Below are 973,088 nucleotides of genomic sequence, written 5' to 3' on the forward strand. Positions count from 1 at the left end.
CATACATTTATTATCAAAATTTTAAGTGTTTTCTTAATAAGTGTGAAAATTCTAAAACATAGATTATTTAGGAACAGAGGGAGTATTTATTAGTTTATTTTTTATTAATTCAAAAATCATCATAATAACTTATTTTTTATGTTTTCAAAAAAATTAAATCAAACATATATATATATATATGACAAAAATCTAATTAGATATATATGTTTAATTAAAAATTATTAAAGATAACATTGACTTTAACCACTAAATTTATTATAATTGTTTTATAGTTTATTTTTAAATTTTATAATTGAAAAATATGTTTTAAGATAACAACACAATATATAAGACTTATCTTATTTTTTAAAAAGTTAATATTATTAATAAAAATTCGTTTTTGGTTATATAATTAATTATATATAAAATTCATTAAGGGTATTATAGATATTAACCGCTCTAACTTTTAACGTGAGAGCTCGATTCCAAAAATTTACTTCGCAAATAATAGTATAGATATCTTTTACAAAACTTTCCAACATTATCCAAATTCGAAACACCCTTCCCGATGGTCTTTATAGCCTCGTGCTCCGGTCCATACAATCAACCTTACCTGCATCGCAAAAGGAAGCATAAGTATACAAAATTACTCAGTGAAAACGCTCAAAACGGCCGACATGCAACTCAATAATCAAGCAATCAAATTCCATGCTCAATTCTAACAAATTAGCAATCTCATTCTATCAACCTAGCGATCTGTTTCCATCATTCTTTACTTAGCCGTTTTCGTATTACTTATCTATTTTCATTCATTCAAACTAACTACCTAGCATCCAGTTACATCATTCCCTTACTTTAGCATTTCCTAACATTCCGACCAGAAGGTCTATATCAACCTACGGCCGTAGCCAATCCTGCGACCGTAGCCAAACCTATGGTCGTAGCCAAACCTGTGGCCGTAGCCAAACTTGCGGCTGTAGCCAACATGCGGCCGTAGTCAACATGCGGTCGTAGCCAACCTACGACCGTAGCCAAACCTACGACCTGTTGGTCCATTATGGCCCGTAGCCAACCTACGGCCGAAGACAACCTGCTACCCGAAGGTCCATAATGGCCCGTAGCCAACATGCGGCCAAAGCCAACCTGCAATCCGAAGGTCCATAACGGCCTGTTGTCAACCTGCGGCCGAAGCCAACCTGGACCTGAAGGTCCAGAACGGTCAAAGCCAACATACACGGCCCGAAGCAAAAACATGATCATAATATCTTTACAGTCTGAAACCAAAACATACTTTCCTTATTTAATTTCATTGCTCAATCATGCACTTTCCTTATCTAAGTTCATTCGTTTATTCTTTTCTTTCCTTAATAAATCTCATCATTAATCCATTTTATAACGTTTTCTACTAAACATACTAATTCTTTTCAAGATCAATTCTATGTTCATTTTCATAAACATAACATCATCACACACAATCATGGGCGGAAAGCTGAATGGGTCTAAACAAAAGAGACTAGCGCGGCTAGGGTTTTGGCGACTCTAGGGCGATTCCTAGATCTGGCAAGCTCCTCCTCATAGACGACGGTTTTGAGGCTCTCCTTGCCAGGGAAGAAGGAGAAAGGAGGTTTCCGACGATCCATACAGAAGTTCTGTTTGTCTCTGCAGTGATTGTCTTTCGTTTCAAACACTTTCAACCCTAGATCTTTTGGCGTGAGGAACAAGACACATCAAGAAAAGGAGTACGAAGGTTTTTTTCCCCTGGGTAGGGTGGTGAACTGAAGTTTATAAAGTGCCCTGTTTGGTCTGGATCTCACCGACGAACCAAGATGCGCCGTTCGTATGGGAACCGGGAGAGAGGAGAAAGTCCGAGACCAGTGAGAAGACGTGTGGAAAAGGTTAAGGAGGATGAGATCATTCCGATCCCAGAATTTGACTTCTCGGATCTCATTGAGAAGTATAAGCTGACGCTGGTGGGAAGGATGTTCCATATTGATGGAAGGAGTGTTGATGCTTTAATTAAACATATGCCAAAGCGACATATCTGGGATGTAGAAGGTAAGGTCAGAGGAACCAACTTGGGGAACAATAAGTTTCAGTTTGACTTTGACTCTGAACAAGACCTTCAAAAAGTCCTACAAAGGAGACCTTGTCATTTTAACAAATGGAGTTTTTCCTTGGAAAAATGGATACCAACGATTCAAGAAGATTTCCCAAATTCTATGCTGTTCTGGGTGGTTATCTCTGGTGTTCCTAATCACTATAAAAAAGACGAAACGTTCCGTAATATTGGGAAGGCTCTAGGCCTAGTGGACACTGTGGATGTGGACGAAGGACGTGTCAGAGTTTTTGTCAATGCTGACGAACCCTTACAATTTGAACGTCGAGCGGGGTTTGCAAATGGCGACGTTATTAAAGTGACCCTTAAATATGAGGATCTTCACAGACACTGCTTCACCTGTAAGCGTATCTCGCACGAAGAAGGTACATGCCCGGAGCTCACAGAGATACAGCGAGAGAAAAACAGAGTGGCAAGGATTGAACAAAAGGAACTGGAGGAAATAGCAACGAGAGAAGCTTTCTCTATTCCGTCTAGATACGAGTCTAGTCGAGTACCTGAACCTGATCGATACTCTTTAGAGGATGGAAGATATGGAAGGGGGCAAAACAGAGACTTTAGGCGTCCCATTATGACCGGCAGAGACAGGATAAGCCATGATCTCAGAGAGAGAATCACAGAGCAACGGGAGTCTCTCAGTAAGAATGTTTGGAAAAGACTTGAGAAACCTGATACGACACTTTATCCCCGAGATCGGGAGAGACATCATCCTTATCAAAGACCAAAGAGCTATGATTCCAGGACCAGAGATGGAGATAAATCGAGATATGAAACTTACTCGAGGCAGTCAACTTGGTATTCCAATGACCGAAGGAACCAGAACGGTCTAAATCACGACTCACAAAGCGTGAGCAGATCAAGCCCTAAACGAAGAGTTTCCCTGGACTCCCAACGTACAATCTCTGCAGCTTATGTGACAAACCGGTCCGGATATGGATGCCGCGGCCAGAACCACCGATCACCTCAAAAGCTGGCTCAAGAATGGAGACCGGTAAGACAGGGCATAAATGAAGGAAAAAAGAATGACGAGAACCAAACGATGCTTGGTGAAACGGAAGAGGACAGGAGAAGAAGTTTAAAAGGGAAGATGATAGCACATGACCCTCCAGCCGCCTCACCAAGACCTATCCCTGATAGAGGAACGCTTACAATAAGAGAACCATCATCTAACATGCAGAAACAGATGCAAGGAGGGGGTGAGAAGGAGAAGCAGACGCCCACAAAAAATCGTGAAGAGGAAAATAAACAGAGCAGCGAGAGGTTGGGAAGTGGAAATACCCAGACCAATATTGAGGGAGGTATCGATGATCCTGACTCACTTGAAAACGTTCCAGAGGATGATGGAGTTCTAGATGATGAGGCTTTTGAAAAGATGATGGAACTGTATACGGAGCCTGAGGCTTTTGCTGACGACGAAGAAATGCAAAACGTTGATGAAGTAGATGACCTCATGGAGGAGGAACGGGAGATGGAGAGAGCACGAGTAGAAAAGGAGAAGAGGGCAGAGACGGAGAAGGAAAAAAGCAAGGGTCTCATGGTTAAGAAGATAAAAGACTTTGGGATGGCAGGTAATAGTCATCAAAAAAACGACCCAGTTGCGGTGAGAAACAAGTTAGACGGAGATGGGAAGAAGATAGGCGTAGATGTCGATCAGAATGAGAATGGGAAGAAGAAGAAGGTCCCTAGAAGCCCAGAAATAAAAGGTACTGCAGCCTCTAAGAAGCTGGCCACACGTGGAAGGTCTTCCCCAAGGAGTAAAGCCACGAGACAGAGTCGACTTCAAGTTTCTCGAGTATCGTCGAAAGTCCCTCGTACTGAGGTGTATCCTTCTGCTGTAAAAGGCAGGAATCCCAGTGTATCCGGTTCGGTGGTGTCCCAGAAACCACCCAGTACTCGTATATGAATGCAATTGCATGGAATTGTCAAGGGGCCGGAGCCTACTTGACCAAGCAACACTTAAAAGAGTTGCTTCGCTGCTTCAATCCTAGTTTTCTTTTTCTTTCAGAAACAAAAAAATAATTTTTCCTTTATGCAAGACTTTCAGTTTGATTTTGGTTATGATAATTTATTTACCGTTGAACCTTCGGGTGCAAGCGGTGGTTTGGCTTTGTTTTATATGAATGACGCTGCGGTGAAAATTGTTTATTCTAATGATCGTATGATCGATGTAGAAGCGCAGATTGAAGGCCATAAAGTATATATTACTTTCGTGTATGGCGATCCGGTGGTGACATACCGAGAAAACGTGTGGGAAAGGCTTACAAGAATGAGTATTGTAAGATCAGGAGCTTGGATGATGGTAGGGGACTTCAATGAAATAACAAGCAATACCGAAAAGAAAGGTGGAAGAAAAAGACCAGAGACGTCTTTCATCCCTTTCAAGACTATGCTGGCAAATTGTGGCATGATTGACTTCCCTTTCAAAGGGAATGCAATGTCATGGGCGGGGAGGAGAAGAAATGGACGAGTTCAGTGCCGGCTGGATAGGGCTGTAGGAAATGAAGACTGGCACAATTTGTTTTCCCACACTGATGTGGAGTATTTACTGAGATGGGGCTCTGATCATCGGCCGGTTTTGGCTAGAATAAAATCCCAGGCGAGTAGACCGCGACGCAACTTTAGATTTGATAAAAGGTGGTTTGGGAAAGAGGGGTTCTCGACGGCGGTTAAGAATGGTTGGGGGCGCAGTGACCAACATCATCCAGGCAATCTAGTGGAAAGGCTATACAGGTGTAGAAAGGCAATATCAGTATGGAAGAGGAGCAACCTGTCTAACAACGAGAAACTGATAGAACTGCTGAAGGAGAAGATCGATAAAGCACAATGTGATGATACTATGACAGCAGAAGAAGAACTTGAACTCAAATGGCAGCTGTGTGCAGCATACAGGGAAGAAGAGATCTATTGGAGACAAAAGAGCCGAGCTATATGGCTTCGAGAAGGTGATCGGAACACGAAATATTTTCACGCCAAGACTAAGCAACGCCGTGCCCGAAACCGTATCACAAGGATTAAGAATTCAATGGGTGCATGGGTGGAGACAGAGGACGGTATTGAACAAGTGGCAGTGCAATATTTTGGAAATCTCTTTGAAACGTCGAGCCCTGTAGACATTGGGGAAAGCATCCGGTATATTACCGAGACAGTAACGGAGGAGATGAACGAGGCCCTAACAGCGCCTGTGACTGATACTGAAATCAGAGATGCTGTCTTTGCGATCAACCCCGATAAGGCCCCTGGACCGGACGGGATGACAAGTCTGTTTTATCAAAGGTTCTGGAGCGTAATCGGTAAGGATGTTATCAGCATGGTGCGAGAATTCTTCGAAACCGGAGAGCTAGACGAGAGAATTAACCAGACAAACATCTGTTTGATCCCAAAAACGGCGAGACCGGTGTCTATGACAGAGTTTCGTCCTATCAGTCTGTGCAACGTTAGCTATAAAATTATCTCAAAGGTTCTTTCCAACAGACTAAAGAGGATCTTGCCAAGTCTCATCTCAGAGACACAATCAGCCTTTGTGGCTCGACGATTGATTACCGATAATATCCTAGTAGCTCAGGAAATGTTTCATGCTCTTAGGACTAACCAAAGCTGCCAATCCAAGTACATGGCCATCAAGACAGACATGAGCAAAGCATATGATCGGCTGGAGTGGGGATTCCTTGAAGCATCGATGGAAAAAATGGGGTTCGATCAGAAGTGGATTCACTTGATCATGAGCTGTGTTTCCTCAGTCTCATATCGTGTGTTGATCAATGGAGATGCAAAAGGTAGCATCACTCCTTCCCGGGGACTCCGGCAGGGCGATCCTCTATCGCCATTTTTATTTATACTCTGCACAGAAGTATTAATATCTCAGATTCAAGAAGCAGAACGCACGGAAAGGATCACAGGTCTAAGGATCGCTCGAGCAAGCCCGGCGGTCTCTCATTTACTCTTCGCTGACGACAGCCTCTTTTTTTGTAAAGCAGAGGAAAGTCAGTGCCAAGAGCTAATGAGAATAATTGACGTTTATGGTTACGCCTCAGGACAACAACTGAATAAAGAAAAATCTTCAGTTCTGTTCGGTTCTAAGGTCATAACGTCCACAAAACAAAACCTGAAAGGGTTAACTGGTATTAACAAAGAAGGAGGAATGGGAATGTATCTAGGCCTGCCGGAGAACATCTGTGGTTCCAAAAAGAAAGTCTTTGCTTATGTACAAGATCGGCTAAACTCAAGAGTCAATACATGGGAAGCAAAGCACTTATCTAAAGGGGGAAAGGAGGTTCAAATAAAATCTGTAGCACAAGCTGTGCCTACTTTTACGATGTCATGCTATCTCTTACCGCAGGAGATCCACAAAAAATTGACGGGAGCTGTGTCTAGATTCTGGTGGAGTGCCAAAGCTAATAATCGAGGTTTACATTGGGTGGCATGGGATAAAATCTGCGTGCCACAGGAGAAAGGTGGGCTGGGATTTAGAGATTCACATGACTTTAATCTGGCATTGCTTGCCAAGCAGGTGTGGAGACTCCTGATATACCCAGACTCGCTTCTAGCTCGAGTTCTGAAGGGTCGGTATTATAGAAACTCAAACCCGTTACGGGTAGGAAAAGCAAATAACCCTTCATACGGGTGGCGAAGCATCTGGACAGCTCGATCAGTCTTGAGTGAGAGCTTGCATCGATCTATTGGAACAGGAGCTGATACGAACGTATGGGAAGACGGCTGGATACCTGATGGAGTAGCGAGACCTGCAATGCCGAAGGGACCAGTGATCGATCATGACCTAAGAGTCCACCACTTGCTGGATCATGAGACTAAAGACTGGAATGAACCCCTTATTAGAGAACTGGTGGCGGAGGAAGATGTTAATAAAATCCTCTGTATTAAACCAAGTCGTCTAGGAAGGAAAGATGGATATATTTGGAAACATACGAAATCAGGCTCGTATACTGTTCGTACAGGGTATGAAGTGATCAGCGAAAAGAGGAAAGCATCGATAGAGCGGGAGGTAGCAGAACCAAGCGTAACAACGCTTAAGAAGGAGGTCTGGAAGTTAAAAACATCACGTAAGATTAAACACTTTCTTTGGCAAGCTATCTCTGGTTTTGTCACTGCGGCTAGTCGTCTCTGTGATCGACATTGTGCGAATGATAGGAGCTGTATACGGTGTGGAGCTGCAGATGAGACGATTAATCATATCCTCTTTGAATGTCCTCCTGCATTACAATGCTGGGCTTTATCGGATATTCCAACACATCCGGGCTTATTCCCGTGTAATGCCCTGTTTACAAACGTTGACCATCTGCTGTGGAGAGCTGAGAATCTAGGAGTCAGTAAGGAAACACTCAGCGTCTTTCCATGGCTACTGTGGTACATATGGAAGGGAAGAAATGAGAAACTCTTCAATGGCGTTGAAATTTCGCCACTAGACACTCTTCAATTGGCACTATCAGAGGCAAAATCTTGGCAAGTAGCTCAGATTATCCCCTCTATAGAAGAAGAAGCCGTTCCAGAGGCACAGGGAAGCACAGGGAGTGCAGAACCATTGCAGATACGAACTGGAATCAGGTGTCAAGTCGATGCGTCGTGGGTCCATGAAGGTGCACGATCGGGAGTGGGGTTTGCACTGTGGGAGGGAGCTAACCGAAATCTTATAGGTCTAAAAAACTGCAGGCAAAGCGCTTCTCCCCTGCATGCCGAGGCTGATGGACTTATCTGGGCCATGAAGACGCTGTGGGACCAAGGCTACCGTGCAATGCACTTTGAAACTGATTGTGCTCAACTCTTAAAGCTGATACAAAACGTGGAGGAATGGCCATCAATGGTACAGGAGTTGGAAGATATCAGAATTCATTCTAGAAAATTTGATCAGTTTGATATCTCTTATATACCCCGTGGTATGAACTCTCGTGCCGACTGTCTTGCAAAGGCAGCTCGTGTACGTTTAGACTTCTTTGAATTTGTTGGTGTTGAGACTCCTGTTTGGCTTGCTCATGTAGCTAGCCTCTTGGAGTGATTTTAATAATAAAACCTTGTCGGCAAAAAAAAAAAAAAAACATCATCTCACACAATCTAACATGCAAATATCTTAAGAACACAAGAATGTTCTTTAACATGCCAATCATTCACTCATATTATAAATATGATTTAAAAAAAAATTAATAACAAAACTAAGTTTTCTATTTAATTTATTAAGAGCTATGTTTCTGGACAACTATGTTTTATTTTATCACATTAACTTTTAAAGTTAAATTTAATAATCTTTAATATAGTAAAAACGGAGTCTGGCATGTATTTGTTATAATATTTGCAGATTATTTAACGTATCCCATAATTCATAAATAAATAACCTTCAGATATTTTGATTATAGCAATTAAAAATATTGTTAAAAATGGAAATCGCTCTTTACTCTAAATCATTTTTATTAAACCTCTAAATCATATAAAATCATATTTATACAAAATTTTCTTGAAGAATTTATTAGGACAAATTTATTAGGACAAATTTATTAGGACAAATTAAACTTCATGATGTCTCATATCGGAAACAACATTTTCAAAAACACATGTTATAAATAAAACTATTACACAACATATTTTAAATTCCATGCCACTTGTATCTACTTAACGGAAATTTTGAGCTTATAAAAGAAATTAATTAATTTCGGATTAAATTTAAATTTCTGCAAATATCTTCTCTATTAAAAGAGAATTACCATTTTTATCTACTACAAAATAGTCATACTAGAAGTCTAGGTCCATATATTCAAATAATATTTTTATTGTTTACTTTAGTTTATTTAATGTATAACATTTCTAAATAATTATAAGGATATTAATAACAAATTCATTTTAACTATAAATTTAAATTTTAGTTTTAAGAATAACAAAATCTGTTGAGAAAAAATCTAACAAAATCTTTTTAAAATTTTAAATATTCTTTTAATTAATGCACTGATCAATTTCGCAATTAGTAGTATAATGTTATTATAAATTAATTTTAATTACATTTTTAGTATAAATAAAATAATGAAATTATTTTCTAATTTAATAAATTTTATAATGAAATTATTTGCTAATTTTATAATATAAGTATATTCTACATTATATTAAAATAGAAGTAATTAATGAATTGCATATTAAAATTATGTTTTTTGTGCAAACATATTAAAATTATGTTGAATTGGTAAACTAAAATATTTTGAAAAAACTTCTTTCATTAAGATAAATAAATAAAATATCATTCACCGTTTAAAGTGACTAAAATATCATTCACCTTTTAAAATGATTAATTTTCATAAATTATGTAATAAAGTTTACAAAAAATAAAATTGTTAGCATATGTTAAATTTTAATATTTAGAACTACATATCATCTATTTAGTTATTTTTAAAATGACAGCAATATATTATCATAAATTATTATATACAAAATAATATAAAATTTTATATTTATAAATAAAATGTTATCTGCACGGATGTGCGGGTTAAAATCTAGTCTTAGTTGTTGGGCGAGTATTCGAAAACCACATATGTAACTGTGGCGTGGATCCATTGGATCATAGTCCAAATTTCTGATATTTGGATCCGTTACTCTTGCACGAAAATGATTAAAATTTTGAAATTTCAAATAAAATTTTGTGTAGCCAATTCTGTTCATCTACACTTTGTATAACCTTTATATTTTAATCTAGTCTGACCTGTTCTTGTACTTTTCGCTTTGGATTCTATAATAGAAAAAATCGTACAATTTAGCATTTAAATTGTATAAGCTGTTACAAAAAATTTAAAGTATGCGGAGAAATAATTATCGAACAACGACTTAAAATATGATGTTATAAGATTTTACAAATTTTGAAATGTTATCCCTACCAAACAAAACCGGTTGGAACATTTCATTTCACACACCGAAAGTACCATAACAAAAAAAGTACCATAATTTGATAAAAGTACTATATGTCTTCTTCTTTTTTGCGCCACAAACCAATTTATGGTGGTACAATGATTTCAAAGTTAATAAAACAAATATATATGATGAATTAGGAATGAAACCACGAAAATTAACTAGACACAACGAGAAAACCAGATAATGTAAAAATCGTTGAGAATAAATAATAGTAATCTTCTTCGAGCTCTGATCAAGAGGCTCTTATATAAACTTCAAATCCTCAGCCGATTCCAACTCAACTATCTACCCGTGCAAATGGACCGAGTTTCCTCTATCTCTGTTTATCTAATACATACTCGCATGAACCACACTACGTACGTAATACAGACCAACATAATCTCATTTTCTTTGAGATTTACAGATATATTTGTGACAGCACATACGTTTAAAAAGCGCATATGGTTATGTAGTGGTTACTACTCGCTATCGAAATTCACGTTTATCAATTATATAAACCAGTCCTTCGAAGATAATTAATTTTTTTGGTGTCATATATATAAAATATATTACATACATAGCTCACAAAACGTGCAAAATTAATTTTCAACATTGCAGTAAAATAAAACAACAAAGAAGTAAGAAAGGCGCTGAGTGAATATCTATGATTAATCACTAAAGTTCTTCTTAGTGAGCAGCAGCAATTGAAGATCTCTTCACGAACCTTCCTTTCATTCGAGGCCTTTTCTCAGCATTCAATTTACGTACCTCATACCTTATCTTCTTGGAGAACAACCTTGTCCTTCTTTTCTCTCGGTATCTTGAAACTCTTGCTTCTCTACCAGCCTCTCCCATGTGTAACCCTAGGCCGCGAACGTAGTTGTGATGATGAGCCTCTCCTCCACTTTCAACCTAATTATTCACGACACAATTAAGTTTTGTTGATTAGAGACAAAATGACTTTTCTTTTATGACACTATTATTAGCAGCCGGGGTGTGGTCACCCGATAAAAGATTTAATCTACTAACTTGCAATGAAATATATTTTTTTTACATCTTTTGTTGTAATTGTATAAAAGAATGTAGTGATTAATAGATAGAATAACGCAAAGGTGGCATACATACCATGGAATCGGTTGGGCAACAGAGCATGTTGAGGTCTATTTGAGGTGTCTCCCGGGCGGTCCATGGTGTTCCTTGACCTCCCCAAGTGGAAATCACCGACTCGTAATCCAACCTAAGCATATGAACCTTCTCATTCTTCTCTTCCTTAATCGAACAACTCATCTCATTCACTCCCACGTCTATCATATTATTCTCCACATCTTGTTTCTCATCTTCTTCTTCGAGATTCGTTTTTTGTGAGTACTCGTACTCAAAACTTATTACAAATGGTGTAATCTCATCAGCGGCATCTAGATCACACACTTCTATTGTGGCTACTTCTTCCTCTTCCTCCACCTCCTCTTTTTCGACCTTGAGCATCTCACCTAACCCTAGCTCTTCCATATTGTATTCCCTATCCGTCCCTCCACCGAGGAGAATCTCCACATCAGCTGAGAACTGAGCCAGTTCCGTGTCGGTCGGGAACAAACCATTCAGACAGCTTTCAGCGTTGTCATCTTCTTCGTCGCTGCCCTTGAAACACATGGACATCAACGGTAGCTCGATCTTTGTCTCCATAGATTCGTTAAGGCATTTTTCATGACACATTGGGTTCAACACCGGCACCTCAAAGATGAGCTGCTCTTCCACCTCAAAGCTCTGATCCTCTGAGCTCATCTCCGGCACAAGATCATGGAAAATCATCGTGTGGCTCTTCTTCCCCCCGCGTCGCGTCCGAGCTTTACGTGTAAAGCCCTGATGCCATGTGGGTGGATGAGGTGGTGAGGAGGAGTCGTGGCGTTGCTTTCCGGGGCTAGCCGATTTTAAGAGAACCCTCTCGTGCCTGCGGGCAAGTGGGTTGGCTGAGTGGATCGAACCGTCACAAGAATGGCAAAGGAAAGCATCATCAGCTGCGCAATACCAACGCGCTCGCCTCTTCAGGCAGCTGTCGCATGCCCTCGCCGTCTTTCCTCCGACCACATTAGCCGAATTTTTCATCATGTTGTAACTCGGCTTATCTTTTCACCAGCAACGAGAACTAGAAACCCTTACTTTGAGTAAAAACTAGTTGTCAAGTCTCACTTGCAAAAAGAATGTTTATCGAACTATGAGTTATCTCTTCAAAGGTTACAGTTATTGAGAAGTGGCTATAAAAAGGGAGACTACCTTTTGTTTTTATGAGGCAACGAAAGGTTAATTTTAGAGGTGTTGTAGTCTTGTATATGTCCCACACGATGTGAACCTTTTTGGGAGTATGATTACAATTAAATTTTGATGCACTTTTTGTTGTTTATGAGACCCATGAGGGCCATGGAGAGGTCTTATCTCGATTCTTATTGGTCGAGCTCATCAAGATGATCCTCTTGTTAGTGTTTTGATTGGTCAGCCTCTTAATCAAATGGATTTTTGTATGGTCCACTTGTCATTTTCGCTGCCTAATCATCCCTTATTTTTTGGAATTTGCTACTTTTTAAATTTTATTATAATCCATTATTTTCCATGGAAAAGTTGGATAGTATGGATTTAGTCTCGTGAATTTGTGGAAAGCGAAAGTTTTGATTGGTTGTGTTGGATTGAGTCCATAGTAATCAGTTGGCCATCTAATTATGGTGTTGATATATATATACATCTTCATTTTCTACATGGTTATCTTCAAATTTAAGAGACGTTGCATCAACTGTTAATATTTTGTTGTGTATGTTTTTTTTTTTGACGTCAAAAATGTCATTTTATTAATTAAACTTGAAGTGACATGGGTAACCAGACCGGAATAGAACAACCAATAAAATGTAACTCCTTTATTCTAGTTCGATAATGCTATTTTTTTTTTCATAATTCGTATTTGTGTAGACGTTTAGTACTGGAAATATATATTTGGCTTGTTGTGTATGCTTAAAATTTCAAATTTTCCCACTTTCTATACTGTGTGTTTATATATATATAGTTTCGGATGAATTTTTCTTAGGTTCACCACCTACATTGTTAACCAACCAATATGATTTTGTTATTTCAGATTTAGTATCTTTTTAAAAAGAAATAAAATAATAAGAATTTATCAAATTATATTATGTTTTTTAAATAAATAAAAATAAATAATAATTACCAATTTTTTTTTATATTGTTAACACTGTCAAGGCTAAATCCTTGGATAAATCGTAAACCCATGGATAAATCCTAAACTCTAAATCATAAACATTAAAAACTAAATCTTAAAAACTCTAAATCCTAAAACATTTAACCTAAACTCTTGGAGTTAAGGATTTAGCCAAGAGTTCAGGGTTAAGATTTAAAGTTTAGTATTTCTAAATTTTAGTTTTAATGTTTAGAATTTATCCAATAGTTTAGGATTTACCCAAGGGTTCAGGATTAAGGATTTAGGGTTTAATATTTCTAAAATTTAGTTTTAATGTTTATGATTTACCCAAGGGTTTAGGATTTACCCAAGAGTTTAGGATTTATCCAATGTTTTAGGTTTTATCTGAAGATTTAGGGTTTAGGGTTTAGTGTTCATTATTTTGCTGACGGCGTTAGCACTATTAAAAAAAATTCTTTTTTTTGGTAATACCAATATTTTTTATTTATTTTAAAAACATAATACAACTTGACAAATTATTATTATCTTGTTTTTTTTTTAAAAAAAATATTGAATCTTAAATAACTAAATTCTATTGGTTGGTAAATCAACATGTTCGGATTATGTAGGTTGAAGGAGAAAATAATAATAAGTAGATATTGTAAGAGAAAACTGGAAAAGGTAACAGAAACTAAAGAATGAAAAAAGAAGTGCAAAATTAGATAACAGTGGATTAAAAGAAAAATAAAGATAACTATCAACTATGGTTTGTTCTGGACCACATCAATATGCAAAAAGAATTCAAAAACAGAGGCATCAATCTTTTGTTGAGAAGATAAGAGGACCTATGGATAACATGTACAGTTCCTGGCTTTATTCGTTTACTTGGAAAATGATGTTTCTGGTTTGTGGCATTTGTACGAACTGAAAAGACGGAGTGATTAGTTATTGAATAAATTAGATAAGAGATCACTAAACCTTAAAAAAATTGCCTGTACATATATATCTAGGAAATCATTTATATACATATATGTGTATATATTTATATGGGTAAAAGCTTTGAGCTCAGAGATTGACACAATCTTATTTTTTATAATTAAGAGGTATCTGGCGGACCGAAACCTAATCGACGGATTTTTAGAGAATTTGTCCATCGAAGTATATTAAATTTAGTTATTTGCAATGGAAATTAGATATCTATGTTATCTTACTACACAAATGGGTAAATCTGAAATTGAAGAAACATGTTGCAACCCCGTTTAAAATTTATCACAAACAAAACGCGAAACTCAATTACTCAAGCCCTGACACCATACAACATGCGACCTCTCTGATTATGTTATTAACGATGTTTATAATAACAGAGTGAGCTGTGAGAAATTGATTGAACTTTATCAACTAAGTTTTTTCATCGCACCTTGGACATTTGGATAGTGGACAACAAAAACTTGTAGAGCCATATGATGTGTTTGTTCCAAGGTCGTTATTGAAGTTTTCGAACGATTTAAGCTAATATGCGCTGGAGTTTCAAGCTCATGTAACTGATATATGCCCAATATTCCGTAACAGTATTAGAAAACAAATTATTTTTCCGTTTTCATAAGATGTTAAAATTTATTTCAATTTTATGTTTTTGACATAATTTAAATAGGAATACTCATAGCAGACTAATCAAACAAAGAAATAAAAAAATACATAACAAAAAACTAAATTGCGAAAATAGAAAGAACTCGGACGAGTCTAAAAGCACATCCAATGAGTAATTTTCACTAGAAGTTTTCACCATTAAACAAAAAAAATTGTTAAGAGAGAAAAAGAAATAGGAGTTTCAAATGAAATTTTTTGAGAACCTCTTTAGAACCCCCATCAAACACTTATCAATTCTCAATTGATTCAATTTTTACTTTCAAATTAAACTTTAAAAATTTATTTACAATATATTAAAATGTATATTTTTTTGTTTAAGAATCCCAATGAGCATCTCATAGATAAGGTTGTTCCAAGGAGCACAAACCCAATAATACAAATTTATTCTTTTTCAAAACAAATTTTTTTTTGGCCTTATCTTATTGATTCATATTTTACTGTTCTTAAAATATATTACTCACTCGTATTTAGAAACTTGTAATGTAAGTTTCAAAAAACTTGTAATGTATTACCCTTTCTCAAAAAGAAAAAAAAAAAAAGAGAACTAGTCATATGTCCGTACTATTCATGAGCAAGAGTAACAGAATGATTATTTTGAAAAAAAAAGTTACGGTGGAAAAAATGTATTGTCTAGTAAATGGCAAAATGTGCAAGCTATATTTTGGTAAAGACAATTTCTAAATCTTTATATCTATCTTCACTATTTATGATACTATTTTACAGTTTATACTACCTCAACAATCTACTCTACATTTTAATTGCACGATTAGCATAGCTTTAAATTTCATTGAATAACGTATATTAAAATCAGTATATGTTAAAACTTAGTTATGCTTTGAATCTTATATTATTCTTCCGAAACATTGTTAGAACTTATATACCAGCGCCCTGGTATTCCTTGTGGGAGTTTAAACAAAATATTTTTTAAAGGGCTTTCATACTGTTTCACAAAAAAAAAGGGCTTTCATACTAATTAAAATATTGATTCTCCAAATCATGTTTCAAATTAAAACATTTACGTGATTATTCATATATATGACTCACATTGCAACTTCTTAATATTCACGTAGTGAAAAGATTTGTTCGTCTTTATAACGGTCTATTGGTCGTGCTTGTACTAGTATACAAGTATGTTATATGTGTAAAGAAAAAAAAAATATCGTGACCTCTTTGATAAACAAAGATCAGTTGGCATGAAGGACAAAAATCATTGCCTCAAATGGTCAAAACATGACTCTAAAACCACTGTCAAAAAGAATTCGAGTTATGTATTCTTATTCCAAATCTCTAGCTCTAGCCACAATACTCCATATTAAAACCAAATTAATTATGGACGGCACCGATGATAACAAGAAAACTAATTTTGTGCATCAGCACCACGGTGGGTCCGGACAAGGTGGCTAAGCTTGTACTTGGCTCGCCACTGGTCAGACCGACCGTTTGACATAAGAATTGCCGCGGAGCCCATGCGAAAGAGACAATTAGGCAGCAACATTGCTCTCTCGTTCCCTTTGTAGTGATTAGGCATTATGATCTCGGTGCTGATGATAATTGCATTCGAATTGGGATGAACCTGAAGCAGATCGCGGGCCAGTTCGACTGAGATTAGGCCCGCGTTGCAGCCCATCCCCGACAGATTAAAGCTTTTAATGTTGCTCCTAAGCTTATATTTGTTGATGACCACAGCAGAGAGCGATGGGGCGGGAGAGAAAAGAGAGCAATTCACAATGAGTATATTGATGTCTTTGGGCATTATACCGGTTTTCTTGAAAAGATCATCCATAGCCGAAAAGATAACCATTTGAGCCTCACTTGTAGCCTCGTTCATGGTTGGTGTTGGAGGAATGTAATGAATAGCTGGGGGGAGACAAGTCTCTTCACCGAGACCAGAACGTTCAAGGATTCTCATTTGAAACTCAACGCGCTTAGGCTTGTCGTTGAGGATCAAACTATACATACCTGGATCCGCCCACACGACATCTCTCTTTTCTTTTTTTAGGAAGAATGTAAATATCATTTCAAGAAATGAAAATAAGGTGTTACAATAAATTGTTGACAAATTATAAAACCTAAGGTAATTGGTTCCGCAAAAAAGGTAAAAAACGTGGAAGCACGACAATCGGTAAAATCTAAAACTTCAACTTGTAAGCAACTTGTAAGCACACGGCATCTCCTATTCTTGTACCATATGATCACAACATTCAAGAGTCATTGGTTGATCCTACCATTAAAGGTACAACTAATTAACGTGATGAACTTTTATGTTTAAATCCAAAAAACTGTAAGAAGGATTTTTCTTACGTGTTCTTGCTCTTCGATCCGGTACAGGTTAGATGCCACAAAAGCCTCTCCTTTCAACGAGTCGTATTGGAGCGACCCTGACTACTGCAAACACTTCAATGTGAGAACCATTTCTCTCTCACACACTTTAATCTACTTGAGATTTTGATTAAGAAGACTCCATTGATGGATCATGTGTGGTTAACTTGATGCATTAGTTGTGGTACGGATATGCAAAGACTCTAGGCGAGAGAGAGGCTTGGAGCTGATGAGAAAAGGTTATACATGGAACCCTTCTTTTGTGGTTGGTCCAAGTCATCCTTGCCATTGTCAAAGGTCTTGCTGGAGATCGAGTACCCTGATTTCATTGTAGGGTTTGTGCACATAGACGATGTAGTTTCGTATCCAACAAAAAGGAAGAAAAAATACAATGTAGTTGCTACACATGAGTTGGCCATGGAAGAGCCTAAAGCAACAGGGAGAATCGTATGTTCAAGTTTGGTTGCTCATTGAGATCATTGAGTAGTTAAGGAACAAGTCTCCTAATTACCCGCTTGAGAACAAGTCACAAATCTCCTTGTCGTTAGGTTCAATCAAGCTTTCATTGTTCGTCTCGTTTTATAGATTGATTGGTTGTTGGTTTTATTTTCAGGTGCAATAACAAAGAAGGAGACAATAGTCCACATAGTATGGATACAAGGAAGATACATGAGCTAGGATTTGCATCCTTCAAGTCATGACTGTTTCCGTAGTTTTCAAGAGAAGCGGTCTGCTTTGAAGATATATATCTCCATCTATCTTTATTAAAACTCTAGAAAGTTGCAACCAATAGCGGAACTAGGAAATGAATTCACTAGGATCAAAAACTTATGTATATAAATTGGCCACCAATTAAAGGGGTCAAACTAGTGAAAATCAACCGGTTGTATATTACTATTTTATGCATAAATTAGATTAAATTATAAAACAGATTTGGGTCAACTGACCCACATGCTTCTTCACTGGTTCCGCAGTTTAAAGCATTTGCAAATGATCCGAGTGGTGGTTTTCAATTGGACATGAAGGTGGTGGAAGTGGTGTTGTAGTCAAGTTAAAAGCAAGACAAATCTTAGTTTAATACAGCCGTTCTATAATCAAGCAAAGTGGCTTGAAAATCATAAAACACTTGTGTGTATGAATGAGAATGTGAACACTTACTAAAGTTATATAGTGTATTTCTTTATTGTGCACAATATAGATACTTTCAAGAGTTAAAAATAAAGCTTATCACAAGATCCTTCCACTTCCTCACCTCACCTCATGGCATCAGGCATGTGCGTTTCAGGCTCATCTTCTAATATAAGTATATCACGTGACTGATACATAAACGCGCACGGACAGAAATGATGTATACAACCCGCATGTGCAGCCACAGAGTAGTGGAAGAAAGTGGGAGCTGACATAGAGTATGTTAAGAGTATTAAATCAACCTTTGACTTTTCCTCGTTTTCTAATCACCTTTAAAATTGTACATATAGTCTTTTTTTTTGTCAGCAATTTGTACATACAGTCAAATCTCCAAAATGCTATAAAACTAATTAATTAAAGAGAAAACTGTTTTTTTAGAGCAAAAAAATAGTAACTATGTCCCTTTAGACTAATCTATATTTTGTGTCATATTTTCCTATAATACCCTTTAATATTTATAAAAATAATTTTAATAAATAGTTTTACAAACAAAAAAAATTTGGAAAATAGTAACATTTGTTAAAATACCTATATGAACTTAATGATATATTTTCCAGTTATAAAAAAGTTAAAATTATAAATTTCAGATTATGTTCTAAAAAAAGTAGAAATGACATTCTACGAAGTAGAAAACGAAATCTACTTTTTTCATTGAATCTACAATGTTTAGAATACGTAATCTACGTAAATAGGAGTATTCTACAAATATGTAGAATACACATTCCGCGCTTAACCTACCATTCTAAAATTCTTAGAAATCAAAATCTACACATTAATCTAATTCTAAAACATGTAGAAACCGACTTTTACAGATTTACTATAAATCTAAAACATGTAGAAATCAAATTCTAAAAATTACTATAATTCTAAAAAACTGTAGAAATTGATTTCTACATATTAGTTGTATTCTACGGATAAGAAATCAGTTCCTAAAAATATGGAAACAAAATATTTGAGAATATTCACTTTTATATTTTTTTTTTAAAATCGATTTTTTTTTAAAAAAAAAAAAACGAAAAAGAACAAAAAAAAAACGACAAAAAAAACCTTGGCAACCTTCTTCGCCGTCTTCTATATTCCATTGATTGTTTACAAAATTTTCACAAAATTTTCACATTATTTCTACCATGATTCATGTATATGCTTCATGTGGTGTTTGGGAATTGGTTGTATCTTCAGGTTGGAGTTTTAATGTTGATAAAAAGAAAGGGGGAAGATTACTTGCTTTGGAATTGAAGTCTTCTCTGGAAGAGTTACAGAAAATTGTTATAGAGGATTTTGGTTTTGAAGAAACAGATGCTGATTTGGAGTTGAGTTACCTTCCTATTGGATTGATCAATTCATCAAATTGTCCACCAGTGATCATTGGAAACTCAAGGAAAGTTCAAAATTTTCTAGGGTTTTGTAAGAAGCATCAGTCAACTCAATTGTGTGTCAGCTATAAAGCAAAGCAAGGAAATCCAAATAAGATCGATATTGATCTTAATAAGATGCCAACTGATGCAAGTACTAGTGAAGAGAACAAGCGAAATCCTTGTGACATTGGGACCGCTTCAAATATTGTTAAGGGGGCTAAGCATAACGAGAAGAAGAAAGGGAAGATGAAGCAAAGTGAAGTTGATGGAGATGATTATGATGCTGACAAGCATAACGAGAAGAAGAAAGGAAAAATGAAGCAATACGAGGTTGAAGGAGATGATGATGATGCTGAGAAGATCAATTCTGAAAAAGAAAACAGAGAAAAATTGGCAAAGAGTCAGGTGGTCGAATTGGTTAAGACGGGAGATCTTTTCCTCAACAAAACAGTTTTGAAAGCGAGGTTTGAGTTATGTGCAATGAAGCATAACTTTCACTACACAGTTACCAACTCCAATAAATCAGTTTGGTGTATTAGATGCGCTGATAAAGTGTGCTTTTGGGGTGCTCGAGCTGAGTGTTTGAAGGGCTCCACATATTTTATTATTAAGAAGTATGTCGGTGTACATTCCTGCGCACCTTCAAACAAAACCAGTGCCGGAAGGACAGCTTCAGCGAAAATGATGGGCAATCTGATAATGCATAAATATGAAGGTATCAAGGAAGGGCCTAAAGCGAAAGATATTGTTCAGATTATGCGTAATGATTATGGATGTGAGATTTCTGATTCTTTAGCATGGGATTCCCGTGAATATGCAGTCAACGCTGTTAGAGGTATTCCAGAGGAAAGTTATGGGAAAATACCAAAATATTTGCACATGCTGCGAGAGGCCAATCCGGGTACACATTCCTCTTACAAGACTGACGTCGATGGTAGATTTCGATATCTGTTTATAGCGTTTTGTCAATCGATCAGAGGCTTTAACACAGTCATGAGGCGTGTCATTGTTGTCGATGGAACATTCTTGAAGAGTAAATTCAAAGGGGTGCTACTGGTTGCAACTGCTATAGATGGAAATTCAAATTTATATCCTATTGCATTTGGGATAGTAGACTCTGAGAATGAGCAGTCTTGGGAATGGTTTATGAGAGAATTAAAAGTTGTTGTTGCTGATGATAATGGTTTGGCTTTTATTTCGGATAGACAAGTGTCAATAGGGAAGGCACTGGAGAAAGTGTATCAGCTAGCGAGACATGGTATTTGTATTCATCATTTGTTGAATAATGTGATATCATATTTCAGGGGGAAGGGATTAGCTGGGTTGATTTCTAAGGCTTCAAAGGCTTATAGAGTGGTTGATTTCAAGAAGACGTTTGCTCATGTTTGCAATATCAGTCCAGCAATTGGAACGTATCTTATGGAAGCAGATGTCAAAAAGTGGGCTAGATGTCAATTTCATGGATACAGGTATGACATTAGGACAAACAATCCTGCAGAGTCGATAAATTCTGCGTTGCGTTCGCCGAGAGAGTTTCCCGTAATTCCTTTGTTGGACAGTATTAGAGAAATGCTGACACGTTGGTTTTTTAAGCGTAAGAAGTTGATTTTAAAGCACACCCACCGTTTGACCATTGATGTGGAGGAAAAGATTGATAGGAGAATTGGAAAGGGGAAAACTTTCGAAGTTTACCCTGTAACCGATAGCCAGCTGCTTGTTAAAGGTGACACAATTGACTGTTTTGTTGATTTGGACAAACGGACTTGTTCTTGTGGGAAGTACGACCTTTCGAAAATCCCTTGTAGACACGCAATAAAAGCTGGTTTCTTTGTTGGTAGAGAACCATATACATTGACTGATTTTTTGTATACCACGAGAGCTTGGAGAGAAGCTTATCACGAAAGCATAAATCCCATTTCAGTTCCTGAAGATGGTTGGTCTGTCCCACAAGTTGTGGAAAATTCTGAAGTGCTACCGCCTGAGACAAGAAGATCTCTTGGAAGAAATAGAAAACGCAGATATGAAACTGTTGAAGACAAAATCCGATCATCACAAGGATCACAGGCGGGTCAGTCTCGTAAGTGCAGTAGATGTGGTCTTGGTGGTCATAATAGAGCAACTTGCAAGATGCCAATATAGTGGATTTGTTTGCTGTGTTCTTCACAATTTAGTGAAACTTTTCCAAACTTCTTTTGCTTGATTTCTAGTAACTTTGTTTCTGTTTGTGACAACTTTGTTTCAGTTTTTCAGATTTTATTTGCTTGAATATTAGTAACTTTGTTTCAGTTTGGGAGAACTTTGTTTAATTTTCATGCCGTGTTAACTTGGTTAGAAGATCTGATTCAATCAATCCCTTAAAGAAACTGTGATGTCCACTAAGTGTGGATCGATCGATCTGTATATTGAATGGTCGATCCACCGGTCGATCCTGATCAACCGAATGATATATACAAAGGAATAACATATGTTCGTGTATCTTGCCAGTCCTGCATCTTCTTAAAATCTGTAGGATGCACAAACACCAAGCAGCGATCAGGGAAATTTTCGCCGTCTAGCTCTATATCTCGGTCATCTAATCGGACCGCTGACTTCTTCAATGATTTTTGAAGTTCCAATGAATCTGTTGGCTTCTTCAATGATTTTGGAAGTTCCAACCAATCCAATGAATCTTCGACTTTAGCTTGAGAAGGATTCAAACCTTTCACAAATGTGTCTAATGGAAGGTTCTTCATGCAACTTTCCAAAAACTCTTGTGTACCCATACTAAGATCACTAGCTGATGATTGAGTAACTTTTGCACGAGGTAAATTGACACACGAATCAGCAGTCTTTAACTCTTGGTTTTTTACAGCCTGTTGACAAACACGTACAATTACAAATTACACATACAAATTTCATGTTCAAAACAGAGAATAGACATAAACGCCAAGTTCGAAATCCATAATAAACATACAAACTTCCAAATACATATTACATTAAATATAGTGATTACATAAACGACAAGTTTCAAATACATATTACCGCCTCATTCCAAGTTCTAACAACCTAGCTTCAAAGACCTACATTCCATCGCCTAGTTCCAAGCTTTCAACAACTTTTAACTCTTTCTCTTAGTAGTTACCTTTTTCTTTGATGGAGCAGTGCCTTTTTTGCTGGTGCTAGGACCACTGTTGATTTTGGTCAAGCTAGGACCGCTTGCTTGATCACTCTTTCCCACCAATTCAGTCACCACTAAACTTGTTCTGAGCTGTGTAACCTCAGCCTCAATTTTCCCCAATCTGTCGGTTACAACGGTCTCAAATTGCTCAGTTCTCTCTGAAGCTGTCCTGAGTTGTGTAACCTCAGTCTCAATCTTACCCAACCTGTCCGAGAACTGCTGACAGAATTTCTCCCCAAAAGTAGTAAAAGAAGCTTGTACCAGATCCTCCAAGAAATTTTTCATATCTGTGTCAATATTTCTTTTTGATGAAGCACCTAGGTGGCACAAAACATTCTTCTTCCTTGACTCTGCTCCTCGGTCTGCATGCTTTCTCTTGTTTCTTCCCGAAACATCAGCTGTGCCATCAACATTCCCTGCAACATGACTATTTTCACCTCTCTCAGTATCAGCTCTTTGATCATCTCCTTTCTCTTAGCCAGATTCCTCAAATTCAGAGTTTGTAGCTTCTTTTACTCCCCAAACATGATTGTTCCAATCATGTTTACTATTGATCATATCTAAAATACGATCTACTCTTTCATCTTTCTTCTCATCCTTCTGTACAAAATCAGTTGCCAAAAGGACCACTCCATCTATGTGGGATTCTATGAATGAATGCAAAATCCCCTACAAACAATCAAATCATTAGTAAAGTGAACAAGACAATAAATATTTTAATTTGAAAAAAAAATTTGCATACGTTTTCTGGGAATAAGTTCTCAACGCAAAGGATATCTTCATAAGAACATTTTGCACATCCTCTCCAATTACCACACAGTGGACCTGTAAAATTTTTACTGACTTTTGTGCCACAAATCTCTCCTAAAGCAGGAACAGCTTCCATTATCCAAATTTGGAAACCAAACAAGAATCCTTCCATCAGATACCCCTTTTTCTGCTCTAATTTATGCCTTGTTTTATCAATTTGCTTCAGAAGGAAATCAAACGAATACAGACCCCATGGGTAATTCCGAAGCTTCTCCAAATCCATCGCCAACTTCATGTACAGATGCGGGATATTCACCTTCTCATCCTTTCCCATCACCACACCCATAATAACGCAAAGATATATCAGTCTCACCCTATCAACCCAAGTCCAGGTATTGCTCTCTTCCAAATGCTTCTTTTTTATGATCTGCAAATTTATTTTTCCATTTGTCTTTATGTGCTTGCTCCAAAAACCATTATCGTCTTTCCATGTCACTAGCCCACTGTTATTCTCTCGCTTCACTTTCAGACCAGTGACATCATGATACTCTTGCAATCCAAAACGCATAGGTCTCCTAGCGAAAGTGAACCACTTCTCATGTCTCTTGCTTGTCATCAACTCCTTACACAAGAAAGAGTGTACCAACCTCGCCGAAAACTTCAGATCATTCTTCTGGATAACCATAATCTGTGAAAAAATGGGATCTTTCATAACTTCATCGAATTCTGGTTCCATTTTTTCTTTTAGCAACTCGAGAAGTTTTAGTCGGCAGCTGTTATTAATCTTCTTAACCTTAGGTTCCAATCCCTCACCGTATAAACGATTAGGCAACTCCAACTCCATATCTGAAATTTGAAAACAATACAGCATATATCTATTAATAACAAAAACCTAAAATTCCTAAATCTATCCCAAAAATATGATTTAAACCATGATTGTGTACAAAATCTTCTCTAATCATCACCTTAACACATGATTGAAGCCTAAATATCTTAACTAACTCAAAAAATTTACCTTTTACCTTTCTATTTTCAAACTCTAAAAAGAAGTGGAGATAGAGTTTCATACCTTTGCAGAACAAACTAAAGAGTGATAGATTCGTAAAAAGCTCACGAAATCGTATGAGTTAGGCCAAATAATCGTCCAAATCAGAGAATTGAGTGAGTTAGGGTTAATGAACTTTGGGTGAGAATTTGATTTTCTCCCCCTTTGTTCGTGAATGGGAAATTAAGGGTTTCGTCCCAGAGAAATCGAGCTTAAAGAGTTGAAATCATGCTTGGTCGGTTCAAATCAAGTGGGAATCAACCCGGATATAATCATACAAAACCAAAAAAATCGATTTGGGATTCTTTCCTGGGCACGGGATCGATCGATCTATCCTTAGTGGATCGGTCGATCTGTAAAGAATCGACCTTCGCCGATCGAGTGAAATGGACCAGGTCGATCAGTATATATTTCGCGTTATTTTGTTCTGAATAATTATCGGGATCGATCGATCCACTGTAACTTGTAAAGCTGGATCGATCGATCCCGCTTGTCGAACTCATTATTTATCTTTTTAAAAAAATTACAATTTTAAGGGCATTACTGCTATTTTCGAAAAAATTAGTCTAATAGGACATAAAGTAGTACAGATTAGTCTAAAGGGACATAATTACCTTTTTTTTGCTCTAAAAAAACAGATTTCCCTTAATTAAATAACCCTGACAAAACCAATCCCTGACTTGTTGCCATTTCCGTGTAACTCTCTTTTTTTTTTTTTTCCCGGAAAAATACTTCATTTTATTCCATAAAACATACAAAAGCCCACATGGAGGCGGCTGCTAGAACCCATACCAGGGCGACTTAAAACATAAACTAGGAGATAAATAGACAAACTCCATACACGAGAGCCCACATGAAGGCGGCAGCTAAAACCCACACAAGGGGAACTTAAAGTACCAAAACAAAAGGCCATACTCGACACTAATACTGGATAAAAGCTAAAACACACGATAGTGATCGGAAATTTAATTTAGCAGATTTAAAACCTTTATAAAGGCTACTGATCGGGAATTGCCGCTGCTGCCCATAGCCCGCCACACGATAACTCCACTTCCTGCACCACGACTTATCGCTGCTGCACATGCACGCCAGACGATACCGTCCAAGAACCAAAACACTGCGACTTCATAACCCAACAGGGAGAATCGTTACTCGATCCATACAACCTTTGGATACGGATGTGACGCGCTTCGCGTCCACTTCCTCCGAGATAGAAGTCCAGCCACCTTCCCAACTAAAACGAGGCCTTACCAGTCCGTGTAACTCTCTCTCCTCTTCACAATTCAACCTTGCTTCAGATATACCGTGCGTATATATTTTTATAATAAATATATAAGTTTGATATTATCCTAAATATCATAAAATATATATGATTTAGATTTTAGTGTTATATATTTTGTAACTCTATAATCTTATTGTTTAAATATCTTATTTGATACTATTAATATATAGTGATCTATTATATATATCTTATTTTGTTATTAATTATTTCATACAATACATATTTAAATTAATTTAGTTATACTTTTATATTTTTATAGTATAACTAACCATTTTAGAAATGATGATATAATATGTTAGCCCACATCAGAGTAAAATATGTTTTAATTAAAATCACATATTATAGCAATTATAAATTTATATAGCACTATAGCTATGAAAAATATTAAAGTTTAATTATATTATAAAAATCATATAGTTGTATAACCATAATTTACCAATCATAAATTCATATTAATAGTCAAAATCAAAGCAATGTTGTTGTATATATCTGTCGCACCACAACTAAATACATCAATTCTATTAGGCTTTGGAAAGTTTTAAATGCTAGAATAAATAAGAAACGATTAGATTCAATGAAATGTTGATAGTTTTAAATAAAAATGAATGGCGGAATTTTTACGAATATATAGTAAATTAGGATGAAACTAATTTTGGGCTATGTCATGCTTTAACAATAAATAATTTTTCTATCGATTAAATTTGATTTAATAACGAAAACTGTTGGAGTTAAAAGAAAAACAAAAACTGTTGACAAAAAAAAATGAAAACAGAAAATTTAGTGTTGGTGTTTGTGATAGACAGTGTTATAAAATACGTTACACGTTAGTAGGATAGTTAATTACTGTATAGCACCTATATACATATGTATATACGTAATATATACGTCAGTATATTCTAAATAAATACTATAGTAATAAATAAAATAACTATATAAATTATATTTAAATAATAAAATATATAGCAAACATGATTAAATAGATTATACATTATAATTATTTATCGAATACTGAAAAGAAAACAAAACTGATACGAATGAAGTAAAATGAAATTTAAAAAAAAACGAGTACATTATAATTGTTTACTAAAATTTCTTCAAAAATATAGTTTATAAACTATGAGTATATAAACACCCGTATAAACACCATATAACACTGTATAAACTATGTATTTGCGCTCTTCCAAACCATCACCATATTATTCTATCGTATAGTAAAAAACAGTACAGTGCACTGCTGAACAGCGTAGAGTATATACACTGTATATACAGTCATACCAACTATATTTTAGAACTATGAATGTCAAAATGAGCTAGTTCGCGCAGCTCAGCTCATAGTGAGCTCGAATCTTTCATGAGCTAGCTCAGCTCATTTCATTTATTATATGAGCTTCTATGTAAACTCGAATTCTGATCATCTAGATCATGAGTTAAATGAACTAATTCGCGATCTAATATAAAAAATAATTATAAAATGAAAGTTAAAATAACTTTTATAGTATTATTCAACATTAAATATTAAAAAATCTAAAACAGTTATATTAAATACTAAATAAAACCAACACCTAAAATGAATTAAATTAAAGCTAAACCAATGATCCAAAATCTTGATTCTTCTTCAGAGTCTTGAGGCAATTCTGAATTGCGATAACTCCAAAGTGGGAGAAACGAATGTCAAATTTGGGATCAACAAAGTTTGTGAGAGAGATGATAGGGTAAGTGGGGTTTATATAGAAGATTTAGATAATTTCTAAACATGATAGTTTTTATTTTTTTTCTTCGAAAAATTTGTAGATAATTTTTAAAAGCTTAATTTCTATATTATTTATGTATGTTATACATTTTAATTTTAGAAGATAAATATGACTAGTATAAAAATTAATAATCAAGAAGATTTTGTTTTACATTTTAATTTTAAAAGATAAATATGATAAATATAAAAAAATTACACAAGTAAAAAAATTATCCAATATATATATATATATATATATATATATATATATATAATTGTAAGTATAAAAATGAACAAACTCATGAGCCAGCTCATATTTATCATAGAATATTTATATAACTTGTGATCTAATTTAAACTCAATCATTAAATTCATTTATTAAATAAATCTAAAAATAGTGATTGTGCTCGTAAAAAACGAGCTGAAATGAACTAGCTCATGAACTATTGCTCATTCTGACACCCCTATTTAGGCTTCGAATGGTGACCATCGTCCCGTCCCGCCCCGCAGTTAACATTAACAAAAATCTCTACATATACTATATATTTATACATTTTTATAACTGTTAGAATCGCAACGCAGTTGAACCGCTTGTCCCGCACCGCTTAAACCGCAGTCACCATTCGAAGCCTTAGAACACTGGTGATGGGAGTCCACCACAGTTTTCTATCAGCTAAATTTGATTTAATATTACAAAAAGATGAAAATAAAAATTAGAGTTTGGAGTTTGTGATGGCGCGGCGAATCAGCAGTGAAGAAAATTGGCTAAAAGTTCTCGTGAGTTGTCACTTTCTATCACATTCTTTCGATCGCAACACGTGAACAGAAGGAAAGGCCATCAAGAACAACGAATGAAACAACAAATTAACGCTAAAGAGTAGATCCTTCCATCAATAAAAGTGAGAGGTTGGAAAATATGTAGTAGTGATGGCATTCAAACTCTCAAAAACTTTGGACGGTTCTAAAAAGCAAAATTTCAAAACCCAAAACTATAAGAGACAAATAAACACACAAGAGAAGCAAAAACAGTTATGAATCATTAGAGCATCAAACTTTCATTACTTCATCTTTTACATCTCAAAACAATAATTTAAATAAATAAAAAACACTCCTAATTGCAAAACCCGGCTACTTATCGTCCTACGATCTTACTTCTCTCTGGAACATACACTTCTTTGTATGTCTTATTCAAATACCCAAAAGAAAAACATAAAAACTCTCCTCACTTGAAAGAAAACTCGTATATTCTTAAGCAGCAAAACTTTTCATGGAGCAAGTCATGTTGAGAGGCGAGGTTTGATCCAGGAAACTCGAGCCAGCTAGCTCAAGCTCAACATCTGCAAAGTCGAAATCCGGTAAGGCACTCGGACCGCTTTCTTCAAATCCGCTAATATCATCCAGCAAACCAAAATCATCAAGCTGATCATCAGTGAAGAAACAATCAAAGTCTAGACCAAGATCGTTTCCTCCACCTCCACCTCCCATTGATCCACCGTCACCAATGAACTCAGGGATTTGTAGATCAGCAAAGTTGAAATCAAACAACACTTCCTCGCTCAAATCAACACCATCATCATCATTTGTAGTGATCTTCATCATCACTTCTTCTTTAGCTGAAGAAGAAGAAGCGTCTTGCTCGAGAGAAGTAGTGGTTGAAGAGCCTGAGCACTGACTGTTCTCAGACGAAGAAACCTCAGGTTTAGCATCCTCGGACACAGGGAGAGGATCATCAACGATGCCGAGAAGTTCATCATACTCTCTCCTCTTCTTTTTATAAGCTTGATGAGCGTCTTCCAGAGTAAGAAAAGTACCCAACCACCTCCTCGTCTTGAGGATGGGATGCCTAATCTCAGCAGCCCACTTCCCCCACTTCCTCTGCCTGACACCAACAGGCTTGTTAAGTAACTTGGCACGAGAAGCCGCGAACCTAGCCGCCCCTGCTCTCTTGCTCATGGTCACAGTACTATCCGGTGAAGCACTATCAGAATGCAGTGGAAAGTTGATCTCACGGACAATGCGTTTCACTGGACGAGGCCTAGGGATCATCTCTTCCTCATCACTAGAGGAATCATCAGTTGCGTAAGGATCGGCCACGATGATCCTCACTTTTCTCAAAACTTGGGTTTCTTGAGGATCGGATGATAAAGAGTTATCACTCTTTGGTTTCTTCGTAACACGTTGTTTCCTAATCGCTACCATTGTTGTCGTTATCACACAACCAAAATCCTCAAAAACCCCCCAGAAGAACCAAAAAAAAAACAGAACAGAATCACTCAGATTAAAAAAGGGGTTCTGTAATAAAAAAAAAATCTCAGCGAACTATGAAAAAAGAAAACTTTTGCTGCTTTATGTGAAAACCACCGAACACTTCAACGCCAGAACAAGTCCTGAGACATTAAAACAAAACATGGGGTTTAAGTCTCTGTCTCCTTCAGATCTCATAGAAGGGAAGAAGAAATGATGAGAAAGAAAGATGATACCTTTTGGGCCTTAAGCGCATGGAAAGAGAGGGAATCTCGAGAACAAGCCTCTGCTTAGAGCAGAAGTGAAGTGCGTTTGCCAGACCAGGGTTCGAACAAGCAGATGATGAAATCGGACAAGAGATGTTAATCAGCGATGAAATCAGAGCTTTTGATTCAAACCCAGCCGACATAAATCCGCGTTCACAAACGCTTGAACGAGGTTCTTCTCACGAAACCCTGACTTTCACTGTTCCTGTTCTTCGTTTAAGACACAGAGACAAAACAACAAGTGAGAAACCCAAACAGCTAAAACCCTGGAGAAAGATTAGAAATCTGGGGATGAGATTTTTCTTTGATCTATATAAAAAATGTTAAAATAAAAACTCGATTTTTATAATACGTTATACGCAAATCTCCAGAAGAAGAGGAAGAAACAAAACGATTCTTTTAATAAACTTATTGAGAAACGCAGAAGTAAATATTATTTTTTTAACCTTTTGTTTCTGCTGTGATTCTCTTGTTTCAGCGTTTTTTTTTTGCTCTGAAGAAGCTATGTCACGCTCTTTGTGTTGTGCTTAACATATATATACACTTTTTTTTAGTGATGGTCAAAACGAAAGAGCGACAAAAATGGGAATGAAATATTCAGTTTTTTTTTGTAACAACCAATTAGGAACTTAATATTATTCTGCAAGTTAATCTTTACTAATTTATAGCCTATTCACATTCATTGACCAACTAAAATAGTTAATGCGCCTTCCGTTTTTTACAGAACTAACCATAACAGTTTTTGACTCTTTTTTTTTTTTTTGCGTTACACTGTGTTAATTTTATAAAGAAAATGAATATTAGCAACGTATTGTTATGGGGAGACATGGTAGAAGTATCGACAATTTTAGCATTAATGGCGCATGAGTCATGCATCTATCATGGCCCGCAAAGAATCTCAGGACGTGGTTCTCACGCTCTCTTGCCATCGAAAAGGAAAATTCAGATTTTGCAAAAAAATAATTAATTTAGATAAAAATCTATTTTATCGGTAAAAATCTTCAAGTTTTGGTAAAAAATCTATATTTAAGAAATAGCCGAAAAAATCTATATTTAACAATATATACACTAGTTTTTTTAAAGAAATCTTCTATATCTAAATTTAAGTAAATTTCTTTCTTTAATTTACTAAAAACAATTAAGAAACAAATACTATAGATTTGGGCAAAGTTCATGCTTTTGATTTTCTAATAGGTTTAGTTAAATTTTTGGGATGTTGAATAGATAAATTATAAGAAACCAAAATTATATGATCTGAAATCGAATTAAATAACATGTATACTTATTTTTAAAAATATTTGGATATACTGATCAAATTAATTTTGCAACGATAATCAAATGATTAATTTAGAAACTACAAGTATACATTTATATTTATATTTCAAATAATCAATATATTTAAATTATTTTTAGATATATAATAATAGTTATTTGAAATTAAAATATCTAAGAACTGGAAATATTTGAATTTACTAGTTTTATTTAGAATAAACAACTTTTTTAAGTTAACCAGATTTTTATTTTGGTTTTTGTTTTATTTATATATTTTTGAATATATATTGAGTGATTTGGTTAGACTTCTTGAATAATATATCGGTTTATGATTAAACATAATTAAATTTTAAATTTTATTAATATTTATCAGTTTCTTACATAAATACCCATATTAAATAAATTTGACAAATAATTAAACCAAAACTGAATATTTTTTATATACATGAATATATTATTTTGGAGAGATATATATCGTATCTTTATAATATTATTATTTGGAAAATCAGTTTTCTACGTGTCGCGCTCACGTTAACTCTCACGGTGGTTGATTACGATGATATACTTAATGAATAAATATATCTAATTATCATTATTAAATATATTTTTTTCTATTTTTTCCTTTTTTATTTAGGTTTCTTTTTTATTTATTTTTCAAAAATCGAATATAATAAAGAAAATTTATAAATTTTAAAAACGAAAATATCTTATATATATTATATATATACAGTGTAATTCATAATAAAGAAATTTCACAAAATAATCTTGATTTTAAAGTAAAGAAATAATCTTCCCTTCTAAAAGATAATCTTAAAAACATAATATATATTTTAAAAGTATTATGCATTTTATTTAAATCAATATATTTCTCAAATTGTTACAAAATAATTTAATAACATAAATTAAGATATAAATAAAATTTAATTTCATCTTTCTTTTTTATTTAAGTTCCTTTTTATATTTTAAAAATTAACATATATGATAAATAAGATATTAATAAATTTTAAGAAAAATATATTTTTATTTATATAATGTGATTCCATAACAATTAAAGTTTAGAAAAATATCAAAGTAAAGAAATAATATTCCCTTTTAAAATTTATCGGTTATGTTTTTATGTAACTTTGTATATATCATCATTTTATTTTATAATTTTAGTTTTCCAAATTAGCATATACTAAATTACTAAAAAAATCAAAATATATATACACATATAAGATGAACAACCAAACTAATACAATGAATATAAATATTTATACTTTAATTTGACAGAATATATGTAACACAATATATCCACAAAATGAGTAACTAAACCAATTCAAATTTTTTATACAAAGTCAAACATTAAATTATAATAATATGTTTTATTTATAGTAATATTTTTATACATATAAATTATAGAACAGCTCAACATATTACAAATAAATATTAAGTTTTCAAATAATATTATAAATATATATATATATATCAACCAACTATTACAATTAAGTATTTTGTATAACTCTTATATATATGCATAAGGTTTCAATGGACTATCATTGTTATATTTATTTATGTAACTTTGAATCGTCAACACTTTAGTTTACTTTTACTATCTGATTCTTAAAACAATATATATTGAATTATACACAATCTTACTAAAATATGTTTAAAAATCTAAGACAAGAATCAAACTACATCAAAATAACAAAATTAATCAAAATTTTAAGCTGTACAACAAAAATATTATAATTGAACCAGAAAAGTAAATATTATCTAATATATCCAAATATTAACCAAATAGTCGAGATATTATATATCCAAAATTATATGTCTAATTAAAATAATATAATGTTATTTAAAATCATTCATACAATATAAATTAAAGAATAATTAAAATTAAAATATTAAAAAATATTATAATATATTTATTTTATAATATTTATATCCGTGCATGAGTACGAGAAAATCACCTAGTATATTTGGAATAAAAACGAATTATATACAAAAATTAAGAAAAGAACTTAACACAAATTTGGTCCGCGGACTGAATGACCAAGCATCAATACTACATGAAAAACAAATATAGTTGTGTGACTAATGCTTCAATTGGTAATACATGCAGAGGTAACAATAAGAGAAAATGTGACATTTTTCAAAATTTACATCATTTATAAGAATTGAAGTATAATATCAAACACATTTTTCCTTCGTTATTCTTCAATTGTAAAGAGAAAAATTGTTTTTTTTTACTAAATAAATTTTAAATTATCATTATAGTATACAGATATTAAAAATCATTTCAACTTTTCTTTTGTTGATTGGGGATATTCGGTGGACCGAAATCCATCAGATTGATCTCCGGGAACATGTCTCCGACACCAAAGAGATCCAGTTGTTCGTAGGGGAAATCAGATACCTCTGTCATCTGGTCACATGGATGGATAATCTAAGTGTGAGATTTTGAACTTGGGTTCGTTATAGACTTTCTGAATTGCATTTGCCATTCGACCATACCCGCGTGATTTATTTATTTAATTTGTATTATTTTAAAAATCTCATTTAACTTTATACTCACAAATCACTATAAAATTTTGTTCATAAAATTTTTATATTTATTTCTCAAATTTATTAATGTATTTTATCTTTATTAGTTTTGTTTATTTTTACTCGTTTTAGACCTAGTGCTCTATTAAAAAAACTAGGCAAAGAGCCCGTGCGATATCGCACGGGAACTCATTTTATAAAAAATATATTATAATCTATAATTTTATATGCCTGATAAAAAATTAAATCATATAAATAATTAAATTTAATTTTGATGATTTAAATATGATTTACAAAGTATTCAAATATATATATATATATATTTTATAAACCTTAATGTTCCCTTTAATTTTTTATCAAAACACATATTGCATACAATTGTGTCTTCATCATTTTTTAAGTTTTTTCATACATTTTTCACATGATAGTTATCTTCAACCACTTTTTGAACAAAATGCAATTTTTTTTTGCATGATATATAATTTTTTTTCCTATTTAAGACGTAATATTAAAAATATTAGTTTATAATTTTTAACAATTATAATTTATATGTTTGTAATTGTTATTTTGTATATTTATCTACCTGCTTTATTTATTGAAAATGAATATTCAGAAAATTGAATATTGTAATAAATATATGTTGATTTACGTTAATATGACCCGTCTCATTTATAATATTTTTTTAAATTTTTGGGAGAGTTCTTATAAAATACCAACACTTATTATATAAACTAACACATTACTTAAATAAAACCAATATTTTTTAAAGCAATCTCACTTTGAGATGAAAAGACACCTTGTTTAGATGAAAAGTTGCAACTTTGACATTATTTTTTTCACCATTTTATTATTAGTAGATTAATGAAAATTTGATTTGAAAAATGTATGGGAGAGACTATTTATAGATTTTTTAAAGCTTATTTGAATAGTCAAAACCCTTCAATATGAATAGTCACATTTTTCTAATACTCACAATTTCTCACTTTTTAAAAGATACTAGTGAATAGTCACAACTTTTAGACTATTTTTAGAAGGATACAACCTTACAACATATAACTTTTAGAAAAGACACAACTCTCTACACATATTTTTCAAAAGACAACCTTTCAACATAATTGAAGTTCACAACCTTAGGAATTAATTGGAAAAGACACAAACTTACAACATAAAACTTTTAAAAAAGACACAATCATTTATACTACTTTTTCAAAAGACACAACATTTCAACATAAGTGGATTCACAACCTTAAAAATTAATTGGAAAAGACACAACCTTCCAACATAGAACTTTTAGAAAAGACACAACTTTTTACACTTCTTTTTCAAAAGACACAACCTTTCAACATAAGTGGACTCACAACCTTTAGAATTAATTGGGATTGCTATTATTAGTAGATTAATGTGAAGTAAGAAAAAGATAGTGACGCTTGTTTCAAACTGTCCGACTAAGATTTAGGTTTCTTTAGGAACTAGTATGAATAATTTATCTTGTACAGAAAGAAACACACAACACATATATTTTTGCTTTTATAAATACAGAATTTGACCCTATAATTAACAAAAAGATTGTTCCTCCTCTTAATATGTTTCCTCGCGAAAAAAGTAGAGTAAGGCGATACTCCGGCGATCTCTCCAATCACTGACACTCTCTCCAATGTTCTCTCTGTCAAATATCACAAAACCATTTGATTTGATGAAAAAGAATTATGGAAAAAAAAGAAGAAAGGAGGAAGATAGTCGAATAATAAAAGTTGAATCAACGTGATTCATTGTAACTCAAAGTCAAGAATAAAATAAATTTGAATACAATTAGTTACGAAAGTTTTTTAAATTTTCTCAGATTTAAAAGAATATAATATACGAAAATATAAATACATAGAACATAGACAAGGTTAGAATACGTATTATAAAAAAATAGAACATAGAGAAAAGAATATAATTTCATTGAGAAAAATATTATAATTTAAATTCTACCATGTTTAGAACATATCACACATGTTAGTACTCGATGTTTTATCTAAGTATATAATAGAACAAAAAAATAATACAAGTTAATGTATCTAGATTCTTTACAATAAATTAAAAACCTACATTATATATTGTTTTTTGTAAATTAGAAAGACCTTGGTTATAACTGAGGCACACATATTATATATTTGGATAGATCATAGAAGGTAATTTTTAACATTAGAAAGACCTTGGTTATAACTGAGGCACACATATTACAATACGAATTAAAACATTAATAAATTGTATAAAGTTAAAACATATATATATATATATATATATAATGTGTGCAATTTTTAATAATTATTTTTTATCATGAAGGTAATTATGTCCAAAACTGATCAATTAATGCAAAGGTATCAATGGACAAAAATATTTTCATTATAGTCTACTTTGCCAATTTCCCCAAAATTATATGTTGAAGATAAATATTAGATTCTCAATTACTATGTTCATTGATTAGGAACTTTGCAGGGATAAATCTTAAACTTTTGGACAAAAAAATAAAGTCTTGGCTCGCTCACTTTTTTTATTTACATTGATTTATTATTATTATTATCTAATCTATTAAAATAGAGTCCTACTTTTTATCTACTTAAAAATGTTGTCATTTAAATTTGGACCTATTCAATTCTCACTATAAAATATATGACATTCATTAGTATTAGATTAACATTACAAAATATCTTTCCCCTAACTAAAAAGATTCTATCGACTAGCCATAATACACTAACATCAAAATACACTAACGTAGTTATATTTGAACCTTCACCTTTATAAGTTCAAGCATGAATAAATTATATTTGAATCTTTCAAAGTTCATTAATACAACTGTGTCTAATCCTTTACGGTATATTATAATTAATACAAACATTTACACAATATGTATACACACATTTCATTTGTTTTTTCCTCTCCTCATTGTCTCATGTTTGAATCTATGAAAGTTGGGTAGGTCCTCATTAGAAATAATCTGATATATAGACATTTGATTCTTCTTCTCCATGACTTCTCTTCGTCATGAATAAAAAAGAAATATTTTGGTTCCATGCAAAGAGACATGAAAACAGATGCATAAACATTTATCATTCATGCATATTAGAAAAACCCAGTGTTCTAAAATACGGTTGGTACACCCGTATATACGCTGTTCAGTAGTACACTGTAATGTTTTTTGGTAACAGCAGAATAATATGGTTATGGTTTTTTTTTTTTTTTTTTTTTTTGACAGCAAAAGAAACATCTACAGACTCATATTGACTCTGTAAACCAATTTGGTAACTCCGCATCCATGTGAACGACAAAAGACGGTTGTTTCCTAGCACTGCGTGCTAAGCTATCCGCCCTTGAGTTCTCCGTCCGTGGTACATGAACGATGTCTGAGTTAAGGAAACTTCCTCTCAAAAGCTTAAAGTCCTCCAGATAGCTTCCAAATGCAGGCCATTCTTCTGGTTCCGAAACCATCTTCACCAATTGAGAACAATCCGTTGCAAACGTCACCTGAATCTGTCTTAAATTCTTCATACATTCCATTGCCCAAATCAAAGCCTCCATCTCCGAATGAAGAGGTGAGAGAGATGCTCTTACATTTCTTGCCCCTAATAAACCATTGAAACCCGGTAAAGTACTATACCAGCCTTGCCCTGAAAATAAATCCTTATCTTTCCATGATCCATCTATAAAGCACCAACGTCCTGACGTCACTAACGTAGAAGTAGTTTGTACCGGTTGTCTCCTTGTTGAGTCATTTGCTACTTGTGCCTCAGCCCAGAGTGATGACTCCAATTCTGCTAATTTAAGTGTTTCCCTCGGATCAATATCCAGATTGCTAAAAACTTTATTATTCCGGCCTTTCCATATATACCATAATATCCATGCAAATTGGTGGTCATCCATATGAGGTTTGACTCTCCAAAAAAGATGATCCATATTAGCAAACAAAGAACAAACAGGAAAAATATTGGGATGCGATGGGATTTTAGATAACGCCCATACTTGACGTGCTGGAGGACATTCAAAAAACACATGGTTTATTGATTCCTCTGGATCTCCACATCGGGCACAACATATATCTCCTTGTATCCCTCTTGATTTTAGATTTTTCAGTACCGCTATACATCCTGAAAGAAGTTGCCATAAGAAGTGTTTCATTTTCGGAGGGCACCGCACTTTCCAGCAGAAAGCTTTTAATGCATCCACTGTAGGACCATAAAAATCTGGTGGTTTTTCTTTATCAGGATATACCCTTTCCACTTGATAACCTGATTGGACCGAATATTTTCCATTGTTAGTAAAATGCCATCCATTTCTATCCTCCATCTGATTCCGACTTAATGGAATACTTTCAATAATTTTCACATCATGAGGATCCACCAAAGTCCTGATTGCCTGTAAATTCCATGTTCGGGATTCCTGATTGATGAGGGAATCCACTGTGATATCCGGGTAACTGTTTTGAAGGTTTTTGTTTGCTGGTCTCGGGCGAGTGGCTGGGATCCAAGGGTCATTCCATACTGATATAGATGAACCTGTCCCCACCCTTTTAATTAGTCCTTTACAAACCAAAGATCTAGCAGAAATAATACTCCTCCAGCCATATGACGGGGAGTATGAACGAATCGGTTCCAGGGGTGAAGCATTCCTGTAGTACCGTCCTTTGAAGACTCTTGAAAAAAGAGTATTTGGCTTCTCAATTAGCCTCCACAATTGCTTGCCAAGCATTGCTGTGTTAAAATCCATAAGATCCTTAAAGCCTAGTCCACCATCATCTTTAGGTAGACATAGTTTATCCCATGATTTCCAATGCATACCTTTTGTACTCCCTCCTGGACTCCACCAAAACCGGGCTACTGCACTTGTTAACTTTTTAACTGTAGCCTTTGGTAACCGATAAACAGACATGACATGGTTTGGCAGGGCCGTAACCACCGACTTAATAATTACCTCTTTTCCTCCTTTGGTAAAAAATCTAAAAGTCCAACCATTAACCCTATTGTTCAAACGTTCTTGTACAAAACCAAATACCTGTACCTTAGATCCTCCAAGACTTTCTGGTAAACCTAAATAAGATCCCATGCCTCCTAAATTCTGGATTCCCAAAATATCTCTCAATTCTTGGCGACTAGCTTCTTCAATTTTATGTCCAAATTGAATTGAAGATTTCTGAAAATTAATTTGTTGTCCTGAAACTTCCTCATATTCCTTCAAGATTCTGAGAATGGTATGACATTCCTCCTTATTTGCCTTACAAAAGAAAAGACTATCATCTGCAAATAGCAAATGAGATATTGCTGGACAAGCTCTAGCAACCTTTAAACCAGTTAATTGTTTCACTCTCTCCGCCTTCTTAATATTCGCAATTAAAGACTCAGTACACATAATAAATAAATACGGAGACAAGGGATCCCCTTGTCGTAGGCCCCGCTGTGGGATGATCAGGCCTCGTGGATGACCATTTAGTAGGACCCTATATTGAACCGAGGAAATACACTCTAGCATCAAATTGATCCAACGAGGATCAAATCCCATTTTATGAAGAAGAGCCTCAATAAACCTCCACTCGATCCTATCATAAGCCTTACTCATATCCGTTTTGATCGCCATAAACTTGTTTTGACAAGACTTATTGGTCCTCAATCCATGAAACATTTCCTGCGCTATAAGAATATTATCCGATATTAACCTGCCCGCCACAAAAGCCGATTGCGTCTCCGAAATTAGTCGCGGGAGACAATTTTTCAATCTTTGACACAAAACTTTCGAGATAATCTTGTAGCCCACATTACATAGACTAATCGGTCTTAGATCCGTCATCCTTGTGGGTCTCTCTGTTTTCGGGATCATACATATATTAGTAGTATTCAACCTTGGATCCATATTTCCTGTGAGGAGAAAATTATTCACCATCTCAACCACATCCTTCTTAATAACATGCCAGGAATGTTGATAAAAAAGAGCTGTCATCCCATCCGGCCCTGGTGCTTTTTCCGGGTGCATCATAAATAAAGCTAGTCGGACCTCTTCCTTTGTTGCCATTCGCAATAAATTTTGATTCATTTGGGGGGAAATAGATGGAACTATCTCATCCAAAAAACTATCAAATTCCGTTGGATCCGTGGAACTAAACAAATTTTCAAAATAATCAACTGCCACCTTCTCAACACCATTCTCATCAGTTATCCAATTACCCAATACATCATGTAACCCCACTATTTTATTCCGAACCCTACGCTGCTTTGTCAAGGCATGATAAAACTTAGTATTAAGATCTCCCGACGAGTACCACATATTCCGGCTTTTCTGATGCCAATATTCCTCCTCATCCTTATAGGCCTCTTGTAACTTCCTGGAAACCTCAAGAATATCTTCTTGTGATCTGTTATTGTCCATTTGAACTTCTTCTAGGGCCTGTTGAAGCTCTTTAATTTTTTCCTTCCCATATGGCTGATTATCTTTTCGCCATGAAGATATTTCATGACGACAATTATTAATTTTTGTAACAAAATCAACTGTTTGTCCTCCCTGTGTTTCCGTCCAGCCAGCCACAATTGAATCCATAAGACCCTCTTGTCCAATCCATCTCTTATCAAACCTAAATTGTCCCCTTCTTTTCCTTGATGGATTATCCTCCAAAAAAGCAACCACTGGACGATGATCAGAACCCACCATCTTCAAATATTCTGTGTAAGAACATGGAAAAAGTGTATGCCATTCCTCATTTGCCAAAGCCCGATCCAATCGACATCTGACCATCACTGCTCCTTTCCCTTTACCTCTTCTTCCTTGCCAAGACAATGTATTACCTCGAGCCGGAAATTCCAAAAGTCCACTATTCTTTATCATGTTGTTAAAAGGAATGAAGGAAGTTGTACATCGTAGGGAACCCCCATCCTTTTCATGATTTCCAGTAATTTCATTCAAATCGCCAATAATAAACCAAGGTTCCGACCGTGATAATCCAAATCTAGTTAATCTTTCCCAAACCTGCTCTCTTAACTCTTGTACCGGATCCCCATAGACAAAGGTAAGGAAAACTTGTTTTCCTTTGGCCACCGCCTCGACATCTATCATTCTGTTGCTAGAATATAGAATTTTAACTTGGTATTCCTTGTTGTAAAAAAGAGCCAAACCACCGCTCCTCCCATTTGGGTCAACAGTAACCAAATTATCATATCCAAAATGAGATTGGAACCTTTGTACGAAATCGAAATCCTGTTTTGTTTCAGATAAAAATAAAAATTCTGGCTTATGTTTGTGCCATATTTCCCTGAGATAACTTATGGTCCAATGACTTCTCAATCCTCTACAATTCCAGCTTAATATTTTCATATATAAAAATATTTGTATTGCTCCATCGAGCCAGAGGATACAGGCTTAATGATACCCGAAAGGATTTTAACATCCAGTTCCCACTGCCACCATATCCTAACTGCAACCAAGTCTATATCAGTTATCGGATAATAATTATAGGGCCACTTATCAATTATGTACCAGTCTCCAATCCAAACCGACATAATCGTCCATTTAAGAAGCAAAGTCAAATTGAAATGCCCAAGGATAGCCCGTGTTACCACTAAAATATCATCATAACAATCATAATTTAATACCAAACATAAGTATCTTGTTATAAACGCCATGTTGAACTTTGCTAATACCGATATCAAGCTGTGCCCCCAGTCTTCCGTTTGGTTCAAATAAATTACTAAAAAAAGATAACATAAGCCAATAAATAATTTCTGAGTCCCAATGTACCCGCCCGTACCTAACCGCATTTGGTATGATAGAATCCGCCTCAGTACCATCTCCAGAACCGATACCAGAACCATATACCCTCTTGCCAAATTTTTGAAATAAAGCCAAATTACACCCCCATGCACAAGTCGATCATGCATTGTCGCACCATTCCTTTTCTGTGTTTGGTATGATGAGACCAAACACAGTATTTGTATCTTTGAGAAGTATAGAGCCAAATCTTCCCATTGATTGCCGTATACATAACTCAACCTCTCAAGACAACAATACATAATATCATTCCTTTGCGATACATCGATCCTCAAGTAATACCTAACCAGTCTATTATATAATCGCTGTATTAGTGCCTTATCCCCATTTCCTGCACCAATAACCAATAAACCAGAGTAACACCACCAATCTAAAACTAACGTTTTATTCCATCGAAAGATCAAATAAATAAACCACTTCAAATACCAGAGAAACAAAGACCATACACAGGCCAACATCAAACCATGATCACTCCAAACAAGAATACTCAAAGAGCTTATTAAAAGTTTAAAAAAATAAAAAGGAAAAGCCATAAACCACCCACAAGACATCATAGAGATTGCTTGATTCATAAAAAGCTTCATTGTTTTGGAGGATCAGGTTTCGGGTTTGATGTACCCTTCTCCTCAACCTGCTTGGAATGATCCCCCTGGCGCGATCCAGTCTTTGCCGCCATACGCTTGTTGAACATCATCTGCGCCATCTTCAGCTTAGTTGAAGTTCCTGTGGCCAGTACCGGTTTAAGAAGACGTCGACGACCCCCCTGTCTCTTTTCTACCTCTCCATTAGCCTTTTCTTTACCATCCTCCTCCTCCACATCCCTCTCCCCATTGAGCTCCTCAGTCGCAGCCTCCTGCATATTGGCATCGCCCTCTGTTTCTCCATCACCAAGAGTTTGTATCTCCTCTATCTTCTCATTTTCAAGCCTAATACTGTCCTCTGATTCCAAACCAGAATCATTTACCAGAGTTTTCCCAGCCTCGAGACCCATTTGTATCGCCAATGTTCCTTGTTCCCCACTCAACGTCCCTGAAGTTTGAGAGCTTGGCTCTTGAGTCTCCTTTAACTCCGCCAGGAAGGCCTGAGAAGGATGAGTCTGATCTTGTTCCGTCCCTTCCCCCTGGCTTGCCTTCTCCATGTCATTGATTTCTCCTTCCTCTCTTACATCTCTGAGTGCCTCGCTGCGTGCCACTCTATCACTCCTCAAGCCGCTGTGTGCTCTGGATCGTTCCTCCTGATGGTGTGTCCGAGTGGGTTCCCTCCTGGAGTTCCTATGACGTGAGCCTTCTTCCTCTCTACGATTACCACCACGGTTGTGGTGTTTCTTAGGCTCCTTCTCCCCAACCCTGACCCATTTCGAGTCATGTTCCTCATACATTTTACCTTTGCCTTTTCCATGGTCCTCTCGATGCTCTCTTCCTCTATCTTGTTGACCCCCATTTCCATTAATAACCACGCCCTTGTAACTTCGAGCTCTGTCCTCAACCCTTTCTTCCATTTCAACCCCTATCTCCTTCGCCTTCTCAGGATTTTTGACCGTCAGTGGGCAGACATCATCCTTGTGGCAGAGGCTGAGACACGTCTCACAGTACCCAAACAGTTTTTCATAACGCAGAGAAACAGGAACCTCTTCTCCTTCATAATATTCACCTCCCGTGAAGTCAACTGTCGTCTCAAACGTCAAAGCCTTAAAACCATCGACTACCACTTGAACCCTGCCGTAATCGAGATCAACATCTTTTGTTTCCCCTAATGCATCACCAATGCTGCGGAAAGTAGGAACTTCCCAAAACTCCAATGGCACTCCCAAGACCTTGATCCAAAAAGTGATCTCCGACGGATAGTTATTAGTCTTCTTTGGTTGCCAGCGCACCAGTGAAATCATCCAATAATCGAAGTGGAAGGGCTGCATCTTCAACACCGTCTCAATGTCCTCCTCGACATCAAAGTCAAACTGAAACCTTCCTAGGCCCAGGTCAGTGCCCACGACCCTATCCTCCATGGACCAAATCTTGGGAAGCGTCACCACTAAATACTTGATGTTTTGCTTCGCCGGGTTCATGCATCTTCCAATCAAAGTTTTGGAGTAGCCCTTGATGAGGTCCGAATTGTTGAAATGTGGAACCGAGATCTTCAGCCTCTTGCGCGCTCCTTCACCATTCTTCATCTCCCCCGAACTTCCAATGAGCTGACTCTGTGACATTGTCGAAGTCGCAAGTGAAAGAATGAACCCACAAGTATTGAAAAGTAATAGAGAAAAGAGAATGATATGGAGAGAGTTGAAGTGGAAGCTCTCTTTATAACATTTCCAAGAGCACGTATTTCCCCCGGAAAATATACTCCCTTTAATACCAAATATTCCGTCAATCACAATAAGAGGATCCCAAATAATCCCAAATAATATCAAATAGGAAAGTTTCACGAACTGTATCAGGACCAAAATCAAAACTTCCAATGTCAAACGCGATTCTGTGTTGAAACCAGTGATAATACCTTCACTTTTATGATGTAGAGCTTTAATGATTATTGAACCTCTCGATCGATATCCAGATCGTAATAATACTCCCAATCTTCCTATCTCCATCTGATTCGGTGAATTGCGGACCCATCGCAAACTCGATCGAGATTTTTTTGCCCAACTTCCCCCGCATATCCCCAATATTCCGTGATCCCTCACTTGTAGATCCGCTATCCCTTTCTGAAAATCTCCATCAATTCCAGGATTCCATCGTCGAGGAACCATAGAAACCCTAGTTTGTCGCCATCGCCATCGCCGCTCTCGTTTTGAGTTAGCAATTTTATAAAAGGTCTAAATCAGTTATGAAGCTTTTGCATATTATATTATCACTACACGTTTTTGTTTATTTATGTTTGATTTAATATGGTTATGGTTTATAAGGTATTTATACAGCGTTGAAATGATGAATCATTTATTTTTTTTCAAACTTAGATTCTAACAATCTTAACTAGAACAAAAAATAAATTTTCTAACATTACGCTAACAAAATTAAAAAAAAAAGTGATTTTTATTTCATCTTCTTATAGTTTTTAAAGCTCTAACATTATTATCTAAAATAACCAAACCGTTTCCTAAAATATGCTAACAAAAAAAAAACAGAAACAATTACTTTAGAACCACGATGAACTTTAGATAACTAACTTAATATTGTTAGAATTACTATCAAGTATCAACCAAAGAATCTTTTGTTAATCTAACCTAGACAAACGATAATAACAAGAGGTCAAGATTTATTAAACATCTACCATATCTCATAATAGGTTATATAACAAATTTTAACTTTGTTACGTTTAATATTTATAATTTTGAACTTATTTTCTAACAATAAGATGAAGATTTAATTATTTTCATTTGCAAATCAGTTACTTTTTATGTCAACAAAATGATACAAGCGTGAAGATTTTATCATTTTGTTGACAAAAGAGTAACTGATTTGCAAACCACCCAATGTAAATATATAAATTTATGTTTTTGAAAATATAGTAAGTTCATAGGTATCCAACTAAACATTTTCAGACTAAACTGTAATAATAACTTTTTGCAAAGTAATTTTTTTAATATTGTTTAATAAATATGATGTCCAACTACATACATAATGATAATTTTACATGATAAACTATGGTTCAAAATCCATTTAAATAATATAATTTATTTATTTAAGGTCCTACTTATATTTATTGATAAAATGTTGTCATTTAAATTTTGGATCTATGCACTTTTTCGTTGATGATAGATTAGATTGGATATTAAATAAATAAATCTGAAAATTCTGTTACACTAATTCATTTTGCTTACCAATTATTTGGAAATCAACAAACATGACCGATATTTTTACCAAGTGACATTTAGTTTCGACATACAAAAATATCTATCTCTAAATATGACATACACAATACAATATAGTATACCTGAAATCATTTCATTATGTCTCTTTATATTTCTCACTGCTACGTAGACTAATTCGAACATTTTATTTATCAAGATTTTAATGTATGCGATGGTAATTAATAACTGGTGCTATAGGGAATTGGTTTAACTAAGCCATTGTCTATTTTTATACGTATAAATCAATCTATTGGTAGCATATAAGGTTAGATGCAGGTAACCAATATTAAATATTTCAAGCACGGAATGTTTAAATTATGTTTTTGACATAGATTTAGTGGAACAAATTCATCCTAATATTCTAATAAAAACAAAATAATTACATTAAAAAAGATTTATTAACAAAACAAATAAGTAAATGAACTACAAACTACATATTCTAGATTAAAATTTAATGAAACTGTAAAAAATTTCTAACACCATTTTATAAAAAATAATTCCGCGTTTTAACGCGGGTTAGAATCTAGTTATATATTATTATAGAGTATTAAATCTATTATATCTATGCTTTAATAACCGATATTTTTATTTTATAACAAAGATTTATATTTAGCAATCTTATTACACTACATTGAGCTACTTTATCAAGAGTTACGTCTAATGATTCTATTTATACTAGTGATTTTTTCTGACATTTATGCACATTTGAAAATAAATTGTATTTTGGAATTTAAAATAATAATGTTCAAAAAGTCACCAGACTGTGGTTATACATCTTTTAGAGAATTAGGTGATGATTGTTTTTTTATTTTTTAGATTTTGGATTTTGGTTTTTGGTTTTTGGTTTTTAGTTTTTGGTTTTTAGATTTTAGATTTTGGTTTTTGATTTTGCAGTAGATTTTAGTTTTTTGAAAAACATGAATGATGATTTTAGATTTTGGTTTTTAGTTTTTGGCTTTTACTTTTAAAATAACAAAATAAATATAAATATCTGGACATGTAAAGTGTATTTAATTATAGACAATGAATAATTGATTTTATATTAACAGAATTAAAATATTTATATTTTTTTTAAAATATGGTAAAATGCATAAAATTTATGTAGTTCAAAAATTAAAACATACAAAGTAATAGCTAGATTATTAAATAAAAATTGTAATATGTATAATACATTGGCAATATTTTCTTTTTTGGATAATAGTATTTTGATGGCAATATTGATTTTTATTTTTAGATATTAATTATTTGATTATTCTCTAAATATTTTGTTCTTCTAAATTTGATTTATTATTTATGTAATTATTATTAAAAATATGATTTATAAGTAAATTGGTTTTAATGAATGTGACAATAAGAAATCAATAAATAAATAAAAATTAAGTATCTGTATATTATCAATAAGGAATATGTAGATTGGTTTATTTTTGAAACTATAAATAAATAATTATGTTAATTTTATTCCTTAGTATAAAATATACAAATACTTTAGTGATTTGGAATTACTTATTAATTTTATTATATTAATACATAAATATACAAATACATTAATAATAAATAAAAAATAAAAACCCATGAATGAAAAAAAAAAGCAAAACCACGTATACTGTTAAAAACCAAGAAATAGTGGCTTTTGGTTTTTACTTGAAAATAGGTAGTTAACTATAAAATCTGGTTTCCTATATTTTAGGGAATCTATTTCCCCAAAATCTTGATTGGTAAAAAAAGGGTTTTTACAAAAACAAAAACCAAAAACTGTTTAAGAAACTACAAACAATCAACCTTTTAATGTTGCAACTTAATATTTATGCGACGTTTAAACCGATTCTGTAAAAAAGTTGTTTACAAAATTGTTTTGTTCATACCAGATTTGCTGACTAAGCGAACGTCTTAATACACCTAAATCAATTTTTAGAACACAAAAATATAATGATGATGATGTTGTGCCTTTTACAATCCAATCAATATATTGATGATTATTAGGCCAATGAAAATTGATGTCTAATGGAAATATATTTAGGTTAGATCCTTCCATATTGGACATAATTAAGTGTTTATATGACTAAACTAAATTGAATCTCATTGCTGTCAAAAAAAAAAAAAAAAAAATTGAATCTCATCATGAATCAAAGTCTTTGCCCATAGATTCATGCTTTACCCTTGATTGAAAACTTGTGTTTGTTCTTAATTTACTTGAGCTCTGAACTATTGTGTTTGAAACTTATTTATTTATACTTAATTACTTATTACTCAAACTATATTTGCTTAGATTAAGTATTGAACTTGCATTTTTTTTGCTAGAATTATCATTAGATTATATTAATACTCATTACATGACAATTACATTGTGCTTGCAATAGTGCAATTGTCCTAGAGTAAACTTAATCCATATTAAGTTTTGGCGTTGTTGCCAATTATAAGATTGATTTTGAATTAAAATAAATAAAATAATTAGTTAGGGTATTAAACTAGATATCTAAAAAAAATTGAGTATTAAAAAGCTCAATAAAATTTAGTTGAGATATTTTTATAAAAGTTTCTTATTTATTTAAATATTAGAAAAAATAAAATAGCAAAGAAACATGGAGAAAATAGTTTGGAAGCGGCAGGTATCGGTTGGTCCTTACATAGCATGCAAAGCAATCAATTACTTCAAGGCTCCACTTCCATACGAACACGGAGAGCATCTCCATGATACAAGACATTGTAGAAGCTGCAAGGGATAATGGATTTACTTTCTCTTATATGCCTAGGAGCAGCTTAAGTCTAGTAGATAAACTGGCAAAAAGAGCCAGATGTAATAATCAAAACTATGTAATAACTTGGTTTTGAGAATAAAGTTAAGGAGGTTGACAAAAAAAAAAAAAAAAAAGCAAAGAAACAAGGAGAAGGAGGAAGGTAAGTGGGCCACGCAAACGGTAGCGCGTGACTCCAAGCACTGTCCCCCACACACGCTGCTCTCTTTTCCCGCCATATAGCCGCCTGCAACTCTCTTTGGGTCCCACTTTCCCGCCCATAAAACTGTCAATCACCTAACCTGTCTCATCTCCTTCCACGTATCACTATTGTCACGTGCCTTTTGTCTTGTGCCATGGACTCGCGAACTCTCTGTGTTTTGCTCGGTTCTCAAGGTCATCTTATTAAATTATTTATCGTATCTCTTTTCCCTGATGTGAAACATATAACGTATTGTCAAAAACCTTAACGAGAAATAAACATATTGTTAAAAGTTTAAATTGTTACAATATAAAAAATGGATCTTGTATCTGTCAATGGTATCTGAAATCCAAATAGTGTGTGGAAATAATAACGAAGTGAAGTAAAGCCGACAAGTTGAAAACAGATTTACAAAAGCCGTTGGGAGTGTAAAGTAATACTAACAAATAAGTTATTGATGTGTTCTTTTCTTTCCCACCGCTCACCACGACTCGGCACACTCACTCGTTACAAACTTAAAAGGGAATAGTATAAGAATATGTTGTTGTTGATTAAGGTTTAGCAATTAATTACCACAACGACATGTCAAAGGGAATAGTATAAGTTTTTGGATGTGTGAGTAGCATCATAAGATCGTAAGGTTTAGAATAAAGGATCTTGTGGGCTATACTTTTCTTCTACTAGGCTTTTTGGATTAGAGTCCTTAGTCATAGATCATTGCCTAACTTCGTTAGATTCTGTTGTATTCACTTATTAGATTTTAGCATGTGTATTAAGACAAGGAAAAAGACCATCAAGATGGGGACAAGTTTATAAACCTGTTGAGCATTTCACATAGGCGTGATATTATTTATTTATTTATATCAAAATATGGTCAATGGTTGGTATAAAAAATCTTCATCGAGTGGAAAATAAATAAAAACCTTTTTCAAAAGTGACGAATCATTGATCGTTACATGTCATAGATGCTGATGAATAGTCTTGGGGTTTGTATTCTGCAGACGATTGCATCATCGTTTATGTACAAGACTAAAATGTGGACACATTTTAACCAAAAACATGTAGACACATAAAATCAACATACATGTACATTTAATGGTGACACCATATACAATAACGGATAGTTATATGGCATACAAATGCGGGCACACCAAAATATTGTTGTAGCTAAGGTTATCCGGCAATCAGCAGATGCAGACCTAACTTTCTATGAACAGTATTAAGCCGTATTGATCGTTTAACAGATAAATTTTTGGTGAGCATCTTTCAAGCCTCTTTTCAAGCCTCTTTTCAAGAGTACTAGGGATTAACCCGGGCTACGCCCGGGATTTTTATTTTTTTCTAATTTAAGTTGTTAAATTATTTATATTAAGGCTATGATTTATATTTATATAAATGTTAAAATGCATGTCATAATTAAAATTTATTTTTAAATTTTAACACGTTAAATTAACATATTTTTTACTATTTAAATATTTTTTTGTAATTTTATTGGCTATCTAGTTATCATATTTAGCAAAACTATCTTTTGAGTGTTGGAATAAATGTTTTAGAGATTTTATTAAACTGCAGAGTATTTTTGGATCGACCACATGCTCAACATTCGAATGATCCGTAAAAAGATGGTCGATCTCCTTGACCAGGTAAGTATAATTTTAGCAAAAATATCTTTTATTTTCAAATATTAAGTATATAACTATTCTTTTTAATATTTTTTTAATTGTATTTTTGATTAAATTATTGTATTATAATGGTTATGTAAATATTTTTTGTGATGTTTGAATTTTTGTTGTTCGTATACTTAACCTAGATGATATTGATGTTTAACAATTTATTGTTTTCTGGAAATAAAAAATAATGATATATCAAAACGTATCTAAAACTTGTTAAATGATAGTATAATGTAAATTACATCCATTATTTGAAAATAAACATTTGTTGTTTTTATTTTTATTTTAAATCAGAAATTATTTTTATTTAAAAACATTATTCATATATAATATAATAGTTTAAGTTTTGAAGATTAATCTATATATATAAATTATGTATATTTTTTAAAACATAATTTAAGATATTATATATTGAGTATCTGAATAAAAGCTGAATTTCTTATCTTGAAAATCAGATATTTATATTTTTGTCTTCAGGTTATACTCACCAATCCATCATTGATATGTATAACTCAGTATGTTTTTTTAAAAAACTTAGTTTTAAGTAATAAACGAATTTAATAAATTAAATTCATCACCTATAATGTTCTGTAAACTATATTTGAAAACTCTCTAAAATTATATTTTAAGCATAATATTATTATTATTTAACTTAAGTTATTTTAAACATAATATATGCTAAACCAACTTAAATTATATTTACAATAGGACCATCCTAAACCGGTTAGTAAACCAAAAACAATACTAAACCAACATGAACCAATACCTGATTCGGCGAGGAAGGAAGTGTTTCGGGATAAACGCTTGAATGGTTATTAACTGAAATGGTTTGATCATGAAAGAGTTAGTATGAATATTAACAATAAAATTATAGATTAGATTAATTTAAATTTGTAAGAATACCTTTGAGTTTATGAAAAGCAATTCAATTCCCATGAATAAGTTTGATTTTTGGAAGTTGCGGGTTTCCCAACAATGAATCACCTAACAAAAAGTTTGCTGTTATAAAAAAATCTCATTCAAGGTCATTAAAGGTTTCTGAGACGGCAAGAGTTGATAGTGAAACCATTTTTTTGCTCGAGTGCTTTGAAATTTTCCTTAATAGTGTGAGGTTGATGTGGATGGAATAATGAGTTTTATAGAGACTTTCTTGATGTAAAACTATACATTTTTTTTTGTTTAATGTGGTATTTCCACTTTTATATAATTTACTACCATTTTAAGATAGAAGTATATTTAAAGATAGATGCTTAAATCTTAATGTACTTTTTCCATTTTTTTAATGTTTATTTCCATTTCTTATATTTTTATTTACGTAATATCTATATTTTATATTTTTAAATAGATATTTAAATATTAATGTACTTTTTCCATTTTTTAAATTGTGTATTTACTTATATTATATATTTTACATTTTAAGATAGATGTTTAATGCTTGATTAACTTTTTCCATTTTTAAAAAATTGTGTATTTACTTATTATTACATATATAATTCATATATTATATATTTACATTATTTAATTATTATTTATTTTCATGTATATGTATTTCCATTTCTTGTACTTTTAATATACTTAATATTTCTATTTTACATTTTAAGATAGATATTTAAATCTTAATGTATGTTTTCCATTTTTTAAATTGTATATTTCCATTTGTTTTACTTTCTATTTACGTAATATCTATATTTTAAATTTTAATATATATTTTTAAATCTTAATGTAATTTCCCATTTTTTAAATTTGGTATTCACTTATATTATATATTTACTTATTATTTATTTTTCTTTATATTGTGTATTTCTATTTCTTATACTTTCTATTTACTAATAATTTTATATTTTAAGATTGATTTACATTTTAAGATAGATGTTTAAATACTAATGTATTTTTTCCATTTTTTTAAATTGTGTATTTCCTTTTCTTATACTTTCTATTTTCTTAATATCTATATTTTACATTTTAAGATAGATGTTTAATATTTAATGTACTCTTTCCATTTTTTAAAAATTGTGCATTTACTTATTATTGTATATATAATTCGTATATTTATATATTTATAATATTTACTTATTATTTATTTTTCTATATATTGAGTATTTCTCTTTCTTATACTTTATATTTAGTTAATGTCTATATTTTATATTTTAAGATAGATGTTTAAATCTTTACGTATTTTTCCATTTTTAATGTAAAACGGCAATGTTTAATAGAAGAACTTGGACAAATAGTCAAATAGTTATATTTATGTTTTTTTTTCTTTTTTTAATAAAATGGTAATGTTACATTATGAAGATAACCCTTTTTTTTTAGTGAACAATGATAATCTTACATATGTTTAATGTAGTTTTTCCATTTTTTATGTTGTATGTTTACATATTATTGTTATTTTTAAATGTAAAATGGTAATTTTACATATGTTTAATGTAGTATTTCCATTTTTTATGTTGTATGTTTACATATTATTTATTATTTTTGAAATTATATATAATTTTTTTTTTACAAAATAGTAATGTTACATTATGGAGATAAGCCGTCTTTTTTTTAAATGAAAATGGTAATCTTACATATGTTTAATGTAGTTTTTTCATTTTTTATGTTGTATGTTTATATATTATTTTCTTAAAATAAAAATGTAAAATGGTAATCTTACATATGTTTAATGTAGTATTTCCATTTTTATGTTGTAAGTTTTACATATATTTATTATTTTCAAAATTATATATAATGTATTTTGTTTTTTTTATAAAACGGTAATGTTACATTATGGAGATAAGCCTTCTTTTTTTTAAGTGAAAAATAGTAATCTTACATATGTTTAATGTAGTTTTTACATTTTTTTTATGCTGTATGTTTACATATTTTTTATAATTTTCGAAAATAAGTAATATTAAAATGTAAAACTATATTTTAATGTCATGTGTCATCTTTCGAGATTATATTATATATTTACTTATTATTTATTTTTCTTTATATTGTGTATTTTAATTTCTTATACTTTCTATTTACTAATAATTTTATATTTTAAGATTGATTTACATTTTAAGATAGATGTTTAAATACTAATGTACTTTTTCCATTTTTTAAAATTGTGTATTTCCTTTTCTTATACTTTCTATTTGCGTACTATCTATAGTTTACATTTTAAGATATATGTTTAAATCTTAATATACTTTTTCCATTGTTTTTAAGTTGTGTATTTCTTTTTCTTATATTTTCTATTTACTTAATATCTATATTTTACATTTTAAGATAGATGTTTAATATTTAATATACTCTTTCCATTTTTAAAAAATTGTGCATTTACTTATTATTGTATATATAATTCGTATATTTATATATTTATAATATTTACTTATTATTTATTTTTTTAAATATTGAGTATTTCTCTTTTTTATACTTTATATTTAGTTAATGTCTATATTTTATATTTTAAGATAGATGTTTAAATCTTTACGTATTTTTCTATTTTTAATGTAAAACGGCAATGTTTAATAGAAGAACTTGGACAAATAGTCAAACATATTTATGTTTAATGTAGTATTTCCATTTTTATGTTGTATGTTTTACATATATTTATTATTTTCGAAATTATATATAATTTTTTTTTTTATAAAACGGTAATGTTATATTATGGAGATAAACCGTCTTTTTTTTAAAGTGAAAAATAGTAATCTTACATATGTTTAATGTAGTTTTCCATTTTTTAATGCTGTATGTTTACATATTTTTTACAATTTTCGAAAATAATTAATATTAAAATGTAAAACTATATTTTATGCCACGTGTCATCTTTCGGGAGAAATTTTTTCCGCTGATGTGGACGCCCTATGGAGCCTCAAAAGCTCCCTTTTATTAGTAGAGATGTCATGTGTCATCTTTCGAGATTATATTATATATTTACTTATTATTTATTTTTCTTTATATTGTGTATTTTAATTTCTTATACTTTCTATTTACTAATAATTTTATATTTTAAGATTGATTTACATTTTAAGATAGATGTTTAAATACTAATGTACTTTTTCCATTTTTTAAAATTGTGTATTTCCTTTTCTTATACTTTCTATTTGCGTACTATCTATAGTTTACATTTTAAGATATATGTTTAAATCTTAATATACTTTTTCCATTGTTTTTAAGTTGTGTATTTCTTTTTCTTATATTTTCTATTTACTTAATATCTATATTTTACATTTTAAGATAGATGTTTAATATTTAATATACTCTTTCCATTTTTAAAAAATTGTGCATTTACTTATTATTGTATATATAATTCGTATATTTATATATTTATAATATTTACTTATTATTTATTTTTTTAAATATTGAGTATTTCTCTTTTTTATACTTTATATTTAGTTAATGTCTATATTTTATATTTTAAGATAGATGTTTAAATCTTTACGTATTTTTCTATTTTTAATGTAAAACGGCAATGTTTAATAGAAGAACTTGGACAAATAGTCAAACATATTTATGTTTAATGTAGTATTTCCATTTTTATGTTGTATGTTTTACATATATTTATTATTTTCGAAATTATATATAATTTTTTTTTTATAAAACGGTAATGTTATATTATGGAGATAAACCGTCTTTTTTTTAAAGTGAAAAATAGTAATCTTACATATGTTTAATGTAGTTTTCCATTTTTTAATGCTGTATGTTTACATATTTTTTACAATTTTCGAAAATAATTAATATTAAAATGTAAAACTATATTTTATGCCACGTGTCATCTTTCGGGAGAAATTTTTTCCGCTGATGTGGACGCCCTATGGAGCCTCAAAAGCTCCCTTTTATTAGTAGACACTAGGGATTAACCCGGGCTACGCCCGGGATTTTTATTTTTTTCTAATTTAAGTTGTTAAATTATTTATATTTAGGCTATGATTTATATTTATATAAATGTTAAAATGCATGTCATAATTAAAATTTATTTTTAAATTTTAACACGTTAAATTAACATATTTTTTACTATTTAAATATTTTTTTATAATTTTATTGGCTATTTAGTTATCATATTTAGCAAAACTATCTTTTGAGTGTTGGAATAAATGTTTTAGAGATTTTATTAAACTGCAGAGTATTTTTGGATCGACCACATGCTCAACATTCGATTGATCCGTAAAAAGATGGTCGATCTCCTTGGCCAGGTAAGTACAATTTTAGCAAAAATATCTTTTATTTTCAAATATTAAGTATATAACTATTCTTTTTAATATTTTTTAATTGTATTTTTGATTAAATTATTGTATTATAATGGTTATGTAAATATTTTTGTGATGTTTGAATTTTTGTTGTTCATATACTTAACCTAGATGATATTGATGTTTAACAATTTATTGTTTTCTGTGAATAGAAAAAAATGATTTATCAAAACGTATCTAATACTTGTTAAATGATAGTATAATGTAAATTACATCCATTATTTGAAAATAAACATTTGTTGTTTTTATTTTTATTTTAAATCAGAAATTATTTTTATTTAAAAACATTATTCATATATAATATAATAGTTTAAGTTTGGAAGATTAATCTATATATATAAATTATGTATATTTTTTAAAACATCATTTAAGATATTATATATTGAGTATCTGAATAAAAGCTGAATTTCTTATCTTGAAAATCAGATATTTATATTTTTGTCTTCATGTTATACTCACCAATCCATCATTGATATTTATAACTCAGTATGTTTTTTAAAAAACTTAGTTTTAAGTAATAAACGAATTTAATAAATTAAATTCATCACCTATAATGTTCTATAAACTATATTTGAAAACTCTCTAAAATTATATTTAAAGCATAATATTATTATTATTTAATTTAAGTTATTTTAAACATAATATATGCTAAACCAACTTAAATTATATTTACAATAAGACCATCCTAAACCGGTTAGTAAACCAAAAACAATACTAAACCAACATGAACCAATATCTGATTCGGCGAGGAAGGAAGTGTTTCGAGATAAACGCTTGAATGGTTATCAACTGAAATGGTTTGATCATGAAAGAGTTAGTATGAATATTAACAATAAAATTATAGATTAGATTAATTTAAATTTGTAAGAATACCTTTGAGTCTATGAAAAGCAATTCAATTCCATGAATAAGTTTGGCTTTTGGAAGTTGCGGGTTTCCCAACAATGAATCCACCTAACAAAAAGTTTGTTGTTATAAAAAAATCTCATTCAATGTCATTAAAGGTTTCTGGGACGGCAAGAGTTGATAGTGAAACTATTTTTTTGCTCGAGTGCTTTGAAATTTTGCTTAATAGTGTGAGGTTGATGTGGATGGAATAATGAGTTTTATAGGGACTTTCTTGATGTAAAACTATACATTTTTTTTTTGTTTAATGTGGTATATCCATTTTTATATAATTTACTACCATTTAAAGATAGAAGTACATTTTAAGATAGATGCTTAAATCTTAATGTACTTTTTCCATTTTTTAAAATGTTTATTTCCATTTCTTATATTTTTATTTACGTAATATCTAAATTTTATATTTTTAAATAGATATTTAAATATTAATGCACTTTTTCCATTTTTTAAATTGTGTATTTACTTATATTATATATTTTACATTTTAAGATAGATGTTTAATGCTTGATGAACTTTTTCCATTTTTAAAAAAATAGTGTATTTACTTATTATTACATATATAATTCATATATTATATATTTACATTATTTACTTATTATTTATTTTCATGTATATGTATTTCCATTTCTTGTACTTTTAATTTACTTAATATCTATATTTTACATTTTTAGATAGATGTTTAAATCTTAATGTATGTTTTCCATTTTTTAAATTGTATATTTCTATTTGTTATACATTCTATTTACGTAATATCTATATTTTAAATTTTAATATATATTTTTAAATCTTAATGTAATTTCCCATTTTTTAAATTTGGTATTCACTTATATTATATATTACTTATTATTTATTTTTCTTTATATTGTGTATTTCTATTTCTTATACTTTCTATTTACTAATAATTTTATATTTTAAGATTGATTTACATTTTAAGATAGATGTTTAAATACTAATGTATTTTTTCCATTTTTTTAAATTGTGTATTTCCTTTTCTAATACTTTCTATTTACTTAATATCTATATTTTACATTTTAAGATAGATGTTTAATATTTAATATACTCTTTTCATTTTTTAATAATTGTGCATTTACTTATTATTGTACATATAATTCGTATATTTATATATTTATAATATTTACTTATTATTTATTTTTCTATATATTGAGTATTTCTCTTTCTTATACTTTATATTTAGTTAATGTATATATTTTATATTTTAAGATAGATGTTTAAATCTTTACGTATTTTTCTATTTTTAATGTAAAACGGCAATGTTTAATAAAAGAACTTGGACATCATCCATGTACCTGGAAGCTACCTGGAAGATATCAAGCTTTTACGAAGAAGTTTCCTCAACTCAGACATCATCCATGTACCCCGAACGGAGAACCAAAGGGCGGATAGCTTGGCACGTAGTGCTAGGAAACAACCGTCTTTCGTCGTTCATATGGATGCGGAGTTACCGATTTGGTTTACAGAGTCAACATGAGTCTGTGAATGTCTTGCTGTCAAAAAAAAAAAAAAAAACTTGGACAAATAGTCAAATAGTTATATTTATGTTTTTTTTTCTTTTTTTAATAAAATTCTAATGTTACATTATGAAGATAACCCGTTTTTTTAGTGAACAATGGTAATCTTACACATGTTTAATGTAGTTTTTCCATTTTTTTATGTTGTATGTTTACATATTATTGTTATTTTTAAATGTAAAATGGTAATTTTACATATGTTTAATGTAGTATTTCCATTTTTTATGTTGTATGTTTACATATTATTTATTATTTTCGAAATTATATATAATTTTATTTTTACAAAATAGTAATGTTACATTATGGAGATAAGCCGTCTTTTTTTTAGTGAAAAATGGTAATCTTACATATGTTTAATGTAGTTTTTTCATTTTTTATGTTATATGTTTACATATTATTTTCTTAAAATAAAAATGTAAAATGGTAATCTTACATATGTTTAATGTAGTATTTTCATTTTTATGTTGTATGTTTTACATATATTTATTATTTTCAAAATTATATATAATGTTTTTTCTTTTTTTTATAAAACGGTAATGTTACATTATGGAGATAAGCCGTCTTTTTTAAGTGAAAAATAGTAATCTTACATATGTTTAATGTAGTTTTTACATTTTTTTTATGCTGTATGTTTACATATTTTTTATAATTTTCGAAAATAAGTAATATTAAAATGTAAAACTATATTTTAATGCCATGTGTCATCTTTCGAGATTATATTATATATTTACTTATTATTTATTTTTCTTTATATTGTGTATTTTTATTTCTTATACTTTCTATTTACTAATAATTTTATATTTTAAGATTGATTTACATTTTAAGATAGATGTTTAAATACTAATGTACTTTTTCTATTTTTTTTAAATTGTGTATTTCCTTTTCTTATACTTTCTATTTGCGTAATATCTATATTTTACATTTTAAGATAGATGTTTAAATCTTAATATACTTTTTCCATTGTTTTTAAGTTGTGTATTTCTTTTTCTTATATTTTCTATTTACTTAATATCTATATTTTACATTTTAAGATAGATGTTTAATATTTAATATACTCTTTCCATTTTTAAAAAATTGTGCATTTACTTATTATTGTATATATAATTCATATATTTATATATTTATAATATTTACTTATTATTTATTTTTTTATATATTGAGTATTTCTCTTTTTTATACTTTATATTTAGTTAATGTCTATATTTTATATTTTAAGATAGATGTTTAAATCTTTACGTATTTTTCTATTTTTAATGTAAAACGGAAATGTTTAATAGAAGAACTTGGACAAATAGTCAAACATATTTATGTTTAATGTAGTATTTCCATTTTTATGTTGTATGTTTTACTTATATTTATTATTTTCGAAATTATATATAATGTTTTTTGTTTTTTTTATAAAACGGTAATGTTACATTATGGAGATAAGCCGTCTTTTTTTTTAAAGTGAAAAATAGTAATCTTACATATGTTTAATGTAGTTTTTCCATTTTTTAATGCTGTATGTTTACATATTTTTTACAATTTTCGAAAATAATTAATATTAAAATGTAAAACTATATTTTATGCCACGTGTCATCTTTCGGGATAATTTTTTTCCGCTGATGTGGACGTCCTATGGAGCCTCAAAAGCTCCATTTTATTAGTAGAGACTAGGGATTAACCCGGGCTACGCCCGGGATTTTTATTTTTTTCTAATTTAAGTTGTTAAATTATTTATATTTAGGTTATGATATATATTTATATAAATGTTAAGATGCATGTCATAATTAAAATTTATTTTTAAATTTTAACATGTTAAATTAACATATTTTTTTACTATTTAAATATTTTTTGTAATTTTGTTGGCTATCTAATTATCATATTTAGCAAAACTATCTCTTGAGTGTTAACATAAATGTTTTAGATATTAAATTAAACTGTAGAGTATTTTCGGATCGACCACATGCTCAACAATCAATCGATCCGTAAAAAGATGGTCGATCTCCTTGGCCAGGTAAGTACAATTTTAGCAAAAATATCTTTGATTTTCAGATATTAAGTATATAACTATTATTTTAAATATTGTTTTAATTGTATTTTTTGATCAAATTATTGTATTATAATGTTTATGTAAATATTTTTGTGATATTTGAATTTGTGTTGTTCGTATACTTAATCTAGATGATATTGATGTTTAACAATTTATTGTTTTATGGAAATAGAAAATAATGATATATCAAAACGTATCTAATACTTGTTAAATGATAGTATAATGTAAATTATATCCATTATTTGAAAATAACCATTTGTTGTTTTTTATTTTCTTTTTTAAATCAGAAATTATTTTTATTTAAAAACATTATTCATATATAATATAATAGTTTAAGTTTGGAAGATTAATCTATATATATAAATTATGTATATTTTTTTAAAAAATAATTTAAGATATTATATATTGAGTAACTGAGTAAAAGCTGAATTTCTTATCTTGAAAATCAAATATTTATATTTTTGTCTTCATGTTATACTCACCAATCCATCATTGATATTTATAACTCAGTATGTTTTTAAAATAACTTAGTTTTAAGTAATAAACGAATTTAATAATTAAATTCATCACCTATAATGTTATATAAACTATATTTGAAAACTCTCTAAAACTATATTTTAAGCATAATATTACTATTATTTAATTTAAGTTATTTTAAGCATAATATATGCTAAACTAACTTAAATTATATTTACAATAGGACCATCGTAAACCTGTTAATAAACCAAAAACAATACTAAACCAACATGAACCAATACCTGATTCGGCGTGGAATGAAGTGTTTCGGGATAAATGCTTGAATGGTTATTAACTGTAATAGTTTGATCATGAAATAGTTAGTATGAATATTAACAATAAAATGATGGATTAGATTAATTTAAATTTGTAAGAATACCTTTGAGTCTATGAAAAGCAATTCAATTCCCATGAATAAGTTTGGCTTTTGGAAGTTGTGGGTTTCCAAACAATGAATCCACCTAACAAAAAGTTCGTTGTTATAAAAAATCTCCTTCAAAGTCATTAAGGGTTTTTGGGACGGCAATAGTTGATGGTAGAACCATTTTTTTGCTCGAGGGCTTTAAAGTTTTTCTTGATAGTGTGAGGTTGATATTGATGGAATAATGAGTTTTATATGGACTTTCTTGACTTCCTCTGTTTCAAAATACATGAAGTTTTAGGTTGGGATACAAATATTAAAAAACTTGTTTTTTATCTAAAAAGTATCACTAAAATATAAATTAAAAATTATTTAACCAATCACAAAACATACTACAAAATATAATTGGTTACACAGTTTTTGATAAAGATAAAAGATACCTTGAAATATGAAAACATCATCTATTTTGAAACATCAAAAACTCTCTAAAACATCATCTATTTTGAAACGGAGGGAGTACATTTTAATTTTTGTTTTGTTTAATGTGGTATTTTCATTTTTATATAATTTACTACCATTTTAAGATATATGTACATTTAAGATAGATGTTTAAATCTTAATGTATTTTTTCTATTTTTTAAAAATGTTTATTTCCATTTCTTATATTTTTTATTTACGTAATATCTATATTTTATATTTTAAAATAGATATTTAAATCTTAATGTACTTTTTCCTTTTTTTTTAAATTGTGTATTTACTTATATTATATATTTTACATTTTAAGATTCATGTTTAATGCTTAATGAACTTTTTCCATTTTTTAAAAAAAAATTGTGTATTTACTTATTATTATATATATAATTCATATATTATAGATTTAAATATTTACTTATTATTTATTTTCCTGTATATGTATTTCCATTTCTTGTACTTTTTATTTACTTAATATCTTTATTTTACTTTTAAAGATAGATGTTAAAATCTTAATGTACGTTTTCCATTTTTAAAAAAAGTATATTTCTATTTGTTATACTTTCTATTTACGTAATATCTATATTTTAAATTTTAAGATATATTTTTAAATCTTAATGTAATTTTCCATTTTTTAAATTGGGTATTTACTTATATTATATATTTACTTATTATTTATTTTTATTTATATTGTGTATTTCTATTTCTTATTCTTTCTATTTACTAATAATTTTATATTTTAAGATAGATTTACATTTTAAGATAGATGTTTAAATACTAATGTACTTTTTCTATTTTTTTAAATTGTGTATTTCCTTTTGTTATATTTTCTATTTGCGTAATATCTATATTTTATATTTTAAGATAGATGTTTAAATCTTAATATAATTTTTTCCATTGTTTTAAGTTGTGTATTTCTTTTTCTTATACTTTCTATTTACTTAATATCTATATTTTACATTTTAAGATAGATGTTTAATATTTAATGTACTCTTTCCATTTTTTTTAAAATTGTGCATTTACTTATTATTGTATATATAATTCGTATATTTATATATTTATAATATTTACTTATTATTTATTTTTCTATATATTATGTATTTCTCTTTCTTATATTTTATATTTTATTAATATCTATATTTTATATTTTAAGATAGATGTTTAAATCTTAATGTATTTTTTCATTTTTAATGTAAAACGGCAATGTTTTATAGAAAAACTTGGACAAATAGTCAAATAGTTATATTTATGTTTTTTTTTTATAAAATGGTAATGTTACATTATGGAGATAAACTGTTTTTTTTAGTGAAAAATAGTAATTTTACATATGTTTAATGTAGTTTTTCCATTTTTTTCATGTTGTATGTTTACATATTATTTTTATTTTTAAATGTAAAATGGTAATCATACATATGTTTAATGTAGTATTTCCATTTTTTATGATGTATGTTTACATATTATTTATTATTTTCGAAATTATATATAATGTTTTTTTTTACAAAATAGTAATGTTACATTATGCAGATAAGCCGTCTTTTTTTAGTGAAAGATGGTAATCTTACATATGTTTAATGTTTACATATTATTTTTTAAAAATAAAAATGTAAAATGGTAATCTTACATATGTTTAATGTAGTATTTCCATTTTTTATGTTGTATGTTTACATATATTTATTATTTTTGAAATTATATATAATGTTTTTATTTTATAAAACGGTAATGTTACATTATGAAGATAATCCGTCTTTTTTTAAGTGAAAAATGATAATCTTATAGTTTAATGTAGTTTTTCTATTTTTTATGCTGTATGTTTACATGTTATTTATAATTTTTGAAAATTAGTAATATTAAAATATAAAACTATATTTTATGCCACGTGTCATTTTTTGGGAGAAGTTTTTACCGCTGATGTGGACTCTCTATGGAGCCTCAAAAGGTCCTTTTTATTAGTATAGATTAGGTTTTTCTTTTTGGTCACAAAGATTATTAGGTTAATATCGATATCTTTTCAAACTTTGCTAACATGTATGAAACCTTCAAATAAAAATACAAACATTTTGTGTTTTTAAACTTATAGAACATTTTACATAGCTTCATGTCATCCATTACCATCATTATCATCATCAGAACTCATATGCAGTCGGCTGTACTCGAACTCTTGCCTCGTGACAACACTCGCACCAGTAAACTTTTTTGAAAAACTCAATTTTGTGCTTTGATAAAACAAATACAAAAACATACTATATGGTCCTATGAGATATTTGGCATATTATATGGTCCTATGAGATATTTGGGAATTCACGAAAACTAAAGTAAATGCGAGGAAATACACCAAAGAGAACTAATACTTTCACTTGCAATTTTATTCAGAATAAAACATGTTCTGGTAAAAGACAAGACACAATCTGAAAACCAAACCTCTAATCTCTTCTTTTTTTTAAGAATCTCACTGATTCAAATTAATTTGCACCACTAATACCCATTTTCCAGGACATGTTAAAGTCCTTACCCACTAGAATCTCAAGTCCCTTAACTTCAACCATCACACTCTTGTTCTCTCCTTCCTCTTCCAACCCAACCACATACGTATGCTCCTTCGAGCTCACCTCAATCTTCTTCCCCTCGTTCGCGACCGGACTTCCATTGATCTCAACCTCAGAAGCTTGTCCTCCTCCTCTAAGTCCCAAAACACTAACTTTCTCAATCACCCATCCTTTGCTCAACGCAAACTTCCCTTCCTTCACTTGTGACCACATCTTCACAGTTCCGTTTCCGACCGAAGCGTAGAAGTCAACGTACGTGGATTGTCCGTTTCCCAGCTTCATCTCCGGAAGCTCGTCCTCGTCTAGGTAGAGCTTACCCGTCGCGTATCCCTCAGAAGCTCCAGCAGGGAACGTAATGACGAGATTAAACGGCGTCGTTCTAGCTTCTTTCGAGATCAACCCTCCTTGCTGCATCGGCAATATGGTGTTCTGGTAAAGATGAACGTTCACGAAGTTCAACGGAGCAGGGAGAGTCACGCGTTTCCCGCTCTTGGACACAACGGCTTGAGTCATGTCGAACATGTGGTACCAAGAACCTGGCGGGAACAGAGCTTCCACTTCGGTTTTGCCTTGTTCGAGAACCGGAGATATCATCAAGCTGCTTCCAAGCAAGAACTGTCTGCTCGAGGCGTAGCACTCGGTGTACTCAGGGAACGAGAAGAAGAGCGGTCTTGCGATTGGTGCACCCGTCATGTGAGCTTCGTAGTTGAGCGTGTAGAGGTAAGGGAGGATCTTGTATCTCATACCGAGAGCGTTACGAGCTGAGTTAGCTACTGTGTCCCACTGGTAAAGCTCTTGCCGTGGAGAGTAGTAGTTAGCGTGATCTCTCGAAAACGGGTAGAACGCTCCCACTTCGATCCAACGGTTACAGAGCTCCTCCGTTGGTTGAGGGTAGAACCCACAGATGTCTGCACCAACCATAGGAACTCCGAAGATTCCGAAGTTCAACATCGTTGAGATAGACACTTGCAAGCTCTGCCACGTTCCTTGGTTATCTCCGGTCCAATGAGCAGCGTATTTACCCGAACCGACAAAAGTAGACCGGGACAAAATGAAAGGACGTTTCCCTTCGATAGAGAGTAAACCCTTGTGTGTGGCAACGGTCTCGGAGAATCCGTAGATACTATGAGCGTCATACTCTCTTACACCGTTGTAATGTAAAGCACTCGTTGCAATCGTCTTGAAACCGATGGGAGCTTGAACTCCAGTAGCGTTGATCTTGTAAGGGGGTTCATCCCATCTCGTCTTGGTTATATTCTTGCAGTCCAAGCAACAGATCCAACCAGGTCCTTCCCCAGTTGGACACTTCTTCCCTTTAGGGATCGTGCACAGTCCAGTGCAAAAGTTCGAAACCTCGTTCATGTCGATCCATAGACCATCTATAGGGACTAGCTCATGGAAGCGGCGGATTTCTTCACCCCACCAAGCAACAGTCTTGGGGTTGAGGAAATCAGGGAAGTGGACCGCGCCGGGCCATACTTGGGCCAAGAAAGGCTTTCCTTCATACTTGATGAACACGTCATTGGCCATTCCTCGTTGGTACACGCCGTAGCTAGAGTTGACACCAATGCCAGGGTCGTTGATGACGACATACTTCATGCCCATCTTGTGGATTTTGTCTAAGAAGTTCAGCAGCTTGGCACGAGGGTAGCTGATGGGACTCAGAGTGAAGTCTTTTTTGGCATCCATGTGGTCATCATCGTTCCAAATCACATCGAGAGGGATCTTAGCCTTTTGGTAACTGTCGACCACGTCTTCGATAACTGATAAGTTACGGTATCCCCATCTACATTGGTGAAATCCTACAACGTTCATTCAAACAAAGATTAGTATAGACAACTACCCATCTAATCAAAAAGTATGGTTTATGAATCTGTCACATGGCCAAAACAAAGATTTGATTCTCTTTTTTTTTTTGTCAACTCAATAGTAGAACCGTGGACCAGTATCAAGATCGTACTGGGACCACGAGTCACCATAAGGGAAGAAAAAAATCAACAAAAGAGGAAAGTAATGAAACACGTCTTCACGTTCTTTTTAAATTGGAAACCATAATTAGAAAGCGACCTTCACCTATACACCCACATGTTGGTCAACTTTCTACAAGTTGTATCGGAGAAAGATCAGATCCTCTTTACGATGAATATTGTTACAACATGTGTCACTTACAAAACACATAGTTTAGTTAAAAAGCCAGATCTTCTTTTAATAGAGAACATTAATGAATAGTTTCTCAGTAGCAAATGATACGCAAATCTACTTTCGCGTGACCATTCTTTCGACTAAATAGTCAAACCTTAGAAAAACCTTCAAATGTCTCCTACTCATTACTCGTCATTAAGCATGACCACAAACATAATTATTAATAACTACCCTATAGAGCAAAATCATCTTCCAATTTTATTAAATTACCACAAAGATACTCTACAGTTTTCTAAAGATAAATATTTTAAAAAAAACTAAGGATATGAAGTTTTATATAAATTTTTACTAATTAATAATGATAAATTGCATTTTTAAAAATAATTATGTTTATTAAATTGTTACTAATTTAAAATTATTAAAATAACACATCTATAGTTAAAATTTAATTTGATTTTTAATATATGTGAAACTTATAAAATATCTATTAATTTGAAATATTAAAGAGTGACTTTACCTAGGGACCAGGCAATATTAAACTGAATCACTAACAAGGCAATAAATGTGACTTTACCTAGAGACCAGTACGGCATAGGAGCAGGCCGTCCGATTAAGGAAGTGTACTGATCAACGACATCAAGAGGCGAAGGTCCAGCTACGAAGTAGAAATCAAAAACTCCTCCAATAACTTTGTAAGTCAAAGACGTTCCTCTATAGAACACATCCATACCGTTACTGTTCAGAAGCAGAACCGCATGAGCATACGGTTTACCTCCAACGTTCCTCAAATCCATATAAACCGGATGCGAACCGTACAAATCCGTATTTAAATTAATCGCCGAGACATCCTCCGTGTAGAGCGTGTACGGCTCGTTAGGAACAAGCTTGATCCCGTTGGCTTGCGAGTTTTCGCCTAGACCGTACAGTGATGCATCTTTGGGTAACGAAGTCGAGATCTCGAGGTACTGGTCCTTGAACACCATCTCGCCAAAGCCTGAGTTTGGGCTTGAGCTTGTGTTGAAGAGTGTTTGGCCGTTGGATCTGCGTTTCACGGCGAAGCTGAATGGGTCTGTGGTGTAGCTGAAGGTCAGCTCGGAGCCGGAGATCTCTTGGACGGTTATCGGAGTCTTTCTAGATTTTCCGATGGCTTTTCCGACCGGAGGTGGCTGGTCCCGAGGGAGGAGGTTGTACGGAACCTCCCATCGTTGTTTCTTGGCGTCTGTGATGTGAACACGGAGGCGATTATCAGTCTCGTGCCTGTGGAAATCCGACGGTCAGAAAACGAAGCGGTAGTGTAGGGTGCGAAGTAGAGGATGGTGTAACTTACTTAACGTAGAGACGGAGGGTGGTGATGTCTGAGCCGTAGATTTTGTTCTTCTGTTTAACTTGGAGATAGCCGATGAAACCACCGTCTGGAGACTCTTCGATTGAGATCAAACGGTAGCCTTTGCCGATGGTGTTGGAGGAGTGGGTGGGTGAGAAGCAGAGGATTAGAGCCACGAGAAGGGACAGACATGAAAAAACTGTTTTTGGAGAATCCATTGTAGTGTGTGACTCTACAGTGCAAACTGTAGAGTAAAAGCAATGAAGGGAGGGATAAAAGAGCTCTTGATAAGTTTGTGAAACACTAAAAGTAGATATATAAATAGTGGAAAAAGTTTTGTGATTTGTTTATATTTTATAAATTCAGAAACTGTTATTATTATGATATTATCCAGTGTGTAGACTCTGTATATATGCCTAAATCGATTAGAGATTTTTAAAGAACCATTCATTGATCAGTTTGGGCAACCAGTTAAGTAGTTAACTTTGAGGCTGTTCTGTAGTTAACCTATGTGGGTTTTGCTTTAGTTTTTAGTTTTTGTATAAACTATTTCCCACAAGTTTTTACCAAGAAAATTTTAATAAATACAATTATGTTTTTTAAAGTTTACAATTTACATTTAATTTATTCATTGAAAATATGAATAATGTATCTTTTTGAAACAATTTTTTTCTCTAAAATATGGATCTTTTAAAAACAGAGGGAATATTTGATTTACCAATCAAGATTTTAAACAACTGGATTCTCTAAGTTTTAAGGAAACTTGTTTTTCAAAATTTTAACAAATTTATGAAGAAAGTACTGCATTTATAGAAAGTACTGCATTTATGTAATTAATAATTAATTGAATAATATTTCATAAAGAGATTTATAAACAAATTTTTATAGATAAGATATCATTTAAACAATAATGTAATATAGTGTAATAGTAAAATAATTTTCTGTTTTTTGTTTAGTCATAAATGATAATTTTAATAAACTTTTTGCATTTGATTGAATATAAAGTTTACTTTCTATATTTATAATAAATTTTGGAGTCATTTTTAGTAGATCCTCAAAAAAATTGAATTACTATTAATTGAACATTGTTTAAAATCAATATTCATTAAAAATACATTTATGATAATAAATTAATAAAGTTTAAATATATGTGAAAAATCTGTCTTTAATAATGGAGATAGTAAGATTAGTGAGAGATTTAGATGTTTGGATACTACAACAATTTGTTAGATTTTGTTATCTTCTGTTACACTTAAAATACTATTAGAATTTATAAATGATTCAATATACTAAAGTGTTTACTATTTTAATTGAGAACATACTTTGATATTCTGATATCATATCTAATAATGAGAAACAATTGTTTTTAAAGATGGCATTCATAAATCACGGTAAAACCACGAAAAATAGTTGTTGACTAGTAGATGAATGAAAATGTAAGTTTCTGTTCAAAAAAGATTATCTGTAAAATTTTATCTAGTTTTGTTGAGGTTCTTAATGCAATTTGAATTGAGTTAGACAACATTTTTATCATTTATTTTCTTTCATCGATTACATGTAATCAAATGGGTAAATGTAGGATAAAACTTTAAATTTCATTGACGTTTTGTACATACAAAAAGCATTATGTAATATAATAGAAGCTCTATAAATTAATATTCAGTAAATTAATAAACATGATAAATTAACTAAAAAATTTGATGTTAAAATTAATCAATTGAAAATATGATATAATTCAATAATTCAATAGATAATAAAATTATAAAATTATAAAAAAACCAGGTAAATGCACAGTCTCGTTGAAATCATAAATTAATAGTTGTTACATATAAAATTTGTATAAGGCTTATATAAACATTATAAAAAACTGTACTGTTTGTTTCATTTTTTAAAAATCATCTATAATTTTTATTTCGATTTCTATATTTTGATGCTATTTTACCGGAATACATTTAAAAATACATTTATATTTTAAGATATGTAATTTAAATACTTACAATTTTATTATAAGAGACAAAATTCAAATCTATTAAATTTAATTAGTATATAATATCTTGAAATCAAATTATATTCTTTTAAAAGTAAAAAATATTTTTTAGACATCAATCTAAAAATGAAATTTTTTGTAAAATTAATGATTCTATAAATTAATAAATTTTCGTAGTTTTAAAACTCTGAATTTATTTATAAAATAATATTGTATCAATTTCTTTTGGTATATTATTTTATACTAAACTATTAAGTCACACTAAAATTGTATAATAATATATAAGATTACATATGTGTTTTTTCTGTGAAATGTATACTAGGCCTGGGTAGGGGTGGGCGTTCGGGTACCCGTTCGGGTTCAGGTCGGGTATTTCGGATTTTCGGGTATTTCGGTATAGAGGTGTAGAACCCGTTCGGGTATTTCTGTACTTCGGGTCGGGTTCGGGTATTTTAAGTTCGGTTTCGGTTATTTCGGATCGGGTTCGGATATTTAGATTTTGAAGAAAAAAAAATGAAAATTTTCATTTCTCAAATTTCTTGTATTTAAATATATAACTTTTCACTTAACTATTTTTTATTTTTAATAGATTGCATGGTTAATATATTTGGACATAACATTTTCAAACTAAAAAGACATTAATTTGGTTATTGTTTTTAAATTTTGGATGTAACTTTTTGTTAATTGCTGAAATAAGAAGTTTGACATGCATTTTAAGCGAATAGCAAATCATCTTCTACGTAATTGTATGTATATCATATGAATTTAAAGTATGTGTAGTATCAATATAAATATTTTATATAAAATGAAAGATGTAAACTATAAATATAAGATTAATTATCATATGTTCGGTTATTTTCGGATATCCATTCGGGTTCGGATATTACCCGTTCGGGTTCGGATATCAAATCTCTCCTAATTCAATACCCGTTCGGATATTTTGCTACTTCGGTTCGGATTTCGGTTCGGGTTTTTCGGATCGGGTTCGGGTGCCACTTCGGATTTCGGGTAAAATGCCCACCCCTAGGCCTGGGCATTTTATCCGGACCCGAAGACCCGACCCGAAACCGATCCGAAAAAACCCGGTTCGGGTAGGAACCGACCCGATCAAATTACCCTATCGGGTCTTGTTGTAGAGGATCCGAAACCCGATGGGTACCCAAATTAATAATGTAAATTAAATAAAATGCATCAAGGGAGAATCGAAGACGGGTTATTTGTCTAGAGAATATGGGGGTCAACCACTAGGAGACAACGAATTGTTGTTGTATTTCGCATAGTTTAGTATATATATACATTTTAATATAATAAAAACACAAATTTTGAATAAAATTTTGAATATTTTCGGATATATAAATATTTTCAGATTTTTTTTTGTATTTTTAGGTTTTTTTTAGATCGAACCCGACCCGAAACCGAACCGAATCCGAACCGATAAATTCTAATTACCCGAATGGGTCTAACTATCTAAGACCCGACCCGATCCTGATCCGGCACGACCCGAAAGACCCGGATCCGAAAGGATCCGGACCCAAAAGGACCCGGACCCGAAAGGACCCGACCCGAATCCGACTCGACGACCCGAATACCCAGGCCTAATGTATACTTTAGTTTGTTTTTTGTGTTCATAATTTATGCTATAATTTTTTATGACCTTAAATTTATCATCTTATAATTCCATTTCAAAAGGATCTATGTTTCAGAAAATAAATTGTTAAAAAGATACATTTTTTTACTTTTTCAATATATTTTTATTAGGTGATAATAGTAAATTTTAAATTTCAAAGAAATTTTTTTTTTTCCTAATTTCGATTGAGTAAAATTTATGAGATATAGTTAATCCCAAAATATATTTATAATCAATATTTAAAATTTTCTAATATGGCTGAAAACTGCAAAACATATACTCAAATAATTTTTTAAAAAACAAACAGAAAATATATTAAAAAAAAACGGATAATTTTTTTTCAAAAATAATCATTTGAAAAGCCAATAATTTTTTAATATACTTTTGACTGTAAATTCATTTTTAAGTAGAGGTCATAATTAAACTTTACACAAATAATATTAGCTATATATAACTTCTTGAGCTATTTCCAATCAACCTCGTAGTTTTAATTTTAACTTTTAAGCTTTATATAATATCTTCAAATTCATGTTCCCGTGGTATCTTGTTATTGCGTTATTTGAGAATTATTATGATGTCCAGTAAAGCAGTAAACTTGAAGAGTTTGAATTGATATATCAAAGAAAATCAAGAGGTGATTTGTTTCAACGTGGCTCCATACATCTCGCATCTCGGTCTCTAAATTGAAAGCGTGATTCTCGCTTACCAAACTAATTACGTCTGTCAGCTCAATTTCCACGTTAACTAAGCTCTCTCGATTTATTTTTCTTTTCTCGATTCAAGTCTCATTTTATATCATAAAGTACTGGTAGAAAGAAAATGACATCAGTTATATTTCGTAACTAACTCGTGAATGTTTTAAGAAAAAAAAAACGCCGACTGGCTAAATGTAGATTTACATAAAGAACAGATGAATGCGTAATAGCATATAGTTTACGAACTAGTGTAGTTTTACAAATTTAAATGAAATCACAGATGTATCGCCAACCTATAAAAAGGATCTTATACTAACCTAGTTTACAGTACTGCTGTCACGAGAAAACAAATGTTTATTACATAAAATACAACGAGATGCAAAGTTTGTCTGGAGATGGAGTTTGGACTTTGGACTTCAGACAACAGTATTAAGGAGGTACGCGAAATTATTAAAATACAAAAATGGATTAGAGAGATTCCAAGATCGATGTACAGCGTCTCGATTCAAGAGTTTTACACTGTCGACTAGTGCCATCACATTAGTTTGTTTCATTATACAAATTAATTAATTCATACTGTATTGATGTGAACTATTCACGAGATTCAAATTTGTATTTCAGATGCATTCAGGAGTTAGATTTTTTCTTTTTTGTGCTTAAAACATTCACGAGTTAGTTACGAAATATAATAACACTTGGCTTCTTTTTGATCAAAAAAAAAACACCTGGCTTCTTTTTCAAATATACTATGAATGATGAGCTTAATTATAAGATTTTAAAAATAAATGAAAAACATTTATAGACCGAATAATAATAAGAGAACTAAAATATCAAGTTCAACAAAAATAAACCCAGCTAATTATTTGATTTCTACTATAGTATAGTCCGAATCTGGGAAATTTACCTTGATAACTAAACTTTTAAAAGCAGCTACTTATTATACATAATCATATGATCCATAAATTATCAAGTTTTTTTATTAAAATTAATTTACAAGTACCTGTGACTCCATAATCTTAAATTCGGGATCTTGGTAGTATCTAATAATATAAACACCAGAAAACTCAGTGTTACAAAAAAAAAAAAAAAAAAAAAACATCAGAAAACTCTTTAAAAGTTTAGAAATATTCGGTGGTATTTCAATAATTTAATACTAGTATATTGTAATGTTATATTTTAATTTTCTGCCTAACTGAATTCACCTTTACACAAATTAATAACCTACAACTGAAATAAACAAAACAAACAGAATAGACAAGAAACGGATTTATGGGAAAGCTCAATGTAGTTCTCGAGGTAAGACGGTCTGATCCGTTCCTCAAATAATTTTTCCATTAAAAACTAGACGAAACTGAAAAAAAAAGACGTTCTCAACTCGATTTGTTTCATAAAATTTATAGAGAATTATTTAGGTAACTAGGATTTATATTTATTTTAACACCATTATATATTTCAATTACTCTAATTAATCTTCATATTTTGTAACTGATTTAAGATAATGGGATGTGGAAAATCGTAGAAAGAAAAATTGTGGAAGAAAATATACTATGGTAGATTTAGTGTAGATTTAAGAAAGATATTAACCAAAATATAAAAGTTTCAATATTTTCGTGATTTGTCTATAATATATATCCTACATTGTGTATAACACTTTTCGTAACATAAAGTAAAAGGTATAACATATTATGACACATAAACAAGAAAAAATAATTTATAAAGTCTTGGTTATAAATTGTAATAAAGCTTCATTTAGATTAAAGACATCTTACTGGAATATAAACTAACGAATTGTAGCTAAGATATAATATACAAGAAAGTTTTGTTTGCGTTATATACCCATAATAGAACTATGTATAATACTTAGTATCCGATTTGTAGACTAAGCAGATAGTCAGAATAATATTTTATCTCTAGATAGAAAATAAAATAAAATATGATTCTACTATTTTTTTAAAGAATTTCAACCATATAAATAGTCATATTTATGTTTCTAATGGATTTCATATTTTATATATTTGAACATTTTTGGTTTACTATTTTTTTCATCACAAAAAGGAAAAACGTGTCCAAAATAATCAAAAATTTCAAAGTACTATTGGAACAAATAAAAATTGAAAATGTCACATTTTCCAATTTTCCCTAAGATCTAAGACAAATCTTTTTTTTTTCCAATAAAAACTAAGACAAATCTAAATTCAAGATCTCGATTTCGGTTGCTTCCATTTCAATTTCTTTTATAAACTAATAAAACGACTACCATATTATTAAAAATAATAATTAATATTATAAACCAAAAAATCTCGAATTTATTTCCTACCTAAACGTGATTCAAACACCAAATATTTCTACATATTAACTGAATATATATAAATTAATAAATATTCCATATGTTTCATATTAAATTCCGTTGTAAATTTTTTTTTTGTCATAAAATAAATTCTATTTTAAAATTTTAATGTAAAATTTATTAATATTATATGCCATTTATATTATGCAGTTTATTTATTTAATAATTATGTATCATTAAATCCAACCCATAAAAATGAGATCTTTAAAGTTATAAAAATCAAGTGTATGGTAAAAGCGATGTAGATCTAAGTACAAAGATTAAGCAATCAAAACAACATGAATGATATATTGAAGGAGAGGGGTTAAGCAAAGAAAAGAAAGCTACCGAAACGTAAGCTTCATACTCCGACGACACACAGGCGGAGAGAGCCTATCCGATGTCTCCACTGCTTCACATAGACCGGAGTGTACGATTCCGGTCTGCAGTTCCGACAATGGTTAACCATCTCAGCGATATCCACCGTCGAAGGAGCCTTGTGGGCCGGCCAACTTCCTAATTAAAACGACTCAAACCCTAGACTCCATCAACAAGCTCCGTCATCGGACCTTCACAAGACCTAAATCTATATGCACTAAGCCACTAACTCCCGATTCCGCCGGTCAAGAGAGTCATCTGCATTGAAGGAGAGCAAGCTAATAGAACCTATATCTCCGTAGCAAGATCCATCGCGGATAAAGACCCTCTACAACTGTGGTGCGAACCACCGGAGCACCAAAGACTGACTTGTGGAGTCCAGCTACCTCTCCACCGTCCTCTAATAGAGAAAGCGAGCCGTCGTCTAAAGAACCACCAAAACTCTGAAGCTGATTTGAGATTCACAAAGATCTAACAGCTTCAGCGACAACCAGACTTAAAACCTTATGTCAATGAAGCGCGAGTGCCGAAGAGGGGGGGAGGGAGTCTTAATCGGACGACGAAGGCGACGGAGCCGGGAAGCTCCTTTCAATCGAGGAAAATGAAAGAGAAAGGAGAAAGGTGAAAGACGCGCGTGAAGGACATGCCACTCAAAGACAAAAATTCGCAGTTTATTTTCTATTGGTTGAAATATAATTGGTTGTATAAATAAAAATATTCTTATAAAAACAAAATTAAATATTTACTTAATATTTATATATAAAGTGACATTTAAATTGAAACAAAAGAAATATACTCAAGGTAACAAAATTGCAACGTAACATATATATGCCATTCAAATTTCGTATAAACTACATGTACATAGCATAATATGTATAAATCTTTTTTTTTTATCGAGAAAACATCCATAAAAATCTTGAACTTTCAAATTAAAGGCAAAAAAGCCTTGAACACATGTTTGAACTAAAAATACTCTCACTTTCAAATATTGGTTATTTTAACTCTCATTTTTTGTTGATTGACCTATTTTAGAAACTTGGAAAGTCAACCCGTAAACATTTGTTAACTTGCTAAACGACATCGTTTTAAAAACTGATTAAACATTAATGAAATAATGTCGTTTTATCTCCGAAAACATTTAAATCATCTCCTATTTCATGAAACCTAATTTTTTTAATTCTCTAATATCTCAATCTTCTAATCTCCAAAACTCAGAGCTATTGATAATGCAAAGGATGGCTAAGACGATAGGGTTACTTCGGATTCGTCGTTGTGAGATCTTAAGTGGAAAGTGTTAGGGAATCTACGATTGAACAACAAAATCAAGTACGTGAAGAAGGTGATAATGAAGATAATAGTAAATCTAATGAGAATGATAATGAGATTGAGAATAATGGTATTGGTGTCAGAGAAGAATTTTTAAGTAGTATTTAAAACGACGTTGTTTAATGAGTTAAGAGACGTTTACGGTTTAATAGTTGAGTTTTTGAGTTCTTAAAATGGTCTGGTCAAGAAAAAAAAATGAGAGTTAAAATAACCAACATTTAAAAATCGAGATTTTTTTGCTCAATCATAAGTTTAAGGTTCGTTGGTTTTAATTTGAAAGTTCGGAGTTTTATTGACAGTCTTCTTTATATCCTTTGGATGTTTGATCTTTTTATAGTGTGTTATAACTACTATTTTCATGGTATTTGTTCTCATATATATGTATATTTCATGTTAAAAAGATTTATTATTCGGACGTATGTGGTGATCACCCTCTCTCTTTCTCATTTATACGGCCGTTAAAATCAGAGATTATTGTGTCTGACAGATTCGGAAAAGGGATTTGTAATTAAGGAAGAAAGAAGAATGGGTGGGCCCCGTCGGCGTGAAGAAAGTGGGCCTTAATGCGTGGTACATTAGGGCCTTCATCACGTGTAAATTCATGCGTTGCCAATCTCTTCCTCCACCCTCGTGACTTTCCTCTCTGCCGCTACGGCCGTTTTTTTGAACAACACGGCCGTTTTTTTCAAAAAAGGAGATAAAACAGTATTGTCTCAGTTCTTTAATTTGATCACTTCATCAAGAAGACGCAGAGCCGGCTCGCTAAGAGGGCCAAGCGGTGCGACTGCTCAGGCTTAAATCTGTATCCCTCATATGATAATAACTAAAAAATCCAACTTTTTGTAAATTTATATTTTTATATATAAAAAGATAAATATAATAAATAAAATTAAAAAAGATCTAAAATTATTTGATATATATATAGTTTTATTTTCATTATAAAATATACAAAATATTACTGATTAAATTTTAAAAATATTTTAAACATTATCTGCATATAAATTTTAGAGAATAATTTTTTTTTTGCCCTAGAATCCGTAACAGTGTTGAATCGACCCTAAAAAAAAAATTTATCGTGGTTGGACCTTTTTTTTTCCTATCACAAACTATTTTTATATGCTTTTGTTCTATAATATGTAATACATAAATAATTCTCCTAGTCAACGATAAACTAGAAAGCCGTTATATATTTTGCTTCTGTTAATGAGCTATATTTGTTGTGTTTATTTTTGTATATATGCTTAGTTTTTTAATACATTATTATTAAATTAACCCAAAATCAGGAATTAGGATTCGACAACAAACCGAATTGTACAAAATAATCCAAAATTCCAAAGTAATTGATTCATAAACTAGTTTCGTAGGACACATCACCCCGACATGTTCCAATAGATCAGATCCAAGTGCATCAAGAATCGAAAGCTGTTATCAATTGAACGTTGAAATTCACCTTGTTACTTCAGATGCCAAGATTTTCCATATTAACTTTGGAATAGCTGGCTCTCAATAAAATTGTCTAAGGTTGTAGTCTTCCCCATCTATTAAATGATACTTTCTACTCATATGTTTTTTGATCGTTTGCATATTTTATAACAAAAGTTAAAATTTCTGATAAGAAAATTTTTATTGTGGGATTAACAGTCTTAGTAATTTATACTTTAAAAAAAATCTAAGTTGTCCATGTTTGTTCAAATCTTTTATCAAAAGTAATTGTTCAAAGTAAATTTTGAAATTAAAATATTTATGTATTTTATATGGTATATAGTTTAATTTAAAACGATATATATATATATGTATATCTTTTAATCTTAATAATTAATTAAATTAGACTTTTTACTTATATGACTTTGTAGTCGTTTGTATCTTGTCATACCAAAAAATTTAAACCATGAATCATAAAATTTTAATGTGAGATTTTTCACAGTTTTAGTAATTTCTAGTCGTTTTCTAAAAATTTAAAATATAACATATACAGAAAAATCTAAATTTTTATTATATGGTTAATGTGGTTGTTTAATTTATTTTTTATAGTTTAAAACTAAACGAAAATGATACAAGATATACTAATTTTATCAAATCTTTGTTATTCAAAATTATTAATTTCATATATGCTTTAGCCATATTAGACAATTCCGTAACTTCTATTTAAGAAAATAATAAAAAATATTAATAATGAAATTATGGTTGGTTTAATAAAAAAGTTTATTATATAATTAGATGGATCAACATATTTCTCTAAGAATTATAAAAATCATTCTAATGATAACACGTGACTACAAAAAAAGTTGTAATGTTTCTCAATTAATATATAAGAGATATTTTGCTACAAAAATACACATATATATATAGCTTGTAAGCTATTCGTAAAGAAAACGAGGACTACAGCAAGATTGTTCACTGTCGATTTATCTCATCATCGTCCATATATATGAATGTTTTATTAAAACTGGTAGATAAAGCGGTTCGATCTAAAAAAGAAGAAGATAAAGCGGTGATAGAACGGAAAATTGTTTTCAACCGGTTAAGTAAAAACATTCACTTGAAACAGCTATGTTTTGCACATGATCTCATCTGTGTGTTAATGGACATAGAAACTCTGTAGAAAGTATAGTAAAAATGTTCGACGATTATGCCAAGGAATCAAAACTCAAAATAAGTGTTAAGAAGTACATGATCTATCTAGCAGATCTCAATGATCATAGTAGCCTGTACATCACATATCGATTCCCATTTAGTACAAGACAGTTGCTGGTTAAATATATGGGTCTACCATTGTATTACGAACCACTTCTAGAGAAGATAGGCGGATAATAAGATTATGGATAGTTCTTTATCTCTTTTTTGCCGGAAGGCTACAATTCACCAATTAAAAAACACTATTAATTCTTTGGGCGCTGCTTTTTTTGGGGCGAAATATGTTAAGTTTGAGCGCTGCTTTCCGACTACTGTAATGATGTATTGAAAAAATTGAGAAGCTTTGCTCAAAAAAAAAAAAAAAAAATTGAGAAGCAATGCTCGGCCTACAGCTGAATCCCATAAAAACAAAAGTGGTTTAGAGTGAGGTTTGTCAGCCAAGAAGCAACGGGAGATTGGGAGAGATCACCGAGAATTTAGATTTTATAGTATTAACGGCGTTTCAAAATGTTATTTATGTATTTTTCAAAAAATAAAATGTTTCAAAAAATAAAATAAAAAGTATTTCTCAAAAAAAAGAGAGTTAATTATGTACACATGATTCTTTGCCGTGCGATTTAAATTTTTTATTGGTAGACCATTAGCATAAACATTTTGTTTTTTATTATCCAATCAACAAATATTTTAAAAAACATTTAAATTAGTATTTATAAGATACAAATACTCTCTAAATATTCTTTATCCAATGATTTCATATGAAGCTTTCAGCAAAGCATTTGCATTTATAATATATAAAATATTTGAAAAAATAATTATTTTTATTTAATAATATCATAAAATTAAATTGGTATCCAAAAATTAAATATATATTTTTAAAATTGAAAAAAGAATTTAATATATTTAATTTTTATACAAATAATATTTTACATTTAAAATATAATTAAATATGACTTATTTATTGTAAATAAAAGTATAAACTTAATATATATATTATATAACTATATCTACATTATTTAAAAACAAATAAATTATATATCATATACTAAATTTATACAATAATTTTATGTATGAATCATTTACTACTTTACCGATCACTTTATTAAATATATTTATGAGAACATATTGTTTCTGTAACAAACAGTTTATACAACATATTGCTATTGTTTTATCATCAGTTGTACAAAACAAGGCTTTAGGGCATGATTATTGGAGGTCCTTACTCTTGAATCCTTAATATACATAAATTTGTATGTATATATTATATATGCGTATATAATTGCGGGCTAAGGACTTTACGGAAACCTAAACCCAAACCAAACCGAAAGTTATATAATTAAGAAATTTTCAGTTTGGGTTTCCGTAAAGTCCTTAGCCCGCAATTATATATGCATATATAATATATACATACAAATATATGTGTATTAAAGACTCAAGAGCAAGGACCTCCAATAATCATGCCCTTAGAAAAAATGTCCTCAATATCTCCAATGTTCGAATCGAAACATAGTTGTTCCAGAGAGTATTCAGGGTTTAAATTGCAGCTCTTGAGCTGGACTTATTACTATGGGTTTGTTTGCAATTTCTTTATGTAGGGCGTCATCCCAATATGCCGGCTAATAGCTGGGCCAACTCTTTGTTTTCAATGCATTCAATAGTAAGCCCTTTTTCAAAGAAAAAAAAATTAGACTAAAAACTATTTTATCGAATTGAAATGTGTATTTGATCACAAACTAAACATTATGTTATTTCAATTCTTTTGTTTTTACGTGAATTCATGAAATACAGAGTGAAAAATGGTAGGACATGAGTTCGTGAAATGCATATTCCCACGAGTATAAGAAATCTCTCCATAGAATCAAAGAATTGGCTCTTTGCATTTCTGTAGGATATATTCCATTAAATTCTTATCAAATAACATTACTACAAAATCTATCAAATATTAAATAACAACAGAATTTAAAGTAAATAAAATAATGATTACAAATACTTAATCCAATAACACAAGAATTTAAAAGAATTGATGAAATCAATAATTAAATAATAGTGGAATTTAATGGAAACTATAATTCCATCTAATTCTATCAAATTTCTAAATCCAATACCCCACCTGGTTACTTTGGAATTCGGTTAGTTCGGATCGGTTGAAATCTCACCAAAAAAGTACGATTCGGTTAGGTTTTTGGTTAGTTTGGTTTCAAAAAAGTTTACCGAAATTTTTGGTTATGCGGTTAGTTCGGTTAAATTAAAAAAATTAAAAACATTTTGTTATTTGAGTTATTTTGGTTTGGATTTTGTTTAGTTCAGTTATTTTGATTTAGATTTTGGTTAGTTTGGTTAGGAATTTCTGTTAAACTGGTACTGTTTGAATTTTTTTAAAAAAATTATACTAACCGATTGCCGAACCAAATTGAAGACCAATTTTTTTTCTTACCGAACTATTTAAAAATCCCAGCCCTACGAATATGGATCAAATTTGGCCTGCTCTGGATCGAAAATATATTGCAGTGTACTTCTAGTTTGACCTCCTTAATTAAACAATCCTTTTTTTTTGCCGATTTTGACATATATTACCTATTAATAAACAGACAATGTATATGTTACAAAAAAAAAAAAAAAAAAAAAAAAACAGACAATGTATTTTTTTTTTTTATAACCATAGAGATCCGGTGACCGAGATCAACTGACTAGTCCCACGAGGCCCACGGCACTCCACGTATTCTTGCAATTTAACGCTAGTCCAGGTGGCCATACGTAGTGTTGAAACCAGGTCTGTATTGAGGTCGTAACTCCCTCAAGACCACTAGCCCACCACCTCGTGGTTAAATAGCATTAAAGAGGCATGAAATGGTGGCCCATTAAGGTTATTATAACAACTGTCCACCAAACGGACAATGTATTTTACAAAATATGAAATGCCGTGTTTTTAGTATTATATAACATAATGTTGATTGGGAATATTATGTAAAAAAATTATTTATTGATAGATTTTTTAAATCAAATTGCAAATTAACTAAAACTAGTATATCATCCCGGATCAGTATTTGTTTGCATCTAATCTATCATTTTTCTTAAAAACTTACAATTTGTATTTTTGTTTTATCAAAATAGAAATCGTTTTAGTCACATTTTCTATAGCTAAGTCACATCACATCAAAATTAGAAGTGGCCCCAATAAAAAAAACAGTTGAAAATGTTAAAATACTTATTATGATTTTCTTCCAAAAGAACAGATGCATGTATATAAGCAGTTTTCAAACATATGTTAATATATATATATATATATATATATATATATATATATATAAGAACACATAAATTATAGTTACGTATATTTTTGATACGTCACAGTTTTTTTGTATTTTTTTAATTGAATCTTTTTTAAAGATAAAATGTTCTTAGATTCGATAGACTGAAAATTAAAAACAATGAAAATAACACATATTTACAATTTTTCTTTCATATATACAATTTTGTATATGCCAGTCTTACTTTTTTAGACGAATATGCTCTGTTATAGACAAAAAGATTTGTAAATATCCAATTTGCCTCATCAAAGTTGTTGACACACTCTTTTTCCCAAGTAGAATGTTAGACTTTTTGGGTGTCTTTCCACAAATTTTGAAAGCTGCATCACATCATCATAGGAGTCATTTATTAAAATAATTATGTAATATTACTAAAATTATTTTAAGATGGGTCAAAGTAAAGGTTTGAACTAGTGTCATGGGGGTCAAGCTAAAGGATCGTAACCAAATGTTCCAGCCAAAATTATTTATTTGTAGAAGTCATGTGGGTCAACTGACCCCCCTCCCCACCACATGCACCACTGCCTCTGGTTCTGTTTCTGTTGGATGCAGTCATGCAGATGTGTATATTTACATAGTACCTTGATATTCTATGGCCTCCTCTGTCTCGTATAAAAATGAGATACAACCATAAGTTTCCCAAAGAGAAACCTGACATGTGAGAGAGCGAGGTTTGATGTAGCGGAAGTAGTTAAAAAAGAGTGAGATACAGAGAAATTGAGCAAGAAAAAATAAGTGGGTATGATATTACTACCAATGCCAAATAGAAACCTTGCATGGAGACGTTGGAATATTTGTGGATTTGAGTAAGAGAGAAAATGTTCTTTTCCTGCGTTGGACATAAATTATTACACGAACGTAGAATAACACAAATATAAATGGTGGAATAAAGGTAGTTTTATAGAGATTGCTGGTAACTGGTGATCGTGGAGTCGAGATGTGGGAAAGAACTGTTGGAGTATTATGATTTAGTAATTACTTATATTGTAAATTGACACGTAATTTGGTTGTTAAGCCTTAAGAAGGTGTTTACTTTTTGCTCTATTGTCTTTGTTTTATTATTTTAAACTAGATAGTAATCCACACTTTGCGCGGAATAAAATGTCTATATTAATGTTGAAATTATATATTATAATTATGTATAACATAAGATATATTTTAAATTTTTAAGTGATAGTTAGATAGAACTAAAGGTATGATAGTTATCATAGTCGAAGCTAGAAACTTTTTATAATGGGTTCACTAATATTAAAATTCAATATATGGTGTTTGCAAGTTTGAGAAGAAGCTTTGGAATTTTTTTTTATATTTCGCCTATCACGTTGGAGTAGTTATGGACTTAGGGGTTTAACAAATAAAATCGAAAAAGTGGATCAATAACATATTATAAGCAAAATAATAACTGTGTGAAAAAGTATAGTTCCTTTAAATTCAGAAAACATAGTTGTATAATAAAGAAATTGAAGATTATTTGACCCTCTAAATTGTAAAGGTTGTTCCAGATGCGACCACCACGTGAAACTTGTGGTTCGTTCCTGGAAGTTTTTTCTCATCTTTAAGGTCGTCAAATGCAGAGCTCTCATGGCGGCGAAGGTGGTGACACTCGCATTCTTATATTGCTTGCTCGAGAAGACTAATACACTAAGCCGAGACGATTTACAGTGATTCAGTCTCCTCGAAACAGAGATCACCTCATCGAGCAGTAACAAAACCGAGTAAAACACATTTATCTAGAAATATATTATCAACGTCCTCTTTCAGTAATGAGAGGCGGTTCTCAAGAACGTGAGTGATCTGCTAACTGCATGAAAGCAGGTATGGAGAAAAGGGTTCTTTCATTAATACTTGGCATCCTACTAAAGTTTCATTGTTCGGTGGTCTTTACGGATCTGTCGACTTAATGGAGATAGATTATATGGGTTACCGTACATAAACATATAGAGGAATAATAAATCTTTATTGATGCTATGATTATATTGAGAAGATTGATAAATCAACCAATTGAACTTGAAGTTAAAGGTTTATCACGTAAAAGTGTTCGCCGAGAAAAGTATGGATGGTATGAAGTTCTTTTAAAGGAATGTTTTGTGTGAATGCATTAAATTCACAGTTTTGGTGAGAAAAGTTTTATGCGTGACACCTAAGCGTTTTATTAAATAAAAACGTCCATGTCACCACGTCTCATTCCTTGCTAATAAACTTTTAAGCTAAGTTTTAAAAGTGATTTTCCTTTAATATATAGGAAATATAATGTTATAATAGTACGTGTTATTATTTGATTCGTCAAACGACTTGCGCTTTATTATATAAATGATTCAATGTTTCTTTTAACAAAGGATGATGTGTAAAGTTGCAATTTAGTGTCACTCGAAACTACAATGATTGCATCATTAAATAATCAAATTCTGTACATATATCTTGCATACTATACATACAAACTTATGTCAGCATGAAATTTTTTAGAATTTCTTACACTCCAAGACACATTATGTCTTTGGAATAACACATTAAAACACTTGTGGCTGGAGGCACACATTGTCCATGTGCAATGTCTTACCTACCACTCAACTACACCCTCTTCTAATTACTCTATTTTGTCATAAAATAATAAAAATTTCTAAATTTCTAAGTCCATCTATTTTTTTCTCTCCCACTATGATTCTCAGATCTACTTTCTCTTTTCCATCAATTATCATTTTCCTAACCTTAATCTCACGACGCTTCCATACCTTCAATTATCGGAGAAGATCGGAGAAGGAAGAGGGCATGCCGCTTGTTTGATTCTCCAATCCCCATCTCTGCAATTTCTCCAATTTTCTTTGGTTTTCTCTCCCAACTCAAATTCACTTTCCCAGTTCAACACTAATTTCACCGAAAGCACAAAACGATACCCAATTCCATGTTTATTTGGGAACTCCCGAGAAGCCTCCACCGAGATCTGTCAGATTGTCTGGTTTTAGGGTTCTCCCGTCAACGAGTCTCTCTATTACCTTGCGTCTTGATTGGATTCAGTTTAGCTTTGAAGGAATAAATGACCTTTTACCCTATACAGATTTTGTCCTTGAATTTTTGTCCACAGATTTAGTCCATGTCCACATTTTAAGAAATATGTCTTCTTAGCCATGTCCACATTTTTCATACATATTTATTATGTCAATGTCTAAACATTTTGTGTAAATGTTAATATATGTAAAATTGAAAATGGATGTTAAAAGATATAATTTTTTTGTCAATGTTCGTAGTTTTCCGTCCATATCCACGACATTAGTATTTATCATGAGCTCATTTTTTTGCTTATTATAGGTGCTAACTCGGCTGTCTGTGATAAATTTACGAAGCACTAAACATTTAACGTTGTGAATCTACATCTCTTTCATATTTTATTCTTTCACACTTTTTCATCCATGTCCACATATTTATTTTGTATAAATGTTAAATATATAAAATATATATATGATAGTGGATCTTAAAATATAGAGGAAAAAAATCTAAAATTTATTGTAACAATTAAATTTTTTTAATATATCAAAACTTTTAAAAAAACTAATATAAAACAAGAAGATGAAAAGTAATGACATAAAATAATAATATCTAACTAAGTTCTTTTTTATGTTTTCTGACCAGAAACAAACGTTCTCACTAACAAGACAATATAAGTGGTCCTCACTAACACCAACTTGTTTCTTGTCTCACTTCGACCAGGGGCAATTTAGTCTGAAATCAGCATAAGTAAGAGAAAAAGTATCCCTCCAGCAACAAGTGTCTTAAACTGTCAAAAAAATGAATAAAGTGTCCTAAATGGTAACTCACTCAATTTTTTAACATACGTGTAAAATTTTCGATGTGTATAAATTTTTTTAAATGGACTCATTGGTGCGAATATCGGGAAGTAGCTAATGGTCAGCAGAAACATAAATCAATCATTCATCAGATCGCATAAATATTTTGTATTTGAATGTTATTTTCATGTATAGGTAAAACCAATGAATATATTTACATCTTCAGTGGAGATGAAGTTATAATTTTATCATATTGCGTGAAGTTAACCTGTAAACGTGCAAATTTGTCTCGATTTCTTAATCTGTCTTTAACGATTAGAGTTCATAGGATCTCACTCGAATCCACAACATCCTATCCTTTATCGATTTGATATGGATAATAACAATACATATTACATATAGAAATTCAAATTTGTTTCATTTTTTTGTAAAGAACCGAATACGTCCCATTTTAGCGAGTAAACCAAAACCTTTTTTTTTTTGCGAGTAAACCAAAAACAAACAAACAAAAAAGGGAGAAAGAAGAGAAACGTAGGCTCAAGGAGATGGGAACAAAAGCTGATCATACGTGTGTGTATGCAAAGAGCACCAGCTATTACGTATTAACACAAATACAAAAGCACACTGAAGAGTGAAAACCAAAGTCTCGTTCTACTACCTCTATCTCCACGATATCTTATCTGATCTTTGCCACTTATTACTTTTAACTCTTCTATCAATTTTTTTTTTTTGATTATCCAAAGGTGTCCGACGGATCGAGACTCAACCGACTAATCTCTTGGATATGGGATACCTATTCCCCGGTGACATAAAATCCCAATGGCTGTACGTGGGAATTAGAAATCCATGCCACCTAACCAGATGATGAGTTAGTAATTTTACACTGGAGATGAATGGTTCCCGTCCTGACCAACATGACGACTCTTCATCCAGTGGAAACAACTAAATTATGATGATGTAGTTTTGACTTTTTGTATCGATCATTAACCCTCTTTAGCTTGCAGTATACTACATCATTTTATTGAAATGTGATAAAGAATGAGAAACTGCCTTTTCCGACCCTTATTATTTATGCTGTAAATTTTGAGACTCAACCAAAAGATAAGTGCTAAATCACTAGTAGAAAATTGTGATATACACACGGAACATTTCGTGGCTACAGCTATTATTTCGTGACTATAAGACGAAATACACACGAAAAGTCACGAAAAATTTTCGTGTCTATACGATCGTGACCAAAATTTACGGTGACAGTTCGTGACTAAAATAGTCACTGTTTAGACACGGTATGGTTTCGTGACAAACACAGTCACGATATAACACGAATGCATTCGTGTCTATTTTGTCACGATGGCTTCGTGTCGTTTCCGTGACACTATGTCACGATTATAAGTGTGACATTAACGTGGATAGGGTTGGTCACGACTATGTCTTTGTTTATTGTGTGACTACTTAGACACGATTTGATCATTTTATAAACGTGACTAAATTCATTTTTTTGTTAAAAAAAAACTTAATATGATAATTTTAAACCTAATTAAAATATATTACAATGGAAAATGTTTAACAAAACACTACAACCGATTTTTGATAATTAAAGTTGTTACAAAAGGATCTTACATTACCAAAACACTAGGTGGCATCCTTGTTACATAGTTGTTACAAAAGGATCGTTACGTTACAAAAAAAACTCGTAGCATCCTTGTTACATAGTTGTTATGAAAGCTAAAAGAGATCAGCTTAAGCAAGAAGCCTAAGGAGTTGAGGCATTGTCAGGTTGGTTCACTTGAGGAGAAACAGCACCAAGAGCACCAAGAGCCTGTAGAATGACATTAAGGGAGCTTCTTGTTGCAGCCATCTCCTGCTGGAACTCAGTCTTGAAGGCTAAAAAATCTCCTTTGAGAGTTGTCACATCAGTCTTGAGAAGTTCCACAGCGGTCTGCACATGTTCAGCATTTGTCTCTATTCCAGAGACGCGCAAGTCCATGTCTAAGCTGCGTTTAAGAGATGCTGGGACTGACTGAGGTGGTTCATAGTCTCTGAACTGGACACTACCAATCCCATATACACTCCCTTTGCTTGTCTTAGCAAGCTGAAAAAATGGAAAAAATGATTAACGAAAGAAACGCCTGGTGAACAAAGAATGGAAACAATGATTATAAATGACATGGACAGAGACATAGTAGACAAATAAAAGTCCAGCAACAAAACATAAACAAGCAGAAGACATGATGAACCAAACAAAGAACTTTCTAAATTCTGTGTATAACAAGTTGTAAACCATTCAAGTAATGAAATAAGAAATAACAATTTAAGGGGTACCTTGAGAAATTCTTGATCAAGGAGGAACCGCCTTGAAGGAGCAGTTGTAGCAGTTGAAGCAGTTGGGCTGGCACCATTAGGAGAGTCCTCATCGAGTATCATAGAGTCCACAGCTTCCTCCACCGCTAAGACAAGAGCCTCAGCACGTTCATCAATGAATGAACCATCCTTGCGAGTGTGTGTCTTGCACACAAGGTCAATGAAAGATGGTGGCTCGTCCAATCCACCCTCAACCATCTAGAAAAAATAAAACAAAGTGTGTATGAATTTAGAACAGATAAATGAAAATATGAAGGGAAGAGTTGAATCTTTACCATATCGTACTCAAGCTTAGCAAAGTTATTTGGTCCAGCAGAGTGCTTAGACATCTTCTTGCCAGGAGGAGCTGAAGTGCGTGACTTAGCAGCCTTTGTGCTCTTATCCTTAGCTTTTTGAGTTGCCCAATTGGCTGGGAGGATAGACCAGTCCTCCTCACTGATGTACTTTGGCTTCTCGTTATCTCTCTTCTTCCTGCTGATTTTCTGACATACAGTATGCTGTGTGTGAATCTTCCAGCGGTTGTACACTTCATCATGGTGCTTCTCTTCCCAGTAATAGTTTTGCTGCATAAAAAAAAAGAAGGCATTAAATGTAGAACCGTTAAAATGGAAGTGGAGAGTAAAGTAGCAATACATACAATGAAAGTGTGCCACCAACTTGTTCTCCTCTCCTCTGGAACAAACTTCCAGCTAGGCCATGGCCCCCAGTAGTAAGCTTGCCAAGTTGTTCGGATGAATTTATGAACACTAGGGTCCACTCCAAACCTGAATGCAAAAGCAACAACAGAGGAAATGATCAGGAACAATATATGCATATGTAAAGTAATACAAAAAAAATAACAAGCAAAGAAATTAGAGACTTACCACAAAGCACCGTTGACTTTCTTTGGATGTAGGTGAGGCTGATGCTCTCTAGCTGCAGAGCGTAAGAGTGCTTGTTCTGTTAGATGGTTGTCGTTGTTAACAGGTGGACGGTCTCGAGTTGAAGACCCAACAGCTCCTGGTGGCATGGAATGACCAGAAGACCCACTCGTAGGAGGCATGACAAACCCTGCAGATGCAACTGAGGTTGGTATTCTTCTTTGTTGCATATCTGGAAACATAAAACATAAAGATAAATCGGAGACCATAACACATCAACCATCAGATAAGGGACCATTAACAATCTAAATAGACCCAAATCGAAACTCTAATAAATAAATCATCAAATCGAAACCCTAATACAAAAAAATCCCCAAATCGAAACACAGTTAATGAAACCTAATAAAAAAACTAATAAGAGATTCTAAACCCTAATCGAACAAATAACAGAAGAAGATTCGGAACCCTAATCGAAACACAGTAAGGAGAACGTACCGGGAAGGTTTAACTCTGGTGGGCGTTGGCGACGCCGATTATCCGATGGTCCGCTTTGAGCCATGCTGGTTCTGATCAGAGAGAGCTCGAGACAGTGACTTCGAGTGTCGTCCGATAGTCGGAGTAGAGTCAAGAGAGTAAAGTTTTTTTTTTTTTGTCTAAGTGTTGTGTTTTGGAAGGGTGGAGAGCGTCCTTTATTTACTAAGTGTTTTGGGCCAAAAGATTAAGAGCCAAAACACAAATAAATGGAGCCAAAAATTGGAGCCAAAAATTGGAATGGAGGCAAAATATACGGAGGCAAAAGTTCGAGTAAAAAATTTGGCAAACATTCTCTATGTCCTAAATAAATTTTAACATTATCAATAAGACAATAACCAACTTTAACATTTTACATTAACGAAATCTAAATTCGTAATCTAAAACTACAAATCAATTGTTCTCAACAAACTATAAAACAACAGAGCCTAAAAAATACAACCCCCTTGCCTTATAAACTATAACCCCTAAACCCTAACCCTCAAACTACAACCACTAAACAACAACCTTTCAACTATAACCTTTAAAAATATAATCCCTAAATTGTAACTCCTAAACAAGATACATATTTGTAATAATCAAATAAGTACGATAATCAAACTTTATTTTATTAATAATATTCCAAATCTCAAATACATATCACAACTACATATTACCTTAATCAGAATCAGAGTTCGAATCAGAGTCGCCACAAGAATCTTCTAACTCGTCTTCTGATACATATTCATCGTTAGGAGGAGCCACGGGTAAGACATCATAACCAGAATCATCTTTCACGACATATGATTCAATTCGTATCATCTCACTCGGTGCAACAACATCGTTACGTGTATCATCTTGCAATGCTGTTAAAGCAACTTCAGATGTTTCATTTACCCCTCGAGGCAAAACTTTTGTGCATGCCCACCAGTCTGCCACATTTGTACGACGCACACGCGGATAAGGAATGAAACATACTTGATCACAATTACCAGACAGTATGAAAGGATCATATTTCTCATATTGGCCACGGGGAGACACATCAATGATCCCTGACTTATGCTTACGCATTCCACGACCCACTACTGTATCAAACCACTTGTATTTGAAAATCATGGCTTTCAAGCCAACAGCACCACCATACTCGATCATCATGATTTCTTCTATCAGCCCATAATACTCGGTCTCTGTGGTTCCACGGACATACACGCCATAATGTTGGGTATTTTTATCTTGGCCATGGCTATGTGTGTGGAAGCAATATCCTCGCGAGAAATATATCGGCCACGATGTGTAATTACGATGCGGTCCTTGAATGAAATCCAACATCCATAAAGGGAACTCGTATGTTTCACTGGCATTTGTAATCTGTAATGTTGGTATAATGAATTATAAAATTTTGTTATTTTTTTATTTTACAAAATTTAATAATTACGAAAGTCTCAAGTTAATTAAGCAAAACTTACAAAGTCTTTCACCCATTTTGCAAAATGTTGATCTTTCGCTTTCTGTAGATCATTACTAGTAATATTTGGGTTTGCTTCCATCACAAACTCGTCAAACATCCTGTGCAAAAAACATGACTCAGACCCTCATTATATAATAGGATGATATAAATCTAAATTCAAAATATTACCTTTCATAAGGTTCAAACACATCGCAATTGAGCAACATAAATGTTTGCAAGACGGTGAAGTCAACATCTGTTAACCATCTCGTGGTGGCTTTTCCACTGACCCGACCTTCATGATAAAACAAATTTGGCACATCTTCATAAGTATAAGTAAATCGAATTTTCCCTCGAATGGAAGCTTCTTCTATTACTTCTGGATGACCAAAGTAAGTTGCAGATGCAGTTGACATCTCCTCATTCAAGGATTGTGCAACAATGGACCCTGCAATATTTGCCTTGTTTTTTACCATCTTTTTCAAATGATACATGTATCTTTCGAAGACATACATCCATTTATATTGGACAGGACCACCTAATGCAGCTTCATCTGGTAGATGCACAGGAAGATGTTCCATAACATCAAAGAATGATGGAGGAAATATCTTCTCTAAGTTACAAAGCTTCACCCCTATATTTTCTTTCAAAAGAACAACATCTTCGGTGCGCAATATCTTTGCTGAGATATCACGAAAGAAAAGTGCAATCTCTGCAAATTTAAATACAGTTATTAGTAAGTAAGAAACATTAAATAATAAATAAATAGCTCAACAAATCTTATAATTAAGTAATAACCTGAAATTGCGGTATGAACATGTTTCGGAAGGAGTTCACGAAATGCAAATGGGTAAAGTCGTTGCATAATAACGTGACAATCGTGACTTTTCAACCCTGATAGCTTCATATTTGTTTCATCAATGCACCGACTAAATTTTGAAGCGTATCCATCTGGAAATTTTATATCATTCTTCAGCCATGAGAGAAATTGCCTTTTTTCTTCATTTGACAACCTAAATATCGGCACAGGCATAGTTCCATCTTCGTTTAAATGTAGAGATTGTCTTCTACATATATTAGGGAGATCCATCCTCGATTTAATGTTATCTTTCGTCTTTCCAGGAACATTCAACACAGTGTTGGTGAGATTATCAAAAAAGTTTTTCTCCACATGCATGAAGTCAATGTTGTGTCGAAGAAGAAGGTTCTCCCAATATGGCAAATCCCAAAAAATACTCTTCTTCACCCAATTATGATCCTTTCCATAGCCAGATATCGTCTGTGCAGCCTTCTCGTGGCCTTTTCCTCCACAATCAACTGTTTTGGACAACCCCTCAATGTTGTTTATTCTTTCACGAAGAATTTCTTCTCCAGTTAACCACAGGGGTGGATCATCTGTTACTGTTTGTCCCCGCCGAAACGCATTAACATTTCGCCGGTAAGGATGATTCTGAGGCAAAAACATTCTGTGACAATCAAACCAACTATGCTTTCTTCCATTTTGTAACCAAAACGCCTTTGTATCATCTAAACAATATGGACACGCTAATCTACCGTGCGTCATCCAACCAGAAAGCATTGCATATGCTGGAAAGTCGCTTATTGTCCACATCAGTGCCGCTCGCATTGTGAATCTTTCTTTCTTTGAGATATCATAAGCTTCCACCCCCTCACTCCACAAACTTTGTAATTCTTCAATCAGCGGCTGAAGATAAATATCTAGACTTTTTTTCGGATGTTTTGGCCCGGGAACTAGTATCGACAGATATAAATATTCCCTTTTCATACACATACCAGGTGGTAAGTTATATGGAGTTACGATAACGGGCCAGATCGAATGTGCTTCACCATTCATACCGATTGGATTAAATCCATCTGTCGATAAGCCTAAATAAATGTTACGACTTTCAGCAGCGAATTGAGGATATACCCCATTAAAATGCTTCCATGCCGCTCCATCTGACGGGTGATGCATTTCTCCTTCAGGAGAATTATGCTCTGCGTGCCATCGCATATGTGATGCAGTTGTCTCTACTTGGTATAGACGTTTCAGACGTTCCGTAATCGGCATATAAAACATCCTCTGTTTAGGACGATTTTTTCCTCTTCCTCTGTTTGGGTGGTATCTGTCTTTACCACAAAACCGACATGCCAAAAGCTCTTTATCTTCTTTCCAAAACAACATGCAGTTATCCTCACAAATATCAATCTTCACAACAGGGAGGCCAAGTGATCGGGCCAGCTTCTTTGTTTCGTAATAAGATGATGGCGCTTTATTCGGCTTCGGTAGAACATCTTTGAAAGTTTTTGATATCTCGTCGATACAAGCTTCCGGCAAATTGTAATCGGTTTTTGCTTTCATCAATCGTGAAGCCAAGTATAGTTGAGAAATTCCTTCAGAACATCCATCATAAAGTGGTTGGCTTGCATCTTCATAGGCTCTAAAAACGTTATCGTGATATGTTTCTTCATTACCCGCTTCCACCACATACTCCAAAGTAGGGGTTACTTCAACCTCTTCTTCCAAATTTATATTTATATTGGAAAATGGATTATTAACGTACATTTCGTTTGGAATTTGATAGTTTGTACCTTCTGCTTCTTCTTGTGTTTCTTCTCCATAGAAATGACTTGTCCCCGAAGATTGTCCAACGTTGTAACAGCTTTCTCCATGACTTGACCAAACATAGTAATTCCCCGTAAATCCTACTCGGAAAAGATGTTTAGAAACCGTCTTTGCATCGCGTTGTTTCCGGTTCTTGCATCGTGCACATGGACACAACATAGTGTTTGTTCCTTGGTAAGACTCTTGATTACAAGCAAAAGCTAGAAACACTTCAATTCCCTCCATAAATTCTTCAGAAACACAATTTCGGATTGGATCTAAATGTCGATCCATCCACTCTCTTGATTGAAAGAAATGAGACATTGAAATTATGAAATACAAAAGAAAGAGTTGAGAAAACACGTTCACTAATTTGTCAAGAACACATAAAAATATAGAGAGGAGAGGTTTTCTTTGTTTGATATTGTGCTCTTCATTTCCACGAAAGTGTTTGTTTTGTGTTGTTTTAGTCATGGAAATTGTCACAATAATGAAACCGTGACTAGATATGACATGTTTTTGTCACGATGCCTACTGTGACCAACCAAATTCGAATATATTCCCAGCCAAAACAGTCCCGTTTTCTGACTTTGATGTAAAGTTTATGATATTTTTTTGTTGGAAAAGTCTCACTTTAGTCACGAAATGGAGTGGGACTAAAGTTTTCGATTATTTGATTAGACATCGTCTTGGTCACGGTTTAGCTAGTGTCATTTCGTGACTCTAAAAGCCACGGTTTATACACGGTTTTGAAAACGTGACAGTTTAGTCACGAATAGTTTGTGACAAATCGTGACTACGTTTAGTCACGAAAACATATGTGACCAATTCGTGTCTATTTTGCCATGAAAAAGACAGAGTGTCACGTTTTCCTATTTCGTGACTAAATGTGACTTTGTCGTGACTAACACAAAATAAGTCACGATACTACTGTGTCCAAAACGTGTGTATTTCGAAGTTTTCTACTAGTGAATACGATCTAAACTAAAAACTAATTTGAATTATAGACATAAACTCTGAATCGTGTTATATAAAATCTATCTTGACTAATATCGCGTTAGTCAACCATTATATTAGACAAAACTTGTAACTGATGATTTTTTTTAAAATCGGGCTCCCTAGGAATCAAACCTTGGTCGCAAAATATAATTTAGCTTTTCTTACCATTGTGCTATAACGCTTCTATTGTTTCATTTATTAGATTTAAAAGATAAGTGGATTTGAATCCATATATTCTAAGGGAAAATTTATTTTTGTTTACAAATTTTATTTAATAGAAAATTATAATTACATCAATAATTTATGTATTTTAAGTTTTTACATTTTACACATGTAATAAACTAAAAGTGACATTTCATAAATTATTCACTCTAGATTTAAAATGATATTTCTCAAATATTTATCTAAGTTTAATATTTAAATTTTAAAATTCTATATATAATAGAGTAAAAATGAGTTTACTCTATATATAGAGTAAGTTATTTTTTTTCTGCATCACTCTATTTTCAATTCTAAAGTAGAGTATCATTGGAGTATAACTCAATTTTATTATAGAGTTATCATATTATAAAGTGAACCATTGGAGATGGTCTAAAGAATACCAAAAACAAACTACCGAAATATAGTTCAACTAACTCTTCCTTTTGGTAACATGGCGAAACGATGCTAGACGGCAACAATAAGATTACTGAATACTAAATAGTAATATGTAATTCATGACAATATTTGAAACATTAGAAAATTGTGAAATAACCTGGATTTTTTTTTTGTAACAACAAAAAATGATCAAGAAAACATATTTTCCCGGAATATGTATAAATTTCATAAAATCTCAACAAAGAAAATTGACACTTCATAGTTTTCATGAAATGATTTTTAACGTACATGTTTTCTGATAAAAAAATAATATAAAAAGGACTTTGAAGTCTACGAACAATTATTTTAGAGCACCTTACCAACCAATGTCGGGAGAAGAATAATCTTATAGAACATACATGTATTATTTAGTTCAAAGCGGTAATCAGACTTGATGGAGAGTAGAATCAAGTGAGGCAGAGGCGACGACAAGTGAGCCGAAGATGATTATGTATCTAAGTTCTCCAGCCACAGAATAAAAAGAGTAGTAGACAAAGAGGTTTAATACACTTTGAGCTGGTAATCAAACTCAGATTGTCGGAGGGCAGCAATAAGTGAGGCTGAGATGATGGCGGAGACAAAAATAAATGAGGAGTTGATTCATTCGAGAAGAAAGATAAATTTTTGACTTTGACCATGAATGAATAACTCTCCAATTGATATTTTGAGCATCGGATTGTGGCTAGTTGATTGAGATCTGAGACTACGCATCTAGCTCCACCATCTCCGTCGTTAAATCGATTAAGTCTCTCGGCTTGATTTTTTCAACTTTTCTCAGCAAAATTTTTACCTAGGTAAACGTGTAAGAGATTAGAAAAAAGAAATAAAAAGATGTGGCTCTGAACGTCGCTTACTACTTTTTTTCTTCCGATTTTATTTAAAACATTAAACTAAAGAAAAAAAACTATTAAACCCACTACACGTTTAGCTTAGTTAGGGGCAGCAAAATAAATAACCATAATAAAACTACTTTGGTAGTTGTAACTGCTCTACTGTGTAATAAAATCTCAAAAAATGACTCTTACCGAAAATCACTTCTTTTTTATTCCCTCCCTATTACTCCTCCAAAGTTTACCAATCATAACATGTATGTCACAAGTGGCGTTATATTTTCAGCAAAAAATACATTTGCTCTCACTCCAGCTATTATCGTACCAATCAGGTTGAAAACTTTCCACCTATCTTTTCGCTAGTTACTGTTTAATTAGAGTAAAACTGTTTATTTTGTTCCTCTTTCTACGTGAAGAAAAATTGGTGTTACGCTGAAAGTGACATCTTTCTTTTCTTTTTTAATGTTATTTTACTCTGTTACTCTCAATTTCTCTATATTAATTACTCTCAGTTACTTTTGTAGTTACCGATCGCACACGTTGGCACTAGAGAATGGGGGTTGGCTGTGCAAAAAGGGAGAGTGAAGTCCACACTAGGCCAAACAATGCCATATTGCCATGTGATATGCATTCTGATGATATATGAGTCCCCAACTCATGTATCACTCTACCTACTCTCTTGTGATCCATTTCTCACGCATGCGAATATACGACAACAGAGACTAGCACTCAAACTAATTATATAGAAACTATTAAAATTTATCTATTATCAATGATTAAGGACGTGAAAACATAAAAACGCAAAAAGAGAAACAAATACATATTAATTTATGTGGTTCACTAGCGACGTCTTGGTTAAGTTATGGACAAAAGAGAACGATATTATTAATAGAGACATCAAACAAGTATTCAGATACAAGATGGTGTCAAAAGAAGAAAACCAAAGCTAAAAATGTAACCTATAAATGAATTATCCATGTACTACCACAAACAAGGTGTGATCAAATAAATTATAAGAAAATATGATATTTGCAAGTTAAGATTTCGAAAAGAACAAACCAACGCAAATATGTGAAGGTTTGCTATGAAAGTCCCTTGTGTAGAAAACTCCTTCCATATCTACGAAAAAGATTATTGAAAGATCATCTCAATATTGCAATGGATTTACAAAAATTGCAAATCCCTAGCAAATATAAGCGATGGTTTGCGATGAATGGTGGTAAATTGTTTTGCAAATTCATCGTAAGTTTATGGACGAATATATTTACAACATATCCATCATATATTCCTTAGCAAATATTACGAGGGAACTTGTTAGAGAAAAAATCTCATATTAAAAATATGTAAAGGACTTACTAATATATAAGGGACTTGGACCACTGCATTTATCGCCAATTGGTTTTAAGTTAGAAATCTATAAACTTAAAATCTCGAGATAATAGTTTTTATTGCCGAGAAATCTTGGAAATTTAAGATAGTTATACTCAGTCGAGGGAGTTAATTACGATATTTATATCCGGTTAGGAAAGGTTATTTTAATTAGGAATTTAACATATTTGGGATCTGAATCTGATACAATGTCAACTTAGATGAACTTTCAACATAAACCAATTGATGATTACTAGATTGGTCATAATCTTTATATTAGTTAATGTCCCATTGAATTCCCTATATGAAATTATTTTATCTCTAATAGAACTGCAAAAAAAAAGAAAAAAATTTGGTTTTGTAATGGTATCATATTTATCATAAATTGGTCATAATATTATATTTTTTTTATCTTGTAAATCTTATTTTATTAAAAACAACATTTGGTTTTGTAATGGTATCATATTTATCATGTGTATCTTTAATTTAATATCAAAATTTGCTTTAATATTTCATTTAAATTTATTTTACATATAATACTAAATATATATATTGAATTATATTGTATTAAATTTGAAAATTTGTTAATAGGTACAATGTATTATTATTTGACATTATTTTTTAAAGATGTGTTATTTTTTTAGAAAAACTTTAAAATATTTTTGAATTCATGCATTAGTTGATATTAAAGTCCAAAACTATTGTATTATTTTACCAAGAATCATAATTATTTTTTAGATCATCCAAAAAACATATATATATATATAGATGTAATTTTAAAGCTCAAAATAATTATATATATGCTTAAATTGATTTAATATAATATTTTAAATAGAAATTTATAGTTATTTAATTAGATAATTATTTTAAAATCATTCAAAATCAGATACATATTTTTTAACCAAATACATTATATATGTTTAAATAATTTTTGATTATAATTGAATAAAATTTTAAATTTTTCATTCATAAAGTATTTTAAAAATAACTCTTTGTAATTATGAAAATAAATAATTTTTATAGATTAATTTAAATTAATACAATACTTTGGAATTTTTTTTATCCACTTTTATCATTTAAACATATGTTTTGAACCGTTAGATCCGTTTGATTCACACTTGTACCACTAGATTCACTTGATCTACTTTTATTCCGCTCGATCCATTTTATACACTAGATCCGCAATGTTTGATTTGTTTTCTCCATTCGGAGCCTAAATGGGTAAATAAGTTATCACAAAAGTTCAAATAACTGTTTTATGTCGCAACAAAGTTTGTCCAACTGGTTGAAATGGAGCGCAAATAGTTTATTGTTGATGTGATGTAAGCACCTCAAAATATGGGATTTTGTGTTAACGATGATGATTCGCACAAACCTGACTTGAAAGGCATTATTATATAGAGTTATTTTCATATAAAGGCACTTTATTATATAAATCTTTCTATTATATACAAACTATAAATTTGAGAAAATGTGGTTAAACGAGATATACATCAATAACAAGAATTTCTTTTTCTTTTCAATAACAAGAGCTTGCATGATTAAAAAAAAAAGGAGCTTGCATGATGCATCATAGTTCAAAAGAAAATCATGGAAGTTATTTTTTTCATCATGTTCCACCTTTGAAAATTACGTGTATAGATGACACTAGCTACTCAGTCAAGTCCATGTTGTCCACTGAAAACTAAACATTTGTGCCAAAAAAGATAAGAAGGTGCTAAAAGCCTAAAACTACACTAGTTCATAAGGTCATGAAAATCAAACATTAGTTCATAAGAATTGTTTTTCAGGTTTTAGTCAAATAATTTAACTAGGGACTAAAATGTAGTAGAATAATGTTCAATGAAATTGACAAGAATCCCGACGATAATAAGACCATCAAGAATCGGTAGACTCAACAACATACTTCATTAGAAAATGATTTATTTAATTGAATCTCTCAACAATATGTTTAATTTTTTTAAATAAAAGACGTTTCTCAATTTTTTTGTTGCTTTTTACCCTTTTTGTTTAACTTTATTTATGAGAAATCCTTTTAGATATTTTTTTTTTGAGAAATGAATCGTCTTAGATATTTACTCAATGCTGATATCCTAGTAGAGAATGCTGATATTCCGGTCCAAGTAAACCAAATCTGGTTTAATTTGTGGCTGTGAATCTATAGACGTCACTGTCGTATTCATTTATAGATCTCGTACGCATAAGCCACTAAAGCACCTAGTAATTTGTAAACCAAAAAGCCTATAAATATAGCCCCCCTGGTTAATACTAATTTCAACACTTACAAGTTACAACAAACAAAATACATAAACATAGTTAACTATTCATTACAAGCAACATTCAAGAACATGGAGGAGAAGAGCAAGAACAAGATCAGTGAAGAAGAAAAACAGTTTCATGGGAGTTCAAGTCGACCAAAGGGAGGATTAATTACTATGCCCTTCATCTTCGGTATGATTTGAGCTTTTTGTGTGAAAATATGAATCTGATCATCTCTAATTAATAATTTGATGGTTATTATCAGCTAACGAGATATGTGAGAAACTGGCGGTGGTTGGGTTTCACGCAAACATGATAAGTTATCTAACAACACAGCTTCACCTTCCCTTAACCAAAGCAGCCAACACTCTCACTAACTTCGCCGGAACTTCGAGTCTCACTCCTCTTCTCGGTGCCTTTGTCGCCGACTCCTTCGCGGGCCGGTTTTGGACCATCACTTTCGCTTCCATCATCTACCAAATCGTACGTTTATATATAACGTTAATTCAGAAAAAAATTCTTGAATTTTTGTAGGAATGGGTTTTGCCGTATTAAATTATAACACAAAAAAAAGTTATAACAAAAAAATATGACATTGTTTTTTATTACAATGACCTCAGGTCAAAACAATAAACATTACATCAATTTAATTGTTCTAACGATATATGGTAAAATGAAAAAAAAAATTACAGGGCATGACACTACTGACGATATCAGCAATAATACCAACGCTAAGACCACCACCGTGTAAAGGAGAAGAGGTTTGTGTAGTAGCAGACACAGCACAGTTGAGTATACTGTACATAGTCAGATCTCTTAGAAACACAAAGAGTTATAAGAACAACTTTTCTTATTAGCTTTAGAAACTACTCAAAACTAAAGCTCTCAATATGTTTCACTTAGATCATATAGAACACCTCTCCATTAGACCTATATTTATATGAAAGACAATTCCCTTTAACATGTGGGATATGGAAAACACAAACCTAACCTAAATAGAAACTTCCTTTTCCTATTTCTAGGTTTCCTTATTGTGTTTATCTTAACATATTAAACATCTAATAATATGTTAAGTTTCCACAAGCTTGGAATTATCCAACATTCACCCCCTTAATTCCAACTTGAATTAGGGAGATCAATTTCTTGAACTCCGATTAAGCTCCTCATTTGCTTGAACTTAATCATCAAGTAATCATCCTCCACCACACCATGGTGTGCGAATCCACCCATTGAATTCACATCTTTCTCAAGGTTAGACCGGATGCTCTCCTTGCTTCCGTACCGCTTCTTCTTAGAATCGGCCCAGTTCTTGTATAACCTTCTCATGACCTCTTCACTTAAGTTGCGATGAGTCTTGTGGCTGAAGCTCACTGCGATGATAACTCTGGTCACATCCGCCATCTTGCGTACATGAGCTCTGGGAAGGATGTCGGCCTTCTGCTCAACACCCAACTGATTTATCTCTGGTTCATCTTCATCCTTTGAGAACCTTGACTCCATTGGTACATGCGTTGTGTCACACGCTTCCACCTTTGTGTCACACACTCCTCCGTGAGTCGTGTTGCACACTCCTACGTGAGTCGTGTTACACACTTCCATCTTTGTGTCACACAGGATTCCTTGAGCATACCTCTCTTGCTTTATTCTGATTCCGTCTGCTCCTTGAATCACCTCTATGCCAAGGTAGTACGTTAGCTTACCTAGATCTGACATCTCGAACTTCTTAGACATCTCCTCCTTGAATTGCCTAATCACCTTAAGCGAAGTTCCTGTCACAAATAGATCATCAACGTAGATGGCTATGATCAAGACGTCTCCTCCTTGAGTCTTGCAGTACACTGATGGTTCCTTCGTGCACTTCTCAAATCTCATCTCCTTGAGAACCTGATCGAGTTTTACACTCCATGCTCTGGGTGCCTGGCGTAACACATGCAACGTCTTGTGTAACACACAAACTCGATCATCTTCTCCTTTCTTCTCAGAACCAGTCGGTCTATCTTCAAGCTCCCATATCTTGTTTCTTGTGATAGACTCCAACTCGTCTTCCATAGCTTCAACCCAATCTTCTTCACAAGATAGGTTGAACTCATCTGAGGCAATCTCTCCTCCTCTATCGGTGCATCCTAGATTGAGCACATCTGAGGCAACCTCTCCTCCTCTATCGGTGCAACCTAGATTGAACATAGCTGAGGCAACCTCTCCTCCTCTATCGGTGTGAGATCTTTTGAACCGATAGAATGCCTCACGATTATCTGCTGGTGTTGGTGGTGTGATACATCCACACAAATTTCCAAGCAATAATCTCACTGGCTTTGATGTACAAATCATGGCCTTAGTCAGGAATGTGTCTCTGGCTTGCTTCCCTGCGAGACATGTGTCACACACGCCTTCTTTGTGTGTTACACTCGGGAATGAGTGTCTCGTTTGCTTCTCTGCGAGACATGTGTCACACACGCCTTCTTCGTGTGTTACACTCTGCATTCCTACGACCATCTCCTTCCTTACCATGTTGTTCATCACTCCATAGCATATATGTCCTTGTCGAGCATGCCACCTCCATGTAGCATCTTCGTCCCTGACATGTAAACATTCCGGGTAGCTTATCTCCATAGGGGTCTTGTAGAGACGGTTTGGAGATCTTGTCACACGAACTAGCAACCTTCCATGCGAATCTGTGAGCGTTAAGTAGACATCTTTCATGTTAACCTCACATCCGTTCTCTGTTGCTTGCCCAAGACTTAATATATTGTGCTTCAGATCAGGTATGTAGTATATGTCCTTGAGTGCCTTCTTCTCTCCAGTCTTGCACACAAATGTAACCACACCCTTTCCTACAATGTCAACACACGATCCATCACCAAACTTCACCTTCCCTTTGGTGTTGAGATTCAAACTCGAAAAGAACTCCTTGTTCCCTGTCATGTGATTGCTCGCTCCATTATCCAAATACCAGACACTTGCATCGCCTTTGTTGATATCAAGATTCTTCGGAATCACCTTATCTTCATTCAAAAACACCACCTCGTGTACATAGAGTGCATCAGCCTCTTCTGTCTCGTTTAAGTTAGTTTCTTGATTCTTCTCTGTCTTTTCGGGACAGACAGTTGCGTAGTGACCAGGCTTGTCACATCTCCAACATATCAGCTTTGAACGATTCTTCTTCGAGTTGTTATCTTCGGTGTGTGACGCACGGTTTTGGTTGTGTGACCTACCTCGACCTCTGCCTCTACCGTTCCGTCCTCTTCCTCTACCACGGGAATTCTCATAGCCCCTCTGACTATGCTCTTCATTGTTCGAAAACATCAGCTTCCCTTGGTCTTCTTTCTGAGTTTCTTCTCCTACACGCTCCTCGTACGCCTTAAGCCTTCCTACTATGTCTTCAAACCCCGTCGAGTTGAGATCTAGGACTTGCTCAAGTGATGCTACGATCTGGATATACTTGTGTCTTGGAAGACCCTTCAAGAACTTCTTGACCATCTTGGATTCTTCTATGTTTTCTCCCAATGAGGTTGCTTTGGATGATAGGCCCGATATCTTCCCCGCGAAGTCATCGACCGTATCTGCATCATCCATCTTCAACCTATCAAACTCTGTCATCAACGTCTGAAGTCTCGCCTCCCTTACACGATCAGCTCCTAGGTGTCGTGACTTGATGGCGTTCCAGATCTCTTTTGATGCGGTTTGTTCTCCCACCTGGAGAATCAATGTTTCGGGAACAGATTGAAACAAAAGAGCTATTGCAACATCGTTCTTCTTTTGATCATCTGAACCGGGTTCGATTGTGTCCCACACTTCATGAACACGTAGTAGAACCTTCATCCTCATCGACCAAACTGTGTAGTTTGTCGATGACAACATCGGACATTGGATGGATGTAGATCCAAAGTCCTTCGTGCGTGGAGCCCTAGTCACGTCAGCCATCTTGCCGTCGCGATATCTTGTTCACAAGCACCAGGATCTTAAGCTACAACTTAAGCTTAGATCGAGTCTCCAACCTGAGGCTCTGATACCAATTCAGATCTCTTAGAAACACAAAGAGTTATAAGAACAACTTTTCTTATTAGCTTTAGAAACTACTCAAAACTAAAGCTCTCAATATGTTTCACTTAGATCATGTAGAACACCTCTCCATTAGACCTATATTTATATGAAAGACAATTCCCTTTAACATGTGGGATATGGAAAACACAAACCTAACCTAAATAGAAACTTCCTTTTCCTATTTCTAGGTTTCCTTATTGTGTTTATCTTAACATATTAAACATCTAATAATATGTTAAGTTTCCACAAGCTTGGAATTATCCAACACATAGCTCTTCTTCTTGGAGCTCTCGGGTCGGGTGGGATCCGACCATGTGTTGTTGCTTTCGGTGCGGATCAGTTCGACGAGTCGGATCCTAAGCAAACCACCAAAACCTGGAACTACTTCAACGGGTACTTATTAAATACTTTTCTTGATATATTATACATAAAAATAAAATTATTAGATTCCTTTCGTAGATTCCTAGCTAAGATGACTTTGTAATACTACTATGATGTAAAAAAAGGATGAGCATGGATCCTAAGCAAACCACTAAAACAAATCTCTTAATTATAGGTCTCTAAGTAAAAAATAAGTAATCATATAGATGTCCAAAAGTCGTATTTTTGAGTTATGAGCATGTGTTTAATGGATATAGTAGTTTCTTTCTAGTTAACTATGTAGATATTATAAGTTATAAACCGAAATAATTATAATTTTCTCGATGTTTTTGAATGATTAGGTACTATTTTTGCATGGGAGCAGCAAATTTAGTGGCCGTGACGGTTCTTGTGTACATCCAAGATAACGTTGGGTGGGGTCTAGGTTTAGGCATCCCGACAGTTGCTATGTTCTTATCCGTTATTGCTTTTGTCGGCGGTTTCCGGCTTTACCGTCATTTGATTCCATCCGGTAGTCCGTTTACCCGTTTAATACAAGTCGCAGTCTCAGCATTTCGCAAAAGGAAACTGAGGATGGTTTCTGATCCTACACTTCTCTATACCAACAATGAAATTGATGCTCCTATCTCCTTAGGTGGTAATCTCACACACACCAAACACATGAGGTAATATTTTTATTGATGACTTTTCTTTCTCCAGTTTCTATATTTCTATATATCACCAATATGATATATAATTTAGAAATTCACATATAGAAAACTAGAGCTACTTCTTTAAAGGAGAGTAGCCATAAAATATACTTCTAAAATATACTACTGATTGTTTCGATCCTAAATTTTATACTATATTAGTATCAACTAACACTTTATTAGTATCGAATTATTTATTTCAGATTAGGTCCGTATGACTATATATCCAGATAGTCACGAGGACTCGTAGGAAAATCTAAATTTATAACTAGAAAATGATACGACCTAAAGAGTAAATCAATATAGTAACGTAAACCATTGAGTAATCGTACAACAACTTGTCCACTGGGTGAAACAAGACAAATCAAAAATTAAAAATAAAAAGACACAAAATAAATCTTAATTTGTAATCGGTGATGATTCATTGAAGATAAAAGTTCCAAAAGCAAGAAGACGTGAGTATAGTTCAAGCCACGACAAACACATCAAAGTTGTCATTTTTATTGTTTTTGGCATGTATTATATAGTATGCTGCAAAAAAATGGATTTTTATTGGACCCAATTCAAAAATAGTGTAATGGTTATATACTTAGTAATAATCTGCCCGGTTATCAAAATCTAAGCATCTCAAAATAGTAATATTTAGATAATAATATAATTGCTCAGTTTTCGAAATAGAAACATTTCGAAATAGTTATAGTTAGCTAACTAGTAATTAATTGCTCATTTGTCACTTCCTTTGCCTTGCTCAGTTTTCAAGATCTAAAACATTAGTTTGAGTATAAATGATTTGTTGTGTATTTTGATGAATTTAAAAAATCAAACTAATCGATATTATACGTTCTATGATTTTAAATACAGGTTAAATCCGTGTGTTATTAATTTTTTTTACTTACAAAGCATAGTTAAACCATATGTTATTCAATTTTACGATCTCTTCGTTTTAAGATTTTAAAACACATATTAAAATCATGTGTTATCGATTTTATGATTTACAAATCATAAGTTAAACCATGTGTTGTTTAATCATACATAGCTAATGGATTTGATTTCACAATGTATTTAGATAATTTATTTATTAAAAATACAAATAGTCAACTCCGAAGAAAAATTATAAATTCGTATATACTAAAATGCTATATGTTAGATTTGAAACTAAGAAATTTTATTTGGTTTTGTAAATCCTATATAAATACCAAAATCAATTAAAATACATAAACGAATAACATCTTTAAAATCATTTCATTTCACATAGTTTATTAATACATTATGAACAATTAAAACTTGTATTTTAGTCGTTTATGCTTGCATTTGTTTACTGATGGCTATCTCTTATGTTGATTGTTTTTAGTTTCTTGGATAAAGCAGCAATAGTGACTGACGAAGACAATTTGAAATCGGGTCAAATCCCAAACCTATGGAAGCTAAACACAGTCCACCGAGTCGAAGAGCTAAAATCTGTGATCCGAATGGGTCCAATTGGAGCTTCTGGGATCCTACTAATCACAGCCTATGCTCAACAAGGAACATTCTCTCTTCAACAAGCCAAAACCACGAATCGACACTTAACCAAATCATTCCAAATCCCGGCCGGTTCAATGTCCGTCTTCACAACCGTTGCAATGCTCTCCACTATCATCTTCTACGACCGCTTCTTGGTAAAAATAGCCAGAAAATTCACCGGTCTCGAGCGAGGAATCACATTCCTCCATCGTATGGGAGTTGGATTCGTAATCTCGATCATCGCAACTCTTGTCGCTGGATTTGTTGAGATCAAGCGCAAGCATGTTGCTATCGAGCATGGCCTTTTGGATAAACCACACACAATGGTTCCTATCTCGTTTCTTTGGCTGATTCCTCAGTACAGTCTCCATGGAGTTGCCGAGGCTTTCATGTCGATCGGACATTTGGAGTTTTTTTATGACCAAGCGCCGGAGAGTATGAGGAGTACTGCCATGGCGCTTTTTTGGATGGCCATTTCGATCGGGAACTATGTGAGCACTTTGCTTGTGACTTTGGTTCATAAATTCAGTGCCAAATCGGATGGAAGCAATTGGTTACCGGATAACAATCTAAACCGAGGAAAGCTTGAATACTTTTACTGGTTAATCACCTTGTTACAAGTAGTTAATCTCGTGTATTATCTCTGGTGTGCCAAGATTTACACGTATAAACCGGTTCAAGTGCATCATAGTAAGGAAGTCAATAGTTCGTTTAGAGATGAATTTGAGCTATCCAATAGGAGTTTAGTTGATGCATGATTCTCTTGTGTATGTGTAAATTCAATAATATTGTTTATAAATTCAATAAAACAGAAAGAGTGACTTTTTTCATATTAGTGTTTGAGACGGATAAAGAAACCAATCCAAACTGAATTAACATAACATTGAAAAACCAAAAAATCCAAAATATTCTAACCCAAACACCTGAACCGATTTGAACTGGGTTGAAGATGTATCATCTCAAGATCTCGGACGTGGTAGTCGGGTAGACAAGGTTTAGATCTATTCTGAGCCATCTTCGAACAATACTTAATGATGAACAGTTGCAGAGTTACATAATTGAATTTCTAGTAGCTGTCTGCACGATCCTAGCTTTGAGTAACAATCTTGTCGATAAAATGTAAATTAAAATCCTTGGATTGTGAGAATGTCAAGTTCGTGGGAACTTCTGTATTTGGCTCTTCGGTTGGGTAGCCTTTAACTGCCTATTGTAATGTTTTCCTCTTTTGAAGTACATATTATATATCTAATGGGCATCTGCTCAGTGCGATTTTGGATTTTAGATTATTGTGATGCAAAATCTTTTTTTTTTTGAATGTAGATTTAGCTCGTCATGACATCGAAATTTGTTTCGGTACATACAGGTAACAGTGGACATAGAGCTTTCAATACGTGTAGCAAGTTTTAGAATCTTGAATTTTTGTAAACAAATGTATGCATTTATATATATAACTGGTGATAATTTCCGATACGAGAAGATAGTTAGAAATCTTATTAAAATACTTTCATTTTTGAGAAAACAATATTATCAAAAAACAAAAAGTTATTTAAAACTTTTTTTCAATGACTATCATTGAAATATTTGGCATATACGAAAGTTTTGAATGGTTTCGTATAAAAAAATATAAGAAAGCTATATATCTAGTGTTTTAAATGTACTATTTTCATAAACAGTTGATTGTATTCTATTGTTTATAAAAAGTGAGCTTTTTAAAGAAATTAAATAGCATTTCATTCATTCTTCATATTTATTTATAAATAAACTATGTAAGAGCACTACTTTTAAGTTGGCTTAAAACAAATTCTGAAATTTCTTCTAGATCTAGGGTCCAAGATGTTCTAAATATTTTTAATTCAAAAAATACACAGGTGTGAATATACAATTAAAAATCTATAAATTAATAATGTTGGTACTATTATTTTATTATTTTATAGAGTTATTAATTTACAACAAATTTCTTTTTATATTTTTCTATTTTTCTATTTTTAAATATATTTTTTATAAAATAAGAAAAATGTTCTGTTTTAGCGTATATACATTAATTAAAATTTTGAAATGTGATTTTCATATAGATTTTATTATATTATTTGGTGTATATAAAATATATTTCATAGAATTTGAATATAGTTATAGATATAATTTTACTAAATATCATCAGAATATATAGACTTATTAAGAAAATGTAAAGATAATTTTATTATGAATATAAAAAAATAATAATGTTATTTGTTTGTACTATATACAATGTATATACATACATATTGTTAATTTATTATTTTAATGAAACCATATGTTTGTATAGAATTTTCTAAAAACAGATATTATCTTATTATCTTATCGATGTATCTCATATTTTGAACTAGTCTAATTTGAATGTAGAGCTGGCTTAACACTGTTAGGAGCTCTAGCGCAAAAAGAAATACCGTCTAAAATTTATATTCAGATAATGTTTAAAGTATTTTTAAAATTTGATCAGTAATATTTTGTAACCAAAATAAAACTATATACATATCAAATAATTTTGAGCATTTTTCAATTTTATTTATAAATTTTTATATATAAAAATATAGATTTATAAAAAAAATTGAAACCCTTAACTATTGTTATATGGGGGGACACATGCTTGGACCCGGAACGGTTGTACCGCTTGCTCCCCTAGTAAACCGGCTCTGCTTTAAAGCAGGAAAATTTATTAGTTTAGAATGTTTATTAATTTACTGAATATTAATTTATAGAATTCTACTGTATGCAGAGAAATGTAGCATTGCTAAGGAAGGAGCAACCAGGACATGTACATTTAACGTTAATTTGTAAAACAAAAATTGATATTTTTCAAACTACGAATCTTAACATGTCACTATTTTCTTAACCTATTTTGGTTTTATCATTATCTTAAACAAAACTTTTTACAAACCCGTTTAATATAAAGCACAGGGTCTTGTGAAACATTGAACCGGGCCTGAGAGTATGTAACAGCAGCATAACTATAAGCTCTCTAAGATTTTAGTCTTTTAGTCATTAACATTGAGTTGGGATCTTTCTTTCTTTTCTTTTTTGTAAGAGAGGGATCTTTCTTTTCATGCAACCTATGTATCATCTTCTTCGTTTCTCTTTAGCTTAGGGATTTTTTAAGATCCATCATCTTCGTTTCTTTTTAGCCTAGCTAGGGATGTGATTTGTATTCTTTTTTGGTGTGGTGGGATCATCTTTTTCATGCAACCTATGTGTCATCAAATAAAGCTTATCTTTTTCACCTTAAAATTCAACATCACTGTCTACATAATATATACTATTTTCTTACTTGTGTTAGATTGCTGCCAAGGTCCCTCTTCAGATCCAAATACAAGTAGAATTGTAACAAGAACATAAAAGCTGACGAGATTTGTTTGGTAGTTTGGACTACCTATTTCTATGTTTTTCATTGACTTAAATAAGAAACAACAAGTAACTGGAGTCATGGACTCATTACAAAAGGGAATATGGAAAGTGGAGTTTAACAACTCTTGACAAAAGGGTAAGACCATGATTAACCCGGGTTCTTAGAGTAGAGTTCTTAGCGGAAGTACTCCATCCTAAAAACCCCGGGTTAATCATGCTCTAACCCACTAGAAATGCAGAACTAATTCCCAAAGACTAGGTTTGTTATTGAACAAGTAAATAACTAAACAAAACACGTCACATCTTTTTTTTGAAACACTACTTCATTCATTCAGTTAAAAGTGTTAGGTGGAGGACATCAATGCCTCATTAACAACAAGAATCTGCTTAGCAAGCAGATCTGCGTTTCTATTGTTTTCTCTAGGGATCCAAGCAAAGGAACAAGAGGAAAAATCAGACGCCATAATCAAAATATCCGCTACGATTCTGTACATTTCCGGGATGGAGTTTCCATGCTTTATGCTGTTGATTAGCAAGGTAGAGTTAGATTCACAGTGGATATGTGGAACCTGTTTCTCTCTGCAGTCCTTAAGAGCCCTTCTCAGAGCAAGTGCGTCTCCCATCATTGTTTGTGTTCTTGTTTTTCACCTTGTCCATTTTGCCATTCTCTTGCAGCAGATATTGCTCTTGATAGCGCATCCAGTGGTTGAATTGCAAAGTTGTTGAAGATCAGTTTATTTCGCGCTGTCCAGATCTCCCAAAGTATCAAGGGTGCAACGTGAGCTGACGTGATGCCAGCAGGGGGTAAGCATCCCATGGTTTTAATCATGTTCCAGAGATTCTCCAATTCTGTCGGTCCACTAAAATCACAGTCAGCCGACTCAGCCCCCAACGGTGCTGCTCTCCAAACAGACGTCACATCTTCTATTCCAAGTATCTTGATGACTTTCTTATTGCCACGTCAGCTCTAGTTCCATTGTCATCAGCATTGATTTATTTATCACTTTAGTATCTTTAATATATAATACTAATATAATTTATCATTATGATTAAAATTTTAAACAAAAAAAACAAACTAGTGGTATAAAGACATTTTGCTTGAGAGTTTCTCATATCTTGTTTAAAGGTTCTCAAAGCAGAATCCTCCCTCATCTTCTCTTTTACTTTTTTATTTAATTTATTACTTTATTGTTGAGATACTCTTCAACCGACGATGATGATGTTCTTAGCTGATGTGAGGCTCATATATTAATGGCGACTGGATAATTGGCTACTCCAGGCGTTTCTTTGGAGTTTGAACTTAAAGCATTGGTCTATGAACTTGATTTGATTTCTCGGACCTTGCAGGACACATGATTATATTAATGGTACGTAAGTTAATTCTGTTCTTGTCCATGTCCCCATAAGGGTTTTGTTTTGCGCAGCATCCAATTGGGACCAGTATATGAAATAAATACTCTTTGGTTGCAAGTAAGCGTTTAGCTGGTAAAAATTGATGTCTTGTGAAAATTGGGACCATTACATGAGAGGCGAAAGCCATCGTTTATTTCGTTTTGCTATAATTCTTTGAGAGTTTACTATCTGTGCAAGTAGGCACGCGGGTTCGGTTTGTTTGGGTATTTCAGTTTTAGTGGCTGGGTTACTTTGGTTAGTCCAATCTTATCGGAATTTATCGAATAAAAATTGCTTGGTTGGTTTGAGATTCAGTTAGTTTGGTTTTAGAAAATTTTGCTGAGTTTAATCTAATTTTTTTGTTTCAGTTAGATTTTGATTTAATTTGGTTGAAGTCTTAAATAATTTCAGTCAAATTTGATAATGTTGGTTAGTTCGGGTAATTATGTCAAAAAATTTGTTTGTTCGATTAATTTGGTTTTTTTTTTTTTTGAAAACGAAGCAGCTACTACCACTGAAGCAATGACCCACTTTTTTTTATAAAAATCTTGATGAACTTAACCGAAGTCATAACTGTATCCGAAGCGAAAATAATAATTTTTGGTTTAATTCGGTTTTACTGGTTCGGTTTGGGTAATGAATCCTAGTCCTATGTGCAAGACTGTAAGAGTGCTTGTAATAAACCACTAGCTTTGATGAAAAGGTGAGTGAGTTTTTCTTAAACTCCTTTTTAACTTTGTACCTAATATCCCTTTTGTACTATTTATGATTGGCTATACATAGAGAGCTAAATAAGCTTATTGAGACTTGGTCAGAACTCAAAATCAATCCCCTAGTATGAATGATTTTGGTGGGGTTGCATTTTTGTGAGTGAAGCATCTTTTTCAAACTATGCTGAGGAAACCAAAGACTTTCTCTCACTTAGTAATATGTAGATTAAGTCAAGGATTCAAAGCATACTTGTATATGTCTGTCTTGTCTTGTGTGTTGACATGTCTCTTGCGTCTTTAAACTTGATTTTCTCCATAGAGTGAAGCAAAAGAAAAAGATGGGCTTCTTCTGTCATTCACTTACCAAGATTTGCTGATTCATCCTTTTCAGATAGCGACAATCTTCGTTTCCCACTCTTGGATTCTTGTTTCTTGTGTTATTTATCTTTCTTGTACAACGAAACACTGCTATGGCTTCTGTGTCTAAAATCGTCGAGCAAGAGGTTGTAGCATCACCAAGAAGCAAGCTTTCAATAACAAGGGAAAGCAGTCTAGCTTCTGTCGCCTCATTGTCCATGCCCCTTGTTCGTAGTTACTCTTTAAAAACTTAGAATGATTCAACTCGTGTTTTTTATTTTTCGAGTAATGAATTTGTCCTCTATCAGATTCAGGAGATTGTTTTATCAGCAGACATCAAATGCAGTGACTGCCAAGAGAAGATCGCTGACATAATGTCGAGGATGATAGGTAAGACATAGTTTACTTCTCCAGATGAAACATGTTTTGCTCCTTTCACTTAACAGAGTGTTCCTCTGTTTTCTCTGTTTCTTTCAAAAAGCAGAAACATATTCAATATTGGTGAGCGTGTTGGAGAAGAAAGTGACACTGACATGTACATATTCCGGTGACCGGAGAGTCTCCAAATCATACGGCGAAGCTCTTCTCTGTAAAATGTCCACCTTCAAGCGTAGGATGCTTCATTCTTCTAGGAAACAACTCAATGCTGAGTAGTTTTATTGTCATCCTCTTTGCAATAAACCGTCGGAAAGTTTTTAATCTTTAATGTATGAATGTGATGGATAATGTTTAGATATGCTTGTAACAAATAACTCTCAGTAACAAAATATCATAGAAATGAGAAAATTAAAAGAGATTATTGGGAAGTTAGATTGCCGCCACTTTGTTGCCAGAGATTGATGATGTCAGTTGACTTAAGCTCTTCCCATGCATCTTTTCTTGGCCAGAAGAAGTAGGGACTTAGTGGGACTGTTCCATGTCCAGGAACATGCTGGTCCAATCCTAATCCTATGTTCTTCTCCATCCACACAAAATTGAGAACTACTCTTGCCTTCTCTTCTTGTTGTTTCACCACCTAAAGACAACAACTAAGTTTTGTGAATTTGTTTGAAACACAACAAAGAAGTAAAGTGTTGTTGTTATTTACTTGTTTTGGTTGTAGAGTGTCGGAAACATCAGTGACTTTTTCAGCAGTGAGTGTCTCTGGAGATACAAGAGTCACGATTTTCCTTTTTAGAGAGATGGGTATGGTGGATTGGTTATTGAACGATGCAGAAGAAACAGTCATGGAGGGTTTTGGCTGTTGAGAGATGAAAGAAGAGCAGAGAGAAGCAGATGAGAGTGAAGAGTGGAGTGCCATTGATGACATCATTTTTATTGTTCCTCCAAGAGCAGTGGAGAGATCCTTATGCAAATGGATAAAGGACACGATATGGTTGCAGTAGAGCTCCAAAGTGGTTGACCATTGATATGAAACTATATGGGTTTTATTGATTTGGCCCATTATTTTATTATTTTATTTTTTTTTCAGATATTTTGTTTCAGAGTTAATAGAAATATGTTACAAGCCCATGAACATACATCAAACGATGAAATAAAAATGGGATGAACTGGCTTTTTATTAGTAAAAGCAATCCGTCTTTATTGCAAAATGATGGATTCGAGAAAGGCGCTGCACCTATTACCAGAGAGCCCACAGACTTGCATAAAAGATTTGGGAACCAACACACCATGACCAAACACGAGTTGGGTATGGTGCTGGGATTGTTAGTCCGCCAACGGGAGCTACTGAATAGAAGATCAAACTCGAATTCCAGTTGAGAAGACCCCCGACTCCACCCATTGCCTCCTCCAAGAACCAAAGAGAGAATCCAAAAGCTGCACCAGTACAGTTCTGGTAGCAAACACAAGCGAGCACTTACAATGGGAAACAAATGGGAAAACAAGAGAACCTCCGGAGAATACGAGACCAGAACTGTTTCAACAGAGCTCTGGACACAATACCAAGAAGAGGAGAAGACAGAAGGGAGGGAGATTGACTGAGATGCACTGGAAAGGCCATAGAAGACAAAACCAAGTCGCATCACATCTTCTCTCCGCGCGTGAACGAGACTAGCACCAACACACTCAGAAGCCGGGGACTATGAATTAACACGAGGACGAGGTTAAGGAACCCCTCCGAAGCACCCCTGTCTCCAAAGCAGAAAACGAGAAGTCGAAAAACCAAAGAACAGAAGACGTGAACTGATGAGACCGAAAGAGAGACAGAACATGAAGCCTGCATACTGGATGTAGTGGTTGAGCCCTCCTTCCTCCTCCACGCGCTTCCGTAACACGAAAGGGGTCCCTAGATTGGAAAACTCAGACCCGCTTTCAAACCTTTATAAATCCAGACACCTACACGAAAAGAGTCCCCAAAACACTTTCTTTCTCTTATTTATCATTTTGTATTAATTTTTATTGAGAAACCACGATGAAAAATCACTGATTCAGATCTAATGAATGGTTAAAATGCTTACTCTGAGAAGTTCTTGGATTACACATAGATTCTTGGTCATAAAAAGCTTAATCAATAAACTAATACATTTTTGAACTTGTTGAAAAATCGTCTTCCATAATTCTATAAATGCATGTAAGATATTAACTAGAAAAACATATGTTATTTTATTTTCCAGTTCCTACATTGAATAATTCTTACACATTATATTCAATAAATATTATAGCAGACAATTGTATAGAAGCTGGGGAGACATGAATCTGGAACCTCTAGCCCTTGTTGATTGTCGTCCCGGAGACATCAATGAGTACCCAGCAAAGTCTCGCCTGTTTCTGATCTGCTCTCCAGGAGCCATCTGTGTAGCAATTGATAGTTGCTTCCGGTACCTGATAGGGGAGGTTCTCTATGGTTTTTGGGAGGTGATGAGGCACCAGAGATTGGGCCTGCTCCCATTCTCTGGCTGAGAGAATAGTGAATCCAACTATTTTAGTGGGTGTCGAATCTCTGTTCTCAAAGATGAGTTAATTTTGGGAAACCCATATATATTCCAAAAAAATCCAGGAGATGAGGTTCGATGAAACGCCATACGGAGGGAGATTTGTCCATCTCTGGAATGACTGGAAGTTGTCTTTTATAGTAGAGTCTTTTGACAATGAGACTGGAGTCGACTATAGATCAAGCTTCCATATGTCTTGAGTGAATCAACAATGGAGCACTAGATGATCAGAGGACTCAGGTAGTGCTTTTAGCTCTCCCCCCCCCCCCCCCCCAAGGGGAGTTATTACTTACGGATAACTCCGAACCTAGGGGAGTTATTTGAGCCCCATACACTTTCTAATTAAGAAAAAACAAAATTTAAAGTAATGCTGAATGTAATTATGATTTTTTGAAAGGCACTGATTAAACTAAGAAAATGTTTGAAAAAAATTAGGTATTATTGACTATTCAAAATTGGTTCTGGTAAATCTTAGGGGTTGTTATTCAATCAATGACTTAAAATCAATTGTCAAGTTTTATAATTAAAATTTAAAATTTAAACATAGAGGGTGTTATTGGTTTGTCTATTTTAATTGATTTATAAATCCAATCCAAATCAAGTGGGGGTTATTGGTTGGTGTATTTTAATGGATTTGAAAATCAAAACTAAATCTAGTGTTATTGATTCTATGATTTTAAAATTTGTATTGAAATAATGTGTTATTGGTTTAATGATTCATAAATACTAATTCAAATCAAATGTTATTAAATCATACGGATTTACTAATAGATTTGATTTCATAATAGATTTGAAAGGATTTGTATAGATTTCTTTGTTAAAAATACAAAGACTCAAATCCGAGGAAAAACCTCCAGATTTGTAAATACTAATCCGAGAGAATTTGAAAATATGCATATTTGACTTGGATTTATAAATACTACATGAATTTCTAAATCAATCAAAATATATAAACCAACATGTGTTACTGGTTTTATGATTTTAAAATCTATATTTAAATATAGTATTATTGGTTATATGATTTTAGAATAGATTTTGAAATCAAGTGTTATTCAATAACAAATATTTGTTTAAGGATTTGATTTAAAACTATATTTCAATGGATTTGTAAGTGCTTTTAAAATCAAAATACAAAGAAACAAATACAAAGATGAACCTTGTTATTTTGCTTGGACTTGTATATTCTCAAATTATATAAACAATACATTATATTCTTGTTCCCGAGAACAGACATATGAACCAAACCACCTACAACTACAACCTCATCAAAACACATTAGCTAGGTTATTTCCTATTTTACTTCCCCATGACTTCCTCGTCACTTTGTCAAATATCCTTGAAGCTGTAATTTGCATCCTGCTCAGTGAACTCTCAATGGGAGTGGAGTCATATGTCTGAGCACATATCAACAGGTACCTTGTCATACAAGTTGTACATAAAATTACATTACAAGTAAATCTGGACACATTTTTTTAAGTTTAGTTTTTCCTGTTGCCTTTGTTAACCTCTGTAGTGCTTGATTTTCTTTCAAAATACCAATGCTTTCATCTTTATTGAAATTTAAAGTGAGCCAATCAACAACTCTCTGCATTGCAAAATTCAAACCTCTCAAATAAAGTAAAGTACAGAAAGGAGAATAAACATGTTCAAAGAGCAATCAGTAAGGACTTCACGGTTTATATGTGCATTTGACTATCCTTGTCAAAGTCATCTCCGTCCGAATGTGTGTTTTGCTAGAAGTGGAAAGTACTTCTAGCACACAAGCGTCTGTTGCAAGGACTGCATAATAAGAAACAAACATAAGCCCCATAAGAAAAAATCACACTCAACAAAATGGGAATACAAGAGTATTCAACAAACAATCGATCAGCCACTAACACAACTACAAACATTATTAACTCAATATTGACGTTCCCGTTCTCTTCCTTGACAATTATGTATGAAACTTGCTTAAACTCTTACCAATAAATATTTTTCCATAGAAAAAGTGTTCTTTGGTTAATAACTGCATGCATCTTCACAAGCTGGTCACAGCTCTTGTAAATCCATTTGGTTGATTTTCAATAATCTACTTACTTGATTCTTAAACCTATATGGAGTCCATTTATTTGATTTCAAAATCAGTGCATTTATCAAAGATTTCCAAATCTAATTTTTTTTCTAAATCCAGTAAAATACCAGAACCAATAACCTCCACATAGTTTTTCTTTAATGAATTCTAAAATCTCTGCAATATATCTTAGATTTTGATTTCAATTATTTGTTCACGAGAATCCACCACAAATGATTTAAAATCAATTTTAAATACAAACACCTTTTAAATCTTTTAAAGTTGAATAACACTAGATTTTAAAATTTTGATTTAAATCATTCATTGAATAACATCAGATTTTAAATTAGATTTATAAATAACATATCCAATAACACTAGATTTTAAAATAGAATTTGGAATCACCATTCGACTAATGGTTGATTGTACTTATATTTAAACTCTATTAAAATACATTATTGAATAACTACTTTAGTTTTATTTTGTTCTTTTTCTTTTCTTTTTGTGAGAATGTTGGAACTAATATTTTTAAGTCATCGACAAATCTACAAATTTTATCATGCATAGTCATTTTTACCGAACAATATCCAGAGACCAGAGCCCAATAAAATCACAAGGAGAGGTTGTGATTTGTTGCGTCCATTTTTGCTGCGAGCCGTGATTTTGTCAAGAGTATAGGCAACTTCAACACAAACGCTCCTTTTCCATTGGGTGGGCATGGAAACATGGAACTACAGGCACGAGTGGCTGCATCTGCCTCTGTGGTTCCTCCATCGTTACAAGCTCCACTGGCTAGGTTGAATTAATTGTATTGTTTTTATAGTACGACAATTAGATTGATTTATCTGTATTAACGATTAGTCACATACATATTTATAAAATATGTTATTTAATTTATGTAGTTGTGTCGATGTGTGAATTAATATGTACTCTTTCATAATTGACACTCATATCATGTGTTGAATAAAATACCCTAGCGGATTAATTTACATTCTCTGCGTGTGCGTGTCATCAAAGTAGTGTAGCGTCCTCATTTTCGTTTCTAAGGAATCTCTCTTTTGATTGTCTAAGGAATCTTTTTAAAAGACAAAAGGAGCCAATATAATTTTTCTTTTCTATTTTTTAAATTGCATATTGTAGGACATCTATTACGTGTAAGGTGACCAAAGACTCAAAAGGCATCACTAATATTATAATAACAAGGTTACGGCCGTTAGAGATTCTGATGAAAAGTAAAACGTGGGAAGTTATTTACTTATATAATTGCTGAAGCAATGCAATTGTTTGTGCAAGGGACACAACTATGCATGACATTGTTAGAAGGATCTATTTTTTAAAGTTTTTTAAAATGGTGTCTTTCTATTATATTTTGAAGAGAAACACCATTATAAAAAACAGTCTAATTATATAAAGACACTAATAACACGTACTAGTAAATTTTTAAAAAAACTAATATGTCTTTACGGTGGCTTTTAAGTTTTTACATTAATTAAGATTTCAAAAAATATTTTTAGATGACAAAACATATAAACATTTTTCCTAAACTATTTTCAGTAGTTACATGCTTGAAAAAACACAACCTTTCATTATTAATTGTTTTCAATAGTTACATGATTGAAAATATACAACATTTAATCAAAAGACACCTTTACTCAAAAGACACCTTAATGAACAAACACAACTTTTAACAAAAATTGAGATTCTTATAAAAGCACATAACCTTTGGAATTAATTGGGATTGCTATTATTAGTAGATGTAATATAGTTGAATTGTATAATTAAACTAAAACTAAAAATGTATGATCCAAATGATACTGTTTAGTGTTTACGTACGTATTTCAATAATTTCTCAAATTCTTTTTCAAGTTTTCATTTAAAAACTCATTTTATTTTCTCCTTTTTACTCATTATTTTAATAATAATAAAATCATTCTAATATTGTCCTCAAAACTAACTTCAACTCAAATTAGTAGTGGTTAGATTAGATAGTCATTTTCAATCAAATGAACGTCAAGAACTTGGAATCTCAATTACTGTTTTTGGAAAATAGCATTACTGAAAATTAAATATCCCTATTTACTTATATAAGAATATTTTGAAATTGGTATTCTTTTTATTTCATATTAGATGACGTTGGAAAGTAAAATTTTTGTTACAAAAATAAATTTCGTTTTAGAATTGTAATGCAAAATTTATTAATTTATCTATTATATGATTCTCTATATTTTCTAATTTATTTTTATATTAGTTTAAATATGATTAGGTGTATAGTTAATGATAGTTTTGGAAATATATATAAATTTAAAATTTTTTAATCTTGGTGAACAAATTTAAAACACATTTAAAATAAACTGATGATTGACAGCGGATTGAGCGGTGCGGGACAAGCGGTTTGACTGCGGTGCGGTTCTGACAGTTATAAAAATGTATAGATATATGGTATATGCAGAGATGTTTGTTACTGTTAACTGCGGTGCGGTGCGGGATGGATGTTACCATTCGGAGCCATTAATATGGAAGTCTGATAAGGAAATAAATTAATAACACCGGTAGTCTCGGTGAAACTCTTCAAAAGAAACGTCATTAAAAGAATTCGATTGCTACTATATAGAATGATAATTTAAGTTTCATTATCAACTAAGCATTCCAGTATGTTAAAAAAATGGTTTACATCTTCGGTGAGATAAATTGTGTAGTGTGGGTGTAAGTAAACAGAGAGAGCATCAGCAGACCAGAAATAAAGTCTATAATGTGTTGTGAGACCTTTATACGTGCCACGAAACCAAACATGAAAATGGGTTTGACCCACTTTTATCAACACTTTCAACCTCTTATTATATATATCCCACTTAAGCTCCCTCCTACTTGCCCACCCTTTGATTGGCTAACACATTTTAAACATCACCAATCAACTTTCGCCACCCATACTTCAATAAACCTTTTTCGTAATAATTTTAACAAATTAGTGATAGACCCAACATCTTAATTAAAGATGTTCCCTTACGACTTACATACGTCTGTACATAATAAAATTAATAAAAAGATAGGTGCATGAACAATGAAGACAAAAGTGGGCGGTATCTTTTTGGTAAGTGCATTTTGACAAAACTATTCAACCAATCCCATACTTCGTCCGACTCTATGCCGTTGAAAAATGTAAGACTATCTATCGCCCACCACCACAATGTTTGATGTCCACGTGCCACACTTTCATCTTTCAAATTCTTATCATATAAAGATCATATCAGAAATGTTTGAATGGAAAACATTAAGAGAATAATATTTTATCACTATAGTCCATCGACTAGCTTACAAAGAAATAGTCACGTTGAATATTTCCCTCCCACATCCATTGGATAAGAACAGCCATTTTAAGTCTATTCACACGTTTCACTTATCTCAGCAGTGACGATTTTTTTTTTTATCAAAACTCAGCAGTGACCATAAATATAAATAATATTTACAGAACAAAAAGCTTTCGGTCTCTCTCCTCTCTGTCTCTCTTTTCTCATCTTTCACAGAGATGAGATCGAGACGAAGCTATCACCGGTGTTGACCGGATTCTGACTCCCGCGTTGTCGGGCTCTTGTCTCTGGGAAGCCGTGTTTCCTTTTGCAGGCTTCGCCGGCTTTTGTCTCCGGGAGACGGTGGCTTCTCCAGCATCGATCTCACCGGCTATCTTCCGGGTTAATCCCGATTCCGTATAGATCTGCGTCTCCAGTCTTCCTCTGCTCACTGCCTCTCGATCTTTTCTCTGATGTTTCTTTCCCCAAGCGTTTTAGGGTTGTTGCATCTTCAAGCTTATTAGTATCTTTAAAGATGTCCGTTTGAGTTTCAAGATAGTCAGAGGGGTTCGATCGATTGTAGGCGGTTTTGTATCTTCTTCGTTTCGCAGATCCACCAGGCTGTCTCCTCGGTTCGAGCTTCGTGTTTAGCCGCTCTGGTTGAACGGTTTCCGTTGCTTCGACTTCGCCGTCGGCGGAGTTCCGACGCGATCTTCTCTGGTTCCGGTGGAAGCAGGTGGTGCGCGTTCTGACGCGTGTTCATTGATCGCTGGGCGATCGGATACGTGGTGAGCGGCGTGTCTCTTCTTCCTCGACGGTTTCCTTGCTGGGCTTTGGCCCATAGTGTTGTGTTGTTCTGTGGCCTATGTTTTGGCCTTTTGTTTGTAAATATGTTGGGTTGGACTCTGTTGGGCTTTAACTCTTTTTAATAAAATTCCAGTGAAAAAAAAAAATAATATTTACAGAACTACTTCATGCATCAATTCTACTAAAATAAGAATTAACATAAATTTTATTTTTGCATAGGTCATTGGTGCGACTAATTCTAAAGGAAGATTAAACTATACCTCTAATCCTCAGATTATCAATTTTTGTTGTTGACCGTCAAATTATTATATCAAGAAAATCACGTGGTACCACCGGTCCTAGACATTAACTTCGGTATATGTACAAAGGGAATCACATTTTTTAGCTACCATATTTAATAACAAAGAGAGTAGTAGAAGTAGTAGCCCACAAAATTTAATTTAGTTTCAATTATTGATAGTATTCTGATGAATAAAGTAAAGTTGGGACTAATTTCAACCTTACCCGTCTCAATCACCCTCCATTATACATATTACATCCTGCTTCTATATAAGAAAACTCCAAACATATCAAATCTCCAAACTCTATTAAAAGCTCTCTCTTTCTTTTTCTATAAACAATCTATTAAAAGCTTTTGTCGAAAAAAAAAATCTATTAAAAGCTTTATTTTTGTCACGAAACTGCACAAATTCATACTTGCGATCTGAAACAATGGGAGCAACCACAGTAACCCATGTGACGACCATTAACCCTACTAACACCAACATTCATGGACCGGCCATAGACGAAGTGGATGGCCTAATAAGAGTTTACAAAGACGGTCACGTGGAACGATTTCAACTCGTGCCATGTGTGGGTCCGTCACTACCCCTTGACCTCGCTGTGGCTTGCTCTGATGTTCACATCGACGAGTTAACTAACGTATGGGCACGTCTATATGTCCCGACGGTAACCAAGTCTTTGTCGGTGTCTAGCTCTAAGCTTCCTTTGCTTGTCTATTTCCACGATGGAGGTTTCTGCGTCGGCTCGGCTTCTTGGTCGTGTTACCACGAGTTCTTGGCCAGATTGTCCGCTAGCTCACGGTGCATAATAATGTCTGTGAATTACCGTTTAGCCCCTGAGAATCCTCTTCCCGCAGCTTACGAAGATGGAGTCAATGCCATTCTCTGGCTCAAGAAAACAAGAAACGATAACTTGTGGTCCAAGCTGTGTGACTTTGGCAAGATATTCTTGACCGGAGACAGCGCCGGAGGCAACATCGCCAACCATGTCGCTGCGAGATTACAAGCAGTCGACGCTCTTATACAGCCATTGAAGATAGAAGGAACGATCTTGATCCAGCCTTTCTTCGGCGGGGAGGCGCGTACGGAGAGCGAGAGGCGCGTGGAGAATAATATGAAGAGCTCAGTGCTGACACTTGCGGCCTCGGACGCGTGGTGGAGGCTGGCTTTGCCACGTGGTGCAAACAGAGAGCACCCGTATTGTAAACCGGCGAAGAGCAAGACGAGGACTCTGGTATGCGTTGCGGAGATGGATGTGCTGATGGACAGAGAGATGGAGATGTGTGATGAGATTGATAATGAGGAAATGATCAAGCGCGTGGTGTACAAAGGCGTTGGTCATGCGTTTCAGATTCTTGGAAAGTCTCAGCTTGCCCAGACGATGACTCTTGAGATGTTGTGCCACATCGACGGTTTCATCCACCAATGTGATCCTTCTATATAGTTTTTGTTATAATTATATTATATATTGTTTATTTTATGATACGTATGTTTTTCTTATCTATTGCATGAAGATCATAATTATAGTATATAGAAAACTAAAAGAAGAGAGTAGAATACCAAAACGAAAAAAGATGAAGTTATTATTATTATTCGAAAGGGGCAATCTGATCACAATGCATTACATGCTTTATATAGAAGAAAAATCAGACAAATAATACTGTAAAAATTTATGATGATGGGTTCCACATTAACTTGTATACGCAAGTTCTTGACTTTGTAACATTCCCCCTTGGAGACCAGCATCATGTTGCCTCATTAAAAACCTTAATAGGAAAACCCAGTAGGAAAACCCATAGTAAGGCAAAAAGAGTACAACTCAGAAGCTCCCCCTCGAATAGACGATCGTTACAGGTCTTGTTGATGACGCATTCCAATGTTGTAAACATGTTTTCTGAATGTCGTAGTGGATAGTGACTTCGTAAAGAGGTCTGCAGCATTATCACAGGATCGAACATATCTAACTTCAATTTCTTTATTCTTCTCGAGTTCTTGGGTATATGAGAAGAACTTTGGTGGAATATGTTTGGTTCAGTCACTTTTGATGTATCCTTCCTTTGTTTGAGCGACACATGATGCATTGTCTTCATATATGATGGTCGGTTTTGAGTCGATATTGATCCCACTACTTGATAGGATGTGTTTACTTATTGATCTGAGCCAAACACATTCTCTGCTCGCTTCATGGAGAGCAATTATTTCAGCATGGTTCGAAGAAGTGGCTACAAGTGTTTGTTTCTGGGATCGCCATGATATAGCGGTTCCTCCAACCGTGAAGACGTACCCTGTTTGTGATCGAGCTTTATGGGGGTCAAATAAATATCCTGCATCTGCAAAGTCAACCATTTCTCCGTTAGTATTATTAGGATAAAATAATCCTAAATCAATCGTTCCTTGGAGATAGCGAAAGACATGTTTGATCCCATTCCAATGTCTTTGCGTAGGGGATGAACTAAATCTTGCCAAAAGATTAACAACAAATGATATATCAGGCCGAGTACAATTAGCAAGATACATAAGTGCTCCTATTGCACTTAAATATGGCACTTCAGGACCAAGTATATCTTCATTTTCTTCGTGTGGTCGAAAGGGATCATTTTCGACATTAAGTGATCTGACGACCATAGGAGTACTAAGTGGAGTCGATTTGTCCATGTTGAATCGTTTCAACACTCTTTTCGTATATGTAGACTGGTGTACAAATATACCCTTTTGAGAATGCTCAATTTGTAGGCCAAGACAATATTTTGTTTGTCCGAGATCTTTCATCTCAAATTCTCCTTTTAAATAATCAGATGCCTTTTGTATTTCGACTTTAGTCCCAATAATATTTAGGTCATCAACATATACGGCAATGATAACAAATCCAGATGATGTTTTCTTGATGAAAACACATGGGCATATAGGATTGTTTACATATCCTTCTTTAGTTAGATGTTCACTGAGACGATTATACCACATGCGTCCAGACTGTTTTAAACCGTATAATGATCTTTGCAATTTTATTGCACATAACTCTTTAGGTTTAGAACTTAATGGTTCTGGCATTTTAAATCCTTCAGGGATTCTCATATAAAAATCAGTGTCCAAAGATCCATATAAGTATGCAGTAACAACGTCCATTAGACGCATCTCTAGATTTTGATTAGCCGCAAGACTCATCAAAAATCTAAATGTGATTGCATCCATAACAGGAGAATATGTTTCTTCATAATCGATTCCAGGTCTTTGAGAAAAGCCTTGAGCTACAAGACGAGCCTTATATCTCATAATCTCGCTTTTCTCATTTCGTTTCCGAACAAAAACCCATTTGTAACCAACTGGCCTCACAGCTTCAGGTGTGATTATAATAGGACCAAATACCTCTCGTTTGTTAAGTGAATCGAGTTCAACTTGTATTGCATCTTTCCATTTTATCCAATCATGTCTCTTTTGACATTCCAAGATAGATTTTGGTTCAGGGTCATCATTCTCTTCATCTATTTCCTTCGAAACAAAGTATGAGAAAAGATCATCAACACCATTCACTTTGTTTCGATTCCATATTTTTCTATTATGAATGTAGTTAATAGAAATCTCATGATTTTCTTCAGAATCATGATGTTCAACATTCTCATTGACCTCGCTGTTAATCTCTTCCAACTTTTCTGCTATATTGGAAGAATTTTGTTTTTCTGACTCCTTTCTTTTTCTAGGATTCTTATCCTTAGAACCAATAGGTCTACCACGCTTCAAGCGTATTTTAGACTCTCGTGTATTATCTTCTACTCCACGTTCATGTGGCATTTCTAAGCGAGCAGGAGTATTTGCAGCCGGTATATGGGATTTTGTAACCAATTTGGTGTCTGCAAAAGCATCGGGTAGTTGATTTGCGATGCTTTGTAAATGCATAATCTGACGGACCTCTAATTCTGATTGTTTTGTAGGAGGATCAAGGTGTAGTAAAGATGGTACACACCATTTGATATCCTTTCCTACTTGTTTATTTTCTCCCCCTAGAACTGAGAATACTTTTTCATCAAAGTGGCAATCAGCAAAATGTGCCGTAAATACGTCACCAGTTTGTGGTTCTAGGTATCGTATAATTGATGGAGAGTCACAACCAACATATATCCCTAACCTCCTTTGAGGTCCCATCTTTGTACGTTGGGGAGGTGCAATCGGCTCATATACAGCGCAACCAAAAATTCTTAGATGAGAAATGTTTGGTTCTCGTCCAAAGGCTAACTGTATTGGAGAGTATTTGTGATATGCACTTGGTCTTATTCGAATCAATGCTTCTGCATGCAAAATAGCATGTCCCCACACAGAAGTTGGGAGTTTAGATTTCATAATCAATGGTCTTGCAATCAGTTGCAGACGTTTAATTAATGATTCGGCCAAACCATTTTGTGTATGAACATGAGCAACAGGATGTTCAACATCAATTCCAGTTACCATACAATAATCATTGAATGCTTGGGAGGTAAATTCACCAGCGTTGTCCAGTCTAACTCTCTTTATCGGATAATCAGGAAACTGAGCTCTTAGTTTGATTATCTGAGATAAAAATCTCGCAAATGCCATATTTCGAGAGGACAATAGACAAACGTGTGACCATCTACTCGACGCGTCGATCATTACCATAAAATAATAGAATGGTCCACAAGGTGGATGTATAGGTCCACAAATATCGCCTTGAATTCGTTCAAGGAACTTTGGTAACTCTTTATCTATTTTGGTTGGCGATGGTCTTATAATCAACTTTCCAAGAGAACACGCAGTACATGTCATTTTATTCCCTTGATAAACTTCTTGGGGTTTCAGTGAATGACCATGTGAGTTCTCGATGATTTTTCGCATCATTGTAGTGCCTGGATGACCAAGACGATCATGCCATAGTGTAAAATCACTAGAATTTTCCTTAATCACCAAATGTGATTCAATGGCACTTATATATGTATGATGTAGACCAGAAGAGAGTTTTGGTAATTTTTCCAATACCTTTTGTTTTCCCGATTTCTCAAGAGTAATATACATATACTTCTTTCCATCCTCAGTTGCAGACTGAGTATCAAATCCTTGAAGATATATGTCTTTAAAACTCAACAAATTCCTTTTAGAATTTGGAGAAAATAGTGCATTATTTATCGAGAATTTTGTCCCGTTGGGTAACGTGAAATGGGCTTTACCAATCCCTTCGATCAAGTCTGCAGGACTTGATATTGTATTAACAGTGATATTTGTCGGTTTTAGTTCAGAAAAATATTTTATGTGCTTCAGAATAGTGTGCGTTGTTCCACTATCTGGTATACAAATATCTCTAGCATTGATCTTGGTTGATGTTTCATTTGTAATGTCCATTTCTGAGACAAACAAAAAGAATTAACATAAGATAATATTATTCATAAAATATTATACATCATTAGCAAACATTAAACACATAATAATTATACATAAGAAGGTGAAAAGCACACAATAATTATACATTAATCTTCCACAAACAACAATTATTTATGGTATAATTGTGGAATTTCAAGAGTCACATGATGGGCACTTAGGCTTCCGTGATAGCGGTCCCCTCGAAATCATTCACAAAGTCAGACGCATCGAGGTGCGTTGTACCCTCAGAATGTTCCGCAAAGTTTACTTCCTTTTCTTTTCCTTTGACGGACTCTTTGTATAGAGCGCAAAGGTGTGCAGGGGTACGACATAAACGAGACCAATGTCCCTTAGTACCGCATCTGAAACAAGCTTCTTCTCGCTTCTGGGAGGTATTTCCTTGGTGTTCTTTTCCCTTAGGGGTTTGCTCAGAGCGGACCCACTGGAATGACTTCCTATCTTGTGGATTGTACTTTCGTCCACGTCCACGGTAGTTTTGACGACCACGACCGCGACCCCAATAGGCTTTATTTTCCTTGACTGGTTTCTTCGCATCTAACGCGTTTGCTTCAGGAAACGGTTTTGAACCAGTTGGACGAGTCATGTGATTCTTGATCAGAAGCTCGTTGTTCTTTTCTGCTATGAGAAGCGCCACAATTAATTCTGAAAATTTGGTATATCCCCGCAACCTGTACTGTTGTTGTAGGGTGATGTGGCTCTTATGGAATGTGGTGTATGTCTTCTCAAGCATTTGAGATTCGGTGATCGTTTCACCACAATATCTCAATTTGGCTACAATTCCTAACACAGCCGAGTTGTAATTCATCACTTTGTCGAAATCTTGAAATCTCAGACTCTGCCATTCATCCCGAGCAAGTGGAAGTGTTATGTCTTTCTGATGATCAAAACGATCTTTCAGAGACTTCCATAGCTCTTTAGGATCTCTCATGTTGGCATAGTCATAAATAATACTTTCATCAAGGTGTCTTCTAAGGAAGATCACCGATTTAGCCTTTTCTTGAGGCGTTGAAGTATTAATCTCTTTAACGGTCTCGGATAGACCAAGAGATTCAAGATGAAGTTCGACATTTGTAACCCATGAAATGTAGTTGGTGCCGGTGATGTCTAGAGCGGGGAATTGGAGCTTCTACATGTTTGCCATTGGATTTCTAAAATCAAATAATATATTAGAATTTCATAATTTTAAAATGAACCATTTATATTAATAATACACGCAATTACAAGGAGAAACAGCGCATAGAAAAGTGAACCGACATTGAGCGTAAATTCTCCAGGAGCAAATTCTCCAATAAAAAGACCGTACATAGAAGCAAAAATTAGAATTGCACATACAACCAAAAATATGCGAATCATCCTTTTTGTAATGATAAACCTTAATGGAGCGATTTGAAAATATTTGAGAGAAGATGAAATGTTTTGGATGAAGTAAATGAGTGAGAAATGAGTATATTTATAGATAAAAACACTGTTCATAGCCGTTAACTAGCCGTTTAGAAAGTAATTTTTTTTTTTTTTAATTTATATATGACCGTTGGAGGTAAAAGAAAAACATAAGATAAAAAAAATTAATCATAAACAATCAGTGAGCAATTATAAAATTTATCAATTTAAACATATATATAAATATATGTGCCTACTTAAATATATTTAGTTATCTACGGTGATAAAAGTATCCGTCAAATTTAAAGGCAAAAATATTAAGGTGATCAAATCTGTAAAATAATAAATTATGATAATGGACTCAAATATAAAATAACAAATTAAATGTTTAGGCGGTATACCGGCCATTATGGTGCCTTAAGCAACCATTGTAAAATTAACAATAAAAGGCGGGGCGGCAGGGCCGCACTCCGGTAATCATAAACAAATAAAATGGAGGCCCCACTCCAAACATAATAATCAAAAGAAAGAATTATAATAATAGAGTGATAGTGCTGATAACGTGTTATAATTATATTATATATTGTTTATTTTATGATACGTACGTCTTTCTTATCTATTGCATGAAGATCATAATTATAGTATATAGAAAACTAAAAGAAGAGAGTAGAATACCAAAACGAGAAAGGATGAAGTTATTATTATTATTCGAAAGGGGCAATCTGATCACAATGCATTACATGCTTTATATAGAAGAAAAATCAGACAAATAATACTGTAAGAATTTATGATGATGGGCTCCACATTAACTTGTATACGCAAGTTCTTGATTTTGTAACAGTTTTATGTATTTCCAATTTTCCATAATATAATTTTGTAATAGCTCTTATATGTGTATATTTTTGTGTGATCACTCAATAGTAAATACTAAATTGTTTTCGTGTTCCATAAGATGTAGGTTATAGGAATTAATATGAATTTCGATTTGGATCTTTTTGTCTTTTAAGAAAATGAATTTTATTAAAGTCCAATACATATTTACTAGGGGTGGGCAAAAAAACCGAACCGAAACCGATTTAAACCGAACCAAAGTCTATTTCAAACCGTTCAGTTGAAGATTTCTCCAATCTGAATGGTTCGGTTCGAACCGAACTGAGAAACCGATATATTTTTGTAATTATTTAAATTAAAAATATTAGTAATACCAATATACTAATTTTTTTATACTAAACCACATATTTTTCATTTTTCATTCATTAATATATATTCTTCTAACCTACTATGTCATCAAAATATTTGATTAAAAAAAAAAAATCTGTATTTTTATATTGTTATATATGTAAACGTGGATGTTAAATCTAAATCTAAAACTTAAAATCTAAAGAAATTTTTATTAAAAACAAAAGTTCTTCTCTACAGTGTCATGCAAAATCTGATGCCAAAATTGTAAGTATTTAACTATCCATAACTGAACAAAGGTTTCAAAGGATAGACATGAAAGAAGATCTTAATCGCAAAGATTCCCATTAGGTACACATAAGAAAAGCTGCAAACTTTCACCTTGAGAATGCAAGTTTTAGTTTTTGATGATTTGGGTTTGGTTTTGTTTGGGTCGGAGCAGGTGATTCTTTTCTTGTAGCAGGGACTAAGCTTAAGTTGGCCTTTGAGACTGGAATCCATCACACCATTGGAATCGACTTGGTAACACAATCACTAACCCGCCTTGTGTGTGTGTGACCTTTTGTTGGAGACACTCAATTGTTTTTGTTCATCTTTTGTAGGTTGCTATGAGTGTGAACGATATGTTACTGATAACGATAAACTCAGTTTACCGTTATGATTCGATTCGCCGTTCACAAGAAACACCAAATCGATACTCACTTGCAAAAGATCCCGATCGAGAACGATCTTTCCCAAAGATGAGCAAAAGACTTATAGAATTGTATCCAAGGTTTAGAGAGATTACAATCACAACTTTTCTGAATGAATCTAAACGAAAACGATGACTACTCTGTTTATACTCGCAACAGAACAAATGACGACGACCAATAGAATTAAAACACGTGTCACTCTTCTGTTGGCTCGTCCATACTGTTGACGATCCTAACCGCTCTTCTCTTCCTCCTCTCATTATTCGACACCTGTCCTTCTTATCTTCTCTCTTTTATTCCTGTAACAAACCTTCCCTCCTCCGAAAACCTTGACCACAAGGTTAGAACTCAAAGCTTGGAAACTTCCTCTTCATATCAAAAAGATACTCCCACGTAGCCTCCTCTTCAGATTGATTCTTCCATTGTACCAATACCATCGTTGCTGCCTGACCTTGTCGCTGAACCATCTTCCGAGCCAAGCAAAACTCTGGTTCTTTCAATGTGACATCGTATAACACTGACGGTAGTTGATTAGCTGTCTTAGCCAAGCCCACCAATCGCTTCAACTGTGAAACATGGAAGACCGGATGCACCTGAGAAGTAGACGGTAGTTGCAAACAATAAGCAACAACGCCTATCTTATCAAGGATCTTGTAAGGACCATAGTACTTCGGCGAAATTTTATGTGAAGAACGTTGAACTACTGACTGCTGCCTATAAGGCTGAAGCTTCACGAACACCCAATCACCCAGCTCAAACGACCTCTCACTTCGATGTCTGTCAGCTACTTGTTTCATACGGTGCTGAGCACGAAGTAAATGAAACTTCAAAATGAGTAACATGTCCTCACGTTCCTGTAAACTCTTCGCTACTACCGCAACCTTCGCTTCTCCTGGTAAGTAAGGAAGATGGACTGGAGGTGGTTGTCCAAACACAATCTCATAGGGAGTGATCTGAGTTGCAGAGTGGAAGCTGGTGTTATACCAGTACTCTGCTAGCGGCAACCAGCGGCTCCATAACTGAGGTTTATCACTCGTCATGCATCTGAGATATGTTTCTAGACAGCGGTTAACAACCTCAGTTTGACCATCACTTTGAGGGTGGTAAGCGGTAGAAAGGTTCAAGGCACAACCCTGTAGCTTAAACAACTCCTGCCAAAATGTGCTGACAAAGACCGCATCCCTATCACTGACAATGGATCGAGGCATACCATGTAATTTGAAAACGTTATCCAAGAATGCCTGAGCCACTGAAGCTGCGGAATACGGGTGTTTCAAGGCAATGAAATGAGCAGCCTTACTCAGACGATCCACCACCACCAAGATCACAGAAAATCCTCCTGAACGAGGTAACCCATCTATAAAATCCATTGAAATATCCATCCAAACTCCCTCTGGTATGGGTAATGGCTGCAACAATCCTGGTGAAGCTGCAGTATCATACTTACATTGCTGGCAAATAATACAAGCACGAATGTAAGCTTGAATGTCTTTAGCCATCCCTTTCCAGTAAAACAAGCTCTTCACCCGTTGAACTGTAACATCCCTTCCTGAATGACCAGCTTGACTAGATCCGTGTAACCATTTTAAGATCGATTCACGAAGTGTAGGCTGGCTAGGAACGACAATCTTGTTCTTCCTTCGCAATATATTCTGATACCAAGAAAAATGCTTCTTACTTCCCGGTTTCTTCTTTAACTCTGTAATAATCTCCTGTAAAGCCACATCATTTTCATACTCCTCTTGTATCTGTTTCAACAAATCACACTCCAACACTGTCATGGCCATGTGTAAAATGTCAGCTCCATCAACACGTGATAAGGCATCAGCCACGACGTTATCTTTCCCTTGTCTGTATTGTATCTCATAGTCGAACTCTAAAAGTTTTGGTAACCATTGTTGCTGTATCGGAGTATTCAAACGCTGCTCCAACAGATATTTTAAACTGCGTTGATCAGTCTTGATGATGAAATGGTTAGGTAAGAGGTAGTGTCTCCATTTCTGAACAGCAAAGACCACAGCCAGTAACTCCTTTTCATAGATAGACAGAGATAATTGCTTCCCTTTCAAGTGACGACTTATGAATGCCACTGGGTGTCCTTCCTGCATTAAAACAGCGCCAATACCGTGACTGCATGCATCTGTCTCGACGATAAATGGTTTGTCAAAGCGCGGAAGAGCTAAGACTGGGGCATCACACAACGCTTTTTTCAATGTTTCCAATGCTCCTGTAGCCTCTACCGTCCACATAAACGCATCTTTCTTTGTCAGAGCTGTCAACGGTCTAGCAATGATACCAAAGTCTCGCACAAAGCGCCTGTAATAACCAACCAATCCCAAAAACGCTCTCAACTTCTTCAAGCTAGTCGGTATTGGCCATTACGCTACAGCCTTGACCTTATTTGGATCCGTAGAAATTCCTGATGCTTGAATGAAATGGCCCAAATATTCCACTCGAGATGTCGCAAACGCACACTTGCTACGCTTAGCAAACATCTTATTAGCTCTCATCAGTTGGAAAACTGTGCGAAGATGTTTTATGTGATCATCGATACAAGGACTGTAAACCAGTATATCATCAAAGAAGATGAGAACAAACGTCCTCAAGCAGTCTCTGAAAACATCATTCATCCAACCTTGGAAAGTTGCAGGTGCGTTAGTCAAGCCGAATGGCATAACGAGGTATTCATAGTGGCCACTGTGAGTCTTGAAAGCAGTTTTGTGCACGTCATTTTCCTCCATTCGTAACTGGTGGTACCCTGCTCTCAGATCTATCTTTGAGTACACTGCGGATCCACCCAACTCATCCATTAGATCCTCAATGAGTGGAATAGGAAAACTGTCCTTGATAGTCATGTTATTCAACTGTCTGTAATCTACACATAACCTCCAAGTATTATCTTTCTTCTTGACTAATACCACTGGTGATGCATACGGACTAGAACTCAATTGAACTGTGCCTGCGTGCAGCAATTCTTTTACCATCTTATCAATCTCATTCTTCTGATGGACCGCATATCGATAAGGACGTTGATTTACCGGCTCTGCACCCTCTTTCAATACAATCTTATGGTTATGATTCCTCCGGAAAGGAGGTAACTGCTGAGGTTCTTGAAAAATATCCTCAAATTCTTCCAACAATTCCTCGATTCTCTCATCCTTCTCGCCCTCCTCTGTTGCTTCTCCAAACAAATTTAAGCTCAAAGGTTCCAACTCAGATTCATCATAAGCATAGATCATGTGTAACTGCATATCAGAATCCTGAGTTAGTTGTTTCTGCTTAAACTTCACTTCTCTGACTGAACCAGGTTGAATTCCTGTCAACATAACTTTCTGATTCTTCCATTTAAATCGCATCTCCAGTTTCTCAAAGTCCCAAGTAATAGGACCCAACTTTGCCAACCATTGTACTCCAAGAACTACGTCATGACCACCCAAGGCTATGACCATGAAGTCAGAAACAAATAGTTGACCTTGAAACTCCCAGTGAAAATTCTCAATCTTTCCTGTAACTTCAATACGATTACCATCAGCCACCGCAACTCTTGTCTTACCCGCTTCTTTAATGTGACAACCCAATTTTTTAGCCGTCTTAATATCCATGAAGTTGTGAGTAGACCCCGAATCAATCAACACATAGATTGGTTTCTTTCCATGAGTACCACGAACCTTCATTGTAGTATAATCCAAGATTCCAGATATGGCATTGATAGAAATACGAGCCTGCTCCTCCGTATAGCACTTCTCTTCCTCACTCTCATAACCCAATGCCTCATGAAAGATTTCTTCCTCCTCACACTCCATTGCATACAGTTGTGTTTTCTTATGCTTCAGGTAATGATCAGGTGTAAACTTTTCATCACAGTAGTAACACAATCCCTTGGCTCTTCTTTCACTCATTTCGGCTTGAGTCAGAAATGGTTTCAGCTTACCATTCATCTCTTTCGGTTTACCCACTTCTTCTTTTTGGTTACCACTCTCCTCTTTCCGAACTGAAAGCAACCCTTTTTGTTGGTTATACCCTGGCTTAGCTTGATTCCAAGTTCCCTTCCCTTCTCTTCGAGGATGTGCCTTCTCATAAAGCCTCCCCAGTACCAAGCATTCCCGCGTTGATGTTGGATGAAACATCCTCACATGCATCTGTGTATCCAACCTCAAACCAGCTAAATACGCACTCAGCAAGTATTCTTCTGACATCCGTAATCTAGCTCGAATGAGTTCAAACTTCGCATGATACTCAGCGATACCTTCAGTCTCCTTTAATTCCTTAAGCTCAGCTATTGGATCATCAAGCACTTCCTCAAAACGTTCTTTGAGCCTATTTCGATAACCCCTCCAATTTCTTAATATCAACGCTTCTTCATCCTCCTGCACCAATGCTTGATGCCAAGCTGATGCTTCACCATCAAAATGCATTGAAGCTAAGCTCACTTTCGATTCCTCTGGTGTATCATCAATCAAGAAAAATTGTTCCACCTTCGGAAGCCACTCCTTTAGCTTATTTCCATCGAATCGGGGAAAATCGATTTTTCCCATCCTCGTCATACCATTGTGGTTACGACGGTGACCGTGATAGTAAGGTCGATGAATCTCGTTCTCCGCCGCTACATGAATCTCATCGCGATCAAGAGCCGTACCACTTGCAGACGCATGATGTGGATTTTGGCTTGTTAACATCTTAATCGCCTCAGTCATCTGACGAACACTCTCGCCAATCTGCGATGTTTTTTCGTTCTGAATCTCCAACGCCCGTTCGATCGCACCGAAGCGTGTTTCCGTAGCACCGTCACTCTCACGCGCCGTCGTGCTCTTCGCTAAAGCTTGCGATCTTGTTTCCGTCATCTTCGTACTCGTATCTGTACCAAATCCAAGGAAGGATTAGCTCTGATACCACTGATAACGATAAACTCAGTTTACCGTTATGATTCGATTCGCCGTTCACAAGAAACACCAAATCGATACTCACTTGCAAAAGATCCCGATCGAGAACGATCTTTCCCAAAGATGAGCAAAAGACTTATAGAATTGTATCCAAGGTTTAGAGAGATTACAATCACAACTTTTCTGAATGAATCTAAACGAAAACGATGACTACTCTGTTTATACTCGCAACAGAACAAATGACGACGACCAATAGAATTAAAACACGTGTCACTCTTCTGTTGGCTCGTCCATACTGTTGACGATCCTAACCGCTCTTCTCTTCCTCCTCTCATTATTCGACACCTGTCCTTCTTATCTTCTCTCTTTTATTCCTGTAACAGTTACTTCCGGTGCTAAGCCTCTCTTCTTCCTAGATTACTTTGCTACTAGTCGTCTCCATGTAGACCTTGCAGAGAAGGTATGGTTGCTTCATCTCTGACTTTTAGGACTTGATATTCATGAAGAGTGTCTATGCTACTGTTTCCAGGTTATTAAAGGGGGGCAATCAGACTGTGCTCTCTTAGGAGGAGAGGTATGTTTTTGCTTTTGGCAATGTAGCTTATGCATGCTTGGTCTTGGTTTGATTGGTTTTTGTTTGGCTTTTTAAGACTGCGGAGATGCCAGACTTTTACGCAGGGGGAGAGTATGATCTCAGTGGGTTTGCAGTTGGGATAGTGAAGAAAGATTCTGTTATGAACGGGAAGAACATAGTTGATATATTGGTTGGCATTTTGGTGGAGAAAAGTAGCAGTCAAGTGGTTTCTATAACCGGTATGGGGCGGTCTTGGTAAAACCACACTTGCAAGACAAGTTTATAATCATGAGATAATAAAAAGTCAATTTTCAAGACTCACGGTGGTATGTGTTTCACAACAGTTTACAAGGAAGAATGTCTGGCAGACGATCTCGCGACAACTCAAGCCAGAGTACAAGGTGTTAGAGATGACAGAAGAGGAACTTCAAGAAAAGCTCGTTGGAGTGTTGGAAACACAAAAATCTTTGGTCGGTCATTGATGATATATGGAGAGAAGGAGATTGGACCGAATCAAGCATGTTTTCTTCTACCTTGCTATCAAAATGATGTTGGGTAAACTGTACTCCTATTACTGGGCTGCAGAAAGAATACCAAGGCCGATTTATTACCGATAGAGCGAGCATCCGAGATGTTGCAGATGGATAAATTATACCACAATGTGATGGATATTCACAGTATGACAAGGCTAGAGACACTCTCAACGGCATTCAATGTACTACTGAAACTACATCTTCATCTCTAGGCAAATTGATACACTTGGAAAGACTTAATATAACAAGTAGTTCTATGAAGAAAGATTTGTTTTGGACTGCGTTCATCTCAAGCAAGTGAAGTTGGCTATGTTCTATATATATATGCTAAGGTTACTTGTTGAACAACATTTCTCTTCTCACCTTACAACAATATAACATAACCTGATAAATCACTTCATCAAGAAAAAATCGATTATATACTTATTTGGAAAATCATAACCGATGGTAGAATAGTAACCTGCTACACTAAATTAACAATTTAAGTTTGTTTTGTTTGAACTTGTTGAGTGTCTTTATTTCTACACTGTCGAGCAAGTTACAAAATGATTGTATCAAACTGATAGCCATTTCCCTTTTGCTTGGCCAGAGCACAAACATTGTGCACCGCAGCTGCTGATATTTATAAAGCATCTATAAAGGAAAGGTTCCTTGCATATAGTAAACAGTCTTGTACCAAATTTCTGATATTTATATACATTAAAAGGACATTTTTGTTTTAAACTAAATAGAGAGTCCTGGGAGGTGGAAAAATCTATACGAATTTTAACTAGAGTATTCAGCAGCCTCCACCGTCAGGTTCAACGGAACTGAGAAGGCCGTTACCGCGCAGCTGCATACAGTGTTGCTCTGCGTCGGCCTGAGCACAGACGATCACAACAGCCAAACCATTGATGTGGGCTTCTTGCATAATGTTGACTGCGTTGTCTACAGTCATGCCTGGTATGACCTTCATCAACACCTGGACCACGTATTCCCTTTTGTTGAAGTTGTCGTTGTGTAGTATCACCCTGTACGGTGGAGCCATCTTCTTTGATTTCCTGAACCAGACTCAATGTAATGAAACATTAATAAGCATGCGTCTTTGGGAACTGTTCAGGGTTATAGACTTAAACTCTATCTTGTGAGCATATACCTCAGATCAAACTCGGATTCGCGACCAGGAGTGGTTTTCTCTATAATTGGTTTGTCCAACACACCGCCTCCTTTGCCCATTGCAGACATAATCATGAGAACTCCACGATTGTTCACCCATGGTCCTTTTGAGACAGAATGTTTGTCCCCTGTACACATCAAGTAAGAGAGATCTCAGCTGTTATCACAAGACAAATACATCCATGGAAATTAAATGACATGAACAAAGAACAAAGAAACCATGATTGAAACACAATTTGACTAAGATCGAAGTCCGATAGTGCAATAAGGAACCACATTTATCTAAAATAAACTCATACCTTAAGGCTTTATAACATATAGTATAGAGACGATAACATTCATACTAGTCAATCAAACAAATAGCTGAAAAAACAAAAACCACAAGTACAAAAGCCACCAAAACATTTTAAAAAGGGTCTGAATCTTTTAGAAATTGCATATCCGAAAACACAACAACATGTGTTTTGTCAACCTAATTTATCAGACTGAACCCTTTGTCCATCCACAGGCAAAAGAAAATTTTGTCTCACACTGTCTGAAAAAAAACGATTACTTTTTCCCGCAAATTCGACCAAGAAAACCTGTAATTTCAACTTGGCGCGAGCAATTATACACAGAAAGATACGGACTTTATTACTAATTAAAGTTTTAAGCTTTTATTCAGCAGATAATGATAAGAGGAAAGTGACGTTGGTAAGGAACTAGAGGTAGAGAAGAAGAAGAAGAAAACCTGATTTGGAATTGAAGAGAGAGCTTGGTGCGAGAGCTAATCTCCCACATATCGCACTCTCCATGTCTTCTCCTCCTTCGTCTATGCTGCTTCTCACTTCTCAACACACAGAGATAATCAGGACCGAACAATTTTCATCACAAAAAAAAAAGAAAAACATTTGAGAAATTCGTGGTTATGGAGTTTCTGAATCAAAACGCTGCGTTTTGAGAGTTATTAATCCTTATATATTAATTGAGAAACATTACAACATTGTGTTTGTAGTCACGTGATCACCGTAAAAATAAAATTCATAATTTTTAGAGAAATATGTTATTAAATATTAATTTATATTATATTTTTTTATTAAACTAACTATTAAATTGATAAATAGTGTACAAAATAATATTCTCGCACTTTCCTTAAATAAAAGTTACGAAATTGTCTAATACGTTTAACGTATATATGACAATTACTAATAATGAATAATAAATTTTTGATAATAATTTTTGTATCTTAGCTTCTTTTTTGTTTAATTTTATATTATTAAAATATATTAAACAACCAGATTAACCATATAATAAAAAAATCTTATATGTTATATTTTGAATTTTTAAAACGACTATAAATTACTAAAAACGTTAAATGTCTCACGCTAAAATTTTCTGATCAATAGTTTAACTTTTTTTTGTAATAACAAGATACAAATGATCATAAATCGTATGAATATAAAGTCTCATTTACTAAACATTCATATTATATATTAATATAGTTTAAAATTAAACTATATAATATTAGAAAAATACTTAAATATGATAATTTCGAAGTTTGTATTGAAAAGGTATTGAAACCTTAATATTTTAATTTTGAAATTTTCATTAAAAAATCGTACATTAGAAATTTTGTGTTTTATCACATGAATATGAATTCTCAATAATAAATATTTATATTAAAATATACTATATACATGTCCATGTCATTGAAATTTAGTTATATACTATATAAAATAAACAAAATGATTGTTTTGATTTATTTACTAAAAAATATCATGAATAAACAAGATGTATTGTTTTGATTTATGCGTTTACTCTAATTTAATTATATACATAATACGTAAATAATTACAAATAAATAATAATAGATAAAAATTATTTTTATATATAACATTTATCCCCGTAAGTATTTTTATATATAACAATTGCGTAGATCTTAAGCTAGTACGCTATGATTAGTAATCACTAATCGCCGAGGTCTGAGTGATTAGGGATTAACTGCTTTGGCGTTTTGCTGTTTTCATCCTTAAACTGTTTTTGCCTGACCGTCCGGTTCACTGAACAAATTATTATTTCCTGTGGTATTTTTTCCGGTTTAGTAGCTTTAGGAACGGCTACCGGAATCATTTGTTGGTTCCTCGTTTCAATTATGCAATTGACTTAATTTTCTCTAACCTTCTTCATATGATCACTACTATATCTTCATTGATTCGTTGTTTGATTCTTGAGATTAAATGCTATCGCCTTACTTCTTCACGAATCTTTTTTTTTTTGCTGCAGTTCTTCTTGGCTAGCTGAAACTATAAAATCGTCAAACAGTTGATGCAATATATATTTCAAAAATAAATATAAATCAGTCTATTAGATTTTATGCATCCACACAACAAAGATTTGTGTCAAATGTACAAGCGTCTAAATCCAATGCACGAACCTTAATCATGTAAGGTAGTAATTTCTCCTTTTTTGAAGATTGTAATTTTGAATATTGGAGATCTGATCACATATTGGATGGGTTAAAACTGACATCAATATAAAACACTATAATCGCTTTTGGTAACTTATAGCATTTGATTATAGACCAAAAAGTAGCCAATTTCTGATTTGTATGTACATTCTTGCACATCTCTTCCTTGAATTTACTGATTCTTCTATATCCACAAAACAATTATCATAAACGAAGATTTGCTTCATGACCATGGTGATAACGTCAGTTTGGTTTCCTTGTTTGATTGTGATGACTGGTTATGAAGGAGATCTTGTGAAGAGAACGCCAGAATGTGCTAGTGCTAAAGATCTTGTAATCAACTAATCATCTTCAAACAAGTGCTGCTCTAAGTGTAAATTTACATGTTATTTAATAAAACAGATTCATTTGTTGGATAAAAGAACACACGTTGAAACGACCAAAAAAATAACATGTTGAGAAATGAATCTGATTTTTGCCTAATCAGCCTGATTAAATTATGTTCTAAATTTCATATCTGGCTACTGCTGGTTTCATAATTGTCACTAGGAGTAGACCCACATTTACAGATGGAAATCAATGACTACTAGCCTTTTTCAATGAGTATTGGTCCATATTCTTGACTCGACTCATCTAGCAAGTACTACAAAATAGTTTCTGTAGAATATTTTCACTTATATTATAACTGTATGAGTTTATACAACAGTTTCACTTTCACCACAAAACTATTTAACCTTTTCTAAATGAAACATATTAAGGAACCGAATCGTCTATATGAACGAAGCATAAATGGAAAAAAAAAAAATCTAAAACGATAACAACAAAACCAAACGCACAACAACAAAATAAGCTAGTAATGACAAAAGCAAATCTGGTTGCAATCAAAATTGAATAAGAATTTGTCACGTGGGCACGCACGATAGAAGCGCGTGAACATTGGTAACTGAAAAATGGCTCTTGGGAAGAATCAAAGGTCGGAAATAAATAAAAAGAGACTTTCAATCAAAATCCTACGCGGCGTGGGGGCAAGACTGTGAGTCTCACGCTTCTTTACTCTTAAGATTCTTTCTTTTTAAAAATTTCTTTGTTTTCTCGTGATTCTTGTTTTCCTCCATAACTTCTCAAAGAATATTCCTTTCACCAAATTAACTCATTCTCTATTTCAACTTTTGCTTACTAAAATATCTAAACAAATAACGTAAATAGCTGGTTAGATTATCATGAGGAATCTGGACTATTTACACTGCAGTTAACAATTATTATTGATTAGGTAGATAATTTTTCCTTGAGGATTATTTGTTACTTGTTAGAATGACAAATACAAATTCACAAACAAATAAATTTTGGTTTCATACATGTGGTTGAACATTTTCTCAAAAAAAACTTGTAGATTTTTATTAAAGAAACCGTTTCTTTATCTTTTAACTATTTTTAAGTTATTTTACTAGATTAAATATCCAGCAAGAATCTATGTGTTATATCAATTTCTAAATCTAATCTATTAAAAGAGGAGTACAAAATTAGATTATCCCTTAGTTTTCCACTATATTTATAATGGCATGCCACTGAAATTATTAATTAACCTATTCTTTAGGATTTTTGTCTTTTCTCTTCAATTAATGTATTTCCAAAATCATATTCTAACTAAAAGATCATGGCAACAATAGTTAATAAACTTAACTTTTAATATTCTTTGTCCTTTCCTTTTTTATTATACATATGTGTGTTTGAAAATATTTAATTCTATATATACATTTCGTAATTACATACATTATATGGTAATTATTTTACTAATTCCACATATACATAATAAATAGTATACAACAATTTTATTATACATAATCATAAAATTTTGATCCATAAAAACAGTTTATACAACAATATAATCATAAAATTTTGATCCATAAAAAATAAAAATACATTTGTGTGACTTTACAGGTCATATTCTAAATAAATGGATGATATAGTTAAGGGTTTATGTGATAAAATAAAACTACTCAATATAAACTATAAAATTATTGTGTTTAGAAATGTCATATTAAAAAAAATTGAATGGGTAAATTTTAAAATATATATTATCACTTATAGAAATAAATATTCATTTATAAAAAAACTAACACCTGCGCGGATGCGCGGATCAAGCTCTAGTATGAGTCTTAATTTAGCAAATGCTGTAAATGATGAGTTAAGTTTGGAGAGACAAAGATATATGTAATGTCGAGTCTTCGTTCTTATCTTAAAACGAAAACAGCTTTAAAGATTGAGAATAGTGACGTCAGCTTTTCCAGCTCAATCCAGATGCGACCAAACCCGAATCTGATCCCTCGAATATTCACACAACACCGAACCCCACACCTCCTCAATTTTACATTTCTACCCTTTTAGAAAAGGTTCCAAATACAATTAAAACTCTCAGAGATTCGTTTTAGGTACGCGACGCCCCGACCTCGAACCATTTTCCTACATTCATGTCCTAAAAACTCTCTCTCTCTCTCTCTCCATCTCTCGAGAATTTTCTCTCGACGTTTATTCCTCTCCGATTCCATTTAGATCCAATATTCTTTCTACACCAAACTGCACCCACTCCTCTATAGATCTAAAACCATTTACTTCCTTACCATTATAGTAAGTTCAGAAAATGGAGAATGATTACGCCCAGAAAATGCAGAGATGTCATGAATACGTTGAAGCTCTTAAAGAAGAACAAAAGAAGATTCAAGTCTTTCAACGAGAGCTTCCTTTATGTTTAGAGCTCGTCACGCAAGGTAGTTAACACAAACAAAACAAAAACACATATTTTTTTTTATCTCAACTCTGCCTCCATATTAATTCAAATGGTTTGGATTTTTTTTTGTAGCGATAGAGGCGTGTCGGAAGGAGCTGTCGAGTACATCGACAACCTCAGAGCAGTGTTCAGAGCAGACCACTAGTGTTTCTGGTGGTCCGGTCTTAGAGGAGTTTATTCCGACCAAGAAGATAGAGGAAAACGGCGAACACGAATCTCCAACACCTGAAGAGATCGGGAACAACGTTGATAAGAAGAAATCAGATTGGCTCAGATCTGTTCAGTTATGGAACCCGTCGCCGGATACAAACGAAGTGTCTAATCCGGAGCGTGTAGTAGGTAAGAAGGCGAAAGTGGTTGAGGTGAAACCAAACAACTACAACAACTGCGGTGGGTTTCAGCCGTTTCAAAGGGAGAAAAAACGCGAGACTGATCTTCAGCCGGCGGCGGTGAGAGCGGTGGCTTTAGCTCCGGCGGTGAAAGTGGTTGCTTCCGCGCCGGCGACGACCACTAGCTCCACCACGGAAACCTGCGGTGTGGGTAGAGAGGGAGAGGAACATGTACTTCAGCAACAATCGCAGTCGCAAACGCGTAGAAAGCAGAGGCGGTGTTGGTCGCCGGAGTTACACCGGCGGTTCCTTCACGCGCTTCAGCAGCTGGGAGGATCACATGGTAAAATATTTAATTTCATGACTGATGATTATCTCTTTTCTGATTGGGTAGTTGATGATTATTGATTAGATTAATAAAGTAATATTTTGTTTTATTTGGGGTAATTTTGCAGTTGCTACACCAAAACAGATCAGGGATCATATGAAAGTCGATGGATTAACCAACGACGAAGTTAAAAGCCATTTACAGGTTTACTATTAATCTTCTCTCTAGATTTAATTTGAATATTTTTGAAATCTTTTTTTTTTTGGTAATTAACCTTTCAAATACTATTTTGTGGAATATTCAGAAATATAGACTTCACACAAGAAGGCCAGCGACTACGGTGACGGCGCAGGGTAACGGAAACTCCCAACAACCGCAGTTTGTGGTGGTCGGAGGGATATGGGTGCCTTCACCACAAGACGTTCCTCCACCGTCAGATGTAGCCAATAATGGTGGTGGTGCATATGCTCCAGTGACGCTCCAACCACCACCACAATCACTACCACCGCAATCTCCTAAACGTTCGGTGGAGAGAAGTAGCGGCCAGTGCAACTCTCAGGCGGCATCTTCCTCTACGAACACGACAACTTCTTCTCCTGTTTCATAGTGTGGGTTTGATTTTGTAGGTTTGAAGCAAGTGAATGTAAGATGTGTAACCAAAGAGTGTTCTTTCATTAGTATGTACACGAGGTAAGTAAATTGTCTTTGTTTTCTATCTTTTGGATATTCCCTTGTTGCTTTGTTTTTTTTTGTGTTCAAGTTTTGACAGATTTTGGTGATTGCATATACTATATAAGAATTTAGAATAATACATGAAATAATTTTCAAGTTTCACTGTTAATTAGCGTTCAGGCTTTTATCCATTCACTTGTATTTTTGAATTTGTATGAAGGCGATTATAGACAAACAAACATATATCATCAAAGAACACAATTAGAAACTTTCCCTTGAGAAGGATCAGAATATAATCGGAAGGTTAATTATTATTACCACGGGGCACCTGCACGTCCCAAAAACAGTTCTGGTCTTCTGGAAAAGGTTAATCAAAGATCTAAGATGAATGAGAATCACGTGTGTGATGAGGATGTATTTGGTGTGACAATTAGATGCGCTTTATTAATATGGTAACGCTTGATAAAAGAAGGCACGTAAAACGTGGCAGGCCATGAATCATTTATTCATTGACCGAACCAACCATTTACAGTTCACAGAATAATCAAATCTATCATTTGCATGGCAGTTTGTAAAAGTCTTTGTTTAAATAATCCTAACATGGTCCTGCTCTGGATCTTAGTTAATACTTAATAGTTAATACTAGTAAATCTTAAATCAAATCAATATTATAATATACGTTTTTTCTTACAAATCCAATGTTTAAAAAGTCCACAAGTTCTTGGGTTGACTTTTTGAAAAGAGAATTTTCCCACCGTTTTTGTTTTCTCTTTTGTTTTTGTTTCTCTTGGGCCTATTTTCCGTTCTTATGTTCTCATATACGCCCCTGCTCTTCCTCTTATTCGGCTGTCTTTGAGGCATCAGCCAGTTCTCAGGGACGTCTCTTCGGTCTTGTCCTCGCCGGTGCTTTTGCTCACGGCTTCTATCTTGTGTATCCTCTTTTGTGACTTTGAATCATAGTATGAAACTCTCAACTTCTATGTTAGTGAATCTGTAGTTCTGTCGCTCATGTTTGGTGAGAAGTGAGAACAATTTCTTTTAGGGTGTTAGGATTAAGCTAAGAAGTCGAACTCTCTATTGAGATTTTACACAAGAATGAGATTTGCAAGCAAGCATAGGGGACCAATGGGATCTATATGGGTTTATAAATGCGGTTATCAAACATATCATTCGAATTCAACCATGTCTTTCTTCGTGATTTTCTTTTTTCACAATCTAAGTGTGTGTGTTTATACCATATCCTTTCTAGAATTTGCAACCAAAATTTGGAATTGAAAAAAAAAGACATGGTATGTTTCTCTCCCGTCCATGATGGGATATTTGAGTGCGTAAATAACCCTCACGTTCTTTCCTGATAGTAGTGAGAGTATCCAATAACCAAAAACCTGAGTTCTAAGGTTTGGCGAGTACCCGCGATTCAAACTTAGACCCGCACTAACCTCGTTTAAAACCGACTCAACTGCACCCGCACTGCATGTTAAATTTTTTATATTGGCCGATCCGCACACGTCTTGCTGCGGATCAGGCGAGACCCGCGGGTAAAGAGTTAAATTCCCAGCTCTAATCACAGTTTTTTTCCCCATTCTCGAAAATTCTCAGGTTAAACATCACTTAGTTAACTAAAACTAGTTTTGATATCACAGTACCAAATAGCTGAAAGCAATGATAATTCATTGTCGTTGATCATTGGCATTTCACAAGATGTCCTATTGGGTTAACAACTTAACATGACTGAACCAAAGCGTATGTAATTTCCATATACACTCTTATTTCTCTAAGAATGACAGTATAACTTTGAGGACTATTGACAATCTTGAAAGAGCAACAAAGATAAAAGACTTTGATGCAACAACTGGCTATCTCTGTACTGGAACTCTGATCTATAATCTTCGGCTGTTCCACTACGCAATTCTCTGACATAATCTGATGTTCGATACGTCCCCTTTTCTTAATCAGGCAATGCTGACCATAATATGTTTTGGTCTATCAAAAATTTGACCATAAAAAACTAACACCCAACATTGGTAATATTGATCGATTTTTAACTAAACACTAAAGTTTTAGTCTATTAGACTATTACTTACTCAACAAAATTATTACATTATATATATATAATCTTACAAACAAGTCCTTCATGGACAAGTTCATAGATGTTGATGTCCATGTTCATAGATGTTGATGTACAAGTTAAAGACCCTAACACATTATTAACAATTCTTGATATACAAATACCAAGAAGTGTTAGTTTCTAGTAATTTGTATAAATGTTAGATTTTGCAAAGGGTTGAATAACAAAAACAAAATATATTTACAAATTACACCAGAAGTTCGATTTTTGACTTAACCGGTTCCATATCTTTTTCCGGCCCAATATATTAAAAAGGCCTAATAAAAAAGCCCAATGTATACTCAATTTCGACTCGGTCAGATTCAGAATTTACCAACTGAGTTGTACAGAGCTGGTTTTTTTTTTTAATAATGACTCGCTAATTGTCGTCTTCCTCTGCAGATCAAATCCACCACTTTCCCATGTAAAATCTCATCATCGAGATCACAACAATGGTCTCCTCCTCTGCTTAACGAGCTACCTCATCATCTTCTTCTTCTTCTTATTCTCTTCCGCCAATAATGTTCAACACATACACAAACTCAGTTCTGTGGCCGAGGAATCACCATGGTTACTCCTCTTTGCTCCCCGAGAGATCTGAATCTCACCGATTCGCCAAACCGTCTCCGAAATGCTGCTGCGCTGCTTCTCTCTCGCGCTGTTGCTGCTGCTCGTACTCAGCACCCTCCTTTGTGAAGCCTAAGGTGTCGATAAACCCTGGATTCGTGCTCTATGGCCTCAGACAATCCACGCTTATTCAGTGGCCGAGGAGGTTGATGATTGGTGTGAATAGGACTCGTCTTGATGTGCATTGTTGTGATTCTGAGGTTTATCCTTCTTGTGGCGTCACAAGAAGAAATCGAAGGTTTAGGGTTAGGGTTTCGGATGAATCGAATGAGTGTTGTGAAGATGATGTAGAGGCTATGATTTCGTTTTTGAGTGAGGAACTGGTAGGTGAGGGTAGAAACTGTAGTAGAGTTGAAGAGAAGAGGGAAGTGATAAAGGTTGAAGCTTTTGGTAGAGTTAAGAGGGAGGGAGTGGAGAGACCTCAGGGATTTGGTAGGCAGGAGTATAGGCGAAATGGGGTTAGAGAGAATGTGAAGTTAGAGGAGAAGTATGAGTGTGAGCATTGTGGTGGGAGGAAGAAAAAGTCTCAGCTGGAGAGTGAGACTCGGCGTGGTTCTAAGTTGGTTACTGGTGGTGGGGAAAATTTTAGGAGGAAGGAAGAAAGAGAAGTTCGACCAACAAGGACAAAGAGTTCGAGTTGTTCATCGTATTATTCTCTTGCTTCTTCTGGGGATTTCGAGAGTGAAGCTGAGGATGAAGAAGAGGAGGATGTGGAGTTTCGTCGCGAGAACTTGAGAAATTCAGAGAAGAGGTTTGTTGAACAGTCAGCCAAAGGAATGAAATCTAGAAAGGAAGTCTCTCAGGTGCATTCGAGGAGGAAGAGGGACGAGAGTTCGAGCTATGGCAAGCAGGTATTTGAGGAAGGGGAAAATTCAAACCAGGCAGTGACTACGAACCAGAGAAGAAGAAGAAAGCAGATTAGTCAAACTGGTAACAGAGTGTCTGAGTCGACGGGAAATTATGAAGAAGATTTGGAAATTCATGAGATCCATGTTAACGATGTGGAGACGAATTCCCAAAATCAAAAGATCTTTGGTGAAAGGGAGGACGAGAGAGTCCACTCTATTGTTAATGATTCGGAAAGAGAAAATATTGGGAATTCTCAGCAGCAAGTGAAGGAAAGATTTGGTGCTCGTTATAGCAGTGAGGAAAGAGTGTCTGAAATGCGCAGGAGAACCAAATATAGCAGTAGCCAGGAGGAAGGTATACATATGCGCCAAAATGTTCCAAAACCGATAAATAATCGGCAACCTCCGGTGGAGGAAAGGATATCTATGCAAGCGGGTATGAGGACGAGTACTGAGCGCTTCTCTGGAAGTTCAGAAATCTATAACACAAACATCAAAAATACTTATGTCTCGCAAAGAGAAGACCAGATTAGAAACCAAGAAGTAAATGCTGGCGTGGTTTCTGGATTGCAATCAGAAGAGAGACATCAAGATTATCATATTGAACAGAATCCCTCGCAAACGATGCAATCTGATAGAACTTCAGTGTCTGTATTTCATACTAGTGATGTAGTAAGGTATACAGAAATTGAGAGAAAATCTGAGAAGAGGCTAATTGGTCAAGAAAGTACTACAACTGTGCAAATGGACAGCAAAGCAGGAAAAAGCGGTGCTAACTCGACTAAAGAAGGTCAAAAGGCCTTGGAGTTGCAAAGTTCTCAAGGAAAGCTGTCTGAAGAGCCCTCCAGTTCACAGTCATCTTTGACTTTGGTATCTGGAAACAGAATGCAGCTGGTAGATTTGGTTTCAGAGGAGATGCGAGGATCTGAAACAACACTGATTCCTCCTACTTCTCAGCTAGTAAGCAGAGGCTCAGGAAAAAGTTATGGAAGTGGTGGAGCTTTCATTCAAGAAAGTTCTCAGGGAACATCAGAAACTGGTTATCCAACAGCCTTTGAACATCCAGGAGGAGCAGGAGCTATTGTTAATAGTCAGTCTGCTGGAGAACTGATGGGATTTAGAACACAGGAAGATGCTCTAGGTTCTGCCCAACGGTTGGAACAGTCATCAGAGAAATTTATTGGGGAGTTTCTGAAGAAGGCCAAGCATGAAGTATCAACTTCAGAGACTGAGGAGCGAAGAGCTGAAAGTAATCAGTTGAAGAGGCGGGACTCGAGGCGTTCATCTGGTGGTTCAGGAGCAAAGGGACCTTCAGATGAAATGTGGGTTACAGATTCTGCTCAGGCTACTCCCCAACCAGTACCCACAGAAGGCAATGCAGCAGAGGGAAACGCTATCGTCAAAAGAAATGGTAGGTCCTTGTGGAGCGTCATCGCCGATATTGCTCGGCTAAGGTGGGGCTCACGAGCTGGAAGCCCGACCTCGAGTGCAAAGCCCACTGGAAAGAGTTCACCCAACGAGTCAGTTAGCAGTGCAACATGGTTTTCTGGACGTGAGCATGACGGAAGCAGTGAGGATAACACAAAAGCGGAAAGAGTTTCGCCACAAGAAGCTGCTCTCCCAGGTCAGTCAGAAGTTAGTCAAACTTCGTCAAGGAGCCAATTTGAATCTTCTGATGCTACGGAGCGGAAGCAGCAATCTGGGAGGCATGAAGGTGTAGTCTCATCACCACCATCCACAATATTGGAAGGTGGCTCTGCATCTTATCGCATGCCTTCCACATCTGATAATCAAATTGTTGGCGTGGATGAGGTTGATGAAGGTAGAGAATTTGAGTTTCGGCTTTCTGAAACAGCTTCGACAGAGGTGCCAATGAGACTGCCAAGTCGAAATCTGATAAGATCTCCTGCTATCAAGGATCCATCAGAATCTAGTCCCCCCGAGGTACCTCCCGATCAAAACGTGCCGGTGGGAGAAGGAAGACGCTACCGGGCTCGTGTTCCTGAAATGGATGCAGAAGAAAAGCCGTTGATATTTCCAGCTCGCAGCCTAAGGTCTCCTGTTGTAAAGGGACCTTCAAAATCCCTTCCCAGCATGGTATCTGGCAGTAGTAGCTTAAGAGGGCAGGTGGAACAACAACAGCCTCTAAGCGCAAAATCCCAGGAAGAAACAGGTTCCACATCGACAGGCTCCCCATTGACACAAAGGAAACTTCAGAGGAAGAAACAGGTTGTGAGGGACAGTTTTGAAGAATGGGAAGAAGCATACAGAGTAGAAGCTGATAGGCGAACAGTTGATGAAATATTCATGAAGGAAGCGTTAGTAGAAGCTAAGAAAGCTGCTGATATGTGGGAAGTACCTGTTGGGGCTGTGCTTGTGCATGACGGGAAGATTATAGCTCGGGGTTATAACCTGTACGTTTAGTTTTCTCTGAACCCTATTTTCATTCTATACTCTTTTTCTGGATCCATCAAACTATAGTATTGGGTTTCAGGGTGGAGGATCTTCGGGATTCAACCGCCCATGCAGAAATGATTTGCATTCGAGAGGGTTCCAAAGCACTTCGTTCATGGAGGCTTGCGGTAAACTTTTCTTTCTCGCTCTCTTAAACACCTCCCTCATGGGTGTGGTGAAATATACACATTTGTTACATTGCAATAGCAGGAATAGTATATGAGCATAAGAGTTCAAGTTTTAGCAAGTTAAAATAAAAGCGATCTCAACGATTACTAGCAGGGTTTTGATACGTGTATCTTTGACTTGCCTAATCTTCCAACAGGATACAACACTTTATGTAACACTAGAACCATGTCCAATGTGTGCGGGAGCCATACTTCAAGCAAGGGTCAACACTCTTGTGTGGGGTGCTCCCAATAAGCTTCTCGGAGCAGATGGCAGCTGGATCAGGTAACTTCTGGAACTGAGAAATGTTGTTACGGAACATTGCAGAGTCAAAATCGTTGAACATGATTACGTTTCAGGCTGTTCCCTGGAGGCGAAGGAAATGGATCAGAAGTTTCGGAAAAGCCACCGCCTCCAGTTCACCCGTTCCATCCAAAGATGACAATCCGGCGAGGAGTTCTGGAATCAGAATGTGCTCAGACAATGCAACAGTTTTTCCAGCTGAGGAGAAAGAAGAAAGACAAGGACTCAGATCCACCGGCTCCTACCGATCATCACCATCATCATCATCCGTCGAAACTCCTTAACAAGATGCATCAAATCTTACCCTTCTTCTGTCTGTAGAAGCTTGCCTCCAAGTGTTCATGTATCTTTGACGCAGCCAAACCACGGTACAACTTTTGCATCTGATCTGTTCAGAATTGTATATTTATTATGTCCACTGTTTCTTTGTTAAAATCTGAAGACCAGGTTGGTTCATTGTAATCCCAGTGATTGTAATGTTAATGCACACTTTCTATTGAAACACATGTTTTAGTTTTGGGTTATATAATCATTTTTTTAGAAGTGGGTTATGTTATGCCTTGATACCAGTTTATTAAAAAGCTGTTAATTATTGGGACAATGCCCTAAAAGCATTTTTTTTATACACAATGCTGTTACCAATTTTTTCCTGCACCTTCCATCTGAACAAAATGGCTTCACATTCAATCATTTGGAATGAAAGTAGGGAATGTGGTTGGGAACTATCTTTCTGCTGGCCATGACAGCCTAAAATTTGTAGCTCTCTTTTCTATCACGGATGTGTGGACATACTTGCAAAGCTACATTTTCCCCATGTATACACCAACACATTATCAAACTTGATCTGATAGAAAAAGAACAAAATTAGGGATGTTACGGTGGGTTTGTACCCATGGTTTTACTCAAACCCATAAGTATTGGGCTGGGTTTTTACCCTGAAATAGATAGATGGGTTTAGTATGGGTTATTAATTTTAGAGAATATATTAATTTGGGTAAATCCAATAGGGTAATTGGGTACCCACAGACTTAAAAAAAAATATACGTCGTCGTTTGTTATGTCTTCTCTCTCAAATCTGGAAAACGAAGTCTGTCTCTCTCAAATCTCAATTAAGCTGCGTCCTCTTCATCTCTCTCAGGTTATCTCTCTCTCTCTCACGTTCTCTCTATCTCTCTCACGTTTTCTCTCTCTCTCTCACGTTCTCTCTATCTCTCTTGTTTTGATTTTGATTTTGATTGTTCTCTTGTCTCAGGGAAGAAACATCATCAGGTTTTGATTCTGATTGTTCGCTTGTCTCTGCAGCAAACCCATTATCAGGTTTCCTCTCTAACTCTCTTCTCTAGCTTCTTTTGATAGTGAAAGAAAATTAGTGTTGTTGATGAAAAATTTGGATATTATTGAATGTGTTCGTCGAAATGTCCCAAAGAGAATCTCTCTTGTTTTATATAAAATTGTGAAAAATTTACATTTTTTAAGAGTTGAAAGAAGACCCTTTTAGTGCATAGATATTTAAATTATCTTTTTATTAGTATATAAAATGTATAATTTGATTATGTAGGCAAAAAGATATAAATATTTTACATAAACTCTTTACAACAAATAAAATAGTTTGGGTACCCATGGGTTAACCTATACCCTACTGGATTATTTTATGGGTTTTAATTTAACCATAACTAGATTTTGACCCGCGCTTTAAAAGCGCGGAATTTTTAAAAAAATATTATTTTAAAAAATATTATTTTAAAATGACAAAATATTTATAATTATAAAAGTATGTGGTTTAATATTTGATTATCTAATACAATTATAGTTTTGCTGATTTTTTAAGTTAAAAATATTAATAGATATTTAAAATGATATAAAAGTTGGAAATTTATTTTCATATATTTTTGAGAAATAAACACTTTATTCCCAACAGAAAGCAGTTATCACAACCCATGCAGTCGCTGTTCACACAAAGTTAGAGAAAAACAAAGGTATAGATATATCCATATCTTTATTCAGATATCTAAATGCAAGAATCCTTGCAAAGTCTCAGACGATGAATGCATGAAGTTATGGTGACATAGTAGGAGCCATAGGGTTTTGATTCTGGAGTGTAATGGTTTGTGCTAGAAAGCGTTCGACTGCGTTTGACGCAGTCATATTTATAATAACAATAGGAAAACGATTTAGGTGTTTAGGTTAATAGTATTTAAGGAATCACGTGCAGCATATTCTAAAATATAAACTTGATAGATATTCTGAATCAAAATATAGATAGTGTCGTTATTGATTCAAATATTTGCGGATCCTATTTTAATGATGAGCAAATTCGGTGAGATTATTTTGGAAACATGTATTATATATTTTTCTACTTTTCGATGCTGTTTTAAGAGAAATTGATAGAGATTATTTTCGAAGTTAATATCTATATTATACAATATATTGTGTCTCCCTATATTGTATCATACAAATTGTGTATCTTTTATTTTTTTCTCAAGTTTGAAACTCATGAATTGACCACTCTCAAAAATATCTAAAAAATATGAATTTAGATGAGAAACTTTACGTAAAAATATAGATGAAGATGGGCGTTCACTATTTCTAAAAAAATGAGATTCTTTTGTTATGAATTTGTAAACCGAAGTGTAATTCTGTTGCTTTTTGAAAAAATTATTCAAATATATAGAATGTTGGATAACACGTATAGTACACATCTGTAAGAATGATATTCGGAAATGACTATATGCATTACAATATGCAGTTTTGATGTATGATATGAAAACGTAGACACATTCTTAATGCCTTAATACGAAAGAGAAGTGTGTATGAACCTAACATTGATGTTGAGAAGTGTGTATGAAACTTTGAATTACTTATGTAGTATGAGGATCAAACTCAATAACACATTAACACACTGGTTGGTTTTGAAAAATATGTTAAGTGGAGAATACGTTTGATTTTGGTCCCACGAGCTGTATGGATGGTTCTGAAAAATATGTTAAGTGGAGAATACGTTAGATTTTTCCTTTGGAATATAGTCCTTTATTTATTTGTTTTATTAATTCATTATTGAAAAAAATGCAGTGGCATATCATTGTAATTAACTTTAAAAGGCAGGGGCAGAATCCTATTAGGGATTCTGCTTTAATAGTATAGATGTTTATGGGTTTTCGCGGGCTGGGCATAAACTAGGTCGGGTTTTTTGTGGGTTGGGCTGGGCTGGGCTGGGTTATTTCACCCATTTTAACATCCCTAAACAAAATTGAATCAAGCTTTATCAAACTTGATCTAATCCCAAATCCTTGGAGGTTTTTTGACGGAAGTCGTACTCAACAATGAGACCAAGATTGTCAACCAGTTGATGATGCTGAAGACATCCACCACACTGCCAAAGGAAGACAATCAAACCAAATGACTCTCTTTTGTTTTGTCTCTCCTCAACTCTTGGACATTCTAACCAAACATTCAAGAAAACAGGAGCAAAGTCTTACCTGGACAAAGACAAGGCCACGTTCATAAGCCAGCTGATTGATAAGCCGCTTTGTTCTTTCTCCGCATGAGTTGCAACTGAACTCCACAAGCAAACTTCTTCTTGGTAGTTTAATATCTACAGAAGCAACCTGTCCCTACCATAACAAACAACAATACCAAAGTCTCAGACAAGAGACACAAACACCATTGAGACCCAACTTCATTGAACTACCTCTGAGGAACCCTTTGGTTCTTCTTCATCAGTGAGAGACCAACAAACAGAACACGACCGGTTCCTTTGCTTGCGTGTAAATTCAATCACACGAGCAGTTCTCGAGCTGGAGAAACAATAAAAGGATGACTCTTTAGGAGATTTTCGTGAAGGAAAGAGAAGTTGAGATGAGACCCACGAAAGGAAACGTGATGGAGAAGAGAGAGAGAGAGAGTTAAGCTTAGGACCTGTGTAGAGACGATATAGGGCTTTGTTTGTACGAGAGAAGATGCGGCTTGTAGAAGCTGATTGGCTTCCGGTTAGTTATCGGAGAATAAATTGGAGCGATAACCGGAGATAAACCGGCCACCGTAGTCGCCATGTTTTCGTGTTGTCTCTATCGAAGGTAAGATAGTGGTTAGGTCTAGGACGGAGGAACGGTCGCCGTTGATTTTCTCCGTTTCAACTTTCAACGTCTCAGATCTCCCCACCTCAGCTACACATCTATATTATTAAAACTGAAGTACACTTTAGTAATGTTTGGAAACATGAATAGTACTATAACTGAAAATTGTTTGGAAACGAAGATAGCAGTACTACATTAATTGTATTTCCATATTTCACTCATATTAATTATATTGTCTTAACAATATTTCACATCATTAATTATATTACCATAATAATAATAGTGTAGATTTTATTTAGTAGTTAATCAATATTAGTTTTGTGTCAATTATAAAATCAAAAAAAGTAAAATAACTGAGTTTTGCATAAGGTTAAGCGTTTGTTTTAATTTGTTTTACTATAACATTTTTTTTTCAATCAGTGAAAAATTACGTAGCCAAAAACATAATTCAAAAACATGTTTAGTGAATAAAATCATAACTTAAATCAAAATAATAAAAATGAATTACATTCATTGTCACTTAATTTTTCACTCAATATAATTGCTTACTAAATAAAAAAACTCTTTCAGTTTCACTTAATTTAGCAAAACACATAAAAAATATCATTTATATTAGTTTATAAAATCAGTTAGGCATGAACACTAAATATCCACTTAGGTACGAGTCGTTCCTTTCGGGTATCGTTTTATTTTGTTTTAAAATTACTCACTCCTTGAATATTATAAATTTATGTGTAGGTTTTGAGTTGAATCCTTTTGAGTCTGGATGAGTTTGGTTCTGATGTATATGACCCTAAAATATCTAAATAACCAATGTATTTGAAACGGATTTGGATATTTGTACCAAAAATAACCATATTATCTGATTCGATCTGGATCTTTTGAATACAATTAGTTATATTACGACATATCTAAAATATAAAACACTAATTATGAAAAACAAATATTAATGTATAAAAATATAAGTATAGTTTTATTTTAGTAATTTCATTAATTATATTACTTTAACAATATATCACATCATTAATTATATTTACCGTAAAAGTAATAATGTAGATTTTTATTTATTAGTTAATCAATATTAACTTTGTGCAATTATAAAAAAAATAAAAATGTAAGATAACCGAGTTTTGCATATGGTTAATAGTTTGGTTTAATATGTTTTACTAAAATTTTTTTTTGTCTTAGTTCCAATTGGTGAAAAATTACATAGCAAAACACATAATTCAAAGGCATAGTTTATATGAACAAGATAATAATTTAAATCAAAATAATTATAAAGTATTACATTTATTATCACTTAATATTTCACTTCATATAACTATTTTATTAAATAAAAAATTCTTTCTATTTTTCTTATTTTTGCCAAATATATAGAAAGAGTTTTCTTTTTAATCTATTTGCAAAATCAGTTAAGTATGGACATTCGGATACTCATTGAGGTACAAGTTGTTTCTTTCGGGATTAATTTTTTTGGATTTTTAAATTAGGCGCCACTTGGATATTATAAATTTATGTATGATGCTTGAGTTGGATCCTCTCGGGTCTGAATGATTTTGATTTTGATGTGTAGAAATATAAAAATATTTAATTAACCAATGTATCTGAAAAGAGTGTATATTTGTACCAAAAATAATCTTATTACCCGATTCAATCCAAATATTTTGAATACAATTAGTTATACGACGACACATCTTAAATATATAACACTAATGATAAAATAACAAATAATTTATAAAACCGTAAAAATTAACACCCGCACGGGCGTGCGGGTCAATCTCTAGTAAGTTTTAATCTTTCTGCCCGACCAAATCAATATAACACACTGTTTTGTAATTGTTGATTGGCAAAATCATAGTTTTTATTTATTTTTTAAAACCTTAGTGTTTTTTTTTGTCAACAAAATCTTAGTTTACTTTTGTATAACCTAATTAACAAAATATTTTAATATTATAATAACATAGATATCACATATACTTTTAGGGACAATTTGCTGAATACTCATAAGGAGCACTAAAATGAAGAATATAGCCATTCTACAGTAAAAACCCATCGATGTGACAAGTTCACCTAAAATTGTCCGTAATAACCTCCGAAGCGCGTGTGCGTGCAAATGATTCCAATGCACATGCTATACTATACTATATAAAATGTAATATAGTCTTAAAAGATAACCCTTAAACCTTAAACCCAAACCCTAAACCCAACTTCTTAACTCAAACCATAAACCATAATGGAACTACCTAAACCCTAAACCAAAACTGTAAACCATAAACCCAAACCATAAACACAAATTCTTAACCCAAACCATAGACTCAAACGGAGCTACTTAAACCCTAAACCCCCTAAATCCAAATTCTAAACCCAAATTGTAAAACCAAACCATCGTCCATAACGAAGCTACCTAAACCCTAACCTTGAAGGTCTAAACCCAAACCGTAGACCCTAAACCCAAACCTTAAATCCAAAACCCCCTAAACCGAAACTCTAAACACTAAACCCAAATCGTAAACCCTTAACCTAAACCCTAAATCCAAATTGTAAAACCAAACCATCGCCCATAACGGAGCTACCTAAACCCTAACCTTGAAGGTCTAAAATATACTATATTTCATTTAGAATAGTATGGCAATTGATGATAGTTACTATATTGATGATTGGGAAAAGGAGGAAAATGGATAGGTGAGGAACAGAAGGGGAGGAGCAGGAAGGAGGAAAGATAGAAGTATGGAGGAAAGGAAGGAGGAATGGAGAGAAAGACAAAGAGAGATCGGGGGAGGGAGGGGAGGAGAGAAAGAGTAGGAGGGAGTGTAAGAGTGAAAGCGACATAAGAGGAAACTATACTATTTTGATGAATAGATTAGTATACTATAATGTAATGTTTATTCAAAGATTGTATGAAAGCTATATAAACTGTCAATACAAACATGTATGTGAATCTCCATTAACTTAGAACATTCATTCAACACAATAGCAAAATAATACCATTTATAAAGCATGAAATTTCAAAACGCAAATACACATTACCACTCAATATATAAATAAGGTGAAAGCTATATATTAGCGACAATACTGAAGGATAAGACAACAAAGCTGATGGAGTAGTGAAGGAGAAGAATCATAAGGCAAAGGAGATACACTTTACCGAAGAGGAGGAGAAGAATTGTAACATACTATACTGTAATTATAAAATAGAATAGAGTACATTGCACAACGTTACTGTTCATCTTCCCCAATTCAATCCATCGTCTGTTTTCACTATCTCCAACCCAACAAACCAGACACCTGATATATATAATCACCCACAGATACAAGACGAGATCAGCTTGAAACTTAGACTATATACCCAAATGCTATGAAATCAAATCAAACTTACCTTGATTTGTTGGGTTTGGAAACTCAATTGTGCCGCCGTAAAATTGAAAAAAACCACTGAAACCCTAACTCTCAATATCCTACTTATACCGCACGACCGAAAGCACGCACACTCTTCAAATCTCCCTTCTTCGCTGTATGCAAGAGTTTGTAAAGTAGAAACAATTTTTCAATTTGCAAGATAATAATACTCGTTGATGTTTACACGCGCAGAAAAGGTTATTTTTGGCACTTTACACAACAATATATAACATATAGTAGCCAAAGTGATGTTATGGGTATGGAGTTAATTTTTCCTTTTCTTATGTATAAAGACTCCAATTTCCCATACTTTTATGTCCTTACAGTTAGAAACATGAAATTAAAGTAATATTAGTTTTTAAAAGGTATGTTCTAATTTTCAGCACATATTTGTCTCGCCAATTTAGATTTGCATTGGCTATCTTAAATATTAACACTACAACCTTGAAGTTACAAAATAATTTAACTGGCAATTCTCAAGAAAATAAGACAAACTCTTTCGTATTTCTCCTTTTTTTTTTATGAAGAACCATGAGGAAAGAAGGGAGAAATAAGATTCTTCATAGTTACATCAATTTTCGGACAAGAATAATAATAACAGTAATTCAAAAGATTCCTGATCAGATCACAAATACATGGTTGATCAAGAAAATAACAGATCCTTCTGTTCCTTTTTCTTCTCGTGTTCTTCCAAATCTCTGACAAAGCTAATAATATTAATGATAACCTATTCCATCAGGTCAGTCTTCTTCATCAACTTCTCTGAAAGGAAGTGGTACTGTCTTCACAGCTCGGAACTTCCCTGCGTTATTTAGGTGCTCATTCTCCAATCTGCAACAATGGTTTTGTTATTTCTCCCACATAAGCATCACAGTACATTTAATCTTTAATCTGATACCAAAAAGAAAAACTTGAAAATAGAGATTAATTTTACCTGTAAAAGTTCCAATGTCCTCTCCTAATAACTTCAAGAGCAGCCAAGAATAATCCTGTAACTCTGTAATCCACATGCTCAAAACTTGAGTGCAAAACTGTTTGTAGCCATGCCAACCTCAGAACAAGATTTAGAACCTAAAAACAGAAAAATCAGAGAGGATAATTAAAAACATTTTCACTAGATTCATATGTTATTTGGGTGATAAAAGATTTTGGATTTGTACCATGGAGAAGTAGTAAATATATTTTTGGCGAAGCATGAGTTGGTTCCTAAGCCAACGGTTGTTGGAATTGCGTTGAAGTAAACCCCAATCTTTTACAAAGTCCCAATACAATTGGTAAATTGTGGCTATGCTTGACATAGCCACCACAAGGCAGAGCCAACCAATGCTCCTCTCTTTCTCATAAGCCACTTTGGTTCCAGCAGCTAACATCGCTGACACGTACTTCCCTAGGTTCACTAGGTGGCTCGTTTCGCCTTCATCAAACCACCTCCTTGCACACTGTGGCAGAGACTTTTTCAGTATTTTATAAAGGGGATACCCTAACTTGGGAGAGAAGAAAGATAAACTTGGGGAAGAAGCAATAGTTCAATTTTTACCTGCATTGCTCTCCAGTAGTATGGGAGGAAGGAAACTGCATAGGCGAGATCTCTGTAGTACTTGACTCTCATACAATATCCATAGTCCTGTGTTGCGTAGCTACCTGTCATATAGTAGCAGGCTATGTATTCAAGGTTCCTTAGCATCGGTACCTGTGAGTTAACCCATTTTCAAAGATCAGATTTTGATTCAGGGTTTATGTAAGAGATCAGGTTCTTAGCTCATGTTATTACCTGGCTGCAAAGTTGATCAGCCATGAAGAAATCGAGCATCAAGACTTTGTAAAGAGGTGAGAAGACAATGTTTCTGATGACTGATATAAGCCGGTAACGACTTGATTTGTAGAAAATGTTTATGGGACAAATAAGTATTAAGAAGAAGACCTGCAAAACCTCGAAAATATATAACCAAACATATTTAGATTACAACTTTACAAAAAAATGCAAAACACATGATGAGGAGTGATTAGTGTTTGTTAATTACCAGTAATAAAAGTCCAGGGATCACTTGAACTTGTCCAAAGGAGTAACCTTTTGCGAGAAGCGAGAGATGAGCAAACATGACACCGGTTATCACAGACATTGAAGCGGTACATATCAAGAACACATCTCTGAACTTGAGCTCATTTTCGGACTCAAGTTCGAATATGAAACTATAGTTTATCCTTGCTTTTCGCCACATAAATATGTTGCAACCATATAAGAATAAATGTAGAAACAAGAGCCCAAACATGCTGCAAACACACAAAAATATTAAATTTGCATTAACGTCTATTTGTTAATTTCTCATATATATGAAGATTACCATAATCATCAAGATTTTAATTAGATCACTCGCCTTAGTACAGGATATGCAGTTTCCATGTAGAAAGTGTTCTCAGGGTATTTTCTATACATTCCAGTCAAATGAGCCACAATGATGTAGCCAGCAAGAAGAGCAACAAAGCAACCAGTGAATAGACCTGAATAGAGATTATGATTTAAGTACAAGATTAAACCAGACCCATATAATCTCAAACAAGAAAGTTTGATTACAAAGATTCTTCAGCAGACAAGATAATGTTATGCAACAGAAAAAATTTAACAGAATGTGACGCTCTTAGTTGTCCACCCACAAAACTATAACTTACATTTGTGGAATCCTAATGTGTTTTGTGATAGGGTCCAAATACTTTTTATTTTTGGTTGGTCTGACAAATAAAAATGTCACAAAATCTACAGGTAAAATGTTAAAGATAAAAAGGTCTCACCAATGAAGAAGGTGACAGAGTGAGACTCTTTACGGTGGTGCGGTTTCAGATATTTCATTGCCTTTCTGCGATTTTCTCCTGCGAAGTGCTTGATGAACCACTCTTCAACTTCGTCTGATAGATTTATTACCTGTCATGTCCCAAGATTACAATCACTTTTAGATAAAAGTGATAAGACAAGAGTATAGGTGTCGATTTTCCGCTTGCACAGACATGAAAAACAAGAATCTAAAGTAGAGTTTCCATTTACCTTGTCTGAACTGTTGAAGTAAGAACTTTCAACCACTTTGAGATATATTGGAAGGATTTGTTTTCCAGTAACCTGAAACATCATAGTATGGTCTTGTAATTAAAAATGGAAACAAAATATGGTTGAAAAAAATGCTCTATTTTAAAGCTTACCTTATCGAATTTTTTGAGAATGTTCATGAAGGCTAACATGTTCAAGTTTCTGTAAGTTTTGAGATAATTCAACCCTTTGTAGAGTTCTGTTAAAGCACCTTTGATCATCTTCTCGGCGTGACTTAGTTTTTTCTTGCTGATTCTTAGCTTGTTTACTCCATCTGGACCACTTTTCTTCGACGATGATTGGTTTATCAAATCTTCTTTGATCATGTAACTTATAGCTGAGAATGTACGAGAAGGGTTTGTCAGTGGAATCTTTATCGTGAGATTCTTCCCCTGGCAGCTGAAAACTCGACCAGAAACCGTCCTCAACTTCGAGTTCTCGTTGTTGATTTTGATTTGTTCTTCTGATCTAGAAGACTCCAATGCTTCTGTCCCATTGTTTTCCAAATCCTCTAAGCAAGATTCTTGAAGCTCTGTTTGCTCTGATCTGCTCCTGATAGAGTCTTCCTCTGCATCAAGAAATAGAGCAAACTAAGTAAACCAATTCTTGAAATCCATGCAAACATATAACATTCAATATTTTATATGTTTGTGTGATATCTTATTATTACCACATAGGATGGTGCATGATATGGAGTCATCTTCTTTTGATTCTTGACTAGACTCTCCATTGGCTTGCTTTTGTTTAAAAGCATCTTTTAGCTCAATGAGTATCTCCATTTGCTTCTTCAAGCACTCTCCTCTCTCCAAGAACTCTTTCTCCTTGGTCTTGTAGAACTGATTCACTTTGTTAAGCTGTGTGTCCAGACACGTGAAGAACTCTTTCGCAGCATGGGTATCATCAGCAACCTTCTCCAGAAGTTCCGTCTCATACACGTCACTGTTACTTCCTGAAGAAGCAAGCTTTCTATGAACCTATTAAAAAAATCAAAATCATTAATACAAAACAATGAATAGTTGTTAGGTAAATCACAAAGGATAGAGATATTAGTTTTAGTACTTTGATGGCTCTAGAGTGTTCCCGTTCCTTGTTACCGAAAAGGGAAATGTTTCCTAAAGAAGACTTGATCGTTTTGATGAGAGAAGTTTCTGTGTGTTTGTTCTCAACTCCATTGGTTAGCAAATGGATTTTCTTGAGGTCTTTCTTGAGCTGAGAGTAATCGACAAAGGCGTCTTTCCATTCAGGCACAAGCTGCCCCTCAAACTGCTTAGTGAACTTCACCATATCTTTTCTCTCTTAAGTCTTAAATTTGAGAAGAAGAGAGTGTGTTTGTTTTGTTGAGTGTAGGGCAAGAGAGGACGATGAGGTTTGTTTTATAGTGGACAAAAGAAAAGGCAGAGAAAGAGAGGAATATATTTGACTAGGCTTGCTTGCTCCTACTGATGATGCCTCACAAAGCACATTCTCAAATATCCTTCCTAAAACCAAATCACATGTTCTAATTTTTTTATCCTATGCTTCTTCAACTTGTGCTTTTAGGGAGGTAAATCTAGTGTCACGTGGGGACCTATGTTCTCGCCGGAATATATTCACCAATACTTTTCTGGTCGCCGGAGCTTCTTGTATCACTGTCCACAACTACAAATGTTTCATCTATGACTATGAGTGAAGCTTGTAACGAACTAGATGAACGGTTAAGGGTAATTTGGGTATTGTTCATTGGATAACCTGAAATAGTAAGTAGTTTGTAATGGACCAAAAATAAGTTAGGAGCCGAGAGACACAAAAGGTGAACTCAGATAGGACCAGCTCGATTTCCACCATGTTTTTTTCGAATGGTAATGAGATTTTGAAAACATATCAATCTTAAAGAATCGTAAAAAGAAGAACACCAACAACCAATCAAATTTTGATTTTCATTGTTACATATTACAATTGCGGATGTCAAAACCATGCTATAGCAGTAAAGTAATGTAAGTTTTTGCCAATCAGAACATGGATTGATGTTCTTTATAATCCACTTCCAGAAATACAAAATTACAATGCATATGCATGTAGAAATAATGTTTACAGTGTTCTTTTTGCATATTGCAAATTCTTAAGTGGCGGCAATGTCCTAGCATTAATTTGAAATGTAATTCAAGAAACCGAAGTGTGCAAAAAAAAAAAAATGCAATCTATAGCAGGTTCATCAAATTTTATAATAAACTTCAATTTGTAATATTTTAAAAGCGTTCAACGTTCTATTGCAAACAAAAACAAAATATATATATATGCTTTAACACATAGTTTTTTTTTTTGGTAAAATGTTAAGCTTTAACACATAGTTAACTGACTATATTTTGCATAACCACAGAAACTTTCCATATTTTGTTTGATATCAAAGAATATAGTTTCGCATAGGCCTAGTTTCGCATTCTAGTAATAAACAAATATTATGCGAATTCAAATATGTTCACTGAGGAACAAAAATTTGAGTTTTAGATGCCATTTTCGTAGTATGATTTTAATATTTGTCTTGTATTTTCTTGTTGTTCATTATTTTATATATTTTAGGCAAGACATTACTACAACGCACAGGATGCCATAAAGCTTTATGCACGCGGTTTCTAAGTACGTTTTTGAGCAACCATTCGAATGGATGGCATTGAAAGTGGTCATAATGTGCACAATACATATTCTATTCTCTGTACTAGTAATTAATAAAAATGGTAAATATTTTGCGGATAAGAAATATATATTTCAAACTATTGTCTGCTAAAAAGATTTTCGGATAATGAATTATATTTCACTACTGATGCCTTGTACCTTCTGCCTGATATATTTAGAATGATCGACGTTTACTACACATATGGAGGAACTTTTGCAATGTAAAGAATTGTTTTAGACTTTTACTATCCAACATATCTCAAAAGCACAAAACAAACTGGCTGATAAACTGACATGCAGTTCTCGGAATCTGCCTAATTTCGTATAGCCTTTTGTTGTAAATATATATATATATATATATATATATATATATATATATATATATATACCCTATGTTTTCGGAATCTTGCCTTCATTGTATTTTCCTTCAATGTTTTCTAAATATATATATATAGGCGTCCTTCCAATCACAGAAAGTCCATATATCATTGAAAGATAAATCTAAATTTAACGTACAAACTAAAACTCAAAGTCACACTACAGACACCCACAAAACTTATTTACCCTAGTTATATCAAATTCCCTAAAACCTATTATACTATTACAAATCTATTATTTTATCGGTTCCTAAAAGATAAATGTCTCAAACTTTTTTAAGATTGTATATTTAAGTTTTCAATACAATTTTTATTAATTAATAATCGTGAACTGTAAACTTAAAAAAAAACTTTTAAAATATTATTGGTTTAGAAATATGAGAAATTGGTAAATACAAAAAATAATAGATTTATTATCAAAATTTATTCTGTTTTAGTAATATGTGTAAACACACATCATACATCTTTTAGGAATATGGAGTATTATTTAACAATTTTTAATTTAAATTATAGAATTCCTGAACCATAATAAAAAATTTGATTTTTCGGAAACTATTTTTCTTAATTTTTTTAAAAATCAGAATCGGCTGGTCAAACAAATAAAACCGCAATCAACATGAGAATTTGGACTTGTTATAGCATCTCTAACTCACTTCTATTTTATCTTTATAATAGCATTTAAAGACAAAATGATTCTAATTCATCTCTATTTTTTTCTAAAGTAGAGATTGTTTTTTTCTCCCTCTATTTATAAATAAAGAAATAGTATTTATATATTTTTTATTATATATATGAAAATTGATATTTTAGAAAAATATATTGGAGCAAAACTCATTTCTGTTTTTTTAGAGTTTTTTTTAATATTTTTTAATAAATTAACAAAATACATTGGAAGTGTTATTATATATTTAAAACGAGATGTTTTATTTTTTAGATCCGAAAACCTTGCATAAATTCACGATATCACCCCTATGCGGCGAATCAAATCTTCAGTTATTTACTTTTGTTTGAATGTCTGAAATTCAACAACAATAACGTGTTTTCCTCTTTCCCTTTATTTGATACCATGATTAATTTATCTGTTTGATAAATTTTGAAATTTAGTTGTACGCTATAGTTTCATTAAATTAAGTTTTATTCGAAGGTATATAGTTAAATTTGTTTCGTAGTTGACTAGTTTTAGCAATTTATTAGCTAAAATTAATATTCAATCTGAATATAATTTTATGGATTTACTGTGCTTTTTAGTTTTACAATTTAGAGTGGTTGAAACTGTTAAATTATAATGTTAGTATTAGATTTTAAAATACCTTTGTTTTAGAATAGTCCATGATTATATTAAGATATGAGTTTTTGGGTTGGACTAAATACTTGACAGTTGACACTCGTCTCTTACCCGTTATTTGCTAAAGCCAACAATATACAGTCGAGACAAGTAGCAAGTCTTTTAAATTGAAACTTGCAAGTAAGTCAAATACGAACTCTTACAAAAAAATTAACTACACGATTTATTTGGACGTGTTCTTGTGTTTGTTAAACTAAAAAAGTTCATTTATATCTTATCGTTTGAAATTTATATCTTATTGTTTGAAACATTGTCATATACGAGGCAAGTCAAGTGGCGAAAAAAGGAGAAAATTCAAATATCCAGCTTGTGTCCATATCTAATGAATTTGTTTAACATGATACAAGTTGTGTTTTCGAAATAGTATTTTTATATATCTTTTAATTCTACATATTTTTCTTTTTTTTTTCTTTTTTCCCAACTTTCATTTTTTCTTAGAGTGTTTCAGTGCATCGTCTTTGTTTCTTCCGGCAGCCACTGTCCTCTCGTTATCATCAGAGGATGTGGTCTCTCTTCATCTCAGATCTCTGTCTCTTCGTCTCGTGGTATATGGGTTTTCTACAAATTATTTACGGTATTCTCCTCGTCAGATTTGACAGCCTTATCGGTGGATTGGCGGTACTAGAGGACAACATCTCTCTCTTTAGATTCGCCTTCTACTTTAATCGGTATCTCAGTTGTCTTCCGAGCATGTGGTGGTCCTCTCTGAGTGTGATGGCACGAAAGGCAACAAAGAGTCTCTTCTAGGACTGTCTCTGCTTCCGGTGTGGTTTGGCTGGGGGTAAGGTGAGTTTTTCGTTGGGCATGTGATCAGTAGTTTCTTGTTGGATCTCTGATTTCACTTCTCTGCACTGGGTCCCTTTGGTGGTGGCGCATGGAGGCTGTGGAGGTTTAGTCGCTGACGCTGCTTGTTGTTGTCTACGGTGACACAATTTTCGATAAGGTTTGCTTCTGCTGTGTTTGTGTGTTCGGCCATGGTGTTTGTCGTTTGTGTCTTTTTCCTCCAGGTTCAATGACTGTGCTGGCGGTCTGGATCTCCTCCCAATAAAAGCTCCATCAATCTTAGTGTATCAGTGAAGTTATGGTTTATGTTGTGTAGTTTGTGTGCGTTAGTTAGACATCAGCCTTATATGTAGCTTGGTATTTGGTTTCTCTAGAGGATTTTTTTTTGCTTCTGGTCTTCTCTACATGGATCTTTCGGTTAAATGGGTGTATAGGGTCACATTTGATAGAGTTTGAGGTTGTAACCTTGAGCTTCTTCTCCCAAATGACGGCATCCTTGATTATAGATTTTTCCTCACACTGCTGGTTTCTTCTATTCCCGGTTACTTTGTGGGTCTGTGCTTGGATTCTTAACCAGTATGAAGCAGTTAGAATTCTTGAAAGCTGTGGGCACCATGCTTATGGAGTTTGAGGGTGCCTTATCTTTCGGCTTATTTGTTGCAAAAGGCTCGACTATTATGTTGTATCATGTGTTTTAGGTCCTTCATCGTTTCGTTAGCAACCTAATTTTTGATCGGGGTAATATCTTCCAGTTATATTTTCTTGTTCTTGTGCATTGCAAGTTTGATGTTTATATTTCTTCACCATCTCTGCTAGTTATTGTAATTATTAGGGTGGACAAGAATCAAATATCCAAGTTTATGGAGGTATTTGTGATCCAATCCATTTCATTTGAATAATCAATTGTTTGATCTGATTCGCTGCGTAGCTACCTGAATATTCGGTGTTCCGATATCCGGTTTTTAACTAGATATTTGATTCGATCTGTATAAATAAAATAAAAAATCAAAAGATAATATAAAATAATAATATTTTATTACAGAAAAAAAGTTATTTACTTTTTAAACTCTAGTAACTAAATAATTAATTTAATAAGTAAAAATACTGTAAAACTAACATAAAATATAATGATTATAGCATATATAATTATGTAAATATATGCATCTATGCATCTAACGAATCATACTGGATATTTGTTCATAAAATATTAGTATTTATGATTTGATCATTTTTATTAATATTGCATAGTAGTATTTTCTTTGCTTTGTAGAGTTACGAAAATCTGAATTTTCGGTTCAAATGAAAATGGATAATGAATCAAACAAAAATTTATAGATATTTAGCCACCTTTAGTAATATTTTCAAAATAAAAATTGGATACAAAACTTAACATTTTACTTCCACAAAACATACAAGTTTTTTATATAGTTTGGGGTGGTCTGGATTTTTTAACACATCACTGACCTTAAAAGGGTAAATATTTTTTTTTTGTCAACTTAAAAGGGTAAATATAGCTGTCGATTATCCCACACTTACTGGATTTTCTGTTAGATTAAAAAGACAATACCATTTTAACTTGTTTATATTTAACGTTTGAGAAATTTTGATTTCTCGACTTTGGATTTACAAGCAAATTCTCCTCTAAAGGAAATCACTAAACTACTATTTATCAATTATTTTATTTATAATTTTAATAAATTAGATTAATGGGCTAATCCAGTGATCCCATAGCCTTCTGGTGACCAGCTAGTCCAATTTTATAAACACTGTCTACAAAAGTCGGTCCTTTTTTCCCGAACATGACGGGCTGGGAAATGAATCGATAGCTAAAAGTAAGATAAAAATAAACATTTCCTTGAGAAAATAAGGAACAAAATAATTTAACACCAAAAGAAATAATCTGTAGGCTAATAAAGCAAATGATAAATGATTTAATATGATAATTAAATTTTAAGACCAAAGAGACAGGAGGATAATGATGGTCTGAATCAGAAGGCATTTATTTGTGTCTCACATATTTTATTTAACACCCACTTTCTATTATGTTTTCACAAAATATACTAGAACTGCTAGATTCAATAGTTTGATGTAAATTCTCCTCTTTGCAATATTTTTTTACGGACTATTGTAAATTGTTTCTTTCAATCCTCTACATTAAGTTTATATATAATTAACCACGTCTATACTATTAAAATAGAAGTACAAAAACAAATTACCCCTTAGTTTTTTCAAATTATTTACAAACATATGCCAATAAAGTAATAAATTTATTTACATTTTAGTATTCTTTTCTTTTATAGTTTAATTAATACATTTTTCTAAAATATAATACAACAAATTATATATTACTTATTTAAAAAGGCTTCTTATAATTTAGTTAAACAATAAATTATATTTAATCAATGCACAAACACACATGTTATATTTTGAAAATATAGGTATAGCGGTTGACGGATCAAAAAATAAAATTATTTATTATAAATAATAAAATGATTTTGTTTAAAAATATATTAAACAGTTATTTAATACATATAAATTTTAAAAGTATATATTACTATTTATATAAGATAAATGTTTTTAAATAGGAAACTGAAAAGATAAAAACGACTATCTCCGCGGATGCACAAATCAACTTTAGTTTTTCATTAAAACTATCCTTATCAATAAAAATTATATTTGAATAATTACTCACTTTTATATGTTATCTTCAATAAATCATTTGTAATAGTAATAGATTATTTATTTTCAATTGCTTCATGCTACAAAGTTATTTTCTCCAAAATATTGGAGTAAATGATCCGTTTTGTCTTAACATTGAACAATCTAGTGCCGTAGACCCCATCTTTTTTCCGAGGAAGACAGAAACATATATGTAACTATATAAATTAAAAGAGTAGTTAGATATGCACATTAGGCCTAATGTACATATTAAGTGATCCGTGCATCTAGTAATTAAAATAATAAAAAATATTAAAAGAGAATTAGAGAACAAGAGATAGCAACAAGGTCCAGATTCTAATATTGAAAAAGGGGTTGGGTTGGAGAGAAAAGAGAGAGAGAAAAGCAGATCTGGTTTTGGGTCCGGCGTACGGCCGGCGCGTGAGCGTCCGTGCCGTCGCCGGAGCCCATTTTCTTTTGGTTAGAAACGTTCCCCGACTTCTTCTTTACCTCCTCTCTCTGTTTGTTTTGTCGGAGCTCTGTCTAGTTCCCATCCGGAGTTGTCAACTCGGGGAGTGAACAGACACACGCGGTGGCGCGGTGGCTTGAGTAACGACGCGACAGGGTGAGGTGGGGTGATGTCGGTTTGTCAGATTAGGGTTTCCCGGGAGGTGGAGGCTTTCATAGATCCATCGCCGCCGGTCTAGTTTCCGGGAGGCGGAGGCTTCGTTAGCTCCACTTTCGCCGGCTTCAGTTTCCGGGGGGTGAAGGCGGTCTTTGCCTTGCACCGCCGACGTTTAGTCCCCTAGGTTTGTTAGGGTTTGTTTTTATCTTTGGTTTTTGCGGTTTCGGTTTGGTCTAGTCGGAGGAGTTCTCGTCGGAAGACGATCGAAGCTATCCGATGTTGAAGGGTTGGTTGTGTCGGCGAAGCTTTCTTCCCAGTTCCAGTGACGAAAGGAGGCGGATGAGATCTCGGGTTACCGATTGACTCTCTCTACTATTGAGAACTCTCGGTTGGAAGCGTTTGCGGCGAAGAGGTTGGGAAGCCAGTGAGTGACGGTGTTTTCCGGTGGATCGTTGGGTTGATCACCGGTGATGGCTGGAAGCGGGGGGACGCTGTGAGCGAACGGAGGCGCCGTTTTTAGTTTTTCTCTAGGATTTCGTTTGGTGGGCCTTAGACCTTTTTTGTAATACTGGGTTTGGCCCATAAAGTAATAAAATTAACTATTGACGGAAAAAAAAACAAGAGATAGCAAAACATACATTTCTCTCTTTCTCTTATTTCCTCCCCATTCTCTTTTTATTCAGCAAACTTCATTGATTCCAATTGATAAACATTGCTTAACCACAGAGTCATAGAATAATTTAGGTACATGACAAAAATAATGAAATTGGAGAAAATTTAATATTTTGGAATTGTGGAATAATAGACTGTTTAAATAATTTATATATATATGATATTTACTTTATTATAATAAAAATAATTATTAATAATTAAACTAATTATTACAAAATATCAAATAACTAAAATTTATTAATAATAATGTACTTCTTATTTTAAATATTTAGTTTATTTTTCAATATGTTTTAAATAATAGATTGTCAACTTAGATTATTATAAAGCAAATTATAGTATAATTTTATTTACAATATAAATATTTATCACTATAAATTATTGCTGTTTATTTAAAATTTTAGAATGATATTATCATATAATTTAATAATATTAAAATGTTAATTTTGTAGATAATCTACTAAAACTCACTTTTATATATAAGAAAATCTTTTTGTATTTTTTTCAGCAAAAATATAAATTTACGTTTTACTTTTTTTTCATTTCACAATTTTTATTGATTGGCAAAATATTTGTGGAATAACGTTTACAATGTCACTAAACCATTCACCAAAATTACCAATCAAGGCCATTGTCTTCTTCGCTTGCTGGTTCTGGTAGCTGCTTAGTACCAGAGTGAGTCTGATTTCTCTCCTTATTTACTGTTTATTTTCTTTATACATCGGTGATTTCTACTATTCGTTAAAAGATGAAATCGTTTGACTTCTTAGATCTAATGTATTCTGGCATCTAAAAACATCATCATTACTCTGTTAGAGCAGTATTATTAATAATTTCACAAGTAGTTTTTCTTCTTTTTTTTTTTTGGAAACTCACAAGTAGTTTTTCAACACTAGAAAAAGTAGAAAAAATAGAGAAAAAGGATAATTTCTCCTTTGAAACTAGAAGAAAACAATGTTCTGGTCTTAGTTTACTTGTAAATGCGCTTCTCTCGATCTTCGAATAATTTCTATCTGCCTCTGACGCATTTTACAAGTAAATTTCAGATCAGAACATTGTATTTTTGGATGAGATGTTAACCACTCGTGCAATAGGAAAACATGAGCGATATTATATAATTTATTATAACCATCAAAATAAAAAACATGTATATAGAAAAAACATGTATATAGAGATATATAAATGTAACTATTTTTATAAAAATTTAAATATATTTTAATATATATCATATATGTTAAAACTATTTGGAATTGCTGACGAATGATTACATCAAAAGTCAATGCTATAATAATTTAAATTAGCGAGCTCATAAGCACATTTAGGCTTCGAATGTTACGAATCCACACCGCAGTTAACAATAACAAAAATCTCTACATATACTATAGAATATATACTTACTTAGCTAGCCACCTCTCAGGAAAGTACGTGTATGTCCAAGACTTTTTTGTTTTCTATAACTTTTGCCAACGTGCAATTCTACGTTATATATTAAATAGTAATACACACTACAAGAATTTACTTACACAGCTCAAAAAGAGCAACAACGATGGATAAATTAATTAGTATATGTCTTAGCATATGCTTTCAATTTAGGCAGCGATAGACTATAATGAAGTCTTCCGTTGCCTGTATCTGGATTCGGATTCTTACAAACCGTTTGTTACGAATCAACTATCTTTGAATCATTTTTGAGAAGAGAATATCCTCTGCCAACCCGCTAGAGAAAAAGGTTGGTTTGGAGGTATTTTGTGATTGGGATGTCTTTCTACTTGAACCAATTCCATGGGTTTTGTTTTCAAAAAAAAATTCCATGTGTTTGGACAATTTCCAAGATACTATTCATTATTAATGCATGTATTGTATATAAAGTCTTTATATGTTCCCCTGTCAATTTTGTTTAGTAAATACATAGTATATGTATATATGCATACATTATTAGTATTTCAAATACAACTATGTATCAGTAAATACAGAATTGTAGTTGCATGGTAAAGAAATCTTACAATATTAGTCAATATATTAGTATTGACAATATATCATTATAAAATGAGAAGGTTGTATATTTCTTTAGTAAATATACATGATAGTTGCATGTTTATTATAGTCTTAGCTTGAAAAGGTTATCAAACTAATATTGCAAAATTGTGGATAAAAAAAAAGCCGTGGATCAATAACAATGAAGCTTGATATTATTTTCTTGATGGAAGTATGGAACATCCCTCCAAAATTTTGCAAAAAATAAGTATGAAACATCCCTCCTAATAACTTAGAATTTGCCTCTCTCAAAAAAAAAAGAACTTATAATTTTCTATTGATGATTGTATAATATTTTAACGTGGAATCTTAATTAGTTTTACGTCTGTTTCAAATGACTCAGAAAAGGAGGTATATCCACATGAATGATTTCATTTAGGCTTTTAACAAAGCAACACTTGGCTCGACTAAAATTGATCCAAAAATCGCTGTGGTACTTTTTATTTTTAATGTTATTTTTTTTTAAATATGCACAGCATGTACACATATCTTATCGAATTATTCAAAATAGATATAAAGAACAGAGAGTATTTATAATGTAATCAGAAAATATGTTAAGATTTTGAATAAGTGCCTAGTAAAAATTATGTATTAATACTTTTGAACTATGAGTTTTCTGCGCCATGCCCAAAAACAATAATTTTATGTAATTTTTTTTATTTTTAAAAAAAATTTAAATTTGAACATAATTATTTTTATATTTTAACTTTAATAATTTAAATTTTGTGTAGTCTTATTTCTTTTGATTTGGTTTAACTACTTCAATTTGATTTTATTTAAATTTTAATAAAGTTAAAATTTTATTTTATAAAATAATTTTTTTGTTATATTATATTATATTTAATTATTATTTATTCTAAATATATCTCTTACCACTTAGTTTAAAAATATATATATAATCTAATAAATTTTTGTTATTTTTAATTAAAATATGTTAAACTGAAAAAATTCAATTTGTTAATTACTTTAATGAACCGAATTTTGCTTTAATTTTGTATTTGTTGATGCACATTTACAATTAATTTTGATAAAATGTATATTTATAAAATATGATATATAAGTTCATGTAAAAAATTATATCCTTAACTATATTTACGATTATTTTTTATTAATGTAATATATATTAATTTAATAGTGATATATGAGTAATTTGCTTAATATATACTAGTCTTGTCAAAATAAATAATTATATAGAAAATTAGAATTAATGATGATACAGAAGTTAATAGTTAATTATTACCATATTAAAAAATCTTACCAAATATATATAAAAGTTTATAAAGAAAATTTTATATGTCATAATTAGATTAATGCCATGTCACATTTTTCAAAACCATGTCACTTTTTTCTAAAAGTGATTGTAATGATGAGAAATGTACAAATTATTTGGTAAATAATGTTTAGGGGATTTTTATTGACAATCACTTTGGACCAAAATACTATTTATAATAAAAAATTCCATAAATATTATAATTATTGCAATTTTATCCTAACCTCGACATGCTTTTCGAACGTGTATTACTTTGTTTTTTTATTGGTCAATAGAATCTTATTAGTTAACAAATTAGTACTATGAAAAAACCTGTTTCGTTTTTTCAAAAAGGAAAAAAAAAACTGTTTCGTCAATTTAGGAGGAAAGTAAATAGGATCATGTGTCTTTTGTTGAATGTTCTTGATTAGAACGACATGTGAATCAATCACTGTAACAGGACAAAAGAATCAGTTAATCATCATTAAAAATATATATACATCCTTTGTATATTATAACGAACGAAAGTATCACGAATATGAATATATACTTTTTTGAGTTTTGGCATTGTATCTTGTTTAATTTATTTAATTTAGAAATACTAGGAGAAGGTTTTATCAAAAAAAAAAAAAACTAGGAGAAGGTTATGCCTTATCTTTTTAGTATAATGCCGAGGATAATTCTGCTGTAAATCTTTTTGCATATTAATTTCATTCTTATATTTGTGACATCAAAAATTATGTTATCCACATACTGTGAATGCATTCGCCCCCAATCACATACATCAATATTTTTAAAAAAAATCTAATCCGTTCTTTAAAAACGTTGATCTTTTTAACAAAATCTAATTTAATAAGACATCAAAATGTTTTGGTGTATACTTTATTTTGCTTAATGTTTTGGTGTATATGATAATACTATATAATTCTATTATTTGTAATTATAGTAAATATAAAGTTACACACCGTTTAATTTTATTTGCAATCCATATTACAAATTCTCATCACAAATTATTAATAAATCTATTTATTTTATTTGAATAATTATGTGATATATGAATATGATTGAATAATGTGTATATGATAATATTATGTAGTTTTACTATTCTGTATTTATAGTAATATAAATTGCATACTATTTTATTTTATTTTAAATTTTATATTACACATTCTCTTCACAAATTATTAATAAATCTATGAATTTATTTGAATAATTATGTCACAAATTTGTTCAAAATGAAGGATGATAAAATTATTCGGTAAATATGTGAAAAATGTAATACTCCTTCGGTTTCAAAATGTCATTTTAGCTATATATTTTGTTTCAAAATAAGTGGTATTCTATATTTCCAATGCAAGTTTTCACATTAAATCATTTTTACTTTTTTAAATAACCAATAGATATTTAGTTAAACTATTTGTTTTTTAAATAGTTGTATAATAAATAAGAATAGATTAGTATATTTTGTTAGTTTTTTTAATATGCATGAAATGTGTCTAAATGGCACTTATTATAAAACAGAGAAAGGATATGTTTTCATGGCCAGTGACGCCAGCCATTATTTGATGCTAAATCATTTAATAAATTTTGGTCTCGTGAAATCATAGTTTTTAACCTGCAGTGAATAACCATAATTTTATTTTTGTTTGGTTATAACCTGCAGTAAACAACCATAATTTATGTAATTTTGACGTGTAAGTGGAAGCTAATTGTAAAAGTGCTTCTCGTATATTTTCAAGTTTTAAATCATTTTAACAAATGACTTATTTTAAAGGCAAAACATATGACAATACATAATCGTGTAAAAGCTAAAAAAGTTTGGCATTCATTACAGATTTTTCACCAATAAATATAATTTAGATGTAGATTAAAGATGTAAAATATAGGGTTGTGATTGCACAACAAACAAAAACTGCAATTTGACAAAAAGAGAGAAAAGGCACAGTGAATTCAATCATTTGGAGCAGTAAGTATCATCTTCACAATATCTGTTCGTGCGTCAGTGTTAGCTCACTATTTCTCCATTTTGATACTGCTAACTGAATTCTGTTAAAATATAAAGAATACAAAGAAATCAAATGTGTATCGTTAAACGGGGAAACGGATAACATACCTTAAACCTTTAGTATCCTAATTACATAAATATTACCATTTATCAAGTGATATGATATCTTGAAAGCTGGATCAAACTAACATGAAAAACTTAAAACTTGTATGTTATAAAAAAATCATATGAGGTACCAAAACATATATTTTTATTTACACCTGAACTTGCAAGATTATTTTTAACATGTCAGCATTGGCTGTGGCTTTTAAGAGTTTTCAATTTAATTTGTTACGTAATGTTGTCCTTTGTGCTTTGGGAACCCTTTCTTGATGTACAACAACATTAGGCTGTAACTTCGGGTAAGTAAGATCAGATTTTGTCTTTTGGTTTTCTAGATTCTACCAAAATGAAATGAAAATTGGTTTTCGGAATTCTACCCTAATGAAATGGAATATGATTAGATTGATCTGGTTACTAATTAATTTAGGTTTTATGTTATAAAACCAAAAATTTGTGGTTTAAAATTCTACTTAATTTATGATTAGATTAAGTTAACTTTTTGTTATTTGAGTTAAGGGCTTTTTCCAAAAATGACTTAAATTTTGTGGTAGAATACAAAACTAGGATTTTTGTAATTTTTGTTTCGCTCTATTCACCGTAAAAATCCAACTTATTCACAAAAATATTATTACTTATCTATTTTCGAAATATGTTAGTTTTACTCATATCCTCATCTTCATCAATTATTTACGAAAATGCAATTGTATTCACTATCATCTACCACCGTTAACAACAAAAATCAAGCTTTAAATGCACTAGAAATCGTTTATACATCTTAATCTCATTTCTCACAGACACAAATCATTTATCTTGAATATACTCTCTTATTTCATCTTTAAGTTTCAAAATTATGGATTTCAAGATTACATTTACAGTAAAGTTACTCAAGTTTGATGATTCTTGATCAGAAATGAGACAATACCTTTCATTAAGAAGTTTTGGGTGATTGGAAAAGCTAAATACGAACTGTCATAGGATATATGTTCAAAATTTTCAGATCTCACATAAGAAAAATTCTTCATACGTCTTTTGATCAACAGATATGTTAGTTTTTCAGCTATTTTTTAAAAAAGTTTCATAGAAGACTTCTAGAAAAGTCTACGAATTTTTATTTTTAATAAAAAAAAATTGAGTTGACTTCTTGAGAAGTCTTTGTAAAAGCGAGGTTAGTTTGGTAACTGACCGAAATCTTGCAGAAATTTGACTTTTCATAAAAGACTTCTAGAAAAGTCTACTATGAGAAAACTTTCAGAAAAATCTACCATGAGGAGACTTCTTGATAAGATCCTAGTCAGCTCCAGAATCATATCACTTCTCGAGAAGTTTTCTCTATTTTTTTGTTTGAGATTTTGGTTGATCCCTTTGTTTTGTAAGCAGAAGTCTTAGGAAGTCTTCTCATAGTATACTTCTCCAAAAGACTGTTTTTAAAAGGTTAAACATGGTCAATCGAAAAATTAACCTATGCAAACTTCTTACGATAATAAAAAGATTTTTTTAGAAATCTACTCATATCAGAATTCTCTAGAAGTGTTCTATGTAAAAGTCAAATTTATGCATGTATAAAGAAAGTTAATAAAATAATAAAATAAAGAAATATTAGCTAATTTAGATCCATTAGATCTCTATCAATGGTGCAAAATGTTGATCCTTGTTATCCTAGTGACTAATGAGAGACAATTTTACTACTTAACATTTAAAATTCAATGTTTTTAATTATTTATGTATTTTAGTCTTATAAATGAAGTGTAAATTTAAAGAAATTAATGTTATGGTTACAAAAGTTGGAAATTTAAAATTTAGAGTTTATGGTTTATAATTATTTTTAATGATTAATTGTAATGTTTAGTTTTGTGATTTAATATGAGGTCGGAATATGAGATTTAGGGTTTAGATTTAAGATTTTGGGTTAAAGTTAAAATATTAGTTTTGAAAACTAAGTTTAAGATTTGTGGTTAAATTTTTAAAAATTTATATTTAAATTTTATTTAGAGTTTGGATGCATGGTTTATGTTTTAAGTTTAAGGTTTAAGGTATAAGTCTTGATTGAAGATTTCAATTTTGTGTTTAAGCGTTACAGTAAGATTAATAAAAGATTAAATTTTGAGTTTCATTTTCAGATTTAAAGTTAAAGTATGAAAATATTAAATTATTAAGGTTTTTCTTTAGAGTTTGGGGTTTAAAAGTTCGTTTAAGATTTAGGGTTCCAAATAGTTACCAAAAATTCAAGGCAAAACCGTGAATGTTTTATAAATAGCTACCAAACAAATTTGTGACTAAGGAGTTGACTGGTTTCCCCGTTATCACCCGTAAAAACAGTTTTTGCGGTTGGTAGCAGTTTATGGCGTTTCAAAACAATCACATAAAACCGCTAGCTTTGTACCGCTTCGAACCACTTTGTACCGTTCAAAATCAAAAGCTCCTTCCCGCAAGTGTTTGCGGTTGCGGGCGGTTGCGGTTGGATAAAAAAAATTAGATTTGGATTTCATATATCACTAATCACAATCACGTACAACTACTTTATTTTATTTTTTAGGCAACGTTATATACATATATTTAACAATCACGTTAACCCTAATTTGTTGCAATCCATTGAAATCATGCAACCCTAAACAGTTTTGTTGTTTTATGATTTATGTTTTATTGTTTAAATTCTCTAAATCACCAGTATATGATTATATATATGTTTTTAATTATTAATTATTATTTCGCCGTTGGATTTTAAATTTATCAGTTTAATAATATTTTTTTCTTTTAAATATATTTTATTAATTAATTGGTGTATCTGTGGGTGGATAAACCAGTCAAAATGATCTGTAAACGCAATAATTTTTAAACATTATACCAGTCATACAAAACGCTTAATAATGCCATAAACCGCAACCACTCGCATCCGCAAACTTCCGTACCCACAACCACAACCGCTGCGTTTTAAACCAGTCAGGCTCTAAATCATGGTTTTTTTGTAGTATTTTCTTAGCTTTGTAAATTTGCTACATTTTTAATTTTGTGGTATTTTGTATTATTTTTTGGCTTCTCCACGAATTTTCGTAGTTATTTCGTGGCTATAGCTGAGATTTCCACTGGTGAAATAAAATTATAGAAAATTAATGATTTTGCAGTGAATATTAACTACAAAATAAATAAAACTATATTGAATTTCTACAGTGATATTTTATATAGAAAATATGTCAAAAATGATATTTATTATGAATCAATTGCAGTTATCTTTTATAAAATGAAAACAAAAACAATAAAAATATCTTTTGTCGGCGAACTTCCATCAAGGAAAAGCCCAATGGACCATTACAGATATAAACATCAGGTTTATAAAGCAAGACCCAATATGTGTTCTTCATGCACGAACAAAGCTTCTGATCACTGTGAAAACTTCATCTCCTTTGACTCCTCCGCCATATGCCTCATGTATTTATGTTGTCTGTCAAAATGAAGCTTGGTTCCTCGCCATATTCTAATGCAAACTGAGCAGCTCACTACGGTCACCTTCCTCACTCATCTTCAAATCTCATCAACGATCTTACAAAGTTCATCCATGTTTCCTGTAAATCATATCTCGAAAATATCCAGGCTCCACTAAAAATTTACATTTGAACATGCGCGCTATTAGTCGATTAAGATAACTATTTTCAACTCGAGAGAGATGATATTGGAGTAAAAGCATAGAGAGTTACTTTGAGGAGGATCTGATCAATAATTAGAAGTTTTCCTAATCCAAACTCAATCAAGAAAAAGACTAACAATACACTCAGCTTTTATTGAGGATGAGACTACAACAAAAGATTCGCCTAAAACAAAAAAGGGAAAACTGTTTTTTTTAAAGCAAAAAAATGGTAACTATGTCCCTTTAGACTAATCTATATTTTGTGTCATATTTTCCTATAACACCCTTTATTATTTTTGAAAATAAATTTAATAAATAGTTTTACAAACAAAATTTTTTTGGAAAAATAGTAACTTTTGATAAAATACCTATATGAACTTAGTGATACTTTTCCAGTAATAAAAAACTTAAAATTATAAATTTTATATTATGTTCTAAATAAAATAGAAATGACATTCTACGAAGTAGAAAACGAAATCCACATTTTTCATTGAATCTACAATGTTTAGAATACGTGATCTACGTAAATAGGAGTATTCTAAAAATATTTAGAATACACATTCCGCGCTTAACCTATCGTTCTAAAATCTTTAGAAATCAAAATCTACACATTAATATAAATCTAAAACACGTAGAAACCGACTTCTACAGATTTACTATAAATCTAAAACATGTAGAACTCAAAATCTAAACATTACTATAATTCTAAAAAACTGTAAAAACCGATTTCTACATATTAGTTGTATTCTACGGATAAGAAATCAGTTCCTAAAAATATAGAAACAAAATATTTGGGAATATTCACTTTTATATTTTGAAAAAAATCGATTTTTTTTAAAAAAAATAAAAAAACGAAAAAGGAACAAAAAAATAAAAAAAAACAAAAAAAGAATAAAAAATTACAATTTTAAGGGCATTACTGCCAATTTGAAAAAAAATAGTCTAATGGGACATAAAATAGTATAGATTAGTATAAAGGGACATAGTTACCATTTTTTTGCTCTAAAAAAACAAGGAAAAACTATTTTTTTAGAGCAAAAAAATAGTAACTATGTCCCTTTAACTAATCTATATTTTGTGTCATATTTTCCTATAATACCCTTTAATATTTATGAAAATAATTTTAATAAATAGTTTTACAAACAAAAAAAATTTGGAAAAATAGTAACATTTGTTAAAATACCTATATGAACTTAATGGTATATTTTCCAGTTATAAAAAAGTTAAAATTATAAATTTCAGATTATGTTCTAAAAAAAGTAGAAATGACATTCTACGAAGTAGAAAACGAAATCTACTTTTTTCATTGAATCTACAATGTTTAGAATACGTGATCTACGTAAATAGGAGTATTCTACAAATATGTAGAATACACATTCCGCGCTTAACCTACCATTCTAAAATTCTTAGAAATCAAAATCTACACATTAATCTAATTCTAAAACATGTAGAAACCGACTTCTACAGATTTACTATAAATCTAAAACATGTAGAAATCAAATTCTAAACATTACTATAATTCTAAAAAACTGTAGAAATTGATTTCTACATATTAGTTGTATTCTACGGATAAGAAATCAGTTCCTAAAAATATGGAAACAAAATATTTGAGAATATTCACTTTTATATTTTTTTTAAAAATCGATTTAAAAAAAAAAAAAACGAAAAAGAACAAAAAAAAACGACAAAAAAAACCTTGGCAACCTTCTTCGCCGTCTTCTATATTCCATTGATTGTTCACAAAATTTTCACAAAATTTTCACATTATTTCTACCATGATTCATGTCTATGCTTCATGTGGTGTTTGGGAATTGGTTGTATCTTCAGGTTGGAGTTTTAATGTTGATAAAAAGAAAGGGGGAAGGTTACTTGCTTTGGAATTGAAGTCTCCTCTGGAAGAGTTACAAAAAATTGTTATAGAGGATTTTGGTTTTGAAGAAACAGATGCTGATTTGGAGTTGAGTTACCTTCCTATTGGATTGATCAATTCATCAAAGTGTCCACCAGTGATCATTGGAAACTCAAGGCAAGTTCAAAATTTTCTAGGGTTTTGTAAGAAGCATCAGTCAACTCAATTGTGTGTCAGCTATAAAGCAAAGCAAGGAAATCCAAATAAGATCGACATTGATCTTAATAAGATGCCAACTGATGCAAGTACTAGTGAAGAGAACAAGCGAAATCCTTGTGACATTGGGACCGCTTCAAATATTTTTAAGGGGGCTAAGCATAACGAGAAGAGGAAAGGGAAGATGAAGCAAAGTGAAGTTGATGGAGATGATTATGATGCTGACAAGCATAACGAGAAGAAGAAAGGAAAAATGAAGCAAGACGAGGTTGAAGGAGATGATGATGATGCTGAGAAGATCAATTCTGAAAAAGAAAACAGAGAAAATTGGCAAAGAGTCAGGTGGTCGAATTGGTTAAGACGGGAGACCTTTTCCTCAACAAAACAGTTTTGAAAGCGAAGTTTGAGTTATGTGCAATGAAGCATAACTTTAACTACACAGTTACCAACTCCAATAAATCAGTTTGGTGTATTAGATGCGCTGATAAGGTGTGACTTTTGGGGTGCTCGAGCTGAGTGTTTGAAGGGCTCCACATATTTTATTATTAAGAAGTATGTCGGTGTACATTCCTGCGCACCTTCAAACAAAACCAGTGCCGGAAGGACAGCTTCAGCGAAAACGATAGGCAATCTGATAATGCATAAATATGAAGGTATCAAGGAAAGGCCTAAAGCGAAAGATATTGTTCAGATTAAGCGTAATGATTATGGATGTGAGATCTCTGATTCTTTAGCATGGGATTCCCGTGAATATGCAGTCAACGCTGTTAGAGGTATTCCAGAGGAAAGTTATGGGAAAATACCAAAATATTTGCACATGCTGCGAGAGGCCAATCCGGGTACACATTCCTCTTACAAGACTGACGTCGATGGTAGATTTCGATATCTGTTTATAGCGTTTGGTCAATCGATCAGAGGCTTTAACACAGTCATGAGGCGTGTCATTGTTGTCGATGGAACATTCTTGAAGAGTAAATTCAAAGGGGTGCTACTGGTTGCAACTGCTATAGATGGAAATTCAAATTTATATCCTATTACATTTGGGATAGTAGACTCTGAGAATGAGCAGTCTTGGGAATGGTTTATGAGAGAATTAAAAGTTGTTGTTGCTGATGATAATGGTTTGGCTTTTATTTCGGATAGACAAGTGTCAATAGCGAAGGCAGTGGAGAAAGTGTATCCGCTAGCGAGACATGGTATTTGTATTCATCATTTGTTGAATAATGTGATATCATATTTCAAGAGGAAGGGATTAGCTGGGTTGATTTCTAAGGCTTCAAAGGCTTATAGAGTGGTTGATTTCAAGAAGACGTTTGCTCATGTTTGCAATATCAGTCCAGCAATTGGAACGTATCTTATGGAAGCAGATGTCAAAAAGTGGGCTAGATGTCAATTTCATGGATACAGGTATGACATTAGGACAAACAATCCTGCAGAGTCGATAAATTCTGCGTTGCGTTCGCCGAGAGAGTTTCCCGTAATTCCTTTGTTGGACAGTATTAGAGAAATGCTGACACGTTGGTTTTTTAAGCGTAAGAAGTTGATTTCAAAGCACACCCACCGTTTGACCATAGATGTGGAGGAAAAGATTGATAGGAGAATTGGAAAGGGGAAAACTTTCGGAGTTTACCCTGTAACCGATAGCCAGCTGCTTGTTAAAGGCGATACAATTGACTGCTTTGTTGATTTGGACAAACGGACTTGTTCTTGTGGGAAGTACGACCTTTCGAAAATCCCTTGTAGACACGCAATAAAAGCTGGTTTCTTTGTTGGTAGAGAACCATATACATTGACTGATTTTTTGTATACCACGGGAGCTTGGAGAGAAGCTTATCAAGAAAGCATAAATCCCATTTCAGTTCCTGAAGATGGTTGGTCTGTCCCACAAGTTGTGGAAAATTCTGAAGTGCTACCGCCTGAGACAAGAAGATCTCTTGGAAGAAATAGAAAACGCAGATATGAAACTGTTGAAGACAAAATCCGATCATCACAAGGATCACAGGGGGGTCAGTCTCGTAAGTGCAGTAGATGTGGTCTTGGTGGTCATAATAGAGCAACTTGCAAGATGCCAATATAGTGGATTTGTTTGCTGTGTTCTTCACAATTTAGTGAAAGTTTTCCAAACTTCTTTTGCTTGATTTCTAGTAACTTTGTTTCTGTTTCTGACAACTTTGTTTCAGTTTTTCAGATTATATTTGCTTGAATATTAGTAACTTTGTTTCAGTTTGGGAGAACTTTGTTTAATTTTCATGCCGTATTAACTTGGTTAGAAGATCTGATTCAATCAATCCCTTAAACAAACTGTGATGTCCACTAAGTGTGGATCGATCGATCTGTATATTGAACGGTCGATCCTGATCAATATGCAAAACAACCAAAAACACGGACAATCTTTTGATTGACCTGGTATAGTTCTCTCGATCGGCAAAGCTCGATCTCGTCCCGACCGATCGATCGAAAATACGGATCGATCGATCGGCAATTTGGATCGATCGGTTGCCCGTTTGGAACGATCGATCCCATACTCTGATACATCTTATTTGAACCGAATTTAACTCAGCAAAATAGAGATAATATGATAAAAACCTCCATTTATCTTCTCCAACATGGCTATACTTAATAGAATGATAACTTACTATATGTTATATAATTAATAAAAGTTATAATCCAAACTGGACTAATAAAACATGCAAACAATCCAGATCCGAATTCGAAATGCGCAGAAAATTTAAAAAACCGGTGGAATACAATGGAAAGATATAACTGATACTGATCATTGGTGGTCGTCAGGACTGCAGCTCCTACTCTGTCCTGGTGCTCGTCTGCTCCTATGGAGGCGTGAACCTCGCTCTTCATCGGTTGCTTCATCAGATGGTTCATTTCCTGCGTCGTCTCTAGTCATATCAGCTGCCTCTGAAGTCTTTGGAGCGCGGCAGCAAGAAGGAGTAGGTGGACATCTAATCTTTGCGAGTGCACCCCACACAGTCTGCATCATCGTCGAGAGCTTGACTAATGTATCGGCAGTCCATGCGAACTGCTGCTGCTGTGTACCATCTAATGGTGGTGCTCCAGAATCAAACTGACCAGTATATGGTGGTAACAAATACTCCATAGAAGGGTTTGGAGTATGATCGACTGAGATATCCGGGATGGTGTCATCCTCACATTGTGTCTGCGCAGGACCAGAAGAAGAAGAACCACGACGACGTTTTGAAGCTGGTGGAGGAGGCGTGTAAAGAACTTCAGCAGGAGGCATGAACTCCATGTTCTCCACAGACGTCAGAGATGTGATAGCGGGTTGTGGAAGCTTGCAGTGAAGGATTGTCCCATCAGGCATGGTAAAACGGTAAATTTTACCAGAATGAAGGATCTTGGTGTTTAGGAAGAACTGGGCATCAAATCTGTCAACCGTATCCACACAAGGAGTATCCGAAAGATCAATATCATGGTGCATGAAGATCCGAGTAAGTAGACTGCCAATAGACTCATCCAAAGGCTTCCTGTCAAGAGGACGAAGACCCCTAAACTTCCTTTCAAACAACATCTGAGCAAACAATGCTCCCATGTTTACCGAAAGCTCTGCTGGAGGTTCATCTGCAACACCATACGTCGGCCTGAGAGCTAATGGCAGCCCGTAGTGAATAAGCTGCGCTTCATCTTCAGTAACTGATCCTGCTTCTGATTTTCCTAGTAGAAGATGACCCAGATATTTTGCTACCACTCGCAAGACCGGGTTTCTGAGCATTGCAAGTTTAGCTTCCCGAGATACATAAGAACTGTCTGCAATCTGGCTCCACAACAAGTAAGCACAAGGGAACTTGGGCAAAGAGCATGCCTCATGTCGGGTCTCAAATCCGAATAGTATACACAGCTCGTGTATAGACATCTCATAAAGCAGTCCTCTACATAGGAATGTAAGTTTACCTTCGCTAGCAACTTTGTTTACCTCGGACTTGTAGTGCAACTCAACTGAAGAGAGAAACTGTATAACCAAGTCTGGATATAAGGGTTGTGGATTGTAGCCAAGAGTCCCAAGTCCCATGTTTTTCCACATCTTTTTGACATCCCGCACAATTCCCAACTCCTTTGTAGTGTAATCGCAGATGAACTTTGTTGGTTTAAATCTCATCCGCTGCAAACCATTGTAGAGAATGCAGTGGTAATCACTCCAACCAGCATAGTAATCGCGGTGTGCGTAGGATGCAAGTTCTCTCAGCTCCTTCTTACTTGAGATTTGTCGGTTATGAATTGTAGGGAGTTTAGAGAATGGAGTCAATGGGTCACGAGGCCAAGGGGCTGCTTCCCGAGGCTCATCACTTTCGGGCTGCGCTGAGGTCGAAGCAGCTGTTTCCTTGGTCTTTTTCGGTATTCCTTTTTTCACCATTTTCTGCACACAAACCTTAACAAATGAGTTCTCAAAGGTAAAACTGAGTAAATTGACATGGACAATGATTCAACACCTATGCAACTCAACAACTAACATTACAGCATCAGTAATCTCACTCTATTAATTCCAAATTTTCGGATTTTTTTTTAAAATAAGTAACCCTAATTTCTTAAATCAAACTTAAAACTACGAATTAAGGCAAGAGCTATATGGAAAATCGTCACTAATCATCACCCTAACACACGATTTAAGCCAAAACGACTTAATAACACTAAAATTTCACTTTTTGCTATTTAAATTTCGAACTATAAAAGTGGAGATAGAGTTTCATACCTTCACAGATCGACCGAAAGAGTGGTAGATTCGGAATTAGCTCACGAAATCGTGTGGGTTAGGCTCAAGAATCGTCCAAATCGGAGTTAAATCGAGAGAGATAGGATTTATGAAGGGGGTTTTGATTCCATTCTCTCAAGAAAAATTGAGGAAGAAGATAAAAGTGAGGTTTTGATCTCACTATCACGATTTTATGAGTAAAATCGTGTTATTCTGGTTCAATTTAAGTGGGTATTAAACCGGATTTAACCGATAAAAACCATAAAATAGACTTATCAGGGTGCGGGATCGATCGATCCGAAAGACATATCGATCGATCTGAAAGCGATCGAGCTTTGCCGAACGAGCGTACTGGAACAGGTCGATCAAAAGATGCTGCGCGTTTTTTGTTTGTTCTGCATAATGCTCAGGCTCGACTGTCGGGATCGATCTAGTCCTATGCAGAACGATCGATCTATATAGATCGAGCTTTCTGGATCGACCAGCATCTGTAGATCGATCGATCTACTTAGGTTTACCGGATTCGCAATTGTTTTTTGACTTTAGTGAACTTTATGGTTGTTCAATTGATAATGTTGTCTTTCATTTTGTAAACTCAAGTACTGTATATAGAAAAAAACCATTATAACACAAACTCCTAAAATCATTACAAAATAAGTTTAAAAAAGCATAACCAACAATAAATCATAAATCATCAATCTCAACATACTCGGCAGGCTTATTACACTTAATAGGTTCATACTTTGACATTCTCTCAATCAGTTCTAGATCATTAGCTGCTTCCCATAGATCCCACATAATCTTTATCCGAGCTCCCCAGATGTTCTCATCACTCACCATAGATATGTCCAACCCAAGCACGTGGCATTCGATGTGTTTTATAGTGTACACACCACAATGACATTGAAGTCGGTTAAGACCACTCATAGGTACATAGGAAACATTGTACGGAGTGATGTGGAGATGCTTCTGTATTGTCAATGACTGCACGGCCTTGACAATCCGAGGAATAAGCTGCGCGAAAGCTTCCACTTCCTTGATTTTTTTTTTACCCCCGCAGTAAAACACCTGGATATTCCGAGTCACAAAACTGATGCATAAAGCAATCCAATGGTTGCAATTGACCCAGACAGGAACGTACATCCAATCCACATCGACATTCCACAACATCCGTGTTCTTCCATGGGAAGGCAGTTCACCTTTACCGTATTGCAGTAGTAATGGATCCATAGTGTATTTCTTAATACCCTTACAGAAATTCTGGTAATCCTTAGCAATGAGGTCGCTGAAGACGCATGTCATGAAAGCAACACGGTCTACGTTCCATCGTTTCAATGTTGTTCTTTCCCGAAAAACATACATTATAGCATCAATTTCCTACAAAAACAAAGACAAATCTGTAATGTATACATTAATATAATAGGTAACATTTTATAGAAATAACCGGTCGAATGCTTACGTAGTTTTTAAGCCAACTGCTGGCAGACATAATACGTCCGGCTAGATCACCGTCTAACATAGAAGGACCAATCTGTATAGCTCTGTAAACAAAATACAATGGTAGAGATGTCAATTATTAAGAAAATCAACCGAATGATATATACAAAGGAATAACATACGTTCGTGTATCTTGCCAGTCCTGCATCTTCTTAAAATCTGTAGGATGCACAAACACCAAGCAGCGATCAGGGAAATTTTCGCCGTCTATCTCTATATCTCGGTCATCTAATCGGACTGCTGGCTTCTTCAATGATTTTTGAAGTTCCAATGAATCTGTTGGCTTCTTCAATGATTTTGGAAGTTCCAACCAATCCAATGAATCTTCGACTTTAGCTTGAGAAGAATTCAAACCTTTCACAAATGTGTCTAATGGAAGGTTCTTCATGCAACTTTCCAAAAACTCTTGTGTACCCATACGAAGATCACTAGCTGATGATTGAGTAACTTTTGCACGAGGTAAATTGACACACGAATCAGCAATCTTTAACTCTTGGTTTTTTACAGCCTGTTGACAAACACGTACAATTACAAATTACACATACAAATTTCATGTTCAAAATAGAGAATAGACATAAACGCCAAGTTCGAAATCCATAATAAACATACAAACTTCCAAATACATATTACATTAAATATAGTCATTACATAAACGACAAGTTTCAAATACATATTACCGCCTCATTCCAAGTTCTAAAAACCTAGCTTCAAAGACCTACATTCCATCGCCTAGTTCCAAGCTTTCAACAACTTTTAACTCTTTCTCTTAGTAGTTACCTTTTTCTTTGATGGAGCAGTGCCTTTTTTGCTGGTGTTAGGACCACTGTTGATTTTGGTCAAGCTAGGACCGCTTGCTTGATCACTCTTTCCCACCAATTCAGTCACCACTAAACTTGTCCTGAGCTGTGTAACCTCAGCCTCAATTTTCCCCAATCTGTCGGTTACAACGGTCTCAAATTGCTCAGTTCTCTCTGAAGCTGTCCTGAGTTGTGTAACCTCAGTCTCAATCTTACCCAACCTGTCCGAGAACTGCTGACAGAATTTCTCCCCAAAAGCAGTAAAAGAAGCTTGTACCAGATCCTCCAAGAAATTTTTCATATCTGTGTCAATATTTCCTTTTGATGAAGCAGCTAGGTGGCACAAAACATTCTTCTTCCTTGACTCTGCTCCTCGGTCTGCATGCTTTCTCTTGTTTCTTCCCGAAACATCAGCTGTGCCATCAACATTCCCTGCAACATGACTATTTTCACCTCTCTCAGTATCAACTGTTTGATCCTCTCCTTTCTCTTCGCCAGATTCCTCAAATTCAGAATTCGTAGCTTCTTTTACTCCCCAAACATGATTATTCCAATCATGTTTACTATTGATCATATCTAAAATGCGATCTACTCTTTCATCTTTCTTCTCATCCTTCTGTACAAAATCAGTTGCCAAAAGGACCACTCCATCTATGTGGGATTCCATGAATGAATGCACAATCCCCTACAAACAATCAAATCATTAGTAAAGTGAACAAGACAATAAATATTTTAATTTGAAAAAAAGTATGCATACGTTTTCTGGGAATAAGTTCTCAACGCCAATGATATCTTCATAAGAACATTTTGCACATCCTCTCCAATTACCACACAGTGGACCTGTAAAATTTTTACTGACTTTTATGCCACAAATCTCTCCTAAAGCAGGAACAACTTCCATTATCCAAATTTGGAAACCAAACAAGAATCCTTCCATCAGATACCCATATTTCTGCTCTAATTTATGCCTTGTTTTATCAATTTGCTTCAGAAGGAAATCAAACGAATACAGACCCCATGGGTAATTCCGAAGCTTCTCCAAATCCATCGCCAACTTCATGTACAGATGCGGGATATTCACCTTCTCATCCTTCCCCATCACTACACCCATAATAACGCAAAGATATATCAGTCTCACCCTATCAACCCAAGTCCAGGTATTGCTCTCTTCCAAATGCTTCTTTTTTATGATCTGCAAATTTATTTTTCCATTTGTCTTTATCTGCTTGCTCCAAAAATCATCATCGTCTTTCCATGTCACTAACCCACTGTTATTCTCTCGCTTCACTTTCAGACCAGTGACAGCATGATACTCTTGCAATCCAAAACGCAGAGGTCTCCTAGCGAAAGTGAACCACTTCTCATGTCTCTTGCTTGTCATCAACTCCTTACACAAGAAAGAGTGTACCAACCTCGCCGAAAACTTCAGATCATTCTTCTGGATAACCATAATCTGTGAAAAAATGGGATCTTTCATAACTTCCTCGAATTCTGGTTCCATTTTTTCTTTTAGCAACTCGAGAAGTTTTAGTCGACAGCTGTTATTAATCTTCTTAACCTGAGGTTCCAATCCCTCACCGTATAAACGATTAGGCAACTCCAACTCCATACCTGAAAATTGAAAACAATACAACATATATCTATTAATAACAAAAACCTAAAATTCCTAAATCTATCCCAAAAATATGATTTAAGCCATGATTGTGTACAAAATCTTCTCTAATCATCACCTTAACACATGATTGAAACCTAAATATCTTAACTAACTCAAAAAATTTACCTTTTACCTTTCTATTTTCCAACTCTAAAAAGAAGTAGAGATAGAGTTTCATACCTTTGCAGAACGAACTAAAGAGTGATAGATTCGTAAAAAGCTCACGAAATCGTATGAGTTAGGCCAAATAATCGTCCAAATCAGAGAATTGAGTGAGTTAGGGTTAATGATCTTTGGGTGAGAATTTGATTTTCTCCCCCTTTGTTCGTGAATGGGAAATTAAGGGTTTCGTCCCAGAGAAATCGAGCTTAAAGAGTTGAAATCATGCTTGGTCGGTTCAAATCAAGTGGGAATCAACCCGGATATAATCATACAAAACCAAAAAAATCGATTTGGGATTCTTTCCTGGGCACGGGATCGATCGATCTATCCTTACAGATCGGTCGATCTGTAAGGAATCGACCTTCGCCGATCGAGTGAAATGGACCAGGTCGATCAGTATATATTTCGCGTTTTTTTGTTCTGAATAATGATCTGGATCGATCGATCCACTGTAACTTGTAAAGCTGGATCGTTCGATCCCGCTTGTCGAACTCATTATTTATCTTTTAAAAAAAATTACAATTTTAAGGGCATTACTGTCATTTTCGAAAAAATTAGTCTAATAGAACATAAAGTAGTACATATTAGTCTAAAGGGACATAGTTGCCTTTTTTTTGCTCTAAAAAAACAGATTTCCCAAAAAACAATTTTCCCAACAAAAATATAATCCGACAAACGGAAACCAAAATCGATCAAAAGATCGAAACATATATTACATTAAAAGATAATTTTTTTTTTTTGAATGATTGTGAGTTTGTTAAGAGGAAAAAAAGAGAGAATAATACAGAATTTTTTTTTTTTTTTTTTGAAAAAGGGGCGGCTTACAAGAGCAGTAGAGTTTCAGAAAAAAGTAAGAAAATATTTGTTGGGCTCTATTTCGGCGTCACATGCAAAAGAGAAAGCAGTGATACTTGTGTAAGCCAATCATAACTACACATTTGGGCCCATAAACTGATTGAAAACCTCATACGACCTCGTTTCACCTGAATGTTTTCACTCAATAAAATCAAAACGCCATTATTAAAACGCAAATCGCGACAAGGAGCGTTTCCACTAAGACCGAAAAAAATGGAGACAGTAGGAGAAGCGACGCCGAGAGTCGCCGTGGTGGTTTTCGTCGTCAAAGGAAACTCGGTGTTGTTAGGGAAGCGCCGCTCATCAATCGGCAACTCCACCTTCGCTCTCCCCGGCGGTCACCTCGAATTCGGTCCATCTTTCTCTCTCTCTCTCTCGTCGCGTTTCTGCAAGATCGCAGCTAATCTTTGTTTCGTTGTAGAGCAGGAGAGAGCTTCGAAGGATGCGCAGCGAGAGAAGTGATGGAAGAAACGGGGCTTGAGATAGAGAAGATGAAGCTCTTGACTGTCACAAACAACGTCTTCAAGGAAGCTCCGAAGCCATCTCACTACGTCACTGTGTTCATGCGTGCGACGCTTGTGGATCCGAATCAGGACCCGGAGAATATGGAGCCTGAGAAGTGTGAAGGGTGGGACTGGTACGACTGGTTCAATCTCCCGACGCCTTTGTTTTGGCCGCTTGAGAAAATGGTCAACAGCGGTTTCAATCCTTTTTCTGATTAAGTTCTGCAAGATGGGCATTTGGTCCAAAAGAATTAAAGACTATTGCATAACATGTTTTTTTTTCTTCTGTGTAATGGATTTTATTTAAGGGAAATAGGGATGTATAGCCACAAAAAAAACAATAATTAAGTAACTAACTAAAAAATAAAGTACCTCCATTATTTTTATAATATATATTATATTGCCCCTAGAAATATTTTCCTTCTTCTTCAATTATCAACTCCACTTATCTTTTATCACCACTAGAGATTATTTCCGCGCTTCGCGCGGATTGTGTCTTATAAATTTATTTTATTTATGATATTATTTGTCGGTTTTTTCTTTTACATTAACTTCTTATTTTTCCAATGTTAGTTTTTTTTAATTTAAATTTATATGTTTATAATTTTTATTTTTCTTGTTGTAGATGGAGAATTATATTTTTTATTGATGATTTTTTGTATGTGGCATAAATTTTTTGAAATTTTAAAATAATGTTATATATAGTACGATTAATACATTAAAGAAGAGAAAGATATTCAGACACATTTTACACAGGTTTTATATGCATAATTTTAAACATTATATATGTATATATTATAAGTTTGAAACATGTAAATGCTTTCTAAAGCTAAATACTTGTTCTGAGTTTACATAACTTATCGAAAGTTTTATCTTTTTTTTTAAATTTAAATCACAGAAAAAAATATCAAAAAGTCAGTATAGATGGTTTTTTGGGCTTTTAAATCAACACTGAAAAATTACATGAATCAGATAACAACACTTTTATAAAAAATTGGATAAAATTTGACCGAGTCAAAGATTTTCACACAATATGTTCTTTCTTCTTCAAATTGCGAGGAGCCTGTAGACACAAGAAAAAAAATCATAATTTTTGTTTTCACTTATATAACATTTTTCTCCTTTACCCACAGAGTATATTACACTGCTATAAGCAATGGAAAACTCTATTCATATAAGATTCACATCTATGCATTTTGACAAAGAAGAATTTTAGCCATATTTAGTTTTGGAATGGACCAACTTCAGTCATATACACTATATTTTCTCTATGATTCAAATGTTACAATTTTAATATATGTGCAAATTTCCATGTGAAAAAGCATGCACGCCATCTATCATTCAACCTTTTATTTTTTCCAAAGTAAACACTATAATCCTCGTTTGGTTAGCTCCACAAACTAATCTCTTTGGATCAGTTTACTAAAAAATATGGATACTAATGTCAGAAAAGAATATAAACACTATCAACTATAAATATTGGCACAAGACTGTTTGGTTCAAGGAACATATTCAACGTAATGCGTTTATATCATGGTTGGCTTTGCGGAGAAGACTGCCAACCAAGAATCGCTTGAGGCGTTGAGGATTAAATGTCCCAGGAACGTGCGTCCTTTGTAATCTGGAAATAGAGACTCACTATCATCTCTTATTTGAGTGCTCTTTCTCTCGCTTGATATAGGAGCCTTTTGCTGCTGAAGTTTGGATTTCTCCTCCGGCTGATCTACACTCTGTTGCAGCCTGGATCAATCAACCTCGCGTCAACGCAGATGCACATGCTACTCCACTCATCAAGCTCTACTTTCAGTCTGCCATCTACCTGCTGTGGAAAGAGCGTAATGCTCGTGTGGTCATAGCTGTCTCCTCACCTTCATCAGTCATCCTTGCCTCTCTCGACCGTATGATGTGTGATCGTCTCCTCTCTTACCTGGCAAGTTCTTCTTTCTCCTCTTCTCTACTTCTTTTTATCTTTCTTGTATAAGACCTTCTTAAGGCATTTTTTACCTTAAGTTGTTGTTGGTTGTTTTTGTTTCCTTACTGTAATAAGTTGTTTAACATCTTACCAAAAAAAAACAACAAATATTGACTTATTTATGTGAACATATATTTTATTTTAAATCATTATAGTGGACGAAGAAAGCACCATAATTTGTACAACAAATTTTCTTAGATTCACCTCATCATACTCACTATTTTACCATTTTATTTACATAATTTTACATGAACTTCTTCACCTTCCCCGGATATTTTTTCTTTATTTATAACTACAATATAAAATTATAAACTATATATATTATAAATTAATAATTTATTACCCTTGAAGTCTAACGATTAAAAATAGAACATAATTCAATATAGATATATGATTCTATTAATAAATTAGCAGTTACAAATTTAAAATTTTTAAAAATATCAAAAGTCGCATGTTAGTTAATTATCTTCTAAATGATATTTATTTATAATTCTTTTTGGTTGAGAATATTTTGGCTGAGGTGGATACTCCCAAAAGCCTTGAATTTAGTCCCTTTTATATAGTAGGATTATAATATGATCATTTCCAATTATATAGCTATCACAACCATCTCCAAATCCAAAATCTATGCTAGATATGTCGTCTCCGCTTTTGAAATCTACAGCCAACTGTTTTCTCCATAACCCCCCACTTCACCACACATCCAACATGATCACCGCCACGAAATCCATCATACTATTCTATTTGCTATTCCATACCATTCAGTTTGTTCCATACCATTGATATTTGGGTTAGGGTTTATATTTTCTTTTAGGGTTTAATGATTAGTGTTTTAGGTTTAGTTTATGAGAGGTTTGGGTTGACGTTGGGATAAGCATTACTTTTTTCCATGTAATCATAGACATTTTGAAATTTGAACAATATGAACTATGTTATTTTGTTTGTTACTATTCTATTTTGATACTACTTAATATTATGTACTATGTGCATATTTTGATATTTGAGTTAGGGTTTATATTTCCTTTTAGGTTTTAGTGATTAGTGTTTTGGGTTTAGTTTATAGAAGGTTTGAGTTAACGTTGAGGTAAACATTGCTTCTTTCATTGCAATCATATACATTTCAAAATTTAAACAATATGTACTAGACTATTTGATATGTTCCATTCTATTTATAATGTCTCTTTCTTCAACCACATAAATTATGTCGGTGATTACCACGAGCACCACCACAACCACAGTAATCCTTATCATAAAAGATCATCTTTTTCATGTATCCACGACCGCTTCATTCTCCACAACCAGTACCACCATAGTTTTCACACCGTCGTTGTAACCATCACCACCACATCTTCCGTCCACTGCCATTGCGGTAACCACCACCATCCATCCTCCATTGTTGAGCATTGTTGATTTTCTTACCAATTATAGTCTTGATTTTTTAGGTCCACATATTTTTCACCATCAATGTTATCACTTATTTCTTCTTTCACCTGCAACTTGTTATGAAAAAGGATAAAACCGGATGAAACTTGGAAAAAATTGTTAGTGACTTAATAATGTCAAAATCATAGCTATATTTTTTATTTTGCCTCCAAAATTGGCTATTTAACAAATTAACCCTTTATTTAATTATGTTTTGATTCCGCTACTAAAGATTGTATTGCAAAACATGTGTGTTTATTTAACTATGCTTGATTCAACTACTAAAGATTGTATTGCACAACATGTTTGTTCTATTTGTTGTGGATTTTATTTATCTGTCTGATTCGACTACTAAAGATTAATTGTATTGCATAACATGTTTGTTCTATGTGTTGTAGATTTTATATATCTATGTTTGATTTCACTACTACAACTTTTATTGGACAACATGTTTGTTCTCTGTCTTGTGTATTTGATTTATCTATGTTTGATTCCAGAACTATTTTTTTTTATTGCACCACTTGTTTGTTCTATGTGTTGTGGTTTTTATTTATCTATGTTTGATTCCACTACTTTGACAAATTTTTGACAATGCTTGGTGAGTTTGGTATGGTAATAATTGGTGTGCATTTATTAAGCATGTCTTCTTAATAGAAAGACACATGGTACAAGACAAAGTGTATTTGGTATGTAATTATTATGTATATCTTGAAAACTTTAGTAGATTGACTTCTCTTCTCAAAGACTAAAGTCACTAAACCATCATTTGTTTTTCAATCTGTAGATATTTTTCAATTTGTTCGGTCAATAATTGAAGACTGAAAGTTGAAGACTGAAAGTTGAAAACTTCAATAATCAACTTATTAGACATAATTAAAGAACATGGCAAATATTGATACTAACATGTTTTGATTAAGCGGCTGATGGGTGATGCATATAAATTAGAACAAAGGCTTACACAAGTTAATTGAATTTCTTGATCTTTATATGGCCATCATGAGTTTAATACATAGACTAGTCCAGTAAACATCTGAAAAAAAAAATCAATAGTATGAAAGTATATACAAAGAGTTTAATCCTGTATGTCTCTAATCTACAAAATTAACATACAAAAAATACATAGAAGCATACAAAATGAAATCAATGAGGAAGGGAGTCAACAAGAGAGTTATGTCTATTAGAAGGAGCAGAAGGAGGAATGGAAACTCCTTTGGGCAAGTAACCAAAAATATAGCTGTGTTTAAACCCTAAGCTCTTCTTATTCTTCATCTCCATGGTGGTGACTCCAATTCTTGTAGAGGTAGTACTCGCCGCCAGAAACAGAACAAGACAGAGCAAAACCATCGTACGACACGGAGCCATTTGGTAATGAATGTTTTCCTCTCTTTTTGTTTTCTTGAATTTCACTAGCTTTTCTAAGTAATGAATGAAATGTATAATGTGGAAGTGTATGTCTATATATAAACATGTGTGTGTGTATTTGATGGGAAATAAGTGTGATGAAAATATGGGGAAAAGAGTGGAATGGTAAGAGAGGAGTGAACCATACGCTAATGAGACTTTGAATTTTCCTTTATTAATTTATTATCGAAATTTTCAAAGGTTGAGTTTTTCTTCTTTTGTGTGTGTTTCTGAAGCTTTTTAGTCGCTGCCGTCGACTTTTATTTATTTTATATATTATTGGAATAAAAATAAGTCCATTTTATACTTGAGAAAATGGGAATCTGGTTTGAAAGGACCGTCGTTTTTTCAAGATTTTATACTTTATTACGTACAACTTCGTTGACAAGAATAATTAATGGTTTAATGAACATCGTTACTGTTGTTTTGTTTGTTTGTTTGTTGTTGTAATATTCAACTTACAACAGTAATCATTATAAGTTGTGTAGGAAATAGGAATCTGGAATAGTAGAATAAGATCTTTTGATTTCGGTTTTGTAAACTCATGATATCCAGGGCTAATGATATTAATACTTGACTTGAGCTCTCTTGAAAACAAAATACTTTCGTGTACAATTGAAAAAAGGTTATGTTATATCCGTAGAAAATAAGATATAGGACAGTCAGCAAGTTGGAAATAGAACTAAACTCTTAGGAAAAGAAATATTTCTTTATATGCCTTATTTTGGAAAATGCTTAGTGCTATATAATAGATTGGTCATCACACTGACTAATGCCAAAAAGTAAATGGTTATCACACTTTGTTTTATGGGAGGCTCGAATCTTGAGCAGAGTATATTGTAGGACATTCTGATCTCACCTACCACTTGATCATAATCATGCAGACACAAAAGAAAACGTATTGAGCAGCTTAAATCTTAAGTTACCAAAAGGTAAGCATGAAAAACATGAGGTTGAAAAGAGTTATGGATTGAAAGATCATTATACACATTTTAAAATTAGTTGTTTCATCGTGTTATGTTATTATGCTAATTGCTAAGAGCCGCCTGTCAACGTAATTAAGTATAAGATTTCAACTTAGACACGAACTGGATGGATGAAAGCGGGTACGTATACCTATCTTATCTTAGAAGGATTGGAACTAATAATAAACATTTAGTAGGATAACCATGATACGAAAAAGATTGTGTTCTATTAAACGAATGTACCAAATTAATCAATTATACGCGCTTTTGAACACAGAGATATATTCATGATATATATGGAATATATATCTAGTGTGAAAGATACTGAAAATTCATGCAGAAACACGTAAAAACAATGTATACCTACCAACTAGATCTTTTGCGTGTGAAGGTATTTTGAGAAATTAAGAGAACTTAAATAGTTTTGAGGGTTGACTCTATAAATCACATTTTACAACTTGACAAGTGGCTTCATGAGTCACATATTTGATTCATTTACTCTATTTTTGATTTGTATATCCACCTAATTTCCTCATCTTGATATTTTCTCTGTATTTTACAAAATGCCAAAATAAAATCAAGTTCAAAACATACCTCCCACTTTTAAACATGTCGCAAAATGAAATAGTTTAGTATTGAATAGAATAAATGAACTTGTCTATTATCACAACCCAAGCTCTGTATTTATACATAGACGTTTCCTATTACGATAAGGACTAGGAAACTAAGCATCATTATCTATCTAGAAGTAGGAGTTATCTTATCTCCATATAACTTGTAGTTATCCCAATACAAAAAGTCATACAACGTTTATGAAATATCATCTTTTTAATTTTTTATACAGAATCCGCTAAAAACTAAATGATATCAAAAGAATTTTTATTTAAAATACATAAGTCTGGACAACTTTTATTTCACTAGTCGTCTTCTCGTTTGTGGTGGCTGCATAAAAAAACGATATTCTCCAAATATAAAGTTTCTTCCTTTTATTTATAGGTACGTTACGTACCCATTAATCCAGTATGCGTAACACTTGAAAGCATTACTGTAACTGCTGGTAAAAGAAATAGAAAAAAAAAACGAATTAAAGCAAGAGATATTGGCTGTAAAGTTGGATAAAATACACTTAAAAGAAAACACAGCTTAGTAACGTTCCAAGTAATAACTGTTCGCCACACCAACCCTTAGATTGAAAACGGGGGTTTGATATCTGTCTTAAGCCAAAGTCACCACCTTTATTCTCTTCCACTGGTTCACTTCAAAAGGAACATGTACTGACGAGGGTTCTTGATTTCATCTCCAAGGAAACACAGATCATGGTTTCCCCAAACACCAAGCCTTCTTCCCACACATCATAGAACTTCTTAGAGAACCCTCTTCTCTCTCACTGATGATATTATTTCCATTGACATAGAGCATTTCGGTTTTCATTTGAGGAAATAATTTGCCTCTGAGATTGTTGTTGCTCAAACCCAAAAACCTCAGTTTCTTGACCTCCAAGATTGACCAAGGAATCTCTGTGTTGGAAAGATTAAAACCCACCAAAACCAGTTCAGCCAAGGAACTCATTTCTTGAATATCTGTGGTGGTCAACCCATCAGAGAATCTGTTTTTCCTAGGATCCAAAAGAGTCAGATTCTTTAATGACTCTCTGTAGGCTCTGTAGCACTTCAGCTAACTTTCATTCCAAGTAATTTTTACTAACATCGAGTTTTAGCAGTGACTTCAATCCTCCAACGCTTTATGTCAATGCTTAGATCCGATATCAATGGGACAACGTTTCAGCAGTGATACTTTTTTTCTTACCATTGAATCTCGTCTGGTTTTCTTGAACACCAGCATTACCTTTGGGATAGGGCGTATGGAGAAAGCATATTAGAATCAAATGCTTGCATTTCCAACAAAGCCCTTAGTTTCAAAGAGTACACACTTCCCTTTTGTTTCACTTGCTTGAAAAAGAAAGTAAAGTTTAAAAATCAACAACACATAACAAGATGTTTTTTCCTCTCTGAAAAATTCCTAACTTGTGGGATCGTTTTGTCTTTGAGAGTGAGAAAATGAGATTAGGTTGTGAAAAATACCCAAATCTTCTTTCCTATGGAAGCCTCCCCTGGGTGTTCTGTTTCTGCATCTTCTTCTTCGTTCTCCTCTTGGATGATGCTGAAAGTCCCATCATCCTCTTCACCACCATGATCTTTTCCTTCACCGCTGCCTCCTGCTTCTAACTGTGGATCCTCTTGGACTGGTCTCTTTCCAGTACTTTTATCTTTGAACTCAGCCTCTGCTTCAACCTGTATAAAAACCATTTCTCAGAATCAAGTAAAATTAACATACCCACATGTTCCCCTTCAGACAGAAAGAAAGAACATCTGCACATGCTGGAAAAAAAAACTAAAGTAATGGAGATGATCTAGTCTGATGTTTCAGAAGATCATACCTTAACAATCTCCTTCTGTGTTACAGCCTCCACTAATGTTTCAGCTTTTCCGTTTTCCCTATTCTCACCTTGCGGTGGAGTAAGATTATCCTTGGGACTTGGCACTGTTCTGATATCACCATTGACATTCTCTTGTTTCTCCACGACACCTGCTGATTCTTGTGCTTTATCCTCTTCTGTTCCTACACTGAAAACGATATTCCACACGTATATAAGTTTCATAAGTACCAAGTTTCCAATTAGAAAAGAAGCGGGAGCTTACTTTCTATGTCTCCTGAGATGATATCGGCTTTGCGCAGGTGCCAGCGAGACGGGAACAGCCGTCTGTCTTTTCTTCTTACGTCCACCAGTTGTGACGCTGTCTACACCTTCATCGCTATCACCATCCGCTTGTTCACTTTCTGTGATTCTCGAACCCTGTTCTCGTTGTCGCTTCCTTGGAACTTTCACATCAGATGGTTTTGAATCACTAGTTGCTTGCGATCTTCCTCTGACAGACTTACCCCTACCTCTACCACGTCTAGGTTTATCACTCTTTATCTCTGATTGCAGCGAAACTTCAGCACCTTTACTTTCTGAGAAACTAGCAGATGGTTCATGATCATTGCCTGCCGCTGTATCCACAGAATCATCAGGTAGCGAAGATTCTGGAGCCATAGCCGAAGCGAGTTTCCCAATAAAAGATGTACTCTTTCTATCATTGCCATCTTCAGCATCAGGTACTCGTTCAGAGTTTATAAACTTGTGGAATGGTATTCTACAGGTACTGCAGAGGTCAACTTTCTTCAGCAATACTGCGAAGCGATCCTTTGAACGATACAGATCATCTCGTTGCTCCTTCAAAGAGTTTCTAAGTGCATCTACATCAGCCACGTCCTTATATAACTCATCATGAAGTTTCTTCAACTGCTTCTTTTCCACAGATATTTCGTCTCTTTCCTTCTTTAGAGCAAGCTTCTCGTATTCCAGTTCTTCCATCTCTTTCAGAGCCAGCTTCTTTGCGCAACTGATGTTTTCATTGATCGTCACTTTGCCTTCAAGTGATTCTTTCTTCATTTTGACATCATCCAACACCCTTGATATTTGCAAACTTCTTAACTTCTCCTTTTCTTCAGCAACTTCCTTTTGCTCTCTAGCTATATCAGCCTTCTTCTCATCCAAGGCTTCCCACTCTTTCTCGAATCTTCCCTTGTCTTGTTTCAGTTCTTCGCGTTCCTTCAAGAGCAGCTCACCCTCTTGCTTAACCCTATCTATCTGCTGCTTTAGTTCAGACTGCTGCCTTATAAACTCGAGTCTCTCTTCTTTTGTAATCCTGAGGCTTTCGCATTCTTCACGAATCCTTGACTCCTGCTTCGTTGTCTCGGCTCCGATCTCTTCAATCTCATCTTTGAGTTTACGCAGACTTTCCTTATCTTCGAGCAATCGCTCGTTTTCCACATGCAGCTTTTTCTCTTCGGTTTTTAGAGCTTCTTCTTTTTCCTTCACAGCTTCCAGCCTTGCTTCAAGATCCTTCTCTTTCTCCTTCATTCTCTCTTCCATTTTTTCTAAAGCTGCCTCTCTCTTCCCTAACTGCTCTTCCTTGAGGCCGATCTCAACTTGCAGCTTCTCGATTTCACCTCTCTTTTTCTCAAGTTCTTCATCAAGGGATATCCTCCTCTGTTCGAGCTCCGTTTCAAACTCCTGCATTCTGGAATCTAGAACACCCTTCTGATCTTCAAGGAGCTTCCCTATCTCCATCTGTTCAAAAATTTAATCAACGTGTCACTTCTCTATGGATCATACTATACATTTTGGCACGTAGCAACAATGTAACCTGTAACTCCGTATACAAACTCTAATTTTACTTAAAACATGTAAGTTGTTCCAGTCAGTTATTAATTTCAGTAGCATCAATAAGCTTCTCCTCAAGCTACTACTCTAAGAAAGCTTCAGGAAAGTTAAGAAATAGAAGAAAGTTTCAGGCAAGTTGAGAGGCTGACCTGCTCCCTCACAACAAGCTTCTCCTCAATCTCATGGAGCTCCTTCTCCTTCATATCAACCTTAGTCTTCATGGCCTCAAAGTCCTGAAACAACAACCAGTTGATATATATAGACAAAATGGAGGAAGAGAAAAATAATTGCAACGAGAAAACTCACTTTTTCCTTCATAGAAAGGTCATTTAACATCTTGTTTACAGATTCTTCTCTCTCTTTTAATTCTGACTTAGCAGTATCAATCTTTCGCTGCATCTCTTCGAGGCTCTTCTCTTTCTTCTTGATAGCTCTTTCACTTTCAATACTTCTTTCCTCTGTATGGTTAATGCTTCTTTTAACTTCGGACAGCCTATCTTCTTCTACCGTTAGCTTCTTCTCCCATTCCTGAAGGTCTTCTCTCTGCTTGTAGAACACTGCCTCATGCGCTTCTCGTCTAAGACACATGAGCAAAAGAGATAGCATGAGGCCAAAACTACCAACACCAACTAACAAGTAAATACAATATTTCATACTCCGTAGCAAGAGAAAGACGCTCCCTTTGGAGCACCTTTTCGCGAGTCTCCACATCTTTAAGCTTCCTCTCCAACTCAGAACTCTTTCTACTAATCACAGAGAGCTTCTCTTCAGCAACTGCCCTCTCCTTATCCACCTCTAAAGCTTTCTCCTTAATACCCATAACCAAAGCGTTTGCTTCAGCTAACTTCGCCTCAGAAGTAGACTTCACCTCAGTATGTTCTTGTTGCAAGTACTTCAAATCCCTTTCAAGCTGAAAAAAAAAACAAGAAACATCTTATAAAACATCAAAACACAAAGAAAAAGCCATAAACACACACAAAGATACCTCAGCTACAAACTGCTTCTCGGAGATCAAAGCTCTCCTAAGATTCTCTTCTCTCTTCTCAGACTCACTCAAAGCAATCAAACTAGAGGTCCTTTCACGTTTAAGAATCTCATTAACTTCATCAAACGCTTGCTGAAGCTCTTCATTTCTCGAAGTCCACTTCTTCTTCTCAATAAGCAGTAGCCCCATGTTATGTTGGTAATCAAACAGCTTACAACAAAAAAAAGATTCATCATTAATCAGCAATAATAACCATAAGTTCGTTCCTTAATTAGTAGTTTCTAAATAAAAAGGTACCTCCTTTTCGAGCTTGAGGTTCTTCTCGATAAGGGCATCAATGTCTTTCCTTTCTAAGGAGGCCTCGTCGAGCAAGCCCACCTCTTTGAACCTCCTCCAATCATCCACCGCGGAGAGGGATCCGAATCGGCTCATTGGCGGAGAAGGGGTGGTGATTTCGTCGGCGAAAGCTACGGCCTTTCCCTTCCGGTCGGTCGCCGGGAACTGATTCCTCTGGGGGGTGAACATTTCTGTGAAATCAAGAATTTGAAAATTCGCACTTCGACGGAGTGGTGAACATTTACACGCGAATCGAAGCGAAGCGTACAGCCCAACAAGTGATAGATGAGAGTTGGTTCACGCGCCGTCGTGGAAGCAGTTAAGTGAAGAGTAGTACTTCTCTTCTCTTCTCTTCGGATCCAACTCGAACTCTTTCGGTGCCTTCCTTCCTTCCACTTGCACCTTAGCAAAACGACGATTTCTCGTTGATATTTTTTCATGGGCCTATATGGGCTTTTGTTTCCTTTTTCTATCTCAACTGCCCCAACTTTGCTTTTACGGCTCGGTATCTAACATACATTGGCTGGCTCTGCAAAATCACGAAAAAATAGTTTTAAGCTACAGAAAAATTAATTAATCCACAAAAAAAATTAAAATTTACGGAATAATATTAAACTAATCAAGCAATTTTATATTGTATTCAATTTGTTATAATAAAAAACAAATATCAATAATTAAATTAATTATTATATAATGTAAAAATTAATAACTAAATTTTATTTAAAAATATTTTAGTTCTTACTATAAATATCTAGTTTATCTTTCAATACATTTTAATAATAGATTGACATTTAATAATATACAAATTACATTATAACTTTATTTACAACATAATATTTATCATTTAAAAAATTATTGTTATGTATTTTAAATTTTAAGATAGTATTAGCATATAATTTAATAATATGAAAGTGTTGATTTTGTAATTTATTTTCTCCATAATCTACTAAAAATCACTTTTTCATTCCGCAATATTTTGTTGATTGGTAAAATACTTACAGAATCGCATTTCATAAATCATTCCGCCATTCAGAAAAGTTACCAATCAAAGCCCATGTATTACTACTTTCCCCCATATTAATTTTACCGACTAATATATATATGAAAGTTCATTTGAAATAGGCATGTTCAGTCCGGTTGGTTCGGTTTTTTGGTTTTTTGTATATTAGTTTATAAAATAACTACTATATTAGAATATTAATTTGGTTTGGTTTGGTATATCACAGTATTATTATATAACTATACTAGGTTAAGACCCGCGCTTTGCGCGGGATGAACATTATATATATAAATTATTTTATATATTATATGTTTATAACATATTATAAAATAATAAATATATATTGAATAATTAAAAAGTCATTATCTACCACTTATATAATTAAATTGGTGCAAACATATAAATAAATTTTATAAATCAAAAAAAAATTCTATTTGATAAGATATATAATTAAATTTAAATGATAGTAACATATATGTGGTATATTTTAATATTAACATTTATTAGATGATGTTTTTTGCTCATTTTTTTGTCATTTGTATCTGTTATAGTAAAAAGTCTAAATTAGTGATAACAAAATTTTCACTGTGGGATTAATGATTTAAGTAATTTATAATATTTAAAAAAATTAAGTTGTCAATATTTTTTCAAAATTTTTATCAAAAAAATGTTCAAAGTAAATTTCAAAATTAAGATATTTATGTATTTTTATATGGCATATAGTTTAATTTAAAATGATACATATATTTATATATCTTTTATTTTTGATACTTATTAAATGAGACTTTCAACTTATATTATTTTTTAATTATTTGTATCATGTCATAACAAAAGTTTTAAATCATAGATCACAAAATTTGAATATGAAACTTTTAACAGATTTAGTAATTTATACTCGTTTTTAAAAATTCAAAATATAATATATATATATATATAATTTTTTTAATTTTTATTATATGGTTACTATGATTGTTTAATTTATTTTAATAGCTTAAAATTAAACAAATATAATTATAATACACACTTATTTTTATCAAATCTTTATTATTCAAAATCATTAATTGTCATATATACTTTAGCCACATTAGGCAATTTCGTAATCTTATTTAAGGAAATAATGAAGCACATTAATAATGTATTTATTATGGTTTAATAAAAAGTTTATTATATATTTAGATGGACCAACCTATTTCTCTAAGGATACTAAGAATCATTCTAGTGATGACACATGGCTACAAAAAAAAGTTGCAATGCTTCTCAAATAATATATAGGGGATGTTAGCACAAATAGTTATCAATAAAAATAAAAATTATGTTTGATTTAATTTGATGAAAATGAAAACAATAAATAACCTTTTTAACTAAAAACAAAATAGTAAATTATTAAGTTAGATGATTTAATTATGAATATCATATTAATAAATAAATTATGCATATTTTTTTGATCATATTAATAATATATACATAATTAAAAAAAATTATATATTATTTATTTTATTAAATAATTTTTATATATGTATACAGATATTTTTAATTAATCGGTATCTTCAGTTTAGTCGGTTTGATCGGTTTATATACCGAAGCATATCCATACATTGCGGTTACTTAAAAATAACATCCATTCAGTTTATTTAGTACTACCAAATCTAAACAATTTTATCTATTTTGGTACGTTTTACCGAATTGAACACTTAAATTTTAAAACTGTGTAGATATATTTTAATATTTTTATTATGTTAATCATGTCAGATACACAAGTAGATTATCTATCTGCTTAAAGATATGGTAACTCGGCATGTACCTAGCTCTGGAAAGATAAACTCTTAACTATCTCATCAAAGTCAACTAAGGAGACTAGATAAAGGAGCGTGTATAAATGACTCTTCAAATATGAAACTTATAGAAAAAGGAGTAAATGACTTGATAAACTATTTTCATCAGGTTCGAATAGACAGTTTCTTATGCAAGCTTTGGAGGATATACGGTACCACAACCACAAGTGACTTTAACTATTATCTCTCGTCTCTCGTAATCTATAGTATGTATTTATTTTTAAATAGATGAACCTTGACCATTTTTAAAAAAAAATAGACGTAATATAAATATACCATTGATCAGCGCGAACATTAAATTTTAGTTTAAGGCTTGATCCAGTTAATTAAATTCCTTTTCAGTTAAGATTTACTTAGATAGAAGATGCTAACGGCCAATGAGAGAGGCACTGGAGAGATGCAAGGACCTGGGACTCAAACGGCTGCGATGCGAATCTGACTCTTCCCAACTGATCAAAGCCCTCACCTCAAAGGAGATCCCACCGGAGCTGTATGGGATTTTTTCGGATGTCTGCAATTTATCTATTTATTTTGATGAAATTTCCTTCGTTTGGATATCAAGAGAAAAGAACAATATTGCTGATAAGTTAGCTAAACAATGTCTGGTTGAGGAAGAAGCCTTTATGGCTAGCACCCTAACTCTTGCTATGCATTAATATAAGTTTGTGTTTCAAAAAAAAAAAAAAAAAAGCTAACGGCCTCTCTTCTTGGTCCACATTACACAGACAGATGGTCTCTTGTTCTGGACAAATGTCACGATAAACTTGTCTGATTTCTTCTAAGATATATATATATCTATCTATTATTATAAAATAGAGTTTAATCTCTCCTGGTGCCTCCACATAGGATTCCACATCAGAAATTCGTGCTCTGTAGTGACGACACCTGTCCATTCAACCGAAACACACCGTTTCATTTAAGTAATGATATAATTGATGTGGGCTTTAACGTGTTTTGCTTTTTCTTTTCTTATTTTTGATGGGTTTACTGGGCTATTTTTGATTAACAGAATGTCAAGTGTCCAGCCCAATAACAAAACAGTTCTATTGACAAGGGCATTATCTAAGATTAGGGTATTATCTTCTTCGTCGATCTGTCGGCTAAACCAACATTGGTGATACAAACATATCCAGTTAGACGAATCATTGTGAAGATTTTTTGTGGTGCTTCCATAACGTCGCTTCGTCTTTAATTCATATCCGCTGAAACGTTACGAGAGTCTTGATTGATCGTCTTTAATAAACACCTTAACTCAATCAACGCAAATCAAGGGATACTTATCCATGTTCTAGGCGTTGTTTATCCACCTATAAAAAGGTAATCATGCATCCCTAGAACACCATCTTCCATTTTGTGATTATCTAAAAAAAACTTATGTTTAGAATAATAACAGCTAACACTTCTCTGTAATATAGATAGTCATCGTCTAACACTCTTTGATATCTCTGTCTTCTCAAAATTGATTTTGTCAACACATTTGTTTCCACTTCATAATTGTTAGCGTCATCTTCAACGTATTCACTAAAATCAGCTCTCCACTCCTCTCTCGATCTCCATTACTTCCTTTGACCTTTTGTGGGAATCTTCGAATATATATAAATAAGTCCCTATCCCTTAAATTCATCATTACAATAAGAGATGTGTCTTCTATTATCCATGTTTTATGAACAAACCTGTTTAAAAAGTTTACCAGTTTTCTGGCTGATTCTTATACAAATCATTCAGGCAGCCATATTACCTACACTCTTAAAAAACGTTGTTTTCACGACTTATACATGTTCAATAATTCATACATTATACTTGAGCCTTTTGGTATCTTCATTGCTCAGGTTTTTACTCCAACAGAAAATGCTGCACGAGTATGTCTACAAACACGATAGCAACTGCGATCAACAAGAGCTTTCAGATATTTTCAGGAGGTAAATCACTGAAAACGTCTTCACATAGAGCTTTACTGAGATTCATACAAACTGTATTCCAGTTAGTGATTCAGCTAAGAAATTGGATTCAAACTCACTCTTAGTGCTGCTAATTTTTGAACAATCCTGAGAAAGCTATTAGTCTTAAAGTGGATGGACTTGTGGCTTTGACACTTAATCAAGATCAAAAAGAAGCCTATCCTATAGTCTTTCCTATTATTTAATGGTCTTTCCAATGTTCGTTTAATATGAGAATGAGATGATATCATATGTCTAATCAATGGTTTAGTGAGTTTGCTTATCTTTGTTGATGTTTTCCACTCTTCATGTTTGATGTTTTCAGGCAGTGAAGAAAGGAGAAGCTATGTTTGTTGGGCAATACCTATTCACTGGTACTGAAACAACTTCAGTTTGGCTTGAGGTAAAATTAAATAGAAGCTTTTGAATGGTCTCTATGTTGAAGTCTTAGACATATAAATTTATATTGTTAAATAAATAAAAAAAGAGTCGATATAATAAATCAATTCTTCCATGACCACATCGAATTCAGTCATGATCACAGTCATGGAGATGGAGGATGAAGAAATTTCTTAGATCACAAATCGCCATGCTGTACTTCTGGAGATGGGAAAGGTATGGTCTTAATGAATCAATAGAAAAGTTATATCAGTTGTGTTTTATAAGGCATAGATTTGAATCACAGAAAAAATCACAAATATGCTTCAGTGTAGTATCCAACAAAAACTATATTAAGCTGCAACTTCTTCATCCTTTGAAAAAGGACCAGGGGTTGATGCCCTCTTCATATTTTTTTCAATGTTCAGATCATGATTCGGGAGGGTGATGAAGCTGCGGCTCAGGAGGATGAGAGGGTTGGGAAGGAGCCTGAGGTAGAGAGGAAAAGAGAAGCAAAACCAGAGTTTGGAAAGCAGAAGGAGAAGAAGAAGGAGAAGCATAAAGCTTTGAAGGAGAAAGAGGTGATTAATAGTGCTGCGTACAAGGAGAGAGATACAGAAACAGGAAGAGTGGGAGGCTGGTGAGGCAGAGAGGAAGCGTGTAGAAGAATAAGAAGAAGAAGCCCGAGAGAGCGCAGAGTGTCAGGCTGCAGAGAGAGAAGCGGCTCGACTGAGAATGAGCCAAGAGGACGTGCTACACATTCTACAAGAGCAGCAGAAGTTATTTGATGCTTTGTCGATGCTAGATGTAGTCTTTGATAAGTTCTTTGAATCAGCATAAACATATATGCATTACATTTCTATATAGATGAATTAGAAAACATGTTTTATTAATGTGTCTCGAAGGTGAAAACAAAATGAACAGGTTTTGAAACTGTTAAATACGTACCAAATGTTTTCACTACAAGTAGATCGAGAAATTCATCCATTTCTTTTTCTCATCCGGCCATGTCCATGCAACCTGCTTCTTCTTCATGAAACTTGATTTACCAAGCTCTCATTCAAGTTTTTACGTTACTATAATAACTTTGTTCTACCACAAATTGCATGCTTTGCTTTTAAAATTTTAACTTACGAGTCTCTTCACAAATACCTTATTAAATAGTACACCTATTATAAGGATATTCAATACGGTAAAACCGAACCAATTAAAATGGGATCAAACCGAAATACATAAAGTGGTTATATTTGGTAATATCAAATAAAACGAATGAATGTTATTTTTAAGCAACAACTGTATATGAATATGATTTAGGATATAAACCGATCAAACCGACTCTAACTGCATAAACCAATTTATTAAATATAGTAGTATAACAACATGTAAATTATATAATATAATTAATAATATTTTTTTTTGATATGATCTTCAATTCTTCATATTTAGAATGTTGATTTACGCAATTTTATATTTTATTTTAAGTTTGAAATTTTTTTTTTCACTTTTATCAAATTAAGTAAATTTTTTTTTTCTTGACAAAAATTTGTGCTAATATTTATCTATTTAATAATATTATGAAATTATTAATTTTAATTCATGAGCTTTATTTTTGATATTAGTTTTATATGTTTACTAATTATTTTAATAGTAGAAGAAAACAGAAAACATGTTCTACTTAAAAGTTAGAATATAAGAATATCTTTATGTTTTAGTAAAACTGATATCTAATACATAAAATATTACAAAAGAAAATATGCTTATCGTTTTTCTTATATTAAACTGATAGACCGAATATCGGCAATATGTAAACCTAATCAAAACAAAGTAGATATGGTTTTATTATGGTTACTACTTTTTATAATCAAAATACCTAAAACCCGAAATCCAGAATAAACATCCCTACAAATTAACCACAACTACAAACATATGTAAGATTGTTAGTAAAAATCTCACAAATATGGTATCAGAAGTTAAAAACTCGAAGATTTCTTAACTATCAAGTAAATACTCACACCACCCGAACCAAAACAATTTACAGATACATACAACAACCTTATTTTCCAGTACAAGAAGCCTCCAACACGATTCACGAACCAAGTTAATAACACCTTACAAAAAAGGTGGAACCCAACGGTTTTAACATATCTAGGGTAATACATCAAATCACTATAAGAACTTTACATTCCAATTTTCATAAGGTCCAACCAGATGTACTCGCTTCAAAACCCACCGATTTTTTTTTAAAATACAATACACATCTCTTGCAAATGCAAACCCAAAATACAAACCACAAAATTATACAAAAAATAATTATTTAGATCACAAGTAAAATATATCCCGCCCGTAGAAATATTTTGATCAACTGACAAAGATATGTTTACTCCATCTGGCAAGGAGAAATATGGGGGACGTCACGGACAGACTCCTCGATCACCAACTATGCTGCAAGGCCATATTAATAAACTCGCAAGGAATCAAATTTCCACACTCCAAATGATGGGAATACAGCGTTATAAGAATGGGTTGGGAAGACAGCTTGCTTCTACAACCAAAGTTGCAGTCGTTGTAAAACATTTTTGATATAACATTTATTTTAAAAATGTTATGCTTCTCATATTGTATTACTATATTTTTAATGTATTTTTAGTTAACGTGTATGTTCTGATATATTTGGAAGATCACTAAGGTTTTATATTAATAGAAGCTCCGCTAGTTGAAGGGGAATGCGATAATATTCTGAACAAATTTTTTTTTTTTTTGGGCATATATTCACAACAAATTAAGTTTATATTTTAGCAAGAAAATAAAGTAAGAGGATATATTCGATCAAGTGTTTTGAATGATAAAAAAAAAAATGTTTGTGTTACTGACTCATATTTTATTTTGTCTTTTTATAAATTCATATTAAACAGATAACTAATCAACAACGCCACACAAACCTAATCTTTGAAAATAGGTCCCAGAAAGAAAAAAATGACGGGCACACAACGCTAGACTAAAATAAAGGGCAACAAGTTAATGGAGAAGCAGAATAAATCGATGGTTTTAATTTTCTAGAAGACGATATTGTTTACTCAAGATTATAAAGTCAGTCGTTTACCATTTGCACTGGAATCTTGGTCCATCTTCAACTACACTTAATGCAAAATATATATTTAAATTGAACAAAATAGTTGATGTTGAGAGAAACCAAATAGGAAAAAGTTGGCACATCCTGAGATTTTCTTTTAGGTACAACCGAAAGTGAGGCTTTATGTAAAATGAAATGTTCCTTATTTCTATCGAAAATACATCAAAACATTTATACGCGGCAAAGTCATGTCCAGTCCACCAAATGAAATGTCTTATTATCTTTATTCTAAAGTTTAAACCTACTCTTTCACGAGATAGCTTAACAAATACATATTTTTTTCTTCAGACGTCCGGGTAAGTTTCTTCAGATAGCTTATTAACAAACTCATTTTACTCTTATATGCATATTTTATCATTTAATGAAACCGTTTACTACATGTATATTGTTTTTAAGAAATAAGAAACTGTTGATTCTCATAATAAACCGGCATGTATTATAAAAGGATCGACAATCTATTTCCTCATAAAAATATCGTATAGCATCAGATGCAATCCAAATTAAAATCCCATGCTAAATTTATCTTTAAAAAGTTGAGTCAATCGACTTAAAAACCAAAAGAAATGATAAAATTAACAATCTGCCTTAAAAGCACTGTTGTGGATCACGTGTTGGATCAGAGCTGAATTAGAGCAAGGCAAATTTGGAGCATGTGAAGTGTATAATAGTGATTTTTGGTACATAGCTAATTTTGCATAAATGCGTACACAGAGAGTGCAATTATGCAAAATGCCCTAAAAAGTTAGAAATTTATTTTGCTCCAAATTAAAATTTCACAACTTCGAAACACACATACTCATGCTTCTAAATTTCAAAACACATAAATCAGAATAGATTTGGTTTATTATATATCTGTTAACCATTAACTATTTAAATATAATATTAAACTAAAATTAAACTTCATTACAATTAAATCAAACCAGTCTAAATTGTTTTAACCATACCCTACAATAATGACCCCACACTTCTTCTTTTTTCCCCATGTAAATCTTTTCTGGTTTCACTTTTTCGTTAAAATTTTCGTTCCATAAAATTTTAAACTAATGTATTCCTTAATCTCTCTTTGTGTTGTATCATAATCTTTCAAAAGGGAGAAGAATCTAAGTTTGTTTAGTTTTATCTTGTGATGCTTTTGTAAACGATCATGAAAAGAAAATTGTCGGTAAAAATCTGGAAAATAAAGGGTTTGAAGAAGAAGACAGGTGGTTGGGTTAGTTTTTGATATGGGTTTAGTTGTATTATGGTTTTGTTCGTTTTTGATTAGGTTTACTCGGTTTATCTTTATTTTGCAAATAATTTGTGAAGTTTTATTTCGAGAAAAAATAAGTTTTGAATTTTTTTTCAGATAAATTTAGCATACAATCGTAGTTTGATCCGCATTTGATAATATACGATATTTCTTTTAGCCAAATAGATTATCAACCTTATTATAAACAAGTTTTGCCAGATAAAACAACGAAAATTATAACAGAAAAAAACTTGTTGTCGACAGTTTTCGATCGTGTGAAACAAACATTAGTACTTGCTTAACATATGTTTTAATTATACCATTAAGTTTTAGTTAATATTATACCACTAGATGATAGCATGATAGCATGCACGCATGCGCGGGGTGAATTTTTTATATTAATGTTTGTTCATTAAATGGTTTTAATATTTTGCAATACTATAATCCTTATCGATTGTAAAATGGCGAATACAAATGTTTGTCTCTTAAATGTATTATATATCGTTGTTGAACAGTTAACATATTACAACTCATTTCTTTTAAAGACTTCATATACACAAAAAGAAATTAAGTTTTGTGGCTGACACTAATTACCAAAACCAGATAGGCAACATCGATTGTAAAATGATGAAAGGGGATTAGGTTTTCTGCTCTCGTTTTGTTTACTTGTCTCTCCACAAGTGATTTCATTTTTTACCTTTATAGAATTGTGTTTTTTCTCTCGATGGAAATCTGTAAAAATTTGTTCCGCTCCAGATAAGCATCAAATTTTTAAAGAAAATCACCAGCGTTCAAATCTAATATATCAAGCTGTTATAGAATATAAGTGCATACTCGAAATATAAATGTCTGTCTAGTATAAATTCACTAATTCGGTCTAAAAATCATAACAAAACAAATTACTTATTTTATAATTATCCTACGCTTTTGAAGTTTAGTTACTTAAGAGTATATCGATAAAAATATAGATAATACTTTACCATTCTAGTATATGTAAACTATATATTTATTAAATGATAAACCAGAAAACTTATAATAAATAGTTCAAATCTCTCTTTTTACAATTATAATAGCTATATAGGGTATTAGGGAGAAACAAATATTAGACGAATGAACAAATCTCTCATTCTTCGAACAAACTCAAAAGGAGGTGATTGGAATCTTGTCATGGTATTTCATCAAATACTTTATAATAATAAAAATAATGACTAAATTATTTAATCTGAATGAAATAATATATATATATATATATATATATATATATATATATATATATATATATATATATATATATTGCTTCCAATATTTAAAAATCACATCGATTTGAAGAATTGTATTTCTGGGAATGTCAAAATCAAATAAAATTTTAAAAACTACCTACTTAAAAAATAATATATATACATAAAATTATATACATAAGAGTAAGAACATAAATCAAAACCAATATCTTTTGTTAATTTACAATCATGTTTTGGTAAATAAATTAAAACAATCATTTTATTTACTTTATTTGGTATGTAATTAAACTTTAGTGATATTTACATAGATATATAAAATATATTTTAATATACATATTTATTATTGACACTTTCTATTCATATGATTTTATTAACATTTGTATATTTGCTGCAACAAAATTTTAAACCGTTAATCACAAAACTTTCAATGTAAGATTTTTTAATACAAATTTCAAAATTAAATATTAAGATCTCAATATTTTTACTGAAAATTTTGAAATTAAAATATTTATATATAGTATTTAATTTGATTTATATCCATACTATTTATCATTATTTGTATCGTGCTTGAGCAAAAACAAATTAAACCATTAATCACAAAATTTTCAATATGAGACTTTTACCATTTTTAGTAATTTATAGTCATTTTAAAAAATTCAAAAATATAACATAGAAGAAAAAAACTATTTTTTATTATATGCTTAATGTGATTGTTTAATTTTTTTAATAATATAAAAATAAACAAAAAAGAGAGAGGATACAAAATTGAATATGTATTATTCATAATCATTAATTTTCATATATATGTTAATCATATTAGATAATTTCGTATCTTTTATTTAATGAAATAAACGAAAAATTTGGTACACTATTAATCAATTTGATAATTAGTTTAATAAAAAATATAATATATATTTATGTGGACTAGCTCATTTTTCAAGAATTCTAAAAATCATCTTAGTGATAACACGTGGCTATAAAAACATCTTAAGAATTAATACATATGAGATTAATTATTTTATATGCGGTATAATAACGCATCTAGAATTTCTTTTGAGTTGTGAATTTTTGACGTGCCGTCGCAGCTACTGGTTGGCTACCCCAAAGTTAAATTATTTGAAAATCCATCATTAGTGATACGACCATTTTGTTTATTTTAATTTTAAGTAGTAATCATTATACATGACAGTTAACATAATAAAGAGCTAGCATCTTCAGTTTATAACATATTTTCAATAATAATTCTATAATGGGATGCATTTTATTTCAACCCTTCTTAAACCTTCTTCACTTTAAAGTGAAAATAGAATAATGAATTAAAAATAAATTCATTACTTAATTAAATAATTCCATTTTTTTCTTCATTATAAAACAAAAAAATAAAGTAAAATTAAAACCTTTTTTATTCAAAATTTCATTTTAAAGCAAAAATGAAGTGAACTTGGAGATATTCTAAAGTAACAAAACAAATCACAATAATCAAGATGACAATTTCTTGAGTAACTAAATATATTTACATATATAATCATCAAAACAAAAACTAAAAACCAATTGGTTGTAGTATAATAGCAATTTTTTGGGGTTTGATGTATATCCACATCATTCATATGTTCGATTCCTTCTGAAAACTAAATTATCATCATTTGGTCAGTCGGAGCTTGAATTTCGGCCCAAATTGTTTACATGGTAGATCAAACTCGGGTCTGACAGTCCACTCTGTAGCACTAAGTGCGTTCCTCCCGAGGCGTACCAAATCAGTCGCCATAGGATTTATCAAAAAACAAAAAACAAAAAAAGAAGCTAAACTAAAATACCCTTTGTTTACTATGATTTAAAGAAGAAAAACGTATCAAACCCAACTCGTAAAACGTATTCGTATCTAAGAAAATGAAATACTCTAATCTTTAAGTTTCCCCTTTCGGACAAAAAAAGGTAGGTAAAGGTGTATCTTTGGCTTATATGTTACCACTCAAACCAAGCACGTGTCATCGTCATTCATCAATTAATGGTGCAACGGATTAGGTCCGGAGGGAACACGGCGTTTCTCCACTCCGTAACGAGGATCGATCTCATCGCCGCCGTGTGCCTCCCCGGAACGAGGATGATGGTGGTTGTTTTTCCGGTGCTGGAAAGGTGTGAAGTCAAATGTGTGGGAGAGAGCTTTTCTGCTGACTAATCTACTAATGGTGTAGAGACGATGATCGTGGTGCTTCGAAACCGACGGCTCCACCACATTTAGAGAGTAGAGACGGTGGAGGTTGAAGAAGTACAAGTGGTGGAGGAGGAGGAGGAAGAAGAGAGAGAGCCAAATAACAATAAAGATTATCTGAGAGAATTTCAACGCCATGGAAGATGAGAGGAAGTAGAAGATGATGGAGGAAATTTTGGCATAAGAAGGCTTTTTTCTTTTCGTTTTTATAACCTGCCAAAAGAAATATTAATCAATAAGAAAATGCCAAAGATAAGTTTTAATGTTTGTGTATGTATCTGAAAACAAAACAAAAGAAAGTTTTGCTGGACGGTTTGGAAGACAATATGGTAAGAGCTCATCTATATATATATTCATGTATATTATATAGTTGACAAAGTGTAAAGTTTAAGAGATGTCTAACGGAGTGGGATTTTGTCTTTTCAACGCAGAATACTTTGTCATGTGTGTGCTCTATTTTCATAAAAGTGGGGCATAATCAAGTGATCGATCCTTTTCGCTTTGGAGGTAGTCCGTGTTTAATTCTCTTCTTGTAGAAGAAAGTTTGATAATCCTATGTACGGATTTTTGTTTGCTGTCTTTTACTTCAATCCAATAAAACCGAACCGATAGAGAAATAGATTAGTTTTGGTAATAGCTTATAAACTCTGAATGTTATTTTCCTAGAAGCCGCAATGTATAGTTATTGTTTAGAAACTATTTAAAAACTAAAGTACTAAAAATATATTTTTATATTTTAATAAATTGGCTTCTAGTAATATAAACTAAAATTTATGAATTATTAGAAAATATCACTATAATTATGGTTTTTGGTGATTTTATGCTTTTTGTATAAAATCGAATAATATTTTATTTTTAACAATGTCAATAGTTTTAAAGGTAATGTGTGCTTGTGTTTATATGTTCAAGTTTTATAAGTACATGAATTAATTATAGAATCTTGTGATTTGTTGTTTTTGTGTCACCAGTCTAATTTAAACACGACAATGTGAATGATTTGTGCAAACAATTTTGGAAAAAAGTATTTGAAAATAAACAACAAAACATATAAAGTCAATTATAAACTTAAAATTATTATCATGAGAATGAATATTCACGAAACTAGTACGTAGATAAACATAATCTACATCGATCAATTATTGATATACAAAAGGAAAACCATGACTGGAGAATTAAACCGCGTAAAGAAAATAAAACTAATGCATCGAGGTTTCTTAGAATTCAAGGAATGAAAAAGAGGCATGATTACAACTTAGCAATTATGAAAAATCTTTGGAACAATGAAATCTTTGATTACAAAGTTGTGTAATCGATGGTATTGTATTTCCAGGAGAGGATTGCAATCATTCATATTGTATTTATAGGTTTAATTATAGTCGACGTGGAAACAGACTAATTACCCCCTGACTATACATGTGCTCTTGAAAATTAAGATATTGCGTCGTGGACTTTTTATGAAACCACGTTCCATATATGACTTTTTTAATATTTTTCCGATAATAAATTTGTTTCTGTATTAAACGGTTGACTTTAAATATTTCATATATTCAATCCGTTAGCAAAATTTTCTTGTCGCGCATATATCATTAATTAGTATTAAAATCTACTACACTAAATCCCTGGTTTTAAAAACGATCTATACAATACATTATGGTGGCTGTCTGGTTAGACATTTGTCATGGTGGCTATATATGAGATTAAAGATTCATAATAGAGTTTAGGGTGTGATCGATTCCAAAGGTTTCCGTTGTAATTTCGATTATGAACGTCTTAAAGGTAAATTCATTTCAGACATTTACTTAAATTTTCTGATTTGACTTGGATTGTGAATCTGTCATGGTGAAGAAGAAAAAACATGACGAAATTGTAAATTTGATTAAAGGTCTTCCAATGCACGAAAGAGGCTCTTGAGTGGATTGGGGGAACTGGTGGTAATGTGCATTTCCAAACCAGCCTTTTAACTGTTTATATTTTTCTTGCACTTTAGTGCTCGAACTATGATTGCACTAGTAAAAAAAGGATCATCAAAATCTTTTCTTATATTGGGGAAAAGTGTGTGGTATCTATCTAATCTATTAAAATATAAATACAAATAAAAAATCACTTTTAGATTTACAACTTATTTACGACCTTATGCTACTGACATAATTAAAAAACTTATCATTAATGTTATTTGTCTTTTCATGCATATAATGCATTTTTCTAAATAGATAATTACCTAAAAACACAGCAACAACAATAATTCAAGAAAATCTAGGCAAGTATATAGTTTTTTAAAAAGTTATATTTTAAGTGATAATGTCCCAACTTACTGCGAACTAATATAAGTTTAACCTGCATTAACATAAATAAATAGCTTGGAGATTATGCCATAGCCCATAGGACCCGTCTATATGTTCTAATTGTACTTTTATAGAAGTGTAATTCATTATTAAATTTACTTTTATTAAAAAAAAACTACATAAACTATACAAACTAAAGCAAATTTTAACATAACAATAAAATCATATTAGAACACAAAAATCGTATAGAATATTACCTATTAACTACAAATCTCAAACACTTGTGGCTAAAAACCAGCGATTTTCTCTTAATTAGGGTAGAAAATACTTCTAATAAATTAGCTAACTACCCTCTGTTTCTTAATGTTACATATTCTAGTTTTTTCACACATTTTAATAAAACACATTAAATTTGCATAATTTTTTGTGTTTATCTTTGTTCCATAATTTTATGCCAATAAAAATTTAGTAAGTGCAATTAATTTTTTTGAAATTTGCAATGAGTTAATAAAACATGTCTTGAAAATGTAAAAAATAGATATTTTTAAAACAAATATTTTTTCCTAAAATATGTAATATTAAAGAACAGAGTGAGTAATAAATTATTTTCTATAAATGAAATCATCTTCCATTAATATATGAGATTAAATTATTTCCTTATCGATTGACATCCTTGGTATTTCTATATAACCGGAATAAAATATATATCTTCTCTATTCGAAATATATGACAATAAATCTATATGAAATATTTTATTTGAATTTAATAATCGTGATCTGCCTTGCAAAGGTTGTTATATGGCTTCTCTATTCCGAAAATGTGATCATAAATCTATAGAAAGTATACTTTTTGAATTCATTATATGTGATCTACCTTACAAAGTTAGTTTAAATATTTACTATAGCCTAAGGTTTCATATCACGTGTATATATATAGGAACCTAAGCATTGGTAAATGAAAAGTAAAAACAACCCAATTTTTTATATAATATAGTAAATAAAATATAATATAGCCTATATATATATCACTAGTAAAATATTATTATATAAATGTAACTCCAGTCATTTTACTATTTAGGGATTTGCGTATATGACATCAATGTAAGTGATTCATTTGATAGTTAAAAATAAAAAATACAATGAGTCAATGTAAAAAAAAAATCTTTATGAACAATCATGATAACATAGAAATATATATTAAAATTTTTAAAAATATATCATACCATTTAGAAACAACAAAAAATATATATAATAAAGTGGAAAGAAATGCATGCGCGATGTGCGAGTCAAAGCTCTAGTAAAATTTTAAAATATCAAGTGCAAACAATAAATAAGAAATATAAATGGTCAAATGCCACGAAATTATAGTCACACATTACAAATGGTTAAATAAAAAAAAACTGGAAATTCAAAAAAGAAGATTAGGAAAAACATATAACAATACATTGCAAATGAATACATTTTGAAACTTAAACTCGCAAGAATATTTGCTTTTATTATAACAATGACTTAAAATTTGAATACCTTATTGAATTTTATATGTATAGAGTAAGATATAGTTGCCCTGTTAAAAAAAGATATAGAATGCCACTGAAATGATTTTAATTATAGAGTTTAAAAGAAAAATAATGTATCATTAGCAATGCATGCTCCGTATGGTTTTTTTTTTTTTTTTTGATAAAGGGCTTTTATATATATAACTCCGTATGGTTCACTTTACCAATTTGTTATTTGTCCTTAATGTTATGTAATACCCGCACCGGAGACACATCTTAGACAATCAGATCACATTACAAAAATGTGACAAAAAACTCATTCTTGAATCTTGAGAACAATAAACATTTACGCGACGGTTCTACTTTAAATTCATTATTAGTCATGCGTCATGTCACCAAACTCACCTAACTATACCATTTTGTTCTCTTCTCAAAAGGTTCACTTGTTCTTATACCTGAGCCTATATGGTCGACATTTAAACCCCCAAGATCAAGGAGGGCTAACCTCTAATTCCACTACAAGGCCGAAGTGACATATGCCACTTGGTGAAAACATTTTTATTTTCTTTTCTGGGCTCATATTCAACTTAACGAGCATCCCAAACGTTATAATGGTATAGTTTTTTTTTTTTTTTTTTTTTTTTTTTGAATTATACAGAGATATCCTGGCGCCACAGAAGTGATCCAGACTAGTCACGTGTTATAATGGCATAGTTTATTAACCTCTAGTACATATTTCACCTAATCTAGGGCAATATATATATATGATTTAGAAATAATGAGTCTTTAGTGATTCTATTGACCACTTTGTTTCTCTCTCGATTATGTAAACTTTTTCGGCATTCAGAATGTTGATATATGAATATATCTGATTCAAACACAAAATAGCTAGCACAACATCTCAACTGATTAATTAAAAAGACAATCTTGAGGTTGAAACAATTAGCTGATAAACGAAAAGCTTAAAGCAGAAAATAAATGTATATCATAATATAATTACGAAAAATCCAACTGATGGAAAACCAAAAGAAAGTTCGTGTTAAAATTGAGATTTAGTAAAATAGGTTTACTAATACCGGTATATTAAGCCTAAAACTTTGATGGATAAATATCTGAGCGAAATACTAGAGCTAATAGCTATAATTAAGAAAATTGACAAGTATAAATGTGAAACTTAATGTAAAAGCGTAATAAGAGACTAAAATACATATTGATATTTATACAAATATGTTTTTATACATTTTATATAAATATGTTTGTGAGGTGAGAGTTTTGGGGCACTAAACTGGTAAAGCTCCGTACGAGCTGCAGTGAAAGTCTATGTCTCTATGAAGATCTAGAAGCAAGCTACACCTTGCCAAAAGATATACTTCTCGACATCCATATCCCATTTTCTATTCTTAATATCAGTAGAACGAAATAAATAAATAAACAACAGTTACTGCTTTATTGCCTATTATTATGAAAGAGAAATTGGAGACAAAACCAAAATGTGTTCTCCCAAAAACTTTAACAATGCCCACCAATTGAAACTAAACCTTATTGTTAACTTTATCAAGCATTCAATATGCCAATAATCTAATTTTTTTTGATCTTTTAGGAAAAAAAAACAAATATCAGACTAATCGTAATGAAATCAAGTCTATTATTATTTTTCTTCTTTTAAATGAATCCATCATTCTCACGTATAAAGGTGCGTTCCAATCTCCCATGACAACAAAAGCAGATGAAACCACCTCACTACAATTTTGGTCCCAAAAATAGTAATGAATCTATTTGTGGAAATGTTCTAAAACCTGACAATAAAACTTCTTTGGACCGAGTAGTCTGGCTCGAACTAAATCATATAGATATTTTGTGAAAATGGCAATAGTACTACTCTATTCTTCCACGTATCGCATGCCTTGTTCTAAAACTCGCCCGAGTTACCGATTATGCGGCATATAAACGCTCAATGGTGATGCACCGTGGCGTTTTGACCTTATTCAGCTATAAAATCGGAGAAAATTTTTTTTGGTAAAATTTACTTCAAAATCGACATTTGAATCTTAAATATGTCATGTTTTGTTGCTAATATCATGAAAACTAAGTAAAAGCGAGACAAATCATCCAATTAAACAAATAATTAGGTTGAAAAAATCGTGGCGGCTAAAGTTGCAGGCGAAATGAACTGAGGGAAAAATGGAAGAGTTAATTACTCTTTTACCCCTCATTAAATAAATACAAAAATACATAAAAATGCTTGTTTGGAGCGTTGAACACAAGTTGCTGGATAATTCTCCTGTTAAACAAACCGCTGCACTATCAGGGATTCACATGTAATAAGGTAAGTTATGTATCATGATCCATATATTATATTTAAGAAAAATAACAATGAGTCAATGAGTGATCCAAAATCTGATTGGACCTAGCTTTGGGGCTGCAAAACCGATCTACTCTCTTTTATTTATTACAAAATCAGAAATGATCAAATCATAGTTTCATCCTTGATAAACACTCATACACCGGATGAAACGGTCGGTGTCTACAAGTTTTATGTCTGTCTTTATTTCCTCTCATCTGCTCCATATATTTTGAAGGCCTTTAGATCAGAGAATGAGGCTCTGGCCTTTAACGAACCTTTGTGTTTCTTTATTTTGCTCTGTAGTTTTGAAGGCTCCATTCTTATCAGATCTTAGTAACTTTCCTACTCTGCTTTATATGAAACACTCTACATAATATACGGGCTGTATAGTTATAGATATACCAATGATCAAAGCTTTGGTGGTCCTGAGAGAAAGCCAAAGCAAGAAGGAAATAACAATATTTACAGGTTAGTTTTCTCTATCTTTTTCTCGTAGCTAGATCTGAGAAAAGTGCCACTTCTGTGTTGTCTTCGTGAATATTTAAATTTCTATAGTGTAAGATAAATAAATAAATTACCTGAATAGAAAGGATGGAATATGTATGCAAAATTGTATGTGTACGAAGTCATCATGTCATGCTTTTTATTCAGTTGTTAGATGTTACAATAAATTTTAACAAATAGGAATGAAATACGCAAAATGCTGTTAGAACAAGATGTTTTTAGAAGTTAGAACTGCACTAATAAAGCGTAAAGGCTTTGGCAGAACCACATTTATCATTTGTTATAAAAACCGAAATCCTATTTAGTCATTTCTCGTTCGGGTTGGCTTCCACTGGTTTAAAATAATTTATTTTGATTTGACATATTTTACTTAATAATAAGTTAATAACTAATCAATATAAAATGCGTAAATTATATAAATAATAATATATTATATGTTTTTGTTTGTTTAATCTCGGATATTTCGGACATATGAAAAGATCCTGATTAATCCCAAATGAGAGGTACAATCTACAGATAAACCCTCTATCTGAGTATGCAAATGAGTTCGAAAGCATGGTCTCATATCCGTGTGGTGTCCAGAAACATCATGAAATAATTCTATCCAGTAGAGTTCGAACTCGCGATCTAGGTCGAGGAAAGAGCCAATCCTTACCATTGAACCACGCTGTTCCAGAGTAATACAGTATATGTTAATATGACCAAAGTAGGTGTTTTACCCGTATATATAAACATAATTATTTTACAGATATTTAGTATTACATATAATATAAACATTAATGTAATAAACTATAAGATTATGATAACATAAACACATATCAAACATTCTATGCTTTGAAATAAAGTAAAAAAGTGCATCTTCGTCTCTATTTTTCAAAAAAAAATTTAACCATCAATATGCATAAAACTTTAAAGAAAACAAAAAAGCGAACATGTACATTTTATCCAAAGATCATAAAACAAAATATTAAGAAAACTGTTTTTATTTTACTTTTAAATAACAATATAGTATATGTTAATACTGGATGTTTCGTCTGTGGACATAATTGTTTTACAAATAATTATTACTGCATACATTATAAATTTAAAGTATCATTATATATTATTGTTTATCTTCCCAAAAATTTTAAACTGAACATCTAAATATTTGTATATGACAAATTTTACATCAATATATATATACACAAAAACATATATGATTGATTACTAATTAATTATATATCATTTATTTTTAATTTTTAACTTTTATGATTGAAAATGTGATTTTTAGATAACAACAAACTATGCTATAATTTGGCCGTTTTGGATTTGATATAATAACTCGTAATGAGTACTAGACGTGATAATTAATCTCATACTAGATTTTGACCCGCGCTTTCAAAGCGAGGGTTTTTTTTTGTTTTTTTTTTTCAATTGACAAATATTTAGTAAATGTCACATTTTCATATATTTGTGCTTTATTTTATAGAAGACTTAAAATTTTTATCTTTATTTATCGTATTTCATTTAAACGACTATTTATGTTAAAAAAATTAAACTTTATTTTTTTAATGAATTAAGTTGGTATAACTCTGATAAATTAATTTTATTATGGAGTTAATATTTTAATTAAAAAATTATATACTTTTAATAAAGATTTATACTTTTCAATAAAAAAATTCAATTATTTTTATGAATGCTTAAATTATATTAAGAAAAGAAAAAAATAATAATTAAGAATAATTGAAAAAAAATTATTTGAACTTGGACTTAATGGCCCAAAGGAAAAAAAGTGAGAATTGAATCTGATTTTTTAATAGGCCCAAATGGCCCAAGAGAGATTTGATTTGGGCTGGATCCAAAAATAATGACCCAATATAGATTTGTTATTAATATTACTTAATTGCCCTTAATGAAACATGCAATGTTAGTGAAGAAAACATGTCCCTAAAGTAATTATGACAATAGGATCCTGCTTTAATAGTATAGATATATACTGCTTTCAAATGTATTGGTATCATTTTAACATCTATTCTATTAAAACTGAAATATTTTTTAAAAATAATTTTTCATTCATCCTAGTAACTATAACTTGTTTAAGTGAATTAATAGCTATAAATTAATTAACTACAAACTATTTTTTTGTTAGATTATTATCTAATCGAATTATTCTCTAGCCGAATCATTATCTAACCGGATTATTCTCTAGCTGAGTTATTTTCTAACCAATTTTTATAATAAAATTAAAAATATTTATTTATGATGTGACATACAAACTTTAAATGTTATATATTTATATATATTATTATTTAATTTCACATAAAATATAAGCTATAATATTTTATTAAAATATATAAAGTTATTTTCAAATACATGTGAAACAATTTGCTGATTAATATATTGAATTATAAGAATACAATAAATAAATTTCTATTAAATATTTTCCCAAAAATTAACATAAAAATGAAATTTATTTGGCATATAAAATTTTTAGAGATATATCTTTACTGAAACAAAAATAAATTTATTTGACATAAGATATTTTATTTTGAGAAGATATAGTTATTAATATATAAACATACTAATTTGTAATTTAGCTTATAAATCAATACATCAAACATAATTAATGTAATTAAAAAGTATTAACTCACGAATATGTTATATAACATATTATTTTGATTGGTTTAATATCCAACCATATATGAACAACCAAACAATTAACAGACAATTAAAACAAGATATCTATCATAAATGTTATACATTACAAATCGAACATATTTATTGAAAATTACCACAAATAGCACATTCGTAGTACCACTTTTCATGTTTACACTAACCATTTTTACCCTTACTTTTAATGAAGGGTAAAAAACAATTATACCCTTAGGGTTAACTAATATATACTTAAAGTTTATAGTTAAAGGGTGGGGTAGGGTTTTTAGAATGTGAAATTTATGATTATAATAAATATATAAATAAATACTTAAAAATATATATAAAATTTTTCAAAAAATAGTTTCAAACATAATTTTCGTTTTCAAAAAGAAATTTGAAAAAAAAAACAAATTCGAAAATAAATAATTTCAAACAAATTTTTTTATAAAAAAGTTTGAATTTGAAAAAGTATAATTCGAAAACATAAAAATGTTTTTTTTTTAAATTATTTATTTTCGATTTTTTTAAACTTTTTTTTAAATTACTTTTTTTAAATTTTTTTTATTTTTTTACTTATTTATTTATTTATTTATTTTTATTTAAATAATAATTTATTATATATATAAATAACAAGGGCATAAAAGTCTTTTACCACTTAATGAAAAATGTGTTTTTGAAAATGTCTCCTTAGTGGTGGTAAAAATGAAAAATGGTACCATGAAAGTGGTAAACATGTAATTTCCCCCATATCCATACGGACTCATGTTTGTGAAACAATTATATTTCGGGAAATTTTCATGTTTATCATTTTGTTGGTACCATTATTCATGTTTACTACCACTAAAAAACATTTTCTAAAATACATTTTTCATTAAGAAGCAAAAAAATCATATACGCTTGTTCTATATATATATAATAAATAGTTATTTAAATAAATAAAAAAAAAATTTAAACTTTTTTACTTGTTTTCGAATTATACTTTTTCAAATTTGAACTTTTTATTACTTTTTTTTCAAATTTTCTTTTTCGATTTTTTTTCAAATTTTCTTTTTGAAACGATTTTTAATTTTTTTTGCAAGTATCTATTTATATATTTATTAGAATTCTAAAAATCTTACCTTACCATTCAACTCTCAACCCTAAGTCAGTCAAGATTAGTTAACCTTAGAGTTATAAATGTCTTTTTTCTGTTTTTAAAGGTGATGGTAAAAATGATTAGTGTAAAATATGAAAAGTAATATTACAAATGTGATATTTTTGGCAATTTCCTTTATATTTTTGTCCTGTGAAAAAAAATCATATATTTATTTTATTAAAACAAATAACCATGTTTGTACACGGATCAAGCTTTAATCATCGTCACAGACTGTAGGCATCATTTTTTATACATATCACATGTTTAACTTATGATGCCTCAATTTATACGGATATACAAATCTAATCTATTAATTTAGGGTTCTATTTTTATCTACCATTAGTAAGTCATAGTAGGACCACCTAAAGAAATAGTTAATATGACATATTTGATTATTTACATTAATAATAAACCAACTATAAATTTGAATTTTATTTTTTAATTATAACAAAATCTGTTGAGTAAAATCTAACAAAATCTTCTTTAAAATTTAAATATTTTTATAAAATAACATATTAATTAATTTCGTAATTAATAATATAATATTGTTATAAATCAATGTTAACTAAATTTTTTTTATAAAAAAGAAATAAAAATTATATACTATTTTTAATAAATTATATAATTAGATTCTGTATTATATAAAAATAGAAGTTTTATAAGATTTAAAAATTATAAAATTATATTAAATAGGCAAATTAACAATTTTTTATTGTTTCATTTAAATAAATTATCAATCATCATTAAAATTAGTTAAAATTCGTAAACTATACAATATTTTTATACAAAAAATAAATTTATTAAGATATGTTAAACTTTTATATCTACAACTATATATTATCTTTTATTTACTTTGAAACTCTCGACAATATTTTTTTGAAAAGTTTATATACAAAGATATAATATTATATAATAACTTTTAATTCATATATTATTTTAAAATATGTTATTAGAATGTTATTAGAAAACTATGAAATTTTAGTAGTTCAAATCAAATTTTAATTGTAACTTTTTCTTAATTATAACAAAATCTATTGAGAAAATTTAGAAAATATCACCAAAAATTTAAATATTTTTTATTATAAATTAGTGTATTAATGTAGTAACAAAAACAAATTCAAAATGTAATCTTCCAAACTCAAATATAGTACTGTAATTTTTCAAAGTTTACTTGACAAAATATAAATTTTGAAAATAAATATTCAAACTCGAAATGATAATATTTCAAATTTTACAAAATATTAAATCACAGATAATAAAGAATAACTTTTTGAAATGCACCACGGAAAAAAACAAACTATATATGTTGTAAAAATTAAAGCAATCGAATATTTTGAAAATATAATTAAAAAAAAACTTAATATCATAGCATCCAAAAAATATCTTATATAAATAAAATTTAGTAAAATAATATGATAGATGCTACTATGTATAAAATTTACTAAAATAATAGGGCTATGTGTTCCAAAAAAAACAATAGGGCTATAATATTTAAACAATTTGTTTTTACTTAAATTCTGTAAAATACTAAAATAATATATATTAAACTCAAAAATAATATTGAAGGAGGTTTTCTATTTGATTATTTCATATTGTTATTTTATTGTATCTAACTCAAAAATATATAAGTAAGAAATAAACATTAATAGCAAAGTAAAATATATTAAAAATCACTACATATGAATAATGCTGAATAAAAAAATATAAACAATAATATTATAGAGTTACATAATATATAATACTAAAATAAAAATTTATATTTAAAATATTTGTAATAATATCTAATGCATTATAAAATGAAAAAAATATCCGCACGAACGTGCGGGTTAAAATCTAGTATGTTTATTAATATCTGTTTTGAAGATCTTTTCTGTCAGCAATAAAAAACGGTTGTCTTTTTGCACTGCGTGTTAGACTGTTCGCTTTTTAATTCTGCGTCTGTGGTATATGAATGAGTTCTGAGCTATTAAAACTTCTCTTCAGGACATTGATGTCTTCCAAATAATTTGCAAAATCTAGTCATTCTTCTGGTTCCGAAACCATCTTCATCAACTCAGAATAATCCGTTACAAATGTAAAAGAAAACGGTTGTAGATTCCTCATGCATTCCATTGCCCAAATGAGAGATTCCATCTCCGAATGAAGTGGAGATTGGCTCGCACGTGTATTCTTTGCTCCCACTAAACCATCAAATCCTTCTATTGTGTTATACCACCCTTGTCCTGAAAATTTATCCTGATCTTTCCATGATCCATCCGTAAAACACCATATACCTGAGATAGTCGGAACTATCGCTGTTACTTGTGGGCGAGTTTGATCTATTCCCTGTGTAAGAGAACTTTGTGCCTCAATCTAAAGTACAAACTTCGTTTCTACCAATTTGAGAGTATCCCTCGGATCAATATCCAAATTGCTGAAAACTTTATTATTTCGTCCTTTCCATATATACCATAAGATCTACGCAAATTGATGATCTTCCATCACTGGAAAACCTTCCAAAATAGATGATCCATGTTTGCAAACAGTGATTGTGTGGGGAAAATATTTGGATTCGACGGAATTCTTGACAGTGCGCAAACCTGAACCGCCGGTGAACACTAAAAAAACACATGATTGATGGACTCCTCAGATGCTCCACAGCGTGCACAAATTGTGTCTCTTTGCATTCCTCTTGCTTTTAAATTTTTCTTTACCGCTATACATCATAATACCAGTTGCCATAGAAAATGTTTCATCTTCGGTGGACAACATACCTTCCTGTAGAAAGTCTTTAACAGAGAGACGGAAAGACTTTACTTTAAGTTTTTAAGATAGATAGTGTTTACAATAATTTTAAGTTTATGTATTTACTTTTATTAAAAGATGCAATTAGTTTTTAATATAACTTTATTTTTATAAGTATGGAAAAATATTTTTATAGATTATAATATTTCAATTATTTAATATCTTTATGAATAATTTTCTTTTAAAAGATCAATTATTAGTTCATGGAAGTTTTACTGTATTTATAAAGTTTCTGCATACTTAATCTACATTTTACTTACAACCGATGCTAATACAATGTTTTCAGAAAATAAAACATTTAAATATGCATTTAACATGTGTATCAGCAATTTTAAGTATACAGGAAATATTATATAATATCTACATAATGGAACAACTTCATTTTATAGTAGTATAAATATAATAGAAGTAATTAATATTGTAAATAGTACAAGTTATATTCCAGAACTACACAAATCAAATCAAAATTTATAAAAAGGAAATAATCACAAACAAAATTACTTAATTAAGGTGTATTCTTTTATAAGAAAGAACCTACTGTAGATCCGTTGATACCACTGCACCCAACTCAAGAAGGTCAAAACACAATGTTTGAGAGTTTGGAGAAAATGACATGATGGAAGTTGGAGTGGCTAAAAGTTTATTTTGGAGTGGCTAAAAGTTTATTTTCCTTTTTAAGTTCTTTGAGTTTATAAGAAAAATATTTTCTTAATAGGCCAACAAAAATTGAAAAACAATTGTCTAACGGCTAAACCGTCTAAAAACATTACTCATTTATATCGCCCAATCCAATTCAAATAATTAATGGGTGACTGGCTAGTTTATATAACTGCTTCCAGTGCCTTGACATAATGTTTATGAAAATAAATCACGACAATTGTTGAGGAACAGTCGACAGGATTGATGGCGATGGCAATTTACAATAAGAATTGTTTGAGTTTATAGGAAAGCACCTTCTCAATTCAGTCATAGAACAATAACAAATTAGAAAAAATATATAGAGAAACAGGTAATATTTCTCGATGAATATACATGCAAGATTCACCAAAGATGCATGGTATACAGAGGCGGACCCACGTTGTCGAAAGGGGTGTCAACTGACACAGGTTAAATATAAAACTTTGATTTTTACGCTGTGTTCAATAGTAGACAGCAACTCAAATGGTAACGTTGTTTATCCTCTGACACCCCTTATCCGAGTTCGAGGTGCGTCCTACATCCTATTTTTTCTCTTTAATTTTAAGTAAAATTTTTCTTGTCCTAGGCCCATATAAATTATGACCCAGGTTAAATATTTTCCTGGGTCCGCCACTGATGGTATATATCTAAATACCACCTAACATCTAATTGTTGCTTTACACATCCAGAAATGTGGTTAATAAAAGTTTCTTTATCTAAAGACTAACGATTGTGCATACCAATCAAACACTGAATCAGTATGTAAGCCACCATATATCATCATAATTTATATGTTACATATGCTGTGTGTTTAACGGTGCGTTTGTGACATAACTTTTTAAATTTCCTATACTGACATTTAGAAAGGTAACCAACTACAGAAGGCAAAACAACAATAAATTGATATCAAGGCCGGAGTAGAAACTTGCTAAATAGTTAATTATTTAAAACCACAAATATTGAATATAAGTTTCTCCATCAATCAAGCAGTCCAAAGCCTCAGCCAAATTAGCAGTCAAAACCCACACACACACACATACACACACGTCTACATTTATAATTATATATATGCGAAAGATTTGGCTCATGAGGCTCTTATGTGGATGCATATAGAAACTCCAAATACCTTATAAGAACGGAGCATCATGATCATCAGTAGCAGAGATAATCGTATAGAGAAAAAGTTGAAATAGGGTTTCTCTCCTCATCTACTGATGCTGTTGAAGTTGTGTTATGTTCCCTTGGTATCACCATTCCTAGATTACCAACACTAGATATTTTATCTTTATGAAGTTGTTGACCAAAAGCAAAACATTATGACTACAATAGTTAGGGCTTTTATTTAACAAAATATTCTTACCTGTTGTTGAAACTGTTTCTCTAATTGAGCCAAGACTTGTGTAAGATTCCTCGGAGTCTCCAAAGATGGTAGAGGAGCTAGATTCACTGGTTAGTCCAAGAAACTTCTCTATAATACTCCTTTCTTGTTCTAGGTTTTCTCTTTCTTGTGCACCACCGATTATCTTAGTCTTTCTTGACTCTTGATTAGGATCTGCAAATGTTTTCGAGGTGTCAATCAGTCCTGATAATCTCATCTTCATCTTCGTCATTGTTCTCTCTCTTGCTCGTTCTCTAGCTTTCTCTCTCGACTGTTTCTTCTTACAAGAGTCGTCCACCCTCTTTGTTCTTCCCTTTGAGACTTTCTGTGTCTCGTCATTTACATTGTCACTAACCTGAAGATGTTCATGGTTTCCTGATGCCGCTGCACTTTCTTTCACTTGTTTGATGGAGGCCTTTGATTTGGAGATAAGCCATTCAATGGTCTTGCTCGCCTTATCGAAACCCAACATGTCTTGAAGATCAAAGAATTTGCGAGCAATCTGGAGAGACAGTCTCATCCTCCTGTCTCTAGGACCTTGAGCGGTGCAGATCTTACTATGCCTGTCCCTTTTCTTTCCAGTTCTTCTTGGTGAAACCTTTTCTGAGGTGGTTCCATCAACCCACTCCTCATTCTTTTTTTCTTGCTCAAGCTCCCTACGTAATTTTCTCGGAGAATCAACATCAGCTTGCTGTTGTAACAAGAATTGGCTTATCAAGACAGATTCATCAAGAAAATCTGAAGAGGAAGGAAAAGAAGGAAAAGGGTAATGATGGTGAGAACTAGGGCTTAGGATATGAGTAGTGAAAGAAGGAAGCATGGTTGCTTCATGGAGATTGAAGGGATCAAAGAGGTCATAGCCATTGGTGTCTATTGAAGGAAACATTAGATTGAAGAGAGAGAGAGAGAGAGAGAGAGAGAGGTAACCTATACACAGTTTTTCCCCCTGCTTCAATCAAGCCAGTTGGTTCATTAGTGGGTGTGTGCTTGTGCTATAAAGGTCGATTGGTTGAGGAAGAAGGACAAAAACCGATTGTAAAAATGAATACTTTTGGTAAATGTTTAAGAAAAAATGAATCTCACCCTAATAAATTATTTCTCTGCAACTAATAATCATATCGTTTTAAATAACCCCTTAGACTATATCTCAAATTATTTATTACCTAATTGTTAGTTCACGTTAAAAGCTTCAAAAGAAATAGGCTTAATAGCTTAGTTCGGGCACTTAGACAATCAATTTTATTTTTTTCTCTCTTACAAAGTCAAGACTTGATTCGGTTGGTCAATCTTTGCATAAGAGTTGAAATAAGTTGCAACGTTAATTGAATGCTCACTACGAATTTAATTTCCTGACTTTTACAATTTGAAGTCGAAATTGCGTGCTTCTCTTGTTAGTCTTACATATCTTATTTGGGTAGCTACTCATACTACAAACACTTTTATTAAAGCAAAAAGTAAAGAAGTTCTTCTATTGAAATTTTGAACATTAAAGGCTTAATAAGTGTGGTGTGGATGGAATAAGGTTAAGGAGAAGGTTGTGGGAGTGATAGTGATTAACGGTGATGAAAAAGTTGTGATAGCTACGTGAAGAAAAGTGGGAGGAGAAAACGAAAGGGACCAAGTCTAAGGCCTATTTGGTTATCCCTTCACGTGGGTGTTGCTTTGTTGTTTGAAAGCAACCCCATCTCTTTCTTATTCTCGATTATGTGCTTTAATGGAAGATAATATTGGCATCTAGCTATATCTTATAAAACGATGGACAGTGTATATATTTTTGTTTTTCTTGCTTAGATATTTGGAGACATGCATTGATTAATAAGATTTTCGAAATTCGCCTTATTGGAGTTCAAAGGAGAACATTTTTGTGATGTTGAGAATTGCTGTTTGTTCAATATCATATTTCTTTTAAATTTAAAAAAACATACCATCAATATATTTAAACCACGTACGATTCTTTGGTGAAAATATAAGAAGATAATCACACTAGCCTAGAAAGAAGTATTTTTACAAAAAAATTAAAACTTATATAAAAAATAAGTAAATATAAAAAAACTTGGTGGCATCCTTCGCTTAGTTCGCTTCCCCTGTCTTAGGCTGTATATTTACATATATTATTTGATCCATTTTCCAATTTAATATGCTAAACTGATGTGTACAATATAATCTGCACTAAGTAAATCAGTCCGAACATTGAAAATAAGATGGTAGAGGAAAAGGTATAAACAAGAACATGCACAAAATGCGAAACATGCCTGGTTAACTTATTTTTGTTATTATTTTTTAATTTTAGTGTCTTGCTAAGAAACTTTTTTTTTTGTTATAACAAGTAGTTGTGACTATTAAAAATGGATGATTCATGATTGGGTAAATTCTCGACGACATCTTTGTCATTGTATGTCTTTAAGTTCTTATGGTTTTTTTTTTTTAAACTTCTCTCAAAGAAAATGTTTTTTTTTTGTAAATAAAAAAATTAAATCCGGATGTATTAAAAATACATACATAACCTCTGGTTGGAAGGTGCAGTCCACAGATGAACTCTCTCATAGATATTCAATTGGGCCATAAGCAATTGATTCATATCCGCGTAGCCATATGTAGAACTAATAATTTTGCCCTAGAGAGAAGTCTATCCTTGGCCTAAACCAACAAGGCAACTCCTCCTCTAGTGGAAACCACTAGACCACCATGATGTAGTTAAAAGAAATGTTTAAGACTTCGAGATTTGGTAGTCATTTTAACATTGACATTTTACGATTTGTTTGATTCTTTCATGTATGGAAGAAAAGGAGGAAGATGTAATTGGTAGAGAGAGATATAAGTAGGGAGTTAGGGTTTAAGACTTAGAAGAGACAGACACAAACTGAGCCTACAAAACCCATAGGCTTCTATTTTTTTAATGCCTACTTTCTCATTGCTTTTCCTTTGACTCGCTTGACCACTACTGCTCGCCCCATATGTACATTTCGTGACACAAAACTATATATGATGTACAGAAACAATTTTCCCCTTTTTTCTTGTAACTGAATATATTAAAGGCTTAAGTGATCACAACTGGAGCTATACTTGACAGTAAGACAATAATAACTGGGGTATATTCGACGGCAAATTGAACAAGAAAAGCAGTGCACTAAAACATAAGATAGAAATGTTAAAGATAGAGGCGCACTCAAAGTAAAGAAATCCATAGATAAGCTTTATTTATGTCTTTTAAGGAGCTGAACATAGCCGAAATCGACGTTGATATATACCCAACTGAAAGGTTTTGCAGGAGGGCTGAAAAGCCAATTAAGGCTACGTACGTACCCCATTAAACAAATGAGATGTGTTTTAACACTGACGATGTTGACCCAGGAGACTAGGTGAATCTCAAGTGTTCTGGATATCAAATTGTTCGGTGAGCAAGATGGTGATGAGGCGGTTGAAGCTATTATCCTCGCCGATTAAATAGGTGAATTTGACTCTGAATAGTACAATATGGATGAAAATGTCAGAGGAGGTCTTTGGAGGGAGCCGTGGTGTAACGGATCCGAGACAGGCTTGTAGGGTAAGAGACCCCGTGGTACAAGACCACAAAAAACTCATGCAGAAAATAAAAGTCCAAGCCCAAATACGAGATGCTAGGTTACAAAAAGCTTTGTCGGAGAGGAATGGATCATGTTCGCCAGTGTACTCGAGTTTCTTCGTTGGATACAAGAGAGAGCGTGGCGGTGGGACTAACTCTCGTCTGAACGCTTCTTGTTCTGGAGGAGGCAGAGGCGGTGGTGATGGATGAGTTATCAGAAACTTATATATGTATTAGCAACGTTAGATAGCTAATGGAAGCATATTGTTTGTTAATCACGTTTTTGGGTAAACCTAGGAAAGACCATAGATTAATATTGGAAACTTTCATATCATTTTCGAAACTTTACCAAATACTTTTTAGTCATAGCAAGAACTGTCTCCAATAATATAAATATGTCGCGAAAAAGATGTCGTAGAGTTGTTGTTCGAAAAAACTGTCATCATGTAGGTCGTTGAATTCGATTGATCATTACTATAATTAGTTTATAAAGTCAAGATGATAAAAATATAAATATATCTGTTGAAAAAAATATAAATATGTTTTCAGTATTACAAGTTTATAATCAAACTATAAATCTTTGGAAATATTAAACTTTAATTTTTGAAAATTTCATAAATTTTTTTTTTTGTTTTAACGCTGATTTATTATGATCTTACAATTATGATATAGGAAATATTACATAGACGATTCGACAACCGACAATACTACCTTCCTTATGAAGACCTACGCCTAACTGCATCACCTGAACCGTCCTATAAAGATCCACGTCTGGCCAGATTTACTTGCACCATGTTGAAGATCCCTTGCAAGCATTTCCTGTGTAGTCTGCATAATTGTTTAATAAACCGCTCTCTCCGGGACTTGAAACCTGGATTTCCTGTAATCTGCAATAAATTGCATAATCTGGGATTTGAACCCCAGACCTGGGTGTAGAAACCTTTAAACCTTAACCAATAGGCTACGGTGCTTCTACTCATAAATTTTAAATGCTTGCACATGTTTTTTGTTTACATTAGTGTTTACCTTCATCATTGATAATGAATAGTTTTGATTTTTATAGCTTTAAATCGTAAAATATGAACCCTATTCTCAAAGTTCTTAAAGCTGTTACCATCATTTTAAGCATTTTATAATCTTGTACCCTAGGAGGTCATTCATATATTGTCTCACATGAAATTTTTTTAACATTTTATTGCTTCGTATAATTAAGTTTTCAATTGAGGACAAACTTGATGTTACACATCTCACATAAAATAATTCCGGTTTATGCTTTTTAAAATGTTAATAATGGAAAAGATAAAAAAAATAAAAAGTAATATAGAAACAAATTATGATTATAACTGTAAAAAAAGCTTAATGATAATTTGCTAAAAAGAAATCTGAACAACTTATTTAGACAAGTTAAAAATTTTGTACAAAAAGTTATCTATCCACTCCATCTATACATCTATATCATATTATGAGTTATCTCTAACTCTTTTTGATTTAAATAAAATGTGTTTATCTTTAGTTTTATTTTTCTCCATTTTAATTATTCATTCTTCAGAAAACATTCTCAGTTATAATTTGGAATCAAAATATATCATACCAACTTTTCCAAATAATTCATCCATTCTTTGCCATATCATTTATACTCAAATTTGATATCTACAAAAATATTAATCTAAAAACAAAATCAACTATGTTTTTCGTTGTAGATGATCACAGAGAGAAAAAACTATAACAAAAAACATAGTTGATTTTTACCTTTTATAGGTTTTTTCTACCATCACTCTAGTAGAAACTATTTCAATTATATTTTGATTTTAAGTCAACTATTGCAAACAAGCTTCCATGATTTTAGACTAACCCATCAATAATAATACATATGCTAAATTCTAAGACTTTTAAGTATAAGTGCATAAATGTTAACTGGGACAACACATCCAAAAAGAGAAAAATTTCATCAAACCCGTTGGACGATGAAAATATAATTCGGTTGTACAAATTAAAGAAAAAATATTTTGATGGGGGAAATATTTCGTCTCACCTATATGTACCACCAATCATACATCTTTTTAAAAAATAATAATAACTATGTTATGGTTTGATAATGCTAAATGATAAGTACAACACACATATTCTGATTATTATTGTTTCATTACTGGCAAAAACTGATCAAAATGACTACTAAGGTTCTTTCCTTTGTAACTGTTTTTTTTCTTCTTGATAAATAAAATTACATTTCAACAAAAAAAATATATTCTGTATTTCTTTCTTTCTCTTGTGATGGGCAAACGTTGCAAAGTAGCTTTTATCATTTAGTAAAGATTCCCTAAGGGCTGAGAAACAAAAATACATTATATATCATTTTTAAAAATAAATACTTATACACACCCCTATATATATAATTGATATGTTTCTGGAGTAATAACATCTCCAAACAATTTGCTAATCCTCGTATTTTGAGATTTTAAATAGTGAATTCTAGTTGTCCAAAAAAAATAGTGAATTATAAAATAGGATTTAATTCAAATATTTCAAAACATAATTTGTTTATTTTACAGATTTTAATATCTTACAAATAGCTTCACTATTTTCTATTTTATGCTACTCTAGTATTATATATATCTTGTTAGATCTACTAAAAGAAGATTAAATTTAGATAAAAAGAGAAACTAAGTGAAGAGAAATACTCTTTAGTGTTATTTTATGAATTTCTGAACTAAATAATTATGATCTCTAAGCGTTTTGTATTTATAAGCCTATACCTAATTACTTATTTATATGAAACCATATCAAATGTTTTAATATGAATTTTATAGAAAATAATTAGGAGTATAAATAGAGTAGATTCATGTACTTATTATTATTGTGCCATCAAAAGCATATATTATTAATATTTTGAATATATCCTTACAAATATAACTATCACATATTAAATCAATTAAATACACTATAATTTTATTTGTCAGTCAATCATTAATTAGTAGTTTAAAAAAAATTAGGATCCCAGATACAGAATCGAATATATAAAATAACATAATAAGAAAAAAATACTTAGATTACATAATCCTATTATACAATTATGGTTTTGAAAAAAAATCTATATATATATTATACTTTTCATTGAAACATGTTAGCTAAAATAATATATAGATTAATGCTATTAGGATGCAAATTTTATTTTATTATAAGTTTACTGTTATTATATTAGTATTTTGAAAGATAATTATAAACTTATTATCATTTAAAATATTTTAAATAGTGAATATTAATAAATTTGCATGATTTATATATGGTTGGATGTAAATAATGAGCTCAAAGTTTTTTCAAGAGCTAATTATATTTACCTTTTTCCTTTGAGAATCTTGTAACATGCATATTTGCAGTTTCATACATATAGTCCTCCACCACCATGTTAATAATAATTGGTTAGGTAGAGAATTCTGATGTTTATTAGCCAAGTAAAATTTTGTTTTCCAACAACTTGCATGATCATGCAGGTTTAAATATGGGTGATGACTGATGAGTTTAAATATGGACCGTGGCACGTAGATGACACTAAATCAATAACAACTATTATATGTATTTGGTATATCAGTCAGATGCAATATAAGAATTATTTCAGATGTATTATATTGTTTTGGAATTGTCAGAACACTGGCTTTACCAGAAGATAATAATGTCTCAATTTGACATATCACATGTGTGTAGATGCAGAGTACATGCAATTTTGGTTTTATATGTAGGGGGAATATGTTTTTTTTTTTTTTTGCGGACTTTTAATAATCGACATACAGTGTGGCAGTTATATATTTCATATATATTTATTTCGGGTCAGAGCGGTTCGGGTAAAATGTCCACCCCTAAAGTAGACTAGTACATACATAATATATATAGGGTAATTCTTTTAAATAGTCTTTTTAAGTTTTTGTCATAAAAATAGTTCTCAAAAAATAAAATGAGCAAAATAGTTTATTTTTATTTTGAAGTTTTTAATATTTATTTTTTATGTTTTTTTTAATTTGAAACCTCACTCTCAAAACCTCACCCCTTAACTTTAAATCCTAAGTATAAATTAGGTAACTCTAGGGTATGAATGCATTTACCCTTTAATAAAACTTATTTTGGTTATTTTCCTTTTCGATGACTATTTTTCTGAAAATAAACTTAAAAAATCAATCCTAGAAAATTTCTCTAGTATATATATTTATCTGCTTTTTTTACTGAAAGATTATATCCCTTATATATTAATTGAGAAACATTTGAAAAGATGTAACCTCAATTTTGTATTAATTAAAAGAGACCCCAATGCATAGGTGGCACTCAATTAGGTAGTCAATTACATTCAATTGAAAAATAAGTAGGTCCACATTCGATTTTTATATGTTGTTAGATATATAAGTTGGTCAAACTATATGATATAATGATATGATATGATATTTTCTTTCCTTAAATAAAACCTACGGAATTACCATAAATGACTAATATATATATGACAATTAATGAGTTTAATAATAAAGATTTGACAACAATGTATATCTCCTCCATCATTTTTTGTTTAATTTTATATTATTAAAATAAATTAAACAATCAAATTAGCTATAAAAATAAAATTTAGATTTTTTCGTATATGTTATATTTTGAATTTTTAAAAACGACAATAAATGACTAAAACTATTAAAATTATTATGTTAAAAATTAATGATCAATGGTTTAACATTTTTATTATAAGAAGATACACATGATTTCAAAACCATATGAGTAAAAAATATCATTTAATAATAAAATAAATATATATATATATATATATTAAACACTATATACCATAAGATTACATAAATATTTTAATATTAAAACTTTTTAAAACTTTCAATGAATTTTCAAGAACATTTATAAATTATAAACTTATTAAAGATTTCAGATTGAAAATTTTGTTATCGATGATTTAAATATTTTGTTATAAAACGATATGAACGATCATAGAACCGTATGATTATAAATTCTTATTTAATAATTAACTATACAAAATATACTATTCCTAGAAAAATAGGTTGGTCCATCTTAACTTATATTACACTTTTTATTAAACTAACTATCGAATTGATAAATAACGTACCAAAAAATGTTTTGCACTTTTCTTAAATAAAAGCTACAAAATTACCTAATATGATTAACGTATATGTGAAAATTAATTATAATGAATAATAAATATTTGATAGCAATTTTTGTATCTTAGTTCTTTTTTAATTTTATATTATTAAAATATATTTAAAAATCACATTAAATATATAATAAAAACATTTATAATTTTTCTTATATGTTATATTTTGAATTTTTCAAAACGTCTATAAATTATTAGAAATTTGAAGATCCCCACTCTGAAAATTTTGTGATCAATAGATTATTTTTTTGTCATAATAAGTTACAAATGATCATAAAATTGTATTAATATGAACTTTTATTTAATATTATAAGAAGCTACACATTATTTTAAAACCATATGAGTAAAAAATATCATTTAATAATAAAACATATATATTTATATATATATATAGATTATACTATATACCATAAGATTACATAAATATTTTAATATTAAAACTTTCAATGAATTTTCAAAAACATTTATAAATTATAAACTTATTAAAGATTTCACATTGAAAATTTTGTTATCGATGATTTAAATATTCAGTTATAAAATGATATGAATGATCATAGAACTGTATGATTATAAATTCTCATTTAATAAATGACTATATAAAATATACTATTCTTGGAAAAATAGGTTGGTCCATCTTGACTTACATTATATTTTTTATTAAACTAACTATCGAACTGATAAATAATCTACCAAAATTTTTTTTGCACTTTCTTTAATTAGAAGCTACGAAATTACCTAATATGATTAACGTATATATGAAAATTAATTATTATGAATAATAAATATTTGATAACAATTTTGGTATCTTAGTTCTTTTTTTTAATTTTATATTATTGAAAGATATTAAAAAATCACATTAAATATATAATAAAAACATTTATATTTTTTCTTATATGTTATATTTGAATTTTTGAAAACGTCTATATATTATTAGAAATTTGAATATTCCCACTCTGAAAATTTTGTGATCAATAGATTATTTTTTTGTTATAATAAGTTACAAATGATCATAAAATATAACGCATATGAATTTTTATTTAATAAATATTCAAACTAAATAATATATATATATAAACACTAATGATTTAAAGCAATAAGATTGGCTGATCAATTTAGTCGTCCAGTTGAAATCTTTCAAAAGTATGTGAAAGACTAAAGTCAAAGTAAATATGGATTTAGAATAGTAGTTATATTTTACTAACCAAATACCGAAAAAAACCGAACCGAACTGAAATCAACCCGATATTCGGATTGAACACCCGTAATCCAAATGAAGCCAAACTATTGTTTCATTCTCCAAAATATAATAAAAATAATAACTTAATCCCGCGCAAGGCGCGGGTCTTATCCTAGTTCACATTAAATCGAAATACACAAGAGCATACATTGTAATCAAACAGAAGATCAACACACAAGATCAAACCCACAACCGACAAGTTAAAAATAACCCTAGGAGTCCAAAATCAGCGAATGATAAACAATCCCCCGAACCAAAACATAACGATTTTAAAACAAAAAAAACAAAGGAAAATAAAGCACATAGAATGAAGACGAGGAAGAAAGCTCCTAAGAAACATTATTCCTAAACTCCAAACTACTATTAAAAAAGATAACTCGAATCAGAAACTTCCCATAGTGAATAGTGCAGGCTGAGTAGAACCAAGCTTCAAATCCCAGAGCAACATAACATGTAGTTCCATAAGCGTTAATTGGAACCGGCCAAATTGAATCTAGTGACATAAATTGACACGAATGAAGCTGGGTAAAAGACATGGAGCAAATCACTTCCCACCTACCAAAATCAATCTTAAGAACCAAAACGAAATAAGAATTGAGATAGTGTAAATTGCCAAGGAGTCAGCATGGAAGAAACTGAACATGCAGACTTAGAGAAGCAAACACCTCGAAACAAGATAAAATCCAACCGATCAGAACATGAATATATCACGATCTACAGTTTCCGGCTGAAAAATCGACATGCAACAATATTGATTGAAACAGTGAGATAAAATAGAAGTTACACCCGACTCAGGCTCTATGTGAGCAGTCGGAGCTGGGTAAAAGACATGGAGCAAATCACTTCCCACCTACCAAAATCAATCTTGAGAACCAAAACGAAATAAGAATTGAGATAGTGTAAATTGCCAAGGAGTCAGCATGGAAGAAACTGAACATGCAGACTTAGAGAAGCAAACACCTCGAGACAAGATAAAATCCAACCGATCAGAACATGAATATATCACGATCTACAGTTTCCGGCTGAAAAATCGACATGCAACAATATTGATTGAAACACTGAGATAAAATAGAAGTTACACCCGACTCAGGCTCTATGTGAGCAGTCGGAGTCAGACATTGGAAGAGATGATTGAAGTTTTTTTTTGTTAAGAAAAAGGAAATGATTTGTTTTTATAGAGAAAGAGAGCTCCTTTTCGGTCAGTATACATATTTATCTGTTAAGTTTGTTTAAAACTTTGATTTCCATTAAACCATTAGTATTTGTCAACTGCCAACAATTTTACTAGAACAAATAATCTCTAACCAAGAATTATTTGCTTCATGTATATTTAATTAATGCACGAGGGGTGGACAAAGAGAGAGTCCAAAATCTGAATTGAACTGACGCCAAAAAGTGAATCTAAATCGAATTGAATCCATTATAAATATCCTCTTAGATCTTGTTTTACAGTATTTTGGATTTTGAGTTTTATCCAAACCGAATCTCATACAAGTATACAAAATATTCAAATCCCAATAAAATACACAAATAAACATCTGTAACACCAGCTAGAGATTGATCCGCGCATCCACGAAGATTTTGGTTTATACATTTTTATACATTTGATATTTGTTTTTCTTATAATTAGTGTTATATATTTTAGATGAGTCGTAATATAACTGATTGTATTAAAAAAATGTATACCGAATCGATGATATGATTATTTTTATTACAAATATCCAAATCCGTTTCAAATACATTTGTTATTTATATATTTTATAAATCATGATATTAATATATTATATTACATATATTTAGTATATTATCTATCTACTCCTTTCGTTTCACAAAAAAATGTTTTGTGAAGAAAAAAATATTTCACAAAGATACATTTTTTGTGTGTTTTATGAAAAATTGTAAACTTCAAAAAACTAATTGATTTTATTAAATTATAATTGGTTAAAAGTTATTGAAAATTGAAGAAAATGATATATTTATTATAGTGATTTAATGTGTTTTGTGTAAAAACATTAAAAAAATTATCATTGTGAAGCGGAGAGAGTATATATATATGTATATATAATTATTAGTATTTACTCCCTCTGTTCTAAAATATAAGATGTTTAGAAGAAATTTTATGTTACAATATGTAAGATGTTTTCATATTTGTAGATAGCTTTAACTTTATAAAAATCTGTGTAATCAATTAAATTTAATAGTTCTATTTTGTAATTGGTTGAATAGTTTTAATTTATAGTTTTAATAATTTTTTTTAGATAAAAAATAATTTTTTTAATAAACGTGTTTTACCTAGAACATCTAGGAAAGGAGGGAGTATCTATCTATCTTCTATATATACATACATATGAGAAAGAAAACTGTTTTATTTTACACTAACACTTATGTGATGTAATCAAAACTCGAAACAAAATTGCATTTTCACGAACTTGAAATGTTTCAAAGATCGATTGGGGGCGGAATGGGGATAAGAGTTGAGAATGAAGTAAACTGATATAGTTCTGCAAGTTTTTTTCTGTAATGTTTTCTCTTTTATGCTCCGACTGGTGACATGTAGTATTAAAACCGAGTTGCAGTATGATTTGTAATTCGATGTAACTTGCAGTAAAAATGATGTGGTATAAACTGTAAGTTTATGTGGTAAGTTCGCAGTAAAAATAAGAGTAATCATTTTTTAAAAACTATTGACTGGTAACTTTTTTGATGTATAAGTTGCAGTATGAATTTCTTAATAAAATAAATGAATATATAAACATATTAATAGTGATATATTTATTAAAAACAAATAAACCATTAAATATTTAAAAATGTTTTAAATAAGTATTAAATTTGAAAAATAATTTTCAACATATATTATTTCTAAATATTATAATCGAATAATAATATTTATTCTAATATAAATAAAAAATAAAAATAAAATAACAATAATAATAACATGACCTTTAAATTAAAAAATCCAATAAAATTTGTTTTTTTTTATAAATGTTCATTCCAAATCATGTTTGCAATCTCATCTCGTATGTTGTTCATGTATTGACCATCAGTTGTTATTTCTTCTTCTTCAAGTCTACTAAGCTCTTCTTCTTCAATCCGTCGTCTTTGTTGTGCTTGACCACTGCTATTTCTATCTTCAAAATCAGCATCTGGAATTTTGTGAAGCCTGATAAAATTGTGAAGAACCATTGTTGCATGCACAATTCTATTTTGGGTCTTGACGTCATAGCGAGGCAAGTTATCAAGAATTCTCCATTTCTTTTTCCAAACTCCGAAAGTTCTTTCGATGATTGAGCGAAGTGATGCATGCCATTTATTGAACAATTCCTTCTTGTTTCTAGGAGGACCATCATCAAATTCCGAGAGATGATATCTGATATTTTCTTTACTGCTTCCTCTGTATGGGGCTAGAAATCCTCGCTTATTAGCATATCCAGAATCAACAAGATAGTATTTACCTATAGGAGGTTTAGGGAATATAGGGTCTCCATCTATTGCATATTGCAACACCAATGAATCATGTGTAGACCCAGATGCACCTAGCCATGCATACGTGAAGATCATGTTTATATCACATATGCCCATTATGTTTAAACTTGTTTGTCCATGCCTATCCCAGTACCCAACTGCATCACTACCTCCAACCTTAACTCTGACATGTGTTCCATCTAGTGCCCCAATAAATCCACTAAAAAATGGCCAATAGTTTGAGTTTTCTCGTAACTTACGCGGATAAATCTGGAGCGATGCCATTGTTGGAGTATTTAAGTACTCACATGCAAGACTTTCCACTGCATCCAATACTTCATGAAACTTTCGATAGACAGTCTCTTGGGAACGACCAAAAGACAATCCAACATACCGTTGCGTATCATTTTGGGCGCATGTAACGAGAAATATTGCCACCATCTCAACAACACTGATATGATCGGTACTATTTAGACTGTAACGTTGCTCCAGTGTTGTGCATAGGTTTTGAAAGGCTTCTGGATGCATCATTAACATGTTCATGCAGTGGTTTGGATTATTACGAATCTGATTCTCGAGATTTCGCCAACCCAGTCCCCGTTCAAATACCATTGGTTGCTTGGAAAAATGACGCTTGTAGTACTCCACATAGGTTGTAAAATCATATCTATATACTCGTCATCTTCCATATCATATAGTTCGAGCAGCTCCTCGTCTGTAAGATTTTCTAAACCTCGAGAATATAATTCTTTTAATCGTATGACCTGCAACAATATAAAAGATTTGAAAAATACTTAGAATAATGTTAACTATCATAAAAATACTAAAAATGATAATTTATTAACTCTAAAAAATAAAATAAGAAACACTACTTTATTCTAATTAAAAGGAACTATAAATAAAAATTTAATCATCAAGATTAATTCTTGTCTCACTCGATTCCCGCCTATCACCCATTTTCCCATATCGACGTTTGTATCCTACTTCTTCAAACAATGACATTAGTTCTGAACGAGATGGGGCAGCAAAATCCTTGTAACTCTCCATGGTTGGTCTTATGATGTTTTGCTCTGGGTTGGCACTTGAAGGATCACCATGACAATGTTGCAAAGCCTTGAAACGTTCTCCGGAGAAATTTCAATGAAGATCATATCCTGTATAACCCTCCAAAAAGGTAATCCTATCATGATCACTCTCATTGTAGAAAATCATTTCTCTGGCAAATGGATCTTCTTTTAGTACTTTGATGCAAGCCCACCAAAAATCTGTCCACCTTGTTAGACCTTGAATTGATTTCAAGATTTCATATGCCTCTTTAAATGGTTGAGCGTCATTTTTTTCTCTGCGCTCTTTTGCTTCTGCAACTTGAGAACGACGTAATTCCATCATTTCTTTGAACTGCTCATTTATCTCCTTTTCAAATGACTTTCTTCTTCGTGGGATGTTCTTCTCGCGGCTGAGTGCAACGTCTTTCCCTCGACCGCTTTCGTATGGAGCAACACGTGCCTGTTTTCTGTTTGACCACTTTGATGGACCAATAGGTGACCTTGGAGGAGAGTCTAGTGAAATGGTTTGTGAGTGGTGATGCACATCATTTGTATGGTCTCCATCGTTGTCTTGGGTTTCTGGAACTGATTTATCCAGTTGCTCATTTTGTTCAGCATCTTGCACATGAGTTGAGTACATAGCTTCTGGTTTACTGCCTTGACGTCCAAATATCCGTCTCATAAGTTCCATGTGTGGAATCCCATTTTCACGGATCTTTTTTGCATATTGAATCTCCTGCACAACACAAAAGATAACGAATACAACGTAAATATCAGTAACAAGGTTTGTTAATTGATTTTTAAATATCAACTATGTACACTAATGTACCTTTTCGCGATCGTCCCACCATTCAGAATCCATCTCAATCAAACCGGTATTGTCATCTGCTGAAACTCCAGTAAAATTCTTGAGCCTTTTATACGATCCATACATATTTTTCAATATATCGTATTTGCTTTTGAAAGGCTCCCAAGAAAGGCTTATACCAGTTTTCTCCAAAAACTCTTTACAAATACGCTCTCTCCCTACCTCTTTCGGTAACTTTTGTCTGTATCTAATTTTAGCCAACTCAATATCGAGAAGCTCCAAGAATACCCCAACATGCTCATCTTCCCATATAATTTGTTTTTGTTTCTATAGTTATGTTAAAATTATTAAAATACTATAACTTCATATAAGTTAAAATTTTGACATATCAATTATAAAGTTTACCTTACGACGTGTAGTTCCACCGCCGTCATCAGCACCAACACCAGCATCATCAACATTTTCATTATTAGACATCTTCATCCAAAAAAAAAAATTAATAAACATAAAAAGGTACTCTATTATTTAAAACGATCTATAAAGCTAATGCAAGTAAAAAAAATGAAAATATGATTTTCACATAAAGAAGAAGACAGAAAAACTGAACATAAGCTTATTGGTTTCTTCAAGAAAAAAAAATATCTTTTAGAAGTAAAGACGAAGAAGAAGATAGAACACAGACGTCAAGCTTATTAGTTTTTGCAAGTAAAAAATGAAAATAACTTTTGCAAGCAAAAGAAGAAAACAGAAGAAAACATACCTTAAGCTTTTTAGGTTTTGAAAGTGTGTGATCCACACTAACTTAGGGTCATATATATATAATTTTATAATTAGTATTTTTTGAATTATTATATCATATTAACGCTTAAGATTTTGTTTAATAATTAGTTAAAATTTTGAATAATTCAAAAAAATAGGAACAAGAAAGATTATAAAAATCTTTGACGAGTTCAAAATTAGGTGGACTCAACTTGGCAACGTAAGTTTTCAAAAATCATTATTTTCTTTTTTATTTTTTAAACAGGAAAAGTAATTAAATTTGTAAATCAACTTCTAACACATGCAAATTTGGTTGATGTTGGTTTAAGTTTTGATTTAGCAATTTTACAAAGGATCTAAGTCAAAATGATACCTCAAGTACAATACATGTTAAATCAAACTTAAAATCAAAAAAATAATTTTAATGCATGATTGGTAACATTTTTGAGTTACAATCACAAATCAAACTTAATCAAGTTTACCACATGTCACCAATCAATAATCTTGAATTTTTTCCAAATAACCTTTATAGAGGTGTGTATTTAGTATGAACTATTTTCGACTAAAAATGAAAGCATGAAAATCCTTTTACAAATTTTTTTTTTCCTTCAAATATTTGTTTATCTTTGAATACCACCGGATATGATGAAGTTTTTATATATTGATTGACGGTTGAATAACGTTAAGAGTTAAAATATTATTGGGAAAGAAGGTTTTTCTTGGAAAGAAGCTTTTCCTGGGAAAGAAGTTTCTGACTAAGAAGACTTAAATATTATTAACATAAAAGTAAAATGGTACTATTGGGAAAATTTCCACTAAAAAATCTCAACTTTCCCACAACCAGATCTTGAATTCGAACTCTGTAAACAAACAAGTGTCTCTCTGACTGATTCACAGTTTCGTGATGTTGGTGCAGAGGAGAGTAATGAGATGGAAAATAATTTGGAAGTCGTTTCAAGCGGTCTCCGCCAATGGTTTCATCTTCTCCTTCACGCTTCTTATTGCTCTCAAGCTTGATCATCTCCTTTCTCACTCATGGTGGTCAGTTCTATCTTTTGATGACTTGACTTCTGTTGACTAAGTCTTTAGTGAATCTTCTTTAGTCATCCTTAAGGATCAAGACTTTTTGGACTCTCCTTTGATTCTGTTTTTTTGCAGGTTTGTATTTACACCCTTGTGGTGGCTGTGTCTTGCTGTGATTTCGCGTGGTAGATGCTCGTTGCCTTCTCCACCAATGCCTCATGATGAGAATGTATGATTATTACCCTTTTTAACTCTTTGTTTGGCATAGCTGCTTGTAACCTGTTAAACTTCTGGTCTTGTTGCAGTGGACTCCTTTTCAATATGTCATGGCAACACCACTGCTTGTTGCTTTTGAGATCCTTCTCTTTCTATATCTTGAAGATAAATATGGTTTTTTTCCCCACCATTTTACTAATACTCTTTAATCAAAGGGTATATATGAATGGTTTGTTTCCCTCTCTTGCAGATGTTGACTTAACGTTTGTCTTCTTACCCTTGCTTGCTTTCGAGGTAGCCATTTTGGTTGTTAATCTCAGGTATTTCATCAATGTTTTAAGGTTTTGGTTTTGTAATTTAGACTTTTGCCCTTAGTGATGACTGACATGCAACTTCTCCTGCAGAAAGTGTTTGACACGCATGCCTAGAAATGAGGAAACTATGAGTGATGAACCACTTCTCGTAAGTTGGTTATTCTCTTTGAGTGTCTCAAAATTTGGTTTCATTTGTTCCTTAACCTTTGTTAATTTGCTTCTTGTAGTACACATGGGTTTCCATATGGATGATTTCCTTCATTGCTGCCATAACCTTCACTCTTGTTAAATCACGTGGTATGTTGCACATTTACTAATAGATGAAAGATTGTTTTGTTACCATCTTTCTATGTTAATATCACTGCCAAGTCTCAGTCTGTTTCTTTTTTTTTTTTTTCTGAATCCGTTATATCTCGCGCTGTGTACAGGTGATCTAGCTGCGTTGGAATTGTGGGACTTATCTATAAACTTTGGGTAAACTAATTTTTTCTTCTTAAAGTCTCTCTGAACTATCCTCTTCTAGTAGTCTGAACAATCTTCTCAATCTACAGCATAGCAGAGTTATTTGGGTTTCTCTGCGCAAAGTGGAGGAAACAGTCAATCCATAGTGATTCACACATACCTAACTCATCTTCAATGGGAGTAAGATATGGGGATGAGGACAGCAACATAGAATGCGGTCTCCTAGATATCGGTGGATATGTAATGAAAATCCCATTTATTACCTTTCAAGTCATCATTTTCTTGAGCTTAGAGGTACCCACTTTACAGAAACAAGTCCATCATATCTTTTTGCACGTGTTTGAGCTAATTCTCCTTTATCTAATTAATTGCCAGGGAACACCTGCTTCTCCGAAAAAAATTCCGGTTGTACTTCTGTTTGTACCTCTTTTTCTGCTACAAGGAGCTACGGTGCTTTTTGTTACATATACTTCGTTGGTGAAGTCTGTCTTGTGGATTTATAATGTTGGTGGTCCTTATGGAAGATATTTGGCGAGATCATCGGCTCGTGTATTCCTGAGTTTCTTTCAACATTGTAAAAGGTACGACAAACTGAGCAATGGCAATCACTGGTGACAACGAGAAGAACTAATCATTCGCATTTGGTAAAATAACAGCTATTGGTCTATCAATGAAGGAAGTAAGGAGGAACAAGTTAGGCTCAACCGTGGAGAAGCTACCGGGTAAAGCTGAAATCGTTTGGTAACAAAACAAAATAGCATTTTTTCACTTATACACAATGTTTTGCTCCATATGTTTTCAGGTACAACACATTCTCACCAAAAGCTGCATTGAGTGAGCAAACAGATAGCAGCCAGCAGGAGAAGAATCTTTGCAAAGTTTGCTTTGAGAATCCGGTCAACGTGGTTCTACTCCCATGTAAACATTACGTCCTCTGCAGGTATTCCTTTTGTTTGCTTCCTTCTTCTTTTTCTCTGCCTCCCTTAAACCGCATTGTTTGCTATTGTCATTCCAAAAAGTTGTTTATCAAAACTAGCAATTCAAACATGACTTTGTGTCAATACATTTTGTCTTTACAGCCAAAAAACATGCATTGTGACACAAACTAGCACATACCACCGATACTTTTAATGTGTCCAGTAGTCTTAAATTGTATTTTGCTAATTATAAGTGTAGACCATTTTGTGTTTTCTTGTAATACAATCTTGTAAAATGTTCATGTCGTTTTTGTGTGTTTCAGCACGTGCTGCAAGAAATGCAAGACATGCCCGATATGTCGTGAATTGATTAAGCTCCGTATGCCTGTATACGATGCGTAGAGATTTCAGACGACCATGATGAAAATGTATTATACTTTCTTATGTCGTGTTTTGATTAAGCATCTTGTAATAATGATACTGATGCAGCGCATCTTTACACGATCTCGTCTCTATGATGCTCACCGTGGTTGACGTCTCTAATGCATTCCGTGTTAAGCCTGGGCGTTCGGATCTTCGGGTCGGGTTCGGGCCGGTTCCTTTCGGGTCAGGGTCTTTCGGGTCCTAAATATTTAGATCCAATAGGTACTTAGAAATTTTCGGTTCGGGTTCGGGTCGGTTCTTCTCGGGTCCGGGTCGGTTCGGGTCTATAATTAAAATACCCATAAAATATCCATAATTTTTCGGGTCCATATCGGGTCCGGGTCGGATTCGGGTACTTAGGATCTAAAAAAGACATGACATACCCAATTCTAACAAATTTAGTTAATATTTGTCATATATATCTAAAATTTTACAAAATAACCTAAATGAAACTATTAATAATTAACATAAAACATTTTTAAACTCTAAATCAATACTATTAAAAGGGAAGGATTTTGAAAAAATCTACCTATGAAAGTTGTTTGGACTTATTACTTTTAAATTTTTTTGGACTTACCCTGTATATTATAACAATAATTGACAATCTTTTTTACTCTATAGACCCCCCATTATTACTCTAACCATGCGAATTGTATACATTATTATTTATACATAACCACTAAAACCGATTCCTAAACCACCCTACCCAAACAAAATACATTACATGAACCAAAATCAAAGCACAACCTATTATAACTGTTACCTTAACGAAATATTCATTTCCCTCACATACTACCATCGACTACAAAACACGTTACATGTAAGACACTTATAGAAGCTTTATACAAGATTTGGGTGTAAGATTATATGATTCAAACACTAAATTTCATTAGTGAAATAATCTTCAAGATTATATGATTCAAACACTAAATTTCATAATTATGAAAAGCAAATCAAAACCAAATCCGCGCTTTCAAGCGCGGGTTAAAATCTAGTTTTACATTTTAAAGCTTCATATTACTTAAACAATATTACAAAATAATAACAAATGTTGTTAACAAAATATATTTCAACTAAATCATAAAATAATATATATAAAATAGAACACAAAAACATTATAGTTTTAGATATACATGTTTTTAAGTCGGGTACAAATCGGTTCTAATCGGGTCGGGTCTATTCGGGTCGGTTCTTTTCGGGTCCGGGTCTATTCGGGTCGGTTCCTTTCGGTTCCAGGTCCATTCGGGTACAAAAAAATTAAACCCAAAAGGTACTTATAAATTTTCGGTCCGGGTCTGGATCGGGTATTTTTGGGTCGGTTCCGGTTCGGGTTTTCGGATCCAGGTTAAAATGTCCAGGCCTATATTCCGTGTAGTTGTATTTACTTGTTGGGCTTATGATTAGTTTTGGGCTTTATGATCTTTGTTAATAACTTTCAAACCGTTAGATTACGGTTTGTTGTTAGTATTTCTTATTTAAGTTGTAACTAGTCTGTCAATTGTAACTATTGATGTATTGAATAAGAAAAATCTTAGAACTTTTAGTTCTTCTTTGTCTCCGGTATTCTTCAGAATCAACGACTACCAAGAACTCTCAGCGGTCGTTGAGTCTTCGTTGAATGGCCATTCCTTTTCGTTGAATGGCTATTCCTTTTGGAATCAACAATTTTCAGAGTCTATCTAGCTTGACGTTGTGCCAGTTAGGTATACTATTAAAAAAAATAAGACAATTCTAACTAATTAAGATAAACTAGAGATTGATCCGGTTGGTTCATACATTTTTATACATTGATATTTACTTTTCATAATTATTGTTATATTATAGATAGATCATAAATATAACTAATTGTATTCAAAAAACGTGGACCAAATCAGATAATACGGTTATTTTTTGTACAAATATCTGAACCCGTTTCAGATACATTTGTTATTTAGATATTTTTAGGTTTCTATATATCAGAACTGGACTCATCCACACCCAGAACAACCCAATAAAAAATCATACATAAATTTATAATATTCAAGAGGAGTCTAATTTAAAAAAAACGATACCCGAAAAAAATAATCCGTACCTAAATAGATAGCAAATATTCATGCCTAACTGATTTTATAAACTAATAAAAAAAGATTATTTCTATGTTTTTGGCTAAATTAAGTGAAATAGAAAGATTTTTCTCATTTAGTAAAATAACTATATGAAGTGAAAATTTAAGTGACAACAAATGTAATACATTTTTATTATTTTGATTTAAATTATTATTTTATTTATAAAAACATGTAATTGCATTATGTTTTTAGCTATGTAATTTTTCACTGATTGAAACTAAAAAAAAATAAAAAATTTAGTGAAACAAGCTAAACCAAATGTTTGATTTTATAATTGACACAAAGTTAATGTTGATTAACTAATAAATAAAAGCATGCACTATTATTATATAATAATATAATTAATGATATGATGTATTGTTAAGTTAATATAATTAATAAAATTATTAAATTGGGTGAAAAATGAAAAAGGCAATTAATGTAATTATATTAATAAAATTACCTAAAACTACGATTTCCTTTTCACAAAATGTTATCTTTGATTTATTTATCCAAAAATTAATATTGTTACGACCCTTTTTATTAGACAACTTAAAGTTTGATGATATGTTTTAAATGAGATTATATAATTTCATGTATTTATACTATTATTTGATAAGTGAATTTGCTTACTTGTTATATTTTCCATGATTTTAGAAAAAGTCATTAATTTAGTATTATTTTAAAAATAGTTTTGATATATTTAAGATAATTAATAAAAAATATTAATTAATTCTGTCAATATACATATACTGTTATTTTTTTAGAAGTATTATAATATATTAATTAAAAATAGTTATTAAACAAATTCTACCGATAATATCATTAATTACGATTTCTCATGGTGGTCAGTTCTTATCTTCTGTTCACTAAGTCTTAGTGAATTTTTTTTGACCCATCATTAAAAATCAAGACTTTGATTCTGTTTTTGCAGGTTTGTATTTACACCCTTGTGGTGGCTGTGTCATGCTGTGATTTCGCGTGGTAGATGCTCGTTGCCTTCTCCACCAATGCCTCATGATTAGAATGTATGATTATTACCCTTTTTACTCTTTGTTTGGCATAGCTGCTTGTAACCTGTTTAAGTTCTGGTCTTGTTGCAGTGGACTCCTTTTCAATATGTCATGGCAACGCCACTGCTTGTTGCTTTCGAGATCCTTCTCTTTCTATATCTTGAAGATAATTATGGTATTCTTTTCTTCCACCATTTTACTAAATACTCTTTAATCAAAGGGTATATATGAATGGGTTGTTTCCCTCTGTTGCAGATGTTGACTTAAAGTTTGTCTTCTTACCCTTGCTTGCGTTCGAGGTAGCTATCTTGGTATATAACGTCAGGTATTACATCGAATTTTTAAGGTTTTGGTTTTGTTCACCCATCTTACTTCTAGATTGTTTTCATTTTTACCATTGTTGGCTTTGTTTACTTTTTTCCCTTTTAGTGATGACTGACATGCAACTTTTCCTGCAGAAAGTGCTTGACTTGCATGCCTAGAGATAGGAGTGGGAACTTTACCCGATATCCGAAGTGGCATCCGAATCCGATCCAAAAAACCCGAACCGAAATCCGAATCGAAGTAGCAAAATACCCGAACGGGTATTGAATAAGAAGAGATTGGATACCCGAACCCGAACGGATAATACCCGAACCCGAATGGATATCCGAAGATAACCGAACATATGTATAATTAACCTTATATTTCTAGTTTACATCTCTCATTTTATATAAAATATTTATATTGATACTACACATACTTTAAGTTCATATGATATACATACAATTACGGAAAAAATGATTTGCTACTTACTTAAAATGCATGTCAAGTTTTTTATTACAAAAATTAACAAAAAGTTACATCTAAAATTTAAAAAAAAATAACTAAATTAATACATTTTTAGTTTTAAAATGTTATGTCTAAATCTATTAACCATTCAATCTATTAAAAATAAAAAAGTAGTTAACTGAAAATTATATTTTTAAATACAAGAAACTTGAGAAATGAAAATTTTAATTTTTTTTTTCAAAATCTAAATATCCGAACCCGATCCGAAATAACCGAATCCGAACAAAAAATACCCGAACCCGATCCGAATTACAGAAATACCCGAACGGGTTCTACACCTCTATACCGAAATACCCGAAAATCCGAAATACCCGACCCGAACCCGAACGGGTACCCGAACGCCCACCCCTACCTAGAGATGAGGAATTTATGATTGATGAACCACTTCTCGTAAGTTGGTTATTCTCTAGAGATGAGGAAACTATGGGTGATGAACCACTTCTCTTAAGTTGATTATTCTCTATGAGCATTTTAGACTTCAGCGCTCAAAAAGATTCAAATATAATCACTTAATCGTATTCTGTCTACAAAATTTGGTTTCATTAGTTTTTAACCTTTGTTAATTTGCTTCTTACATTGTTTATTTATTTTGTAGCACACATGGGTTTCCATATGGATGGTTTCCTTCATTGCTGCTAGGCCTGGACATTTTATCCGGACCCGAAGACCTGACCCGAAACCGATCCGAAAAACCCGGTTCGGGTAGGAACCGATCCGATCAAATTACCCTATCGGGTCTTGTTGTAGAGGACCCGCGGGTCTTGGACCCGACCCGACCCGAACCCGAAACCCGATGGGTACCCGAATTAATAATGTAAATTAAATAAAATGCATCCAAGGGAAATCGAAGACGGGTTATTTGTCTAGAGAATATGGAGGTCAACCACTAGGAGACAACGAATTGTTGTTGTATTTCGCATAGTTTAGTATATATACACATTTTAATATAATAAAAACACAAATTTTGAATAAAATTTTGAATATTTTCGGATATATAAATATTTTGAGATATTTTTTTGTATTTTTAGGTCTTTTTTAGATCGAACCCGAACCGAACCCGACACGAAACCGAACCGAATCGGAACCGATAAATTCTAATTACCCGAATGAATCTAACTATCTAAGACCCGATCCGACCCGGACCCGGCACGACCCGAACCGACCCGGAACCGAAAATTTGAAATTACCCTATCGGGTCCTAAACTCTTAGACCCGAAAGACCCAGACCCGAAAGAACCCGACCCGAATCCGACCCGACGACCCGAATGCCCAGGCCTAATTGCTGCCATAACCTTCACTCTTGTTAAATCACGTGGTATATTGCACATTTTACTTCACTATTTAATTAGTTTATGATCTTCTCTCCTCCAAACGATACCCTGGAGGTGTTGTTGACGTTGCAATCTCTATAACTTTGTATAACATTTTCTCTATTTCGCAAAAACAGATTGTTTTGTTTGTCATCTTTCTATCTTGATATTACTGCCTAGTCTCAGTCTGTTTTTCTTTTTGTGTCTGAATCTGTTATGTCTCGAGCTTTGTATAGGTGATGTAGTTGAATTGTGGGACTTATGACTTATCTATAAGCTTTGGGTAAGCTAAATTTTTCTTCTTAAAAGTCTTTCTGAACTATCCTCTTCGAGTAGTATGAACAATCTTCTTTCTTCTCAATATACAGCATAGCAGAGTTATTTGGGTTTCTCTGCGCAAACTGGAGGAAACAGTCAATCCATAGTGATTCACACATACCTAGCTCATCTTCAATGAGAGTAAGATATGGGGATGAGGACAGCAACAGAGAATGCGACATCCTTGATATTGGTAGATATGTAATGAAAATCCCATTCATTACCTTTCAAATCATCCTTTTCATGAGCTTAAAGGTACGTATTTACAGAAACAAGTCCATATCTGTTTGCACCTGTTTGAGCTAATTATCTTTTATCTAATTGCCAGGGAACATCTGCTTCCCCCAAGAACATTCCGATTTTAGTTCTGTTTGTACCTCTTTTTCTGCTACAAGGAGCTACGGTGCTTTTTGTTACATATACTTCGGTGGTGAAGTCTGTCTTGTGGATTTATAATGTTGGTGGTCCTTATGGAAGATATTTAGCGAGATCATTGGCTCATGTATTCCTGAGATTCTTTCAACATTGTAAAAGGTAAAACAAACTGAGCAATGGGAATCTCTGGTGACAACAAGAAGAAAAAAAACTAATCATTCTCATTTGATAAATAACAGATTACTTGGCTGGTGGTCTATCAACAATAAAGAAAGTAAGGAGGAACAAGTTAGTCTCCACAGTGGAGAAGCTATAGGGTAAAGCTCTCATCATTTGGTATCATAACAGATGGTTCCTTTCACGTGTACACTACGTTTTGCTATATATGTTTTCAGATGCAACACATTATCACCAGAGGTTGTGAAGAAAATGCCAAAGTCTGATCTTGTTGAAGAGGTAAACTGCACATTCTAAGTTAGCACCGTCTAATAGCATGTGCTAGTGGTTGAGCGGTGGTCCAAATCTAAATATTAAGAATTTTTCAAAAATAAATACAAAATTTGGTGTAAATTTTTAGATACTCTTAAATTTATAGTTTATAATTTCAAAAGAAACCTCAAATATATATAGATAAACCAATTACCTTTTAGAACTATTTTATTAGATGATTAAATTTATCGTTAGTATTTTTCAAACAAGGCCTAAAGATAATTTAAGACGGCTCTGTTCTAAGTCATGTCATTTTAAACATTCTGAAACCAAGCAAGATCTGGAATAAACTCCTCTCACCAGGTATGTAGATTAAAAGCTGCATTGAGTGAGCAAACCGATAGCACCCAGCAGGAGAAGAATCTTTGCAAAGTTTGCTTTGAGTATCCAGTCAACGTGGTTCTATTCCCATGTAGACATCATGTCCTCTGCAGGTAAACCAACATTCCTTATGTTTGCTTTCTTATTCTTTTTCTCTGCCTCGCTTAAACAAACCGCATTGTTTGCTCTTAGAAAATATCATGTTTGTCATGTTTCAGTTATTGTCATTCCAAAAAGTTGTTTATCAAAACTATCACTTGTTCAAACATGATTTTGTGTCGATATATTTTGTTATTTTTTATGCAAGATAACATGCATTATGCGGTTTGAACCGGGTTTGTGACATAAACTAGCACATACCACCAATACTTTTAATGTATGCATTAGTCTTAAATAGTACTTTACTAATAATAAAAGTGTAGAGATAAAACAGGCGTGATTGTAATTGTGATCTGCTAGATTTGCTTATTTTACTTATCTCTTAACCATTTGTATGTTCTTGAAATACCATCTTGTAAAATGTTCATGCCGTTTTTGTGTGTTTCAGCACGTGCTGCATGAAATGCACGACATGTCCGATATGTCGTGTATTGATTACGCATCGTGTGCCTGTATACGATGTGTAGAGATTTCAGCCGACCGTATAATTCTTTCTTATGTCGTGTTTTGATTAAGCATCTTGTAATAATGATACGCCAACACTGATTAGATCAGTTATATGATTGCCTTATATCAACTAAATATGGTTATGTAAGTAACATCATAGCCACATATTTTTGTCACATAAACTACATATTGATGTATCAAACCAATGTACTGAACCGTGAATTGCGCAAATTGCTCGACACACCTATCTAATTAATCGTGAACCTAATCTACAATCAAGCAAAAAAAAAACAAAGATCTTCAAGACACATCGTTAAGCTAGAAGCATAGGAGGGAGACAGGGGAAGAAGCTAACATCGAAGTCTAAACACATATGACGTGCCCTTTTCATTCTGAAAGACGAGACATTCTGTGGCAGTAAAATTCTGCTGTGTATTGACAGAATCTCGTGAAGCCCTTTTCATTGTGAACATGAACATGTAATCGTCGAGATCAATTAAAAAATGAGAAATGAAAAATTACATCGGAGATATATCTAAGAGTAAGATGTGTATCTTGCGGACTAAACGTTGAAAATCAATTGTAAAGTGAAGCCCGTGAAATCGATGAAGCCCAAAGAGAAGAATATTATACAAATTCCGTTGTAACAAGGATTATATCTATATACTATTATTTGAAAAGTGAATTTGCTTATTTGTCATGTTTTCCATGATTTTAGAGTTAGTCATTAAACAATTTTAATTTTAATTTAACTAATTAAAGTTTCAATATCTAATATGTAACAAGAAGATAATTCTTATTTATTTATTTTATGTTTATCTACATCTTTATTTCTTATTTATTTATTTTTATAATTAGTATTATATATACACATATCATAATTAGATTTATCATTATAGTAAAATATTATAAATAGTTTTATACAAAAAAAAAATTGATTTATATTTGTTTGTAAACATAATATGTCATAGCATATTTTTAAAAATTATTAAATTTATTTTAGTATTAAAATACTAAAAAGAAACATATAAACAATAACAATAAATTTGATTTATATTTGTTTGTTAACGTGATTTTCGTGATATTTTCATTTTTATTCTTATTATTCAGTTGCAAGAATAACTTGTATTTGTTATTTAAGTTGAAAATTTAATATATTTTTTTTGTTTTTGTTTTTACTAAATATTTATTGTTATCATCCAGTTGTAAGAATAACTTTAAAAAAAAAGAATATTTTCAAAATATGTTTTTTAACAACAAGTACCTTATATTTATGAAAATTTAAAATTTACTTTATTTACTTTTAATTTTCAAGAGTTTTAAAGAATAAAAAATTTGTTTAAATTAAATTTTTCTCAAATATACATTACATATTAATGTTTTGTTTGTCAACATAGTTGGTCTGCTTGAGTGTTTATTCAATTATTATAGGAAATATTTCACAATATAATTATACATATATCAATATTTTTATTTACTTTGACTAATATAATATGTAAAACTGAGTTTGGTTTAACATTCTTGTGCTTTTGATTTATTTTGAGGTTTTGTAAGTTATGCTAATTTTCAGAATTTGGTTTAATAACATCATTTTATATTAGCAATTATATATTTGTTTATTTAATTATATCATTGTTTATAAATTAATATAATAAAAATTTGTTCAAGATAACAACATATTTACAAGATATTAGTGTTGTTATCCAAAAATAATGTTTTTAAATCAATAAAAATTAAGAAATTACGAAATAGAAAGATTCATAAAATAGTATAAATTTAATGTTTTATTTAATTTTTTGATCTTTAAATTAATAATATATTTATTAAATAATTATGCCCGCATGTGGGGGTAAAACTCCTAGTGATTTAGATATATATCATAAGATTTAGAAAAGTTTTATTGCTAGTTGAGATAAGTCTAAGTCTTGTGTTACAACTTTTTTTGTAAGTCATTAAAACACAACATACTAATAATATTCCTATTCTCTAATTTTACAGATCACCGTCGCTGAATTAAAAAGCTCAGTTACTCATTTGATCAAAACAAAGGATAAGATTGAAGAAGATGAAGTTATACTTCTGTCCCCATGTGTACTCTCTACATGTTATAATTGTTTAACATGTCGCATCAACACGGCTACACAACAACTAGCAGATATAAGAAGCTTATCAATTGTATTCCATGACCTAAGCTTAATAGAGTAAAGACTTACATCTACTCGTTTATGCTATGATAGACTCAGTGTAAGTTAAACCGTGGAATTTCCATCACGGGCGCGGTGCTCACTTTGCAAATAATGTTTTATATTTGTAGATGTTATGAGAGAATAAATCTGAAAAAGCCTCTTTTGTAGTTTAACAGTCAAATAATTGTGTTTCTGTCTTCTGATGTATATGTATAAACCACACGCAAATTAATATCTCGTTCTTTCACTTTCTATCCAACTAATTCTGTGGGAGGCCCAAAATTTATCTATTAAATACAATTAAGTTGGTTCTGATCATGGCCTAAATATTTAATTAAGTGAGTTCTTATGGCCTAAGCTAGGACACGATGTTCATTATTCCACCAGATTTGAATTGAATTAATTAGTCAAATCTGAATGTCCCCGAAGATATAAATGGAAAATGCTGATAAATACATCTCCCACCAAAACTGTAGATCTCAACGTTGGAAGATAAGAATCCAAAATCAACGGTTGAGATGAAAGTAGAATCAGTAAACTTAGGATGAGATGAGGTTTGGGTCCATGCTTAGCCAGTGACACTGATGGAGAGCTGGCCTTTCTTCGTTTCTTTAATCGCGAGTCTTCTTCCAATTTGCATTTCATCTTCAAATTGTTGCAAAACGCTACCGTTCTAAGATGCCATACCCCGGACGATGTTTTCCTACGTGCATAGACTTTTTCTTATTCTGCAAATAATTAAATTTATTTGTTCAATTTTTTTTTTCTTTTTGAAAAGGCTTTATTTGTTCAATTATTGTTGTTCCCTAATTTCTAACGACTTTTGTAAGAATCTTTTTCAATGTTTAATGTTTTTTTTTTGTATATTCTTTTAGCTTGTACAAAACACTAAGGGGGTGTTATTCAATCACTGATTTCAAATCAGTTATTAATGTTTTATAATCTATCAAATTTTAAAGTTTTAAGTTGATGGATTCTAAAATCTCTGCAGTAGACTTCAGATTTTGAATTCATTTATTTGTTCATAAGAATTCATAAGAGATGATTTGAAATCAATTTAAAATACAAAGAATTTTAAAATCCTTGAGAATAACACTAGATTTTAAAAGCTGGATTTAAATCATTCACTGAATAACACTAGATTTTAAAATAGAATTTAGAATCATCATTTGAATAACAGTGGATTGTATTTAGATTTAAACTCTATTAAAATACATGATTGAATAACACCACCTAATATATTTTGCAGTGTGAAAACTAATTTAAACCAAATATAATGCTTATCTTAAGGAAATATACACTGAAGTAATTAATTTATCAAATTCATAGGGGGAGCATGTGACCCCTAATCCAATATTGCTTTTGCCCATGTATAGATATAATAGATTGTGACGGGTATATAACCGAATAGTTTTTTAAAAGAAAACCGAAATATATAATATTGAAGCTTAGAGATATGGATTCAAATTCATTAATTAACAGATATAAATCAAACCCACATGAGTTGGACTAAGTACTACAATAAGTTTGGATAGTATCGTAAACGTAAACTTTTATTAGTGAGAACAGTTTCTCGGTTCATAGATATGACTAAAACGGATCACTTAAATTTTCAACAAAAAACATTGTTCATTCTGTAACTAATAGGACGTTATGAGTGATTATGACTGGTGAACTAATAAAAATACAAAAAATCTACAATGTTAACAGGGTTTCAGAGATATTTGGTTGGATAAGCTCAAACTATCAGCTAACAAAAGTCTCTCCAACCAAGAGGGAACATCACGCCATATCTAACAATTAGTCTCTTTCTTTCTCTGTATCATATTCGAGATATTAAGATGTGTAAAGGTAATTATCTACTTCAATGCCTTAAAAAATAGATTTTCTAAAGTTTTCACACATTTAAAAAACGTTAAAATATTATTATAACTACATCATTTTGCAGGTATTAATTTTCAATAATTTTTAACCATTGTAATTCAATAAACTCAATAAACTTTTTTGTAGTTTACAATTTCTGCATAGGAAATATTAAAATCTAATTTTGTGAGATTTTTTCTTTAACAAATATTTACTTTTGTGAAAAAGAGAAAGAATTGTAAATTAAACAGTGTAATTAACTCATATATTTTTCAATGTTGCGGAGAAAATGAGCGGTAAGTTAAACAGTGAAAACAAAAGTAACTAAATGAAAGCATATTAGTTATGTGCGGATTATTGTGTGAGACAGCATCATCAAATAATATCATACTCCTTGCAACTATGCATGCTTTAGGTTATATCGGTTCGAGTAATTTATTTTTAGTTCAAGAATTGGTTCAAAGGGGAATGAACTAAAAGAATAAAGAGAGGAGAAAGGTCCAGATGTCATGTGAACCCCATCCCACTTGATCTCCTTGGTAGGTCCGAGTCGTCTGACTTACCGTGGTATGTAACCCCGTTGGTTTTTCATTCGTGTCCAGGGGCGGACCTAGAAAATAATTTAACATGTGGCACAATTTATATATCTATATGTATATTTATTAAAATATTAAATATAATTTCTTTCATTATATTATATATATTTTTTAAAGTTACATTAGTCACTAAAAGTATACATTTTATAAATTTCAGAAAATAGATCAATTGAAAGATAAAATTTTTTTGTAAATTTTTTAAATTTCCATTTTAAGTAATATTATAAAATTATATATAGAACATTATATTTTTATTACAAAAAGGTAATTCATTTTAGTTTTTCTTATTTTAATCTAAGTACTGAAAAAAGGTAATTCATCTAAGGTAATTCATTTTAGTTTTTCTTATTTTAATCTAAGTACTGAAAAAAAATTAATTACATTATATATTTTTTATTTTGGAGAAAGTAATATAAGAGAAAGGAAAGAAAAGAAAACAATTGTAAACAAACATAATTTTAGGTAGCAAAATAAATGGTAAATGGAAATGTGATTAAAAGTGTAGAAAGAAATTAAAAAATGGACGTTTGGTGGACTCGAACACACAGAGAGTGGGGCACAAACAGATGATACTAGATCTCAGGAGGATATTATGGAGGTGTCTAGGAAGTTGCAAGAGGCATACAAGGACGAAGAGGAGTACTGGCATCAGAAAAGTAGAAATATGTGGTATTCATCTGGAGACCTCAATACAAAATTCTATCACGCTTTAACTAAGCAACGAAGGGTCCGTAATAGGATCGTAGGGCTATATGATGTTGAGGGAAATTGGATTACAGCGAATACTGGAGTAGAGAAAGTTGCGGTTGATTATTTTGAAGAATTATTTACTACAACTTCTCCATCGGAGTTTGATGATTTTCTCTCAGAGGTAACACCGGGCATAACTCCACAGATGAATCAACGATTATTGAGGATAGCGACAGAGGATGAGGTCAGAGAGGCTCTGTTTATGATGCATCCAGAGAAGGCTCCAGGACCGGATGGTATGACAGCTCTGTTCTTTCAACATTCATGGCATATTATTAAAGTAGATTTGGTGGAGATGGTGAATGATTTTTTGGTGTCTGGAGAAATGGATACAAAGTTAAATATTACTAATATTTGCATGATTCCAAAGACAGAGAGACCTACAAGGATGACGGAGTTGCGACCTATCAGTTTATGTAATGTAGGGTACAAGATTATTTCGAAAGTTTTGTGTCAACGGTTGAAGGTATTGCTACCTTCCCTAGTTTCAGAAACGCAATCGGCATTTGTGGCAGGGAGACTGATCTCTGATAATATCCTTATAGCACAGGAAATGTTTCATGGATTACGGACTAATGAGGCGTGTAAAGGAAAGTATATGGCAGTCAAAACGGATATGAGTAAGGCTTATGATCGGGTTGAATGGGACTTTATTAAGGCATTATTACAAAAAATGGGGTTCCATGCTCATTGGATTAAACTAATGTTGGAATGTATATCATCAGTTCAATATCGGGTTCTTTTAAATGGCCAACCTAGAGGACTTATTATACCACAGAGGGGCTTACGTCAAGGAGATCCGTTATCTCCCTATTTATTTATTCTGTGTACCGAGGCATTGATATCAAATATTAAGAAGGCGGAGAGGGAGAAACAATTAACAGGAATAAAGGTGGCCAGGGCATGCCCTTCAATATCTCATCTGCTTTTTGCGGATGATAGTCTCTTCTTTTGTAAAGCTAAAAAGGAAGAGTGTCATACTATTCTAAAGATCTTAAAGGAATATGAGAAAGCTTCGGGTCAACTAATAAACTTTGATAAGTCTTCAATTCAATTTGGACACAAAATTGAAGAATCTGTCAGACAGGAGCTAAGAGATATTTTGGGCATACAAAATCTGGGAGGAATGGGAACATATTTAGGATTACCGGAGAGTCTTGGGGGTTCTAAGATACAAGTTTTTGTCTTTGTTCAAGAACGGTTAAATAATAGGGTCAATGGTTGGACTTTTAAGTTCTTTACGAAAGGAGGAAAAGAGGTGATTATCAAATCCGTGATTACGGCTTTGCCAATTCATGTGATGTCGTGTTATCGTTTACCCAAGGCTACTGCAAAAAAATTGACGAGTGCGGTAGCACAGTTTTGGTGGAGCCCATGCGGTAGTACAAGAGGGATGCATTGGAAATCATGGGACAAAGTATGTGTAAGTAAGGAAGATGGAGGTTTAGGTTTTAAAGATATCACTGACTTTAACACTGCGATGCTTGGTAAACAATTATGGCGGCTGATAGAAAAGCCAAATACTTTATTTTCTCGAGTTTTTAAAGGTCGGTACTACAGGAATGCTTCACCCCTGGAACCGATTCGTTCATACTCTCCGTCATATGGTTGGCGGAGTATTGTTTCTGCTAGATCTCTGGTAAGCAAAGGACTAATCAAAAGGGTGGGAACAGGATCTTCTATATCAGTATGGAATGATCCTTGGCTCCCAACCACTCGCCCGAGACCAGCCAATAAAAATCAACACAATCTTTACCCAGACCTTACAGTGGAGTCGCTTATTGATCCTCATTTGCGACGATGGAATTCGCAGGCGATTCAGGCTTTGGTGGATCCACAGGATGTGAAATTAATAGAGAGTATACCATTGAGTAGAACTCTGATAGCAGACAAGGATGGATGGCATTTCACAAATAATGGAAAATACACGGTTAAATCTGGATATCAGATTGAAAGGATATATCCAGATAAGGCAAAACCACCAGTAGTGTTTGGACCCACAGTGAATATTTTGAAAGCATATTGCTGGAAAATACGGTGTCCACCAAAGATTAAACATTTTCTATGGCAATTGGTGACAGGTTGTATAGCAGTCAAGAAAAATCTGCATAAGCGAGGGATACCCGGCGACATTGTTTGTGCAAGATGTGGTGCGGAGGAGGAATCGATCAACCATGTGTTTTTTGAATGCCCTCCTGCACTTCAGACATGGGCTCTTTCAAAGATTCCAACATGTCCAACATTGTTTCCAACAAGTTCTCTCTTTGTGAACATGGATCATCTTTTTTGGAGAGTTGTTCCACAGATGGAGGATCATCAGTTTGCATGGATACTATGGTATATATGGAAGGGAAGAAATAATAAAGTTTTTAGTAATATGGATGTGGATCCGTTGGATACCCTTAAACTGGCTGAAGCGGAATCAAAACTTTGGGCTGAGGCTCAAATTTTGAATGATAACAAGAGGATCCAACCGGTAGGGGCAATGATTCTTCCGTCAATCCCAGGAAGATGGTGTTTTACGGATGGTTCCTGGAAAGAAAATGATATTTTTTCTGGCCAAGGATGGTATAGTACTCTAGAGGGATTTGCGGGTTTGATGGGTGCAAGGAATGTTCGGGCGTCACTTTCTCCCCTTCATGCAGAAATGGAAGCCTTGTTATGGGCAATGGAATGTATGAAAAACTTACGACAATTTCAGGTTACGTTTGCAACGGATTGTTCTCAATTGGTGAAGATGGTTTCAACACCAGAGGAATGGCCAGCATTTGCAAGTTATTTGGAGGATATAAACAGCTTGAAAGAGAGTTTTTCCCACGCAGAGATTATCTATGTACCAAGAACGCATAACAAGAAGGCGGATAGCTTAGCCCGTAGCGTTAGGAAGGAAACGTCTTTTGTAGTTCACATGGATCAAGATCTCCCAGTTTGGTTCACAGAGTCTATATGAGTCTGTAAAGTTGATGACAAAAAAAAAAAAAAAAAAAAAAGTGGGGCACAACAAAATCTTTGAGCCATAGGAGCTACACAATAATATAAGTTTTTCAATGTCACAAGAGATATATATTATTTAGTATGTGGCATGTGCCACACACTCAACACACCTGGGTCCACCCCTGTTCGTGTCTCTCTTTTTTTTTTCTTCTCGCCAAAACTCTTGACTTAAATCTTTAATTTAAATATTAAAAAAAAAAAATTTATTCCATATTCTGACTTTTTGTTATTTTTTGTCAGTCACTGACTCTTCTATGTCAATGTAACAAAAATACATAATTCAACATATTTGGGTTGTTGAATAAGATATCGTTGTTGAGTCTGACTTTTTCTAAGCATCTAGAATCTTATAAGGGAAATTTACTCCAATAACCCAACAAAAAACACAAATTCACTAACTACCCAAAACAACAACCTCTCTCTTACTTTCTCTTCCTATCTCTCTCTACGCTCTCTCTACAAATCTAATTGTTCTTTTTTATTTGTTTATATGGCAAATAAGCCCATTTTATAATCACTAGTTTTATCTTTTTTTTGTCAGAGATATTATGTATTTAAAAGTTTCCAACGAATTTTTACCAAAAAAAAAGTTTCCAACAAATACTTTATCAGTATGTTCTCGTTTTCAGTTCAATAACGAGTCGAATATAGAAAATGCAGAATTTCTTAATCCGCTAAAAATATGTAGCTGTGCGATTTCTAAATAACTACATATTCTTTTCTAACATAATTTAGTGATACCTAGAACTGCTCTCTTTATTTTAACAAAATATTTTGATGTGATTTGGAGTTGTAAGCATTAAATATGTCAATTATGTGAATGTATTCAGCCATATATAGTCATGATGTGATCCTTTTCCATGAAATGTCATGCAAGAATATAAATGATTTCAATCAAGCCTGGTTATATATATTACAAATCCAGCTAAATAACATGACGTAAAATCTTACTTAATGAAGATACGTGGTAATGTTGTAAAAGTGTACTTAGGTCATTGAATTGTGGTTCTTAAAAATGTACATAACAAATGTACGAAACATAGAAAAGCCGTAGTAGTACTACATATTTGTCGTCTGCCCTTCATGGAAACTTCCTTCATAGTTGGTTTGCCATTCTTTTAAGCGTTGACCCCACCTTTCGCAATTTTCTACTTTATGTTTATTTAATATCTCAACCTTTTGTTTAAACCAATCAAATTTAACATAAATAAATAGTATAATACTATATCAGATACAAATGATAACATGTACATGCATTATGCCTCTAAATAAAAAGCAACAACGTCACCTACAAAATCCATCTCACCAAATTTGTTTCTCCTTTTGGTCAGAATCTTCAAGAAACTGAAACAAAGAAAATGGTATTCAGTTGCATAGACGAGAGCTCTTCCACTTCAGAATCTTTTTCACCCGCAACCGCAACCGCAACCGCAACCGCCACAAAGTTCTCTGCTCCTCCGCTTCCACCGTTACGCCTCAACCGGATGAGAAGCGGTGGAAGCAACGTCGTGTTGGATTCAAAGAATGGCGTAGATATTGATTCACGGAAGCTATCGTCGTCAAAGTACAAAGGCGTGGTTCCTCAGCCCAACGGAAGATGGGGAGCTCAGATTTACGTGAAGCACCAGCGAGTTTGGCTGGGCACTTTCTGCGATGAAGAGGAAGCTGCTCACTCCTACGACATAGCCGCCCGTAAATTCCGTGGCCGTGACGCCGTTGTCAACTTCAAAACCTTCCTCGCCTCAGAGGACGACAACGGCGAGTTATGTTTCCTTGAAGCTCACTCCAAGGCCGAGATCGTCGACATGTTGAGGAAACACACTTACGCTGACGAGCTTGCGCAGAGCAATAAACGCAGCGGAGCGAATACGAATACGAATACGACTCAAAGCCACACCGTTTCGAGAACACGTGAAGTGCTTTTCGAGAAGGTTGTCACGCCTAGCGACGTTGGTAAGCTAAACCGCCTCGTGATACCTAAACAGCACGCGGAGAAATATTTTCCGTTACCGTCACTGTCGGTGACTAAAGGCGTTCTGATCAACTTCGAAGACGTGACGGGTAAGGTGTGGCGGTTCCGTTACTCATACTGGAACAGTAGTCAAAGTTACGTGTTGACCAAGGGATGGAGTCGGTTCGTTAAGGAGAAGAATCTCCGAGCCGGTGATGTCGTTACTTTCGAGAGATCGACCGGTTCAGACCGGCAGCTTTATATTGATTGGAAAATCCGGTCTGGTCCGAGCAAAAACCCTGTTCAGGTTGTGGTTAGGCTTTTCGGAGTTGACATCTTCAACGTGACAAGCGCGAAGCCGAGCAACGTTGTAGACGCGTGCGGTGGAAAGAGATCTCGGGATGTTGATATGTTTGCGCTACGGTGTTCCAAAAAACACGCTATAATCAATGCTTTGTGACATTTCCTTTTTCATTTTTAATTTAATATTTGTCAAGTTGTAGTAGGATGTGAATCTTGTGTTTTTTTTTGTTTGTCAATGAATCTTGTGGTTATTCTTGCCAAATTAGCAAAAGAGGAGAAGAGTGTTTTTTTTTTCTTCAACCATGTTACTGTTATATATGTATTTCAACCTCTTCTTGTCTTATACTAGTTATTCTTAACCTACGATTTTATTGTACTTTTCTTCTGAATTTCAACGTTTGATTAATCAACAACAAAGGCAGTCTCCACAAATGTTTATAGATCAATCCGGTCCCAAAGTGTTAGCATAGAGATATACATAATTGAAGTAAATAAACTCTGACCTTCTTTAGGGTGATCCTTTAATTGAATGTCTACAAGAAGGTCCATGATGTCTTGGCGTAAGGGTTGGAGCATATGCGAAACCTCTTTTTTTCCGCGTAAGTATTTCTTCGAAATAGATTTTCTTGGAAAGTGGATTTTTCCGAAACTTTTGTAGAGAATGAGATTGTATATGTGCATTTTCAATTGCATTGTTATATATGTTAGTCTTAGATTGCATTTCATGAATTAGGATAAATTTTAGTCATTTTAGGTATTCTTGGAGTTATGAAAGATTAGGGACTTGGAATGGAGGACAAACAAGAGATACACAAGCAAAAGAAGATATAAAATAGGCTGAGGGAGTTTATATGCAGAATATAGAAGCTACGTTTAAGAAATTTACTCATTGAAGGCCTTCACAATCACGTATGAATCTCATATTTTGGCACAACATAGGAAATTGAATTAACTTACCAATGAAAGTGGTTTAAAATCAGTTGAACCAGTGGTTTCGAGTCATCTAAATACAGATACTAACTATCGACATGAAGTTCATATAGCTATTAGTATATATATGTATAAGACCAAAATTATTATTCTAATCTTGTTCAGAAACACGCAAACAAGAGCATGGGAAACATAGATATATTGAAATTTCAGATTATTGTGGCTTTTAATTACTAAGAAAATGATTTAGATTTTCGTCCTTGAAAAAAGCTGAAGAGGTTTAAGTCAATCGCTAGAAAGGCTAAAACTAACGATTGTTTTAGAGAAAAATATACAATTTTTTTTATCTTGACGAGATTCAAATATTCTATATTTTGTATATTTGATGAAATAAAAATATTTACTATTTTATCAAACGCTTAAATAAAAATATTCTGATATCATGTTTTGGTACATGTTGAAATGACTTTTAAAAAAATATTATGATCTTGCATTTTGGCACAGTTTAAAAAATTATCTAATAACATAATCTATTAAATATATAAAATCAGTTCTAATTTATCTCTTTCAATAATGAATTTTCATGAAATAAATTCTCGCATTTTGGCACAAAATTTTGTTTTAAATTATGATCCCGTTTATTAACACAGGTTAATTAGAACTTTTTTTTTTTTTTTTGTAAACTGCTTGCTTAATTTAAATTAAAAATAAAAAGTTTTACAAAAGCTCTTAAGCTCTAGTTTCTGCTTAATCTTAAAACACATAACAAACAAGTTGGCCCAATTTCCTTAGTGTGATAAACCCATAGAAGCCCATGAGGTAGTGACGGGGAAGAGTTGGTATGTGTGGGGAGAGAAGGAAGGAGACGGTGATCACGAGAAACGTAACCAGCTCTGCATCATGAACGACGATCGAGCTGGGTTTTCTTCTCTAAAGCTTTGGAGCTTATTCCTAAGCTGCCTGTCTATCAATTTGAAGAGCTGGTCCACTGACCTGAAGGTGTTTGAATGAAGACGTGCATTACGCTCCGCCCATAGCCAGTAAAGAGTCGATTGCCAAGCTTGAAGAGTGAGGTTTCTCTGATAAACTGGTGATGGAAGCGACAGCATCTGATCCAGTGTGTCTTGCCACGTCGTGACAAACCTTATCTGCAGTCTCGTAGCTATAATATTCCACAAGTCAGTACTGTAATTGCAAGAAAGGAAAAGATGATCCCTAGATTCTGGATTCAAATTGCAGAGAAGACAACGATCCACAGTTTGGAGCCCCCAGCTGATCAGTCTGTCTCTTGTCGGTAGTCTGTTCTGAATTACAAGCCAGGCATGGAAGCTGTGACGAGGAATAGCTCTAGAGATCCATATCGCCTTATGCCAAGCCACATCTGGTTTCGGTTCAGTGAGGTAATCGTACAGAACTCCTGTTTTATAGCGTTTTAGTACCTGAGCATTGACTTCCCATTCATAGTAGTCTTGATTCTCTGTCAACTGCACTGTCGTTAGATACGCATACAGTTGAAGTTGAGCCTCTGATCTTGCAGGCGGGAGTTGCCATGATCCCTCAGAGTATAATGATGAGACTGTGGCTTGCTGGTGAATCCCCAGTCTCGAATTATACCCCGATAAGAAAGTGTGGAGATCTCCAAAAGGAGTCCAATTATCAGTCCAGAATCTTGCTGTTTCTCCATTCTCTAGCCGTAGCTTGATCAAGGGAAAGACCACTGTCTTAAGCTTCAACAACTTATTTACCAGCCACGAGTAAGATTGCTTCGGTGACGTTGACCAGTAGTTATGCACAGAGCCTTTGAGTATCACCTCTTTGAACCACTGCACCCATACGGACTCTGGTCGAAAGAAGAGGAGCCATAAGAGACGCAAGGTGCACGCTCTATTCCAAGTAAGTAAGTCCTTGACTCCAAGACCTCCTTGTCTTTTTGTCAAGACCACAGTTTCCCAAGAGACGCGAGCTGAATGGTGACCTTCTATGTTTCCTTTCCACAGGAATATACTACACAAAGAATTGATGCGGTTGATACATGCCTTCGGAAGGACAAATGCCGAGCACCAGAAAGTTGTTATTCCTGCAATGACAGTTTTTATAAGAAGTAACCTCCCAGAGAAAGAGAGTGACTTTACCGACCAAGAGGAGAACCGAGTTTTGATTTGATGGATCAATGGCTCACAGTTGACAAGAGACAGCTTCTTGGAATTCAATGGGACACCCAGATAACGAACAGGAAGAGAGCCAAGACTCATCCCAGTGGAGGCTTGAATGAGGTCTGTTTCCTCCACAGTCATTCCTGAAGCATAGAAGCTAGTCTTTTGCATACTCACCGCCAAAACAGACCTTTTTTCAAACTCTTTTAACACTTGCAGGACTTGCTGCACAGAGTTGATGGAGCCGTCTATGAAGATGAGAAGATCGTCAGCAAACGATAGATGAGTGAGTTTTGTGGGAGAGCAGTTGGTGTGGTATCTGAATCTATTCTGGCGCGCAGCATCGTTCAGCATATGAGAGAGACAGTTCATCGCGATAACGAATAGGTAAGGGGAGAGTGAATCACCCTGCCGGAGGCCTCTTTTTCCTTTAAAAAATCCATGCACCGATCCATTGTAACCAACCATGAAGCTTGATGTACATACACAAGCCTTGAGCTGTCTGATGAACTTTGCTGGGAATTGAAGTCCTTCAAGGCATGAGAACAAGAAGTCCCAAGAGAGTGTATCGAAAGCCTTAGCTATGTCTACTTTTATGGTGATCTTTTTAGCTCCCTTGTTTTTATGATATCCATTTACAAGTTCACCAGCTAGAGTTGTGTTCTCAACCAACAGTCGACCATTCACAAAAGCCGTTTGGCTTGGCAAGATAAGCGTGGGCAGTAGAGGCTTGAGTCTCTTGACAAGTAGTCTAGACACGACTTTATACACTGTATTGAGGCAGGAGATGAGTCTAAAATCACTTATCTTTGATGCTCCAGGGAATTTTGGCACCAAGGAGAGTATCGTTGCGTTTGCTGTAGCTGGGAGAAAGTTGGTGGCGAAGAAGTTTTTTACAGCAGCTATAACCTCCACTCCTATGATCTCCCACGATGACTTGAAGAACGCTGAGGTTAGTCCATCCGGGCCGGGGGCTTTATTAGGATTCAGCTTAAAGAACATCGACCTGATCTCCTCACTAGACGGAATTGTTATCATGATTTGGCTCAGGTGTGAGGGGAACGAGTATGAAGAAAGGTCATGGAACCAATGTGGAGGTGTGAAGAGAGTAGGCGATTGATGACCAAGGACTGCTTGAAAGTGGCTTATAGCATGAGTACTCATTTCTTGGGGGTCTGTTATCCATCTGCCCGCATCAGTGAGAAATGCTCTTATAGCATTATAGGAAGCCCTTGTCTGACAAATCCTGTAGAAGTAAGTGGTGTTTAAATCTCCCTCTCTTAACCAGTTTATTCTCGACTTCTGCCTGAAGAACATCTCCTCAATTTCTCGCAAAAAGTTCCACTTTTGGTGCAGGTCTCTTTCTTCTTGGAATGTTGTAGGGCTCGGGTTCTGCAAAGCTTGTACCTGCGCAAGTTGCAACAAACCGTTAGTCTCACTCACTCTCTGCTGAATTTGAGAATAGTTTTCTTTATTTAAAATTTTCAGATCACTCTTGATTAGTTTTAGCTTCCAACACAGCTGAGCTAGAGTTTGACATGTGTTTCCAGTTTGAATCCAAGAGTCATGCAGCAGTTGAGCAAAACCAGGGTGCTTTGTGAGGTAGTTTTGGAATTTGTAAGGCTTGGTTCCAGCTGAGGGTAGGTTAAAGGCTAGGTCTAGGACACAGGGGGTGTGGTCGGAGAATAGGGGCGGTAGGTAGGAAGCTAGGGCATGAGGAAAATAGGCTACACAAGTATTGTTAACCATCAGTCTATCAAGTTTCTTTGAGATAGGGCCAGAGGGTTGAGAGTTCGTCCAAGTATGGGAGGGACCAATGTATCGAAGATCAAAGAGCCCCATCTGAGTGAAACAGTCACGGAGTTGGTACATGAGATAGTCAGGAACAACCACATCAGGATCAGAGTGCTCCATTGGGTGAAGAATTTGGTTTAGATCTCCCCCTACGATCCAGCAGTTGTTCTCCAAGTTAAGAGTTGAGTTGAGGTGAATGAGTTCTGTCCATAAGTCAACCCTCTCCGAGCTAAGGTTTGATGCATATACCGCTGAGTAGTAGACTGGTCTTTGGTTAGGAAAGGAGATGTGGCATGTAATACATTGCCTGCTCTGAGAGATTAGTTGGACAGTGAGAGTGCTTCTCCAGATTAGGATGATACGACCATCAGGGTCTGAAGCATGATTAGAGGTGAAGTTCCAGTTGGGGCAAAGGGTAGAAATAATAGGGCTCAAAGAAGGTTGTTTGATATGTGTTTCAAGAATAGCACCAAAAAGTGGCTTGTTAGTATTAAGCCAAGAGACAAAAGGTCTATGCTTATCCGGGAGATTTAGTCCACGGACATTCCAAAAAAAGAGTTTAACACTCATTAAAAAAGGTGGGGAGGATCCTCCACAAGATTGGAGAAACCACTAGCAACAAAAGAGTTAGAGAGCGTCAGGGTGGGAGAGGAAGGTGAAGGAGATATGGGAGTACATGGGTTTTTATTTGTTTGGACGATAGTGAGAGAAGATGGGGGAGGGTTTTGATCAGAAGGGTTTTGTTGGGAAGTGTTTAAAAGAGCTGTGAATTGGACAAAAGGGTTTGGATTGGAGGATAGGGGTGGAGAGAGGGTAGGTGATGATCGAGATCTTTTTAGGGAAGGCCTTGGGTTCTGTTGTGGTGTAAGGAAAGGGTTGAGAGAGGTGGCATTTAGTGGGTTAGGAAATGGGTTTAAGAGTGGTTGTTGGGTGGCTTTAATTGGAGTGAGGGAGGTATTAATGGTAGGGTGGTAGATAGTTGGGGGGTTGGTTAAGGGATGAGGGGGCAGTGGTGGAGGAACTTCATCATTTGTTTCTTTTTCTGAGCTGGTAGAAAAGGAAGGCTCAGGCACACTAGTTAACTTAGCCTTAGGCTGTTGAGGTACAACCTTAGACTGAGTAACTGGTCTGAACTTCTTGTTTTGCTTTACGCTTTCCTGATTTGCCATTTTCTTTTTCTTTGCAGCATCAGAGTCCTCTTGAGGAGGGAGGTAGAGAAGACAGTTTTTGACTATATGGCCAAGCTCATGGCAGTGCGAACAAGTTGGAGGAACCCATGGGTAATGAACTGATACTTCAACTACTTCTCCATCTTCTCTTTCAAATTCAACAACTGAAGGTAACGGTTGGGTTAAGTCGACTTCAACCTTTACATGGGACAGTGTAAGGCTTACTAGGTTCTTAGTAAAGTCATCCGTTTCCTTAGGCTCACCGACCAAACCTGCCACTAAGCTCAGACCTTCATCATGTCGTAGATCAAGTGGAACTCCCGTAAGGTGAGCCCATATCTTTATCGCCTTTAGCTGTGGAGTGGTTTTTGAGTGAACTGAAGACCACTGAGCAGTGTGAAACATTGAGTCTCCCACATACCAAATGTTTTTCTCCAAAATCTTCTGTCGCAGGTACTCACTCTGTATTCTAACAATTGCTGAATGGTTGAGCGGATTGTTATGAATTTCCAAACGCTTTCCTTTACCCCACATATGGTTGAAAACGCTTTGAATCTGATTGAATGGAGGAGCTCTACCATTAAAGTAGCAAATGATAAAATCCTTATGTAACTCAGCTCCTTTTTTGAAAACTGAATCAGGGATGAGGACTCTAGGCCTCCCCGAAGGAGCAAAGGTGACTGGAGCAAGCCGTTTCAGAGTTTTGTCCTCAGATAGTCTGATACGCTCGACCAAGGTTGGTGGAGGAGGTTGGGTTTGAAAAGATGCAGATTGACCAGTTAGAGGTTTAGGGGCTCCTACAGGTAGGGTTTTTGTGGGGTCTTTCCGGGTTTGATTCTGAATAGAGGGGATAGGGTTTAGTTTTGGGGGAAAGGAAAGGGATTTGTTTGTTTGGAGTGGAGAAGAATCTTTTGGGGGGGTTATTTTTAGAGCTTGGCCATGGTTTTGTTCATCAGAGGATACAGTCAAATCAGTTGGTGGGGCTGAAACTACAGTGACCGGGGGGGCTTTGGTTGTTGCCTCAGTAGAAGGAGGAACAATAGTGCGAGCTTTTGAAGCTCCAGTTGAAGAGGGTTGAGCTCCTTTGAACTCTGAAGATGGGGCAATTACAGATCTAGAAGTAGAGCCAAATCTGTATTTTGTTGAGGATTTGGGGGTAGTTTTTGCTTCAGATAAGGTTGGAAAGTGTTGAGGGGAGAGTGGGGATGAAGGGTTAGGAGGGTCTGGAGGAACAAGGGGAGGATCTGGTGGTTCGTCAGCTGCTGCCGCCGTCGTATTCTTGCCGGAAACACATCCAGGAACTCGCCACACAGAATGCATTGGAAATCGCGTCAGAAAGGTTTTGACTGTGATTCACTTTTAATTAGAACCTTAGAGAACTATAAATAAAATATTTTTATTATTTCTATAGAAATTTACTCTTTACAAGCCTAAAACTAAAAGCTAAATATTTATCACCGTTAAACAAAATTTCAGCTTTTACTCACAAATTTATGATCAAAGATTTTAACTTTGCGGTTATAATACAATTGGAGTATAACATTTATATAAAAAAAAAACAGTTTCTAGACTTTAAATTTAAACTTAAATAAATATATGTTGTGGGCAACAAAAAAATTCAAGATCTAAAATTTTAATACAATTCTAAATAAATAAAAAATTTAGGCTTTGAAAATGCGGATCAAAATTCAGTATGTAATTAAAAAATACATACAACTAACAAAGTTATTGTCTTTTCTTGGTTGAATTATAGATTATGATATACTTGAAAGGGCAGCACGCACCTGCTTTCTTCTAAGTTACCTTCCAACTCGTACCGGTCTTGACCAACGGATTTAAGGTCCATGTCAAGAATTTGATTGTTTAAAAGAAATAAACACATTTTTAGTAAAATTCAACCAAGAACAGAATAATTTTCACAGATTTTTTTAGAGTTTATAAACCATAGCTTCAACATCTGAAAGGAAAGGCAAATCTTCATCATTCTCAATTTTTTTAATGTTCTCCTCTTTTATTTAGAGCGCTTATATCCATCCATGTACTCAATGTCTGTTCACAGATCTCTTTCTCTGGAGAGTATTGTTTTTATTCTTTTTTCTTTTGAACATTATCTGGAGAGTATTGTTGTGATGTTGCAGTTGTTGCAGTAAAACTATATGTGGCGCTCTCCCTAAAGCTGTCCACTACAAGAAAACATATTTTTTACGAGGGCAATATACGTTGTAACTTCGTCGTAAACGGGGTGTTACGACGAATGAACCGCGAAACACGTTTCGTCGTAAAACGCCCGTCGTAACCGACATTTCGTCGTAAATGACTTGTTAAGTTTACGACGAAATATATTCCTCGTAAAGCGCAGGGCAGAGATTCGTCGTAAACGACACGTAAAATTTCGTGGTAAACTCCACGTAATGGATTCGATGTAAAGCACACGTAAACATTTTCGTTGTAACACCCTCGTAAATATTTCGATGTAAACTCCACGTAACATTTCGATGTAAAGACCACGTAAAATCTTCGATGTAAAAGACTCGTAATTATTTTCGACGGTAATCAGTTGTAAATGTTTACGTCGAGCCTACATCGACGTTTCGTTTTATAATATATTTTGAATATTATTTTTAACCTCAAATATATATATATATAAATTTGAATTTATTTAAAATTCTGAATTTTAAATAATTTTAATTTTAAAACGAAATATGAAAATAAAAAACATTTATAAAAAAGCATTTAAAAGTCATAATATTTAAATTCATAATACAAACCGAAAATATTAAAAAAACTACATATCATCGAAGTAGTCGGTGGGGTTGCTCGGCTGTTGACGGGTTGGATCGGACTCTTGGGGATCTCGTACTGGCAACCCAAGAGCGGCTCGTCTCTGACTCAACATTCTCTGCATAACCGGGTTTCCCACGGCCATCACGTCTAGCAAATCCTCAAGAGAGTCTAAACGAACCTGCTGGCTATCCATTCGAGCTTTCATCTGAGAAGTCTCTTCATCCCGTCTCGAAGTGTATGACGAAGTTGCCCTTGCAACTTGGTTAACGGAGCCTATACCGACTATTCGGCCCTTCTTTCTAGGAGCCAGCTATAAAATTAAAACATATATTAATATAGTTATTAAAAATAATGAAAAAAAAAATTTTAGTTGTACTACCTCTTCGAAGATTCGGTCGGCTTCTTCGGTGGACAATGTGACGGGTAATCCATCGGGAGACTCCTGAGTTAGTTGCGTCTCCCGTTCTTCAATCCGAGTAGCCACTGCTTGAGCGAGTTTCTCTGATGCAGGATCCACAAAAACTCCGTCGGATGTGGCGTGAGTCATCTTGAATAGGTCAGACAGAGATGGTAAGACTCCCGTCTTCTCCAACTACAAAAAAAAAATATTAAAAGTTATATTAATTGAATATTTTAAAATAAATATTTAAAAACAAAACTTACAACGTCTAGACGGATGCCTGCATGTGGTTTTTGGCCGGTTCTATGAAGCATGGGCAAATTACCATCTTTATCCTTCGTTCTTCGAGAAGCCGAGCACGAATTGGCCTTTTTGATCGAAGACGGGTGCTTCCAATAGGCGATGAGGCCATCCCACACATCCGTCGTGAGCTCAGTGGGCTTTCCCTCATACCCGTCGAGCTCCCACTTGTCCTTCCAATCGGAGACTGTGTTGCAGAGGCGGATCTTTGCTTTTGCAACGAATTCCGCCTTCACCATCTCGGTGATTCCCAAAGACCAATGCCACTTTTGCTGAAACACAAAAAATTTGAAAAAATTACAATTAATAATAATATTTAAAAAATATATACATATTTAAAAGTTAAAATTTAATTAAATTTAAAAATCTTACCGCAAACATTTTAAACCACGTGATCTTAACGTGATTTGGAGTCTTGCTCCAGTTCGGATATGCCCCGTCGTAGTAACCCTTAATCGTTTTCGAAACGCTCCGGCCAACACGGTTATTAGCCCCAAACCTGAAAGGAAAACAATTTAACCGTTAGAAAATAAAAATATTTTAAATTTTTATGTAATAAAAATTAATAACTTACCAATAAGTTCCTCGGGGTCTATCGGGGTCTAGAACATCCAAACCCTCTCGTCCGGGCTGGGCAAGCAAATCCTCTACCGTATATCTCGCGAATGGGGCATATGAAGGCACACGCAAATCCGGATGAACTGCACCTTCTGGGACAGGCTCAGGTGCAGCCGCTGGAGGAGGAGGTGGAGGCATATGCGGTGGAGGCATTTGCGGTGGAGGCATCTGCGGTGGAGGAGGACTCCAAGCAACTCTCTGAGAAGGCTGAGAGTCTGGAACTGCGGTGGAGGATGATGGACCAGAAGACGATGGACCGGAAGAAGATGTACCGGAACCATCGTCGCCAAACAAATCTCTATAACTAGGTGCTCTGGATTTTCTTCTAGGAGCCATCTAAAAAAAATTAAAATAAATTTTATCAGTTACGACATAATAAAAATATTATTCCGTTACCTAACTAATCACCTAAACTAATTACCTAACTAATCACCTAAACTAATTCCGTTACCTAACTAATCACCTAAACTAATTTAAAAAAAAAAAAAAGAGAGAGAGAAGAGAGAGTTTACCTTAGAGAGAGCAAAGGAATTTGGGAGGAATGAGCGAGGCAGCCTCGCTCTCGGCGTCCCCTTATATAGATTAGGATTCGTCGTAAAATCGACGTAAATTTACGACGAAATTACCAGGCCCGCGTTTTTCCATTTACGACGAATTTACCAGGCCCGTGTTTTTTAATTTACGACGAAATTACCAGGCCCGTGTTTTTCGAGTTACGACGAAATTACCAGGCCCGCGTTTTTTCATTTACGACGAAATTACGACGCTTAACCCTAAACACCGAGAATGAAATCCCTAAACCCCAAAGTGACATATCATCTAACATCATATCTTATATCATACTACTTCTTACTCTTTCTTTTAGAAAATATTACAATAGAGAAATCCAACATTTGATACATATATTACATCACTCTAAATCGTTTTCGTTCTCATCACTATCATTACAATCATCATCGTCGCTTCTCTCGAACTCGTCTTCACGTGCTTCATCTGTCGCATCTTCGGGAATATCTTCATATTGAAAGTTTTGCGGGTCGATCAAAAGGATTTCATCAGTTGGTTGTTCTGGTACCTCAACTTCAGTGATAGCGTCTTCTTCTTGCAAGGGCGGTTCTTCTCCAACGACAATGCGTCCACGAGGTGTAACTTTGATAGCAGTTACCCAGTTTATCCCGGAAGTTCGAAGCCGAGGATAAGGAAGGAAGCTAACTTGCTCGGCTTGTGAAGCTAAAATGAAAGGCTCAAATTTGTTGTATCTTCTCCCAAAATTGACATCCACAACACCAAATTTGTTATACCGAATCCCTCGGTTCACAACAGGATCGAACCATTCACATTTGAAGAGGACGCATTTTAGCTTCAATAACCCCGGAAATTCCACTTCAATAATCTCCTGCAATATCCCGTAAAAGTCTGTTTCACCTTTCACACATATTCCGTAGTTACTCGTTGCCCGATGTCTCCCATACTCGTATGTGTGAAAGGTAAATCCTCGTGTGAAATACATAGGTGATGTGGTGACCTTTGCAACTGGACCTTGAACCAATTCATGAAACCATACGGGATAATAAGGATCGTCATAATCAACCTGCAAAAAACATATATATATTCTTAAACACTTACTTAATTAATATAATAGTATGAGATATATTACCTGTGAACCAGTTCTTCTCGATATGCATGACATCCAGATTGTGGCGTAAGAGAAGATCCTTCCAATACGGTAGCTCCCAAAATATACTCTTCTTATGCCAATTGTGAGATACACCATACCCATCAGGCATATTTCCAGGAACATGCCAATTTCCTCCAACCTTAACTGTTTCCTGAGCTCCGTAATAATCAATGTCCGCTTCGATCTGCTGGCCGGTGAGATATGGAGGAGGACTGTCTCTGACAATTTTTTTGTGTCGAAACAATGTCTTGTTTCTTCTGTACGGATGGGCAAGTGGAAGAAACCGACGATGACAATCAAACCAACAACTCTTCCTACCATTCTTCAGTTGAAAAGCATCCGTGGATCCAAGACAATACGGACAAGATAATCTTCCATGTGTTGTCCAGCCAGACAACATCCCATAAGCAGGGAAATCACTTATCGTCCACATCAGAACTGCTCGCATCGTAAAATTGGTTTTCAAGGAACAATCGTACGTCCTCACCCCTTCTGACCACAATTGCTTTAGCTCTTCTATCAACGGTTGAAGAAAAACATCAAGAGACCGTTTTGGATGCTTCGGCCCTGGGATTAATATGGTCAAAAATAGAAATTCTTGTTCCATGCACATATCCGGCGGTAAATTATACGGCGTAAGAATGACTGACCACAAAGAATATTGTCTACCAGACATTCCAAATGGACTAAATCCATCGGTGCATAACCCAAGATAGACATTCCGAATATTTGTAGCAAAATCTCCGTGTACCTTGTTGAAATGTTTCCACGCTCTTGCGTCTGATGGATGTGCAACCTCACCATCTCTCTGGACATGTTCGGCATGCCACCTCATCGACGCAGCAGTCCTCTCAGATTGATATAATCTTTTCAATCTGTCTGTAATTGGTAGGTACCACATCCTTTGGTACGGTACCCTATTCCTCCCACGGCCTTGCGGTTTGAATCGTGGTTTTTTGCAGAATCGACACTCTTCTAACTTGTCATCTTCCTTCCAGTAGATCATGCAGTTGTCGATGCAAACATCAATCATCTCCGAGGGTAACCCAAGACTATAAACCAATTTCTGAATCTCATAATAAGATTCAGCAGACACGTTGTCTTCTGGCAAATACTCTTTAAACAACTCCGCCCATGCATCCATGCAATTCTCAGGTAAATTATGATCCGTTTTAATATTCATCATCCTAGCTGCTAGAGACAATTTAGAGAGACCTTCTCTACAACCAGTGTAGATTGGTTGATTTGCAGCATCTAGCATTTCATAAAATCTTTTTGCATCCAAATTAGGTTCTTCTACATTTCCAGTTCCATCTGCTATTGTTGTAGTTGTTTCTAAAAATGCATCACTAATCATATCTTGAACCCTATCATGATCTACCATCTGCTCCTCTTGATGATAATTATATTCATTATGCACATGATTCGGTTCTTCATTATGATGAGCATCCTCAAAATTAGCATTACTACTACTAGCTTCATTTCCCCCATAACCCTCTCCATGTTGATACCAAATGTAATACTGTGGTGTAAATCCTCTGTTTACTAAATGATTCCATACAGTTTCACTACGTGCAAATTTCGAATTTTTGCATTTTGAACAGGGGCAGAACATCTTACCGCTTTCCTGCGTGATCGGTGTACAGCCCGCCTGGTGCATGAATGTCTCTAGCCCGTTCAGAAATGCATTCGTCACTCTCCCGTCGGAATCTTTGTGCAAATACATCCAACTTCGTAACTCGTAAATACTACCGCCACCGACCATTTTTTCTACTATTTTTTTTAAATTTTTTTTTTTTTCCGTTTGTGTCTTGTGAGGAAGAGAGTTGTGTGTTGTGAGGAAGAGAGTTGTGGGAAATGACATATATATAGAGAAATTTTCGAGTTGGGTAGTTGAAATATAACAACGATTTTACAAGGGAAAGTTTACATGGATTTTACATAGTTTTTTTACAACGACTTTACAACGAAACTCGATAAGTTTTTCACCTAAATATAACGGTAACATGATTCGTTGTAATATCGATGTAAAATTTCATTTTCGACGTACTTACGTCGTAATATTACATGGCGTTTACGACGAAATTTGGTTTCGTCGTAATTGCGTTGTTACCCCACCAATTACTATTTCTAAAACAACGATAAGGAACCTGTGTCGTTCGTCTGTCTGCCAATTCAGTGGAACGACAAGGAGAAAGTGGACGGAAGTGCAGCTGGTTTGTACTTGAGAGGAACCTTTGACGATGGTCGGAGGTTTCACTCAAGTATAAACCAACTTCACTTCCCTCCATTTTCTCCTTATCGCTCTACTGAATTGGCAGACAGACGAATGACTCATGTTCGTTATCGTTATCTTCGAAATAGTAATTGGTGGTTCGAGAAGAAGAGAGTTGTGTGTTGTGAGGAAGAGAGTTGTGTGTTGTGAGGAAGAGAGTTGTGGGAAATGACATATATATAGAGAAATATGGTAAGTTTTACATGGATTTTACATGGAAAATTTACAACGCGTTTACAACGAACTTAGGTAAGTTAAAGCACTTTCAATACACGTTTTCACCTTTATGTAACGGTAACATGATTCGTTGTAATGTCGATGTAACGTTTACAACTATTTTGCATTCCACGTACTTTCGTCGTAAACTTACATTAACTTTACGACGAATACATTTCGTCGTAAATTACCATCGAGTTTACGACGAAGTCATGTCGCGTCGTAATTGCGTTGTAAAGCTTATGTAAATTTACGAGGAAATAATTTCCTCGTAAAATACCGTTGTTACTGCTACGTTTTCTTGTTCAAACCGTACCAATTAGTTTTCTTGTTCAAACCGTATTCTTGTTCAAACCGTACCAATTACTGTTTAACACGGCCTTGCGGTTTTTTAACACAGAGAAAATAGTTTTGTTAAATGGATGTTTTCATGTATTAACGAATCTGCAGTTTCTTCGAACTTCTCCATCGACCAAGCTCTTGGAGTTCAAAATGTTCCCCATCTTTACCATCGACTTGGAGAATTGCTCGAAGAAAGCCACCGGATTTTCCGCGTACTTGCTCACTATCCGCCGTGTCTGTATACCGAACATGCTCGTGTACATCGCCTGGTCAGAACTCAGCAACCCTTCTCCTCTCAAGAGCGTGTGGTAGATGGAGTTGTCAAAGAGATTCGGCGTCACATTGTCCATGGCCGTCACGTTTCTATCACCTTCTCCGCTGCTCTCGGGACAAATCTCTTGGAGTCTCGCCAGATACGTCGCTGATACGGGGTTTAGTGCTGTCGTTACCCTAAAATCTCCATAGATCCGCGACCGGAAGTTCCGACATTGTGCCATCCCTATCGTGTGAGCTCCTACTTACATAGAGTTTTTCAAATTATAAAATAAAAATAAAATAAAAGAGTTGGCCAAATTTTATGAGTTTATATCGGTTGATAATATATTTTTTCTTTTTTTGGTTCAATAATATCATATTCCGGTCTATCACAATACTGAAATCACTTCCCGGTTTAGTTTAGTTTAGAGAAGTGATCTTACCGATAAGAGCGACCATGTCTTCAACAGAGAGACCCTGATAGTAGAATTTAGCGATGATGCTGATTAAACCCTCGTCAGGAGTTGGAAGATTCGTTGTGGCAAGCGCGTAGCTTGCTGTCTTTGAATCTTTTCTCCCCACAGGAACGTCCCAGTAAGGCCCACCAACCTTTAATCAAGCCAAAAGTAAACATGTTGTTTCAATTTCTTAACTCATATATAAAATATACATGTTGGTTGTTATAACCACCCATGACTAGTGACTAATATGTACCAGGATTGTAGCATCTCTAGCAGAAATTGTGAGAAGATCGGCGCACGAAACAACTCCAGGACATTCGGATTCGATTATGTTCTTGATCCTGTCTATGATTTTGTATCCTTTCAGTGAGTTTATGTTGGGAGAAGCTTTCTTCTCTCCCTTCAATGACTCTGTTTCGTCTAGTAACACAGATCCATCGCATCCCTGCAATACAAGATGAACCCTTAAGTAACTACTATCCCTAAAATAAATCAACCGCTTTTAGTTAAACTTTCAGCTAGACTCTTGTCTTTGTTTCATCAATAGTCTAACAAAACTCTTGTGTCCCAATTAGATTGAATGAATGAGGATAGCAAGAGGCTGGAAGCTTTCTTATGTCTCAATTAAGGTGTGTTATGTACTTACTTGGACAAAGCAGTCGTGGAAGTGTAAACGAATAATTATGGCTGCATTTCTTGGATCTTCCTTCACTATGCATTCCATTTCTTTTCTGATGACATCAAATACCGTCGGGCAAGTAGACTTGTAATAATCTAGGGTTAAAGGAAGATCCATTCCTGATACATCAAAAGAGAAGCAGGGAATAAAGATGGCATGGACGATACATATCACAAGGAGGAGTTTCATACTTCTCCTGTTCTCTAGAGACCCTTTTGCTAAACTTTTTTTTTTCAGAAAATGTTAAAATGTTAGTGAGAGGTAAGGAGTGGGAGAAATTGGGTGGGACTTGAAAGAGATATATAAATTTGAGAAAAGATAGCATTGTAGGGTTTTAGTTTTCTTGTGCCACAAGGGTTTTGAGAAGTTGGTCAAGTGAGATACAACTAATTTTATGAGATGGTTGTTGGGTTTTCCTATAACCCAAAGATAATGAGATGAAAGTTTATTTGAACAACTAGATACGAGTCTGTGCGTTGCAACGAGTTTTTTTTATGTTTTAACTTATTAAAGAAAATAAAAATAACAAATAATTTTATTGTACTTTTCGGATTGTTTTTGCATATGTTTTGTGAGACTTATTTTATAATTAAAAACTCGTATTTACACAAAAATTACAAATGAATATTTTTATTATATAATCATTGTGCATATGTGAATTGTTATTAATTTTATACTTAGGGGTAGAAAAAATACTCGTACCTATAAATTAAAACCGAACCCAACCCAAAGTAAGAATTGGAACGAAAAAGAAAAATTGAAAGTTAAATAAGACCAGTCGAGTCAATGACAACATTATAAACCTTTTAATGTACTAATTTAATATTTCACTAAACTTATCGATGTTTCATAATTTTCTTAATTCATTATTTCTTAATGATTTATTTCCATAATAACATTTTAATTAAAAATTGAAGCAGAAAATATTACATAAAAAAAAACAAAAAGGTAATAAGATGACGATGAAGCTTGATTTGTTTTTGAAAAACGCGTATAAAGATCACTTACCGTGACAATAATAATAATCTATTTCTTATCCCCAACAATGAAAATATATATCAAACATGTGTTTGATTTTTGTATGACCAAGACATATAAATACCAATCATGACAACATCTTAATTTCTGATTTTTGTTAATTAAATAGTTTTAACATCATACTTGTCATCAATTTTGTTTTTTAAATTACTATTAAATAATTTTTTTTTTTAAAGTGCTAAGATTTTTTTTAAAAAATCAAATACTCTTTTACATTTTGTGTTTAGGTTTTTAGAAAATGAAAATTACTATCATATAACCTTTTACCATTATCTTTTATTTAGAATTTCAGAAAAAAAATTATTATCAAATAATTGTTTCAAGTTACTATTAAGTAATTTTAAATTATTATTTTTACAATTTTTATCAATAGTATTTTTACACTTATTTTGTTAATTAATTAATTTTTAGTATTATATTCATCATCAAATTCTCTCTTAAAATACATTACCAAATAACTTTTTACAATTTTATTTTGGTTAAGACTTAAAAAATATGATTCAAATATCTTTTGTTTATGATTATTTAAAATAAAAAAAAACTATCAAATATTCTTTTACAGGTTTTTTGAATTTTAGAAAAGGATATTAATATTACATAATCTTTTAAAATTTTATTTTGTCTAGGATTTAGAAAATAAAATTACTATCAAATAATTAGTTCGAGTTAATATTAACTAATTTTAAAAGTTGCTATTTTCATAATTCAGTTTTTTCAATATTACTAATATTTTAACAATTTTTATTTGTCAATTAAATCATTTTTAGTATCATGTTTTTCATTAAATTTCAAAAGTGAAAATTACTATTAAGTAAAATTTTACATTTCTCTTTTGTCAGGATTTTTAAAAAATATTTGGTTAAGATTAAAAAAAAAAACTATTTTACAATTCTCTATTATTTAGGATTTTGGAAAAACAAAATTCCAGTGGCAGGTTTTTATTGACACATTAAAAATGTAATTTTTTTATTGGCACATATCACAATCATATCGGGTGAAATATTTGAAGTTATTTTTAGTTTATATCTTTTTAAACAAAACATTATCTATTAAAAAGGAAAGTTAGTTATTTATAATTAAAATAATATTACTTTTACAATTTTATTTTATTTAGACTTTCAAAAAATGAAACTTACTTATTTAATTTTTCTTTAATATTTTTATTAAATAATTTCTTATATTTGTACGATACTATAATTCGTTTTTAAAGATATTTATACAACTGATTTATTTTAATAAAAATTTCTGTTTAATTTATTATATATTTTGTCTTATATACATAAACACATATTCATGATATTCACACATAATCATGTACGACAACAACATCATAATTAAAAAAAATATGTTAGCATCACAAGATGTAATAAGGATAATAAAAAGATAAGTTGTATCAAGAAATTAAAAGAAAATACACAAGTGATATTTTTCTTGCAAATATTTTGTTTTGTGAAAATAATATTAGGAAGTTTAAACCTAATTAATATAAAAGTGAAATATTTGTAGCTATTTTTGGTTTATAATTTCTCAAGATACAATCATCTATTAAAAAAGAAAGTTAATTATTTACAATAAAATAATAGGAGTACTTTTACCATTTTCTTTCGTTTAGGCATTAAAAAGGGAAATTTTATGTTTACCATTTTCATGGTATCAATTTTCATATTTTATATTCTTCATTAAGTGGCAAAAGACTCTTATACCCTTGCTATTTATATATATAATAAATCATTATTTAAATAAAAAAATAAAAAAAAGAAATAAAAAAGAATTCTTTTTTATGTTTTCGAATTATATTTTTTCAAATTTGAGCTTTTCTATAAATTTTTTTTTATTTTTTTCGAATTTGTTTTTAATTTTTTTTTAAAATTTTTTTTTGAAAATTGAAAATTATGTTTGAAACTATTTTTTAAATATTTTTTTATATTTTTAAGTCTTTATTTATATATTTATTAGAATCCTAAATTTCACATTCTAAAGACCTACCCCACCCCTCACCTCTAAACCCTAAGTCTATATTATTTAACCGTAGGGGTATAAGTGTTTTTTCTTCATTAAAAGTGAGAGTAAAAATGATTAGTATAAATATTAAAGGTGGTACTATGAATGTGGTATTTGTGGCAATTTCCCGAAAAAAAGAATAATACTTATTTTATAGTTAGTTTTATGATTTCTATTAAATAATTTCTTATTTATTATAATACCTTTTTAAAGAAAAGTTACTTTCAAATCACTTTTTACAATTATTTTTTTGTTTAAGATTTTTTTAAAAAACTACTATTCAATAATTTTAACAATATATAACTGTAAAGACTATGTAATAGTAATACTTTTTTTGAAATCTTCAAAAGAACCATAAAAAAATATTTTGTAATAATAATTTTCTTTTTCTAAATATCTTTTAAATCCTAAATAAAAGCGAACTCTATCTTATTTTTAACACATGTCACAATCTTACAAAATTTATGACATATATTGTGATTATGTTAATTAGCAATTTTAAAGAACTAAACTGTATATAATAAGATAATACTTTTTTTTTTGAGAAAACAATAGTAGATTACTATAAAATGTAATATATCCACGTATATATCCACGTATATATGATGTTTACGTTTTAAACGATAGATCTCTCTTTTTTGTATCTTTGCAAGAGTTGCAACAATGTTCATTAAAACTGATTCTTGAAAAGAAAATTCAAGAAGCCTCGTTGTTTTGTCTTTTGTTCATTTTTTCTTTGCCATCAAAATGACCATTTTGTTCAACTGAGAAATTATATAATTTCATAAATGAATTTCTGTTCTTTTATCGCCGGTTATAACACGACAGCAACACTGATACACAAGTAACAAATCCTGGTCAAAATGGTTCAATAGTAAATCCAACTTTCTGTATACAGATAGTTATGAATTTGTAACTATAGCCGCCCACAATAATACCGTATGAATTGGTTAGATATGTAGGTCACCAATAGGCAATAGGTTACATGAATTCATTTTCTGGTCGATATTTGAAATACTCTTAACCTCGGCAATAATTTATATCTTTTGTTTATGAATAACGTTTGCTAATTGTTCTTCTCTTCATCTTGTTTTCTTTCCCCAAATGAAGAAAGATCAAGAAGTAGGAGGGAAATATTTATTCACTCGTTGGCGTCATCTTGAATTATACCGATTTAATGAAAAAGAAACTCCAAAACCTTAAAATAATAACGACATCGTTTAATACTGAAAATATTTTATTGATAAAAATACTGAATATTTTAAATATAAACAAGTTGACAACAATTTAATAAATTTATGTTTTAGCAAAGTTGAACTTACGTACGTCGTTTTCTTTTTGAGGCCAACCATATTTGCTAAAAACTTAAATTTATTAAATTGTCGTCAACTTGTTTATATTTAAAATATTGTCAGTATTAAAACGGTTTAAAGCAAGTTTATATATGGCAGGGATGCATGCACTAGTTGGAAGATGAAACTTGAGTTAGGTGGTTTTGGTGAAGTGGTAGGAGATTTTGATGACGTCTTCGTCTTGAACACGTCTTAAATACAGTTTAAACCGACGGTAAAATATTAACATCCGAACGATTAGGCATAATTATGTGTCAGTTTGTTTGGTGTGTGGTGAATTTCTATAGACTATAAACTCAAAATCATACCAACAAAACTTACAAAACTCTCCTCTTCATTTATTCTTTCTTCCTTCCTTCCGTTCTCTCCCTCAAAGTTGTATTTTATAATTTCCTCTTGTAGTACTATACTGTAGTGTAATTTTCATTCATTTAATGTCAACATGTAATATTACTATACATATTGGTAGGAGTGAGCGTTCGGGTACCCGTTCAGATTCGGATCGGGTATTTCCGATTTTCGGGTATTTCGGTATAGAGGTGTAGAATCCGTTCGGGTATTTTTGAACTTCGGGTCGGGTTCGGGTATTTTTAGTTCGGATTCGGTTATTTCGGATCGGGTTCGGATATTTAGATTTTGAAAAAAAAAATATTAAGTCTTTCATTTCTCATATTTCTTGTATTTAAAAATATAACTTTCACTTAACTAATTTTTTATTTTTAATAGATTGAATGGTTAATAGATTTGGACATAACATTTTGAAACTAAAAAGACATTAATTTGATTATTGTTTTTAAATTTTAGATGTAACTTTTAGTTAATTCTTTAAATAAAATGTTTGACATGCATTTTAAGTAAGTAGCGAATCATTTTCTCCGTCATTGTATGTATATTATATGAACTTAGAATATGTGTAGTATCAATATAAATATTTTATATAAAATGAGAGATGTAAACTAGAAATATAAGGTTAATTATACATATGTTCGGTTATCTTCGGATATCCATTTGGGCTCGGATATTACCCATTCGGGTTCGGATATCCAATCTCTCATAATTCAATACCCGTTCAAATATTTTGCTACTTCGGTTCGGATTTCGGTTCGAGTTTTTCGGATCGGGTTCGGATGCGGCTTTGGATATCGGGTAAAGTGCCACCCCTACATATTGGACCGCAAATTTTATTTTCATTGGGGTAAAATAATTCTTTGTGAATGAATAAACAAAAGGCCCATTAGCTCATTTGGTCAGAGATAAAGTTATTGCTCTTGGAACTGTTGGTTTAGAAAAAATAAACAGTCAAGGTTATATATCATGAACTATTAGTATCTAAAACTAAATTATCATAATATTTCTTCATCAAGGGAGGAGTACGGGGAAGACAAGTTGTGTCAACAAAGAACACTCTCTCGCCATCTTCATCTCATATACAAAAGTTCTCTTTTGATTTATCGTAATGTCTACCATCGAAGACAAATAGTTTGCCAGAGTAAAGGGTCATGTGGACTAGACAAAAGTTACTCATCTTCTTGCAATAAACTTTTCCTCCTCGAGTTTGATAATGAATGCAGGATTGGGAAGTATTCATGTGACATCCCCAACCTAACATACCTGACTATTTCAGCGATATCACGATATTTTTCTCTAGCCACAAGAGAGGACACAACATGTCTTCTAAGATGCTTTTGACAAAAACCCATTAATATGAACCGCAACTGTAAGAAAAAAGGGAATAAAGAGGTGAACATTTCAACAAAAGCTCAGTGAGAGAAGTTCTAAGAGCTCCAAAATCATCTACCATCAATCACTACACAACATAACACTAACTCTACCTAGAACATCTAGTAAGCTAAAAGCAAACAAGAAATTAGCTTTTTGTTATTAATTTGTTCATTTTACTACTTTATAATAAATCACATCTAATATTTAAATTCTTTCTTATGTTTATAACTATAGTAAAGCCATTTTAAATCGATGCAGTTTCATGGAATAATAAAGTATTGCATTATTTTAAGCGTATGCATTGTACTTTGGTTTGAAGCTAAACTAACCTGCGGGTTGGCCCGCAAAAACTGCTAAATCATATGGTGTGGGTTTGGACATATGTACGTAAACCGCAATCCACGGCGGGTCGGCCCGCACGACCTATAGGAAAAAATTAAGACCTCAACGGGATGGACGGACTGACCCGTCTGACATCTCTAAGCTTATATATGTTAATTCTCAACTACTAGAGCTATGGTTAGTTTCTGTTAGAAGGTTAGGAACACACTTTACAAAATCCTCTGAACTAAAAGATATAGTAATAGCAGAGAATTCTGAACCAATAAAATCTATATTCAATGATTGCACTTTCTGGATACCGTGATACAGATGAAAAACAAAATTGGCCGAGAAATCTAAACGAAAGGTACGATGTTACAGCAGAGATTTTTTTTGTCATCTTATCTAAGATAGCAACCGAATCATGAAAAAGGCTTTAAGAAGTATAGTGGAGTGTCCAATTTGAATGAGGGAAGTTTCCAAAGTATATGCACAAAATACAATAATATAAAAAATAATTTCACATGGGAAGCTTACGAGTAAGAGACAAATGAATCCATGGGGAAGTATACCGAACAAAAGAAGGCATTCTAGGTAAAGCAAAAGTTTGGTGCTAAGGGACATACCCATTTTTTCCTTCAATTAATATGACATTTACTACTCCATCCGTTTTTTTATTATAAGTCGTTTTAGAGAAACTTTTTTGTTCTAAATTATATGTCGTTTTCGGTTTTCTATGTAAAATTTATTAATAATTAATGTTGTATAACCAATGGTAATATATCTTATATTTTTCTATTGGTTGAATTGTGGTTAGGTAAATAATTAATGATGTTTTTGTTTAGAAAATATAAGAAATTAATGGTTTTCTTAATCTACGTGCATAGCTGTAAAACGACTTATATTAAAAAACGGAGGGAGTAATTTATACTATAAAATCCATTTATCATACTTAATTGTGTTATAATGAATGTGATTAGAAAACACAAAAAAAGAGACGATAAATGTGGATCCTAAAATCCATACTAAGTATTTGATAATGATTGATTGTAAAGACTAAGAAAGAAAATAATATGGACAATGATATTCTCAGAATACAACTATGTAATAAGATTCTGGTTGACAAAAATAGAATTTATTAATAAGATGTGATTCAAGTACAATGAAGGTATACAATGAATGAGACGAAAACAATGACTAGAATCTATAGAGAGAAATGAGATCGAGGTCAAAGTCGAGTGTATGATGTGTCTAGGATTGAATGCACGTGTCCTCTTTCTCCCTTCTCCTCTCCTTTTATAGTTGTTCTTTTATTTGGCTGTTGCCGGGATATCTTCTTTAGTTTGTTGTCCACTCTGAGATCTCTGGTTTTGTTCCTTTTAATGAGTTAGAAAAATATTCCTCTAACTCTGATCTTTTAATTTCCATGTGGGCTTTCGACCTCGTTTTTCTACTACGAATTCGGCGTTGTATCCCCATCAACTGATCATGAGATCGAATTTGATATTAGTAGTGGAAAATGGGCTTACTCTGTTTTGGGTTTTATTTGGGCTGTTTTTTGTCTTTTCGAGATTTGGACCCAACAATATATATAAGAAAATAAATGATACAAAAATTTATTGTGATTTTCAAAATTCTATTACATAAATGAGAAAAAGAATTTTTTTATTATTATAACACTAAAATATATTTTTGAAAGCAGTATATATCATTAAAGAATACAAAATATAAATAAGAATTTCTCAACTCGAATAACAATAACGAATTTGCAAATATAGACTCAATTAAAATGATTTTAAAAAGAGACCTTTTTATTTTTTGATCAACCAAAGTTTTTATAAATTAGAAGACTAGGGCAGATTTTAATTGAGTTCAAATTTGCAAATTTGTTAGCGTTTTGCAACCAGATTTGCTGGCCCATTTTGCTTCTTTGGAGTGAAAGAGAAAAAGCAGAATGTGAAAAACGATGATAGAGTTATAGAATTCCGTGGAGATCATTTGGTTTTTTGATCGAAACGATGACTCTGATGAGCACAAGTGAGTCTGAACGAAGCGAGATTTTGGTGTAGCCAAGATGAATGGCGTGAGAGAGGGCTGCCCGGATCGCTAATCCTTCGGCTTGAAGGGCGGATGCGACATGCAATTGCGATGGGAAGCCTTGAAAAGGAGGCGATTAATCGTTTGTGAAGATCCATCCAAGTCCGGTTTGTTTTGTGATCAAGTTCCAAACAGCATTTGTGTTGCAAACGGTTGTGTTCGGTGGGAGTGTCGGAGTCAACGAGAATGGTGTGTCAATCGGAGTCTTTGTTGGATCTTTCAGATCCGATTGAGCCAAAGTTCATTCATGAGGGCTTGAGATTGCTTTCGTGATACCATCTGCGGAGTGGTATGTCGTGATTCAAACAGGAATAGGTTACACGTGGTCGAAAGAGCCCATATGATCCAGAAGAAGATACTTCCAGAGACTCCGGTCGGTGGGAGGTTGATCCAGTGAGTTGAAGCTTCTAGAGCAGAGGCGAAAGTCGATCATGAGATAGAGCAGAAGGGCGTTTTTAGCAGAACCAAATCCCACACATGAGACGTGAAACTGCAGTGCATGAAGAGGTGATCGATAGTTTTCGTTCCTCCAGTGAGAACAAATGGAGTTAATTGAAACACCCCTCTTGATTAGATTGTCACCCTTTGATATTGCGTCATGTAGGATTTTTCAAATGAGGAGCTTGTGTTTTGGTGAGCAAGTAGCAGTCCACACAGCTTTGTTCCAATTTGTAGATGTCACAACAAGCGGTTGTAGAGGTTTATAGAGTGATATCTCAGCTGTATAGCCCGACTTTTCTGAGTAGGAGCTTGATTTGGTTGGATACCAAACATATATGTGTCACGTGCCCCAGTAATGCTCGATCTGATCCGTAGGATATCATCTAGCACTTCCAGTAAGAGTTCTCTGTTCTTTGGGATATTTCATTTTTCCGATCCTTTCAAGATCAAGTCAGCTATAACCATATCTTGTTTAATTTGTTTCTTGTACATGACCGAAAGAAAGAAGAGGGGAGCCAGTAGAGATCCAAGATTAACTCCAGACTTTGGTTATTGAGCCATTGCCAATGATCTTCCCCAGATGTTTTACGAGGAGATTTCTTACTGCCAAGATTCCACGCCAGTTATGTGATATTGATTTAGACGGTTCAATCCGAAGAAAGCTGGCATTTTGGCAATACTTCCCTATGAGAACTCTTGAAAGCAAGCAATTAGGATTAGTTTTACATTTTCTACGGTAGTTTTGCCAATAAAGCCGTATTAAATAATTGTATATACATGAGTCCTAAACCCCCTGATCCTTTTGGTTGTGTTATTTTCTCTCAAGAAACCCAACACATTTTCTTCTTTCCATCATTTGAGTCCTACCAAAAACGAATCATAGCTGATTGGATCCTTTTACATAAACTTATGGGTATCTGGAAGCATGACATCGGAAAGTGGGAATGGCTGAGAAGACAGACTGGAGTAGGGTGAGTTTGCATGCAGTAGATATGTATCTACATTTGTATGACCAGGAGACTGCACATTGGTAAATCCTATCTACGAAAGCAAATAAATCCTTCTTCCATTTCCCGAAATGTTCTGGAAGACCTATATACTTTCCAACTCCTCTTCTTTTTCAATATCGAGTCAAAATAAAAGAGACCTATCTAAAATAAATACTGCTACCGAATTATATAAGATTCAAGGCATATCGACAAATTCGTATACTCACTACAAGAAAACACAAGTTTTACGAGGGCAGTTTTCCTCGTTACTTCGTCGTAAAAGCAGTGTTACGACGAATTAGCGAGGAAACCCGTTTCGTCGTTATACGTTTGTCGTAACGCATATATCCTCGCTAATTCGTCGTAAAGTAGCGAGGAAATAATTTCGTCGTAAAAGCGAAGGAGGATATTTTATCGTAAAGACCACGTAAAGATTCCACGTAAGGACGTCGCTAAGTTTCCTCGTAAATACCACGAAAAACTTTCCTCGTAAAACCCACGTAAATAAATACTCGTAAAATAAACGTAAATACCTTGACAGCTTTCCACGTAAAGAAAACGTAAAAACCTTGATAGATTTCCACGTTATTTCCTTGTAAATGTTTCCTCGTAAAAACCACGTTAAGCTTCCACGTAAAGAAGCCGCAAAATTAGCTACGAATTTACTTCGTTTCATTATTTTATAGAAATATAAAAAATTATAATTGTAAATATAATTTAAATTATTTAAATTATTAATAAAATTAAAATTCTAAAAAAATCAAAACCAAAATATTTTATATATAAATAAGTTTTGAATTCATAATACAAGAACCGAAATTAAAAAGAACTAAGGGTGGTCGTTAATCGCCTCGTAGAATTCATCACTCCTCGCCTGAACATCCGCCTCGGCATGTGAGTCGTCGGTCGGTGACTGGCCTGGGATAGGATTTTGTTGTCGCATGTTCCTCAACAAAGTCGTCCATTCCGGATTTGTGGCCGCTACAACGTCCAAGAAGCCCTCGAGTCCACCCATACGAGATCGCAGCTGAGTAGACTCTCTACGCAGCTGAGTAGACTCTCTACGCAGCTGAGTAGACTCTCTACGCAGCTCTTCGGACTCCCTACGCAGCTGAGAGACTTCATCATCCCGTCGCTGAACATAAGACGATGTCGCTCTCGGAACATCGTTGACGGAACCAATCCCCAACGTCCGTCCCTTTTTTTTAGGGACAACCTTAAAAACAAAAAATAAATTTTCTTAATAAAAATTTAAAGTTAAATTAAATGAATATTTAAGAAAATTAAAATTTTAGAAAATTTACCTCCTCGTAAAGCTTATCCACTTCAGGTGTGGATAAGGTGACGGGTAATCCATCGGTGGACTGTTGGGTCAGCTGGATCTGGCGTTCTTCAACCCGAGCAGCCAAATCGTTGTAGATTTGCTCGGACTTGCCATCTATAAATCGGCCCGCCTTGTTCTTGTGGGTCCTCTCGTAAAGTTGCATAAGAGACGGGAATTCTCCCGTCTCTTTGGCCTAAAAAACATTTAAGAAAGTTGTTAATTAGAATATATATAAAAATATACTAAAAATTTAATATAATTAAATTTTTAATTACCATTTCCAAACGGACACCGGCGTGGGATTTTTGGCCCGTAGTGTGAAGCATCGGCCCGTTCCCGTGCTCATCGACTGTGTTACGGGAGTTAGAGCAAGACTGGACGATTCTAATGGAATCAGGAAGACGCCAATATCGGATGAGGCCATCCCAGACATCCGTGGTGAGCTCAGCGGGTTTGCCACGCTCATACCGCTTCACGATCCAGTCACCCTTCCAGTTGGAGACCGTGTCCAACAAGCGAACTTTCGCCTTCACGACAAACTTCTTCCTCACCCTCTCAGTGATCCCCAAGGCCCAATTATATTTTTGCTGTTGGAAAAAATAATTTATAATTAGTTTTTCAGAAAAAAATATATATATAAATAATAAAAAAATTTAAAGACATCCGTCAATCCCCCACCTGATGTAGTGGGGCGTCGTTTTCCAGTTCGGATGTGGCATGGAGAAGTAACCTTTTATCGTGTCGGTTACGTCCGATGCAAGACATCCGTCAATCCCCCACCTGAAAAATACAAATTTAAAATACAAATTATTTTTTAAAGTTATAAAAGAATTTAAAAAGAATAAAAAAATAATGAAACATACCATAAAGTTCCGTCCGGTCGGTCGGGGTCGATGACTGGTAAACCTTCTATGCCTGGCAGACGGAGAATGTCCTCTACGGTGTACTGCGAGTAAGAAGCACTCGGAGGCACCATCAAATCGGGATGAATCTCGGCCGCGGGCATCGTAGGAGGCACAGGAGGAGGAGCCATCTGGGGAGGCACGTGAGGAACCGATGGTGCACTAGAAGAAGGAGATCCAATGACTCTCTGAGTGTACTGAGTCTCGGGGACAGTCTCCTGACCCGAAGAACCGGGAGCTGAAGAAGACGACGGGTCTAAACGACTACCCGGCTCACCGAACATCTCTCTGTAATGGGCAGTAAGTCTACCTTTTCGAACCTGAGAAAAAAATTTAATTTTTTAAATTTTCGTGAACAATATACTTCCCAACATTATCCACCTAATCAACATTAAATAACATAAGATCCGTAAACCTATCTAAATTCCCTATACTAACCACCTAATCTATCCTAAACTAATCAAACTAGAGAGGAATTAGAGAGACTTACCATTGCTACGAATTAGGGAGGAAGTGGAGAGGAAGTGGAGAGGAAAGACGGAGCGAGCTCGCTCGGGATATATATAAGATTACTTGTCCTCGTAATTTCCTCGTAAACTTACGAGGAATTACAGAGACCCGCGTTTTCATTTACGACGAAATAGCGACGAAATACAAAGGTCCGCGTTTTCGTTAACGACGTTTTTACGACAAAATGGGTTACGTGGAATTAACGAGTTAACCAGTTACGAGGAATTAGCGAGCCTTTATTTTCTATAAATACCCACAACTTTCCTTCTCAAACCACACACACAAACTCACAAAACACACCCTATTCTTCCAAACATTAAATGCTTCCAAACATTTTCACGGTTTGCCAATTTCGAATTGTTGCATTTCCGACAAGGACAGAACATCTTACCACTTTCTTGGGCGAGCGGTGTTGAATCTGCTTGGTGCATAAATGTCTCCAGCCCCGCAAGGTATTCTTTCGTCACTCTCCCGTTAGCATCTCTATGCATATACATCCAATTCCGCAACTCGTAAATAGTCCCAGAGCCAGCCATTTTTTTTCTTTCACGTTTTTTGTTGTTGGTGTGTTTAAAATGATGTTCCAACATCCATATTTATAGAAAATTTTGAATCTGGTAGTTGTAATTTTACTATGAAATTACGACGAAAATTAATTGTATGGCCAAAAAAAATGTGAGCCACCTACCAAGTTGGTGGATTCAAAATTTCCTCGTTAAGTACACGTAAAATATTTCGTCGTAAAGCACTCGCGAAATTTACGTGGCTTTTACGAGGAAAAACTATTTCCTCGTAAAAACCACGTCAATTTACATCATCTTTACGACGAATATGTTTTGTCGTTACCTTACGACGAAATAACGATGCTTTTCTTTCTCCACGTACTTTCCTCGCAAAATCAACGTTTTTTTACGAGGATTATTTTTCTTCGTTAAACTTCCTCGTTAAAGTTACGTTTTCTTGTAGTGACTCATTATTTAGTAGAAACAATGGGTAATAATATTCTAGAACTCATCGATATAGAAGCCACTCCAAATTCTCCTTTTTCTTTTTCTCAACTACTCACCACATAAATGTAAGTATCAAATTTGTTAAGTTTTCTTTATATATTTCTAAATTATATAAGATTGGCCAAAAGGTACCGTAAGCTTAATCCCATTACTAATGAAATAATGATTTCATTCTCATATAAAGAAACAATACTCACACCTCTAGGATGAAAGATAGTACAAAGACCCACATGAGAAAATACAAATGAGTCTCCCAGAAAAAACAAGCTTGGATGTATTAACGATGTGTACAATTCTAATGAATCCTAATAAATCTCCACTTGTGAGACCCACAATGCGTATTATTATATGTACTATGAGGATTCAAATTTTCATAAAGTCTAAAATTTAATTACTTCAATGCTTAAAAAGAAAGGTCAAATTCTTACTACAACACCCTACATACCCGTTTTTAATGTTATTTATGCTTTCTCCCACTTGATTTTGCTTAGTTGTACTTGTAACTAATATGAATCCCAAATGGTGTAAAAAGTGAACGCCAACCCATCACATAAACAAGAAATTGAAAATAATTTACTATCTATGGTTTTTCTTTTACTTTAAGAATAAAAAGTTTTAAATGACAATCAATAAATCCAGTTACCTTACCTTGAATGCAAAAGAAAACAACTCTCTCTATTTTGGGAGAGAGAGGAGACTGGAGAGCCAAAAGGCTGCAACACTTTTTATGACCAAGACAGGACTGAGAAGTGAGAAGGAAGACGAGTATTAAAGGAATGAGGAAGAGGAACAGCTCCTAACCTAATTAAGAAAATAAGTTTCACATTCCTTCTTGTAATTGTTGAGTGGCTCTCATCTTATTTCCACCTCAAAAAGATGATTTTTTTTATTGTGGGATAGATTGCAGCTCAGTGAATTAACCAAAGAGAGAGAGAGAGAGAGAGGAGTAAAAACTAGTAAATGTATGTCTATCCTATCATGTGGTTATCAGCAATAAAAAGAACATAAGAGACAAAAAAGGCGAGTGTTAACCAATGAGCATTCTCAGACAATACTTAATGAGAGAGCTCGGAAAAAATTACTCTGGTTTGGTGGGAATTGATGTTTTCTATCTCATCTACGGTCGGTGTGGGTTCGAACCTTGGGAACTATACGATTCGATTCCCGATAGATATCTCTATAAATAAAAGTTGTAAAGCGAATTAAATTTTTAGAAAGTGTACCATTTTTTATTTCAAGAACTCGCTTACTAACCTTTCTCCTTCATATATATATATATATATATAATGGCTTGTCTTGTAGTTCTTCAATTGAGAGAAAACAATGGTGTTAGAATTGCCATGTGGTGATACTCGCTCCTTGTATTCAATTATATGAGTGATTCAATAGGCTCCAGCTTTTCTTGATTCTGAAACACAAGAAAGGGAAAAAAATCATACGCAAAACATTATTTATTGATGATTAAGTGCAAAGCTAAAGACAGCAAGAGACATAAGGGTTATACCAGAGGGTAAAGAGATTGAAATAGGCTGAGGTACGTAAGTTTTATTAAAAAAAAGAAGAAGCTAAGTTTTACTGTTTATGTTGGCTATGGAGTCTCCAAGAATCCATGAAGGAGATGCTGAGGAAAAGAGTAGTTGTGAATCAGGATGGACTATGTACATAGAAGACACCTTCCATGGAAACCATCACTCTGAATTTGTCTATGAAGAATATGATGATGATGGTAATCATTTTCGTGTAAAAGATGTCGATGATGATAGTAGTGAAAATGGGAGCGATGACTCGATGACTTCTGATGCATCTTCATGGCCTAGCACTCAGCTTCCAAGGAAGACAAAGAATCATGCAGCTGCAAAGAAGAGTAATAATGCCAAACAAGTCAGTCATCACACAAAGAGTAGAGCTCGTGAAAAATCCACCGACCAAGAAGAAGAATCTGAGTTCAAGGGTAAAACAAGAACCATTGCAGCTAGTCGTGTTCAAAGTAAAGGCAGGGTGAGAAAAAACAAATAAGACTCTAAATACTGGTTTTAAACTTCTATTGCTATATCCAATATTCTCTTTGGCTCAAGGGATATCACAATCTAGACCATGTAATTGTTACCTTCATTTGAAATTTATGTGTAATAGCCTTGTTTTCTATAACAGGATTATGTTTTTGCCTTAAAGCAAATCCCGTTCCTGTAACTTTATTTGCCTTGGAGCTATGCTAATAATATCTATTTTTATGCACATACTCCGTTTTAACACTAACGAGAACAATTCAAGAATCAGTAGCCATTGAAAATAAAATTATGTATACACATTACTCATCATCCAAACAGATTCAGATCCAAAAGATTGAGTTTCAGATAAAACAAAGAGTTTGATGACAAAACAGGAGTTTCTAAGGTTTTTACCATTTTGTTCAATAGTTGTGGCCCCAAAGTTAGCTAATACACCATAGCTTTGCCTGTTAACAGAGAGTTGCTGCTTTCAATGCCTTCACATGATTCTTTTTTTAAGAACAAATTTCAATCATTCAAGATATGTCATTATCTACTTTTATAAAACTTTTCATAACCAAAAATTCATATAATACTATTTCACATCAGGAAAAAAGTTAGACAAAATAAAAACTGTTTGTGATATTCTTCTCCAGCTTTTCAGCACAGTAAGAACCATGTAGCTTCTGCCTGTTCACAACAATGAATAGAAATTGCATCTATCAGGGAAGAATCTCCAAGAAAAAAGATGATGAAAAATTATTACTACATCATAGATTTAACTGAGAGCCAAAAGATCAATAACTTGAGATAACGTAGTACATCACGGAAAGTCAAAGTTGGTAACATGTATCAGTATACAGTTAGTCTAAGAAAATGACTGAAAATATTTTTAACTTATTGAGGCAGATTGAACTGGGAGCGGAAAACAACAAAGATTTTAGCTGGCAGCTTGCTAGGAGAGGACCGCCTTCACGTAGATGTGATTCTCAGGTCACTTTCGACGTTGTAATCTCAAATCCACCATGCACGTGCAGAAGCAATAAACAGGTAGATGATAATGAAATAAGGGTCGTCCAATCTAATTCTATGACCCACAAAATTGTGAGAGAATGTGACTCAGTAAATGCACAACACGTTGGACCTGGTCTACCAATTTCAATTTGAGGAAGACGGTATAACCAAACGAGCAAAGGCCAAGAACCAAGCATTTCTGCTAAACACATGGCCTATGCACACGTTCCATTCGTAATCGAAAATGACATTCAAGGATCATTAAGAAGAGCTTCAGTAACATACCGCATTGGGTGGAAAAATAACATGAAAAAACTAAAATTAACTGTTGATATGCTTTGGTCTGATATTATTCCCTTGCAGTAGCCGGAGTTTCACTGACGGCATGTTCGTTTGTCCAGATGATGGATAGAGATGAGAACTGTGTTTATTTGGTGTTAAAATGGATATGAATTTAGATGAATTTTAAAATTTTAGTCTAAAATAAGACTCATTCAAATTGTTCATTTAGATGAATTTAATTGGTACATTTGGACGGAGATAAACATGTACACAATAAATGACTAATATACCATTTTGTATCCAAGTTCAAAATTTTATAGTTTTCTATGAAAATCGTTAAATACACATTTTCGTCAAAACACACAAAAATACATTTTTCGCCAAAACCACAAAAATATATTTTCTGCCAACATCTGGTAAAATCGCAGAAACACATTTTTCTATTAAAACATATTTTTCCGTCAAATCATATTTTTCGTCAAAATCGCAAAAATATATTTTACGCTAAAATCGCAAAAACGCATTTTCCCGCCAAAACCACAAAAATACATTTTTTCGCCAAAACCACAAAACGTATTTTCTGCCAAAATCGAAAAACACATTTTCTGCCAAAATCGAAAAACACATTTTTCGCTAAAATCTCAAAACTCATTTTCCGTCAAAACCGCAAAAATGCAATTTTCTGTTAAAACCGCAAAAATGTATTATCCCGCCAAAACCATTAAAACGCATTTTTCGCCATTCGCAAAACCGCACTTTTTTACCAAAATCGCAAAAAAAATATATATATATTTTTTCCACCAAAATCGTAAAAACACATTTTCTTGAAAAACCGTAAAAAACATGTTTTCATGCAAAAACCACAATCCCGTATTTTCCCGCCAAAACTACAACAAAATCACAAAATTGTTTTTTTCCGTTAAAATCGCAAAATCAAATTTCTCGAGTTAAATCATGAATATGTATTTTTCGCTAAAACCACAAAATTATATTTTCCGCCAAAAGCATATTTTAAAATAATTATGTTTTGGACAATTAATAAAAATTGAAACGAACAGCCCCTAACTAGGCCGTGATTTTCAGTTTAACCAGTTTAATCATTTTTCCTATAGATCTGCGAATATTAGCTTTAAGTTTGTTGAATCGAGATATTCGTATGTATCTTGTGTTTATATAATCATAATGCATCCGAATATTCAGCTCTCAATTAATAAAATCTGAACATAGCCAATCGATGAACTACTTTGAATATGAATGGCTATACTCTTGTTTATTTAATTGCTCCCGCCCTATTTTTTATTTTCCAGCATCAGTAATAAGACTAACCTTTTTTTTTATAAATAAAAAATATTGTATGTTCGAGAATTCTATAATCATAAGAGAAGAGTTATGAAGCCCATTTTACATAGATCTACACTGGATACATGAACAAACTTCTCCTCACTATTCAGCATATGTGTTTTCTCGTGAACAAGACCAAAGGAATTAGTTGAGTCTCAAACACTATTAACTATAAATTTTATGTATATAAGATACAAAAATTTGAAGACAATTCAGTATGCCAAACTAACAGTTTCGTTCCAAAAAAAGCTCTAATTCCGTTGCCCAGATTTTCGGCTCCTTTCACTGCCTAATGACAAAAGCATGACACACCATATTGACAAGTCTATATTAAAGCCACTGATCCTTTTCAGCCTACAAACTATCAACACAGAAAGCCAAAATGGCAGAACTCAAATGGATGTGTCTTTCCTTCTCAGTATCTCTTTTGCTGAGCTTAGCAGTTGGATCCCATGACATAGACTCTCGGAAATGGTCTGTTGGAAATCACTTTGGTTACGATGGGGGCTTTTGTCTTCCTGGTCTCTGCATTAGAGGAGCCGGTGGCAGCAGAGTCAATTTTGGCCGTGGTGGTCGCGGCAGAATTCGATACAATGGTAATAGGGACAGGACTGGTTTCAGAGACACCATGTACTGCAAACCGCTGACTTGCTTGTCTGGATCATGCGATGCACTCCATTTGCATTTAGACAAAGGGCTGTATGAATCTCTCGTAAACAAGAACGCAGCAAAACAACTATCAACTGTTGATTACAACATCCCCGAGACGTTCAAACACAATAACGTCAACAATAATTATGATGTGCAAGAAGCTGCAATGACACCACAATCTAACTAGCTAATGAAGTTTTTAGTCTTTTGTCGTTTGGTTTTGTAATAATTAACATAATTAATCTCAATAAATCTCATCAGACTGAGATGTTGTTATCACAGTGGAATAGTTTACTCGTGTAAACAGAAAGAAATAATAAACTAGTAGAAAACAAATTTTACTCATCAAGTTTTAGTTATTTAATTACGTGAATCACACGTTACATTTCGCGAGATGTTCTACCTTAGTAGTGGTCGAAAAAAAAACTTATTTGTAATTTTTTTTTTATAATTTGGATTACAATTTTTGTTCTGCGTTTCTCGTACAAGCAGAACTAAAGAAGAAGCTTCTGTGCGAATTTCTTCTTTTCTCCCCTTTCAACTCCGGTTTTATGAAAATGCAGAGAATAATAATCAAACGTTGCTATTAATTTTTTTTAATTAAGTATGTGAATATTCATTATACGATAAACTATTGATTTGCGAATCTTTTAATTCTTGTAGGAGAATGAAAAATAATTACTCACAAAAGAACAATTTGCAAAGAATGCAGCCGTTGTTTGAGAGAGCTATTACAATACTTAAATTAAATAAGTAGATCTCTAACGAGTCTGAAACTTGTAATTACTTGTGTTTTATTGTATTAACAACTGGAAAAGCATGGAAGGAAGGGTGTATAAAAGGAATATCTCTTACGTATGTTTATCCCCGGCGAGAACTTAAAAGGGAGGGGTTAGAAGGAGCCTCTCTGACATGGTGGATGAAAACGACAGAGCAGAGGACAGAGGCGATGATAGCAAAGATACCAAATCCGATCATCAGAGAGAAACCAGCGACGATCAGATCCATCGCTGTCTGAATGCTTATTATCCCCATAAACTTTAGACTTCCAGCTGCAAATAGTTTTCTTACAAGTTTGAAATGGTATGGATCTTGAAAAAGAAACCAGAAGAGAGGGTTGAAACTTCAAACAGAATGTATTGCATTGCCTTGGGAACGGCGAAACTCGCATTTGCCACGTTACTTGATAACCTCGAGCTCACGACACCTCAACAATTTATTCAATTAAAATAAGAGCAAAACAAGTGCCTTCATTCATCCAATAAGATCTAAAATGTAATAAACACGAAAAATACAAGAAAATAATTATATTAAATAGATTAATTAAAATTTGGATAGAGATCACGACACAAAAAATTGGAATAGCAAAAAGAGAAACTCTAATAAGATTGTCATTAATAGTTTTCCAAATTTAAATGGAGTATTAATTTTTAAGTATGAGTACAAAATTTTATTGGTATTTTGTAAAAATTGGAAAACTTACTAAAGTCTCTTCTTTGAGAAAATTTGATATTAATTTTAATAATTAATTTATTAAATTATTAATAAAATTTTATAATATATATATATTTGGGTCAAATATATATATTTTTTAAATACAGTTTTGTGTTGAGAAGTTCGGATTAAAAAGATTGGGGATGGCACAAGACACAAGTAAATAACATAGTTTGGGGGCAATACGATTGTTTATATCTTTATTTTTAAGACAGATTACTTATTCATGTCACTATAATAGTGAAATCAATAATAAGTACAATAAAACAACAAAGAGAATCACAGAAGACATTTCTCCTTCAGACTGAGAACAGTGTCTCTAAGGCTTGTTTCTGTAGGAGTGAATTCAATTCCCAAACTCCTCACTTTCTCAACAGACACCTTGTATGTCACTAAATCAAGATCAATGTCCTCATTGTTCCTAAAAAATAAAAAAAAAATAAAAAAATATAGTAATTGTTGATTTGTAGAATTTTAAAACATAATTGTACTTATTGAGTAAGAGTTAAAAGCAAAGCCAACTCACTTATCATCACCAATGCACAAATCAGGAACGAACTCGCGCAAAACTTTCTCAATGTCTTTTAATGTCGCAATGACCGGACCATCAATGATATATCTACCATTGGCTGATGGAGTCTCAAGTGCCTTGATATGAGCTAAAGAAACATCTCTCACGTCCACAAACCTATAACTTTTGCTCATAAAAGGATCCTTCCCCTTTGTAAGTTCAACAACCACGCCTACGGAGAAATTAAGAGTTGGCTGCAAGATTGGTCCAATTACAAGTCCTGGATTCATTACGATTAAGTCCATTTCATTAGCCTTGGCAAACTTACATGCTTCATCTTCGGCCAAAGTCTTCGAGAGTGCATACCATTGCTGAAAATAAATAAATAATTATTATTATAATGCGAGTTCTTATGAACTTATTGATGTGTTATAAAACTATTTAAAGACCTTTCTCTGTTCACAAAAACTTGGATCAGAGAACATGGTTTCATCTACTACGCCGTTTGGTCCAGTGGGGGACGCATGAGCAATGACGGCAGCCATGGACGATGTTAAGATGACCCTTTTGACAGAAGACATTTTGACACAAGTCTTTAGGACGTTTAAAGTACCTTTGACTGCTGGTTCGATCAGCTCAGCCTGTAAAATCAAGAGTAGTGGTTGACTCATGTAAATCAATTGGCTATATATGACTGGATTAAATCATATCATATATTTCATGCCCTGTCTAATTTCATGTGGGGTCACTAAACTGATCAAGTAAACTAGTAAGGATTATGTTGGTACGAACAAAGTGACATCATTGACGAACCTGAGGATCCTCGGCAGTGAGCAAAACCGGTGAAGCGGTATGGAAGACAGCTTCACATCCATCGATTGCATGCTGGAAAGAGCCTTCCTCTAAAAGATTTGCTCCGAATAAGCTGAGTCTTTCTTTTGCACCATCAAGTTGGAGAAGATGATCCGTTTTCTTTTGATTATCTGCAGAAAACACACACATTAGTCATAGTGCACTTCAAGATATATATAGCTTCTCTAGTTCTACTCTTCGTTCACTTGGGTTATGATATATATATATATATATATATATATATATATATCGTACCACCTATATGATATCTCTATCGGTATATTGTAAAAAATATTTAATTTAGATAAAGGAAGAGAAACAAACTTGGGTCACGAACGGTGGCCCTAACGGTGTAGCCACGTTGAAGCAATAGCTTAACAATCCAAGACGCTATATACCCGGAAGCTCCCGTGACGCAGACCACCTTTCCTTCGCCGTTCATTTTCTTCTTTTCTAATGCAACTGTAAGGATGAGAGTTTTGGAATAGTTTTGGAATGTGAATTTATATTAGTTCTGGTCAAATACATATGAAGAAACATTTAACAGATTAGATAGTATTTACCTATATTCAAAGTCAATATCTTACATTAATTGATTCTCTAAATATACCACAAGATTACATCTTTCTGGTATCTCATATTCTGACGTGTGTCACTTTTTGATATAATCTTCTGTATATAGCTCTTAATTATTCTTGAAATCTTGACTATTGAATTTAAAAAATATCTGTGGGAATTAATATAAGGATGGGAGTGTCAGAATGTGATTTTATATTTTTAGTATTTATCTATATTCAAAGTCAATATCTATACTATTAAAAGGGAAACATTCTTAAAACATCTACTTATACAAGATTGTTGGACCATTTCATTAGACTAACTTTTTTTGGTCTTCCTTTATATATATTTAATGTATCTATACTATTAAAAGGGAAGGAGTTTTAAAAAATCTACCTATAAAAAGTTGTTGGACACTTTCATTAGATTTAACTATTTTTTTGGTCTCACCTTATTTTTCTCTAACTATACAATATTTTTAATGAAATCATTTATTACTTCTCATTGTTTAAGAAACTGAATATAAAATGATATTTTATGAATATAAAAATAGACTCTATGAATTCGGTAATATTTTATCAAATTAACTTTCCATAAAATTTTTTTATCGTATTCTTTGAATATGAAAATTTCACAAACCAATATTGCATTCTAATATAGTACTACATAATAATAGAAATGTTATTATTGAATTCTATGTTGTTGTATAAAACATAGGTTTCTAAGACAACATTTATCATAACATATATATTTGTATAAGTTTGTAGACAAGTGTTTGAGCACGATTTATAACATCTGAAATATTCTTTTTATACAAACTTACATGAATATATAGTCATTCTTTTTTACATATAGATTCAGTAATATTCTGAAAGAATGCATTATTGATAAGTGCTAACCTATTTTACCAGCTACAAATCCATATCATGTAAACCCAATTATTATTAATGAAAACTGTTGATGAAATTTAAATAATGTATATACAATGTATATATAATATTAACTGACTTTTATACAATTTATATATAATCTTACTAGAATTGCAAAATATTCTATATTTATATCAAACCAAATATTTCATATAAAACAACTAATTAAATATAAATTTTAAACACTTCAGTAAATAAAAAATCATAAATTTAAAAATATATTAGAAGTTTCATTCATCTCTTAAAATATTATTGAAGATTATTTATTTTTCTATCAGGTCAACGAAATGTCGGGTCACACTTGATTGCGGATTTTTTGAAGTTTACATGCTTTAAATTAACGAGTTTTCATTAATCTAAACCAGTTTATGTACAAATTATCATGTTTATTGGTTCGACCATAGATCCAAACTTGATAAAAAAGTATTGTTCTCATCTAATTTAAAATAATTTATTTTAAAATAATAGACATTGAGTCTGATCAAACCATATAATGTTTAAAAAAAATCAAACGATTAAAAATATAATTACATTAACTAACTAAATAAAAATAATAATTTTATTTTTTGATATAATACAATTTTGTCACATAATAATGAATAACAAGACTAAAATACAAATTCATATCATATATTTTTATCAGAAAAATAATCCGCGCTTTTAAGCGTGGGTCAAAATCTAGTACTTACTATTAAAATAAAATCATTCTAAAAATTTCTTTTTGTAATACCTACTCATTAATATTTTTTAATCCTACCTTTATTTTCTCTAACCATCTAACATTTTTATTAATAGCCATATTAATACATGACACAATAACGGCAATTAAAGCAATATTATCCTCCACATAATCATATTAATATATCTTACTAAATTTAATACCTTGATAAATTCATTTTAAAAAAGATTGCGAACCATATATTAATTTCGATATAAACATTTTAATCCATGATATAACTTATCTTTCAATATTCACGATGACCTTTAACTTGACTATTAATATACGGCAAGTACTTATCAACAAAATCTAAACTTTTGAACACTGAAAAAATTAACATTTTTAATGTAATTCAAAATTGTCAAACATATATCCAACTATTTACAAAATCAAATTTGATAAAAAAAATAAGCAAATCATCTGTTAAAAAATTATATCTATTACAAAAAAACTTAATTTTATGAAAATATTTATAATAAAAATTTATTATTTAAGATAAATTTTTAAAAAATATTAAAACCCTAAAAATTTATACTATTTAGTTAGCTAAAAATATGCCAAACAAATCTTAAATCTTATCAAGTGAACAAATGCAACTCTTATAAAATATACACACAAATATATTGAAAGAGAGTAGCCTTGAGTATTTGGGTCATTGGGTTAGGTACGGGCGGTTCTTTTTGATTTTGGGTCCTTTGAGTCTTAAAGATTTGGAGCCAACTATATATTTGATTTTTTTTGGCTTGGGTTTGGGTTAGTTTTCTCGGATCCAGGTTGGTTCGAACCCATAATTTAAATATCTCTAAAATACCTATAATTTTCAGGAATGTATCGGGTCCGGATCGGTCCGAAAAAACCGAAGTACCCAAAAACCCAAAAACCCAAAAACACCCAAACCCGAACAAACACCCAAAAATCCAAACAAATACCCGAAAATATTCATATAGTCGAAAACCTAATTTTACCTAAATTCAGATCCGATGAAACCAAAAAGTTATCCAAATACCTGAAATATATATTTAAACTTTTTTAAAATTTATCCAAAACTATAACCGAAAACTCAAACTTGAAGGTTAAAAGAATAGCTGTAACATAAGCAATATATCTGAAATACCCAAAAATACCTAATCTAAACAAAATATTTCGCAAACTTTGGGTACCCGATCGGGTCTCCGGTAAGATCTAGACCCAAACCGAGATCGCATGTCTAATAACATACCTAATAGGCAATTTGCCCTGTACCCGGAACCGAACCAGACCTATATCTTTTACTCGGTTTCAGTTGAGTTTTTTTGGATCCGGATAAAATTTTCAGACCTAAGAGAGAGTTACAAAAGAATATATACATACAAAATCTCAAATAAAGTAATAACGTATAATCACAAAATACTAATTCATATCAAATTTTTTTTATAATTAAAAAAACCCGCGCTTTCGAAGCGCGGGTCAAAATCTAGTATTACATTAATGAATTCTCTAAAAATACCACAATATTTTGTGGCCAATGAATTCTGTATATGACATAAAAAATTAGAAAGCAACTATATTAATGGCCACAAAAGATTTATTTTTAATTCAAAAGTCAAAAAGAATAATTAAGAGTTATTATATACAGAGGATTACAAAAGTAAAAAGCGTCAAAAATATGAGATACCAAAAGATACAAACAATAATCAAATACTATAGAAAATGTGTATTTAAAAAAAAATCTTAGTAATAAAGTATACTCGCTGAAAAGATCTCCCATCAACAAGAATAGGAGTCAGCTTGGAGATCGCAGATGCGGAAAGCCAAGGTGTGTTCCATGCTTGTTCAGTTCATCGAAAACAGAACAAATGTCTGGCCAGTTGATCGACAAAAGAACAAATGTCTGGTTGATAAGATAAGCCACTGAGCTGAGGGTTGCGAGTAAGTAGTAAGTTGTAAAAGAGAACAAGAAACTTCGAAAGGAAAACTCCAAGACGAGAAAGATTATTGGTGATATTTGGGCTTATAAATAGTTATTTTTTTTCTAATGCAGAGAGGCAGGGCCGGCCTGAGATTTAGCGGACCATAGCGATTTATTAAAGATAGCAACTAAAATATTTTTTTCTACAAATTTCAGGACTTAAAAGATTTTTTTTTAGCTTATATCTACGTATTTTTTCAAAAATTTTGAGAACCTAAAATCAATGTTTCATTCGGAATTGCCCAAGATCGGCCCTATAGAAGGATTATCCTGCAACTCGTAAACTTCTTCTTAAGGTCTGTTTTTTAAGACCAGCATATACAATATTTAACCGAACCTACGAAATAATCAAATATATGTTACCAATAATATATTTATTGGATTCTAAATAAAGTGACGAATCAATAGGTCCATACACGTTGTTATTTATAGATATATAATAATAAAGGTTGTGAAGAATTCACTAAAAACGTATGAAGAATTATGTTCTGAAAAAAATTGTGAACTTTTGGATAGGTTCTGCTTTTAACCTTTGTTATGTATTTCTATGAACTTAAATTTTATTTTGAATGTTTATAACTTGAACAACTCCTTAAAGTGTTGGAGTTGTTTTGGATGTTTGTAACTTGAAACTCTTGTCTTTTTTTTATGATTTCCTAATCGTTTTAGTTGTTTAATTTATATATCCAATATAATTTAGATCAGATTCAAATTGAAAACCAAATTGTGAAATCGATATACATAACCGACGCTATAAAATCGCAAAACAGTCGTTAATTCGTCACTAAGCTGTCATTCATCAGTCATAAAATATGTCGTATATCAGTTGAAAAAACGAATTATTTATGTCCACACTACGAAAGCGGAGAAAATACACACCCAAAATATATTAACGTGCCAAAACATTCCTAAACTAAATAAGAATTTAAATTATATACCTAAACTCATAATAAATAGATAAAGCATGCCTATAGCCGGTTATATGATGATTTAAACTACTTTTTTATTTAATTTTTTTTGTAGTTTAGTCCATATTATTCTGTTTTTTGTTAATATGCTTTAAATACTTAAATAATCAAATTTATTGTATTTATATTTTTAATTTCAAAAGTACAATTTTATTTTCTTGACAAGATTTTAATTAAATTTAAATACTTAGTTTAATTATTTAGCAGAAATTTAGATAGTTATCATAAACAAAATATTAATTAATCTAGTTATTTAAGTATATTATCTACCTTATTAAAATATGAGCATTAATTATAAATAATCTTACTCATATGTAATATTTACTAGAAATACCACTCAATTTATATTTATATAAGATTTTCTTTAAAAATATAGTCATTCAAATTTTAATCAACATAACTAAAACAGTCATTAGAAATTTTACTTTACAGTAGAGATCTTTAATAATATTACCCTTACTTAATAAAAAAAGAAATGGATACTTAACCAAATAATTGATTCGGCGCTAGGTTAGGGTCAAGCGCACGTCTTACGGCTGTCATAATTAACATTGGTTTTGATAACTACAAACAAAAATTAAAAAATAATAATTTTATTTGTATTATATATATTACGCAATCACATAATAACATTTACAATTAAAATAACCTAAGAAAATATAGAAAATTATTTTATAAACGTTAAGAACTTTACTGAGATTAAATTAGCCTTTAAATTATGATATTGGTTTATGTTGTTTTGACTAAAAAAATTTTGTATCAAATATTTTAATATGAAATAATAATAATATATTTATATTATCAAATATATTTTATTTGATAAGAAAAATATTTTTATTTCATATTTCACCATATATTAAAATTAATTTCCAATGTCAAAAATCTAAAAAGAAGACCAACTTGATGATTTTAATTATTTGATGCACTTTACCAACAAATAAAACGATAAGAACTAAAATATAATAACTTAAAAAATAAATCAATGCATTTTAGAATGGACTGACACATGTCAGTTACGAAACATGTTTTACCTATTTTTTATGAGTTTAGGTATGCAATTCAAATTTTTATTTAGTTTATAAATGTTTTGGAATGTTAATATAGTTTGGGCATGTATTTTTCCCGCATAGCAAAAAAATTAGTAGCAAAAAAATTGCGACTGAATAACTACTACCTGAGTCAGTCGATCACCTGCTATTGTAGTAGAATCTCAAATCAGTTGTTAAATTTGCGACTGATTACCTGCTATTGTAGTAGAATTTGTAGAAGCATCATGAACTCTTTTTTTGTTCTAAACTTACTTTTTGATGTTAAACTAGTGTTGTTTACTATTTTCTATATTATAAAACACTCATTACATTTAATCCAATGTAATGGAAAAGATAGCTTAGCTCATTCGACCACAACTATCGCAATTAAACTTACTATCTTTCTCGATTAGTATTATAAAACATTCATTAAATTAATCAATTATAATGGAAAAGATAGCTTAGCTCATTCGATCACAACTATCACAATTATGCACCACGAATTAAAGTTGTAAATCTCTCATTGTTAGTGCAAAGATGACACAACAATAGGTAATGCAGAAGGTAAATCAAATAGACAAATCACACAAGCACACCAAAGCTTTTATTAGAATCTCCTTTAAACAATCTTTACAAGACTTACTTATTCAACTTTTACACGTCTTAACACCCTAACACACGCTACTGAAAGATCCTAATCTACCCGCTTATGTCTCTTCTCCGTCAAGTACTTCAGCCACTGCTTCAGCACGACCCAAAAACACCTCCAAGAGCTTCTCTCTCTCTATAAGATCAGCCTCCGTGTCTCTGTCTCTATACAGACGACCCCATAGCTATCTTATAGTTATTCTCCATGTTCCCGAAACCCTAGTCTCCAAGGCAACATGTATGGACATCTTCCATAACAATAAGTGCAACTTTCTTTTTTTTGGAATGCACTTATTCATCTTTTTTTAAGTCATAAACTTGCTCCTCAAGTTTATTTCTCTTTCCATATCTCCAAGATACTCCCTTGCTCTCCAAGTCTACACGACTCCAGCTCAGCATCTTGACTCCACATGGTCTTCACCACTCACTACGACGTCTGTTTCAGCAACTACGTCAGCGACTACTTCAGAACAGACATCTTACATCTTCACTCATTTGTCAACTATTAAACACTAAAAAGTCTGGAAGAAAGTCACTTTATGCCACATTATTACCCACAAATTTCAGTAACCATTGGGTGCGTCTACGAGTTGCTGCCTCTTACGTTTCTTTCTTAGAGTAATGCTAATTAACAATGTTTTTACTTGTCATGGGTAATGGTCCCCTTCATTCATCCTCTTTAGTGCTTAATGACTCATCAAGCTCACGGCTAATACTTAGTTTGTTTTCTTCGTATTATGTTTTCCTTCTCATTTGAAAGCAAGATCGATGCACATCGGTACTATTTTCTGGTGACTTACTTGGCTGATATTTTAAATTTATAGCAAAATTGGAAAAATGTGATAAATATAAATGATCCATTTCTTCGCTGTGATATGAAAAGATAGTGTTCTATCAGGTAAAATCATATGGTTTTTTTTTTACAAAGTTTATGTTATTTAAAACAAACAGCACACAATATGTGATTCTATTTATTTATAAATTTTTCCATCCGTAGATTTTGCAAATAAGAAGGTATGATTTATTTATATAGTTTATATGTTCTTAAATCTATTCAGATTACAACAGTCAAGTTTATTTTTAAATTTCGACCTATATATAAAATGGCTAGGAATACAATTTGATTTGACTTGATCGCGTGGTTGATGAGGCTTTATCACAAGTTCATAACAAATGAGAAGGATTATATTAAGATTTACGGTGTACACCAGTTAAGCCTCGTGAATTAGCTGTTACCCTCATTTCATTCATCTATGAATTAGAATGCATCTCGTCAATACCAAGCCACAAAGAACAAATAATAAATTTTATCCTTATAGTTGGTTTTATCTATAACTTTCCGTGTGCAAACCCAAATTCATTTACCTTCGGAACCTTGGATAATCGAGTTACACTTGCAAACTTGCCTGCCCTGTCAGATGAGCGGAAGCAGAGCAGGATGGTATTGAACCGCGAGTCGTCTGGGACAACCGGCAACACCTAAGCAAGTTGTGTTGTTGTGATGGTCTTTGTCAAGATAATTAAAAGAAGTGACATAACTATGTATATCATCTAAGTGAATTAAATCTTTTTTTTTTTTTTGCCATCTGATATTTTATTAACAACCAAAAACAATTACAACAAAGTCCAAAGGAAAAAAGAGAAAATACAAGGAGAGGCCCAACAAAGCCCAATGTTCCAAAAAACCCAAAGGAAAGAGGTCGGCCATTGAAACCACGCGTTAGACGGAAAGCGTGAGAGAGACACGTGCGGAACACTCAGCTAACGAGTTACACGCGTCGAAAGGAGCGGCCACCTGCTTCACGGAAAGAAAGTCGTCGCCGGAACGACCATTCGAGGACCACCGGAACACACCGGAACAGGACAACAAGAAGGAAGAAACCGTCGAGACGACTTTAGTCAATAAACGTACCAAACCACTGACCATGCTAATACCACGCTAAAAGCTCTCTGCTTAGATTAAGGTTTCAATTGAAAGCCACAACATCTTAATCCGATAACCAATCGAATTTCATATTGAGGCTCAATTAAATAAAGAGGCACATAAGCCGAGAGAGAAGACCACCGGAGAGACTCCGGAGGAGAAGCCGCCATCAACATCAACGGACGATGCGAAGCGGAGCCAAGAGCCGGCAGACCAACACCGAAGAAGATGGCATGGTCTCCGGAGCCAAAAACCGACGACTGTATCAAGGAGATAACGCGCCGCCATAACCGAGTGCCGGCCGACCACCAAGAGAAAAGGTGCGACGCCGGAAGGAGGGCCTAACCTTAGGCATAGTGTTGCCGGAAAATCTCTGGCCTGAAGTTTCATCTCATCATCTTTCCTCTGTAAAAGATACTAGAGAGAGAACAAAGGAAAAGAGAGAGAAAACTTTTTTTCGTTTTTCTAAGTGAATTAAATCTTTTTTTGTCATACATCTAAAAATATTTTAAAATTTACTTTGCTTGAGTTTAGAAAAATCTAGAATCAGTGATATCAAAAGTTTTCGGTATTCTGTGTGAGTAAGGACAAAGCAGAAGGTAGTGATTACAGAATCAATAACAAGTTTTTCAAATCTCCCAAATAATACACTAGCCATCTGACAAAGGTGGAACCCACAAACCGAAAAACTGGCGTAATGATCTATTGACCATAGGCGGTTGGAATGTTACACTGTGGTCCATGGTTGCTCATCGATGATAATAAATATATTGTAAAATCTCTCGTCTACGAAGGTGTGATTGGTAAACAAATAGCATAACTAGGTGGAAAAAAAAAAGAAAAAAAATGGAGAAAACATGTTACTCTTGTTTTCAGTTCATTTTAAGTAGAGAAATTTATAACTAAGCTTCAAGTCTTTACTTGGATGATAAAAGTGACACAGAAAATATATCATCTTATATGACAATTGATAACAGGTCATGTGGCAGTAACGAGAAATTTGATACAGTGTAATATGAAATGTGATAAGTATTCCTGCGATGTGGAGAACCAGAAGAATCGGTTACTCGTACTATCTTTGAATGTCTGCCAGCTCTACAAGCTTGATCTCTATCAGCAACACCAACAAGTCCATATATCTTTCTTATGCCAAGTGTTTATGCTAATATAGACTATCTATTCTGGAGAAAGAACATCATTGTCGAGTCATAATTAAACAGAGATCCTTATCTCATGATAATCTAATATAGGGGGTAAACAGGGATCCACTAGAGCTAGTTCGTTATGCAGAGAGTGAGTGTCAAGCCTAGTTCAACGCAAACAAGATGGTGCCACCTATTCCACAAGATCACATTATTGAGGAACCTCAAGTTTTAAGCTTGGGTAATATATGCATGATAGACGGGTCTTGGACATCTACATCACAATTCAGTGAATGTGGATGGGTTTGGATGGATAGTTTGAGGAATGTTCAACTTATGGGGACACAAAATTACCCACAAAGAGAATCTGCTTTGCATTCAGAAGTGGAAGCACTACGATAGACGATGGAAAGATACTCCAGCATTCAATATGTCAGAGCTTTGGGACGAATTGCAAGGATTTGATTGCCATGATTAAGGAGCTTCATGCTTGGCCAAGCTTTGCAACAGAATTGGAGAGGATAGAGACTCTGTAAATATGCTTTTCAGACTTCAAGATCATTCATATTTCACGAGCACAAAATCATATTTTATACTCTTTAGCTAAGACTATGAAATCTTTCTATAGAGATCTATGTTTTATTAGTTGTTTTATTCCGGTTTGGTTACTCAAACCATCTCAAGTTTGGGTAATAGAATAGCGTTTCGTTGTAAAAAAGAAAAGAGATGGTTCGTCAAAACCAAGACATTTTTCTCTTAGTTTGCATTTTCACGTAATTGCGAAGAAGTTGGAATTAGAGTAAAAGTCAAACCTAGAGTAAGTTTTACTGCATACAGTCACACCTTTGGTTGTCAACTATCTAACACTAGAAATGGTATAGAGAATAAAGTCACTTTATACTACATTATTAGTTTTTTTTTTCCGTCAAAATTTTTATTTAGATTAATGATAATACCGGGCCAAGCCCAAATTACAAAATCGGAAGCCCAAACACATAAACAAAAGGCACGAAGCCCATAAGCCAAACCGGCTACAGTCTAACCGCTATAAACGGCCCGCGGCCCAAACCAATCAAGCCCAACCGACGTCGGCTGGATCAAACGCGTCGAGGAGACTGGCTGCTGAAAACGTGGAAGCATCTGCGCCATCGAATCGACACGCGTCGCACACCGTCTCAACCTGACCGTCTCCGCCTCGAGACGCCGTCGGAGCCATCTAACCGTGCTTCGTTTCGCCGGATCTCATACCCCGCAACAAAACACCTTCCTTCCCGGTGGTCCTCCACCGAAAGCGTCATCGGACAAACCGCGCTCTCATCCGGACCACCCACTCTTCTCACACCACAATCTCAGCTAACTTCTCGTGTCGGCGGTCTCATAGACGGAGAGCTTCATCTTCTTCTAAGATCTCATCCGCACTATCTCGTTTCCACCCGAGCCGACAAGAACAAAACCCTAACCGAACTTTCACCGCTAACACCCAAATTTCCAACGGGTTCCAAACCGGCAGCGTGGAGCTACTGTAACCTCCACCCTCCGGAGACAAGACGGCGACGACGGAGCTAGGTAAGCCTCCCCCTCCTGAAGACAGAACCGACGGCGGCGGAGTAAAAAGAGCCTCCACCTCCCGGAATCGAACCTTGATCTAAACGAACCGCCTCTCCTCCATCGAAAACCTTCCCACTACCGCGTCCTCACTCCACACAAACGACCACCATACACCATGGATTAGGCCGGAGCCAGAGGTCGGACAAGGCGAAGATGGGGGGATACGAAAGAGAGGCCTTAAGAAAGCTTTTATACGACAGAACCGCGGTTCCGGCGACGGCACGCGCGCAGACGCGCCGGCCGCTCACCGGAACCACAAGGAGATCTACTTTACTTCTCTCTCTTTTCTCTCTTCTACTTACGGTGATTTGATTATTACTACATTATTAGTTTATTGCCCACAAATTTCAAAAAAACCATTGGATTTTTAATTAAAACATGCTCTTAAAAAGTAGATATGGTAGGAAGGTTCCTCGATAAGAAACATGGTGCGTTTACGAGTTGCTGCCTCTCACACTTTCTTCCTTATAATAATTAATAAAATTGAACTTTGATTGTCCCGTAATAGTTCCTTTTATTACCCTCTACCTTCAGTGCTTTGTTACTCATCAAGCTCATGATTAGAACTTGTCTAAAACTTCGTTCTATCCTTTACTATTCAAGTGCTATTCTCTTTAAACTATTCAAATGGCAACAATCAAATCAGTTTCTAAACTCAGTAGACATATAAATGACTAAGATCTACAATTGGATGTACAATAACATTATTGCGTGAGTGATGAAACTTTATCACCACCAATGAGATATATATTATATACAAAAATAGGCTTTGTGGATTAGTAGTTATCAATGTGAGGTCACTAACCACAATTTATTCATCTATAAGAGCCCAACTAGAGTCTAGAGTACATCACATTAGCACCATCATACTTAAGTCACGAGCGAACACAAAATACTTTTCTCTAATATGGATGGTTTTGTCTATAACCTTCCGGGCGCAAACCCTAATCAACATTTCTTTAATAACCAAGTTCCACTTGTAAACTTGTCTGCCACGTCAGATGAGTCTAACCGGAGTGCAGAGGATGATGAGAAGAAACGGAGGAGGAAGGTTTCGAACCGGGAATCAGCTCGGAGATCGCGTATGCGGAAAAGGCGACACCTGAACGAGTTGTGGTCCATGCTTGTTCATCTCATCAACGAGAACAAATGCCTGGTCGATGAGCTAAGCCGAGCCAATGAGGGCTACGAGGATGTTGTTGAAGAGAACAAGAAACTTCGGGAAGAAAATTCCAAGTTGAGAAAGATGATTGGTGAGATAGGTTTCTAATGTAGAGAGCGATCAGATTCTGGACCATTTGATCGACTCGCAGTCGTGTTGTTTTCATCTTTTTAATGAAGATCAGCGAATGCAAAATATTTGGTATTCAAATGTTTTTCTTTAATAAAGGGCGAATAACAAATATACGGGCATATCTCCTAAAACATCCTAAAACAAGTTTTTATGATTAAAATAAATGATCAAAATAAATTTCATTAAAAGCCAAAAACTAATATACATTTAATGAAGATAAATTCCTTAATATAGTTTTTTTCACAAAAATAGACCTCAAGAAAAAAATAACCAAAATAAGTTTTATTAAAAGGTAAATATGCATTTATACCCAATGTTGACTAATCTAGACTTAGAGTTTAGAGCTAAGAGTGTGGTTTTAGAAATACGTTTCAAATTTTAAAAAATAAAAAATAAATATTAAAATGTTCAAAATAAAAAGTGCTATTTTGGTCATTTTATTTTTTGAGTGCTATTTTTGTGATAAAAACTTAAAAATAACTATTAAAGAGAATTACTCTTTAATGAATAATACATTTAATTCAATAAATATTTTTAAAATATTTATTATTTAAAAAAAATTACCCTAAGCCTTAAAATTAGACACTAAAGTCTAATCCCGAGAATCCCAATCTCCAAAACTAAACTATAATTTTAGACAAAATAACCTAATAGATATATGTGTCTTTAAACCATATATTGAATGCTATTTGTCTTCTTGGAAGAAGGTGAGCACGGCTCTGTTTACACATGCTATTCGTGCATGTGTTAATTGTTTTGATGTTTGACTATTTTTTTTGTCGGCTATGTGTGAATCTGTTAAAGTGGGTGTTATTTTCACGAATCAAAGATAAAATCATCAGTGTTATAGTTTCCTTTTCTAATCCTAAAATTTGGATCTTAATATATGTTTGATTGGAGTATTTCCAATTTATTATTGGGCGAATCTCCCAAAAGATTATAAAAAAGTTTTTTTGACTAAAAAAACACACAAGAAAAAAAAATGATCAAAAAAGTTTCATTCAATAAGCAAATGAAACTATACTATATAAATATAAACAAATATTTAAATAAAATAAAAATAAAAATTTTTGAAATTTTTTATTCAGTTCGAAATTTTTTTTATCAGTTTTTTCAATTTCACTGAAATTTTATTTGAAATCCAAAGATTCTTTTTTGAAAATATTTTTAAAATTAATATTTTAAATTTTAAAGCTTAAATCCCATCCTGCTAAAACTACCACAAATCTAAACTCTAAATTTAAATTAGTTAATCTCACAGATATAAATATCTTTAATTTCTTTAGTGAAACATATTTTAATCATTTTGACTCTTTTGTGCTATATTTATAATAAAAACATATTTACAGCTATCTTGAAATATTTTTCTTTGTTATTATTTTATTTCAAAATAGAGTAACTTAATACTAAATTGAAGCTGGTTATTCTTCGACCAAAAAAGTTGTTTCGTGGTGGATCGGAAAAGAAGAAAGTAACAAAAAAACTATGCGTTTGGAAGTGGCCACTGATTTTATCTTCCTTTCAGTGCAGACTGTCCATTGAATTTTTGAATGCCATGCATGCTCATCTAAGACCTATCCTGCATAAAGCTTATTCATGCGGCGAATAAACATCATGTAACACCTTCCCGTACTTGAACCTAACTCGTAAAATGTCGTGAATTACTTATCGACAAATCATCTATTTTACACTGTTTTAGATTAATTACATTTAACTATATAGTTCATATTAGACAAAAAATCAAAAATATAAATGCAATTTGATTGCATAAATAACCAAATCAATTATTTTAAATTTTTCAGCATACATTCTCATGTACTACCACAAATCTAGATATTATTTCTTTAGTGAAACATATTTTAATCATTTTGACTCTTTTGTGCTATATTTATAGTAAAAACATTATAAAACTATTTTAAAATATTTTTCTTTGCTATATATCTTATTTCGCTGTAAAAAAAAATCTTATTTCAAAATAGAGTAACTTAATATTAAATTGAAGTAGGTTATTCTGCAATCAAATAGATATTTCATGATGGATTGAAGAAAAAGAAAGTAACAAAAAAAAACGATGCGTTCGAAATTGCTACTGATTTTATCTTCTTTTTAGTGCAAACTGTCCATTGAATATTTGAATGCCACACAGGCTCATCGGAGACTATCCCGCATAAAGCTTTTCATGCGGCGAATAAACATCACGTAACTATTTTCCGTATTTGAATCTAACTCGTACAATGTCGATAAATTATCTATTTTACATTGTTTTAAATTAATTACATTTAACTATAGAATTCATATTAAAGAAATAATAAAAAATATAAATGCAATTTGATAGCATAAATAACCAAATCCATTATTAAAAAAAAAATTAAACATACTTTATCATATACTACCACAAATCAAGATATTATTTTTAGTTTCACAATTCAATTCCTCCCCCGGGGTCCACAATGTTGTTGTGGGGGCTTCGGTTTACTCCCCGGGTTTACGACGGTCTACTGGATAAATTCGTAAATCAACATGATTCTTTAAAACCAAATCAATTAGTATAAAGTTTGTGCGCCTTATCCACTGCGAGATTCACACCCATCCTCCAACGAAGAAAAATGGCATCTCCTCCATGCTACTCCTTTCTCCTCCTCTCGAATCCTCCGTTTCTACCTTCTCTGATTCCTCGCTACGCTTCTAGATACTCCTTCACACGGCGAACACAACGCTTCTCCTCCTTCGCCAGCTCTCTTCATGGAATCAGAAGAAACATCGAGGTTCGTTTCGTTACGAGAAACGACATCCGAGATCTTGTGTAATTCGAATTGATTTGGAGGTTTTGTGTTTGTTGTTATAGGTCGCTCAAGGAGCTCAATTCGATGAGCTGGTTCTGAGTAGAGACGATGTGAGTGAGGATGATGAGTTAACGGTACAAGTGTGTGTGACTCGTACGTTGCCTCCAGCTTTGACTCTTGAGGTTGGACTTGAGAGAGTCATGGAAGCTGTGGACGAACTCAAGTCTAATCCTCCTAAGTCCTCTAGTGGCGTCTTGCGATTTCAAGTACTACACATGTGCCTTTCTGGCTTTCTTGCAAAATATTGTTTTCCACATTATCGGTTATAACAAGCTTTATGTGTATTGTGTAGGTGGCTGTGCCTCCAAGGGCCAAAGCTTTGTTCTGGTTCTGCTCTCAACCTGTGTCTTCCGGTGTATTCCCTGTGTTTTTCCTCTCCAAGGATACTGTGGAGCCGTCTTATAAGTCGCTCTATGTAAAGGAACCTCATGGGGTTTTTGGAATTGGGGACGCACTCTCTTTCCTTCATCACTCCAAGGGTCATAGCAGCATAAAAACGTAGGCTTTTCTTGCTTTTGGTACTTTGTTTAGTCTCAGTTGGGTTTTCAGCAAGATGAATATAGGATTCTTGCTCTTCTTCTAAAGTGTTATATATCAGTTTAGGTAGTTAAGCTAACTAGCTTCTGCAGATTCCTCTCAGATGAATCAGCTATGGTGACGGCCTATGGTTTTCCAGATATTGATTTCAACGGAAACTCTAGTGTATATAGCAAGGATGGCTCTTCTTACTTCTTCGTTCCTCAGGTGAAGTGGCGTCGGCTTTATCATCAAGCTCTTGAATTGCATCTCTTTAGTTGTTTTTTTCTTTTCGTATTTACGGTTGATTGATGAAATGCTTGTAGCAAGTGTTCTTGCATTGTACATCGGTCTGATTATCGAAATTTCGACAGGTCGAGTTAGATGAGCACGAGGAGGTCTCCATATTAGCAGTTACCCTGGCATGGAATGATTCTCTATCCTATAGTTTTGAGCAAGCAATTAGTTCATATGAGAAATCAATTTTTCAGGTATGCTGATGTTCTGAAATTTTCTTTTTAGTATCTGCAACTTGGTTATTCATGTTCAAAGCACCATGCTGTATCCCTGAGGACACTAAACTAGTATGCAAAACTGAAAAAACAAAAGTATGCAAAACTGTCAATCAAATGTAGTGCAGGTTTGTTTTACTTGTGTCAATCAAATGGAAAGTTAATAGTTTTAGTTAGTGCTATTTGGTTGTTATTAAGATATCTTGAAATGTCTGTTTCTTCTGTGTCCTGTTTTTCACGTTAATCTTGGTTCATTTTCATGCAGGTTTCTTGTCATGTCTGCCCCAATTTAGAGGAGCATTGGTTTAAAAATCTAAAAAGTTCTCTTGCAAAGTTGGATGTAAAAGAGATTCATCCAATTAAGATGGTACATGCTTTTACTTAGAGAGCCGCTTAAAGGTCAACTTATATTAAAATTTTAGCTATCTGTTGCCTATCTGGATCTTATTTAGGTGACTCTCAGGAAAAATTGACTAAGTTTCTTGTAATATTGTTTTACGCGCTTGACCCACATGGATAATACTTACAACTTTTTATGTCTGAACTAAGCATGTAAACTTAGTTTCCTTCTCATGCCACTCATTCCTATGTTTATTTTGCAGGAGCATATGGAGTATTTAACATTTTCTGGGAGAGATCAGGGTGACGCCAAGGAACTGGTATCTTCTTTACCCTGGTAATTTTCGTCCCTGTAATTCAGAATTTTATTACTGTCCTTGAAGCTTGTCCGTTGGAATTCTTCTCTTCTGTCCATATGTATCTATACGGTTTGATTTGCTTGGTTTTGTTGCAGAAAAATATACAACCATTATGTCAGTTCCACTGCAAGCTTTCACCTGACGTTGTTTTCTCAAACAACATGGTACGTAGATGTATAAATATGGCATTTTTGTCTTAGATTGTTAGGCTGCTTTTGTACTACTTGTGATAATATAAAGACTGTTAATCTTACCTTCATGGTAATGTTAAGCTCCAAATTTTAACGCATTCTGTATTGCATAACTAATGTTACAGAGATGTTGAGACTCTTTACTGGCTGTTAACTTTTGAACCTTGTCGATTTTTGGGTTGTCATCTTGGATGGTGTGACTTTAAGTTTCTTTTCCTTTGTTTTTGTTTGTTTTGCAATCAGCTGAATCAGGAGGCTGAAGTGAGCAACTCCTTGAAAGATCAGGCTAATATCAATGCTGTATGGGCATCAGCTATAATTGAAGAATGCACTCGTCTTGGTTTGACGGTGAGCTGAATTTTTCAACCATCTGATAGAATCTCAAATTCAGATGTATTTTGTCATAACATACTGCCACAGTACTTTTGTGTAGCTCCTGGATCAAGATCCTCCCATCTTGCAATTGCTGCTGCCAACCACCCCCTTACAACGTGTCTTGCATGCTATGACGAACGATCTCTTGCATTTCACGCTATTGGGTATGCTAAAGGATCCCTTAAACCGGCTGTCATTATAACATCATCAGGAACCGCCGTTTCAAATCTTCTTCCAGCGGTCAGAGTTATCTTATTTATGCTTCACTAAATTTCTTGGTGCATGCCACATTAATTCGCCAAATACATTTGCGTTCTCTTACAGGGTATTTGTTTTGTGATTTTTTACAAATACAGGTGGTTGAAGCCAGTGAGGATTTCTTGCCTCTGCTACTACTTACTGCAGATCGTCCTCCTGAACTTCAGGGAGTGGGCGCAAATCAAGCTATAAATCAAGTAAGGTCAAGATATGACATTTCTTCGAAACCATACACACTTGTTGTTTCGTTTCTATATTCTACAATTTATTATGTTCCTTTTTCCTGTGTAACAGATAAACCACTTTGGTTCGTTTGTCAGATTCTTCTTCAATCTTCCTCCTCCAACTGATCTTATACCAGTCCGGATGGTCCTTACTACTATAGACTCTGCTCTACATTGGGCAACAGGTTCTGCTTGTGGACCAGTACATATGAATTGTCCTTTTAGAGACCCACTTGACGGTAGTCCAACAAATTGGTCATTCAACTGCTTAAATGGATTAGACATGTGGATGTCCAATTCTGAACCATTCACAAAATATTTTCAAGTTCAAAGCCTCAAGAGCAATGGTGAAACAACTGGCCAAATTACTGAGGTCTTACAAGTAATCAAAGAGGCTAAGAAGGGTCTTCTTCTTATCGGTGCAATCCATACGGAGGATGAAATTTGGGCTTCTCTTCTGTTGGCTAAAGAACTGATGTGGCCGGTTGTTGCAGATGTCTTGTCTGGTGTACGGCTGCGCAAGCTGTCTAAGCCTTTTCTTGAGAAGTGGACCCCTATTTTTGTTGATCATCTTGATCATGCCCTGCTTTCAGATTCTGTTAAGAATTTGATTGAGTTTGATGTTGTTATCCAGGTAAATTTTATCATTTTTTATTGTTACTTCATGCATCTAGACTAAGTATTGAAGATGATAGATGGATGGACAAAGGTACTTTTACAGCTTTTGTGGAAACTTATTATTCAAAATAGTAGTCGGGGTTTTGAACGCCTTGAAGGAAGTTTCAACTAATGATCAGAAAGTGGGAACTATTTGAATCATGACTAAGTCAACGATCTGCATCTCATATTAGGGTTCTCTTTTAACATATGGTGACTTCCAACCGAGACTTCAGTGAGTATAATTATATTGATTTGTACTGATTAAGTTTGTAATATGAAATCATGAATAGGTTGGAAGTCGGATAACAAGTAAAAGAGTTTCTCAGGTGCTAGAGAAATGCTTTCCATTTGCATACATTTTGGTTGATAAGCATCCATGCCGACATGATCCATCACACTTGGTCACTCACAGGGTCCAAAGCAATATCGTTCAGTTTGCTGATTGCGTGCTTAAATCTCGATTTCCATGGAGGAGAAGCAAATTGCATGGTCATTTACATGCATTGGATGGCGCAGTATGTCTTCCAGACAAACCTTTTAATTAAACATGGCCGCTTTCAATAAACAAATGCTTCCCTGTAGATTCTGCTTTTAATAATTCATTTATTTATGCAGATTGCCCGCGAAATGTCATTTCAATTATCTGCTGAGTGCTCCCTGACCGAACCTTATGTGGCACATATGCTTTCCAAAGCATTGACTTCCAAATCTGCTCTTTTCATCGGAAATAGTATGCCAATAAGGGATGTGGATATGTATGGATGTAGTTCGGGAAATTATTCGCACGTGGTAGATATGATGTTAAGTGCAGAACTGCCATCTCAATGGATACAAGTAACTGGAAATAGAGGAGCTAGTGGCATTGATGGCTTGCTCAGCTCCGCCACTGGCTTTGCTGTAGGGTGCAAGAAGAGAGTAAGATTATTTCCTTATGCCTTTTTTTTTATTGTTGAGTCGCATTTCTTGTGGGTACACTATTATAACTGTCAGATCAATATCAGCAAAAAATATTGTGGGGAAAGTTTTCTTGGTTCTTCTGTTCATTAACCATGAACCGATCATACTACTTCATTCTTAGTGTGCTGACCGGATACTCCCTAATGGAACATGTAGTTTTTATGTGTGAAGTGAAAGGAATAAAAGAACCATTTTACTCATGTGTTTGTTTACCGTTTCGGAAATTAAATCTTCTCATCAGCCAAACAAACGTATATCAGGTTGTCTGTGTGGTGGGAGACGTCTCTTTCCTTCATGATACAAATGGATTGGCGATTTTGAAGCAGAGGTATCCAATTTACTCTGTTTTATTCTTTTAATTTCACTGTTTTGTGATTTGTACACTGAAGATATGCCGTGGTTATAAGTCAATTTGACGATTCAATATCTGAACTTTAATCTGATTTATTAGGACTGCGAGGAAAGCAATGACAGTTCTCGTGATAAATAACCGTGGAGGTGGAATCTTCCGACTTCTTCCTATAGCAAAGAGAACAGAGCCTAGCGTGTTGAATCAATATTTCTATACATCACATGACATTTCCATAGAAAACTTGTGTTTGGCACATGGGTAAGAAATATACCAACAGTTTTTACTCTGTTTTCCCTTCCCGCTTTGCTACTACTTCAATGTGCTCTGGTTTTCACAATGTAGGTTTTTGAACAAAGAATAGTGGATAAATTTTTTAGATTGGTAGCTTAGATTAGATGGTCGTTAAATTTGTTCACCGTAGTCTATAGTCGAGTTGGTTCTGCATGATTTATGATACCCTTAGGCGAGTAGAGTTTTCCTTCATTGTCTATTATAATAAATAACTAAGCCAACTTGTTAAATATGCAGTGTGAAGTATGTACACGTTGGGACAAAAAGGGAACTTGAGGAAACTCTATTGGAACCCAGCGTTGAAGAGATGGATTGCATTGTGGAGGTTGAAAGCTCTATTGATGCTAACGCGATCGTTCATAGGTTGTTTGGGCTTCTTTTTTAATATTTTATAATGTCCCCACTTTCTTGTGCTCTTTGTTGACATTGACTACTCGTTCACAGTACTTTGGAGAGTTTTGCACGCCAAGCTGCAAATAATTCCTTGGGCATTATCTCGGCCAGTTCTGTTCTTCATCCAATGATCGACAGTGTACTTCTTTTCCAAGTCTCTGGAATACAATATTCGCGGTACAGGTAAGAATTGTCCGAAACTGTATCTGAATATTACCCCTCTCTTTTTCTTTTTCTAAGAATAACTTTCTTTTCAGAGTCGGACTGTGCGACAGACCTACCATATATTCTGGTGAATCCTCTCAATTCCATAGAGAAGGGTTCATACTCTCCCTTACTTTGGAGGATGGAAGCATTGGCTGCGGAGAGGTTTGCTATTTTATTCCGTTATTTTTTAATCACTAATTTTACATTTTTGTACATTTCTGCTTCTTCTCCCTCCCATGTCCCACTGCTAGAGTAATAATATATTGTATGCATATGCCTGAGAATCATGTTACGTGTTTCATGAGCAGGTTGCACCTTTGGACAGTAGTAGGGAGAACTTAATGGATGTTGAGGGGCAGCTACAGTTGATTCTTCACCTTATGAAAGGAGCTAAAGTCAGTCACATGCTTCCTTTGTTAAATGGCTCGTTTTCTTCCTGGATTTGGAGTGAACTTGGAATCACTGTAAGTTTCCGTAGCCTTAATTTTTCCAGTAGAAAATTATTACATTAGTACAGCTACTTTCTATCAGGAGAAAATTGCAAAGTAAATGAACCGATTCTGCTGAGCATGATTCTTTTCTAAATCGTGCTAGGTGAAAAATATTCTTGATCTTCGTAGTCTTCTTATACAGAGTATAGTTCCTGGGAATGGTAATTGAAGGCTTGTCAATTTACTTATTTTTTCAGGCATCATCAGTTTTCCCAAGTGTCAGATGTGGTCTGGAAATGGCTCTTCTGAATGCAATGGCAGTAAAACATGATTCTGGTTTAATGGGGATACTTCATTGTCAGAAAGAAGAAAATGGTTCTGCTCAGCCACACTCTGTTCCAATATGTGCCCTTCTTGATTCTGAAGGTACTCCATCAGAGGTCGCATACGTTGCTAGAAAACTTGTTGAAGAAGGGTTCAGTGCTATTAAACTTAAAGTAAGCCAACGTTGTTTAAGCATATAAACAAGATTACACTCAGTCATAAGAGTAAGATAGCTGGATTTGTTTTCTTAATGCTTCTTCTTAGTAGTATTTTCATGCATAAATTGAAGTAGTTGACTTTCTCACTCTTCGGGTTTTCAAGCTATTGATTACTGACTGAAGGATAAACCTGCCTAAAATTACAGGTTGCTCGTCGAGTGAACTCCGTTCAAGATGCTTTAGTTCTGCAAGAAGTAAGGAGACTAGTTGGCGATCAAATTGAACTCCGTGTAGATGCTAATTGTCGCTGGACTTTTGAAGAGGCTATAACGTTTGGTTTATTGGTGAAAAAATGCAATCTACAGTATATTGAGGTCCGGTACAGTATAAATTATTGCAATCTGATTGAGTTCTGAAGTATTTCTTGAAAATTAACTTATTTTTCTTTCCTAATATAAATTCAGTGAAAAACTTTTGAATATTTCAGGAACCTGTCCAGAATAAAGACGATCTTATAAGGTTTTGTGAAGAAAGTGGATTACCAGTAGCACTTGATGAGACTCTTGATGATTTTAAGGAATGTCCCTTGCGCATGCTTGCCAAATATACCCATCCTGGAGTAGTTGCTGTTGTAAGCCACTGGTCATTCTTCTACAACCTTTACATGAGCCTGAGATTGCTAAAAAATATATTCTTTCTTGCATACCAAGTTCTTTCATCAACTCATCTTGGCTCTCTTCTTTGTTTGATTTGGAGATGGGTTTCAGTTTTGTAGCTAGGATCAATAGTATATCAGCTCTATCATCTTATACTATGGGCTTTTACCTTATTTAATTTTTCTCTTGGAAATCAGTTAGTGTTCACTTTGTTTTATCATTACTTGATATTCGTAGGTTATTAAACCAAGTGTTGTCGGAGGGTTTGAGATTGCAGCACTGATTGCTCGCTGGGCACAGCAGCATGGAAAGATGGCTGTTATAAGTGCCGCATATGAAAGTGGCCTAGGTTTGTCAGCATATATTTTGTTTGCATCATATTTGGAGACGGAGAACGTCAAAACATTTAGAGAGAGAAAGCAAGGAATGGCCCCTCTTGTGGCTCATGGTCTTGGAACCTACAAATGGCTTAATGAAGACGTAATGATGAATAGTTTAGGGATATCTCGTAGTCCGTACAGTGGATTTATCGAAGGATCTGTTGCTGATGCTAGCAAAAATCTAAAGGATGTTAACATAAACAACGATGTTATTGTAAGAACCAGCATAGGAGTTCTCGTCCGGAGGTGTGAACTGAGGGTGGACGTAGGTGGTTTCTCTCATTTTGTAAGAATCCACGAGGTTGGGCAGAATGTAGAAGTAAGTTTCTTCCGTGTTTTTGATTTTGTATGTCTGAAGCTAAAAAGACATAAGCATGATGTTCTTGGTTAATTTCTTCCTAGCTTCACTCTCCGGTAATGTATTTTCAGGGAAGTGTAGTTATGTTTCTTCATGGGTTTCTTGGAACTGGTGAAGAATGGATCCCCATCATGAAGGGTATCTCGGGATCTGCAAGATGCATTTCAGTTGATATCCCTGGTCATGGAAGCTCAAGGGTACAGAGTAATGCTAGTGAGACCCCAACTTTCTCAATGGAGATGATAGCGGAAGCACTGTATAAATTGATTGAGCAAATTACTCCTGGCAAAGTTACCATAGTTGGATATTCCATGGGAGCAAGAATAGCACTGTACATGGCTTTGAGATTTAGCAACAAGGTGGGTTCCCTTTATCTGAAAACTCAACATTGTTAATTGTTTTAGTAATGCGTATAATGGAATTTGGTGCTGTTCTAATAGATCGAAGGCGCTGTTGTGGTATCGGGGAGCCCCGGGATCAAGGATCCAGTGGCAAGGAAAGTTCGAAGTGCAACAGATGATTCTAAAGCACGAATGATGGTTGACCATGGACTAGAAATCTTTGTGGAGAACTGGTACAATGGAGGCTTGTGGAAAAGGTGTCTTTCTTAATACACTGTTACCTTTTGTAATTTGGTGAATTCATTATTTGGACTTGAGTTCATTACTCATATGAGTTGCGCTTTTCATTGAGCAGTTTCAGAAGTCACCCCCATTTCAGAAAAATAGTTGCAAGCCGCTTGGTACATGATGATGTCCTTAGTGTTGCAAAGTGCCTCTCAGATCTGAGCACTGGGAGACAGCCGTAAGTTCATCTTTTGTAACCTTTTTTTTTTAATTCCAAGGCGATGATGATCTTTAGTGCTGATGTCCTTTGAAAAATAGGTCATTGTGGGAAGAGTTGGCTGATTGTGATACAAATGTCTCACTTGTCTTCGGAGAGAAAGATGTAAAATTCAAGAAAATTGCTAGTAGGATGTACCTTGAGATGAGTAAAAGCAAGAAGAGCGAAATCCATATCATTGAGACGGTTGAAATCCCAGAAGCTGGCCACGCTGTTCATCTGGAGAGCCCTCTCCACTTGATCCTCGCTCTTAGAAAGTTCTTAACAAGAGTGCGCAAAAACTCTGCAGAGACAGAGCTTTCGCAGAAGCTCTTGTTAGCACTTAAAGAAACATAAGCAAACTCTACCGAAATCTGAGAAATGTATCAGATTTTGGATAATGAAGACATTATTTTGATTATTGAATGGACCTTTCTCAGGCATGAACTAAATTGATTTAAGTAATCATATATATTTTGTTTTGAATTTGTGTATTGCTCCGCTGTCTAATAAAGTAGAAGTTATGATGGTTCTCTGGTTGTTCTCATGCTCTCTCTCATGTTCAAAGAAAGCAAATATCACATGAGCTTAGAAGACATGCTAGTATTAACCAAACTTCAGGTGATGATGATTTAATGATCAGCAAAACATTCTACTGTAAGATCTTACTATATAGTTTACCTCCCCAAAGGAGGCTTCAAAACAGTATTTGAGGAACACTAAATCACTTCAACACCAATAAACATCAATCTCTTCTTCTTAGCTGTCTTAAAATTAGATAATATACTAATATACTATGGTGGTTTCCAGTCTCTTAACGCTCACAGAAACAGGTTCCAAAGCTGCAGTTTACAATCTTGAAGCCTTTAGGACAGTACTTGATGCATTCGTTGTCTCTACGGCAAGACACATCAGTCTCGTAACTGTCCATTATAGGTGCTTCACAGCTCTTCTTTCCATCACGACATTTTCCACAGAGGCAATTCACTTCTTCCTTGGCCATCTCTCTTGCATCAACCAAAGAAGAACCTTTATCACAAGCACACCACAAACTTTAAAACAAGATCAAATCAAGAACTCTGTAGCATAGAGAAACTTATCATAGAAGAAGCATACAAAATGCTATGACTGAGATGGTGAAGAGGAAGACCAACTTGAGAGACGTTTTCTCCATTGCTTATTGTAACCTCAAAACTTTTTTGTTTGTTTGTTTCTTTTGATTTTGTAAGTGTTAAATTGCGTTGTCTTCTTTTATAGAAGAACATTAAAAGGAAATAAATATTTTATCTGAAAGTTTTAAGACAAAGCCAAACCCAAAATATATAAGCCAAAAAAGAAGCATACAAAAAGTGCTATCTGGGGGAGAACAAGAAGACAAACTTGAGGGACGTTTTCTCCATTACTAATTGTAATCTCAGAATCTTTTTCTTGTTTATTTTTATTTTACAAGTGGTGATGAAGAGAAAAATCTGGTTGCCTTCTTTAGTAGAAGGAAGTTTAAAAGGGATCAAATCTTTTGTCTGATGAAAGTCATACCAAGTTCAGTCAGATACTATTTGACTACACATTGTTTTGTTCCTACTTGAGATTTGATCATTTTAGGAAATCACTTTATAAATGTTGATTTTATTTTTGTAGAGGAAATAAAACTAGAGTTGAGATTCATTGTATGAAGTAAATACAAGAGACAATGAGTATTCACAACACAATATGTGTTTACAAACTAATCACTTTGACTATGAGGCACACTATCATAAGATTTTTGCTCTCATAAGATTCTTAATAAGAGTGCGCAAACATTATGCAGAGGCAGAGGTTTCTCAGAAGCTCTTGTTAGAGCTTAAACAATATTTGGAACATGAGAACTTGTTGGCCTTTAGTACTCAATTATTTCAAATTCCAGTTGTATTGAATACTATTTGCAGATATATGTTTTCAAGAAGAACAATTAAATTGACTGCAAAATTGTTTTATATATACTTTTTTTTATCTCTTGTTCCTCTCTATCTTTAAAATAGAAATTATTGTGGTTTTCAATCTCTTAGCACTCACAGAAACAGGTTCCAAAATTACAGTTAACAATCTTGCAGCCTTTAGGACAGTGCTTAATGCATTCATTGTCTCGACGGCAAGATGCATTAGTCTCGTAAGTGTCCATTATAGGTGCTACCGGCGGCAAGCAGTTCACCTCTTCCTTCGCCATCTCTCTTGAATCACCTAAATACGAACCTACACACCATAAAACATTAGTAATCGATACAAAACCAAAGCAACAATTATATAACAAAGAAGAACTGATCATAGTCATATAGAAGAAGAAGCATACAAAAGACTATGATAGTGAGGGAGAACAGGAAGAGAAGCTTGAGAGACATTTTTTCCATTGCTAATTGCAATCTCAGAATCTTTTCTCAGTAAATTGTTTATAGTGCAAGACTGCAAGTGATGAGGAAAGAAGTCATATTGTCTTCATATATAGAAGAAAGTTAAACGGTAAAAAATATTTTTTATAAAGTTTTACCAAATTGAGTCGGATACTATTTGATTGCACATATTGTACATTGAGCATTTACAACCAAATATACAATTGGCTAATGATATTTCCAAGAGACAAATTTTTCAAACTGATTTTTTTTTCTAGTAACAAACGCCAAAGCAAAGAATGAAAGAAAGCACAAAAGCTAAGGCCAAAACTAGTATGCGTCTCAATTTGGGTGCTCTTCTGATCTCAGTGTTCATGCTACTCTTTTCAGACGCATAGTGATCCTCCGGTTCAACGTCAGTTTCTGGTTCTTCCCTTGTTCTCTCATCCTCCTGTTTAAAGAGAGCAAAACACACACATAAGATTAGTACAAGAGAGACAATGATATACTAAGAACATCGCGTTTTTGTAATGAATACCTGCCTGCAGACTTTCAGCATTAAAAGGCAGCTCTTTGTCCCCAGCGTAAGTTCCATTTCTTTGGTATTTACTTCCCATTGAGCATTGATTCACTCTCAGCTTTTCATTTTCCTTAGCCAAAGAATATAGCTGCAAAAGGAGATTAATGGTTGGCTCTTGTGTCACCTTTGCTTGTATACAAAGAAAAATATTAGGCAGATAGCACAAAGTACCTGTTCTTGTATACGTTCCCTTTCACTGGATAACTGCATCACCATATCCATCAAAAGCTTGTTCCTCACAGTTATTTCTTGTGCATTTTTCTCTTTCTCAACGTTAGCTAGTTCCAGCGATGCCTCCAAGGATTTGGCTCTTTGCCTCAAAAGGGTCACTTCTTTGTTAAGTACAGAGTTAGCTGTAGAAACCACAACGCATTTCTCCTCAACTGTCTCCGTTCTACTCTCAGCTTTTGAGGCTTTAGATTTCAAATCTTCGATCAAAGTCTCCATATCCCATATCGCCGTATACAACATGTTCTGCTGTTCTTGACTTGCTTCTGATGATACCTTGGAGTTTTGTAATTGGAATTCTAATTCCCTGACTTGCTTCTCGAGTGAGCTCACCTTCTTTGTCTTTTTCTCATCAGCATCTTTGAGAAAATTCAGTTCCTCAGTAAGTTCAAGATTTGCAGCATCTACCTCTTTAATCTTAGCTTCTCCACTCTCAGCTCTGCTTTCAGCCTCGAAAAGGCTTTCTTTGATGGACTCATTCGCATCCTCCGTTTCAGCAAGATGTAACAGAACTTCTTGTTTAGAGGCATTGACACTCTTCAGCTCAGTCTCGGTCTTTTCGTGTTTTTCTTCAGCTGACTTCACTTGTTCCCTTAAAGTGAGTACTTCTGAAACCATCTCTCGATTTTCCGCAATTGTTCCCTCAAGCTTTTGCACCAAAAGATCTTTCCCTTCGAGCTGTACAGTGAGATCTTCAAGCTTAGCCTTGAGTTCTGACTCTCGTTGTGCTGAACCATTCTGACTCAACTGGATAATCTGAAGACGGCCAACAAGCTCCTTTGAGATACCCATGAGCACCTCTGAAGAGTTTTCTGCTTCTAGAAACTGTCCCCATATAAACTCTGATGCTTCTTCCATCCTAGAAGATACCTCCTCTGTGTAGTGTAGCTTGAGTTTCAGCTCTTCTTCGTTTTGCTGGAACTCCATTAGCTTCTTATCAAGCTCTAACTCTCTTGCTAATGACTTCTCCAGCATCCTCAGAGCATTTTTATGCCGTAGATCCGCTGGTCTCAGTGCATACTTCTGCCTTAAATCTTGACCACTTCCTGAATACCCCACTGACTCCTCGTTTTCACCTGCCAACACGTTTGTATGCAATGCATAAAACACTTTAACACTACCACCATATACTCTCTCCGTTTCATAATAAGTGTTGTTTAAGATTTTTGCACACAGAATAAAAAATTGCCAATTTTTCAGTTTTTACTCCTATTTAAATACACTGTTTTTTTTTTTTTGCTAAGATACACTGTTCTATTTGAGTTTTGTTAATTGATATATTAAATAAAAGGATAAAAGATGGAAAATTTATTTAATAGCATATGCATTGAAAATGTAAAACAACACTTATAGTGAAAATAAATTTTAAAAATTAAAAAAGACACTTGATATGAAAAGGAGGGAGTATGATCAATGCTTACTTGAGCCATTTCTTATGTAATGAAGTGTCCTTCGAAGCTGAGCTAGTTGCAAGTTGATCTCTGAGACTTGTCCCCTAGACTGCTTCAAGGAATCTGCAGATTCACCCAACTTGCCTTCCATGAAGATAGAGTTTGAGTGTTTGCAAGTAGATAACTTATAAGAAGCGTCAACTATTTGGGCTTCCAGCTCATCCAAAACCTCATCCACCTCCTTCACCTCAGACTCCAATATACCGCACAGCAGATCAAACTTCAAAGCTTTCTCAAAGGAAGCTGCGGAAGAATCAAGTGTCCCCACCCTTTCAAGATCATTATCCCAAGCCAAAAGGTGCATAAGAAGCACATGCAGGTTCAGCAGTTTTTCACTAGTATAGGCCGAGTCCATCTCTAGCTTTGCCAGCATCCCTTCTATCGCTTGCTCCTCCACACTCCTACTAGACGAGGCTTCGCCGTGATTACACACATCTTCCTGAACGATGTCCTCCATCTTTGGCCTGAAAAAATCAAAAAATTCAAATCTTAGCTACGGAAAAGGAAACATTCTAATCCAATATATGGAAACCAAAATGAGTTTGTGACTAATGAATGAATTTGTAAAGGTAAAAGGCACAATCTTTCAAATGGAGTTATCTTCTCCTATGCAAGTACAAGAACCTCTCTCTCACTACAATGGTACTCAATATTAATGTCACAATGGACACAATAATAGTTATGTTTCCTCAGATAAAAAAATGCCTACTTTGGACAAAAACCATATGCAAAGAGAACTCAACTTGTCAGACAGTGTAATGTAGCTACAATTCTGGTAAGACTTAACATTTAAGGAGATCCATCAACAAATGGTACTAACTTACTACCACAAAAGATTCAAACTTTACCATTGAAAGATCAAAATTCAACAAGCGAGAAACAAAAAAAAAATCAAGAAACAGAAATGGTCGGTTCCATTCACTTGGAACAGACAAAGACAGAAGGTTCCGACAAGTCAAATAGGATCTGGAAAGAAAGTAACCTTACCGATGAAACTCTGCACGAGCTTTGTCGAATAAACAGAGAGGTTTCTCCGTCGACGGACTCGAGTTTGGGGTTTGGTTTCCAAGAGTACGAGAATGATAATGCTAAAATGCGCGGGGGTTGTTTACAAGTCAGCTAACGATGCAGAAAGCGCGCGCATGATAGTTTTGTAGACTCGGATCGGAGTCGTGCGCACGTTAGCCGTGGGCTTTTTGTGGTGGACGTTGTACTTGTATTATGTTATTGGAGAGGAGAGGAGAGGAGCGGAAGAAACCACTTTTGGTTACAGCCAAAAAGGACTAAAATTGACAAAAATATATTTTCTAGTGATATATATATATATATATATAGTTTGACAGTTTAATGTAAATGTTTCAAGACTTTTTAAAAATTCAAAAAAATTAGTTGAGCATATATTTTGTTCTTTAATGTGTAGATAAAAATGATGCATTCACATTTAAGATTATGATTTCATTCATAAATTGTGATTTTTGTGTTTATAATGCAAAATTTTAGTATAATTTATATAAGTTCTGTTAAGTACAATTTTATTACTGAGGTTATTGCAGTTTATGGTTGAAATGGCAATTGTGTGTATTAATTTACTAAAACTATAACCCCCACCACATCTAGGATGTATCGCTTCCCAGTTGAGATGTGTATGTTGGATATGCCGCTGCAGCTAGAGGTGCATAAGTAGGTATGCCTGATGATGATGGACATAAGCAGTGTTCCACTGATGTGGTTGTGCAGGAGCGGCTTCTGAAGCAGGTCCATGTGGAAGAATGGGAACCTGATTATAAGGTATATATACCCAAAGTGGGTCTTTGGTGGGTATGCCTTAATTATGATGGATATAGGCAGTGTTCCACTGATGTGATCGTGAAGGAGCGGCTTGGAAAGTTTGAGGCGGTGCAGGTGTTAATGCTTGTGTTGGGCGGGGGTACCACTGATGTTGTTGCGCAGGAGCTTGTGACCAAGTATGAAGCTGTGCGTCATTGTTAGTTTTCGCCCATTTCATCCTATCTGAAAAACGAGAGTCTCATCTGCCGCCCCACGCTTTTTAGGCTCCTCTGAACTACTCCGGCAAGGCAAAAAGAGTTTATAATGCAGATCTTCAGCTTTTTCAATGGAAGCATCATCTCCAAAACGGCTCAGGTACGCTATGTATCTTATCGATATATTTTTTCTCTCAGCTTAACTTGCAGAGTGCTGTATATCTGTAGCATTTGGATTTATAAAATTTTCAGTAAGTGCTTAAATTTATCAAGGTTGCTTGGAAGTGGCAGAATAAATTAAATCCAAAAATAACAGTTCTTGGATCAACTGTTTTGACTTCATTAGTTAACACGAGCCGGATTAATCATTGTTTTTGTCTCTACTGGGAAATTAGTTGGGCATCGGTGCAGATATTAAAAAAAAAACATATATTTTTTTTAATGTGATATCATTTATTGTATGATTTTTTATGATTATATAGTATATTTAAAATTTTAAAAAGTAGAGTAATTATTATTTTCCAGCTTAGTTACTCCATTTTCCACCGGTCAAAAATAGTAAATGTATAGTAAAATTATACTTTACCTTAAACAAAAGAAAAAATTTACTCTCAGTTTCATTTTTTATTTCCTTCATTTCCTATTTTTATTTTCCACATTTTTACTCTAATAAATACTAATCAGAGCCATATATAGTATCAGGTTTAGTAAAGTTTAGACTATGTGTTTATAGTTAAAATGAAAAATATGTCAAATGTACAAGATTTTGATCAAAATGGTTGGGTTAAGATCGTATAATTGATATCGAACATGACTGATAGAAGAGATCCACTATAATTCAGATTCCACCAACCATCAACTGATAGAAAGTCATTTTCGCATATGGCAATACTTGAACAAAAGAGAAGGAATAGAGAACATTCCTTAAGAAATGTTTCGTACACCGTGAAATGTTTCAAAAAAAAAAAACATCCTAAAGACGTCAGTCATGATCTGTTAGACACAGCCGGAAGAAGTAATATTGTCTCTATAGGGATCTCAAGTGACTCTCTCAACTCCTGAAATGATTTCACTGTATTAGCAGTTTTTGGAGCCGAAAACACCGGAAGAGAAGTGACCAAACGGCTTTGATTCCCGGAACTTCTTACGGGCAGAGGCGGACCTACTCAGACCAATAGGGTGTCACATGACACACCTTAAATATGATAAATATTAAATTGTAGGTAGAAACATGAAAAATTCTCTAGCATTTTTGGTTTGAGTTGCACTTTGACACCCCTAAAACTTGGGTTCAACTCACTCTGACACCAAATATTTTTCACAATTTTTTTTTGGTTACATGTTTGACCCAGGTTAAAGTGAATCCTGGGTCCGCCACTGCTTACGGGAATCAAAGAACCACTGACACGCCTGATAGGCACCGGAGCAGGGGGTGGAACCTTGGCTCTGGAACTCCTAGAGGTTTGGGGACCACCTGAAAAAGGAAGAAATACAATGGAGAGATAAATAGGTCATCTTCAGACAAACTAACGGACCATCAGAAGACGAAGTCAAGGTAGGAGTGGGCACAAATACATGATATCCGGCTTGTACTCGGTACTTGACTCGACTTGGTTTAAAAAAGGAAAAATGATTGCTACATACATGAAGTATTGGTCATCACATGGCTAACCATGCAAACTAAATTAATATATACCTAGCCGCACGAAGTATATGTTATGCATGACAACATCCCTCAACTTTATAATGTTATATAGTTAACATCACGAGTTTAATTTCATTTATCCAAAAACTGATGTGGATGTTAGAGATCGTTTAAATATCTTGTTTCAACAATTAAAATATGACCGATTCGACTATAATTTAACTGAAATTAGATTTTGACCCACATTTTAAAAGCGTAAGAATATTTTTAACAAAATCTAATTTACAAAATCAATATGTTTTGACATTTTTTGATAAATAGTGTTTTAACATTTTTATTTTAGTGTACTTTAAAACTATATAATTGTATTATTTTTATTTATATTAATCTGTTTTGTTATGAACTTTTAATAAGTAATGTTTTGACATTTTTATTTTTGTGTCTTTTAAAACTATATAATTATATTATTTTTATTTTTATTACTCTGTTTGTTTTATTAATTATTTTAATCTGTTTTGTTATGAACTTTTACTAAAGAATTTGTAATTCGTTTGATTAATTGTGTGATATATAATTCTTTGATAATTTTTTTAATTATAAAACTTATTTTCTGTCAATTTACTAACTCAAAAATTTTATTTGTTTAAAACTTATTTGATGTCAAATTAAACCAAACATAATCTTGCGTATATAATTATTAATTATATACTTTTAAGAATAAAAGTAATCAAAGAATAAGAATCTAATATGAAAGGTTTACTTAGTTTAAATGAATGGAATTTTTGTTTATGAAAAAAATATATAAAATAATTCATTAACTTAATAATTTCATATTAAACAAATAAATTGTTAGAGTCAATAAATTGACATCAAAGAAGTTTTATTGTATTTTTTTATCAAATAAGTATATATCACACAATTAATCAAATGAATTACATAAATTTTATTAAAAATTCATACCAAAACAGATTAAAAGAATTTAAAAATAATAATTAAATAATATCTTATATAACTTTATATTTAACATAAATAAAAATAATATAATTATATTGTTTTCAAATACACTAAAATAAAAATGTTAAAACACTACTTATAAAAATTTATAAAACATATTGATTTTGTAAAGTAGATTTTGTTAAAAAAAAATTATAATTTTAAAACACATGTCAAAATCTAATTAGGTAAATTACCGTCAGGTACGCCACATTTTAGTTGATGTAACGAGAGATTTAAACGGTCTCTAATATATACATCATTTTTTGGATATGAAATTAAACTCGTGATGCTAATTACATAACATCATAAAGTTGAGGGATGTTGTCATGCATAATATATACTTCGTGTAGCTAAGTATACATTTGTTTAGTTTGCATGGTTAGCCATGTGATGGCCAATACTTCATGTAGTCATCAAACAAGTACTTGATACAATCAAGTCGAGTAACAAGTAAGCGGATTTTATTACTCACAAGTACAAGTCAAGTATCAAGTTCATTTTTATTTTTAATTACTTGGCTTGTTACTTGACTCGTTACTTGTTATTCTTTATTTGTCCCATTACTTGTTATATATTACTTGTTTTATTAAATATTTGGTATCAATTTCACTAGTTAATTAAAATTTATGTATTGTATTTTATGAGTGGCCACAATTACTCGTTACTTGCTTCCTAATCGCTATTTAACCAGTACATGATCCTTAAAGTTGAGTACTTCTTCTGACCAATTCGATATCAGCTGTGTTCGTTTCTTCGCCGCAAGACGCAGCGGCAGCGGCCAAAAATTAAACAGGAATCACGGCAAGACACAACACCGATGACCGCAGCGGCAATTAACAAGCGACGCAGCGTCAGAAAAAGCGAAGCTTTCCAGTGTTGCCGCTGACGTCAAAAAAAGTAGCGACCATTGTTCTCCATTTCTCTCTCCTCTCTGCTACTGAAAACAGAGATGCGCGTCATCAGTTCTTCTCTCTTTTTTTTTGGATACTCTTTTTCCCTTGTAAATTTTGATCTGTAGTCGCTGCGGCAGCGTTCGATTAACGAACAGGACTATCAAGTAATCTATTTGATTAGCAAGTATAAAATAAATATCAAATATTAAAATAAATTAATTACTTAGTGTTGTTTGGTTCAATGCTAAGAAATATACAGTTTCTTAGATCATAGTAAAATAATTTGTTTATGTTTCCATTTTCATAACTGAATCAAACATAAGTGATATATTTATATAAGCACTTTGAAATGTTCTCTTTCTTATATATTCTAATTCTTGAATTGACTAAAATAAACGAAAACAATGACATGTTATTTAAATATAATAAAATTATTTACCTTTAAATTCTAGCGAATTAGCAAATAATTTACCAATAATTATCAAGTAGTTACAAGTAACGATTAATAAAATAAATCAAGTAACTCGCAAGTTCATCAATTTTTTACAAGTACTTGAAACTGCAAGTACTCGTTTTTAGCAAACCAAATACAAGTCCAAAATTTTACTACTCGAACAAGCCAAGCCAAGTACTAAGTACAACGAAAATACCAAGTACCCGGTTTGTACCCACCCCTAAGTCAAGGTCATCCTTGAATTTCTTCTAATAAGAAGTGTCATCGATAAAAGAAGAAGAAAAATGAATGAGTAAGAAAAATATTGAAAAAGAAGATGATGAATTTAGGAGGTAAAGAAGATGAGAATTGTAAATATTGAAAAAAAAATGTATAAGAAAAAAACTTGTGACAGTTAACGATAGGAATTTTTTTCCAAAAGAACACGATGGTGGCCAAAAAGTAAAAGAAAAAAAATAAAGTATTTAATCTCTCAAAAACCAAAGAAGTAAATGATTACCTATCCCAAAAATATTCATTTTCCAATGAAGGAAAATCGAATCTCTTGATTTACATCGACCAAAACTGGAATCAAATCAACAATTAATTCAAGAAACAAGAATATTGAACTGGGTTCTAAAATCACAAACCTTTGGTCACAAATCTACCATCTAGGTCAGAATCAGCATCTGACATGGCTACCGACCTAGGGCACGCTAGACTCCGGAGGGTTATTGTTGGAGATGGGTTTCACCCAAATACAAATCCGGTCCAAGAATCTGACCCAAGAGTCCCAAAATTCGATAAGAAGACCTAAAAGAAAGAAGGTCCACCCCGAGCTCGGAGCAAAGTCAATGCCGACCTGACCAAATAAATACAAAACATAGAAAAGATCAAAACATTAAATACAAAATTGATGATATGAGATACACAGTAGAGATCACAGCGCCGTTATGATCTACATTCAAACAGCTATAAAAGGACGGCAAAGCAAAAGGAGAGGGGATCAAAGGCTGATACATAAAAACTGTACCCAGTTTATTCTTTGTTTTACTTGATCACAATTGAATGATCTTGAAATATCAGCGATAAACATTTTCTCACACCAAAATCATAACGATCTTTATACTTGTTACTTTGTAAATACATTAGTAAAAACTAAAAACCATCCTAATTTTTGAATAAATCTCAATGTCCATCATATATCTAGATTTATAGGCTTTGAATATATACACATGCTAAATGCATAATAACTCCAGCCTTTTTATGATGTAAATTGAACTGCATTTATTTGCCATTCAAATTTCTAAATGCAGAACAAAGAAAAATCATAAAGTAATATGTATGCAAAATAAATATAGTCATGGATTTAATGATTTACAGGAGAAAAAAGAAAGACACCAAATATATCCTGACGGCCAATGAGATTATTTTTTTTTTCTTCTATTTATTTATTATATATAAATATGTTCATTTAACTTGTTGTTTTTATTTTTAAACCAAATACAAAAATCTCAAAAGTAAATTTAATTATTTTTTAGTTTTTCATTTTATTAATAATTTATTTTAATCGAATTTTATAAAATAAATGTTCTCTTAGACATTATCTTCTATAAATATGGTAATGGAAATTTAATATATTTAGATTACATATTCATACTTTTATATAAATTTTTACATTAAATAAGCATGCATGTTATTTTTGTATCATCTAAAAATATATAACAACACTAAAGAACCATATAATATTTTGATAAATAAATACATATATTATAGTTTCTTTTGTTTTAATTATTGATAATGATTAAGATAAATAAAATGACATTAATTTATGATTAAGTAGAATGATATGAAAAGAAAATATAAGCCAAAGAGATCGATCTTATGACTAAAATAAATAAATTATTGTAATACATAAAAAACTATTTTATATCAGTTTTATTTTATTTTTAGCATTCAGTCCAATATGGTGATTTAGTAAATTAATTTGATCAATTAGATGTGTATTTCTTTTACAAAATTATGATTTAAAGAATCGAACCAAATCTGATCTGAAAAAGTAACATTGAACCGAACTGAAACCCATTAAATACTTAAATAGATTTAGAATTTTAGTTTCTGAAAAATTCGAAACCGAAGCTAAAGAATATCCGAATAGATACCCGAATGTTCATCTTTATACATAATTATTGGTTTCTATTTGTTCTGCGTAATTTCTTTAATTTGTATTATTACTTGATCTGTATTATAAATTTGATATGTATTTTTATTCCTCATCATCATTCAAACACTTTATGGCCTTCTCATACTTATTTAAACGCTTTCTTTTACTCTTTTCATGTATTGAACAATATTAGTCAAGCCGGTACTTTTGTGGCCACGAAGCCATAATAAAGCGATCATGTGTTTTTTGAAAGATGAAGGAGAAGAAAAAAAACGTAAAATGATTGCGGTCTTGAGATGGTCAAGACTATCTTACTTTGCCTTTAGACATGGAGACACATGTCAATTAGTATACTATCCTTAAAAGTAATGCTTTCATGTTCTTGTCACATTTGTCTCTTACTATGCCGTATTCACTTCGAAATTATTGAAATTAATGAATAATTATCCAAATAACAGTTCGACAATGACTTTGATAATTCTATGTCAAAGTAGTATAAAAATATCAATCTAATCTTAAGTGATCATAAAACGAAAAGAATGCAAGTGAATGTTTAATCTAAATGGAATCAAAGTAGTTAAACGATTTCAATTTAAGAACCAAACAAACAAGAACAATAGTTAAAGTTTTCAATCAAATGATAAGGTAGAACTCATAGGCTTAAGACAATTGATTCAAGTCAATTAATTTCAAAGTCAAAGTATTAACTTTAAGCATTCATACGTTCTTATATGTCTAGAACACTAATAAAAATCAATTATTTTCCAAGATAGAAATCTATATGCAATCATAAACTAAACATCAATTTTTGTTGGTTTAAATCATTCAAGCATGCATTATATTCGAGTCTACTAACCATCTAGCAATCATAACATCAAATCTCTTTGGTTATTCAAGCAAGAACAATATCAAAATGAGAGTGATCAAGTCAAATTAAGAATTAAAGACACTTAATATGGTAGAAACATGTAGATCTAACAATAAACACATTTACTCTTCACTAATCACCCTATATCTACTTAATCCACGGATTTAAAAGTAGTCTACTCACTAATTTTCATGTTTAACCTTAAACACATGATAGATTCAAAACTAATCATGTCAAAAAATAAGATAGATTCAGATTAACACAAGAAAGAAAGATTAGATTAATAGATGCTCAAGGTTTCACCAAAGTAATAGAATATTTTTGGAAGAAAACAAAATAAGTCCACATTTTAGGTCTAAGATGTACTTATAGGATTTCTAAAAATCTACTGGGGTCCAGTCAACAAGTCTAAAAAATCCCAACAAAACATAAAATTTCGATCAAGTGAAAAATGCCACGCGGATTGGTGAAGTCGCTACGGTCGGTCGCTCTGCTTCACAGCTGGATGGTCGCTCCAGCATTTGCTCGATACTCCAAATATTTGTGCGCGTCTGATGCACCTCGCTCCACTTCGTCTCTATGGCTCTCGAAAGTTGTCGAGGATGGTGACTCGTCCAGAGCGGGTGCTCAGCCCGCAACAGCACCTCGCTTCGCCTTCATCTCGTCTGGAGCGGCTTCCTTAGGTCGGTGTGAGGACCCACTTTGATGCCCAACTTACCCAATCATCATTTTCTACTCATTTTTGAATCCAAATGCAAATATGCAAGATATTACATTTTTAACATAATCCAAATAATATAGTTAGATCACTGTTTTGCATCTACAAGTTTTTATTTTAAACTATTTTGAATTACAGAAGAATTCCCTTCAGTTTTTCGATCACCATACCATACTAGAATCAAACAGTAAACATGATTTAAATCTACTTGATAGTGTTTTAGAATTAAATTACTTCTATAATTATTGAAAACTTTTCTAATAAATTTGGTATAAAATTCAATAGTGACTGAATTTAAACTTCGCCGAATAAAAATATATATTATTGGATTTATAAGTAACAATTGGTTTTAGAGAAATTAAATTTAGTATGTTTTTGATTAAATATTTAGTATATTTTCAACTTAATTGGTAATATCTCATCCGTATATAAATGATTGATGTTTTAGATAGTGTTTTGGTACTTAAAATTGATGTTTAAAAATACTTTTAATTCATTTATTTAAAATATAACGGTGTAGCTGTACAGCTATCAAAAATAATAAATAGAAAATTTATTTAACATTTTAACATGTGTAAAAAGTGTAAAACATCAATATATATGGAAAATATGTTTAAAAGTTCAAAATAATATGTGTTTAGTTAAGTTGAAAATATCAACCAAATTTTAAAATAGAAAGAGTATTATCACATGTGGTGATGATGGGTGGAGTTTTAGTTGGTAAAATTAAATATATCAAATAATTTCAAGTCTTACATGGCCTCTTACATTATTGTAATTAGAAAAAGAGTAGGTACATAGTAGCAATAAACAAACGAAAGAGATTTACTATTAATATTAATACTGCCGCATAGGGTTAAACTATCGGACAAACAAAAAGAAAAAGAGTTATAAAGTGAAGGTGTGGGCTGGAGGTTTCATTATAATAAGGTTTTCTTAGGTCTTTGGAAATTGCAAGTCCCAAGGCCAACTAATAATGACCTCGATCTCTGCGCTAACCGGACCGTCCATCTACTCTTTCTTTATTTATTTTATTTAAAAATCTTCTATTGTGTAGTACTCCTGTTAATACGTTTACACTTGTTCATGATCACGAAAGGAAGTTGATCAAGAAAAAAAAAGATCACCAAAGGATTTGTGTTAGGAATAAACAAAATGTTTGCGCAAATAATCATTTACCTAGCTAATAAATACACCAACAAATAGTTTTTTTTTTTAAAGGAACAACTAAATTTTAAGGTTTCAATTGGTGACCATGTTTTTTTTTTTTTTTTTTGGCGACAATTGGTGACCATGTTAAAAAGAAAAAAAGTATGTTGACACCGACAAAAACATTTAATGGAATAAACATTTAATGAAAAAATTATGTTGACACGAACTAAAGTTTTGCATACCGATCTTAAGAATAAAAAAACAGTTAAAATCTAATTTGACACCAACAAAAACATTATTCAAAATTTCATTTATACTAAAAAAATTATCAAAAAAACATAAACGATTATAGTGCAATTTTAAATTGATTTAAACGATCTTAGCTACACATTTTTTGTGAGCTGCACCCTAATATTTGTAGTTATGATAGAAATATTAAGTTGATAGAGAAACTTTGAAAGTTGTTGTCTTATAATGTAAAAATCGAAACAAAGTAAAGTTTAGTTGATCCATCAAATATATATAAATCCTCTTTATTCAACTATAATCGTTTTTACTGTTGCAGTTTTCAAATCTGATATTGCCATTGTTTCTGGTTGACGTTAACATAATAGAAAAAGTATAATTTAACTTAAATCATCTTAACTTACCACTGTTAGCAGTTATAACATAATTAATATTCCAATATGCTCATGACTCATGTTATCAATTTGCACACTGTTGCGTGTGCTTTGATCTTTGACTTCATCGCAAGCTATGGAATAGTAGTAGTATAAATGCACCGAAGGAAATCGTTATCACTTCATTGGTATCATACGAAGGAGCTTTGGAATATGCAAAAAATAATTGGTAGGCTCAAATTATTATAGGTCCATTATTATATTTGTATGACAGTAGAATGATCTTTTTTTCTTACAAACTAAAGCGTATAGTGGTCTTCAAAAAGAGTGCTTGCAAGTCCTTCACAAAATGCTAAGATTTTTTTTACATTGTATTTTGATTGTGAAATACCGATTCTGGAGATTGAATATCTTGTTACTATAAATGAACACTTCATACACCTCAACATCTAAATTATCAATCCGTTTAGCGATACCTAAAACTTACATATGTTTTATCAGCAAAACCATAGAATAAAACATAAGTCATTCACAATCATAAATATATGGGCTTACATATACTAAAAAAATCCGATGGAAATCGAAATAAGTTAATATATTAACTGGTAAACATGTTTTAGATTTTCTCCAGTCTTCGTTGGATACGACTTCATATGAGCCACGCAAAGCTATAGAAGCTCCCCCTCAGACCGATGCATCGTCTGGCCAATGCAGTTTCTCCAAATCCATATTGGAGAACTTAAAAAAAAAAACAGCCTAAAAACAAACATAATTGTACAAAATAATTGTTAACTTAAAAAGGCCTCTATCTACCACGAAGATCTCATAGATTATTTGACTAACAAAGATTGTAAGAATCATTTTCATTTGAATAAAGGGTCTCAAGTTGCCTAAAAAAAGTTGCCTAAGCTGACATAATGTAACAATTTGATTATCTAATTAATTAATCTATTCCAAGCAGTAGTAAATAAGATCTAATTAACAATATGTCTATTATTGAAATATTTTTTCTTATCGACATATAGTAGTAAATAATTGCTATGAATATTTTAGCAGTACGGTTTACAACTAGACTTGAGCTGCAAAATTATTCTTTAGCGAAAGCAAGCGGTCAAAAGACACGAAATTAACTTTATTTAATTTTTAATAATCTGCAACAAACCGTGCATGAAAATAAAACTCATTTGTTTAGAATTACGTATGATTCGGTACAAAATCCAAAACACTGAACATGAAACCAATAATGGTTATGATTTATTCACAAGCATTATACCACAACACTGGACAAAAGAGAGATTTAACATTTTTTTTTATAATGGTTATTCTATTTCCCAAACTTGAAGTGCGTCTGGTTAACCAAGCAGAACATAGCAACAAATAAAATAAAAAAAAATTAACAGTCTTAACTAGAAAGTTTAAAATCTGATTTTGCGCTCGTAGAACACATGTGATCTTGAAGTCCAAAAAACATGGAATCTCAATCCTTTCTAATTATGTTATAAAGCTCGACCATGTATGAAGCTCCTTGATCATATTCATATCAATCAGCTCCTTACAATCTGTCCTAAAGCTCTGACATGCTACATGTTAAAGCATATTCTCTATTGCCCATCGTCCATTACAATGTTTCTACTTCTGAATACAAAGATAATTCACGTCGAACGTGGTTTCGTGCTCCCAGTTCATTCATATCCATCTACATCTAGTAAACTAAGATGTGGGTGTCTATAACCCATCTAACATTAAGGCTTTGAATGTTACGAACCGCTTCGTCCCGCACCGCAGTTAACAGTAACAAAAATCTTTATATATACCATATATCTATACGTTTTTATAACTATTAAAACCGTACTACAATTAAACCGCTTGTCCCGCATTGCTTAAACCGCAGTTACCATTCGGAGTCTAAGACTTGAGATTTTACGCTATATAATATAATATATTGTTATATACGCTGAAAAACATTTTAATATGAAAACTTGAACTTATTCAACATTGAAACTGCACATGTCTGACACAAAAATAAGTATGTCAAACATTAAGCTCATAATAATAGTAAGACTATAGGGCCATCCGGCCATATATGTTTATTAGTAAGAGATCTCTTATAAACTCTATAGATTATAATACAGTTTATAATTTTTGAAACTAATAAATAAAATAATATAATATTTTTAACTTTCTTTTTCTTCTGATTTCTATTTTGTTTTAAACATTTTTTTTTAAATACAATAAAATTTACTATAGAAGAAAATGAAATAATAATAATTTATCTCAGTAAATGTCAATATAATGTGATATACGAAAGATAGAAAAGATAATTTTATAAAGTAGGCTTAGGCTAGATGAGTTTAGGAAATGTTTTTACCAGTCAAACCTAAGTTTATTAATTATGAAAACAAGAAAAGAAATCATGAAAGCCTGTTTTCGAGGATTTTAAAGATAAAAGAAAAATCCCCAAAATGAAAGTTGTCACTGTCAGCCGATTGCTCTAATTGGAATAATTACGTGTTAAACCATATTTACTCCGTTTCAAAATAGATGATGTTATTCTTTATTGCACAAAGATTAAAAATTTTAATTTTCTCTAAAAAGTAGTTTTAAAAATATAATTTAAAAATCATCTAACCAATTACAGAAATGACTATAGCATCTAATTGGTTACACAATTTTCAATAAAGTTAAAAATAACATAAAAATATCAAAACATCATCTATTTTGAAACAACAAAAATCTTCTAAAACATCATCTATTATAAAACGAAGGGAGTATTTATTTTTAATTGTAATCAATCAATTTTAAAATTATAGTAACCAAGGCAGCCTTTCACAAAAAGGAAAATAAATAAAACTCTGCAAAGTTATAATGCTTGGATACTTATTACTTTGGCGATGGCGGTGTTCATGTTAAATGATCAAAAAGCTCTTATTTTTATGCAAGCGTGGGTCTAAGCTAAATCTCTTTCCCTTTCTTCTTCACTTCCCTTCTTCTAAAAAGCCACTCCTTTGCTATCTTTCCCTCTCTCTCCTCTCTGTGCAGCTGAAGAACAGAGAAAAGGGTTTTTGTTATCTGACTCAAGGACCCATTTCTGTAAAGCTTCTGGTGAGAAATTGAGCAAAAAGTTTGAAGCTTTATACTGATTCTGTAAATGGGTATCTTTCTCCTGACTCTTTTAACTTCATTACCTCCTTTAAATCTGGTCTAGGGTTTGTCAAAGCTCTGTTTTCTTTTGGGGGTTCGTACGGAAAAAAGCATGATCCTTTCTGTTCCGTTGACTGGTCTCTCCTGAGATTCCTTAAGTTCGGTCGTGTCTTTTAGTTTCTCAGTACTTGGTTTGTTTTGTACTATCAAGTCCGAGACTTTTGCTTCTATTGATTGAGCTTTGCTCTTGTTCTTACAAGGTGGAGTGTGCCTTCTCTGCATCTCTAGAGACCAAAGTGGTTGTGTTTGTGTGGGAAGTGTTATTGGTCTGTAGTGTTATCAGAAGAGATGGATGTAAATGAGAAAGAAGAGTTTTCAGGAGAGAAGAGGAACACTGGTTACGATTCAGCTGATAATCATCCATCAGATTGGCGAATCTCTGGTTCTAATCCCGTTTCTGCGCCGCCCTTTGGCTCATACTCTACAGAGAATCTGATCACAGCGTCTTGTTCTCCATCTCAGATGATGGACTCGTTTGGGCAAACTCTTTGGTATGATCCCACTAATGTTCAAGCTGTGGGTTATGGCGGTTTCAGTGGTGGTCACCCCTCATCTTCTTCGTCTTCTTGCCTTAGGGGTAATATGGATAGATCTCTTGAAATGGGTTGGAGTATGCCTAATCTGTTGCCTTCTAAAGGCAATGGTCTTTTCTTGCCGAATGCGAGTAGCTTCCTTCCTCCTAGCATGGCTCAGTTCCCGGCTGATTCAGGGTTTATAGAGCGTGCAGCGAGGTTTTCGCTCTTTAGTGATATGGTGAACCAACCACTTGGGAATCCGGAGTCTGTTGGTTTGTTTCTTCAAGGGCAGTGTCCAAGTAGTGAAGTAAATGTTGGTGTAGCTACTACAGCAGTGAGAGACCCTAATGTTAGATCTAGTGAACTAGTTAGTAAACCAAATGTATCTGAAGATACTCGGTCTAGTGGCCAGAAAGGTGGGGAAACCTCTTCCAAAGACTCAAAGAAGAGGAAAAGAAATAGACAGGTGAAGATTTGAAGTTGTATTATACTTTTGGTTCTCTTAGTTTTCTTTTAACATTTTGGTAATGCTTCTGTTTTGTAGAATTCTGAAGCAGATCAATCACATAAAACTGAGGAAGAAGCAGAGAACAATGGTGATAAGAAGGGGAGTGATGAGCAAAGTCCAAACTCGCCTGGCAACAAAACTAACAGTGGGAAACAACAGGGCAAACAAACGTCTGATCCCAAAGATGGGTACATTCATGTGCGAGCGCGTAGAGGCCAAGCTACAAATAGCCATAGTCTTGCGGAAAGAGTACAGTTTCTTAAACCATCTTGGGAGTTGAAAATGAAAGCAGTTTCTTACTGGTGTTGTGATCTAATTACTTGTTTGGATTGTAGGTGAGGAGAGAAAAAATCAGTGAAAGGATGAAGTTTCTTCAAGATCTTGTACCTGGTTGCAACAAGGTATGGAGTCTTTTCATATATGCTGATGAACATTGATGTGTAAGAAGAAGAGAAACAAAAGCTAATGCAGAGAGATGTGTGTTTACAGGTGACTGGAAAGGCAGTTATGCTTGACGAAATTATAAACTATGTGCAGTCTCTACAACGCCAAGTTGAGGTACTAAGTTTTTCCTTATTTTCAACTATTTATGTTCTCTTATGTGTGTTGCTTGTTGTAATCCATTTTGCTTCTCTTTTTGTGTTTAAACAGTTTTTATCGATGAAGCTTGCAACTGTGAACCCACAAATGGACTTTAACCTTGAAAGTCTTCTTGCAAAAGATGTAAGAGAGCTTCAGCTACGAGGTGGTTCTTCATCTGCAACACCGTTTCCGCAAAACATGCCGATGGTTTATCCTCCTCTACCACATGGATTCATGCAACAGACCCTTTCAAGCATTGGAAGGAACATTACCTCTCCGTTGTCTCCCATGAATGGTGGATACAAGCGACAGGTATTGTAATAACTGGTCTGTAATGTGGAGAATGAACTAATCCGAGATCATAATCTGATTGTGTTTTGCTGATTCATATTTCTAAATAGGAAACAAATGGATGGGAAGGTGATTTGCAAAATGTGATACACATTAACTATGGAGCTGGTGATGTCCCATCTGACCCTGAAGCAGCAGCAACAGCTACTGGTGAAAAACTGAAACCTCTTTTTAACTTTTTCACCACAGAATATAATATTTGTTTTACTAAAACTGTATTTTTTTTATTGCAGCATCTCTTCCATCTTCAAACATGAAGGTTGAGCCATGAGATTTTCTTCTTGTTAGATAGAGTATTAAATTCTTGTAATCTTTTTTTTTCTTAATTACTTTGTTTTCTGTATTATAATGATGTTACTATTAACGAATACGAACCTACTAGTACTACTACGCAGTTAAGAGTAAAAACACCAACGATTCAAGACAGTTCTATATAAGTTATCTAACCTTTTTTTTTTTTGAGTATTTGTATTGTAGTCCTTGGAGAAATGCCTGAAAATGTACACATTTCTCAAACTTTCGAAATAAATTTGTTGAGGATGTGAGAAAAAAATAGATTAACGTTATCATTTGTATTTCAGATGAATAGTGTAATGATGCGGTAGCTACATAAGTTATATTTCAAAAATATTTGAAATACACAAGATTTCTGTGAACCATCACAAAACATTGCGATCATTCACCACTTCTACGAGTTCTGGAATGGCAAAAGATTGTAAGTACCTAGAAAGTTGAAACATCAGACTTTCCATACAGTTATGGAAATACTCTGGCATGACTTGAAAGCTGAGTGACAAACATATGGAAAAGCAAAACTTTTGGGACTCCCCCACTGTGTAAAAAGAGGTCTCAGTCGTTTGAAAAAAATGAATCAGCTAATCGGAATATGTTGATAAACGGTTCAGAAAAACGGATCATGATAATACTTCAAATCAAGCAGCTTATCATCGATCATGTACTTGTGCCTAAACTTTTCGCAAATTGAATTAGCTGTCCCAAGAATACCATTGACGGATGCAAGGGGTGCACCTGAAATAGAATCTAAAGATTTGAATCTCAAGATATGTCTGCACATCAAAAGAAAACCAGAAACTATATGATTAGTAAAAAAATTCAAATTAAGCGTTTTAAAGATAAGTTTCAAATCAAGCAAAAAAAGAAGAAGATAAGTTTCAAATCATGAACTTTTTTCACCAAAAAAAAAAATCAGATGGCATTCCTAATTAAGCATACTCATGATCGGCATAATACACTAAGAGGTACATCAAGAAAGCACATCAAAAGTAAGGTGTATCCAGTTCTATGAAGAGTTTGGCTCGTGCAGATTCAACTTGTGAAGATTCTGTGCAGAATCATATGTGGAAAATCGTTTGAAGATTCGAGAACAAATCTTTCTTGGACGGCGAGACCTGATGCAGTAAGATATTTGGATAGTATCCAAATATCTTTATTATAAATAGGCATTGTATTCATTTTTTATTTGATTAATAAAGATTTTTGGCTTTTGAGAAAATAATATTATATATTCATTATATTAATTTGATTAGATTCATCAATCAAAAAACTTTTCCCAAGCGAGGATTCTCTAGAATCTCTTGGTTGAGCTGGCAGGTCATAAGCATGGTTCCATAACCCCTTGGTCGAGCTGTTTATCGTAGCTTCAACTCCATCACAAACATATGGAGCAGCACAAATTTTGGGACTCAATCAAAGATTTTGAGGTTCACCACTGTGTAAGAAGAGGTCCCAGTCGTTTGAAAAAATGAATCAGTAAATCGGAACATGTTGATAAGCGGTTCAGAAAATGTATCACAACAATACTTCAAATCAAGCAGTTGATCATCGGTAATGTACTTGTGCCCAAAAATTTTGCAAATCGAATTAGCTGTCCAAAGAATACCATTGACGGATGCATAATCGTGTGCTGAAGCGGCTACCTAAAGTTGGGAGATAAAGACTAGGAAGAAAGGTAGGCCAAGATTTTAGGTAATCTTTCTGACCAATGAAAATCATGGCTTCACTCAACTGGCTCTAGATGGGATAGAGAAGAAGACTCCATAAGGGAGACTATGCAAGTCTTGATTTGCTCTTTCTCCGAATCTGTGACTGGTGAGATACCGTCAGGGAGACACTGTGAACGGAGATGGTTCTTGAAGGCAACAGAAGCAACGTGACGGGTCTGATCATCTGAGGAGTCAACCACCAGCCGGAGAACGGTTAGGCCGTAGTCAGGTAAACCGGCAGCATCCAATAGCAATGCCTCAGCTGCTCGACAAAGCTCTGAGTCTGGAGAGAGCGTGTCGAGAAGACATTGCAAGAGGCACTGGAGATTCGTCTCCATCTTTCTTGATTTTTTTATGAATCAGAAAAAGAGGGAAACAACTGAATTTTGTTTTGCAAATCAAATTTATGTTTGGTGTTTAAATGTATTCATAATCGACTAATAAATGAACCTAATATGTTTTAAGAATTCAATGTTATTAAATGATTGATATATTATATATTTAAAATTTTGGTGTTATTCAATTTTAATTATAAAATATTTCACTAAAATGCATCAATATATAAGCCTAAATGATTTTGAAAATATTTATATGTGGAGTTATTAGAAATCAAGTCCAACATATATAATTATAATTCTAATTCCAAAAAAAAAATCTAATTGAATAACACACTAAATTAAGATCAAGGTAGCCTTCTGAAATAGATTTCCACTGTTTGAAGAACCTGGTGGATGACTTCTTATAGATGCTAGTTGCTACCTACCTGTACACGTACACAACAAGAAACTTGTAATCAGCAACAAGTCACATAATCTTTTTTTCTGCCCAAAACCAATACTGATTACAAGAAGCCCTTAGTCACAATCCCTCTTAAATTACACATGCAAACAAGGTTATTCCCTCTGATCAGATCTTTAGAGTAATTGATCATAAATTTGGAATCAGGCTTTCACCTTTCGTGCATATAAGCCTACCATACTAGAGGATCGACTATGATTTACACTTTGGTTCCAAGACCATTCTGCATCTGGACCTTTTTATGATCAACCAAACTAGTTATTGTCCTCTTCCATTCTTTTAATTCCCGCAGAGAGCTCTTTGGGGCATTTTTCAGATTGGTTATTCGGTTTTTGTAAGGTTTAAGTTTTTTCGCAAACGTAAAATAATTTTGAAAACCGTTGAACAAAAAAATAAAACCAAAGTTCACTGATAAACTTATAGTTAATCCTCATGGATTTGGATACACTCATCTTGAAGATATAGAATGTTTGTATACGAGTACAAAGCAACTAACAGGACAAACTTTACAACATTCATCATTAAATCAGTTAAAATAAAGAGTGAAGCATAGTTTCTTGAAAAGCAAGAAAAGTATGTATCTTAGGCTTGGTAGGACAAAATATCCAATAGTTTGGAGATGTTCAAAATACCAAACCAATGACATGACATAAATATCATAATAAGTAGGAAAGAGGTCAATCGATGAAGAACATACTTTAAGTGATCAGTGATCCAAGTACTTACAGGAACAAGTAGAAGCTCATTTTTTTCTTTCTCACGGTGAGCCTTGGAGCTTCTTCCATGTTGAAATCTTCGACCACCATGCCTTCTGATAACTCTCAATCAAAATTATACAAGATATTTGCAAGAACACACTCCACCATTGTTGTTCCCACATGTATATTGCAGGACAGATTATCTAGCCACGTCCAACGGTAGCAACTCAAAGTCCTGTCCTTTTGTATCAATGTTACAACAAGTTACTTTCTCTTACAATGAAGTGCTTGATTGGCTTGTAATGGTGGAAGAAGTGCACGAGTTCAAGCGTGTTCCATTGGACCAAAGTGTAACGGTGATTACGATGTGGTTTTGGATGCATGTACCTGCTGCTTGTTGCGCTTTAATCTATGTGGACCGACTTCTTCTGTAAACTTATTCCAGATCATTGGCACGATCAGTTCAAGGCTGCTCAATTGTGACATGTCAACTACTGACCACTCAGTATTTAGATCATCTTTTATCCTCTACCGGGAAACAACTAGAGTTTAGGAAACGTGAACTAAACTTTGAACTCTTGGATCCGCGTAAAATCTAAAGTTCAATGTTATTCCTGATTTTAGACTCGTAAAGTTCAAAATCCAATTTAAATTCGTGAGAATCAAAGTTCAAAAAAAAAAAAGAAATTGTGAGAATCATACCTAAAACCCCATAGACGTTATGTGGCGATACGTGAAAGACAAAATATATATTCTTAACAATATATATGAACACATTCGCATTATAAATCTGCTCTTAAAAGCTAAAACCTGGAGATGGTTTTGTACAAAAAGAATTCATGTATAAATTCTTGTATCTTAAAGAACCTGGAGAGCGTGGGAGCGTGGTTGACCAAACAAAAACAAGGTTAACGCATAGAGAAAGTTGATGATTCCATCGTGTCGGGGCTCAATTAAACTTGTGCATTATTGCATAACGTAGCGTAAATCATGTAAATAAATATCATGCATGAAATAACCAAAAAGTACACAAAAAGCTATAACTAAGGCCAGCGTTCACAACGAGTTGCCCCAGATTCTGCAATATAATCTGAGTTTCCTGGATCAGTCTTCATGGTCAGCTCTGCAGAACAATGGGTGCACCTGAAGTAGAATCTGATGATTTGAATCCCAAGATATGTCTGCACGTTGAAAAAAAAAACCAGAAACTATTTGATTAGTAAAAAGAATTCAAAGTGTTTTCAAGATAAGTTTCAAATCATGAACTTCTTCCACCAACTAGAAAATCAGATGACATTCCTAAGCATACGCATGATCGGCACTATACACTGAGGTACAGCAAGAAAGCAATCAAATCAAAAGTAAAGTGTAATTCAGTTACCTCGCCGATGACGTCTTCTATACGCGAATTGAATCTGGTTCCCTTGTAGATATTGTTTCCGCAGGTATTGCATTGGACACTCATGGGAAGCATCAGGCTAACGTTTCGGTCTCCCATGTCGTCTCTTTCTCTTAGTTTCTTCTTTTAAACAAAATCGCAGAGGAAAAAAAGAGAGGAAAATTCTTGTTCTGATTTTATTCTTTCGTTTCTTCGAAGGCTTATATCTTTCTCCGTACTTATAGAACTCTCTTAAGTTGAACCATATAAATTTTCCAAAAAAGGCATCGTATCTGTCACAAAAAAAGGAAACTACATCTATACTATAATAAAAGGGGAATATAAGCCATGGAGAGGATGTCCACATAGGATAGAAAAATCAACCAATCAGAGAACCCGAAATTGCCATGTCATCTCATTTACTTTTCGTAAAAAATAAAAAAAACAATGCGAAGGTGAGAATCGAACCCGGGTTAGTATGATATATATAGGACAGTTACCACTAAGCCATTGAAACATTCTTGGACACATATACAAGAACCACTAAGTATATAATCACAAACTCTTATGTACATTTACAATAATATAAATTCAACTTTCAAGACTCCGATACTTTGTTTTGTAAAAAAAAATAAGTAAGTGACTAAGCTAATATATTCTTAGAAAGTGTGAGAACGTTGACAAATATGAAAAAGCATAGATTTTTTTTTTCGTGACAAAGTTAAGAATTTTGTAAAAGTAAGTTTAACATATAAATTTTCGTGACAAATATGAAAAAGCATAGATTTTTGTAAAATTTTGACAAAACAACTCAAAACATACTTCTCTAATGTCTTAATAAAATATTATTTAAGGGTGTAATAATTAAATATATTAATTCAATAAATTTTGTAATTTATAGACAAAACAATAACACAACAAATTTTGAAACATTTGTTTAACCTATCGATTTTTTTCATGAGAATCCAACTAAACAAGATAAAAAAAATAATTAGATTTACAAATATTTAATTACCATTTTATTCAATTTTGATTAATTTCAAATTGTCATAATGTATCTTTTGAAGTTACAAATATGAAAAAGCATAGATTTTTGTACAATTTGACAAAACAACTCAAAACATATTTTTCTAATGTCTTAATAAAATATTATTTAAGGATGCAATAATTAAATATATTAATTCAATAAATTTTATAATTTATAGACAAAAAAATACCACAAATTTTTTTGAAACATTTGTTTAACCAATCGATTTTTTTTTCATGAGAATCCAACTAAACAATTAGATTTACAAATATTTAATTACCATTTTATTCAATTTTGATTCATTTCAAATTGTAATAATGTATGTTTTTGAAGTTACAAAAAAAATAATGTTCTTTCTTTATTAAACTAACATTATATATAGATTCTATATACATAAAATAAATATAATATAACAACATAAGCTTGCTTTCCCCGATTCATATGAAAACTTTTTAAGTTATCCACCAAAACAAATTAATTAAATCAATGAAATTGTTAAAATACAGCAAATTAATATATAATTTTATTTTAAATTAAATTATTTAAAAAGTGTATTTTCGTTAAAACAAAATAATAAATAAGTAAAACTGATTTGATGGTAATTTTTATGATATATATATATATATATATCAATTATGTGAAAGAAATAGAAGCTTAATATGAAAAAAGATCTTAAATACAAAAACCTCTAAAAAGTAACAAAAAAACTAATAAATTAAACTATGATATCACTTAAAAGCTTCTTAGACCATATTAATAAAATATTTAAGTGATAATAAGACAAATTTGATTTTTTTTCCAGCAAAAGTTTATTATTAATTAGCATCAGTTATTTCAAGATGTTTAAGAAATGGTGGACAAAAAAATAGGATGGACATTAATGATATATGAACTATGAATAGTACTTTGTGAAGCAGACTTAGATAACATATCTGCATATCCATTTCCAGTCCTTTTTGATGTCTAAATTCAATTTCTTCAGAGTAGTTATTCCACAAATAGATCATATGAGATATTGTTTTGATATGTAGATTTGTTTTTTCAATGTTAAGAAGATTGATAACTGTAAAAATGTCTCCTTCGAATATGATATGTCTATAACCGAGTCCCCAACATGAGACAAGTTTGTTTAAAAAGTAAATAATTTTATTTTTCTTATATTATATAATCAATATATATTATTTACTGATAATAAAAATATAGTTATTCTTCTATCACAAATATCTATGCAAATATGTGAATCAAGTACAACAATCAAACAACATAATGATTTTCATAAAGAAAATTTAAAAAGTATATTTATGTTATGTAGTCATATTTTATATTCTTTAAATAATGTAATACAATATTATACATTATTTTTTTAGAATTGAGAAATACATATATCAGTTAGACAAATTAAGCGATAATTAAACAAAATTTGATTTTTATTTTGTGAGAAAAAAGTTTATTATTAATTAGCATTACTTATTTCAAGATGTTTAAGAAATGATGGACAAAAAAATAGGATGAACATAAATGATATATGAACTATAAATAGTTTTTTTTAAAGCTGACTTAGATAACACATATGCACATCCATTTCCAGTCTTTTTTGATGCATAAATTCAATTTCTTCAGAGCAGTTATTCCACAAAGAGATCGTATGAGATATTGTTTTGATATTCAGATTTGTTTCTTAATTGTTAAGAAGATTGATAAGTGTAAAAATGTTTCATTCGAATATGATATGTCTATAACCGAGTCCCCAACATGAGACAAGTTTGTTAAAAAGTAAATAATTTCATTTTTCTTATATTATATAATAAATATATATTATTTATTGATAATAAAAATATAGTTATTCATCTATCACAAATATCTATGCAAATATGTGAATTAAGTACAACAATCAAACAACATAATGATTTTCACAAAGAAAAAATAAAAAATATATTTATGTTATGTAGTCTTATTTTATATTCTTTAAATAATATAATACAATATTATACATTATTTTTTAGAATTGTGAAATACATATAATATCTTATCCGCGCGTAGCGCGGTTAAAAAATCTAGTTAATGTAAAAGAGTTTAGGAAAAGGATATCATGCCTTCTTAACAAAGGAAAAGGAAAAACAACTTGAAAATATAACAGGAAATTGTCTTAGTTCTAAGCTATTGCTTTGAATTATATAAAAACAAATATTTTAAACGGATTTAAATTAGTATGTTCAATTTTCTTATTGATGACTTTTATTTTTGCTTGATAATATTTTTCAAATTAAAAATTGGAAACATATATATATGTAATACAATAATATGTATTTGATATATTTTATTTGTTTCATAATAAGTGTCATTCTAATTTTTTTCTTGTTACACAAAAATGTCACTTTACAATTTCAATGCAAATTATACTTACTTTCGGCTAAAAATTAATTACAAACTGCATTGGTTTTATAAATAATTTTATTTATTTCAAATACTATTGATCCGAAAAATGTAATTAATAACAACTTACATATATTTCTACTACTTTTTTAGTCTATGTGAAAAATGTCAAAGTAACACTTATTCAGAAACGAATGGAGTATATAATAGTATTTCCTGCTAGAAAATATAATAATTCATATTTTAATAACTATATATAAAATTATAGTTAATTAAATTAAATTAGATATATATAATAATAATAACAAAAGAAACCAATGTAGATCATTTTACTTATTTACTAATCACTTTTGCTTATCTGTTGTTTATCAATATTTAAAAAATATAATATTATATATTTTGTCTTTTGCTTATCTGTTGTTTATCAATATTTAAAAATATAATATTATATAGTATTTTGTAACACAAAGCTATGTATCTGATTATAATAAAAAAAAGAACACACATTTATCATTTTATAACATTTAGACCCTAAACCGAGCTAGCTCCAAAAACCCTCCTTTGAGTCCACTGGGAGACAAAGAGACGAAGACGAGACCTTGATCTCTGAATGTTGAGAAAAACTCTAACTTTACTCCCACCACGAAGAAGACCCTTCTCTTCTTCTTCTTCTTCTTCTTCTTCGCCTAAACCCCTAACCCAACTCCAAAGATCCTCCTTTCAATCCTCTCTCCGCAATTCCCTAACCTCCCACGACTCCGATCAAGCATGGAAGCTCTTCCGCTCCTTCGCCGCCGCTTCTTCCCTCCCGGACAAGCCTCTCCTCAACTCCCTCATCACCCACTTATCCTCCTCCCTCCACGCCGGCGGCGACACGCTTCTCAGGCACAGGCTCAAGCGCGCCTTCGTCTCCGCCGCTTACGTCATCGAGAAAGATCCCACCTTTCTCGAGTTCGACACTCTCCTCACGCTTCTCCAGTCCATGAAACTCGCCAAAGCTGCATCCCCCGCGTTGGCTTTGGTGGAGTGTATGTTCAAAAACAGGTTCTTTGTTCCGTTTGATCTCTGGGGAGGTTTGGTTATCGATATCTGCCGCGAAAATGGAAGTTTGACTTCGTTTCTTAAAGTGTTTAAGGAGAGCTGTAGAGTTGCGATCGATGAGAAGCTTGGTTACATGAAACCTGGTTTGGAAGCGTGTAACGCGGCTCTTGAAGCGTGTTGTTTGCAGATGGAGTCTCTAACCGATGCTGAGAGTGTGATTGAGTTGATGGCTGTGATGGGTGTGAAGCCTGACGAGTCCACCTTTGGGTTTCTTGCTTACTTGTATGCAAGAAAAGGGCTTAAGGAGAAGATAAAGGAGCTTGAGAGTTTGATGGATGGTGGTAGTAAGAGAGTTCTTTACTCAAATTTGATCAGTGGATATGTGAAAATTGCTGATTTAGATAGTGTTTCTGATGTTGTACTACAAAGTCTTAAACGAGATTGTAGTTTCGGTGAGGAAACGTATTGTGAAATTGTGAAAGGGTTTATAGAGAGTAAAAGGGTAAAGAATTTAGCAAAACTGATAATTGAAGCTCACAAGTTGGAGTCTCTGTCTACTGAATCTGAAAAGTCAGTTGGTTTTGGTATTGTAAACGCTTGTATTGATCTTGGGTTCTCTGGTAAAAGTATACTCGATGAGATGGATGCTCAGGGAGGATCTGGCGGGATTGGTGTGTATGTACCAATCTTAAAAGCCTATTGCAAAGAGAACAGAACAGCTGAAGCTACTCGGCTGGTTAAAGAGATCAGCAGCTCTGGAGTTCAGCTAGATGTTGAGACTTATAAAGCTTTGATCGAAGCTTCCATGACCAAACAGGATTTTGTATCTGCGCTGACATTGTTTAGGGACATGAGAGAGACAAGAGTGGTGGATTTGAAAGGGAGCTACTTAACAATCATGACAGGTCTCCTTGAGAATCAGAGACCAGAGTTAATGGCAGCGTTCGTGGAGGAAGTTTTGGATGATCCTCGAGTAGAAGTGAAGTCACATGATTGGAACTCGATTATTCACGCCTTCTGTAAATCCAAACGCCTAGAAGACGCAAAGAGGACTTTCAGAAGGATGGTGTTCCTTCAGTATGAGCCGAACCACCAGACTTACTTGTCGTTGATCAATGGATATGTGAGCTGCGAGAGGTACTTTGAGGTTGTGGTGTTGTGGAAAGAGGGGAAAGCAAAACTGGACCATGCTCTTGCGGATGCGTTCTTGAATGCGTTGGTCAAGGGAGGGTTCTTTGGCACGGCGATGCAAGTGGTGGAGAAGTGTAAGGAGATGAAGATATTCGTGGATAAGTGGAGGTACAAGGCTGCGTTCATGGAGGCTCTGAAGAAGCTTAGATTGCCAAAGTTGAGGAAGAGGAAGATGAAGAAGGTTGAGTTTCTTGATGCCTTTAGGAACTGGGTTGGTATTACCACATGAATAATTCTCTCAAAGACCTTAAACTTGTCTGTTGATGTCTCTTGGACATACATAAATCTCAAAGTAAACTGTAGTATCTTTGGTTCAAAGAAGTCTGAAATTCAAAACATTAAATTGAATCTTTGTCAAATTGTTTAACTTTGCACCTTCTCTATACTTTTATACCAAATAACACTTAAGATTTCAATCACTCTTCTTCATTGTTATTGTGCTTCATGATTATTAGGCTTGGGAAAAGACACCTGAAAACAACTATCAATACACAAGATCAAACCATCCATCAAGTTTAGTAGGGAATGACCATAGCCTGATTAAATAAAGGAAAATAGTCGATAGATTCATGTGAATGAGCATCAACAGAATCACAAGCCTCACTACGTATAATTTTCTAATGTGAAAAAGACATTTCTTGTAACTTGCTTTGAAGCAGGTCGGATCTCAGGTGGACTATAATCACACTGTTCGGATACGTTACTATTAAATATATTTCAGTAGATATACCATCAACAAATCAGAGTGGCGCAGCGGAAGCGTGGTGGGCCCATAACCCACAGGTCCCAGGATCGAAACCTGGCTCTGATATATCTTCTAATCTTTTTTTTCTGGATTTTCTGCTTGGAAAGCCCATTATCATCAAGCCAATATTAGTTTTGTAGATATCCTGTCCAGCTCTAAGGTCATTTCTTCTTCAACGATTAAATAAAGACCAGTTGCCTTTTTACCTTTTATTTTTCAACTCACTAATATCTCGTTTTTTCAATTTATCCATCCAAAATGTCTCGTTATAATCCATAAAAAAAATCCATAAAATAGATGTTTCATGGTTGAAGATAGACATAAATACAATTTTCAACTATAAAGCGAATATAATGTTTTCAGAATCAAGTTTAAAGTTTTTTAATAAAAAAAAGTTCAATTTATTAACTAATGTTACCGTAATATACAAACATGGGCGGCACAGCATATGTTACCGTTCCATTAAAAACAAAACATTGTCATCACAAGCGATCACGTGCATCACATGATGGCCTTTTATCCTGAATCTGATTGGTTGTAATCTCGTCTTATCACGTGAAACCCACGTGTCGTCACACCTTACCGGTTAGCTAACCGAGCTTAAACCGGATATCAACATCGCTTCTTACACGTGTCGAAATGTACGGCCAAAAAAACTTCGAGGTGAGCTCACGAGTCTCCAGTCTACTACCGCAGATAATAAAAAGCTCAGCCAAATCAGGCGTCGTCACAGTCGAGTTCTCCGGCGAAGATGAGAACCGGAAAGGGGAATCAAGAGGAGGAAGATTACGGAGGAGAAGACGACTTGGGCTTGAAACGGGAAGGTTCTTCTTCCGCGAGCAGAGGTAATTCTGTGGGATTTGAATTTCGATTTGTGCTGAATTGGAGCTATTTCGATTTGAATCGAGATGGGTTTGTCTTGGAAGAGATTGGGTTGAATCTGATTCGGTGTTTGATTTTTGAAGCAGATGCAAAGGACAATGATAAGGCTAGTGCGGTACGTTCTAAGCATTCGGTGACAGAGCAGAGGAGAAGAAGCAAGATCAATGAAAGGTATGTTGAATTTAAACAGTTAAAGTTTCAAGCTTTAGAGGTGGTTGGGACATGTGTTTGGGAACTGTGCTCTATGTTGTGGTATATTGATAAAGATCAGTATATCATTCCATGTTTCTATGTTGGGCTTAGTTGAATTATCATTATCTTATGAGTTGCTGAATGTATAAATGTCTTGTCAGATTTCAAGTATTGAGAGAGCTGATTCCCAACAGTGAACAGAAAAGAGATACAGCTTCATTCCTTTTAGAGGTAATGTTTGATGTGATTGCTATGTTAATGTCTTAAGCCTTAGATCATGTTACCCTAATACAGATGTTCCGTTCTAGGTGATAGGTTATGTCCAGTATTTACAAGAGAAGGTGCAAAAGTATGAAGGATCATATCCTGGATGGAGTCAGGAACCAACAAAGTTGACACCTTGGGTACCCCTTTCTCATGCTTTATACTTTTCTGTGCATTGACACACAGCTGAATCTTTTCGTTATCCTGATTGGAACAGAGGAATAATCACTGGCGAGTTCAGAGTTTAGCGAGCCATCCAGTAGCTTTAAATAATGGATCTGCTCCAGTGTTACCGTTTCCTGGGAAGTTTGAAGAAATCACAGTGGCCTCTGCACATGCAACTGTTGCAGAACTGCAAAGCCCTGTTGAATGTGACAAAGGAAGATCTATAGCCTCCAAATCAGTAGACAGACAAGCTGAGTTAGATGTCAAGGGATTACCGCCATTACAACCAATCCATCCATTGGCACACAGTGAACAAGTTAATAATACTGAATGTCCTGCAACAAGTGATGGGCAAGGCCTAAGTGACGGCCTGGTTATTGAAAGTGGAACCATTAGTATCTCTACTGTCTACTCCCATGAGTGAGTCAAACCTGATTTTTCTAACATAGCTGTGTTGTGTTGGCTTCTTATTAATGGCTTGTGATATGAACAGGTTATTGAGCTCATTAACACAAGCACTCCAGAAAGCAGGCATCGATCTGTCACATGCTAAACTTTCTGTGCAGATTGATCTTGGAAAGCGAGCCAATCCATCCAATAAGGTTCTCATTTTCGAAATGCTTCATGTTCAGTGTGATAGTAACTATGTATAATTGTATATCATGATCTTGATACATTTTGTTTAAGTGCAGAATCTGTTAACTTCTGATACTGAAGGCGCTACAAGATCAAGGAATCTAAGCGTTGAGGGAGACTCTGAACATTCTCATAAGCGGATGAGAACACTGTGACATCTCTCTCAGGCTCTGGAATATATATAAATGTATTGACAGATATCTTCTTTTGTGTAAATTTGTTCGGCTTCTAGGGAATCCTATGATAGTTGAGATATAAACTATGGTTAGTAGTTTCTAGTGGTTTTGAGTTTGTATCATCTTCTGCATTATTCATGTAACCTATCAAACACAATGTTACTGCTATAAAGACAACATAGTTTCGGGAAAAAGATTCGATATTCGTCTATTTATAAGTTGAAAGCTTTTCTTACAACGACAAACAAACAAACAAAAAGTCTGGTTTTTATAATAAGCGAATCAAATGAATAAAATGCGTCTTCTTTTGCATATTCGCTAAAAGCAAAAGCTATACACTGATGAAGAGACAAAGATCATATACCATAAGGTAACTTCCCTCACATGGGTTGTACAAAACTATAATATATATTTCTAGTTTGCTGCATTTGTCTCTTTCTTTTTCTCTTCTTCAACATCCTGCAAACACATGAACGCAGATTTTAATCCAACATGTTTTCTAGTTGTGTCTATTGTAAGAAATGTAAAACAAATGCTTACGGAGTTGCCAATCTTGTCAAAGTCATCATCATCTAGGCTTCCATCACCATCACCATCACCATCATCTGCAAAGTTATACGATACACAAAGAAATCAATCTCTGAAGACAAATTTAAAACATGGGGAAGCAACAAGTTCAATGTCTCACCAGGAGCTTCGTCACTGTCTTCTAGATCTCCCAAGAGGAATGTATCCAGATCCTGCTCAGACGATGCAGTAGATGCTCTACTCTTTGTCACATTGTTTTCAGCTGTTTCTGTCCCTCCAACTGCTGGAGTCTTCTTAGCTTCTTCAACTTTACTCTCTGCTTTGTTCCTAAGCTCCTCCATGTACTTCCTCTCATATCTGAACCAAAACAAAATCCTTTTAGGCTTAATACGCAGCTATGAAGTTTCAGTTCACTTATCACATGTCTTGAGCTGCTCAGTCTAGTGAATATACAGGCCATAGGCCATCTTTACCACGATTCTCAATCTCAGCCTTAACTCTTTATTATTTTACTAAAGCTGCCTACTCTTTTTGAAAACGAATCTCAATCTGAATCTTTACTCTACACTAAAGTTGCCTACTCTTTTGAAAACGTAGACTTTGACAAGAGATGGATAGAGCCTTACGGTGCAACATGAGTGCACACATGTCTTAAGCTGCTCAGTCTTATGAATATTCAGGTCAAAAGCTATATCTACCACCTCCTATGCGCTTAACACGATTCTCAATCTCAGCCTTTACTCATGTATCATTCTAATAAATTTCCTACTCTTTTAAAAACATATCTTTACAAAAGTGCCTGAGCCTTACGGTGCAACGTGAGTGCTAACTAAAGTAAAGTAAATCCTCCAGAATCTCCTTTCCTTCATGACTCTTGGGCATAACTCATATCTCAACTTGGAAATTTGCTGCAAACATCACACAAAGTCCAAACATTAAACAAAAAGTCTACATCTTGAACATGTAAACGAGAGTGATGAGCATATACCTTAACAGAGCCAAGAACAAGAGTGGCATGTCTCTCCTGCCACTCCGAGAGATCCTTCCTTACATTTGACTCCGTTGTTCCCAATTCAGAAACTTCCGACGATTCATCTATCCACATTCATCATAACATATCACCATAACACATTCATCGTAATACATTCACCATAACACATTCATCATAGCACATTCATCATACACATTCATCAATTCAACAAAACAAACATACCTTGTTCAGGGAAAGCCTTGAACGTATCAGAAGTCAATCCCTTAACAAACTCTCTCAGATCATCGGTGATCCCAAAACTCAACAGCTCCGACTCCGAGATCACAGATCCAGATCCCGATCCGGACCCGAACGAAGCAAGCTGAGGAGGAATAATGTCGGCAATGGACTTCATATTCTGGATCTGATCCGCCTGCTTCATCGCGACGACCTTGAGCTGATCCGCCTTCGTTGACACCTCAGCTGCAAACTCCTTGGACTTCTTCGCCGTCTCGGCCACGAACTCGGAGACGTTGAGCTGATCGGCTTTCTTCGAGGCTTCGATTGCGAACTCTTTCGATTTCTTGGCGGTTTCGGAGACCAGGTTGACGAAGGAGGTGGAAGATGATTGTAAGGTTATGGTTTGAGACTTCTTCGCTGCTTCCTCCGCGAATGATTTCGCCCTCTTCCATAGATCCTCCATTGCTCTCTCACGCTGCAGATTGTTTTTTTTTTTCTCCCCGATCTGTTGTTTTAGCGTCAGTGACGATATTAAAGAGAACGTTCCGCTAAACAGGGCGAGAAACCCTCTGGATCGTCCAGAGACTTTCGCTTTGAGAAAACTTATAAAGGGTTTATTTGACTTTGTTTGACTGAATACTCTTCCTTTGGAATTAGATGTCATGTTCTTCACAGATATTTTTAAAAGTTAATTATTTTTCTTTAATTTACAGTTAGACTATTTTATTATTTATATAAATTTAATTCAAATATATATTAGAATTATAAAATGGCAATTATTTATAACAATTTTTTTTACTATAAACCCAAAAATGTTATAAACGATAGATGTTAGACAATGTATTTAACTTAAATTTTGATCAAGAGAACCTAACTGAGGAAATCTTCTTTTGCATTTTAAGATAGTGCTATTACTCTTTAAGATTTGAGGGTGCCAAATGAAAATAAAAAAGCAAGCAATGGTGCCTAACGAGCCAACAAATCACGAATCAAACTAAAGTTCGTTAGCCCCAGCCCGCAAGTGGAGAAGCATGGTCGATCCTAATGATGGTTGATCATCTGAACGAGGTCGCTACAATGGAATCCCAGGCATAATTGGTATTGCCTGATTATGAGAGAGGCATTGATCACTCAAGTGAGTGTTGCAAGTTTAGAGTGGAGGACTCATAAGTTCGGATAATATAATTTTTCTTATGATGCCGGCGAGTTTTTCTTGTCTATCCCTTTCAAAAAAAAAGTTAAGGATTTGTCTTCACTCTTCGCGCCTCCAAATAAACTCTCCCAATCCTATTACTAGAGGCTCCTCCTCCTTTGTGCGCCACTTGCCTCTCTGGTGCCTTACGGCGCTGCGAGAGGGCTTCCTCTGATTCCGTCATATCCAAATCTCTCTCTGGCGTGGGTGGTATTTGGTGAAGCGATTCCAAGTCTGGCCATCGTCATCTCGTCGAGTTATGATGGCTTATCGTGGTTCCCCCTAGCGACTGTACTGCTGTGTGTAGCTAAACGTCGCCGATTTGGTGGTATCCTCTCTCAACTTCAGACATTTTGACGGCTTGTGCCCTAAACATCGCTATCAACCATTTCCTTCAAGGGCTTTCCGGGTATGTGCCACTTGAGCTAGAGGTTTCGGGATCTTGGACTCTGATGTTGGTGACATCTTTGTCTTTGCACTGAGTCAAGATTAGGCGATTATTAACTATTGAGTGATGCATTAATTTAGTTCTGCGTCCCTCCTTTGTTGTTGGTTTAACGTTACTTGTTAGTCTGGATTTGAGTTATAGGTTGCATCTAGCTTGGATAGTGGAGGTTCTTTGTATTCTACGAGCTTTGGATCAGACCTTGCAGATGGAGGATGTAGTAAAACATAGGAGCCCCTTTCTCCTTACCCTCTTAGAGGACAATAGTGGTGGAATTTAGTTGAGCGCTAGGTGTGTGTTGTCTCGTCGTTTTCTGGAACTTAGGTTCAGTTCATTATCCCAGCTCGGACTATGACGGCAGTCCTTGCAGTGAGCTTGATTCTGCGGCTAAGAGGGAAAGCAATTTTTTGGGCGGACATTCGAGCCAGCTTCATGCATGCATTTTGTACCTCGTGGTCATGTTCTTTGAGTTCTTCCACTGTAATTTGTCTCGGTTCAACCTTTCATCTGACTTGTCAAGAATTTTGTTGTTACTTGTTGTCATATTTGCTCCATGTTTTTATTTTTCTGCCGTGAAATTAAGTTTAGGTATCTGCAAGTATCAACAATTTATTTTTGAAATGATGTTTACATTTTAACTGAAAAAAAAACTATGACTAGCTGACCACATATTATGGAGAAAAAAATTGCAATAAATCTTGAAGATGGTGAATGGCGTACCATCGAACATGAATTTCATAGGACGGCTAGAAATGGTGCAGTCATACATATATTCTCATAAAACAGTAGAATTGTCGTCTTTTAAAATCGTTTATATAATATTTTTCATCCAGACGTTTAAAAAAAAGACCAGCTGGCTGCAAACAATCTTTGACTTGCATTGCATGACTTTCAAAATCCGTTTAAGAAGTAAATTTCTCTTGATTCACATCAATATTATATTAGTCGTTTCGTTCTCTGCATTGCGTTGAGATTAAAAAAAAAAGTTAACACACCTCTTGAATTTAGCATTTGCGTCACAGCGATGCTACCACTTAGTATTTGGCACATAATGTGGCGCATTTTGGACGAGAAGTGGACTTTCGATGCTTTCGGATTCGTGGTTCTGTGAGCGGTATATTCATAATCGTCTCTGCCACCCAATTCACATACTAGTGAGTTGCCATGCATCAACTTTAAATTTTGATTTGATGGCCAGATTTCTAATTAAGGGGATGTCATGTGGAAAAATGATCTGAAATTTGTAACATATATAAATATCCCAACTATTTATTCATTCTCATACAAACAAATATTTGTTAAGCCTTTTTTCAAAAAAAAAAAAAACAAATATTTGTTACAAGTCTGTACAATAGAAAACATAGGTTCGAAAGAACCCATTAAACAGAAAGATCACAATTCTAAAAAGAGAAAAGGAAAATAAAAGAACTAAATGCCAGTAGGCACCAGGGGATAAGGAGCAGGTCTAGGGTCAGCCAACCCTGAAAAATGTAGTTAATTTTTCAACATTGTAAATTTTAATGAAGTATGTATTCAAATACTGCAAGGCTATTGGATGTTAAGATATGGTACTTATATACGAGAACATTAAAACTTATCTCCTTTTTATTATTTGAAGAACATTTTTATTAAATAATTTTACCCTCATGTATGATTAACAAAAAGCTTATGTGTCATCATGAAAGTCTTTTTCATACTTTTTAAAAAAAGATTATATATTGCCTTGAATAATTACATATAATGCCTTTGTTCATTAAAACTACATGTATTTTACTTTATACTATGAAAGCCCTTTCGTATATGAATATACAAACATAATGATACATACATAAATATAATAGAAGTTTGGTTTATAACTTTATATATGAATAACTGTAAAATACATATTATATATGTATATTCTATGTATTATATTAGAAGATCTTATATGGTTTTATAATAGAATATTTTATGTATTATATATTTATATCATTAAGTCATATATGACTTTTATCTTAACTTCTAATATATGTTTCGTTAATTACCAACATATAATATATGTGTTATATATATGCTCTGCTATGTATATCTAAATTAACGAGTCATAAATGTATGTATTATATATGAAAGTGAAGTCTGAGTCATTTACAAATTCAAATGTAAATAATAGAAGGGTAAATAATATATAACTTATTGTCAAACCGGTCGAGTTAATATAATTATTTCTCGGTTAGGATGAACCGAACTGTTTATTACATAGTAAACCAAATATTTTTTTAATAAAAGAAAGGTTAAAAATATATGTCTTATTAATTTGCCCAGTTAAACTAGTCGGGTTAGTATGATGATTCTCGGTTAGGGTGAACCGGATTGTTTATTGGAAATTAATTTGATTTGTTTCAAAAAGAAATTCAATGATTTTGATGAATCAGTATTGAAACAAATATATTTTCTTTGAATTCTTTTGTTATTTCAAAAAGTAAATTTTGAAGTTGGTTTTTTTATATAGTAAATCAAACAATTTTTTTTAAAAGATGATCCGTAGTTTTTGATGAATGCAACATAATTTTTTGTTAACAAAAACTTTTGTTACTATCCACTACTGCATATGTTAAGTTAATTGTTAGAACGTTAGTTTATGTTTCTTATAATTCAAAGTCAAGTCTAATTAGCTAATATGAACGATCTCTTGACTGATTGTATGATATTTAATTATATTGCATGCAAACCCTTAACTTAAGGACCAAGACTTTGTGTTTAAACAATCAACATAAATGGTGACAGGGAGTCGCTATTCGATTTTCATAGTTAATATTATTTTCTATTTGTTGATTCCTTAGTTGTAATACTTTCCAATTTTCTAAAATTATAAACTAAAAGTAAGCGATTATTAGGACTAACTTTCTGTAATGGAATATTCGTTTTGTCTAGAATTTGGATGTATTCGGAAAACAATTAAAATTTAATAAAATTATAACAAATCAATTGTATTAATAAGATTGTTATTGTTTGTTGTCCATAACTAGATTGTTGGTCCCTCGCTATTCTACTAAATTTCCAAACCTAGATTGTGTATTTTCACTACTCCTTTTTATCAAACGTTACATCTTCTATTCTATAACATGTATAATATGTGACTATAGCTTTTACATTTTAATATTTATTGATTAAAAGTTATAATATTTTCTAGTCCATTCAATTCGCGCAAAGCGCAGATCACCACCTAGTTATAATATTAATTCAAGCGCACTACAAATTATGATGCATCAGGATGAATAAAGCATACAACATTATCATTCAGCTAATTTACCATAAGTGGATGTAGAGCAGGCTAATGTGCTGACTCGGGACATCATAGGTATTTAAGTCGAAGCCAACCCTAAAAATACAAATTAAAATTTTAGTCTTACAATGTTAATGTCATTGCTTATACTTGAAATGTTTAGTTTTACACCCATACTGACCTATGAAAAAATTAGGTTGTTGGAACGACTAGTCCAGAATTATTTTTACGTTTGGTTTAGGCTTATCAAGGTTGTGCCATAAGCGTCCATTTAACTTTAACATATAGTATTGCGAATTTTCTACCATTTTTATGAAAAAGTTCTACCAATATATATGTTTACCACCACAATATCTTATGATGATCATATTCTCTAGTTGGTTTTTGTACTATACGAACAAACCTCAAGTAATCTAAATAAGCAGAATAATAATATATCCTACAACAAGATCTCAGCTGTGTTTCTCCTCTGCGTTGCTATTTACATTTACAACATAATAAATATCTCCTTGTTTATATAATAGCATGAGAATAACAACACAAAGAAAAATACGCAAATGTGTTAGATAAGTGGTAATCCCTAACCAGAAACAAAAAAAAAATTAACGTTTTTTTAATTGAATGTTAAATTTAATTCAAAGAAAAAATGACATTTTTACAACAAGTGTAGCCTATTTTGAAATTTGCATAAAAATATCTATCAAAACCTAACAGTTCCAACTTTCTTATAATAAAATTCTATCAAGTATCAAACCAAATTGCTTTCCATTTGCATACTCCTTGTCTCCCTTCCTCTGAATCACAATAAACGTGTTCCTCATGTTCTTATCCAGCCTCTTCATCAAAAGAATAGCAGGAACCACGATCTCTCCATGTCTTCTTCGATTCCGTTCTCTCCAAATCATGTGAACAGTTGACTGAAGCATATATTTTGTAATGAGGATCTTAATTTTACTCCAGCTTGAGTCACCCGTAATGAGCCTAATAATACTTTCCTAGTCCACTGTATAGTGATCCCTCAACAGTATCATTGTACCAATATGTCTTGTCGGTTTTAGGTATTTTGTTATCGTTTACTACTTTCTATTCCCTTAACAAAACTCGACCAAGTACTGTTACCAAGCAAACCAAACAATAGTTATGATTTTTTGAGTGAAAAGATCATAAAACGAAATAAGTGTTGGAAGAAAAGATAGATGGTGAGAGAGTGAAAGGTACGAAAAAATATATGGTTAGGGTGTGGTCTAATCTTTGTATGCTGCCAGAAACCACTCTCTACCCCCACGGGACCACTTCTCCGCCAAACTGTATTTGACTCTTTCGTATATTGATAACATCGTGTTAATTCGTGTGTGTAAACATATATTATAGTTTCTAAGATTAGCCTACATGTATAATAGTATTAAGTACATTTGAAATCGAGTTTAGAGATGTATACAGTGGGTGATAGGTGGACCATTTTTGATAGGTTTTGGTGGATGTCAGATTGTGAAGTGAGCCAAGTTGCCCATCCCTTTGGAGATTTATCCAAATCTTTTCTGATTGCTACATTTTTGGTATGTATACTTCATTCTTTAGCAGTCCTTAGCTTGTCGTTCCAATCTTATACATTTTCGTGCCATTTTTTGTCTGACTTTTTTATCTATATGTTGCCAAATTTGACAAATAATATTTTATTTTTGAAAAAAAGTTACATCTTGGGTGTAAAAATGTATTCAAGTCTTTGTTTAATTTTGATCCAAAAAAAAAAAAAAAGTCTTTGTTTAATTTTGAAAATATATATGTGATGTTTTATTTGTTTGTTGTGGCGGATTATCTTTATGTACGTACCCTTGTGAAAAATATAATTACATTTTCATCTAAAAGATTCAATCAAAACTGGCTCTGGACATTTAAGACTATTATATGTATATGTTTGGCTCCTATGTTATTAATATTTGAAAAAAAAATCTTAAATCAGATTTTAACCTGAGACATTTCTAAATGAGATATACACATACTAGTTGAGTTGCTAACGTTTTTTTATGAAAATACTTCTCTAAAATCAAAATTTGTAGGTCCTATAAGAATATATCTGACGAGCTTCTAAGCAAGACCCTCTCTGGCAACCAACAGGTTATGCCGTGGAAAAGGTCCCCATAAGGCCAGCTCCAATGGGACTGCAAAACACTATTTTAGTGTGACTTTTGCACCAAATCATCTCCAATGGGACTGTAAAAATCACACCATTTTAGTGCAACACTAAAATTTGACACCAAATTTGGTGTGACACTATTCACCACACTAAAACACTATTCATTTCACTAAAATACTATTCACTTATTTTATTACTAAAACATACAATTAAATAAATGATAAATAAAAAACTTAATATATAAAATATTATAAAATAGTTTTAGTGTGAAGTTTAGTGTTATGGTTGGAGAAGACATTGGTTTTAGTGTTGAAATTACACTAAAATAGTGTGGTTTTAACACTAAAATAGTGTTTGTGGTTGGAGATGCCCTAAAGACGTGTTGTTTCATGAACTGTTTGGTATTAGACTGGTTGCTTACATTTTGAGAAAAATCAAGTACGTCATGATTATGAGGTGACTCTTAAGTAAATAAAGGTCAACATTTAGCATAGATAATGATCTCACGTAGTGATCACGTTTATGCATTAAAGCTACGTACATGTCAAAGGTGATGAGAAAGGAACATTTCAGAGTTGAATAATACATAAGCCTTATTACAACACTTTGTTTACAGGAAACTTTTTAATGCAGACAAATATTATTTTACTAACGAGACAAAAAGTTTAACGGGGAAGAAAGTGTGCACGTTAGCAAAAATCAGAACCTCAAACTTTTACAGCTCCGTCTGACGTGGACCTCTGGCTCGGATCGACGTCCCTTCCTTTTCTCCAAGAGACTACTTCTCTCTCTCTCTCTCTCCCTCCCTTATTTTAGGATTATTTATTATTAGTTTAACGAATATTTACTTTCTCGATAAATCATTTTCTTTCCTTTTTTCTCTCTTTTCTTTTTCAGCAGTCGTATTATCCTGCAATTACGATTTTTTAAAATAAAAATATACGTACAAACAAAGGAGATTTAAAATAGTAACTTATGGAAGAAAAACAGTTAAAAAATCGTTTCAAAAAAGAAAGAAAGAAAAACAGTTAAAAAGTGTCTGAAGTGTTTAAATTAAATGAAAGACACGTGACACGTGCGTGACTGCCACTCTGTCTCCACATGACAATCTGACTCACGGGTCTGCCTTACGTCGCGTGCAACTTCCCTTTAATTATTCCGCTGATTCCGACTTTTTACAAAGAAAACATAAACTAATTTTCTTTTTGAGAATAACATTAACTAATTTTTAAAACTAATAACCCAGAAATAACTCGACTCAATAGATATCAAGTATATGCTATAAATCATGGAAGCTTATAAATAAAATCACGAATGTTAGTGTAAAATGTATGTATAACTTTATTAAATCGAACACACAAAACAACTTTGTGTTTAAAACAATTGAGTATTTAACAAATCATTAGTTTTTAACTACTGCAAATGGAGAAAGCTTAATCTAGTAAGTACCTATGTTAGTTAGTAAAGAAGCTATTTGACGTAGCTTCTTAGGCAAAGGAAAGAGTGCGATAGTGTGTCTCTATGTAGTTGACCGTTGACTCAGATTATTTAATAGATTAGGCAGATTATCGAGTAATAACGGAAGACAGTTATTTAATTAGTAGTTAATCACAGGTTAAAATTTAACTATAAATTAGTGTATTTTAGGTAAAACTAACTGATACTGAACCAAGAATCCGGTGGATTCCGTAGGCTTAAAAGGCTATGATCTGATATGACCTAACCTTAGGGTTGGGGACCATACTAGATAACTCATATATGCCGGTTTTGGTTTTGATTAATTAATGTATGTTATAACGAATATGATAACACTTCAATGAAAACTGTTGTCGGACACTTTTGAATGGTATCACATTCCCTACTAAAATATAAATAAAGTTCTAAACGTTTTTTCGGAACTTTGGACCATTTCTCATTTGTGGAAGTGGTAAACGTTGAAACATACATTTCATATATGAAACTATAACATGTGCAATACAAAACAGATCGCTAAGACAAAATTTTAAATAATAATGTAAATCTTGGTCTAAAAGTTCAACTCCAATAAACATAAATCAAATACCTAAAACGTTGTAAATTGTAAATATGAAAAAAAAAATTTATCCTCACCTTTTCTAAATTCTTGCTATTGTTTTATACTAGTTTTTTTATAGAACATAATTAATTCTAATAATTTGTATTTACAAATATTGTTTGTATAATTTTGATATGTCGCAAAAATATATGAATGGGTGAATATAGAGGATTACACAGCTGGAGGTTATACCATAAACTTTACATTTCAGTAAATATTAATATTACCAACAAAATAAAACGACTCTCTTATTACAGTATAAACTATTACTCCCGTTATTTATAGTATTTGCATTATTTGAAAACTGCCGTTCCTAAGGGGCGCACTTCCATGAATTCGCTTGAGATTATGCTGCATAGGTCGGCCACAATATTTTTGCTCCTTAATTCCATGCTTTAAATCCCATTTTGCTGCCCTTATAGTAAACAAACCCCTTCTTGCTATGCGACGAACTGATAATAATAAGTTTAAAAAAAAAGACAAACTGATAATAATAGTTATCATTATAGTTTGACAGTTTCGCGACATATTCATACATATATGTGTCAAGTTAACAATGGTTTGAAAAATATTAATACAGAATAGCAATGACAAACAAGAGATTTGAAACACAAACCATATAATATACGAAAATTTTCAATAAGTAGCAGGAATTTGTGGCTGGTTTAATTTGTGAAAACTTAGCTACGAAATTTAAAAGCTAAATTTTCACAAATAATACCAAAACTACGAAATTCAAAACCAAAAATTTTCACATCTGTTTTCACATGATATAGATGTTTAGAATTGGTGAAGTAATTGACTGAATTCTTTCGTATATACATACCATTTTTGCGATGCATTTTTTTTAATTCGGAGGACATTTGAACCGAGGCTCAAACTAATCCTCGGAAAATAATGGCACCAATGATTTTTCTTCATCTATAAGAGCATCTCCAATGTATAACCCTATTTTTTATTCCAAAATGGTGCAATACCAAAATGGAGTAAGGTTTTACTCCAATGTATTACTCCATTTTTTACTCCAAAAATATTTTTTCTTAAATGATTTCATTTTTATTTTATTAATAATTGCAAATAAAATCTTATACTTATAAAAATTTACCAATTAACTCCAACTATTTTATGTTTACAATAAATAATTAAAATATAAATTATTTGAATTAAATATTTATTATTAAAAAGTACAAGAAATCATTAAAAAAGATAACATACATGGGTTCAACAATGAACATTAGAATATTTTTCCCACAAATAATCAACTAATGCATTTTGTAATAAAAAATGAACTTCTTTATTTTTGATATTTCTAAATAGAGCAAGAAAATTTTGAAATCAGACATTTTCATCTTCTGCAATTTCGATATCCTGAGGTGGAGCTTCTCTTCCAAGTTCAATTGGTGCATCAAGTTCACGCTCAACAAGCTCTTTCTCAGATTTCTCCGTTTGAGTAATATTTCACCGACCTTAGCGAATCCGGAACGGATTTTCCAGATTATTAAATTACTTATTTTATGTTATTTTTATTTTTATTTTTATTTTAATTATTTATGTTTATGTTATTTTATGTATTTATTTAAAATTATTAAATAATCTGTTGTAGAATATACTATTTTCATGTTATTGTATCATTTTAAATATTATTTAAGTAAAAAATAGAAACATTAAAGATTTAAAGGACCATTTTATAAATAAAAAAAGTTCAACTCCAAAATGGAGTAATTGGTAGAATTACTCCATAAATGGAGTAACCCTAACTATTACTTCATTTTAGAGTTGAAAATGGAGTGGGGTTGGAGAAGATTTTACTCCATAATGATGTTTGGAGTTGAAAACAGAGTAGGATTGGAAATGCTTTAACTGCGATTTTGTTGTGTCTTTACGTGCAGGAAATAGTCATGAAATTTTTGTTTTGTAAACAATTTAAAGTTAATATAATTGAACGATTGACAAAACTCAGAATAGATAACAAACAACCTTCTCATATTCAAATACAATTTTTACTACTATTTCAACCGTTATAATATCAGCACCAGATATTTTTCATCAAAAAAATTGTTTGTTTTGCCATGCCGTTTCTTTACCGTATCAAACCATGTTGCGTTTCGTTTCTTTAAAGTATTTAAAAAAAAAAAGTATTATCGGGACACTGCATGCCTTCACGATAAAATTAAAAACTAGTAATAATCTAAATGGCGAGTCGCGAGTGGGTCAATGCACGGAAAAAAAAATCCAAGTTGGTGACTAAGTAATGACCAGTCCATCTACGTGTGTAGCTATATGGAGCCCCGCGCTTGAATCTCGACAAGACAAAACCATGAATTTATAAGGAACATGGTCACCTTCACATCACTTCGATTCGGACAAACGTAGTTTATGTACATTATAAAAGTATATTGAGATATTAATATAAATCTCCTCCTTGTTATAGCTAAACCCTTGTCTGCTATCTTCGAAAGCAACCTTTTGGACCAACCACCTCGAACACACACACAAACAGAGTTTACAAATAGTATTTTTATATAGTACTATAATAGTTGCTACAGTTTATCACTATTTCATCTCTCCGTTAATCCATTCTCCCTAGCAATAAAAGCCAATCATAGTATAATTATCGCATCAACCATGTGTTGTACTGAATTGCGACAATGCCGGCACATATATCTGTCTGTCATTTACACAGTAAAGGTAATAAAGGATTCAATCAAATTCTGAATATATACACCAATAATTTAGTGTCTTGATTGACTCGATGTATATGAGAGAATTGTACTGTTCATAACAATAGTAGTAGAAATAGTTTACAAATTTTTTTTGTAGCGACAAAAGAGATTATGGATCCGTAAACCTGTTCATCCTTTAAATGTCGATCTTACACCATGTAATTTAACTCTTTTTGAAATATAGTTTGTAACAAAATTTGAATTTGTAATTTCCAAATTCTTATAAATGAAAACAGATGGTGTAGATAAGTGTTATCATTCGAGTAAAAAAAGATATCTCAGAGAAAAGAAGATATCTCAGAGATTCAATTATCTCTAACTAAGAATAGATCAATTTTGAGATAAATGACGATTAATATATCAAAGTGAGGCATTACTAACTTGGAGATGATCAAGAGCGTGGTATAAATAAAGGAATCTAAGACGGTAATTAGAAGGAACACGGTAAGAGAAAGGTAGGTGTAGCCACAGCAGATCCCTAGACCCGGCTGATGCAGCACGACGCTTTTGCCTAACCATGTGACTTGCATCTAAAGCCCTCCATTTAATTCAGCTGGCCGCTGCTTGTTTCCTTTTGGCTTTATTGTATAAGCCCACTCCTCTGGTCACTTTCTAACTCTGGTTACTACTAAGTACTAACTACTTGCTTCTTTTTCAAATTTTCTCAAACGCCCATTTAAATTCTTCTTACTAAGTGTTTAACTCTATCGGTAAGTTTTGTTTTCAAGTATTTATAAGAGAAAATCAGTTTGAATCTCACGTATTTTATATTGTTGTAATGAAGCAATCTTTATAGTTTGTTATACATACATAACAAGATTCTTAACTAATATGATAAGAAAACATCAAAATAGTTTCTTTTCCATCACGAGAATTTGTAGTTCAGCTTATATTTTCAAGCAATCACTATATATGTTACGAAAACACATAGTCCAAAGTCTACGAAATAATAGTATTTTATTACTAGTCTTTTTAAAGGACAAAAAATGGAACACAAATGGTGTGTGTAAAATTCACACATAACTAAATTCGATAGTTTCGGTTGTTGAAGAACACGGAAAATGCTGGGGGATTTCAAATCTCATGTATTCATAATATGGTATCTGTACCAGTAATAGAGTAAGAATATAGGATAATAATATCATTTTATAAAGAATTTTTTTTTGATGAGAATATATATTGGGAAAGAGATATGGTGGTACGGTCAATAGTACGTAACGAATGTACCTTTTTTTTTTGTAAAAACAAAGAGTACGTTTCCTCCCTGTTTACTCACTGTAAGCGTTATTGTTTCACGTTATGAACTTATGATATGCCTTTTATATCACATCTACCTCTCTTCCACATTTACGTGTGGCAATAACATTGCTTAATTCTTGAATCTTGATTGTATTTAATTCCATTACAATTACAGACTCTTTAGATGAAACTGTTGAACGTACGTTGTATGTAACACCAGTACGTTTTTGCTTAACTACACTCGGTTTAATTGCATTATTAAATAAATTCTTACTGTTTAACATAAACAAAGTACTATCTATCAATATAAACTAGATTAAGACCCGCGCCTTGTGCGGAATAAACATTATATATATAAATTATTTTATATATTATATGTTTACAACATATTATGAAATAATAAATATATATTGAATAATTAAAAAGTCATTATCTACTATTTATATAATTAAATTGGTGCGAACATATAAATAAATTTTATAAATCGAAAAAATATTTTTTCTATTTGATATGATATATAATTAAATCTAAATGATAGTAACATATATATGGTATATTTTAATATTAATATTTATTAGATGATGCTTTTTACTTCATATTTTTTTATCATTTGTATCTGTTATAGCAAAAAGTCTAAATTAGTGATAACAAAATTTTCACTGTGGGATTAATGGTTTAAGTAATTTATAATATTTTAAAAAATTAAGTTGTCAATATTTTTTCAATTTTTTTATCAAAAAATGTTCAAAGTAAATTTCAAAATTAAGATATTTATGTATTTTTATATGACATATAGTTTAATTTAAAATGATACATATATTTATATATCTTTTATTTTTGATACTTATTAAATGAGACTTTCAACTTATTTTATTTTTTAATTATTTGTATCATGTCATAACAAAAGTTTTAAATTATAGATCACAAAATTTGAATGTGAAACTTTTAACAGTTTTAGTAACTTATACTCATTTAAAAAAAATTAAAATATAATATATAAATAACTTTTTTAATTTTTATTATATGGTTACTATGATTGTTTAATTTATTTTAATAAATTAAAATTAAAAAATATAATTATAATACACACTTATTTTTATCAAATCTTTATTATTCAAAATCATTAATTGTCATATATACTTTAGCCACATTAGGCAATTATGTAATCTTATTTAAGGAAATAATGAAGAAAATTAATAATAATTTATTGTGGTTTAATAAAAAACTTATTATATATTTAGATGGACCAACATATTTCTCTAAGGATTCTAAAAATCATTCTAATGATGACACGTGACTACAAAAAAATGTTGCAATGCTTCTCAAATAATATATAGGGGATTATGTATTTAAGGGTCTGTTTTAACAAGTTTATAAATTTGAGGGGTTTTACTATAAATTCCATATTTTTGGCTTTTTTCTCAATCTCATGTATTTTTTTTAACACTAAATAACACAATTACATTGTCATATAATCTTTAGTTCTATTACATACAATGAATAACTCTACAGATGAACCTTTCTATGAAACACTTGGATGGTTCTGCATCTCGTGTAGTTTTTCTTATATAAGGAAAACAATGTTCGACAATAATTTGATACGAATCATACGATACACTATTCCCATATGGTCGTTCTTAAAAATCCCATTTGCAGTTTTTTATTTCCTGATTTTAAATGGAAATTAACTATATATATTTCTTTTGTTGCACAAGCAGTGAAAAGGTAAATATTCTTGACTGATTTTATGGCACATTCTATATTTTAAATATTCGTTAAAGATGGAATATATAGATTTTGTTACATAATTAAAGATGGAATCATATCATTTCTTTGCATAAGAATCACAAGTATAAGATGCAACAATATCTTTAATGAATCTTTAGAATCAGAGAATCGGCTTAAAACTCGAAACGGTAAATTTATTAAATTTTCACTTCCGCTCCGAGAACTTTGGGTGACAGATCAGAGGAGACCTTGTCAGTATTTATTAACCATTCACATGGTAAAAAAAAATGATATTTAACATGATAACTCATACGCGCATATTAGCATACACAGAACGCACGTGGCTAAAATAAGCCGAGAGTTACAGTTCACCCATCTTTTCTTTCCCTTCTCTCCTTCACCGTATAATAAGAAACAGTAAGCTCTTTCCTTTTTTTTTTTGATTAACTTTCTCTGTGTGAGTTGCTGGTTTATGGGAGAATCGTGTCTCTTTGATTAATATAATAATAATATTAAAAAAAGAGTTTGCAGAGAGTGAAAAGATCTTGTGGGTTGGCCATTATATATGCAGGTCTTTCTCCATCTTCTCCTCTTCGAAACTTACTGAAACTACTTTAGCTTTTCCTCGAGAATCATAACCCTAAAAAGGAACCATAATGGGTAAAGTCTCCTTCTTTATGCTTCTTCTTCTTCTTCTTCTTCTTCTCTGGTTGTTGACTCGTTTCAGTTTCTTGGTTTGGGCAAAAACAACCTTTAATGGTTCTCTTCTGGGTTTTTTTCTGTTATTTTTGACCTGTAACTCTGTTAGGGTAGCTTCTCTCTCTCTCTCTCTCTCTCTCTTTCTCTTTGTTCAGAAGAAAAAACAGAGAAAATAGTTTTTTTTTTTTTTTTTTTTGCAAATGGGTATTATCAAAAAAGAGACTTTATTGGTCTGATGTGGGTTTTTGAAAGTTTTGGTTTTTATGGAATCTTTTGATATGCAGATGTTAGCATGAGTTTTTCACAGGATATGGATGATGAGTATGAGAAGCTCATCAGAAGAATGAACCCACCCAGGTATTACTTTTAACTTGTTTCTCCTAATTTTTTTAAAAAGTTTTATTAATATATCTCTGATATGATTTTGGATTAAACCTCTGTTTTGTTTGTTTATGTAGGGTTGTGATTGATAATGACTCTTGCAAGAACGCCACTGTGATAAGGGTACTTTTCTTTTATCTTGTGGTTATACTTATTTAATAGTCTATAAGTTTTTGGTTTTCTCACACATATTCTTTTGTTTCTTAGGTGGATAGTGCAAATGAATATGGGATTCTTCTTGAAGTTGTGCAAATCCTCACTGATCTCAACCTCACTATCACCAAAGCTTACATCTCCTCTGATGGTGGTTGGTTCATGGATGGTATGCTTCACTTTCTCAATGCCTCTCTTTACTTATTATATGTACAAAGAATTGAGTCTCATCTTTTCTCTGGCACTTGGCAGTGTTTAATGTCACCGACCAAGATGGCAACAAAGTCACTGACGAAGTTGTTCTAGACTACATCCAAAAAGTGAGTTTTTTTTTATAAAAGAAACAAGATTTGGTTATCTTCATCTTATATGATACTAATGATAATTATGTGGTTAAATTTCTCAGTCTCTTGGCCCTGAAGCTTGTTTCTCCACTCCCATGAGAACCATTGGTGTCACACCATCAACAGACAGCACGGTCATCGAGCTAACCGGCTGTGACAGACCAGGTCTACTCTCTGAACTGACAGCTGTTCTGACCCATCTAAGATGCAGCGTCCTAAACGCCGAGGTCTGGACACACAACACCAGAGCAGCTGCTGTGATGCAGGTGACGGATGACTCAACCGGGTGCGCTATCTCTGACCCTGAGAGGCTCTCCCGGATCAAGAACCTTCTCAGGAACGTCCTCAAGGGAAGCAACACGCCGAGGGAAGCCAAAACGGTTCTGTCTCACGGTGAGGTTCACACTGACAGGAGGCTTCATCAGATGATGTTTGAAGACAGAGACTATGAGCACCGTGCGGTGGTGGACGATGATTCATCCTCAATCCAAGATGAGAGGCAGAGACCGGATGTTTGCGTTGATAACTGGCTTGATAAGGATTACTCAGTGGTCACGGTTAGGTGCAAAGACAGACCAAAGCTTCTGTTCGACACTGTCTGCACGTTGACTGATATGCAGTATGTGGTGTTCCATGGAAGCGTTGACACTGAAGGCACGGAGGCGTATCAGGAGTATTATGTGAGACATATAGATGGTTCCCCTGTGAAGTCAGAGGCTGAGAAGCAAAGAGTCGTACAGTGTCTCGAAGCAGCTATCAACAGAAGAGTGTCTGAGGGACTGAAGCTGGAGCTGTGCACGACGGATAGAGTAGGCTTGTTGTCAAACGTGACTCGCATATTCCGTGAGAACAGTCTAACGGTCACTAGAGCTGAAGTGAAAACGAAAGGAGGCAAAGCACTGAACACATTCTATGTCAGCGATGCGTCTGGTTACTCAATTGATGCCAAGACTATAGATTCTATAAGACAGACCATAGGCCAGACCATCCTCAAAGTCAAGAACAACCCTGAAGAACAACAACAGAGACAAAAACCGCCTTCACAAGAATCTCCAACTAGGTTCCTCTTTGGGGGTCTCTTCAAATCGAAATCTTTTGTCAACTTTGGCTTGGTTCGGTCTTACTCTTGAAGGAACATGTTAGCTTAGGCTGTGAGATTAAGTCTCGTCTAGTTTTTTTTTAATTGCTTCTTTAAACTTGAGAAGAATCTGTAAATATTTCACCAGATATAAAAGCTTAGTTCTTGGTCTAGGATCCAACGTTGTGTAAGGCATATTATGACTAAAGATTTAAGTGTTAACCTCCACTCTTCTGTATCTATTATCAACTTCTCATAAAAAATCATCTCCATTGATTCTTCTTTAGATGTTGCAGCCTACAATGTTTATGTCAAATGAAAGTTTTCATGACCTTAATGAAAATAATGACAGAATTATGGTGGGTGACAAATTTCATAATATTTTTTTTTGACAAATTTCTTAATTGTATGACATGTATGTTTTTTATATGGTAGTTTTGTATCTTTTCTTCAGTTTGAGCATATAATATATAGTGAAATGTTAATAGAAATTACAAAATGTAAAAATAAGATTAGAGGGACAAGACAACGTGCAGATAAACTGTAGAACATCACAACTAATGCTCATCACTTGGGTTATATAAAGATCAATGATTCTAAGAGACTTTTATTTAATTTATATGCGGCAGCCGCATACTCATATATGGAGACCACAAAAGAGGTATGGGATAGCTTATCAAACCATACAAACTACTTATTGGAAAACTGGTTTTGAATTGGAAGTTTACAAAATACACTAAAGATTACCATGGGAGACGAAACATATATAAAAAATATATAACAAAAGGGGCATGTGAGGGTGTGGACTGTGGAGATATTGTATTGTCACTGAAAACTTTATGGGGGCGTGTTTACTGAAACTCTGTCGATGGTGTGTGTATAATAAGATTCGTGAGTCACATGGAGAGGAGAGACCAAACAAAAGTGAAACCTCCCCACCACAAACAAGACTCAATATTTTTCCATATGTCAACACCACACTCTTTTACACATCCATCGTTAAATTTACATGTTACATATCTTTTTTTTTCTTTTAATTTGCACTATAACATAAATACTAAACTAACATATTAGTATCATGTGACTCGTCTCTCTTCCCTTGTTCTCAATCTCGATACATAGCTTTCTGTTCTGTGTTGGTGGAGGATACTTCATCGCAGAGGAAATCTTTTTAAGTTTCAGTGATTGTCTTCAGATTTTTAATTTTATAGGCATTACACATTAATCATTTTATCATCTGTACTTGTACGATCTTCACAACCACAAAATAAGCATTATGATTTTGTATTATACGCTTAATATGAATGATTTATATATTTAAAGTATGATTTGATATTAAAACATCTAAGTTACTTTAATTAAAACACGAAGAGTTTTTCTTTATAAGAAACTAGATAAGAGCATTATTAACGGAAAATGGTTCTTAGAGTAGAGTTCTTAGTGGAATATAAGAAACCGTCTCTAAATTTTTAACTTAAAAAACTAAGAACCTGCTCTTAATCATGTTCTAAAGCGCCTACGTGGCCACATGTTTACAACAACAACGATAACGCCTTCTTCATGCTAATTTTAACCCTCATCTATAAGACTAAACTTAACATATACAAACAAAGAAAACACACTAAACATTACGTAACAGATGATACATAATTAGATATTATACCTATCCGAACTATTGACCGTTGACCAGTTCTAATTGATTCTTAGCTTTTTGCCATATTGAGCCAATACACACAGCACACTTTCACCCAATTTCTATTTTTTTTTACCTTTTTTGTTTATTTCGGAAAATGATTTTATTAGTTGTTATTGTTATCCATTCAACTTATTACTCTATTAAAATCCTTAAGCTAAGCAACCAATCTTCTTCCTCTTTAAAAAGAGATTTTGAACCCTTTGAAAACCAAAAAAACAAGCACCAGTATCAATATCGATATCGCAAACCCAAACACGAAAAAATAAACTTGGTTATTATCAAGAAACAAGAAACAAGAAACAAGAAACAAGATGGAGGAAGCAGGGCGTAAAGGAGATCCGTTTCCGGGTTTTGAGATGAGTGTTCACAACGACGACTGCGTTTTCCGGCGATCTCTAAGCTGCCGGCTGCAGCGACGAGCTCCCTGTCCTCTCTTATTACCACCAAGACCTCCTCCTTCTAAGGAAGCTCCTCCTTCTACGACTGGCGCCTCCACGTCTGCGTTATGTCAAAACAGCACAGATCCGATCCCTCTATTGTCCCCACTCGTCCCTCCTTCAATGCTTCAACCTAACCCAACCGCCAGCTCTCGCTGACTCTTTCTCTTTCCAATCTCTTAGGCTTTGTTTTCTTCTTGCAATGACAGTGTTCTCCATGTCAACTCATTAACCATCTAGATTCAAATACTGTCATCATTGTCTCTATTCAGATTCACATTTTCACAAAGGTGCCGAGGATCTCGTCATTTCCTCTCTCGACCTTTTGGTTTTGTTAACATCATTTATTAATATATATAATGTACACGTACTAATATGTTATAATATTTTCTTATTGAGCATCAAGTATCCTTGTCCATTGACACACAATGTTTCCCAAAGTTTATTTTTATCCGTGGATTTTACAAAGCATGTGAATACCAAGAAGAAGAACAAGACGACCCCCTCCCCTTATAGTTAGGTTGATTTTGGGGGGGGGGGGGGGGGGGGGGGGGGGAGATAGAAGGCTATATTGGCTTGTACATCAAGTATCTGTTTTTATTGTTTTTCTTTGTTGGGCGGACCACATATCATCGTGTCCACAAGTTGAGGGCTAAAGGAGACCTCGACTAGTGAGTCTGTGACACCAACGTTTGGATCACATGAATGTAAGAAATCAAACCAACATCGTCATTCGTCAACAAAGACAGAGTATAAAAATAAGAAAAACGTATAAGGAGTTCTTAAACTCAATGTTCTCTATATATTCCTGAACCAGCATAGCAAATCACACCTAAGTCAAGTAGGGTACCACAAAGATAATACACAACAGAAAACAACAACATAAATGAAAATGTGTAATAACATAATTTCTTGTATAAAGGCCCTAAGTTTATTTAGAGACATAATACATATTTAAATGAGTTTTATAACATATATATATGCGTTTAGCTTTTTCGTTAAAGAGGCCAACACTCATAAATTCGCAAACAAGAAATTTGAACCGAAAATATTTGTATTTCGTATTAACAAATCTTCAAAGAACCAGTATAATCCAATGTACTTCCGGGTTCGGTTCTCAATCGGTTCTTTGGTTTAAAAATATCTGATTTATACATACTTTATAACCAAAACATAAGTAAAATCGGTTATTCGAGTTTAAAATACCTAATTTGTACCTTTTTGTAATAAAAACAAAGTAAAAAAAGATTCAAAAATAAGAAAAGAATATCAAACGTGATCATTCAAAATCAAACAAAAGAAATATTTATTGATAAAAAAAAGCCAAATAAAGAAAAGCATAAAATGAAAACTAAATTCTCATGAAATAAGAAACATTTTTTAATGAAAACAAAATCTAAATCTAAATATTTCAAGATTCAACAGCCGCATTCAACCATCAACCTTTATGTAATAAAACCACCAACATTCATATAATAGATAAGTATTTTAGATGTTCAATATATCTTAATATATTTTGAATACATATTAGGAATTGAGATCATATGTTTGGTACAAAAAAATTTTGGGGTTTGAATATTTCGGGTTCTATCGGATATCCATTTAGGTTCGGGTTCGGATAATATCCATAACCCGAAATACCATAAAACATGATCCATTCGATATTTATGTCGGTTTTGGATCGGTTCAGATTCATTTATATCGGATCGGATACGGTTTGGGTTTTCGGATTCGGTTTATTTACCCAGTCCTACTCGAGACTTTAACTCACAAAGATAATAGAAAATACACAACAAAAAACAACAACATAAATTAAAATAAGTAATGAACTAATTTCTTGTATAAAGACCGTAAGTTTACTGGAGATATACTACATATCTGCATGAGTTTATAACCTATATGTTTAGCTTTTTCAATAAAGAGGCCAAACACAGTGTTGGCAACACTCATATAAATTCGCAAGTTAAACAAGAAAATTTGAACCAAAATATTTGGATTTCGTATTTGTTGTAATTGTGTAAGCCCATGTCCAACTCTGTATTGTTTGATTAGTACGATAATGTGCACTTTGGACCTAATAGGCTGGTCCGCATGGATTTACTTTTGGGCTTCTTCCCAAAAGGCCTCGTACTATTAGAGTTGGATATCTCTTTATATATTAGATTATCCTTGTCTAATAGTCTAATTCTCCAATGTGGGACTTAGTTTGTTATATCACATTCTCCTCCTCAAACTAAGGATCACATTCATCTCGTGTCCTACAACTGACTTCCATAATCTTTTGACTTGATCTCTGCCACATACCTCCCAATCCTAATTAGATGGCTCTCGTTCCTACTTGAAGGGTATTTTGGTCTTCTTGCGGATTTTTCGTCAACCGCGCTCTGATACCAATTATTGTAATTGTGTGAGCCTATGTCCAACTCTGTATTGTTTGATTAGTACGATATTGTCAACTTTGGTTCTAATAGGCTGGTCCGCATGGATTTATTTTTGGGCTCCTTTCCAAAAGGCCTCGTACTATTAGAGTTGGACATCTCTTTATATATTAGACTATCCTTCTCTAATTCTCCAATGTGGAACTTAGTTTGTTATATCACAGTATTAACGAGCCTTATGTTTTATGTAACTTATTTACCCATTTCCATTAATCTTTAATAGTTTGTGTGATAGATATCATTTGTAATTTGAAACAACTGAATTCTTTGTAACATTTTTTCTTTGTTTTTAGTAAAATGTTAAATTATTATCCCAAATTTTCAATTCTACATAAACAAAACACAGTAAACTAGTAGTAGAAGAATGTTATTAAACTAAACAGAAATAATCTAAGCAACGAAATAACTAAATGAAGCAAGGAAGAAGCTGACTTTGGACAATACTTTAACTTTAGCGCGGAGGACTAGAAAACGAGTCGACAACAGAGAGAGCTACCAGTCGCCACGAGCTACTGGAGAGAAAGATGTTCTTAAACCTTGAAACACACAGCTCCTGTAGCTTCTAGAGAACTTAAACGTCACAAACTGTCCAAAGAATCATAATCCGAACTCGCTAGCTAACCCAAAAAACTCCTAGCCGGCAGCACGACGAGGATCTCACAACCGACAATACCGTCGTTCGGAGAAGGCACTTTTCTTGTCAAATGTATTCCCTTAACAATTATTTTTTGAAGCATTTCATATTTTGTTTCCTTAATTCTATGATTCTCCTTTTTGGGATCCCCTGTTGATTCTTACCTCTATTGTAGAGTTGAAGCTAAACTGATATGTTAATTGTAAGGTGTGAAGTTAAACCGCTAGAGAGCAAACTAAGCAAGAAAATAACACATGCATGTTTATATGAGTTTCACGTGAACATTTAGTATTACCAATATTATCGATATGCTGCATTTATTAATCAGAGTTGAAATTTATAGTCATATTTCAAATTTAAATATTATCTTTTGGGATTTGAGCACATGAAAAGTTCAATAATTGCGTCATATTCTGTTGATGGCTCCAACAGCTATAGCAATGAAATCCTCCATGACCAATGTCATCTCCATAAGCCTCTTTGAGGCCTTGTCTGTGTTCTTTCCGACTTGATCCTTCACGATTTTTGTTTGGTCAAAACTAACCATGATATCATAGCTTGCAGTCTGCGCATCGTTATCCTCAATTTCTAATTGAGCACTTCTAAAATTATCCACTATTGAGATATATGATTCATAGCACATCGTTTTATTAAATGTAGGCTCTTTTTCCAATCCGGCAACGAAACCTGCCCTTTTTTTAGCTTGTGTCCTTACAAGATCGACTGTGACTTTTACAAGATTGACCTATATATTAAAAAAAAAAACAAAATTTTACTGAGAATTGTAATTTTTCAGGAATAATAAATATGCTACAAACTTTTTTGCATAATAGTGATTACGTATTTACAAAATAAAGCTCTTACGTTTTCCCAAACACTTTTTCACCAATACGTTGGTTTTTTTTTGTAACACTCCAATGCGCTTGTTAAAAAATAATTAATTTAATAAATAAGCAAATATGTCAGATTTCATACCAGTAAAATCAATGAATTTATCAAATACTAATTTTTTTAACTCTTATAGATTAACATGAATCTTAAAACCTAACATCTTTTTTATCTCCTCCCAACACAAAGAAAACTGGAATCTAAAACACAAGACTGCAAAATAGTTAATTGCCTATTTTATAATTTATTTGTAGGATTTTCTCTTAATTTTTTTATCTCCGTTTAAAACAATTAGATCATAAATTAGACAAAGAAATTTAAATCTTTTGAATGTAAATTTTTGGTGTAATATCAAATCAAAAACAAATAACAGAATTGTTGGACCAAGATAGAAAATAAATGAGGGGTTAGATAGTAATATACCATGTTAGTTGCAGAGACGGCGGGAGGATACGCTGTGAGCGTTTGCAGGCATAATGTTTTGTTATGGTTATGGACAAAAGAATCATTGCATATGGAATCAATGTCTTTTGTTGAGGCCATGGTCAAAGTAGATCCTAAGAAAAATAGTAACAAGACTACCAGTGAAACAAGAAAAAAACAATTAGAGGAAGAAGTCATGATTTACCAGAGAATTTATTTCCCTCAACCTCTATTGTTAGTATTCATATTGCTGTTCTACTTGAGTATCTTTATATATACATTAAAATTATGGATAGAAGGTAAAAAATCTATATTAACAAGGAATTTTGGTCATTTCACTGGATTAGTATCTTTTTCTTGGTCAATCTTGGTGAAAACTGTTATTAGTATCGTATGATTTCTAAATATTTAATTCTATTTTAAGATAATCAACTTTCAACATTCAAAGGAGAATCATTACACAAAAGTCATTGTGTTAAACATCATAACTGACTTGCGAAGGGCTCTGTTATAATTTCCCCCAAAAATATAATCTCACAGATATTAATTTTTTTTTCTTTTTCTTAGTCAGTTACACTTTTAGATTACAATGTTTAATGTGTTCAGATTCCATGGGGTAGGTAACTAAATTTATTAGTTATAAATATAATACATTTATTACGCCTTTGTGAAAGCATTAATAAATTTTATGAAGATATCTATACTATAATTTGAGAAGTGAATTTGTTTATTTGTCACATTTTTCATAATTTTAGGACTAAGTCATTAGTTTTAATAAATAATTTTAATTAAACTATAATTAAAATATAATTCATTATTTTTCTGATTACAAATTAATATTATAAAATTATCTCAAAACAATAAATGGAAAATGTTTTTGAAAAAAAGAAAAGATAATTTCATTTATTTATTTTGTGTTTATCTACATCTTTCTTTCTTATTCACTTTTTATAATTAGTATTATATATATACATATAATAATTAGATTTATCATTATACTAAAATATTAAAATAGTTATTAATATTATAAATATGTTTTCTAAATTATTAAATTTATTTTAGTTTTAAAATACTAAAAAGATGTATCTGAGTAATAACAATAAATTTTATTTATATTTTTTTGCTATTCGTGATTTGTTAAATATTTTTTATTGGGAACATAATTATCTTCTTAAAATATTTCAAAATATATGTTTCCAAAAGAGAATATTTTCACAATATTAATTTAAAATTAACTCTACTTACTTCTATTTTTTTCAAGAATTTCAGAGAATGATAACTTTTTTTTTAAATTACAATTTTATTCAAAAGACTATTATGTAAAGAAAAATGTGATTATATTTTTATAGAAAAAATGTATTTTTCCAAATTACTTGTTTTAGTTATATTTATTAAAGTTTGAAAGTTAAAAGACTATTTTAAAAATAAAAATTATTTTTTTATACTGAAAAATATTGTATATTTAGAAGAAAATAACATGTTTCTATTTTAAATGAAAAATAGAGATTGATTATAACATATTTTCCCCTCTATTATAGCATTTAGAATTGTATATAAGAATAGATAACAAAGGTTCTTAACTTATACATTATATATTAATGTTTTATTTATTAACATGTTTGAGTATGTATTCACAATATAATTATAAAATTCAAAGTTGCTCAAAGTTTTTTTTTTATAAAATTCAATCATTTTATTTACTTTGATTAATATAATATGTAAAGTTGGGTTAGGTTGAACATTTTTTTGCTTTTCATTTATTTGAAGATTTTGTAGGTTTTGGTAATTTCAATGATTTGGTTTAATAACATCACTTTGTATTAGCAGTTATACATATTTTTCTTTAATTATATCATTGGTTATAAATTAATATAATAAAAATTGTTTAAAGATAATAAGATATTTTAAAAATAATAAGATATTGACATTGCTATCAAAAAATAATGTTTTAAAATTAATAAAAGATAAATATTAAGAAATTAAAAGATTCATAAAAAGATTATAAATTTAATGTTTGACTTCAAAATTTTGATCTTTAAATTTAATAGTATATATGTTAATAAATATCTATAAAAACAATTATGCTCACATGTGCGGACAAAGAACCTAGTTATACATATTTATCAAGATCTTTCTAACTTTTAAAAAGATACTATACTTCTGGAAGATTTTTCTAAACTCATATTTAAAAATATATTTTACACTGTAAGAAAGTCTTCCTAAAATAAAATTCGAAAATATCATACTTACTCAGGAATGCTTTCTATTCAAGAAAATTTATTTATTAAAATTATTGAAAAAAAAAACTAAAAAGGAAAATTTCAAAAGAAAAAAATTTGCGAAAAAAATTCAGAAAGAAGTTTTTAATATTTTCTAGAAAATAAAAAAATGATTTTTCAAAAGTTATATAAAAATTTGTATATTTTAATATATCTTTAAAGTATGGATATAATTGTCAATTACTTTTTAATGATTGTTATTGGTTTATATATTTTGATTGATTTAGAAATCCATATAAAATCTAAGTAAAATAATCAAATCCAGAGGTTTCTCTTCGGATTTGAGTCTTTGTATTTTTAACTAAAAAATCCAAAAAAAATCATTCAAATCTATTATAAAATCAAATATATTAGTAAATCCGTACGATTGAATAATACTTGATTTGATATAAAATTTATGAATCAGTAAACCAATAACACATGATTTTAATACTAATTTTAAAATTATAGAACCAATAATACTAGATTTAGTTCGGATTTTTAAACCCTTTAAAATACAACAACCAATAACCCTACTTAGTCATTTTGATCCTTGTTTTTGCTATTTTATGATAAAAAAAAACATTTTAAGATTATCTTAGAGTTTTTCTCTTAAATTTTATAACACTTATCATCTTAGCACTAGGGAAAATTCAGAACTCGTCCAATTCACTTAAATCCAATTAATAAATTATTTAATGTGAGTAATTTTGAACTAACTTATAAGATAACCTGAAAAATAAATTTTTATATACTGATTAAACTCATTCCAAACCAAAACTAAAAATACAGTGCTAAGCTGAGTTAACTACAAATTATTTTAAGCTTATATTATTAACTAAAAATCTATTATTAAAATCATGAAATTATTATTTATAGTATTTTTATTAAACTAAAATAAATATAATTAAACTTGAATATAATTTATGTTTAGCGGGAAAATTCAGATTTTTCGGTTTGGTGGAAATTTTAAATTTTTTTGGAGAGAAAATTCAATTTTGTGATTTTGTAGGAAAAATCTGATTTATGGATTTGGCAGAAACTCCTGATTGTATAGTTCTCATCGAAAAATTCGATTTTGTTGTTTTGAAAAATTGATTTAGTGAGTAAAAACCTTGATTTTATAGTTTTGGTGGGAAACCTGGATTTTATGGTTTTAGTAGAAGATAAAAAAATCTGTTTTTGTGAGTTTGGCAGGAAATTTGAAATTGTGATTTTGGCAAAAATATGATTTTATGGTTTTGAAGTATTGTTTAATAATTATAGTAGTTAATCAAATTTATTTTTATATTTGTATTTAAGGTATTTAAATCTTTTGGATTTTACGGTCCAAAATCTTGCATCCCACAAAATATCTAGACTTTTTGTACATACAACCACATACATTATTTAGATGTTGATGCAATAATGTTCAAACAAAACATTTAAACATCAAGATGCTGCAACCAAATACAAAACGAAAGAACATGGCTTAAATCATGGCATGAAGGAAGCATGATGATGAAGGAGAAAGTCCGTACAGAAATAACAAAATCGCTTAAATTTGTAGTACTCAAATGCATTAACATGGCAACCAAATTCCAGTTGGTCGCGGAATATCTCCCCGCTTTTGCGCATAAGTCATATCGAAACCAATTTCATATAAGGACAAGTTTTAATCCTAACACTTTTACCAAAAACAATGTTATTAGTAAGCATAAAGCATTTTCTTGGAATTCTTAGGAATATAACTCAATTTTTCTCAATTATCCAATAAAAAGAAAAATCCAATAAAAACAGCACCAAAAAGTAGTTGATAATGGTTATCTAACGCTTTCTCTTCTTGTTGCCTTTGCCTTTACCAAGTTGTCCAGACTTGAAGGCATGTTCTTGTTCTTGAAGGAAAGCCAGATTCTTGCCATGTTTCTCTGCCCTCTCTTGCTCATGCACAGCCTTTTCTTTTGCTTTCACATCGCTCATGAAGTAGCTGTCTTTGCGCAGCTCTCGCACTACTCCTTTCCTTTCCTCATTTAGCTTCTTCTTCAACTTTTTCATGTCTGAACGGTACTTGTCTGGATCGTAATCCCTGCCTTTGGCAAAGCTGCACAACAAACATATATACTCACCGTTATAACAATCATCCTAATGTAAGTACAACTGATTGAGGAGAAAGAGACTTACTTCTCTTCAAATTTGGGATTGACCATTCTGATGGCCACTGGCTTTTGCTTACGCATAGCGAGTGGTTTGCGTTGCTTCTGATGCTCCTCAGTTTTCTTTTCGATTAGCTCTGCGGCATCCTCTAACTTCTCCCTAAGAGTCTGTGGGATCTTTTCTTGATTCCCAACTTGGTGTAGTAAAGTTGAGATGGGCATGAACATCTCTGGAAAGGAACTCAAACCTCCATTTATCTCCACAAACCCTCTGAGAGTCTCCACCACACTTGAAAGGATGCTTGCTCTGTTTCATCACCAAACGCCAAAAGTATTACACACACTTCCACTCTTGTGTTATCTTAAACTAAAAATTGATTACAGAAGAGACAACAGACCTGAATTCATCAGAGCTGAAATATGGAGAGTCTGCAGGCTGATCCATTATCTTTAAGAAGTTTAATGGCACAACCTCCTTTACGTCGTCTTGTATGCACAGGAATGGAGTCAGCGTTTTTAACTCCATGAAATGATAAAACTGTAACAAGATACACAACAGTTCATCAGCTTGGTAACATCACTTGCCTATGCGCATCTTGAGTTCTCGAGTCATAAGCACAAATATAAAAACGAATGTACCTCAGATTCTTCAGATGGTGGTAAATTTTTGTCTGAAGCAGCCATCAGAAGAGTCCGGATAAATAGTATGGCTTCAGGGCAAAACTTTTTGGATTGTTTAGCAACCTACAGTTAATTTTGTTTACATGAGAAAAATTGAAAAAAATGTAAATAGCAGAGGAAAAGAGGTTGGGATCAACGTCTCCTTACCAAGAGAACAATGGAGCACAAGAAGGAACCTATGGCAATATCACGACCAGAGGAGATGGGGCAGCGCATGAGATATTCACACATCAACAATATCGAAGGGGTCATCACAGCATGACGATAGTCAGAGCACGGAAAAATCATGGACCAAAGCCTCAAGAGAAACAAGGTTTTTAAGGAAGGCCAGCATCCATCCTCTGCAAGAATGTTTCTGAACTTGTTAAGGAAAAATAATGCATCTTACAAGACACTAAAACTACAGGCTATTGAAGCAACACAAACCTGGATTCTTGATAGCCTCGCAAAATTGTGCACGGGTCTTCAGAAGCCGTTGTCGAGCACAGATTGCAGCAAAGTAGGGAATCTCCCCGCTCATCTCGATCAAAGGTTTGACAAGCATGTTTAGTAGCTCAATGTTCAATGGCTTCTTGTTTGCAAGAACGGCAAAATACTGCAGGAGAATACCATAAAAGACCTACGTGGCAGACAACAACAACAAACAAAATCAAGGGTCTGAAAACTTAAACCAGCAAACAGGTAAACGGTAATGTTATCTCCGAGTGCAAAATAAAAGATTACCTGCATTTTTTTCCTGTTTTCAGCTGCAAGCTTAATTGAATCTGTTGTCCGGATACGGTTTACAATTGTAACAACATCTGCATTAGATCGATCTTCCACTAGAGCAATTAATTCCTCGAAACTCTTTGGAGCATGAATCACGTAAGGAATATCATGTTGCGTTGAACTCAATTTCTTCATGTTGGTTGATTGTTTCACTGTTCCAGATGACCCTTTTCCTTTAGTTGGAGCAGAAGAGTCTTTCTTTGACTTTTTGTGCACTATTGGCTCCGCTTCTTCTTCTTCATCATCATCATCTTCTTCTTCATCATCATCTTCATCATCATCATCATCACCTTCCAGCTCTGCCTCTAGCTCATCATCACTTTGTTCCCAGTCCTTTAAAGGATGACCCTTTCTCTGTTTCTCATCACCCCCATCTGACTCCTCATCATCATCATCATCATCTTCTTCCTCTCCTTCACTTTCTGAATCCTCATCATCACCCTCTCGTTCAAGAACTTCATCAATCCATCCCTTTTTAGGCTGCTCCGCATCAACTGAGAAGGAATCACCAAGATCATCGCCAGAGATGACTCTTAGCCTCTTCGATGATTCCTCACCACCAGTTTCCTCATCTTCGTCGCTCAAATCATCAGTTTCTTGCATCCTCTTCTTACGTTTTTCCTAAGAGTGTTAAAAAATTGCATCTAGATCAAATAACGTCGACCATAAGACCTTGACAACACAATCAGAACAGAACCCTTCTTTACCTCAAGTTCCTCCAACTTTTCACGCTCTTCCTGGGCAATTTCTTCAGGTGTCTTTGTTCTATCAGTAGGACGACCACGACGATCCGACGCCAAATCATCCATATACATTGCATATTTATCATGTGGCTCCTGCAGACAAAAGGGATTACATCAAACATAAGAAAACTCGCCTAAATAACACAAAACACTTGCAAAATGTAGTAATCGTTTACGTCTTTGACGGTAAAATCTTGAGTTAAACTCTTCATCGCGTCAGAGTTTTCCAAGGACATGAGTTCTTTATTCAGATCATCCAACAACTTCTCCTTTTCCTCCTTGTGCTTAGCTTTCTCCATCTAAACCCCCACAAAAATACAAAACAAGTTAACAACTATAAATTGACAACTCCCATGAGAAAGATAACAAGGAAAACAGTAGAATACCCACCTTGCCAAGTTTGCTCTTCATGATGATCTCATCCATGACTTCCTTCTTGCTCTTACGCCTCTGCAGAGAGAATCCAAAAAAAAAAAACATCAGCAAAGCCTAACGTGAGGTATAATCACACTCAAAAGATCTGTTCTCACCTCTTCCTCTTCAGGCGAGTCTTTGTGCCGATGCCTCACTCCTATTACAAGAAATGGTTTGAGAAAACATTAGCTTTTCTCAATGCTCATCACATACACAATTAAAAGGTAAACAAACTCAATGAACATACTCATTGATCCAGCGTCTTCAACACCATCATCCCGAAGATCTTCATCAGACAAATGTACAGAATCAAAATCATCCCTTGCAGAAGAAGATTCACCAAGAGCACCATCTCCATAAACATCTTCCTCCCCATCAGACAAGTTATACATACTCTTCTTCGCTTTCAACTACCAATAACAAAAACAAAACAAAAAGATCAAAACTTTGCCTACTCAATCAAAGCACATGGGCTCTCTCTCTCTCTTATACCTGACGAGCTCTCTGAGATCGGATTACACCTTTATCGAACTCCCCAAGCTCGTTATCATGCTCTCCGATACGCTTATCCATAAAAACCGAAGACTTCAAGCTCTGCTCGTACTCTTTAAGCAGCGTGTTCTTCCTCTTGTCGACGGCGCGGGACCTGGAGAGACCCACGCGGCGTTCCTCGCCTTTGCGCTTCTTCCCGAGGACGTCGAACTTGCGGCGAGCCCAGATCGATTCGAATGGGTTGTCCGCCTTCTTGGCCTTGGCTTTCATGGCCACTGCGTCTGGTCCCATCTTTTTACCGCCTTGTTTGTCTGGTTTCTTATTAGATTGGTTCTTCTTCTTCCCCATGGCTTTCAATCAAGCTTCCTCGGCGGCGGTGGTGGTGGTGGCGGCGGCGGCGTCTAGGGTTTTACGAGATATCGACCAGGGTTTTGGTTGGGACTTTAATTTTTTCTTCTTTTAAAGAGTATCGAATAAAGAAGCTCAGTGACGTTTGAAATAGGAAGAAGACAAACCGGTTTGGTTCGAATTTAATTGGGCCTATAAGCCTATATTCTCTTGTGGGCTGTGGCCCAGTTTTGTTGAACAAGAATCAACCACAACAGTGGGATAGATAGATGTCCATATTTTCTATCTAATAGCTCAGTCTTTTTCTATTTTTATGATAACTTTTTGAGCAATCATGTATGAACTCATTGATCATCAAGTCGTAGGTCCCAACCCAACACTACTTATTATTGCTACTGGCCTTGTGATATTTAACATAACTTAAAATAGTAAAACGTGAAGATGACAAATATGTAAATCCCTCGAACTGGAAGATGATATCAACATAATTTGTGTGCTCCAAGATATACTCGTATGAAGTGAGGTCAAACATAACTCATTTAATTAAAGAAATATGTTAGTTATCCTCGTATGACTCGAGGTTGGATTTTTTTCAAGTTTGTATTTGGATTTGAAGATTCTAAATTTAGTATTGTAGTTACTATTTTATACTCCCTTGCTTTAAAATCATGCATGTTTTATAATTAAATTCTAGTTATAAATGTATAAATTTTTGTGATTATCTATTTCCCATTTTGAAGCAACAACAAGTTTGACTGAGTGTGCATGCATACCTCACCCAATAGCGACCAGATTATTTTAATTTCTAGTGTTTTTGTCAAGTGTCACCAATGGTCTGGATAGGTTCCTCATGACACTTTATTATGCAATTCAAATCTATTTTAATTCATTTCATTTTTTTTCTCCACATTGGGCTTTATTCCAATTTATGAACCCCTTAAAATGAAACTTTGGAGGACGATGTTAGTGATTTCATAAATGATCCAATCACCGGAGGAAACAAAATTGTGATATGGTAGTATGATCAACTACTTATACCACTACTTCAATTTAATTTTGCCTGAGTTTGCAGTTTTAAATACCTTTTTGTGATTATTTGCGGATAATCACAAAAACAATATTAGAAAAAAATCAAAAACTGATGTTATTGGAAAAATATCAATAACCATTGGAACTAAGCAAGAGCGTAAATTTGCAAGTGCTGGTATACATTCAATACATGGTTGATTATTTCTTCTTTTGCTCCAGACCTTACGAACTTTGTATCACATTTACTCTTCTTCTCATTAAATTTGATATAACTGTAATAGTCCAACATAATTTTTTAAATAAACAATGTCATTGTTTTGGTGGCACTTGAATTTACAAGAGTGGGCCTGCAAACATATGTTTGTTTTAGCTAATCAAAATCTTTATTTAACTGAACAGCTATATCGAGAAGCAAATTAATGATAATAAGTTTGAAAAGGGGTCATCTGAACCAGTTTCGTCATTCGTTCTCTCCGAACTTAAAAATATATTGCACGTTTTGCCACATAATGAACACAGAAATTTAATTGTATCATCATTGTTGATTATAGAAATCTATATATATGGAATTGTTTCATGAGGCAAAGCAGCCAAGGTTACAGTTGTAAACGGGTTCAAGAGACAGATCAAGGTCGTTCCTCCTCATTGCCATTGAATCTTCTTCTTGATACAGGCCACTGCATTCACGTTCATATACACATGCATGATATAACTTATTAACTACTTAAGTGCACCGAAAATTATATGTTCCGTCCTCAAATTGGTAAAAGTCCAAATTGAAATACCAAAGAGTGTTCAGTAATCTGCCTAACTTATTTTCAAAAACAACAAGAAAATGGAACTGATGATCCCAACAGTTTCGTAGGCTTTCCACAGCCATTCCAAAATCTAAATATGTTAGTTCATCGACCATTGCATTAACCTACGTTAATGTATGAATAATCTTAGTGGAGTGTAGTCATAGTTCACAATTTAGACATCTAACCATCACCTATACACCTAGTTTCACTGGAACTATAACACCTTACTAGCTTGTATACAAGATATATATGTCTACTATATAAATACTTGGAAGTAAGAGCAAATTAGTAAAATTTAATTACCCCATATTGAGAAAAGGAGATGGCTGATGAGAGAGCATGTATGGATGCTGGATTTGATGCTGCTGCGGGGGAGGAGGAGGAGGCACATTGTGGCCATGGTTTTGCTGGTCCCATTGCTCTTGTTGTGCCCGAAGAATCTTTTCCCTTTCCTTGATCTGACAAGTTCCAATTTCACACACCAATTTGTTATCAACTTATTCCATACCATATTATAATCTACATCGTTTCTCAAAGCGTCGACTTCATAAATACTTAGATATGTGGCATCCAATGTAATTGCATTTAGATCTACGGTTACTACTAATTCCTTTCATAAACTATTGTACATGTGTTAAATAAATATCTTCACACACTGTTTTTACTTGCTTCCAAATTTTAGCCCAATATTTTTAATTAGGAGTAGTGTCTATATTCACATACTTAATATACAGATGAACAGATCTAGTAGAGGTAGTTGAGACGACGTTTTGAAGTTCAAATATTTTCAATCCGAGAGACAACTCTAAAACTACACGGACAAAGACAATCTACGTACCGGCTGATGATGATTATATAAAAAATGCAAATATCTTCAATCTACGTTTTAATTATGATGACCAGAACCTAAGCGGGGATGTGAAGATCTAATCTCGTAGATAGTTATAGACTTATAGCTTGGCTTGAAATGCGGAGTAGAACAGTGAAAGCAAGCAGTAGTGCGATGGAAAACATCTTCACATAATATAATTATAAAAAACAAGTGTCACCTCTTTGGAAAGCATGCTGTTTTGCTCATGTATGGCCTTCTCCTGTCATTTACAAACGGCAAGATTGTTAGCTCTCATATATCTCCACTTCTTACACGATGTTACTTCATGTAGACATACGTTTAATAGGGTTCTTACATACCTTTCTTTGGAGCTCATTGATGGAGTCGTACATAAGTTGGTTCTGCAAAGACACACATCACATGATCTTAATTATACACAAATTCTTTTAAACTTCATACATTTGAATCGACTATATATTTTTAATATCCAACCATGCAGTACGACATGCATACAAATTTACATACATATGTATTCGAATAAGTAAATAATAAGATCGTATATATATGTTAAATATATGTTAAAGAAATAGGAGGATTCATACCTTTCTAGAGCGGATGTGCTTAAGAGCTGTGTCAAGCTGCTGCTCCAGATTCTGGAGCTCCTTAGAGCTCATCGCTTGCAAGTCTTCCCCAAGATAGTGTCTGCATTTCAATAGCGTCCAGGCATCATGTTCTCGTTAAGTAAATGTATCCATGTGCATTTTAACATTAATGCTACCCGGTTTCCTATTTCATTTGTCCATATATATATATGCATGATCAATGTAAGTGTATACCTCTGGTTTCTCTCCAAAAGGTCAATCTTAGCCTTAAGCCTGTTATACTCCATCGACCAGTTCGTCTGTATGTCAAAAGTTTAACAATAGAGATATACTTCAGCAAATATTGAAATACGTAGTTACATAATGTATGTAAGGTAATGGAGTTATATTGATTTACATTGACGTCGGACTCAGGTGCAATAAGCTGTCTCTCTGCGTAAGAGTATCTCTCATAGCGTTCAAGTATCTTCTCCATACTGTTCAACTCGCAGAATTAGGGCTAGCTTCATGTCTTAAACCATTTATTGTCGTATATTTTATATGTATATATGCATATTTGTCTATGTAAATAAGCAAATCATCATGTAATAGCCAAACTTAGGATATTCTCAGGTTTTCATGACATTTTAGGTAATTCTAGTTAGGTCTTAATGATGGTTTCTATGCCTTAAACCCAATATTTGCTAAATCACGTAGTTCTGTACAGATCTCTATAATTCTTCTTTTAACAAAACAGCGAATCAATAACTCTATACATCTAGCTTAGGGTTCTGAGTGCGGTTTATTTAAAATGGTTACAAATATGTACAGGAAATCTTGTTATAAATGACAGATACACATTATAATAAAATATTGTAATCTGGTCAAATCACTAATCTACCGATGTTATTTGGAATATAATAGGGATAACATTTTTAAATGGAAGAAGAACAGCTGGAGCTAAGTCTGACCATTGGTAAGAAGCCGAACATAGGATTAAGTTTATTGATTTCGTGGATCCCCAGAGGTCCAAGACCCCCTACTCAGATTTAACATCCTTATTTCCAGCGTTTCAATTGGTAAAAAATCTAATAAACCAGAAGCAGCTGTACGTTTGAAATTGAAATTAATCCTTTTATATTACCAGCTTCCCATCACATATTTTAGCTAATCCACTTTAATAATAGTCCATTTGCGAGATCATTGAAAGAAAATCAACATTACATTTAATAATTGAGCTCATGTTCCTAGCTACGAGCCGATTTAAATTAAACATTTTCTTTCTTACTTTGGCATTAATTCAAAATTAGATATTGCGTAATTTTGAAAGACACAGCCAGGAGAACAAAACAATGCATACAGATTTTAGGGCTTAAACCCCTAGCCAAGAAATTAAGCATTTATATTCTATATGAAATAGTGCATACACAATGACACACACACACACATATGTGTGTGTATATATATCCAGATCAATAGTATAGTTAGTGCTCTAGGGTTAGATTCACTCCAGGCCCTATAGTTTTGGTTTTTAATTCATAAAAATCAAAGTATCAAACATTTTTCTGGTAGTAATTAACAGATTCAGTAAAGACATCTAACTAGTAATAATACAAAGCAAATGAAAGCCCTAAAAGATGCCTAAATCAGAACAGTATTACTAACTAGGGTAAATCAAGTTGTCAACTTAAGAGAAAAACAAGAGTCAAAACGATAAATTAAAGATATTTTTGGATCTTAAATGAGAAAGTTACCAAGAATCAGTGGAGTATTCAAAGAGTTTCCCCTTATGGGAGAAGACAACAAGGGCAACTTCAGCATCACATAGAACAGAGATCTCGTGAGCTTTCTTCAGAAGACCAGCTCTTCTTTTCGAGAATGTCACTTGTCTATTGATCTTATTCTCTATCCTCTTCAATTGAACCCTACCCCTTCCCATCTTGATCCTTTTTAAGAAACTATATCCTCTAAAAGAACCAAACAAAACAAGAAACTACAAGAAGAGAGATAAAGAAGATCCTAGTGTTTGGTATGATCCAATAAGGAAAGTTTTTCTTTTTTTGCTTTATAATAAGACTTGTGTGTGAGTCTCGGGATCTTTCTTTCACTCTATATTTATGGAGAGATTTGGGTAAGAGCGGTTTTAGGGAAAAGCAAAAACTGGTTTTCCTTGTATACAAAAACCAGAGTGGTTTTGTGAAGATATGTTGTCAACTTCTCATTGGCTTAACTGTAATAATAATGGGTCCACGTTTTCTCATATTTTTTCAAAAAGAAAGAAAAGTTGATTATCGACGTCTCGTGAAGAGAGAAGTATCATAGTACGGGACCATTGGACCATCCCCAAGTGTCACCTTCGCTTTGCATTGACGGCGGGGATTTCCTGTAGATCTGCGAAACGAAATCCGGACCAACAAAAATATCTAATCAATTTCCTTTATAAAATTTATCGATTTAACTTGACAACCTGTATACTTTTCTTTTATATAAAGTGTAAGCCCTTTGCTTATTAAAATATTTATAATCAATATTCAGCGGTAACAATGTAGACAAATAGACACTTTCTTTTGGCAATAGATGTTTTTGGTAGAGTTGAGAGAACCAATAGTGAAATGTATTGCGTTCACGGATTTATACGCAGGATTTAAGGAAAGAGGGGACGAAGAAGAATAATTATTAAGATTCAAACTAAGATATGTATTTTTGAAGCTTTGAATCAATGTCTACGCGCGGTGTAGTTTCTAATTAAACAGTTGATGATCTGGACAAAGATTATTCTGAAAATGTACATTATATATAGAGAAAAAGACTAGGATAGCACCAAACCAAGTTTTTGTTCCCAAAGTAGCATTCAAGGCTCAAAGTCACAAAAATAGGTTTCATTAAAAAGTAAATATACACTTATACCCCTTGGGTTAATTAATCCAAACCTTAGGGTTTAGAGTTAAGGGGGTGGGGTTTTGGAATTAGGGTTTAAAATTTTATAAAAAATAAATACTAAAATAAAAAATAAAAAATTATAAAACAGTTTCAAAAATTATTTTTAAACTATAAAAAGAAAATTTGAAAAAAAAATAAAAAAAAAATTCAAAATTTTTTTTAAAAAAAAATTATAAAAATTTCGAATCTGAAAACATATAATCTGAAACTATAAATTTTTTTTATTTTTTATTTTTTTATTTTTTTATTTTTTTATTTTTTTATTTTTTATTTTTTATTTATTTTTATTTGTTTATTTAATTTAAACCAAGGATATTAGGGACATTTTACCCTTTAATGAATGTCATTTTTGTGACTTTCTCCTTCTAGTGCTCTTTTTGAGACATAAACTTCAAAATGTGCTATTATTGACAATTGCCCTTATATATATTATGAAATAGTTAGAGATGAGATGCACACTCTTATAAAATCCTCAAATAAAAACTGATACAGATCAATTATCCAAGGAAAGTCACTAGATAAAAAATTACTTAGTCGACTCCAAATAAAAATAAAAGTAAACATCAATCTAAAATCTAAAACAAAATCTACAAGATCGACAAGAAAATCCATTCATAGTCTACATATAAAATCGGAAAAATTGTTTTTTAGAGCAAAAAAATGATAATTATGTCCTTTTAGACTAATATCTATTTTGTGCAAGTTTTGTCTATAATACCCTTTAATATTTTTGAAAATAAATTTAATAAATAGTTTTATAAACAAATTTTTTTTGAAAAAATGAAAATTATTGATAAAATACCTATATGAACTTAGTGGTATTTTTTCAGTTCTAAAAAAAATTTAAATCATAAATTTCAAATTATGTTATAAATAAAGTAGAAATGACATTCTACGAAGTAGAAAATAAAATACACTTTTTTCATTGAATCTACAATGTTTAGAATATATGATCTACGTAAATAAGAGTATTCTAAAAATATTTAGAATACACATTCCGCGCTTAACCTACCGATCTAAAATCTTTAGAAATCAAAATCTACACATTAGTATAAATCTAAAACACGTAGAAACCGACTTCTACAGATTTACTGTAAATCTAAAACATGTAAAAATCAAAATCTACACATTACTATAATTCTAAAAACCTGTAGAAACCGATTTCTACAGATTAGTTGTATTCTACGGATAAGAAATCAGTTCCTAAAAATATGGAAACAAAATATTTGGGAATATTCACTTTCATATTTAAAAAAAAAAATCAATTTTAAAAAGAAACACAAAAAAAAACGAATTCATTATTTATTATATTTAAAAATTACAATTTTAAGAGCATTATTGTCATTTTGAAAATAATTAGCTTAATGAGACATAAAGTATATGAGATTAGTCTAAAGAGATATAGTTATCATTTTTTTGCTCTAAAAAACAATTTTTCCAAAAAAAAAAGAGATTAGAAAGATGACGGAACACGGCCTCGCGATGAAGAAACATTCCCTAATTAAGTTCAACATGAAGACCATTCCCGGGACAAGACACCTCCGCCAAGAAGTTGAGAATGAAGCCACATTTTAACTTAGGATTTCGGAGCAGATATGTAAAATCTGGTATGCTATATATGACCATATATACCGAAGTGTTCGTAGTTATATAACCAAATTTAAACATTTACGTCTTGAGATCTGAAATGAAACACGAGCGTGAGTAGATGAAAAAAAATAGATACACTAGTTCTAAAACAGAGAGTGGTGTCAAAAAAAATACGGAGAGTATATATATCCCATTTTTATTATAATATGCTAAATATATGTATGATACGAATATGGAGGTTATTAACAAAAGTAGTAAGCAACAAAAAGAAAAGTAGAAATATAACAAACTGAGCTAAACTAAAAGAATCAAAGCTCGTGGCGTTAAAGACAAGATCCCAATAATGTCCACTGTCTTCGCCTTTGTTACTTCCACCCTTTTTTCTCCCGCTATATATATCCACACAATATCTCCACTAAACTGTATCCTTAATTATATTCCATATGGAAATGAGAAACATGTGGAAACGAACAAAATGTAATGTGCGTCGAATCTTGAAAATTGTAATGGATCATGTGGTGGATGAAAGTTCAGGGACTACCAAATATAAGAACTAAAACACAAGATACCAAGAACACTTTCTTGTATATTAGAAATCTGTTAAACAATCTTCCTAGATCTGTTTAATCCGAATTACTCTCAGTCACACACGACTAGAGACGGACCAATTCCTAATCTGTCAAAACAGAAAGCACAAGATACACCCACGAGTACTTGTCTTTCTTAAGCTCTCAAGAACAAACCTCTTGCTCTGGCTTTTCAATCAAAAACGGCTAACCTTAATCTACACAAAGTAATCAGGTTAAATAGCCTTAACACAATACCCTAGTCGCCTAAATATTGTGATAAGCCCAAATCTTCCAAATCTTCTTTGCTTCACGCCAAAGTAAGATCTTGGAACCAATGAGACGTTGACACGTCATCATCTCATAACCGACTTGTAACAGCAAGTCACACTTCCTATATTGTGCATAACACATCCTCTGTTTCTCATTCCGACAAGCTCCTTTTTCTTGAGCTTACATTCTCCCCCTTTTTATCTGAATGTGACAACCTATGCAACCTGCAATGTAAACATCCAAGCAGCACACATATCCAAGACAAAGAAACTACTCAACCAGTGATCATCAACTGAAAACACAATCCTTTAAATAAATTGCACATTGAAATGATAAAAGCACAGTCGAAGCACACAGTCTGAGTCTTAATTAGTACAAGCTGAATTAAAGCATAAAATGTCATTAAGCACTAAGACATGACCATCCTACGCGTCTTCCTCATCTTCATCCTGCTCATCGTTTTCTTCAAACCCTGGATGAGGAACATGCTGCTCATAGTCTCCCCCTGCATAGGTGCACATTTAGAAAAAAAACATTCGTTAGACATAGAGTAGAAAAATCTACAAAACACGGTGCATCTCCCTTACTCCTCAGGCGAACTCTAATGGCTTTGAGTCCCGTAATAGCGCGATTGATGTCATCCTCAAGGCTAGCAGCACTAGAGTCTGCTCCAGACCCACGACCAGCCTTAACATCCTTGACAACAAGCTTCGGTGTTCCAGTGAACTCATCATGAAGCAAGTCAGGAGTTATAGTTCTCTGAAAATGGATGACCTGCTGAATCAGGTTAGGGAACATGATACACCGAGTCTTCTCTGTCTGAGTGTTCGCTGCCATTGCTACTATCTGATCATAGACAAGTTTCCCGAAGTCAAATCCATCATGATGATGAAGCATGTAGACGAACCTGAGTCGCCTTTGGTTCATTGAAGTGTAGTTCCTGGTGGGAATCCAATTCGAGCAGACGAGCTTATACAGAACCTGATTCGTAGCTGTGAGATACTTTGAACTCATGTTCTCACCTCGTCTGATTCGCCCATCTGTGAGAAAACCACAAACTTCATCAAGGCGTTCATCCATCCAATTAGGATCTTCTTCAAACCCCGGAATGCAATACATCGAGTTAATCAGACTCGGAGAGAAATCAACAAGCGATCCTCGAACATACACCGCTACACCATCGTCTCGTTCCTCGGCTTCCGGAAGATTTGCAAGGAACTCCCGGATTACATTGGGCTGATAAGGATCGAGATCAGTGAGGGTATGAATCAGGCCTGCCCCGATCACAATTTTTCTGACATCCGAGAGATTCTCGTCCGTGAGAGAGATAGATTGCTGAGGAATGAAATTCCTCCCTCGGAGCTCTCTGAAACGCTCAGTCGCCTCTATTGAGAAGAACCGTTCGGTCATTGGCCTCCTTGAAGGTCGCATGAGCTCTGGATAGAACTGAGCCTTAGTTTGATACACACTCCGACTCTCCTCAAATCTCTGTTCTTTGGAGCGATTCGGAGGAGTGTCTTCTGCCATCGGAGCTTCGGCGGAGTGATCGTCTGGTGATTCCCCATCCGAGAGAGACTCGACTTCAGAAGCGATGTTTGGGGGTAGAGGGGCAGTGTCACCAGCTGAGACGCGACGGCGGCTCCGCTTGCCTGAGGACGACCCAGAGGAGAGGTCGAGCGGGTTCATCGGAGTAGACTCGACATTCTTCAGTTTCATGAGCCGCGAGCTTCTCCTTGTGGGTTGCATGTTGCTGGTGAGAGAGATCGAGTGCGCCGGCGAGAGAGAGAGAGGATGTAACACTTGAATACAGCTGCATCATACCATCCTCTAAAATAACCCTAATCACACTCACAAGGCCCGTTAGAGACAAAAACACTAGGCCCAAGACATGAGACCCAAGATTTGAAAGACTAGCAGTAGACACAGCCATAATTTTAAAAGAAACTAACACCACAGTATGTGAGACAGAGAAATGGTGAGATTGAAATTCATGTCCTTGCCAGCAATGCAGCTCACAAAAGGAACAGCAACTAAAGCACCTCGCCAGAAGACATACTCCAGAATGTCTTTTAGCGTCCAGAGGAGAGAGACAGAGGTTGCTTCCCACTTGTACTCAGCCACCAAAAAGTTTTTTGATAAAGAATCAGTGAGACCAACCCACATCTGTAGCTGTTTCTCAGCCGAGTAGCTGTCACAGACATGATTCTATCATGCAGCTTACTCACACCTGAACTCCTGCAGCATAGTCATTTGTATGGTCTGGAAACACAGTGCAGACATCTTGTATGTCTGTCTCTCCAACTCGACAGTTATGATAACCTTGATCTGTAGCTATTTCTCAGCCGAGTAGCTGTCACAGATACCCACTTGTTATTATTTTTTTTGTTTACCAATCAGAGTTGACATCAACCCTGCCCCATCCAGACAGTGATCGAGAATAGAGTCTGAAGGTTGTGTCCTCCAGCTCCATTACGAGTATCCATCATTCAGGGCCTTTTGTTTTTTTTTTTTTTTTTCTGTTTAATGACCCAGGGCACTCTTCTTACCCAAATTTTACTCAGTCTCTGCTGTGTTTCCTCATTCAATCCAGACAGTGATCAATGCTCAGATCGAAAATGTTGCAGCATCTTGATCCAAGATGAGTGTCTTTCACCAGTGAATCAAATGACTTAACTGTTAAGGAGACAGGTGAAACAAGCTGTACAATCGAACTTGTTGACTCAGGGTTTTGTGGTTGTGGTGGCACATTGACAAGCAGTAACACAAATATACAACTGCCATGCTCTCCTCTTCTGACATGACTTATTCAGAGATTCACAATTCCCAAAGCCTTCCGAAGGCCTAGGAACGTGTTGTAGTCCAGAGGTTTGGTGAATAGATCAGCCAATTGCCTTTCAGTAGATACATGCTCCAAAATCACGATTTTCATCTCAACTAACTCTCTCACAAAATGATGACGAATGTCAACATGTTTGGTGCGTGAATGTTGAACCGGATTTTTAGACAGGTTTATGGCACTCATATTATCACAGTGAACAAGCATAGGGTCAGAGATGATACCATAATCAACTAGCATTTGGCGCATCCAAAGTAACTGAGTGCAACAGCTTCCTAGAGCAATATACTCAGCTTCAGCAGTAGAGAGAGAGACGCAGTTTTGTTTCTTGCTATGCCACGCCACCAAGTTGTTACCAAGAAAGAAACATCCGCCAGAAGTACTATGACGATCATCCAGACAACCTGCCCAGTCAGCATCACAAAATCCTGCAAGATTCACGTTAGTCTCAAAGGTGTAATGAAGACCAAAATCCAATGTACCTTTCACATATTTGATAACCCGTTTTACTGCATTCATGTGTGACTCTTTTGGATTAGCCTGGTAGCGAGCACAAATGCCGACACTTAGACACAAGTCAGGTCGACTCGCGGTAAGATATAGCAAGCTCCCTATCATGGCTCTATACAGTTTCTCATCAACGGGTTTCCCATCCTCATCTCGTGACAGCTTTGTAGTTGTGCTCATCGGAGTATTGGCTGTCTTGCTCGTCTGCATACCGAATCTTTTGATGAGATTCTTTGCATATGTGCTTTGTGAAACTGTGATTCCATCGTCTAACTGCTTGACTTGTAGTCCAAGGAAGTAACTCAGTTCTCCTACCATGCTCATTTCGAATTCAGAGGTCATCGTCTTTACGAACTCATCAACCATTGACTGAGATGTTCCTCCAAATATTATATCATCGACATATACTTGAATGATGAGGATATCTTGCCCATTCTCTCCAATGAACAGAGTTTTATCAACGCCTCCTCTTTGAAATCCAACCTGAGTAAGGAACACTGTCAGACGATCATACCATGCTCGAGGGGCCTGTTTCAGACCATATAATGCCTTCTTGAGTTTGTAAACATGATCTGGAAAGTGAGGATCCTCGAAACCTTTAGGCTGTGTGACGTAGACTTCTTCTTGCAGTACACCATTCAGAAATGCACTTTTCACATCCATCTGATAAAGTTTAATCTTCAGATTGCAAGCCATTCCAAACAGCAGTCTGATTGACTCAAGTCGTGCAACTGGTGCAAACGTCTCGTCAAAATCCACACCTTCGATTTGTGTGTAACCTTGTCCCACAAGTCTGGATTTGTTTCTGATCACGTTTCCTTTCTCATCGGTCTTATTCTTGTGAATCCACTTAGTGCCAATGATATTCACACCATCAGGTCGTGGTACCAGTTCCCAAACTTGTAATCTATCAAACTGTTCAAGCTCCAAGTGCATGGACTCTGTCCAAAACTCATCGTTCAGTGCTTCTTGAAGCGTCTTAGGTTCAATCAACGAGACAAAGCACTCTAGCTCGTTCATCTCAGCAGTGAAGCAAGCAAGCTTGACCATTTGCTGAAAATCAATCTGTTTCTTTCGTGTGACTCTTTCACCAAATACCTCACCAATCACATCAGCTGAAGAATGATTCTTATGCACTTTAGCTTGATTCAGATCCACTTGCTGTTCTTCAGACTGTTCGTCCTCTTCTTCTGATTCTTCCTTGACCTTCACGTCAGAGGATGCTTCAGCTGGTGGTGTAACACATTCTATCTTATGAGTGACTCGAGCTTGATAGAAACCAATGCTGTCGTCGAACACGACATTTACTTTGTCTCCAATAAATTTGGTACGCTGATTGAACACTCTATACGCCGAGCTGTTGGTTGAATATCCAAGGAACATACCTACATCACTTTTTGCATCAAACTTACCAAGATGGTCTTTATCATTGAGTATGTAGACCAGGCAGCCGAACACATGCATATGACTGAGGTTTGGGGTCTTCCCTCTGAAAACTTCATATGGAGTAGTCTTTGTGTTAGGTTTGACATACACTCGATTTATGACATAGCATGCAGTGGCTATAGCTTCTGCCCAAAACCCGGATGGCACACTGTTTCCACATAGCATCGCTCTTGCCATCTCCTGTAGAGTTCTGTTCTTCCTTTCAACTACTCCATTTTGTTGAGGGGTTCTAGGAGCTGCATATAGATGCTTGATTCCTTGACTGTGACAGAATTTATCAAACTCCTCATTCTGAAATTCACCTCCGTGATCACTTTTGATCTGCACAATGCCACCCTTTTCTTGTTTAAGTTGTAAGGCCAAAATACGGAAACTCTCCAACGCGTCAGACTTATTTCTCAGGAAGTCCACCCACGTATATCTGGAAAAGTCATCTACCAGGACAAAGATGTACTTTTTCCCTGCAATGCTGTCTGGAGTTATTGGTCCCATGAGATCCATGTGTACTAGCTCGAGTATTCCCTTGGATCTAATTTCTGAAATCTGTTTGTGCTGGACCTTCACTTGCTTACCTTGACAGCACCCTCCACACACTGTATCGGTCTGTTTCTCAAGTTCTGGAATTCCCCTAACAACCTCAGCGTTAATCAATCGGGTCAGACCATTAGTATTCATATGTCCCAGCTTCCTGTGCCACAGATCCAATTTAGACTCCTTAGCTGAGTAGCATAGGTGTGACGGCTTCCACATGTAGCAGTTGTTTCCCGACCTTACTCCACATAGAACAATGTTCCCTTTAGCATCAACAGCTCGACATTCTTTGCTGTTGAAGATAACTTCTAACCCCTCATCACACAATTGACTGACACTGATGAGATTTGCTTTAAGACCATCCACATAGAAGACATTAACAAGCTTAGGTAAGACAGACCTGTCCAGTTCTCCAACTCCTCGTATTTTTCCTTGTCCTCCATCACCAAAGGTCACTTTGCCTCCTTTGATAAACTGAAGTTTCTCAAAGAAATCCTGATTTCCAGTCATATGTTTTGAGCAGCCACTGTCGAAGTACCAGGGGGTATCAAACTGTGAGTTAGAGTCAGAGCTTGTGTAAGCAACGTTGCTTACCAGCTCAGTTCCAGTGGATAGGGTCGTGAAGTTGCAGATGATGGGTTGCTCTACGTCTGTGCGTGTTTCAGACTTTTCACTGTGTGTAACAGTCACGGTTTTCTGCTTATAGTTTGGGTACAGATCTTTCTTAGCTATCCACACATGACCATACAGTGATGGTTCCATAAAACAAAGATTCATCCTCCATGCACGTTGATACTGACTTTGTCGAAAGAAACAAAATCTGACATTGTGACCACGTTTTCCACAGAAATGGCACCCGTTTCCTCGTCGTGTAGTAACATTCTTCTTTAGGTTCTCTCCTTTCTGATTATTAATCTGTTCCTTCGTCGCGGTTTGAATTTCTGTATCATTCGAACTCCCTTTCACGAACACTGTTTCTTCCGCAGATTTGGAAGTAGCTCCTTGAAAACCTAGTCCCCAGTTACTGCTAGGACACTGACCAATGGTGAGAAGATGATCTAGTGTTGTTGTACCAGTAGTGAGCATTCTTACTTTCTTGAGATTGTCAGCTAGTTGATTCTCAAGTAATTTGCTCTTGTCCATCTCCTTGGTTAGTAGCTCATTCAGACAATTCATCTTCAGCTCAACCTGTTTTTGAACTCTCTCTTGTTCAGTCATTGCTCGTTTCAGTGATAGCAATTCTTGGTCTGAGTTCTTGAGTATAGACAACTCAGTGGATTGTTCAGAAGGTTTCTCCAATTCCAGAATATTCACCTGAGCTTTCAGCATTGCCTTATCTTTTAGTAGTTGTAGATTCTCATGACTGAGTTCAGCAAACTTGTCGAAAAGAGACTTGTATTCTGATTCAAGATCGTTGTTGAGATCATCCTCATCCTCTTCCATGCCTGAATCTAATTTTGGTTCTTCTTCCTTGCTGACAAGTGCCATGAAGTTTAGATGAAGCTCATCTCTGTCGCTGTCACTCTCCGACTCTGTATCACTGAAGCACATAAGTGACTTGTCCTTTTTCAGATTATTAGGACATTCACTTCGAGTGTGTCCAAATCCCTTGCAGTCAATACACTTGAGTTCTTTGCGTTTAGCTAGTGGGCACTCATTGCGAAAGTGTCCATACCCCTCACACTCATGACATTGTAACTCCTTCTTCTTAGAGTTCTTCGTGTCTTGCCTGGTGTTTTGAGAGCTGTTTCGATCTGAGTCGTTCCTCTGAAATCGCGAGTTTGATCTGTTTCCTCCTTTATCCATTCGCTTAATGAATTTGTTGAAGTTTCGAGCCATAAGCCCCAAATTCTCTTCTATCTTCGTGACTCGGTCCTGTTCGTTTGAGTCTGACACAAAGGCGATGCTCTTTTGAGAGTTTGTGGTTCGATTGGATTTCTCCAGGTCATGGACCTTCAAGATACCAGACAATTGATCAAACTTCATTTCATCTGTGTTGACAGCTATATCCAGTACTGCCTTGTAAGCTTCAAACCGTGGAGGCAGACATCTTAACAGCTTTTTCACCAAATCCTTCTCATCATATTTCTTTCCTAGAACCGAGGCTTCACTGGCAAGTTCACTGATCTTGGATATGAATCCATCAATTGGTTCATCATCAGTCATGCGGAGATTTTCAAACTTTGAAGCTAGGTGATCGATCCTTGTTCTTCGCACGCTGGTATTTCCTTCAAAGTGGTTGGTCAAAATATCCCAAGCTTCTTTAGCAGACTCACATCCCTGGATGATTTTGAACTGATCCAGATCTACCGAAGAGAAGATGGCGGTAAGAGCTTTAGAGTTGAATTTGGAAGCTGCCTTTTCAGGATCAGTCCACTGATTCTTTGGTTTTGGAGCAAGAGTTTTGTCATCAGTCATCATCGTTGGCACGGACCACCCTTCTTCTACTGCAGTCCACGCATCCTCGTCAATTCCTCTGATCAACTGTCGCATCCTTGCCTTCCAATGACCAAAGTTGCAGCTGTCCAGCATAATGGGTTTATGAATTCCGAATAGTTCCTTCATGGTGTCCATGAAATCCGCAGGATCTCAACCTGTTAGTAGTGTATGATACCACAGAGGTTTCCCGCTCTGATACCAAATGAAAGTTCAGGGACTACCAAATATAAGAACTAAAACACAAGATACCAAGAACACTTTCTTGTATATTAGAAATCTGTTAAACAATCTTCCTAGATCTGTTTAATCCGAATTACTCTCAGTCACACACGACTAGAGACGGACCAATTCCTAATCTGTCAAAACAGAAAGCACAAGATACACCCACGAGTACTTGTCTTTCTTAAGCTCTCAAGAACAAACCTCTTGCTCTAGCTTTTCAATCAAAAACGGCTAACCTTAATCTACACAAAGTAATCAGGTTAAATAGCCTTAACACAATACCCTAGTCGCCTAAATATTGTGATAAGCCCAAATCTTCCAAATCTTCTTTGCTTCACGCCAAAGTAAGATCTTGGAACCAATGAGACGTTGACACGTCATCATCTCATAACCGACTTGTAACAGCAAGTCACACTTCCTATATTGTGCATAACACATCCTCTGTTTCTCATTCCGACAAGCTCCTTTTTCTTGAGCTTACAGTGGATTTTTGTGTTTGGCCAAAAGAGAGAGAGAGAGAGAGAGAGAGAGAGAGAGAGAGAGAGAGAGAGAGAGAGAGAAGAGAGAGAGAGAGAGAGAGAGAGAGAGAGGAGAGAGAGAGAGAGAGAGAGAGAGAGAGAGAGAGAGAGAGAGAGAGAGAGAGAGAGAGAGGCATAGCCAATCTGGTAACGAGTTCAAAACCACTCCTCTGATATCCTTGGTGGTTGATTACACTCTTATTTTATCTTGTTCAATAATATTTGTGCTTTCTCAACATCACATGGGCAATCATCCCGTTCATGAAATTAACTCGATAATTATATTCTAAATATTGCCTTCTTATCATATACTGAAAATAAACTTGATTTATGGAGTTGTGCAAGAATCGGGGTTTTGTTGTTTTATTTATTTATTAGGTAACATGTTAAGCTTACCATTTTTTGAAAAGGATACAATGTTGTTGTTGAACAACTTATTACAAAGAAACAAAAAGAAGAAAAGGAAAAGGAAGAACTAGAGACTAAAGAAAGATTAAAGAGATCTAAGGCGGATACAAGGAGCGAATGGAAAAGTACAGCTGCAGTAAAGAAATTGAACCATCTTGCGGGATTGACAGAAGACGATCCCTCATTGAGCGATCAACTCTGGAGATTGTCGCAGAGCGATCAAACTGAACCATCTTGAGGGGTTTTGGTTTGTTTCACAACTTCAACTATTATATACTCAATAGGTCCATCGATATCGTGTTGTTGATTTACAAAATAAATGTGTGTGAAAACCATTAGTTATTCTCCCCATATGTCGAAAGTTGTAATTACAATTACAACATTTATGTAGAGAAAAAAACGGATAATCTAACTTTTACTGTGGAAAATATTATATTCATGCAGCTACTGCTATATCTGTACACTGTTAATCGAGACTAAACTACAAATATTTTTTATCTACCGTATTTTTATCAGTTATACCTAATATTGTTTTCACACATGTCACTAGTACAACCAACATAAAAGCGAACAAACTTCCATGGAGTACTTGGATCTAACCGGTTTATTTCGTTTTTGTAGACAGTATTGCACCAATTTAGCTATATACATTTTCTTAGGTATGAATAGTTTATGCTGTTGAGATAGTTTATGCTGTTGAGAGAAAAAGAGCTAATGATGATATGAGAATTGTAAATTTGTGATGTATGAAAGTTGTCATAGGGTGAGAAATGGTGATCATTCTTTCAAAGCCCACCACACCGTCTTGTCTAAAAAAGTAGGGCATTGTTAGAGTTCGAGGACTTGTCATCTGTGGGGCCAAACATTTGAGCCCACTGTTAACAAATATGATAAAACTGATTGGGCTAAACGGACCCAGTTATAACTTATCGGATGATCTTAGTTACTTGGTTGCTTTGCAATATGAAGGGGATAATGTGCAGAGAGGATGAATGCGAACACATGGGAAGTGTTTAATTAATAGAAAGAGACGGGACTGGCAAGAGAAGTATAGCCATAAGAAGCAGCTTTTAACAATGCTGAGGTTCACAGCAATAGAAAGCTACCTTACACTTTTCTACCTTTTGTTTGTTTCAACAATTCTTCCAAACTTTAGATATTGACTTGACAATCATTGCAATGTATGGCGAACGTTTATTTTTACATTAAGTAATCGTTTATTACTATATATAGGATCATAATGGTATATACTGTTGACTAAAATTATATATACAGAGTTATATACATATATGCATTTATATTTATATGTATGTGACTATATTTTTTTTACATAAACGCGGAAAAAAGTGAGAAGGTGACTAAAATATGGATACATTGCTTAAGCAAACATGGAAAATGATGCATATACTAAAGAAAACAGAGATTCTTTTCATAATTCTTGACCAATATAAATTCTCTATTTTTATAACAACAAAGATATCTTGACCAATATATATTAAAAAAAAAGAAGATATTTTGACCAATATACTGTTTAACAAGTTTGGAATTCCTAAATATTTGGCTACGGTAACTGAAATCCGAAAGTGTTCCAATCTTCGAGCAGAAAACACATATTAGAGGAATTGATTAGGTATGTTGTAGATGTAAAAACAGTGAACCACAGAAATGAAATGACGCTCTCTCTCTAAAACACTGTTTCAAATCCCTAATCTACAAAGTGACCGCGTTTTCTGTTATAGTGACGCCGGTTAAAGCCCTCGGCCGCTCAATCTGTTTCCACGATGGGGAAGAGAAAGGCTCCCAAAAAGTCCTCTCCTCCAAAGTTTCCTTTAGGTGCTCACACTCAAGTTTCGACTGAGAATGGCACACCTATGGCTGTCGATTTCACCATCGCCTCCCATGTTACTGAGGAGGCTAGCGCCTCACAAATCACGGCTTCTGCGAGCAAGCTCCAGGACCCGACTTCAGACCTAACTTCTGGATCTGAAAAACCAATCACTGTTGTTTCAGTGAATTCTGCGAAGGTTGCTACGGTGACTGACCCAGGCACAACACCCCTCTGCGACGAGAAGGAGGAAGGAGAGATCTCTCCCATCAACTCCAACCTTGTCCCTGCAAAGGAGGCTCCAACCCTTGGAGTAACAGGGGTTCTCGAACCTCCAGTGGCTACCAAATCTTCACCCACTACGGGAGAGGAAAAGGAAAGCCAGAATACCACAACATCAACAAAGCCGGATCTCTGGACTGGTTTATTCAAAGGAAACATGAAGAAGTTGCAGAGAAAAGGTGATAGCTTTATGCTTCCATCAGGAGAGTCTTGTGTCACTATTCCAAATTCTGTCATCGTGAAGAACAGAGGGTCTTGGGACAGTTTCATCATTGGGCAATTCTACTCTGATCCACCGTCTCAGGGCACTATTCAGAAGATAGTTAACGGCATCTGGAGTAAACAGTTTAGGGACATCACCGTCTCTAAAATGGAAGGCTTCGCTTTTCTTTTCAGAATTCCGAATGCCTCAACCCGAGCTCATGTCTTGAAGCAATGTCTATGGCAAATAGAAGGTCAAACAATGTTTGTCGCTAAGTGGGAACCGGGGATCGTTCCAGTTAAACCTGAGCTAACTTCAGCACCAATCTGGCTGGAGTTACGTGATGTTCCTCTGCAATTCTTCAACGAAGAAGCACTTGAGCATATTGCCAGTCAGGTAGGAGATCCAAAATTCCTACATCCCCATACGGCAAATAAAACGAACCTGGAAGTGGCTAAAGTCTTTACCATCATAGACCCCAGAGTGCCTCTACCGGAAGCGGTGAACGCCAGGTTTGAATCAGGAGAGATTAGAAGGATTCGGGTATCAAGTCCCTGGATGCCTCCAGTGTGTTCGTTCTGTAAAGAGGCCGGTCACTCTCTCAAGCGCTGTAAAAAAGCCCCCATCACTTGCAAAGCTTGCAAATCAACCAGTCATCAACAATCTGACTGCACTCGCTCAAAAGACAAGTCACCAGCTAAGTCAGTAAATAATCAGAGACCTGTACACAACTCTAAAGAAGTCAGGACAAACACTAAGGGAGCAAACGATCTCCAGCCTCCTACCTCCTCTCTGAAGAGCTCAAAAGCGTCTTTCAATAGCATGGAGAAAGGAGAAGCTAGTCTCCCCGTGGGTACACGTAGCCTGGGCTCCGCAGACCCTCCTGATCCTGTGAACTCAGAAACATCACCAGCGGAGTCGGACTCTTCCGATTTGGACTCAACAGATTCACAGTTTAGCGATGACTCTGGCTTTCAGGATGTAATCTCCTCTCGCCAGAAGAAGAAGGACAGGGGCAGGGGCCCCAAAAACAAGTAATTTTTATGTATATAGATCTTTTTGGCTGGAATGTACGGGGATTTAATAAGGTCAACCACCGTACTGGATTTAAAAAATGGTTCAAGCAGCATAGACCATCTTTTGGGTGTCTTCTTGAGACACATGTACAGCGGATTAAGCAGAATAAGTTTGTTACCTCCCTCTTACCCGGTTGGGGTTTTGATGGTAATTACGAGTTTTCTGAGTTGGGTAAAATATGGATTTTGTGGCATCCTTCACTCCAGGTCTCGATTATTCAAAAATCCCTTCAGATGATCACTTGCCTTGTCAAGCACCCGGGCTATCTATCTCCGGTCATCGTTTCTTGTATCTACGCTTCTACTGATGAAGATATTCGAAAAGAACTGTGGTCTGAGATCATTTGCATCTCAACTCATTCAGAAGTGCAAGGGAAATCCTGGCTTCTTGTTGGAGACTTCAACCAGATTTTAAAACCCCAGGAACACTCAAGACCGCCTACCCTTAATGTAGACAGGAAAACCAGGGAGTTCCAGGAATGTATTTCAGATGCTGCGCTATCTGATCTCAGCTACACTGGACCAACTTTCTCATGGTGGAACAGTCAAAAAGCCAACCCCATCGGAAAGAAGCTAGATCGTATATTGGTAAATGACCAGTGGCTTGTCCAATTCCCATCTTCTCTTGGAGTTTTTGGACCTCCACAGTTCTCTGATCACACGTCTATGTCAGTCATTTTGGAGTCTGCTAAGTCTAAGCACCGAATCCCATTCAGATTCTACAACTTCCTACTCTTGGATGGTGAGTTCCTGCCAATGATCGCCTGGCTCTGGTTTTCTACAAATATTGTGGGTTCTGAAATGTTCCGAGTCTCGAAAAAGCTCAAAGCTCTTAAGAACCCGATAAGATCTTTTAACAGAGACCATTACTCAAACCTGGAGAAACGTGCTGAAGAAGCTCAAACAAGTCTGAATCAAATTCAGCAGGATCTCCTTTCTTCCCCGTCAGTGGCTTTAGCTGAAGCAGAGGCTGAAGCACAAAGAAAACTGGGCATTCTCCTCAACGCAGAGCAAGTGTTCCTATTTCAGAGATCTAACATATCATGGCTGAATGTTGGTGACTGTGGTTCTCACTACTTTCACAAAATTATGGCTACAAGGCGTTCTCAGAATCATATTCATCTCTTAATTGGCCCGTCTGGCGAAAAATTTGAAACCCGTGAGGCTATTCACGCTCATTGCCTTGCTCACTTTGCTGACTTCTTAGGGAGCACCCCCACCATGCCTCTCTTTGATCCTCAAGACATCACTCTTCTGCTAAACTACAACTGCCCAGAAAGTCAATGCGACAAGCTGCAGGAGGATTTCTCAGACGAGGAAATCAAGGATGCGTTCTTCAATTTACCACGAAACAAATCATGTGGTCCTGATGGCTTCTCCTCTGAATTCTTCATTGGCTGCTGGTCTATCATTGGCCCTGAGATCACTTCAGCTGTTAAAGAATTCTTCAGGGAAGGAAAACTGTTGAGGCAATGGAACTCAACATTGTTGGTGCTTATTCCTAAAATCAGGAATGCTTCAAAGATAGGGGATTTCAGACCGATATCTTGTCTCAACACCTTGTATAAAGTGATCTCTCGGCTGTTAACAGGCAGATTGAAGGAGGTTCTCAGCCCGGTCATTTCGCATGCCCAATCAGCTTTTATGCCTGGTAGGCTGCTCGCTGAAAACGTCTTGCTGGCTACGGAGCTAATTCAAGGTTACAAACGGAAGAACATCTCACCTCGTGCTATGCTCAAGGTTGATCTTCGTAAAGCTTTTGACTCTATTCGATGGGATTTTGTGCTTGCATCACTCAGAGCCATTGGACTGCCTCATCGCTTTATAAACTGGATATCAGAGTGTATCTCTTCTGCCTCCTTCACGATCTGTATTAATGGAGAAGCAGGTGGCTATTTCAAAAGCTCGAGAGGATTGAGGCAAGGGGATCCCTTATCGCCGTATCTTTTCGTGCTGGCAATGGAGGTATTTTCTAGACTACTCAAATCTCGTTATGCCTCGGGATATATTGAGTATCACCCAAGCGCTAAGCCGGTGGATATCTCTCATTTAATGTTCGCCGATGACGTAATGGTCTTCTATGATGGTAGCAGCTCTTCACTACATGGCATCTCAGAAACGCTTGACGACTTTGCTATGTGGTCAGGACTTGAAATCAACCACAACAAGTCTGAGCTTTTCACTGCAGGCCTCTCCCAACTGGAAACAATCACCTCCATGAGCTATGGTTTCCCTATTGGTACACTACCTATCCGCTATTTGGGCCTTCCGCTTATGCACCGTAAGTTGAGAATCTCGGAATACTCCCCGCTGTTGGACAAAATAGCCGCAAGCTTTAATGCTTGGTCAGCGAGACATCTCTCCTTTGCTGGCAGACTTGTGCTTATAAAATCAGTTATCTCAGGCACGGTGGTGTTTTGGATCACAACGTTTATCTTGCCAAAGGGTTGTATCAAGAAGATCGAATCTCTCTGCTCAAAGTTCTTATGGTCAGGTCAGATCGAAGGTCCCGCATTTACAAAGATCTCTTGGGCTACTTGTTGCTTACCAAAGCAAGAAGGCGGGTTGGGTCTGCGCCGTTATGAAACTTGGAATAAAACTCTATGCCTTCGTCTCATCTGGCTACTATTTGCAGAAGGAGGATCACTTTGGGTGGCGTGGCACAAACACCATCACCTAAACTGTCAAAGTTTCTGGGAGTTAACCGGCCATGCTAGAGATTCATGGCATTGGAAGTCGCTACTCAAGCTTAGGCAACTTGCGAGGCCGTATATTGTATGCACGGTTCAAAATGGAAGATCAGCTAGTTTCTGGTTTGATCAATGGACACCGTTGGGAGCTCTAATAGATGCTCTAGGACCTACAGGACCCCGTACTCTACGGATACCTCTTCAAGCTACTGTCTCCGAGGCTACTTCAGACGACTTTTGGAATCTGCCAGCGCCTAGATCAGACGAAGCAGTAGCTCTCCATGCTTATCTGACAAATATTCCAGTTCCTTCAGGTGCACTAGACTCAGATTTCTATTCTTGGACCATTGAGGGGGTGAAGTTTCAGTCCTTCTCCTCATCCAAAACTTGGAGCACGATCAGAGAAAGGCAACAACACTGTAATTGGTACAATGTAGTATGGTTTAAAGGCAATACGCCTAAACATGCTTTCCATATGTGGGTTGCTGTCAATGACAGGTTACCGACGCGCTCCAGATTAGCGGCTTGGGGAATGCTCACTCCAACAACATGTTGCTTGTGCATGTGCGCAGACGAATCGAGGGACCATATCTTCATAGAATGTCCTTTCAGCAAGGATCTTTGGCGAATGATGCTCCAAAAACTGTCTTCACCAAGACTTACCTTTCACTCTTGGACGCAGCTACTGAATTGCCCTTCCACGGCTCACGTTCGGCCCCTGCGTATCCTGAGAAGCGTTGCAGTCCAAGCAATTGTCTACAATCTCTGGACCGAAAGAAATAGCAGAATCTTCAAGAGCAAAGTGTTAACCACATCAGAACTCTTCAAGATTGTGGATAGACAAGTGAGGAACACCATCTCTGCTCGCAAGACCAGGAAGCACTTCAAGAATCTCATGGCTGTTTGGTTGATCTAACTAAAAGCCTTTAAAATTTTCTCTCAGATTGTAGGCATGTTTTTTCCTTTGTTTTTGCCATGCCAAACAAACTTTAGTTTTCAAACTGTTTAGATTGTAAGCTCCTTTCATTTATATGATATTCAAAGTTAAGCAAAAAAAAAAAAAATGTTGTAGATGTAAAATAGTGCAACGGTCAATTACAAAACCAAGGGGCTCTAGTGCTTGTAACGTATCCTTTCCTTTTCAAACGTCTACCCCCAACTCCCAAGACAATGGCCTTTCTCTAGTTATGTATTTGTTGTTGATTGTTGTACAACTAAAACCATGTCACGTGTAATCTCCCTTGACATGTTCCACTCGCGTGGGCTCGAATCTCATCTTAACCACTACTTGCTATTCATGTCATGTCTATGTTTTGCCTTTGTAACCATTTAATATGAAATCTATAACGTGATGTTGCCTCCTCTCCAAGCCCCGACTTTTCTTCTTTATGCTTCTAGCTAGTTTTTTTCTCTTTTACTTATAGATACTTAATCAGTTCTTGTAGGTATAAGACCTTGTAAACTTGATTTATAACCTACAATATAACTGGGACTTTTTAATATGGAATTTAAAGTCAACGCTATGGTTTAGTTCTGTTCAACTGAATAAGATGGAAGCAGAAATTCAGCCTAATGACCAACTGAATAAGATTTTTGTACCATGAATTTTATCCATAATTTGTTTTTGTCAAGACTGAGATCCATAATTATCTCACTTTTTAGTCTTGTCTCATCTATACTATTAAAGCAGGATTCTGTTGTCATAATTACCTTAGGGACATGTTTCCTTCACTAACATTGCATGTTTCATTAAGGGCAATTAAGTAATATTAATAACAAATCTATATTGGGTCATTATTTTTGGATCCAGCCCAAATCAAATCTCTCTTGGGCCATTTGGGCCTATTAAAAAATCAGATTCAATTCTCACTTTTTTTTTCCTTTAGGCCATTGAGTCCAAGTTCAAATAATTTTTTTTCAACTATTCTTAATTATTATTTTTTTCTTTTCTTAATATAATTTAAGCATTCATAAAAATGATTGAATTTTTTCATTGAAAAGTATAAATCTTTATTAAAAGTATATAATTTTTTAATTAAAATATTAACCCCATAATAAAATTAATTTATCAGAGTTATACCAACTTAATTCATTAAAAAAAATAAAGTTTAATTTTTTTAACATAAATAGTCATTTAAAATGAAATACGATAAATAAAGATAAAATTTTTAAGTTTTTTATAAAATAAAACACAAATATATGAAAATGTGACATTTACTAAATATTTGTCAATTGAAAAAAAAAAATAATAAACCCGCGCTTTGAAAGCGCGGGTAAAAATCTAGTACTACTTAAACTTAAATTGGGAACACATTTGCAATAGTTTTGAAATAAATCTATGATAGTTTAAGCTTCAATATAAATGTTATTCCATACAAATTACTATCGTAGAATTATTTTCTGTTATATAAACTTTACATTAATTCTGAATAGAGTTACAACTTTATTCAATACTAATATTATATCCAAATGTGTTTCCTCACGACAGAAAAAAGGGGATCTCTTTAAGAAATCGAAGAAATATTAAATTAAAACTTTTATCATCCGTGAGGATCTGGAAATTGAAATTACATTTAATAGCAATAATTTTTCTTTACCATCAGTAATACAAATTTCAAATTGGATTTACTCTGTTATTGTATAAATACATAGCTGAGAGTGATGGTTAAAACGGTTAGTAACTTTACTCTCCTTATCACTAAATACAGATTTAACTGTCATGGATGGGTGACTTCAAAGCTCTTCATTAAAAGATAAGAGGCGCCAGCTCATACTGTAAAACTTTAGTTAGCTAAATTAAACACATAAATATGTTCAGATTCTTGGAAAAAAAGAAGTTAAAATGGTTACAAATGGGAGTAATGGCGTATATATACACTTTTATGTTTGAGAGTTTAAAACAATATTGTGATTATACAAAAAAAATTTTCCTAAATAAAAATTAGTTAAAATTACATTTACTGTGAAGAGGATATACAAAACTAAATTAGTTATAACTGCATTCAACTAACGGGTATACATATAAAAAAATGGAGTCATGGTTTGAAAATATAAGCTACAAGTTTTGAAAAACTGAGGACACATAAATAGGGGACAAACAAAATTCAAAGTTGGAATCCAAGGCAACAAGAGAGGATATCCCCCACATTATCATAAACACAATCAGTTAATTTCCTACACCCTATCAGAAAGCTCATAAAATCAAATGAGCCCACACTCCTTCAATTAAGTTCTTCACCCACGCATTTAGTGGGTCACACAAACTCTTATGACTTGTATGTCCCTCCACAGTCCACACATCTAATTTTTTCAGCATTCAGAACGTTTAACTGTAACCATATCCGGAAAATAAAATTATTGAAAGTTATATTTCTATTGAGTTACATATCACATTATTTGTTGTAATATAAACATCTGACATTGCATCCTATCATTTCCACAGACTAGCACAGAAAGAGACTTGTGATATCATCCAAGTCTCCCCATCTTCAAAACCCTAATTAAATAATGTCCATGAAAGGGGTCTCATCAGCAGAACCAGATAAAATCTCTAAGAAAATATCTTTCCACAAGCGCAACGATGCTCACTCGGGCGAGCTTGACGTGTTCGAGGCCGCCATGTACTTCTCCGGCTACAACGAGTTCTCCTCCTGCGACCATAGACACTCACATAAGCATGGCTATAACGCCGCAAGAGAGGAGAATCGAAGGAGATGGGGAATATTAGGAGGAGGCAGAAGAATAAGCTTGGATTTGCCGATTAGATGTTCAGAGCAGGTGCATCATCTTCACCAAGACCATCTTGAGAAGCCAGAAGTCAAAGCAATCAAAGAGAGGACTAGTAACGTGAGATACAAGCAACCAAGCTCACCGGGTGGGAAAATCGTCAGCTTCTTGAACTCTTTGTTTCATCAAGCGGGTTCGAAGAAGAACAAGTCGAAGTCAAAGCCAACGGAACGAGAAGTCGAAGAGGAGATCCATGGAGGAGGATGGATGAGGAGGAGGAGGAGAAGTAGTATCAGCCATTTCTTGAGTTCAAGCAGATCTAATTCAACCACCACAACGACATCATCGTCATCAAAGTCTCTGTTGTCATCTTCAAGCTCGGGTTTCAGAACTCCTCCTCCATATTCAAACACTCCCACCAAGAACTACAAGCAGTTCTTGAATTTCACTTCCGCCACAAACCAAGTGGAAGTCCTAGAGGAAAAGAAAATAAACAAAGAGTTATCTTGGCTTGATGAGAAACTTAACGTGATGGAGAGCCTCTCAGAGAAAAAGAAGGTTTGGGGTGACCATGATGATGATGCTGATGATGATCGGAGAATAAAGAGAGAGGGAGATGATGACGATGGAATGGAGAGTGATTCAAGCTCTGATCTCTTTGAGTTGCAGAACTACGAGTTGTCTCGTGGAGGCTTGCCAGTTTACGAGACTACCAATGTAGCTAACATCAACAACACTCCTCTATAATCTCTGACTCCGAGTGTCATGATGAAACCCATCAGATCTTGATAAATACCCCATGAAACAATATTTTTAGTTGTTATTGTGTGATTATTCTGCAGCTTATATGTAATTCTTTTGAATTTCTGGGATTTGATTGTGGAAGTCTTTTTGTATGAGATTTGAGGGTAGTTTTGATAAATACATAGTTTTCTTGTCTCTCTCATGGATTTTCTTTAGTTTCCACATAATAACGTTTTGTTTTAGCAGAAACTGGGTGAAGAAATTTGTCAACTTTTGCTACATTAACAACCAGAAAATTGAGCTATGTCACAGACCATACATCGTTAATGATTGCGATTAAGACTATCAATGAATAAGAGCCAGAAACATACATAAATAAGTAAAACTGGTCGGTTAAGTATGGTTGGTCATTTTCTCACTTAGTTGTTGTTCTCTTTACATATAAGTCTTTTCTTTGGTAAGATAAGAATATATATATAAGTTCGTTAATTATATGTCCATTTGTCGTTGGTTATTAGTCTTGCATCTTATGACGTCAGTAGCTCTACTTCTACTATAACATGAAAACAAACAAACAAATTTTGGGGACCAACAACGATATCCACTTGTATGTTCATGTATAAACATTAAATATTAAGAATTAGCAATCAGTGACTTCACTTAGCATACCTAGATGTTTTTTGTCCTGTCAGGAGTTATGTCATAGAACTATGATAGATATGACAAAAGTATAATGTTTAGGTCGAAGACTGATTTAATCTTAAAAAGATAATCAACTGCTTTAAATAAATGTATTAACAAATTAATCGAGGACAAAGAGATATCCAAGCAAAATAAAAGCTCGATTTGATTTTTGAAGCTGTGTTAGGTCGCTGCTGTTGCTGTTTGTTTTGTGGTCAGGTGATTTGACACTACCGGCGAGCTGTTCTCAGGTGGGCTATTATCTTTAAGAGCGGATTCATCGGGGAAGCCAAAACACTAAAAGTGAAATATATTTCTCCAAAAAACACTTTATAACTTTAAATATGAAGTTTTTTGCTTTTCAAAAAGAAATTTCAAAACTTCAAATTGAAGTTTTGAAGAGTGAAACTCTATATTTGAAGTTTCACTACTCAAAACTTGAAGTTTCACTACTCAAAATTTTAAATTTGAAGTTTCATATTTTTATTTGCATTTTGGTCCTTACAATTACACATCACATTTATGATTCATAAACAGTTTCTTGTTTATTGTTTAATCCTTATAAAAATTACATCTCATAAATATTTTAAGTTTTGTTTATAAAATTTAAGTTAACACATAAAACTAAATAAAACTTTAAAATAAGATTTAAAATATTTAAAACTAGATTTAGATAACAAAAGTATACAAAAGAAACTTAACAAAAAAGCTTATAAAAAATTACATGAAGACATAACTATTATACAAATTTAAATATTACAACAACACTAATAGTCAGGTAAGTTTGATCCGGAACCGTCAAAATTTCTAAATATTGTCCAATCTTTTTTCTGTAACTGAAGATGGTTGTTGTTGATGATGTCTTTTCGTACAATTTTTCTAGTTCATATTGAATATATTCACAAGTATTAATATCATCGATAAAAGTTAGTCTTTTAGCAATATTTTATGTTTCTCTTTTACTTTCTTGTTCTAATCTAATGTATTTACAAATATTAATATCACCTGATTTCAATATTTTGTATCTTTAATCCACAAATTAAAATGAGGAGAGCCATTTTTACTTTGAAATGCACTAGTATATCATATATGCATTACGAAAATCACTTTATAGAATAATATGATATTTTGCGTGAAGTTTAATATTAATTAAGTTATTTGTTTAAAATTTTATATTTTAATATAATATTTTATTAATTAATATTGTTGTAATATGTTGATATATGTGCTAGTTATTTACAAAAATTTTGTGAATTCAAATTAGTTATGACAAATATAAGGACCATATTATAAAATACAAATAATTTTGAAGTTGAGTTTGAAGTTTTGCTTTTGGAGAAGAATACCTTTAAATTTCAAATATAGAGTTTTGAAAACTTCAAAATAAATTTTTTTTTGGAGAAGCTCTAAGCTTGGGACAGAAACCCAGCCATAAGAAAAGAAAACAAACTGTTTGGCCCGTTTTTAATGGGCTTATATCAGGCCTTAACTATGCTTCATATTTTGATGGACTTGGTTTGGCAAATTGTAACATACATTGATACACCATTTTAATATCTACCTTGGTTCGCACTTCGCACCTAATTTATATGGTAATTAACTAATTTTACACATTATTTCTCACTTAAAGTTAAAGAGTTTTACACAAAATATATATCCGAAATTTACTTATAACAGTGAGTAACAATCAAAAATTCAAACTTATAATAGTTACTAACGTTGCAAAGATGAGGAAAAAAAGGAAAATGGGACTAGCTTGCCTTTAGATTCCATCACCTGGAGAGTGCGGTTGGTTGGCCAACAAGATGTGCTCTGGCTCCCACCAAACAAAAATAAAAAGTGCTGATTTTTATGAAAGCAAAAGAAAAAAGAAAAGGGTTGGTTTTGTAATAAAGCAAAAGTTTTGTTAAACTTCTGACGTTGCACACGCACGCTCCACCACCAATCTCTTCAAGTCGCTGATTCCCCAATATTTTATATATTCTTTACGCGACCCCAAAGTTTCTTTTTCTTTTATGGAAACCCCATACATTCCTCTTCTATCTTGTGCATTAATTTTGATACTTATTTTAATGGAAACTACTTGTTTAAATAGATAAAACCAAAATAATGTTTTCAAGTTGCGATATAATAATTCTGTTTCCCTAGGCTGTTGATTTTTATCTTTAAAATTGCGAAGCTACCAACAAACAAAATAATTAACAAAAACGAGTTTGTGTTTGTTAGTAGAATATAACCCACAAAATGTTTACACTACAGATTGTGGGTCGTGACAATGTCCACTGTGACCTATCTGTTTTGATTGTAGTGAATATATTTATGGCATCATTCATTTAAGTGTGTATTTGTGTTCGAGATAGTGTGAACACACGACATCGTTTTCGCTGTTTGTCTCTACAAAAAGTTCAATACATGCCACCGCAGCCTTGTATTATGTTTAGGATTTAGGAAGTCTTATTTTATTTTCAATTGAAAACAACTTGCATATACAAGTTTAGTCGTGTGTTAGAGCCGATCATAGCTCCTATTTTAGGCAGCATCTCAAGTTGTAAAAGCTATTTTATGTCAAGGCTTTATGAGGTTAAACAGTTTTTCACAGTCTGTTATTTTTCTAATCAGGTTTCTCTTACTTTTAATGATTTCAAAATTTACAGTCATTTTCTATTTTTCTTTACCTTAAATTTATACAATATAACTTCTTTAAATTAACACTCTATAAATTAATATACACTAAAAATCTCTATAAAATAATATAATTTTATAGTTTCAAATTAAGTTTTTAGTTCAATTAGTATATCGATAAATTAATATCTCTATAAATTAATTAAAAAAATAGTTTTGGTGTAGTCCAACATTATTAATTTATAGAGGTTTCACTGTAAACCTTAATTTACATGATTTCAAAACAAAAAGTTCAATTTTACTAATTTTATTATAAAATATTTTATTTTTATTTTTATAATAATAACTAAAACACCAAACTGGTTTACATTAATTTTATTATAATTATAATTTATTTTTCTTTATTAGTTTATATTCCATATTGACTTATTTTCGTTTTACCTATGTTTCTCTTTTCAATATTTATATAATTTATCTATGATGAAATATCAACTACAATATTTAATTCTTTATAGTTTTTACCATCAATCATATTGTCTAAATATTTAAAATAACTTTTACGGTTTTTATCCATAACTGCTATTTTTATTGGTAAAGTCTTTTGTCTTAAAAGTAGAAATTCCAAATTCGCGTCTTAATATCGGTGAGGAGAGAATTTAGCAACCAACTTTTGTCTTGGTCCAAATAGATTATAAATTTCCTAACTTTTGAAATTTAAAAAAAAAAACAATTTGAACAGCATAAAACTTAAAGAAACAACATGAAATGAAAGATCTTAACAATCAGTAAATACTTATTTTACTTTATTATTTGCTGATCATGGGAGTTATTAGCATTTTCATTTTAATAATATATTAAATATTAAATTATGTTTCTGAGAAAATTGTAGGTTTTATATTAAAAGAAGCCAAAAAAATCCCTACTTTAATATTTGTAAAATTCAAGACCGGGTTTGGTTGTGTTTTTACTTTCATATATTAGTATATTTTATATCACTAAATTGTAAATATTACATTTAAACTAAAAGTAGTGTAACTTAACAAAAATGCTAAAACAAATAAATTTCATAAAACGCAAATCAAATAAAAGAATAAAACTACCTTTAACTTAGTGTGTGTATTATTTATAGAGCTTCACATTTCAATACATTATTTAACACATTTTCCCATATGTTCTACACTCATCACGAAACCAAAATTTATGATAGTTTCAATTTATAACCACTTAATTATTTAACTATTTACTTATGATATTTATTCTAGTTCATTTAATGTTTTATAATAAACAGAAATATTTGTTAACAAATTTAAATAAAATGTTTCCAGTGGTAATAAAAAGGTGGAACGTGTCTAATAAAACCCTGAAAATACAATATCTCAAGAAGTAATCTCACAGATTGGAAACCTTTAGGAATTTGGATGAGTTATACAACAAAATTTATAATTAAGTATCTAATTAAAAAATGACCATAATATTTAATACTTCTTCTGTTCCTAAAAGATTCATATATTAGGATTTTCACACTTATTAAGAAAATATATCAAATTTTAGTTACCAATACATTATTTTCCGTAATCAACTATTTCCCATAAGTTTTCACCAATAGAATTTTAATAAATACAATTATGTTTTTTGAAGTTTACAAATTTAATTTATGCATTAAAAATATGAAAAATGTATCTTTTTGAAATAATTTTTTTTTTAAAACATAGATCTTTTAGAAACGGAAAGAGTATATTTATAGAATATATATCAAAATACTTTTGTAAAGTAATCGGATGATCTTTTCTCTATTTTCTTATTTCTCTTCTTATTTCTCTTCTTGTCACTTTTCTATTTCTGTGAACCATCTAAATCTTTATCTTTTTATTGCTTGTATTCCTTCCACTAATTCATCTCAGCTATCTTTTTCTCCCATACTCCTTTTGTTTCATTTTATACTAATTTTTTACACAAATTAAGAAAATTATTAAATTTATTTTATCCATAATTAATATATTACTCCCTCCGGTTTTTAATATAAGTCGTTTTAGAGAAATTTTTATGTTCTAAATTATATGACATTTTCGATTTTCTATGTAAAATTTATTAACAGTTAATGTTATATGACCAATGATAAAATACATTCTATTTTATTATTGGTTAATTTGTGGTTAGGTAAATAATTAATGATGTTTTTGTTTAGAAAATGTAAGAAATTAATGATTTTCTTAATTTGTGTGCACAATTCTAAAATGACTTATATTAAAAAACGGTGGGAGTAGTTTATCTTATTATCTTAATTAATGAGCTAAGAGAATAAAGTTAAAATTAGAAAAATTATCAAATAAATTCATTGACATAAAACAACACTAAAACTGGAACAAAATTTAAATTTTAAAACGAGAATTAAAATGAAACAAAAAATATTATTTATCTGACTAATGGCATTCTCTTTAGTTATTGTCACAGTTATTGTCACGATTTGTCGCCACCCTTCAACGTCTTTCTATTGTAATTTGTATCTTCTTATTCTCCATCTATTGTACTAATAAAAAAAATTTCATCCTCCACCGTTATGAGATACACCTTTACATGTACAATGTCATCGTCAAATACAAAAAAAATGATGAGAGAAAATATATATATTTTTGGTATTCTATTATGTTATAAATATTTAAACTATAAACATAAGACAATATGTAAAATGTTTGTTGTTGTATGGCTTGCAATATTAACACCTATTACCATTACTAGTTATTTCATGGTTGCCATTGTCTTCTCTTCTGCTACAATATTCGTCATCCTTTCCACCTTTGCTTTAGTCACTCAATAGCAATGTATTATTAGTTTTGTTTTATTGTATTTTTTAAATGTAGAATAAAAATGTAAAATTTCTTTTATTTATATATCAATTTGTTATTAGTTTCATACTATTTTTATATAATGCTCAACTTATTAATTTATGAATGTAAAATAGATGGTTCATACTATGTTTTGTACATGAAAAAACGATGTTATCATTAACGCTTCCATCGTTATTCTTCCGCCTTTGTAAATCTTAGACCATAATTTTTTTTTGACATTCTTAAACCATAATGATCGGGAAAAGTTTTAGGAATTTCTTAAGGAGGGACCCACAAATTGTTAAAAAACAGTTCAAGAAATTGTCAAATAAAAACCGATTCTACTTGGGTTGTTGTACTGTTTACGGGTCTTACTGACACGTGGCGGCCCGCGATTGATTTGTTTTTAATCATGCTCTTATGTAAGTCATGTTTGACCATCAATAATCCATTTTATCTCTTGTCGCATGTATTTCTTCATCGAAATTATTTATTTTCACATTTTTCACCCTCCATCTTTTACTATAAAAGGTAATATCAAAAGAATCTTGAAAGTCTTTCAAGGATTTAATTATCCAAAACGATGCTATATTCTTTAACACATGTTATTTTACAAATTAACCCAAAATCTTTTATACAAGAAAATAATTACAGGCTGACCAAAAAAAAACAGAATGGAGACTAAAAAAAGAGAAAAAAATAGGATGTGGTGAAGTGAAGATGGGTGTAGTGGAAATCATGTTGACCCCAACAGTATCTCCTTCGACGTCACCTTTATTCCTTCAACTCTCCTCTCCTCTCCTCTGCTCTCCCCCCATTTTTCACCTTTTTCTTATATTTCCTCCAAATCTCTCTCTGAGGTTCCTCTTCCTCTCTGTTATTCCAATCGGTGAGCATTCTTTGATTTTGATCCAAAGTATTGATTTTTATTCTTCCCTTCACAGTTTAGGCCTTTAAGATTTGAATATTATCGTCAATCTCATCTGGGTTTTGTGCAAATCCAAGGTATAGTTGAATCGTTCTCACTCCCAATTCAAAATTGAAATGAAAGTTTCATACTTTAGGAAGCGAAAAGCTTTGAACTTGATCCCTTGTACTGATTCGTTAATCACTTGTGTTTCAGTTTTGCTGATCGATGGATTCTTGGAGCTACGGGAGAAGCGTTTTCCTACCTAATGGAACCATTGCTGAGAACCAAAGCTCCATGCCTGGATTTGAGATGGAGACTAGTGATGGATTCATTACCAAAGTGGCTTCTTCGAGTTACCTTGAGGAGAACCAATCTTCGAACTTGTCTAGGATAGATTTTAAATTCAGGAGTTACGAGAACCATGGTGGTACTTCGACCTTACCGTCTAAAAAGACTCGAGCTTCAAACTCGTGCTTGCAGAGTCCTCCCTTGTGTCAAGTCTACGGTTGCAATATGGATCTCAGCTTTTCTAAAGATTACCACAAAAGGCACAGAGTTTGCGAGGCTCATTCAAAGAGTTCTGTCGTTATAGTTAGCGGTGTTGAGCAGAGGTTTTGCCAACAGTGCAGCAGGTTTGGTTTTGTTCATTTCTCCTTGGCTCTCTACTTTGTTAGATGTTACTGATATGTTTCTTCTGGTCAGGTTTCATTTCCTCTCGGAGTTTGATGATGGGAAGAGAAGTTGCAGAAGACGATTAGCTGGTCACAACGAGCGAAGAAGAAAGCCTTCTTTCTATTTCTTACCCGGTAAGCGGCATAAGCTTCTTCCTCAAGGTACATAGTCTCTGCCTCTCCCTTTCCACATCACTTAACTATGTTTCTTTTAATGACTTCTCGTTGGTCTTGCCAGAGTCGTTTCCTGGTAGCTTCTTGTACGACCACCGTGCAAGTAGACTCGTGAGTTTCAAAGATGAACCTAAGCCAGCGATGGAAGCTTCTGGTGTATCTTATATTTGGGACTTGCAAGAGGCGGTGCCACGCTCTACTTGTGCTCTCTCTCTTCTGTCAGCTCAGTCCCAACAACACTTGTCTGAAAATAATCCAAACAAAAGCTTCTCAATCACTCAACCAAGCCAAAACCTCAACCACTCCATAGGAGACTATCATCAGATGCAGCCGTTGAGGATCGATAAGAAGACCAAATCTGTTACTAGTTCTAGTTCATGTAATGGAAACGGGTCATCCACGGTTGATCTACTGCAACTGTCATCACATCTTCAGAGAATCCAGCAACAACAGAGGACTTTCACTGATGATGTGAAGCAGGAATATAATGAGCTTTATTTCCCCTAGCTCCTAATTAAAATAAGGCAAAGCTAAGGCTGCTTGGTTTGGTTTGATTAGTTTGGTGATTTTACTGGATTCATGAGATGGTTAGATTAGGGGAATGAAGATCAAGTCTGGTTACAACTTACACATGTTTTTTTTGTAACTGATACTTGTTTATTCTATCTATGCCTGCTTCCTTTGCAAGTCTTTTTTTTCTTCTTATTTTTGAGACAATTTGTATATATAACGATGTAATGAACATACTTCAACAAATATCTGATGTTTCAGTTTGGCCAGAGAGATTGGCAACAAAAAGCGTCTTATTCTTACGTGAACGTCCTGAATTTGAGAGCCAAGTGCGTGTAAGCATCTAACAAAATATTCTGAAGATAATTAATAAGATGTACCTCAACAAAACCTAGAGTTTGATCAAGTCCTTCTGTTGTCTCAGAGTTACAAGATGCTTATTCGACCATAAACTTGTAGTTTGCAAACATTACCTCAACTTCTAGTTTAAATTTCCCCACAAAACTATACCATCACTGAGATTAATTATCCACGTTGTCTCTAACAATTCGACCCTTCAGTTGATCTGCTGGAGACTACTATTAGATATCCCATATCGAACACAATTGTGATCTTTGGACAATATATATTGACGTGGCATTAATCTTTCACTTTTGAGCAATTCTGGAGTGTGAATTATGTCCATTATTAATATGGTATCAGAACTAGGTTAAAAACTCAGATATATCCTATAATAAGGGGTTCATTTTTTCTGTGGATTCTGCAATGTTCAGTTTGTGTTATTTCTATTGGATCTTTTCCTATCCACATCGACATAATTGTGATCTTTGGGCAATATATATGTAGAAATCTTTCACTCTTGATCTAGTGTTTGGATATTAGTTAGGCCTATAACTAAAGCTACCATCTCCATACTTCACCAAAAGTACACCACTTCATCTGGAGAGCTTTAAACAATGCATTGCCGGTTGGAGCTCTCCTTGCCACCAGAGGAATCAATTCGGAGGTACCTTGTAAAAGGTGTGGAGAGCTGTAAACCATCACTCACCTCTTCCTTGATTGCCCTTTTGCGGTGGAAGTCTGGGCCAAAGCCCCCCTCGTAACACCTGTTGACAGAACATCAGATACTGAAACGCTTAGAGATTGGCTGTCAACAAATGTTTCGATTGGTTCTCTACCTCCTACAGGAGTATCGGCTTCCCCGCTCACGACATGGCTCTTGTGGAAACTAATTCATCTTCCAGATTTCGTTTACACAATAAATTAGTTTTGGCTGCTGGTTACTGGCTAGAACTGGCCATGGAGAATATGAAACCAGTGAGGAGAAAGTGAAAGTGGCAGCAATAAGTTATACAATCTTTGTTTTAAAATGATCCATATTCTAGAAAAAGTTTTTGTTTCAAAAAGATCAATATTTTATGTTTTCAGTATATGTAATAATGATAAATAATAATTTTAAGAAAAGTAATTGTGTCTATTGAATTTTGTTCGGCTACTATTTACGGAAAATAGTTAATCATAAAAATATTATATTTATAATAAAAATTTTAAATGTTTTATTAATAAGGGTGAAAATCTTAAAACATATATCTTATTGAAATGGAGGGAATATTATGTATCTGTATAATATTATTTGAGAAGTTAATTTTCTACGTGTCGATCTCACATTAATTTTTACGATGGTTAATCACTGAGATACCTTTAATGAATTAAAATATTATTCTTAACTGGCACTATTAAAAATTATTTAATAATTTATGCCAATTAAATTATTAATTTTAGTTTCCTTTTTTTTCTAATTTTCAAATCATGAATAATAAAAAGGAAATATACATATAATAAAAAAAAATTAACAAAAATAAAACATATATTTTGTAAAAGTAAATTTATGTGAATGAAAATATATTTTATATATAATGCGACTTCATAAAAAGGAAAGTTTTTAAAAATAGTTTTGATGTTAAAATAATCATCTTTGTAAAACATAATATAAAAGAGCATAATATTTTTAAAATTAATAAAATATTTTATTGATATCAAAATATTTTCTCAGATTATTACAAAAGTAAATTTAATTTAAATATACTAAAAATCTTTGATGAACTAAAAGTATTTTATAATTGCTACTGTTGAGATCTTTATTCATTTTTTTTCATTTTAATTTTGATTTATATTATGTATATAATTGTTTATCAATTACATAAATAAAAATATCTACAAAATTTAATGAAACCTAATATACCACTAACTGTGTTCAATGCTTACTTTAATGTTTTTAATTTTGATATATTATACAACATAAGATACCTATAATAAAAATAAAAAAATGTGAATTTTTATGGTTAGTATTATTCAGATTCCTTTTAATTTGTCTTTCATATAACTAAAGTATAAAGTTATTAATAATTTTAAAAATTATTATGTAGATATCGATATCAGTTCATACGTTTTAAATTTTTATCGATAATGTCTGTTTATAAAAATTTGTACATATCATCACTTCAGTTTTTATACTGTTTTTAAAAATCAAAATATAAAATTGTACAAAATAATTATGACTATAATTACAGCTTTAAGATGAAGAACTAAATTAACGTAATAAATAAAACTAATCAAAATTAGCTTAACTAGAGGCAAGAGTAGTTAACTTCGATTTGAAGAAACATGTGTAACTCAATACAACCCACAAATGAGTAATTTGCATAATACAAATTTCTATACCAAAAATCAAAAGTTTAAATACAAAAAACAAAATTAATTAAAATTTTATTCTATTTCAGCACAAAAAAATACTATGGTTGTTGAAAGAAAAATATTATGATTATATATAAAGAAATAAATGCAATCTGGTATACTCAAGTAATAACTAAATCAAATTAATATTTTATATCCAAATTACATGTCTAAGTAAAATGACATAATATTATTTGTACATATCGTTTGTGTTGTATGGTTTTATGTTTGTAGCTCTATGAACTTTTGTAGTCCGAAACTTTAAGTTTTTTAATGAAAGTGTTGTTCCAAAAAAAAAAAATTGAAAGTTGTTATTCAAAGTTTGGAGCTAGTATCTTATCACACGGTTCTGCTACTAATTTAGCAGTAAAAAAAAATTGGACATTTCGAGGAATGTGCAATAGATTGTGAAGCTCGGTCAGTAGCAATCTGTCCACTATTAGTAGACAAAATGTTAGTCCATTCATTCGTTGCGTTGTCGTAGTCCAAGGTCGTCCATGTGAAAGTCGACATGTTTTGCTTCAGTAAGTTCCCGACTGTCTGTTGCATCTGGTCGGACAGATAAGCGCCGATTCTGACCAATTTGCTCGGGTTGGTTTCGTCGATCAGAATCTGAGTATTTCATCCTTTTGGGGGTGGATGTTATGTATCTGCTTTGAGATTGCGTAGATGCGAGGATTTGACTGCTGCATCTTGATTGGGGCAACAAGGAGGTCTCGTGCGGCTTGCTGGTCTGCTCAGAGCGTTTTGTATTTGGCCGTCTGGTCCTGGGAATTTTACGCATTGGTGGTAGATGGACGACACCACCTTCATTGAATGTAACCAAGGAGTACCGAGGATTACATTATAGGGGGATGCGTGCGAATGACCGAGAATTTGACTATGCGTGTTACTCCATATGCGTAGACTGGGAGCCTGATCGTTCCAATCATTATTTCGAAGACTCCGTTAAGTCTGTGAGGGATCTAGAAGATGGTGTCATATCGCGGAGATCGATTCCCATCTCATCTAATTTTTTTATTCCATTAAAGGTGTCTATGTAATTAACCGTCATGAAAATTAATGTGAGCGGGACACATAAGAAACTGATTTCTCAATTAATATTATACAGATATATTTCTAAAATTTAGTTTAGGAAAATCTTCATAAGTATAATATATTTTAAAATTTAGGAAGATCTTCATAAATATGTTTAATTAGGTTACGCGGAATGAATATTATATATATATATATATATATATATATATATATATTACTTTTATGTATTATTTTGAAATAATAAATATATACTGAATAATTAAAATTTAGCAACTATTACGTATATAATTAAATTGTTCCAAATACATAAATAAATTTTATTAATCGAGACAAATACTTTTTCAATTTTATATGGTATAAAATTCAGTTTCAATGATATTAACGTAGATATATAGTACATTTTAAAATTGACATCTGTTAAAAATATTTTATACTTATATTATTTTTGATCATTTGTATTACAAAATTTTTAAATCACTAATAAAAATAAAAAATTTGTGAGATATTTAATAGTTTTAGTAATTTATAATTTGAAAAAAATTCAATGCAAAGTTTAAAATCTAAATATTAAGTAGTCAATATTTGTTCATAATGTTTATCAAAAAAATTTAAAGCAAATTTCGAAATTAAAATACTTGTGTATTTTATATGGTATATATTTTATTTTTAAAAAATATTAATATACATATATATATATATAATATTTATTAAATGAGACTTTCTACTTATGTAATTTTGTAATCATTTGTATCTTGTTTTAATAGAAATTTTAAACCATGAATCACAAAAATTTCAATGTGAGATTTTTAACTGGTTTAGTAGTTTATAGTCGTTTTTAAAAATTCAAAATATAACAAATTTGAAAAAATCTAATTTTTTATTATATAGTTATTGTGGTTGTTTAATTTATTTTAATAAGTTAAAATTTAAAAAATAATAGATAATATATTAATTTTTATCAAATCTTTATTATTCAAAATTATTAATTGTCATATATACTTTAGCCACATTTGGTAATTATGTGATATTTATTTAAGAAAACAATGAAGGATATTTATGGTTAATTTGATAAAAAAACTTATTATATATTTATATGAACCAACATATTTTTTTAAGGATTCTAAGAATGATTGTGGTGATGACACGTGGCTACAAAAATATGTTGTAATGTTTCCTTTTTAATATATAAGGGATATCTTTATAAAATTTAGGAAAACATTCACAAGTATGTAATAAATGTATTATATTTATAACTAATAAATTTAATTATCTATCTTATGGAATCTCAAAACATTATACATTTTAATCTAAAAGTTTAATCGACTTAAAAAGAACAAAAAAAAACTTAATATCTGTTGTATTATATATTTTTGGGGAAATTATAACAGAGCCTTTCACAAGTCAAGGAAATGACTTTTGGGGAATGATTCTCCTGTGAATGTTGACAGTTGATTTTTTACAAATTGAATTAAATATTAGCAGATCATAAGATGCCAATCACGATTTTGACCATGATTGACCAAGAAAAAGAGTAACAATTTTTACCAAAAAGAAAAAGAGTAACAATAATTACGGTGGTATCTAGTTAGATGACAAAAGTTCCTTTAATTTAAATTGTTACCTTCTATCCATAATTTAATTGTATATATAAAGATACTAACAATAGAGGTTGAGGGAAACAAATTCTCAAGTCAAGACTTCTTCCTCTAATTATTTTTACGTATTGTATTTATTTATATATCATAAAATAATATATATATATATATTAGATATATAAAAAGTCATTAACTATTACATATATAATTAAATTGATGCAAATATGTAAATAAATTTTATTAATCCAAACAATCACTTTTTCTATTTTATATTGTATATGATTATTATACATAGATATATAGTATATTTTTAATATTTATATATTTCAATGAAACGTTCTACTCATTTGGTTTTTTTTGATGATTTGTATTTTTTTATAACAAAAACTTTAAATAATTGATAACAAATTTTCATTCTGTGATATTTAAAAGTTTTAGTAATGTATAATTCTTAAAAACATTCAATGCAAATTTTAAATTTTAAATATTAGGTTGTCAGTGTTTGTTTAAAGTTTTTGTAAAAAATTTGCAAAGCAAATTTTAAAATTAAAATATTTATGTATTTTTTGTGATATATAGTTTAATTGAAAAAATATTAACATATATATATTTTAATTTTGGTATTTATTAAATAAGACTTCATACTTATATGATTTTGTAATCATTTGTTTTTTGTTATATAAAAAATTTAAACCATGGATCATTAAATTTTAATGTGAGACTTTTTAAAAATTTAAAATATACTAGATACGAAAAAATCTAAATTTTTATTATATGCTTAATGTGATTATTTAATTTATTTTAATAATTTAAATTTAAACAAAAATCATAGAGGGTGCACTAATTTGTATCAAATATTTATTATTTAAAATCATTAATTATTATATATATATTTTCACCACATTTGGAAATTTCATAATTTTTACTTCAGGAAAAATTAAAAATATTAATAATTAATTTATGATTAGTTTAAAAAAAATCTTATTATATATTTAGATGAACCAACCTATTTTTCTAAAGATTCAAAGAATCGTTGTGGTGATGACACGTGGCTAACTTAAAAGTTATAATGATTCGATTTTAATATATATGGGATGTGTTATAAAAATTGAAGAGAAATACTCTATGATAGTCTTAAAACATTTCTTATCACAAAATAGAACACAAGGGTCAAAAGGACTAAAAAATCATATTTTAAAGATATATTAAAATAAATAAAATTTATATAGTTTTTTTTAAATTTTATTTTTAGTTTCTAAAATAATATTCAAAATTTCTTGTTGAATTTTTTTCTCTAAATTTTTATTTTAAAATTTCCTTTTTCAAAATATAATGTGGATTTGTGGAATGATTCTCCTTTGAAAGTTGGTTTTCTTAAATAGAAGTAAATATTTGCAAATCATAAGATACTTATGGTTTTGACCAAGATTGACCAAGAAAAAGAGTAACAATAATTACGGTGGTATCCAGTGAGATGACCAAAGTTCTATCCATAATTTTAATGTATATATAAGTAGCACTAACAACAGAGGTTGAGGGAAATAAATTCTCTAGCAAGTAGCAAGTAGCAAGTCATGACTTCTTCCTCTAAATGTTTCTTTCTTGGTTCATTGGTAGTCTCGTTACTACTTTTCTTAGGATCTACTTCGACCATGGCCTTAACAAAAGACATTAATTCAACATGCTATCGTTATTCTGTCGATAATTCTTTTGTCCATAACAAAACGTTCTGCCTGCAAACGCTCACAGCGTATCCTCCCGCTGTCTCTGCAACTAACATGGTATATTACTAACTAACCCCTCATTTATTTTCTATCTTGACCCAACCATTCTGTTGTTCGTTTTTTATTTGACATTGCACCAAAAATTTAAATTCAACAGATTTAAATTTATTTGTCTAAGTTATTGATCTAATTTAATTGTTTTAACCGGAAGTAAAGAACAATTAAGAAAAATCCTACAAATAAATCACAAAATAGGTAATTAACTATTTTTCAGCCTTGCGTTTTAGATTCCAGTTTTCTTTGTGTTAGGGAGGAGATAAAAAGGATGTTACGGTTTAAGATTCATGATAATCTATGAGGGTTCAAAATCTTAGTACAATATTTTAGATAAATTCATTGATTTTACTGGTATGAAATCTGGCATCTATACTATTAAAAAGGAAGGAGTCCTAAAAAATCTACTTAAAACAAGTCATAGTTGGACCATTTCATTTAACTAGAATTCCTATTATTTCTCATACTACTAACTTAATTATTCTTCATTGGCAAGTTAGTTATAAAAAATAATACTAACCTAATTCTCTACGTATACATTTACTATATACGCATTATTCCATCATAATTATTTTGTGCTATTATTAAATAATGTTCACCCTATATTTGTATTTATGGTTACTTATGATTTATTTAATAGTTAATACCTTCGGAGACTATAAACCAAAATACAATATCTATGGTAAAAAATTACATCTTTTATAGAGATCAACCATTATTTTATACCAACCTTATTAACTAAATTGATTTCATTAACCCATGTAATATATATGAACACTTCAACATTATCATGATGTTTGTAACTTAATATTCCATGTTGGTTTTATTATTTAATACCAAACCAGTTCCTATAAGAATCCATAGTATGATTATGGTCTACATAAAACGGGTTCAATCTTTCCATCTGCTGTATTTTCAGAAAATTGTTATTTATTTTCTGTTATGTTAGATATTTAGGCTAACCAATTATAAATCGGTTAGTGATAACTTCTAAGAACTTTGAAAACACTTTGTTATTTATTAACACTATATCAATACTTTAAAATAGGTAAGCAGTAGAATTGTGTTTCAGAACAAAATCTACTTATTTAAAAACATAATATTATTTTGAAAATAGTTTTGATACTATGTGTTATATTAAACATTGTTATATATATATATATTTTTTAATTAAATAATTATATACATAAATTATACTTTTGGTTAACTAAATTATTTATCAACCAAATAAAAATATTCGGGTAATTAAAGTTTTCGTGTTATCCGGTTTATAAATAGTATTTTTAGGATATTTGGTTATTTAAAAATTGAATGCAATTAATATTTTTAAATATATAATTTTTATTTAAAAATTCAGGTACTCATTTGGTTCTCGGTTTAGTTTCAATTTTTCAGTCATAGATATACGATTTGCAATTCAGTTCAGTTTTGGTTTATCAGTTTGGTACGGTTTGATCCGTGATTTTGGATAAATGTGCTAAAACTTATACACTATCTTATATAGAAATTCGTTTAAAATATATTTAATTACAAAAATAAACCCGCGCTTTCCAAGCGCGGGTCAAGATCTAGTATTTGCTTATTTACCAAGTTAATTAATTTTTTAACAAGCGTATTTGAGAAAAAGTGTACGGGAAAAGGTTAAAAGCTTTATTTTGTAAATGAAACTATGTAAATAAGTAATCACTATTATGGAAAAAATTGTAGGATAATTATTATTCCTGAAAAACAAAATCTCAATAAAATTGTGTTTTTTTTTTAATATATAGGTCGAACTTGTGAAAGTCACACTCGACCTTGGATCGACCCAGGCTAAAGAAAGGGCAGGTTTCGTTGCCGGATTGGAAAAAGAGCCTACATTTAAAAAATATTTTGAGATGTGCAGTGAATCCTATGCCATAATAGTGGATAACTTTAGAGGTGCTCGATTATGTATGGAGGATGGTGCTGCGGGTGCCGCGGGTGCAAGCATTACAATCCTTCAAACTTACGACAATACACAACGTGTGAAGGATACAATCGGCAAGAACACAGACAATGCCTCAAAAAAGCTCATGGAGATGACATTAGTTATGGAGGATTTCGTGGCTATAGCTGATGCAGCCATCAGCGTAATATTTTAATTATTAAACTTTTCATGTGTTCAAATCCTAAAGATAATATTTAAATAAAAAAATAAATATAAATTTCAGTTCTGATTAATAAATGCAGCATATCAGCATTATTGGTAATTGTCAAATCCCAGTTCTCATAAACAGGGATGGTTTTTTTTTTTTTAATTATTAATTTTATTTAGCTCAAAATCCATTATTTTTTTTGTTCCGCATAGTAAACCGTAGTGTTTCCTCTTCTTTTTCTGTTAAAAAAGAACATTTCCCTTCTCTTTTCTCCCATTTAGAAACCAAAACGAAACTATGCAAAGTTCCAGAGAGATCACAAAACTTTAGACGTCAAGGTTTCTCTTTTTTTCTCTTCTCCCTCGTTCTCTCATGGCCAACCTCACTCTCTCTCTCTCTCTCTCTCTCATGCATCTCTCTCCCTCTCTCCTCGCTGTTCTCTGTTTGTTGCACACCGGAGCCAAGCCATCAGAGATCCCTAACTGATCTCTCCCATTGTCTACATATGTCTTGTTTTCCTTCTAGATTTGATCACCGGTGAGATAAGGAACCCTAGTTTTTTTTCTCCATCTCGTTCATCTCTTTTATCTTGAATCTGTCATCCCTTGTCCTTTGGTGGTAGCACCAATCTTTTTTGTTCCAGATCTGATTCGTGCGAAGCTATAAGCTTCAGATCTATTTCTTCTCTTTCCATTCGTAGATCTAAGGCCAAGGTGAAGAATGATGTGATATCTTCCTTTCTTCGCTAAGATTTCCAACAATTAATTTTGTTATGAAAAAAATTTCAACAAATGCTAAGTAATTTACATAACATAATTAATAAAACACCAGAAATTAAAGAAAAATATCATTATAAACTGAAAATCTAATATAACTCAAACAAACATATATTATAAAACATCAATTGTTGTTAAATAATATATATTAATTATTATATCAAACATTATTAAAACTATTTATATATTACTTTAAAATATATTTTTTTTATAATTTTATCACATTAGATTATATTTTAAATCGATTTAGCTTGGCCGGTTTGTCGTCTCGTCTCGCATGTGTTTATGTCCCACCATCGTGAACGCATATCCGCCGCACCAGAGCGCTGCCGAGCCGTGTCTGCCGTCTCGCCTCGCATGTGTCTCTGTCCCACCGTCGTGGACGCATCTCCGTCGGACCAGAGCACTGCCGTGTCTACGTCTTTAGTAAGCGATTGTTTCATCTATATCGGGCTGGATCGAGTGATGCAGTTCGAGCATGATTAATTGATTAGTTGGGTTTTCTCAGTTCGATCGACGGCAGCTGAAGATCCATCTTTTGGTGTGTTTTGAAAAATTGGTCCTTGTTCTTTTGCATATTTTTGTTTTTGGCCCCTACATTTACAATAGTGCAGATTTCTCCTTATTTTTGGGCCAAAACTTCTGATTGTGTATTCCAAACCCATATGTATAAAAAATATACATATACAATTTCTAATGACGTCTAAATGCAATATTTAAACACTTAAAATGACTAAAATAGATGCTTAATAATATACAAAACACAATATACCACTAACATTACCTAAAATAAATATTTTCAAGGATAAATATAAAAATATTCATATAATAATAATATTTTTCAGCTAACAAAACTATTGGATGTAAAAAAAAATCATATATTCGGCTAAACTTAATGGAGGTGATTTGTTGGGCTGTAGGAAGTGACTTTAGCTTTAATTTTCATCTACAACCTTAAATACTACCAATCATGCTTTATTTTAGTTTTTAAAGCTACAACCAAAAAACTAAAGATACAACAAAAACATACAAAAAATGGTTGTAAAAATCTTTTTTTCTAAAGCCTCATCTTTTTAGCTGTAGAAAATTTTAAAGTTACATCCTTTAAAGCTAAATCAAAAAATTCTACAGACTAAATTCTAAAGTAAATTTTCTACACTTACATCCCAACCAATCACCCCCAATATTAGTTATGATTTGAATAACTGTTGGCTGGATAGAAGATTCTAAGTATAACTAACAGTTTTATTAGCTGTCGTTTAAAAAATTGTACAAATTGGAAAATCCTCGAAAACAATAATACACTAATATTTACTACTATTATCATCTATAATTTGCGCATATAGCTTGCTAACAACGTTATTCATCTCATCTAATAAAATATGTAACTGTGTACTATATTTGGTGCTCATATAAATTGCTAACAAAATATGTAACCATCTAATATAGTGTAAAGGATTTGGTTACAACTTACAACCATTTGGCTCTGGAATGAACGTAACTCAAGACTCCACTCAAACTCTTTCAGGTCTGTTGATTCTCTCTTCACCATTATAGATAGACAGATAAGGAATAGGATTCAAGGATTCAGATCCTCCAACCCAACTCTCTCCACTACTATGATGCAAGCTTGGTTCCGCTATGCATGATCGGCTATCCACTCACCATCTTTTCTCCTCCATTGGGTTTTCCGGACGCTGAAAGACGTCATCCACCATCGACGAGTTTGGACTTTTCAGCTCCTCTTGGGCTTTACTAATGGAAGTTTCCAAAATATGAGTTTTTAAACTATGGGTATTATAAAACTAAAGTCATCTGGGCTTGTAAACATTTTATGTTTTTTGCTATTTAATATGAAAGCCAAAGTTCAAAAAAAAAAAAAAAAAAAAAAAAAAGACTATAGAGAATGTTCATTTAAAAGGAGGAAATCGACACCAATGTTAGGGTGTATGGATTATTGGATGTACAAAAATTCATATATTCGGATAAACTTAATATTAGCTATAATTTAAATAAATGTTAGCTGGATAAAAAAATCAAGTATAACTAACAATTTTATTAGCCGTCGTTTAAAAATCTTACAAATTGGAAAATCTTCTAAACAAAATACACTAATATTTACTATTATTATCATCTGTAATCTACTCATATAGCTTGCTCACAAAGTTATCCATCCCATCTAATAAAATATGTAACCGTCTACTATATTTGGTGTTCTTATAGCTTGCTGAAAAAATATGGTATCAAATGACTCACTTGTCTAGATCGCACGATTGACAGATTCGGGGTTGATTCGCGAGGATGTTTCTATAAATCTAAAACGTTTGTGTCAAACCTAAAAAAAAACAAGAATGTCAAGGACCTTTCGTGCAAAAAACATAGAAAGTCACCATAGTAGAGATCGTTATCTCTTCGCCGGATCTGGAGCATGATGGCGACGGCAAGGCTTGATTCTGAGCCTGACGACATCGGTAGAGGAAGACGACTGAAGATCCGGTGACGGAAGAGTACGCTGTGTGAATCTCGTGACGGTCTCAAATCTGACATAAACAGAGGTGAAAGGTGAAGCACGACCGTGAAAAGGTGAAGCACGACCGTGAAAAGGATAAGTTTGGCGGTGACGATCTACATTTAGACGCAGCAGTAGACATAAGAAGTCAGAGCTCAGATTCATGGCGAGTCGGATGCGGTTATAGACGCTACCCTCTTCATGTGACGATGCCTTAGCTATTGAAAGTTGAAACTCCCCGAACTCAGCTTACTATTTACAATCACCAGCTTCGCTCTGGTTTGAGAGAGAGAAAACATAAAACAATTACGAAATAAAAATACAGAAAAATGGAAAAATAATTAATAATAAGGTAGATTTGTGTAGAGGGAATAGGGTAGCAGTGGTATTATTAAAATTGAAAAGTGGAAATTTCATTCCTGCAAATTATTTAGTTATGTTTGTATAGGAAGTGCAATATTTCAAATTAAAACATATTTAATATAAAAATAGCTTTAATGTAAATTCAGCCACTAGTCTATCTATCTATATATCTATATTAATAAAGTTGACTAGAAAGGCTCCACAATGCGCTACCTCAGCGAAGGCTATTCCAAAATGTGACATGTGGCGTTGTTTCCTCACTTTTTGTTTCTGAAAAATGGGTCGTCTACTTACGAAAGCATCATGTTGCATTTGATTTATTTATTTGGGCCTATCATTATTCCAGAATCTCGGTCCAAAAGTCTTTCTTCTTCGATCTTGTCGGAACAAATTAGCCAACAAAAACTGTCGGTTTACATAACGCCATTCTTCTGAATTCAGTCAACCACTATAATGATCTCATTAATGTCGTTCTCATCACTACCTCCAATCTCTCGCATTAGTTCACTCACACCACCATGGAAACATCTGAAAACTACACCGATAACCATAAATACCATAGTTGGATTCACTAAAAATCACAAATTCCATCAAATCATTTCACATTCTCTCTTCTTATCAAAAAAAAAATTCCACATTCTCTATCTGCAATTCAGCTATCTTCAATGCCCACAGTGACCTACGTCTAACTGAACTGAAAGCCGAATGTTGTCCTAAACCAGTCGAGGTGCGATTTCTCCTGTTGGGGAGGCTTGGAATGCGAAGAAAGAAGGTGAACTCATGGGCGTTGACATGCTCTTGATAATTTCACGAGGTTCTCTGGTGACTCGCGGTTCATGGACCATGGCAAGTATGAAGTATCACATGAAATAACATCAACCCCATAAAATTTTTTCTATAACACGATTTCCTAGATATCATAATATAACATTCACTCTCAAAATAAAGGCACAAGTCCCAGGGGCGAATGCAGAACACTTTTAGACTGGGTGCACATTTAATTTAAAATATAAAAAACACTATCTAAGGATCGAACTTGGGTTAATTGTGGGTGCACTAGATGATTCTAACCACATTATCTAATAGCATTATGCAGATTTAACCAACAAAATTTTAATTATCTAAATTTTTATGGGTGCACGTGTACACCTAACTCTGTGAGTGGCTTCACCCCTGGGCACAACACAAAAAAAAAACATAATCACACAATATTGCTCAAAACATATTTACAATGAGGGTTAAGTTTTGTGCCTCTCAACACACATTATTTCCATAACAATAAATATGCAACAAATAAAAAATTACAATAAAAAATGTGCAAACAAAAAATAACAAAACATGTGACACCCCTTACATTCAACTATGCGTGCATATAAATTAAGAACCGAAAACCGAATTGAAGTCAACAAAAAAAGACAATCCAAAACTAAACCAAAATTCATAAACAATTGATCGGTTTATATATTTTTGAAACTGAAAAATCAAAATCGTATCATAGAGCCAAATAAGAACCTAAAATAGTAATTCTATTTAGTTATAAAATTACCAAAAAATTAAAAAAGTTATTTATAAACCAAATACCTGAAAACTTGAAATAAAAAATATGTGCCACCACTGAACATGTGCAACAAATAAATACAATAAAAATATGAAAACAAAAAATAACAAAACATGCACTATCACTATGGTTTCAACTATGCTCAGCATATTAATTAAGAAGAAAAAACCGAATCGAAGCCCACAAAAAAAATGAATTTGAAACTGAAATATTTCACAAATAACCGAGCAGTTCATATATTTCTAAAACTGAAAAAAATAAAACCGTGTTAGAACCGAACAGAAAACTGAATGAGTACTTAAATTATAAATTATATTTAGTCTTAAATTACCAAAAAATAATATTAATAAAATATGAAATACCCGAATATTTATTTATCCAAAATATTTAAAATTATTTGAGTTACCCAAAATAACAGAATTATCAAAATAGTATTTGTTTCAATATTAAAATTTATATGGATTATCCAATATTAAATCCCAAAACTGAAAAGATCTGATTTTTATGCGAATTATCCAAAATTAACCAAAAATCAGAACCAAATTGGAACCAAAAGTTTATTGGATATTAGTTGGTTCTTATGATTGGTACCCGAACTAAACTAAAGACCAAAATAACCAAACCAAGACTAAAGAAACTTTCATAAATAATTGAATGGCTCATATAATTTTTGAACCAAAAAAATAAAAAAACCGAGGAAAAGAAACATGAACTGAACCGAAAACTGAACATTCATGCATAGTTTCAACTTCTTGAGACCAATTCAGCACATATCTAAAAATACAAAAAAAATATACTTAATGATAAATAGTATATACATTAGAAGTTTTTAAAAAATAAAGAATAAATTTATAAAATAACTAAACCAATAAGTATATACAAACAAAACTTATGTTTAACCGAATATAATACATTCCGCGCAAAGCGCGAAAACGCCACTAGTATTGTAATAAAGTTGGTTTGTATTTCTCTTCATGCTGCTACATCATTTTAGAAGGGTGGACAAAAGAGGACGTGTTCATCTCTGTGTATTTAAAAATTTAACATATTTAGTGGTTTACGAAATACTAATCAAAGTCCACTAACAGCCCATTATTTAAACTCCAAAACCTAACAACAGCATCTCCCTTCTTCGATAACCTTTGTCTTCTCGACTTCCTAAACTTTCGACACCGACACCAGAAAATGTTTAACGTTTCTTTTAAGTTTGATGACTAGATATTTATACAAACCATTAAAAACCGGACCCGTCGACACCATCCACTACTTAAAATTTAATTTTTTAGAAAAAAGTTTGTCAACTACATGACGTTTACAATAAATGTTAAAAACCATCCCATATATCACAATGTGTCAATAACTATACAAAATTTTTGTTAATACATGCCATATATATGATGTATAATTAAATATGTTAACAACATCATAATCTGATCTAATTGATTTTAATCTTAGTTGTTGGTGTCAATCCGTAATATTATAAAGTTAAACCCGACTAACAATATCCGATCCGATCTATCCATCTCTTAGACCCTATCAGATATGACCCTTCTTCCCCAAATCGCGATTTCATTAGTTTTAGGGTTTCAAAGAATTTTTTTTTTGGAGGTTTCGAAAAAAGAGAAAGAGAGAGAGAGATTGAGAGAGAATTGAGAGACAAACAAAGGCCGTCGATTTCTAGGTATGTAAGAAGGTTTTGGTGAAATCGGAATCCGAATCCAAAATAGAATTCCAATCCAAGTTTGGTGAAATCGAATCCGAAAAAGCTAATGGAAGAAAGGTACTAAACTGTTAACCCTTGAAGAATCGATTTAGAGTTTATAATGAAATCAATTTGGGGTTCATAATAAAATCGATTTGGAGAAGAAGGGTTGTATCGGGTAGGTTTTACGGAGTTGGGTCGGATCTGGTCGGATTTTTCTTTTTTATTTCGGGCTTAGATTTTTTAATTACGTACAGAATAATCTCATTACCTTATCTTAAAATTAATTACATTTTGTCGTGATGTTGACATCATATTATTTATTACATTGTATATGTGGTATGTATTAATATAAATTTTGTGTAGTTATTGACACAAAGTTACTTTGTAACGCATCAAGACATGTGTAAGCTTAGTCATAAGTAACCTAGACATGTGTTATTAATTTTACTAAGTTTTAGCTTTTTATCACCGAGTTATTTTGGACCAGTCATCAAGTGTCTTATCTTAGCCATTTGTCACCAAAAGTAACTTAACTTAGTCATCAACTTAGTTTAAAATTTCACTCAACTTATGGACTTATAAAATGAGGTGGTTATCCTCCATATAAAATCTAACGTTTTACTCAGTTCATTTGACTTACAAAATATGGTCCAACATTTAGCTATGTATAACAAGATCATATATGCACTATCAACTAGAAGAACTATAGATGATTGACTACCCATCGACCTCATTTATTAACAATGTCATTTTTTTACTTCATCTCTCTTCCATGTATGGTGCTTTAGTTTAGTTTCCGTTTGGGGAGTTGAGCTCGTCCCCAAGCTTCAGTCCAAGCGACCATTCCATTTGCAAGCTTGAAAAAGTAAGGATAAAGTTCCCCAAGTTTCTTCTTCATGGGCTTTAGCTAGTTTGAGGTAGCATTGGTTCATAGAGGTGCATTATTTTGATAGTATTACTGACTGAAAGAAAGGAGCAGCTTCTTCCTGCCAGAATATCCCATCAAATTTCTTCTTCATATTTCTGAATGTTTTCAATCTCATCCATCGCATAATATAGCTTTGTTGCATCTAACGTTATCTCTAACATTATAAAGTCTAACAATTTCACCTCCTAATATACATTTAATAACACAAGCAACCCTGACCACAAATATCTGCCAAGAATCTCTTCCTTGAAGGTCCTATAAGCATAGGTGCATGAAACAATGCTATGCTCTTCTTAGCCATTCCTTCCCAGATTTTATAACAAACCCATGAATTTTATAAGCATAGGTGCATGAAACAATGCTATGCTAAACTATGATATATTCTCTTTAAACGCCAATTCCTGGGTCGTAATCCTCCTAGTTGGATTCCAAGAGATTTTTGCATCTTTTCTGTCAAATAAAGCTCTGAAGCAACATCATTGCGCTGCAATTTATCTTTGGTTTGCCATAGTACATGGATCTCCTCTAACGTGCATGACCATATAAGAAACATGAGAATAAACATCGTTTTTTCTTGAAATAGAACTCTGGCAAAAAAAACTTGCCTTTCTAGCAACTCTACTTCTGATTAAGCATCTAATCAACTAATCCAAGTAGAGAGTTATCATCCTGTGAACTGAGAAAGGCAGTTTGAATCTGAGGTCCTTTTGTTTCCGGCTCAACGGTCTGCCTTTGCTTTCGGGATCTCTGTTCTCCCTCACATCTGCTAGTTTCCAAATACATATCTCTGATTCTGCATCTACAGACTCCAAGAGCAACACTGTGCTCTTCACTGTTTTCCTCGAGTTTGTTTCCTCCTCGTAGCTTACTGTCATAGGCATCTCCTTGAATCGGTGCAAGTCCTCTGGAACTTTCAGCAGTCTCTCTGCTCCTGGAGATGATACCTTCACAGTAAACACCAATACATGATCAAATCTTTAACCAAAATGATCTGATTCATGGGGAAAGACTTATTATTATTATTATACCTCGAGGGCCAGATCCTCTGGGATTACTTTTGCATCCCCTGCATCATCTAACCTCTTCTTATATTCTCGACTAAATTCCTCAAGCTCGTCCATGCTAGGACATCCATATCTTTACAGAAGGAAGAAAAACAGATAAAGCTTTACTTAAGTTTCTAAAACGTATTGCTTTCGTGATGGCTATATATATATATATATAGGAAAAGGGAAGGATAATTATTACTCATGAGAGGGTTTGTCAAGTCTGATGTATATATATCCACGAGGAGAAGTTCTGAAAGCAAACAGTTGCAGATCTTTCTCAGACTCCTTCAGAACTTGGGAAGCAATAGAGAGAACACTTTCACCCCATGGCACACCTCGAAGAACAACCCCACCACCATCTCCTCCATCGCCAAGCTGTAAAATAGAACAAAAACTAACTAAAACGTAATATCTAAGAAGAAGAAGAGATGGGAAAGAGAAACTACCTTAGCTTCAACTTCATATTCTTCATCTTCCCAATCATCTATGACCTCCACATCCTCAGTTGTTTTATCTGCCAAAGGATGTGGTAAAGCTTATGACATAGCTTGTAAGGAGGGACAAGACAAGGAAACATAGAGGATCAATGACGCAAATTTGCAAACTCCATTGTAACACATCAAGAAACAGTGGAAAGACAAAAGAAGATAACTTTAGGCAGGAGACATTTTAACAAACACCTTGAAGACACAGAGGAAGGCAAAACCTATTGATAAACCGTAAAAAAACCCAGAAAGGGAAGACGCAATCAAATAAGAAGAGAAGGTTTGAATCTTTCTTCTTACATTCAAAAGTGTCTTCTTCGTGGCCACTTTTAAGGGACGCTTTCGGCGGTGGAACAGAAGAGGAGGAGGAGGAAGTAGAAAAATAATAAAACTTTGAGAAGGGAGAAGAGCGAGGAAGAGTGGCGAGGGTTGTTGTTGTCCTTGGAAGTAAGGAGGAAGAAGAGAAGGTTCTCTTAACGGAGGAAACGGCCGGTGAGGTTAAACGGCGAGAAGCTCGCAACAAAGCAGCTGCTATCAGACTTTGGTATCTCGTCATGTCTCCCTTCAATACAATTGTCACCACAGAAGGTCACAGTAAAAGTCTCATCTTTTGTTGAAAGGGTTTTAGGGTTTCTTTTTGTTATTACACAATAAAGTAAATTTCTAGCAAATTACCAATGAGAATTATTACGAAACGATTTATTTTTACATATTTAAATGAAAACGATTTTAAAAAACGAACTAACATTTAATTTTATCAAATATATTATCAATTCTTGAAAAGTCATTCTCAAATTAGCAAATTTGTATACTTATTGAAACAACCTAAATAATACCAAACAGTATATGACTAAAATATGAACAGAAACAAGATTAGAGACGAAGAATAGTGCGAAGAGTATCGCACAGATTCTGAATGGTTTGCTGCTCCTGCGTTGCTTGCATCTCCTGCAGCGGCATCTCCTCGTAACACCTGCGTATTCAATGGTTTTCATAGTCAGACGTAAACAAAAAAAGAAAAAAAACATGAGATCAATTGGCTAGTATATACGTACGCTCTGTGGTAGGCTAAAACTTGTGCAAGATTCATCAGAGGAGGGCTTGACGTCAGTCTCTGGTATACACTTGGAGGTAGCGGCATCTGCATTCCATTTCAATAACCACACATGTAAACATTATTATGATTCACGTCATATAGTGTTCGAGAGGTGTAAGTTGGACCTCGTTTTGTCCTCTTCGTCCCTTTTTGGATTGGGGATCAGAAGTAAAGAGCTCCTGAAGTGCTTCAACGGCCACACTTCCATTCCCGTCCTGTTGCATGCCTCCGATCATGTTCTCTGACAAGAGTGCTATTGGTGATATATCCGTTGCTCTCAAGAATGGTATCGGTACTGTGTTTCCAGCTGCGTATATTGACCATAACTGCCATGTGCCAATCATTCAAGTCATGACAACATATCAGCAAAGGAAAAGAGCTTTAAACCGTACAAAGCTTAACTGACCTTATCTTGTAAAGCAAAAGCTTTCTTGCCAACAGTTTCATTCTTCAAGGTACTGCCACTTGCATCACTGCCACCTTCGGTCTGTGTTCCAGATATGTTACTCAGCCTCGTTTTATGCTCAATGGATGACAAAGTTCCCCGTGAAGTTGAGGTTTCAACTGCAACGTCAGTAGTAGGAAGATTATTTCTTTCATGGATCCTAGTTACTTCTTCTCCGGAGAACCCAACAGAAGCGCGATCAACCTTAGAAGAAGAAGATTCTTTCTCTTTGGCAAGTTGAGACCCTGAGTGGATCTCGTCTGCCTCATCCTCACCGTGAAAGATCATAGTTCCAAAATCACCACCTGAGTACATGAACCAGTGAAAACATAAAGTAGATGCGTTTTGCAAAATTATGATGGAAAAAAAAAATTAACAATAGCATATCCAAGCTGTGTGCAAACAAGGCTGATGAAGAGTCATCAAAGCATCAACATCTCAGAGTTTACTATATACATCGCCAAGAAAATGCACTCAAAAATTTTCATGATGGTTAGGAAATGCAAATTGCCAACTTGTAGATTACTACATAACATGCTAAGGTTTGTAGAACAGTTTCGAGAACCATAATCACTAGTCAACAACAGCAACACACCATTCAGTTGGATTACTAAGGTTACAGTTTGCAATATGGCCTTAGATAGTCATGCATGTAATACTTGCCTTCTCCAGTCAAGGCGGTGTTGCTGGATATATGCTGCGGATTCAGGGAGCATGCTGGAGGTTCTTCGGTATATGGAACAGTAATTTTCATCTCTTCACTTGATTTTAGACCCAGTGTTGACTGTTACAAGATTATAGTATAATTTAGACAACTATATCTTGCAAAGATATTAGGAAAGAAGAGCGGGTTGACTAAGAGAGAGATGACTCTTTGAGAAAAACTCAATACATACAGTGTCCTCTGAAGAAGCTGCAACTTTTTGCGCTTGCAGAGCCATTGAAGCTCTGATTTGTCTAGACTTCTCAATCTTTGCCGACATTGCAGAAGCCCCAGTTTTACATCTCTGAATAAATTTGTGCTGAATTTAAAACCAAAGAGTGAACGGTATCAGAACAACACATAGATCTCAAACATTAAATGGCATATTAGTTATGAAAGTGATGGTAATTTTGACAACTAAAGCTGAATATATCCTGATATTGACAAGAACAAGTCAAATTTAGCTGGAAAGAAAGAAAAGGAGAGAATAGAGATACGCATACCACTGATCTTTAACGTAACGCAAAAGATTAGCATAGCTTACCTTAAGCATCTCATCTGCAGTTGGGCGAAGACGTGGTTCCTTTGTGAGGCACTTCGCAACAAAATCATGAAAGACCAGGGACCTGCAGAGGGTAGCAACCAACAGTTGAGTGCGGTATGAGATATTGCAAAGACCTCTACTAAGCTTCAGAGCTCTTCTAGGTTATAAATGAACGCTGTCAACCTTATAAGGTACTGAATGCACTTGTATGAGCCTTAACGACAACCAATGTGACAATTCCCAAGAGGTTCAAGACATACCATTTTTCTTTATCTTCAAGCATTGGAGCTGGCTCGATCGATATCATGAACAAAACCTAGCAAAAATGGATGTCTAAAATGAGATATTAAATAACGACAATAGCACGATGTGATTAAAGGGTTCTCAGAAGAACAACTTAGTAGGCCACCAAGTAAGCAAACAAGCGAATATTCCCCTCTTTTACCTAACTTTTCACCACTAACCAACCAAGAGAAGGCCTTTAAAGAGCATTTCAAGACCTCCATTTCCTAGACTAACAACTCACATGTTTATGGAAAAGTTCTTAAAAGGTCTATACAGATTCCATTTCAACTCATAGTGAAAAACTTCACAAACCCAGCTCCTTGGTATTAGTTTCAAAACAGACGAACCCAAATCGCTTAAAACAAGAGTTAATGAACGGTCTGAAGCCAACCATATTTATAGAGACCCTTGAAACGAAGCCAAATTGAACCGATGTGCAATTCATTGTTATAGGTTTGGCTTCAAGACCAGATTCACTTCATTCCAATTTTCCGAAAAGAGAAAGAAAGCAACAGAAGAAAAGCCTGGCTGTAGATCAATTTTCTCATCCTATAGTCAGCAAAGTATCTTTTCACTTGGAAACATAATAATAAAAGCAAGATGACTTAATATAACAACCCTCATCGGATGAACTGCTGATCTTGGAGGAAGCCCCTGTAAACAGCAAGAGTAAATGTCAATAGGCAACCATAGGATGATTAAGAATGAAATATGGAAGACGCGAATGATGGGACGAGGGGTCAAGAGTGTTAATCGAAATGTACAAGAATTTTCTTCATTTTTTTCATAACATTTCAGGTGAGTGACTCAGTACAGCTAAACTGCCAACTACAACACAACTGTATAGTCCTAAGAGAGGTAATTTCAAATTACCTCTGCCATCTCAATTGCTGAAACACCAAGAGCCCATACATCAACCTGTAATAAAGAGTCCAAATGTCATCTAGGAGTAAAACAGAAAATCCTTGATTCTACTCTCTCGGATAATTGTGCAGCTAGCTATAGTTTCTAAATGCCTATATATCAGACGCAAAATTTCCTCTAAAAACAAGATCCGGTAGAACTGGTTCGCACAACCATTTTCAGTAAAACATTAATTACTTTCTTCAAGAGATATAATACTACATTTAGTAGTACTGAAGCCTAAATTTCAGGATTCAGGAGTATACCATTACATCAGTTCTATAATCCGAAGTTTTGTACATTGGTCGAAAACTCTGAGTTACGAGACCAAATTATTGTCAAATAGAACACATACCTTCCCATCATAACGGTTTTCCTGAATAACCTCCGGAGCCATCCAATGCGGAGTCCCGATGAACTTTAAGCAAGAGAAACATTAAAGAATCCCACCATCAGGCACAAAAATCTCTTAGGGTAATTTCCCAATCGATCAAAGGCATCTTGATGAATAAACCAAAGCAAACTTTACTCGTTAGGTCTTTACCGTGTTTCGCTTCGACATAGTCCGCGTAAGTTGAGCCGCAACTCCAAAGTCACCTGCCAAGATCAAAGTAGCAAACTTTAGAATCGGCATGCAACAGCAAAGCCATAAAAAACTTCTAATTAACAACTGATAAGGCAACGCAAGATTTGAAGATTGAAAGCATGAAAGCCACATGGGTAATAGAAACAACATATGTTAATGCCAATCTTCAAAGAGGTAGTAGATATATAATTCTCCAAGCTAACTTACCGAGTTTGACCTCTCCTTGTTCGGTCAACAAGATATTTCCACCCTTAATATCTCTATGGACTTTGAATATTGAATGCAGGTATGCAAGGCCCTACATATAAGACGTAAATACAAATAGAAGTATTAAGGCCTGTGACAAGTTGAAACAGATGTGCTCAAGCGAATACACCAGCATCTAATACAGGAAACTATAATCAGTTTTCTTCATCAATGCTTATAGCCATTCTATAAAGTGAAAAAAAGTGACACCTTCAAAGCCTCTCGACAAATATATGCAATCTGATACTCCTCCAATGCCTCCTCAGTAACATTCATCACATCAACAACGCTTCCACCTCCACAATACTCCATCACTATCTGCCAGAAGACAAAAATTAGTAACTAGAGAGACTGTATTTTCAAAACGGAAACAAACTGATACCAAAACAGTAAGAGCTGCTCTATCTAACAAGATAACCAAGCTATGGCCCCATATGCTCACCCAAAGATAATCTTCTCCTTGGTAACTCCCAAGGTAACGGACAACATTTGGATGATTACACTGCTGCAGCATCTCAATTTCCCCACGGATCTCTTCATAGCCCTCCTCCTGTTAAAACAAGAAGTTAAATCACATTGAGTGGATTAGCAACAGTGGCATTCTAACTTAGGCCAATGACAAAACTATTCATACCCCTTCAGTAAGTGAAATGACTTTAACAGCAACAATCTCAGACGTTTTCAAATCTCTTGCCTTGTAGACAGATCCATATGATCCTTTCCCTGCCAATACCAAATTCGATACAGTAAGCAAAAAAAAACTAACTTCTGAACATTTGAGACTTAGTAACGTTACCAAGTTCATTGAGGAACTCGTATTTGGTGGTTGGATCTTCTCGAGTAATGCTATCCGGAAGAGACGTCGTCGACATCTTACTATTCTGCTGCTGCATTCTCCGATGTGACGACGGAGACGAAGGGCGAGACTTACGGTTCTTCTTACCACCGAAGCTTGATTCCTGCATACTCGCCACCGCTCTTCCCATAGTTGACAAATCCATCTCCTTCCCCTTCTTAGAGGAAGGTTTCACAACGAAGGTACCAAACTCTTCCTCCTCGGAAGATTCCTCATCGGCTATCCTCCGGGGAGGACTGGCTGCCACTCGGGGCTTCGACGAGCTGTGACTATCCCGATCCTTCTTCACAATCATCGTGCCGAAATCGCCATCGTCTTCGTCGTCGTAGTCGAGCGACGCGCCGCCTCCGAAATCCTTGGGGAGACGCTTGAGAAGAGGGGGGAGGAAAGAGTCGTCGTCGTCGTCTTCATCTCCGCCGCCGTCAGTGTCGCCCTTGTAGACCGTTGTGGCGTATAAATCGACGTTTTCGTCGTCTTCGTCGTCCTCGGGCTTGGGCTTGCGTTTGCTGTCTTGATCGGAATCGGAGTCGGAGTGGACTACGAAGGTGGAGTAAATATCGGGTTTGGGATCGGGTTGCCGGGTCCGACGAGATCTCGGCGAGTTCTGATCCATGATGGTGGCTCTACCGTTGTCGCCGGAGACAGAGTAAGGAGTGCTGCTTGTGATGAAATTATTGGGGGAAAATGCAATTTACAATAAAACAAATATTCCACGCTGGAATATTATTTGCTTGTTACTTTCTTCCATTTACATACAGCTCCGGTTATAGTTTTATGCAAGCGGATTCTCGGTAAGATCGGTTGAACCGGGGTATTTCAGTTTTTTGCTTAATTCGGGAACTGAAAAATATATCTAATTAATCCGAAAATATGGGATGATTTCGGTTAATTTTGATTAAATTCAGTTATATTCAAATAATTTTTTTTTAGTTATTTCTGCTAGTTCGAAATATTGGTATAATTTTTTTCTAATCGATTGCCAAACTGAATTAGTATTGAAATGTGTCGATCGGTTCAGTCAAACCGAAAACTGAATAATCAGTTCGGTTTGGCATGTTTGGTCTGGTTCAAAACCGCAAGCGTATGCATAATGTATCCTCACAATATTTCTGCAGTAAAACAAAATTTAGATACACCTCTGAATCATGGAAACCTCTAGAAATGTGGTATATCATCACCAGTGTTATTTTTGAAATACGAAATACAACATATGAAACACATACATATACGAATATTTAGACATCATAAAAACAGTTTTTCCCAGGGAACAAGAATGAGTGGAGGACTTGGTGATAAGAAGATAGAGAGTGACACAGTTCTACTCATTTGCTAGTTGCTGCTGCCACCACCAAAGAGGTAATTCAGAGACGAGCCACCTCCTGGAGCTGAGTGGACCTTGGTAGAAGGCCGGTCCTGCATATCAAGCAAAAGACAGGCTTTAGCAACTATATACCACGAGTTTTTGAAGATTACTAAGTTAACGCAAGGCCTCATCATTATATAATGGTTTCCTCATCTTCAGGCAGCTAATCTAAGACACGAAAAGACAAGAATGTTTTTGCTATACAATCATCAGCCCACACAACCTGATTCATTGAGGTGGTAGCCCAGCGTCTGTGCTTACACCATTTTTAAAAAAGAAAGAGAGAAGGAAACATACGGTGAGGAAGTTGCCAGAGTTCTGTCCATCAGCGCGCATGTAATTGTTTGCAGAGTTGCTATTAAGACCAGCTGGGCCTTGTTTGGTAATATCAACAGGTTTTGGAGCAACGGTTTTAGGTTGTGTAGTAGATGGAGGAGGGGGCTGAGTTTCAGCTGAGGCACTGTTAACGGCTGGCTTTGGCGCCTCTCCGCTCCCAAAAAGATATCCCAAAGAACTCTGCCCTCCACCTGCACTAACTCCACGCCCCATTCTCTCCCTCTCAATCTTGCTTCTCTGAAAGATATTATTATATAGCTTTGTGATTTGGAACATATATGAGAAGATCAAGAATCAGCACATCATATTCTATACAGAACATTGTCTGGTAAAAGATATCAAACAGCCTTACTCAAACTTCATATTACTATTCCCTCGGTTTCATGAAAAAGTGTCATTTCCACATTTTTCATACAAATTAAAAAAATATTGAAACTTATTTATTTTCTTAATATAATATGTTTCAATATTATGTAACCAGTTGTGTTTGAGGTAAAAAATTATATATATACAAGATCCAAACTATCCAATGTAACCAGTTGTGTTTGAGGTAAAAAATTATATATTTACAAGATCCAAACTATCCAATGATAACATTCACATCGTACGAACATAACTCTGATTGGTAATAACTTCTGAATATTCGATCAAAGCCTAACAAAATCAACTACTCGATAACCTAGAGACAGTTTATATCAAATCTGCGTAGTCCATCGCAACAACATAGAAAGAAAGACATACCAATCAAACATGTAAAACAACACGACCTCTTGTAAGGAGCAAATCTGAAAACATTTACCTGCGAGAATCTGATAAGAATAGATCCAAGGATTGATATGAATCGGCAAGGTGATGATCGGAGAGAAGAAGAATAGTAAGTGAGAGAAAGCAAGATGCATGTGACTTGTGATGTGATTTATATAGGCACAAAACACAAAAGCTGATAGAAAGATCTCTTTTGAAACGAGAACGTGAGATATTTCTATCCCTCACTTTTACTTCGAGAATCTATTAGCAAGATCTATCCATTTATTTAAAAGACAAGAACGAATTTAGCAAAGGAAAATAACAATTTTTTTTTTTTACAGTAACGGTTAGCTGGCACGTCAATTTTACAGAACAATCACTGTCTAAATCCGTGTCGTTTTGTTCTTTAAATATCGTACTCCACTAATTAATTTCACTTTTCTGATATTTTGCATTAATTAATCAAAATTTTATAATAAAGGTTACTGTTTGATAGAAAAGTTACAAATAATGAAAAAGGATAGCAAATGGGATGTTCATATCTCTGCAGCAAACTCCAAGAAATCAAATCCGACAATCTCTAGCTTTACGTTTACGGGATCCTATGTCCGGTACGGTTTGGTTTTGACATAACCGGTTACATGTTTAGGAAGATTTCTTGGAAGGAATTTGAGAAATCTCGACGAGTATTCGGTTCAAGGACTGAGGACGAGAGAAAAAGGGAGCGTGATCGGATCCTTTGAGCTGGAAGACTTGTTCTGGAGGGTTTGATTTGATCATCGCGTCTTGGAGACAAACCGGTACAGCGTAATCATCTTCCATGGTTTTGATGTAGAACCGTCGGATTGAACCGTAATTCTTCTCCGACACGTGTAGCTTCTCGATTACCGGTGCGAACGGGATCGGTCTCATGGACACCGACGCCAATGCAACATCCTGTTACCAAAACAAGTCAGGTTTAGTCAAACCGAATCATACCGGTTTGGGTGTTAGCTTATGTGTACCTTTGGAGGGCTCTGATTAAAGAAAAAATCCCTGAGCAAAGATCTGTCGAAATCAACGGCTGTTGGTGAGCTCTTTTTGCCGTTGGCGTACAAGAATAGATGGACTTGTTCCATCAGATCATGACTTGACTCAGGCTGGAAAAATAAATACGAAGGATCAAAATGGTTCTTCTAATTAGGAGAAACAAAAAAGTGTAATTACCAATTATGGAACAGTATGTAGTTGTTCAGCAAATTCTAAAAGCAACAAAAAAATCAATTAAATTTAGAGATTTGATGGTTATGAAAAAAAAACCTGTTGATTGAAGAGATCAAGGGTGCTCTGGCCATTAGCCAACATAGCAGCAGAGATGAAAACAGCCTTAGAGATCTTAGAAGGGAACATCTCCATGGCATACGACATACACGCACCTCCAAAATCATGTCCCACTAAAATCACCTGCACCCATCAATTGAAAATCTTGGTTATTAAAATTAACATTTATATATGGTTACTTAGAAAAGAACAAATAATAAGATTTGAAGAGAGCTAAGAGCCTACGACCTTTTCTGTGGGTTTCAAGGTGTCGAAGAAGTGGAGGAGGGGTTTGACATACTGAGCGAGGCTGGTGATGTTGTTGGTGTCGAAGGAACTGACACCAGAACCGGTCAAGTCAACGGCGTCCACTTGGAAGCCATGTTTCTCTAAGAGTGTTATGGTTTTGTACCAACACCACGCCCCAAACCCTCCTCCATGAACCAGCACGAACCGCTTCGTGTCTGCACCTTCCACCTTCAGCTCCTGTTTCCACCCATTTTTCATATAATACGGTCAGTAACATAAAATAGCACTCAATATATGTGTTGACTTCTATAAAATGTATATAGAATGTGGTTATCAAAAAAATTCATATATTCTCTTCGTTTTACCTTAAATAATGTTTTAAAATAAAAAATATTTTAGTTACGATGTTTTCGAGCTTCTACATAAATACCATTTGTATTCTGTATTGGTTCAAATTAAACATAGCTATTACTGTTTTAATGCAAAGGAACATAAATTTCCCTTGAATAAAATTAATAATTTTTTAATGAATGTTCAAAAGATTTAAAACATCACTTATTTTGATTGAATTAAAAGTTATGAAAATGAATAAGATAATTAATTAAATAATAATGTGCTTGCCTTGTCTAGAAGCTGATTGGGTTTGAGAACAGGATCAGTGCTTGATCTCTGCCTATTGCTGGAACTCCTCACGAATCCACAAGTAGACTTTTTAGGAGTCAGGACACCAGAAACAGAACCTGTGACGGCAGCCACGGCGGAGGGAGGTGGCTGAGAGGATGGATAGACGACGGAGGTGGACCGTCTAAAAGGAGGAGCAGAGTTGCTGTTACGAGGCGTCTGGCTAAAGAGTACATTTGTAGCAGCTAAGGTTTGTTCTTGGATACGAGAGTCTTTCTCGTTATCGTGGTGATGATGCTCTTGGTGGTGTCTTTCTCTGATCTTCTTCTTCGTCTTGACACCTCCTTTCTTCGACGTGGACGATCCAGACGTTGATGATCCGGCGCAGGAGAGAGACGGTAGTAAAGTCCGGCGACGGAAAGATGGTATCAGCGACAGCCTACGCACGTGTTTCTCGGAGTTGCTACTCTCTCCTCCTCCTCCATTGACGACAGTGGGTTTCTTCTGGTTCTGTTCTTGGTCTTGCGAGATGCATCTCAAAGAGTTTCCCATTTTTTTTAGGGTTTTGGTGTTTAAGGGATGAGTATGTGAATGTGAATACACGTTTGTATGTGTGTTATGTATATATATATATATGGAGAATGTTCGTGCTTCCATGTGTGTTGATTTTGATTTTTGATGGGTGCAAAAATGTCAAGTTGAGACCTTCACGTTGTGAAGCTGTGCTTTAAGTAAGTGTCATCTCTTGATTAAATCTGCTTGATCGTAATAGTTTTTGATACTTATTATGCCTTATTGATCTCACAAAAACACACATAGGATAAAATTTTGTTTTAAAATTTTAGATTTTAAATTTCAATATTCTATTATAGTCTTGTGAATACTGATTGATTGCCTGGACAGTTGGATATAAGAAGAAAGAGGAAGGAACATGGGAGGGCACTTTCTCTGAGGCTCTGAGCAATATCTCTGGTCCTTTGACTTTCTAGTGCAGGCAAATTTTACAAGGATACAACAATAAACACACAGATTCCTCGTATCTTTGTGGTTATGGATGCACTTTGCAGGTTAATTAGCATCATCTTGTTGAAGATTATTAGTACATTCTGGTTTTGACTAGCAGCCACTGGTAAAACTGTTAATATTGCCCTACGATTAGCCATGGTTAATGGTTTGCTCTGAGGCCACGGCCACGATCTAGCCTATATTCTCTGTTGGCTGAAAAATAGTATTAGCTAGCCTAGACGAACATATGAAGTTTTTCTTGTATTTTGGCTACAACTATAGCTACATACACCTAATTAATGAGCACTTATAGCAAATATCCACGAACTGGTCTTTACATATTTGTAGCTAATTATCGCCGGACCACGAAATATTTGTGGCCTTTTTGGTCATTGCAAATGGTTGTTCTGTGTAGCTAATTATCGCCGGACCACGTGCTATTGTCTACACCTACTGCACCTTCAACTTCATCCCTAAGGTATATCGATATGGATTAGAGAAAGATATAAAATTGTAACACCAATTATAATGAATGAGCGAACTTAATACGGTATACTGTTTTATGTAGAAATTTATTCCACACCGAACCAATCTTGAATGAGTGTAAGAAATAATTACATTCTGGCAAAAAACAAAATTTTTTTTTGAAAAATTGTAATATTGGGGCTGTTTGTTTCATCATTTGTCATCTCCATCCAAATGATTCATTTGTATGATCTATTCAAATGATCCATTCAGATTTTTGTGATTGTTTGTTTCTCCATCCACATAGTTCATCTAGATGAATCATCTTAATGGATCTTAAGTTTGTTTTTTTTATTTTCATTTTCATTCAAATGAGTTTAGTAAACAAATTACTAAAATATCCTTGTATTGATTTAATCATATGTTTGATATTAATTTTAACTATATTACATTTAATTATTTAGTTTAATATATTTACATTAGAATTATTTCAAAATTAACGAGTTTTCTTTTGGCGGTTTGGACGGGAAAACAAGATTTTTCGGTTTTAGCGAGAAAACACATTTTTCTGTTTTGGCGGAAAATAAGATTTTTCGGTTCTGGCGAGAAAACGAGATTTTTCGGCTTTGCCGGGAAAATACAAATTTTCGGTTTTGGCGAGAAAACAGGTTTTTGCAGCTTTGGCGAGAAAACACGTTTTTGCGGGAAAACACGTTTTTGGCGGGAAAACACATTTTTGGTGGGAAAACACGTTTTTTTTTTATTTTGGAGGGAACCATGTTTTTGCGATTTTGACGGAAAAACGAATTTTTGCGGTTTTGGCGGGAAAACGCGTTTTTACGGTTTTGGCGGGAAAACGCGTTTTTGCGGTTTTGGCGGGAAAACACGTTTTTGGCGGAAAAATGCATTTTGCATTTTTGGAGGGATACACGTTTTTGTGATTTTAGCGGGAAAACGTGCTTTTGCGGTTTTGGCGGGAAAACACGTTTTTGGCGGGAAAACGTATTTTTTGCGTTTTTGGAGGAAACACGTTTTTGAGATTTTGGCGGGAAAACATGCTTTTGCGGTTTTGGCGGGAAAACGCGTTTTTGCGGTTTTGGCGAGAAAACGCGTTTTTGCGGTTTTGGCGGGAAAACATGTTCTACGATTTTGGCGGAAAAACATGTTTTTGCGGTTTTGGCGGGAAAACACGTTTTTGGCGGGAACAAATTTTATGGTTTTCGCGGAAAAACGGGATTTTGCGATTTTGACGGGAAAATACAAATTTCGGTTTTGGCGAGAAAACAAGTTTTTTGGTTTTGGCGGAAAAAGACGTTTTTGGAATTTTGGCGAAAAAACACGTTTTGCGACTTTGGCGGGAAAACATGTTTTTTGTGTTTTGGCGGAAAAATGTATTTTGGGGTGTTGGCGTGAAAACAATTTTTTTTTGTGATTTTGGCATGAAAACATGTTTTTCGATTTTTGCGGGAAAACACGTTTTTGTAATTTTGACGGGAAAACATATTTTTGCAATTTTAGCGGGAAAATGCGTTTTGGGGTTTTAGCGTGAAAAAGTAGTTTTTAGCACGGGAAAAAGTGTTTTTGTAGTTTTGTCAGTTTTCGTTTGTGACAAAAATGATATTATGTTTATATTTATAATTTGTAAATTACATTAGGGGCATAATAGACATTATACCATTTTGAATGAACCATCTTCATTCAAATGATCCAAATTGGCTCAGCTGAATGGACTTTAAAATTAAGCTTAAATTTTCAAAAATCTTCCGGATGATCCATCTGAATGAATTGCACTTTTAGTGCCTAAACAAACAAAACTCTCATCTTCATCCAGATGGTCCATCCAGATGGAGAAACAAACAGGCCCATTATAATCAGGGTACATTCTGAAAGAAATGCTAAAGAGAGTGAAACTGAATATTTTTATTATTGATTCTTCTTGAGTTTCATGCAGTACAAACTAATTGTTATATATTAAAGCCAATATAAGGATCTAAAGACACTTGTCTTCATCTCAGTAAGCTGCTATGGTCGCTAACATATTGAATCGATTGTGGATATGCATGATGCTTTTCGTACAAGTCTTTGTGACCTTTCCAACAATTTCTTTTGTGACAGCTTTTCTGTTTTTGCCAACTTTGTCGTTTATTGTTTGTAGAGGAGACTGTTGTGCTCCGTTTTGATTTTGGCACGTTCTCTTGATGGGCTACAGTGATTCGTGACCGTCCAATGTCTTCTTATGTCCGAGCCCAACTGATGAAGCACTGCCGTTTTGTGTTTCAGTCTTAACAGTCCCCCTAAAATTTGGAGTAAATGGTTTAGTCACGCCAAGTTTGTTCCTTAGACTGAATGAGGAAACATGCAGAGACTTGGTGAATATATTAGCCAGCTGATGCATTCCCGGAATGTGTTTAACCACAAGTGTACCAAGAGGGACTCTCTCTCTCTCATATAATGATGGTTTAGTTCAAAATGCTTGGTTTTGGAATGGAAAGCAAGATTGGCAGTAAGCATGACTGCACTCAAATTGTCACAGAGAAGCTCGTTAGTGACTAGGATAGGAAGACCAGTTTCTCTGAGAAAATGACTTATCCAAGTGACTTATACTGAAAGCTATTAAATGGAAAGTTAGCAAAGAATATGAATTCAACAAGGAAAAGGAAATCATCGCAGAAAACGAAGTTGGCGATAAAAAGAAAAATACCTTGAGAAATACTTGGTTCACCCCCTAGGATGAACCTCTAGGTTCACCAACCAATAGTGTTTGAGTATTTGATATTTGATATCTTTTAAAAAAGGAAACAAAATTAAATTTCCAAATTAGATTATATTTTTAAAATAAAATAATAAAAATACATAAAAATAGTTACAAAAAATAAATTAATTAATATTGTTAAGTTTTCAGCAAAATACTAAACCCTATAACCTAAATCCTAAACCCTATACCCTAAATCCTAAACTCTAAACCCTAAATATTAAACCTTAAACTTTGGATAAACTCTAAACGTTAAAAAATCTTAAACCCTAAATCATACATTAAAAACTAAATTTTAATAACACTAAACCCTAAATCCTAATCACTAAACCCTAAACCCTTGGGTAAACTCTGAACCCTTGGATAAATCATAAACTCTAGGGTTTAATTTTAAATATTTTTGATTTAGAGTTTATGATTTATCCAAGGGTTCAGGGTTTATCCAAAGGTTTAGGTTTTAGTGATTAGGGTTTAGAGTTTAGTGTTATTAAGATTTAGTTTTTAATGTATGATTTAGGGTTTAAAATTTTCCAATGGTTTACGGTTTATCCAAGATTTAAGGTTTATAATTTAGGGTTTGGAGTTTAGGATTTAGGGTATAGGATTTAGTATTTTGCTAAAGGTTTAACAATATTTATTTATTTTTATTTTGTAACTATTTTTATGTATTTTTATTGTTTTATTTTTAAAATATAATCTTATTTGGAAATTCAATTTTGTTTCCTTTTTTAAAAGATATCAAATATCAAATACTCAAACACTATTGGTTGGTGAATCTAGAGGTTCACCTTAGGGGGTGAACCCAAGAATTTCTCAAATACCTTAAAGACAAAAGGAAAAGCCTAGAGGAAAAAAGAAAATACTCTGCCTTCAATCTTATATAAATAAGGGGGCTAATCAATTCTAAAAGGTCATTCAAGATCATCTCAAAAACATCTACGGGTATCTCGACACTTTACTACAGAAAGCCAAGAACTCTCTAAAATATCTTAGACGACTTAGACACTTTTGCAATAACATACAATTGGCTTGATCTATATTCAAAGGGTATGTTTGCAGCTATCAACTGAGTTCATCTATAACATAATAAAACCTCTTTTATGCGTATTTACTGAGTTCCGTTCTCAATACAGAGACTTCTGCAATCTGCAATCTTAAATCAAAATCGTAATCATATCAAATACACTGAATTCATATTAAAAATATATATTCGGATTTATGGGTTGTTGCAAATAGTGTATAATATTTTGGATATATATTTTTTATATTTTCGATATTCGTTCGATTTTTAGTTTGATTTGGGTTCATAACATAATTCTTCGGATATAGGAATCAAGGTCATGTTTTAGTGTAATTATTCCGGGTTCAGTACCTTTCAATTTGGGTTGGTTTAATTGCTTTATTGTAGTGTCTTGAATCTGTGTGTTTCACCTACAACACTGATGAATTCCTACTTCAGAAAAGCTGCATCTAACATTTTGATGCTCTAGGAAACATGTATCGGTTTGGGCTTAAGTGTTTTGAGGCACATTAATTCTAGGATTTTTAGGACTCAAGATACCATTATATATATCTTGTGCCACCTCTAAACCTTTATAGCAACTGAAATAGAGAGCAATCTAATTTGTTTTTCTTGTGGATAGATATTTGTATGGGTTGTGGAGATAACCTATTGGTGTTTACCACGTTAAATCTTTGTGTTCTTTTTCATTTGTTACGTTTATTCGGTAATAATAATGTTGCGTAAGGTAGAGTCTGCGTCGATCAGCCAATGCTTGGTAAACCTGAATGTAAACTAAATAAAATAAAAACGGACAATGCAGGAAGCACATCAAAATATGACTGTAAAATTAGAGTAATTAGATAAACTATAGAAATAAGAGGAACAATTATTAGAACCGAAACCAGTGTTACACATGCTACTAGCTACGTTTTCATAATCTAAAAATATGTTAACTCATGGTCTCAAGACACGTTCAAAGACAAAAAAAAATAAAACTAAATTATTCGAACTTCTTAGACAAATACCAACCTCGGATCACAATTTGGGTGTTGTCAAAGAAAGAAGATTGCAACTAAACATAGAAATATTAATAATTGCGAAGTTTGGACAAAAACAATAAACTCACACCATCCTCTTATGTTAAAAATAACAATGTCATGCCTACAATCTCTGGTACGTAAATTAGCAGTTACACCAATCGTAAAAGAATCATATTAAATACAGGTTCCAACCAAACAGTGCGAAGCGCGCATCTACCCTAGTATTATATATTTTGGATTTAAATTTAACCTTAAGAACATTTTTACTGGATGCTTTCCGGATTGAGCATGAATCTCCTCTCTCTTTTTTGACATCACATGAATCTCCTTTTTATGGGTTGGTCCATGTCATGTGTTACTATTCATCGTTAATTTGTTATCATTCCCAACAATAATATAAGATATATATCTATATTTCTTTTAGAACCAATCATATTATCTTATTGTAAACCAAAAATCAAATTTTAAAGATAAAATTCTTACAATAATTGTTCTTTTTTTGCCTAAAAATATCATTGAAGATATAAAAGGATCTTTTTTCGCCTAAAAATATCATTGAAGATATAAAAGGAAAGTTATATAAATATCTTGAATAGAACAATACTAGATCTTCTGTATTTATCTTTAAAGATCTATGATTATTAGTTAATTAAATATTAGATATTGCAATTCTTCATGTAACATAACAATAACACAATGGCATTTGCGTTTGATTCATAAAGTGCCTTGAAGAGTTCCAATACATGACGAAAGCAAGTACGAACCACACACGAACCACTAGATTTGATCAGTGAGTACAAAAGTTCAGGTTATTCTCTTTCTTTTTTCCCTTTTAACCTTTTAACCTTTTAACCGTGGTTAAAGTCAAGTCATTAGGGTCAACGGGAAAAGGATATAACAGTAAACACACACAAAAACAAAACCAAATAACTAGTTGGAATTAAGTCCGTGCACACATATATCTAACCTATACTAAAAGGAGGATATCTAAAGCTCTAAGAGTGTCCACGTATGCAAATTAATTCCAGCCAATCAAATCGTTTTAAGATGCCATATCAGCTTTGACACAACCTAACCTAAAGGCTTTCTTCCTCTTTCGTGGCCTTTCCGATTACTCCAGCCAACTTCACCGTTCAGAGTTTCGCTTACATCTTCTCCAATTAATTTTACACATTATTGCCCTTTTCAAAACAGTCGCATCCTTTCTCCACTTCCCTTTATCATTCATATAAAGAAGGATGCAGAGTGAAAGCAATCCACTCAGATTCTGTGTCAAAAGCAGGTTAGTTCAAAAACTTAATTCTGGGTTCTATAGTTATTATAACAGTGTTTCAAGAAAAAAAAGTTATTATAACCGATTTATTTTGATTGAGTTTCATTGTCGTCATTGCAAAGAGGGGGATTTTATTAAATGGTGAGTTCTTCTGGATGCTTTCACATCGCACTTTCCTCCTGTCTCGATCTTCATATAAATAAAATTATTTTTTTGCAGCCCCAGATTGTTCTACAACGGAGGATTTCTACGCCACCATAGGTAATCTTGGTTTGGTGATTTTAATCCCAACAGCTTTGGTTTAGATTTGATAATCCATACATTCACCAAGTCTTTTCATTGTAGATTGATAGTTGTTGTTGTTCAAATTAGTTCTTGCTTTCAATTGTTGCCTCAAGATCTCTGGTCAAGGGCATCTCTTACCTTTGATTTCAGAATGCTTTCCGCCACAAAACTCATCAAGATCTCTGTTCTGTATGTTTCAGGTCATGGGTTTACTGGAATAGTTAGTTGTCTACACAACATCCCAGACTAAGAGATCAGAAAAGAAGGGTTGGTGAAGAAGCTTCAAGTGAAACACGAGAAGATTCTGAATCTGAGCGAGTGGATGAAGGGTAAAAGACACCACCGTCTTTGCATTCTTCCATATAATTCCGCCGCCTCCTGATCCTTCTGACGAGGAAGCTGTTGTTGCTTACAATACTTTGCTCAATCGGTACGGTTTGAGCAATGGAGAATCTGGTTCTGTGTTGGGCAAAAGGAAAGATAAGGGGGGGGGGGATCAGAAGGTGGGGTTGTGGGTAAGAGGAGGAAGAAGCTACGAGTTAGCTTTAGGGATCAGTTAGGAGGAGAGCTTGCTGAGGTTGTTGGGATGTCTGATGGAGCAGACGTGGACACAGAGCCTGATCCGATTGGTGTCAAAGAAGGGAGCTTGCTTTCCTGAGTGTCGTCTTTCTTCTTATATTTATGTATGCATCCCACCGTAGTCAAGACAACATATGTATTTTCATATCCCTGACTTTCTTACACGCTTTTAATTTTGTACATTCATAGATTAACAAATAAAATTTACTTTTTAGCAGGAGAGGTATTCTAAAAGCTAGCTGTGGTAAATGTGGCTCATAAGAAGTTTTTGCTAAAGAACTCTCACAGTTGGCAAGTGGTTGACTTCCTCATTTGCCCATGAGCTGGCGGCACTGAGCAATACAGAGGCTGCATCACAGCACATGTTCCATGGCAGGTGCTTCAACACTCCATGTTCTACAAGTTCTAAGCTCACTAACTTCTGTTAGTGATGATAGCAATATTTGAAACCGAAGAGAAAGCAGAACACGAGGAACAAAACACTGTGAAAAGACTAGACCCCTTGGCAAGGACATAGCCAGTGTATCGCATGACTGAGTTGTTGATGGATCATATTGCAGCTACAACAACCCATATCCAATGGTGATCATGCCCTTGGGGTCTCTCCTTTGTCCCCTCTTTCTCCAGGAACTCAGAGGTTCCTTCCTCTTATTGTGCTTATCTTTGTTCTATGTCAGAAAATTCAAACTCTGTTAATGTTACAGCAGAATCATGCGAATGTGATAGATGGAGAGTCCGCCATAGTTCATCTTCTAAATCCAGCGTAGCTTCTCTGGAAAATCGAAGGCTCCTGACATTTGCAAAGTTTGCGGAGAAGCATAGGCAAAATCCAAGATTACTAGAGAACCTTTCTGAATCTAAGGCACCAGGTTGAAGGATTTTGAAAACAAGAGAGGTAAAGGTCCCTGCATATAAGTGTTTGCTGAGCTTATGTATTGGAAGATTCATACAACCAGTTACGTATGCGCTCCCCACATGATCTGAAAGGACGTCTGAATGTGCAGTTTCAAGTTGAAGAATGTTGCTTGTAGTCTTACAAGATAGTGGTATAAGTTAGTTTCACAATTATATTTGACATACGTTAACAGTTTTATTCAAATTGTTTCAAATCAAATATAATTTAAAATATGTTTCCATTTTTTGACCGAGAACTTAAAAAATATATTTAATGAACGTATGTAACTATTTCTGGAACTATAAATTAATAAATAATTTTCTGAAATTGTATCTTTGTCGTACCTGAATAACATATGATAAACAGCGTTGATGTGCGTACTGCTATTAGATTACAGTCCTGAATCATATTTGTTCTCCGGAATATCAAATTGTTTAACTAAAATAGAATATGCTCAAGTGCTGGCTAAAATAGCTTTTACATGCCAAATACGAAGTCAGTTATATATAATTTTAATATTTTGAAACTTGACTGATAAGCATTTGACAACTATCAAATGAGTTTTTCATTCTTCTTCTCATTTTCATTTCGTTTCTTTTTTTATTATTGAGATACTTTGATTTTTTATTAGCATTGAAATATTTTATGAGATGTTTACTAAGACCATCTTCAATGGTTCACTCTATTTTTTCATCAAAACAGAGTTATTCTATAATAAAATTGAATACTACTCCAATAATACTAAGTTTTAGAGTGAAAAATAAATTGATGAATAAAAAATAAATGAATTATTTTATTTATAGAGTACACCTTTTTTACTCTATTATAGAATAAAAAGTAAAGTATAATTGAAGCATTTTTACTCTAAACTCTATTTTAGATGAGAAAATAGAATGTGCTTAGAGATGCTCCAATGTAAATGTCCTTACTTCTCTCCGAAATAAAATACAAATGATTTGTCTGGGGAAAATAGCTAAATCAGAAAAAACAAAAAACAACTCATGTTCCTATTTTTTAAGAAAATGTTTGATGTTTGTTATTGTCTATATAAATGGTGAAACATTATGAGTACTATACAGTCAGCAGGTGCTCTAATTAATGAATAAAACAGTAAAATCCTCAAAATAAACACAATCAAACAAATGTGATTAACTACTATGCTTATGTTTAGTTGCTTTCAATCACGTTGGATTTGAAAAAATCATAATAATGGAGATAATAAAAGTTCTATGCAATGATTTTAATTCCGAATCAAACATTGAACTGGACTATTATTTGGATTACGGGATCAACGATTCGACCGGATGCGTCAATAGTGTAATTATTTTTACCATATAATTATACATAACTATGAAAAATATAGTAAAATATTTAAAATTTATCTTTCTTCACATACTAAATATCAAAAGAAAAATTAAAAACTATGGAAATGTCTTTGTAACAAGTTGGGAATTAGAACATATAATAAAAATATAACAAAATCAATATTAAAAATATTTAAATTTATAATGTGAATACAAAAAAAAATTAATAAAAAGTGATCTAGAAGCAAATATGAAAATTGTAATACTGTATATAACAAAAAGTTAATAACAAATCACATTGTTTAGTTTTGGTTATATTCATCTTTATTCACTTCATTTTTAGATGCATAGTGAAATTTTCATCAAAAGTTAAAGAATCACAAATCAAATAAGTTAGGGAATATTATACATGATTAAAAGAAAATATAAAAATCAGTTAATTAAAAAAAAACTAAAAAAGTCACTCATCGGTTTAACACGTAGTAGAGTCTTAGGTTTTAACGAATTTCTGGATGTTTTAGCGTTTTTTTTACAACAATAAACTAAACTATAAAACTTGCTCTATAGGTTCAGAAAACCAAACCGGAAAAAATCCCAAGTCAAATTACATATCATCACCGGATTTACCGGTTCGATCGTGAATCCGAGTTGGGTTATAAAAACATATAGTGTGTTTGTAAAGCAATAATAAAAAGGTTTTTTTACCATTTGTATTAACATTAAAAATTGTCTCAATTCTATATAAAACATTTTTTCTCACATTTAGCTAACTTTTTTGTTTACCAAATTATCTTTTTAATTTAATGTTTCATTACCTTCCACGTCATTAGAGATGTTCCTCATGTGTGTTGATATTTCAAAATTAAATATAGTTAAAACTGTTTTAGGCCAATAACAAAGAGATCATTAATTAATACTATCTACATACAAGAAAATTTTTAGAAAACTAAAATATTTATTAGATATTCGCGCGGACAAAAGCTCTAGTATATTGTAATAAGAAAGAACATTCAAGAATAAATATTCAACTTCCCTTTTTTATTTTTCCTTCAATCAAAGCAGAATCTGTGAACCTCTCTAAAACCCTAATCAAGCTCTCCTCTCTAGCCTCCTCCTCCTCCTCCTCACACCAAAGCTTCCTCCTTTATTCTCGCCGGATTCTCAGGACTCTCCTCGGTTCCATCTTTCTCTGCCGCCAGGTTTATTTTCTTGATCTCAATTCAGATTTGTGATTTCCTTTTTTTTTCAATCTGATAGAAAGATTTAAACTTTTGTTTCTGGGGTTTTGATCTAGGCTTTTCGATTTGAATATTTGATTGGTTATTGTCTCCATCTGTTGGATCTCTAATTAGATTTATTTTTGTTTAAAGGTTAATTCACAGGAATATGGCTACCGAGGAAGGTGTACATGAGGCTCACCAAGTCTCTGAGGCTTTTGTGGAACAGTACTATCATATTGTCGGAAAGGTGAGTCAAGAAGCTCATAAGCTTTATGTAGCTGCTAGCGTTGTCAGCAGACCAGGTCCTGATGGTACCATGACCTCTTTCACATCCCTTGAGGTACTAAACTCGTCTCCTCCTTCCATGCTCCTATTGTAAAGTAGTTAATGATTTTAATTATTGGTTTCTCATGCTTTAATGCTTTGTTGACTTGAGTTTAAGAGAGACTCTTGATTAGTACTATCTAATGCAAGAGACTTCGCTTTGTTTTTTTTTTTTTTATTATTATGGTTCCAGGCTATCGACAAGCACTTTCTCTCATGTGACTCTTCTACATTCGAGGTGCTTAGTGTTGACTCTCAGTCTTCCTTGGAAGAGGGGATATTTATTATGGTTATTGGTTTTTTGACTGGAGAAGACAACCTGAAGAGGAAGTTTTCGCAAATGTTCTATCTGGCACGTCAGAACACTGCCTATGTGGTTGTTAATGACATCTTTCGTTATGTTGATGAAGTGTCCTCCACTCCAACAACTCTTCCAGCTGTTGTTGAATCTGGTAAGTCTTATAACTTGAAAGATAGATAGATAGAGAGAGAGAGAGTATGTTCGTATCTTGATTTGAGTTGAGAACTCTTTTGTAGTGCCAGAAACTGAGGTGGTGGAGCCTGTCCATGCTCCTACCGAGAACTCTGTTAATGCTGATGTTTCTGAAGTGAAGAAGGCTGTTGCTGAAGCTGCTACTCCGTTGGACAATGGGAGTGACAAGCACTCTGCTGAAAAAGCTGTTACTGCTCAGAAACCTAAAGAGATAGTTGCTGATACAGCTGCTCCTCCGGTTGATGGGGGAAAGAAATCTTTTGCTGCAATGGTGAGTGTTCTTTTTGGAGGTTTGCTCTTACATGTGCCCGTCTATGCAATGCTTATCTAACTAACCTGAGAAACAGGTTGCTTCAATGGCGAGAAGCTCTGCTCCGTTCCAAGTTAAAGCATCCCCAGTGGTTCAGAAACCTAAATACATGGCAGCACCCAAGCCCCGTGAGGCAGCTCCAGCACCCAAGGCACCTGCTGCTGTTAGTAAACGTGAAAGGAAAAACGACCAGAGGATTGTCGACGAACCAGGTTAGAAGGAAGAGGATGAAATAACTCTTTTTTCTTGTCTTGTCTATTTTTGGATTATCAGATTGGTGATTGTTACTTTGGGTTTCAGGGACTTCGATATTTGTGTCAAACCTGCCAATGGATGCAATGCCGCCTCAGCTCTATGAACTTTTCAAGGAGTTTGGTCCTATCAAAGAACATGGGGTTCAAGTCAGAAGCTCCAATGTAATGATCTTTCGATCAATCTTGTCTTTTTTCCTTTGCTAGCTTCCTTTCATTGAAGAAACAATTCTAACATTTTTCTTATGTGGTCTCAGGCTCGTGGAACTTGCTTCGGTTTTGTTGCCTTTGAAACTGTTGCCTCTGTCCAGAGCGTGCTTGAGGTAAATTATAAATACCAGTTTCTTGTTTCCCTCTGAATTTTTTTTAATTCTAAACTCTGTCAAATCCATAGGCTGCCAAGAACAATGCCTTCAAGCTTGGAGACCGTAAGCTTCGTGTAAAGGAAAAGCAAGGCAAGCTTTCTCTTTCTTTAGACCAACCCTCTTGTCTAAACAGTTGTTAGTGTCTCCTGTGCAAGTCTAAAACTTTGACTTGTTTTGTTTTGTTTGCAGTTGAGTATGATGGAAGCAAACCGTCTGGTGGGAAAAGGACTGAGAATGGGTCTGCAGCAGATGGAAGCAAGACAGAGAATGGGTCTGCTGCAGATGCGGAAGATGACTTCAAGCCTATCAGAAGCCGTAGGAACAGAAGCGAGAAGAAGGGAAACGGTAACAACGAGAAGAACAGTGTGCAAACAACACCAAAACCAAAAGCCTGATACTCGAGAAGAGTTCATATTTGCAGAAGCAGCCTTCTTAGAAAATCTATTATTCTAAACCTTGCAACAAGTTGAGATTTTTTTACATTACAGATTCATCTTTCTTAATTTTCTTTTTGACATCTCAGCACAATTTCTTCTTTTTACATCTTATTTTATTTTCGTTTTCTTACTTGCACCTTATTATATTTTGAAAAGAACAAATAAATTAGTTTTTTTTTCATTGTTGGAAGGGTATTGTATCCAATAATTTGAAATCAATCCCGTTGTGTGGTTTAATATGGAAATCATATGAATATTTGTAATTTGGGAAAGAAACGAAGGTATATACATCTTTTTATATAGAAGAGGGTTCTTTCTCTCCAGGTTGCGACATGTAGGCGTCTAGGTCAAAAATTCGGTGTATGTCGTCTCGACACGTGTCCGCTGCGTGCTAAACGCACCGTTCCATTTATTGCTTTTGTTCATTCGTATGGACTTTATATTTGTTGGGCCGTTTCACCTCTCTGTTGAGCCCACTAGCTTTTCCTTAATGAAATGCACCGTTCCAGTTATCATGTGTTCTTCTCTTCTCGTCTCCAGCGCTAATGGCGATTAGGGTTTTGAAGACGATCTCTCATCTTCCCTTCTTACGGTCTGGAACGGTACAAGTAACCGAGATATCCACTTTCAACCTTCCATTAATCGATCATCCACGATCTATTCAATGCGATTTTCTGTTATGCAAGGCGATGGAGTTCGGCTATAAAAAAGGTATGCTTTACTCCTTTGAGAATTATCCTTTCATTCGTTCTAAACAACCCAGTAAACAAAAATGGTGTTCTATGGCTAACGTTTCAGTCTTCTTCTCTGATTTGCAGACTGGCCGCTCCTCCTCCACCGTTTAAGTTTGTTTGCTCCGTTCCGGGAGGCCAGGAATGTACGCCATGGTGTTCTATGGCTAACGTTTCAGTCTTCCTCTAAGGTTATCAATTTAACTCCCCCTTTTGTTCATAGTCAGATTAGTTTCACCAGTTAATGTTACACATCTTTGCCGTCATGAATCCTTTATAATCGTCACTTTGTTTTTTTTTTAAGTTTCTGTTACAGATTTTTCACTGAGACATTTTCCAGATTTTGATGATTGTTGTGTACGTTTTTGATGTTCGTAAATTTTCACCATCGGAGTAGTTTCACCGGTTAGATGCTTTACACATCTCCGCTGTCTTGAACTTATTTTCTGTTGCTAATATTTTTTGCTATGGTCAGTTCATGACTCAGGAAGATGATAAAGCTTAGGCTCTGGAGGATGAGATGGTTGTGAAAGAGCCTGAGTTAGAGAAGAAACATAACTGGAATCAGAGTATGAAAAACAGAAACAATGAGAGAGATTAGATATCAATGAGAGGGAGAAAAAGAAACAGGAAGAGTTGAAGCGTTTAAAGAGGGTCAACTGAGACAAAGAGGGATCACGTAGAAGAATAAGAAGAAGAGATCCGGGAGAGATCAGAGCGTCAGGCTGAAGCGAGAGAGAGAAGCTGCTAGACTGAGAATGATACAAGAAAAGGCACTTCATCTTGATGGATCTTAGAAAGGACCTGATGCTACACATGTAAGTTCTCTTTTGTTTTACACCTGCTACTTTCTATGCAACGCACATTAATCTAAATGCTTCTCAATGTCTGGATTGGAATAGTGTATCAGGGTAAAATATCAATGATAGCTCCATAAAAACAGCAGCCAGCAGGTAAAGGGAGAGACTCCATAAAACGTTTCTCTTATCTGTTCTCAACTTTTTATCAATATCAATGAAAGCTAATATTTTCTCTGCTGCGTTCATCTAATATTTTATCAATATCCATGGATGAAACTGTTTTTTCTTTCCAGTGTTACCATCAGTTCCAAATTTTCAAGATAACAAAAAAAAAAAAAAACTGCTATTTGTTTTTTGAAACTCTACATTTAGAAAACACTTGGAAATGATAACTCAACAAGAAAAAGACATGGTTAACGTTTGTTTATAACAAAGGGGCAGCTGACAGCTGATACTGAAAAATGATACGTATGTGATGTGACTAAAACAATACATTCTTGAGAATTAAAAGGACAATAATTATGAAGCAAAGTATAAGGAGTATCATTGCACATTTCACCATTGCTCCTTCTCTTTGTGTTCTCTCCGCCTATAAAAAAACAGGTCTCTCTGTTAGTTTTCTAAGACCTCACAATAAAATAACTTATGTAGTTTTTGGTTAAGAATCAAACCTTTTGTAGTTGCTTATAGCTTTCCTCTCTCGATGTAGAAACATTTTGGATATTGTAGCTATCCGATCAACTATTGTGCCCTGATTGACACAAGTTGAATAAGGATCGGGGAAACTCCGGTTAAACTTTTTCCTAGAGAAAATAAAGTTATAATTCCATAGCTAACTTTCAAGTGTTGAATAAGAATAAGAATAAATTTTAAATGTTTATTAATTATGCAACTTTTTAATAGTGTTTGAGTAATTATCTTAAGTAAAAAAAATCTAAGCGAGATTCCTTTTTTTTAATTAAGTGAAAGGCAGGGTACAAAAAAATCTTAATAAGGAGTTTATAGAATCCAAAGATAATCGTTTTTACGCGTGTGAGACAGTTTTATTGTTGTTAATAGGGTCGGACATATTATGCTTGGTGTTCTAAAAAAATAATTAAATATGACTTCTCATTCTCTCAGTGATATTTCTGTAACAGTTAGTTAATAAACATCAACAATCATTATTGTTTTTCTCATCATACACATTGCAGAAAAATCTTTCCTTCCAGTGTTATCTGATCTGTTAGAACTGCCCCCGTGATGGTGAAAAAGACGGTTGTTAGAACTCATAAAATTGGTTCCACTGAGTTGAGATCCACCACTGAAACAGAATTGGGCTCTGATGCTGATAACACAAACGTTCCAAGTGTACGGGTGATTCCAGTTCCAGTTTGTATCATATATGCATATACACTTTAAATTTCCAGAATGATCTGATGTGACTTCATCACAGTCTATGCCACTATTTTTGCTAAAACAATGTAGAATCGCCAATATTTCCATTAGGTGATCTTAAAACAATGTAGAAAACAATTTATATTGACTAATATTTTTGCTACAACAATAAGAATCGCACTAGCCCCCACAAAGAAATACTATTACCAGAGTTAATCATATAAATCAGAGGTCCACAGCGATAGCCAACCTATAAAACTCATGTTATTTTCACCAATGCACTTGCTCAACCAAAATTGCACTATATTATATACAGTAGACAACCACAATAGATAAAAATAATAAAGTCCAACTACAAAAACTCAAAATAATTCAAAGAGCATGATTTTTATTTTCAATCGTCCATCCATCGATTTAACTTTACACAAACAAACCAACTACAACATCAAGTTCCAAACCAACCCCTACCATTGGATTTACATATTAACAATCATATATTCGTAATGAAAAATATAAATGTAACACATCCCGCCCGTAGGGCGGGCCGGTCCTAGTGTGTAATAAAGAAGAGAGCGACAGACGGTCAGAAAAGGTGAGAAAATGGCCTCTTTCGCTATGAACTAATTATTTCTGGTTTTTTCGCACTTAAACTTTTAATCCATGCCAAAAGCTACGTGAACAACGCGAAAATGGTTCATTCTTCTACTAACTAGTTTTTTCTGGTCTTTTCACGCACAGACTTTTAAATCATGTCAAAAAGCACATGAACAACTCTATTTTTAAAATTAAATATACAATTTATTTTAAACTAATTTTCCTAAAACCAGTTGTTTTGAAACCCGATCCGGACCCGCGGTTGAACCGGTAAACCCGGTGACCCAGAAAAAAATCGGTTTGGGTTTTGTGAAAAACCCAATATTTAAAAACTCACAAAAACCCGCAAAAACCCACTAAAACTCGGAACCCGATACCGGTTGAACCACCGGTTGAACCAATAAATAACTTTTACATCATTTTATTAGTTTTTAAATTATGTTTTATATTCTAAATTTCCAATTAAGAAATTAGATGTTGGCAAAAAAAAACTTAGGTTTTTCCTTTTCAGTTTTATATTTGTGATTTTTTAGATTTTGATGAAGATTTCACTATGACACTTGAAGAAAATAAAGTCAATGATGGTAGAGAGAACCATTAGTTGATGTGATTTGGTGTTAGTTTATTTCCGATATTGACAATTTATTACAATGATCTTTTACTTTTAGTTTATTTTGAATTTGAAGTTTACTTTATTATTCACATTAGACATTTAAATATTTATGAATTTTATATCTTGATTTTTTTAGATGTCATAACTCTTACATTGTTATAGAAAAATTTAAATAATCTAAACTATTTTTGATATTTTCTATGTCAAATGAAAATAAAAATATAAAAATTAAAGTTAAGTATTTTCTAAATATTTTTTAAACATAAAATATATACATATTCAAACTATTATTTTATGTTTTAAAAAATATTTAAAAAATATTAAACTTTAGTTTTTATATATTTATTTTCATAGCTAATATATTATTATATAATAAGATTAATTAATTTATTAACCTGCGGTTCACCCGCGGTCGACCCAGTGACCCATCGATCCGGTAAGTCGTCCGGTTCAGTGTCTGGGTCGGGTTTAAAAACATTGCCTAAAACCATAAATGGTGTTATTTAAATGTTAACTTGGTTTATAGCATGTTGATAACCGGTTTAATTTGGGTTGATAAAAAGATACTATGTCGTTTTATTCTTTTTTTTTTGTCAACTGCTCTTTTTCTTCATAATTTTTTTACTCTTTATCATCAGTTTGAGATATTACGCCGATTTTATAATTTCTTGTGGCAATACATGGAGATTGGTAAGCTAGTAGTTGCTGTTTTTTTTATGCATCATGTAAAACGTTTTATTCTTCTGCAAACTAATAAATTTTATTTCCAATTGATGATGAAGAGTAAAACTATTTATGAAAAGTAAGAACAATTGACAAAAAAAAAAGAGAAGAAGAATGAAACGACGTAGTATTTTTTTTTATCAATCCAAATTAAACCAGCTCTGCACCTGTCATAAAGCTAGTTAACATTTAAATAACGCCATTTATAATTTTAAGAGAATTAGTTTAAAATTGATAGTTTGTGTATGTAATTCAAAAAACAGAATTGTTCATGTGTTTTTTAGTATGATTTAAAAGTTTGTGTAAAAAAGCTAAGAAAAACTAGTTCATAGGAGAATAATTCACTCTTTTTTTTTTGTTCAAGAGATTTTTTTATTATGGATTAAAAGTTTGTATGTGAAAAAACTAGAAACAATTAGTTCATAGGGAAATAGGCAATTTTCCCCGCAAAAGGTAGGGATCAAAGTATCAAACCTCTGCATCAATATTTCAACTCTCTCTCAAATGGCGATTATGGGCCGGGCCTAAAGTAATCAAACCTCTGCATCAATATTTCAACTCTCTCAAAAATGGTGTTTATGGGCTGGGCCTCGTTAATAATAAGAGGGCTCGGAAAATAAAGGTGCTTCTACTTCTTCTTCTTCTTCTTCGCCAGTAGAAGTGGGGGAGATTCAGTAGAACGTAACTGGTAATCATCTCGCATATTATTTGATTCCGCACCACTCTAAACCCTAGATTCCGATCTCTCTCTCTGTTTTCTTAACAACCTCTTCGTTTCTTTGGCAGATCGAGAGAAAGAGATTCGTCGATTTGTGAAAACCCAAACGCAACACCAATCGTATCAATTGAAGAGTTGGTTCGTCTCGAAATCAGGAGTATGTCGGACTGGCAAGTGAAATACAAGAGCTCTCTGAAGGATCGAGGAACTGAGGGAATCCTCAAATTAGTATGAACCTCTCTCTCTCTCTCTCTTTTGAGCAATTGGTTTGGTGAATGCTTTGCTTACTTTTCGGCAGAGGGAAGGGATGCTGCTCTTCGTTCCAAATGATCCCACCTCTGATTCAAAGCTTAAAGTCCTCACTCCCAACATCAAAAGTATCTCTCTTCCTCCTCATTTGATGATCCTTCCTTCCTTACTGCTCACTCTTTATCAATTCCTCATTGGTTAATTTTTTCAGGTCAAAAATATACTAAAGAAGGATCAAAAAAACCTGCTTGGCTCAATCTCTCCAACAAGCAGGTTTTGTTTTTCTCTTGTTGCCCTTTGTGTTGAAAGCCAAGATTTGTGCAAGTTCCCATGTGTCATTGAAGTTTCCTCAATTTTTCTGAATATAGGGAGACAGTCATATCTTTGAGTTTCAAAATTATCAGGACATGCATGCTTGCCGTGCTCTCATCAGTAAAGCTTCATCTTCCATTCTCTTTTCTTTTTAACTTTGATTGAAATCTACTTTATCTTGTTGTATTTTGCAATCCATTTTGTTTTTTACTGTGAGCAGCTAAGGCCCTAGCCAAATGTGAAGAGGAGCAGCCTAAGAAACCAGCTGCTGTCTTGACCTCTGCTGAGCAACTCAGTATTGCTGACTTGGAGCTACGCTTCAAGGTTCTTCGAGAAAATATGTGTGTAATGATTCATAACCATTAGGTTGATTTTTTTCTGTTAGAAGTTTAATCAGGACTTGAGTAACGTACATATGATGTGAAGTGAGTTGCAGAGATTGCATAAGGAATTTGTTGAAACTAAAGTCCTGACTGAAGATGAATTCTGGGCTACTAGGAAGGTTTGCTTCTTTCTTGGTTTCCTTTAGTTTTTCAATCTTCTTGTGAGTGTGTGTCCTTGTAGTTACCGACTTTATTCATTGTAGAAACTACTGGGTAAAGATTCCATCAGAAAGTCGAAGCAACAGGTCGGACTGAAGAGCATGATGGTTTCCGGCATCAAACCTTCTACTGATGGGCGGGTATAGCATACTTCTCTTTACCCCTTCTTGGAAGTTTATCTTCTCCAGTTAAATTCTCATGTGTATGCCTCTGTAGGAAAGAAATAATCCATACTATGTCGTCTTTCGCTGAAGTAGTTCCATTTGTTCTTGTATATCATGTAACATTTCATCTGGCTTATTAACCACTTTCTTTACCTTTTTTTTTTCTTTCAGACTAATAGGGTGACGTTCAACTTAACCTCTGAGATAATTTTTCAGGTAACCTCTTTGGTTCACTACATTTGTCATTGATGTAAGTCCTATAAGTTTCTGAATCCTAATCCAAGCTGGGTTGGGATCAGTTTGTATGGTGAATGGGGTTAAAGTTGGAATTGGTAATACACTGGGACTAAAATTCATAAATAGGTGTTCAGGTTGCAACATGTGTTTCCAATTGAAAGCTAAACGCGAGATATGGAATAGCATTTCACTTTACCTTCTATTTTGAGTTCGTTTGATCTATAAACATTTAGAAAGAATCTTCAGTGCTGTTTTATACATGCGACTGTCCTTTCCTCATATACTATCTTCGTTACGCTTTCAGATTTTTGCTGAGAAGCCAGCTGTTCGGCAGGCATTCATTAATTATGTTCCGAGTAAGGTAGCAAAGACTTCAACACTATCCCAATCTTTGTTTATAGGTTTAATCATCAGATAGGACGAGTCTTGACTGGCTTTGGTAGCTATTTTCCTACGCCAGATGACAGAAAAAGACTTCTGGACAAAATATTTTAGAGCAGAATATCTTTACAGCACCAAAAATACAGCGGTAGCTGCAGCAGAAGCTGCTGAGGACGAGGAACTCGCTGTCTTTCTAAAGCCTGATGAGATATTGGCTCAGGAAGCTCGTCAAAAGGTTATCTCGTTTCTACAGTTAAAATCATTTCCATGTATTTTAATTGAGATGAAAACACTTGTGGCACATCCTTTTGATTTGAATGTCGTGTCTTGTAGATCAGACGGGTTGATCCAACTCTTGACATGGAAGCTGACCAGGGAGATGACTACACTCATCTTATGGTAAGCCAACTACCACTACATGAGATGGGAGGTTTGGATAACTTCCACCTCAGTGCGGATCAAGGGTTGTTGAAACAAAAAAAATTAAAATGACTGGCACAGCTATATATACGTCGATATATTGTCTCACCCTATTAGATGGGAAGAACTGGGCTCTAGTGATCTATAATATTTACTGTGGAAATTTTGATATTTACAATTGTACTGTATCATATTACCCTATGTTGTACTTATTGTTAATTACCCGTAACACAGGACCACGGGATCCAGCGAGATGGCACCATGGATGTTGTTGAACCTCAGAATGGTCAGTTTAGAAGATCACTTTTGCAAGATCTTAATCGTCATGCTGCTGTTGTATTGGAAGGCAGGAACATTGGTAAACACCTCTTTGCACCTCCTTCGATACTTTCTTCTTACGTTTTTCACGGTAGCTAGTTTACTAAGTGTAAGCATGTGTATTGGCCTTTTGACTTTAGTTACTGGTGGTCAGTATACAATGATGCTCACTTATTCTCTTAAATTGGAAATCAGATGTTGATTCAGAAAACACAAGGAGTGTTGCAGAGGCGCTCGCACGGGTTAAACAAGGTTTGCTGTTACATTCTGCTATATTCTGCTTTTGCTTTCTTCTGTGCTGATCCATGACCAATGCCTTACTTAATATTCCTCTGACCTCACTATCTATATCTGTTACCCCTGGTAGTAAGCAAAGCTGATGGTGAAACCACTAAAGACGCTAATCAGGAGAGATTGGCGAGAATGTCCCGTTTGGCTGAAATGGAGGATCTTCAAGCACCGCAGAATTTCCCGTTAGCACCGCTCTCTATCAAGGTTCGTCTCTTTCAATAAAAGATTTTCACTGTTGATCATAGATTCTGATTTACCCTTTCTTCTTTGGAATCAGGACCCTCGTGATTACTTTGAATCTCAACAAGGAAACGTCGTCAATGAACCTAGAGGAGCAGGGACATTAAAGAGAAATGTTCATGAAGCTTACGGATCGTTAAAAGAATCCATTTTGGAGATTAGAACGAAAGGGTTAAGGGATCCGTTGATTAAACCTGAAGTTGCCTTCGAGGTGCTCTTCTATCCCGTCGTAAAATGTGTGCTGACTTAAAGAAACCATGGCTTATTCACATATTCCTTCGTTTCCTAGACTAAAAATGTCTATCCCCATTCAGGTTTTCAGGTCATTAACCCAAACTATCTCCACCGCCAAAAATATTATCGGGAAGAACCCGCGAGAGAGCTTTCTGGACAGATTGCCGAAGTCCACTAGAGACGAGGTTTTACATGTAAGTTTCTAATCTATTCCAATGTCCAAATCAACAATAAGCTTTGTGGGTTTTTATCATTATGCGTGTGGATTCTGTTGTCCAATCAAATGCATCGGAAGTCTTACCTTTTTCTTTTCATCTGCAGCATTGGACATCAATACAAGAATTACTTAAACATTTTTGGTCATCTTACCCGATAACAACCACATATCTTCATACCAAAGTAATGTTCTTTCTATCTCACAATCTCTATATACGTATATTCCTGAGCTTTCTCAGGAAAGATTCAAACTTACCTTACAGATGTTATATTGTATTTATGCAGGTAGGGAAGCTGAAGGATGCAATGTCCAATAGTTATTCACAACTCGAGGTAAGCTATGAAATAAGAACCTTGGAGTAATCCGTTAGAACAGTAGTTTACTAATATCTCAATACCAATGCAACACAAACATGAAATTGAATCGGTAGTTTAAGCGTATTGCATGTAGTCTAGTGTGTACTGTTTCCTTGATATTAAACCGTGCAATTGGACTCAGGCAATGAAAGAGTCGGTGCAATCGGAACTCCGCCATCAGCTTTCTCTACTAGTTCGTCCAATGCAACAGGTTAGCTTCTTCCAGTGCCTACTTAGATCAGCTTACATCATATATCTAAACTTGCATTGTAATCCAGTTTATGAATTTGTATAAACCTATTTTTCTCTGCCAGGCTCTTGATGCTGCGTTCCAACACTACGATGCTGACTTGCAGAGAAGAACCGCTAAGAGCGCCAGAGGTAGCGCCGGCGAAGCAAACGGGTCTGTTTAGAAGATGAACAAAACGTCTGCAAGATTTTTGTTTTGTTTCATCAGCCTTTGTTGCTGCTTTCGAGATTTTTCATTTGTTGTGATTTTGTCCAGCCACTGGAACTACAACAAAGGCGTTATTATTGTATAATGAAGACTTTATTGTACTTGGCAAGAACAAAGAGAGTTTCTTTGGCGTACAGATTCTCAAAGGACTTTGATTGTTTCAAGAGAAGATATTGCAAATCCAATTTGAGATTATTTTTCTACTTTCTTTTGTTTTTCTCTATTTTATTCGGAAATTCACCCCTCTTTCTTATTATAGCCATCGAGTTCAATCAAGTTTCCACTTGTGAATGCGTGAAGGTATATCCTATGATTTTGTTCCTTTGCGAATCAATCACCTTTAAGAAAATAAATAAACTATAAGATGGGCTTCTGGTCTAATGTTGCGTTAATCAAATATTACGTAAACAAAGAATGATATGCATTTGTAATAACATAAAAAGCAAGGTGATTAGCATCTTACTTCCAAAAAAGTAATCAGTGGTTATAAAGCAATTTAAATCAACAATTATGCGAATGTGACACCTCTATAATCTGCAGGGTTTGGATTGCAAAAGCTTTACACGTCAACGATTTTGCTTAGATCTGATTCCATTCCTTTCTCCATCTTATTATTACTTAACCTTTTTCTTATAAAATGGGTCAACGTTGCTTTATCTTTTATTCTTTTTTCAAATACAATTTTAGAACTAGTTTTCTAATTTCTTATAGCATTAGCGCGTAACTATATAGGAGATGCCTACAATAATTACAGTTTAAGAGGATAAAAAGGTAGTTTGACAACAAAAAAAAAAGGATAAAAAGGTAGAATATCATCTTAGAATGTTAAGAATTCTTTTCGACAACTGGTGATTGGTGAATGTATTCATAGTGTTACTTTCTAATGTCGTAGTCCTAATCTATTCTTTTTTTTATAGCAATCAAAATCTATCCAAGAAAATTATACTCACAAAATAATGTGGAACAGAAAATGGTAGAATCTAGCATCCTCGCATATTTTAAAACATTTAGAACCCGACCCATTAATGGCATAGAATCTGTTCAGTTTATGATTATTATGGCAAAACCCTTCATAATAATTTACTCTATAGAAGTTTTGGATGAAATGCTTTTAGTGGAGCTACATTTAAGTTTCGTATAAACTATATGGGATTCAACGATACTGATGATTTCGTATGCGTTTCAACCATGGATGCTACTATAGAATGTGAGATTACAAAAGATTATTCTACTTACTATGATGGTGTGATTATGATCAAGCTTCAGCTATTAATAATTTTGTACGTGTTCCACGGTGGTCAGCGACGGCTAACAAAGGTGGGCTTTTAAGACAACACCGACAGTGCTGGTCATTTGTTCACTACAAGGCTCCGTTGAGTCCCAAGGCGGCGGCGGAGGAAGTTGTACAAGTGTTTCCGAGATGGAAACCAAATCGCATTACACAAATGGATGCATCATTCTGAAATCATTACATAACACAAAAGTTAGTTTTCACCTTGTCGGAACCTGAAAGGCCCATTTGCTTGGTTATGAAGATTTAAACTTAACCAAATGTTACTTAGAAACAGTGTTGTTTTGATTCATTACAGGGTCTAGCAAGGAAGCAAAAAGCTTACAACAACAACATGAGGCAACAACATAGACCCCCTAATACTATCTCTTCATTTACTCCCTTTATGTCTAAGAATTTTAGATCAGACAACATATGTTTTGTCTGAATCTGAGTTAACATTTTGTAAGCAACACAAGCCTATCAGTTTTCAGTTTCAAGAGAATGACATTGATGATGCATATGATGAGTACTAAGTAGTAGAGTAGTACACAGATGAAAAACCTCCTACTCTGAAAATAAGCAAACAGACTTAAAAACAAAAACAAAAAAATACAAAAAGCTACAAAGCTTCTAATAGCTACTACACACTCGTGTTTTTGCTGCTGTATCACAATCTAGAAGGATGGATTCGTTTCAGTTGTTTTACAGCTTGTTTCATCGTCGGCCTTATCGAGAGGCTATCGACCGTGCACTTGAGTGCTAAATGCAGAACCTCGACCAGATCATCCTGAGGACCAGTCTCCCACAGCCCCTTAGTGAAAACCTCCTTAGCTTTACCCTGACTCAGCATCATATGCGCCCACGAGACAATGTTGAATCCATTCTCGTGAGACGAGAAAGAAGGATCCAAAGCTCGCTTATCCGATATCAGCTCCAAGATGACAATACCGTAGCTGTAAACATCTGCTTTCTCCGAGACACGGCACGTCATCGCGTATTCAGGAGCAACATACCCAAACGTTCCAGCCACTCCTGTTGTCACATGAGACTGCGACGCCCCCAAGAGTTTAGACAGCCCAAAATCAGACAGATAAGCGTTGTAGTTGTTGTCCAAGAGTATGTTACTCGGTTTGATGTCTCTATGCAGGACTTTAGGAGAACACTGTTCGTGTAGGTAGGCGAGAGCACGGGCCACATCGAGAGCAATCTTGTGAAGGATCTTCCAGTCGAGAGCAGGCTTGGATCTTTCTTTGATGAAGTCTTCAAGGTTCCCTCCGGACAAGTAGTTGTAGATAAGGAACATCTCTGTCTCGCTCGCGTGGTAACCTATTAGCATAACGAGATTCGGATGCCTAACCATTTCGAGAGCTGAGATCTCCGCGTGGAACTGTTGGTCCCCTTGGAACCTACCAATGGAGAGTCTTTTAACAGCGAAGACATTGTTTGGAGAGACTTCAGCTTTGTATGTGGAACCGAACCCACCGTGTCCTATACAGTTCGAGTTGCTGAAGTAGCCAGTGGCTCTAACGATGCTCTCGTAGGTCAGAGGGACACCATTGTCCACAAAGACTTTGATCTCCTTTGGTTCAACCACTTGAACTTGCGAGTTACGTTTGCCTTTTCTAGTGTAGATGAACAAGACAACGAGGACGAGAAGGACAAAGACAATAACTGAAGCCGACACGATGGAAGCTATCTCAATAGGGTACAAACCGGTTTTGTCTGAAGAATCTGAGGTTGAACTCGCTTCGTTCTCTTCTTCTTCTTCTTCACCGTTATGACTCATGAGTTTCCTGACAGCATTGCGTGAGAAACTCTGAACCCTAAAGTCGTTGCCTTGGAGGTCAAGGAACTCTAACCTCTTCAACCCCCAGATCTCCTTTGGAACTTGGCCTCCAAGGTTGTTGAAAGCAAGAGATAAAACCCTAATCTCGGAGAGGCTTCCGACCACCGGAGAGATCTCGCCGCCGAGTCTAGTCTCGTCGAGGGTTAGAGAGACGACTCTGAGATCGGAGTTGCAAGAGACACCGAACCAGGAACAGTGGTTGGAGATGTTCGGATCCCAGCTAGAGAGAACACCGTGTGGATCGGAGAAGCTAGTCTTCAACTCGAGAAGAACAGTTGCGTCGTGGAAAGGTTTGAGTTTCCGGGAAGATGAAAACGCAAACAGATTCAGAAGAAGCAGCAAGAACAAAGCAAGGAGCGTTTTCTTCATTTCTCCCACAAGAGATAGAGAGAGAGAGATGAACGCAGGAAGATAATCAAAGCCCTGATTTTTCGATTTACCCTTTTTTTTTGAGAAACATAAAATCAAATAAAAAGGTTTTAAGTCTTTTGTAGATTTTTGATCTCTCTCTCTCTCTCTGTCTCGAAATTCAAGTTGCAAAAGATGAAAGTTTCTTTACTCTAAAAGAAAACGACAATTTTAAAAGAAAACAAAAATATTTATTGGCTCAATAATCAATACAAAAGAAAAAAGTTAGTTGACGTATTGGAAACAGTCAAACGAGTATATGAACTTCGAGGAAAAGAAGAACAAAGAATGATAAAACAAAAGTCTAAAAAGCTTAGCTTTCAAAATATATATATTTTTAACTAGGAATTTTTTTCAAAACACACTACTTTACTAATTATCAGTGATGTTAAAAAAATATATTGTTAAAAAATGGTGATGTTAATAATGTATATATTTTAAATAAAATAATAAAAATGTGAAGTTTTGGGAGATAGATAGATAGATAGCGTTTCACTTTCAGGCGTGTCTCTCTCGGTTTAATTGTCGTTGTCATTACAGACTTTAGAGAGAGAGAGAGAGAGGGAGTAGGACCCAGGAGAAGTCAATTGTCTGTGATGTTATATTTAAGGAGGGTCTCCACATGGCTGCTTCTAGTTTGACCAGCCAGGCTAAGTGTGGGACCTACCCTTTTTAATTGATCCATGAATGATTAGATTCCGAAAATCGTTTTAACGATCGTCACGGGTTTTTTTTATGTAGACGTGTCTTCCTCTGTGTATCTACGTCATAACGACGTTTGTTTTACGTCAGAAACAAGGCCCCAGTTGTTTAGTGCTTTTTTTTGTCAAGTGTCTTTAGCTAAAAAAAAAAGAATAATCAAAACATAAGTTCCTGTTTCCCGGAATCAAAGACTAGTACGGTGAGTAAGAAAAGAAACAAACACACATTGGATGTGAAACTGCTGACTGTGTGCTGCTTGGTGCTTCGTCTGAGTAACTGCTGTCTCCAATGTTCATCCTCTCAGTTTGACCCCTCACTGTCAGTTCCCAAAACCGGCTTCTCATCACTCCCTTCTCTGTTCGTTCGTCTTGGATCAAAACTCCTACTATATCATAAGCTTTTCTATGCTTCTTTAGATTGAAAAGCCTTTTCTACTGTGTCCCCTCTTCTGCTTCGTTTCCAATGGCTGAACAAAAAAAAAAGAAGCAAAAACGAAGACTTTCTCATTTCTTTTAACTTGCTTCACAATATGCATGAAAAAAAGAGAAATGGTTTGAAAAAATTCGAAAGGACTCAATGAATGCATCAGAATCCTTGTAAAAATCCTTATTCAGCAACATGTCTAAGAAAATCAAAATCATTTCTAGTACACATGTTCTAATGCACAACAAAGACCTATCATCAAGTCATTGTAATTCAGAATTTCTTTGATGTGAAGCAGCATAGAGAAGAACTATATCACAGTAAAAAAGAAAAAAAAAAGAGGACTTACTATACATACGAATATCCATGTAAAAGTTCCAATGAACCTTCTACTTTACCCGCAATGGCTACCTCTGTTAGTAATATTCTCCTCGTCATTCTTCTCTCTCTCTATAGATCAGATGAAAAATGGGCAAAAGATTCGAAGAACAAACAACAGAAACATGATGATACATATTGACAAGGGACGACCCTCTATATACACAAAACAGTAAAAAAAAAAAACTTATTCTTGAGGCTTGGAACAATGACAGTAACCATCTAATAATCTTTATAAAAAAAATAACAAACACACAAAAATGGATAATCCTTTGAAAATTTTGAGACTAAAAAGGAAAAAGGTTGAACAAAATCAAAAGAACTAATCCATTTCTTTCTGCAGATTTCTTTTTAAACCAAAAGGTATTCCTACAATACAGGGATTAGCTCGCCTTAACCAAACCTTGGCTGCTTCTCCTAGTCTCCTGCTCCCCCCAAATTAGCAACTCCACGTGTCAGAACACCATAAACAGACAACACCTCTGGCTTTTCTCATGTGCTGAGACCAGCCCAGTTCTTGAAGGCAACAAGAGATTCCATCTTCTTGTAGTTCCTCTTCCTCAACTTCGGCAACCTAAGCTTCTTATGAGTCTCCATAAACGCCTGCTTATACCTCCACTTATCCACAAATATCTTCATCTCCTGAGACTTCTCCACCACCTGCATCGCCGCATCGAAGAACCCTCCTTTCACCAACGCATACAAGAACGCATCCACCAAACCATGGTCCAGCTTCGACCTCTTCTCCGCATCTACACACGACACCTTCCCTTTGACCTCGTTCCACAGGAGCAAGACATTGAAGTACTTCTCACCACTCACGTATCCATTGATCAACGACAAGTAGGTCTGGTTATTAGGCTCGTAACGCAAGAAAACCATCCTCCTGAACGTCCTCCTCGCGTCCTCCAACCGTCCCGACTTACAAAAGGCGTGAATGATCGAGTTCCAGTCATGAGAGTTCACTTCCACGCGAGGATCCTCCACTACTTCGTCTAGAAACGCTGCCATCAACTCTGGTCTCTGATTCTCGAGGAGTCCCGTCATGATTGTTAAGTAGCTCCCTTTCAAATCCACCGCTCTTGCCTCTCTCATGTCCCTAAACAACGTGAACGCAGACACGAAGTCCTGGTTGGTCATTGACGCTTCTATCAGAGCGTTGTAGATCTCAACCTCTAGCTGTAGACCGGAGCTGCTGATCTCTGTAACCAGCTGAGTAGCTTCAGCTGTTTTGTACTCTTTGCTGTAGGCTTTCAAGATTGGTAAGTAGACCCCAAGCCCCACGGTTCCTTCTTCTCCCTGAGCTATCATCTCCTCGAGTACACTATGTGCTTTATCAGAGAATCCGAGTTTAACACAAGCGTTTATGACTCCAAAACCAACTGATACGTCAATGTCAATGGACTCAGACTCCAACCTCTGAGCTTCGGTTATTAGTCTAGCTAAACTCTTGACGCTTTTACTCTCTATAAACCCTTTCACTATTTCACAATACGTCTCCTCACAGAAGCTACAATCTCCTTGAAGACTATGGAGTATAACATCAGAAACACTATCTAAATCACCAACCTTAACATAACCGCTAATCATATTCGAATAAAGGATTCTCTTATTAGCAAAACCAAAACCATCCATCAAACTCTCAACCTCCTTTATCTTCTCCTTAAGCCCTTTTCTTGCATACAAGTAAGCAAGAAACCCAAAGGTGGACTCGTCAGGCTTCACACCAATCACAGCCATCAACTCAATCACACTCTCAGCATCGGTTAGAGACTCCATCTGCCTACAACACGCTTCAAGAGCCGCGTTACACGCTTCCAAACCAGGTTTCATGTAATCAAGCTTCTCATCGATTGCAACTCTACAGCTCTCCTTAAACACTTTAAGAAACGAAGACAAGGTTCCACTTTCTCGGCAGATGTCGATAACCAAACCTCCCCAGAGATCAAAGGGGACAAAGAACCTGTTTTTGAACATACACTTGACCAAAGCCAACGCAGGGGAAGCAGCTTTGGCTATCTTCATGGACTGGAGAAGGGTGAGGAGAGTGTCGAAGTCGAGCAAGATTGGATCTTTCTCGATGACGTAAGCGGCGGAGGCGAAGGCGCGTTTGAGTCTGTGCGGGGAGGTGGTTGATTCGGAGAGATGGGTGATGAGGGAGTTGAGGAGAGGCTTCTGGGGGAGGGAAGAAGCGGAGACGAGGGATCTGAAGGACTTCCATGCTTCGTCGGTGTTGTGGGTGGATAAGGAGAGGTGGAGGGTGGATTCGAGGGAGGCTTTTTGGTCGTGGGTTAGGGCTTTGGAGGGTTGAGGAGGCGGAGAGAGGGAGGGAGTGAGGGTGATTGGTTTGTGGGAGAAGAGAGATGGTTTCAGGAATGAGTAAAGGGATTCACTTTCTTGAGAAGAAGAAGAAGACGATGAGAAGTGTTGTCTTCTTCGTTGGATTGATGTTAGAGTTTTTCTCAACATTGGAGCAGTGATCGATCAGAGTCTGGTTTCAGACCACATTCCGACATATTCAGTTTGCTTCCGAGTTTTGTAATAATGAGTATATATTGGGGAATGTACTGTAAGAATCAAGCAAGCTGGAATAGCTCAGTTGGTTAGAGCGTGTGGCTGTTAACCACAAGGTCGGAGGTTCGACCCCTCCTTCTAGCGATTTTTTGTTTTTTTTCTTGGGAGATTTCTCTTCAAAGCCCCAAAAAAGATGAGAACATCCAGAAGGCCATATATTAATATGATTATCAAAAGCCCAAAGATAGCCAGAAGACAGCATCCTCTGCCCTTTTTACCTCAAGTAAATGGGAGACAATTTCTTGCAATCTATTTATCATAAATTTTCTTGTAGTTTTTTGTATTAAGGAGTAGATTTTAGAAAGAGGGTAGAGAGAGATAGGAAAAAAATAAGAGAGAAAGTGATTTTGGTTAGTTTGTGTATTTGAGTTTTTTTTTTTTTTGCAAGTGCAATTTCTGTTGTACATCATACTTGTTTTAGTTGGCATGATTATTTCATTTAGTTGAACTAGATCCTATTTTTGGATTTGATACCAACTTGGATACCATGTCAAATCAGTAATTTTCTATTGATACAAATTTATATGCAAATAAGTTGTTAGAATCACATAAATACTGAACCAGACTAGATGATGATCTTGAACCCAAATTAGAGAAGCTTGTGTTTTGAGGAGCCACTTAAATTAGATGAAGCTTCTATAAGATACGATATTCATTTTGAGAAACCAACTAGTTACTTAAAGAAATCATTATTGTAGTAGCCTAGTAGGTTAGGTAAAGCTTTGTCTTATATATGAGTTGAGCCCGAGGAAGGTGTTTAAGTAGACTAGAGATAGAAAAAAGGAGATGATGGCTAATAATCAAAAGGAACTTTAAGAATCAGCTTGAATGGATGGATGAGAGAAAGCAGCTTGGGAAAGAGATTGGTATCAGATTCTTGGCCACCACAAGCGGCACCCGATTCCCAAACTCGTCCCCCATAAAACCTAACTTGAATCCAAAAGATATTCTTGAGCATTCAACTACCAACGTCTTCCCATTTTTCTATATAGGATTAGGAGGAGCAATCTTTTGGAGACCAAAAGTTTATTGACTCGCTGACATTTTCTGTATGAATACCTAATAGCCTCTAAACTTTAAGATCATATACATCTCTACGTTCCACGTTAACTAGCATAGTGGAGAGAACACAACCCACAATGAAAGAAGTCAGTCCTTACTCCTTAACTTGATCGTGAGCTAATAATTCTTTTTTTCTTTCCGAACGATAACAACAATATCACCAAATTACTAAACCCATGTCTTTTGTTTAAGTACAAAGTGACAAAATACAAGATGTCACGTCTACTATTTCGCATTTTGTATGTTGGGTAATCTTGAGTTATATAAACACATGATAAAAACCACATTTTTAGTCATTGTTACGGCACTCTATATGCATTTTTCTTTTTGAAACACACGGCACTCTATATGCCACATTATAATTGGAGACGTAGTGATACGTTCTAAAAGATGAAAGGTTCAAAGAAACAAAAGGATATAAAAAGAATAGAAACAAAAGAGCATCTCGTCCTCCGGATTTTACAAAAAAAAAGAAAAAAGGTTTTGCTTTAGACTTGTACATCACAAGTTACTAGCTGCTAACCCCGCATAATGATGTCTCTCGGCCAACCTAATAATAGGAACTCCACAAGAACCAGAAAAGATACAGCAGCACTAACTGATTTGCACAACCCATAAGCCGTTGGCAAAATCAAAGCTCATCTATTGCAACAACCAACCGTGTGTCTGAGATGCTGTCTCCCTAACCCATCATGACAAGCATAACTACACCGGCAAGTATGAAGAACACCGTGTTAGTTCGGTCTGACAACATCACTCCAGCGTTCGGATCACCTAGTCCGCCACTCCCGACCGGTCCAAGAGTAGTACCCGGGAACACTGAAGACGAGGAAGAAGTAGGCATCCCCGTGGAAGTGGAAGGAGTCACAGTGTTGGGCATTCCGGAAGTGGGGTTCCCTGTGGACGGAGTCCCGGTGGATGGGAAGCCACTGGTTGGAGTCCCGCTGGTTGGTGTCCCAGTGGACGGGGTCCCACTTTTTGGGGTTCCAGTGGACGGGGTCCCACTAGAGCTGCAAAAGTAGCCAAAAATATCAGTCATTAATTATTAAAAAGGATAAAAAAGGATACATTTGACCCCAAAAAAAAAAAGGATAAAAAAAGGATACATTGTTGATTTATTTAAGATCAGTCGATAATGCACATCTTGATCATTTGAATGATTAATTGTTTTTTGATATTCTTTGTAAAGGTGAACTGAACAGAAATGATACAATTGTTATCACGGATCCTTGTCAATTCAATCATTGTGTCTCAAAAAAAAAAAAAGATCAAATAATTAAAATCGCATTTTAAAAATAATAAAAATTAGTTTAGTCGGTGGTAAAGAAACATTACTAAACTCATCATCAGCTTCTTTTACTGATAAAAAACAACACTTAAACAACGAACAAGAATGGATAAAGACAAACTTAACATACCTGGAACCAGATAAACAGCTTGAAGCCGCTGCAAGATTCAGAAAGAGAAAGAAAAAAAAAAGGACAAGAGTAAATCAGTGCAAATAAAAATTATAGATTTGATTAATTCCAAAAACATAATGGGTCATAATAAAGTTGAATACTTGACGGAGGGGAGTTAGAGATGACGGCGGCGCCGTTAAAATCACATGTGGCACCGGAAGAAGCTTTCTTCTGGTAGTAACTGTTGACAGCGACGTCACAGTGGTTTTTGATGGTGTTAGGTTGGTAACAAGCTCCGTTCAGCTGGATCTGAGTACAGTCAGCTCCAGCTCCACAAGCATAGTCTATTGCCTTCTGAAGCACTTGCTCGTTACCGTCTTTGCACACACAATAAGCCGCATCTTTTTAAAGTTTCCCCCAAAAAGAAAAATCAAGATCGTTAGAACCAAACCAAGAAGCAAATATCAGATTTTGAAGTTTCACATCTCTTAGATTTATACAAGAGGTCTCATAACTAGCAAAAAGATAGATACATATAAACACTTTTCAGAACTGGCACAAGAAGAATGAAACAGAGGATATAAAAGGGCTTACTTGAATAGGTAATCATTGAGAGAACCAGACACAGAGGAAGTATAACAGACATGACTCTGCTGGGCAAGTGTAACGAACTTTCTTTTCTTGGGTTCAAAGACGGTGCGAGCGATAAAGAGAGTGAGTTCTAGACAATAGTGGCAAGTGTGTGTGATGGTGTTTAGACATACAATTATAGACGACCAACTTACTCTTTTTCTTCGGCTTTTTCGTAAAATGGGACCAGAAGTTTACTTTATTTACCAGTGGTGCCACCTCGATTTACGTAACTCAGATGTGTTCCTTTCCCTGTTCGAAAACGCGGCTGAGGCGGCCGGAAAGTCGCCGGAAAAACGTGGTGCGGCCTCCAACCGTGGCGATTTGACCATAGGCGCTTACTTAATCGGATAAGTTTTAAAACTCATCAAAACTGTCGATTTGGAATCCAAGATTGATTATTCTTTAGCAAATTAGTTATATATTAATTAAAACATATAAGATTAGTAAGAAAAACAATAGAAATCGCAAAAAAAAAAAGAGAGGCGGCTGTAACTTGTTCTGAAAATCGCAGATGTGAGGAAGAAGATAAGGTTATTTCTGTAATTTCAATTTCATTTAACCTAAAACTGATTAAATAGATCAAAAACGCACTAGGGGATTCGATCCTGCGATGGGTGACACTTATCAAAGGTTGCTGACCACTACACCATGCGTCAATATTGGCAATAATTCACATATTTAATATATAAACCGATAAAACCGCATATAAGTACATTAAATTACTCCCCGATTAATCCCCGTATAATATCCGATTAATTGATTCGGCGCTAGGCCCTGCTCGAGCGCACGCGTTACGCCTAGCGTATTTTCGAACAGGGGTTCCTTTACAACACCTGTCTTTTTGTAATTAAAACTCTAGCAACGGTCAAAAGTTAACCCCACCGCCCCCCCATTTGATAAATATAATATGAAGGGAATATTAAATTTTATATAAACTTGATTGTTAGTACAGTAGTTAAGCTTTTTTTTTTTTTTTTACTCGGGAAGATTTACTAAGAGTCAAAACCCAAAACATGGACTAAGCCCAACAAACATACACAGAAACCCAAATATCAGGCCAAACCCACACAAACTACAAGGACCAGCAGCCCAAAAAGAAAACCGTAGAGAAAGGTTATCGTCTCAAGCCACCACGTATCCGATCGACACACGATTCGAAAACACACGTCAAACCGAAACTACCACCTCCTCCGGAAGGGTCACGACGGAGCTCCGCCACCAGAACAAACGGTGAAAGATTATCTGAACGAAGTAATCTTCACCAAGAGCACAGCGCAACCGGATCGTCTCTTTGGAAAATTAAACCACCTTCTTCAATCGATTCAAAGAATTCCGATCTTCTTCAGAGGATGAAATCGAGAGTCGATGTAGAAGTGAAGGATTTGAAACGACGATCAAACAGAGCCAGCGAAAACGACGCTAACTAAGCCGCCGAATCCCGGAGCCATAGCCGGCGAAGCAGGCGCTATGGAAGCCACCGCTTCCCGGAGTCAAAATCCGAACGATCATCTGGTGAGCAGATGCAACGCCGGGCGCAAGGGTCGGAAACAGGGAAGCACAAACAAAAAACCTCAGACTCTCTCTACCTCCAAACAAATTCCAAACCTTCTGAAAGATTTGTTTTTTTTTTGATAAGAAGGTCAGAGTTTACAGAGAGCAAAAACGCTCACTAAAGGAGGAGAGAGAGAGCCTCTCTCGAATTTAGTAGTTAAGCTTTTTTATATAAAACAAATAAATTTAAAACTGGAAAAATATAAAGCAAACTAATTAAATACTATTAATTTCTCCGATAACTATTTTTTATAAAATAAAATATCAGAAATAGACCATAAACCAAACTATATTTAAATGTAAATTAAATATCTCTAAATTAAACGTCCACTAGTTGCCGCTATAACCCGTATTTTTTTAGATAGTCTCTTAGTTGTTCCAGAACAACTAGAAAAAGAATTAAATAAAAAAAATTATGTTCAGATGTAAGATACCCATCCATAAATTTTTGCAATTCAATCATGTATGATGGAATCGTATCTCGCAACTTTAAGAAAATATGCTAGACGGACTCAATTGAAAATTAGATCGTGCTACTTTGAAATCCAATTGTGTTTTCGCAATAGTCCATAATGTGTAGTTCCGTCTAATTAAACATTGAACTTCCAAATGGAACATATTTATCAAAATGTAATTCAAAACTTGAAGCTTTTAAACCATCTGGACTGGCTTGTATTCCTGAGCCTATGGAAAACTTGCTGGTCCGTAACTTTTACAGCATATGCCGTTTTCGCTTATTATTGGTTTACTGTGTGATCTAGAGACCTTGTTCTACTCTAGGCGATGACTGTAAGCATGGGTGGGTAAGCCCTTTTTAAGTTTGACTATAAAGGAAATGCATTTGTTGTTGTGAATGTAAACTTACTGCAAATTTTAGAGTGGTACATGTAAAACTGTCAATTTTGTTCTATATACTAAATCAAAAACTTTATATCATGTATGCGGTGCAGATCATTCCTCATATATCATTGTATTCCAGCAAAAGTTGATCTGGTCTTTTGTGGATGTCTTTGTTTTTGTGGATGACATGATCTTTTCACAACACAAATCATCGGTAGTAATACATATTGAAGAGTTTGGACAATGAATGATAAAATATATATATACGGATCATAAGAAGCAGAATTGTGATGAACAGTGAATTACAATTGGTGAATGATTTGTCGCATTCTTTTAACACATTAATAACAGAGCTTTACTTGGCACTAAGACGACTTTACATATCGCCACAAGTTTTTTGTTTAGAACATCTCCTAAGAAAATTCTATAATTTTAAATATAGAATTTTTTTGTCTACAAAAAGAAATTTTAAAACTTCAAATTTAGAGTTTTGAGAAGCGAAACTTTAAAAGTGAAAATTTACTACTCAAAACTTTAAATTTAAATTTTCATCTTTTTATTTGTATTATAGTCCTTATAATTAATTACACATCTCATTTATGATTCTTAAGTATTTTTTGTTTATCATTTTAATCCTTAAAATTTTTATATCTCATAAATATTTCAAATTTATTTTTATAAATTCAGTTTTTATACATAAAATTAAATAAAAGTTTTGAAATAAAATTTATACTATTTTAAAATTAGAATTAGAAAAAAAAAATATTACCAAAAAAACTTAACAATTTTTTTAAAGGTACTCGAAGACATAATTATAACACAAATTAAAAATATTTCAACAATACTAATTAATAATCTTGCAAATTTGCTCCGGAACCTCCAAAATATTGTCCAAAACAATTTGTATAACCGAAGTGGAGCATTATAAAAATAATTTTATGGCATAATGTGGTATTTTACTTGTAGTTCATTATGTATTTCTATTTATAAGTGTAATATTTTATTGATTAATATTAATGTAATATTTTTATATAAGTGCTAGTTATTTATAAAATATATGAATTTACATTAATTATGATAAATATAAGGACTATAGTGGAAAATACAAATAATTTTGAAATTAAACTTGAAGTTTTTTTTTTTTTTTTTTTGAGAAGAACACCTTGAAATTTAAAAAGTTTTGAAAACTTTGAAGTAGAGAGTTTTTTTAAGGATGCTCTTACAAACAAACGTATGACACCAATTGCACACTTGCATTATATTATCACTATATATTCAAAATGACGTAGATCTCAACATTGTTCGAAACATCCATTTTTCATCACATAGCAACTAGAAGATATATATTTCACCAAGCAATAAAGCTAGACCATAGTTATCACCCTATAAAGTTATTAGAAAAAAGTCTCAAATAAATGTAGAACTCAAAAGGATTAGCAAAAATAATATCCGGAAATCCTCCACATTTTCCCCAAGTGCACATACATGCATCTACATGTGGGACATAACTAGTCAGTAGATTTATTCAAGTTGAGTTACATCAAAATTATACTATATATACCTTAAGAAACCGACGCCATTGATCAACATTGAAATAATATAGAGATCTCTGCTTACAACCCGTTGTGGCCGTATTGTTTTCCAGTCTGCGATATCTTCTATAAAATTAGTTAGTACCTCTCCTTATTTGTTACCAAGGTTGTGATGATTTGCTGAGGGTACCTGGGAGATTATATCAAACACGGCAGACATTCATATATGTCATTTTCATCTTTGAAACAAAACATACAAGCACACATCCCCTACTGATAAAATGTAACAGATATATATATATATATATATATATATATATATTTTTTTTGAATGGTGTATACTTTGGTCATGTGGTTTATGAACAAACGTTCTAAGTCATTTACGTTCGTAATAAGATGCTCATATATCTCTTCTTAATAATTTTCTGATCCCCTTTTCTTTCTTGGCTGCCTTTAGCTAAAACAGAAAGTATTTATTCCTGTGACCTAACACATTACCCTCAGATATTAATACACACACATATATATATATATATATGCTTCATGCATGTATCTCATATATACATGTACATAGAATAAAATTCGATACACCAGGACACAGTCATGCATACACATAACTGAGTTAATGTGAATACATAGATTAAGGGTTAATATAAATAAAGGGGGAGAGTTTCAGCATAAGAGTGACACTAGATTAAGAGGAGTAGTTGAGCTTCGTTACATATTAATATTTGTTGACATTTTTATAATCCTGCCTACATATATGCCTTAGAGCGAGAGTAAGACAAAAGGCGCTATACGCCGGTGCTTGATCCTAATGCAGTCACTAGAAAGTAATAATAGACCTTTGGTTTACTAAATGAATAGATAGATAGTGAGGCAATCATCCACTTATTATATATGCATCATCCAACTTTTATATGCGTTCTACAAAAAAATGCATTACTATAAAGGAAAGAAAAAAAGCACTGGCCGACATATCTATCAAATGATCAAATATTGTGCCACGAGAGATGATGGGTTGCATCAATGATTAGACTAACACGATAAAGATTCTCACATATATATTCATAAGTACATCTACATCAAATAGACTCGTTCCTGTCAAAGTATGAGAATTTTCATCCACTGAAGATATCTCTTGATTTGGGATTTTAGTTTTGGACTAGAAAAAGTAACCCTTTATGCCTTTGTGGTCCAGTAAAGGTGTTAAACCCTTGCGAACCGAAAAAATATATATTTTCTTCTCTGTATAGAATTCAGTCCTAATCATATATATATAGACGAACACGGACAAATAAAAAGATATATAGGAGCATTACCTCAAGTATTGCGCATGGTTTGAGGTACAATATCACCAAGCAAGCCTTCTTCTGGTGGATTAATAGACGACACTGCAGCAGGTCCTTCAGTAGTAGATTGGGGTAATCTCAGCGAAGAAGTATTGTCTCTGTGAAGTTGATGAAGGAGTTCTTGGTAGTAATAAGGATCTGGCAATGGAGGAGGGAGAAGATGATGGGATGTGAAGTTACTAGAGTCGTGAGCGGTGAGGATTCCACCACGAGGGAATCCAGTGGTTTGATGGCAATGTTGTCCTTCGTATGTTGTGATAACTATCGATGGATCTTCAGATGATCGTTCCACTCTCTTCTTCACCGTGCATCTGCTGTTCGTGCATCTATAGTAGCTCCTATATAAACAGTAGAAGTCGTCAGGTTTATCTACTGATCTAAGTGTTGTACCATGTATATATGTAATTTTGCTTTAGTTAATATATAACTACATGTGAAAATTAATTTAAGATGACAAGAAAGTGATGATAGCTAGCTTGGAAACCTTGGGAATGGACTATTTTTGACAGCTTTCTGTCCATATTTGCGCCATCGATATCCATCTTCAAGATTATCCACATCACTCTTGGTCATGAATGCGAATCTTGGCTGCCGGATTCGCTTCTGAGCCTTCTTCTTCTCCTCCGTTCTACAAATAACATCAAAAGATTATTAATATATCACCATGCATCAGAAACCACAGAATAACCAATCAATCCACCAAAACATCTCACAAAAACATTAATTCTGTAATGCTAATGCAACCACTGTCAAACTTCCATAAAAAATATCTATAACAATACTTTCATGAACCTAAACATGTAAAGAAAAAATGTTACTAGAGTTAAAGCGTAGACTCGTGATCATGATCATTTGCAATAACGATGTAAAATCATACTGAGCAGCACTCATTTTCATGGATGGTGGACTCCGAAACCCTACATATCAATTAGAGCATGATATTATTACGATTTACGAGACGAGAATTATAAAATAATCCAGGGTTTTGTTTTCACTATTAGATAACAATTACATCACAAAAACGTGAGACACTTTTGACCTAATTAACATTAGTTTAATAAAAAGAAAGGACGAGGAAGAGATGTAGAGTGCACGCAAACACATCACAGAGCCGCAATAGCGGCGCTGTGCGTTCATCATTATTGTCCTTGTCTTCACTGGCACCGACGATTCATCACAAAATTACTAAACTCACAATTATTTTGTACGGACGAATCGATTCTCCATTTTTTCTTGCGATGATACAATGCGACAAATAAAAAATAAATGAAAAGGAAATTTTATTCGCGTTATGTTTTTGGCCTTAAGTTAATATACAACCACCAATATGATGTGTAAAATTACGATCAGACCCCTGCGAAAGGAGACATATACGTGTTTCTTGTCTCATCGTCTATATATATATGCGGAAAGGAAAGGAAAAAAAAACTCACCGCGTCTCCGGTGCTTTCGCGGCGGGGGCAGTTGAGTTCTCAGTTGGATCCTCGGTTGAACTGGAGGTGGCGGGGAGATCATTAGAGGTTGAAACCTCTGTAACGGCAACAGAAAGAGCAGCTGCGGGGGATGAGGAAGAGGAAGGAGTAGAGGGTAGAGTGGTGGTGGTAACGGAAGATGGGACACCGGAAGTTGGTGTTAAACCGGTATCAAACCGGAGGGAGTGAGGATGATGATGATGATCGGATTGGGAGGAAGCGTGGAGGTTCCCGACAAAGTCAGAGAAGATGTCGGAAGTGTCTCTGTGGAAGAAGTGAGAGTCTGGAGCTGTGAGTTGTGTCCAAGAGGAGTCGTGGTTGGTCAGATCGGGATTTTCAGGATCGTTCATGATGAGATGTAGAGAGAGAGAGGTAGCTAGGGTTTGTTTGCAATTGGAAGAGAGAGAGAGAGAGAAGAAGAAGAAATAAAGAGTAGAAGCCCATTAAAGTGCAGTGTCTCGTCAAACACCGATCAAAGACTCTTTCTCTCTTTTGAATTTTTTTCTTTTTAATTTCTTGAAACATATTGTGAAATACGTAAACTTAAATAATAATTCATGAGAGAGAAGAGTATATTAATTTAAGCTGAAAAGTGGGTCCCGAATCTACTTTTCCCTCCTAGATCGACCCCTATTTTAGGAGTCGGATTCGCATTTACACTTTCTTTACCTTTTTGTTATTTCAGTTTTTTTTTATAAAAAATTAAAAGATGAATTTATTTATTTATTTTACTTTGTCTATTCATGCATGGGAGTAGTTTTCATTTATATATAATAACTACAACACGCTCTCTTCGATTTGCAATAAAAAATAGGAATTATATGAGCTGATTCCCCATTTTGTAAAAAGGAAGCTTTTACTTTCAAATATCAACGATGAGACGAGCAAATTAAAAAAAATAAGCATAATTTGATATTTTAAAAGAAAATATCTTTAGAAAAAGAAGCATTTTAAATTTTGAATAAGGTATATATTTAATTTAAAATTTAGTGTTTGAAAGTAATTAAGTGTTGATTCCTGCGTCGTGTTGTCCATGTTGGATATGATAAGAATCTAACGAATGTAATCCACAAACAATTAACCAACCACGTGGAACTTCTCGATCATCATTTTCATTATCTTACATTCGACTGTTATTCCTTATTTCTATTCCCGTAATTGCAATCCTTCGAATACAAACGTTTTTGGTCGCACTCAATCTAAACATATCTTGGATAAATTATATTTTTTTTAAACATATCTTGAAGAATCATGTAATAAACCTTCACTGGTAGTAATAAAATAAGATGAATAGATTATATTATAAAAACATATGTTGGAGAATCATGTAAACCTTCACTGGTACCGATAAAATAACATTGAACTTTTGAACTAGTATGTCCACAAAATCAGCAGACTAATCGATTTTTGTAAATTAGATGGTTAAAATTAAGCGAGACACATGTCTAGGTGATGTCTAACCATTATTAGAATACCGTTGAAAACATGTAACATATGTACCACACGCTAGTACGCTACCAACATATATGTACAGGCTACAGCTGTAACATTAGAGTGTGTGTCTTTAGAGTTGTGATTAGAAAATAAAAACCTTTTCCATGTATTTTGTGTGGGTTATCATCATATACCGTACGTGTATGCATATAATCAAAATAATTAAGTGTTAACTTAATATACACATTCAAATAGCAATATTTTTTATTAGCCATTTACAGGTTTGATCTATCGCTATTGGTGCTATTAGAATGATCATTTGTGCGTACACGCAAGAGTGACACCTACCTGTATTTCCACATTTCATCTATAGTCTCGTAGGCCCCTTTTTGGTCATTCGGTATATATATCCTCGGTAATTAATAAAATATAGATTATTATGAATAAAAGTATCAATAATCGGTACGAATCTTGTTGGAAATATAACCATGAACAGTAGAGTTTGCGACCGCTAAACGCAAACGCTCATATGCAGTTGTTCAAACATCTGAAACGCAAGCATGAGAGAAACCATCAAATGTAAGCAATTGTTATTTGTGTCTGTTTGTATTTCACATTTTCTGTTTAGACTACAAAACAAAAAGAAAAGTTGAAACGATCAACATTTATTCATAACATGATAACAGTTTATATAAACCATGCGCATCAACAAAATATACCTGCACGACAACGTGTTTTCGGATTAAATACCATGCTACTAGGTGATAACCCGCGCCCTGCGCGGAGCGAGAAATTTTTTAAAGTATTATAACTTTTAATATGTAAACATAATAAAAGTTAAAGTCATAGTAAGAAAAATATATGTAAGAAAGTACGGATTATAGCTAAGAATTTAAGTATGTTAATATAAATTTATATGCGATGGACTTTAAAATTAAATTGTATATTTGTTTGCATGCGGGTAAATTATAAATATAATATTAAATGAAACATAAACAATAGTCTAATAAAATATAAAAGAAACAATGTATAAGAAAACAAAAGAAAATGAAAAATAGAGACAAAATAACTGTTGTCAATAATGCCTTCAGAAGTCTTCGTTTGCAATCCTATTATGAGCAATAGCAAAGAGATCATCTTGAGAAATTAAAAACATTATTTAACAAAATATGTGAATGCATGTATTACCTCAATCGTAAAACATCAATTTCTGGAACACCAGTGGGGTCGAAGACAATTTTGGAAAACCCATCAATGTTAGTAACCTTCTTAAGTCGGCCTTATTATGAAATATGAAAAATATTAGCAAAATATACATATAATATCAGCATTTCATAATCTATTGTATATACAATAAATACAATAGATTACTTTGTCCCCAATTAATTTGCCAACACTGTAAAACACATAATACTATGTCTGTAATTCCTCACCACGAGTCTATTTCTGAAACCGATATTAATGATGGAAAATTGATACCGTATATACCACTTGCCTGTTTTATAAATTGCGTGATGCCTGGACGTGAAATAGGTAAGAAAAATCACTCTTGGTTTATTTGTTGCAAGATTAGATATGAACATTCGTACAGGTTATGATATGAACTTTCGTGCAGGTTAAAATAATCAATTCAAACCGTAAAGAACTTAGTTGTAGCACGTTTAAAGAATCAAATACTGTACTCAAGCGTAAATGACTTACCACATGATCATCGCCTCACAATCAAACCGTATTTTGTTGCCTTATTTAAATGAAACACTTCCAAATTTTCGAACATACCATAAAGTCTCTCTTAGGAAGGAGTTAATATGCTGCCTTAGTTAAATCTCCGTTTTTTTTTTTTGGAATCTGAATTTAATCAAGCATTAATGACTTACCACAAACATAATCCGAAAGTTATTTTTGAAATCCGAAAACCATATAGTATAATATAATGACCAGTGGCATTTGTTTGTAATTATTCTAGTTGAGAAAGGGTTTTTAAAAAAAGTTGGTGAGAATGCATGTGGTGATGACACCTAGGAAATGGCACTCATGTAATAAACACATGAGGCCAAGGTTTATTTTTATCAATGCTCCTACTTTAATAAGAAAGGGATTGAAAATTATGTTATTTTATAAGAACTGTTCACGAATCACTTGCTAATCTGAGAATCAAAGTAATCAAAATTTTTTGTTTACTTTATAAAATATGGTCAAAATCCTTTACATATCAAAAATAAGTTGCTTACAAAATATTGATACGAAATGATAAAAATCGTAAACTATATAGGAAAAAAAACTTAACAAAAGTAAAACAAACAAATAATATGGCCCTCTTGCACCCACTTATAGTTTTTTTGGGTCTAAATGTTAAATTTGATGGATTAAGAAACTTACAGTTTAATGATAGAATCAAAATACACTATTTAAATTAATGTCTATGCGATAGTTTATATTAATCAGATCAGTCTGCGTCGACAAAAGTGGGAGCAATGGTGCGAGATCGAGTCATAAAGTTACATAAGTCAAGTGGTATCAGCAGTCAGGAGAGATACACCTTAAACTTCGAATTTTATCATACAATTTTCATGGAATATACCGCAGTTAAAATTTCTATTATAAATACCATTTAAAAAAACTAAGAGCATACGCATTGGAAGCATCTTCCTCTCAAATTTATCATATTTTAATTAATAAAAAATTAGGGAAAAAAGAGAGAGAACAGAAAAGAGAGATAATGGTCTCTTGATAAAGAAGTGTTCTTCAGTACAGTAGGTACTCAGTTTCCAAATGTTGGACTATAATTTGTTATATTTTCTTTTTTTTTATTTAAATTTAAATGGAATAATAAATTATATTCTTTTTGTTCCCAAAAAAAAAATTTTCTAGATTATTCACGCATATTAAGAAAACAATTAATTTTTTACACTTGAATTTATTATTTATTTTACTATACATTTTTTAATAAATATCAACCAATAGTATTCATCCAATTCAAATATTTTCAATTAATATTTTTTAAAAGTATACAATTTTTCAATATTAACTACTAAAAATACCTTAAAATTTTAGAAAATCTATTATTTGAAACAAAAAATAAATCTAGAAAATTTTACTTTCAGGAACAGAGAAAATATTAATATTAAATAGCTAAAGAACTCTACTGAAAAATTCAAAGAATCATAGTTTTCAAAAAAAAAAACACACTAAGAATCATGATAACAAATAAGGAGAAATAGATTGCGAATCCGTGATCCTAGTGCGACCACGTTTAATATCTTCTCGAAAATGACACTCATGTTCAAGATTCAGTTAACCAGTGAGCCGACCTTTTGTAATTATTATTATGTTTATATAAACGAGCGTAGTTAAGGAACTTTCAACACATTTTTTTGATGCTTTGATTTGTTAGCAAGGGATACGCATGAAGTATCTTTACGAAGCTAAAAGTATACTTTTTTTTTTTTTAACAACATGCTAAAATTATACCTATATCAGAAAATCGCTGTATGAATTAATAGAAGATATTTTTATCAAAAACAAAATTAATAGAAGATATTAATATCTCAAAATACAAGAAACGATGGGAAATCTAAATATTTTTAAAATGAAATAGGATAAATAAGGAAACACCAGAAATACTAGCAAAGAGAAACCTAACTTATAATATAACTAAACTACGATTTTCAAACAATTGTATATATCTAAACTGAGGACATCAAGAAAATGTGTATTATATGGCTTTTGAATTTATAATTCCAAATTTTCCATAAAATTGTTTCTGAAATAGTATGTAAAATTTTTTTTGGAAGGGAAAAAGCTACTCTAAAAATTAAACAGAATTTCAATTAATAGAAATGAGGAAACCAAATTAAGCTCTTTTTCTTTTTCGGGCTTCCATGTCATGTAGTAGACACAACAAACATCATTACGCCCTGACATGGAATAAGTATCACACCCCTTTGCTTATTAACTCGTTACATATGGGGTCGCATCTATAAGATATCTAGAGAGGAAACTAGAGAAGTTGAAAGTGTACAAACAGTGTTAGAATCGGTGGATGACTTTACATATTGTTAAGGATCCGAGTTTGGTACAAACACTTTGGTTTATTGATTTTCGCATCTGGAGTTGTACTGCTGCTTCTTGATCTGGTTGAGAAAGCTTAAAAGCAATCTTTACAAAACGTGTTTCAATGTAACATGTTTGAATATTTATTTAGTTTTAAGTTAATTATAACACAAACAATTATTATTTTTAAATATGATATCAGATGCTTGGTTTATATCATTAAAAATATTTTATATCTTTCTAATTATAGGATCAAAAATATTCGGTAAAATACTATTCTTTTTCAATTCAATCTCACATTTTGAATTACAAAAATATGGATTTATAGATAAATCAAATTATTTATAGATGTTTCATTTTTATGTTGTTTTGGGAAAATATAGGAAAATAAAACAAACATGTTTTTTTGCCATAGAACAAATACGAATTTATATTAAAAATTATATATATACCATATTTTATGGATATTTTATTTTATTATTTAGTCCTTTTCTTATTTATGTGAATTTTTAAAGAAAAGTTTCCTAATTAAAAAATATTTAAGTAAAAAAAGAAATAATACAATTTTCAGTAATGTCAATTATATATGTAGAAAATTTAAATCATGAGAGATAACTTTGTAACTGACTATTTTAAAAATTAACGTGAAAACGACATGTAGTAAATTGATTTGCCAAATTATATTATAGAGACATTATGAGCAAAACTACATTTGTTTCAATGTTTGTTTTAGGGCTTATCGATTTATGGAAATAGGGGCATAGACAAGCTAGGAAATATATAGCTTTATTTACCATGGATATAGCTCTTTGACTTCCTTTTTCTCGTTCTTCTGCATTCAAGATCTTATTTTAAAACAAAAACGGAAAACGAAAAGGTATCTTCATACACTTGTGTGATTAAGACAAGAGGTTGGGAACCAAAAGAAACACATGAGTTCCACTAACTTGAAGCTGTTATCTCTGTATCTCTCTGAAGTCTCAGGTATCTATCAAAGTGGATAATCTCTTTGAATTTTACTTCCTAATAGGGAATTAAGTTTATAGACCCTTTGTGAGGCCTAAGCTTATATGGCTTGAATCAAGGGGAAGGTATTGCGTAAGAAGCTTTTCACAAACTACACATTCCTTGCGTCAAACTGCAATATACGTCTCTATAAGTATGCGTATGTAGCTTTCCGTGGCCATGCTCTGATTTATAAAAAAATTCAAGGTAAAGTTCTACTCGATACATATTAGTTTTATGAAACCAGGGAGCAGCAAGCAAACTCTGTGCCAATGGGACCTGCGGTGGAGCTATGGAAGGAAAGAGAGATGGATAAAACGAGAAAGAAGTGTGTGTCATGTTTTCTTTTTTAACCGTCATATGTTCAGATGTTGGTTCATTGAACACGATTTGTTTCCAAGGCAGATAAGAGCCTAGTGAGTTTGAGATTTGTAGGTACGAGAGGCTAAGCGAGAAGATTATGTTATGGGAAGACAAGAAGAAGAAAAAAGCAAAGAGAAAGCTTCATAGAACAGAGGTATACATCTTCCTCTTTTTTTTTTCCTCGGTTTTTAAATTAGTGATTCTGGCATAACTATAAGACTAATGTATGTGATGCATGTGCAGAGAGGTGTTGAAAAGGCAAAGTTGAAGGCGAAGCAGAGGTTCATAGATGATAATGAACGCATTGAGATCATTGTTGCAAGTGCAAGAACACATGCATATGAGAGTCAAATGAAGGAAGTGTTGAAGGTTAAGGAGAAAGCAAACCTCATGAGAACAACAGGGAGGAGTCCATGTGCATGCCTTTGAATACTGCAAACTGCAAGAAATGCGAAGCTAAACATTCTTTCTTAACTGCTTATAATTATTGTTGAATATGTAAAAGGCAGACACAACTGAGGTGTCACAATCTATAGAGTATTAGAGAGATAACACATGATCAATCATCAATTATGTCACAAATCAGGAAACCATAACTTAAAGTTGCACAATAGTACTAGAACTCAAAATCACAAATACAATTCCCAAGCTTGCAATCAGTAAACATAAAAAGGTGCAAAACGACCACATAGTGTGGAAATTAACCAAACCGAACCAATTTGAAATTTTCGGTTTTTGATTCAAGTTTGGTCCTGAGGTCGGTTCAGTTTGGCAGGTTAAAGAAAGAAACCAGTTATTGAACCAAATAAACGGAAATAAACAAACAAAACAAAAGCAAATGTGATCAAAATTATCCATTTTTTAAAGGAAAATTGAACTATAATCGATTATTTGTTTGGTAACATGTTAATTCAGTTTTTACCGATATAAAGATTCTAACCAAATAATACCAATTTATATACAAACCATATTTAAATTTCGAACTTCAAACCAAATTATTAACTAAATCAAACATAATCGAAGTAAATTGAAAATTATAGAATTTCCTGAAACCAAACAAACCGATTAGTGAACTGAGTTTTTCTTTGGTTCAATTGAGCAATATATGAACCAAACTAACGGAAAACTAAGTTACCCGAACCGAGCTAACCAATCTCGGAGGTCTGCTGCTACCACAGATCAAAAGGACGACGGTCTTAACTCTTAACGGTTCTGATTGTCAACACCTTCCGAATGAGCGAGAGGATACGAGCTGAGCTGAGGTATATTCGCGTAAACGACAACCAAAATTCGTATATGTTTTTTCTTTTTTTGGATTTTATGATTAATTTGACAAGAGAGCCGGTTGATGTCTTCCGCAACCTCATCATCATCGATCCACCACCACCATCTGTCTATCTATCTATCACAGTTGTAGGATAATAATAATGTTCTGTCTCTCTCTAGCTAGCTTCTCCTTTCGTGGGCACATTAAGTAGAATAAGGTTGCCTTCGATTCGCTTCCTGATCAAATTTCAGGTAAAACCGTGTTTTTAAATCTGACGGACGACCTCTGGGTGGTGAAAGATCAACACTTTCCAGTTTTACACATCCAAAGTTTGCATCTTTTTTTGTTTTAATACGATCTCAAGCATTGAAAGTTGAATTTCAGGTTTCTCTTCCATGTAAATGATCCTTCTTGTGTGTTTTGGTTTGTCACCCTTTTTAGTGGAGCATTTCAAAGTCTTGTCTGGGTGGTGGTTGTGGTCTTGATCTGCAATGATGTATCAGGCCGTGCCCACGGCCACAACCTCTCGTGGTGGAACTCCAACGGAGAGTGCTGATTACGTTGTCACTGTGGATCAGATTCCTAGATGGAGTGATGTTGAGCAGAGGTCATCATCATCCCTGGAAGGTGAAACTGGAGATCCGGCGCATTCTAATCCTCGCTATGCAAACCCTTTGGCTTCTTCGTCTTCTGAAGCAGGAGGCAGCGGCGGGAATGGGATGGTGTCTAAGTTTCCTGTTGATCACGAGATTAACTCTAAGATCTATCTCTGGAGAGGGGAGCCCTGGAACCTCGAGGTTGATGCTGTTGTGAATTCCACCAATGAGGTAAAACCTGAGAATCATGAATGGGAAAGTAAATTTCTCTTTATGTGTGTCGTTTGATGTGGTCGAATTTTGTTGGACAGAACTTGGATGAGGCACATAGCAGTCCTGGTCTACATGCTGCTGCTGGACCTGGCCTTGCAGAACAGTGTGCTACTTTGGTACCAACACTTTCTTTCACTATTTTCTTAAGCACAGTTCTTTAAGCATTACATTTGTGTATTATGTTGACAGGGTGGATGCCGGACAGGGATGGCGAAAGTAACAAACGCCTATGATCTACCTGCCAGGTAATTGGTGATGGAAACATAAATTCACTCTCTGCTATGTTCTTCAACTAGCCTTGTCCCTATGTTAGAGTTGCTCCATTGTTGACTATGTACAATTTTTTTCATGCCCTATGACTGTGAGTACTACTTTTTGTGATTCCTGGGGAATTTCGAAATTAAGGTGGACAGGCCTGGTAGCTCTTAGTCTTAAATATCAAACATTCTGTGTGCACTGTGCAATTGATTTGTCAGTTCTCTTAGTCCGGAACTCCAAGATTTTTTTTTTTTTTTGGTTTCTTGTTCAGGAGGGTTATCCATACAGTGGGACCCAAGTATGCAGTAAAGTATCATACAGCTGCTGAGAATGCTCTAAGTCACTGCTATAGATCTTGTCTGGAGCTTCTCATTGATAATGGGCTTCAAAGGTGTGTTAAAGTAAAATTCCTTAGTTTTCCCTTAATTTATTCATATTCTTTAGTATTTTTCTTTGTTTCCTAAACTCGATTTTTGGTTAACACACAACATTACAGTATTGCTATGGACTGTATATACACAGAAGCCAAAAACTATCCCCGAGAACCAGCTGCTCATGTTGCCATCAGTAAGACAGTTCTTGAACAGTCTCATTCCTTTCAGTAAATAACTTCCATGTTTCCTAATCATGTGTCCTGCATGGTCTCCAGGAACTGTACGTCGCTTTCTAGAGAAGCAGAAAGATAAAATCAGTGCCGTTGTTTTCTGTACTACCACAACCTCTGATACAGAGATATACAAAAGGTATAGAGCAGTAGTCCCTAATTCGTATAGTTATGTGATGCAGAAGCAATTTAGCGTATGCTAAAACTTTGACTCTATAAATGTTAGATTACTTCCACTTTACTTTCCTCGAGATGAGCACGAGGAGGAGGTTGCCATCTCAAAGCTCCCTGCTGATGTTGGGGATGAAAATGGCGAAACCGTTATAGACGAACGTAAAATCAGAATACAGGCGCTGCCAAATAAGCCTCCAGTCAGGTCTTTTCCAGCTCTAGTTGAGCGCTCTGCCACTGATCTTGCTTTGGTACGAAGGTTGGTGAACTTTGACTGCTTCACTCTTTGCACTTTGTTTGTATGTCCCTCGGCTTTGCACTTAGTTGATTGATACTTATATATATGATTTCAGGAACTCGAATCATCTTGATTCATATTTGGATCCGGCCTTCATGTCTTTGATTAAAGATCCAGATGAAAGGCGGAAAGAACAGTGGGAGAAGACTGCACAAGCACAGAGTGGGTTCAATTTTGTTAAACTGCTAGGGTTTGGTGATCTCGGGGGACCCCCTCTCTCTCCTGCAGAGGAATACTCACTTCATTCGCGATACTTAGCAAAAGCTAATTCTCTCAACCTCTCGGAGATTGCAGAGATGAAAATTGTGTATGGCTTCTCTGTCTTTGATCTTCTTTCTCTCTCATCCCTTGCCTGTATAAGTCCGCTTTTTATGCCCTTGAGCCAATGACTGAAGCCCTTTCTGTTTGCGTTCTTCAGCTACCGTGGTGGTGTTGACACAGAGGGCCATCCTGTAATGGTTGTTGTAGGAGCTCACTTTTTGCTGCGATGTCTTGATCTAGAGCGTTTTGTGCTATATGTTATAAAGGTAAAGCACATTGCCCCAATGGCTCTTCAACTCACTGCTACATAGGGGCTCTGTCTTCTGAATACTATCTTGTATTGATTTTCTCTTTACAGGAATTTGAACCTTTGATACAAAAGCCTTACTCGATTGTCTATTTCCATTCTGCAGCATCTTTACAAGTGTAAGTTGGTTCTTAGTCTTTGTTTAGTGGGTAAAAAGACCCTTATGCTTTATAAGCTTCAATAACATATTTTGCCTTTGCCATGTAAATGAATAGCCAACCAGATTTAGGATGGATGAAAAGATTACAACAGATACTTGGTCGCAAACACCAGCGTAACCTTCAGGTATGGAACCACTCTTACTCGACCTTCCTTCCTCCTTGTAAAAATCCTAATCAATCTCTGCTTCCTCCAGGCAATATATGTTCTTCATCCAACTTTCCACTTGAAGGCGACTATTGTAACAATGCAATTGTTCGTTGATAATGTGGTAAACTCCTTAACTTATTTCAAAGCTCCAGCCTTTTTCCCCCAAGAGTTAATGTCACTCTTCTAACCTTGGTCGTCTTAATAAAGGTTTGGAAGAAAGTTGTATATGCGGACAGACTTCTGCAGCTGTTCAAATATGTACCTCGTGAGCAGCTGACAATCCCTGACTTTGTTTTCCAGTTACGGTTTACTCATCACTCTCTACAGGGTTACTTCAGTTGCTGGAATTGTTATAGTTACTGACTCTTGTGTGGAACTTGACAGGCATGATCTTGAAGTTAACGGAGGAAAAGGTCTAATCGTTGACCCAAGAACCAAGTATGTCTATCAACGGCCATGAATCAAACCTCATCCCAAATGGTGAAAAATCATCAAGACACAGTTAACTTTATCCAGTCAAATTGTGTATGTGTTGCTGCTTTTTGTGCAATATTTGTTTATTCTTTCATGTTTGATCTAAGTAAGACTTTAGCTTACCCTTTTTGTGTTTGATGCTGGGAGCAAAATAAAACCCTCTCTTAGCTTTCTTATGTATTCTAGTGTTTGAATCTTTGTTAATAGTTATAGCCAACGATTTCTCTTTTCCCCATTCTCTTTTGTCAATGTTCTTGCTTAGCTGAAGATGAGCATGAATTCATGAATTCGCCGTTATCCCAATTTTAGTCACATTTTGGAGTTTTAAAACTGTTTTAAAGAATTTATAAATTTACAATTTTCGATAGCAAGTAGAGATGAATTTAAGTAAAAGGCGTTGTGTGTTAAATTTTATTAAGAGAGAATATCAACTGCTTAAAAAATGTGAGATCACGAATGTAGTGCGAGAAATATTAGAGATCATTTATTTTATTTTAGATAAAAAATCAGTATAGAGCAAAATAAATGAAACTGGTTTTGCATATTTTTGTATTTACATTTTTTTAATTCTAAAATATATCATTTGCCAAAATTTTATTGGTTATATGACTTATATTTTAGTATATAAAATATTTTAATTATAGGAAAACAAAATAATATATGTGAAAAATTTATCATAAATAGACTAGTATTGATTTTTAATAGTGAATTTAACAAAGCTTGAAATATGGAAATGAAGGTAGGTGTTTAGCATCCACCTATGATTGTTTTTAACAAACTATTTCACTCAACAGTTGAGTTATTCTATAATTTCGTGCTAAAAGAACAAGTTCTTGTAAGAAATAGTGGAGACTTAAAAGGACATTTATTTTGTAGCAATTTTTGCAAATCTTAGGCAGTATCGGAATTCACCCACACCACAGCAAGGGTCACAAGAGTAGCATAAACAGAAGTAGGCAGCTTATGCACCACTTTCCCAACACCTGGGACACCTTCCGTGGCCTTCTTTGTAGCAATAGCCACAGTGGGAGCGACGATCAACGATATGATCAAACCCTGACTCACAACCGCTAATGTGTCAGTCGTAAGCAGCTCAATAAACTTCACAAACTCCTCCCGGTCTATTTCTCCATCCAAGTTCATATCACACTCCTATTTATTACAAAGAACAATCATATGAGAGCTTTCAAATTAAACCGCGTTTGTTCACTAGAAATTACCGTCATCATGCTTCGGACAAGATCCTTAGAAGGCGGATCGAAATGAGGACCAGGCAATCGCTTGTTTATGTCACTGAGAAATAATTTTAAAAAAAATCACAAGGATGATTGATTACAACATGTTTGAGTTTTTTTTATAAATAAAGATTTTGAACATCTTTACTTGTAGACGAGAAGCACGGCGATGTATAGCTCTTCGAACGTAAGATTGGCTCTTCCGGTTTCAAGCTTGAACCGATCGAATACACAATCACATATCGCTTGGACCTGTTTATGCCTCCACTGCTTACCTGTAATTTACCAATCGCGATTCAATTTTAATATATATCACAGAATAAGCAATTTCAACGCGTATTACAACACTCAAAGAGAAGAGAGAATTAACCTCGGAGCTTGTCGAAGACTTGTCCCATGGCGATGAATTTCTTCTCGTCTGATGATGCAAATCTGATTTGCTAATTGGTTCTTTTTTTAATTCTTAAAAACAATTATGTGGATCTGAGTTGAAGCGTGATCCTCTGTTTCACTTAGGCCCAATTGGGGATGACCGTACGAGGTGTCAAGACTTTTAGCCAATGTTTCATACAAATCCAACCGGATTTTAAATTAAATAACTATAAAATTATTTTAAATTTTTTGTATGTCTTTGTTAGAACCTAAAAATGATACGAAAATAAAATGAAAACTTCAAAAATAATAAAAAATATAGTGAAAACTAATTTATTTGGATATATATTATAAAAACTTTTTTAAAATTACATATATATTTTTCTGATTTAAATTTGAGAAAATCCGAGTTTTAATATCAAACCGTGTTACTGATTTTAGCGAGTTTGATCAAATTTTTCGGTTTAATTCAAATTCAGTTTTTAGTACAACCCAAAAATGGTTAGAAGAAAGAATTACGGTCCGTTCAGTCCAACTGACCGGTCTGGTCTGATTTTCAAAACACTGATTTTCGTCATTTTATCGTTTTCAAAACTGATATTACATGACAAAAGTTTTGGGCGAATTGCATTAATAGCATGAAAAAATTGTCAAAAATTGCATATACAAAGATCTTAAATTAACATCTAATAAACATAGAAAAATATATTACCTAAAAGCCAAAACATCGGGAGTGATTGGTTGAGATATAGTTTTAAAATTTGTGCTTTAAAATTATGTATGTATACCTTTTGCTATAAATATATATGTTGTAGCTATATATTTTATTACAGCACACAAATAATGATTTAGTAAATAAGAGTTTTGGAGCCTTTTTTATCATGATTAATAATTTTAAAGGTTGTAGATGAAAACTAAAGTTAAAGAAAGTATCTACAATCCAACCAATCACCCTAAACCCAACTCCATATACTAAAACATAAATTTTAATCATTAAGTTCCAAACTTAACTAGAAAATATATGTATATTGTATAATTATTACATATTTTTTTTTAATAGTTATCAAAGGGATATAATTTTAATTTTACCTTTTGATGAATGATATTTTGAGAGTTTTCTCTTTATGTGCTATTTTATGATAAAGAGTAGTTTTAGTGTTACTTAAAATTCCCACTTTAGTTCATGCTAAAACTGCCCTCTCTTTATTCATTATACTGGCTGAGTCTTTCCAGGACTGGACACAGCTGTTGCAACTTCTGACGTATGAAGCGGTTGAAGAAGCAATCAAGAAAAGAGTTGAGATCAAAGCAAGAATTTTCAGTCAAGACATAACGATCAACAATCCATAAACTAGAGCTGATCTTTCCTACAATATTAACTCTAGCTTGGTTGCAAAAAACTCTACGGAGAAAGAATCATGCCACTCACAAAGGAAGTTCAAATGGAGTAATTGCTTAGGAGGAGGCTTCACTAATGTTATCAAAAAGAAGGAATCATAACATTTATATTTGATCTTAACTTCCAAAACTGTAATGTGACATAAGCAGCGGAAGCTAGCTAGTCATGTTTTTTTATTACAGATGTAAACCAAGAATCAAACAAATGAACTACTCTGAGAAATAATAAAAGAATATCTCTGATGTTCACAGAAGTGAAACTCCTGTGGATTCTCGGACAATCTCGTAAATAGATAAAACGTTTTCAATGGTGAGTAAGAAGATAATGCACCATTCTAAAAGATCTGACTTTCGGTTCTGCATCACCTCTTGGAGGAAATGAATGTTGTGCTGCAGATTTAAAAACAAAGAATCACTTACAAAAACCAAAACAATGACTACTCTTTATATCCAACCGAGTAATGTTGTAATGATATTTGACAAAACCTCTACAAACTTTAGCTTAAAATCTAGATTCCCGAATCTCTGAGTGACCTCGTACTCTTCTCTTAGGTACTCATAGATCTGAGCATATCTAGCCTCTCTCCAAGCAATCTCGGATCTACGAGAACACAACATTGTTTGTTTCCGTGAGAACGTTCAAGACTGATGAGCATACTTCCAAAGTCAAGATTCAAGAACTTGGAGTTTTGTATATGAGTAAAAGCATATATAGAGATACAAAGAGAACAATAGAGTACCTGTCAAACAAACCAACTCTGAGAATGACGTCGGCAAGATTAGAATTAGCCTTGCCTACAAGTTGGAAGAGCTTTTTCCTGTGCATTGTGAAAGTTCCGGTTATCTCCATTCCACGGTTTATACCAGCAAACTCTTCCACCAACTTATCAACCTGAGTTGAATCACAAATCTCAAACTTCCAACAAACATCTCTTCATATACTTTCATCTCTCACTCTTTCTGTGAAGCACAAATGTATAGTTGATTCGGTTAATTGAGAAGGAACAAGTTACCTGAGAAACAAAGTAATCCAATGCAATACTTTGTCCAAGCACACTCCCAATTATACGGATGCTATCAGTATCCAACGTTTTGAGAACAATGTAGTCAGGGCCACCTCGCATTTCCTCATTCAACAAAGGCTTCTCCTTAACAGCATAATCTAACACAACATCAAGAAAAGGGTTGTTCATAAAGCTATGACTTTCCCAGTGGTAAGAAGTGACAGAGAGGTTATATAGGGCACTGACCATCTTTTCTGATTTCTGTAAGCAACCCAGAAGCATGTCTACGAACCATGTCGAGATAAGACTCAACGTCGTTGTCATCAACATTGAAAAGAACAGCAGAACCGTACTGAAAGACAACCATGAACCGGCAGCTGCTTACACTCTCCCTCTCATCTAGACTCTGTCAAGGAGAGAAAACACTACAAAACATCAACACTGGCTTCCTTTTGAGGTTTCTAAAACAACATTAGGTAATCAGATACTTGCTTCCTACAGTGTATCAGTAAATATAAGCCTTCAAGGCTTCAAGCTTATTACAGTTTTCATTTTTAGGTTCAACCATATTCAAACAAAATTGCACAACAAACTTGAATATAACTAAGGTTTGAAGACGAAACAACAGAGTAATCTTACAGGGAATCCAGAAGAAGAATCAGAAAATTTAAGGGCAATAGAGTTGGTAGAGCGGGAGGTAGGAGGAACAACATAGCACAAGTTGTCAGCTTGCATACCCTTCAAATCAATACTGCCAAAACCATAAATCTGATAAACCAAATCATTAAAAAAGAACATAAAGGTTGAAACTTTGGAACACTTGAGAGAGAGAAGTCAGAACTAGTAGAGAGAAGATACCTAGTACTGAGAAAATAGGCTTTGACAGGGATCTTCCCTTTGTCTTCCTCTTCCTTTGTTCCAAAGTCGTAGTTTTGATAAACATCGCTTGACCCAGAATCAGAGGTCGTTGTTGTAAATCGAAATAGGAGACGGGAACGCTGAAAAGCATCGGAGATCAAGCAAGCAAGAAGCTTGGCTTCGACGGAAACCAGTGGCCTGGTGTTTCCAAATACGTGGAGAAGAAGGCTTTGAAGAATTGAGTTTTTGATTATGACGAAGAAGAAGAGCAGTAACTGCTCTCCATCTACCCATTCACACCAATTTTCCAAATTCAAATTTTCTTTTTTTTGGTTTCGTTCGAGTTTTATTGCATATTATCTAGTGGGAGATTTGTCTTGATTCCAAAGTAATGGTCCGAAGAAGAAGCCTCAGCAGTCAAGGTTCTCGCCGGCGACACTAGTTTAAACCTCACGTTTTGGCTTCTCCAATGCACTTAATACGACCACGTTTCATTTGCAACGAAAACGACTGCGTTAGTTTGCAACGAAATGACAGCGTAGTTACTACCAATGAAACGACCGTACTTATCAGTGAAACGACGACATTTAATTAGGAACGCAAGCAAATGCCAGTTAGGCACAACCGTTTAGTCGGCAACGAACGACGACGTTCAGTTAGCAATGAAGTGAAAACGTCGACGTTTCGTATGATAATAGCCTTTTTTACTCTACTCGTACGAGTCGTAATCCTCTCTTGAACTGAGGGAAGACGACCGAAAAGATTCGCATCTCAGGCGAAGGAAGAACTTGATTCATCTTCTCGGAAATGGCGATATCTGGGAATCTGAGGATCTCCGCGAGCTTAATTTCTCCTTATCATCACCATCCTAAATGCCTCTCGTTACCTTCTTCCAAGGTCCGGTTTCTTCTCTTCTTTACTCTCTCTCTTTGACTCTTCGATTCGAATTATGAAATTGGCGACTCACTGTTCTGAGAAGAAATGATATCACCAGCGTTGTTGATCTTGGGCTTCTAGGTCTGTGTTTGTTAGGAAGATATCTGAATTCGTCTTATATAAGGGTGAATATTGTTCTTTAGCATGTAGCTGATGAGATTCAATTGGTTAACCAATGTTACGGTTTAAGAAGAGACGTGGCATTACCCTTTGCTCCTAAGTTAAATGATAATGTCTTTCCATGTGATAGTTGTGTGATATTCGTAGTTAGTTACATGTATTTCCTTGTCTTATATATAGACACCATTGTCTTTAGACGAGATATGAAGAGAACATTGTAGTGAACTTGTTTTGTGTTTCGTGTTTTAAGAACTAAAGTGTACTTCTGATCGACATTGATTGTCTTAACTTGGACTTCTCAATGGCTATGTTGTCTTGAATTACTGAGACTGAACCGGTCTTCTGCTAGATATATGTTTATGATGTTATGAGCTCATCTTTTGACAAAACCATGTCATTTAGTTACATGAGCTTGACTTTATGATGTCATCACCTATAAACCTGAGTTTCCAATTGCATCTAGTTTGTACAGTTCCATATCTGATTTTTTATCCCTTTTGGGGAATGATGGATGTAAATTTGCAGGTTGATTTCATAAGCAATGTCGCAAACAGTTTGGAAACGCAGAAAGTGTCGATAAGCAGCAAAAACAAACGTGGTGAAGCGAAGGTTTTAGCAAGGAACGCCACGGGAGACTATGAACTCTCACCAAGCCCGGTTCAGCAAGAGGTGGAGAGCTTTCTCTTGAACGCCATCAACATGAGCTTCTTTGACCGGTTAAACATAGCGTGGAAGATCATCTTCCCATCCCACGCGTCGAGGAGAAGCTCCAACGCGAGAATCGCAAAGCAGCGGCTCAAGATGATCCTCTTCTCGGACAGGTGTGCGGTCAGCGACGAAGCTAAAAGGAAGATCGTCAACAACATCGTTCACGCGCTGTCGGATTTCGTGGAGATAGAGTCGGAGGAGAAAGTTCAGCTTAATGTCTCCACGGACGGTGACCTGGGAACCATTTACTCGGTCACGGTGCCTGTTAGGAGGGTGAAACCAGAGTACCAGGACGTGGACGAGGCTGGATCTATAACCAACGTGGAGTACAAAGATACGCTTGATGGTTCTGTGGATGTCAGGTTCGATTTTTATGTTCCAGAGTAGTAACAAGGGCACGGTCTTTGTTAGAGTTATTTTCTTGAACAGTGTCTGTGTTTGTCTGTTTTTTAAGTTTTAGTGTGTGAGGGAACAAAGACAGTTTCTTGACACTCTCATTGTATATATATGCGACTTATCTCTTCATAGTTTTATCAAAACCTATGCTTTATTCTCTTACCATGCTTCTTCCTCTTCACACACGGCATCAACATGGCTCATATGATAAGTTTCCAGCCAGTCAAAGCTTCAAAGCAGTAAATATTAACTTTGCTGCCGTTTCATCATCCTCTGAGTCATCTTCCACAACAATCATCCAAGTGAGAGGCGGCGCAGAGATTATGGAAGTACACTTGGTCTCACCAGGATTCCTTGAAGGGTAGATAGCGAAGGGGAGTGTAAATAACAGAGTACAAGTATGGACTGATCAAACTCGGCCCATAAAGCCCATTAACACAAGTTTAGGAGCGGGATCCGTGATTTTTGAATTTCTTCAGGTGTTGTTCAATTTCATCAAAATCGATCTCTACGATTTTTGAAATCTCGAATGCTTCTTCTTCTTCTAGAGTGACACGTTTGTGTTGGCCAAGCTTCAGAACACCTTCTCATCGAGAGTTTCGAGAGACATGAGCGGCGCTCGACTTGAATTCCAGAACCCTATAGAGGATTCCATTTCGAAGCTCAAATTCTCACCAGAGTCAAACAATCTCCTTATCGCTTCTTGGGATTCCGTTAGTCTCTCCTCTCCTCAGATCTCAAATCCAAACCATATATGTTGTTTATTGATATCAATTCCTCTTTCCTTTTTTTTTCTGTGTACAGTATCTGAGATTGTATAATGTAGAGAGCTCTTCGCTAATCTTACAACTGTACTCTCGTGCCGCTCTTCTCGACTGCTGTTTCGAGAACGAATCAACTTCCTACACCTCTGGCTCCGATGGATTCATCCAAAGGTTTGGTCTTGCTTTAAAGATAGCATCTTGCTTATAGTGACCTTGACATTTCGTTTGTCAGGTACGATTTAAACGCTGGAACAGTTGATAGAATTGGTAGACATGACGGCATTGCCACATCTGTTCTCTACTCTCTTGATAAAGGTCAGCTTCTTCTTTAACTCTTCCCAAAGATAGATCTAAGTTTTATAATAGTAGTCTTTGGTAAATTATATATATACATGCACCTTTTTTTCGTTTCAGATGTTTTTAAGAGGTTTTGTGTTTGGGATCAATGACTTTGGTTACTTTATATATAGACTGTCTTACACTAACAGCTTTCCAGGTCACTTGCTACAGTACTTCTCTAAGTTTTTATAATAGGAATCTTTGGTAAATTGTATAAACACATTCACTTTTCTTAGTTTCAGATGTTTGGAATCAATGACTTTGCCTAACTTTATTTTGACTGTTGTATACTATACTGTTATCAAGTTGGTTGAACTAGGAGAATCACAGGTCTTGATTTTTTTAATCAAAAGTACTCTTTGTTGTTATATATGGAATTAGTTAAAGAGTTTTAAGTTGTGTGGTACGGTTCAGGTGAAGTTATCTCTACTGGCTTGGATAAGAAGATCAAATTTTGGGATACACGACGAGGACAAAGTCTTGTTCTTTCTACTGATGCTGGTGCTCCAGTCAGATGCATCACTGTTAATGGAAACAACTTAGTGGTTTGCGTAGCGGCATCAATGCATATATATGATTTGCGTAGCTTAGATCGACCTTTTCAGTCTTATGAATCACAAGTTGAGGTGCCTATCAGATGCCTCACCTCTGTACCTTTCTCCACTGGTAAACATATAGTTTCATGTGATTTTCTGGTGATGTGGCAATGATTTTTCATAGACCAGCGTTCATGTGTGGTTTGAGATCTGAGGTGTTTAAAGTTGGTGTTCAGCAGGATATGCAGTTGGCTCAGTAGATGGACAAGTAGCCTTGGATTTCCCCAATACAGCATGCTCTAGTGAGATGAAGTAAGTCATGACTGACAATAATATAGAAATGATCATTTGGTGTGACTTTCAATCCTTATTATCACTGCATGTATTCTATTGGATACTTCTCTTATGTCAATCATTTAACTCATGGCAGATACACTTTCCGATGCCATCCCAAATCTATGAAAGGAAGACTCCATGGTGCATGCATAAACGCTATTGAGTTCACTCCAGGGTAGGTTTTCCTCATTCACAAATTTAATTGGGTTGTACATGGTTCACTCATTGTTTCTTGCCACAGTGGATCAGGGACTTTTGTGACTGGTGACAATGAAGGCTATGTTATCTCATGGAATGCTAAAAGCAGAAGAAGACTCTTTGAGGTATCAAACACTAAAACATGACTTGTTCTCTAGAACTACTGTTATTTGGTTCTTTTCTTATATAATATTTTGTTTTCCTTTACAAAAGTTGCCAAAGTACTCAAATAGCGTCGCGTCTTTGGCATTTAACCACACTGGAGAACTCTTGGCGGTTGCATCAAGCCACACTTACCAAGAAGCTAACGAGAAGTGAGTCTCACTCTTCTCTCTGCTCTCTTCTTTACTTCTTTTGCTTCATTATCGCATAGTACATCAACAAAGATATGTATCGATATATCTCATTTGTCTTTTGCAGGGAAGAACCTCCCCAAGTGTTCATACACAAGTTTTAAAAGATTGGTGGCTTCTTGAATCTCAGGTTAATCAAAGCATGACTCTCTTTTTTTTTTCCTAGCTATTTAGTTTGAATCTCTGTGTGTTACTTGGTAGATGGGTAGCACGTTAACCATGGCAAGTATGTTTTATGGTATTTAGAAGTTGCTAGACTTGTGGAATGTTAAGCTCCCACATGTAAGAATCGTATCTCTTAAGTCTCTCTCTATGTTTGTAAACGTTCATGTTGTCTTATTCTTAGAGCTACAACACTTTGTCTATTTGTCTTTCCCGTCCATTTATCTTAAAGATGTAATGAAATTTTTTTCTCATATTCTGTTTTTTTTAAAACAAGAAAATTCTAAATTTTTTTGTAAGCTAACATATTCAGTATGAGTGTGTTCATAGATAAGCAATTTAAAATAGAAAGATTTTCATACATATAACTCGAAGTAATTACCTTCTAAATATATGCCAATATATAATACAATTATTCTCTGATATATGCCAATATGATGCAATTATCTTCTATCTTGTAATGTATATCTTCTTATGTATTCCAATATATAATGCAATTATCTTATAATGTATGCCAATATATAATGCAATTATTTTCAACTATATGCCATCATATAATGTGAATACACACCAAAAATCAAACTCAAGACAAGGTAAGAAGGAGAAGAAGACGATATGGGATCATGCTTATCGTCGCCGTCATCATCATCAACATTGCCACGCACAAGGACGGTAGATTACAAGGTAAACTATATCGCCAGGCCAACGCGTACCAAGCAGCAAGTACGAGCTAAACCATCTACCAAGCTATGTCTGATCTGTATGGACGAAAAGTCTCCCTCCGACATCTTCCGAGGAACCACTAGTTGCACTCACTCGTACTGCACCGAGTGCACGGTCCGTTACGTGACGACCAAGGTGGAAGAAAACGCAGCAAGGGCAAGGATCAAGTGTCCTGACATGAATTGCACGCAACTGATAGAGCCCTACACGTGTAGAGATTTGATCCCAAAGGACTTGTTCGTGCGATGGGACAAAGCCTTGTGCGAGTTGTTGATCATGTCTTCAGAGAAAGTGTACTGTCCGTTCGAAAAATGCTCGGCTTGTGATGGTGGTGGACGATGATGATGGTGAAAAAGTGACGCAGACGGAGTGTCCGTCTTGTCACAGACTGTTTTGCGCTCAATGTGAGGTGCCATGGCACGCAGGGAGTGGGTGCAAGGAGACGAAGAAGAAGAAGACGAGGAATAGCGACAAAGAAGATGCTTTGTTGATTGATTTGGCTAAGAAGAAGAAGTGGAGGAGGTCAGGTGCCCTAAATGCAAATTCTACGTTGAGAAAGCCTCTGGTTGTTTGCATATAAGATGCAGGTCAGTACGCATTTTCATTACATATTAAGAAGTGTTATTGTAAAGTTCGTTTTAATTTGTTATAATTATTTGTCGTTACTTTTGATTATTTTGGTAGGTGTGGTTTCCAGTTTTGCTATCGTTGTGGATCACCGTCTATTAATCTTCATCACTCATGTGGAGTTGGTAGTACCTCATCAACCCCGTGGTAGCGAGACTATTCATTTAAATATGTTTTAGAACATTTTAATACGCTGTCGCTGTTATAAAGTTACATTATCTATTACAGCGCTCTTTTTTCCTACATATATTTATTTGCGCTTGTTCTTCAAAGTACGGAAAGTTTTACTGAAGTAACTTGCGTAATTGCAACTTACTTGTGATCTTGCTGTGACACCTATCTTAAACTTCAAAAACTGCTAAAACCTAGAGAGAAAATCCGATCGAGAATTTATTAAGCGTGTGAAAAATAATTGAAAAAATATTTGTATCTATCTATATTTTGAAAAATAAAATCTTTCCGTAAGAAGATTTAATTTTCTAAATAAGAGCATACGCAGTAGAGCATTTCTCCACAAGTTTCTTAAGAATAAAATGAGAGATTTTTGACTCACATACCATTTTCTCATCATCACGTACCAAGTTTCTCAAAAGAGTTTTTTAGCATTGCGCAAGCTCTCATATATTAGTGACCTGCAAGGTGATGTGTGATATGGAAAGCTATACTATTACATGTGCCATGTGTGGTAAAGAAACGTTTAGTTTAATTCAGTTTGTTCCAGAGCTATACTATTACATGTGTGATGTGGTACTCTTAGATCCTAAGGGTCAAGTGTCTAAATAAATATATATTCCCTCTGTTTCAAATTGTATTATGTTTTTGGTTAAAGACACGAGAATTAAGACATCCATTTTCTCATAAAGTAGTTATTGCCCCCCACCTCTCTTATCATTGCATTGATTTGCTTCCATTACACCAGTTCATTGTTCCACCGCCTCAATAAATAGTTTTTAAGTATTGTTAGTAACTCTGACCAAAAAAAAAAGTATTGCAAGTAGCGAAAATATTCAGTATTCCATAAACATTAGTATTACAAATCTGTGTTGAGTGAGAATGAAACCTTGTTTTTTCTTCTTGGTCAACAAACCTAATACCCTATAGATAGTTAAATAGAGATGAGAGGGGGGGCGGGCTTAGAGTCAAAATGTTGAGTCACGGGAATAGATAAGAGAGGCACAATGCACATGGCTAAAAGAAAAGACCCAAGCAAATGAGAACAACACTATCCTCACTCAGTCTGTATGTCCCCATCTACAATTTTGTAACATTCGTTGGTTAGATCATGTATATCCTCTATATCCTTCAACATTCTAACAAAGTATACATTCATTATCAATTTTGTATTTTTGTGTCCTACCAAAAAACTGTTGATATCGTCCTGTCTTTTTGTTTGTAGTGTGGTCTTGCTACCACGGGGTTGGCTTCTTTTTTTGGGTGGTCGACGAATTGACTTCTTTTTAATAAACAAATTTCAAATAATTATAAATTCAAGTAGCCTCGTTTTTTACTTAAGACATGTTTTTGAGAGTTAAATACTTGAGACATGTTTCTAACCAATAAGATTGCACAAACATAAAATGGTAGCATAAATTAGTAGACATGTTGAATCGTGAATTCTGTTGAACATGATAGGTACACCTTCATTAACGTATTTTTTTCAACTAAAATCGATCTATTTAAGAGTATTTAATTAAAGTTGGATCAAATAACGGAATTGTGATAAATTGAAAATTTTGCATGCTAAATTCTTACAAACACTATAAAAAAACATGCAATTAACGACGACACATATCATCGTTAGTTTGTCATTGATCACTTACTAGCAATGAAATGTAAATTGTATTTACAGCATCTTTAATGTAAAACTCAATTTTTTCTTTGAAAATGGAGTAAAAGTAAAAATGGAGTAAAATTGTTCCAACCCTACTCTATTTCTTACTCTATAATGGAGTGATGAACATACAAAAAATAGATTACTCTATTTATAGAGTAAATTTTATTATGGAGTGAGATATAGAATTGGGTTGGAGCATTCCTTACTCCATATTCACTTTTACTCAATTTTAGAAAAAAAAATAGAGTAAAGATGGAGATGCCCTTATATGCACGTCATAACTTACAAATGAACGTAATGTTGTTGTAAAGGTCAGAAATCAATGTTAGTTCGACGTAACCTTACGTTGTATTGTTTCATTGTAATTAAATAGTAAATATTTGTTATTACTTAGTCGTAATGTTTCATAATTGCATGGTTTTGGAATACACCAAAAAACGACGATGAATTAACATCGATAATTGGTGTTAATTGGTCATAGCCATTACGACGAATTAAGTCCGTCGAAGTTAACTCTTTTAATATTGGTTGCGACCAGATATTTCGAAATCTCGATAAACGATTAGCCGTATTCTGCGGGATATAGCTTTGTTTTAGTTTCGTGCAGTTCCAAACTAGTATGTTCTTTTAATTATTCGTAGAGTATTAAACTATGCTCAGTTACGTTTTTAGAATTTTTATAAGAATGCTTGTCTCATCCTTTTTTTTTTTTATGGAACTTTAAAATTGCGATCACTTCTACCAAGAAAGAAGAAAGAATATGAACAAGGAAAACGACATACATAAAGAGGTCCATAGAATTTAATGCGTCACATTTACTCCACCCATATGAATGTCTATTGAGTTTTATAAGATTTGACATTAAATTATATTATAATTCATCGCATTACACATTCAAAGAGGAAAACAAAACATGTAGCTATTTCTTTTATAAAAAACGATTTTACTAAAGTATTGTAATGTTTTTGGCTGATATTGTAACAGTCGGTTTGTGTTTGAGTAATAAAATAGCCGTTTGTTGCAAAAAAAAAACAGTGGGTTTGTGATATATGATAGTTTATAGTAAAATGCTTATAAAAGTTGATTTAATTATCTATGTTAGCACACTTATCTTTTGAGTTACTTGTATAGAAAGAATTTAGTGTTAAACATGGTTGAACTGTAGTAACAGGACATATCAAAAAATGATTGGCGATATTACGTGAATGAGATCAAAATACATTAGAAATGTCATTGTATAATCAGTAAATAAGACATAAGATTTTGATAATTAACCCATCGACGATCGCACAGGATGAAGTCTCATTACAATGAACGACCGGACGTAAAAACTCTTTAGCAGTGGACAATCGGAGCTTAACAATTAGTATATTCTTAGGATAAAACAGAAACATGTTCGTATCATATGTGTTATACGAATTTCTGAATAAAAAAAAATAATTTTACTTTCGTAATTGCATGTAAAGTCAACGTATATTAATTTTTATATGCACATAATATTAGACATGTAAGAGATTGGCTTTTTTGATCCAAGCAACGAAAAGGTAACTGAAACAGAAACCAATTATAAAAGAAGTTTTTATTGGTAGAATAGAAGTCCATTTTGTGATGAAGAGAGAGACCATAATAAGAGACAAACCAACTGCCAAAGCTTTTAAAAATTTAAACAAAAGCCATGGTTTCTATAAAACACTCACAATTTATAAATTGGTTCGCATATATATGGAACTTTAGGAAAACCTATTAAACTCTATAAAACACTTCAAATCTATAAATTTGTTAAGTTTTCATTTTAAAATTAACTTCCAACTTATAATTAAAATTTATTAATATTTTTATCTGGAAAACTCTTAAGATTTTATGGATGCGGAAAATAATTCCCAAATTCTTATGTCTTCTCCCGACCATCGCTTTCTTGGCTGCTATGTTTGAGTAACTCTCCATTTCCTCGGGGCTCGAATATATAGACCGTGGAGCTGCTTAATAAATATTCCTCCAATCAGATGTTTGATCATAATCTTCTATGCAATGTTACATCTTCAAAGTTGAAAATTCTCTTTAACCAAATCAGCTTTGATTCGTGTAACATAAAGTGTGCAGAGTAGTTACCAGGTTGGAAGATAAAACATTTAAGACACAATACTAAAGTCTTTTGGTTCTTCTCTTTTTTGTCTTTTTTTCAGAAAAAAAAAAGTATTTTGGTACAAACATTAAACGTGAGCTTCGATCATTAAATACACAAAGACACATTTGTAGTTAGGTATGTTTATGTCAAACATTAGGCTACCTAATCACACAATTAAATCTTGAAAAATCTAATTATGCTCAGTTGATCATTACAAAGGGAGAGAGAGTGTGGGGGTGAAAACATAAAAGGTAAACAAATGAGTGGGTAAAAAGGTAAAAGAAAGAAAATTACTAAGACAGTGAAAGAGAGAGAGAGAGAGAGAGAGAGAGAGAGAGAGAGAGAGAGAGAGAGAGAGAGAGAGAGAGAGAGAGAGAGAGAGAGAGAGAGAGAGAGAGAGTGTTATCAAAAGGAGAAAGAAAAAACAAGTGTTACTGGATTTGCCAGCAACTGGACTGTGACACATGATTTGGTGTCTTTGGAGAAAAGGTAACTGCTTTTCACCTCTCTCTCTCTCTCTCTCTTCCATGGTGGTGGGTTCTTTTAGATCTCTGCACAAAAGCTTAGAACTTTGCACAGAGAGAATCAGAGAAACCACAAAGAAAGAGTCTTACTTTATTTCTTTTTGTTTCTATTTGATAATTAAGCTATTTACTTTCCACCCACCCAGTGGTCAAATGTCTTAATCTCTACTCTTCTTCTTCCCTTTGCTATGAGACTTCTGTTTATTTGGAAAAGATGAAGGGAAAAGGGAAAGTTTTTTCTGTTAATTTGACTTGAGCTTCTTCAGTCTACATCTGTTTTTTTTTTTGCAGCATTGTAAGGGGAAAATGAGGAAACATGGATGGCAACTTCCTTACCATCCTCTTCAGGTACTTTCTTCTTACTTCAACTGAAGTTTCTTTGGAGGGTTTTTGATTTTTGAGGTGAAAGTTTGAGACTTTGTTCACTTTGTGGGTAGGTGGTGGCTGTTGCTGTGTTCTTGGCACTTGGGTTTGCTTTCTACGTCTTCTTTGCTCCGTTTGTTGGGAACAAGATTCATCAGTACATTGCCATGGGTATTTACACTCCTCTGGTAAGCTAAAATTTGTTTGCTTTGGATTCCAAACTCATCTTTGCTTGTAGATTTTAGAGATCACAATTGTGTACTTATTGTCTCTGTTTTGTTTTCTTTCTATTTCTGGAAATTGCTTAGCTTTTTCTGGAAGTACATAGACTAGCGCCTCCACAACTAACGTGGCTAGCAAAATTTGTTACTTATTATAGCTAATCAGGCAGATTTGATTTATCACTCTTTCTATTTGGATCCTTATATGGTCCCATCAAGAGCTTAGAAGCTTCACTTATTCATTAAAATGGTAAACTTATCTCTTGCTCCATCGTTTTAGAGATAGTAGTAGTATCCACTGGTTCAAGCATATTCACTTCTTGAGTCTTTCTTTCATTAAAGCTAAAACCTTCAACTCTTGGGTAGAATTATTTTGCATACAATGTTTTACCATCTTTACATCCATCTTATTTCAACTCGTATGTAATTTTTTGGAACTTGTATTTTACCTTCTCCTCTGAGAGATTTACTTGAAGTCAGTGATATTTTTCTTTGCAGATAACGTGTGTGGTTGGACTGTATATATGGTGTGCGGCTTCAGATCCTGCAGACCCTGGAGTTTTCAGGTCAAAGAAGTACCTTAAAATACCTGAAAACGAGAAATTTCCTCAATCAAAGGGCACAAAAGATAGTTGTGGTGGATCAGCTATAGGTGGTGCTAAGTCTCATGACAGCACATGTGTAAAGGATCAAGAAAATGGAACTAACAAGAAACATGAGTCATCGCAAAGATCTTGTCTCCTGCGTGTGCTTTGCTCTCCTTGTGCATTGATTTGTGGTTGTTGCAGCGGAAGAGATGAATCTTCTGAGCAGCAGATGAGTGAGGATGGGATGTTCTATTGCAGTCTGTGCGAAGTTGAGGTCCGATTAACACTTGAAACCACAAACTTTTCTTCAAGAAAGCTCTGCATATGCTCAGGACTAATTATTCTGGTCCGTTTGCAGGTCTTCAAATTCAGCAAGCATTGCAGAGTTTGTGACAAATGTGTTGACCGTTTTGATCATCACTGCAGGGTACTAAAAAGATTTTCCCCGCATTCTATTTCAAAATTTCTCACCTTCTTTTGCTTATGGACTTGTGTGTGTGTGTGTAGTGGCTAAACAATTGCATTGGCAAGCAGAATTACAGAAAGTTCTTCAGCCTCATGGTATCAGCTATTTTCTTGGTAAGGCTGCGTTGATCTTTCACCACTCCATGAAAATTTTCTCTCTTCTGTTAATGATGTGTTCTAAATTGTTCTTCCTTTTGAGGCTTGATCTTGCAGCTCACTATGCAATGGTCAACTGGGATATTTGTGCTGGTACTATGTCTACTCCGAAGGAACCAGTTCAACACAGACATTGCCTTAAAGCTGGGAAGCAGCTTCTCGCTAGTTCCATTTGTTATAGTCGTTGTAAGTTAATCTTCTTTATACAATTGATCTTCCCTTTATTGTCTCTTGAATGCAAGGTGTGAATGTTTTTTATTCTCTTGCAGGCTGTTTGCACTCTATTGGCAATGCTGGCAACGCTACCTGTTGCTCAGCTTTTCTTCTTCCACATTCTTCTCATCAAAAAGGTTGTTACCAATGCTCGAGTACACGCCAAGTCTTTGCTCTCTAACTAAATGAATTTCTCTTAACAGGGAATCAGTACATACGACTACATAGTTGCACTTAGGGAACAAGAGCAAGAGCTAGAAGAAGGTGGTGGAGGTCAACAAAGCCCTCAAATGTCAATGATCAGCTCATTCACTGGTCTAAGTAATGCAAGCTCCTTCAATACATTTCACCGTGGAGCTTGGTGCACCCCACCGCGTCTGTTTGTTGAGGATCAGGTATCTTGTTTGTTTGTTTGTTTGTTCACCGCATCATTCACCAATTTGGTTTTCTCTAATATATGTGTGTGTGTGTGTGTTTCTGTGTGCAGTTTGATGTAGTTCCTCCAGAGAATGCTTCTGTAAGTTCATATGGAAAGAAGACAGTGGTTGAGAAACGCGTCAAGAAGAAGACGCAACCTGTGAAGATCAGTCCATGGACTCTAGCGCGTCTCAATGCAGAAGAAGTCTCAAAGGCAGCAGCAGAGGCAAGGAAGAGATCCAAAATTATCCAGCCTGTGGAGAGGAGGGAAGCAAGCAGCAGCGACCGTAGAATGTTCCCGGCAAAATTTGAAGCTGCTAATAGTAACGGGAAGCAGCAGAGAAGGCAATCTAAGCAGCGCATAAGGTTACCAGCAGAATTGCCTCTGATGAATGTTCAGACAAGAGTTGCCTCTATGGAGACATCAACTAGCTCAGGGCTAGGTCCTCTTCAGCTAGAAGCAAGAAGCGCGTTTCAGACGAGCCGAGCAATGTCAGGGTCAGGTGGTGTTATGGGGACATCTTCTTCACCAGAGAGCAGCTTAGACTCGCATGACATTCACCCTTTTAGAGTGTCGTCTGAAGCAGAAGGGTCGGTGCAGCTCAGTGGATTTTCTTCAGCTGTTGGTCTAATGGGTCAGAATAGAGGGCAGCAACAACAGCAATCCATGATGATGATGATGATGCCATTGTCAAGGTCTACAAGTGGTGGATACGATGCCTCTGGTGGAGAAGACAGTGATCAGGTTCCTTCTAGAAACATCCACAAATCAAGATAAGAAGTATAATAATCATCACTCCTTGAGGCATTCTTTGATAAATGGCTGGTCACATTCAAATGGATCGATCAAGAAAAGTCAACGTTCTCAGACTGTTTGCAAGGAGCTCTTAAGGGAAGCGGGGAAGAGTATTGTGTATTCTTGAGATTTGTATTGTTTAAGGTGACGAGCAGGTTGAACAGGATTAACCAGAACTTTCTTTACTTGTTTTTGTTAGGAACAAATCTTCTTTTTCTTTCTGAAAAAGATGTCAAAGTTTGCACAGTTCATATGTTGTATCTCCTTGCATTGTTGTGTTTTTGAAGGATTCGGACTCAACCTTACCCCAAGTCTCACGCCTTTTTTTTGTGGATAGCACTTAACTCCAGGAGAAACGCAAGTTCTTGGTGATCATGCAATGACTATAGAAGCGTCTTCTCTTCACTTACTTGTGTTTGTCTTGTCAATGTTCTTTTCCTCACTTCCTTCCGCGTCTTACTCAGTCGCGCTTTGTAGCTCATTATTTGTTTATTGGAATCTCCTGATTTCAATGCCTATGGATGGAGACGGGTCTTCGAGGGTATGGGAATGTCCACTTCTTGCGGTATTCATTTGTGGTGATTGTATGTATACTGTTAGAAAAAATTAGCAATCAAAGTCTCACGTCAGATATTAAACCAAAAAAAAAAGAGTTGATATATATATCTGGCTTAGTTTCACTTAGTATGAAACGTTTTGGAGAATAACCGACCAAAAACAAATCCGTGAGAACTTATATTAAAAACGGACAATGGCACATAATAAGCCAGAGATTGGACATCTGGTGATGGATATCTTCGTATTTGATCAGATTTGGTGTATATGAGAAGGGTTAAAAACTTGTCAGCCATTGGGCCATCAGACTCAAAATAGGGAAGACAATCCAGTCTGGAACTCTAATAATGGGTGTTGTTTAGGCTAAAATAAAATCTAGTACCAGAGTTTAGGAACACAGTAATGTCAAATGTGAACTATTGGATCATAGATTAAAGTCGACCATGATGGGATTGGTTCATGTAGTTTGCTGGTTAACATTGATAGACAGACAATTTAACTAACTGATATGCTAAGGAGGGTTTACGTGAGGAAGAGAAAGGAGAAAGAGAAGAGAGAAGAGCAGAGGATTGAAGAGGACTTGAAGGAAACAGAATGACATGGCATTAGTTTGTTACGAGTTGCTTTAGTGAATTTGATATTGTGTTTGGGCCTGAAGTATATAAAATAACCCAAGAGGAATAAAGTTAGTTAGTTAGTTGGATAGTCTGAGGCTTGCTTCTCGATTAGAGAGCAAGATTGTATTTGGCTTAGTTCTCTGAGCTGTAGAGACTAAGAGAGGGAGGTTGGGAGGTTACGTAATCAATATACATCAAAGTTCTAACACTAACCTGCAAAATCAAGAACAAAGATTTGACTAGTATATGTTTGAAAATATTGGAAGTAACGTACGAGACAGTTTGGTAATAGTAAGAGCATCCACAATGAAAGCTCTTAAAGGAATCCTTAGAGGGTGTGGAGCCCACTGTTCACAGATCCCAGTGACTACGTGGCGGCCCGTGAATGGTCATTTTAAAAAAAAAAAAAAAAAATCCAAAATATCCAAAATTAATCCGAAATGTCCTTGTGCTAAGGACTCCAATGAATCTCACCATTGCGGATGGTCTAATACTAGTTCTCTTACTTGCCTGAACAGTTCTAGTTCCCGAGATCTAGAAAAGATGAAAAGAATAGATGTTGTAACATTTTTATATTCTTTATTTCATTCCCCTTTCATATTTTGTGACAACTCACAAACACAGACTCTCTCTTTATTCCTCTGTGCCGTCTTTGTTCAATAATAAGTTTTGCTATGGCTTCTTCTGCTACACCTCTCTGCTCATTCATTAACTGCACTTTCTCCCAACTTTCAAACTATTCATTTTTCTACTTTCTCACTTTTGTCCTTTCTGTTGTTTTGGGACTTTCACCTTTCCAAACTCCCAAAGCTTTTATTTGTTTCAGAGCATTTAATTTTGGATCCCTTTAACTTTTAGTCTTTTCTATTTTAATCGCAAATATAATTGTTTCTCTTAAATCATGACAATTTGAACTTAAATGATTAAAAAGGCAAAACATTTGGAGTCCCTACAAATTACTACTCTTTAGTTTTTGGAGTGATTGGTTGAAGTTTTGGTCTTGATGTGATATTGAATGTGATTGAATTACTTTAGTTGGAGTTTTGAGCTTGATGATATGATCCCCTCTCTATATTATTGGTATGTTCCAAAAAAACAAATACTGACATTCATATAAGGTTTTGTGGTTCTGATGGTAAAAAGTGAAATGATCAACTTCAAGCATCCAAACAAAAGAAAACAAAACAACAAAAAGAACTTTTTTTTTCATTTTAGGAAGAGTTATGTAAATAAAGGAGAACTTACTGTTTGGTCTTTTTAAAGTTCAATAATTGGTGGTGGCTGGTGGGTTTTGGTAATAATAATAACATGTGATAAATTGAAGTGGAACTCAAACTAAGAACACTTTCTTAATAGTCAACAGTAAAACATGAGATTCTTAACATTATAGGTAAACATAAGAATTAGACAATTGCATTAAAATCTCATAAAATCATTTAAAATACTGCAAAAGTTATTACTTGTGAATTCTTTCAAATTCCTGAATTCAATACCACTAGTTTGGGTAATAGAATCGTCTTGGGAGACCCACTCGAAAGACACAAGATGGATTCATGGATCCTCCATTAGCTTCAGACGATCTCTCGATGTATAGTCTTCCTCTGTATGCTGCAAGGTGAGCGTAATAAGCCGGTCGCACAATGGAAACAGGTTTCTTGCATCTCACGAAAGTGTAACACAAGTTATACACAAGTCTCTGCAACTCATCTGAAGTAAACTCGTTCTCATCCCACAGGATGTGATAATGAGTTGGCCTGCTCGTGCCCTTCACTCCCACGTGGCTAAAAAGATAGAAATCAAACTCTTTCGGATGAGTTACCACCGTATCAACAACTGTGCCTGGAGGGATGTTCTTAAATAGCAGCTTTTTGAAAATTATTTAAAAATACATCCTATTGATCAAAAATTCTAAAAAAATACACATCTAACAAATAAAACTCTATTTATCCCATTTTCTAAATCAAAATCCCAAATCTAAAATATTTCTCTATAAAAATGAAAACTTTTCTTAAATAGCAGGTTTTAGAAAATTATTTAAAAAATTATCCTATTGATCAAAAATTCTAAATGAATACACATCAAACAAAAAACTCTATTTATCCCAATTTCTAAATCAAAATCCCAAATCTATAATATTTCTCTATAAAAATGAAAAAATTCCTTAAATAACAGGTTTTGAGAAAATTATTTTAAAAATAATCCTATTGATCAAAAAGAATACTCATCTTTCAACAAAAATTCTTGTTATCCTAATTTCTAAATGACAATCCCAAATCTACAATATTTCTCTATAAAAATGAAATATTTCCTTAAATAGCAGCTTTTAGTAAATTATATTCAAAATACATCATATTGATCAAAAATTCTAAAAGAGTACACATCTAACAACAAAAACTCTATTTATCTCAATTTCTAAATCACAATCTTAAAACTACAATATTTCTCTATAAAGATGAAAACTTTTCTTAAATAGCAGCTTATAGAAAATTATTTTAAAAATACATCATATTGATCAAAAGTTTTAAAAGAATACACATCAACAACAAAAACTCTATTTATCCCAATTTCTAAATCAAAATCTCAAATCTACAATATTTCTCTATGAAAATGAAATTTTTTCTTAAATAGCAGGTTTTAGATAATTATTTAAAAAATACATCCTATTGATCAAAAATTCTAAAAGAATACTCATCTTTCAAAAAAAATTATTGTTATCCTAATTTCTAAATGACAATCCCAAGTCTACAATATTTGTCTATAAAAATGAAAACGTTCCTTAAATCCAAAATATATATTTTATTGATCAAAAATTCTAAAAGAATACACATCTAACAAAAAAAATTCTATTTACCTCATTTTCTAAATCACAATCTTAAATCCAAAATATTTCTCTATAAAAATGAAAACTTTCCTTAAATAGCAGCTTTTAGAAAATTATTTAAAAATTACATACTATTAATCAAAAATTCTATAGGAGTACACATCTATTTATCCCAACTTCTAAATCAAAATCCCAAATCTACAATATTTCTCTATAAAAATGAAAACTTTCCTTAAATAGCAGATTTTAGAAAATTATTTAAAAATTACATACTACTAATCAAAAATTCTAAAGGAATACACATCTAACAAGAAAACTCTATTTTTCCAAATTTCTAAATAAAAATCCTAAATCTACAATATTTCTTTATAAAAATGAAAACTTTCCTTAAATAATAGGTTTTAGAAAATTATTTTAAAAATACATCCTATTGATCAAAAATTCTAAAAAAATACACATCTAACAAAAAAACTCTATTTATCTCAATTTCTAAATCACAATCTTAAATACACAATATTTCTCTATAAAAATGAAAACTTTCCTTAAATAGTAGGTTTAAAAAAATTATTTAAAAAATACATCCTGTTGATCAAAAATTCTAAACGAATACTAATCTTTCAGCAAAAGTTATTGTTATCCTAATTTCTAAATAAAAATCTCAAATCTGCAATATTTCTCTATAAAAATGAAAACTTTCCTAAAATAGCACGTTTAAAAAAATTATTTCCAAAATACATTTTATGGATCAAAAATTCTAAAATAATACACATCTAACAAAAAAACTCTATTTATTCCAATTTTCTAAATCAAAATCCCAAATCTACAATATTTCTCTATAAAAATGAAAACTTTCTTTAAATAGAAGGTTTTTGAAAATTATTTTAAAAATAATCATATTGATCAAAAATTTTAAAAGAATACACATATAACAACAAAAACTCTATTTATCCCAATTTCTAAATCAAAATCTCAAATCTACAATATTTCTCTATAAAAATGAAAACTTTCCTTAAATAGCAGGTTTTAGAAAATTATTTTAAAAATACATCCTATTGATCAAAAATTCTGAAAGAATACACATCTAACAAAAAAAACTCTATTTATCCCAATTTCTAAATAAAAATCCCAAATCTACAATATTTTTCTATAAAAATGAAAACGTTCCTTAAATAGCAGGTTTTAGAAAATTATTTAAAAAATTATCATATTGATAAAAAATTCTAAAAGAATACACATCTTACAAAAAAATCTATTTATCCCAATTTCTAAATCAAAATCCCAAATCTATAATATTTCTTTATTAAAATGAAAATTTTCCTTAAATAGTAGGTTTTAGAAAAATATTTAAAAAATAAATCCTGTTGATCAAAAATTCTAAACGAAAACTCATCTTTCAACAAAAATTATTGTTATCCTAATTTCTAAATAAAAATAACAAATATACAATATTTCTTTATAAAAATGAAAACTTTCCTTAAATAGCACATTTAAAAAATTATTTAGAAAATACATCCTATTGATCAAAAATTCTAAAAGAATGCTCATCTTTCAACAAAAAAATTGTGTTATCCTAGTTTCTAAATAACAATCCGAAATCAACAATATTTCTCTATAAAAATGAAAACTTTTCTTAAATAGCAAGTTTTAGAAATTATTTTAAAAATACATCATATTGATCCAAAATTCTAAAAGAATACACATCTAACAACAAAAATTCTATTTATCCCAATTTCTAAATCAAAATCCCAAATCTACAACATTTCTCTATAAAAACGAAAACTTTCCTTAAATAGCAAGTTTTAGAAAATTATATAAAAAATAAATTCTATTGATCAAAATAAAAAATTCTAAAAGAATACTCTTCTTTCAACAAAAAATCCTGTTATCCTAGTTTCTAAATCACAATCCCAAATCTACATTATTTTCTCTATAAAAATGAAATATTTCCTTAAATAGCAGGTTTTAGAAAATTATTTTAAAAATACATCATGTTGATCAAAAATTCTAAACGAATACTCATCTTTCAACAAAAACTTTATTTATCCCAATTTCTAAATGACAATCCCAAATCTACAATATTTCTCTATAAAAATGAAAACTTTTTTTAAATAGCAGCTTTTAGAAAATTATTTTAAAAATATCAAAAATTCTAAAAGAGTATACATCTAACAACAAAAACTCTATTTATCTCAATTTCTAAATAACAATCTTAAATCAACAATATTTCTCCATAAAGATGAAAACTTTCCTTAAATAACAGTTTATAGAAAATTATTTTAAAAATAAGTCATATTGATAAAAAATTCTAAAAGAGTATACATCTAACAACAAAAACTCTATTTCTCCCAATTTCTAAACCAAAATCCCAAATCTACAATATTTCTTTATAAAAATGAAAATTTTCCTTAAATAGCAGGTTTTAGAAAATTATTTAAAAAATACATCCTATTGATCAAAAATTCTAAAAGAATACTCATCTTTCAAAAAAATTCTTGTTATCCAAATTTCTAAATGACAATTTCAAGTCTACAATATTTGTCTAGAAAAATAAAAACTTTCCTGAAATACCAGGTTTTTGAAAATTATTTTAAAAATACATCCTATTGATCAAAAATATTTAAAAGAGTACTCATATTTCAACAAAAATTCTTGTTATCCTAATTTCTTAATGAAAATCCCAAGTCTACAATATATGTCTATAAAAATGAAAACTTTCCTTAGATAACACCTTTTAGAAAATTATTTAAAAAATACATCTTATTGATCAAAAATTCTAAAAGAATACACATCTAACAACAAAACTCTATTTATCTAAATTTCTAAATCACAATCTTAAATTTATAATATTTCTCTATAACAATGAAAACTTTCCTTAAATAGTAGGTTTTAGAAAATTATTTAAAAAATACATTCTAGTGATCAAAACCTCTAAAAGAATACACTTCTCACAAAAAAACTCTTTTTATCCCAATTTCGTAATCAAAATCCAAAATCTACAATATTTCTCTATAGAAATGAAAACTTTCCTTAAATAGCAGGTTTTAGAAAATTATTTAAAAAATACATCCTATTGATCAAAAGTTTTAAAAGAATACACATCAACAACAAAAACTCTATTTATCCCAATTTCTAAATCAAAATCCAAAATCTACAATATTTCTCTATGAAAATGAAAACTATTCTTAAATAGCAGGTATTAGAAAATTATTTTTAAAATACATCTTATTGATCAAAACTTCTAAAAGAATACACTTCTAACACAAAAAATTCTATTTATCTCAATTTCTAAATAACGATCTTAAATCCAAAATATTTCTCTATAAAACTGAAAACTTTCCTTAAATAGCAGGTTTAAGAAAATTATTTTAAAAATACATCATATTGATAAAAAATTCTAAAAGAATACACATCAACAACAAAAACTCTATTTATCCCAATTTCTAAATCACAATCCTAAATCTATAATATTTCTCTATAAAAATGAAAACTTTCCTTAAATAACAGGTATTAGAAAATTATTTTAAAAATACATCTTATTGATCAAAAATTCTAAAAGAATACACATCTAACAGAAAAAATTCTATTTATCTCAATTTCTAAATTACAATCTTAAATCCAAAATATTTCTCAATAATACTAAAAACTTTCCTTAAATAGCAGGTTTTAGAAAATTATTTAAAAAATTCATCCTAGTGAACAAAAATTCTATAAGAATACACATCTAACAAAAAAACTCTATTTATCCCAATTTCTAAATCAAAATCCCAAATCTACAATTTTTCTCTATAAAAATGAAAACTTTCCTTAAATAGCAACTTTTAGAAAATTATTTAAAAATACATTCTATTGATCAAAAATTCTAAAAGAATACACATCTAACAAAAAAATTCTATTTATCACAATTTCTAAATCAAAATCCCAAATCTACAATATTTGTCTATAAAAATGAAAACTTTCCTTAAATAACACCTTTTAGAAAATTATTTAAAAAATAAATCCTATTGATCAAAAATTCTAAAAGAATACACATCTAACAACAAAACTCTGTTTATCTCAATTTCTAAATCACAATCCCAAATCTATAATAATTATCTATAAAAATGAAAACTTTCCTTAAATAACAGGTTTTAGAAAATTATTTAAAAAATACATCCTATTATCAAAAATTCTAATAGAATACACATTTAACAAAAAAACTCTATTTATCTCAATTTCTAAATCACAATCCTAAATCTATAGTATTTCTGTATAAAAATAAAAACTTTACTTAAATAGCAGGTTTTAGAAAATTATTTTAAAAAATACATCCTATCGATCAAAAATTCTAAAAGAATACACATCTAACAACAAAAACTCTATATATCCCAATTTCTAAATCAAAATCCCAAATCTACAACATTTCTCTATAAAAATAAAAACTTTCCTTAAATAGCAGGTATTAGAAAATTATTTTAAAAATACATCTCATTGATTAAAAATTCTAAAAGAATACACATCTAACACGAAAAATTCTATTTATCTCAATTTCTAAATTACAATCTTAAATCCAAAACATTTCTCTATAAAACTAAAAACTATCCTTAAATATCAAGTTTTTGAAAATTATTTAAAAAATACATTCTAGTGATCAAAAATTCTAAAAGAATACACATCTAACAAAAAAACTCTATTTATCCCAATTTCTAAGTCAAAATCCCAAATCTACAATATTTCTCTATAAAAATGAAAATTTTCCTTAAATAGCAGGTTCTAGAAAATTATTTTAAAAATACATCCTATTGATCAAAAGTTTTAAAAGAACACACATCAACAACAAAAACTCTATTTATCCCAATTTCTAAATCAAAATCCAAAATCTACAATATTTCTCTATGAAAATGAAAACTTTCCTTAAATAGCAGGTATTAGAAAATTATTTTAAAAATACATCTTATTGATCAAAACTTCTAAAAGAAAACACATCTAACACAAAAAATTCTATTTATCTCAATTTCTAAATAACAATCTTAAATCCAAAATATTTCTCTATAAAAATAAAAACTTTCCTTAAATAGCAAGTTTTAGAAAATTATTTAAAAAATACATCCTAGTGATCAAAAATTCTAAAAGAATACACATCTAACAAAAAAACTCTATTTATCCCAATTTCTAAATCAAAATCCCAAATCTACAATATTTCTCTATAAAAATGAAAACTTTCCTTAAGTAGCAGCTTTTAGAAATTATTTAAAAATACATTCTATTGATCAAAAATTCAAAAAGAATACACTTCTAACAAAAAAAAACTCTATTTATCATAATTTCTAAATCAAAATCCCAAATCTACAATATTTGTCTATAAAAATGAAAACTTTCCTTAAATAACACCTTTTAGAAAATTATTTAAAAAATACATCCTATTGATCAAAAATTCTAAAAGAATAGACATCTAACAACAAAACTCTATTTATCACAATTTCTGAATCACAATCCGAAATCTATAATATTTATCTATAAAAATGAAAACTTTCCTTAAATAGCAGGTTTTAGAAAATTATTTAAAAAATACATCCTATTGATCAAAAATTCTAAAAGAATACACATCTAACAAAAAAACTCTATTTATCTCAATTTCTAAATCACAATCCTAAATCTATAATATTTCTCTATAAAAATAAAAACTTTCCTTAAATAGCAGCTTTTAGAAAATTATTTAAAAAATACATCCTATTGATCAAAATTTCTAAAAGAATACACATCTAACAACAAAAACTCTATATATCCCAATTTCTAAATCAAAATCCCATATCTACAATATTTCTCTATAAAAATGAAAACTTTCCTTAAATAGCAGGTATTAGAAAATTATTTTAAAAAGACATCTTATTGATCAAAAATTCTAAAAGAATACACATCTAACACAAAAAATTCTATTTATCTCAATTTCTAAATTACAATCTTAAATCCAAAATATTTCTCTATAAAACTATAAACTTTCCTTAAATAGCAGGTTTTAGAAAATTATTTAAAAAATACATCCTAGTGATCAAAAATTCTAAAAGAATACACATCTAACAAAAAAACTCTATTTATCCCAATTTCTAAATCAAAATACCAAATCTACAATATTTCTCTATAAAAATGAAAACTTTTCTTAAGTAGCAGCTTCTAGAAAATTATTTAAAAATACATTCTATTGATCAAAAATTCAAAAAGAATACACTTCTAACAAAAAAAACTCTATTTATCATAATTTCTAAATCAAAATCCCAAATCTACAATATTTGTCTATAAAAATGAAAACTTTCCATAAATAACACCTTTTAGAAAATTATTTAAAAAATACATCCTATTGATCAAAAATTCTTAAAGAATAGACATCTAACAACAAAACTCTATTTATCTCAATTTCTGAATCACAATCCGAATCTATAATATTTCTCTATAAAAATGAAAACTTTCCTTAAATAGCAGGTTTTAGAAAATTATTTAAAAAATACATCCTATTGATCAAAAATTCTAAAAAAATACACATCTAACAAAAAAACTCTATTTATCTCAATTTATAAATCACAATCCTAAATCTATAATATTTCTCTATAAAAATGAAAACTGTCCTTAAATAGCAGGTCTTAGAAAATTATTTAAAAAATACATCCTATTAATCAAAAAATCTAAAAGAATACACATCTAACAACAAAAACTCTATATATCCAAATTTCTAAATCAAAATCCCATATCTACAATATTTCTCTATAAAAATGAAAACTTTCCTTAAATAGCAGGTATTAGAAAATTATTTTAAAAATACATCTTATTGATCAATAATTCTAAAAGAATACACATCTAACAAAAAAAACTCTATTTATCCCAATTTCTAAATAATACACAATATTTCTCTATTAAAATGAAAACTTTCCTTAAATAGTAGGTTTTAGAAAATTATTTTAAAAATACATCTTGTTGATCAAAAATTCTAAACGAATACTCATCTTTCAACAAAAGTTATTGATATCCCAATTTCTAAATAAAAATCCCAAATCTACAATATTTATCTATAAAAATGAAAACTTTCCTTAAATAGCACGTTTAAAAAAATTATTTTAAAAATACATCCTATCAATCAAAAATTCTAAAAGAATGCTCATCTTACAAAAAAACTCTATTTATCCCAATTTTCTAAATCAAAATCCCATATCAACAATATTTCTCTATAAAAATGAAAACTTTCCTTAAATAGCAAGTTTTAGAAATTATTTTAAAAATACATCATATTGATCCAAAATTCAAAAAGAATACACATCTAACAACAAAAACTCTATTTATTCCAATTTCTAAATCAAAATCCTAAATCTACAATATTTCTCTATAAAAATGAAAACTTTCCTTAAATAGCAGCTTTCAGAAAATTATTTTAAAAATACATCATATTGATCAAAAATTCTAAAAGAGTACACATCTAACAAAAAAACTCTATTTATCACAATTTCTAAATCAAAATCCCAAGTCTACAATATTTGTCTATAAAAATGAAAAGTTTCCTTAAATAGCAGCTTATAGAAAATTATTTTAAAAATACATCCTATTGATCAAAAATTCTAAAAGAATACACGTCAACAACAAAAACTCTATTTATCCCAATTTCTAAATCACAATCCTAAATCTATAATATTTTTCTATTAAAATGAAAACTTTCCTTAAATAGCAGGTATTAGAAAATTATTTTAAAAATACATCTTATTGATCAAAAATTTTAAAAGAATACACATCTAACACAAAAAATTCTATTTATCTCAATTTCTAAATTACAATCTTAAATCCAAAATATTTCTCTATAAAACTAAAAACTTTCCTTTAATAGCAGGTTTTAGAAATTTTTTTAAAAAATACATCCTAGTGAACAAAAATTCTATAAGAATACACATCTAACAAAAAAAACTCTATTTATCCCAATTTCTAAATCAAAATCCCAAATCTACAATATTTCTCTATAAAAATGAAAACTTTCCTTAAGTAGCAACTTTTAGAAAATTATTTAAAAATACATTTTATTGAACAAAAATTCAAAAAGAATACACATCTAACAAAAAAACTCTATTTATCACAATTTCTAAATCAAAATCCCAAATCTACAATATTTGTCTATAAAAATGAAAACTATCCTTAAATAACATCTTTTAGAAAATTATTTAAAAAATACATCCTATTGATTAAAAATTCTAAAAGAATACACATCTAACAACAAAACTCTATTTATCTCAATTTCTAAATCACAATCCTAAATCTATAATAATTCTCTATAAAAATGAAAACTTTCCTTAAATAGCAGGTTTTAGAAAATTATTTAAAAAATACATCCTATTGATCAAAAATTCTAAAAGAATACACATCTAACAAAAAAACTTTAATTATCTCAATTTCTAAATCACAATCCTAAATCTATAATATTTCTCTATAAAAATAAAAACTTTCCTTAAATAGCAGGTTTTAGAAAATTATTTAAAAAATACATCCTATTGATCAAAATTTCTTAAAGAATACACATCTAACAACAAAAACTCTATATATCCCTATTTCTAAATCAAAATCCCATATCTACAATATTTCTCTATAAAAATGAAAACTTTCCTTAAATAGCAGGTATTAGAAAATTATTTTAAAAATACATCTTATTGATCAAAAATTCTAAAAGAATACACATCTAACACAAAAAATTCTATTTATCTCAATTTCTAAATTATAATCTTAAATCCAAAATATTTCTCTATAAAACTAAAAACTTTCCTTAAATAGCAGGTTTTAGAAAATTATTTAAAAAATACATTCTAGTGATCAAAAATTGTAAAAGAATACACATCTAACAAAAAAAAACTCTATTTATCCCAATTTCTAAATCAAAATCCCAAATCTACAATATTTCTCTGTAAAAATGAAAACTTTCCTTAAATACCAGGTCTTAGAAAATTATTTAAAAAATACATCCTATTGATCAAATGTTTTAAAAAAATAGACATCTAACAACAAAACTCTATTTAACTCAATTTCTAAATCACAATCCTAAATATATAATATTTCTCTATAAAAATGAAAATTTTCCTTAAATAGCAGGTTTTAGAAAATTATTTAAAAAATACATCCTATTGATCAAAAATTCTAAAAGAATACACATCAAACAACAAAAACTCTATATATCCCAATTTCTAAATCAAAATCCCATATCTACAATATTTCTCTATAAAAATGAAAACTTTCCTTAAATAGCAGGTATTAGAAAACTATTTTAAAAATACATCTTATTGATCAAAAATTCTAAAAGAATACACATCTAACACAAAAAATTCTTATTATCTCAATTTCTAAATCACAATCTTAAATCCAAAATATTTCTCTATAAAACTGAAAACTTTCCTTAAATAGCACGTTTTAGAAAATTATTTTAAAAATACATTATATTGATCAAAAATTATAAAAGAATACACATCTAACAAAAAAACTCTTTTTTTTTTTTTTTTTTGACAGCAAAGAATTTACAGACTCATGTTGGCTCTGTAAACCAAGTTGGTAACTCCGCATCCATGTGAACGACAAAGGACGATTGTTTCCTAGCATTGCGTGCTAAGCTATCCGCCCGAAGGTTCGCCGTCCGAGGAACATGAACGATGTCTGAGTTGAGGAAACTTCTTTTGAGAAGTTTGATATCTTCCAAATAGCTTTCGAATGCTGGCCATTCTTCTGGTTCTGAAACCATCTTCACCAATTGAGAACAATCCGTCGCAAACGTTACCTGTAACTGTCTTAAATTCTTCATACATTCCATTGCCCAAATCAAAGCCTCTACCTCCGAATGGAGGGGTGAAAGACATGCCCTTACATTCCTTGCCCCTAACAGATCATCAAACCCCTGTAAAGTACTATACCAACCTTGCCCTGAAAAAGAATCCTTATCTTTCCATGAACCATCTATGAAACACCATCGACCTTGTGTTGCTAGGGAGGAACTGGTCTGTACCGAAGGCTCCCTCGTAGGATCATTTCCCACCTGTGCTTCTGCCCAAAGTGATGATTCTAATTCAGCTAATTGAAGAGTATCCCTCGGATCAATATCCAGATTACTAAAAACTTTGTTATTTCGGGCTTTCCAAATATACCATAAAATCCATGCAAAGTGATGGTCATCCATCTTTGGCTGAACTCTCCAAAAAAGATGATCCATATTAGCAAATAATGAGGTGATAGGAAATATATTAGGAGACGACGGAATCTTGGATAATGCCCACACTTGGCGTGCCGGCGGACATTCAAAAAATACATGGTTAATTGATTCTTCCGGATCTCCGCATCGAGCACAACATATATCTCCTTGTATCCCTCTTGCCTTGAGATTTTTCATTACCGATATACATCCCGAGAGAAGTTGCCATAAAAAATGTCTTATTTTTGGGGGGCACCGAACTTTCCAACAGAAAGCTTTAAGTATATCCACTGTAGGGCCATAAAAATCTGGTGGTTTTTTCTTATCAGGATAGACTCGTTCCACTTGATAACCTGATCGGACTGAATATTTTCCATTAGTAGTAAAATGCCATCCATTCCTATCCTCAAACTGATTCCTACTTAAAGGAATACTTTCAACAAAAAAACTCTATTTACCCCAATTTCTAAATCAAAATTGCAAATCTACAATATTTCTTTATAAAAATGAGAACTTTCCTTAAATAGCAGCTTTTAGAAAATTATTTTAAAAATAATCATATTGATCAAAATTTTTAAAAGAATACACATCTAACGACAAAAGCTCTCTTTATCCCAATTTCTAAATCAAAATCCCAAATCTACAATATTTCTCTATAAAAATGAAAACTTCCTTATATAGCAGATTTTAGAAAATTATTTAAAAAATACATCATATTGATCAAAAATTCTAAAATAATACTCATCTTTCAAAAAACAATTCTTGTTATCCTAATTTCTAAATGAGAATCCCAAATCTACAATATTTATCTATAAATATGAAAACTTTTCTTAAATAGCAGCTTTTAGAAAATTATTTAAAAATACTTCCTATTGACCAAAAATTCTAAAAAAATACACATCTAACAAAAAAACTCTATTTATCCCAATTCTAAATCAAAATCCCAAATATACAATATTTCTCTATAAAAATGAAAACTTACCTTAAATAGCAGGTTTTAGAAAATTATTTAAAAAATTATTCTATTGATCAAAAATTCTAAAAGAATACACATCTAACATAAAAACTCTATTTATCCCAATTTCTAAATCAAAATCCCAAATCTACAATATTTCTCTATAAAAATGAAAAATTTCCTTAAATAGCAGGTTTTAGAAAATTATTTAAAAAATAATCCTATTGATCAAAAATTCTAAAAGAATACTCATCTTTCAACAAAAATTCTTGTTATCCTAATTTCTAAATGTCAATCCCAAGTCTACAATATTTGTCTATAAAAATAAAAACTTTCCTTAAATAGCAGGTTTTAGAAAAATATTTTTAAAATACATCATATTGATCAAAAATTCTAAAAGAATACTCATCTTTCAACAAAAATTCGTGTTATCCTAATTTATAAAGTGTTTCAGTAGCATTTTTTTATTTGCATAAGATTTTTTTTTTAAAATCAGTCTTTTTGTGCACATAAAAGTTCAATCTAAAATTGCTAGATTTATTATTTTATCATGATTTGTTTTAAAAAAATTGAAATAGTAAAAGACATTACAAACATTGAGGAAGCAATGAGACGCACCGTTTAGAGCCTGGACGATCTGAAAGAGGAAATAATATTGTATCTAAGCTTTGGGAAAGCGAAGAGCGGAGGGAGGAGAGAAGCAAGCGCACCTCTTTCGATCCAATCAAAGAAGAAGAAGAAGAAGATGAGCGACGTGTTCGAAGGGTACGAGCGGCAGTACTGCGAGCTATCAACTAATCTCACCCGAAAATCCAATTCAGCTTCCCTTCTCCCCCACGGAGGTATTCTCATCTTGTCACGATCCTAATCTGATTTTCCCCTGCAAATCACCAACCTTTTTCGTTTGTATTAATTAGCTTTGTTATCTGAGATTTGGGATTCAAAGTTTACATCTTTAGATTAAAGAGTGGTGAATCCATGAACTATTTATTGGCAGATGATAAGAAAGGGAAGCTTGGTGAGATCAAATCTGGGATTGATGAAGCTGATGTCTTGGTAACTTTTTACCATTTCACTTCTTCTTGTTTTTATTGTACACAAGACAAGAGACAACAAAACTTGTGATATAACATATTTATTTTTTCTAAAAGATCCGAAAAATGGACCTTGAGGCTAGGAGTTTGCAGCCGAGTGCTAAGGCTACTTGTCTTGCTAAACTCAGAGAATATAAGTCTGACCTCAACCAACTCAAGAAGGAGTTCAAAAGGGTTTCTTCTCCTGATGTTAATCAATCTGCCCGCGAAGAGTTGATGGAATCTGGAATGGCTGATCCTCTCTCCGTATACATCGATCCATTGCTTCCTTTCTTTGTTAGTTCTCTCTATGCAGAGGAGAGTAAACTTGAGTTAGTCTTTCCTTTCCAGGTTTCTGCTGATCAAAGAGAGAGATTGGCAATGTCCGTAGAGAGGCTGGACCAGTCTAGCGACAGAATCAGAGAGAGTAGAAGGACCATGATGGAGACTGAAGAGCTTGGTGTCTCCATTCTTCAAGATCTCAGCCAGCAGCGCCAAACTCTCCTCCACTCCCACAGCAAGGTATGGTCCCAGACATTACAGCAATAAAGTTACTCTATAGTATCAAGGCAACCATAAAGATCAATACCTTTCCTATTTGATTTGCAGCTTCATGGTGTGGATGAGGCCATTGACAAGAGCAAGAAGGTCTTGACGGCGATGTCAAGAAGAATAACGAGGAACAAATGGATCGTTACTTCAGTGATCATTGCTCTCATTCTAGCCATCATCCTCATCATCTCATTCAAACTTTCTCATTAATATGCTCTCAGCCATTTGTGTATAAGATTATGGTACTTTCCTTTGTAATGCGCTTGAATCTCTTTGTCTCTCCAGCAGGTTTCCACTTGTATGACCCAAAAATGTGTTATGACATGTTTTTTACATATTACTATTACAAGTGGTACATGTTCTCTCTCTGCTGTCTGAAACTGAAACATTTTCTGTAGTTTAACACGAATGTAGGAGATGGATTACATCCCTCCACAAGGCCCATCAAATAACAGGTCCTAACCCGACAAGGTCGATCGAGCTTAGTCGGCTTAGCGGCTAGAGCCGTCGGCTCGCCCCTAGAGTACTTTAAGCCGGTCAGCTAAGCCGATCAGCTATACTCGACTTGGACGAAACAGTACCAAGGCCCACATACTCGGCCTTTGGGCGACAAGGCCCAAAGGACAGGCGCGATTAGGGCATCACGCACAAGGGCACTATAAGAGAGAAGGAGGAGGCAACGAAAGAAGGATTTTTGGACACATCACACACTAAGCGGCTAGATTTAGGGTTTCCTAATCATCTCTTGGATCTTGTCGTTTAAACCTTTGATCTTGTCTCCTTACCTTTGATCAGTCTTGTAACCCATTGTGTTGATCCTAATAAAAACGTCTTTAGTCACCCCATTTCCTAAGTTCATCATTCTAATCAACCGAATCCTGTACAAACAATTGGCGCCCACCGTGGGGCAGACTAAAGCAACGTTCTAGATCTACATGGCTCAAGACGACGCCGCCTTCGGCGCCCCAGGCGAGGAACCGACGCCTACGCCTGCGGCCGCGCCGCCCATCACCTCAGATTTCATGAACTCCGTCATGGCTCGACTCGCTCGCCAAGACGAAGTCCAAAAGACAACCAACGACCAACTCGCTGCGTTGGTCGCGGCGCTCACAGCTCCTGAAGGACAAACGAGCCGTCCCCAGCAGATACGCCGCCGCCTCTTCAACACAAACCCTACGGCAACCGGAGTCGACCATATCTCTGACGACTCGGAGCCTAACGAAGCCCTTCTCGCAGACGCTCTCCCAGCAGGCTCAGATCTCACGACAATACGCGAGCTCGCCGAGCTCATACTCAGCCTTCAACAAATGGGAGAGAAGATCCACCAAGTAACCAGCGCAGATCCGCAAATAGAGAGTGTACTCGCCGCAACCTCGCGTACTCCTTTTACTCGCGCGCTAACTAGCGTCCAACTCGGAAAGATAGAAAAGCTGCGCTTACCCGAGTATAAGCCCGGCGGAGACCCGGTGGAACATATGACCGCTTTTAACATCGCCATGGCGCGAGCTCGACTCCCCGACGACGAAAGGGACGCAGGTTACTGCCAGCTGTTCGTCGAGACTCTCCACGAGCAAGCCCTGACATGGTTCTCCCAGTTGGAAGAGAACTCAATCGGATGTTTCCGCGACTTATCAGCAGCTTTTCTCAAGACATACATCATGTTCACAAAGCGCAGCGCCACCGCATCCAGCCTATGGAACCTCAATCAGAAAAAGGACCAGAGCTTGCGCGAGTACATGGAGAAATTCAAAGCCGTAGTGTCGAAGATTGAGATCCCAGACGGAATTGCTATCGACGCCTTGCGCAACACCTTGTGGGTCCACTCCAAGTTCCGAGAAGACCTGTACCAGAACCCAACTAAGTCGCTCCAAGACGCTATCGCACGCTCCGATAACTTCATCCGAATGGAGGAGGACACGAACGCAATCCTCAGCAAGATGAGCGCGCCCAAGGCTCCAGTGGCTAAGAACGCAAATGCGCAACAAGAACCGCGCCAACACGCTCCAAACGACAAAAACGGTCGCAAAGACGGTTACGTGTATGTCGTTAACGAGAATAACACACCAATCTCCACTCTCGTAGTTCGCGGAGAGGGGTGGAACAAGTGGGTTAGAGAACTCGAGTCGTCCGACCAAAAAGTCGATTCTGTTTGCACCACCCAACCCGCAGCGGGAGCCGGATCAGCAGCAGGTCCTTCCCGGACCGTCGACCTCACCAAACATTGCAAGTATCACGACGTCAAAGGACACGATACCTCAGAATGCAAATCTCTCTACGCACATTACCTCTCGTCCCTTGCAAGCGGCGAGTTTAAGTTTGAGCCATTGAAAGCCAAACCAAAGAACGGCAAGAGCTGGAGCAAGAATAAAGAAAGAAGGGCCCAGCGCAAAGCCACTGGCAAAGGTCGACAAAACGACGCTCCGCAACGAGACGACGAGGAAGAAACCCCAAGGGATAACGGCGGGGGAGACTCCTCAGCCGACGAAGAGCATCCGGCTAATCGCAGACGCATTGAGGTTATACTCTCTCAGCAATCCTTGTCGTCCGACGAAGATAACGACGAGTCACCCGTACTCGGAGACCTGAGAGATAGCCTTAAACGGAAGCTCGAACCGGAAAATGGAGGCGATTCCACTCGCAGAGATCTCCGGACGATGCTGGATGCACGGAAGTCTCGGCGCATCTCGACAAGCAATGGCAACAACAACGAAGGCCCAATTAGCGACCTCCGAGATAAACTCAATGCCAGAGCAGGCGATCTCCGCGTAAAGCTCAACCGTTCAAAACCAACAGACGTACGACGACAGTTGGAGCGAGCTAAAGGTCAGCCTCAACTTCCACATCCTGATACCAGCGTACCCACAGACCTCCGCGCCTTACTGAACTCCAAGCAAGTACAAACGGAACAGTCTTTGAACGTCATCATGGGAGGCTCTCCTAGTGGCGACTCAGTCCGTTCCGTGAAAGATTATCGCCGACAAGTCGCAACGTCCCAGAAGTGGCCGACTAAACCGACAAGTCATCCCCCGATAACCTTCTCACCAGATGACGCTGAAGGTGTTCACGCGCCCCATAATGATCCCCTCCTCGTCGTCCTTGGAATTGGAGAGTACGATGTCACCAAGATCCTTATTGACACCGGAAGTTCCGTTGACCTCATCTTCCGAGGAACTCTGCAGAAGATGGGAGTCGACCTCGACGACATAAAAGCGTCCTCCAGAACGCTAACAGGATTCAATGGGTCATCCGAAACTATCTTGGGAACGATCCGCCTCCCGGTGCGCGCATGCGGCGTTACTCGAACGGTCAAATTTGCCGTCGTTAGCACAAAAGCTCCGTATCACGCTATACTCGGTACCCCTTGGTTACACTCGATGCAGGCTGTCCCTTCCACCTACCATCAGTGCGTCAAGTTCCCCGGCGCGGATGGGAAGATAAAAACATTGCGCGGGGACCAAAAGGCCGCTAGGGATCTCCTAGTCGCCACAGTCAAACTCCAACGAACGTCACTACCCGTTAACTCAGTGTCCCCTCCAACCTCAAAAGCCAACTCTCATGAAAACGAGGTTCTCGAGTTACCTATTGATGATGCCGACAAGAGTCGCACCGTGAGAGTTGGCGCATACCTCTCCGACGAAATGCAGCAGTCAGTCCTGGATTTCCTCAGAAAGAACGTGTCCACGTTCGCCTGGTCGATGGCAGACATGAAAGGCATCGACCCTACTATAACAACTCACGAACTAAACGTCGACCCAACTTTCAAGCCTATCCGGCAGAAGAGACGCAAGCTCGGCCCTGATAGGTCTAAGGCCGTAAACGAAGAAGTTGACAGGCTACTCGGCGCGGGTTCGATTGCTGAGGTTCGCTACCCTGAGTGGTTGGCAAACCCGGTAGTCGTCAAAAAGAAAAATGGCAAGTGGCGCGTCTGCGTCGACTTCACCGACCTCAATAAAGCTTGCCCAAAGGATAGCTACCCTGAAGGACCCTAAGATCGGATTGCCCTCGACTGGATTCGTTTGGATATGAACTCCGGAAAGGAGAACTGATGAAACGTTGGGTCGCACAAGGGTTGCGGATGTTCCCTTGATATTCCCGACTTCAAAGGCGCTTGATATGACTCACAAGTCCGCCAAGGAAGATCTCGAACTGGTTGCTTGATATGACTCACAAGACCAACTAGTTGAGAAGTGAATTGCTCGGATATGACTCACCAAGACAATCGAAAACAAGTTCTAAAGAGAACAGAGAGTTTAAACTCAGAAACTTAATCCAAAATGATCTGATTTTATTAATGGAATGAAACACTTATTTATAGTACAAGTAGGAGACAAAGGGGCTACTTGACTAGAAGTTTGAAAGACAAATCAAATTAAAGACATTTGACTAGAATTTTGAAAGACAAAGAAGAAAGACTCTTCAATTTGCGGACTGGTCAAAGTGACCCTTCGGCTGGTTGAACCGCGGCCAAGAGCAGGACGGTCGCGGGCCGGTCCGTCTGTTCCGTCTTGTCTGTCTCCTGAACCATCTTCGACCATAAGCGTCCCAAGTCTTCTGAAAGATGAAGAATCTGTGCCTTAGAGGGATTTGGATGATCAAAGTGTATGAACTGATCAAATGGATCGATCAGTTCGTCAATACGGTCGGTACGTTCCAAACGTGCGAGAAAAGAGAAGTCGCGTCCAGTTTCTTGTTCGGCTCGGCCTAAGTTGCTTCTGGCTTGACCGTCAGTCTGAGATTGGCGAGTTGTCCGAGAGAGAGACGACCCCGTACGGTCAGTTCGGCTGATAGGTCGAGGATCTAGTCTAAGCTCCTTCCCGTCCATCCGTGGATCGATCCGGTACACAGCTCGGCCTTGGTTGGGACGATGAACCTCGGTTGGAATGTCCTGATCTTCCTGATGGTCGAGTTCCTCGGACTGAGGCACATCATTCCCTCCCTCTTCAAAAGGATTTGTCCACAAATCTGGATTATCTGCCAGAAAAGGAGATAGATCAGAAACATTAAAACTTGAAGAGATTTCATACTTACCTTCCAAATCAAGCTGGTAAGCATTATCATTGATCCTTCTAAGAATCCGGAATGGACCGTCGACTCGAGGCATAAGTTTGGACTTCCTTTCTTCCGGAAATCGTTCCTTCCTCAAATGAACCCAAACCAAGTCACCTTCTTGGAAAACCAACTCCTTTCGCTTCTTGTTGGCATATCTTTTGTATCCCTCGGTTTTGGTTTAATGTTGGCTCGAACTTGCTCATGAAGCTTTTTGATGGTGTCCGCCCTTCTTTTACCATCTGTACTAACTCTTTCACTCAAAGGTAAAGGTAAAAGATCAAGTGGAGATAAGGGATTAAAACCATAAACAACTTCAAAAGGAGAGAACTTTGTAGCTGAATGCATAGCATGATTATAAGCAAACTCAACATGCGGCAAGCAATCTTCCCAAGACTTAAGATTTTTCTTGACCAAAGATCTAAGCAAAGCAGACAAAGTTCGATTAACAACTTCGGTTTGACCATCAGTTTGCGGATGACAAGTTGTGGAAAACATCAATCTCGTTCCTAACTTAGACCACAAAGTTTTCCAAAAATAACTAAGAAACTTAGCATCACGATCAGAAACAATGGTCTTAGGCATTCCATGCAATCTCACAATTTCCCTAAAGAACAGATCAGCAACTTGTACAGCATCATCAGTTTTATGGCAAGGAATAAAGTGAGCCATTTTCGAAAATCTATCGACAACCACAAAGATAGAGTCTCGGCCATTCTTAGTTCTAGGCAATCCAAGAACAAAGTCCATAGAAATATCAATCCAAGGATGAGAAGGAATAGGTAAGGCCGAGTACAAACCGTGATTGGATGCCTTGGCTTTGGACTTCTTGCACACCACACATCGGCCACAAATTCTCTCTACGTCCTTCATCAAGCTAGGCCAGTAGAAATGATCATACACGGCCTTGTATGTCTTCTTGATTCCAAAGTGTCCCATAAGACCTCCTCCATGAGATTCCCTGAGAAACAATTCCCTCAAAGAACATTGGGGCACACACAAACGGTTATCATAGAAAAGAAAACCCGAGTTTCGATAATACTTGCCATAAGCCACTCTGGAACACTTGTTGAAAATTTCTTTAAAATCCGGATCAGAAGCATACAAGTCTTTGATAAATTCAAAACCGAGAAGTTTTGTTTCGAGGGCTGAAAGAAGAGTATACCTTCGGGACAAGGCATCAGCCACAACGTTTTCCTTACCTTGCTTGTATTTGATGACATAAGGAAATGTCTCAATGAATTCAACCCAGCGGGCATGCCTCTTGTTCAGCTTCTGTTGACCCTTAAGGTGTTTCAGGGACTGATGATCCGTGTGGATAACAAACTCCTTAGGCCAAAGATAGTGTTGCCATGTTTGAAGAGCTCTTACCAAAGCATACAACTCTTGATCATAAGTTGGGTAGTTGAGTGTGGCGCCTCCAAGCTTCTCACTGAAGTAAGCAATAGGCTTTCTATCCTGCATCAAAACTGCACCAATACCAACACCCGAAGCATCACATTCGATCTCAAACGTTTTAGAAAAGTCAGGAAGAACAAGTAAAGGGGCATTAGTCAACTTCCCTTTAAGGATTTGGAAGGCTTCTTCCTGAGCTTGTTCCCATTTGAACCCAACATTCTTTTTAATGACTTCGGTCAATGGGGCCGCTATGGTACTGAAATCTTGAACGAACCGTCGATAGAACCCGGCAAGGCCGTGGAAGCTCCTTACTTCACTCACGTTAGTTGGACTTGGCCAGTCTCGGATGGCTTGATTTTCTCCTCGTCCACTCTAAGTCCTTCAGCACCTACAACAAAACCTAAGAAGACCACATGATCTGTGCCAAAAGAACACTTTCCAAGGTTAGCAAACAAATGTTCCTTTCTAAGAACTTCAAGGACAGATTTCAAATGTTTCTTATGTTCATCCATGTTCTTGCTGTAGATAAGAATATCATCAAATTAAACTACCACGAAATGACCAATGAATGCTCTCAAGATATGGTTCATCAATCGCATGAAAGTGCTAGGTGCATTAGTAAGACCAAATGGCATAACTAACCATTCATACAATCCTAGCTTGGTTTTAAATGCAGTTTTCCATTCATCACCTTCTTTCATTCGGATTTGGTGATAGCCACTTTTCAAATCTATCTTAGAAAAGACACATGAACCGTAAAGTTCATCAAGCATGTCGTCTAGTCTAGGAATGGGATGCCTATACTTTACCGTAATGTTGTTGATGGCACGGCAGTCCACACACATGCGCCATGATCCATCCTTTTTGGGGACAAGTAGAACTGGAACGGCACAAGGACTGAGGCTTTCCCTGATGTAACCTTTCTCCATAAGGTCTCCAATTTGTTTCTCAAGTTCCTTGGTCTCCACCGGATTGGTTCTGTAAGCTGGCCGGTTAGGTAGAGACGCACCTGGAACAAAGTCAATCTGATGTTCAATCCCTCGTACTGGTGGCAAACCCTTTGGGTTTTCATCTGGAAAGACATCCGAATAATCCTGCAAGACATCTAGCAAATCACTCGGAACTTCCGGTGCAAGGTTAGAAGAAGTAGAAGCCATCAGAGATTCTTTGTACACAAGTAAAAGAAAGGGCTTTTGAGAGTGAAGAGACTTCTTAACCTGACTTTGTTTGACAAAGAAGTTGGAGTTCCGGGTTGAGGACTCAGGTTTGTCTGGTTTGGCCTCTTGTTCACGGTTCTTTTTAAGTTGGAGCTGGTCTTGATGGACCTCCAAGGGCGAGAGTGGTACAAGCGTGATCTTCTTTCCTTTATGGTCAAAGGAGTGCCGGTTTGTGTAACCATCATGGACGGTTCTTTTATCAAACTGCCATGGACGTCCCAACAGAATGTGACAAGCATCCATGGGAAGGACGTTGCACACAATCTCGTCCTCATAACGACCAATGGTGAGAGGGATCGTGACTTGCTCCTTAACATACTGTTCACCAGTTTCATTGAGCCATTCCAACCTGAAAGGACGAGAAAGAGGTCGAGTAGCTAGACCTAATTTCCTGACAAGAGTATCACTAGCAACGTTAGTACAACTCCCACCATCAATGATCAAGGAACAAACTTTTTCAGAGATTAAACAACGAGAATGAAAGAGATTCTCCCTTTGTTCCTTTTCATCGGTTTTGGGCTGAACACTCAAGGAACGTCTAGTGACCAGTAGTGGTCCATGAGCTGGATAGTCAAAACTATCTTCATCATCAAAGATCGGCTCAGAATCTGAATCAAAGGACAGGTCATGGTCGTTGTCCGTGTGGCCGTTCGCGGGGCCGTCCGTTTTATCGAAGATGGGATCGTTCCATGCCTGCCTAGCCACAAGTAATGGTCCGTGATGTGGGTAGTCAAAGGACTCCTCTTCCTCATCAAAGATAGGACCAAGATCCTCCTTGTTTTCTTGTTCATCCTCGGACTCAACTTCACCATTTTCCAAGAGAATCATCACACGCTGGTTTGGACAGTTCTTGGCATAATGTCCTAGCCCTTGACATTTGAAACATCTAATCCTCTTGCTCGGCTTGAGTCGTCTACTGCCTTTCCTTTGTCATCACGAGTGGAAACATTAGTTTTAAAGGCAGTATGTGTTGTGATAGGAGACTTACCTTTGTCTTGATAACTTGGCTTAGGAGCATAGGCCGGTTTAGGAGAGTAGGCCGGCTTAGAAGTAGTGGCCGGTTTTGAGAAACTCCTTCTCTTGAGTTGTTGCTCGATCAAGATGGCTTTGTGTAGCATCTGTTCCACACTTCCATACTCTTGAAGCTCCATACGATCTTGGATGTCACGGTTGAGGCCTGAAAGAAAGCGAGCCATAGTGGCGTCCAAAGGTTCATCTGTGTCCGTTTTGGTCATCAAAACTTCCATCTCTTGATAATAGTCTTCCACAGATTTGGTTCCTTGAAGCAAACGTCTTAGCTTTTGGTGAAGGTCACGGTGATAATGGGTTGGCACGAATCGTTTCCTCATCAACAAGGTAAGCTCATCCCATGTCTCAATCGGTCGCTCACCTGTTCTCCTCCTGTGGGTCAACACTTGATCATACCAGTTAATAGCATAGCCAGAGAATTCAGTGGCCGCAAGCCTTACTTTTCTAAGTTCAGAATAGTTTTGACAATCAAAGACATGCTCAATTTTTCTTTCCCACTCTAGAAAAGCATCAGGATCGTTTTTACCATCAAAAGGTGGAATTTTCAATTTCAATCCGTTCAAACTATCATCAGTACGATTGTTTCTAGCAAATGGATTGACATCACCTGGGTTTCGAGTTCTATGACCTCTTCTAGGCCGGTAAGCGGATCTAACCTCGTCCTCTTGGGCGTCCTCATCAGGAAACTCATCATCTGACCGGGTATTCCTTCGCGGCTGATTGGTTCTTGTCCTTGATCTCGGATGGGACTGACTTACTTGAAGTTCGTCAAGCCTTTGATGGATCTGCTCTAGACCTGTGTTTATAAGGTTAGAAAAAGAATCATTCAAAGCTCGCATCTGAAGATTAGACAGTCCAGCAACTGAATTTCCGGGACGGTTTTGTTCTTCATGGCTACTCATGGTTCCTGAAATTTTCTTAAACACAAAACGTTAGGATTAAAAACTCACACTCTCAAGTGTTTGTTCCTCACCCACACACGTGTTTCTCTCGATTTAAAAGTGATCACTCAAGTTTCCACTCAAAGTTCTATGAAGAACAGATCTCGGAATCTGGATGGCCAAACTTAAGCAAAACACACGGGAACTTTAAAGATAGAAAGATAAGAGATTTGTTTTGAAAGAATCCGTTTTAACCTCCTCAAAGGCTGGATTTCTCCTCAGCCAGCAGGCTTCCTCTTCCACCACCAATCCACAAAGTAAACTCTTTCTTTCATTTTTTTTTTTTTTTTTTTTAATAATATGGATCTTGCTTGTTTCTTTTTTTTTTTTTTTTAATAAGTGGATGGTATTGAGGGGCCCGGATTCAAGATAGACAGATGAAGAAGTGTTTAGAAGAAAATGGGAGATGAGAAGATGGATCGAGCTAGAGAATACCAGAAGAGTGGCTCTGATACCACTTGAAGGACCCTAAGATCGGATTGCCCTCGACTGGATTCGTTTGGATATGAACTCCGGAAAGGAGAACTGATGAAACGTTGGGTCGCACAAGGGTTGCGGATGTTCCCTTGATATTCCCGACTTCAAAGGCGCTTGATATGACTCACAAGTCCGCCAAGGAAGATCTCGAACTGGTTGCTTGATATGACTCACAAGACCAACTAGTTGAGAAGTGAATTGCTCGGATATGACTCACCAAGACAATCGAAAACAAGTTCTAAAGAGAACAGAGAGTTTAAACTCAGAAACTTAATCCAAAATGATCTGATTTTATTAATGGAATGAAACACTTATTTATAGTACAAGTAGGAGACAAAGGGGCTACTTGACTAGAAGTTTGAAAGACAAATCAAATTAAAGACATTTGACTAGAATTTTGAAAGACAAAGAAGAAAGACTCTTCAATTTGCGGACTGGTCAAAGTGACCCTTCGGCTGGTTGAACCGCGGCCAAGAGCAGGACGGTCGCGGGCCGGTCCGTCTGTTCCGTCTTGTCTGTCTCCTGAACCATCTTCGACCATAAGCGTCCCAAGTCTTCTGAAAGATGAAGAATCTGTGCCTTAGAGGGATTTGGATGATCAAAGTGTATGAACTGATCAAATGGATCGATCAGTTCGTCAATACGGTCGGTACGTTCCAAACGTGCGAGAAAAGAGAAGTCGCGTCCAGTTTCTTGTTCGGCTCGGCCTAAGTTGCTTCTGGCTTGACCGTCAGTCTGAGATTGGCGAGTTGTCCGAGAGAGAGACGACCCCGTACGGTCAGTTCGGCTGATAGGTCGAGGATCTAGTCTAAGCTCCTTCCCGTCCATCCGTGGATCGATCCGGTACACAGCTCGGCCTTGGTTGGGACGATGAACCTCGGTTGGAATGTCCTGATCTTCCTGATGGTCGAGTTCCTCGGACTGAGGCACATCATACCCCCTTCCCAACATCGACCGTTTAGTCGAGTCCACGGCTGGAAACGAGATGCTAACCTTCATGGACGCCTTTTCCGGATACAACCAGATAATGATGCACCCGGATGATCGCGAGAAGACGGCCTTCATCACAGATAGGGGAACCTATTGCTACAAGGTCATGCCATTCGGTCTGAAGAACGCCGGAGCAACCTACCAAAGGCTTGTGAACAAGATGTTCGCAGATAAGTTGGGCACCACCATGGAAGTGTACATCGACGACATGCTGGTTAAGTCGCTCCACGCCACCGATCACCTCCGCCATCTACAAGAATGCTTCGAAACGCTCAACAAGTACGGCATGAAGCTAAACCCAGCAAAGTGCACTTTCGGGGTTTCTTCTGGCGAGTTCCTCGGTTACATTGTCACACAGCGAGGAATCGAGGCGAATCCAAAGCAAATCTCTGCGGTCCTAAACCTCCCGAGTCCGAAGAACAGCAGAGAAGTGCAGCGGCTCACAGGCCGGATAGCCGCTCTAAATCGATTCATCTCCAGATCCACCGACAAGTGCCTGCCATTCTATGATCTCTTGCGAGGAAATAAAAAGTTCATTTGGGACGAAAAGTGCGAGAAAGCATTCACTCAGCTCAAACAGTACCTGACTACACCTCCGGTACTCGCTAAGCCTGACGTCGGCGATGTTCTATCTCTCTATGTCGCAGTATCACAGGCTGCAGTCAGCAGCGTTCTGTAAAAGAAGACCGCGGCGAGCAAAAGCCCATCTTCTATACGAGCCGACGCTTGACAGGACCCGAGACGCGGTATCCAACTCTAGAAAAGATGGCTTTGGCAGTTGTTGAAGCAGCGAGAAAACTACGACCGTATTTCCAGTCGCACTCCGTGGAAGTATTGACTGATCAGCCTCTCCGAACGATACTCCAGAACACTAACAGATCCGGCAGACTTACAAAGTGGGCCATCGAACTCGGCGAGCTCGATATCATCTACAAGAACCGCACGGCAGCGAAATCCCAGGTCCTTGCCGATTTCTTGGTCGAACTGGCCCCAGAGTTAGAGCAAGATCTCACATTCCCAAGCTCAAACTGGACATTGCACGTCGACGGATCGTCGACCAACAAAGGAGCAGGTGCCGGAGTCCAATTACAGTCCCCGACCGGCGAGCTAATCAGACAATCTTTCAGCTTTGGCTTTCCCGCGTCAAACAACGAGGCAGAATACGAATCTCTGATCGCAGGACTCCGCTTAGCAAAAGCCGTCAAAGCTAAACGACTAAGCGCTTATTGCGACTCTCAGTTAGTCGCCAGTCAGTTCAGTGGCGACTACGACGCCCGCAACGATCGGATGGACGCCTATCTCAAAATAGTGCAAAGCTTGGCAGCAGAGTTCGAATTCTTCGAACTCATCAAAGTTCCGAGAGGCGAGAACGTCTGAGCCGACGCCCTTGCTGCCCTTGGCAGCAAGCTTCATGATCAAGTGAAAAGAACAATCCCGATACATCGTATCGAGAAACCAAGCATCGATATGCTGACCGACCAAACCCTCGTCGCCCAGGTCGTCGAGCCTGTTGCTCCAGACGACGACGGATTTGGCCCAGATTGGAGAACCGAGTTCATCGACTACCTCTCTAGGGGGGAACTCCCAGCAGAAAAATGGGCAGCTCGCCGGCTAAAAACCCGCAGCGCCCATTACGTCGTTCTTGACGATGAACTGCACCGATGGACGGCGAGTAAAGTGCTCCTCAAATGCATCCATGGCGACGAGACAGCAAGGGTTATGGCTGAGACACATGAAGGCGCTGGCGGAAATCATTCGGGCGGACGTGCGTTAGCAATCAAAGTAAGGAGCTTAGGTTTCTTTTGGCCGACGATGAACGCTGATTGCGAGTCATACGCGAGAAGCTGCGACAAGTGCCAACGACACGCACCTAGCATCCATTGTCCAACCGAGATGTTGCGCACAACCACCGCCCCTTACCCGTTCATGCGATGGGCGATGGACATCATAGGACCGCTTCCTTGTTCCCGCCAAAGACGCTTCATCCTGGTCCTGACCGACTACTTCACTAAATGGATTGAAGCTGAAGCATACGCCCAAGTCACAGACAAAGAAGTCCGCGGTTTCGTCTGGAAAAACATCATTTGTCGCCATGGTCTACCTTATGAAATTGTTACCGACAACGGATCTCAGTTCATGTCAGGTAATTTCAAGGAGTTCTGTGGCAAGTGGAACATACGACTAAGCCCCTCCACTCCTCGTTACCCGCAAGGTAACGGTCAGGCTGAGTCCTCCAACAAACTCATCATCGATGGTATTAAGAAGCGTCTGGACCTGAAAAAGGGTCACTGGGCTGACGAACTCGACGGAGTCCTATGGAGCCACCGCACAACCCCGCGAGGGTCAACTAAATCGACACCTTTCTCCCTCGCCTACGGTGTCGAAGCAATGGCTCCCGCTGAAGTTAACGTTTCAAGCCTCCGACGTTCCAAGATGCCTCAATACGTCGAGCTCAACAAGGAAATGCTACTTGATGCCCTCGATGAGATAGAAGAACGAAGAGATCAGGCCCTGCTGCGCATCCAGAATTACCAACATCAGATAGAAAGTTACTATAACAAAAAGGTCCGCGCACGACCCCTGGAACTCGGCGACCTCGTCATGCGCAAAGTGTTCGAAAACACTAAGGAGCTAAACGCCGGCAAACTCGGCGCCAGATGGGAAGGACCTTACAAAATCATTAAAGTCGTCAAGCCTGGCGTATACAGACTCCAAACGTCGCGCGGCGAAGAAGTCCCACGATCATGGAACTCAATGCACCTACGACGTTTCTACTCGTAGAAGTATTTCCACACAAAAAAAAAAAAAAAAAAAAACGAGTAGATGCACCCCCGTGGTCACTTCTACTCGACCGAGTAAATGCGCCACTCACAGCCACTTTTACTCGGGAAAAACGAACTACGAATGGCTTGATCCTCAACCGAGGTACGTAGGCAGCCTTAACAGGTCCAGCTGTAACAAAACCAAAGTCAAAACCTTACCTAGCTCTCAATCGAATAAATAATGACTTTCACATCGAATGACTCCCGTGCCTCCAGCAGAGGACACGCGGACACTCACGCTCCTTTGCTTACAGCTATGTCCTGATCAGACACTTGGCTCCAGGACCTTAATAGTCGCGATTCACCTATGCCTAAGCATTGAACCGACTAAACAGAGTGAATCTTTGCCTTTTCTCGACTAAAATGTAACGGCTTAGCTACCCGGTTACTTAATTGTCACTGAGGAAACGGACAGAAGAACCTTCAACTCTTATACTCAACTCTTTGTTATCGAAACATGATGACAACCGAGTAAAACCAATTACCGGTTCATCACTTGTCTATTTGCAAAAGATTAAGGACAAAAATCTGATGTTTTCCAAACACAACAGATAACCGAAATCGCTTAAAAGAGTTGCAAATAAATAATGAGAAACACAAAAAGAATCTTAAAATACAACAACAAGGTCTATCAAGACCACCGATGAAAACATTCTAATATTACAACAAGATCAAACGACGACATCTTGGTCGTCTCTGCTCGGGTCAAGCGGTTCAACCGTTTCCTCTTCAACGGCTTGAGCGCCAAGGTCTTCAACTTGAGCAGGAGGGTCTGAAACTGATGGGATCGGAACCGTCTCTTCGATAAGTGCCGGTAGCGACCTGTTCTCCTCCTCGCCCACCTCGTCCTCTTCTCGCTCCTCAGATGAAGAAACCAGGGCCGGATCTTCGGTGGCTACATCTCCCGTGTCTGCTTGAATCGCGTCCCCGGCTTCCTCGGGATCGTTTCCGTCAGGACGTTCCTCGATGACAGTTCCTTCGGGAACGACAATATGCTCTGACAGAGCAGAAGTAATATCTACCACCGGCTCGTCGACTGGATCTTCGGTCGCCTCGTGGGAAGTAATCAACTGGGAAGCCGATTCCTGGCCAATCAAGCCAACATTCGATCCGTACGGGTCGAGTACCCCCATGAGCTCTTCACTTACAAATCGAGAAGGGAGGTTGAGAGGAGAGAGAGCAAAGTCATCCTCAGAGAATGGCTCGAGGTAAAGATTGGCGACTTCAGCCTCATACATCTTCTCCTGCTGCGAGAAGATGTTGATCATACTCTGCGGAATCTCGACCCCGCTATCTTTTATCATCTCAAGGCACCTTTTTGTTCCTGAAGCCTGCCCGTATAGATTTTTGGCCTTCTCTAGCGCGTTAAGGCGATCCAGATATCCCTTCATCTTACCTACGCAGCGAGTAGACTTGTCCGCCATAGCCGTTTGAACCTTGATCCTTTCGCGGGTGACCTCCTGAACCCTAGAGTCCCTCAGGCGTTGCCTCTCTTTGACCAGCGTCCCGACGACAGCGTCCCTCTCTCCCTCGAGCTCAGCCTTCTCCTTCTCGAGGGAAGCGACCAACCGCTCTAAGCGAGTTTTCTCGCGTAGAGCGTCCTTCTTCGCAAGACGGTCAGACTTCAATTTGTCTTCCAACTCCTCAAATTTGACTCGGAGGACCTCTTTCTCTTTGGCCGCTTTGTCGCAGGCCTTTTTGTTTTCAGCACGTAACCTCTCGATCACGCCCAACCTGGTCCGTGCGAGCTTCTCCGAGGCGCCCAGCTGGACCATCGTCTGCTTCAAGGTGCTGTCGTACTTCTCAACGAGATAATTCATGCTCTCGTCGCTCTGCATGAAGCAATAAAGACTTAGGAAATTTTTAAGGAAGAAAAGGGGAATAAGGGAAAAGCGAGTTTACCCGTCTGCCCGCCATAGCCGCGTCAATGTACTCCTTTTTGAAGTATAAGTCGTCGATCGGCGGCAACTCTTTGGTCCCTCCACGGATCTGACGGGTGAGTTCAGCACATTGAAGTGGATTCAGAACCAACGGAGTCGCCTCGTCGTAAAGGAACTCTACGTGATCCGGAAGCGAATTCCTCCTCCCGCCTTCTGCGGAAGCGAACCTCCGCTTCCCGCACCTGTCTCCCTCGCAGAAGAAGAAGGGGCTCCCTTACTTAACGGAGATTCATCCCGTGAGCCATCTCCGGCTTCGGTTGCCGGTTCCCCACTTCCAGAAGGAATCCCGGGAGCTGAAGTCCCATCATCCTCCGCTGTCTTTTTCTTCAACTTCTTCTTGGGACGTTCCTCAGGCGATCCCCGAGTAGAGTTGGTTGGATCGTTTCTTTCCGCATCATCATTCCCCGCGGCAGTTGAGGTCTCCAAAACCTCAACAGAAGCCTCCTCACGAGACCTTTTCTTGCTCTCCTTTTTCTTCTTCTTCTTAGCCGCGACTTCAGAGACATCAGCAGAAGATGGTGCCTCCTCCGAAGGGACACTCCTTTTCTTGGCCTTATTGGCCTTCTTCTTTGGGGAACTCTGAGCTGGTGGCTCAGAGTTCACATCTCCATCTACGGGGACAGGCCTGACTTCTGAGGCACCGGCAGAAGACGACTTTGTTGAGAGCATTTGAAGCTTCCCTTTCAACAGGGCACTCAAGTCGGGAACTCCCTCCATCTTTCTAGCTTGGTTAAGGAGTTTTTGTTGTTTCCGAGTAAACAGGGAGAGACGTGACTTGCGGGGGCCGAGTACACAAGGAAGTCTCGATTCCCAATCAACTGTATAAGAAAGAGAGATCAGACACGAAGACTACGAAAAAGGTTCAAGAACATCTCTCTAAGGTGAACAGCAATTTTACCTCTAGCGATCCTAGCTTGCTGCCGACGTATCCACTCACGACTAAGATCCGGCCACCTGAGATGACTATGCGTCGCGATCAGTTGAGCAGTTTCAAAGAATTTCTCAGGATAGGCAATTGTATTGGGATGACGAACTGCAAAAGAAAAAGGGAACATCAGAACCATCGACCAGAATACGAGTAAACAGACAAATCTCTACCAAGTTGCTGATTCCATAAAACGCGATAATCGTCCCCCGGCGGCTCCTCGAAGGCATGCTCGTCGGACTTAATGAAGAAGTATGCGCGTTGCCAATCCTGCGTCTTGTTGGGATGACCGGTCAAGACGTTGTAACTCGCTCGCATCTTTATTGAAAAGATCCCGTTAGGCTCCGCCTTCGTGAAAGTCAGCTCCTCGAACACCCTCACGCTCATCGAAACATCCATCTTCGCTGCCATAACCATCAACATGACAGCTATGCGCAGCGACCCGTTCAGCAGCTGAGAAATCGCGATATCCCGACGAAACGCGTAAGACGTGATCAGTCTGGGGATTGGGAACCAGAGCTTCGTCTGATCCTTGAAGTAAGATTCGTACACGCACTGGTAACCAACCGGTGGCGACCACGGCCGCTGTTCGGTTGACGGAATGAGGAAGGTGACTCCTGCGCCACCATTCTCCCTTAGCAATCTCTTCACAGTCTCGTTGGAAGAACAGGAACTGAAAACGTTTCCCCATGATTGAACTCGCGGGTCGCGTAACGCTTCGGGAGGCAGCGAAGGTAGTTCTTCGAAAATTCCACCAGGGTGATATATCACAGGACGGCAGTCTACTTCGTCGAACGGAACGCTTCTCGGAGCGGGAAGACGGTCTGACTGGTCGATACGACCCCTCCGATGAGCCCGTCTCCTGGGTCTCACAACAAGGCTAGGCGCTTCAGAAATAGGCGCTTCAGAACCACTCGCCTCTCTACCCTCGTCCTCAATGTTTCCTTCGATTTCTTCGCGAAACTGCCTATGGGCGTCAGCGACCAGAAGACGCTGGGAAAGGCTCATGTTCTCCGTATCCCGCAGAGCATCACGATGGATTATGTCGAAATCCTCCAACGGACCCCCGTCCGCATCCCTAGCCGGGCTCGGAGAGGTAGCTATATCTTTCCCTTTCTCCTCGCGCGATAACCGATTCCCTGAAGCCATATCCTTTCTACTCGGGGGGACGACTAAACTAGCTAGATCGCTAGCAGAAAACCCTACGCTACAGAAGGCTTATCTAGAGAGAGAAAGTAAAAGTAGAGAGAAGGGAGAGAAAGTGGAATACCTGAGTCTGCAGAGAAGAATGACGAAAGCAAAGGAGAGACGCCTATTTATAGCAAAAACGAGGCGCATTCTTCGAAGCATCATCATTAGGTCTACAAAGGCCTAAATGGGTTTCAAAGGCCGCCTAAATGCCCAAAAGCCTACTCGCGACGGTTCGGTTTCTCGCCCAAACCGGTTTTCAATCAAGAAACCGGACCGAAATTAATCTCCGGTTCTAGCCCGAACCAACTCAACAGAGTTAACCATCCAAAGACCGCCTGGGCTCCTAATTCGAGAAGTTTACCTCCCGAGTAAAACACAACGCATCGTGAGAAGACGTAACGCGGAGCGACTAGACGCGGCACGCGACTAAAACCATATACCGGTAAAACGAGCTGTCGCCGGCATTAGATCCTGTTATATGAACGAACCTGACCCGCAAATTCACTGAGACCGACAAGCCGCTCACAAGTGAACTGGGGGGGGGACTTATTGTAGGAGATGGATTACATCCCTCCACAAGGCCCATCAAATAACAGGCCCTAGCCCGACAAGGTCGATCGAGCTTAGTCGGCTTAGCGGCTAGAGCCGTCGGCTCGACCCTAGAGTACTTTAAGCCGGTCAGCTAAGCCGATCAGCTATACTCGACTTGGACGAAACAGTACCAAGGCCCACATACTCGGCCTTTGGGCGACAAGGCCCAAAGGACAAGCGCGATTAGGGCATCACGCACAAGGGCACTATAAGAGAGAAGGAGGAGGCAACGAAAGAAGGATTTTTGGACACATCACACACTAAGCGGCTAGATTTAGGGTTTCCTAATCATCTCTTGGATCTTGTCGTTTAAACCTTTGATCTTGTCTCCTTACCTTTGATCAGTCTTGTAACCCATTGTGTTGATCCTAATAAAAACGTCTTTAGTCACCCCATTTCCTAAGTTCATCATTCTAATCAACCGAATCCTGTACAAACAACGAAGATGAACATTGTTAATAAACAGACAAACTCAACAAGCCCAACACTACCATATCCATAGTCTCCAGCTCAAACAGTTTCTCTATTGCCAATCTCAAACTAAACAGTTCAGCTACAATCTATGTAAGAAACCAGACGATCCACACAAAAGAGAAGGAGAAATAAAGAACAACAGAGCTGAGCTTACTTGGACTTGGCCTTCTTAGCAACAGTAACCCATACTCTTGGACTGAACACCCGTCCTCCACTCAGAATCAATGCTTAGCGCCACCTCACGCCTATGAGAAACAAGCCATGTAATCCCCTGCTTCCACTCGTTTCCCCCTCCAAACTCTGTTTTCTCTATTCAGTTTTTTACAATGAAAAGAAAATAACAGAGTTAACGTCAACGACAAGGCCAGATATATTGCCATGGATGTAGACATCTACTTCTGGATGATTGAGACAAGGCATTGCTTAGACATTGTCTGGTTTTGGAGATAGTAAAACAATGAGCTCTAACGAAACATGAAGTGTTTTTAGAACAATTAGAAGAATCTAACGAATCAAACTAGTTTTTTTTTTCTGTTAGTGTTTGGATGTTTTCAAGGTTTATAAATGTCAGAAAGCTAAGAAAAAGAAAAAAAGAACTAAGAAGGGTTAGGGTTTATATTATTGAGCTTTTTTTGTTTAGTATGCCTCACTTGTTATTATTGGTCCCTTGCGATATAAGTAATGTAGGCATAATATAGCCTGATGGGTCTTTAGATCGATGAAATATCAAATAAATATGGGACGGTCCCTACCGAATTGTAGGTATTCTATACTTCGTTTTCGATGCTATGCAAGCTGATTCTTATTTTTCGAAACTCTCTTTGGTATCCAACTCATTCTAAGTTATATAGCTTGTAACACACGTCTCATATGAAACACACTAGAATCGGACCTCTCTGAGCGCTTATTCGATGCAATTGACCCTTTTAATAGTTACGCTTGTTGGTAAGAATATAATTTTTTGGATAATGTAATTATGTGGTCATTTTGATTTGTTAAGAGCAATATTTGGTATTTTTATTGTGTTATATAGTAGTAGTGATAGGTTAATATATTTTGTGTTTGTTTTTTTCAATAATGTGTTTTGTGTGTATAGTATTCGTTAGTAGTGAAATTAGCCTATAATGTAAATACATATTGAATTTCAACAACTTTGCATTTAGTCATTTGTTGATTCTAAATTAAAGGTTTCAGCGTCAAAATTGTTTTTTATTCTTTTTTTCATATTTTTGAACATTATAACTTTTAAGATGTTTTTTGCCTTTTCTCCGTATTTTGACAATAAACTGTCACCATCTATGTATTTTGTTTACTTTTCTAGTGTATGGTGCTTCTCACCATCACCAGAAAAGACTCACCTCATGCTCTTGTTCTTCCTTGCCTTCTCCACTTTGAGATTATTTTGTATTTGTTGTAGATTGGGTTTATGAGGTTTCAATTGTAAGGTTGTTTCTCACGGCGTTGTAGGCTATTCCAGTCAATATTGGTTGCTCCTCTTCTTCCTTAGATTTCAGATGATGTTAGGAATTACATCTTCTTGGGTTGGGTCATAATTTAGTCGTCTTTGATGTTGTCTTCCTCGTCGTTGGCTTACCATCAATAGTCTCTGCTCGTCTTGGTTCTTAAGATCTAGGTTTTGGTGATTTGACTTATATGATGTGTTTTATAACTCAATGACGGCTCCACGGTTTGATGATTTCGTTGGTGTTTGGTCAAGTTTCTTTATATTAGGGGGATTACTTTGTTATATTTCTATTTGTTATAGTCAAGACACTCTATATTACAATGAGGTAAATTAATCTTCGGTCTTGATCTTCTTTCAGTTCCAGACCCTTATTGAGTTAGTATTACTATGACATTTTGTTTTTCTCAGTGATTGTGGAGGTTTTAGGTTTAAATTTTTTGTTGTGCTCTAGTATCTTATTCTTAGTTTGGTTATTTTATGATTTTAATACTAAAATAAATATATAATTTGTAAATGATATAATAGAAAATAGTAAAAATAAGAAAATAATGAAAGTTTATGCTATTTTCAGCTGTGAATAAATTAAACATTTAAAATATATTTATATTATTTTACTTATTTCTTGAATGGTAAGGATCAGTAAAATAGATTCTCAAAATATGATGATTGTTAATGTGAGAATGATTAGATAGTACACAATTAGAAAATGATGAGCTAAATTACAATAATCTAAAAGAATAAGGACCTTAAATATTAAAAAAACAAAAGGGGACACGTGTCGCAAAAGTCCCCTACCACTTGTCATGAGAAGGGATAAAAATCTACTTTATATATATAGATATATTTATATTATTTTACTTATTTCTTGAATGGTAAGGATCAGTAAAGTAGATTCTCAAAATATGATGATTGTTAATGTGAGAATGATTAGATAGTACACAATTAGAAAATGATGAGCTAAATTACAATAATCTAAAAGAATAAGGACCTTAAATATTAAAAAAACAAAAGGGGACACGTGTCGCAAAAGTCCCCTACCACTTGTCATGAGAAGGGATAAAAATCTACTTTATATATATAGATATGGTAATCAACTTTCTCCCTTAAAAAATGCAAAAGCGCTGGAAAAAGAAACATTCAAACTCCACTTCACTCAAATGTTACATACTCCCTCCGTATTAAGTGTCGTTTTAGAGAATTTTTTTCGTTACAAAATAAGTGTCATTTTCGATTTTCAATACAAAATTAATTGTTTCTTTAATCCGTGTGTTGAAACCTAAAACGACACTTATAATGAAACAGAGGGAGTATTAAATTTTAAAACACTCTGATCTATTCTATTAAATCAGGATCATGACCAATTGATAAATGTTATGTCCAACTAATTATTTTCATGTTTTACTCTTTCAAAAATTAAATACAACTCCTTATTTTATGTAACTGCATATTCCCTAGACTATATTTGCGAAGTGATTTTGTCACATGTCCTCTCTACAATCATTTTTACAAAAACAATGATGACATAGCTAACAAGATTGATGGCATTGCTTATAATTAATATGACATGGACAATCACATTTATTACTGACATATATTTTTGGTAAATTTTATAGAATATGGCAATAACTAATACATTACATTTAATGTTGATTTATATTTTTGGTAAACTTTTAAAATATGGTAATAATCTATGTTACATGGAAACAGAAGCGGGTACGTGGAAGCGGAAGCGTAAGGAAGCGCAGAAGCGAGAAGTTTTAAAATATTAGGAAGCGGGTACGTGTTGGAAGCGTATTTCCATATATATATATATATATATATATATATATATATATATATATATATATGTGTGTAAATTTTTCATAAAAATTAGGACTAAAAATTATATGATTTAAATTTGAAATAAAACATTTATTCATTTATAATAATTTTGAAATGATTTTATATTAAAACTGTAAAAATACACATAAATTATGTTTACAAAAAATATTATATTAATTATTTTTAATCTTCATAAATAATTGACACAATATGTTTCAATATGTGCTATATCTTTAATAAAAAATCTCAATGCATAAAGATAATTTATAGTATTATTTTTGATATTTGTATATTTATAACTCAATATTCATTACTATTAATTTTTTTTTATTTTATATAGATTAAAACTATGGTTTTATATTTTATTGATATACATTGTATTTGTTTTTTAAACGGAAGCGTGATTCTAAAACGGAATCATAAGCTTCCAACAGGTTTTTAAAGAGAATATTTTAGAAACGTTTTCGAAGCGAGATTCCGCAAGCTTCCACAAGGTTCCGATTCCGATTCCGATTCCGAAGCGGGAAGCGGACGTCCGATGAAGCTTCCGTGCAACGTAGGTAATAATTCATAAATCATCACTAAAATAAATATATTGAAATATGCATTATAAATTTCGAAATACATTATTTAATTGTATTTTTATAATTATACAATTTTTATTACTAATATTTTCAAAATTTTCTACATGTTTTTTAAAATATTAATAAATTGTTAATCGTAATTTCATTAGTTTCGTTTAGATATCTACAAATTTTATAAATATTATTTAGCTATAATTTTTAATAACTATACAATTTTTATATGATTTTTTAGAAATTTTATACAAGTTGATTTAATACATTTAACAAAAATAAATAGATAAATTTTTTATCTAAGATTCAAATTTAAAATATATTAAATATATATTATTAAATATAATTTAAAATAAACAAAATTATTTTTTGCTTATTTTATGCTTAAATAATCAACTTTATATTAAATATTAGTCAAAAATAATAAAATATATAATATTAATAAATTTCATTTTAAATATAATTTAACTTTTAAAAAATTTATCACTGTACATTGTGCAGGAAAACACCTAGTAACTCTCGTTGTAAAGTAAAAAAAACGTTACTCCCTATTTCTTTGCGTAGTGGCAATTTAATAACCACATATTACTTCTAAAATCAAAAGTGGTTATATTAAAACTGCTTTATATTTTTTTTGACAGTTTTTACACGAGCCTAATAATAATGGTATATATAATTTATATTTAAAATATTTGAAGCTGATTGACTCTATTCAAATCTGTCCCTGTATGATTCAAATCTGTTTACATCGATATAAAAGCATTCCCATTTACAGTTTGTAATCATATTTTACATATATTTTTAGCAAAAATACAATTGAACACCAGTTTTTCCAAATTGGGATTTATTCAACCAGACATTAATTTATTAAAATTTTAAATATTTTACATAGACATTAAGTTTATTAATTAACAAAGCACATGATGTTAAAATAGGGTTTAACGGAGTTTAAGTGAAGTTTTAATAGAAATAAATATTCATATAAACTCATTCAATTTAATGGGGTTTAAATAGGTTATCCAATTAAAAATTGTTTATTAAATGTGATTTTACTTGGAGTTAGTGAAGACCATATTACCCTTTTACATATATATATATATACATTTTAACAGAATATATTAAAAATTATTTTTTCAAACATTTTTCGAAACTTTTGTTCGATTTTTGGTGCGGGTTGGATTTGATATTGGTTTTCGGATATAACACTTTAAGAACCATTCAAGTATGTAAGCCAAGTCTAATAGAGTATGAGATTTTGATTTTTGGATCGATTCTCCGTCAGGTTTATTTTGGTACGAATATTCTTGACTAATTATGTTAGGTAACTACTAAGAAAATATAATATGTTGCAAACTTTAGGAATATAGTTTAAAAATCATTTTTGAAATGCATATGGCACAAGTGTATAGTTATGCAATTTGATATATTTAATATAGTCATCAAAAATTATATTAAATTAAATTAATATTAAACACAAATATGATTACAAAAAAATAACACAAACATAAAAAATTAAATTTCTCAAAAAAAAAAATATCCATCATTTCAAAGGACAGGTCAGAATCTAGTTTTATTTTAAAACAAAAACATTCCTAAACATATTTTTATTCAGTTTTCCAGTTTTGAAAACAAAAGAAATTAAAATTAGTTTTCCAGTAATTTTCTTTAATAATATGAATCGTCCGGGGACTGGAGGAATCTAAAGTCAACTTGCCTTGCGAGCACTCGAGCAACGCAGTTACACAACTGTCTTACAAGTTATAATACAGACGAACCAGACTATATAATCCTAAAGGTGAACTTACTAGGCTAGCCGAGAAAGCCAACCCACCAAGTAAACAACTGGCATTTTCAAGTGATTATGTTCGATCTGTTTGTAATCTCTTTTAATATCAGCGTTTATTTCTGTAGAGTATATATACATACCTCTTTAAGATAAGTAAACATTAGTTACAAAAAAAAAAAAAAAGATAAGTAAACAAAAAAAGCATCGCTTCTAGAGCCACACAAAAACAAATTTCAAAAGAATTGTTTTTAAAAAGTAGAAAGCTTAAAAGATTATCCTTAAGATAAGGAAACAAAAAAAAAAAGCATCGCTTCTCAGAAGATATGAATGATGTGGCCTTCGGAAGCCTGAAGCAACCCGAAGTAAGGAACAAAAGGTTATAGAAACATGTAATATGTTCCCAAAGTAGCACATGAGAGTGAGTTTCACGTCATTGTCCGTTCGACTATCCCACGAGCACCGTTTATTTTTCACGTACCGAATGCTCCAACTTGTTCATTTTTTTTGTTTTCCAAATTTTTTTTTTTTTTTGGAAAGTTTTTTTTTTTTGTTTTCCAAAATTTCCTAAGCGGTTTATATGTCATCTTTCCTTTATTCAAAAAATATGTAAGATCTACTACATATGTCATCTTTAGTATCTCTAAATATTATTTAAAAAGTTAATTTCCAAAAGTTCTTACGATGGTTATTAGAGAGGTATTTTTAATAAATTAAAAATATTACATCAAATTACTATTAAAAATTAATTTTCTTTTTTATTTATTAAAAAACAAATAAAAATATATATTTATATATAATGTGATTTCATAGAAAAAGAAAGTTAACAAGAATAATCTTGAAATTAAGAAAAAAACATTTCCTTTACAACATATCTTAAGCAACATAAAATATATTCTCAAAGTAACAAAAATATGTTTCCTTGTATCAATATTTTTTTATTATATAATTACAGAAAATAATACAAAGAACCTTAGTGAATTAAAAATATTAATCTAATTATCATTATTAAAATTATTTTTTCCTTTTTATATAATAATTTATATTGATTAGAAGTTTACTTTTCAATTTTTCAAATAACATATATATGAAAATAAAAATTTATAAATTTATGAAAAACGAATTTCAAATAATAAAATATATTTATATATAATGTGATTTCATAAAAAAATCTAACAAAAACAATCTTGAAAATAAGAAAAATAACATTTCCTTTAGAACATAATCTTAAGGAACATAAAATATATTTTCAAACTAACAAAAATATGTTCCTTGTATCTATCTATTTTCTTATATAATTACAGAAATAATCTTTAGTTGGCTAATAAACCGTTAGAAAACCGAAATAGCTTAGTTGAAAAATAATCTTTAGTTGGCTAAAAATATTTTATAGTTAGAAAACCTTAAAAATATTTATAAAATGTTTTCTTATGTAACATGATTACTCAAAAACAAATCACAAAATATAATTGGTATTTATTGTTAAAACGTTAAATTATCTTCTTATTAAAACTAATTTTACCATAAGCATATTTGATAAAATAGTTAGAAAATATTTTTGACTAGCATAACTCTAGATACTTTTAATAAAAAAATATTATATTTTCAACTATTAAAAATCTATTTTTACTTAATATTTTGTTTAATTTTAGTTTTTATTCATAAAGTCCAATATATCCAAAATAAAAGTACATAAGTAAATCTGAATTATTCTGTTTAAGATTATTTAAAATAATTTTTATTTTACATTTTATAAACCTAGGGTATACATTACTTAGAGTTTACAAATTATTTTAATTATTGTAAATATCTATATGCGTTCATGTGTTTTCAGAAAAAAATGGTTATTTTCTTTTATGCAACTTTTTACTGATCATGAGTTTATTTTTTTCTAATACTTTTGGAAAATTCAGTTTGTATCAAGTTATTATGAATATTACAAAATAATACTTACACATCTAAGATGAAAAACTAAACTAATGCGATAAATAAAATCAATAAAATTTGTGAAACAATTATAACAATTATAATTATCTCCAAATAATCAAAATTTTAATTTTTTTAGAACAAAAGATATTATTACTGATTTCAGAGAAGTTATGCTATCTAAAATATATAATTGATAACCAAACCGGCTAGATATTGCACATCCAAGATCATATGTTTAATTAAAACAACACAATATTATTAATAAAAATTATACATTAAATTATAAAGTGATTTAAAATTGAAATAAACTATTAATTAATTATTATAATATATTTACTATATAAATATTTAATTTCGTGCATAAACATAAAAAAATTACCTAGTAGACAAATCTAAGCGATCAATTGATGCAAAAGGTCTTTTCCAAAAGAAACTTACACAATGTCTTTTTTATTATGTTAGTTAGAATCACTACCCGCATAACTAATAATCGTCGAGACTACTCTTAACAAAATTTTGAAAACTTGAATTATATATTGAAAACTTGAAATAAATAATAATAATAATAAAAAAAAATATACTCTCTCCGTTTCTAATAGATAGAATTTTTAGTGTTTTCACACTTATTAAGAAAACGTATTAAATCATTATAATAAATTTATCGTTTTCTGTAATTTTTAATTTTCAACAACTTTTAACAAAAAATAATCTAATAAAACCAATTAATTTTCTTAAAGTTTGCAATTTTTTTATAGAAAATATAGAATATACATCTTTTTGAAACTATTTGTTTTTCAAAATATTGATCATTTAGGAACAGAGAGAGTATATATATTGATGAGCGATACCAATTTAAAGGAACCGCTTGATGAAATGAATTATTGTCTCCATTAATCTTTCAGATGGATGATGGACTAATTAATTTGCTTCAAATGAAATACAAAAGTTGAGGAAACGAGTATTTAAATATTACAAAAATAAGATACAATATTAACTAACGTCTTTTTGATATAAACGAATAGATAATGGTTTAACAAGTGACGATTTGATGGAATGACTAGTTTGTGGCTCTCCCTACGAGAGGAAAAAAAATACATAATATGTGTGTTCCTTCTGTTCATTCAAGTGTCAAGTGTTCCACGATATGTAGGGACCAATTTTACTTGATTCCATGTGACATGTTTGGGTATGTGCACAGGAAAACTATTTATAAGAAATAAGAGGTCATCGGTGTGAGATAACAAGTTAAGTCCCACATCGGAATATTAGACAAAGGAAAGTTCAATATATAAAGAGATGTCCAACTCTAATAGTACGAGGCTTTTTGGGATGGAAACCAAAAGTAAATCCATGCGGGCTTGCCAATTAGGCCCAAAATGGACAATATCGTGCTAATCAGATAATATAGAGTTGAACATGGGATTTAACAATCCCAACAATTGGTATCAAAGCACCAGGTTGACGAAGATCTGCAAGAAGACCAAAATACCCTTCAAATAAGAATAAGGGAGGTTCAGCAGAAACAGTCAAGATGATCATGAAACCTGTGATGACAATCTCAAAGGACCGAGATGTAGTGGGAGAAACATTCTCAAAGGAAGCCATGCGATTACTGGTACAAGATGGTACCGAAGATAATTCGCCGAAGGAAACACACGAGATGAATGTGATCCTTAGCTTGAGGGGGAGAATTTGAGATAACAAGTTAAGTCCCACATCGGAATATTAGACAAAGGAAAGTTCAATATATAAAGAGATGTCCAACTCTAATAGTACGAGGCCTTTTGGGATGGAAACCAAAAGTAAATCCATGCGGGCTTGCCAATTAGGCCCAAAGTAGACAATATCGTGCTAATCAGATAATATAGAATTGGACATGGGATTTAACAATCCCAACAATCGGAAATCAATAAAGTATTCTATTCTATTAAAAAGTAAAGACTTATTCGCGAAATATTTGTCTGAAAACATAGGCTAGGCTTGTGGACTTCCCCTTGAGTCTCTAGGGAAACAATTAATATTTTGAACGTAAGTTAGAATCTTATCTAAGACTTTATAAAGATTCAAAATCATTGACATTTCATCAAACAAAGAAAAATTGATGGGAAAGCTTTTTATTTAATTGGTCCCAGCTAACATCGCCATGTTCGTAGGGTCATCTATCTTCGACTCCTTTTCTCTTCACTCAGTTTAAGAGGTGAGGAATATTCACAAACAAAGAACAAATATTTGGCTTAGATAATGTCTTAAAAGGAAAAATATATGAAGGAAATATTTATTTCTGAGATATATTGGTGGTTTTTCCATTATAATACATTCACTTTTTTAGATACAGAAAAGTGGAGGTTAGAGAAGTATATTTCGAAAGCCTTACTATCGTGTTTAAATGATTTATAAGACTATTGTCTGGAGTGTAATAGGAATATTGAAAGAGTCTCATATTGAAATGTGAATTTGATTATTCTTTTCAACAAAGAAAAAGTAAAAGATATAATTAGGGTTTAGGCATTAATGTGTTGCGTCGCTATTGGAGGTGCAACTTGGTTTTTAACTTAGGCATGTGCCAACATAAGGCCAAGATTTAAAGAGCCCTTTGAGAGGAACCTAATTATAACTAAAGAGACATCACTCAGAAAAACTTTAATTTGGATATACAGATCTTTTTTTAATTTGGATAGATCGGTATCAAGACCTAACGTTTCTCATCTAATCTTTTTTTACTTAGAACAAAATCTTTTATACGAGAAAACTAGGTTGCATCTCATCAGGAAAAGAACAAACAAAAGCTAACCTAACGCTATGTTATTACCGTTAGGCTCTGATTGGGGTCTGAATTGCAATTTAATTGGGGTTTGAATAATTAATTAATTTAATTATTTAAGTTCAGTTATATGCTCCTCCTTAACTATCAATCTTGAAGAAAAAGCTATAAGCGTCTAAGTCTTGTGTGTGTGAAAGAAAAAGGAATGGAGCGGTAATATTCAATCCATTCGAATCATTGATACAGCAGCACTCGAGAGCTCCGTCGTCGGCACCGTTCATACCAAAAGAAAGTTTGACTTGTCAAAGACATATATTCCACATTAATTATTACGTACAAATAATTAAAAAGATTTACGAGGTGCCTTCTTTTTTTGTCTGTTCAAAATATTACAGATTTACAGCCAATATCACAAAAAAACATTAGAGTCATCTGCGAGATTTATATTTCGAATATTACCTTTCGGTTTTTCTTGATATGGTGATTATGTGTGTAAGAAATAATATATATACATCGCAATGTTATTGAAACAGGTAGAAAACCACCAAAAAGCCGAAAGAAAATTCAGTTGGACAACCTTAATTAAATTAGGTAGATTTTTACAAGTCACATGAACGAAGTTAGGTGATGCCATTTTTTTTTTGGTGATGGCAAGCTGGATTCGATTACTCAAGTAGCTGTTTCACTATTTCTAATTTGTTTTCTTCCACATGTGTTCACATCTTCTATTTTCGGCACTCTAAAAGTTATTGGTTTAGATTCACGTAAACCGGATGAAACTAAAAAGGTATATGCAAACACTCACCCTTATGGAAAATTACCACAAACACCATATTCATAGAACCACTTTTTATATTTACACTAACCATTTTTATTCTTACTTTTAATGATGAATAAACACATTTATATCTCAAGGGTTGACTAATCTAGACGAGTTTAGAGTTGAGAGGTGGGAGGTGGTTTAGAGTTTTTTAAAATGTGAAATTTAGGATTCTAATAAATATATAAATAAATACTTGAAATATAGAGAAAAATAAAAAAAAATAGTTTGAAACATAATTTTCGATTTTCAAAAAGAAATTTTAAAAACAATTTGAAAACAATTATAAAAAGTATAATTTGAAAAAAGTATGATTTGAAAACATAATTTTTTTTTACTTTTTTTATTTAAATAATCTATTAATTATTAATTATGGAGTATTACAATATATTTTTGTAGCCACGTGTTATCATTAGGATGATTTTTAGAATCTTTATAAAAATAAGTTGGTCCGTATAAATATATATTATATTTTTTATTATACTAACTATCAAATTAATTAGTAGTGTACAAAATAATATTTTTTTCTTTCATTAAATAAAAACTACGTAATTACCTAATATGATTAACATATATATGATAATTAATGATTACAAATATTACATATTTGATAACAATTTTTGTATCATCTTTTTTTTTGTTTAATTTTATACTATTAAAAGAGATTAAACAATCACATTGAGCATATAATATAAAAAATTAGATATTTGCTTATATGTTATATTTTGAATTTTTTTAAATGACTATAAATTATTAAAAATAGTAAAAATTCCACATTGAATTTTTTTATCAATGGGTTAACTTATTTTTTGTTCAATCAAGATACACATGATTATAAATCATATGAATATGAAGTCTCATTAATAGATATTCATACATATATATATATATATATATATATATATATATATATATATATATATATATATATATATATATATATATATATCATTTAAATTAAATTACATACTATATAAGAATATATAAATACGTTAATTTCAAAATTTGCAGTGAAAAATTATTGAGATTTTAATATTTTAATTTTGAAATATGTATTGAAAAATCTCACATTAATGTTTTTGTGATTAACGGTTTAAATTTTTATTAAAACAAATATACAAATGTTAATAAAATCATATGAGTAGGAAGTGTCAATAATAAATATTTATATTAAAATATACTATATATATATATATATCTATGTCAATATTACTAAAACTTAATTATTTACCATATAAAGTAAATAAAATGATTATTTTGATTTATGTACGAAAACATGATCATAAATTAACAAAGAGTATTGGCTTTGATTTATGTGCTTACTCTAATGTATACACTTTTATGTATGTAAATTATTTTTTAAATAGGTGGTTTCTAATATTATATTTGATCTTGACAATCCCATAAATACAATTATTTAAATCGAAGTAATTTTTAATATTGGAAGTATTATATATATTATTTCTTTCAGATTAAATAATTTAGTCATGATTTTTATTTCCAAAGAAATTTTAATGAAATATCATGACAAGATTTTAATCACTTTTTATTTAGTTTGTTCAAAGAATGAGAGATTTCATCATTCTTCTAATATTTGTTTCTCCCTAATATTCTATCTAACTATTATTATTGTAAGACTAGAGATTTGAGTTTTTTATTATAAGTTTTATGGTTTATCATTTAATAAATCAAACAATTCTTTAGTTTATACATAGTTTACATATACTAAAATAGTAAAGTATTATATATATATGTATATATATTTATTTATTTTATATTTTATCGGTATACTCTTAAATAACTAAACCTCAAAAAGATAGGATAATAAAATAAGTAATTTATTTCATTGTTCTAGAATTATATAATTTTTATACTGAACTTGTGAATATATACTAGACAGACATTTATATTTTGAGTTTGCACTTATATTCTATAACAGCTTGATATATTATATTTAAACACTAATCTGTGAATAGAGTTTGCCGGAAATTTTCTTCAAAATTTTGATTCTTAGATATGTATATGGAATGTAACTAATAGTTACAGATGTCAATTTTTTTAAATTGACACTTATATAATTTACCGAATTAATAGAAGAAACTAAAAAAAAACTCATATCTATGAAATAGAAACGAAAATGACAGCACAAATTTATTGAGGTAGAAAATAAAATCAATTATGAAGAGTCAATGGTAAACAAACTGAGAGCAGAAACCTAATCCTCTTTCATTTTACAATGTATGTTGCCTATCTGGTTTTGGTGATTTGTGTCAGCTGCAAAGCTTAATTTTCTTTTATGCATATGAGGTCTTAACAAATAATTAAAATGAACTTTAAAATGTTAACTCGTCAACGACGATGATATATTTAAGAGATTAATATTTGTATTCGTCAGTTGCAATTGATAAAAATTGTAATGTTACAAAATGCAATTAAAACCATTTAATGAACAAACATTAGTATAAAAAACTTACTATGCGCATGCGCGCAGATTATCATCTAGTTATTTATTATATATATAGAAAACAAGGATATAATAATCTTCTACCACTTCATTAAGAAGGTGTTTCTGAAAATATATCTTTAGTGGGGGTAAAGATGAATAATGGTACCATGAAAATGATAAACCTGAAATTCCTACTTTTTAGTCAAGAAAAAAGAAAACTTACATGTAACGTGATTCAACATGAACTCGATGGAGAAAATGATGGGCTCGTGCAGCTTAACGAAGTAATTTTTATATATGAAAATTGGTATTAGGAATATAGTGATCCCCTATATATTAAAAGAGAAGTATTACAACATTTCAGCTATGACACATGTCATCATATTGGTTCTTACAATTTTATATATTGAAATTAGTTTTTCATAATTAGTGTTATATATTTTAGATGATTCGTAATATAACTAATTGTATTCAAAAGACTTTGATCGAATCGGGTAATATAGTTATTTTTGGTACAAATATCCGACTCCGTTTCAGATACATTTGTTTTTTTAGATATTTTTAGATTTCTATACATCAATAAGAACTCATCTTGACCCAGAAAGACCCAACTCAAAACACACATTTTTTATATATTGATGTTTGTTTTTCATAATTAGTGTTATATATTTTAGATGATTCGTAATTCTTACATTTTTTTATATTGATATTTGTTTTCATAATTAGTGTTATATATTTTAGATGATTCGTAATATAAATAATTGTATTCAAAGTACCTGGATTGAATCGGGTAATATGATTATTTTTGGTAAAAATACGAACCCGTTTCAGATACATTTAGTTTTTAGATATTTTTAGGGTTTTTTACATCAAAACCGAACTCATCTAGACCCAGAAAGATCCAACTTAAAACTCACACATAAATTTATAATATTCAAGCAATGCCTAATTTTAAAAAAAAAATACTCAAAAAGAATAACATGTACCTAAATGGAGACTGGAGAGCCTATGTGCATGCATAACTGATTCTATAAACTAATAAAAAAACTATTTATATGTGTTTGGTTAAATAAAGTGAAATAGAAAGAATTTCTAATTTAGTAAAATAATTATATGGAGTAAAAACTTAAGTGACAATAAATGTAATACATTTTTATTATTTTGATTTAAGTTGTTATTTTTTTTACAAAAACATGTCATTGAATTATCTTTTTGGCTACGTAATTTTCTACCGATTGAAACTAAAATTACAAAAACAAATTAGTAAAACAAATTAAACCGAACGTTTAACCATGTAAAACCAAGTTATTTTACATTTTTGATTTTATAATTGGCACAAAGTTAATATTGATTAACTAATAAATAAAAATATGCACTATTATCATCATGGTAATATAGTTAATGATGTGATTTATTGTTAAGGTAATATAATTAATGAAATTGTCAAACATAGTGAAATATGGAAAGACAATTAATGTATTTATATTAATGAAATTATAAAAAAGATATTATACTTCTTTTTTATACTGCTATCTATGTTTTTAAAAAAAAATTCATGTATATTGTTATCCATGTTTTCAAAATACTTTAGTTTTAATGATATAAATATAGATATAGTGAATCCTCTTTATTATATATATTAGTATAAATGAATGTGGATGGAACTGATAAGAAATTAAATAATATTGGTAGGAAGGGATACTGAGACAGAAAATAAACAAATTGATATATATGTTTTATTTTCATTTTTGAACAAAAAACTGATATATATTTCTATTAAAATTTGAACAAAAAGAGTAGTTTGATCATTTTTCATTGAAATGCTGTAGATATGGGAAAATATTATTGAATATATAATGATGGTGAACTCCGCTACAGATAAATATAAAAAATATTTGTCTTTGTATCATTCTTGAGGCAGTGATAATAGTATACTAGATGATAACCCGCGCTCTGCGCGGAGTGATTTTTTAAAAATACGTTGTATTTAAATAGTATACTTTGCTATGAATAACTTTTTTTTTACATTTGAATCTTAGGAGTGGACACTCGGGTACCATTTGGTTCGGTTCGGTTTGTTATGATCTTTGCGAGTTCGATTTAATTTGAATCTTTGCGGGTTTGGTTTGAGATTGGATTCGGATAACTCATTTAACTTTTAAAACAAAATAAAATTCATATATACTTTAAATATCTCAAAATCTAAAATAAAAATAATATATAACATATAAATTTGAATAATGTATGCCAAAATACCTAAACTTAAAATAAAATTTGGTTTACCTTAAATATTTGGATATGAAATAAATAGATATTTTAAGTAATTTTGGTATTTTGAGTATCCTTTAACTATTTTAAATATGTACTTTTAACTATTTATATAAATTTTTAAGTATTTTGGACAACTTAAAAACATCTTATATATTTTGTATATTCTTTAAATATTAAATTTAAAAATAATTAATATATTGAAGTATATAAATATGGTTCGAATATATTCGGATACCCGAAATAGTTTGTTTCGGATCCGGTTCCATTCTGGTTCTATAGATACCAAAATTTTGAACCCGTTCGAATATCTAACCAATTTTGATTAAAGTTCATTACTACCTTTCGGATTATATTTGGTACGATTTTTTGGATTCAGATTTTTTGCCCAAACCTATATTTTTTATTGTAACAAAATTTTAAACGAAATTGATGATGATTCGTATTGATTTTGGGTATGCAATCATTTTTAGGCCAAAATACATTCTTCAATGTACGTGACCCATCTAGTTAAGGAAAACAATGGACTGAACTAAAGAAAACATTACCATTTCAGATTTTTAATCGACACTTTCAAATTATTCATTTTCGGTATTGTGACGAAGAGAAAGGGAGTAAAGGTCACGAAAGCAAATTTGTTGTGCAATCCATATTCTCGCTAGGTGATTTCAATAGCTTCTAAATAAATCTTTGTTGTATCGACTGAGATTTAGTAATTTATAGACGTTTTAAAAAATTCAAAATATAACATATAAGAAAAAATCTAATTTTTTATTATATAGTTAATGTGATTGTTTAATTTATTTTAAAAATATAAACTTTCAAATATGAGAGAATCTCGTAATAAATAAATTGTATTAAGTTGTTATCAATTATTTGGTGTGCAAGTCAAGTTAGTATGAATAATATCTTGTTAAGAATCTTGTAGATAAGGATTATATTTTTGAAATATTTGCTGAATAATATCTTTGTAATTTTCTTGTAGATAAGGATTATATTTTCGAAATTAGTAGTTACAAATATTTTTTAAATAAATAATACATGTAATTCCTAACTTATACTCTATTTTTTTTTTTAAAAATAGATTTTTATAAATAGATATCATATTTTGACACTTTTGAAATTATATTATTGAAGTTTATATAATGACAGGTATCTCTAAGTCTCTAAGTCATGTGTTCATAATGGCATGTATCTCTAAGCCTAATACAAAATCAATCAACTTAGAGCCAAGTAACATATATACAAAATGAGGTGTAAAAAGAGTTATCATATCTAGTCTATTATAGAAGCAAAGAGGAACCAAACATATACATGTTCGGTATAGAGAAAATTATATGATGTTGATAAGAGAAAATTATAAATCAACTTAGAGCAAAGTTTAATCTATTGTAAAAGAGGTCCAAGTGAGAGTTATTGAATTGCTAGTATAATTGTAAATATATTGTAAATATACAATCGGTATAGTTTAATAGAGTAGATAGAACATAATTCAATAGAACATAATTCGTTTGGTTGTTATAATATAATATATTGTTGGTTTAATTTAAGTTATTTGGTTTTAATTTTATTGTATAATTAATTGTAACTAATAGGATATGGTCCATAAATTATGTAACACACTAACAAACTTGAAACAGTCCAAAACTTAAATGATAACTTTAATGGTAGATAAATTTAGGACTCTATTTTAATAGAGTAGATATGCGACGGATCTTTCGTTGTAACGACACAAAAAAAATACTATAGAATAACGTTTAAAATTGTGAAAGTCTTTTGATAGTTCATTAATGTCTTTATATTACGAACTAAGAATTTTTAACGTCTCTATAGTTTTTTTTTCTCAGCAACAAATCAGACTCATATAGACTCTGTAAACAAAATTGGTAGTTCTGTATCCATATGGACAACAAACGACGGTTACATTTTTGCACTGCGTGCTAGACGATCCGCTCTTATATTCTGCGTCTGTGGTATATGGATGAGCTCTGAGCTATAGTTTCTATAGTATGAAAGACCTGGACCAAATCGGGTAATATGGTTATTTTTGGTACAAATATCTGAATCCGTTTCAGATACATTTGTTATTTAGATATTTATAGGTTCATTTACATCATAACCAAACTCATCCAAAACCAGAAGGACCCAGTTCAAAACCCACACATAAATTTATAATATTCAAGCGGAACCTAATTTCAAAATAATAATAATAACGATACCCAGAAAAAACAACTCGTGCCTGAATAGATAGTCAATGTTCATGCATAACTAATTTTATGAACTAATAAAAATGACTCTTTCTATGTGTTTGGTTAAATTAAATGAAATATAAAAAGATTTTTATTTAGTAAAATAATTTAATGTAGTGAAAAATTAAGTGACGATAAATGTAATAAATTTTTATTATTTTGATTTAAATTATTATTTTATTCATAAAAACATGTTTTTGAGTTATGATTTTAGTTACATAAGTTTCCACCGATTGAAATTAAAATTAAAAAAATATTAATAAAGCAAACTAAACCGAACGTTTAACCATATGCAACACCCAAGTATTTTACATCTTTAATTTTATAATTGGCATAAAGTTAATATTGATTAACTAATAAATAAAGATACGCATTATTATTATTATGATAATATATTTAATGATGTGATGTATTGTTAAAGTACTATAATTAATAAAATTGTTAAAGTAAGTGAAAATATGAAAATGTAATTAATATAAATATATTAATAAAATTACCAAAAAAATACTATACTTCTTCTTTTTTTATAATTATATCTATGTTTTCAAATCATTCTTATTTATATTGTTCTCTATGTTTTCAAACAGTACAAAAAAATAATTCAGTAGTTTTAATAATGTAGATAAATTAAGTATTTTGAAAAAACCAATCGGGAAGGTTTTGTATCAGTGAATTGCTAATATTTTTTGTCAGCAATAAATAGCTAATCGATCAGATAAAGAGTCATAACCATTTTCGACTTTACATGATTATGACTTGAGCACATGAATCCGACACTAAGATTTGATACATCCATGATCCATCCCACATGGTCACCCCAATGGTGATAACGTCATCCACGTTTCCAAAAGTAAAATTAACATTCTTTTTTTTTTGAGAAATTCACATTTTTTACTAATAAAGTATATAATTTCATCAAAGAACTACTCTATAGTCTATATGACTGCGAGTCTTAAATTTCTTTATTCGTTTTTAATTTTCTACATTTGAATAGCTTGGTTGACTTATATATATACTATGGAATTAATGGAATGGTCTTGATGATATTATTCTATAATGTCAGGTATCTTTCTACGTTAATAAAATTGTTACATTCTCAGTTCTCACACGTACATAAAGTCTGGATACAATGTGGATTCTGTAGCTCTTATTATTGTTCATATAAGAATACTAGTAATTGTGCTAATATAGTTATGCTGATTGGTTGTTTTGTAATTTTTTTTTTTTTGACAGCAAGAAATTTACAGACTCATGTTGACTCTGTAAACCATATTGGTAACTCCGCATCCATGTGAATAACAAATGACAGTTGCTTGCGTGTACTACGTGCTAAGCTATCTGCCAGAAGGTTCGCCGTCCGAGGTACATGGACGATGTCTGAGTTGAGGAAGCTTCCTTTGAGGAGCTTGATATCTTCCAAATAGCTTTCAAATGCTGGTCATTCTTCTGGTTCCGAAATCATCTTCACCAATTGAGAACAATCCGTTGCAAACGTAATCTGGACCTGTCTTAAATTCCTCATACATTCCATTGCCCAAATCAAAGCCTCTATCTCCGAATGAAGGGGAGAGAGGCATGCCCTTACATTCTTTGCCCCCAGTAGACCATCAAACTCCGTAAAGTACTATACCAGCCTTGCCCTGACATTAATTCTTTATCCTTCCATGAGCCATCAATAAAACACCATCGACCTGATGTCTCTAAAGGAGGAATGGTTTGTACCGAGAGCCCCCTCCTTGGTTCATTTCCCACTTGTGCTTCTGCCCAGAGTGATGATTCCACTTCAGCTAATTTAAGAGTGTCCCGCGGATCAATATCCAAATTACTATGAACTTTGTTATTTCGGGCTTTCCAAATATACCATAAAATCCATGCAAACTGATGGTCATCCATTTTCGGTTGTACTCTCCAAAAAAGATGATCCATATTAGCAAATAAAGAGCTGATAGGAAAGATATTATGCGATGAAGGAATCTTGGATAGTGCCCACACTTGACGTGTAGGAGGACATTAAAAAAATACATGATTTAAAAAATATGCGATGAAGGAATTTTGGATAGTGCCCACATTTTGGTTTTGTAATTTCTTTTAAAAAGTATTGTTTATGTTTATAAAATAGTAATAGAATCTGAGAATGGATTTATAAAGTGGTATATTTATAATCAATAAATTTAATTATGCAGTGTTTCTATTTCCTTAAAAAATTTATTGTAAACTAAAAATGAAAAAAATGCAACGGGTTTAACAAACTGGGTTATGAAATATCTGAAAAGCATACATTATATATTAGGCTTCGAATAGTAGATATTTAGTTTAGGAAATATTGATACTAATATCTTGATCGAAATCTATACTATATATGGTATCAAGTTACTATAAAATAAGCATGTGTTTTTTATTGGTTGAAAATAAATGACAAATAATTAAAATTATTTAAAAAAAAGAGTGAAACTTTATAAATAACACCAAAAACTAAGGATATAATTCCATGAAAATTTTGCTTTAATAGTATAGATGACAAACAACAACCTATTTATTTTTTATACTACTTCGTTGCAGTGCCTTGTTTTAAGCAAATATTAGTTAATTAAGATACATAATGTGTTTGCCGTTTTTTTCTTGGCAACAAACGGCTATTCTATTACTCAAACTTGAGGTGGCCTACGTAACCAGACCGAAATAGAACAACCAATAAAACAAAGAGATCTATGAAAAGAACAGGTATTCCTAGCTAGCAAATCAGCAATCTCATTTTGTGTCCTTGGAAAATAGCTGATCTTAAAGTCCGAAAAACATAGCTGAAGAGTTTGAATAACCTCCAGTTCAGTTGAGAAGTTTGGCCAAGCTTGCGGGTCCGTTATCATTGCAATCAGGTCCTTGCAATCTGTCCCAAAGCTCTGACATGTCGAATATCGTATCATGCTCTCTATTACCCATTTTAACGCTTCCAGTTCCGAATGTAATTTTGTCTCACGCCTCCTCATGTTCCGTTTCTCCATAAGTTGAATCTTTCCCATGCTATCTTTCCAAACCCATCCAAATCCACTAAATTGAGCCTGTGAAGGTCCATGAACCATCCACCATACAAATATTACCCAAGATTAAGGCTTGTGCTTCTTCAACAGTTTGTGCCTATGGAAGAACATGTGTGGTATCCTTTGCATTATACCAAGCTTAACATTCACTTTCTGCATACCTGACTAGTTCCAAAGGGTCTCTATCTATACCTCCAAATAGATTATCATTCATAGCAATCCAAATATACCATATTATCCAAGGATAAGAATGTCTATCATCTTCTGGCTTCATAATACTATTCTTCTTCCAAAAGAGATAGTCCATATTGGCGTATATACTCGATACAGGGAAAGTCTGAGAGCTAGACGGTGTTGATGATAATGCCCATGCTTGTAAAGCTAATGGGCATACGAAGATCACATGAGTAACAGTTTCTTCTGGCTCTCCACATTTTGGGCAGTAGTTATTGCATCGCATATTACGGTGTACCAAATTCCTTGTTACTGCTACCTTTCCTGAAATTAATTGTCATATAAGATGACAAATCTTTTGTGGTGCATTCAAACCCTTTAAAATAAATTAGGTGTCCCCAAATTTTTTTGAAGTACCCAGTTTTTTTTGGTTTTTGAATATTTTAGATATAGAATTAAGAATCGTTTAATGTTTTGGTTCGGTTTTTAGATATTTGTTTTTAATATTTCGGATATTATAGATATTTAGACCATTATATTTTTGAATTTTGAATCGGTTTTGCTTTTTTCAAATTTCAATTAAGTTTAATATTTTTTTTTTCTAATTAAGTTTAAAATTTCTTACTGTTTAAGTATCTATTCAGCATCTCCAATGATAAACTAACCTATAAATGTGATTCATATGATTAATTTTAAACCATTGGATCACCATTTTGTTAAATTCTACGTACTACCCACTTTTTCACTAACTATTAACTCAATCATTTATACATCATTAACATTTAGATGTTTAACATAACCCAACAAGTAAAAGCTGAACCTCTGACGAAATATAATATTCCAAAGGTTATATCAGAACGTGAAAGTGAAAATTTAGGAAAACTTTCCGATGGCTGAAAATAATATTGAAGAAATAATAATACTTAACTTTATCAACATAAAACGGTTAAATATAAGCTCCGAATGGTGACTGCGGTTTGAGCGGTGGGGGACAAGCGGTTCAACTGCGGTGCGATTTTGACAGTTATAAAAATGTATAGATATATAGTATATGTAGAGATTTTTGTTACTGTTAACTGCGGGGCAGGGCGGGACGATGGTCACCATTCGAAGCCATAACTTTATTAACATAAAGAGGTAAATACTTTATTTTTGTTTACAAAAAATAAAAAGAGAGTTGAATATAAAGAGATATCTCAGACGAGTTTGTCAATGGTCGTTTTCTTTTTTGATCAATGGTCGTTTACATCAGGTATGGTCATATACTTCAACAGCTGCTCTTGCTTACTTTAAACATTCATTCAATTTTTACCAATTTGCCCTTCTCCTACCATCACGCTTAATGTTATCAATATTCTTATACACGCAGCAAACATGCGCAAACGGTGGGTCTGGTTTACATCTGACTAAGATAAATACACATTATGCTAAAAAAAAAAAGAAAGATAAATACACATTATGATGATATATAAGAACATAACATTAAAATAGATTTCGGAAATAATTTCTCCTAATTCAAAAAACAAAAAAAATAATTTATTTCCTTTTCTCAAAACAAAAGAAGAAGAAGTTTCTACGTCGATTTATATGCATATATAAGTTGTATATTAACACATTACAAATCCACATTCATATATTAAGCAAATAAAACTTTCACACAACAATCTTCTCTGTTTTTATGATTGATTGTTGTTGCTGTCGATGCCATTTATCTAGGTGTGTAAGCAGGGATAATTCAGCGACATGATCTTTCCTTATTTTTACTAGTTGGTCAAACGCTTTTTACTGCAAAATTAGCTATTGCGAACTCAACCAAATCCAAGGTGGTCTTGTTTTTCGTCTTTATAGAAATATTCAAACCTATCTTATGAATACTTTGGAAAACGTAATTATCGATATGCAGATCTAATTTATCTAAAAGTTTCAGTATGCATAAATAATCAAGACTCTCTTTATGCAGACGATTTAGTTAAACACTAGGTTAAGATCCGCGCCTTGCGCGAAATGAACATTATATATATATTATTTTTAAGTATTATATATATTTTACATATTATAAAATAATAAATATATATTGAATAATTAAAAGTTTAGTAACTATTACGTATATAATTAAATTGGTACAAATACTTAAATAAATTTTATTAATCCAGACACACTTTTTTTTCTATTTTATATAGTATAAAATTAACTCCGTACTTATGTAATTTCGTAATCATTTGTATCTTGTTATAACGTAAATTTTAAACCATGGATCAAAAAAATTTCAATGTGAGATTTTTAACAACTTTAGTAATTTATATTCGTTTTTAAAAATTCAAAATATAACATATAGGAAAAAATCTAAATTTTTATTATATAGTTAGTGTGGTTGTTTAATTTATTTTAATACGTTAAAATTTTAAAAAAATGATAGAGAATAGACTAATTTTTATCAAATCTTTATTATTAAAAATCATTAATTGTCATATATACTTTAGTCACATTAGGTAATTCCGTGATTTTTATTTAAGGAAACAATGAAGAACATTTATGATTAATTTATGGTTAGTTTAATAAATAGCTTATTATATATTTATATGGACCAACATATTTTTCTAAAGATTCTACGAATGATTGTGGTGATGACATGTGGCTACAAAAAATGTTGTAATGTTTATTTTTTAATATATAGGGATACCAGATGTTAGGGCATTTCCAACCATGATACCAAATTTAGTGTTGAAATTATACCAAATTTGATATTTTGGTGTTAAATGTTTTTTATCATCTCTAACCATGACACCAAATATTACACCAAAAGTAATATTAATATTATTTGATGTTTTCAGTTTTAATAATTTTTAAATTTTGATTATTTGAAATTAATAAATAATTATTTTATCACACTTAGATATATTATGTTTGTCAATTTTTTAATTATATGTTTATCAAATTTATTTACATTTATATTTTTGGTTTAACAATATTATACATTATATGTATTTATTTTATATATAATATTATATTAACAAACTATTAATTATGAAAAGCACGTAACATATAATATATTTATTTTAATAATTTTTTATTAGTTAGTAATACAAGCTTAATTATATTATAAAATAAAAAAAATAAGAATGTTTTTTTTTTTTTTTGTGAATTTAATAGTATTACATAAAGTTTTAATTATTTACTATTAAATCTAACATTACAATAATGTAATATTATTAATTTTTCATTACTAATTAAATATAACTTGAATAAAGATTATAATCAATATTTTAAAATAAAAATACATTATAAGATAAAATAAATGATAATAATAATTTAGTGATTTCTTATTTGAAAATAAAATAAAATATAAATTTTTAATGATATTTTATTTTTTTAAATATATAGAAAATGATAATAAAAGATCTCTTATTTGAAAATAAAATAAAAAATATTTAATCATGTAAAAACAATTTAAAAATACAAATAGTATAATATATTTATGTTTAGTTACAAATTTGAACTGATTAATAATAATAATTAAATTATATCTTAAATGAAACATAATAAATGTGAATATTTAATATTTAGTGTGATGAATTGTGTTACACCAAATTTGGTGTAACACTATTCACTCTACACCAAATTTGGTGAGATTGTGTCATTTTTGGTTTTCCATTGGACATGAAATCATTTGGTTTTGGTGTCTCATTAGAGTTGGTCTTAGAGACTTCCTCAGTTCCTCCCACTTATGTTTTCCCTCATATCTATTTACACATTTTCTATGCAAGACTTGAAGAAAGAAATAGAACAATGACGCTATAAACCACATTTTATTTTTTGTACATAATTCCAAGCAAATGAATAGATTGACAATTTGATACTAAGCATGCATACATGTTTTTAATACATGTTTAAATTTTGGAAAGTGAGGAGGTTGTTGGCGTTACTCCAATCATTCGTAGATGAAAACCATTCAACATTAATAAACAATTGAAAGAGGATGGATTCGTGTCAACTTTCTTCTGATCATCTATCAATAGATGTTACTACGGTGGCTTAAAACAGCGGGGGTATCTCTGTTTTTTTTTTTCTTTTTTTTTTGCTTTTACATGATAATTTATTTATACGTATGTTTTGTTTTATCATCTATATAATGGAAATTTTGTTTTTAGGTCCGAGGGAAAAAATTGAATAACTAAAATTAAATAACCAATATGTACATAAATTTATTACTATTATAAAATAACTTAAACACGTAGTAAGAAAAGTAAATTGTATTTATACTAATTATAAAATGATTATTTCATACATCGGGGAACTAGCAAAATGACCAACCGTCCATGAATTGTTTTTGGACCCATGTTTGGAGCTGCAATTACGGAAACCTGGTCGTAGATTTCTGCCGCTGAACATGTTCACCTTATTATATTTAAGATCTGCATTTATTTTTTCGATGCTCAAAGTAAAATGTCATCTCAAAATCTAGATTCTATCTAACCCTAGTAAAATACTTCCGCAGAAACACCGAGCAAGCTCCTTACAAGTTAGATACTTCATAACCGGACACATTAGTTTTTTCTTTTGTCAATATTAAGTAATTAAATTTAATGTACGTCAGCGACGTTTTTTCACATAAGACAGACACGACTGCATTGATCGTAGTTTTGATAATTTCTGAAGATAAATATAATTACGAGTTGATCGAAATATTGACTGAGATAAACGAACGACAAAGCTATACGTCTCGTGTAACAATCTAACTCAAAGCAGCCCATTGTGACCCACTTGAATTCCAACTTGAAATTTTTGTCTTTATTTTATTTTCTTGCTTTTCTTTACTTTCATTTATTATTCAAACCAGTTTTAAATCACAACTATTTGCATCAAGGGTACCAAATACAATTTTTCGACGACCTAATATAGGATATTGTTAATTTCCTCAATTGTTTATTGGAAAATTAATATATAAGTTCCAAGTAAAAATTTGTGTGTATAACTGTTTGAAGGCGCCTGAAAAATAGTTCTTGTAGCTCACCTGCGTCTAGGCCTGCGGACCTGTGGTTTAAATCGAACCCAACTTGCCGAACCAAACCAAACCAAAATTTCGGTTAGCTTGTGAATTTGGTTCAATTTGAAAAGTTTATAAAAAAAATATTTTGGCTCGATAATTGGTTAGTTTGGTTTTGTTTTTGTTAACCACATTTTGAACAAAACTAACCGAGTTAATCAAAACTTTGAAAAACTAACTGAATAAATAAAACTAACTAACCGGAATTATCCGAATTTAACCAAATTTTAACCAAAATATAATCAAAGTTTTGGTTAGTTTTGGTAAAAAAAAACTTTAAACCGAACTACGTGAATACCATACCGAATTCAATTCAGCAAGCTTTTGGTCAAATCAAACTATCCGCATTTCGAACAACCCGACCCAAACCTGCATGCCTACATGTGTCTTTGACTCTTTGTTTTTTTCATGACATTAAATATTAAGACTTCAACGGTTTTTGGTCCCAATAATAAAGTAATTCTTCTTATTGTATACTTCATTCATTAATATTACATTTAATAAGTTCAATTTATAATATATATATATATATATATATATATATGGGAAAATCTAAAAAGAAATTGCATTATTAGTCTTGGCTTTGTTTTTAATTGAGAAGAAAATAAAGATGAAAATATAATAGTACTCACTCCGTTTTTTTTTTATATTTGACATTTTTTCTATTATGCACAGATTAAGATACTGCATTTAATTTTCTAAATAAAATATTTGTTTACCTTACCACAGTTCAACAAATAGCAAAATAGAAACTATAATATCATTGGTTATCTGGTATTAATTATTAATAAATTTTACATAGAAAATTGAAAACGTCAAATAGTTTGGAACAAATTTTTTTTTCTAAAACATCAAATATAAAAGAAAGAGAGCAAGTAATAAAGATGAATCGAAAAGGATAAAGTAAAGATGAGTGCATGGTAGGTGATTAACTAGTGGCAAAAACGTAAAATTTCACTCACTAAAGTTTTTCTATAAATTGAACCACCCCCGCCTCCTCTGTTTTATCCAATCCTAAACCAAACAACAGATTCTCATAATCATCACCTCTTTAAGGAAGGAAGAAAGATCAAAGCTTCTATAAGTAATCATCTCCTCTGTCTCACACGCACGCCCATTACTAGTTTTAGCTACTTTCATCTTCTTTTAGAATAATAGTATAAACTTATCAATCTTACTACCTATATGCAGGTTTTTGAAAAAGATAACAAGATGGGTCTCGTCAGCTTCTTGATTATGGTTGTTCTCGCAGTAATGACATCACGTGTGAATGGATACGGTGGCGGTTGGGTAAACGCACACGCCACATTCTACGGCGGTGGTGATGCCTCCGGCACAATGGGAGGTGCTTGTGGGTACGGAAACCTTTATAGCCAAGGGTATGGAACCAACACGGCGGCGCTGAGCACGGCTCTGTTCAACAACGGATTAAGCTGCGGTGCTTGCTTCGAGATACGGTGCCAGAACGATGGAAAATGGTGTCTCCCTGGCTCAATCGTCGTCACAGCGACTAACTTTTGCCCGCCGAACAACGCTTTACCGAACAACGCAGGAGGTTGGTGTAACCCTCCTCAGCAGCATTTCGATCTCTCTCAGCCCGTGTTTCAACGCATCGCTCAATACAAAGCTGGCATTGTCCCTGTCGCCTACAGAAGGTAACCTTTTTCTTCAAATCCTCTGTTTTTAACCCGAAACAGAGGAATAAAACAGAGCTGCTCTGTTTCTTTCACTTCTGAAACAGAGGATGTGTTTAGAATCTTACTCGGTTTTGTAGACTGCCCTTTTATTCAATTTCTCTGTTTAAACAGAATACAAGACTAAAAAAACAGAGCTGCTCTGTTTTTTTTTTTGCTTTTTTTCTAAAACAGAGGATGTGTGTTAGAATCTTACTCTGTTATTTTACTTTTGGTTTTGAAGAGTGTCTTGCGTGAGAAGGGGAGGGATAAGGTTTACTATAAACGGACATTCTTACTTCAACCTTGTTCTGATTACTAATGTCGGAGGAGCCGGAGATGTTCACTCGGCGTTGGTTAAAGGGTCAAGAACAGGATGGCAAGCCATGTCGAGAAACTGGGGACAAAACTGGCAGAGTAACTCTTACCTGAACGGACAAGCACTCTCTTTCAAAGTCACAACCAGCGATGGTCGAACCATCGTTTCTAACAACGTCGCTTCCGCTCGTTGGTCCTTTGGCCAGACCTTCACCGGCGCACAGATACGCTAGAAAGGGGTGATTTGGTAAAAATTCTCATATCATTTGACCAAGTGAAAACTAGTGGTTCGTGTGGTGTATGTAGTAGAAAGATTGGAGAGGGGGCATATTAGTAATTTGGTCCGTTCTTACCTAAAAAGAAGTGGTGCTTGCTTCGAGTGCTTGATTTTCCACAAAGCCTTGATGACGTTTCCTTTTCGGACCTTTCTATTATTGGTAAGGTTTTTTTTTAATAAGTTTTATTGATGCAGAGGTGGAATTAAGGACCACCCGCTAGTAGTAAATTTATCGTGTTTGTATCCCCTCTTGAAGCGAGAGGGAGAGTTTCACCTTTCAAGAATTGGTAGATTGTATTACGTCGTTAAGTCATCATCATCTATGTTGTAAATTTTCAGTTTTTACAAGTACGGAATATTTGAGATTGTTATTTTTCAGTTTGTGAGTCGTAAATCACCATATATATTATACAGAGTGGAAAAAATAATAGGTATATATATTTGTTTATTATGTTCACGTCCAGCATATATATATTGGAAATTCTATAAAATAATTCACCTGAACTGCGTGTGAAAGCATAGTTAATATATTTTCATTTGCTATGAAAACAAATTCTTTAGTAGTATTTTTTTTTTTTTTAATTCTCTCTTCTTTTTAAGATTAAAAAAATATTTATAGAACAAGACACGATATATCCATCAACTGTTGAAACTAACATAGATAACTGACCCATCAGAGACATTATTTCCGACCAGTTTTTAGTATACCTGTATTGCTTTTGCATGTGAGGTGTCAAAGATGTGAATAGAACGGCTCACTTAATTAAGTGACTACAGGAGTAGACATACATCTTAGAAAAATTACTAAGTTTGAGATATAAATAAAAAAAATACATGTAAACTGTAATATTTACAAAAAGTTATAATACTCTTTTTGAAATTGGTGCATGAAAATAACAAATATTCAACTTGCCTAAGATATCTGAATGCTTGTATATCAAAATCTTGTGTGCCGATGTATGAACGTATGATGTAAATTCACCTTTAACTATGTAGTTTTAGATATAGTGACAATTCTTTCGATATGTTTAGTTTGTTTGTGAAATACGGAGTTAGCAGCAGTGTGAAGCGTATCTTGTTTATCAAAGAACATATTTATAGATTTATTTATCGGTTCACCAAAAGCAGTTTGCATATCCATTTGAATTCTAAACATGTTGAACGATATAGCACGATACTCGGTCTCTGCGGATAAAGACCACATCTTGCGTCTTTGTCTTCCAAAAAAAACCCTGATGCAAGTAGTAAGCGCCTAAAATCACATTGCTTAGGGTCATGAATATGAATAACCGTCAAAAGAAGGTATGTGCAGGAGTATCAACTATCAAGGTAGGTCAACAAAATACAGAAGAATAAAAAAACAAAACTTTCATTATGCATTTTGGAGAATGTAGCAACTTATCAATCTTAGCTTCATCCGCATTCTCGTGACTGCTCAAATAAAAGGCGCGTTTTTCGGATCAACTCTTCGTGTTTTTCCGTAGCTGCTTATAGGTCTGGCTGCTGGATGTTTAGATATGTCAGAAACAGTCAGCAAAACAAGACATGCAATGACATGACTGTGAAGCAAATTAAATAATGATAAGCAAAACCATTGTTTACCCGTGGGAGCAGAGGATCATCAAAGACGGTAACGCGATAAGTTAGCATCTCAGAAGAAGCCAAGTTTCCTCCAAACTGAGGCCTATAAGATGCTTCCCAGATCTGGCTAACGTTGTAATCTACGGGACTTCCTAATAGATTCCACTAAGCTGGTTGTTGAAGCTTTGGATCATTTAGGAAGCTGAGATTGTTGAATTGCTGTTTTTGATATTTGACCTTTTACCAAAGAGTCCTGATGAGTAACTTTCAAGAGATGAACTTGCGGAGCACCCTGTAAGTATGATAAAACTGCATATTTGGGTCTTCTTGTTTTAGAGAAACATTCATGTTTTCATCTGTATGGACCCATGAGAAATTCTCAAGCTGTTGCTCATTATCCATTCCAAAATCTACATCTATTTCACTATGTATCTTCATGAACATATGCTTAGTACATAAATATTCAAAAGATGATATGAACTGTTTAAAACCAATTATCTACCTGATTGTTGCATTCAGTGGACATAAGCTGCTGATGTTGCAGGCATGTCCTCCTGTAGTTCGCAATATGATGCATAAGTTCGGTAAAGTGAGACCTTAATTAATTATTTGGGAGAAAGATAGATATACCTTATGAGCACGGATTTCATACAAAGACTGTCTTACTGAATTTTCTAGTTGCTGCAAATCATCTATGCTGTCAATCTTCTCAACCTCGGTCCAATAGCTATATTGAAAAACCATATTATAACTCAAAAAATGAAATAACATTGTCTGAAAGCATGTAGAAGATCTTGGAACCTTAGTCTTGTGTCTATTTCTAATAAGTGTGTTTGCAGAAACCTGATTTTCTCGCTTAGAACCTGAAAGTTGCCGGTTGCGAAAAACAAATTGAGTTATGAGATGTTTCAGCTTCATTACTAACATCGTAGTAGTTATAGTTGTACATACCTCACGTGTTGGTTTGCTGAAAATTATGTAAAAGTTTTTTTTGTGTTGATTTCACCACCATATACTTTAATAAATATATAGAAATCACATCCATAATTATTATATATATTTTTAATTATTTCATCATTTGAAACTTGATTATATTTATAAACTTAAATAATATTAGCTGATGACGACAAAAAAATAAAATAAATAATATTAGCTGATTTTTGGCATAAATATATTATTATGTAACCAATTTTATTTCCTGAAAAATATGTAACATTTGTAACATAACAACTTGTAAAAGTGTAGAATCTACCCATCTACTATAATATTGCTATAGTTTGACTTGCGCTATTATTTTATATATACATCATATATCAATATCCCATGTTTATATTATTAAATAGTTATTAAAAAATATTATGATATAATTCTACGTAACAATGCAAGTATCCTAATTTGTGAATACTTATTTTACTAAAAAGTAGGTCTGAGTGTTTTACAGAGTCTACATGAGTTTTTGAATGTTTGCTGTAAAAAAAAAGAAGGGTATAAGTGTTTTTATCCCAAACCAAATCCCGACTTTAACCTGAACCGAAATAACCGATATCCCATCAGAACCATTTATATAAAAATATCCAAACAAAACTTAAGAGCTTGGTATTTTAGGGTTTAGATATAACCCAAACCGAACTAAAATACTAGTTAAGATCCGAAAATATCCAAAATTAGTTAAATAATGGTTCTATATATATTAAAGTAATTTAGATATTTTAGAATATTTAAAATTTTTTATAGTTTGTTTTATTTTTTATTTTGAATTAGTTTAGGTAGTTTAACAAGTTTTTAATTAGATTTTTAAATAATTATATATTTTGAGTAGTTTTTTTTTGTTAATTTTAAGTTTTTTAATATATTTTTGAATGATTTCAGACACTGGTTATAATCCGATTTGAACTGAATTCGGAAGGAACCAGACCGAATCCGGCCTGGAAATTAGTAAAAACCGAATGAAACTTATAAGCATAGTCTCAAAATTTTGAAAATCCAAATCAAAGTGAAGAATATAGTGAGACTTTTATGCAAGTTCAAAAGTGAAGGTTTAATGGGCCTGGATCGATAAAATTATCATATAAATGGAAAGTTGTTTGAATGATTTAGGGTTTATAACCCACTCGCCATTGATCGTCTCCTTTGTAGAGAAACATGGGGTACGATTTCTTCCGTCTCGTAGTTCCTTCTTCCTTAGTTTGGTTGATCGTGTTTTAGTTTGTAGATGGTTGGTGTTGTAGCTTGAAATGTTTTTTTCTTTTTCTCTATATGTTGATCTGATAGCACCAAGAAGAGAGTTATCAGATCTGGAAAGAAGATTGCTCCTCCTGTCTCCAACAAACCTCGTTTCAATTTCATTGAGGTTAAAAATATAACTAAATCCTTTTGTTGGTTTCTTTCAAATGCTTGAAATCGTCTTTTGTCTTTTTTGTTTGCAGGAAACGTTCGTGAGTGCTGGTGGAGTTAAAACCAAGGTCTGGACACTTCCTGCTGCTGAAATGCACTCTGTCATGAACGATAGTGATAGTGATAGTGATAGTGATGGAGAGCCCTATCTGAATTTGTAAGAGTACAATAAACAAATATTTGCTTTGTTATACCTTTATATCTGATTATTCTCGTGTTTGATTGATTATGCAGCGGTGTTGGGGTTAACCCGCATGAATCCGTTCTCTCTAACTGTGATAGAGCACAGCAGAAGATTTCAGTTGGTCGAAACTTGGGATATGTTTCTTCTGTCTCTCTTTGTGCTTAGTTCATCTTTAGTGTAATATTTGACATCGTTTGTTTGATGACAGTTTCACCAGACGTTGCAAGCTCAACCTCCTTAGGAAGAGGGGGCAGATATTGGAACACAAGCTTATCAAGAAGCCTGCTCCTTTTGTCTCTCGTTTCAACTTCATTCAGGTTTAAAATATCATTAAATTCATCAAGATTGGTTTCTTTCAAATGCTGGAAATCATCTTTTTGTCTTTTGCAGGACACGTTCGTGAGTGCTAGTGGAGTTAAGACCAAGGTCTGGACACTTCCTCTTGCTGAGATGGACTCTGTCATGAACGACAGTGATAGCGATAGCGATAGTGATGGATCTCATGATTTAGAGCTCTATCTGAAATTGTAAAACATGATTGGATATTTTTTAAAAGTTTTTCTATCCTATCATGATGATCTCTTATGTATTGGGGTTGATGAGTCACTGTGATGATTTTTTTTAAAAATTAATGATGGTTTTTAAAACTAAACAGAATTTTGAATTAGAAGAGTCCTAATGATTTAAATTATTTTAAAAAGTTTGGTTAAAGAGTTTTTCATACTATCATAGTTTTAACTGATGGTATTTATAAACTTCAACAGAATTTATCTTTTAAGTATTTTATAATATTATTTTTAGTGTTTGTTATTATCCTCTCCATATTATGTTTCTTCCTTTGTCTCTCTCTCTTTTTCCTATTTCACCGGTTGTTTTTCTCATGGCTATTACATTTAAAACTTTTCTTTTTGCTTTTGATCAACTTTTGTATCCAGTTTCCATTAGTCTTTTATCTACAATTAGGTCTGGGTGAGACAGTAAAACAAATAATGATAGATAAACCCAATCCAGAGGTTCACCGAGAACCCGGAGATCGGAGAATCAAAGCCTAGAGGACGACCACGAAGGAAGAAGGATCATCCCGAAGAACAGAGATTCAATGGTGAATGATGATGAACATGATGATAGAGAGAGTTAGGGTTTAAGAAGATTGTTTTAGTGTTTGATTGATTTCCCGTAAGTGAGAAAGATATTACATATAGTGTTTAGTAAACCAAAGACCTAAACCAAAGAACTGAACCACACATAAGTTACTAAACCAAATGGGATATCTTTAAGCTGTCACAATGGGTCTTTAGTTGGCATTTTAGTTGGGTCACAATATTTACGATGTGCTAGTGACATAGCAGAAACCTTTATATGTTTGTGTCATTGTGAGTTGAACAAAAAACCCAAATTTGGAAGGAATCAGACCGAATCGACCTGAAAATTAGTAAAACCCGAATGGAATAAGCATATTCCCAAAATTTTGAAAATCCAAATGAAGAATATAGTGAGACTTTTATGCAAGTTCAAAAGTGAAGGTTTAATGGGCCTGGATCCGTAAAATTAGCATATAAATGGGAAGTTGTTTGAATGATTTAGGGTTTATAAACCCATTCGCTGTTGATCGTCACCTTCATAGAGAAACATGGGGTAAGATTTCTTCCGTCTCGTAGTTCCTTCTTCCGTCTGTCTGTCTCTGAATGTTTAGTTTTGTTGATCGTCTCCTTCTTCCTTCTGTCTGTTTAGTTTAATTGATCGTCTTCTTTTTCTTCTTCCTTGTGTCTTTTGGCTGGTGCGTGATGATTTGTTTGTAGTTTTGGTGCGTGTTGATTTGCTTGCAGATCTTGGGTTCGTGGTTTAGTTTTCTAGATGTTTGAAGTTTGACATGGTTTCTCTTTTTCTGATAGCACCAAGAGAGTTATGAGATCTAGAAAGAAGATTACTCCTCCTGTCTCCCACAAACCTTTCATTGCGGTTAAAATTTATCACTAATTAAATCCCTTTTTATAACCAAGATCGGTTTCTGTCAAATGCTTAAATAATCTTCTTTTGTTTGCAGGAAACTTTCGTGACTCCTTGTGGAATTAATACAAAGGTATGGAGGCTTCCCGAATCTGCCTTGAACGGACCGGTCATGGACTCTGCCTTGGACGAAGATAGTGATGAGTCTGATGGGTACCTACATAGGGAACTGTAAGACTACAAGCAGAAAAAATTGTTTTGTTATATCTTTTTTATCTGATCTGATTTGATTATTCTTGTTGTTTTGATTATGCAGCGGTTGTGGTTGTAATCCGCATGAGCCTGTTCTCTCTAACTCTAGCGTACCTCATATCAAGAACAGAATTAAGGTTTCCCTGGGGTATGTTTCTTCTGCTGTCTCTTTGTGCTTAGTTCATCTTTAGTATATATATATTTGACAAATTATTCTCACAGTTACACCCGACGTTGCAAGCTCAACGTCCTTAGGAGGAGGAGGAGGAGGCAGAGATTGGCGCACAAGCTTATCAAGAACCGTGCTCCTTCTGTCCCTAGTTCTAACTTCATCCAGGTTAAATATCCTTCTTTGTAACCAAGATTTGTTTCTTTCAAATGCTTGAAATCATCTTCTTTTGTTTGCAGGAAACTTTCGTGACTCCTTGTGGAGTTAAGATGAAGGTATGGAGGCTTCCCGAATCTGCCTTGAACGGACCGGTCATGGACTCTGCCTTGAACGAAGAGGACGAGGATGAATCTCCTGATGAGTCTGATGGAATCCTCATGGAGAGACTGTAAGACATGATTGGATATTTTTGTTTTTCCATCCTATCATCTCTATGATTATTTTTATATTGGGGTTTATGAGTTACTGTGACTACTGATTATGCAGCGGCATTGGGACTCAGCGCTCCAACCCTGCAATCGGTGGTGAGCGTGCTCCTCTCCTCTCTCTCTTGCATACTGCAGTCTTTGATACTTCGTTTAGAGCGTCTAATGCTCTTGTCCTCTGCATTTCAGATGACGCTGGAGCTGTTCCTTCTATGGAGCAGAAGGAACTTCTGTTTCGTTCGATAGCAACTCTCCTGTCGAAGAATGGTCTTTCTGAATCTGCCGATGTGCCCCATTCGATTGGTTCAAAATAATTGGGTCAAGCCCGGCTCTGTCGGTAATACATATTAATTAATTTTAGGTTAAGATTTTTTTTTTTTTTTTGAGAGAAAACAAAACTTTCATAATGCATTTTGGAGAATGTCGGGTGTTACAAGCAACTTAATATATATCGTATATATATATATATAGTATTTTATCGTTTCCCTAACCTCTTCCGCCTTCTCGGATCAACACTTCGTGTTTTGCCGGAGCTGCTTATAATTTGGCCGCTGCATATTTAGATATGTCGTAAACAGTCAACAAAACAAGACCTGTAATAACATAACTGCGACGCAATTATACCCGTGAAAACAGAGGATCATCAAAGACGCTAACATAAGTTAGCGTCTTAGAAGAAGCCAAGTTTCCTCCAAACTGAGGCCTATAAGATGCTGGCTAACGTTGTAATCAGCAGGACTTCCTAATAGATTCCACTCAGCTAGCTGCTGAAGCTTTGGATCATTTAGGAAGCTGAGATTGTTGAATTGCTAGCTTGGATCAGCAGATGTCCCCGGGATGCTACTTGTTTCTATTTTTGGTGTTTTGATATTTGAGCTTTTACCAAAGAGTCCTGAGTAACTTTTAAGAGATGAACTTGCCGAGCAAGTTATGTCCCTGTAAGTATGATCAAACTGCATATTTGGGCCTTCTTGTTTTAGAGGAACATTCATGTTTTCATCTCTATGGACCCATGAGAAATTCTCAAGCTGTTGCTCCATATGCATTCCAAAATCTACATCTATTTGACTCTGCATCTGCATGAACGTATGTTTAGTACATAAATATCCAAAAGATGATATTTTTAAAACTAATTCTCTGCCTGATTTTTGCATTCTGTGGACATAAGCTGCTGGTGTTATAGCATCTTCCCCTGTGGTTTGCGATATGATGCATAAGTTTGGAAAAGTGAGACCTTAACTAATTATTTGAGAGAAAGATAAATATACCTTATGAGCACGCTGCACGGATTTGATACAAATATTGTCTGACTAAATTTTCTAGTTGCTGTCAATCTTCTCGACCTCGGACCAATAGCTATATCGAAAAACCATATTATAATTCACAAATGAGATGACATTGACTGAAACTATGCAGACGATCTTAACATGAAAAGAATATCCAAATACAACAATTAGCAAGGATAAAACCCAATTGCGGACCTACGTAGAGCAATGGGGTGTCACCTGACACCCTTTAAATCTGTTTAAATATTATTTTGTTCATAGAAACAAAGAAAAATAAGTAGCTCTCTCGATAAAGTTCAGCACTTGACCCCCCTAAACCATGGATCAAACCCCTCTTGGTGACTCTTTTTACTTGTTTTTCTTTTTATGTACACTAAGATAAGACCTGCGCCTGGCGCATAGTAAATTTATATGAAAATTATTTAAGAAATATCGTATGAAATTTTTTTTATATTATTGATCGAATAAATATATTTGGCTCTTAAACAATTTTTTAAAACTTTTTTTCTTAACTACATAATTTGTTTACTAATTAACTGATCCATTTTTAAAAATATTTTAGGTCAAAAAATTATTTATCTCATAAAAACCTAACATTTAAGCCGAAGAATCTCATGCCTACTATTTGGTTACAATGAAACTATGTCAGCTCAGTTTTATATAGGGCTGTTCAATATGGTAAAACCGAACCGTACCGAACCGAATCGAACCGAAATAGACAATATAATTTAGTTTTGGTATATACCATATAAACCGAATGGATATAACTTTATAAAAACCGTAGGATTTGGATATGGTTTGGTATATAACCGATTAAACCGAATAAACCGAACAAAACCGATTAAAAGTAGAAACATGTAAATATGTATCTATTTTATAACGATACATGAAAATATATTTGTTACATAAGTTAAATTTGTGTTAATAACTATTACTATAATTTTATAGTAATAAAAAACCTTAATTTGTAAAACACTTGAACTATAACTAAATAACAATACATCACAATTCAGACATCTTATTTTCTAAGTCTTTTTTGATCTTTTTGCTTTATTTTAGTTTTCACTAAATTAATATGAAGGTTATAAATTTGATGGATAATAATTAATGGAAAATTTTCAATTGAAAAAGCATAACTTTAATGAACACTAAATATGGAAGAGTGGAAAAACTTTTCTTTCATGTTTTTGTTTTGTTTCATATTTTTATTTTCAAAATTTAAAGTTTTGATTTTCGTTATAGATTTGATTATTTTATTTGATGGTAGAAGCTTTTTTACTTTTTTGTTCATTTATTTGAACATGTAATATATTTTAATAAATGACGGTGTTGACAATATGACTCTAAAATTCATATAATATGATCTCAAACAAAATATTTATATTTTTTGGTATAAAACCGAATAAACCGAAAACCGACGGTATATAAACCGAACCGAACCGAAGTAAATATGGATTTAGAATGGTAGTTATATTTTACTATCCGAAATACCGAAAACCGAAAAAAACCGAACCGAAACCGAACCGATATCCGGATTGAACACCCCTAGTTTTATATCATAATTAAGCAATTTAAAAGTTAGTTATAGTTATGAAAAGTTTACATACACGTGCCAATCCTATCTATGTTCGATAGTTTTCTTCTTTTTGTATCATTTTGGTTATTGCTCGATATAAATATTAATTTTTGAGTTTATTTTTATTTTTTTATTTTGGCTTGAGATTTAGAAAATGTTTAACATTCAAAATTATTAAAGAGATACATACTTAGGTTACGATATGCACCTTATACAAAATAAATATTTATTTTATATTTTTCTGCATATTATGAAATAATAAAATTATAATTATATATTAAATAACTAAAAAATCAGTTACTATTATGTAATAAATTGACTTGCACATATAAATTAAATGACCGCTCTTGTTTACTCATAATCATTTTAGAATAAATAAATCAAAACAATCAATCTTATTTATCGTATATGAGATATAATTAAATTTAAACGATATGAAATATATATATTCACATAAACACCTACTAAAATAAAATTATTTATTTATATGATTTTATTATCATTGTATCTTATTATAGAAAAAAATTTAAACACTGATCACAAAAGTTTATGTGAGACTTTTAATAGTTTTAGTAATTTATACTCATTTTGAAAAATTCAAAATACAACATATAAAAAAAATCTAAAATTTTTAATATATGATTAATGTAATTTTGTGATTTACTTTAATAGTAAAAAAAATAAACAAAAATGATAGAAAACATATAGATTATTAGCAAATCTTCATTATTTAAAATCTTTAATTACTATATATATCATAATCACATTAGATAATTCCGTAGGTTTTATTTAAAGAAATAATATATAATTAATAGTCACCTTACTTTAGTTAATATCATATGATATATTATAGTTGGTATTAAATGTTTCTAGTAAGATATAAAAATCGAATTGGACCAACATGTTTTTCAATTTTAATGTGAGGCTGACATATATAACTAATTAACTACCTAATTGATTGACACATAAACAAGTGATATTTTTTAATTATTACAAAATTGAGGTTACATCTTTTCAAATGTTCTTCAATTAATATATAGGGGATAGTTTGACCCATGTTAAATTCAATCCTGGTCCACCACTGGCTAGCTGTTGTATTGAGTCATACCATAACGAACATGTCCACCATGAGGCATATTCCATAAAGTTATAGAGATGTTGGAGCAGTGAACAATGGATCTTCTCTGTTGTTATAGATCAAGAGTTGTTGAGATTCCAACAAATATTTAAATTCATGGCCTAATGAGTAAAATGTTGGCTGTAACTGATTTACAAGTTTAGAAATTTATGGAATGAAAATTAATAGAATACCATGAATTGAATGTAGAGAAAAAATGGAATAAGTTCATTCCAATCATTATTTATCATTTTTTATGGAATACTTATTTTTGTAGTTTGTCTATTTATTTTTAGAATTAATGGAATGATCATTCCTCTATTCAAAACAAATGGTGACTTTTTTTTTTGGAACTGATATTATCATTCCATTCCAAATATTGATGATTCAGTTGCAAACAAATGTTTTGGTTTAAATCCTTTGTGGTAAGTAGTACTTCCTTGTTTCAAAAAAGAAAGTAGTACTTCCTTGTTCTCTCTGCTATAAAGGCAAAAATGTTTTCTAAAGAAATAGAAAAACAGATAATATATTTCTTTCCGCTAAGAACATCCAATAAATAAATAAAATAAATAAAACTTTAATATCAAAAATAATCAAATGACTGATATATATCTTATATATCATAACATTTTAACTGGTTTAACATCTAACCACTTTGAACAAGTAACACATGTACTAAAAACCACAATCATCAATTTAATTTTTTAACATAAAATGTCTAAATTTTAGAACTTTAATTTCCCATGCATTATAGTTTTCTGTTAATTTCAGAAAAAAATTGTAACAGTTTTTTTCTGTTAATTTCACCACCATATAATTAAATAAACATATAGAAATCTGTAGTCTTTGATGGTAAAAGATAATTCTGTAGTTTTTTTTTCAATTATAATTAAATTATAAAATTAATTACATAAAGTTTATGCTTTTGAATTTGCCTCAGGCCCCTAAAGGTCTTCGCACTGGCAAAACATCCAGAAAGCGTTGGAACACTCATAGTTGTAACTTGTAAGTGAATCAGAGTTATTACTTTCAATTCGAGTTAGATAAGCCTTTTTCCCTCCTTAACCAAAAATTAGACCGGATTTTAAAGAAAAACATATTAGTGATTGTCGTGGGTTTCCCTAGCGATGGGGAATGTTATATATATACCAACTCAATTATTCGACTCTGTGAGACGTGAAGCAGAGAGTATGACATTTGAATGATGCAGACCGCACGATATTTTATCTGATATTTTTTACTTTCTTAACTCTAAAAATATAAATGCAAATTATTTGTTACAAATATGATCCGTGAATTGATGTATAATAAAATCGGTAATAATGTTCAAAAAATGAAAGCCAGTTCAAAAAAATAAAAGTAATAATAATGTTAAAAAAATATAAAATCAGTAATAACAATATTATTTTTTCTCTGGTTTGATTTGGCTTAAAAGCTTGATATAATTCATACAATTATTTATCAAGCAGATTCGATTTTCCAGATAATACGTTGAATTAGTACACTAAGCAATTAGGATTGAAGATTGTGGAAGAGTAAGTAAATCAAATTAAAAGACAAGAGACTATAGACAAACACATCATAGATTTCACCTTTGAGATATATTTATTCTTTGAATCACATAAGATTTAACAGATAAAAAGTTTACATATTATAATATAAGACAAATCATTATTTGCTGTACGTATAGAGATATTAGCAAGGATAATAGCAATTACACTGGGGAGGAACTATAGGAGCAACGATATCATCGCACCTTCCAATTCCTTTGTATTCAGCCGTGCACTTATCTCTACATTCTTTTTCTCCTTCACACGTCCACGTTTGAAAACAATCCTTTGCTTCTCCTACCATTTTCTTGTTTCCTATTAATTATAATCATACCAAAGTATAACAAAAACAAACATTTACATTACGTTTACAAAATTCTCAGTTAACTTAAGTATACAACAAAGTTTTTGTTTGTAGAGAAATTTTCTATGCAAATAATAAAAATCCACCTGAAGAAGAAATGATGAAAACGACCATGAGTACGAAGAGAACAGAAGAGAAAGAGATCTTCATTTTTTTGGAATTGAGATGATTGAAGAGAATAGGTTTTAACTGATGATCTATCTTTCGGCTTGCCTTATATTTATAGGCAAATATAACGCAAATGTATATTTTTTTAGTGAAAGTAATATTTAATTCATAGGTAAAGTAAAGATGTAAGTCCTAGTCAAAGTCAATGCATATATATTCTTATAGTAATGTCTTACATAATTAGTAATTTTATATTTATTTCTTATTACCAAATTAAATAAATTATCTCTTGAATAATTTTGTTAGAAATATAAAATAAAAATCATTGATGGCATTCCAATCTTTATGATATTTTAGTCAAAGTAAATATACATATATATATATATATATATATATATATATATATATATATATATATATATATATTATTACATTATTTCCTAGTCAAAGTAAATATACATATAATGTGTTTCCTATTTGAGTACTTTTTTATTTCTTAATAGCACATATAATAATTTTCATGAACAATTTTGTCTACACACATTAAAAACACGCATAGATTAAATTTCAATTTTTAATATCCTTTTTATTATTATTTGAGATGCATTATTAACATTAAATTTTACCCTCATGTGTGATTAACAAATTTGTCATTGCGTAGATGCCATCACTAGAATCCACCTCACATCTTTTGTTAAATAGCTTTCTCTTTCCTAAACTTATTACATATTATGCCATTGCCAAATAATATTAGAAAGGGATTATCTTTATATATAAAGTAGAGTTCTTTCACTCCTGGGAGCGCCACCTAGGATTCCAGGTCACAAATTCGAAGCATATGAGCATGACACGTGTCCCCCTCTATTAAAACTCTGCGTTTCAGGCCTAGCAATTTGTGGGCTGGTGCGTTTCACTATTTGATTAAGGCTTCATAAGATTGTTAATTTGGGCTTCCAATTTACTAAACATAAACCCACAACAATTGCCTTCTTCTCCATTAATGGGTGAACGAGTTCTGTAAGGAATCCCTCCAAAGAATAGTTCCTCTAGATACCACCGCCTGTGAAGATCTGATCTCACTATGTTACGCACAACGGCCACTTCCGCTCAACCTCAATAGGAAGCCACGTTTATGTCTTATCGCTTGGATTTCTTCTCACTGTCCATTGACTTCCGGCACGGTTACGGAATTTGTCTACATTCAAGCATCGTCATTAACTCTCTCATTAACACCATCTCCCCTCTCCTCACACGATCTCTCATTCAATACAGCTTCTCATTGTGTGATTCTACAGCTATAAATATGTGAGTTTTTGTGTGTAAAATTCACCATTTCAATATTTTCATTCGTTATCATTCTAAGAGTTTCTTTTGAACCGACTCTAAGCATCCAGCGGTACAATAAGAAGTGCTATGTTGCTCCTCAAGTATCAAGACGAAGTTACATAAAAGAGACAGATATTTGAAGTGCATAGATTATTCTATTCATCTTGCTTTGTGGTGTGCCACCGTTTTGGGCTGTTAATACAAAGCTAATTGTTTAATTACGTAATTTATGTCTTACAATGTTGTTGTTACAATTAGGAATGTTAATTATTGACTGAAGCTTGAAGAGGTTTGTTCATTTTAAATCTCAACATTTTCCTCTATCTTTTCAATGTCTATCTTTTTTAAATTCACTCATGTGTGCAGAAAAAAGAGTTTCGTCAAACACCAAAAGATCGTGTACATGTTTCTTGCTGCTAATCCTTGGAGTTTCTCTTTGAATTCGGTGGAACCGATAATCGATTTGGAGTCAGTTGCTAAACGGGACATAACAATGGTCATGATTCATCTTAAGCGAGAGCTTTTGTTTTTTAAAAGTATAGTTTTGTTAATTTTAAGGAAACTATAAGTCTATAACATACAGCAGAAAACAGTGGTTATTAATTAGTTACGATGAGGGATCTCACCTCATAATGGTTTCATGGATTTAAGCCAGAGCTTTTGTTTTGTTATAGTTCTGACGGTTTTATTTCATTGTTTTGCAGCCATGGATTTTCATCTGAACCTACTATGGAATTATTAATTCTCAGCGCAAGTATATGGATGTGAGGACTTGACAGAAACATAAGTAGAAAAGCAAAGTGAAACTTAAGCAACTCATTCGTCTGGAATGATGATGAATGTTTAATTATGTTTTGTTATGCTTCACAGTTCACACTAGCTATGGAAACATTATGAAATTTCCAATAATTAACCATTTTCTTTAGCTAATAATATATTTGATTTTATGCATAACAGTACTATATAATCAAATACTAACACATACAATTAAAAACTATTCATTAGAAAAACTTATCAACCGTTTTATAGTTTTTAAATCATAATATGAAAAGTTAAAAAAAAATACAATAATTTAGGTATTAGAAAGAAAAAAAATTTAATAAACATAAAATAAAATAAGTCTTGCATAAACAGGTAAACCATACATGGTTTGCTAGAATTACTCTTTGGAATAACCTTTCTATCCTATTTATCAAAACTTTGTTTAAGAATATGGATTGTTAACAAAAAAGGACATAAGTTAAACAGGTTTTACAAAAACGGGATGTAAAATTTCTAAAAAAAAAAAAAAAAAAAAATTCTAACATAACTGGATTTTAAACTAATGTGTATGTTGCCCAAAAAAAACTGATGTGTATTAAAATGTCAGAGAAGTCCATTATAACTTACAATGTAGAAACTTTAAGTGTAGAACAATCGTTTGTCAATTAAAAAAAAACTTAAATGTAAAAACTGAGAATGGTATATTTGATGGGATAGGAATAATATATTTTCATTCAGTACGACCAACACTAAAAAGGTTAAAGCATTGAGTTACATGCTTTGGTTAAAATTGCTGAACAAAAAAAACGAATATGAGAAAGGTTATTCCCGTTTAAGCATTGAGTTACATGCTTTGGTTAAAATTGCTGAACAAAAAAACGAATATGATTTCCAAATTATGGTTTGGTTCATCTTGATTTTCAGATTATGATAGTTTGGTTACATTTAATAACTTTTTGGTTTAACTGAGATTTTGAACATTCTGTGAACTTTTTGAATAAATTATTCAATGGTGATACATAGATAAAACATTGAGATATGTAATTTTCAAAACATAAATATTAGAAACACCAAATTAATATGAATTCAAACAAACGTCATTTTCAGTTAAGAAAAATATGTTTGTTATTATTTACATAGTATTTAAAATTTAACTTTTTCTTATTTTATCAAATCATGTTTTATTATTGTAAGGAAACTAATTAGTGTAAAAATATTTAAACCTGAAACTCCTTGAAACAAATATAATATTAATTATATTAATTTTAGATCAACGTTTTAACTATGTCAAATAAAATAGTACAATACAATAAAATATATTGTACATACTTTTCAGTGTATATTATTATTTAATTTCACACAAAAGAATAAGGTCAATAAAACACAAAACAAATATAACCGTTATATTTTTTTAGAATATTTAGTTGTAAGATAATTTTGTGCTTTCTAACAAAAACAAATAAACGTTATTATTATTATTTTTTTTTAACTCAAATTGATCTATTACTTAAAATATTTATTAAAATTTACAATATAAATTTGAAATAAAGAAGTTTTTTCATTCTTTATCTGCTTTACATCATAATTTTCAATTTAGAAAAAAAATTATTTTCAACTATTTCATGAAATTTAACAAACATCTATATAAAATAATTTTTTCTAATATTTACTAACCCGCCCGTAGGGCGGGCCAACCCTAGTAGTATATGTTTTATTTTATGCATCGTTCTTTTTTTCACTATAAACCTGAACTAACCAGTGTGTGTCGACGGTTTCATATAGGGGTGGGCACTTTACCCGATATCCGAAGTGGCACCCGAACCCGATCCGAAAAACCCGAACCGAAACCCGAACCGAAGTAGCAAAATGCCCGAACGGGTATTGAATAAGGAGAGATTGGATACCCGAACCCGAACGGGTAATACCCGAACCCGAATGGATATCCGAAGATAACCGAACATATGTATAATCAACCTTATATTTCTAGTTTACATCTCTCATTTTATATAAAATATTTATATTGATACTACACATACTTTAAGTTCATATGATATACATACAATTACGGAAAAAATGATTTGCTACTCAATTAAAATGCATGTCAAGTTTTTTATTTCAAAAATTAACAAAAAGTTACAACCAAATTTTTTTTAAAAATAACTAAATTAGTGTCTTTTTAGTTTTAAAATGTTATGTCCAAATCTATTTAACCATTCAATCTATTAAAAACAAAAAATTAGTTAACTTAATGTTATACTTTTAAATACAAGAAACTTGAGAAATGAAAATTTTAATTTTTTTTTCAAAATCTAAATATCCGAACCCGATCCGAAATAACCGAATCCGAACTAAAAATACCCGAACCCGACCCGAAGTACAGAAATACCCGAACGGATTCTACACCTCTATACCGAAATACCCGAAAATCCGAAATACCCGACCCGAACCCGAACGGGTATCCGAACGCCCACCCCTAGTTTCATATATGGCATATTAGAATTGTACTTTCGATTTTCGTCATTACCTAATCCGAAATATAGGTTTAACCATAAAGGAATTATGGGTGTGCTGTATTATTGTATATAAGTGATTCTATATTATAAGTTAGCATAATATTTGTATTTTTTTTGTAAATGTTCCCAACGATATATATGTGTTATGTGCGTGATTTATTAAATGACTGGAATATGGTATGGGTCCAATAAATCTGGAATGATATAAAAAAGATTAGCATGCGCAAGAAATCATATCACCATATATTATTCTCAGCATGCATAATATATAGTCTTATCGGTCCAATAGAACATTACACGTTGGTAATTTTTATATGAAAAAATTTCCTACAAACATATATCGTTTTTGAACATATAACATGCTCTTTTCTAAATTATCGTTTATACAATTTTACAGTGTAAGAATACATTGTAATGAAACCGTGACTGATGGTACAAAAAATTCAAAACAAATAAGGACATAGTAAATTCAATCCCTTAACTGAAGCAACAAACTTTATAATTATGAAATCTTCATAAATGTTAATATACAAATAAATACAGATGAAAATTTTGAATTTGCGAATTTATCGGAAATAACGCCATTCATGTCTTGATTAAGCTATATTTTTCTATTGCAATACACTAATATTTTCTGTAGTTGAGTGTTATTTTGATTATGGGATGTCGAATTATTTCTCTCCATAATTTAGATAAATATATTCGCAATTTTTTTTGATATTAAGAAATTTTCATAAATGTGATTATCGCAGATTGTTTTGCAATGATCTATGTTTTTATGAGCATGATTTAAAGGGATATATGAGAGTAACCAAAGATTTGAAATGTTTATGGTCAAATAGCCAAAGATGTATACTTTCCAAATATTTAAATAATTAGACGATCAATTAGAAATTCTTAGGAATAATTTGTGGCGTTAGAATATTCATTTCATGTAAATCCTACCTCGCCTAAATCTTATCATTCGTTTGACTATATGTATCTTACTAAGCTATTCCTAAAATGGTATCACAACCTAAACATTTCAAAAATAGCATAAAAAATGAGTGGCATGAATTTGATTCCTGCTTTGAAGCCAAAGAAATCTACGTGAAAAATTTAAAGTGAGAGTCATAAGACTTTAGAAGCAATACTCGGTTTCCAATAGAGAGACTATATAAATGGTTTTCGTTGATGCAAAAGTAAGTTGTCCTTAGTATGGAAATTGTTTAAAGCTTTCATAAGTTGTTTTCCGTATCTGATGCTTTGATTTTTTTCCAGAGAGATAAAAATATTAGAGTAAGTTTCATAATGTGCAGTTATTATAATTTAAGTTAATATGTATCTTTACTTTTTAATATATATTTATTGAAAATTATAATTTATTTTAGTTTATTCATTCCGCGGGTGCGGATCACCACCTAGTCTTAAACATTAAAAACCTTGTAAAAATTAATTATGATAAGCTAAAGAAGATAACTACATATATATGGTCTAGCCATACACAAACTTTAAGAGCTGCGATTAGGGTTTAAATCAATTCTACTACACTAAAATATGTGTGGCTACACAGATATAAAATCATATTTTGGATCTGTTTACATGTTTGAGGAGTGAAATGTACCTTCAATTAATCTGAGAGCATGGAATACCGTACGTTGTTTAAAAAAAAACTGGAAAAGAAAACTGCGTACTAATAATCACTGGCACTAATATCCAGGGGTGGGCGTTCGGGTACCCGTTCGGATTCGGGTCGGATATTTCGGATTTTCGGGTATTTCGGTATAGGGGTGTAGAACCCGTTCGGGTATTTCTGTACTTCGGGTCGGGTTCGGGTATTTTTAGTTCGGATTCGGTTATTTCGGATCGGGTTCGGATATTTAGATTTTGAAAAAAAAATAAAAATTTTCATTTCTCAAGTTTCTTGTATTTAAAAATATAACTTTCAGTTAACTAATTTTTAATTTTTAATAGATTGAATGGTTAATAGATTTGGACATAACATTTTAAAACTAAAAAGACATTAATTTAGTTTTTTTTTTTTAAATATTGGATGTAACTTTTTGTTAATTTTTGAAATAAAAAACTTGACATGCATTTTAAGTGAATATCAAATCATTTTTTCCGTAATTGTATGTATATCATATGAACTTAAAATATGTGTAGTATCAATATATATATTTTATATAAAATGAAAGATCTAAACTAGAAATATAAAGTTAATTATACATATGTTCGGTTATCTTCGGATATCCATTCGGGTTTGGGTATTATCCGTTCGGGTTCGGGTATCCAATCTCTCCTTATTCAATACCCGTTCGGATATTTTGCTACTTCGGTTCGGGTTTTTCGGATCGGGTTCGGGTGCCACTTCGGATATCGGGTAAAGTGAATCAAATTTGGTTCAAACCGGTAACATGCCGGTTTAGAATTCGTCCAGATAACCGGTTTCGTGCGAAATTAAACCGGGTTTAAGAACATTACCCAAAAAAAGGACCAAAACCCTCAGAGCTCTGTGCGTCTGTCTGTCAGTTACCCAGACTTGAGAGTTGTCGAGAGTGAGAGACCACAACCATGGCGGCTACGACGACTCTGGGCTTTGTTCTACCGACTGGTGTATCTCGCCGTCGCGGTGGCTTCAGGGTTTCACTGATCCGATGCTCCGCTTCTCCTCTCACTAACTCCACCGCCTCTGGTATGCCTTTTTTTCTCGTCTAAAAAGGATAAAGCTTTCGACTTTTTTGAAAATGAAGCAAACCCCTCTTTCCTCGTAGGCCTTGTGGAGAAGCCTTGGGATTCGTATAACGCTAGGCTTGTGTTAGAAGACGGCTCTATCTGGCCGGCTAAGTCATTTGGTGCTCCTGGAACCCGTGTTGCTGAATTGGTCTTTAACACCTCCTTGACAGGGTGAGACTTGTTTTGTTTTGTTTCGAATCCGAACTTACTGAAGATTGATTGTGTTGTTGTTTGTCTTTGAAAAAGGTATCAAGAGATTCTGACTGATCCTAGTTATGCCGGGCAGTTTGTGCTAATGACAAACCCACAGATTGGTAACACCGGTGTGAATCTAGGTATGTTCAGTAACGTTGTGAGAGTTGTGCAAGTTTTGTCTTGTACTTACTTATCTTGTTGTTGTTGATACATTTGTGTTATAGATGATGAAGAGTCTGAGCAATGCTTTCTTGCTGGTTTGGTCATAAGAAGTCTAAGCATCAGTACCTCAAACTGGAGATGTACTAAGACACTTGCTGACTATCTAACCCAAAGGAACCTCATGGGAGTTTGTAAGTTCCTTTTGCTTTGTTCACAATGCTATGTAGATTCTGCATTGGTTTTGAAAACATCTTGGGGATGTTTGTTTAGATGATCTTGACACTCGAGCGATAACACGTCGGTTAAGAGAAGAAGGTAGTCTTAACGGTGTGCTGAGCACAGAACAAACCAAAACAGACGAGGAGCTTCTGCAAATGTCTCGTTCGTGGGATATTGTAGGTATTGATCTGATAAGTGATGTTTCATGCAAATTTCCCTACGAGTGGGTCGACAAAACAGACCCTGAATGGGATTTCAACTCGAATTCACGCGACGGGGAAACCTACAGAGTGAGTATATTACTTTACTTCTCTCTAGTTCTTGTCTTAATGATACTATCAACCAACTTCTTACTCTCTACTTTCTCTGAAAGGTTGTTGCTTATGACTTTGGCATCAAGCATAACATCCTGAGACGCCTATCCTCCTACGGATGTCAAATCACTGTTGTCCCATCGACATTTCCAGCTTCTGAGGCGGTTAAAATGAATCCAGACGGGATTCTGTTCAGCAACGGTCCTGGAGACCCTTCTGCTGTGCCGTACGCTGTTGAAACGGTTAAAGAGCTTCTTGGTAAAGCTCCTGTGTATGGAATCTGTATGGGGCATCAGTTGCTTGGCCAAGCTTTGGGTGGTACGACCTTCAAGATGAAGTTTGGTCATCATGGTGGAAACCACCCGGTTCGTAACAACCGAACTGGCCAGGTGGAGATCAGTGCTCAGGTATGCTCCAAAGTGTTCCAACTTTTTTGCTTGATTGCACATTGGATTAGTTTAGATTACAAGCATGCTTACAACTGAGGATTTATAGTTTTAAGTCTTAACATTCAAAACTATAATGTAATATTTGGCAGAACCATAACTATGCGGTTGACCCTGCGTCACTACCTGGAGGCGTGGAAGTGACACATGTGAATCTCAATGATGGAAGCTGTGCGGGTCTATCTTACCCGGCGATGAATGTCATGTCTCTCCAGTACCATCCTGAAGCCTCCCCTGGACCTCACGACTCTGATAACGGTAACTTACCTTTCTTTTGTATCCCAAACTCTAGTGAAAGTCGCTTGTTGAAAAACCAAAGGGAACTAGTAATATGTTTTTTTTTTTTTTTTTGTGATTGCAGCATTTAAAGAGTTCATAGAGCTTATGAAGAGATCGAAACAGAGCTCCTGATCATGGGAAGTAAAACAAGTCTTTTGTTTTTTGTACTATTTGCTTCGCACTTACATTAAACACAAGTTGTTTTGTTTGTGACAATGGAGTGAAACTATTGTTCTAGCTGTGACTATGTTAAGGAACCAACATGAGACCGAATAAATAACTTAAGATTTTTGTAACAGTTAAAAAAAAAAGAATGGAGGTGTTCTTACCTGCTCAGTCGAGGCGAGATAGTTTCTCTCTTAGCATAGGTTTATGCTGAGCCAACATTGCTAACTGTAAGTTTAGATAAGGTTTGTGGTCTTTGTATTTTTTCTTATTAAATGGTGATAAAATAATTATGTATTTGGTGTAAGAAACTCAAATTGAAATTACAAAATGATACTACTAATTTTTCTATAAAAATCAAACAATTTCCAAATGATATTCTTTTGTAAATTAAATTATTATATGATCCATACTTATCAATTCATCTTGAACAATAAAAAAGTTGTTTTGTTTTATTTTGAAAAAATAAAAAGAAATTTATTATATATGAAAATCCTACAATAAATTAGTAAGAAGTTTATTGCGTAGATAATGTCATTATTATAACAGGCATATATAAAATTTCCTTGGATTTATTGTCATCGAGTGACACATGAATGATGTCACTTTTCTTCAAACAAAGGAATTACGGTTCTAAAATATTTTAGTAAATGTACTTTTGTGTGCATTTTGATCTGTGCATTACAAGCATGTTCGAGTGAAATTGGGCCCGTTAAAGCTAAAACAGAATAATAATCGATGAGGCATCTCTCTTTCAGACTGCTTTCGATCCAATTTCAACATTATTCAAGAATCTCCTTTTGTTCTCTTCTTTAATAGCTTTCATCATTTATAGTTTATCACATTTTATCTGATTACAAAGGATGAAAACTATGTTATCTTTCATCAATGAAGTCTACTGTATAAAACTTAATGTAAGACTAGCATCTAAGTCATATATATTTTCATTTTTCTCTTCTTTACTTCTTTATACATATGAAAATAAATGTTCAACTTCAACTTAAAAACTAGATGCTATGTTATCGACCTTGTCGCTGTCATTCTTGAAAGGCATGTAGCTCTTGATATTATACAGCACGTAACTGCATCATGTGATATGATGTATAAAAGCTTGATTCCATTCGCTTAACTAGGTAGCATCAGAGAAAAGTATATTAATAGGTAGTTAAAGAGAAAGTGTTATGATCATGATCCTCTATTGGCTTTGCTAATCTTCTTTGCTTGTTTTTCAAACATTCGGGCCACACATATTAATATATGATCACCTCTCTCTCATTCATATGCATTTATGCATGCATGTGTGCGTATGAAGTTGGATTGAATGATTATTAATATTCCTTCTTTAAGAAGTGAACAAATGAAAGATGTCCACTTAAACAGAAACTCGTAGTAGGAGTAGGAGAAGATGCTTCTCCACGACATCAAGCTACCTCATTGGGTCCCCCATTTTTCCTCTCATAGTTTTCTCCATACTTATATCTATTCATTTTTTTTCACAAATTATGATTTGTATAATAACAAAACTATCACTGTTATTGCAAATGAAAACATTCCTTATATAGGGTCGATAAGATTTTAATTTCTTCAACCAGTTATGATAACAACAATGGTTTATTTATTAATTCTTTTTCATTTTATATCTATTTTTGGAGTATATGAATTAACATAACTTGTAGAGCATAAGATATTAACATTTAAATTACTGCATAGATTGATTAAACAAGTTACTGCATAAATTGATTATATTATCTGTGTGTATATATCAAAAAGGGTAAATGTACTATACGGAATGAAGAATTAAAATGTATATTCAGAAAGAAAAGAGGGATTAAGAAAATAATCATTAGATTTTGATTCTAAAGACTAAAGCCCAAAAAACTAAAGCTCGATCAGATTCAGCTTTTACCGACAGCTTTTTCTTATTTGTTTTATTAAAGAAATGAAATTTTGGAACATTTCAAAAAAAAAATCCTCTTAAAGCTAGCTAAGAAGTTTTACTGGAATATATATATATATATATATATATATATATATATATATATATATATATATATATATATATATATATATATATATATCTTGTTGGTACAACACGACATGCTTGGATAAAAGATTTATGCGGATAAGAGAAGGTATTTATTTATATTTCTCTAGATAATTATATAATTATGGTTTAGAAAAGGAGAAAAATAAGTTGAACAACTAAAAACACGATATACGAGAGTTGTAAGTTTCTGATAAAGGCCACTATCAGTACTTGTAGTTTTGAGTGGCTAATACTATTAGTGTCGTATTAGTGTATTGTGGCAATACACTTATACACATAACATAACACCAAAAGCATGTATATACGTGTACGAAAAAAGAATCTTAACTTTTGTTCACAAGACTTGTATCTTTCAAAATAATTTAAGACATCTTTAATGATTCAATGATTGAATGTAATTTACCGCATTGATAAACGATGATGTTATAATTTAAAATAAATTCCTTCAGCAAATTAGTAGTACATTTTATTAAGTTTATACACTCACAAAACTAACTGTGCTAAATTTCAAGCTTTTAATGATGAGATTTTACGGTATGTGATACAAATACTAATTAAAGCTCAATCAATAAATATTAATTGTCTGGCGAAATCTGATTTAGGCTCCATTGAAGTTTGCAAACGCTTTTAGTTTATAGAATAAAGTTCTTGTCTTGACAAAAATCTGATTATCAAAAAAATAATCAATGTTTTCATTTTGGAGAAATATCAAATAAAACATAACAAGAAAGCACTAAAACTAGACATTATTTTTCCTTTCGAAATATTGGCTCCAATTAGTGAACATCGTTTAATCGCGGAATCGTAGAAAAAAAATAGTTAAGCTGCATAAAAGATTAATTAAGCTGCAGAAAATTTAAAATTATGGAACGGCGGTTGGCAGAATACATATTATATTAGTTAAAATATTTTATATGGTATTTATTTTAGAGAAATTATCTCTAATAGCCAATTTTTTGAAGTTTTTGTCATAAGAAAAACTATCAAAGAAGAAAATGACCAAAAATATTTCATTAAAGAGATAAAAGCACTTCTATCATTTGCTTTATAGATATACAAATATAAATAAATAATTAACAATAAATAATAATAAAAATATATAGTTTTGAATTATATGTTTTCAAATTTGAACTTCTAATAAATTTCTTTTCAATTTTCTTTTTGAAATTCAAAAATGCTTTTTGAAACTATTTTAAACATTTTAATTTTAAATTTTTTTAAACCTCACCTCCTAAACCCTACTCATTAACTCTAAGTCTAGATTAGTTAACTCTATAGGCATAAGTGCATATGTATTTACCTTTTATTAAAATATATTTTGTCAATTTCCTCCTTAAGGACTCTTTTTGTGAAAACAAACTAAAAATATCCTAGTGAATTTTTCTTTTATCATAAGAAAAACAAACACCAATAATTAAACTAATTATTAAAAATGTGAAAATAACTAAAATTTATTAAAAATACTTTACTTATTATTATAAATATTTAGTTTATTTTTCCATACATGTTTAATAATAGATTGACATCTTATGATATTATAAAATAAATTATAATATAATTTTATTTAAAACTTAACTATTTACCATTAAAAATGTATTGCCATTTATTTAAAATTAAAAAATGATATTATTATATAATTTAATATTGTGAAAGTGTTGATTTTGTAAGTAATTGTCAGCAACACACAAACTTGCATTTTTACATTTTTCCACTATTTTTGTTGATTGGTAAAAAAATGTGAAATTGCATTTAAAACGTCATTCCGCCATTTTGTAACCAAACATGACCATTTCTTTTAAATAAAACATTGTGTGTGGTGTGTGTTTAAGTTACTGATACTATATTTCTGGTGGGTAATATATTTTGATTTTCTTTTGTTTTTATTAATTTTGAGGTATCACAGATTTATAGAAATGGTCAAACTAATTTTAAGTGGATTTGTTGCTTTAGAACAAATTTTCTCTCTAGATATTCAAATGAGACATAAAACATGGCTTCATATCCGCATAGTCATATATGTTTAGTGTCGTGAAGTTATTTCGAATCCGAATCTCCTCGAAGTCCACCTGCACACCTAAACTACCCCATATAGTTTATATTTTGATATTTTCTCACATAATACAGAAATAATATGCGAAGCTCCACTTGGGGCCGGTAGGTCCAAAATATATAATTGTTAAATGTTAGGATATACATCAATTAAACTGTTCTATAATGCATGTGTTCTAGAGTAGCTAACTAGGACCTTGCCGATAGATATTAGAGCGCAAGCGGAAACATGGTTCTTAGTCTGAACTAGTTTACATTGTGCTAGGATTGCTAGAAACAAGCGGCAACTGATTTAGTTTAACCTAGTGAAGATAGTCAAAGCCGTGCGTAAAGCGTCCTAGAAGGTACGTCGATCGACAACTCAGTAGTTGCATCGATCGATGGGCTGAAAGATGTGACGATCGATAATCCTCAATTAAAATCAATCGACACTTTTTCAAGACCAACAAAGTGACAACTGAGATCTTAGATCTGGCAATAGATTGTCTAAAATTACGGAAGTTGATCGACTATTCTTTAAGTTTGAGTTCTAGAATATCCAACATACACTAAGTCTCTATATCTCTATAATCATGATTGTTTGAATAGAAACCCTAAGTCTAACGTCTTTCATATCTGTTTAAAACCTCCAATCAATCAACCAAGCAATTACTTTACTCACCCCTGATATTTACATTTAAACAATTCGATCTAGCTTAACCACATAACTACTAGATTTTTTGTGTGCCTTAGATCCTTGTGAATTCGATCCCTCAGTACTACAACTTGACCTCTTATTTGAGAGAGTACAAATCATTCCTTAGGGTAATTTGAGTGATATCAATAAATAGGATTTCAAGTCAGTCAAAGAGCATTCTGGTAACTTGTGATGACTTATGGGCCTAAGTAGGTCTTGAAATATACTCGACCACCTACTTGCAGCGGTGTCGACCGACACCAGAGTCGACCCTGACCCAAAGCAAATGAAGCATGGATTTCCAGCTGTCGATAAATAAGTAAAATATCAGCCACATATTTGTTAAAATATGTGTTAGTCTAGTGGTTAATACGGCTGTCGACACACATCCCAAGGCCAGGTTCGAGGCGCCCCTCCTACATTTCGGCCACATTTTTTGTTTTGGCTTGTAGCCTTTAAATTTGTAGGACCGACTCTGACCGACACCAAGGGGTCAGTGTCGATTGACACTCCATATCTTCCACATCTTCCTTTCGCAAGTGAGACATACCACTCTTCACTGAAAAGATCATAACTTTATATCTAACTGTTAGATAAACCTCAAACCAGTGGTATTGGAAATATAACTCATATATGCACCTTGTGTTTAAATATGATCTCAATCCCAACGTGAAAAGGTCTCCATCCATAGCTAAACTTCTGACACGTCTGTGCAGTTTTGCACATCAAATAACTCATAAATCACCAAAGTTTTCCAAACGCACGTGAACTTGAATATAATCCCACCATGCCCAAAGGAGCATGTCTTAACCTAATATCTATTAAATTTGCTTATATGTCACTCAGATATACGAAGTATTTTTAAAATATATATAAAGAAATCACTAACTCTTTTAATATTTCATTTCAAAATTCTATTTCTACTTTTTGAGAAAATTATATTTCTACTTTATTAGATGAAATTGTCTTTTTAACACTATTAGATCAAATTGTCATTTCTCATTGATATTTATGTTTATTTTCTAAATATATTATATAAAATCTGAATCTGTGACTTAATTGAATTTGGTTTTTTTATGCATATCAAAAATACTTAAAATAAAATTAAATATAAATGAGTTAATTTTTATTAACTAAAATAAAACAGAGATTGTGATTCTTTTTGACAAACTAGATCCGTTTATATCGAAATTTGAAAAGATGCATAGGTTAAATTAGACATGTTTCAATTTTTGATTCATCTATAAATGTATTTCTATGTCTTTCTAACTTTTAAAACACCATTATTTCATTATCAAAGATGAAATTTGCTTTCAAACCTTGGTTTATTAGTTTCGTTATGCTCACAATTCTTATATTCGGTTTGTATTTAAATTTACAGCTTTATTAATATATTATATAATCATTCAAAAATAAATTTCTATTTTATGCCATTTATTTTATATACCTACAAAGATTATATGCTTAGTTCTATATTATTGACTTTAATGATTTTCCTAGAATAATGAATGATAAAAAGGATATATATACTTTCAGTTTTATTTATAAATAAATATGCATAAATCTCTCTAAACATATGTTTTACAAAAAATGATTTTTTTTTATTTTAAATATGAAAACTAAGGTTATGTTTTATTATAATAACAGGAGAAACGACGATTGCTCGTAAAAAAATGGTGTCAAACAGAAGTAAAAGAAATCAAAAGATATAATAGTGTGTTATTGTCAACATAAATGCGATCGCTGAATTTTTATCTACATTAAAATTCGAATAATATTTGTAATAATACTATGCCTATGTCATAGAAAAAAAATAAAAGTACTAATAAATTGTTGTGTGTTTTGGCATAATAAAGTGTACTAAGTTACTGAATACATAGACAAAAGAAAAGTTGCTGAATACAAATATAAATAACAAATATTGATACATGTGTCTTCTTTTTTCTTTTCGTTGTAAAATTGCATAAATTAACAAATATATATATAATATATATATATATATATATATATATTTATATATGTATATTGGAATTTGTTATTAATTTTATATAAAATTGAAATAAAAAATGGTAGAAGCTTCACACATGTCTTCCTCCAATGTCGTTTGAGGAAGAAGAAAGGAGGAAGAGACAATCGAGCACACACTTCTCGTGGCATGTGAGATCTCCGGAATTGAACCACATACGTGGGATACAAACCATGGGATACAAGTGTGGCAAATGGGTTCAGTCCGATAAGATCTGATCCGGCAGACTGATCTCACTCAAATTAATGAAGATTTTCATGCACAAAAAAAAAAATATACAAAAATAAGAGTAATTCTTGGATTCACCCCATAGGGTGAACTTCTAAGTTCACCAACCAATAGGATTTTATTATTTCAAATACGATATCTTCTAAAAAAGGAAACAAAATATTGTCAAGTTATATTATGTTTTTAAAATAAGAAGGTAAAAAAAATAATAGTTACAAAAAAAGATTTTTTTTAAAATATTGTTAACGTCGTCAGCAAAACACTAAACCCTAAATCCTAATCCCTAAACCCAAAATCCTAATCCCTAAACCCTAAATCCGAAACCCTAAACCTTTGGGTAAATCCTAAACCCTTGGGTAAATCCTAAACCCTTGGATAAATCATAAACTCTAAATCAAAAACACTAAACACAAAAATCCTAAACCCTTGAATGTTTTAGTGTTTAGTGTTTTTGATTTAGTGTTTATGATTTATCCAAGAGTTTAAAGTTTATCCAAGGGTTTAGGGTTTCGAATTTAGGGTTTAGGATTAGAATTTAGGGTTTAGTTTTTTCCTGACGACGTCAAAAATATTTTTTGTAATTACTACAATTTTTTTTTTATTTTAAAAACATAATATAACTTGACAATATTTTGTTCATTTTATAAAAGATATCAAATTTGAAATAACATAATCCTATTGGTTGGTGAACCTACAAGTTCACCATAGAGAGTGAACCCAAGAATAAGTTCAGAAATAATATGCTGAATTAATAAATATTTTAATAAACTTGCAAGAAATTGCAGAGAACCCCTGATAGCTTCCTCATATCGTGTTGGGGTGCCATCTTTCTACCTCTTATCTTGTTGTGGACATTTATGGACCATGCGTATATATTGCTACGTTTATTTTATTTTTTTGGGAGTCAAGACCATGCATTGAGTTACTGTTTTCACTTTTCACTAAAAATGTTTATTATATTAATCCAATAATTTATACGAAATCTGACTGGATTCATTATATAAAGAAGACAATAAGGCAGAGCAAAGGATTTTTCTCTTTAAAGTTATATTGAGATTAGATTCCGTCACATTTACATACAACCAAGAGAATCTGCCAATCACCCGCATGTCCCATCCTTTCTTTCCTTCAAAAAGATATATACTTATATGCGCTTAATTATAGAGATTTACAAGAACATATAAATTTTTTTTTTTTTGAGGAAAGGCTTTCAAACATACATATAAAATTTTCAAACGGCTAAATATATAAATATATATATCCATTGAATACATATTAATAAATATCCATTGTGAATCCGTTATCTGATTCATATTCACTTAATAAAAAGTACTTATCGGATACCATGTATCATTATTCTTAAATTATATATGAGACGTACCAATTGTGTACCCTTATACGTATCATATTTCTTAAAGAGTTTTTTTTTCTTTTTGAAAAAAAAAAACACAAATCAGAGTTAGTAACATGTAAGAAACTCGATAAGCAGATGAATATTTCTTAAAGAGTTTCTCTTTTGAATTTTATAATCATGGTTTTGAATTGTATATATGTTTCTCAATTCTGATAATTAAACCGTTCCTTCCTTTATTTTGTTGTAGATGCAGATAGATGGAGCTAGATTTTTTGTGTATCAAAAGCTTGATTTGGAAATAAGATTCTGAGAAAAACCAAAAATTTCAAAGTACAAAATTGTATAGAGCATTAATGATGAAAATCAGAAGAAGAAAAATTCAACGATTGGTATAACATTTGACGACAAAAAAACTAGCCAACAAAAAAGAGATTCAAACAATACAACAGTATATATATATTTCTATCACGTAAATAAAATACAAGTAACTCATGATCATGAGCATCATGAGTACAAAGATGCATGGTAGCTTAGAAAATATGTAAACTTACGACATGCGTACATATAGTTTTGGTACCATGCACATAGGAAGTTCATTTTTTCACCATCGTCGGCTATATAAATAAATACATTATTGCTCCGTTTTGAAATGAATAAGGTGTATGAACGGACATATATTGTATATATACAAGTAGGGCAACATTACCGAAGAGCAAGCCAAGATAGAGATGAGACACAACACAACAAACCTTACACTTTTTTCTTTATCACTCTTTTCAGGAGCGATTCTTGTATTTAGACACCCTTACTTAATTATAAAATGCATCACCATCTATCCCGGAGAATTAATTAATGCAATTCGTCTGATAGACATAGCTTATCATTACATAAAATCCAAAGATTATAGAAAACCTTTAAGATATTAATTAAGTACACTATAAATCTCGAATTATCAGCAAAATACAACATATATAAAATACAATTGTAACAATTGATCACCCATCAAATGCTTAAGAAAATGTTACAAGGCTACAACTTTTACGAATCGTGCGAAACCTATAGATGTCGATATTTAATTATTTATAAAGCCACACCTAATCTATACTATACTAAAAGGGGGATATAAGCCATGGAGAGGGTGTCCACATAGGATAGAAAAATCAACCAATCAGAGAACCCGAAATTGCCATGTCATCTCATTTTTTTTCGTAAAAAATAAAAAAACAATGCGAAGGTGAGGATCGAACCCGGGTTAGTATGATATATATATAGGACAGTTACCACTAAGCCATTGAAACTTTCTTGGACACATATACAAGAACCACTAAGTATATAATCACAAACTCTTATGTACATTTACAATAATATGAATTCAACTTTCAAGACTCCGATACTTTATTTTGTAAAAAAAAATAAGTAAGTGACTAAGCTAATATATTCTTAGAAAGTGTGAGAACGTTGACAAGTATGAAAAAGCATAGATTTTTGTTTTCGTGACAAAGTTAAGAATTTTGTAAAAGTAAGTTTAACATATAAATTTTCGTGACAAATATGAAAAACCATAGATTTTTGTAAAATTTTGACAAAATAACTCATAACATACTTCTCTAATGTCTTAATAAAATATTATTTAAGGGTGCAATAATTAAATATATTAATTCAATAAATTTTGTAATTTATAGACAAAACAATAACACAACAAATTTTGAAACATTTGTTTAACCTATCGATTTTTTTTCATGAGAATCCAACTAAACAAGATAAAAAAATAATTAGATTTACAAATATTTAATTACCATTTTATTCAATTTTGATTAATTTCAAATTATCATAATGTATCTTTTTGAAGTTACAAATATGAAAAAGCATAGATTTTTGTACAATTTGACAAAACAACTCAAAACATATTTTTCTAATGTCTTAATAAAATATTATTTAAGGATGCAATAATTAAATATATTAATTCAATAAATTTTATAATTTATAGACAAAACAATACCACAACAAATTTTGAAACATTTGTTTAACCAATCGATTTTTTTTTCATGAGAATCCAACTAAACAATTAGATTTACAAATATTTAATTACCATTTTCTTCAATTTTGATTCATTTTAAATTGTAATAATGTATCTTTTTGAAGTTACAAAATAATAATGTTCTTTTTTTATTACACTAGAATTATATATAGATTATATATACACAAAATAAATATATTATAACAACATAAATTTACTTTCCCCGATTCATATGAAAACTTTTTAAGTTATCCACCAAAGCAAATTAATTAAATCAATGAAATTGTTAAAATACAGCAAATTAATATATTATTTTATTTTAAATTAAATTATTTAAAAAGTGTATTTTTGTTAAAACAAAATAATAAATAAGTAAAACTGATTTGATGGTAATTTTTATGATATATATATATATATATATATATATATATCAATTCTGTGAAAGAAACAGAAGCTTAATATGGAAAAAAATCTTAAATACAAAAACCTCTAAAAATTAACAAAAAAACTAACAAATTAAACTATGATATCACTTAAAAGCTTCTTAGACCATATTAATAAAATATTTAAGCGATAATTAGACAAATTTGATTTTTTTTCCAGCAAAAAGTTTATTATTAATTAGCATCAGTTATTTCAAGATGTTAAAGAAATGGTGGACAAAAAAATAGGATGGACATTAATGATATATGAACTATGAATAGTACTTTGTGAAGCAGACTTAGATAACATATATGCACATACATTTTCAGTCCTTTTTGATGCCTAAATTCAATTTCTTCAGAGTAATTATTCCACAAATAGATCGTATGAGATATTGTTTTGATATGTAGATTTGTTTTTTCAATGTTAAGAAGATTGATAACTGTAAAAATGTCTCATTCGTATATGATATGTCTATAACCGAGTCCCCAACATGAGACAAGTTTGTTTAAAAAGTAAATAATTTTATTTTTCTTATATTATATAATAAATATATATTATTTACTGATAATAAAAATATAGTTATTCATCTATCACAAATATCTATGCAAATATGTGAATCAAGTACAACAATCAAACAACATAATGATTTCCACAAAGAAAATTTAAAAAATATATTTATGTTATGTAGTCATATTTTATATTTTTAAAATAATATAATACAATATTATACATTATTTTTTAGAATTGAGAAATACATATAATATCTTATCCGCGCGTAGCGCGGTTAAAAAATCTAGTCATATATAATAAAACAAAAACTCATTTACACATAAGAAGAAAAACAAGAGAGGAAATTAAAAGTAGGACCATGTTGAGAATAGAATATATAACGGCAATAAAAATTGCAAGCACAGAGAAAATAGGTATGCACATACGATATGTGTCCATTAAGATAGATCGATGTCCATACAACCAAAAGCGAAGTGTACACAATCTCTTTTTTTTGGTCTGATCTTATTGCCTAATAGATCGAAGAGAAAATAAAACGACATTATAAAGGGCAATGTATACTAAAAAGTGGTGTGAAATCGGGAAATGATCGAAGAAAGACAATTAATAATGAAAATTTTAAATAAAGAAAAAAGGAAAGGAAAGAGGAAAGGGTCAAGAGAGCATATATTCCCTTCTCCAACAGAACCCCACTCATGTTTCCAGATATGGAGTGAAAGGAGAAAGAAAAAGAATAACAGCAACCACTCCAAAGATTTGTATATAAATCCTCCATATCTTTGCCAACAAACCCAACAATCTCTGAAAACAAATAACCTTTCGTTTTTTATTTATATCTCTTGGGTGGCTTGTTCTTAATTGTAAACTCTAGAGAGAGATTTGTATGTGTTTATATATTAATGGAGAGCAACACTAATAATGGTAATAATCACAAGGCAAAGGTGAGTCTTGTGTTGTCAACAGATGCTAAGCCCAGACTGAAATGGACTTGTGAGCTTCATCAGAGATTCATCGAAGCCGTTAATCAACTCGGTGGACCTAACAGTATATATTTTGTGTCTTTTTTCTTCTTTTATTCTTAGTCTTTTTTTTTTCTTTTTTCTTTTTATTCTTAGTCTTTTTTCATTAACTATATTTCTTGATGATTTTTTTTCCGTTTGTTTTGTTTTGTATGTTGCAGAAGCAACACCTAAGGGTCTGATGAAGGCTATGGAGATCCCTGGGCTTACCTTGTATCATCTCAAGAGCCATTTACAGGTTATTAATGTTTATCAGAATCTTTGATTGGATCAGTGGTTTTAGTTTTTTTTTTTTTTAAAGATCAAATTTTGATGATTTTATATTGATCATCTTTCGACAGAAATATCGGCTAGGGAAGAGCCTAAAATTCGATGATAACAAGCTAGAAGGTATAAGAATCTTTTTTATTTCCATTTATTATAACACTGATCATGATTCTTGAATTTAAACTATGATCTGACCTAATAGGGTTAATGATTCTGTAGATATTATTTCTTCTTATTGATGATTTACTTCTTGGTCTAGCAGTTTCCTCAGCTTCAGAAACCCAAGAAGCTGAGAGTAAAAACGATTCTGGAAATTTTAGAGGCAATGTCAACCAAGAAAACAACGATCCAGCTAACGAGTAATTAATGATCATCGTAACAGTAATATCTTCCATAGGTAGATTATTTCAATAAACTGAAAATTAATTGATTGGTTTATTTTGAAGCAGAGGCTTGAAAATCACGGAGGCTCTACAACTGCAGATGGAAGTTCAGAAGAAACTTCATGAACAAATCGAGGTAATAAATATCAATAAAATCTTTTAATTAAGCCAGAACAAATAAGTATCTCTTTGGGGTCTTAAAATTATTTGGTTTCAGGTTCAGAGGCATTTGCAAGTGAAGATTGAGGCACAAGGAAAGTATTTACAGTCAGTTTTAATGAAAGCTCAACAAACTCTCGCTGGCTACACATCTGCCAGTCTTGGCATGGACTTTGCTAGAAGCGAGCTCTCTAGATTAGCTTCAATGATGAATCCGAGTTCTTCCTTCTCAGAGCAAACGCAAGTGGAAGATTACGAAGAAGAAGGATTCTTGTGGTGCAAGAAACCAGAAAACAGAGAAAAAAGACAGCCAAGAAGTTCAGTTGAGAGCTCGCTGACATCTTCAGAGAGCTCAGAGACAAAACTGAATAATAATAACGAAGAGAGGAAATCGATGGAGCTTCCATTGATGGAGATCAAATCAGAAGCGATGACGGCGAAGAAGACTAAGAGAAGCTTAAATGACGTCCTTTGCGTGGAACATCAGCCTCTAAAGAAAAGAGATTTTGGAGTTGACGATGATGATGAGCAGCACTTGAGGTTGAGTTTGAATAGTTACAAGCAAGACATGGGGACGTGTCCAAACATGGACTAGGGTTTAAGTGAAAAAAAAACATTAATATAAATATTTTAAGAAAATCCAATATACAAATATGCGTAGATTTCCATAGATAATATAAATTCAGGGCGAAGAACGCATGGGAATATTCTACATGAGTCAACATGATTTATAATATAGAAAAAAAAATGTGTGATATGTGTGTACAGTTTAGGTGGGGAGGTTTGTGGATGTGGTAAAGGCGGGAACTTTTTATGATCAATGAAAGAAACAAAATGATTAGAGTAGAGTGAGCTTTTATTATTATGTCCCGACCATGATAAGCATGTAGGCTTCTCAGTGGTTATTTTAGGCCTGGGCATTTTACCCGGACCCGAGGACCCGATCCGGAACCGACCCGAAAATACAGGTTCGGGTCTAGAACCGCAACCGAGAATTTTACCCTATTGGGTCTAAAGATGGAGGACCCGCGAGTAGCAGGTTCGGGTCCAGAACCGACCCGGGACCCGATCGGGTATTTTAAGAACCGAAAGTTAGTAGACTTTATTAGTCTTTATATGTGTTTTGGGTCTACTGCAGGTTTTCAGATTGTATTTTTTTATGGTTATTGCTCGTTATCAAAATTTCAAGTTTGGCGATCGGGTAAAATTAAAGATTCATGGGTACAAGTAGACCCGAAACACATATTTTAGACCAAAAATATATAGAACTGACCCGAAAAAATCAGGAACCGATCCGAAAATGTGCCATCTACCCGAATATGGACCCGAAATACTTGGATCCGACCCGAAACATTAAAGAACCGAAAAAAATTTGGGCATTAATGGGTATGAGAAAAATGGACCCGAACCGACCCGGACCCGACAAGACCCGACCCGGAACCGACCCGAATTTTTTAAAGTACCTATGTGGGTCCAAAACTCCAGGACCCGAAAGACCCGGACCCGGAAAGACCCGACCCGAACCCGACCCGAGGACCCGGATGCCCAGGCCTAGGTTATTTTATGACAAGACAAACCATATTTACTTGAGGTCTCAAAAATAAATTCGAATACCTTACTTAGTTATAAATAAATGTTTTAAGTTTTCTTCGGAAACCCCATGTAAAGGTGGTAATACTAGTTATGAATCTTTTGTAACATAGAGGAAGCGAGTCACGTGTTCATGAAAATCTTATCACTTTGTTAAATAACATTTTTTATTTTGCAAAATTTGTGGAAATTAAAATAATTTTTTTTTTGTTTTAAATAGCATTCTCAACTTTGTTTTGATGGTTTTTACTTCTAAATTGACATAAACTTACTTGCGTTACCACAATTAGACATCTAATTTGACATAAAATTAGAGTTGACAGGGCTCGTGGACTAAAAAAATCAAACAGAACGAAACCGAACCGAACCTAAACGACACTTTCTAACCATTCGGTTGCATATGTGTCAATTCAGATGGTTCAGTTTGGTTTGGTTTTAAACCGAAATGAATCGAAAAACAAAATATTTGTTTAATTAGATTAACTGTATATACTAATAATATTCAAATTTAAAATATTTAACTATCTAATAAACAAATAAACATAGTTTTAACGTTATATCAAAATGAATAAACATAATATTTAACAGTTAAAATAAAAGAACATGAATTTCTTACACTGTCACTACAAGAAAACACCGGGATTCCAACGACAAATATCGTCGGTATGTCCTCGGAATAACGGTATTCCGAGGATATACTGACGAGAATTATCGTCGAAAAATTCTCGTCGGAAAGTAAAATTTTCTCGGAATTTCCTTAGAAAATTCTGAGAGAATACCGAGAATTAAAGATTCCGAAGACATTCCAAAAAAATATTTCCTAGGACTGTTCGTCGGTATCTCCTCGGAGCTTTCCGATGGAACGGTCCTCGGAAACATTCCGAGAGAAAAGAGGTATCGGAATATTCCGACGAACTTCGGCCGTCGGAATATTCCGAGAAACCTTAGCCGTCGGAATATTCCGAGGAAGTTTATCCGTCGGGATATTCCGAGGACCTTCACCCCTCAGAATATTCCAAGGAAATTGTTGTCGGAATATCCCGAGGGATACACTTCCTCGGAATATTCTCAAAATTAATTTATTTTTAAAAACTAAAAATTTATTTATTTTATTTGAAATTTGAAAATATAAAATGACATGTCATCAAAACCGAAAATCTACCTATAATATTTATATTAGGTTCAAAAATAATAGTATTAAATTATTAGATACATCTTCTACATTTTAATTATGATGTTTACATTTACGTTTAAAATATGAAAAAGTAATAATCTAGTATCAAATGATAATTTTTTTATGTTTTATAAATTATTTTTTTTAATCGAAATAGAAATGAATTAAAACCAACTTGAGTGAACTAAATAAACACAAAACAAACCGAATCAAACCGAACACAAAACCAAACTAAACTAATTTTGGTTGATTTAAATTACAGTTTTTTTATATCCAAACAAACCAGACCAAACTGAACGCGAATTTAAACTAATATACACATCCCTAGTTGACATCATTTTACTTTCAAATTCACAAAAACTTATCGTTGGTAACTTTTTACTCACAGTTGATAAATTATGTCATCACGTTTTCTCAACTAAAATTAACTAACACATATATATAAAGTTGTAAATAAATTCATCCAGTTTCGAAAATTTAGAAAAAAATTTGGAAAAAGTCTAGAAAAATTATTTGTAGACTACTTTAGAATCTTTTTGTAACATAAACTATTTCTAATAATATATTGAACACAATAGCAATTAAAAGTTACCCTAAAATGACATCAAATCATTTTTTTCGTTTAGTCATGAACAATCTCATCTCGACCTCCGCCTTTAAAAAATAATGAGAAACGCACACAGAAGGGAAAAATGAGAAGGAAAATGAACTCAGACATGTATTCAGTACAAAAATGTTATTGAAGAAATTAGAAAACCAAAAAGAATTCTACGTGCAGTGTTTCTTTCTTTTTTCTTTTTACTTTACACCCATTAATTGTGAGTCGAAACTTACGAGAACATTTCTTAGCAAAAAAGACTAACGAGAACATACAAAATGACAACCTAAATGAGAAACAGTTCGTACTTGATTCATGTGACCATATAAACAATATGGTCATCCAAACATTTCAGAAAATATAAATTGAAATTATTGACGATTTTTCATTGTCTCATGCAAAGCATATGTGTTTATAACCCGTGATATCTATATAGCCAAAATCTTCTTTTGTCTGAACTCAGCTATTTGCCTTCCCATTGTTCTAAATAAAAATGTGAAAAGGTTCTTGGTATCTCTTCAAAGTCATGTAAATTATGGCTCTGCTATTAATAGTGTTACGGTCAGGTGGGGTCAAACCATCTAAGAAAATTGGTGAACAGTTGGTTAGCTAATTTCAATCAATGTTTAAGATAGAAAGATAACAGATGAGTTTTCGGAAATGAAACGCTACATCTATTTTTGCTGATCAAACATGTTTTAGTATTAGGATTAGAACGTTAGATTAGTTATATTACAAGATATACTTTGTAATGTGGGAGTTTACGCAAACTTATAGAGAATTGTAGATTACCTTTTATCAAATTTGGTTTGTGGGGTAAGCATGAATGTTATACATCAATTGTACTTGATTGATGTAAAACGAGACTGTCTAACATGCACATGATACAACCTTTTAGCATCCGATGTAGAGTTTTGGTTCCAACTTGAGGCACGTTCTGCTCACATGTTATATGTTTGACTTATTCGAATTTACCCCCAAAATATGTCAAAAAGGGTTAAGTAAAATAGTGATAATGGTAAAATCTAATTTCATACAACAACAAAAAAGTACATTCGCATGAAGATGAACTCCGGACAAATTCATACTTGTTAGAAATGTAAAATACGGAAGAGAAAAGTCTTACTCAGCCCAACTTTTCTATAGGCCCGTGCTCCCCCATTATCATTAATATGTCAAATGGCCATGCCCATCCCATTTGATTACTTGACAAAGAGAATGAACAATTGCAATTTGCAAAGCTCTATAACATTTAAATAAAACCTGATATGCTTAACTGACCATTTATTTATTCATATCAGAAGCTAGGAACATTGTGATGACATTAGACTAAACCGGACGCGGGCTAAGGCCAAATTGCCAAAACAGCCAGGCCAAATGGCTCTTTTAAAAAATATAATTTAGCAGTAGCCGGTCAGGACCAGACTGTATCAAGACAGGGACAATGCGCTTGACTGTCCATCGCAGCATCCTATTTTTTTTGTAACACCACCATCACCTACCTATAATTGAGTTATAACTCAAGTTTCCTTTGTTGTGCTTTTAACTTCTTTAGAATCCTTTCTCATGTCATGGTGGCCACTTCCCTCCGACCACATCAGAGATCTCGTTGGTAACATCAAATACCCAATTAAAAGAGAATATTATTACTTATAGCATGATTGTTTGTTAGATTCTACACTAGTTTTTAGTTTTTAGTTTTTGATTTTTCAAAAACTAAAAACCAAAAACCAAAACCAAAACCAAAATATCATCACCCTAAAATTTAGAAATACATATAGATTTATAATATACAAAACAATCTCCTTTAAGATCAACATTCAAGATTTAGTTATCTTATTTTTAAATGTATGTTTTGGGTTTTTTTAAGTAAAGGAAAAGTTGCAACTTTAGGACTAACCTCGAGAATGAAGAAAGCAAAGTGGGAACTCAAAATCAGCAAATGGGTATTTTTTTTTTCGTACCAACGACTGGTCTCGTACTTTGTTTTCTGAGCCTGCAAGCAATATCCAATCTTCAGTTTTAAATTATTATGTTACTTTGAGACAGGGCCGGCTCAACACTGATAGGGGCCCTAGGGCAAAAAAAAAATTTTTTTACTCTCTAAAATTTATATAGAGATAATGTTTAAAATATTTGATCAAAAAAAAATTTGATCAAAAAAAAAAAGATAATGTTTAAAATATTTTTAAAATTTAATCAATAATATTTTGTATATTTTGTAATGAAAATAAAACTATATACATATCAAATAATTTTGGGCCCTTTTCAATTTTATTTATTGTATTTATAATTTTTTTTATATATAAAAATATAGATTTATAAAAAATTGGACCCCTTATTTATCATTACATGGGGGGACACGGGTTCGGACCCGGGGCGGTCGCACCGCTTGTCCCCCTTTGTAAGCCGGCCCTGCTTTGAGAGAGAACCTGATGCTTCAGATTGTTCGAAGTACCATTTGTTAAACAAAAAAACAATATTGCTAAAACAAAACTAAAAGAAATTTAAATGACAACAGTAAAGAAAAGGGAAGTCAGATAAAGAAAAAGATCGTCCCTGATGAATAAATGAGGCAAGGAAAAGAGAATTTAATAAGTAAGGGAACCATATCAAAACCAAAGTGAGTCTTTTTGAATCATTGCATTCAGAATTAAGATCTGTGAATGAATCAACAGGGTTGGAAAAAAAACATTAAGTCTTTGTAGTTTACATTGTATCTTAAACTTGACGAGCAATTATCGAATCTCAACCAGGAAGAGTTAGTCTGGTGGTAAACGGCTTGCGGCTGCAAGTACGCTTCCGGGTTCGATTCGCACTGGTCACCAGGAAATTTACATGTGGATTTGCTCTGGCGTCTGAGACCAAAGACCGTTGTCTGGCCATGACCCACTCTTGGGTGTGCGTCCGTGCCGCTAAAGGGTTCGGTCTCTAGTCTAGAACACTACGGTGGGACTAGGACACTCGGTTATCAAAAAAAATTATCGAATCTCTCTAACTAAAATGTACTGATAATTTGTACAGTCAAACTATAGTTTACATTGTATCCTAAACTAGTATCGCAGGCAATACCGACAATGAGGCGTTACTTTATGGTTATTTTCTTCTAATTTGATGTGATGTTTGGGGAAGATAAAGATGCAACCCGATGTTGTTGCATAAAAAAGTGAGCTTACGAAGCCTAAAGTGGATAGAGAAGATTTTAGAATAATATATCTATTTATATGTATTATTATTTATGAAGTGATTTAGCTGATTTGTCACGCTCTCTATAGTTTTAGTTAATTTTGCTTATTTGTCATATTTTTATTAGTTTTAGATTAAATCATCAATTTATTAATTTAAATAATATAAATATTTCAATTTCTAATTAATTTATTAATTTAAATAATATAAATATTTCGAAATTTCTAATTGGAATTATGATTATAATTATTTTAACTTTCACAAAAAATTTATTAGTTTTTAGCTTAAATTATTAATTTATCAATTTAAATAACATAAATATTTCAAACTTTCTAATTGGAATTACAATTATAATTATTTTTAAAACGTTTGGACCAATTCTTATTTTCATATGATGTAAGATGTTTTAAACTCTATAATTTCAATTTTTTCATTCATTTAGTTTTTAACATCTATATTTATGTACTTTTGATATTTGTTTTTAATAGTTGGAGTTCAATACTATGAGCAAATCGGTTTTGTTACATGGAATTTGGAATTATGAATTAAGTATTCTGAATTACTTCAGTAGTTATTTCACGTATATATTTTATTACTGTTTAATCTATAAGAAAAATATGCTTTGATATTAAATTTAGAGAATTGTCTATGTAATCATGTTATCAACATATCTTTAATGATTTAGTTTCTAAAACGGTTAAAATTAAATATATTTTTAATGAATAATTAGATTTATCAGTATATAATTAACCATAAATTAACTTTAATAATAAAACTATCATCATCTATTGTTTCTTTTATTAAAAGTAAACTTATGAAATATTAAGATAAGTCAATGTATATATTGATCAAGTAAACCAATGAAATATTGTCATTATCTCAATTCGTTTTTTTTTTAAATCTTCAAAATTATCAGCGAACTTTAGTTTTTATTTATTTTTTATTTATTTTGTTCTTATTTGGATTTTTTGTGTTTTTAGTATTTTTTGGTAAGTTAATTTATGTTTATGGTTCAAAAATACAAAGTAGATTAAGAGAAACCAAAAGTTCACATTCTTACTTTACTTTATTATGTGGAATATTTGATATGTAATTATGATCTTATGGTCTCGTAGTTTTATAGCTTTCTTAAGAAGACGTAGGTTGAAAAAAAAAATTAAAGAGAACTAAAATGATTAAGAATATAAAGAATAAGTTTTCATGATGTTTAAATCATAATACATATATTACTAACTAGGTGTTTTGCCCGCGATGCGGGCTTAAACATTTTCATAAATTTTTAAAAAGTTCTTTGTACACTATATTCATTATACTAAAATAAATCTTAAAATAATTCCATATTCTATTTTTAAATATATAATTTATGTTTTTTAATTTTTTACTAAAAAACCTTTTTCAGATAATAATACAATATATATATAGAAATTATCTTTTTAATTATATTTTTAGATTAATATTTAGTTATATAATTATGTTTTTAACTTTTCACTAAAAGACTTTTTCAAATAACAATACAATATATACAAAAATTATCTTTTTTTAAATTATATTTTCAGATTTTGGATAATTCTTACTATTATTAATTTTAATCAATTATCTAATCAAATAAATTAAAATTTCGTTTTTATTTTTTAATTTATTTATACATTTTTTTCATTAAGGGTATAAACGATATTAACCACTCTAACTTTTAACGTGAGAAGTCGATTCCAAAAATTTACTTCGCAAATAATAGTATAGATTATTAGTAAAACGATCATGCCCGCATGTGCGGGCAAAATACCTAGTCAATAATATAAAAAATCATTTTTAAAGAGAAAATAAAACAATGTATGGGTTTCTTTTAGAAGAGTGTGGGTTGCTCTGTTGTACATATGTTTTGCCAAAGTTTAATGCTTTATTTGAGTAGTTTGCTCCTGTAAGCTGTAGTAATGGAATAGTACCAACGCCTTGGGTGGCCACGGCTCCGGTTCACTGTGTTCCTGCCGTTAAACAAAAAAAAATAACGAAACCACTTTCCTTAGCAACAAAGGAATTATGACAACCAGAATCCACAGCATAAAAGGACGTAAACTTGAATGATTAGTATTCAAACCCATTATCACAAAAGTTAAAGGCATTTATTTTGAAGTACAAATTGTGAAATCAAGTAAAAAGCATTTGATGGGTGAATATGCCATATTTGAAACCAGATCAGAAAAGAAGGTTAGGAATCCTTTTTATTTTTGTTTGGACATCTGAAATTTCATTAAATACAAAGAAGGATACATTGTCAAATATATTGCCAACAGAAAAAAAAAAATCTCAGAAAAATCTTTGAAATCAAAACTGGTGAAAAACGAAAATTTTCTACAGACTGAAATTTCAGATGATATTTCAAGCAAAAAGTGTTATTTAATCCAAAATAGAAAATAATTTAAGAACGAATCAAAACCGGGACTTGTAACTAACATCAAACAACCATTATACTGTCACTTATCTCATGTTGTTTTGTTCAGAAATGAACATGCGAAATAAATAAAACTATTAGCACCATATTAAACTGGCTTATAACCAAATCATATGATTAGGCTAGGCAGTTTGTAGATGGTGAAAACAGAGAATGTCACTAAACATGTTCACTGGGATAGTTTAGGAAGGTCTCTTCGAAACCCATAGTGGGCGATTCTCGAGTCAAGATTGTTGGAATGACAAGGATATAGTTAGACAAAAGCAAAGGACAAATGTCAATGATGTAGGGAAACCAATGAAGAAAGATACTTAACTTCTTAGCGGTTTTCGTGTACCGAACTCTTTTGTACAATCATTCTCTGATTCTTCCAATAACAGCCTTAATCTTACTTATATTTCCAAATCAATGTTTTTTATAAGTGAATCTAAATTCTCCAGGGCCCCATTGTGCGCTTTACACTTTAAAGCTCCCCTCCAAATCCCAAGACGTGATGATATATAACAAGACTATATCTACAGGAAGGAACACACATGAAAGCAGAAGGGATACAATCTCATTGTCATTATCTCTAACCCTCTTCTTTTTTTTTTTGAAGAAGAAAAGAAAGATACTCTGATTCTTCTTGTCTCCCTAAGAACAGAAATGCTAGGTTACAGTACAAGAATGATGCTTTGTCTTCTTGTCTGCATAGGATTACTATCAGACAACCGATATAAGGTCTCAGCCCTGAGAAATAGAGAGTTTTTCCTCAGGCAAATACAAGGAGAAGAAGCTAGAGTTGAGCCAGGTGAAACTGTTAAGCTAAGGAGCATTGATATTCATTCTAGCCACAACCGTGAAGGTCAAGGAACGCTCATCGGACACCGGCGCATTCTTGAGGAAGTTAACCAGAGCAAAGTTAAAGTTGAGAAGACACAAGCACAAAAGGATCAGACAAAGGACTCGTTCCAGTCAAGCAAGAGACGTGTAAGACGAGGATCAGATCCTATTCACAACAAATCCCAGCCACTTTCTTGAGTGGCAATGTGGCACAACAACAATCAAATATAGAAAAGAAAGGCGCAACGATCAAAACCTTATCAAGCTGGAGGTAGGTTAGTTGTTTTTTTCTTAGGTTTTGTTTTCAAGTATAGGTTTGATAAACACACAGAACATTGGCTGTTGAAGGACAGCACCGTCTGTTCAGACACAGCAGTCACCAGGAGAATACATATTTGTTTTTCAATACATTTTTTTGACTAAAAGTGTTCACTCTTTTGTTTGCATTAGTTCTAAGTTTCTGGATAAGTTTTGTTCTTTTCTGCATTGCTTTGGCTCCACCAAAAATATATCTTGTGTATATACAATAGCTCAGAGGTTTTGATTGTTTACAACATTTTGAGCTTAAAAGGTAACCAGTTATATCTTTCTAACAACTTATCAACAAGTGAAAATTGAAAATCCAAGAAAATCAAAGTTCTCTAAGCAAACCCTTGCCTGCAAGAAACCATAAACCTACATTTGATAGAACAGAGAATTTTCCGGTTCAAATTTCATATTCCTTGCTTCTCTCGTGGATAAGATCGGATCACTGATGACACGTAGCAGTAAGAGGAACCTTAAAGCAATTGCAGTCACACGAATGTTTTGTTTCCAATAAATGATTGGAAGTGCAGTGTCTACATGCGATGCGAGTATGCGACCCAACTACGGATCAGTCGTCTCGGCCTACACGTTTAACCGTTACTTGAGAGTAGATATTAATCATTATCTGCATAATTTAGCTATTAAGCCCAGTCCACAAGAAAAATATTTATTGGGCCTATTCCTCCAGGTGTTTTGTGCTCGACGGCTAAAGCTAGAAGAATTTCATCTTATTAAACCTACAAGAAAAATATTAGCATGGTAAAAACTAAAAATAGAAACACTCATCAACAAACATATGTTGATATCTATGGAATTTTGGCTAGTATAGTTTGTATTAGTAAGGAACAACTCTCTCGTTATTTTTTCTATTGTTTTTCTCTAATATTTCGTCATCAAAATTTGCTTCTCCAGCTTATGCAGGTGGACTTCCTTAGTCATAGCGTAGACCGAGATTTCTTTTTGTTCGTAGTCATCTCTTTCAAATGGTTGTAAAAATTTGTAGTTTAAAACTAAGATTTGCAGATATAATTACTGATTTAGATGGTTAGATATAAATCACTCATTTTGCCTCTAATCAAGCTCCAAATGCTCCAAATGCACCAAATGGCATCTCCAACACTTGATATGGACTTATGCATGAAAATAAAATCTAATGATGTCTAAATACTATTCTAAATGATCAATTTTATATAGTTAAAATCATGCAAATTCATAAAATATCACATATCAAAAAGAAATTGGGCTCTTGGACATCTAGAGCTCCAACTATGGCAGATTAGTTGACCCTAATCTCCTAGGTTATCTTGGGTATAAACGGAGTTTTAGATGTATGCTCCGGAACTTTTTTATGACATGGAACTATTGGGATATCAAAGGAGCGAAAATGTCATAGGAAGATCTGTCTACGCAAAAATCTAAGGGATGTATAGGCCTCTGTGACCTCATCTCTTGGAATAAAACTCATGAAGTTAATTTGGATGTTTTTTCAGAGCTGGCTCTCTTTGGATGCCATGATAAGGAGTACTTATATCTGTCCTCTTTTTTTAGGATTTGAATGATAAAAGCTATGCTTTCTATTGGATGTTTTGGAAGATCTTCAGTTTGTCCCCAAAGACTCTACTTTTCATCATAACTGAAGTAAGAAATTGTGTCTCTGCACTGTTTTGGTGAGATCCTTGGATCCCTTTTAATCCATTAAAGTATTTCTTGGCATCGGAAAGCATATTCTCCCTTGAAGTCTCTTTATCTTCAACAGTGGCTGACTTGAAATCTGATCATGGCTGGATTTTTCTACATACTAGACCACACAAGCAATTTCTTCTCTTCTCCTACATTTTCTCTCTTCAATCGTCTACTGGATCAGACTTGGTAATCCAGTATGTGGGTGATTCAAAGAGTAAATCCTTCTCTATGTTGGTGTGGAATAACCTTTGAGTTGTTTGGTACCAGTAAGCATTGGGCACCTTTAATTTGGAAGGAAACTACTCCAAGACATGCAACTACTACTTGGTTATTCATCTTAAATCGGAACCCTACCTTTGATCGCCTAGCTTTATGGGATGCAGAGATGGAGACTATTTGCCTCCAATGTGGTGAATGGGAGGAATCCCATGACTATTTATTCTTTGAATGCTCTTTCTCATATGTTATTTGGGATACTCTATTGAACAAGTTATGCTTTTCATTTCTTTTGCCTAGAAAAATATCATGTTTGGTTGTCTAACCCTCGTGTTGACTCAAGAGTTAAATTGGTGGTTCTTCAAGCATGACATGCTGCCATTTGTGAATTCTAGCTTGATAAGGTTAAGAGGTTGCATGATGGATTATCTATGCCTTTTTGAAAGTTGTGAGATATATTATATCATCCTTATGAAATAAATGTTTAGCAATAATCTCCTCATATCATGCTTTTTGAGCATCGCTTAGCAAATTTCTGATTCAGCACACCATAAATTTTGCTTATGTTTGCTCTTGTTCTTGTTTGTCATCTTGTTCTCATCTATCAGTGTAGTCTAATTTTTCTTTATTTTTTCTTTTAATTTGATGTCTGATTGTACCATATATTTTATAATTTAAAATTAATAAAAAAAAACTTTTAACAGAAAGAAGAAAACAGAACAAAATCAAATAATAACCATAAGAATTGAATTCTCGAAAGCTATGTAGTATCTTTTGGTCATATATTTTGTACTATAAAACATTAAATTTTCCAAAATTCTCCATTATAACATTTAACCTTAAGTTTGACAGAAATATATGAACATATATCATGGACAATTTTATATAACGTTTTGTTGTCTACTTTATAATATTTCAAGTTTTGAAAATGTGAATTTATGTTGGGGCGGTGGAAAATATCATTTTTGCATTTATAAAAGATAATTCGACTATTTTGACAATTTTTAATATCGATTAATTTCTATTTTAAGAAAAACTAATTTGGATACATAATTCATATGTATTGAAAGAAAAATAAATAATAATTTGACCTACTAAACTTAATTTTTAAATGTTTTACAATTATTTCGTAAACAAATTTATTAGCTGAAGTGTTTATGTTATCCAAATTATTTCTTTGACTATTCCGCTATTACAGTGTTTCCATACAAGTCATGTTTACAACGTGGCAAATAATCATTACAATTAAAAATTAGACATGCTAGATATAAAAGTTACGCCAAAATGGTCCATAATTATTCGACATCTAAATTTCGGCTATACTTGACGTTTTGTTCCAATCCTAGTGGCAAAATTGCGTGATGCGCGTGCCATTTGGTCATTGACAAGATCGTTAGGACAATGTTCAAATCCATATTAATGATGCTGTTTGACCCATGAGTCTTATAATTCAGAGCTTAAAAGATTCTAATTGTAAAACCTAATTAAATAAATTGTTACATCAATATCATGTCAACGAAATTATTAGTAGAGTTATAAACTCGATTATTATTGTGTGGTTAGAATATCGCCGATAGTTGCGATTTGGATCCTAATTAGGCGTGATTGGTGACTAGGTTTGTCATAAACGACAAAACGTAAACCTACTTTAATTTGTCATATTCAATATATCTGTACACAGAACACTGATGTAAATTTAATTAGCTTTTCCATGATATATATCTTCTTCTTCTTTTTATATAATATGCGTTAATTTTTTCTTCTCAATTTGCGTTATACTCTTGTAATGTAGCTACACATTCATTCGTCTAACTGGAATCATGTGTATCAACGCGAAGAGTCTATAGAGAACCATGGATTCGCCATTTCCAAGTTAAAGCAAACTTGACCACTATAATTGTATAAGAGTTAAATTATCTTAGTTTCAAAAAAGAGAGAGAGTTTAATTATCTTAACAGTACACTACTCAAGGCTCGAGCTCTAAGTAACGTACACTATTAGACCATCTTCAATCCATACTTATTTTTTCTTTATAATTCCCACAAAAATAGAGTAACTATATTATAGAGTAAATTTTGCTCCAATGGTTTAATCTATAATAGAATTACTCTATTATAAAGATTTCATTTTTTCACTTTATATTTAAAGTGAAAAAGTGAAATTCCTATATTTTTTCTTCTATAATATAATAATTATATTATAGATTAAACCATTGAAGCAAAACTTACTCTATAATAAAGTTATTCTATTTTTGTGAAAATTATAGAAGAAAAAATATGTATGGATTGGAGATGCTCTTATAATTTTTATAGAAGTTCGATAATTGATTAAAAAAAGTAATGTTGGATTATAATTCTTTTTTGATTAGAAATTTTAAATAATCCCAATATATAAATTTTTAAAATAATAATTGAAAGTGATTATAAGAGAAGGACATACAAACATAAACTACGACACAAAGCTAATTAATAACGTAACCAAGATGCAAATGAAGACTAAATTGCGGCGCCACCATAATGAGACGAAGAGGTCGGTCGAACGATAAGAATATCTAAGATAGTGGTTAAGGAAATTATACATAATTTGTATGATTAATTACAAAATGATGTTTGGCATTTGTCACGGCAAACTTTTATTTACACCATTATTGCAAAGTATGAAGCATTCACTGAAAACAAATACTCAAAAGTGTTTCTAATGCCACAAATGACATGTAGCACACTTGCACAAATCAACTATTTTGGAGAACACGTAATACCTATACTAGAAAGAAAAATAAAAAGACTCTGTAGTACACTAAGATAAATCGGTAAATGGGGAAAATTTCCGTTTTAGTCTTTTAGACCTCTAAACCCAACAATTGCCATTATATAAAACAAAATGAAATAAATAAAAATACGTCCCATATAACCATATTAATTGTATGACCGTTGACAAAAAAAAATATAGAAAAGGGTGAAATTGAAGCAGATAGAAATACAGGGGTGGGACAGAAAAATTTACAAACATATGGTGCTCTAGCGTGAATTTTCAAAAAGAAGAAACTGTATTGCAGGGCAGCTGGAATTGTCCTTAAGTACGATGCATGTAACGGGCATTTGCCACGTATACACTCTGGACTCAATCCTTCCCTCTCTCCGTCGAATATATTCCTCTCGACCAACAAGTTACCCACTGGTGAAAAAGTGAAAAATCTTACAAACGTCCCGTATAATCATTGAAGAAAAGCTTGTGACGCGACTCAATATTCTATATAGTCTATAACGTATAAATAGATATCAAAGTGAATATAAGGGCAACATTATTGGTAGGACTTTTTTATGAGTCCTTAGCTTATTTTATTATGTTTTTATGTTAAGAGACAAAGCTTAAGAGACAATCCCTAAAGTATAGATTATTGGTAGGACTTTTGTTGTCTCTTAGTAAAATAATTATTTATTTTTTGTATTTTTTAGGAGTAATGATATATAAAAGATAAGTTTTAAATAAAACATATAACATTAAAATTGAAAACATAATTAAATTTCAAAGTTGCAACAAAAAAAAAATTTGGAAAAAAATTACAAGCTTAATAAATAAAAGCAAACACACATTTTATTCAATGCATAGAAAGTTACAAATTATATACAATTTTACTAGCATTTGTATACAATTTTACATTGTCAAACTCATGCGAGAAGATGTCGACGTTGTCACAGCATTACACATTATACATGATCATAAACGTCAGTACAGCAACATTAACGAAAACGAGACAGAGAGATCATTACAACAGCCTTGATCAGCTCAGCTTGATCAGTAACGTCATTAGAGCAACATAAAAAACAAAAAATACAGAGAGTTCATTCAAGCTTCTGCTCAGCAACATACAGAGAGTTCATTCAAACTAAGACAGTAACAAGTACAGACAATAAGACAGTAAGACAGAGCAAACACTTAACAAATTTAACAAATTAACAATAAATCCGCAGACAGAGCAAACACTTAACAAATTTAACAAATTAACAACAAATCCGCAGACAGAGCAAACACTTAACAAATTTAACAAATGTCAAGTCGAATTCAGTTTCATTACAACGCATCACTTGTTTATATGCACACAGAGCAAACACTTATAAACTTTACCACGAATTCAGACTGACAACAGTTTCATTACCACACAGAGCAAACAGTTAATAAGCACACAGAGCAAACACTTAACCACGAAATCAGTTTCATAACCACACAATTTTTACAATCTATTATACGGACACCACAAGAATACAATCACACACGGCACAAGATTCTTTCTAATGAGACAAATACAAAACACGATTTTGAAAATCCTAAATCTACAAATCTAAAATACTAATCGCCGTCTCGAGAGAAGCCGCGAAGCCCCGTCGAGAGAGAACGCCCCGTCGAGTGAGAAGCCCAATGAATCGCCGTCGAGAGAGAAGCCCTAAGAAGAAGAAAGTGAATCTCGGACGCACATCAATTTTGCTCTACCAGTTTATCATCAACGGCGTGCAACATGCCACGTGGTTCGTAAGGACGCAAGCCAAAACTTCTTAATTAAGCGTCGTCCCGAATGTTTTCCTCTTTTTTCATTTAAATTTCTACCCCTTATTCGTAGGACTTTTGGCTAAGAAGTGCCGATAATCTTGCTCTTATTCAAAAAAACAATTCTCTGTTTCACCAAAATAAGAAAAAGTAAAAAGAAAAATTGAGTTGTAGGTTTTCATTTGATGGTATACAGTAAGTTTATGTGTGTTTTGGACGTTTGTAGGTACGCACTTATTGCATTTTTAAAGTCTTAATTATATTTCATCACTGCCATGTTCTTTACCGATATAATTACATCATCGTCACATGCACTTACTTATATTTTCAGTTTAATACTAATATATAAATAAAATAAATACCACAAAACCTAATCTCCTCTTTAACTACGTTAACCAGAAATGAGTTAACACACTATAAAAGACAGAACATAAGTAAAGCAATGGATTTGTCTTCAAAACACAGACAAAGATTAGTAAACTCTACTATCACCGGTGAACTAACCGTCGCCGGAGAAATGGGTATCTGTTACAAAGAGTGTTTGAAAAATCACGCGGCCAACCTCGGTGGTCACGCGCTCGACGGCTGCGGCGAGTTTATGCCGACCCCCACCGCAACACCCACCGATCCTTCCTCTCTCCGATGCGCCGCTTGTGGCTGCCACCGTAATTTCCACCGCCGTGACCCTTGCGACCATCTCAATTTCCTCCCCGTGCATCCCACTTCCTCTCCCTCCGGCACGGAATCGCCGCCGTCTCAGTCGCTTCACCACGTGGCCTCCCCTGTTCCTTGCTCTTACTATGCTTCAGCTCCACATCACGTGCATCTCTCCCTCAGCTCCGGTTTCCCTGGACGGTCAGATCAAGATCCGACGGCTGTAAGATCGGAGAACAGCTCAAAAGGAGCAATGAGGAAACGGACGAGGACCAAATTCACGCCGGAGCAGAAGATGAAGATGAGAGCTTTCGCCGAGAAAGCAGGTTGGAAGATCAACGGCTGCGATGAAAAGTCGGTGAGAGGTTTCTGTGGCGAGATTGGGATTGGGAGAGGAGTTCTTAAAGTATGGATGCATAATAATAAGTATTCACTTCTCAACGGGAAGAACAGCGAGATCTTGTCTATGGATCATCCTCGTCTTTGTCTGAACACTCACAGTTGTAACAATGGTGGAGAAGACGGAGACACCGTTGATGGGTCTTCCTCTTCTTGATCAGCTTTGGTGAAGCTAATTAGAATACTTAAATCTGGGGTTAAAATTATAATTATGAGCGTTAACCGTTCAATCTTATAATAGTAAGTTCTAACATGTAATGGATCAGCGATATATATGCAGTTTAAAAATATTAATGCTCTTTTCAGGTTTTTACTTTTATTTTTGGTTTGAACGTGATATTCAGAGATCGTAATTACTACTAATTTTTTTATCAAAGGTTAAAGTGAAAAATGTCACCATTCTAATTATAGTAAGTACATGATCCCCAATTACGATCGAGGAAATCAAAAGATTCGTTGGTTTATTTTGTATACTATCTTCATTATTATTCAATGTTATATTCTGTATTAGTGGAAATAATCTCCTGAGCTTTTAGGGTTAAGTAAGTAGATAGTTTGCTTAATTATGATACAACGTGGTTATTAAGATGGCAACAAACTATGTCGTGGCTGAATATGATTAGAGCATCTTTGCGGCACTTTTTGTTGATTTATTAGTGTATTATAAATTTTATAAAGTTATAAAAATGCGGGCTTATCTTCATTTTCTTCTCACCTTTCCATTTAAGACAAGCTTCGGACAACAGCAATCTCGCTTACTTATCCTAATTAAGGATAACATAGATGTTACGATTAAAATAATATAGTATAACTAGGTGAACTTGCGCGGAATCAAAACAGGAATGCATATTATATGTTCAAATTTTTTTACATATTATTATTTATTTTGTGTCCATTACATATTATTCCCTTTGTATCACTTTAATTGGGTTTTAAAGTTTTTGTACTTGGATTAAAATAATACAAACTTCTATACAATTTATCTTGGTTATATAAAAATATCATTAAATGAAATTAGTTCAACCAATAAAAAAATATAATATTTTGTAATTGGTCATAAAGTTTAAATGATATAAATAAGAACATCAATTATTTTGAAGCAAATTTTTTTTCTCTAAACACCATTTAAAGTGATAAGGAAAGAGTATGAAATAATAAATATATTGAATAATTGAGAAGCGAACAACTATAATGTATATAATTAAGTTGGAGTAATTAAATAAATCAAAACAATTCCTCTTGTCTACAATCATTTTAATTGGTAAATAAATAAAAACAATCATTTCATTTACTTATAATTAAGTTTAAATGACATCGACATAGATATATAGTATATTTTAATATGGATATTTATTAATTGAAGCTATCTACTCATATAATTTTATTAACATTTGTATATTTGTTGTACCAAAAAAATTAAACCATTAATAATAAAATTTCCAGTGTTAGATTTTTAATAATTTTAGTAATTTATAATCGTTTTAAAAAATACATACAAATTTTAAAATTAAAATATTAAGGTCTTAATTTTGCAATGAAAATTTTGAAATTAACATATTTATGTATTTTATATGGTATATAGTTTAATTTTAAATATAAATATAAATATATATATATATATATATATATATAATCTGATCTATTAAATGAAACTTCTTATTCATATGATTTATAATCATTGATATCTTGTTATAACAAAAAAAGTTAAACCATTGATCACAATTTTTTAATGTGAGATTTTTAACAATATTAGTAATTTATAGTCTTTTTTTAAATTCAAAATATAGTATATAAAAACTAAATTCTTTATTATATAATTAATGTGATTGTTTATTTTATTTTTAATAATATAAATTAAACAAAAATGATGAAGACTATATAAATTGTTATCAAATCTTTATTATTCAAAATTATTATTTTTTATATATATGTTAATCATTTTAGGTAATTCCGTAGTTTTTATTTAAGAAAAGAAAAGAAAATATTTTTTACACTACTAATCAATTTTATATTTAATTTAATAAAGGTATAATATATGTTTGGATGAACCACTAATTTTTTTTAAAAAAATATAAAAATCATTAAATGTAATGCTCCTCAATTAATATTTAAAGATACTCTATTCAAGTGTCTGGCTCTCCCTGCACCACTGATCTGCTTGTCCAATGATATTAAATATACATTTTACACTTTTATGTATTTCTTTTTTTATTGTGGTAAACATTTTATCCTCGTCTTTGGAATTTAGTTTATGGGGATATATATGTTTCCGCTAGCTATTGTATTAGACCATGTATTTATCCTTGAATGAAGTTATCCCTATTGTGAGTGGTAAACATTTTATGTACTCACCAATCAGAATGAATTCAAGTGTATAAGCCTCGGTTTCACATTTGGATATTTATCTAGATTAGGATAGGATCAGTGGAGAAGATGGCATTTGCCCCTATAGAATGTACAAATCTTTTGTAACTTAACCAAAATCTAGTTATTTGCCCTTATTAAAAATTATTATGTTTAAGCCTTATACTTATATTTATATATGATTTGCCTTCTATAAAAAAAGGTTCTCAATATCATCCTTGGATCGGATATTTCAAATTTTTGCACTTTTGGATTTATCCTCTTTAGTCCCATTCAAATATTTCATAAGTACGAGTCGGATTTTATTAATACCACTTTTAAGTTTATATTTTTTTCTCAAAAAAAAAAGTTTATACATAATTTGTAACACTTCCTTAGTTCTATAAAATTATCATATATCATTTGGTTTCATGTTATATCAGTTCAGTTCAAATATATAAATAATAAAATTAAAAGGAAAACATGATCAAGAAAGTATTTAACTCTATAAAATTAATCGAACATACATTAATCCGACAAAATAATAACATTACAAAGTTTACACACTGAAATACTAAAAACGGTTTTAAAGATAAATATTTGGCCGGTTTGTTTATTGCAAATGCAACACTATAATGTGAGAAACATCTTGACCACCATGTTTACTCCTATGAAACAAAATAACATCAAAACAAAGTCTTAAATCAAACATTAATAAAATACAACGTTTGAAGATAATATGCATTACCTTAGCGATAGAAACATAAAGTGGATTTCTTATTTCAATGAACAAATTCTGAAACAAAGAGCAAAACAAAGAGATCATTATAAACAACTTGAATACAGCTTTTTCCGTTCGAGTTAAATTAATAACCCTTCGAATTCATATGTGTTTTATAATATCCTACAAAATCCATTAAGATATTTTACATCTTGGATCGGATATGGATCAAGTTTTTAGGTTTGGATCTTGGGTTTCTGATTTATGCCTAGGCCTACATACGTATAACAACTTTGTATTTAAGCTTAAGTACGAAGCCGAATCTGAAGAAAGATAACTCAGTACGATCCTCGCCAGACAGACCAATTTTGTAGGTGATTAAATAGTGTACTTGTGATGATTATTAGTTTACAAAACATTCGTAAAATGTACTTACGGTAATATAAGATGCATTAAATAAATAATGTGTGAATTTAGAGCTGACGACAGTGCCTTTATCTTAGTGATAATGATGTCGTTCATGCACACATAGAGGTATGTAAGGGTTTCAGAAATTTTGATGATACAACAACTTTAGCTAATATTATAGGAGAAGCAGTACTATATATATACATGCAAACATTTTTATAATTTAATAAGCACTGATTCATTGTTATCGCAAGATGGACGAATGCAATATAGACTAATATTGACAAAGATATCTTAGAACCAATCTCATGGCCGTATCAATCTAGTCAGCTGAGCCACTGTGAGAAACTTGAACCTGCTTGGTTTGAACTTGATCACGAATTAAGTGATAATTAAGTGAAATATATGTTTACACAAAAGTAAAACACATGATTAGTACATAGATATGTGACATGAACATTGTCATACTATAACCGAACTATCAAATTTTAGATTATGTTAAAGGGAATTAAGAAAGAAATACTAGTTTGGAAGTACTTGCAACATGAAGCGCCGCTATAGAAAAAAAAGACGATTTCTGCGTTCTCCTTCTCCGGTGGCCGGCGAGCTTTGTCGATGCCGTGAGAAGGCCTTTAGTGTCTTTAGTCTTAGTTGAAGCTATCAATATCCCTAGAGACCTTTGGATTCAGATCTGACTTCGATCTGATCTTGTAGCTGGCGTGGGTAGCTTAATCAGATTCGTAGCTTTTTCTGGTGCGCGGTGCAGGTTATACCGGCTCTGATGTGGGGTGGTACTTCTTCCATCGGATCTGGATAAGTTGTAAACTCTGTTGGCTCATAGGTGATTGTCAGGCTTATCCCCTCTTTGTCTCTGTCTTGGATGTCGTTTGGTTTCAGTCTCGGTAGCTGTCTAGTTTCTATGTCTTTTTCGTGGTCTACATCCATTACCTTTCGATATGAGTTCGGTTCTGCAACAAGATAGCCGTTATGGTGTGATCTTGTGTAGCTTCATCCTGAAGCTACTTTGTGGTGGCAACTCGAGGGAGTGTAGCGGATTATGTTAAAGGGAATTAAGGTTTCTTCAGCATTTTAGAGATTGATGGGTCTTCCGACTACCTGGTCTTGTCGTTCGACTTCAGTGCTTGTTTTTAGTTATCTTCAGCGGGTGGAGCTTCAGTGTTGTGAATATGTGCTGTCTCTTGGTTTGTAACCAACGTTTTTTCCGGATTACTTGGTAAGACGCTTTGAAGCAGTGGCTCAATTGCATGATGTTTTGGAGTAGTTATTTGCCAATCGTCGTCTTTAATGGTTGCTCGAGTTGGAGATTTGTTCTCTTGTGGCTTCTTGTTGAAGAAGCAGCTTTTGTGTTGTGGTTTGTTCGTGGGTTCAGAGGGGAACCGTTCTTGCTGTCATCGCTTTCTCGCTCATATCTTCTTCCAGCTTTTTTTAGCTCCACAGCTCCAACCTTGTTCTCTTCTTTCAGTTTAGTGTTTCAGTTAAGTTGATGTTTCAAACTATCTCTGGGAGGTTATTCTTACCTCACCGGCTTATGACTCCGGAAAGGTACCTTTGTCTTCTCTGTGTAATCTTTGGTTGAATTCAATATAAATTTACCAGATGAAAAAAATACAGTAAAACCTCTATAAATTAATAATGTTGGGACTACATCAAAATTATAATTTTTTAATTAATTTATAGAAATATTAATTTATCGATATACTAATTGAACGAAAAACTAAATTTGGAACTATAAAATTATATTATTTTATAGAATTTTTTAGTGTATATTAATTTAGAGTATTAATTTAAAGAGGTTATATTGTAGTTGCAACATAGTTTTACTATGGTAAGATATAAATGTAAAACCTAATGACTAAGCAAACTCCACTGGCCCAATTCATATTGTGTTTACTTATATTAAAAGCCCAATGTCCATGTATTTCTATTTTCTGAGGAAATAGATATGTCTCATGTAACATGAGATTTAAAAAATGGATTTAAAAAATGGACGTTTAGGCCCATACGTAAAGAAGGGAAGAACATGTCAGCATCAATGGTCCAACCCAGACCTACTGAGACACGTGTAGAACTGCATCTCCCTCGCACGTTGAAAATGTAGATAATTCCAAATTGACAATTGAATTGCTGAACACCATAAGAAAGGACCAATACACGATACGAGTCACATCTGAATAAAAACGGAATATTGAAAAAAAAAACATAAAATGTACATCTGCCAAATACATTAATTGTCAATTAACTACAGTTTGGACCGTGACAAGCTCATTACTGCATGAGTCATGCAATGTTTGGACGGTCGAAAGGCCAAAGCTCGCACGCAGTTATGTCATCATACTCGACCCATCGGTTTACCTACAAGTGTCTACCAGAAAGCTACACTACATATAACATAAAAATTGCTGATAATTTTCTATTACTCGCACAAATTTACCAAATAAATTGAGTTAAAATGATGGTTTAACTCTTTTTTTTTGTTGTGTCAGCAATGGTTTAACTCTTAAAAGATGAGTTTAGTGAAATGAATAGTTGTAACTCCAAGAAAAGAAAAGGAGCATGTGAACCAATGAATGTGTTGAAAGCAAAGTGACAAATGGATGAAGAACCCGAAAAGCAATGCAAATATATTGACTCTTGAGTTTTTCCATGTTGAACAGTGTCCGTTCTCCAAGACATAAATATTCTAGTAAAATAAAGAAAACAATTTAAATTAGAGTTATTCGAATAAATAAGAAGGTAGTAACGTATTGACCGAGAATAAAATAAAAAACTTTATTCTGCCTTTCGGACATCTTAAGCATAGGCAAAATTCTCTAACTGATAAAAAAAACATTTTCTATTTATTGTCTTTAAATTGTTCCTAACCAAAAAATGAAAAATCATTCGTACACAAAGAAGAAGAGTCAGTGAAAGGATCGTTGCCGTGTAATGATGAAATCATCTCCCAACCACAAATCTCGCAGCTGATTGAAGAAAAATGTTTTGTGCTCTGTTGAAGAAGAGAAAACAAAACGTTGTCGTTTACTTTGTAACCACATAACACGTTGAAAATATCGAGATGGGTTTCAACAGAGGTTTACTTACGACGAAGACTTATAGTTCTTGTGGTGGTTTGAAGCAGTTTATGTACGGAAACGCTTTCACGACTCTCGATGCTTTCTGGGTTTCTCTCTGTAATCTCTTCTTTCTCCTCCTCGCCTCCATCTTCAGGTACTGTACATACGTTTTCTTCTTTCTTGTTCTCTCCTCTGTGTTTTGGTTGATTAATGGGTTTTGTTTTATTAGAGTTTATTCAGACAAAGAGACAAGCTTGGTCGTGGTTAAGACTAACAACAACAACAACCCAAGAGAGTCCTCTGTTGATGGGAGTTCTCTGGTTTCGATCAGCAAGAGATGCGATTATTTATCCGACAAGAGCATCACTTGTTACGTAGAAGAAACTAAACCTGTCCGCTTTGTGTTTCATGATTATTACCCCTCTGCTGTACAAGAGGAGATGAAGATGATAACTTTCTCTGATGAATCGAACACGAGTTTTGTCCTGGAGAAACCGTTTGTAGCTGACGACAACAAGTTGGAGACATCACTATCGGAAGGTTGTTTTATAAAGGAACACGTGAAGGAAGAGATGTTGGTTTATGAGTTCATGAGTTGTGGTGTCTTAAAAGGACTTTTAGCTCACGAGAGTTTTGCTGGTTGTGAAGATAACTTGTTCGAAGAGGAGGAGGAGGATGAGTTTATAGAACTCAACCCAAGTTTCCAAAGAGAAGAAGAGTCAAAGATGGGTTTTAATGAAGAACAAGAAGCATATGATTTTGATGATGATGATGATGATTCAGATGATGATGATGAGTATGAGCATAGTGATGTGATCGAGAAACTGAAAACAGAGATAAGGACAGCGAGAACAGGAGGGTTGTGCACCATTCTCGAGGAATCAGAGACTCCATTACAAGAGCTGAAACCACTCAAGATCGAACCAAAACCAGATCAGTTCAAAGACATGATCGGTGAGGTTCACAAGGTTTACAAGAACTACGCTGTGAAAATGAGAAAGCTCGACGTCATTGATTCTCAGATGATGCATTCCATCAGTAAGTCAACATCTCTTTCTAACATGTATTACTATATTAGCAATGACATCTCTTTTAATCTTTTGTCTGGTGAGGTCATATGGTTGAATAATGTCTCTTTCCTTCTTAAATATTGTCTCAACTACTCAATATATGTATATGGTTGGTGGGGTCTATGGTTAACATTTTTTAATTTGATTTTTAACAGGTTTGCTAAAGCTAAAACTAAAAGATTCATCTAAACCAAGCAGTAACATCGTTAAACCTCACAAGTCTCAGAACCTATGGCCATTCAAGAAACATAAGCTTGAATGTGACCCGATTGAGAGACTTGTGAAAGAAGCGAGCAGAGACTTTGAGACTGTCTACGTAAGCCAACTCTGCCTCTCGTGGGAGATGCTTCGTTGGAAATACACAAAACTCTTGGAGTTTGATTCTCACGTTGCTACTACTTATCAATACAACTTAGTTGCTGGAGAGTTTCAACTGTTCCAAGTCCTGCTTCAACGGTTTGTGGAGAATGAGCCGTTTCAAAGTTTATCTAGAGTTGAGACTTACTTAAAGAACCGTCGCCATTTCCATAACTTCCTTCAGATTCCACTTGTTAGAGGTAACAAAAACATGTTTTCACTATTCTTGAGTTTATCCTGAGCCTTTGCTAATGCAAGACTCTCTTTTAGCATGTGGAAGTGAGGTGGTTGAACATGATCCGAGTATAAAAATAACATTAATTTAACTTTTTTTGAAATATATGTTTATAAATTTAGGATTTATAGATATATATATTTTTTAAATATGAGAGTTATTTACTTTAAAACTACACCATTATTTGGCTACTACTTTTTGAACCGGGCCTAGAAATAATTTGAGACAGGACTGGCTAACAGTTTTCAGTTTTTTCTCAGATGATCGTTCTTCAAAGAGTAACAAGAAGTGTAGAAACGAAGGAGAGTTCGCGGTAAAGATTGAGACGTTAAGAGAGATTATTTTAGAATCAGTGCATGTTTTCTGGGAGTTTCTTTGTGCTGACAAAGATGAGTTTAGTTCTGTAATGAAAGTTTCTCACCAAACACAAGTCTCTCCGCAAGATCCTCTAGATCTTGAGCTCTTGACAGAAATGAGAACCAATCTCCAAAAGGTATTTTATTTAACTCTTCTTTCATTTTGTTATATCACATCAACTTTTTTTATATACTCAAGACCATGTTCTTGGCCTCTATGCAGAAGGAGAAGAAATTAAAGGAGATACTGAGAAGCCAAAGCTGCATAGTGAAGAAGTTGAAGAAGAATGAGTCAAAGAGTAGTAGTGTAAGAGTGAAGGATGAGTTACTGATAGCTCAAATCGAACTGAGAGTTGTTTCAAGAGTGATGACCATGTCTAAACTGACAACTGAGAAGTTGGTTTGGTGTCAGGAGAAACTTGACGGGATGAGTTTTAATGGTCGGAAGATTCACATGGAACCGTCTTTCTCCTTGTTACCTTGTTAGAGTTGCCTCTGCTTAGATATTTAGATGAGAGATCCAGGAAGATGATTTTTTTTTTTTAAATTGTCTTTGTTCCTGAGAAAGAAAGAATGTTAGAGCTATACTGAATGTTCTGTGGTGTTATCTTAGTTTTGTTTCTCTCGTGTATTACTATTACCGGAGAACGAATTTTGATCTAAGAGAACATCACAAAGTAATGGTTGTTACAGAATCCTTAGTTCAGGACAATGGTAGCTCTACTTGTATTGATAGTTCAAGTCCTTTGTCTGTTACAGTTTCATGATGTTTATATGTTATTATTACATGGCGACATGGGAAATTTGTAGAGCTCTGACGAGTGTCTGTGCGGTGCTAGGCATTGGGCTGGAACCGAAGTAAACTGAACCGCGGACTTTTGGTTTAGGCGTTTAGCTAAGACAATTTTAATTGTTTCCCGGTTTGGTTTAACTGAAAATAAACAAAAATTAACCCAAATACACCGGATATAACATCTAAATAATTTTGTGTATTTTTCACCGAATTAACTGGACAAACCGATAAATAAAATGATCTCAGGTTCATTCAGGAGGACGGACACATAGTAATATTAAAAACCGAACCGAATAATCCGAATTCTAAACCGAATTGAAATATAATTTGGTTTAATTCGTCACAAATATGTATGTGGGGGTTAGTCCGCGGACTTAAAGCCCGAGTCGTAAATAGGCTTATAAATAAATAACTAAGAGAAGATGGACTCTTATGTAAAGCCCAATAAGCCCGAATGTAATCAAACTAACAAATCTTGTCCGTTGATTTATCAAACATCAAGATAATCTGATCCGTCCAATCTAGGGCATTAGGGAGTGTTAGAAGTAGGAAGGGGCTTTAAATAGAGATTGTAGCATATAAAGTACACTTCTCGCTCCGTCAAGCCAAAAACCCTAAGAGGAGAGTGTGTGTGTGTGTGAGCAGCAACAAAAAATGGTGCAGCGTCTTGTATACCGTTCGCGTCACAGCTACGCCACCAAATCGAACCAGCACAGGATCGTCAAAACCCCTGGTCTGTTTCTCCTCCCTCTGCTCAGTTCAGTTCTCCACCGATCAAATGTATTGAGATCTTGATTTTTGGCAGGTGGTAAATTGACATACCAGACCACTAAGAAGCGTGCAAGTGGACCCAAGTGCCCCGTCACCGGCAAGCGTATTCAGGGTGTAAGTCCTTTTAGATGTGCCCATTAGTTAAAATGTATTAGATTGATACCTCGAGTTGATGTTATGCAAATGTACTAGCTTGGTTCCTGTTTAGTCTAGGTTGATTTGGTCGTGCTTATTGACGGTCTTGTGCTGGTTAGATGAATCCACACCAGGACATAACTTTATCATAAGCTACATTTAGTGCCGCCTTTGTCTTTTCAATGTTTTCTCCTTTTTAATGTGAGGACATTACTGTTTTACTTGGTGGCAGAAATCTCTATCATGTTCCAAAATTGTTACATTTCTTACTAGGTGTAGATTGTTATGTATGTTATTGCCATTTCTATCTGAATCTAACTCCTATGTTATGTTTCTTCAGATCCCTCACTTGAGGCCGGCTGAGTACAAGAGATCCCGATTGTCTAGAAACAGGAGGACCGTGAACCGTGCCTATGGTGGTGTGTTGTCCGCTCTTGCTGTTAGAGAAAGGTTTGTTCTTGCGCTCATTTCTTTCAACCAAGCATAATTTTCAAATCTAATTCATGTTTTTTTCTGTCTTGATAGAATCGTTCGTGCTTTCCTTGTTGAGGAGCAAAAGATAGTGAAGAAGGTGTTGAAGCTTCAAAAGGCCAAGGAAAAGGTTGCTCCCAGGAGCTAGATCCTCTTTAGCTTTTTTTTAAAAAAACATTGTCTACTTGCCAAATTCTAAAACTTTTTGTATTCGTTTGCTTGACTTTGTCGACATTTCTCAAAATGTTTGGTTATGGTTTCTCTTTCAAATGCTGCGTTTAACAATTCACGTTTTCTACTTATTTGGTGTTTACAATGTGATTTACATTACTCGGTTAATAAATTGTGCAATTTAAAGCAGCTTAATCCGAGCTACCTAATTATTTGGTATAACTGGCTATTAAGACATGATTAAGCTGTATTCCGAACTTGAAATGAGATGAACACATAGCTTTGTTCGTTGTTACATCTTTGGTAAGAATAACAACCATTTTTTACGCAATCTGAATGTGACAATGGACATATAGCTTGCTCTTCTTTCTGTATTCACCTGAGGGACAAATGCCCTTCTTACACTTTGCCCATTGGTTAACTATCGATGCAGACTAATTGAGAAACTTGTACAAGTTCTCTCTCTTATGGCAACAAGTCAGTCCATTAGAAGAAATGCAGTTTTGCTCTCCCGAACCAGACTGCAACCACATTGGCATGTACAAGGATCTCTACTGTCACTACCGTGCTAACCACAGGGCCACATGGGATGAGCTCACCTTTTGCTCTACCAGTGACGGATGGCTACACATCAGTGATTAAGATTTTAGTTCTTCAGGAATGCAGAGAGATGGTCCATTGGTTGCAGAGTTGTCCTATCATCTCTCTTACTCTTACGGAGTTAAAACTATGTCGTTTGGATTGGGTGAAATGGATAGTATTCAGAAACTGAGCTTCCAAACTCCTTCAGGGGCATCATCTGTGTTACTCACTATTTCTTGGATCAGCGGGCGGATTGAAGATGAAAATTTGTATCCACCTGCTTGGAGAAGAACAGGAACAAGAAGCTGAAGTTTGAAGTTCATCAACGTGGATGCTTCTGAACAGATCTTAGATGTATGTATGTGATAAACCTTGACTAAACAGATCTTGTAGATAAATAAGTAATTAATAAAAGAGGTTGTTGTATAAATCACATAAGACATGCAAAACAAAACAAAACAGAGCAGAACATCAACCCAATAACGTATATATACAAATCTCAAACTCCAGCTAAAGGCAGGCAAAATGCAAATCAGTTCTGTTTCTGATCATAAAAGTATCCATCCACTATCCAACCTCAAGGAGACACAGAACATTACTCAAAAGAAACTCAATCATCTTTGAATTCTTTAGTGGGACGCGCTTCAAACCCACCACCTTCTCTCTTCTCAAGAGAGTAAGGCATGTAAGTTCCAAGAATCCGATCCCACACGGAAAAGAAAGGCTGAGAGAAATTGTACTTGCTCCCATAAAGCTGATGATGCACGTCATGGTAAGCCGAGTTGTTCTTGAACACCATATGGAACAGGTTCCCGGGGAGGCAGAGACCACAGTGGTCGTCCACAGTCTTGATCGTGGCGAAGGAGAAGAAGAAGATGGACGTTCTCGGCGACATACCGGAGATCAGGAAAGACAAGGCGCCTCCGACTGTATCCAGTAGAAGGCCTTCCACGGGGTGGTTGTATAAAGCTCCGTAGGCGTAAGGGACGATGAGACGGTGGTGCTGAGAGTGGATGTGTTTGTATAAGAACTTGTTGTGGTGCATGTATCGGTGCATGAAGTATTGCCATGTGTCGAGGACTATCATGGCGATTATAAACTGTCTGGTTAGGACTAAAAGTGAAAACTGTTGCGCCTTGTCTGCTTCCGCATCACTTCCAGTGACCTGCGTAGACAATGGATGTTTGAAGAGGGTTTAAAGTGAAAACTAGCACAAACAGAAAATAAGATACAGAACCAAACCAAGAACTCATGATAAGACAAAGCCAAACCAAGAATCCATGATGCTGATTCATAGATTATAACACCACTCCTAATATCACCACATAGTAACTCATATGGAATCTCTAATCACCATAATATTTCGTTTGCATATCTTCTCATAAGATTAGCTGATAAGAGCCAGAGCCGAGATTTTCCTTTAAACCAGAATAACATTTAAGGATCTTAAGACAAAACCAAAGCAAAGATAAGAGTCCTAGGATCAATTCTAGAGCATCCTAAGCTCTCCCAAGTCCCCAAAACAACTGCCAATCACTCACTTCACTACTCTACAGCTTTAACTATCACTGAAATGAACAGTCTAATTCACGGGTAATGAAAAGACTCAACGAGAAAAGCAACTTAACAGCCAATCTATTATGATATAGCTTTCAGATGAAAAATCCATTTCTTCAACCTTTTGAGCTTAAGATTCATATCCAACCCCCAAAACCTAACTCGTTCAGACAAAACTGCAACTTTAACAAACGTTGGAGTCAACATACGAATCATTAATGCAGATATCTCTTTATTGGGTGAAAGCTACCCATCAACACACAAAAGACTCAACCTTTTTCACATAAACCAATCTTCACCCACCATCAAATACCAAAATTACCCAAAAAGGTGGATTCAAAATAAAAGCTGAAAACTTTACCGTGAACAAGAGGATAGCGACAGCAGCTTGAACGAGCTGTTGGAGAAGAACTCCTTTCACGACGGTTGATTTGGAGACGAGATTCTTCTCTTCCTCCTCCGCCTTTGTATGCAATCTGAATCTCTCGAGAGAAGACAGCGCCACGTAGATCCCAGAGTACAGCCAGTAAACGACGATCGGAGCTACGGTGCCAAGCAATTCGTCGGAAACAGAGAAACCCATCATCCCTAATCGCGCTTTATCTCGTCGGCTTCAGATGTTTCATCAACCGAGTGGGTTTTCTCAAGAAAGGAGAGAAGAAGATTCGTAAAGTTTTGATTTTTTTTTTTATCGGTGATTGGGCTCGTTAGGGTCTGTGTTTGAGTTGACAAATCAACGGAGAGACAAAAGACAACAACAACACTCGTGTTTTGTCGAGGAGGGACGTGGCGGATCACTACTCCTTATGTAGGAGTTTGCTTACGTGGCGGAATCTTGAGCGATGAAAACCAGTATGGGACTCCTTTAACCTTGGATATGTAACAAATATCTCGTTAGCGTATGTGATTCTTAAAAGTTTGCTATGCTGTCCGCTAAACCGGTGCCGTATAAGTTCGAAGTTGGTTATTGAAAATTTGAATGAAGAACGAGATTTAGGGTTCACATCAGTCGTCCACAAATCACCCAATCACGCCGTCTACAAATCGTTATCCACATAATACCTGAGTGTCCATAAATATCATTTCCATTAAAAACAAAATTGTCCATAATTTATAGGTGACCCATAACAAAATATCTATCAAGTAAAAAGTGTATCTACAACGTGTAATAGAAAGTAAAAAAGTGCTCCTTAGTGTAACAACTCTAAAAACAATATGACTAGCTAGCTACAGCTGCTTATGTCACATTACGGTTTTGGAAGTTAAGATCAAATATAAATGTTATGATTCCTCCATTTGATAACATTAGTCAAGCCTCCTAAGCAAGTATTAGATTTTTTATTTGAGCAAACTGATATTAGATATTTTTACCTTTAGCGATGGAAACTGCAGAACCTACGATGACTCGACAGGGAGTGTTTAAGTTTTTAGGGCGTGTTTTAGTAGAAACTTTAGGTATTAGGATTAGGATTAGCATTGGAGAATATATATAACGGTATTATTTGTATCATATTGGGAACTAAAAGAATATGGAAGTTAAGAAAAAAGGAAAACGTAACTTTGGTTATCAATTTACATATTTGTCAATATTATTTATTAATCAAGAAAAATATATTTGGTTATCAATTTGGTTTTACGAACCATTTGGACTGAATAAAACATCAACCAATAGGGTTGACAAGATTTGGTTTGGGTCGGTTTAACTTTGGTTGGTTTAGTTTAGGTTGGTTCGGTTCTTTTGTCCACGCCTAGTACTCATGAACCCAAACATTGATACTACTAGCTAGTGTCTACTTACTAAACAATCGGAACTTACGATTCGATTTTTGCAGGTTCTTTTTGATCCTCATGCTTTTTACTCGATATTTGAACTGTGAGACTTCGGTCACGGCGTATTACTGTTTTTAAAAAAATTGAGCATTAAGGGTTAATAAAAGTGGTTGTTACATAGAGGAATCATGAGGATTTTGTTTTGGAAGTCTAGCAATCTGTTTGATTCTTTTATTTCATAGTCATCTTAACTACTTACAAAGAGCACATAAGTTGATCTATGCATGAAAGATAAAACAATGCAGTCCTAGAGTGGCTTAGCTGGAGAAATTTTGAATAGAAGATATTCAATTTTTTCTATGTATGCTACATAAAATGTTTTGGTAAATCACTGTTGTGGCGTTACTGGCAGCTGCTTATTGGTGTCTTTTGAGCTTAGGGGTCTGGCTCTGTTCAAACTCTTATTTGCGGTTTGGCTACAGTTCCTCAGTCGTTTTCGCGTGCTTGTTTTGGAGCTCCCACTCCTGTTCCTCAAGCCTCTGCAGGAAAGCTTGGCTGGGTGGCTCTGTCTTACTGACCGTTGGATTGCATCATCTCCTCCGAGGTTGTTGCCGAATTTAAGGAGTTTAAGTCTTCGCCTACCTCCTCCAGAGTTCATGTTCGTCATGGCCTTGCTGTTCTTCTGTCTTTTTGACAACAAAAAAAGGTTTTGGAGAATACAATTCTAGTTGAGATAATACCCTGTGCTTTCATATTCAACTTGCTTCCAGTTTCAATCTTTGACGATTCAGATTCTTTTTTACTTCAATTGTGACTTTCTTGATTTCCCACTAACATGTACAATGTTGTGAAATTTTCTTAATCACGTCGTGGTTCACTAACTCAAGCTTACCTTACCTAAGAACTAAAACACGTAGGTTTCGTGCGATTACAAGAAGAGAATCAAAAAACACAGAGACTTAAGAGTTCTCAAGATCCGTTTCTACACAGGTAAAAGGATTCCACTATAATTAAGGCAACAATCTCGCAAGCTTTCTATGACTGATGAGCTAACAAGACATCTCTCTCTATCACCCTCTCACACTCTATCTACTCATTTTTACTCGCGCGTTCGATCATTTCTTTTGACCAAATAACAATCGTGGTAAGAAACAAAAGGAACGAGTTTTATCAACAGAAAGACCTGAAGACACTCAGATCCATACCCCAAGTTAATGGTAAGTGGTAAATATCGTAGCAAGTAGAATAGAATTGGGGGATTATATTTTGTGTTCTTGAATATTACAAACAACGAAGGGAATTTTTCTTTCGTAAAAACAAATTTGTTGAAACGTGATAATTTTTCTTTATAAGTAATCCCGCTGTTTTTATTTAGTTGAGGTTTTAGAGGATTGCACATAAATTAAGGAAGCTAATCTATTGTCTGCTATATCCTTATTTATCACTGTTTTAATGTGCAATTTACTTTCGATCATAAACATGAATGCGATAAAAGCCAAAAGTCACTATATTCTGCATAAAAGTTTGGAAAACAAAAGCTCTAAAACGTCACCTAAAACAAAAGCTCTAATAGCTGCATAATAGCTAGTGCTTAGATAATGGGAGAATATTTGGTCGCAGAAACAACTTCAAATTCGGCCTCAACGTTCAAAGCATCTTCTTTGTCTAAGTAAGCCTTCCGAAGTTCATCTAAAGACAAAAACTCATCCCAACCCCAACCCATGTTTTTTTCAATATGCCAGGTGTCCACTGCGAGTAACAAAATATTCAGTATATATCTACCGATAAGACTGTATCGACTGTTGTTTAGTTAGTAAAAAAAGGAAAAAAAAAATACTTTGGTATGCCTTGTGATTGGATCCATGTGGGTCTAGAACTCGTAACTTTGCTTGCACGAAAATCTTCTCATCTGCTTTTGGTGCATCACTATCAGCTGAATGCAGGAAAACTGATAACCATTTGTCATCTTCTCTAGAGTTTCCCTTTGGGTACAGCTTTAAAACCCTACACAAACATTAAATGATTATGAGCTTGACTATATCATTCATACAAAAAAAAAAAATACACATACACATTCACCATTAAAAACATTAAATGTATGTACATACTCACCAGTTTCTTTCTCCCACTGAGAATTTTTTTGACGTGTATTCATGCTCTTTCAACTGAGAAAACTTCTTAACAGTCCAAGAGAACTTGGGTTTTTGGAGTTTCTCATTAAAAGAGAGAATCTCCCAGTTGGTAAGGGGTGATGGAACAACGACATCAACACCAAACTCACATTGATCTTCCTCAAAGACATAACCGTTTACAGGATTGTTGAATGAATCAAATGGAAGAACTTGCCGTAACCCCCACACTGTCTTAAGTGCATTGAACCTCTTTACTTCTACATCTGAATACATAAAATATAATGATGACTGAAATATATGTGAATAAACATATATAGATTACAAGTAGCTTACCTTGAACAGTAAAGTATTTGTTTTCTTTCTTGTTGTAGACAAAGAAAATGAGTTCAGCAAACACCTCACATTGTTGTTCTGATTTTAAGCTTTTGCTGTCTATTTCCACATACATCGAAATGAATCCTTTTCCATTGTCCTTTTTGTTCCCTTTTGGATATACGATCAGTTTCCTGTTTTCATAGAATACTTATATTGCCTTAGTACACAAATATGAGGTTTTAAATAACTCATTAGTATCAAAGCTAGGTGATAGATGATACATACCAGTTATATCCACCAGCAGAGAAAAGACGAGATTGGTATTTATCATCAGAGGATGTTGTGAACTTCTCAAGTTGTTTGAAGTTGTCAACCTTGAGGCAATAAGAAGAAGGTGGATGCTCTCTCCACTTCTTCACAATTGTAGATACTACTCCTGAGCCTGTACTCATTCTATTCACACGGCGTGCAAATCCATAAAATAACAAAGATCAGAATGTTCAATGTTCATTTATACTGACAAGTGAAAATATGTTTTTTTAAGCAAAGACGTTTCTTGGAAACAGTTAACCCAGTGGGACTATGGGAGGGAAGTAGTAGCTGTCTCATCATGACTATTAGAAAACAAGTCGTACCAATAGCAGACTTTTGATAATCAAATTTAAAGCTACATGAAAAATCTTAACCAAGTCAAAGGGAGAAGAAATACATAATAGTAAAAGAGCAGACTTTTGATAATCAATTCTACGTAACGAAGACCTGTAAGCATTCCGAAAGAATCCAACTCAAATCTCAAAATCCAAATCCTTTTAACTAAAAGACTATTAGCATCTACCTTTTGTCTTTATTGATCCTAGAAGAACTTATGTTAGATGATCTTACCTTTAGACAATGAAAATTGCAGAATCTACAGACGAGACTTTAGATGTTTAGGTGCTTAAGTTTTTAGGTTTTGCTTTTGGCAGAATATATATATAACAGTATTATTCGTATCATATTGGGGATTAAAAGAATATGGAAAGTAAGATAACGCAACTTTTACTAAAAAAATCCAATATATTAGTATACATGTTTATCACTATTATTTATTAAATAAATAAGAATATATTGGGTTATCACGTTAACACAACTGGTGCGGTTTTACCGTTGGGTTGAGTAAATCATTAACCAATTAGGTTATGTATAGAACAAGGTTTGGTTTGAGTCGGGTTTAACTTTGGTTGGTTCGATTCGTTTTTTGTGCCTACTCTAGTCGACTCATGAAGCCAAGCATTGATACTGCTAGAGTCTAGTTACTAAGAGCATCTGCACCGCAGTTGCTTATCATAGGATTTAAATGTAGATCCCACAAAACAGTATAAATGACGATGCTTCCAACTCCAAAATAAGCAGCCTTGTTTTCTTGATGCTTGCATAGTTTGCAGGTTCCACTAATACGTAACGGTCCGCGAATGGCTAACTTTTTTTATTTTTATTTTTTTCAGATAAAAAATAAAAATAAATAAATAAGAACCCCATATTAGGAGTTGTGAAGAGGAGATGCTATTTTCTGATTATGTATTATATACATAAAACGTTTTGGATACAAGATAGTAGGTAAAAAGATAAACTCTCACAAAGCTGAAAAAACCTGACAAGTTAATGGTAAGCAATAAGCTAAGAGTTTGTTGTGCCTCAAAGGTTTAATTACACTCTCTACCAAAAAAAAACCTGTCCATGATTGTTCACAGTTTGAATCTGATTCAGTACCCAATTCGTCATCATAACTTTCAGGAAGCAACTTGATCAGCATGCTCAATCACCGAATCCTGGACAAGCAGCAAGTCCTGCCATTGCTTTCCTAGCCGTTTCTTGTGTCAACTGTTCATACTCTTCCGTTGACAATTTCTTCCGGTTCGGTGTCCTGTGGTATTTAGAATAGTAATCCTGCCTTTCAATCGGTGTTCCTCAGCCAACTGAAGAAGGTGACATAACATGTTTCACACCTGTGGTTATGATACTTAAAAGAGTATCAGTTATAAGCTGAACAAAGGAGACTTTCCCTTGAAACTAACAATGTAAACGCATACCACTAGAGGAGAGCCGAAACTGGAAGGTACAATTCTAGCACTATTCCACAGTCCACCTCCAGGACGGCTTAGAAGCTCAGCTCGTTCATGCATCGGACGTCCCTTACCAGCAGAGACCAGCAACTGACTTTGAACCACGACTTTTCTCCAGCGAAAGTGCAACATGGTTCTGTAAGAAGCTCAATCACAAACTATGCAATAGATAAGTCTGAATGACAGAGCAAGTGAACATATATATCTAGCTGAAACGAAAGCTCACATCACCAAAGGAGTATCCATTGTGCTCTGAATTAAAAGAAAGACTATTATCATTATCTTATTCAAATTTACCAGAACATAAGATGCATTTTGTTTACCTCAAAGATAAGTGTGGCGGCGACAGAATGGATAGCCCATTTCAAAAATTGGGCAAACTAACATCCTCACCGTCCAGAGTCCGAAAGCAGCTGCTGGTAATGACTATCCCCACAAGCAACCTGAGTAGAAACCAAATAGCAATTGTCTGCTTATGCTACACAGGTTAAAAAGGATTCCACTATAATCTTACAAGCTTTCTATGTCTGATGAGCTAACAAAACGTCTCTCTCTATCTCGCTCCTCTGTCTTCTAATTTTCTACTCGCACGTTCGTTTCTGTTGACCAAATAACCATTGTGGTAACTGGTAAGAAACAAAAAGGGCCAAGTTTCTTCACTAAGCTGCTTTAAATTGGAAAAACTGTGATTGTACAAAGTTTTTTTAGAATTCTTAACTATCCCCAAACCCTCCGAAAGCAGAAAAGACCCGAAGACACTCTGACTCAGATCTATACCAAGTTAATGGTAAACTATACATGTCGTAGCAAGTAGCTAAGAGATGGTAGAACAGTTTTTGGAAGATTATACTTGTGGTGTTCCTGAATAATAAAAACTGCAAAGGGAAGTTCTCTAATAAAACCAATTTTGTCTAAAATACAGAATTCGAGTAAAAATAAAAAAAAGGGTCGAAGACATAGTAGCACTGTCTAATAGCAATGTAGTAGTACTTAGATAATGGGAGAATATTTGGTAGCAGAAACAACTTCAAATTCAATCTCAACGTTCAACGCGTCTTCCTTGTCCAAGTAAGACTTCCGAAGTTCAGCTAAAGACAATAACTTATTCCAGCCCCAACCCAAATTCATATAATTGTACCAATGGCTCACTGCAAGTGCAAGTAAATAAAATTATCAGTATATATAGTTAGTTTGCAAACAGAACATAATTAAAGTAATTGTGCTTTAGAAGATACTTTTTATTTCGAAGTGATTGGATCCAAGTGGGTCTAGAACTCGAAAATTTGCTTGCACGAAAATCTTCTCACCTGCTTTTGGTTTATCACTATCAGCTAAAAGCAGATAAAGGGATAGCCATTTGCCATCTGCTCTAGAGTCACCCTTCAGATACAGCCACAGAACCCTAGAAAATAGTGATTATCATAAACTCGTCTACCATTCGTAGTACAGACACAAACCCATATGCATGTTAATAAAGACATACTTGTGTGTCCAATACTATGTATATATATATATATATACTCACCATTTCCATGCTCCCATTGAGAAAGTGTTTGATATGTATTTATCTTCTTTCAACTGAGAATATTTCTCAACAGTCCAAGAGAACTTGGGATCCTCGAGTTTCTCATTAAAAGAGAGGATTTCCCATTTGGTAAGAGCATCTCCAAGGGGACTCTATTTTTTCCTCTATAATTTACACTAAAATAGAATAACTCTATTATGAAGTTGAATTTACTCCAATGGTTCACTCTATAATAGAGTTACTCTATAATAGAGTGAAATATAGAGTAATCTTATTTTTCTACTCCAAATATAAAGTGAAAAAACAAGAATACTCTATATTTCACTCTATTATAGAGTAACTCTATTATAGAGTGAACCATTGGAGCAAATTCAACTCTATAATAGAGTTACTCTATTTTAGAGTGAAATATAGAGAAAATTATAGAGCGCCATTGGAGATGGTCTAAGGGGTGAAGGAACAATGACTTCAACACCAAACTCACATTGATCTCCCTCGAAGATGTATCCGTTTTCAAGTTTATTGAAAGCATCAGATGGAAGAACTTGCTGCAACCCCCATATTTTCTTAAGTGCATTGAACCGCTTTACTTCTACATCTGAATACATCAAACATATTGATGACTGAAACATATGTGAATATATATTAGAGAGAGATAGAATGAGAATACACCTTGAATAGTAAAGTACTTGTTTTCTTTCTTGTTGTAGACAAAGAAAATGAGTTCCGCAAACACGTCACATTGTGGTGTTGATGTCAGGCTTTCGCTGTCTATTTCCACATACATCGAAATGAATCCTTCCCCATTGTCCTTTTTGTTCCCTTGTGGGTATACGATCAGTTTCCTGTTTTTATATCAAGCATATTAATTGTCTTAGTATATAAACACTAAGATTAAAACAACCAATGTATCGTAAAGTAAAGGGCTCGTTACTCTCAACGCTAAATGAAAAGATGATCATTACCAGTTATATCCGCCCGAGGAAAAAAGGCGAGACTGGTATTTATCATCAGAGGACGTTGTTGACTTCTCAAGCTGTTTGAAGTTGTCAACCTTGAGGGAGTAAGAAGAAGGTGGATGCTCTCTCCACTTCTTCACAATTGTAGATACTATTTCTGAGCTTGAACTCATTCTACTCAAAGACGACGTACAAGTCTAAAATATAACCAAGATCCGAGTGTTCAATGTTCTTATATACAAATAAAAAGAAAACTACGTTTTTAAAGCACAGACGTTTCTTGGAAACTGTTAACAGTAACATGCATGGGACTATGGGTATGGAAGGCCAGAAGGCCTAGCGGTCTCATAATTACTTTATTAGAAAACGAAGAGTCGTAACTCGTGAATCCATGCGTTGATACTGCTAGACACTAGCGTCTAGTTATTAAGCATGTGTCATTTATTTTTGACTTTAAATACAATTCATGTTTGAAGTGAAAATTTGAGTGGTGAATGTAGAAGATTAGAAACCAAATTAACACAATTTTGAATGAAGAAAATCTCATCTATATACTTGCTACCATCAAAAACTTTTTTTTATAATCCGGATATCCATACACCTTATATAGTCCGACTAGCGCCTAAGTACACTTCACAGAAAGCATCTCGGGGGCCGCCAATTTCACCCCATGTTAATTGATGGTGGCCACACGCATGGCTAATAAATTTCTCAAATAGATTATTTTGAGTTTTGTCCCAAAAATATTTTCTTAAAAAAAATGATCAAAATATTTCATTAAAGATGGAAAAAACTCTTATGCTCTAAATATAAAAATACAAATAAATAAAGAAAAATTTCAAATTAATTATTTTTAAAATATTTTAGATCTTATTTTAGAATTTTTAGAATTTTTAAAATTTTTATTTTCTTTTCTAAATTTGACATTTTAATTTTAGATCTTATTTTTAGAATTTTTAATATCTTATTTTATTTTTAAGTTTGAAATTTTAGTTTTTATGTTTTTGAATTTTTAGTTTTTTTTTTAATTTAGTTTTGAATTTTTTACAATTTTTTATAATTTCATTCGAATTTTTCTGTATTTTTATTTTCTATTTAAGAAAAAAAAGAAACCGACATGTCATTATTTTGACCTGTAAAATAAATAGTACCGGTCGTCTATGAACAGAAAAACGTCTTTGGATACATTTGGCGGGAGCGTAACGAGAGACGGCACACACAGCGGAGTAGACCAGCAAACCAGCTTGCCAAGGTGATAGAGAAAACTATAAAACAGAGGATTATGTCAATTCGATATTATGAGAAGAGAGGATTAACGAAACTGATGCAGCGATGGTTTGAGGCCCATATTGGGTAAGGACAAAGGTAAAGAGCAAGATTTTTGAGATTCTAGATTTATTTTGTACATAACTATTCTTTTCCATGATGATCAATAAATTTAACTTTTCATCAAAAAAAAACATCTTTGGATGTTTATTATGATAAAAATATCACTTTAAATGTTTAAAGTACTAATCAAATAACTTCAGTTTTTAAAGTGCTAGAAAGTGACACTTTTAGTGTTTAAAACGTCATTTTCCCAATTCTTAACTATTTGCTACTTTCTTATTTTTAATTTTTAATTTTTATTTTGTGAAGATAATTTGACTAAAAAATCTATTTTTGAAGTGCTTTTACTTGTCTTGCACAATAAAGATAACTAATTTCTAACCAAAATAGTTTTTAAGAATAATCCACAGGTGTGTGATGCAACTATTGAATAATCTTTAGTATATAATGACTACGAGGAAGCAAAATAGTTTTTATGTTTGTTCTGACTTCACTTTCTAGACTAGACTAGAGCCTAGTGATCTATTTCTTGCTTCATCCGTTCGACCCGAATTTTTCCGACAAGACGTCACTTGTTTTTTTTTTTTTTGGTTTTAAATAGAGAATTGAAAAAACGAAAGTTTTTAACAATAACCTATGATTGATATTGATAGGACTTAATACAAGATTCTTTGATTGAATCTTGTTTGTTCCCTAATGGTCAATCCTTGTAAACTATAAATGACTACGAGGAAGCAAAAACAACCAAGGACATTTTTAACTCCACTCTATTTTTTATTATAATAAAGTTTAGAATAAAAAATACTCTAATGGTATTCTAATTTTCACTTTATAATAGAGTGAAAAATAGTTTTATTCTAAATATAGAGTAACTTATTTTTTTTGTTCATCGCTCTATTTTTTACTCTAAAATAGAGTACTATTGGAGCAAACTCAAACTCTATTATAGAGTAACTCAATTATAGAATTACTCTATTTTATAATAAAAATAGAGTAAACTATTAGATGTGGTATAACAACCAGTTAAAGGACAAAACTGCAAACATGAAAAAGCTCACTTGTGCAAACCACCTAATGATTGTTTTTCAATACAATTTAAATCTAAGTGTCTGAATGGAGGAGTGGGACAAGTGCAGATCTCATGCACATGCAGTTCTCCCGCACTGTATTCACCATTCATCGTTTTTTGGTTACAAAAGCAGTTCAAGCGGGAGATCTGCATACAGTTCAATATTTTTTGTCTTTTTGTGGAAAAAGCAGGAGATCTGCATGCAGATCTCACCCGCCAACATTTGGTGGTGTTGATCTTTTTTTTTTGTTTGGTCAATAAATAACTTTGTTACAACACATAACTTTTAAAATATATTTATTTAGTTTTACGAATACAATATTTTTATTTTATTTTATTTACAACTTTAACAATACAAAATTATCATTTTCTACTTATTATTTTTTGTCATATAATTTTTAATTTTTATAAATAAGAAAATAAAAGAAGTATAAGTATCTTATAAAACATTTACAGGTATTTCGGCCAATCCTATAACATCTAAGATATTTGTTTAGATATCTAAATGTCATTTTTATTGTTTTAATATATGATCTATAGTTTTAAACTGATTTTGTCATTCATAAGTTATAATAAATTATTTGATTTGGTTCTCTCTTGCATGATCCGCTTTATCTGCACTTGTCCCGTTTGATCTGCACTTGTCCTGCTTGATCTGCACTTATCATGCTTGATCTGCATGATCTGCTTGATCTGTCCTGCTTGAACTGCTTTTACAATTCGAAGCCTAAATAGAGACTCAAAGTTTTTTTTGCTTAAAGAGACTCAGAGTTATAAACGAAGACATTTACTTTTCCATGTGACTATTTTTATATTGGCCTAGCCCCATGCATGTCTATAATGCAGTCTAGTAGTGAATGAAAGTGTTGTTGGAACTATGTTTTGAACATTATTCATAATGTATTCATGTGTCAAAAATAAGATTGTAATTGAATGAAAAATAAAAGTTTAATGTGTGTGATTTGAGAAACTTGTACAAAGTAGCAAATACACATGTTGGATATTTGAACTTGCATTTGAGTTTTGATTTGTCACTTGAACTTCATGTTCATTAACTTAATTTGATAAATCAAATATATGTTAATCTCTTATATTGATAAAAATTTAAAAGAAATCCTTTTTAAATTATATTATTTAGTTTTAATTGGTCAAACAATAAAAAAATTACTCTTTAATTTCTTGGTCAAAATGTGGAATAAATTCATATAATTAACAAGAATTAAAAAAAATTTATATGTTTTATTTTTATGTTGAAAGCTGAAACTTGTGATTCTCATTATTTTTTCTATAAAAGGACTTGCTAGCATTATAAAAAAACACACATTCAACAAAAACAAATCACTTGATCCTACTTTGAATAGTTATGTTAGTATTTTTTTAATTTTGCCTCAGAGAGTACAACACAAAATAGGTTTGAGATATCATGTTCTTCAGTGATGGGAGACGGAAACATATACAGTTGTATTCTAAGAATCTGAGCGCTATCAAACCATCACACTATAAGGCATTAAAGATTTAAGGAAAAAAATTAATCTTCTCGACTCTTCAATTATTATTTATCAATAGACTTTGGTATTGTAATTTTCAATTTATGGTATTATTACAAATATCAGTTGTTCTATTGTAGTAAAATAAGGTTTCTACAAATGTAAGAGGATATATCGTTGTAAGAATGAATAAAACATAACCAAAATGTCTACAGTAATTAATAGTTCCCAATAATTTAGTAAATTATATATCTATTTCTTTTCATGTTAATTATGAAGTGTCTAGGCCTTTGGCCCAAATAATCTTCCAATGTTGGAGAGGTGATGCTTTGTTATAACGAGACATGGTATAACCCTCCTCCCACCGGGTTTCAAACCAGGAGCGCAACATCACAAATGTATGCGCTTAAACCAATTGATCTATCGCGTCCGGTGGTTTGTATAACTAGTTTTCCTGTCCTAGACTTACAAAACTGTTGAATCATCTTCAACGACAAAAGCCCCTAAGAGCATCTTCAACCCTACTCTATTTTTGACTCTAAACTTAATTTTAGAGTAAAATCTTCTTCAACCCCACTCCATATTCAACTCCAAAATGGAGTATTGACTAGGGTTACTCCATTTATAGAGTAATCTTACTCAATACTCCATTTTAGAGTTGAACTTTTTTTATTTATGAAATGGTCTTTTTAATCTTTAATATTTTTATTTCAAACTTAAAATAATATAATAGCATGAAAAATATAATACTCCGCAAGAGATTATTTAATTGTTTACATAAAATATGCATAAACTCATAAAATTCAAAACTAAGAATAAATAATATAAAATAAAATAATTTAAATAAGTAATTTAATAATTTTGTAAATTGCTTTTGAAACTACTAAAATCGGTGAAGTATTATTAAAACGGAATAGATGAGTTTTTTAATCTTGTGGATCAAATTTTATGATTAATAACATTTGTACTTGTTGAACTTGATATATGCACAACCAATAGGACCCAATACATAACTCAAGTTACAAAACAAAACTTTATTTTTTCTTTATGTCCTTTTAATGCATATAAATATTTTTGAATTAGAAAAATTGCATATGATAAAAACTGCACGAATTGAAATTGGAAGATAATTTCTGGTTGTATTTTTATGATAAATTTTTAATTGAAATAAAATTTATTATTATGGAAATTTTGTAAACATAAAATAGTTGGGTTAATTGTTAAATTCTTATAAGTTGAAGGTACTACTAACAATTATTAACTAAATAAAAAAAAATGTTTTTGGAGTAAAAAATGGAGTAATACATTGGAGTAAAATTCAACTCCATTTTGAAGTTACACCATTTTAGAGTAAAATTTGGAGTAATACATTGAAGATGCTCTAAGCCACACTTCAGTGGTTAACTTTACCATATTTTCATTAATAATAGATGTACTTTTTGTAATTATATAATAAATGCTAAGTACGTTTATTGAGACACATTTTAAAGAACCTTTCCTATTGAATTTTCTTTCTTTTTAGAAAATGGAGATGCTCTGAACGAGGATGATCAGGGGCGTCTGGAGACCAAAAGCAATTTAGTAAGAGTTTTCAAATATTTTTTTTGAAAAAATTTGAGGGTCCTATACCAATGTTACTTCGCTATGCTCTGAAGATGATATCAGCTCTAATAGAGATCTGAAAACGAGATTATGGCGTCAGCAAGTGACGTAGCACTGTCAGCCTAGCTTACCCACCAGCTCACCGTGATAGACCTCTTTTCCAGTTTCCACTAAAATTGTTTCGTGTACATTTCAGATTTTCAGTATGCCTACCAAAAGTCTCAAACAATCGACAAAGAAAAAAGAAGTCTCAAGCGTATTTATCAGCAAAATATTTTTAGTTTACACGAGCTTATAGAACTATATAGTGAGTCTTACATTATGTGTTTTTATGGAGATACACGTCGAGAGAGAAAAGGTTTATGAATACTTGCCGACACTGATGTTGATAGGCTTACGGGTGGTATATGTGACCACCAATTTTTATAAAATAAATTTTAGTATTATAAATAAGTAAAAATACGTTTCGGATCAAAGAGACATGGGGAGAGAAAACGACCGAAAGAAACTCAAGGGTTCCTCAAAATCACTTCGTGGCATTTCTTGTAATTCTCTTCATTTTCTGAGGGGTAATGATAAAATATGAAACTATATAGTTTTTGTAAGATTTTGTTTTCTTTTTACTTTAATAACGTGAAAACAATGAATAAGACGTACCATTGGCAGTTCTTGTCCCCTGCAACTGCAATCAGCGACTCGTCTATCCTATCGCAGCCGAACTTTTCGATCACCTTCTCGTGATCGACATTACCGGAGACGACCCACGGAGTCACAGCTTGCACCTCCTCCGATGATGACGATTCAGGCCTTTGTTTATCCAAGCTCAGCATCTCTCATCCAACAAACAAACGGTTGATCTCATGTGATGATTTGGAAAGATTTTTCAAAATATCTATGAACATCGACGAACCAATTTCTCAGAAAAACAAAAAAAAAGACATTAACGAAGAGGAAGAAAGAGAAGGTCAGATTTTCTGCTTTTTTTGTTTTAACCAATAACAAAGAGGCACATATGGGGTTTTTACTGATTCTAAAAGTGTTATATTTAGAACCGGTTTTGCTCATTTATCTCATTTTTGATTTATTTTTTTTGTTTTTATTTAGAATCTGTGGTCAGAGTCACCGTTGGAGGTGGTCTTAGACCTTCTCCATCGGTAGGATGTAGGATGTTTGAAGAACTCCTAACCAAAAAGTAATAATATAAATACACAAAAGTAAGAACGAGAAATAGTTGAGGTTCTTTAGGGCAGGTCTATTGGGGATCCTTACCCAAAAATTTTTAGGGATTAATTAATATAATATAGTGTGGAATCTACTAAACTTAAAGATTTTTATCAAAATAATCCTTAGATAAGGATCAGGTTTGTTACTGTGCGCGGGTTCCACCGCCAAATGAAACCCCGCGATTGGCTTTTTTTTTTTTAACTAGAAAAAAGTTAAAATAATTTTAAAAATCTACCTAGGTTATCGAGCTCGGAGGTACACCATTAAACCCTCTTTTTAGAATTGGTTCCTAAACTGTACTGCCACATGTTTCTTTTTAGTTTGTTAATATTTATTTAAAATAATTAAATTATAGTATATAAATATCATATTTGAACAAAAAAAAAAAAAAAAAAAAAAAAAAGTATATAAATATCATATTAAAATATTATTATTTTATGTTAAGTACCCCAAATTACAATCTCCACTGATGGAGATGCTATTAAATATTGATAAAATAATTTCTTATCTTAAACTATTTAGTCCTTTTGTTAGTTTAGCACGATATAATTATATTGGGAAAAAAACATTTCCCGTTGTCGCGCTTGGCTCAGTTTTGGGATAATGATTTTTAAGAACTTGCTAACTTTCAGTGAGGAAGGATATTTTAGGTCAAACAAGACAACGATTCAAATTCATAAACATGGTGTGAAATTATATTATTGTCATATATAATTAAGTAAACTAGTTTGCATGAAGAGAATTGTTGGTTGGCATGCTTACCATCCCTCTTCCAACATTTACATGCTAGTGATCTCCTTTTGCTAGCTTTAATTTTGATTATGTAAAACACTGTTAACATAATTTTATCTAATTATAGATTAAGCATCAACAATCAATCAATCGTAGCTGTAACACTGTTGAGAACTTGAGATCACGCAACTGAGCTTCTACAAGTATTTATACCATATATAGACACACACATTGTCATATTATTGTTTATTTATATGCATAATGATAATAATAACGACTTTTAGTTTTTACATCTTATGTAATCAATGCAAACACATTTAGTCTAAAATAGTTTCAGTCTCCACATAAATTCATGTATGAGCTTATCAATATTAGTCATACGCCGTCCTCCCTGGATATAAGAAGTTAAAATAGATGTACTGTAATAATTACTATGATATTATCATAGAGGCTAATTAAAAATGATGATTTATGAATGCGTGAACAAAAAAAAAAAAATTAAAAATTAAAAATGATGATGACTAGTATCGATCAAGAGTCAGAAGCATACATTTATTTAGCTAAAAGATTACAAAGGCTAATTAAGTAAGCACTCTATGCCACTTTTTTCTTCATTTATTTTTCAACATTTTTTCTTCGATTGTGATCAGATAACGTAAGTACTTAAAAGTCTAAAATCTACGTACTTATCAAAATGATTACTTGAAAGGAGTCTCATAGATGTTTGATATGCTAGCTAAGAATAATCACTAAACTGTTTTTTTTTTCCTTTTGTAACTTCAATTTGAATGAGTATTGTTCATTAATAACAGTGACTTTCCTGGACGTGAAGCAACCTCAGAAGACATATTACAGATCAAGCTCCCAATATATATTAAAATAATTATTTCCTTTTTTATCATGTTTTATGAAAGATAGTATGAGATCATACTAGTCAATATATATCTGATACAGACAAAGAGTCAGTAAAATATATATAAAATCAACCTTAATAATTATTTGGTTACAAACAAAAAAAGTAATATCCATAAGTTTTGATTTGATTCGTTATTCGTTTTGATTAGATAAGAAAAATCTGGATATCCGTAACTTAAATAAATACCAAAATTCAATATCCGTCAAAGACGGGTCAAATCACATATACTGATATTCTTAAAAACGGATATCGATCCTATCCGTTATGACACACACACACACACATATATATATTTATATCTCTATATAACTTTTATAATATTTTATTCACTAAATTAGTTATTTAGTTATTGAAAATTTTGAAAATATGTAGTTTTTTTTAAAAATATTATTATTTTATATAAATTTTTTTTTAATTATTTTTTTGCGGATCGTATCGAATATCTGGTAAAACTACAAAATTTTCCAGATATCCAGAATACCAAATATCCAAAAGGTTACATATCGAATTGAATAAAAAAACCGATTATACGTGTAGAACGGAGCGTAGATATCCTTAAAATTTCTGATATCTGCTTCGTGCCTACACCTAATCGGTATCACTCGATCATGGACTCATGGAGATAAGATCAGATGAGGTACACCATCTATGCACACGCTGGAGAAAAACCTATTTCAAATCGTTTTTTATATCTTGTCTTTTTCTTCACGAATTATGTAACAATACTTATTTTAGCATGAATTACTAGGTGTTTTTCTGCACCATGTACAGTAAAAAAATTAAAATATTTTTTAACAGATAAATATAAATTAAAAATAAAATTTTATTAATATTGTAATTTTTTTTTCTTATCAATATTTAATATAAGTTTGATTTAATTAATCTTAAAAATTAAGATAAAAATAATTTTGTTTATTTAAAATTATATTTAAGGATATGCATGTATATATTTAAAATTATAATCTTAGATAGATGTTTCTATCTATTTATTTTAATTAAATATATTAAATAAATTTGTAAGAAATTGAATAATTATCAAAAATTAATATTACAATATTTATAAAATTTGTAAATATATAAAAAACTAATGATTTTACGATTAAATTTTTTATTATTTTCAATAAAAAAATTGTATATATTTTTGAAAAAAATTAGTAATCAAATTGTATAATTTAAAAATATATAATTAAATGATATGTCGAAATTTGTAATGCTATATTTGAATATATTTATTTTAATGATGATTTTTGAGTTTTTTTGTTGGTAAAAAAAATTAAGATTTCATTACCAGTTTTAAAATTTTTACAGATATTGACAGAGAATACTAGTAGCAGATCAACATAAATAAAACTTACACAAATTGGAGTACACAAAGGATACAGTGGGGAGGAACATTCGCTTGCCGCAGAATCGACCCGCAGTTATAGCGAGAGCTCGACCCGGTAGAGTTAGGCGTACCTGGTGACCAGTTCTTAATGATTGGGTTGTCAAAAACAGCTTGCTAAGCACACCCAGACAGTGAACTTCATGGACAGACAGCTAGACCCGAGACCAAGACCACAAACCCCCACCAAGTCGATCTTTATTGGAGAAGGAACAACCGTGAGCCTAAACCAGAGAGACAGAGCCAACTACTCCACCATTAAAAAATATATAACTATTAAAAAAATATTGATTGTTTTAAACATAACTTTTGCTTTTTATATCGTGTACTAAATACATTTTAGAAAAGTTGGACAACTAGAGAGAGTGGCAGAGAAAAAGGAAAAAAGAGGGCAGGAGAGAAAACGACGGCCATGGAAGGAGCTAAGGATATCAGGGAGACAAAAAATTTGTAATTCGCGAACAACAAATCTATCTTTTGGGTGTTTGGACTTAATTGCATAAGGTTTCTTAGTTTAAGACAGCTCATTTTAAATTATCAACAAACTGACATTGTCAGAAAAGTCTGGATCTTTGATTCACAATTTTATATGATTGGAACTAGTATTATGCTAAGCCCTTTATCAAAAAAAAAAAAACTAGTATTATGCGATGGATTCATCATCAATCGTCCCGTTGAACTATGGGATCAGACTTTGATTTAACCAACTTCGTATAAATATGACCAAATTGTATTTGATTATAAGTTATTACAGTGTTTTAAAGGTGAACCAGATAATTATTAGGTCACGATTCAATATGGTCCGATCGAATCAAACATGGTTCAACAATTTGGTTTAATATATTTTTAGTGTAAATTTAAAAGTAATATTTGTAAATATGATATATAATTAAAATATAAACAAATTTAAAACATAAAACATAAAAATTAAATTAATTTTATGTTTATATGAATGGTTTATAGATTTTTGATAGTTTTAACAGTTTTAATTAGTTTAATAACTTTGCGTTTTAATGCTGTACATAACGGATTCATGATCGAACTAGTTTTTAGATCCAATTCGGCTATTTAATCGATTTATGGTCGAACTGGTCTAATCATTGGGTCGGTCCGGTTTTAAACACAGCGTGTAAGTGTTATGTATATGTTATGGAGGGAAATGTGGGCTAAATCAAAGCAAATCAAAATTCGGGCAGACAAACTAAAATAAAGAAAAAGAAAGAGGAAAGGTGCAGAAGTGGAGCTGCAAAGGCAGTGAGGCAATCATTGCTGGTGAATGTGGATGGGAGCCCACTTATTTCTTTTGATTATTTGTTCTCCATTTCTTATTTTCTCTTTCCATTTTGCTGATATACTCAAGTGTATTTTCACGACAAAATCTTACAGACTTTCTTTCAAAATGATAAAATTAAGAGATCGAACCTTTCCGACCCGAGAACAGGTAAATTTGAACCAAACTGAAACTAACATAACATTCGAATATATCTTGTTGAAATATTTCAGGTTTTGGATTTTATTGGAACCGAACCTGAACCTATATAAATATTCCAAAAAACTCAAAAAAATCAAAAACCCAACAAATTTCATATCAAATCCTAATTCAATCCTGAATAAAGACCTCCACTAAGTATCAATAACATGAAGAACTAATTCAAATATTTAGCTTATTGTATACTTTCAATATTTGGTAAAATATTGAATTTATTTTATGTTTTAACAATTATTTGAACTTTGAACAAGAATAAGTTTTTTTTTTCTTAAGTTTGAATAATGTTATTTTATTTTTTAAGTTCAAATGATATTTTCTACATTTTTTAGAATTGTTAGTTTTAAATTGTTTTATGTTTTTCTCTTTTTAGCAACCATTTTTAACTATGCCACCAAATCTTTGTTAGTGTAAAATGTTTAATTTTTTTCAAAATTTGAACTAAAGCATGTACTTTCGAACGAGAAAAAAAGTGTATGGATAATTGAAACCCGAACTAGAATTTAACTAAGTTTACAATATGTTACTATATTCGAATCAAATTTGAGTCAAGCCGAACCGACATCAAACTGAACTTTTATAATATTTGAATAAGGCTAAATATTCTGCTCCGAAAAACTATAGACATGGATTAAAACTATAGAAAGTATTTAGAGGGTCAATTATCAAAGTTAAGAACTATAAACTTTTTTTTTGGTCAACAAGAACTATAAACTAATCTTAACATATACTACGTTCTATTAAAACCATAAATTAATCTTTAATGTACAAAATAATATTTTCCTTATTTTTTTTAAATAAAAGCTACAAAATTACCTAATATGATTAAAATATATATTACAATTAATGATTTTGAATAATAATCATCATTTTTGTTTTATTCTATATTACTAAAATAAACTAAACAATCATATTCACCATATAATAAAAATTTAGATTTTTCCTTATATATTATATTTTAAATTTTTAAAACAACTTTAATTTACTAAAAGTTGAAATTTCCACATTTAAAATTTTATATTCAATGGTTTGAATTTTTGTTAGAACAAGATACAAATGATCATAGAACTATATGAATAAAAATTCTCATTTAATAGATATTCATATTAAAAAGTATATACATATATTTTAATACTGTTTAAATTAAATATAAAACATATAAAAATAAACATTTTAGTTCTTAAATTTGCCTTAAACAAGTATTGAAAACTTAATATTTTAATTTTGTAATTTCCATCAAATTTTTAAAGACTATTGTAAATTACTAAAAAAAATAAATCCATTTCAGCAGTTTAAAGTTTTTGTTATAAAAAATACAAATGATCATAAAATTATATGAGTATGAAGTTTTATTTAATAGATAACCATAATAAAAATATACTATGTATGTATGTTAACAATATTTAAATTTAACTACATACCATATAAATTAGGTAAATATGATTGTTTTGATTTACTTATCATAAAATGATTGTAACTAAAAAATTAATTATTTTATTTTATATTTTGCGCCAAAATTAATTTTATATATAATAGTTAGTTATCTTTTAAATTATTCAATGTATATTTGTTATTTTATTTTATAAAATAAAAAATAAAAAATAAAAAATAGTATACATAAAAAAAATAATATACCAGATGCTCATTCCGCGCAAGCCGCAGATCTTAATCTAGTATACAGTAATACATATATATATATATATATATATATATATATATATATATATATGTGAAGTAGTCTTGTCGATTTAGATCATTTGATATCAAATTTAATCGATTTTAAGTCAATATGGGGAGGTGGGGTTTTATCATTTTTAAAAATAAATAGAATTAAAATTTAAAATAATAATTTTGAAAAAAATGAAAGTAAAATTTAACTGAATAAAGTTTTCCGAAAAAATAAAAAAAATATTTTTTTTATTATTTATTTAAATATTATTTATATTTATAGAGTAATGTTATAAGTGATCAACTCCATTCCAATAAGAAACAATATTCCTATGTATTATCTAAACATATAAAAGTAACAATAATAGTTGAATATCAGTCAAGTTTTTCAAAGTTGAATATTTATATCTAATATTTATTTGTTTTGAGATATACAACTACTATTTAACTATTATATTTAATTGTATGTTAATATAGTACATTAAACTTTGGAATAAGCTGCTCTAAAGTACTTTTACAGTAAAAATCTGCAAATTAATAATGTTAAGACTACAAAATTTATTAATTTAAGAAAATTTCCTTTTGATTTATATTTTTAAATTTTATTTTAGTGTAGAAAAATGAAAATAATATGTCATTTATGATATTATATATTGGTTAGAGTTTATATATTTTCAATTTAACTAGTTTTATTAAACTATTCATGTATTTTATGTATGATGATTACATATCGTATAATAAAAATGTATTCAATATGTAATTTGATAAAATAAAAATAAAAATTAGAATTGAAATTCATTTTGAAGAAAGATACACAACAAAAAGTTTTGTATATGTTTATATAAAATTTATATATATGGTAATTATTTAATTTATTATTTTCATGAGATCATATATTTACTTGAGAGTTTTAAAATATTATTATCTTATTATTTTATCTATTTATGCTCTATTTTACAGCGGTCAAACTTGGGACGAAATAGATTTGTTAATTTATTGTATTTTTTTTTTAATTTTTGAATATCAATTTATATTTTTTTACTGTATCTTGCATGATTTAAATATAACTTGTAGTTTTGATTATGTATCCTAAGAACAGAAAAGACAAAATTAAGCTTGTGTAATAATTATATTTTCATTGATGTAAAATTAATATTCAGCTATCCATATAATAATATTGAATATATAATTTGTACTAAATATCATTTACAACTTATATTAATGCTATTTATATTTCTAAGCGGCAATTGAACGCTGGTATTAGAAGGATAATGTATTTTTATGGAAAATAAAATATCAAATTTTTTTTAAAAAAATGGATTAAGTTGAGTAACCAAGGCTATGTTATATGGAAGCGTAGAATCGAGAATTTTTTAAAAAATTAGAAAGCGGATACGTGTTGGAAGCGTATATCCAAATAAATATATATATATATATATATATATATATATATATATATATATATACAAAATATATGACTAAAAATATATGATTCGGAATTAAAAAAACCACTTACTCATTTTTAATAATTTTCCATTTAGTTTATTTCATATTTTAATTATAAAAATGTTAACATATTAAGCTTATAAAAATATTATCAAACTAATTATTTTTTAATAGTTCATAAATATCATTACAATATATTTGAATATATATGCACTATCTCTTATAAAAATTACTATGCGCAAAGATAATTTATTGTAGTAGTCTTTATATTTGCATATTTTGTATTTCCTTTATTTAAATACTATTAATTTTAGATTTATATAAAATAAAAATAATTTTTTTTAAAAAAAATTATTCATGCATTGTATTCTTAAAATGGAAGCGTGATTCCTAAACGGAAACGTAAGCTTCCAACGTGTTTTTAAAGAAGCATTTTTGAAAACGTACTGGAAGCGAGATTCGGGAAGCTTCTGATTCCGATTCCGGTTCCGAAGCGGGAAGCGAATGTGTCCGACGAAGCTTCCATGTAACCTAGAATCAAGGGTTCTACATTTCAATCAAAGTGTTTACAATACTTTCGTCTAACCGTTTATTTACTATACGGATTCCCTATTGTTTTTTAGATATTGTTCTTGTTCTTGATTGTTACTTCCCCGACTCATCTTTCTGTTCAATTAATTCAAGCAAAGCAGAAATGAAACGGGTTATGATGGAATAGGACACGTAAGGATTTTTTCCACACCTATTGATTTCTGATAAAACTTTACATAGTCCAGAAAAACTAACGTATATATACAATACTATAGAGAATCTTTAGAATTTCTGTAAAAGGAAATGCTTGGGATTTGGCTTTTGTTACGCGCAGTAATGTTTGAAATAGCGTTCGTGATTGATGGTAAATAGATTCAATAAAAAGATGAAAAAGGATAAACAAACTAAAATTTTGAGAAAGATTAATAATTTGACTTGACTTGAGGTGAGGTGGGGCTCATCAGGCTATGGTGGCCACTGTCTTTAGAGAGTGAATGATGCAGAGAACACGCACGTGGAGTCTGTTTCAACCCCACTGTCTATCTCTTACTTATTTCTTCGTCTTACTATTCTTTTTCTATTAGAAACTTATATTCTACAAGACTACAACCTTAAAAGTATTTAGACAGATAGATTAATTTACTATAAAACCGAACGGCGAAACCTTGATCATCTAGAAATGTCCCACGAGACTATTTAACTATCCTAGTCATCCTTAACATTTTTTTCTTATAACCCATGGTTTAATCCCTGGGGCTGGGGAGCCATGTGAATACCCCGGTAACCTGGCCACTATGGTAATCTGAATGTGGACGGATTCGAATACATATTCTATAGGATCCATGAAACGCCATGCTACTACCCAACCATAAACGCATGGTTCATCCTTAACATTTTACTAGATTTTGATCCGCGCAGGCGCGCGGATGTATATTTTTAAAAATATGTTGATATTTGTTTTTCATGTAATTATTAGGGTTTTACAAAATGAATCCAAGAAACAGAACCGATACCGATCCAAAAATATAGTACCAAACCCGAACATAAATTGATTAAATATTCAAATTATTCAAAATTTTGTTATTTAGAGAACCAAATCTGATCCGAACCGAAGTATTCGGGTACCCGAATTTATCTAAAAATAGATTTATATACTTATATATATTAATTATTTTTAGATTTAACGTATATAAAACATTAAGAATGATACTTTTAAATTGGTTTAAATAATTAAAAATATATATATAGATAGTCAAAAGTAAATATCTGCAATAGTTAAAGTATATTCAAATCACCAAAAATACTTAAAATAATTATTGGTTCCGTATCCAAAATTTTAAATTAAACCAATTGATATGTTAAGCTTAGGTATTCTGACATATGCTATTCAAATTTATAGGTAATATATTATTTTATTTATAGATTTTGAGAAATTTAAAATAGATAATGATTTAAAACTTTTAAAATAATTTAAATGGATTATCCAAACGCGAACCAAACCCGCAAAGATCCGAATCAAACTCAAACCAAAATTTAGAAACATCCTAACAGGACTTAAATCTTTGACCCCGAAAACCCGAAACACAAACCGATCAGAACCAAACCGGTATGGGTGCCCGAAATCCCATCCCTATTCATTATTATATATCATATACTGTCATCATATAATTAATCTTATTTTATACGACCATCCTATAAGTAATCATATAATTAATAGTATTTTATACGTACCATCATATAAATAATTATATATATTATATTTTTAAAACTTAATATAAAATATAAAAACCATAATTTGAGTTGGTATTTCAAATTGGGCTTTGTATTGTATTTTTATTATATATATTGACTACATTTTTTTATAATGGTTATTGAAAAATAGTTTAGTAAAAATCCATTTTTGAATATATGTATTATTTTTTAATCAATTTTTGATATAAATCATCTTTAAATTATTATTTTGATTTGAAATATGTGTATAAAGTTTAAATTTTGTTTTATGGTTAGTTTAGAAAATAAAAAATTTTAGGCATTTAGATTGACCCATTTTCGTATATTTTAAATCTGGCCGAGATAGATAGTTTATTATAATATGATGGAATTTTAATTTTTCTTAATAACATAAGCCTATTACTTTTTTTCTTAATATTACTATCTTTGTTTCCAAACAAAATTAATGTTTTTTTAAAAGACTACAATTCATGTTTCCAAACACTCCAATTTTTTTTAATAGTCTTATTCAAGTCTCCAAACACTCCAATTTTGTACTTGAGTTTTAATAAGATAGATATCACCATTTGTTAATTTTGTATATTTTAATTATCTTAAGAAATTAATTTTGCCTGAAAATATACTTCTATTTGATATGTAAATAAGTGTCAAACTGTGTAATACCGTTTGGAGAATGCAAAGTGTCAAAACTAACTTGAAGCCGACAAAAAGGGTTTGTATTCCAGTGGTCTCCCTTCTCACAGACGACTGCCAGAGGTCACAGGTTCGATTCTCTGTCGGTGCGGTGGTACTATGACTCTCCAAAAAAATCCTAAAGAATTTTCTTGGATTTAGGGCACCGCTTATGGTGGAGTCTAGTCACTATAAAAAGTTTACCCAAAACAGTTTTTTAACATTTAGACAAAAAAAAAAACTAGAAGCCGACGTTAAATAGTTTAGAACTGATCATGATCATGGGATAACCAAACTCTTGGGACTGAAGTTTATAGTTGTTGCAAATGTTAGAATCAATTTCTCAAAAAAATGTTAGAATGAAATAAGTTTTGATTACCTTTTTTATTTTGGTTTTTATCTTTTGTTGGCGAGTTGTTGTGACTAAAATATATATATAGAAATGTCAGTTGAGAGAATGACTGAAACGAACTAATGAGTAACTAATTAGTTGGCTGACTTTATTATTCACAAAATCCTTTTTATGAATAAAATCTCATAGTTATTCATAAAATCTTGTGACCATTTTTTCTGAATTGTTATTGTTATTATCTGATATGTCAGATATGTACAACGCCTTTCTACCATCTATTCGTTTTCTTTTCCGCGTCTTTGATTCTTCTTTTCTTATAAGTATATAACTAGATCTCGATCCGAGCAACGGCGCAGATTTTTGTTTTCATTTATTTTTATATGAACATTTTGTTTTCAATTCTAAATTAATATATTAAAATATATATGTGGTTATTAATTTTTAAAACATAATAAGTTTACGGTATATTTTTTCCATTGAATAGATGTTTCAAACTTTCACATGTATTTGTATTTTCTTCTATATATATATTTTTGGATTATTATTTCATTATTAACATCGTAACTATATATATAAAATTAGTAAAATATTATTTTATGCCATATTCAAAATATTGTAACATTTCACAAATTTAGAAAGTTTTTAAAAAATTAAATTTTTGCTTCATAGATTTATATTATCGAGTAAATAATTAAACATTTAGTTTTTGTTTAATTTTTAAAATAAACTATATAGTTTAAAATTTGTTTTCATTGGTTTAAGGTAGTAAAGATTAATCATTGTTAGATAATATAATTTTTGTTATTTAAAAAAAAATTCTTTATAATTTTAAAAGTTAACATCGATAAATATTTAAATAATTAACATATGGAGCTATAGTATTACAACATTAAATTATATCTATTTAATTTATACTATCTATAAATCCAATGAATCATTTATTGTTTAAATCTAATTATTGATAGCCCAATAAAAATTTAAATGATAAGATTAAAGATTAAATGTAACATGACTTTCTAGAAATAGATCCTTTAGAACCATTTTTTAAAAAATCACACATGAATCAATGTTGTGACTTATGTTTTAATATAAGATACTAGTCAAGATTTTTCGGTCAAAACTATAAATAATATTTGAACTTTAATTAATGTATTTTAAAGCGTACATTCAATAAGATTGTTATTTTTAAAATATACAAAAAGTTGTAAACCCATCAAAAACAAGAATACTATTTTTAAGTTCATCAACGAGATACAAAAATATATGTTGTACTGGATGTTGTTTGTTGTATAGATGTCTCATAACACATGAAAACGAGACGGACCAACACTTTTTTAATTTGAACTGAATAAAGAAAAAAAAAAGAGAATAAAAGGGATTTAAAAGATAAGTCCACCTCTAAACTCCCACAGAAATTAACAAAAAAAAAACAGTATAGGGAACTGTCTATGCGTTGAATAATCATCACATAAGAAAGGAAACTTCTTCATTAATAGTCGTAAAATTTCACTAATATATAAAAATAAACTATATTGTCCACATCAGAGTATCAAAATAAGTTTGCAAAATTTAGTGCTAAAGACAATTGTATGTCAATGAGATAACACCAATGGTGGAAACAAAGCAGAAGCAATACAAATTTCCTTTTTTATTTTTATTTATATAGCTTTATATATGGTTTTTATTTTGGGTGCAACTATATGGTTTTGTAGATAATAATATTAAACTCCATACTCATTGAAGAGACACATTACACATATTAAAATAATTTATCTGTTTCATAAAAAGGCAGCTGGATTCTATCATGTGGATCTCGTGATCATCTACCATAGAGCCATGGATTAATCACTGTCAATAATAATTCCATCTATTTATTATTCTGTTTTCACGTAGGTACAAAAGATTGTATTTGTAACTTCTGCATTGAGATCTTCATCGCTAAACTTTTTCTCTAACTGTACATTTAATTTCGCGATCGACATGAAGTTAGCAGTAACGACGCAAACTGACATCGCCTTTTAAATTATTGGAAAGAATGTAATAGAGTGTTCAGATAGGGTTGTGTTATTATAAAATATCGCAACAAATACGAATTCCTCTTATTTTATTCAACTCGGTCACTGTACGTTAAAAAGAAAAACATACTATTTGAATAATTGTACTGAATGAAAACCACGTAACCCATCTTCTATTTCCACAAATAACGAAAATTTCTCAAAGGGAACAGTTTATAATGTAAATAAAATTCCAAAAATAAAAAACACAAAAGATATAAAGCAAAGAAGAAAAAAAAGTCTATGCTTTCATATTCATTGCTTTAACCTTCTCTCTCTCAGACACAGACACACAGCTAAGCTTCCCATCTGAAAGGAGTTTCATGTCCTGAAGGACCATAACCTCTCTCTCTCTAATAACAAATAAAAAAACAGAAGATAGAGAGAGAAAGTATGGCTCACATAAAGATCTAACAGAGACAGTAGTCCCACTTCCCCACCACAGCCATCTTCGATCATCATCAATGGATCCTGATCCGGATCATAACCCGAATCATCATAGACCAAACTTCCCTCTCCAGCTTCTTGATTCTTCTTCCTCCTCTTCCACTTCCTTAGCCATCATCCCATCAGCTTCTTCTTCCGAACCTAACTCCGACCCTAACGCTCTCTCCAAGAAACCACCTCCAAAGCGAACTTCAACTAAGGACAGACACACCAAAGTCGAAGGCCGAGGCCGTAGGATCCGTATGCCTGCCATGTGCGCCGCACGTGTCTTTCAGCTCACACGTGAGCTAGGTCATAAGTCCGACGGTGAAACCATCGAGTGGCTTCTCCAGCAAGCTGAGCCGGCGGTTATAGCCGCTACAGGGACTGGAACCATTCCGGCTAACTTCGCTTCTCTTAATATCTCACTTCGCAGCTCAAGATCTTCTCTCTCCGCTGCTCATCTTCGTACAGCTCCAAGCAGCTATTACTTTCACTCGCCTACGATGGCTCATCCTCATCAGGTGCGTCCCAAGCACGAGTCGCATTCCTCTTCTTCTTCGCAGCTTTTAGACCACAACCAGATGGGGAACTATTTAGTTCAATCAACGGCTGGATCTTTGCCAACGAGTCAGACTCCTACTACGGCACCGTTTTGGAGTAGTGGTGACAGTACGCAGAATCTTTGGGCTTTTAATATCAACCCTCATCATTCGGGGGAAGTTTACAACACGAGCGGTGGTGGTGGTGGTGGCGGTGGAGGAGGCGGAGCAGGAGGAGGAGGAGTACATCTGATGAATTTTGCAGCTCCTATTGCTTTGTTTTCTGGACAGCCTTTGGCGTCTGGTTACGGAGGAGGAGGTGGAGATCATAACCATTACGGAGTTTTAGCGGCGTTGAACGCTGCTTACCGGCCGGTTCAGGAGACGGCGAGCCAGCAAAACCGCGAAGGAGATCATCATCACAGCCATCAAGAAGATGGAAGCACGAGTCATCATTCCTAGGCAAAAAACACACACACAAACAATATATCTGTGAGATTTATTTTTATTTTTGTTCTTTCGTTTGTTTGATTGTTTTTAAACAAGCGTGATTTTTTTTTTTTTGCATTGCTTCTTTATATTTTCTTTATAAATTATAATATCCCACGAGTGTTGCTCAGGTTCCATTCGTCTTCTGATTAGTCAATGTATTAAGTAAGTAAGAACGTGAGTATTCGATATATGTATGTGGTTTTTGAAACGAAGTTAATTTGGTTTTGTTTTTTTTTCAAAAGGGTTTAGCCTCAATTAGTAGTTGTCTTGTGAAATGTGTTTATTATGCGAGTTCTGCTCGGGTTTCATTCCTATAATAATTAATTAGTGGTTTTGTTTCTTTTCTGGAAGTGTTTTTCCTCTATACTCTTGAGTGCGAGAGGTTTATCATGTGAGTTCTGCTCGGGTTCGTTATTCTTCTGATTAATTAATGTATTAGTTAAGTAAGAACGTGAGACTATTCAATATATAGTATGTGTTTTTTGCAACTAGGCATCGTCTTTTTTTCTAGAGGGTTTAGCCTCAACTAGTATTTATCTTGTGAAATGTTTTTTCCTCTACTCTTAAGTCTTAAGTGAGAGAGGTTTATTATGTGGTGTGACACACTACTTGATGAGTGTTTTCGAACAATTTTAATATATATATATATATGTATGATTATTCAGTATCAATAAAACTTTCCCATACCAAATTACTATTAATCTTCCGTTTAATTTGTTCATGATTTGATTCCCTCCAGGCCTCCACCACATTGTCTGGAATAGGTACATATGCATGTATTATGAGCTTATTCCTGTTATATTTCTGTCTATCTAATCTACTATTTCCCCCAGTGTGAATCACATATCCTCTTTTGGTTACCCTTGACCGGTGTGATTTTTTGGTTACTATTAAGTAATTTGAAGTGTGAAAAACCTCTAGTAGCCTAGTGGTTTGAATGGTTGAGGTGGAGTTATTGTACTTAGTTCGATTCTTTTATTTTTTCAGAGAAAGGTGTGTACACGAAGGGGGAATGCATTTAGATATGGTGCCATATTAATTCCAGTAGCTCGTCTTCTATATATATATATATATATATATATGCAGGATTTAATACTTTAGTTGATTCAATTTATAGCTTTTGTAAAGCTTTTGTAAGGCGTTACTTTTGTGAATGGTCAAGCACTATATACTATATTGCGGAGCGCAGGAACATAACATAGAAGTAAATTATCAAAAATCTCATCTGGTCGAAGCTTGCTACGTTTGGAGATTTAAGATATACAATCTCTGGATCCATGAAACTTATCGCCAACGTCAATTCTTGTTAAATAATAATATATTTACATGCAAATATTGTGAATTTCGAACACCCAAAACATTCATCCAAGATATTTCATTCTCTTCCGAAAGTTGATCAAACAAATACTGAAAACAATGTCGAGATCTACATCTCGATGCAAACCCAATACTCATGCAAGTCATTGAAACTATTGTAGGTTATAGATTCGAGCTTCATCTTTTATTTCTAAAAGTTTCGTTGATGGATGAAACGCAACATCGATTATATATCTATAGTCGAGACAGGATACATTGATGATGTATAATTAACAAGGAAATTTTCATTATACAAATAATACAAAAGTAGTGTAACATTCGCAATAACCATATCCCTGCATCTTGTGTCAGTCTATATGGATACTATTGTTCTTCTTAAGTTATATTAGGTCTTACCATGCATGGGTTATATATAGAGAAACGATCGTGTAGACCTACGTTGCATACTTGCATTGTATATAAATGAGTAATATTAACGAGCATTGGATTGGGAGGTTAGCAATTCTAAAATCATACACACATACTTTTATATACAGTTGTTATAATTCTAAAATCATACACACATACTTTTATATACAGTTGTTATCTTAATAGAAACAAAATATTGCTTCACATAAAAATATTTATTTTGGTATGAAAATAATAATATTATTTTTCGTTACATGCATGGGAGTATAATACTTGAAGCTTCTATAGATCGGTGCGAACCATTTCTTGGAATATAATCACAGGCCTGCCGATTCTAACCATATGTATTTTTAGTGAACCAGACGTTAGTTTAACGAAATCAAATTTGTAGGAAGCAGCACTATTAGAGGAATGTAATTCTCTCTTATCAGAATAATATATCAATAGGCGATCGAAACTAGATTTTTCATTGATAAAAGAAAGAAAATAATATATAGTCACCGATGATCTCATGAATCTTCTTTGATATCCCCTATATATTATTTGTGAAGCATTGCAACTTTTTTTTGTAGTCACATGTCAGCATTACAATGATTCTTAGAAGGGCAATTGTCAATAATAGCACCTTTTGAAGTTTATGTCTCAAAAATAGCAATAGAAGGAGAAAATCACAAAAATGACATTATTAAAGGGTAAAATATCCCTAATACCCTTGGTTTAAAATTAAATAAACAAACAAAAATAAATAAAATAAAAATAAAAAAAATGAAAAAAAAGATTTTGTTTTTATAGTTTCAGATTATATGTTTTCAGATTCGAAATTTTTATAATTTTTTTTTTCAAATTTTTTTTTTTATTTTTTTTTTTCAAATTTTTTTTTTATAATTTAAAAATACTTTTTAAAACTGTTTTTAAAATTTTTATTTTTTATTTTAGTATTTTTTTTATAAAATTTTAAACCCTAATTCCAAAACCCCACCCCTTAACACTAAACCCTAAGGTTTGGATTTATTAACCCAAGGGGTATAATACCTCTTTAATGAAACCTATTTTTGTGACTTTGAGCCTTGAGTGCTACTTTGGGAACATAAACTTGGTTTAGTGCTATTCTAGTCTTTTTCTCTTCTTGGAATCCTTAGAAAAATAGGTTGGTCCATCTAAATATATAATAAGCTTTCTATTAAACCACAATAAATACATTATTAAATGTGCTTCATTATTTCCTTAAATAAGATTACGGAATTACGGTTAAAGTATATATGACAATTAATGATTTTGAATAATAAAGATTTGATAAAAATAAGTGTGTATTATAATTGTATTTTTTTTAATTCTAAACTATTAAAATAAATTAAACAATCATAGTAACTATATAATAAAAATTTAAAAAATTATTTATATATTATATTTTGAATTTTTAAAAACAAGTATAATTTACTAAAACTGTTAAAAGTTCCACATTCAAATTTTGTGATCTATGATTTAAAACTTTTGTTATGACATGATACAAATAATTAAAAAATAATATAAGTTGAAAGTCTCATTTAATAAGTATCAAAAAGAAGAGATATATAAATATATGTATCATTTTTAATTAAACTATATGCCATATAAAAATATAAAAATATCTTAATTTTAAATTTACTTTGAACATTTTTTTGATAAAAACTTTGAAAAAATATTGACAACTTAATTTTTAAAAATATTATAAATTACTTAAACCATTAATCCAACAGTGAAAATTTTGTTATCACTAATTTAGACTTTTTGCTATAACAGATACAAATGATAAAAAAAATATGAGAAAAAAGCATCATCTAATAAATATTACTATTAAAATATATCATATATATGTTACTATCATTTAAATTTAATTATATATCATATCAAATAGAAAAAATATTTTTTCGATTTATAAAATTTATTTATATGTTCGCACCAATTTAATTATATAAGTAGTAGATAATGACTTTTTAATTATTCAATATATATTTATTTATTTCATAATATGTTATAAACATATAATAATATGTTATAAACATATAATATATAAAATAATTTATATATATAATATTTATTCCGCGCAAGGCGCGGGTCTTAACCTAGTTTGTATATTATTGTTTGCGTACTACTTTGGAGATAAACAATAAGATACGAGTCATGACCGATCATTGTCTTTATGTCGGCGTTTTATTTTATATAAAAAGAAATCTGCACTAAAAGGAAAAGGGCACAGGTAGTTAATGTAATCTGGCGTTACCCAATAGGTCCAAAAGAAATTAAAATGTCCCTAAAGTATGTATGCTTAAAATAGAGTTCTTTGGATCTACGACTACGTAGTTGTATATGTGAAAAGACTAGTATTGGAAGAGTGTATTTCACGTAGCTTTTTTGTTTTTGATCTGGCAAAGATTAGATGATCATAATTCCCTCACTTGCTTCTCTATTTTGTTTAATCAAAAATCACTAATCCTTTCATTCGTCGCCTTCACCATAACCATTTTATCATTTTTCCAGAACAAATTATGATTACAAATTTTTTAAAAGGAACGTATACTAGTTAATGTTACTAATCCTTGCGCATAAATTGTCATTTCATTTTTAACCTTCTCGTGTATGATACGGAACAAAATAAACAAAAAACCCAATTAGTGTATCTAATTATCTTTGCTCAGGCCCAATTTTAACAATGCTTATAGTTTCTCCATCCACATTTACTGACACGGACTATATACAATCCATCGGCTCTTAAAGGCCCATTATTAGCTGGAGATCGGAGAAAAGGGTCGACTACCTTAGAGAAGTGGATATTTAGATGCACTCAATAGGATGCACTAATGCACAATACATATACGGTATCACCAATCACCATATATCCCATTCCTCATTCAACTGTCTTTTAGATATCTGATACAAAGTACTAGTTTTTTGTCAAATACGATAAATAATATCATAATTTTTGTATTAAATCCACAGAGCAGAACGCAAAAGTAACTAAAGCTGCATAAGAGTATGCTCATTGTTTAAATATCGAAGAATTTTTCTATCATAACGTAATTTACAAACAAAGTATTAATATCTGTTTAAAAATTATATAATTTAATAATTAACTGAACCAATGATAAAAGGACAGAAAAGTTTCAAAACATGTTTTTTTCTATAAAAAAGTTTCAAAACATGTTTCTCAAATTTTCTTTTAGAAAAATTATTTTCATTCTCTCTCATTTTCTTATTTTTATATTTTAGTTACTCTCTCATACTCCCTCCGTTTTATAATAGATGATGTTTTGAAAAGTTATTGATGTTACAAAATACATGATATTTGATATTTTTAATTAGTTTAAAGTTTATCGAAAACTGTGTGACCAATGATTATTTTTTAGTATTTTTGTAGATTGGTTAGATTAGATTTACTTTATATTTTTAATGTTACTTTTTAGAAAAATGTGTATGTTTTAATTCTTGTGTTTTAATCAAAATATCAACTATTTTGAAACAGAGATAAGAGATAGTACTTTTTAGTTACTTTCTATAAAAAATGCTTTAATATCATTTTATTTTTAATATGCAAAGTAAAAAAAATGAAAGGAGAGGTAATAGTCCAAGCTAAGACCTGGCCTCCACTTTAGTTTTTTAACATAGAGAAAGAGAAGAAGAAAAAGAAAAGTGTTGAGAAACTGGAGCCTGGAGGCTAGTATTAATGCCTTCTAATTCTGGAGATGATAATGTTCTTCAAATTCTCATCAAGAACTTCGATGTCCTTGCTCTGTATGTCTCTCTTTCCCTTCTCTTTTATTTCTCTTTACAGATCCTTCTCTTGTTTTTCTTCTTCTTGTTAATTAGTTAGATCCTATCTTGTTTCCTTAGTCTTATTTCTACTGAGTTTCAACTACATTGTCTATGTTCTTTCTTGATTCTAATGTTGAAAGAGATACCCTTTTTAGATATTTTACTGATTTATAAGTTTAATTTTGTGTGTAGAACTTTTTAAGAAAAACTGAAACTTGCTTTGCTTTTGCTTCTGCAGCCCATTGGTTGCTCTCGTCTACCCTCTGTAAGTGAAATCTATGTCCCTCCTCCATTTAGTTGTGTATGTTTTGTTAAACTTTCATTCAGATATATATATATATGAACATTAGAAACTCTTAGGGGAAAAATGCAAAAAACTAAACCTTTGAAAATTTAATCAATAAAGATTAAAGAAAATGAATTTTTTTTCTCAGATGCACGTATATCCACACGCACCCATTTAGAATTCAAGGCACTGGGCATATGGTCTTGTAGTATTCAACTAGGGCTGGGCAAATAAACCGAATCCGAAAACCCGAACCGAATCCGAAAAATGAATCCGAACCGATCCGAACCCGACGTAAATATCGAATGGGTCTTGTTTTGTGGTATTTTGGGTTATGGATATTATCCGAACCGAACCCGAATCTAAATGGATATCCGATAGAACCCGAAACATTCAAAACCTCGAAAAAATCTTGTACCAAACATGATCTCAATTCCTAATATGTATCCAAAATACACTAAGAAATATTGAACATCTAAAATACTTATCTATTACATGAAGGTTGATGGTTAAAGATGGCCGTTGAATCTTGAAGTATTTAGATTTTGATTTTGTTTTCGTTAAACAATGTGTCTCATCTCATGAGAATTTTGTTTTCGTTTTATGCTTTTATTTATTTGGTTTTCTTTTTATCAGTAAATATGTGTACTTTTCGTTTGATTTTGAATGATCACGGTTGATGTTCCTTATTTTTGAATCGATTTTACTTAAGTTTTGGTTACAAAATAGGTACAAATCATGTATTTTAAAACTGAAGAACCGATTTTACTCATGTTTTGGTTATAAAATAGGTAAAAATCAGGTACTTTTAAACCGAAAAACCGATTGGGACACGAACCCGAAAGTATATTGGGTTGTACCGGTTCTTTGAAGATTTACTAACCCCGACCCGAACCCGATAGAACCCGAAGCGGTCCCGAATCGAACTTTCATATAATCCGAATGGGGCTGATTTTGATAAACCCAAAAAACCGAAATCCGATTGGATAAAACCAAAACCCGATTGGGACCCCGAATGCCCAGGCAGAATTAAATTGGAATATGCTTAATTATGTTAACAAAAAATGAACAGATATGCATCAGTGAAAGCCATAGAGACAAAATCATTAGCAGAAGACGAGCAATGGCTCACCTACTGGGTTCTCTATGCAATCATCTCCCTCTTCGAACTCATTTTCTCCAAACTTCTTGATTGGTTAGTTTTATTTATTACGTTGATATTCTTACTTTGTAAGCACTATTTTTAATGCTAGTTCAGTCACAGTAATCAAAAGTTCTTTTCTGATAATTAAAACACACATGAAAGGTTTCCGATATGGCCGTTCTTGAAGCTGATCGGGATATGCTGGCTTGTGCTACCACAGTTTAATGGAGCAGAACATGTCTACAGACATTTTATCAGGCCATTCTACATGAATCCTCAAAGAGCTTCCACTAATATTTGGTATGTTCCTCAAAAGAAATTGAATTTCTTCCCCAAACGTGACGACGATGACATCCTCACTGCTGCTGAGAAATACATGGAAAAACACGGCACTGACGCATTTGAGCGAATGATTGTCAGGGTAAATTCAAAATCATTTACATATGTATAAACATGTGTATTGATTGGTTATGTTTTTTTTTTTTTGAAAACCGGTTGTTTATGTTTAAATGTTTAATTAACGTTGTTTTGGATGCAGAAGGATAGTTATGAAAGAGGGAGGAGAGGAGGTGGAAGCAATGATTATATGACCTTTGATGACGACTATAGGTACTAAGTTTACCATGTTTATAATTGGGTGGTCGATCACTGTTATCGTCATCCTGTTTGGCCACATTCAGTTGTAAGCTAGATGTGTGACTATTGTCTTATATATCGCTTTTATAATTGCCAGATTTGTGTCTTGTATCCTCTATTTGATATTAGGTTTGTTCTTCCAAATCATCTTGAACAATGGGCTGGTATACACACAGAAAACCTGAAACTAGGAGGTTGATTGTTTCATAGATTCTACACTAGTTTTTAGTTTTTGATTTTCAAAAACTGTTTTTTACCCAATCATGATTTTGGTCAAATAGATTCCCTATTTTATAGGGAAACTAGTTTTTGCTTCCTTTTACTAGTTCCTTCTTAAAAACCAAAATCCATATTTTACTTGTTTCTTCCTAAAATTACCTACGATCAAAACCAAAAAATTGTTTTTCTTCTTTTTTTTTTCAAAATACAATTGTTAATTTTATTAAATAGTACTATATAAAACCAACTCTACAAAGTAAACATAAACCTCAAAACTATTAAATAATTTTATGCATGTTATTACAATGCTATTTTTGTTTTTATTTTTCCAGAGTAAATATTTTACTATTACATTTATCAAAATCCATTTTCTACTCAATAAAATTAATTTTTAGTTTATGAAGAAATATCACTATTATTGTGTATATACTATCTCTATAGACTTGTGTTTTCCCAAATTTAGAAATATTTGTTAACTTTTAAATTTAAATTTGTAAATAATAGTTATCAACAATTATTTAATTCCAAAATTTACATAAAATTAATGCATGTATAGTTAAATTCTACACATAATTATTTTTTTGTAGTTAACCGCTGATGAATATATATTATAATTATGGAAAAAGTTTATTAAAAAATATGTATGTACATTTTACTTTTAATATGCACAGATATATGCATATATTATATGTACAAGTTATAATTAGATATATATATGTATGTTTCAACACAAAATTAATTTTAAGTTTATGTTTAAACATAGAATTATATTATTTTGTGTTTGCTTTAAAAAAAAGAGATTATGTGTGTCTTGATAATAATATTTTATATTATGTTATTTCCATAATAAATATTTTATTATTAATAAAACTTTTATTTTATTATTTTAAAAACAAAAATCAAAAACCAAAAACCAAAATCTAAAATCACCATTCATAATTTTCCAGAAACTAAAATCTACTGCAAAATCAAAAACCAGAAATCAAAATATATAATCCAAAAACCAAAAACTAAAAACCAAAAACCAAAATCCAAAATCTAGAAACTAACCAAACAATCATCACCTAGATCGATTGAAATTTTTATGATTTTTTTTCATCTGTATCTGTGACAAAAAAAACAGCGAGAAAGAAAAATCATATCATATATAGCAGTCCTCATACAAGATATAAAAGCATCAAAATGTATGATCTAACCTAAGTATTATTATAGCATCGCATACTGTTAGGCTGGCTATGCCTCTCTCTCTCTCTCTAAAGATGAAACAGATAAAATCAAATAAAACAAAAATAAAAAATTCAAGAATAAAAAGAAAAGGTTTTGATACGAGAGCAAACCAGAGGCGTAGATTCTCAAATCACCAAGAGCCTCTCGAATTCTCCCTCCATCCTCCTCGCCGGCGTTCAACCTCGACGTTACACCTTTCTACGTCCCACGTTTTGACTTTGATCCGAGATTCTTTTCGAGGATCGCTTCCTTATCAGAGACTTGGCCTTGGAACATATTTTTGAAGAATCTATATAGCTAGCTAGGGTTCTTAGGTCTGGTGAAGAATACGTGCAGTAAAAATTGTTCGTATATCTCTAGGAGTTGGATTTTGATATTCTGGTTGATGTACATTTTGGACGTGAGAGTTTTGGATTCCTTTTTTTGAAAAATATTTCAATTTTTTGACGGAAGCTTACTTCTTGGTAACTACCATGCATGCATGGGTTAGATAGGGACTCGTCTTCGTGCAATGAAATGAGATTCAACTGATGTTAAACGATTTGCTGGATAATGTTCCGAAAGGGAACTAGTTATTTTCCGTTCCAATGGCTGAGAGAGACGTCGAACAGGTAAACTATATTCTTTTTTTTACAAGAACTTGTCCCTTAATCTTTTGTTGTTGAATGATTGAACAAAGATTAGAATATGGACTACTTCTGTTCATATATGCTTAGGATGTGCTCTCTCTTTTCATCAACCTGTGTTCCTCTGTATAAGTCATTGGAAATTGATCCTTTTTGACCAAATCCAACAGGCCATTACGTCACTTAAGAAAGGTTCCTACTTGCTGAAATACGGTCGCAGGGGGAAGCCTAAGTTCTGTCCATTCCAGCTTACAAGTGTAAGATTTTCTTGGACGCCATAACATCTTCCGTTTATATTCTTCTTGTTTGCTATCTCTTAATTTAAACATGTGAATATATTATCCTAGGACGAGTCAACATTAGTATGGTACTCTGGCAAAGAAGAGAAGCAGATTAAGCTTAGTCAAGTCCTCAGAATTGTTCCTGGACAACGCACGGTCAGTTTTCTCATGAATGAAATATGCATGTTAACAAGTACATTTCCTTGAATAAAAAAAAGCTTCTGATATCTGTTTCTGTTACATTTCAACTTATTAAGATGGTTTCTTGGTTACCTCATCCTAGACTCAATGGCTAAAGTTTGTTTCAGGCTACATTCAAGAGATATCCACGGCCGGAGAAAGAGTATCAGTCCTTTTCCCTCATATGTCCTGATAGGTCCTTGGATTTGGTGAGTTCTTTTTAATGCAAGCTTACCATGAAATATCATTCGTTTGACCATGAACTTGAACGCTACATGTAAATAACATTCGTTTTGAATGCTACATGTAAATAACATCAAGGTCTAGGAGGAAAAAATCGTGAAACATCATATTTTATTTATCCATTATGATGTTGATGATGTTTTTGTTTAGATATGTAAAGACAAGGACGAAGCAGAAGTGTGGGTTGTTGGTTTGAAGGCACTGATCACTCGTGTAAAAATCTCCAAATGGAAAAACACTATTAAACCTGAGATCACTTCACCAGAATGTCCAACACCTCAAGCACGAAGAGTGTCTCCATTCGTATCAATCCTTGTGAGTAACGCCACTTCTTATGTTCTTTAAGAAAAATCTAAAACAACCAACTTATACTTTACATCATTGTTACCACAGGATCAAGTTACTCAGCCCTCTACCGAGACTTCTACACCAAACCGTTTAGGAAAAGTCTTTTCCGACATTGTCTCAATAACTGCACCAGCCAATAACAATCAGACAGAAGCCAATACTCTCAATCCCAACCTATACTGTCCTATTTCTCCTGGTAATGTGGAAAACCCGAATTCACGGTTCTCCACCGGGGGTGACCTGGCTAGACTCAGCCTATCTAGCGCTGTGAGTACATCTAGCCATGGTTCGTATCACGAAGAGTTTGATGCTTTAGGTGATGTTTTCCTCTGGGGTGAAGCTATAAGTGACGGTGTACTAAGTGGTACTGGAAAGACATTACATTCCACTACAGAGGATGCACTTTTACCTAAAACATTAGAGTCCACAATAGTTCTCGATGCTCAAAACATAGCATGTGGTAGGTGTCATGCTGTTTTAGTTACAAAACAAGGAGAGATCTTCAGCTGGGGAGAGGGAACAGGTGGGAAACTAGGACATGGCTTAGAAAAAGATACTCACCAACCAAAGTTCATTAGTAGTGTCAGAGGGATGAATTTCAAATCTTTAGCCTGTGGTGAATTTCATACATGTGCTGTTACTCAATCTGGTGATCTTTATACTTGGGGTGACGGCACTCGAAATGTCGATTTGCTTGGTCATGGGAGTGAATCCAGCTGCTGGATTCCCAAGAGGGTGACTGGTGTCTTACAAGGAATGCATGTGTCTTATGTGGCTTGTGGTCCTTGGCATACAGCAGTGGTTGCATCATCAGGACAGTTGTTTACATTTGGAGACGGATGTTTTGGTGCACTAGGTCATGGAGACAGAACAAGCTCTAGTGTTCCGCGCGTAGTTGAAAGCCTAAGTGAAGTAAGAGTAATGAAGGTTGCTTGTGGATTTTGGCATACAGCTGCAGTGGTGGAGGTTACAAATGAAGCATCTGATGCAGAGCTCTACTCTTCGTGTGGACAACTGTTCACATGGGGAGATGGTGAGAAAGGCCAGCTTGGTCATGGTGACAATTCGGCAAAGCTACTCCCTGAGTGTGTAACCTCATTGACAGATGAAAACATCTGCCAAGTTGCTTGTGGACATAGTCTCACTGTCTCTCTTACATCCAATGGACATGTGTATACAATGGGTAGCCCGGCTTACGGCCAGCTGGGCAACCCTACGGCCAAGGAGAAGGTCCCTTCACGCGTCGAAGGAGACATAGCAGAGACTTGTGTAGAGGAGATTGCGTGTGGTTCTCATCATGTGGCTGTGTTGACATCTAAATCAGAGGTTTACACTTGGGGAAAAGGATTAAATGGTCAGTTAGGACACGGAACCGTTGAGAACAAAAGAGAACCTGCTGTTGTTGGGTTTTTGAAAGAAAAACAAGTCAAGGCTATAACATGTGGCTCCAACTTCACTGCTGTGATTTGTCTTAACAAATGGGTACCTGGCTCTGAACATTCTCTCTGTGCTGGTTGCCGTAACCCTTTCAATTTTAGAAGAAAACGTCACAATTGTTACAACTGTGGTCTCATCTTTTGTAAAGTATGCAGCAGTAGAAAGTCTTTGAGAGCTGCTCTTGCGCCTGATATGAACAAACCATATAGAGTGTGTTATGGATGTTTTACCAAGCTGAAAAGGTCTAGAGAACTGTCTCCTCCTCCTCCTACTCCACGTACAAGAAACCTTTTGAATATGCGAAAATCGACCGATGTTTCAGAAAAAACTCCAAAACTCCTCTCACCACACTCCAGAATAGCCTCGGCTGACTCTTTAGTGCAATATGGCGAAGGAAGACACAGCAAAAGAGACGTGAAACCGGAAGTAAGTAACAGTAATGTCTTCGCCTTAGGCAGTGTACAGCCAGCTATGTCGCCGTTATTAAGAGGATCAATAGCTTGGCCTAGAATCTCCAAAAATATGATAGTTAAAGTTCCTGGTTCAAGAGTTAGCTCTCGCACAGCGTCTCCTGTTTCAGTGAAGTCAACTAGTCCACGCCCATCTCATGAAGTAACAACTGATGAATCTAAACACATAAAAGACAGTTTTGGTCAAGAAATTGTGGGTCTAAAGGAACATGTACTTCTTCTCTCTAACCCTCTTTTATTTTCAGCTGTATATCACATGCATGCATCTAATATTTAATATCTAATGAAAAATGAAGGTAGAACAACTTACTTCCAAAACACAACAACTTGAAGAAGAACTTGAAAAAACTAAAAGGCAGTTGAAAGTGGTCACTGCGATGGCAGCAGATGAAGCAGAGGAAAACAGATCCGCAAAAGAGGTTATTAGATCTCTAACCACTCAGGTACATTTATCTTACTTCTTATGTTTCTTATATCGATGTCGCATAATGTTAACAATGGTCTTGCAGTTGAAGGAAATGTCTGGAAGAGTACCTCAAAAGGATGATACTAGCACTAACTTAAGACACACTGAAAAAGAGACAACATTAGAGAGTCAAACTCAGACTAGTTCCCAGACACATATAAGAAGTATGGTCCCTCATGATAGTCAATCAGAAAACAACTTAAGTAAGAGTTTTGTTAATGGACATAGAAGACATAATGAGAAGGCAGAGAGAGTTGTGCAAGACGAACCTGGAGTTTATTTGACACTGTTGTCTTTACCTGGTGGTGGTAATGAACTCAAGCGTGTCCGGTTCAGGTACATGAATGCTTCTTTTTCTTCTTAAGATGCTAATACAATCTCGCCTTTTTAAACCAACACGACAAGACATCATTTTACGTGGCTCGTCATCATGTTGACATGTAACGTCGATGTTTCTTGTGCAGCCGGAAACAGTTTACTGAAGAACAAGCAGAGAAGTGGTGGGGTGAAAATGGAGGTAAAGCTTGTGAGCGACACAACATTCTAGTTTCCTAGGATCTCATTTGTCTTCAATAGATAAAGAAAGGGAGAGAGAGACAGACAAAGACAAAGACAAAGACAAAGACAAAGAAAAGATAGCGACATGTAGAATAAATAGAGAAACATATGTTTTGAGGGTTAAAACCAACATGTTTTCTGCTATCAATAGAAAAAAGTTTGATGAACTGAGTATTGCGTGGTTCCCAACGAATATGAGCATTTAAACGAGGAATATCTCTGTTGAATACGTGCAAGTAAAGAAACAGTTCTACAATAATCATAATCACCAAGAATGCATCAATCACAACAAGTCAACAACACTGAGGAAACCTGATGAGCTCTTATTAACTGACAATAGTCATAATCACCAATTATTCAAATGGGAAATTTGGTTTGGTTTTAGATTGTTTTTTGTCAAAATAAAAAGAAGATAATAGGTTTGTGTTCGATTGTATTTCTTTTTGTAAAGTATGTTATTAATTGTTTGTCAAAAAAAGAGTATGTTATTAATTTTTTGGATTGAAAAATCTTTACGGTAGAATAAGATCTTTTCGATTTTGAATTCGTGATTTATTTGTGCCAGATTTTTTTTTTAACTGGTTTGGTTTGGGTTTTGTTAAGATTTAAGTCAGATGTAATTTCAATTTGGTTGAATAAGGAGCTTACATATATAAACAGTATACCAATTTGTCTATATAGACGTTTTCAACTCCAACATTGAAAGGATATCTACTTTTAACAAAAAGAAAAGATTATAATTTTGTATCCATTTATTAATTAATTACTATATGATACTATCTTATTCCCAAATTAAGTGATGGTAGATCACAAAAGGCCAACTTTCGTTGTCTCGGTTGATACCTATTTTTGTCTCTTCAACTTTTGTTTTGGGAGAATGTTGTTTTGGGAGAATGAGTCTAGAAGGATAATGAATAAGATCATGCTGACTCAGAGGAGGTTACGTAACGTGGAAAGGCTAGTCAAAGTAGAGAGTACGGTAGTAGTGAGAGGTATCATTTGGATGATCATTGTAAACTCTAGTTGATTTTTTTTTTAAATTGGTTAATTCCCAAGAGTTCACACTGATGTAATTTATAGTTTGCCACTTTTAATTTTTTTAGTAATTTATAATTTATAGGCATAGACTCAATGTACTATGCGTTGTGATTAGCCATAGACTCAATTAAGGTTACTAATTAAGTAGAATGCCATCAATGTAAACATTTACTTATCACAATTGTAAAGTAAGTTATTAACATAATCTTGGTTAAAGTTATTAATGTCATTTTCTGAGAAATACATTAAGCTTATTCATACATGAAACATGTGCCATTTATTTATAACAACATTCCAAACAATCATTTCAAATTACACATTTTGGCCAGTCTAAATAATTACAATCATCATGAGTCTCCACTCTTTAGGCTTGGCCCATGGCACAAGCAAAGTAAGCAATGGCTTAAGTCCCAACAAATTTATGAAGTTTTTTTAAGCTAAGAAAAAATAAATCTGAAAATATTTATATAGAAAAAGGACATTTTTTTCTGATTTGAATATGGCTATATTTTGTGTTTCAAAAAAAAAAAAGAATATGGCTATATTTTGGGTTGGACCGTCCCTGTGAGTCTCAATTGTCGCAATCTATATATCTTTAGACTCAACTTATCATCTTTAGACTCGATTTCTTCTCTGGGGGTTTAGTTATTTATCCTTGTTTTGTATTTAAATTTTTAATGTAAAAATAAATACAAATTATGAAAGGATTATTTTAGAATTTGTGAAACCCATGTGTGCCACGACAAAATTTGATTTATGTAAAATTTGTTCATGGGTTCACCACTGATGGTGGATCATATAAAGGCTTTGGCATCACCACATACGAGTGCGTTTCATAGCAGAGGACACTTTGCCGAATCAAATCCTCTAATGTAAAAAACTAACACGTTTGGCTAGGAAGCATCAACAGTGAGTTATTTTTTCACTGGAGCAAGTAAGAAAACTAAGGCCCGGACAAAATATCAAAGAACCCAATGGGCCCTTATCTAGCTAAAACTTAGGGCTTTTCTGTTATCTCACCTATATAAAGAACTTTACGCGACTCATTTTTAACTCTAGGGTTCCCGAAGCCGTCACCAACGAACACCGACGCGATGGGGCGAAGTAAGTCTCATCTTCAAATCTCATTTCGAATTTCCTGAATCGTTGAATCGAATCGTGCTTCTGCTAATCGTGCCATTGATTGTAATGTACGATTCTTGTAGGACCTGCGAGATGTTACCGCCAGATCAAGGGGAAGCCATACCCGAAATCGCGATACTGCCGTGGTGTCCCCGACCCCAAGATCCGTATCTACGACGTCGGGATGAAGAAGAAAGGAGTCGACGAGTTCCCATTCTGCGTCCACCTCGTCTCATGGGAGAAAGAAAACGTCTCCAGCGAAGCTCTCGAGGCCGCGCGTATCGCTTGCAACAAGTACATGGTCAAATCAGCTGGGAAAGATGCTTTCCATTTGAGGATTAGGGTTCATCCTTTCCATGTTCTGAGGATCAACAAGATGCTTTCGTGCGCTGGGGCTGATAGGCTTCAGACTGGTATGAGAGGTGCTTTTGGTAAGGCTTTGGGGACTTGTGCTAGGGTGGCGATTGGGCAGGTGCTTTTGTCTGTGAGGTGTAAGGATAACCATGGGGCTCATGCTCAGGAGGCGCTTAGGAGGGCTAAGTTTAAGTTCCCTGGTCGTCAGAAGATTATTGTTAGCAGGAAATGGTATGGGTTTTGTTGTCGTTGTCTCTTCTGTTTGTTATCGTTTAACTGAAACGTTGGATGATGTTTCAGGGGATTCACCAAGTTCAACCGTGCTGATTACACTAGGCTGAGACAGTCCAAGAGGATTGTTCCTGATGGTGTCAATGCTAAGGTACTGTTCTTGTATCTGTCTTTAGAATGTTTGTGGAATGCATTGCTTGTGTAGCATCTGTTGGAGTATGTTGATTGGAAATTGGAAAACCAAAATTTGAAATAGTATTGGTTTTGGAGTTGGTATATCTTGTGATGGGTATTGCCTGTGTATATTTTGTCTTATTTTATTCACCATTTGAGCTATAGCTTTTCTTGTTTATTGATTTTGATTTATGTTGTGTCTTTGTGTTGCAGTTCTTATCGAACCATGGTCGTTTGGCTAACCGTCAACCTGGAAGTGCGTTCATATCAGCCACCAGCGATTAAGAGTGAAGAAGATGATTTGTGGTTGTAGTACCGATAATACTCTAGTTTCCCAAGTTATTCGTTTTGTTTTTGTTGTAACAGTTGAAAACAAATCCTCGTTTCCTTTTGTCTGGACAATCGTTTTAAGGCCTGTTTCTATGTTCGTTGTTCAATCAAGTTCTGGTTTTACTTCTCACTTGCGTCCTCGTGATTTATCTGGGATCGAGCTACTTGGTTGGATATTATGCCCGTTAGTATTGCTTGCGGCTATTATTTTTTTTAAAGTATTTATTAGGCCTGGGCAAAATAGTTGGAACCGAAGAACCGAACCAGAACCGTACCGAAATACCTGAAACTGGAATCGGACCAATGTCCTCAGATACCTGAACGGTGCTTATATTTTTATTTGAAATAACTGAACCGGAACCGAACGAATACTCGAATATATAAAAATATTAATTATATATACATATAACATCACTAAATATATATTTTTAATTTAAAATTCTATTAAAAGTATCTGAAAATAGTTGAGGATAACTAAATTATTATAAAGTGTCCAAGCTACCGAAATTATTCGGATAGTTTTAACCGAAATATCTAAAGTAATCCAAAATGTCCAAATTTTTTATCTAAATCATCCTAATTATTTGATATTTATCCTAAATAATCGATATTTATTCAAATTATCCGAACTACCCGAACTATCCGAACTCGAACCGGATCCAAATAAGAACCGATTTTTTTCCGGATATTTTTCGGTTCCTACATTTACTATTCAAACCGAACCGAACTCAATACTATCCGAACCGAACCGTAAATAGGTCAAGTACTAAATTAAATGGATCCTCTAGCCCTTATCCAAACTACCCGAAATTCGAAATACCCGAACCGAACTGAATTGATACCCGAAATGCTCAGGCCTAGTATTTATACAGAAAGAGTGGGTTGATTATAAGAACTGTAAACGTCTTAGCCTTGTGCAATGTGCATGAACACTTGTAAGTAAAACTGAGATTATCAGTTTTGATATAAGATTATGTTAGGTGGCTAGAGATATAAGAAAATGGTGCTTCTTTAACATAGATAACATCAGCTTCTTCTTTTAGAACAAATCACTGCTGATTGAATATAATTTTCAGTTGATTATTCCTAACTTAATCTGTAGCTCTGTATTGTTGGGGAAAAGATAATTGTGTTGTGTTGTATCATGTATGTTATTAAGACTGCCTTTTTACAAAACCCCACAACCCCAGATTTATGATCTATAGTTACTTTATTAGAGAGAGGAAACATGTTTTAATGATCATTGTTTTGTATGAACAATGTTACTTTCTAAAGCTTTACAAGCCCCTATTGATTTCCTTGTGGCAGGTGAAGTATTTGGTGGAAACAGAGGATTTAGACGTATCCCACCAGAGAAGGGTATTTTCCCTTTGGATCACTTCCACGAATGTGATTCAGTATTACTTCAATAACTCTATAGGTATACATGCTTGTGTATCTTTCAGTTATTCACTTGGTATTATTCTTGGCTGGAACCATTGTTATTTTCAGGAGAAGAAACTATATCTCGGCTGTATTAAAGTTTCAGCTCACAAATCTGAGCAATGTAGACATCTCTCAAAGAAATATCTCCAGTGTCGAATGGCCAAGTGAGTCCTTTCACTATTCGGTGACAATCATAATTATCTCTAGTGCGCGTTTGCTTGGGATTAAGGGTTGGTCTTATAAAAAAAACGTTTATCCAGCTAGGATTAGGAATATTAATTAGGGCTTTAGTTAAATGGACATAAACGGGCCTGGTGTAATATTTTTGTCCGTTAAAAGGCCGATTATTTAACAATCCTAAACGGGCTTAGTTGGGTTGTTATGTTAGAAAGTTTGTTGTTTCTATAAAACCAAACTATTCTCAAACTATATATGTTTCAGCTTTCATTAGTTCTCGTAGTTACAGATAATGTGAATAGTTGGCATGTTCCGTTTGTCATTTTATAATTGCATCTAGAGCATCTAGATGCTTCATCCAAATGTTGTATGTATACACTGTATTTGGATTTGTTTAGTTTTTTCTTCTGTTATGCATCAAGATGTTATATTTAAATATTAGAACTTTATTTATTTGATTTGAGTAACCGAATATGCGTCTGCACTGTACAACTCTTTGGGCAAAAGAATGTGTTAGTCTTTGGACTTTATACTTTATAGTCTATTTAGATTGCTATCTCATCTCCTCGCGAAGACGCGAGAAACGTAAAAACACAACCGCTCCAAACATGTAAAGATACCACTCATTTACAGTTTTACGAACCCTTTTTTTTTTTTGAACACAACTTAATTTCATTCAATCTCAACTCTTTCGGTTACAATAAAAAGAGGAAAGACCATCTTCTTTGATTCAAAATATAAAACTACAATAACACAAGCAAATAGACAAGATAATACTTCATGAGAAGATGACAGCAAATTCAAGACGAAGCTCGAATGCATCGATAAAGCTTTTACGACAAAGTCGAATAGCTGAAAGATATTCACATAAAGAGGTAATGTTAACACCCAATCCGCACCTCAGAGTATCGTCGAAACGAAATCCGTTGCATATTCAGACCCCAAACAAACCACTACACAAAATAGCAAAACTGTTATAATTATGGATGGCCACTTCCATTTAACGTTTGGAAAGAAAACACTCCTTAACAAGGAGGTAGTGGATAAAGCGGTTCGCTTCTCTAACAAGAAGGATGCTAGTGGTGATGAAGACGATCCCGGTAGACCAACTAGTAATGGAGTAGAACGTAAGCTCTTCGCACAAGAGAGATGCATTGTTATATGTAAACCCGTTTCGGTACCGAATCCGATAAACTCATAGATAAACTTTAGGCAATTAATTAAGGAGACTAAATACTCCCACACCGTTGTGGGCTGTGAAAGCAAAGGTCTGGGCCACTGATAATTAAAAACCATTGGACTACCCAAGCCCAATTTCAGTAAATGTAAGTCCATCCCGAACAATTTTGAAACGTAACCTCGTCTGGAAGATGAAAGCATGGCGGATGAAGTGCGGCGATGGGTGAGCGGCCATGATAGGTTCGGTGAGGGGTGGGTTGTTGGCTCAGGCCTTCGACCAACAGATGGCGGGATGAGATGCTATAGAGGAAGATAGCTTAAGCTTTTCTTAACCCGATGAGGACATAGCTTCGACGAGAGAACGAAGAGGTCATGTGGCTGAGATGACGGCAGATCTGGCTGGTGAGGCGCAACTCTCAGTGAATGAACGGGATCGACCCCAACAAGGGGTGAGAATTCGTCGAGAAGAAGGTAAGCATGGTCGCAAACCAAGTTTGGTGAAGTACGGCGACTGTAACCGGCGAGAGATTCGACGGCTTGGGGAACCTCCAGAAAATGTCAGATCCGATGGAACCAGATCTGTAGTGAGACTAACAAAAGCTTCGACTCACACAAAATAACTTTCTCCAAAGAGGAATGTTGGCGTGAGTAGAGATCTTGACAGAAACGGAGCACCAGGTCGGAGAACTGGCGTAGACGGTGGAAACAAAACAGAGACAAGGAAGACGAAGAGAGCCAGAGCGGAGGGCCCGACGCCGGCGGCCAGAGGCCTCACCAGCATCAAGAGGCGGCTGATGCAAGGGAGTCTCGATAGTCGGGCCTGAGAGCTTTTAGGGCGAACTATATTTGTTTTACGTACTCTTTATTTTTGTAAAGAATCATGGATTAACCAAAAAGTCTATATGCCTAAATATTCAGTGGGGAAAAACACGCAATACATCTTTGATTTATATTTAGAGTATCTCCAACTTAACTGCACAATTTACTGCAAAATAAGGTAAAAATACAGTCATGAAAAAAAAACACATTACTCCATTTATAGAGCAATGATTTTTTGTTTGTTCATAATAACGTTTTCCACTTCATTTTGCAGGAAATTATACAGTTGGGTTGAAGATATCCTTAAAACCTGCGTCAATTCATTAATACATATTTCATATATAGCATCAAGTCATAAACGCCACCTTGAAAGTCCAATTGATCTTTTCCTCCTTTGATTTTAAAATTGTCGTCTTTGTCCAAATTAATAGAAAAGCAATGACTTTATAAGTTTTTTTTGAAGAGAACAATTTGATGTTCGTGGTGGCTTGTTGCAGAATGATAGCAAGTAAATAGATGGACAAGTCTCTTTGGATTGTTTTGTATTAGATGGTGCTAGTTAAAGCTTAAATCAACGGCAAGCAAGTTTTAAAAATATTTGTTAAAATAAAACATTTCTCTTTTATTATTCAGTTTTTTTTCTTTTACTTTAAAGAAAATACAAACATTTGTGGGAGAGCTCGTGTCATTAAAAGCAAGATATGGTAGTACAAATTTTATATTATATAGAAATATAAATTATTTGCAGCATCGTTTTAGGTAATTTTATTGTATAAAAATTTACGCTTTAATAATTTAGAATAATGTAGAGTTTTAGTCAAATTATAATACATTTAGTTAGCAAGTACATCTTCTTATAAACTCTTTTTCCAGTTCTATACTTGACTAGTTGTTACAGACATTTTTAATAACATGTACTATTTGATGTTAAAACGTACCATCTATCATTTTGAACGTTAAGAATCAAAATTGTAACAGAGAAACAGAATTATATCTAATTGTTATTTTTCAGAAATTTTATATTGTCATTTCTGGCCTCAACTATTCATATGCTTTTTTACTTCTATTTTTTCCAAACTTTATTTTCGTCGGCAATTTCCAAACTTAATATATCGTTTCACTAATTGAATATAATTATATTTTGAAGAAAAAGAAACAGAAGTAGAATCATTGAGGAGGATGACGGACATGATGCATTTCTTCTGTTGTTTTGTTTTAAGAGAATTTGTATTCCCTACCCACAACATATACCATATATTTGCATTCTATATCCTATTTCTCCCCAATTTTTTTCCTCCCATCATCACCATTTTCCCTCAACTCTATGGTATCTCACTTCTTTTTGGATATTGAGCTAATTTACTCTTTTTTAAATTAAAAATCTCATAACTCCAAACAAAAACGAAAGAAAAGAAATTATTAGTGTTGCAATAATGTTCGAAATTATAAGTGTTGCAATAATGTTTTGAAGTTCAATTGTTCAAGTATCTAACCAAGCTAGCATAATCCTTCTGTCTCAAATAATTCTTGTCACGATTGGCATTGTCCTAATACCCACTTGATTTTCTTTTGTTTAAAACGCAACCCTTAGCCAATGAAATGAAGATAAATATATTTATATAATGCTAATGACAAGTATATACGCAAACGATGTATGTTCTATATATCTTAGTAACTATAATTCTAGTCGGAGTTCATATGATTGAAGCTAGGATATTTTGGTTATGCATCATAGGTTTCCACGTTTAAGTATATCGCGAAGACCACTCCACCAAAATTGTGGTCCATGTGTACAAATTTACCAATCTTCTCTATTAAAAAAAAAGTATCATTTTTATCTATCATAAAAAAAGTCATACTAGCTTTATTAAATCCATTTCATTAATTATATTTATTTAATTATTTACATTAATCTATTAAATATAAAAATATATTAATAATAAATCAATTTTAACTGTAAATTTAAATTTTATTTTTAGTTATAACAAAATGTTGAGAAAAATCTAACAAAATCTTTTTAAAAATTTAAAATATTTTATTTAAATTAATACTATTGATTAATTTCGTAATTAATAATATATACTATTGTACATTACTTTAAATAGTATTTCATTATAAAACAAAATAAAATAAAAGTGTATGCTATTTTTCAAATTTTATAATTATATTCTATATCTTCTTTATTAAAACAAAATACTATAAAAATCATACTAGGTTTATTTCATCAATTACATATATTTGATTATTTAAGTTAATCTATTTAATATATAACATTTCTAAAAACTTTTATAAATTATATAGATATTAATAAATAAATTTTAACTGTAAATTTAAATTTTATTTTTACTTATAACAAAATATGTTAGAAAAAATCTAACAAAATCTTAATAATATTTTTTAATATTTTTAAATTAATGCAGCGATTGATTTCATAATTAATAATATAGTATTATTATAACCTATTTACTTATAAAATCCCACAATATACTAAAATGAATAACATAGAAAATATAAATTTTGCTAAGAAAATATCAGTTCTATAGTATAACTAAATAAATTTTAAAATGTATCGTATTCAATATGTAAAAAATTAGAAAAAAATAAAAAAAATTCTCAATTTATTTATTTCATACTATGAATTTATTTGACCAAACTCGAAAATATATTAATATATAATAAAAATTAAGAATAAAGTAAAATATATAAAATAAATTATTATACATTAATAATATCAAATAAGAAATATAATCAATAACATTATAGATTTACACAGTATATAACATTAAAATGTAAATTATATCTTTGAAAGTTTTACGATGGTATATGTTATATATTTATAAAATAAAAATCTACCCGCACATATGATAAATCTAGTCTATATAATTATAGAACGATAGTTTATACTTATGAATATATTGTAATTTTCTAATTCGGTTAAATTTATTTATAGAGACTATGGTTGTGAATTGTATATAATGTTTGAAAACAAACTCCGAGGTTTCAGAACTATTGGAGTAGCTTGGAATTGTCAATTTGAGAATTTATTTATTTCGATTAATTTGGGATATCTTATATTTAAAAGAGTTCAGACAAATTTCGAGAAAAGATACTGTCTATAGATAAATCTGTCTGTTCAAATATATATATATGAGATATATAGACCATGACTCATATCTATGTGACCACGAAATCAGTTCTGGTGGTGTATTTTTAACTCTGGGTTATTTATTTCCAAAAATTTAATTACCACTATACTGTCACTTTGTAGTTAAATCAATTCAAAATTTCAGATATTTGGTGCTGTCATAATTAAACTATATCAATGCATGTTTTTATACTAATTATATATAATAAAATACTGCTAACATATCTCATCTCTTTTTCTCAAAAAAACTTACATGCTTTTATACTTTATAAGTTTATATAATAAGATACTGCTAACATATGTTACATATCTCATCTACTTTTCAAAAAAAAAAAATACAATCTCATCACTTTATAAATAAATATATAATAAGTCACATAGAAAATGCCAAGATTATGTTTTCCTGTTATGCTGTATAGAAAAGAATAGTAAAACCATTTTTTTTTTTTTTGGTAAAAATGTTAAAATTTATTACCATTTTCTCTTTTTTGACAGAACTACATAGAAACATAGAGCAGAAGATGCAAGAAATTAAACTAAAACACCTACTCAATCTAAGCAACACAAGGAGAACAACTACAAGTATAGCAACAAAACCATAGGACACAACAACTCAGTACACTCACTTGCCACAAAATATGGAACCACGGTGAAGCACGAGACCTGAACCCACATGCAAACAAACAATACTATTTGAAATGAATGTGGAGCGTAAGAATTAATAAACCATGTATTATTTGATGTCCACCAGAAATTGATGTCTACCGTTAGGTAATTTAAACGCAAGGATTTTATCAAACATTTTGACTATCTACGAATTTTTGTCGATGCCTTCGATTTCTTTTTTTGAATATAGACTATATATTTAGGAGATTTCCAAAACCATGATTTCAACCATTTTATAAATTATATGATATATTTAGAAAAATCAAAATGATAAAAAAAATTAAGAGTAGAAATGGAAACTCTCTAAATTTTTTTTCAATTGCCAAATATTTAGTAAATGTCATATTTTTATATATTTGTGTTTTATTTTATAAAAGACTTAAATTTTTTATCTTTATTTATCGTATTTTATTTTAAATGACTATTTATGTTTTAAAAATTAAACTTTATTTTTTAATGAATTAAGTTGATATAACTCTGATAAATTAATTTTATTATGTGGTTAATATTTTAATAAAAAAAATTATATACTTTTAATAAAGATTTATACTTTTCAATGCAAAATTTTTTTTTTTTATGAATGCTTAAATTATATTAAGAAAAGAAAAAAAAAATAATTAAGAATAGTTGAAAAAAAATATTTAAACTTGGACTCAATGGCCCAAAGGAAAAAAAATGCGAGAATTAGATCTGATTTTTTAGTCAGACCAAATGGCCCAAGAGAGATCTGATAAGAGAGATCTGATATGGGCTGGATCCGAAAAAATGATCCAATATAAATGTGTGATTAATATTACTTTATTTCCCTTAATGAAACATGCAATGTTAATAAAGAAAAGAGTATGCTAAGGTAAAAAAGACAATAAGATTCTGATTTAATAGTATAGATACAATATGAAGTGAGGCATAAATTATTGAATTCACAAACCCATAGAGTAATGCTCATACTCAGTTGAACCAACCTGTAGGAGTTGGTATTATATTTAACAGGTCATGGTTTTGTAGAAAGGTGGACTCTTAAGATTATATGTCAAGAGGGGTATAAATATGCAAGGAAGTCGGTCACTATTTCATGCGGAAAGTGAAGCATTGATATGGATCACATAGTGTATAAAGCCTTGTAGATAATGGTAGTGATATTTGCAATTGACTTTTCTCAATTAATTAAAATGGTGTATATATTCCATAGAACTGGCCGGTTTTTACTATCCACATAAAAAAAATTCAGTGATATAATTAATTTTTTTATTTATTCTAAAACTCAATATATACCGAGAACAAAGAATACTACAACTGATAAGCATGTACATGATATTCAAAATCAACATTCAGTTATGTTATATGTTAATTTTGCAGTACGTACCGATCTGGTTATCTGACTCAGAATTTATTTGAGTTTAAAGTAATTTTTTGTTGTAAAAAGAACAACAGTATTGAGTGGAACTGGAATCCACATAAAGCATATTTGTTTTCTTTATCAAATACAGTTATATACTAAACAGAAAATTCGCTGATACGAGAGCTTTTAGTTGACCGAATACATATATTTTTGAACTTTTGCTGAACACGTAACCTTTACTATTTAATTATCCATTTTAACAAAAAAAAATTTTTGATAAATGCTATCGGCTGATCCGGTCGGTCCCGGGAAGAACGCACTTAGTGTTATAGAGTGGACTAGTCCGAAATCGTACCTTACTCCTAACTATTTTAACAATTATTCTAATGTATATGTACGAAATTTGTTACTGTATGTTACTCTACATAGATTGCGAAAATTGAAGGGATGATGGATATTAAATAATGTATAATAGCAAAATACAATGAATAGTCTACTCCTACGTGACAAGTACACTCATTATTGAGCTGCTAACCAGATTGGTTTAATTTAGTAATACAACAATTGGAAATAGTTAGATTGATTATTGATCTAGTTGGTTCAGGCTGTACCTGTACGATTGAACATTGTTTATAGATTTTTAGTGTATAATGTATGATGGATGACAATGAGTGGTGTACAAATAGGAATATCACATAAAATAGTAACAATTTATAGTCAGTTTTAACAAAAAGATTTTTTTATAGTGAACAGTATATGAGAAATGAAGGGTGTGAGTAATGAACCCTACACTACAAAAAAGATGTGAATTGTATCACAAATTTAATGATACAATTTTCAATCATTTATTTGTAAATGACACAAAATATAGATAATTTAGCATCAGTTGTAACAATTGATGTCATTATTAACTAATTTAACATCACTTTGACTAATTGATATATTTTTTCTTAATTCGTGTCACTTTAATAAAACCGATGCTATGGTATTAAGTTATATCATTGATGTAAGTTTATTCAGGATTAAAATCATTTACGCAAATAGTGAACAAACTATGCAGGTTTTTTCACAAATATTTTGATACGGTTAATAATAAGTGACAAATGTCTTTCTGGAACACTAAAAATATATAAATACATAGGTATATGTGAAAAGGTAATACAACATCGAAACAATTGCAATGCAATTTTAATAGTAGTAAAAATATATAAATATATAGGTATATATAGAAATTTTTGTTAATATTAACTGTAGTGTGGACGGTACGGTGCTAAAAAAAAAGTTAGAACAATCTTATTTTCATAATATTCTATATTAAATAGAAAAAAAAGTAATATGGAATATAATATTACTTGATTGTATAATAAGAATTAAGAGGATTAGTGAATATATATGTATATCTATATATGGCCACTATACGTAATGACATTAGCTGAAAACAAAATGTAATAATATATATATGTTATTAAGAGAAAAATATCACTGCTTAAGTAAGTTTGTAAACGTACTTATTCACAAATAGTTCAATAATAACCGGGCTTCGTAGTCTGGTGGTAAAGGAACCTCGGCTAAGGTGTCTGTCATCACGAGTTCGAGCCCTGGCCACAGCGAATTTAACATGGTTTCCGTTTGGTCTCCAAGACATTCCTTGCCAGTTCCGGTTGGACGCGGTGAGATAGTCGGACTAAGTGAGAGGTTCGGATACCTGGATTATCAAAAAAAAAAAAAAAAGTTCAACAATTAACTCAATATATGTCAACTACCCGACAAACATGATACATAAATGAATAACTGATACACAATCGATCTGCTAAACGAGATAACTATTAAATTGTCGATGTCAGGAACTGGTGGAACATAGCGTCAGTGGAACATCGCGTAAGCGGACTGTGGACCGACAACTTCACCGCGTAAATAGAGCAAGCATGCATTAGTTTAAAAAAAGTTTTCAAAGTGATGAAACTAATTGCTATCAATTTTTGATATATAACAATGAATAATTAACGTACGTTATATTAGGAACTATCAATTATTTTTGTTCAACATAGAGCTATCAATTAAATTAATAAATTTAGAACATTTTTTTTAATTTTCAGTAGAATCAGTAAGGTAACCTGGGCATGTCTGCTCATCAAGTTAATTAGCCGTCATAAATTTCTCCAAAATATATGTCAAGTTAGATTCAAAGTCTTACAATTCTGTACACTTATTGACATAAGCAAATTAAAAATTTATTAATCGATTACCATGTGGTATAACTTCTTACAATAAATGTTTATTGTATATATTTTCTTGTAGAATAAACATTTAAAGGTGTGGCCAGTGACAAAGAAATGCGAAAGAAGATTCAATTTCTTATGGTTCTTATATAATTACATCACTCATAAGGAATTTATTTTTTTTTATTCCTTCTCGCTCTTTTTTTTGTAGAGAATAATATAAAAAAATTGTTCGTCACTTTTTTGGGAAAGAACACTCATTCAAGCTCATTCCCGTTATTTTATTCTTCTTTATTTCTTTTTTATTTGTTCCTAGTGTTCCTCAAATGGTCACCAATCAGAACTTTTTGATTTGTGAAAAAGGTAAAATTATTAGAAAAATTGGGCTGTATGACAAGGAAAAAAAACATAATTGGATAAATAGCCAAATACTCTATCTTTTCTATACATACATTTTCTTTTATGTAATAATGCTGTTTTGCCCCCAAAACCAACCGGTGCAACCTGCAAAAAAGAAATAAAAAATTCCTATTAGTTGTGCACAAAGTAACTTGTTGCATTTTTAGAATCACATCATCTCTTTCACTATACTATTTTATCATGTCTCACTCCATTTGACGGTTACTATTTATTTTATTTAGATATATAGATTTTAATTTTATTAAGTTATAATTATCGTTACATGTTTTTGAACCTGTAAAAATCGTACTAGATCAATATTGTGTAGTTTAATATTACTTAATATAATTTAATATTACATAATATTATGTACCCTTTAGATTTTAATATTTTGGTTTAGGGTTCATATTTGGGTTAGGGTTTAGTGATTATAGTTTACGGTTTAGTATTTAGAAGGTGAGGGGGTATGGTAGAGACCATAATTAACTTCTTCCATGTAATCATAGACATTTCATAATTTTACAAATATATACTATGTTATTTATTTTGTTCCATTTTATTTAGGTTTAAAGTTTATATTTAGGTAAGAGTTTAGTGATTGGAGTTTAGGGTTTAGTATTTATAAGGTAAGAGGGTATGGTTGGGGTCAGCATTAACTTATTCGATGCAATTGTAGATATTTCATAGTTTCACTAATATGTACTATATTATTTATTTTGTTCAATTCTATTTGGATTTTGGGTTTATATTTAGTTTTATGGTTTATATTTGGGTTTAAGGTTTTCTGATTAAAAATTAGGGTTAGTATTTAGGGGTTAGGGTGAGATAATAGATTGGGTTGGGATATGTTTAGTATTTAGGGATTGTAGGTTAAGAGATAATCTTATACTACTTCGGTGATATGGAATAGCACACTTTGTAAATATATGATATGATCCTAAAGGTGTACGTGGATGGCTCTTTCTTCTTTCATTTGGAATAGTATTCATGTGCTACTTTACAAAATGCAACTGACAACGTGTTACTTGAAGTAGCATAACCGGATGGATTGTGTACAAAAAGTTTGACATTTAAATATGTCAAAATCAATGCTATTCACTTAATTTCACACTCAAATATGGCTATTTCACCAATAAGCCCAAACTATTATTAGGTAGCACGTAAACTTCATCAGAAGATAACTGGAGCAGTTTGGGGCCATTAAAAGTCATGCTGGGAGCTAGAGGATCTCTTTCTATGGGCATATCTGATAGCTCAACAGTAGCTGACGTTATTCAGAATCACAGAAGAAGAAATCATCGTGTAGTGATTCTGAACAGAGTGGAAGAGGAGCTAGAGAGAATTAAAACTGAGAATCTGCAAGGGGAAGATATTGCCTTATGGAAAAACAAAGATAGTTATAAGCCTGTGTTTTCATCGAGAAGTACTTGGCTTATGATCAGGAAGGAACATAGTGTGCAAGCATGGAGCAAAGGCATCTGGTTCAAACATGCAACACCAAAATTTTCGTTTCATGTTTGGACAGCAATGCAGAATAGATTATCAACATGTGATAGAGTGATGAAGTGGAACCCTGCTATTGATCCTAAGTGTGTTCTCTGCAAGCAAGATATTGAATCAAGAGATCATTTATTTTACACTTGCCCATTCTCGGGTCAAATTTGGAGGAAGCTGGTGAAAGGGTTATTATTAGCAAGATACACTGGAAAATGGGAGGAGATTGTGGCTATTTTGCTTGATCAAAGGATAGACAGAGTGAAGCTTTTCTTGTTGAGATATACATTTCAGGCTACTGCTCATTCAATTTGGAGGGAGAGAAATCGTCGCAGACATGGGGAGAAGGAGCTTCCACCCACTCTGTTGACAAAAGTTATAGACAAGAATGTGAGGAACAGGCTGTCAACCATCAAAAGGCTAGGAGATCACAAGTTGGAGAGTGGACTGAGAGTTTGGTTTGATACTCGATAGAAAATTAACAATTATGAGCAGTAGTTAAAAGTTTTGAATTTCAACTTTAATGTTGCATTTTATGTAAGAACGTCGTTTTGAATAAAATTTAACATTTATTCAAAAAAAAAAAAAAAAAAACTTCATCAGAAGTCTATTTCCCACTTCGTAACCGGAATCAAGATCGGAAACTTGTGGAAGTTTCCGGAGGTTTTCATTATGCTTCCAAAAATATGTATTTAAAAATACGTTGAAAACTTACGCTTCCGTTTTAGGAATCACGCTTCGATTTTATAAACTTAGTTTCAGGAATAAATAGAAAATAGAAAATTATATTTTCATTTTCTATTTTCTACAAAATTAATAAAATTAAAATAGAGATAATACATATGCAAATATCAAAAGTAATATTATAAATGATCGTTGTGCATAATATTTTTTATGAGAGATCTTGTATATATATTCAAATATTTTATAACAGATCTTTGTGAACTATTAAAAATAATTAATTTGATATTACTGAAATATTATGCAAGATCACTTATAAAAGAAATCTGTCACAAGATATTTGAATATAAATAATTTGATATTACTGAAATTTGATCAAATATAAATAATTTGATATTAATTATTTTTAATAGTTCACAAAAATCTGTCACAAGATATTTGAATATATATGCAAGATCACTTATAAAAAAAATATTATGCACAACGATAATTTTATAGTATTAGTTTTGATATTTGCATATATATTATCTCTGTTTTAATTTTATTAATTTTGTTTTTATATAAAATAAAAATATAGTTTTATATTTTCTATTTATTCATGAAACTATGTTTTTAAAATAGAAGCGTGATTCCTGAAACGGAAGCGTAAATTTTTAACGTATTCTTAAGTACATATTTTTGGAAGCGTATAGAAATCGAGATTCCAAGAACTTTCATAAATTTTGATACCGGTTACAAAGTGAGAAATAGACGTCTAATGAAGCTTCCGTGCTATAAAGTAATAATTTTACCTCTTTCACAAATCAAAAGGTTTATTCTAGATTCGGTTCCAAGAAAATATATACAATAAACATTTTTGTAAGAAGTTATATCACATGGTAATCGATTAATACATTTTTGATTTGCTTATGGCAATAAGTGTACAGAATTGTAAGACTCTGAATCTAACTTGACATATATTTTGGAGAAATTTATGACGGCTAATTAACTTGCTGAACACCATGGTCCCAGAATGGGACCAGTACAGGCCACTTGAATTAGATTTGTATTTTGTTCTTGAATGTGTTTATGTCTTTTAATAACGTAACAAAATGATTTTAAAGACAAAAACAACAAAATAGTATCATTATCATTAGTCCCACTGAAAATTAAACACATTAAAGAAAGAAATATAAATATAATAGCTAAAACAAATAAAAGAGGACACCTGTCAATTCACATGAAAAAAAGAAACCCAACAATGAAAAAATAAATTTGATAAAGAAATATTTAATTATTTTCTTCTTTCATAATTATTTTTTTCTTTCATCATATTTGGTTTTACTCTCTCTCTTTTTTACCCACCCTTTCTTGTTACCCTAGTTTACCGTTATATGGACTTCTACATGAACAATTCTGACTGCAACAACGTGTAATAGTTAGCAGCTTCATCCTCGAGCTCCCAAAGCCCATCACCAAACCCATCTAATAAACTGAACCCATTAACGTAATCCTGATTACTTTCATTCTTAACCACCTCATAATTACTCTCGCCAAATTTAGTGTTAGGTATTCCTAGTTCGTCGTCAGAAGCTTCTAAAAGATGCTTCATCACCTTCTCCTTATCGCTCTCGTATTCTTCATCCTTTGAAGCGCACGAAGAGGACGAAGAGCAAGAAGACGAAGAGAGAGCAGGAATCTCAAATACGACAGCGTTTTGCTCCTCCGTAGAAAGTTCTTGCTGCAGTGTGGTGAATTGGGAAGTTAAATCATTGCCTGCTTCTGCATCATCTAAGAAACATTGAACTTGATTGTATGAAGTATAAAACGAAGAAGGCTTTTGTTTTTTTGTATCTTCTTGGGGTATGGTTTCTTGTTCTTGCTCGTCTCTCTGACGTTTGAGTGACGATAATGTTGCTGTTTCTGCCATTTTTTGGAGATAGATGAGAGATGTCAATCAAAGTCCCACATTGGATAATTAGACAAAGGAAAGTCTAATATATAAAGATATGTCCAACTTTAATAGTACGAGGCCTTTTGGGAAGGAAACCAAAAGTAAATCCATGCGGGCCAATTTCTAAGGCCCAAAGTGGACAATATCGTACTAATAAGATAAGATAGAGTTGGATACGGGATTTCGCAATCCCAACAATTGGTATCAGAGCGGTTGACAATAAATCTGCAAGAAGACCAAAATACCCTTCGAGTAGGAACGGGACCCTTCAAGGTGGTAAGGGAGGTCCGGCAGAGATTAGTCAGAAGATCCTGGAATTGTGGGAAGAACATTCTCAAAGCAACTCAAACTAACCTTGCGACTAAGGGTGTCGAATGTCGAAGATGCGACAAGGCACCGAGATGATTCGCTAGAGGAAAAAGGGCACAAGGTGTGTGGTCCTTAGCTTGAGGGGGAGAATGAGAGATGTCAATCAAAGTCCCACATTGGATAATTAGACAAAGGAAAGTCTAATATATAAAGATATGTCCAACTTTAATAGTACGAGGCCTTTTGGGAAGGAAACCAAAAGTAAATCCATGCGGGCCAATTTCTAAGGCCCAAAGTGGACAATATCGTACTAATAAGATAAGATAGAGTTGGATACGGGATTTCGCAATCCCAACAATAGAGAGAGATTACAGAGGTGTAGTAGAGAGGTGTAGCTTTAAAATTTGTGAGGTGTTCTGTGGTTTGATGAGAGAGAGGCGGAGGCTAAAAATGTTTATATAGAGAAAGGTTGTGGCTAAAATGGTATTTTTATGTAATGACGTGATTTAGTGTTAAACATAAAATATTAAGAAGTAATTTCAAGGTTCGTGTATGCAGGAGACAGACACGTGAAATGCTTTTTCCTTTTTCGCATAACCCGGAGAGAAATTATAATATATTTTTTAACCAGAAATGATAATTTAAATGGTCTACACTTTATCATCTGGTCAAGAGTATTTATATTAGCATCGTTTTAATATCTATATATATATCAATGATAGTTAAAAAGAGATCGCCGCCCGTGAAGACATCGTAGATCTCATCTCACTCTGGCCGTGACGGCGCGTGCGTCGGTTACGGCTCCGTTGGTTCCTGTTTCTTTGTCCCCTGCTAGCTCTCTTCTCCTTCGGTGATATGCTTCTCGCCCTGGTGACGGAAGATGACGGAGTCATTCAGATCTGGTCGTCAGATCTCGATTTGAAGCTTCTCTCTTTCAATCTGGAGTGAAGGTGAGTTGTAGGAGCTTAGGAGGGTCTGTAGGGGGTCGGATTTAGTTGGCTTAGGGTTTGGTGTCCCAATTTTCTCTGTTCGGTGAGGCCCAAACCCTAGCAGTGTCATTGGTGATGGCCATTGAGGAGGGATGCGTGAGGTTTAGCTGCGGTTGTGGTTTGGAGTCTTGCTTAGTCTTGGGAGTGCAGTCTCGGTTCGTTGGAGTCATCTCCGGTGGTTGTTTGATCTTTGATGGGCAGAGCCTGTGCGTGCGATTCTTTAGCTTTGAGAGGATCAGAAGGAGATAGCTGTGTAACAGAACAAATGCTTCATTGTTGGTCGATTTCCGCCGAGGTGATCGTTTTAGTCTTGGATTTGAAGTGGTTTTTATCCAGTTACCGGCTGTGTGAATAAGTCGTAATCATGAAGTTCCTAAAAGTTTTTACGGCAAGGAGTTGGTGCGTATGAGGCGCGTAGAGAGCCCTCTCAAGGTCCAATGGCGAGTTGAAGTTGGGATTGAAGAGTGTGTTCAGCTACGGTTAAGGATTCTAACCTCTCTCGATTCAGTTTATGTTTTGGTGATGTTCTTGTTCTTCCAGTCTACCTCTTTGTTCTTCTCAGCGTGTGTTAATTGTGATTGAGTTTCCGGTAGTTCTTTGTGTGGTGTTGGAGCGGGTTTCACTGATGGAAGCGCTCTTGGATACTACCTTGAAACTCAGTTAATTAGGTGTGCACTGATCCCACTCTCTAATCATCGTCCGTATCCAGTCAACTTCACCATTGTTGCAGTCTCATGTATCTTAACCATCCTCCTCTTATGTGCTTTCATCTTCTAGTCTAGTTTCTAGTTTCAAATTTGTATCACTCTGTGCCTCCGGATGGTGTTCATCACCTCACCGGCTTATGGCTCCAGAAAGGTTTAATCACCTTTGCTGGCTTTGTGTACTCCCCTTTCAAGTTAATATAAATCTACCAGATGACAAAAAAAAAATATCTATATATATAAAGAAATGTTCGACTCTCTCCCGTGAATCCACGTCATCAATTTGTGCGTTTTGGGAGTGACACGTGTCCCATTTCATATTTAGGGTCAAAATAAATGAATGTAGTTAATGGTAATTGAACCCAGCACCTTTAGCACTGGTAATTTCTCTTAGAACCACTAGGCTAAAGTCACTTTTTATAAATATGTGGCCGCGAAAATACTTATTATCGTGTCAGCTGGAAGCCCATGCTTCTTCTGCTTGTGGCCAGGGCCGACACTGAACTGACATCAAGATGAAGATAGTGAAGTTAAAAACTTTGCTCCAAACAGTTTTGCAGTGTTTCCAACCTTTATAACTTGATGCATATAATATATATCAAAATACATTTGTTGTACACGCTTTTATTAGTTTTGCTTTTAAAAGAAGGTATTTACAGTTATAAATGTTTTGTGGCAGTGAAGTAATGGTTGAAAAATCTCTATACATATGTCATTTTAAAATAACACCCAACTTCTATATATAGTCAATACATATGTCCATGTTATATTTTAGACTAAATATTTTCTCTTTTAAAAATATAGAAAACAATTTTTTTAGTCTACAAACAAATGTTGTATAGCAAGTATGTATTATACAAAATAATATATATTTAAAATCCATACACAAAAACATAAAAGTTGTTATAGGCCTCTTTCTGACACATGCACACTCAAACTTTATCACAAATCAACATTTGTACATCTATAATTATGAGTTGGACAATTAGTTAATTTGATACAATACCAAAACAAGAATAATCGAAAAACAACTATACCACCGTATACTAATAAGTAAGACATAACAGATAACCAAATTCTTGAATCTTAAAACAAATTTCAACTCGAGCATTTAGTGAATATCAAATTAACTAATATCCCGTCCGTAGGGTGGGCCGACCCTAGTTTTTATTAAAATAATTTCTAGATCTTAACGCATATAGTACTTATGGCTTCAAAAATTAACAGTAACAAAAATCTTTACATATACTATATATTTATATGTTTTTATAACTGTTAAAACTGCAACACAGTTAAACCGCTTGTTTCGCACCGCTCAAACCGCAGTTATCGTTCGAAGCCTATAAATTATAATCTCTCTTTTAAATAAGGATTTTCATTTGAACAAATAAAAATAAGGATTTGCATTTCATTCCAAAAAGAAAAAGGATGCGGCCATAATCACTCAAGGTATCTCGGTTTTGACCCAATAACAGAAACTTGATCAGCTAAAATCAATAGATTGTGAATTAGGTATAACTGGTTTCTCTGCTACCACCCGCAAACATATTTTGCAGTTGTTGGCGTTTTGCGACAATCACTCAAATCGTTTTTAACCGTTTCAAATCGCTTCAAACTGTTCTAAACCTCATAAACTCAAAAGCTGGTTCCTGCTAGCATTTGCGGAAAGATTTTTTTTCTTTTGAAAAAAATAATATAAACACAAAAATAAAAAAAATATATATATTTTTTTAAATTGGAATTATAAAAATACTAAAAATATATCTATTATATTTCAACTAATATTATAAAATTTTAAAATAAAATATTTTCTATAATTTAAAAATTTTAAACTATTACTTTTTGAAAATGGTTAGTGTTCCTTGACCTCTCTCTTCTAGATCATCTCACGCTTCATCTTTGGATGATGATTATAAGTTTAGATAAACTTGTGGAGAACAAGCTATTTCGGAGACGTCATGAGAAGACCCTCATCCAAAGAAATGAGGAGAATCCCTTCTTCTTGTGGGTTCCTCAATGGCCGAGAACGGAAATTGATGCTCGTGGATATTAGATCCGGTTTAGCGGAACGTCTAAGATTATAGGTCGAACAAAGCTAAATAAGAAACAATTTGAATTTGGTGCTTTTGTGTTAATGGGCTCATAATCGGAACCTTATTTTTGAATTTTCGGATTGTTTAATACTATATTTTTATTTTTTTTAATAATTGGGACGAAAATTATGAAGTATTCCGACAAATATAATTAAAGCTCATAAATAGAAAGTACTGTTGAGAAAAATTGTTCAGTGTGGTCTGAAAAATGTAACTGCCGTGGCCTTGCAAATAATTGTAAGAAAACGAGATATAAAAATCAAAGAAAGATACTCCTTGTTTTAAAACTAATTTTTTGCAACAACTGATTTTTCATATTTAGTTTTCAGTTGAATTTATTTATCTTATCTATTAAAATAGAAGTCACAACTTACTTTATGTGTAATTTTTTTAAGTTGGATCACCCATTAAAAAATTTATCTAAATATTTTGTATTTCTGTTATCTTTGTAATCTTTCATTTATGAATTATAAAATTCCCCATATATTTAGGAAATATTAAAATTTAAAAAATATCTTTTACTAAGTAATATCTTAACAAATCTAATATAACAATAGATATTATTTGTTTCCTATTTTGAAGTTTTTACATATTTGATCAACCTCAATTTAACACATTATTCATTTCAATCACACTTTATTTAGCATGTCCATTATATATTTACTTTATTAACTAATTTTTGCAAAAAAACATTATTTTCCCAAGAATGTTTGTATACGTGTTCATTTCATTTTGTAATGCATAATAGTTTATTAATGTTATGACATGTTTATAATGTCATGTTTGAGTAATATATTTTATTAAATCTGAATTATCATTTGAAAAAATCCTTTGCTTCATCTGATAAATTGCAATTCCTACCACTACATTTAAACCACTTTTAATAATATCAATCTAAGTTAAATCAAATCGTTTGTATCTAAACATAATATTCCTTAGAAAATATACTATCAAATAATTGGAAATAATTACCATTATTCACTCTTGCAATCTAAACATATTCGTGGATTGAATACTCTATATACACTAATATGCTTACGAATTTGTTTATTTAAAAAAATGAGACATTACCTTATACTTATTCCGGTATTTCAAGTATATCTACACTTTTAAAATATTTTCTACTACCCATCTATATTGCTCATCCGTTTACTAATTAATGATCCATTTGCAATTCATATGAAACATGTCTAATCCAAAAAGTATATCTCTTCTTAATTAACACAAATTTTTTTATTTTGCTAAAATATTCTTCAACCAAACTTATAATTATTCTCTAACCGAATTATTTTCTAACCACTTTTACAATAACTTTCAATTTATCATAAATGTTATATATTACAAATCAAATCAAGCTCTAGTTTATACCTAGATGGTAAGAAAGACAAAAGAAAAAGTAATACGTGTTTTTTTTTTAAGAATGAAAAGTAATAATAATAAGTTGTTGATATGGAGATTTGGGGGATGATTGGTAAGTGCTGTAGCTTTATATTTTTTGCTGTAAAATTTAATCTGTAGATTTATTTGCTGTAGCTTTCCTTGCTGTAGATTTCTAAAGCACTAATTTTTTGCTCTGGAAATAAAGCTCTCTACAGCCATATTTTGATTTTTCAGAGATTTTTTTGCTGTGAGTTTTTTAAGGAAAGCAAAGCTCGATTGGTTGACATATATAGCTGTATATTAAATTTTGGCTGTCCAGAGCATCTACAGCCCCAACCAATCATCCCCTTGGTAAATATATTTGGTTGTGTCATCTGCCGTTGATTAGCGTTTGAGAAGCAGCTTGTAAACTACGATCGTGGTCTCACGACTGTGGCGATTTATTTTCTGTCCAAACAGATACTTATCGTTTACATGGACGATGCATATTAATCATCACCTCAACTATTTCGACTTCGGTGAAAAAAAACAAAAGAACAAAACTATAGCTCTGAAACGTTCGCCATAATATAATGTATTAACAAACGTCTTTGAATTGGTCGTTGTATTCATATATATATAAAATATAATTCTTTTTTTTTGACTAAAGGATATATATATATATATATATATATATATATATATATAATATGTTCGCTAAATTTATAAGCAAATAAAATTAATCACAATGGCGTTTGGATATAAAGGATTTTTTTTCGTAATATAATTTCTTTTCGTATAAAATTAAAATAGGTGATAACCTTTTGAACTTTCAGAAAAAAAAAACCTTTTGCGTTTGCTAGGGTATTTATTTGGTGATGACACGAATAAAATCTCATTTCTAGAATCAATGGAACACATCTTTTTATTTAACATGTCTACGAAACGTCTGTTTTCAACGTCGGCACGCTTCTAATCTATTAAAACTGAAGTACAAGTTTAAATTAACCCTTAATTTACTTTGATAATTACAAGCCATGCCATTCCTATATTAATGTTTAAAAATGTTTAATCAATATTTTGTTTCCTGTCACCTAATCAAAATCAGATCCACTCAGTTAACTCGCAGATTTTGTTCCTAATTAATAGGTAAATTTTAATTCATTGGTTAATCACCTAATTGCATCTATTTAATTCATTGGTTACAGTTGGAGTTTGCAAATCTAGAACATCAGTTGCTTTGATCGTTTATTTCTTTTCTATATATTTATGAACATAATTTATGTGTCCATCTTTTTTTGTAAGACACCATGGATAAATGAACATACGATATTCCATAAATTATAAAAATTCTAGATTAACTATATATGAAAGATATTCAACGTAATTTTTTTTTAAAATTAAACCTTAAAAGAACAAAATTAAAGTCCTAAAACTTATTTTTAAATTACGTGTATGTTGTATAATATATGTGAGAGCATAGTATAACTGTATATGATTTTTTTCATTTTGTGTTAAAATCTATATTATTAAATTTGAAGTACACATTGAGATTGTTTGGCAATATAGATAGTAGTTAAAAAATAGTAATTTTTAAAAATATGGATAGCAGTAAATTATGAAAAAAAATAATGGGTTTATGCTACTAACAAAATTGGAAGTCCATTACATTATATTAAAAAGTAATAGGTCTATGTTACTTGATATATATATTCAAATCAAAATAATAATTTAAAATTTATTTATATCAAAAATTCATTCAAAAGAAAAAAATATATATATATATATATATATATTCAAAATTTGATTTTTACTAACATATTTTCCAATAATTATTATAAAAATGTTTTCAATATATATAAGAAAAATACAATACAAAGCTCAATTTCAAACACCAACTTAAATTATGGTTTTTATATTTCACATTAACTTTTAAAATATAATATATGTGATTATTTATATGATTGTACGTATAAAATACTATTAATTATAAGAAAGCTTATTTCATGGTACGTATAAAATACGATTAATTATATGATAACACATATTTTGTAACCTATGATGACACATATATGATATATATATATATATATATATAATAGTGATTAGGGGTGCGCATTCGGGTTCGTTTTCGTTTTCGGGTTTTTTTGAAATTTCGTGTTCAGTTCAGATATTTGAGGATTTAGTTCAGATTTGGATAACCAATTTAAATAGGTTTGGTTTAAATATTTGGATAGAGAATTAATAATTATTTAAGTATTTTTGGAGTTTTGAGTATATTTTAACAATTTAAGATATTTACGTTTGATTATTTGTATATATTTTCAAGCATTTAAGCGAACTTAAAAGTATCATATATATTCTGGATGTTTTTATATATATTAAATCTAAAAATAATTAATATATATAAGTATATAAATCTATTTTGGATACCCAAAATACTTCGGTTCGGATCGGATTAGATTTCAGTTCTTCAAATACTAAAATTTTGAATAATTCGGATATTTAATCAATTCCGGTTCGAATTTAGTACTACTTATTCGGATTGGGATCAGTTCAATTTTCCGAATTCGAGTTTTTTGTCCAACCCTAAATAGTGACATAAAAATCAAATAGCATCATATTTTTTTTTAAATACACCCGCACGGACGTGCGGGTCAAAATCTAGTTTTCCTTTTATTTTTTCTTTCGTATGAAGAATCAACAAATCGAATACAAAGAAATCAACAAATTCATTAGTTTATTTTTTTGAAAAACCCAAAAAATTGATTAGTTGCTTTTTATTTTTACCCAAATAAGAAAATATTATATTCTATTTGAATAACTTTTGAAGTTACTTTTCTTGAAATAAAACATTAAGAAACAAAAAAAAACACTCTAAATGAAAATTTATATCTGATTTTAATAAATAACTGAATTCACGAACTTCTGTTAGTTTCAATGAAACATATATTTCCATCTAATTGAAAATATAATTGCTGTAAGTTCTGCTTTATCTAACCGACTTATTACATTTTTAAAAATGATGGGAATATAGCAAATACAATTAAACAGAGATATGAATATAGAAATAGAACAAGCAAAGAAGAGGAGGTGACTTGGTGAGATGATGAATACATGGGTTCGAGGTAGGGCTACCCAAGTGGGTTTTGTTTTGTTTCTTTTCTTTATACACTTCTTCGTGTCTTGCTTTTCTTTTTGTCCTTTCGTTTACTTTATTAGCCCACCCACTTTTTCACTTCTTATCGGTTAAGGGACAAATCGATGGTTAGGATGAGAGTGAAGATTTGGTGAACATAAGGTTGCGGTTGAATTGTTGCTAAGCTTGAGAGGATACTTCATAATCTTACTAGTTTGGTTGTTGAAACAACATAACTAAATCAGAGGAAGACAACAACTTATACAATAAGAGGATTGATATCTACTTTGGTAAGATGGTGATCCTCTCATTCATATACTGTATTGTATATCTGAATTTTTGGGGCATTTTGTGGCCGTTCTGGAAGAGCAGCACACACTGTAACTTGTCATGCCTCTCGATATATGACAACTTCTTGTTATTAAACGATATTATACCTTTTTAAATTGCCCGGTCAATATCGAATTTCCAGTCCCGAATGTTTACCCATTCTTTCTTAGATTTTCTTTTAATTTCTTGGGAGATCAGCATGTCATGGGTTCGCTAGTCATTTCGTAAAGAGGTGGGCACATAACGAATACTAACATTTTTTTTGGTATTTGTGATTTGTTTTGTATGTTACGAATATCTAATTTTTTGAATTGTTTTGCTTCGAAAATTTACAGATATCCAAAAAAATATATATGAATATTTGTAAATATTTACGAATATCTCATTATTTTAATATGAATAATTTAGAAAATTCTATGCAAATTTGTTCTTTAAAATATGTATTTTACATGTTATATAAAAGAAAAATTAAAAAAAAATGAAACTACATATTTTGTTAATTTTAAACTCAGTTAACAATAATAATATGACAAAACTTAAGAAAAAATGTATTTTTTTTTATTTTGATACATTTATAAATAATAATGTGAATACAATTTATTAAATTATATGTTAGAATAGTTATTATATAAGTTTATACATTTAAAACTCTAAATTTAATCGAGATGTACATGTGTTTTATACATGTTCTGTAGCTGAGGGATATCTACTTATCAAAAATTTAATATTTGTGATTTTAGTGGATATTGAATTTTGGTATTTGTTTTGTTTTGAAAGTGTACTAATATTAATTTTTTTTATCAAATAGAAACGAATAATGAATAGAATTAAATTTAACGGAAAATTGCCATGTCCTAATTGCATGAACACACGTACATGTGTATACCATATACGTGTTGTGTGTACATATCTATTCGGTTGGAGTCTTGGAGAGGCCGATATTAAATGTTTGGTATGATAAAAAAGAGATGTGAAAGGGCATGTGATAATGTTATCCTTCTATTTGAATTATTATTTTTTTGTTATGAATAGAAGAGGGATATATATTCATGTAACATCATTACGTTAACTCATTTGTCCCGACGAATTCACAACCATGATCAGTACTTCTAAGATAAAACTATATTAATATTTCGGGAAAAAATATATTTAGTTTTTGGATGTTGAGAGTACAATATAAATACAGGATACACAATACATATATACAGAGAAATATTTATTTTAGTTGTTAAAAAAATTATCTCTTTTTTTCAATACAATATACTATAAATATGCAAAACCCGAAAATATTATCTTTTAAAAGTATTTTAGGGGTTTGACTAATAGTTATATACTAGTATGATGGCCCCGTGCTACGCACATGGTTAATTTTTTTTGCTTGCATTTTTATTATTTTGACTGTAATTTTTCTAAATAAGTCTTTTCAAAATATTTTTTTTGTTAGAATTGAAATAGTAAAAATAAAACAAAGAAATTGAATAACATCCGTAAAATAGTCAACTTATATTAATAGACTCAACCCTTTCTATAGCTCGTACAGTCCACAAAAACTCACCTGCAACTATGCTTTCTCTGTCTTATTAAAGAGCAACATAAAAGATAGAATCAGAGAAAAAAAATATGTATACGTGTTTTCAAATTATGTACCATTCTTCTCTTCTACTATGTTTGCTACCTCTTTCGTTTTGTTTGTAGTTTGAGATTTCTTTTTCTTAATCGTCTGTTGTTGGCAGGATAATGATTCTTTCTTGTTAAAATCTAGTTTGTCTTTTGTCTTCTTTGTTGTTAAAAGTAATGCAAGTAATTTATCAAAGAAAGAACAGTATTGTAAATACCAGTTTGGTAGATAACATAGTTGAACATACCTATTGTCGTTACCCTCGATTCTGTCAAAGCTTTGAAACAATGTACTCAAGTGCCATTCTCAACCTGAAATAAACAATCAAGAGATTGTTAATACAAAATAAGAAGAAACCAAATCTTAACTAAAGAGTGATCATGAACTTGTATGGAATTTATTGGTATCCGTAGAAGATCTCAATAGAAAGAGAAAAAAACTCAGTACAGAGAAATGGATATTAAGAAAGAGATGAAAAACAAAGAGATCAAATAAAACGTGAAGTAAAAAGATTGAAATTATATATAGAAGAAAAATCAGTTTCAAAACGTTATATTTATCTTTGAACGTGTTGATGATATTGTGAGAAAATTTAGGGATTTGGATACTTGGAAGTTAAGGAAAACCGTGATCAAATATTTTTTTTCTAATGAGATATTTGTTTTTTTTTTAACTTTTGCCAAATGTCAAATTCCGATTAGTTAGGCGACTTGCGTTTTAGTATATAAAGGATGATTTGTGCTAATGTATGTATTGCAATTAATATTCAATCCACCTAATTAATAGTTATATATGATTCGTGCTAATGTATGGATCATCTTTATAATATTCATTTTGATCATATAAGAGAATTTAGAGTTCATTCAGGTGCATATCAAGTTTGGAGAAGCTCAAGTTGAAGTTTGGATAATTTTAGAAGAAAACATGGAAAAGCCAAGAGAGAAGGCTCGACAGACCGAGCCTGTCCGCGGTTGAAGGTTGTGCAGCGGACGACTACCGAGGACCATGCCCATCCGTGGAATTCAAACAGGGTGAACGAATTAAGAAGGCTGAACCGCGGATGACACACCGCAGACCATGACCACGACCATCCGCAGAATCCGACCATGGTAACCCAATTGAAGCATGGTCAACAACGGGCAGTCCGCGGTCGACACCCAAGCCACTTTTTATCCATTTTTGAGTTAAATCATTGTCGGTTAATCCAGTTCGTTTTTAAGGCATATAAAGGCATTTTAAGGAAAATAACCCCTAAGCTACCTAAGCATATATTTTTCTTATTTTACACTTAATCTTTTGTAAATCTTATTTTTGTATAAGGATTTATCTTGTTTATATTGTTTAAATCTTTATAGTCTCTTGATTATCCATCACTCTATCATGAGTTTATATGGTTTCATGAAGATTAGTGAGAAAAACTTTTTAAAAAAACTTTTTAAAGCTTTTGGGTTTGGTAGATTAGAGTGATTAATGTTTGATGTTATGATGATATGTGATTAATCTATATAATCTTTACTCAATTGGTGCGGAAATGAAATGCTTGAATAAACCAATTTAAGTGCTTTACTCTGTTTTGCTTACACAATGGAAGTTGATACTATAATACTTAATGGATATTAATACTTGTGTTTTATAAATATTTGATGAAATTAACCAATAGAAAATTGATGTTAATAATTTTATTAACATAAGAGTTATTGCCACATTAGTGGATTAGTTCGAATTAGTGTTTTAGGCCTAAATATTAACACTGGTTGATTGTTTAAACATCATAGATTAGTATATATTGATCAGTCTAATCAATAAGTTGCCTTTCTTGTATTTTCGTGGGCTTGACTTTTAATTGACTTTTATTGAATTTTGGGATCCAAATCAAGATTTTCTTTCGAGGGGTTTGAATCAGTGCTATGTATCATGACCTCTCTTCAATTTTTTTGGTCAAAACATTCATTCATAAATAAAATTCAAACTCCATCAAAAAGGAGGGATTACAAGCTAAAAGGATAAAAACATTTCCCAACATTTTTTTCTAAAATCGTGGTTACACATGATAGAAACATATATAATTTAAAAATAAAAATAAAAATCAGAAATTGAGTAAGATTCTGCAAAAATGGCAGAGAACACTGCAACAAAAGCATATGAGACAATAAGCTAGGATGGATACCCTTGCAAAACTAGCAAATCATTAACAACAAAACGACTAATACATAGGGGGTGATTGGTTGGACTGTAACTATAGAAATTTTACTTTAGAATTTAGTATGTAGAATTTTTTGATTTAGCTTTAATGGATGTAGCTTTAAAATTTCCTACAGCTAAAAATATGGGGCTTTAGAAAATAAGATTTTTACAACCATTTTTTGTATGTTTTTACTGTAGCTTTAACTTTTTGGTTGTAGCTTTAAAAACTAAGATAAATCATGATTGGTAGTATTTAAGGTTGTAGATGGAAATTAAAGTTAAAGTCACTTCCTACAACCCATCCAATCACCCCCATAGTGTAAAGTTCAGGAAAATCATCTGCTCCATGAAAGAAACAAAGTGATGGTAGCTGTCTGCAAGTATTAGATTCAATGGGAGACATGATTCAACAAGCCATAACTGTAACATCCATGATCTGGATTAAGTCAAAGTTAGTGAGTTTGTCGTAATCAAACAAGAACATGCACGACGAACTAAAGAACTTCAACCAGATCAAAGATGCTACTACATGTGCCCAAACGTTCGACCCGATGTTCCCATATCAAATCCGAAATCCAAAGTCAAATTTCCGAGAACAGTTTTCCTAGCCGTTCCAAGTTGAGACTTTGCAACAAAGTTTGAAACCGTTAGTTGGTTTGTCCCGGACTAGAACTAATATTATATGGAACCCATACATTTTCACAAAAACTTTATTATTTATATAATACTCAGGTTCAAATAACATCAAACATATAAAAGGTGCACCACTTTCAAATGTATTACATATTACAATACATACTTCTTTGCAAAATGCACAAACACTAGGCCAAGAACACTGCTCATTCGCAACCCGAGATACCTCTATGATTCCCTGCAGCACAAAGAGTCTAATGAGCAAATAATTTTCTCAGTGAGACAAGGTTCCCTAACAATTAAATCATCCACCCAATATGCATCAATCATTAAAAAATAAAAATCAATTATTTCATGTAACATGCAATGCGAAAATAAAGCAATCCATTTACCCACACATCCATCTTTCACAAGTGGTTAGATGATCACCGATAGTCCAGGCTTGATTCTCGTCATTTGTTCCAATCTCCTCCGATGATGACGATTGAGGCCTTTGTTTCTCCAAGCTCAGCATCTCATCCAACAAACGGTTGATCTTGTGTTTGATCTTGTGTGATGATTTGGAGAGATTTCTCAAAACATCTGAACATTGACAAAGAAATTTCTCAGACCAAAAAAACAAGACATTGACGGAGAAGAAGAAAGAGAAGGTCAGATTTTCCCCCTTTTTGTTTTAGCCAATAACAAAGAGGCACATATGGAGTTTTTACTGATTCTAGAAGTGTTATATTAAGAACCGGTTTTGCTCATTTATCTCATTTTTATTTTTTTGTTTTTTCTTTTAGAACTTCTAGTTAAAGCCACCGTTGGAGGTGGTCTAAACATATCGATGCAAGCAACACATGAACTAAAGTACTTAAGTAATAAATCCGGTTAATGCGTTTCCCGTGAGAAATAATTTAAAGTAAACCAAGAGTGGGGTTTCATGTTGATACTTTGTCAGACCTAATTAGGATCTCATTCACGTGTAAGTTAATATCAAAAACCTAACGCCTTAACAAACAATAAATCTAAGTAATATATTGAGTTTGGCTAGTTAAGTAGAGAATGGATCTTAGATCTGTTTAAGTAATCAGGTTGATGACAAGATTTTTTTTTTTTATAAAAAAAAGTAGGTTAACGATGTACAGTATTTGCAACTATTTTCATATTTGTATTGGCTTTAGAAAATTGTCGAGTACAAAGAAAATTTTGTTATTGCGTTAACCAGTCAACCCCTAAGTAGAATCATATCCAACGAAGGGCGATGTAGAGTAACTTTCAATTCCTTTCATATCTGTAGAGAAGTAAATGGTTATGGTGAGATAATTTGAATGAGACAAATATCAAATGAGTGGAATTAAGCTTTTCCACATTTTTAAGAGTAATTAGTCTTTGAGAAATTAATTTTACTTTTATTCTATTTTGGATTAATTTAAATTCATTTAAATGGTGAATTTCTAGAAAAATTAAAAATAGTAGTTTTCATAAAAAATGTCATTAGAATCATCTTATAATAGCTTAATATTTAAAAATTTGTTTTATATTTCGAATGCATATCTTTGTAAAATTTATAGTTTATTTGTATTTTTAAATAATTATTATCATATTTAACAAAATAATATGTTAATTAAAATAAAATAGAACAGCTTTTTAAAAAAAAATATTGTGGAAAACTTTAAATATACATTTTTGAAGTAGTTTTTGGCTTTTGTGTTTTTCTAAAAACCATTTTCTAGACAATCAAACTTTTAGAAAGATAGATTTCCTATAATCTAGGGAAACTAGATTTTCCAAATAACTGTATTTTATAAACAAAAACCAAACTTCAAGTTTTTATGGTTTCTTCAAAATCTACCGACAGTTTTTCAATTTTTTTATTTTAAATTAAATTTTTGCTATATTTATGCAATACATGAAAACAAATAAAACAATAAATACTAGAAACAAATCAGATTTAGTAAAAATCATCTGTTTAATATATATAATACAAAAATAAATTTCTAATAAGAACAATTCTAAAACTTGTCGATAAAATTAACTTAAGTATTTAAATTTACTTTTATGTAAAGTTTATCTTTTTTTTGTTAATAATCTATTGGTATTATTTACTGATTTTTTTATATATTATTTTAGTGATTTAAGTTTGCTTTTAATCAATTCATAGGTAAGAAAAAATTAAAATAAAAGAAAACATTAACAAAATTTAGATTTTTTTTAAGAAAATTGGAATTTAGAAATAAAAAAAATCTAAAATTAAAAACCAAAATCCAACATTTTCTAGTTTGTTGTTTAAAAATTTTCATTTTTTATACTACAAATAAAAAATTCATGATCCAACTTACGTAAGTTTCTTTTGAACTAATCAACACATATTAATTGTTGATAATAGCATTTTATTTTTTATATTTTCAGAATAAACATATTACTATTATTAATATTTTTATTTTTATTAATATTAAAAACAGAAACCAAAAACAAAAAAACCAAAATCTAGAACAACCAATCATGTTTTTCAAAAAATTAAAATCTACTGCAAAAACAAAAACCAAAAACTAAAAACCAAAATATAAAATCTAAAATCTAAAAGCCAAAAACTAAAAGCCAAAATCTAAAAACTAGCAAAACAATCATCACCATAATATAAAACAAAGGAAATATTTTTAGTCTTTGGTTTGTCTTTAGTTTTTTTGTCATCTAGAATATTTCATTGAAACATCAAAGATACAAAGGACGATTACGAGACCGGCGGAAAGAAAGTATATCCCCAGATACGAAGCTGGCGGAAGACAAGATTTCCCCAGAAACTTAGATTACAAACCGAACTTAAAGCCATACAGATTTTGTCCCAACCAGAAAAGACAATGAATCCATAAAGAAGGACTTAAAGCTTACAAACATAACTGATTAAAACTTTACACACAAAGAACAAAACTTAACGAAGATGCCCCCGGCCAACCATCGTTAACAAGTTCCTCCTAAAACCTACCTTTTGATTCCAAGAACTGAAGCTTCACTTACGCAAGACAGTGTATTTAGGTCTCCGGAAAGCGGTAGAGCCGACAATCGTGACTGGAACTCACCTAGAATGAAGCTTGCAAAGAGATAATGATTAAATCTGAAAGGTAGCGCCAAGGAGCGAGCAATCCAACTCGGATAGTTCCGAGAAGAAACCAAACTAAACTTCCGAGAAAAGAAAGAAACCGACATGCATGAAGTGCAAGGCCCCAATAGCTCCAAATCTGGATTTTAGATCTTGGATGAGAGATTAAACCAAAGTCGTTTGCAGCAGAACCGCACCGATGATCCACCTGAATTTGGGGACTCCGTCTTCTCTATACCAAAAGGCAATTAGTCTGTGACAAAATCTAACTAATTACATGCATTTATATATATAGATACATTTACATTAGACACACTTTCTAAAAATATAATTACAGTTAGTGATATCTCATGATTTTAATGAGTTTTAGATTTATATTTTAGCTTATTATGATTATTTTAGGTTGCATTTAGGTCTTTATGTTGCATTTGCATACTCATTTGCATATCATAGGGGTTGGAATGCACATTTAGAAGTTTTGGGCAACATTGGAAAGTTATTGTTGCAAGTCAAATACTTTTGAGTCAGAAATGAAAGAAGGCGAGAATCCAAGGACCGAAGTTGCAAATGCAGAAATTCGGTGGGGTTAAATTGCACAATCAAAAGTTAAGGGGCTAAAGTAAGGATGTTTCTGCAATTTACAAAGTTGTGGGCTCTTTTGTAACAAATCCAAAGTTTGAGGACCTGCTGTGCAAAATGGAAGAAACCACCATTGGAGAAGATCGAGAGCTTCCTCTTCGCCGGACCTGAGTTTGATTCAGCTCACCGGAGGTCGCAGAGAGGACATAAGCACGGAGACGGCTTGACCTTGAGATTCAGAAGCTGAAGAGATCCCGTAGTGGAAAGCTTGGCGGAGGAGAGACGACGATTGAAGCTTGATGGCTGCGACGGCGAGAAGCACTCCGGAGCTTCAGGACGTGCTGTCACGGCTCGAGCTGAGACCACGACGGTGATTCTGAGCACAGCCACGGAATGATGACGACGACGGCACGTCGAGATGTCGAGAAGAAGAAATGAGGAACTCCACGCGGGTTGAGCAACTCGGGAAGCTGTACCCGCTCGCACCGGAAGAGACGTCAACACCAGTCTCACGCGGGGAAGGACGACGCGGGGAGCTGTACCCGCTCGCATGAACTGAAGGCGTGGCGACGGCTTAACGCGGGGAAGCTTACGCGGGTGGAGCGACGATCCCTACCCCGCGCCGAGACTTATCTTTAATCGAATTTTAATGTTTTTTTAAGGGTTTTTTTAGACTTTTTAATGGGAACCATTAGGTTTACCAAAGACATATAAATACTCTTGTAATCCTAAAGTTAGGATCTATCTTATTTTCTATCTAATCACAAAGAACTTTGAGTTTAAAGATCTAATTTTGATCATTATCTTTTGTGATTGCTTAGATTATATTGATCACTAATCATGATTAACACCAAATCATCATTGATTCTTGGGTTTATCATGATAATTAGTGAGTAGTCATCTTTGGATTCATGGGTTAGGGAGATTAAGGGTGATTAAGCTAGATCTAAGGTGTTTTAGTATAGATCCATCTTGTTCCTTGCTAGTAGAGTGATTTTAATGCCATTTTAGAGTTGACCTCTCTAAAGTTGAGCTTTAGGCATTTTATACCCGGAAGGTGTTTGATGAAATGCCTGAACCAACTCTCCTAAGCTTTTAACATTCTTTACCAAAGAGATTTGTTGTTAAAGGTGTTAAGATGACTAGTAGACTTGAGATTATTGATTACTTAGATAACATTCAACCAAAGGAATTTGATGCTTGAGTTATCTAGGTAAATGAGCATTCATCTAGGGATATAGTTTGTTTAGGATTGTGTCTAGGTCTAAGGTAGATATAGATTGGTTGAAAGTTGACACCTTTAGGTTGAATCTTGATCACCCAAGATCAATTCCCATAGCCCATGAGTTCTCCCATCTTATAAGAAAGAAAGCTTTGTCATTTATTACATTTTAGGTAGAAATCTAGTTTAAAAACATCTCAAAAACTGGTAGCACTTAGATTAAGCATGGTCTTGCATTCTCTTTGCATCATAATCACTTAGAACTGGTTTGACATCCTTTATACTACAACATTTGATTAGGAGCCTTGAAACTCCTAACATCAAATTGGCGCCGTTGCCAAATTCTAAGTTGATTGTGACATTGGGATTTAGTCATTTGCTTAAGACTAAGTCAATTTTTATTTAATTGTGTTATTGCTTCTCTTTGTCCTTCTCCCTTTGCATTTCAGGTGTATGAACACAAGGAGCAGAGGTCCAACAAACCTAGTTCCAAGAGTTGAAGACATTAGAGAACTTGAGAGGGAGATAGCAAGACAAAGAAGAGAAGTAGAGCAAAAGGCTCACTTGCAAAGGTTGGGGCTTGATATGGAGAATCTGCCTCAAGATGGTGAAGCCCAAGGAGGCAATGGTCCAAGAGTTGATCCTTTTAGACCACAGCGCCAGCCACAACACCCACAGCGCCAAGCTCGTGCCATTGGAGCCTATGATCAACCTCACATTCATGGTCATAGGTTGGGAATCAGAGCACCAGCTGTGAAGAACAACAACTTTGAGATCAAGTCAGGGCTGCTCAACACTATAGAGAACAACAAGTATCATGGTCTTGCTGCTGAAGATCCTTTTGATCACTTGTACAAGTTTGATAAGTATTGTGGCTTGTCCAAGATAAATGGTGTTTCTGAAGATGCTTTCAAGCTGAAGCTATTCCCTTTCTCTTTGGGAGACAAGGCACACCAATGGGAGAAGACTCTTCCAAGTGACACTGTCACTACTTGGGATGAGTGCAAGAGAGCTTTTCTTGACAAGTTCTTCTCTACTTCAAGGACAGCTAAGATCAGGAACGAAATCTCTGGGTTTCAACAGAAAGGTCTAGAGAGCTTCAGTGAAGCATGGGAGAGGTTCAAGGGCTATTGGTCTCAATGCCCTCATCATGGTTTCAGCAAAGAGAGTTTGCTTAGCACCTTCTATAGAGGAGCTCTACCACAGTGCAGAAACAGACTTGATACTGCCAGCAATGGTTTCTTCTTGGGAAGAACTGAGGAAGAAGCAGAGGAACTGGTAGAGAACATGGCCAAGAGTGACTCAGTCTACAGTGAGGAGCATGATAGGATGAACAGAAGTGATGATCAGCAGACAAAGAAAGAGTTGAAGTCTCTCCAAGCCAAGTTGGATCTACTTCTTGCAGAAAAGTCTAAGCAGGAGAAGATGAACTTTGTTGGTGACCAGAAACAAGAGGCACCTCCAGTGATCAATGAGGTTGATGGTTTAGAAGGCCAAGAGGAGCTGTGATTCATCAATGCTAATGGCACATGGTACAAGAAAGAGCCCAACTTTCAGTACCAAAACAACTTCCAGCAAAGACCACTCTACAACAATCAGCAAGGAGGTTACCAAGCCAACCAGTCTCCTCAGATTCAAGGAAGCTCTTCTCAAGCTCAAGCTCCAGATTCAAGTGTGGATTCTATGTTCAAGCAACTCTTGGAATTTCAGGCCAGAAATGAAAAGACCATGATTTATGAGTTCAAGAACATCCATGCAAAGATTGATGGGAACTATTCTGACCTCAACAACAAGTACATGCAACTTGCCTCTCATCTAAAGGCTTTGGAGAGTCAAGTTGCTTCTATGTCTTCATCCTCCAAGCAGCCAATGGGGTCTCTACCAGGGAAACCAGAAAATAACTCCAAGGAGTCTTGCAATGTTGTTTTCTCTACTACTTCTCCAAAGATTGAGCTGAGTGATCATGAGAAAGAGGAGGATGAGATTGAAAGACTGGTATATGGAACTGAGTTCGGGGAAGTTGAGAGATTTGTTGTAGCCACAGCTGAAGCACAGATTGTGAAGAATGCTGCCACAAAGGTTGAAGCAACGAATCTGCAAAGAGCTGAGCACAAGGCTGAAAAACAAGTTGAGAAGAGAGCTGACAACAAGCTGAAAGAGGTTAAGCTAGAGGAAGCAACTAAGGTTGAGTTATCACCCTATGATCAACTCCCTTTCCCCCAAAGAATTCTCACCAAAGCTCAGAAGAAGGTGCTCTCTAAGTTTAGAAACGATCTTAGTGATGTTGGGGTCAGGCTTCCAGAAATCTCGGGTATGCGTGAAGCTCATATCCAGATGATGCTCATCAACGACATTCTAGACCACCAAGCTGAAGTGGCCGAGCTTCTGAACATCTCCATTCTGAAGATCGATCCACCAATCCCTTCAAAGTCCCTCCTTAAGATTGAGTCTCAAGGGATGTTCACATTGCCTTGCTACCTTGGTAAGCTCTTTTTGGATGATGCTCTTGTTGATTCTGGTGCAAGTGTGAATGTGATATCAATGGAGATGATGAAGAGTCTAGGGATTGAGAGCATGGAGCCAAACACATCTTCCCTACATTTTGGAGATTCCTCTTCTACAACTCCTATTGGTCTCATCAAGGATTTCCCTTTGAAGATTGGAGAATGCACCATTCCTATAGATCTCACTGTTCTGAAGATGGCAACTGAGAAGAGAGTCCCATTGATCCTTGGCACTCCATTCCTTACAACAGTGGGAGCGTGCATAGACTTTGCCAACAAGAAGGTCACACTCTTAAATGTGAACAAAGCTGTCTCTTATCCACTACAATCCCCAAAGATGAATGCTGAGTATTGTGGAACAATCACTTGTGGAGCATCCTCCATTGAGAAGACCAAGGCTGAAGGGGTTGGTCTTAAGAAAGAAGGTCTTGCTAGAGAGTCCTCTAAAGAGTTGTGTGATAAGCACTTGGAAAGTGCTAAAAAGAAAGAGGTGAGTAGAGCCACAAAGCCTGTTCATGACAACAAGAAGATTGTGAAAGAACCTCATCTTCCACCTCTTGATAAGACTCCTCACACACTCACTCTCCACCCAATGAAGCTTAAGGATGGGGCTATTGAGTATAAGATCAAATGCAAGGGAAAGTCTACACCATTCTCAAGTGCAAAGGCCATCATCACTCCACAACTCCAAGATGATCCAATCAAGCTTCAAGAGCTTCTCTCTCAAGTCCTCACCATCACTCTTGAAGGAGGGAAAGATCCTCCTCTTCACTAGCCAATTGGAAGGAAAGTCAAGCTAGAGACTTAAAACAAGCTCACTTGGGAGGAAGTCTCATGGTATCCTTTGTATATATTTTTATATTTCTTTTTCTTGCTTTAGTGTGTTTGAATAAGCTTAGGGACAAGTTTGGGGGAATTCTCAAAAATTCCCAAAGGTCATGTCAAAAATTCCAAGGTGACAACAAGTCTTCCCTCTTCATTTTCCTTCTCTTATGACAGCCAACTTCAAGTAAGTGCATTCCACCTTTGTAAATATTTAGTTTTCATGTTTATCCTTTCCCTTAGATCTCTTCTTTGAGCTTATTCTCACACAAGAGACTGTGTGAAGTAAGTTTGGGGGAGAGTCTACAATCTCACATTGTGTTTTGTTTTGTCTACTTGTCATTAAGTCTCATGCATTGCATTGTGAATAATTATTTGCATAGAAAATCCATAAAAATTAAAAAATTTCGAAAATCACAAAAATAAGCATTTAGTTGCATCATTTGCATCTTTAGGATTGAGTCTAGAAGCATTTAGATTGCATTCACGCATTGGGAGAAACCTTGTAAAGAACACATATCTAGAACTCAATTTGACATCCTAGCTAAACATATCAAGTAGCTTAAGCATCTTTTGAAAAAGCTTGTAAGCTTCGAGCCTTGAAAACTCTTCTTGAAACTTGTTTGCTTGCTTGATATTGGCATTGTTTTTAAGATCAGCTCCAATATAAACTTGGCTTGAATGAACTTAATCTCTCTTGCATATAGGCATTTGCATACTTGATCATGGATCTCATACACATTTGGGTTATCTTATTTCCTCATACCTATCTTTGTTAACCCAAATGGCACTCCCTACCCTAAAACCCTAGCCATTCTTTGAGACCAAACATTGAATTGCATGAGTGAAGCCTCTTTTGATAGCTTGTCATGTGCAAAATCTTGAGAGTATTGGAGGCGACATAGATTTATTCTCATCTCTAGCTAGCATAATGAGTTAGCATTTAGGGATGGTGAGAGGGGTTTGTATGTTCTAAATTTCATATCTTGGGTTTGGAGAGTGAGAAAGATGAGAGATGAGCAAAAGAGTATGAATAGAAAAGAATACTCTAGGGATAAAAAAAAAAAAATAACAAGCTTTTGATTTTGCAACAAAGGACCTTCCCCTTTAAAAAAAAAAAAAAAAAAAAAAAAAAAAAAAAGAGAAAAGAAAAGAAAAAGAATCAAAGAGAAGTTGGGGAAGGAAATGAGAAAGAGTTAGAGCTAAGTGTTGTAAAGAAAATGAATTAAAGTCTCTAGTTGGTTAAGTCAAAAGAAAAAAAAAAAAAAGAGTTGTTCATTGGGTGAGTGATGTGAGTGGGTTTTATTTTGGTTTTGAGATGATGATAAAAGGGTAGAACTTGTAATCACTTAGGAAAAGGGTAGAATGATGAGAATGAATCTATGTATGCATGAGTTGCTTCTAATCTTAGATAAATTTTGCATAATGATCAAGTTCCTTGTTCTTGAGTGATAACCACCTTGGAATAATAACATTTGAATCCTTCTTTTCATTCATATTAGACCATTGCTTACCTAGCCAAATGATTGAGATCATGTGTCTATTTGTGAGAATTCATCTTGGGTGTGTGTGTGTGAATCAATGTGAGAGCTGGTTGAAGGAACTTGTTAGTTGATGAGTATTGCAACTTGAGTAAAGGCATAAGAGTATGGATAAGCCTAGAGAAGCTAGAGTATAATAAGGGAGTTACTCATGCTATTTGCTATGTTTCTCTTGGGATGTTAGGTTGAAGGCTAGAAAGTGTCTCTTTTGGTTATGTATTTCCATTTTCAATTCCCTCCTCTTTGATTGATCTTGAATGTTTACTTGAGGACAAGTAAAGGAATAGTGTGGGGGAGTTGATATCTCATGATTTTAATGAGTTTTAGATTTATATTTTAGCTTATTATGATTATTTTAGGTTGCATTTAGGTCTTTATGTTGCATTTGCATACTCATTTGCATATCATAGGGGTTGGAATGCACATTTAGAAGTTTTGGGCAACATTGGAAAGTTATTGTTGCAAGTCAAATACTTTTGAGTCAGAAATGAAAGAAGGCGAGAATCCAGGGACCGAAGTTGCAAATGCAGAAATTCGGTGGGGTTAAATTGCACAATCAAAAGTTAAGGGGCTAAAGTAAGGATGTTTCTGCAATTTACAAAGTTGTGGGCTCTTTTGTAACAAATCCAAAGTTCGAGGACCTGCTGTGCAAAATGGAAGAAACCACCATTGGAGAAGATCGAGAGCTTCCTCTTCGCCGGACCTGAGTTTGATTCAGCTCACCGGAGGTCGCAGAGAGGAGATAAGCACGGAGACGGCTTGACCTTGAGATTCAGAAGCTGAAGAGATCCCGTAGTGGAAAGCTTGGCGGAGGAGAGACGACGATTGAAGCTTGATGGCTGCGACGGCGAGAAGCACTCCGGAGCTTCAGGACGTGCTGTCACGGCTCGAGCTGAGACCACGACGGTGATTCTGAGCACAGCCACGGAATGATGACGACGACGGCACGTCGAGATGTCGAGAAGAAGAAATGAGGAACTCCACGCGGGTTGAGCAACTTGGGAAGCTGTACCCGCTCGCACCGGAAGAGACGTCAACACCAGTCTCACGCGGGGAAGGACGACGCGGGGAGCTGTACCCGCTCGCATGAACTGAAGGCGTGGCGACGGCTTAACGCGGGGAAGCTTACGCGGGTGGAGCGACGATCCCTACCCCGCGCCGAGACTTATCTTTAATCGAATTTTAATGTTTTTTTTAAGGGTTTTTTTAGACTTTTTAATGGGAACCATTAGGTTTACCAAAGACATATAAATACTCTTGTAATCCTAAAGTTAGGATCTATCTTATTTTCTATCTAATCACAAAGAACTTTGAGTTTAAAGATCTAATTTTGATCATTATCTTTTGTGATTGCTTAGATTATATTGATCACTAATCATGATTAACACCAAATCATCATTGATTCTTGGGTTTATCATGATAATTAGTGAGTAGTCATCTTTGGATTCATGGATTAGGGAGATTAAGGGTGATTAAGCTAGATCTAAGGTGTTTTAGTATAGATCCATCTTGTTCCTTGCTAGTAGAGTGATTTTAATGTCATTTTAGAGTTGACCTCTCTAAAGTTGAGCTTTAGGCATTTTATACCCGGAAGGTGTTTGATGAAATGCCTGAACCAACTCTCCTAAGCTTTTAACATTCTTTACCAAAGAGATTTGTTGTTAAAGGTGTTAAGATGACTAGTAGACTTGAGATTATTGATTACTTAGATAACATTCAACCAAAGGAATTTGATGCTTGAGTTATCTAAGTAAATGAGCATTCATCTAGGGATAGAGTTTGTTTAGGATTGTGTCTAGGTCTAAGGTAGATATAGATTGGTTGAAAGTTGACACCTTTAGGTTGAATCTTGATCACCCAAGATCAATTCCCATAGCCCATGAGTTCTCCCATCTTATAAGAAAGAAAGCTTTGTCATTTATTACATTTTAGGTAGAAATCTAGTTTAAAAACATCTCAAAAACTGGTAGCACTTAGATTAAGCATGGTCTTGCATTCTCTTTGCATCATAATCACTTAGAACTGGTTTGACATCCTTTATACTACAACATTTGATTAGGAGCCTTGAAACTCCTAACATCAGTTAAACACATATTCAACTAGTTGATATTTTAACATACGTGAATTCAACTATTTAAAACCGTTACGGTTCAATTATTTAATCTCCATTTCCACTTATTTATCATGTATATACTAAAACACAAATCAGCTCGTTAACGATTTAAAATTGGACATGTGGAACATGCTTTATAAAAATAAAAATAAATCTACTTAAAACAAATTCTCATCCCTAATTTCCAGCAACTCTATCCTAAATTTTTTCAGAATCCATGTTCAAAATCAGCTGAACATGATTTCAAACGGTTTTCTTCTCCTATAGATCTTAATTCTTAGTGAGAAGAGGGAAAATGGATACAAAAACAACCAATGTTTCTAGAGATTTTTCATTAAATTAGAGAATAGGGATCTTTAGGTGAAAATAGAAATAATAGGTGTAGCCACTACAAAAGAAAAAGATAGTGATATTCGAAGCTGAGAAGATGATGAATCCTAAAGAAAGGTGATGGATATTTTCTAGCTAAATGCAACTTCTTTGTTTGAATCAGCCATCTCTTATCATGTTTGTCGAATATTTGACTACAATAATACTTTTTATTGAAAGATATATTCAAATTTCATGATAAAAGTAATTTAATAGACAGTGAAATTGACCGTGCAGAGTACTAGAAAACACTAGTTGATTAAATAAACCCTAACCATGAAATGGAAAAGGTAATACATGTTCTATGATAGACTTTGAAACAGTGTATTATTTAAATCGATATGATCGAATCTTTTCCTTGAACTTGAGATTACAAAATACAAACTGCGCGACAGAAACAAGAAAAAAGACCTTATTCTTCACATCCAAGTCACAGAGACCAAAGAGCTGGCAAGTCCAGATTGTTCGAAACTCGTGTAAGATCCGTAAGAAAGATTCTTGTAATAACCCGGAATCGCTTGAAACAGCTTGAAAGGCTTATTCCTCTCCGACTGGTCAATCTGGGAATAGCAAAACGACCAGAGAAGCTGAACCGATTCTGATTTGAGGAAACTTCTCTGCACTCTTCTCCCGTCCGGTAATCGAACGCTGATCCTACACAAAACGCTTTTATCCAAATGGCTATTTGGCTCTGCGGAATAACCGCTTTTGGAAACAGACAAGTTGTTGTTGTGCTCTCCGTCGCTGCTGCTACCTCGGAACAACGTTTTGGGTGTTTGGTATATCGACGAACGACGATAAATTCTCAAAGAGCGATTGCCGTTCAAGCATTGCGAATGATCTTTTTGCCATTGAACGGTATCGAACTGTAGATTTCGTAGTAATCCTTTTCAGGAGGAGTGGTTGAGTGGATGTTGTTGCGATTGCAGCTTCTCTATTTATCATGTGTTAGAGAGGCATGGAGAAATTGAACGCTGTTCCCATTCCGTTTGAAAATGGATATTTTCCTTTTTTTCTATCGTCAACAAAATAAGTTTATGGATATTCATCTTTTTTTTTTCTAGTTTATTAAATTTTTCTTCCAAATTTATTCGGATTATAAGTTGAACTTTAATTCGCTAAATATTCCTCAACGAGTCTCTTATTAGAATAGTTTACCAACTATTTTTCTTATAAATTTTCTTGACATAATGCTTTTGCAAATGATTTGCCAATGTCAATCTCATTTATAACAACTATATATATATGAAACAAACGTTCTTATATGAATGACACTTCAGAACTAAGAACCAATTATAGAGTCAATATCATGTTTTGACAAGGTATCAGATCCACATGCAAAGTTGGAGACTATGATGCAAAGAAAAGTAACTTTTTCCATTAGATAAACTAAAGAACGCTCTTGAATTGATCAGACTATACCACAGCCGGAAGACAAGCCACAAGAAGGAAGCAGAAATAATTAACTAAAATCTATCTCAAACTCCAAAACTTTTTAGAAGCTAGGACCGCAAACAAATGATAAAATCAGCTGCATGATCCATTGTTTCGATGCGCATCATGGAGAGCAGTAAAATCGCCAGCTATCCACTGTCTCAGTCTGTTCATTATCAGTCCTCTTTATCACCCAACGTGGCAAAAAGCTCACCGTTAGACTCACCAGATTGGTTTACTTGGCCTAAAAGATACCCACAAGTAGTTGATTTAGCCAAAGTCTTTCACTGCAACGTTTTGTTGTTAATGCACCGTCACTAAGGACAACAGACTTGTGTTTGTGGGAAAACCAGATGGATCAATATCAAAACTGGTTATGATAGATGCTCTAGGTTTTCTCTAGTCTTTTTCCTATTTCTCTTTTTTTCATTCGAAAACCAAATACACTTTCTCTAAAACGTTAATCTACGTATTTTTTTTTGTCAGCAACATAAAAGAGTCATGTAGACTCTTCAAATCAGACTGGTAGCTCCGTATCCATGTGGACAACAGTAGACGATTGCAATCTACATATTCTTTATCTAAGCTTCACCGACTATCTTTGGTGAAATTTCTTTTTCGATAAAGACTAATCTTCCCCTGTAGTTTCGGTTCAGTATTTTGAACATCTCTAACCACAAAATCCCAACGAACAAACATCAATCATCGGTCGACAATAACGCAACTTCCGCCTCTCAAATCCTAATTGCCAACCTCGGATGTTCCTTGCCTCCACCCAGAGCCGGCCCTGGGCTAAAACCCATAAAGCAAGAGTTTCAGGCGCCAAATATATATACTTATTAGGGGCACCAATTACCTGAAGGCGTCACTTTAGTCTAGTGGTCTTAGACCTTTTCCTCCCGACCAACAGGTATCAGTTTCGAATTATATCGCCTTCTTCCTCTTTGTTAATATTTTTTATTCCTTTTTTTATATTCATCAAAGATATGGACGATTTTATTACCATTTCCAATAGTTCTAGTTTCTTTTCTTATATGTTGTAAATGCTATATTATTAGATAATAAATTTAATTAAAACAGATCTAATTAATCTTTTTACTTTATTAAAAGACAATTTTATTTTTCTAGTTCTTCTTTTCTATCTCTTTCAGCTAATATTTACTAGAATACATGTATTAACAAGATATATTATAATAATTAACTTGAATTAGAAATTATTCGTATTAACAATGAAATTGTGATTAATTTTTGTAGGAATGCATGCATCTCCCCAGGACCGGATGGCTACCCCATGGAATTCTATAAGGCAGCATGGTCAGTGGTAGGGAAAGATTTTGTCACTGCAGTTCAGTCTTTTTTCATTTATGGATTTATGCCTCGCAGCGTCAACGCAACCCTCTTGGCCCTAGTTCCCAAGACCGCTGATGCTGAGAAAATGACAGATTTTAGGCCTATCGCTTGCTGTAATGTAATCTATAAAGTGGTATCAAAGATTATAGCAAGAAGATTGAAAGCTACGCTCCCGGAGGCTATAGAGTTAAACCAATGCGCTTTTGTGGAAGGCAGGCTCCTTCTGGAAAACGTTCTTCTAGCAACGGAACTGGTAAAGGACTATCACAAGACATCAGTTACATCTCGATCGGCAATTAAGCTCGACATTTCAAAGGCTTTCGACACGGTCAGTTGGGAGTTCATAGAGGAAACTTTACGTGCAATGAATTACCCCGACCTGTTCATTTCTTGGATCATGAGATGTCTTGACACTGCTGCATTCTCAGTCTCGGTAAATGGGGAGTTAGAAGGTTTCTTCTCCAGTAGCAGAGGCATGAGGCAAGGGTGTTCGCTCTCCCCGTACCTCTATGTTATTGCCAGCAATGTACTCTCTAAGCTTCTCAATAAAGCGGCGTCTGATGGGCGGATAGGCTATCACCCACACTGTAAGGAGGTTAAACTCTCTCACCTTAGTTTTGCTGATGACATTGTAGTCTTCACAGATGGCTCCCCGGAATCGCTTAGAAACACACTGGCTGTATTTGATAAGTTCGCTAGCATGTCGGGATTGAGGATTAATGTCGCAAAATCAACTGTCTTTGCTGCGGGTAAAGGGAAACTAGTGCTAGAGGCTGCCGCAGGTGCTACTGGTCTCACAGTCTCTGCGCTGCCTATCAAGTATCTTGGTCTCCCACTAACCACAAAGATAATGACGAAGAATGACTATGAGCCGCTGATCACAAAAATCAGGAACAGGTTTATCTCTTGGACAAGTAAGGCACTTTCATACGCAGGAAGGTTACAGCTTATTAAGTCGGTTATTGCGAGCATCACAAATTTCTGGTGCGCTGCTTTCTGTCTCCCTCAAGCATGTATAGATGACATTGAAAGTATGTGTTCGGCGTTCTTATGGAGTGGCTCACCGAACAACACTTCTATGTCTAAAGTTGCTTGGGCTGATGTCTGTTGTCCATATGAGGAAGGTGGTTTGGGGTTGCGTCGAGTTAAAGAAGTGAGTACGGTTTTTATTCTGAAACTGATATGGCGTCTCTCTGCGCAGTCGTACTCACTGTGGGCCACGTGGGTCAAACAATATCTACTTCGGGGGAGACTCTATGGGATGTGAGGGAAACTGGTTTGGGTTCTTGGGTGTGGCGTAAGCTCTTGAAGCATAGGAATCTGGCAAAACAGTTCATTCGCACAGACATTGGCAATGGGCAATCAGTGAAGTTTTGGCTGGATATTTGGCACCCCGCAGGAAGGCTGATAGAAATTACTGGGGATATTGGGACGCAGAAACTAGGCACTGCAAGACATGCACGGGTATGTGAGGTCTATGTGGAAGGAGTTTGGAGGATTCGGTCCTCTCGGGATCTGCAGATTCAACAATTGGTGCAGGAGATTCGGCAGTTCCTGCTAGTGATTAATGGTACTGATCGTGATGGGGTCTTGTGGAAAAATGGTCCTGATGACTATGGAGACAGGTTCATAGCCTCAAGCACTTGGCATCAGATCAGGCAACACAGGGAAAAAACACCATGGAGTAAGCTCGTGTGGTTCTCTCAAGGTGTTCCACGATTTGCCTTCATCACGTGGCTAGCTTTTCGTGATAGACTCTCCACGGGTCATCGAACTAGTAAATGGGGTCAGACGCAAGGTTGCCTCTTCTGTGGGGAACCTGATGAGACTAGGGAACATCTCTTCTTTGCTTGTCCGTACACTTACACATTGTGGCTGGAAGTTGTGGGTAATCTGTTTGGTGTTGAGCCTGACCCGGATTGGGATATTACTGTCTCTCGGCTGCTTACAGGAAGGTATGATCGCCTTAGTTTCATACTGCTGAGACTAGTTCTGCAAGTCACCATTTATTTTGTGTGGAGAGAGCGAAATGATAGGAGACACAGCAATGGTGTAAAGTCTGTGAACCAGCTTGGAAGGATCATCGACAAACTGTGCGAAACCGTATTATGTCAACAAAGTACTACCTGATACCAAAGCTGCAGGGTCTGATGTGTCGATGGTTTGAGGCACATATGCTTTAATTCTTTGATTTCGTTTTCAGATTATTACTGAAGTTTTGAATACATAAACTCTGTACATATATTCTTTTGCATTGATCAATAAATTAAATATTTCATCAAAAAAATAATTTAAAAACTTTTGAAATTCAAACACATAAAATTATCATAGAATTTTAAAATTCAATGAAACTCTATTATGCTTCTCAAATTTACAAATTGAAATATTGACGTTGAAGTGAACTCTATATGTTTTGCTCTATTTTATAAATATTATTTTTATTTTCAGAATTAGTAGAAAAAGTTATCAAGAAATAAAATTTAAAATTAATCAAGTGAACTAATATAAATAATAACAAGTGATCTTTAGAATATCACTGCTTATCTTTCAATACACCAAATATATAAGATAACTAGCAAATAATGTTTTTTTTGTTAAACAAAAATACAGTTTTAAAAATATTGTATATTTTTTAATTATACTTAAGGGGCAAAATTTTCGAGGTCCGCTTTAAAGGCCACCATAGTCCGGACCGGCACTGCCTCCACCATGACAAATATATAAATGATATTCAATCATCTATCACATTATGGATTTACTGAATTACCAATGCTTGAGAGGTAAGAAGAGCCTATTAGGGATAAATATCTCACATTGGATATTGGAAGGGATCCTTAGCAATATATAAGATGGATGGGCCACTCCACTTAGAACCAATTGGTTTTAGGTTGGAAGCCCATCTAGCTTAATATGGTATCAGAGCCCGATCCACGGAGTCCAACCCGATCCACATCGATCTGGCCCAAAGTTAGCCCATCGATCCTTGCCCGAACATTTCGAGATTGACGCTCAAAGAGCCATCATCTCGAGGGGGCGTATTAGGGATAAATGTCCCACATTGGATATTGGAAGGGATCCTTAGCAAGATATAAGATGGATGGGCCACTCCACTTAGAACCAATTGGTTTTAGGTTGGAAGTCCATCTAGCTTAACAGAGCCATATTGCCAAAGATGGATTGAGGCAGATGATTCATATTAACTTGACGAATCAGTGCAGAAAGAGATGTGTTAACATGTAAAGACAGGGGAGGAAGTGACATATTTCCTCTTCATTCAACGAGACTTGGCGAAGATCGTGGCAGAAAAGAGGGTGAGAGATTCTGGAAAGAAGGCGACAGAGGAGGTCGTCAGGGGCGGACGTGCGTAGATGGCAACGGGGTCACGTGCTCCCGACTGCTTATTAATTTGACTTAAATAATATAAGTTAATTTGGTTAAATTGTTCCTAATTTAGTGAATAAACATGAAATATGCCCTCAGTTCAAATTGTTTTTTTTTTGTTTTTTTTAGTGTTGTACCCCCAACGAAATTTTTTGTTGGATCCGCCATGGAAGCTGATTGGATAAGGAGGAAGCCATGGAAGCTGATTGGTCGCTGTAAAATCGAATTTTCAAGTTTTCCGTCAAAACCGTTAAATCGAATTTTCAAGTTTTTCCGCCAAAACCGTTAAATCAAATTTTCAAATTTTTCCGGCAAAACCGTAAATCGAGTTTTCCCGCCAAAACCGTCAATCGAGTTTTTCCACCAAAACCGTAAATCGAGATTTTTCCGCCAAAACCGTAAAATCAAGATTTTCCGCCAAAACCGTAAATCTAGTTTTCTGTCAAAACCGTAAAATTGAGTTCTCCCGCTAAAACAGTAAAATCTAGTTTTCCCGTCAAAACCGTAAAATTGAGATTTTTCGCCAAAACCGTAGAATCGAGATTTCCCGCCAAAACCGTAAAATCGAGATTTCCCTCCAAAACCGTAAATTGAGATTTCCGGCCAAAACCCTAGATCGAGATTTTCCGCCAAAATCGTATCTATACTTTTACATTCTACAAAATATAATGAAATATTAAATATGAACTTTTGTATGTTAACACTGATTTTTTTAATGGGACTCTGCGGAAAGCCCATTTGGAATGGTCCATTTTGGGTCTCGACAATATGGATTTGGTACAATTTGTACTTAAAAAAATAATGTCCAATAAACTGATTTGTCCATTTAAAAATGTCCATTAGACATGGACAACCCATTTGACAGCTCTAAAACTGAGAATCACGGAGAGAACTAAAACATCTAAGCCTCGTCCATCCATGTTGCACCCATCCACGATGGACCCGGCTTGTTGCTTATATATTGTTGTTACCAAATCGTACAAAATATCTCAGTTTTTTTCTGACTTAATCGGATCAAATTAGATTTATGGAGAAGTTTTGAATAATCATGGGAAATTGCCACAAATACCACATTCATAGTATCACTTTTCATGCTTACACTAACCACTTTTACCCTCACTTTTAATGAAGGGTAAAATACAATTATACCTTTAGGGTTAAATAATCTAGACTTATGTCTTAGGGTTTAGAGTTGAGGGGTGGGGTAGAGTTTTTGGAATGTGAAATTTATGATTATAATAAATATAAAAATACTTTAAAAATATATAAAATATATAAAATTTTTAAAAAATAGTTTCAAACATAATTTTCGTTTTTCAAAAAGAAATTTGAAAAAAAAAATTCAAAAATTTTTTTTTATAAAAAATTTCGAATTTGAAAAGGTATAATTCGAAAAGATAAAAAAAAATTACATTTTTTTTTGTTTTTTTTTTATTTTCTTTATTTTTTTAAAAATAATGATTTATTATATATATAAATAACAAGGGCATAAAAGTCTTTTGCCACTTAATAAAGAAGATATTTTTGAAAATGTCTTATTAGTGGTGGTAAAAATGAAAAGTGGTACCATGAAAGTGGTATACATGTAATTTCCCCCATAATCATGTTCATTTAGTTTTCAAGAAATTAACTATATCCACATTTATGCTAAAACAGATTTTTTTAATGTCAACGAATTTAAGTACGCCATTTCTTATTTAATAAGTAGTAATCCGCACTATGCGCGGAGTGAAATAGTTTATTAGATTATTTATTGTATATTGTACTAAGTGATTTGTTCTATAGTTTTTTCTTGGAATGAACATTCATATATCTGTTCGGAGTCATTTACTCTATTCAGATTTTTAGAGTTAGAAATTTTAATCGTAATCAGATATTTACAAATTTTGGTGATTTGGTTTGAATCATTGCAGATTCGGTTCGGGTTTGAGTTCGAATCATTATCTTCACTCATAACAGTATGTTAAGAAATTGACATCCAAGTATTGTAAAATGTTTATGTGCTCTATATCCCAAGTTAAAGTTTAAAAATGTTGAAAGAATTCATCAGATTTTCCTTGCTTCCATCATTTTATCAGTATTAGAATAAAGTCTCTCACATCGGAAGTTGGAGGGGATCCTAAGTAATATATAAGATAGATTAACCAATCCACTTACAATAAATTTGTTTTAGGTTGGAAGTTCATCTAGCTTAATATGATATCAGAGCCGAATCAAAATAGTCCGATCCGATCCACATCGATCCGGCCCAAAGGTAGCCCATCGATCATTGTCCGAACATTCCAAAATTGACGCTCAAAGAACCATAATCTCGAGGGGTATATTAGAGACAAAGCTTCTTACATCGGAAGTTGAAGGAGATCCTAAGAGCATCTCTAACATGCCCTCAGACCCTCAAATTTTGAAGTTTTCGGCTCTTCAACAGGTTCTACTAATTAGGCCCTCAAAACACTATTTACTTTTTCATTTTAGTCCTTCTAGTTTTAAAACTTACATATGATTATAGTAATATTAATTTTCTTATCACTTAAATCTTTATAAATATATTTCGACCAAAAAGTCGAATATAGTTTACATACATGTTCTTACTGATAAATAAAATACATAAATATGTTAAAACTTATATTAAATTATCTAAATAGAATATTATGTATATCATATACAGTATATGTACTTTAACCTCATGAATCTTTTCTCTAATTAATGCACTTTTTAAATGATTTATATAAAAACAAATTGTAAAACCAAAATATCTATATAGGAGTTATAAATATTATATTTTACTTTTTTACTGAGTATTTATTATTTTAATTTATAAAAGATTGATACTTATATTTAATTATTATAAAGACTGAAGACTAAAATGCAATATGTAGAAAAATTAAAGATAAATTTTAATTTTCTTGTTGGAGTTACCTATCCTCAAAACCTCATTTTAAGGATTACTCACCCTCACAATGATATTCTTTGTTGGAGATGCTCTAAATAATATATAAGATAGATGGATCACTTATAATACATTTTTGATATATCCGAATCTTCTTTGTTTAAGATGTTCTAAATAATATATAATATAGATGGAAACCACATTTTTGTTCTATATCTTGATGGTTCTCTGGATTAACTCAATAACTACACTTCAGTTAACATCCAAATTATGAATCTCAGTACCACAAAATAATTTACTATCCTAAAGAGTAGTTAGTAAATAACATGGTAAAGTCAACTGGAAACCACCAACATTGGTTTTAAAATGTCTATTATAATGGAAAACTAGATCTTGATCCACGCCCCCGTGCGGATGTTGGATTTAACTTGTGTTCAATGCAAATTTATAAACCATTGATTTTATAAAATGTCTATTTATATTTTTATGTTTTGAAAAATATATTTAGAGTAGAATATATTCTATTATAATATAGATGTTGGGAAATTGCCACAAATAGCACATTCATAGTACCACTTTTCAAGTTTACACTAACCACTTTTACACTTATTTTAATGAAGGGTAAAAGACAATTATACCCTTACGATTAACTAATCTAAACTTAGGGTTTAGAGTTGAGGAGTGAGGTAGGGTTTTTTGGAATATGAAATTTAGGATACTAATAAATATATATATATAAATACTTAAAAAATATATAAAATTTTTTTAAAAATAGTTTCAAACATAATTTTTGTTTTTCAAAAAGAAATTTGAAAAAAAAAATTCAAAAAAAAATTTCTAAAAAAAAAATTTATAAAAAAGTTTGGATTTGAAAAAGTATAATTCAAAAACCTAAAAAAAAATTTACTTTTTTTATTTTTATTTATTTTTATTTTATTTATTTATTATTTTTTAATTAAATAATGATTTATTATATATATAAATAACAAGTGCATAAGAGTCTTTTGCCACTTAATGAAAAAAAATATTTTTAAAAATGTCTCCTTAGTGGTGGTAAAATTGAAAAGTGGTACCATGAAAGTGGTAAACATGTAATTTCCCCATAGATGTTTGATAATAATTTTTTATCTGTATGTAATATTATATTTATAATTTTATAACTTGATGCAATTTGATGTAATTGTAACATTCATATATTAACCTATTGACTTTTTTTGTTTATTTATTTAAAAATGATTTAATTTTTTACAGTGGGGTTTTATGAATTATTATTAATTTTATGATATTTCGTTTTTTTTGAAAATTGTATTGTAGCAGATTAATATATACTATATATTACAGTTTGTGTTTTTATTTTCAGCAAAAAGAAATAACAATTCATTGTAATTAATTTAATTTTTTTTATTTTAAGTGAAGTGGCATATTTGTAAATAAGAAAGATATGCAATGGCTAAATGTGTAAATAAAAAGAATTATTTAATCTGCTATCCGTGTTTCCAAACAATTCTCATTTAATCTGCTATCCAAGTTACCAAACGACAAATTTGTAAATGAGAAAGAAATACAGTGACTAAATATGTAAATAAAAAAATATTTAATCTGCTATCTTTGTTTCCAAATAATTTTTATTTAATATACTATTTAAGTTTCCAAACAATACCAAAATGTACTTCAGTTTTAATAATATAGATGAAAATACATAATGCAGTTACACTAAGTTTTTTTTTGTTTGGTTTAAGTTAATAGAGTTTAACCTATTTGATCTTGTTAACTTTTTCTAACAAAAAGTTTTCCTTTTTTTAACAATAATGAATTTCTCTATCCTTCTTCATCTTAAATGCCCTCTCTATATCAGCCTTTCTATATAAAATGAAAAAGAAGAAAACAAATACCATAAGTGGTATAGTCTAGGCCAATTCATTTCACTATCTTCTTTTTCTCCCTCTTCTGTTTTCCATTTGAGTCTCCTGCTAGCACAAAGATTATTGAGATCCAAAGATCTTAACTATATGGTGGCAAGAAGAATCTAAAGAGAAACAACCAAAGCTTAAGCAAACAGTCTTGTCTACTGTTGAAAAACAGGAGAAAATGTCTTGTAATAATGGAATGTCTTTTTTCCCCTCAAATTTCATGATCCAACCCTCTTACGAAGATCTACCTCCTTCTCTTTCACCTCTCCTTCCTTCTTGCTCTATACCTCAAGATCTTCATGGTACATACACACATACACTTACTCATGATCTCCTGTGTTTTCTAAAGCTCTGTTTTTGCTCTGTTTTCAGGGTTTGCTTCGTTTCTAGGTAAGCGATCTCCAGTAGAAGGGTTAGAAGCTGGGAACATTATGAACGGAGAAGAGGATTATTCAGATGATGGGTCTCAAAAGGGAGAGAAGAAGAGGAGATTGAACATGGAGCAAGTGAAGACATTAGAGAAGAACTTCGAACTTGGAAACAAGCTTGACCCAGAGAGGAAAATGCAGTTGGCTCGTGCCTTGTGTTTACAGCCAAGACAGATCGCGATTTGGTTTCAGAACAGAAGAGCTCGCTGGAAAACAAAGCAGCTTGAGAAAGATTATGATACACTTAAACGACAGTTTGATTCCCTTAAAGCTGAAAACGATCTTCTTCAAACTCACAACCAGAAACTCCAAGCTGAGGTAATTAATCTCACAATTTTCTTTTTAAACAATGAAAATTCAATTTAAATTCGATTTTTTTATGTGTCTGATTACACTAGGGTTAAAAATATTGAATCTTTTAGCTTTTTCAGAACATATATTTTTAGTTTCTTTCTTTCTTGAATTGTGAAATATCAAGCTTTCTTGGTTAATAGTCTCAGAATTTCTGTTAGTTAAAGATTGAACTAAATTTTGTTTCGGTTTTATCTAGGTTGGGACTATAGATAACTTATTATGATTTTAGTTGTGTTTTAACATTCTGATAATTTATTTATGTACATTACTTCTTAAAATTTTGAAGGCGCTAGATCAATATTTTATTTGTATATGTTTAAAATTGGCCTGGTTTCTAACTTTTTATTTGATTAATGTGAAAGATCAAGTTTTATTTGGTTTTGTAATCTCATAATTTCGTTAGAGTACAAGATTAATTTATTTTCTTTCTGAAAGGTGAAAAATTAAGTTTGTATTTTATTTGATGATAATTCTTGGGATCAGCAGTTGCTTTCAGGTAGGGTTAATAAACTCGACATGATTCATGACTTTTTTTTGGTATGATGATTCGTGACTTTTAAAAACATCAGTATCTGTTTCCCCCCTCTTGTCAGAACAGAGATCTGAATACAATAGCTTTCTTATGCTTATCACATTATACAGTACTCTGCATTTTTTTCTTAATTCGAATCTAACTTGTTTCATAAATATGTTATAAAATTTTCAGATAATGAGTTTAAGGAACAGAGAACAAACAGAATCGATAAATCTGAACAAAGAAACAGAAGGATCTTGCAGTAACAGAAGCGACAACAGTTCCGATAATTTCAGGCTGGACATCTCGACGGCTGTGCCATCAGTAGACAGCACAATAACAGGCGGCCATCCACCAGCGCAACAGACTGTTGGTCGACACTTCTTTCCACCAGCGACCGCGACGACCACCACAACGACTATGCAATTCTTTCAAAACTCGTCTTCTGGTCAGAGTATGGTTAAAGAAGAAAACAGTATCAGTAACATGTTCTGTGCAATGGATGACCACTCAGGTTTTTGGCCATGGCTTGATCAGCAACAGTACAACTGAAACTGGTCGACCTGTTTTTATTTCTTTCAATATTTTTATATATTTTGTTTTGTTTTTTTTGTTTTGATATCAGAAAGAACATGCATGTTTCAAAAACTTGGAATCTATCATTCACTTTTGAGTTTTTTCCCCTTTTTGATCAATGAGATGTAAGAAGATGGGTAAAAGTTAAAGAAGTATATATCATTAAGTACCATTTTTCTATAACTATATTATGGAGGAAAAATAAACATGTAGGGAGTATTAAATTGTGTAGTCGTGGGTACTGGCACCATGTGGTCGTAGTCGTCACATTCAGAAGTGGGAAGAGATACACAATGAAAAGGACATTTTCCATGTAGCAAATTAATGAAAATCTTTTGTTTAAATCCATGAAATAAATTCTGCATATGTCATGATTTGGTCGAGCGGGTTAAACGAAAAGTAATGATGGGAGAAAATCTAAAGGAGATAACTTTTGTAATCACGAGACCTTACAAAAGACGTACGATATTTTTGTCATGCAGCAGAGAACACTATCAATTTCATAACCCTTGCCTTTTTTCCTTTTTTTTGTTACATTATCAATTTCACCTCGTGATTCTATATGAGAGTTCACCGTCAACTGGGTTAATTTGCTAACAAACAAAAATCCAGAAGTTAAACGGTTAAATCATAGAGAATTTGTACTCCCTACACACCACTTTTTCCCTATTTGCACTCCATACCATATATCCCTCCAATTTTCTTCCCCCCAACATTATCATTTTCCCCCCATTCAATGATATCCCACATTTGTTAGTATATTTAGCTAATTTACTCAATCATAAATAAACATACCGATAGTAGTGATATACTGATAATTATATTTTGAGTTCAAATTTTATATGGTATTTATTTTTATTTTTTAAATTACTTTCAAAAATGACTAAGATTATATACCAATACAAGGTGTATAAACAGTGATAGGAGAGATTAGGGACAGAAATTCAAAACTCTCACAATCTAAAAATTATAAATTAGTGTATACTATTTTAATTGGTTTAAAAATGATATGCATCTTTAGTAAAAAAAAATGAAATGCATCCTCTTACATATATGTTTCTTTTGTGTTCTGTTAAAGATACATTCTTTATATACTAAAGTACAAGTTACTTTACCAATAAAATTCTGACATATGAAAATGTTATAAAATTTTAAAGACAAAATGAAATAAAAAAGAAAAACTTAACTGCATACCAAAAACAGCTACAAAATTAATATTTAGATAACACAAAAATCCCTATATCTGTCCCATTACTTCATGAGATCACCCACGATTTCAAAACTGCCACTCTTCATGCAGAGGTTTTGACTCACGATGATATAAGTTCATCTGTACATGCAATTTTGTTTCTCTCTTTTTTTCGTGAGAGAGTTAACATGCATTCAATGTAATTTTCTGTAATTCCATGCAATTTCCCTATTGATCCTCCCAGCAAGAGAGCGATAAAATTTTAATTTCTAAAAATACATATTGATGGCTTTGATGATAGATACTCTTTAAGAGAACTTTTTCAAGGATTAAGAAAAACAGATTTTCTTATGGTGAAGCTTAGTGAAAGGTTGGCAGATGAAGATTAAAGTCCAGGTTAGTGAGATTAAATATTTCCAAACTCTTCCATCATAATTTTCTATCATGTTGATTTTTTTTTTATGAATCTTTATCTCCTCTAACGTACTTATAATAATTATCCTTTTAACATTATACATTTGATCAATATCATTTTAAAGTAGACTAAATTAATTATCGATTTGCTAGGAAATGTTTATTGAAAGAATTTGAGAATGTTTACTGATTTTAAATTTTAGTCATATATTATTGAAATTTGGTCTTATTTGTAAAAAAAAAGATTAGTGTCCATGCTTAGTATGGGACCCATACTACTAAACGTAAATTAGCATGTCATCAGAAAATCATGTGTTACGCGTAAGATAACACTCGGCTATCAATGAATATACATATGTACATGAAGCTGCTGTCATGTCATATAAGATCGTGTGGGTTATCTGATAAAATTAGCATGTTATTACACAAAGTAACATGTATTTGTTTAAATATGCGGAACAGTATAACCATTTTTATCTGAGAATTTAAATTTTATCCCCAAAATTATATTACAGAAAAAGAATGGTCATCTTGCAGATAATCCCAAGAACTGTTTTTTTTTAATCCAAAGAACTGTTTATCTAGTGCATATACCCATTACGTGAAAATTTCATACCAAAACATATCCTTAATATATAGTTATTTAAGGTACTATGTGATAATTAGTTATAAGTAGAAGATAATGTAAATGTGATACTCCAAGAGTAAGGTAAATAGCAAGCGACGTAGACACACACAGATTCCAAGAGTGTAGAGGAAACGGACAAACAGAGTTGGAAAAAAAGCAAGCAAACAATTTGGGGTTGGAAAGTTGTCACTCTCCTTTTTAATCGACCCTTCCCCTTTTAACTTATTTTCCTCTTCCACAGTCAAATGGCCGACATTTTTTAAACTTTTCTAAATTTCTGATAGAGATCGATTCACTTTTATGATTAAAATTTGAAATTTTCACTATCTATTTGCATATAACATGTCTTTGTTATGTAAGAAATCGCTTTGTTCTGAACTTAGACGCTAGCAACAAAAGGAAGCGACAAAAAAAAGTTGTCAATAAAAGTTTCTTGGGACCTTAATATGTGGAGAAACTAAGGCCAACATTGCTTTTAGTGACCTTGATGCAAAAGTCTGGCTGCCTTAAATATGAGAGATCGTAGGTCCATACATTATTTACACTGTTCTCTTTGTTTTTTCTTGTTTCAACATTTTTCCAATAGACGTTTACAAAAAAGGTTATCATCATCAACCAAATATTAAATTAGTGCTAATGAATACAGTATAACTTTTTTTTTTGAACATATAATACAGTATAACTTCGAAACATAAATTATAAACAAAAGGTTTTATTTCTTTGCTTCTCGATCCACCACTCTATTTTATTCTCTAGATGGAACACTGTTTTCTGATTGTCTAGCCGAAGAAGCAGAATTTGATGGATCTCTTTGTGAATTTAAGAGTTTGGCTTGAGTCCAGTAGCAGAAAGCATCACTAGCTTTTATTTTCAAAAAGTGTGTTATGGAGCTTTTAAAATCAAGGTAACTGAATTGTCGATAGCTACAAAATCTCAAACATGACCAACATCAGATGAGAGAGTATCAATATAATGAGATTTTAATAAATTTTAAATTTAATAAAAATAAAAGCATGTCATTTACCTGCTTATTCAAAATAATAAATCAAAAATTTTAATGATCCATTTAAGGATATATACCTTCGCTTTTAGAGATACTCAGATATGATTATGGGTATAAAAGTTTCAATACTCTCTAGTCTCCAATATGATTATAGGAAATTTAGAATGACAATAAAACAAGATGAGCTGATGAGACCCACTAGAATCACCCACTTCGTTTCTATAAGTACACGTTTCTTTTAGCAAACCTTTTTTGGTTTGCTTTGCTTTTTTGGTTAATGGACCCTTTGAAACTTGGATGCTTCAACTACACTTGCCTTCCTCACCATCATCTCTTTCACGTAATATACTTATAAATTGTACTACTAGGAATATAATTTATTGTGTGCATATCTTTATGACTAACCTAGGTTATAGAATCATGCGGCAAAACAATTCCTTGATTTTGCTATTTAGTTAAACAAAAAAGATTATAAACATTGCTTGATAAGTATACTAAAAATTGTAGTTCGCAGCTTGTTTTCTTGAACATCACACACCATACATAAATATATACATATTTATATATTATAAATTTTATTATATTTAATATTAGTTTCAATTAGCGTAGATATATAATTGATGCTTAACAGTAAAATTATTCTTTTCCTATATTAATGGGTTTTTTTTTCTGAAACACTTTTTTGAAAACTCCTATATTAATGGGTTAATATAGAAAAATAATAAAAATAAATAAAAACTCAAAAGCCAACGTAAATAGTCAAAAACCCATGAAAACTTGTTTTTGGTTTTTGTGTTAAAAAAAACAGTTATTTCAAAAAATTATTTTCCCTACATTTTAGGGAACCCATTCTTTGAAAATCTTGATTAGGTGAAAAATCGATTTTGGAAAAACAAAAACCAAAAACTAATTTAAAAGCTACAAACAATCAAGCTCTTAATTAGCCTTTAGCCAATATGGTACACTAGATGATAACCCGCGCGCATGCGCGAGGTAAGTTCTTATAAAAATGTTTGTTTATGAAATGATTTTAATATTTTGCAACACTACAGTCTTTATCGATTGTAAAATGATGAATACAAATGTTGGTCTCTTAAATATATCATCGTTGTTAAAGAGTTAACGTATTACATCTCATTTTAATTATTTTTAAGACTTCATATGCACAAAAAGAAATTAAGTTTTACGACTGACAAAAATAACCAAAACCAAATAGGCAACATCGATTGTATAATGACGAAAGGGGATTAAGTTTTCTGCTCTCGATTTGTTTACCATTAACTCTCTATAAGTGATTTCATTTTCTACATCTATAGAATAGTGCTTCCGTTCTCGTCTTTTTTTCATTGATATGAGTTAAGTTTCTTTTTTTAACTTCTTTTATGAATCCAGTGAATTACATAAGTGTCAATTTAAAAAAATGGACATCTCTAAAAATTAAATTCACTCCTTATACATTTCTAAAAATCAAAATTTTGAAAAAAAAGCACCGACATACTATATTAACAGGTTAATGTTCAAATCTAATATATCAAGCTGTTATAGAATATAAGTGCATACTCGAAATATAAATGTTTGTCTAGTATATATTCACAAGCTCAATCTAAAAATCATATAATTAGAACAACAAAACAAATTACTTATTTCACTAGTTCGGGTAATATCCGAACCCGAATGGATATCCGAAGATAACCAAACATAAGTATGCTTAATTATATATTTCTAATTTATTTCTCTTATTTTATTCAAAATATTTATATTAATGATTCTTATTGCTCAAAATTAGGTAATATACATATAATTATGGACAAAATCATTTGCTACTCACTTAAAATACATATCAAGTTCTTGTTTCTTGCATTAACCAAAATTGCATCTAAAATTTCAAAACAACAACTAAATTAGTGTCTTTCTATTTTTAAAATTTTATCTCCAAACCTATTAATAGTTTAATCTTTTAAAAATTAAAAAAAAACAGTTAAGTTAAAATATATTTTAAATACAAAAAAACTTAAACAATGAATAATTTATTTATTTTTTCTTCAAAATTTAAATATCCGAACCCGACCCAAAATATCCGAACCCGAACATAAAATACCCGAACCCGACTCGAAGTGTAGAAATACCTGAACGAGTTCTATGCCTTTATACTGAAGTATCCGATACAAACCCGAACGTGTATCCGAACACCCACCCCTATGATATATGATCATTTGTATCTTGCTTGAACCAAAAAAAAGTTAAAACATTGATCACAAATTTTTAATGTGGGACTTTTACCATTGTTAGTAATTTATAGTCGTTTTTAAAAATTCAAAATATAAAATATAAAAAAAAATCTAATTGTTTTTATTATATGCTTAATGTGATTGTTTAATTTCTTTTAATAGTATGAAATTAAACAAAAAAAGAGGGGTTATAATTTTTTTTAATCAAATATGTATTATTCATAATCATTAATTATCATATATATGTTAACCATATTAGGTAATTCCGTAGCTTTTATTTAAAGGAAAAAATATTATTTTGTACACTATTAATTAGTTTGATAGTTAGTTTAATAAAGAACATAGTATATGTTTATATGGACCAACTTATTTTTCTAACAATTCTAAGAATAATTTTTGTGATGACATGTGGCAATGAAAACGTGTTGTAATGTTCGAGAAATAATATGCAGGGGATTGCAAAATCTTACAAGTATATAATTGGTACGGTACAAGAAATTGATGTATGTCGGGAAAGTCAAACGTCACTGGTGGGACGCACGTAAAGCTAAACGGTCACCTTGTGTATATTGTTTTGCTCAAGTTGAAAATATATTCAAAAATATTTCCCCACAAAATTAGCTTTACACAACAAAAATCTGAAACCTAAAGCCGTGATTTTGTTTGTCTGTGCCCTCGACCTAATTTAGTCTAAACCAAACTTAGTCCAGCTAATAGAAAATACCGGATGAGTCCAGGAGTTCCCCCAAACACTTCAGTGGAATACATTTTCATAGCAAATGATTTTTCTCCAATGAAGTGCTTAGAGGAACTCTAGGAAACATCCAACCAAAATGATGTTTGTTTGTATATTACATTATCAATGTATTTTTGTATATTTATTTTGGGTGAAATTGGTTTACCAAGATTATTAGGGTTTGAAAATATTGGACGCATTGGCGTTTATATATACAGTTGGAACTTGGAAGCATTGTGAACTTAGACGTGAATTCAGGCTAAGGGTTTTAGGTGAAGGAATCAAATATCTCAAGAAAAATGCATAATCCTTTTTCCTTTTAGCTTTTTGGAAGATAAGAAAGATCACATTTTGATACAAGCATAGATGCCAATAGTACATGTACAATCACATACATGCAAATGCACGAATGAATAAATTTTTTTGCACAAATGAATAATTTGCATCTTTTGTGCCCATATACGTGCTGGGACCTGATCACCGAACCTTATCACCATCAATAGAGTCTCGTCCCTCATACACACGAAAACAAGCTCTATGTGTGCCGTTCACAATTCCTCACAATACAATCGATCAATCTGTATCCCTCTATTCTCTTCTCTTCTTAATCTGCTGTAGGTGCTAGCTCATTCCCGTTCAATATAATGTTGCTTCCTTCAGTCCGGAGGGTCCAGTTAAATGCTTATCAATACACTCCTGCTCAAGTTTTACGATATACTAGCAATACATAACAAGTTAAATTTCATTTTAGGCTTAAAACCAGAACTATTTTTCGATCAAATTAAGACTTATGTAGCGAATTTATCATAACATAATTTCGGTTACCTAACAATTAATCATCTAATGGAAGCAGAATTGTAATTCATTTGAAGCTCGAGTTATGGTTATGCTTCCTTTCCAGCCCGTCTTTTTCCGATGGCGTCAAGGTTCTTGCTGATCAGGTATGAGGCTTGGCTCTATCCTTATATGCGCTTAATAGACTACGGTTACTTCAACTAGGAGGAGAGTGGGATGCTTAGCGCCCTTACCGGATTAACCCGGTGCGATGATGATGAGGGAAGGATCCGGAGTTGCGCCCACAACTTGGCTGTGTAGTCCGATGACTCAAAGTTGTCAAACCCATGGTTGTACCGTTTTTGCTTGAATCTTAGTTCGTATGTAACCGTAACGATGCCCTTTCGGGAGATCAATGAAATATATAGAATTATCTATAAAAAAAAATAAAAAAAAAAATAATGGAATAGCGATAATTTGTGTTTAACATTGAATATATATTGAAAAGGACTAATTCATAGATCGTCAATCACTAACTCATTTTCAGTTGCTATATATATAGGGTCCGTTTGTTTCTCCATCTGGATGAATCATTTGGATGAAGATGAGAGTTTTGTTTGTTTAGGCACTAAAAGTACAACTCATTCAGATAGATCATCCGGATGACTTTTGGAAATTTATGCTTAATTTTAAAGTCCATTCAGCTGAACCAATTTGGATTATTTGAATGGAGATGGTTCATTCAAAATGGTATAATGTCTATTATGCCCCTAATGTAATTCACAAATTACAAACCTAAAAATAATATCATTTTTGTCACATACAAAAACTGACAAAACTACAAAAACACTTTTTCTCGCGAAAACCTAAAAACTATTTTTCACGCCAAAACCCCAAATTGCAAAAATGTGTTTTCCCGTCAAAATTGCAAAAACGTATTTTTCCGCAAAAACGTATTTTTCCGCAAAACCGAAAAACGTGTTTTCATGCCAAAATTACAAAAAAAAACATGTTTTCACGTTAACACCCCAAACACACATTTTTCCGCCAAAACACAAAAACATATTTTCCCGCCAAAATTGCAAAAACGTATTTTCCCGCCAAAACCGAAATATCTCATTTTCTCGCCAATACCAAAAAAATCTAGTTTTTCTGCAAAAACCACAAAAACATGTTTCCCGCGAAAAACGTGTTTTCCCGCCAAAACCACAAAAACGAGTTTTCCCGCCAAAACCGCAAAAACGTGTTTTCCCGTCAAAACCGCAAAAAACGCGTTTTCCCGTAAAAACCGCAAAAACATGTTTTTCCGCCAAAACCGCAAAAACGCGTTTTCCCGCCAAAACAATAAAAACACATTTTCCCGCCAAAAACGCGTTTTCCCGCCAAAACCGCAAAATGCGTTTTCCCGCCAAAACAGCAAAAATGCATTTTCCCACCAAAAATGTGTTTTACTGCCAAAACCGCAAAACGCGTTTTCCCGCCAATAACAAAAAATCTCATTTTCTCGCCAAAACCGAAAAATTTCATTTTAAGGTGTTTCCCTCCAAAACCGCAAAAATGTGTTTTTCCGCCAAAAACGCGTTTTTTCCGCCAAAAACGTCTTTTCCGCCAAAACTGCAAAAACACGTTCTCTCGCCAAAACCGAAAATTTGTATTTTCCCGCCAAAACCGAAAAATCTTGTTTTCCCGCCAGAACCGAAAAATCTTGTTTTTCCGCCGAAACCGAAAAATGTGTTTTCTCACTAAAACCAAAAAATCTTTTTTTCCCGCCCAAACCGCAAAAAGAAAATTCGTTAATTTTGAAATAATTCTAATGTAAATATATTAATCTAAATAATTAAATGTAATATAGTTAAAATTAATATCAAACATATGATTAAACCAACACAAGGGTATTTTGGTAATTTGTTTACTAAACTCATTTGAATGGAAATGAAAATAAAGAAACAAACATAAAATCCATTTAGATAATTCATCTTGATGAGTCATGTGGATGGACAAACAAACAATCACAAAAATGGGAATGGATCATCTGAATAGATCATACAAATGAATCATTTAACCAACACAAAGGTATTTCGGTAATTTGTTTACTAAACTCATTTGAATGGAAATGAAAATAAAGAAACAAACATAAAATCCATTTAGATAATTCATCTAGATGAGTCATGTGGATGGACAAACAAACAATCACAAAAATGGGAATGGATCATCTGAATAGATCATACAAATAAATCATTTAACTAACACAAGGTTATTTTGGTAATTTGTTTACTAAACTTATTTGAATGAAAATGAAAATAAAGAAACAAACATAAAATCCATTTAGATAATTCATCTAGATGAGTCATATGGATGGACAAACAAACAATCACAAAAATGGGAATGGATCATCTGAATAGATCATACAAATGAATCATTTGGATGGATATGACAAATGGTAAAACAAACAGCCCCATATATATACTGGTGTTGCCGTGCTACGCAAGGAAATTTTTTTTCTTACAAATAAAATTTAGTTATATATACATATAATTTACATGTACGCAATGTTTTTAAACCCGACCCGGACACTGAACCGGACGATTTACCGGGTCGTTGGGTCACTGGGTCGACCGCGGGTGAACCGCGGGTTAATAAATGAATTAATATATAATAATATATTAGCTATGAAAATAAATATATAAAAACTAAAGTTTAATACTTTCTAAATGTTTTTTAAAACATAAAATAATAGTTTGGATATGTATATACTTTATGTTTAAAAAGTATTTAACAAAAACTTAACTTTAGTTTTTATATTTTTATTTTCATTTGGCATGCAAAATATCAAAAAAAATAGTTTAGACTATTTAAAATTTTCTGTAACAAATTAAGAGTTATGACATCTAAAAAAATCAAGATATAAAACTCACAAATATTTAAACATCTAATGTGAATAATAAATTAACTTCAAATTCAAAATAAACTAAAATTAAAAGATCATTGTAATAAATTGTCAATAACAGAAATAAACAAACACCAAATCACATCAATTAATTTTGATTCTCTCTATCATCGTTCAATTTATTTTTTTAGGTGGCATAGTGAAAAATCTTCATCAAAATCTAAAATCACAAATATAAAAATGAAAATGGAAAACCTAACTTCTTTGTTTTTGTCAGCACCTTAGTTTTTAATTGAAAACTTAGAATATAAAACATAATCTAAAAACTAAAAAATGAGTAAAAATTATTTATTGGTTCAACCGATGGTTCAACCGGTATCGGGTTCCGGGTTTTAGTGGGTTTTTGCGGGTTTTTACGGGTTTCTAAATATTGGGTTTTTCATAAAACCCAAACCGAATTTTTTCTGTGTCACCGGGTTTACCGGTTCAACCGCGGGTCCGGGTCGGGTTTCAAAACATTGCATGTACGTAAAACTTAGCCAAAATAAAATAAAATTAAACGTACAAAGTATTAACACATTTATGACTGATTAACCATTGACATAAAAATTAAGTTGTTTATTTTTTTTATTTATATAAATTACATTGTACAATACAAATATTTTTGTAAAGACCTCAATACAAATATTAGTTTCAAGCTTTCTTTTTTCCTTTTTTTTTTCTTGCTAATTTTTTCTATTGAATGCAAGAATTTACAAAACATACAACAGTTTGCTAGCCTATTCTTAGCTTCCAGGGTAATAACCGAAGCAGAGGAGACGAGCACAAAAGTAAAAGAAGCTCAAAAACCGCTTAGAATGAGCTAAACCCAACCGCCTCAAGATGCGCACATGAACTGAGACAAGATAGTGCGCTGAAGGTACCCGCTCATACCACCTGCACTAAGCCAATCCTTGAGAGGACAGAAGAAGCTACCAACGCACAGAGACCAAGTAACCGAAGACCAAAGACCCGATCAACCTCTAAATGGCTCAAACCCCTTTGGTTTAAATAAGAACATCAAACCCACATTACGCAATAAAGTTTTCTTGAGAAGAGTACCTTGACAGTCAACATAACAGCTCGAGAGGAGAATGCACAAGGATATAATGATGCAACAGAAGTGTAGACCTGAGGAGGATCAAGATGTTGGTGGTGAGAGAAGAAGCACATGCCGCAATCACTAATCTGAACCTATCAGATCGGCAAGGGAAAGAAGCACAGACACTGACTAGGTCACTAACTAGGACCCAAGGCAGCACAACCGAGAATCATCCAAAGCAAGAACCGAGGAGCAACGATGTCAGATAAGCCGGAGAGAGACAAGGGAAGCCTTTGACAGAAACAGAACACATCCACAAGGATAAGGCGGCAAGGAAAGAGGCACAGACCATCCCGACGGCAAGGGAAGAGCACAGATCAGGCTTGCTATGTGGAGAGACTGACTACAGAAACACTCATCTCAACCAAACTTTCAGAACCAGGACCAACGCATATCTCAAGCTCTACCGGAGAAGATAGCACCATTGTAAATCAGAGCCAAAAACACAGTCGACATTACGACACATGAGAGAAGGAAAAAAAAAAGAAAAGATGGGAAGAGAAGGACATACGGCGAAGACGCCGAAGCCCATCTCCTCCCAGGCAGAATCGATGACGACGGCTACTAGGGTTTGTAGATGAGGAAGAGAGACACTAGAGAGAGTTTCTAAACCCTCTCTCTCTCTCCCGTGATTTTTTCACAAGCTTTCTTGATTACTTATTTCTGTCTTGCCCTTCCAGTCTTCTTGTATTCTCCCTAATTCGTAACATGTTTATGAGCAAATTATCTTTAGCTTCTGACGACGTCTAGTATTTCATTCAACATTTAGTTTTAAATTTAAACAGTTAGACAAATCCAATCAAAACACTAAAACAGTAAAGGAAAATCAGCATGTAAGCCCTTTTACAAAAAAAAAAATCAGCATGCAACACATAAACATCATTCTATCAAAGTAACACAAAAGTTAAGAATGAAAAACAATTGGAGTAGTAATCAAAATTACTTTACACGTAAGTTTGAAAATACATCGGATGTGACTAAAACATCAAACATCTGTTAAATACTCTAATCAAAATGGCATTGTGAAAGACATAGGTTCTTAATTGACACATCAGTTAAATTTTTCCAGATTTATCGACACTTAGATATTCACAAAGGCATATTATTAAAACAGGATATCCAGAGTGCCTGGATTCAAATCCAGATAGTAAAATGTCGGATCCGTCAAATCCGGATCCACATATCTTGATTTTTAAGTTCAGATATCCGGATCCGGATTTTTAAATATAATAAAATTTAAATTTTATTAATAATATATTAATATTTTTGCTTAAAATTAGTTTATATTATTATATATTTATAATTTTATTTATTTATATATTGTTTTAGATTTTTTATTAATATTTAATTTAAATATTATTTTTAAAATTTTAGTATTAAAGAATATTTTGTTTTCATTAAAAAAAATTACGGATATGAATCCTGATGCGGATACACTAATTTTGGATTTCCGGATCCATCCCACCGGATCCATCCCACCCTTAGCGGTCAGTCATTAAATGGAAATTCATCGTTATACTAAGTAAAAGTTATAAAATATATTGTTATACTGACAAGGTAAGTAGGTACACAACTATAGTTTATATATATAAAAGAGTTTGCCTACAGTTACTTTTAAAAGGCTTTTTGCCTACAGTTACTACAAACCCAACGCACCGGTCCATTCTTGATGCACCACTCCTAGACTACCATCGACCATTGATAGATTTTGCCACAAGAAATGTTTTTAGAATTGTACCAAAAACAAATAATGATAAACTCTATCATGAATCTCTAGTTTTCAAATGTTTTGCTGACAAAAAAATTGATAGCAACTTTACAATTTTTAGAATGGCATCTACACAAATATCAATATTGACTTGTATTCCGTATTCGTATACACAAAATGTCAGTGTAGAATACAAAACAGGAAATTAAGATTCTAACGTTGGCTTCTGGAATTATTCAGAAAACCCACGCAAAACCATGCAGTTACAACAAAGAAAGTACAATAAAACCTACTGGACAAAAGATCATGTATGTTACATTCTCTAAGCTCCTTATTCCCTAAATTCGGGCTCGGTTCAACTTCAAATTTCCCGCATGTTTTATACATAATGAAGAATATATAAATATATGGCCACTCCCTAAGAAAGCCCACTGCAAAAAAGAGAGAGAGGAAAAAACATATATACCATGTAGTATATTTAAATATGCATTTTACCAAAAAAAAAAAAAATTAAATATGCATTTTGGTTTTTGATTAATGTGATTGAGTTAGAGAAGAAGCACTAGCAAAAGACATAGTGAGAATAGAGTCAAATGTCCCCTTGACTTCCCTTAAACAATTCATGGTTCATAATTAGTTTTTTTAATATAGTTTTCACTTTGCACGTGTTTATAGGAATCTAATAAAAAAATTCCACGTTTTGATAAGAATCTAATATAAAACTTTCCCGCTAAAAAGAGAAGAATCGAAAAGCTGCATGATATATATGGTGGCTATTGGACAACAGATAAGTACGAATGGCAAGAGTCACATGTCCGTTGCTCTTCAATAATACCTACAAATAGTACCTTCTCCTCATGAGAAACAAAAAAGGATTCCACAACTTTTTATCTTCTATTTTTTTTTATCTTCTATTTTTTACATCAAAAAGATCATTCCATTACTCAACACACGAGGTGGTCTAGGAAGCTTGGTTAAATATTCATATGTTCAAACTCAAAAGCTAAAATTCACATTAAATAACTCTGACACCTACTTTCTTCGTTATTTATAATGTAATTTCAGTCCGTCTTAGTTAGTATATAATATATATGAAAACAAACTCAAATTATATAAACATGAAATGTTGAGTTTTCTTGAATACAGCTACATAAGCAACAAATCATAATATTATTTATGAAATACATATATAGGATTATACATTACAAAGAGGGAATTCTGCTTTTACCTCATTTATTGTACCACTTTTAATTTAATGTTTACTTTTAATAAAGAGACATTTTTACAAATACATAAAGTATGAAATTTCATTCAAGAGGTAAAAGATCATTTTATCTTTACTTTATAGATATATAAATATAAATAATTATTTATATAAATAATAAAAATAAAATATTTTATAGTTTTTAAATTATACGTATTTGAATTCAAACTTTTTGTAAGTTATTCCTTGTTTGGATTTTCTTTTTTTTTGAAAACTTCTATGAATATTTTTTTAAACTTATTTTGAAATTCAAAAATTCCTTTTGAAAAAATATTTTAAATTTTACATATTTATTTATTTATTTTTTAAAATCCTAAATCCTACCCTCTAAAATCATCCCTCAAATCTAAACTATAAGTTTGAATTAGTTAACCCTAGCGATATAAATGTTTATTTCCTCTTCAAAATTAAACATAAATATGGTTAACATAAACATAAAAAAAGGTATTAAAAATATGATAGTTTAAGCAATTTCTCCAATACAAACGTACAAATATAATGCCCAATTGGGATCGTAAATAGTAATTAATATTGGGGGCTAGTCTTGTGCTGACAAAATTGATACAAATTGGACTGATTAAGATAAGGTCCGTAAGGTACTAAGGTAGTAGTAAATTAATTAACTAAAACCTAAGGAAGAAAATAAAAGAGTTATTATTGAGTTCACCTCCTAGGGTGAACCTACAACCAATAGAAAATCGTTATTTTATATTCAGTATCTTTTAAAAAAGGAAACAAAATATTATCAATTTATATCATGAATTTATATTTAAAAAAAAAGTAAAAATAAATAAAAATAGTATTAGGTGCAAAAATAAATAAATTATTTTTAACGCCGTCAGCAAAACAATAAACCTTAAACCCTCGTGTAAACTCTAAATCCTTAGGTAAACCATAAAACCTTAGATAAATCTTAAACCCTAAATCAAAAACACTAAACATTAAATCTTGAAAACACTAAACCCAAGGGTTTAAGGGTTAGAATTAAGGGTTTAGTATTTTTAATATTTAGTGTTTAGTGTTTTTAAAATTTAGTGTTTAGGATTTATCAACCCAAGGGATTAGGATTTAGAGTTTAGGGTTTAGTGTTTTGCTGACGGCGTAAAATTTTTTTTTTTTTTGCATCTAGTATTATTTTTTATTTATTTTACCTTTAAAAAAAAAATTAAAAATCATGATATAAATTAACAATTTTTTTTAAAAAAGATACTGAATATAAAATAATAATTTTTTTATTGGTTGGTGAACCCACATGTTCAAAATGGAACTAGTTAAAAGAAATATATATTAAAATCAATTCAATGTTTTGTATTTTAATTAAGAAACTACTAGACTTTGACCCACGCAACCGCGCGGGTGTTTGTTTTTACTTTTTTATACATAAATTATTATTTTTAAAAATTAGTGATATATTTTTTTAACATTAATCATATACTTAAATGTTTATATAACTATTTTAAATATAATAATTTTATAATTTACATGTTATAATTAATCATTTGGTTACTTCTTATTATATATTTATCTTATTGTATTTGCATTTAGTTATTAAGCAAATTAATATATTCATGAAAAAACATATTTGAAAATTATTTTGTATTTACTTTATGCTAAATTCTGACCCGTGTTTCAAAGCTGTATTTCTTTTTAATAATATTTTTTATGCTTATTCATTTTAGATAATATATTATTGTATATACAAAAGTCTAAGATATGTTAATTTTTAGACATGTATTATAAGGTTTGTTAATTTTAAGCCGTTCTATCATCATATTATATTTTTAAAATAAATAATTTATATTTATGAAAATAAATTTATAAATTTATCAATTGAATATATTTTTATCATATTTATTTAAGTATAATAATTTTATTTTAACATGATCATGACTATAAAGTGGATAAAATATGATATAATTTATTTATTTTTTATTTTATAAACGATAACTTAAAATACATTAAACTATTGTTAAAATACTCTTACACAGATTTATTAGAATTTTTAAATATAATATATAAATATATATTATATTTGAAATGAAAATATATTATGATTAAAGTAGTTATAAAGATTTTATATTATAAGCTTTAAAGAAATACATGTTAATTTTTATACATGTATTATATATTTTGCTTAGCCATCTTACCAACGTATTAGATTTTATTTTTGAACATAAATATTTTATACTTATGAAAATAAAATTTATAAATTTAATACAATTTTATTATACTTAGCTCAATATAATATTTTTTAATATGATTGATTATGATTATATAATATATAAAATATTACAGAATTTTTTATTTTATAAACGATTACTGAATTTATTAATGTATAATAATATTTCAAACTAATTTTAAAATTAGTGAAAATATTTAAATATAATTTCGAAAATGAAGATCTTTTAAAAATCTTTTAAAACAGATTTGTTAGATTTTTAAAATAAATATATTTATACTTAAAATAAAAAGATATCAAAAGATATTATGATTAAAGTATTCTAAAGATTCTATGTATTATTAGTCCTAACAAAATATATTTAATAAGATTTCTAAGTGATGGTCCAAATTAAAAAAAAAATCACACATGAAAGAAGTCATGACTTCTCTTTTAATATATAAGATGTACATACATACAATGTGGATTAATAATTTCCAAACCAAGCTTTGTCGAGTGAACTGAAAGTACCGAATGAGTCCAGGAGTTCCCCCAAACACTTCAGTAGAATACATTTCTTTTTGATAGAAAATGTTATATCCAATGAAGTGCTCAGAGGAACTCTAGGAAACATCCGACCAAAATGATATGTTTGTTTCTAAACTACATGATCAATGTATTTTATCTATATTTTGATATGGAATATGTTAGTTTACGAGAGCGCTATGGTTTGAAATCTTCGAGGGATTGGCGTTTCTATATATACACTTGGAGGCATTGTGAACTTAGACGTGATTTCGGGTTAAGGGATTTAGGTGAAGGAATCAAATATTTCAAGTAAACTGCATAAATCCCTTTTCCTTTCAGCTTTTTGCATGATAAGAAATATCACATTTATATTAATACCATTACGCGTAGATGCCAATAAATATACCTAGACATTCACATACATGCAAAAGTACTCATTAGGTTAGTGCTGGGCACCAATTATCGGATATACATAAGAAGAATATAAGCGACAGAATTTTATCGGCTAAAATTCACATTATGTTGATAATCCATCTTAGTATAATGTATTGTAACTAAAATTATATATCGAACCAAAAAAACTCGATGATAGAACATTGATAAATTATGTACTCGTTTTAAAACCATTTTGCTATATACGGTAAAAACTCTATAAATTAATAATGTTTGGATTTGATATTTTCTTAATTTATAGAGTTATTAATTTACAAAAAAAATTAGATTTTTTTATTTTAAGATATATTTTATCTAAAAAATATATTTGATTTTAGCATATATACATTAATTAATTTTTTGAAATTCAACATTCATATTATTTTATTATATTATTTGGTGTGTATAAAATATGTTTCACAAATTTTAATTGTGATTTCATATATAATTTTACTAAATCTCATCAAAATATATTAACTTTTAAGAAAATATAAAAATAATTTCATTGTGAACATAAAAATTTTACGCATATAAACTATCATTTTATTATTTTAATAGGACCATATATTTATATAGAATTTTCTAAAAAACTATTATCTTATTATTTTATCGATTTGTGTCATATTTTGAATCCGTCTAACTTGGGACCGGAGAAATTTATTAATTTATGATATTTATTAATTTATCGAATATTAATTTATAGTGTTTCTATACTGTATATACATGCCCGTATAAGTTGCTAAATTAGTCAAAGATAAAAAGGGTAAACTCAGTTTGCTTTTTCCTAGTATGATCTCTTTCAAAGGTTAATTTGATAGAATTCCATTGTTACAAAAAGTTGGTTGTCATCTTTTTGTTTTTTTTTATAATAACTTTTCAGATGTTAAGAGTATGTTCCAGTCACTAGATAAATCGAAGTCCATTGTTGTATCAAAGCAAAGTAAAATTATGGAATAATTTTTCTTTGTCATGATTCATCGCTTAGTCTGACAGACCATCGTCATGCACCATTTCTAGACTGCCATTGAGCCTGCGCCATTGGCAGATTTTGCCGCCAACAAATGTATTTTAAAAAAATTACCCAAAGGAAAAATGAAGCTGTATATGATGGAAACTTTAGAATTTGAGGATTGACATTTACACAAGTACTAGGTAATGACCTGCGCAAAAAATAATTTAAAATGACATTTTTGTTAATAAAATACATATTTAAGATTAATTTTTATAATTGCTTCTCCTTTAGTAATAAAGGGATATTAACATTCTAGTTACATGAAGGGAAAAAAGTCAGAATAAGATTTAACACTCTAAGCTCCTTATTACCCAAATTTCGTCTTGGTTCATCTTCAAATTTCCCGCATGTTTTTATATGTGGTGGAGAATATATAATATGTGGTCCCCTTCTAAGAAATTCCCTTGCAAAGAGAGAAAAACAGACCATGGAGAATTATGTATAAATATGTATTTTGGGTTGTCAGTGATGTCATTGAGTAAGAAAAGAAGCAGTATCTAAAGACATTCGAATAAAGAGTCAAATCCCACCTTGAGTTCCCTTTAACGCTTCATTGTTCATACTTAGTTGTATAATATCTGCAAGATAAATCAATCTAATGAACACTGAAGTGTTTTGGGGGGACTCTGTGGCATATTGGCACGAAAGGTTTATCGAGATGTGACCATCCTGCTGATTTATATGTACGCATCTTCATGTAAAAAAGGCAATGTGATTGATCTATATTGCTCTCGTGAATGAGTAATTTCTTTTTATAGTAGAGCAGAACACTCTGTTTCATTGAAGTTTTGACTCATTTACTAAATACATTATGTTTTAAAAACATTTTCAGATCTATTCTGCATGTTGGTCTAGTTTTTCTTAGAAAACGTAATTGAGATCTTGAAACAGAACATACATCATTATCTTTTGCATTGCAAGAGTTAAACACAAACATGGCAGCCAGATTAAAGGCGTGGACGACGGTGGTGCAAATTGTGTTCTGTGATTGGTTTATTTCAAAAAGTCCCATACTCTATTTTACTTTTGCAAATAAAAGTTAACAAAACCTTAAAAACTTGAAACTGGCTTACAAGTTTAGATATTCAAACACGACAACTTTGAGAATTTCAACCAAAAAAGAACAAGCCGTCAAGAAAAAACCAAGAAAGAACAACAAACATAGAAGACCAAAAAGCTTAGAAACAAGAGATCATCATCGGTTAAGCATTTCTTTAACTGAGAAGCCAAGATAGTTCTCAAAGTAGTTGGGAGGTTCTGACACGAAACAAGAGATCACATCCCTCAGTGTAATAACTCCATAAAGCTCATTCTCATCTCCCTCCCCTACATAAACTCGATGCACCGACCTCGAAGCCAAACTGTTTATAACACTACCCAAAGTCGAATCAGGCCTACATGTTATCGCAGGAATAGCTAAACCGTATTCCTCTCCCGCCGTAGCAATCTTTGTAGTGAAGTTCCTCACCGTAAGATGCCTGAAATTAGAGAAGACTTGAGGTTGAAGTAGCAGATATCTAATGTCCCTCATGCTTATGTTTCCAACAATCTTCTTGTTTGTCCCTTCAACAACAGGAAGACCACCAATGTTGTTGTCTCTCATTCTCTTGAATGCTTCAAGAATATGTTCGTCGCTGTCAATGCTAATAACCTGAATCCAAGAAACTTGATTTCACCCCCATGAATATTTCTAAGTTATTAGAGTCTACACTATTACCTCCTTGGGTGACATGAAAGGGAGGCCGAGATCAGAAATGGGGAGAGCGGAAATGTGATCGAACCAATCTCTGCCTTTGCAGTCTTCAAGACCATAAACAACTGCAGATTGAGTAATGTAGTTCTTGATATCTGGCTCACCTGGTTTAATCACCGGGACGTTTCTTAACCGGTACTTGGAGAGTAGCAACAAAACACTCAACATGGAACTCTCTGTAGACACCGGAACAAAGGGAGCATATCTAAATGACTTTAGTATCGTTCTAACCTGAAACAAAAACACACATATCATAATCAGTCATTGTCATGAAGATGAACGTTTCCGTTTTATAAATGCTGTGAACAATCGCGGATTAAACTGACGCAAATATCTAACCTATACTAAAAGGAGAATATCCTCCACTCTAAACCTATCCACGTCAGTTGATATATTCAGCCAATCAAAAAGTATTATTCTGCTACGTCATACAAGGTTTCAAATCGACTAATATAAAACCGGGCCAGATGTCTGGGCCACTAATAATATCCAGTGCTAATATGAAGCCCATCTCAGTAATACCAAATCTCCGATAAAAACCATTGTCGTGGCTTTTTTCTAGACTCTTCTTCTTCTTCTTCGCTGTGTGAACGCTCACGGTCCAGATCCTCCTCTCAATTGATGATTCTGAGAAACGTCTGCAACTATGACATTCAATCAACTACGACCAGTTCTTGAGCTTCAATTCATCGATACAATTTTTTCTAGGCTCTCTCTTTCTGCCGTCCAGTTTTCTCTTGGAGATGTCAAATCTGTACCCTCCGTGGAGATTTCCTTTAATCTTGCTAGAGATTTACTGGTAAATTTTCTCACCTGGGTCATTTGGTTTAATGATCTAGAACAGGTTTTGGGCAAGCGTAAAATTTTCCGTTGTTAATTTTTTCTCAGGTGATTTGGCAAGGAAGAGCCAAAGACTCGCGGTTAACAGATGAGAGCTAAGAAACAGAGGATGTCGACCATTGAGATCAGAAGAGATTGATTCATTCCTTTTACCTCCAGGTTGCTCCTAGATATGTCACGTTATACTTTACCAGATCTTTTGCTCTCGATGCAGGGTAGACATCTCTTAGTTATACTACTTTTTCAAAAAAAAAGTGTCCTTTGTTAATGTAGAGATATTACTGGTCTTAGATTTGGTTGTCGTAGGGTCTTGAAGAAAACAACAAGGGCTGAAGCATTAAGCATAGAAACAAGGGGTTATTGTATATTTCTTCAACTCTATGACTATGTTCTGTACTGAACGATATTGTATTCGAAAGGTCTGACTTTTCTAAAAAAATGTATCTTGGCGTACAAGAACCTGTGTGTTTGTACATGCTGAGCATTCTATTGACTCGTCACTTGCTAGGGTAATCTGTATAAACACAGAAAATATACTTCTATCACAGCCTAATTGGCGCGAACAAGCCCTTAGTCGTGTGGATTCTTTAATCCGAAGTGGTTCGGTTGATGTTATTGTTCCTGACAGTGTAATTTAGGTGATTCATATGTGATTAATAATGGATCGATGAGTTTGGTCGGAGATATTTCTCTCCTCATGTTTTTGTGTTATTTTTTTTTAAACAGGAGCACTTGAGTATAAGATGGGCGATGCTCATATGATTATCCAAGCCGGTAGGTTTTATTGACACCCTAAATATTCGATCCTTTTTTTTTCCAAATGCTTAGAGTATCTTGCCTTCCTGTATCCAAAGACTCATCCATGACTGATCATTAGTTAAAATGTATTTGTTTCTTTGACATAAAGCTACGTGTCTTGAACTTCAAAGCATGGTAGTATTGAAAAGAAAAGGCTCGCCAAGGTAATAAAGAAAACAGTAAAAACTCGAGGAAGAGACGTCACTAACCAATCTCAGAGTCAGTACGTTAGAGGTAATAATGCTATAAGTTCATGTCATTTTTGTTGATTTTTTTGGGAAGTTAGGTTCATGAAATAACAATACACTTTTCTATACAGCAGATACCAGATTATGAAAGAGTGTTTTGTGGAGTAGATAGCTGGAGTCATCGTAGAATTTGTAATCAGCGGATGATATAACACATCGTGGTCTGGGTTAAAAGAAGCTAAATGAGAAACTATCTATACCAAAGGTAAACATCTAGAGTAGGTGCAATCATTGTTTCGTCTGTCTTTTAGTTGGATGAATGCACCAATCTGACCAACTTTGATTCTCCATCTTACTATCTCTCGATCTAACTTTTCTTTTAACGTAAAATCTCTCCTTCCACACTAATGCAGCTAAAAGCAAGTATGGATCTCTATTTACTTTAGTTGAAGTTGTTGGGTAGTTAGGAAAGCTTAGTATAGATAAATAAATAAACAAGTAACGTTGAGGAAATTATATTATTTTCTTGGAAGAGATTATTGTCAAATTATATGACATTATTAATATTATTTTGCAGAATTTTTCACAATTGGCTTCATTCAGTTACGATGTTTTATTGCAAAAGGACTTGGCGAGGAGCAGGAGGCTCACCTTTTAATTGCCATGGAACATAGAGAAAGTTTGTATCAAACAAATAGTTAGCATGATGAATACTTTAATGGTTGGTGCAGCAGATCTTGAAGCCTGCTTTGGACAATGATTGTGGCACACTCAGGATGATCTGCACGTTGGACTCTAAGACCTACAAGTCTTTCTGAAACCAGTGTACAACTCTAAGTGAATTGTTACCAGGATATTTGATCGATATGGTCAATGTGAGCACCTACTTCCCTTTTGCTTGTGGTGTCCTAAAATGTTTTATGTTTAAATCCTTTTGGGATTTGACACATCTTTTTTCTTACCAGAAATACCAGAAGCTAAGGACACGCCTTTTTACCATACATGCAAACATGTTTCTACTATTTAATACCTTGCTTTTCCTGCTCGACTGAAGCTCCAAACTCACAGAAGAGGTTCTGAAAAGAAAGTGGCTGGTGGTTAGTGAAAACACTAAAGTGATGCTGGAATCATCAGTCCAACAAGACTTGGGGAGCAGTCAAAACTCTTTTAATTTTTGTACAATGCATTGTCTCTGTGATCTTCCTGATGCACAAAGACGTCAAAGTCAGTAAGATATTATCACTATTCAAGTCAGAGATTGATTTGATTCTGCACAACGTTATCACTGATCACTTGTTTTTTTTTCCTACTCTCTTATCTTTATATATTGCAAATCCATGTTTTTAAATGTGATATTATCATTTTAATTTTCTTTGCAGTCCTCTGATCTTGACAGTAAAGGAAAACATATGAGAAAACCACAGAAGAGCAACTTAGGATTGCATCTAATAGCTTAGTAAGCTGTGCAACTGTATAATGATTTGTGCTCTTGGTTGTAAGAAATATATGATTTTTCTTTTTTTTTTTACTTGGGAAAACACCAACTTAAGTACACAATTTTGATAAAAATATGACTTTTCTTTGATTACTTGAGAAAGCACCAACTTAAGTACACAATTTTGATACACAATACGAAAGCTCTGATTCATGGCTCGAACATGTTCCATGACTAGCTGCAGGTCCACGCCAAGTGTGCTTTCTAAAGGCCATGAGTTCACGCAATATTTTTTTCTGTTGCCCGCCCCACAAGTTTCTAATTCAGAAACATAACAAAAGAGGTATCTGTTGGAAACTCAAAAACTAATTAGATTTTTTTTTTTCATAAGAAACTAATTAGATATAACAAGTAAAATAATAAATATTTAGTGAAAATACTTTATTAACTTCAACTTGGTAAAAAAAAATTTAGCAAATAGCAAATTAGATAATTGTATATTAGATAATCTAAAATACATAAATTTCAAATATAGATAGAAAAAAACCACAAAAAAATATTTATGGTATTGTTCTTCAAATTTCATAAAACCTAGAACCATGAAAAATAATAAAAGGGAATCTCCCATATATTTCTTTTGTTACCAAGTTCAAGCATAGACAAATTTACCAGAAAATGATAGAAACCATAATAAATTAGTAATATGCAATCAAAATAACTTTTTTTACAAAAAACAGCTAAAACATTATATATAAGGAATAAAAATATATAAAAATTGACAAAAATCCATATTGAATTTGTGCTTGGTAAACGATTTAGTCAACAAAAATATTAATTTAGTGAAAATATATAATATAATCTAAAAATATTACTTCAAAAATAAATAGAAAAAATTCATACGACAAAAAAATATTTTGAAGAGGAGAGTTCAAGATCAGTAAAGCTTATATGGTCAAATTTGGATGGAAACTAAGCAAAATAAAAGCAAACAAATAGTGAATGCAAAATAAAAAGCAAACAAATAATGAAAGCTCATCAATAAACCTTTCCACAGGATTAAAATAATCAAACTATCATGTTAAAGTTAAACCTTTCCAACAATTCTAACTCGGATGAAAGTATTGACATTTATGATGGGAACTCTTTAGACAAAAATCAAGTTGTCTATTTCAAAACAAGATGAAGCATTCTCTGCAGGTAAAGAAAACGTGGCAAGAGGCAACCAAGTGAAGCGCGCCCAGGATGGTTGGGAATCTTCTTTATGAGGTAAGTCCAGTGTCAGCTGCACTCTCTGTTGGGAGACGAGAGGTCTATGCTCTGTTTGTTGAAGAAGCTTTGGATTTTAGCAGTATCCATAGGAAAAAGGAAACCAGGAAAAGTTTCGAGAAAGTCATCAAACTCTCTGAAAAACTCAAGTAAACTTCAAAGCATGATCTTAACATGGTTGCTGATAAGAGATACTTTGTTTGAGTTTAATACTGATTTCAGACTGATGGAACATGAACAAAAATGATATGGATTGATATCTTTTTAGTAGCGTAAGATCAAGAAATCTGCTTCGGGGGGGGGGGGGGATGTTTCATAACCGATGGAAACTTTTAATGCAATGCATGTGCAGGAGTGACAGAGTGAGAGTACATACTCTTTGGATTATATGCAATGCATGTGTATGAATGAGTAGCTTTGTATGTATTTTAAATTCCATTACTCTATTTCATACTTAGGATCTATGGTGAGAGTCAATTTTTTTTACACTGAGGATTTCCTTCAACCATGGAAAATTACAGAGAAAGTATACATATTTGAGTGATGTATATAACAGATAAATCTAAAATTCTCATAATGGGTAAAAATATGAATCCCAATTATTCGTCCCATCCATCCACACATATTATACACACACATCCAAGATAAAGTGTCTCGGTTTCTGTCATTTAGCTTGAATCGTCCTTATTACTATCCCTAAAGAATTATTTATTTTGGTTTTATCATTGCATGTATAACAATAACCAATATACTACCGAGACGACAAATTTGACAAATTTGATTTTGAAGTAACATAAATTCATAGTTTGATTTTCTTTTAATTTGAATAGAATTTTGTTTAAGTTTCTCATGTTTAAAATGCATATAATTTAGTTTGGTCTTAAACATGACTAATTATATATTAGATACAAAATTTGTACTAATCTCTGGAATGGTTTAGAAAAAGGTTCTGTTTTCCTATCTTACATAAATAGAAAAAATGAATTCAATATTACAACAAAATCAAGCTCTAATCAGACACACGTCATAATGCATCCATTTTTTTTTAATTCATCTCATAGTCTTATACTAAATGGCCATCGTCGCCTACTCGCCTTCAAGCATAACATCATGTTCCGCCAAAGATCATGAAGACGATCAGCTTGAATTTAACGTCATGGTATTGGAATCAACAGAGAATCTTAAGAACTCATAAAAAATACAAAAAAACTATCTTAACATTTTTATCAAACAAATAACAAACAACTTAGACAAATGGTAGAGCTAGACCTAGGCACAGTCTTTACATCATAGATGAGGCTGGAAAGAAAAAAAATTAACAAATGAAGTAACTATGAAAAAGTGCAACAATACATTCAGAAAAAAGATTATGGCCGAAAATGAAAATAAATAAATAAATAAATAAGATGAACCAAAAGTTAGAAAAAAAAGACATTTAAAATTGGTTCAAATAAATAATTTAGATGGAAATTTATGACAGAAACAGAATAATAAAATCACTATAATTATATTCCCAAAAGTTAACACCAATGATAACTTCACGAAAATCAGTAAAATATCATCACATAAATATTAATCATTGTTGTATCAATCATTCCCCCCAAAACAATTACATACAATAACAACAAAATAATATTAATGTACAAGTCAAACATTAAATAATGACATGTATCTGCAAAAATCTGAACCATAAACACATAAAACAAGCAGTCGAAAGAGCTAGCTTGACAAACATTTTTATGTGATACATGAGAAATCTATATACCAACAATTAATCGACTGTTTAGAAGTGTTAAACTAAAAATATATAACTGTATTTCCACAACAAATGAAATCCTACTATCAGTTACAACATATATTAAACACATTTAAAAGTAAGAATAGAAAAAGTAGTATTCACTTTTATAGCAGGAAAAAAATTATATTCCGATAAAACAATAAGTTGTATCCAGTGGTTTGGGATAACTGAACTTCACAAGAGTAAATATCATATTTAAATACGATACATAATTGTAAATGAACATCAACTTCAGAAGAAAATAAAATGTGACATTTATTGAGTTCAAAATGCATTTTCTCATATAAATAAACGTGTTATAATATTATTGCAACCAGAAATGTAATACTATTAAAATAAAAATAATAATTAAAATATCTCCTCTTATATATAAGTGCATGTTCTTTATTCACCAAAACATAAAAATTAAAATTAAAAAGATAAAGGACTATATGACACATGAGAGTAAAATTATTACAATAACAATACATTACAAACTAATATTACAACAAAGACACACAAACCCCCAATTTAATTTACCATCTACTACATATTCTAAAACTAATCGAAAACAGAGAGTAAAAGTTAGTATTCACCGCAAGAGGGGGTGTGGCATGTGCCCAACTCTAATTTCTTCTTTTTGTTTCCATTATAGTTAGTGCCAAATCTATATACATATAATTAAACATTAGTTATAAAAATGGCTATATGCTCTATAGTTTATACCAATTTCTTTTTGTATCCGCTCCTCTATGACATAAAAGATAAGCGGATTTCAACACCATCTTCTTTGTGTTCATAAAATGTAAACATATTATAATAACAAAAGTTAAGTGGTGTATATACAATTTTTTTAAAGAAATAGCCCAAATTTATAACAAGCAAAAAATTAGGAAAAAAGAAAAATCTGGTAAAGATACCATCAAACATATTCACTTATTAATAAATAATTACAAATAAATTTTTTAAAGTATATAATCCGCGCGTAGCGCGGATAGAAGCTCTAGTATGTTTAATGGTTGTATACTGGTTGTCAGAATTAATTAGTCCTTACTAATAAATTCTCAAAATCTAATATTTATTTTTCTTTATGAAATTTTTATATCTAATAAAAACGGTTTTCCTAATTCAATGAAAGTGACATATTACACTGAGATTTAGGTCACCAAGAGCATGATTATTGGGGGATTTCTTAACGAAATATAAGAAACCGTCTTAATTTTTAAGTAAAAAGACTAAAAACCGGCTCTAAAACTTACAGTGGTTGATTTGAAAGGCTCTTCCCGTAGAATGACTTGATAGAAATCTTTTCCTAACCTATCAACAGCTGTTGGAGCATATTTCCCGATACCACGGTCAGCTGCAACACCACCAGCAACGGCAGCTCCAACAGCCGCAGCCGCTAGCCCCGCTGCAGCTACAGGACCGGTTGCACCGAGCGCTACAACACCTAAAGCTCCAACAGCTCCTGCGCCAACACCAGCAGCGGTTGCTGACGTGGCCGATAATGCGATAGCAGCTAGTTCTGCACTCTCAAGAACCCATAGGATGATGGAGGAGTAGTCAATGATTCCTAGATATCTCTCTCTCCAGTCTAGGGAGCTCTCGTGGTCTTTGTTTATCACAGGAGCTGAGAGAATCTTGCTGTCTGAAAGAATCTTTACTGCTTCGGACACAGATGTTTGCGCTGGTATCTCAATCACTATCGATCCATACACACAACAACAAGAACAAGAAAACAGAACCTAAGCGAGTGTGCTATGATTCTTATGACAAAGATTATAAATTAGTTTTTACCTCTGCCGCCGGGAACTCGAGGGAAGGAGGAAACGGGGATTCCGGCGAAGGCAGAGTTAAGAGTTTCTTGAAGAGACTTGGGAAGGTTCTTCCTCGACTGAACTTTTTCGAAATACGCCTCGCAGCTAGAAACCGCCGAGCTTATCTCCTTATCTAAACTCTCACTTCCCGCCATATCTCGCTAACACCTTGTGAAACGCAAAACGATTAAACTTGAATACAATCTCCGTAGATTCCAGATTCAAGCAAAACGCGGATCTTGTTTAAGGTTTCTTTTTTTTTTTTCGCTTAACGGGAAAATGCAAAAAAAGACAGGGGTGTGCTTCGTGGTCGGACGCGCAACGTGTCGGAGAAGGAACCTTTGGTTTCGCTTAACTGGCGGTTACGCACCTTCTTTGCGTGACACATGTCGCTCTATCAAATGGTCGGAGCGCTTCAATCGGAGCCTTTTTGACTCGGGTGGGCCAGACTTTAGCACATAGTTTCAAAAAAAAAACAATTTGCTACAACGACAATAGACCTAGACATTCTGACCGGCTCTTCTCAGATCTGGATCTTTCGGATTTTAAATATTTAGATCCAATATAATAATTAAAAATTTATCGGTTTGGGTTCGATTCGAATCTTAAATAGTTGAATCCAATAGAGTAATTACAGTTTGTGATTCTGTCTAATTTCTTATTTTTAAAATATAAATATAAAATGTAATATTTTATTAGTTTTTTTAATAAATAACTGTAATAAAATAGTTAATGTACACTTCAATTTAATTTCTTAACAGTCTTATTATATGTTATGTAATTTTGATTTCCGAATGTCATTGAATTAGTATTACATTTCCAATAATATTTGCTAAAAATAAATATATACGATAACATAAATAATATTTCTCTAATAGATGATATAAACATGATATCAGTTGCTGAAATCACAAAATATTTTATTGGTTAATATGGTTAAAGTAATTCGCCATAGATTATTTAACGTTAAACATACAAAATTTGATACAAATAACCGAGCAATTCTGACTAGTGGAAAGTTCAAAGACATTATGAGCCAAAGCCAATGAAATACTTCAAATAAATTTAAACAGTTAGACATACCACGTATATATAATTAATATGGTATTTAAGTCAAGTCTACATGATTATTCTTACTTTTTGTATATTATTATTTATAAGACACATAAGTAACAAAACATGTTAACTACTAATTTTATTTTATTTTTAGTTATTTATATAATATGCAAGATAAAAAATTTAAAAAATTCTCTTAAACAATGTATTTTTTAAAATGTGTAAAAACTTTATTCGTTTGTAAAAACCGTATAGCTTTATACAGATTTGGTGATGGAAAAGGAAACTTCATTTCTGTTTTTATAGTTTTAACTTTTTACTTTGAAATTACATTATATATACACTTTTGTATATAATTATCTATACAATACGCAATTAACTTAAATTACTAATTACTAATTGTATTTTATTTATTTATATATAACATACAAGAAAGAGTTTTGAAATTTATTTTTCTTATACAATTCATTTTAAAATGTATGAAATACATTACCAGCTGTTGCAGTAAATAATAATTTTATATATTTGTTAATAGAGAAGCTTAAATATGTTTTTTTAATCTAGTTACTTTTAATTTTACTCTAAATTATATTATATATAATTTTTTATATTATTATCTATGTAATACATAAGTAATAAAAATAATAACCATTAATTGTATTTTGTTTTTATTATCTATATAACATTGAAATGAAGTTTTTTAATCTCTCTTATACAAATAAAATATATTTTTAATATAAATAATATTTCAATATTTATTTTTAAATTAGTTATTATACGTAATACTGTTTGGAATTTTTTTATCTAATTTTTTAACTTACCAAAAGTTACAATGTTAGGTATAATTAGAAACATTAAAATAGAGGAAAATTGAGCACTAATGATACAATTTCTTTAAATACATATTTGTGATAGCCATTATTGGTAAGTATTATTTGTTTGGTTATTGATTTAAGTTGGTTCTTGATTTAGTTTTTTTCAGAACTGAATTATATAAACAAAAAATAAAAAGTTACACACCAATCAACTTAAAACAATTAATTAGAGAGTTCTCATATGAATGACAGATAAGCATAAATTACTAAATTGACTTCTCAATCAATATATAATAGGGTTTGGGTTTCATTAGTTATGCAAATCTCTTTGGTTTTGGTTGATTATGAGAATGATGGCCTATCAAATATTGACGATGTTTTCAAATCTGACATACTGAGATCAGTGATTTTTTTTTTTTGACTAAACTGAGATCAGTGTTTCAAATTTTATTCAAGAAACTCAGCAGGATAGTTGTAGAAAACTGTTTTCTGAAGCAGAATATAATTATAAAAGCTTCAAAACCACTAACTAAAAATGTTTTATTATCTACAAACTTTATATGACACATATAATTCAAAACCAGACTGGAGAAATTGTTAGAAGATGTCACACAGATAGTATTGTGTACAATGACTTGGATTAGTCCACTCACTGCTATTTGTTTTGAGTTGGAATGCTGTCACGGGTGGGCTACCATCCTTTTCCATTCCACTACTTTACATGTTAGCTATTTATTCCATCATGCCTAAAACAATTTGAAAAAATAAATGACAAAAAAAAAGCAAAAAAAAAATGTATCTATACCAATATACATAGTCACTGCCGTCCAAAAAGTCTGGTGTGATGTGATAAATGTGAATATGTATTCATAGGAGCTTGTGATCTCAAACCACTGAAGCTCAATGTGTGACTCTTTGACGGAGATGGACGACCAGAGGAGGAGAAGCTGAGAGAGGAAGAAGAAAGAGGGTAGTTTGGTAATTGATTGGGATCATAGTTTGGTTGTGTGAGGTCGAGTGTTACAGTGGGGTGGGAGTTGGTGGTGGAGACAGAGAAGTGGTGAAAAGGGAAGAAATGGCTTAAGCTCGCTGAAGAAGAGGCGCCAGATTGTAGTAAGGAGGCGGCAGCTGAAGTTCCAGCTGCCATATGAGTTGCTTCCATAGGAAGAGGATGGTCGTGATTTCCTTCGTACGTCGTCATATAAGCGGATGTATCATCTTCTCCGCATCTTTGCACCTACATAAATACATTCTAATTCATATTAATATTCAGGATATAACTCCTTGTCATTTCACACAGATGTAGTGACCGACCATGATCAAAATCGCAGTGGGAGGACTCTCTAGTCCTTTAACTTTAGGTGAACCCTCCAATCACTGGATCAACATGAAATGGTCTACACAGTCCCATTTTTTGTAAGATTAAAACCAAGTTACCTAAACCGGTTTAATTGGTTAAAGATTCCGGATTTTACAAAGAAACAATTAAGTTTGGATTTTTCGATTTGCTTAAATTTTCTGGGTTGTGAATATTGTAAATGTTTTGTACCTGTTTCCTTACGGGACAATTCGAGGACATGGAGCAGCGGTAATAGGCTCGTGGAAGAGGATTCGTTTTTGCAGTCTTTTGACCGTATTTCCTCCATTGGCAACCGTCGTTTATCTATACATTCATGTACGTCAATATTAATATGTTACATCAAAATAAAAGAATATGTACATATGATGTATCATCATCTAATTTGGTACGTACTGATGGATCTTCACATGGGGCTTTTACACAGACCCTAGTTTTCTTTAAACCTGGTTGCTCATGTCCTTCCAAAAGCTCATGCTGATCTTCATTTCTAGCTGTTTTGACATCTTTCCTGGAAGATAAATATTTATTTTCCACGCTTTTATTCTTAACCTCTTTAGAAAGATTATCTAACCTCATGGTTTGATTAGTATCCGGATCTTCAAAACTTTGAATCCGAAATGCTAATCCATGCGCCCATCTTTTCTTCTCCGACCCTTCCTTGTTCTTAATAGAATTATTTTCCGCAATAATTTTCTTTACTTGTTCCTCTTTCTTGGATATTTTCTGCTCTGATCTACCAAGCGTAAGAGATATATCTACATCCAAATCCTCGTGACCATTATCGTCTAGCTTCATAGAAGCTTCATGTTGTTGTCGGATAACATTGGAGACATGCATTTGAAGGGAGTTGTATTCTGTACGGACCGTAGAGAGTAAGAGCTTTAACTTTTCGTTTTCTTCTCTTACTTTATCTACCTTTGCTTTTGTTGCATCAAGCTCCACTTCCTGTAAGTGTAAATATCAAAACACATTATATTATACTTGCAATATATACAGTTTCATTACATGTTTATTTTCATCTACTTGTTTTATAAGGAATACGAAAATCAGTTCTTCATAAATCAAGACACGAGCTGACCAGAGATTGAATACCAAGAAATCAAGAATTTGTACCTATATCAAACTGGACTGTAATTACTGTATTCCATCCGAATAACAGACCGAACCAATTCATATAGCTAAAAAGAAACATGTATTAATTCTTTTGTGTATTAACTTACATTTATGCGAAAACATGAAAGTTGAATGGAGTATTTATTTCTCAAGAATTTAGAAACTTTGTTGACTTTTATAAGATGCACAAAACTGTAATAATAATTCAAGGCTTAAAACAAAAGCGTAGGAACTATACATTTAGATATGCAAATACAGGTATTATATAAACATACGTATTTAAAAATAAACTTTCACCGATCAGAAAGTACCAGAGTGAGATTCAAAACAGGTATATTCAAACCAATTAGAGAATATTGTGGTTTAGAATCAAGAAATAGTTTGCTTCTTTGTTTACCTTATCGGATTCTGCCATACCACCATCTAGAGGATGAACACATGAATCGATCTCTTCTTTGATCATGCTATATATTATGATTCAGACGCGATCTCGAAAACAATTGGATCTGTTATTTTGGGTTTTTCTTCTTTGCAAGGAAAAATGTATTATATTCTCTGTATTTATATGTAAAGTATTGTAGCTTCTTATAAAGAGCCCCGGTGCCTACATACATTGACTTTGCATTTTAATAAGATGAAAGACAAACTAAAATATTGAATTTAAATATTGGCGATCATCAGATTCATCACCATGTTACCAGCTCTGTTTAGAATAATAATTAACTCCGTCTTAATTCTTGAATAATCCCGAACCGGCGACTCAGCATTATATAATAAGATAATGTCTACTCTCATATTATAATTGTTATCAAATAACGATAATGGTTCAAATTGCCTTGCAATTCAAATAATGAATCATGTATGATAATACTTTTACTATTCGTTAATAATTTTTCTACATTTGCGTCATAGCTAAAAGTGTTTGGATCTAGATATATAAATTTTGGATCTAAATAGTATATCTGAAACTTTATAATTTATATTTCTTTTTATATACATCTGAAAGACAAATCTTTTAGATCAAACCTTTGTTTATTATATATGAAAACTATATTTTGACCTGCACATTTATGTGAATATTTTTTTTTTAAATATATTATTTTGATATTATTAAAAATATTTTAAATATATAATTTACATTTTAGTATTATATGTAACTCTATAATTTTATTGTTTAGGTTTCTTATTCGACATAATTGTTTTGATAAAATATCAAACTTATTGATTAAAGTTAGCTCATTTACAAAAAGATGGATGTATAAGTTATCCTACTAAAAAACGAACGAGAGATTTCTAACAAGATTTCTAGGGAACTTCAAACCATCTTCTGAGGAGTCCCTCCAACGGATGGCCTCTGATTTAGTGAAGAGAGGAAATATGATTTTGAACTAGTTTTTCAATGTTTCGAGTGAGTTTATCCACTGTGACCCAAGCTTTTCCATGGCGTCTTGAATTCTTTTCTTTCCAAACAGCACTGAGTACTGTCTGGAATACCATTCGCGTAAGCACTGAGTCCATACGACACTAAGCAGGTACATTTTAGGATAAACCATATACTTTAATTAACTTTTTGTTACAGAGTAAATCCGTATCACTTGAGTATATGATCCCAAAAATCTATGTTAAATAAATTAGGAGTGTATTCAATCTGAAATTTGAAATGATTTGATTTTTGATAAGTTGCTAGATGATTTTAGGTGAATTTGAAAATTTGATGTGATTTTTGTTAAATCGCTCGAGAATCTTATTTAAAACTATGAGATTTAGATTTTTGCTTTTATAACTAATAAACTCCTTTCAAATACTTTAAACACTTAAGCCACATCTACAATTTAAATTTTGTTTAATAATAGAGAATTTCAAAGTAGTTTATAAAATGAAAATTTCGATAAAACTGGATTTTAAAATATATTTTAAAAGTTATGTCTGAATAATAGTGAAGTTGTCATTTTAATACAAATCACCACAAATTCCTCATTGAATATATTCTCGTTGTTGGTTTTGTATTATTGTATTATTATTATTATAAGAACTAAAACTCATTTATTGAATGTTATTGACATTTACAAGACTTGAAAATGAAGTATGGTTAGTTTCTCATTTATTTGTCAGCAAAAGAAAAACTATTCATGTACAAACATTTTTTAAAAAAATGTACGAACATATCCGTTGACAAACAAAACTTATCCAATAATTGATCAGTGCCTCGATGGAATAGTATTTTATACAGTTATACTACAAAAAAAAAATTATCCAATAATAGTATTGTTATGAAAATTGTTTCCCTATTGTAGAAATGAATGCAGTATTATTTTTCTTTTTTTGGAGTTTATAATAATATAAGGCGACCAGTGATAAGGAGAAAAATAGCGCAGGATCCGGAAACTAGTCTACCATATACATGCACTGTAATACAGTGGTATTACATCTTTAGATAAATTGATCAATCAACTATCACGTCGTGCACCAGAATCTATCGCATAATCAATTATCATAATGGCGAAGTCAGTTTTAAATAAAAGATGTCAACTATGACTAGACCATAAGAGCAACCACATTGGTTATAGCAGAGCATTAACGGGGGTGCTTAGAGGAGGAGGGGGGAGGGGGGGAAAGAGCTTAGAAAAAAAGTTAATATAATAGTAGATGGGATCCACACAAAAATTAAGCACGTGTACTTCTTCTGCCTAATTAAACACCGATGCTAGCCCTATTTTGCGGACCCCACTGATACATGGCAGCCCGCAATTAGTTCGTTTTCAAAACTTTTTTTTTAAATCAGAGAAAAAAAAATTAAGCACTCCCAAATAGGATGTTAGGGTTAATGGTGCTTAGAGGGGGGGAGGAAGAGCTTAGCAAAAAATTAATATAATAGTAGATGAGATCTACACAAAAATTAAATACGTGTACTTCTTCTGCTTAATTAAGCACCGGTGTTAGCACTATTTTGCGGACTCTACTGATACATGGCGGCCCGCGATTAGTTCGTTTTTAAAACTTTTTTTTTAAATTAGAGAAAAAAAAATTAAGCACTCCCAAATAGGATGCTAGGGTTAATGGTGTTCTTAATACCTACATCGGGTATCTAAAAACGAAAAAAATAAAATAAAAGAATTTTGTTTAATAAAATATATTAACCAATAAGAGAGAGACATATAGTAAAGAAGGATTTTAATCTTAAAGGAAAATATCTCTGCATCTGTTTCAAAAAAAAAATATCTCTGCACCCATGCCACTTCTAGTATTTTTTCATCCTTTTCAATATTTTTTAATATTTTATTTCTAAGATACCTATTAAAATTTCTCATTGGAGCCGGACTATGATAGATAGAAACGAGAACAAAACAATAATTTATACTATATACTAATGGATATTATAAACTATTGAAAATACTCACATATAACTTTGGGAATTGCAACCATTTTTTTAATCGATACAAATTGTAATCCCGATCTCGCGGATATTTCTATTCCATCATCACAAAAGGGCAATTGTCAATAATAGCACCTTTTGAAGTTTATGTCTCAAAAATAGCACTAGAAGGAGAAAGTCACAAAAATGACATTCATTAAAAGGTAAAATATCCCTAATACCCTTGGTTTAAAATTAAATAAACAAACAAAAATAAATAAAATAAAAATAAAAAATAAAAATAAAAAAAATAAAAAATAATAATTTTTTTATAGTTTCAGATTACATGTTTTCAGATTCGAAATTTTTATAAATTTTTTTTTAAATTTTTTTTTTTATTTTTTTTTCAAATTTTCTTTTTATAATTTAAAAATACTTTTTGAAACTGTTTTTTAAATTTTTATTTTTTATTTTAGTATTTATTTTTTATAAAATTTTAAACCCTAATTCCAAAACCCCACCCCCTTAACTCTAAACCCTAAGGTTTGGATTAATTAACCCAAGGGGTATAAGTGTATATTTACCTCTTTAATGAAACCTATTTTTGTGACTTTGAGCCTTGAGTGCTACTTTGGGAACAAAAACTTGGTTTAGTGCTATTCTAGTCTTTTTCTCATCACAAAATTCCTTTTTTTTTCTATTTCAATTTCTGGATTATTATATGATGATTTTACAATTTTTTATTCGACAAAAAAAAGTTTTTTTCACGAGATACGACTATCAATTTGAAAAAATATTATTTTAAAATTAAGGTTATGAGTTATTGAAGTGTCCAAAATTTTTTGAAACCACTAATCAAAATATGCCAAAACAATATATTAACTTACTTAGATATGTTCAGATTTCTGAAAAAACTATTTATTTAAAAGTAAAATAGAAGTAATATCAAATAAAGTAATCGAATTAACAAAATTCAATTAAAATAATTAATTTGATATCAACACTAAGTTATTGAAAAATTAATAAGTTAGATTGCTTTATTACACTTGTTAAATAAAAGACAATATTGAATAATCCGAATTGAAACAAACTTGGATGCAAGTTTTCAAAATAACATTAATTATTGTTCACTTTTTCAACATGTACTGTTCTTCAAAATACTACTTCGTTATACATGTTATAAATTTTTATTTTTATAAACAGCCTTGTAAGACTTCTACGGTATTATAAAAATTAAATGTTAGAAACAATATATAATATTTCTGATAAAAACTGAATAAAACTTTCTAAACCTGTTTATGTATGTTTTTAAGTTTATTTTATGAATTGCCTAATTTTTATATAAAATTAGTTCTTTGAGAAATGAACAACAAACTGTAATATTTTTGCAAAGTTGAATTACAAAAACCGTATTTCTCAAATCTACATAGGTAATATACATTTTAAAAAATCTTTCCAAAGTACATATTTCTACACTTACCTGTAAACGAGATGCGTAATGCCCTGTTTCAACCTATACTCTTAGATGTTTCAGGGCATGTCCTTGCAGTTAGACTGCCTAAGTTATTACTTGGCATCGATGAGTGAGAAAGCCTTTAGAATATAGTTGTTGTTATTAGAGAAAATAGATATGATCAACTATTGAAGAAGATAGCTTTATTGAGTGAGATTCAAGTAAAACGTCAGACTTATAAGACACTTCCATTGGTGAGATACTCAAAAAGTATTTCAAGGACTTTACAAAACAAAAAGACAAAGATATAAAAACAAAGTAACAACACAACAGCTAAACCCTGAAGAAAGTTTTATACTTCCACATCTTCTTACTCAGCAGCTTTCCCCTGAAGTAGACCATCCCTGATCTGTGAAGCAATGTCCTTAACAGCGCCTGGACCGTGCGGTATGAACACCGCGTTTGACTTGGAAGACGCTCCAATATCCTTAAGTGTGTCAAAGTACTGAGTCACCAGAACCATATCCATGACGTCTTTGGAAGAAGTCCCTGGAACAGACTCAGAAAATGCAAGCACACTGTTTCTCAGACCATCCACAATAGCTTGTCTCTGACGTGCTATACCAAGACCTGAAAGGTATTTCGATTCAGCTTCTCCCTCGGCTCTCTTGATCTGCAGTATCTTCTCTGCCTCAGCTTTCTCACTCGCTGCCTCTCTCATTCTCGAAGCTGTAGAAACAGAACAGAGCAGAAACATGTCAAGTCCCAAGACTTGTGTGTATTTAACTATTTATCAGGAAGTGAGCATACCGGCATTGATCTCATTCATCGCCTTCTTGACATGCACATCTGGCTCAATATCCACAATAAGCGTCTGGACTATCTCATACCCGTAATGAGACATAGCCTGTGTTACACACAAGATCAGACATAGTCTTATGTTTCTGTAAAGATTATAGGAGATTGGTTGAGAGTAGTTTGGTTTACCTTTTCAAGCTCACTCTCAACGGTTTTGGCAATGTCGTTCTTCTGCTCAAAGGTTGAGTCTAGGTCCAGCTTCGGAACACTTGCTCGGATCACTATGCAATAAAATAAATAAATCAATGGTGGGTTAAGTAAGGCAAACACAACAACAATGTTCAGGATATTGAGAAACAAACCATCAAAGACATAAGCTTGAATCTGGTTCCTAGTGTTGCTGAGCTTGTAAAATGCATCTTGAGCACTCTCAGCTAAGGCACGGTATTGAATGGAAGCAACAACGGTGACAAACACATTATCCTAAACCAAACAAAAGAAGAACACAAAAACCATTAACAATGTCTCAAGAACATTAGGTAGAGACTATGAAGAAACAGGCAAGAAGAGTAGAGACCTTCGTTTTGGTCTCGCAGCGAACATCGAGCTGCTGAACACGCAATGAAAGGTGACCAGCAACTTGACTACCTAAGCACCATGGCATACAGTGACAACCTGGCTGGAGAACATCGTCGAACTTCCCAAAAGTCTCTTTGATTGCTACAGTCGACTGATCAACTTGGACACATCCTAAAACTTGACCCATTGTTTTTGTTTTCTGCATCAATAAGAAAAAATGTAAACAAGAGCACACTGTTAAAAATAAAACAGAACATCAGACAAAACATGACAATGCTGCAAGGAGCTACAACTTTAGAAAATGAGATCACCAAGTCAAAAAGAACAATAATGTAAGGAACAAGACAACAAAGATTCTGAACCGTACAATACAAACAAAGTCAAAAGAGATATTAAAAACTTGTCAGATTTTTTACGACAATCAAATCACTTTTGTCGTAACGACAAGCAGACTCATATTCTATAAGATATGATGACCTAATGATTAAACAGCCGCAAAACCCTTCGTCTTTTAGAAAACAAACGAAACCCTAAAAGAACATAACAGAAACATACCAAAATTGTGAACAGTAAGAGAATAAAATTAGTTGCCGAGAAAGTGAAGAGATCCTATAGAATCAAGGAAACTACAAAAACTGTTATATAGGAACCAGAGACGCGTATTGTAAAAAGGAAGAGAAGGGGAGAGTGAGAGGAGATTACAAGGGAAGGACGAAAGGAGGCACGGCGAAATTACTTTTAAAGAGGATGTTTAGTCAAATTTTGCATCATTGGCGAATTTAATGTGTTTGTCACAACGAAACCGTGTTTGTTTTTTGTGGAAGTGGGTAAGTCTGATGTTGTTTTGATTTTGCACCAATAACATAATTTCCTCGGATTTTTTAGATAATTTCTGTTTTCTATTTAAAAGAAATATTTGTTCTTTTATCGAAGAAATTTCAAACGGAAACTCTTTTTATTTTATCAACGGAAACTCATAATCTTTATAGGCTAGAGATAAGAACGAGTTTAAATCATTTATGCATCGGTGCTAAGAGGGTATTTAAAGTCTCTTCGAAGTGATTTTAACACATTACCTTTCTAGAAAATGGTTTAGTATAATTTATTTTGTGATAGTTTAATCAATAATTTTAAGAGAAAAAGCTTGCGGGAAAGAAAAAAAACAAAAGATTTAAAAGTGATTCTCTTAAATAGCCATTTTAAGTTTTTGTTATAAAAATAGCATTCAAGAGAGAAAATGATCAAAATAACTTTTTTTATTTTGAAATTTTTAATATTTATTTTTTAAAATTTGAAACTCTATCTCCAAAACTTTATCCATTAACTCTAAACCCTAAATCTAGATTAGTTAACCTTAGGGTAAAAATATATTTTTACTCTTTAATAAAACTTATTAAATGATATTCTAGAGAATTTCTCTTTACAAAATATAATTATTATTTTTTTACCAAAAAATAAAATTAATTATTTAAAAACTAAAATTTAGTAAATGCAATTAACATTATTAAAACTTTACAGTTGATCATTATTCGTTAAAAATACATTAAAAGTAAAAAATGCATATCTTTTTCCACTTTAAACAATTATTTTCTAAAACATACATCTTATAAAACCAATGAAGTAATATTAAAGAATTATAAATTATCTAATAAAATATAAATTTATTTTTATCCACATTATAAAGTAACTAATCTCTAAGAAAAATACATATTGTGAATTCTATGAAAAATGTATAAAGCTAGAGATTTCAAACCGCTTAATTATTTTAAAATAAAATTGAAATAAATATACAACTGGTAAAAATCTTTGTAATTTTACATTGATATATAATTTGTTGTCGTTTTTTTTTTGTTTTAAGAGCCAGAACATTGTAAAAATTGATTTTAATAAGAAAAATTATTATAGTTGAGTAGGACAGTCGAGAGAATGTGAAGTAAAAAAGTTAGCTCAAAACGGGAACTTGAAATAATATCTCTTAATGTACGTATATAATTCGAACGAAGCTAGTCATAGAGCGATAACTATTATAACAAATGGTAAAATTAAAAAAACTATAGCTTTGTAATCCCTGCTCTTAGTCTATGTATATGATTCTAATAACAAATGATATTATATGAGAAATTTAGCAATAAAATCCTTTAAAGAAAGACACTAATTACTAACAGGAGATGAGAAAAATACCGAACAAAAATATGAGAATTTTATATATGGCTCAAGTTACTTAAACTAACCACACATCGCTTTTTCTTTTTTTGACATCAACTTTTACAGACTCAAACTGACTCTGAAAACCAAAATGATAACTCTACATCCATGTAAATGACGAAAGACGATTGCTTTCTGGCACTGTGTACCAGATTATCCGTCCTTAAATTCTTCATTCTTCGTACATGAATGATCTCTGAGCTGATAAAACTTCTTTGAAGGGTCCTTATGTCCTCCAAATAATTTCTAAAGACTGGTCATTCCTCTGATTCCGAAACCATCTTCAGTAACTGAAAACAATCCGTTGTAAATGTAACTCGAAACTCACGCAAATTCCTTATACAGTCCATTGCCCAAAGCAAAGCTTCAATCTCGGAGTGTAGAGGAAACAAACGAACCCTTATATTTTGTGTCCCATTAAACCATCAAAACCTTCTAGTGTATTATACCACCCTTGTTCTGAAAAAAACTTCATTTTCTTTCTAAGAACCATCTACAAAACATAATCTTCCTAGAATTGACGGTAAGTTTGTTTCCTCCGCACGTCGTGCTACCCTCACCACACACTGCTTTAATTTGACTCTTCATAAAAAAATTAGATCAAATAATTGAAGGAATCTATCTTCTTCTTATTAATGCTTTCAAAGTGGAGGAAAAGAGCTTACGGGAAAAAAAAACACACACACACCGATGGCAACGATGATTCAGATTCAGTTCTGTTGTTGATCATCCTCATCTGCCAGAATCAAACACTCCTCACCGTAAACTGAGAATTGCAGACTACAGACCGTTGGTTCAGAAAATATCAGCAAAATTTACTGCATGGTCTGTGAAAAAGCTGTCCTACGCAGGGAGAGCTCAGCTGATCTCATCGGACATTTATGGCACAATAAACTTCTGGACTTCCGCTTTTGTATTGCCAAAGGGTTGTATTAAGCAGATTCAAAGCCTTTGCTCAAGATTCTTATGGACAGGAAACATCATCGATAAAAGTGTGGCGAAGATTGCTTGGAACACAGTTAGCCTTCCAAAGCCTGAAGGAGGATTAGGGATGAGAGACTTTGCCACATGGAATAAGACCCTCTGTCTTAAGCTGATTTGGAGATTATATGCTCCTAATCCTTCTCTTTGGGCTACTTGGATTAGAAAATACAAAATTGGAAATGATAATTTTTGGAATCTTGACGCTAAAAAGGCTGGGTCTTCCACTTGGAGATCAATTCTTAACCTCCGCCCTCCAGCTTCAAATTTCTTGAGACCGGACCTTGGAGATGGGAAGAACATCAGCTTTTGGTGGGATTATTGGACTCCGCTTGGCCGCTTAATTGATTTATTTGGCAGTACTGGACCCCGTGAGCTCTCCATCCCTCTGTTTGCTACGGTAAGTGACTCTTGTGATGATAATGGCTGGCGTCTTCGAGGCGCAAGATCTCCGGCTGCAGAAAGCTTGCAGATTCACTTTAGTGCGAATCCATGAAGATGTGACATTTGCTTAGATTCACTTTAGTGCGAATTCAAGTCAAAAAGAATTTTGTTTACCAGGCTTAGATTTCTTATGAAAAAATGGTGAAGATCGAAATTTAGTCCCAGTTGAGTATGATTTGCGTCCTCCTGCATAAAGAATGTTAATCGGATTTACATAAGACTAATAGTTAGGGCTAAGTCTGAAATATATATGTTCGTTTAGTGGGACTAATCAACAATCCAGAACTCAATCAAAATAGAGTGAAACTGTTTAGCAAATCAGGCGTAAAATCAACTAGATTAAAATCCTAGATTGAACGATTGCACGAAGAAGAAGCAAAAGTAAGAAGAAGTTTGGAGACGTAAAGATTTGAAGATTCAACACCACCGAAGCCTTTGTGGAGATGAGGGCTTTGGTTTTATAAGTGTCTTATGCGTAACCCCCAAGCCTAAAGAACCGGAGGTGCTGGTTTATCGAGTGATGGAAATAATCAAAACAAAATTATACCAATTAATATAGTTTTTATATTCTTCACAATTCATATTTAAAAGCCGAGATTTTCTCAACATATATTTTTTTTTCTTTTTTTTTATCAACTGAATTTATTAATTAAATTTAAGGTAGTAAAGATTAATCATTGTTAGATAATATGATTTTTTTTATTTTACAAAATCTTTATAATTTTAAAAGTTAATATCAACAAATATTTAACATATAGAGGTATAATATTACAACATTAAATTATATTTATTTAATTTATACTATCTATAATTCAATAGATCATTATTGTTTAAATCTAATTATTAATAGTCCAATAAAAATTTATGGTAAGTCCAAAATTTAAATGATAAGGTTAGAAATTAAATGTAACATGATTTTCTAAGAATATATTCATTAGGTCTATTTTTAAAAGAAAATCACACATAAATCAATGTTATAACTTTTATTTTAATATATAATATGGGAATGCAGATAGGGGGCTGCGCCCATCCTTGTCATGATCTTGTACACACTTGAAAACAGAAGACAAGTCAATGAAGGTGTCTTCCTCATTGCTTACTCTTGCTTTTAGGGTTATTACAGCTCTGCTTCCCGAAATTTTTACAGAATATTCTCCGTTTCATAGATTCTTCCAACTCTCAATATTTCATAATTTTGTTTATTCAAAAAAAAAATCATAATTTTGTTTATTCAAAAACGAAAATCATAATTTTGTTTATTCAAAAAAAAAATCATAATTTTGTTTTCCTAACGTGTCCTAGGACTAAATTAATTATAAATAAATTTGAAAGATATATATAGTCTTCTGATAAAACCCTATATGTAGATTTGCTTAGGACTCCAATCAAATCTTGAGGTCTGACTTCCAACTCGAACAAATATCTATTTTATTACAAAAAAAAAAAAACAAGTTATCTACATATTACCATTTACCACCGAGTTATCCAAAAGGATACTTAGCCCCAAGCACCAGCTAAATCTAATCGCATGATTTCTAAGATTAATTAAGATGGCTTATCCATAAAAAGTAACACTTTCCAGGTTAACAATAACAATATAACTTCAAAATGTCAAAACTTTAAAAAATTTATCAACCAGAACTCTCCTAAAAAGTAGAAGAATGAATCAAAGACACAAATGCTAGTTTGATAAAATTTGTTATTTTCTGAACATTTTTTAATTGATGACTTTTAAGAATGTATCCAAATGTAACCATATGTATCATATTTTTCTATTTTCTCTAAAAATAGAGAATTTTTATAATAGTTTAGTGGTGTTTTGCACCCTCTATTGTCACAGGTTCGACCCCCCCCCCCCCCCCCCCCCCCCCCCCCCCCCCCCCCCCCCCCCCCTTATGTCATTTATGAGATTTTTGCATCTATTAAAAAATTACTCTACCTTTTTTTAATCAACAAAAATTACTCTACCTTGCTTCATGTTTATACCCTATGTTACATGAAAACGGAAGCGGAATTTTAAAAAAATTAGGAAGTGGGTACGTGTTGGAAACGTATCCCTATATATATATTTAAAAAATTTATAACTAAAAATTATATGATTTAAATTTAAAATAAAGCATTTATTCATTTATAATAATTTGAAATGATTTCATATTAAAACTGGGAAAATACACATAAATTAAATTTAAAAGAAATTATTATATTAATTATTTTTAATACTTTATAATTAATTGACATAATATATTTGAATATATAATTTATCTTTAATAAAAACTCAATGCATAAAGATAATTTATAGTATTAATTTTAATATTTGTATATTTTTATTTTCTCTATTCAATACTATTAAAATTTGGATTTTATATAAATTAAAACTGTAATTTTATATTTTTATTGATATAAGACATTGTGTTTTTTTTAAAAGAATATAAGTGTGATTCCAAACCGGAATCGTAAGCTTCCAACGTGTTTTTGAAGAAAATATTTTAGAAGCGAGATTCTGTAAGCTTTTATAAGGTTTCGATTCCGATTTCGGTTCCAAAAAGGGAAACGGACGTCCGATGAAGCTTCCGTGCAACGTAGCCTATATCCAAATTGACCGGTCCGTTTCTTGACCTAGCATATATATATATATATATATATATATATATATATATAAGATAAATGAAATCCTATAAAGTGTCAATCCAATAACCAGAAAATAAAATATGAATTAAGCTTAACAGCATCACTACTACAAATGAAAATATATATTTGTAAGTACATATATTTTCCTATAATTTTATCCATGTACTAGAAATGATAACATTTGTGTTTCTCCCAAAAGGGGATCAGAATTATATTCCCATATTTAACATGTTTTTTTCTTAATTATGGTTTACTCTACAAGAAAATATCATATCAAATATCTCTCCCTCTAACAAAATAAAATCGGTAAATGTGATCATATCAAATACAGAATAAAAAAGCATGCTTTCTAGAAGTTGGAGTTATCTATCGACCTCCATATACATTTTTCGTTATTCGATTGTGACCCGCAACACACCGCTGGTCTTTGGATCAGCTGGCCTATTGAGACAGATTATATTAAAAGCGGTCCAAACCAGCAGCGGAGCTAATGTATTGGCAAGTGGGTCAACTGATCCAGGTGGATTTCTTGATTAATTTTTTTTACTGGTATAATTCTTTAAAATCTAGATAATTATTGTAAATTTTAGCTAAATGACGGCTATAATTTATGTTAACTTCAAAATTGACCCTCCTAAAACATTTTTCTTGCTCTGCCACTGGTCCAAACGTTATGTGGTTAAATTCATATGACCCTGTAGAACGGTGAAAATCGTAAGGTGTAGAATATCTAGCCATAAAATCGAACGGTGATAATGGTATGGACACACTTGGTCGAAAACAAAAAATTGATAAAGAAGAAACGACAAAACGAGTTTGCTTAGAAATCGTATGGGTCTCGCGTGCGACAGTGTTAGGCACTTGCATTTGCCTAAACGGCAAAAAGTCAACCTCATCTTTTCGAACTACTCTATCAGTTTCTGTCCGGACTCACCGACTTATGTTTGTGTCCAATTTGAGTTTTACAAGTTTAGTCTAATTCTTGTATAGCTCTAAAATAAAGTTCACAAATTGAAATTATAACTTCCATAATATGTATATGTTTCATGTTTTTAATCGGTCAGATTTCTTCAAAAAAAAAAGTTTTATAGTACTGATTTTTTTTTCTTTTTCTTTAACAATGCAAACCCGTGAGTTAATATTTGGGATTTTGCATATATTGTCTAATGTTGAATAACTTGAATTTGGATGATCCGTTCTGAATTAAAGGAACTGAGTTTATTAATTTTATTAGGTAGTGTTATGAAAAGTTAGTCATGGTAAGTGTTCCAATGTTTAAATCGGATATATTTAGAGATTACGGAGAATAAAACTTTAAAGAAAATGTAGACGACTATTCTTCGAGAGCAGATAGATACTTCTCTTCCACTGGTTGTGGTATTGTGGCCTCAAATGCGATATCGATGGATGGTTCTTAGAAACACAACGATGTGTTCATTGTATTGTTTGGATTTATTCCAGAATTGTGAGATGATATCTTTTCTGGAGGTTAAGGGTTTGCGTAATAGTTTTTTTTTTTCATCTTTACTAGGAGGTGGAAGCTTTAGTTTTGACTATGGCATGCATATAGCTAAACTTTTATTCTCTTTCAAAACATTGTAAAATTTTAATTAGCGAATTTCGATTACCAGTATCCAATCAAATATTTATTGGAGGAACTGAACAAAAAAGAACCCATAATAATATATCTACCACATTCATATTACTTTTAAGAAAAAAATATTCATGCGTGAGAAGTATTATTATCCGGTCGGCGAACGTAAAATGTAACGTAAAAAAGTTTCAGTAAAATAAAATTGTAACTTTATATTGCACCATAACAAATGTATGAAACATGGAAGGTTCGCAATACGTGGACAATATTATTAATATTACGTACGATGAAGAAAGAAAAATGAAAAATGATAGCACTAAAATAACGTTCTTTTTTAGCTTCCAACTTCTCACGTGGAGGCTACTAGTGGCGAACGTCATTCAAATTCACCCACACCCACCATATAATATCTACTCATTCCCTTATATATACATAGGCACAGACACTTCCCCATTACACCCTAAAAAGATTCTAACAGAGAGAAAGTGTACGCGTGATGTGCCCACTCTCTACATTTATTAATCATTCCATGTGTTTACCTTGATTTATCTATGTAAATTGCATAAAAGTAAGGATCCAATCTCACAACATCAATTCCACCCTAAGTTCAAGTGCGAAGAGAAGGACACTTCTTCTTCCCACCCTCTAGTAATTTCTCCAAAATCGCCACTGCCGGCGGAGATGGATGTTTCTGATTCTCACAGTCAGAAAAGTTCAATCTTGGATGCTGAGAAGGTTGAGAAAAAGCCTGGAGGATGGAGAGCCGTCACGTTCATTTTAGGTATGTGTTTTTCTTTGGTTCGTGAACGTAATTTATTTGTAGATAACCTAATCCTTGTTTCTTCCTCAATTTACATGAAATTAGTTTCTATATTTGGACATAAAACTTCTAGAAACCACTGAATACACTATTATACACTTATTATCCTTGACAGATGTTTCAAACCCATTTTTTGCCTAAATCCTTGAACGTAATAGACACTAGACAGAAAAAGAAAGTGGCGTATGATCTTTTCAACCGGTCAAGTATAATTTAAATTTTAGTTTCATGTTTTCTTCCGAAGGATCATATTATAATACATTCTTGTAACCGTCGGTTCATCATGTTTGACACTCGTCCATCTGACTACTTATTTATAACTGAAACGGAAAGAAAACTGTTAACATATTCATTCGTTTATGTATTGACATTTTTGAATGGATGTAAAAATGTATTCACTCAAAAAAAAAATTTCTTTTACAATGACTGCTTTTGTTTAAACCCGAGATAAAACTATCGGAAGCTTTGAAATTTGAAAAACAGGAAATGAGACGTTGGAGAGACTGGGAACAATTGGGTTGTTGTCAAACTTCATGGTGTATCTAACCAGAGTGTTCCACTTAGAACAAGTCGACGCTTCAAATGTCATCAACATTTGGTCTGGTTTCAGCAATCTCACTCCTCTAGTGGGCGCGTTTATCTCGGACGCTTACGTCGGCCGTTTCAAGACCATCGCTTTCGCCTCATTCGCCACCCTCCTCGTACGTATTAGTACTCTTCTCTTCCTTTTATGAAATCTAATCTTAATGTGTCACATATGCACACTTAATATATAGTAATACTAATTCATAACATACCAACGTCCGGTAGAAAGTTATATTGTTGCTCTATATATTGTGTGGAGATGATACATGGTACGTGCCACATAATTTCATCATGCAAGTGGACATGACGAGGTAAATACGTTACGACAAACTTTATTCATATTCAACAATTAAAAACTATAATACTAAAACTTTAAGTTATATTTTCTTACCTATTTATTGCGTTTGTATCGTATGAAAACGCATGAAATTATAGAGGGACCACGCTTTCTATAGGACGATAAGGTCGATCTATCATGTGAATCATACGAACGAAAGCATTCGGTAGACACAAATTGTTGCCGGTACTTAACTTGGACTCACTTTAATTATAATTCTTTATTAGAGAACTATTTTCATCTCACAGAGAAAAAAAAACAACTTTGATAACTTGCTAGTACATTTTCCATTAAAGAAGTTCAGTAATCAAACAACACAGAGTCACAGAGGGTCCGTAATCAAACGGATTATAACTTTCAAGATAAAGAGAAGTGCGTAGAAAATAAAGAAAATACACAAGTGGTCTATAAAGATTGTCGGTAACAAGTGTGTCCAATAATTGAAATTCCAGATTATTTTGCCAACTGAAAGAGTTGTAGATTTGGTCAATCACAGTGACGTAACGTAACGTATGTGGAGACAGTTTCTTTTCTAAGTGGGGTATTTATATAATTATATTTGTCGCATCCCTCTAAATTCACGTGTTTACATCTCTTACATTTTTGCATTTTTCATAGTTATTTGAACATTAGTAACTAGGTGGTTTACTGCACAGAAATGCAACTTTTAAAAAATATTTTTATTTAAAATATTTTTTTAATTTTTTAATATTTAATATGTGATTCATAAATTATAAAATAAAATATTTGTTTTTGTTTGACTTTTGATATTTCTAACAAACATATTTTCAATTTATTGTATCACGATTAAATTCAAATAACTGCAATAATTAAGAACTTGATTAAATTTCTATTTATGCTGATATGGATATAGTAATGTTTTTGAATATTTATTACAATTTTGAATTTTAATTAAAGTTATCTTAGTTTTTTTTTATTTATTAAGGTACATTTACATTTAATTTCGTAAAATATTTATAAGAAATTAGCTAACTTTTTCAAATTTACCAACTTTTTATATTAGGCTAGTTTATAAATTTTCTTATAATTGTAGTTATATTGTTTTAAATTTTAACAATAACAATATAGATCACCTACATATATATATGGTATGTACCCAACTTTTATTATGTTATTTAGGAATTTTCTCAAAAGACAAAAGTGTTATCATTAAGAATATACATGTCATAATAAGAGAATGCCATGCCACTTTTATTACTAAACCATATCATATTTTTGTGAAAGTAAATATGGTAATGACATATAAAACTTTAAAAAAATAATAATTATCAAATAAGGGGATCGACCTAAATTGTTACCATAAACTACTCATTTTACTATATTAGGGTTACAACAACAAAATTAATATTAGGTACTACGTCATGATAAGTTTATACTAACTGGTATCTAATGAAGGTGATAACACATTTTAATCATATGAAGTGGTCAAACCTAGGCTCTGTTCGTTTGTACATCTCGAAGATGCATCCAGATGGTCCATCTAGATGTCTTATCCAGATGGTCCATATGGGTGTTGTTCGTTTCTTCATTTCGTCTATGCATCCAGATGAATAATCTAAATGTAGCTATGTTCGTTTTTTTAACTTGTATCTGCATCCAGGTGGACTTGTTAATAAAATGACTAAAATATTTTTTTTTTATGTTTCGGCGGAAAAATAGCATTTTTACAGTTTTGGCGGAAAATACGTCTTTATGGGTTTGACGGAAAATACGTCTTTATGGGTTTGGCAAAAAAAATACGTTTTGCAGTTTTGGCGGAAAATGTGTTTTTGACGAAAAAGTGCGTTTTGCGGGTTTGAGAGGAAAAGTTTTTTTTCGCAATTTTGGCGAAAAATGCATTTTGCGGTTTTGGCGGTAAATGTGCATTTTTGCGTTTTTACGGGAAATGTGCATTTTTGCGTTTTTGGCGAAAAATATGTTTTTTGCGGTTTCGGCGGGAAATAGTGCTTTTGCGGGAAAATACATTTTTCCGGTTTTGGCGAGAAAATACGTTTTCCGGTTTTGGCAGGAAAATGCGTTTTTTTTTGTTTCGGTGGAAAAATACGTTTTTCCGGTTTCGGCGGGAAAATGCAATTTTCCGGTTTTGGCGGAAAAATGCGGTTTTTCGGTTTTGGTCGAAAAGTGTGGTTTACTAGTTTGACCGAAAAGTGTGTTTTTATGGAAATATGTGTTTTACCTCAAAAAACGCATTTTACGTTCTTGGCGGAAAAGTGTGTATTTTTTAGTTTTTGCGAAAAAATGTATTTTTCGATTATGGCAAAAAAATAGAATTTAGGGTTTGGAAATAATATTTTGATTTTAAAAGGTCATTTTTGTCATTTATCATTTTGGACTGAACTAGATGCATCTGCATTCAGATGCACCATCAAGACTCATCTTCATTTGAGTGAAAATTTGAGATGAATTTTTAAAAATTCAGCTGGATGATCCATCTGGATGTAACATTATAATGCATAAAACGAGCATCGATTTGCATCTTTACCCAGATGGATCACATGAGTGAGCAAACGAACAGGGCCCTAATTAAGACCAATGTTAACTTAATTAATTGTTCTGTAGTTGAGGTCATAACTTCATCCTCTCTTTTTTGTGTCACTGGATCATGACTTCATTCTATCCCACAGTAATATATGCCTTTCCAAGTACCTAACTAAGTAATATCACCTTTTAATCACATGCAGTCCAATATAACTAAATTAGTCCACTTTATTGTTAGATTTTCCATTAGTAACTAACAACTATTTCTCCTAACCCCTGAATCTAAAAGGTAACTACTCACTAATAGACATGATAAATCCAATAATCAATGATCATTGAAGGTTAATCATGATTAGTGAGCAAGATAATCAAGCAAACTCAAAATATCAAGATAAAAAGAAGCTAAATATTGAATTTTTCACTAAAATAGGTTTTGTGTTTGGATCGAAAACAAGATAATCTCTAAGATTAGGTTTACAATGCATTTATACTAGCTTATAAACAAATAGGTAAAATGGTAAAATGATCTACTTCGAACACCGGCCGCAACCACCCCTTGCCCGCGAATAGAGCCTGCGACGGACGTCCACATGCCGCGGCCCACTCATCCCATGAAGAACAGTCGCGAAGCGCCCTATCAGTTTTGTCGACATCTCGGCTGCGGTCTGCTTCTTCCCGCGAAGGATGGTTGCGGTGAGGGTTCAGCTACGTCTACATCATCGCCGAGTCCATCTCTTCCCGCGATGAGAGCCTGCGAAGCGCCCTGCCAGTTTTCGTCGACATCATCGCCGCGCCATCCTCTTCCCGCGAAAGGTGCCTGCGACGACACTCCTTCTTCGTAGCCATGACTTGGTCGCGGTTGTTGACTGCTACCACGTCATTCTCCATCATCTTGAACGTTTTATGACCTTTTTAAGCTCCAAAACCTGAACAATACTTCTCCAAACCTGAAACACACCATTGCAATGCAATACAACCTAAACAAATTCTAAATGCATCTAAATGATCAATATATAAACTAGAATGATGCTTAGAATATGTAAATACACAATATATCATATATCCAACTGAATTTCAAGGTAAAGATCACAACTATTGTAGAATCGGTTTGAAAACGAATGATGGGTAATATTTTAATAAATCAGCTCAAATCTGCAGGGACTAGTGACATTGACACTCACGGCATCGCTTCCTCAACTCCACCCAGAAACATGCAATAGCAAAGATCCCGTTAGTTGCGGCGGTCCGAACAAACTCCAGTTCGGGATCTTGCTATTAGGTCTAGGTTTCCTCTCAATAGGGAGTGGAGGAATACGACCATGTAGCATCCCTTTTGGTGTTGACCAATTCGACCAACGAACCGAGGAAGGGATTAAAGGAGTGGCAAGTTTCTTCAACTGGTATTACATGACTTTCACTGTGGTTCTGCTTATTACACAGACCGTTGTTGTGTATATCCAAGACCAAGTCAGCTGGATCATCGGCTTTAGTGTACCCACTGGACTCATGGCTTGTGCCGTGGTTATGTTTTTCGCCGGAATGAAGCTTTACGTCTATGTTAAACCTGAAGGAAGTATATTCTCTGGTATCGCTCAAGTTGTCGTGGCAGCTCGCAAGAAGCGAAAGATGAAGCTCCCGGCGGAAGATGACGGCACTGTGACCTACTATGACCCGCCTGTTAAAGATAGCGTATTATCCAAATTACACCATAGTAACCAATACAGGTACTTTATATATTCATTTGGATTTTTACGTATAACTGCATGGTGTTTAATTGAATATATGCACTAGATAACTAAATTTACAAAACAAAATCAGCCAAATGGATGGTAAAATCGTTTATAAAGATGTTCAACTATTGCATGTCAAATCTTAATAAATATATAGTATCATATATCAAATATTTTTTTTTTGGTCAAATATTTTCTTGTCTAGCAAATTATAAGCATATTTTAACTTATACTATTTCTATTTCCAATCCAAAAATATAAAAATTGGAGTATTTCATAAATATTAAAAACACATTAATTTTTTACTATAAATGTATTTTCCTAGTAATTTTCAATTTTTCAATAAAATTAAATCAATATTAGTTCAAAAAATTCAATTAAGTTTCTTAAATTTTAAAATTTACTATTATTCAATAATAATAAAATATATAAAAATTTTAAAGCTAATTTTATTATATATTTTTTTTATAAAAACTTTGATAATTGTGAAGCTGAGGTAGTACATATTTTAACTGGAATGGCGTAAAATAGGTTTCTAGACAAAGCGGCGGTGATAATAGAAGGCGATCTATCATCCGAGGGAGTTCCGGCGAACAAGTGGCGATTATGCAGCATTCAAGAAGTGGAAGAAGTGAAGTGTTTGATTCGAATCGTTCCTGTTTGGTCGGCCGGAATAATATCACTCGCGGCGATGACACAACAAGGAACTTTCACTGTCTCCCAAGCTTTAAAAATGGACCGACATATAGGCCCCAACTTCGAGATTCCGGCCGGTTCTCTCTCTGTCATCTCTCTCCTCACCATCGGCGTCTTTCTTCCCTTATACGACCGCGTTTTAGTCCCATTCTTCCGTCGGATCACCGGCCATAAATCCGGTATCACACTCCTCCAACGTATCGGGACAGGGATCGTTTTCGCCATCCTCTCCATGATCGTTGCCGGGTTAGTGGAGCGCATGAGACGAACGCGCTCCATCAACGCTGGAGATTCGACCGGGATGACTCCCATGTCGGTGTTTTGGCTCTCGCCGCAGCTTATTCTGATGGGACTATGCGAAGCATTCAATATCATTGGACAGATTGAGTTCTTCAACAGTCAGTTCCCTGAACACATGAGAAGCATCGCTAACTCTCTCTTCTCTTTATCCTTCGCCGGTTCGAACTACCTTAGTAGTTTGATTGTGACGACGGTTCATAAATTCTCTGGTGGCCATGACCGTCCTGATTGGCTTAACAAGAATCTCAACGCGGGAAAATTGGATTACTTCTATTATCTGATAGCGGTTTTGGGTGTGTTCAATCTGGTTTACTTTTGGTACTGTGCTCAGGGATACCGGTACAAGGTTGGTTTACAGATGGGAGGTTTCGAGGAAGACAAGAGTTTCTCTGATGTTGAAATGAGTTCCAAAAAGCAGCTGAAATGATTTAAAGCAACAAGAAGATGATCGTGTTGTTTTAATGATTACGATGATAATGTATCTAAGTATAATATATAATTAAGAACTATATTATGCAATAAAATTATACCCTTTGTTATAAGAACTATATCGTATCAGATATTTTACAGTCTACTCTAATTTTATGGCTTTTTCATGATACGCTATAGCTGGTATTCCATAAGAGTAGAATTCTTACAAGTTAAAACGCAGTTTAAGTCATGAATGTAATTTGATCGGTGGATTGCACTATAGCATATAGTCATATACACTATGCTATGACATGAATATATATATATATACATATATATACTTTGGTGTCCTATGTTTGGGGACCACTCACAGTAATGCTTTCCTCTAAAATTAATTATAAGTCCTATAGAGTTTTTGATTTTTTTTTGTTTTAATTGGACTTCATCATGGAACTTCTAGCAATCAACCAAAGAAAGCTTTTACACCTTTTAAATTGTACATGGTTGACGAATTCTGCCGAAAAAAGCAATGAACATGTGTATGGATTCGGTGACAATATCTGGATTAGTTGTATGGTTCCTGAAAAATTGAACAAGTGTATGGATTCGGCTTGCTTATTTTATGAAGTATGAGCATGATGGAAATACATCCTCGCATGAATACATGATGAAAAAAGATTGTGATGAAAACTCCGTCACTCCTATATTTATCTCGGTATCTACAAGTCCTGTGACACGATCTACAACGTTTAGTTTTGTATTATTGGAATCGACCAAACCATTTGCCTACAACCCCCTCATTGCAACACTGTATTTGGTTTATCAATTGTCTTCTATATCAGGGAAACGTTCGCGTGTAAGATGTTGGTATTAATGAATATGGATCTTGTAAAATCTACATTTTCATGGGAAGGGGAGATTGTTCTTTTTTTGCTTTGGTAATGATTAAGTAAACAAGTTTTTCAGCAAGAACACTTTAGTAGGATAAGTTGTTGAGGACTTGCAAAATGCTTGGACACTTTAGAATATTATTAAACAAATCTTTTAACTACAACATCATTTCTTGATGGTGAATGTTCCACAGGACCACATAAATACATATAAATTAATAAACTTAAAATTATAGAATAAACAAAATAAAAGATTAAAGCACCCAAATATAACCTAATATTCTAAAATCAACACTCCCATAACCAATCGTGCGCCTTTTTATTAGAACTATCTCTTAATCTTTGAGCAAATAGCCAGACCAATATTGCAAATAGCATGACGTTTACGTAGTTGAGGGAACTAGAACGACGTGCATTGTCCCATTGTTTGGCGGAAGTTGCAAACGGAGAGGAAACAACTTGCCGTTCAAAGGATTGCGTGTACATACAACAACGTCATCCATGCTAGTCTCTTCCCTGAGCGCCTGCGTCAACTGTTCCACGCTATTTCCTTTGAAAGTCAAAGCGTATCCAACGGCTGAATCATTCTCCACGTGTCCTTCTTTGTCTGCGATATGGTAATATATGACCCTCCCTTCAGATTTTGGCAGCGACTGAGTCAACTAGTCAACACAAAATCAAGAAAATGTTAAGTCGACAATCTTGAAAATAATATTTCCAAAAATATATCTAAAAAAATCAGCTTCCCTAATCCTAATCCGATCTTGAAAGTAGCCAAGTGAAACATTAATCCTACACCCCTATATTTTTTTGAATTAATATTTATAATCACAAGTCTTTAAAAAAAAATTCTTTTAAACTTATAATGTATTTACTAATTGTTCCAATGTTCTGATCTTAATACTAACCTCTACCACGTATTTTTCTGAAGAGGTTCTGGACATAGGAGGACTTGACAGCTTCCTATGTGGCGCGGGAGTTGTCGCCGGAGCTAGAGCCGGAGGCGCCGTTCCGACTAAGATTTCAATGAGATCAACATCCCACAAAAACGAGTCTGAACTGTGAGGTGAGTCATGCGTGACGGAGTTACGCCAAGGAGGAAGTCCACCATTGGCTCGAAGGAAGTTGCCGTATCTAGTCCTGAGCTTCACTTTCGATCCTTCTCTCACCGGCTCCCACTCTACGGACGAGCCAAGCCGATTAGGTTTCGACAATACTACTTTACGCCCCGTTGCACCGAGCAAGAAACGCTCGTTCGAGGCGGTGAGATAGTTGCCGTAGCCACTCCTCAAACGGATCACTTCAAAGGAACCACGAACCAGCTCGACGGTCCACCGAGCTCTCTTGTCGGAACCAATCCTGTCTTGAGTCACCGTCTCTTCGTCTTCATCCGCCATCAGATACTTCTCGTGGACGTTACGCATCCTAACGGCTTTAGCGTTGTGGAAAAACTCCATTTGCTGATACTAGCTATGTTATTACTAAAAAAAAACAAAAGGCTATGTTATTACTAATTCTGAATTACATGGTATGTATTTATAAGTGGAGACTAAATCCCAAGCGGCACGCAGTGACGTGAACCTTTTTCACGTGAGCCTTTTTTTCTATCGTTTATTTTTGAATTAATTGAATAATGAATAGCCATGTGATGAAACGATTTTAGCAACAAGGCATGGAAAAGTCGTGCTTAATTGACGTGTTGCACCATAGCTATGGTTTCCACGTCAGCATATTTAGATGTTATCCTTTTACGTATGTTTCCCCTCTTCCTCGTTACAACCTGTAACCGAGAGAAAAACAGTATAAATTAAGTTATTCTATGGTGAAAATTAATTTATTTTATTATTCAAAAACTATAATTCATCTATTTTATTTCTATGGTTGATTGAGAAAACAGTATAAATTAAGTTATTCTATGGTGAAAATTAATCTATTTTGTTTCTATGGTGAAGTTGAATATAGTCATATAGATATTATTTTTTTCCTTCTGAACATAAAAAGTTAACTTAAACAAAACATTTTCGGTATTTAACTCAAAAATTCAATCACACATTTTGTAAGTGGTTTATGGTTTCTGTTATGGGCTGGGTAAGCGGATTTTGAGCCCAGTTCATTATTACAAAACTAATTTCCAGAACTTTATAGGAGTTGGAAGTTGGAACCCAGTATATAATTAACCGGTCCCATGAGAACGCTCCATAATCTCGACCACATCAACATCCCAAACCACCCAACTCTGCGTAGCAGTCCGGTTCGGCGTATCATGCGTAACCGTATTCCTCCAAGGTGGCACTCCCCCATTGGCTCTTAAATAATTCCCGCCGTTTCTACTTCTCAGCTTCACCTTTGACCCTTCTTTAACCGGTTCCCACTCTCCCGCCGGTTCACCGGTTCGAATCCTCCTCGACTGAACCACCTTATGCCCCGTCGCTCCGAGCATCAACCGCTCGTTCGACGCCGTCAAATATCCACCGTGGCAGCTCTTTAACCGGATGGTCTTTTCGGACCCGGGTACCAACTCAACTCTCCACCGGGCCTCTTTCGATGACCCGTTTCGTCCCATTATCACAGTCTCTTCATCGTCATCTGCTACTAGATACTTCTCGTGTGCGCTGCTTCGTAACCGCACCGATCTCGCATCGCGAAAGATGTCCATTGCTGATACATTTTTCTTCAAATCTTTCCTCTGTTACAAAACCAATGTTTAAATAGTTTTTGGTTTTAATTTTTAATTCTTCTTAAAAAAATTTTGAATATTTTTTGTTTTGCTGTATTTTGTAGTTTATAAAAATTGAATTATGATTTATTTAAAATAATTCAATAAAAATACTAGTAAATATATAGAAGTTTATATTTTTTTTACTTTTAAAATGTAATAAAATATTATGTTTTATTTTTATTTTTAAAGAAATGTATATTAATTTGTTGTTCTTAAAATGTTATACTCTTAACAGAAAATTATATTTTATTGAAAATAGGATTATAAAATATGTATAAATAACTGACCTCGGTTATACAAAAATATTTATGTTACTGTCTGAATAGAAACTTAACTGACCTCGGTCGGTTTTGGAGACAATGTCCCCGACACTGTCGGAGTAAACATAAGCTTCGGAGAAGAAACCGACCCAAGATCCGACCCTATGGAGTTGGAAGATCCATATTTAAATGATTTTTTATCCGTTGACTCGTTGGTTGACTCGTGGGAGGAGACAGAAGAGTTAAAACTCGAAGCCGGCGACGAAAACCGATCCGCGAACGAAACCTTCTCGGGACTCTCAACGGTTTCTATAGACCACAAGATCCATTTCTTCGTTGCTGCCATGGCCGGCTCACGGTCGTGCGTGACGGAGTTTTTCCACGGCGGCGATCCACCGTTCCCGCGCAAATATTTACCGTTCCACGACATGAGTTTCACCGGCAAGTCGTCTCTGATTGGCTCCCAGTTGCTTTCGTGCTCAGCCTGACGAAACGGCGGCGTTTGGATGACTCTCTGGCCGGTCATGCCAAGAAGAAACGACGAGTCACTCGCCGTTAAGTACTTGCCGTAACAGCTTTTGAGACGGATGAAGTTAGGCTTACGTGGCACCATCTCCACCGTCCACACTGATTGCCGTGAGGCTCCGTCTGAGCTTTGACGGATGGTTTTTTCGTCGTCAGCGGCGAAGAGGTACTTTTCGTGACAGCTCCGTAATCTAACGGCGGGACTTTTCGTGAATAGCTCCATTTTTTTTTGTAGACACGGCGAAAGTTTTTGTTATGGTCGTATCGTTTGTCGATTTATATTGTCCAAGTATAACCATGTCATAATGTTTAACGCGTAGATATGTTAGGAGATCACGATCGAGTTTTCTTAGTTACATACATCACTTTCATTAAATTATTATTCTAATATATGATGAAATTGCCAAATGAATTTCCAGGCTGTTGATCATAAGTCTTCGCGACCAGGTCAAGATGTTACATTGGAAGCTACATTTTGTTCCCTTTTAAATGATTAGTAGTGGTAATTTGTGATACTTTTATATCTTCCAAAGTCAACCCTCTTTCTAATTTAGTTTGTACGAACGGTTTGATACCTGATTATATAACAATAAAAGATTTAGTTATACTTCAAGTTGTAGATCTTGATATCACTTAGGCTTGTCCAATATGGTAAAACGAACTGAACCGAAATAGACAATATAGTGTGGTTTTGGTATATGCCATATAAAACCAAATGGATATGATTTTATAAAAACTGTAAGATTTGAATATGGTTTGGTTTATAACTGATTAAACCGAATAAACCGAACAAAACTAATCAAAAGCAGAAACATGTAAATATGTACATATTTTATAACTCTATTTGTTATATAAGTTATTCTTTTGTTAATAATTATTACCATATTCTTTTATAGTAATAAAGAATACTAATTTGAAAGACACTTAAAATATAATTAAATAAAAATTCATCGCAACTCACGCTTCTTATTTTCTTAGTCTTCTTCTTTTAATCATTTTGCTTTCTTTTAGCATTGATTAAATTGAAGTGAAGGTTATAAATTTGATGGATAATAACTAGAAAAAACATTTCACAACTTTTTTCTTATTTATAAACGAACATGACTTTGATGAACACTAAATATGATTTTGATGAACACTAAATATGGAAGAGTGGAAAAAAATTTATTTCATACTTCTTTTTTATTTTTTATTTTTATTTTCAAAATTTTGAGCTTTGATTTTAATTCTAAATTTGATTATTTCATCTGAAGTTATAAGCGTTTTTATTTTTTTTTGTTCTTTTATTTGAAAATATAATATTATTTTAATAAATGACTGGATGACAATATGACTCTAAAATTTATAATACGATCCCAAACTAAATAATTATATTTTGGTATAAAACCGAATAAACCGAAAACCGACGGTATATAAACCGAACCGAACCAAAATAAATATGGATTTAGAATGGTAGTTATATTTTACTAACCGAAATACCAAAAAACCGAAAAAACAAACCGAAACCGAACCAAAATCTGGATTGAACACCCTTCTATATCTATCTTATGAATTTTAAATTTGAAAAATAACTGCATGCTTTCCACTTATGGCTTGGGCCAATATATGTGCTGTGCTATGTGTGTTTTGAGGTTGAACATCTCAAACAGCCCATTTGAATGGATCCGACCAAAATTATTATAGCTTGGCAAGTATTGGTCGGAGTACAAGCCTATAGTACAAACGGTAAAATTTGAAGTTTAGAAGGGTGTAATCACACAAACATTATTACAAGACTCCTCGAGATAGATGGCCTCGGTATGCAGATTCTGTTGTACCGGACCAGGCGGATCAAGCTAACTGATGAATATTCGTGGATTCTGCAGAAAGGATCAAGTGAAACAGATTTGAAAACCTAGTTTGAATGTGTTCTATTAGTATATTTGGAATAAAGTATGTATTTAACAATATAGATTAGCTAATTTAAAGTAATGATATCTGGTTTGAATATTAACAATTTTTAATTTGTGTTTTCACTTGTGTTGTTATCCTGTTCCAATATGAATTGGATAAGCATGTAGCTTATAAGCATGTAGCTTATCTTTGTAATTTCAGTGATTTTAGAATATTGTGCCATCTGTGTAAATGTTTTGTAATGCTCTAAAATTAAATCATGATATGTTCTTTATTTTTTTAATTTGATAGCAGAAAAATTGGACCGAACATATATTTTCTAAAAGATATGTGAAAAAAAACAAAAACTACACTGGTATGAAATGTACGGGTAGAAAAGAAATAAATATAATCTCCACCGTGAAACTTGAAAATAAATATATATGTAATTACACTATAACTATGAAATTGAAATTAGAATAATTCTAATGTGGTTTTCTTTTATAGTAACTACTAGATTCTGGACGGGTATATTTTTGTTTTAATTTCTTTTTAGAAATTTAATTTTCATATTTTTGTTTTTTTTTATAATTATATTTTTGTTTTTATTTGTAATCATATCTGTGTATAAATCTTAATCAAATCTATTTTATAAAATAATAGTCATTTAAAAGTTGATGGCATACGCTCAATTCTTTGCAATCTTATTGTCTTTATCCCGTTTCTTTGTAATCATATGTGTCGGTTCTAGATCTTGACCCGCATGTATAATATTGGTTTGTAATTTTTTTGTTTTTTTAATGTAAATAAGTAACATTTTTTGTAATTTTCTTATATGTTAAAGAAATTTAATTTATATGTTTGTGTATAATATTTTTTTAAATTATTAGTAAGAAGTTTTGATCATTGTATTGAATTTGTGATGTTACATAACTATACAATTGTGTCACGGTCATTTCACACATTAATTTTGTAGTTTATGTTTAAAGTGATTAATTTTTTAAAAAGTAAGAAAGTTATAGTTACAATTGATATGTGTTTGGAATGTCAATATATATTGGAATATGTGTTTGGAATGTCAATATATATTGGCATAAATTTAATTAAAACAAAGTTGATTTTTCTAATGTTTTTGTTTCTTTGGTATCTCACTTACTATTAAAAATATATATATTAGCATAAATGTCTCTTTGGTAACTGACGTGATATATTAATTGATGTTTGTATGAATAACTGCATCGATATATTTTTTAATCAAACTGGTCATGGTGGTTAATGTGGCGGTTACCCAATTATTAGGCATGTATATGTGGTGGTTAGATTCAGAAATTAAATTTAATTGCAGTTATATTTAAAATGTATGCTTGGCTGAAATAATAGTTGAACACGATCTTTTATCAATACGTGCTGTTGTTTTAATAGAATAGATATTTGTTTGTGCAGTATGGATTATGTTACATCTCTGCAATATTTTGACGTCTTTATATATGCACTTAATTTCCTCATTTGAATGACTAATCATTATACAGAATTCTAAGCAGCACGTATTTTGTTCTTGAATCATGTCAAGTATCACAACGTATCTTATTGCTCATGAAGGCATTAGTTTCCCCAACATTAGGGGTTGAACAGCGAAGCCGTACTGCTGCAGTATTTAAGGTTTGGATTCGTCGCACTGCAAGAGACTCTAAATCAATTACCTTGTAAAATAGATTTTAAAGCAATGTGATCTATCTAGTTAAATATACGTAGATGTCATTTATGGAGGTAAGTGTTGATGAGTCTAGACAAACAATTGATCCCTAGTTTTGTAACCAATCCTTATTGTATATATGAATTAAATTGTTATTTTCTGGTACTAATGTTAAGAAATTGTTTTTCGTTCATAACTTTATCATCGATAAATAGAAAAACTCACAGCAACAAACATGATTAGAGTCATTAACCCCACAAATAAAAACAAAGGATAGTTAGCATAATGTTTATTGTATAATTTGTATTCATATTATGAAATATTATATATATTACATGTCTCGAAAATAGTAACTTACAAACAACATATTTTTTAAACACAATCTTGGAGAACATAAACCAGAAACACACATTCGCCTCCACTGCATATATAAATGCACACAAAAGATTATCATTTTCAGAACATCTTCTCACTAGACATTGAACTTCTGTTTGGCGAACTCGATGAACTCGGCAACGGTTGGCATGTAAGGTTTCACAGCTTCATGTGCTTTGAATATCCACTACAAGAAAACACAAGTTTTACGAGGGCAGTTTTCCTCGTGACTTCGTCGTAAAAGCAGTGTTACGAGGAATTAGCGAGGAAACCCGTTTCGTCGTTATACGTTTGTCGTAACGCATATATCCTCGCTAATTCGTCGTAACATAGCGAGAAAATAATTTCGTCGTAAAAGCGAAGAGGAATATTTCGTCGTAAAGACCACGTAACGCTTCCACGTAAGGACGTCGCTAAATTTCCTCGTAAATACCACGAAAGACGTTCCTCGTAAAACCCACGTAAATAACTCGAAAGTAAATACTCGTAAAGTAAACGTAAATACCTTGATAGCTTTTCTCGTAAAGACCACGTGAACTTTCCACGTCATTTCCTTGTAAACAATTCCTCGTAAAAACCTCGTTAAGCTTCCACGTAAAGAAGTCGCAAAATTAGCTACGAATTTACTTCGTTTCGTTATTTTACAGAAATATAAAAAATTATAATTAAAAAAATAATTTAAATTATTTAAATTATTAATAAAATTAAAATTCTAAAAAAATCAAAACCAAAATATTTTATATATAAATAAGTTTTGAATTCATAATACAAGAACCGAAATTAAAAAGAACTAAGGGTCGTGAATCGCCCGATAAAATTCATCACTCCTCGCCGTTACATCCGCCTCGGCATGTGTGTCGGATGTTGACTCGCCTGGAATAGGATTTCGTTGTCGCATGGTCATCGGGGGAGGAGGAACCGATGGTCCTCTAGAAGAGGGAGACCCAAAGACTCTCTGAGTGTACTGAGTCTCGGGGACAGTCTCTTGTCCCGAAGAACCGGGAGCTGATGAAGACGACGGGTCTAAACGATTATCCGGCTCACCGAACATCTCTCTGTAATGGGCAGTAAGTCTACCTTTTCGAACCTGAGAAAAAAATTTAATTTTTTAAATTTTCGTCAACAGTATATTTTCCAACATTATCCACCTAATCAAAACTAAATAACATAAGATCCGTAAACTTATCTAAATTCCCTATACTAACCACCTAATCTACCTAAACTAACCAAATTAGAGAGGAATTAGAGAGGCTTACCATTGCAACGAAACAGGGAGGAAGTGGAGAGGAAGTAGAGAGGAAAGAAAGAGTGAGCGCTCGGGGTGTATATATAAGATTACATTCCGTCGCAAATTCCTCGTAATTTTACGACGAATTACAGAGGCCCGTGTTTTTTTTTACGACGAAACAGCGAGAGATTACAAAGGCCCGCGTTTTATTATACGAGGAATTACAAAGGCCCGTGTTTTTTAGGTACGAGGACGTTACGACGATTTTGTTTACGTGGAATTACCGAGGAAAGCTTCCCTATAAATATACCCGTAACTCTCCTTCTCAACCCACACCCAAACTCCCAAATCACACCCTATCTCACATCATACTCTCAAATCCAATCCTATTCAAATTATAAAAATTTGAGAAAAAAGGAAGAGAAGATGATATTGGAATTTATGTTGGTGAGACTTAAGTAATATAATTGCTGGAAGTCTTGCCACATGTAAATCCAGTATATTTCTTCTTTTTCTTTTTTTTTCTAGTTTTTACAGTACGAGGTGTTTACGACGATTTTGGTTACGTGGTAATTACGACGAATTTGTTTTACGTGGTATTTACGACGAATCTCTCCTACGTGGAATAAACGAGGAATTTGTCCTACGTGGTATTTACGACGAATTTGTCCTACGTGGTATTTACGACGAATCTCTCCTACGTGGAATAAACGAGGAATTCGTCGTAAGTTCGACGTCAACATACGAGGAATTAACGAGTATTCCGTTTAAATCCCTAAAATCCGAAACCCCAAACCCCAAACCCCATATTCCTTATCTTCTACTTCATATATTACAAACTCTATCTTTATTTTCATTCCAAACCACAATTCACTATCTTCAAATTCATATATTCCAAACCACAATTCTCACTTTTACTTATTCATAAAACAAACTCCCACATTTTCTTATTCACAAAACAAACTCCCACATTACCTTATTCATAAAACAAACTCTCACATTACCTTATTCATAAAACAAACTACACAAAATCGAGTATATTTCTTCTTTTTTTCTTTTTTTTTCTAGTTTTTACAGTACGAGGTGTTTACGACGATTTTGGTTACGTGGTTTTTACGACGATTCCGTCCTACGTGGAATTAAAGTGGACCGCGTTCATCATTTATATTACGTGGTATTTACGACGAATCTCTCCTACGTGGTATTTACGACGAATTTGTCCTACGTGGTATTTACGACGAATCTCTCCTACGTGGAATAAACGAGGAATTTGTCCTACGTGGTATTTACGACGAATTTGTCCTACGTGGTATTTACGACGAATCTCTCCTACGTGGAATAAACGAGGAATTTGTCCTACGTGGTATTTACAACGAATTTGTCCTACGTGGTATTTACGACAAATCTCTCCTACGTGGAATAAACGAGGAATTCGTCGTAAGTTCGACGTCAACATACGAGGAATTAACGAGTATTCCGTTTAAATCCCTAAAATCCGAAACCCCAAACCCCAAACCCCATATTCCTTATCTTCTACTTCATATATTCCAAACCCTATCTTTATTTTCATTCCAAACCACAATTCCCTATCTTCTAATTCATATATTCCAAACCACAATTCTCACTTTTACTTATTCATAAAACAAACTCCCACATTTTCTTATTCACAAAACAAACTCCCACATTACCTTATTTATAAAACAAACTCTCACATTACCTTATTCATAAAACAAACTACACAAAATCGAGTATATTTCTTCTTTTTCTTTTTTTTTTCTAGTTTTTACAGTACGAGGTGTTTACGACGATTTTGGTTACGTGGTTTTTACGACGATTCCGTCCTACGTGGAATTAAAGTGGACCGCGTTCATCATTTATTTTACGTGGTATTTACGACGAATCTCTCCTACGTGGTATTTACGACGAATTTGTCCTACGTGGTATTTACGACGAATCTCTCCTACGTGGAATAAACGAGAAATTCGTCGTAAGTTTGACGTCAACATACGAGGAATTAACGAGTATTCCGTTTAAATCCCTAAAATCCGAAACCCCAAACCCCAAACCCCATATTCCTTATCTTCTACTTCATATATTCCAAACCCTATCTTTATTTTCATTCCAAACCACAATTCCTTATCTTCTAATTCATATATTCCAAACCACAATTCCCACTTTTACTTATTCATAAAACAAACTCCCACATTTTCTTATTCACAAAACAAACTCCCACATTACCTTATTCATAAAACAAACTCTCACATTACCTTATTGATAAAACAAACTACACAAAATCGAAAATACATCAATCGGATTCATCGACATTCTCATCATCACTAGAAATGTCTTCATTTTCATTAAACTCGTCTTCAACAGCTTCGTCTGTGGCATCATCGGTAAGAACTTCGTACTCGTGATTATGCGGATCAATGAGAAGGATGTCATCAATTTCTTGTTCAGGTTCCTCGACTCCATTTATCTATTCTTCTTGCAATGGTGGTTCTTCTCCACTGATGATTCGTCCTCGAGGTGTTACTTTGATCACTGCTAACCTATTTATAACCGAATCTCTCATCCGAGGGTATGGAAGGAAGCTAACTTGGTCTGCTTGTGAAGCTAAGATGAAAGGCTCGAATTTGTTGTACCGTCGTCCACCTTTGACATCAACTACACCGAATTTGTTAGACCGAACACCTCTGTTGACGACGGGGGTCGAACCATTCACATTTGAAGAGGACGCATTTCAGCTTCAGTATCCCTGGAAATTCGACTTCAATAATCTACGTGTGTCACTTACAAAGTTGGTGGATTCAAAATTAATTAGGTGCAAAAAAAAAACGTGTGTCACTTACAAAGTTGGTGGATTCAAAATTTCCTCGCTAAATCCAAGTAAATAGTTTCCTCGTAAATAATCTCCGTGTGTCACTTACAAAGTTGGTGGATTCAAAATTAATTAGGTGCAAAAAAAAAACGTGTGTCACTTACAAAGTTGGTGGATTCAAAATTTCCTCGCTAAATCCAAGTAAATAGTTTCCTCGTAAATAAGACGCGAAGTTTACGTCCACTTTACGAGGAACGTACGTGAAACATGATATCATCGTTATTTCCTCGTAAATGACACGTCACATTACATCGACTTTACGACGAACGGTTTTTGTCGTTAGTTTACGAGGAAATAACGATGATATCATGTTTCACGTACGTTCCTCGTAAAGTGGACGTAAACTTACGAGGTTTTTTTTTCCTCGTTAATATTCCTCGTTAAGCTTGAGTTTTCTTGTAGTGATCTCGGCCCACTGGACCAGGCCCGGTGTTGTCTCTGGACTCAAAAACTTCATACCTGAAAACGCCTCGATGACAGATAGTGGACCCAATATGGCGCCACATGCAATGTCGACGTACCCAATGTTTTGGCCTCCGAAGAAGTCTCCGCCTTTGTTGCTCTTCTGAAAACCCTCCTCCAACGCCGCTAGACATTCTATCAAACTTCCCGCTGCCGTCATCCTCCCGGCTTCATCTTTTGCTCCAGCCGCCGCATCGATCGATTCAAAGCACTGCACCATGTTCACAACATTATACACATATTCCACAAGAGTTATATATAAAGAAACAAAGGTATTGGTGAAACTTGATACATTTCCGTCAACGAAGTGAGCCCAAAAACGAGCAGCGGCGCGATCTTTAGGATCAGAAGGGAGGATGGAAGGCTTGGAGGGCCATGATTCATCGACGTACTGAACAATGTTGAGAGACTCGCAGATTGAGACGTCACCATGGATAAGGACAGGGACTTTCTTGTGGATTGGGTTGGATTTGAGAAGAAGATCGCTCTTCGAGTTCAGAACATCGGCTTCTTCTATGTACTCGTACTCAACGGACTTAAGGTGTAAAGCGACTCGACCCCTCAAGGCGAATGGGCTTGACCATGTTCCAAGCAGCTTCACAGTACTGTTCGAACCATTCTGAGCCATCTTAGTTTTGTGTTTTTTTCTTAATGTGAGCTATGTATCGAGAGACGAAGTTGTATGTTTTCTTGTTTTTAACATTTGAGTTTTGGGTGCGTATTTATAAAGGAATAATATATGTTTTTCATATTTTTCTTAATTCAAAGGTCGTTCTAGTTTTTCTTTTGTCAAAAGGTTAAGATTTAATTTTTGACTTGAGACAAGAAAATAGCACTAACAAATTTGATTTTAAATCCTAATTAAAGATTAGTCATGGGAAAATAAGGTGGTTTCAATTTGACCGGCACTGGACTACGAAAGTGTCAGGATTGATTGTTGACTAGTTAGATTTTTTATTCGAATACGATCATCCTTCAAGATTATTACTTAAATACATTATGGGCCTTGTGCAGACATATTTTTTTCCCAAAAGTTATAATGATATTTCCTTAAATTTACAAATTAGGACCCTAATCTATGTGCTGTTTAACAAACTAGGAACCTAATTCTTAAACAAAAAATTTCAGAATATTGAAGGACCCTGTGCATGTGCACTTTGAGCACACCCCAAGAGCCGGCACTCATTATTATGACGGCTTCAAATTATCCTAGGTTTAAACCAACACTCCATCTTAGGGTACTGGTTTCTCCACTATCACCCACAAAATCACTTTTTGCGGTTGGTACCGGTTATTGACGTTTTGTAACAATCACTTAAACCGTTCTAAACACTTTCAAACCACTATAAGGTGGTGATTAGTCGGAATGTAACTGTAGAAAATTTACTTTATAATTTAGTTTGTAGGATTTTTGATTTATCTTTAAGGGATATAGCTTTAAAATTTCCTACAGCTAAAAAGATGAGACTTTAGAAAATAAGATTTTTACAACCATTTTTTGTGTGTTTTTGATGTAGCTTTAGTTTTTTTTTTTTGTAGCTTTAAAAACCAAGATAAAACATGATTGGTAATATTTAAGGTTGTAGATGAAAATTAAAGCTAAAGTCAATTCCTACAGCCTAACCAATCACCCCCTTAAATCTCATAAATTCAAAAGTTAGTTCTAGCTAGCGTTTGCGGTTGTGGATGGTTGCGTGAGGATGATTTAAAAAAAAAATATAAATACAAAAATAAAAATATTCAATAAAAAAATTAAATTGGAATTATAAAATACTAAAATATATCTATTATACTTTAATTAATATTATAAATTTTAAAAATAAAAATATTTTATATAATTTTTAAAAATTTAAAACTAAAAGTTTCTAAATATAATTTTTTTATTTATTATAATTTTATAATTTTTGATATTTTTATAATTATGTAAAATGTAAAGGTTTTTAATTTACTATTTAACCAATGTTGTATTTGGTAGTTAACCAGTCATAAGTATCCCGCAAACACACCAATTTCTAACCGCAGAACCAGCCGTACAAATCTCTTAAAACCGCTAGAACCACAACCACCCGCATCCGCAAACTGCTGCAACCGCAACCACTGCGTTTGAACCCGCCAGACCCTTAATTTATTCGGTTACTAAAATTATTTTCAAATAACTACGTTTGTTTCAGATTTTAATAGAGCAATATAAAATTTTACCCGCGTTATAAAACGCGGAACTAATTTCTGATTTATAAAAAAATTACTTCATGAAAATTAAAAGTTTTAACATAATTTATGCATTTTTTAATCTTGCATATAAGTTATGTTTAAATTTATGTACATCATCTATTCTAATTCTCAATCGGATTAAAATTTTGGATTTTATATGAGTTTTGTATTAATATATTTAAAAGTTAGATGAAAATAATTTATTCAAAATTTATTTTGAAGTTTATTTTTATATCTTGATCTTATATTTTCTAATAAAATTGAATAGAAATTAAAATATGTCAGTTTAACTCGCATCATACTGGTAACTGAAATGAGAAAATCTGATATTTACCTTGTTTTGTAGTATTACTCTAAATATTTTATATATTTGAATAAAAAATCTGCATTTTTGTAAAACCAATTGTAACCCAAACCACCACATAATTAAATACTACAAATTTTCTTGTTTGTTTTTGTTAAAAATATTGATCTTGTTTTAAATTTTCATTTTATAAGTTCTTTTTTGATTAATATTAATTTTGATATTTTCTACTATTATATTAAATTTAAGAAACTAGTTTTATTTGAAAAAAATGTATGTGGTTTTATTTATACATGTACTTAAATTTAGTTTGAAGTATAAAATAATTAGTGCAATAATTTATTTATTTATTATTTAGTTAATATTATAATTATACTTATAGAAAATGTGAAGATATTAGTTTATTTTAGTTTTACGTTTTATAATTAAAATTTAATAGGATACTAATTTAGGATAATAGGATACTAATTTACAAATTTCTTTTTAATAAGAGTCTGTTACAAATAAAATGAAAAATATATTTATAATTAAAGTCAAAAGAGATTATAAATTATTTGATTTTTAGATTAATTACTTAAATGCCATTTGAAAATATTTTCATTAATGAAAATAAAAAAAATCTAATATTTAAATGTCATTTTTCGTAATATAGCACATAAATAATGAAATATTCAATATATAGGTACTACTCTTTCATAACCGACTTTTCTTTTTTATTCAAACATTTATTTTGGTAATAAACATAATATTTTAACCTCTCACATTATAATTAGGTTATTAATGAGTGAGATAACTACCAATTGGTAATGTCTTTATTCTTCATTGCTACACTTTTAATTCTATACATTATTTTGTTTTGCATAATTGTATTTTATAAGTCAGACGCATCAAAATTTTAAACCGAATGCAAATGCTATACTTACGAAAAATTACGGTCATATATAAAATAAAATTAGTTTGTATCAATTTGATTGAATCCCATATTTATAAAATGGTCATAAGCCTAGATTGACACCAATATATTGTTGAATAGTTAATAGAACTTATAAATTATTTACTGATGGCATCTTCATCAAGAGTAGTTAGTGTATTTTGGATTGTGCATTCTGGATATATTCGCCACCAGCCGGGGAATGAACTTCTAATTGCCGTTTTTGTAAGTATCTAGTCGCCACTTTTGAACAGAAGTCAATATATGATTCAATCTGCGACTAACTAGAAGTCGCGCAATAAAGATAAAAAAAACAATGTAAAGATAAAACTAATTTTATGACTTTTATGGCTTGTTTGCTACTTTCTTTTGATCATTTAGCATTTTGGCAGGATGCTTCACGGAAAAATATTTGCAACATACACGGGTAAGATGATTTTAATTCCGCAAAAAAGACTGATAATATTAGATTCATGTAATGGTTTCACTATGTCAAATATATATCACAGACATACGTAAGAAATAAAAACAAAATAAGGTGGAAATGATTAGTCCATTACATTTTCCTCTAATAGTTTTAAAACTTCTCAGTCCATTGATATTCTATCTTTTATTTCTTCTCTTTTATAATATAAGTAGTTTAATAGATATTTTTATTTCAAAATATAATTTGTTTTCACATTTCAGCACAACTTTTTACTTATTAAATTTTGTAGACCAATTAAATTATAAAAAGTGGTTTTCACAGTAAAAAGTGTGAAACTGATCTCAATTTTTTTCTTTTTGTTTCAACCCGCTAACTACATTTACACCCTTACTCATTGAGTTTTTTTTTTGCTAAAAAAATAATGGACATGCCCTTACTCTTTGAGTTGATAAGTTTAATCTGTATGGCTAATGGTATATTCGTAGGACCTACTTATCATTTCTACTATTTTCCATCTCGTATTTGGCTTAATTTGAGGGAACGGTAAATATTCTTCGCCATCTTCTTACCCTTTTTGATGTTTCAGATAAGGAGATACTACGACTATGGTTAATGGTAATTTAATGGCCAGTCTTAAGCACATGCAGAAAAACATTTGCTTGTGGCTCCAGATTTTATAAACCTACTTAAAATATACAAACACTTGGATCGAATTCATGCATGTCCTACGATAATTGGGGTTATTACGTGATATACAAAGATGTTATGAATTAGAAAAAGTTCATTATATCTAGTACGTTTGACTAGTTTAGTTGGCCCATAGGAAATTATCAACAATGTCAGTGGAATTCCATTGTCTTACATTCATCATGTCATCACTTGCTAAGTGTATTTATTAGCTAGGTTGAATCATGGATTTTTTCCTCCAAATGATGAAATGTGGCAAAGCTTCACTGCTCAACGAATTTTACATGATATTTCAATCATAAATCTCTACATCTACTAATAGTATATTGTCAAAAAGTGGAAAAAAAAACTGTTTTTTAGAATATTGATTGATTTTACTAGCTTACCGCATAATGAAATCTAATAGTACCTCGAATACATTCAATGAAAATTTAATTTAATTACCAATGAAGAACGTACTCTTTTTTTTCTGACAAAGAAGAACGTACTCGTTTTTACGGGACACAACTGATTATCTCTGCATCCATGTAAAATGTAACAAATAAAAACTTTTCTCAAAAAGAGAAAAAATACAAGAGAATATTTTGTCCGTCCCTTTAAATTAGCCGAGTCTATATCTTATTCAGCGATCTCGATTATTAGAAGCATATGATAATATACCCGTCGTCTAGATTTCGGTACATAAATATAATTTATATAATCTTTGGTCTTCATTTAAAGAATGAAGTATTGAACTTAAGCCTAGCAAACTCGACCAGCTTTTCGATATCGGGCATGACAGGCTTGACTGCTTCATGGGAGTAGAATCTGTCTACCCAATGGAAAAGACCTGGTGTCGTTTCTGGATGTATGAACTTGACGCCGGTAAATTTCTCAAGAACCTTGAGAGGACCCAACATCGATCCGAAACCAATATCGATGAATCCGATGTTGTCTCCTCCAAAGAAGCCTCTTCCTTTGCTGCATTCTTGAAACGTTTCTTCCAATAGAGCCATACACATTTCTAGTTTTGCTATCGCAGCCTTTCTTTCCTCCTCGTCTTTTGCTACCGCCACTCCATTGATTGATGTGAAACACTATATCAAAGGTCAATACGATTGTTTAATTTGATTATTTATTCAAGTTACTACAAAACTCTAAACAAAACAATTAATACTCTAATAGTACGAGGCCTTTTGAAATGAAAATCAAAGTAAATTCATGCGGACTTGCCAATTAGGCAATATCGTACTAATCGGAGAATATAAAGTTTTACATGGACTTTAACAATCCCAACATACTCCTAGTAAGGACATGCTCTTAACCAAAAGTGATTTACGTCCTCTCGACCACCAACTCGCCAGTTACCAATGTAGAATTTTTAATATGTCCACTCGAAATAATTATTTTTTATAGTCCATTCTCGTTCTGAATCTTAATCATAATCTCAATGTATATATACCACAATTCTTTTAAAAAAGGTAAGAGAATGTGGGATTGTAAGATTGGCTATAAAATATTTAAGGTCTTCTAAATCTCAGATTCAGTTCTGGTATTAAAACAAACATGTCATAAAAATAAGATTGCTCATGGATTCATCATGACTTACGTGTTCGTCGATGTAGACGTCCCAAAAGCGAGCTACGGCACGATCAAATGGGTCTGAGGGAAGGATGGGAGGACCAGAGAGCCAAGTTTCATCGACGTACATGACGATGTTGAGAGATTCACGGATTGGTTTATTGCCGTGGATGAGTATAGGGATCTGTTTGTGGACAGGGTTGTAGTTTAACACGCTCTCCGAATTTAAACTATCTTCTTCTTCAAGATACTCGTACGGTACACGCTTTAGGTTAAGTGCGATCCGAGTCCTCAGCACGAAAGGGCTAGGCCATGCTCCTAATAGCCTTACGTACTCATCACTGATTAGACCCATTACACTTTTGGCTGGTTTATACCTAAGAAGTTTTATAAGTTGGTTTCTGAAAACAAGAGAGATGATCAAACTCGCAGCTGTTTTTTTTTTGTGTTGGATAAGTATTAAACAGCTGTGGCTTTGATGAGGTTTGGTCTCTGCGTTTGGCGTCAATATATATATGCACGAGCTCGTATTTTATTTTCTTAGATTTCGGCACGCATGTCAGTCAAATAAAGCTTCGCTATATGCATGTGCCTCATAATAATAAAAGTACATAAATAAATTATTTGGTCAAAAAGAAACAATACAGAATTGATATGTTTGGGCAGGTAGGAGATTCAAAGAGGCGAGAGAGTTAAGGAAAGTGTGATGAGTCCCGTTTAGTTGCCTGATTTGTACCGTTATTAAACAGTAGGACCTAATAGTTGCAATTCGGTGTATATCTTTCATTTTCTTGCTAATTAGTTGGAATCTTGTGCATACTTGAAAATGCGACGTTAAGGGAAAAAAAAAGTAGTTGGAAAAATGGGTTTTATCTTTTTACACATTTGGTACTTGTTTTCAGCTTATATTAATTTTTTAAATAATATTTCTTTGTAATAACATATGGTGAGCTGAATAAACTTTTTTTTGAACTGAATAAATTTTTTTGAGAATTAAATTAAAAGAACTGATTAAACTTTTTTGAGAATTAAATTAAATTTACTGAATAATATTTTTTTGAGAATTAAATTAAATTTACTGAATATACTCTGTTTTCACTTTTGACTGATGATTCAAGATAAGCAAAGTCAACATATCATATATCTTTTCCAAAAGGAAGGATACGAAGCGAGGATTTTTACAGAACTGCAAATTCTTATGGAGAAACAAACCTCTGCTGCTTAAGGGTATCTCCATCCCAACTCTATTTTTTCCTCTAAAATGGAGTAAAAATGGATATGGAGTAAGGAATGCTCCAACCCAACTCCATATCTCACTCTATAATGAAATTTACTCCATAAATGGAGTAGTTTATTTTTTGTTTGTTCATCACTCTATAATGGAGTGGGAAATGGAGTAGGGTTGGAGCAATTTTACTCAATTTTCACTTTTACTCCATTTTAGAGGAAAAAATGGAGTTTTACATTAGAGATGCTCTAAGTCAAAGAAAAAAAACTTCTGCTGCGGAAAATGATTAACGTCATGAATGACGAGTATGTTCCTTCCTGCTTGCGATGTAGCATACATTTATGATAATTTTGTATTGTTTATGTTTTAGTTATTTTGATAATTGTCCATTTTTGATATCTATTTGACGAATTTAACTACGTATTTACCAAGAAAAAAATTAACCAAAAAAATTTAACTACGTAGAAAATTGTAGTATTTGGTGTTCACAGAGAATTAGCGAATTCTTTACGTTATCATTTTTCCTACAGATCACCCCATTTTGTAGATAATTGGACTAAACACACGAATATTTCCAACAAAGAAACTAAAACATATTTGCTGGAAACCAAACAAACCAATTTTCTTGAACATTACATAATTAAGTTAGGCCTGAGAAATTTACCCCAAACTGAAAAACCAAACCATATCAAATCAAAAATCTCTAGTTTGAAACTGAATTAGTTAAGAGAAACACACAAATAGATTCTAGTTTAATAATTGTGAATATTTGTATCGAACCAATACGAATCAGAAAACAAATGGTTATATCGTAAATGTACAGGTGCGTTCCTGAGATGTTGGAGGCCTAAAACAATTTAATGAGAGTTTTCTAAAATTTTTTTTTATAAATTCTGAACATTTTTCTATGTAATTTTTTTAAAAAAATTTAGGAGCCTTAAACTGATGTTTCAATTTGCTGTACTCAGGACCACCCCTGTACATGTATTAACAAAAAGGAAACTAATTGTAATTTTGTATACACACACACTCACTTTTTTCCCGGTTCGTATTCACACTAACCACGACTGGGTCAAAAGGATATACAATGTGCACGTTTTGGTAGAACGTTTGACAGCATTGATGACATATACTCATAAACTACTACTTTTCAATGGTAAATATTGACTACCAAATTAAATGTATTGTATGGATCTTTGTTCATTTCTCTCTCTCTCTCTTATATTTCCAAAACCAATATGTCTCTTGACTATTTTGAGCACCAAATTTCAGCCTATGGTTTTATCCTACTGTAAAATTAGATAGAAAGTTTATGTCCTCCTTTTCAGTGTCTATAGTCAAGGGTAAAAACACTTGCACAATTATACAGACTGTTCTTGAATGGTAACGTTAGTAACTGCGGTTTTCAAGAAACGTTATTGCAGTCTAATTTCACCAATCAACTTTTTTGCAATTGACGTTTTTAGGAAAAAATAGAAATATGAGTTTGCGTTTTTCAAGACATGAATTAGTGAACAAAAACACACTTGTTTGCTGAACTTCCAATCATTATGTAACGGTTTACTTCAAAATTCAAATCCGCTTGCAGAGTAAAACATACTTCCTCTGTTTTATATTAAATATCGTTGTAAAGAAATTTTTTTGTTACAAAAAGTATTATTTTCGACTTTCAATGCAAAATTTATTAATTTGATTCAGAAAATTATTTTTATATTGGTTAAAAATATGATATAGGTATGTGTGCACAAACTCAAAACTAATTGTTTTCTTAGTATGTGTGCATAAACTCAAAACAACACTTAACGGAGGGGATAATTTTTTTTATCTTTTACTATCTTTTATCAATATATAATATTTTAATAGTATCATATTATTTTAGTAATAGTTATATAGTGAGTAAATAAGTTACTTTAAAAGTGTTATTTTATACAATTTTTTACATTATTATTTTTCTCATATTTTAAAATAAATTGTTGTAACAAAAATATATTTATAAGAAAATTTATAAAAAAATATTTTACCAAAATTATTTTAAAAAATACCTAAAACTGAATTACTTTCAATGATTAGAATATTTCATCTAAAATATCATAAATATCGAGACAATTTATAACTCGGACGGAAAAACATAATTGTTAAATATAAATTTAACGGAAGTACATATTTGTTACAAATATTTATAATAATTTATCTATCTTTATATAATAAAATTTCTTTATTGAACTGGAAATTGAATAGATATTTAAATATCTACAGTTCAATTTATATATCTAAAATAGACATATTTACTGTATTGGAAAACAAACTTATTGTGGGATCGGTCAAGGAAAATTGCCACAAATAGCACATTCATAGTATCACTTTTCATGTTTACACTAACCACTTTTACCTTCACTTTTAATGAAGGATAAAAGACAATTATACCCTTATAATTAATTAATCTAGACTTAGGATTTAGAGTTGAGGGTGAGGTAGGGTTTTTGGAATGTGAAATTTAAGATTCTAATAAATATATAAATAAATACTTAAAAAATATATAAAAAAATTTAAAAAATAGTTTCAAACATAATTTTCTTTTTTCAAAAAGAAATCTGAAATAAAAAATAAAAAAAATTCGAAAAACTAAAAAAAAAATTTATAAAAAAGTTTGAATTTGAAAAAGTATAATTCGAAAACATAAAAAAAATTACATTTTTTTTATTTTTTTATTTAAATAATAATTTATTATATATATAAATAACAAGGGCATAAGAGTCTTTTGCCACTTAATGAAGAATGTATTTTTGAAAATGTCTCCTTAGTGGTTGTAAAAATGAAAATTGTTATCATGAAAGTGGTAAACATGTAATTTCTCCATCGGTCAAACCCTGACTCGTTTTTATCTACTTTTTAATTGTGTTACAAATAAGATCTAAGTAAAACCGTCCAAACCAGTTTAAAATGGTCAATGTATTTTTCTCATTTTATTATTAATACCTATCTAAATGTTTTTATTTTACTTTATTTGTTAATATAATCAAATAATTAAAATTCTTAAAGCGGTTTATGTATTTTCCTATTTTTATATTCAAAATATCTTAACTGAATCAAGAAACAGATGAATGCAAAAATAACCAAAATATTATTTATATATCTAAAAATATTATTTATTTTTATTTAAAATGAGTTTTAGTATTTAAATTTATAATAACAGAAATATTAGGAAATTAACACTACACAAAATTAATTTTTATTAACGTATGAATATGTTTATTTTACATTAATTTTCTTATCAAAACCACATTACTTTCTATCAAAAACCGCACTATTTTTTTGTACACCTAACTATATTTTCCTATACATCCAACTATATTTTCACCAATTAAAAATTAACTAGAAAATATTGTAAATAAATTTTGAATTGAATTTTTAAAACGACACTTACTTTGAAACGAAAATTTATTTTATAACGACAATTAAACTGAAACGAAGAGAGTAATTTGGAACTTTGACATATAGGTACTGCATAAATTGACCAATGGTTATTTAATATTATAATTGAAAACTAAATATATTTTTTTGTGTAAATTGTTGTTTTTCTGTTCTTCTTGGACGTTTTAATGTTTTTGTAAAACGTTAGTCCTTTATTGATGTGTAGTCCATAAAGTCGTCTGCGCAATTTCGGAGTTGTTACGAGTTTTAGTGAATTTGGACGGTAACTAATAATTAATTTTTTATTTGTAATTCAATAATTATATTTTTACTATTAATTAATTAGTGGAGTGTTTGACGGGATGAATAAGTTTGGAATTTCTTCGTCTATAGTGTACTGCTAATTTTTTGTATTTTCCACAGTGTAGTACTATACCGTTACTTTAAGAATATAATAAAATCGATGACAAAAACAAAGAATATAATAAAATCAATCCGACTCTTTGAGAAACTCAAAAAACTACAAACGATCTCCAAACAAAAGAGCAAAGACCGATTCGAACCAAAATATAATATTGTGTACATTGTTTTCTTTTCAAATATAATATTATAATAAACCGATTCGAACCGAAAATAGAATTTTGGGGGAACCAGACCATGGAACCGCAACAACTATTAAGGAGGACAAAACGTGCAACACACTGGACAAAATACAACCACACGCGCAAATTCCTTCCAAATCGTTGGTCCTAAAACTGAGATCAACGCAAACTTGACATTAACTATAACCGATAGACATGGCTTAATTGATTTCTTTGATGCACAGTAAAAAACATTAGTGAAACTTCTTAACCCACATAAACCAGAAGTTAATCGTCTTAGTGGTAAGAAAGATAATCCTCTTTGGATCCTGGATACGGGTGCCACTCATCATATGTCTGGTCGCCTCGATCTCTTTTTAATAACATTCATCTCGTCTCTCCGGCCTCGGTTAATTTACCGGCTGGAGTGAATGTCCTGTCAAATCAGCAAGGCATGATTCAATTAATGTTACATATACACTTGAAGAATGTGTATTATAAGGACGGTTCCACACTAATTTAATCTCTTTTGGCCAACTTCTCACTGATAATCCATTGGTTGGTCAATTTACTGATTGACTTGTCATTTTGCAAGACCGCATCACGAGGATGCTAATTGGAGCGGGTGAACGTGATTAGAGGGCCGGTATCACTTCCACGGGCTGAGAGTGGACGTGGGGGGGGATCACGAATGTTGACGGACTGGAGAATTACAAAAATTAAAAACAATACAAACATGGTGTTAAAACTCTGTGAAGTACTTTCAGAAACAAGGATTATCATGAAACCTCATGCCTCAGAACACCACAAAAAATGGATGTGTGGAACAAAATATCAACACATATTAAACATAGCTTGTGAATTACGTTTTCAAACTGGATCACCCATCAAATTTTGGGCTGAATGTTACATAACTGCATGTAACTTGATCAGTCGACACCATTTAAGCTCTTGAACAGAAAACACCATTCAAGATGCTCTACGACTGTCCACCTGCATTCGATCAACTCCGTGTATTTTGTTGCTTATGTTATGCTCATAACCTAAATCACGGTGGTGACAACTTCGCTCCTCGAGTTCAGCGTTGTATTTTTCTTATATATTCGTATGGCAAGAAAGAATGGTGCCTTTACGATCTTGAGAAAGAAGATTTTACAATTTCTCATGATGTTGTGTTTCAAGAAGACGTCTTCCCAAATTTAACAACTCCCCATGCGCGAAGCACGATGCCAACGGCGTCTTCGATTGATGCATCATCGAACATGGTCATCGATGACCACAAAACTATAATTGAAAACAGAGAATCTACTTCGACTTTACTTGACTCAAGTTTAACATCTACAACTTCTACCAAACTAGAATCACATGCCTCTACTGAGGAGTTGGGTCGCGGAGCCATCGATCAAAGAAACCTTTGACACGTTTCACTGATTATATCATCAATAAAGTCTCACTCACTCTTGTCATGACCTCTCCATCACAATCCTGAGGTACGGTCTATCCCATCTCTGACTATTATACATGTGCTCGTTTTTCAGAATCTCGTTGCAGTCACTCTCTCTCTCTCTCTCTCTCTCTCTCTCTCTCTCTCTCTCTAGAGCCACTAACTTACAAAGAGTCAATGCAACATGAAGCTTGGAAGAAAGCAATGCATTTCGAGATAGACGCCTTGTAAATAAATAAAACTTGGGATTTGCACGAGTTGCCTCTGGGGGGAAATTATCTCGCGGGTATAAATGGGTCTATGAATTAAATTCAAATCTGACGGTACTCTTGAGCGATATAAGGCTCGATTAGCTCTTCTTGAAAGTAATCAAGTTTAGGGAATTGATTATGGTGAAACATTTGCTCATGTTGCAAAGATGACAAAGGTTCGTAGCTTTCTTTATATGGCTGTTAAATAAGACTACTAAGTACATAACTACATAAGATGGATGTGCACACTGCGTTTATTCACGGTGTTTAGGACGAGGAAGTTTATATGAAACTCCATCCTGAATTTTGATCTGATTCTGATAATAGGGTTTGCCTTTTACAAAAAATCTCTCTATGGACTACGACAAGCACGTTGTTGTAGGTTTCTAAAAGCTATGTCCCTTTCTGCGTTTAGTTTTACATAATCACTAAGCTATTTTTTTTGTCTCCATGAAAATGGTGCCACTCTTTGTGTTCTGGTTTATGTTAATGACCACAATTTCCGGTAATTCCCTATCTTCCATTAGCGACTTGTAGGATGTCTTGTGTATCTAGCTGCAACCCGACCGGACTTAACCTACTAAAGTCACATTCTCACTCAATTAATGCAGAAACCGCAGGTGGCCCATTGGAATGATAAAATACATGCCGTCCGATATTTCAAAGAAACTCCCGGCAAAGGAATCGTGTTACTTGCGGATCCTCCTATTCACATAACTGGTTTGTCTGAATCTGATTGGGATGGTTGTCTGGTGACCCGTGAGATCTTTAACAAGATGTATTGTTCAAATTGGCACCTTCGTAATATCTTGGATAACTAAGAAACAAGAGCGGTTTCTCTATCTTCCACTAGGCCAAATACATAGCTATGACAGAGGTTCTACGCGAACTTAAATGGATCAAAGGTCTATTGCTCGAGTTCAGAATTAATCAGACGACCAATGACATTACGATGGAACAACCAATCTGCTATTTACTTGATGGCTAATCTAGTTTTTTTTCACGAACGAACAAAGCATATTGAAGTGAAATATAATTTCATTCCAGATCATGTAATCAACGGAACAATTGCTACTTCACAGCTTCTTTAGACCAGTTAACTGATATTTTTACTAAGGTATTTGGAAGAAAGGAGCAGTGCCGGCTAATTAGGGGGGACAAAAGGTGCGACCGCCCCATGCTCAAACCTGTGTTCCCCCTATATTAATAGTTAAGAGGTCTAATTGTTTTTATAAATCTATATATTTTGTACATAAAAATAAAAAATATAATAAATAAAATTAAAAAGAGCCTAAAAATATTTGATATGTATATAGTTTTATTTTCATCACAAAATATTACTGATTAAAATTTAAAAATATTTTAAACATGGACATAAATTTTAAAAGGTAATTTTTTTTACCATAGTGCCCATAATAGTGTTAAGCCGGCCGTGGAAAGAAGCTCCACATTTTTCTATACAAGTTGGGCAATCAAAACTCCGAATTCCAGTATATTATCTCACAATAAAAGATATTAAAAAAATATATATTATAAAAAGATATTATAAGTTTATAATTAAATTAATTTTAAGAACCTATTGATTTCGCTTAAAGATCTTGTATTTCTTCTTAAATATGAAGTAAATATCCACACATTTTCCCAAAAATAAAATAGAATTTCCACTACTAATTATTCTGGATGTTACTTGAAGGAAACGTGGAGTCAACTTAACAGCCGGCCGCTCTACCACTAAGTTAATGTGGAACAACATGAAATTTTTGTATGATCTAACCTGAAGGGGGTATTAAGATATAATTGTTTATATCTCCTTCATAATTATATATTACTTGTAATATAGCTTATTTCCATATGTATAAGTTTTTTTATGTCGATAGTATTAAGAATTTATGGTTGTATTTATTTAGATATTGAGGTCTATAATCTAAAACACAAGAATGCATATTGATTATGTAGCTTCTTAGATGGCTGGATAATTAGACACAAAATTGATTCATGGGTTAGACCTTTGATGTATTGAATTTTATTCCCATTAAAAAAGTCATGCTGTTCGTGATCCCCCAGTGTGAAAAGAGGGTTGACTTCATGTGTAAATTAATGGGCTCAAATGAGCCAACTTGTCCAATAGTTGTATTCAAATTGTCCAAAAGATTTGCTCAGTAGCCCAATGGCTTCGGCTGCACAATTTTCACATATGGACATCTCGTGTTTTTTTACAAAATCAGGATAATGTCATGAGGACACGCTATTCCATTTGCCACTGCAAAACATTTTCATCATTGTGTGTGTACACGTTTAGATATGTAAGAACTGTATTAAGAATATTACCAAAATTAAAAAGTGACTGTATTAAGATATATAAGAGGTTTGACCAAGCCGGTCCGGAGGTTTCGGGGCCCTATTCAAAAAAAAAAGAAAATTTTAAAGATTAATAATATTTTCATTAATTTTTATTTTAGCAAAACTTAGTTTCAATATGTATTCTATTTTTTTTATCAAAATAGACCAACCGCATCGATCATCTGGATCAGACCATAACAGATCACACATTGGTCCTTCATGTGGAACCTAAAGGCACAACAAGACAAAATATTAGTTTCATGGCATAAACTAGCATGCATCAGCTTTTTGTAGGTATGGAAGTTACTTACCTCTTGTATTTGATCTAGAGATTGTTGGAGATAAACTTGAAAGATAGCTTAGGAAACAAGCTATCATTATCCTAGTTAAGTTATGTTTTAGATAAAGATTGCTTTACTAATGAGATTAGGAAATATATTGATCTATATAAGGAGATGTCAACTTGTGACATAACTTGTGAGTTTGAGAAGATCATTGTGAGAGCTTAAGTTTTGAGATATTTTCTTAAGCTAATAAGAATTGAGTTATTCTTAATTGATCTTTGAGTTCTATAATTGGTATCAGAGCTTCTAGGATTCGATCCGAGCAAGCAACATACGAGAACAAAACAAGACACGAGGTATGGGTGATATTACGACAACGATGGCAGCTACAAAACCGAAAGATGGAGGTCTTTCAATCAAGTGTCCAATGCTAAATACAACAAACTACACCGTGTGGGCGATTCGGATGAAAGTGCTACTGAAAGTCCATAAGGTGTGGGATGTTATTGAAGATGAATCTGTCGAGGTGGAAAAGAATGATATGGCAACAGCTATACTCTTTCAATCCATACCAGAGACACTAATCTTACAGGTTGGAGAGATGAACACAGCAAAACAAGTGTGGGATGCTATAAAAACACGGCACATGGGAGCCGAAAGAGTTCGAGAGGCCCGTCTACAAACACTAATGGCGGAATTTGACAGGCTCACAATGAAAGAAAGTGAAACCATTGATGATTTTGTAGGAAAACTTTCAGAGATCTCATCAAAGTCAACCGCTCTAGGAGAAAACATTGAAGAGACCAAGCTGGTTAAAAAGTTCCTTAAGTGTATACCACGGAAGAAGTACATTCATATAGTTGCATCTTTGGAACAAGTACTTGATCTCAAGACTACTAGCTTTGAGGATATCATCGGACGTTTAAAGACTTATGAAGAACGTGTTGCGGAGCAAGATGAGGACAACACACAAGACAACCAGAACAAGCTAATGTATGCGAATACAGAAGCACAATCTAACCAGTATCATCAACAAAATCGTGACTCTAATGGCTATTACAGAGGAAGAGGACGTGGTGGCCGCTACTTTAACAGAGGAGGTAGAGGTAGAGGTCGATCTTTTACCGACTTTGACATGACAAAGATAACATGTTACAGATGCGACAAGAATGGCCACTTTGCGTCTCATTGCCCTGATCGCCTACTGAAGTTACAAGAAGCGTCTGAGACTAAAAATGATGATACACGTGAAGCTGAAGAATTGATGGTCCATGAGGTTGTCTACCTAAATGAAAAAAACGTAAATCCACAAGAATTTGAGACAAGCTTGGACAAGGATAACATCTGGTATCTAGACAATGGCGCAAGCAACCACATGACCGGGAATCAAACTTACTTCCAATCAATAAACGAAGCTATAACCGGAAAAGTAAGGTTCGGAGATGATTCACGCATTGACATAAAAGGAAAAGGATCGATTATGTTTCATAGCAAAAACGGTGGGAAGAAGATCATATCTGACGTATATTTCATACCAGAATTGCGAAGCAACATTATTAGCTTGGGACAAGCTACAGAAGCAGGTTGTGATGTGAGAATGAAAGATGACTATCTCACTCTGCGAGATAAGGAAGGGAAACTAATAACAAAAGCTCAGAGATCGAAGAACAGGTTGTATAAAGTAGTCATCGATATAGTTAATACACAATGTCTTCAACTAAATTGTGTAAGCGAAACTGAGAAGTGGCATGCCCGCCTTGGTCATATTGGGCGTGACTCGATGAACATGATGATCAAGAAAGAGCTAGCTATTGGAATACCAAAGATGAAAGTAGAAAAAGAAACTTGTTCTTCATGTTTACTTGGTAAACAATCAAGGAAAGCGTTCCCTCAAGCCACTACTTATCACGCAACAAAACTATTGGAACTAGTACATGGCGATCTTTGCGGACCAATCACACCTCCTACCCCATCCAGGTTTCGATATATATTTGTATTAATTGATGATCACTCTCGATATATATGGTCAATACTTCTCAAAGATAAGGCTGAGGCTTTCGAGAAATTCAAGAGATTCAAAGCTATAGTTGAGAAGGAAACTGGAACTTCAATCAAAACTTTCAGAACGGACAGAGGTGGGGAATTTACGTCAGGCGAGTTCCAAGCATTCTGCAAATCCTCAGGGATCGTAAGACATTTAACCGCCCCATACTCACCACAACAAAACGGCGTGGTGGAGCGGAGAAATAGAACTCTCCTAGGAATGACCAGAAGCATTCTAAAACATATGGAGTTGCCTAACTATCTATGGGGAGAAGCTGTGAGGCATGCGACGTATCTAATTAATAGGGTAGCAAGTCGTGTTTTAAGTGTGACGCCATATGAGCTCTTGAAGAACAAACGACCAAACATTGAGCATGTCCGGATATTTGGATGCATTGCATATGCAAAGATCGAACGCTCACACCTCAAGAAACTTGATGATAGATCACGCATGTTAGTACATCTTGGAACAGAACCAGGGTCGAAAGCATATAGACTACTTGATCCAGTAAATCGCAAGGTAGTGGTGAGTAGGGATGTGGTTTTTGATGAAACCAAAAGCTGGAACTGGAAAAATTGTATCACGGATCCAGAAGAAACAAGAGAATTTGCTATCTCTTTTGGAGATTTTGGGAACAGAGGTGTCGAAAGAAACAATGAGAAACTTGTGGAGCAGGGTAGCGGAGTAGTAGGAAACGACCAAGCTGACGTCGATGATATAGTTAACACACAAGAAGGAGATGAAGGTAACGAAACAGAGGACGAGGAAGAAGAAGTAAGCTCGCTGCGAAGGTCCGTAAGGGAAAGGAAGAGACCAGGCTACCTTGATGATTACATCTTACTTGCTGAACTTGATGGAGAACGCCTGTTGCTGACACTAAATGATGAGCCATGGAGTTACAGTGAAGCGAGCGAGATGAAAGTATGGAATGAGGCTTGCGAAGATGAGATTAAATCAATCATTAAGAATAAAACCTGGGAACAAGTCGATCTTCCAGCAGGTGCAAAAGCCATAGGACTTAAATGGATCTTCAAGATCAAAAGAAACGCAGACGGAAGCATCAATAAGTATAAAGCTAGATTAGTAGCAAAGGGTTATATACGGAGACATGGTGTCGATTTTGATGAAGTATATGCCCCTGTGGCACGAATAGAAACTATAAGGCTCCTGATCGCTTTGGCTGCTTCAAGAGGATGGGAAGTACATCACTTAGACGTCAAGACAGCGTTTCTGCATGGTGATTTAAAGGAAGATGTGTACGTTGCTCAACCGGAGGGTTTCATTGAAGAAGGCAAGGAGGGCAAGGTGTACAAGCTACACAAAGCTCTGTATGGACTGCGCCAAGCTCCGAGGGCTTGGAATGAAAAGCTTAATAAGGTTCTTGGAGAGTTAAACTTTGTCAAGTGCACAAAGGAACCAGCACTTTATCAACGACAGTATAAAGACCAATACCTTCTTGTTGCGGTATACGTAGATGATCTCCTTGTTGCTGGCTCAAGTATAGGTCTCGTGGAAGAATTTAAACGAGGGATGTCAAGTAAATTTGAAATGAGTGACTTGGGACGGCTTACATATTATCTAGGAATAGAGGTTGTGCAGCATGAAGATGGGATCACTTTATGTCAAGAGAGATATGCGAAGAAGATTCTTCAAGAAACAGGGATGGCGGACTGCAATCCAGTTCACGCTCCTATGGAGCCTAGCCTAAAGATGTCGAAGTCTCAAGGGGAAGCAGGCATAGATGAAAAGGAATATAGGAGAAACATCGGGTGTCTTAGGTACCTGCTTCACACACGTCCAGATATGTCGTTCAGTGTCGGAGTTCTTAGCAGGTACATGCAGACTCCTAAGCAATCTCATGGCGCTGCATTGAAACAGATTCTACGGTACTTACAAGGCACCCTTGCGCACGGACTGGTATTTCAGCGAGACACAAGCAACACAAAGCTAGTTGGATACTCGGATAGTAGTCACAACGTTGATGAGGATGATGGACGATCAACTACTGGTCATATATTTTACTACTCTGGAAGTCCCATTACGTGGTGTTCCACCAAGCAAGAGACAGTCGCATTGTCCTCTTGCGAGGCTGAATTCATGGCGGTAACAGAGGCAGCAAAACAGGCTATTTGGTTACAAGATCTTCTTGAAGAGATAGTTGGAGCATTGAGTGAGAAAGTGATGATTCTTATTGATAACAAGTCAGCTATTGCGCTGACTAAGAATCCTGTCTTTCATGGACGAAGTAAACACATCCATCGTCGCTACCACTTCATTAGGGAATGTGTTGAGAACGAGTTGATAGACGTTAAGCATGTTCCCGGGATAGAGCAGAGAGCAGACATCTTGACAAAGGCGCTTGCAAGATTGAAGTTTAAAGAGATGAGAGAGCTTGTTGGAGTTAAAGATTTGTCAAAAATGGATTTCAAGTTTAAGGGGGAGATTGTTGGAGATAAACTTGAAAGATAGCTTAGGAAACAAGCTATCATTATCCTAGTTAAGTTATGTTTTAGATAAAGATTGCTTTACTAATGAGATTAGGAAATATATTGATCTATATAAGGAGATGTCAACTTGTGACATAACTTGTGAGTTTGAGAAGATCATTGTGAGAGCTTAAGTTTTGAGATATTTTCTTAAGCTAATAAGAATTGAGTTATTCTTAATTGATCTTTGAGTTCTATAGAGATCTGATATTGTCGAGTGTATCTAAAGAAGGTGAAAGTCCTCCATGTAAGCAGAAAACCTACAGAGAAGTATAATGGATATGTCAAAAACTGTGGAGGCAGATAAAATATTAAAGGCGTATTAGAAGTAAACCTGACTCTCAATGAGAGCTGTAAGAGGAAGGTAATCAAAAAGGTCAGTGAAGTGCTTCCACACATTAGCGTTTCCATATTTCCTCAAGCATACATCATAGAATCCATACCTGAAAAAGGTTAAAAGCTAGCTCTATAAGAGTGATTTGAAATAGAAAATGCTTTATTACATTCGATTACAAAACACTTACACTTGAGTAATTTGCTTTCGTGGTTCCCTCTAAGTATGGTAAGTCTATCTCTGTATCAAACTTTCAGAGCTACCAAAAGCGAGAGTGTCTCTACGGAATTTTAAGCATATTATTTCTGTAACTTTTTTTACCAGTAAAATTTTAAGCATATTATTTCTGCATAGTAAATCTTATACTTAATCCACTATAATGTATGACCAGCCCAGAGTCGTGCTTACCATGTTTCTAAAAAGGCAATTGCCTCAGGTCCCACCATATTAATCAAATTTAAGGGCCCCTTTTTCCAGATTTTAGGACTTCACTACTAAAATTCAATAGGTTTATTTGCTTAAATATATGTGATTAATTTTACAATAGTTATATTAACAAACTTACCATAAAATTACGTGAGTTATTATTTGGTTATGATTTTCATGACTTGTTTCTTTTGACTGTTTTTCTTTAATGTTTTAGATTATAATTTTAATTTATTTTCATAATATTATAAGGTATTTAATTTATCATATGATTTTGTTTCTCTTATAAATTTCTAACTTTAAAAAAAATTATTTGTCAAAATAATTCATCAGATATTTAGCATATTTTTAATATTGAATGTTTAATATCTTATTAACTTAGTTATTTTTCAGAATAAAATTTATATATTATAGTTTTTCATAACATTACTAAATACTATATACAATAACTATCATCTATCTATCAGCATAATGAGTTATATAAATTACATAATAATTATTTTTATAATTTTATATAATAGTTACATAGCTTATTTTAAGTTTTGCCTTAGGCCCCTAGAAAGCTAGGCACGGCACTGGACCAGCCAAAGCTATTTCTGAATAAAAGTTTTGTCGATGATTACCATGGACAACCTTTCTTTCAAAAAGAAAAAAATATACAATGGACAACCTTGGAATTAGATTTGGTGTTGTCCCAGCCATCAGAATCGGAAAAACTTACTGTATCTGTTTTTATTATGTTTTCTTTTCCAGTAGTATATATATGTATATATCAATACTATTAAAACAGAAGGCTATTTTTTGAAGTGCCCTCCTGTTTCAACAATATTTACAAGACATTGCCACTAAATTATTTTTAAGCTATGATTTTAATTAAATGTTTTCTTTTTTATTTTATTTTCCATAAATCTCAGATAACCACCTCCTAAGTCCGTGTGATCTTTTTCCACTACTTTAGTAAATTTACCATTGTAATTATAATTTAAATATAACTTTCCTATCCTTGCTATATAAATTAACATATATCGAATGTTTATAACCTTTGGTTAACCCGGTTTTTGTAAATTTGTGCGTGCAAACCAACTGTGTATATATCTATGCTTTAGAGGAAAGTTTACAAAAAACAGAGAAATATAATAATATAGAGCTTTGACTCAAACAGGGGAATACAAGGTCAAAGAATCAAACGAGAATTGAAAATGTTGGTCACACAAAACCAACGACAACATGTTCCTCGAGCTACAATATTTTATACACGAACTTAGTGTTTTAGTTTGTTTGCTTGGTTTTGATTAGATTTTTTTACTTTGGCTATAATTCATTATCAAAATTCTTTTCTCTGTAAGCTTCAACACTAACAATTGCTTATTCAGATACAGACGAAACTATAAACTAGCTATGGTCTGTTTTTTTTAAATTCATGACTTTATTTAAAATATTAAGTTGATTTTTTAACAGTTGGGTATAAAAAATAACATCTTTTGAATACATTTGTATATACAAAATTCTTATATTTCTATAAAATAATGAGATTAACAATAATATTTTTTTTTTTGTAACTGATTAACAATAAGATTTTATTGTTGTAACTTAATAGATCTCGAAAACCAAAAATAGTATATTGTTGTAACTTAATATATCTCGAATAATCTATATCCCTAGAATATTTCTAATTATAAACAATTTTAATATGTTTACTATCCTATTAATTTTCTAGCGATAAGAAATATACAAATATCGAATCAAACACAACAAATATAATCATTCTAAACCTTCAAACGCTCTATACCCTGATCTACACTTATGAATTCTGTTATCAAAATCAGTAACTTGAGTGATGTTAAACCTTTCAAATATGCATGGAGAGTTCGGGTGAAAGTGGTTCATACATGGAAGTCAAACAATCTCAAAAATGGTTATTCTCTTGAGATGGTCTTAACAGATGAAAATGTAAGCTATATTCACTAACTATCGTCCATTTTAACTATATTTAATATGTGAACTTTAGCGTCTTTTTTTTTTACAGACGAAAATATAAGCTATATTCACTACCTATCGTCTATTTTAACTATGTTTAATATATGAACTTCCCTATTTAGATGGATTATATTTAGTTTCTCTTTCTTGAATCTATTTAGTATTTTAATCTGCTTTTGTTAGGCTTTGCTTTTGTTCAATGTGCTTCATCTATGGCTATAAATATATTTCTTTCATATGAGTATCGGTCTTTGCTCGGCTTATGAGTAAAATATCTCTGCTTGGAAGAAATTTAATGGATTTGGAGTTGGTTTTTTGACCCAGGTGAGAATCAGAGGCTGGCATTCTCCGATGGGAGCGGTCCGAGAATGTGTCTCTCTTTAGATCTATCAGATTTTCCTGTGTTTTGATCACTGGCGAGTCAAATTCTTCAGTCCAAAAGCATTTATTATGAGCAAAAGAGATGTTGCTCTGGGAGTACAAGGCTACGGAAGATCGCGGCTTACGGAAGAAACGAAGACATCACCAGTGGTTCGATTTCAGGGAGGACTTCCGCCGGTAGACCAAAACAGATTTGGTTAGTGGTTCTCATGTGTTTTAAAAGCATTTCTGGCCTCTAGACTTAACAACTTTGTACTCTCTTCTTTTAATCTTACATAGCAACTTTGTACTCTTTTTTTTGTTAACTAGCAACTTTGTACTCATTTCCTGGATTTTGAGCTTTATAAATGATATGTTGAAAAAAAATGAAAAAAATGTAAATATGGTTTACCTACAAGCGATCGAGCTATACTTTTCTCTTCAAATTTTTTTCACATTTACCCATGATTAACATTATTTATATTATAGTTTCTCATAAACCTTCTTCCCTATTAACTTTATAGGAAACAATGTTTCTTTCCACGGACTACAATGATATATAAACATACTTTTCAAAATTTTATAGATGAGGCAACATTGATTTCCAACTTATTTGAATCTGTTGCTAGATGAAATGAGTAACATGATAAATACGAACCATGAGAAATATGGTTTAAGCTTTGATCAGCCAACAAAATTAAATATATCCCATATTTATATCTGGTGTAAATATGGAGACATGTTTGAAACTCCACAAATTTTGTTAGTATCTTAGAAAATATTACCATCCACAAATTAAATATAGGAACTTCCATAATCTCCTACAATTATAATCCTATTAGTATTTTGTGCAGTTCCAGAAATCTATGCGTAAGCTATATGTATAAATAGTATCATTCCTAACATTTTTTTATGATATCAATGTTCCATGAAAAAACCAGTCATGTATTCTAAGAAATCACTGTTTTAAAAATGACAACAGTAATAAATACTTATTCTGTTTCAAAATGTTACATGTTTTTAGATTTTCATAATAAAGCATATTAAATCTTAGTATTAAATGCATATTTTTGTGATTAACTATTTTACACAATTTTTAACCAATCAAAATTTAATAAATAAGTTTACAATTTACCATTATTATTTAGTAACAAATGCACTGGAAAGATAAATAATATATTTTTGAAACAAACTCTAAACCATCGATTATTTTAGAACTCAGGGAGTATAAATCAATTATTTGAAATGCACAAAAAAAAAGATTATACCAACAAATTTATGCTGCAGCGTATAAACTGAAAACCAAAAACGAACTGAAACAGAACCAAAAAAAGTGAAACCAAACAAAAAATAACAAAACCAAAAATTAATCAGTGTTCACACATATCTGAACGGTTTATACCCAAATATAATAAATACATTTTATATACCTAAAAATATTGATTATATTTAGATTTAAAATTATAAAATATTTTAAACACTAAGATATAAAATATATTGTATTATTCAATAGACTTTTAGTTGAAAGTTTCCGAAAAATTCTTATTTTAATTATATTCGATTATGTTTTATTTCAGATATATATATATATATACATATTATATGATAATCTATACTATATATTGAGAAAGTATTTATTATTTAATCATCCCATTATTTATTATTTAATCATCCCATTTGTAACCGTGATTTACAGAAATGTGAATGGTTCCCATTTTTCTAAATCCAAAGAGCTAAAACCAAACTGAAAATCAAACGGGTATCCAAATATTAAACATAATATAATATTAATTTATATCTGTATAGAATATAATTTACCAAAAAAATATCCACCCCCCCCCCCCTCCTCCCAAATTACATGAATTACCTGGTTTTCAGTTTAACTCAGGGTTTTTTTTTGCGTTTTTTGTATTTTTTGCTTTAAATCCAAATTAAAGCCTAACTATTTTAATTCGGCTTACTTCGGTTTTAATAAAAAATAAAAACCCGACTCGAACTACAGATCGCCCGAATTGATCTAATTCAAAAAATGCATGGTTCTCCTAAACGGGTCCTAACACCCCCCAATAACTTAAAAACTGAATAACCCTAACTGAGACGAACCTTAAACCTGAATGCCTATCACTATGAAAAGTTAAAATAAATTACTCTCGGTTAAGTATGTCAAAACTCAAATAAAATAAAATTCAGACCAGAACTTAGTAACTGTTAAATAAAAAAATTTAATCAAAATATTATCCCGCGCTTTCAAAGCGCGGATCAAAATCTAGTTTTGTCTTACAAATTAAATTATCAAAATTTTGGATAATTTATTCTTTCACTGTAACTGTTATCTTTTTTTAATGAACTAATTATGTAAGATAGTTCTTTAATTTAATTATCTAGAGCGAGAGGTGTCGGTTATATAGCTTGAGACTAGTCTTCAGTTGCTTTTGATTCTCGACCGCTGGAAGAGAAATAGAAACAGAGACAAGTTAAAATTGATTGATTATTGCATTTCTAGTAAGTAAGTACTAGCTTTTGATCCGCGCGTCCGCGCGGATGTATCTTCTATGTAACTATGTTTTTGTTTGTTGTAAAAAATATAATTGTGTTTCGGTGTATCTTTGTAATTTTGTTTAGTGTCAATTGCTTAACTATCAGGTTGTATACTTATTTTATTGTATGTTTTTTTAATTTTAGTTGGTAACATTTGACATTAAAATGTTTAATAATAGAGTATTTTGTTGAGAAAATGTGTGTTGGATATAAATTTACTATATATGTAGATTGTTAAAATTTATATTTAAATATTTAATATTTATTTTTTTAATAAAATATTTAGACACCAACAATATTGACTATTGTAAAGGTAAGGAAAGAAATATTTTTATAAACAATCTATAGCAATTATATATAGCTATACAAAATTAATAAATTGAATTGGGCCCTTTTGTTATGAATTATAAATAGGAAAATCATATTTAAGAAAAATGATATTGGACCTTATACATTCAAGGAAGCCTATTAAACTATTATTTCCAGGAAAAAAAAAACAGAAAAATGCCTTGTACGACTATTTTTTTTGTTCCCATAGAAAATTCTGTTTTTTCAATCTATCTCTTCGTCTTTGCCGTCCGTTTTCCTGGCGAGAACTGCACAAACAGTTGTGAAGTTTTCACTTAAAGGAGAACCAGAGTCTAGATCTATTGATGACTACTGGAGATTTTGGGATACAGGTTCGAGTTTTTATTTAGGTTGAACTTGATTTTGAAACAATTAGTTGTTCTAATAACAATCTGTTTATGATTTGTTAATATCCATCAGAGGTCTGTAATACCAAGAACGTTCAATCGGTTTAATCATGAAGAAACAACATCAGCCCCTTACAGATTGGTTAAGAATCAGGATGAACTTTGGTTTGTTCGCGGATCGCAAAGAATTACTTCGAGGATGTGAGATCTATATTCATTCCTAAGGTAAGTCTAATCTACGATATTCTGTTTAATATAATAGACTGATAATCAAACTAAGATGAAACAGAAATCAAAAATCTTGATCTTTAGGTTATGAATGGGAGGGGCATGACAAAGACAGATCATATGTGTTGCAGGAGAACTGCTTTTAAACCCCCATTCACTGTTTTTCTGTTCCTAAAAGTAAAAGGCAGAACATCTGCATATTTGATTTTTTTTTTGTCCTTTTGTGCAAAAGGTAGTTCTCCTGCCTCATTTTCTAAATACCCACTTTTTAAAGAGGTTCACCCATTGTCTCTCTCTTCTAACCAATAAAAGATTTTTCTACAAATTAAATTTTAAAAAAAACTATTATACTCTTCTCTCTTATTTCCCATTATTAGGTAACTTCACTTATCAAATACAAATACAGTAGATTTTATTCTTTTTTTTCTTGTAAACATATAGTAGATTTTTCTACAAATTAATGTTTTTATTGTTTTATCTATAATATATGAATGCAAAAAACGACTAATATTTATGAGGCTTCAAATTTAGAACCACAGAGTTTAATAACAACGAAGTTTTCGTAGAAAATACATACATTACATGGATATGTATTAGATATTTTTAAATATATAATCATCATCCGGATTTTTTATTTTTTTAAATCTCGCTATATAATAAACAAGAAAATATTATGTAAATTGAAATTGATAAAAACCCAATAATTAACGGTTCAAATTACCATATTTATGTATTCTTACAATTGAAGTCTTAAATTTTATGAATATAACAAAATAAGAATAGTATATGAGAACCAAAAAGGAGTTTTTTACATTCTTTCTTAAGAAAATAAAATTAAAGAGAAAATTAGTTAAATAGTGATAGTTAAACATTAACTATTAAATATTAAATTTAATAATAATTGAAAGCACATTAATTCTATGTTGATTTTTTAAAACCGGGTTTTGAAATTGAATATGTTCACTGGTTTTATCGGTTTTTAGCAGGTTTTACTTGTTTTTCTGAAATCCACGTTTTAAACCGAATCAGACTCGGCTTTTTAACTGAGTCACGGTTGGACCGATTTGATCAGCCGGTCCGGTTTTCAAAACACTAGTTTAATATGGCAGATATGTTATGGGAAAATCTAAATATTTTTCAATAAATTCATTTATCTTTGTTATGTATTATTTATAATATATGTTGATATTTTGGTGTAATTTTTATTGTTTAAATATATGATCTGCATTTTTAACTGCTTTTGCCATTCATAACTTCAAAAGTAACTTGTCCTGCTTGATCTGGATCTCTCCTGCATGATCTGCTTGATCTGCACTTGTCATGCTTGATCTGCATGATCCGCTTGATCTGTCCTGCTTGAACTGCTTTTACCATTCGGAACCTTAGAGTAGGATGGAATTAGTTAACAAAATATAGTTCTAAGAGCATCTCCAATGTATATCTCTATATTTTCCTCTAAAATAAAGACCTCTATTATAGAGGTGGATTTGCTCCAATGTATGCCTCTATAATAGAGTTTCTCTATTTTAGAGGAAAATGTAGAGGAATCCTACTTTTTACTTCTATATTTAGAGATGAAAATAGCAAATTTCTATATTTTCCCTTATAAATAGAATAACTCTATTATAAATGTATATATTGGAGCAAATCCACCTCTATAATAGAGTTTCTCTATTTTAGAAGAAAATATAGAGATAAAAATAGAAGTGGATTGAAGATGGTCTAAAATAGACAAACAATTCTGTAGGGAGAAACAGAGGGACATGGGACATAAGTGATCAATAAGAATATGTTGTAACATCACATAACAAAGGGAAGGCACACTAACCATGAAGTAAATCTGAAATGGATGTGTTCTTATTTAAATTCATTGGATCATCATTTAAGAGGAATTGAGCCGAATGATTTGGTTTTCACGTAATGGAGAAAGAGATATATATATAGGTAGTGAGTAAAGTTAGGGTTAACGCCACAAAACCAATTAAAATGTTGGTAGTTGTGATTTTTTTATCATTAATAGAGAATATACAGATGGATTTTGCTCCCAAAATTGTTTTGCTTGTTATGGAGTTACCGTAATCACAGGGTTGTAGATATTTATTGAGTCGATACTAAACCTGATTGGCAAGATTACAAATAATATAAAAATATTTTCGTATTTGATTGACATCGCTATTGTTATGGAGAATGCTTAAAATAGGAATATATTTGGGAAAGTATATTCGTTTTGTATATTATCGACTTGTTTAAGTTAACTTTGATTAATTAATAATGATATAACTTATGATCTACATATTGATATTGTGAGGATTAATTGACTCGGCAATGACATGGAGTTGTAGCGATCAAAATTGGGGTTTTAATTCTTCATACCAACATAAACCAGAAAATTATCTAAACCGATATTAGATGTTTAAGTGTAATTCTGGAAAGCTATGCAGGAGTGTCTCTATTGACTCTATAGATTCAGTAGACAAAGATGAAAAGGTAGTATCATAATTGAATTCGATGTTGTATGTTTTAGAATTTAGAATGACAATAACGATGATTAAGATGGTTTTGTAATGTTCTGGTTTACTACTGTTTTTTAATTATATCTGTTAGTAACTATTTTAAATTATTGGTAAGATAGTGGTATGATGCTAATTATAATTGTATTGTCATTGGACGGTTTACTAATACAGAAAACGATGGTCTTGGTTTATTAAATAAATGAATACACTGAGTTTTACTCAGCGGCATAGAGTGGTAATTTTTGTGAAAAAATTAGGGTTGTATACAAAGTGTACTTCAGTCTTAATAGTTTAGATGCCTTCTTAAAAAAATATACATCAATTAAATACCGAATGGTTTTTGTTTAATATATTTAGTTTTCTTATAATTGATGCTTATTCATATATATGTTGTCGCAGTGTACGTTGGTGATGTAATAAATTAATAGAATAACTTACTAGTTCTTTTATATATTAAGATTAGTGAAATTTATTTTGAAATGGATGGAAAGGATATAAAATTATAAAGGAGTAGTGGAGTTAACCCCCACAAAAGAACAAAAGAATAAAAGATGGGAAAAGCATAACACAGAATCAATGTGGTCTCCTTTATTTAGAAGAACCATTACACAGATTCCCATTTTAGATTTCAGCAGTTAAGCTCATAGGTTTATTGAAAAATATATATGCCATTCCATTTATAAATTATAAATATCTGATACATCCAATCTTTGAAGACATATCTCCTTTATTTTCCTCTTTGCAAGAATATATGCTTTTAAAATACATCAATGATGATGGACTCGACATATTTTATGAATGAATAGATAAAAATCTTTTAAAGTACAATTGTTCTTACACATACAAATCCATCTTGTTTATTTATTTTTAGATTTAAAAAGTGGGATACAAATTCATATTTTGTTATAAATATTTAAAACCATCTTGTGCGTGTGATTGTGTAATCTTCCACATGATATGTGGTCCATACCAAACATGAATATGCAAGGGGTTTTATCGACTCTATCTAGTACAATTTTTTTGCCAAATATCTAGAACAAATTAGGCTGTTAATAATCCATATTAAAAACGCATGTTTTTTAGAGTAATAAAAATCACTTATCATTTTCCCGATACCGACCGGATCAGCCGATAGGGCTTATCCAAAAAAAAAATCACTCATTAGTGGTTTTAAAGTTAAAAATCTGGTATCATTTACCTAATTTAGCAAATGGTCATCGTCATTTAGCGTAAGCACATACAATGTGAGAAAAGAAATAGAATATCTAAACGTAGACACAAATACAAGCTGTGCAATGTGAGAAAACATACTTTTTAACCTTCTCTGGCTAACTTAAGATCGAAAGCTGTGTGCAATGAAAAATGCAAGCACGGTATTTTTTTGCAAGAAAAAATAAAACAAAATACTAAAAGAAAAAAAAATACTCCATCCGTTTCTAAAAGATCTATATTCTAGAGAAAACTGTTGTTTCAAAAAGATACATATTTTATATTTTTAATGTAATTTTTATCAATTAATAATGAGAAATTGTAAAGTTCAAGAACATTAATTGCATTTCTTAAAATCTCATTGGTTTAAAAATATAGAAAATATAAAATTACAAAAAACTATGCATTTATAGCTAAGTTTTAATATGTTTTATTAAAAAGTATGAAAATTTTAAAACATAAATCTTTTAGGAACGGATGGAGTAGAAGTGTATTAGACAAATATTTTGAGCAACTTTAAAAGATTCGATTCCAAATGAAAGGGAAAGAGAATCTAGGAGCATTACATTTACAAAACCTATTTTGCCAACAAATACTTCTCTCATTCTCTCTGCTTCTTCTCCAAGCTTTCACCGTACTTATTCTCTTCCCGGTGGTCGTCTTAAACTTCCTGCTCTCCTGTAACAAGACAGAACATAAGTTAATATTTAATAATCAAGTTAATTACTTAATTCAAAAGGAATAATTCATGTTATTAGTTACTCTCATAAACCCGATAACAAATGTTCAGCGTTCATCTATCGATACTAGTTTAATAAGCCTAGTCAAGTTTAAACTACAGTGATGTTACTAGTTTAAAATTTTGACTGATACAGTGATACTTGGGTCACTTGACGAGGCTTATTAAACTACTTTGGTCAACTATTCTTATTTGCCTATATACAAATTTTTTATTAAACTACTTCAATAAAAACAGCTTTATAAATGGGAGTATCTATATGAAAGTGCGTGGGAGTATCTTAGCTTTCTATAGACATTAAGGCTCCGAATGGTGACTGCGGTTTAAGCGGTGCGGGACAAGCGGTTCAACTGCGGTACGATTTTAACAGTTATAAAAACATATAGATATATGATATATGTAAAGATTTTTGTTACTGTTAACTGTGGTGCGTAGCGGAGCGGTTGTAAACATTCAAATCCTATGACTATATATATATTCTTAAGGCCATGCGTGGAATTCATTGTAAACACTTGTATTTTATATCTATATGTGTGTACATTTATATTCTTAAGGCCATGTATGGAATTCATAGTAAACGCTTTTATTTTAAAAATAATCAACTGAGATCTTAAGGGGTATATATCTATATATATAACTAAGAAATGAGGTGAAGAAAAATGAGAGGGAAAGATGGTATTTAAAGCTTCCGTAAAGGAAAAATAAAGTTATTAAAAGAAGCCATCTTATAGAGTAATTAAAAACGAGACTGAATAAAGCTAGCAGACAGCCTTTTGCGAGCCTCTGTGATATGTCTTACCGAATCTGTGTTAGCTAAAAGAAACCAATTATATTTATATTTATTTATAGTAAAACTATTCTAGACGTACGTAATGTACATGGTGGCCAAAAAATTCGTATAAATAATCTGCATATAAACAGATACATCAACAACAAATAAGTTAATTAGCTTGCTTAGTATATTAATCCCACGACGTTGTTAATCCATCTCAGCAACATATTTATCATTAGCTATGCCATATATTGCTGAAACTAACAGCATACATAGACATGGAAGGATTTGTTGATTGGAAGAGATAACTGAAACAAGAAACCAGTAAAGAACCTGTTGTGTATAGGATCGGGTCCACGAGGAACTTTTCTTTTGCTTGCAACGTAGCTAAGATCACCATGTTTTGATCCATCAACAAGATCTTCTTTTACACCCTTAGCATGTATAATGGAATTGTTCATCGTTGCGGCAGTAGTAATCTCTTTTGTTTTGTCGACTTCGTTATTGTTTTGTAATACAAACACATCGATCATAAGAAGAGTGACGAAACCAACCATAAATAGTGTACGAAACAACAGCGGGAGACAAAGGGTTTGGAGATTTCGCATGGTTTCTCTCCTTGTAAGCTTTTTTGGGGTCCTATCTTCGTTGGTTTGTTGAAATAAGAACATAAATCAACATGGATCAAATTAGTAGGGGTTTATTCGATTTTCTTAAATTTAAACTATTGAGAACAAAGAAGAACGAGGAAAAACAAGAGAAAGAGAGTCTTATCACTTAGATGAGTTAGGATGGTTGGTGTTTTATAGGTTCGATGGTTTTTATTCTGTTTGGTATTGTTAACTTTACTCGAAACATTAGCATAGAGAGACAAATGATTTCTTGTATGAATCTTTATATTTTCCTGTGAGACGTTTTTTTAATGTTATCTTTAAGCATGAATCCGTATTTTTATGTCGACTTTTTTTAATCCCAAATCTTGATATGCCAGAGATATATTACACATTAAACACATTACTCTTATATTAGAGAATTTTTCTTTTTACAATTGAGAAAAGGAAAGAATGGTATATGGAACAGCTGGTATGAAACGTAACATGGATGGAATATATTTAGCAGCCTTAGCTTTATGTGCATGAGAAGGTTGGGGATACGTATGTAAGTATTTGAGTTTTTTAAATTTAATTCGTGTATTTTTTTTAATAACCCACATTATCCTGACCGTTATAGAATCAACTAATCCCGAAGGCCAGAAAAAGAAAACTGATTGCTTAATCCCCCACACAACAGAAATCGAACAAGAGTAGAAATTTCACGAAATTCACATAATCCTAAGAGCCTTGCTTTAATTAGCTAATCCTAGATGTATAAGGTTTTGATCTTCAAGCTCGGAATATATCTCTAGTATCATTATCTTTGGTAATGAAATTCACATACTTATCAAAAAAAAAAAAATCACGAAACCATTAGGCCAACCCCGGTTGTGTTCAAGAGCCGGTTGATTCGTATATTTTCACGCAGTTTTGTTTTATTCACAAAACTAAAACCATGATTAGCCCGGACTCTTAGGGTGGGGTTCTTAGCTTCGGCTAAGAACTGTTTCTTAACTTTTCTTAGTTAAAAGTTAAGAACCGGTTTTTAACCGAAAAGTATAAAAAAATAGAAAATAATAAAATGTCAAATTTTAAATTAAGAACTCGGGTTAATCATGCTCTAATATACTCATACGGTACTGCACGTGCCAAGGAGTTGCCTCGTACTTTTCTCACGTACAGTTCATCCCTTCCATATCCAAAACGTGAGCACAAAAGCCATCCACACCCTAATGTATATACTCCCTCTCTTCTATAATATAAGTACTTTTAGAGAAAATTTTATTTCCAAATATTAGTAATTTTAACGTTTCAATGCAATTTTTGCATTTATAGGATATTATATAACCAAATAAATTTTGTAGAGCTTTCTATAATTAGTTGAATTCATATATTAAATGATACTTTTTAAAATATAATATTTTTTAGTACTTTTTCTAAAACTAGTCACAACATATTTGAAACAAAAATCAATAACAATATTTTATAAGTAACTAAGAATTATAGACAAATACATATATTCAATTCATAATTTTAATTAATTGATTGGATACTCGTGTGTGCCTCAAAGTTTACACCTATACATAGGCTTTGATTGGTACAACTGATGACAAAATAGTAGCAATATGTTAAAAAGGATGTATACTAAGAAAGTTGTTATACTCTCGCAAATCTATTTAATAAAGTTATTTGTAGAGTAGTACATGATTCATATACAAAACTATTATAAAAAATTTATATATGATATATAATTTTTTTACTTCTAAATAATTAGATATATTTACATTTACAATAATAAATCATAATTAATTATATATTTAATTTATATTTTAAATGTAAAATAATGTTATTTATAAAAGTAAAATATATTGATTTATTTCGTTTTTTGAAAAATAAAATTTTTATTTTTGCATCCTAATATAATTTTTTGATATTATTAACCAAAAATATAATTTATTTATTTTAAAAGTTTTATATATTTTAAATGTAAATATCTATCAAAATTTTTATGAAAACATTGGATAGAAAACATTTGGAGAGCATTTGCATCTTCTATGTACTATTCTAGATACTTTTCTATTAATTATTGATTGGATAATAATGCCATGTTTATTGCAGAGTTCTTAGAATGAGGTTTTTAGCGTAATATAAGAACCGTTTCTTAAATTTAACTAAAAAAAACTAAAAACCGTCTCTTAAAACTCTTATTTACCTTAGTTCTTTCAGCCTTATATTCTTCACCATATCTCTTATGTATACATAGTAATTAAATACTATATGTTATTTCAAAAGGAAACATATTGTATATAACATATCAATTATAACAATATACATAATATATATATATTATAAAAGAAATTGATTCTTTGTTGCGCATTTTTCGGACGTGAAGACACCAATATAGACATCAGTCTAAGAGTTTTTCAGTTAAGAAAAACTTCGAATACTAATTTTTTGATCTGACGAAAAGTTAGCAATATTTTACACTAGCCAAACATATATGCGTTAGCCACCTAAACCATTCTTTATGTATCTTAAGTTAGATGCATATATTAAAGTATGCTGAAATAATGATGAGAATGACAAGATTGACTGGACACACGATTAAAAATTGTTCGTTGAGAATATATTTATATCAGTGTCACATAGCAGCCGTAATTTATTCCAGTATATATATATTAGAGTATCTCCAGCCATAGAATATCTTAAATGAAAAATTTAATGATAAAAGAATAACATTTTTATGTATTTTTAGTTTTTGTTTAAATTTAAATTTTTATTTAAATCTGATCATTTGCGGAATGACACTTGTCTCAAAAGATGTATACATGTCCTAAAAAATTGTTTTTGAAGAATCGATAGTTTCTTTATTTTGTACTATTTCATTTTTTTAATTTTTTTATTAACTTATAACTCCACTAGTTTACGGCCGTTAGACATGCTTTTATAGGCCCATAGTCAATAGAGCATATGGTACATAATTAATCTCATCGATCAAAGTTAATTGTAAATAAATCCCACTTCCACACTATCTTTCGTAAAGGGTAACTGTATAACTGTCCAGAGAATCTTATGCCATAGTGTCACTCAAAAGCTTCTGGTCGAAGTAACCAGAAATGGCATTTACATGTTCATTTTAGATAATATATAATCATAAACCATATATTAGTAAAAATAATTTGTGCACAAGCTTGGTTATGTAAAATGACCGTTTTCGTTTATAGCATTCCTATATATTCCTGGATTTTCTATTTGTGTGTGGACTTCAACATTGTCCAACAACGGCCAATTTGTTGAACTTTTTTAAGATCATCATGCACACGGTATAGACAAAACCATATTATGTATAATAACGGATTATTTTAATACTCGTCATAACATGTATGATATCTCTAGCTTAATCTCATATTAGGCTATCTTAATCTTGCAAAGCTTTGTACTCACTCTATGATCTTCTATCAAACTTGTAAAACTTTATATTGTCTTAAAAACCATATTGGTTACATTTATTTTAATGCAGCAAATTAGTTAAAAAAAACATTTATGATAAATAAGTTTGTAAAGTAACGAATAATTTCAAATTAGTTTCCACAAAACCAAATCTATTTCTCAAACCTTTTTCTTTGCAATGCAAAACCTTTTAACTATATTATTTATCTTTTTTCCCCTTACCGGGACAACATGTTCAACTTACAATAACAGCAGAAACATGTTAGCGTTGAGTTGAAATAAAAAACACACACAGGTGTTGCAAGATCAATCTAAAATAGAAACAAGTGGGATAAAAAAAGTCATTAGAATATCAGTATGTAAGCACTAAGCAGAGAGTGAGAAAATTGAATATAGCCGAACCAAGTCTAGAGGAACGAGCTAGGCATCAGAGTGGATGTGATTTTTCGGTTGGTTAAGACTCGCTAGTTTGCTGTGGATGATTTGTTTGATCTCAGAAGCATATAAACTTCCAAGGAAAAGATGGGCCTTGTATTGCATCATGAGGAGTGTAACAGAGAGTTAGCCGGGTCGGAGAAGTTTCATCGTCTTATATTGCACCAGAGGCAGAGAATGCTGTCGACTCCCGGTTGTTTGTTCGACGCCGTTTTCTCTCAAATTCTGAATGATGTTATAAACTCATGTTACGTACTTTAGCTGATTTCGTGCATTGTCTTTTTTTTCCAGCAAAAAATATCACGTAGTTAGGCTCAAGATCAAGCAATCAAACTCAAAGGTTTATAAAAGATGACATATTTTCAATGAAGTTGGCGTTCACTATAATAGAGATAAAGTACAATGGGCAATAAACAATTTGTTATATATGAACAAAGTAGTCCCAAGTATATAAATTCCCCTAAAGCTGTTGTTCTATACACACGAGAATGTCTCTTTCTTTTTAAAATAGACAATGATACAAATGTTGAAACTGTTTTTCTGAGTGAGCAGATGAAACCCTTTTGAATATATGTGTTGAAGATGTTTCTAACCCTTCTTGTGTTTGTGTGCAATGTTATTAACCGTTTAATAACACCTAAGAATGTATGGTATATTTTCGAAACATTTTAGTGAGGATTAACATTGCTTGATTAGGTTCAGTGTAGTGGATATTGGAACTAGAGAGACGAGTATCTGACTGTAGCTGAATTTTGTTTTGTGTTGAGTATTTGGGAATCTAAACTATCTATACTATTAAAGCAGAATCCATATTATAATTCTTATGATTCTGCCTCTGCTTTTCAATATATTTATAAGATAATGCCATTTCCTTTTTATGATTTTGAAAAATAAAGTTAACACTAAATAATTAACGAATAAACAACTACCATTTTAAACCAACGATTTCAGCAATCACACGTATAGTAAAGGCCCATCAAATCGATTCTAGGAGTACATAAATCAAAACCCATCCAATCTTTATTATACAAACCCGCCTACACTCTAAATGCAGAATCATAAAATACACAAACCCTACAAATAACGAAAACTAATTAAAAATCAACATTTGATAGTACAAATAATATTCCTGGGTTATATTTAAAAAGTTATAAATTAGCATCCAATAATATATATATTATAAATTGGCATTCGATTATATATTATTGCTTTTATATCACAATACTTATCATCCTAAAACATATAAAATAACTACTACACATATATAAAAAAAAAACACTTTTGATAAATACACATGTTATAAATATAATATGTTATATATTTTTGATAAAAAAGACAAATCTGTGCTTTGAAAGCACGGATCAAAATCTAGTAATACCTTTAATTTTTGGCTGACACCGATTGGGCCCATATCTTTTCTATCGATAAAACTATTATATACTCCCTCTATTCCTAAATATAAAATGTTTAGGTATAAACACGTTTATTAAAAAATCATCTTTTTATCTAGAAAACATCATTAGAACTATAAATGAATATTATTCAACTAACTACAAAATATATTATCAAATATGATTGGTTACACAGTTTTTTAATAAAGTAAAAAGTTACCTAGAAAATTGAAAACATCTTATATATTGGAACATCAAAATTCTTTAAAATATCCTACATTTAGGAACAGATGGAGTACAGTTTTGGGCTCTATCAACCAATACAATTGTTTTATAGCTATTTCATATTTCGGAGACTAAATAATATTGAACTTATTATAAGAGATTAACTTTATGCTACCTCTACCACTGTTCTAAAATGCGGTCACAGTGTCCGACTACAAGGTTCAGCCGTTCGTAGCTGTGGGGTTTTGTCCAAATCAGTTTATAAAATCAGGAAAAACAAATAGTAGACTGTAACTTCAAAGTTAGAAATGGTATTATACAGTTTAAAGCTTTCATATTAATGCATAAATCATTAAAAATGAGCGCTAAAACTTAAAACTGAGTTTTAATAAGCACAAATTGAATGCTGCCATGTCTAAATGTCTGTAATCGTGAAACCCTTTTGGAGAAGACAATAGAACTCCTTTTAGCCCAAGAATCGAAACTCTTTTTCGCCCAAGATAATAGCAAAACTCTTTCACCCTTGACTTAATAAATAAAGAAAAAAGATTGGTACGTAAGTGACCTAAATGTTGTTTGATCTCTGCACCTAACATGGATAACATATTATAGAACCACTAGATCATCATAAACTTTATTCCACCAACGTAATATAAATTATAATCTCTGAATCACCATAAACTTTATTCCACCAACGTAATATAAATTATAATCTCTGAATCATTGATTGGGAATGTATTGGCAACACGCGTTACGCGTAACGTACTTCCGAACAGAGTATACTACTGATTTTGACCAGGAGATCTATATCATGATCTAATTTATATATGGTTATCAAAATCAATTTATATTTACAGTACTTTAGTATAGGCCATGTAAATTAATAAATCAATAAAATAAAATGACGTCAACAAAATAATAAAATGAATTACGTATTGTACTAATAGTAAAATAACTGTGTTCAGTTCATGAATGTGACGTTAAATCAACTCACACATGCCGAAAAGACGGCAAAAACCTGGAAAAGTCTACCAACAAAGATACAAAAGCATATCAGATGCATTTAACCTTCATATTAGACAAAATAAACAAACTATTTAAGCTTTTTTTTTTTGAAATAATGATACTCCTATAATTAAATTCTTAAACAATTTAAGCTTTTCAAGAAACAATAATTAAATTATATATATATCTATTATAAGCATCAAAAACTAACACGCAGGGCCAAATGAATTTATAGTACTAAAAAGAATTATGGTTTAAGAGTCATATATATATATTGTTTTAGATGATTAGGGGTCAAATGATTTTACACATGCCATATAAAATGTTATGGTTTGTGTCATCTAACAATAGGAGTGAGCTAAACCGGAGTTGGTTTAGTAATTCATTTGGTACAAGAAAAGAAGAAGACGATAACCGGGTTGGTTATCAGAGTCGGCTTCTGATCAGAGCGTACCGGTTTCATCTATATAGCTGATGAGAGAAGAAGAAGTCTGTTATGTGAAAGCTATCATTGAGCTAACACTTTACATAGAATCAGAGAGAGAAAGAGATTGAGAGTTCTTGAGCTTATGGTTGTATAAGTCTCTTGATCGATAGATCTTGTATTTCTTCTTGGAGTGATTAGTGAAGATTGTTGCTTGTGCCGTCAAGCCCCAGATGTACCGGATCCATATTGGATCCCGAACTGGGTAACCAAATCATCGTGTCATTTACTTTCTGTTATCTTTCTTTCATCACACGAACGAGCGATTAGAAGAGAGTAAAAGTGAGAGCGATAGAGTTAAGTCTTGGAGGAATCGATTTGATAACAAGTGGTATCAGAGCACGGTTGAGTGCGATCAGCAATGACGGAATCGATGGCGAAGGTCAAGATCGCGTGCTTCGACGGTCAAGGAGACTTCTCGATGTGGAAGAAACGTATGACGGCACACCTATCGATCCTTGGGCTCAAGGATGCGTTAGTCGAAGCTCCGGCAATTTCTGGATCTGAGGTCGAGATAAAGAAAGATGAGGATCAAGAAGACTTCAAGGAGCGGGTCAAGAAGCTTGAAGAGGAGAGATCTGAAAAAGCTGAGAAGGCGATGAACATGATCATCCTGAACCTTGGAGATCATGTGTTGCGGAAGCTTGAGGAATATACAACGGCTGCAACGATGTGGTCAGCGCTTGAAAGGTTGTATAATTCCAAAACTCTTCCTAATAGGATTCATCTTCAACACAAGTTTTACACATTTAAGATGATAGAGTCAAAATCAATTGATGAAAATATTGATGAGTTCTTGAAGTTAGTCTCTGGGTTAAGCAGTGTGAATGTTTCTGTTTCAGAAGAAGTTCAAGCTATTCTGCTTCTGAGTTCACTCCCGGTGCAATACAATCAACTCAAGGAAACACTGAAGTATGGCAGAGACACGCTTACATTGGAGGATGTCACGAATGCAGCCAAATCAAAGGAGATTGAGCTGAAAGATGTTCGTGAATCAAGTACAACACACAAGTCAGGAGAAGCCTATGTAACCCGTGGAAGACCAGAACGTAGAGACAACTCGAGAGGAAGAGGACCTCAGAACAAATCTCGATCGAAGTCAAGGTCGAAAGTGACCTGTTGGTACTGCAAAAAGGAGGGCCATGTAAAGAAGGATTGTTATGCTAGGAAAAGGAAAATGGAGAATGAAGATGATGGAGAGGCTGCTGTGATGGTTGATAAGATGCAGGAGATAGATGCTTTGACTATCTCTGACCAGGATCCAAGGGAAAACTGGGTCATAGATTCTGGTTGTTCGTATCATATGACCTCAAGGAGAGAATGGTTCTGTGAGTTCATAGAAGCAACTGGAGGACGTGTATTACTTGCTGATGATCGGGCAGTCACTGTACAAGGGACTGGTTCCATCTTGATCAACGCAAAAGGAGGAACTGTCAAGAAGCTGACAAATGTCAGGTATGTCCCTGATCTCAAGAGAAACTTGATTTCTGTGAGTTCACTTGATGTGCAGGGATTCAAACAAGAAGGTGGAAATGGCAAGACAAGTTTCTACAAAAATGGGAGGCTTGCACTACAGGGTACTCTCTGTGGCAGTCTCTATCTCCTGGATGGTGACACGGTGAAGCAAAATGCAAATGCAGCAGTATCAAAGGACGATACAGCTCTTTGGCATAGTCGCCTAGCTCACACCAGTATCAAGAACCTAAAGGTATTGGTGGAAAAAGGAATCCTCGACAATAAGAGTATAAGCAACCTGGAGTTCTGCGAAAGTTGTGTTATGGGTAAGAACAAGCGTCTGAGTTTTAATGTTGGTAAGCACAATAGCTCAGAGGTTCTCAGGTATATCCATTCTGATCTTTGGGGTTCTCCCCATGTTCACTTATCTATCTCTAGGAAGCAGTATTTTCTATCCTTGATAGATGACTATTCTAGGAAGGTGTGGGTTTATTTTCTAGCAACTAAGGATGAGGCTTTTGATAAGTTCTGTGAGTGGAAATGCTTAGTTGAGAACCAAGTGGATAAGAAAGTTATGTGTCTTAGAACTGACAATGGTCTTGAATTTTGCAATAATGCTTTTAACGTCTTTTGTAAGAAAAATGGTATTGAGAGACACAGGACATGCGCTTACACCCCCCAGCAAAACGGAGTTGCAGAGCGCATGAATCGGACCATCATGGAAAAGGTGAGGTGCTTGTTGGATGAGTCAGGTCTGGAAGAGAAGTTCTGGGCTGAAGCTGTGGCAACAGCAGTTTATGTCATCAACCGCACCCCATCATCTGCAAATGATCTTAACATCCCTGAAGAATTGTGGATGGGAAAGGTCCCTGGTTACCGACATCTCAGAAGATTTGGGTCGTTGGTTTATGTTCACATAGATCAAGGAAAATTGAAGCCGCGAGCACTTAAAGGAGTATTCATTGGATATCCTACTGGAGTTAAAGGATACAAGGTTTGGCTTTTGCAAGACCAGAAGTGCATCATCAGCAGGAATGCAATGTTCAGAGAAGATTTGCTCTATAAGGAGCATCTCAAGGATGAATCTTCAGAAGCAGGTGGAGCAAGTTCGTCAACTCAGGGTCTGACTAAGAGTTCCATTGAAATTGAAGAAGTGACTCAAGAAAGCTCAGAGGTTCAGGGAGCAGGTGGAGTCAGTCAACAAAGGTCAGAATCTGATAATGCTGATACAGGAAGCTCAGTGGACTTGAGAGACTATCAGCTTGCTAGAGACAGGATCAGAAGAGAGATTGTCAAGCCTGCAAGATATTCGGAAGATTCTGCGACAGCGTTCGCGTTGTCTGTCGCAGAGGAACTTGAGATTGAGGAACCTAGAAGCTACAGTGAAGCTGTGAAGTGCAGAGACTGGAAGAAGTGGAATGGTGGTATGGATGAAGAGATGGGATCGTTGGATAAGAACAAGACATGGTACCTGTGTGATTTGCCTGAAGGACAGAAGGCAATTGGATGCAGGTGGTTATATAAACTAAAACCGGGTATACCAGGAGTAGAAGATCCGAGACATAAAGCGAGACTGGTAGCCAAAGGTTATTCTCAACGTGAAGGTGTAGACTACCAAGAGATTTTTGCACCGGTGGTCAAGCATGTGTCTATCAGATTGATGCTGTCTATTGTAGTAGATAAAGACTTGGAGTTAGAGCAACTAGACGTGAAGACAGCCTTTCTCCATGGCAATATAGATGAAGACATCTATATGGATCAACCGGAAGGGTACGTTGTGAAGGGACAAGAGGATAAAGTATGCAAACTGGTGAAGTCGCTGTACGGTCTTAAGCAGGCTCCACGGCAGTGGAACAAGTGTTTTGATCAATTCATGATCAAGAATGGTTTTGGGAAGAGTGAATATGATCTGTGTGTTTACTTCAAGAAGACACAAGACGATGAGTATATTTACTTATTACTATACGTGGATGATATACTGCTAGTATCAAGGAAGATTGAAGATATCAATGAAGTAAAGAAGATGCTTAAGACACAGTTTGATATGAAGGATCTTGGACCAGCAAAGAGAATCCTTGGAATGGATATTGAGCGTAACAGAACAGGTGGAGTTCTGAAACTGTCACAGTCGGGTTACTTGAAGAAAGTACTTCAAAACTTCAGGATGATTGAGGCTAAACCAGTCTCGATACCTATTGGTGCTCAGTTTAAACTCAAGTCATTAGAAGATGGAGAGCAAGGCTCCGCAGGTTCTGATGATGAGGTCCCTTACTCAAATGCGGTTGGCAGCATCATGTATGCGATGATCAGCACTCGTCCTGATCTTGCATTTGCAGTAGGGTTGGTCAGTAGATTCATGAGTAATCCAAGTAAGGAGCATTGGCAAGCAGTTCAATGGATACTACGCTACTTAGTTGCAACTCAAGATGTGGGATTGGTATTCAAGAAAGGTCTGGGAAAGTTTGTGGTGAAAGGTTTTTCAGATTCAGACTTTGGTGGTGACTTGGATAGAAGAAGATCGACTACAGGCTACGTGTTTATGGTTGGAGGAAATACAGTTAGTTGGAAGTCAGGGCTACAACCTGTGGTTGCATTGTCTACGACGGAGGCTGAGTACATCTCATTAGTAGAAGCTATCAAAGAAGGGTTGTGGCTGAGAGGTTTGACAGATGAGTTAGGTTACAAGCAGTCAGAAGTCTACATTGGATGTGATTCTCAGAGTGCGATTTGTTTGGCTAAGAATAATGCATTTCATGATAGAACCAAACATGTTGCAGTATCTAAACATGTTGCATTGAAGATGAGCTTTGTAAGGGAGATGATCGAAACAGGAGAGGTAGATGTACAGAAGGTCCATACCTCGACAAACCCGGCGGATATGTTGACTAAGGTAATTCCGAGTTCCAAGTTTGAGCTAGCATTGGCTGAGCTTGGAGTAGCTAAGTGCTAAGGAGCTAGCTACGCTTGACGGCATAAGGAGGTAGACTTATATTGTTAGTGACAAGGTGGAGACTGTTATGGTTTGTGTCATCTAACAATAGGAGTGAGCTAAACCGGAGTTGGTTTAGTAATTCATTTGGTACAAGAAAAGAAGAAGACGATAACCGGGTTGGTTATCAGAGTCGGCTTCTGATCAGAGCGTACCGGTTTCATCTATATAGCTGATGAGAGAAGAAGAAGTCTGTTATGTGAAAGCTATCATTGAGCTAACACTTTACATAGAATCAGAGAGAGAAAGAGATTGAGAGTTCTTGAGCTTATGGTTGTATAAGTCTCTTGATCGATAGATCTTGTATTTCTTCTTGGAGTGATTAGTGAAGATTGTTGCTTGTGCCGTCAAGCCCCAGATGTACCGGATCCATATTGGATCCCGAACTGGGTAACCAAATCATCGTGTCATTTACTTTCTGTTATCTTTCTTTCATCACACGAACGAGCGATTAGAAGAGAGTAAAAGTGAGAGCGATAGAGTTAAGTCTTGGAGGAATCGATTTGATAACATAAAATTTGAAGCTAAAACAAATGTTTTCTATGCAGGGTCGACCGTAAATTTAAGAAACTATTGACATTTAAAAGAATTTTAAATTTATGTTTTCTAATTCAGAGATCAGAAAACATATTTATATTATTTAAAAAAAAAAATTAGAAGTCAGAACCATGCTCTCAAAAAAATTAGTAGTCTGTCCCAAACTACACTTCGATGAAAGACAAAAGTCTTCATGACCAAAACAACACAAAGACTACCTGCTGTTTTACCACATAAAACAGACATAGTACAACAACAAAAACGACAAGTCGTTTCCTTCTTCCTTAAAAAAACATGTACACAATAATTAAAACTTAGCTGAGTCTGATAAAGTTTGTATCTAATTAGCCTAAAGTAATCATCTCCAATCTCACATTATATCATAATCAGATCTTAATCTTAATAATATAATCAAACGATTCTTTTCTTTCTTAAAAACAATTTCTTCTTCATCAAGCTACTCCCATTATACTATCCCCACTATTCGACATCGTCTCAAAGACCGAGGCACGTGAGCCACGTGCCTTCTGTTCGTTTGAAGATGAAGGAAGATTCATCGACAACGGAAACATCTCCGGCGCCGCCTTGTCGAGATTCAAGTCAGCCATTTTACGAGACGGAGGGATCGGACAGACTAGCTTTGACGAAGACGCGTCAACAGATGCTAGAGGTATGTCGGGAGTGATGTCGAAGAGGCTGGATCTGCGACGGCGGCGATTCTGGTTTGTACGGCGGAGGAAGTACTTTTGAGCATGGCTCGCGACTTGTGTCGGTGTTCGTGTCTTAACGAAGTTTCTAGAGATTCCCCTCCAGTCTCCTTTCCCTACCGTATGCAGTCCTGTGAGGAACAGTCTATGTTCCTCCTCTGTCCATGGAGTCCCTAAAATCAAGAATCAAGAAACATACATGAGATCTTTGTTCATAAACGGAAGAGACGGTTAAGTTAAACGGAACCTCGCTTGCGCTCGCGGTTTCTGACTGAGGCGTGAACGACGTCGTCTGAGGCGTAACCACCATCATCGACGGGGTCTGAATCATGAGCCTTGTGATCGTACTGAGATAGGTTGTTCATACTGACGCTTTTTCTGAAAGAGGACGGTGAAGCCTCCGTGACTCGGACGCCGAAAAGCATGATTCCTTTCTCTCCTCCGGCGGCGGCGGGGGGTGTTTCCGTCGGACATGTGCGAGAGTTGTGGCCGTTGTTTCCACACTGCGAGCAGCTGCGTGACATCTTTCTTGCGACAGAAGCTGTTCAGATGATAGATCGGGAGAGAGAGAGAGAGAGAGAGGAACACAAAGGTAAAGAAGAGACAGAAGCTGTTCAGATGATTCTACTTTTTATGTCTGTATTAAGCTAACCATTAAAACCTTGACCGTTCAGTGTTTTTAATCTCAAAAAGATTCTGTCTGTCCAAAATAATCTTATAATTTTATTTATTTTCTATGTAAATTATAAAATAGTTCTATTTTCATTGGCTCGAAGGAAGAAAACCTATCTTTCATTGACTTTACAAATTACATACTATTTTTCCAGTCATATTAACTTAAAATATTCATCTAACAGTTACTAATCAACCGCAAAAGATTACTAATCAAGCAAACGGTTGAATGATTTGACTGGACTAAGCGATTAGAAGAGGTGGTTGGAGAAGACGCAAAGAGGAAAAATGCAATCAACAACATAGACTAAGCTCGGTTAAGTGGACCAAAACATAGTGGTTTTAGTTATATATCTATGTCACCAGTGGCATTAACTAAGATTGTTAAGAGTTCGGATAAACCTAGAAAAACCTAGACTAAAATCCGTGAATCAGCGGTTAAATTGGCGAACCGGGTCAAGTACAACTCAAAGCAAAATTTTATATATTTTTAATCCCCAAAAATGTTATAATATTTTGTGTATTTTTATTTTTCTTTTTAATATGATGTATAACTTTAAAAATCAGACGTGGCTTGTTTTCGTTCTTTAATAGTTTAAGGTTTGACAAAAGGTTTATTTCTAGTATTTGGTAAAAATAATAATATTGTTTACATGTATTATTTTTTCAGCTGATGAATTTAATCTGAGCAAAAGAATATATCTATTTTTGTTGAAATTAAGAGTCAACTATGTTAAAGTTAAGTTAATCGCTATCTTATTAGAAGAATATTACCCATAAAATTATAAAGATAACAATATTTTTATAAAGACAATATTTATTTTGAAAATAATATATAATATTAACCCAAAGTAAACTATGATAAACCATAGCCAATCTGGAAATCATGTAATCCAAATTACATATTGGCTAACTATACACATGAATGATTTAGTGGTATACTGGTATGCAAACAGGAGCGGACGCATGTTGTGGCTTACTGGGTCACGTGCCCCCAACTAAAATTTAATTTTCTCGAAGTAATTAGTACAAAACTTTAATTTATTCAGTATAATTAGCTTAAATTCAATGAATTTATTATAGTGCTTCTCCGCTCCAAGTGTCCCTAGATCTGCCCATGTATGCAAACTGTAGGAAGCTAAGGATCATGGGTTCAGAGTAGACTCACACCACTAAACTGTAGGAACATTCATTATATCCAAAACATTTTATCTTTTGATAAATACTGATTGGTAGATGTTTCTATTGCCAATAGACTGAAAGTTCTCAAAATCTCACACTCATTAAAAAAATTGTATAATAAAAAATATAAACTCTAACCGAATGTATAAATCTTACTAGCTTTCCCAATCGATACTTTCAAGCTTTTACGGTAATTGTTTCGACCAATTAGTTCAAGCGTGGCCATTTATCGACCGTTCATGTATATCATCGTATGTATGTTGTATACTTGTATCCACATGGATTTGTTGTCGCTAGACTCGCTACGCATATAAATAACATGTACATACGTATTTTAATTATTGTGGCCAATGGTAAGGCTCGTGGACTTTTGTGAGTAGCTATGAAATGGTAGTGCAAGTTACGAGAGACGCTAGAGGATGAAGGTTTTATTTGTCGGCAAGTGTATAAAGTTTCGGAAAATATTACTAATATAATTTCTCGATCAACCATCATTTTTTTTTTTTGAGAAAGGGCTACACATGAGATTTAAACCAACATTTTTGCAGCCAAACAACAAGAAAAAAAAGAGAGAGAAGCTAGACCGTTCAATGTATATACTTTAAAACAAAGACCATTGAATTTTCATTTGATGTTAACAGAAACAGAATAATATGGAAATATCTTCATTCAAGAATAATGTGTACAGTGTGAACTATATATACACTTGTTAATTACTACTCTCATTACTCTAACTAACTACTCATTTACATGTATAACCATATACAATAATATATTTGATAATCCCCCTCAAAATAGCGTTAGAAGACTGTGAACACTCAATTTGGACATGAGCTTATGGAATAGAGTAGGATAGAGAGCTTTGGTGAAAGGATCATCAAGCTGGTTCTCGGAGCGTACGTGCAATGTCTTGAGCTGACCAGCGATAATCTTCTCACGGATGGAATGACAATCACGTTCAATGTGTTTTGTACGCTCGTGGAAGATGGGGTTCTTCGCAATGTGCAAAGCCGTGGTGCTATCACAGTATAGGACTGGAACAGTCGGAGGAGCAACATGCAAGTCATTAACCATGCGCGAGATCCACATAATCTCTTTAGAAGTATAAGCCATCGATCTATATTCAGCCTCAGCTGAAGAATGTGAAATAACGTCTTGCTTCTTGGACTTCCAAGAGACTAGAGAGTTGCCAATAAAGATGCAAAAACCAAAGATAGATCGACGAGAATCAGGACAGTTTGACCAATCTGAATCACAAAACGCTTTAACCTGAAAGTCATCATCAACAAGGTATAAGAGACTGTGACCAATAGTGCCTTTGAGATAATGAAGAATATTGAGAGTTGCTTTGAAAAGAGGAACACGCGGAGCTGAGGAATATTGACATAGTTTGTGAACAGCAAAGCAGATATCAGCAAGCGTGATGGTAAGATAAAGCAGTTTGCCAACAAGGCGTCGATAGGATTCAGTATCAGGAAGAAGATCACCATCTTCAGCCGAGAGTTTAATGCTTGGATCCATTGGAATAGAAGAAGGTCGACACTCAAGTAAACCAGCATTGGTGAGAAGTTCAAGAATATACTTGTGCTGGCAGATAGAAATTCCAGAAGCTGAGCGAGCTATTTCAAGACCAAGAAAGTATTTTGGTTGACCAAGATCACGAAGCTTGAAACAGGAAGAAAGCTGTCGAATCAGAGAAGTCACAGATGGCTCAGAGTTGCTGGCAATGAGAATATCGTCTACATAGACTAAAATCATGAGAAAAACTCCCGCAGACCGAGACCAGAACAAAGTATGATCACCGTTGATCTTCTCAAAACCCATATTAAGCAGAGTAGAGGAGAACTTCAGGAACCATTGACGCGAAGCCTGTTTAAGACCGTAAATGGATTTCTTGAGTCGAAGAACTGCGTTTGGTGGAAGATTATCCCCCTTTCTCTCTGCATAGCGTTCTGGAAAATCCATGTAAATCTCTTCGGAAAGGTCACCGTTAAGAAAAGCACTGGATATATCAAGCTGATGGAGGAACCGTTTCTTCTTAGCTGCCAAAACAAACAACATCTTGACAGTAACCATTTTAGCAACTGGGGAAAAGGTATCAACGAAATCGACTCCCTCTTGTTGCGTGTAAACTTTTGCCACAACTCGCCCTTTATGACGTTCTACGGTTCCATCAGCATTGAGCTTAAGCTTGAAAAGCCAACGACATCCAATAGTAGACTTACCATCAGGCAGAGAACAAACTGACCAAGTATCAAGGTTTTCTAAAGAGTCAATTCGTCGTCCACAGCCATACACCAGAATTCAGACTTCTTCGCTTCTTTAAAAGTGGAAGGTGTGGTAAGAACAGAGGAGTTTATAAAAGAAAAATGAGATGGAGAGAGTTTATGATAAGATAGAAAATTTGAGAGAGGATAAAGAGAATGAACAGAATTGCACAAATAGTCTTGCAAGTAAGATGCTTCTTTTTCAGACGAGATGTAGTTGCAGAAGGCAAACCTACATCAGAAGGTGAAGGAGCAGGGTTTGATGATTCACCAGAGGATGAAGGTACAGAAGGTACCGAGTCATCAGGATGTGCAAGACGAGAAAAGAAAGCTTTTGCGGTGTCGGAAATTGAAGAATCCGCAAAAGGAAAAATTGTTTCATGGAATATGACATGCCGGGAAATGGAAATGCCATTAGTTTCAAGATCAAGGAGCCTATAACCTTTGTAACCTATAGGATAACCTAGAAAAATACAGGCTTTGGCTCTAGGATCAAATTTGGTTCTACCTTTGGGTGATGTACTTTTATAACAGAGACAACCAAAACTTCTAAGAGAATGATAATCGGGTAGCTTGTTCATAAGGATTTGATAAAGAGATTTGTTATTAAGGACATGAGAAGGTATCCAATTTATAAGAAAAACTGCTGACATAATGCATTCCCCCCAGTAAACTAAAGGTATATTGGATTGAAATAATAGGGCTATAGCAACATTTAGAATGTGTTGATATTTTCTTTCAACAACAGAATTCTGTTGAGGGGTTTCAGGACAAGAATGAAAAGAAATGATTCCTTTTTCTTTGAAAAGAGCAGCAAAAGATAACTCAAGAGCATTATCAGTCCTAACAGACTTAATTGTTTTACCAAATTGCGTTTCTATCATTTTGATGAAAACAGGGAAGACATTCAAGACATCAAACGTAGCTTTTAACATGTAAATCCAAGTAGCACGACTATGATCATCTATAATGGTTAAGAAATATTTATATCCTTCATGAGTTTGAACAGAAAACAGACCCCATACGTCAATGTGAATCAAATCAAAACAATCATCACTAATATGATTATCAAAAGGGAAAGAAAGACGCTTTTGTTTAGCATGATGACAAATTGCACAATGAAAGGTTCAGTTTTCTTATTCTTATTCAAAGATAAAAGCCTAGACAAGCTATCTATCTTATCCATAGCAGGATGACCTAGCAGAGAATGCCAAGTATGATTGTCTATAACAGAAGCACAAACTACATTGTTTGAATTATTTTGTAGAGGAACAGGAATCAAAGAACCTGAATCAAGAACATATAGGTTGTAAATTTGTGTACCCTTGCCAATCATCAATGCCCGTGTAAGATCCTGTATAAAACAATGATGAGAAGTGAAACCAACCATTGACTCTATCTCTTTAGTAAAGGAACTAACACTGAGCAGATTAAAACGAAATTGAGGAATGAATAACACGTTTTGCAAAGTGATATTATCGCTAAGAGTAATAGGACCTAAACCAATAATGCTCACTAAGTTACCAGTTGGTAAAGTAACAAAGGTGTTTAGGAGGGGTTTAATGGTGGTGAATAAGGACCTATTATGACAGACATGATGCGTAGCCCCTGAATCTATTACCCATGAGTCACTTGAAACTAAAGCATTTCCGGAAGAGAGAGCTGAAGGCATGCCAATGAGAGAAAAAGTATAGGGTAGGAACGTACCAGTCGCTTTGCAAGCCTCTGGCACAGCTGAAGGAGAAGGAAGAAGGCCGTTTGATGTTGATGTAAGACTCTGATCTTGGAGTGGAGCACTAAAGTACGCGATGAACTGTTGCAGTTGTTCTGAGCTGAGAGAAGAAGGTATTGGAGATGTCAAAGATGACTGTTTCTCGTGAGGAAGCTCAGAGAGAAGAGCATTCGCAGAGGTTGGCCTTGTTGAGAAGAAGAAGTGTTCTTCGAGGGATAAATTTTGCCTCGTGCTTTAAGTTCTGGTGGATAACCGTGGATCTTGTAGCAACGATCAACAACATGGCCAACGCCTTTGCAATGCGTGCAAACTAGACGAGGTCGTCCATAAGCCGAGAGTTGGAAAGTGCTAGCATCAACAGGAGTCTGAGAAAATGTTTTTGCAGAACGCTGACTATCTTCTTGATCAAGAATGTTGTAGACCTCAGACAAAGTAGGCAGAGACTTCTTCATGATAATTTGGCTACGAACATGATCATAACTATCATTGAGTCCCATGAGAAAATCAATGACTCTGTTACTCTCATTTTGTGCCATAAGACCTTCAATAGTACGAGCTGGAGCGTTGAGGCTGTTGAGTTCTTCCCACAGTGATTGTTTTTTGGTATGATATGAAGAGAGATCCATGCTGCCTTGGCGGAGAGAATGAAGTTGATGTCGAAGTTTGTATAGTCGTGGAAGGTTTGACTTGTGGAAACGAGTGTGAAGATCATTCCAGATGTCAGAAGCTGCTTTGAAGTAAAGAATACTCGTGTAGATTTTCTTCGAAACACTGTTAAGCAGCCACGACTTGACCATACTGTTGCAACGGCACCAAATCTTGTGGAAAGGATCAGTCTCAACCGGCATAGCAATGGATCCATCAATGAAACCTAGCTTATTCTTAGCCTCTAAGCTAGTGGTCATAGCAATAGTCCAAATACTATAGTTCGTTCCATCTAAAGCTTCCGTAGTCAAGACTAAGCCAGGATGATCCGAACTATGAAGATGATAAGGACTATGCATATTATCGGGAGAGTTAGATACCTCAAACGGTTTAGTCGAGCGAATCACAGCTGGAACGGCCAGATCTGGTTGATTGACAACTCGATTAGAAGATCCAGAAGCTTCACGACGAAGATCGGAAGCTGGAGAGTCGAGCTCCGGAGTGGAGCTACGATACTTTGAGTTGCACTTTTTTTTCCCATGGTGAGAGCCGGGAGAAGAGAGATCAGCAATCGAGGTGAAGAAGAAGAAGATGAATCTGAATCAGAGAAAACGCAGAAGGTGAATCGAAGGATCGATCGAGATAATGAGTGAAATCGATCGGATGAGATGATGGATGAAGTGGATCGGTGAGAACGGAGATGATGAATGGAAAACGAAGTTGAAGACGATGATCGGAGGTTTGGATCGAGAAAGGCGGTGAGCTCAGCTCACGCGCTCTGATACCATAACAGAAGCAAAATAATATGGAAATATCTTCACTCAAGAATAATGTGTGTACAGTGTGAACTATATATACACTTGTTAATTACTACTCTCACTACTCTAACTAACTACTCATTTACATGTATAACCATATAAAATAATATATATGATAGATGTTTCTTATTTACTTATTAATTATCTTTGATAAGTGACAGATATCGTTAGAAACGAGTATAGTTAAATATTCAAATGCAATGCTTTCTAGGAATTACTGGTTCTATAAGCAACTGCGTGTCAATGTTAGATTCACTAAGAAGAGATAGACATGTTTTCCTCACTTTGATTGAACTATTCCAAATCTAATCATTGTTAATCGGAATCGCGAAAAATATTCGAGGCGATCACTTTTTCGTGTTAAAAAGCGAGCACTGAAAATTTGCAATGCAACATGTAGCTTCACTTAGTTTAAAAAAAAAACATGTAGCTTCACTCTTCAGATGATATGATGTACTTCAATATATTCCTACTATGTTATATTTACAATTTAATTCCTCTAAAAAGTAAGTTTTAATATAATAATAACTCTTTTTGTTTTCCTTTTCTTTTGTTTTTGTAATTACTCTTTTTGTTTCATTGTACTTGGTATAAACTGATTGAACTATAGTCTCAGTTTATTATTGATGCATGTACACTACACATAAGACGCTCAATTTAAGTGCATTTTGATTGTATAGATGATTAGGTCATTTAAAAATAATTTTTACTTTATTTGTTTCATTTTACTTGGTGTTTAAGATTAATGCACAAAATTTTAAAAATGCCAATTTTTATAAAATTTATTTTGGTTATATAGAAATATCATTAAATAAATTTAATCTAACCAATAACAAGATACGTAATTGGTTATAAATGTCAAAGTATATTCAATTTTTATCTAAAATAGTGAAAACATCACTTAATTTGTAATTTTCTTAGAACATCAAATAAATTGAAACCGAGGGAAGCAGTATAAAATTACATGCAAAATAAATTTTACTAGTCTCCATAGAACATGCAATGGGTTATGTTGACTACAATGGCTGGTGGCAGAGGCGGACCTAAATAGAAAGGTGGGGGTGCAATTGACACATGTTAAAAAAAAAGCATTAATTTGTAAGCTTGTTTACGTATTGGATATTGGCTCAGTTGGTTATAGTTTGAACCCAGTGACCCCCCTTTCCCGAGCTCGAACCTCAGCATGCACACATATTTGTCATATTTTTTTATATAAAATCATTATTTGTTTTAATTTGGTTTAATGTTTAAATGAATTTGACTTATGTCCCAGGTAAAAAAAATTTGAGTACCACCACCCAAACTACAATGGCTGGTGGTACTCGGATAGACGCTGATACTCTAGAGTTCTAGTTGACCAGTTAACTATCAGTAAAGTTTGGGTGGTTCGAAGTATACTCACAAAAAAAAATCTTGGGCTAATTGATTTCTCTTTTACATTTCACTAATTGATCTTTGGTTCTATATTCTTTTGATTCATTGATAGTGAGCTCTTTCCTCACTTAACCTTTCTAATGTGAGACAACTATACGATTGCAGAACGGAGATATTAAGACGGTCACACTTTTCTCTCTCTCCTTTTCTCTCCGAAACAAAACAAAACAAATCTAGATTTGAGATTTTTCGGCGGTCGGCAGCGTTTGTTCCCTTTGCTGTCGAGCTCCCTTCCCACAAATGCTCTTCTCCCTTCCTTCTCCAAGATCCGTATGGTCCCTGTCGCAGTGGACCTTGTTAGAGATATTTCGAATGTTCCGAGAAAATAAGAAGAGTCTTACTGAGGTCCATCATGAGGTATGTTTATATATATATATATGTGTGTGTGCGTGTGTGTGTGTGTGTTTCAGCACTATCATAAAAAAACTATTAATACGTGTATAATATTAATACTTGTTTCTTCTCTAGTGTTCATGTATTGGGTTTGATGATTTTACCTTTATTTTGTTAAAGAAATGATTACCTATTTGCAGGTGTTGTATGTCCTCCGAGACCACCAGGATTTGCGTATGGATTTTGCAGCTTTTCTCCCAGCTCGCTATAGATGATAATACTATAGAGAAGATTGAGATTGCAGTTGAAATAAGCTAGGATAATAAGTTATAATCAATACAAAACTTATCATTCATTTTTCTTATTTTTCATCGTTTAACACAAAACCAACACTCATTTCAGCTACTTTTCATCGTTTGAGTTTCATATTATGGACAATATATATGGATGAACTTATAAAAGAAAATTTTAATCCTTATCTAGTGTTTCAGTAATTTTTTTCATATGTATTTTATTTGGACAATTCTTTTATCTGGTAGAATTTTAATATGATCATGTATCTAACTTACAAGTGCTATTATTTCTACTTTAACTGTAAATTATATGGATATACATATATAGTAACTTTTTGTATATTGATCTTCTTCTTTGGTCCTTCATCCGTATAATGTTGTTTACAACTTTACGTTGGTTTGTATTAGAGGGTATACATTGGTGTCTTTTTTGTTCAAGTTCAGTTATTATGACATCATTTAATATGTGCATATAGTTCAAATTGTTGTTGATATGCCTACACAATTCATGAACTTGATCTAAATTTTTTTGAGTCAATCAGTCAACTGAACATAAATGGGAATACGCATTAACACAATTACCATAATCTATTAAAGAGCCGTCAATAGGTTAACTTCCTAAATACCTTTTTTTTTTGTTTTCGCAGTGTCCCCTTATGTACTGAATTTTGCTTCCACCATATACAATACAGTGAAGAGTAAAAACTCTATAAATTAATAATATTGAATTATAATATTTTATTAATTTATAGGATTAGTAATTAACAAAAAAATTATTTTTAGATTTTTCTATTTTAGAATATATATAATTTTTAAGGTTCTTTCTCTCTCAACTTCTTCTTCTTACCAAACCTTTATCTCGATCTTAGAGGAAGATGTTGATTAAATCTTTTGCTTGTAATATATTTTCGGTCCTAGGATCGATCTATTGTTTCGCATAAGGCGAATTTCTCTTCGCCATAGGCGATTTTGTTGTGTAATTGTCTCAAGGTGGAGCTTCTCTTAATGATCTTCTTCTATCTCCAAGCTTTAGTTATAATAATCTTCTCTCCTGCTTTCGAAGAACTTTATTATATCCTGTTTGTTTGTATCAGATCTTTTTACTTCTTTTCAGATTTGCACTTAACCCTTTTTATGGGAATCAATCTTCACTTTTTTCTGATAAGGAGCCTAAGTTATCGACTATGAGTGAAGTATCATTGATAAAAGGATGATGTGATAATGGATTACTCTCGGATGTCTCTATTGGAGATTTTAGAAAATGTTGGCAGCTTCTCTATATTGTAGGTGGTCTGACAAAAGATCTTCCATTGAGGCATCTGAGCTTCCCAGCGTTATCATCTGAAAGTTATTAGAAACTCTGATTAAAAAAAAACAGTTGGATCAAAAGTTAGGAGCTTTGGTGTCGGTGACTGAAGCATCTACGCCCTTTGGTGAGGCTGTTAATCTCTGCTGCGGCTGAGAGGAGGAGATCGAAGAGTGATTACGCGACGGTGACGCTTCCTGACGGCTGTGGTTACTGGTGATTGTATGAGCAACACGTGTGAGAGACATGGCCTTGATGCTTCATCTTGAAGCTTCGTGAAAAGACACATGAAAGATAAACCTAATGTATCGCTTTAGTTTCATCTAATTTATGCTATGTATTTCGATTGGGCTTGGAAAACAATATTGAATAATATTGTTTTTCCTTTTTCTTTATTTTTTCATTTGAATGTTTTCAAAATCAAATAAATATCAATTTGTCAGTAAACTAATACGTTCTTAAACAATTTTCATAATTATACATCTCTGGCATCGATACTAAGAGTAAGTATAGCTTTTTATGATTGAGTGAGTGGAGTGAAATCAAATTTAGCTTTAACCACTGGACTGTTGTGATTACAGAATCCTGGGAGAATATTTCATAAAAATCAGGTGTGAAATAACTTATTTATATTATTCAATATTGTTTTTCCTGGATTACTGTCTGGCATCGATACTAAGAGTAAGTATAGCTTTTTATGATTGAGTGAGTGGAATGAAATCAAATTTAGCTCTAACCGCTGGACTGTTGTGATTACAGAATCCTTGGGGAATAAATCATAAAAATCAGGTGTGAAATAACATATTTATATTATTCAATATTTTTTTTCCTTGTTCTTTAATTTTTCATTTGAATGTTTTGAAAATCAAATAAATATCAATTTATCAGTAAATTAATACGTTCTTAAACAATGTTCATAATTATACATCTAAATTATTAATTAACGTTTTGGTTTTTAGCGTTTCTCTTAATATATGAGATAATTAGAGAGTTTTCAAAGACTCCAAGAAAACTAACCATTTGATCATGACTTTTGTGTTCGACTGAGACAGTACAAAGAGTTAGTGTATATATGAGGATTGTACCTTTTTAACAGAGAAAGAGAGGTTTAAAACACGGATCCGAATCCGAATATCTAATCTAAAAATTAAAATATCCGGATCAGGTTTTGACGGATCCAAGATTTTACTATACGAATTCGGATCCGGGCACTCCGGATATCCTATTTTCGGAGCAGATCCCGAGCGGATTTTGAATCGGATCCGAATCTTGGATAATAAGTCCCAGGCCTAGTTTATATATAAGGATTGTATCATTTTAATAGAGAAAGAGAGGTTTAAATCTTTCTCAAAAGAAAAAGAAAAAACAAAGAAATAGAGGTTTAAATCGTTAACTAAGGAAGAAATTATGATATCCACCTATATAGTATCAAAAGATATAGAAGAGATCAATTTAAATTTTGAAACTTTTATAAATATAAGTGTTGGCTGTATATGTTATGATATATTTTCTATGCATGAATTGTTTTAGTCAAATAAAAGGAAAGAAATAAAAGATTTATTTCCATTATTACCTTAGAAAAATGATTTTTTTTTGTGTATTCCACATTTCTATATAAATGCGATGTAATATAATTTTAAACCATTAAATATTCTTGTCTACTTTTGTGGGAATTGTTCAAAACCTGTCTGGGTGCTGTGTGAGGTAAGGAGAAACCTTTTCCTCTGGATGATGACTTAGGCCTCGTTTAAGATTTGATAGGTGTATGATGTGGTTCTATAGTTTTCATTTCTCTCATTCTGTGGTAATTGTTCCAACGTCTTATGTTCATATTGTAAAATAATATCTGGACTAGGCTTGTTCAAATTCTCTTGTTTGTGGTCTTGATATTCATTGCAATATTCCCTATTATTCTTCACTGTACCTGTTACTAACTGCGCTGCGTGATTGTTTATGTTTGTTTGGGGATGGAATTCGAATTTGATTATTTGAATATATAGTATATACATTTCAAATTAGTTTATTGTGGTTTGAGATTATTTTACATTGTTATACTTTGTCTCTAAATAATTAATTCTAGGAAATTTCAAATCATGATCATAAAGAGACAATCTACAAGGGATATACGTGAGTACCTCCAAATTGTGCTGAATAGGTTTCCTGATAATCGTGAAATATATGATAAAATTACCAAGCTCTTGAAGGACTTGAGACTTGCAAGGTATTTTCTATATGTTAAACATTAATTTTCCTCTTTTATTTGTTCAATTTCTGTCCGCATTATAGTCTTATGACTTATGAGAAGTTGAAAATTTTAATTGTGTTTTAATTGCAGACTTCGTTCTACTTACAATGATGTCATATCAAAGGTGAGTCAACTCTTTAAGGAACACAAAGACCTGCTTTTGGGTTTCAATAAGTTCTTGCCGCCGGGCTATAAGATAACATTCCCGAAGGATCAAACTCAACGAAGGAAGCCTGAGTTTCGGGATGCTGCTGAATTTATCAACAAAGTCAAGGTACGAACACTCGGCCATGGTAGTAAATAGGGATATAAAATTTGACTAACGACTTGACTTTCAGTTTATTTTGTGCTATAAATATTGAAATCTAAAAAGAAATATAACACAGTTTGTATTCTAGCCCTAGTAATAAATTATATTCATCTTTTCTGTTTTACCATCTCCCGTTAAATATATCGGTTATTCGCAGGAAAGGTTGCAAGACGAGCATGCATACAAATCCTTGTTAGAGATATTTCGAATGTTCAGAGAAAATAAGAAGAGTCTTACTGAGGTCCATCATGAGGTATATATATATATATATATATGTGTGTGTGTGTGTGTGCGCGCGCGTGTTTCAGCACTATCATAAAAAAAAACTATTAATACATGTATAATATTAATACTTGTTTCTTCTTTAGTGTTCATGTATTGGGTTTGATGATTTTACCTTTATTTTGTTAAGGAAATGATTACCTATTTGCAGGTGTTGTATGTCCTCCGAGACCACCAGGATTTGCGTGTGGATTTTGCAGCTTTTCTCCCTGCTCGCTATAGAGAAGATTGAGATTGCAGTTGAATAATATGTTGTTGTTGATGACAAAACTTATCATTCATTTCAGTTATTTTTCATACAAAACAGACACTCATTTCAGCTACTTTTCATCGTTTGAGTTTCATATTATGGACAATATATATGGATGAACTTATAAAAGAAAATTTTAATCCTTATCTAGTGTTTCAGTAATTTTTTTCATATGTATTTTATTTGGACAATTCTTTTATCTGGTCGAGTTTTAATATGATCATGTATCTAACTTACAAGTGCTATTATTTCTACTTTAACTGTAAATTATATGGATATACATGTATAGTAACTTTTTGTATATTGATCTTCTTCTTTGGTTCCTTCATCCGTATAATGTTGTTTACAACTTTACGTTGGTTTGTATTAGAGGACATACATTGGTGTCTTTTTTGTTCAAGTTGAGTTATTTTGACATCAGTTAATATGTGGTATATAGTTCCAATTGTTGTTGATATGAATAAACAATTTATGAACTTGATCTAATAATTTTTCAGTCGATCAGTCAACTGAACATAAATGGGAATACACATTAACACAATTACCATAATTTGTTAAAGAGCGGTCAATAGGTTAACTTCCTAAACACCTAATCGTTTTTTTTTTTTTTTTTGCAGTGTCCCCTCATATATTGAATTTTCCGTCCTCCATACACAGTACAGTGAAAAGTAAAAACTCTATAAATTAATAATATTGGATTATATTATTTTATTAATTTATAGAGTTATTAATTAACAAAAAAAATATTTTTTGATTTTTCTATTTTAAAATATATAATTTTTAGGGCTCTTTCTCTCTCAACTTCTTCCTCTTACCAAACCTTTATCTTTTAGAGAGGAAGATGTCGATTAAATCTTTTGCTTGTAACATATTTTTGGTCATAGGATCGATCTTTTGTTTCGCATAAGCCGAATTTCTCTTCGCAATAGGCGATTTTGTTGTGTAATTGTCTCAAGGTGGAGCTACTCTTAATGATCTTCTTCTATCTCCAAGCTTGAGCTATAATAATCTTCTCTCCTGCTTTCGAAGAACTTTATTATATCTTGTTTGTTTGTATCAGACTTTTTACTTCTTTTCAGATTTGCACTTAACCCTTTTTATGGGAATCAGTCTTCACTTTTTTTCTGATATGGAGCCTAAGTTATCGACTATGAGTGAAGTATCCTTGATAAAAGGATGATGTGATAATGGATTACTCTCGGCTGACTTTATTGGAGATTTTAGAAAATGTTGGAAGCTTCTCTATATTGAAGGTTGTCTGACAAAAGATCTTCCATTGAGGCATCTGAGCTTCCCAGCGTTATCATCTGAAATTTATTAGAAACTCTGATCAAAGAAACAGTTGGATCGAAAGTTAGGAGCTTTGGTGTCGGTGATTGAAGCATCTACGCCCTTTGGTGAGGCTGTTAATATCTGCTGCGGCTGAGAAGAGGAGATCGAAGAGTGATTACGCGACGGTGTCGCTTCCTGGCGGCTGTGGTTACCGGTGATAGCTTGAGCAACACGTGTGAGAGACGTGGCTTGAAGCTTCGTGAAAAGACACGTGAAAGATAAACTTAATGTATCGCTTTTGTTTCGTCTAATTTATGCTATGTATTTCAATTGGGCTTGGAAAACATTGTAACCGCCCCAGTTTGCCTTCGGGCTAATGAAATCAAAAGCTGACCAAAAAAAAAGAATATATAATTTTATAAAATTAGAAAATAGATTTCTTACTATATATACATTAATTAAATCTTAAAAACTCAACTTTCGTATTATTAATTTTTATATTTTTGATGTATAAAAATATGTTTTGTAGAATTTAAATGTGTTTTTAGATATAAGTTTACTAAATATTATAAAAATATACTGAAATATAAAGAAAAATAAAGAATAATACCTTTATGAAATATAAAATAAATAATAAAATAAAATATATAAATTATTATTTTATAATTTTAGTTGGGCCATATATTTACATAGGATTGTTATAAAATATTATCTTATTAATTTGCCATATTTAGAAATGGTCCAACTCGGAACCACATAATTTATGAATTTATCGAATGTTAATTTATATATATTTATTGTACAAGTTTTTAATTCCTTAAATTTGGATTTTAAAGTAATTAATTTATTTTATAAATAAATCTATGAATTTATGAATTTCATAAAAGTAAAATAAGATATCAATACTATTAAAAGGGAAGGAGTTTTAATAAATCTACTTAAAAATGTTGTTTGGACCCTTTCATTAATTAATAATATTTTGGTTTTACTTTGATTTGGACAAACAATATGTTACCTTAAATTTCTCTAACAATCATTTAATCAAAACTTTATTTATTGGACCCATATCTTTTTGTAAACGAAAAGATTATACCATATATATACGACCACATAAATTTGGTTCACGAAAATATAATATCACGCACACTTTATTATACTCTTCTCTAAATATGTCTCATTAACTTTAAAATTAAGATAAGTTTAAAAATTATATATTATGTTAATTTTATTTTATTGATAAATAATAATTTAGTATTTAAGATAAGTTTAAAATTATCAAAAACCCAACAAATCTTTTTTTTACTGTTCAACAAAAACCTACAAATTTATACTATTAAATTAGCCAAAAACTTCTTAAATAAATCTTAAGTTTCACCAACTGAACAAATGTAACTTTTATAAAATGCACAAAAATATAATGAAATGTTAGATTTGGGCATTCGGGTCTTCGGGTCAAATATAAATTGGTTTCTTTGAGGTCCAAGTTCTTTGGGTCTTGGGCATTTATATCCAACTAGGTATTTGAATTTTTTTTTGTTCAGATCGGTTCCTTTTAGTTTCAGGTCAGTTTGAGTCAATAAATCAAGTATCTGTAAAATTTATATGTAATTTGGCTACGTAATGAGTCTAGCTCGGTTCGAGTATTTAGGACAAAAAGATCTAAAGAATCCGAAAGCCAAAAAATCAAAACACGAAAATACCCAAAATCAAACAAATACCAGAAATAACTAAATATCTAAAATACCAAAATCGTACCCGAGAACCAAAAATATCCAATATTTTAAATATATTTTTAAAATTTAAAATTTTACCCAAAACCTGAAACTATAACAGAAAACACGAATCCAAATTTTACAATAATATTTTTATACTGAAAACATATATGAATTACTCAAATATACATAATATGAACAAAACATTTTGGGTACTTTGGGTACCCGGAGTCCAACAAAGACCCGCAAGTCCAAAAATCTAATAGGTATTTTTTTCCCAATCCCGAACCTCAACCTGTATTTCGTATTGGTTTGGTTCGTTATCAAATTTGGGTAAAATTTTCATACTTAAGAAAGAGTTACATAAGAGTGTATGTAAAAAATCTCGAATAAATTTATTCATAAGTTATATAATTTTAAGCAAATTTCTCTATTCGATATAATACGACTTTATAACATAATAATACAAAATATATTCAAAATACTATCTCATATCCAACTTCGTATATAACCCATAAAACCCGCGTTTTCAAAGCGCGGGTCAAAATCTAGTTTAGTTTATTAAAACACTACTAGATGAGAGATTTCAAAACACGTTTAATGAAAATTATATATTTAATATTTATTAAACTTTTTTGCTACTAAACTTTTTTTTTTGTCGTGATATATTGGCAGATATGAAGCACAGTGATCTGTTTTTGCTACTAAACTTTTTTTGTGTATTGTGTTTCGTGAAGCTCTAACTAATTCAAAACATGGTTGGAGTTGGAGGGAGTGCACATAAGAACTACAAATGATCCACTTGCATATCTCAAGGCTGTCAAGTATAAATTTTAAAATAAACGCGAAAATATGATGAGTTTCGTGAGGTCATGAAAGATTTTAAAGCTCAGAGGTATTGGATTTTTTTTTAATTTACCTCTTTGATTCAGTTGTTGTCTTGTGGGAAACTGAATTTGATCTTGTTTTGAGTTTTGTAGAGTTGATCCAAACTGATTTTTCACTGGGTGCACACAGTTTAAAATTACCAGTAACAATATGTGTATATATATGAGATAATTAGAGAGTTTTGAATGATTCTCTAAGAAAACTAACCATTTAATCATGACTTTTGTGTTCGACTGAGACAGTACAAAGAGTTAGTTTATATATGAGAATTGTACTTTTTAACAGAGAAAGCGAGGCTTAAAAACACGAATCTGAATGCGAAAATATCTAATCTAAAATTAAGATATCAGGATCCGGATCAGGTTTTGACGGATCCAAGATTTTATTATACGAATTCGGATCCGGATACTCCGGATATCCTATTTTCAGATCAGATCCCGAACGGATTTTGAATCGGATCCGAATCTTGGATAATAAGTCTCAGGCCTAGTTCATATATGAGGATTGTACCTTTTTAATAGAGAAAGAGAGGTTTAAATCTTTCTCAAAAGAAAAATAAAACAAAGAAAGAGAGGTTTAAATCGTTAACTAAGGAAGAAATTATGATATCCACCTATATAGTATCAAAAGATATAGAAGAGATCAATTTAAATTTTGAAACTTTTATAAATATAAGTGTTGGCTGTATATGTTATGATATATTTTCTATGCATGAATTGTTTTAGTCAAATAAAAGGAAAGAAATAAAAGATATATTTCCAATATTACCTTAGAAAAATGATTTTTTTTTTTGTGTATTCCACATTTCTATATAAATGCAATGTAATATAACTTTAAACCATAAAATATTCTTGTCTTACTTTTGTGCGAATTGTTCAAATCCTTTATGGGTGCTGTGTGAGGTAAGGAGAAACCCTTTCCTCTGGATGATGATTTAGGTCTCGCTTAAGATTTGATAGGTGTATGATGTGGTTCTATAGTTTTCATTTCTCTCATTCGTTGGTAATTGTTCCAACGTCTTATGTTCATATTGTAAAATAATATCTGGACTAGGCTTGTTCAAATTCTCTTGTTTGTGGTCTTGATATTCATTGCAATATTCCCTATTATTCTTCACTGTACCTGTTACTAACTGCGCTGCGTGATTGTTTATGTTTGTTTGGGGATGGAATTCGAATTTGATTATTTGAATATATAGTATATACATTTCAAATTAGTTTATTGTGGTTTAAGATTATTTTACATTGTTATACTTTGTCTCTAAATAATTAATTCTAGGAAATTTCAAATCATGATCATAAAGAGACAATCTACAAGGGATATACGTGAGTACCTCCAAATTGTGCTGAATAGGTTTCCTGATAATCGTGAAATATATGATAAAATTACCAAGCTCTTGAAGGACTTGAGACTTGCAAGGTATTTTCTATATGTTAAACATTAATTTTCCTCTTTTATTTGTTCAATTTCTGTCCGCATTATAGTCTTATGACTTATGAGAAGTTGAAAATTTTAATTGTGTTTTAATTGCAGACTTCGTTCTACTTACAATGATGTCATATCAAAGGTGAGTCAACTCTTTAAGGAACACAAAGACCTGCTTTTGGGTTTCAATAAGTTCTTGCCGCCGGGCTATAAGATAACATTCCCGAAGGATCAAACTCAGCGAAGGAAGCCTGAGTTTCGGGATGCTGCTGAATTTATCAACAAAGTCAAGGTACGAACACTCGCCCATGGTAGTAAATAGGGATATAAAATTTGACTAATGACTTGACTTTCAGTTTATTTTGTGCTATAAATATTGAAATCTAAAAAGAAATATAACACAGTTTGTATTCTAGCCCTAGTAATAAATTATATTCATCTTTTCTGTTTTACCATCTCCCGTTAAATATATCGGTTATTCGCAGGAAAGGTTGCAAGACGAGCATGCATACAAATCCTTGTTAGAGATATTTCGAATGTTCAGAGAAAATAAGAAGAGTCTTACTGAGGTCCATCATGAGGTATATATATATATATATATATATATATATATATGTGTGTGTGTGTGTGCGCGCGCGTGTGTTTCAGCACTATCATAAAAAAAACTATTAATACATGTATAATATTAATACTTGTTTCTTCTTTAGTGTTCATGTATTGGGTTTGATGATTTTACCTTTATTTTGTTAAGGAAATGATTACCTATTTGCAGGTGTTGTATGTCCTCCGAGACCACCAGGATTTGCGTGTGGATTTTGCAGCTTTTCTCCCTGCTCGCTATAGAGAAGATTGAGATTGCAGTTGAATAATATGTTGTTGTTGATGACAAAACTTATCATTCATTTCAGTTATTTTTCATACAAAACAGACACTCATTTCAGCTACTTTTCGTCGTTTGAGTTTCATATTATGGACAATATATATGGATGAACTTATAAAAGAAAATTTTAATCCTTATCTAGTGTTTCAGTAATTTTTTTCATATGTATTTTATTTGGACAATTCTTTTATCTGGTCGAGTTTTAATATGATCATGTATCTAACTTACAAGTGCTATTATTTCTACTTTAACTGTAAATTATATGGATATACATGTATAGTAACTTTTTGTATATTGATCTTCTTCTTTGGTTCCTTCATCCGTATAATGTTGTTTACAACTTTACGTTGGTTTGTATTAGAGGACATACATTGGTGTCTTTTTTGTTCAAGTTGAGTTATCATGAGAAAAGAGGTCTTATAGCAGAGAACAAGATACGTTCCAACAGAATGTTCATGTTGTTTGATTAGACTGGTGAAGGTGATGGATCAAAACAACAAAGGTGTATGCAGATAACCGCAGAGAACGTGCCAAAGCTCTGGCGTGAGTTTTTGGACACATCAGTCACCGAGGTTTGAAGACACTACAAAGAAAGAGTATGGTACGTGGCCTTCCAAACTTTGACACTCAGAACTTCACTTGCTCAGACTGTCTGATTGGGAAACAACCGAGAAACCCCATTCCAAAGAAGAGTTCATGGAGAGCAAAAGAAGTGCTTGAACTCATACACTCTGACATCTGTGGGCCTATCAATCCAACCTCAACGAGTGGTATAAAGTATATCTTGTGCTTCATTGATGATTGTAGCAGGAAAGCGTGGGTGTATCTCTTGAAAGAGAAGTCTGAAGCTTTCAACCACTTCAAGATTTTCAAGAAGAAGGTGGAAACTGAGGCTGGCAAAAACATCAAATGCTTGAGAACTGATAGAGGTGGAGAGTACACATCAACTGACTTCTCTGACTACTGTAAGGAGAATGGCATTAGAAGACAGCTCACCACAGCCTACACACCTCAACATAATGGCATTGCAGAAAGAAAGAATCGCACTGTCATGAACATGGTCAGATCACTCCTCTCAACTCGGAAAGTACCAAGAATCTTCTGGCCAGAAGCAGTGAAGTGGACGTTTTACGTTCTGAACCGATGCCCTACACATGCAGTCAAAAACATTACTCCACAAGAAGCTTGGAGTGGAGTGAAACCGAATGTGGAGCACTTCAGAGTATGGGAAATTGCACATGCTCACATTTCAGATCAAAAACGGGGAAAGCTCGATGATAAGAGCGTTGCTTGCTTCCTGATCAGAAGAGTCTAAGGCGTATAGACTCTACAATCCAGTAACCAAGAAGGTAATAATCAGTAGAGATGTGGTGTTTGAAGAAACAAAAGGTTGGGATTGGGATGAAGATCAAAACACATCAGAAGGAAGCCGAGTTAACCTGGAGTGATGATGGCATTCTTGAGGAAATTGAAGAAGAAGACAGTGATGGGGAAAACTCTGATGGTGAAACAGAACAGCCTGCAGCGGAAGAAGAAGAAGAACAAACCGATCAGAATGTGGGAGCTAGGGAGGGAAGAACCAGAAGACTCCCATGATATCTGAATGACTATGTCACCCTAGCAGAAGCTGAGACCGAAGAAGATCAAGTAAACATGGTGGAGATCAACACAACTGATCCAGCAGCCTTTGAAGATGCAGAGAAAGAACAAAAGTGGAGGGAAGCGATGGAGGAGGAAATAAAATCAATCCAAAAGAACCAAACATGGGAGTTATGTCTTCTTCCTGATGGAGCAAAGTGTATTGGAGTTAAGTGGATCTACAAAACCAAGCTAAATGAACACGGGGAGATCAACAAACACAAGGCACGATTGGTCGCAAAGGGATACTCGCAGGAGCATGACATTGAATACACAGAAGTCTATGCACCGGTGGCTCGTATGGACACAATCAGAGCTATACTTGCCACTGCAGCACAAATGAGCTGGGAGATACATCAACTTGATGTTAAGTCTGCCTTTCTCCATGGTGTCCTTACAGAAGATGTCTACATTCAACAACCAAAGGGATATGAGGTAGAAGGAGAAGAGGATCAAGTCTACAAACTCCACAAGGCCCTGTACAGTCTGAAACAAGCTCCCAGAGCCTGGTTTAGTAGAATTGAAGAATACTTCACCAATGAAGGGTTCATGAAGTCGCAGAATGAGGAAACTCTGTTTCAAAAGTTCAATGATCAAGGTAATACCCTGATTGTGAGTGTGTATGTTGACGATTTGATATACATAGGAGATGATATTTCAATGATGAAAGAGTTCAAGGAGTCGATGCAAAGGGAGTTTGACATGACGGATCTTGGAAAGATGAGGTACTTTCTTGGGCTTGAAGTGTTGCAGACGCCACACGGAATTCATTTGTCTCAAGAAAAGTATGCAATGGAGGTCTTAAAGCGTTTTGATATGGAGAACTGCAACTCGGTGTGCAACCCAATGGTGCCTGGAAACAAACTAGACATGGATGAGGGATGGAATCGAGTGGATGAAACCTTCTACAAGAAGATCATAGGGAGTCTGATGTACATCACCACAACACGGCCAGACCTGCAGTTTTCAGTAAGTCTCTTAAGCCGTTACATGTCAAATCCCACAGATCTTCACTTGCAAGCAGCAAAGAGGGTACTAAGGTACCTAAAGGGAACTATGGATTTTGGCATCTGGTATAAGAGAGGAGGGAAAGGAGAGCTACTGGTCTACACTGATAGTGATTTTGCAGGAGATATTGATAGCAGGAAGAGCACGTCTGGATATGTGTTCGTGATGGATGGAGCTGCAGTAGCTTGGTCTTTGAAGAAGCAACCTATAGTCACACTATCCTCTGCCTTTGTATGCGCCTGTCAAGCTATCTGGTTCAAGAGAATCTTGGAAGAACTAGGACACAACATGAAGAAGAGTACAGTCATTCTTTGTGACAACACCTCAACAATCAAGCTTTCAAAGAATCCGGTCTTTCATGGAAGATGCAAGCACATAGGAGTCTGTTTTCACTTTCTCAGGAATCTGGTAACCGATGGAGAGATACACTTGGAGCACTGTGGCACGCATGAACAACTTGCTGATGTTTTCACAAAACCACTAAGTCGAGAAGCGTTTGAGAGGATAAGGAGTCCACTTGAGATTTGTTCTGCTAAGGTTAAGCTAAGTCTTGTTCCAGAAGCTTAGTTTAGAGAGGGTTTGTTAGAGCAAATCAAAGGAGCCGTTGGAAGTTTAAGTTTCAGTTTGTAAGTTTGAATTAGTCATTTCTGTTTGCTTATTAGTAGCGATCATGGTTAGTGATATCCATGTATCTAGGACCAAGTTTATTAGTTGGCTCAGTGCCGCTATTGTAGGAACTCGTTGCTCTTTGTAAGGCTATTTATAGTCATCTCTTTTATTCAATGAAAGTAGTGCATTATTCAGATATTTACAGAGCTTTTGATCAAACAAAAATGTCAGTACGTGATAGAGCTGTTAAATCACTTCCCACCATGCGGGACCGGATCATTGCTTCACATACAGACTCTGTGACCTCAAAATGGAGCGTATGGACCTAGACAATGAGAGATCTTTGTTGAAAGGAAGTAAAGAAGAGGCTAGACGCATTGACACAATGAATGATCACATGGATGGATGACAGCAACAGGAAAGGTTATGGAATTGATAGCCAGTAAGAGCAGTTTCTTCACAGTAAAAAAGAAACTGACACTAAGGGATGATGATTCTCCCGAAATCACAAATCAGGCTAGGGAAGGAGTGAGTTTCTTGATTTCATTTCAAGCAGCCTTGTCTGCCATTAGTTATGGCCTGAAATTAACTTTTGTGATGACAGGCCATGTCCAAAAACTTGCTTTTGTTGATCGAGTGAAGATGAAACTTAACACCTCGGAAAACCAAGTGTTCTTGCGATGGCTTAATCTATTTTCAAAGAAAATAATCAGCCAACCTGAATTGCATTCTTTGGTATGTTTATCTGCCTAACCTTATATGGACATATATTATTGTTTCAGGTGGAGAATTTAATCGGACCTTATGGATAATTTTATTCAGAACTTGTGTTTCTCGTATTACATTCCTATGTCAAAAGGTATATGATTTGACCATCTTTTATTTTTCTTTCTGGAGAAGGATTACTCTCTGGCATCGTTACTAAGAGTGAGTATAGCTTTTTATGATTGATTGAGTGGAGTGAAATCAAATTTAGCTCTAACTACTGGACTGTTGTGATTACAGAATCCTTGTGGAATAACTCATAGAAATCAGGTGTGAAGTAACTTATTTATATTATTTATATTATTCAATATTATTTTTCCTTTTTTCTTTATTTTTCATTAGAATGTTTTCAAAATCAAATAAATATCAATTTATCTGTAAACTAATACATTCTTAAACAATTTTCATAATTATACATCTAAATTATTAATTAATGTTTTGTTTCTTGGCTTTTCCCTTAATATATGAGATAATTAGAGATTTTTGAAAGACTCTTCAAAAAAATTAACCATTTATCATGATTTTTGTGTCCGACTGAGACAGTTTTTTTTTTTTGAAACACACCTACTTTCATTAAACACTCAATCTTCTTCCATACAACAAAAAGAGGGAATCATCCATCCTCTTTGTCCATAAACATAAAATGCAACAAATAAATAAGCTAAACGAGATAAGTCTTCAACCGAAGATGACAGCGAATTCGAGACGATGCTTGAATGCGTCGGAGAAACTTTCACGACAAAGTCGTACAGCTTAGAGATAGTCACAAGTGACGTTGAGAGACAGTTTTCACCAATAAGAAAAACCGAAGTAGTCTTGATTGCACCTTCAGACCCCGCACAGACCGCTCCACAAGGTAACAAACCGGTGAGTAAACTGAAACTAAAGCTCAAAAAAGAATCCGAGAAATTTGCTCTATTCATAGAAAGGAGATATGGTAGTGAAATACTCTCCGCAACAGAGGAGGAGATGGAAGTTGTGCGCAGACAACATGACTTTACTAGTTTTTGATGGCTCAAAGCTGGACGCCGGAGTGAATTTCCACCTACATCGGACACCAGATTCACAAACAAATGGTTCAGAGCTAGACGCCGGAGTGGATTCCCACCTACATCGGACATCAGATTCACAAACAGATGAAAACATGGTTGTAAAGTTGTCAAGGACGGTATAAGTTTGCCAAACAAACACGGATCTGGTCAGAGGATGCTACGGATCTGGCGCTGGAACTGGAGGGAAGCAAGGGAGAGCACAAGTGATGAACATGATGCTCCATGACAGATTGAAGAGCTTGGACAAAGCCTTCCGTGTGACTTGTCCGTCGGCGGTAACACATGGGATCAACGGAGATTACCCCCCATAAACAAAGCACATCAGCGGTGGGAGAGTCCTCCAGACTCATTGCTGGTGAACAGAACAAATGAGAGGGAAGAGACACCAAGAGGACGAGAACGGAGAACCAGATCGATGGTCCTCGTCGCGTGCTTCGTCGGGATCTCCTTCCTTCACAGAACATGAAGAGAAACAAAGCAGAGCAAAAACAAAGGACAAGCAGTAGCGTGAAGACCAGAGAGCAGAGAAGAGATGGTGGCCAGCGCCGGCGATAAAGAGCCTCACCGACGCCGGAGATCGTGAATCGCAAGGTCTCCTCGATGTTCGTGTCTGAGAGAGCGGCTAGGGCGAACCTCAAGTACTGAGACAGTTGTTTATATATAAGAATTGTACATTTTTAATTGAGAAAGAGAAGTTTAAATATTGGGCTTATTACGTAGTAGTCATAATTTGAATATAAATTAGGTAAGTGACAATGATTTTGACATAATGTAATGTCAGACATTTAGACCAAAAACCATCCGGTTTTGTCACTTTCCTTAACATGTTTCCGGTTGTCAATGAGAGAGTAGATGACGTTGTTGGTTTTTTCCTACGGTGAATAATGAACCACTAGTATTTACAATTACATATCGGTACAAAGCTCATGTCACAGATTTATTTACTCCCTACATATTCATTATATGCAGTAAAATAAGTGGACAAAAATAGAAGACGGTTTAAATTATAAAAGTTTAGTTCAATTACTACACATAGCAAGTCTAAGAATATTATTAAAATTAAAATATAATATTATAAAACTAATTTTATATATAAATATTGATCTATCAAATATAATTATTAATAAAATTAATTTTTTTTTTTTAAAACACGGATTTGAATCCGGATATCTAATCTAAAAATTAAGATATCCGGATCCGGTTTTGACGGATCCAAGATTTTACTATACGAATTCGGATCCGAACACTCCGGATATCCTATCTTCGGAGCGGATTCTGGATCGGATCCGAATCATGGATAATAAGTCTCAGGCCTAGTATATATATGAGGATTGTACTTTTTTAACAGAGAAAGAGAGGTTTAATCTTTTGTTCAAAAAAAAAGAGAGGTTTAATCTTTCAAAAAAAAAAAAAGAGAGGTGTAAATCGTTAACTAAGAAAGAGAATTATGATATCCACCTATATAGTATTAAAAGATATAGAAGAGATCAATTTAAATTTTGAAGCTTTTATAAATATAATTGTTGGCTGTATATGTTATGATATATTTTCTAATATTTTCTGTGAATGAATTGTTTTAGTCAAATAAAAGGAAGGAAATAAAAGATATATTTTCATTATTACCTTAGAAATATGATTTTTTTTGTCTATTCCACATTTGTATATAAATGCAACGTAATATAATTTTAAACCATAAAATATTCTTGTCTACTTTTGTGGGAATTGTTCAAAACCTGTCTGCGTGCTGTGTGAGGTAAGGAGAAACCCTTTCCTCTGGATGATGATTTAGGTCTCGCTTAAGATTTGATAGGTGTATGATGTGGTTCTATAGTTTTCATTTCTCTCATTCTGTGGTAATTGTTCTAACGTTTTATGTTTATATTGTAAAATAATATCTGGACTAGTCTAGGTTCAAATTCTTTAGTTTGTGGTCTTGATATTCATTGCAATATTTCCTATGATTGTTCACCGTACCTGTTACTAACTGTGCTGCGTGATTGTTTATATTTGTATTTTGGGATGGAATTCGAATTGGAGTATTTGAATATATAGTATATACGTTTCAAATTAGTTTATTGTAGTTTGGGATTATTTTACATTGCTATACTTTGTCTCTAAATAATTCTAGGCAATTTCAAATCATGATCATAAAGAGACAATCTGCAAGGGATGTACTTGAGTACCTCCAAATTGTGCTGAATAGGTTTCCTGATAATCGTGAAATATATGATAAAATTACCAAGCTCTTGAAGGATTTGAGACTTCCAAGGTATTTTCTATGTGTTAAATATTAATTTTCCTCGTTAATTTGTTCAATTTCTGTCCGCATAATAATCTTATGACTTATGAGAAGTTGAAAAATTTAATGGTGTTTTAATTGCAGACCTGGTTTTACTTACAATGATGTCATATCAAAGGTGAGTCAGCTCTTCAAGGAACACAAAGATCTGCTTTTGGGTTTCAATCAGTTTTTGCCGCCGGGCTATAAGATAACACTCCCGGAGGATCAAACTCAACGAAAGAAGCCTGAGCTTCGGGATGCTTCTGAATTTCTCAACAAGGTCAAGGTACGCACACTCGCCCACGGTAGTAAATAGGAATATATAATTCGACTAATGATTTGACTTTCAGTTTATTTTGTCCTATAAACATTTAAATTTTTAAAAAATATAGCACAGTTTGTATAATTGTATTCTAGCCCTAGTAATAAATTATATTCATCTTTTCTGTTTCACCATCTCTCGTTAAATATCGTTTATTTGTAGGAAAGGTTGCAAGACGAGCATGCATACAAGTCCTTATTAGAGATATTGCGAATGTTCAAAGAAAATAAGAAGAGTTTTACTGAGGTCCATCATGAGGTATAAATATATATATATATATATATGTGCCCTGTATATGTGTGTGTGTTTCAGTAATTGTAACCATTATGATAAAAAAAAAACTAACTGTAACTAATATGTGTATAATATTATTAAACTTGTTTCTTCTTTAGTGTTAATGTATTGGGTTGATGATTTACCTATATTTTGTTAAAGAAATGATCACCTGTTTTGCAGGTGTTGTATGCCCTCCGAGAACACCATGATTTGTGTGTGGACTTTACAGCTTTTCTCCCTGCTCGCTATAGATGATACTATAGAGAAGATTGATCTTGCAGTTGAAATAGGCTGGGATATTAAGTTGTTATCACTAGTTTGTTGTTGATGACAAAACTTATCATTCATTGCAGTTATTTTTCATCGTTTAAGAAAAAACCGATATTCATTTCAGCTACTTTTCATCGTTTGAGTTTCATATTATGGACAATATATATGGATGAACTTTTAAAAGAAAATTTTAATCCTTATCTAGATTTTCAGTAGTTTTTTTCGTATGTATTTTATTTGGAAAATTCTTTTATCTGGTAGAGTTTTAATATGATCATGTATCTAATTTACAAGTGTTATCGTTTCTACTTCAACTATAAATTATATGGATATATATGTCAAGTAACTTTTTGTATATTTTTCTTCTTCTTTGGTTCCTTCATCTGTATAACGTTTACAACTTTAAGATGGTTTTTATTAGAGGGTATACATTGGTGTTTTTATTCTTGTTCAAGTTGAGTTATTCTGACATCAGTTGTTGTTGATATGCATACACAATTCATGAACTTTATCTAATAATTTTTTAGTCAATTAGTCACCTGAACATAGATGGAAATACACATTAAAAATGACCATAAGCTAGTAAAGACACGTCACTAGGTTAACTTCCTATAATACCTAGTTTTTTTCCCTTGAAGTAATTTGTGAGGTACTGGATATTCGATACTCAGAGCTTTTACTTGTTTGCGCATTGTTGCAGAAGGACCGGATCATTGATTCACATACAGACCGTGACCTCAAACCGGAGCATAGGGATCTAGACCATGAGAGGTCTTTGTTGAAAGAAAGTAAAGAAGAGATTAGACGCACTGGCACAAAGAATGATAACTCTAAAAAGAAGCTGACACTAAGGGCCGATGATTCTCCTGAAATCTCGAATCAGGCTAGAGGAGGAGACAAGTTTTGTGGAGCTGTTGGCACTTCATCTATTTGTGATGAAAAAGGTGTAAGAAAAAGCAGATTTTCTCGTTTTCCTTTATTTTATACTTATGATGATAATTGATTTCTGAGCTAGATAGCCAGGGCATGTCCAAGGAATTGCTTTTATTGATCGAGTGAAGGAGAAGCTTAACAACTCTGAGTACCAAGAGTTCTTTGATACATGACTATGGTTAGATAGATTAGTTTATTTTACATTTTTAATGATTTTCCATTTAATAATTAGTTTTGAAGTTTTATTTTTACTTAGTTTAAGTGTTTTCCTTTTTCAATCAATTTGTATCCCTATATAATGATTTCATATGTTTAATAATGAAAAAGCTTCCGAGAATTAATTTAATCTCTAAGAGATATTAGGTTAAAAGAAAGTAAGCTTTTTGGTTCATATCATTCTTACGACGTCTTAATCTTTTTTTTCAAAAGTTATTATTACACACACGCGTATACAGTACACTATCGGTCACGAGCTCTAAACCTAAACATTCCACCTCATTTCTATCATTGTTCTAGTCTAGCACACTTACCAATTGCAGCGTTAGAACATCTCCGATGTATAACTTCATTTTTTTCTTTCAAAATGGAATAAAAGTAAAATGGAGTAAAATTGCTCCAATCCTATTCCATTTTCTATGAACAAACAAAAAATAGATTACTCCATTTATGGAGTAAATTTCATTATGAAGTGAGATATGAAGTTGGGTTAGAGCATTTCTTACTCCATATTCACTTTTACTCAAATGAAGTAGGGATGAAGATGCTATTAGAAATCTTAGTTCTAATACAACTACATAATCAACCACTGCGACTCATCAACACCGATCTCTATATATTAATTAAAAAATATTAAAAAAGTGTACTGCTGAATTGTCACGTAATCCTTTATATATTAATTGATTTGTAATATTTACACATTAAGCTTGCTGAGGTGGCGCTTAATTAGAACATAATTTCGCTGATGTGATATGATTTGAATCAATTGGAAAATTAGTTAGTCCAAGGTCAATTTTCTAGGGAAAATATATTAAACATAAACTTTGTTATATGATTAACAACTTATAAATGAAGTCTAAAAAAATATAGTAACAAAGAAACTCATTACGTTTCTAAGTGGCCGTTGCGGCCGCGGAGAAGGAGTGGTGTGAATCAGGGACGCGATGTGGTGGGCAGAGAGAAGGACAGTTGAAGAAAGAGAGGGAGACGAGAGATGTGGAGAGAGCTCTGAATGTTGTGGAGGAGATGGAGAGAGCGGAGGAGAAGTTTGTTAAGGAGATGGAGGTGACGAGGAGGAATTGGGAGCCGGCGTCGCAGGTTATGACGGTGGTGGGAGTTTGGAGGAGGGACGGTGGTCGCAGGGGTTTTGACGGTAGGATTGTTGAGAAGTTCGAGGGCTTTGACATGTTGTGGCATGTGGGTCTAATGGAGGTGCGAGGGGTGGGAGAGGTGCGTAGAAAGGGAAAGATGGTTGGAGAAGGATTTGGGGAGAGGGAAGGAGCGTTTATATTGATGCTCAACGTTGCAAGGTTGATCTTTGTTTATGGGATTGCTAATCACTTGGTAAGTCTTTTTCTTTCGATCTAAGAATCAAGATCTTTCATGCTTTTCAATATATGTTCAAGCTGTTGAAACGATTTGGAAAAGTATTAACGTGCTTACGAATACTTATCTCTATTTTGATTGTCTGTAGAATGCACCATATTTGTGTAAAAAAGATGAGATTGTGCTGAACTGTCCTCATGTATGCGTATGAACGTTGGTATGTGTTTTGTCAAAGGCATAAGCTTTGAATCCATTAGACAGAGTTATGTATTTGTTTGTGTTTGTAGGTAAAAGAGTCACCTTCTTTATAAAAAAAATGGACTTGGTAGCAGCAGTAACTATAAACTTCAAAAAGTAATTCTATCGATCACAGCTGCAATTACTGTTAATATTCCACATGCACCTTTTCTTCCTGTTCTATTTTGTGTTGACATTCAATGACATATCTATTTTCTAGGTTCTGTCATGATAACATAGTTACATGCTCTCGTGATGGTAGTGCAATCATTTGGATCCCAAGATCACGGAGATCACATGTAATGTTCAATTTCGCTTGGAGTCTGGATAATCGTTTTGTTCTCGCCGCTATCATGGGTAACACTTTTTTGATGGCTGAGAGTTTATCCAGGCCGATTTTTAGAGCGCTCAACTCTTGCTAACTAGAATCACTTTCTATGTTAAAGATTGTAGAATATGCGTGTGGAATGCCTCTGATGGTAGCTTGGTACATTCTTTAACTGGCCATACAGCATCTGTGAGTATTTGATCCCTTCTTTATATTTCTCTTTATGTCATGGATTTGGTTGACTACCTTAAGGGAGTTTTCCGGAATTTCTAAAACTGTTGGCTTCTGTACTTCAAAGCAAGAAAAAAGGAAAGAAATTCGCTTATCATGCCTATAAAATTAACACAAAATCTTTCTTCTTCTAAGCAGACTATGTATTATTTCAACCATAAGTTAATGTCTTTTGGTTTTTATGAAAACACTCCTAACTCTGTCTAATGCCATTTATGCCTCGTTAAAATGTTAATTTTGTTTACGTAGCGGCTTGAGAATCAATTAAAAAATTTGTTAGTCCAAAATTAAATTGCTATGGAATGTTGTATTATATAGTATATCCATTATGGACTATTTTCATTTCTCAAAATAAAATTATTATTTATTTTTTCATTAAATAAAACCTACGGAATTACCTAATGTGATTAAGATATATATGGTAATTAATAATTTTAATTAATAAATATTTGTTAACAATCTATATATTTTCTATCATTTTTTGATTAATTATTTATCATTAAAATAAATTACACAATTACATTAATCATATAATAAAAATTTAGATTTTTTTTGTATATGTTGTTATTTTGAATTTTTCAAAACGAGTATAAATTACTAAAAATGTTAAAAGTTTAACATAAACATTTGTGATCAAGGTTTAAATTTTTTTCTATAATAAGATACAATTATTATAAAATCATATGAATAAATAATTTTATTTTAATATGTGTTTATGTTAATATATATATATATATCGTTTAAATTAAACTATACATCATATGAAAATACATACTTATATTTTGATATCTTTGTTGAACATATATTGAAAAGTTAATATTTTAATTTTGAACTCTTCATTGTTTTTTTAATGATTATAAATTATTGAAATCACTAAACATTCCACATTGGTGTAAAATTTTGTTACACAAATATGCAAATAATCATAAAATCATATGAGTAGCCTCATTTATAAATATCCATATTAAAAGTATATTGGGACCCAAGTATATTATATATCAATGTTCATATCATTTAAATTTAAATATATATCATATACGATAGATAAGATTGATTGTTTTGATTTATTTACCCTAAAATGATTGCGAATAAACAAGACCGGTCGTTTGATTTATATGCGCATACCAATTTATTACATAATATTAACTGATTTTTTAGTTATTTAAATTATAATTATTATTAATATGCAGAAAAAAATATAAAATAAGTAATAAATATAAAATATTTATTTTGCACAAGGCGCGGATCTTAACATAAGTATATATCTTTTTAATAATTTTAAATCTTTTAATAATTCTAAATCTTAAACAAAATGAGAATAAACTCAAAAGTCAATTTTATTTCGAGCAATAACCAAAATGAAAAAAGCAACACCAAAATGAGAAAAATATTAAAGATAGATAGGATTGGCACGTGAACGTAAACTTCTCATAACTATAATCTTATATATTAAAACAGAAGTCACAACTTTGATTCATGTGTGATTTTTTTAAAAATGGACCCTCACTAGAAATTAGTTATAATTCATTTATTATTAATAATATGAATTTATAATATATCATTCCTAATATAACATCCACTCCTAAAAATCCGGATGGGTTAACAACCTCACCTTGATTCATGTGTGATATTTTTATTCGGATCATCATTTAAAATTTGTATTGAATGTATTTCCTTAATGCTAATATATAATTTTTTAACTACTTAAATCATAATATAATTTGATATCTTTTAATTTAAATATATATATATATATATATATTTAATTTTCTTAACAAATGTGTTGAAAAACATTATAACAATAAAAATTGTATTGTATATAAATATTTTCACTAATTTTGTAATTAGTAATGAACTTAATGTTATTATACATTAATATATATATATATACTCAGTTATATTTTATAAAATGAAAAAAATTATATCAAATTTTACTATTTTATATTTATATCTATCATTTTAAAATAAAACATTGTATTTAACTAAATATCATAAAATTATTTTAAACTGATAAATTAATATATTTTATTTTCACAAACATTAAAAATTTATGCTAGAAATATAATATGTTAGTAGAACGGGTTAATTCACGTATAAATTTAACTTATCTTAAACTTTTATATATATATATATATGTAGTTATTATCTTAAATGAATAAACATAAAAAAAAATATTGATAAAGAAAATCTAGCGCTTTGAATTACGGATCAGGATCATAATAATTAAATAAAAATAATTTTAAAATATATATAAGAAAAAATACCAAATATATGTGATGATTTAAAATAATGAATTAACTTACAGCATGAAAACTATCAAATTGTTATATATTCAAATTATTATATATAAACATTTAAATATATAAGTAACTTTATAAATATATTCTAATTATGTAAAATATATATAAAAACATGAAAATTAGTACCCGCACGGTTGTGCGGGTCCAAATCTAGTTAACTTTTAAATTGCTAAATCATGATATAAAATCGAGCTGGCATTGTTTTATTGTAACCAAATAGTAGGCCTCAGATTCGTCGGCCTAAATGTTAGGTTTTTATGCGATAAGTGAGTTTTTGACCTAAAATATTTTTAAAAATGGAATCAACTCATCAATAAACAAATTATGTGATTAACAAAACAAAAATTTAAATTATTTATGGCCTTGCATGTCTTATTCTAGTATATAAATAAAAGCATTATTATAGTATAGATCATAGAATATGAAACTCAAATATCATGACAATTCCATTAGAACGAGGAGATCCATCCTTGTCCTCTTCGTTCATGGCAGAAGACAAATTAGCAGCATTAAACTTCCAGTCCTTGATGCTAACTCCAGGAGCAATCAAGAACTTGCACTGCAAACAAACAAATGATGATTCAAGCATTTGACAGAAAGTAATCTTGGTTACAAAGGCTTTAATGATATCTTAACCTCAATAAATTTTAAACGAGGTTTGTTGACAGAAGGAGTAATCTTATCTCCATTCATGATATGATGTGCTCTAGCATAGTTAGAGGGAACAGGCTCATGTGGGTTAACCCCACAACAGCTGAATAACAAAAAACAGAGACTCAATATAACAAATCAAATTTTTTTTCTTATAGTCTTACATTTCCTCATTGACAATTCCATGAGAGCGATGAGTAATCAAGAACATGTCCTGCAAACAAACAAAAGATGAATCAACATTTGACAGAAACTAATCTAGGTTACAAAGGCAGAAAGGCTTTAATGATATCTTAACCTCAATGAAGTTAAAACGAGGTTTGTTGGGGACAGAAGGAGAAATCTTCTTGATAAGCTTGTGTGTCCAATCTCTGCCTACTCCTAAGGTTGTTGATCGCTTGCGACCAGATCTCATAACTCTAGTGGTACTGACATAGAAAAGGAGAAAAATCTGTCAAATATCCACTAACCATAAAGAGAAGAAACTAAGCACCTCTTGGTAATTAAAGCTGTTTCTTATTTTATTGGTTTTTGAGTTTAGTCTCGACCTTATAATATGTTACTGGTTTTCCATGAATGAGCTTTTCTCATGTTTTGAAATACTAAGATATTTTGCTTTTTTTTTCCTTTGAATCCCTGCTCATTACATGATTGCATGTTTAATTCATTAAATTTCTATTCGCGTTCACTGCCCTAATCTTAATATCTGACCTGTAAATTTGAAGAGACGTCTATAACAGCTTAAACAAAACATGAACTGCGAACAAACAAAAGATGATTCAACCATTTGACAGAAACTAATCCATGTTTAAGAATTGGGTACAAAGGCTTATTTGGGGTTGATATTTTTAACCTCACGAGTGATGTTAAAAAGAGGTTTGTTGGGGACAGAAGGAGCAATATTCTTTTCATTGTTGATATGCTGTTCTCTAGCACAGTTAGAGAGAACAGGCTCATGCGGGTTATAACCACAACCGCTGCATAATCAAACACAGAGACTCATCAGATAATAAAAAGATATAACAAAGCAAATTTTGTTTTCTTGTAGTTCAGTCTTACATATCCTCATGAATTGACAAAGCAAGTTATTTCTTCTTTATTATCTTACATTTTTTCATAGGGAATTCAACGGAGATCCATCATTGTACTCGTTGTTCTTCGTGAAAGAGCGAAAATCAGCAGCTAGCATAGATCGACCAGACCTTGATGCTACGTCAAAGGGTTGGAAAGAACCTTTCCTCAACCAAAGGTTCGTTGACGAAACATAAGCAAGAGGAGAAGATCAACTAAAGTAAACATACAGAGACAGTAAGGAACTAAGAGACGGAAGGAAACAACGTACCCCATGTTTCGTTTCGATGACCGAGCCAACGGAGAAGAATAGGTTTTTGGGGTTGAAACCCTAATTCCATTTGCACCGTCCCTTTTATACGTTTTGGGCTTACATAAAAGCATCACTATGGTCAGGGCCGTCTAACAGCACGCGCAAGTGGAGCGGTCGAACAGGGCCCCGAAATATAAAAATAAAAAATTTAAGGATTTTTTGAAATATATAGATAAATTATGATAAGAAACTTTAAAAATTTAGATATAATGCTAAATTTAGAACTTATAATTAAAAAAAAAATCAGATAAAATTATTAATTTATAAATTATTTGATAAAATGTACGATTAATATTTTTTTTGAACAGGGCTTCAAATTAATTTGAGACGGCCCTGACTATGGTGATGATTGGTTCGACTGTGGCTTAAAAAATTTAAATTTAGTTGTAGATGTTTAGATAAATTGGTTGTATCTGTAAAGTTGTTAATCTTTTTTTTGCAAAGACTTTTTCTGTAGTTAAATTTGCTGTAGCTGTAAGTTATACACTGTAGATATTTTAAAATAAAATATATAAAATATGTGTTGTATATATAAAATTATTATTTTATATGAATTAAAATAATTTATATTAATATTATTTATAAATTATCAAAATTTATTGTAATTTAAAATGTAATATGTAAATAATATTTATATTATTTAAATTTATTAATAATTAAAAAACACTCAAATTCAAAATTAAAATATTTATAAAAGTTTTTATTATGATTATATATATTATTTGATATTAAAGATTTTTTTTTCATTTTACAGATTCTACAGCCTATAGAAAGATGATGCAACATTTTTGCCTAAAATACATAAGAAAAAGTTTTGCTTTATTTTTTTTGTTGTAGCTTTAAAAATAAAGCTAAAGCATGATTGGTAAAACTAAATAAAAACTTGATGTAGACTTTAATTTTTAAAAGTAAAGCTACAGCATGATTGGTAAAATTTAGTGATTTAAAAATAAATAAAGCTAAAGTATGGAAATAAAGCCCAACCAATCATATTCTTTTCTAAAAATATATCAATTTTCTTTTTAATACTAATATATAGTACCCTTTTTAACTTGACGAGGGCTTAGAAATAGTAATCCTAAACCTAGGAGGTTTAGCCAGTGGAACGGAGATGGAGGTGAAGCTGAATCATTTAAATGGGCCATTGGCAACCTCTTGTGGTTGCTTGTAAACAGATTTTGTATGACAGAATATTATCAGCAAAAGTCAATTCATCTTCTCCAGAAAGAAAGTGGAAGACCTCAAAAATTCAACAAACCCTGCTGACTCCTATGGCCAAGGTGAATTTCCCTTATGATCTTTTATGCAGTTATTAAAGGATGCATCTTTGTTGGAACATATTCATGAATGCTCTCTACAGCTTGCTTGATGGCACCTCTGATAATTCTAAAGTTTAAAGATGATTGCGGAAAAATAATTGGGAACTCAGTCATATATATATTCTCTTCACATTGGACAAACTGATCATATGACTTCGTATCGTTGTGATTTTGTTTCTGCTGAAACTATCAACCCCAACAAAACTATCTATCCAGCTTCTGGACTACGGACATGATACGCAGGATGGGACATCCATATCCATGATAAGCCTTATTCTCTGCTTAACACTGTGGAGTACCTATGATAATGACTTTTAGGTTTTTTCGGTTTATCCTGCAGGTCTCTTATGTACATGACACAGAGGATGTTTTGCGTCGTGCTAAGAGGAGGAGGAATGTTTTGAAGCAAAGCAGACAGGATCCTGTTTCCAGTGGTTCTTTAATTAGACAAAGGAGGATACAAAGATACCAAAAACTTCTCACGGGGCAATGATATTTCTCACTTACCATTGGCTAAAGGTCGTGAATTGAGAAACTCGGCAAGCCTTTAAAACGCAAGGTTGCCGTTATTTGCTTGTTATACTCAGCATTGAGCTTTGTCTGAAGAGAAGAAATTTAAGATGGCTAAAGAAAACAATTTTTTTTAAGATGGCTCACTTCTGTTGCTGCCTATGCTTCAGCTCCCTGTTGAATTCTCACTGAAAATAAAAGAGGAGTGGAAAAATCGAAGGAATACTGAAGGGATTAGCTTCAACAGTTGTGTATATAACAAGTTATTGTATGTTGTAGCATTAACTCAAAATTCATCTGTTGGTTGGTCCTTTTTTTCAACATTAATCACCTAAATGAAAATTTGTTATGGGTCATGTGACTTATGTCTATGAACTCTTAAAAATTTGGAGATCTAGACCAAATTTTTCAAAGAACCAAAGACCGGCTCTGCTTAGAGCAAACTCGAGCATAAAAATTGATTTGCTTCGGAGTTAGGATAACAGCAGAAAAGAGAGGAGAAGACAAAGAAGTGTTTGTTATTACTGTCTTTCGTTTGTCTTCTTTTTTTCTCTAGGTGCCGTAAGTTGCAAGTTATGAATATTTTAAAGCAGGAGAGTGTCCACATTTATTTGTTAAACATACAATACATGGAAATTTCCAGATTGTCCAAACTTGCGTAGTTAATACTTTAATATACTAATACTTACATAATGAAATGATTCAACGGAACACAAGTAGGGAAAAAAAAGAATCAACCAAATCAATCATGATGTTGTTCTTCCCCAAGAACGTGGTATGCCAAGGTTCAGACCCAGCTGGAGGAGAATTCAGCTTCAATGGATTACTATATACTGTAGGATCAGCCACTTTGAACAGCAATGGTCTATTCAGACTAACGAATTCTATGACACAAACATCTGGTCAAGTTTTCTACAATTTGCCATTGAGATTCAAGGGCTCTGCAAATGGTAACGTTTTCTCCTTCTCCACCACATTCGTTTTCGCTATAGTCTCAAAGGATAGAGTTATCAAAGGTCATGGACCGGCCTTTGTCCTTTCTCCTACAAAAGGTTTGGTCAACGTTGATGCCACCCAATATCTTGGACTCTTCAACATAAGCAATATTGGAAATCCTGAAAATCATATTGTAGCTGTTGAACTAGATACAGTCCAAGGTGCTGAGGTCCATGACATAGATGATAACCATGTTGGTATAGACATAAATAGTGTAGTTTCGGAAATAGCTGCTTCAGCAGGTTATTTCAAAGATGATGGTACTTTCAGAAACATATCTCTTACCAGTGGAGATTCCATGCAGTTGTGGGTGGAATATGACAGTAAACAGAAACGGCTTAATGTCACACTTCATCCTGTTCGTGTCCCTAAACCAAAGCTTCCACTCCTTTCTCTACAAAAAGATCTTTGTCCCTATTTGCTTGAATCTATGTATGTTGGCTTCACCTCCTCCACAGGAATGCTAACTGCATCTCACTATATATTGGCTTTGAATTTCAAGATGAATGGGACGGCTCAAGATATAGACCTTTCTCGCCTTCCAGAGGTTCCCCGTTTTAAACAGCCATGGATCCAAACTCCAAAGGGTGTTTTGACCATTAGTTTGACAACATCAGGCGTCACCATACTCATCATGGCTTTTCTTGAAGAGGAAGAAGCTATTGAGGACTGGGAGGTGCAGTTTGGTCCTCATAGGTTTGCTTACAAAGATCTACACACTGCCACAAAGGGTTTCAAGGATACTGAGCTTCTTGGTAGGGGAGGGTTTGGGAAAGTCTACAAGGGTACATTACCAGTGTCCAACATAGAGATTGCGGTGAAGAGGGTTTCTCACGATTCAAGACAGGGAATGAGAGAGTTCATCGCTGAGATTGCAACCATTGGCCGATTCAGACATCCTAACTTAGTTCGGCTCCAGGGCTACTGCAGAAGAAAAGGTGAACTCTACTTAGTGTATGATTGTATGCCCAAAGGAAGCGTTGATAACTTCCTCTACCACCAACAGAAACAAAGTCTTAACTGGTCTCAAAGATTCAAGATCATCAAAGATGTAGCTTGTGGACTCTGCTATCTGCACCAACAATGGGTGCAAGTTATTATCCATAGGGACATTAAACCCTTGACCTTCACTGAATCCTTTGTCTCTCATGGACGCTAAAAGATTGAAACCCAGATGGTCTTGTAACTTCTTGATTTCTACTGAAAATGAAATCCGTGACTGATATGTAGTAAGTTTGCAAGCGTGTAAGAAGGATATATCAGAAACAAAATGAATGTATCATCGTCCTCACTTTGAAACGCTATAGAATATATGCACATACATTGACAGAAAACTGTATAATACTTTTGTTACATAACTCGAACTAGAACACACTTGGCGACTTCTCTGTATATATAAATACATCATTGACTCTTCAGAAAGATCCACTAACCAAGAATCAAGACGATAAGGACTAAAGCAACTGATAGATATCTTATCCACTATTGCATATTGGAGAGAAGATCCACGTCGGAAATATGAAAGGGACTTGAGTAATATATAACGGACTTGGGCCAATCCACTAATTGCCAATTGGTTTTAAGTTGGAAGCCCAAGAAACTTATCATGGTATCAGAGCCGGCCCAATATTCTGACCCATTAATCCGGCCCGGACAGTGGCCCGATCATTCCATTAGCTGATGGCTCATAGAAGGCTCAGTTCCACCGAGATCGCTAGAAAATAAAGCATGATTTTGGAGGGGATATGATGGATTCTGCGAGATTAATGGTTATACGCACCATTATCTCGAGGGAGGGTATTGGAGAGAAGATCCACATCGAAAATATGAAAGGGACTTGAGTAATATATAAGGGACTTGGGTCAATCCACTAATTGTCAATTGGTTTTAAGTTGGAAGCCCAAGAAACTTGTCATGATAAGTTTCTTGGGCTTCCAACTTAAAACCAATTGGCAATTAGTGGATTGACCCAAGTCTCTTATATATTATTCAAGTCCCTTTCATATTTCCGATGTGGGATCTTCTCTCCAATACCCTCCCTCGAGATAATGGTGCGTATAACCATTAATCTCGCAGAATCCATCATACCCCCTCCGAGATCATGCTTTTTTTTTATTTTTTTTCTAGCGATCTCGGTGGAACTGAGCCTTCTATGGGCCATCAGCTAATGGGATGATCGGGCCACTATCCGGACCGGATTAATGGGTCAGGGTATTGGACCCGCTCTGATACCATGATAAGTTTCTTGGGCTTCCAACTCAAAACCAATTGGCTATTAGTGGATTGACCCAAGTCCCTTATATATTACTCAAGTCCCTTTCATATATCCGATGTGGGATCTTCTCTCCAATACCCTCCCTCGAGATAATGGTGCGTATAACTATTAATCTCGCAGAATCCATCATACCCCCTCCGAAATCATGCTTTTTTTTCTAGCGATCTCGGTGGAACTGAGCCTTTTATGGGCCATCAGCTAATGGGATGATCGGGCCACTGTCCGGACCGGATTAATGGGTCAGAGTATTGGGCCCGCTCTGATACCATGATAAGTTTTTTTGGGCTTTCAACTCAAAACCAATTGGTTTTAAGTTGGAAGCCCATAATAAACCTGAATCTAACATGGTATCAGAGCCCAGATCCTAATAAGTTAAACCCTTAATTAATATTAACCTTACCCGACCGGGTATATAGGTCGTAATTGACTCGCTCGACCGAATATAACTGTCTTAAAAAAGTTTCCGAGATTTGACTATTAGTAGATTGACCCAAGTCCTTTATATATTACTCTCCCAACATATCCTCCTCTAAGGGCCTTTTAGGTCTGTACGTGTTTCTTTTCTCGATCACTTAATTGATTCTTGCGTGTCCAGGCGCAGGGCCGGCTCAAGGACAGGGGCCAGCAGTGCATCCGCCCAGGGTCCACGTACAAAAGGGCCAAGACCAACGTACAATAGGGGCCCATATATTCCAATCGTTGAATAATTAAAGGGCCTTGTCTAAACTGTTCCAACCGAGTTCCTCTTTAAATTTTTAATATAATTGTTTGTCGGCAATGTCAAAGAAAAACATCAAATTTATGTTCAACATATTGGGCTTTATGGACCATTGCGGTAGACGATAGTACATCATTTTTATAATTTTCTTGTGGATTTGGGTTTTATACACATATAAAAATAAATAATGAAAATTGAGTGATTTAATTTGGACCAATGAATAACTAAAGGGCATATTTTAAATCTCGCCCTAGGGTCCACAATACATCTGAGCCGGCCCTGTCCAGGCGACTCTGCTTGTAGTCGTAGACAAAATTGTTTTGCGTTGTGTTCTGAGTTTTAAGTTGACTTTTCGCATATCAAAAACAACTTTCACAAAAGTAAATTGGTTGGAATGAAACTTCGTGATTTTTTTTAGCGTATTTTCAAGATTTTGGAGTTTTTCGGTTTTTTCTACTGAGAATGTAAAGTGTCATTTTTTATTTTTCTGTAGAGAATATTATCTTGAAAAAAAAAAAGGAAAATGTTTTTTTTCTACTGAGAATGTAAAGTGTCCTTTTTCTCGTGCGCTAATTTTTCTTTTTTTTTCCTTTGCCTTTTTTTTCCTTTTCCTTTTTTTCTAATCCGAATCTTAAATGTCCTATATATAGGGAACATTCTTACTATCTCTATCAAAAAGTTTTAATCTTCTCTATCTACTCAATCTTGCATAATGGCACCCAAAGGAAGAGACGAAGAAATAGACGGCTTAGTAATTGTCCTTTTGTTTTGTTTGATTGCCTTCATTATTATGCTTCCTTGTGCTCTTATTATTTGGTTAGATGGACAAACTCCCGTGCCGGAAATAGAAGTAGCTTCTATGGATTTCACGATACAAAACATTACACAAACTCATCTCAGTGCCACTTGGGATTTATTGACAAGGATCCCCAGTACGCTTCCTGATAACTATATATGTCTTCAAGGAGACCTTCAAGCTTCCTTGTTTTACAAGAATATTACCATTGCTATCTCCTCTAGACACAGGTACGAGAATCTCAAGCTGAACTCGCCTCAACAACTTAGGGTTTCAGCTTCTATCTATGAAGAAGATATAGGAGGTTTGATTGGAAAAAACATTATCAAAGATATCAAAGAGAAGAAGGAAGTGAAGTTCGGATCACAGTTGTTTCTTACGGATTGTAGAAAAAAGTCGACTGGAGTTATGAGGTATGCGTGCGGTGAAACCACCTTACGGTTCGAGCCGGGTTCTGAGACAAAGGCCACTTCGTTTGGGAACAAGAACAACCCTACTTGCGTCTATTTTTGACTTGTTTTCTTTATTTTATTAAGTTTGCAAGGGTTTTGTTTTATTTTTTTTACCGAAACAACATTATTTCATTCATTCAGTCTACAATCTCTATACTTTAATATGAAAGTTGATTAGTTGGAAATACATGACTCGTCATGATCTAAGAATAGGAATTGGATTTAACACATAAATCTGGTCCACTAAAAGTTCATTCTACACAGGTTGGTTCAACATATATATGCGGTTCATTGGCTACGTCCAACTAGCTTGTCCAAGGGTTACCTCGAAATTTGAGGTAGAAAGCTCGATATTCGAAACATAAAACTCCAGACTAAGTCACTTTACAGTCAAACAGTTAATCAACAACCCGAGATCCAAAAGATAAATCAAGTTTGCTAGCTGGACACATGCCACCCATTAGGATACCACGAATGCACTAAAACACTTATACGCTCTGAGAGCTATATTATAAGTTTTAATGTTATTTGTAATCATATTACATTCATTATCAGTATTGATCCGGTTCGACAAAACTATTTTGATTATAGTTTTCCTGTAGAGAACATTCTCTAACGTTTCTGTAAACCTATTTTTATATAAAAAAATTTGATTTCAGATTTCGGATTTCTAGCATTTTCCAAACATTTATAGCGTTCTCGTGTATAACTGATTGGACTTGATGTTCCATGTAACACTCTCCAAATAAGTTACATCATAATATATCTTTATTATAATATAACTTAAACGTTGTAGCTAATTATTATTTATTTTGGTATGTATTATGGCACTAATCTGATGGATCGTTATCTGCATGTTCTCTTGTTGATTTGGGATAAAGAGGTGATCTCCCTTTGCAGATATGCTCCTTGCATGGAAGAAGATTGTGATTGTAAATATTCAAGTGAGAAACTACTCAAACCCAGTAACAAATCCGCTGTTTCGTTACAGCTTGATGGAGGATTTTATCATGATCGTTACAGTGACATAGCAAAACTATCATTAACTGTAAATCTAATCCTATTTAACTTTCTCAAATCTAGTTGTGTGGGTCGATGTAAGACAATAAGAAATGGGGGAAAATTAAATTCCTGCCATGTGCTCAAGCTTATGTCTCATCAAAACTGAATATAGAGAACAGAGAGGTCGACACATAGCATATACCATTACCATATAATGAAGTTGAAAAAAGAAAAGGCATATTTCTTTTCATATCTTCTTAGAAATCAATTTGGAGCCACGTACATACACTAATGTCCAATTCTCCAATCAACCTTTGTTGGATAGTGATGTTTTTGCATAGAAAATATACACAAAAACTATTATCCATACGGTATAGAATAATAATGTTTTTTTTTAATCCATTCAGACAACCAATGGCGGTGGAACAGAGTCCTCTGTTATCTCTTGCTACTCAAACTACTTCGGCTTCGTCAAACAAACTCTACAAAAATTGTCGGTCTAAACCGGTCTATGGACCAACATCTTCGCTTACCCGGACAATGGACAATGATTGTAGTTAGTTACAGATGACATAATATAATTTTTGGGTTGGTGTAGTTATTTATGTGGATGATGACCAGCATCTGCATACCATCATCATTGTAGTCATTTAATTTATTAGGTGAAGTTTTATCCCATCCTCATGAAATGTTCGTAGTGAAAACTATTATATTTGACTAGATATGTACAATATTATAAAAGTGAAATGAAGCAATAGTGAAAGAAAAAGAAAGATCGAAGTATCTTATTTCTAAACGGAATATTCATCATACATAACTGAACAAGAGAAACCAAAAAATTAACATAAAGAAGTTATTCAGATTAATTACAAAATGAACACGAATACCGAAATAAACCGGAACTGACCGGAATTGAAAACGGTTATGGAGATAGGAAGCAAAAGCAAAAGCAAAGAATGTTCAAAATAGTTTGCAAGGAAAAGTCTCTTTCTTCATCATCCCAAAAAGTCCAACCAAAAACAGAGAGACAACAATGGATCATCATCTTCAACCTTGACACCACCACCATAACCCCTCTCTTTCCCAGAAATCTCGGAGTAAACTCTCAAAATCACAACTTGAGATCCTACCCGGAAAAGATCCGACCGAATGTCTAGGAAGCCCTTCCTCTTCCTCTCATGTCTTCTTCTTCTTCTTGTAGGTTTCTCCGTTGACCTGGGTCAATCCCTCAAGGTCCCCTTCAGCGTCGACGATGTTCTCCCGATGCTTCCTCGCCAAGTCTCCTGGCCCGTCCTCAACAGCTTCCACAGCGCCGTGGATCTGTTGCCCGTCTTCATCGGGTCCTTAACTCCCAACAACAACGCGTCTCTTGAGTGGAAAGGTGCTTGCTTTCACGGCAACGAGGCTCGTCTCGACATCACCCCTAGCGATCGCGACGACCCTGGTCTCGGAGGCGGCCTTCTCCACCTCAAAGTTGGTTCCTTTCTCTTCCTCCTTTGTTGTTTAATCATCAAAGTCTGAAACTTTACGGTCGAAACTAAGCTGTTTGGTTCAATTTTTAGACATATATGACTTGCTGATCATCAAAGTTTGTAGCTTTGTGTGTAAAGTTTGTAGCTTTATGGTCGAAATTAAACTGCTTTGGCACCATTTGGGCAGACATCTGAGGCGCATAGCTTGACTTGTATGGACCTATATGTCTTTGCAACGCCGTATAGGATCACCTGGGACTACTACTTCTCTGCAAGAGATCATACTTTGAGCTTTGATTCATGGGAAGAGACGGCTGAGTTGGACTATGTAAGTTTTTTGAATTAGTTCTCGTCTTGTTATTGGTGTCCTTGATAGACTAATCTGCGAGTGTTTTAGGTGAAGGAGCATGGAGTGTCAGTGTTTCTAATGCCATCAGGGATGCTTGGGACATTGCTTTCTTTGATTGATGTGTTGCCTCTTTTCTCCAACACGGCTTGGGGAGAGAATGCGAACTTGGCTTTCTTGAAGAAGCATATGGGTGCTACGTTTGAGAAGCGGCCTCAGCCTTGGCGGTCTGTGATTAATCCGGAAGATGTGCATTCTGGAGACTTCTTGGCTGTGTCGAAGATTAGAGGAAGGTGGGGTGGGTTTGAGACTTTGGAGAAATGGGTGACTGGTGGTTTCGCTGGTCACACTGCTGTTTGTTTGAAGGATGATTTGGGGAGACTTTGGGTTGGTGAATCTGGTCATGAGAACGAGAAGGGTGAAGAGATCATTGTTGTGATTCCTTGGGATGAATGGTGGGCTCTCACGTTGAAGGATAACTCAAACCCACAAGTAGCTTTGCTTCCTTTGCATCCGGATGTCCGAGGAAAGTTCAACAACACTGCTGCGTGGGAGTATGCGCGGAGCATGTTGGGGAAGCCTTATGGTTATCACAACATGATATTCAGCTGGATCGACACTTTAGGCGATAACTACCCACCTCCCCTTGATGCTCACTTGGTACTTGTACATCTCTGATACTTGTAAAGATCTATCATCATGGCAATAAACAAGTGACATTGGAACTTTCAGGTTATTTCTGTCATGTCTATGTGGACTCGTGTGCAACCTGCATATGCTGCTAATATGTGGAACGAGGCACTCAATAAACGGCTTGGTACTGAGGTATATATATATACAAGCACTTTTTCTCATGCTATTATGAATAGGAGGATAAGCTATAATAAGTTTCTGTTGTTACAGGATCTGGATTTGTATGGGATTCTTGAAGAAACAGCGAGGCGTGGAATGTCATTTGATGAGCTGCTCACCATCCCTGAACAGGATGAGTGGGTTTACAGCGATGGGAAGTCAACAACGTGTGTTGCTTTCATCCTTGCAATGTACAAAGCCGCTGGTGTGTTCGGCCCTCTTGCTGATCATATTCAAGTCACTGAGTTCACTGTGAGTTTCAGTCTTTTACTTCTTTTTTTCCCATGTTACATCACTCTTGAGCGTTGTTTCTTTGGTTTGTTGCAGATCCGAGATGCTTACACTCTGAGGCTATTTGAAGATAATCAGACGAGGCTACCGAGCTGGTGTAACACAGAGAAAGGGAAGCTTGAGTTCTGTCAGATTCTAGGTGAATATAGAATGGAGTTGCCTGGTTATAACACCATTGACCCTTATCCAAACATGAATGAGAACTGCCCTTCTTTGCCTCCTTATTATGAGAGGCCTTCTAAGTGTTAGAAAAAGACTAATCAAAACACGTTTGTCTCTCTGTTTGTGTTTGTCTGCTTTATGTTTGTTTATTTACTAAGCTTTTACCCTTTTAGTTATTAGGGAAACAGAACTTTATGTGAACGAACTTTATGTGAATATATATGATGATGTTTTATTTTATTAGATCTAATGTTGGAAATGTGCTCTCGATTTTGGACCCAGGAATATTTCTTTTGTAATATTCATAAAGAGTACTAAGATTTTTTGGATGAAAATAATGTTTTTTCTAAGTTATAAAACACGCAAATTCATAAAGGAGATTTTAGGATTACTAGGTCGTTAGCGCGGATAGTTTCTATAATATATTCCGACTAATTTTGTTGTGTGATATATCAAATAATAAAGAATTTTCTGTGTAACATACCCGAAAAAAGTAAGTCTTCTCTCTCCTCAAAAGCTTTCTCCTCCATCTCTCTACTAGTCAAGGTTCCGGCGGTTCTCTTCTCCGGTGGTCGCTGCCGCGTCCTTAGCGCGGCCGCCGGAGCCCTCTCCTTTCCGTTGTTGTCTCTCTCTTCTCTGTCTTCTCTCTGTGTTTCTCTGCGGCGGGTATAACTCTTTCTCGGCGTAGATCCGGTTTTTCAGATCTGTCTGCTCTGGAGCTTCTTTAGCCGTGTGTCAGGAGGTGGCACCGCTTGAGGACGACGGTTGCTCCTTCTCGTCTCCGGCGACTGGTTTGTTCTAGGGTTTTCTGTCCGGAGATTTTCATCTGCTGAGGTCGAGTTTCTGTGCGAGTGGAGACGAATGTGGCGTCGATGAGGCTTTCCTGGTGCTTGCGTTCCTTTTCCGGCGTGATTGTACGGCGGCGGTGCGTAAAGCTTCGGTGTTGGTTCAGATCTACGATTTCGCGAGTTTAGGGTCTTTCCCCTTTTGCTCCACTGGTGATCTGTAGTGGAGGCACGTGGAGTTCTATGGAGGTCGCGTTCTGCTCGATCTTCCAGTGTTCTCCGGTGACAGCGTGTGGTTCTAGAGGCGGCGCGTGGTGGCGGCGCGTTAAGGTCCGGCGACACGTGGTGGTGGCGCGTGTTGCTGTTTTTGCTTCATTTGCTCAGTCTGTGAGCAGTATTCCGGTGTACCCGGTTTCCTCGCCTCTACCTTGGGGCTCTCGGCGGTGAGGCCATTCGTCTTCCTCGTTCTGCCTATTTATGTGGGTGACTTTGTCTTGTTTTCCTGTGGTTGTGGTGATTATTCTCTAGTCTCTATGCGGCAGTTGGGCACTCGGGTTTGCTGCTTCTCTTGTAGGTTCACTTCCGGAGGGTTAGCTATTGTGCGGTCCGCTCTCTCTATATGAGATTTCGGTTCAAGGGGTGTATACGGTCACGAAAGGTCGGGTTTGGAGACGGCAATTTTCAGGCCTGCTTTTCGAACGACGGCATCGTCGCGTGAAGGCTCTCTCTCGTGCCGTCGGTGGTGCGTCTGTCTGGTTTGGTAGTAAGTTCGTGCTTTGATTCTTCGAGTTGGTTTGTGTTGGGATGGTTGGTTGGAAGCTGCAGGAGCCGTAGCTTCTAGGTTTGAGGGCGCCTATCTCTCGGTAGCTCGTGGCAACCAGCTTCTTGTTTTCGACCTTCCGGCTCCGCTTGGTCTTAGCCTGTCTCGTTGTTTAGCTAGTTAATAGGTTTGTTCACTCTTCTTCGGTTGCATTTCAATGTTGCTTTTAGTCCGTCTGTTTAGTTTCGATTATGCATTCTGCTACTAGTTTCTTTGTAAATTCTGTCACAAATTGAAAATTGGTATAATACTTAACATTTTACCAAAAAAAAAAAAAAAAAAAAGAATTTTCTGTGTTTATAAACTATTGAGTGTGTAGGATATAATATAAAAAGAGACATGCTCTGGCTTTTGTTATTTGAACATTGCATATAGGTTTTTTTGTCGCATTTTTTGTAATGACTTTTTTTGGTTAGTTGGACCAAATTATCAAAATTGAATTCAGAATACATAAAGATGTCGGGAAGTTATTCTTATTTTTTTTTTCTTGATTATAATCTTATAAGTTGTAGATTGTAAGTTTAGCTCCAACTCATGTATTGAACTAACTCTTATTTTTCCTTTGAAGACTTTGATGTTTATTGTTGTAAGTAAAACTGTGTGGCTGAGATTGAAGCTAATAGTAATTTTTATGCAAATAAGAATTATTAATCAGTATGTATCAGACATTTAAGTTTGTATTTTTTTTTAATATATGTTAGGGATAATACTTGTCACCATGACAACTTAATATCTCCGATTACTTATGATTTGCAGCTCATTGAACATAAATTATTGGCTGTCATATAGTGTAAGATCCACATCTTGACGATTAGTGCCAACACCTAATTTTTTTATGTCAAAATAGAATCATCCAAGAGCTTAAGAAACAACTTATTTGCTTTAAGTTCTAAATTTGCTTCTTAGAAAGCAATCAAAAGATTTTAAAGTCAGAACAATTCGTTTGAGACTGGATCATTGAGTGACTATAAAAAACTGCTTATGCTTTAAAGTTAACTATAAAAATTGCTACAAATGCAAAAAGATTTCCAGAATGGTTTTAGAGACTCTTATAGCCATTCCTAGTTGTGAGATTGACCATATTACTACATCTTTTTTATATAGGTATATACGCTTAGCAAATTAAATATGTTTTGAATATTAGTTTCATAATCCAAATGAAAAAAAAAAGTAAATACTTTTTTTGTTCTTACTTTGTATAATATTTTAGCTAATTACTATATTTTAGACTTAAAATTTTTATTAGATCTTAAATATATTTCAACTTTCAGAATGATACAAACCAAGATAATAAAAATACGTACATTTCACAGAATTACTAAATGTAGTACTTTTATATGCTTAGAGAAAAAATATAATTTTATGTCTTCCAATGTTAGTTGGACTCTAAATATTTTGTAATTCATGCCTAACAAATTGTATATATTTAAGAATGTTAGTCTAATAATGCAGTGATGAAAAGAAAATCATTCTTATCTATTCGGTCTGTTATCATTAATGTAAAACCATTTAATTGTGTATATTTTTCTGTATTTGTCTCTTATTTTATTGATAAAACATTTTAAAAAATTTAGAGTTAAGAAAATATTTACTTATGTTTTTTTTGTCCTTTTATTTTACATAATCTTTTTCCGTGTGTTTAAACTGTGTTTTTTTTATCAAGGATTACTTTTGGAATGACTAGCATATAGATTCATATGCATGTCCTCTCTTTGTTATGCCTGCAGACAACAACATCAATTGCAGTTTGTCATTCAGTTACAAACTGTGAGCGTCTCTTGTTTTTTTTTGTGGTCGATAAAGAAAAGTGAATTGTTTTTGGTTTTCTTCTTAGCAAACAGTGACATTCTTGTTTATTATGATTAGAAAATGATGTATATATAATTAATTCTAATTTATTATGTGTCAAAGGCTGAAAATATTAATTTAAAATGATAAAAACTTATGAATGGATCGAATATATAAGTGTTGTTCGATGTAGCATCTGCACATAAAATTTTGAAGACAAATATGCATCAACTACAACTAGAGATCTTATATGTTGGTTCATGATTTTCAGTATAACAATAAGCAAAATAGATTCCTTAAAAAATGGATAGATATAACAGAATATAAATAAAACTTGGGGTCAAATGAACAAACACTAATTTTTCGAAAAAGTTAGAATTTTTCATAATACAAAGTTAATTGGTGACATCCGATAAAATGAAACTACTTTGTGTTTGCGAAATTGTGTTAATATGTCTTATGAGTGGCTATGGAATAAACAATAGCAATTAGTATGAGATGCTATAGTAACATTATTTATCCATGTACTCATTCACCAAGCTAATAACGCCATAGTCAGAATGAGAATGATCATGAGATTGCTTAACATAATCATGAAACACAAGATAACACGTTGATTCATAACATGGCTCTGAATGGAATAAAGTGGTTTAAACATTGTGTTTTTAGCGGATTATCTCACCTTATGTGCTAGTTTTTTATATAATGTATACTCTATAGTTTGCCAAATTATCACCTCATTGCTATGTATACGTAAATAGTTAAATGATATTTTATTCTAGTTATTTGTTAGCGATTAGTCGATAGTTTTAGATATATCATATATGAATAAGCGATACATGAAAATGATGGCTACACACCACGTATGATTATGAATAAGTAATGATTTGTTAATTCACATATCTCGGTTAAAGTCTTCATGTCCAGAGCTAGATAGATACGGCTGAAACATTAGAACTGACCCCCAATTTTTTTGGATATTTTTTAATATCTATCTATACTATTATTTGTGAAGTAAACTTTTGGAATCGAGCTCTTCCGTTAAAAGTTAGAGTGGTTAATAACGTTTATACCCTTAATGAATAAAATGTATAACTAAATTAAAAAATAAAAACGAAATTTTAATTTATTTGATTAGATAATTGATTAAAATTAATAATAGTAAGAATTATCCAAAATCTGAAAATATAATTTAAAAAATAGTAATTTATGTATATATTGTATTGTTATCTGAAAAAGTGTTTTAGTAAAAAGTTAAAAACATGATTTATAAAACTAAATATTAATCAAATAAAATTCTTAATTAAATAATTTAAAATAGAATATTGAATTATCCAAAATCTAAAAATATAATTAAAAAATCTATATATATATTGTATTGTTATCTGAAAAAGTATTTTAGTAAAAAGTTAAAAACATAAATTACATAATTAATAAATCAAATAATTTTTACGTCACTCACATCAAACCTAGTGTATGATAAATTAATGATTTATTTTTCCTTAAAAATAATGAACTCACTCGACATTCAGTAGTGGAACAATTCATAATTTGAAATTATAATTCCAAAATATGTTCGACACTCGAGAGTGGAATGTGATCTTTATTAATTTTTACATATAGATCGAACATATGTAAATGGTTGTCGGATGTAAGAATATCTAACATTGACGACAAAAAAAAAAGAATATCTAACATTTGGTTCAGGATAACAATTAACCAAATAAATGCCTCAATAAAAGGTGGACATAATTTAATATAAATAAAACTAGCGGTTAAATGTGAAACTAGTTAATAACTCTGAGGGCATCTCTTGCAATTTCGAAGCCACCAATTGAATCGAGCAGGCCCTCCTCTCTTGGTTCGCAAGCACTGCGCAGAGAGAGAGAGTCTCCGTCGCAAAGAGTCTTCGTCTCCAGTCATCACGTATAACTCCAGTTTCGTCTCTCCGTATATCGTATAAACCTCTCAGTAATCGAATCCATATGGTTAGGGTTTGAAGGTGGTAAGTGAGAGTTTCGTCAAATGTCAGAAGGTTCTCGTCGGAGCAGGGTCACTATCACTCTAGGCCGTAGCGGCCAGGTACGTCTCTTCATCCATCCCACTGTTCCTATCCTAGCTAAGAATCGATTTAGTACAAGTGGATGTAGAAAAGTGTGTTTCATCTTGGATATCGCTTATGCAGGTGGTAAGTCGAGATGGAAGTGATTTAGAGGATGAGTTGCCCAGAGTTGGGACCAAGCGTTCTGTCAAAGAGAGATTAGGGAACCTGTTGGATAGTGATGCCGTCACTAAAAGGTGTTTCCTTTTTCCTTTGAGTTCATGGGGATGAGAACAATGAGTGTTGGTTGATGCAATCATATTGATTTCTATGATTGTCAGTGAAAGTTAGGCCTTTTCTTTGGGTTCATGGAGCTGGTAATAATGAGTATTGTAAGGATTGCTTTGTGTGTTTTAGATTTTAGTCAATCACTGAAAATACAGTGATTTCTCTTTTTGTTTTGTTTTGTTTTGTGTAGGCAAAGAGGGGAAGCTAGTTTCAGCGGAAATGGTATAGATATATACTGGATAGTTGATGCACTCTAGCATCTTTGCTGATTCTTTTCTGACGCCTACTACTGCTCTTATGTTACTAAGATTTGCAGATAAGTAAAAATGATCTCCGCTTCAAACTGTTGCAAAGAAATGCCAAGAGACGAACTCAGAGCGATGGAGGCAGCAGCACTATGGATCTTCGTCAAAAGCTTCTCTCCAAGAGTGAGCAGCCTCCTCCTCCTCGTAGCCTTGATAGCCGTCCTCGCATGGCTGAGCCAAGGGATGGCCCGTTACCTCCTCCTTCAGGAACTGTCCGTGGTCCCTCCTCGCACATGCTTTCATCAGGCAGTAACTATTCTCCTCGGACTCGGGATGATATACCAAGGAGATCTCCAGAGAGGCTTTTGGGTAGTTCCAGGGGCCGATCGCCTCCAAGGAACGCTGGAAGTATCAGTGGCACTCCAAGGGCGCTATCACCGCCAAGGAACACCAGAAGCTTTAGTGGTGGTTCTAGGGCTGCTCTATCGCCGCCAAGAAACGCTGGAAGAATAGTTGGCCATCCAAGGGATCTATCAGTATCACCACCTAGACATGCTGGAAGAATGATTGGCAATCCAAGGGATCTATCAGTATCACCTCTTAGAAATGCTGGAAGAATAAGTAGCCATCCAAGGGACCTATCACCACCAAGAACTGCTGGAAGAATAAGTAGCCATCCAAGGGACCTATCACCACCAAGAACTGCTGGAAGAATAAGTAGCCATCCAAGGGATCTATCATCTCCAAGACATGCTGGAAGAATGATTGGCCATCCAAGGGATCTATCAGCATCACCGCCTAGAAATGCTGGAAGAATGATTGCTCATCCAAGGGATCTTTCACCGCCAAGAAATGTTGGAAGAATAAGTGGCCATCCAAGGGATATATCACCATCAGGACATGCTGGAATAATAAGTGGTCATCCAAGGGATCTATCACCGGCAAGGATCACAAGTAGCTTCAGTAGTGGCTATAGGACTATGTCCCCAACTAGAAATGTAGGAAGCAGCTACATGAGCTCTTCTCGGAGGTTTTCCCCTCCTAGGAATCCTGGAAGCTACATGGGTTCTTCAATGGGTTCGCCTCCATCAAGGAACGTAGATGATTTTAATGGACGAAGCAGGATGCTTGATGATGTGAGAGCCTCACCGTATGGATTCAGAGGTGTCCTAAATAGTCAAGCACCAACAAGCGGCCCTACTTTCGCCAGGCCAATGTTACCTCCTCCGGTCCCAAACCCTCATCTGTTACCTCCTTTGAGTCAGCTTCCTCCATTTGGAAGTATTATGCAGAACAGTCCCTTCCCTGTAAGATCCTTTTTCTTCTTCTCACTTAATTTGTGCTCAGATAGTCAAAACTTGTATGCCTTGCTCATCTTATACATGTGTGATATAACATGTGTCATGTATATCTTCTTGGTGGTATAACAGGTGGAAGAGCCTCTAACAGTAGACACTTTTCTAGATTCACTTGGACTTGGAAGATACTCCCTTGCCTTTAAGAGAGAGGAAGTAAGTGTGACATTCCATCCTTGTCTAAAAGTTTCTTCATTATTCATCAATCATCAATCATCTATAACAAAGCTCCACTAATATTGACAACAGGTGGATATGAACACAATAAAGCAGATGAAAGAAAGTGATCTAAAAGATCTCATCATACCAATGGTACTCTCTCCTTTTGATCTAAAACAACTAAGAGTGATTTGTTCTTTGAGCAGATTTCTTGAACTTTTTGTACCATTCCATTGATTCTAATGCAGGGGCCAAGGAAGAGGATTCTTCAAGCGATAGCCTGTCTTCCAAGATAATAGCTATGAGAAACTGGTGTGGTGGTCTCTTGTTGATTCTCACTCTTTTGGTCTTTGATGGCCTTTTTTTGGAGATCCAAACTATGGGAATGTTTTTTGAGATTCAGAATCGAAACTCTTCTCTCCGGATATTAACTGTTAGGCAGAATTTTCCTCTGTAGTTCTTCTCTGTGATGCAGTTTTTTTTATTTTGGACAAGTTGTTGACAGAACTTAACTACTTGTCCAGGGTTTCGTGTCTTATTTTGAAATGCAACTGGCACGAGAGCTGTTTCTCATTATACATAAGCGACCAACACGCATATATAAAAAAAGCTTATGGCTAGTTTATTTTGACCCTCATGTCCAATGCCATTGGTCTTCTAAGTATTAGGATACGTAACACTTGTGTAATCAATAATAGTACAACTTGAAGGAAGCTTTTGTCAATTTAGATTTTCGACCAATAACTCTTTATTCATTTTGAAATTTGTTTCTTTGCATTGTCTTTTGCTTTTGAGCCTCTAAATTGACACATTAAAAGATTACTTTATATGGTACAAGATATGAGCCCGTTGCGTTACAACGGGTTTCGTTTGATGTTTTAATTTAATAAAAACCATAAAATAATAAATCGTTTTATTATAATTTTATGATTTTTTTATTTGTTGTATGAAAGTAAGAAAGTATGTGTTGCTTAGAACAATGGCAGAGCACATAAATATTATGTTAAAACTCGTAAAGGGTAATCTGGTAATTCTTGTAGGACTTTGGTTTAAAGTTGGCTGGAACCAATCTGGCATCTGCGCGATTCACCGTCGATTGACACACAGACACTCTCAATGGCTTATTAATGTTTATTTTGTTAGTTTAAGTTATATATGGAATATTAATTTCATTTTTAATATAATTATGGAAATATTAATATTTTCTATAAATAATAAGCTATTATAACGATGTGTCATAGTATGATCGGTTGTTTTAAATCCTACATGACGCTTTCAATGGACGTTAACTTTTATAGATTTTTACATGGTCATGAGCACGAGTGCACTGATGTGGAGGCCTTTGTAAAGGCGGGAATCAAATTCATCCTGCTGCAGCTTGTTTCATAAGGGGAATTGGGAACTAAGACGATCTAGACAGAAGCTGTGATAAGCAAATGGTTATTTCAACAGGTTCATTAATAACGGCCAGTGGGGACTTGAGTTGAAGGTGTGTAATAACCATTAGCTTCTTAGTGGTATTCAGTTTGTCGATCATGTTTAGATTTGTTTTCCGAACGGTTTACAAATGAACCGGATTGGTTTGCACATACAAAAAACATCAACACACTTTCTGTTTCTGTTACAGCAACTATCTCTTTTAAAAAAAAGAAACCAATAACCCTCTACTCCCGAAAGTCACAAGATACTACACATAACCATACCATTAGCAGTTGAGCCTTACATAAGTGGAAAATCCCCACACGTGCAGATGGTGCAGTCTCTCATCTGATTCTGAACGATCCATACATCATTTCCTGACGGTGCTGCGACCTGAAACGTGTTATTGTCTAACGGCATTACAACGTAAGCAATAGAGGCTTTCCTGAACTCTTCAAGCTTGTCCGTGACGGGTTTGACGTACACATGGCCGCAACTAAGTTAAACGTGTTATCCCTTTGTAACTTAATAGCTATAGCAGTCCTCTGTCTTTTCAAGGACCTACCAATAACTCCATCAGATTTAACTTCCACATTCTTGATACAAGGGTGTTTGTTTTCTTGGAACCTCGAGCATTGTCTCCAAACTTCTTCCACTGTCCAACAACTGAAGGATAAGGACCAAATATTTGTTTCATCTGAGTATGACACTGAACTGTTCACAGATTCAAGATTCTCTTCAGCAACTTCTTCCACATCAGACCTATCATGTTCCTCTTCCCATCCACGCGTGTTTCTACTGCAGCCTGGAATGAAATCTCTATTTCGCTTCACAGCTTGTTTCGGAGACCTTACATTGGATTAGAATCACGGCTCGGTTCACTGGGAGAGTCTACCACTTGTGTCTCATCTACTTCTTTGTCTGAATCATCCCATGAATCAACAAAAGTATATCTTCTTCAACATTAGAAACTGCTTCTAGTTCTAAACCAAAAAAAAAAAAAACGGAAGCTCATCATAGACTGTATCTGAGTATAGCTTCTCAGACGCTGATTAGTTCGGAGAGAAATCCACAACCTGATATTTTTATTTGCTTTATAACCTTACCAAATTATAACCACTTCCCAGTGAACTGCTCCAAAAACCTTTGAAAACAAAAGATCTTTGGCTTAGCTTACATACAACCTAAGGGAGAAAGATTGGACAAATGCTAATCTACATGTTTGCATCAATCTTGCCTTTGAAATCAACAAGAGAAAACCCTCTACTACAGACATGATCCTTAGTCTTCTTACTCCCAGACACAGTTGGTGCTATCTTCAAGACACCACTCACTCACTTCTTTAAAAGCAGCTTTAAGGTCTCTCTGAACACATTCTTCTTCTTAGCAATATTGGTCACACCACCAACACGGAACCCAGTTTGAGTTTCTCCAAGTCCTTTCATTACAAAAACAACCCAACAAGCTAAAATGAGATCTTCTCAGCTACTAAAAGTCAAGTCGGAAAGAAGAAAACGTATCTTTGTTGGATTCGATGAAAAGTAGAAGAACACAAGGAGAAAGATGACTGAAGACAAGAAAAAAAAATGAGAACGGAGCAGAACGAAATCGCAGAGGGAAGCTCTCCGTTCATTCTTGTGTGTTTCGTCATCTTCTCCTTCCTCCTTTTCGCCGGAGAAGATGACCTCATGAGAAAGCCCATTATTTAACTTTATTCATGTGGTATTTAATGGGTTTATTTGGGATTCAACTCAAGCCCATTAAGACAGAATTATATCTATTATGCCCATAGTTTCTGTAACCAAGTTTGATGTGACACCATAATTGTAATGTTGCTTGCTCGCATTTAGCAGCCTCACCAATAATTTACATGGGATCATATACTATAATGGATTTTACTGAAATATTTAGGAATGTGAGACAGCATCTTGAATAGGCAGGCACCAGGTTTCATGAACTTCATTAATAATTTATACTCCATCTGTTCTCTAAAGGTTGTCATTTTGAAAATTTTGTTTCTTGTTACACAAAAATATATTTTAAAATTTTAATAAAATATTTTTTTTAAATATAATAAAAATATATAATTTCAAATCTGGATTGTCGAAATATTTTAATTAACATATGAATTTAATTACTAACTAAAATAATATTTTATTAGTTTGTGTGAGGGTGTCAATTAAAATGACACTTTTGTAAACATATGGAAGGGTCTGACTGGTGACTATTCGGGAAACAAGAGGAACAAATAAAAAATGAATGTTCGGGAATAAAATAGCAGAAATGAAAAGGAATGGTTGTTCCTTATCAATTTTAACAAGGAATACATTTTGTTCTTTAATTCTCTACAAAAAAAGTAATGAAAGGGAATGAGAAAGAATTATTATTCCTTGTTAATGGTGATTTTTTTTTATGAACGTTAGGGAATGCATTATTCCTCGCCGTTCCCTGTTCACCATTCATACCCATATGTTTTTTTCTCGCCTGTTTAACTAATGTTGATTTGATTAGCCGTGACGGAATCAAAGGAAGCGACTAGACTCATTAATCGAAATGTGAGAATATAAAAAAAAATTTCAAAGTAAATATCAAAGTAAACTAAAAGTATAGAAAAAAAAAACAGTGCACAAAATACAAAAAAAAGCTAGGCTGTGTGTAGACCCATTATAGAGGGATGGGGATTAAGCTTTGTACATATTTACGTGTCCATTTTGGAATTGGACTAGTTCTTGATTTGAAGTCATGAGATCTCTCTCAATGGGACCGTTTCTTCATACATGTTGGTCCGTGTCACATGTGTGGTTTGTGTACGTATCGTATACTTATAAATACGTACCGTGTTAATGTTATATGTCTACACAAGTCAAAACATAAACCTGCTTGCATATATTGCCTAAGGGTTAATTGTGTTAGAATTTGGTTTTACATAATACGTATCACCAACCAATAATCAATCTATTACTTAACTTAGTGTGAAAGAAAGAAATGCAACATATCAGAACTATTATATAGTCAAACATGCATGAGACTTTTACATTAAAATCATCCTATTGTTAATTAGTCTTATGAATATTAGAGTTAGACCATCATTATCGCTGGTATTTAGGGGGTTTCTTATGTTAATAATGCATTTAAAATAAATCAAAAACACTAATATACACAAGAGACGTCGCTTATTTTGGCTACGCAAGATACGGTCTTTTGAAGACACGTGTAGGCAGGGGATGATACCGTCCTGACTCTCGGTCTCTCTCTATCGCGAAGAAGGAAGAAAGAAGAAGAAGCCATGGCAGAGACCTCGTCTCTCGGAGACTGAAACCAACCCACGTCAAAGAGATCCTGATCGGAACCATAGACGAACTCAAACTGGGTCTGAGGTTCTTCAATTTCCTCGGCCTGCACAGAGGATTCGACCACTCGACGGCGTCGTTCTGCGTCTTGATCCACGCTCTGGTCCAATCCAATCTCTTTTGGCCGGCCTCGTCGCTCCTGCAGACGTTTCTCCTCCGGGGGCTTAACCCAAGCGAGGCTTTTCACGTGCTTTACACCTGTTACGAGAAGTGTAAGCTTGGTTCGAGTTCAAGCTCGAGTTTTGATTTGTTGATTCAGCATTATGTACGAAGTAGGATAGGTTTAGATGGCGTTTTGGTGTTTAGGTTCATGACGAAAGTTGGTTTACTGCCTCAAGTGAGAACCTTGAGCGCGTTGTTACATGGTTTAGTTCATTGTAGGCATTACGGTTTGGTGATGGAGGTGTTGAGGAGACTATCATGCTTTGTTCTCAGCAGCTCAAGATGTCGCCGAGGTAAACATATTAGAAAAACTCTTGCTTAAAGGTGTTGAACTAAATTGATCATATCTTGGTTCTTATGTAGTGCCTTGATAAAAGCCAGAAGAATCTGTTGGCCTTGATAGAGCGAGTGTCAGGTTTCTCTTAACACAGTAGACAGCGTGGAGACGTTTGTTTCTGATATTAATAATGGGAGATGGGACTCTGTTCTTCCTCAAGTGTCTCAGCTTAAGCTTTCCAGGAATAAACTAGAAGACCTTTATGAACAGGTTTTTGCTTTCTCTTCTCTTTGTGGAATTTATATAAAGTGTTTACTAATACTATGGAGAAGCCTATTGATTCAATCTCTGGTTGTTTGTTGTAGTGATGGCTACTATGGAGAAGCCTATTGATTCAAGCCATGGTGATTCTGCCACTTCTTCAAATCAGTATATATAGACACATACAAACATTTGTATGCAAAGTACGAATCTTTGAATGAATTAGACATGTCTATAAGAGGAATTGTGGTTCTTGAACTGAGAATATGAACTTTTTTTTTGTTCTAATTGCATGATATGGCATCTTTGTTTTAATTTTAATAAAAATGTTTAATAATTTTTTATAAGAACTTTAAAATAAGAAACTTGCAATGGAGACATAAAATGACCAAGGTTCTTAACATAGTCTCTTAACCAAATTTACTTTTTAAATACTATTAAAAAATAAATTAAGAGACCCTTAATGGTCTCTAGGATAATGATGCTCTTAGATTGAGTTGCGAGTAGCTGTTGAGTAGGCCTACGCTGCTGAGTTCAAAAGTCAGTCAATAGTCATTATAAACCTTTTATATTTATTGGTTGCTATTTTTATCATCTTTATTCTTTAGGCAGTTTAGTACTAATACTTTTAAGGATATAAATGTGCTTATAATAATGTCACACGTATATTATATAGATTGGAAGTATGAAACCATGGTAGGTATCTACAACTAATAAAAAGAATTATAGATTATCATTAAAAAATAGCCACAATCTGTCAAGCCTCCCTGGTAATTAATTGATTTCGATAAAAGATGTATAACAGAGCTATAATATACTAAAATAAGAAAAGCTTAGTGGAAAATTAGATAAGCAGCAACTTTGGCACTATAACATTGACAAAACATCTACTGCGTGAAGCTTTCTGTATAGAATTGTACACAATAAATACATTTTACATTTGCATATACGCGTGTGTATGTATAGATCCTTAAGTTATCAGTAGTACTAATTAATTCACTTGTGTTAAGTTGAAATTTTAAAAAGGGATGTGAGATCTATCCGGATGAATTCATTAATTCGTACCAGTGTATAAATAACATGAATGATGCTACGTTTTCACTTTCACATCAATAAAACGAAATTCAAATGTTTTCTTGTTTTGAGGCTATATACATACTTTACACATGCTAAAATATAAAAAGAATTGTTTTAAGTTGTAAAAAAAGTTTAGAAGTACTGATAAATATCCTGTGGTGTCTTTGAGTTATATAATGTATTCGTTTTCCGATGCACGTCCCACTATTATGTTGTTTAAGAACATAATTATTTATGTACCACTTAACCTATTTTATTTCATAGTCTTATAATTTGGTATAACAATGAAATGATGATTTCATACACATGAACCGTTAAATTTGTTTCCTTAAATGCATGAGAAAATAACATACCAATATAAGCAATTACTTTCTTGTATTTGCGTATTTGTATAGATTTATGAATCAATAAAAAGATTTTATATATATATATATATATATATATATATATAATTTTACCAGACACTGGGAAAACGATGAAATGTATCCGAGTTTGATTGGGAGCCTATATGCCACTAAACTATAGAGATAAAGGTGTTATATAGACAAAACAATAAGAAAAAAAAATAGGCTATAGAATGCAACAACGGTAATTTGTCATTAAGTTATCGTTTTGGTTTGCAGAATCCTACAATTTGTTTATGTTGACGAAAAAAAAAATATGCTACATAAATTAATAAAGTTATATGTAGCAAGGAGACAAAAATGATAGTATAGGTCATAATCGGCCAACGCCGACCAAAGTCCAAAAAGATATACAAAAAGATGAAGAAGGGTCCATCTGAACACTTCTTGTGTGCATATCTCGATGGCAACTCGTACCAGATTACTAACGTCTTTCAACAATTAGCTAAGTTGGCATATATTATCATTATCTGACTAAGACTAAGAGGGTTTTAAGGCTTTTTTGGTGTTGACACTAAATACTTCAACGATAAAAAGGAGAGAAGAATACTTCAACGAAAACTAAATGAACACGAAGACATTAGATTAATACTCAAAACAGCCTTTATTACGGTGTCTACACTATTTTTCTATGTATCACTATGCATTAATTCATCTTGCCAATGTTTCCAGGATATGAATAAAGAGATTAAAGGTTAAAAAGATTTTAATTCATGTTGCTGTGTAGTAAAAACAAGAGTCTGGCACTCGAGTAAAAAAATCGATGAATGATTAATGCAAATATATCATTCAGGCGTCTGTATCATTCCATTGAAATTTGGTAGCTACAATTACCTGAGTTCACCGATTTTTCAATGTTTGGTCAAAATAAACCAAACTGGTACTGAAAAATGTGTTCCATGATCACTTTATAGTATAGCAGGAAATCAAATATATATATAGTTGAAAAACGACTCGACCCATCTCGTTAACTATTCATTATATTTCCACTAACTCAACATGGACTCATTCATGCTCATCGATCGGTGATCATTCACAATATATGACGAGAGGCCTGCGTATTTAATATAACCTCCTTGTTGTACAAAATAAATATATTGATATCATTATCAATTATAATGCAAGAGATATAGACGTATGTGTCACTACCGTCCAAGTTGACCATGGTACAGGAGAACAAAACATTTCGTAACGAGTATCAATTAATGTGACGATGATGATATAAGATAATGCCTACTGCACGTAACATGTGAATCTGAAATAACCATTCAACAACGATTATTGACTATAAGACAATAGCTCCCATGAGTTGGATTGATATTATTTGAGAAAAATATGAGATTAACCAAATTGACGAGGCCTACCACGAGAATGTAGTGTCAGTCTGATAAACTGTTGTAGGTTGAGAGGTGCATAATTTCACTTCTTTTGATTTTCATTATTTTGGCTTCATTAATGTTAATATAAATGAACACATTCACATACATTTAATAAGTGGAAATGTATATGTATATATGAACATGAATGTATGCCGTATGCATGTTTTGATATTTGTCTACCTAAATAGAGAAATGAATTATTAGAACGAACCGAATCATAACAATAAGAGATCGATTAATAATGAAAAATATCCCTATTTTCCAATGTCAACAACTTCTTTAGAGAAAAACAGGTTTCGATGTTCACCATGGCTTTTCATATAAAAGTTCAAACAAATTTTTGTAGATTTTCGATATGCATGACGGTACATACATAAAACACAATGAGAAATGACGAACTAGAAATATTTTACGATACGTTTACAAACATAAGACACTGCCTTAAACGTATACTGAAGACACCGGTATATCACAATTTACAAGTTTCCGCCAAGTTCCAAACTTCTACCAAAATTTAATTACCTTAAAATGCAAATCACAACCTGTTAAATGTTTCATCCATCCTAAGCGACCGAACAGAAAACGGCTTCATGGCCCCATGCATACCAGGCCCATTAAACATATCACCAATGACTAAATTACACGTCAGCATATTTTTAAAGACACCGGACCTCTCTCCTCACGAGTAGTATCCAAACAAAACGTACATTAGCTGCGCATAGCTTGTACTCAACTACTCATGCAATCTCTACGGTGATAACGTTACCTCACCCCCGTTTGTTACACCACTGCTTAATGCTAACCAGCGCATTGTGCTTCAGTGCATGTTAGTCACAAACGCAATACAAAATCAAACTTAAACGTCAAAGCCCAATGTAATAACCTTCACTGTCTCGATTCGAACAGCCCGTTTTCCCGGGCAAAACGGAAACTGTAACAGTCTCTGTTTCGTTCTTCAACAACACCTTTTACAAAATGAAAAATTTATAAAATTGTAATAACTATAATAAAGTCTTACAGTCTCTCTACTTTCTCGTGTTTATATACCAAAACAAATGAATGTGCTAAAAGCCTCACTCACTCTTTCTTCTATCCAACAAAATCAAGAAACCACTTCTTGACCTCTCTCTCTTCATCTTCTGCTTCTCCTTCTTCTTTCCTTTTTCTCTCACTCAGATCTCGGCAAGTTCTCCACCGGTTATGGACATGGAATGAGTAGCCGCCGTCTCAGCGACTGCTGCAAGGATATGGACTTGTTATGCGGAGAGGATTCGTCCGACGTGTTTTCCGGCGAATCAACGGCTGATATCTCGTCGGAGGAGATTGATTCTTGGCCTGAGGAGTCAATAGCAAGCTGTTTAGAGGACGAGGGACACTTTGTTCCAGGACTTGACTATCTCTCTAGGTTCCACTCTCAATCTCTGGACGCTTCCGCTCGAGAAGACTCTGTCTCATGGATACTAAAGGCAAGCGTCTAAATATTTATCTATCTCTCTATCAACTTATTTTTCCGGTTAGTAACGCCGGGAGAGTTCACCGATGCTAAAATACGCCGGTCAAGTCGTTTACATGCAGAGAAGGCTTTTTGAGACTGTGCTATTGTTTGGTTACAGGTACAAGCGTATTACAAGTTTCAGCCTTTAACGGCGTACCTCGCCGTTAACTACATGGATCGGTTTCTCTACGCTCGCCGGTTACCGGTAAAGTTTTTAAACGTCCACGTTAATATTCTCTCTGCTTTTTGATCATTTTGATATGACAAATAAGTCGTAGTTTTCACTTTTGATGGGATCTATTGACTTTTCTTCAGAGATTTGAAAACGACTTTGGTGTATGGAAGTTAATTTTATTTATGAAAAATAACGAATAATAGATGTAAATGGAGATATTGATAGAGCAGGAGCGTAGGAGCGGGATGGGGGAGATTTTATTTACTTTATTTAAATGAATTTCTCTTAGTATTATTTAATATTTCATAATAATATATATTATATTTTAGATGATATAATAATATTATACTTTGCTGTAAACTTTCCACTCCATATATCTGCTTTATATATGACTTTTGATTATGGTTTTAAAACGCTCCTCTACTATAATAATATTGTAGATTAATCAATCATGAGATTAAATCATCTTTCTTCGAACAGGAAACGAGTGGTTGGCCAATGCAGCTTTTAGCAGTGGCATGCTTGTCTTTAGCTGCCAAGATGGAGGAAGTTCTCGTTCCTCATCTTTTTGATTTCCAGGTAAGTTCGGTTCTGTTCTAAAGATTCATTTTATAGACTCTGGATGGCTCCAATATGTTTATTTAATTCGCGTCTCATTGTCTGTAATGTAGGTTGAAGGAGTGAAGTATATATTTGAGGCAAAGACGATACAAAGAATGGAACTTCTTGTTCTGAGTGTGTTAGATTGGAGACTAAGATCCGTTACACCCTTCAGCTTCCTCAGCTTCTTTGCTTACAAGATTGATCCTCAGGGAACCTCTCTCGGGCTCTTTCTCACGCATGCAACAAAGATTATACTCTCCAACACTAAAGGTAGTGTAATGTTGTATATTTTATCATACGTTCACTGGTCTGGTTCTAACAAAAAAAACAATATTGGCAGAAGCGAGCTTTCTTGAGTACAGGCCATCGAGCATAGCTGCAGCTGCGATTCTATGTGTAGCCAACGAGCTACCTTCTTTATCCTCTGCTCTAAATCCCCACGAGAGCCCTGAGACTTGGTGTGACGGATTAAGCAAAGTAAGTTGGATTTATAATATTTTTTATAAAACAGAGGACTAAAAAATATTGTCTTTTGATTAATATTTTTTTTTATTTTTTCAGGAGAAGATTGTGAAATGCTACAGGCTAATGAAAGCCATGGCGATAGAGAATAACAGGAGAAATTCACCAAAAGTGATAGCAAAGCTCAGAGTGAGCGTAAGAGCAGCATCCACATTGATGATGCCAAGTGAAGAACCCTCTTTCTCATCATCAGCATCCTTATCTTCTCCATGTAAAAGAAGGAAACTAAGTGATTACTCGTGGGTAGGTGATGACAACTCCAGCTCAGAATAAACAGAGGTGTGGGGGGAGTAAAGTATAACATGAAGTACATGGTTAATGATAATAAGTGCAAGATTCTAAAAAGGGTATTAAATTAAAAGCATGATTAATGGTAAGATTTGCATTAGTTGGGAGAGACAATGGTCATCATTAATGACTTTGCAGATTCCCAAGGAGAAGAAAGTGAGTGAGCGTGATAAACACACGTGTGAGAAGATAAGATCATGAGTGTTTTTATGCGTGTGAGAGAGAAGGGCATGAATGCATTACAGTCACAGTTGTGGAAGATCTTTGGTGAAGGTTTGAATTTCAGACAGAGAGGCCTTTGTCTTAATGGTTCGCAGAAGTCGTGGACCCCAAGCTTCTTTGGGTAGTTGCGAGTGTATATATGTTCTTTTTCTTTGGGATTGAACCCTAATATTTTTGATTCTTTGTGTGCGACTGCACGCGCCGGAGGCGTGTCTTGCACGTGTTTGCTTCTTTTTTTCTCTTTTTTTCTTTCTATGTTTTGATTTACATTTTGCACTCCCTATGCATGCGTGTAAGGCGTCACGTGTGTATATTTTATATGATTTGTTTATTTTCTATAATTGAAATTGTCTTCGAAGTTTTTGAAAAGAAAAATATGTAAGACATGGAGCTAATAATGAAGCAAAGTAATCATGGTCGTAGCGGACTTGTAGATATTGTTAATAGTGAGAAGGACGTAAGATAAGATAATAGGAGTGGTGTGGCCTTGTGGGGGAGCATAAGCCATGTGAACCTCCGAGTTTGTGAATCGAGTTATGTGTATTTTATTGGACGACGAACGTATGAAGACAAAAAGTATACTTGATTTACTTAAATCTAAGACCAAAAGAAAAAGAAAAGATTATTTGATGTTCAGAGAGTTAGTGAGCTCCCTCGCAGCTTTCATCAAATGTAATCCCTGAAATACATTTTTTGTAGATAAGGTTCTCATCTCTAACACACAATTGTACAAGTAATTTTTGTATTTACCTATTCTAACAGCAGTAAAACAAAAACAAAACAAAAAATATGCTAAACACATTCATTCCTTTCTTGGTTTTATACTTATTGGTGTGTAGATGAACAACTAATAAGAGTAGTAGCAAACATGTGATGTTGATCTGTCTCCATGTCAGAGAAAGTGGTCTCACCACAAAACCACAACATAGCAACACCGTTTCCTCTCTTGAACCCCTCAAACACTAGCCACACAAATACCAAGTCTGCATCTATCTATATGCACGAGCACGAATCTACAAGTAGACAGGAAATAAGAAGTAAAAGAAAAGTCAAAACTAAATTACTCCTAAACAAAACACTTAAGGTATATTTTAATCTTATAACCAAGCAATTTTGAGTTTATTCCGACATAAGAGCATCTCCATAAAAACTTTCTATTTTAGAATTTACAAAATTTAATATTTGAAATGTTAAGGTATTATTTTCCAAAAGAAAAACTTCAAATTTAACTTAAAAATTATTTATAATTTACACTTTGGTCCTTATATTTTTCATTACTAATATAAATCCATAAATTTTTTATAAATAACTAGCACATATATAAAAATATTACTATTAATATTAATCAATAAAATATTACACTAAAATATAAAATCATAGATAGAAATACATAACTAAATATTAAAACTACAAACAAAATTCCATAAAATTATTTCCGTAATGCTCCATTTTCGGTTACACAATTTTTTTTGGATAATATTTTAGAGCTTCCAGAGAAAATTTACTAGACTATTAGTGTTGTTGTAATATTTAAATTTGTGTAATAATTATGTCTCCATGTATCTTTTTAAAAAGTTTTTCTTATTAAGTTTTTTGTAATATTCTTATTGTCTAATTCTAGTTTTGAAATATTATAAATCTTATTTTAAAATTTTTATTTAATTTTATGTGTAAAATTTGAATTTATAATAAAAAATTTGAAGTGTTTATTATATACAAAAGTTTTAAGATTAAAACGATAAATAAAAAGAAACTTAAGTATCATAAATGTGATGTGTAATTAATTATAAGGACCAAAATACAAATAAAAAATGAAACTTCAAATTTAGAGTTTTGAGTAGTGAAACTTCAAATATGAAGTATCAATTTTTAAAACTCTAAATTTGAAGTTTTTTTTAGAGGAAAAAACTTTATATTTGAAGTTATAAAATATGTTCTAAGTGAACTCTGCGTCGAAAAAATATCTATATCCGCTTAATTCTAATCAATTACTAGTTTAATATTTATTTATACTTAATCAAAGACATTAGTTTTTCATCCCCCAATGAACAAATCTTGCGTCTCATAAACTAATCTCACTACTGCTTTACTTATCTATCGGATTTAACAACGTAATCTACTTTTAAATGCTCATGACGCTCCTCTCTATTTTTTCATTATTTTAATTTACATCACTTTTTACATCTTTCAACCATAAACTGATGTTGACATCATTGTATACATTTAAATCTGTATATAAATTATTGAACATGCACTGTGATCAAACTATTCCACTCAGAAGTACGTAAGAATTTGTGTTACTACTTTTACTCCAGTACCAGTCAGTATTACTATTCATTAACTTTATAAGGAAAGTTGCCATGATTTTGAAATTCATGAATATATAAATTGGTATGGTGCAAGAGCATCAATATGACATGACGAGTCACGAGCTGAGGAGGAACCACATTGACTTATATAAAAGGGAATACGTACAAGATAACTATTACAAGAATGAAAAAGAATAGAAGCTTTCCGCACCACTATTTAATCTAACATGAAGCAAAGTAAATAGAGATTATACTATATATATGGTTGTTAGGTGACTAGCACACACATTTGGACATATCCATTATATCAAGCATCGCGATTGCCTCCATCATTCTTTATTAACTTCTTGTTTATCCTAACCCTCTTTCGGGTTTTGATTAAGACAGATAGGGACACAAAGGGACTGAAGCTTATATCTCATGAGTATGAAGACATTTATCTTTTAATTACTATCTTAATTATCTTTGTCCTGTCTGTTTGGTACACGCGTTCGCCATTAATTGCATACCTTTAAAATTATCTGCATTAATATTTAGAATCTTTTTTTGCACACATTTCACCCGCACTTAATTAATTAAACCAAACATATACGATGATTCTTGTATAGAAACAGACAACGACATCTGCTGGGGATGCGATTAAGACAAAATGGCATTATATAATGACATAATTTGCATTCATTCTAGTTTTAGAGAAAATGGACAAGTTTAATACCGTTTCATTACACACATACACATGTAAGTGAGTGTCATGTGTTGTGTGTATATGCGTACGTAGATCATGAGGATGAGGGTAGGAGGAATAAGATCAGAAAGACTTCGCTTTATTCTCTACTAGTATTAAAAGTGAAGGATCCTAGCTAGGTCGTGTTTACTCAAAACCAAAGGCATATAGTAATATATATCCCACCCGTCTATTTATATTTCATATTTTTTTCTTAAGAATGTAAATATCATTGAAAAATGAATAGTTAAATGTTACAAATTGTAAGAAATTAATAATTGAGGTACAAATTAATCCCATGAATCAAATTACTCCGCCACTGATTCGATGCATTTAATCTTTAGAGAAGAAGAAACAATATATTCATTAAATTAATCAAACTTTGGATGCTTGAAAAGCAGAAAGAAATACAAAGTGATAAGATAGCAGTTAGAGAAGGAATATTTAAAAAGGGGAGAATGCAATGGTGGCATGGCCCGACCCGTAGGGCGTGAGAGAGTTAGTGAACTTGGTCTATCGAGGGAGCGTCTCTTATTATGTATTGCTTTAGGAATTTTCGTGGGTTTGCTTTTTGTTATTTATGATCACAAACCAAGATTTAGTCACTCTTCCTTATGTGCACTCTCATTCCGCACCTTAGTGGACATTGACACTTCTTAGGAAAGTCCTTTGTTTCATCATCAATCACTCTTTTGCTAATCCCACCTATTCATGTTGTTACAAGGACACTCGCACGCGTGCGCGCACAGAGAAGCTCTAACTAATTATCATCTTATAATTAAGCACGTTTAGTATTAGAACTTGGATTTTAAATCCAACAAAAAAAACAATTTTAATAGTTCACATTCAACATGTGTGTTAGTCCACTTTCTGCCGGTACTTATTTCCTTATGATTAAAAAATTATATTGGTTTTGATTTGATTTATATTAGACTCCATAGCTCAAAGTTAGCAATATATAGTTTTGATTCTTTTCGATTAATCTAAAGAATGCAAAGGAAAAAGAGGATGAACGTGAGAGAAAGGAGACGAGCATAAAAGAAAAGTAATGAGCACAGTGACTGAAAGCGATAAAGGAAGATTGTAAGTTTTTACAGACAGAAAATTTTACAGAGATTTCAGGAAAGCGATGAGAAACTGTAAAGTTGAAAGCAAAAGACATTTTTTAATGGGAAGAAAGCTAGATTTTAGTTAAAGAAAGACAAAAAGATATGTTACACTCTTTTAGATTTGACATTAAAGAAGCTTGTGAATGTCACTTTGTAGGAACCATGCCAATGATACATTGATTCCAAATTCACAAATGAACTTATTTATTCCTACAATCACCATCCGAAATAAGATTCAATTATGGGCATTGTTTTGATTGGGCTACAAATTGGAAAAGGGTCAAGACCCATATGTAAAGTCTTGGACTTTTATATTTTGCAGATTAAAGTCCTTAATCTTCTTGATCAAAGATTCAAAGTCCTCAATATTCTTGATCAGCAACATTCAAATGTTTCATCTTCCTCCCCTCTGAAAATATTACTTCATAGTACAGTTAGTTGTTTTCAGGTCATATTCAAAATGAACAATATATGTCCAAATTTCTTGAGAATGTTAGAATCAATTTTTATAATGCTAAAAAGAAAACTTTTTTTTATTTTCTTATCAATTTGTATATGAGCATTATTCACTGATGTATTAACCACATAGATCATATTGCCAAGCCATCAAAGATGCCTAAGATCATCCATATCATCATCATCAAACTGGAACTTGCTGAAAGTGAAAAGCATGTAGCCATGTTGATCACTTTGTTTGGGAAAATGGAGCTAAGAAACAAGGGACCTTTAGCATGGAGAAGTTTGTTGTTTGCACATGTGGAATGTGGATAATCTTCTTAACAAAGCTATTGCCACTTTCGCTCAGATGGAGATGTCAGGGATCAAACCTACACTTCGAGCCGTCCTCACCACCCATGCTCAGTCAAGTAACCATACACTAGATGCTTACGTTTTTTTTCGAAGAAGAGGGACTTCTACAAGATGGAGCCAAATATGATCCACTACGCCTCCCTCATTGAGATGATTATGAAGACTGAGACCATGGATGAGGCAATCAGAGTACTCTAACTGATCAAGTATGGTATATTCAACCAGATTTGCAACATGATCTTCGAGAGATGTGCGACAGTATTCCAGGAGGGGCATACCTACAAACGTAAGTATGTCGGCAAAGATGGTTGATGTGGTTATCCGCAATGGAGGGAGTTACCAGTTGAGCTACACAGCCTACTTACACACCATCTCTCATATGCACGCCTAGAGATAGAGTTGGTAAGAGCATGAGACGTCACACAACATGGAGTTATGCCGATACGGAGTAAGCTATTGTGATTCAGTAGGAATTTTATTTCAGTTACTCTGGGACAAGTATTTTTGATCTTAACGTTTTTATTGCTCCTGGTTTCCATAGGTTGCATACTTTTTGGGACAACTATGCATTTCCTGTTGAGTATGTCTTTAGTCCTGCTTATGTGTTTGATGTTGTGAAAGTGCATGTAGATCAGTCTCAAACCTTACTGTAGTTTTCTTATGCTAGAATACTTTTGGTTTGGCAATCAAGAACAAGTCATGAAAAAGGGTTGTAGGCTCAATTTAGATGTTGTCTTACGTTAGTTGATGAAGGAATCATGGCAACAAGAACAACAAACATTTACTCTTTTTAATTGAATGTTATGTGCTGATGCATTCTAGGTTTTGTGTACATAACTGACTAGGTCTAGAGGAAGATCCTTGTTTTTATAGTCTTGGGGGTTATTGGTTGGTGTCTTTAATGGATTTGAAAATCTAAACTAAATATATTGTTATTGGTTCTATGATTTTAAAATTCGTATTGAAATCATGTTATTGGTTTTATTATTTATAAATTCTAATTTAAATCAAGTGTTATTCAATCATACAGATTTGTTAATAGATTTGATTTTATAATGGATTTGAATTGATTTGTATAGATTTCTTTGTTAAAAATACAAAGACTCAAATCCAAGGAAAAATCTCCGGATTTATAAATACTAATCCGAGAAAATTTGAAAATCTGTATATTTTTTTTTTGATTTGTAAATACTATATGAATTTCTAAATCAATCAAAATATATAAACCAATAACACCTCAAGCATCCTTACTAGTGTTTTATTTTCAATTTTTGCTTCTTTTTTACTCAAATAGTGCTTCATTTTCTTTTTCACCTCTTCAAATCTTGAAGAATCAAACTGTATTTCTTCAAATTTAAAGAAATACTGTTTAGTTGATCATTTTTTTAAGATGAACCTTTTTTTTACAAACTAATCCTTTAACATATTGTTATTTTATACTTGAATAAATTAGAAGTGTTTATCATCATCTAATTAACTTCAAAGTTTATATTATTACTTTCATCTAATTAAATGTTAATAATGAAGAACATGAAATTATCGATTTCCGAGAATTTTATGTTCGATTTAGAATAGTTTAGAATAAAATAAGCTCATTTTTGTTTCAAAATACTTTGGTTAATCACTTTATATATATATAGTGTTTCTTTATAAAATCTTAAATTCTTTGTTTATTTATTTATGTTATGTATAATAATTGTCACATATAATGATTTTTAACTTATAATAAATAGTATGACAACTTGTTTAAGAGCATGTAGCGTCGATGATCACAATACATGGGAAAGTGGGGAATATCCCCAGTTACACTTCACCTTTTGTGGGGCTTGGAAAAAAGGGGAGTTCAGCATGACAAGCTTGTTTAACGCGCATGGGGATATTCCCAGTTACCATTATATTATGTGTTTGACAAATCATTGACGAGCATCACGAACAAGCTAATCAAGGAAACTTGTTTCATCTTTGCATTCGACATCTTTTATGATCTATAAAGAGCTAGATCATAAACATTTGACTCGCTCTAATCAGACTTTAATTATAATTATTGATTAATTAACATATATATATATATGTTGGTCTTATATCAATATTGATATAATTAATCCATTTATGGATTTATTTATATTAAAAAGAGCATCGGCTAATATATTTGTATAAACTTGTTCGCCAAGACTTGTACAAATTCGGTTCTATCAGTATATTCTAATGTAGAGTTTGTAAATTGTTTTATGAATAATGATCACACAAGAAAATATTCCCATAACGAGAGCAAAGAGGAAAACTGCAGCTTGCTTTAGAATTTAACAACATTGATTACAAGTAGTTTTGACTTACTGTAGCGTTAAATCGATTTTAGTAAAAATAAAGATTAATAAATAAAGTCAATGTTGAAGATCTTAAACATAATATGAAGAGAGAAACTCACATATTGATGGAACCAAAGTGAATTTCTCATTCAATTTCCTATAAAATGTCTATTTACTTTAAATTATTGAAACAAAGAGAGCGATATCGAGAGAGAGAGCATGATGATTTGGAATATTTTTTTCCATAGTTTCAGGATGATGAAGTAGTTCCCAAAGTTTGAGTATTTGTGTAATTCGAATATTGTCTTTGGTTCTTTTAGCTGCTGTTTTTTTTTATACAGACTGAGACTAATGAGACGAGAGATTTCATAATTACTTTGCTATTGGTTTGCTTTTATTCAATGACTTTTTTTATGCAATCCTATAGTTTCTTTGATTTTATTTTGTGGTTTTGGTCAGATCTTGTGCATAATTTGATTGATTATAGTTAGATTATTAAACATCATTCGTGGATGGGATTTTCATCTTGTATTCGTGGACTATTTTTTAATTAGGTGTTGAGTTCAACGAAAATCTAGATTTATTCTTATCAACCTTTTCACAAACACTTCAAATTTAAAAGTCAAGCTTTTCTCAAATATTTAAGGCAACTAAACACCTACTCTAAAAAGTTACTCATTATGTTATAAAAAGATTCATATTTTAGAAAAATAAATATTTGTTTAATAATCACATTAAAAGAATTTGTCAAATATGATTTCTGATTTCGATAGTATTAATATTATATCACAATTTTGTTACTAGATTAAATTTTAATTTTAAATGAATATGAATCACTCATATTCAAACATAGGTTTGAGAGAATTTCTCATAAATTTTTCAAAGAATCTTTGAGAAAATCCTATCTCTCTCTTACTTTTTCAATTTTTTTTTGCTAAGATACTCATAGATTATTTAGCAATGGAGCTGATCTTATACATGTGTTGTGTACATTGAACTTTCTTGGTTTGACAATTAAGAACCGGTAATGACAAATGGGTGTAGGCTCTATCTTGATGTTGTCTTCAGTTGGTTGTCTTATGTCAACTCTAGCTCCTTCCTCTACCGCAAACGCCTTCATCTCAGTCTCTGTTGATCAAATGTGAAACTCTATATCTCTCAGATAGGCCGTGTTCATTGAAGCTATGTAGTTACCATTATTGTATTTATTATCTCTTGCCTTCAGTGCCCCACACTACACAATCTTTAAATTTAACTGCCACAGCCCGCTACAGATTTATGAACACCTGCCACCCATTTTCCCATTCATTTTGCATTCTCGAAATAAGAAAGGTTCTAAATAAAAAACAGATGTCAGCTTCATATATCGCATTTACAAAAGTTATATCTGGTATCGCTAAGGCCATCAATAGCGACACTAGGAATATTCAATAATAATTGGTAAAATACTCCCATTTTCTAAACTTAAATCTGACAAGCTACTGATATCAATAAGATATGTGGTGGGGACTTTGAGTTTCATGTCACCAGAGGCATTCATGTGCAACGAGAATGATGAAAATGTGGGAGGCCATCAGATTTTTGGTCACTTGGTTGCATACTATAATACCAGATGGTGTATGGAAGAACACTTTTGCAGATTATAAGACTTTCTAGGCTAAGTTCAAAGTCATAACCGATCCAAACCACAAGATTACTTAGAGAGTCAGCTCTCAAACCCATGGCTTGTCGGATCTAATGAAGAAATGTCTAGCTTGGGACCGTAAGCAGAATTGGAGAATCCTGTGCTTCTCCAAAACCCTGAATTTTCCGGTAGTGATGACCATAAAGCCATTCCTCAGCTTAACCAACTGCTTATAGACCCTGTTCCTCCTCCATAAATCTGCTAGAACTTTGTGTTCAACTCCGGGAACGGTTAACACGGCTTGAAGGAGAAACCAAGTAAGGTAGCTTTGGAAAGGAGATGTTTGCTTATAAATACCCTGTTTGATTACTTGTATGATCATTTTGGGTGCTTGTCTTTTTCACGTTTCAGCAGATGAAACCAGAAGAGTTAACTGCATTTGCTTTAGCAGGGAATTTGCAAAAGCAAATAAGTTCAGGAAACATACAAGAAAACGACGTTCGGTTTAGGAGTAAAGCCTGATGCTAGAACATACACTACAAATACTTCCTTAATATTTTTGATCTTCAACATTCATCATTATCCTAAGTTTCAGTGTACTGAAATAAAATGTAAATGTTGACCTTTTCATTAGCGAGTAGTTATGCTTCTAAACATGATTTTTTTTTTTGGTTCAGAGGATTCTAATTTGCTATATACACAAGAAAACACCAACACTCTCTATGTTCTTGGCATCACCCACACTCGATCTATGCTTAACCATTATAAGCAATACATTCACTTATTCAGAATAGTAACAGCTTTACCCTTTGCCGTTTTTCAATGGACAACTCCTTCAGTTGCATCATGTGTCACTACTAAGTTGCAGCTTCTCTCTCACGTTGTTCAGCTGTGAAACAAAACTATATTAATATCATCTGCGGTGAAATGCAAGGATGTACCATTTATTACTTTGGTAGCATTGACACTTACCACTTTCTTTATACGATCATTGGCAGCACGAGTTCCTCCAGTGACAGAATCAGAATGGTAAGGGCTACATATACGCACATCTTCCATTATCACCATGTCTTTGTTTTCCCACTTTACATGAAGCCTGGAAAATGTGACACATTCATCAACTGAGATATATAAGAGTCTAAAGCCATGCGTCATGACCGGTTCTTAATTACTAAACCAAGAAAGCTTAGTGCACACAACATAAGCAGCCAATAACGCATCTCGAAATTGATATAATCAAACTCACCCAATGGTAACATAAACTAGCTGATTACTTTCTTTGCAATTCTACTCGATCATTGTAAGAAGACTAGAGTAAATATCTGAGGTTTGAAGCTGATTAACACGCATTTTCATAGAAGCAAACACTGAAAGCAAGACTAAAGACAAATTCAAACCATAGAGCAAAAACATTGTTAGTCACAAAAAGTAAGCATCTTCACCACACCAAGCGCAATAATACACACGCTAAATTGAATCAAGATCAAACATAACTAAAGAGAAGTCCTAACGATTCACAGTTCCTTAAACAAGCCAACCACTCACAAAGTAGAATCAACCTAGGCTTCTTGGCACAAGAACTAACCAAAACCACGCTAAAAAAAGATTCAAAGAACCAAAAGATCCTTACGTCTTAGACAAAGCGTCGAAGATCTTCTGCCCCTCTGCGGTAACGCCAACACCAATGCTCTCGATCCTCCTGCATAATACGTTGCCTCGTAAGATTCAATCAATCAGTCACAACGAGTGAATCATTCAACAAATCACACACCTAATAGCGATTGCCTCTTTCTCTAAGAGTCCACTGAGATCAACGAAACACTTTTTCTTTTTCCAATCAAGCGGATCTTTACACTTCCCAATGAGATTGGCCTTGGATATGAAACTTGCGTTCACCGTCCGTGTAGTCATCATCGATTTACATTTTCCCGGAATCGCTCCCTCTCGTAAAAGTTCACGTCAAGGATACATCTCAAGAAGACGAAGAAGAAGTAGCAAAGAGATAAAAAGAAGTAAGATCGAAAGGATATGGAAGATGACGACGTGTGGATCAGAGTCGTATGACAAGACGATCCCCTTGAACTCGTTTCCAGTCGTCAGCTTCACCTCGTACGTCTTCCCCACCTCGTACTCGTCACCGCTTCCTCCACCTCCGGCTTTGGTCGCCGTCGCGTTCGCTGGACTCATGGCGGCGATTGGAACTTCCTCTTCGCGCTCTCAGACGGTGGTTCTGGAAAATGTAGCGGTTGAGAAATATCTTCGGTTGTAACCGTAAATGAGCCTCCGTTAAATGGAATAAAGGCCCGTAGAAACCTCTACTTTAATGGGCCTAACTTAGCTAATATCCAATGGGCTCAATTCTATAGTGCCAAAAGTCATCATTGCAAGTAATTTGCAACCCACATTAAATCCTAAATTAGTTGGAGGTCCTCATCTTTTGTTTTCCTTATCATTTTTAATAACAACATCACACCAGCTTACATACCAACCAAATGTCTGACTGCAGGTTGGCTATTACTCAATGTAATTAAGCCTCTAAACACACTCCTATTTTGACCATGAAAGCCTGTCCAGCTAGAGTTCAACGAGTAAGAGGCATCAAACTGGAGATTTTGGAATAACTTTAATCTAAATAGCGTCCTTAACTTTGTGGCACACTACTCACCGCAGGTCTTGTGAAGGTGGCATAGGTTGCTACTAAAATTCTTCCAAATATGGAGGTGTTCAGTTAATAGAGTCATCACACTGGCTGCATTCTCCGCCACAAGTTCGTTTTCTTACTCTTTTTACATTGCATAACTCCCAGCTTTGTTTCGAATGTCACTATTGCACTCTACTCAGTATGCAACAATAACACCACGGACGGTGGAGTGTCTCTGCACTCCCAAGTTGGCGGCATTGAGACTACTATAACAGATGGTACTATATCATGTTCTAATTGCTCACAAAAACTACAATGCAGATTCACATCTTTCACATCTGCAGGGTGGCATGACGAGAATGCTGTTGGGTTTGTTTACCTGAATGACCGTCACTGTGAAACCTCTCATGAGGTGGACATAAGAGGTGCAGAGAACACCACAGGTTTCCCTGATGCTACAGTTGATGAAAGAAGCACAATGGACTTAACACCACTACTTTGTCAAACGGAGACAGTGGTAAGCATTGACAGCAAAGCAAGTGATTTCACTTGGAAACAACAACAATGCAGCAAGAGTATTTGCTAATCATCATCATCAAGTAAAATAAAGGTTTGAGGATGCTTAGTGTAAGGGTGAGATGCAAGTCGTGTAACTTCAGTCTCTGTTTCTGGTGGTTTTATATTTGTCTATTTCTATTAACAAAAATAAAATAACTATTTGTTATCATGGTCTGCAAGTAAAGTTTTGGACTCTACTCCCATTTAGCCTTAGACTTTGTTTCATCAATTTAAACCCACATATTTATTAATTCTATTTTTTTACTATATTATGTTATTTTTGTGTGTACTAGATTAAACATATACACGTGGATTTACAGTTTTTTTTAATTGTTTAATTTTGCAATATAAACAATGATAAAGACTGCATAGCTATTTGAATTTTAAAAATAAGTCTCGACTTGGGACTAAAGTAATAAAAGAAAGGAACGTAAACTCTAAAACATACACAAATTTCAGTGCGTCTTCACTTTCAAGATAGTTTAATGAGGAATGTAAATCCCGAGAAATTTTAATTTGAATTTCAGTTCTCTTTCGTTCATCAGTTAGGTCTGTTGACAAACCCTCTTCACTACTATTTCTGTTACATCATTTAAGAAATAATGATGGACAATAAAATTGTCAGTAGATGTATATATGAGATTGTTGTCGTCGGCCTATATAACCAGTAGTTTCGGCTCATCATTTTTTATATAGCGTTGTTGTAGCTTGAGCGCATAAGATGATCCTTTTTAATCCTTAGTGCTTCACTGAATTTTGTTTTTCTTCATCCTTAATATCCTAAAAGAGATGCCCAACAAACTGCATTGTATTGCCTTAAACAAACAAAAACATGAGTCAATACCATACAAAATGAAAATTGTGAAGGTCTTTATTTGTACCAAATGGAACCTAGCAAACTCACCTGGTTCATGATTCTTTGAGAATGATTATAGCTAAAGTTTTGCATGAAAAAATACAGCCCTCTCGCTGGTTTAGCTTCATACTAACAAACTCGAACATTTAATTGCACTAAGATATCTTTTTCGATTACGATTTTCCACAAAGGCCTGCTTGAAAGCAATACAACAGATTAAGAACAAATGCCAACAGTCAAGCCACACCCATCAGCTAACTATCCATTACCCATTTCCAAGTGGGAGAAACTTATTCAAACAATAGGCGGTTTTCATTATCGATCAACCATAACTCTAGCTATTCCTCCACTCACGCTTATGTTTTCAATAAGCTCGGCGTTCACTCGGTCAATTACCATGTTGGCGAACTCACATTAGCCGATAGCTATCAAGGGATCGAGCTCAGCTGGAGGATTTTCTTTGATAAAAGTACTACCGGAAGGGAATCTCCAATAACATTCTATTTTCTTTTATAATTTACACCAAAATAAAGTAACTCTGTTATAGTGTAACTTTTGTTCTAGTGGTGTTACTTTATAATAGAGTAACTCTATTATAGAATAACACCATTGGAGCAAAAATTACACTATAATAGAATTATTTTATTTTTGTGTAAATTATAAAAGAAAAAATAGAGTTCTATTGAAGATGGTATAAGCCTTCATAATAGCATTCCCTCTATCAAGTGCATATTTACAGAATAAAATATGAATAAAAATCGTGGGTATATATGTCTATGCTATCTCCCATAACGTGGACATTTTTAATGAGGTAACACGAACTCTCTCTATATATATAGTGGTCTATTAATAATAATAAACCGAAAACAGTAAAAATTCAATTCAATATTTTGTCAATTCTATTTGATTAAAAACGTACTTTAACCTAGATCAAAACCAATAAATGCAAGCCTATAGAAAGTTCGAAACCGCTACCAAATTAGAGACGAAGGAATACTTTTTTCCTCGACTGAAATAGTATCGTACACACTTGTATCTGGCCCATAAAAGAAACTAATGCAAGTATTTAACTGTTTTCAGAAGACGAAGCTAGCTTTTTAGAGTCTAAAAGACATGTAAACAACTTGTTCAATGTATATACATTAGATTTAATAGTGGGAATAAATCGATCCGTGATTTGCAGAATCTTCAATATAATACATAATAAAGAGCTCTATATATCCAAAAACATGTATTTACATTGGGTGGGTTTATGCTTTTCGGACCAAAAAGCTAAGCCTACTTCCGCAATCTCCCATTGACACTGACGACTTAACACATTCTAACACGCATTTCTTCTTTTACAAGCAATAGAGATAAAGGGCCAAAAATATTTAAGCGACCCTCCTTTTCTTCTATTAAGAAAAATGTATATTTGATACAAAATTCACACAGGACTTTCTTCTTGACTAATAAGCAATGGAACTTTGTATTCATCTTCTTCTTGATGATAGATAGTTTTGATGGGTTTTCTTTCTTCCTTTGGATTTTGTTTTTCTTCGGTTTCCTTCAATTGTCCCCACGATACTGTGTAATATCCAACGCCACCTATGGCTGCTCCTAACACACTGCACACACATGCACCAAACATATACTCAATACTCAAGCATGGTAACTATATGCAAATAAATTATGACGATTAGTAAATAATCTTTAACGAATTACCTGCCGTAGTGAAGACTGTTGACGAAGAAGCTGGTGCCAAAGAGTGTTGCCCAAAAGATACCAAAAGGTTTGAATAATGGTACATAATATGGTCCTTTCATTTGGGTGCACTTTACGTGTACGCTTGTTCGAATCACACTTCCGAATATTCCCTGTTTTTATTACATTCATGATAGGTTACTTAGCTATACGGATACTAGGTTGTGTTTGTATATAATTGTGCCTAAATTTAATTACCGTGGCGATAATGAGAAAAAGATCGAAGTTAGGTTCGATCTTCCATGCACTTAGGTCTCTTTCCATATACAACGAGAAGATAAGACATTGAACCGTCCCGACTATGCTGTAAAACGAAGCCACTTTCATAACGTGTGGATACTTTTTGACCGTCCCTGTCTGACAAAAGATTGAAAATAATTATAATCTTAATTGAATAAAAGGCATACATATGGTTTATATTATTGTTGAAGGTACCTGAACAACATTGAAGAGGGAGACAAAAAAAACAGCTGCGGCCAAAAAGATACAACCAAGGAACCAATTGTCGGGAAGATTGTAGTAGACCAAGAGTTTAGGGATTGATTTAAGAAGATGATTTGGGGAAGGAGACGAAGCTGGTCTTATGAAGGGACCTTTGTATAGTTCTTCAACAAATGCTCCGCTTAATGAAATTACTGTTCCCATCACTTTAGCCCTCGTGCTCGTGTTTCTCAAGTCCAACTTGCTCCTTCTATTTGAGCATACATAGTTATTTGAAAATCGTCACCTCTAATTGATATGCAGATTATGAAATGGTGATGTAGATGGCTTACCCGAGAATAAGATTGAGCAAGAAGGAGAATGAAGGAATGAGTAATCCCATTGCGCATACCACTATGGGTGAACTGAAGCTTAGTCCCACGAATGCCAAGTTTTGGAAAAGAAATACCCTTCATATATAAAAAAATATATTTCAGTGTACGTGTACATGCATGAATAACAAGCTAATTAGTACGTTAAAAAATCATGCAAGTGCAGTACGTGTGTGCTAACAAGAGGGTAAAATAATTAGACACAACGTCATGCAATTTTTATTTATTTTATATTAATTATTATACAAATAAAACATGGTGTGCGATGCATGCCGCTCACAAGGAAACGTCACGATGTTGTAGACACTAAAATAGCCCTAGTTGTTTATAATTTTGTCCATTTTCGATAGATGACGTGGAAAACCCATGTCATATAATAATATAATATTAATCAAAACATTTTGTGGTTGATACGTCTACAGAATATCACAACACGGACCTTGTATTATTCTTTTGGTTTAAGACCTCCTATTAGTATTGCTAAGGAAAATATTGGGGAAAAGTCTGACCCCTAAAATCTATCTTCATAAGAAAATATTCAATAATAAGGCGAGATGATGTACTCACCCGGTGAAACCAAGAAAGAAAACACGAACGACGAGTGGCCAAGAAAAGATGGACTCTTCAGTTCTGCAAGAATGTAAAAACATAACAAAACCAGAACATGAGTCAAGACTGATGAGTGAAAACATATTATGCTTATAAATTATATGGATCAAGTAGACCGACCTATCATTTCGGTGGAAGAACAAAGAAAATGGAAGAAGAAGAATAGATCCCAAAGCGTTTGTGTAAACAACGAACACAAAAGGACTCATCCCTCCTGTTAAAGCCGTTTTCGCCATTATCGTTAGAGCAATTGTGCATGCCTCCATTATCACCATTGCCATAAACGGCACAAACTCTTGCTTTCTAACCTTCACCTCCATCTCTCTACCTCTACACTTTTAAATTAAATAAACGGCACGACGTCCAAGGATCTAGGGAAATATAGATAGATGTGGAGAAAGAAGGAGAGAGATAGAGAGGTGAAGAAGATTTTCAATGCTATTGGAAAAGATACGGAATTATTGGTTTAATTTCTCCAATGATATATAGAAGATGGAATTGTCGTACATGTTTTATTTATTTATCAATATCTATTTTCAGATAATAACCTTTCACATAGAGGTGAGGCTACTTTACATGCGTGACGAAGCTACACGAGCGTCTCCACAATTGCACTAAGGGTAAGATGTTTACGTCATATTACTTTTTATTTTTTATCGGCATGTGTTTAAACATAAATCCAAATAGTGTGATGCTATATAAACATTTTATTTATGTAGTTACGTCGCGTTTCGTCCTATAACGTATCAAGAGACCATGATTTATATAGAACGTACGTGAGTTCTCCTAATATATCGTCAGAAATAATTATTATCATACGCCAACTGATCAGCGATATGATTAAAATGGAGACCAATTCGTTGTTTATTCCTAATACCCTGAGTTTTTATATACCCGGAGTCTGGAAATGAACATATATAACCTAGATCTGTAAATGTCATGATATAAGCATCATCTGTACTATATGAGGCGTATTGGTTGATTCAGTGTTTGTTTTAGTAAACTTGAGGTTGAACAGAACAGAGCTCTCATGAAGAAGATGAAGTTGAGAAGATTTGGAAATGAATGAATAGTTTCTGTTAATTGTAAAGTAACGAGATACAAGTGTTTATATACAAACCATAAACTATCCGCCGGTACAAGCCGGTTTCAACTAAACCACTATCTAAATGTGTAAACCACATCACCATGCCTTAATAGTTTGTTTTCATAACATATTGATTAAAAATCATTGATATTATGAAGAACAAATGATAAATCTAAACTAATGCATGGTGGTCTGTGGACTGTGGTAACTGAATAATTTAATTACTATGATTTGAGTAACGATGGTTCAAGCGTTTCCACTTTACGATTACAATTGTGACCGACATCTTTAAACATTTTAAACAGTATAAAATTTTAACATTTTTACAAAAAAAAAAACATTTTAAGCAATATATATATATATATATATATATACATGCATATATAATTATATATGCAAGTTTGGAGATTTATCTGGACTCTGGTTCATGAACTTTCAGTTAGTAATTAACGATGAATCTAACTGATAGATACTCTGAACAACATAACGACTGAAAATATGCTTAACTGAGAAACAATATAGTGAAAAAGAAAAAAAGAAAAAAAGAAATTTATAAAGCTTGGCAAAATCCAACAAAAAAATATCTCATCCCATCCATATATATATTTTTAATTCTCATCTCATCTAGATTTTTTCTGTCTGAAACTAACATTATTATCTTTTGTCAAACAACAGATAGCGCAAAACCTCAATATTTATGAACATAGTATACCATCAAATACAACGCCATACCTAATAATCATTATGATTACGTATTCACTTATGTAAGTGGTAGATATTAGGATTAGTATTAGTAGCAACATGCGCGTCTCACTAGACCACAAAACTCTTTCTTAGTAATTAAGTCCCAAATTGTGAAGTAATTATGGGATTCTACCTTAACTTCCACTAACCAACTTTTAAAATTGTAAGCAAAGCTTTTTGTTCAAAATATCATTGTATGTGAAATAAGAGCATGATTAATCTAGTTTTCTTATTTAATATTTTTAACTCACAATTTAACTTTTTTTTTACATTTTCCGGTTAAGAAACTTCTCTTTTTCTTAATTAAAAGTTAAGAATTATTTTTTAGCCGAAATTAAGAATTTAGTTAAAAGACCGGTTTAATCATGACCTAATATTTTAAGCGATATTTTAAGCCCAAGAAAACAAAAAGAAACGACAAGGCATTTGGCTGACATAAGCAACGTAAAATCTTGTAGTAACAATCAGCAAAATTTAGTGGACCAGTCTATTTGTCTACTCTTGGCTGCGGTTGATTAAGGACCCACATTAGAAAATATAAAGATGATGGGGTCCAAATGGCATAATAATAAAGTTGATGACTCGATAATTTTTATTTTAAAAAAATTGAAGAGAGGTGACATTTCTCGTCCAAGTAATTGATACTGTAATGGTTAGTGGAGTCAGAATCATCCAACAAAAAAGTTAGGTTATGATGATGGTTCTACGTTGTTACATTTCTTTCAAAAATCCTAACTATTTAGGTCTGACCTAGGCCGGGGAGTTTCTAGTGATGTTTATTTAGATTATAAATGAACCCATTCATATATGGATCTAACGCAATAATTCATTTATTTGAATTCATATAAACTGGGATGAAAAAATAACTGACAACGTCGAACGGTCGAAGACACAGTATTTTCAATTAATACGTACATCTTAAATACAAATTGATTTTTAAATGGGTTAAGAACTCTGAACATTGGGTCAAATTGAGTGACCAACTGACCATACATCTTAAACGGTGAATCTTGTGGCTACTTTAAGGGAACTAGGGGACTTCGGCAAGGAGACCCGCTTTCGCCCTACCTGTTCGTCCTTGCCCTTGAGGTCTTCTCCCAACAGCTGAAGCGGAAATTTCTTGATGGATCTATTGGCTACCATCCTAACACCTCCACACTTCAGGTCACTCACTTATCCTTCGCTGATGACTTGATGATCTTCACTGATGGTACTGCTGAATCGATAAGATGTATAGCGGCAACAATGGAGGACTTTGCTCTTTGGTCGGGGCTGAGAATGAACAAAGCAAAGACAGAACTTTTTTCTGCGGGCCTGAACTCGGAAGAAGCCTCGGAGATCTCTCAGCATGGATTCGCCCTTGGAAAGATGCCAATCCGTTACTTAGGTCTCCCTTTGCTGTATAGGAAGCTGAGACTGCATGATTATAAGCCTCTGATTGATAAACTCTCTGCCAACTTTCACTGCTGGTCGGCTAGAGCCTTATCTTTTGCAGGAAGAAAGCAGCTCCTATCATCGGTAATATATGGGTCTATCAACTTCTGGACATCCGCTTTCATCCTTCCTAAAAACTGCATTAAGAAGATTGAATCTCTATGCTCTCAATTTCTTTGGGGGGGGACTGAAACGAAGAAGAGCATTGCAAAGGTGGCTTGGAAAACTGTAACTCTCCCCAAGAAGGAAGGGGGTTTGGGCCTTCGAGACATATGTCGCTGGAACAAAACTCTCTGTTTGAAGCTGATTTGGAGGCTGTTCACAGCAAACGACTCGCTGTGGGCTTCCTGGGTGAAAGAATACAGAATAAAAGGAGGAAATTTTTGGGCTATAGATGTTTCAAAAGCTACATCTTCTCCCTGGCGAAGTTTGCTATCTATGCGCGGTCTTGCAGCGGGTTTCCTGAAGGCAAAAGTGGGTAATGGGCAACGACTAAGCTTCTGGTATGATCGTTGGACGCCTCTTGGGCCTCTCATCACTCGGTTTGGAGAACTTGGCCCGAGAGAACTGCAAATTGATGAATATGCACTGGTGAAGGATGCTTGCAATAGTGAAGGATGGCTTCTTAGGGGAGCTCGTTCCCAGGCTGCTGAGGAGCTTCACCTACACCTTACTACCATCCCTCTCCCCTCGTTAAGTGCTACGGATGATTCTTATGTGTGGGAGGTGGATGGAAATGAGTTGCAGGAGTTCTCCACGAGTAAAACCTGGAGTCAAGTAAGGAACAGAGCAACAGAACAGCGCTGGACCCAAAATATTTGGTTCAAAGGTCACACTCCCCGCCATGCTTTCACTACCTGGGTAGCTCATCAGGACCGATTACCTACTAGAACTAGACTGGTCGCGTGGGGAATGCAAATACCTTCACTATGCTGCCTTTGTTCCTTGGTGGATGAAAGCAGGGATCATTTATTTCTACGCTGTGAGGTTAGCGGAACTGTTTGGGGCTACGTATTGAGGAGACTTGGCTACTCCCATAGGGGGTTCCATACTTGGGTTGCTTTTACTGACTGGATGAGGCTTCGGGATACGGTGGTGAGCGTGACTCTTAAACGCGTTGCTGCTCAGGCCACAATTGCCAGTATATGGACTGAGAGAAACAAACGCCTTCATGACGGAGTATCTCAAACGCCTGCCTCCTTATTCAAGAAGATTGATCGCAACGTCAGGGACACAATACTTGGAAAGAGGAAGACTGCCCTGTTCCAGCATCTAATGCAGGAATGGCTGCGACATGAATAGTTTTCAAATTCTTTAGGAAAATTTTGCTGTTGGCTTGGCCTTGTTTATTTTTTGCCAAGGTCAACTTAACATAGTATTCTCCCTTTTGTAAAGTTTACAAACTCTTCTCATATTTATATGATATTCACATTTTGGCAAAAAAAAAGAACGAAATCAATTAATTTATCAACAGATTAAACATGTATTCTATTGACTATTGTATTGGAAATATTTTTGGTTCAACAACTAAGAAAAACAAAGCTGTTTTTGTTTAATACAAATATCAGTGCGGCTCTTCACTATGGTATTAGGGCCAAGTTATGATCTAAATCTGGGTAGGTTTGAATTAAGCTATATCTACAAGAAAACAAACAAATATTGATACGAAACTGAATATTTACTAAAGTAAAATGTTTAGTTTAGTTTACTTTCTTTGTTTATTTTTTTTGTGTAGGCTATGCTTCTTTATATGGCCTGTGAACTTTGGTGGCCTAAGTTAGGCCCAAAATTTTCTCAAGTACCATAATGATAATCTCTTCACAGGAAGATGTGTGTTGTGTTATACGAAGTTATACGGGACGCCGGTATGTCAAACAAAAACGGAATTGGTTCTTTTCAGACTATTAAGTACACTTGGCGGTGATGTTGATAACCAACAACAAATGCAGTAGAAAAAATAAAATAGTCAACACCAAATTACATAAAACTATAATTGTTGTGATCATTGCCAAATGCAAAGTAAAAATAGCAAAGTGATTTAGTGGTTGAAAAAGTTACCATAGGGTCGAGAGACCAAAATCCCAATGTTGTAATTGTAATTTTAGTCATGATTGACGATTGACCGAATGCTCCGTGGATTAATCTCAATTTCAACCAATATTCAAACTATCGCTAAGCGATAACTAGACGACTAACGATTAGACGGATTATTCGGAGTCTAGGCGAGGTCTAGACGTTAGTAAATTATTGATATATTTTATATATATTTTACAATATTTATTTGATATATTTTAGTTTTTGAATTTAAATATAAAATTGTTGTAATAAATTATCAAAATTAGATATATAAAACAAATAAATTAGAAAAATGTAGATTTATACTTACATTATTGTTTAATTTAACATATTTAAACTAACTTATATCAATTTAAACTGATTTAGAACAGTTTCAACCGATTTGAATTGTTTAATCGGTATAGATCGGATTTTAGAAAAATCGTCTCAAATAGTACCGCGCCTAGGCGCCACCTAAACCGATTTTAGAACCTTGATTTCAGCATATAATTGTGAATAGATCCTATATAGGCTTATGTTTGCTTTAATAACTCAATTAGATTAGTCATAAACAACATATATAGAAAATGAAGTAGCTTGTCACCAAGATAAAAATAAAGAAAAGGAAAAAGAACTTTAGATTGTCACCAAGATCAATAGGAAGTTCGATTAGATCGTAAAGAGGAAACAATGACATGAGCGTATATGTGGTCTACTGCATGAATACCAAGTTATTAGATACCAACGTCAGAAAATGTAAAAGACCTACAAACCTATATTGCCAAACTATCAAAGGAAACATGCTTTGCGTCCATTGATGAGATAATGTTACTTTTTGAGTTTTTTTCATTACATAAGATGCATATTTTTTATATTTTTTGCAAAGAACATGAATATTTATACGAAAACACTTGTGAAACCCTAAACACATGGGCCATCATTTGACATTTCATTGCTTGTTGGAATGCCACTTCGTTTGGGTCTTGGATGGTTAAATAGAATTCTCATATTAGAAGAAAGAAAGGATAATAATAGAAAGTGGTAATAGAATGCAAAGGATAATAATAGAAAGTGGTAATAGAATGCTTTTCGTTATCTGGAGTATCAATGGATGCAGGTTTCCATTGATAGTTCTATAATTTAGGTTTGTAGATCTTTTACATATTCTGACGTTGGTGTCTACTAACTTGGACTTCAAGCAATATATATATATATTCCAAATACAATTCTCTGGCCCAATTTAACTAGAGCCGATAACAAGTGCATATATTAGGTTGTCATGTCCATCTAGACGGAATAAAAATCTCATTTTATACGTATGTATTCGTTTTCTCTACTCAGGCGCTTGTGGACGAAGTCTCTCAAACCAATATTTCGCCAACTTCTTATCGGCTTGCCTGTTTCCTAAAATTTTCTGAACCACATTTTTCTTTCAATCTCACCAGAAAAAAAACCTAAAATAAATAACATTTTCGAAACAGAAGACATGTTCATTCTTTATAAAAGAAAAACTTCGGTAAAGTGAAAACGCGAAAGCCAAACATCATATGATTGAATGGATTGATTTTATTTTCTGTTTGCGTTTGGGGTCTAGGCTTGGAGTATAAAAAATGTTTATTTGAAATTTACATGGTAAATATTAACGTATACACACAAACAAAAGATCGGAGAGCATCCACACCATCCACAATTTAAAATGGCTCTACTTTTGTAGAATACATTGAAAACGGCGGACACTGAGCTGGCCAAAACACATGAGAGTATGGGTTGCATGCATAAATGTAAATATATTGAGTTAATTTGGTTGATACAACCAACCAATTAAACGTTTGCAACAAACACATGAGCATCATCATCTGTTCATTAATATACTATATAGCGTCTCTTAACCATATGTTCGTTTTACAATTATTGTGCTGGTAGATATATCTGTATGGGCTAAATGGGAGTGAAGCTGGCAAAATGATTTTAATCAACATTTCTTGTGAGAAACTTCAAATCTTCCATCATGCTAGCGTTTATGGCAAAGCACATGTAGATTTGAGAAACGATCAAATCCCCGAATATAAAACCTATATTAGTTTTCAGTCTTTCAGATATGTATTCGTATTTAATATTACAATATCTTGCAATTCATAGGTCAAATAATCGTTGCGATCATAGACTTTGATATTCACTGAATAAACACATCATGTGCTTCCCGATTATTTATGTATTAATAAGTTACATCTAAAAGCCTATAGAATATTGGAAAATGCGCCACATATATATATTGAAATTCAACGATATCCAATATAGATGGATCGCTAATTCGTTAGAGATATTTCACATCAAACTATATATTCGTACTTATGATTACAACTTGAAACAACCTCACATACTATTACAACTCACAGCCTCACCGTTGTTTTAAATAAAAAGGTAGATACGAAGGAAGACGAAATCAGTTAGCAACTTAATCCGATTTGAATTGCAAAACAAACAATAAAGTGCAAAGCTTATACTTGTAGGTCTTTACTGCCCAATATTCTAAATAATATATTTTGTTGAATACACAAGTAAGATAAAGTGAAAACATGTAAATATTAAAAAAATTATTTAAACATTCTTATAACAAAGTATTTCACTACAGTACGTTTTTCTTGTCTTTTCGAAATTGATACAATTAATTTTTGTGTATTTCTGTGTATTATTTTAGGTGTTGAAGACGAAAATAATGGTAGTTTTTGGTTTCTGAAACTTAAAAACTCGATCGTTATTATCTCATCAAACCAAGTTTTTTCATACATTTTTCTTTCTGATGTCAAAAATTTGAAGCAATATGACCTTTGAATGAAAAAAAAAACTTGTTTGAGAGAGTTTAAAGAAATAGTTTATAAACTAACGCACACGAAGTCAAATATATCGTCTATCAGTTTTGAAAAGAGAAGAGAAGGGTTTAGCTGTAGTGGTTTATATAAATGTTTGATGAAAATAATTTCGGAATTACTATAACGACTTATGGAAAAAATGTATTTCCAATAATTGTTCCGAGATCCCGCCAAATGAACAAAAAAAAGCCCCAAACGAGGGAAACATACAATAGTAGGGACCTGTTGCCGTAGACTGCGGTGCATTTCCACTTCCATGAACAATCTATGATCATCTAAATAAAATTGTTTAAAACTATCTATATGTATAAAAACCATGCAGTTGCAAAGGAAAGGAAATACATATGGGCAATCATCGAACGGTGAGAAACGGGTGTTGTGGAAGCAATGAGTCTAAGGAAGGGACCCATGTGGCACGTCAGCCACGTCGATTTGCCGAAGAGGGTAATAACAGCAAAACCCCATTGGTCAGTAGTCACTCACATATAGCCATCTGGTCAGGCTGTCAAAGCCCTAAGCTCGAAGCTAAAGGCCACTTGATTTCATCCTTATCAATCTCATTATCATACAAATGCATGTGAATCGTAGAGTGGTCCATTTTATGTTAATCATGTATTGTTTCAATAAATATATATTCTGAAAAACGACTGAAATAACGATGATCCGATTGTAGAAAGAAATAAAATCCATAATATATTGTTTAGATTCAAATTCCTAAATTAATCGTTATTTCTTTGTATTAAACAACCTTGTGGTTATATACATCGATCTAAAGTCCAAACATATGTAAAACTGATTTACTGATTTCTTCTAACTAGTGTACTACTACTACTCCCATATACCAGAGCAACGATAATTTAAACGTATTATGTGGACTGATCCATGCCTATCAATGAGAAAGAGACAGGGGGGTAAGGAGAGATCACGTCAATGTCGACTGTCGAGAACCGCTGGCTACAAAAGAGAGCTTGCTAAAGCTAAGCTAAGCTGTCGAAACACGTGCGTAGTGTCCAGTTGGCACTTACAAACCTTGCATAGTGTCGGCCAAAAGAAAATTTTAACAACACAACACGTACGCCCCAACTCCGCGGAACTCACACTCACACACATTTGCATGAGTAACCTTCATTATCATCTTTATAATCTTGATATAGAAACCTGGGTAAAACATTACATCCCTGTTGATTGATACAAACATTATATCCCTACAATCTGACTAATTATATACTATGGTCGTTTGCGCAAGACAAGAGGAATCATCCAAGTATTTTTTCTTATTTAAGATTTTGTTGTATATGTATAATCTTGATATAGAAACATATAGACCAACTAAACTAGAACCGTCTATTCTATTAAAATTTGAAGTATCTGTTATAAATAATCTTTCTTTCATCCTAATAATTACAGTTTGTGCTGCTAAGTTAATAATTATTAATTAATCAAAAAATATTAATTAACAACAAATCAATTTATTGTTAGATTATTCTATAACCAGATTATTCTCTAACAAATTTTTATAATAAAATTAAACAGATTTATTTGAAATATGACATACATCATATATATTATTATTTCAGTTCACATACAAAATATAAACTCTAAATGTTTTATTAAAAGATATAAGTTATTTTCAAATGTATGTTAAATAATTTGATAATTAGTATAATTCACATAAATATAGTTGGATTATAAGAATACAACAAATAAATTTCAATTTAATATTTTCCTTAAAAATAAATAGAGAAGTGGAATTTATTTGGCATGTAAATAAATTAGTGCATAACTATCTATCTTATTAATATACATAAACTTACTGATTGGTGTTTTAATTTATATAAACAAATACATAAGAAAATGTTTAATGTAGTTAAACATTATTAAGTGACGAATGTATTACATATAAACATATCATTTTGATTGCTTTAATATCTAATCATAATATTAACAATTAACCAATTACAGAAAATTAAAAACTCTCGATCTATCAAAAGAAATTTATATTACAAATTGAACAAACATCCATACAAACGCATGTTTATTTCATTATTAAATTATTGTGATGTGAAGAATTCTATGTGTCTATTTTATTAAACAAAACACATATGGATGCAGGGACCAAGCTCTAGTATATGTGTATATATATTACAAGATTACATTGCAAACCAAAACAAATGATAGTGAATCCAGCACACGTGATTACATATATATCTTTTAACGTTTTGGGAATTATTGAGCCCGTGCAATATTAAATACAAATTTAACGACCGACATTACTAATACATATATCTGTAATGGATAATGCTTTCTAATCGCACAATTAAAAAGGACAAACAGATTGAGCGTGTGGAAGTAAGCAGCCTTGTTAAAAACAACAAATTCTATAATTGCACGAAAATAAAATGACAAAACCAAAAAAAAAAAAGATTGAGAACTCTGATTGGTTTAGAAGCATATACCTATATAAATATGGACCACCCGCACGTTCGTTTGCATCACAACCCTTTGAAGTGTTGTCATTACTCATTACACAAAGAGGCAATGGAGGAGTCAAAGAAATACGAGAGGATGGTGAAGCAAACAATGGACAAGAACAAGAAGAAGAACAACAAAAGGGGTCATGGCTCTGGGTCAGGATCCGGGTTGCTTGGGGTGAAGGTGAGGAAGCTCCAAATACTGATACCGGGTGGAAAGAGATGCAACCACCCGGATCTGCTTTTATCTAAAACCGTGGATTATATTGTCCACTTGAAGTTGAAGATTAGGTTCCTTAAAGCACTCTCAGATATGTACTCTCTCTGAAAATCCTAGCACTATTCTTCTGCTTCTTCGTCTCTTCGCTGTCATATAAGCTATGGTAAGGACTTTATTTCTCTGTATATCAATTGTCATTTGGAGTTTGCTTTATGTCGTATTTTCATTTGTTATATTGGTTATCTATATTCATGTGTATCCGACAATGTGTAAGAAATTGAGTAGTTTGAAATTCTAAAATATGCTTTGTGAACTTCTTGTTTTGCCCAAGGCCTTCGTATACTGATGGCTAATATTTGATGTTATAAATTCATATTATCTTATATTTGAAGAGTTAAGTTTAAGTTACTTGTGAATATACATGCACGGTTTCAACTATCCACTCCAGGATTACATTCGCCTAAAGAATAATGGAGGATCCTGAGAAGACCTAATCAGGATTTTAAACCGCATATGTACCGAACCTTCCAAGTTCCACCAACTCATTACTCTAAAAATCTGCCTAGACTAGTTGATTAAACACGTACATCCATCTCACTGATAACTCACGTACTCATCGAAAAGTAAGTTGAGGTATATACTGTATACAATGTCGACCCTGAAATTCGTAGGGTTTGAAACAATTATACTAAACAATCAATGCATATATTTAACTTGATTAATTTGTGGACCAAATGACATATACATATCAACCACTAATACTTTGGGAGCTATAGGCAAATGTTTCATCTCAATGTGTTTAATTTGAAATAAACAGCACTAAGAATTAAAAAGACTACATCTTCATAAACTGTTTTAATGTTTTAGATCTCCGAAGAGGTAGGACCATCCGTAGTTGCATCTGATAAGTGATGAAATATTCTCTAATAATTTTTTTTTTAAAAATGTTAAATTTATTTAACTAAAAAAACTCATCTATGTTTTACACTAAACTGATGTATGTTTCTATGTATTTACCTCAAGATACTAAACCAATAAAACCGTTTGGAATACTAGTTCTTTGAGCTTAGCCACTGACACAAAGCCTTCAATTAAAATCTTAGATACATCTAATGAACTTGTTGAGCTTTAAAGAATGAAATCACAGCATCACTTTCTCACAAAGATCATATATATTTAAATTACTCGACGCAATAAAAGTTTTGCAACTTTTCTCACAAGCAAAGGGCATCTAAGTACCTCGCATTAAATCTCAAAACCCAAAATTTGTAATCCCAAAGACTTTACATGTATATGGATAGTAACTAACCATATGGGTAACTAACAGAATGAGCACTGTAGTGAGGATTTATGTTGAGTATTAGTATTATTTATCTGATCTCCAGACTCAGTAGGCTTTTCCATGCGCTTGCTGCTCTGTTACTGGACCGCCCCAAAGACTATCTCACTGTTCTGCTCCTGCTGCTGATTTGGGAACTCAGAGTCCCAGCCACTGTAGAATGCACGGCTCCGACGCAGCTGCTGCATTTTCTCTGCGTCTTTGGACATGAAAGCATAGTCTCCAGGAGTGTTGGATAAGCTTCGAAAGCTTCCAGCCCAAAATATCTCTAACTGGTTAAGATAAGATGTAATCTAATAGTATTAGGAGTTATCTTCCAGTAATTT

The 973,088-nt window shown here is 33.3% G+C and overlaps 116 protein-coding genes, 8 long non-coding RNA genes, 6 other non-coding genes and 3 pseudogenes across 186 annotated transcripts; 68 read left to right on the plus strand and 65 right to left on the minus strand.

Annotated features, from left to right (window-relative positions):
• Positions 1-10,495: 10,495 nt before the first annotated feature.
• LOC103852489 (zinc finger protein CONSTANS-LIKE 6) lies at positions 10,496-12,250 on the minus strand. The gene is made up of 2 exons (XM_009129390.3): positions 11,096-12,250; positions 10,496-10,882 (listed from the first exon to the last, which is right to left on the minus strand). Exons 1-2 carry the CDS (start codon positions 12,074-12,076, stop codon positions 10,658-10,660), a joined length of 1,206 nt encoding a protein of 401 aa, XP_009127638.1. The 5' UTR covers positions 12,077-12,250; the 3' UTR covers positions 10,496-10,657.
• A 480-nt stretch (positions 12,251-12,730) lies between these two features.
• Positions 12,731-18,792, minus strand: LOC103852505 (3-ketoacyl-CoA synthase 6). The gene has a single exon (XM_033283712.1). The coding sequence runs from the start codon at positions 16,810-16,812 to the stop codon at positions 16,153-16,155; it is 660 nt and encodes a 219-aa protein (XP_033139603.1). The 5' UTR covers positions 16,813-18,792; the 3' UTR covers positions 12,731-16,152.
• Positions 18,793-19,429: 637 nt separating this feature from the next.
• On the plus strand, positions 19,430-21,796 carry LOC103865289. Its single transcript, XM_033285176.1, has one exon. The coding sequence runs from the start codon at positions 19,430-19,432 to the stop codon at positions 21,794-21,796; it is 2,367 nt and encodes a 788-aa protein (XP_033141067.1).
• Positions 21,797-22,089: 293 nt separating this feature from the next.
• Positions 22,090-24,408, minus strand: LOC103865278. The gene is made up of 4 exons (XM_033285177.1): positions 23,659-24,408; positions 23,384-23,483; positions 22,779-23,287; positions 22,090-22,509 (listed from the first exon to the last, which is right to left on the minus strand). Exons 1-4 carry the CDS (start codon positions 24,406-24,408, stop codon positions 22,090-22,092), a joined length of 1,779 nt encoding a protein of 592 aa, XP_033141068.1.
• A 4,228-nt stretch (positions 24,409-28,636) lies between these two features.
• On the minus strand, positions 28,637-34,081 carry LOC103852490 (ethylene-responsive transcription factor ERF118). 2 transcript variants are annotated; one of them, XM_009129391.3, is made up of 3 exons: positions 30,577-34,081; positions 30,101-30,335; positions 28,637-30,007 (listed from the first exon to the last, which is right to left on the minus strand). In XM_009129391.3, exon 3 carries the CDS (start codon positions 29,817-29,819, stop codon positions 28,869-28,871), a length of 951 nt encoding a protein of 316 aa, XP_009127639.1. In that variant the 5' UTR covers positions 29,820-30,007; positions 30,101-30,335; positions 30,577-34,081; the 3' UTR covers positions 28,637-28,868. The 2 variants fall into 2 exon arrangements, with proteins under 2 accessions (XP_009127639.1, XP_033139585.1); XM_033283694.1 differs by lacking the exon at positions 30,577-34,081 and having other exon boundaries at positions 30,101-30,549.
• An 8,155-nt stretch (positions 34,082-42,236) lies between these two features.
• On the minus strand, positions 42,237-44,554 carry LOC117131452. Its single transcript, XM_033283584.1, has 2 exons — positions 44,210-44,554; positions 42,237-43,910 (listed from the first exon to the last, which is right to left on the minus strand). The coding sequence occupies exon 2, from the start codon at positions 43,881-43,883 to the stop codon at positions 42,297-42,299; it is 1,587 nt and encodes a 528-aa protein (XP_033139475.1). The 5' UTR covers positions 43,884-43,910; positions 44,210-44,554; the 3' UTR covers positions 42,237-42,296.
• A 4,993-nt stretch (positions 44,555-49,547) lies between these two features.
• Positions 49,548-63,614, plus strand: LOC117131657. Its single transcript, XR_004454747.1, has 2 exons — positions 49,548-49,790; positions 63,145-63,614. It is a non-coding gene; the product is annotated as an uncharacterized LOC117131657 (long non-coding RNA).
• Positions 63,517-67,653, minus strand: LOC103829450 (alpha-xylosidase 1). The gene is made up of 3 exons (XM_009105112.3): positions 67,202-67,653; positions 66,449-67,131; positions 63,517-65,534 (listed from the first exon to the last, which is right to left on the minus strand). Exons 1-3 carry the CDS (start codon positions 67,414-67,416, stop codon positions 63,649-63,651), a joined length of 2,784 nt encoding a protein of 927 aa, XP_009103360.2. The 5' UTR covers positions 67,417-67,653; the 3' UTR covers positions 63,517-63,648.
• Positions 67,654-77,521: 9,868 nt separating this feature from the next.
• Positions 77,522-89,273, minus strand: LOC103829431. The gene is made up of 6 exons (XM_033283642.1): positions 88,972-89,273; positions 88,480-88,708; positions 88,254-88,380; positions 87,892-88,179; positions 87,578-87,814; positions 77,522-87,347 (listed from the first exon to the last, which is right to left on the minus strand). Exons 1-6 carry the CDS (start codon positions 89,033-89,035, stop codon positions 87,009-87,011), a joined length of 1,284 nt encoding a protein of 427 aa, XP_033139533.1. The 5' UTR covers positions 89,036-89,273; the 3' UTR covers positions 77,522-87,008.
• A 321-nt stretch (positions 89,274-89,594) lies between these two features.
• LOC117131048 lies at positions 89,595-97,750 on the minus strand. Its single transcript, XM_033283508.1, has 4 exons — positions 91,232-97,750; positions 90,623-91,145; positions 90,453-90,552; positions 89,595-90,354 (listed from the first exon to the last, which is right to left on the minus strand). Exons 1-4 carry the CDS (start codon positions 93,510-93,512, stop codon positions 89,665-89,667), a joined length of 3,594 nt encoding a protein of 1,197 aa, XP_033139399.1. The 5' UTR covers positions 93,513-97,750; the 3' UTR covers positions 89,595-89,664.
• A 1,217-nt stretch (positions 97,751-98,967) lies between these two features.
• On the plus strand, positions 98,968-106,576 carry LOC103852507 (protein NRT1/ PTR FAMILY 3.1). The gene is made up of 6 exons (XM_009129407.3): positions 98,968-99,322; positions 99,396-99,613; positions 99,823-99,933; positions 103,440-103,564; positions 103,894-104,217; positions 105,593-106,576. Exons 1-6 carry the CDS (start codon positions 99,220-99,222, stop codon positions 106,500-106,502), a joined length of 1,791 nt encoding a protein of 596 aa, XP_009127655.1. The 5' UTR covers positions 98,968-99,219; the 3' UTR covers positions 106,503-106,576.
• Positions 106,577-110,251: 3,675 nt separating this feature from the next.
• On the plus strand, positions 110,252-112,313 carry LOC103852511. 2 transcript variants are annotated; one of them, XM_009129409.3, is made up of 4 exons: positions 110,252-110,489; positions 111,616-111,808; positions 111,890-111,971; positions 112,066-112,313. In XM_009129409.3, the coding sequence occupies exons 2-4, from the start codon at positions 111,695-111,697 to the stop codon at positions 112,233-112,235; spliced, it is 366 nt and encodes a 121-aa protein (XP_009127657.1). In that variant the 5' UTR covers positions 110,252-110,489; positions 111,616-111,694; the 3' UTR covers positions 112,236-112,313. The 2 variants fall into 2 exon arrangements, with proteins under 2 accessions (XP_009127657.1, XP_033139617.1); XM_033283726.1 differs by having other exon boundaries at positions 110,253-110,489; positions 111,544-111,808.
• On the minus strand, positions 112,269-114,523 carry LOC103852509 (30S ribosomal protein 3-1, chloroplastic). Of its 3 annotated transcripts, XM_033283715.1 has the most exons (5): positions 114,286-114,523; positions 113,808-113,918; positions 113,526-113,710; positions 112,669-113,415; positions 112,355-112,596 (listed from the first exon to the last, which is right to left on the minus strand). In XM_033283715.1, the coding sequence occupies exons 4-5, from the start codon at positions 113,023-113,025 to the stop codon at positions 112,378-112,380; spliced, it is 576 nt and encodes a 191-aa protein (XP_033139606.1). In that variant the 5' UTR covers positions 113,026-113,415; positions 113,526-113,710; positions 113,808-113,918; positions 114,286-114,523; the 3' UTR covers positions 112,355-112,377. The 3 variants fall into 3 exon arrangements, with proteins under 3 accessions (XP_009127656.2, XP_033139606.1, XP_033139605.1); XM_009129408.3 differs by having other exon boundaries at positions 112,269-112,596; positions 112,669-113,918; XM_033283714.1 differs by having other exon boundaries at positions 112,669-113,868; positions 114,286-114,429.
• A 3,916-nt stretch (positions 114,524-118,439) lies between these two features.
• Positions 118,440-135,906, plus strand: LOC103852514 (phosphoribosylformylglycinamidine cyclo-ligase). The gene is made up of 6 exons (XM_033283713.1): positions 118,440-118,844; positions 127,407-127,409; positions 134,833-134,909; positions 134,979-135,023; positions 135,100-135,262; positions 135,368-135,906. Exons 1-6 carry the CDS (start codon positions 118,748-118,750, stop codon positions 135,580-135,582), a joined length of 600 nt encoding a protein of 199 aa, XP_033139604.1. The 5' UTR covers positions 118,440-118,747; the 3' UTR covers positions 135,583-135,906.
• On the plus strand, positions 120,867-128,739 carry LOC103838211 (probable carboxylesterase 6). 2 transcript variants are annotated; one of them, XR_004454734.1, is made up of 3 exons: positions 120,867-122,382; positions 128,544-128,603; positions 128,639-128,739. XR_004454734.1 is itself a non-coding variant. In XM_033283692.1 (2 exons), the coding sequence occupies exon 1, from the start codon at positions 121,367-121,369 to the stop codon at positions 122,378-122,380; it is 1,014 nt and encodes a 337-aa protein (XP_033139583.1). In that variant the 5' UTR covers positions 120,869-121,366; the 3' UTR covers positions 122,381-122,382; positions 128,544-128,729. The 2 variants fall into 2 exon arrangements, 1 of the variants encoding a protein (XP_033139583.1); XM_033283692.1 differs by having other exon boundaries at positions 120,869-122,382; positions 128,544-128,729.
• Positions 135,907-136,177: 271 nt separating the features above from the next.
• On the minus strand, positions 136,178-137,582 carry LOC103852515 (ATP-dependent Clp protease adapter protein CLPS1, chloroplastic). Its single transcript, XM_009129412.3, has 3 exons — positions 137,442-137,582; positions 136,692-136,839; positions 136,178-136,596 (listed from the first exon to the last, which is right to left on the minus strand). The coding sequence occupies exons 1-3, from the start codon at positions 137,503-137,505 to the stop codon at positions 136,335-136,337; spliced, it is 474 nt and encodes a 157-aa protein (XP_009127660.1). The 5' UTR covers positions 137,506-137,582; the 3' UTR covers positions 136,178-136,334.
• Positions 137,583-141,572: 3,990 nt separating this feature from the next.
• LOC103852516 (transcription factor HHO2) lies at positions 141,573-143,433 on the plus strand. Its single transcript, XM_009129413.3, has 4 exons — positions 141,573-141,922; positions 142,015-142,614; positions 142,727-142,803; positions 142,904-143,433. Exons 1-4 carry the CDS (start codon positions 141,796-141,798, stop codon positions 143,204-143,206), a joined length of 1,107 nt encoding a protein of 368 aa, XP_009127661.1. The 5' UTR covers positions 141,573-141,795; the 3' UTR covers positions 143,207-143,433.
• Positions 143,434-145,728: 2,295 nt separating this feature from the next.
• On the plus strand, positions 145,729-150,329 carry LOC103852517 (tRNA(adenine(34)) deaminase, chloroplastic). The gene is made up of 4 exons (XM_009129414.3): positions 145,729-149,267; positions 149,348-149,435; positions 149,633-149,760; positions 149,835-150,329. The coding sequence occupies exons 1-4, from the start codon at positions 145,900-145,902 to the stop codon at positions 150,097-150,099; spliced, it is 3,849 nt and encodes a 1,282-aa protein (XP_009127662.1). The 5' UTR covers positions 145,729-145,899; the 3' UTR covers positions 150,100-150,329.
• Positions 150,330-150,441: 112 nt separating this feature from the next.
• Positions 150,442-153,935, minus strand: LOC103852518. Of its 2 annotated transcripts, none has more exons than XM_009129415.3 (5): positions 153,694-153,934; positions 153,467-153,572; positions 153,255-153,389; positions 153,025-153,148; positions 150,442-150,641 (listed from the first exon to the last, which is right to left on the minus strand). In XM_009129415.3, exons 1-4 carry the CDS (start codon positions 153,825-153,827, stop codon positions 153,041-153,043), a joined length of 483 nt encoding a protein of 160 aa, XP_009127663.1. In that variant the 5' UTR covers positions 153,828-153,934; the 3' UTR covers positions 150,442-150,641; positions 153,025-153,040. The 2 variants fall into 2 exon arrangements, with proteins under 2 accessions (XP_009127663.1, XP_033139621.1); XM_033283730.1 differs by having other exon boundaries at positions 150,482-150,644; positions 153,028-153,148; positions 153,694-153,935.
• On the plus strand, positions 150,652-160,091 carry LOC117131658. 2 transcript variants are annotated; one of them, XR_004454748.1, is made up of 3 exons: positions 150,652-150,916; positions 151,031-151,095; positions 160,006-160,091. It is a non-coding gene; the product is annotated as an uncharacterized LOC117131658 (long non-coding RNA). The 2 variants fall into 2 exon arrangements; XR_004454749.1 differs by lacking the exon at positions 160,006-160,091 and adding an exon at positions 157,987-158,066.
• Positions 156,886-178,772, minus strand: LOC103852519 (phosphate transporter PHO1 homolog 1). Its single transcript, XM_009129417.3, has 14 exons — positions 174,370-178,772; positions 163,701-174,327; positions 161,383-163,562; positions 160,994-161,297; positions 160,437-160,891; positions 160,285-160,356; positions 160,035-160,164; positions 159,623-159,746; positions 159,269-159,518; positions 159,019-159,168; positions 158,785-158,937; positions 158,408-158,686; positions 158,182-158,318; positions 156,886-158,078 (listed from the first exon to the last, which is right to left on the minus strand). The coding sequence occupies exons 3-14, from the start codon at positions 161,605-161,607 to the stop codon at positions 157,988-157,990; spliced, it is 2,370 nt and encodes a 789-aa protein (XP_009127665.1). The 5' UTR covers positions 161,608-163,562; positions 163,701-174,327; positions 174,370-178,772; the 3' UTR covers positions 156,886-157,987.
• Positions 178,773-185,907: 7,135 nt separating this feature from the next.
• LOC117131941 lies at positions 185,908-189,126 on the minus strand. Its single transcript, XM_033285178.1, has 5 exons — positions 188,275-189,126; positions 187,498-188,202; positions 186,843-187,228; positions 186,683-186,764; positions 185,908-186,600 (listed from the first exon to the last, which is right to left on the minus strand). Exons 1-5 carry the CDS (start codon positions 189,124-189,126, stop codon positions 185,908-185,910), a joined length of 2,718 nt encoding a protein of 905 aa, XP_033141069.1.
• A 987-nt stretch (positions 189,127-190,113) lies between these two features.
• Positions 190,114-191,084, plus strand: LOC103852520 (nudix hydrolase 1). Its single transcript, XM_009129418.3, has 2 exons — positions 190,114-190,540; positions 190,615-191,084. Exons 1-2 carry the CDS (start codon positions 190,321-190,323, stop codon positions 190,908-190,910), a joined length of 516 nt encoding a protein of 171 aa, XP_009127666.1. The 5' UTR covers positions 190,114-190,320; the 3' UTR covers positions 190,911-191,084.
• A 2,343-nt stretch (positions 191,085-193,427) lies between these two features.
• LOC103852522 (protein IDA-like) lies at positions 193,428-197,037 on the minus strand. Its single transcript, XM_009129419.2, has 2 exons — positions 195,044-197,037; positions 193,428-194,153 (listed from the first exon to the last, which is right to left on the minus strand). The coding sequence occupies exon 1, from the start codon at positions 195,445-195,447 to the stop codon at positions 195,226-195,228; it is 222 nt and encodes a 73-aa protein (XP_009127667.1). The 5' UTR covers positions 195,448-197,037; the 3' UTR covers positions 193,428-194,153; positions 195,044-195,225.
• Positions 197,038-198,324: 1,287 nt separating this feature from the next.
• Positions 198,325-202,448, minus strand: LOC103852523 (protein CROWDED NUCLEI 3). Its single transcript, XM_009129420.3, has 8 exons — positions 202,001-202,448; positions 201,704-201,913; positions 201,375-201,628; positions 201,025-201,295; positions 200,868-200,951; positions 199,151-200,625; positions 198,889-199,075; positions 198,325-198,742 (listed from the first exon to the last, which is right to left on the minus strand). The coding sequence occupies exons 1-8, from the start codon at positions 202,226-202,228 to the stop codon at positions 198,515-198,517; spliced, it is 2,937 nt and encodes a 978-aa protein (XP_009127668.1). The 5' UTR covers positions 202,229-202,448; the 3' UTR covers positions 198,325-198,514.
• Positions 202,449-204,310: 1,862 nt separating this feature from the next.
• On the plus strand, positions 204,311-209,473 carry LOC103852524. The gene is made up of 5 exons (XR_629944.3): positions 204,311-206,188; positions 206,701-206,790; positions 207,134-207,211; positions 207,341-207,423; positions 207,615-209,473. It is a non-coding gene; the product is annotated as an uncharacterized LOC103852524 (transcript).
• A 338-nt stretch (positions 209,474-209,811) lies between these two features.
• Positions 209,812-215,219, minus strand: LOC103852525 (CLAVATA3/ESR (CLE)-related protein 12-like; the record flags this gene model as incomplete). Its single annotated transcript, XM_009129422.3, has 1 exon — positions 209,812-215,219. A coding segment is annotated over one exon (435 nt), but the record flags the coding sequence as incomplete, so codon positions are not given.
• A 12,019-nt stretch (positions 215,220-227,238) lies between these two features.
• On the minus strand, positions 227,239-238,034 carry LOC103852526 (transcription factor TCP12). Its single transcript, XM_009129423.3, has 2 exons — positions 230,208-238,034; positions 227,239-230,103 (listed from the first exon to the last, which is right to left on the minus strand). The coding sequence occupies exons 1-2, from the start codon at positions 231,109-231,111 to the stop codon at positions 230,000-230,002; spliced, it is 1,008 nt and encodes a 335-aa protein (XP_009127671.1). The 5' UTR covers positions 231,112-238,034; the 3' UTR covers positions 227,239-229,999.
• A 4,357-nt stretch (positions 238,035-242,391) lies between these two features.
• Positions 242,392-246,741, minus strand: LOC108871604. Its single transcript, XM_033285816.1, has one exon. It carries the CDS (start codon positions 244,245-244,247, stop codon positions 243,150-243,152), a length of 1,098 nt encoding a protein of 365 aa, XP_033141707.1. The 5' UTR covers positions 244,248-246,741; the 3' UTR covers positions 242,392-243,149.
• On the minus strand, positions 244,773-245,966 carry LOC103852584. Its single transcript, XM_009129488.2, has 3 exons — positions 245,895-245,966; positions 245,511-245,816; positions 244,773-245,417 (listed from the first exon to the last, which is right to left on the minus strand). The coding sequence occupies exons 1-3, from the start codon at positions 245,964-245,966 to the stop codon at positions 244,773-244,775; spliced, it is 1,023 nt and encodes a 340-aa protein (XP_009127736.2).
• A 306-nt stretch (positions 246,742-247,047) lies between the features above and the next one.
• LOC103852527 lies at positions 247,048-251,149 on the plus strand. The gene is made up of 13 exons (XM_009129424.3): positions 247,048-247,289; positions 247,407-247,500; positions 247,577-247,661; positions 247,738-247,807; positions 247,892-247,949; positions 248,029-248,098; positions 248,230-248,275; positions 248,353-248,557; positions 248,639-248,844; positions 248,920-248,985; positions 249,066-249,203; positions 249,504-249,726; positions 250,968-251,149. Exons 1-12 carry the CDS (start codon positions 247,153-247,155, stop codon positions 249,580-249,582), a joined length of 1,254 nt encoding a protein of 417 aa, XP_009127672.1. The 5' UTR covers positions 247,048-247,152; the 3' UTR covers positions 249,583-249,726; positions 250,968-251,149.
• Positions 251,150-252,811: 1,662 nt separating this feature from the next.
• LOC103852528 lies at positions 252,812-260,697 on the plus strand. Its single transcript, XM_018656248.2, has 9 exons — positions 252,812-252,875; positions 252,956-253,011; positions 255,087-255,124; positions 255,210-255,414; positions 255,488-255,693; positions 255,774-255,851; positions 255,930-255,990; positions 256,327-256,457; positions 256,892-260,697. Exons 1-9 carry the CDS (start codon positions 252,812-252,814, stop codon positions 256,968-256,970), a joined length of 918 nt encoding a protein of 305 aa, XP_018511764.2. The 3' UTR covers positions 256,971-260,697.
• Positions 260,698-266,643: 5,946 nt separating this feature from the next.
• On the plus strand, positions 266,644-267,888 carry LOC103852529 (AP2/ERF and B3 domain-containing transcription repressor RAV2). Its single transcript, XM_009129426.3, has one exon. The coding sequence runs from the start codon at positions 266,698-266,700 to the stop codon at positions 267,748-267,750; it is 1,053 nt and encodes a 350-aa protein (XP_009127674.1). The 5' UTR covers positions 266,644-266,697; the 3' UTR covers positions 267,751-267,888.
• Positions 267,889-269,185: 1,297 nt separating this feature from the next.
• On the minus strand, positions 269,186-302,068 carry LOC103852532. Its single transcript, XM_033285807.1, has 6 exons — positions 302,063-302,068; positions 301,050-301,051; positions 299,900-299,909; positions 296,067-296,072; positions 273,580-274,985; positions 269,186-272,083 (listed from the first exon to the last, which is right to left on the minus strand). The coding sequence occupies exons 5-6, from the start codon at positions 274,957-274,959 to the stop codon at positions 269,396-269,398; spliced, it is 4,068 nt and encodes a 1,355-aa protein (XP_033141698.1). The 5' UTR covers positions 274,960-274,985; positions 296,067-296,072; positions 299,900-299,909; positions 301,050-301,051; positions 302,063-302,068; the 3' UTR covers positions 269,186-269,395.
• On the minus strand, positions 282,298-286,454 carry LOC103852534 (peroxidase 11). The gene is made up of 4 exons (XM_009129428.3): positions 283,615-286,454; positions 283,222-283,413; positions 282,951-283,116; positions 282,298-282,766 (listed from the first exon to the last, which is right to left on the minus strand). The coding sequence occupies exons 1-4, from the start codon at positions 283,834-283,836 to the stop codon at positions 282,339-282,341; spliced, it is 1,008 nt and encodes a 335-aa protein (XP_009127676.2). The 5' UTR covers positions 283,837-286,454; the 3' UTR covers positions 282,298-282,338.
• LOC103852535 lies at positions 297,137-299,591 on the plus strand. The gene has a single exon (XM_009129429.3). It carries the CDS (start codon positions 298,936-298,938, stop codon positions 299,368-299,370), a length of 435 nt encoding a protein of 144 aa, XP_009127677.1. The 5' UTR covers positions 297,137-298,935; the 3' UTR covers positions 299,371-299,591.
• A 255-nt stretch (positions 302,069-302,323) lies between the features above and the next one.
• On the plus strand, positions 302,324-302,979 carry LOC103852536. Its single transcript, XM_009129430.3, has one exon. The coding sequence runs from the start codon at positions 302,362-302,364 to the stop codon at positions 302,815-302,817; it is 456 nt and encodes a 151-aa protein (XP_009127678.1). The 5' UTR covers positions 302,324-302,361; the 3' UTR covers positions 302,818-302,979.
• Positions 302,980-304,252: 1,273 nt separating this feature from the next.
• Positions 304,253-305,949, minus strand: LOC103852537 (cinnamoyl-CoA reductase 1). 2 transcript variants are annotated; one of them, XM_033285817.1, is made up of 6 exons: positions 305,812-305,949; positions 305,449-305,618; positions 305,085-305,276; positions 304,964-305,006; positions 304,651-304,867; positions 304,253-304,545 (listed from the first exon to the last, which is right to left on the minus strand). In XM_033285817.1, exons 1-6 carry the CDS (start codon positions 305,927-305,929, stop codon positions 304,404-304,406), a joined length of 882 nt encoding a protein of 293 aa, XP_033141708.1. In that variant the 5' UTR covers positions 305,930-305,949; the 3' UTR covers positions 304,253-304,403. The 2 variants fall into 2 exon arrangements, with proteins under 2 accessions (XP_033141708.1, XP_009127680.1); XM_009129432.2 differs by having other exon boundaries at positions 304,651-305,006; positions 305,812-305,929.
• A 125-nt stretch (positions 305,950-306,074) lies between these two features.
• On the plus strand, positions 306,075-319,225 carry LOC103852538 (basic leucine zipper 8). The gene has a single exon (XM_033285818.1). The coding sequence runs from the start codon at positions 317,866-317,868 to the stop codon at positions 318,226-318,228; it is 363 nt and encodes a 120-aa protein (XP_033141709.1). The 5' UTR covers positions 306,075-317,865; the 3' UTR covers positions 318,229-319,225.
• Positions 319,226-320,771: 1,546 nt separating this feature from the next.
• Positions 320,772-330,390, plus strand: LOC103852540 (protein PHYLLO, chloroplastic). 3 transcript variants are annotated; one of them, XM_009129436.3, is made up of 28 exons: positions 320,772-321,017; positions 321,098-321,301; positions 321,388-321,593; positions 321,725-321,839; positions 321,986-322,102; positions 322,389-322,490; positions 322,726-322,782; positions 322,917-322,985; positions 323,256-323,360; positions 323,433-323,627; positions 323,744-323,842; positions 323,940-324,503; positions 324,820-325,044; positions 325,145-325,444; positions 325,747-325,814; positions 325,938-326,096; positions 326,367-326,492; positions 326,574-326,705; positions 326,780-326,891; positions 327,038-327,193; positions 327,418-327,657; positions 327,849-328,016; positions 328,130-328,273; positions 328,536-328,997; positions 329,108-329,395; positions 329,477-329,634; positions 329,733-329,840; positions 329,921-330,390. In XM_009129436.3, the coding sequence occupies exons 1-28, from the start codon at positions 320,859-320,861 to the stop codon at positions 330,213-330,215; spliced, it is 5,133 nt and encodes a 1,710-aa protein (XP_009127684.1). In that variant the 5' UTR covers positions 320,772-320,858; the 3' UTR covers positions 330,216-330,390. The 3 variants fall into 3 exon arrangements, with proteins under 3 accessions (XP_009127684.1, XP_009127685.1, XP_018512274.1); XM_009129437.3 differs by lacking the exons at positions 320,772-321,017; positions 321,098-321,301 and having other exon boundaries at positions 321,736-321,839; XM_018656758.2 differs by lacking the exons at positions 320,772-321,017; positions 321,098-321,301; positions 321,388-321,593; positions 321,725-321,839; positions 321,986-322,102 and having other exon boundaries at positions 322,392-322,490; positions 322,726-322,799.
• Positions 330,379-332,284, minus strand: LOC108870703 (putative defensin-like protein 263). The gene is made up of 2 exons (XM_018656134.2): positions 332,185-332,284; positions 330,379-332,087 (listed from the first exon to the last, which is right to left on the minus strand). Exons 1-2 carry the CDS (start codon positions 332,240-332,242, stop codon positions 331,900-331,902), a joined length of 246 nt encoding a protein of 81 aa, XP_018511650.1. The 5' UTR covers positions 332,243-332,284; the 3' UTR covers positions 330,379-331,899.
• LOC103852539 (putative defensin-like protein 263) lies at positions 330,512-331,817 on the minus strand. Its single transcript, XM_009129435.3, has 2 exons — positions 330,975-331,817; positions 330,512-330,887 (listed from the first exon to the last, which is right to left on the minus strand). The coding sequence occupies exons 1-2, from the start codon at positions 331,030-331,032 to the stop codon at positions 330,673-330,675; spliced, it is 273 nt and encodes a 90-aa protein (XP_009127683.1). The 5' UTR covers positions 331,033-331,817; the 3' UTR covers positions 330,512-330,672.
• A 60-nt stretch (positions 332,285-332,344) lies between the features above and the next one.
• LOC103852541 (WPP domain-interacting tail-anchored protein 2) lies at positions 332,345-336,180 on the minus strand. 5 transcript variants are annotated; one of them, XM_033285810.1, is made up of 5 exons: positions 335,468-336,180; positions 334,451-334,973; positions 332,973-334,138; positions 332,764-332,889; positions 332,345-332,672 (listed from the first exon to the last, which is right to left on the minus strand). In XM_033285810.1, exons 2-5 carry the CDS (start codon positions 334,935-334,937, stop codon positions 332,496-332,498), a joined length of 1,956 nt encoding a protein of 651 aa, XP_033141701.1. In that variant the 5' UTR covers positions 334,938-334,973; positions 335,468-336,180; the 3' UTR covers positions 332,345-332,495. The 5 variants fall into 5 exon arrangements, with proteins under 5 accessions (XP_033141701.1, XP_033141700.1, XP_033141699.1 ...); XM_033285809.1 differs by having other exon boundaries at positions 334,451-334,944; positions 335,463-336,179; XM_033285808.1 differs by having other exon boundaries at positions 334,451-334,944; positions 335,468-336,173.
• A 12,621-nt stretch (positions 336,181-348,801) lies between these two features.
• On the plus strand, positions 348,802-351,573 carry LOC103852543 (transcription factor bHLH49). Of its 4 annotated transcripts, none has more exons than XM_033285812.1 (8): positions 348,802-349,103; positions 349,353-350,133; positions 350,212-350,424; positions 350,511-350,576; positions 350,665-350,733; positions 350,827-351,069; positions 351,159-351,258; positions 351,333-351,573. In XM_033285812.1, the coding sequence occupies exons 2-8, from the start codon at positions 349,441-349,443 to the stop codon at positions 351,377-351,379; spliced, it is 1,431 nt and encodes a 476-aa protein (XP_033141703.1). In that variant the 5' UTR covers positions 348,802-349,103; positions 349,353-349,440; the 3' UTR covers positions 351,380-351,573. The 4 variants fall into 4 exon arrangements, with proteins under 4 accessions (XP_033141703.1, XP_033141704.1, XP_033141705.1 ...); XM_033285813.1 differs by having other exon boundaries at positions 348,803-349,053; positions 349,157-350,133; XM_033285814.1 differs by having other exon boundaries at positions 348,803-349,053.
• Positions 351,557-356,433, minus strand: LOC108870936 (splicing factor YJU2). Its single transcript, XM_018656899.2, has 2 exons — positions 355,989-356,433; positions 351,557-355,788 (listed from the first exon to the last, which is right to left on the minus strand). The coding sequence occupies exons 1-2, from the start codon at positions 356,103-356,105 to the stop codon at positions 355,651-355,653; spliced, it is 255 nt and encodes an 84-aa protein (XP_018512415.1). The 5' UTR covers positions 356,106-356,433; the 3' UTR covers positions 351,557-355,650.
• A 2,674-nt stretch (positions 356,434-359,107) lies between these two features.
• LOC103852544 (pentatricopeptide repeat-containing protein At1g68980, mitochondrial) lies at positions 359,108-362,033 on the plus strand. Its single transcript, XM_009129447.3, has one exon. The coding sequence runs from the start codon at positions 359,996-359,998 to the stop codon at positions 361,844-361,846; it is 1,851 nt and encodes a 616-aa protein (XP_009127695.1). The 5' UTR covers positions 359,108-359,995; the 3' UTR covers positions 361,847-362,033.
• Positions 362,034-362,356: 323 nt separating this feature from the next.
• On the plus strand, positions 362,357-362,428 carry TRNAM-CAU. Its single transcript has one exon. It is a non-coding gene; the product is annotated as a tRNA-Met (tRNA).
• A 553-nt stretch (positions 362,429-362,981) lies between these two features.
• On the plus strand, positions 362,982-364,871 carry LOC103852546 (transcription factor BIM2). Of its 2 annotated transcripts, none has more exons than XM_009129450.3 (7): positions 362,982-363,207; positions 363,331-363,415; positions 363,598-363,667; positions 363,745-363,840; positions 363,918-364,285; positions 364,359-364,467; positions 364,558-364,871. In XM_009129450.3, exons 1-7 carry the CDS (start codon positions 363,114-363,116, stop codon positions 364,654-364,656), a joined length of 921 nt encoding a protein of 306 aa, XP_009127698.1. In that variant the 5' UTR covers positions 362,982-363,113; the 3' UTR covers positions 364,657-364,871. The 2 variants fall into 2 exon arrangements, with proteins under 2 accessions (XP_009127698.1, XP_009127697.1); XM_009129449.3 differs by having other exon boundaries at positions 362,999-363,207; positions 363,328-363,415.
• On the minus strand, positions 364,860-367,230 carry LOC103852545. The gene is made up of 6 exons (XM_009129448.3): positions 366,419-367,230; positions 366,194-366,300; positions 366,016-366,113; positions 365,366-365,562; positions 365,218-365,282; positions 364,860-365,136 (listed from the first exon to the last, which is right to left on the minus strand). Exons 1-6 carry the CDS (start codon positions 367,077-367,079, stop codon positions 365,092-365,094), a joined length of 1,173 nt encoding a protein of 390 aa, XP_009127696.2. The 5' UTR covers positions 367,080-367,230; the 3' UTR covers positions 364,860-365,091.
• Positions 367,231-371,119: 3,889 nt separating this feature from the next.
• Positions 371,120-794,889, minus strand: LOC103852615 (SNF1-related protein kinase regulatory subunit gamma-1-like). Its single transcript, XM_009129514.3, has 5 exons — positions 794,431-794,889; positions 793,893-794,335; positions 786,294-786,560; positions 783,567-786,227; positions 371,120-377,376 (listed from the first exon to the last, which is right to left on the minus strand). The coding sequence occupies exons 1-4, from the start codon at positions 794,603-794,605 to the stop codon at positions 785,772-785,774; spliced, it is 1,341 nt and encodes a 446-aa protein (XP_009127762.1). The 5' UTR covers positions 794,606-794,889; the 3' UTR covers positions 371,120-377,376; positions 783,567-785,771.
• LOC103852547 (ACT domain-containing protein ACR4) lies at positions 381,654-384,107 on the plus strand. Its single transcript, XM_009129451.2, has 6 exons — positions 381,654-381,872; positions 382,196-382,268; positions 382,370-382,415; positions 382,500-382,614; positions 382,698-382,765; positions 382,852-384,107. Exons 1-6 carry the CDS (start codon positions 381,869-381,871, stop codon positions 383,917-383,919), a joined length of 1,374 nt encoding a protein of 457 aa, XP_009127699.1. The 5' UTR covers positions 381,654-381,868; the 3' UTR covers positions 383,920-384,107.
• Positions 384,349-387,821, plus strand: LOC103852548. The gene has a single exon (XM_033285041.1). It carries the CDS (start codon positions 385,875-385,877, stop codon positions 386,157-386,159), a length of 285 nt encoding a protein of 94 aa, XP_033140932.1. The 5' UTR covers positions 384,349-385,874; the 3' UTR covers positions 386,160-387,821.
• Positions 389,371-390,695, minus strand: LOC103852550. The gene is made up of 2 exons (XM_009129453.3): positions 390,384-390,695; positions 389,371-389,817 (listed from the first exon to the last, which is right to left on the minus strand). Exons 1-2 carry the CDS (start codon positions 390,579-390,581, stop codon positions 389,479-389,481), a joined length of 537 nt encoding a protein of 178 aa, XP_009127701.1. The 5' UTR covers positions 390,582-390,695; the 3' UTR covers positions 389,371-389,478.
• LOC103852551 (nucleolar protein 14) lies at positions 394,265-398,353 on the minus strand. Its single transcript, XM_009129454.3, has 13 exons — positions 397,872-398,353; positions 397,627-397,789; positions 397,496-397,536; positions 397,356-397,415; positions 397,142-397,264; positions 396,930-397,058; positions 396,178-396,843; positions 395,881-396,073; positions 395,602-395,795; positions 395,413-395,517; positions 395,172-395,311; positions 394,802-395,080; positions 394,265-394,721 (listed from the first exon to the last, which is right to left on the minus strand). Exons 1-13 carry the CDS (start codon positions 398,217-398,219, stop codon positions 394,448-394,450), a joined length of 2,715 nt encoding a protein of 904 aa, XP_009127702.1. The 5' UTR covers positions 398,220-398,353; the 3' UTR covers positions 394,265-394,447.
• On the minus strand, positions 399,653-404,246 carry LOC103852552 (floral homeotic protein APETALA 1 A). The gene is made up of 8 exons (XM_009129455.3): positions 403,216-404,246; positions 401,880-401,958; positions 401,717-401,781; positions 401,483-401,582; positions 401,240-401,281; positions 401,098-401,139; positions 400,352-400,506; positions 399,653-399,925 (listed from the first exon to the last, which is right to left on the minus strand). Exons 1-8 carry the CDS (start codon positions 403,398-403,400, stop codon positions 399,823-399,825), a joined length of 771 nt encoding a protein of 256 aa, XP_009127703.1. The 5' UTR covers positions 403,401-404,246; the 3' UTR covers positions 399,653-399,822.
• Positions 407,256-409,300, minus strand: LOC103848639. Its single transcript, XM_033285179.1, has 4 exons — positions 409,221-409,300; positions 408,782-409,018; positions 407,418-408,640; positions 407,256-407,335 (listed from the first exon to the last, which is right to left on the minus strand). The coding sequence occupies exons 1-4, from the start codon at positions 409,298-409,300 to the stop codon at positions 407,256-407,258; spliced, it is 1,620 nt and encodes a 539-aa protein (XP_033141070.1).
• Positions 424,110-426,482, plus strand: LOC103852553 (protein BIG GRAIN 1-like E). Its single transcript, XM_009129457.3, has one exon. It carries the CDS (start codon positions 425,320-425,322, stop codon positions 426,283-426,285), a length of 966 nt encoding a protein of 321 aa, XP_009127705.1. The 5' UTR covers positions 424,110-425,319; the 3' UTR covers positions 426,286-426,482.
• LOC103852554 (squamosa promoter-binding-like protein 6) lies at positions 429,910-436,549 on the plus strand. 2 transcript variants are annotated; one of them, XM_033285028.1, is made up of 4 exons: positions 429,910-433,415; positions 433,534-433,952; positions 434,023-434,126; positions 434,230-436,549. In XM_033285028.1, exons 2-4 carry the CDS (start codon positions 433,546-433,548, stop codon positions 434,670-434,672), a joined length of 954 nt encoding a protein of 317 aa, XP_033140919.1. In that variant the 5' UTR covers positions 429,910-433,415; positions 433,534-433,545; the 3' UTR covers positions 434,673-436,549. The 2 variants fall into 2 exon arrangements, with proteins under 2 accessions (XP_033140919.1, XP_009127706.1); XM_009129458.3 differs by having other exon boundaries at positions 429,923-433,415; positions 434,023-434,153.
• Positions 440,948-444,050, plus strand: LOC103852555. Its single transcript, XM_009129459.3, has 2 exons — positions 440,948-441,822; positions 443,589-444,050. The coding sequence occupies exons 1-2, from the start codon at positions 441,616-441,618 to the stop codon at positions 443,940-443,942; spliced, it is 561 nt and encodes a 186-aa protein (XP_009127707.1). The 5' UTR covers positions 440,948-441,615; the 3' UTR covers positions 443,943-444,050.
• Positions 446,094-453,926, minus strand: LOC103852557. 4 transcript variants are annotated; one of them, XR_004455357.1, is made up of 6 exons: positions 453,610-453,926; positions 453,271-453,338; positions 453,024-453,199; positions 452,804-452,912; positions 447,103-452,719; positions 446,094-446,462 (listed from the first exon to the last, which is right to left on the minus strand). XR_004455357.1 is itself a non-coding variant. In XM_009129460.3 (5 exons), the coding sequence occupies exons 1-5, from the start codon at positions 453,863-453,865 to the stop codon at positions 452,420-452,422; spliced, it is 909 nt and encodes a 302-aa protein (XP_009127708.1). In that variant the 5' UTR covers positions 453,866-453,926; the 3' UTR covers positions 446,130-452,419. The 4 variants fall into 4 exon arrangements, 1 of the variants encoding a protein (XP_009127708.1); XR_004455356.1 differs by having other exon boundaries at positions 446,102-446,462; positions 446,969-452,719; XR_004455355.1 differs by having other exon boundaries at positions 446,102-446,467; positions 446,969-452,719.
• LOC103852558 (serine/threonine-protein kinase hippo) lies at positions 453,997-459,675 on the minus strand. Its single transcript, XM_009129461.3, has 17 exons — positions 458,914-459,675; positions 458,752-458,840; positions 458,560-458,667; positions 458,328-458,435; positions 458,079-458,169; positions 457,830-457,882; positions 457,641-457,703; positions 457,256-457,300; positions 457,001-457,036; positions 456,358-456,413; positions 456,098-456,179; positions 455,747-455,872; positions 455,514-455,634; positions 454,812-455,155; positions 454,531-454,731; positions 454,365-454,450; positions 453,997-454,282 (listed from the first exon to the last, which is right to left on the minus strand). Exons 1-17 carry the CDS (start codon positions 459,584-459,586, stop codon positions 454,183-454,185), a joined length of 2,382 nt encoding a protein of 793 aa, XP_009127709.2. The 5' UTR covers positions 459,587-459,675; the 3' UTR covers positions 453,997-454,182.
• On the minus strand, positions 460,060-461,710 carry LOC103852561 (protein SPIRAL1-like 1). 2 transcript variants are annotated; one of them, XM_033285040.1, is made up of 3 exons: positions 461,472-461,710; positions 460,648-460,909; positions 460,060-460,386 (listed from the first exon to the last, which is right to left on the minus strand). In XM_033285040.1, the coding sequence occupies exons 2-3, from the start codon at positions 460,883-460,885 to the stop codon at positions 460,292-460,294; spliced, it is 333 nt and encodes a 110-aa protein (XP_033140931.1). In that variant the 5' UTR covers positions 460,886-460,909; positions 461,472-461,710; the 3' UTR covers positions 460,060-460,291. The 2 variants fall into 2 exon arrangements, with proteins under 2 accessions (XP_033140931.1, XP_009127712.1); XM_009129464.2 differs by having other exon boundaries at positions 460,073-460,386; positions 460,634-460,909; positions 461,472-461,708.
• Positions 461,881-463,271, minus strand: LOC103852560 (putative methylesterase 15, chloroplastic). The gene is made up of 4 exons (XM_033285033.1): positions 462,968-463,271; positions 462,719-462,862; positions 462,424-462,558; positions 461,881-462,355 (listed from the first exon to the last, which is right to left on the minus strand). The coding sequence occupies exons 1-4, from the start codon at positions 463,223-463,225 to the stop codon at positions 462,065-462,067; spliced, it is 828 nt and encodes a 275-aa protein (XP_033140924.1). The 5' UTR covers positions 463,226-463,271; the 3' UTR covers positions 461,881-462,064.
• On the minus strand, positions 463,521-464,303 carry LOC117131914 (putative methylesterase 15, chloroplastic). The gene has a single exon (XM_033285036.1). The coding sequence runs from the start codon at positions 464,243-464,245 to the stop codon at positions 463,565-463,567; it is 681 nt and encodes a 226-aa protein (XP_033140927.1). The 5' UTR covers positions 464,246-464,303; the 3' UTR covers positions 463,521-463,564.
• LOC103852563 (nuclear transport factor 2) lies at positions 475,159-477,772 on the plus strand. Its single transcript, XM_009129465.3, has 9 exons — positions 475,159-475,388; positions 475,560-475,749; positions 475,927-476,185; positions 476,271-476,497; positions 476,574-476,748; positions 476,837-476,952; positions 477,045-477,110; positions 477,182-477,242; positions 477,342-477,772. Exons 2-9 carry the CDS (start codon positions 475,576-475,578, stop codon positions 477,545-477,547), a joined length of 1,284 nt encoding a protein of 427 aa, XP_009127713.1. The 5' UTR covers positions 475,159-475,388; positions 475,560-475,575; the 3' UTR covers positions 477,548-477,772.
• On the plus strand, positions 482,913-487,770 carry LOC103852565 (general transcription and DNA repair factor IIH subunit TFB1-1). 2 transcript variants are annotated; one of them, XM_009129467.3, is made up of 21 exons: positions 482,913-483,115; positions 483,214-483,373; positions 483,444-483,522; positions 483,606-483,667; positions 483,763-483,826; positions 483,927-484,051; positions 484,143-484,208; positions 484,293-484,388; positions 484,584-484,628; positions 484,954-485,010; positions 485,110-485,265; positions 485,364-485,429; positions 485,685-485,808; positions 485,964-486,020; positions 486,136-486,263; positions 486,337-486,510; positions 486,614-486,727; positions 486,855-486,932; positions 487,035-487,082; positions 487,249-487,317; positions 487,421-487,770. In XM_009129467.3, exons 2-21 carry the CDS (start codon positions 483,305-483,307, stop codon positions 487,517-487,519), a joined length of 1,776 nt encoding a protein of 591 aa, XP_009127715.1. In that variant the 5' UTR covers positions 482,913-483,115; positions 483,214-483,304; the 3' UTR covers positions 487,520-487,770. The 2 variants fall into 2 exon arrangements, with proteins under 2 accessions (XP_009127715.1, XP_009127714.1); XM_009129466.3 differs by having other exon boundaries at positions 483,927-484,047; positions 484,133-484,208.
• Positions 489,300-491,362, minus strand: LOC103852567 (probable LRR receptor-like serine/threonine-protein kinase RPK1). Its single transcript, XM_009129468.3, has one exon. The coding sequence runs from the start codon at positions 491,049-491,051 to the stop codon at positions 489,504-489,506; it is 1,548 nt and encodes a 515-aa protein (XP_009127716.2). The 5' UTR covers positions 491,052-491,362; the 3' UTR covers positions 489,300-489,503.
• Positions 492,696-496,316, minus strand: LOC103852568 (pentatricopeptide repeat-containing protein At1g69290). Its single transcript, XM_009129469.3, has one exon. The coding sequence runs from the start codon at positions 495,060-495,062 to the stop codon at positions 493,086-493,088; it is 1,977 nt and encodes a 658-aa protein (XP_009127717.1). The 5' UTR covers positions 495,063-496,316; the 3' UTR covers positions 492,696-493,085.
• TRNAN-GUU lies at positions 495,178-495,251 on the plus strand. The gene has a single exon. It is a non-coding gene; the product is annotated as a tRNA-Asn (tRNA).
• Positions 496,604-498,499, minus strand: LOC103852569 (PLASMODESMATA CALLOSE-BINDING PROTEIN 4). The gene is made up of 4 exons (XM_009129471.2): positions 498,224-498,499; positions 497,791-498,030; positions 497,648-497,675; positions 496,604-497,239 (listed from the first exon to the last, which is right to left on the minus strand). The coding sequence occupies exons 1-4, from the start codon at positions 498,273-498,275 to the stop codon at positions 496,912-496,914; spliced, it is 648 nt and encodes a 215-aa protein (XP_009127719.1). The 5' UTR covers positions 498,276-498,499; the 3' UTR covers positions 496,604-496,911.
• Positions 501,440-505,603, minus strand: LOC103852570 (probable WRKY transcription factor 57). 2 transcript variants are annotated; one of them, XR_629952.3, is made up of 5 exons: positions 504,971-505,603; positions 504,022-504,165; positions 503,508-503,875; positions 502,215-502,375; positions 501,440-502,144 (listed from the first exon to the last, which is right to left on the minus strand). XR_629952.3 is itself a non-coding variant. In XM_009129472.3 (4 exons), the coding sequence occupies exons 1-3, from the start codon at positions 505,357-505,359 to the stop codon at positions 503,509-503,511; spliced, it is 900 nt and encodes a 299-aa protein (XP_009127720.1). In that variant the 5' UTR covers positions 505,360-505,603; the 3' UTR covers positions 502,029-502,375; position 503,508. The 2 variants fall into 2 exon arrangements, 1 of the variants encoding a protein (XP_009127720.1); XM_009129472.3 differs by having other exon boundaries at positions 502,029-502,375.
• LOC103852571 lies at positions 511,506-512,469 on the plus strand. The gene is made up of 3 exons (XM_009129473.3): positions 511,506-511,829; positions 511,937-512,018; positions 512,108-512,469. The coding sequence occupies exons 1-3, from the start codon at positions 511,774-511,776 to the stop codon at positions 512,291-512,293; spliced, it is 324 nt and encodes a 107-aa protein (XP_009127721.1). The 5' UTR covers positions 511,506-511,773; the 3' UTR covers positions 512,294-512,469.
• Positions 512,978-516,917, plus strand: LOC103852572 (protein GDAP2 homolog). Of its 5 annotated transcripts, none has more exons than XM_009129475.3 (16): positions 513,001-513,126; positions 513,311-513,382; positions 513,573-513,958; positions 514,039-514,116; positions 514,190-514,245; positions 514,530-514,649; positions 514,755-514,825; positions 514,908-515,001; positions 515,089-515,292; positions 515,387-515,638; positions 515,750-515,858; positions 515,951-516,018; positions 516,115-516,184; positions 516,255-516,329; positions 516,416-516,507; positions 516,593-516,917. In XM_009129475.3, exons 3-16 carry the CDS (start codon positions 513,623-513,625, stop codon positions 516,666-516,668), a joined length of 1,701 nt encoding a protein of 566 aa, XP_009127723.1. In that variant the 5' UTR covers positions 513,001-513,126; positions 513,311-513,382; positions 513,573-513,622; the 3' UTR covers positions 516,669-516,917. The 5 variants fall into 5 exon arrangements, with proteins under 5 accessions (XP_018512492.1, XP_009127723.1, XP_033140916.1 ...); XM_033285025.1 differs by having other exon boundaries at positions 513,019-513,126; positions 513,311-513,389; positions 513,560-513,958; XM_018656976.2 differs by lacking the exon at positions 513,311-513,382 and having other exon boundaries at positions 512,978-513,126.
• LOC103852573 lies at positions 517,353-518,509 on the minus strand. Its single transcript, XM_009129476.3, has 4 exons — positions 518,288-518,509; positions 518,066-518,192; positions 517,903-517,975; positions 517,353-517,834 (listed from the first exon to the last, which is right to left on the minus strand). The coding sequence occupies exons 1-4, from the start codon at positions 518,313-518,315 to the stop codon at positions 517,574-517,576; spliced, it is 489 nt and encodes a 162-aa protein (XP_009127724.1). The 5' UTR covers positions 518,316-518,509; the 3' UTR covers positions 517,353-517,573.
• LOC103852574 lies at positions 519,765-521,932 on the minus strand (annotated as a pseudogene).
• LOC103852576 (cell division topological specificity factor homolog, chloroplastic) lies at positions 522,211-523,871 on the plus strand. Its single transcript, XM_009129477.3, has 2 exons — positions 522,211-522,446; positions 523,131-523,871. The coding sequence occupies exons 1-2, from the start codon at positions 522,357-522,359 to the stop codon at positions 523,698-523,700; spliced, it is 660 nt and encodes a 219-aa protein (XP_009127725.1). The 5' UTR covers positions 522,211-522,356; the 3' UTR covers positions 523,701-523,871.
• On the plus strand, positions 523,940-526,651 carry LOC103852577 (mitotic checkpoint protein BUB3.3). Of its 2 annotated transcripts, none has more exons than XM_009129478.3 (9): positions 523,940-524,422; positions 524,514-524,644; positions 524,706-524,788; positions 525,227-525,478; positions 525,585-525,660; positions 525,779-525,859; positions 525,926-526,007; positions 526,096-526,196; positions 526,303-526,651. In XM_009129478.3, the coding sequence occupies exons 1-9, from the start codon at positions 524,318-524,320 to the stop codon at positions 526,337-526,339; spliced, it is 948 nt and encodes a 315-aa protein (XP_009127726.1). In that variant the 5' UTR covers positions 523,940-524,317; the 3' UTR covers positions 526,340-526,651. The 2 variants fall into 2 exon arrangements, with proteins under 2 accessions (XP_009127726.1, XP_009127727.1); XM_009129479.3 differs by having other exon boundaries at positions 523,947-524,422; positions 525,588-525,660.
• Positions 526,918-531,987, plus strand: LOC103852578 (probable E3 ubiquitin-protein ligase RNF217). Its single transcript, XM_009129480.3, is given in 4 exon segments — positions 526,918-527,441; positions 527,443-527,640; positions 527,643-527,707; positions 527,805-531,987. Coding segments are annotated over 4 exon segments (786 nt in total). The 5' UTR covers positions 526,918-527,012; the 3' UTR covers positions 527,899-531,987.
• LOC103852579 (probable protein S-acyltransferase 22) lies at positions 532,085-535,753 on the plus strand. Its single transcript, XM_009129483.3, has 10 exons — positions 532,085-532,195; positions 532,522-532,578; positions 532,668-532,781; positions 533,313-533,675; positions 533,760-533,828; positions 533,909-533,980; positions 534,080-534,208; positions 534,292-534,372; positions 534,439-534,630; positions 534,723-535,753. The coding sequence occupies exons 2-10, from the start codon at positions 532,537-532,539 to the stop codon at positions 535,428-535,430; spliced, it is 1,770 nt and encodes a 589-aa protein (XP_009127731.1). The 5' UTR covers positions 532,085-532,195; positions 532,522-532,536; the 3' UTR covers positions 535,431-535,753.
• LOC103849621 (vesicle transport v-SNARE 12) lies at positions 551,119-552,556 on the plus strand. The gene is made up of 6 exons (XM_033285037.1): positions 551,119-551,213; positions 551,252-551,409; positions 551,565-551,623; positions 551,719-551,907; positions 551,992-552,162; positions 552,250-552,556. Exons 2-6 carry the CDS (start codon positions 551,313-551,315, stop codon positions 552,400-552,402), a joined length of 669 nt encoding a protein of 222 aa, XP_033140928.1. The 5' UTR covers positions 551,119-551,213; positions 551,252-551,312; the 3' UTR covers positions 552,403-552,556.
• LOC117131942 (meiosis-specific protein ASY2-like) lies at positions 566,784-570,126 on the minus strand. The gene is made up of 5 exons (XM_033285180.1): positions 569,151-570,126; positions 568,951-569,085; positions 568,203-568,870; positions 568,015-568,101; positions 566,784-567,944 (listed from the first exon to the last, which is right to left on the minus strand). The coding sequence occupies exons 1-5, from the start codon at positions 570,124-570,126 to the stop codon at positions 566,784-566,786; spliced, it is 3,027 nt and encodes a 1,008-aa protein (XP_033141071.1).
• On the plus strand, positions 598,488-600,249 carry LOC103852587 (expansin-A1). Its single transcript, XM_018656872.2, has 3 exons — positions 598,488-598,687; positions 598,795-599,258; positions 599,521-600,249. Exons 2-3 carry the CDS (start codon positions 598,816-598,818, stop codon positions 599,825-599,827), a joined length of 750 nt encoding a protein of 249 aa, XP_018512388.1. The 5' UTR covers positions 598,488-598,687; positions 598,795-598,815; the 3' UTR covers positions 599,828-600,249.
• Positions 600,015-601,940, minus strand: LOC117131917 (annotated as a pseudogene).
• Positions 603,541-604,695, plus strand: LOC117131915. The gene is made up of 6 exons (XM_033285038.1): positions 603,541-603,599; positions 603,724-603,802; positions 603,879-604,003; positions 604,081-604,164; positions 604,239-604,347; positions 604,421-604,695. The coding sequence occupies exons 1-6, from the start codon at positions 603,595-603,597 to the stop codon at positions 604,559-604,561; spliced, it is 543 nt and encodes a 180-aa protein (XP_033140929.1). The 5' UTR covers positions 603,541-603,594; the 3' UTR covers positions 604,562-604,695.
• Positions 605,353-607,299, plus strand: LOC103852588. 3 transcript variants are annotated; one of them, XM_009129490.3, is made up of 8 exons: positions 605,353-605,665; positions 605,923-605,989; positions 606,075-606,208; positions 606,294-606,377; positions 606,452-606,566; positions 606,638-606,786; positions 606,885-606,922; positions 607,013-607,299. In XM_009129490.3, the coding sequence occupies exons 1-8, from the start codon at positions 605,661-605,663 to the stop codon at positions 607,135-607,137; spliced, it is 717 nt and encodes a 238-aa protein (XP_009127738.1). In that variant the 5' UTR covers positions 605,353-605,660; the 3' UTR covers positions 607,138-607,299. The 3 variants fall into 3 exon arrangements, with proteins under 3 accessions (XP_009127738.1, XP_033140926.1, XP_033140925.1); XM_033285035.1 differs by having other exon boundaries at positions 605,355-605,665; positions 606,885-606,926; positions 607,034-607,299; XM_033285034.1 differs by lacking the exon at positions 605,353-605,665 and adding an exon at positions 605,675-605,807.
• Positions 612,370-612,912, minus strand: LOC103852590 (putative defensin-like protein 184). The gene is made up of 2 exons (XM_033285042.1): positions 612,803-612,912; positions 612,370-612,667 (listed from the first exon to the last, which is right to left on the minus strand). The coding sequence occupies exons 1-2, from the start codon at positions 612,864-612,866 to the stop codon at positions 612,498-612,500; spliced, it is 234 nt and encodes a 77-aa protein (XP_033140933.1). The 5' UTR covers positions 612,867-612,912; the 3' UTR covers positions 612,370-612,497.
• Positions 613,334-615,449, plus strand: LOC103852591. The gene is made up of 2 exons (XR_004455361.1): positions 613,334-614,129; positions 614,212-615,449. It is a non-coding gene; the product is annotated as an uncharacterized LOC103852591 (long non-coding RNA).
• Positions 619,870-622,091, plus strand: LOC103852593 (carbamoyl-phosphate synthase small chain, chloroplastic). Its single transcript, XM_009129495.3, has 8 exons — positions 619,870-620,099; positions 620,179-620,311; positions 620,387-620,475; positions 620,560-620,688; positions 620,768-621,006; positions 621,090-621,437; positions 621,569-621,734; positions 621,838-622,091. The coding sequence occupies exons 1-8, from the start codon at positions 619,979-619,981 to the stop codon at positions 621,885-621,887; spliced, it is 1,275 nt and encodes a 424-aa protein (XP_009127743.1). The 5' UTR covers positions 619,870-619,978; the 3' UTR covers positions 621,888-622,091.
• LOC103852594 (myb family transcription factor PHL8) lies at positions 633,525-638,033 on the plus strand. 2 transcript variants are annotated; one of them, XR_004455354.1, is made up of 7 exons: positions 633,525-634,297; positions 634,434-634,510; positions 634,614-634,662; positions 634,802-634,898; positions 634,989-635,058; positions 635,140-635,982; positions 636,637-638,033. XR_004455354.1 is itself a non-coding variant. In XM_009129496.3 (6 exons), exons 1-6 carry the CDS (start codon positions 634,153-634,155, stop codon positions 635,674-635,676), a joined length of 975 nt encoding a protein of 324 aa, XP_009127744.1. In that variant the 5' UTR covers positions 633,525-634,152; the 3' UTR covers positions 635,677-638,033. The 2 variants fall into 2 exon arrangements, 1 of the variants encoding a protein (XP_009127744.1); XM_009129496.3 differs by having other exon boundaries at positions 635,140-638,033.
• On the plus strand, positions 643,284-650,858 carry LOC103852595 (CLAVATA3/ESR (CLE)-related protein 45). Its single transcript, XM_033285039.1, has one exon. It carries the CDS (start codon positions 644,724-644,726, stop codon positions 645,096-645,098), a length of 375 nt encoding a protein of 124 aa, XP_033140930.1. The 5' UTR covers positions 643,284-644,723; the 3' UTR covers positions 645,099-650,858.
• Positions 651,850-653,019, plus strand: LOC103852596 (zinc-finger homeodomain protein 11). Its single transcript, XM_009129499.3, has one exon. It carries the CDS (start codon positions 652,090-652,092, stop codon positions 652,855-652,857), a length of 768 nt encoding a protein of 255 aa, XP_009127747.1. The 5' UTR covers positions 651,850-652,089; the 3' UTR covers positions 652,858-653,019.
• LOC103852597 lies at positions 655,206-662,060 on the plus strand. 2 transcript variants are annotated; one of them, XM_009129501.3, is made up of 5 exons: positions 655,206-659,400; positions 659,487-660,284; positions 660,472-660,873; positions 661,169-661,401; positions 661,488-662,060. In XM_009129501.3, exons 1-5 carry the CDS (start codon positions 659,343-659,345, stop codon positions 661,749-661,751), a joined length of 1,755 nt encoding a protein of 584 aa, XP_009127749.1. In that variant the 5' UTR covers positions 655,206-659,342; the 3' UTR covers positions 661,752-662,060. The 2 variants fall into 2 exon arrangements, with proteins under 2 accessions (XP_009127749.1, XP_009127748.1); XM_009129500.3 differs by having other exon boundaries at positions 655,208-659,400; positions 659,476-660,284.
• LOC103852598 (60S ribosomal protein L34-2) lies at positions 662,570-663,794 on the plus strand. The gene is made up of 4 exons (XM_009129502.3): positions 662,570-662,790; positions 662,863-662,942; positions 663,304-663,413; positions 663,489-663,794. The coding sequence occupies exons 1-4, from the start codon at positions 662,712-662,714 to the stop codon at positions 663,580-663,582; spliced, it is 363 nt and encodes a 120-aa protein (XP_009127750.1). The 5' UTR covers positions 662,570-662,711; the 3' UTR covers positions 663,583-663,794.
• Positions 663,116-663,201, plus strand: LOC117132293. The gene has a single exon (XR_004455851.1). It is a non-coding gene; the product is annotated as a small nucleolar RNA snoR110 (small nucleolar RNA).
• On the minus strand, positions 664,560-666,528 carry LOC103852599 (sphinganine C4-monooxygenase 1). The gene is made up of 2 exons (XM_009129503.3): positions 666,106-666,528; positions 664,560-665,352 (listed from the first exon to the last, which is right to left on the minus strand). Exons 1-2 carry the CDS (start codon positions 666,328-666,330, stop codon positions 664,798-664,800), a joined length of 780 nt encoding a protein of 259 aa, XP_009127751.1. The 5' UTR covers positions 666,331-666,528; the 3' UTR covers positions 664,560-664,797.
• LOC103852600 (ubiquitin carboxyl-terminal hydrolase 12) lies at positions 669,006-670,905 on the minus strand. The gene is made up of 5 exons (XM_033285031.1): positions 670,247-670,905; positions 669,980-670,152; positions 669,627-669,909; positions 669,352-669,518; positions 669,006-669,263 (listed from the first exon to the last, which is right to left on the minus strand). The coding sequence occupies exons 1-5, from the start codon at positions 670,411-670,413 to the stop codon at positions 669,106-669,108; spliced, it is 948 nt and encodes a 315-aa protein (XP_033140922.1). The 5' UTR covers positions 670,414-670,905; the 3' UTR covers positions 669,006-669,105.
• Positions 672,123-685,722, plus strand: LOC103852601. The gene is made up of 3 exons (XR_001957699.2): positions 672,123-672,201; positions 675,716-680,998; positions 684,215-685,722. It is a non-coding gene; the product is annotated as an uncharacterized LOC103852601 (long non-coding RNA).
• LOC103852604 lies at positions 672,930-680,926 on the minus strand. Its single transcript, XM_033285043.1, has 7 exons — positions 680,692-680,926; positions 674,554-674,744; positions 674,261-674,433; positions 674,040-674,186; positions 673,589-673,724; positions 673,299-673,465; positions 672,930-673,211 (listed from the first exon to the last, which is right to left on the minus strand). Exons 1-7 carry the CDS (start codon positions 680,692-680,694, stop codon positions 673,054-673,056), a joined length of 975 nt encoding a protein of 324 aa, XP_033140934.1. The 5' UTR covers positions 680,695-680,926; the 3' UTR covers positions 672,930-673,053.
• LOC103852605 (transcription factor TCP15) lies at positions 693,125-696,909 on the plus strand. Its single transcript, XM_033285030.1, has 2 exons — positions 693,125-695,690; positions 696,678-696,909. The coding sequence occupies exon 1, from the start codon at positions 694,695-694,697 to the stop codon at positions 695,658-695,660; it is 966 nt and encodes a 321-aa protein (XP_033140921.1). The 5' UTR covers positions 693,125-694,694; the 3' UTR covers positions 695,661-695,690; positions 696,678-696,909.
• On the plus strand, positions 699,646-703,459 carry LOC103852606 (HVA22-like protein c). The gene is made up of 5 exons (XM_009129508.3): positions 699,646-701,183; positions 701,443-701,469; positions 702,563-702,685; positions 702,797-703,055; positions 703,173-703,459. The coding sequence occupies exons 1-5, from the start codon at positions 701,116-701,118 to the stop codon at positions 703,248-703,250; spliced, it is 555 nt and encodes a 184-aa protein (XP_009127756.1). The 5' UTR covers positions 699,646-701,115; the 3' UTR covers positions 703,251-703,459.
• Positions 703,676-709,492, plus strand: LOC103852607 (PH, RCC1 and FYVE domains-containing protein 1). 2 transcript variants are annotated; one of them, XM_009129509.3, is made up of 9 exons: positions 703,676-705,327; positions 705,513-705,599; positions 705,690-705,779; positions 705,932-706,012; positions 706,197-706,361; positions 706,440-708,512; positions 708,598-708,744; positions 708,811-709,103; positions 709,232-709,492. In XM_009129509.3, the coding sequence occupies exons 1-9, from the start codon at positions 705,304-705,306 to the stop codon at positions 709,320-709,322; spliced, it is 3,051 nt and encodes a 1,016-aa protein (XP_009127757.1). In that variant the 5' UTR covers positions 703,676-705,303; the 3' UTR covers positions 709,323-709,492. The 2 variants fall into 2 exon arrangements, with proteins under 2 accessions (XP_009127757.1, XP_033140913.1); XM_033285022.1 differs by having other exon boundaries at positions 708,598-709,103.
• On the plus strand, positions 711,340-712,704 carry LOC103852608 (60S ribosomal protein L10-3). Its single transcript, XM_009129510.3, has 4 exons — positions 711,340-711,467; positions 711,569-712,070; positions 712,140-712,221; positions 712,458-712,704. The coding sequence occupies exons 1-4, from the start codon at positions 711,458-711,460 to the stop codon at positions 712,527-712,529; spliced, it is 666 nt and encodes a 221-aa protein (XP_009127758.2). The 5' UTR covers positions 711,340-711,457; the 3' UTR covers positions 712,530-712,704.
• LOC103853353 lies at positions 725,152-725,910 on the plus strand. The gene has a single exon (XM_009130279.1). It carries the CDS (start codon positions 725,152-725,154, stop codon positions 725,908-725,910), a length of 759 nt encoding a protein of 252 aa, XP_009128527.1.
• Positions 727,213-728,039, minus strand: LOC103852609. Its single transcript, XM_009129511.3, has one exon. It carries the CDS (start codon positions 728,024-728,026, stop codon positions 727,499-727,501), a length of 528 nt encoding a protein of 175 aa, XP_009127759.1. The 5' UTR covers positions 728,027-728,039; the 3' UTR covers positions 727,213-727,498.
• On the plus strand, positions 739,482-749,570 carry LOC117131943. Its single transcript, XM_033285181.1, has 2 exons — positions 739,482-739,485; positions 748,002-749,570. Exon 2 carries the CDS (start codon positions 748,020-748,022, stop codon positions 749,568-749,570), a length of 1,551 nt encoding a protein of 516 aa, XP_033141072.1. The 5' UTR covers positions 739,482-739,485; positions 748,002-748,019.
• Positions 747,342-747,448, minus strand: LOC117132210. The gene has a single exon (XR_004455770.1). It is a non-coding gene; the product is annotated as a small nucleolar RNA R71 (small nucleolar RNA).
• Positions 751,684-754,618, minus strand: LOC117131916 (annotated as a pseudogene).
• LOC103852612 (homeobox-leucine zipper protein ATHB-13) lies at positions 764,183-771,710 on the plus strand. Its single transcript, XM_009129512.3, has 3 exons — positions 764,183-764,904; positions 764,975-765,348; positions 766,091-771,710. Exons 1-3 carry the CDS (start codon positions 764,781-764,783, stop codon positions 766,448-766,450), a joined length of 858 nt encoding a protein of 285 aa, XP_009127760.1. The 5' UTR covers positions 764,183-764,780; the 3' UTR covers positions 766,451-771,710.
• Positions 775,226-781,413, plus strand: LOC117131918. Its single transcript, XR_004455362.1, has 2 exons — positions 775,226-775,338; positions 775,520-781,413. It is a non-coding gene; the product is annotated as an uncharacterized LOC117131918 (long non-coding RNA).
• On the minus strand, positions 783,136-783,243 carry MIR395D (microRNA MIR395d). The gene has a single exon (NR_128646.1). It is a non-coding gene; the product is annotated as a microRNA MIR395d (primary transcript).
• LOC103852614 lies at positions 786,697-792,653 on the plus strand. Of its 7 annotated transcripts, none has more exons than XR_629970.2 (7): positions 786,703-787,128; positions 787,218-787,943; positions 788,077-788,201; positions 788,287-788,420; positions 788,733-789,030; positions 789,121-789,383; positions 789,535-792,653. It is a non-coding gene; the product is annotated as an uncharacterized LOC103852614 (long non-coding RNA). The 7 variants fall into 7 exon arrangements; XR_629968.2 differs by having other exon boundaries at positions 786,705-787,128; positions 787,218-787,807; positions 787,896-787,943; positions 789,121-792,231; XR_004455359.1 differs by having other exon boundaries at positions 786,705-787,128; positions 787,218-787,328; positions 787,476-787,943; positions 789,121-792,231.
• A 1,901-nt stretch (positions 794,890-796,790) lies between the features above and the next one.
• WRKY36 (probable WRKY transcription factor 36) lies at positions 796,791-813,728 on the minus strand. 3 transcript variants are annotated; one of them, XM_009129516.3, is made up of 7 exons: positions 813,716-813,728; positions 812,001-812,003; positions 799,192-800,585; positions 798,253-798,626; positions 798,075-798,189; positions 797,871-797,984; positions 796,791-797,558 (listed from the first exon to the last, which is right to left on the minus strand). In XM_009129516.3, the coding sequence occupies exons 3-7, from the start codon at positions 799,255-799,257 to the stop codon at positions 797,139-797,141; spliced, it is 1,089 nt and encodes a 362-aa protein (XP_009127764.1). In that variant the 5' UTR covers positions 799,258-800,585; positions 812,001-812,003; positions 813,716-813,728; the 3' UTR covers positions 796,791-797,138. The 3 variants fall into 3 exon arrangements, with proteins under 3 accessions (XP_009127764.1, XP_033138791.1, NP_001288882.1); XM_033282900.1 differs by having other exon boundaries at positions 798,075-798,626; NM_001301953.1 differs by lacking the exons at positions 812,001-812,003; positions 813,716-813,728 and having other exon boundaries at positions 797,139-797,558; positions 798,075-798,626; positions 799,192-799,257.
• On the minus strand, positions 803,786-805,831 carry LOC103852617 (hypersensitive-induced response protein 2). 2 transcript variants are annotated; one of them, XM_009129518.3, is made up of 6 exons: positions 805,679-805,831; positions 804,975-805,175; positions 804,760-804,880; positions 804,587-804,678; positions 804,410-804,506; positions 803,786-804,328 (listed from the first exon to the last, which is right to left on the minus strand). In XM_009129518.3, the coding sequence occupies exons 2-6, from the start codon at positions 805,161-805,163 to the stop codon at positions 803,970-803,972; spliced, it is 858 nt and encodes a 285-aa protein (XP_009127766.1). In that variant the 5' UTR covers positions 805,164-805,175; positions 805,679-805,831; the 3' UTR covers positions 803,786-803,969. The 2 variants fall into 2 exon arrangements, with proteins under 2 accessions (XP_009127766.1, XP_009127765.1); XM_009129517.3 differs by having other exon boundaries at positions 805,532-805,738.
• Positions 813,247-820,401, plus strand: LOC103852618 (protein NRT1/ PTR FAMILY 2.13). The gene is made up of 4 exons (XM_009129519.2): positions 813,247-813,609; positions 814,132-814,349; positions 818,228-818,793; positions 819,331-820,401. Exons 1-4 carry the CDS (start codon positions 813,510-813,512, stop codon positions 820,220-820,222), a joined length of 1,776 nt encoding a protein of 591 aa, XP_009127767.1. The 5' UTR covers positions 813,247-813,509; the 3' UTR covers positions 820,223-820,401.
• An 813-nt stretch (positions 820,402-821,214) lies between these two features.
• On the minus strand, positions 821,215-822,923 carry LOC103853356. The gene is made up of 2 exons (XM_033285032.1): positions 822,005-822,923; positions 821,215-821,758 (listed from the first exon to the last, which is right to left on the minus strand). Exons 1-2 carry the CDS (start codon positions 822,551-822,553, stop codon positions 821,480-821,482), a joined length of 828 nt encoding a protein of 275 aa, XP_033140923.1. The 5' UTR covers positions 822,554-822,923; the 3' UTR covers positions 821,215-821,479.
• A 179-nt stretch (positions 822,924-823,102) lies between these two features.
• Positions 823,103-825,821, minus strand: LOC117131913. The gene is made up of 2 exons (XM_033285027.1): positions 824,155-825,821; positions 823,103-823,782 (listed from the first exon to the last, which is right to left on the minus strand). Exons 1-2 carry the CDS (start codon positions 824,821-824,823, stop codon positions 823,270-823,272), a joined length of 1,182 nt encoding a protein of 393 aa, XP_033140918.1. The 5' UTR covers positions 824,824-825,821; the 3' UTR covers positions 823,103-823,269.
• Positions 825,822-827,164: 1,343 nt separating this feature from the next.
• Positions 827,165-834,937, minus strand: LOC103852619 (glutathione S-transferase U12). Of its 2 annotated transcripts, none has more exons than XM_033285675.1 (2): positions 833,054-834,937; positions 827,165-828,722 (listed from the first exon to the last, which is right to left on the minus strand). In XM_033285675.1, exons 1-2 carry the CDS (start codon positions 833,737-833,739, stop codon positions 828,638-828,640), a joined length of 771 nt encoding a protein of 256 aa, XP_033141566.1. In that variant the 5' UTR covers positions 833,740-834,937; the 3' UTR covers positions 827,165-828,637. The 2 variants fall into 2 exon arrangements, with proteins under 2 accessions (XP_033141566.1, XP_033141565.1); XM_033285674.1 differs by having other exon boundaries at positions 827,165-828,725; positions 833,057-834,934.
• Positions 834,938-838,090: 3,153 nt separating this feature from the next.
• On the minus strand, positions 838,091-842,915 carry LOC103852621 (glutathione S-transferase U11). The gene is made up of 2 exons (XM_009129520.3): positions 839,260-842,915; positions 838,091-838,747 (listed from the first exon to the last, which is right to left on the minus strand). Exons 1-2 carry the CDS (start codon positions 839,584-839,586, stop codon positions 838,382-838,384), a joined length of 693 nt encoding a protein of 230 aa, XP_009127768.1. The 5' UTR covers positions 839,587-842,915; the 3' UTR covers positions 838,091-838,381.
• A 20,699-nt stretch (positions 842,916-863,614) lies between these two features.
• On the minus strand, positions 863,615-867,442 carry LOC103852622 (CLAVATA3/ESR (CLE)-related protein 26). 2 transcript variants are annotated; one of them, XM_033284189.1, is made up of 3 exons: positions 865,425-867,442; positions 865,189-865,226; positions 863,615-864,258 (listed from the first exon to the last, which is right to left on the minus strand). In XM_033284189.1, exons 1-3 carry the CDS (start codon positions 865,760-865,762, stop codon positions 864,242-864,244), a joined length of 393 nt encoding a protein of 130 aa, XP_033140080.1. In that variant the 5' UTR covers positions 865,763-867,442; the 3' UTR covers positions 863,615-864,241. The 2 variants fall into 2 exon arrangements, with proteins under 2 accessions (XP_033140080.1, XP_009127769.1); XM_009129521.3 differs by lacking the exon at positions 865,189-865,226 and having other exon boundaries at positions 863,617-864,258; positions 865,425-866,857.
• A 10,413-nt stretch (positions 867,443-877,855) lies between these two features.
• LOC103852624 (transcription factor KUA1) lies at positions 877,856-878,947 on the minus strand. The gene is made up of 2 exons (XM_009129522.3): positions 878,610-878,947; positions 877,856-878,535 (listed from the first exon to the last, which is right to left on the minus strand). Exons 1-2 carry the CDS (start codon positions 878,884-878,886, stop codon positions 878,108-878,110), a joined length of 705 nt encoding a protein of 234 aa, XP_009127770.1. The 5' UTR covers positions 878,887-878,947; the 3' UTR covers positions 877,856-878,107.
• A 12,190-nt stretch (positions 878,948-891,137) lies between these two features.
• On the plus strand, positions 891,138-892,113 carry LOC117131944 (paired amphipathic helix protein Sin3-like 6). Its single transcript, XM_033285182.1, has 4 exons — positions 891,138-891,265; positions 891,380-891,563; positions 891,757-891,852; positions 892,033-892,113. The coding sequence occupies exons 1-4, from the start codon at positions 891,138-891,140 to the stop codon at positions 892,111-892,113; spliced, it is 489 nt and encodes a 162-aa protein (XP_033141073.1).
• A 5,181-nt stretch (positions 892,114-897,294) lies between these two features.
• On the plus strand, positions 897,295-898,281 carry LOC103852626 (paired amphipathic helix protein Sin3-like 6). The gene is made up of 4 exons (XM_033285183.1): positions 897,295-897,422; positions 897,537-897,720; positions 897,914-898,009; positions 898,201-898,281. Exons 1-4 carry the CDS (start codon positions 897,295-897,297, stop codon positions 898,279-898,281), a joined length of 489 nt encoding a protein of 162 aa, XP_033141074.1.
• Positions 898,282-905,091: 6,810 nt separating this feature from the next.
• Positions 905,092-909,126, plus strand: LOC103852627 (paired amphipathic helix protein Sin3-like 4). The gene is made up of 4 exons (XM_018656620.2): positions 905,092-905,649; positions 905,764-905,947; positions 906,146-906,241; positions 906,440-909,126. Exons 1-4 carry the CDS (start codon positions 905,522-905,524, stop codon positions 906,512-906,514), a joined length of 483 nt encoding a protein of 160 aa, XP_018512136.1. The 5' UTR covers positions 905,092-905,521; the 3' UTR covers positions 906,515-909,126.
• A 2,532-nt stretch (positions 909,127-911,658) lies between these two features.
• Positions 911,659-914,197, minus strand: LOC103852629. Of its 6 annotated transcripts, none has more exons than XR_004455095.1 (5): positions 914,094-914,179; positions 913,860-913,984; positions 913,605-913,728; positions 913,463-913,508; positions 911,659-913,179 (listed from the first exon to the last, which is right to left on the minus strand). It is a non-coding gene; the product is annotated as an uncharacterized LOC103852629 (long non-coding RNA). The 6 variants fall into 6 exon arrangements; XR_004455094.1 differs by having other exon boundaries at positions 911,659-912,659; positions 912,916-912,965; positions 913,050-913,728; XR_004455092.1 differs by having other exon boundaries at positions 911,659-913,508; positions 914,094-914,197.
• Positions 914,198-916,625: 2,428 nt separating this feature from the next.
• LOC103852630 (putative L-type lectin-domain containing receptor kinase V.1) lies at positions 916,626-920,055 on the plus strand. Its single transcript, XM_009129525.3, has one exon. It carries the CDS (start codon positions 916,662-916,664, stop codon positions 918,117-918,119), a length of 1,458 nt encoding a protein of 485 aa, XP_009127773.2. The 5' UTR covers positions 916,626-916,661; the 3' UTR covers positions 918,120-920,055.
• A 177-nt stretch (positions 920,056-920,232) lies between these two features.
• Positions 920,233-922,249, plus strand: LOC103852631. Its single transcript, XM_033284188.1, has one exon. The coding sequence runs from the start codon at positions 920,666-920,668 to the stop codon at positions 921,260-921,262; it is 597 nt and encodes a 198-aa protein (XP_033140079.1). The 5' UTR covers positions 920,233-920,665; the 3' UTR covers positions 921,263-922,249.
• A 912-nt stretch (positions 922,250-923,161) lies between these two features.
• LOC103852633 lies at positions 923,162-925,571 on the plus strand. The gene is made up of 6 exons (XM_009129527.3): positions 923,162-923,676; positions 923,863-924,003; positions 924,073-924,681; positions 924,754-924,846; positions 924,925-925,125; positions 925,201-925,571. The coding sequence occupies exons 1-6, from the start codon at positions 923,353-923,355 to the stop codon at positions 925,411-925,413; spliced, it is 1,581 nt and encodes a 526-aa protein (XP_009127775.1). The 5' UTR covers positions 923,162-923,352; the 3' UTR covers positions 925,414-925,571.
• A 4,848-nt stretch (positions 925,572-930,419) lies between these two features.
• Positions 930,420-933,383, plus strand: LOC103852634 (histone-lysine N-methyltransferase 2D). 4 transcript variants are annotated; one of them, XM_033285587.1, is made up of 8 exons: positions 930,420-930,801; positions 930,905-931,017; positions 931,239-931,270; positions 931,357-931,819; positions 931,874-932,600; positions 932,724-932,804; positions 932,898-932,960; positions 933,056-933,383. In XM_033285587.1, the coding sequence occupies exons 1-8, from the start codon at positions 930,745-930,747 to the stop codon at positions 933,101-933,103; spliced, it is 1,584 nt and encodes a 527-aa protein (XP_033141478.1). In that variant the 5' UTR covers positions 930,420-930,744; the 3' UTR covers positions 933,104-933,383. The 4 variants fall into 4 exon arrangements, with proteins under 4 accessions (XP_033141478.1, XP_033141477.1, XP_009127776.2 ...); XM_009129528.3 differs by having other exon boundaries at positions 930,510-930,645; positions 930,713-930,801; positions 931,357-932,600; XM_009129529.3 differs by having other exon boundaries at positions 930,540-930,645; positions 930,722-930,801; positions 931,357-932,600.
• A 921-nt stretch (positions 933,384-934,304) lies between these two features.
• Positions 934,305-937,122, minus strand: LOC103852635. 2 transcript variants are annotated; one of them, XR_004455557.1, is made up of 2 exons: positions 935,303-937,122; positions 934,305-935,197 (listed from the first exon to the last, which is right to left on the minus strand). It is a non-coding gene; the product is annotated as an uncharacterized LOC103852635 (long non-coding RNA). The 2 variants fall into 2 exon arrangements; XR_001957260.2 differs by having other exon boundaries at positions 934,305-935,209.
• A 5,001-nt stretch (positions 937,123-942,123) lies between these two features.
• Positions 942,124-944,855, plus strand: LOC103852637 (cyclin-D1-1). Of its 2 annotated transcripts, XM_018656223.2 has the most exons (7): positions 942,160-942,324; positions 942,362-942,602; positions 942,750-942,836; positions 943,287-943,385; positions 943,478-943,679; positions 943,750-943,886; positions 943,971-944,855. In XM_018656223.2, the coding sequence occupies exons 2-7, from the start codon at positions 942,384-942,386 to the stop codon at positions 944,202-944,204; spliced, it is 978 nt and encodes a 325-aa protein (XP_018511739.1). In that variant the 5' UTR covers positions 942,160-942,324; positions 942,362-942,383; the 3' UTR covers positions 944,205-944,855. The 2 variants fall into 2 exon arrangements, with proteins under 2 accessions (XP_009127780.1, XP_018511739.1); XM_009129532.3 differs by having other exon boundaries at positions 942,124-942,602.
• A 9,068-nt stretch (positions 944,856-953,923) lies between these two features.
• LOC103852638 (protein LSM12 homolog B) lies at positions 953,924-955,604 on the minus strand. The gene is made up of 5 exons (XM_009129533.3): positions 955,354-955,604; positions 955,095-955,269; positions 954,954-955,022; positions 954,296-954,419; positions 953,924-954,212 (listed from the first exon to the last, which is right to left on the minus strand). Exons 1-5 carry the CDS (start codon positions 955,508-955,510, stop codon positions 954,168-954,170), a joined length of 570 nt encoding a protein of 189 aa, XP_009127781.1. The 5' UTR covers positions 955,511-955,604; the 3' UTR covers positions 953,924-954,167.
• Positions 955,605-958,572: 2,968 nt separating this feature from the next.
• Positions 958,573-961,022, minus strand: LOC103852639 (WAT1-related protein At1g70260). Its single transcript, XM_009129534.3, has 7 exons — positions 960,663-961,022; positions 960,501-960,563; positions 959,895-960,011; positions 959,557-959,812; positions 959,320-959,478; positions 959,083-959,234; positions 958,573-958,985 (listed from the first exon to the last, which is right to left on the minus strand). The coding sequence occupies exons 1-7, from the start codon at positions 960,860-960,862 to the stop codon at positions 958,805-958,807; spliced, it is 1,128 nt and encodes a 375-aa protein (XP_009127782.1). The 5' UTR covers positions 960,863-961,022; the 3' UTR covers positions 958,573-958,804.
• Positions 961,023-971,089: 10,067 nt separating this feature from the next.
• LOC103852640 lies at positions 971,090-971,806 on the plus strand. Its single transcript, XM_009129535.3, has one exon. The coding sequence runs from the start codon at positions 971,199-971,201 to the stop codon at positions 971,529-971,531; it is 333 nt and encodes a 110-aa protein (XP_009127783.2). The 5' UTR covers positions 971,090-971,198; the 3' UTR covers positions 971,532-971,806.
• Positions 971,807-973,088: the final 1,282 nt, after the last annotated feature.

Source organism: Brassica rapa, chromosome A02 (genome assembly GCF_000309985.2).
Source record: "Brassica rapa cultivar Chiifu-401-42 chromosome A02, CAAS_Brap_v3.01, whole genome shotgun sequence".
Lineage (NCBI taxonomy): Eukaryota > Viridiplantae > Streptophyta > Magnoliopsida > Brassicales > Brassicaceae > Brassica > Brassica rapa.

Coding starts and splice junctions, on each gene's coding strand:
- LOC103852608 (XM_009129510.3), top strand. Junction 712,071..712,139: donor ATTATTGTTAGCAGGAAATG/GTATGGGTTTTG, acceptor ATGATGTTTCAG/GGGATTCACCAAGTTCAACC. Junction 712,222..712,457: donor CTGATGGTGTCAATGCTAAG/GTACTGTTCTTG, acceptor TTTGTGTTGCAG/TTCTTATCGAACCATGGTCG.
- LOC103852541 (XM_033285810.1), bottom strand. CDS start 334,937: ATGGAGGACATCGTTCAGGAAGATGTGTGTAATCACGGCGAAGCCTCG. Junction 334,139..334,450: donor TTACATAAGAAATGGCTCAA/GTAAGCATTGAT, acceptor GTAGTGTTAAAG/TGTTTTATGCATTGCATACA. Junction 332,673..332,763: donor TTAATGCTGAAAGTCTGCAG/GCAGGTATTCAT, acceptor CTCTTTAAACAG/GAGGATGAGAGAACAAGGGA.
- LOC103852619 (XM_033285675.1), bottom strand. CDS start 833,739: ATGGCTCAGAATGGTTCGAACAGTACTGTGAAGCTGCTTGGAACATGG. Junction 828,723..833,053: donor CTGGTCCAGTGGGCCGAGAT/CACTACAAGAAA, acceptor CTTGTAGTGGAT/ATTCAAAGCACATGAAGCTG.
- LOC103852588 (XM_009129490.3), top strand. Junction 605,990..606,074: donor CCCACAAACCTTTCATTGCG/GTTAAAATTTAT, acceptor TTTTGTTTGCAG/GAAACTTTCGTGACTCCTTG. Junction 606,923..607,012: donor CTCCAACCCTGCAATCGGTG/GTGAGCGTGCTC, acceptor TCTGCATTTCAG/ATGACGCTGGAGCTGTTCCT.
- LOC103852631 (XM_033284188.1), top strand. CDS start 920,666: ATGGCACCCAAAGGAAGAGACGAAGAAATAGACGGCTTAGTAATTGTC.
- LOC103852509 (XM_009129408.3), bottom strand. CDS start 113,025: ATGGGCCAAATCAATAAAACCCATATAGTTTCATATCAATGGTCAACC. Junction 112,597..112,668: donor ACACTCTACAACCAAAACAA/GTAAATAACAAC, acceptor TGTTGTCTTTAG/GTGGTGAAACAACAAGAAGA.
- LOC103852548 (XM_033285041.1), top strand. CDS start 385,875: ATGGAGGAAGCAGGGCGTAAAGGAGATCCGTTTCCGGGTTTTGAGATG.
- LOC103852594 (XM_009129496.3), top strand. CDS start 634,153: ATGGAGAGCAACACTAATAATGGTAATAATCACAAGGCAAAGGTGAGT. Junction 634,511..634,613: donor ATCTCAAGAGCCATTTACAG/GTTATTAATGTT, acceptor ATCTTTCGACAG/AAATATCGGCTAGGGAAGAG. Junction 634,899..634,988: donor AACAACGATCCAGCTAACGA/GTAATTAATGAT, acceptor ATTTTGAAGCAG/AGGCTTGAAAATCACGGAGG.
- LOC103852551 (XM_009129454.3), bottom strand. CDS start 398,219: ATGGGGAAGAAGAAGAACCAATCTAATAAGAAACCAGACAAACAAGGC. Junction 397,790..397,871: donor GATCTCAGAGAGCTCGTCAG/GTATAAGAGAGA, acceptor TGTTATTGGTAG/TTGAAAGCGAAGAAGAGTAT. Junction 397,416..397,495: donor ACTCGCCTGAAGAGGAAGAG/GTGAGAACAGAT, acceptor TTCTCTCTGCAG/AGGCGTAAGAGCAAGAAGGA.
- LOC103852558 (XM_009129461.3), bottom strand. CDS start 459,586: ATGGATCAGAACTCGCCGAGATCTCGTCGGACCCGGCAACCCGATCCC. Junction 458,436..458,559: donor AAGGAGAAGATTATCTTTGG/GTGAGCATATGG, acceptor GTCTTCTGGCAG/ATAGTGATGGAGTATTGTGG. Junction 455,635..455,746: donor CAGCTTCTTCAGAGGACACT/GTATGTATTGAG, acceptor ATCTTGTAACAG/TCAACACTGGGTCTAAAATC.
- LOC103852638 (XM_009129533.3), bottom strand. CDS start 955,510: ATGAGTCCAGCGAACGCGACGGCGACCAAAGCCGGAGGTGGAGGAAGC. Junction 955,270..955,353: donor TCCACACGTCGTCATCTTCC/ATATCCTTTCGA, acceptor GTGAACTTTTAC/GAGAGGGAGCGATTCCGGGA. Junction 954,420..954,953: donor TTCGACGCTTTGTCTAAGAC/GTAAGGATCTTT, acceptor CACATTTTCCAG/GCTTCATGTAAAGTGGGAAA.
- LOC103852516 (XM_009129413.3), top strand. CDS start 141,796: ATGGAGAATGATTACGCCCAGAAAATGCAGAGATGTCATGAATACGTT. Junction 142,615..142,726: donor GCAGCTGGGAGGATCACATG/GTAAAATATTTA, acceptor GTAATTTTGCAG/TTGCTACACCAAAACAGATC. Junction 142,804..142,903: donor AAGTTAAAAGCCATTTACAG/GTTTACTATTAA, acceptor TGGAATATTCAG/AAATATAGACTTCACACAAG.
- LOC103852560 (XM_033285033.1), bottom strand. CDS start 463,225: ATGAAAAATGGGTGGAAACAGGAGCTGAAGGTGGAAGGTGCAGACACG. Junction 462,559..462,718: donor TTGATCTCTTCAATCAACAG/GTTTTTTTTTCA, acceptor TTATTTTTCCAG/CCTGAGTCAAGTCATGATCT. Junction 462,356..462,423: donor TTAATCAGAGCCCTCCAAAG/GTACACATAAGC, acceptor TTTTGGTAACAG/GATGTTGCATTGGCGTCGGT.
- LOC103852618 (XM_009129519.2), top strand. CDS start 813,510: ATGGATGTTTCTGATTCTCACAGTCAGAAAAGTTCAATCTTGGATGCT. Junction 814,350..818,227: donor CCTCATTCGCCACCCTCCTC/GTACGTATTAGT, acceptor TCAAATCTGCAG/GGACTAGTGACATTGACACT. Junction 818,794..819,330: donor CACCATAGTAACCAATACAG/GTACTTTATATA, acceptor GGCGTAAAATAG/GTTTCTAGACAAAGCGGCGG.
- LOC103829431 (XM_033283642.1), bottom strand. CDS start 89,035: ATGGCTCAAAGCGGACCATCGGATAATCGGCGTCGCCAACGCCCACCA. Junction 88,709..88,971: donor ACCAGAGTTAAACCTTCCCG/GTACGTTCTCCT, acceptor TTATGTTTCCAG/ATATGCAACAAAGAAGAATA. Junction 87,815..87,891: donor CTAAGCTTGAGTACGATATG/GTAAAGATTCAA, acceptor TATTTTTTCTAG/ATGGTTGAGGGTGGATTGGA.
- LOC103852639 (XM_009129534.3), bottom strand. CDS start 960,862: ATGGAGGTGAAGGTTAGAAAGCAAGAGTTTGTGCCGTTTATGGCAATG. Junction 960,564..960,662: donor TTCTTCCACCGAAATGATAG/GTCGGTCTACTT, acceptor ACATTCTTGCAG/AACTGAAGAGTCCATCTTTT. Junction 958,986..959,082: donor AACAGTCTTCACTACGGCAG/GTAATTCGTTAA, acceptor ATGTGTGTGCAG/TGTGTTAGGAGCAGCCATAG.
- LOC103852604 (XM_033285043.1), bottom strand. Junction 674,187..674,260: donor CAAGTACTTTACTATTCAAG/GTGTATTCTCAT, acceptor TGATGTATTCAG/ATGTAGAAGTAAAGCGGTTC. Junction 673,466..673,588: donor TCAATGGGAGCATGGAAATG/GTGAGTATATAT, acceptor ACTATTTTCTAG/GGTTCTGTGGCTGTATCTGA.
- LOC103852505 (XM_033283712.1), bottom strand. CDS start 16,812: ATGATATTTACATTCTTCCTAAAAAAAGAAAAGAGAGATGTCGTGTGG.
- LOC103852593 (XM_009129495.3), top strand. CDS start 619,979: ATGGCGGCTACGACGACTCTGGGCTTTGTTCTACCGACTGGTGTATCT. Junction 620,100..620,178: donor CACTAACTCCACCGCCTCTG/GTATGCCTTTTT, acceptor CTTTCCTCGTAG/GCCTTGTGGAGAAGCCTTGG. Junction 620,476..620,559: donor TAACACCGGTGTGAATCTAG/GTATGTTCAGTA, acceptor TTTGTGTTATAG/ATGATGAAGAGTCTGAGCAA.
- LOC103852527 (XM_009129424.3), top strand. CDS start 247,153: ATGTTGGTGCAGAGGAGAGTAATGAGATGGAAAATAATTTGGAAGTCG. Junction 247,290..247,406: donor CTCCTTTCTCACTCATGGTG/GTCAGTTCTATC, acceptor GTTTTTTTGCAG/GTTTGTATTTACACCCTTGT. Junction 247,808..247,891: donor ATTTTGGTTGTTAATCTCAG/GTATTTCATCAA, acceptor CTTCTCCTGCAG/AAAGTGTTTGACACGCATGC.
- LOC103838211 (XM_033283692.1), top strand. CDS start 121,367: ATGGGAGCAACCACAGTAACCCATGTGACGACCATTAACCCTACTAAC.
- LOC103852546 (XM_009129449.3), top strand. CDS start 363,114: ATGAGAACCGGAAAGGGGAATCAAGAGGAGGAAGATTACGGAGGAGAA. Junction 363,668..363,744: donor CAGCTTCATTCCTTTTAGAG/GTAATGTTTGAT, acceptor GTTCCGTTCTAG/GTGATAGGTTATGTCCAGTA. Junction 364,286..364,358: donor TCTACTGTCTACTCCCATGA/GTGAGTCAAACC, acceptor TGATATGAACAG/GTTATTGAGCTCATTAACAC.
- LOC103852532 (XM_033285807.1), bottom strand. CDS start 274,959: ATGCATTCTGTGTGGCGAGTTCCTGGATGTGTTTCCGGCAAGAATACG. Junction 272,084..273,579: donor GACCAGTTACTCAGTCTAAG/GTTGTACCTCAA, acceptor CAACTTGCGCAG/GTACAAGCTTTGCAGAACCC.
- LOC103852517 (XM_009129414.3), top strand. CDS start 145,900: ATGTTCAACACATACACAAACTCAGTTCTGTGGCCGAGGAATCACCAT. Junction 149,436..149,632: donor TTCGTTCATGGAGGCTTGCG/GTAAACTTTTCT, acceptor ATCTTCCAACAG/GATACAACACTTTATGTAAC. Junction 149,761..149,834: donor GCAGATGGCAGCTGGATCAG/GTAACTTCTGGA, acceptor ATTACGTTTCAG/GCTGTTCCCTGGAGGCGAAG.
- LOC103849621 (XM_033285037.1), top strand. CDS start 551,313: ATGAGCGACGTGTTCGAAGGGTACGAGCGGCAGTACTGCGAGCTATCA. Junction 551,624..551,718: donor TTGATGAAGCTGATGTCTTG/GTAACTTTTTAC, acceptor TTTTTCTAAAAG/ATCCGAAAAATGGACCTTGA. Junction 551,908..551,991: donor GAATGGCTGATCCTCTCTCC/GTATACATCGAT, acceptor TTTCCTTTCCAG/GTTTCTGCTGATCAAAGAGA.
- LOC103852597 (XM_009129500.3), top strand. CDS start 659,249: ATGGGTTTCAACAGAGGTTTACTTACGACGAAGACTTATAGTTCTTGT. Junction 660,285..660,471: donor TCAGATGATGCATTCCATCA/GTAAGTCAACAT, acceptor GATTTTTAACAG/GTTTGCTAAAGCTAAAACTA. Junction 661,402..661,487: donor TGAGAACCAATCTCCAAAAG/GTATTTTATTTA, acceptor GCCTCTATGCAG/AAGGAGAAGAAATTAAAGGA.
- LOC103852615 (XM_009129514.3), bottom strand. CDS start 794,605: ATGGCGGGAAGTGAGAGTTTAGATAAGGAGATAAGCTCGGCGGTTTCT. Junction 794,336..794,430: donor TCGAGTTCCCGGCGGCAGAG/GTAAAAACTAAT, acceptor ATGGATCGATAG/TGATTGAGATACCAGCGCAA. Junction 786,561..793,892: donor AGCCTTTCAAATCAACCACT/GTAAGTTTTAGA, acceptor TTTTTGTTTCAG/GTTAGAACGATACTAAAGTC.
- LOC117131941 (XM_033285178.1), bottom strand. CDS start 189,126: ATGGAGTTGGAGTTGCCTAATCGTTTATACGGTGAGGGATTGGAACCT. Junction 187,229..187,497: donor CTGCTCCATCAAAGAAAAAG/GTAACTACTAAG, acceptor GTTTGTCAACAG/GCTGTAAAAAACCAAGAGTT. Junction 186,765..186,842: donor GACTGGCAAGATACACGAAC/GTATGTTATTCC, acceptor TTTTGTTTACAG/AGCTATACAGATTGGTCCTT.
- LOC103852568 (XM_009129469.3), bottom strand. CDS start 495,062: ATGTTGAGAAAAACTCTAACATCAATCCAACGAAGAAGACAACACTTC.
- LOC103852554 (XM_009129458.3), top strand. CDS start 433,546: ATGGATTCTTGGAGCTACGGGAGAAGCGTTTTCCTACCTAATGGAACC. Junction 433,953..434,022: donor TTTTGCCAACAGTGCAGCAG/GTTTGGTTTTGT, acceptor TCTTCTGGTCAG/GTTTCATTTCCTCTCGGAGT. Junction 434,154..434,229: donor GCATAAGCTTCTTCCTCAAG/GTACATAGTCTC, acceptor TGGTCTTGCCAG/AGTCGTTTCCTGGTAGCTTC.
- LOC103852595 (XM_033285039.1), top strand. CDS start 644,724: ATGCTAGGTTACAGTACAAGAATGATGCTTTGTCTTCTTGTCTGCATA.
- LOC103852567 (XM_009129468.3), bottom strand. CDS start 491,051: ATGAAGAAAACGCTCCTTGCTTTGTTCTTGCTGCTTCTTCTGAATCTG.
- LOC103852598 (XM_009129502.3), top strand. CDS start 662,712: ATGGTGCAGCGTCTTGTATACCGTTCGCGTCACAGCTACGCCACCAAA. Junction 662,791..662,862: donor CAGGATCGTCAAAACCCCTG/GTCTGTTTCTCC, acceptor GATTTTTGGCAG/GTGGTAAATTGACATACCAG. Junction 662,943..663,303: donor CCGGCAAGCGTATTCAGGGT/GTAAGTCCTTTT, acceptor ATGTTTCTTCAG/ATCCCTCACTTGAGGCCGGC.
- LOC103852576 (XM_009129477.3), top strand. CDS start 522,357: ATGGCGATATCTGGGAATCTGAGGATCTCCGCGAGCTTAATTTCTCCT. Junction 522,447..523,130: donor TCTCGTTACCTTCTTCCAAG/GTCCGGTTTCTT, acceptor GTAAATTTGCAG/GTTGATTTCATAAGCAATGT.
- LOC117131915 (XM_033285038.1), top strand. Junction 603,803..603,878: donor CTCGTTTCAATTTCATTGAG/GTTAAAAATATA, acceptor TTTTGTTTGCAG/GAAACGTTCGTGAGTGCTGG. Junction 604,348..604,420: donor CTCGTTTCAACTTCATTCAG/GTTTAAAATATC, acceptor TGTCTTTTGCAG/GACACGTTCGTGAGTGCTAG.
- LOC103852590 (XM_033285042.1), bottom strand. CDS start 612,866: ATGAAGATCTCTTTCTCTTCTGTTCTCTTCGTACTCATGGTCGTTTTC. Junction 612,668..612,802: donor TTTCATCATTTCTTCTTCAG/GTGGATTTTTAT, acceptor TATAATTAATAG/GAAACAAGAAAATGGTAGGA.
- LOC103852577 (XM_009129478.3), top strand. CDS start 524,318: ATGAGCGGCGCTCGACTTGAATTCCAGAACCCTATAGAGGATTCCATT. Junction 524,789..525,226: donor TCTCTACTCTCTTGATAAAG/GTCAGCTTCTTC, acceptor GGTACGGTTCAG/GTGAAGTTATCTCTACTGGC. Junction 525,479..525,584: donor CTCTGTACCTTTCTCCACTG/GTAAACATATAG, acceptor GTTGGTGTTCAG/CAGGATATGCAGTTGGCTCA.
- LOC103848639 (XM_033285179.1), bottom strand. CDS start 409,300: ATGGAGCTGGAGGACACAACCTTCAGACTCTATTCTCGATCACTGTCT. Junction 409,019..409,220: donor GTTGATGTCAACTCTGATTG/GTAAACAAAAAA, acceptor TGTCTGTGACAG/CTACTCGGCTGAGAAACAGC. Junction 407,336..407,417: donor CATTAGAGTTCGCCTGAGGA/GTAAGGGAGATG, acceptor GCACCTATGCAG/GGGGAGACTATGAGCAGCAT.
- LOC103852539 (XM_009129435.3), bottom strand. CDS start 331,032: ATGGAGAAAACGTCTCTCAAGTTGGTCTTCCTCTTCACCATCTCAGTC. Junction 330,888..330,974: donor CATCTCAGTCATAGCATTTT/GTATGCTTCTTC, acceptor CTTGTGATAAAG/GTTCTTCTTTGGTTGATGCA.
- LOC103852563 (XM_009129465.3), top strand. CDS start 475,576: ATGGCTACCGAGGAAGGTGTACATGAGGCTCACCAAGTCTCTGAGGCT. Junction 475,750..475,926: donor CCTCTTTCACATCCCTTGAG/GTACTAAACTCG, acceptor TTATGGTTCCAG/GCTATCGACAAGCACTTTCT. Junction 477,243..477,341: donor TCGTGTAAAGGAAAAGCAAG/GCAAGCTTTCTC, acceptor TTTTGTTTGCAG/TTGAGTATGATGGAAGCAAA.
- LOC103852565 (XM_009129466.3), top strand. CDS start 483,305: ATGTCGGACTGGCAAGTGAAATACAAGAGCTCTCTGAAGGATCGAGGA. Junction 483,668..483,762: donor TCAATCTCTCCAACAAGCAG/GTTTTGTTTTTC, acceptor TTCTGAATATAG/GGAGACAGTCATATCTTTGA. Junction 485,266..485,363: donor CTCAGGAAGCTCGTCAAAAG/GTTATCTCGTTT, acceptor CGTGTCTTGTAG/ATCAGACGGGTTGATCCAAC.
- LOC103852621 (XM_009129520.3), bottom strand. CDS start 839,586: ATGGGTCTAATCAGTGATGAGTACGTAAGGCTATTAGGAGCATGGCCT. Junction 838,748..839,259: donor ACGTCTACATCGACGAACAC/GTAAGTCATGAT, acceptor CCTTTGATATAG/TGTTTCACATCAATCAATGG.
- LOC103852519 (XM_009129417.3), bottom strand. CDS start 161,607: ATGGTGAAGTTCACTAAGCAGTTTGAGGGGCAGCTTGTGCCTGAATGG. Junction 160,892..160,993: donor ATCATGCACCATCCTATGTG/GTAATAATAAGA, acceptor TTCTTGATGCAG/AGGAAGACTCTATCAGGAGC. Junction 159,169..159,268: donor TCCCTGGACTTTTATTACTG/GTAATTAACAAA, acceptor GAGGTTTTGCAG/GTCTTCTTCTTAATACTTAT.
- LOC103852633 (XM_009129527.3), top strand. CDS start 923,353: ATGTCTAGGAAGCCCTTCCTCTTCCTCTCATGTCTTCTTCTTCTTCTT. Junction 924,004..924,072: donor AGACGGCTGAGTTGGACTAT/GTAAGTTTTTTG, acceptor CGAGTGTTTTAG/GTGAAGGAGCATGGAGTGTC. Junction 924,847..924,924: donor ATAAACGGCTTGGTACTGAG/GTATATATATAT, acceptor CTGTTGTTACAG/GATCTGGATTTGTATGGGAT.
- LOC103852606 (XM_009129508.3), top strand. CDS start 701,116: ATGCCTTCTAATTCTGGAGATGATAATGTTCTTCAAATTCTCATCAAG. Junction 701,184..701,442: donor AACTTCGATGTCCTTGCTCT/GTATGTCTCTCT, acceptor TTGCTTCTGCAG/CCCATTGGTTGCTCTCGTCT. Junction 701,470..702,562: donor GTTGCTCTCGTCTACCCTCT/GTAAGTGAAATC, acceptor AAAAATGAACAG/ATATGCATCAGTGAAAGCCA.
- LOC103852609 (XM_009129511.3), bottom strand. CDS start 728,026: ATGGCAGAAACAGCAACATTATCGTCACTCAAACGTCAGAGAGACGAG.
- LOC103852573 (XM_009129476.3), bottom strand. CDS start 518,315: ATGGGACAAGTCTTCGACAAGCTCCGAG. Junction 518,193..518,287: donor AGTCTTCGACAAGCTCCGAG/GTTAATTCTCTC, acceptor GGTAAATTACAG/GTAAGCAGTGGAGGCATAAA. Junction 517,976..518,065: donor GCCGTGCTTCTCGTCTACAA/GTAAAGATGTTC, acceptor ATTATTTCTCAG/TGACATAAACAAGCGATTGC.
- LOC103852572 (XM_018656976.2), top strand. CDS start 513,623: ATGATGTATCAGGCCGTGCCCACGGCCACAACCTCTCGTGGTGGAACT. Junction 514,246..514,529: donor GCCTATGATCTACCTGCCAG/GTAATTGGTGAT, acceptor TTTCTTGTTCAG/GAGGGTTATCCATACAGTGG. Junction 515,859..515,950: donor TTGTGCTATATGTTATAAAG/GTAAAGCACATT, acceptor TTCTCTTTACAG/GAATTTGAACCTTTGATACA.
- LOC103852545 (XM_009129448.3), bottom strand. CDS start 367,079: ATGACATCTAATTCCAAAGGAAGAGTATTCAGTCAAACAAAGTCAAAT. Junction 366,301..366,418: donor CAAGGCTTTCCCTGAACAAG/GTATGTTTGTTT, acceptor GAATGTGGATAG/ATGAATCGTCGGAAGTTTCT. Junction 365,563..366,015: donor GTTAGCACTCACGTTGCACC/GTAAGGCTCAGG, acceptor GTTTTGGTTCAG/ATATGAGAGGAAGTACATGG.
- LOC103852523 (XM_009129420.3), bottom strand. CDS start 202,228: ATGTTCACCCCCCAGAGGAATCAGTTCCCGGCGACCGACCGGAAGGGA. Junction 201,629..201,703: donor AGAAGCAGTTTGTAGCTGAG/GTATCTTTGTGT, acceptor TTTTTTTTTCAG/CTTGAAAGGGATTTGAAGTA. Junction 200,952..201,024: donor ACCTTTCTATGAAGGAAAAA/GTGAGTTTTCTC, acceptor TTGTTGTTTCAG/GACTTTGAGGCCATGAAGAC.
- LOC103852522 (XM_009129419.2), bottom strand. CDS start 195,447: ATGGCTCCGTGTCGTACGATGGTTTTGCTCTGTCTTGTTCTGTTTCTG.
- LOC103852640 (XM_009129535.3), top strand. CDS start 971,199: ATGGACCACCCGCACGTTCGTTTGCATCACAACCCTTTGAAGTGTTGT.
- LOC108870936 (XM_018656899.2), bottom strand. CDS start 356,105: ATGGGAGACCGAAACGTTAGCCTGATGCTTCCCATGAGTGTCCAATGC. Junction 355,789..355,988: donor TAGAAGACGTCATCGGCGAG/GTAACTGAATTA, acceptor TTCAACGTGCAG/ACATATCTTGGGATTCAAAT.
- LOC108871604 (XM_033285816.1), bottom strand. CDS start 244,247: ATGGTATTTGAACGGGGACTGGGTTGGCGAAATCTCGAGAATCAGATT.
- LOC117131943 (XM_033285181.1), top strand. CDS start 748,020: ATGATTTATGAGTTCAAGAACATCCATGCAAAGATTGATGGGAACTAT.
- LOC103852515 (XM_009129412.3), bottom strand. CDS start 137,505: ATGGAGAGTGCGATATGTGGGAGATTAGCTCTCGCACCAAGCTCTCTC. Junction 136,840..137,441: donor TCTCTTCAATTCCAAATCAG/GTTTTCTTCTTC, acceptor TGATGTGTACAG/GGGACAAACATTCTGTCTCA. Junction 136,597..136,691: donor GAATCCGAGTTTGATCTGAG/GTATATGCTCAC, acceptor AGTCTGGTTCAG/GAAATCAAAGAAGATGGCTC.
- LOC103852627 (XM_018656620.2), top strand. CDS start 905,522: ATGATCATAAAGAGACAATCTGCAAGGGATGTACTTGAGTACCTCCAA. Junction 905,650..905,763: donor AAGGATTTGAGACTTCCAAG/GTATTTTCTATG, acceptor TTTTAATTGCAG/ACCTGGTTTTACTTACAATG. Junction 905,948..906,145: donor AATTTCTCAACAAGGTCAAG/GTACGCACACTC, acceptor GTTTATTTGTAG/GAAAGGTTGCAAGACGAGCA.
- LOC103852514 (XM_033283713.1), top strand. CDS start 118,748: ATGCAAAATTTATTAATTTATCTATTATATGATTCTCTATATTTTCTA. Junction 135,024..135,099: donor GTGCTCTCTTAGGAGGAGAG/GTATGTTTTTGC, acceptor TGGCTTTTTAAG/ACTGCGGAGATGCCAGACTT. Junction 135,263..135,367: donor TCAAGTGGTTTCTATAACCG/GTATGGGGCGGT, acceptor GTTTCACAACAG/TTTACAAGGAAGAATGTCTG.
- LOC103852570 (XM_009129472.3), bottom strand. CDS start 505,359: ATGAACGATCCTGAAAATCCCGATCTGACCAACCACGACTCCTCTTGG. Junction 504,166..504,970: donor GCGAAAGCACCGGAGACGCG/GTGAGTTTTTTT, acceptor TGTTATTTGTAG/AACGGAGGAGAAGAAGAAGG. Junction 503,876..504,021: donor AAAAATAGTCCATTCCCAAG/GTTTCCAAGCTA, acceptor CTGTTTATATAG/GAGCTACTATAGATGCACGA.
- LOC103852547 (XM_009129451.2), top strand. Junction 382,416..382,499: donor AGAACGCCACTGTGATAAGG/GTACTTTTCTTT, acceptor TTTGTTTCTTAG/GTGGATAGTGCAAATGAATA. Junction 382,766..382,851: donor TTCTAGACTACATCCAAAAA/GTGAGTTTTTTT, acceptor TAAATTTCTCAG/TCTCTTGGCCCTGAAGCTTG.
- LOC103852537 (XM_009129432.2), bottom strand. CDS start 305,929: ATGAACGGCGAAGGAAAGGTGGTCTGCGTCACGGGAGCTTCCGGGTAT. Junction 305,277..305,448: donor TCACTGCCGAGGATCCTCAG/GTTCGTCAATGA, acceptor TTGATTTTACAG/GCTGAGCTGATCGAACCAGC. Junction 304,546..304,650: donor TTGTGCATTGGTGATGATAA/GTGAGTTGGCTT, acceptor TTTATTTTTTAG/GAACAATGAGGACATTGATC.
- LOC103852540 (XM_009129436.3), top strand. CDS start 320,859: ATGGCATCTCCTCCATGCTACTCCTTTCTCCTCCTCTCGAATCCTCCG. Junction 322,103..322,388: donor ATGAGAAATCAATTTTTCAG/GTATGCTGATGT, acceptor ATTTTCATGCAG/GTTTCTTGTCATGTCTGCCC. Junction 327,658..327,848: donor TCAGTGCTATTAAACTTAAA/GTAAGCCAACGT, acceptor CTAAAATTACAG/GTTGCTCGTCGAGTGAACTC.
- LOC117131048 (XM_033283508.1), bottom strand. CDS start 93,512: ATGACTAAAACAACACAAAACAAACACTTTCGTGGAAATGAAGAGCAC. Junction 91,146..91,231: donor TGTTCATACCGCAATTTCAG/GTTATTACTTAA, acceptor TTAAATTTGCAG/AGATTGCACTTTTCTTTCGT. Junction 90,553..90,622: donor GTGTTTGAACCTTATGAAAG/GTAATATTTTGA, acceptor TTTTTTGCACAG/GATGTTTGACGAGTTTGTGA.
- LOC103852535 (XM_009129429.3), top strand. CDS start 298,936: ATGTTGGCTATGGAGTCTCCAAGAATCCATGAAGGAGATGCTGAGGAA.
- LOC103852520 (XM_009129418.3), top strand. CDS start 190,321: ATGTTTTCACTCAATAAAATCAAAACGCCATTATTAAAACGCAAATCG. Junction 190,541..190,614: donor CGGCGGTCACCTCGAATTCG/GTCCATCTTTCT, acceptor GTTGTAGAGCAG/GAGAGAGCTTCGAAGGATGC.
- LOC103852599 (XM_009129503.3), bottom strand. CDS start 666,330: ATGATGGGTTTCTCTGTTTCCGACGAATTGCTTGGCACCGTAGCTCCG. Junction 665,353..666,105: donor TCGCTATCCTCTTGTTCACG/GTAAAGTTTTCA, acceptor TTGTCTACGCAG/GTCACTGGAAGTGATGCGGA.
- LOC108870703 (XM_018656134.2), bottom strand. CDS start 332,242: ATGGAAAAAATGTCTCTCAAGCTTCTCTTCCTGTTCTCCCTCACTATC. Junction 332,088..332,184: donor CCTCACTATCATAGTCTTTT/GTATGCTTCTTC, acceptor TATGGTGTGTAG/GTTCGTATTTAGGTGATTCA.
- LOC103852637 (XM_009129532.3), top strand. CDS start 942,348: ATGAGTAGCCGCCGTCTCAGCGACTGCTGCAAGGATATGGACTTGTTA. Junction 943,386..943,477: donor CTCATCTTTTTGATTTCCAG/GTAAGTTCGGTT, acceptor TCTGTAATGTAG/GTTGAAGGAGTGAAGTATAT. Junction 943,680..943,749: donor TATACTCTCCAACACTAAAG/GTAGTGTAATGT, acceptor CAATATTGGCAG/AAGCGAGCTTTCTTGAGTAC.
- LOC103852555 (XM_009129459.3), top strand. CDS start 441,616: ATGACTTCTTCCTCTAAATGTTTCTTTCTTGGTTCATTGGTAGTCTCG. Junction 441,823..443,588: donor CTGTCTCTGCAACTAACATG/GTATATTACTAA, acceptor TTTAATATATAG/GTCGAACTTGTGAAAGTCAC.
- LOC103852552 (XM_009129455.3), bottom strand. CDS start 403,400: ATGGGAAGGGGTAGGGTTCAATTGAAGAGGATAGAGAATAAGATCAAT. Junction 401,959..403,215: donor GAATACTCCACTGATTCTTG/GTAACTTTCTCA, acceptor CGAGTTGAACAG/TATGGAGAAGATACTTGAAC. Junction 400,507..401,097: donor ACAGCATGCTTTCCAAAGAG/GTGACACTTGTT, acceptor GGAACTTGTCAG/ATCAAGGAAAGGGAAAAGAT.
- LOC117131913 (XM_033285027.1), bottom strand. CDS start 824,823: ATGGAGCTATTCACGAAAAGTCCCGCCGTTAGATTACGGAGCTGTCAC. Junction 823,783..824,154: donor TGTCTCCAAAACCGACCGAG/GTCAGTTAAGTT, acceptor GTTTTGTAACAG/AGGAAAGATTTGAAGAAAAA.
- LOC103853353 (XM_009130279.1), top strand. CDS start 725,152: ATGCTGGGAGCTAGAGGATCTCTTTCTATGGGCATATCTGATAGCTCA.
- LOC103852526 (XM_009129423.3), bottom strand. CDS start 231,111: ATGTTTCCTTCAATAGACACCAATGGCTATGACCTCTTTGATCCCTTC. Junction 230,104..230,207: donor AGAAACAGTTTCAACAACAG/GTAAGAATATTT, acceptor TTGGTAATCTAG/GAATGGTGATACCAAGGGAA.
- LOC103852529 (XM_009129426.3), top strand. CDS start 266,698: ATGGTATTCAGTTGCATAGACGAGAGCTCTTCCACTTCAGAATCTTTT.
- LOC103852534 (XM_009129428.3), bottom strand. CDS start 283,836: ATGAAACTCCTCCTTGTGATATGTATCGTCCATGCCATCTTTATTCCC. Junction 283,414..283,614: donor TCCACGACTGCTTTGTCCAA/GTAAGTACATAA, acceptor CTTGTATTGCAG/GGATGCGATGGATCTGTGTT. Junction 282,767..282,950: donor AGACATGGTCGCTCTTATCG/GTAAGATCACTT, acceptor CTATGTAAGTAG/GAGCTCACACGATAGGGATG.
- LOC103852518 (XM_009129415.3), bottom strand. CDS start 153,827: ATGGCGACTACGGTGGCCGGTTTATCTCCGGTTATCGCTCCAATTTAT. Junction 153,390..153,466: donor AACCAAAGGGTTCCTCAGAG/GTAGTTCAATGA, acceptor TTGTTATGGTAG/GGACAGGTTGCTTCTGTAGA. Junction 153,149..153,254: donor GTGGCCTTGTCTTTGTCCAG/GTAAGACTTTGC, acceptor TTCCTTTGGCAG/TGTGGTGGATGTCTTCAGCA.
- LOC103853356 (XM_033285032.1), bottom strand. CDS start 822,553: ATGGAGTTTTTCCACAACGCTAAAGCCGTTAGGATGCGTAACGTCCAC. Junction 821,759..822,004: donor CAGAAAAATACGTGGTAGAG/GTTAGTATTAAG, acceptor TGTGTTGACTAG/TTGACTCAGTCGCTGCCAAA.
- LOC117131942 (XM_033285180.1), bottom strand. CDS start 570,126: ATGGCTTCAGGGAATCGGTTATCGCGCGAGGAGAAAGGGAAAGATATA. Junction 568,871..568,950: donor GCAAGCTAGGATCGCTAGAG/GTAAAATTGCTG, acceptor TTTCTTATACAG/TTGATTGGGAATCGAGACTT. Junction 568,102..568,202: donor GAGGTTCGCTTCCGCAGAAG/GCGGGAGGAGGA, acceptor CTCACCCGTCAG/ATCCGTGGAGGGACCAAAGA.
- LOC103852607 (XM_033285022.1), top strand. CDS start 705,304: ATGGCTGAGAGAGACGTCGAACAG. Junction 705,600..705,689: donor GTCCATTCCAGCTTACAAGT/GTAAGATTTTCT, acceptor ATATTATCCTAG/GACGAGTCAACATTAGTATG. Junction 709,104..709,231: donor CTCAAGCGTGTCCGGTTCAG/GTACATGAATGC, acceptor TTTCTTGTGCAG/CCGGAAACAGTTTACTGAAG.
- LOC103852553 (XM_009129457.3), top strand. CDS start 425,320: ATGTCCATGAAAGGGGTCTCATCAGCAGAACCAGATAAAATCTCTAAG.
- LOC103852538 (XM_033285818.1), top strand. CDS start 317,866: ATGGATGGTTTTGTCTATAACCTTCCGGGCGCAAACCCTAATCAACAT.
- LOC103852489 (XM_009129390.3), bottom strand. CDS start 12,076: ATGATGAAAAATTCGGCTAATGTGGTCGGAGGAAAGACGGCGAGGGCA. Junction 10,883..11,095: donor GTTGCCCAACCGATTCCATG/GTATGTATGCCA, acceptor GTGAATAATTAG/GTTGAAAGTGGAGGAGAGGC.
- LOC103852624 (XM_009129522.3), bottom strand. CDS start 878,886: ATGTCACGCAGCTGCTCGCAGTGTGGAAACAACGGCCACAACTCTCGC. Junction 878,536..878,609: donor AAACCGCGAGCGCAAGCGAG/GTTCCGTTTAAC, acceptor TCTTGATTTTAG/GGACTCCATGGACAGAGGAG.
- LOC103852544 (XM_009129447.3), top strand. CDS start 359,996: ATGTTGAGAAAAACTCTAACTTTACTCCCACCACGAAGAAGACCCTTC.
- LOC103865278 (XM_033285177.1), bottom strand. CDS start 24,408: ATGGAGTTGGAGTTGCCTAATCGTTTATACGGTGAGGGATTGGAACCT. Junction 23,484..23,658: donor GAGAGATTTGTGGCACAAAA/GTCAGTAAAAAT, acceptor GATTGTTTGTAG/GGGATTTTGCATTCATTCAT. Junction 23,288..23,383: donor GAAAGATGAAAGAGTAGATC/GTATTTTAGATA, acceptor AATCTGGCTAAG/AGAAAGGAGATGATCAAAGA.
- LOC103852617 (XM_009129518.3), bottom strand. CDS start 805,163: ATGGGTCAAGTTTTAGGATGTGTCCAAGTTGATCAGTCGACTGTAGCA. Junction 804,507..804,586: donor TTGAGAGTGAGCTTGAAAAG/GTAAACCAAACT, acceptor TGTGTAACACAG/GCTATGTCTCATTACGGGTA. Junction 804,329..804,409: donor GATGAATGAGATCAATGCCG/GTATGCTCACTT, acceptor CTGTTTCTACAG/CTTCGAGAATGAGAGAGGCA.
- WRKY36 (XM_033282900.1), bottom strand. CDS start 799,257: ATGATCAAAGAAGAGATCGATTCATGTGTTCATCCTCTAGATGGTGGT. Junction 798,627..799,191: donor GTATGGCAGAATCCGATAAG/GTAAACAAAGAA, acceptor TTACACTTACAG/GAAGTGGAGCTTGATGCAAC. Junction 797,559..797,870: donor ATTGTCCCGTAAGGAAACAG/GTACAAAACATT, acceptor GTATTTATGTAG/GTGCAAAGATGCGGAGAAGA.
- LOC103852587 (XM_018656872.2), top strand. CDS start 598,816: ATGGGTCTCGTCAGCTTCTTGATTATGGTTGTTCTCGCAGTAATGACA. Junction 599,259..599,520: donor GTCCCTGTCGCCTACAGAAG/GTAACCTTTTTC, acceptor TTGGTTTTGAAG/AGTGTCTTGCGTGAGAAGGG.
- LOC103865289 (XM_033285176.1), top strand. CDS start 19,430: ATGATTCATGTATATGCTTCATGTGGTGTTTGGGAATTGGTTGTATCT.
- LOC103852634 (XM_033285586.1), top strand. CDS start 930,745: ATGTCAGAAGGTTCTCGTCGGAGCAGGGTCACTATCACTCTAGGCCGT. Junction 931,018..931,238: donor AGTGATGCCGTCACTAAAAG/GTGTTTCCTTTT, acceptor TGTTTTGTGTAG/GCAAAGAGGGGAAGCTAGTT. Junction 932,961..933,055: donor AAGATCTCATCATACCAATG/GTACTCTCTCCT, acceptor ATTCTAATGCAG/GGGCCAAGGAAGAGGATTCT.
- LOC117131452 (XM_033283584.1), bottom strand. CDS start 43,883: ATGAAGAATGGTGAAGGAGCGCGCAAGAGGCTGAAGATCTCGGTTCCA.
- LOC103852622 (XM_033284189.1), bottom strand. CDS start 865,762: ATGTTCTTATTTCAACAAACCAACGAAGATAGGACCCCAAAAAAGCTT. Junction 865,227..865,424: donor CCCGATCCTATACACAACAG/GTTCTTTACTGG, acceptor GTTTATATGCAG/ATTATTTATACGAATTTTTT.
- LOC103852557 (XM_009129460.3), bottom strand. CDS start 453,865: ATGACGAGATACCAAAGTCTGATAGCAGCTGCTTTGTTGCGAGCTTCT. Junction 453,339..453,609: donor CGAAGAAGACACTTTTGAAT/GTAAGAAGAAAG, acceptor ATCCTTTGGCAG/ATAAAACAACTGAGGATGTG. Junction 453,200..453,270: donor AATATGAAGTTGAAGCTAAG/GTAGTTTCTCTT, acceptor TCTATTTTACAG/CTTGGCGATGGAGGAGATGG.
- LOC103852596 (XM_009129499.3), top strand. CDS start 652,090: ATGGATTTGTCTTCAAAACACAGACAAAGATTAGTAAACTCTACTATC.
- LOC103852507 (XM_009129407.3), top strand. CDS start 99,220: ATGGAGGAGAAGAGCAAGAACAAGATCAGTGAAGAAGAAAAACAGTTT. Junction 99,323..99,395: donor TACTATGCCCTTCATCTTCG/GTATGATTTGAG, acceptor GGTTATTATCAG/CTAACGAGATATGTGAGAAA. Junction 99,934..103,439: donor CACAGTTGAGTATACTGTAC/ATAGTCAGATCT, acceptor ATTATCCAACAC/ATAGCTCTTCTTCTTGGAGC.
- LOC117131914 (XM_033285036.1), bottom strand. CDS start 464,245: ATGGAAGCACGAACATTCTCCATATATATATATATACATAACACACAT.
- LOC103852630 (XM_009129525.3), top strand. CDS start 916,662: ATGATTCAACGGAACACAAGTAGGGAAAAAAAAGAATCAACCAAATCA.
- LOC103852571 (XM_009129473.3), top strand. CDS start 511,774: ATGGGACCTGCGGTGGAGCTATGGAAGGAAAGAGAGATGGATAAAACG. Junction 511,830..511,936: donor ATGGATAAAACGAGAAAGAA/GTGTGTGTCATG, acceptor TGAGATTTGTAG/GTACGAGAGGCTAAGCGAGA. Junction 512,019..512,107: donor GAAAGCTTCATAGAACAGAG/GTATACATCTTC, acceptor ATGCATGTGCAG/AGAGGTGTTGAAAAGGCAAA.
- LOC103829450 (XM_009105112.3), bottom strand. CDS start 67,416: ATGGATTCTCCAAAAACAGTTTTTTCATGTCTGTCCCTTCTCGTGGCT. Junction 67,132..67,201: donor ACCCTCCGTCTCTACGTTAA/GTAAGTTACACC, acceptor GGATTTCCACAG/GCACGAGACTGATAATCGCC. Junction 65,535..66,448: donor TATGCCGTACTGGTCTCTAG/GTAAAGTCACAT, acceptor TGAACGTTGTAG/GATTTCACCAATGTAGATGG.
- LOC103852600 (XM_033285031.1), bottom strand. CDS start 670,413: ATGAGTACAGGCTCAGGAGTAGTATCTACAATTGTGAAGAAGTGGAGA. Junction 669,910..669,979: donor CAAATACTTTACTGTTCAAG/GTAAGCTACTTG, acceptor TTATGTATTCAG/ATGTAGAAGTAAAGAGGTTC. Junction 669,264..669,351: donor CAATCACAAGGCATACCAAA/GTATTTTTTTTT, acceptor TGTTACTCGCAG/TGGACACCTGGCATATTGAA.
- LOC103852579 (XM_009129483.3), top strand. CDS start 532,537: ATGAGGAAACATGGATGGCAACTTCCTTACCATCCTCTTCAG. Junction 532,782..533,312: donor TGGGTATTTACACTCCTCTG/GTAAGCTAAAAT, acceptor TTTTCTTTGCAG/ATAACGTGTGTGGTTGGACT. Junction 534,373..534,438: donor ACATTCTTCTCATCAAAAAG/GTTGTTACCAAT, acceptor TTCTCTTAACAG/GGAATCAGTACATACGACTA.
- LOC103852490 (XM_009129391.3), bottom strand. CDS start 29,819: ATGGTAGCGATTAGGAAACAACGTGTTACGAAGAAACCAAAGAGTGAT.
- LOC103852511 (XM_009129409.3), top strand. CDS start 111,695: ATGGCTTCTGTGTCTAAAATCGTCGAGCAAGAGGTTGTAGCATCACCA. Junction 111,809..111,889: donor CCTCATTGTCCATGCCCCTT/GTTCGTAGTTAC, acceptor GTCCTCTATCAG/ATTCAGGAGATTGTTTTATC. Junction 111,972..112,065: donor CATAATGTCGAGGATGATAG/GTAAGACATAGT, acceptor TTCAAAAAGCAG/AAACATATTCAATATTGGTG.
- LOC103852550 (XM_009129453.3), bottom strand. CDS start 390,581: ATGACTTCTTCCTCTAATTGTTTTTTTCTTGTTTCACTGGTAGTCTTG. Junction 389,818..390,383: donor CCGTCTCTGCAACTAACATG/GTATATTACTAT, acceptor TTTAATATATAG/GTCAATCTTGTAAAAGTCAC.
- LOC103852543 (XM_033285812.1), top strand. CDS start 349,441: ATGGATGTAAATGAGAAAGAAGAGTTTTCAGGAGAGAAGAGGAACACT. Junction 350,134..350,211: donor AGAGGAAAAGAAATAGACAG/GTGAAGATTTGA, acceptor TCTGTTTTGTAG/AATTCTGAAGCAGATCAATC. Junction 350,734..350,826: donor CTCTACAACGCCAAGTTGAG/GTACTAAGTTTT, acceptor GTGTTTAAACAG/TTTTTATCGATGAAGCTTGC.
- LOC103852528 (XM_018656248.2), top strand. CDS start 252,812: ATGGCAACGCCACTGCTTGTTGCTTTCGAGATCCTTCTCTTTCTATAT. Junction 255,694..255,773: donor TTCTTTCAACATTGTAAAAG/GTAAAACAAACT, acceptor GATAAATAACAG/ATTACTTGGCTGGTGGTCTA. Junction 255,852..255,929: donor CACAGTGGAGAAGCTATAGG/GTAAAGCTCTCA, acceptor ATATGTTTTCAG/ATGCAACACATTATCACCAG.
- LOC117131944 (XM_033285182.1), top strand. CDS start 891,138: ATGATCATAAAGAGACAATCTACAAGGGATATACGTGAGTACCTCCAA. Junction 891,564..891,756: donor AATTTATCAACAAAGTCAAG/GTACGAACACTC, acceptor GGTTATTCGCAG/GAAAGGTTGCAAGACGAGCA. Junction 891,853..892,032: donor TTACTGAGGTCCATCATGAG/GTATATATATAT, acceptor ACCTATTTGCAG/GTGTTGTATGTCCTCCGAGA.
- LOC103852612 (XM_009129512.3), top strand. CDS start 764,781: ATGTCTTGTAATAATGGAATGTCTTTTTTCCCCTCAAATTTCATGATC. Junction 764,905..764,974: donor TATACCTCAAGATCTTCATG/GTACATACACAC, acceptor CTCTGTTTTCAG/GGTTTGCTTCGTTTCTAGGT. Junction 765,349..766,090: donor ACCAGAAACTCCAAGCTGAG/GTAATTAATCTC, acceptor TAAAATTTTCAG/ATAATGAGTTTAAGGAACAG.
- LOC103852626 (XM_033285183.1), top strand. CDS start 897,295: ATGATCATAAAGAGACAATCTACAAGGGATATACGTGAGTACCTCCAA. Junction 897,423..897,536: donor AAGGACTTGAGACTTGCAAG/GTATTTTCTATA, acceptor TTTTAATTGCAG/ACTTCGTTCTACTTACAATG. Junction 897,721..897,913: donor AATTTATCAACAAAGTCAAG/GTACGAACACTC, acceptor GGTTATTCGCAG/GAAAGGTTGCAAGACGAGCA.
- LOC103852569 (XM_009129471.2), bottom strand. CDS start 498,275: ATGTCTGTTATACTTCCTCTGTGTCTGGTTCTCTCAATGATTACCTAT. Junction 497,676..497,790: donor CTCTAACTCCCCTCCGTCAA/GTATTCAACTTT, acceptor TGAATCTTGCAG/CGGCTTCAAGCTGTTTATCT. Junction 497,240..497,647: donor AGCTGTTTATCTGGTTCCAG/GTATGTTAAGTT, acceptor CTACTTTTGCAG/CTCTAGTGGGACCCCGTCCA.
- LOC103852605 (XM_033285030.1), top strand. CDS start 694,695: ATGGATCCTGATCCGGATCATAACCCGAATCATCATAGACCAAACTTC.
- LOC103852584 (XM_009129488.2), bottom strand. CDS start 245,966: ATGTCTAATAATGAAAATGTTGATGATGCTGGTGTTGGTGCTGATGAC. Junction 245,817..245,894: donor GTGGAACTACACGTCGTAAG/GTAAACTTTATA, acceptor ACATAACTATAG/AAACAAAAACAAATTATATG. Junction 245,418..245,510: donor GGTGGGACGATCGCGAAAAG/GTACATTAGTGT, acceptor TGTGTTGTGCAG/GAGATTCAATATGCAAAAAA.
- LOC103852561 (XM_009129464.2), bottom strand. CDS start 460,885: ATGGGGCGTGGAGTTAGTGCAGGTGGAGGGCAGAGTTCTTTGGGATAT. Junction 460,387..460,633: donor ACTCTGGCAACTTCCTCACC/GTATGTTTCCTT, acceptor CTTGATATGCAG/GACCGGCCTTCTACCAAGGT.
- LOC103852536 (XM_009129430.3), top strand. CDS start 302,362: ATGGCAGAACTCAAATGGATGTGTCTTTCCTTCTCAGTATCTCTTTTG.